Source organism: Budorcas taxicolor, chromosome 13, assembly GCF_023091745.1.
Source record: "Budorcas taxicolor isolate Tak-1 chromosome 13, Takin1.1, whole genome shotgun sequence".
Lineage (NCBI taxonomy): Eukaryota > Metazoa > Chordata > Mammalia > Artiodactyla > Bovidae > Budorcas > Budorcas taxicolor.
This window is the reverse complement of record NC_068922.1, coordinates 70549350-71702782: the sequence shown is the minus strand read 5'-3', so window position 1 is coordinate 71702782 and position 1153433 is coordinate 70549350. Positions and strand designations below refer to the sequence as shown.

The window sequence follows — 1153433 nt, the reverse complement described above, 5'->3', positions numbered from 1 at the left end:
AAATACAGGAATCACCATATTAGCATGGTAATGCTGCAGTAATAATCCACTGAGTTGATGTAAATAAGGAACATCTGTGCAATATTTATGACCCATAAAACACAGCTATACTCTAAAATGTTGTTCTCATCCCAAGTAGGTCACTGCAGTGGTCCATGATCAGAGGACCCTCCTGGGGCCCTGGGCTGTGTTCACTTAGGTCTTTGCCAGCCAGCCCAGATGGGGACAGGCACTGCCACATGGCAGTTGGCAAAAATTAGACTCCTGAGGGTTTTTTTGCCCATCAGAGCAAAAAATGAGTTATCTTTTTGCAGGAAAAATAGGGTGAAGGTGCTTTTAAAATCAAGAACAGCCAGCTTGCAGTTGCCTGCGTGGGTTTAAATACTTGCTGGACTGTGTAGCGGATATTTAAAATCCCAGTGTGGTTTCCTCACCTTCAGTGCAATTCTGTCATGTGTGTTACCATTTTCTTACCATTTTTACTTGGGTGTCCAGGAAACTCTGAGTCAGATTTGCAGCCCCATCTTAGTCATTATGTATGAGCTCACAATAGGTGATTTTTCTAATACCTCTCTTCCCCTTGATCTTGATTTTCTTCCATTTATTCTTGTGTTCTTATATTCTCTTTGGATTGCATGTGTTTTTTTTAAAGTCAGCTAACCTTTAAATGTTCAAGCTGGTTTTAGGAAGGGCAGAGGAACCAGAGATCAAATTGCCAACATCCTATGGATCATTGAAAAGCAAGAGAGTTCCAGAAAAACATCTATTTCTGCTTTCTTGACTATGCCAAAGCCTTTGACTGTGTGGATCACAATAAACTGTGGAAAGTTCTGAAAGAGATAGGAATACCAGACCACCTGACCTGCCTCTTGAGAAACCTGTGTGCAGGTCAGGAAGCAACAGTTAGAAGTGGACATGGAACAACAGACTGGTTTCAAATAGGAAAAGGAGTATGTCAAGGCTGTATATTGTCACCCTGCTTATTTAACTTCTATGCAGAGTACACCATGAGAAACGTTGGACTGGAAGAAATACAAGCTGGAATCAAGATTGCCGGGAGAAATATTAATAATCTCAGATATGCAGAAGACACCACCCTTATGGCAGAAAGTGAAGAGGAACTAAAAAGCCTCTTGATGAAAGTGAAAGAGGAGAGGGAAAAAGTTGGCTTAAAGCTCAACATTCAGAAAACAAAGATCATGGCATCTGGTCCCATCACTTCATGGGAAATAGATGGGGAAACAGTAGAAACACTGTCAGACTTTATTTTTGGGGGGCTCCAAAATCACTGCAGATGGTGATTGCAGCCATGAAATTAAAAGCTGCTTACTCCTTGGAAGGAAAGTTATGACCCACCTAGATAGCATATTCAAAAGCAGAGACATTACTTTGCCAACAAAGATCCATCTAGTCAAGGCTGTGGTTTTACCAGTGATCATGTATGGATGTTAGAGCTGGACTGTGAAGAAAGCTGAGCACTGAAGAACTGATGCTGTTGAACTGTGGTGTTGGAGAAGACTCTTGAGAGTCCCTTGGACTGCAAGGAGATCCAACCAGTCCATCCTAAAGGAAATCAGTCCTGGGTATTCATTGGAAGGACTGATGCTAAAGCTAAAACTCCAGTACTTTGGCCACCTGATGCGAAGGGTTGACTTATTGGAAAAGACTCTGATGCTGGGAGGGATTTGGGGCAGGAGGAGAAGGTGCTGACAGAGGATGAGATGGCTGTATGGCATCACCGACTCAATGCATATGAGTTTGAGTGAACTCCGGGATATGGTGATGGACAGGGAGGGCTGGTGTGCTGCAATTCATGCGGTCGCAAAGAGTCGGATACGACTGAGTGACTGAATTGAACTGAACCTTTAAATGCTTTAATGAGCATGTCAGGGTAACACGAGGCTCTTCCTGCTTGTCATTTGATATGTTCATAGAGTCTGCACACTCATTTCCATTATAGGCTAAGAAAAACGCAAACAGCAAGACAGATCTGCTAAGTGCCCAAGTCAAGTTCAGTATAGTGTGCACAGGGCTCAGCTAGCTTGTTCTACAAAGGGCCAGAGAAGCAGAGACAGTATGTAACTGAATGGGTCCGCTGTGTTCCAATAAAACTTTATGTACAAAAACAAGCAGCTGGCCCTTAGGTCGTGGTTTTCTGATCGGTGTGTTAGTGTAATGTGCATAGAGTTTGGGCACCTGATGCAAAGAGCTGACTCATTAGAAAAGACCCTGATGCTGGGAAAGATTGAAGTCAGGAGGAGAAGGGGACGACAGAGGATGAGATGGTTGGATGGCATCACTGACTCAATGGACAGGAGTTTGAGCAAACTCTGGGAGATGGTGAAGGGCAGGGAAGCCTGCTGTGCTGCAGGCCATGGGGTTGCTAAGAGTCGGACACGACTGAGTGACTGAACAACAATACATAGTGTATGTAATTCACTAGTCACTAAGTGTCCACCACAATGAACTGTCATCTCAGGATGATGCTTCCATGAAACCACCCCCGAGGCCAGGAAGTTAGAACAGGGCCAGTGTCTTGAAGTGCCCCACACCTCTTCCCGTGTATCACCTGTCTCTACCACAGAGGTAACCAGTGACTTCTACACATAATAAATAAATTTTCATTACATTAAGTCCCACATATGAAAGCATCATAGGTTAAAAAAATGACTCTCAAGAGGCAGACCTGATACCTGGTCAGCATATATGACTGACTTTAGCATCACACTCAAAAGACCGATAAGCCCTTTGAGTTTCACTTCTTTTACTTGTAAAATGGGGATGTTAGTGCTTATATTGGGGGCCATATGAAAAATCAACTGGATGCCATACTTGTGGTCTTGAATGCAGTCCTGTGTCCAGAGACCATGTAAGTTAATTTCTCATCAGTGAGATCACCTTTTCCGCACTGGCGGGCACCTCTTTGCGATGGTGCTAACTCTGCATAGAGAGGAATTCTTAGTCAGCTGGACTTATTTGTGAGTCCATCACCAAGCCCGGTCAGCCTCAAGCGTGGTCAGCTTCTTTCAGATTCATTCTGGCTGTTGGATGCCTCCGTGAGGGCTCCGTTGGTGTTTTTCCCAGGACACCAAACAAATGGCCGTTGTGGGGGTTTCCTGGCACCGAGACCTCCCAGCTCATTTGTATTCCGGTGGCTTCTTGTTCACACATGAGCACTTGTCTCCCGGGCCCAAGTCCGGCTCGGCTGTGTGGGCTGGTGGGTGGCACCGGGCAGGCCTGCTTCCTGCGGGGGCCCTTTCAAGATTGGTCTTTTTTGGAGGGGAGAGGTGGGCAGAAGGGATTGACTCTTCTTGGGGGACGACTTGCCAGTGCCTGTGTGAGCAGCCCAGCAGTGTACCCAGGACGGTGCTGAATGTAATCAGGTTATGAATGATTCTGTCTTCACTGATTTGCTTTGGAGATAAAAGGTCCTGATGAGGTGGGTGCGGCCAACAGCAGCTGCAGAAGTCAAACGTACCTTGGGGACATGAAGGGCCGTCTTCACTCTCAAAGCACCTCCACTTCCTCCATCCAGAAAGGGCTATTGAGAGAGATCGTTATCCATGTCGGAGAGTCCATTAAGGGGAAGGAGTGCTTTGTAGCCAGAGAGCAAGGCCATAAAACCGAAAATGCCCTTTTGAAAGAGCCCCTGTGGCCTGCGAGGAAGCAAGCTTTTCCCTTTATGTGAGAAGGGAGTAATGGGGAGAAGACGAAACACAGAAACAAAGCTGAGATTCTTTGGGTCAGACGCCGCGCCAGAGGCTTTGACAAACACGGTTTTGTAAAATCCTCAAGCCAACTCCAAGCTGCAGGGATTATTATATATAATCTATAATCTATATAATAGATACACAATGATCTATAATATCTAGATATACAATCAGTTCAGTTCAGTCGCTGAGTCGTGTCCGGCTCTTTGCGACCCCATGAATCGCAGCACGCCAGGGATAGAATAGATATATAATAATCTATAATATCTATAGATATATTTATATCATCTATAAAATTCGACCCAGCCCCCCCCCAACCCCCTTTTTACAGAAGAAAACTAGGCTTGGAGAAGGTGGGTGGACTGCCTGGGTGTCAGCGGCAAAACCTTATTGGATGGTGATGCCGGTGTGCGTCCTGCGCACATCCACATCCGGTGCCCCAGCCAATTGCAGTGCGCCTCTTTCTCCAAAGTCAGCTGTCCGGTCCGTGCCCCGCCCCCACCTGCAGTCAGCTCTCACCCTGATTGACAGGAGTTGGTGGATCAGCATCTCTGCTCCCTCACCCTCTGTTGGGATAGCCCTGTGTTCTACCGATGGGATTAACTTCCAGCTCCCCACGGTGGTCACTTACTTGATAACACGTCCTGTGTTGGCTTCTTTCCTTGAATTTCTCGTTCACCAATGTTTCTTAGGATCGCTTTCCAAGTAAACTATTTGTTCTGTGATCCTGGTCACAGGATCTGCCTCTCGGGGACCTCACGCTAAGTCAGATACTCCTACTATGACTAATTACAGCTTGATAATTAATTGCTGATGTTTACCGAGCAGTTCCTAAGTCCCAAGTGCTGTGCTAAGCTGTTTCCATGGGTCTTGTCACTAACTCTTCCCGAACAGACCCATGAGGTGAGTGTTATTATCATTTGACCTCTGAACTGAGGTTCAGAGAAGTAGAGTGATTTGTCCAAGGTCACACAGCTAAGGGGTCACACCCTTAACAGAGCTGGGTTCCCTCTTCTGGGTTTTCAGATCATGTGCCCATAGCCCTCCGGAACAGGCTGCCTGTTTTTATACTAGTTTTCCTTGATAACATTTGGCTTGTTATGGGATGGAATTGTTTGAGGGGGTACCTATTTGGTATTGTAAAGTGCCTGCTCCTTCCTACCCAGAGAACAGCTCTGGGTGAACTGACAAGGAGGGTCACTTAGATTTCTTCTCATTTCTTTTTTTCCTTAGTATGTTCCCATCAATACAAGGTACTTGTTTCTTGTTTCTTGTCTGTTTCCATCTCCCACCCCCAGTAAGATGTAAAGGCAAGAGATCTTTTTTTTTTTTTTAATTGCTGTTCCAATGCCTGCCATTCAAAAATGGATGTTAAATGAAGAGGCAAGTGATTTCTAATAATTGATTCATACCACCCGGCCCACTGCCTTTGCATGATTTCTGGCCACGGAGCTGATCAGAGTGTGTGTTCAGTTCAGTCGCTCAGTCATGTCCGACTCGTTGCGAACCCATGAATCGCAGCACGCCGGGCCTCCCTGTCCATCACCATCTCCTGGAGTTCACACAAACTCATGTGCATCGAGTCGGTGATGCCATCCAGCCATCTCGTCCTCTGTCGTCCCCTTCTCCTCCTGCTCCCAATCCCTCCCAGCATCAGGGTCTTTTCCAGTGAGTCAGCTCTTCGCATCAGGTGGCCAAAGTGTTGGAGTTTCAGCCTCAGCATCAGTCCTTCCAATGAACACCCAGGACTGATCTCCTTTAGGATGGACTGGTTGGATCTCCTTGCAGTCCAAGGGACTCTCAAGAGTCTTCTCCAACACCACAGTTCAACAGCATCAATTCTTCAGTGCTCAGCCTTCTTCACAGTCCAACTCTAACATCCATACATGATCACTGGAAAAACCATAGCCTTGACTAGACGGACCTTAGTCAGCAAAGTAATGTCTCTGCTTTTGAATATGCTATCTAGGTGGGTCATAACTTTCCTTCCAAGGAGTAAGCGGCTTTTAACTTCATGGCTGCAATCAGCATCTGCAGTGATTTTGGAGCCCCCCCAAAATAAAGTCTGACACTGTTTCCACTGTTTCCCCATCTATTTCCCATGAAGTGATGGGACTGGATGCCATGATCTTTGTTTTCTGAATGTTGAGCTTTAAGCCAACTTTTTCCCTCTCCTCTTTCACTTTCATCAAGAGGCTTTTTAGTTCCTCTTCACTTTCTGCCATAAGGGTGGTGTCATCTGCACATCTGAGGTTATTGATATTTCTCTCGGCATTCTTGATTCCAGCTTGTGCTTCTTGCAGCCCAACGTTTCTCATGGTGTACCCTGCATATAAGTTAAATAAGCAGGGTGACAATATACAGCCTTGACATACTCCTTTTCCTATTTGAAACCATGTTGTTCATGGTCTGTTGTTCCATGTCCACTTCTAACTGTTTTCAAGAGGCAGGTCAGGTGGTCTGGTATTCCCATCTCTTCCAGAATTTTCCACAGTTGATTGTGATCCGCACAGTCAAAGGCTTTGGCATAGTCAAGAAAGCAGAAATAGATGTTTTTCTGGAACTCTCTTGCTATTTCGATGATCCATAGGATGTTGGCAATTTGATCTCTGGTTCCTCTGCCTTTTCTAAAACCAGCTTGAACATCCGGAAGTTCATGGTTCACGTATTGCTGAAGCCTGGCCTGGAGAATTTTGAGCATTACTTTACTAGCGTGTGAGATGAGTGCAGTTGTGCAGTAGTTTGAGCATTCTTTGGCATTGCCTTTCTTTGGGATGTGTGGGTACCCCTCCTCTAACCACAGAAGGTTCAACAGAGAGCTCCCATTACAAGTCAGGCAAAGGAACCGCTGTTGTGGGAATCTGCTAATCATGCTGGACACAACAGTCTAGTTGTGGCACCCTTCCCTTGTGTCATCAGGAGCTGATAAGAACCCAGAGCTGATAAGAACATGGCATGGTCACTGTTGCTTGGGAGTAGTGTGAATAGTGTGCCAAGGAGCCAGGTGAAGGGATGAACAGGTTTCAAAGTGGTGGGGGGAAGTTCTCAATGGAGGAATGCTGGATACAGGGCTTAAGTTTTGTAAAGAGCGCAACTTGATGAGTGACTTAGCCCTTTTCACATAGGTGGAAGGGTCTTGTGTACAGGGTTCAGGCTGCTAATTTCTGAAGAGTAAGAAATCAGTTTATATTTTTAGAGGGAGTTAAGTAGTTGTGAAAGAAGACCTCTTGTGTAGGAGAGTATTAATGGCTTTAACAGTTTGATGTTTCCTTCCCCCAAAGACCTGAGGATGTAAAAGGTGAGGATCATCCCACTTGGAAGGGACTTGGTGCAGTTCTCTTTCCTGGGGGAGGGATAGAGCCATCTCCAGAAGTTTCTCTATAAGCCACTTAATTCTGAAAGACTGTGCTCCATCATCTTTCTTGGGGTGGAGTGGTTTAGGGGACCTGGATCTTGAAGTAGGAATAGGAGCTGGCCTTTAAGAAGAGCAAGGGAATTGGAGGTGAGGGAATTAAATAGAGATACCATGTGTCACCAGTGGTAAAGAACCCGCCTGCTAATGCAGGAAATATGGATTCAATCCCTGGGTTGGGAAGATCCCCTGGAGAAGAACACAGCAACCCACTGCAGTATTCTTGCCAGGGAAATCCCATGGACGGAGAAACCTGGCGGGCTACACAGCCCATAGGGTCACAAAGAGCTGGGACGTGGCTGAGCAGGCACACATGCAATTCCTGAGGCAGCACCGCAGGCTTAGGGAGCTCTGTGAGCTGGCGAGACTGGCGGAAGGACGTGAAAGGGGTGTGGTGGGAGAAAGGGCTGCAGATCCAGGGGAGCCCTCACTATCTGCTAAGACACCAAGGAGTTGCGAGGACAGTGGGAAGTCGCTGACAGTTTCAAAGTAGGCATATGACATAAGTCAGTTTTCTCTTGAAATAATGATTCTCATGGTTGGTAAAAGGATGAATTAGAAAAGACAAGCCTAAGGGAGGGGTATCTAGGGTAATTCAGGGTAAGGCTTGTCAATTTGGGATAAAAGCAGCTCTGTGTGTGTGCCTGCACACACTGTGATAATTGATGAGGAAATGAATTTGATATTATCTTATGAAATGAAAGGAGCTCTCTAGGGTATGTCTCCCCAGGACCCTTAATACAGGATATAGATGGTCATAGGAACCCTTTCTGTTCAGCCTACTCAGCATCAGCGCTCGCTTTGTTTCTCCTGATTACACTTTGATTTTTATTCTCTTTCCTAAGGATCTCACTCCTGACAACTTCACCCCCATCCTCCAATCTGTGAGCTGGTCTTAGCCAATCAGAGTTAACTCACCTTTCTTAGGCTCAGTGATTGGCCTAGGCTTGGGTTCTTGAACCAGTTAGCTCATACATTTCCTTGGGCGCAGCAGTTGGTGAATAAGTGGACGTGTTGACCCCATCTGAGCCAATGAGGAGATGGAGGGGATGGCAGTCCTGCCTCTTTCTCTGGATGTAATGTTCACCTTGGGTGTGAGAACCTATTAGTGGCTCTGGCAGCTAAGGGATTTCATTTAGATGCCTCGAGGCTAAATTTCAGGCCATTTGATTCTGCTCTTGCTTCTCAGTGCATATTTGTTTATAAGTGTTTGTTTAAAACACTGTGTTTTAACACGAAGGCAAAGAACTAAGCTTTATACAGACACACATACTCAACATTCTTTTTTATTTGGAAAAAGTAAGTATACAGACACATCTATATGCAAACACACATACATACTTTTTAAACTACGTTTCGGTCATGCTGTATACATTGGTCTCCAAACTCAAGGTACTTAGCTTCGTGGAAAGGAATGGTGAGAGGGACAGTTCTCTGTTTGTCTTCAACATGCCTCTGCTTCTGTGTTTCTCTTTCCTCTTTTTGCTGTTTTTGTGTTGGTCATCTTTTGGCCATACTGCATGGCATGCAGGATCATGGTTCCTGGACCAGGGATTGAACTCGTGCCCCTGCATTGACAGTTTGGAATCTTGACCACTGGGCCATCAGGGAAGTCCCTCACGTGTTTCTTTTGTCTTTATATATCAGGCCTGGCGGGCTGCAGTCCATGGGGTTGCACAGAGTCGGACATGACTGAGCGACTTCACTTTCACTTTTCACTTTCATGCATTGGAGAAGGAAATGGCAACCCACCCCAGTGTTCTTGCCTGGAGAATGCCAGGGACGGGGGAGCCTGGTGGGCTGCTGTCTATGGGGTCGCACAGAGTCGGACACGACTGAAGTGACTTAGCAGCAGCAGCAGCAACTGGCTTCACCATATACTTTGTGTTCACATTTGCCCCTGGGTAAATACCCCTTAGTCTTTGGACAATAAAGTATTTCAGCGTCCTCTGAACCATCCTCTAAATTTTTTTGGCCAGTACCTGACAGCCTAATAGGGAATGAGGGAGTAGATAAAATCTGGTTGAAGGGTAAAAATGGGGAACAAGTGAGTGAAAAAAAATCAGGGAAATGTTTAAGTAATACAATCTCCATTTCAGGTTTTGGAATTGAATGCCAAGTGCAGAATGTTAAATGGGACATTTTCAGAGCTTGGGAGAAGTTTGATATATAGGATGTAATTAAGAGGCTGAGGAGAGTGCCATTTTTTATATCCTCTACTTGTCACTTGTGCAGATTTGATTTCAAATATGATTTTTGAGGTTACAAGGGTAATTAATTGGATGGTCTCTTCCAGGAACTATCATTCACCTGAGTAACATCCTTTAAATTGATAGACCCAGAGAAAGAGTCGGTGAAGGGAAATACAAGAGGGGTGTGCATTTTTTCATTTAACTGCTATTTATTTGGTACCTACTATGTGCTGCGGACCTTGTTGCTGAGGTTAGGAGGTACAGTGGAGATGGCAGAGTGTTGGGGGACCTTGTCTAATTTGACAGGGGACAGAGAAGCAAACGTGTAGGCTGGCTCCACTGGGGTAGGTATCTGGGTCCCAGATCAGGACTGGATAGATGCCTGACTGGGTACCCTCGCTTGAACAAGATTAATTCATTCTATTTTTAATCTAATTATAGATTATTTAAACAAGTAAGATCAGCCCATTTAAGAAAGTGACGATACTACAGAATAAAAAGGAGCAAAAAAGGGTTATCTGCTATCTGTTAAGTGATCCTACTACCTCGAAGCAGCCACTTCAGTATTTTGGTAAATTTTCTTTCGGTGTTTTTTGAAAAACTGAATTGTAGTTGATTTACAGTGTTGTTAGTTTCAGGTACACAGCACAGGGGTTCAGCTATACATACGTGTGTGTGTGTGTGCGTGCACACATTCAGTTGCTCAGTCATGTCTGACTCTTTGTGACCCTGTGGGCTGTAGCCTGCCAGGCTCCTTTGTCCAGGAATTTTCTAGGCAAGAATACTAGCATGGTTGCCATTTCCTACTCCACAGAAATATATATGCATATATTTGCACATAATCTTAGGCTTCTTTCCCCTTACAGGTTACTGTGAAATAATGAGTTTAGTTCCCTGTGCTGTACAGTAGGCCCTGGGCCTACTCTTAAAATGTGATTGTCAGATTATTTAGTTAGTCTTTGAGCCTAAACTCAAACTTGAACATGTGACAGAGGCTTCTCCTGAGCAGTTCCCATAGTTGATGGAACTATTGTTTCTATGATCAGGAATGAATCCAGAATGAAACCTTTAATCTTTGTCTACATGTCAGTGTAAAAGATAGCGTCAGTTCCTTAATACCCTTCCTGGACCCAGAATGTGGCTGGCTCCAGCAGCTGGGTTTGCCAAGGTCATCCTTCTCCATCCTCAGGAGGGTACTCTGTCCATCGTGAGTGTGCCTCCAATCTCGCTAGTCTTCTAGTCCTTGGTACCTTAACTCTGATGCATCTGTGGATTGAATGGAGTAAGACTTTAATTAGAAAAGTAAGAGTTCGTGAATGTGTTTTATTTATCCAGATTTGGAGACGAATTCCTGGATTCAATTCATAATTCTCAGAGTTGTTAGAACTTTTTGAGACTCAGTTTTCTCATTGTTAGAGTCCTTGTGGTTCTTTATTAATGCTCCTTATTGGAAACTTTCTGTTCCTATGCCATTTTTACCCCATTGGAGTGCCAAAATTAAAGACATACTCTTTAATATTTAGGTGGAGAATCTTCAGGACGTCTCAGACCAACTGTGTTCTGTCTGTCCATTTCCTTCCCAAACATGAGGTTAAACATGGAGTTAGACTGTGCCTGTCTTCATCTCTAGGGAGGCAGAACATTCCATTGTGTGGGCTGTAATAATTTTCTTCTAGTGTTTCTTTTCTCCTTGGAGCTGAGAGAGCTTCAGATGTTTGATGGCCATTTGGGGGTCATGACAACAGTTGTGATTGTGGCTTTTGGGAAGGGCAGTTCTGACCACATAAATAGGAACCTCCAGCAGATAAAACAGATCACTGGTTAGGGATATAGACCACAGTATTATTATAGGTCACTTTTGCCTGGTCCTAAGATCCATTTGAGAGTCTCCAAGTTTTCTAGTCCAGGAGTGCTTTAGTGTATGCAAATAATGAACACAGTGGAGAACAGCTGGAGGGCCATATTCCTTGGCTCAACCAGGTGCTGCCATGAAGCACCTTGGGCTTAATCTTGTCCAAGCTTGTATTTTCAAGAGAATGTCTAAATCTAACTGTTTGTGGGAAATCTCCTGATTTTAAATATTGGCCACTTTTTAAATAAAATATATTCTATAGTGTGGATACAACAGAATCAAAGTATGGGCCACTAGTTGGATTAGAATTATCTAGAAATTCCCTTCTGGTCTTTCCAGTTGAGAATTCTGTATTCCCTTCCTCATCCTTTCCTCACTGCAAACTTACAGGGTGTTCGCAGTTTCCTCTCCTGGGCCTTTAACAATTTTCCTTCTACTTTGAATGAGTCTAGGTTGTTGCCATTTCACTACTGAAAATATAAGACCAAGAGACCACAGTGTTACAGAGGCTGTGCAGCACTTGGGATAAACTGTGTTCTTGCAAATCAAAATACAACAGCCGTCAATGAGGGTTATGATTTATGCTGTTACAGCAAGAGCCCCTACTGCTTGATGTGTGTACTGCCCAACTGAGATTGCATGAGGGCCTTTCACTTACAGTATCTCATTTAATCCTCGTGCTGTACAGGGAGTGAGGTGGTATGACCTCCACTTTATGGAAGCTCTGTGAGGTTTGACCTCTTGCTTAAAGATGCACAGCTGGTAAGGGACAGAGCCTAGCTTCCTGGTCCATCTCTTCCACTCCAGTGTGGGCTGTGTGGCTTCCAGGTCATAGAGGTGTTATTTCCCTCTAGCTGTTACAAAGGCCTCCCTGGAGCATGCCTTGCACATAGTAGGTTCTTTTACCTTTCTTAATAATGATAATATGAAGCTGGCTTTGCCCTAGTGGGTAGAATTAGCCTAGTGGAGACAGTTTTCTCATGGCATAAATGAGTCTTTTAAAACCTGAATGACATGACAAAGTTAATTTTGAGAAAATACAAAAGAAAGGCAAATATTTACCTATTTTTACTTTATTAAAATGTAATGCACAGAAGCATATTTTTTAGAAGTGATAAATGGATTTTTTCACAAAAGAATCTTGGAGAAAGAAAAGTACCACATTTAAAAATTATATACTGTTCTATAATTGCACAAACCAAATACATGTTTTATTTGTAATTACATTGGTAATATATGTAATTACATGATAAAACAAGCAAAGCAAACTGTGTTCCAAGTGAACATGAATCAACACTTTTTTTCCTTTTCTCCAGTTACTCTGCAGCATTAATTTGTCTTGCAGAAGTACGAATATCACACAGACATTGAAAAAAAAAAGCATCCCTGACCTACCTCAGGCACTTTAACGATTTCTCAAGCAGGAGATACTGATGTTTTGCAGTCTTGGAGGTGAGAGTGAAACCCATCTTACTCCACTTCTGCTGCCTTTTATTTTTGTCTATGAAAAAGGTAGCAGACGGTTCATTTTTGAGGCATGCTAAAACTATACCACCACTGCACCTGCGCCTCCAGAGTGGTTCTGCTATGGGTAATTTCTTCCTGAAGAAACCAACCCACATATTCTTTATTCCTTCTGCAAAAAAAAAAAGAAAATTAGCTAGGCTGGTTTAGGCATAATGATGCATTGTTTGGAAATGCACTTTCTTTTAAGAAATTCAGGGCTTCTGTGCAATGTAATTCTCAGATTTCTGGGGAGTTATTCATTGAATCATTCCTTCAGACAATTATAGAGCTCCTGCTGTGTGCATCAGCTGCCTTGCTGGGCTCAGGGGTTACAGAGAGGAAATACCCAGTTCCTATTCTATGTAGATATAGTCTGGTCTGGGGAGGGAAAGACACATAAATAAGTATAATGTGGTATGAAAAGTGCTAAGGACCACAGGAGAAGAACTAGGAGACTCTGAGGAAGAGGAGTCCAGAGGCCTCCCAGGCTGGTGATGAGTTTGGAAGGGCTAGACAGGACTGCAGTGGGTACCTCTTGCCCCAGGGATGAGGTGAAGTGTTGATGAGAATGTGTGCCAAGCAAGGGTGTTGGACGCACCGGGGGATGTGGGTCCCCCGGTGGGATGTGAATGGTTGAGGCACATTCTAAGAGCTGCCATTTCTGTGGAGTTGAGACTGAAGGTCAGGTGTGAGGGTGACAGGAGATGAGGTTTAAGCATGAAGGGAGATCATACCTCTCAGCCTAGAGATGTGCAGGCGTAATCAGTAATCCGTGTTTAGGTCATGAACTTTTTTTTTGAATTAAAGTATTATTGACTTACAATATTGTGTTAGTTTCAGGTGTACAGCAAAGTGATTCAGTTATATACGTATATAAATATGTATTTCCAATGCTTTTCCATTAATAGTTTGTTATAAGATATTGAATATACTTCCCTGTACTATACAGTAAATCCTTGTTGTTATGTTTTATATATAGTAGTGTGTATCTGTTAATCCCATACTCCTAATTTATCTCTCCTTGCTTTGGTAACCATAAGTTTTTTTTTTTGTACGTCTGTGAGTCTGTCTGTTTTGTAGATAAGTTCGTTTGTAGATCACATATAAGTGATAACACGTGCTGCTTGTCTTTCTCTGACTTACTTTACTTAGTGTGATAATCTCTCTTTCCATCCATATTGCTGCAAATGGCATTATTTCATTCTTTTTTATGACTGAGTAGTATTCCATTGTGTATATATGTGTATACACATATACATACGTATCACATCTTCTTTATCCATTTCTCTGTTGACAGGCATTTAGGTTGCTTCCATTGCTTGGCTATTGTGAATAGTGCTGCTATGAACATTGGGGTGCACGTGTCTTTTCCAGTTAGCACACTCATGAACTTTTATTATACCTTCTCTGCAGCTCCTGCCCATAGAGCCTTTGCTTTGCTGGAGGAGATCTTCTGGGGATTTAATCTCTTGTCTTGGATTATAGAGTTATCTGTGATGTCTAATTCCATGGGACAGGTTGCCAAGGGTGGGAGTCCTAACATCTGCTGCTGGCTTTGCCTTTCACCAGGTTCACCTTTAATCTGTGGGCTTCTTGGAGCTCTATCCACAAACAGAGATGGAGGGAAGGCGCTGTTCTTGGAGGAGTATTTTGTGGACACCTAGCAGTTTTGGGCTCTGGAGGCATGAGATGGAGAAGGGTGACTCTTGGGAATATGCAGAGGAACAGAATGCAGAGTGGCCTTGCTCCTTGCTCCTCCAGTCTCCTCTCACTTTGCATCAGATTCTCCCATGTAGACTTAAAATGTCAGCAAGCCAGAGACTGTGCGATGCATTATTGAATCCCACCTGTGTTGGTCAGGATATAAATATTGCTGAATTCCTTCGTGTTCAGCAAACATTTATGGAGTGTCAGGCTCTGTTAGGTCTCACGTCTCTGCCATTAACAAGTCCCTGGCCTTGTGGGGAGGGAGAATGAATTGTTGAGGGATTTCTGACTGTGGGATGTGTAAGACGATATGATGATGATGAAGATGATGATTTAGGAAGAATATATAGGCAATATTGCCATGGTTACCTTTTGTCCCAGGGGTAGGGAGAGCGGGTGAGAATGCATGCCAGGCAGGGGTGATGGATGTGCTGGCATTTGCTGAGTCTCTGTTGTGCACAAAGATTATCCTTGTGTCCATTTTGGGAGAGATGTACTATAGTCTCGCATTTCATTGTTGAGGAAACTGAGGCATGGGGGCAGTTTCTGGTAAGTGGAGGAGGCAGAATTCAGACCCTGGGTGGTTACTAGCTGATGGGCACAGAGGAGGATGTAGTCAGTTGCATCTCAGAGGTGGTGCCCCTTTAGTGAATATCCTGAAGGAGAAATATCCAGAGGGACAACCTGAGGCAAATGTGTTTAGCTAAAGGAGAACTGGGATGATTGCCATTGATGTTTCAGTGGAAGGTGAGGGGGAGTGAGGCTGGAGTCAAGGAGATTCTGCTGGACTGCTCTGGGAGCCTCTAGGGTGCTGGCCGTGGGTGCTCCACCTTCCTGTTAGGGGATTCACATGACCTGTGAATGCAGTTGATGCCTCGTGACAACTGGGGCCATCTGCAAAGTCCTGTTTAGAAGCACTTGTGAGGCAGGGTCACCAGGGGCATGTCCAGGAGGTTTTGTAGATGTGTACACGATGGAGGGGACTCTTTAAGAAACAGAACACAACATTTTAAATACAAAGTGAGATTCAGGGCCTTGAAAGGGACGTGTGCACAGAAGGATCCGAAAGTGTCAGCTTTGTTAGCATCATGTAAATCCACCCTAGGCAGTCTTTTCCATCCATATTGTGCTTATTTCTGCACCAGTGCAGAAAAGCAACGATTCATGTTTCAGTTTTGTTTTGTTTTAACCCACAACTGAGGACCAGTCATTTATTTTATCATGACATCCACCATATTCAGAGGGTGGCCTAACCAGACTCTTTCCAGGATGTCTCCTAGGATCGGCCACCCAGTTGTGGCTAATCTGAACACAGTGTCGTCTCATGCATTCAAATACAGCCTCCTTGTACATCTATATATATTTTTTTCATAGCAGAGGGTCTAGAGATGGTTGATATTCAGGGCATAATTCCCCGAGCGTTCCTGCCTTGCTAAATTTCAGTTTGTATGTCTTTCGTCAAATATTTGGCTTAGCTGGGGCTGGTTGGCATATTGTGTTAGCTCAAAGTGATTTATTGTCTCAGTGTCATCCATTCAATACAGAGAGGTAATATTTAGTGTGTCAGTGGGGATTATGTTGTAATCTCAAGAAAAATATAGGAAGTTAGGTAGAGAAAAAATCCAGGGAAAAGAACCAAGCAGTTATTAAAATAGACTTTTCTAATATATGTTCATTCGTGGAGAGTTACATCCACAACTTCATTTCTCATCAAAAAGTCTCAAAGAGCCAATTTCCAATAGTTCTTATCCTTCTTCACAGCTGAATATTTGGGGGTATTTTAAAGCGATATTATAAAATAGATTGAAAATGAAGTCCTATAAATGATCTTTAATCAACAGACTCTGTTGCTTTATGGAACAGAAAACAGTGAACAAAAGACTATGATTTTAATTCAAGGAAAGAGAGCTATTTATTTTAAGTATTTCTGCAGAATGGCAGAAGTAATTTATTCAGTTATAATTAGACATATTGTAAAATGGACGATTGTGAAAAGAGTAATTCTCACTGGCTTCCTTGAGTTGGGGAAGGCTCTTCGGCATGATTCTTTGCTATCTGGTTGTAGATCCTAGTGCCAGAAATTAGCCTACGAACCAGGTCAGAACCAGAGAAAAATGGAAGCTGAAACTATTCATGTTTCCCTTTTAATCCTGAAAATGGGTTTACCTTCCTTCTGTCTTGATAAGAAACCTGCTTGGTAAGACTTCCTCTTCCTGGGAACTTGGATTTCAAGAGTGGAACCACCACTCCCTAACTTAAAAGACTGTGACCAAGTGTTTGAACTAACAATGTGGTTTATACTGAGCCCAGCTTTCTTTCTGGAAGTCTGGAATTTTGGAATGTGCTAGGCAGAGGGTGCCTACATGACCAGCCTCTGGTAAAAACACTGGGCACTGACTTTGTAATTAATCTTTCTCATGGACAGCACTTTATGTGTGTTCTTGTTGCTGAAAGAATTGTGTCCTTAGTGACTCCACTGGAAGAGGACCCTGGAAGTTTGTGCTTGGCTTCGTTCAGACTTCACCCCATGCACCGTTTTCCTTTGCTGATTTTCTTAGCCTCCTTTTGCTCTAATATATCATAGCCATGAATATGGCCGTCTGCTGAATCCTCCAGCTTTGAACTGTCAAACCCAGGGGTGGTCTTGGAGACTCCTGAGACATCTTCCCACCAGCATGTATATATGCTCAGCTAATTCATCTTAGCAAGCGAAGAAATTGCACTCATCTCACACACTAGCAAAGTAATGCTCAAAATTCTCCAGGCTTCAACAGTACATGGACCATGAACTTTCAGATATTCAAGCTGGATTTAGAAAAGGCAGAGGAACCAGAGATCAAATTGCCAACATCCTTTGGCTCATAGAAAAGGCAAGAGAATTCCAGAAAAACATCTACTTCTGCTTTATTGACTATACTAACGCCTTTGACTGTGTAGATCACAACAAACTGTGGAAAACTCTTCAAGAAATGGAAATACGAGACCACCTTACCTGCCTTCTGAGAAATCTGTATGCAGGTCAAGAAGCAACAGTTAGAACCAGACATGGAACAACAGACTGGTTCTGAATTGGGAAAGGAGTACGTCAAGGCTGTATATTCTCACCCTGCTTATTTAACTTATATGCAGAGTACATCATGCGAAATGATGGGCTGGATAAAGCCCAAGCTGGAATCAAGATTGCCGGGAGAAATATCAATAACCTCAGATATGCAGATGACACCACCCTCATGGCAGAAAGCGAAGAGGAACTAAAGAGCCTCTTTTTTAAAAAAAATAAATTTCTTTATTTTAATTGGAGGTTAATTACTTTACGATATTGTATTGGTTTTGCCATACATCAACATGAATCTGCCACAGGTATACACATGTTCCCCATCCTGAACCCCCCTCCCTTCTCCCTCCCCATACCATCCCTCTGGGTCATCTCAGTGCACCAGCCCCAAGCATACAGTATCATGCATGGAACCTGGACTGGCGATTCGTTTCATATATGATTTTATACATGTTTCAATGCCATTCTCCCAAATCATCCCACCCTCGCCCTCTCCCACAGAGTCCAAAAGACTGTTCTATACAGCTGTGTCTCTTTTGTTGTCTTGCATACAGGGTTATCATTACCATCTTTCTAAATTCCATATATATGCGTTAGTATACTATATTGGTGTTTTTCTTTCTGGCTTGCTTCACTCTGTGTAATAGGCTCCAGTTTCATCCACCTCATTAGAACTGATTCAAATGTATTCTTTTTAATGGCTGAGTAATACTCCATTGTGTTTATGTACCACAGCTTTCTTATCCATTCATCTGCTGATAGACATCTAGGTTGCTTCCATGTCCTGGCTATTATAAACAGTGCTGCTATGAACATTGGGGTACACGTATCTCTTTCAGTTCTGGTTTCCTCAGTGTGTATGCCCAGCAGTGGGATTGCTGGGCCATTAGGCAGTTCTATTTCCCGTTTTTTAAGGAATCTCCACACTGTTCTCCATAGTGGCTGTACTAGTTTGCATTCCCACCAACAGTGTAAGAGGGTTCCCTTTTCTCCACACCCTCTCCAGCATTTATTGCTTGTAGACTTTTGGATCGCAGCCATTCTGACTGGCGTGAAATGGTACCTCATTGTTGTTTTGATTTGCATTTCTCTGATAATGAGTGATGTTGAGCATCTTTTCATGTGTTTGTTAGCCATCTGTATGTCTTCTTTGGAGAAATGTCTATTTAAAGAGCCTCTTGATGAAAGTGAAAGAGGAGAGTGAAAAAGTTGGCTTAAAACTCAACATTCAGAAAACTAAGATCATGGCATCTGGTCTCATCACTTCATGGCAAATAGCTGGGGAAACAATGGAAGTAGTGGCAGACTTTATTTTATTGGGCTCAAAAATCACTGAAGATGGTGACTGCAGCCATGAAATTAAAAGACACTTGCTCCTTGGAAGAAAGGCTATAACCAACCTAGATAGCATATTAAAAAGCAGAGACATTACTTTGCCAACAAAAGTCTGTCTAGTCAAAACTATGGTTTTTCCAGTAGTCATGTATGGATGTGAGAGTTGAACTATAAAGAAAGCTGAAGGCCAAAGAATTGATGCTTTTGAACTGTGGTGTTGGAGAGGACTCTTGAGAGTCCCTTGGACTGCAAGGAGATCCAACCAGTCAGTCCTAAAGGAAATCAGTCCTGTATATTCATTGGAAGGATTGATGCTGGAGCTGAAACTCCAGTACTTTGGCCACCTGATGCGAAGGGCTGACTCACTGGAAAACACCCTGATGCCTGGAAAGATTGAAGGCAGGAGGGGAAGGGGATGACAGAGGATGAGATGGTTGAATGCCATCACTGACTCCATGGACATGAGTCTGAGCAACTCTGGGAGTTGGTGATGGACAGGGAAGCCTGGCATGCTGCAGTCCATGGGGTGGCAAAGAGACCTGACTGAGCGATTGAACTGAACTGAAGTAAAGAAATGAGCACAAAGCCATGTCTCTCCCTTCACGCCAGGTCTTCTCCCGGTCACACCCCCAGCACTTGATGCTACTTGCCTGTTGCTCCTCCTCCTCTGGCTTCCTTGTCCTGGGTGGGGGGACTGTGGGAGTTGTTTCCTTTCCAGCCTCCTCTGTGGACTTGTTGTTTCAGGTGCAGTGTGTGTGTGTGTGTGGGGGGGGGTCCCATCCCAGGTTCTCTCTTCCCTGTTTGCTTTGCACGTGCCACTGGTCCTTGGTGAGCTGAGATGGGGAAACTGCATGGGGGAATCTCTGCAAACTCAAGTGCCTGGTTGGTTCCTGCCTTGGGAGGAAGACAAGAATCTCTTGGGACAGGAGCCTGCACTAAACTTCCCAAGGAGTTCGGGCTAGATTTCGCCTCTCAGCTGAGAGCGGTCAGCCTTCGTGATGCCACCCATAGCCGGTACCTTTACACGACAGGGCCCCCCAAATCTGTGCTTCTACCTGAGACCCCTGGTCTGAGATTTGGGCCTGCGCCAGAAGAGGCCCTGCCCACTCTCCCCCATCCCTGTCATCGCCCCTTTGTCCAGGCTGGCGCCTCTTGGACTCTACCCCCGTCTCCCCCAGTGGCCTTTCTGGATAGCTGTAATCCCGTCACCCTGCTTCATAAAAGCTCTTGAGCATCTCCTCGGTGCTGTCACTCTGGGCTGGCACTTGGTGGGCCCTTGGCGAGTTTTTGTGGAATGAGTGCGTGAATGCATGGATGTGTAAGTGTTAAGCTTTATTCAAGTGCCGAGTTAGCAACCCTGTGAGCCCTGTAGGCAGACCAAGAGCCAGAGCTGAGGTTCAGAGCCAGTGAGCTGTTGAATTTATTTGGGATCAATTTGCTGAAGACTTTGGAAAGTCGCTAGGAGGAGGGGGGAGCAGAAATGGGTGTCACTTGTCTTTGTCTAAGAGTCATAGGAAGAGAAAGGTGGAAAATAACTCACAGTGATGGGGTGGGGAGGCTTCTGATCCTACTGGGAACCCTTCAGTGGTCCACAGGACCCCCTTCTTAATGGGAGAAGAGGAGTTCTTGCTAAGGCAGGATCTCCCAAAGGTGTGATGCTCCCTGGTTTGAATCTGGCTCTGCCACATGCTGGCTATGGGCTCCCGGACAGATTCTCAGTGCCTCCGTTGACTTATTGTAAAGTGGAGATCATGGTGTCTGTATCCAGGGGTATTCATGGAAGTCTTTGAGAAAACGTGTCTATAGCTAAAGAAAGTGTGAGCATTCATAAAGGCTCTGTGCAGTCTTTTGCTGATGGTGTGTGAAGGCAGCGGTGGTAGCGTTAGCTCCTTTAATTGCGCAGGCACTTGACATTTACCATCACTGTGTCTCCACCCCTCAGGTAGAATCTAGTGCATAATAGGTGCTCAGCAAAAACTACTGAATGGATGCTTGTGGCCTGGGTCCTAATTATTTAATGTAGGTGGTTGACTGGCACTATCTGCCATGTGGTTGATCTGCAACAAATTGTAGCTATCATTCTTGTTATTTACCCAGAAATACAAAAAGTGGCTGTGATAGGGGTTTATGTTCTTTTGTAAAGCATAAGCAGCAGTGTGATTCCTTCAGGTCTTTAATGGAGCCACACGAATTCCCATGCTTTGCTTTCATCAGGTAGGGCTGTTTTCCTAGCAAGGACACGCCTGGGGACTCGTTCTCATTTGGTGAGAGAATGGGGGCCAAGACCTGTCTGTTTCCATGGAGGGTGTAGAGAGCACAATTCTGCCATCTTCAGAATTTCAAGTCCCGCCTGGGGTGCAGCTCTGTGGCCACACTTGTTTCATTTCCCTTCAGTGCTGGCTTAGAGCCTTGGTCTTCCTTCCAGCCTCCTGCTCACATCTATCATTTTTATTTGGCTGATCAAATCCTTCTAGGACTTTGGGCCTGATTTGCTCTTTCAAGGTCTCCTCCACGCAACACTGGACCCTTCAGGAGCCTGTGGCATGGGCACAGGTGCTTTTGTTTGAGTCCTCCCTTTGTACCTCTCCTGCCATCCCCGTTGGCAGAGGAGGGAAGAGATGGCACGAGGATTGAAACAACTTGCTTTGAGAGCTGAGATTAAGCTTGAGGCTTAATCTTACCCTGTGTGGGGTGATCTGCCCTTTGTGCCATGCCTGCCTTGCAGGGAGCCCTTCAGAGTGCACCTCAGCCGAGTGCTAACTTCTATTAATAGGATGACTTGGAGCCCTTCTGTGGGTACCTGACTATTGGCCTTGGATGTCTCTTCAGTGGTTGCTTTTATGTGGACTTTGTTTCAAGAAACTCTTCTAGGAATGAAGTCAATGTGATTGAAAGCAGCTCTGTGTTGCAAAGCCTTACACAGATACCGAGTTTGTAAATAGTCCATGTGGTCATTTGTAAAGATGTCTGTCCGTTCGCTCCTGACCTGCATTGGGGCACTTGCAGTGAGATGCCAGCTTCTCCCATGAAGAGGAGGAGTCTGTTTTCCCACTCTGAAGCTGCTGCTTGGTCGTGTGACTTGTTTTGACTAATGAGATGGTGGTAAATTGGACACCAGCTGAGGTTTGAAAAGTGCTTGTGCATTGGAGTGGGTTCTTTTCTGCCCCTGGGATCCCTGCTGCCACCTCTAGGTGAGGAAGTCTGCTGGACATGTGACCCAGCTGCCCCCACCACCCCAGCTAGCCTAGAAGCAGAGCTCCCTTAGCTGAGCAGCCACTGATACAGACCCATGATTGAGTCTGACCTGGATCAGCAGAAGAACCATCCAGCTGAGCCTAGATCAAAGTCCTGCCCCACAGACTCATGGGGCAAATAAATGGTGGTGGTTTGAAGCCACTGAATTTTAGGGCTAGTTTGCTACATGGGGAAAGCTAACTATCTAACTGATAGAGTTGACTTAATGGCCAGTGATTTCTTTTTTTTTCTTAACCGAAAGGATTTAAGGAAAAAAATTGCAAACCTATTTGCTATAAGATTTCTTAAAAAGTAACTCTTTTCAGGGCCTATGAAATACCCACCCAGTTTATCACCCCAGCATTTGTACTTAAATGTTGCAGAACACATGTGGATTTTGAGTATGGATTTCCAAGTTGGAAGAGAACCTTTGGCCAGAGTGGGTCCAAATAAGTGACCACACCAGACACCGGGGTTAGTCTTGTCTGAGAATTCATGATCCAAGAAGTAAGAAATTTAGCCAGAAATATCCTGAGCATGGCTCCGGCAGTTGGGAGTAATTGACTGAAAACTACAAACTGCTTGGATTCAGCATTGTAAAAGATAATTTCACACATGGTGGTTCTGTAAGGGTATTAAGGCTCGAAAAAGTAAACTGGATTAAGAAGGCCTAGTGAATATGAAACACTGAATGGAGGCATTAATAACCGAAAGTGTGGATGAAATTGAGGAACAATAGACTCAAAGAGAAGCAGATGAAATGAAATTGGATGAGTTCAAATTGGCTCTAATATTCTACAACTGGAAGATCTCATCCCATTGTATTAATAATAAAAAAAAGACAAGCACATTGTGCACATCACACACGCATACACACATGTACACATAACCCAGAGAAGATTTGCTAACTCCTGTCCATTGCAAAGGAGCTCCACTTCTACCTGACTCACTGTGTGTGTGTGTGTCAATGTGCAGGATGTGTATGTAATAGGTTATTTACTGCAGCTTTCCTTGTACTTGTAAAAGACTGGACATAATGTAAATGTCCTTTCTATGGAGGACTATTAAAGAGAAAGAACAAGATCTCCCAAGTGTTAATGCAGAACAAGATCCAAGACATATGGGACTCTGTCTAGTGGTTTAGCAATTGAAAAAAGTATGGGACTCTGTCTAGTGGTTTAGCAATTATGTAACAAAAGGACACACACAAAATACACACGTGCACATATTTGTATCTAGTAATATTTCATGGGGAGAAGGCAGTGGCACCCCACTCCAGTACTCTTGCCTGGAAAATCCCAGGGACGGAGGAGCCTGGTAGGCTGCAGTCCATGGGGTCACTAAGAGTCGGATACGACTGAGCGACTTCACTTTCACTTTCATGCATTGGAGAAGGCAATGGCAACCCACTCCAGTGTTCTTGCTTGGAGAATCCCAGGGATGGGGGAGCCTGGCGGGCTGCCGTCTGTGGGATCGCAGAGAATCGGACATGACTGAAGCGACTTAGCAGCAGCAGTAATGCTTCATGGACTTACACGCAGAGCTTACCGCCAGAGGGCAATGCAAGAAAGCGCTAGTCATCAGTGCCTGGGGTAGGAGCCAGGTGGCCGGTGGTCAGTATGTTGCCGGGCAGGGCAGGGGTGGGAGGGAGGTTTCACTGTATGCTCTTTTGTGTTTACTTTTCACTATATTTCTGGATTATTTTCATGAAAGTCATATAAAATGTATTTAAAATATTGCTCCTGTTCTATATTAAGCTTCTTGAAGGCTTTTGTGTCCTCATTCTGATGAGTTATGGCACTCCGATCCCAGGAGGTGGTGAGGGAAGCACCCATTGTGGCAGAGGAGTGACAAGGCCAGCTTCGGGGTCTTTCTGGGTTCTGGGCCTGGTGTGGCCATTTTCGAACTTGGACCACCTTGAATGCTTTGTCCTTGAATTTCTCATCCATGACCTCGGAGAGGAAGACCACACTCTCCCCCGCTGGGAATAAGCAATGAACGATGTGCGTGCTCTGAGTCTGGTTCAATCTCAGGCTCCCTGGCACTGCCTGCTGTCAGCCATAGCTGAGTCTTCATGGTGGGGTTGTCCACGCCCATGTGGGCTCAGGTGGGATATTGAGCGAGGCAGTGGTGTCTCAATGGGGCCTCTCTGAGCAGCATTGCCTGTCCTATGATTCTAATCCAGGAGAAATCACACAGGCCTGGAGTACAGAAGAGTGCCAAAGAAACACCATGGTTCCATGTAAGCAAAAACAGAGAACATAAAGATTTAAAACTAATCGCATAGAGGAACTTTTCTGGCAGCCCAGGGATTAAGACTCCATGCTTCCAATTCAGGGGGTGTGGGTTCAATACCTAGTTCGGGAACTAAGATCCCACCTACTGTGTGGCATGGCCAAATTAAAAAAATAGTAATTGCATGGGGAGGGAGACACGAGCAAAAAGGTCAGAGATACAAGGGAGCCAGGATGTTGATGAATTGGTGGGAACTCCGGCTGAGTTCCTTAGCAGCGTTACTGGAAAGCAACACCTCTTACTGTCCCACTGCATCTCTATTAGACTAAATGGATTTATTTTGGTGGAAACTGTCACTGGCGTTAGTGAAGTACAGTGGGCGACTTTTCTCACGGCTTCCGAGTGGAGCCTCCACAGTGATGCACATGGTGGAAGGGACTTGATGAATAACTGATCTGAGTCATGAGTTTCACAAATGCCTGAGTGTGTGTGCAGAGAGGGTGAGTGGCTCTCCTCTGGTCACACGGGAAGGAAGTGGGGAGCCAGGACTAAGCCTCATCGCCATATCTGCTGCCTGGCCTCTGGTCTTGCGGTTTTGCGTGGCAGTGGCTCCGTGTCCCCCCAGTGGTGGTCTGGTGTCATGTTGGCATAACTCTGGCACGTGATAGCAGTGTTGATGGCAGGGTGTGGCTGTGAGGCTGTGTGGGGCTCTGGCTGGGGACAGGGCATGAGATTGGGATGGGAAGGGGAAGAAAGGGGTTCCACTTTGATCCTCCAGTGTGTGGGGGAGCAGGAGAAGGTGCTGGTGCCCCTGTCCCGAGCAAGGGGGTTTTGTGGTCTGGCCAGAAGGTGAAATTGTTACTGAGGTTAACGATGGAAGCAGTGACTCATCTGCGGAGGGACCCTCCCTAAGCTCAGTACTGCGGCTCAGGGATTTATTGTTCGGACGTTGGTCCTCACAGAAGGCTGTGGGGTAAAGGCTATTGTCTGTTTATAGACAAGGAAACAGGCTCTGGGAGACCCCATGGCTTCTGTGTCTCAGGATGAGGGAAGAAAGAGCTCAGGTCGGCTCAGCTCCAGTGCCCACCATGCTCCCAGCTGCCATATCATTCAGCTCTGTCTTCCAGGCCAAATAGGGTGGCCCGTGTGGCCCGTTCTGGTCTCACTCCTCTTTTTGCTTTGCATTTCTGAGTGTTGCCCTTGGGATGGAAGGAGCCTGCTTCAGACCCAGAGCTTCTGAGGCTGTTCTGGACACTGGAACCTTGGCGCACCCGAGTCACATCCAGATGTCCAAGGCAGTCCTCCCAGAGCTTCTCATCAGCACCCGCTTCAACACTTGCCCTGTGGCTGGCACTGAGCTGGAATTCCATACCTGACATTTGAGTCCTTACAGCTATAGGCATTGTCATTTTATTGATGAGAAGCCCTGGGCTCTGAGAAAGTAAATAACTCCAGGTCACCCTGTGGGCAAGAGTTGTAGACAGGACTTGAATCCATGCAGCCTAACCCCTAGAAACCAGGCTGGGGTTCTTTTTTATTTTTAATGAACTGGAAAGAAAGGTGTCCTCCCTGTGGGCATGTCTCCTGCCTCCTGGTCTTTCTTGTGATGTAGAGTTCAGGCCCTTCTCTGTGGCAGCTCATGGTTACTCTTCCAGACCTATGTATGGAGGCCACAGCACACTTGGAACTCTGTGTGTGTGTGTGTGTGTGTGTGTGTGTGTGTGTGTGTGTTTGAGGGGACAGCCACAGCACACTTGGAACTCTGTGTGTGTGTGTGTGTGTGTTAGAGGGGAGAGCCACAGCACACTTGGATGTCTGTGTGTGTGTTTGTGTGTGTGTGTGTTTGAGGGGACAGCCACAGCACACTTGGAACTCTGTGTGTGTGTGTGTGTGTTGGAGGGGACAGCCACAGCACAGTTGGAACTCTGTGTGTGTGTGTGTGTGTGTGTTGGAGGGGACAGCCACAGCACAGTTGGAACTGTGTGTGTGTGTGTGTGTGTTGGAGGGGACAGCCAGAGGTGCTTGACATTGTGGGGCTGCATCTCTGCAAAGGCATCTGTCAGGATGCCAAGGGTAGTCTGGGTGAAGAGGGGTCAGAGAGATGACTGGTTCTGCTTCAAGAGGGTCCCCCCTTTTAGAGCTGGCCATCTTTGAGGAAACTAGCAAAGTGATCAGCTGACCTTTCATGGGGTGTTTGCACTGGCCTTTTCTTCCCACTTTCCTGTTCTTTTGAACCCTGTAGCAGGGGTCAGTCAACTTTTTCTGTAAATAGTGAGATAGTAAATATTTTAGTCAGGCAGTTCTACAGTCTTTGTCACACCTAGTCAGTTCTGATATTGCAGTGGGAACGAATTATAGACAATATGGAAATGAATGGCAGTGTATGTGTTCCAAAAAAGCATACTGACAAAAATGAGCAGGGGGCCAGATGTAGCCCATAGGGGTTAGTTTGCTGATCCCTGCTCTAGAGAAAGCAAACTGGGCTTTTGGGGGTCAGGAGGCCTTGGGCACAGTCCCTGCACTGCCCCTCAGTTACCAGGTTCCCCCTGACCTGCTTCTTCAGAGCCTCGATTTCCTCTTCTTGGAAGGAAGTTGGACTAGACCCCTAAATGGGTGGTTAGGAGAGGATTTGGTGTGACAATATGGGAACCCTGAGTGGGTACTGGTAGAAGGCCAGAAGATAGGGAAGGGAATTGTTTAGCTGAGAGTTGACCTTAATTCCAGAATCTGATGACATTTCTATGCCAAACACTGGAGTAAATTGAGCAGAGAGTGTCCGCGAGTAACAGAAAAATCCATTGTATGGCTGCTGAGCACCTGGGGAAAGCCAGGGGGCCATGTCTTCAAATAAGTTCAGGAACCTTTGTGGGAGGAATAAAAAAGTCTGCAGCTAGGGGGAATTCAGAAGCAGCTCTCTTGTAGATGTTACATACGCTGCCTCATGAATTTTAACTCTGGAAATTAATTCGTTTTATTAGGAAGACAATGAGATTGAGCACAGGCTGGGTGGAGGCACAGCACTGAATGGAAAGTGTTACCAGGGCCGAGGGTGGGAAGGTGTCTGGGGGTGTGGCAGAGTGTTGTGTGTGCGCACATGTGTGTATGAGTGTGTGTCTGTAGTCCAGAGCAGTGCACCCATCTTAACATTTCCATTAAGCCACTGGAATTGGGGGTAAGCAGCATGTTAATGTGGAGGAGGCAATGGCAGCCCACTCCAGTACTCTTGCCTGGAAAATCCCATGGACGGAGGAGCCTGGTGGGCGACAGTCCATGGGGTCTCTAAGAGTCGGGCACGACTGAGCGACTTCACTTTCACTTTTCACTTTCATGCATTAGAGAAGGAAATGGCAACCCACTCCGGTGTTCTTGCCTGGAGAATCCCAGGGACGGGGGAGCCTGGTGGGCTGCCGTCTATGGGCTCGCACAGAGTCGGACACGACTGAAGCGACTTAGCAGCAGCAGCATGTTAATGACAACCCACTCCAGTATTCTTGTCTGGAAAATCCCATGGACAGAGGAGCCCAGTGGGCTACAGTCCATGGGTTCGCAAAGAGTCGAACGTGACTGAAGCGACTTAGCACATGTAGCATGGCACATTAATGGAATCAGATTGCTGATAATCCAGTCCATTTGGTGGTCTTAGAAATTACTGATGCTCCCTGAAAAGGCCAGAAATCAGGAAAAGGGAGGGGAATGCAATGGAATCATTTTTTCCAGAAATTGTATATTGTGTACCTACAAGGCAGCAATTCCTCTTCCGGGCACCAGCAGTGAAGAAGGCAAAGTCTTTGTCTTTATGCACTCTGCTTTCTAGTGGAATAGAATGACCATGAAGAGGGCTATGATTGTCCAGCAGGGCAAAAGGGTAAAGTGGGAGGGTAAAGACAGGCATCTGAAAGTTAGGCCAGGTACTGCAGAAGGAATCATAGCACTGAGAGCTCTGCCTTACTGTTAATTACTTGGGCCAAAGTCAGGCTGCAGCCGCTCAGGTGAGCCAAAATAACAGGTGATTAAACAGCAAATAATTTATATTTGGTGATGAAAAGCAGAAGAGCTAAACCTCTGCTACTCAGAACCTTTGAGGCGTGAGTCTCACTTAATAGCTGAGTTTTCTTCCACTGGGCTATGGATTTAAGCATCAACGTGATTATTTTAAAAAACTTTAAACATTTGCCTGGCAGGGAAAGTACCATTCTGTGTTTAGCAAAAAGGCTTTCTAAAAATTTATTCCATGTGACTCTGCCTTCTGAAACAGAGGAGATCAAATGAAATTGAGATGCCCAAGGTCTGTATCAGGAAACACACACACGCATACATACACACACACAGGTGCGACCGTGAGCTTGCTTTAATGCAACATTTCCTTAGGGGGTATGAGATATCTCTGCCCCTGTGTGGAGTGGCTCCCTGATAGTTGTACTTTTTGATATTTCGTGTTTGCTTTGAAGTCTTTTTATTTTTTTCCTTGCCTGCATTGTATCTCTCTGTAGCCGTCCCTTTCTTCTTTATTAGTCTTCATTTTATTTGTTTGCTTACATGGAATCATATGTATATGCTCATGTGGAGAGCTTTGAAAACTACAAATTGGAGGAAGAGAATTATTACCTACAATTCCACCTCCTGGAGACCATTAATGTGAATATTCTGATCCATACTCTCTCTGACTCTCCTTTTTTATGAAAATGGGGTTGCAGTGTACATGTTGCCTGGGGATGTGCTTTTTTTCCCACTTGATATCATGAATATTTGTTAGAAATGTGTTTCTGTAGTAGTACCTTAAGTGTGTGCATGTGTTTTTGCAGAAATCTTGCATCAGAAGTGTTCAAAGGTGCATTTAAGTTGAGGGAACTAGAGTAACCCCCTCACTGCTCAGCTGCAGCAGTGGTCACATTCTGCCATTCTAGTGACACCTCACACCACTCCCCATAGTTTTTTTATGATTAAAAACAGAATACAGGCGTATCACTTCACTTGTAAATCCTTCAGAAGATGTGTTAAGCCAGAAGTTCTCAACTGGGGGCAGTTCTTCTCTCCAGGGGACAAAAGGGAGTTGCTGGAGGCAGTTTGGGTTGTTGCGGCTGGGGATGGTGAAGGTTGCTATTGGCTTCTAGCAGATGGAAGCTAGGGTTGCAGCTAAACAACCTGCAATGCAAGGACTGCCCTCCAAAAAAAGCATTATCTGGCCCCAAATGTCAACAGTGTTGAGGCTAAGAAAATCTAGTCTAACAGATCAAGATTTCAAAAATACAAGCATAATTCTATTACCACATCCAACAAAACTAACAACAGTTCTTTTATGTCACCAAGTTTTCTTTCACTTTTCAGTTAAAAAAAAAAAATAAGTGTAGCTAGTTTGATTCAGTTTCCCCAAAGGTCTTTTAATTTCTTTTAATCTCTTGATAATTCCCCCTTTGCTTTTCTCCATGGCAGTTATTTGTTAAAGACTCAGGGTCTTTTTTTTTTTTTTTTTCTGTAGACTTTACCATACACTGGATGTGGCTGACCACATCTTTATGGTATAGTGTATCACTCTCTCTCTAATCCCCCATTTATTTGTAAATTGAAGTTCAGATTAATTAGCAAGTTCAGGCGTTGTGAGCCAGATGTATCCATTTAAAATGTCCCCATCAACCTTTTGTCTAATGCATTGGTGTTCACAGTGTGGTCGCTTAATTAGCACCATCATCACCTAGGAACTTGTGAAAATTCTAATTCTTGCACCCTACCCTGATCTACTGAATCAGAAACTCTGGGGTTAGGACCCAGCAATTTGTGTTCTATTGAGCTCTTCAGTTGTATTGGAGTTCTCCAACATATAAACAGAGAGAGGGAGGAAGGGAGGGAGGGAGAAGGACTGAGACTGAGAGAGAGGAAGAGGGAATGATGTATAATAAGGAATTGGTTCACCCAGTTAGGGATGCTGGCAAGTCCAGAGTCTGCAGAATAGATTGGTAGCCTTGAGACCCAGAGAGAGCTGATGGCACAGTTACAGTGCCAGAGTCAGTGCTGTAGATGAAGCCCAGAGGCAGTCTGCTTTAGAACCAGGAAGCCTAGTACTACAGAGTTCCTTGTGCTTGCAGGAAGTGCCATGGTGGGGAGGTCAGCCATTTGGTTCTGTTCAGACCTTCAGCTGATTTGATGAGGCCCACCTGCATTATAGAGGCAATCTGCTTTACTCCATTTATGTGCTAAATGTTACTCTCATCCAGAAAACCCTCATGAAGATGTTTAATCAAATATCTGGGCACCCTGTGGCCAATCAAGTTGACACATAAAATTACTCATTACCCTAAGTGATGCCAATGTGTGCTAGAGTTTGAGAACCACTGTGGTAATTTTTTGTTTTTATTTCCACCATTTGATGAACTCAGTGTGTGCTAATGGTTCTAACAGACATTGACGGATATTTTCTAGAATGGTTTATTTCACTGAAGATTGCAAAATGGTGTTTCAAATTCCTTTGTTTAGCATTTAACTGTAACTTTTGGATGAGGAAGAATTTTCCTTCATTGTCTTTGCTTACCCTGAAGGACAGTATTTGCAGGAAAGACAGGATAAATGCTTGATTTATTCCCTATATTTCTGTTTCCTTTTTATAGAGGCATAACTTACACATGATAACATGCACAAATCTTAACTGTACAACTCAATGAATTTTACACATGCATACACCCATGCAGCCATCATCCAAGCCAAGATATAGAACATTTCCAGAATCCCACTCCCCCGTACCTCCTCCTAGTTGGTGCTCACTCCCTGCTTTCCACAGTAAACAGTTGTGCTTTAGCTGTATTTATGATGTCCTTTTCTGCCCAGTTTATTTTGTATATAATCAAAATAGTCATTTGTTTTATACAGTTTCCGGATTTAGTTTCACGTTAGGAGCTTCATTATACAGTCTAAGATAATAGCATATGTTGCTTCTCCTCTTGTTGCTTAGTTGCTAAGTCATCTCCGACCTTTTGCTACCCCGTGGACGTCGCCTGCCAGGCTCCTCTGGGCATGGGATTTTCCAGGTGAGAATACTGGAGTGGGTTGCCGTTACCTTCTCCAGGGGACCTTCCCTCCCCAGGGATTGAACCCACATCTGCTGCACTGGCAGGCGGACTCTTTACCACTGAACCACCAGGGAAGGCCCATCTTTCCTCCAGTCTTAATTGGTGTGTGCATGCAGACACACACACATGCACACTTTTGAGTCATGTTTTCAGTGACCAGCTAGTTGTCCTAACATCATTTATTGAATCCTGCCTATCTTCCTTACTTATCTGAAATAAAGCCTCTTTTATCTTTTATTAAATTTCCATGTGAACATGAGTCTACACCTGGATATTCTGTTATATCTGTCTTTTCCTGCCATATAGCATTCCAATGTGTTTTACCATCTGGTAGTTCAGGTTATCCCAAATCTTCACAGTTACCACAATTTCAGATTTTTTTCTGACTATTCTTGCTGACTTTATTCTTCCAGATGAATTTGGGGATCATACTCTCAAGGTTCATAAATTGGAACTTTTTATTGGAATCACTGCTTCAATTATCACAAAATTGGATATCACAAAGTTTCCAAGAACAACGTATTTGGTGGACTCAGTGGTTCCTTTTTGTCCTCCAGTAAAACCATCTAAAGTTTTGTATGTTTGTGTAAAATCCACTCCTAGATGTTTTGTTTATTCTTATTCTTTTGGGAAGTATCTTTTCTCATTTGTTCTATATAGTTATTAGGGCAGAATACTAAGAATAGTACCCATCTCTCTCACTGAAATCTAGTTTTTTCTATTAGCTTTGGGCTTTTCAAGTATATTAATACAATCAGCTACAAAGAAAGATGATTTTACTGTCTCTTTTCCAGTATTTACTACTTCCTTTGTTCCTTGTAAAGTTTTTTGGCTGTTCTGGGTCTGGTGGCGGGAGGGCTGTTCGTTGCAAATGCATGGGCTCTCTGGTTGCGGTGAGCACGCTTAGTTGTCCTGCCACGTGTGGGATCTTAGTTCCCTGATCAGGAATCAAACCTGAGTTCCCTGCCTTGGCAGGCAGATTCTTAACCACTGGACCACTAGGGAGGTCTCTTATTTTGTTCCTGTCTAATTGTATCCGGTAGCACATAGAGTACAGTGTTAAGTAACGGTGGTGAAAAGGGGCATCTTTTTTTTTTTAACCATCGCCTAATGGAAACACTGATAGGCCACCCCCCTTGAATACTCTGTTGATTATGTTGTGATATGATAATGGTGTTGGTAACAATGGTGTGTGTGTGTGTGTGCTAGTTTTTCACTGAGTTAAACACGAGTTCTGTTTTAATTTATCAAGAGTTTTCTTTTTTTTTTCTTATCAACTCAGGCATAAGTGAAGAATTTGATTAAATGCTTTTTTTAAAACTACTGAATTCACCATAAAATGTTTACTCTTCACTGTATTAACATGGTGATTATTTTTAATGGGTCCTCATCTTGAGATGAACCCTATTAGGACGTGGTGTGTTATTTTTTTTTAAATGTTTTTCTGGTTTCCATTTGATAAGTGCTTAATTAGGATTTTTGCTTATGTTCATAAGTTAGTTTTTTTTTTTTTGAGTTCTTTTTATGGTCTTTCTCAAATTGTTATCAGTATTATACTGGCTGTTTAAAAAAAATAAAGCTTGTCAAAGTAAATCACCTCTGAATCATCTATGTTTAAATGTTTCTTTTAGGGATAGCTCTTTGACAAGAGAGAGGGTATTTTTATTTTACTTTTAATAAGAAACTTTAAAAAACTTAAGTTTAGTGAAGTGAAGTCACTTAGTCATGTCTGACTCTTTGCGACCCCATGGACTGTAGCCTACCAGGCTCCTCCGTCCATGGGATTTTGGTGAAGGGGAGTTGTTTTATTTTTTGTCAAGTTGCTTTTAAAATTAGTTCAGCTTAGTTTTTTTTTGGCCTAGATTGTTTGCTTTTGTTTTCTGCCTCTCTGTTTCTGTTCTTCTGTGTCCTCTTGATTCTAGATCCCAAAATCCCCTCAAAAGGACTCTTTGGAGTTGGGAAGGGGGAATGAAGATGGAGAAGCAGCTGAGCAGCTAAAGGCAGTGTTCGTTTGATAAGATTGGAAGGGAGAAGTTGGCAAAGAATCAGTCCTTTTTCCCCATCAGAGTAGAAAGATAATGGGATCAGAAAAGGGCACTGAGGCAGGGCTCAGCCAGCACGTGGTTGCGTACATTAGAAAAAGATGCAGACCCTTGCAGCTGAGTGCATGGAGAGTCAGGGGTTTCAGCTCCCCTGCCCTTCTGCAGGGGGCACCATGCAGAATCAAGGGTGGTGGCCCAGGCATGAGGGCTCAGAGCTCTGCCTTCCCTCCTCACATGGGGAGGGGTAGAGCCGGTTTGAAAGCCTGGGGAAGCCACCTGCGCCTTCAACCTCAATGCCCTCCCTCTTTTGCCAGAGTCGCTTTCAACCATTCACTGAACTAATTTCTGAATGACCTGGCTAGGCTCAGGGCTAGGCGGAAGGGAGTAAAACAAGCACAGAAACAGGACCCTCAGGGAGGACCCTTGTGGAGCTTACATCTGTGTAGGGCAGGTGGACAGAAAGCGCAATGCTATGCATATGCAGGTCAAGAAGCAACAGAACCAGACAGGGAACAAGGGACTGGTTCAAATTGGGAAAGGAGTACGTCAAGGCTCTACATTGTCATCCTGCTTATTTAACTTATATGCAGATACATCATTTGAAATGCCAGGCTGGATGAAGCACAAGCTGGAATCAAGATTGCTGGGAGACATATCAGTAACCTCAGACATGCAGTTGACACCACCCTTATGGCAGAAAGCAAAGAGGAACTAAAGAACCTCTTGATGAAGGTGAAAGAGGAGAGTGAAAAAGCTGGCTTAAAACATCATTCAGAAATCTAAGATCGTGGCATCCGGTCCCATTACTTCATGGCGAATAGATGGGGAAACAATGGAAGCAGTGACAGACTTTATTTTTGTGGGCTCCAAAATTACTGCAGATGGTGATTGCAACCATGAAATTAAAAGATGCTTGCTCCTTGGAAGAAAAGCTATGACCAACCTAGACTGCATATTAAAAAGTGGAGACATTACTTTGCTGACAAAGGTCCATCTAGTCAAGGCTATGGTTTTTCCAGTGGTCATGTATGGATGTGAGAGTTGGACTATAAAGCAGGCTGAGCACCGAATTGATGCTTTGGAACTGTGGTGTTGGAGAAGACTCTTGAGAGTCCCTTGGACTGCAAGGAGATCCAACCAGTCCATCCTAAAGGAGATCAGTCCTGAGTGTTCATTGAAAGGACTGATGTTGAAGCTGAAACTCCAACACTTTGGCCACCTGATGCAAAGAGCTGACTCATTTGCAAAGACCCTGATGCTGGGAAAGATTGAAGGCAGGAGGAGAAGGGGCTGACAGAGGATGAGATGGATGGATGGCATCACAGACTCAATGGACATGAGTGTGGATAAACTCCGGGAGTTGGTGATGGACAGGCAGGCCTGGCATGCTGTGGTTCATGGGGTTGCAAAGAGTCGGACATGACTGAGTAACTGAACTAAACTGAAAAAATATATTTTAGATTGTGATGAAGAGGCTCTTGTGCTGATGTGCTATTGTGATATGCGTAGTTTGAGAATGTCCTGGGGCATCTGTCCCAGGCTTACAGCATGGGAGCTGCAGTCGAAAGATACCAACAGTTCTCTAACTTTGAAGCCCATTGCCCCAGCCAGGTCTGAATTTCAGGCAGAGTAGGCTTAGGGCTGGTAGCCTGCAATCTGATTTTTGGTTTTCTTTTAAATGTGCTGCAGGACAGTGTGAAGCCAAGGACTGGGTACTCCTGGAATCTTAAAGCCCAGATCCATTTACTAGGTGCAGTGGTAGAACTGGGAAGTCTCTTGAGGTTCTCCATCCCTTCTCCCACTTCTTGATATTAGAGAAGTCTCTTCTTAATGCTGGAACTTTTTCCTTTGATGCCCTAATCCAGCGAATGTGCTCTTCTGCCTTTTGTCCTTTCCTATTTTGTGACCCCACCCCCCACACCCAATTTGGTGGTGCTGAGACAGGGTGGAAAGGGTGAGTTGGCCGCCTTAAGATTGTCAAGAGCGGTAAGCCATATGATTTGTTGCCGGAGCTTGAACCTTTCAGATCTCTGCATTTTGTCATCTGTGATAGTCCCAATGTAACAGCTGGTCCAAGACAAGAGTGTAGACCAGCCAACAGGTGTCATTCTTTCATCTTCCATTGTTGAAAATTCTCATAACGCTTTTTGAACCTATTTGTCCTTTCTGATGGCTGTCCGCAAAAGTGTGCAGCTGAATACCCCCTCACTGGCCCAGTGGAGGGCCTCAGGTTGTCCTCGCCTGCCTCGAACATGATTACCTGATACAGATTTGCTTTGTTTCTCATTATTTGTACAGTCAGTGTCTTTGTCATCTTCCTACATGTTTCATCTAATTATCATTGCCTTTCTTTGCTCAATGGTTGAAAATACAGTATAATTCTCAAAAGGGTCATCATCATTACAAAGGAAAGAATGAAACTCTTCTGAAGCTCATATTGTTCCATGGCAATTGTCAACACAGAAGATCAAGCAGTATTCAGATATGTGGTTGTGGGAGGAAAATTGGGAAAATTAATCAAAGTGAGACCCAGCTGAACCAAGTGAGAAGTGGAGGTTAGCCCAAGTCGGCATGCAAAGAAAAAGCCTCCCCTGCCATCAGAATCTGACCTGGGCCCCAGTCTCTCTCAGCTCAGACCCTATGTCCTCCCATGGAGAAATTCTCTTTGAATTGTCAAATTAGAAAGGGTTTGTGTCCCTCTGCCTTGGTCTCTTGAACCTCTTTCTGAACGTAGCTTGGCAACAGGATGCTACAGTGGTACTCAGTGATGCCTTAGTGTAATGGCCTGGACTTTCTGCTTTATCATCCCCTATGGATGATGCTTGTGGCTGTAATCACAAGGCTAGGGAATGGCCTAGGAACTTGCTAGACATGATGGGCCCTCCAGTCTTCTTTGGTTTTGGTACTAGTAGGTGCATTAGGGTGTGGATGTGTCCTGGCCGTGTCTTGTGATAAGCCTTTCTTCTGATGCAATCTTTTTTTTTTTTTCTCATCTAAGGTTAAGGAGGAAGCGAAGGAGAGAGAAATCGTTCCCAGCCATAAGTAATTTTGTGAAACAATGTTTCATTTTCTGTTGCACAGAAAAGAAATGAAAGTCATAATTATAGGGCTATTCTTTGTTCTTGCAAAATCCTCACCTGGGCAGCTTTCCTTTAAGGGATGGTTCTGGGACCCAGTTTAGAAGCTGCACTCCAGGGACATTTGTTACTACTAGTAAGCCCCGCTGCTGAATGGGGTATTCCTACTCTTCCTGCTGCTTCTATTACTATTTATTAAACAGCACCTTTGTCTCCTGCTGAGAGTGGAAGGGAGACTGGGGCTGAAATGGAGGTGTTGGTGTCATTCTTAGAGCACACGTTTATTTTCCATGTTTACATCACATAGTGACTCTAAAATCTCTGCTCTGACTTTTGTAACATCTTTCTGTATTGTTGGGAAGTATTGGCATCTCAGTTGAAAAGGAATAGCTCAAGAAAATGACAGCATTCCAGGAAAATCTTTTTCTTTCTCATGTGTGCTCTTTCATTTATAAAGAGAGAGAGATACAGGATTGTGCGTTCGGGTATGACTAGACCAGTGGGCGAGCCCATTTTACAAATATAACAACAGTTTCTTTCCTCCACAGTTTCTTTCAGACTTCCCTGGCGGCTCAGATGGTAAAAGCCTCTGCCTGCAATGCAGGAGAGCCGGGTTTGATCCCTGGGCTGGGAAGATCCCCTGGAGAAGGAAATGGCAACCCACTCCAGTACTCTTGTCTGGAAAATTCCATGGACAGAGGAGCCTGGTAGGCTACAGTCCATGGGGTCACCAAGAGTCGGACACGAATGAGCGACTTCACTTTCACTTTCTTTCCTTCATATCTGGTCAGACTCCAAATCTTCAGCTCCCTTCTTTCCATTTTCAAGCAAGACATAAACAAGGACTAGGTACACAGTCTTCAAATGTTTGAGTCCGTTTTTGACAAACCTTCTCCCCAATGCCTTTCACTTTTAAAATCAATTACCCTATCCACAATGCCTCCCTCCTATGTCATTAAATTACCATCTTTCTCTGTCTTTTCTTTTCAACAACATAATTTGCCTTTAATAATTAATATAAAAGAATTCAAAATGTAATCACTGCACTCACTTAAAAGCTTTCTAATCAGTTACCAGAATCTGTGGGTCTGTGACAGGGGTCTCCCCAAGGGTTTCAGAACCCCATTTTCCCAAGCTTAATTCCAATAGAAAGCAAATTTATAGTGCATTCTCCTGTAGCTGGCCAGTCCTTTGAAGACAAAGAATGGGTTTCAAATGAACAATGATCCACACAATTGCTTTAAGGTTCTTTCAGAGTGAAAATAATGCCCGTGTTTATCACATGGAAATTAAAATGGAAATTTTGCTCAGGCCAAGTCTAGATTTAAGCATGGTGATGCGAATGGGTGCCAGTGTCCAGGCTAGCTGTCCAGGCATTCTGTTAATCTTAGCCTTATTTTCTGAGAGAGTCTCTTATTGATGAGGGGGGTATATATTAACAATGATTTCTGTCCTGCAGTCTGTGAGAAATGAGTTCTGAGTTGATTGTGTAGGCTTGGTCATTTATCTGCCCATTTGGTGTGAGGGGTAGGATGAGGGCAGAATTGGGCATCAGGTTGGTCTGAATTCAAACCCCAAATCTAACTTCATTTCTAATTTTGAGCGAGTTAACTTCTCTTCTTTGAACCCTTATTTATCATTTCCTTAATTACAAAATTAGGATACTTCTTAGCTTACAAATTTCTCTTCAGTATGCTGGGCATTTATGACTGCCCAGTACTCTGTGTTAGCTCACATATTTTGTATCTTTATTTCTAAAAGTCAGTTGATGTTCAGCCCAGTTTAATTTGCTTATTTATGTTAATTATTATTTATTGTTCACTGCACCTTATTCCCACTCTGCAGGAGGGCGGGTGCCTTTGTTTCCTACACTGATGTAGCAGGGTTCCCAGCATACAGTAGGTGCTCAATAATTATATGTTGGATGGGTGAATGCATGAGTGACCATGTCTATTACCCACACATTGTACAGCATCTCTTTGAATTGGGCTGTGAGGTTTTCATTCCCGGTGATTCATCTTCTGAATTGTGTTTTGTGTGAGTGCTCATTAATTCTAATCTTGGCACTGCCTGAGTGATGAGTGAACTGGGATCTAAATTCATGGTCAGGGGAGCTGGTCTGGGATGAATCCCTGGCCTCAGTTACTCCTCAGAAGGGACAAAACCTGTGTGGAGACGTTACCAGATTGTTGTGTGTGCAGAATCTAATTTATAGTTGTCTAGGGTCTCCTGAGAAGAATGTGTATTTATATCATTACTAAACAGTAATTGATTACAAAGCTCGGTTGTGAAATTTACAATTATTGAATTACTCTATGTTAGCACATAAATTTCAAATCTTTATTTCTAAAAGTCAACTGATATTCAGTCCAATAAATATTTAATTTAGATGTAATAATGGTGTTAGAGCAAAATTAAATTCTCATTTGGAAAATAAAGAATGACCTGAATGGGACCGAGAGAGGTGACTTGGCAGAGATGAGCAGAGAAACCGTTGGTCTGATTCAGCCTCCTTCTGCTTAATTAGAAGACTTCTCATACATGAATTTCTCCTATGTCATTTTCTCTTAAAAAAAAATTCTTGTGTTTGTAGGAAATGAAAGTCCTTTGTATATTTGTAGGGCTTTAAATTTCATAAAGCTTATTTCAGCTAGGCCTCACGAAAGCCTTTTAAAGTAATTGCAACATGTGTTTTCCTTCCTATTTTATAGATGGAGAAACAGAGGTGCAGGGAACTGAAGTGACTTGCTTGGGACATACTATGAGAGAGGGAGGCTAAACTGGGTCCATGGGTCTTGCAGCTGGCTCATACTGTCTGTTAACATCTACGTACTAGTCAAGATGAAGTGCTGTTGCATAAGAGAGAAGCCTCAAAGTAACTGGCTTAGACGAGATATAACTAGCTTAAACGAGATGAAAGTTGATTCCCACTTCTTGTAAATGCCGTCTTAGAGGAAGCAACCCTGCTTGTCTAGTGGTAATGAAAGGTTAAAAGGGTCATTAGTAGTAGTGTTAGCCACTCAGTCAAGTCTGGCTTTTTTTGACCCCATGGACTGTAGCCCACTGGTCTCCTTATTCAGTTCAGTTGGTCAGTTGTGTTTGACTCTTTGAGACCCCATGGAATGTAGCATGCCAAACTTCCTGTCCCTCACCAACTCTTGGAGGTTACTCAAATCCATGTCCATTGACTTGGTGATACCATCCAACCATCTCATCCTCTGTCAGCCCCTTCTCCACCTGCCCTCAATCTTTCCTAGCATCAGGGTCTTTTCAAATGAGTCAGCTCTTTGCATCAGGTGGCCAAAATATTGGAGTTTCAGCTCCAGCATCAATCCTTCCAATGAACACCCAGGACTGATCTCCTTCAGAATGGACTGGTTGGATCTCCTTGCAGTCCAAGGGACTCTCTAGAGTCTTTGCCAGCACTACAGTTCAAAAGCATCAATTCTTCGGTGCTCAGCTTTCTTTATAGTCCAACTCTCACGTTCATATATGACTACTGGAAAAATCATAGCTTTGATTATATGGGCCTTTGTTGGGAAAGTAATGTCTCTGCTTTTTAATATGCTGTCTAGGTCGCTCATAGCTTTTCTTCCAGAGAGCCAGCGTCTTTTAATTTCATGGCTGCAGTCACCATCTGCAGTGATTTTGGAGCCCAAGAAATTAAAGTCTGTTACTGTTTCCATTGTTTCCCCATCTATTTCCCATGAAGTGATGGGACCAGATGCCATGATCTTAGTTTTTTGAATGTTGAGTTTTAAGCCAGTGGCTCCTTCCAATTTACCCCTCTATCATTCACATGGTCTATGACCCTGAGCTTCATAGTCCAGGTGGCTGCTTGAGTTGCAGCCTTTGTATTTGAAGTAGCAAAGTGGAGACAAATACAGAAGGGCATATTCCCTCTCTTTTAAGAAAACTTCCTGGAAGGTCTACCTCTGTTTCTGTGTTCTTGCTTGGAAATTAATCATGTGCATGTGGGTATATCAAAATACAAGGAAGGCTGAAAAATAGCCTTTTACCTGGGTATGGTGTGTGCTAAGTCACTTCAGTCGTGTCCGACTCTTTGCAACCCTTTGTATGGTAGCCCTTCAGGCTCCTCTGTCCATGGGGATTCTCCAGGCAAGAATACTGGAGTGGGTTGCCATGTCCTCCTCCAGGGGATCTTCCCAACCTAGGGATCGAATCCCTGTCTCTTAGGTCTCCTGCATTGGCAGGTGGGTTCTTCACCACTACTGCCACCTGGGAAGCCCAGGTACTGTAGTGTTGGCTAACAACTGGGGTGCTGTTACTTAATGAAGAAAGGAGGAATAGATCTGAGGAGACAGCTGACAGCGTCTGCTACAACTAAAAACCCTAGTGTAGAAAGTGCACTGAGCAAGGGTGAGGGCACGTCTGCTTGAATATAGTCAGTCACAGTAGTTTCCAGTTACCAGAACCATTCTGGGTATTGGAGGCACTAGACACACAGAGCAATATGCACCCAGGAAACAGTTTTCCTCTTCCCCCTGTGTTGACTTAGCTACAGACTGGTGGTCTAGTGGCTAAGACTGCATGCTCCTGATGGAGGGGCTTCAGATTTGGTCACTGGTCAGGGAACTAGTGCCCACATGCTGCAACTAAAAAGATCCTGCATGCTGCGGCCAAGACCTGGCACAGCCAAATAAAGAAACAGGAAAAAAAAAAAAAGAAAAAAAATGTGGGGGAGCTATGTGGAGTCACTTGCCTCCTTCACATTTGTGGACAGGCCTTTCGTGACACTTCTCGTGGCCCTCACCAAGTCAGAAGGGTCAGGGGGTTCACTCACATTAGCCTGCAGCATTCCGAGAGCCATGGCTTTCTGTGCCAGCGTGGAGGGCCAAGTGGGGAAAGGAATCATTCCGTAATCACTTTTGTGTCTGGTGTCTGCCAGGCACTGGGCCAGGGCTTTTGGATAATGGAGAAAAGTCAGACGTGATCTCCATCTTCTAGGAGAGGGGTTTTCAAAGTGTGACTCTACTGGCATCATTTGGGAACTTGTTAGAAATGCGAATTGTCAGGCCCTGCCCTAGCCTTACTGAATCAGGGACTCTAAGGGTGGGACCCAGCAGTCTGTTTTAATAAGCCCTCCAGGGAGTTCTGAGGCATGCTAGTTTGGAATCTACTAGAATCTTACAATGATGAGGGATAGCTTGGGGATCAGGAGCACAGGTTTTAGAGCCCCCAGACTAGGTTTGAATTCTGCTTCAGTCACTTGGTAGCTGTGTGGTGTTGGGCAAATTACCCAACCTCTCTGAACTTCAGTTTTCTTGTCTGTAAAAAGGGACAGTGTGTGAGCACTGGCCTCATACAGTATGTTTAAGATTTATGTGAGATGACAAAGGGCTTGATACAAGTAAATGCTTGGTAGATGACAGCTCTCATTATTTTTCTAGCTTCTCTATGGATGACTTTATTGTGAATTCAAAAAGTTCAAAGAAATTCATATTCAAATGCCAGGATAAAAAGTGAAACCAAAAGACAAATTTAAATGATTTTTTTTTAAAGCATTTGCCATTTTGCCTGTCACTTTTCTGTCTTGGCATGGATACATCATGAATTGCTTCTAAAATATAAAGCAGGACTTGAAGAGGTATGTTATCAGAGAGGATATGGACACTGCTGCTGCTGCTGCTGCTGCTGCTAAGTCGCTTCAGTCGTGTCCGACTCTGTGCGACCCCAGAGATGGTAGCCCACCAGGGTCCCCCATCCCTGGGATTCTCCAGGCAAGAACACCGGAGTGGGTTGCCATTTCCTTCTCCAGTGCATGAAAGTGAAAAGTGAAAGTGAAGTTGCTCAGTTGTGTCTGACTCCTAGCGACCCCATGGACTGTAGCCCACCAGGCTCCTCGGTCACTAAGCGTATACGAAGGTGCTGAATCTCACTAGTCATCCAGAAATGCAAATAAAACTGATGAAATTTCACTGCCCTCTCACTAGATTCATTACATGATACAGACATGATGTCGAATGTTGGTGAGTGTGTGAAGCAACTGGAACTCTCCTACACTGCTCCTGGAAGTATAAATTTGGCAGATATAATAAAGCTAAAAAATGCAGTTTATGAGATGTCATTTCACTTTTAGGTATATACTTAACAGAAATGGGTCAACATATTTATTCATAGCCAAATACGTGAATATTTCCAGCAGCATTATTTGTAAGAACCGAGAAAGACTGGAAACAACCCCAATACCCACTGTAGAGTGAATAAATTGTGATATGTTTATGCAAAGGAATACTTTCTAGCAAAGATAATGAACTGTTTTGTGCAACAAAGTGGGTGAATCTCAGCTGACTTTGGGTATGAGAAGCCAGACACAGATGGTAAAATAGTGTATGATTCCATTATATTTCAAAAACAAGACAAAACTAATCTATGGTGATAGAAATCAAATAGTAGTTATCTTGGGGGCATGTCAGGATGTTAATTGAGAAGGATCATGAAGGATGCTTCTGTGATGTTAGTCACATTTTCTTTCTTGGTTTCGTTGGCAGTTATCTAAGTGTGTTGTGAAAGTTTATCAATCAATATATCTATGATTTGTACACTTTTCTGTATTTATGCCTTATATTAGTACAAAACTGTACTTAAAATAGCTATGCAATAATATGCAACATGTTTAGAAAAGCAAAAAGCATGATTGAAGAAATAGGACTGGCATCACCTAGAAGAATTACCCAGTTACCTCAGTGCTCAGTTGTGTCTGACTCTGTGACCCCCTGGACTAAGCCCACCCAGGCTCCTCTGTGCATGGGATTTTCCAGGCAAGAATACTAGAGTGGGCTGCCATTTCCTTCTGCAGGGGACTTTCCCGGCCCAGGGATTGAACCTGTCTCCTGTGTCTCCTCCATTGGCAGGCGATCTTTACCACTGAACCACCTGGGAAGCCCCACAGATTTGGAGGGGTCCCACCTAGAAGGATATGTCAATCATTTCACATTCTCTGGACTCCAGTTTATGTGCAGCTGAGTTAAACAAGGATAACCAACACACACACACCAACAGGCATACCCACAATGACAGAGAGACGCACATTCCTGAGCAGGCGTAGCCACAATGACAGACATTGCACACACACGCACCCCAACAGGCAGATCCATGATGACAGACAGACACACACCCCAACAGGCATACCCACAATGACACCCCCCACATACACATACACACATCCAACAGGCATACCCATGAACACACACACACACCCCAATAGACATACCCATGATGATACACACATACACACACACCCCAACAGGCATACCCATGATGACACTGCCCCTACACACATACACTACACACGTCCAACAGGCATACCCACTAATACACACACATACACACACCCCAACAGGCATACCCACAATGACACCCCCCCTACACACATACACTACACACATCCAACAGGCATACCCACTAACACACACACACAGCCCAACAGACATACCCATGATGATACACACACATACACCCCCAACAGGCATACCCATAATGACAGAGACACACACACACACACACACACACCAACAGACATACCCATGATGATACATACATACACACACACCCCAACAGGGATACCCATGATGACAGACACACAAACACCAACAGACATACCCACGATGATACACGCATACACACACACCCCAACAGGCAGATCCATGATGACAGACAGACACACACCCCAACAGGCATACCCATCATGACACCCCCCCCCTACACACATACACTACACAGATCCAACAGGCATACCCATGAACACACACACACCCCAACAGACATACCCACGATGATACACACACACACACACATACCCACACACCCAACAGGCATACCCACAATGACACCCCCCACATACACATACACACATCCAACAGGCATACCCATGAACACACACACACCCCCCAACAGACATATCCACGATGATACACACATACACACACACCCCAACAGGCAGATCCATGATGACAGATGCATACCCCAACAGGCATACCCACAATGACACCCCCCCACATACACATACACACATCCAACAGGCATACCCATGAACACACACACACACACACCCCAACAGACATAGCCACGATGATACACACACACCCTAACAGGCATACCCACAATGACATCCCCCACATACACATGCACACATCCAACAGGCATACCCATAAACACACACACACACCCCAACAGACATACCTATGATGACAGACACACACACACCCCAACAGACATACCCATAATGACACCCCCCCATCTACACATACACACATCCAACAGGCATACCCATGAACACACACACACACACCAACAGACATACCCACGATGATACACACATACACACACACCCCAACAGGCAGATCCATGATGACAGACAGACACACACACCCCAACAGAGATACCCACGATGATACACACACACACACACACACACACACACACACACACACACACACACCCCAACAGGCATACCCATGATGACACTCCCCCTACACACATACACTACACACATCCAACAGGCATACCCACTAATACATATACACACACCCCAACAGGCATACTTATGATCACACACACACACACCCCAACAGGCATACCCACAATGACACCCCCCCCATACACATACACACATCCAACAGGCATACCCATGAATACACACACCCCCCCCAACAGACATACCCACAATGATACACACACATACACACCCACACCCTAACAGGCATACCCACAATGACACCCCCCCACATACACATGCACACATCCAACAGGCATACCCATAAACACACACACACACCCCAACAGACATACCCATGATGACAGACACACACACACACCAACAGACATACCCACGATGATATACACATACACACACACCCCAATAGGCATACCCATAATGACACTCCCCCTACACACATACACTACACACATCCAACAGGCATACCCACTAATACACACACATACACACACCCCAACAGGCATACTTATGATCACACACCCCCCCCCAACAGGCATACCCACAATGACACCCCCCCTACACACATACACTACACACATCCAACAGGCATACCCACTAATACACACACACAGCCCAACAGACATGCCCACGATGATACACACACATACACACCCCAACAGCCATACCCACAATGACAGGGACACACACACACACACACACACACACACACACACACCAACAGACATACCCACAATGACAGGCACACCCGCACACCCATACCCCCCCACCCCCAAACAGGCATATCCACAACGTCTTCTTCCGGTATAGAAGGCAACCAATTTCTTAGAAAACTGTTTTAAAAAACCTGGGTCTGAAAGTGACAGATAAAGAAAACGTCCCCAGTATTATCACTGGTAGTAATGGCAGGAACACCATTTAGATACTTAATGTAATTTGTCTCTATTTTCTCATTATATATTAATAATTCTGTGGTGAGTGCTGAAAGGAAAGTGTGGTTATTATTAGGTTAAGAATGAGGATGCTAAGCTGCTGAGAATTTGTGACTTGCCATGGAACACTCGGCTTTAAGTGACCTTGCTGGGTACTCAAGCCTGGTACTTCTGGACCTAATTTTTTCACACTGCTATTAGATGGTGCCACTTCTCAATACTTGGAGGAAACTCCTGATTCGTTATGTATCTCTGAGGCAATATTAAAAACCACACCAAGCATGTTAGGTATATTGCAAATGGTACTGGGATATTATGCCCATTATTAGTGGTAATTATTTTTGCCATTAATCTTAGAAAGGATAAATGTTGATGTAGGGTTTCTTTTTACTCAAAAGGGCTTGTCAGTAAGACTGGATTCATGTACATATGTGATTTTGAGGATGGTTCAAAACATTTGAAGGACCACTGCTTCACCCTTTTAAAGACTAGCGATATAAACCCAGGTGTACATTGCAGCCCATTATTAAGGCCTATACACAGGATTCTCTCATGAATATAGAGGATGGAATGGTTGGTTTTCAAATTTTAATTTATGAAAAGCTTTCCCATAAGAAAGAATAAATAGAAGAGAACAATAAAGGTGGAAATAGAAAATCATTAAGGATAAATTGCCTTTTTTCCTTCATTTTTAAAAACTGAAATATAGTTGATTAACAAAGTCACAGCACAGTGGTTCAGTTATACGTGTGTGTGTATATACATATATATACCTTTCAGATTCTTTTCCCTTATTTGTTGTTGTTGTTGTTAACTTGTGTCCGAATCTTTGTGACTCCATGGACTGTAGCACATCAGGCTCCCCTGTCCTTCACTATCTCCTGGAGTTTGCTCAAATTCATGTCCCTTGAGTCAGTGATGCTATCTAACCATCTCATCCTCTTCTGCCTTCTCTTTTCACCTTAAGTCTTTCCCAGAATCAGGATTTTTTCTTCCCCTAATAGGTTATTACAAAATATTGAGTATAGTTACTTGTGCTGATGCTGCTAAGTCGCTTCAGTCGTGTCCGACTCTCTGCGACCCCATAGACGGCAGCCCACCAGGCTCCGCCATCCCTGGGGTTCTCCAGGCAGGAACACTGGAGTGGGTTGCCATTTTCTTCTCCAGTGCATAAAAGTGAAAAGTGAAAGGGAAGTCGCTCAGTCGTGTCTGACTCTTCGCGACCCCATGGACTACAGCCTACCAGGCTCCTCCATCCATGGGATTCTCCAGGCAAGAGCACTATACAATAGTAATCAGTTCAGTTCAGTTCAGTTCAGTCCCTCAGTTGTGTCCGATTCTTTGCAGCCCCATGAACCACAGCGTGCCAGGCCTCCCTGTCCATCACCAACTCCTGGAGTACACCCAAACCCATGTCCATTGAGATGGTGATGCCATCCAACCATCTCATCCTCTGTTGTCCCCTTCTCCTCCTGCCCTCAATCTTTCCAGGTTATTACAAAATACTGAGTATAGTTATCTGTGCTATACAATAGGTCCTTGCTGGTTGGACCTTGTTGGTTGTTTTACATATAGTAGTGTGTATTTGTTAATCCCAACCTCTTAATTTATCCCTCCCCCCATCCCACACTTTGGTAACCATAAGTTTGTTTTCTATGTCTGTGAGTCTCTGTTTTGTAAATAAATCCTTTTGTATAATTTTTTTTAGATTCCACATATAAGTGATATCAAATGATATAGCTTTCTTACTCTGATTTACTTCACTTAGAATGATAACGTGTAAGACCATCCATGTTGCTTCAAGTGGCATTATTTCATTTTTTTTTGGCTGAGTGATATTCTCTTGTATGTATACGTGTGTGAGTGTGTGTGTGTATATCACATCTTCAAAGGATAAATGTCTTTTAAAGACATATTTAACTGATTGATGAAAGTTCAAGATATACATTGAATAGAGTTTGGCAAAACCAAAGAAGCTCAAAGAATAACATAAAATTACCAGTTGTCTCCAAACCACAGAGAGCCAAGTGATAATATGCAATTAAAGTGTTGCTTTCGAGAGTTTTCTGTATAATACATATGCTAAAAATGGGGTCCTGCTTTAGCCACTGTGTTACTTTCTAGTTTTTTTTTCACATAGCATTATTGTGAACATTTCCTAGCATCATTACATATTCTTATGAATACTATTTTCAATGGTTCCATAGTAATTTGTTCAACTTCCCATTTAATACTGGACATTTAGATTGTTTCCAATTTGGTTGTATTGTAAAAAGAGCTTTAAAGAACATCTTACTTGCAAATTTGAATTCATCACTGATGATTTTCTTAGAATAAAAGTGACATTTTCTGATTATTCTTTATAGCTAACATTTATACCCACTGATACTGGATCATCACCAAACTAAAATGAACACAGACTTTGGTTGACATCCTGGTCTTACTATACTCTAGTGTGTGGTCTTGGGTGGGTCTCTGAACTTTGAGCCTTACTGTTTTCATCTGCAAAACGGGGATATAATTTTCTATCTCACCACCCTGTAAGGAGGATTACATAAATAGCTAGGTGTCTTAAGCGGGAACTGCTTAAATCAGGCTCTGCCAAAGAGTGACCTAAATTTTACAAATTTTTTTTGTTTTTTTTTTTGCTTCTTGGAGATATTGACTGATTTTCTGGAAGTTGAGCCAAATATATTCTCATTCTTTTCAATTAAGGGTCAAAAAATATGATACATGGGCCAGAGTCATCTTACCTTCTGTTTTATGAATAACATTTTGTTGGGATACAACCACTCTTATTCACGTATGTTTACAGTCTGTGATTCCTTTTATGGTGCAGAGGCATAGCTGAAAATATTTATTATCTGGCCTTTTACAGAAAAACTTTGCTGATGTCTAATCAAGCATAAAATATTTCTTCCTGTCATGATAGGTACATGCATTATACATCTAAAATCAAAATATTTTGGAAAAGAATATAAAAAAAGAAAAAATATTTCTATGAGAAACAGACTCACAGACATAGAGAACAGACTTGTGATTGACAAGCAGGATAGAGTGGGACTAAGGGGTTAGCAGATGCAAACTATTATATATAGGATGGATAAACAAGATCCCACTGTGGAGCATAGGGAGCTATATTCAATATCCTGTGATCAACCATAAGAGAAAGAATATAAAAATAATGTGTGTATATATGTATATAACTGAATCACTGTTGTACAGCAGAAATTAATACAACATTGTAAATCAACTATACTGCAATTTAAAAAAACCTCACATAGCAAAAGATAATGAAGATAAGACATAAAAGCTATGGGGGATTTACCCAATTAAAAAGAGCACTTTGTTAACTAAATTAATATTCTGTGATAATATTTCCTCTGTTTGACATATTGATTTTTACATATTAAACATTTTGAAAAGTGAGGCATACCTAAAAATATGTTTCTATGATAGGGGTTAGACACAAGCAAGGTGACTATTCTACCTATGGGATGTGGATGCTTTGTTGTTACGAAAGGAACTAGAAGGTTTAGACCTCTAACTTGTGTTGACACACAGACCGTTTTAGATTTCCTTGGGAAAAAGCCAGGTTGACCTCAAATGAGAGTGAGATGCTTTTAATCTGTGTTGTCTATGTTTTAGAACAAAACCTGGCTTGGTTGGGAATGTTTTAGAAGCATTTGTCATTAGAGTGCAGGACTCTAGCTCTTGCCATTAAATGAACCTACTTTTTGAAACCAATTCTGGACCAGAATACCTTGAACTTGAATTCCAAAGTGTCCCAGGGGTTGTGTCACCCTGTCTTTTTGCTGGGTGGATGGAGATTGAGCTTGGGAGTGTGATGAGTTCACAAAGCTGGCTTTGGCTGTTTGTCCACCTCCCCTTCATAGTTCTCCTGACTGTGTCACACTGCTTCCAGAGTACTTCAGAAATTAAGTTTGGGAAGGAAAATATATTGGAGGAAGGCTTCAGGATTATATTTTCTACTTGACTTGGTCTCGTTGGGAAGCAGTAGCTGTGCGGTGCTTTGGCATGAGACAGACCTTGGTCGGCGTGCATCATGACCCTTCTCCAGTTGTGAGTGCTTGGGCTGATTAATAACCTGTGGGCACAGCGGTAGACACTGGAGTGGAATATCGCAGGCCCTAACTTCCAGTGGGACAGGTGGGGATAGCATTTCATGACTACACACAGATCCTAGGAGTAGATAGGAACAGCCTTCTGCTTTGAATACAAGAGTTCCCATTGGCATTCCCTGTTCTTCATCCCACCCTCTGGTCGCATCTTTGCACTGCTTCCCAGTAGAGGATGGCCTTCTTCTTCAACCAGTGAGCTTGGCATCATCCCTGTGACTTGCTTAAACCAGTAAACTATAGGTGGATATGTCTTCTGAACCCCTAAGAAACACCGCATGTTTCTCTTCACCCCTTTCATATCCAGTCGTTGCCGTGAAAGGAACATGAGTGGCAAGTCCACTGGTCTAAGGAGGATGAGAGTCACATGGGATAAATCTGGACCCAAGCTGAAGCCCAAGGCAAGTCTGACTGAGCCACATCCAGGTCAGCTGGCCCCCAGACAACCTGTACATCCATGATCCACTTGAGTGGATCATGAGTAATGTTTTTTGCTTTAAGGCGTTTAGTTTAAGGCTAGTGTTTTTGTGGCAGGAGCCATCTAATACATTCATGTCTCAACCCACGTGAAATCCATGCTGTGGCATATACGAGCCCTGTACCACATGCTGCAGACATAGGCCTGAACAAAAATGCATTCCCTGCCATCAGTTCAGTTCAGTTGCTCAGTCATGTCCTACTCTTTGCAACCCCATGAACCGCAGCACGCCACGCCTCCCTGTCCATCACCAACTCCCGGAGTTCACTCAAACTCGTGTCCATCGAGTCAGTGATGCCATCCAGCCATCTCATCCTCTGTCGTCCCCTTCTCCTCCTGCCCCCAATCCCTCCCAGCATCAGAGTCTTTTCCAATGAGTCAACTCTTTGCATCAGGTGGCCAAAGTACTGGAGTTTCAGCCTCAGCATCAGTCCTTCCAATGAACACCCAGGAGTGATCTCCTTTAGGATGGACTGGTTGGATCTCCTTGCAGTCCAAGGGACTCTCAAGAGTCTTCTCCGACACCACAGTTCAAAAGCATCAGTTCTTTGGCACTCAGTGTTCTTCACAGCCCAGCTCTCACATCCATACATGACCACAGGAAAAACCATAGCCTTGACTAGATGGACCTTTGCTGGCAAAGTAACGTCTCTGCTTTTGAATATGCTATCTAGGTTGGTCATAACTTTCCTTCCAAGGAGTAAGCGGCTTTTAATTTCATGGCTGCAGTCACCATCTGCAGTGATTTTGGAGCCCCCCAAAATAAAGTCTGACACTGTTTCCCCTGTTTCCCCATCTATTTCCCATGAAGTGATGGGACCGGATGCCATGATCTTCATTTTTTGAATGTTGAGCTTTAAGCCAACTTTTTCCCTCTCCTCTTTCACTTTCATCAAGAGGCTTTTTAGTTCCTCTTCACTTTCTGCCATAAGGGTGGTGTCATCTGCATATCTGAGGTTATTGATATTTCTCCCAGCAATCTTGATTCCAGCTCGTGCTTCTTCCAGCCCAGCGTTTCTCATGATGTACTCTGCATATGAGTTAAATAAGCAGGGTGAGAATATATAACCTTGATGTACTCCTTTTCCTATTTGGAACCAGTCTGTTGTGCCATGTCCAGTTCTAACTGTCCCTGCCATCAGGACCCCACAAATTTGTGATGGAAAAAGGGGGAAAAAAGAGAATTGCATAACATGGGAAGGCAGTTGTGATGGTGGTAGGTGAGCCCAGTGAATTGTCAGAACACAGAATGGCAGACGTGGGGTCAGGTAGGGCCTCCTGGGGCCGATGATATGTGAACCAAAAGGCATGAGTAGGTCTGATCTGGGTAGATATGGCAAGTGGGGTGAGCATTGCTGTTATTTATTACTACACAGGTGAGTCTGGTAAATAACTGTTGGGGTTTGGTGCACTGTCATGAATTTTATGATATTAACTACATTTAATGAACACTGTTTAAGACAAGGCCTTGAGTGTTTTGCCAGCCTTATCTCATTTAATCCCCACCACCTGTGTGTTCTGGTTTATAATATCCATTAAGACATGCTGGCCCAATGGGAATACCTGGGAGTCAGGAAGTTAGACTCCTGATTCGAGAGGCCTGATCCTGTGGTCCGTGTGCTCTGATTGTGTTGTCAGTTGCCAGATGTTGTTAAGTGGAAAGAGTGATTCTCATGTACCTTCTTTTGGACAACTCAGTGGTACTAATGAGTTCAGTCCCCTGCATGGATCTGTTAGAGTCATTGTTTGAAATTCATTACTCAAAGGTAGGGTTTGCAACTAGTACCCAGAGGTGATACTGGCAGAAAGTGGATTATGTGATTTCTATGAGGAGAAACCCATAATAATAAAAGCTGCAGTTTGCTGAGATAATAATAGCTGCAGTTTGCAGAGTTCACAGGGCTGTTCTTGGGGGTTTTTCAACTGACTTTATCAGGCTCTTATTTTGTGGATGAGAAAAGTGAGGCTCAGTGAGTTACTTACCCAAGGCTCTTTGACAGTTGTAATTGAGCCATGGCCAGGCCTGTCTGGACCCAAACCCCATGCTATTTGTAAACCGTTCAAGGACAGAGGTTCTCATCCTGGGCTTAAATTGGAAATTGAATGGACTTTTTCTGCTGGGTAGTTCTTTGCTGGGAGAATGGGAGCTCTCCTGTACATTGGAGGGTCTTTGACAGCAACTCTGACCTCTACTCACTAGATGCTAGTAGGAACTCTTCCCTTCCTAGTTTTGACAACCAAGAAAGTCTCCAGATATTATAAGAGCCCTGCAGGTGACAAAACCACCCCTGGGTGAGAACCATGCTCTCTGACCTTGTTGATGGAATAACCAGTGGACACCAGGATCTCTGATACAGGGACATGGGCAGAATGGACAATAGTCTGTGATGGGGCTGTGGATTGAAGTGCCTGTTTGTGCTCCGGGATTGACCATCTGGACACACAGGCCCAGGGGCAGACCTTGGCCCCCAATTTAAGAGCTAACCCTGGCATCCTGCCATCTGTGTGGTACCCTCTCTATCCTGGGTACCTTCTCAGTTCCTCCATGACCTTCAGGAGGTCACGTGTATACATGTGAATGCATATATATGGAGATGTTGGAAATGAGCATCTCCTTCCAGCAAGTGTCCAACTGTCTGCTCAGGGTACTACTGCAGGGTTTGAGTAATTGGGGGAAGGAGATGTAAGAGAGCGGGATAATCCAGCGAGGAGAGGAACACCAGTGTGCTCACCTTTGCACTTGTCACGTGCAGTGAAATGGTGCATGTAACTCACTAAGTGTAGTGCCTGGCATGTGGAAAATGCTTAATAAATGCAGGTGATTTTAACTGTTATTATTAATACTATTTATAACTGTGACTCTTTTATGTAAAATAAATAAATAACTAGTTTCCTGAAAACACTCCTCCAGGCTTCCTGCCCCATTAATATTCAACTTATTTAAATTTAATTTTTTCAAGGTTCTGTATTTAATTTTTTAAAAACCTAGTGAATTATTAGCATTTTAATGAATAATGACATTTAATAAATAATAACACTAGTGAGGGCTCAAAATATAGGGAATTTGAATTAACACCTTACCTGTGTTTTCTCCAAAAAGAAAGAAAAAATGCCTATAAGAAACTCGACACTGTGACCAAATGGTCTCTGTAATTTGAGCTTCTGAATTTTTTTTAAAGTAGTGTTGTGTGTGGAATAATGCCCTTGCAACATTCTCAGTTCTTCCTATTTTACACGGAGAAGTGCCTAACTAGAGTTAATTTTATTTAGAAATAACAGAGCATGGTGGCTTAGGTGGTAAGGAATCTGCCTGCAATGCAGAAGACCCGGGTTTGATCCCTGGGTTGAAAAGATCCTCTGGAGAAGGGAGTGGCTACCCACTCCAGTATTCTTGCCTGGAGAATTCCATGGACAGAGGAGCCTGGTGGGCTATAGTCCATGGGGTCTGAAAGAATCGGAAATGACTGAAGAGTGAAAACTTTTCATACTACGTACCAGACTTTATTCTAAGGGCTTTAGAGGTCTTAGTTCATTTAATTAGCATAAGGATCCCATGAAGTAGGTACTGTTATTGTTCCCAGTTTTCAAATGAGTAAACCGAGGCACAGAGAGGTTTGATAACTTGCCCAAAGATACACAGCCTAGTAAGTACAGAGGTGAGATTCAAGCCCAGGCAGTTTAGCTCTAGAATTTGTTTTCTTAACCATATGCCTGTTGCCTCTTCATGTACCAAGGAGGAAAGGTGAGAGGTGGTACTGGAAACAGTTTTCTCTCAGATGTCAGGGGAAAGCTAATGAATCGTCCACTTCATCTCTCAGCTACTTTCCCAGATATTTCTCAGTGGTGATACTCACTGCAAAATAGTCTTACTGTACATTAGATTTTGGAGGCTTAGAGAAAGTGGCATATCAACAATCATCTAATCTCTTATTTTATACGGAAGAATAAAGATGCCTCTGAATAAACACATTTTGTTTTATGTTGAATTTGTGTGTGTGTGTATACATATGAATGCATATTTATTTGCTATGTAATTTGTAATATACAGCCCTTTACATTAATATGTACATAGAGACCTATAATTTGTACAGAAATACAAACAGCATACATATAAAATATCATTTGATATTTTTACGTTTCACTGTAGTGGTTTGGTAACAATCCTACACAGAAATGAAACGCAATTTAATGTGTGTTGTTTCTTAGCAAGAGGTTCAGGGATGTTCTTTTTATTTGATTTTTTATTTCTTGTATGTTTTGACCACGCTGCACGGCATGTGGGAATCTTAGTTCCTCGACTCGGGGTTGAACCCGTGACCTCTGCAGTGGAAGAGCAGAATCTTAACCCCTGGATGCAGAGCCACAGAAGCTCACGGGAATGTTCTGTGTTACATCAGTTACAAGAACATGCGCCTGAGGGTGTCATGGTGTGCTTTCCTTCCTGTCACATCCAGTCCCACCAGTAACTCAAAGCCTTCAGTCTTTCTGCCAGAAGCTTGCAGTCCTTGAGTTTTACCCCGCTCTTGGAGAATGACATCAGGACAGAGGTCTTCCATACGTAGCTCATCCTTTGGAGGTTCTTTCAAAGACAGAAGAGTGCAAGGCCACGTTGTTGACCCCAGATACTATTTCTGAGCTTTCCGAGGGTGACAGTTCTAAACGCTGTCACATGCAGATGGGAGAAAAGTGGTGCATTTAATAAATATGTTATCAAATTAAAAAGCAAGCAGGATCCAATGTGAGTTCCTCTATAAATAACTTATGAAAAGTGAAAAGATGTCTCTGTTAGCAATTTTAAAATAATCGTTAGAACTCTTCAACAGATTGCTGCTAATTAGATTGAGAATTAAACAGCTTTATGTGAGTGTAGAGTTAATTAATAGCTCATTACTTTTTTAATAAGCCAAATTCGTTTGGAAACAGAAGAGAGGCAGCAGAGTTCAACATGGATGAGACGTTAGATTGGGATTATCTGCCCTTCCCTTGATGAGAGAAGGAGTTTAATTAAAGCAGGAGAAACGTGTGTCATAAATGAGTTGTCTCCAAAACCCCAACATTCAGGGGTGGAGGAAACGTCAACTATCTTTATATTGAAAGCCTCCTTGGACCATCTGGGGTTAATAAAAGTTGTGTAGGAATCTCCCTATTTAACTCTTGAGCTTCAGTTCACTTTATGAAGTAGTCCTTTTGAAGCTGGATAGATTCATCCAAAAGAGAACTTTCTTGTACTCCCATAGATTCATCCAAAAGAGAACTTTCTTGTACTCCCATGTTGATTTTATTTTCATTTCAGGGGCACTAGGATCTTATTTTGAAAGCAATCCTGCATTTTTTCTGACTTCCTCTCTTTTCACCTCTATCCTTTCTTTTCCATGCAGCCTCAAATTTCATAATTTCTTCATCCAGTTCTCTGACCGTTAGATGCCCTTTATCTTACACAACATAGAACAGAATGGGATGGAAAGAAATGAACAATTTCTGATTTCTAAGACAAGTATATTCTCATTATCCCGTGTGGAAATGTTCTAGTCCCCTGTTTGCAGGTTTAGAGGAGCCCCATTTCTACATGGCCCATCAATAGTTCCTGGCACCCTTTAGTGCCGGATAGATTGCATTTGTTTTCTAGGGTGGGTCCATGTTCATTGAAGGGTTGCTTGTAAGTGTTCATTTTGCCTTCCAGCCAATCCAACAAAAACCATCCACTTACAGATTTGAAAGGGATATTAGATGTCATCATCTCATATGCTATTAGAGCGTGCCGGTCCTTTGTGATCAGAGTGTGAGTTTAGTTTCTGCTCCATCAGTGGATGTCATCTGGGTTTCTTTGTGGCAACCTCATCTCCACTTGAGGATATGTTTCCATTCAAGTGGATTGGAAACTTACCAGTTGGGTTGGGTAGGAGGTCAGAAGAGAATGTCTTTTTCAAAAAAATGGTAAATATTTTGCCTGATGATGAGATGATGTCCTCTGGGCATTGAACTGTGACATGCAAATGAGTTTTTATTTTTTAAACAGATGCTATGGCTGACTCTGTTAAGCGTGAAAGTCTGGTAACTAGGAGCTCATTTCAAGAGCTGTTTGCCCACTCCAGGAATAATTAGCCTGACCTGTTTCTCACAGGGTGATTAATTCTCAGAGTAATCCATTGTACAAATTTTTCTCAAGATCAATTTATTCTTTTCCTTTCCAAATGAGAACTTGGGCTCTCCAGCTCTCTGCTTTTAAGGTCTCAGCTCTCACTGGATTATTTTTAATTTCTTTTTTTTTCATTTTAAAGCAGTCTATTGTTTAAAGCTGTACACAGAACTGAGATCTCGAGCAAAGGACTAAAAGATGTGGATGAATCAATCTTCAGCAAAGAACTGACGCAATCCCAGGGTGGGACCTGGGGTTCATTCCCTGGGGTGGTCAAACGGATCATAGTGAACAGAGACTCACTCCCTCAGCTTGTGTGGCGACCCTCTCTGCCTACGGAGGGTCTCAGGGGCCTGCTAACCCTGGTCCCCACCTGCCTTCTCGACACCTGACCCTGATTCTCCCCATCCACGTTAAAACCCGTACTCCCTACCCTTCTCAGCCTCTGTTTCTTCTCTATTTGTATTTTTAGTTGGAGGATAGTTGCTTTACAGTATTGTGCTGATTTCTGCTGTATGGCAGTGAGAATCAGCTGGAAGTATTTGTGTGTCCCCTCCCTCTTGAGCCTTCCTCTCCCCCTCGCCCCCCAGCCCAGCCCTCGAGGTCATCGCAGAGCACCAGGCTGGGCTCCTTGTGCTGTTCAGCAGCTTGCTACCAGCCGTCTGTTTTACACGCTGATTGTGTATGTTTCAGTGCTACTCTCTCAATTCGTCCAGCCCTCTCCTTACCCTGTTGTTTCTTCCTTTCCAGCCACACCCAACAACTGAGACATAGTGGGTGCTTCACAAATATTGGCTACGTTTGTTGTTGTCGGATAAACATTTGTGTCTCTTGCGTTATCTGAATTTCTCCCCTGCCACTCATGTTGGGCTTGTTCAGGGTGGTGCTGCCCAGGATGGGACTGTCCCTGGGGCCAGTTTGGGAATGGAGTGCCTTTCCCGGGTGCCAGGAGATATGAAATCAGAAAAGGAGGCCTGGCATATCTGAAGGCAGGTGTCTCTCCATTGCCCCGCCCAGAGCCCTCACTTCTCACCCCCAGGGGTCTACACAGGTTTCCAAATTGACCTCCCCACCTCCTCTTGCTGCTCTGAAATAACTTCTTGGGAGAACCCAGCTTCATTTTTTGTAAATGTTTTCTTGAAATAGGCTATATATGCAGAAACGGTCATGTCTCTTAAGTACACAGCTTGATGAATTTTCACAAATGGAAGGCAGCCGCATAAACAGCACCCTGGTGAAGAAATGGCATGTTGTCAGCACTCTGGATACTCCTGTCTGTCCTTTTCTAGTCACTTTTCCCCCTAAGGGTAACCACTGTCCTAATTGTGGGATGACTTTTAAGCTAATCAACCAGGTATAGTCATTTTCCTACTTAAAACTCTCTATTAGCTTCCAGTGGCTACTGAGCTACAAGTCAAACTTTTAACCATTCTGTATAAGTCCCTTGCTTTCATTCTCAGCTCGCTTCCCACCTCTCTCCTCCCTCTGTCTCTGTTATCCAGCCACTGATCTCCCTTTAAATTCCTAGAACATAGCAAGTTCCTTTTTAGCCTCAGGACCTTTGCACATGCTCAGCATTCTGCCTGGAATGTTGATTCTCCAAGTGCCTTCCCCTTTCAGGCTTTATCTGAGATGCTACCACCTTCGTGAGGTCTTCCAGTCACCTAACCCAAACCGGCCTTTCTCATCAACTCCCCTCTCATCACAGCTCCTGTTTTCTCCTCTGTTGTCTGTAATGTCTTGGGGTTTTTGCTCGTCACTTGTCTTTTCCACTTAAACATCTGCCCAAGTGAAGGGAGGTCTGGCCCAAGTCAGGTCTGGCTTGTTCATTGTCATATCTTCAGCCTCTAGCCTGATAGATGATTAATAAATATTAGATGAAAAAATTAGCACAATACTGAGTTGGAATGTTGAGTTTTGAGGGAACAAACGCAGGGAGTATATTCAGGTCCCACGGCTAATTCAGTTCTAGGCTTCTGGTGGGCACCATTGGTTCCTGAGCCCTGCATGTGATTGAGGCCTTCATGTCTCTCCAGTTTCAAATAGCATGGGCCATCTGAGCAATCAGCAAGAGGTCTGGGCTGCAGGTCCATTCTGCTATGTGGGAGGCTCATCTGGCTACAGACTGCTATTTTTTTTTTTTAATTGATGTATAGTTGATTTACAATCTTGTATTCATTTCTGCTGTACAGCAAAGTGATTCATATATACTTACATAAGTTATACATATATATATATTCTTTTACATTATAGTTTATCCCAGGACATTGAATATAGTTCCTTGTGCTATAATGTAGGACCTTGTTGTCCATCCATTGTATAGGTTGTTGTTTAGTCCTGAGTTGTGCCTGGTGCTTTTGTGACCCCACGGACTGTAGCCCACCAGGCTCCTCTGTCCATGGAATTCTCCAGGCAAGAATACTAGAATAGGTTGCCATTTCCTTCTGCAGGGGCTCTTCCCAACCCAGGGGTCGAACCCACGTCTTCCACATTGCAGGTGAATTCTCTACCACTGAACCACCTGGGAAGTGTGTTGCATGAGTAATAGTTTGCATCTATTAACCCAGCCTCCCAGTCCATCCCCTGCCCTCCTCAGCAGCCACAAGTCTGTTCTGTCCGTGAGTCTGTATCTGCTCTGTAGACAGTCTGCTGTGTTTATCATCTTCCTCTGAGCGGGACTCTGGTCCCTTTCCCACGCTGGCCTGAAATTGTCATGCACATGACCACAGTCCCTGCGTGGTGACACTTGCTTCCTTTCACTGCTTTCTTGTCTACCAGAGAGTAAGGCAAACAGCAGAGAAAGGGAAGGAAGAAAAGGAAAAGAACAGAAAACCTCAGTGAGGTCTTGACTTCCCTGGCTAATTCCTCAGGTACGGCCATCCAGTCACTGTGGGGCAGCGGGGTCTGGTCTTGGAACTGAAGTGACTTTATCCTAGATTGTGACAGAGGCAGTGCATTTGGCTAATGCATTTCTTATTGCTTTAAAACTGAGACTTAAAGAGGATAAGGTCATTTTCATTTTTAAAAGGCTTTTTAGATTTCAGACCTTAAGAATTCTGTTTTCATTGTCCTGTTGCATGGCTCAGAGCAGTGATTTTTAGCACCCTTAAAATGGTGTGTCTGATAAAATGTTTATTTTGTTTTTTACAGTTTTGACTTCTGGTACATTGTCCTATCCCCTGTGTCTCCACAATGCTGTGGAATTTGGAGTTTTTTTTTTTTTTTTTTTTTTTTTAGGAAGTCATCACAAATGGATATGGGCATCTCTTAGAAAACCCTCAGAAGAGGAGATTCCTTATCTATCCTTAAACTCCCTCCCAACTCTGTTTCTTAAATGTATGCTTTGGTTAGCTAGTGATATGTAGCAGATCCTCCCAGAATTTAGTGACTTAATAACAGTGTATCATTGTCTTTCACGATGCTGTGGGTTGACTGGACTCAACCGGGCAGTTTCTTCTTCAGGCCTGTTCTGAAATTATAGTCAAGTGGTGTTTGGGACTGGAGTCATTGGAAGACTCAACTGGACTTGATGTTCAAGATGACACCCTCAGGGCAGGTGATACTGGACATCAGTTTTGAATTAACAGAAGTCCCCACAAACTGTTTCTCCGAATCACATGAAATCCTTTGTTACTGTTGAATCACTAAGTCGTGTCTGACTCTGTGACCCCATGGACTGCAGCATGCTAGGCTTCCCTGTCCTTCACTGTCTCCCGAGGTTTGCTCAGACTCATGTCCATTGAGTTGATGATGCCGTACAATCAGTGAGATTCTTACTATCTGGCGACTTGAGAAACTGGTATTCCTGGAGGCAGGGAACACAAGATAGTCAGTTAGGAGCTGTGCCTAAAGCCAGCACAGCATCCCTTCTGCCATACTCTCTTGGTCAAAGCAGTCAGAGGGTCCCCTCTTAGATTCAAGGCGTGGCGATGTGGACCTCTTGGGGGAGTGGCAGGATCACATTGCAGAAGATCACCAGATGCAGGAGAGATGGTTGCAGCCTTTTCAGAATACAGTTGACCATACTTCCTTTACCATTTCTTCAGCAATCCCTGTCTGCAGTTATTCTAAAAGACAGTCAGCCTCAGGATTGATTCTTTATATGGAGCAATTGCCCAACATTAATTCACTAACGACCCCTGACATTTTTAAGGTGTCACATAAACAGATATAAAGATGTCAGGTTAAGATGCCATTTCTTTCCATACTTTATTGGCATGCACACCCCCACACCCAGTGTTAAGAGTTGTAAGATGTTTTCCTAGAGTCCTGTAACTACCGTGTAGGAACTGAGCCCCTGAAGAGCCTTTCCTTAACTCCGTGTGTTTAGATAACCTTTGTGAGTAAGCCTGTTTTAATTTCTGCTGGCATTGTGTAATTGTGACATCGATCCTTAAGGTTGTGAACAAAATGACTATGTGGCTGATTCCATCTGCCAGTTGAGACATTAACTGTGAGCTTGGTGTTAAGTGATGGTCGTTTTTATTTTTTTGTGACATCATTTATTCTGGCTTAAAAAAACCCAGTGTAAAATGGTGACTGGTATTTTACTTTATTCTTTTAATCAGAGGATGTGGAATTCAAGTCGTATTGCCATGTTATTTTCAGGACAGTTTAGTCACATGGGTTGGTAAATGCATGTTTTTCTTCTTTTCCTTGCTGCCCTTTTCTTTCAGCAAACTTTTCTAAAGGTGATGAATAGCAGGGAAGATGAAATGTCCACCCTCTGCAGACTAGCTGTCTCCCACACACCCCTTGCTGCATATCAATCTGAGACTATTTTTCCCCCTGGCTTGACCCTGCCTGAAGGTTTTGAGCCCTCTGTTGGCGGCGTCTTTCCACTTGAAAATATTTTAAAGTAGCCTGCTTTCCTTTCCCTCTAGAAGTGGAAACAGAAATAGAAATGTTAAAATAAGAATTAAAAAATATTTTAAATTTAATTTTAATTTTCACTTTCCCACATGTGTCTCTTTCTAAACTGGAAGAAATCTGGTGGTGGAGAGATATTAACCCTTTATCTCCTTTTAAAAAATTTTAATTAATTTTTATTGGAGTACAGTTGATTTACAATGTTGTATTTAGTTTCAGGTGTATTGCAAAGTGACTCAGTTATACATATATCACTCTTTTAGATTCTTTTCTTATATAGCTTATTACAGAGTACCAAGTAGAGATCCTTATGCTATGCAGTAGGTTGTTATTAGTTATCTATTTTTTTGTATAGTAGCATATATGTGTCAATCCCAGCCTCCCAAATTTTCCCTCCCCCTTCCTCCCCTTGGTAACAAGTTTGTTTTCTATATCTGTAACTCAATTTCTGTTTTATAAATAGCTTCATTTGTACCACTTTTTAAAAGATTCTACATATAAGTGGTAGCATATATTTGTCTTTCTCTGATTTATTTCATTCAGTGTGGCAATCCCTAGGTCTATCCGTGTTGCTGCAGATGGCATTATTTTCTTTTTTTTTTTTTTATGGCTGAGGAATAGTCCATTGTATATATGTACCATTCATCCAGAGGTGGACATTTAGGTTGTTACCATGTCCTAGCTGTTGTAAATGATGCTGTTGTGAACACTGGAGTACATTTATGCTTTAGAATTATGGTTGTCTCCAGATAAATGCCCAGGAGTGGGATTGCAGGATCATATGGTAGCTTAGCTGGTAAAGACCCTGCTTGCCAGTGCAGGAGATGCCAGAGATACGGGTTTGATCCCTGGGTCAGGAAGATCCTCTGGAGAAGGAAATGGCAACCGGCTCCAGTATCCTTGCCTGGAAAATTCCATGGACAGAGGAGCCCATGGGGTCACAAAGAGTTGGGCACGCACCATGGTAGCTCTATTTTTAGTTTTTTAAGGTACCTCTACACTGCTCTCTGTAGTGGCTGTACCAATTTACACTCCCACCAACCATGAAGGAGGGTTCCTTTTTTCCCACACCCTGTCCAGCATTTGTTTGTAGATTTTTTTGATGATGGCCATGCTGGGGTGATACCTTGTTGAAGTTTTAATTTGCATTACTCTAATAACTAGCGACCTTCATCTCCTTTTTGATGTTGTATATAACTTTGGGGCTCGGAAGCATGAGACTAGAAGGAATCTTGGGACAACCAGTCCAAGCCTGGATTTAATTGACAAGGCCCAGAAAGAGCAGGCGTTGGCTTAGGGTGGCTGAGCCGTTTAGCGGCTATCTCGCTGTGTCTGCTGCCCAAGGCTGTGCTGTACTGCCCTGTCTCTTGTCTAGTCTGGAGCAGACTTGGTTTACCGAGGCACATTCTGTTTGGAGTGACCTCTTCACTGACCCACGTCTCTTTTCTGGTTCTCTTGCATCTTTGTGAATGGGAGACCTCAGTATATCCAGTGCCCTGGATGTTGGAAACTAGCACCTTGAATACCAATGAATGACTTAGTTTGAAGCTCGACTTTCTCTTAAAAATAGAGCCCTTTTCACCCAGGGTCAAAGGAGACAGGAACAGCTGTAAGTGAAATCCTGCAATGAGCCATGGTTTTATGCTATCTTATTGAGCATTTATTTTCACTTTGCCCCTTTGCATTACTTAAAGAATGCAGACATCAAGAATGTGATGTTACAGAAGTCTGTAAGAAAGGGCAGAGAGGAGAATGAACTGATAGGGTTGGTTACATTACTGGGGGGACGAGTTGTGGTAAGGGATGAATCTGGAAGCCTCTGATTCCATCTTCTAGACCAGTGGCACAAACTGTGTGTCGGAATCATCAGGAGGGTTCAGGAAAGCAGATTTTTGGGTTCCGTTGTCAGCTTCCTGATTCAGCAGGTTTGAGAGGGGGCCCGAGAAACTGCATTTTTCTAGCCTGCTTCTCCTGCAGGCTTTGTAAAAGAGAGTCAAGCTGCCTTCCTCATTGTGGTGACCACACCCTCCCTTCCTCGGTCATCTGGCCATGTTCTCAGACATCAGACAGCTGGATGAGAACTAAGTTTCTCTTGCAATGCTGGATTTTCTTCTTGGTAAGAGGACTTCGGAAACGAGGGCCTCCATCGATGTCTTGCACCCCTAAATGGCCAGGTACTTGAAAATAGTATTGCATGGGAGAAACAGGATGATTTGAAATAGGATGTGATTAATCCAAAGCAGCCACCGCACTTTCTATGGGGCATCTGCTGTGTGCATCACGTGAGTTCTCTAATACAGCAACCATGCAAGGTAGATGGCGTTACGTTGCCCATGTTTTACAGATGAGGAAATTGAATTCTGCAAAGTCTGTCTTAGTGAGGCATGGAGCTGGGATGAGACTCTGTCAGACTGTCTGCCATGTTAGGCTTCTCAGTGATACCCCACAGCCATTCTGGAAGCCCAGAGAGTGAAGGCATCCCTGGTGTTGGTGACAGCATCTGTTGCAGCAAGCCTCGTCTTTTGAGCACCTAGTCTATGCCTGATGCTGTGCTGTGCTAAGCATTTCATGTATCTTAAACCATGTTTAAACCCTGTCACTACTTTGTGTGGGAGGTAGTGATGATTTCTCTTTTGCAGGGGGTCAGGGTAGCTTGCCTGAGGTCACAGTTGGTAAGTGGCAGAACTGTACCCAGCCTGGGTATACATAGTTGCTCAGTCATGTTCAACTCTTTGTGACCCCATGCACTGAGCCCACCAGGCTCCTCTGTCCTTGGGATTCTCCAGGCAAGAATACTGGTGCGTGTTGCCATTTCTTCCTCTAGGGGATCTTCCCCCCCGAGGGGCTGAACTCGCATCTCCTGTATAGGCAGGTGGTTTCTTTACTACTGAGCCACCTGAGAAGCCCTTGGGTGTGGCAGATGTTGAAGCCTGGGCTCATAGCTGTTCTGTTTCGTTGACTGGCTGGATCACACCTGCACCCAGATTTGTACTTGGGACCTTAGAGAGCAGTGATGTAGCTGGTGGCCCCAGGGGATTGGGAAGCAGAATAAGTTTTGGGGAAGAGACAAGTTCCCTTTGGATGTGCTGAGTTTAGGGAAATTCACCAACATCTCATGAAAGGCCCTACTGTGTCTTGTGCTAGGAGCTGCATTTGAGATGAGGGTGGGTAAGGATAAGTCTCCTAATATTTTGCTTACAGAGCTTTATTTTATTCTGTGACCCAGGACTGGACATTAAAACAATAGGTCTTAGTACTGACTTCAAAATGATGGTCCTCTTTCTTATTTCTTCTGCCTCAGTGCAGAGCAGAAGAGAGTAAGATGACCTCTTAAATTTATGAAAAGTGCGGAGAAGCTGCCCAGTGTCATTACACGTGGCGAGCCCGCGCGCTGTTAATGTGTGTGGTCTTCCTGCATTGCTCTGATGTTTGTTTTCCACAGGAAATGAGATGAGAGATAGGAGTTTAATTCTTATTGTAGTGGATGTTACTTCCTAAAAGAAGTTGAAAATAAATCCGGAGTGGGCTTTTCATCATTATATCACTGTTTCTTAAGCTTTTCCCCCCTTCCTCATTATCACTCTCCTAAGGAGCCTTTTTAGATTTTCTTTTTTCCTATTAATCCCACTTCTCCATGAAATTAAATGGAATCAGAATTTGAGCTTCAGAGGAGCCCCAAACTCTTATAATAGCTAAGACTATTTTGCCCCTCCCAAGAGCAATTTTCGCCCTTTGGGAGGTGATACGTCCCCCTGTGGAGGGTGCAGGATTTGTATAAAGCTTTGTAGAGTCAAAGAATGAAGTGTCCAGGTTGGGATTTCAGAGTGGGGGTGGAAATCATTCTTCTCCGTGGCTTTATTTAGTATTTGTTTTCATCTGAGAAAGGCTCTCAGTAAGACTTCTGAAATTTGCCTTTTTCTGTCCCTTATAGCACTGTATGTTTTGGGGAAAGAGATTTGTCCAAACCAGGGTGCCTTTATCAAGAGTGTTGGCACCTGCTATACCTACACTCCTTGAACCTCACAGGGACAGTTGTCACACATCCAGTGATTTTGGAGGAAGGTGGAGCCTGGCTGGCAGTGGAGGGTGGTGTCTGGATGGTGAGAACCGTGGGGTCAGACCCTGTCCCCTGTATTGGCTGCTGGACCCAGTTCCAGGGACAAGAGGACAGTGCTGACCAGCACCAGTGGGACCGAGGTATGTGCAAGGCTTTGGAGATGCATGGATTTGTGGGGTTAGTGGTTTGCCGGCGTGGCGTGGGTAGGGGGTAGTTAAAGAGGGGCTGCTTGGTTGAGAAAGCTGACATTTCCTCTCTGGTCTTTTCTTTCTCCCACTCAGTTGTAATCTCATCTCCCCTTTTCCTCCAGGTCTACCTTCCTGTCAGTCATATTCTTCTTCTTGCCATCATGCCTTCTTCTCTAGTATTTTCCTATTTTTCTGTCTTTGTCTTAGCTTGGTTTTCCCCAAAGCACACCTTGAGACAAGGACCTGGGTGCGAGTAGTTTCTTGTAGAGGTGATCCCAGGAAGCAGGCAAGAGAGAAGGGGGTTCATGAGACACAGAAGTGAGGGAAGCCCCTGAAGAGTGGGTTAATGAGCGGGTTCCTGCTGTGGGCAACTGGAGGGCAGTGCTACTGGGGACTTTTCAAGAGATGGTGCCAAATACACCATAATTTCCCACCGAGGGGCAGGGAAGCTGGGGTATTTCTCCATCAACTCCAGTTCCAGCCTGCCCTGCCCCCATGGTCAGATGCAGGTTGCCACTGGTGTAGACGAGGAGATTTCTGCAGACAGTGACCTTCAAAGGGAGGTGGGCAACTGGCTGACACTCTCTGCCATCCTCTCTCCTTCTCTTAATCTGACTCATTACATCTTCATGTTGGAAGGAAGTAAATATTTTGTTGAATTTTTTGAAAATATACTGATGTCTCCTAGTCCCAATGTTAAAATTAGGTCGGATGAATATTTCATTTTCCAACACTAGTTATACACACTTAGAAAATTGTCTGGGGTCTCATATGGGATGTCTGTTTGTGTGTGTGTTTTGTGTGTTTATGTGTCAATGACCTCCAATGAAAAGCTGGTTTTCTTCCAGATTTAAGTGTATTAGATATATAATCTGAAATATGTAGCTTACCACTTTTGATTTTTTTTCTCTCCTGATAATTGCCCTTACTCCCATGGCACTGCCAGGCTGCCAGGGGCAGCTGTTACCCAGAGTCAGCCCTGTGCTGACAGCTCTGTTGAATGATCTGAATTCTGAGACCTTACTTATGTTGTGCCCTTCCCTTGCTTCTGACACCTGAGTGTCCATGAACACCAAGATTAGGAATTCAATTTTTCTTTTTCTTTTTGAAAACATTTGCTTCTATTTATTTAGCTGTACTGGGTTTTAGTTGTGGCATGTGGGACATTTAGTTGCAGCACATGGAACTCTGAGTTGCAGCATGTGGGATTTAGTTCCCTGACCAGGAATCGATCCCAGTCGCCCTGCATTGGTAACATCAGGTCTCGGCCCCTGGACCCATCAGGGAAGTCCCAGGAACTCAATTTGCTAACTCACTTTTGAAACAGACAAACTGACAAAAGTAACATAGTACCAGTAATATGCTTTATTGAGAATTGACTATCTGTGCTGTGTGGTAAATGTTTCACTGCTGCTAAGTCGCTTCATTCGTGTCCGACTCTGCACGACCCCATAAACGGCAGCCCACCAGGCTCCCCTGTCCCTGGGATTCTCTAGGCAGGAATACTGGAGTGGGTTACCGTTTCCTTCTCCAATGCATGAAAGTGAAAAGTGAAAGTGAAGTTGCTCAGTCGTGTCCGACTCTTAGCAACCCCATGGACTGCAGCCTACCAGGCTCCTCCGTCCATGGGATTTTCCAGGCGAGAGTTCTGGAGTGCGGTGCCATTGCCTTCAACTTTTATTTCATCATAAGAAAGACCTATGAGGTCTGCATTAGAATTCCCATTTTACAGCTTAGGAGACTGAGTCTTAGGCTGTGTAGCTTTGCCTAAGGCCGTAACCAGTAAGACGTGGAACTCACATCTGCCAACTGTAATACTATGCAAATTCCTACCGTTTAAGCTACAAGTGATCGTGAACTTGCTGTGTAGTTTTTAAGGCAGAGTGTTTTGCGTCTATTATCTCATGGAATCTACCCATAGCCAATCCTGTGAGGTCTGTTTTTCCCTTATACTATTGATGAGAAAGCTGAGGGTTGGAGAACTTGGATTTTCTTATCTTTGTATCCCCTGGAGGTGTGCAAATCAGCTTTAAACTTGGTAATGAATGTGTGTGTGTGTATAGGGCTTCTCAGGTGGCCCAGTGATAAAGAATCTGCCTGCAGTGCAGGAGACTGAGGTTTGAACCCTGGGAGAGATCCCCTGGAGAAAGGAATGGCCATCCACTCCAGTATTCTTGTCTGGAGAATTCTATGGACAGAGGAGACTGGTGGGGCTATGGGGTCCCACCAGGGGGTGCCCACAGTCCACGGGGTCGCACAGAATCAGACATGACTGAGCATACGCATGCACGCACATGTGTGTTTATGTGGTGTCACAACATTCTAATGTAAAATTAGCCATGTTTTGTCTCTCTGGCGCCAGAAATATTTTCCATCATGGGTATTATCAGAACTTGAGATAAAATTCTTTGGATAATTTGTTGAATCTTTTGCTTTGTCTGGAAATTTTAGTATTGCACCTTTGAATGCCTTAACTGCTACTGACTCCATGCGTGCACACACATACACACTCATACATACATGGTCTTGTAAGACTTGCATAATAAATGCCATCCTCTTCATATTGTAGCCCATCCTCTCCCTCCTGCAAACCTTCCTGTTTTGTGCCCTTGTATCACATAGATGTGTCCCATTCGAGTGCTTTTTTATTTTTGGCATTGTCTGGTTGTGTATCTAGTCTGTGAGCTCCATCAGGTCAGCACCTGGGACAAGAGCCCCATCTGTCCCTGACACTAACTCAGAGTCTGGAACGAAAGAGACATTTTGTGATGAGTTTGGAAAGAAAACTAAAGATGCAGCCTCGAACCCTGGGGGAAACCTTCAGGTTATGTTTCAGGGCCTGATGTTTTCATGATGCATGAACTTGCCTCCTTAGTAACTTTTGTTTTAATTCACAGACAGATTCAGGCATTGCCTGGGTTGAAAGTAAATTTGCGCTGACCCAGTACAACCACTTTGCATTCTGAATGTATTCTTGAATTTCTAAAGGAGGTTGTCCTCACACAGGTAGACCTATATGCGATACGTATAGGTCTTCCTTCCAAGATGGATGCAACTAATGTGTAGGTAGTGACTGCGCCCCTACTATGGACCAGGCACCGTGTGAGGCCTGTGGGACCCTTCAGGGCGGGCGCACCCTGGTTCCTGCCCTCAGGGCACCCCAGGCTAATGGAAGAGAAGTCCCAAGGCCAGGGGCGATGACTCAGCGAGGAAGGATCGACCTCTGTAGGGATCCAGAGAGGGGCAGCATCTCGTGCAGCTACTGCTGGCTGGGTGAGGGCAGTCAGAGAGTGTTCTCGATGAAAACACTGCTTGAATTGGGCCCAGGAGGACTGGATTTGCCAAAATGACAATAAGACTTTTAGAGCAGGGCAGTTGGGAAACACCATTTGTAAAGGGGAAAGGGGGGAGGCGAGGATGGAAAATGAGTTTAGGTAAGCTGTGGGAGTCTTTGAAGAAGTGGAAATGGCTCGGAAAGCAAGTGGTCCTGTAAACTGACCTTGCTGGTGCCTTCAGGAAATAAACCCAGATCAGGGAGGAAAGAGGCTGTAGGGGGAGCCCAGGTTGGTGCAGGTAGACTAATGTATGAGGTCCATCCCGTCTCTCAATTTGCTGTGTGTCTTTCATAAAATGACTTCACCTCTCTGATCCATACCTCCTTCACCTGCAGCTAACAGGACACCTGACCTACTGACACACTGGGTGTCATGACATTCAGAGCAAATGGCGGGGGTGAAATTATCTTGTAAATGCTTAATATTCCACGTGCCTATAGGAAATCAGTACTTTTATTTTTTATTTTTTGGACCTAGGATATAGAGGATAGGTTTAATCATACTTCCCTGCTCATGGTATAAAAGACTTAACATTATTATTATGTATATTACTGTATTATTATGTGTGTGTATGTACGTGTGTGTGTTGGGAGGGTGGCTAGGAGATGCTGTTAGCTGCCTTCACCCAGGACGGACATGGTACATGGAAAGGAGACTTGCACTGTCTGCCTGGGGGATCTTTCAAGGAGCTGGTATAAACCCTGCTTGTACCGGAGTCCAGCTCAGCGAGGGATGCTGTGGGCCTGAGTATTAGTGGGTGGCAAGAAGAATACCTGTCCGAATATATGTAGCCAGTTCACACTACACGCAGGGCACAGGGTAGGTGAGAGGATTCAGAACAGGAAAGCACTTAGGAGTTTCTGAAAGCTGGGTCTGCAACTGTGGAGCCTCTAATGTGCTGCACAAGCCACTGAAAACCTCAGCCTTCGTAGACAGTGGCTGTGCTGAGCATTTATCCTTGAAGTAATTTTTTTTTTTTTTTGGCTTAAACATATAATTTGGTTTGCTTCGAACTATGGGGTCAGCTTCAGCAGTATTGAGTCACTTCTTCATCCTTCAAAGGACATATTCCATCAGGTTAAGGACAAATGCTGAGGCTTTGGCGCAGTCTTTGAAGATTCTTGCCCCATAGAGCATGGGAGCCCTCAAAAAAGAAAAAAAGGCACGTTTTTGAAGAATGAACTGACATATCACAGAGCGCTTTCTGTTAAATGGATGCTTATAGTATGCCCATGGCGGGAGGGAAAGATAGCCTGTATCCTCTATTCATATGAATCCATGTGAGCTCCAAAATAATCCTTTGAAAGGACTTCTCTGGTGGTCAGTGGCTAAGACTCTGTACTCCCAGTGCAGGGGGCCAGGTTTGATCCCTGGTCAGGAAACTAGATCCCATATGCTGCAACTAAGAATTCTCATTCCACAACTAAAGATCCCACGTGCTGCGCTTGAGACCTGGCACAGCCAAAGAAATAAGTATTAAAAAAAACAACAACAACACCAAAAAGATGAGAAAACTGAGGCAGAGAGATTGACTGCCAGTTGAGACTGGTACCCAGGAAGTCTGGCTTATGGTCTGAGTTTACAGCTGTTAATGCTGTGCTGCCTCTCCATGGCAGTAACCAAAGGGAATCTATCTGCAAACGAAAGGTTTGATTTCAGCCATCATGGGTCTGTGATAAAGTTCCAGATCAGTTTGTCATCAGGCTGCTTGGGGCTTCTTTCCAGCATGGTGGGGATAGGTTGGCTGACTGGCTTTGCCCCAACCTCTGGAATCCTGGAGGGTCCTGCCTCCAGGACCTCCTCGTGTGACTGGTGGTGGGGAGAGGGGGTCTGGGAGGCCAGCCCGGGGGTGTCTTCGGAAACCTCCTGGCCCATCATGCGTTGCCCATCACTGCATTGCACCTGCATCTTGCCGGAATATTAATGTGTGCTAATTTTCATATAGAAAGGGAAATTTCGGGGCTGTCAAAGCCACATGGCAGACAGTATCACAGAGAGTCCTGTGCTTCTGTGCTTTTTGCTCTAAGGTGCTCTGGCCTGGGTTCGGCTATCCACTTGCTGCCTGGCAGTGTGCCTGAGCTGTTCCCTTGCCCTCTGGGCTCAGCGTCTCCCTCACTGAAATGAATGTGAGGAAAATGATGCCTGGGTTCCTTCTGGCTCTCAAATTCTGAGAGTCAGGGGAGTTCAGTGCTTACCCTCCTGAGGAAACCTGGCTGCCCGTGTTTGAATCCCAGTACTGTGCCCATAGCCAGCTCTGGATCCTTGGGCAAGTTACTCGGCCTCTGTGTGGCTCTGCTTTGCCAGAGCTTTTCTCCAAATTCAAATGGAACCCTCATGGCATCTTGTCATGGAATTATCACGAAGACCAAAAGAAAGGTGCCCGGTGCAGTGTCTTGCATTATCTCTCATTAATGGTTTTTCAGCGGCCCTTACTTTTACCTTCTTACGTCATCATCAGCCTCTTTGTTGTCATGGCTACCATTCTGAGTGGTGCTTGTGGGGCAGGTGTTCACAGTGTCCACAAGATCCCTTTGATTTAACCCCATTTTCTGAGCCAGGAAAGGAAGCTTCGACGACGTGGCTGCGGTCACATGGCCTGTAAGCCACAGATCTGGGATCCGGCTGGCCTTTCCCTGAGCCCTGGCTCGCCCTTCCTCTCAGCTTCCCTTTCCTGCGGTGCTCCTTGCCCCCCTCCCTAGGTCTTGCTTGGAACCAGGTCCCTGTGAAGCCTGTGTGTGGCCGAGCTGTGTCCTCGCGGAGGCCGGCGCTCATCAGTCACCGAGAGAAAGCTGGTTAGACGCGTGTTTTCTGAGATTCTCCACAGGTGGATTTACGGTTGTCAAGGCCTCCCGGTGTTGGGAAGCTTTGGCTTTTTAATTTAATCTTCTTCAGAGTTACCTGGGGTGTTCGTGCTGTGAGCCTACCCCAGCTGATTTATGCCATCAGGAAGGGGCCTGGCACCTCCAGCCTCCTCAGCCAGCAACCGCCTGCCCTCGTCCCTGCCCCGAGGGAGCAGGGGCCCCTCCTGATGCCCGCATACAAGCCGAGCCATGATGGGCTGGCCTGCCCTCTCGACGCCCTGGGTTCCAGCCCTGTCCAGCCGGCCCCAGGGTCCGTGAGGGATGGACCGGCTTCCTCTGTGTGTCTGGGAGGGTCCTTGTTAGTATTCCGGGCAGGCTGAGCTGTGGGTGGGGGAGCCTGCCGGGCAGAAGTGGGCCGAGGGTGGAGGAGGCCATCTGTCTACTCCCGGGAGGAGGGATGGGGGGCCGGGCCCCTGCATAAGGATCTGGCCTCGGTCACCAGGAGGCCTTCTCCGGTGGGCTGACCGCTCATCTGTCACCCAGGCAGTGACTGTGGGAGTCCCAGCCCTTCCTCACAAGCGGTTTCATGGTTTTACTCGTCTAAGTTTACAAAACCTTGCTGATGGTGTCAGGAAGAGGAGGCAAGTAATCTGTTCTCCCATCCCTAGGTGGGAGGAAGTTTTAAATCTAAAGAGGCAAAAAGGTTTAAGAGGTTGAGGGAGGGAGGGAGGGAGGGAGACAGGGAAGGGAGGCAAAGGTGGGGAGGGGAGTGAGCCAGGGGCCTGGGGGTCCTCAGTGGAAGGGAGGGGGCCCCACCAACACTTTCAGACCCCCAGGGCCTCCTGGACTCAGCACCCAGAGACTTGAAGGCTGCGGGCCCCGGGCCGTGCATGTGACCGCAGGTGCCGAATTCTAATCCTGTCTGTCTGACTGCGAACTCTGATGGTTGCTTAGCCTCTGTGCTCCTCAGTTCTCAGCTGTAGAGCTGAAAAATAGCAACAGTGATTTACCTCTCAGAGCTGGTGGGAGAGATCGCGAGTGGCAGGTGACAGGGTGAAAGTGCCTGGTGTCACTGGGTGTCAGTCTGCTTGGTAACAGGCTGGGGGACAGGAGCCGGGGCCCCAGGGGTGTTGGCCAGGCCCCAGTTTGAAATGGGCTTTATCCCTCCCCAGGGAGGGGCCGTTGGGGGGAACGCTGTCTCCCCAGCTCCCGAGTTGAGCGGGGGACTTCATCTCCAAAGTGCAGAGAGGATAAGAGCGTCTGGGCCTCTCTGCACTCTGAGCTCCCCATAAGCTGGCCCTGCTCCCACATTGTGGGGCCTCTGCACATCCCGGGGAGTCCCTCTATTACAGCCTCCATCCTCCATTCCCTCATCCCTCAGAGCCTGCCTCCAGCATCTCCTCCTTCTGGAAGATGCTCTCCTCTTCTTGAGTTGCTTGCTGTACCTTCAGTCAGCCCTTTCACAGCTGTTACATAAGCCTGTCTGTAATATTCATTGAACAAACCATGTGTTAAGCATTTATTATGTACAGACATTGTTCTAAATGCTGGAAATGTAACCTTGAACTAGATAAAGACCTCAGGCAATAAACGCCTAAATAGATGAATAAGGACTAGAGTTAAATAGATTAAAAAGGACTAGGGTTGCTGTGAATCTTCTGAAGGAAAGGAACAGCATGAAGGGAGAATCCTAGGGCTGGGGAACCTTTTGGATGGTGGTGTTTGGGGAGGGCTTCACTGAGGAAGTGGCGTTTATGATGAATCTTGAAGGCTGAGAAACAGTGGAAACAGTGACAAACTTTACTTTTTTGGGTTCCAAAATCACTGCATATGGTGACTGCAACCATGAAATTAAAAGACGCTTGTTCCTTGGAAGAAAAGTTATGACCAACCTAGACAGCATATTCAAAAGCAGAGACATTACTTTGCCAACAAAGGTCCATCTAGTCAAAACTATGGTTTTTCCAGTGGTCATGAATGGATGTGAGAGTTGGACTATAAAGAAAGCTGAGGGCCGAAGAATTGATGCTTTTGAACTGTGGTGTTGAAGAAGACTCTTGAGAGTCCCTGGGACAGCAAGGAGGTCCAACTAGTCCATCCTAAAGGAGATCAGTCCTGGATATTCATTGGAAGGAATGATGCTGAAGCTGAAATTCCAATACTTTGGCCACCTAATGCAAAGAGCTGACTCATTTGAAAAGACCCTGATGCTGGGAAAGATAGAAGGCAGGAGGAGAAGGGGCTGACAGAGGATGAGATGGTTGGATAGCATCACCAATTCAATGGACATGAGTTTGAGTAAACTCCGGGAGCTGGTGATGGACAGGGAGGCCTAGCATGCTGCAGTCCATGGGGTCGCAGAGAGTCAGACGTGAGTGAGTGACTGAACTGAAGGATGAGAAGGAGGGAGCGTTGCCAGGAGCCCAGAGAACAGCATTCCAGGAAGGGGGAACAGCAACATGTTATATAATTTAACATGTTATGTTTCCATTTAGTTGTATTTGCTTAAAAATTTGTTGAGACTTTCTCTTTTAGCTGCGGATTATTCTTTAGTTTCACTTCCAAATGTTTGGAGATTTTTTCCGATTGTTTTTCTTTGATTACTTACTGCACTGCTTCCATTATGATCAGAGAGCACAGTTTATATGATTTTAATTCTTTTAAATTTGTTATAATTTATTTTGTGGCTCAGGATATGGCCCAGATCTACCTGGGTGAATGTTCCGTAGGTGCTTGAAAAGAATGTCTAATCTGTCATTAATGGGTGGAATGATGTGTGTCTGTGTGGACTGGCTTTATATGGTCATATGTTTTTTAAGGAGCTTAAGAGGAAGAAAAAAACCTAGTATTTGAAATTATTTTTATTTTAAATTCTTCTGAGTGTTCTTCGTTTTGTCCTTGAGGGTCTCTATGGTGGATGAATAGTGTGGTGTGTTCAAGGACCAGAGAGGCAGCTCATCATGGCTGATGTGTAAGGGGTCAGTAGAAGAACTGGACAGGGACTGGGTCACCTGGACCTCACAGGCCATGGTTAGGAGTTTTGATTTTATTCCTTATGTGCAGTGGGAAGCCATCGGAGTGTTGAAACAGGGAAGTCACCTGAACTGAGGGGACTTCCTCAGGATCCTTCAGGCTGCTGTTTGGAAGATAGATTAGAGGCTCATGAAGGAGATTGGGTGACAGGTCCCAGAACTGATTTTAGATACTGACCTAACGTGTGTGTTGTGCATGCTTTGTGTGTGTGTGTGTGTGTGTGTGTGTTTAAGGAGATGTAAGCAAGCATGGGTGCAGGCGCAAGTCCTCATGTTGTTGAATTCTGGAAACTGGATTTTCTAAGATTCTCTTTTGGAACAAATAATCTCTATGAGCCAAAGGTGTATACATTTTAGTGAGATTTGGAAGTAGAGGGTAGAAAGAGCCCAGGGTACCTGAAAGCTTTTCCAAATGTTTGGAAGACTTTCAGAGTGGCTGCTGTTGTTTAGTTGCTCAGCCGTGTCTGACTCTTTGTAACTCTGTGGACTATAGCCTGCCAGACTCCTCCGTCCATGGAATTCTCCAGGCAAGAATACTGGAGTGGGTTGCCATTTCCTTCTCCAGGGGATCTTCCCAATCCAGGGGTCGAACCCGGGTCTCCTGCATTGCCGGCAGATTCTTTACCACTAAGCCACCAAGGAAGCCCAGAATACTTGAGTTGTAATGCTGACATAAACGTCTCAGCATTTAGAACCCTATAACCCTCTGCCCTGATATCAGAAGAAGATTTGCATGTTTTATCAAGTGGAAAAGTACAGTAGTTTACTTTGTACTTGTTCATAACAAGCACAAAGCAAAAAAAGTCTGACCCACTGGTCCCTCTTCCTGGATTCTGCATTTTTAATCACTTGAATTTTTCTTTTAATGTTTGTTCTGTTTGTTTTTCATAAACAATACATGCTTATTATGTAAAATTTAGAAAGAAAAAAAGAACTTTTCTTAGAATTGTGTCAAGCAAGTGCAAACATTGCTAGCATTGCTGTGTTGTCATCCCTTTTCTTATGTATAGGTTTATTTCTTATGCATAGTGTAGTTACTTTGTAAACTTTCGTAAGCTGGTTTACTCCCATAACAGTATAAAGCCTCTACTCATTCTATCAGTCAGGAAGGGCTAGGTTAGCCTGCTGTAACAAGTAATCCCCAGGTCTCAGTGGTTGTAAACAACAAAAGCTTCTTTCTCCTTCACTTTCATGTCTATTATGGTGGATTAGAGCATCTGTACTGGGTCCTCCTTACTCGGCAACTCATGGAAACAGAGCTACTATTATCTGTAACGTTGGCATTCATTGCAACAGATGGAAAGAAAGCTCTGGAGTGTCTTGCATCAGCATTTAAATATCCTGAATGGATGTGGGATATCCTTTCAGTTAAATTCTCTAGCCAGAATTAATCACATGGGCCCACTCAACCATAAAGGAGCCAAAGAGTATGTTTCCATCTTAAGCCAAAAAGCCAAAAATATTTGGTGAGCAGTGCTGATGTCTATGTACTATTTATGTCTCTCATTTACACAGTTGTTATTACAAAATATTACACGCAGATGGAAAATACAGTTTTGCACAGTGCACTATTTCTCATTTTTCTTCCTGAGACTTTTTCTGCTGCTGCTGTATCTAGGAAGCCTCCTGCTCAGCCATTCTGATGTATATACACATTTGGAAATGCCAGGCCTTTGGGACAGCCCTTGATCAATGGGGATTGGAAACCAGTGGGTACATATTCCCCTCTTTCTTCCATAGGCAGGTGAGTCTCAGAGGGTCCTCAGTGGAATGGAGGCTGGGTGTCCTAGTGGTGATCAGCTCTGTTGAATTTCCTTGATTTGACTTTCTTTCTGTTCTTGTTCAACCTTCCCAGCCCCTCCACTCCTGTCACCTGGGGTTACTTCTCCAAATAAAACTACCTCCTCATGTGCTCCTCTGTCTTAACGCTTTGTGTTTTGGGAAAACCTGGGCAAGAGAGGCGTAGATGCCTCTGCAGTTGGAACTGTGTCCCTCAAACATTCCTGGCCCCAGGGTCAGATGAATTTTCTTTCTCTACCGTACCATCAGTTGCTAGGGTTGCAGCGTGTTATGTTTGACTGTGTTGGAATTTGACTTTCTTGCAACAGCTGCTTTGTTTTCTGTCTTTCATTTTTCTTGGTGGGGGAAGCAGATGCCGTCTTCAACTGAGGACTGGAAAAAGTCTTTTTAAACTTTTGTACATGTGGAGTGTGTGCATGTGTGTGACTCTAGAAACTTAGAATAATTTGCTCCTTGACATTTCAAAACACGTGTGGTTGTCCTCTGATTTCAATATCACTAATTAGCACAACACATAAAATTTTCATTCCTTCATGGATAATCTGTTCTGTTTTGTCCACACTCCACCTCCTTTAGCATATAGACCATCGAAGATTTTAGGGTGCTTTCTTTATGGTATTTTCCATTTATCCTTTTTGGCACTTGACAGGCCCTTTCAATCTTATATCTTTCTTCAGTTCTGTGAAATTAGTTTTGAGTACTTTTGTCATTATTTCCTTCTTGCCATTTTCTTTGCTATTTCTCTAGGAACTCCCAGTAGATGGATATTTACTTTATGGAGTGGCCTTCCATGTCTCTTATTTTCTTTTTCATTTTCCAAATATTTCCTTCCGTGTTCTTTATTCTCTATTTTCTTCTAGTTTTTCTGTTAATTTTGGAAGGGTTTGTTTTATCATGTTCTTAATTGCCATAAACTCACTCTGGTTCTTTTTCGTTATTTAAAAAATAGCCACCTGTTCTTTTTTTTTTTTTTTTGCATTATGTATGTAATATCTTAGAAAATGTTATTAAGGATTCTTTGAAAGTTCTTGTCTGTTTCTGGGTTATCTCTATTTTCCTTGGAGTCAGTTCTATTGGTTCAGTGCACTCCTTTCTTTGGTAGTGTTTCCCCCCAAGGTGTTTGATAATTCTGGTTATTCATTTATTCCAGGAATGCAGGGCTGGGGTGATTGATGCATGGAGCTGGAGTTGTTTTGGTTGCCCACCACCAGGTACATGGGCAGCTGAGTTAATTGGCAGACGTGTATGGAACGAAAGCAGACAGGTTGCGGCACGCCAGCGCCCTCGTGCTTAGCTGAAGAAGAATGTATTCTGGGATGATAATCCCCACCCTGGAAGTTTATGCATCTCTGTGGGAGGTGGTTAAGTATCCTTAGGATTTTTATGTCCGCTTTTAGCCAAAAGCTCATTTGTTGCTCTTGGGTAAGGAGGTGAATGGTGATGGGTGAACAGATAGAGCAGGAGCAACACTGGTACCCTTTCTGCAGTTTCCACTCATTCCTCCCCTTCCTGGTGTCTGTGACTTGGCTTCTGTGTTGGGAGGCAGCTCCTCCCTCCTTTTTATAGCTCCTTCTGCCCTCTATGTATACCCTGGTCCTGCTATCAGCACTGTTGCAACTGTCTTCTGGTTTTCCTAAGTTCACCCAAAGTTCACAGTGCTTTGATGACATTGTCCTTTTGTACTTATTTACTGTAATATCAGTGGGCTTTGTGGAGAGAGGAGGAAGTGAACACATATCTTCGCCTGGCCTTCATAATCCATTCATTGTAATGATTTAAAACTCTGCAGATTTATGTTAACCATGCCTGGTTGTTGGAAGTTAACTTTTTTTTTTTTTTTCATGGTTTTCTCTTCTCAAACCATGAGGAACAGCTTTATGGATGAAACTTTTAAACCATTCATTATTATTTCCTTGGGACTGATTGCCAGCAATGGAATGAAGTTAAATGTAGTGGTAAAGAGAAATCAACCCTGAATATTCATTGAAAGGACTGATGCTGAAGCTCCAGTACTTTGACCTCCTGATATGAAGAGCTGACTCACTGCAAAAGACCCTGATGTTAGGAAAGATCAGGGGATTAGAAGAGGGTGGCAGAGGATGAGATGGTTAGATGGTGTCACCAAATATCAATGGACATGAATTTAAGCAAAGTTTAGGAGATAGTGAAGGACAGGGAAGCCTGGAGCACTAAAGTCCACGGGGTTGCAAAGAGCTGGGCACGACTTAGCAACTGAACAACAACAAAGAACAATTGATCACATTCTCACTGCACCTCTTACTAGCTGGCAGTTTTGAGCAAGGGGCTCAGCATCTCTGAGTCTTACTTTCCTCATTTATTACTTGGGGATAAAATATCCGTATCTCTTAGGATCGGATGCATGAATTAAAATCTATAAGGAAAGTAATGAACATTCCAGATATTTGCCCTTTAATAGGCTTTTGAATAAAATAACACTTGATATTATTGTTGTTATTTGTTATTTAATTTTACAGGAAAGAGGGATTGATCATCAACTTTTTTTTTTATAAAGAAAAACATTTTAATTATGGTTTTACTTACTGATGGCTGGGCTGGGTCTTCCTTGATGTGTGGGCTTCGTTGCTGCCTTGTGGCGAGTGGGGGCTACTCTAGTCATGGTGTGAAGGCCTCTCACTGCCGTGACTCTTGTTGTGGAGCACAGGCTCTTGGGCATATGGGCTCAGTATTCACGGCTCCCGGGCTCTCAGTTCAGTTCAGTTCAGTTGCTCAGTCGTGTCCGACTCTTTGCGACCCCATGAATCGCAGCACGCCAGGCCTCCCTGTCCATCACCAACTCCCGGAGTTCACTCAGACTCACGTCCATCGAGTCAGTGATGCCATCCAGCCATCTCATCCTCGGTCATCCCCTTCTCCTCCTGCCCCCAATCCCTCCCAGCATCAGAGTCTTTTCCAATGAGTCGACTCTTTGCATGAGGTGGCCAAAGTACTGGAGTTTCAGCTTTAGCATCATTCCTTCCAAAGAACACCCAGGGCTGATCTCCTTTAGGATGGACTGGTTGGATCTCCTTGCAGTCCAAGGGACTCTCAAGAGTCTTCTCCAACACCACAGTTCAAAAGCATCATTTCCTGGGCTCTAGAGCTCAATAATTGTGGTGCATGGGCTTAGCTGCCCTGCAGCATGTGGGATCCTCCTGGACCAGAGATCCAACTTGTGTTTCCTGCTTTGGCAGGTGGACTCTTTACCACTGAGCCAGCAGTGAAACCCTCAACTCTATCTTAGGATGAGAAAGGCACAATTTAGAGAATTTGTCACCTTCTTAAGCTGTTGCTCCCTTAAATAGCAACTTGCATGTGAGAGGGTTGTTCTAGAAGCTAGGCTGCTTTGGAGTGAGGTGTTCTTTCCCTTGGTGAGGAGAGAATCAAATTATTAGTCAGAGGTAAAAAAAATTTGTGAGGAGAGATGTTTGGAAGGTCACCCAAACCTACTGGTACCAAGCTGGGTGCCAGATGGTGGGTTTGGGCAGTGAGTATCTGGTGTGGACATCTCGGTCATCAAGCTTTACCTGGGTGACCTTTCAGGTGGCTCTAGAGGGTAGTAAGGCTGGAGGCAAAGGGGCAGAAAAAAAAAGGAGGAATTTGAACTCAGCCCATACCCACTGTGAGTCCATACTCCAGCTGGCTGTGTTTGAGCGGAATCACTCCTGCACTGAGCATGGTGTCATCACTAGGGGGCGCTCCTAAAGTGTTGATATTTGTAGAATGTGAAGATGCATGAGTGAGTGCCTGGTGAGGCAACTGGGGACCCTGGAATGGGATGTGCTGGAGGTGAGGCGAGGGGAGGCCCCTCCCTTTGATAACCTGGGAAGATGATGCTGAGGAACCATCTGGGCAGGCTCTGCCTGACTGTCCATTTCTGCCTCATTTATCAGAATACATGTTGCCCTTCAAGAATTACCTGAGGCTCCTGAGGCATTCCAAAACTACTGACTTTGCCCAGAGTGCTTTTTTATGTTCCACCTTTGGAAATGTTTTCAGAGCCAATCTTCAACACACACAGATGCACACACACACACACATACGTGCACACAAATCAAAAAAGTAAAATAATCTGTCATTTCCTGAGAAAGTCACCCAGCAGGATTGTTTTCTTTTTGAGTGAAAATAGTACTATCCAAGTTGACCGTTGATGATTTTGAAGTTCAGGTGAGTTAAACAGTAGGTTTTGAGGCCCTGCTGGGCTGGGGTCACAGAGTTCCATAGACCAGAGTTTGTGTCTTTGTGTGAAAGCTTTGCTCTTTGAAAACCTGGTTCAGATCTCAAAAAATGATTTGTCCCACTTTTCACATATAAAGAAGAAGGTATGAGGTTGCTCAGAAGACCCCCTGGAAAGAAGTCTCATACCTCGTGAACAGGGACAAAGAGCCTCCTGTGAGGCCAGGAGTACCCATTGGGATGTCCCGGTCCTACTTTCTTTAAAAAAAACAAAATCAATAAAACAGCATAGATAACTTTAAAAAGTTTTATTGGAGTATAGTTGATTTGCAGGGTTGTGTTAATTTCTGCTGTGTAGCAAAGTGACTCAGTGATACCTATGTTACTCTTTTTCGTATTCTTTTCCATTCTGGTTCATCACAGGATATTAAATATAGTTCTCTGCGCTGTACAGTAGGACCTTGTTGTTTATCCATCCTATATATAATAGTTTGTATAGCATAGATAACTCTTAAAAATACTAAGTAAAAGAAGACAGGCTCTGAAGCTGTATACTATATGATTCCGCTTATATGACACTCTGGAAAAGATAAAACTATAGGAACAGAAATTAGATTCACGACTACCAGGAATTAGGGAATGGCTGAGCATGAAGGAATTTTGGAGGAGGATGATGAAAATATTCTATATCTCTATTGTCATGATGCTTACACAATTATATAAGTTTGTGAAAATCCATGAAGCGATATACCTATAAAGGGTGAATTTTGCTGCTTGCAGTAAGCCTGGAATCAATGAAAATAAAACCAGTGACATTCCCTAATAGGCGCATCTCCTATACCTGATTCTGGTGGCATTTACCTTACATTTATTATAGGAAGAGCCATTCTTTTCAGCTTCAAACACAAGGATTAGTAAGCTCTGAGGCCTGCTGGGTTTTATTGAGTAACTTTGTATGGATGTGACAACCTAGAGCCGTGGTCCTTATTCACAATTTAGAGTGTTTCCAGGCATTCTGAATCCTCAAAGGAAGATTATGTTCAGAATGGTTTTAAGGTTGAATGTACTTTATTATATTTTTGGTCTTTTGAAAATTAGTAATTCACGCTTGGTGGCTTGGATGACTCCCCATTACCAAGTGCAAATTATTCATCAGGCCAAAAAACACGTTCCCCTCATGTGGAAGGTTTTGCTTTGACTCTTGATATTGAAGTCATTTCTGAAATTATTTGACAAAGTAGGATCTTTAGCATAAAATGGTGGCATGTGATATACATTAGATAATTCTTTTGTCCAATGGTGGCTCAGATGGTAAAGAATCTGCCATCAGTGCAAGAGACCCAGGTTCGATCCCTGGGTCAGAAAGATCTTCTGGAGGATGGCATGACAACTCACTCCAGTATTCTTGCCTGAAAAATCCCGTAGACAGAGGAACCTGGGGTATAGACCCATAGAACCCCTACAGTCTATGGGGTCAAAAAAGAGACACGACTTAGCAACTGAACAACAACAACTTGGTCTTTGTATGGTTATCTGGAGGGAGGTTAAGAAATCTGGTGGTGACTGGGAAGGAAGAGCATTTGCAAGGGAAATAGTGCAGGGAAGGAGGCGGGACTATCTGTGGTCTTGTCTCCTAAATTCTTGTCTTGGATCATCATGGAATTCCTGGACCTCTGAGTTCCATAGTCACCTGATAGCCCACACTCACAGGTGACTTTTTCCTAGAAATGTCTTTCATTTCTTAGCTATAAAAAATGTATTCCTTTTTCAAATCCTGTAGGCCCTCTCTGTGTTTATCCTTTTGGACCCTTGCTGCCCTGTACTTTGAAAGGCACACAGTTTGTTATTAGATTGTAAACTCAAGGAGATGCAGCAAGGTGCCTTGTGCACAGATAGCACTCAGTTACTACTTAATGGATGAATGCTTTGGTGAGATTTCTAGTTTATGTGCTAACCAAGCAGCATTTAGCTTTACATAGAATGTTCATAGTAATATTATTCAGTATAGTCAAAAATGGAAAAAAATGTCCAGAAACTGGGAAATGGATAAACAAAATATGGCACAACCTTTTAACACAGTGCTGCTACTCAGGAATAAGATGAAATGAAGTATTGATACATTTAATGGTGTGGATGAACCTCAAAGATATTATGCTCAGCGAAAGCAGCCAGATAGACCATGTATCAGATGATTGCATTTATATGAACTGTCCAGAAAATAGCAAATCAGTGGAGACAGAAAATAGATGAGTGGTTGTCTGAGGCTGGAGGTAGGGACTGAGTTTGACTACAAAGCAGCAAGAGGAATTTTTTTTCGGGTGATGGAAATGTTTGAAACTAATGTCGCGATGGTAGCACAACTCTGTAAACATAATTATATTTTGGAATCATGTGCTTAAAATTGGTGAATTTTATGGTATATAAATTGTACCTCAATACAACTATTAAAGGGGCTTCCCCAGGGGCTCAGCAGTAAAGAATCTGCTTGCAGTGCAGGAGATGTGGGTTTGATCCCTGTGTTGGAAAGATCCCCTGGAGGAGAAAATGGCAACCCACTCTGGCATTCTTGCTGGGAAAACATCCCAGTCCATCCCATCCCATGGTCACAGAGGACCAGATATGACTGAGTGTTTGTGGCTGAGAGTCACGACACAACACGCTCAAAGCCGTTAAGAATATTGATGGGCACACTACTTAAAAAATATTTTTATTGGAATATAGTTGATTGAAAATGTGTTTCTGTCATGTAGCAAAGTAATTCAGTTATGCATATACATATTTCTACTCTTTTTTAGATTCGTTTCCCATATAGGTCATTACAGAGTATTGAGAAGAATTCCCTGTGCTCTATAGTAGGCCCTTGTTCGTTATCTATTTTATATATGGGAGTGTGTGTATGTGTTGATCCCAGTCTCCCAATTTATCCCCCCAGGAGCACTGTTCTTATTTGCCTTCCCCCCAAATGATGATAAATTGAGGGAAGAATTCTGGTTCTTTTTTTTTTAAACATGAGCATTTTAATTACTAAAAATGCTTTTTAAAACTAAAAAGAAAAGAATAATATATGTAATAATGTAATAACACTCCCAAACACACTGAACACAAATCCAATCTTATAAGACATATCTACAATCTACTTTTCACCAACACACACCCTGTAGGTCACTTAGGATGTTAACAGATTTCTCAGTTCTGATCAGTGAGATGAGTAAAGGATGATCTGCTGACTGTTCCTCCGCTTGGGGTTCTGGGTATGCCAGAGGAAACAGGGACAGGGATCCCCTAACTGATTTGAAACTCAGTTTCCAGACAGTGCCAACATACAAAATGAAAGGTGAATCATGTCAGTGAGTGTGTATGAAACAACAGAGGTAGGTGAAGCAGTATTGCGAGGAGGAAGACATGGTCATGATATTAAGAGGAAAAATTTAGGTATTTAGATATTAAGAGGAAAAATACGTATAAATATGGATCTTTGTAAGTTAGGGACAACCAAAAAAATAATTTAAAAACATATCTTATAACTTTCAGAATAGCAGTAGGAAAAAATAAAGATAGTTGGATTGATTTAGCAAGAGATAGGAAACTAAAAAGAAAAAAACCCATGGTAAATAGAAAATACAAAGTAGGGTGAAGAAATCAATCCTATAGCATCCGTGATTACAGTTCAAATGAGTTAATCTCACTGATTAAAACACAGGAACTCTTAGACTCAGTTACAAAAACGATCCAGCAATATATGGTTTTAAGAGGGTCACATAAATGAAAGCATAGAGCAAGGTTGAGAATAAAAGATAAAAATGGCATCCCAGGCAAATAACCAAAATAACACTAGGCTAGCAATTTCAGTATCAGATGAAATAGAGTTTAAGGTGGACAATGTGAAAAGAGATGAACGTGATTATTCTGAAAATGCCACAATACCACAGTATTCCAAGAAGATACAATGGTCATGAACAAATATAACCAACAACACAGCCTCAAAGTATACAAAGAAAAAATTGGCAGAATTATAGTACTACATAGATAAAGCCACCATTGTAGATAGGGATTTTAATATATTCTTCTTGGAAACAGATCAGACAAAAATAAGCAAGAATATAAAAGATCTGTATAGCATGATTAATAAGCTTGCACCCAGAAAACACTAAATATGTATGATTTTTGAGCACAAGTGGCATTGTCGTAAAAATGGATCAAATTATAGATCAGAACGTCAGTATCAAATTTCTAAGAACTTATATCATTCAGATCATATATTCTCTGGCCCAATGAAACAGGAAGGATTGAAATAATAAGACAGGGTAGAAATCAATAAAAGAGGGATTGAAAAAAATAACTGATTCAAAAAACCAAATATTCTTTGAAAAGATCAGAAAGATAGACAAGTCTCTGGTGAGATTTATCAAGGAGTAAGGAGAGAAGGTGCATATAAAATAACCACAGATATGAAAGCAACTTAGATTTCATAAGTGAACTGTATGAGCAACTGTACACAAATAACTGTGAAATACCATATGAAATGAATGGGTTTATGGGAAAAATACGAGATTGCGAAGTTGGCCTGTTGACAAATGGAAACTTGACTGAAACAATCACTGCTGAAGAAATTGAAATAGTGATGAAAACTTCTTCCTCCTCCCCAAATTTTAAGGCCCACACAGTTTTATATGAGTAGATAGACCCTGCCTTATACAAGTTGTTTCAGAGACTTATAAAAATGGGAAAGCTTCTCTTGTTGCTTTCTGAAGCTTAGCGCCAACTTTATAGCCTCAGTATTAAAAACTGAATGAAGATGGTACCAGCGAAGGGAAATGACAAGTCAGTTTTCGTTAAAATCTGCAATAAAATGTTACTCTCAATCCAACAGCATATTAAAAAATCATATATCATTAGATTTATCCATGGAGTGCAAGATGGCTAATAGATAAGCTCCCCTTGGATAGAGGTCTATTTCTTGCTCACAAACAGTGACTGGCAGATGGTCTGTGTGGCAGTTCAAGGACCGTGGCCTCTTATATCTTGGGTTCAGCCACTGCCTAAGGCTCCTGAATCCCGAGAGAGTGTGGAGAATCTCCACCTACTTTATAGGAGCTTTGGGCCTGTACGGGATGCACAGCATTGCTGCTTATGCTCTGCTGATGAGAACTAGTCCCATGGCCACCCCTGCATGCTGGTAAGTGCAGTTCCAGGCTGGACAGCCATCTCCCAGTGACAATGCCCCACGGTGGAAGGAGCAGCACTCATCTTTTTTTGATTGGATGGCTAATGTCTGCTATATATTAAACCATATAAAATCTATCAGTAGGCCTCATTACATGAACGGATTAAAGGAGAATCACCATAGGATGATCTCAAAGGAGATAGAAAGGGCACCTATTTATGGCAGAAGTCTAGAGAAAAATAGGAGTAGATGGTGTAGCTGTCAGCATTTGCTAGGTTATTCTAGCAAACCATCCCCAAATGTCAGTGTCTGATATAAAAGAGGTTGATTTCCTGTTCACGGTATGTGTTGGCTCTGAGTTGGCTGTCTCTGTTGTCTGTATTCTCCATTCTGGAGCCCAGCCTGGAGGAGTAGCCCTCTCTGGGATGTGGTGATTCATTAGCAGAGGGAATGGGCAGTAGAAGCACCAAGTGATGGCTGCAGATGTCAGGTTGGATGTGTCATATGTCACTTCCTTTCACAGTCCATTGGCTGAAGAAAGTCGCATGACCAAGTTTGGTATCAGTGTGGTGGGATCTATACTTTGCCCTGTGAAGACGGACCTGGTAGAAAGGGCAGCAGACAACTGGGGACAATACACTCTATTATGCAGAGGATGCCTTTAACTTGATAAAGGCTTTCCTCCAAAAGCCTATTGCAAACATCATGTCTCATCGACACATTTTAGAAGCATTCTTTTTCAGGGTTAGAAAGAAGTACCCATGATTACTGCTGCCACATACTAAATAAGATTTTGGGTAATGCATTAAAACAAATAAAAGAAAGGCCAAAGGATTAGGAAGGGAAGAGACAAATCATCATCATTTGCATATAATATCATTTACTTGGAGAAAAAATAATTAACAAACCAATCATCAGTATTAGTGAGTTCAATAAGTTTGTCAGATGATAGAAACGTACAAATATCAGTAGTTTTTTTGTACACAATAATAAATTAAGAAATTACGATGGAAGATGTCGTTTATAATGGCAATAACTATAATGTATCTAGGAATTAATCTACTCAAAGAGTGCATACGATTTGCCCCAAGAAAATCCAAAGGGCATAAAGGAAGGCTAAGAAAGTGGAGAGAGAGACTGTGTTTATGGATGTGAAGGAAGACAGTGTTGTCAGGAAATTTCCTAAAGGAAATCAGTCCTGAATGTTCATTGGAAGGACTGACTCTGAAGCTGGCCATCTGATGTGAAGAACCGACTCACTGGAAAAGACCCTGATGCTGGGAAAGATTGAAGGCAGGAGGAGAAGGGGACGACAGAGGATGAGATGGTTGGGTGGCATTACCGACACGATGGACATGAGTTTGAGTAAGCTCTGGGAGTTGGTGATGGACAGGGAGGCCTGGCATGCTGCAATCCATGGGGTCACAAAGAGTGGGACATGACTGAGCAACTGAACTGAAGTTTTGTCAGGATGTCATTCATTTCAATTTAATCTATAAGTTTAGCGTAGATGAAGGAAGTAACATCATAGCATTTCCAAAGGATATTGGCCAAACAGATCTTAACATTTTTATGGAAGGAGAAATACTCAGTAATAGCCAATTAGAGGAAAAGAACAGAATATGTGGGGATTTGTCCTGCTGTCCCTAATATGAGTATAGCATCTGAGAGTTGGTTGCTTAGACTTTCTCATGAATAGCAGTTCACGGATTCCCGAGTTTGTTTCCTTTATTAGAATCTTCTCTCTGATTGTGAATAAAACCCTACTGTCTAAGCACTCATCAAATGTTTACGTGGTGTCAGCCACTGGGGAAATAAAAAGATTTGGACTCTGCCTTCCAGGTGTTCACGGTTCAGGAGGCAAAGCAGAACACAGTGCTGCTTAGCGAGATTGCTGTGAGATTGTTGGCCGAGGACGGGGAGAAGGCGAGGGAGAGAAGGAAGCTGTGAATAAGAAAGTAAAGGTGACAGGTGTGCTTAAGAAGGGACTCTTCATTGCTCGGGGAGGTCTGTGTTCAAAGCATACAGAACTGGCGCAGAGTGAAAAATGGGCCCAGCACAGAGCCGCGGAGCACTCTGCAGTGATGGAAATATGATGTGGGGGAAGCGGAGTGGCACGTGCAGTTATGTATGTCTGGTGCGAGCAGCAGGATGGCTCGCGAGCTGCCAGTGAGAAGAGCAGCTTTCCTTTGATCATTTGGAAGCATCGTTTATTTCCCGATGGTTGGCTCTGCCTTTCCTCTGCCACTCAAACTTTATTGGGAAATGGATTCTCTTGCCAAAAGAATATGATTAATACTGCAACTGGTTGTGGGCTTAGCAACAGATTGATGGTTGTATTTTTAAAGGGGAGCCTGCTTACAGTTTATGTCGCCATGGTGTGTCGCGTTTATCATTCCTAAGTGGAGAAGGACTGGATAAGTTAGATTTTCCTTCCTGTTCACCGGCCTTCCCTGCCCCTTGCATTTGTTATTTGATTTCAGAGAGTAAACGTGCCTGGAACAGGAGCTGTCACATCAAACTTGATGTGTGTGTAGCATTATCTGCAGGTGATGTGTTGTCTACCAATGGACACAGTTTTCTGGGTGCCATAGAGGAGATGGATTCCATGTTAGAGACAGAGGCTAACTAAGTGCCCACGCTGGGGCCCGTGGGTCACCAAGATCTAGGTCCAATTCCTCATTCTCACAGATCCCCAGACTCATGATTCACTGTCAGGGAGCTTGGTTGCCTGACTGAGTCCATGAGACACTGGTTCTAAAACCAGATTGATGAACTTGTTAATTCATAATGACAAATAGAAGTTTGTTAGGAGGAGAAGGGGACGACAGAGGATGAGATGGCTGGATGGCATCACTGACTTGATGGACGTGAGTCTGAGTGAACTCCGGGAGTTGGTGATGGACAGGGAGGCCTGGCGTGCTGCGATTCATGGGCTCGCAAAGAAGTTGGACATGACTGAGCGACTGAACTGAACTGAGGAAGACTGCAATTCTAATTTATTCATTTGTTCAGCAAAGATTTGTTGAGCATGTACTGTAGGCTTCAGCTAAGCTAGGAAGGTGGAGTAGCCATTAATTAGGCCAAAGTGTGAGGGTTGTGACTGGGGAGGAGCAGTTCAGGAAGCGAGAACAGTGCAGGCAAAGGCCCTGAGGTCTGCTGCCTCACACACTCTTACTTTCATAGGTTTCTCAACATGGAAAGCCAACAGCGGATAGGAACGGGCTTGCTGAGCATGGGCCCATCAAAAGGGTTACTGGGAGATAGAATCCTTCCGTGTATCTCCCCCTCCATATATACTAAGGGATGATTGGGAAAGGGAATTTGAGTGGGTGCGTTTTTTAAATTGAAGTATAGTTGATTTAGTGTTGTGCCAATTTCAGATGTATAGCAAAATGACTCAGTTTTTCACATATATATTTATGTATACATCCCTTTAAAAAATATTCTTTTCCATTATAGTTTATCCCAGGAGATTATACTTCACTGTGCCATACAGTGAAGTGAAGTCGCTCAGTCGTGTCTGACTCTTTGCGACCCCATGGACTGTAGCCTGCCAGGCTCCTCTGCCCATGGGATTTTCCACGCAAGAATACTGGAGTGGGTTGCCATTTCCTTCTCCAGGGGATCTTCCCAACCAAGGAATCGAACTCGGTGTCCCGCATTGTAGGCAGATGCTTTTACCGCCTGAGCCACCAGGGAAGTGCTCCAGTAGGGCCTTTTAAATCCATTCTGCATGTGATGGTTTGCCTCTACCGACTCCACATTTCCAGTCCATCCCTCTCCCTCTCCACATTGGCAACCACAGGTCTGGTCTCTATGTCTGTGAGCCTGTTTCTGTTTTTTAGATAGGTTCCTTTGTGCCATGCTTTAGAATCTACATGTATGTGATATCATATGGTATTTGTCTTTCTCTGTCTGACTTACTTAATATGATAATATGTAGTTCCATCCATGTTGCTGCAAATGGCATTGTCTCATTCTCTTATATGGCTGAGTAGTATTCCATTGTGTGTGTGTGTGTATCTATATACACCACATCTTTATTCATTCATCTGTCGATGGATATTGAGGTTGTTTCCATGTTTTGGCTATTGTAAACAGTGCTGCTATGAACATAGAGGCGCGTGTACCTTTTTAAATTGTAGTTTTGTCTGTGTATATGCCCAGGTTTGGGATTGCTGGATCAGCTGGTAATTCTGTTTTTAATTTTCTAAAGAAGCTCCATGCTGTTTTCTGTAGTGGCTGCACCAACTTGCACCCACCAACAGTGTAGGGGAGTTCCTTTTCCTCCACATGGAACGCTCAGTTGTGGCCAACTCTGCGGCCCCATGAGCTGTAGCCTGCCAGGCTCCTCTGTCCATGGAATTTTCCAGGCAAGAATACTGGAGTGCCATTTCCTTCTCCATCACATGGAGCGGTTGTATTTTAAATTGCATGCATGAGTTTGTCCTGGCCTCCTTCAGTTTAGTTGGAGACTTCCTGCTGTCTTTTGGACCTTCTCAAAATCAAACCCTTAACTTCAGTAAGGGGCTTCCTCTTAAACATAAGGAAGGTTTAGCTGAAATGGGTATCACGAGTAGTGCCTGGGTATCTGCAATGAAATTTTGAGCCTTATCACCAGATGTAGGTCCCCCAAACCCTCAGTGTTGACATCACGTGGCAGGCAGTGTGGCACAGTGGGGAGGGACACGGGCTCTGTCACCTCTGCCTGTGAACTTAATGAACTGTGCAGCCTGTCTCCTAGTTGACAAATGGCATACATAATATCTGTTTTCTAATTACTGAGAAGATTGAGATAATGCATGTAAAGCCTTTAGACCTACTCCCCAGAGGAAGCTGTTTGTAGTTTTGAATGTGATTGCTGTTATTATCTTTTACTCCTTTCTTCAATCCCTCAATCTCTGAATTCATCAAGTCCCTCTAAACCTTACCTTTAATGGAGTGGAGTTGGAACCGGAAGGTGATCTGGACCAGATTGCACTGGCCCTCATAGTCATGCTTGGCATCCTGAACCTTGTCCTTTGGCAGTAGGGGTCCAGCTGGTGTTTTCTGAGCAAGGGCTGCTGTGACCCCATCTGTGGTTTAGAACCATCACTCTGGGGACAGAGGGAGGGAGGGCCAGAAGTCCTGTTGAGAGGCTGGTCCAGAATTGAGCTGAGATGAAGAGGGCCTGATGAAAGACTGTGGCTTGTCGAGGAGAGGAGAGGAAGGGGTGGTGTTTAGAAATATTTCAGAGGTACCGTCTTAGTGATCCAGTGATGTGGGAGGAGCAGGAAAGAGAGGACTCAAGCTGTCCCCAGGACCTGTATCACCGATCTGTACCAGGCTGACGGCCTGAGCTGTACCGTCACGGAGTGAGGAGAGGAGAGCAATGCTGATGGGCACTGCAGATTTTTGCCTCCTCTTTGTCTCAATTAACAAGGAGTCCTGGGTTCTGGGGTTGGGAGTGTATCCCTTGGGATCTTTTTGGGGGGACCCAAGAAGACTCCCGAGAATATTTTTTCTCTTCTCCAATTAAGACCATGTATTTACAGTAAAAGGTCAACTGAAGACCACATCAAAGTAAAAAACAGCCTCATTAGTGTTCTTTTTTGAGAGGTTTTTTTTTAGTTTCATTTGGTTTGCATTTAAAATCAAGGATAATGAGATCAAATCCTATTAAATATATCACATGGTAACATTTTAGTTTAATTTCATGTTGTGCATAGTTAAGACTTTGTTCAGTTCAGTTCAGTCACTCAGTTGTGTCTAACTCTTTGCCACCCCATGAACTGCAGCATGCCAGGCCTCCATGTCCATCACCAACTCCCAGAGTTCACCCAAACCCATGTCCATTGTGTTGGTGATGCCATCCAACCATCTCATCCTCTGTCATCCCCTTCTCCTCCTGCCCCCAATCTTTCCCAGCATCCGGATCTTTTCTAATGAGTCAGCTCTTCACATCAGGTGGCCAAAGTATTGGAGTTTCAGCTTCAGCATCAGTCCTTCCAATGAACACCCAGGATTGATCTCCTTTAGGATGGACTGGTTGGATTTCCTTGCAGTCCAAAGGACTCTCAGGAGTCTTCTCCAACACCAGAGTTCAAAAGCATCAATTCTTCGGCGCTCAGCTTTCTTCACAGTCCAACTCTCACATCCATACATGACTATTGGAAAAACCATAGCCTTGACTAGACAGACCTTTGTTGACAAAGTAATGTCTCTCCTTTTTAATATGCTGTCTAGGTTGGTCATAACTTTCCTTCCAAGGAGTAAATGTTTTTAATTTCATGGCTGCACTCACCATCTGCAGTGATTTTGGAGCCCAGAAAAATAAAGTCAGCTGCTGTTTCTACTGTTTCCCCATCTATTTGCCATGAAGTGATGGGAGACTTTGTTATCCCAGGTGAATCAGAGACTGTAGTGCTACATTCCAGAAATCTTAGCCCTGGACCCCAGGAATCACAGGGAAACTGAGAAGGTAGGGATTTTCTTGGAACAATGAGAGGAAAAAATGTGCATAAGAGAAAAAGACGTTATCTGCCCATCCCATAGGATGAGGAATTTAGTTACATTCTGGCAACTGCTAGGCTAAAATAAACCCAATTATTGTGTTTTCCCAGTTAAAATAGTGGAAATGACTTTCAAATAGGGAATTTAAGATCACTGACAGTTGTGGCTGTTTTGCAAACTTAATGAGGGCCAGATAAAATTAAGTCCTGGCCAGAGGTTCTTCCACTCTGTAACTTAGGGGATTCTGGAGTTGGGGTGAGTAAAAAGGGGGGTTCAATGCTTTGAGATCTGAGAATGCACATTTCTTGCTTTGAAAGGGAGCGTAAAACTCTCATCACTGCGTTATGCAAAGGCTTGCAAAATCTTAACCCTGTGCACACCTGTTCTCTTAGCAGTTTAGTTTCTGCATGTTTGTCTTTTGCGTTCAAAGACGTGCTTTCCATTTCAGGTTTCATTTGCTATCGGGTCATTCCTGGGTCCAATACAGATTTAGCCCACAATGTAGCTGTAGATCAGTCAGGGGAATGGCCCAAGTTGCCTGCCCAAAGTCAGGGAGGATTTATTGTGCTTTTATCTTTAAATTGAGTTGTTCACGAGGAAGGAGAATGATTTCCAGTTGGGCAACACATTTCACATTTCCCTTCTGCTGGGGTGCATCTGTGCAGGGATCCTGAGTCCATCATAGAGATACAGCAACCAGTGGGATGGAAACTGACACATGTATATTACAGCAAGCCTGGCTGCAAAATGAATTGCAATAGAAGAAACGCAACCGGCCGTCTGGTCTGGCTTTTCCAAGTATGTACTGCCTTTCAGCTCCCTGTTAAGCTCCTGACATCTGGGTGTGCTCCTGGACAGGAGAGCATTCCTCATCGTGCCAGATACATCAGGAAAGATAGACTGGGCTATGTGCACTCTAAATGATGCCATCCAAGGATGCTTTCTAAAATATGTGTGTTCTTTCAGCTTAGGGATGCTCATGCTTTGCTGAGGAATCCCACGAGGGCTTGTAGTTCTTAAAACTTTCTTTTAATTAGACAGTGGTCTTATGCTGATACATCTCTACTGTTCAGAGCTGAAAAGCAGGACGATGGCCTGAAGAAAAACAATACACTGTTCATTAAGGACTGGATATTTATCTTCTGCATCCAGGCCGTGTTCTCCCCAGAGGCACTATGCTGGGAATGAGCCTGAGAAAAAACTCGGGGAAGTGGCAGAGTGAGATGGGTGTTTTCAGAGCTGAAGTCAGCACATCCCTTCTGGAGAGCCTTGGCTTTTCAGGTGGAACCTCCATAGTGAGGACATGTTGCCTCCAAAATACGGCAGGAGGATAGAAAAAAAAATGCTCCTCTTGTATTTTATGGTGGTTTTGACAGCCTAGTGTTTGACCAGTGACTCCAAACACTTAGCTGTTTGATTATCTGAAAACTTGGAATTGCAAGCCCCAACTAGAAATCTAGGCCAACTCTCTCATTTTAGAGATGGAGAAACTAAATTCTAGAAGGTTCCAAGAGCGACTTTGTTAAGGGTCTGTGGAATTGCAGAAAGAGAACTGACATTAGGACCACGTCTGGGCACTGCTTCTGAATAAATGACTTTGAACAAGAATGTAAGTAACAAGTGGAGTCAGTGCACAGGCAGTCTTCATGGGGTTGTGCTGGGGATCCAGGAGGTTTTATACAGTGTCCTGCTGAGTTAAGTGAAATGGTGGACATATGGAGCTTGGGAAGTCCTCACCCAGATTGCCAACAAGTAGGTAAGTTTCATTTTCCCTGCTTTAATGACTCAGATTGTTGGAGCTCCAAACCGGAGGGAAACATAGCTTTTACACTATAAGAACATATGGTCATTAGCAGACGTTATACAGTTTTGTTTAGTTTTTGCTTTTAGTTAGCAGTCTAATATCAAGCAGAAGTTGAAGTGTATGTTGGCAGGTTTTTTGAGAGGGTTGGGTTAAGTCATTTATATTCTAGTTTACGATATAGTTCCTCAACCTTTTTTTTTTTTTGCATGATTGTCCCCTTAAGGAGCCTTTTAGACATTTTCCCCCAATTACTACTCCTACATACAAGTTTAATACTACAGATATATTGTGTGTATCTGTGTATGTGCTTTATATTAAAAAGAAGATATTTTTACCCCTCCACACACATACCCCTGAAAGATTTGAGAATGTGTGACCTACATGAAAAGCGCAGAGCATCTGAAGTAAACCTCACTTAAGTCCTTATTCTTGCTGGAACAGACACGTACAAAACAGTGTTGAACAATATGGAAAAATGTTGTGTTCAGTGATGGAGATGAGGGAAATGCACACAAAGCAGGGTCACACTAGAAGATATCCACTGTATGTGTGAGTGCTCAGATGCTCATTTGTGTCTGACTCTTTGCGACCCCATGAATGTAGCCTGCCAGGCCCCTCTGTCCATGAGATTAGCCAGGCAGCCATGCTGGAGTGGGTTTTCGTTCGCTCCTCCAGGGGTTGAACCTGTGTCTCCTGCATCTCCTGCATTTACAGGTGGATTCTTTACCACTGAATCACCTGGGAATCCCATCCATTGTATATTCAGCATTAAAAAATCGAAGTCTGTGTTAAAAGTAGTCATCACTAGGGACTTCCCTTGCAGTCCAGTGGTTATGACTCTGTGCTTCCAATGCAGGAGGTGCAGGTTTGATCCCTGTGTGGGGAACTAAGATCCCACATGCTGTTCAGTGTGGCCAAAGATTAAAATAGACAGATAAGTGAATAAAATGAATATGAGGAGGAAATCTTTATAAAAAGGTGAGTAGTTTCCACTAGATAACAGATAACAGATTTAATTTTTTTCTCTTTTATATTAATCTGTATTTTCCTCCATGTTTTCTGTACTGAGCATGGATTCCCTTTACAATAAAACAACAATTATTTTGCAAAGCAAGCAAGTAGTGTTTGCTGCTTCCCTCTTTGTGGACTTGAAAGGATCTTAGTTGGTGACAGAAAGGCTGCCTGGAATCTACGCTTGTAGGCTGATGTCTTTCTGAAGACACAGATGGTCTTTTATTCCTCTTGACTTCTTCACATCTGCTTCTGCCTTGATCTTATGGGAAGGGACCACACCTGGACCGGTTTTTGAGCTTGGTGGAAACTTAAAAGGATGTAGGCTTAAGAAGATACAAATTCCAGAATTAAGTACTAATTAAGTTCTTGGACACAAATCACTTCACACACTCCACTTAGAGGATTTGTTTAATTGACTGAGGAAATAGTTTGAAGGGGAAGAGCATTTCTTTTCATTAGTGTTCAAATGAAGTGCAAATTATAGAACTTGGGCTCCATATTTCCTAAAGATAGAAGCTTTGGAGAAAGGAAGAAAAATTAGGGACAGAACTTAGTTTAAAATCAGAAACAAATGCATTTTGGGTAGAAAAGTTTGGGCAATTTTCTACATGGATAATTTGAGAGCAGCCAGCTAGTGCTGGGTTGGAAATGAGGTGTTTTTTTTTTTTTTTTAATTCCAGAACTCAGGTTTGCAGCCTGATTTTATTTTGTGTTTATTTCATATTCAGCTTGATTCTTTAATAAAAAATGTCTCTCAGGGCAAAAAGACAATGTGAATGTTTGAACCGTGTGTCAGGGGCTTGCAAACCTACTTTGAGGAATTAGATGTTAAATGAGCAAAGATGGCATCTGCAATTACATGGACTGGGAAGATATTACAGGGGTTATTAATCTGCGGGCTTCGGGGCTTAGGATGACTACCAGGTGAATCAGCAACCGATTTCTCCTGCATATTGCATCCTTACACAATTATAGCCAACGCATAACTATAATGTCTGTGAGGTCATTATATTAATTTGTTGCAGGAATTGTTTCTTGGGTTCTTAATTGTGTAAATGTTGCCTCCAAGCATCAGAAATGTTGGCCAGTTTCAACAGACAGCATCGGTTCAATACAATTGAACTCTGTAGAAATAAGTGAGTGCCAGCTATGTGTCATGCCCTGACGATACAGAGATGAGAAAGGCAAGCTCTGGTCTCAAGGAGCTTATAGTCTAGGGAACTAGATTAGATGTCCAGACTGGCCCACACAGACCACACCAGCAGGTGTGAGACAGCCTGGGGATAAACCAAAGGCGATTCATGGTGACTGTTTCAGTGAGGCAGCAAGTCTTCGAGGTGAGCTGAGGCTTCCTTGTGGGAAAGAAGCAATTTTCAAGAGAAGCTGGAAAGAACAGATTATTTAATGTGAACTTTCCTGTTTGGGGTTGGGTTCCCTAGAAACAGACCCAAGATGGGGGCCCATTTGAAGTTAAATTAATTGAGAACACACTCTTAGGCTATACTTTTGAAACCCTAGCATACGAAGAATCTTGGAAATGGCTTGCTTATTTTTTAAATTAATTTTTTATTGGAGTATAGTTGATTTACAGTGTTGTATTAGTTTTTGATGTACAGCAAAGTGAATCAGTTATACACATATCCACTCTCTTTTAGGTGTTTTTTCCCATTTAGGCCATTATAGAGTATTGAGTAGGGTTCCCCGTGCTCTACAGTAGGTCCTTATTAGTTATCTATTTTATAAGTAGTAGTGTATAATGTCGGAGAAGGCAATGGCAACCCACGCCAGTACTCTTGCCTGGAAAATCCCACAGCGGAGGAGCCTGGTAGGCTGCAGTCCATGGGGTCGCTAAGAGTCGGACACAACTGCGTGACTTCATTTTCACTTTTCACTTTCATGCATTGGAGAAGGCAATGGCAACCCACTCCAGTATTCTTGCCTGGAAAATTCCATGGACAGAGGAGCCTGGTAGGCTGCAGTCCATGGGGTTGCTAAGAGTTGGACACGACTGAGCAACTTCACTTTGACTTTTCACTTTCATGCATTAGAGAAGGAAATGGCAACCCACTCCAGTATTCTTGCCTGGAGAATCCCAGGGACGGGGAAGCCTGGTGGGCAGCCATCTATGGGGTCGCACAGAGTTGGACATGACTGAAGCGACTTAGCAGCAGCAGAAGCAGTGTATAATGTCAATCCTAATCTCCCAGTTTATCTCCCCCCTGCCATCTCTCTTGGTAACTGTAAGTTTGTTTTCTATGTTGGTGACTATTTCTGTTTTGTAAATAAGTTCATTTGTACCATTTCTTTTATATTCCACATATAAGTGATATCATATGATATTTGTCTTTGTGTAACTTAGTGTGACAATCTCTAGGTGGGGATGGCTTCCTTAAACCCAAATTGCTAGGCTCCACCTCCAGGGTTTCTGAATTGGAAAGTTTTCAGCGGGTCTTGAGATGTGCTTGTCTCACAAGTTCCCAGGGGATGCTGATGTTGTTGGTCTGGGGACCACATTTTGAGAACCACTGCTGTAAGAAGAAGGGAGGTGAAGAAAACAGGTCTGTCAGGGGTAGAAGCAAAGCAAGGTGTGACCTTGGCTGGTGTCCAGCTTCAGCCTGACTCTCTGTGCCAAATTTGGTTCCACCTTGAGGTGATGTGGGAAGGCCTTTTAACCCCCTGCTGCTGCTGCTAAGTCACTTCAGTCGTGTCCGACTCTGTGCGACCCCATAGACGGCAGCCCACCAGACTCCCCCGTCCCTGGGATTCTCCAGGCAAGAACACTGGAGGGGGTTGCCATTACCTTCTCCTTTAACCCCCTACATCCTCATGTTTGTCAGCCACTGGCTGCTGTGCTGTGGTGGCAGTGGGTGGTCTGCTCAGTGGAGGGAAACTTGGAGAAGGTGGCAGGTGTGAGCCACTGACATCTAAGGAATGATCACCTCCTGGTAATGAGGGTCTATGTGGTTCCCAGCATTGGCAGCATCCACTATATTGCTCAAGTTTGAAGGGTTGGAAACACAGTCAGATATTTAAAAAACAAAAACATTAAAAAGCTAGGACCATTCAAACATATCTGTGGGTCAGATTTGATTTGGCATATAAGTTGCCAGTTGGTCACTTCTGGGATAAAGGTTTTTTCTAACAATTTTTTCCTAAAAGGGCATATGCTGGGGCTGGCGGATTACTTTCAAACAGCTACCTGTAATTAACTTGAAGTGGTCCCCTTAAGAGCCCACAATGAGCTTGGATCTCCAGAACATTTTCCTCAGCAAAATAGGATGCTTTTCTGACTGATATTGTATAAATCACAGGAAGACTGTCCGAAGTCTTCCAAACTGGAGGCACCATTATGCAAGTTGTCATACATGACTAACCCATTATTATAGCCCCAGAGAAGCTGAGGGACTCCCACCTCATTTCTGGGGGAGCCCATTTCACACCTGAATAGCTCTTATTTTAAAAAGTCAGCCTGATCCTTATTACAGACTTGCCTTTGCTAAAAGACATCCCACACTGCTTCTACTTAAACACCTCCCCCCACCAACAAAGTCCCTTCCTTGTCAAACCAGAAATAATTCTTCCTCCTCCATGGTGCTTACCTCTTTAGTTAATGTTATAAAGGAGAGATCAAGGGTGAATAAATATAATGTGGTTATATTATTTATTACAGCCCTTTTGGATTCCCACTTAGGGTAATAATGGCAAGTAAAATTCATTTTGTTTCTAAGGACTCAATTTGCTATTGTATGCCAAATGGCATCATTTCGAAGTTAATGTAATACTGTGGATGATTTGTTGCTGCAAATAGAAACAGTTATAGCACTGTCCAGTTGGTGGCCACTGATGCCAGAATGGTAGAGGTAACACCAAGCCAGGACTATGAAGTATACCAGCTGGACTGACCCGTTCACCCAGGGGCCCTGGGGTATGTTGAATGTGCCAGGGTTAGAGAGGTCCTATGTTTTTGGGATGAGTACAGCCTTGCACCCAGGACTGTAGTTGGGACCAGGCATGTGTTGGGGTTTGCTTGTGCCATTCCTCCAAGCATGGAGCTGAGGGTCAGGGGAGGGCAGAGCTCCACAGCCCTGGAGACTTATGTCTCTTGGATGCTAAGCTGCTTCTTTATCATCTATCCTTAGTGTGGCCTCCCTTACCTAGCAGACTCACCTTCTCAGAAGAAAAATTGAGAACCAGGGATTTGAGCAGCACGGTTGCCCTGCAACTCCTGAGGCCTTTTCGCTAGTCCTCCCCTCTCTTCCTCCTCCTCCCCTTCTCCCGAGCTTCTGTTGCATTTGGGGCCACCAGTTGCACCTTTTCCATGGCTCTTCTCGCCTGGCCTCTCCTGACTCTCTGCCCATGCCCTCTTAGTTAATATTATTTCTGACTGTGCTTTATCCCTGCCCTGTAGCGAGATGCTCCAGTGTTTGCCCCTCTCTTCTCTCCTGGCAACATTGCCACCCTAAGGATGACCTCAGTATCTCTTTCTCTGGCCTTGATCTTGCTCTTAAATCCCAATCCAGCACTGATGACTTCCTGTTGAGATTCCTTCCCCTTGTCTCACAGGCACACAGACTCAACAGGTGGCCCACTGAGTGCCCAATTTCCTGGTTTGCTGCCTCTCCTTTATTTTTAAGGTGGTGCCCACTTCCAGGGTACCTAGGGGTAAACTGAAGACTTCTTGTTTTGTAAATGCTGCTAGGGTTCTTGCCTGAAAGCAAAGCTCAGATCATGTCACTCCTCTGTTTCAAAATTCCCTGACTCCTTTTAAAAAATGTATTTTTTGAATTTAAAACATTATTGAAATGTGGAATTCCCACAACTTGAAAATAACCATCAAGGGGACTTCCCTTGTGGTCTGATGGTTAAGACGTTGCCTTCCAGTGCAGGGGTGCCAGTTCAGCCCCTGGTTGGGGAGCTGAGATCCCACATGCCTTGCAACCAAAAAACCAAAACATAAAGCAGAAGCAATATTGGAACAGATTTCAATAAAGATTTTAAAACTGGTCCACATAAAAAAAAAAAAACTCTTAGAAAAGTAACCATCTTAAAGTGAGCCATTGAATGGCACTTAATACATTCACAGTCTTATTAATCATCACTTCTATATAGTTCCAAAACCTTTCCATCACCCTAAAAGGAAATTTTGTACCCATTAAGCAGTTTTTTCCAACCATTTCCCCTTTCCCCAGCCCCTGGCAACTACCATTCTGCATTTCGTCTCTCTGTATTTACCCATTCTGAATAGTTCATATAAATGGAATCATCACATATATGGCATTTTCCATCTAACTTCTTTTACTCAGCATCATGTTTTTGAGGTTTGTTCACATAGCAAGTGTCATTACTTTGTTCTTCTCTTATGGCTTAATAATATTCCACTGTACATATGTACCACAACTTGTTTATTCATTCATCCTTTGATGACCATTGGGCTGTTTTCACCTTTTGGTTATCGTGAATGGTACTTCTGTGAACATGTGTACACATGTGTTTGAGTAGACACTGACTGTTGCCATGGAATTCAGTTTTAGAGCTTAACAAATACTTCTGTCAAGGTTCAGATAGTAAATATTTTAGTTTTGGGGAGTCATAGGAGGTTTCTGTCCCAACTACTCAACTCTGCCATTGTAGCACAAAAGTAGCCATGGAAACATAATGTAAACAAGTGGGTTTGACTGTGTTCCAATAAAACTTTATAAATAAAACTTTATAGAAAGAGATGATGGAGAAGCCCCCGACAATCCAGTGGTTAGGACTCCACACTTCCACTGCAGGGGCATGGGCCTAATCCCTGGGTGAGAAGCTAAGATCCCAGGTGCCCTGCAGTGTGGCTTAAAAAAACCCAAGAACCCCAAAAAACCAGAGATGATGGGCTAGATTTGGTGCAAAGGTTATGGTTTCCTGACCGCTGCTATAGAACAGAATGATGCCCCTCACACTAGAATTCAAAGTCCACTCTGATTACATCACCCTCCCCAACTTTACCACTCTTTTCTAAGTCCCACAGTTCAAACAGAACAGGGTAGACGTGACCACAGGAGTGGAGGGTCGAAGTGGAAGTCGCTCAGTCATGTTCCACTCTTTGAGACCCCGTGGACTTTATAGTCCATGGAATTCTCCAGGCCAGAATACTGGAGTGGGTAGCCGTTTCCTTCTCCAGGGGATCTTCCCCACCCAGGGATTGAATCCAGGTCTCCCTCATTGCAGGCGGATTCTTTACCAGCTCAGCCACGAGGGATGGTGGAAGATAGGGCAGAAATGATGTGGAAAAGAGGAAAGTGTGATGATAGGGGTATATAGGAGCCAGCGAGAACCCTCATGGGGGGCATCTCTGGTTTCAGCCCCCGAGGACTTGAATGCCAGCTTGATAAATTCTTATGAATTGCGCTTGTCTGCCATCCTTCTTCAGACAAAGCGTGGGCTTCCAAACTAGCTTGGATGAATAAAGCAGTATGGTGATATTCCCACACCTGTGCTGGAGAAACGCCTCTCGTTGGAAGCCATTCGCAGACCTTCCGCACTGTTCTTGGGTTAATCTCATTTTAAAAGGTGGAAGGAAAGGAGTTCTTTGTCTGGAACATCCCCTTTGAATGAGCTGTAATTCACCGAGCTTGCGGGGAAGTGTTCCTATAGGTGACAGGAAGGCCTCCAGGGACCAATAAAGAAGCGTTTATGGGTGGAAACTGAGCTGAGTCCTTCCCGCATGAGCAGAAAGCTATCTGGGTGACACAGACTGAGGGGTGTGTGAGTGTCTTCGTCCTTGTGCCTTGTACGGGCACCTGCCACGTGAACGGTGTACGAAATTTTGGAAGGAGAGACTCTGGAAGAACACAGTGTCAGGATGGGAAATGTGTTTTCCAGAGATGTTTTGTCTGAGAGAATATTCTGGCTAGTCATGTTTTAAGGCTCCTGCTTTGGCAGATAAAAGGATAATGTAGACACCTGACAGGGGGGACTGGGAGTCAAAGGATGGCTTTCCTGCTGGCTGGGACTTGGAGATGCTTTACGTCTCTGAACCCCTCTGTGAGTGAGAGGTCCCCACCCTGAGCCCTCTGCTGCCTGCAGAATCATGAGTCTGCTGGTCCCCACCAGCGTGCATCTATCAGCCAACACAGCTATTTCCCACCTTTGGACCTTCTTGGTCCTTTTTGTACTGAGTAGGGTACCTTGTTCTGAACTTGTGTGAGTATGCACTCACATGGGCCTCAGGGTGGTGGACATCATCCTGCTTTATTTTGCAAAGGTAACTTCTCTCTTTTTTTTTGGCATAGCTCTGGAAAAGGCCATTTTTATTATCATCAGATCTCTGGATTAAGTCTCTAAAGGCTGACTGTCTTCTGGGAGATATTCTCTTCCCCCACGGGGTTGTATATGATGGTCGTATGTGTACTGCAAAATCCATTTATTTCTGTCCTTGTGAGCCACAGTCATTAGATGTGGTCTAGTTGTTTCCTAGACTCTCTCTCTTTTTTTAAACATTGGAGTATAGTTGATTTGCAATGTTGGGTTAGTTTTAGGTGTACAGGAAAGTGAGTCAGTTATACGTATACATATCCCCACTTACTTTTTAGATTCTTTTCGCATATAGGCCATTGTAGAGTGTTCAGTAGAGTTCCCTGTACTCAACAGCAGGCCCTTGTTAGTCACTTGTTTTATAAATAGTAGTGTGTACATGTCAGTCCCAATCTCCTAGTGTATCCCTTCCACCTTGTAGCCATAAGTTTGTCTTCTTGTTGTTGTGGGCCCGTGTGGCGTTCTGGCCGGTGGAATGTGGGTACTGCAGTGTATGTATATCCCTCTCAGGCGTGACTCATAAATCTGTATTGTTCTCTTCCTTTGCCTGCAGAAGACTGAGGCCATAGGATTTGGTGGGACTGTGGGAGCCTGGGTCCGTGAATCTTTGTTACACAGTTGCATGCGTGCGGAGAAGATGTTCTAGTTATAAGCCACCAAAATGCTGAGATTGTTGGATGTAGCAGCTCACCCGTGCTGACTGGTGCCCCTCGTGCCTGGGACTGGAGATGCAGAGGGAAGGAGGTGGCTTCTCTCTTCGGAGGTGCCCCTAGTCTAGGTCAAGGCTGTTCCGGAGATGGCTTGGAGGAAGTTTTGGCCCTGGGTGGAAGGCTCATCTTCATCAACAAGGACAGGTCTTGACAGTGTGAGAGGGGAAGACAACTGTGAAGACAGCAGGGAGCCGGGGTGACACTTGCTGGCTTCCAGGACCTTGACTGAGTCTAGAAATAACTTCTGTTTTCTTAACGAGCCCTGGGATTTTCCTGCCTACTGGCTTCTGATACATCCCATTAACCTTTTCTTGGGAGACAGTGGAAAAAGCTGTGCTGAGAACCATATGATGAGCAGGTGGTGGGTAATTGAACTGTTACCAGAGGCAGTCTGAGACTGTGAGCTTCCTGTTCTGTGCCAGTCAGCTCCTGTCCACTCTTGACTTCTTGAAGACTTACTTGAACTTCATGTTTGTGGGCAGTAGGGCATGGACACTCGTAGACAGTTCAGAGCTTGAAGCCACAGCTCCCAGTCTGACTTGTGGTGGGATTTGATCAAGTGACATTTGTCTTGCATGAGCTAGATACTGGCATTTTGTTGTTGTTTTTCAATTTGAAATCATCTAGTGGAGGGCTTGCAGCCCTCACTCCAGGCTTCACAGGTGCTGATATTTCTAATGTTTGCAACGAAGCCACCCTGATCGCCGCCCGCCACCTAAACCCCTCTGTCGGGGAGAAGCACTTGAGCAGGCCATCGAGAGGGTCATTGGAGGCCTTGAAAAAAAGACACAGGTCCTGCAGCCTGGCGAGAAGATGATGGTGGCCTGCCACGAGGCTGGCCATGCGGTGGTGGGCTGGTTCCTGGAACACGCAGACCCCCTGCTCAAGGTGTCCATCGTCCCCCGGGGCAAGGGGCTCGGCTATGCCCAGTGCCTGCGCAGGGAGCCGTACCTGTACACACGGGAGCGGCTCTTTGACCGCGTGTGCACCATGCTAGGCGGCTGCGTGGCTGAGCAGCTGTTCTTCAGGCGGGTCACCATGGGGGCCCAGGACCACCTGAGGAAGGTCACCCAGAGCGCCTATGCCAAGATCGTGCAGTTCGGGATGAGCGAGAAGCTGGGCCGGGTGTCCTTCGATCTCCCACCGCCAGGCGAGGTGCTGGTGGAGAAGCCGTTCAGTGAGGCCACACGGCCCAGCTCATAGACGAGGAGGTGCGGCGGCGCATCGGCTCCGCGCATGCGCGCACCCTGGACCTGCTCACACGCTGCCGTGAGCAGGTGGACAAGGTGGGCAGGCAGCTGCTGGAGAGAAAGGTGCTGGAGCGGGCCGACATGGTGGAGCTGATCGGGCCGCGGCCGTTCGCCAACATCACCTACGAGGAGCTCGTGGAAGGCACATGCGGCCTGGAGGAGGACACGGCCCTTCACGAGGGTCTGCAGGGCTGGCGTGGGGGACCCGCTGCAGAAGAGCCCAGCCTAGCGCCTCCGCCTGGAGAGCAGCCTCTGGGACCCCCAGGAAGCAAATTAAAGCACATGTAACCGGAAGCAATGGCACCCCATTCCAGTACTCTTGCCTGGAAAACCCCACGGACAGAGAAGCCTGGTGGGCTGCAGTCCATGGGATCGCTAAGAGTCGGACCTGACTGAGCGACTTCACTTTCACTTTCCACTTTCATGCATTGGAGAAGGAAGTGGCAACCCACTCCAGTGTTCTTGCCTGGAGAATCCGAGGGACGGGGGAGCCTGGTGGACTGCCGTCTATGGGGTCGCACAGAGTCGGACACGACTGAAGCGACTTGGCAGCAGCAGTGAAGGTTTTAAGGGATAATTATATAGGAGGAAGGTATGTTTAGTCAGGACAGGATGACTCTTGGGGCAAACAACCTCAGCATGTTGTTGTCTTGATACAGTAAAAATCTGCTGTTTTCACCCCATCCCATGTCGGTCAACAGACGAGCTCTGTTCTTCACAGTCACTCAGGACTAAGGACTTTTTTTCCATCTTAGGGTTCTTCCATCTTCTAGGCCCATGGAGTCCTTTCCATTCCACTGATGGATGGGAAAAGAGAAGGGTGTAGGCTGTAGGATGCTGTGGGAGGTTTCTATGGGCCAGGCCTAAGGTTTGCTATTATTGTATCTATCTACAGTTCACTGGGAAGAATTCAGTTTCATGGCTGCACCTGAGCCTGACTGCAGGGGATCCTGAGAAATGGGGTCTCACTGTGAATCCAGAAAGAGGAGGAGATGGGGTAGGATGAACAAGTCGCAGTCTGCCGTAGCTGGGAAGGCATTCTTATCAAGAGTTGTCTGGACTTCTTGAGAAACTGTTGTTCACAGGTAAATACAAGGAAAGCCACATCATGAAACAGAACCCTCCTGCTCTCAGCAGGTTTATTTCCTGAAAAATCAAGTGGGGCTGTGCGTCAGGGAGTCTTTATTCCCTGAGACCTCTGGACAGTTGGCTGTCCAGGACCTGACTTGGCTGATGATGGAGCACGATACCTGGGGTCCTGCGTGCCCTTGGGTGGAAGAGCCACGTGTCAGTGGCCTCTGGCCGCGTGATGACTGCTTCCTTCTTTCTCTGGAGCCTTCCGTAGGCCTTGAGGAGGCCCTCGGCCCCCCGGCTGTCATTATGGCACTGAGGGATTTCCACCGAAAGGGGGAGACAGCTCATGACGCAGAGTGATCTGTCCTGAGACTGGCACAGTCTTTGTCATCGGAAGTTGGCTCCTCGGCTGGCTGGAGGGGGGACAAGGATGTACCCAAAATGAAGGGTAGTTAGAGACTTTTACCGGAAGATGGGTTGACTGACCCCACTGGCAATGCTGAGCCCATCACTTTGTGGTCTTTTTCATTCATTTCACATATTGGGTTGGCCAAAATGTTTGTTCTGGTTTTTCTGTAATATCGTATGGCTAAACCTGAACCAACTTTTTGGCCAACCCAATAGAATCACTGATATTGCTCCATCTTCTGCAGCCTCACACTGAGAATCTCCGTTCTGCTGAGACTCTGGAAACTTCCTAATTCACCTTTGCTCTGGCTCCAGAGGAATTATTTGTAAACCTAAATAGAACTAACAGTTTCCTGCAAAGCAATTTTCTGAATGTGGAAGGAGGTGACTGAAAAATAAGGCGATATGCTCACAGCTTCTAGCTTTAAAACTCACTGAAACCAGATTACTGTACATTTGAAGTTTGCCATGCTGACCTCTCTCTCATTCCTAAAGAAAGACACTCTTAGGAAGAAATTAATACAAAAGGACTATAGAGTCCAGAATTCTTTTTTTTTTCCCCTAATGACCTTATTAAAGAAATTACACCCTCGATAACAATATAGTAGAAAACTCCCCATGGAGTTGCTTAGAATGAAAATCTGATTCCTTGGAAAGAAAATGGTAATTGTCAGCAGTGTTCAGGTTTGAACTAATCTAAGATTCCATGGCCCACATTCATATATAAACATGAATTCTTTCATCTACATACATTTGTTATTCATTCTTGATTATCTGTCCCAGCATAACATTAAAATGATTGCATGCCAGAAAAGAATGTGTGTTGGTTTTCAGTGAGAGCTAATAGCAAGGAACATTTAGCAGTTTGAGATCCACCCAGCAAAGTGCAGTGCAGAACTGAAGCTGTTACTCAGATTACTACTTCTCATTATTATTAATTAATGGTAATAATAGAAGCTATTGTTTATTGAAGGCGTACTCTTTTCCCAGGTTTAGGATGTGTTATCTCCAACCCTGACAACAGCCTGAAACCAGGGTTCAGATGTGTTAAGGGGCTTGCACGAGGTCAACAGCTAGGAAGAGACAGAAGGAGACTGAAATCAAGGGCTCTTGGCTCCGAAGGCTTTTCTTTGTTTTTGCATTAAAATATCAGCTTTAGTCACATATAATAAATGCACACTTTCGAAATGTACAGATTGAATTTTGACAAGTGTGAGCATGAAACCACTGCTGGGATCCAGGTGTAGGGCATTTCATCACCTAGAAATGGCCCTTATCCCCCCACCCCTGCTTTGTAGTCTCGCCTGTCACTCTCAGCCCCAGGCTACCAGTGCCCTAATTTTGGTCACCGTAGATTAGATTCGTATTTCTAGAACTTCATAGCAGTGAAATCTTGCAGTGTCTACTCTGCTCTGTGCATCTCCTTTTGTTCTGCAAATTGTGTTTAAGCATCACCCATGTCGCTCTGTGTATCAGTTGTTTGTTCATCTGAGGCTCCACTGTCAAGCTTTAAATTGAGCTCCTGTTCTGTATATATTGGACAAAGAGTTGTTCTTCCTGAGTGGTGGCAGCTCCTTTATGGTGAGGGACAGGACAGAGAGGTGGAGATCAGATTTGCAGATGGATTTTGTGGGATCTGAAAAGACTGGGGTGAAGGGATACCTCAGAGTTTTTCTGGCCCATCTGTAAAATGGTGCTGATGCTAAACTTTTTAATGGATTTATTGTGAGGACTAGAATGAAGATATGTAGCATCCTGGACAGTGCAGGGCATGGTAGTAAATGCTCAGTTCAGTTCAGTTCAGTCGCTCAGTCGTGTCCGACTCTTTGCAACCCCATGAATCGCAGCACGCCAGGCCTCCCTGTCCACCACCAACTCCCGAAGTTTACTCAGATTCACGTCCATCGAGTCAGTGATGCCATCCAGCCATCTCATCCTCGGTTGTCCCCTTCTCCTCCTGCCCCCAATCCCTCCCAGCATCAGAGTCTTTTCCAATGAGTCAGCTGTTCGCATGAGATGGCCAAAGTACTGGAGTTTCAGCTTTTCATCAGTCCTTCCAAATGCTCAGTAGATATTAGCAATTATTGTGTTCCAGCCTGAAGGCATGACCTCAGGATGGTGGACCCCACTTCACAGCAGCAGAGCTGCCCAAAGCCCTGAGTGGAGTGCTACACAGGACACACCCTCAACAGACGGCATCCTGCAGCCCTTCTGGGCTCATAGTCTAAGGAGATTTTGAAGCGTTGAGTGTGACTAGTGAAATTCTTAGAGATGAAAGCCTTTGAGATGCTTAGATGGAGACAGAGTAGATTTGATGGTCAAGACCTCTGGGCTCTGTCATGAGGAGTGGGTGGTGGGCAGGTTTCATCTTCCTGGGAGTGTCAGGGACCAGGATTCACGTAGAGAGAAGGAAACACTTTGAGAACTAGCTGAACCATGTATGCCACAGTGGTGTGGGCTGTCTCTGGAGGAGAAAGAGTGGGAATGTTCATTTTGATCCCAGAATTCCACACACGTATATTGAGCCCTTAGAATGAGTTGCATGCTGTGTAAGATACTTTCACTGGTTTCTCTCTCTTTGTCCCCATCCCCCTTTTCTCTCCAGCTATTTAGCTACTAAACTACCTAACTGTCTAGTGTCTATTGATAGATATGTTGATCTTATAATTATTAATAAAAATGTTTTGAAGTATAATTTATATACTATTAAGCACATGGTTCAGTAAGTTTTGACAAATGCATACACTCCTGTAAAACCTGTAGGCTTATCAAGATACAGACCATTTCCATCACCCCGGAAAGTTCCCTTGTGCCCTTTTGCACTCAGTCCCCCTCCTCCCAGGAAACAAGCTGATTTCTCTCTGATACTTTATGTCTGTTGATCATAGGAACAGAATCATAGAATGTGCACTGTTTTTGTGTCTAGCTTTTGGGAGCATGGAAGCCCTTGCTAAGTGCTGAATGCATGCCAGGCACTGTGCTGGTGACATTTGTATTGATTATTTCATTGAATCTTCACAGTAGCCTCGCAAAGCATGTGTTTTTGCCCCGGAACTGCTGAGGTTCAAAGAAATTAAATAACTTGACCATGGTCATGTAGATGAAAACTGACAGCTTAAATTCAAATTTGGGTCTGTTGCCTGCAGAAGCTTTACTGTTTCTGTAATAATAATGCAACCCAGGTTTTTTTTTTTTTCCAGTCTTGGTGTATTGCATTTTACGTTCTCTCATGCTTTATTGCAAACTACAGCACCTTCTCAAAAGATAAAAAGAACTTCTGATCACAGTTGGCTAATCGGAGCACAGCAAGTGTGAAGCACAATTTCCCTTGGTTGCTCCTAATTTACATCTCATTGCTGACCATATATTTTTGTTTTGCATGAAGTATTTATTACTTAATGATAGATTGTTCACATTGCAATACCACTTCAGAGCACAGGCCCAGATCTGTGGAGCGTGACCGTGTTCAAATTTGGAATCTTGTTGTTCACTGTCACTGTGTTGGGGCAGATTTTTTCTTCCTTGTCTCCCATCCCCTTCTCCCATCCTCTCTTTTTCTTCCTCTTTTCCCCTCCAACCCTCCTTTGCTCTTGTTTTCTTTCCCCTGACTTCTCTCTAACCCCTTTTCTCTCTTTCTCTCTTATGTTGCTTCTCTTGCCCTTGTTCTCACTCTCGCACTTTTTCTCTCCTCCTTGTTCTCTTTTTCTCTCATACTCTATTTCCTAAGAAAAAGCAGCTATCAGAAATCCAAGCTATCGACAGACATACAGTGCTGCTATGGAAAGGCCTCCAGAGCCCTGAGGGTCTTCACCTGCTTTCCAGCTGTGTGCACAAGGGTGGGTGGGGCGCTGACGTCTCTGCACACCATTGTTTCTTTGCAAAATGTGGATATTAATACCTTTCTTTTCTGTTGCTTTATTCATTTGTGCAATAGAGATTTACTGAGAGTGTTCTATGTACCGGACGCTAGGTTAGGCATTGAGAAGGGAACAACACAGACATGGTCTCTGATATTTATTTTAATTCTGGAAAGGAGACAAAAAATAAACAGGCAAAGGTGAGAGTCCTATATAATAAAGTGAAAGTGAAAGTGTTAGTCGCTTAGTCGTGTCCGACTCTTTGCAACCCTGTGGACCCACCAGGCTCCTCTGTCCGTGAGATTCTTCAGGCAAGAATACTGGAGTGTGTTGCCATTCTGTTCTCCAAGTGATCTTCCCAACCCAAGGATCAAAGCCGGGTCTCCCACATTGCAGACAGATTCTTTATCATCTGCGCCACCAGGGAAGCCCTGTATAATAAGTCCCCTACATATAAACGAGTTCTGTTTGCAGAGTGTGTTTGTAAGTCCAGTTTGTTTGTAAGTCCAACACAGTTAGCCTAGGTATCCGACTAACACAATCAGTTAAATTGTACTGTACTAGTGAACTAGTATACCAGTGAAAAATGAAAGTGTTAGTTGCTCAGTTGTGTCTGACTCTGCAACCCCACGGATTCTAGCCCGCCAGGCTCCTCTGTCCATGGAATTCTCCAGGCAAGAATCCTGGGGTGGGTAGCCATACCCTTCTTCAGGGGATCTTCCTGACCTAAGGATCAGACCTGGGTCTCTTGCATTGCAAGCGGATTCTTTACTGCGCCCTGAGCCACCAGGGAAGCCCAGTACTCTACTATCATAGGTTTATAATACTTTTCACACAAATAATAAATTTTAAAAAAGCATTAAAAAATTCAAAAAGCATTAAAACATTGAAAAAAGCGAACACAAAAAAGCCAAAGGAAACATTTTTAATCTTATATAATACAGTATCTTGAAAAGTACAGCAGCACAGTACGACAGCTGGCATCCAGGGGCTGGCATGGAGCGAACAGTCCAGGAGAGTCGCTGACTGGAAGAGGGAGAGGACGTGGGGGATGGTAGAGCTGAAGGGTCATCAGCAATAGGAGATGGAGGGCCAGCTGCAGTTTCACGTGAACTGACTTATGTGATTGGACGTGTGAATGCCTGTTTGTATCTTTGAAAGTTCACAACTTGAAGGTTCATACGTAGGGGACTTAGTGTAACTAGCGCCTAATACTCCGCAGGTCTCATCCTTATGTGGTTCCATCATGATGCCTATTTCCTGACTTAAAGCTTCATGGTCCGGAACTTAGGCTATCCCTTAAAATTTTTTTAACTTTTAATTTTGAAGCAGTTTGAGATACATAAGAAGTTGCAAAGATAGTATAGAAGATACCCTGTATCTTTTCTCTGTCTTCCCCTAAAGATAATATGTTATGCTACCTTAATATATTGTCAAATCCAGGAAAGACCTTACTCAGCCTTTGTCAGTGTTAACATGCATTCTTCTCCTCCCATTCTTTTTTCTCCTTCTCCTCCCTGTTGCCCTTCTTCAATTCCTCTTCCTCTTCTTCCCCTTCTACTCATTCTTTCCCGTGTATAGTTCTGTGAAATTTGATCACATGTGTATATTCTAGTGACCACCCCCACAATCAGGAAGCAGAATTGTTCCAAAACCACAAAACACTTCCCCTGAGTTACTCCTCACTAAGTGACTCTCTTTCCCTACCTCTCACCTGTGGCAATTACTTCTGTGTTCTTCATCTATACTTTTGTCATCTCAAGAATGTTATATAAAAGGAATCAGGTAGTATATAACCTTTTTCCCCCCTCAGCGTGATGCCCTGGAGATCCATCAAAGTTGTTGTGTGTATCAATAGTTCATTTTGTCATCATTTTTAAGATAAAAGGAATCAGGCACAGGACACTTGAGAAAGAAATTCCCTTGTGAAAAGTCTTTGCTTTCAAGGCTTACCTTTACTAGTTCTTTGCCCCCCTCAGAGACCTGAACGGTTAATTTATTTCAGTCTGATTGGCAGATTGGTGAGTTGGTAGATGATTGATTTTATTATTTGATTTATAAGTGTTTTCCTCACTCTTACAGCAGTTAGTTTTTCCACGGGCCCTAAATTTTGCATGGATCTTTATGTGTTTGAGACACTCCTTTCAACTATGAAATATTCATTGTATTGTTGAGGTTAATGCTAGGTGCTGTAATGAATAAACCCCTGCAAAGTTTAGTAGCTTCACACAGTAAAATTGTATATCTCATTCCAGCAACAGACCATGTATATATACTCTGTCTTTAAAATCCTTTTCTCTGTGAAATGATTTGGAGACGCAGGTCACTTCTGCTATGAACCTCTGCTATCTTTTAAGACCTTGAGGTCCGCTGCAGCCCGCCATCAGATAGAGGGAGAGCATGGAGGGCCACCAGGCTGCAGGTTAGCATGGGTCATACTTGGAAGTGGTGTCCCCCATTTCTTCCATTCCTGTGTCATTGGCTAGAATGCAGTTTGATGGCTGGAGTCAACTGCAAGGTAGTGAACAGGAGTAGATGGAAGGATGGGAAGATGATGTTCCTGATGGCAACCACACCTTTAAGGCAGCACTACACCCTGGAAGAGGGGAAGCACGATTATTGATGGATGGCTGATTGTCTCTGCCCCCATCTCCCGTCAAAGACCCCATTTCAGATGAATAATCTCAACAGCAACCTAACGGGAGGGGATCTAAGAGTTTAAGTTCTAGATTTGACTCTTCTTGAGCAACCAAGGCAAATCATGTTCACTCTCTGAATCTCAGCCTTATATTATCTACAAACAGTGGGTAAAGTTAAATAATTCTGAAGCTTCCTCTCTTAACATTTAATAGTTTTGTGTTGTGACCCTTTATTCTCAGACGTATTTGAAAAATCTGCGATCTTGGCTGAAGGGGAGGTCCAGTCAACCTGGGTTGGTCTGTTCCGCCAACCCTGTGTTTACCACCATGGACTCATCTTTAACCCAGAGTCCCAGGGAAACAGAAGAAACCCTGGGACCACACAGCACAGCTACTATTGCAGTTGGGAGGATTCTGACAGTTTAATCATGAGAGCGGTAAATTCAGCTCCTGATAAATTTTTTACTCTGAGGATTAAGAAGCTGGTCTCCCTGTGCTTGCCTAGATCACTGCTTGAGAGATAACAGACAATTCTGGCCATGCCAGGAAGGAAAGAAAGAGAAAACTGATCTTTAGTTCTGACCGCCTATCCTTTGTGCTTCTACCACCGTTTTAGAGGGAGCCAGAGACTACCACTGGTGAGAGCAGTGAACAGCTCACGTTTCCAGCCCATGATCACCCATAGCTCGGCTCCTCAGAGTGACAAGTGAGACTTCATATTAGTGGTAATTGTGCTGATCAATGCTGTGTTTACATCTGGATGAAAGAGGGGGGAGAACTAAAGCCAAAATGCCTTCTGGACAATTCCCCTCTTCCTTAATGGACAGGATCTGGAGGACGCGTGGCTACACTGTTTCCAAGTCAGGTTTCCTCCGGGGCTATACATTTCTTTCTTTCATGTCTCTGAAGTTGCTTTTCTGCATGCCTGGGGAACAGAGCAGGATGGCATTTGGTTCTCTTGTCGTCTGGGTTTTCAGGGGTGGATGAAGCTTGGATGCTCATTAAGATTACTGCGCCTCATCATTTTTAATGTGAGGCCCAAGGTAATATTTAATGAGGCTGAAAAGTATATTAATAAAATTGCTTGTAGTAATTAGCAGGAAATTATAATAGTAGGGTGATGGGGAGATTTTAGAAATCAGTTAGGAGTGATCAAGACCAATCTCGAATGTCACTGCTTATTATTTTTTGCTCTCAATCATCATGAGCTACACCTTTGCATGTTTACCTTTGAAAAGAAAGTCTTTGATGGGACTCATGCATATTGCCATTATTTCATGTTGTTTTGTTCCTTGCTGAGTAACATAGGGCTAGAGGAGTCTTTAGAATTACTTGTAAACCGCCTTATTGCCCCCTAGAGGCAAATGGGAGCGCTGTTATTTCTGCCTTTATGGCCTCTTACCTGAAAAGAGCGGCTGTCAGAGACCAGAGTCCACAAAGGCTTCTGTGAAGGTGAGATGAGACCAAGAGTCATTTGTGGGCCTTATCAACCCAGAAAGTGAAAGGAAAGGCAAAAAAAACCCCAAAAGCTCACAGATTTGGGAGGTAGATTATGATCCAGGATCCTAAAAACTCTGCAGCATCTTCAGGTTTGACTGTTGATTAACCCTTCTCTCCCAGTCTCTGTTCTGTTTTACAAGTAGATTTGGAGGTAAACCTTCTGAAATGAACAAGATTCCAAGAAGGCAGGACTTCTCATGATTATCCTGGTTGAGGCTTGAGCTGGGGTGTGTTGGGGGGTTTCTTTGTTGATGCTATTGTTGTTATCAACTCTGGCCTTTTATTTTATTCCTACTCATCCTTGAAGAATCTGGAGAAAAACCTAAAGGAGGGCAGAAGCTTCCAATATCTGAGACAATAATTATTTTTTAATTCATAAAATAAGTACCTAAAGTACTGAGATCAGTGTATTCATTTCCTCTGTCCCTTTCTCCCTCTCTTTCTGCAGCATATTTTTTTGTTGAGAACCTACTGTGTGTCAGGCATACTGGATGCTGGTTCGTGGGAATATGACAGCAGACACAGCTCCTGTCTTTCAGATGTTCATCCAGCAGTGGTCATTGAATAGTCCGCTAATGCCACAAGGCCCTGAAGGCTGTGAAGTTGTTGGGCAGATCATCGCTGCAAGGGGAGTGGGGAGGCTTGAACTGTGTGGAATACAGAGTGCTCTTTCTAGGCAAGAAAGGTGAAGGCTGGCATTCCAGGCAGGAGGGAGAGCACAAACAGAGGCAGGGACAGAGATGTGTGAAAGAGTGCAAGATCCAAGGAGCTTTGCGTACCTGAGTCAAGTTTGATCTCTGTGTGCCTGTCGTGAATTTTGGGTGATGGAGCCTGGGAGTTTGTATGTGATGCCAAGGGGGTTACTCTAGTCTGATCAGTGATGGGGATGTGGCTGAAGAGTTTAAATAAGCTTGACCAGATGTTTGTTTAGAGAGACCATGCTGTCAGCTGTTGCTGTGAGTGGGTTGGAGGGGAAAGCCCAGGACCAAGGCACCAAGGAGGAGGCTATAGCAGTCGTCAGAGTGAGAGCCATGCTGCGTGGCCCTGAGGGTAAAATGCAGGGGGTGGGTGTGACACACTGGGGATGGGTGGGTGCTGGGTTTGAATGAAAAAGAAGACAGAAAGATCACTTCCAAGTCCGAAGAAAATATACAGAAATGAAATCATATACTGTGTAGTCTTCTGTGGCTGGTTCCTTTCACTTAGCATGTTTTCACAGTTCATTTACACTGTAGCTTGGATCATTTCTTTTTATGGCTGAATAGTGTTCCATTGTATGGATAAATTACAGTTTCTTTATCTGTTCTTCCACTGATGGACAAATTTCAGTTGTTTCCACCTTTTGGCTACTGTGAATAGTGCTTCCATGATCATTTCAAGTACAAGGTTTTGTTTGAACATCTGTCTTCATTTCTTTGCGGTATATACCTAGGAGTGGAATTGGTGGGTCATATGGTAATTCTAGGGCTTCCCTGGTGGATCAGACAGTGAAGAATCTGCCTACCTCGTGGGAGACCTGGATTCAATCCCTGGGTTGGAAAAATCCCCTGGAGGAGGGCATGGCAACCCATTCCAGTATTCTTGCTTGGAGAATCTCCATGGACAGAGGAACCTGGTGGGCACTACAGTCCATGGGGTTGCAGAGAGTCGGACGTGACTGAGTGATGAAAATTAGTTAATTCTCAGATTAACTGTGCTGATCACTGCATGTATCTGTGAATATACTGAAAGCTATGTAACCGTACACTTTAAATTGATGAATTGTGTGATATGTGAGTTATATCTTAATAATTTTTTTTTTTAAAGAAATAGAATGATTTCATCCTTTTTGAAGTTCCTCCCAGGGCATTAATGAACTTGCAGATTCAAATGTAAAAACACTCACTGTAGTTCAAAATGATACATTTATTTGTACACTTGTTGTATCATATGATTGAAAGCTTTGTGAGAGCAAGGACCACACGTAGCTTTGTGCCTTGTCCAGCCACTTGTATGGTGCTTCGGTTCAGTTCAGTCGCTCAGTCGTGTCCGACTCTTTGCGATCCTATGAATCGTAGCACGCCAGGCCTCCCTGTCCATCACCAATTCCTGGAGTTCACTCAAACTCATATCCATCGAGTTGGTGATGCCATCCAGCCATCTCATCCTCTATTGGAGTTTCAGCTTTAGCATCAGTCTTCCCATTGAACACCCAGGATTCGTCTCCTTTAGGATGGACTGGTTGGATCTCGTTGCAGTCCAAGGAATGGTGCTTGGTGCATACTAAATACCTAACAAACATCTGTTGAGTCATTGAATGATCTGCTTTTATAGTCCAGGCAACTGGTTTATTATATAGGCGTATGATGCTTTGTTTTACAGAGTAGCCAGTTGCCCTGGATTTTGGGTTCAGCACATGCGTTCCTTTGTTCATTTGTGTTACATTTTGAATCATTACCCCATTAGGATTCCATGTTTCCTGCCAACCTGATCGCTCTAAAGCCAGTGGCTGTGACCTTGTGGCGCTGAGTGAGGTGGGGCTGCCAAGGACTGGGCTTTCAGAAGGGACATTGGGAATCTCGTGAGGGGGACCCGGGAGCCTCCTATTACATGTGTTTCTTTTAGCTCATCTCTTACCATTTTGTTTCCAATAGACCATTAGTCCAAGTAGCAAAAGTAATTCCAGGGATTTTTTACATTGGCTACATTTTCATGTAAAATGATTTTGGGTCATTTTTTATTCTCTTGGAGGCATATAATTTCACTTTGAAAAAGTCATTAGAAAAATAGGACATATAGATTGATTTTAGTTATATGTATATTTGTATATTTAAAGAAGTATTTATACAATCTATATCAATATGTAAAAGTTTTCCTTTGATATTTAGATGCTTTAAATTTTGCCAAATTTTTAAAGTAAAATATTGTCTTTAATAAAAAAATTTTCCTCTGAGGAAAAACAGCTACAGTTTAATCAGAGTTACTCGAGAAATTGCATGTGAAACACAGAAATTGGATTTATTTTTAAAATGTCGTAATTATTTTCTCTTTGATAAAGTGGCTGAAAGGACCATAAGTGACCATAATCTGGGGCAGCTTCTTGGAACAGGTGGATTCAAGAAATTTAAGAAATTAAGAGAGTGATTTGGCTAAATATTTTCTTACAACCAAATCATTCAATTTGTTTTTATTGTTTTTTTTTAAAGGTATACATATATCCCCTCCCTTTTGAACCTGCATCCCATCTCCCTCCCCATCCTACCCCTCTAGGTTGATACAGAGCCCCTGTTTAAGTTTCCTGAGCCATACAGCAAATTCCTGTTGGCTATCTATTGGATTCAAGAACAGGTGGATTCAAGAAGAATTTTAAGAATTTAAGAGTGACTTGGCTAAATATTGTCTTATAACTAAATCATTCAGTTTTAAGAGTGTCTGTTAAGAATATCTTGATGGCAGTTTAGGTTTCTACAAATATTTTGTAGATGTCATTAATTCTTAAATGCCATCCATATCCTCCCAAGACAAGGACTCTGCACCAAAAAGGGGAAGGAGCATTTATTGGAAATGGCACAGTGTGTAGTCACCATGGCACTTAATTGGATCTCATTTAATCCTCGCAAACGTGCCTTTCAGAACACTGTTGCATATGGCACACACTCAGTTCAGGTTGAAATTAGCAAAAGAAGAACACTATTATTGGTTCGTGTATCTAGGAAGTTTAAACAATGGATTCGATTTCAGGCATAGCTGGATCCAGGAGATCGAAGAATGTTACTGGGACATGCAGACTCTCTTTCTGCTTCTCTCTACCTCTTTATGTCTTGGTTCTATCATGTTTTCCTTTCTCTCTGTTGAGTGCATTCTCTAGAAGTTTCTATGCATACTTGTGTTGCTTGTCAGTTTGTCATCCCAGAGAAGAGGTAAGTTCCTGCTAAGTTCAAAAAAAAAGTGCCCTACAAGGATTCCGATTGAGGGAAGCTGGGTCATTTGCTCATCACTGAATGTTGGAGTGCAACTAGAGGAAATGATATGCTTTGATTGATCAACTGTGATGCCTGTGCTTCTGTCGGGGGTAGGCATGCAGGGAAGGAGTTAGGCCCATCTATATCCCATCTATATCTTATGCAAACACCCAGTGCAAACAGCTGACTCATTAGGAAAGATGCTGATGCTAGGAAAGATTGAAGGTAGAAGGAGAAGAGGGTGACAGAGGATGAGATGGTTGGGTGGCATCACCGATTCAATGGACATGAACTTGGGCAAACTCTGGGAGATGGTGAGGAAAAGGGAGGCCTGGTGTGTTACAGTCCATGGGGTCGCAGAGAGTCAGACATGACTTGGCTACTGAACAGCAACAACAGCAACATATTTTATGGGATGAGTTCCCCACAGCAGAGGGGATTCTGATACCAGAAGGAGTGAATGCGAAGCCTGCTATTCAGATGAATATTTGTAAGAGTCATATAATTTTCCCACTTTACAAATGAGGCTCAGAGAATCTCAGTGGGCAGCCCAAGATTACTCAACTCTGAGAAGAGAGACCCAGGATCAAAGCTTAAGCCTACCCAGTTTCAGAGATCAAGCACGCCACCATTATTGGTTTTCTATAATGGATTTGGACCCCTGGTATGAGTGGAAATCCACCAGTGCAGGGCTGGGCCTGTCACTGGTCAGAGATGCAATGAATGGGCGAGCTGGCCCCATATGGCCTGTGAATGCTCTGCCAGGGTAACCATGAACTCAGCACTGACTCGGTGGCCCAGACCTCTGTGACTACAACTCCCTCTGCCTGGGCTTCCTTTCCCATCCTCTTCTCCAGCTGAAATCCTACCTAAACTTTGTGAAGTAGCTCAGTACCATCCCTGCCCATGGTTTTTCTCATTACCACAGTTCTCCTGGATTGAAGAGGCTGTCTTTCTCTTCCTGTTCTCAACATGGTCAATGCAGTGCTTGACCCTGTTGGTCAGGGCTGAATTAACCAGGCCCATTGTGAGTGGCTTGTTAACTTGTGGGTGGTGCTCTGCAGCTCAGAGGCTGCCCTGAGATTGCCTGGGCTCAGCTTTCCAGGTCTCCCACTCACCAGCCTCCCTTTCTCACTCATAAAGTGGGAATCATAAAAGATTGGGAGGACTGGCTGAAATAACCCATGTCAAATGCTTTGCATAAAGCCGGTAGTAACTCAGTAAATATTAGCCATTATTATTATCTATGGCCTCTGGCTTAGGGAGATTTCCTGACTAGTCTAAAATCATACAATTGGATTGCAACAAAGCAGGTCCTTGAACTCAAGTCTCCTGGCTCCTGTCTCACTTAGCAGATAGGAGTGTGAGTTAACAGGCCTCATGCTGCTACCTAAAGCATATTTAAATCCCAAAGAAGGTGCCACCCCCAAGAGAGGGAAGCTTCCTTCTCAGAGAGATTTTCCCAGAATACACTTGGGCAGGGGATACATAGGATGTGAGAACTGAAAGCCTCATGCCAGTGGTATAATTTAGGGTTTAAACACAGATCTAATCTCACCTTGATTGTCTGTGGCCCTGTTGGCTCTGGTGGGAATTCAGTTCCACATGAAAGGCACATTTTGCAAAGCTCTACGTTTACCTGTGTCTGAGACGGGTGGATGCAGGACGATAATCGGGCTGCACACTGCTGTTTATCCTCCTATTACCAACTTCATTCCTCCCGGGAAATACATTGAAAATAGTGTTTTTGACACTGAAGTAGAGAGATGAGTTTGTGTGTTTTGAAATTTCAAAGGCATTGATATGTATATGCATGTAGGGATCTCAAAATTTTACCAGACCTCTCATGAATTCTAGAGATTATCAATTAGATATATAAACTGATCCTTCTTTTTCCAAAGAAGACTCGTCTTTTCTCATTGCAAGATGGACAGGAAGCTGTGACTCTTAGAAATCTGGATATTAACTCCACCACCTGCTCTGTCACCAGGGGGTTAGTTGGTGGGAGAGGAGAGGTGACTGGTTGTCTTTTCCCGTGTTCCTGGGATTGAGGGGCAGACAGGATGTACACAGGGTGGCAGCCTCCCAGGCGGAGCCGCCACTGAATATTCAAGCCTTGCTTCTTTCTCTTGTTCAGCCATCACGTATCAGTGCTGATGGCTGCCTCTGACACTCCCGCTGCTCTGTGGAGTCGGGCTGTGGGTGTTGCAGGGAAACGGCAGGGCCAGGGGTGTCCCCTGCAGTGGGAGGGTGGTAGCCGGGCAGAGGCGAGCAGGGTCCTCAGGGAGGGTCACTTGCAGAAAGGCTGCTGTTGGTCAGTACCCCCTCCCCCTCGTGGAGTCAAGGGTGGGACAGGGCTTCTTGGCATGTCACCCACTTTGTCACTTTGTTGATCTTCTATCCCTCTCAATTATAGAACAGATGGCAAAGATATGCAAGAAATTCACCGTCACCAGAAAAGTGAAAGCAGAAACACTTTTTTTTTTCCAGGAGAATTTGGAAAAATAATGGCGAACGTTCATAACTGCCTCCACGGGTGTCACCAGCACCTGCTGTTTCTACTTCCTTGATGTCTCTCAAACACCTGCTCTTTCCTCCCCATCCATGGCCATTGCTGGGGTCAAGCCCTCGTCCTCTCGTATCTGCCCAGACACCCATCAACTACCTCCCGGGTGGGTTCCTCTCCCTGCACCCGGAATCCTCGATGTTGGGCACACAGCCCTCAGGATTGCTGAGTTCTGCCACTGGCTGTGCCACTCTGGTGCTACATCCTTCCCGCATCTCCACGACTCGTCTTTCTTGTTGCTGTTGTTCAGTCGCTCAGTCATGTCCAACTCTTTGTGACCCCATGGACTGCAGCACGCCAGGCTTCCCTGTCCTTCACCATCTTGCTCAAACTCATGTCCATCGAGTCGGTGATGCCATCCAACCATCTCATCCTCTGTCGTCCCCTTCTCCTCCTGCCTTCAGTCTTCCCATCCTTATCCTTAGCCTCTCGGAAAGGATTTTCATGGCTGATTGGTGCCTGCCGGCTCCACAGCCAGGCTCCTGGACCATCTTCCCACCCACCGCTGGCCCAGCCTCTTCTGCTTACTTTTGCTGCCCCAGGGATGGCTCACTCTCTCAGGCTAACCCCACCTCACCTCCTTCCTTCTGTCTGGAGCCTCCTTTCTCTCCAGCCCTACCCCATCTGCCTCTCCAGCTCCCGTGAGTTCTGGGAGCACATCCTTATGTATCCTCCACTTCAAAAGCTGAGCCCAGGACCTGCCTCTGAATTCCCAGATTCCCCTTCCTCGCTTTTTGCAAATGACACGTGCCATTGATTACTGTGTGTTTTGCGCGCTACACACCGTGAGTTCCTTGTCTTTGTACCCCTGAGACAAAGAAGCAGTGTATTGTGGTCGTAGTGAGATGGTCTTGAGTTCCGATTCCACTTACGTCTGACGGGCTTTGTATAATTTGTTATTTTTCTCAGCGGTTGTGCAATAGGGATGAAACTGCCACCATTTTAAGAGTTACTGTGGGGCTTGAATAAGGTAACACTTGTGGAACTATATCTGGCACAGAGTAAGTGAGCTAAGTAAACACTAAGTGCTATTATCATCCTCATCATTGACACTAGCTTCTGGAAAATACTGGATACTCAATAAGTTCTTGTTGTATGGAATGACTACACAGATGAGAGCAAGGGATCATTTTGTTGAATTCTGATTTTGAAGTGGCATAAATGAAAGAATATTAATGTTCTCATGTCTCTTTTTTTCTGTCAAATTTTTCTTTCCCCCAAAGAGTGGATGTTTTTCAGACGTTAGCAAAGCACTAAACTCACTTAAGCGACCCAAGGGGTGCTTGGAAGGGGGAGCCATTTTGCCCAGTAAGCTGATAGCTCGAGTCAGGATTCACCTCCCTGCTGGTTGAGTGGCATGCCACATTTCCCCCTCTTAAAAGAACTAAATGACCTATATTTCTTTCTTAAATGAAAGTGAATGAAAATGAATTTCACAGCTCCCCTGGAGATGCCTGGAGACACACTGGGATGTCAAACAAAAATGTTGGGAATTGCTGTGTTCAAGCACAGTCTTCCTGGGCTCCCAAGAAAGATGAAACCGAGAGGCTGCAACGGGTAGGAGGAAGGCAAAGGGAAAAGCAAGGAAAACAGCTATATTCTGAGGCACTGATGTGGGGAAGGAGGGAGGAGACAGGGAGGGAGCCCTGTACTGAAACGCAACTGTTGAAGGGAAGTGATCTTTAACTTTGGTGAAAAGAAGCAAAGCCAGCCCAACACATGCTGAATAATTGCCCAGGAATTATTCCTGGCCGCCTTAGAAAGATTCCGCACTATGCTGAAATATTGAAAGCAGAAGGGAAATGATTGTTTTGAGCACGGGAAATTTTTCAGTTCTCTGACTTTGTTAAACACATTTGAGCTCCATTATCCTTGTCTTGCTGTGGGCCTTCGTCAATAGCAGAACTTGTATCTCCTGAGGGATTGTCTACTGAGTTCATTTCAGTTTAACAAGTGTTTATTGAGACCCAGGATGTGTCTCGGCCTGGGGACCATGCAGCGTGCTGGGGTGGTGATGACTGGTTTTGTCAGCCCTGAGGGGATTCTGGGCAAGATGAGAGGGAAGGTGTTGGAGAATTGCATCTCTGTGGGCCCCATATCAGTGCCTGAGCCCAGCTCGTCCAGAGAGTATGTTTTCCAGTGGCTTTTGTAAGCCTTCTGGTGGGATGGACAAAGCAGGTCAACTGGTCTGGGCCCCTGAGCACTCCTCCCTGCGTCCCTACAATCCTGGCTGTCTTTGTTGCCAACTGCAGTGAAGCAGTGGTGGTCTTAAATCATGAAACAGGACACGCCACCCTGTTGACTCTGCCTTGCACCTGGCTTCCCTTTGCACCTGGAATAAAATCCAAACATTAGCATGGCCCACGAGGACCCTATATGACTTGGCCCCTAACCAACCCCTCATCCTCTGTGCTCCCTTCTTCCTGGACTTTGCAGTTACCCTTCCCTACCGTTCCTGAATCCCACATGGGGTGGTCCTCCTGAGTTCCCAGAGTTTGCCTTAGACAACATCTCTTAGCCCCAGAATCTAAATTTGCCTCCCTGGCCCCTGCCCTCTTGTGTACTCTCTCTGTCTCTCATCTGTAATTACTATTGGTAATTATTCTTAGCTTTCTTCCTCTTGTCTTCTTCCATGAGACTGTGAACTCAGGAGGACAGGGACTTTCTCTGTCTTTCTTGCTTCTTTGTCCCAGTGACCAGTATGCAGTGCTGTGCTGTGTTATGTTGCTTCTCTTGTGTCTGACTCTTTGCGACCCAATGGACTATAGCCCAGCAGGCTCCTCTGTCCATGGGATTCTCCAGGCAAGAATACTGGAGTGGGTTGCCGTGCCCTCCTCCAGGGATCTTCCTGACCCAGGGATTGAACCTTTGTCTCATGTGCTGGCGGGCAGGTTCTTTACCACTAGTGCTACTTGGGAAGCCCCAGGGGTGCCGTAGCTGCTCAATAAATGCGTGACCCGCCTACTGTAGCTGAGCCACAGCACTAAGGAAATGAGAAGAGGGAGGGATCTTAGGGCCAGGAGGTATGATGGATGGAGTGTTACTAACTCAGGAGACCTGAACCGCATCCCCTGGCCCCTTGGGACCTGGGGAGCCTCGTCTCTAAAAGAAATTATGCTCAAGAAGCCTTCCTTCTGGCTCTCAAAATGCATTAAGTGTAAGAACTCCGAGACAAAACACTTTACTGATTGACAGCTCTTTGGCCTAAGCCTGCCCCAGAAATGTTTTCATGAAGAGATGTTGCTCGCTGCCTGCCTGTCTCACGCTGACGTTTTCAGGCTTAATTAGAGGCTGTTACCCCTTCTTAAGCAGTCACACACCAGACACGCCAAATAACCTTAGCACCAAGCGCTGGAACAGGAGAGTGGAATAACAATTTGACGTCGGGGAGTTAAAAGGCGAAGGGCTGTACCCACAGTCATTGGCTTCTTTGCTTTTTAATGAGTTAAGTGAGTTTGGTATGAGCTTTTTAAAATTTGTTCACTACTGTTTGATTGAGTCGTCTACACTGGCCCGGAATCCATGGGAGGTACTGTTGAGAAAGGCTCCTTCTCTCTTAGAGTGATTGTTGAGAACCCCAGGCGGAGCATTCTATGCCCCCTTGCTCCATCTCGTCCAGCAACTCCAGGGGGTAGGCGCCATCAGCACCTGAATTTTACAGGTAGTGAAACGCACATTTGGGGAGCCTGCCTCGGCGGCAAGACCCCACGTCGAGAGGATGCAAGACTCAAATCTGGGTCCCTGGTTCCAGTGCCAGCAACTCTTGAAAGAGGACGTTATTCCATGGGGGTCTGCTTCTGAGGAATTGATAACCTGCTGATTGTAGTCGGAGTGCCCTGCCAGAAAGAATCAGCAGCTGTGCAGTCCTTTCCGCATCACTCGTGCTTTCCTCTCTGGAGTCTAAGACCACAGCCTCCCCAGGCCAGTCTCCTAGACCAGCACTGTCACCTTCAGGCTGCGAGAGCCACCTCCACCCCCAGATCTGCAGGTGGCCAGCCCTACTGCCCTTCTTCTCCTGCGCCTGCCTGCCTGTGGGCACAGCCTGGTGCTGGGCTCCCTGCATGGATTCCAGGACCAGAGGCTGTGCTGGGTCCCTGATTCTGCCCGGACCTCAGCATACCCTGGTTCTGAGGTCTGGACTCCTGCTGATCTCTGGAGTCCTGCTTCAATCCCCAGGGACCTCTTGAGCCACAAGTGTGCCAACTCTTAGGCATTCCTGCTGGGCCTCCTTTGAAAAGACCCTCCTTCAGCCCAGCATCAAAAGAGGCTAGATTTGGGCATGCAAGCCATTCTCGGGGTTGGAATTTGGGGAAGAAGGAAGTGTGTGTCCTGAAACTTGAGGAGCTGTGAGCCTGACGAATCTTACCAACTTCCCTGTGATGTGAAAATTCTTCATAAAAACCTCATTCTTTATGTTATTTGGGCCACTAACTCCCTGGGCGATGCTGGGAAGGTCATGTTCCTGCCTGGCCCTCCGTGTACCCGTTTGTTATATGTGAAGGCTGAACTGGGTAATTTCCCAAGTCTGCGTCTTGGGGTCTCCGTGACTGTTTTTTGGCCTCTGTCCTTGAACTTTCATAGACAGTCATGTGAAGGAACCTAGTATTTAGGATCATTTTGAGACCAGAAGACTTGAGATGGGCTTGGCTGCCTGCTGGCTGTATGACCTGGAGTCAGCCAGTTAATCTTGCCAAGCTTTGCTTTCTCTATTTGTAAAATAGGGTCAACCTTGGAACCTTCCTCAAAAGTCATTTTTGAGGATTGCAGAGAATAATCGAGACAAGATACTTGGCTTATGTCTAGCACACAGTAAAATCTGATTAAATGGTAGCTAAATGTTCGCTGTTACTTATCCTTTCTCTTCCCTTGCCCTGTTTCCCGACTTGCTTCCCTTTGATTTCTCTGGATATGGAGCGCTTAACTCTTCTGTCTTTGACCGTGTGGGCTGAAAGGAAGCAAACCCCCCACTGCTCTCCCAGCACCTCCCGAGGCCGGGGGAAGGTGTCCAGACTGACCTTTCAGGCCTGCCAGGCCCTGTGTGCTTGCTGTTCACACTAACCCTGCAGGTGCCAGGTGCCTGGCAGCTGGCAGGCCTGACTGTGGCAGGAGAAGGCTCACCTGTCATTAGGACCAGTGTCCTAGAGGTCAGAGGTATGTGGGTTTATCCCGTCTACCCCCTGCAGAGTGTGGCCTGCCCTTGTGATTCCGATGGGCCACATGGGGACCAAGGTCTCCTGCCAGCAGACCTGGCATCTGGGTGTTTGGCATTGATGATTATAGTAGTTTGCTAAGGCTGCCTTAACAAAGTGCCACAAACTGAATACCACGACCGTAGATAATAGATGTGTACTGTCCCAGAATTCTGGAGTCTCGAAGTCCAAGGTCAGGTTGTCAGCGGGGCTGCACTCCTTCTGAAGGCACCAGACAAGGATCTGTCCCAGGCTTCTCCCGTGCCTCCTGGCGGTTTTCTGACGTCTTCAGCACTTTTCGGCTTGTAGAAGGAGCACCCTTATCTCTGCTTTTATGCCTACGTGGTGTTCTCCCTATTTGTGTCTGATTGGTGACCGGCTTTCCACTTTTTTTACAGGGTTACCAATTATACTGGATTAGGGCGTTCCCTCATGACCTTGTTTTATACTTGATAGGCGCTATTTCCAAATAAGGTCACGTTGTGAGATACTGGGGATTAGGACTCAAAACTGTCTTTGTGAGGCGTGGGTGACACAGTTGACCCACAGCAATGATCAGTGGTTCCCACATATGGATAGTAACCTCACAAGTGAAGTCATTCAGTCGTGTCCGCCTCTTTGCAACCCCACAGACTGTAGCCTACCAGGCTCCTCTGTCCATGGGATTTTACAGGCAGTAGTACTAGAGTGGATTGCTATTTCCTACTCTAAGGGATCTTCCCAACCCAGGGCTCGAACCCGGGTCTCCTGCATTGTAGACAGACGCTTTACCGTCTGAGCCACCAGGGAAGTCCAGTAACCTCACAAGGTACAGGCAAATTAGGGGAGAGACCAGGGGAAACAAAGCACCCCGTCGAGATGATCCGAGAGAACAGAAGCTTAGACTGGAAGGAGGAAGAGTGTGGCTTGAACCACTGGAGCGTGGAAGAGGAGTAATCCTGGAGGCACAAGCGATGGACGGTAGCGTGGATGTGTGGGCATGTGGGAGGAAGAACACCCGCTGCTCACCTTGGCCCAAGGCAGTTCTTGTGTGGTTGTTCTTGTACTTGTCCAAGAGGCAGATTTAATTCTCAGTTCTCAGGTGGCTGGGGGTTATAAAACCTCCACTTGTGAAAGATCCTAAGGTCACCAAGGAAGGCTCTTTCTAAGTCAGAGATTTGTGGGGACAGAGTGCTTTGGAGTCAGGCCGCTTTCTCTTTCCCTCCTGCAGCCAGGATCTGCTGTCCCTAGGAGCCTATTTTTCATTTCCAGGGCTGAGCCAACTGTTGGCTCTGGGCAGGACGGGCTTGGCTTAGGAGATGATGTATGCTTTCTAAGTATGCTGCCTGGTTAGTAAATTATCCCTGGGATCACTGGACGAGGACATGTTTTAAACCACAGCCTGTGGGCTTTGCGAAGCCGCTGCCTTCTGAATTTGCAGTGGAGATTGGCCTTGGATGATCAGATAGCACCCCTACTATGGGCCAGGGCCATGAAACTCACTGGTCTTGAAGAATGTCTCTACCTAAAAAGGGGAAGGAGGAAGCCAACCCCTGGTGAGCACCTCCTGTATGCCAGGCTTTTAGCATGTTCTGTTCCGTCTCATCCTCACCCCAGTCCTGTGAGTCCTGTGAGGATACAAATGAGGAAACTGTCCTCCAAGTCCCATAAGTCCTACACGAGGGACGTGAGACTCTGGTGTATAACAGACCTAGAATTTGAACTCAGCCTTGACTGACTGCAAAAATCTTCTCTCTCCGTGGAGTGACACACATGATGTCACCAGGGGTTGGCCATCATTTTCTGTAGAGGACCAGTCGTAAATATTGTGGGACTCACAGTTTTTGTCTCATAGAGTTAGCTTTGCCTTTGGAGCATCAAAGCAGCGTTGATAACACATAAACAAATAAGCTTAACTATGTTCTGATAACACTTTATTTCCAAAACAGCCAGAGGCCAGATTTGGCCTATGGGCCATGATTTGCCAATTCTTGCTTTGGAATATCGAGCCTGACAGTAAACACCATATTGGCCCAAGTAACCATGAGACAGTCAGGTTTACTTTTGAGGATGAAAATGATTCCCGCGGAAGTAGGTCTTGTGCAGCCAGCTGAGCACCAAAGGAGGCAGGTGATATGTGACTGCCATCCCTCCGGGTGATGAGGCACTTTTAGGTGCTTTTTGATGACTCAGCCTTGCTGCTTTGGGGAAAGGAGGGCACTTATCCCCGTGGTCTGAACAGGACGACTGAGAAGAGCAAGATCAGCCTAATTTTCTGTTCTGTTGTCACCTTTGTAAATTTTGAAAAGTCAATTCTAAAGCTCGTCATAGCAATGTTTAAGAACATTGTATTTTTAATAGAAGACTTGTATTTACTGGATTAATATCACATGGGCAATGCATAAGGAGATAGTATAGCAGAGTGTAAGAGTATGGCTTTGTGATCAGAAAGATCTGGATTCCACTCCCAGCCGGGCAACATACTAGCTGCCCTGAGCTCATCCTTAGCAGGTTGTGTTAAGCTCTGAGTCTTGGTTTCCTCAACTGTTTTGGTTAGAGTGAGGTTCTTAATCTTTCACACCTTAGAATTACCTGGAGGGCTTGTTAAAGCACAGACTGGGGGCGGATGGCTGTCTGTGCTGAGTTTCTGATTCAGTGGGCCTGGGGCAGAACCAAGAGTTTGTGCTTCTAACAAGTTCCCAGGTGGTGCTGATGCTGCTGGCCCAGGGACGACACTTGGAAAACCGCCGGGTAAGAGGATTCTAAATGTTTCAGATTCTGACTGTTGTCCAAAAGACAGAGGCTGTCAGAGGAGCATCTAAGTGGGATCGGGAAGCGGGGAATTGACTCCTGCATCCTCGGCAAGCACAGGTCAGGGCATGGAGACCCTTCCAGCTTTTGCAGCAAAGTAAAACCACCATGTCTGCCCAGAAGTGGCGTTGGACAGACCCAGCTGTCAGTAATTCCTTAAGAGAAGCTTCTTTGAGAGAAGCTCTTAGGAGGGTTGGATGGAGGAGAGACAGGGTTGCTGCTTCTGCACTCTCTGGAGAAGAGGAAGAAATGTGAACAGGAGTTTTTTCTTTTAGGATGAAAGAAGGAAGGGAGACAGTTAACTCCCTGCAAAAGTAGCCCCAGTGGTTATGGGATGGTGTCTGTGACGTAGGTAATGTGTTTTATGACACTGTGTCTGGCTCCCTGGGTTGCTCACCCCCTGGGCACTGACTGTACTCACTATTTTATCAAAAAAGGATTTTAGCATCCTAGAATTTTGGTATCTGTGTCCTGGTCCTATGGGCTAATCCCTCGTGGATACCGTAGGACAACTGTATCAGCCGTTGTGATTTTGTTTATTGTAAAAAACAAAGCAGAAAAACTGTTCCTTCGTGAGTGTTTATTGTGAAAGATCCTCTCTCCTTCCTCCCCAGTTCTGTTCTGTATTGGGTAACCACTATCGACAGATTTAGATGTATCTTTCAGGCATTTTTTTTATTGATGCTCATAATTCTTAATTCTGAATAATGGCAAACAACCATCTAATAGGGTTGGCATTTTAATGCTCTCTTCCCAGCATGGTTATCATCAGTCTTTTTGATCTTTTTATTGCATAGATGAAAACATATTTTAAATTAGCATTCATTGAGTTATTAGGGAGATAGGAAAATATTTCTAAATATTTATTGAAGCTTTTTGCATTTTTCTTCGGTCTCTGTGACTTGACTTAATTGGTTATGCCTTTTGCACCGCTTACTTTCAGGTAGTTTTCCGCTTTTTCATTTGTATGGATACCAGAAAGAGTAGTTCTTTCTCTCCCTGCGTTGCATTATTTTTTTCTAGGTTGTTTTCTTTTTACTTGGTTAGGGGTTGTTATTATTTTTGTCACACAGACGTTTTTTATTGTTTGTTTTAATTTTTAGGTGGTGAGCTTTATCATTATTCCTCTTGTTGGTTTCATGTCACCAGCAGATTTGCCTTGCATTCATAGAGGAGGTTTTCCGTTTTATTCTGATACCTTTATGGTTTCTTCATCTTACCCTCCCTCCTTTTTTTAAAATAAATTAATCTTTAACATATCAGACACTTATCTTGATGTAAAAGGTGAGGTAGAGAGCTTGCTTTATTATTATTTTATTGCATGATGACAGCTAGTTGTCTCAATATCTTTTATTAAATAATCTTTATGTTCCTACTTGTAGGAAATGCAGCCTGACTAGCATATTCCTGTGTAGTTTGGAGTCTAATTAGCGTCTCCTTATTTAGACAGTGGTGCCGTCTTGCTTTACTACTATAGCTGTTGCATGTTTTAATATCAGAGACAATTATTCCCCCATTACCCTGAAATAGCAGAAATTTTACAGGTGTTTTTGCATGTTTATTCTGTTGGAAACATCTTAGAATAATTTTGTCAAATGGCCCCTAAAAGATCCTGTTTGGCTTTTGGTTCATTTTGCGTTGGATTTATAGATTAATTTAACCACCACAGACATTTTTATATCATGCAGTCCTCTTATCTAAGCATAAGATAAGTTTCACCATTTACTCAAATCTCTTGCACTGTGTCCCTCAGTGGAGTTTAATAGTTTCATCTTTTAAGTCTCGCACATTTCTTGTTTATTCCTACATCTTTGTTTCTTTTGTATATGGGATAAATGTATCTATTATTTTTAATTGGCTATTACCGGTATAAAAAGATGTTTTTTAGGCTTGTGTTTTGTGTCTGGCTCCCATACCAAGATTCTCCTATTGGTTCTAATATTTTTCTGTTATGCCCTGGGTTTTAAGGTAGACAATAATATCATTTATAAATAATGGCACTTCTGTCATCTCCCTTTTAGTACTTAATTGCTGTGACTTTTAATGTTTTTTTTTGCTTGTGCTAGAAATTTCAGAATGAGGTTAAATAATAATGATAATAGCAGATATCCATTTTCTTTTTCCTGCTTCAGTTACAACACTTTCTGGCTTTTATTAAGTACGATGCCTTTTTTTTTTTTTTTGAGATAAATGTTCTTTATCATTGTAAGAAAGCAACATTCTATTATTAAGAGTTTTTTTTTGTATAAAAAAAAGTGTTGAGATCATTTGTGGTTTCTTACCCCATTGACCTATTATTTTAAAAAGTTGTATGACTAAATTTCAAATAGGAAACCATTATAGTAATTAACTTTAATTGGTTATGGTTTATTATTCCTTTAATATAATACTGGATTTGATTTGCTAGTATTTTATGCAGCGCCATAATCCCTTATCTAAAACCCTTTGGGTAAAATGTGTTTGCAATTCATATTTTATTAGATTTGAGGAAGGTAATATGATGCATATCCTGTGAATGTTATGTAATAACCCCAGCAGAGTCTGGGGAAGTACCCTGTAATCAAACACATTAATATTTATGCAGCCATACATAAAAATGCAAAGCTAAGTCAGATGAATAAATGCTAGAAATAGTCTCTGGTCAAGGATGGCTGCAAAGAAGTTGAGGTCAGATTTTCTGTCTTGGGATGGGTTCTCCAGTTGTGGACCCCCTGGCAAGGGGTAAGGATGATGGATCAGGAAGTGTTCCCAGGAAAAACAGATAGATGAGTGGACGAATATGAGCAGAAAGAGGAGGAGGCCAGTGATGTCCTAGGAAGGGTGACTCTGGCTCCATTGCTACAGGGGAATTCTGGAAACTAGGACTCTTGAGTTGCCCCCACGGGACAAAGGAGCTGCACCACATAGTCATCAGTTCAGTCCAGTCGCTCAGTCGTGTCCGACTCTCTGCGACCCCATGGACTGCAGCACGCCAGGCCTCCCTGTCCATCACCAACTCCCGGAGCTTACTCAAACTCATGTCCATCAAGTTGGTGATGCCATCCAGCCATCTCATACTCTGTGTGCCCCAAATGGATGTGGGTCACAAGGAAGGAAGGGGGAGCTTGGATAGCACTGACCACTGCCACCAAATGAGGTTTTTTGTTTTTTTTAAATACAAAACAGGTTTCAGAGGTTTTCCACTTTCAGAATTCTAGAAGAGAGGTTGTGAACTTGTATTCAATTTTGGCCTCAGTATCCCCGCCTGATGCAGTTTTGTTGTTTCCAGTCTTGTTAACTGAGTTTTTCCAGCTGCTTAAAATGCACAGGAAACCCTTCTCCCTTTTTCTGGGCCATGGAGTATAGTTCATAAAGCACCAAAATCATTGATTCTATGAAGGTTTTTCACAGCTAGCCTGCAAAGCCAACTATCATGGCACAGGTTTTGGAGGTAAATTTTGACAAATAGTGAAGTTTCAAAATAAGAGTTATTGATTGAGTCAGACTAGTTCTTAACTTTATATTTTCCTGAAATATAAATGCCTTTCATTGTGATCTGGTTTTCTGGTGGTGTTTCACAGAGTAGTCTCTCAAAATTTGCATATTTTTCATAACACACCATCAATGCAGTTACTTCTTTTTCTCGTCTCTTTTACAGTGAGTTAAGTTAAAGCAGATATTTTGTCTAATACATCGTTGTATCACTGATTTCTGACACTTAATAAGGGCTCAATGAGTATTTGCTGCATGAAAGAATCTATGAATGAGGTATGTTCATGTTCTCAATTCCTAATTTTACATATTTATCTTTTCCCCTCTTGCCAAATGTTTATCTATTTTAGGGTCTTTTGAAAAGAACCAGATATTACTTTGATCAGTCCTACCTTTAAAAAAAAAATCTAGTTCATTAAATACCTCTTTTACTTCGTTACCTCATTGCACTTTTTTTGAACTATAAGTTGATTTATAATTTAATAGGAAAACTCAAGATATGCATTTTCATTTGAATACAACTTTGCCTTCGAGAAGAGTCCCTGAAGAGAATGGCAACCCACTCTACTATTCTTGCCTGGAGAATTCCATGGACAGAGGTTACAGTCCATGGGTTGCAAAGAGTTAGACATGACTGAACGACTAACAGTTTGACTTAAAAAAAGTCAAAAAAAGTAAAAAAGTTTTGTCTTTATTCTGAAAGTTTTAAAAGGTAGTTATTTCTTTGCTATTTTTCGAATTAGCCTATACTTATATTTTGCTTTCTCTTTAATGCGATAGGTTAGCATATTTTAAAGTTTCTTAGTAGTTGAGTTTTTAAATATTTTATCTTTCATAACTTCAGATTTTATTTCACTGTGATCATAAGCTAATCTTTGGGAGTTATTTTTATATTTGGTTCTTGTAAATTCTTAAAAACCAAGTTAAATTTTCTTTTCTTTTCTCTTATCTTCACCATACACCCTCAAAAGTGAATGAGAAATTCAAAAAGAGCTATTCATCCCACCCAAATGGAACATGGGTTAGATTGTGTTTAGGTTATGTGCTAGCTTCTGTTCTTTTTTCCCCTTCCTTTTGGCAGGGTGGGGGCACTATGTAAAAATAAAGTAATACATGATCCACCTTGCCCAGCTCATTCAATTTTGTAATATAGGTTATGGCATAAATATAATGTCCTCTTTCATTTGCTGTCTCTGAAGGAAGCATTCTAGGGGAAGCTTTTTCTCCCAGCCCCATTTGCCTTTGTCCTTGGGGTCAGGCCCCTTACTGGATGTTCGGACAGACCTGCTGCAATTCATAGGAAAGGGAATTACTGGCCTGTCATCATTGGTCCAGGGGTAGCACTCATTGTACAGTTAAGGGTTCTGAGCAGACCTTTTCCACCCTCAGCTTCCAGAAGTGATCATGAATATTACACCTCTAAGTTATGGTGAGGCCATGTAAATTTTCAATAAATATGCTTTATCTGGAATTTCTCTCAACTGGGCAGCCTGCTGTGAGTGTGGAAAAGAGCGATTTGACACAGGAGGGCAATTAACCTTGTTCAGTGAACTTCAAATTCAGTTTTCTTAAACTGTTAGAAACTCAGTCATTGGCTTTCAGCATCCAGCCCACACCCCAGGATACATCAGGCCTTAGCAGCTGTATTTATTTACTACTCAAGACAGATAATATCAGGTATTCTAAGAATAATTAAGTATTAGTGTTACTTTTACCTTTTAATCAGTTTAAGCAGTTATCTTTAATCATCTGGTTCTCAACCACAAGCTTCCCCCCATCGTTCCATAAAAGGTCATGGAGCACCTGCAATGTTTAGAGGCAAATACAAGGATGGATCAGAACCCTTGTCCTTGAGAACAGGAGACAGAAAATTGCAGCCTAAGGGCCATATCCCACAGCCCTAGAGCCATATCTACTTACCCACCTCAAGTTTTATTGGAGAACACCCCTTCGTCTGTGTATTTTCTGTTTTCCTTATCACAGTGGCAGAGACAAGCAGTTGCCACAGAGACCATCAGGTCCACAAACTTTGAAACACCTGCTCTCTGGTCCTTTACAGACAGAGTTTTCTGACACCTGATGTCGAAGTCAAGGTCTCGGCAGAGAGGGAACCCAGTCCCCAGAAGCGCTAATGTGCCTGGAAGCTCCGTGTCCTCTTGGAGAGGGTCGGGCCCACTTCCTGGGTGTTTTTATTTTGGGGGGATCCAAAATCACTGCAGCTGGTGATTGCAGCCATGAAATTAAAAGACACTTACTCCTTGGAAGGAAAGTTATGACCAACCTAGATAGCATATTCAAAAGCAGAGACATTACTTTGCCAACAAAGGTTCATCTAGTCAAGGCTATGGTTTTCCCAGTGGTCATGTATGGATGTGAGAGTTGAACTGTGAAGAAAGCTGAGCGCCGAAGAATTGATGCTTTTGAACTGTGGTGTTGGAGAAGACTCTTGAGAGTCCCTTGGACTGCAAGGAGATCCAACCAGTCCATCCTAAAGGAGATCAGCCCTGGGTGTTCATTGGAAGGACTGATGCTGAAGCTGAAACTCCAATACTTTGGCCACCTCATGTGAAGAGTTGACTCATTGGAAAAGACCCTGATGCTGAGGGTTTGGGAGCAGGAGGAGAAGGGAACGACAGAGGATAAGATGGATGGGTGGCATCACCTACTCGATGGACATGAGTTTGAGTGAACTCTGGGAGTTGGTGATGGACAGGGAGGCATGGCGTGCTGCGATTCATGGGGTCGCAAAGAGTTGGACACGACTTGAGAGACTGAACTGAACTGAACTGATCCTGGGTGTTTTGGAGCAGGAGGTATTATTATTGCCTCTTGGGCTCTGCTCCTAGAGTGGCCCATTGGAACAGCCTGCTGTGATCTGGGCAGTGGAGGGGCAGGGGTACCCCCAAGGGGCCCTCTCTCACTTTCCAGGGTCCACAGGGCTGAGTTGGGTACCCAAACCTAGCCAACCAGAGAGGGTTACTCTGCTTTCTGTTGCCTGTACTGATATTTGCAAAACATCAGCACCTGTTCTAAGCCCAGAGACAGTGCTCTGTGAAGTAATTGAAAGCCTTTGAGGCCTATGAGGACCTTGGCAGAGGCCAGTGGCAGCTTCGTGTGCCCCCTTCCTTGCCCAGACTTCGGGGATCTTTTCCAGCCAAGCCCACTGGGTTTCCTCTGGAGATAAGTGAGGGCACGTGGGATGGTCAGTGACCAGCTCTCCTTCCTCTTCCTGCTAATCCACTGCTTTAGCTACGGGGCTGGGTCCACCTGCTCTTACAGCTGGATGACTCTGAACAGTAATGCTGGTAAAATGGTGATAATAACAACAGTAACAGTACTGATGAGCGTCATCATTATGAGAGTAGCTGACATGCATCAAGGCTTAGTAGGTGCCACTTACTTTGCCTTCATCGGGGGTTGCCTTGCAGGCCGGATTCAGCCCATTGTCTATTTTTTATATAACACTGGAACTCAGCCATGAATTGCCCGTGGCTGCTTTCACATTCCCAGGGCAGAGTCAAGTCGTTGTGACAGAGACCTTCGAGCCTGCATAGCCTGAAGTTGTTACTGTCAGGGCCTTTACAGAAAAAGTCTATTGACCCTTGGTCTGCATTCTCACTGAATCCCCCAACACCCTCCCTGCCATATGTCCATTTTACAGATAGGAAAACAAGGTGCGGAGGTTAAGTAGCTGGCTCATGTAGTAGAAGCTCAGGGTCTTCCCCTCTCACTTGGGATTGGGACTCTCCTCCTTTCCAGGTTGCTCAGAGTTGTGGGTGTGGGGGTATTTTGGGAGCAGAGTTGCACAGGCAGAGGGGAGGGACCTGGAAGGGAGGGGTCAATGTGTGGAGACACCTGGCCTCTGTAGAGCCGCTGCCTCGCACTGTGATATTTTTGGCATGATGGTTGGGCTGGGCTGGGGGACATCAAAGCCCTTGTCTTGCTGATGGGCTGGAGTTTTAAGCCAGGGGGCACCTGGGCTCTGGAAAGAGGGTCAGCAAAGCAGAGACTGATCTAAGGGGAGCCCGTGGTGTCCGAAGCAGAGCTGGGAAGCTTTGCTTTGAATCTCAACTTCCCTCTCATAGCGCCAAGTCCATGGGCACATTCCCTACCTCCTGTGAGCCACAGTTTCATGCTTTGTAGAATGGAGAGTGGGCTTCCCTAATAGCTCAATTGGTAAAGAATCTGCCTGCAATGTAGGATACACCAGTTCAATTCCTGGGTCAGGAAGATCCTCTGGAGAAGGGATAGGCTACCCACTCCAGGTTTCTTGGGCTTCCCTTGTGGCTCAGCTGGTAAAGAATCCACCTGCAATGCGGGAGGCCTGGGTTTGATCCCTGGGTTGGGAAGATCCCCTAGAGAAGGGAATGGCTACCCACTCCAGTATTCTGACCTGGAGAATCCCATGAACTGTATAGTCCATGGGGTCGCAAGGAGACACGACTGAGTGACTTTCACTTTCTTTCTTTCAGAATGGAGAGTTGGGAGAGCGACATTTTCCTCTCTACCTGTTTTGAGTTCTTGTTGTTGGACTAATAATAAAACTGACTCAAGGCATTCACAGGAGAAGCAGCAGCTTGTTTTAACTCATGCACACAGAGGTCTCATAGAAAGGAGAAGTCTACATAAGAATTTGACCAAAGCAGGCAACTTTGTACTTTTCAGGCAAATAATACATTTGGGAGGAATTGACAGGACAAAGAAACTTAGGTAGTGGATGCTCAGTTAAGTAAGAGTCTAGACAGAGTTTGGGCTTGGAATAATAAAGAAGTAACAAGATGTGTTTATATAAGCTTCTAGGCCTGAATTCCCTGTCTCTGACAGTAAGGCTGTTCTACCTTCAGATACAGAGAGGTCCATGGTTCTTTCTTTGTTCTTGTGACTTTTATTTTTACTTACTGAAGTGTACTTGATGTACAATATTATCTGTTACAGGTGTATACTAAAGTGATTTACCATTTTTGAAGGTTCAGTTCAGTTCAGTCACTCAGTCCTGTCCGACTCTTGTGACCACATGAATCGCAGCACACCAGGACTTCTGTCCATCACCAGCTCCCGGAGTTCACTCAAACTTACGTCCATTGAGTCAGTGATGCCATCCAGCCATCTCATCCTCTGTCGTCCCCTTCTCCTCCTGCCCCCAATCCCTCCCAGCATCAAAGTCTTTTCCAATGAGTCAACTCTTTGCATGAGGTGGCCAAAGTACTGGAGTTTCAGCTTTAACATCATTCCTTCCAAAGAACAGTCAGGGCTGATCTTCTTTAGGATGGACTGGCTGGATCTCCTTGCAGTCCAAGGGACTCTCAAGAGTCTTCTCCAGCACCACAGTTCAAAACCACCAATTCTTCGGTGCTCAGCTGTCTTCACAGTCCAACTCTCACATCCATACATGACCACTGGAAAAACCATAGCCTTGACTAGACGGACCTTTGTTGGCAAAGTAATGTCTCTGCTTTTGAATATGCTATCTAGGTTGGTCATAACTTTCTTTCCAAGGAGTAAGTGTCTTTTAATTTCATGGCTGCAATCACCATCTGCAGTGATTTTGGAGCCCCCCAAAATAAAGTCAGCCACTGTTTCCCCATCTATTTGCCATGAAGTGATGGGATTGGATGCCATGATCTTCATTTTCTGAATGTTGAGCTTTAAGCCAAACTTTTCACTCTCCTCTTTCACTTTCATCAAGAGGCTTTTTAGTTTCTCTTCACTTTCTGCCATAAGGGTGGTGTCATCTGCATATCTGAGGTTTGAAGGTTACACTCCATGTATACTTATAAAATATTGGCTCTGTTCCCATGTGTACACTATATCCTTGTAGTTTATTTTAGGCCTAATAGTTTGTACCTGTTTATCCCCCTATCCCTATGTTACCCCTCCCCACTTCATTCTCCCTATTGGTAACCACTAGTTTTTTCTCTGTATCTCTGAATCTGTTTCTTTTTTGTTATATTCACAGTTTGTTATGCATATTTTTATATTCCACATGTAAGTGATATCATACAGTATTTGTCTTTTTTGTCTGACTTATTTCACTTAGCATAATGCCCTCCAAATCCACCCATATTGTTGCAAATGACAAAATTTCATTCTTTTTTATGGCGGAATAGTATTCCAGAGAGAAAGTGTGTGTGTGCCTGCACGCATCATATCTTCTGTATTTAATCTGTTGATGGATTCTTAGGTCACCTCCACACCTTCACTATGGTAAATAGTGTTGCTGTGAAAATTGGAGTGCTCGTATTTTTTTGAATTAGCATTTTTTTTTCTTGGATACGCAACTGGGAGTGGAGTTGCTCAATCATATGGTAGTTCTGTTTTTTGAGAAACCTCCACTGTTTTCCACAGTGGCTACACCTTTCACAGATGTATTTCCTGCTTTCAGGGAGACAGGAGGGTCAGAGTGTCCACCTTGCATTGACTGTTGCTCAAATAACTTTAATTCAGAATAATAAGGATGTCACTGTGGCATATTTGGGGGCAGCCTGCCCTCAGCCGCAGTAGGCGTTGGCATGAAAGCCCACTTTCCTTTCTCTGGTTTTCTGCAGGTTTGGAGAGAGATATGCCCTTCACACAAACACAGACTCCTCCCTGCTGGTTCACAGGGAGGACTGTCCTGCTGAGGGCGCAGGGGATGGGTGGGGCAGAGGTGGGATGGGGAGTCTGGCGGGTCCTCTGGGATCCTGCCAAGGGACCAACAGGTAAAAGGGTACCCTCTGTGTACTGCTACAACACCTGGCTCTCAACCACCAGGGAAAACAACGGGAGACCAGGAGGGGAACTCAGACTTTCCCTCTACCTTCCCTTTATGCACTGCATCTGCTGAGCTCTTTGTAGATTTGGGGGTAAAATTACCTTATTAATCTTTCTTTTGTAAATACCACTGTGAAAGAAGGGGATTTTGCATTCACTCATCTTTTCATTATTATGGTAATAGCTTTCAATTTATAACTAATTAACGCTGCTCCTTCCTAACCTGGCCTTTATGAGGAGAAGGCAGCGAGGAATCCAGGAGTGGATTCCAGCAGGTGGGAGTGTGGGTGTGGGTGGAGGAGTGGGTCCCTGTGGCTGCTTCAGAGGTTGTGACCCCGATGCCTTTGTTTATGGGTCCTGGTGGCCGGGACGTCTGTTCCCATCTGCCTGCAGGTGGGGATTCAGGCTTGGCTGTCCATCTCTCAGGAGGAGATTGGCACACGGGGGTAGGTGGCAGCCAGGGCAAGGGAACAGGGAAACATCCACAAGTCACTCCTTGAGAAGACTAGGAGAGAAATCCGGAGACATTGCAAAGGAAAGGCTCAAGGGGACGTAACTCATGTCTTCAAGATAACTGCCGTGTGGATCTGAACTTGTTCTCTGGGTTTCCAAGGAGAGACCCAAGAGAGATGGGCAGTGGTGACAAGGGGGTAAATTTGGATGTGGTGTGAGAAATGTGCCCAGGGTTGTAACATTCGTAGGCGTCTGAAATAGAGCTGTGCTCCTTGGGAGGCCTCAGGTGCTGCTCTGCACGCATCCATACATGCACTCCAGAGACATTCCATTTAGTTCAAGTTTAAAGTCACAGTGGCTTGACATGAATAGATGCGCAGTTCGATCAGATAACCTGCAAGGCTTCTGTGATTCTGTTCCACACACCAAAAATTTATGTTTGGGGGAAGGTAACTGGAAAAGGAGCTGGATATCTAGCTACAGCTGTTTTGCTCTTATTTATTGGTATTCTTGTGGAGTGAAAGCGTCATTCTTCCCTGGCAGGCTAATGTAGGCCAGTCTTCCGAAATGAGAAGCCTGGAAAACATAGGAGGAAAGGGGAGGGAACTCGGTAATGACATGCACGCATTCTCTTTGATCTCAGGCGTGGTTCAGAGCACAGACCCTCCTGCTCTGTGGGGGGACTCAGATAAGAGATTCCAGTTTCCCTGTGGACTTTTCTGAAACTACAGAGTCATTAGCTTTTCCCTGTTTATCAAGCAAACATAAATAGGTACAAAAATGGTTTCCCTTCTCCCTCATGGATTAATTATATACATTCCCCACCCCCTTCAGATTCATAAGATTTACTTGCTACTGTGTTTTCAATGAAAAGATTTGGGACAGTGGGTGAGGGACGTGGAGAACACTTGGATCGTTATTGAGGCCATGTTGCTTCCTCCAGGGTTCCAAGGCAGCCCCCTTTCGATGCTGTCCAATGGAGTACTCTGCCATGATGGACATACTCTATATCTGACCTACCCAATATGGTAGCCACCACAGCCACTAGCCCCGTGTGAGTGGGTTGGCAGGGAAAGGTAAAGCTGTGCCAGGAAGTGTTTTGAACAGTAATAAAGAACACCTAGCCATAAAAAGGAATGCATTTGAGTCAGTTCCAATGAGGTGGATGAACCTAGACCCTGTTATACAGAGGAAGTCAGAAAGAGAAAAACAAGTATCGTATATTAACACATGTGTATGGAATCTAGAAAGATGGTACCGATGACCCTACTTGCAGGGCAGCAACAGAGACGCAGACATAGAGAACAGACTTGTAGACATAGTGGGGGAAGGAGAGGGAGGGATGGGTTAACAGAGTAACACTGAAACCTAGGTATTACCATATGTAAAGTAGATAGCCAGTGAGAATTTGCTGTATGAGGCTGGGAGCTCAAACCGGTACTCTATGACAACGTAGAGGGGTGGGTTGACTTCCCTGATAGCCAAGCTGGTAAAGAATCCGCCTGGAATTCAGGAGACCTGAGTTCAATCCCTGGGTTGGGAAGATCCCCTGGAGAAGGGAAAAGCTACCCAGTCCAGTATTCTGGCCTGGAGAATTCCATGGACTGTATAATCCATGGGGTCACAAAGAGTCAGACACGACTGGGTGACATTTCACTTTCAGAGGAGTGTGATGGGGTGGGAGGTGGGAAGGAGGTTCAAGAGGGAGGGGACATATGTATACCTGTGGTTAATTTATGTTGATGTATGGCAGAATATTGTTAAGCAATTATCCTCCAATTAAAAAAAGAAAATAAAAAAAGAAAACAGTGCTTGGCACATGAACAAAAAAAATACCGTAGAAGGAAAAGGGCAACACAGCTAATTGCCCCAGGGTCTTTTGGAATCAGTTAGCAGAAAGCATGGCCGTTGAAGGTTGGAGAAAGAACTCCCCCATCATGCATCTCATTTGTTTCTGGAAGCTGTCATTCTTGGGTGTGATGCCAAAGCCGCTTCTCCCAATGTTGGCGATGACAGCCAAAACACTTCTAATCACAGCTGCCCATTGGTGGCCTGCATGCACGACTTAACTGAATCTCACAAGCAGTCGGTGGACCATGGAGACCCTTGATGGATGGCTGCTGCACGTAATTCTGGACCTGTAACTTGTTGGGAGCTGTCAGGGCCAAGACAGCATGACTACTGGACTATCGTGGCTTTGAAACATGGCCCTTTAAAGACTTGCTGCAATCAGCCACAGGATGCAATGAGTTGTGGCAGGAGCTGAGAGTCCTGGCAAGACAGATCTCGTGGTTTGGGGATGGAATTCAAAGCTTGCACCTCTGTGCAGGCGGCGCTGAGAGGAGGAAGTGATGGATGACTGCTCCAGTCTCATCCTTTCCTGCTCTGACCAGAAGATGCACAGCTTTGTTGCTTGGGGAATCACAAGGGTGATGTGTAGAGAAATGACCATGGGAAGCCTTATCCTATGTCTTCCCTTCTTTCTGCACCCTCTCATACCATGCACTCCATTTCACCTATTCCTTCTAGCTTGGGCCCTAGTTTCAGTTCTCTTCTTGCTCTCAAGTTTGGCATTTGCTGGAGGTTTTCTGAGACTTAGCCCTTGCTGCTTCTAAGGCATTTGGCTCAGATTTGATTCCATCTGCCTTCAGCCGCTAGGGATCTGTAGCTTGCCTTTAGGCTGTAGGATGCCATGGCCAAGGTAAGTAGCACTGAGCATCTCCTTTGGTGGTCCAGGACGTTTCACTGGCACTTCATCCTTAGGGACAATTCGTGACCCCAGTTGGCTCCCCTGAAATATCAGACCTCTGGAGGGGAAGACTGTGCTAAAATCTTTTTTAAAAGGGATCAATTTTATATAACAGTTCGGTTCTTTCTTTTAGGACTAGGATAATCCATGAGTGAGGACAGTGTATGCAGGATGGCGAAGACTTCCAAAACTACTTTGAATCAGAGATGATATTTTGCTTGTGACAGTATAGGGGAGTTTGGGTGTGAGATGTGTTTCTGGGTTCAAATGGCAAAAGGGAAAATCTAAGAAGGGATGCTTGTGTCCTGCAGCTTCTGAGGTGCCTGAGCTTAGCTGTACGAGGAGGGACAGCGGCTCTAACTTAAGTCCATGTGCGGTGACTGTGGCACGCGACCTCTGTTCTCTGTTAGACTTAATGGGCAGCGCAGGAGCAGGGCTGGTGGTTGAAAGCACATACATAGTGACTCTTGTTGCTCAGGTTTTGATATTCTTGCTTTCCTTTCATGTTTCTCTAAGAACAAAGATCTTAATTTGGAAAATTTTGGCCCATATCACATAGGGGCCTTTCACTTTCTTTTTAACAGAGAAATCATTGTTTCTTAAAGAGGTGGACAAGATTGAGATGGAAATGATGCTGGGGCTGTGTGCCCTTCTTGGGAAGTTCAGAAAAGGAACAGACAATGGCTCTGAGATTTCTTCCAGACAGTATCTTGTCATTCATGTCTTGACTGGAGAGACTGGCAATCTAAATGCTTTGGGGGGCTAAGTAGATAATATACATGAGTTCTTCATGTAGTTAGTGTGTTTCTCTGCTAAGGCTACTAAAACAAAATGTCCCCCAGACTGGGTGATTAACAATAGACTTTAATTTTCTCATAGCGCTGGAGGACAGAAGTGAGACGTGGGCAGGGTTGTATCTTCCTGAGGCCTCTCTCCTTGGCTTGCAGGCAGCCCCTTTCTTCTCTCTGTGTCCTCAGAAAGTTTTTCCCCTGTGTGCAGGCACCCCTGGCAGCTCTCTGTGTCCAGATTTCCTCTCTTAGAAGGACACGGGTCAGATTGGATTAGGTCCCACTGTGGTAGCCTTATATTTCTTAGTCACCTCTTAAAGGCCCTGTCTCCAAATACAGTCATATTCTGAGATCCTGGGAGCTTGGGCCTCAATATATGAATTTTAGGGGACACAATCCAGCCCCTAGCAGGCAGTGCAGAACTGTGCTTGGGAGGACTGAAACGCCAACTGGAATGATGCATGTTCTCCTGGACAGGCTCCTACTGTATACAGTCTCCAAGGCATTGCTGCAGCCTCCTAGGAGGGCAGCAGAGAGTCTTCTCAAGGAGGGTCCCAGATGGTGAGAGGACTGGGGTTCCGGACAAAAGAGGGGACACTGAAGTGCTGGGGAGGGTCATGTTAAGGAGAAAAGACTGGACAGAGATTGTCGTTTTTGGTAGAATTTTGACAGATTTCCATGAGAAGGCTTTGTGTGTTCCTGAGAAAGATTCTGGGATGGCTAGGCAAGAGTCCTGGGAAGCCCTGAGAAGCAAATTTTAACTCATCTGAGGAAGGGACCCTTTGACTCATCAGAGAGCTCTAGAGAGAGTACAGGTGAAAGCTAGAAAGTTCCGGAGCACAGGATGTATTCAGCCAAGGGGCTGGAGGTCGAGGATTTCACACAAGAGATTCCTGTCTCACCTTGAGACTTAAGCCAGGTTATGTGGAGGTGTCTCCCTGCCCTGGGACTCGCTCTGTTTCCAAGTGCTGTATAAACTAAGAACCACGCAAACCCAAGTGATGCTAAAATTTTCACCATCAGGGTGAAAGGATGGGCTACTTTTTGCAGAATTAGGTTCCCTTTCTGGTTTTCTATTGCTTTCAGACTGCCATTCAGAGGCTGTGTGTGGGCGCAGGCATGTATGTACCCGAGCCCAGTGAGATTTCTCTCTAACACTTCTTGCTTTCCCCCGGCAGACCTCTGTAAAGTCTCTAAGAAGCGTCAGTCATGGTGAGCTGAGGATGGGGCTCACTCGAGATCCGCTGCCTGGTGGGAGAGCAGGTCACCTGTAAGTGAGGCGTGTCTGTGGATCCAGGTGCCTGTAGAGGTTCTGGGACCACAGAAGCTTCTGGATGTGTTTGTGGCAGCCAGGGATGGCAGTGGAGAGGCAGTAAGATTTGGATGGTCTTTTAAAAGGTTTCTGAATTTTCAGGGTGGCAGAGAAGGACAAGAGAGCAGTCTGCATAAAACGTCAGAGACGAGAATGTCTGTGTGAGGTTCTAGGTGCCAAGGCAGCTCCTGGCAGTAGGCAGAGGACAGAGGTGGAGCAGGTGGCGGGCACAAGGCTCTGTAAGTGCCAGTCTGAGAAATGGCCGCACACATGTTCCGAGAGGGGCCTCATTGCCAGCTCTTGGGATCTGACACTGGACCCTGGGCAGGTCCAGTGGCACAGAGGCCAAGCCAGCATTTCTATTAATGCTTGTAATTTTATGAAGAATACAGACTCACTTAAGCATTTTCAGTTGCATCTTTGATTCGCATGGGAATGCTTTGGGGACACTGTTTACTACCTGATTAGTAGTACTAATACTGATCCTAGTTTACTGCCTGTGGTAGTACTGATTCTAGTTACTCATACTTGCACTAATAGTGGTGGGATGGTGTGCCAAGCACTGTGATGAATAATATCCATGTACTGTCTCACTTAATCTTCATGATAATGCTGTAAGGTTGCCTGGCATCCAGAGGCAGCCATCTTCAGAGAGGTTAACTAACTCACCCAGATTCTCGCAGACTGGCTGTTGGCAGAGCTGGGCTTTGTGACCAGGCACTGGAGTCGTGACCAGGGTGCACACACGTCGACCTCCTGCACCTTGGTGCTGCAAAGACTGTGGCTTGAGGCGCTTGCTGGTCCCCAGGGCTGTACCCGTGGAGAGGCACCTGAGATGCCAGGTGATCCAGGGGCATTAAACATCCCTGAGAACAAAATGTGATAAGAAGCCTGTACTTAGCAGAATGCTTATCTCTGGGAGGAAGCTCTGTGGGGCGGGAAGGGGGCACTTTGATAAGACATCTGGGGTAGAGGGTGAGGCCAAGAGATGATCTCAGATAAGAAGAAATAGCCTTTGAAGTTGCCCTTTGAGGGGAGGTCATTGCAGTAGGGCTTGCTGTAAAGGAAGGGATGTGAGTTTGGGCCCAGATGGAAGTGGTCTGGAGAGGAAAGGAGGGCTCAGGGAGGAGAAGCAGCCTGTGGCCACCAGGTTCCTGCCCAGGAGGCTCTCTGCCTCGCCACTAAGTAAACAGAGTGTTAGTTGCTCGCCCGTGTCTGGTTCTTTTTGATCCCGTGGACTGCAGTCCACCAGGCTCCGCAGTCCATGGGCTTTTCCAGGCCAGAACACTGAATTGCGTAGCCATTCCCTTCTCCAGGGAATCTTCCCACCCTAGGGATCGTACTCTGGTCCTCCTGCATTGCGGGCAGATTCTTTACCACCTGAGCCACCAGGGAAGCTCCAAGTAAATGTAGACAGCTATAGAATGTCAGTAAGGAGAAGTGCCAAGTAACCAGTCGGCCTGGTGCCCACGTGTCTCCATCCGCTGAAGAGAGGGGAGGCAATTGGGAAGTCAAATGGGCTTTCTGGGGCTCGAGTGGGCAGGAAGCATCCCTCCAGTGTGTTTGTCAGAAGGGGACAGGCACTTGGTTTGCCTCTGTGCAGCTCGGTCGCAGACCTGCGCCTCTTCCTGGCACACAGACGTGCCCACAGCAGCAGGAGCTGTGCGCCACAGCCTCCCCTGTGTGGGCCACTGCAGCTCTCCATCTGGAGCGCTCAGCCAGCAAGCACTGGTGAGGACGCTTCGGGTCGCCTCAAAGTCGTGATGCAAAATAGGTCAAAGTTATTCAAGCAACACACGCTGAGTCGTGGACCCTGTCTGGAAAGCTGGCTCACGGCAGGGGTGTGGGGCAGTGTTCCTACAGGGCGAGCGCTGGTCCTGCAGACTCAGAGCGGCAGAGATCTTGGTCATCATCAGGCATAGCAGCGGTTCTCAGTGCAAGGCTGTTGACGTCAAGGTGGAAGTATCACTTCCCCTCCTTTCAGAAGGGATGTGTTGCAAGGACCCACCTTTTGCCGTGAGGGGCTTTGCCTCTGTGCCATCCTGCTGTGGCTGGACATCTTTGGTGCCCTTGGATGTCAGAGTCCAGTTCCGTTCTGTTCCTCCCTTTAAGTAACCCCTGTGAAGCCATGTTGTCGATTCTTCCGAAATGGCCCCAGCCGGGCAGAAGTCAGACTTGGGAACTGCTCGCCTCCTGACAGCTTTGCCTCCTGACCCCTGGCCTCTTCTTGCCCTTTCTCACCTGCCCTGATATCTACCCCAGGAGGGCTTGATGCCACATCACTGTTTATGCTCATTGCTTCCGGCCTGCCTCCTGATGTGGTGGGGCAAACCCTCCTTCTCTGGCAAGCAGCCTGTTGCCAGTCCTCCTTGCCCTGCCTCTATGGGGCTAGCCGGTGAGATGCCCTGGCATAAATGCCCCTCTTTCCAAAGGACTCAGTGCTAGGAAACGACTCCTGCTCCAGGCACGGGAGAAGTGATCTGACCTCCTCAGTCCTTCCTAGGTTGCTGCTGTACCCTCACCTGAAGTGATCTTTGAACTTCAGCAGAAGAAAATGTACTCAGTGTTGTTCTTCCTCAGCTCCTATCTCAGTGTCTAGCATTCAGGAAGACAAAGACTGTTTGGGGAGACCACAGATGCCAGAATGCAAGTTCCCTTGCCCTCCTTGTGTTGCAAGGCTCTGGGGAGATCTCCCTCCAGTGCATATATTGAGCCCATGGCCCCCAGTTCTGAAAGTTTCCATGATGCATGCCACTCATTTCATCATCTACGCACAGAAAAATTCACAAAATTTATTTTTCTAAGTTATCTGATACGATAGACTCTGCTAGTTGTTTACCAATAGCTATTCATCCCTGAAAGCGTGAAAATATTAGTCGCTCAGATGTGTCCAGCTCTTTGTGACCCCATGGACTGTAGCCCACTAGGCTCCTCTGTCCATGGAATTCTGCAGGCAAGAATACTGGAGTGGGTGTCTAGCTTAAAAACTACGTTTCCCAGCCTTCTTTGCAGAGCAAGTGACCATGTGACCCAGCTCTGGCCAATGAGATGGAAGGAGGAGCTTTTGGGCAAGGCTTCCAAGAAAGACCACTAGAAGGGAGGCTGGCTCAGCCACCTCATGCCACTTTTGTCCTGTGTCTGTTCTTTCCTCCTCAGTGAAACAGAGGCTCCGTGTGGGAGGTGGAGCGGTCCCCAGGGACAACGAAGAAACCATGGGGATAAGAGAATTGCAGACCTCTCACCTTCACAACCTTAAGCCTTTGCCTCAATGCCAACAGACATTTTCTTCTGTGCATCTCATGATGGGAGAAAAATCAAACCCCAATTATTGAACAGGCCGCATTGTTTCAGTCTCTGTTAAAGCTGAGTGTGGTCAAGATTTATCCCTAGTGACACTGCTTCCCTTCTTGGAATCTCTTAACTGTATCTCCTTTGTAAGGCACAGCTTTGGAAGGACTCTGGCCAGGATGAGTTAGGTCCCCCCCTGTCTCTGAGATCCACCCCTCAATCCAGCACAGCCCCTCCTCACATCCAGGAGGGCGCAGGTAGAACCTGCCCCCTGGTCCCCGTGCCCTGCCCTTCTGGGATCATGACTGACTCCATTCAAGTGAATTCTAATCTGTTTTTGCATCACATATTCTGGATGGGCTCCGAAGTGGGCATGCTTTAGACAAAAACGGGGTTCTTGCCTTTGAGGCAAAAGTGCAGAATTTTCTATAGCCACGGGTTTGGCTTTTACAGCTATGGTTCTTTCAACAGACTGAGCTAAGGTGCATTTTAGGGAGAATCCTCCTTAGGACCTCTTTCTGCAGCCTCTTGGCTCTGAACTTGGCAAAGGCGAGGAGGCGTGGGTGAAAGGAAGAGTTTTCTCTCTGAGGGTTCACTTTGTCAGGATCTCACAGTTCTCTCAGAGTAGATATTTACTGTGTGTTCTTGATGGTAACAGTACTCTGGATAAGTAGTTTTTGCACAGTATCCATGAAACTGGTTTGGTCAGTGCCCTGGGGTATCTTTGGTCATCTTTGAGGCTGCCCAGCAGACCTGCGTTCAGGTCCTGGCGCTGTCACTTAACCCTGAGTGGATGCCTAAGATTCTTGAGTAAAATAGATGTCATCAGCTTTAACAGCACCATTGTGAAGACAGGAGAGGTAGAGGCTTAAATGCAGAAAAATGAAGTAAGTAACAGGTACTCATTGTTTGTAAGTAATGGAATAATGCCTGAAGGAAAAAGTGAGTCTTCTGTAATCTCTCCCTCACCCAGTACGACTCCTGTGCTCTCTGTATCTGTGCTTCCAGTCTTCTCTCTATACATATAAATGTACTCACACACACTCACAGACATGCGCAGTCTTATCAGGGATCATTCTATCTACATTTCCTACATTTTTTCTTTTGATTATTTTTCCATTATGATAGTTCATATAGATCTCACTCTTCTTACTGACTGTTGTCTTCCTTGCCTGGAGGTGCTGTGGTTGGCTCAGGAACCAGTTGTAGGACATTTAGACTGTTCTTTTTTTTTCTCTTTCAAACGATATGATGATGAATAACCTTGTACCCACATCTGTGTGTAGGTGTGCATGTACTTCTGTAGGATAATTTCTTAATAGTGGGATTCATGTGTCAAAAGTAATGTACATTTGACTTTTTGATTATTCACAAATTCCTCAATAGGGGTTTGTAACCATGTTCCCTCACATTAATTCTGTAAGGAATTCTCACTCCAGCCCTGACGTTGGCCACCTCTTCTTGTAAAGCAAGTTTTCCAGCAGGAATGGATGAGGGTGAGGCAAGGGCTGGTGGTACGAGTACAGGGTCAGATTCTGCTTTTACATAGGTTTTTGGATTTTTCATCATGAATGTTTTTGACATTCGTTTGGATTTTTTCAAATATCACATTAAGATAATATTGTGATTGCTGTTGTTCAGTCACTAAGTCGTGTCCGACTCTTTGCGACGCCATGGACTGCAGCAGGCCAGGCTCCTCTGTCCTTCACTGTCTCCCAGAGTTTGCTCAGATTCATGTTTATCGAGTCAGTGATGCTATCTAACCATCTCATGCTCTGCCACCCACTTCTCCTCCTGCCCCCAATCTTTCCCAGCATCAGGGTCTTTTCCAGTGAGTCAGCTCTTCGCATCAGGTGGCCAAAGTATTGGAGCTTCAGCATCTGTCCTTGCAGTGAATATTCAGGATTGATTTCCTTTAGGATTGATATGATGGCTGAGCTTTTTTGTTTTTTGGTACTTCCTTAAATTTGTGCCCTTCATGCTAGTCCCTGTCTTGAAAAAGGGAAATACACAGGTAGAAAGCAAGTGAGAGCCTGATGTTCCCATCAGAGAGAGAGGAAGAGAGGAAGAAGAGAGAAACACAAGAGGTTATATTATAGGGAGAGCAATCACGAGATGCGAGAGGGAAAGAGGCTCAAGAGTGTGATACAGGAGGGAGGGTGGGTGGAAGGAGGCTGCCTTAGAGCAGTTATAGAGATGAGCAGACAGAGCAAGCAAGATGGTGGGGAGAGGAGGGCAGACTGACCTAGGCAGAGGGAAGGGAAACAAACAAGGGACTGATGTCCAGTGAGAAAGGACAGAGACAGAGGGAGGGAAGGAGAAAGATCAAGAACCCCGGGAGCAAGTGGGGAAAAGGCTCCTGGGGGCAGTGAGAAGAGGCTGAGGCTGATGACAGAGCAAGGGATGGTCCTCCTGGAAAGCAAAGCTGGCCTGGCTGATTCCGCAGTGCCCCAGGCTTCAGAGGAGATACTGGGCTGGAGAGGTGGAGGCTGTGAGAGCAGCTGTCCCAGGGTGGCCCCTACCTCCCCCTCCCCCAAGCCCTAGGCGCTGAACTGATCTGCAGTCCCCCTTGGACAGGCACTAGGACGGAAGTGGGGGACACTCTCAGCTGGGGAGCAGGCTAGATTTCTGGCAGAAGAGACACCTCTCAGTGCTTGTGTGCAATGCCTTCTTTTCCTTTTGGCAGAAAGTTTAGTGGACATCCATTTATTCTGTGAATCTTTGTGATGTGAGTATAATTCCCCAGGTCTGTTCCCTTATCATATATGTACGTCTCCAAAGGAATCTACTGACAGGTGGCTTATAAGTAACGCTGGGGTACCTATAAGCTGGGGAGGTTGGTACCACGGTTGTCCCCAGCTACAGGTGAGAAAACCAACCCCTGGAAGGCACTTGTCAGTGGCAGAGCCTGAAGTCCAGCCGGGGAGGTCTGATTGCACAGTCGCACACCCAGCTCTTGTTTCGTGCTGGACGTCTGTCACGTTGTACATACGCTGTATGCCAAGGAGAGCAGGCTGGAGAGCACTGCAGTTCCGGAAGCTCGTGTTGCTGTCCATTCCCATCCCTGGGTCTATCCCTGTCCCTAAATACCCTCTTTGGGACTTAAAACATAAATGTATTTATTTGGCTGCGCCGGACCTTAGTTGTGGCACATGCAGTCTTCTATCCTCATTGCAGCATGTGGGCTCTAGTTCCCTGACCAGGGATCGAGCTTGGGCCCCCTGCATTGGGAGCGTGGAGTCTTAGTCACTGAATCACAGGGAAGTCTCCTTTGGGATCTTTTTGATCTGTGTCTTTCTTTTTCTGCAGACCTAATCCATAGAAAAGTGGGTGTTTGGGTTTTTTTTTTTGAATTATAGCACCCATAAAATTATGCTTGGCCCTCCTTGATTTATTACTGCTTCAAGGAAAAGCAAAGAGAGTGGAAGTGACACTTTTGAATACCTACTATGTTCTGCTGTCTGTTTGACTAAGAAATGGGAACTATCACTCTCCCTGGTGGCTCAGATGATAAAGCATCTGCCTGGAATGTGGGAGACCTGGGTTCGATCCCTGGGTTGGGAAGATCCCCTGGAGAAGGAAATGGCAGCTCACGCCAGTATTCTTGCCTGGAGAATCCCATGGACAGAGGAGCCTAGAGGGCTATAGTCCACAGGGTCTCAAAGAGTCGGACGCGACTGAGCGACTTCACCTTCACCGTCGCAGATGCAGGAAGTGAGGCTAGGAGGGTTGGAGTAATTTGCAGCACCTGAGAGGCAGGGCTGGGGTTTGAACTTAGTTCTATCAGATTTGGTAGTGTTGTCTTCCCTATACCTCTCTGTTTCCTGAGGTCCAAACACTCCTGGTCTTTATGTACAAGTTCCAAGACCATGACGTATGGCACCCTGTGTTCTTGTGGTCGTGTTATAGTGGAAACAGCCAAGGAAAGGTTATGTAGGTTATAAAAGAGAAAAATTCTGTGGTCATAGTGGAGACCCATCATTGTTCCTATACTGAATAGGATACAGGTGACTGTCAAGGGATGTGTCCTGTAAAATCTTAGGTAGGACAAGGAAAGTACTCCTTTTCCTTTCAAAGATCTTAGGCCTTATAACTTGTATGCAAATGTTTTAAAAGGCCTCTCTAGGCCCCTGCTTCCACATCCCTTGTACTGTTTGACATGCAGAGTGTCATATTCAAAAGCAAATTAGTCTGAAATGAATCCTCTTTTAGCCTTTTTATTTCCAAAATCCAGATTTAGAATTTGGGTTCATTAATATGCACAAATGCTGCTTGGTTGAGCCTGTTTTAATTTCTCTGTGTGCTTTGTAAACAAGGATTACAAAGACGTTTGAATTTTCATGGCAGATTTTGGAGTAGTGTATACATTCAGGCCATTATCACATAATAAATAAATAACCCCCTGAAACTCAATGTTGATGATGCCATTCCCTGAATGCTGATTTTTTATTCTCCTCCTGGTGTCCTGTGAATATGTGGCTTTGGCTTTAGAAGTCACTGGGGGTTCTGAATGGGGCTGAAAAAGTCCTGCTTTGCTCCTCGGTGTCTATTTGGTGGGCATATGCCAGCGTTAACACTGAGGGGAACGAAACCTCAGCTTGGCTCATGAGTTTGGACTTGGAAAAACAGCCCGTTTATTAAATCTTTCACTAAATGGTGACAGTTGTAGGCATTAGTTACTCATGGCATCTGCCAAATGAGCTGGAAGTGTAGGCTTATCTTGTTCTGCGCAGATAACCGAGACTTGCAGGGGAAGGTTCCAGCCATCAGAGTGAGTGGCCAGGAGTCAGGACAGGGGAGTGCCAGGCAGAAACTGGGTCCCGAGAGAGTTCCTTTTCCAGGATGGAGAGAGACAAGATGCATTTTCCTGTGATGCAACATGGCATCAGGCTTTGATCATTCTCTTTGGACCGGTTCTTGAGGGAAGGAAATGTGTGCAGTTGATAACAAAGAAGCAATGATAACTAGTATATGTACTGAGCATTTTCTTGTAGAAAATGAGCTATTGCCTTATCTTTGTTATTTAATCCTCGCAACAGCCTTGAGATATTTGCTGTGTTACTATCCTGGTGTCACAGATAAGGAACACGAGTGCTTAAGGAACTCACCCAAGATCACAAAGCCGTGGAGAGCTCAAACCCTGCCGACCGCCCGGAGCCCATTCTTCTAGCTATCTCTCTTCCTGTGTTTATGTTGTATCCTGGTGTCCATGTGGTGCCGGATACTGGAGTAAGTGATGGGAGACGGTTGCTGGGTGAACGAATGAATGAACAAGTAAGAAAAGGCTGCTGTTGCCGCCAAGTTGCTTCAGTCGTGTCCGACTCTGTGCGACCCCATAGACGGCAGCCCACCAGGCTCCCTCGTCCCTGGGATTCTCCAGGCAAGAACACTGGAGTGGGTTGCCATTTCCTTCTCCAATGCATGAGAGTGAAAAGTGAGAGTGAAGTCGCTTAGTTGTGTCCGACTCTTCACGACCCCATGGACTGCAGCCTACCAGGCTCCTCCGTCCATGGGATTCTCCAGGCAAGAGTACTGGAGTGGGTTGCCATTGCCTTCTCCGTAAGAAAAGGCAGTAGATCCCTTTCTCTTCTGGCCATGCTTACCCTGTGATGTCTCACTGACACTGACTTGATGTCTCTCCCTAGAGGATCTATGGGCTCCAGAGTTTAGGGCTCTGAGCAGGGTGGCCCTGGTCATACATACTCCCAGGTATGGGTATCTGCACCTGCTTTCTGCGTTATCTTAGCTCCTGCAACATCTGTTTAATTTCAGTCTTAGCCCACGTGCAAGCAGACTCAAGAGTCTAACTTATTCCTGCTTCCCTCTATCTCTAGGGTGTAGCATAGCTCCTGGGCACGTAGGAGGTGGCAGATTGTAGATTTCCTTGTGCTGGCTGGTTTGAGGGCTGCTTGTTGGGAATCAAATGCACTAGTGGTGGCAGAAATCACTTCAAAGCCGTCCATGCTTTAGGGGAGAATTGTCAGTCCCACGTGTCAGTCTCTCAGGCGTACCCACTCTGCTGTAACCCAGCACATGCATTCTCAACAGGGCTGATCGTACCTCCAGGGTTCTGAAATGGGGTATTTGAGAGTGAAAAGTTTGTATTCTTTTTATTTAAAAGGCGCAGATATACATACAGTTGTTTGTTATTGTTTAGTCACCGAGTTGTGTCTAATTCTTGGTGACCCCGTGGACTGGGGCACACCAGGCTCCTCTGTCCATGGGATTTCCCAGGCAAGAATACTGGAATGGGTTGCCATTTCCTCCTCCAGGGGCTCTTCCCAACCCAGGTATGGAACCTGTGTCTCCTACATTGGCAGGCGGATTCTTTACCACCACGCCATTAGGGAAGCCCATCCATACAGTACATAGCCACGTGGGTGGTATCTCTGTGTTTTTAAAATATTGTGGGACTGATTAGGGAAGCAAACTTCCAATTTCAAGGTCGCTTAGTGAGCACAGTCATGCAAAAGAGTTTGAGAAGCTCTGTTTTACAGGCAGGACCTGAGACAGGGGTTCATGGGAAAGTGATTTATGAATGAATGTCCCCTCAGGAGAAGAATGATGGGAAACAGGTTGGAGCAGCAAAGAAAGTTAAGCAAGGAAGTGTTCTTAGCTGGGGGTCAGCCTCAGCCTGATCCCACAGGGAGCCCTGGAGCATAAACTGTACCACAGAGTTGGTTCCACCTGGAGGCAGGTGGCCTTTTATATCCCATGTCAGGTAGGTGGATGGTGGAGGCATCTCTCAGCTACCCCTGCCTCCAAGGCAGCTGCTGTGGGCCTTTAGCAGCCAACCCATAGAAACTGGGGGTGGAGTACCCCAACCCTGTAAGGGAGATCTGGGCAAATGCCACCAGCATCCTCTACACTAGCAGTCCCCAACTTTTCTGGCACCAGGGACTGGTTTTGTGGAAGATGATTTTTTTCTGTGGACCAGAGTGTGGGGGAGATGGTTTCGGGGGGGGGGGGGTGATTCAAGTACTTTGCGTTTATTGTGTACGTTATTTCTATTATTATTACATCAGCTCCACCTCAGGTCATCAGGCATTAGATCCTGGAGGTTGGGAACCCCTGCTCTGCAGTACAAAACCTTCCTTCCATGGTACTGGAGAAGTCCTCTGATTTTTTTTTTTTCAATTGTGGTAAAATATACTTAAATGAGGGGCTTCCCTGGTGGCTCAGAAGGTACATCTGCCTGCAATGCCAGAGACCTAGATTTGATCCCTGGGTCAGAAAGATCCCCTGGAGAAGGGAATGGCTACCCACTCCAGTATTCTTGCCTGGAGATTTCCATGGACAGAGGAGCCTGGCAGGTTACACTCCATGGGGTTGCAAAGAGTTGGACATGACTTAGCAACTAACACTAACACATACTTAAATGAACAGAAATTTTACCATTTTAACCATTAAGTGCACAATTCTGTGGCATTAAAGGTACATTCTCATTATTGTGGAACCATTCCCTCTCCATCTCCAGGACGTTTCTCATCATCTTAGACTGAAACTCTGTCCATCAAACCATTCCTTATTCCTCCCTCTTCCAAGCCCCTGGCCGCCATCATTCTGCTGTCCATCTCCATGAATTTGACTCCTCCAGGTAACTCATAAGAATGGAATCGTGCAGTATTTGTCCCGCTATATCTGGCTTGTCTTACTTAGCATAGTATCTTTAAAGTTTGTTCCTGTCTTACCATGTGTCATAATCTCCTCCCTTTTTGTGACTGAGTGATATTCCATTGTGTGTGTATGCCACATTTTGCTTAATGCTGCTGTGAACATGAATGTACAAGTATCTGTTTGCTTTCTCTAATTTTATGCTCAGAGGTATTGTTATCTTGTTGGGAAGCAGGTGCGGGGTGGGGTGGGGTGGAGTATTGTTACAATGGGAGGTTCTGGTTCTTCATTACATCCACACCCTAGGCATAAATCTCCACCTGTCATTGGTATCTTTGGCTGTGGAACATGACGACTTTGACAGAGGTGGAAGGGATCATGTATTTGGACAGGAAAGATTCCTATTTTTGGGAATGAGCATTTTGGAAGTATTTATAGAAATTCAGTTGAGTTTTTCCTTCCATTTTGTAAACAATTATAAGAGGAGAAAATTAAATTTGGTAAGGTTTTAGGAACATTCTTTCTTTGTGTTCAGCATATAGGACAGATGCTGGCCGTTTATTGTCTGGAGTATTTTCTTAGGATGCTGTACTTGACTTTCTGGTCCTTGTTCTCCAGTGCTTTCTTGATGTTTGTAGGGTATAGGCCTAGCAAAAGCACTTGCATGCGTGAATGCGTGAATGAATGAATACGCAAATGAATGAGCCCTAGAGGATGTGGAAGGTGGCTTGGCCTTGGACTTGAGTCTGCAGCGCACTCATTGCTTTCAGAATAAGCAGAGGGCATCTGCCCGGGGAATAAGTAGAGGGTGGTCCAGGCTTTCCCTGTTCCCCAGGCTGGGGGAGAGAGCAGCCTCCAGCTCTCAGGACAGCTGCCTTGCTACTTGTCTGTATCCTCACACAACCTGAGGACGGTGGAAAAGAGATGCTTACCTGTTGCCTCTCTCTCAGGGGACTTGTGAAGCCAAATGGAATGAGATCTTCTCAGCTCTTTAATCTCTTAAGAAGAAAGGAATTTTATGAGGATAATAATATGCTGTCCTTGATACGTGAAAAACCTGCTCAGTGCTCATAGTTAGTGGGGACATTAATTTTGAAGTGTTTTTTTTTTTTTTTTTTTCTCCCTTGCAAGCGGTGACTTACACAACTCTGTGTTCCTAGCTGATGCCAGACATTTGAAAATAGAGTTTGATGAGGATGGTGGTTGTTGATGATGGTGCTGTCTGCTGATACACATTGAGTGCTGCTGAGTTTGAGTCTGGGCTTTCCTGATAGCTCAGTTGGTAAAGACTCTGCCTGCAGTACAGGAGACTCCAGTTTGATTCCTGGGTTGGGAAGATCCCCTGGAGAAGGGATAGGCTCCCCACTCCAGTATTCTGGCCTGGAGAATTCCATGGACTATATAGTCCATGGGTTCACAAAGAGTCAGACACGACTGAGCGACTTTCACTGTTCAATTTCAAGTTTGAGTCTGTGTGCTAAATACTTTACCTGCGTTATCTCATTTAGCCCTCATGACGTTGTATGATCAATGCTATAGTTACACCAGTTGTATTAGTGGGGAAACAGGTCCAAAGAGGTTAAGTGACTTGCTCAAGGTCACTTGGCTGGTAAGGCACAGAGTTTTATGTGTAACACATGGTTGCAACCAGGCTCATGATAAGAATACCCTAATGTAGATATAAACTGAGCTCTAACCAATTGTACAAGAAGGGAGTAGATTTTCAATGACTTATGATGAAGAAAGACCTTTAGGAAAGGCTGGCATTTGAATCAGCCTTGAAAGACTAACGGATTTTAGGGGATGGAAAGATAGAGAAGGGCCTACCTTCATGGGTGTTGAGGTACCGGGGTTATTGAGGATTCAGGTGTGGCTGGATATCAGATTTATTAGGATGGATGGCATGACACAGTGGGTGGTGTGAGAACAGTGAGTGCAGAAAGGGAGGTTGGGGTTTAATGATGGAAGCTGGAATGCTGGGTGTGCGCCTCTCCTTGTGAGCACAGACACTTAGGAAATGTTGGCTGACATGAGGAGGGAAGCTTGCAGACATAAAGCAATGACTAGCCGTGAAGAAGATGCATCAACTCCCTTCACTCATCCCTTCAATGGACACGAGTTTGAGTAAGCTCCAGGAGTTGGTGATGGACAGGGAAGCCTGGTGTGCTGCAGTCCATGGCGTCACAAAGATTTGGACAAGACTGAGTGACTGAACTGAACCGACTCTTGTTTATAAGGGCAGCATATCAAGAAGCAATTCAAAGGTGATCAAACTTGTATTAGTGGCCTTTGGAATGTAAAAGCCCCTGAAACCCAGGATTGATGAGACATGGAGTTTTCATCAGAGGGATGGGAGAGCTCCATGGCTGCCTGCAGAAACATGCGAAGTTTGAGCTGGGTTTTTTGGGGACAGTCTCATTTGACAGGTAAACACACACTGGCATTCTGGGTGGTGGCACAGGGCACTGTGCATTTGTTTCTAAGGGCTGCTGTAACAGTGTACTTCAGCTCAGTCGCTCAGTCGTGTCCGACTCTCTGTGACCCCAGGCGCTGCAGCACGCCAGGCCTCCCTGTCCATCACCGATTCCCAGAGCTTGCTCAGACTCACATCCGTAGAGTCGGTGATGCCATCCAACATCTCATCCTCTGTTGTCCCCTTCTCCTCCCGCCTTCAATCTTTCCCAGCATCAGGGTCTTTTCCAGTGAGTCAGTTCTTCACATCAGGTGGCCAAAGTATTGGAGCTTCAGCTTCAGCATCAGTTGTTCCAATGAATCTTCAGGACTGATTTCCTTTAGGATTGACTGGTACATAACAATGTACTAGTTTCTCCTTAAGCAACTGAAGCGTGTTCTCTCACAGTTCTGAAGATCAGGCCTGAGATCAAGTTGCTGGCAGAGCAGGTTTCTTTTGCGAGCCCTCAGGGAGATCGTTTTATGAATTTCTCTCAGCTTCTGGTGGTTGCCGACAGTCCTTGGCAATCTTTGACATTCATCTGCCTTTTAAACACATAGCTCCAAACTGTACCTCCATTGTCAGATATCCACCTTCTCTGTGTCTGTCTTTGTCTCTATGTTCTCTTCCTGTAAGGCCACCAGTCATTAGATGAGGGCCCACCCTCATGCAATGTGACTTCATCCTAACCAGTTACATCTGCAAAGACTCTGTTTGCAAATAAGGTCACATTCTGAGGTTTGGTGGACACTATTTAACCCAGTTCATACTGTGAGCAGAAGGCAGAGTAGGAAGTGCAAGGTGGCTTGGGTGATTTGTTCAACAGGAGGAATCAGCAAGCTGAATGTGAGAAAGGAGATGCTGATGGGAAGTGTCCTTGGGACCCAGGTACCTTAGGTCTGAGTGTCTTACCTAATGTTCAGTCCCACCCTGTTGGGAGTTGGGAGTCAGCCAGCTTTGGCAGGGAGTGACTTGGGGGTGGAAGATGAGCTGATGAGAGGGGTATAACTGATGGCAGAGAGCCCAGGTGGTCAGGGTGGTAAGAGTTCATGGGCTGGGTCACTGTGGTCTGTAGGTTAGGGGCAGTGGGACTGGGCAGGTAGTGGGGAGGTGGGGACATTTTTGAAAGAAGACACAGCAGGCCTTGGTGGGAGATGGGATGTGGCAAGGAGTGAAGAGGAGCTTTGAAACCTGGGTGACCAAAACACTGAGAAAAGGAAGTGCCCATTTTGTGGGAAAGGTGATGCTTTTGGTCCTAGATGTGTTGCATGGCACTACCTCTGGGAGGCAGATGGGAGATGGGTGTCAGCAGCTGGAGATGTGGTCCGCAGCTGGGAGGTGCTCTTCCTCTCCCCTCTGCTCGAGTAAACCTGGAGTAAAGGGGCCTGAGGCATGAGGAGCCCCTGCACCCTGAAGGGTCAGATGATCAGACTTTACATAAACGGAGGTGCAGTCACAAATGCCCAGTGAATGTGATGAGCCAAACGTGCACAGGACGTAAAGATGGTGGGACGATCTTTCAAAAATATGAACCTGAGTGTGTCTCTCTCTTGCCTACCCTCCAGGGGAGGGTCTCAAGGTTGCATCTACCTCTTTAGCTTGTACGTGAGATCCCTTGAGGCCCGGTGGGGGGGGCATCTTACGCCATTCTCCCATCCCCTCCTCAGTGCAGCCTCTCTGGACCTTGTACAATTGGAAGAATGCATGGTGCCCCCTGCCCCCTTACTCTGCCATTCTGCTTCTGCCACCCCCTTTTACCCCCTCCTCTTTCCTGTCCTTCAACACCCCAGCTGAGCATCTCCTAGCCTGTAACACTCTAGCTAAACACAGCTCTTGACAGACCAGCCCTGCAATAACCTGAGGGCTCCCCAAGGACAAGGGCTGCCTCCTGGGTGCCTCTGTGTCTGCAGCTGCTCTTGCAAGGCTGGGCACGTGGCATGCAAATGTCAGTGGGTGAGTGGCCAGTGAGTGGATAGGTAAAGAGACAAAACACTGTCTGTGTTTAGTCTTTTCCTTGGGGACAGCTCTTCTTTAACTCTGCCCCTTTGAAGAACCGCTGGAGCTACAGGGCATGAAAACATTCAGAGACCTTGTGGCGCTCTGTGCCTTCTGTCTGGCCTCTTGTTCTGACTTGTCATTAGCTGTCCAAGCTATCAGGGTCATTAGCTCAGTCACAAGATGCTCGTGGGTCACCTGGCAGGCGTATGAGTGACCGGAGCAGCTTCCTGTTCCTGTTGACCATCTCAGGACACAGGAAGTGAGTGAGGCGGGGAGGCATGTGTGGTCCAGAGAGACATCCGCTTTTGCCTCTTTCTTTGAACAGGGCCACATGCTGACCCCCTGATCTCATAGACTGTAAGGCCATCTCTCTTGTCTTTAAGAAAAGTAATTCCTAAGTCTTAAGAATGTGACAAAGCTGTCACTGCAGCTGCTGCCTAAGGAACTATAAATGACTAACGTTTGTTTATTGAGTAGCTATGTGCCACGTGGGCTGGGCTAAGTCAGCATTTTTACTTGGATTATTGTATTTCATACTTGTAGCAGGTTCTATTTCTTCACCCATTTTACAGTTAAGGAAACCCAGGAATAGAGAGGTTATAACATGGCCAAGGTCACACAGCTGCTAAGCACAGATAAATCCCAAAGTATCAACAACTCTACTAAATACTTTCTTGAGCCTAAAGTCTTAGAACTTTGTAAATTGGGTTGAGGAATGATTCTTCCTGTATTTTAAACAGAACATTTGATCCTGGAGCTTCCCTGGTGGCTCAGAAGATAAAGTGTCTGCCTGCAATGCAGGTGACCCGGGTTCGAGCCCTGGGTTGGGAAGATCCCCTGGAGAAGGAAATGGCAAACCACTCCAGTTCTCTTGCCTGGAAAATTCCATGGACAGAGGAGCCTTGTAGGCTACCGTCCATGGGGTCGCAAAGAGTTGGACATGACTGAGCGACTTCGCTTTACTTCGCTTCACTTCTGATCCTGGTGTTAGAGTTAGCAGACAGTGTGCCGTGATGACAGAGTGAGAGGCACTTAGAACAGGAAATCTTCGGTTGGTGTGTTTGGATGGTAAGTAGTTTTAAATGTCTGCAGAGTTTTGCCCAAATATTTTCCCTACCTGGTTCAAATTGAGCAATTCTGTTGGATTCAGTTGGATCAGCAAAAATCCATGAAGAAAAATATTAGTGTTTCTAGATCTTTATCAAAATCATAACATTTGGTATAGTGGCTTTAATTTACATATCAAAGTCATTGAAAATGAAGTGATAAATAACTCATGAAGGCAACAATGGCTAAAGATAGAAGAATAATAAGATCTGATGCTGCATATATTTAAAGTCCAGAAGCCAATATTTCCATTCTGAGAACTGTTAAAATTAAATATGTTTCCATTTCCAAGTAAAAAAAATCAGGACCCCCCCCCCATACTTTTTTCTTTTTGAGATGATGTTGTTCCCATTGGAACCCTTCAAATTATCCGTGGAAAGAGCAAAAGTGCTTGGCTAAAAGACATCTTTCACATTTCCTCTGCTGGATGCTTGTTTTTCTCCTTAAGTGATGGATACTTTATTTTCGACTTAAGTGGTGCTGTTTCAGGTCTTGCTTAACCTTTAGATTGACGGCATAGTCTCATGAGGTGTAATCTGCTCTATTTCTGGACTTCTTTTGACGCTGCTCCTGATGTTAGATTCCTCCAATGGCTGTGATTGTTCCTGGGCAAGATTCATCTGGGTTCCGTTCATGCTGATACACAAAAGCTTTGTCCCCCTGACTTAGAATAAAATACTATTTTTACAGGCTCCTAGGAGCTTCACACTTACTGTGATCTATAGATTTCTGGGCAGACTCTAAATTCCCAAACCACACCTTACCTCACAGCTTTTTTCTTAAGATAAGTTTTAATCAGCTTATCATCAATGTCTGCTTATGTACCAAAGTGCTAGACTTCTCAGCAAGGGTGAGTCTGTCTTCCTGGGGGCCCTGTCTTGAGGGGTGCTGATGGGCTACTGAAAGTCAGTGACCTCCTGAAACAAAAATAATTTGATTTAGTTCTTTTTGAAAGATGTGAACAGATGATTTTGCTCCTCTGATTTTATTTAATGGGAGGAAACCACAACACTTCAGTAAATGCTTCTCATATGTTTTCATATTGTGGCCAACACAGAAAAAATAAAAATGTAGCCCTGGGGAAAATAAGGGTGATAAGAATGTCAAGTTCAAAGGGAAGTGGAGGGAAGCTGAGCATGAAACAGACAAGCAAAGAGAGAAGTAGACGAGAAACCAGAGCCCAGTGAAGGGGTTTTCCGAGCAGACAGTTAAAGGGGAGGGGGGCGGAGAGAGGCAGAACTGAGAATTTCAGGATGTGGTGTGCTTCTGTAGATTTTGAGGTAAGAGAGTCCATGTTAATGATTTTTTTCCTTGGGTTTTGGGAATCAGAATAAATTATTTGATGCTGTTACCATGCTTTGCATGCTGATAGAATCTCACGCAAGTTTAAAATGGAGCAATCTTCCTAGATTGGGTGTAGCTGTCTTTTCAAATGTATCTGAAAATAAAAGTTTTTCTTTCTTTTTGGTGGTGGTTGCTGTTTTCAGTTGTTTATTTTTGAACAGGTATTATGTTTACAAATATAGCATGACACCGGTACAAAACTGGAAAAGATACAGAAGGACTTAGAGTGAAAAGAAAATCTCCCCCTCTTCCTAGCTGCCGGGGCACAAGATGCTGGGTGGTGTCCCTCAGCCCTCCCCCTGCTCCCCCCAGCAGGACTGAGACTTTCCTTCTCACGTGAAACCTGAAGATTATACTCAGGGAGGAACCAACTCTTTTTAAAACAGTTTTTAAAAGGTGATGTTTGCTTTTCATTTCTGATTGTTAAAAATTGTACCCTGTTGCTTAATGCCAACATTAGAAAGTGTGTAGAATTAGGAAATGCGGGAAATATATGGAAGAAAACAAAGCCATGACTCAAATTTGGGGCTCACTCTTCTGTTTTACCTAGGGAGCTGTATCTCTGTTTCTCTGCATTTAGGGTCCAACGCTGTTTACTTTCTTATTCTCTTTTAAAAACTGACCGCATTAGCATAGACTTTATAATCGACTATCCCATTTCATATTAACTTATTTCAGTGTTTCCCTCTTATTGGGCATATGGGTTGTTTCCAGGTTTTGCTGTTGGAAGAATGTTACAGTGAGAATCTTTGTATACTTCTCTAATTATTTCCTTAGGATCGAGTCCCAGAAATAGGAAAAGAGAGTCAAAAACATTTCTTTTAAACATGTTTAAAGTTCCCGATGGCACTGTTCAAAACTGTGTTCACGTTCATTTATTCACTTAACAGCATTTGAATGCCCTCAGCATACCAGCTTCTGAGCTAGAAGAAGCTAGCTATTCACTGAAGAGCGAAATAGACATAGGGTCTGCTTTCTGGAACACGCATTCCAATGGAGGAGACAGATAGCAAATAAGTAAACCATTAATTAATTTAAAAAACAACAGTTTCTTTTTTTTTTTTAATTGTATTAAGTGTAATGAAGGAGATAGGCAGAGAGTTGTAATAATACCTGATAATAAGAGGGCAGGTTAGTGGATGCTACTCGAAGGAAATACTCTTTAAGCTGAGTCTTGAAGGATGACAAAACATGCTCTGAAAAGGAGGAGAAAGGAGTGTTCTAGGTAGTGGAAAACATCATGTGCCAAGGCTCTGAGGTGGGACAGAGCTTGGAAAGTCCGAGAATGACTAGAAGGCTCGTGAAGCAGAACACAGGATGAAAAGGAAAGAAGGAATGAGGTGGAGAATGGGTAGTGGTCTGTGACCATCGTGCTGGGCTTTGTGGCCATTATTGTTGAGAGTCTGCATTTTTGTGGTGAGAGCACTGAAGAGCCAGTGGAGGGGGAGCCGGGATTGAAGGCCCATTTTTAAAAAGGGCCCTCCAGCTGCTGCGTGAGTGGAGACTTAGGAGGATGGCGGTATCTAAAGGAGCAATGACGTAGGTAACTGGACAGCCACCTCTGTGTTTGAGTGTTGTCCTGAGGACTCCAGGACTAAAGCTTGCAGAGGCTCCTAGGCAGCCTTGGACCTCACTTTCAGGAAGCTTCTAGTGATATTTATATCCCTAAGCCTGTGTGTGTGTGTTTTACATACAGGACTGAAGCCTCACATAAATTATTCCATTCTCAAAATTTAAAATGTATTAGGGTTTCTGTCACTGCTATACATCTTAGCTTTGCATCTGAAATGCTGCAAAATAAATGAAATATTTTAAAATTACATTTCATTCTGCTATGGATACAGTAAAAATAATAGATGCCTAATAAATGAGCATATAATGGGTCAAGCAATGTTATTTGACATTATTATGTCATTCTTCTGTTAATGGACATTGAGGTGTTTTCAGTGTAGTAGATAATGCTGTGATAAAGATCTTCATACGTATTTGTCCATTTCCTGTGGGTATACTCTGTTTGAAAGTATGCCTTGAAAAAAATTATTTACCAAATTAAATGCCAGCACAATTGTGTCCTAGTTTAAACTCCCACCATTGGTATATGAAGATGTCCATTTGCTGACATCCTTGTCAACCCAGGTTATCAGCTTGTCCTTTTAATGTTTTCCTGTCTGTTACAGGTGAATATGTCATTTGACAATTCTTTGAGTATTTGTTGAGATCATCTTATAGGAAGCTACTTTGTTTCATTTTCTAGAACAGAATTTTGAATGTAGTGTGCAAAGAATAGTAAATGCTCATTTAATGCTTGTTGGTTTAAGCAAATGAAAGTATAGACCTATTTTTTTTCCCATTTGCTTTTTTTTTTTTTTTTTTTGTGAACTGGCTGATATCTTCATCCATTGTTTGCTGGAGTACTTGTCTTTTTCTTGGTAAGTTTTATTAGCTCTTTATACATTATAGATAATAACCCCTTGTCAGAAGCTTCACATATATTTTCTAAGTCATTTCTCTCTAAACCTTGTCTGTGATTTTAGTGAGTTTTGCAATAGAGATTAAAAAAAAACTTTCATAAAGTATTTCAACCATTGTCTGATGGTTTCTGGCTTGGAAATCATATTCAGAAAAGCCTTCCCTAGCCTAAAATTATTATTTTTTTAAATGTAAATTCACCCATAATTTCCTTTTCTGTTAATAGATTTAGTAACAAACTGTTGTCATATTCCTGAAATGAACTCTTCTTCTTTGTTGTGTGTTATTAATATTTATTTAACAAAACTGGATTCTTTTTGTTAGAAATTTGATTTTAGAATTTTGAATCTATGTAGATAATCTGAAGACTTTTTGTGTATTCTCTTAAGGAATTGTAATGGCTTTCTAAACATATCTCTGAGGATTGTGATCTCTTTTTCTCTAGGTCTAAAATTATGATGTTCAAGCTTTAACTTGTTTATGAGTCACCTGCGGAGCTGGTTAAAATGTGAATTTAGCATATTTGGGGGCAGCTGTTCTAATAAGCTCCCAGGTGGTGCTATAAAAATTCATTGACCTGTACACTTAGTATTTGTATATCACTATATACATTATGCTTCAGAAACAGTATACTTACAGAACAATAATAAGGAACATTTGGAAATATTTAATGTGCATCCAGAGTTGTGCTGAATGCTTTCATTTAAGCCTCTAACCTGCTTTATAGAGTAGGAAGTTCTATAATTACTTAATTATAATTACTCAAAGTAGTCTACACTTTGAGTAGCAAGACCCTAAGGGATTTAAAATACCAATGCTTGGATCCTGTGCTTGGATCCTTTTGAGAGCATATATGTGTATATATATGTTATTATATATATTTAATTTTATTCAAGTTCTCAAGTGTGTTGATAGATAAGTAAGTCTTCGAATTTTTTTTCCTGTAACTGTTACCTCCTCATTCTATTTTTTCTCAAGTTTATTTTTAACTGGACTGTTTCATGGTTTATCCAATTTATTGTCTTTTTCTCTAAAGCCAGCTCTTGGATTTATTTATTAACTTTGGTGTTTTACTATTTTTAAAAATGTTGATTTCTACTTTAATCTTTATTAAGTCCATCTTTCTGTTTCACTCAATTTTTTATTTTCTAGCTTCTTGAGTTGATTTTCTTAAATAGTTGATAATTTCTTGCTCAGTTATTAAAGTATTTAAGGCTGTGAAATTTACTTTTAGAGCACTGGCCACTTTCCATGTATTTTGATATGAGTTGGTTTCATTATTGCTATTCTCTAAAATTTTGTAATTACTATTTTGGTTTTATTTTTGACCCAAGAATTATTTCCAAGTGGTTGGCATAGTTACTTTCTTCTACTTTTGAAATTAATTTCTAGTTTATTATAGTCTGAGTAGAGAATATAATCTGTATTATTAATTTCTGTTGGGGGCATTTAATAGGATTTTCTTGGTTGTTTAATATTGTTTTTTTGTAACAATTTAGCAGGCATTCGAAAAGGAACTAAATTATTTGTAGTATACAAAGTATGAATAAAGCTTTTACATTGACTTTAATAATATTAACCAAATCCTCCACTTTCATGCTTATTATCTTCCTGAATTAGCTACTACTATCATTTTCTTTAATCTTCAACAGTTTTTAAAAATAATGTTTGATGCTGTGTTATTCAGACCATGGATATTTAGACAGTTATAGTCAGTGCCCTTTATTCATGGGTTTTGCACCTGCAGATTCAACCAACTATGGATTGAAAATATATATATATATAAATAATTGCAGAAAGTTACAAAGTTAAAACTTTAATTTCCGGAGTGCCAGCAACTATTTCCATAGTATTTATTAGATGTTATAAGTAACATAGAGATGATTTAAAGTCTACAGGATGTACAGATATGTGATTTTATATGAGACTTGAACATCTTTTGGGGTTTTGGTATCCTGGGAGTACTGCATACATCCCTCTGGAACCAAGAATAAATCTGAAAGTTAGCATGGATTGTGCCATTTGACAGTTAAAAAAAATGATTTTTTAAAAAAGATTTTTTTGATGTGGACCATTTTTTTAAAGTCTTTATTGAATTTGTTACAATATTGTTTCTGTTTTATGGTTTGGTTTTTTCACTCCAAGGCATGTGGTATCTTAGCTCCCCTACCAGGGATTGAACCTGTGCCCCTCTGCATTGGAAGGTGAAGTCTTAACCACAGGACCACCAGGGAAGTCCCTCCAAATAAGTTTTTAATAAAACTGAATACTGTTCTCTTTGATGAATTCAAACCAGTTGTCTGTAAATAGGGTAATCTCTGCTTTCACTTTCTTTGAATTTGTTTCTGGTATATTTTTGCCTTTATATATATTTATTTTTATATTTTTGCCTGGTATATTTTCTGTCTTTGGGTTACAGCTTTAGTCTTCTTCCTGACAAACATCATATACTTGTTTTTATTGATTTTGGATTTATATTTGAGACTCTCTTACTGCTAAGTTCATCGTTTTTGTGCTATTAGTTTTAATTGATATCTTTGCCTTTAAATCTCTTTTCTGCTTATTATAATATTCATCTTTGCTACATCTTTGCTATACTTTAATTTTAAACTACAGCTTATTTGTTTGTATTTTAAGAATAATGAAGTTTTAGACTTAATATGTTATAGCTACATTTACCATGATTATTTATACTTAAATCTATTCTTGAATTTTATCAAGAATTTAAAGTACATTCACATCATTGCTTACTTATCCTTGACTTCTGTAGTTTGATTGAGCTTTTGGTTGTTTCTTTGAGTTGTTCTTTTCCTCCATGGTCCATTAGTATGAGCCTTCTTGAGTCCTTACGGTTTTGAGAATATCATGATTTTCATCTTCGTTTCTGCATTTTCTTTGCCTTTCCTCTCTCCTTCCCATTTCTACATGATCATCCTTTTCCCTTTTGCTTTTCCACCCTTTTCTTCCTTTATACATGAGTAACTGATTGGCTGGGTGTAAAACACCTTCCTCCTTGTATCTCTGTGGACATTTCCCCATTGTCCCTTGAAATCGAGGGTGCTAAGGAAAAGCCTTCCTCTCTTTTCCTCTGTATGTCACTGACTGGCCTGCATGCTTGTACAATTCTGTCTTCATCCTTGATATGGTGGGATTTCACTAAGTTATTTCTTCATGCTGGTCATATTTCAGTATTTTTTTTCTAACGCCTATGAGTCCTGCCAGTAGGCAGGTTTTCTTTTAAGATCATGAACTTTTTCTTGTCATATCACTGAAAATAATTTCCATTTCTCCAATTCTATTTTGGGCCTACCCATCTAGATCCCTGCTGGTTTTCTTTCATAGCAACCATTTTCTCCCTGATTGGTTTTATCAGTTTACGATGTACTGCTATAGTGTGCACCCTTAATAATATCAAGCTGTGCTTTTTCTCGTTGACTTGGTTCATTATGTTGCCTTTAATGCTGTGCTGGACTTGTTTCTATAACTTGTTTTTTTTGCTTTATCATTTCACTTTCTTACAATTTCACTCATTAGATTCAGATTTATTGTTTTCAGATTTTTTTTCAGTTTATTTAAGAGTTCAAACCATGTCTGTCACAATGTTCTTTTGGTCCACTTCCTGGAGTAAATCTTCATAAGAAATATACTCTTAGAGATGCGTGTGTGTGTGTGTGTGCGAGTGTGTGTGTGTGTGTGCGCTTAGTCACTCAGTCGTGTCCACCATCTTGTGACCCCATGGACTGTAGCCCACCAGTCTCTTCTGTCCGTGGAATTCTCTGCAAGAATACTGGAGTGGGTTGCCATTTCCTACTCCAGATGATCCTCCTGACCCAGATATTGAAGCCTGGTCTTCTGCTTTGCAGGCAGATTCTTTACCATCTGAACCTCTAAAGAAGCCCTCAGAGATGCATCCTTATAATTTACTTAAAAGTTGTATTTACTTCTTTTTGTTAGTTGAAGAAGTGTTGCCTGTGTCTCTTCTCCACATTTTACTGCCTTTTAAACCCATTTTGAGTCAGTATTTATTTTCAAGTCTCCTTCTTACCCCCAAGTAAGAAGATTGATTTTCCACTGATATCCAAATCGTTTTCCTAGGTACCATCAAATTCTCCTGTAGAATCAGGGAGAAGGGCTGTGTCTGAGGTTTATATTCTGCTTTGAGTTGTTTAGCTCTTTGTAAGACTAGACAAGTAGAAGGAGGTGGGTCTGTGGTTTCTTGGCACTCAGGAGTTTTGCCTTTGCAGACTTTTAAAAACTTTTTTTTTTCCTCTCTCATCTTCTCAAGTATTTCATCAGGCCTCAGAGTCACTGATTTGAGGTCCAATCCTGGCTCACTGGGATGAGAGTCCAAATTGCTCCCCATCCCTCACCTCCAAATTTACCTATACTGTTAAGTAATTTCCGTAGAAAACAAACAAACAAACCCACTGAACTATTTATGTCTTCTGTTAGATATGAGCTCAGAAGCATTTTTATTCCCCAGCTCCCTACTATAATTTGCTCTAGTTTTACAAATGAGAACTTCAATTACAAAAACAATGCATTCTCATTATATACATCTCTGAAAGTCTTTAAAGAGGCCCAGAGAGGGAAACAAAAACTCCTTATAACCCACTGTATGGAAATATCCCATGTTAACTTTTTGACACTTATGTTTAGCCTTCTTGTCTCTGTGTGTATATGTGTTTGTATTAATACAGTGTGAATAATATCCTGCATAGAAGGCTTCTCTTTCCTTAGCAATATATTGTGGAAATTTTCTCATGTAGATGAATATTCTTTGTCATTAATTTTAGTGATTGCACAGTGCTTTTATTTTCCTCACACTTAGCTGTGTTTCTTAATTGTCTGTAAAGAGATGCTATGTATAGTAACTTAAAAAAAAAAGGCAAAATGGTAGGAGGTACAAACTGTATTCAGGTATAAATTTGAAATTTGTGTAGAATTGATTTACTGGGTTGGTCAATAACTTTGTTGGGCCTTATCCATAAGATGTAACAGAAAAACCCGAACAACCTTTTTGGTCAATCCAGTATTAGAGAAATTGTTGAGGAAGTGGAGGTTCGCTGTAGCACATCTCTCTGTGCACACTGACACTCATGTGGGCACAGATGTTCACATCAGTGGAATGCAGAGGGTGGGTAATACACCAGATGTTGGAGTTCCATGATGAGTCTTCTCTCACCCCAGACATGTGACTAGGGGCAAGTCACTTGGCCTCTTAACTTTATTTTCCCCATGTGTAAAATGGGGGATGGAAATACTTGCTCTTGCCTATTTTACAGACCTATTTTATTCCAAAATAAGGTTGAAATGAAAAAATGTCTCTGCAGTTGCTTATTGAACGAGTAATTCCCTATACTGCAGAAAGATATTTTTGGTGGCAAAAATTCATTTCATTCCACTAACATTTATTGAGCACCTACTCTGTTCAGAGGCCAGTACAAGGAATCAATATAAGAGGTACTATCCTATGTTGAAATAGCCTTATTATGAATGTTTCATTTTTCTCAAATCAGTGATCTTCTGGGTGACAGTGCTGGCTTCTTCTCATCACTCTGATATGATTAATTCATTCATCATGTTAGACTGATTTAATTATTTATTATGTCGTTTTGTTTATTTAATTTGCATATCAATCACCAGGGCACTGCGTATCTCAGCTGACTGCGAAATCATATTAAGAAAGGTTTGGATGCTGATGCAGACTCCAGTGGCCTCTCCAGGGGCAAAAGCTTTTCTGTAATTGAATACTTAGGTACTAGGATGCTACAGCTAGAATTTTCTTGGTTTTTTGACTCGAAGTTCAATCTCCTCCTTCCTGCTTCTGTCCAAGGAGCCAGTGAGGCGTGAATTGTGCATTCTCATCTATCCTGTGGTCAGTGTTTGCGTACTTTACTTTCTCATAGAGGGGACAGCTTTTCCCTGGGGAAACGAAGATTTCCAACTCCCGGTACTTGACTGAAAAAAAAAAGCCAGTCATTGTTTTCTCATCCATTATCTCCTGATTGGAGTTTTCAACCCAGATTCTAGTGTAGAGGCTCCTTAGAGGTACTGCCTGGGTTCTTATTATTTCAGCCTCCCAGCTGGGAGCAGGTGGGTGGGGCCCTTGCATCCTTGGACTGGATTTGTTTACCTTCCTCATCATCAGTATAGTATTAAGTGAGACTGAGGGCCAGAACTTGAATCCTGATCATAATTCTTCTTAGCTGTGTGACTTTGGGAAGTTACTGAATAGGTACCGACGGGATATAGCTAAAGAGCACTTAACACATCCCAAGCTTAAGCGAAATACTTATTTTATTGTCATTTAATTATCTCCCTCGTGCTCCTGTTCTTTTTTTTTTTTTTTTTTTTTGGCTATACCCCTTGATATGTGGGACCTTGGCTCTCTGACCAGGGATCAAACCCATATCCCCTGCATTGGAAGGCAGAGTCTTAACCATTGGACCGTTGAGGAAGGTCCCTCCTGTTCTAGTTATTATTGCTCCATAGCAAGCCACTCAAAACCTTAGGGGCTCAAAACCCTCACAATCTGTTATTTGCTCATGCATGTTGGGCAGAACTAAGTGGAAGAGCTGCTCTCTGCTCCATGCGGTGTCTGTTGGGGGAAGTCAGACTGGGGACTAGTTCAGTTCAGTTGCTCGGTCAGGTCCGACTCTTTGTGACCCCATAGACTGCAGCATACCAGGCTTCTCTGTCCGTCACCATCTCCCGGAGTTTATTCAAACTCATATCTATTGAGTTGATGATGCCATCCAACCATCTCATCCTGTGTCGTCCCCTTCTTGTGCTGCCTTCAATCGTTCCCAGCATCAGAGTCTTTTCAAATGAGTCAGTTCTTGAGGACGTCTCATTCGCCTGACTGCCAAGTGAGTGCAGATAGCTCAGCTGGGCTGTGGGTCTCTGCTTCTCTCCACCCGTGCCTCCTCTTGCACTGCTTGGACTTCCTCACAGCATGGCACCTGGGTTCCCAGAGTGAGCGTCCCAAGGGAGCCAGGAAGAAGCCGCATGGCTTTTCTAACCCTTCCTCAGAAGTCACTTATCATCACTTTTGCTATATCCTATTTGCAGAAAGGTTCACAGACTCACTCAGATTCAAGGGGAGGGGACTTAGTTTCCATGTTGATGGAGCAGTGGTAAAGAAAGTGCAGAAGACCATGTGGCTGGAGACACTGTTTGTCCCTGTCTTTAGAGAATGTAATCTGCCAGCACTCCTGTGAGATGGACATTTCTCCCTCTTCCAGAAGGGTCATGACCTTTCTCTACGGTCAGAAGTCTATGGAATCATTGACTGGGCTTTGGTTTCTGTCAGTCTGGCTCTAGAAAACACACCCTTCACCACTGATGAACACAGTGAAAGCTGTCGCTCAGTTGTGTTTGACTCTTTGTGGTCCCATGGACTGTATAGTCCACGGAATTCTCCAGGCCAGAATGCTGGTGTGGGTAGCCTTTCCCTTCTCCAGGGGACCTTCCCAACCCAGGGATCAAACCCAGGTCTCCCGCATTGCAGGTGGATTCTTTACCTGCAGAGCCAGAAGGCAAGCCCCTGATGAACACAGTAGCAAACATTTATTAGGCTGTTACTGGAAGAACTTTGGCTTTGTCCTCTTACCATGTTGCTGTGTCTCTTTTCTCAGCCTTTGTTGTTCATTTGTCCTTTAAAAAAAAGTTATTTAATTAACGTGACAGCATCGAGTCTTAGCTGCGACACTCCAGACCTTTGTTGCATTTGTGGGATCTTTTGTTGGGGTGCATGGACACTCTTGTTGTGGCTCGTGGGCTCAGTAGTAGGTGTGTAGGCTTAGTTGTTCCACGGCATGTGGGATCTAGTTCCCCAACCAAGTATTGAACCCATGTCCCCTGCATTACAAGGTGGATTTTTAACCACTGGATCACCAGGGAAGTACCCATTTGTCCTTTTTAAGGACTCTTCTCAAGAGATTGCTGGGGACTCCAAAATTCCTGGTACATGTCCTAATGAACAATTTTACTTCTTTTTTAAAAGCACTTAAATTTCTCTCAACCTGGCTATGTCTAGTCAGCCTCATCTTTTATAAACACAGTCAGGTGCTTCCCTAAACAAAAGGGCTGTGGCTTCTCTATCTGAAGCCACAGATGACAAATTTTGCTGTTCTTTCAGGCCACGTGACCTACATGGTGACTAACTTACCCAATAGCAGTGGTTCCCCCATCACATAATCTGAGGCTTAGAGAAGGGGAGTGACTTGCTCAGTGAGTCAGTTAGGAAGTAACAGAACTGGGTTTTGTTTCATTCCACAGACTGTCTCTGCCAAATACTTTAGGGTACGTCTCTGATAATTCCACTGAAGTCTTCCTAACAGCAGAAGTGAATGCATGTGTGGGTTTTGGGGGTCTGAAGCATAGCCAGTGTAGCCTGCCTCAAGCACGATGTTTCTTTAAAGTTTTGTGTTTTAACTTTAAAAATTCATGTGAATTTTCAATTCTGCTCATTAATATATTCATGTTGGTTTTAGCAGAATATTATGTGAGTTAGGCTTGTCTCAATTATACTACAATAACAAACTCTTGAAATCTCAGTGACTTCCTTGATGGGGGAATGTGCCTGGCATCTAGTAGTTGTTAGACTTTTTTCTTGGCCGAGCCACACGCAGGATCTTAGTTTCCCGACCGGGGATTGAACCCATGCCCCGTGCAGTGGAAGTACTGAGTCCTAACCAATGGACTTCCAAGGAATTCCCATCTACTAGTTTTTTTTCAATGTATGAGACAACCTGAGAAACAAAAAGTTGTGTTGCTCCAAATTCCAATACCACCCCAGTTTTGGATGTTTTAATTTGACTCTTACCTTTGGGGCAGGAAAGAAAAAAAAAAAAATCTCAGTGACTTAATATACACACACAAAAGTGATTTCTCATTGAAATGACGTTTTATTATGGGTTCTGTGGCTTCTCCAAGTGGTCCTTTTACCTTGTGGCCTCTGAGGTTAGCTTGGAAAGAGAAGAGACAGTGAGTGTGAAACATCCCTAGGGTTGTCAGGTGTGAAAGTGGTTTAGAACCCATCTAGTTGACCACAATCCAGTCACATGGTCCTGGTGGACTGTAAGAGAAGGCAGGAATGAAGTGGTCTGGGATGCACAGAGATCTATCTTTTTAAATGTAAGAAGACTTGATAAATACATAGCATTCCCTATGCCGCAACTATTTTAAACTATGATCAAAAGAGTAACATCTAAAGAGTTTTCTGCTGTTCCTGTTATTCAGTGGTTGAGATTGTGTTGTTCTGAGACTGTCACTCGGAAGATTACGTTGAGCAGGAGATCTGAAAATGTGTTTTGGGTTCGATGTCCAGGCAATTTATCTTCTACTTGTGTCCCAGTGTCTCAGCAGGCTTTACTCACGTAAATTGGTTATTTCACTGTGTCACAAACGATGTCAAGGCAATCACCAAGCAGACAGGTTCTGAGTGCTGCCAGACAGGTGGTATGATGTAATGTTTTGAGCTGACATCTGTGGGTTTGGGTGAGGAGAACGCTGGTTGCTTATGTCGTGTGGTTCACTATCCCTGGGAAATGCTAAAGGGATTTTTGAGCAGAGAAAGAGAATCAAGAATATTTTTTTAACCCTCATACTTTAATTTTATTCATAGGTAAATAAACTAACAATCTCAAATAAGCTTTAGTCCCTATGGCAAATTATATATTTTTAAAATGGTTGCAACAATAGATTCTGTCCCAGGTGCTTTTCCGGAACCTAGACATTCTCCTTGCTCCCCTAATCAAGTGAGCAGTTTATTTCTCCTCCCCCTGATGAATAGAAAGAGGTGGGAATGATTCTGAGGCGGGGCTAGAAAAGGGCACACTCTTTCCTTTTTATCTCATGAACACTCACCTTTGGAACCGTCAAGCTCCATGGAACGCACTTGAGGCAGCCATACATTAAGGAAGCCCAAGCCAACCAATGTGGAACGACAAGACCTGAGACTGCACGGAGAGGGAGAGATGCCTATCAACACTCAGTTGCACAGGCCCTGTGCAATCACAGTCCCCCTAGTGACCCCACGCCAGAGCTGCCCAGCCCAGCTGTTCCCAAACTCCTCCTCCAGAGACCATAGACCATATTATCCAGAGAGATAATCAATGATTGTTATTGTTTCAGCTCTAATTTGGGGGTGGCTTGTTACATGACGACAGATAACTGGAGCAGTTTCCCCTAATCAACTGTAACCATCCAGTCCTCCAACTTCCTTTTTTGGCTCAGTTATCATGACGTTTATTACTAAAACACTAAGAGTTTTGCTTTGGTTGCTGGACAAAGATGTTAACTTACGTCTCTGCTTCCTAATTTCCTGGGTGGCAGGTAGAGAAGGGTGTACATGGCAGCTCTATTCCTCAGACCCCAGGCCTGCTTACACAGAGCACCAAAGATGGGTTTTCTCCTTTTCCCCATCTTTCCAGGAGGGAATAGGTTAAGGCAACTTGGACATGCATCTACACCATTTATATGACTTCTAGCAACTTGTCTAGAATCAGTGGGGGAGGTGCTCAATGTCTAACCTCAATTTAGTCATTTTATCCAAGACTCAAAATTCTTTCCTTCATGTCCTTGTTCCTGATGTGCCGCACAAATGGCCTTAGACTTTCCTCCTCTTTTTTTTGGCTGCCTTGTTGCTTGCGGGTTCTTAGTTCCCTGACAAGCAATTGAACCCAGGTCCTCAGCTGTGAAAGTGCAGAGTCCTAACCACTGGACTGCCCATGAATTCCCAAGATATTCCTCCTAAGGTTCTCTTGTGCAGGGCATGGACATCTATGACCTGGGGGCCAGATGGGACCAACTTTAAAAAAAAAATCATTGATTTTATTTATCTCTGAAATATGAAAGATAAATATTCCATATAATTTCAAGAGAAGTTGTGTCACTTACGTTACTTTGAGTAAATAGAAAACTAATAAAGAATAACTTTTGTTATTCTTGTGCCAACAAGAAAAAAAATCTTTACTAGGATGAAAAGTCTGTTGGCCATATTTGGAAGTGTTTTTAATCTGCCAGCAATCCTGGGAGCTTTTTATGGGCTGAGTCATTTGTACCTGGTTGTAAAGCCAAGCCATCCCCATGGTACTTCTCACTTCATTAGGTGAAAGTTATCAGTGGGATCACAATGGTGAGACATAGATGTCTGCAATATGGCATCCGAGGTGTATCTGTGTGGGTGTATACCTACACATTTTCATGTGCCTAAAGTTTTTTTTTTAATTGTGGAAAAATTTCTGTTGTTGTTCACTTGCTAAGTCATGTTCAACTCTTTGAGACTCCAGGGACTGCAGCACGCCAGGCTTTCCTGTTCTTCACTATCTCTGGAGTTTGCTCAAACTCATGTCCATTGAGTCAATGATGCCATCCAACCATCTCACCCTCTGTCGCTGCCTTCTCTTTCTGCCCTCAATTTTTCCCAACATCAGGGTAAAATATATATATAACATGAAATTTATCATGGTAACTAGTTTTATACTTGAATCTTTTAGGTCTTGCCTATTTCTTATTTATTCTTATACCATTGTGTATTTTGTGTATGGGGTAAATGTTTCTATTATTTTTTAAATTAGCTATTGCTGGTGTAAAAAAATTTGTTTTAGACATGTAGTTTGTATCTGACTCACATACCAAAACTCTCCTATGAGTTTTAATAGTTTCTAGTTACGTCTCAGATTTTAGGGTAGACAGTAGTATTTTAATAAATGTCCACTGAGAGAGGAATGGATAAAGAAGCCATATATACACATACACGCATGCATATGTGGTGTGTGTGTGTGTGTGAGTATATATATATATATATATATAGAGAGAGAGAGAGAGAGAGAGAGGGATGTAGTATACACACAGAATATTACTCAGTCATTAAATAGAATGAAATAATGCCCTTTGTAGCAACATGGATGGACTTAGAGATTGTCATACCAAGTGGAGTGAGTCAGACAGAGGAGGAGAAATACTGTATGACATCCATTATATGTGAAATCTAATGGTACTTATATCATCTCCTTTTTAATACTTAATCTGATTTTTAGTTTTTTTAAAACCACATTTAAACATACAATTTTGTGGCATTTTAAAAAGTGCATTTGTAGTGGTATACAACCATCATCACCGTCCCTTTCTGGAACTTTTTCATCAACTCCTGAAACACTCTGCACACATTTGACAGTGACTCCCCATTTCCCCCCGTCTGCAGCTCCTTTGCACTGCCTTTCTCCTTGCTGTCTCTGAATTTGTCTCTTTGAGGTACCTCATGTAAGTGGACTTATCTGATACTTCAGATAGCCTTTGGTTTTTAATGAGTAAGATTTTATTGGAACACAGCTATGCTCTTTCATTTCTGTATTGTCTATGGTGGTTTTTGCACTTCAGCAGCAGAAGTAGGGACTTCTCTGGCAGCCCTGTGTTTGAGACTTCACCTCCAATGCAGGGCATGCAGGTTTGATTCCTGGTCAGGGAACTAAGATCCCACATGCCTCCAGGCCAAAAAGTCAAACCGTAACAGATGCAATATTGTAACAAATTCAATTAAGACTTTAAAAAAATACAGCAGGGTTAAGTATTTGGAAGAGATGAGGTATTGATGATATGCTATCCATTGGTTTACACAAAAGTTTGCAGTCCTCTGAATGCAGTTGAGGATGGCTGACCTCTATGATTATCTCATTAGTGTAGGAAAGGAGCCTCTTTTCCAGTCCACTGATAGTGGATTTTTACAGTATGAAAGTCACCAAGGCCTTTAACTCTGCTTGGTCAAAACCCTACCCTCATTTTTCTTCGTTAAAAAGTGCAAATCATTTCAGAATTCTGCCTGCCTTCTCTCCTGAATTTGTTTCTCTCCATAAGATTTAATTGACCTGTGAAAACTCTTCTTTCACCCTTGAATTTAGCAATTTAATGCCCTTTATTTCTGCTTGATAATCTTCATTCCTTTCCCTTCTATATATTACAGAAAAACCTCTGATAAATACTGCCTACCTCACATGATTGTTTGGCAATTAGGAAATAATATCTGCTACATAGTGTGATCTAGAGAGCATATTCAAAAGCAGAGACATTACTTTGCCAACAAAGGTCCATCTAGTCAAAGCTATGGTTTTTCCAGTGGTCATGTATGGATGTGAGAGTTGGACTGTAAAGAAAGCTGAGCACTAAAGAATTGATGCTTTTGAACTGTGGTGTTGGAGAAGACTCTTGAGAGTCCCTTGGACTGCAAGGAGATCCAACCAGTCCACCCTAAAGGAAATCAGCCCTGAATATTCATTGGAAGGACTGATGCTGTAGCTGAAACTCCAATACTTTGGCCAACTGATCTGAAAAACTGACTCATCTGAAAAGATCCTGATGCTGGGAAAGATTGAAGGCAGGAGGAGAGGGAACGACAGAGGATGAGATGGTTGGATGGCATCACTGACTCAATGGACATGAGTTTGAGTAAACTCTGGGAGCTGGTGATGGACAGGGAGGCCTGGCGTGCTGCAGTTCATGGGGTCGCAAAGAGTCGGACACAACTGAATGACTGAACTGACGTAGTCTAACGTTTCAGGTTCCCCTTTTCATGTAAGTGAGTAATGAATTGGTCCTCCTTATGTAGATGTTGACCTTTGTGTTAACATTTTATCCCCTCCATGAAGAAGAATCAGGCTCTGACCTAGAGTTCTACTACTGTGATAATACTTGTGTTTTCAAAGTCATTTCTCACTTTACTAGGCATTTGTTTAAAAAGACAATTTAGATGGCCATCTTTATTTTTCCGAGATTTATCATTTTAGCCATGCTCTCTGATGGAAAGTGATGTCTGTAACAGAGAAGGCAATGGCACCCCACTGCAGTACTCTTGCCTGGAAAATCCTATGGATGGAGGAGCCTGGTAGGCTGCAGTCCATGGGGTTGCTAACAGTTGGACACGACTGAGCGACTTCACTTTCACTTTTTACTTTCATGCATTGGAGAAGGAAATGGCAACCCACTCCAGTGTTCTTGCCTGGAGAATCCCAGGGACTGGGGAGCCTGGTGGGCTGCCGTCTATGGGGTCGCACAGAGTCAGACACAACTGAAGCAACTTAGTAGTAGTAGTAGTAGTAGTAGTAGTAGATGTCTGTAAATGACGTAGAAGCTTCTAGGACCTTGGGTTTACTGTGGCCTTGACTCACACTAGAGCTCTTAGCAATTTTGTCCATTATTGATTTGGGTGCATTTGTGTATAAGTATGCACATTGAAAAAAATCGTTTTGCTCTCCTCAGACAATGAACACCAATCCCTTGTACCAGATGATTTTGCCACTAGCCACTTACCACTGAACATCTTCATAAATGTTGACATTATAAATATATGGAAGAAAATCTCAGTGAAACATCTCAATCAGGGGTTGGCAAGCATTTCTCTAAAGGGAGAGCTAGTAAATATTTTCCAATGAAACTGTTTACAAAAAGAGGCAGCAGGACATAGTTTGCCAACCTCTGTTCTGAATCTTTTATGATCATTCTTCTTCTTTTTTAAGAAAAATCCTTTTAAATGTCTTTCAAGGTGCACATTATTTTAAAGGTCTTTTTGAAAAAGCGATGGCTTCGTAAGGTGATAGACACTTTGTACATGATTGTTGTGATGCTTAAGTCCATTTTCAGCTTCTGTGATAACCTATAATACCCAATCTGTGATACCCAAGCATCTAAGAGCATCTTCCTCCTGCTTCTTCGTACCTTGACTTCTGCTGCTTCTGTTTATTCACCTGCTCCCTGCCACCCCCCACCCCCGAGGGCTTGTGTTGTTGTGAGAAGCCCAAGTGACGATATGGTTGTTGTGTGATTGGAAGTTTTTCTGGCTTCTCTCTTTGACTTTCAAATCAATGTCAGTTTTTAGTCACCGTTTTCCCAGTTGAAAAGATACTTAAGGAAGGTAAATAGAGCAAAAGTCACAAAATGCAGAAATCTGTGTACTCTTCTGCTGTCAGGGAGTTCACTGAGGGAAGGAGGAGGATGTGGTTGGGGAAGCAAAACTGAGTGTTTGTGAATAATAAAAAACAAACAGTAAGAATTTGCATTGATTTGTGGGAGCCAGTGGGGTTCTGTGTAATAAGAAAGCAGCAGTTGTTTTCAGGGAAGCGCACCTCTTCCTCCCACTCCAGCTGGGAGGTTGCTGTCAGCCTCCCTGGGAAAGCCAGGCTCCCAGCTCACCTGCCTGGACTCAGAACGGCACTAGCCAAAGGCCACGGTGTGCACTGAGGACTCTGACAGGTGACTAAGTTGTTACCCCTGGGTCAACCTCCCAAACCACAAAAATGTCCAGTCTTCTCATCTCTTACTGCCCAGAAATGCTTTCTGCTCTCTGTGTTTTCATGAAGAATCATGTCATAGCGTGCCAACTGGAGGAATACTACTAACTGTGCTTGCACCCATATGCAGACTGTTTAAAGGTATGATGTCATGTGAAAAGGGTCCTGGACTTGAAATCAGGCAGCTGGAAGTGCAAACTGAGCTCTACTCAATTCAATTCACATGACTCTGAGCAACAGTATCGATCTAAGTTTTTTGAGGAAGGGAATGGCTACCCACTCCAGTATTCTTGCCTGGAAAATTCCGTGGACAGAGGAGCCTGGTGGGCTACAGTCCACGGGGTCACGAAGAGTCAGACACAACTGAGCGACTAACACATTGCAGTACATTGACCTAAGTTTTCTGTTCTGTAAAATGAGTGTGATAATATCCATCTCATGGCATCTACCCATTTACTCCCTAATTCGTTTATACAGTGGTTCTGGAGGATCTGCTATGTGCCAAATACCAGGGGATGATGTCCTGAGACTTTCTGGTACATGATAGGTGTGAACTTATTCTCTAGTAGATGTTGAATGGATTAGGGATAAAGGGTATAAAGGGCTTGGATATGTTCAGGTGTTAATACCTGGTAGCTGTTACTGTTCCATCAGTATTATTCTCATTGTTGTTGGCAATTCCAGGTCACAGGGGGATACGGTTGCTTTGTTAGAGGGCTGCCCTCATTCCTGACATTCCTGCCAGTTGACCTGTGTCAAGAGTCAATGTTCATCTCTGCTCCAGTGATTGACTCGATCACAGGTTCTGACCAGGGGCTTCTGTTTCCCTGCAGCCACTGTCTCTCCCTGTTTATTGCCTGGGAGAAGCATCTAATAAAAAGTCAATGGCTCTGCTGGTCTCCTGGAAGTGTGTGCTTCCCTGCTGCATGGGACATATAATTTCATTGACTGTCGTGAACCTGTCTGTCCTGTGTGATGTAGGGCAGGACTGCTGGCGGCACCTGGGTCCTGGGAACCCTGGACGAGACTGAAGTCAGAGGGAGGAAGCCTCATGTGTCCGTCCCATCCCAGACCCTGTCCCTGAGAGAGCAGTCCTGGGGGCCACACATCCACATCCCTTCATCTTCATGTCACCGGTTTAACTGGGAGCAACGCATGCTCAGAGACTGTGCCATCCACATGGGTATTACAGATGGGGTGTTGCAGAAGAAGCATGTAATGTTTCCAGGTGTGACCCCCTAGTTTCACAGATGAGGTACAAGATGGGCAGTCCATCAGTCATTATTTTTACTTTTTATTTGGCTCCTCTGGGTCTTAGTTGTGGCATGTGGGATCTAGTTCCCTGACCAGGAATCAAACTGAGGCTCCCTGCATTGTGAGTGTGGAGTCTTAGCCACTGGACCACCACGAAAGTGCCCCACTCATTCATTATTTCTAGTTACAGAGAATTTAACTCTAGTGCTCAGTACTCTAGGGACACGGTGACAAGCAGGACAACCAGCCTGTGGAAGCCAGTCTCCAAGAGGGCCCCCAAGGACCGCCTGCCTTCTCGTCTTTGTACCTCTGTGTGGTCTTCTCCCACCCTATACCAGACCTGGTGTGTGGAACTGATGGAATTTGGTACAGGTGATGAGATGCTGCGTCCAAGATTTGCTTGTAAGAGAAGACTCAGCAGCGTGCATCTTGGCCGGCCTCTCTGCCAGGTGCCTTGCTGTACGGGAAGTGGGCTGCCGTGTCATGACCAGCCCTGTGAGGAGGTCCATGTGACCTGTAGCCAACAGCCACGTGTGTGAGCTTTAAGACGGGCTCCAGCACTAGTCAATCTTCCAGATGTCTGCTACCATCAGATGTGACAACTGTAGCAAGGGCCATGAAGGGAGAGATAGGCAACAGGGAGTGGTCAGAATAGCTGCTGTGATGACATGTGTGGGCATAGATATGTATTTATGTACATTTTGGTTTAGGGGGTGTCAGGAATGATGCCTTTGAGGAAGTGAAGACTGAAGCAACTCCTGCAGGGTATGGAGGAGCTAAGCCTGAGGAAGTATCAGGAGGGAACTCCAACCCCAAGGTGGGTGAGAGTGTGGTCTGTTTGTGGATGTGGAGTAAGGGCAGGTAGCTAGAGCGCGACAGTGGGACAGATGTTCCATCAGAGGAGCCTGGAGGGGCGAGCCAGGGCCAGACCCCACGGCCTTGTAGGCCTCAGTGAGGAGTTGGGGTTTTACCACGCAAGCCAGCTCTGCCTGGTAGGACTTTCTGTGCTCGTGGCTGTATTCTGTATCTGCACTGATCGGTAGGGTAGCCACTCACCATAGGGGCCTATCTTGCACTTGAAGTGTGTCTAGTGCAACCGAGGCACTAAATTTTTAATTTGATTTATTTCATATTGTTGGACTTAGTGGGATATAGTGGAGAAAGTGAAGAGAAAGGGGAGTGTTCCAGGGAGCGGTGATGCGCTGTGAGAAGAGCCTGCAGGACAAGCGGAGCTCACTGCAGCTGTGGGGAGAGTGGATGAAGGTGGGTACTTGGAGGAGGAAGGAGGCAGATGCAGAGGTCCAGTGACAGGTGGTGGCCTCTTGTGGCTCCTTGGGACTTCAGAATGGCACGGGGTTGTAGATGCTGAAGCTGGGGTGTCAGTGCCTGATTTTCCCCACCTTGTCTAGCGTGATGGAGGGGCACGGCCTCCAAGATGTCTGTGTCTTGTACACTACAGCGGACGGACAGGTTCCTCTCAGAGAAGGGCCTGTCCCCAGCCCCTGGCCCCTGCAGAAGTCCCCGTGCAGGTGTCTGCACAGTCCTCCATTGCAGGCTACTTATCATCTGTGCTTTAGTTCTTCATCTGCAAAATGGAATATTAATACTGTCTGTCTCTGGACATCTCAGGAGCCTCAAATGAGATAAAGCAGCGTAACCCACTTGCCTCAATGAGTGACGCCTGGTAGACTTGATGCCTGTTAGCTGTTGTTTGCTTTATCGTCAACACCTCTGAGCTAGGAGTCTCTAGCTCCCCGTGCTAATCTCATTGGACCTCATATGAGCCTCAGGGCTGGACAGAGCCTGATTCAGAAACTGCTTCTTGGTCTGTTATTAAGGAGTCTTCTGGCATTGGATTCAAGGGACTGCTGCAGAGGGGAGCAACCTAGAGTGAACTCAGGTAGAGGGGAGATACCTGAATGTTCTGGTCCATTTTCCTCAAATGTCAGCCACTGTCCCGAAATGGACAGTATTAGTCCCAGGAAGCTGGCTGGCTTTGGATACAGTGGATGCTTTTTAGTGAACCATGGAAGAGCCAACAGCCCCCAGGTCTGTGCCCTCAGAGCCGATGTCACTCTGGAAATACTAATTTTCTTAGACAAGGAAACTGGGCCCGAGGGTCCTCTCATTTCCTGTGGCTTCGGGCAGGTAGTGTGTGTCCAAAGGCATGTTAGTTTCAGATAACCTCAGGTCTTCTGATTACTATCAAGTGTTAGTTAGATATCATGAATAGATTTTTTTCCCTGCTGCTCAGTTCTTAGAATGAATACTTTCTACAGGTGAATGAAGGAATCACCAGGAAGCTCAACCTTTCTCTATCATAGTATGAATTTTATTTCTCACTGTTTCACCTTTGCACCCGTGGTTCATAGGAGTAGATGAAGACCTGATTGGCACTTCTCTTTCCCTTATCCCCTTGGTTTCAGCTGTACTGGCCCCTTGGTTGTCTCTTGAGCGAGGAGGGTGTATATCCCCTTGTTCAGTCCTTTTGTGCGGGCCGTTCTGGATATTCCAGTATCCTCACCTCCTTTCCCAGGAGGTCTGCAAGGCGTCCTCTCACATCTGCTTTGTTCGGTGTCGCCTTCTCAGTGAGGCCAAGTCTGACCACACTGTTTGCGATGATGGCATTCCTTATCCTGATCTGTTCTTTCTTCCCCATAGTATTCAGCCACCTTCCTGCTATATAATTTACTTTAAAAGACATTGTTTTTGATCTCCCCCATCCCTACAGCAAACAGATGAGGTCCACAAGAGTAGGGATCATGACTCTCTTCTGTCCTCTTGACTGCTGTGTCCCCATTTTCTAGAGCAGGCCTGGCATCTGTAGAAGGGTTGAACCTTGCAAATATTAAGTGCATCAGTATCCAGGCTCTTTAGGGTGCAGTCAAAGGTCCTGACCGCCAATGTCAACTTGGATTTCCTTCTTTCAGGATCCATCCTGCTCTTGCTCCCAGCTGTAATATATTCATTCACTTGACCTTCCTGTCTCTGTATCCCTCTTTCCTGGTTCCTCCCTTGCCCTCCGTGTTACCCTTCTCTTTTCCACCCAGCCAGTATACCCACCCTACAGGTCTCTCAGGGTTCCTCAGCTAACCTGGCAGCCTCCCCTTAGCCTTCATTGGCTCTGCTCGCCTTGTGATGTTCATGCCTGTAACTATTGACAATTCTTAGGTCTGGAATTTCTCTTGAACTCTTCATGCTTGGTATTATGCAAGGAGAATTGATTTTGGTGTCAGAAAAACTTAAATTCTTCTTCCCTTACCTCTTAGACTAGCTCAAGTTAAAGAACTTCCTCTGAGCCTAGTTACTTCTCTCCCCAACTATGGTTAATGATACCTACCTGGGAAGAACGAAATAAGATACTGTACGTGAAAGCACATAGTAGGGGCTCAAGAAATGTGTTGAGTGTCTGTTGAGTGAGCTTAGCGTCATGGGGTGGGGCTGCGGAGGTAGTATTAACTAAACATGTTTTATTCCAGTGTGCTGATTTTGGAATGGGAGGTTGTTTTTTGTTCCACATGAGAATAATGAGAAAGCTCTTATCTTTATTGGAATCCTTCTGCAGAAAGAGGAGAGCTGTATTTGTGTCAGAGATAATGCAGTCTTTTTACAGGCTTCTGTGTGATAGACAATACCAGGGGTCTTTTAACTGGTGTGTTCAGGGCTTTTTCTGTCTGTCTCATTGCATGGTCTGTCATTTCCAGTCTTTACTTGGCTTCTGAATGACTTTTGTGACATTTTATTAATTATTTCTTTCTGTTGTGAATTGAGAAGGGCTCTGTGTGTGTGTGTGTCTGAGCCCGAGTGCTTGCACATACATACCCACTTGTACACACAAGTGCATGTGCCTGTGAACACGTTTGCTTGTACGTGGGAGGTGAGTGCTTGTGCATCTAGATAAATGCACGTCTGTTAATGTGTGTATGTGACATGGGTGAGTACAGGGATCTTTATTTGCGTGTATGCAGCTGTGAATGAGCTTGGTGCTTTCCTGCACACAAAGCCCCCATGGGTGTGGCAGACAAAGCCAGGCCTTGGAGCCCAGAGCCCAGTGGAGTTGTCTGAGAGGGAGAAAGGGATGATGCCACTGGGAGGAGAGCAGAGTACACAGCTTGGGGGAGTCTCTCTGACTGTGGACTTGGCAACCAACCTGTGGAGGGCTTCACTTTAGTGGGTGCCTGGACTCCCTCTGTGGCTCTGCCCTTGGCAGCTCTGTGACCTTGGGAAGTTGCTTAGCTTCCTGGATTTGATCAAAGGATTAAACAGCCCAATGAAGTAAATAGAGTGTTTAGTGCAGAGAAAAGTCACTCGGGGTAACAAGAATCTTCTTCCTTGACTTGCTTTCATTGTGATTTCCAATGCTGAGGTTCAAGGACATTTGGTAGCTGGTGTGGTTCCAACAGGCTGCAAAGTGAATTTAACTTAGTGAAGCATAAGAGGAGGGCATTTTAGGGTTTCCTTTTGGGCTCCCGGAATTGACCAGCACTGCCTGCAGAGGACCGGAGAGCTTGAAATAAGCAGGCATAGAAGAGACAAAGCCCCCGGGAGGGTTAAGTCACCTCCTTACCAGGGAGCCACCAGAGACAGGCTGGGATCTGCTCTGAGACCTGCTGCGTGCTGACGCTGGCCAGGTGTGTGACCTTGGGCAGGTCACCTCAGTCCCTCTGGGGTAAAGGGGTAGTGGTTGTCTCTACCTCATGGGTGATGCGACGTTAGGAGGTCAACCCACAGAACACCTGGCACGGAGGAAATGGTACCTCTGGTCATCAGATCCCCTGACCTCTGCCCTGCACACCTGAGAGGAATGATGACCACCTGGAATACATCCTCTGGAGGGCAGGTATGAGGCTGGATGGAAGGGTGGAGGCTGTTCATGCTGGGGACGCCAAGCCAGAGAGAACTGGCCCTACTCACCTCTGTGGCCTGTGTCGCGACCTTCTTCCCCTTGACCTTGGCTCCACTTACACTGGCTGTCTCTGACTTCTCAGGGGAGCCTTGTTGCCTCAGGACTTTTGCACAGTTCTTTTTGCCTGAAACTCTTTTTTTTTTTTTTTGCTTTTGTTTTTGTTTTGTAAAGACTGGCTTTTCATGCCCTTTGACCTTATTTCGTGTCTCATCTCCTCAGGCCTTCTGTGACTCTCCTGGCTAAGTGGGTACTCATGACTTCGGGCTCAGTCACTCTTTGCCAAACGCTGTGCCTGTTTCTTTCATGATCTTCATCATCTGCTTTCGTCATGCTGCTTCTTTCCTCCCTCATGATCTACCTCTCACATCAGACTCTGAGCTCCATGTCGACAGGTGGCTGGCTTTCCAGCTATTGCCATCTTTTCATCACTGAGCCCAATACCTGCTCCATAGTGATGCTGAGGAATTGCAGGTATCTCGGTGCTCATTGCCCAAAGGTAGACATTCCTGGGGTAGACTCTCTGTGTCAGTTTAAGGAAATGTTTCAGTTCTTCAAGGGAGGAACATCCCTTCACCAGGGTGCTTGAGTCAAAAGCAGGACACTCACATGTTGCTGGTACTACAAGGTTGCTAGGAAATCCACATCTCCTTGCAGAGGGTCCTTTGTGACATCTGCCTGGTTGGAGTTTCTTCCTGTGTGTCTAATTCTGATCTCTGAAGCTAGACGGAGCTGGTAAAAATACCAACTATAGACAGCACAGCCTTGTCTGTATGGGCTGGTGACTTTTGTTTTTTTTTTTTCCTAGTGCTCAGCTCTCTTCACCACCACCAAAAGCCATCCATAGTCAAGGGGAAAAGAAGCAAATAAATGCAAATGTACTGCCTGATAATATCAGTTGGTTTTTGCTGTGTAACAAATGAGCCCACAACATAGTGCCTTAAAACAAGAGCTGTTTTATTTGGCTCATGATTCTGTGGGTCATGTAGGTGGCTGCAGTAGTCTGGACTGGCTGTTTGGTCTCCACGGAGCTCTCTCGTGTGTCTGAAATGCCCCACATCCCATCTCAGGTGTTTGAGAGCTGTCGTCTAGGTGTCTTGGTTCTCCTCCTTGTGGGTTCTTATCTTCCAGCGGGCTCGCTCTGATTCATTGCCTGTGATGCACTCAGGATTCTAAGTGCAGAAAGAGGGCATGCGCCAGGCACAGGTACTTCTGAAAGCCTCTGTTTGCTGCATGTTTGCTGATGTCTTACTGGCCAAAGAAACTCACATGGCCAAGCCCACAGTCAGTGTGGGGAGGGGATGGCTCAAGAGTGTGGTTAAAGGGAGGCTGATTTTGCAAACAGTTCACCACTCTGCCTTATGGTAGTGCTTTGTGCTTAGTTGCTGAGTCATGTCTGACTCTCTGTGACCCCATGGATTGTGGCCCTCCCAGGCTCCTCTGCCCATGGGGATTCTCCTGGCAAGAATACTGGTGTGGGTTGCCATGCCCTCCTCCAGGGGATCTTCCCAACCCAGGGACTGAACCCAGGTCTCCCACATTGCGGGCAGGTTCGTTATGGACTGAACTGCCAGGGAAGCCCTGATTCATTTCTTCAAGATCTCATGCATATCTTAAAATATGGAGTTTCATTGTTGTTTGTCTTTCAGGAATAGAGACTTTGAGGCTCAGGGAAGTTGAAGGAGGTGCAATCACACAGTTGAAACTAAGTATAAATTGCAAGTAGATATAAATTGCACTGGACAAAGTTAAACAGTCAAGGAAGATGTTATTCAAGACTGTTGCAGCAGAGGCAGGAGGAGAAGGGGACGACAGAGGATGAGATGGCTGGGTGGCATCACCGACTAGATGGACATGGGTTTGGGTGAACTCCGGGAGTTGGTGATGGACAGGGAGGCCTGGCGTGCTGCAGTCCATGGGGGCGCAAAGAGTCGGATACGACTGAGCAACTGAACTGAACTGAACTGATTACAGTCAGGGAGAGAGACTGAACTCAACTATACTGAAGGGCTGGAGAATTGTTATGAGCTAAAATTGGGAGAATTGTTAGGCCATGTTTGCTAATTGGTCTTACCAAAGGAAAAGTGAACTTTCTCATATTTTCACAGCAGGAGGTATTAATGACTTTATGACGCAAAGCAAGGTGCCCACTGAAGTTAGGCTCCTACATTGCCCCAGAGACTGGGAAAGAAGGACTTACCTTCTTTGCTGCTTACCTCTGCAGGAGATGGTTCCCAGGTCCTTGAGAAAGACATTTTGTTTCCTGGGATGTAAAACTGGTAGATGGTAAGCTGCTGGAAGATTTCCTTGCATTTCAAAGAGGCAGAGGGAGAATTTTAAAGATTACAAGTTTTCTAAAGTAGATGCTCTAATGAAAGGGAGATGGGAGGCATATAGTCAGTAAGAAACTTGTGTAAAATGTAGTTAAATCCAGGATAACATTAAGATTATCTGAGTCAGAACTGAAGTTTGAACCTTGGTCTATCTGATTCTAACACTTAGGCCTTTCCCCCATAATTCACAGTGACCACACACCTTAGTTTTTCCAGTGGTCATGTATGGATGTGAGAGTTGGACTATAAAGAAAGCTGAGCACTGAAGAATTGATGCTTTTGAACTGTGGTCTTGGAGAAGACTCTTGAGAGTCCCTTGGACTGCAAAGAGATCCAACCAGTCTATCCTAAAGGAAATCAGTCCTGAATATTCATTGGAAGGACTGATGCTGAAGGTGTAACTCCAGTACTTTGGCCACCTGATGTGAAGCCATTGGAAAAGACCCTGATGCTGGGAAAGATTGAAGGTGGGCGGAGAAGGGGACGACAGAGGATGAGATGGTTGGATGGCATCACTGACTCAATGGACACGATTTTGAGTAAGCTCTGGGAGTTGGTGATGGACAGGGAAGCCTGGCCTGCTGAAGTCCATGGGGTTGCAAAGTCAGACACGACTGAGCGACTGAACTGACACACAATTGAGGGATGTTAGGGTGTAAACCTGTTACCATTTAGAGGCAGCAAGGGTAGTGTCTGAAGAATTCGGAGAAAAGAATGTATCCAGTGCACCCACGGCTCCTATGAAATTACAGATGCAACATAGAGTCCAGTTCAGTCCAGTTCAGCCGCTCAGTCGTGTCCGACTCTCTGCGACCCCATGAATCCCAGCACGCCAGGCCTCCTGTCTGTCACCATCTCCCGGAGTTCACTCAGACTCACGTCCATCGAGTCCGTGATGCCATCCAGCCATCTCATCCTGGGTCGTCCGCTTCTCCTCCTGCCCCCAATCCCTCCCAGCATCAGAGTCTTTACCAGTGAGTCAGCTCTTCGCATGAGGTGTCCAAAGTACTGGAGCTTCAGCTTTAGCATCATTCGTTCCAAAGAAATCCCAGGGTTGATCTCCTTCAGGATGGACTGGTTGGATCTCCTTGCACTCCAAGGGACCTTCAAGAGTCTTCTCCAACACCACAGTTCAAACGCATCAATTCTTTGGCTCTCATCTTAAAATAAGCTGTAGAATTCAGATCCACAATGTCAGATTCTGGAGGGCTCAGGAATACAAGGTAATCTCTTCTCCAGCCAGCACAGGTGGGAGAAGATGTCTTGTCCAAGGTCACAGAGTGAGCTGGGGTCAGAGCTGAGACTGAGCCCAGAACTCCCTATTCCTCATCCCCAACCATGAGTTCTTTTGGCCCCGTCCTCCAAGGCTTTGCATCAACGGCTTCTCCTGTTTTTTTCCTTTTTTCATTTCTTTTTAATAGCTCACTGGCAGCTACTGCTCCAAGGCAGAAAATGTATTCATTTAAATGACTTCATGTGGAAATAGAAGCTTGAATAATGATGTTACCATTTATAATTGCTCTGATTAACCACACCACGTTTTGCAGTTTAGAATAAAAAAAGCCTCCTTCCTTTTGTGATGTGAATTTTAATTGCTTTCTCTCAGGAAGACCCCCTCCAGACTTACCTGCCTGTTCCCCAGCTCCTGGAACCTCAGCAGGACCCCTCTAGGCATACCTGTGTGCTCCCAGAGTTGGCTGGTGGAGATGCAGGGCTGGACACAGAGCTAATATTCTGGGAATACCTGGTTGGTTTGCGATTTGGGGACAGAAACTGCCCGCTTCCCACTGGCATCAAGTCTTACGCTCCCTTGGGGGATCACAGCGTTAGGGGCTCCCCAGGCCCAGATTGAAGATGAGGGATAAGGGAGCTTCTCTGAGGTATTTGATGTTCCCCGTGGTTGTCATCCCTGAGATCACAAAGGGGACAGAATCATCCATAATTTATCTGCCAGCGAATGTATCTTTTCAGGTGGATTTACTTTTTTTTTTTTTTTTACCTTAAGGATATTTTCACTGATTTTTTTCTTGTTTGGGTTTTCACCCATATGAAATAAGATCCAGCACAGTGCAGTGGAAAAGGGAAGAGTTTAAGAAAATATAGGGGAATATTTATTTGATCTCAGGAGGAACAAGGGCTTTCCAAGTGTCAAAGCCAAGAAATGAACTATAAAGGGAAAGAATGATTGACTTGGTTACATAAAAGTCATAAACATTTTTAAGTAAAAATAAAATGATAGAAATGTTAAAAGACAAACCCGGAGAAAATATTTACAACGTATACCATTCAATATGGTCAGCTATCTTGAAATATATAAAGAACACTATTAATCAACAAAAAACTTGGGGTCTTGGTAGAAAAAAAAAGATGTGACTGGACAATTAACATAAGAAAAATTGCCACAGTCAATAAAAACCTGAAAAAAAAATCAGCTTTACTTGTAGTTATTGAAATATAATTATTACGGAATAAAGAAAGGTACCATTTCCCTCTATTTACACTGATAATTTAAACAATGATATTAGTGAGGATGAAGTGATATCATTGTCAAAAGAGTATGAGTTCCTGCAGTCTTTCTAGAGGGCAGTTTGAAATGTGGTTTGACAATCTTAGATATGTATATCCTTTGGACTTATAATTCGATTCCCAGGAATTTACTATTTTACAGAAATGGAGATATACATAATAGATAGTATAAAAAGATTTTAATCAGAATATTACTTGGGATGGATAAAAATGAAGAAAAAAACTTCAGTTCAGTCGCTCAATCGTGTCCGACTCTTTGCGATCCCATGAACCGCAGCATGCCAGGCCTCCCTGTTCATCACCAACTCCCAGAGTCCACCCAGACCCATGTGCATCAAGTTGATGACGCCATCCAGCCATCTCATCCTCTGTCGTCCCCTTCTCCTCCTGCCCTCAATCTTTCCCAGCATCAGGGTCTTTTCCAGTGAGTCAGCTCTTTGCATCAGGTGGCCAAAGTATTGGAGTTTCAGCTTCAACATCAGTCCTTCCAATGAACACCCAGAACACATCTCCTTAGGATGGACTGGTTGGACCTCCTTGCAGTCCAAGGGACTCTCAAGAGTCTTCTCCAACACCACAGTTCAAAAGCATCAATTCTTCGGCGCTCAGCTTTCTTCACAGTCCAACTCTCACATCCATACATGACCACTGGAAAAACCATAGCCTTGACTAGGCGGACCTTTGTTGGCAAAGTAATGTCTCTGCTTTTGAATATGCTGTCTAAGTTGGTCATAACTTTCCTTCCAGGAGTAACCATCTTTTAATTTCATTGCTGCAGTCAGCATCTGCAGTGATTTTAAAGCCTGCCACTGTTTCTACTGTTTCCCCATCTATTTGCCATGAAGTGATGAGACCAGATGCCATGATCTTCGTTTTCTGAATGTTGAGCTTTAAGCCAGCTTTTTCACTCACCTCTTTGGCTTTCATCAAGAGGCTCTTTAGTTCTTCTTCACTTTCTGCCATAAGGGTGGTGTCATCTGTATATCTGAGATTATTAATATTTCTCCCAGCAATCTTGATTCCAGCTTGTGCTTCTTCCAGCCCAGCATTTCTCATGATGTACTCTGCATATAAGTTAAATAAGCAGGATGATAATATACAGCCTTGACATACTCCTTTTCCTATTTGGGACCAGTCGTCCAGTTCTAACTGTTGCTTCCTGACCTGCATACAGGTTTCTCAAGAGACAGGTCAGGTGGTCTGGTATTCCCATCTCTTTCAGAATTTTCCACAGTTTATTGTGATCCACACAGTCAAAAGTTTTGGCATAGTCAATAAAGCAGAAATAGATGTTTTTCTGGAACTCTCTTGCTTTTTCCATGATTCAGCGGATGTTAGCAATTTGATCTTTGGTTCCTCTGCCTTTTCTAAAACCAGCTTGAACATCTGGAAGTTCACGGTGCATGTATTGCTGAAGCCTGGCTTGGAGAATTTTGAGCATTACTTTACTAGCATGTGAGAAGATGAGTGCAATTATGCGGTAGTTTGAACATTCTTTGGCATTGCCTTTCTTTGGGATTGGAATAAAAACTGACCTTTTCCAGTCCTGTGGCCACTGCTGAGTTTTCCAAATTTGCTGGCATATTGAGTGCAGCACTTTCATAGTATCACCTTTCAGGATTTGAAATAGTTCAACTGGAATTCCATCACCTCCACTGGCTTTGTTCGTAGTGATGCTTTCTAAGGCCCACTTGACTTCACATTTCAGGATGTCTGGCTTTAGGTGAGTGATCACACCATTGTGATTATCTGGGTCATGAAGATCTTTTTTGTGCAGTTCTTCTGTGTATTCTTTTCACCTCTTAATATCTTCTGCTTCTGTTAGGTCCCCACCATTTCTGTCCTTTATTGAGCCCATTTTTGCATGAAATGTTCCCTTGGTATCTTTAGTTTTCTTGAAGAGATCTCTAGTCTTTCCCATTCTGTTGTTTTCCTCTATTTCTTTGCATTGATCTCTGAGGAAGGCTTTCTTATCTCTTCTTGCTATTCTTTGGAACTCTGCATTCAGATGCTTATATCTTTCCTTTTCTCCTTTGCTTTTCACTTCCCTTCTTTTCACAACTATTTTTAAGGCTTCCTCAGACAAGCTTTTTGTTTTTTTGCATTTCTTTTCCATGGGGATGGTCTTGATCCCTGTCTCCTGTACAGTGTCCCTAATCTCCATCCATAGTTCATCAGACAGTCTGTCTATCAGATCTAGTCCCTGAAATCTATTTCTCACTTCCACTGTATAGTCATAAGGGATTTGATTGAGGTCATACCTGAATGGTCTAGTGGTTTTTCTCCAGTTTCTTTAAGTCTGAATTTGGCAATAAGGAGTTCATGATCTGAGCCACAGTCAGCTCCTGGTCTTGTTTTTGCTGACTGTATAGAGCTTCTCCATCTTTGGCTGCAAAGAATAGAATCAATCTGATTTCGGTGTCAACCATCTGGTGATGTCCATGTGTAGCATCTTCTCTTGTGTTGTTGGAAGAGGGTGTTTGCTATGACCAATGTGTTCTCTTGGCGGAACTCTATTAGCCTTGGCCCCGGTTCATTCTGTACTCCAAGGCCAAATTTGCCTGTTACTCCAAGTGTTTCTTGACTTCCTACTTTTGCATTACAGTCCCCTATAATGCAAAGGACATCTTTTTTAGGTGTTATAGTTCTAGAAGGTCTCGTAGGTCTTCATAGAACTGTTCAACTTCAGCTTCTTCAGCATTACTGGTCGGGGCATAGACTTGGATTACTGTGATATTGAATGGTTTGCCTTGGAAAGGAACAGAGATCATTCTGTCGTTTTTGAGATTGCATCCAAGTAGTGCATTTCAGACTGTTTTGTTGACCACGACGGCTACTCCATTTCTTCTAAGTGATTCCTGCCCGCAGTAGTAGATGTAATGGTCATCTGAGTTAAACTCACCCATTCCAGTCCATCTTAGTTCGCTGATTCCTAGAATGTCGATGTTCACTCTTGTCATTTCCTGTTTGACCACTTCCAATTTGCCTTGATTCATGGACCTAACATTCCAGGTTCCTGTGCAGTATTGCTCTTTACATCATCGAACCTTGCTTCTATCACCAGTCCCATTCACAACTGGGTGTTGTTTTTGCTTTGGCTCCATCCCTTCATTCTTTCTGGAGTTACTTCTCCACTGATCTCCAGCCGCATATTGGGCACCTACCAACCCCCTGTAATACAAAGTAGCTAAAATAATTATGTGGTTTCATATAATGGAATTAGTTTTACATATAAAAAATAATAGTTTCAAGTACTATTGAATGCCATGTGAAAAGTCTCACACTAATGGTGATCCTAGATTGCTTATTGATTGAAAAACAACCAAAACCGACAAAAAATAGTAAAATATAAAAAATAATGTTTTAGAGACGCTGGGAAAAAGAATTTTCAGCACAATACAAAAGTTTAAATTGTTTCTTTAAAATTTTAAAGTGAAACTAGCATTCATATGCACTATATTAATGAGTTTATTTAAATTATATATGCTGCTGCTAAGTTGCTTCAGTCATGTCCGACTCTATGCGACGCCATAGACGGCAGCCCACCAGGCTCCCCCATCCCTGGGATTCTCCAGGCAAGAACACTGGAGTGGGTTGCCATTTCCTTCTCCAATGCATGAAACTGAAAAATGAAAGTGAAGTTGCTCAGTCGTGTCCGACTCTTAGCGACCCCATGAACTTCAGCCTACCAGGCTCTTCTGCCCATGGGATTTTCAGGCAAGAGTACTGGAGTGGGGTGCCATTGCCTTCTCCGAAATTATATATAATCATACATAAATGAATGGAAGAAAATAAACCAAAGAGTAGACAGTTCTTATCTTTGAATGATAGATTATGGGCAATTTTTAATTTCTTCTTTAATAAAAACTTGCAAACTCTTTTAAAAATTTACTGTAATAAACAAGTGTTTCTCTTAAAATCTGAGAACCTAATCCAATAATATGAAAATAAGATGTAGAAAAAAAGCAGAATGATAAAGAATCAAGAAATTTTGGGTAGATGAGGTCTGGATTTGGATTGAGTGGCTCATTGCCCTGTGGACTTTTATGAACCGTTTTTCCTCCTGTCTATAGAATGCAGGTAAATATAGCTTTGCAAAGTTGGTTTCTAAGGGCTAATTCAGAATATAAGTCAAGAACATGGCACTCAATAGACCTTCAGTAAATATTACTTAGTAATACTTCAGTAAATATTACTTAAATATCTCTCTGTTGATCTGTTTGGCATTTTGAATTTGGAACCTAGGGTCTGGATTAGTCTTTGAACTCTTCTATGGTTTTTAAAAATATTTATTTATTTGACTGGTCTGGGTCTTAGTTTCAGCACGTGGAATCTTTGATGTCACATCATCATGCTTTTGTTGCAGCTTGCAAACTCTAAGTTGTGGCATGTGGGATCTAGTTCCTTGGCCAGGGGTCAGACCCTGGCCCCCTGCATTGAGAGTGTGGAGTCTTAGCCACTGGACTACCAGGGAAGTCCTTCTCCTATAATTGTATGTCTATTTGGGATTTCCTAATTATTTAGCCATAGCCACTTAACCTTTTTCCAAAAGAAGACTAAACTGGGCTGGTTGTCTAGCCTTTGCATTACTATGGTTGAAAATTTGAATGGACATGTTCAGATCATATCATGCTGGGGTATGGACTCAGACATTTCTTTCTGTTTTCTCTTGTTAGTTTGACAGTATTGTATAGTTGCAGTTTCCAGGGAGGACAGTGAGTTTGATGGACATGAGTTTGAGCAAACTCCAGAAGCTAGTGAAAGACAGGGAGGCCTGGCGTGCTGCAGTCCACGGGGTCACAATGAGTCAGACACGACGTAGTGACTGAACAAGTGATGGCAGACATGTGACTAAATGGTTATTTGTATAACATGTTCATGGACATGTAAACTCATAGAGTCCTTTTAAAGGAAAGTTAGGAAATATGTATCAAGAGCCTTTAGGCATCTTCATATCTTTTGATTTAGTATTTCCTTGTTTAAGAACCATTGTTTTAAGATACAGATGCACACCTGATTTATAATTCATTCCAACCCTGTGTCCTTTTTGGAATCTGAGGGGGTAAAGCATAAATATGGTTACTTGTCTGCATGAAATCCATAGCGTTTGGGTCCCTGTGGCAGGAGGTACCATGCAGGTGGTGTGCTGGCTCCACTATCAAACACAGTTCTGTTAATCTAGATAAGAGAAGATAAGAGATAAGAGAAGATAAGAGATAAGATAAGAGATAAGGGAAGCCATGTGGGGTAATGCAAAGGGTCTGATCACTGGCATCAGCAAACGTGGATTTGCATCCAGACGTTGGTAGATAGCTGACTTGGGACCTTGGCAAGATGCTTCTCTTTTCTGTGTGTTCATTTCCTCATCTGTAAAATGGGTATGATAATGTTAGCCTTGCCGGAATTTTGTGTAAAGGGCAGGAGAGAATGTAGGCATTGTGGGACAGGAAAGACCAAGTGCTTTCAGATCACATCTAAGTCAGTTCCCTTCTTCTTCTTCTTTTTTTTTTTTTTTGCAAATTGGAGTATAATTGTGGGTACTGTAGCCTTCTGTGTTGATTCTCTTGGGTTCCTTGGGGAATAGCCAGGCTGCTAGACTCCCCACTTATCTGTAGCCCCCCTGGATCCTTAGCCAATTCTCCTGGAAACTGGGGGTACCTATGAGCCTGGGGTCAATTCTGTCTTCTTTCCTCAAACATCATAATGCCACAAGGACACTTCTCACAACATGAAAAGAGTTTAAAGATTTCAGATAAACTATTTTAAAATAAATGTTTTCTGAGTGCAAGGGTTTTGTTAAAAAATACCACAAAGTTTGGAAAATACAGAAAATCAGAAGGACTAAGAAAACAAGGACACATATTTTCTAAGTACCTGAAGATAACATTATTAGTATTTTCTTGTATTTCCCTGTTGGGTTGTCTGTGCATTTTCATTTAATCAAAATCATGCTGTATGTATTGTCATGCATTTTCCTTTCTTTTTCATTTGACCCTATAAATAAGCACTTTCCTCATGTTATTAAAAACTCTTTGTAAAAATAGCTTTGAATGGCTGCATCTTATTCAGTGGATATTAGATAGAACAATTATTCATTTCAGTTACTTTCGAATCAATGGCAAACAATATCGTTGTCCATATCTGATATTTTCTGTCTCTTATTCTTTGTTCTGTATCAGATATTCCTGAAATTATTTCCTTGTTTGAAATGTCTATATATCAGACTCAAGGCTGGCAGAGTTACACCTTCTTTCAATGTCCGTAATGACTCATGGTTAAATCTTTAATACATTCTAGCTGTTTCTTTAATGTTGTCTATGATTTCCATTGGAAATCGAGGTGTTGGAGCAGCTCTGAGGAGGAATCATGCTTCAGAAAGTGAAGAAAACGGTGCATTCTTTAGTTGGAGTGATTGCTGATGGCAAATAGAAAGTGACCATTTCGAGCGGTGCTGGGAATAGCATTTGTTTTCATTTTTGTTAAGAATTGGAATTAATGAGAAAAATGAGCGACGTGTTCCATTTTCTGGGTAATGTGAATCCAGTCGTAATTGAACAGATTTTTCTCCTCTCTGTCTCCAGCCTTAGTGGGACTTGTACTAATTTTCTGGAGTTGTTCACCCAGTGCTTAGGATTGCTTTTAGCAGAAACGATCTCATTTCGGGAGCCTGTGAAGAGGAAAAGGAAATGTGTTCTCACGACTGTGAGTCGGTGTAGAATGAAAGAAGCTGCCGAGAGCTCTGCATGTGTCTGCGGGTGTGGAATTGTGTGTGAGTGTGTGTGTCAAGGTGCAGTGCATTTGCAGAGAGAATGAAGTCTGTGCGGAAAGGAGAAGGTGAGCGATAATGACAAAGTTGTGTGCAATCCTGCTGGCCTGCTGCAGTGGCAAAAGATCAAAATCTGCTCTGGCGCGCAAAGGTTTTGGGTGATGTGGCTTACCTGAAGTTGCCGAGAAAATACCTAAAAATCTTTTTTTTTTTTTAAAAAGGGTTTATTGAATCTCTTGCAATATTGCTTCTGTTTTATGTTCTGGTTTTTTTGGCCATGAGGCATGCGGGATTTTAGCTTCCCAACTAGGGATCAAACCTGCACCCTTTGCATTGAAAGGTGGATTTGTAACTGCTGGACCGCCAGGCAGGTCCCCAAAATATCTAAAAATCTTGATCAACAGCAAGTGTAAGATGTCCTGATGTATACGCAGGGCAGGGGGTTGGGGAGTAAAGACCAGAGAGGCTACTTAACTTTGTCAAGATTGCACAGCTCAGTTCAAATCACTGTCTGCTTAATTGCAATGCTTTCCCCACACCCCAGCTCCCACCACTGCACCCTGCCAGGTAACACCTGTTCAGCCAGGATACAGTCTGCTGCCGGTTGAGGGCACATACGTGAGCGATGGTGATGGATCCTGCTCCTCAGGGCAGGTAACACTCAAGGATGTTCTGTACTCTAAAAATGGCAGCCCTGGATTTACCTGTTTTAATTTTTCACACTCTCTGCCCTCTCCTCAATAACTGGTGAAGAGAAACAAGACCAAAGAACTGGGAATCACGTTCTACCTGATAAGCTTCTCTCTTTTGCGCCTGTCAGAGGAGCTGGATCGTTACCTGGAGATTACTCTCAGTTTTCTGTTTGAAAGGAATACTGGCAAATAACCCCAAACAGCATTTATCCATTTATACCTGGGGCAGGTATGTGATTACAAGTTTTCTACTCTTTTATGTTGTAAAAATTCACACTGGAAATGTACCTTTTGTGGCTTCAGCCCTGGCTTTTTGTTTTTTTTGTGAAATAAAGATATTTGTGCCTGTGTCTTGAGTGAATTCCACACATATTGAAGTACCTGCTCTTTGCCACATATCATTCCAGGCAAGAGGGGGATGGTGAGGTCCTGTGTGAAGAGAGTTACAATTCGGAGAACAAGGAGACAGTGCTTTAGTCAAATGATCAAATAATTGCAAATAGTAAGTGCAGAGAAGAAAAGTATCAGGACCCTAAGGGAAAGAGTGATGAAGGGGCGGGTGTTGTGTGCAGCCTCTGAGGAAGTGACCTTGGAGCTGACATTTGAGGCCCAAGTGTCATGAAGAGTTGGGGGAGAGGAATCAAGATTTTTTCTGTTGTTAAGTTTTAGTTTCCTCCCTTAAAGTTGCTTCTCTCTGAGCTTTGTCCATATCAAAACAATGCCACCATCCACTCAGTTGCTTAAACCAAAAATCTAGGAGTATCTCGATCCCTCACTTTGTCTTTGTCTTTCTCACCCTCCTGGCTCCACCCCTGAAAGATATTCCCAGCTTGCCACCTCCTTCCATCTCTACCTCCACTTGTCAATCGTCACCTCCCCTCTGGACCACTGTAAGAGCTTCCTGATAAATCTTCCTGCTTCTCCTCTTGTCCTCTTATAATTATGTTTGACCCTTGAGCAACATGGGGTTGAATGCAAGAGTCCGCTTATATGCAGAGTTTTTTCTAATAGTAAATACATGAATAGTACTTCTTGGTCGTGGTTGAATCTGCTGTCAGGGTTGGATCCATTGATGCAGAATTGTGTACATGGAGGAACCTCGGCTACAGAGAGCCAGCTATAGGTTACGCACAGATTTACAACCCTGCAGAGGGCTTCCCTGGTGGCTTAGCTGGTAAAGAATCCACCTGCAATGCAGGAGACCTGGGTTCGATCCCTGGGTTGGGAAGGTCCCCTGGAGAAGGGAACGGCTACCCACTCCAGTATTCTGGCCTGGAGAACCCCATGGACCATACAGTCCATGGGGTCGCAAAGAGTCGGACACAACCAAGCCACTTTCACACATGTCACAGAGTGTTGTAGGATCCCTAATCCCTAACCCCTATATTGTTTGTATCCTCCACCTAGCAGTTAAGGTAGATAGACCAATGCAGTAGCTACCAACTCTGTGTTGGCATATACATTTACATTCATTCAGTTCAGTTCAGTCGCTCAGTCGTGTCCGACTCTTTGTGACCCCATGAATCGCAGCACGCCAGGCCTCTGTGTCCATCACCAACTCCTGGAGTTCACTCAGACTCAAGTCCATCGAGTCAGTGATGCCTTCCAGCCATCTCATCCTCTGTCGTCCCGTTCTCCTCCTGCCCCCTATCCCTCCCAGCATCAGAGTCTTTTCCAATGAGTCAACTCTTCACATGAGGTGGCCAAAGTACTGGAGTTCCAGCTTTAGCATCATTCCTTTCAAAGAACACCCAGCGCTGATCTCCTTCAGAATGGACTGGTTGGATCTCCTTGCAGTCCAAGGGATTCTCAAGAGTCTTCTCCAACACCACAGTTCAAAAGCATCAATTCTTCAGCGCTTAGCCTTCTTCACAGTCCAACTCTCACATCCATACATAACCACAGGAAAAACCATAGCCTTGACTAGATGGACCTTAGTCAGCAAAGTAATGTCTCTGCTTTAGAATATGCTATCTAGGTTGGTCATAACTTTTCTTCCAAGGAGTAAGCGTCTTTTAATTTCATGGCTGCAATCACCATCTGCAGTGATTTTGGAGCCCCCCAAAATAAAGTCTGACACTGTTTCCATTGTTTCCCCATCTATTTCCCATGAAGTGATGGGACCGGATGCCATGATCTTCGTTTTCTGAGTGTTGAGCTTTAAGCCAACTTTTTCACTCTCCTCTTTCACTTTCATCAAGAGGCTTTTTAGTTCCTCTTCACTTTCTGCCATAAGGGTGGTGTCGTCTGCATATCTGAGGTTACTGATATTAGAATAGAATAAAATAGAAAAATTTAGTTTCTCAATCACATTGTCTGCCTTTCAAATGCTCAGAAGCTGTTGTGCCCAAGTCACGAAATCTCCCAATGACCACCAGGGAGCCGATATCCGATGCAACAGCAAGAGAGTTTTTATTACCAAGCTCGAGCTGGGGCTCCCACCGATATCGACCCAGCGGCTATAAGGAGGAGCCCTGGGTTTTGGATTACATTGCTTATATAGGGAGTATACATGGAAAAAAAGGATTTCTAGGTAGGAGAACATCTGATTGGTCACTTTCTTTCGAAGGGTTGTGTGTTGGTTCTTGATTGGTCCCTATTGTCTAGGTAGACCACAAGTTCCTGAGGGTTAAGTCAGGAGATTTTGGTCTGGGGTCCGATTGGCTTGTGGGTGGTGGGGTGAGGTCAGGGGATTTCCAAAGGCTTTTGGATTTCCAAAGGCTCTTTTCCTGGAACCTTACAAAATGGAGTTTTTCTGTTAACAAAATGGAGTAGCTTAGATTCTTCATTCCCCCCTTCTCTAGGATCCAGGACAGACCCAATCATGGGTCTGGGGTCAGCTTTATATTGTCTCCTGCCAAGGGGACCATTGGCAAGGCCGTATATTGGGATCTGCGCACCATGAGCTGATGTGGCTTTTAATGAAGGCCACCAATTTGTTCAGTAAGCATGGCCTGAGGGTGAGTAGCAGTAACAAGATAATCAGGGGCCCTACCAAGGAAGATATGAGAGTTGTGAACCAGGGGGATGAGTTGAACCAGGATTCAAACCAATTTTGAGACATTTCTCTTTCTCTTTTTCTCTGACTCAGCCCTTCTCTTATCTTGGCCAGGGACTCCCTGACTACCCCCGAATGATTCACATAAAAACAACGTTCTTCCCCTAACGCAGCACGTAGGCCCCCTGAGAGACTTCATACTCAAGATACTTTTTGGGAATTGGGGCGGAGGTCTCTTTCTTCTGTAACTTCTTCCTGCTGTGCCTGGGCATAGGCCTGCCTAGCAGAGCAGAAGTCTCTCTCTACCTGATCTAAGTTGGGGTTTTCCACATCTGAAACCAGCTTCTACCCTTGTAGTAACAGCAATTTAGTTGGCCCCTCTCAGAGATGAAATAGACAAGGGCCAAACAGGAGACCTAACAGGATGGTCATCTCTGGTCCCCGGAAACAGAAGGCAACATTTGGGGTGACGGTTGCAGGCTTTGTGATCTCTTCTGATGGGTTGGTGGTGAGGCAACAGAGCTGTGCTCCAGGAATCGTGTGTTCATTCTGAAGTTACCATCTTCCACCTGGGTGGGGGCTCAAAGACATTGTTATGCGTATTTCTTTGAGTAGGAACCAGGACTCTGTCTGAAGGCTGTACCAGCCTTTGATTGTTTCTGTTTTTGTATCCCCTCCCTTCCCTGATTAGCAATTGTTTGAATCCAAGCTTTAGAATTCGGGGAAGGTCAAGGAGGCTGAACAAAGTCTATATCCTACAGATAAGAAATGGAGAACACAGAACAGATCTGTACTCCAGAGCCCCAGAGTCCCACTCAGTTTTAATTTTAGGGAACTAGGCAACAATGACTGTGATAACTTCCTGTCAAAATGGGGCATAGGACTGCCCCAGCTTGGAGTATAGACACTGAATCGGAAGTATTTCTGAGTTCCACGTTCTAGATCTGAGTCTTGTGTGATTAAAATCTTAATCCCTTGGTCTGCCATTTTGGTGTAACAGACCCAATTAGAAGTAGTTGGAGGAGTGATAACTGGAATTTAGTAGACAAAATCAATCTCATTTCTTTTTAGAAGAATAGGCCTGAAACCCGGTCTGGACCTGGCACTTCAGGGAGACTTGTAGCCATGTAGCCAGTTGCCTAGTTTTATAAAAAGTAAGGTTACTAGCTTCCAGCAGACATTGTTTTGAAAATGGTGGCATCCAAGCCTGACATGACTCAGAAAAGTCAAGTGTTTAGCAATACAAGGTCTAATCTGAAAGTACACCCATAGCATCACCTAGTTATTTTCCAGGATACCTGAACCATAGCTACTCTATTTTGACTTTTAATTGTAAACTTTTCCTTAATAGCCAAAACAGATTTCACCGTTAATGACGTCAGTGTTTCTCTAGGTATGAGAAGATGCAAGAATTGGGACTCATAAAATCTTCTCCTGAAAAGATCTAACTATCTGAAGGCCTGTTCTGCCAGTTTTTTCCAGAGCACCGAGTGCCTCATTTTTGATTTTCACCCTGAACTCCTTTCAGGGGCGTTCAAAGTCAGCAGTTGCAGCGGCCATGATTTAATCTTCGTAGATGCAGATGGCGAGTGTCAGTCTTCAGTTGGCAGAGCCCCTTTTTGCTCATAAACTTGACCATGATTATGAGGGGGGCACTTCATGACCATTTTATCCCATGGTGCTGAGAATGTCCATTCTCAGGTTTGGCAAAGATTCTGTTGACAGGCCACTCAATGTGCTGTTGCTGGACTAGGCCATAAAACAGCATCCAAAATTCTCTGGACCACCTGTCTTACTAGCTTTTTGGTCCAGGAAGATATTCCCTCTTGTTGCTTCTTGCCATATCTGGAGTTACACTGTTACCATCATCGATCTCATATGGGACTATATATTATTCTATTAGAGGCCTCACACACATATTTGACAGTGTAAGAAATAGCAATTTTGTAAAACAGGTGAAATACAAATAACATAGCCAGCAGTATTAGCAAAGTCACAAGTAAGACTTATGTTAAGAACTTCCATTAGATGTAGCCCAGTATATCTTCAGGTCATCTGACTTAGTCTGCCTTGTAGAATCTTTATCTTCCAGGGTAATTATATATTGGCACCATCTATAAGGCACATAGCCCAGTTTTCTAGTGTTACTAGACTGATTATCTTTAGTATGATTTAATTTTTTAAGTAAATTTTCTCAGGGCCAACCAGTTAGCGTCTGGTAGTAGAGAAATTTACCAAGGTAACCCAGAACTAGACACAGGTAATTGGCCACAAACCCAACAATTGGATTGATTTTTAAAACTAGCATAGGATCAGGCCTATGATAGAAAAGCATTTGACTTATATGCAAAGGTCTAAGAAGTCAAGAAAACATAAATGATCATACGAATCGGGTCCAGCATCTCGGGGAAGCTGTCTCCCTCTGATGTCGTCGTCTTCTCATCCTGGTGTAGTGTAGTTTCTCCTGATAAAAAAGTCCTTCCATCCATGTTGGAGACAGTCCCTTAAATTAGGTCTTTTTCCAGTCCTGGTTGCAGGTCATGAGGCATCTGATCTTCATCCAAAGATAGATTACTGAGATAAGCTTCAGAAACAAACTTAGGGTGTTTTCAAGAATTCAATTAAATTTTACATTAGTATCACATAACAGCAAAGAACTATCTAAGAGATGAGTCTTACTAGATGCAGACCACCATTAACAAACTGGTATTTAACATTTTGAAATATCTTTTTCTCTTTAAAGTTACCCTTATTTTTATTAAATATAACCAAATTAAGGCTAGTTTGTTTTCAAAATAGGTCTGTTCTCACTAATTTTGGTCTGATGATTTTTATAACCATAATTGATTATAGGCTTTTTATTTTGTTGAAACATTTATAGAGTCTCAGACTGAACTTTTAAAATAAAACAGGGCTGGGAAACTCACACCAAAGGCTTATCACAGATTTTGCCTAACAAATCTAGGTGAATTCTTACCTTTTAAGGTCTCAAAAGTTTCTTGAAATTTTTGTACCCATGAGATAACCTTCCTACCTCATTTGATAAACTTACTGGAAACCTAAGAACTTCCAATATTTGGAGGAGTCAGATAGAAAATATAACTGTTTTGTTTATAACGTTTAATTTTACCAAAGTATTGTCATAATTAGTTTGAGAGGAAGATTTTCCCTACTCCCTGAAAACATAAGATTCAAACCCATAATTTTTCAGATAGAAACCATAAAAGTTATAAGCATATTCACTGGTTCATTCAGTCCTTTTGCTAACTTTTGTGAAGTCATCAGGTTTTCCATTAAAATACCAGGACATATCAGAATGTTAAAAACTCCATATAATTTCTAGGATATCTGTATTAGTTATTTTACCATACATTATAACATGAGTGGGTTTATTACTCATTTGATAATATTTTCCATGTAATTTAACCAACCAAATAAACACAGTTTAATATCTCTCTTAGGGATGCTCCAGGGGCCCTCTGAAGCACCCCAAAGTTAGCTAGAGATCAAAAGAACTTCAGAAGTGTTCTATTTAGGAAGTTTTATCCAAAAGATCAATTAAAAGGGTTTAGAACATTTGGTCAGATTTAGTCAGTGTTGTTGGATGTATCACTTAGCTTGTGATATGTCACAATGGGCGTAGGCTCAAGGTCTAGTGAAGTCAGCTCCGCCCTCTTGGACCTAGTTGACTCTAATTTCCTTGTTGACAAACTTGTAACAGGTATAATATTTAACTTATATTAAACCTAGGTACAATGAAAATATTCTACTTAACGTTAATTACTCTAAGACATGTCTATATTAGATAGGTCAACAAACAAACATTAATATCAGGTATTTAACATTGACTATTTCCCAGTTCACATGAACCTGGAATTTATTGTTTAATTTAGAATTACTTGATTTGTAAGCAGTTACCTTTTTTTAAGCCAAATAAATAGAGCTCATATACAAATTAACCTCAAAAATATTACCCAGAGATAGAGACATACCAAGACATATTTAGAAAGACACAGTGCAAGATCTAGCTTCAAGTCTTTTTTTTTTTTTTTTTCCTTTTTCCTCAGTGTCAGAAGTTAGAGATGGTCTAGAAAAGTGTTCCTGAGAGCCCTGGTCTCAAGGCACAGGGAAAGAAAATCAAGTTCTAACAAAACGGCGGCAGGTCTAAACCACATGGTGACCAGACAAAGCAAAATTTCCTTCTCCAGGGGATCTTCTCAACCCACGGATCGAACCCGGGTCTCCCGTATTGCAGGCAGACGCTTTAACCTCGGCTCCACCAGGGAAGCCCTTAAATACAAAAATACAGTCTCTCAGGAAACCTCCTATAGAGACACAGAACTTCAGATCTAAGTACTAACATCAAAGATTTCAAGGGAGGAAAGGAAGCCAGGTTGAAAGAAGAAGGGGGAGGAGGCAGGAGAGGGAGGCCAAAGGGGTGGCCTTACAGACGTCTCCTGCCACCTACAGATACCCAGGCGTTACGGGACTTTTCCCTGGGCCTCCAGAGAAGGGAGGACTGGAACTCGGCCCTACCAGAAATCAGAACCAGAATTCAAGTTCTCTGCCAAGAGGAGGTGATCAGTCTCCAGTCCTCAGCTCAGGCTGAGGGCCCTTCAACCAGATTCCTGCGTCCAGGACTAGAAAAACAGGGATGGACAGGAAGGGTTAAGGAGAGGAGACAGAGAGGGAAGGGGAGAGAGATCAATAAAGTCTCTGGTTCCTTACCGGTCGGGGCACTCTGGCCAGCTGTCCGCGTCAGGAGGAGACCAGGGACGAAAGGGTCCCAGTTGCGGCCGCTGGGTCTGGTCCATTGGCAGGCAAGCTGGCCCCTGAGTACCGCGAGTGGTCAGGATGTCAGTCTCGGCAAAGAAGAGTCCCCACCAGAGTCGCCATTTGTTGCAGGAAGAGGGACCCCTTCCAGGGCCTGAAACTGGGCTCTTGTCTAACACTCGGAAATGAATTGTCCGAGGAGACACATGTGCTGACAAAGGGAACTTGGTCAGGGTGTCCGATCCGTGGTCAGAAGATGATATCTCGGACTCGGTGTACAGTTCACAAGTCAGAGGTGCCTTCTGAGGGCCAGCCTACATGGAAGGTCGGCCATTCTGCGCTGCAAAAAGTGATTAATTTATTCCTTTTAATTTCTACACTGAGGTCATGAGCGCCCATCTTGACCTCCTTAAAATTATCAGTAACCAAGGATAGAGGTGTGGGGCTAGAATGGCGTTGCCCCATCGTCCCTGGATCAGTCAGATGTTGGTAAATTAACACAGACAATACGAACAGCCACACAGACAGACAGAGAGACAGGAGAAATACACCTCCGGGAGTTCGGAGGTAAAACTGAACGACGACGGCCTCTGGCCATTCAGCGAAAGCAACCCGCTATCGTCTACAGAGAACAAGGGCACTCCGTCCCCCCACGCCCGGGTTGGGGACGTCTCCCAACGACCCCCACCGGTGACTCTCTGGCGTGTCCGCCTGAGTCATATACCGGTCTCAGATACCAGGCCCTACCAGGAGTGAAAAGAAAGACAGAAAAAAGCTTACCGGCTGCAGATGACTCTCTGGATCGGGCTTCCCGTGGAGCCGGTGGGAGATCCCGGATGAGCCCCCAAATGTTGTGCCCAAGTCACGAAATCTCCCAATGACCACCAGGGGGCCGATATCCGATGCAAAAGCAAGAGAGTTTTTATTACCAAGCTCGAGCTGGGGCTCCCACCGATATCGACCCAGCGGCTATAAGGAGGAGCCCTGGGTTTTGGATTACATTGCTTATATAGGGAGTATACATGGAAAAAAGGGATTTCTAGGTAGGAGAACGTCTGATTGGTCACTTTCTTTCGAAGGGTTGTGTGTTGGTTCTTGATTGGTCCCTATTGTCTAGGTAGACCACAAGTTCCTGAGGGTTAAGTCAGGAGATTTTGGTCTGGGGTCCGATTGGCTTGTGGGTGGTGGGGTGAGGTCAGGGGATTTCCAAAGGCTTTTGGATTTCCAAAGGCTCTTTTCCTGGAACCTTACAAAATGGGAGTTTTTCTGTTAACAAAATGGAGTAGCTTAGATTCTTCAGAGCCCCATGTATCCAGGGGCTTTTGTGTTTGACAGTATAGATACAGGATCTGTCCATTATGGCAGGAAGATCTTTTGGAGAGCTCTGAGTTAGAGAATGGTCTTTCCACAATATTCACCAGATCACAACACTCCCTGCTTAAAACCTTGGATGGTTTCATTCCTCACTGGGAATAAAATCCTAATGCTTTATTCTGACTCTGTACCGGGTCCCACATGCCCAGGTCCCATCTGTCCAACCTCACCTCATCAATCTTCACTGGTTACTGCTCTTCAGCCATACTCTGACTTCCTATTTCTAGAACCCAGAGCTTGTTCACTCCTTGAGGTCTTATACAAGAGTTCACACCTTGGATTCCCTTGGCATGGAATGCCCTGCCTTCCCCCTCTAACTCAAATTCTTTGTGTTGATGGCTCCTTGTTGCCATTTAGATCTCAAAATACTGATAAATATCACCACCTCCAGAAGCCTTCCTTGACTACCCAATCTAAAGTAGCCATCCAGTCACTATAGTAGAACCAAGTAAAATTGTCTTCACACTCTGGTAACTATTGGATGTTTTGCTTATTCATTTTTCGCTGAATTGTGTGTATCAGCCCACGAGTATATGGGCTTTCGAAGGGCAGAAAGCTTGTCTATCTGGTTCAAGTCTATAAAATGCCAGCGCCTAGGACAGGGCCTGACTTGTAGTAGGTGCTCAGCTAACACTTGTTTCAGGAATGAATGAGTCATCACAGGGAGGCAGGATGGCTGGCAGCTATGTGGCTCTTTTGTATGCATTAGAAAAAGGCACCTCTTTGCTGTGGTTGACCGTGTATAGTGAATACCCTGCATGCCTGCTAGCTGGGGAGGGGGGCATCAGAATAGCAAATGCCGAGAAGCTGAGGCAGGTCTGTGCTTGATGTGTTTGAGGAAAAGAAAGGAAAAAAAAAGAGGTTTCAAATACAGTCTGTAAAGGGGAGAGTAGAATGAAAAATATTGAGAAATATTGAGAAAATTGGGTAGGGGACAGGTCACCTGGGGCCCAGAAAGCTGTGGTAAGGAAATTTTATTTTATTCCAAGTAGAGTAGGAAGTCATTGGAGGATTTTTAAGCAGGGGAGAGGCATCAAATTTACAATTTATTTATTCTTATGATTTTATTTCTTTGCCTCTATGGATAAATATGTTTTAACATTTTTCTCAGATACACGGTTTGAAGGAACTTTGAGTTTTGAGACTAGTTTTCCCATGGGGTGGGGACACGCTTTTCGAAGACTGAAAAATCCTCCGACGCTTTTAGGTGCTGCAATTAGGTTCCAGACACACGTTGACTCTTTGAAATACTTTCTGGCATGTACTGCTGATAAATTTGAAGGTTAAATCTTTGGCTTCCTCCGAAAGGTGACAGAGGCACAGAGTAAAACTAATTAGGAAAATTCCTGAGTAGTTGATTGCAGCCATTTGTTAAGAGTTTTGAAATGCAAATAAAAATTTGCTCAGCCCTTTCTCTGGAAGGGAGACTTGTTCAGCCTGGTGTTTGGTTTTAGAATTCATCTGCCTGTGAAGGGAAAAGTGTGACCTCTCTGCAGAGAGGCAGCGAGCACAGCTTGAATCTATATCCTGCTCTTGTCTCAAGTCTTTCTCTTGAGAACAAAGGAAAAATGCATTCAGTTCTCCCAATAGTATTATTTATCATATTCTCTCAATTCTAGGATGTGGTAAAGAGAAAAGAGGCCCCATTGGTTAAATTGCAGCTTTCTGGGAACAACAACATAAATATTGTACTGAAATTACATATCAATGGCAAGAAGGACTCCAATTTCAGAGAAGTTAAAGTGTGAAGCAAAGTGTCTTTCTCTCTGTCATTATCTTTTTAGGAATCAAAGGCTATTAGAGGACTTGCTCTATACTGAGTGCTTTAAATGCAGACTTGTTTAATCCTCATGGCAACTCTTGAGATATAGGTATAATTGTTACTCCATGTTCCAGTTGAAGAAACTGTTGCACAGAGAGGTTATGTAACTTGGTCATGGTCTCACAGCCACTGAGTGGCTAAGCCAGGATTAGTTGGACCATAAAGAAAGCTGAGCTCCAAAGAATTGATGCTTTTGAACTGTGGTGTTGGAGAAGACTCTTGAGAGTCCCTTCAACTGCAAGGAGATCCAACCAGTCCATTCTAAAGGAAATCAGTCCTGAATATTCATTGGAAGGACTGATGCTGTAGCTGAAGCTCCAATACTTTGGCCACCTGATGTGAAGAGCTGACTCATTGGAAAAGACCTTGATGCTGGCAAAGACTGAAGGTGGGAGGAGAAGGGGACGACAGAGGATAAGATGGTTGGATGGCATCACTGACTTGATGGACATGAGTCTGAGTAAGCTCCAGGAGTTGGTGATGGACAGGGAAGCCTGACGTGCTGCAGTCCCTGGGGTTGCAAAGAGTTGGACATGACTGAGTGATTGAACTGAACAACTGTCTGGCTCCAGGGACTGATTGGACCTCTGTAGTATGGGGGTCATGTGATAATTTGGTGTGAGGTGGCTGTGAGCAAAATGATAGATGTCTTTCTTTGCTTCTCAGCATAAACACTCAAGTAGAGATCCTGATCTTTGACGGGTAGTTACCTAATTATGACTGATGGTGTCATTGCATTTGGCTCAAGATTTGAAACACATGTCTTTATCCTAGGGTTTGCTTTGATAAAGCATTTTAAACACCATCCTGTTTCTTTTGGGAATCATCTTGCAGCTCAGCTGAGATGGCAAATCCTGCCTACCTGCCCAGGAGAAAGCAGAGGCTGAGCTGCTGGGCACAGATGGTGGGAAAGGCATCTGTCAGAGGCTGGAGAGCCCAGTGGTCAACCACACCAGCTCTGGGGAAAGACTGTTGGTTCCAGACCTACATCTACTGTTTTTTGAGCTGTGTAACCTCATGCAAGTTCTTTAACCTCTTTGAGCCTGTTTCCTTATATATAAACTGGGTTGAACAAATTTTCAACCACTTATCTGTAGCCTTGGGGCCGAATGTGTTTCTGAAGTTAGATTTACCGTTTAGGAAGGCGTTGGTTTCCCAGGTGACGCTAGTGGTAAAGAATCTGCTTGCCAGAGCAGGAGATGCAAGAGATGTGGGTTCGATCCCTGGGTTGGGAAGATCCTCTTGAGTAGGAAATGGCAACCCACTCTAATATTCTTCCCTGGAAGATTCCATGGATGGAGGAGCTTGTTGGGCTACAGTCCACGGAGCTGCAAAGATTCAGATATGACTGGGTGTGCATACACAGTCACGCAGTCATGGTCCATACATAGTCAAATAAAGAACACTCCTAGAAGGGTCTGGGATCACACCTGTTTTTTTTTTTTTTTTTTTTTTTTATAGCAGAAGTACAGATATGACCATTAAGAAGGAGAGAGAAAAACTGTAAACAAGCTCAGAACAGTTTAACCTAAGTCTTAGCACCAAATACATTTGCACCAAACTTAGGGAAAGATCTTTTGGCTTTCAAAGTTTTGGAGAATTCACAATTCTCAGATTGTGACGGTGGATCCGTCCCTGCCTCACAGGGTGGTTGCCTGGCTTACAGGAAGGTAAAGTGTTTACTCAGCACGTTCCATCGTCCAGAATGAAGTGCTCAACAGCGTTATCTGTTTTGTTTGTATTTTCAAGCATCTTTCGTTGAGCAGAGATGAGTGTCACTCAGCCGAGAGCCTGGCGGTCCTGGTTGGACTCTGAACACCTTCTAGCGGTGGCTGTTGGATTCAGAAACTCTGGTCTGGAGCCCAGAGCGCTTGACTGCTCTCAGAACTCAGGCCCATCCTCTGACTTCCACTGGCATTTTGACTGGCTTTTGGTTGTTCCAGTCAAGAAAGAAGGGAAGAAATCAGAAGGATGCCTTTCCAACCTGCCCCTAGGTAGAGTCATCCTTTCTGCTGAATCTTCTCTTTTTTCTGTGGCTGTGAAATGAGGGGAAAATTGAGCACAACAACAACAACAATAGCCAAAAGAGCATTTTCCTTTAGGCAAGCACACGTGTGACACTCTGTTAACGATAAGTGACATCTTCTTCCATCTAGCGGGAATCAACACAATATTCACGCTAACCAGTCGTCAGCAGCACCAGAAGCGGATGATGACTTGTCAGTTTCCATCCTATCAGTCATTTTCAGGCTAACAGTGTGTGTCTCTGGGTTCCACATGGACACAGTCAGATGTTCACACTTCTGCTCACTTTTCTCCAAGTGCTTGATGGACAGTCTGAGACTTAAAGCAGAGGCCAGGTGGATCCCACACAGAAAGAACATGGCCTAAAGAGCTGTACAGACCTAGGTCCTGGGATCCTCACTCGTCCGTCACTGACTAGGAGACCTTGTCCACAAGCTGTCTGGACTCTGGCTTTCTTCCTTGTGAATATAGATAATGATAGTAATTCCTCACCTCACCAGGTCACTGAGAGGAGTAAATGACTTGAAGAATACGAAAGGGATTGTAAACTGGGATGCTCCACAAAATGCCAGTCTTGTTATGATGTATTTATCTTCAGCCAACTTTTGATTCGCCACTTAGAATTCATTTGTGTAACTCCCAGCTATTCCTCTTGAGTCCTGGCCCCTTTTGCATTTAAATCCTCTTTCAACAAGGTATAACAGAGATCTTTCCCTAAGTTTGGTGCAAACATATTTGGTGCTAAGACTTAGGTTAAACTGTTCTGAGCTGTATCCATCTGTTGGTTCACTTGGTACTTTGCTAGTTGGTGCACTCATCCACATAGCCTTGTCTCCCCCTGCCCGCCCACTTCTCTGTTGGGTGCCTGTGTGTGCAGGTACTAGGCTGGGATCCAAAGATGAGTCAGATAAGGATGGACCCAGGCCTGAAGGAGCTCATAGGCTAACAGGGAAGTGGATGAGTCACACACACGTGGATGTAAATTAGGTGCGGTTGATGCTGCATCTCATGTGTGGGCTGCAGACAATGGGGCCATGAGGTGTGGAAGCTTCCATGAGGTCTGGAAGTTCTGTTGGGTTGGCAGTAGAGGTAGAAGGAAGGACTAAATGAAGTTCTCGAAAATGAAAAGGACACTTGAGCAGAGTCTTGAAAGGTATTTACCTGACAGACAAGGGAGAAGATAGTCCTGGCTGGAGTAGAGAGTGTTCAGGGACTTGGTCTTGGCAGGTATAAGGTGCAAGAGGCAAGCTGAGGCCAAGTACCGGGAAGCCTCAGACATCAGACTGAGAACCTTGAGTTATCCCAGTATCCATAATTGGGTTTCCATCCATTGACTGAAGGGGAGGGTATCAGTCTTCAGTTAGAAATTATGGAAACGCTTCCTGACATCTTTTTAAAGATTAATTAATTAATTGTGGTTGCACTGGGTCTTTGTTGCTCTGTGCGGGCTTTCTCTAGTTGTGGTGAGTTGGGCTACTCTTCACCGTGGTGAGCGGCCTTTTCGCTGCAGTGGCCTCTCCTGTCGCCGAGCACAGGCTCTAGATGCTTGAGCGTCAGTAGCTGTAGCACGCAGGCTCAGCAGCTGTGGCTCGTGGGCTCCATAGTTGTGGTGCACCAGCTGAGTGGCCCCATGGCATATGGAACCTTCCTGCACCAGGGATTGAACCTGTGTCTCCTGCCTTGGCAGGCATCCAGATTCTCAACTACTGGACTGCCAGGGAAGTCCTCTTCCTGACATCTTGCAGAGGTGGTGGTCTTGACTTGGAGGGGGCAAGGCTGAAGGCAGGGAGTCCACGAGGAGGCTGCTGTGGGGGGTCTGAAGATAGTCTGGGGGGAAAGAAGCAGCAGGAGGGATTGGGGAATACCGATGCTGCAGAAGTGTTCAGGCACCAGTGAACAAGACTGGCTACTAGAGAGATTCCCAGGGCCACTGTAACAAATGACCGTGAACTTGGGCCCTCAGAACCACGAACATTTATTCTCACATAGTTCTCAAGGCCAGAGTCTGAAATCAAGATGTCGCCGGGGCTTCACTTCCTCTGAAGGCTTTAGAGGACCGTCTACTCCTTGTCTGGTGCTGTGGGTAGCTCTTGGCATCCTTGGTGGCTGCATCTCTCCAGTCCCTGCCTCCGTCTTCACGTGGCCTTCTCTTCCACAGGTCTGTCTTCTCCTCTTCTCTTTCTTATAAAGATACTTGTCCTTGGAGTTAGCCCTCCCTGCCCTGGGTCGCTCAGGACAGTCTCATCTCAAGATCCTTAAAGTAACATCAGTAAAGACCTACTTTCCAAATAAGGTCACATGTACATTTTTAAGGGACTAGGATGTACACATATATTTTGGTGGAGGGAAACTGCTTTCCCCCACTACAGATACCGAGTGGGTTAAGCAGCTTCTGTTCTTGGGGTCCCCTTAAATAGCTGGGCAGGAAGGGCTGGGCTCTTGCACGGATGCCCCAGCAAGCTTGTATAAACTCCTCATCTGCTGAAGTGTTCTATCATCTCTGTATGGTGCCTTCCCACGGTCTGATGAGTCGTAACTGCCTTTCTGAAAGGAGGTGCTGTAAAGACACAACAAATAGGAGTTAAAGAGGGGAGCTCTAGAAATAAAGTAAAAATTCAAGTGACTGCTATTTGCAGAGAATCTAATTTCCTCTGACAGTTTTGCAGGTACCCTGGAATAATCTCTTAAGCAAAATGTATTTTCTGAAGACAATTCTCCTTGAATTTTACAAACGTTTTCCTGCCAGATGATCACGTACAATGGGGTGAACTACAGCCTTGCTCTATTTCTGTTTTTCTCCTTGTTTGTGCCCAGTTGCTGTTAATAATGTTGGCAGGAGTGTCTTTGGGAAAGCAGCGCCATTTTTTTTGTGGTTCAGATATGGCTGCTGCTGACACCCCAGTGGAGAAGAACCAAGGGCTCAAGAGCCTGCTGTATTGTTCATTTGGCACATGCTGTCAAGAGCATCTCCTATAAGCTGGGCAGTGCTTTCTGCTGCACACACAGGGATAAAATAGACCCAGCCCTACTCCTGATTTGCAGTCTTCAACATACACATGGCCTCGGCACCATGTACTGGGAGTAATAAGATGGCACAGGGGTCCGAGCAAGCTTGGAGGAGAGATGGATTTCCACAAAAGTAGAACTGGAAACACCCAGTGAGTGTATGAAATATTACCAGCCTTATTAGCCATCAGGCATACTGATTAAGATAAAGTACCATTTCCACCTGTCAAACTAGGCAAGATACAATAAAAATGACATAATGCTCAGCATTGGCATTCATGTTAGAAAATAGTCTTACATACTCAAATGGGTACAGGCTTTTTGGAAAGCAGTTTGATGAAAGATTCAAAGGACGTGAAAAAGCAAGTCTATTGAGATGTCACTTCCTTTCTATGTCTTTTGCAGGCTCGTCAGTGCCCCAAAGTCCTCTTGGCTACCATCTTGGCACTTGCCACATGGGATTGGAATTACTTGTTTGGGTATCTTCCTGTCCCGGTGGACAGAAATCAGTGCTTCTGTTTCTTCAGTACTAGCTGTTGTTCAATTGCCAAGTCATGTCGGACTCTCTGACCCTATGAACTGTAGCATACCAGGCTTCCCTGTCCTTCACTATCTCCCTGAGTTTGCTCAAACTCATGTCCATTGAACCAGTGATGCCATCCAACTGGCTTATCCTCTGTCTCCCCTTCTTCTCTTGCCCTCAATCTTTCCCAGCATTGGGTTCTTTTCCAGTGAGTCAGCTCTTCGTATCATGTGACCAGAGTACTGGAGCATTAGCTTCAGCACCAGTCCTTCCAGTGAATATTCAGGGTTGACATTCTTTAGGATTGACTGGTTTGATCTCCTTGCAGTCTAAGGGACTCCCAAGAGTCTTCTCCAGCACCTCAATTTGAAAACATCAATTGTTTGGCGCTCAGTCTTCTTTATGGTCCAACTCTCACATCCATACATGATTACTGGAAAAACCATAGCTTTGACTACATGGACCTTTGTTGGTAAAGTGATGTCTCTGATTTCTAATGCACTGTCTAGGTTTGTCATAGCTTTTCTTCCAAGAAACAAGTGTCTTTTAATTTAATGGCTGCAGTGATTTTGGAGCCCAAGAAAATAAAATCTGTCACTGTTTCCGCTTTTTCCCCATTTATTTGCCATGAAGTGATGGGACCAGATCCTTGGTACCATATTTTTCTGAACATTCTAGCCTGTGAAATTTGCTGTCGTGTCTGACTCTTTGCAATCCCGTGGACTATACAGTCCATGGCATTCTCTAGGCCAGAATACTGGAGTGGGTGGCCTTTCCCTTCTGCAGTAGATCTTCCTGACCCAGGAATTGAACCGGGGTCTCCCGCGTTGTAGGCGGATTCTTTACCAGCAGAGCCACAAGGGAAGCCCCCTTCTAGTCTAGTAATAGCTTTATGATCGAGTGCCTCCCTGAGTGTTGTCTTTGCAGAATTTTCCTAGGTATTCTTGCATGTTTCTTTGTTTAATTTTTCTTAATTGTAGGAAAATTGCTTTACAATGTTGTATCGGTTTCTGCCATACAATCATACGTATATCCCCTGCCTCTCGAGCCTCCCTCCCCTCCCCGGCCCCGCCCCCTAGGTCATCACAGAGCGCGGAGCTGGGCCCCCTGTGCTGTTCTCAGCAGCTCCCCACCAGCTGTCTCTTTTACATACGGTGGTGTGTATATGGCCGCGCTGCTTTCTCCACTCGCCCTACCCTCTCCTTCCGCTGCTGTGTCCACAAGTCCGCTGTTTGTCTGCGTCTCCCTGCAAATAGGTTCTTCATTTTAGCTTAGGTCAAACAGGTTACCATTTTTCTAGATACCATCATACATGCTCCCCACCGCGTATGCTGATTTTTACAGAGCAAATTTAAGATAGCTTTGTCAGCTCCTCTTCCCTCCCCTTGACCGTTGCCCCCAAAGAAAATTAAACTGGGGTATTGTTTGTGATTTCTTAAATGTATAGATGAATCTAAAGAGAATCAATATCTTCAGCATATTAAGTCTTCCCATCTATATGCATGATATGTTTGGTGAAGTTTTATCTTATGGCTCTCAGTGAAATTTAGTGATATTTTTATAAGTGCTGAATCTTTCTGGTAGAGAATTTTTTTTTTAAAACAATGATGTGCTGAAGCCAGTCTATATCTGCTTGCAAGAGTTGAATATTAAGATTTCAGTACTTTGATAAGATGGTACTTCACTAAACACAGTCATTCTTAAAACTGATATAAATAATATTAAAATATTCAGAACTCACGACTTTTTATTATTATACATTATCATTATCTATGTTCTTAGAGTTATTTATGCTTATTGTATATCTGTAAGGTAGAGTTACTATATAATGGTATTCCATGATACAGCTCTTTCAAGTTCTATGTTCAACGGTAGCATGTTGGTCATTATTAATTCATCATTGTGTGAATCTTTAAACCACAGAAATCTACAGTGAATGTAGAAATCAGGATTTCTTTTTGCAGGAGAGCCAGTAGTTAAACATTTACAAATACACTTTGTGTATTATTGTGTGCGTATGTGTATTTGACTATACCCATTCACATGTACATTTATAGGTGTATCCATGGCAAATGGGATATTTTCCTCCCCAGCTTTATATTTTGTTATTGGCTGATCATGTTATATGATGAAGCTATGAGTTTATTTACTTACTTCTTACTTACTTACTTATTCAATATCTTGTTGAATTTGTATGTTAAGTTCTAATGCTTTTCTGTTGATTACCTTGGCTTTCCCAGGTAGATAATCACTTTCAAATAATAACAACTCAACTCTTTTACTAAGAATTTAAATCAAGAATAGATATTAATTCTAATCAAGTATCTTTTGGCATCTATTGATTTGTGTGATTTTTAATTTAAAGTTTATTTCACTTTGGATTAAATGTATCAATTGATTTATTAATGCTGCAATATCCTTGTATTTCTGGAATGAAATTTACTTGGTTGTATTGCATTATTGTTTTCATACATAATAGGACTTGGTTTCTTAGTTCTTTTTAAAAGATTTAGGCACTTGATATTGGCTTATCGTTTTATAATTTTTGCAATGTTGGTCACATTTTGGTGTCATGAGTATTATAGAAATTTTATAGAAATTCATTGTGAAATGAATAGTGGTGTGTTCCATCTTTTTCTCTGCTCTTTTAAAATTCATCAGTGGGTTAAGTGTTATTTAACCTTTGGTTTTGGGATCAGATAATACAGCTTATAAAGCACTTAAAAATTATCTGCTGAGGTTCTTTTGGGGTATTATTATCATGATTTTAAAACCATTTAAAAATACTCAAAGCACAGTAAAAAGAACTCTTTCCAAGAAAAAAAATACTTTCATTTCTCTCTTTTATATCAGCATTGATAATTATGCCAGTGTTTTCCGATCCTTATTTGAATTTTGCCTCTTAGATTGGGCGCGATTGGGCGCTCAGCGAGGCACGTAAAGTTACCTTACTCTTGTGCTTCTATTGATTTCTTGATTTCTAACAGTTAGCTTTATGATATTTCAACATAGTGTTAACTTGTTGCAGAAACTGTCATGATAGTTAGGATTTCTTTGTATGTTACATCTTTTATCAATATAAAATGACTTCCTTTGTACTTGCTGTTGTTGTTCAGTTGCTAAGTTGTTTGACTTTGCGACCTCATGAACTGCAACACATCAGGCTTCTCTGTCCTTCACTATTTCTCGGAGCTTGCTCAAACTCATGTCCATCGAGTCGGTGATGCCATCCAGCCATCTCATCATCAGTCATCCCCGTCTCCTCCTACCCTCAATCTTTCCCAGCATCAGGGTCTTTTCCAGTGAGTCAGCTCTTTGCATCAGGTGGCCAAAGTATTGGAGCTTCAGCTTCACTATCACTCTTCCAATGAAGATTTAGGGTCGATTTCCTTTAGGATTGACTGGTTTGATCTCCTTGCTGTTCAAGGGACTCTCAAGAGTCTTCTCCAGCACCATAGTTTGAAAGCATCAGTTCTTCAGGGTTTAACCTTCTTTATGGTCCTTTATATTATTTAATGCCTTGTCTTTGAATTCTACTTTGATATGGGTATTGGTACACCTGCATTTTTACTAGTAGGTGCCTATTAAACCTGCCCATTCTTTCATATTTAACCTTTTTGAATCTCATTGCTTAAGATCATGTCTCATGGAAAATAGTTCATTGTACTCAGTTTTGGACTCAGTGTCTTTAGGGAAATGGAGACCATTTATACTCAGTGTCACAACTGCTCTATTTTGCTGACTTTCATCATCTCTGTGTGATGCTTTCTATTTCTTCTGCTTGTTGTTAGAGTTTTCTTTCTTCTCATCTCCCTTCCTTTTTAACTCTAGTGCAGGGCTTGCCAACCTACAGCCTATTTTTGTACAGCACACAGTCCATGAATGGCTTTTTCATTTTTAAATTGTTGCAAAACAAAATAAGGAATATACAGACAATAACTATGTGTGTCTCAGAAGCCTGAAATGTTTACCAGCTGGCCGTTTTCTGTAGAAAGAGATTGCTGATTCCTAGTTTATTAATTTGGTATTCCTGTTGGATTCTCCTTTTACTTTCACTATTGCATACATTTAGCTGTGTTGGAAACAAATTTCACTTCCTAACTTATTTCTCAGTTGTTTAGGATATGGGATGCCAAATAGGATTTTTATCTATGTTTCTAATTTAATCATTATTATTTTAAATTACATGCCTCTATGTCTTTTTTAAAAGAACTACTAATAGCATTTATATTGTTTATAACTGGATTTAGGTAATTGTTAAAGAAAATTCTTCTTCTTCTTTTTTTTTTTTTAGCTTGTTCAAGCTGAAAAAAGTGAGTGATGCTCACTACCTGGCCTTTAAAATATAGCTACCCATTCTTCCTTTAAAAAAAGGAATCCCTGTTTGGTTAGGGTATTCACTTTAAGAGTTTCCTGAGGAGGGTTAATTGGCAGAGGAAATGAGTGGATGGTGGTGGTGGTGTTTCTGTAGGTGCTTTCTGCATCCTTTTACATTTGGAAATATCTCTTTGATTCTTCCATATATACAAACAAAGAGTGCTTTGAAACCTTGTGAATATTTAATCATTAGCTATTATACCCTAGTATTATAGAGGAGAAGTCTGAAAGTATCTTTTAATTATGTAAATGTTTACGCATAGAAATATCTTATTTTTTCTTGTTTGTTGCTTGAAAAACTACTATTTAGGATGTTAGGACTTTCAGTGTAGCTTTTTAAAAAAGTCTGATCTATAATCTTCTGGGCTTTCCTGAGAGCTCAGTGGTAAAGAATCTGCCTGGTAGTGCAGGAGACGTGGGTTTGATCCATGGGTCGGGAAGATCCCCTGGAGAAGGAAATGAAAACCCACTCCAGTATTCTTGTTTGGGAAATGCTATGGACAGAGAAGCCTGGTGGGCTATAGTCCATAGAATTGTAAAAGAGTCAGAGGTGACTTAGCAATTAACAACAACAGCAACAACAAATCTGTTTTAGGAATGCTGATTATCTGTATATCCCTCTTGTCTTTCATATTCCTGATTTTCTTTCTTGTAATTTTATCAAGGGAGCGTTCCATCTGCACTGGTACCTGTAGTAACAGGCTTATCCAAGAATCCAAAGGCTCTTTGGAAATTCTGCCTTTATTATCACAGTTCATGTTAGCACTTTAACTGGTACTAGGAAATCATTGACCCTGTAAGTCAGGCATGAGGTACAGAGGCTGGAGTTTATTCTGCACCTGAGTATTTATCTTTTTAGTAAAGCCCCTGTATTCGCTTCCTATGGCTTCCGTAACAAATCACCACAAACGTAATGACTTAAAATAGCATAGATTTATTATCTTTCAGCTCTGGAGGTCAGAAGCCTAAAATCAAGGTGTCGGCAGGGCTGTGTTCCTTCTGGAGGCTTAGTTGTGCTGTGTGGTAGTCGCTCAGTCGGGCCTAACTCTTTGCAACCCCATGGACTATAGCTCGCCACGCTCCTCTGTCCATGGGATTCTCCAGGCAAGAGTACTGGAGTGGGTTCCCACTTCCTTCTCCAGGGGATCTTCCCATCCCAGGGATCAAACCCGGATCTCCTGCATTGCTGGTAGATGCTTTACTGTCTGAGCTAGAGGCTTAGGGGGAGACCTGTTTCCTTGCCCTTTCAGGCAAGTTGGCTTCTAGAGGCCAGCTGCATCCCTTGGCACACAGTCCACCTTATCCAGACCTCGGCTTCTGTCAGCACATCTCCTCTGACTCTGCTCCTTCCCCCCGTTTCTACTTAGGACCCTTGTGATTACATGGGGTCCATCAGATAATCCAGGAGAATCCCCCCACCTCAGGATCCTTAACTTAATTATAGGTACAAAGTCTCTTTTTCCATGTAAGTAACAGATTCACATGTTCTAGGCATTAAGATACAGAGGGGTTTTTTTGTTTGTTTTTTGAGGAGGAGGACTTTATTCAGTCACCACAGTACACTTCCCGGAGGCATGCAGTCACAGTCGTGTCCGACTCTTTGCAACCCTATGGACTGTAGCCTGCCAGGCTCCTCTGCCCATAGGATTCTCCAGGCAAGAATACTGGAGGGAGTTGCCATGCCCTCCTCCGGGGGATCCTCCTGACCCAGGGAGGATGTATGCCTCATGACAGTGCCCTTCCCCCTTCACGGATGCGCTCCTGGAGAAGGAGGGTGCGGTGGCCTGTTTTCTTCCCCTTGTCCCCCAGCACATCTTCTCTGATTTCTCTCAAGTGTCTGCTGCGTGAGTACTTGTCTTGCTAACCCTTTCTTCTACCCAGGACGCCTGTTCTACTCCGTCCAGCCAAATGTAACTATATATAACCTTTCTTCTTAGGAACTTCTTATTTACTTTTCTCTTCCAAGTAGCACCTTATTGAATCAAATAACTAAAATGCCTGAGAAAAGATATTATAATATATGGAGATTTGCTTTTAATGAGGGCTAAAACAAGGTTTTATGTTCCTAGAGAACTAGAAATGCCATAAGGATCTTCATCACCTTCTTTTTTCTTCATTTCTGGAAAGTTTTATTTTACATATCACTGCTTCAGGATTCCATGGCCTTGGTTCTGCAACTTATAGCTTTCAAATACATTAAAGTTCTCTAATCAACTCTTACATTTCAAAACAGTCTTTATATTTAATTACCTGTATTTAATTTCTTAGCCTGTTAGCTACATCCCATTTATCTGTTAACCTCAGTTAAAAAATATTTTTTTCATAGAAACTGCTGCTGCTGCTAAGTCGCTTCAGTTGTGTCCAACTCTGTGCGACCCCATAGATGGCAGCCCACCAGGCTCCCCCGTCCCTGGGATTCTCCAGGCAAGAACACTGGAGTGGGTTGCCATTTCCTTCTCCAAAGCATGAAAGTGAAAAGTGAAAGTGAAGTCACTGAGTCGTGTCCAACTCTCAGCGACCCCATGGACTGCAGCCTACCAGGCTCCTCCATCCATGGGATTTTCCAGGCAGGAGTACTGAGTGGGGTGCCATTGCCTTCTCCATCATAGAAACTAGGTTTTCTTAAATATATGGAGAACACAAAGCAGGTAGCCTGAAATTTGATGGCATTTCATGCAACACATATTTTAGAAAAGTTCTGTTTTCCCTGCATACTTTATTCTTTCTTGTTTTATTTACAAAATATCTTTCTAGGCCACCTGTTGGTTATATTTTCTTGTAGTTATTTATAAATGGGGCCAGTTCGACTTATCCTGGTCTGTTCTCCAAAAATAGAGAAATGAATTATTTGGGATGTTGTTAGGGATGCTGAGCATTTATTCAGATGCTGTTTGAGACCATTCTGCTCCCTTGGCGGACAGAGCTGCTGTGTCACTGTATTCCTGGATGCTTTTTCAAGCCACTTGTTTAAAGAGATGTGTATGCATATGTGTGTTTGTGTGTGTGTGTGTGCGCGTGCTCCTGGTGCATATACATTAGTGTGTGGTGAGGGATATTGGTGACAGGTGTTGTCTGATGATTGCACCTACCTAGAGAGGGGATATGTTTATTGATTTGACTAAAGGCAGTATTTTACTCAGAGAAGGCAGTGGCACCGCACTCCAGTACTCTTGCCTGGAAAATCCCATGGGCGGAGGAGCCTGGTAGGCTGCAGTCCATGGGGTCGCTAAGAGTTGGACACGACTGAGCGACTTCACTTTCACTTTTCACTTTCATGCATTGGAGAAGGAAATGGCAACCCACTCCAGTGTTCTTGCCTGGAGAATCCCAGGGACGGGGGAGCCTGGTGGGCTGCCGTCTATGGGGTCGCACAGAGTCGGACACGACTAAAGTGACTTAGCGGCAGTATTTTACTAACATTATCAAAATATACATGAATATATATTAAATGCACACATGACCTGGTCAATGACCAGGTAGGTAGTAAGTGAAGTGGGTGGTCAAGGTTCAGAGGTGTTCTTACTCATCTAGGGGCTGGAGCCTTTTATTGATGGAGGGGAGGGACCAAGTACCAGGAAGCCGGCCAGCTCTTGGAGGTGAGACACACTATCCCAGCATTGGGGTCAGCTGGTGTGGTCCAGGAGTGAGTTCCCCGTGGAGGACTGAGTTCTGTTAGGACCAGCAATAGCAATTCTCTGACTCCTGTGCTTGCTCCCTTCTAGATTCTCCCCTGGGGCTCAGAACATCTTTATGGAAGTTCTAGTGAGTGTCAGCTATTCACAGAGCCCCAGAAGGGCTTGTTAGGGGTCGTGGCTTTGAAGGGAAAGCAGTGTTCTCTGGGTGTAGGTGTTAGTGAATGCTGGAAACAAGAAGAGTGCAAGCAGGTGGAAGTCAGCCTGACACTGAGGTCATTTTTGTTTGTTTGTTTTGTTTTCCCCAGTTGTCCCCTCCGGGTGCAATTCTTGGGAACTTTGGTTTTGTGGTATGGTAGAGGGCAATCACTGTATGTGTCTGAGTCCCTGTATCCTCATCAGTAGAATGAGGATAATAACTCCTCCCTTCCAGGGGTTCGGTGTGAATTAAATGAGACAATACATTTAAACTACTTACCCTTGTCCTTGGCACTGGAATCTGTGCTTAACCAAATTAGATTTTCCTTTCCTTTGTTCTCCTTGAATAAGGGATACTCTGCTTGGTTTTGGGTTAGAATTCAGTTTAAGATTATTTCTTTTGGTCGTCACTGCTTCTTTAGCTTTTTTATGATTTTTAAAAATGTAGCCAGTATGTATGTTGCACTTCCTATGAACCGTATCTTGTTTTAAGCACTTTTCATGTATTAACTCGTCTTATCTTTGTGAGAACCCTTGGGGGTACAGGTACTATTTCATCACTCTTTTACAGTTGAGAAAATTGTGGCACAGAGACCATAAGAAAACCTGCTCAAAGATATGTCTCTAAAAAGTTTGAATGCAGGTGTTTTTAATTCACTTTTAACCATTAGGTTAGTCATTAGGATAGGAAGTTTGGTCCAATTTGGTAACATTTTAAAATAGTTGGAAAATGGTGAAATATATAAGATGAAAAAACATACTTGATGAAGTGGAAAGAATAAGAAAGTGGAAATGTCTTGTATTTCCTGGATGATTGGTGAATTAAACATCTTTTTATGTATATTTTGACTATTTCTCTGTCTTTGGAGAAATGTTTAAGTCCTTTGCCAACTTTTAAATCAGGTTTTTTGTTTGTTTTTTGCTATTGCATGGTAGGAATTCCTTACGTGTTTTGGATTTTAATCCCTTATCAGATATGTTTCCAAATATTTTCTCCCATTTTATAAGTTGCCTTTTCACTGTTGATTGTTTCCTTTGCTGTGCAGAATTTTTTTAAGTTAGTTTGATGTAGTCCCACTTATCTAATTTTGCTTTTGTTACTTGTGGGTTTTGGTGTTATATCCGAGATATCATCACCAAGTCCAATGTCATGAAGCTTTCCCCTAATGTTTTCTTCTAGGAGATTTACATTCTAGGTCTTTAAATCTCTAATCCATTTTGAATTGGTTTTTGTGTATGATGTAAGATAAAGTTCAGTTTCATTCTTTTGCATCTGCATATCCTGTTTTCCCAACTCCATTTGTTGAAGAGATTTTCCTTTCCCCATTGAGTTGTCTCCTCACACTTTAGGGGTTGGCTATTATAAAAACCCCCAAAGATAACAAGTTCTCAGGGATATGAAAAAATGAGAACCCTTGTACATTGTTGGGAACGTAAAATGATCCAGCCATTAGGGAAAAGAGTGTGGTTGCATCCCAAAAGATTAAAAGTAGATTTACTGTGTGATCCAGCAATCCCACCTCTGAATATATATCTAAGAGAGTTGAAATCAGGTTCTAGAGGAGACGTATATATATTTCCACATTCATTGCGGTATTATTCACAGAAACTAAGGTACGGAAACAACCTTCAGGTCCATTGACAGATGAATGGGTTAAAGAAAAAAAAGGTGCTATATACATGCAATGGAATGTTTTTCATCCTTAAAAAAAGGAGGAAATATTGCTGTATGTGATAACATAATTGTATGGGAAGGCCATTATGCTAAGTGAAATAAGCCAGTCACAGAAAAACAGATGCTGCGTGATTCCACTTACAGGAGGTGTCTAAGATAGCCAGACTCGCACAAATGGAGGTTAGAATGATGGCTGCTAGTTGTTAGGGCAGGGGATTATGGGAGGTTGCTATACAACAGATACAAAGTTTCAGGTATGAAAGATGAATAAAGTCTAGAGATCTGCTCTACAACACTGTGCCTGTCATTACTGATTCTGTGTCGTACATTTGTTTCTCATGTGGTGGTATTAATGCAAATGATAGAAAGTGGGAAGAGTAAGGGAGATCAGAAGGTAGAGACTGTATTATATTATTATCATGAATCAATGAGTATTGGTTTTTCAGGCAAATATGGGCTCAATTAAAGCATCAAAGGCAGAGTTGCCACCTTGAAGTGCCTCTCTCTCAGGAGGTTTGCAAACTAATCCAAGAGCAGAGCGAGCTGGTGTAGGAGTGATGGGTGGGGTGACATATGTCCCGGTGGGCTGAGGACAGTCCTGGTTTCTGTCTTTCACTCACCAGCATAATTGTTATTTTTTAAAGAAATGTTAATTTTTGGCTGCCTTGGGTCTTCGCTGCTGTGACTGGGCCTTCTCTAGCTGCGGCAAGCAGGGGCTCCTCCTCGCCGCAGGGCTTCGGCTTCTCCTTGCCTTGGCTCCTCGTCCTGGGGCACACAGGCTCTAGAGCACTTGGGCTTCAGTAGTTGCGGCACACGGGCTTAGTTGACTCCCAGCATCTGGAATCTTCCTGAACCAGGAATCCGACTAGTGTCCCCTGCATTGGCAGGTAGATTCTTAACCACTGGACCACTAGGGAAGTCCTATAATTATTAATAACAGTCCTTTTCTTTCTCCAAGTTGTCCTGGCATATATGATTAGTTACATATTCACCTTAGTAATGAGGTGGGGGAAGTGCAGGGAACAGATGAAAAATGTTCTAGATGGACATTCTGAGAGGTGAGGTCCCTTTTCTCTCTGGGCAGCAGCTCAGTATCTGCAGGTGAGGTGGTTGGACAAGCCATCACCTATGCTTCTTTCTTCTTAATTCCATACTCACCTAAGCTTTCATGTTTTGGAGGTGAAGCATGCCCAGAGGGTGAGGTCTAATTTGTACAAGAAGCCCAGAGCCTGTCTGTAGGACCAACTCTTTCTGCCAAGCTCTCTTCTGGGCCCCGCTGCTTGACTGATTACAATAAATGATGTGTCATTTAAGAGCAGATGATGTGGAGATTGCAAGTCTGGGCCTGAAAGACTGAAATATTAATTGATAAAAAAGTAATTAATGAAAACCTAATTAAAGCAGACATTCTGAGCAGGGCGCTCTTGGAACCCTGGGACGGTCTCAATTACTGACTTTCCTCTGAGCTTATAATGTGTAATTGGGAGGTATTAGGCTCTAATGGATGAGATTAATACAAAAATTAATTAATGAAAAAGGAAATTAAATGTGAGTTTGTTAAAAAAAATTTCCAGAGGTGGGTATGTTCCACTGGAACAGTAACTGTTGGAAAGTTTATTGATGAAAATCTTCACAGATGACAAAGGCTTGCGTGTGGGACTGACATGGGAGGTCCCATTTTGTGACAAACTCACCCTGCATCATTTGTCTCCATTAAATAGCGTCTGGAGACTTCCCTGATGGCCCAGGTGTAAAGACTCTGCCTCTCAGGGCAGGAGATGTGGGTTCAGTCCCTGGCTGGGGAACTAAGGTCTCACATTCTGTGAGACAGCTAAGCCTGCATGCTGCAAGTACTGATGTCCTGGAGCCCTTGTGCCACAGCTAGAGAGTCCGTGTGCCGCAGTGAAAGATTCATGCAACACAGCGAAGACACCACGTGCCGCAACGAAGACTCAAGCAGCCAAATCAATAGTAAATAAATATATTTTTAAAAATAGCATCTGACATCAGCTAGGGCTGTGAGAGACTTAATATGGAAAAATCAGAGGTTTTTCATTTTTTCTCCAGGAGAGAGAGTTCACTCTGGCCTCCCTCTGATGAGGCATCACTCCTACAGAAGAAGGTAAACAAAGATGGGGTCTTTTGGTGGCTCAAAAAAGAAATAGACTCTCGGATCAGTGTAGAGTATGGGATTAAAAAGAAATCTACTCTTCCTTCAGCTATTTGAAAAATTAACTTCCCTTCATATCCAGGAGACCTGTTTTTACAGATGTTTATGGGCTAGTGACGTTTGCAAGGGCCCCTAATGATGCTGGCTTGCCGTGAGGACTCTCTTCTCCCATGTGCTTCTGCGCACCGTGACTTGACCTTCTGCCTGATTCACTGCTCTGTTCTATTGATCTGCAGTTAATCACTTCTGGGTTTCGATTTTTCTCCCTTGAAATGAGTCAGGGAGTTGAGGCATGCTCAACACAGTTCACGATGCAGCTCTAGCTGCTTCTGGAATTTAGTGTGCACAAAAGTCACTTGGGGAGCTTGTTAAAAATGAATGGACTCTGTGGTCCCATCCCCTGGCTGAAGCTGCTCCTTTAGTTTCGGGGTGTGGCCAGGGAATCTGCATTTTCATGTGGTGCTTTAGATACAGATGCCAGGGGCACCGCGATCTTTGAGTCGAATGCTTTTTTGCCACTGAATGAACTAGTGCTTACTTTTAATTCAAAGATTTGGGTTCTCTGGACTGAATGTGTCCCCTCAAAATACACGTGCTGAATCCTCACGTCCTGTGTGATGGTGTTTGGAGGTGGGGGGTTTGCAGGTGATTAGGTCACCCTCATGCTAGATAAAAGAGGCCCTAGAGAAATCCTATGCCCCCGTCTGCCATGTGAAGTTGCAGTGGGTTCTCACTAGACACAGAATTTGTCAGTGCTTTGATCTTGGACTTCCCAGCCTTCAACACTGTGAGAAATAGATTTCTGTTGTTTGTAAGCCATCCAGTCTGGAATATGGTGAGGACAGCCTCAAAGGGCTGAGACAGTGTGTGTCCTGGACTCAGTTTATGTGCCCACCACGTTCTCTTGGGCTTGTCTGTCCCTTAGCCTTGACTTCCTGCTCAGCATACTGTACCCACTTTGGTGGAAAGTGAAGCATCTTTGGTGTCCAAACTTGAGCAGATAGAGCCTGGATGAATCCTGTTCCATGGAGTGTGATCTTTTCCCAAGGCTGCCTGGAGGGAACTGGGTATCACAACCTGTGCACGCAGGAGTCGGGACTCTTGCAGGGTGACCTTGAATGAGAGAGCCAGGAAGCAAGGCAGCAGATGAATGCCTTTCCCTTCCTTTTCTGGAAGGAACTATCCAGGGCAGAGTGGCTCCATATAGCTGCGCCGAAGCTGCTGGCTGTGTTATCTTGCGAAGCTGTGGCCCACTTAATGATGTACCATGAGGTGTGGGTTTTTCCTCCTTCACTGTTTCACTTCTCCTTTTCTTTCACTTTTGCTACCCAGGCATTGCATCCAGTGTTAGTGAGAATGTGTTGCTTCAGCCTTTGTCCCTGGCTGGACTGGCAGTGCACTTGCTGGCTGAGCAGGTCAGATAATCTTGGTGAGCCTTCATCTCTCCATCTGGTAAATGGGTACAGCAATCTTAGTACTTTCTGTATGGGGACATTTCAAAGCTCAGTAACATTTATAATATATTTATTAACTTAATTATAATAAATATATTTAATATAATAATAAGATACGGAAATGAGTACAGTATGCCAGGATGCTTGCTCCCATCCCCAAGGGAGAGAACTTCTGCCTGGAAAGACTCTCCTGTGTCTTCCAACAATCCCTCCTTTAAGTTCTGCTCACCAGGCCTCATCATGGTTTTATTTCCCCAGAGTTCTCTTTAGGGAGAAATGTGATGATCGAATAATAGGAAAATCAGGTGTACTTGAACGGTCTATTTCTCCGGGGACAGCCATACTTTGGAGTCTAGGTTACACATCAGCCTCTTGTGAGTTGGATCCATTAAGTTAGTCCCGCTAACTTAATGGATCAACTTTGACAGGCTTGGGTTCAGAGTTTGTAGTGCTGAGGGTCTACCTCAGCCTGCATGACTGTACCACGGGGCAGCCATCCTTTGCTGTGTGAGAGGTCTTGGAGGCCCCTTGGCCCCTGTGATCTCTCTCTGGCTTCTGTGTGTCTCTCAGGGTGTGATACATCCATCCAGGGCTGTGATCTCAAGTAGGTGCTACTTTGTCCCCCAGGGGACGTTCGGCAACGGCTGGAGAGGTTTTTGGTTGTCACAGCTGGGAGAGGCACCCATAGCATCTGGTGGGTACAGGACAGGTGTGCTGTTCAACATCCTGCAAAGCACAGGACAAGTCTTCCCAACAGAGAGTTACCCAGTTCAAAATGCCAGGAATGCCAGCACTGAGAAACCCTGGTCTGGACAGGCTCAGTCACCTGGGGTTTGCCTTGCAAGGACACTAAAAAGTCATCAAGGGAGAATTCCGCTGTCTCTGCAGAAGCGAGAAGATTTAACTTCTCCATGGGCTGAGAAGCCTCAGATGGATGACTTCTCTGAATCTTGGGGCCAGGCCTTCTTTTAGAAGTCTGGTAAACTCTATTCAGTAGGGGCTAACTGCATGTGGAGGTGAGAGATGACTTTCCCGTTGGAAGCAGAGGTCACTCAAATTCTCCTTCAAACAAGCAGTAAACTGTGGTTTCACTATTAACTCACTGATGACTTAACCCGAGAATGACAAGGGGTATCATGGCAAGAGCATGGACTCAGACCTGTTTTCCAATCCTGGCTTCACTTTTTATTGAGCCCTGTGACTCTGAGTAAGTTTCTTAACATCTCTGAGCCTCAGTCTTCTCATCTGCACACTGGAGGTGGCCATGTCTGCCTTGCCCTGTGCTTATTGATGGAGAGCTTGGCACTGGTGGAGAGGTCCACCCTTCCCTGACCTTCTGTAGCCTCCCCAGATAAGAGAACTGACCTTTGGTTCAGATTTTCTTTCTTTCCCTCCTCCCTGTACTCTCAGTTGACTTGGACCAATTGTATCTATAGGTTCTGCAGAGGAAGGAGTGGTAGAAAGAATAAAGCTGATGGAGAAGGGACCCATTTCATCCATGACCTGAAAGGGCATGAAAGTGTCTGTTAAGACACGTTTTATTCAGCTCAAGATTTTTTAAAACTTAATGTAATTTTTTAATTTAAAGAAGATCCCCGCCCCCCCCCCCCAGCCTTTAGCTGATGAGCCTGGTCTGCTCTGCATCCTCTCTCTCGACCTTCTGCCGACTCTTTAATCCTGACAGCTTCTAGTGTTCCTCTTGGCTCATGGTCTGGGGGATAGAACCAGGGGTCTGAATGTTTTTCCCTAAAATGGAAGCTTGGGGTCTTAAAAAATGTTTTCTTTCCCAAGCCTTGTTTCTGGCTATTCACATACTTCATCTCATGTATTTCTCATAGCAACTCTAGGAGATGGGTATCAGTTCAGTTCAGTTGAATTGCTCAGACATGTCCAACTCTTTGCAACCCCATGGACTGCAACACACCAGGCCTCCCTGTCCATCACCAACTCCTGGAGCTTGCTCAAACTCATGTCCATGGAGTTGGTGATGCCATCCAACCATCTCATCCTCTGTTGTCCCCTTTTCCTCCCACCTTCAATCTTTCCCAGCATCAGGGTCTTTTCCAGTGAGTCAGTTCTTCGCATCAGGTGGCCAAAGTACTGGAGTTTCAGCTTCAGCATCAGTCCTTCCAATGAATATTCAGGGCTGATTTCTTTTAGGATGGACTGGTTGGATCTCCTTGCAGTTGAAGGGACTCTCAAGAGTCTTCTCCAACACCACAGTTCAAAAGCATCAATTCTTCGGTGCTCAGCTTTCTTTATAGTCCAACTCTCACATCCATACATGACCACTGGAAAAACCATAGCCTTGACTAGATGGACCTTTGTTGGCAAAGTAATGTCTCTGCTTTTGAATATGCTGTCTAGGTTGGTCATAACTTTTCTTCCAAGGAGCAAACTTCTTTTAATTTCTTGGCTGCAATCATGATCTGCAGTGATTTTGGAGCTCCCAAAAATAAAACAGCCCCACTGTTTCCATTGTTTCCCCATCCATTTGCTATGAAGTGATGGGACCGGATGCCATGATCTTAGTTTTCTGAATGTTGAATTTTATGCCAACTTTTTCACCCTTCTCTTTCACTTTCATCAAGAGGCTGTTTAGTTTTTCGCTTTCTGCCATAAGGGTGGTGTCATCTGCATATCTGAGGTTATTGATATTTCTCGCAGCAATCTTGATTCCAGCTTGTGCTTCCTCCAGCCCAGCATTTCTCATGATGTATTCTGCAGAGAAGTTAAATAAGCAGGGTGACAAAATATAGCCTTGACGTACTCCTTTCGCAAGTTGGAAGCAGTCTGTTGTTCCATGTCCAGCTCTAACTGTTGCTTCTTGACCTGCATGCAGCTTTCTCAAGAGGCAGGTCAGGTGGTCTGGTATTCCCATCTCTTTAAGAATTTCCCACAGTTTGTTGAAGGAGGTGGGTATGATTATCTGCAATCCGCGGCTGAGGAAATTGAGGCTCCTACAGCCTTGTAAGTGGGTGAGCTGAGATTTAGATTCAGAGCTGGGTGACTCAGTCAGTCATCAAGTCCTGCTGATAACTCTTGAATCTACTTCTGCCTCCCTGTATCCACTGCCGTCATCTTGGGCCAAGCTGCGATCAGCTGTCACCTGGACCGCTGATAGACCGTGCATGACTCCTCTGCACTCACCAGTGTTTCCTCTCAGCCCACTTCCTACTCCAAAGACATTGAAATCAAGGATTGGGACCTTATCTCATATATCCAGCACGGAATTCCCAGTGCTTGACATCATTCCTGGCACATAGTAGGTGCTCAAAATTGTTGTGAATGAATAAATGAATGATTAGGATTGCATTTTGGAAAATGTTCCTGGTTAATGTGATTTGCTCATCCATCCATTCATCCATTCCCCATCTCTCTCTCCGTCACCTGTCCCCTCCCCATTCATCCATCCATCCTTCATCACCCTCATTCATCCATCTCTTTATTCATCTAATCAATTTTATCAGAGCAGTAAAAAGGCAACACATTTAGTGCTATTAGGTCAGACTGAAATAGGTATTATAAAAGGGCTCTTTGATGCAGAAAACATCATGTGATTTCTTTTTTAAGAGTGAATCAAGATAAAAGCAGGCACTTTTCATGAGTTTAACATGTGCCTGAAAATTTGGACCTTCATCTAAAATATTAAAATACAACCTGTGCTTTTTCTAATTTTCTTCATAGATGATCAGAGGCAGCATGAGTAATTCAAATACAAGCTAAATTCTAATCCCTTGCCTGTTAGAAAGCTACTTGCACTTTGGGGTGCAAAACAGAGATTGCAGACATATTAATATTTAAGAGCTTGAAGACTGTCTAAGCGAAGGTGGAGGCATGTAAAACAAGAACCCGCTTCAGAGCAGATTTTCATAAGGTCCAGTTAGGGGGCTGCACAGTCTCACTAAGGGTCTCTGTCCGCGATCCCGGCTGCTACCCCACACACCAGGCAGCCCAGCTCTGCCTCTGAGCTTGGAGTTTGGTCCTCTTGGTACCCTAAAGAGATCCCGGGGATTCTCTGCTGCTTTCACAGAGTTTTCTGCCTGTGGTCATAGTTAACAAAGGCAGCTAGGTGAGGAGGGACGAGGTTACCAGCACAAGAGCCTCATAAATATGAGATGAGACGGCTGGGATGGAAATGAAAGTTGAGATGCTCAAAAATAAAGCGTGAAAGAACCCTGGCCCCATATAAGAACAGGATTGATCTCTGTACGCTGACAGAATGTACGATTTTCCCTTCGCTTTACTACAGTGCTTCTGTTTCTATAGAAACCACCAATTTTATAGACAGAGAGCCTGTGTGAGAAGGCGTGGGGCGTTCAGTTTGAAGCCAAATGCCGTCAGGGCATTGGCACTCCCAGCCCCGGGGAGGGGCCTTTCTTCTTGCTAGCTAACTAGCTCTCCTGGGGATAGTTAATGATTACCCGGCTTGGAACCTGTCGCTATTATTATAATACTTGCAATGCTTCTTCCTTCTGGAGAGCCCCTGAAGACGCGGCTAGTTCTAGGGCTCTTAGAAGCATTCCCACGGAGGACAGCGGCGCACAGACCCCCTGCCTTTCATTCATTCATTTGTTCAGCTGATACACACTGATATCTCAGCTCCAGACACTGTGTTGAGCCCTGGAGGAGTCCACACCATAGTAAGGGAGTCAGACAGGCAAGGCGACAACTTCATTTTGATTCTACTAGAGAGGTTTTTCTGGCCAGGCTCCCTTAGAGAAAAGAGGCTGGAGCTGGTTGGATCTCAGGCAAGGGTTGGCAAAGATAAGCAGGGTCTGAGTGTTTCAGTTAGTTTTTGCTGCATAACAAGCTACTCCTAAGGTAGTAGCATCGACCAACAACTGTTTTCTATGTTTGTGATTCTGTGGATTGGAAATTAGGGCAGGGCATGGTGGAAAGGTTTATCTCTGTCCCATGTTTGCGGCCTCAGCTGGGGTAGCTCAGAGGCTCAAGATGGCTGAGTAATAGATGGCTTTGAATGTTGATTGTTCTCACCGTTTGATATCTGCTGTGTCTGGATTGTCCAAGAATGGATTTTCTACCCACGGGTCTAGCGCCTGGCTGGATAGCTAGAAGAACTGGCCTCATACCTTCTCTTCACTTGCTTGGGCTTCCCTCCATCATGGCCTTCTCAGGATAGCTGCACTTCTTCATGGCAGTGGATGCTATCAGGCTCATGATGACCTAGCCTCAGACGTCCCCGAGCATCATGACCACTGCCTTCTGTTTAGAAGACTAATTACTAAGACTAGAGAAGACTGAAGGGGAGGGGAGGGATGTGCCCTCCCTTTCAGCAGGGGAATGGCATGCATGTCTGGGGAGGGAAGGGGTTGATGTCAGACACCTTGGAGCTGAAGTTCCCGAACTTCTGTTTTCAGGAAAGATGTGAGACTCTAATGAAGAGGAAGTCAAGATTGTAATGTTGCAGCAATGTGGTTGCTGGACAATGGGTCTGACAGGTGGGAAGAGGATGGTAGGGAGTGGGATGTTGATATTGCCCATGGGGAGGGGCTCTTGGCTCAGGTTTTGATTCAGAGAGTGTGTTCCATAATGTGTTCATGTGGCAGAGATCATGAAAAATGACATGGACACTTGTGAGTATGATGCTCAGCGTGGAGTTAGGCCTGGCAGTCTTGATTCTAGCTGCAGCTGCTGGTTATACATGACAGACTCCAACCCAAAGTGGCATAAGCAAAGAGGGAATGGGTTGGATCATTTACTTGAAAAATCCTGGAGTTGGTCTCTTCAAGCATTGCTGGACCGAGAGTATCACAGTGAGTCATTGGTTCCTGGCCTCTCTCATCTTTTCACTTTGCTTTCTTTTGACCTGGCGGAACTCCTAGGTATGCTTTCCTCCTAGGGAAGGAATAAGCCTGCATTCTTATACCTCTAGGATCAGTACTAGAGAGAAAACTGCTCATTTCCAACCATTCAAAGCGTAGACCAGACTTTTGCTGGCTTATATCAGATCCAAGGCCATCCCTGAACCATTTACTTTAGCCAGGGGTTTACAGGATTCTGATTGGCTGACTCTGAGTTAAAGTGTCCACCCCTGGGGCAGGTCAGGGTAGGGAAGGCCAGCTCTCCAGAGTATGACCCGGATGTTCTTAGAGATGAATGAGGAATGGATATAGGGCACCTCGAGCAGTACTGTCCTCTCCAGGGGGCAGTTGAGGCTTAGGGAATAGATGAGATGGTCCAGGAAGAGAGTGTTATGAATGAGAATGGGGCCTAGGATAGGGCCCTGAGTAGCATCTAAGGATAGGCTAGGAAGGCAGACACCATGAAAAAGTCAGGGATGGAGTACCCAGGGCAGGGGTGGGTGGGAGGAGAACCAGTGGTATGTGGCTTTCTAGAAACCAAGGGAAGGATGCATTACCAAGAGGCAGTGGTAAGCAAGTACTGGAAGTGCCTTGTGGAAATAAACTGAGATTCACTCATTCAGTTGACAGATATATACTGAGCACCTTCTATGTGTCAGGCACTGTTCTAGTACTGGGGATACAAAAGCGAACAAAACAGACAAAATCCTCTGCCCTCAAGGATCTTACATCCTAGATGCAGGGACAAGGTGGAGACCTTGGTGAGGACTGGCTCAGCGACTGGCAGATGGCACTGTGTTGAAGAGTGAGTGGAAAGTGAAATGATGGGACAGGGGGTGTGTATGTGTGTGTGTGTGCGTGCAGACACACACTCAGTCGTGTCCAACGCTTTGGGACCCCATGGACTGTAGCCTGCCAGGCTCCTCTGTCCATGGGATTTTCCAGGCAAGAATACTAGAGCAGGTTGCCAATTCCTACTCCAGGGGATCTTCCCAACCCAGGGATCAAACTTGTATCTCTTGCATCTCCTGCATTGGTAGACTGGTTCTTTACCGCTGCAGCACCTGAAAAGCCAGAGGTGAAAAGTAAGTGAGTTCAATTTCTTGCAAGAGGATTGTCAAGGGGAGAAAAGAAAAGGATCCAGGGCTGGGGTGGATGAGACATTGGGTGAATATTTTAGTTTATTCTTTTTTGGCTTAGCAGCTTGTAGGTTCTTAGTTCCCTGACCAAGGATTGAACCCTTGCTCCCTGAAGTGGAAGCACGGAGTCCTAACCACTGGACTGCCAGGGAATTCCAGTTTCGTTCTTTTTTAAAATGTGAACGGGGCTCTCTCTTTCCATGTATATGTTAATTATTTTTTGATTGCCTCAAATATTTCGATATTGTGTATGGGCTAGTCAACTCTGAGAAAACCTCACCACTTGTCTGTTTACCTAAAGGAGATTCAGGTAGGTATTTGGGTGGAGGGAGAGAGGTAGTACTAGAATTTTCCCTGCCCCAAGCAGAAAGTCTGGGTTGTCCTGCCATCCAGAGAGGAGAGGAAGAAACCCCTTCCCACCTCCCTTCAGTACCTCTGCTGTGAGGGGCTGGGGAAAACCTGGGCCGCATTTAAGCACCCACAGTATGCAGAGGACTTGCCTGGTGGCCCAGACAGTGGAGAATCTTCCTGCAATGCAGGAGACCTGGATTCGATATGGGTTGGAAAGATCTGGAAAGGGGAATGGCTCCCCACTCCAGTATTCTTGCCTGGAGATTTCCAGGAACCAAGGAGCCTGGCAGGCTACGGTCCATAGGGTCACAAAGAGTCAGACACAGCTGAGAGACTAACACTTTTGGTATGCAGAAAGGATGTATTTTAACCTGCTCAAGTCTCTCCATCCGAAACAAAACAAATAATCCAATCTCGCTGTGAGCCTGCATTCTTGATTTTTAAATTCCTCCTTCTCACCCACAGTGCCAGCTGCTTGTGAATGGGGAATTGGGCAGACCTTAGGTAGCGTAGGGGCAGGGACAGGGGTAATGTGGATAATTGGCCCCTGGATAATTGAGAGTTGATTGTAATTAACCTATTTTGGAAGCACAGTGCAAGATCCCATACCTGCACTTCTTATGCAGTCTGTTCAGAACCCTCTTTGTAGCTGCTGGCTTTCACCTGACATTCCATGGTTCTCAGCTGAGGTTTATTTTTTACACCCCCCCAACCCCCGCCAGGTAACATTTGGCAAGGTCTGGAGACATTTTGTGGCCGTCATGACTGGGGAGCGATGTGGCTGGTATCTAGTGGGTAGAAGCCAGGATGCTGTTAAACATCCTACAATGCACAGGGCCGCCCCCCAGGAAACGAATAACCTACTCCACGTGCCAGCAGAGTCGAGGCTGAGAAGCCCTTCTGTTTTTGTGGCAGAGGGGAGCGGCCGTGATGTTGAGGGAAGGAAGACTTGGAGCAAAAACTAGACGAGTATGTACCGCAAATGACGGTGAGACTCCCACCAGAAGATAATGGATGTTGAACACTAGGACAGAATTTTTTTTTTCACCAGAGAATTCAGCGGTTGCATTTATGGCCTCAATTTGAGGCTCTTGTCTAAGAAACTGATAACATTCTGACTTTGTGTCATGTGCATAGCGTTCTCTGCTGATGCCACAGTGGGGTCAGGTCACAATTTGTTATCCTTGCAGCTAAGATGCAGCAAAATTTAAACTCTCAGGGTTGCTTATTTCTTGGAATTGCCGCGTTTTGTTTTCTTTAGATGCATACGAGCACATACATATTAATGTTCCCCTTTCTCTTTCTGAGTGCTGGGCCTCCCGGAACCGGGCAGGGCTGCACTCTGGTGTCCCTCACTGATCTGGCCCTGCCACCTGCCACCCGCCACCCCATGGCACTCCCCAGGGTCATGCATGGAGATGGGCTGCATGCCCCCCACCCCCCAGGGCTTTTGCAGCTGGAGAGAGATTCCAGGTGAATTTGATTCGGACTCTGCACTTCTCAGGGTATCAGGGGAGGAGAGAGGCTATCTGCTATGAATTCTCTGCATCCCACACTGGACACTTTGTCATCTTCAGCTGACAAGTGGTGCAAAGCCCAGTGGACATACCGATCCATGCTGCAGCATGGTGAACCTCCAGAACGTGATGTGAAGTGAAAGAAGCCAGACGCAGAACTCACATGAGATGACTCCATCCATGTGAAATGTCCAAAACAGGAGACTCCATAGACACAAAAGCAGATTCGTGATTGCCAGGGCCTGGAGGGGGGTGGGGAGTGACTTCTTAATGGGTGAGTAGGGGGGGATCTTCTTTGAGAGTGAAAACATGTTTTGAAACTAGTTCCGTGTGGTGACTACACAGTGTTGTGAAGGTACTAAGAATGCTACAAATTGTACTTTTTTTAAATGATTAGTTTTATGCCATGTGAATTTCATCTCAATTGAAAGAAATAATCTGATAGAGAGCTCAGTGGTCCATCACTAGACCACAGAGCCCGGACCCACTGCAGGGTGTGTGGGCACTGCAGGGGTGGGGGAAGACCCTTTCTCAGGGGAGCCGGCCCCTAGGAGGCTCTGGTGGGCGATGCCCTGCCCTGTTGGACACGGGATGCAGGAAGCTTCTGCTGGAGCTTTGTCTCTTTCATGTTCCATTGGAAGTGATAAATGAAGCTTTGCATCTGCTTCATGGCAGATTAGTCCCTGGAGAGGCAGCAGACACTCTGGCAGACAAGTTTAAATCCTCCCCAGTAGCCAGCTTCTTGTAGGATGTAAAACAGAGCTGGGGAGAGGGAGCGACTTGCCAGCAGCATTATAGGGGCTGGGTGGCCAGCATGCCTTCTCCCTGGGCTCTAACACCCAAGATGTCCAGCAGATGCAGGGCTGCAAAAACAGCCCATTTTACTTGCCTCATCGCCCTGTGCTCCAACTTGAGGGACACGTTTAGTTCCAGATCTGAGATAAACTATCCACCAGTGATGCCTAGTGATGACAGAAGTCATCCTGCTGTCACTTATTAGCTGTGCGACTTTGGGCAAATTATCTAACTTCTCTGTACTCTGGTTTCCTTATCTGCAAAATGGTCATGATAATGCCTGTCCCACAGGAACCAGTGAAACTTAGATGAGCATATGTAAATATATGTTCTTATATGTATATAGTATATGTATGTCATATAAATACAATTATAAGTACAAAAGTCCATCTAGTCGAAACTGTGGTTTTTCCAGTAGTCATTTATGGATGTGAGAGTTGACTGTGTAAAGAAAACTGAGAGCCAAAGAATTGATGCTTTTGAACTGTGGTGTTGGAGAAGACTCTTGAGAGTCCCTTGGACAGCAAGGAGATCCAACCAGTCCATCCTCAAAGAAATTAGTCCTGAATATTCATTGGAAGGACTGATGCTGAAGCTGAAACTCCAATACTTTGGCCACCTGATGCTAAGAACTGACTCACTGGAAAAGACCTTGATGCTGGGAAAGATTCAGGGCAGGAGGAGAAGGGAACGACAGAGGATGAGATGGTTGGATGGCATCACTGACTCCATGGACATGAGTCTGAGCAAGCTCTGGGAGTTGATGGACAGGGAAGCCTGGCGTGCTGCAATTCTTAGGGTCACTAAGAGTCAGACACGACTGAGCGACTGAACTGGACTGAACTGATAATTATATTAACAACATTGATCATTATTACTATATATATTTTAATATAAACCGGAAGTATTTATAATATATTGTTGTTTTCCAGTCACTGAGTCATGTCCGACTCTTTGTGACCCCCATGGACCATACACACCAGACTCCTCTGTTCTCCACTCTCTCCCAGAGGTTGCTCCAATTCATGTCCTCTGAGTCAGTGATGCTATCTAACCATCTCCTCTCTGTCACCTGCTTTTCCTTTAGGATTCCCTATATAGTGGGTGGGAAGAGGTTTTCTGAGAAGCTGATGTTGGAACTGAGACTTGATTGAAGAGAAGAAGGTGCTGGTCAATGAAAGGTGGCGGGCTTTTTGGGTGGAGGCTATAGCAGGTGCAAAGGCTCTGAGGTGGGAGAGAACCTGGCCTGTTCAAGGAAGTGAATAAAGACCAGGGTGGTGGCGGTGAGCAAGGAATGTGACTCCAGAGAAGCTAGAGGAGTTGAAAGGGTGCTTTCCGGGCAAGACCTTATGGGCCATGGCCAGGGGTGTGGCTTTTATTCCTGGTGAAAAGTGAAGCCAGTGCAGAGTGTGTGTGGCTGGCTTTGTGTTTTAGGAAGGTCGTGTTGCTGTTGTGGGAGGGGATGGCTTGGAGAAGAGCAACTTGCAGGTTCTTGCACTTACTCCCAGGAGGGAATCCACCCTTGCTCTTCTTGTCTGCTTAGGAAGATGGAAACACCAGCAGAGGCCCTTGTAAATTCTCCAGTTCTCAGAGTCTAAGCTGGTATCTTCTCTGTGCTCCCATGCCTGCCCTTTAGAACTCGTCATGACTCAGTGGGGAGGTAGTGGGCACAGGGGAGTGAAAGGGTTTTGGGAGGCAGACAGAACCCAGATCTTTTCTTATTTTGGCTGCTGTCTTCACCCCATGTTGACCCTAGTGAATGAGGTTCAACTCATGACCAGACTCTCCTGGAGCAAATAGGGCTTAAGTAATGTCAGTGGGGCTTCTTGATTTGGGTGATATGGTGAGAGAGATTAAATGGGCACCTTCAGTTCTTTTAAGCAAGAAGAAGGGGATGTAGGGGACGTAGCAGCAGGTAAAGTGGGAGATTCTGACTGGATGGAGGTGGAGCTTCCTGTTTCCTCTGGCTGATTCGCATCGATTCAGAGAACTGAAGTCACTGTCCAGCTCCTGGAGGATGGGGGTGGGGAGAGTAAGCGGCTGGGTCTTCAGTGGGCAGCACTTTTTTTCTTAGGCTGGGCTTTCTCATGCCAGCTCAGATCCAGGCATCAGGCAAAAGTTTCTAACCTGAGGGCTCTGCAGACTTAACCAGAAGCTGGTTCCCCAGAGCGCTGGCTTTAGAGCTGTTGGGTCAGTCCCAGGACATGGTAAGCTCCGATCTTGTACTTTGGGCTGATAGCTTCTGGGTGTCTGGGGACCTCCTGGGACACCTTCCACACTCTGACAGCTTCCTGACATAGCCTTTTGGCAGCCAGAGCACCGGATTCTGCCTGTATGTCCTTAACATGGGGTTTTTAAGCTGGGAAGCCCTGTTGAAAGATCTCTTTCCCCTTGAAGTCATGTCTGGGTTTTGATAAAATAAATGGATGATTGAAATGGATGTTGCAGAAATATGTCACATGACAGTGAGCCACAAGCCCTTCTCTTGAAACATGGATGTGCTAAATATTAACCTCTGTGCATGCCAAGGCTCTGTTGCAGAGATTAGCATGCAGTTAATGTAAGTGATTCTCTGTTTATTCAACAAGTCTTTATGGACCCCTGACCAAAGCAAGGTAGTGATGATAGACATTTATTGAACTCTTCTTAAAAGCCAGTGAGAACCAAAATATTCTGTGCATTTTATCTCTTGGAGTCCTCTGTCAACTTCATAAGGAAGGTACTTCCAATATCCTTTGGGGGGCATAAAATAGCTGAAACGTAGAAAAGGTGGCTACCAGCTAAAGGTCATTGAGCCACAGCTAGTGGGAGTACTCGGTACTAAGGATGTGAGAAAAAGTCAGAAAAGGCCCCCTGGCTGTCTTTCATCCTTAGACTAGTACAAAGAGGCAGACTTTAGACAAACACTTCGACAACTAAAAAAATGATAAAGGCTTTGAAAGCAAAGTCCAGAAAGAGGTTGTGTTGATGACCTAGCCTGTTAGTTTTTGGATGGGGTTTGTTCCAGAAAGGCTTCCATAGGGGAAAGTGATTGTAGCCGAAGAACATTCTCCATCTGGAAATGCATGCTTGGGTTCTGCCATTCGCTGGTGCGTGTTCCCTGGGAGCGGTGACTGGGGTGGGTGAATAGCTGGCCTGTCTGTTTCCTCCTCTGGTCCCTCTTAATTTTCACCAGCCAGTGTGGATGTGCCGCACCCATTTCTATTTGCAGAATGCCTTTGGGCTGGGTATCTGCAAATCCTCTGTGATATCTTAGGAATCAGGTCCCTATCAGTGGGCGTCTCCGAACAGTGACTCCCTCCCCCCACCCCCCCACCCCCACCCAGGTGGCCTGCATTTCTCTGCAACCACGGCCACAGTGTCTCTGCAGCCTGAGTGTTCTTCTCCTGGGTTCGGCTCCTGCCTCCATCCCTTGGAGAGAGTTGTATTTTTCTGCTTTTAGTGGGAATAGTGACTTTGTGCTAAAGAAGGGCTCCTTGGTTGTGGCCTCTTTTATGTCACTCCCTGGATTGTGCTTTTCACAGGAGTCACTGAAGGCAAGGCTGTTTGAGCATGTCACCTTCGATGTCATGTAGCCTCCCTTTCAGGAGAGTTCATGGACTTTTCTGATTTCAGCATAATTTTCTACTTGTAGGATATTCCTGTTGTACTAACACTTCTTTACCTCAAGCAGTGTATGGCCAAGTAGGGCATATGAGAGTGGCCCATGAAGTTAAAGTCCCATCTCTTTCTTTCTGGCATCTCAGGGAGTGACAGCCTCAAAGTGTGTTTTAAGAAGAGTGATCTGGGGCTCAGAGGGACTGGAGGGTGCAAAGAAGAGGGTGCATGCCTTTCTCTCTCAAAAGGACTGGAGGACTGGAGGGAGACTGGTTAAGAAGCCATCACATCCATGTGACTGCAGAGGGCATTATTTCATTTTTGTTTATGGCAAAGTAATATTCCTGTGTGTATGTGTGTGTGTGTAGACATACACACCACATCTTCTTTATCCATTCATCTGTTGATAGACACTTGGATTGCTTCCATGTCTTGGCTATTGTAAACAGTGCTGCTCTGAAGATTGGGGTGCTGCATGTATCTTTTCAAATTAGAGTTTTCATCTTTTCTAAATATATGTCCAGGAGTGAGATTGCTGGATCATATGGTAACTCTATTTTTAGATTTTTAAGAAACCTTCGTACTGTTCTCCATAGTGGGTGCACCAGTTTACTTCCCATCTACAGTACCGAGGTATTCCCTTTACAGAGAAAGAGAACTATACATGACATCATGTATTTGAGGAACCTAAAAAAATGATACCAATGAACTTATTTACAAAACAGAAACAGACTCACAGATATAGAAAACAAACTTATGATTACCCAAGGGGAAAATGGGGGAGATAAATTAGGAGTTTGGGAGTGACATACACACTCTACTATATATAAAATAAGCAGCCAGGACTTACTCTGCAGGGAACTATATGTATAACCAAGTCACTTTGTTATACACTTCAAACTAACACAACACTGTAAATCAACTATACTTCAGTAAAAATATTAAAAAGAGAAGCTGCACAGCCCAACTAGGTTTGAAAGGAAGGGTTGGATGTGAGAGACACCTGAGTAAGAAAATTGGCAGGACTTGATGACCCATTGGATATATATATTGAACTGGATATGAGAAGAGGCAGAATGGTTGCAGGGCTTCTCACCTACCAAGTACCTCTATAGACGAGGAGAATCAAGGGAGGCAGGTGGAAACTACTGTTTACTGAGTACTTGCATCAGCCAGGCACTCCTCCTTTGTAGGAGGACATCTTTCAGTCTGAACAGTGACTTTTCAGTTCTTTGAGTCATCATTTTACTTTACTGATGAGGAAACTGAGTCTCTGAGAGCTTAGGCTGTTTCCATCTGAGTGGGCTTTGGAGCTCTTTTCTGAACCTTTATTTTGCTGAGGGCCAGGCTTACCTAGAAATACAGATAACGTTTATGGAGTTTCTGAAGCCAAGGTAGCATCCTTCAACAGAAATCCACTATTTTTGTAGTGAAATGTACCCAGTGTCGAGAGAAGATGAAACCGTAGACGCGGCGTCCTCATTTTCTGAGCATCCTTATGGCTCTTTAGGCTCTACCCCAAGGAGACACTTCAGGTTTTGGTCCCTTTCTGTCTGAGCTAGATGTGAACTTGTCCTTTGACCCAAGGTCAGGTGTCACATCTGTTGCTCCATCTCTTATATGCCTAACACATTGTAGACAGTCAATGGAGTAAACAGTCTCCCTTCCCCTATTCACCTTTGTCTTTAATTTGTAGATCTATTCTGCGTTTATGAACTCATTTCAAATTTTTATCTTGCGTCCCTGGCTGTTCCAACTCATCCCTTTTTCTCGTTCTTCAAATACAAAACCTCTTTGCCTTGGTTGTGGCTGTGTAAGTATACCTCATTTTTCCACTGGGCTTGCAATCTCTTCAACAAGGTCAAAGGTCACTGTCTGACCATTTTATGTCCCCTGTGTATCTATCTGGCATTATGCCTCAGGAGCTGGTCTGGTATAACATACAGAGGTGCATTTTAGAGGTAGAGGAATCTAGACTCAAATTTTGGCTCCACCATCTGTAGTTAAGTGCTCTTGGACAAGGTACTTGAAAGACTTTTAGCCTCTATCCTCAGTGGTAGACCTCAATTAATAAGGATTATCTCCTGGGAAGATAAATGCTGATGTATTCTTGTCCATTGCCCATCAAAGAGCAACAGAGTAGTGGTGTTGAGGGGGAGATAATTTGCTTCATCTTTATTTCTTTGTCTAACAAGCCCTTCCAGAATGGAAAAGAAAATGCTCAGCAAGTGTTTGTGTGGATGAGTGGATAGATAGAAGATAAAGTGAATTATCATCACTGTCACTCTCTATGACTTTCCCCTACATATTTTTTCAGAGCCCTTATTTCTACATGAAATGTTATTATTCATAAATGATATCATGGATCCATGTTTTGTTTATTAACCTTCTCTCTTACTAAAGTGTAAGCCTTTTGAAAGCCAGAACCTTGTCTGATTCACCAGGATAGCTCCAGCCCTTTGTCAAGAACATAACTCATAATAGATAACAATTGAATATTTGCTGAGTGAATAAAAATGGAATCATTGGATTTCCATGTGATTCAGTGAACACTGTGTTAGCACCAGCTTTGGGTTAGTTACTGATACAGATGCTGAATACAGAGATGAACAAGACATGAAAGCTTTATGTTTTGGGAGTTACATTCTCCTTTGGAATTGGCTGCCCTCCCTCACCCTCCAGGAGCCTAGAAGGCTACCTTATCTGGCAGGAGAAATTGACATCCCATTGAAATTGGTGAAATATTTAAGCATTTGCAATCATAGTATGCTAAGCATTGCCATTTGGGAAAAACACACTTAATAAGAGGCCCTGACCCATGTAAATGTGTGAGAGCTGGTTGGCGTGTCTCCTCTTTTCTATAGATTATACAGAAACCAGCGCCGGTTAGGGGGGCAAGTGAGTTGATAAAAGCATCTCTGGAGAACAAGTACTAAATGGCTTCTTTATTGCTCACCTCTCAAGGAACCTTCTGTTTAAACCGCCAGCAGTTAAGTGCAGGTTAGACCTGTGAAGTTATTATAAATGCCGTTCTTAAGCCTTAGAACTTTATTTTTTAATTGGTTTCTTTTCTTTTTTTCAAACTACTAATGCAATAGGAAGAATGAAAATTTGTAATTCCTTAAGACACAAGAACTATTGAGAGAAAGAGAACAAAGAGGCTATTGAAACACTATAGACTTTCCCTAAAACCCAAACCAGGCGGAACTCCTTACCTCCCTTCACTGCACAATGGAGCCCTCTCTAAGGAGCATGGGGGAGGGGGCCCAGGCTGGAAATCCCCAGCACAACATGTTATTGAATAAGAAATAGGCTGCTAGAAAGAGGAAGGGAGAGGCTATTCCTGACATGGCAAAATGCAAACAGCCAGAGATATGGTGTCCTTACTGAACTCATTCTTTTTCGGAGCCTTTTTCTGCCTTCTCTCCTATGCGGCCAGCAATTTAAGGTCTAACCATTTTATGATTGAGGCTTTAAAATAAGTCAGTGAATGTTTTAAACAGATTTTCTTAGAGGTCACAGTGATGAAGTGTTCCAGTTCCAGTTCAGTCGCTCAGTTGTGTCTGACTCTTTGCGACCCCATGAACTGCAGCATGCCAGGCCTCCATGTCCATCACCAACTCCCAGAGTCTACCCAAACCCATGTCCACTGAGTCAGTGATGCCATCCAACCATCTTATCCTCTGTCCCCTTCTCCTCCTTCCCTCAATCTTTCCCAGCATCAGGGTCTTTTCCAATGAGTCAACTCTTCGCATCAGGTGGCCAAAGTATCGGAGTTTCAGCTTCAGCACCAGTCCTTCCAATGAACATCCAGGACTGATCTCCTTTAGGATGGACTGGTTGGATCTCCTTGCAGTGCAACGGACTCTCAAGAGTCTTCTCCAACACCACAGTTCAAAAGCATCAATTCTTTGGCACTCAGCTTTCTTTATATTCCAACTCTCACAACCATATATGACTACTGGAAAAACCATAGCCTTGACTAGACGGACCTTTGTTGGCAGAATAATGTCTCTGCTTTTGAATATGCTATCTAGGTTGGTCATAGCTTTCCTTCCAAGGAGTAAGTGTCTTTTAATTTCATGGCTTCAGTCAGCATCTGCAGTGATTTTGGAGCCCAGAAAAATAAAGTCAGCTACTGTTTCTACTGTTTCCCCCTCTATTTGCCATGAAGTGACGGGATGCCATGATCTTCATTTTCTGAATGTTGAGCTTACAGCCAACTTTTTCATTCTCCTCTTTGACTTTTGTCAAGAGGCTCTTTAGTTCCTCTTCACTTTCTGCCATAAGGGTGGTGTCATCTGCATATCTGAGGTTATTGATATTTCTCCCGGCAATCTTGATCCCAGCTTGTGCTTCCTCTAGCCCAGCATTTCTCATGATGTAGTGTAAAGAGTCATAAAGAACCAAGTTCAGATCCCAGCTGTGCAGACGTAGGAAGGAGATTGGTGCTTCAGTGAGAAGCTAATTGTTTAGACCCTCTGTTCTAGAGGACACCCCTTTGGGTTACCTGATTTTGACTTTGTGTAACTTCTTTTATTGATTGTAGGTACCTAATAGATACGTACATTCTCTTCCATCTGGAAGAGATTCCTGTGACCCATGCAACCTCCCTCAAATAATTTTACCTCCATTTGTATGTCTCTTGAATATTTCTTGCCTTATGGATGTGGTTGTTCTCTGGGTTTTCTTAAGAATCAGTTATAATATCTTCCTAACCTTCATTAATGATAGAATGAAATAAATCACTGATATAATAAAGTAATTCATCACATGTTCATTCTATATCTGAATCTGTATCATAATTGCATTGGATTATCTTTTAACACTAGTTTATGCCGATATTCTAAGTGGCTTAACTTCTGGGTCTTAATGTCTTTATGTAAAGAATTGGAATAATCATACTGAGTAAAATAATCACAAATTTTATCAAGGGTTTTGCCATTCATCGTCCCATTTGGTACTGATAGCTGAATAATGTTTAGCAATTAATTTTTAGCTATTATGGATGGTGAATGGGGTAACGTCTGTGAAATCTCTTTTATCAAGCATGATTCATAAAGTATGATTCAGCTGTTAGCTAGTGCTATTATTATTAGCATCAAATGAAGATTTAAGGGTTGCTTTTAAACTTCTGAAAACTGGTGATTCAGAAAGGAGAGGAAATTTTCCTGGTGGCCCTAGAAGTTGAACGGAAGCTACTGGAGGGTACTGTAGGTTCAGGGTTTGGTGAAGGCCCCCTACCACCAGCCGTATTGATGGTGGCGGTGGGCTGCCTCTCGGGGTAGGGAGGTTGCCATCGCTGACAGTGTGCAGACAGAGACTAGGTTCTCATGGTAACTGTTGCACTACAGGCAGCCCCAGACTTGGACCCCTTCTGAGAAGCTGAGTGTGGAGAAGGCACGTATGGGGATAATAACCTCAGGTTACAGCCAAGGAACCTGAGAACCGTGGCCTTAAGATCCCTCGAGGTCCCGTGAGCCCTGTGCCTTCATTACATGTGGATAATACAGGAGCAGCACCTGGAATGCTGCGTGACACCCAAGATGTGTGCGCGCTGGATGCTGGCTTTCAATAATCTGTCCGCTGTGATCACCTGTTACATCGTTTACCTGCACAGTAAGACACGGCATTTTTCTACAGTGTTGTGATATAGAGAGATGACATGTACAGCTGGAATTTCCCACTGCACAGGTTTGGGCTACTGGCTGAGTCTGTGCCTTCCGAAGGGCCGAATATTGGTAGGTGAAAGGACGAAACTGAGGCTAAGAGTACCAAGTGAAGCCCACCAAACCACCCAGGTCAAGCTGAACTCACTCTCAGGGTCTCTGACTCCCAGTCTGAAGGTCTCTCTTGTTTTCTGCCACATCCCAAATAGCTCCTGGCCTTCACTTGTAGCTTGCTCTTCCCTTAATCTTCAATTCTGTTCTAGGGCCAAAGCCTTGGAGTTGTCGCTGATAGCTTTTCTAACATACTGTCCATTCAACACATCAGAAATCCTTGGCTGCACCTCCAAATGTGTGTGTGTGTGTGTGTGTGTGTGTCCATCCAGAACCTCAACTCTGCCCTGGGTTAATCCTTCATCAGCCCTCATCTGGGTAGAGCAGCAGCTTCCTAACTGATCTCCCTACTCTAACTAACCTCCCTCTTTCTGCCCTGGTCAGCCTACTAAAATCTGTTTCCACCCATTGTTCAGAGGAGACCTGTTAAGCTGTAAGATAGTTTCTGTCACTCCTGTGTCCCAACCCCCCCGAAATTCCTCAGTTCATTCAATGGAAAAGCCAAAGTTCTTACAAATGCCTCCGAGGCTTTCTGTGGTCTGCCCCTCACACCCTCTGTCTCATTCTAACTCTCATTCTCTTTCCTGTAGGTCACCCCATCCCCACTGGCTTATATTTCTGCCTCAGGACCTTTGCACCTGCAGCTTCTGTAACGTTCATCTGTCAGATAGCCAGGTGGCTCATTCCCCTGTCTCTTCGATGATTTTTCTCAAATGTCACCTTGTCCCAGGGGCCTTTCCTACCTGCTGTATATTTCCACCTGCACCCCTCATCCCTTCCCTGCTTCATTTTCTCTGCGGAAGTTAGCTCCATCCAACACGTTCCCTGTCTGTTTACTGTCTTTCTCTTTCCCTTATAGTTTAAGCTGAGGACAGGGGTTTTGGCTTTGTTTACTTCTGCGTCCTTTCACCTACCATTCAGAACAGCGCTTTGTCCATAGTGGACATTCACTAAACATTTGTTGAGAAATAAATGAATGAGCTTCCCAGGTACTGTTATGTGACAGGTCTTAGATAAGAGGTCCTGGTGATACTCTCCTGGGGTTTATTTGGAATTTCTGGGGTAGGCAGTTAATGACAGAGTTCCAAATAATTCCTGTCTCATTATTTGTACCCTCTGTATGCCCTTCCCTTCAGTCATGGGCTAGACCTAGAGACTTGCTTCCGAAGAATAAAATATGTCAGACATCATGGGATGCCACTTCCTTGAGTAGGTTCCAAGAGACTAACTTTTTTCCGTCTGGCAGTGTTTCTTGTCTGGTAATTTCTCTTGCCCGTAAGAGTGAGCATGCCAGCTGGCATGTTGTGAGATGCTTTGTAGAGAGGCCCAGGAATCAGAGGTAGACCTCCAACCAGTGGGTCTTAAAGAATTGAGACCTCAGTCTAATAGCCCGTAGGAGACTGAATCCTGCCAACCACCACCTGAATGGGCTTAAAAACAGGTCCTTTCCTGACCAAGCCTTCAGATGAGACCGCAGCCCACACCAGTGTCTTGACTGAAGCCTTGTGAGATGCTGAGGACCAGTTAAACTGTGCTTGGATTTCTGATCCATAAAAACTGTCAGATAAGCCATGTGTATTACTTTATGTTACTTTAAACTGCTAAACTTTGGGAGTAATTTGTTATGCAGCAGTAAATCACTAACACGCTTCTGTTTTTACCCTGCCCATTGGAAGATATATAGATATATTTTTAAATTTTTATTTAGTTTTTAATTTTTTTACTTTACAATACTGTATTGGTTTTGCCGTACATTGACATGAGTCCACCACAGGTGTACACGAGTTCCCAACCCGGAGCCCCCCTCCCGCCACCCTCTCCATATCATCTCTCTGGGTCATCCCAGTGCACCAGCTCCAATTATCCTGTATCCTGTACCAAACCTAGACTAGTGATTCGTTTCTTACATGATAGTATACATGTTTCAGTGCCATTCTCCCAAATCATCCCACCCTCACCTTCTCCCACAGAGTCCAAAAGTCTGTTCTTTACATCTGTGTCTCTTTTGCGGTCTCACATACAGGGTCATCATTACCATCTTTCTAAGTTCCATATATATGTGTTAGTATACTGTATTGGTGTTTTTCTTTCTGGCTTACTTCACTCTGTATAATCGGCTCCAGTTTCATCCACCTTATTAGAACTGATTCAAATGTATTCTTTTTAATGGCTGAGTAATACTCCATTGGGTATATGTACCACAGCTTTCTTATCCATTTGTCTGCTAATGGACATCTAGGTTGCTTCCATGTCCTGGCTATTATAAACAGTGCTACGGTGAACATTGGGGTACACGTGTCTCTTTCAATTTTGGTTTCCTCGGTGTGTATGTCCAGGAGTGGGATTCTTGGGTCATAAGGCAGTTCTATTTGCAGTGTTTTAAGGAATCTCCACACTCTTCTCCATAGTGGCTGTACTAGTTTGCATTCCCACCAACAGGGTAAGAGGGTTCCCCTTTCTCCACACCCTCTCCAGCATTTATTGCTTGTAGACTTTTGGATAGTAGCCATTCTGACTGGTGTGAAATGGTACCTCACTGTGGTCTTGATTTGCATTTCTCTGATAATAAGTGATGTTGAGCATCTTTTCATGTGTTTGTTAGCCATCCGTATGTCTTCTTTATATATTTTTATTAGAGGAGTTGAATTCTCCTTCCTGTTTCTTTTTTTGGCTACACACACACACATACACACACATGCACACACACAACACATACACACTTTAGCTTGAAACATTCTTGACGGTAATATTTGACACAATTTCAGGCCCAGCAAACAGCATTAGTGATGCCTTAATAAGACGGTGAATTCTCAATGCCTTCAGACACTGCTGAAGGCAGAGGCATAAGCGATGCTTGCTGGATAATGCTGAGGTGTGTCTCTGCCTGGAAAGCTGTCTGGTATTTATAGGAAACTGAAAGTTAGGCACAGGGGAGAAATGAGTTCCAGACTGTTGCACTTATTTTCAGATAGAATCATATTCTCTGAAAAATTGCATAGGATGTTGTGCTGATAGGGAATTCACCATGATTGTATGGCTCACTGGGCTTGTATTGTGGTGGAGAAAAATCATCTTGTCGGCTTGGGGAGGCGACAGTCACATCTCCTCAGCCGGCAGGTGATTGATGTCTGAGGACAGGCTGAAGATGTGGTTGCCTCCTCCTTCTCGCTTGAAGCCACTGAGTGGCATTTTCAAGTAAACCAACAGAACAAAGAGTGCTTTGACAGAGTGGGGAGGCTCACCCCATGGGCAGCACAGGCGGGTAGGTCCCACCTGAAAACTTGGAGATAAGCACTTGGAAATTCAAAGAGGCACCTTGTCTGTCACTTGTAATGGCTGAAAACTTGGAGGAAAGTCCGGTCTCGTTTGGAAGAGTTTGGGGAGGTAAGCCTAGTCAGTCACTCAGCCCGCCAGCAAACACCAACAGTGTACCTATTTTGTGCTCAACACCATGCTTAGTGATGGGAAAATATACTTCAGTAAGACTCAACCCCTGCTTTCAAGGAGTTCATGGAATCATAGTGGACAGTAGATATGTAAACATGAAAATATTGCAGTATAATGAAATGAGGGCTCAGGCTCCATGGGAGGCCAGAGAGAGGGGAGACGTTGGTCCCGTACGTAGGGAATGGGGAAGGAAAAAAGTGAAGGTTTTTCTGAGCAGGCAAATAAACCCAGTTGGTAAGTGGCAGGATAAGGACCTAGGGAAGAAGAGGGCATTCTAGATTGAGGGACCAGGCTGTGCAGAGACCCGTAGGCATGAGTTAGCTTGGCTAAGTTCGGGAACTGAAAAGTGCATCAAGGCAGACATATACAAGGCGGGAAAGAGACCAGAAGGATGGGTGAGGCCAGTCGGGGTTGGCCTGTGGTCTAGGCTCAAGCTTAGGTTTTGTTCTGAGGGTAACAGGGAGCCCAGGTAGGGTCTCCAGAAGGGTAGTCTCATCAGATTTGGAGTTTGGAAGTGTTGCTCTGAGATTGCATTTAGAGAAGAGGTTGAGAGAGCAGGGGGCAGATAGACCACCGAGAACAGAGATAAGGAGATTTCTTTCTGTGCCACTCTGAACCACGCTTATTATTTATGAGTCTTCATTTTCCTACTTGTGGATCAACCACAGCCATCTCTAAGCGGTGGTGGGCACCTGTTCAGGAGGTAATTCAGGTGGAGGTAGTTATTTCAGAACTGACCTATGTGTTGAGGGCAGTCACAAGATCTTCAAGTTCCTTCTCAAAGAGCACATGAGGGCCCAGCTCAAGGGTGTGCTGGCAGTAGGTTGACCAGTTGGCCTGGTTTGCAGGATGCAGGACTTTAAGTGCTAATATCAGGGATGTCCTGGATGAACCAGGACACCTTGGTCACCTGAGTCAGTGAGTTGCTGCTGTCCAGGCTGCCTGATCTGGGAAATACAGTCCCTCCTCTTTTGCCCCCAACCTCCCTTCACAGCCAGACCTTCAGATGCTACTCTGTTCTAATTTTTCAAGCTTCTTTGTCTGCATTCCATTGCAGTCCCCTGGTTTCTTTGTCACAGGTGTGCACTGCCTACTTCTAAAGACCTGTGTCTTTACCTGCAACCTCTGCTGCAGCTGGGCCCTGAGGGCTTTGTCCTGACCAGGCCTGCACCCAACTGGGAGGTGTGGCTGCTTTATTGGAGCTTCCCTCATCCAAGGCCCTCCCCTGGGGAGCCTGGATCTCCCCAGACTTACTTCTAGCCCTGGGCCTGACTTCAGCTCCTCAAGGTGAGCCCTGCCTTCCATCAGGCCAGGCTTCCCACAGGCCCTGTGGTCCCAGAGTCACCATCCTTATCTTTGCCTGTCTGTCCTGGGTTTCTAACCCCCTGAGAGGTTGGACTCAGTGGAACTTGTGCCCAAACCAGGCCCGTGTGTGGTGTCCGAGGGACTGGGAGGCTGCAGTTACCTCGGTCAGTAGTTCCCAGGCTGCCTGTGGGCACCAGGAGCACTGCTGTTAGGGACAGTGTTGAGAGGATTTTGCAGTGCTGTGTAGCTAAGATGGAAATCACCGGACGTGACCTTCACTCTGTGCATTCCCTGGCTGTGGCTCACGCATCCCAGTGTTCTGTCTGCCCTCTGAATCCCACTGATGAACACTGGTAATCAGCTTTGGGTGTGCTCACTTTGCAATTAGAAGGGGAAAATCCTCCACAGATATTTACTGAGTGCCTGTGCTGTGTTAGTTGCTCAGTCGTGTCCGACTCTGTGACACTGTGAACTGAAGCCCACCAGGCTCCTCTGTTCATGGAATTCTCCAGGCAAGAACACTGGAGTAGGTAGCCATTCCCTTCTCCAAGGTTCTTCCTGACCCAGGGGTTGAACCTCAACCTCCTGCATTGCAGGTGGATTCTTCGCTGTCTGGGTCACCATGGAAGCCCTGTGTCGTCAGCTAATCCCCACTCACGGCAGAGGTTTCCTCACAGCAACGTGCGTCGCTGCTGCTTGCTCCCCCCTCCCCCGGCTCACCTCGTGAAGGAGGTGCAGGAGGGACTCCGTCATTCTGTGCACAAGAGTCTCCAAGAGCTCTCTCCTCCAGTATGGGTTCCACTTCGGAGGCACCTTGAAGACCCCTCTGCTTTCAGGAAACAGTGGCTCCTACTCCTTGGAGTCTGCTTGAATCAGTCTGCTTCGTGAGCCTTCTGAAGACTGGAAATTCCAGATCAAGTTTGGGCAGGGCTGGTTTCTGGGGAGGACTCTCTTGCTGATTTGCAGATGGAAGCCTTCTTACTGTGTCCTCACGTGGGTCCAGGAAACAGGGGTGAGGTGTTTCCCTGGTGTCTTTTCTTAAAAAGATACTAATCCTGTTGATCAGGCCCCATCCTTATGACCCTATTCAGCCTTCATTACCTCCTAAAAGCTCTTTCTCCAAATCCAGCAACACTGGGCGCACTGCTTCAGTATGTCAACTTGGATGTTGGGGCACAGTTCAGTCCACAGCGTTGCTCTTCCCCATGTCTCGCCCCTTACTCCCACTCTTGGTTGGAGGGCTTGGCACTCTGAGTGGGGCACTACCAGGGTTGTTGATGGTGGTCATGGTTATGGTGGATGGGCTGAGGGAGGGTAGGCTGGTCCAGACAGCATTAAGATGCACAGAATTTTTAAAAGCTATATTCTGTTTGTGTCTAGATATCATGCACAGGCATTATCCTAACCTCAGTTCATTTACCTGGCAGCTATATCATGCCACTGACTGGAAGGTACATTTTGTAGCTATGGTGCAAGCTTTGTTTCACATACAGAAGGCCAGTCCTGGGAACTGTCTATGGGGCAGTTATATAGGACATCATTAGTTCCCATCACATTGTTGGGGCTCTTGGGGTTTTGTCAAATGAATGATGTGAGGCCAAAGGGCCAGGGTCACATGGCAGAAGAAGCAGATCCCTGGTAGATGGCAGACTTCTGGTTCCTTGCAGGAAGACTTCATAAAATGAAGAAAGAATTTGGCTCCTGTCTACTGGAATGTGGACCTGGAATAGTAGTGATTGGCGCCCCCTTGGCTGATGATAATGTTGGCACCAGGAGAAATCTGTGAGGGCACCTGGGTGGCTTTCCATTGCGCTGATGCTGAAGCCTGGTGTCTGTGGTAGTGGCTGTTCCCAAGGTCGGCTCATCTTTCTCGCCATCAACAAGCATCACCGGGCCTTTGTCCTCATTTGTCAGAAACAAGTACAGGGAGATGATGCTTAGACTTGCCCCAAGTGACTGCTTCCTTGAACGGGTACCAAGCATGCTGATGGCTGCAGCCTAGAGCCAGGCTCCCTAATTCAGGAACCATTTGTAGTCAGATCAGGCACTGATGGGACACAGAACTGGCTGTGATGAGTTAAAAGGACCATTCCAATACCCATTTACTGATCAATAGTGGAGGAGAAATTTCAAGTGCTTAACAAATTGTTTGCTAACATGTTGCCATGGCGATACTGCTAATCTTGGAGAGTCCATTCAGCAATGGGTTCTTGAGGCATTTTCTCTGACATATGCTTGCTAGGGCCGAGAACTCTTATATTCCCAGAAACATCAGGCCAGGTATTATCTGGTAGAATAGAGTTAAGGGGAAAAGAACCTTGCCATCATTTGGCTCTGAGGGCTGTGAGCGGAAGGAGAGATTTGCTCAAATCAGGATTTGGACTGTGTTAAGTCCAAGCACTGACCGTCTCTCCTCATCCCTCTATTCTCCTTTATTAGTTTTAAAATATTTTATTGGGAAAAAAAATTGTATGTTTTTTGTAATGCATATTTTCTGTAGAAAATGTAGAAAAGAAATGAAAAGCACACAAGAAAATAAAATCATCCATAAGAAGAGAGGTGATTAATGTTCTATTTGGCACACTTCCTTCGTATCTTTTTTTTTTAATCCTCATGCTTATGCATTTGTATATTTTAAAGTTGAAGTAATTATGTATGTGACAGTTTATTTCATATCCTGCTTTATTACTTAATATTTTATCATATGTTCCCCCCCAACTTTGGGTTATTTGGAACTTGAAATTTGTGATAACAGCATGCCCTTCGATTGCTTGAGTCAACCACACGTATTCAGCTAGTATCCTGGTTTTGAGCACTTCTGAATTCCTTTACAGTTGTGTGAGTAACCCTTTCCTGAATGCCCTCACCTGCAAGTCATAAAATACTTTCCTAGGAGAGAACTACTCTATCTAGCCTGTGTCCCAAAGTTCTCTCCAAGAATGTGGTAGCAACTTAGATGTCCTGTGGCAATGACTTTTCCACTGCCACCCTGCTGAATCGGTGGGCAGAAAAGAACACGGTGAGGTATTCCATTTTGTTGTTTTAGTGTTCCCAGCATAGAGTTACCTAAAATCACTGATAGGAAAGGTGTTAGATATGAGAAGAATCAAAAGATATGGCAAGGTGAGTCCTTGGAGAGGAAATATCTTTTTGTTCCACGTTGAGGCAAACGAAGAGAGGCTTTTGTGTTGAGTGGCGGTACCTGCCCGGGGAGAGGGGATGTTTCTCACCTGGAGAAGAGAAGCTAGTAGGGGTGGACAGAGGCCCTGGCACCTGGCACGCAGGAGTTAATGCCACAACAGAGACCTTGAAGCCATTCTCACACGCCGTCTCTTAGGTGGCTGAAGGCCATCTCTCTGACACCTGCTTCCTGCCCCGCTGACCCCTTCTTGGCCCCCTGGGGCAGCTGTGCCCACACTCCCGCCCTACCCACCAGACACATCACGGCAGGACATCCCCATAGTCCTTGCTGTCAGCCCTTCACCTTGTCACTTTCGCAGGACACACGCCAGATGCACAGGCCCTGTGGCAGGAGGACAGGCGCACCCCAGAGGGTCCCACCTCCTCCTGCTTGACCCCTGTCTGTTTCATCCACCCCACAGCTCGCAGCTGCAGGTGCCAGGGCTCCCCAGACAGCTGCAGTCATTCATGTCCTGTCTGCACCGTGTCCTCCCTTCCCCTCCTGCTGCCCCTTCTCTGGGCATCTCTGAGGGCCGCCTTGCCGGGAGCAGCTGTTGATTCAGATTTTCATCAGGACTTTGATAATTAAAACTTGAAGCTCTTCAGACATTTGCGTTCCATTACATTGAAGGAGCAGCTGTTTAAATTTGGGGCAGGGAACCAGAGCCTTGTGCGATGGGCTTGGGTTTAGATTAATCAAGTCTACAGATTCACTCCCCTTCTCATCATCCAGATAGAGGCTTTGGGAAAGCACACCCCTGCCCCCGTTTTATGAACAACCACCATGTTCCAGGCAGCGTGCTGTGCAGCTCATGGCTAACAGGAGGCTGCTTTGGAGGCAGATTGTGTGAGCTCAGATCTTAACTCTGCCCTTTGTTGGCTGTGTGACCTTGAGCAGGTTACTTACCATCTCTGTCAAATGAGAGGACTCTAGTGATGGCTGGAGGACGGACAGAGAAATGTGCAGAGGACTGAGCGCAGTATAAATGCCTGGTTAATGTTTTAGGCTGCTAGATGCCTGTTGGAATTTTAGTTAATGCCCCTTACAGCTCAGTTCACCATATTGTACTGGTTTACAGACGAGGAAACAGAACTCCGTGGGGGTGAAGTCATGGATAGGAGGCAGCGACTGGGGCACGGCTTTGGGCCTCGGTTTGTGAGACCACAGGCACGGTCCATCATGCCGCAAGCCTGGCTCCTCGCCCTCTTCTTCCCCTGCCATCTTGACGCCTTGTTTCCTTTGTTCCACTTATGAGGCAGTGGCTTCGGCTCTGGGATTTGCCAAAGCCTTCACCCAGTTCCTGGGGGCAAGTAGGAATGGAGGAGTGCTGTTTCTTCTTCCTGCCCTCTTCTTGTAGACCTTCAGTCATTTCAAGGGTGATGTGAAAATGCGACCTTCACATCATAACCCATGTTGTTTTAGCTTCCAGGGCTGCTGGGACCTTAAGTATGCACACACATGCAGACACACATGCACACGCGTGCGCATACACGTGTGCATGCACCAGTAGGAAAACCTCCCTTTCCTGGTATTAAACAGTCTCTGGGTGGCCCGGAGCAGGAGTTGAGATAACCCCGCCAGAGTGGTGGTTCCGTCAGTAATAATAGAGCTGGTGTTGGCAGCAACTGCCATCCTTTCCCTGGGACACACTGTAAGACCAGCTGCCACCCTGCTGGGGTTTGACATATATTATTTAATTGCATTCCCACAACAATCCTCAAGGTAAGTATGATTTTCTCTGTATTGAAGAAGAAGAAATGAGACATGTGGAGATGCGGAGACAGGCCCTGGGACCCACTGGGAAGAAGTGTGCGGCTGCGTCCACCCAGAAGGCATGCTCGTCATATAGGTTCTGACATGTGGGGAATTCTTTCCTTGGGGATATCCTCCCATTTGGGAGCTCAGCCTGGCCCAAGATTCCCTGGGAAGTACGTCCAGTGGGAGATTTCTGTTCCCCTCAAAACAGGGTTTTTTCTTGATCCCTTCTTTGAGGCTGTAAGTTCCTCAAAGGCACCAGGTTCAGGGGAATGAATTACAGGAAGAGCTGTTTTGTAAAAATATTTGTGCTTTGCTCCCCGAACCTAATGGTTAGTAGAGAGGAGGCCAGAGTGGGGTCCAGGCTAACACTGCTCATCACTGGGATCTGTGACCTGGGGAAGAGCCTTGCCAGGGGGTCCAAAGGAAGACCAGTTCCAGGAAGTGAGAAGAGGAGGCGTGGGGAGGGACCCAGGGGAGGGTGAGTCATGTGGGTTCATCAGCTCAGGCTTGGTGAGAGAGGGGGAGCAGACTAGAGATGGTCCCTCGGGCAGGTACAAAAGTTACATCATGGAGACAACAGGGTCTGAAGGAGGTGTGTGTCCTGCTGGAGGTCAGGTTCACAGGCTGACCCCATCTGCTGATGCAGCCAAGGGGGTCAGCAGGCAACACCTAGCCAGACTTCCTGTCCCTCGCCCACCATGAATTACCACGAGCTGAGATAGCCCATCTGAAAGCTGTAGTTGGTGGAGTCTAGTTCCCCCTTAGAGGAGGCTTCTGGAAGAGTATTGGAGGCAAGTAATTGAAAGCTTTGGGACAACAGGTTGTCTGATGTTGGGAATCTATAAAGAGGCTATAGAAATTACAAGTACCTGGTACTCACATGCAATTGACAACCACTCATTGGAGTTTGGGAAAACTGAGAATTAAGCCTTCCCATTCCTCAGCTGCTCTGTCCTCCTTAAAGTAGGGTCCTTAGAGCAGGGGCAGCAGCATCACCTGGGAACTTGAAGTTTGAGTTCCCAAGCTCCACCCCAAACCCCCAACCAAGTTTATCTTAAAGACACAAATAAGAGAATTTTAATTCTTTTGTATGTGAGGAAGTTAATTGTGTAGTGAAGCATGCAATTTGCTACATGCAAATCTAAATGACAAATACAAGGATTGTGAACTAGTGAAATTTGCCAGCCTCTTTGGAGTAAGAGCATGTGTCTTTAAGTCTTTTTCCCTTGTGAATCAGGGAAAAACTTCTTGTAAGCAAACAGGGAGAAAAGGTAAGATGAGAGGATTTTTCAGTGGGACGATTAAATTGTCTCATGGAAAACTTTAATGTTATGTATCAGTTTTAACATATGAAGCAAAAGTTTCTGTCCAGAATTAAAGTGAAACTTGTTTAAAGAGGCAACACAAGAATATTTCCTTTAAGTACAGGCTCCATTCACTTGGGATAATATCACAGCAAACTATTATCTTTTCATTTAGTGATTTTTCACCCCATAGATAAGCATTCCCTGGTGGCTCAGTTGTTAAAGAGTCTGCCTGCAATGTGGGGATCTGGGTTCGATCCCTGGGTTGGGAAGATCCCCTGGAGGAGGGCATGACAACCAACTCCAGTATTCTTGCCTGGAGAATCCCCATGGACAGAGAGTCTGTGGGATCGCAGAGTCAGACATGACTGAGTGACTAAGCACAGAAGTACCCCCAAACTGACTGAATCAGAAACCAAAGCATGCTGTGATTTTCCAGGTAATTCTAATTTACCCTCAAATCTGAAACCTTAGGGCAGTGACACCAAATTATGGCATGTGATGGTTTGTGAAATTTTAGGTAACGTGCGGAATGGGCATTGGAGAGCATTGAATCACACAGAGCAAGCTATTCATTTCTCAGACTATCCCTCCTCTGCAAGGAGAACGTCTCAGTTTAAGGGTATCAGTAACAGCCTGCCCTAGTAACACTTACTAGTGCCCATTTTTATCTAGAAGAAAGCATCTTTCAGAATGGAAAACCTAGGTGAGTAACAGTATCCAGCCAACATTTACTTACTATTTTAGGGTTTCTATTAATTTTGCTTTTAGCCTCATGATATGTTTATGGTTAATGAGAATGGGTTTCTATTTTTGGTACTGATACAGAGTTTCTTTTTAAAATAAGTTAAGAAAAAGTGAGTCATTAAAAAGCATTAACTAAATACTAGTACAGGTGTACTAGAGTCTGTCGGAGTTTGTGCTGGAGGCGAGGAAGTGTTTAGGAGGCTTTCTTAGATGCCAGTCTCTGTTGCAGAGACTCGGCTTATGGACCTGGCATGGGTTTATCGACGGGCTTATGGATTCTCATTTTTCAAATTTTCTTCATTGTGGAGGGTGTTTTTCTCTGCTGAAAGGCACCACAATATGGCCACAGTGATTCCCAAATTATGGCCAAGGAACCACCTACATTGGATTCCCCTGGGAGGCTCTTTAAAAGTAAGGATCCTTCGGTCTCACTCTTGAACTATTGAATGAGAATTCTGGAGCACAGGCTAGGAATCTGCACTGAACAAGCTCCCAGGAGATTCACGTGGCCAATAAAGTTTGAGAATCACCGGTGAGGTGGAAAGAGCACAGATTTGTGAATTCAACAACCCGTGTCTGTATCTTCACTCGGCCTGGCAACTCACCTAACCTCTTAAAACCCTATTTCCTTATCTGTAAAGTGAGGTGAGCAGCAATTGTTTTTCAGGATTGGGGTGAGGCTCAGGCAATTACCAGCTGTGATGTTCTTTGCCCGTATTAGCTATTTGCTGTGAGCTCAATTTTCTTCATCTTGAGGATGTAATTCAAAGCTATTTCGTTCATGCTTAAGCCATTCTGGCAAAGATGTTGAGATGTTTGTATGGGGTTTAGGACAAGTCTGGTTCTTCTTGCCAGGTTTGCTCCTATAGGTGTGCTTTTGGGCATCAAAAAAAATTTTTTTGTCCCCAAAATGTGGCTTCAGATGCTAGCGAACAGTGCATACCCTGTGTGTCAGACCACGGCTGTTGCTTTTACCAGAACAGAAAGCTGTTTTACATGCAAATATCATGGCCTTCCTTTGCTAGTTGTGTGCTGTTTTAACCTCAGGGATCTCCCAGGGTTTTGCAGCATAGGTTTTAATTGAAAAAAAAAAAAAAAAAATTGAAGGGCTAAAAGGAAGATTGAAAGTGGTGTTAATGAGAATTCTTTTGTGGATTCAAAGCCTGAATCTGGATGCACCGTCCAGCTTGAGATGGATGGGTGTTGCAGCTCTGGACTCTGCTGACCCAAGGCAGCCCTGGGTGTCCCTCAGCCTGAGAAGTGTCCTCCGGCCCAGCAGTGCACACTGGACCAGGGAATGGTGCCAGGGTTTCTGGCTCTTTCAGGACCTCCTTGTGTGACCTTGTTAAATCATCTGCCCTCTCCAGGCTTCAGTTTTCTCAAAAGCAAAATGGGGATAATAAGAACTTGCCTCCTGGGACTGTTAGAAGATAGACTGAGAAGAGATTTGTGAAAAGCGTGTTGTCACCTAGATGGCGATGTGCGGACCTTGTCTGCCCATCTGTCACCTGAAAAGTTACGTCCAGACATTTTCTATCTGTCAGGAGGCCTTCATTCAGTATTAATCTCCATGGTCTCACACATTTAGGGACTTTGGATGTCATTTGGTTTAGAGATGGCAAATTCATGGACCATAAGCTCTGCTCATTGCACGGGCATGAATTCTTCTGAGCACATCATGTTCTTTAAAAATTGCTTCCAGATTCCTTTAGATAGGCGCTGTGTTCTTTGGTTTGCTGAAGTATTCCTGCCTTTCTCTGTTACTTGATCGGTGACTTTGTGCATTTATGTTACCAGTGGACCCAGAAATCCCTGGAAGTGACCTTCTGAAATCTTGATGTCAGGTATAGTCCCCAGGTATAGGGGCTGTTACAGGTTTGACTGGTTCTCCTGCAGTCATGGTTTGGCATCAGTAGGGCCCTTCTCCAAATAGCCTTGAGTGAGCTGTAGGGAATCACAGGGTGGGATACCACCCCAACAGTGGGTGGGCGGGTGGTCAGAGAGGGCTGTCCTGGGGAAGCCTGGATACTTGAAGGACATCTCCAAGGGTGGGCAGACAGTGGGGGAAGGGTGGCCTAGGCCTGACTTGTCTACAAAGACAATGACACAAAGGCGTTAAATGCCCCTGTGAGTTTGGGTGACCCTCGGGTAAGGGGGGGCTGAGGTGAGGATTGTGTGGTGGGTGGTGACAGAAAAGGAACTCTGTTCTCCAGAGATGTCATGATGTCCTAGTCAGTGTCTCTGCAGGAAAATGCAATTATACTCAAAGGTGTGTAACTGGAGAGAATTCCGTGATGCAACTCCTGGCGGTGTAGACATGACTAAGGGCATCCATGAGCTACTGAGACACAGGGGAGACTCCGAAGAACAGGTCTGGAGGGGGTGGTACTAACTTTAAACATGTGGGCTTGACATATCTGTTGGTCACCTATGTGTGTCAGACAGTTAGACACAAGTCTCAGAGTCCCAGGGACAGGTCTAGGGTAGAGATGTAAAATCAGGAGTAGTCAGGGTATGGATGGTATTTAAAGTCATGGTCCTGGATTGAGATCCTCAAGGAAACAGGGAAAAGAGAAGAAACTCAAGGACTGACCCTGAGTGCTGCAACATCTAGAGATCTGGAAGAGGGACAGAGTCTGGCCTGGAGACTGAGAACAGTGAGGTGGGGAGGGCAAGCGAGAAGAGTGTCTGGAATTTGGAGAGAGGTCAAGGGAATATTCAACTGAGTAGGTACTGCTCACAGGGCCGGTTGATGAGGTTTAGATTCAGCAGCCTTTGGATTCAGCAACATGGGGGTCATGGGTAACCTTGGGGAGTGTGGTTTCTCTGTCCTGGGGACAGAAAGAGCCTCATTGGAGTGGGTACCGGACATGGATGCAATACCACGAGATGGGACACAGTAGCTGGACAGAACTCTTTCCAGTTTTGTCTTGTTCCTGAGGGGAGCAAAGAGGTGGTGAACATGTGTGCCCTTACATGCTTATGATAGTTTTTTATTTTTACATTTTTATTTATTTATTTGATATCTTTTGGTGGAACATCTTTTTGTGATGTTTAACTCATAGATCCATAGATATATAGACAACATGCATATTGTTACATAAACCGGACTGTATTTTTTATATAACTTGAGTTAATGCAATAGTACATAAGCTTCTTTCTATGGCAGTACATTTGAATCTACTAAACAATTCCTTTCTATTGTTGTTTTGGTTTTTATTTTGAAAGAAAAAAAATACTAAAGAAATTTTGGGAAATGGAGAAGATGAAAATCTTTCCCTAGACCCAGCTCCCTTGTACCAGCGCTATTAGAATATATTTAATTTTGAGCCCCCTTCCTTCACCATGGTTATATATTTTTTTAACCACCTGTAATGTTAGTGCAGGACCATTTTTATACCTTGACTTTCTCACTTAACATTTCATCATGAGCGTTTTTCCATGCTGTCTCTTTTTCCACTGTAACCTCGGTAGTTAAAATTTGCATGATCTCATTAGGACCTGTTCCCAACCTCCATATTTCCTGCGGAGTCTGAGACTAATGAAGGGGATGAAGAAAATGCTGTAAATATTTTGTTGTTTCGCAAACACAAGCACTCTTAAATCCAGTTTAATGATTGCTCAGTTTAATTAAACACTCTTGGTAGAACTCATTACCCACTTCTCTGCACTGATTACCACCCTGATATGAAAGATTCAAATGCACCTCTCACATTTTCTTTTTTCTTTCTTTCTCTTCTTCTTCCACAAATAAGAGAGGAAAAATCCGAAGGGAAGAATCTGACTCTGCTTTGTCTGAGCTTCTGACCCATACTGGTAAATCATTTTGTTTGGGATCAGGTTCTCTAATCTTTTCATGTGGGAGGATTATGCGTTTTTCCCCCTCCTCTTTAAGAAAAAAAAATGCATTAAGATACAGTTTCCAGGCTATAAAATTTTTAGTGTACATCATAGTGAATTTACATCATAGTACATCAGGGAAAAGAACCTGATGCTGGTAAAGATTGAAGGCAGGAGGAAAAGAGGGCAACAGAGGATGAGATGGTTGGATGGCATCACCGACTTGATGGACATGAGTTTGAGTGAGCTCCGGGAGTTGGTGATGGACAGGGAAGTCTGGCGTGCTGCAGTCCCTGGGGTCGCAGAGAGTCGCACATGACTGAGCGACTGGACTGATAGTGAAATTTGGTCACTGTATACAATTATATAGCCACCATCCCATTGAGATACAGAATCATTCCCTCACCTCAAGAAGCCCTCCTCTCTTGCCATCCCCCTCTTTGCTTCCTGACATGTGCCCCAACTCCTTGCCCCAGGAAACCACTTTTCTGTGTTTCGATACTGTAGCTTTTCCATTTCTACAGTTTTATCTAAAAGGAGTGATATGGTATAGTTATCACGCTTGACTCTTTCTCTTAGGTCTACTGTTTGCGAGTGTCATCCATCTCATTGAGTGTGTTAATATTTCATGCTGAGTAGTCTTCCATGGCAAGGATCTACCACAATTTGTTAATCCATTCACTTACATTTTGTTCCCTGTCTCTGACTCAACTCACTCACTTTATTCATCCTTAAATTGCCAGTGACAGAGACAGCCCGAGAGCTTCTGTTCCTGGATTTGATCACCTGGGACGTTTCTGAAAGCTGACTGCTCTGCCAGTACCTGTGCATGCCGCGCTTCCCCTTCTGTGATGATCATAAATGTAACTCAGTGGACAGGAATCCTCAGTGAGGATTGGGTCTTGAAGTTGGCAGATAAATTGGGACTTGCATACTGTCAAGATTACCCTTGGAAAAATCCCTTCAGGCCCCCGTGATAAAGTATGTTTGGTTGAGTAATTCTTATGCACACTGCAGTTTAGGGTCGCTTGAACTAGACTCGAGGAGAGAACCAAAAGAAAGTCACTATGCAGATAAGTGGATGAAGAAGGCATTCTGCATTTCATGGTGGAAATCCAGGATCTATCTGGTCTATTTTAGTAGTCAGTCTCTGTGATTTTTAAGTCAAATGCTTTTATTTATTCATCTTTTTGATGGGAGGAGGATTTAATGAGATCATATGGGTAAAAACAATTAGCCCAGGGATTGGCACGTAGTATGGACTGCAAAATGTTTCATGGATCTGAGTCTATTTCTTACCCGATTAGAATCACATATAAACCCTGTTTGTTTGTTTTTTTTAAAATTGGGGTATAGCCAATTAACAGTGTTGTGATAGCTTCAGCTGAATACCGAAGGGACTCACTCACCCGTGCATGTACGTGTATCCTTTCTCCCCCAGACTCCCCTCCCATCCATGCTACCACATAACACTGAACAGTTCCTTGTGCTATTCAGTAGCTCCTTGTTGGTTACTCATTTTAAATATGGCAGTATGTACATGTCAATCCCCCATTTTTTTTTTTTTTTTAATATGGACCATTTTAAAAGTCTTCATTGAATTTGTTACAGTATTGTTTATGTTTTGGTGTTTTGGCCGTGAGGTAGATAGGATCTTAGCTCTCTGACCAGGGATTGAACCCTCAACCCCTGCACTGGAAGGTTAAGTCTTAACCACTGGACCACAGGGAAGTCCCCAGCCCCTGCTTTTCATAACAGTTCAGAACTTGGCCCTTTGATATTGGTCCTCTGTAGCTGCTGGTCTCTGCTGCAGCCTCATAGACCAGCCATAACCCTCCTGCCTTTGTCTGTAGATCAACGTTCAGTCCTCAAAGGGATCTCAGATGATGGAGCTCAGCCACCCTTGGCTACAGAGCTTTCCTGAAGCCTAATGCCCCCAGCAGTTGTGTTTCTAAAGACGTGCTATTTGTTTTCTCAGCTGATAGGCCAAATCAGAGGGTGTGCCCTGATGTCTTCTTTGGAGAGATGATGGGTACCCCAGCAGCTTACAAAGGAGAACACTTCTCCAGAAGTGTTTCATTTGATACACAAGAGACGGACGCATCGGCTTTCACGTGCCTTCTTCGTCCCCAGTGTCACTCTCGAGTGCCTGAGAAGTCAGAGGTGCTGATGTCCCTTGCCTTGGGAAATCTGTTTTACTGTTTCGGGAGGAGCGTGGTGGTGTGGTGTGAGCTGAGCGGGCCTCTCCCGCTGGTCAGGAGCAGGAAGGGGACAGAAGAGGGAGACAGGACAGAGTTGAGATTCTTGTTTGCCATTCCTCAGAAGTCCAACTGCTGGAGTTGTCAGAAATCTGGAAATTTCCTCCTTGACCCCTCCTGAGTTCTTGTGCCTGGACTCAAAATTGACAGAAGACAGATTCACACGTGAAGAACCAGTTTTAATTCATGCACATGGAGGTCTCATAGAAATGGGACCTTCAAAGTGGCCATGGCAGGCAACTTTTATACTTTAAGACAAAGAAACAGTGCATTTGGGAGTAACTGGCAGGACAAAGAAATTTGGGTGGTGGGTGCTCAATTAGTGAAGAATCAAAACAGAGTTCGGACTTGGGGTAGTAAGTTAAAGAAGTAAAAAGTTGAACACATATAATAAATAACCATTTGTACACACAAAAAATGTGACAAAGTGTTTTTATATCCACTTCTAGGCCCAAGTTCTATCTCTGGCTATAAGGGTGTCTTTCCACCTCCAGATGCGAGGGTGGGGTGGGTGTGGCGGGGGAAGAGGGAGTGAACCTTTCACTGGAGAGATTTATCCAGAGAGATTTATTTCCTGCTTTCAGGGAGACAGAGGGAGGGTCAGGGTGTTCCTCTTACACTGGCCAACTCTTAAATAACTTTAATTCAAAATAACTGGAACTTCCTGGTGGTCCAGGGGTTAACACTTCACTTTCCAATGCAGGGGGCGGGGGTGGGAGGGTGGGGGGGCGGTTCAGGTTCAATCCCTGATGGGGCAGCTAAGATTCCATATGCCACATGGTCCAAAAAAAAAAAACCCCAAACAAAACATAAAGACAGAAGCAACATTGTAACACATTCAATAATGACTTTAAAAATGGTCCACATTAAAAAAAAAAATCTTAAAAAAAAAACCAACCCAGCCATTATGCTATTGCAGTACATTTTGGGGCAGCCAACCCAGGACTCCAACAGAGCACATGCAGGCACTGCGAAGCAAGTGCCAGTTCCCTTCACCTGAGCGGGTTTTCTAACCCCTCGTTGCCACATGCCTGGCAAACTGTGTTTAAGCCTCAAGCGGGAGTTAGGTTTCATCTTCCATCCTTCTGAAAACAATGTCAAAGAGAGGACTGCAAGTTGGAGAGTAGCGAGGAGTTTATCAAGAGGGGCGTTTGCAGTTCGCGGAGAAGGACTTTTGTGAGGGGGCAAACAGGCTGTGGTGGTTGGGTGAGCAGGTGGCCTGATCCATCACCGGAGCCGGCAATGTTCTGGGGCTTTTGTTTGTTTGTTTTGCCGTCAACTCATCCTCAGAAGGGCCCTACAGGGAGGAAAGAGGCGAGTTAGTGGATGTTTTGTCCGCATTGGTCAGTGGAGATAAATAATTTCAGAAATAATGGAGGAGTCCATGTGGCTTTGTCATAGGTGTACGGAGGGGACATCTCGAGTCTTAGCCATGTGGTGAAGGGGTGGGTCTTTTGTACTAAGCAGATTCCCGACCATGGAAAGGTAGATTTCTCACCCCTCACTGCTCTCCAGGGACACAGGGCCCAGGGGAAGCTCAGCATCGTCACCCGGGCTCTGTTGTGACTCCCCACTCACCCTGTCGCATGAATGGGCAGTACTGGCTTAATCCTCACTGCTGGTCCTCGGGAAAGAGAAGGATGGTGCTGGGCCCTGCCCAGGTGGGCTTTTTGCACCTGAGCTGGGAGCAGGAATGAAGTGGGAGACCAAAGCAGGGTGGAGGACTTAACACCTGAGCTCAGGTAGGCAGAGGCTGTAGACACAAAGAGATGCTACTCCTGGGACACGTGACGGCCCAGTAGTGAAATGTAGCCCAAGGAATGACCGGCTTACCAATCAGACGGGTAGTTCCGTCCACTCTGGGAGGATGAAAGAAGAGAGATAACCATTCCCACTCACCACGCCCAACCACACCCACTCACCATGCCCATCCACACCCACCCACCCCAACCAGCTTCAAACATCAGCTTTGTTCTTTATTAGCTAGATGGCTTCCGGAGGCAGTTTCCTTATCCATAAAGTGGGGAGAGTGGTACCTGCCTCCCCTGGCAAACTCCCAAGTATATGAGAGTTCTCCTCCATTTGGGATTGATGGGCAGGTAGGAAGCAATGGGATTCCACTTGCTAATTGTTTAACTTTTCGGAGATTTTCCTTTGGTTACAAGTCGCTCCTAGTGAGGGAAATGGCTTTTAAAAGCAACAGCAATTTATCTGTCTCCTGCAGTAAAGCTGCAGACGTATTGGGAGGAGTACTCTTCAGGCAGCTGCCTCCTGCTAAAACATCATGGTAATCAAGTGACATAGCGTTCGGCACTGCCCGCAACAGAGCGCGTGGGGCAATCTGGACCCCCACCGTGAGGATGCGCCCCCATCCTGGGGGCAGCCAGGCCTGCGTATGAACCTGGAAGTGGGAGGTGAAAGAGCTAATGCAGAAGACAGCTTGCAGAGGGTCTTCGAGTGAGTGCCAAGATCTGCTGTCAGGGAAGAGACCCACAGCCCTTACATGTAGCTGGGCCAGGCCTGAGTCCTGCAGGGGGAGGAGGGGGTTCTTAGCCCAGCCATAAACTTTTTAATAGAGGCTCAGATTTTGAAGCACATTGAACATTGCGGTTGAACTCCCAGGGAGGCCCTAAAGTGGCAAAGGCTGTCATCCTGGGAGTGATTTTCTCTTGGCTCTGACCGTAAGACATTAGCAAAATCATCGGCATAGCCATTTCGCTTCGATGGGCCACAGTTTGGGCTGCCTCTGTTTCCTTAATTGCTTCTCTCTTTTCCTCCCTATCTCTTGACTTATTAAGTCATTGGATAGCACACTTGTGAAGCAGGCCATTTAGGGAGGGCTCAGGGCTTGTATGATTGGAGTTGCAGAGGGGGACCCTAAGGCTATGTTTCCGAAGCCCCAGTAGCACACATATTCGGCCTATGTGCTTATGTTTTTAAGTGTATATTTTTAAGACCTCAAACATGTACCACAGAATAATGTAATGAACCCTCATCACCGGCTTCAGTAAGTATCACCTGTGGCTAATTTTAATTTACACATGTATCTGTGTGGTATTAATATATTTTCCCATTATTGCCCAAATTTCCTTATACTACCCCTTTGTGGACACACCCTTCCCTCACCTTCCACTCCCAGTAATGGCTGATCTGTTTGCACTTCCTGTAGTTTTGACTGTTGGGGAGAAAGATAAATCCTCTGCACTTGTGGGTTCTTCTGGCTGGCCTAAGAGATTGAACTGAGACAGATTAATCAGGGAAATCAAACAGAAGTTTAGTAACGTATACAAGGGGAGACTCAGGAAAACTGAGTAACTCACTGAAATGTCTGAAGCCATCACCTTAGATACTGTCCTCAACCAAAGACAAAGCGTTGTTGGGGGAGTGATTTGAGTGAAAGGACAGGAAGGTAGTTTACCTGGAGGTGGAAAAGCAAAAGTCTGGTCGACAAAGGCTTGCTGGCTCTGCAGCGTTGATGGGCCATGGAGTGGACTCTGATCCTCTAGGTCCTGCCAGGTTTCCCCCACTGAACCTGGCCAGATCCTTCCAGACATCTCTGGTGATATGCCTGTTCTAGAAATAGGCTCTTTATCTAAACGTTACAAGTAGTTAGTTCAGTTCAGTTGCTCAGTCATGTCTGACTCTTTGCAACCCCATGAACCGCAGCATGCCAGGCCTCCCTGTCCCTCACCAACTCCCAGAGTCCGCCCAAACCCATGTCCATTGTGTTGGTGATGCCATCCAACCATCTCATCCTCCTTTGTCCCCTTCTCCTCCTGCCCTCAATCTTTCCCAGCTTCGGGGTCTTTGCAAATGAGTCAGCCCTCCTCATCAGGTGGCCACAGTATTAAGGGGGAAGTAAAAAGACTTCCTGAGTCTTTTTTAAAAAGTAATTTTCTTTCTTTCTTTATGTCTGAATCTTCATTGCTGTGTGGGCCTATCTCTAGTTGTGGTGAGTGGGCCTACTCTCTAGTTGCAGTGAGTGGGTTTCTCATTTCAGTGGCTTCTCTTATTCAGAAGCATGAGCTCTCGGGCACATGAGCTTCATTAGTTGCAGCACATGGGCTCAATGGTTGTGGCTTTTGGGCTGGAGAGCACAGCCTCAGTAGTTGTGGCCCACGGGCTTAGTTGCTCTGTGTCTCGTGGGATATTCCTGGATCAAGGATCAAACCTATGTCTCCTGCATGCGCAGGAAGATTTTTGTTACCACTGAGCCACCAGGAAAGCCTCAGAGTCTTTTTAATTTCTTTTTAAACTTATTTTTACTGAAGTATAGTTGATTTATATATACTATATATATTGCATATATATTCTTTTTCAAAGTTTTCCATTATGATTTATTACAGGATGTTGCATATAGTCCCCCAAGTCTTCATTTTATTAAAAATAATCAGCCTAACTTAATCCTCATGCCAAAGAGACATATGTTGGGGTGGCAGGTTTTGCACCCCTACATGCCTTCTCTAGAATGTTGGATAAATGGAAACATGCATTATGTAGCTTTGTGAATCTAGCTTCTTTCAATTAACATAACGCATCTGATACTTGCCCATGTTGTTGTGTGAATCATTAGTTTGTTACTTTTCATTGCTGAGTGGTATTCCACATTTGCCTTTTGAACTGGATTCTAAGGGTCCCAGGATCCATGGAGACTGGTGGTATTGTCCTTATGGTTGATTCATGCAAATATGTGCAACAGGCTAGGCTTCAGAGGAAGAAGGGGTTTTAAGCACAGGTAACAAATCATCCTGCCTTCCTCAAAATGAATTGATGGGACAGAAGATTGTACCAGGCTGGGAGCAGGAAAAGGTACCCTCCTTTTACCTCATACTCAGAGTAGTTCCTAGGAGATACAATGATGCGATTAGATTGCAGAGGTTCACCTAGGGTGGATTCACAAATCTCTTTTCTGAAAAAGTAGCAGCAATCCTGGTTGTGAAATTTGTCAAGGGAGTATATAGGACAGTGTCACAAATGAAGATGGATGCAACCATCGAAATGAAACAACAAAATGAAAGCTCTCAAATGCACTTCAGTAGAACTTTAAAGGAATAATGTAGCACTAATGCAACAGGATTTATCCTAGAAATGCTGGGAAAATTCAGTATAGGGAAATGCAGTGATATATGTCGCATTGATACGTCACCATAGAATGATTAGTCCAGGAGTCTCAAAAAGGCTTTTGATAAAAATATAATATTCATTTCGTTTGAACAAGCAACCCAATACACTAAATGCTTTGGTCAAGTAGAAACTGAGAGATGAATACTTTCAATGCAAAAATAAAACCAACAACAGCAACAAAAAACCCCAAAGCTTTTCTAAACCTAAAGCTGATGTCATCATTTGCTATGAAAAATTAGAATCATTGACCTTAGAGCCAAAATTAGTGCCTAATTGTCTGATGCTGCCATCATTCAGGATGAAAAAGGCTGTTATGGATTGAATTGTCTCCAGAAGACTGTAGGTCAAAGTCCTAACCCTCAGGCCCTCAGAATGGTACCTTATTTGGAAATAGGATCTTTGAAGGAATAACCATGAGAAGATGAGGTCATTAGGGTGGGCCCTAATCCGTTATGACTGGTGTCCTTATAAAACAGGGAAATTATGATCGAGACAGGCCTGCACAGAGAGAAGACTGTGTGAAGAGATAACAATGAGGGCACCATGTGAGCATGGAGGCAGATATCGGAATAATGCCAGGCCTTGTAAGCTATGGAAAACCAGAGACTTCTGGCAAACCACCAGAAGCTGGACAGAGATGGGACAGATTCTTCCTAAACTGTCTTCCCTGCCAAGACATTGATTTTTGACTTCCAGACTCCAGAACTGTGAGATGATACATTTCTGTTGTTTAAGTCACTCACCGTGTGATACTTTGTTATCTCAGCGCCAGGCAACAGTTGCTGCTAAGCTGCTAAGTCACTTCAGTCGTGTCCGACTCTCTGCGACCCCAGAGACGGCAGCCCACCAGGCTCCCCCATCCCTGGGATTCTCCAGGCAAGAACACTGGAGTGGGTTGCCATTTCCTTCTCCAATGCATGAAAGTGCAAAGTGAAAGTGAAGTTACTCAGTTGTGTCCGACTCTTAGTGACCCCATGGACTGCAGCCTTCCAGGCTCCTCCATCCATGGGATTTTCCAGGCAAGAGTACTGGAGTGGGGTGCCATTGCCTTCTCTGCAGGCAACAGTGGTGAGCCTTTATTGAGTGCTCATTGTTCTGAGCACTTTGTATCCATGACCTCATTGTAATTTCCTCCACAGTTCTTTGAGGAAGAGATGATGATTATTGATGTTATGTTGATGAAGAAACTAAGACACAGAGACATTAGCAAACTTTCTCAAAGCCATGTATTAATAGATAGTAAGAGATAGGACAGTGATTTAAATGCAGGCCATCTATTTTCTGAACTCATCTTTAATATTACTACTAATTATGCTGTATTCAGGTCCACAATAATTACGGCATGTTGGTACTGATATATTTAGACACTTAGATCACTGGAATAGATAGAAAGTTTAGAAATAGATCCATGTGTATGTAAGCATTTAATATATAAGTTATCAAAACGATGCAGATGAATATTTATTTCTTCTGTAGTGTCGAATACCAGAGTATCAGATAATCAATGTAGGCAGTTCTACTAAAGGGGGAAATGATTTACAGATTTTACTTTATATTCAGTGATGCCCATCTGGCAAAAATAATTCAGAGGTTAAAAGAAGCTTAGGGGAATGTCTATAACTAAAAATAGAGAAAATGGGTTAATGTTTTTAACCTATTAAGAGCACTTATAAGTTAGAATGGATACCCAGTCTGATTATAAAATGAGTGAAGGGCGTTAACAGGCAATTTTCCAGTGAAGAAATGCCCATGGCCAGTTGAACTTATGAAAAACATTCAACTTTCCATAGTATTCAAATAATTTAAAATGATGGCCTCTGCATTTCCCTAATTAAGTTGACAAAGATTAAAAACAAATGATTCTTAGTAATGATGAAAATGCAAAGGAAGTGAGCAGTCTCGCACGCTGCAGACAGCAGTGTTTTTTGGAATAGCTGTTGTGGAAGGCAGTTTCACTATGCGTATAAAATTATGCGTGCCCTTTGATTCGGGGAATTCAACTTTCAGAAAATTATCGTAAGGAAATAAAATATTTACTTTATAAATAGTAAGCTATGAAAACAGTAAAAATAAGGAAATGAAATTTGGTTTAGTAAATTATAGACATTTAGGATGACAACCATTAAAATTAGATTGTAGAAGAATGTTTAGTGAAATATAGTCCTGAAATAGTAATGCACTTGAAAAGCAGGTTGCAAAGCTATATGTTCACTCTGTTTTCAATTTATTTTAGAAAATAAAATTTCTATGTCCGTGGGAAAAAACCTCAAAATATATAGATCACGATATAAATACCAGTGACTGTGCTTAAAATTTTCCAGGTTATTTGCAGTAAAAATGTGTTGTTTTTGCAATTAGAAAAAAAACTAATAAACCTTTCATACACACGCACATATACACATTTGTGTATAAATAATGTGGGGCTTCCCTATATAATGCACACACCTGTCAGATATTAATTACACCAAACATACCATATTGTCAAATATTTTGGTGCTAGTGGAAATTTTGCATATTTGTGACATTAAGGTAACTAGAATAGTGTTTAGTTAAAATCTCTCAACATTTATAACCTGTTACAATGTGGATTGCTAAATTATGAATGCGTTTTATAGGTACTCTACTCCTAATAAGAACAATAACAGCTAATATATATTTTGCACTTAAAATGTGCCAGAATTTTTCTAGGTCTACATGTTTATTGTCTCTTTTAATTCCCCTAAGAAATCTATGAGTGTATGTGTGTGTGCACGTGCACACACACCAAGATTCACAAAGTAAGATAAATAGGTTAGTTTTTTTTTTTTTTTTTTTTTTTTGGAGGGGGCACCATGATTTAAGAAAATGGTCCTTTATGAGACATTTCAAAGAAGCTTTTGTGTTCTGGAATCGCTCCACCTAGGTTTCATCCTTACTTTGCGTGATGCGCTTGTGGGTACCAGGTGAGGAAGGGAGGCCTCGTGGGACTCAGAGCTGGGTGAAGACCAGCTGCTCTCAGCAATCTGTGTGGTTTCGTCCTGGAGCAAACTGTTGGTTCCCTGGGGAGTAGATGGAATGGATTTCCTTTAAGCCTGCTCTCTATCAACATCATTTCTTCTGAGTTTTCAGTGAGACCACAATGTTTCCTACCTTACATAACCTCTATTATTTCTAAAATAATTAGAGAAATGATGAAGGGGAGGATATGGAAAATGGCCATTGATTCTACCATAGGAGGTGTTGCTTGCTTCCCAGGAGATTCCTGGTTTGTGGATGTCGCAGACCAGGGCCAGGGCTCTGTTCTTAAGGCTTGCCATGAGGAGTTTCCCAGGGCCTTGGGAAGCTGCTGAGAGAAATCTATGTAAAAGCTCATAGGAGGAGGTCAGGTCAATTTTAGTGAATGTCAGTTCAGTTCAGTTGCTCAGTCGTGTCAGACTCTTTTTGACCCCATGGACTAGAGCACGCAAGGCTTCCCTGTCCATCACCAACTCCTGGAGCTTGCTCAGACTCATGTCCAGCCAGTCAGTGATACCATCCAACCATCTCATCCTCTGTCGTCCCCTTCTCCTCCTGCCTTTAATCTTTCCCAGCATCAGGGGCTTTTCTAATGAGTCAGCTCTTCGTATCAGGTGGCCAAAGTATTGGCGTTTCAGCATCAGTTCTTCCAATGACTATTCAGGATTGATTTCCTTTAGGATTGACAAATTCAATAAAGACTTTAAAAATAGCCCACATCAAAAAATCTTAGAAGAAAAATTTATTGCATTAGCCAGAGTTGGAGTTTTTCCATGACATCTTATAGAAAAACCTGAATGAACTTCTTCGCCAACTCTATCGTTTAGGTTAATGGGATGTATATATATAAATAAAATACATGCACATACATATGTAGGTCAAATATACAGCATATATAATATGAATGTACGTATATATGTACTATGTTATATACCGTATATGCATGCATCTGCAATATAGTATATATACACATATATATGCTATATATACTATCTATTTCCTATATATTTTCCTGTGTCTAGTTAAACCATTACTAATTACCATGGTGTGAAAATGACAGGAACACAGATGATATCACCAAATCAAAGATTTTTTATGATTATGCAGTATACACCTATACTCGTAATACCTTGGAGTATCAATAGTATAGAATATTATTATTGTTTTATTATTCGATTAGTCATTAAGTTATGTCTGACTCTCTTGTGACCCTATGGTACTTAGTAGCCCGCCAGGCTCCTCTATCCATGGGATTTCCCAGGCAGGAACACTGGAGTGAGTTGCCATTTCCTTCTCTGGGGGATCTTCCTGACTCAGAGATTGAATTCACATCTGCATTGGCAGGTGGATTCTTTAGCATAAACGTGAAAGAAAGTCGATAGTGATTATCCCCGATTTGACTACAGCCCTAAAGTTTACACTATGGAAATAGTGACTGGTGGACTTGAAGGAAACTTTAAACAATTGTTAATAATAATAAACAGCTTCAATCAGCCTGTTCGAGAGGATATTGAAGTTTCTACTCTATAAAAAGTGATACTGCAAAATTATTGTCATGAAGAGGTAATCAATCCGAAGGAATGTAACTGGGAAAGTAAGGGGAAATAGTGTCAGGAAGATAATTAATAAAAATGTTATTTTTCTGGATTGCACAATGTTTGTGGTACCTGTAGGCTGTTGGAAGTTTATTTGTTTGTTGTGATTTCTTTTCTCATTTCAAATAAATAGTCTCCTTTCTGAGTTTGTAGTCTTTTCCCTAAAGACTGTCCCCTCCCCAAACTGTTTAAGCTTCAGGCTCACAACACTCAGATTTACTCCCAGGGTGGAAGGTAATGTTATTATCTTTGGATGGATGAGAAAATTGAAACTCTGAGAGGTTAAGTGGCTTGTTGAAGGTCACATGGTCATAGCCTGGGCTCCAGGATGCTCATCACTTGTGCGCTGTGCCCTCTTCCTGGTGGGGGGTGATTGGGATGTGGCTTGCTTCCCTCTGTGTTAGTGGAGTTGCAGCTGTGAATTGCCAGAGCTCTGGGAAATGTGGAAGGGCTCTCTGCCATTGGCTCTTTGCAGGCTTTAAGTAGTTGCCCCTCGGGGAAGTGTTCATGCGCTTGCTGGTGGTACCCAAGCCAGGTGCTCTTTCCTCTGGCTTCAGCGTGTCAGCCATGGGGAACAGTTATCCTCGTAACTGTTGCTGGTTTGGTGGCTGCTCTCGGTCCTCACTGGTAAAACCATTTTGCCATTTCTCACTCCGCTCATTCTGCCCTGAACTCTTAAGGCTCTCAGACTGTGGGCTCTCTCAGATGAGAGAAGGCCCCAGAGCCCCTGGGGAGGATGGGTTAGAGGGGAAAACCCAGCGGCAGACTAATGAGGCCTTAAAATGCCGTTGATGCAATTGGGCATCCTTTCTCTCTTCAATAGCTTCTCCCTCTCACAGCCCTTGGCATCCAAACTGGCAGATACTACTGGGCTTTCCAGAATTCCATCCATCAGACTGTGGTTCTCTCAAGGACAAGTTGTGTGGTACATGAATTGCTGGCCTTCAAGGTGGGCCCAAGTTGTCTTGCATCCTCTTAAGTCTATGGGAAAAACAGGTAACACTGTAAGTTTCACTGTTTATGGTTTCTTTGCTACTTTTGTGTGGAATTTTTGTTCATTTCAGTCAGTGTTGAAGTCCGAGGGTTTGAGAAATCTCCCATGTCACCATCTTTCTCACTCATGTTGGTTTGGATTCTGCTTTTTGCATTTTAACTTTTCCTGAAACTCTGTTAACCCACAGGTCTGTCACACAACCCTGTTATCTTTGCGTCTTATGTTAGTTTCTTGTAGCTTTCTCTCCTTGTTTCCTAAAGAGCTGGGTCTCTTTGCATCCTATGAGGATGCTGAATGTTTTTTAAAAGCATTCATCAGGTTCCTATAGTAGATAATATTTTAGCAATCTTCTCTTCAGTTTCCATGATGACTTACTTTGCATTTTCCTTTTTTTAAATCATAATAATTTTTATTATTTTTCCTTAAGATTTTACTTTCTTACTGCAGGAGATGGTAAGGAGAGACCCCAAGTGCTTGGAACAAGTCTTGTTCATTAGAAGGCCAACAGTGTGGTTTCCTGTTTATTAAAAACTGTATTTCTGAAGTTGGGGGTTGATAGTGTGGAAGGAACACATGGTCTGCCTAGTAAATTCCAGGCAGATGAGGTTTAACGTTTCTTTTTCCAGATTATAACAAGGGTGTCACAAAGTGGTCAGCCACTTGAATATTTAAGTCCATTTCAGTTTCTTCCCAATGCTGGTGATAGTTTTATTGTTTTCAGTTCTGTTGGAAGTTTTCATCTTTTTCCAGTGTTTTCTTAGGCATGGCAGTGCGGTTCTAAGAGAGATTCCTAGGAGGTGCCTGCCAGATTGTACTTCAAAGAGAATGTGACTCGGGCAAGGTCATTCAACCAGCTGGTGGCAAAGCCACACCTGTAATGTGGGCTCCTTTCTTCCAGGCAAATCCTCCATCTTCAAGACCACCTGCCGCTCTCGTCCTGTCAGAGCCAGAGCTGTGATGTGGCTTAGAGAATTGTGGCTTTGTTAGAAGTTCATTTCTGTTCTGGGAGTTTGAGCCTGAGGGGGAGTCACGTTGGCAGGGGCTGTACTCATAGGATCCTATGTCTTGGGCCTTTTCAGATTAAAAACAAATGTGCATAAAGTTAGAGGTGCCTGAGTGCTTGTTCCAAAGATGAGATATGTGTCTATGTGTCCCTGACATGAACTCTTGGCATTGGCGAGGCGGAGATGAGGCAGCTTTAAGGTTCTGGGTCTGTTTGCTGTGCCTGGGAGTCTTAGTAATCTTAATCTTCCTTAAAGGCCATGTCCTTGATTGCTAGCAGAGTGCCTGCTTCCTGTCTTTGGGTGCCTCTGTCTTTGTGAGATTAACTTCTCCAGGGAACTGAAGTATCAACATTTGAAGGAAAGATTTGCACAGGGTTAATGATTTAACAGGTTGACAAGCTAGCACAGCTCAAACCACAGTTACCTAAGTCACCGTCAGCATCCTCAGGACCTCAGAACCCTTCCTCCTGGTCGACTGACTCAGTCTCAATCACAACATCCGGGTACTATGAGCTTTCACTTTGTGGAGGCTCCTTTTATCCTCTGTTCTTAAAAACCTTTCATTTCACGTTTAATGCACATTTAACAGGCCATGATACATGGAGCCCAGCTGGCCACCACAGACAGATTTGCCAAAGCTCTTCTGAGAGAGCTCACACCAACTATACGTAATAATAATATCCAGACCTCAATAAATAGTGACCAGTTTGGTGATTTATATGGGGCTGGATGCTATTATTAAGTGTAACTGACGATATGGAACCCTAAAGTTTTTACTTTGTCATTAGATGTTAATATAGATATAAAAACTGAGGACAGAAACTAATTTCTGTCAACCAGACCTAAATGTGTCTGTGGATTTTGTAGGCACAGCATAGTGTAGCAGAGAAATGATAACCTTTGGGGAAAGGAAATAGAGAATCCACAAACACAGGGAACTTGGATTGGATTCTTATTTTGTTGGAATCTGTTTATCCATCTTTAAAATGAGAGTGATTAATTCTTGGATCCTGGGATGTCTGTTAGAATTATGTAGGATTATGTGATGCCTGACAAGAAATAGCTGTTCAATCAGTTCAGTCACTCAGTCGTGTCCGACTCTTTGCGACCCCATGAATTGCAGCATGCCAGGCCTCCCTGTCCATCACCATCTCCCAGAGTTCACTCGAACTCACATCCATTGAGTTGGTGATGCCATCCAGCCATCTCATCCTCTGTCGTCCCCTTCTCCTCCTGCCCCCAATTCCTCCCAGCATCAGAGTCTTTTCCAATGAGTCAACTGTTCACATCAGGTGGCCAAAGTACTGGAGTTTCAGCTTTAGCATCATTCCTTCCAAAGAACACCCAGGACTGATCTCCTTTAGAATGGACTGGTTGGATCTCCTTGCAGTCCAAGGGACTCTCAGGAGTCTTCTCCAACACCACGGTTCAAAACCATCAATTATTTGGTGGTCAGCTTTCTTCACAGTCCAACACTCACATCCATACATGACCACTGGAAAAACCATAGCGTTGACTAGATGGAACTTTGTTGGCAAAGTAATGTCTCTGCTTTTGAATATGCTGTCTAGGTTGGTCATAACTTTCCTTCCAAGAAGTAAGTGTCTTTTAATTTCATGGCTGCAGTCACCATCTGCAGTGATTTTGGAGCCCCCCAAAATAAAGTCTGACACTGTTTCCCCTGTTTCCCCATCTATTTCCCATGAAGTGATGGGACCGGATGCCATGATCTTCATTTTCTGAATGTTGAGCTTTAAGCCAACTTTTTCACTCTCCTCTTTCACTTTCATCAAGAGGCTTTTTAGTTCCTCTTCACTTTCTGCCATAAGGGTGGTGTCATCTGCATATATGAAGTTATTGATATTTCTCCTGGCAATCTTGATTCCAGCTTGTGCTTCTTCCAGCCCAGCATGTCTCATAATGTACTCTGCATATAAGTTAAATAAGCAGGGTGACAGTGTACAGCCTTGACGTACTCCTTTTCCTATTTGGAACCAGTCTGTTGTTCCATGTCCAGTTCTAACTATTGCTTCCTGACCTGCATATAGGTTTCTCAAGAGGCAGGTCAGGTGGTCTGGTATTCCCATCTCTCAGAATTTTGCACAGTTTATTGTGATCCACACAGTCAAAGGCTTTGGCATAGTCAGTAAAGCAGAAATAGATGTTTTTCTGGAACTCTCTTGCTTTTTCGATGATCCAGCGGATGTTGGCAATTTGATCTCTGGTTCCTCTGCCTTTTCTAAAACCAGCTTGAGCATCAGGAAGTTGACGGTTCACGTATTGCTGAAGCCTGGCTTGAAGAATTTTGAGCATTACTTTACTAGCTGTTCAATAGGATCACTTAAAATTTTTTAAAAATTAATTATTTTTGGCTGCCCTAGGTCTTTATTGCTGCATACAGAATTTCTGTAGTTGCAGCAAGCAGAGGCTACTCTCTCGATATGGTGTGTAGGCTTCTTGTTGTGGCGGCTTCTCTTTGTTACCAACCATGGGCTCTAGGGCCACGAACTTCAGTAGTTGCAGCCCTCGGGGTCTAGAGCTCAGGCTCAGCAGTTGTGGCACACAGGCTTCCCAAACCAGGGATCAAACTGGTTCTTAACCCCAGGACTACTAGGGAAGTTCCAGGGAACACTTTCTTTATCCACCTTATGGATATGCTTGTCAAGTGCCGACCATATTCAAAGCACGATGATATATGATGAGCCAACGTGGGTACCTTACTTGCCTTATTTCTTGCCATGTTTTCCATGTCTGACTCTCCCTAGAACATAAACTTCCTGAATGAAGGACACACAGCCTTTCATCCCTAGCTCAAAATCTGGTTCCTAGAATAATGTCTGGTACATAGTAGGCACACAATTTAGCATTATTGAGTGCCATTCAAGCATGGTTGTTCAGTTCCTCAGTCGTGTCCGACTCTTTGCAACCTCATGGACTGCAGCACGCCGGGCTTCCCTGTCTGTCACTATCTCCCAGAGCTTATTAAAACTCATGTCCGTTGAGTCAATGATGCCATCCAACATCTCATCCTTTATTGCCCCCTTCTCCTCCTGCTCTCATTCTTTCCTGTCATCAGGGTCTCTTCCAAGGAGTCAGCTCTTCACATCAGGTGGCCAAAGTATTGGAGTTTCAGCTTCAGCATCAGTCCTTCGAATGAATATTCAGGGTTGATTTCCTTTAGGATTGACTGCTTTGATCTCCTTGCAGTCCAAAGTTCAAAAGTGTCAATTCTTTGGCGCTTGCTGCTCAGCCTTCTTATGGTTCAACTCTCACATCCATGCATGACCTCTGGAAAAACCAAAGCTTTGTCTAGATGTACTTTTGTCGGCAAGGTGATGTCTCTGCTTTTTAATATGCTATGTAGATTTGCCATAGCTTTTCTTACAAGGAGCAAGCGTCTTTTAATTCCATGGCTGCAGTCACCATCCACAGTGATTTTGGAGCCCAAGAAAATAAAGACTGTCATTCGAGCATGGGTTAAATTAATTCAAAGGTAATAAGGAAGCATGAGAATTGCCAAACTGGAGGGGTTTAGTGGTTTTTCATGTAAGAGATGTTATGATGGAGTTGAGAGGGGTTGTGCTTTGGGGTCAAATTGAAGGTAGTTTGATTCCTGCCTCTGCCGTTTACAAACTGTGTAGCCTTGAGGAAGTTACTTAACCTTTCTGAACCTGATTCCAACTTTGCCAAATTGTACATTGATTCCCAGAGGGCAACTCACAGGGCTGCTGTAAGAGAAATAAGGTAGAGCTTCTAAGGATCCTACCACTTTGTTATTCAGGATTATACAGAGTGAGCACAGAGGGCTGATTTCTTCCAAAGTGAAACTTGGGAAAGCTTTGAATGTTTTCTCCCAGAGACTCCTGATGTAGCGGTTATGCGAGTCCACTCCTTCCTGGGCCAGGTAGCAGCAGCTGGCTATGGCCTCTCCGGAACTTCTCTAGGGTCTGTCGCTACTGGAGCGGAGGTCTACAGTGAGGCCAAAGGGAACACCAGGGGCCCAGAGAGAGCCGTGTGTGGACCACATGACTCCTCCTGCCCTTGGACCATCAAGGCAGTGAGTGGAGACCCAGCTGGCTGACCTTGCAGGCCCCTGTTGGCTTGGGATGTGTGGCTGTTTCTCTTTCTTTTTTCCTTTGAAAAGAAATTATGTGCTAAAAATAAGTCAGTTTCAGGAGAAGAGGTGTTCGGTGAGCCAGGTAACCCTGTAGTGGCAGCAGTGTTGGTGGCCACTGAGGGTTATGGCCCAGAGACCAAGACGGTGGCGTGCTGCCTTGGTTTAGACCCCAGCCCAGCCATTGCTGAGCTGCGAGATTTGGGGCAGGGTGTTGAGCTCGTTCTCAGTTTTATTGTGCATAGAGCATGGGTAGTAATAGCATCAGTGTCTGTGGGCTCCTTGAGGATTAAAAGAGAAAGCTCCTAGCCTTGGCCTAGCACGGTGCACAGCACACGGTAAGCACTCAGCAAAGGCCAGTTGCTGTCATTTCCGTTTTCACGTCAAGGAAATGGAGGCTCAAGATTTTCTCTGACCCACCAGAGGTCAGAGAAAGTGCCAGAATCAACCTGGATGTCATTCTTTGATGCTGTCTTTCACTCCTGACACTTCTTTGCACTCAGTTCATTCATTCATGAGGCATTTATTGAGTTTCCCTTAAGCTCTCAAGCATCAAAGTACCCAGGTCTTTGATACCTCCCAACGATTCAGTGGCGAAGAATACAGACATATGCTTCCTGCCCCCGTGGGCTTAAACAGGTGGTGGGAAGACAGAAAATAAACAAGCAGATGAGTAGATAAAAAAATTCCAGAGTTCTTCAGAGGATGTGAATAACAACACTGTCGAATAGAAGTAAGACAGTGTGGTAGAGAAGAATTGGGAGAGAGGAAGTTGTTTCCCATGGAGTCTTCAGAGAGGCTTCTCTGAGAAGGCTGAGATTAATGTTTGGTGTGGAAGATACCCCGTGAATCACTGGGGTGAGAGTATTCCAGGCTAGGGGACCAGTGGTGGAAAGACCCTGAGGCCGTCAAGAGCTGGTTTGGGCTTCCTAAGCCTTGAGAAGATGACTCAATTCCTGCCAGAAAGCAGTAGTCGGCCCTTCCTTCTGTGTAGAGGAAACCTTTTCTCGCCTTTCCCAGCCAATCTAAAGTTTCCCTGAAACAGGTTATGACCCTTGGCCAACCCTTTCTCTCCAGCTCCCTCAAAAACAGAAAAAACAGAAATGCAAAAAGACATCACCGTTGCATGAGAAAAGATGAAAGATGCTATTCTGGCTTCTGAGTGGGCAGAGCACTGGCCCGGGGCCAGAACAGCTGGCTGCAGTCCCAGCTCTTCAACCCCTCTCTTTGCAGCCTTGTCCTTTTCATGCCTGTCTCCCCACCTGTAAGTTTCGGAGCTGGGCCAGGTGACCCCTTCCCTCCTGACACATGGGAGAGCAGCGAAATCCCTGAATCCACTCAGGGGTTGTTGAGGGGAAACAAAAGCAGGTTTCCTTGGTTGGGTGGGGCCACCATCCAGGCTGGTAGAGCCTCCAGCTGGGTCTCCAGACTGGGCCATCTTCATGTTACCCAGAGATGGCCGTCCGCCCCCGCCCGCTGCCTCCTCTTCTTGGCAGGGTGAGCGCTGACCCTGCACATGGCGCCTTCTTTCCTTCCTGGTCGTGATGCCCTGCAGCATCTGCTGAGACGTTACCCAGAGCACGGCAGACGGCTGTCTTCCCTGCTCTCTCCCGGAGCCTGGGAGGGCTGGCACACGGGAGGAGACACGGTTCTGACTGCCGCGTCCCACTGGGTTCTCTTCTTCCGGGACATTCAGATGTATCAGACTGAGGCCCGTGGCAAACCCCGCAGGGAAGCTGGTCTGAGCAGAGGCTTTTATTTCCAGGGGACACCTGGCCCTCCTGTATCCTGGCAAATGTAGCTGGGTGACATGGTAGAGGACAGTTACCATCTCCCAGTGTGTCAGAAATCGAGGCGCCCTCCAAGAGAGTTTAATTTATTCCTTTATTACCTGGTCAGAATCTCTGACCCGAGAGGTTAGGTGGTTTGCCCAAGGTCACACAGCAGTAAGTGGTCAATGAAGCTGGGCTTATCACCCTAGGCACTGCTGATGCATACAGGAGGTGATGCACCAGCTCAGATAGTTTCTTTAAAATATTTTGTTTGGAGATTATGTTTTGAGCCTGGGTTTTCCCATTTCTCATTCATATGCTGGGATTAAATATTAATGTGTGTGCATGCGAGTCACTTCCGTCGTGTCTGACTCTTTTCGACCCTGTGGACTGCAGCCCACCAGGCTCCTCTGTTCATGGGATTCTCAAGGCAAGAATATTGGAGTGGGTTGCCATGCCTTCCTCTGGGGGATCTTCCCGACCCAGGGATCGAACCCAGGTCTCTTACGTCTCGTGCACTGGCAGGTGGATTCTTTACCACTAGGGCCGCCATGTAACAAATACTTACTTGGCACCTACCATGTGCCAGGCTCTGTTCCAAGTCTTTACAATTACTAAATTTCCCCAATTCTGATCACAACCCCCAAGAGATGAGCACTGTGATTTCCTCATTTTATAGATAGGGACATTGAGGTACACAGAGGTTAAATAACCTGGTCAAGGTCATACAGTTAAAAAAAAAAAGTACCAGAGCTGGGGTGCTGGCTCCAGAGTCATACCTTTAAGCCCTATGGATGCTGAGTTTCACTGGTCACAGACCATCGTCTGCTAGTCAGGAGGGGCATGCTTCACACCAGAGCCTGGAAAGGGCGTGAAGGCATTAGATCAGCTTCAAGAAGGTCACTGTGTCTGTTAGCCTTGTCTTTTTCTGCTCCACTGTGCCGTCTTGGAAGTCGGAACACGTCTCTGGTCTAAAAGATACCCAGCAGCAAGTTCATTATTCTCCCTTGAAGTCCCTTTGCTAACTTCCACCTTTGTTGTTTTCCTGGATTTATTATAATGGGCCAAATTAACCTGAGTTGCCTCCCAGAGTCTCTGGGAGAAAGAACCAAATGAGCAGATCAGACACTGTTTTCTGGGTCCTTGGGGAGTGCCTGAGCCATCAGAGAGACATCATCTTATTTATAATACATTCACTGTTCAAAGAGCTTTAAAACACTTTTTTTTTTTTTTTTTCCTATTAGGAGTATTGTTTCTATCTGTTGAGTCCATGAGTGTTTGACATTGGATGACTTTATAAAACATTCTACTAATTGGATTTGTTAAAGCAAATAAATCAAACGCTAATTGAAACGTGCCCTGCCATTATTTTTGCTTACTGAATTAGATATAATGGTGTGAAGGCCTTCTTATCATATTTGTGCACTTATTTAAACACCCCCTTGGCACACACTTCTGCAAATTCAATTAGATATTCCAAAAAGGAATTCAATTTATGCCAGGCTGGTTTACATTCATTCCGGGGGCAAGACTCGCCTACCCATGATAGTCTGCCCACGATTAATAAGCCACTTAGATATCGCCCTGCCTTCAGAGACTCTTGTTGGCACGAGGGCAGCATCTTGATGACTTGGGGGCTGTGGGGCTTTATTGCTTGAATGTGTGTGTCCACAGAGCAGGGCTGGCTTCATGGGTGTGTCACTTGGGCACTCAACCAGGGCCTGGCACTTGGAAGGGCTCTGTGCTTCGTCTAATGATCTGCAATGGTCATGTTGAAATTCTGAATCGTTTTGAAGCAAATGGCTTTGCACTTTGGTTTTGTGCTGGCTCTCCCATGAATGTAGTAGCTGAGATCTCCCTGGTAGACTTTCTGGCCAAGAAGGGGGTCCTTGATTTGAGTCTTGGCTCTGCCCTTGATTGACTGGGTAATGTTGAGAAGGGCACCTGCTCTCGCCTTGGTTTCCTGGTCTGTGAAGTAGGAGCACCAGCCCTTACCCACTGAGAACACGTGCTGTGATGTCAGTGAAGTGTTCCCACATATGAACAAGTTCTGTTCTGAGAGCGCTCTTGTAAGCCCAACTTGTTCGTAAGTCCAACAAAGTTAGCCTAGGTACCCAACCAATACAATTTGCTATATAGTACTGTCAATTCTAAAGGAACTCAATCGTTTATATTCACTGGAAGGACTGATGCTGAAGCTGAAGCTCCAATACTTTGGCCACGTGATTCGAAGAGCCTACTTTATTAGAAAAGACCCTGATGCAGGGAAAGATTGAAGGCAGGAGGAGAAGGGGTCGACAGAGGATGAGATGGTTGGATGGCATCACCGACCCATTGGACGTGAGTTTGAGCAAGCTCTGGAATGTGGTGAAGGACAAGGAAGCCTGGAGTGCTGCAATCCATGGGGTCACAAAGAGTCAGGCATGACTGAGCAACTGAACAACTGTATGTAATAGGTTTATAATACTTTTCACACAAGTAACACATTAAAAAAAAGATTTTTAATCTTGAAGTACCTTGAAAAGTACAGTAGTACAGTACAACTGCTGGCATACAGGGCCTGGCATCAAATGGACAGGCAGGAAGAGTTAGGGAAAGGAGGTGTGGGAGGTGGTAGAGCTGAAGAATGGTCAGCATTAGGCCACTGGCAGGGATGGGCAAGGTGCAGTTTCACTCACGCCTGACATTGATGGCACAGGTTCTGGTTCCTTGCTGGAACCAAATGGATGTTCACATCTTTGAAAGTTTGCAGTTTGAAGGTTCAGATATTAGGGACTTAACCGTATTTAAATCCAGTAACCTCTGGTGCTTCTCTCAAACCTTTATCCTACAGGCTGGGAATGTAGGTTCGAAAGGAACACAGTGGATGACATGCCCCCCGCCCCCGCCTTCCACTTCCTGCAGGAAAGAAGAAAGTTCTACAACTGAGAAATGGGAAGGAGGTGTCAAAAGCACATGACATCAAACACTCAAAGGGTGCAAACACGGTACTTTTCTGTGACTGTGTTAAAATTGTAAAATTTTACGGGATCAAAGCAGAGGTTAGCCAACTAGAGCCTCCAGGCCAGTCCTGGACCTTCACTGATTTTGTACTCCATCCTCAAAGGAAGATTGGTTTTTACATTTTTAAATGGTTAGACAAATCAAAAGAATACTGTTTTGTGACATGTGGAAATCATAGGAAATTCGAAGTGCAGTGTCAGTAAATCCAGTCTTATTAGCAAACAACTCTGCCCATCTTTCTGTGTGACTTGTGGCTGCTTCTGCTACAATGGCACTGCTAAGTCTTAGTGACAGAGACCAAGGGGCCTTCTGTGGTAGGAAGAATACCAGATTGGTCCTCAAGGTTACTGGCCCCTGGTATTTATGTCTTGTTTAATCCCTGTCCTTTCGGAGGGACTGGGATAGGATAGATTTCAACCTTTTCTAGATTTTTTTTTTGTTTTGATGTGGATCATTTTTAGAATCTTTATTGAATTTGTGATAATATTGCTTCTGTTTCATATTTTGGGTGTTTGGCTGGAAGGCATGAGGGGTCTTAGCTTCCCAATCTAGGATCGAAGCTGCACCCCCTGCATTGGAAGGCAGAGTCTGAACCACTGGACCTCCAGGGAAGTCCCAGATCTCACTCTTATGATTAGGTTACGTCAGTGACCAAGGTGAAGGGATTTCACAGATATAATTAAGGTCCCAAGCTGGCTGACTTTAATAAAAAAGGAGATGATCCTGTTTGGGTGGCCCTGACTGAATCAGATGAGCCCTTAAATAGGATGGAGGCTTGCTCAGGAAAAGAGTAGAGAGGATTTATGGCAGGAACTGTGGGTGGCTTCTAGGAACTGAGAGCCGCGCTTACATGATGACCCCCAGAGGGCAGGAGTGAAAGTGTTAGTCACTCAGTCATTCCAACTCTTTGCAACCCCCGTAGCCCAACAGGTTCCTCTGTCCATGGGCTTCTCCAGGCAAGAGTACTGAAGTGGGTAGCCATACTCTTCTCTAGAAGCCCTGATGCTATAATTATTACAAGGAACTGAATTCTGCCAAACACCCTGCAGAAGTTGACCTGGACTCCAGAAAGGAAATCGGGTCTCCTGTCACCGTGACCTCAGCCTTGTGAGGCCCTGATAAGGTGCAACCTGGCCTTCACTTCTTACCTGTGGAAACAAGGAGATAAAAAAAGCAATGGGTGTTGTTTTGAGTTTGTGATAACATGTTGGTAGCAAGAAAAAACCAATACACCTGTAAGGTGAACATCTTTACTGTCTGACCGTCTATAGAAAAAGCTGGTTGACCCTTGTCTTAGGGAGTGGGGTTGGTAAGACTTAACTTTCATGCGTGTGTGTATGCAAGCTCTGTCATGTCCAACTCTTTGTGACCCCATGACCCGCTTTGTGACTGTAACCTGCCAGGCTCCTCTGTCCATGGAATGTTCCAGACTAATACTGGAGTGGGTTGCCCTTTCCTCCTCCAGGGGATCTTCCCGACCCAGGGTTCAAACCCTCTTGCATCTTCTGCATTGGCAGGCAGATTCTTTACCACTGCACCATCTGGGAAGCCCACTTCCATGCATAAACATACATATATAAGTATTTAAAAATGTGCATATATTTATATACATACTTAACATAGCTCAAGTACAGTGCCTCGCATGGAGCAGAAGCCCTGGAAACCTTTAGTTTCTCTTCTGAACTCAATTCTGTTCAAGAATACATAGGATCATATCTGAGAAATGCAGAGGCAGACACATTTATATTTTTATTGAATTTCTATTCCTCTCATTTTCAAAAGAGGAGCTCATGTTTAAAAAAAATCCTGATTGGCACTATAAACTTTATTTATGCTTTAATGTATCTTAAAGTATGTATCCTGCACTATTTTTACTTCCCTTACAGATGCTGATATGCTATACATTACCAAACCCAAATGGATTTTCAAAATCCAGTTTCCTTGCTACCGTTTTCCATTTCTCTGTTGACTTTTTATGCTTGACTCACGTCAGAGCATCTGGGGCCTTTGCTACATTTTGACCTCAACCTGTCCAGGGAAATAGCTTCTCTGTCCCGATGTAGGGAGATACTGCTGAGTCCTCAGCTTATGGCCGTGTCCACAGTTATTTGGGTCTTCTCCCAACTGGGACATGTGCTTTGGAGGCTGAGCCCAATTCTAGGGGTGAGTGTAGGTTTAGGAGACTTTTGTTTTCTTCCAAATTGATGGTGATGGAGTTGGCATCAGTTGAGTGGGGCCGCTTTAAAAGGGAGTGAACTGAGCATCCAGATGGCTGTCTTTTGGGAATCTCTCCAGTTGTAAGGCTTCCCCAAGTAGCCTGCCACAGACACCCGTGGTCTGGAGCCTCTTCAGCAGGTGTTATGGTGCCAAGGAATTCCACCAAGAGAGGTAAATATAATTTGTGAAAGAGCAGGAGGAGCTGCAATAAGACTTAGGACCATGGGTCTGAATACTCCATGCTGAGGACCCGCAGAAAGCTAGCCTTCTTGCCCTTCTTCTCCTTACCGGGGGTTCTCAGTAGCCACTCCTGGTGCTGGTGAAGCGGCTCGCATCTCTGTGGCTCCTGAGAATTTCTGGCTCTCTCTGAGTCTTTGGAATTCTTAACTTTGACCACTGGAAGCCTCCTTTGTGATCCATTTTGCACACCAGAAAGTGAAGGCCCGATAAGGAAGAAAGGAGGTGAGCTGAAAAGGCTGTACCCCCTGGCAGTGTAGACTGCTGCCAGAGTGTATAATCTGAAGCGCATAACCACTCTTATTTCTCAGTGTGTTGTCTGAGAGGAAGAAAATCCAGGGAGAATTGCTTACAAAACACGAATCAAATGTGTTTTCCCCTCCCGAACAGCTTTCAAAACTTATCTCTGGGTCAAGTCAGGCCGACAGGGAACTAGTCTCTAGATTGTACCATATTCGGTTCCAGTGAGTTGCTTTTCCTGAATTGTATGTTTGGTTGATGCTATCAGTTTATATTGAGAGTGATTATGAGAAATACTCTCATGAAATTGACCACGCACCTCTTGCATGGATGTTGTTTCAGATATTGTGCATTGTGGGATGGTTGATTTCTGTTACCAGTACCCCTGTGGAGAAGTTCTTGTGTGATCTAAGCACCTGGAATGATTGTAATTTACCAGAGCTATTTGGCTTTTATTGTCTGAACACAGAGTATCCAGTAACTGAGCAGATTGTCCTTTTTCTGCTGGCATCTGGAAGCTCAGAGTCAAATAGGTGACTCCCTTTCAGCAGGCGGACTTGTAGGAAATGGCGGTGTGAACTTGTAACTCTCTCCTTCTGTCCTGCCTGTCTGTCTTCTCCTGCCTTCAGTTTGCTTTTTGCTATCTCTTGCTGTATTTCCTGCTTCTGTGTTTGTCCATCATCTGTTGGCTGGACTAGAGTTGTGACCTCGGCAGGTTGTTTAACCCCTTAATGAATCAGTTACTTTACACTTAAGGATTAAAAAACCTACTTCGCAAAGTCATGAGGATTAAGTGAAAACAAACGTGACCTCAGCAGTTTTCTGTGATCCGTGCCTAGTATATTACCTGACACAGAGCGAATGCTCAACAGAGCACGCTTCTTAGATTAGTCAGCATATGCAAGGCTCCGCTACGGTAACGACTAAACCCTAAGATGTCAGTGGTATTAAGACTAGAAAAGTTGGCATTTTGCGCCTGATGTGTTGAACGACAATATTATTGGTCAGGTGACTGGGTGACTCTCTTTCAGTGAGTATCTCAGGGATCTAGATATCTCTCTTTCTTAGATGCCACAGTCTTCAAGTACACCTTTGAAAGTCTTTGCAGTAGGGCAGGTGAGAAGGATTGTTGGGAAGAGATTACTTTTGTGGACTAGTGTTGCACATGTGGAGATCACTTTATGATACATTTCCAGGGTTTACCACGTTGTCTTCCCCACATGCAAAGTGGCCTGGAAATGTAGAGTTCTCATGTGTCTAAGAGAGATGATCTCAACAGTTTTCCATAGGCCTACTATCATCTTGGCTGTATGTTCCCCTAAAGACCTGGAGGCTGATCTCCGTTTAGGATAATCAGTCAGCTCTTCCAGTGAACGCTTGAGATGCTGCAGGCTCCTCCACTTGCCATTCAAGCACGTCGGGATCTGGATGCTGTTGGTGGCATTGACTTAGTTTATTTATCTCCCACAGGCTGGACTTCGGTGAGGCAGGAGTGGTGTAAGGATGGGAGAAGGCGGCCCTTCCTGAGCAGTTGGAACTGTTGCTGCTACCCTTTTCTAGGTTTCAAACGGAGTGTGTTGGGTCTCATATCTGTGGCATTCACTCTGCTGTTTTGGTCAGCTGAGGTCTATAGAGGGAGTGGTTTGGAGAGGCTAGTTTGGAATTTGGCAGACAGGCAGCATGGGGAAGGAGCTTTCTAGGTAGAAGTGGTGAGTGTGAGACCAGAAAGAGCAGGTGGAGTATGGGGACTGTTATCGGCTCACGGTTCCTGAAATGTAGCTTGGGGTCTGTCTGGTATCCCACTCACAGTTTTAAAAAAAGTTCTTTATTGTTGTAAAAGTCACATTATATAAAAAATCCTTTTTCAACCATATGTAACCGTACACTTCAGTGGCACTAAGAACATTCACATTGTTCTGTAACCCTCACCATCATCTATCACCTTAAGTGTTCATCTTCCTAAACTGAAACCTTGTCCCCATCCTCCCTACCCCCCGGCCCTTGGCATCTACCCGTGTACTTTCTGACCCTATGAATTTGACTCTTCTTAGTACCTCATATAAAACAGTCTGACAAAACTTAGCGACGAAACCATCACCACCACCAGGTACCTCGTATAAGTGGGATTGAACAGTGTTTGTCTGTACCTAATGTATATTGCAATGCATTTTTAAGGTTAACTTATCAAACAGATTGTACCTCCTTTTTAAAATTTTTTATTTATTAAAAAAGATTTGTTTTAGTTCATTTGTTGTTGTTTAGTCGCTAAGTTGTGTCTAACTCTTTTGGGACCCCATGGACTGTAGCCCCGCAGGCTCCTCTGCCCATGGGATTCTCCAGGCAAGAAGACTGGAGTGGGTTGCCATGCCCTCCTCCAGGGGATCTTCCTGAACCAGGGATCGAACCCACATCTTCTGCCCTGGCAGGTGGTTTCTTTACCATTGAGCCACCAGGGAAGCCCACTGGTTTATTTAGTCAACAGATACTTCTTCAGCCCCTCCTCTCTGCCAGCGCCATTTCCCAGCCAGTCTAAAGCTTATTGCCTAGTGGAAGCTGGTTGACCGGCCCTGTCCTTGCCTTTCAGAGGTCACCCTTCTTCACTCTGTCTGGGGTGCAGTCTCCTCTGCTGTCTGCCCCTGACCTTTCCTGTTATCTCTTAAGACTTCCGTCTTTGTCTGTTGACCCATATGCATCCACATGGTCCATCCATTCTTCCCTTAGCTCCCCAAAGCACAGTGACACGGCTGCTGTTTGTAGCCAGCTCTCACTGAGGGCTCGGAGGGGCTTGACACTACAGGACAGGGAACTGTTGCCAATCCATGGTCAGAAAGGCTTCCTGGACCACACCAACCTAGGATCCCCTCAGGCAACCCAATGCCAGCCTTCATAGCACATTTGGAAATGCAGTTTCTTACTAGTTTGCTTATTTACTGTCTGCCTCACTCATTCTTTCTAGTGATGGCACGCCTCTTATAAACCACTGTATAGATAGCACCTTGTTCTCTGCTCGATCTACCCTAAAAGCTCGATTAAATAATTGTGAGAGAAAGAATGAAGACATGGAAGCAGACAGAAATTTTAGTTTCTGCCAGTGCATCAGTCATTTCCCATCACAGGAAATTTCTCATTGTCTCTCACCTTCTGTAGGTGTCTGCTTTACGTTATGTTCCTTGGACCTCTCTCTCCCTCTCTTTTCGTTCTCTCTCTAGGTGTCTATACTGCAAATTCCTGTTGCTGTCTAGTGCAGAGCTATTTAAAACTCTGAACTCAAGCCCCAAACTTGCACTGCCAGAACAGATTCAGCCCTCCTTTGTCCAGCCTGACTCGTTGGGGCTGCTAAAGACTGACTCTTCCAGGTTTCCATACTCAGAAAGGGCGTGGAGAGAGCTTTGCCCTCGTAGGTTTACTTTAGCAGTGTTGTGACTATATTCTGTATCAGATCTGTCAACAGGCCTCCCACCACCATTAAGCAGAGGAAACCCCAGGTCTGGGTACAGAAGAAGGGTTTTGACCTTTGTTGCTGATGGAGAAGGGGGCGTGGTATTACATGAGGCTGCAGACACAGGCAGGGGTTGTTCAGGGATGGTTTCTGTATGTGGATCAGAACCACAGATGTGGTTTGGATGTGTGATAGGGGAACCAGTGGCTGTTCAAGGAAGGGAGGTGATGGTGTGATGAGGTCTGAGCAGCCAGGAGACAAGAAGGCACTGGAAATGTGGACCAGCACGTAAAGCTCAGTCCTGGTGGTCTCTCCTTCTCTGCACATCCTGCCAGCTCACCCTGGAGTGCTCTTCCTCCTGCTCTGTGCCGGTGGAGGTGCTCCTAAACTTCAAAGGCCTGATTATTTCTCCCCTTCTACCTCCCATCCCAGAATATAGTCACCTTTTGCTTCTCTGTTTGGACCAGCATTTCCTGGTTGCAGCGCCTGTTCTATACACCACATCTCTCAGTGTCACCTGGAGGGAACTTAGAGCCCAGAGCGTGTGCTCAATCCAGTTTACACAACTCATTGTGAAGTGCTGGTGGTGGATGGCTTGGACTTTTAGGGAGAAGCTTTAAGTACTGACAGCCTTGACTTCATTATCTTCCTGGGGCACAACTGTCTAATTCTCTACAAATTTGATTTTTACTCCATGAAACCTGCTCTTATAGGGAGGGAAGTGGGTGCTGAGAATTTTTGCTGTGCCAGTTACTTTTTCTATATTACTCCATTTTATCCTCCTGATATTTCTGCCAAGTGGATCTTCCCCTCCTTATTCCAGGTAAGGAAACTGAGACACAGATGGTGAAGCATCTGGTCCCGGCTGACCCGGCTTTGCAAAGCTGAGATCCGTGTCTCGTTTTGCAGGACTCTGAAGCTGGTGCTCCGCCTGCTGCCTCGCAGCATCTCTCCACGTTGGAGGAAGCAATTACAGAGGCATGCCCTGGCATTAATTTTTTCTACTTAGATGGGGACGTTGCTGTTTACTTTCTCAGGAAGGAAGATTGAAATCAATGTAACTAGCCTTATTAACTTTTTTAAATAGGAGGCTTGCAGATGCCACTGTCTTCCCTTAGAGCACCAAAGCAAATATAAAAAATTCCAATTTGCTTGCCTTTAGGAAAAGAAAATCTCCTCCAGAGTTTAAAATTCAAAGCTCTAAATAAAGAGCCACTGAGATGGGGGTAACGAACCAAGCCTCAGACATAAGGATATACTTACCCATGTCTCTTTTGTCTGCAGGTGGCTGTTCCTTTGATGAGCACTACAGCAACTGTGGTTATAGCGTGGCCCTGGGGACCAGTGGGTTTACCTGGGAGCAGATTAACACATGGGAGAAACCAATGCTGGACCCAGCGGTACCTACAGGTATGTGACCAACTGTGCTTGGGGCTCTGATGGGGGTGGTAGCTTTTACAGTGACTCATGGAGAAGAATTTTATTCTGGGTTGAGCTGTTGGGGAGGGCAGTAGGTAACTCTGTTGGTAGTAAGTTCATCACCCCCAGAGGTATGCAAACCAAGGCTAAGTGCATTCTTAAGCGTATGGTAAAAGTCATGTGTCATCTGGATTCAGGGAACTTTTAGATTTCTTTGAGCTTTGAGATTTTGAACTTGAGCTACAAGTGGGGCATCCCTGAATTTTGTCTGGGAGTCTGAGAGTAATGGGACCTTAGGGGAGGAGCACTTCTCCATAATTTGGGGTCATTTCTTTCCTCCTGGACTACACAGACACAGCTTGTAAATAAATATACAGGGCGACTTCTACAGTCCAACTATTACTGGTCAAGTTGATGTCCCAACACCCTGAATGACAAATGTACTCTTTACCAAGGGGGCTGAAGACCTAGTATACATTTCTGATGAATACCTGCATGGAGCAGGCCTTTGAGAATTGTAGCCAGTGTATTCCAGGGAAGGTGTGCCGGAGGAAATGCTTTTGTTCTAGATGGGCCTTCAGAGGATTGGATGATGCTCAGCTACACTGGGGCTTGCTGTTTGCTTTACTCAGGTCTCCAACTCAAATGCTAATCAATTCTGGAAACCCTGTCTTAGACACACCCAGAAATAATGCCATACCAGCTACTGGGACATCTCTTAGCCCAGTCAAGCTGACACACAGAATTAACCGTCACACCATGAATGGCCTCAACTCTCCACCGAACTTCAGTTGCCATCAGACATCCCTTAGGAACTTGATGTATGTGACCCCCTGCCCAGCTGCTTTGTCTTCTCAGCTGCTCTGAGAGACAGCTTTGCCAGCATGTCATTAAGCTGGAGACAGAAAGGTATGTAGAGGTGTCCAGGTGCGGGTGAAAGGTGATCAGAGATGTCCAGCTGAGGGTGTGACCAGTGTGACCATGCTGACTCTGAGCTTGGCTCCAAAGCAGGAGGCTTGTATCTTGGCTCTACCTTTCCTACTGAGGACATCACCTGCTTGTGTATCTTTCTCCCGCATATAGCCGTAGCCCCCCAGGTATCATAAAGCTGTGACATGGTACAAAACTGAGCTTTTCCGATATGGTAGGCTCCTACTTTACATGAGCAGAATGGCCCAAACTACACAGGCTGGTCAGTAAGGTGACCATGGGACCACATCTAGGCCTGTTGTCCCATCATAATTTTTTAAAATGCGGACTTTTACTCTCAGAAATGTCTTTGTTTATGTAATAGAATCACTCTTTCCATTAGAGACACCAGGAGTGTAGCCTGTGCTGAAGGTTACTTACCACGTCTTCTGTGCTCTGTGTGGCCATCACTGATGTTGGCCAAATAAATTCAGATCTTATGAAAAGTTAAAGTGTTAGTCGCTCAGTCTTATCTGACTCTTTGCTACTGGATGGGCTGTAGTCCACCAGGCTTCTCTGTCCGTGGGATTCTCCAGGTAAAAATACTGGAGTGGGTAGGCATTCACCTCTGCAGGGGGTCTTCCTGGCCCAGGGGTCGATCCCAGGTCTCCTGAATTGCAGGCAGATTCTTTACTGTCTTAGCCACCAGGGAAGCCCCCAGACCTTACAGTGCACGTGTGTATGTGTGTGTGTGTTGTGTGTGTATTTGCACACACGCAGGCTCTTCTGGCTCATCCTTAGACCACTAGATGCCCTGTAGGGTCATGCAGGCTCTCCAGACTCAACATCTCCCAAATTGAACTCTTGATTCTTCTCCATCTACTCACGCTTTAGCGCTCCTTGTCTCAAAAGGCCACTTCATCACTCTGGTGCTGATTCAGAAACCCAGGGGTCACACTTCTCTCTTCTCTCTCTCTGCCTCCCTCTCCTTGTCAATCACTCCATCCTACCCCTTCAGCCCCTGAGCCCATCTCAGGTCTGCTCACGTCTCTCCATCTCTGCCACCACTGCCCTGGTGCCATGCCATGCTATCCACCCTCGCCTGGGTCACAGGTAGACTTTCACACAGGCTTTTCAGCTTCCTCTTTTTTAGAAAATTAACTTTATTGGAGCATAGTTGCTTTACAGTATTGTGTTGGTCTCCAGTCTGCAGCGAAATAAGTCAGCCCTGCATGTGCGTATGTCCCCTCTGTTGGATTCCTCCCCCTTCAGGCCACTGAAGAGCACTGAGCAGAGTTCCCTGTGCCACACAGTATGCTCTCGTTAGTTGTCTGCTTTATACACGGTATCAATAGTGTTTATACATCAATCTCAACTCCCAGTTCCTCCCACCCTCCATTTTTCACCCCTCGGTGTCCATACGTTTGTTCCCAGGTCTGTGTCTCTATGTCTGCTTTGCAAATAGGATCATCGCTACTATTTTCCTAGATTCCACATACATGCATTAATGGCTTCCTCTTCTGACTTTAATCCACTCTCTGCACAGAAGCCAGAGATTGTTCTAGAATGTTGGCCTGTTCACCTTACCTCTTCCTTTCATTGCCCCCACCCAGCCTCTGCCTGGAATCTTTTTGAGGCTTTCCTCTTGCTCTGAGGAGAGAAGACTAATGCCCAGCAGTGGCCTCTGAGGCCCTGCAGGCCTGGTCCAGCCTCCCCATATCATGATCTCACCTGTGCTCACTTCACCCTGGATTTTATCACTTATATGCCACTGAAAGATGAACTGCCCAGGTTGGTAGGTGCCTGATATGCTACTGGAGAAGAGTGGAGAAATAACACCAGAAAGAAGGAAGAGACGGAGCCAAAGAGAAAATAACGCCCAGGTGTGGATGTGACTGGTGATGGAAGTAAAGTCTGATGCTGTAGAGAGCAACATTGCATAGGAACCTGGAATGTTAGGTCCGTGAAACACGGTAAATTGGAAGTGGTCAAATAGGAGATGGCAAGAATGAACATCAACATTTTCGGAATCAGTGAACTAAAATGGACTGGAATGGGCGAATTTAACTCAGATGACCATTCTATCTACTACTATGGGCAAGAATCCCTTAGAAGAAATGGAGGAGCCCTCATAGTCAACAAAAGAGTCGAAATGCAGTACTTGGGTGCAGTCTCGAAGATGACAGAATGATCTCTGTTCATTTCCAAGGCAAAACATTCAATTTCACAGTAATCCAAGTCTATGCTCCAGTCACTAATGCTGAAGAAGCTGAAGTTGAACAGGTCTATGAAGACCTACAAGACCTTCTAGAACTAACACCCCAAAAAGACGTCCTTTGCATTATAGGGGACTGGAATGCAAAAGTAGGAAGTCAAGAGATGCCTGAAGTAACAGGCAAATATGGCCTTGGAGTACAAAATGAAACAAGGCAAAGGCTAACAGAGTTTTGCCAAGAGAACCCACTGATCATAGCAAACACCCTCTTCCAACAACACAAGAGAAGACTCTGCACGTGGACATCACCAGATGGTCAACACCGAAATCAGATTGATTATATTCTTTGCAGCCAAAGATGGAAAAGCTCTATACAGTCAGCAAAAACAAGACCAGGAGCTGACTGTGGCTCAGATCATGAACTTCTTATTGCCAGATTCAGACTTATGTTGAAGAAAGTCAAAAAAACCGCTAGGCTATTCAGGTATGACCTAAATCAGATCTTCTGATTATACAGTGGAAATGAGAAATAGATGCGAGGGATTAGATCTGATGGACAGTGCCTGAAGAACTATGCACAGAGGTTCATGACATTGTACAGGAGGCAGTGATCAAGACCATCCCCATGGAAAAGAATGCAAAAAGGCAAAATAGTTGTCTGAGGCCTTACAAATAGCTGAGAAAAGAAGAGAAGCAAAAAGCAAAGGAGAAAAGGAAAGATATAAGCATCTGAATGCAGAGTTCCAAAGAATACCATGGAGAGATAAGAAAGCCTTCCTCAGTGATCAGTGCAAAGAAATAGAGGAAAAGAATAAAATGGGAAAGACTAGAGATCAATTCAAGAAAATTAGAGATACCAAAGGAACATTTCATACAAATATGGGCTCAATAAAGGAAAAAAAATGGTATGGACCTAACAGAAGCAGAAGATGTTAAGAAGAGGTGGCAGGAATACACAGAAGAACTATACAAAAAAGATCATGATGACCCAGATAATCATGATGGTATGATCACTCACCTAGAGCCAGACATCCTGGAATGCAAAGTCAAGTGGGCCTTAGGAAGCATAGCTGTGAACAAGGCTAGTGGAGATGATGGAATTCCAGTTGAACTATTTCTAATCCTAAAAGATGATGCTGTTAAAGTGCTGCACTCAATATGCCAGCAAATTTGGAAAACTCAGCAGTGGCCACAGGACTGGAAAAGGTCAGTTTTCATTCCAATCCCAAAGAAAGACAATGCCAAAGTATGCTCAGACTACCGCACAATTGCACTCATCTCACACGCTAGTAAAGTAATGCTCAAAATTTTCCAAGCCAGGCTTCAACAGTACGTGAACCATGAACTTCCAGATGTTCAAGCTTGATTTAGAAAAGGCAGAGGAACCAGAGATCAAGTTACCAACATCTGCTGGATCATTGAAAAGCAAGAGAGTTCCAGAAAAACATCTACTTCTGCTTTATTGCTTATGCCAAAGCCTTTGACTGTGTGGCTCACAACAAACTGTGGACAGTTCTTCAAGAGATGGGAATACCAGACCACCTAACCTGCCTCCTGACAAATCTGTACGGAGGTCAAAAAGCAACAGTTAGAACTGGACATGGAACAACAGACTGGTTTCAAACTGGGAAAGGAGTACATCGAGGCTCTATACTGTCACCCTGCTTATTTAACTTATATGCAGAGTACATCATGCACAATGCTGGGCTGGATGAAGCACAAGCTGGAGTCAAGATTGCTGGGAGAAATATCAGTAACCTTAGATACACAGATGACACCACCCATGTGGCAGAAAGCAAAGAGGAACTAAAGAGCCTTTTGATGAAAGTGAAAGAGGAGAGTGAAAAAGTTGACTTGAAACTCAACATTCAGAAAGCTAAGATCATGACATCTGGTCCCATCACTTCATGCAAATAGATGGGGAAGCAATGGAAACAATGAGAGACTTTATTTTGGAAGCTCCCAAATGGTGACTGCAGCCATGCAATGAAAAGATTCTTGCTCCTTGGGAGAAAAGCTATGACCAAACTAGACAGCATGTTAAAAAGCAGAGATACTACTTTGTCAACAAAGGTCCATCTAGTCAAAGCTACGGTTTTTCCAGTAGTCACTTATGAATGTGAGAGTTGGACTATAAAGAAAGCTGAGTACCGAAGAATTGATGCTTTTGAACTGTGGTAATGGAGAAGACTCTTGAGAGTCCCTTGGACTGCAAGGAGATCCAACCAGTCCATCCTAAAGGAAATCGTTCCTGAATATTCATTGGAAGTACTAATGTTGCAGCTGAAACTCCAGTACTTTGGCCACCTGATGTAATGAACTGACTCATTTGAAAAGACCTTGATGCGGGCAAGATTGAAGGCAGAAGGAGAAAGGGACGACAGAGGATGAGATGGTTGGATGGCATCACCGACTTCATGGGCATGAATTTGAGCAAGCTCTGGGAGTTGTTGATGGACAGGGAAGGCTGGTGTGCTGCAGTCCATGGGGTCAGAGAGAGTCGGACACAACTGAGCGACTGAACTGATTGATTGAGAATGTTCCAGACCCTTTTCTGCCTCAGGAACTCACATAAAATTGGCACCCTTCGTACAACTTTTGCCTACCCCTGTTCTCTTGTTCTTCCTCTTTGTATCTCCGCTCTTGCATCACTTCCTTAGGCTGGTGCTCCCTAGATGCTCCAGGCTGGGTCACCTCCTTCTGTAAATGTTTCCCATTGCACCTTATACTTTTCCTCAAAACATGCATCACTGATGTACCTGTTCAGTGTATGTTGTATCCCCAAATGAGAAGTTCCATGTCAGCAAGGACCATGACAGTCTTCTTCCTGGCTTTATTTTTAGTGTTTAAGTCAACGCATCATACACAGTATATATGAAATACAATTTTATTGGACGCATGCATGAATGGATGGGCAAATAGTCTTTATCAAGTGTTTCTTTGATGCAGGAATGAATGATAAGCATTCTTAAATGCCTTTGGGCCTTTCCTTAACTGATCACACATTTAAAGTCTTTGCTATCATCCTTCCATTCTATAGATCAGGAAAGCAAGGTTCCCCCCAGCCGAGGGGCACTGCTGCTTTCCCCACCACGACACTCTCGCTCCTAGAAGGAACAAGCCTTGCTTCTGATCTTCATTTTCTCCGCCCCTCATTATGGCACAGTGGCGTTTCATAAATATTGGAGTGTGCTAATACAAACTTTTGAGCTGTTCTAAATAGAGGCATTTGATAATGATCACTGAAATTATTCTGTCATGATGCACCTGTGGATTTCAGCAGTTCCGCGTGCTTCTTAGGCAGAGAGGCATGAAAGTGAATTTGGATTAGGCGAAATTGTTTGTTCTTCTCTTGGGCAAAGACAGAGATCTTCCTCTTCCTTGGGTACAGCCAGCAGTTTCCATCCTCTTGGAAATCTAGTATGATGCCAGTATTCAGATGTCCCACAAGCTTTCACTGAGCCCCTTCTGTGGGTCAGGCTCTGTGCTAGGCTCTGGGTCAGTCTGCCCATGCCCCTTGGGCGCTTCCCTGGCACATAGGATGACCTGAACTCTTCACCATGCGTGCAAAGTCCTGGATGACCTAGTGTCTTTTCTGAGGCCCTCTCCTGCTCTCTCAAAATGCTCCAGACACACTGGCTTGTTTTCAGCTCCTGATTCAGGGCCCTTGCGTGTGTTGTGCCCTCTCCCTGCAGTGGTTGTCTGCTCTTCACTTGCCTGGTTCCATCAGGTCTCGGCATCACCCCTTCTCCTTGGTCTGTCTGATGAAAGACCCCCTTGAAGTTCTGTCTTATAGCATCCTGTTCTCCGCTTTCAAAGTCCTCATCATAGACTTGTTGTGGGCCAGCTTCTTCCAGTCCTACACTGTAGCCTGCTGACACTGGGCCTCCATCCCTCTGCCTCGATTTCTTCATCGTTAACGTGGGAACCAGCGTGAGAGTTAAGTGGACTGGTGTCTGTATGAGTATCGGCACATAGTAGGGTGCATTGGTGCTGCTTTCCTTAAGTTCTTTTCTGCTTGTTACAGGGTCTGAGACTGTCAAAGTTCACCTTGGAACCTTGTCCCTTCCTTCAAGCTCACCTGACCCTAGACGCTGATTTGCACAGGTGACCCTTCTAGCAGGAGGTCTGCTGTGGGCCCTGATGGGCCCAGAGAGGCTTTTCCATACCCAGGATACATGCTACCCAGAGGGAGGTCGCCTCCTCTATCTTCTCTGTTAATTCAGTCCGCACTCAGCATCTGTCTTTCTCTTTCCTCATCCCCCTCCTTGAGAAAAACCCTCAGGCTAGCATTCCAGGCTTCACATCTGGTTTTCTCCCCAACTTGTCTTTGCAGGGTCTGTTACAGACAGTGGGTGTTACTGCACCCTCAGACTCTCCATCTAAGCTTCCATCTTACCCAGGGAACTAACTGGAACTGCCTCTGATTCCCAGCTGTGCCATCCCCAACTTTGGCATGAGTTTCCACATGTTGGCAGTGAGGTCCAGCCCTGAGCCCGGCCAGAGGGTTTCTGGGGAGCTGAGGGAAGAGGAAAGTGCCAGCAGCTCTCTTTTAGAGGTGCTTAAGCTGGGAGGCAGTGGGACTGGGAGGTTTCCCTCTATTTCCTTCTGATGCTTGTAGGACATTAAGTGTCAGAATGAACCTCAAGCTGCAAACCCAAGTGCGCAAGAAAGGAGGCATTTGCATCAGCCTGGATGAGACCCTGAGCCTCCAAGAAATGAAGCCTTACTTTGTAGTTGTTCTTTGACCTCCCCCTTTCCCTCGGGGTCTACAAATGTCCTGGGGCTTAAACAGGTCCTTGTGGTTTCCTCTGAGAAGCCCACCCTCGCATTCTTTGTGGTCCCTCTGGGTCCAGTGATCCTGCTGCTGCTTCCCCAGGCTTGGAGCCCTTGTCCTGAATCAACCCAGCCCAGATATCTCACCGAGGATCTCTTTTGGGGGTTTGTCTCCTCCTCAAGTGTTACCATTCGGCAGTTTTGGACCAACTGATCCATCTCTTTCCTCTTTTCAGTGTAGGAACGTCTTCCCTTTCCTTCCTAGCCCTCAAAGCCACAACTCATCTTAGGCCAGCCCTTCTGAGATCCACAGCATAGTGTCTTTCGAAAGTTTAGACCTTAGAAAGCAAAAAAGGAAGAAAGAAGGAACCCTTGACTTCAAGCAGCTTCTTCTCTCCATCCTGTACAAATCTCTAGCGCAGAGAAATAGAAAGTGTTCTTGCCTGGAGAATCCCAGGGATGGGGGAGCCTGGTGGGCTGCCATCTGTGGAGTTGCACAGAGTCGGACACGACTGAAGCGGCTTAGCAGCAGCAACAGTTAGTTATCTGATTGGAAAGGGCAGGGGTTGGAAAAGATCCAGAGTGAACATACAGACAGGAATATTTCAACCAATCAGCTGCCGTGGAAGCAGGCACGGATCCTGGATGGTACTGGCTTATCCTTCATGCCATTGGCCCCTTGGCCAGTTCGCTCTAATAGATGCTAATATTTATAGTTCCTGCCAGTTCACTGGAACTGCTGATATTTATAGAGAGAAGGTTGGGGTCTGTTATGGGTGGAATTGTGTTCCCAAAGAGATAAGTGGAAGTCCCGGTCCTTGGCACCTGTGACTATGCTTGTATTTGGAGATAAGGTCTTAGCAGATGTCGTCAGCAAAGATGAGGTCATGCTGGTTATCCTGAGTCCTCGTAGAGTGTCTCTGGTGGAGGAGAAGTGGCACACAGCCACACAGGAGAGAAAGCCATGTGAAGCCAGAGGCAGAGACTGGAGTGAGGCATTTACAGGCCCAGGAAAGCCAAGGATTGCCAGCAGACCCCAGGAACCAGAAGAGGCAAGGAAGAATCCTTCCTGGAGTCTTTGGGTGGGGTGGGTTGTATGTCCCTGCCAGCACCTTGGTTTCAGACTAAGTGTCTGTTGCCTTAAGCCTCCTGGTTTGTGGTAATTTGTTACGGAAGCTCTGAAAAACTATTCCTGGGTCAGTTACACATGCGTACCCTGACCCGGTCCCCTTTTCTGCATTTAGAATTCACACCAGAATTCCGTCAGTCCTGGGGCTTTTGCTCTCTTTTAAGGGAACTGGCATTGGCTGTGTGATCACTCTAAACATGAATTGGGTTAGGCATTATCCTGTGCATTTCGTTTAACATGTCACCATCCTGTGAATTCTGAGGTATTGTCTCTTCTTTATTTTTGAGAAAACCAGGCCGCAGAGTGATGAAGTGATTGGTCCAAGGTCACATAAATTTTATATGAAAGAGGAGCCAGGCTTCAACCCCAGGGTAGAGAAATATATATTGTATACTTGGTGCTGCCATCAGCTGAACATCTTCTAAGTTATTTCTATGAACACTCATGATTCATGATGGCAAAAATAATGCATATTCGTTGTAGAGAACAGGCACAATAGGGATTGCTATAAAGAACAAAAGTCATCTGTGCACACAAACTTACATAAATATCTATCTTTCTATGTAATGCTATTTTTAAGAATTTTCCCAGGCCATTATGTATTCCTCAAAAGCATGCTTTCTAAAAGCTTCAGAGTCTTCTATTCCAATGACTGTTCTGTGATTGATTTAGCCACCTTGTTTTTGCAGGCTTAAGTTCCTCCTAGATAATGTGACTCTTCAGTCACATTGCAATGGATGCTTTTGTACAGAGACAGAGATCTCTGAGCTCATCTCCAACAGAAGTTATCAAATCTGCTTTCATCTATCTGTCTATATTTCTGTACTCCCTGGTGTACCAAATGCAGAATGGTTGTGTATTATTTTTGAGATCTGGAGGAGGAACATCATCCACGTGCCAAATGTGGAATCCTGGAAATTTGCCCATGAGTTGATGTGGGGAAAAATGCTTGTGAATTCTGAAGTCCTACATACAAGTCAGGAACTGGTAATGGTCCAGACTGCCGTGCATTCCAGCTCTTAGCACAGCGGATAGAGACCTTCTGGGGATGAGCAGGAATTATGTTCTAAATATAATCAACCAGAGCAGCCCAAGCACTGGCTAGTCAAGGTGGACATTAGCTAGAAAAGCAAGATGGGCTCTCGCTACTGGATGAAGAGCGAGCCTCTTCATCGTCTCTGTGCTGAACTCCTGTTCTTGTAAGCTGGGGTGCCAGCTTACATTTCACTTATTTTACTTATGTGGAATGCCAGTGCCTGGGATGTAGGAAGTAGCAGTGAATGTTAAATGACCTGCTCTTATTAATAACTGGATATTCTTCTGATATGACCCCAGTGTCTGTCTCCAGCCTGCGGCCCCTCTCCTGGCCTCTGCTCTTACCTTTCCTCTGCTGAGTAATCACAGGAGAGAAGCCTTCATGATTTTGTTTTGCGAGTCCAGCCTCCAACCCTGCTTCCTAACTTGGCTACTCTCATTGTGTGGTATCTTGGTGGATCATGGATCAGGTTGCTGGCAGGTGAAGGTGCTAGAAATTTACCACCCCCAGCAGCCTGGGCATGGCTGGACTTGTGACCTGAATTCAGCCAGGAATATCATCTAGGAAGGATGAGTTAGCAGTCAGAGGCTTGTGTAGTGGGTGTATCCATGGAGGGGCAGTGGCTGGGCCACAAGAGGTTGTCCTAAAAAAGGATGCTGAACTACCTCCTTCTTGGTCCTCTAGAACCACCATAGTTTTTGCTTCCTTTCCAACCTATCCTTCAGCTTTCTGTTCAGAATGAAACTCCCAATATTCTTCCAGACCATTCAGTTTTTGAGACAGATTGTCATTGTTTTTTCTTGTTTTTGACCACAAACACTGAAGACCAGACCATTGGGCCTCTGGCTCAAGGGCACCTCCTGTTCCATCTCTTCTTATTGGTAGAGGATGTAACCTCCTCCAGGAAGTCTTCCCTAATTCCTCTGTGCTTTTATGATTGAGTTTATGATATATTTTCCCTGATTTCTCACTAAGACTGTGAGCTAGTTGAGGGCGTGGGCTGCCTCTCATTGCTGAATTTCTTGTGCCCTGCATGGCGTTTAGAAGAGGGTAGTTGGTCTGTGTGTGGACTAAATTGCCACTGGGATTATTAGTATTAGGAAAATCAAGAGAGAAATGATGTCTGAAAATTTGTGAAAGAACCATGAGAGGCTGCTTCTTTCTTTGGCATTTTCACAGGACCTGGCGCATCTGTAGCTTTTACACCCCAAATACCTCCACTCAGCTTGTTGAGGCTGTGGCCTGGCTGGTCAGGCCTTTGATCTGGAGTTGATTCTTGGGAAAAATAACGGCACCCTGGGGATTACCCTGTCTTTACTCTGGGGCCTGATCCACTCTCACAGATGTGTAGGTCGGCTTATGACCCATGAAGAGGCTCCCCGTTGGAGAAATGTGACTTATCTAAAATCTGAAACTACTGTTTTGTTTTTTTAATGTCATGTTTACATTAAAATGATCAGGAAGAATGGGCCTCTAGGTGGCCTTAATCACTCTTGATATTATGATTGATTGGTTTAAAGCAATAAGCTCTTATGTTCCCATTTAGTTACTGTTGAGTCAATACATTTCCCCCTCTTTAATGATAAAATATAGTATATTCATTCTTAAAGAAATGCTGAATCTGTACATATAAATGAGCTTTCTCTACCCCTGTCTTTGTTCTCTCAAATATTACAGTCAACAAATGGATGTGTGTCAAGAAAGAGAGGGAGGGAGAAAGGAAAGGGAGAGAAGGAGGAGGAGGAAATCAGAGCATATATGTATTTGATAATAGTGACAATGATAGTAGGAAGGTGATATTTATATAGTATTTATTGTGTCGCAGGCACTATCCTAAACACTTAAAATACATTAGCTTATTTAATCCTTGTAACAGTCCTCTGATATAGATATTATGATCTTCATTTTAGAAATGAGGGAACTGGAGGCACAAAAAGATAAAGGACTTGCCAGGCTTGCTTTGGAGCCGGGGTTTGCCTGTAGGAAGTATGGCTTCCAGCCACGTGGGTCCTACAGTCAGTCACCTCACTCTGGTGCCTCTTTAGAATGCAGGTCCTGGGTAGGATCCTGGTTTCTGCACAGCTGGGTCACTGGTCTCTTTTCAGACCCCTGTGTTCAGATCTAACTTTCACCTTCCAGGGCTGCGTGGTATCCCATTGAATAGATGCACTGTAGTTTGCTTAAGGGACACCCAGCAAATGTCAGTGAGAGAAGAAAGGATAAAAGCCAAAATACACCTCAGATACTCAAGTAAAAGGCGAGATCTCTGCCTCCAAATAGCTCTCAGAAAAGTTCTTACAGAGCATCTCCTATTATGGGATGCTCTTTTATGTTCTGTGAGCTATAAAATTAATTGGGAAAATGACGTCACCCTGCAGTGACCCCAGTCAGTGCTAGTTTAGGATACTTACAGGGATGAATAGAATTGGTAGGGGAAAAAGGCAAGGGAACTGAAGACAAGTTTAGTAGTATTTTTCAAGGAGAGACCAACTAATGACAAGCTCCAAGAATGGCTTGGAAAAGTTACAGGGGATCGTTGCAGTGATGAGACTTAATGTTTGTCAGATAAATGGGAAAACATATCTGTTCTAATACCCACATAGATGCTTGCGTTGACTTTCAGTTTCCTGTGACATCATACCTGGATTAAAAAGTATTGTATCCAAATGGTATCAATGAATTAAGGTGATGTAGACCCATGCCGCTCAACTTCAAAAGTGCTTCCTCTGATGACAAACTGAGATGTCACTGGCAGATGTGATGAGTTTGAAAGTTTCTATTAATATCTGGCAATGGATTATAAACCACTATTTTGGGAGCAAAATTTTGTGCTGTTTGGGTTGGTTTAGTTTACAAGATATAGAGGAACACACTTTTTTTTTTTTTAATTGAAGTATCATTGATTTAAAACATCGTGTTACTTTCAGGTGTACAGCAAAGTGATTCAGTTATCCATGCATATTACTTCAGATTCAATTCTATTATAGGTTATTACAAGATATTGAATATAGTTTCCTCTGCTATACATTAAATTGTTATTTATGGAACACAGCCTTTTAAATAACAGTTGTCACAGTAACAAATATCTCTAGGCTTAAGTGAGGAGAAACTTTATTTGAAGGATTATTGCAAGAGGAGGGGACAGAGCCTATGGGAACAGGAGAAAGCCTGTTATTGCAATGTGGAGGATTGCCCCCGCCCCGCCGTGAGATCTGCAAGGGTCTCAAGGTCAAGCAGAAAAGAATTTTTTTTTTTTAAAGAGAGAACAGAGTGAGGCTAGAAAGAACCATGCGTGGAGAAGTGGAATGAGCTGGTGACAGATAAACCACAGTTTTTTAGCTTATACATGTATACCACTTACTGGATGACGTTCTAAAGGCTTTGTGTGTTTTTAACTCTTTTCATACTTCAGCACTACTGTGAGCTGGCTACTGTTATTACCCATATTTTACACATGAGGAAACTGAGGCCCAGAATATTGAGGAACTCACCTCATGCTTAATAGTAAACAGAGGAGCTGAGCTTTGAATCCAGGCAGTTTGATTCTAGAGTCTGGGCTCTGAGCCCCGACCTATTTTTGAGGTAATATGTTATCTTATGAAACGTGATTTAAATATGGATGTGTAATGAAATTGTTACCTTTAGGACTCCATAGTACTAATTTAGATACCATTTGGCTACTTTATGCACGGGTGGAAAACTGAAATTGCCTGAAATCTTTTTGTGGGGTCATCTTTCTGAGAGGATGAGGGGGAAGCCCTACGTCCGGTCACCGAGAGTTGGCCATCCTGCTGGCTTGTTGAGTTGATTGAGGCCATCAGTGTCTGCCGAATGTAGACGTAACCAGCCTGCAGGCTGTTCTGAATGGTTTGTCAGAAGGGAGCATCATGGATGTCTCGGGCATCAGAGACGTCTCACTGGACTCCCCTCGTGTCCCCTCAGTCTCCTGCGGCTCCCACCCCAGCCACTCCCAAGACAGCCCGAGAGGAAGGTCATGGTGATGCCAGCCTGGAGCAGTGGGCAGTGTTTTCTTGGTTTGTTTATCTGATGGGGCTGTTTCTCCAGAGGCCGGGCCTCCTCCAAGTGAACACCTTCATTTTGAATATATGGATTGCCTTGTCTTCAGTGAGAAAACTGTCCTTCTTTATGTTTTGAAAATGATAGTCATTTGAATTGTAGTTCAAATTGTTGAATTGTAGTTCAATATATTATGAGAGATTTGATAAGAGAAGGAAAATTGTAGTTTAATATAAACACAGTAGTTTTTTGGGGGTAATTTAGTGAAGTAACATGGCTGTGTGACTCCATAATATAGGGTCCAGTAATCTGGAAAACCCAACAGTACATTGTAATCCTACTTGGGAGTATCCTGAACCTACAGAGTCCAATACGATGGCCACCAGCCTCATGTGGCTACTGAGGAATTGAAATATGGTTGGTCCTTTATGTATAAAATACACACCAGATTTAAAAAAAACAATGAAAAAAAACTCATTTATAATTTTTATATTGACTACATGTTAAAACAATTGTATTTTAGACATACAGGGTTTTGCAGGTGACTCAGTGATAAAAAATCCTCCTGCCAAGACAGGAGATGCAGGAGACACAGGTTCGATCCCTGGGTCAGGAAGATCCCATGGAGGAGGAAATGGTAACCCCCTCCGATATTCTTGCCTGAAAAATCCCACGGACAGAGGAACCTGGAGGGTTCCAGTCCACGGGGTCGCAAAGAATTGGACATGACTGAGCAACTGAGCACATACACATTTTAGGTATACTGGATTAGATCAATAATTATTTAAATTAACTCATTTGTTTTACTTTTTAACGTTGCTACTCCAAAGTTTAACGTTAACTACATGGCTCACATTATATTTTTGTTGTTCAGTGCTGTCCTATATTATCAGATTTTGATTGGACCAATTGCATGCCCACCCACAGGAACGTTTTCCTTCGATAATAAAAACAGCTGGCATTTACAGAGCACTTATTATGTGCCAGGCATTTTAAATGTCTTTTCTCCTTTATGGTTGATGTCAACCCTAGGTAGTATCAGTACCATTTTGTTCCATATTTGCACATGGGGAAATGGAGGCACAAAGAGATTAAGTAACTTGACCTTAGTCACAGAGTTAGTAAATGGCAGAGAGGGGATTTGAACCAAAGCCGTCACCTTTTGTCACACTCACATGGGACTTTGTCCGTGCCTCGCTTGCTGACTAACCCTCTGAACCTCGTTTTCCTGACTGAGGAGTAGTCTGGGGCCTCCCTGGGGCCCCTTCGGTGCGTTTTTCCTTTGTTTTCTTTGCGTTTCCCCACCAAGACCATGATGAGGCTGGGAGCAGGCCTCTGGTTAGCCTGGCCCTCTGTCACGTGGGTAGGGGGATGTCCCAGAGTGCCTGTCCCAGCTCTGCCGCTAACGTTGAGACTCTAGGCAGGCCAACAGTTTTTCCTTTGTGCCTGTTTTATCCTTTTCTATGAAATAGGTTTAAAAATAAGGAATCCTGAGTTGTAGTCCTCGCTCTGCCATTAATATGCTGTGTAACCTCGGGCCAAGCACCGTCCCTGCCTGGGCCTGTTTACTTTACATATTGAATGGGCCGTCAATTTCCTCTGACTCTAGCATTCTTTAATTTGTAATTGATGATTCAAAAAGAAAAGGAGACTGTTTTTAAATGTAGGAATTAGCTGATAACATTTACAAAGTAGAACATCTGTGAAAAATTCTTTTGTCTTAGAGACTCCTCCCCACCCCCCGCCACCTCCTGCTGTCTGCTGTCTTCCTGTCTGTTAGTCGTGCAGCTACTTGTGATTCCTGGACAAGAAATTCATCTTCATAAGTGTGTGGAGATGGGGCTCAGGAAGATAAGTCTCCCAGATAAGTGGACGGTACTTGCTCTGTCCTCAGACAGGTGCACAGAACTGTAGTGATCGATTCCATGCCCCCTTAGTATCATGGGTACATCTTCAGATTTAAGTTTCCCACAATTGCTGATTAGTGAGACATTTGGTCATTGACAGAAATTTTCCTTTTTTTTTTTTTTCTAAAAAAGACATCCTAGTCTTTTTTACCCTCCTCTTAATCTCTCTAGTCTCCCCACTATGCTCTGTGCTAACACTTTACACTTCAGCTTTGGAAAGTAGCAGTTGTTCAAACAAACTGTTTTAAAAATCTTCCTCAAATGTTCCAATTCTTTAAAAATTGCTTTCTTACCTGAGTGTTCATCATTAAGAAACTCAAGTTGCACTTTCTCAGATTTTAGATCATTACTCTTTATTAGTGAAGCAACTTGTTAAAGCTACAGACAAGCAAAAAATATTCTGTGCCCCTTTTTAAGAGTGCTGAGAGTTTTCATGGTTAGAATAAGGTTTATAGGCGGAAAGAGGCTTTTCAGCTATAGCTGCTGAAACATATAAGCACGATGACTCTGTTAGTTGGGATTTAAGTGGGAAAGTAGAAACCATCCTAGGTATTTCAATCAGGAAGATGTTTGATGTTGGGTATTATAAAACCTCTGGATAGTCTCATAAAACCTTGGGAAACCCTCACATATATGGTTAAGTAGTCTTCAACAAAGTGCAAAGTCCACGTGATTGAGAAAGGACAGTCTCTTCAAAGATTGTGTTGGGAAAACTAGATATCTGCATGCCAGAGAATGAAGCTAGAGTCTTATCTTATACCATAACAACAAAAATGTGTAAGAAATAATAATGTATGTGTGCTTACCATGCTTAAAAATTAACTTGAAATAGATTAAAAAGCTAAAAACATAAGACTGAGACAATGAAACTCCTGGAAGAAACATAAGAGGAAACCTTCATAATATTGGTCTTGGCAATGATTCTTTGGATATAACACCAAAAGAAGATTTAACAAAAGCAAAAATAGACAAATGGGACTGCATCGAACTTAGAAACCTCTGTGAATCTAAGGAAGCAATAAGCAAAGATGATCTATGGATAGGAGAAAATATTTACAGGTCTTATGTGTGCTGAAGAATTAATATCCAGAATAGATGAAAAACTCTTACAACCTAAGAATATAAAAGCAAATAATGATTGAAAAACTGGGCAAAGGGCTTGAACAGTCACTTCTGCAAAGAAGATAAGTGGAAGTAACCAACAGACATATTAAAAGATGTGCAATAGACCATTAGAGAAATACAAATGAAAACCACAATGATATATCATCTCACATGCATTAGAATGGCCATATTGGTAATAATAATGGTGATTGTAATTTTTTAAAAAACAGAAAATAATAAGTGTTGGCAAGGATTTGGAGAAATTGGAACCCTTGTGCATTGAGGGTAGGAATGTAAAGCGATATAACTGCTATGGAAAACAGTATGAAGTTTTCATTAACAGTTAAAAATAAAATTACGGTATGATCCTGCATTCCTACTTCTGAGTATATATATCCAGAAGAACTGAAAGGAATTGAAGCAGTATTGACACATTTATACTCCTTGAAACTTTATTCATAGTAGCTACTTTATTTATAGTAGCTAAGAGGTGAAAGCAGCTCAGATGTCCATCACTGGATGAATGGATAAATAAAACATCCTCTATACATGCAAGAGAATGTTGTTCAGTCTTAACAAAGAGGAAAATCTTGCCACATTCTACAAGATAGGTGAATCTTGAGGACATTCTCCTAAGTGAAATAAGCCAGAGAGCGGGATGTGGGAAGTTCTGTTCCAATTGGGTTCAGAGTTTGGGGTTTGCAGGATGAAAAAGTTCTGTAGGTTGGTTATACCACAGAATGCATGTAGTTAACACTATTGAACTGCACACTTGAAACATGATTAAGATGGTAAAACTGAAATGTTTTTACCACAATTACCAGGAAGATGTGTTTTCTAGGCTTCCAGCCCCAGTTATGTGTGAAAGTGTTACTGACCCTTTTGAGCTGGGCCCCCAGGAAGGTTCCTCCTGCTTGGTGGTGTTGGAGCCAATAGAACAAGAACTGCTTCATTCAGAAGCAAAGGAAAGCTTTATTCTCGGACCTAAGAATGGAGAGGTTTTGAGTTCAGGCTCCAGAGCAGGAGACCCCAACCTCTGGGATCTAATGCTAGATGATCTGAGGTGGAGCTGATGTAATAATAATAGAAATAAAATGCATAATAAATGTGCTTGAACCATCCTGAAACCATCCCCTCCCTGTGCCAATCTGTGGAAAACTTGTCTTCCATGAAACTGGTCCCTGGTGCCAATGAGTTTGAGGACCACTGCTTGAGCACATGCTCTCCCCAAAAGGCCAGAGATGGGGCTGCTTTATAGGGTTCTTGTCAGTGGAGGCGTGGGGAGGGGGTTGGAATTCTTGCAGGTCAGGCGCAGCTGCGCTGGTCGTGGCTCCAGATCTGGGTGTAGCACGCAGCCTACTGCCACCATCTTGAATTGAAGTGTCGTGTGCAGCATCTCTGCTCACGGCCCACTGCCACCACACTGAACTGAAGTGTCGTGCACGGTGCTTCTGCACACGGCCTGCCGTCGCCATCTTGCATTGCCGCGCCATGTGAGTGCAGGGCTTCTACACCCAGGTGATGTGCTGTTAGGCGCAGCCTCTTCACTCTAGGGGCTCTGGTCTGAAGGGTCCAGTGCAGAGTCTCTGCTTATACCCCACCGTGAGCAAGTGATCTAGACTAGTGCAAAGGAAAAGAAACCCCAGAAGGTTAGATTTCATTTTATGGGCTTCCCTTGTAGCTCAGTTGGTAAAGAATCCTCCTGCAATGCTGCAGACCTGGGTTCTATCCCTGAGTTGGGACGATCTTCTGGAGAAGGGAACGGCTACCTACTCTAGTACTCTGGCCTGGAGAATTCCATGGATAGAAGAGCCTGGCCTACAGTCCATGGAGTCACATAGAGTGGGACACGACTGAACGACTTTCACTTTCTTTATTTTATTACCCCAATTCTATTTTTATCTCCTTAGAATTGCTAATGGGCTTTGCTGGTGACAGAAGATCTTAGAAGGGTAGAAATGATGCAAAACACACTAAGACACAGTTTCCAGTACAGCGCGTCCTCAGTGAGGAAGGCCCTCTCTGCTCATTTTATGGGGAAGAAGCGAATGGAACATGAACTTGGAAATCAGAGTGATCTGAGTTGGAATCCCTGTTCCACCAGTGGCAAGCAATGTGCTCTGAGGTTCGCTTGGTAACCTGTGGACCAAGGTCTGGTCTCCCCAGAGATGAGGAGAGACAAGGCAGAGAGCAGAACTGGCAATTCCCAAGCTGTGGGGGTGGACAGAGGGCCAGGAGCTTGATGAGGAGATAGAGCCTTGTCCAGGCTTGTGCCCTGGGGGTGCCCCTTCTTTCCAGGTTCTATGCCTTCTTCCTGTCCTTTGCCTGGGGTACAACCAAGGTCTCAGAATTCTGTTTGTGTCTCCAGACCTGGCTCCAGGCTATGCATCTAGAGAGATTAATGCAGTGGAGCCACACGTAATTTTGCGTTTAACGCCTCTCTTCCTCAATCAAATATAAGCTCCATCAGGCCAAGAATCAACTTTCCTGTTCAGAGCTTTGTGTCCTCCGGCCTTAGAACCAGCCCTGACAACCAATAAGCCTTCATTTAATATTGATAAGTAAGTTTACAGAAGATTGAAACATGAGCTACTTGGAAACAGGATTAAAGGAAACAGAAAATCAGATATGGCTGAAATACAGGCTTTGGTTCAAAGCACTGTGAGCCCTGTGGGTTTAAGGAGGCCTGGGTTCTGGGCCTGCTGTGTCAGTGACTAGCTGTGTGGCCTGGAGCAAGTTGCTTAGCCTCACTGAGCCCCATTGGCCTTACGCATACAATGAGGGGCCCTGACTGAGTGTCACCCCCCTCCCATGGTTCTAACTTTTAACAGCATGCACATTCTGTGAGGCAGTTCTGGTGCACAGTAATTTGTTGTATTACCAGGAGCTCAAGAAACAGGAACTAGGAAAATCGAAAATGTACATGGAAGTGAAGTGAGACAGGGTTAGGGGAAGCCAGCTGGAGCAGATGGAGCATGCAAGCCTGTGGGCCACCAGGCCACCCCTAGTATCATTCCAAACTTTGAAAATTTAATCTCATTTTTCTTTGCTGTGTAGAGGTGGCAATTAGAAGAAAAAGTACTTTTAATACCCATGACAAATGAAACAATTATCTAATTTTGACCATTTCAAGCAAAATGTCTGCCTTTCAAGCTTGAGTTTTAAGACTTTGGACTAAACGGTTAGGCTTTGCAGTATGGAAAATAATAACAGACAGCTTATTTGCTTGAATTGAAGGACTGTTTTCCTGCGTTGGAAATGAAACATCAGTAACCTCTGTTCTTAATTCTCTGAATAGTTGATGTTTGGAAAGGCTACTCAAAATGTATACAGAGTTTAGAGATGGCCCAGCCAGAGGGACACCTTAAACAAAGCTGTTTAGTTTTTCTATGACTCTGGGTTTTCCTTAACCTAGAAAATAAAGGTAATGTGATTGGAGGATGTGGAGATGAAACGAGATAACATAACAGGGAACAAATGCGTGGTACACGGGCCTGTGGTCAGGGTTCTCTGTGTCCCCCTGTGCCTCCTGCCTGTCCTGCCTCAGCTGGGGCTCACTGTGGGGGGCGGGTGTTAACCTGTCTTTACTGAAGGAACAGCTGAGGTCTTATCAGGCCTGAGCTCTGTGTGTGCGTGTGTGTGTGCGCGTGTGCTGTGACACTGTCACTCCAGCTGGCCTTTGAAACCCTTTTAGGCCCTCTGTAGTAAGAGAAGCTGTCAGAGGTCCCTTGTCCAATGTGCTTTCCTGGTCGTTGAATGGCTGGGCCTCGTCATTTTCCCCTGGCTGGGGGTGGGAGAGCCCTCACGAAGGCACATTTGCCTGCGTCCAGAGAGCCATACCCCACTGGGGAAGATGGTCTGACTGTAGGGAAGGGACAGGACAGGGGCAGGGAAGGCCAACACTGTGGACTAGAGCACCTTGGACCCACTTCTTGACCCCCCTTCAGCTCTGGAATCTTCTGACACTGCAGTTCCTCCCTAGCCCCTCTTCCCTGCCTCATGGGGAGCTGGGGAGGTGGGCTGGACCCCAGGAGATGCCCCACTTTGCCAAAGAAACCACTTGCGACTGCTGTCTAGGTTTTACTCAGATCCCTTAGGGCATCACCAGCTCTTCTTGTTTCTCTTCTCCAGTTTGTTATAATTAGGGGGTGGAAGACGAGATGAGGGTCTTGCCATCACTGACCTATCTACTTCTTTCATCTTGCTTAGGAAATGAGGTTAACAAATCTGTAAGCTTCTAGGGCTGAGTCCTGTTGATCAGTTGTAAAATTACTCATTAATTCATTAGTATTTATGACCTGAAGCCTGAGCATCACTTGGGCTCAGCTTCTGCTTTCAAGGGGATGAGAGCATCCTCAGGGAGTGATCCTCAGACACAAGGCTGGACCATGCTTTCCCGCTTTCATGTCTAGATAGTCCCAAACGGGGTGTACCAGAATGGGCCCTTCAACAGAGATATGAACCCTGAAACTCAGCGCTCTGCAAGGTAGATTCAAGGAAATCTCAGTGATCACAGATGCTGGGGGCACGTCAGATTTGAACCATTTTAAGATCATGCCCACTTCATTTCTGCCAGCATAACTGTAGGGTTTCAGGCTTTGCCAGAGCTCAGGCACTGCCGTGTGGCACCACAGACAAAGCGAGGGGCTTCCTGTCTTGTGTATCTAGGTTTCAGCTTCACTTCTGCTGTTTCACCAATCTATTACCATGGATGACTGAGGACCTCTCTGAATCTGTCTCTTCTTCTGTGACATAGGAATGGAAGTACATGTCTGCCTCACCGTATTACAGTGAAAAGCAATCAAGATAGTGGAGGTGAACATGCTTCGTGAGTTCAGTGTCTCTCTAAGGGTTAGTTGTCACTATTATTGTGACCTGATGAACAGCTGGCCTGATGAACAAGCTTCCTGTTGTAAAAAAATAGAGTTTTCTCTGCTAAAAAGACCACCCCTGCTTACCCAACCCAGCCCTTCTAGGGTGGATTAGAACTGTTGTGGCTGTAAACCCAGCCGATATGGGCTGTAATATAGTAAATTATCACTTGTTTTGCAGTCTTGACGAGAAAAATAAATGCAATTACACTCATGAATGTTGAAAAATGAAGCAAAGCAATGTGGATCGGCACATTTGAGGTGCTTTTCCAAATGAAAAGCTGTGTACAATGAATGCTAATGGGCTCCCTCCCTCCCACTCTTGGCATATGGTGCTGTGTGATCTTTCTGAATTAGGGGAGCAGCTGTGCCAAGTGCCCCAGCCACAGGAGAGGCGGCCCTGGGCAGCCTCCACAGTAGGAGACCCAGCAGGCAGACTCCAGCGTCCAGACCCAGAATAGACCCAGCTTCCTAAAGCAGGTACCTGAGGGCTCTCAGTGACACTTCTCTGCTTGTAGAACCTGGTATGTCGCTGCAGGCTTTCTGTTGCTCTGTGTAGCAAGCTTTCACTGAGCACCTACTGTGTGCCAGGCTTGATGCTGGTAGCAGTAGAGATGGGTCGCACATGTCCTGCCCCTCCTGACCCACTTCCACTGTCACCAGGTGTGACAGGCATGAACTAGCCCTGTGCTGGCCGAAACAGTGGCCACCAGCCGCATGGGGCTAATGAGTACTTGAAATGTGGCTGGTCCAAACTGAGATGTGCTCCAGATGTAAAATGCACCTGTGTGTGTTACTCAGTCATGTCTGACTCTGCGACTCCATGGACTGTAGCTTGCCAGGCTCTTCCTTCCATGGAATTCTCCAGGCAAGAATACTGGAATGGATTGCCGTTCTCTTCTTCCCGACCCAGTGATTGAACCTGGATCTCCTGCATTGCAGGCAGATTCTTTACCATCTGAGCCACCTCAGAAGCCTGTAAAATGCATACCACATCTCAAAATGTATCATATATATATATATACACACACACATATATGTATATATTATATATGTATATCATATATATGTGTATATATACACACATGCAGTCTTATTAATATTTTACATTGTTTAAATGTTGAAAAGATACTATCTTAGGTATATTGGGTTACATAAAACACTTTAAAGACAAATCTCACCTACTTCTTTTTACCTTTCTTTTCACTATGGCTACTGAAAACTTAAAATTCCAACACTGTGACTTGCACTGTATTCCTATCGGGTATCAGTGATCTGGCCCCTGCCTTCCTCTTCGTTCGTATCCTCGACTGCATCCGCTTTCCTGGTGGCCCTTCTGCCAGTTTATCAGCCTCACCAGGCTCCTTCGTGCCTCAGGGCCTTTGCACCTGCTGCTCTCACTTTCTGGAAGGCTCTTCCCCAGTGCTTTCCCAACTTAAATGTCACCTTTTGTGACAAATGTTCTCTCCTTTCTAAATACAACCACTCTGTTACTCTTGGTCAGACACTCTTTCTTAGTTACTACTGTAATATTAAGTATTTTATGATTAAATAATTGCTTTTGGTTTTGTCTTCTGAAGAGAACTTCAAGGGCAGAACTTCAAGGGCATCTGTCTCTCTCCCCCTGTCCTAATCTTGGTGCCTCCAACAGCAATTAGCACTTAGCAGACACTCAGGTTTTTAATTGAATAGATAAATTAATGAATGAATGATTAAATGTCACACAGAAAGATATTTTGACCATTTTGAGATGTTTTGAAGACATTTGAAAATACTTAATAATGGGTCCTAATTTACCAGTCCATTAAGGAAGATATGGGTGAGATGTGTGTGGCATATGAAGGGCTTGATGAAGAGTTTGATGAAATAGACGTGAGGTCAGGATTAAGGGAATCAACAAGACATGGTGACAACCCCAGGGGCTGACCACTGTAGGAAGGGGCTTGACCACTGTAGTGAGTTGTTCTTACCCCTCGGCCTGAAGAGCAATGGTTGTGAATGGTGTTGCAAGACAGCCTGACAGGCTATAGGAGAACACGACCACCACCAAAATTCATTCCTCCCACTCTTTGGTCTTTTGCCAGTACTTGCTATTGGTCAACTCAGCCAGAAGCAGAGGGTGAGGGAGGCTGGAAGATACAGGTCACGGAAATCAGACACTCAGAGAACAGAGCAGGGTGGGACAGGTCTCTACTGGGGGTGCAGTGCACAGAGAATAACTGTTATCCTGAAAAGGCATATAAAGTGATTTTATTAATGTGCTGCTGCTGCTGCTGCTAAGTCACTTCAGTCGTGTCTGACTCTGTGTGACCCCACAGACAGCAGCCCACCAGGCTCCCCCGTCCCTGGGATTCTCCAGGCAAGAACACTGGAGTGGGTTGCCATTTCCTTCTCCAATGCATGAAAGTGAAAAGTCAAAGTAAAGTCGCTCAGTCATGTCTGACTCTTAGCGACCCCATGGACTGCAGCCCACCAGGCTCCTCCATCCATGGGATTCTCCAGGCAAGAGTACTGGAGTGGGCTGCCATTGCCTTCTCCAATTAATGTGCTAGAGCATGTTTATTCCAAATCAGCAACCCTTATCCTAAAAATGTAAGGATGCATGTGAACACTATCACATTCATATAGGGATTTCCAGTAGCAGAATTGGAAGTATAATTATGGGAAAAAAGAGATAAAGTTATTATTCACAGGGAAGATTATTAACTGCCCAAAACCCAAGAGAAATAAGTGAGAAACCATTAGAACCCATTAAAAGCCCAGTAAGGTGACTAGGTAGGGAATAAATATACAAGATCAATAACTTCCTAAATGTTAACAATAATCGGCTTGAAAACATATGAAGGGATTAATTCTATAAAGCAACCAAAATATAAAAGGCAAAGGAATTGAGAGGTACCACAAAAAGTTTTTAGAAGGAAGCTATTTCTTGGATGCGAACACTTGATATTTTTAAAGCTTGTCAATTTAATTTGAAATATGTAATATGAATTATTGAGTTGGCCCAAAAGTTCCTTCAGGTTTTTCCGTAAGATGTTGTGGGGAAAACCTGAATGAACTTGTTGGTCAACTCAATCTAATACAAATTTATAAGCAAATGTTATAAAATGATTTTAAGGTTTATTTGGGAAGATAAATGGTCACAGATCATGAAGCAGATATTACAAGAGAACAATGAGGGAGGACTTAGCAGCTACTTCTAAGGTTTAGAAAAGTATCCTGGAATCAACACCAACTAAATTAAAGCCCAGATGGCATATACCAGTCCAATAAGAGGTAAATGGAAGAAAATATTTTTATGAAAGGAGTGTGTGTGTGTGTGTGTGTTATAGATAAAGTTAACATTTCCAGTTAATGAGACACGTCATGGTGGAATTATAATGATAACTCACCAGGGAAGGATGTGGATCAGTTGAGTTAGGGTCTTACTTCATATTATATACCAAAATATACTTTAGATAATAACACATTCCAATGAAGTGTAAAAATTTGAAAGCATCCAAGACATGTGACGCATATGTACATCTTTAATCTTTGAGAGTAGGACAGTTTTCTGATGTTACCGTTAAAGGTAGAAGCAATGCAGAAAAATATTTATGTATTTGTCCCTAAATACCATAAATAAGATTAAAAGATTCACAGCAAACTGAGTTCTGATATGTGCAATACACACACACACACACACAAAGCAAATGACTGATATTATTAGTATTGAAAAGAGCTCTTCCGAATCAATGAGAATGACTTAAGATCCGTTAGACATATGTTCACTGTTGGTGAGACTTCTGAGAAGCAGGCAGGTATGAGTGCAAATTACACTATTTAGGGAAGACAACTTAATATCTGCCAGAGATATAAACTGCGCATATAAAGTGTGAATATCTTTTCATTAGACATTTTTATTTTTGAGACTGTATTCCAGGGAAATAGTAAGAGATAAATGTAAAGTGAAACATTGTGGGTGTGTGACCTATGACACTTAACCTCCTGGATTGTCCATTTCTCCATTTGTAACACAATAAGATAAATAAATAAGCTTCTTTGCAATATGGCTGTGAGAGGCATTTGAAATGACTGCCCTGGAAAAGCCTTGGTGCTATGGAACTGGGAAAATGGTGTGCATTTGTGGTTAATTTGGGCTGTTGCATTTTCCTTTCTTCCTCTCCTCCTCCCAGCCCCTTGGATACCATTTACTGGGGTGCCTGCTCTTGCTGTTTCAGCTCAAGAAAAGCAAAAAAGAGAGAGCTCTGGAGCCTTGCTCAAGTTAAGCAGGACTACTCTGAGCATGGATTCTCAGCTTAGCACAACGAACATTTAGTTAATACCAGCCACACAGCACAGGATTTGTGGTAGACTGGGGGTAACAAAAGACTCTTTGACCACAGTTTAGATTCCTCTGATCCCTATTCTCAACTAGGCCTTGACCTTATCCCCCACTTCCTACCTCCATCTTGTTTTGGCCTGCCTAGCCCAATTTTAGGAAGAATCTTGCTAAGCCAGTATAGTGAATCCCTCCATCCCTTGATATCTGATCACCCTTGATGATCAAGTTCTTTATCCCTCACCATTGATATCTGATCACCCTGGCTTGCCATTGGCAAGAACCCTATTAAGCCACTTCAGCAAGATTTCTTCCCTCTTCTTGATGTCTCCTCTTAGTAAATTTTCACCTCTTGGCCCCCTCACTCTGCTTCTTGGCTATAAATCCCCAGCTGTCTTTACTGTATTCACAGTTTAGCCTGATCTTGCTCTCCATTGCCATTTTTCTATTGCAATAGTCTTGAATAAATTCTTCCCTACAGTTTTAACAAGTGTCAGAGTAGAATTTTCTTTAACAGTGGTTACCATGGTGAGTAAATCCCAGGCTGCCCAAAGGGAGCTTTGGGTCTAATGGGTGGACAGATAGGCAGACCTGTGATCAGCTGTATGGAACAGGAGCTCATTCATTCAACAAGTATGGACTGAGGGCCGGTAATAGGTCAGGGACTGTGGGTACCACTATGGCTGAGATGTTCCAGCTCCTGCGTTAATGAAGCCTATAGTCTGATAAGATGGATAGATGATAAAAACAGACATCAAAGGAAAAAGTGCAGAGAGAAGGCAGGTTTCTGGTTCCTAGGGTTGTGGAGGAAGAGGGGGCAGCTCAGGTGAACAGGAAAAACTTCCTGCAAGAGAAGGCATCTGAACTGGTTTCCAGTAAGTTTAACCTTTGCTTGTGGGCTACAGGTGTTCTCAGATTCAGAGCCTTGCATAACCACCTTTGTGAATAAGTATGATATTGGGTGGCTCTGGAGCTAGCCTACAGTGTGCAGACTGTAGCAAAGATGACGGCTGAGGTTTCCAGAGGCAGCCCACCTAAGAGGAGACATGGACAGAGAGAGATTATCCTAATAGGATTTCACAAACACCACTTAGCAGTCGCTGAGCTCAAGGGAAAAATAGTTATGAGCTGAGGGTGGAGAAATAGCCAAGAATCTGGCAACTCTGTGAAGACTTGGAGAGAAAAGCTGACAGCCAACAGACAGAACAAGATGATGCTTGCAGAAAGGTTAAAAGAATAGACAAGAGGGAAAAAAAGTACACTGAGAGATATGGATGGAAACAGAAGCACATTATTATAACTTGGGAACATGCACTGAGATCATTGCAGCTCTGAAAAGGAGCAGAGCCCCATCACCACGTCAGGGAACTCCTGGAATGAGGTGTGGGCAGTGGAAAGTTAGAACTGGCAAAAAGAAAGCATATGTGAATGTTAAACACCATAGGCAGAAGTGGGATAACTAGTCCTAATCCCTCCTCTTTGCAGATGTTAACTAAGACCCAGAGAAAGGACATGAATTATCCAGTTACTCAGAATAGAAAGTGGAAGAGCTGGGAAATTGGAGCCGTGTTCATTGCTGATGGGATTGTGAAGTGTGAAGCTTCTTGGCAGCTCCTTAACAAGTTAAATGTAGGGTTACTCTTGTGACTCCGGTGATCCCAAGTCTAGGCATACAGCCCAAGGAAGTGAAAATAGACACTCAGACTCGATCCACTGTGGCTGTTCTGTCTGTGAGTCCAGTGCTCGTCCCCTCACACCCCAGTTGCTCCTTCCATCTTCCATCCTCTCTCCCTCTCTTATCCCCTCGTTCTCTCCCTTCTCTTTTCTCTGCTTTATAGGGGGAGAGTTGAGGTTCTGAGTTGCTCTAACGCTTGCTAAATAAATACATGACCTTGGTTTCACTGTCCCATCATTACCTGGGGCCAAATGCGTGTCCTTCCACCCTGATGGTGTGTATGTTGTTCACACCCTTTGCGGGCACATGTTCAGCAGCTGCAGGTCTGGTACTGATGGGGGACAGTCCCTTCCCAAACATGCAGAGTCATGTTCTCTCACCTTTTAATTGCTTGTCTCAAAGAGTTTACAGTCTCTTTAATTTTCTTGGAATTATGAAGCAGTTGTCTGTGTATCCTTGAGTACCTCTTCTTCTAGAGTCAGTCTTAAAAAAAAAACTGTATGTATAACTCACCTTGGGGAGGGACACAGTATTTTTTGAAATCTTATGTGGTTTTCTTTCTCCTCTACTTGACTAGATATTGAAATGGGGCCAGTTCCATTACGGTGTTATTTGATCCACATTGGGAAGGGTGTGGGTTTTTGTTTTTTATTTTTGCTTCTTCCTCTGTTTATTTGAACACAGTTGGACTTCTCTCATGAGAGAGGAGATTAATGTGGACTTGGAAAAGCCACTGGGAGCCTAGCCTCTAGTCTCTGTCTCTGAGTTTATCCAGAGCCTTACATGAGGTCCAGCTCCTGGAGGTGAAAGAGGTCCCTGAAAGTTGCTATTTGCTTTTTTTTTAAATTGGAGTATAGTTGCTTTACAATGTTGTACTAGCTTCACCAACATGAATCAACCACAAGTATACATATATCCCCTTGCTCTTGAGCCTCCCTCCCAAACCCCATCCCGTCTCTCCGAGTCATCGCAGAGAGCTGAGCTGAGCTCCCCGTGCTGTGGACCAGGTCCCCACTAGCTATCTGCTTTATACATGGTGGTGTATATATGTCAATGCTATTCTCTCAGTTTGTCCTACCCTCTCCTTCCCACTCAGGGCACTGTGTCCATAAGTCTTTTTCCTACGTGTCTGTTCCTGCCCTGCAAATAGGTTCATCAGTACCATTTTTCTAGATTATTTATATATGTGTTAATATAGGATATTTGTTTTTCTCTTTCTGACTTATTTCATTCTGTATGACAGGCTCTACATTCATCCACATCACTTCAAATGACCCAATTTTGTTCATTTTTATGGCTGAGTAATATTTCTATTTGTTTTTGAGTCAGCTACTTTCATGAGAGGTTTTTCTATTTCATGGGCTTTTGTTTTTTATTTTTCTAGGCCTCTTTTCCCCCATTTGAGCCCTGGTATGAGATAACTGGTTTCTGCCTGACAGGTAGTTGTCAGGTAGGATTTGAGGAAAGAGGTAAATCCATTCCTCTTAATGGGGAAAATAAACTCAGCAGAGATGTCCCATGGTTTGGAAATACTTTCCAGTGCATCCCTTTCAAATTGGGAGTTGTCATTGAATTTTCATGTATATCCAACACTTTTCCTTTCCAATAACACTATGCCTTTGACGAAGGGGAAGATGGACATGGATTCTTCTTCTTTTGTTTTGAACCAAGAGGACACTTAAAATCTATGCCACGAAGCTAGGACTCTTCTGTGTTTCAGCATTCAGTTTCATTGTATATTCTTTGTTATTTTCACTTTCTGTTCATTTCCATCAACTTCAGACATGGAATATCTGTGAAATGGTATTCAAGCCACCATGTTTTCTAGAAGACCTGGCATTTTTCCACTCTGCCATACTGTGTGATTATGAATATCTGCTTGCACAGCTAGTATGACATATTCTTGTTGGAAAAGGTTTTCAATGACCACATTCACTGAAATGGCCTATTTATATGTCTGGTACATTATGGGATATATGTTTGCATAAGAGTAGAAAAGCATCAAACAAAAGACCCACTTCCAAGTTGCCAGAAGATTCTGCAAGGTGTCTGCCAGCACTCTACCCTAAGTGTTTTTATCACAAGTTGTCCCATATAGTCTCAGTGGTGAGTGCTTTTTAGCTGGGCAATGGGGTTAGGTTTTTCAGAAGATAATTTCCTTGTTTTCATTTGAAGATCTTAATTTTTTTTTTTTTTTTGATGGTGCACTTGCTGTTGATGGTACTGGTATAAATGATCTAATTTACTTGACTTCCTTGTAAGAAGGTGATCCCTTGCCCAGCTGCTGCTCTGGGCAGAGAGGGAGCAGGCAGGCTTGGAGGTGACATCTGAACTTTATCAGACCTTCCATGGTTTATGCTGATGATCAGTGCTTAGAGACTTTAGAAACTTTCCCCCAGTGATTAACTACTATATTGCTTCCTAAGCAGCAAAATATCCTCGTGAGTCTCTGTCTGTGGGTCCTTGAGGAAGGAGAGAGGTGCAGTGAAGGTGGGATGATAACTTCTGGTAGGTCTGTTCCATTGCTTCAAGGCATCACGTGATGGGTGCAAGGCACATTCAGATGTTAGGAAAGGTCTCCTCTGTCCCTTCTGTCACTGTCTGCCTAGGCAAGCTTCGCTGTGTGTATTCTTTTTTTAAAAAATTAATTAATTAATTTTACTTTACAATATTGTATTGGTTTTGCCATACATTGACTTGAATCCACCATGACTGTACATGTGTTCCCCATCTTGAACCCCCCTCCCACCTCCCTCCCCATCCCATCCCTCTGGGTCATCCCAGTGCACCAGCTCCAAGCACCCTGTATCATGCATCAAACCTGGACTGGTGATTCGTTTCACATATGATATTTTACATGTTTCAATGCCATTCTCCCATATCATCCCACCCTCGCCCTCTCCCACAGAGTCCAAAAGACTGTTCAATACATCTGTGTCTCTTTTGCTGTCTCACATACAGGGTCATCATCACCTTCTTTCTAAATTCCATATATATACGTTAGTATACTGTATTGGTGGTTTTTTTTTTTTTTTCTGGCTTACTTCACTCTGTATAATAGGCTCCAGTTTCATCCACCTCATTAGAACTGATTCAAATGTATTCTTTTTAATGACTGAGTAATATTCCATTGTATATATGTACCACAGCTTTCTTATCCATTCATCTGCTGATGGACATCTAGGTTGCTTCCATGCCCTGGCTATTATAAACAGTGCTGCAATGGACATTGGGGTATACATGTCTCTTTCAGTTCTGGTTTCCTCAGTGTGTATGCCCAGAAGTGGGATTGCTGGGTCATAAGGCAGTTCTATTTGCAGTTTTTTAAGGAATCTCCACACTGTTTTCCATAGTGGTTGTACTAGTTTGCATTCCTACTGACAGTGTTAGAGGGTTCCCCTTTCTCCACACCCTCTCCAGCATTTATTGCTTGTATACTTTTGGATTGCAGCTATTCTGACTGGTGTGAAATGGTACCTCATTGTGATTTTGATTTGCATTTCTCTGATAATGAGTGATGTTGAACATCTTTTCATGTGTTTGTTAGCCATCTGTATGTCTTCTTTGGAGAAATGTCTGTTTAGTTCTTTGTCCCACTCTTTGATTGGGTCTTTTATTTTTCTGGATTTGAGCTGCAGGAGTTGCTTGTATATTTTTGAGATTAATTCTTTTTTTTTTTTTTTTTGAAAATAAGAATTTTCTTTTAATTGGAGGCTAATTACTTTACAATACTGTAGTACTTCTTTGCCATACATTGACATGACTCAGCCATGGGTGTACATGTTTCAACTGCTCAAAAGATGCAGTATACATGATAGAATGCCATTCTCCCATATCATCCCACCCTCTCCCTCTCCCTCTGAGTCCAAAAGTCCGTTATAGACAGCTGCGTCTTTTTTCCTGTCTTGCATACAGGGTCGTCATTGCCATCTTTCTAAATTCCATATATATGTGTTAGTATACTGTATTGGTGTTTTTCTTTCTGGCTTACTTCACTCTGTATAATCGGCTCCAGTTTCGCCCATCTCATCAGAACTGATTCAAATGAATTCTTTTTAACGGCTGAGTAATACTCCATTGTGTATATGTACCACAGCTTTCTTATCCATTCATCTGCTGATGGACATCTAGGTATACTATCATGTAAGAATTGAATCGCTAGTCTATGTCTGACGCAGGATACAGCATGCTTGGGGCTGGTGCATGGGGATGACCCACAGAGATGTTATGGGGAGGGAGGTGGGAGGGGGGTTCATGTTTGGGAACACATGTAAGAATTAAAGATTTTAAAATTAAAAAAAATAAAAATTAAAAAAAAAAAAGATGCAGTATATATAGAGATACAACAAGCTATATTTAAAATATATATCTTTGTAATACATGTACTTCTTTATCAGTTGCTTCATTGCCTATTATTTTCTCCCACTCTGAAAGCTGTCTTTTCACCTTGCTTATAGTTTCCTTTGTTGTGTAGAAGCTTTTAATTTTAATTAGGTCCCATTTGTTTATTTTTGCTTTTATTTCCAATATTCTGGGAGGTGGGTCATAGAGGATCTTGCTGTGGTTTATGTCGGAGAGTGTTTTGCCTATGTTTTCCTCTAGGAGTTTAATAGTTTCTGGTCTTGCATTCAGATCTTTAATCCATTTTGAGTTTATTTTTGTGTGTGGTGTTAGAAAGTGATCTAGTTTCATTATTTTACAAGTGGTTGATCGGTTTTCCCAGCACCACTTGTTAAAGAGATTGTCTTTTCTCCATTGTATATTCTTGCCTCCTTTGTCAAAGATAAGGTGTCCATAGGTGCATGGATTTATCTCTGGGCTTTCTATTTTGTTCCATTGATCTATATTTCTGTCTTTGTGCCAGTACCATACTGTCTTGATGACTGTGGGTTTGTAGTAGAGCCTGAAGTTAGTCAGGTTGATTCCTCCAGTTTTATTCTTCTTTGTCAAGATTGCTTTGGCTATTCAAGGTTTTTGTATTTCCATACAAATTGTGAGATTATTTGTTCTAGCTCTGTGAAAAATACTGTTGGTAGCTTGATAGGGATTGCTTTGAATCTATAGATTGCTTTAGGTAGTATACTCATTATCACTATATTGATTCTTCCGATCGATGAACACGGTATATTTCTCCACCTATTTGTGTCCTTTTTGATTTTTTTTCACCAGTGTTTTATAGTTTTCTATATATAGGTCTTTCCTAAGTATTCTGAAGGGTAGCAGGTGCAGAAGGGTTAAGTAGTTCTTGATTCAACCCTGGCTGTACCTGCCTGGTTTGTTTCCTTTGTCCAGTTGCGCAGAGTTGCTGAGTCTTAGCCTATTCACACATGGTTAAAGAAAGTCAGGTGCCTCCAGGATCAGTGTGTCTCATACCTTTATGTATTCTCAGTACCTAGCAAGGTACCTCATAGAGTAGGCTTGATAAGTATTTTCCAAATGGATTCATGAATGCATGAATGAAGCAAAGGAAACAAATACATACTTAGAGAAAGGAAGATGGAATGTCACCATTGCATCTCCAAACAAAGGCTTGATCTCCAGACAAGCACTGTTTGGGTATAACAGATTCATAGTTGTGCTGTGACAAAGGTATTGTGAGCAGTGATGGTGCAGCTTGCCTCCCCAGTGCTACTGCCTGGGCTTTGATTTGGCTGGAATGGATTTGTTGTCGTTTACCTAAACGGGTACATGAATGAGAATAGGAGGTATATTTTTCTGCCTGGTCCTGTCCAGATTTACTCAGTCTCAGTCCTGGTCTCTGGGAATATATGACTCAGCTGTATTTTAGGAACCCATCCCTGAAGATGGTAGGGGTTGAAATCATCCTTCTGGCCCATTCCTGGCATTCACTCATTCTTGGGTTCACCTGAACTGCAATCTCCCTTCATTCAAAGCTGTATCATTCCTGGTCTTTTTGTGAGACTTCTGCCCCACTTGCCTTGGCTAAGACTTTGATTCCTGAATCCAAGAACAATAATAATAATAATAATAATAAACCTTCAGGGCTGAGCCATGTGAGGCAGGAGGCATTGTTAATGTTGAATTCATCTTGCTGTTTCAGACCAAAGGATGCTTGAGATTCAAATTCCTTTGTGGTTATCTTGAAACTCACAAATCTATGGATGGTTTCTCCATTATCCAGGATCTGGTTCTTAGCATCCCTATTGGCTGATCCTTGATTTGAACCTCTGTTGTCACGCTCTGTCACTGCTTTGACTCCTGCAGTATGTTGGCAGCCTGGGTGCAATCTGCATTTGTCATATTCTCCTGGTCACTTAGATTGAATGTGTGTCCACTTCCTGAGATATCCAGTCTTTCCAGTGGGCTTCCCAGTGCAACCAACCTCCCAGTCATCTTCCCCATCTAACCATGAGTTAGTATGCTATGCTAATGCTAAGTCACTTCAGTCGTGTCCGACTCTGTGCGACCCCATAGATGGCAGCCCACCAGGCTACCCCGTCCCTGGGATTCTCCAGGCAAGAACACTGGAGTGGGTTGCCATTTCCTTCTCCAAGGACTCTAAAGCTCAGTGTAAACCTGCAAGGTGGGTGACACGGGGATTGAGTTAGTATGAATCTCATCTAAGCCTCCTGAACCAGAAGATAAATGGATGCTGGAATCCATGTTGACAGATAATGTGAGAGGTTTTGTGACGTAGAAGAGGCATGTAGGCAAGCCATGGTGGGAACAGAATCCATGGGCGAAAGACATACATCAGATAAGCCAGTGGAGAAAAATCCTCAAAGCAATGAAAAAATGTTGTGGCTCTGAAAGTCAAAGGACATAGTTCTCTGAACGGGTGTGATTAGTGTTCCAAAAAATGTGTGCAGGAACATCAAAGAAGAACCCATTTGCATTAGCAAGACGTTCTGAGGAACCAAATACAAAATAAATTTCAGAGAAAAATGAACATTTTTAGATTAGCATTTTTTGAGTTATCTTATATAGAAGAAAGAAAATCCTAATTATAATAGGACAGAATATTTCTGAAGCCTGGTACTTGGCTTGAAGATAATTTAAAACAATGTATGGCCTCCATGAAGACTTTAAAACATGGAGGCATATCAAAGAAGACTTAAATACTTGGAAAAATACCTTGTTTCTGGATGGAGACGTTTAGTCATAGAAATATGTTAGTTCTCCCTCAAACTGATTACACGTTTATGTTATTGCATTCAAAATCCTTAAAGAATTGCTGTTTAGAACTTGACAAAATTTTTTCTAATGTTTATATAGAAACTTACACTTACTAGAATAGCCAAATATAATGTTGTAAAAACAAAAGGGAGATTTACACAGTAAAAAGTTATAAAGGGTTATAAAAATAATTTAACACTACAGCAATTTAGTGGCTGGTGAAATGAAATATAATTGAAACAGAGCAGAAAATAAAATAATAAAAAGATTTGAGTATATGTAAATATTTATTATGTGATAATGGTGGATTTCAGACCAGCAGGGGAAAGAATAGATTATTTAATTAATGCTGAAAGGAAAATTGTTTAGAGGGAAAATTAGATCATTAACTCAGTCCATATATGAAAATAGATTGCTTATGCATTAAATGTAGAAAACATAATACACTTGAATTTTATGTGATACTGGAGTAAGAATGATGTTTCAAAGAAGAAAATCAAAGCTGGAAATTACAGTGGCTGATTGATATTGTATGTGAAGATGAATGTTAAAAATGCCAGAAACAGGGGACTACCCTAGTGGTCCAGTGGTTAAGACTGCCTTCCACTGCAAGGGTTGCGGGTTTGATCCCTACTTGGGGAGCTAAGATTCCTACATGCCTTGGGGCCAAAAAACAAAATATAAAACAAGTGATATTGTAACAAATCCAGTAAAGCCTTTAAAAGTGTCCCACATTTTAAAAAATCTTTAAAAATATCAGAAATAAAACCAAAATACCCCATTTTTCTATTCCCCTTTTCAGCAATGCTCTTTCAGAGAATGTTTATTCTTCTTGCCTCCAGTCTCTCTGTTTGACCTCTGCCTAAGTCACTCCAGGTCACAGAAGTCACTCCGTTTCTGCTCCCACCACGCCACCAGAACTCATGTAATCAAGGTGGTCTCTGGTGGTCTTCCTTTTGCTGAATACTATATTCTCATGGTACTTGACCTGTGAGCAGTGTTCAGCCTTTTGCTGAAATTCTGCGTCTATACTGGCATCACTGACTCAATGGACATGAGTTTGAGCAAGCTCTAGGATTTGCTGATGCACAGGGAAGCCTGGCATGCTGTAGTCCATGGGGTCCTGAAGAGTCAGACACGACTGAGCAACTGAAATGAGAAAGGAATAGGGCCACAGCAGACGAATGCCCTCAAGACTGTGTGTCCCACCCTGGGGGCGGTGGTGAGGAGTCTTATAGTGTTCGAGTGATCAGCTTGTGGTCATTCTTCTGATTGGCTGATGGTGATGTAATCTGGAGTCAGCATCATCAGACTTCTGCTTCCAGTAGGTCTGGGGTCTATAGGCGTGTGGACTTTATACAGTTCACCCCTGGTGGGGGGGTTCAGTACCTGCAAAACAGCTCAAAGGACATGGCTCAGAATATTATCTATAGCTCTTGAAGAAGAACTAAAGATTCTTGACTTTAATGGCTAAAGTATTTTTGTTGTGTTTGCCTGTTTTCTTTCTTCATTTTTTTATACTTTTCTAATTAAATTTTTTCTTTGACTAAAGTTTTTCTACAGACAAAAGGCAACGTGAGGACATGGGTGGGGCCTGTTCTGGGAAGGCGCTCTAGGGTCCTGTCTGGCTACAAGTCCAGTTGGTCTCTTTTTTTTTCTTGAAACTCATTCATTGCTTGGTTTCTCAATCACCACACCCTCCTAGTGTCCCCTCTACCACATTGATTTTGTTTATTCCCCTTTGTTGGTTCTAAGTTCTCTTAAAAGGTAGAGGCCTCTGGGTGCTCTCTTTCCTCTAGCTACATAAACTCAATGATCTTATCCAGGTGCCTGGCTTATGAAGACCATCTGTAGGCTGGTGACTCACAGTTCTTTATCTCTAGCCGAGGCTTCCCTCAGTCTCTAGCTTGGAATATCTAGCTGCCAGAATGACATGTTCATTTGGTTATCTGATTGGTCTCTTCAGTTTAGCAAGTTCACCACCCAAATCATCACCTTCCTATAATGTTGCCCCAACCTGTGTCTACCATGGTGATCACAAAGTGCAGGAAAACAGCAGTCTCACTGTCAAATAATCCAAATACAAATTAAATCCCATTTTCTTCTGTCACAGAAGTTGTCAAACTGTAGCCTACGGAACAAACCTGATTTTAGAAATAAAAACTGTTTTCATAGGTAAAGCCTATTGAAACATAGCCATGTCCATTCATTTACATGTGGTTTATGGTGGCTTTTGTGATGCTGTGGCTGAGTTGAGTAGTTGCAGCAGCAACACTGTGGTCTACAAAACTAGTATTTTCAGCCTGGCTCTTTGTGGAAAATGTTTACTGACCCTTGCTTTGTCACGTTGACTGCAGAAACTTGAATAGAAGCAGTGGCCCATAAGGGGCTTCCCTGGTGGCTCAATGTTAGGGTCCGTCTGCCCATGCAGGAGATGCAAGTTCAATCCATGGGTGATGGTGAGTTCAATCCATGGGTCAGGAAGATCCCCTGCAGAAGGAAATGGAAACCCCCTCCAGTATTCTTGCCTGGGAAACCTCAGGCAAAATCTCCTCTGGACAGAGGAGCCTGATACCACAGCCCATGGAGTTGCAAAGAGTCGGACACGACTTACCAACTAAACAGCAACAAATGATGGATAAATAGCAAGCATGTTGTTCTCTTTGGATGAGTGACAGTATATTTTGTTGTCCTAATTTGAACACTTTTCAGAATGAAATGGATGCCCCAGGCAGACAGGGAGTTATTTTAAGCATAGATGCCTCTACATAATTTATCTTTGAGAATTAGATTAGAAAGGGAGAAATGCAAGACAGTGATAATTAGAGTAAGATGAATTAATGAAGTTAGGTCAGAATAACAGAGATCAGATATTGGTAAAAGCACAAAGTCTTCTAATAGCAGAGGGGGGCTTTATGATTTTTGATGTATCTTTAGTTACTGTCAATAGAAAATAGTAAGTGATAACAGTTATTCTCAATCCCACACCAGTCAGAGTGCTATTTGTTATGCAATGTAATAGGTGGGAACAAAAATTCAAGTACTTCTTAAGCTGTGCAGGGAACAGAAGATGTAAGACAAGGACATAATGTTCAAGTCTAATGAGTAGATAAGGACATTAGAAGACCAGTAACTGGGATGCTTGAAATCGTGCAGAATGGCCGAGAGGAAGGAACAACCATAATTAAGTCCACATCTAAGGAAGCGGCAGGAGAAACAGTGCTTTGCAAGTCCAACTTAGCAACGAGCTGGCTACCAAGGGCTCTAATGAGGACCAAAGAGGAAAGGCGCTTGTGGCAAATGAAACCTGAGTAATCAGCTTGTTCTTTCTCATCTGTGAGCTTTCTTTGTGATGAAAAGAATGGGAGTTACCAGGTAGATTGGACCCGGGGCTGCTCTCTAAGGATATCTGATCCCATAGGAGTCCACGTGGGCAGGAGGGGATGCTCAGAGGTGAGATTCTGGAGCACAACTTTGCAGACACAGACTCTGAGCATTCTCCCTGCCACTTGGGAATTAGGACCAGGTCACAGGCTGTGGGTCTCGTGATAGAATGTATGAATGTGGGCACCTTTGGCATGACACCACAAGGCAGTGGTTATGTAGCAATTGAACAGAAAGGACTTTGGCTTCCCACTGCCAGGGGCTGCCAAAAGGTTTGCCTTGGGAATATAAATTCACAGCAGTAGACAGTAGCACTCAGCTTCCTAATGGAAACACCATCCTTCTATCTTTGTGGGTCTAGCCTTTGCCAAATGTCCAAATGGCATTCCATGTAAATGCCTTTTCAAGTTGGACTGAGCTTTACTTATACCAACTAGGATCTTACAGTGATAGAGTTCTTAGGAACTGACTAGTCTGATGCTTTCCAACTGGAGGACCTGGGGATCTGGGAAGGAGAAGTGGTGTTCCTTGAACCCACCTTTAGTATTTCAAGTTGCTTGTGTGATAATGTGCCTAAGCTACACAGGTTCAAAGAAATCTCAAGTTCCTTGAGTTAGAGTTTCAGTAGGATTGACCCAGTGAACAAGGCTGGTGATCTCACACTGCTCAGGATCTCTGAGAGGGCAGCCCTGTGTTGCTTTGATTAAGAAAAAACAGAGGGGGACTCTCCTGGAAGTCCAGTGGTTAGAACTCTGTGCTTCCACTGCTGGGGGCACAGTTGGATCCCTGGTTGGGAAATGAAGATCCTGCATGCAGTGCACCCAAAGAAAAAAAGAAAGAAAGAGTAGAGGAAAAGGTATATTTGGCTCCAGAAATTTCATTACTGTAGCGCACTTAAATGTGTGGTCCAGAGGGAAGTATACCTGTCGGGGAGGCTAGGAATCACTTGTCTAGTCCATTGAATAACCAGCATCCCCTCCCCCAACTTTGCAGATGATGAAACTTAGACCAGAAGGAAGTGAGACAGGTGACAGGGCCCAAGTTGCAGAAGACAAAAAAAAAAAAAAAAAAAAGCAGGATTTGCCAGCTCTGAGTCTGAAATTTTAAGGGAAGATATGAGAAACACCCACTCGGGCACCTGGAGACCTGGACCACCAGGAGAGCTGAGGAATTAGCATTGCTTGAGGGCCTCGTACGTGTTGCATGCTGTTCTAGGAGATTCACACGTCACACATCATCTCATTGAATCCTCCGGATGATCCCATGTGTTAGAGAGCATTCCCCAAAAGAGTCAGATGAAGAAAACAAGGATCAGGGGGGCTGAGTGACTTGCCTAAGGTTATATGAAGAGTGAAATAGAGCGAGGTTCGGATCCAGAGTATTGTGGCCCCATGGTTGATGTTCTGCCCACTACTCTATCTTACCTTGGCAAATGTACCTCCCCGAGTCTGGAACGACCTGGAGACAGGTGGGGAAAGGGTTCCAAGATGATCTTCTTAGAAAGGGGGAACCGTTGACAGTGCCTGCAGATGTACCTGATCTGTTTTAGTGCTCCCCAGAAACAGCAACTGCTTGATTCTCTATAAATGGTGGATTAACTGATTTGATTTATCGTATTGTTGCTCCAACACAACAAGACGTTTGTTCCTTGGAAGAAAAGTTATGACCAACCTAGACAGCATATTAAAAAGCAGAGACCTTACTTTACCAACAAAGGTCCGTATAGTCAAAGCTATGGTTTTTCCAGTAGTCATGTATGGATGTTAGCGTTAGACTATAAAGAATGCTGAACACCGAAGAATTGATGCTTTTGAACTGCAGTGTTGGGGAAGGCTCTTTGAGAGTCCCTTGGACTGCAAGGAGATCCAACTGGAAATCAGTTTTGAATATTCATTGGAAGGACTGATGCTGAAGCTGAAACTCCAATACTTTGGCCACCTGATGCGAAGAACTGACTCATTTGAAAAGACCCTGATGCTGGGAAAGATTAAAGGTGGGAGGAAAAGGGGATGACAGAGAATGAGATGGTTGGATGGCATCACCGACGCAATGGACATGAATTTGAATAAACTCTGGGCGTTGGTAATGGACAGGGAAGCCTGGCGTGCTGCATTCCATGGGGTCGCAGAGTCGGTAGGACACGACTGAGCTACTGAGCTGAACTGAACTGATTGTTGCTCCAAGGAACTCTTTTGTGGAAGAGTTTCACTGTTTTGCAGAGCTCTAAATTCAGACCCAGAGCAGGTAGGGAAGACTTAGAAGGGAGTTGGTTGTGATTTAAGAGAAGGTGAGACTCTTGGGAGAATGGACTTATTTGTAAGTTCCACTGACCCAGTGAAAGGCTAGAGCTGTCTTGGCTGTCAGAAGGACCCCTGTTTTCAAATGTGAGGATGGAAACATCCTCTGCTGCTTGCCCCAAGTCTTTGTCTCTAAAGCCGTGTTGTCCTGAAGGTGAACTTGGTAGGTCAAATTGGTAGGTCCAGGAAAGTACTAGGGCAGCGGTGCACCCAGCAGTAGCACCTGCAGGCCTGTGATGGATGTTGATGTCTAGGGCATCTGGCTCTAAATTCCTGTTTAGTCTCCTAGTGACCAAGGCTGAGCCCTTGTTTCCCAGGCCCTGGTAATAAACAATGTCTCATGGGTGTTGAATGCTTATTCCTTGAGCACACCGTGTGCTGTGCTGGCATCCTCCTTGTGACCCTCTCATCCATTCTCTTCCCTTCTCCACCCTGCTCACTGCCCTGCAAGCCTGCCTGCTGGTGACCCCACAGATGCCCTCTGGCTTCCTCTTTATGGCCAGAGATTGGGAAGAGGGTGAGAAGAGAATGTGGTCTGGGTATTTATGCCCCTGGACACCTGTCTGTACAGTTGCCTGAGGCCAGCTATGGCCCTTGAGGAAGGCCGCTGCTCCACTCAGATGCCCTCCTTTTCAAGCGACCGCTCTCCTTTTCACCAGGGTCCCTCTTGCAGGGCTCCCTCCCCTAACCCCTCCTGTCCCCAGGGGTGATGACCACTTTGCTGTACTTGCCCTGCCTGTGCCTTTGTAAATAGTTGATCTATTAACCCTTGTGTATTCTCCCCATGTGAACCTGCCAAGTGTGGCTCTGACTGATACCTGTGCATGATTTAAGTTGATCTTTCTAATAACTGCAGGAGACAGAGATTATGATCAGCACCATTGTCATTTTTAAAGTGAGGCAGCTCGAGTGTCGAATGGGCCAGTCATTTTCCCGAGGGCCCCGTTGTTTGTCAGCGATAGGGACAGAGTGTACATCAGGCTGTCCATGTTCTTCACCTCTGCACGAGGGTACTTAATTCCATTGTCACTGTTCGAAGCATGTCTAAGGAATAGGAGAGGAAAATGGGGGTGGGGGGGGGAGGGAAATAAAGGAAAAGCAGGCTGCGCAGCCTTTTTGGAACTTGTCCCCAGATCCATATTCTTATCCTGACTATCCATGGCTCACCTCTGCAGTCGCTGTTGTTCACTCACTAAGTTGTGTCTGACTCTTTGCAACCCATGGACTACGGCAAACCAGGTTTCCCTGTCCTTCACCAACTCCCAGAGCTTGCTCAAACTCACGTCCATTGAGTCAGTGATGCCATCCAACCATCTCGTCCTCTGTTGTCCCCTTCTCCTCCTGCCTTCAATCTTTCCCAGTATCAGGGTCTTTTCCAGTGAGCTGGCTCTTCACATCAGGTGGCCAAAGTATTGGAGCTTTAGCATCCATCCTTCCAGTGGATATGCAGGGATGATATCCTTTAGGATTGACTGGTGTGATCTTGCTGTCAAAGGGACGCAGCTAAATTCAAACTAAGCCCTTCTGCATTTGAGCATCTAAGGCTCAGCAAATGTCAGCAGCCTTAGCCACAGGCTTCCTATTAAGCAACAGAGATGCCTCTTGCGCCCCTAGAGGCCAAGCGAGTTGCAGTGGTTATTGTGGTTTTCTTGACTGTGAGGCAGGGAGAGGAGCACCCCAGGCCAGGGAACACCTGGTGAGGATGATGCGAGCCCCGGTGCCTCCCTGCCTGACTTCAGTGCTTTGGAAGCAATTGCCCCAAGCCTGACATCTGCTTTGGTGATGCATTTTGCTGAGCTGTCCTCAGAGGGGGCAGCTGCCGCAAGGTGTTTCATTAGGTGTCTTAATAAGCCTTGTAACTGCAGCCTGGCCTGCCTCTCCCCTGCTGAGCTGCTTTCTCCGTAAGGCAGGGAAAGGTAGTTGGTTTAGACATCAGTGTGCATTGGCAGCAGGATTATTATTCTTGCGTTATAAAGCACGGTAGGTGACCTTATCAGAAGTGGGAGAAACAAGCGGGTGTCCACGGTTCCTGGTGATACGTGGAGGCTTGGTGTGTCTGGGGGTGATGAGAAGGTGTTACCTCCTTCGAGGTTGGGTTCCATCCTTGGGTGCTGCAGGCTTCTCAGCTCCCCTGTACACCCCAGAGAAATCTGTCTTTCTCTGGACACACCCTGTACCCAGCAGTGTGGCTGTCTCATGACTGAGGGCAGGCATTTTGTGTTTTCTTCGAGAGCCCCCTGAGCTCTGGCCCAGCTGGAGATTTGATTCTTCTTCTGCCCAGGGCTTCCCCGTCCTCATTTCCCAGGGGCCTAGGGCTGTCTCTCATTTCCCAAGATGTTCTGGGGTAATCCAGCCTGCCTTTGAGCAGATGCTCGAGACTTTGTTCGTTTCCCCAGAGCGGACCACAGGGCTCTGCTGATGCTCGCTCTGGATTCCTGTGTCCAGCCCATCCGTGCATCCTCATGTTCCCTTTCCCCCAGGCTTTGGTCCATGCCTGTGTAGCACGTGGGTTGTGTGGTCAGGAAAGGTATACTTCCCCTCCACACTCACTGCAGAGGCTGTTTTCTCAACAAGGAGAGTCTGGAATTACTCCTTTAGAAAACATTATTGGTTTTTGGCTGTACTGTGTCTTTGTTGCTGCACGTGGCCTCGCTTAGTTGCAGAGATCGGGGCTCCTCTTCACTGCAGTGCACAGGCTTCCCAATGCAGTGGCTTCTCTGCGCACAGGCTCTAGAGCTCATGGCCTCAGCAGTTGTGGTGCACGGGCTTAGTTGCCCCAAGGCATGTGGGATCTTAGTTTCCAGATCAGGAATCGAACCCATGTCCCTTGAAATGGCAGGTGGACTCTCAACCACTGGACCACCACGAAAGTCCTGGAATTACTTTCTAAAGTGATCTAGTGGATATCCAGCAGGAATCAAGAGTCAGATTTTTCACAGGCCACATTGACACATACGAATGCTTGTGTACATACACACATTTGCTCTTCAATTTATGATAAGATGGTAAACAGATTTGAACAGAATAAGTGCTCAGACATGGCAATAATGGCCTTGGAAAATAAACCAGTACGATCCTCCCATTTTATGGATGAAGTAACTGCCATCCTGAAGGGGAGGTGACTTGCTCAGTGCCAATAAATTAACCATTTGTACTTTGTGCAAGCTGAACCTCTTTCTACTGTAGTGATTGGAAGGGTGGGGGCAGGGACAAACCAAACAGAAATTACATACATCTTAGAATAAGGCACGTGTTTGACTGCTGTGATGACCTGGAGAACATTCATATTCTCAGGCCAGGGAGCAGTGGGCTTCTTGGTGAGCACTGTCCAGGCCCTTTGTCCTTAGACAGTCCCCCTCCCTCATGGGACATCTCCATCTTCACCTGCCTATTAACAGGGGATGGGAGCTTAATGTGATGGTCCAGGGTCAAACAGAGCATTAACTATTCCTGGAAGGCTGGATATCAGAGATCCTAAACTCAGCACTAGCTGCAAAATACTGGGAGAAAGTGCCTGACTAGGAAGGCTGAATGGAGAGTCACGGGTGGACATGCAGAGACCGGGGATCCCTCCAGAGTAGACACTTGTCAAATCCAAGGATCCTATCTCTTAGTATAGGGTCAGACCCAAAATAGGCGTTCAAAACGATGGGTGGATGGATGGATGTCAGAGCAGTATTAAGCTATCTCTGGATCTGTTGGAGGAACCCAAGGATAGTGCATTTTGATGAACTGGGAGAGAGCAGAGACGGTGAGAAGGAAGCATAGCGGCCGTGCGTGATCATTGTCACAGGAGGGAGTGGTCGGCATGGATACACTTCAGGAGTCCCAACCGGGGGGCCTTCTGCCACTGCAGGTAGCCAAGCTGGTGTCCAGACAAAGAATGTTCTGGACCACCAGGAAAAAAGTGAACCCCTGGCATTTCTGAAATCACTAGTTCTGTATACTTAGAAGTCATCTTGTAACAAGGACCTCTTAATTCAAATGGTGAAGTGAGACACTTTGGTGGCAGGAATACTGACACCAGGCTCATCTGTGAAGATGGGTTTGAAAGAGTTCTCATTTTCCTGTTTATGCTTTTTGAATTTTACCAACTTCCAACCATGATCCTATGTTATTTTTTCATTGTCAAAAAAAAAAAAAATTACTGCTACTATAACTGCCAAAGCTGCATCACATATTTTTATGTGAGTGAAGCAAAATAATGAATTTAGGGTACTCAGCACTGAATGCCTGGTACCTAGTTGGCATTCAGACAAAGGTTATCTCCTCTCTATTGTGCATCTGTGTAAATGTTGTCCCCAACATGTATTTTTAACTTGAATGTTTTGTTTTGGAGTTCCCTGTGTTTCTTCATTATTTTCTATTGTTCTGACCCCTTTTGTTCAAGTGATCAATCTTGCAGTTTTCTTGGCTGAGTTTCTAAGATTTTACACTCACATACAACTGACACTTTTTTTTTTCCCCCAGCCAGTTATAGATTTTTCTGCCTGAGAAGAGAGATGTACCCTCTGAGGTCACCATCATATGATGGGATATAGCCTAGTCCTCATCCCTTACTTCACTCTGATAAGAATGTGACATCCAAAATAATCCAGAGATGCTTTTCATTCAGTTCAAAAGCCCCACACGCTCACTCCGCTTCTGGGATCCAAAGCCACCACCATGGGGATGGCCCCCTCTCTCTGTACATCTCGGGGAGCCCATCTCCTTCCCCTAATATGTGCCTGTTACACCTGCTACTTCCTCTGTGTGTCTCTTCTTTGGATTCAGGCCACCAGAGGTCGTTACCCTTGCCAGCTTTCTTTGGAGAAATGACAACTCGAGATGCTACCATCTGCCACATTTCCCTGAATTACCTCTAGTTCCGAGTTTCTGCTTCCAAAAAGAAGTAATTCTTTGGGTTGATTTCTGACAGGTCCCTGCTTGTGGCCACTGCTCCAGCAGAGGCCATGTGGGAGCAGCCAGTCTAGGGGGAAGTGGCGGCGGCGGGGGGAGGCGGGGGGTGGTCCAGGGAGCAGAGTTCCCCAGGTGACTGCAAAGCCACGCAGGTCTCCTGATTCCGTCAGCACGTGGGGGCAGCGTGGAGTGCGCGGTTTGTGCTGTGTAATTGCTTGTTTACCTCCTGCCTGTGGTTGCTTATCGGAAGCTATCAATAGCAGCCGTTTGTATTTTCCAAATCTCTTTAGGGAACCAAAGTTTATCTCACATGGGATGAATCTTTTCATCCTGGAGTTTTTCAGCCGGAAACTCCTTTGGAGGGAAGGTAATCTGCATGCTTATTTGGCAGGTAGAGAATTTGAAGTCCAGGAAGTGAATTCCATTCTCCAGGATCACAGGAGGCTGGTCTAGATGGGCTTTCCTAACCTTGGCCTCCTGGGGTTTAGCTGCTCAGCTGTCCCATAGGGCAGCTTGTGTTTGATAGACACAGGTTTTCTGTTTGCATGTCTTCTGGAGTTTTGGAAATGTTCTCAGTGCTAAGCTGCCATGGAAACCACTTCCAACTTGAGGAGGGAGACCTGTGAATCCACGTCTGGCTGCCTTTCCTGAGATCAGGCTGCTGTTGGAGAATATGGGAGTTTTCTGATTCTGAGGATTTTTCTTAAGAGTCGGACTGGTAGCAGTGGTTTGTGCCAAATTTTAGGAGAAGTGGAATTGAATTAGAGTTTAAGAAAAAAAAAATCACTGTGATGATTAGAATGGACATGTCTTCTGTACCATGCTGAGACCTCGGTCTGGGGTTGATGATGAAGTGGCAGGCAGGGTGGGATGCTGGCACGTGTAGCCATTTCTCATGCAGAGGTCGGAGGCCTTCAGGCTGAATTACAGTATTTTAAGGAGGGTGGCAAACTTTGGCTTGAGCTAGATTAAAGCTTTCTTTTTCCTTCCCTAGATTCACAAGTATTTGATTACACTGAATTAGTCATCCTGGAAGGAAGCCACTTATATATTCTTTCTTGTAATATTCCCCATCCCTTCCACCAACCAGTGCCTGCCAATGCAGGAGAGGTGGGGTCGATCCCTGGGTCAGGAAGGTCCCCTGGAGGAAGAAATGACAACTCACTCCAGTATTATTCTTGCCTGGGAATTCCCATGGACAGAGGAGCCTGGCGGGCTATAGTCCGCAGAGTCACAAAGAGTCAGACACACCTGAGCGATTGAATAACAATTATGTTCCCCGGAAGCTCATAAACTAGATTTAACATTCTCTTACAGATAGTTCAGAAATTTAAGAAGCTCTGAAAATGGAAAGTTGTTTATTTTTTTTTTCAAGTAGAGCACTAAATTTGTTTGCCTGCCAAATCTGACCCTAACTGACATGAAACTATTTATAGTCTTTATTTATCTCCACTGTGTGAATGTTCATGTTTCCCAGTGGAAATATTTGTGTTTGCACATAGAATGTTTGCCTCAAATCCCACTGGGGAAGTTATAGGTACCTATGTTTTCTTTCTAAAACTCTGATCCTTTGTGAATTCCGAAGTTCATCTTGTCCAGAAGGTTTTGGATCAGGAATAAGAGCGTAGATGGCAATCTGTGTTTTATTTAAAAAACATTTTTTAAATATTTATTTGGCTGCACCAGGTCTTTATTGTCGGACACAGGGTCTTCGATCTTTGTTGCAGCACCCAGGATCTTTAGCTGCAGGATGTGGGATCTAGTTCCCTGACTAGGGATCGAACCTGGGTCCCCTGCATTGGGAGATCAGAGTCTTAATGACTGGAGCACCAGGGAAGTCCTGCAGTCTGCAGTTTAGAGTTAGGGAGTCAGAGCTTCACAGAGGTTAAGTGACTTGCCCAGAGACATGTAGCTCGTGAGTGGTACAGCTAGGTCCAGTGAATGCAGATTTTGGAGGGGATTTGACATGCTCATGGGGAGATTCTTTCTCTGATTCTTTCTCTTCCTGGTCAACAGGAAGCAGGTGCCAGGTGCTCAGATGGGGGGATATCTGCTTTGGGGTTAGGCCCTCACGAGCAGTAGGATGGTGAGGTGGGCAGGGTCCAGTATATCCCTCATGGAAAGAGGGCTTGGGGAACTTAGCAGCTGTCAGTAGCTCACTGAGCAGTCTGGAGCTGAGGACTCAGAAGCCAAGGGCAAACTTGGACCCGGGGCGAAGGCTTTGGTAGAGTGGCACAGACACCTCCCTGGCCATTAAGGAGAAAGGCAGAAGCCCTCTGCACATAAAAGCCATTGGGGGTCACCCAATTATGTGGGGGCCCTGAGGCTCCAATCATTAACCCCTGCTGTGAGCATGGGGTTCAGACAAAGGGCAGGCAGAACCCACAAACCAGAGCTGAAGGGGCTCCAGGAGTTGGGACCTGTACCCATCATTGTGGGCTGACCCCCAAAACCCAAAGATGTTAGCTTCCTGGCCCCTGATACTCACAGTGTGACTTTATTTGGAAATAAGGTCACTACAGATGTAATTGGTTGAGTCACACTGGTGTAGATGGGCCCCTAATCCAGTATGACTGGTGTCCTAATTAGAAGGTGACCCTGGGAAGACACAGACCAGGAGAGCACCGGGGGATGGTGAAGGCAGAGAGTGGAGTTACCCAGTTGTAAGCCAAGAGACGCCAAGGGTTGCCAGCACGTCACCAGCAGCGAGGAAGAGTCCTCTCTATGGGCTTCAGAGGGGCACAGCTCTGCCTGCACCTTGGTCTTAGACTTCTGCCCCTAGAACTTGAGCAGGTAATTTCTGTCACTGTGAGCTTCCCAGTTTGTGGCGCTTCCTTATGGCAGCCCTAGGAAACCACAATCCCATGTACATCACTAGGTAGTGGTTTTCAGCCTCAGTTGACACTCAGACCTTTGGGACTCTTTCCCCTGATGTGCAGGCTCCACACCCCAGTCCAATTGCATTAAAATTTCTGGGGATGAGACCAGACATCAGGGATTTTAAAGCTTCCCAGGTGATTGCAAAGCGGAGCAATCTGAGTATCTGAGAAGCATGTGGTGTCTGGGAACCATACCCTGGAGTCCTTGCTCTTCCAGGCCCTGGGGCAAAGTGTCCAGGCTCTGTAGTCAGTGAGAGTAGAGGAGTCTGAGCTTGGCTCCCACCTGACCCTCGAGACCATGGCACTCCTGATACAGTATTCCCGGGGTCATTCTTGTTAATCCTGCCTTTTTCTTCTCTTTTCTCAGCTTTCAGCCCCCAGGGTTCAGGAAAATAGCTACTTTTCATCGTATGTAAGGCATGTAGCTTGGCTCACAGGAAGCCCTTTGTAAGAGTCTGCTGCTGTGGTTTCTCCAGCCACCTTTATAAAAGCTCTTTCTTTTTTTCTTTCTCCTTGCTTCCTAAAGGGTGACCCGAGAGTGGTAGGATTTTATTCTGGTTCGAAGGGCTATGTTTCTCTTATGTGATTGAAATGTGTACCTTACTTTCTTATAATTAAAGTTTGTTTATTTTCCCCTGATTTGCCTAAGAGCTGGATCATATGAAGGTGCTTTTTTTTCTTTTTTTAAGAGAATGAACACAGAGTAAGTGGTTGAGCTTTGGAGCAACATTGAGGTGGCTTTTCACTCCAGGACTAAACGGAGCCAGGGATTAGAATCCTGCCTGAGATGGGACGGGCCGATGGGGATTGGGGAGGTTGGGATGTGTGCACCAAAAGCGGGCAGGCAGGAGGAAGCCACCTCCTGGCTCCCAGGCCTTCTTCTGCCCACAGATCCTCCCTGTGTGCGGGGCCTGGGGGAGCACAGGGAGGAATCAAGCCAGGCTCTGGTCTCATGGAGCTCACGGTCCAGGTGGGGGATGCCGGCACTCAGCGGAGCTGGTGCTGTGCAGTGTGATGCAGGATACCCAAGCCCACATCCTGGACCAGTACCGGGATCCAGAGGTGTGGGAGCCATAAGTCCCTTCATTCCAGCCCAAGACCCAGGCTCCCCTCTCCCCTCAAAACAGGGGCTCCCAAAATGCCACTAGGCAGGATAAGGAGGAGAATGGATGCTAGGTAGGCAGCCGACACTGGCCACTATATCAGCGAAGAAGTGGGAAAGGAGGCCTGGCACCCTTTTGTGCTGGACCTTGAGTTCCCTGCCAAGGAGGTCCAGGCCCTCCACAGAGCAATGGGCAGCATCACAGGTTCAAAAACAGAGGCACAGCATGATTAGTTTTGAATTTCATTCCTTCTTCTTGTCTCTGTTATGAGTGATCACTAATCAAGGTCCGTGGCTCATTGCTTTGAGCCCAGCATTCCCACGATAATGGAGCTTCAGTGGTGACTTTAATGCAGTGATCTGGTCTTTACTGGGTTCCCTGATCTCAGGGAAGACATCACCTCTTCTGTCTCCAGCTTCACAGAACCCAGTCCCAGCCCGGCTAGCTCAGGCTCTGCTCCCTGGTTTAGAATACCCAGAAAGGGGCAAGGACTCGTATGACGTCCCCTTGTCAACAGGCTAGCTTTTTGTTTGGGGTCTCATTTCATCATCTACCAGATTTAATCAGAGCCGGACACTCCCACGCTGCCATTCCTGTTGGAAAATGTATTCAGTTGCCCCTCCCACTTCCTGGGAGGATGGAATGTACCATCCATCCAGGTAGCAAATGAAAATAAGAATCACCCTTGACTCCTCCTTCCCCTCAACCCCCTAATCCTGTTCACTTTTCCTCCCAAATAGCCCTTAGATCTGTTCTCTTCTCTCCTTTGCCACCAGGATGCCATCATCTTTCTTTTTGGTATCTTTTTTACTTCATTCTGCACATAGCACCTAGAGAGAACTTAAACTCTGGGCATGGCTCTTCTGTGCCTAACAGCCTTCAATATTTTCCATTGTTCTAGAATAAAATGCAAATTGCTTAAGAAGCTACAGAGTCCTGGATTGCCTGGACCCTACCCCACCCCCACCCCCACGCTTCATCCTGATCTGAGAGTATTCACCCTGCAGCCCCATGGACTTCTTTAAGTGCCTTGAATGTGTGTTCTGTCCTGCCACAGAACGTTTGCACATGCTGTTTTCTCGGCTGGGAATACTTTCTTTTTCTGTCTGACACTCCCCACCCCTGTCTCACTCTTTCACTCTCAACTGAAGTGTCACCTTATATCATTGCCTTAGGGATCAGGCCCTGTCAGTCCTTTTCCTTCGTGGCAGAGACCACGATCTGCAGCTGTGTGTTTATCAGAGTTTTTGTTGTTGAATGTTGCTCTCCTGCTCCCTCCCCCACTCAAACCATTTTCCTGACTCTCATATTCCGGTGCCTGACATGCACGAGGCACTGAATAAATATTGAATGAATTGATGACTGATGAATGAATGTGTGAAAAAAAAAAAAACTCTGAGGCTCTGTAATATTTAATAATTTGCCCAAGCTTGTGCAGTTTGTCTATGATAAAGCTGGGCCAAATATCCAGGCCTGAGTGTTTGAAGCCCCATGAATTTTCTGGTGGTAACTACTGAGGGTCTTCGGTCCCAAGCCCTGGCCTCAGCAAGAGGGATTTAATGTCACATTTTCCAAAAAGCTGGTGTTATGACAGCTCCTGTCATAACCACTCTTGCTTGGATGGTGACCTGGAGGCTTCTCCATGGAGCATCCTGATTCTGTTCTATCCTAACCTTTCAGCTGCTGAGGACTGTCTCGGAGGATTTGCTGATTTATCGGCAAGGATGTCCACATAAAGAGGCTCATTACTCCAACTCCTTTAGAAAGTGATTTTTAAAGTGATGCTTGGACCATTCAGGGGGAAAAAAAATCCTCCCACAAAGACAGTACTCTCTTGTGTTCTGACCTGGGTTTATCTACTTGTGGCAGCGTCCCAGAGTCAGAAGACACGAGAGAAAATCATCACTCTCTTCAGATGCAGTGCAAAGATGGGGACGAAGGGTGGAGCCTCACAGTTTATTCTGTCACTTAACAAATATTAATCAAACCCCTCTTTGTTGCCAGGTGCCATAATAGGCTTTGAGGATCCAGCTGTGGATGACTTCATGGTCCCTGAATCAATGAATCATGACCTTTAGTTAGTGTAATGCTAGGAGGGAGATGAATCACTTGCTGTCAGAGCAGTCTGTAGAAAGTCTAGACTCCAGCAGGCCCGGTGGATCTGTCCCCCACCCTTGGTGGCAGGCATGGGTGGGGCTCTTTGTCAACATGGTGGAGATCTGGAGAGGGGTGGGCGAGGGCAGGGGTCAGGATACGATGGCAAACCCTCGACGTGTGGCTGAGCATGGCAGGGCCTGGACACCTGTTTTCCCTTCCAAAGGCAATGTCAGAATGTGGGGCGGGGGTGGGCGGTGCTGTGAGGGTCAGTGGTTGTAGGCAGTTTGGGGCAGCTGGATGCATTCACAGTGTGGTTGCAGGGGTCCTCTGGATGTGCCTTTGTGGGCTCCACTGTGGGTCAGCATGAGGAATGAACTAGAGCAGAACATGTGGGCCACCCATATCATTGCCTTAGGCCTTGGTGTTTCCATCGGTGATATAGGGCTAGAGTTGGTGAGCGTTCGTCTTCAGGAAGTGCCTGTCATTAGAGAAGCTGTAGGTCAGTCTGATCTCACACTGCGTGGGTTCAAAGCCCAACCGTAGGGACTCCCTCAGTGGTGCAGTGACTAAGACTCAGCATTCCCAATGCAAGAGGCCTGGGTTTGATTCCTGGCCAGGAAACTTAGATCCCACCTGCCTCAACTAAGAGTTTGCATGGTGCAACTCAAGATCTTGCGGGCTGCAACTAAGACTGGGTGTAGCCAATTAAATGAATAAACATTGTTCAGTCGCCAAGTTACGTCCATCTCTTTGATACCCCCATGAACTGCAGCATGCCAGGCCTCCTTGTCCCTCACCATAATAAATGCAGAGAAATAAATATTAGAAAAAAAGCCCAACTCTAGTATTTGTTTGCTGAGTGACACAGGACAAGTTACTTAGTCTTTCTGTGCCTCACCATCTTTATTTTTAATATGAGGAGGTAATACTTAATTCTTCATACTGAATTTGTGAGGACTAAATGAAAGAATGAATATGAAATACCTGGCACCATGAAACAGACATAGCTAGTACTCAGTAAACACTAACTATTATATAATTCTTTGCTAGACATTTTGCATAGAAAGTAGACCTTTTAAAAATGAAAATTTAAATTTAAATTAACAATAAAATTATCCCAGTTTTATCATGAGATGTCTGCCAAAAGATATCTACATTAATCCCAGGAAGTAAGGGGCCAACTGGGGATTCAAACCTGGGCTGGTTTGTTCCAAAACTTGCCTCATCACCTTCTGTTTTGGTGCTTTCTCTGGCTCATGAGCTCTAGAAACCAGATGTTGGCCTGTGTCCAGGTCTTACAGCTCAAGGACTTGAGTTTCTCCAAAGATGTGGCCTGACTTTTCATGTTTAAATGTTCAACTTAGCTCTGCATTGCCAAACTTGTAAGGGATCATGAGAATCGGCCTTGAATATGCGAAAGCTTTGCAGAGAATAGAAAACATCCAAGGTATTTGTGTTGGTTCAGCAGCTGAGTGGGCACAGGTTATCAGAAACACCCAAGTCCCAGCAGCCATTTGTGATTGGTTCAGGGAACTTGTCTCCTGGGTGGTGGACAACTGGGAGAAGACAACATTTCCAGGAACCTTGCAATGACTGGACTGTCTGGTGTGGGACAAGCCTGGATCTGCATGAACAGTGGGCAGAGGAGGGCTCCTTGCCTCCAGCCTGGGCAGCAGGAGGCTGGATGACGTGGTCCTGGTAGCTTCCTTGTTGACAGTTTGTAGGAGTTGAATTCTAGAACTGGAGAGATCTGGCTGACCCCAATCCCTCATCTTATGGTACAGATGGGAAAACGAGCCCAGCATGGGGCAAGTGAAGAGGGTTAGACTTTCTGAACCCCTGCTGTGTGCCAGGCATATCATGGTAGCTACTTGCCCAATCATTCCTATCATGCTGTCTGAGAAACTTCTACTCTGCACCCTGAAATCCCACTTGCTAAAGTGCAGAATTCCTTCTTAAAAAGACAGGGATAGTCACTATGTTTTGTCTGATTAAGGAGAAAGAGAAGTATTTTTTTGCTCTTGATCACACACATATACACACACTCTCTCTCTCTGTTTCTCCCTTTCTGCCTCTGTCTCTTTCTCCCTTCCTTTTGATTATTAAGATACAAAACTTGGGAGATTCAGTAAATCATGAAGAAAATAATTACCTACGAATCCAATAACCAGAGATCATCATTGTTGTTAATTTGATATCTGTCCTCGTTATCTGTTCTCTTTTTCCTTTCCTCCTTTTAAAATAATATATATATATATATATATATATTTTTTTTTTTGTTGTTGTTGTTCAGAACAGTTTAAAAGCAGTAGATTCTATAAGATGTACAGTGGAAAAACAGCCTCCTTCCCATGACTCTCTCCCTCAAGGCAACCTGTTTCACTTCTTATTAGATGTTGTTTCCTCTTTGTGTTTAACACAGCATTTCTAAGTGACATACAAATTCAGCTATTTTTTGTTTATTTCATTTTTGTATTACCTGCTGATTTCTCAGGCTTCCCTAATGGTTCAGTGGTAAAGAATCCGCTTGCCAGTGCAGGAGACGCAGGTTCGATCCCTGGGTCAGGAAGAGCCCCTACAGAAGGAAATGGCAACCCACTCCAGTATTCTTGCCTGGGAAATCCCATCGACAGAGGAGCCTGGTGGGCTTCAGTCAGTTGGGTCACGAAAGAGTTGGACATGACTTAGCAACTTAAACCACAACGACTGACTTCTCTGGAAGCTGTCTTAAACTCCCTCCCTATGGTACACATTTACATACCCCTGAATGGTCCCCTCCTTCATCTTCCCAATACAGTTGGCTTATCATAACTTGGAGGGAAGCTAGTTTTCTGGGTTGGCCTCATTTTAGATTTATTAACATTATTTACATCTGGGCAGTGTAGTATATTGGGATTACAGGCATTACTCCTGTCATAGAGTTAATAACTCCTTTTTAAAAATTATTTAGTTTTCTTTTAACTCATCTCTAAGTTTTTCCAACTCTTCCCCCAGAAGTGTCATCTTGTTATGTCCAAAGTCATCAGGTCAACCTATTGGTTTTATTCTTTAATTATATGCCTGTAGCCATTTGCATGGAGCCCTCCAGCTTCTTTTAATCTGGAGCACAGACTTTCTGGCCCTTGGGCGAAGCAGTTGTCCTGGGGTTTCCTGTTCTCTCTCTTCTTTTTCCAGGTGCCATGAGTTGTTCTTCTGTTGTTTTCTGCCGTGTTCTGTTACAGCATAGTGTCTAGGAGCTTCCTGAGAAAGACTTTTTGGAAAGCAAATTTTTTTTAGGTATCTGTGTAGCTGACAATCATTTTATGCTGTCTTTACATTTGATTGATAGGTTGGCTGGATATAGAATCCTAGTAGATGTAATTTTCCCTCAGAAAGGCATTTTTATTGAAATACAGTAAAATTCACTCTTCAGGATATAGTTCCGTGTGTGTTAGGCACTCAGTTGCGTCTGACTGTTTGTGACCCCATGGACTGTAGGCCGCCAGGCTCCCCTGTCCGTGGGATTTCCCAGGTAAGGATACTGGAGTGGGCTGCCACTTCCTTCTCCTCTATAGTTCCATGGGTTTTGACAAATGCATAGTGAACAATCCCTTAAAAAAAACCTCTCATATTCACCCTTTGCAGTCAGCCTCTTCCTCTCCTCCTCCGTGCCCTTGGCAGTAACTGGTCCGCTTTCTGTTCCCACTGTTTTGTCTTGTTTAGAAGGCTATATCAATGGAATCATGCTGTACATAGCCTTTCAGGTCTGACTTCTTTTACTTCGCTGAATAGTATTCTGTCGCATGACTTTAACCATAATTGGTTTATCTTTTCATCATTAGAAGGATATTTTCATTGTTTCTAGTTATGAAGAAAACTGTTATAAACATTAGCACACAAGACTTTTGCAATAATGTAAGTTTTTATTTCTTTTCAATAAATACCAAGAGTGTGATTGCTGGTTATATAATTAATGCATGTTTCACTGTATAAGAAACTGTCAATCTGGTTTTAACAATTGGCTATACTGCTTTGCATACTCTTGAACAATGTGTGAAAGTTCAGTTTGCTGCGCAACCTCACCAGTACTTGGTATTATACCTTTAAAAAACAAAAAAAGATTAATTATCAGTTCAGTTCAGTTGCTCAGTCATGTCCGAATCTTTGTCACTCCATGGACAGCAGCATACCAGGCTTCCTTGTCCATCACCAACTCCCGGAGCTTGCTCAAACTCATGTTCATTTAGTCAGTGATGCCATCCAACCATCTCATCCTCTGTTGCCCCCTTCTCCTCCTGCCTTCAGTCTTTCCCAGCATCAGGGTCTTTTCCAATGAGTAGGTTCTTCATATCAGGTGGCCAAAGTATTGGAGTTTCAGCTTCAGCATCAATCCTTCCAATGAATATTCAGGACTGATTTCCTTTAGGACTGACTGGTTCGATCTCCTTGCAGTCCAAGGGACTCTCAAGAGTCTTCTCCAACACCACAGTTCAATAGCATCAATTCTTCAGCGCTCAGCTTTCTTTATAGTCCAACTCTCACATCCATACATTACTACTAGAAAAACCATAGCTTTCAATAGATGGACCTTTTTTGGCAAAGTAATTAAGTATAGCCTTTCTAGTAAGTGTATTGTGGTATCTCATTGTGGTTTTAGTCTGCATTCCCTTAATAAGTAATGAGGTTAAGCATTTTTTCATGTTTATTTTCATTCCAAATATCTTCTTTTGTGATGTGTTTGTTCAAATCTTTTATTCTATATACAAGCATTTTGTCAGATATGTGATTTGAAAATATTTTCTTCTAATCACTGGCTTATCTTTTCAGTCTCTTACCAGAATCTTTTATAGACAAAAAGGTTTAAGTTTTGATGAAGTGCAGCTGGTAAATTTTGTTTTTTATGGTGGTATTTGGGAATGACATCTAAAACTTCTCAGCTTAATACAAAGTTATTTATATTTCCTCTTGTTTAATGGTTTTAGATTTTACATTTAAGCTTTTGCTACACTTAGAGTTAACTTTTGTATCTGGTAAGAGGTATAGGTCAAGATTTGTTTATTTATGCATATGAATGTTGAAGTGTTCAATCACCATTTGTTGGAAAGAATCCTTTCTCATTGAACATTGAGTTATCCTTACTTTACCAACGCTTCAGACTTTTTCTTTCTATAAACCTTTAGAAACTTTTTTTAATCTCAGTGTTTTGAAGATTTCATAATGTTTTTGAGTAGCTATTTTTTTATTTATACCACAGGACTCTTTGGTTACAATTTGCATCTGCAACTTTGTTATTTTTTAGTTTTAGAATTTTTGATATTATTTCTTTGCTATTTCTTTGATGATGTACTCTTAGTTTTATCTGAATCATTTTTTTTAAACCCTTTTAGTCAACTTTTGGAGAAGGCAATGGCACCCCACTCCAGTACTCTTGCCTGGAAAATCCCATGGATGGAGGAGCCTGCTAGGCTGTAGTCCATGGGGTAGCTAAGAGTCGGATGCGACTGAGTGACTTCCCTTTCACTTTTCACTTTCATGCATTGGAGAAGGAAATGGCAACCCACTCCTGTGTTCTTGCGTGGAGAATCCCAGGGACGGGGGTGCCTGGTGGGCTGCTGTCTATGGGGTCGCACAGACTGAAGCAACTTAGCAGTAGCAGCAGCAGTCAACTTTCGGTCTTCCTAGGCTAATTTAGTTTTCTTATCCTTTTCCTTCTCACTCTCTCTTTTTTCCTCTTTATTCTCTTTTCTGGACAGTTTTGTTCAGTTGCTCAGTCTTGTCCAACTCTTTACCATGGAATGCAGCACGCCAGGCTTCCCTGTCCATCTCCAGCTCCCGGAGCTTGCTCAAGCTCATGTCCATCCAGTCGGTGATGCCATCCAACCATCTCATCCTCTGTCGGCCCCTTCTCCTCCCACCTTCAATCTTTCCCAGCATCAGGATCTTTTCCAGTGAGTCAGTTCTTCGTAGCAGGTGGCCAAAGTATTGGACTTTCAGCTTCAGCATCAGTCCTTCCAATGAATATTCAGGACTTTTCTGGACAGTTTCCTCACATTTATCTTTTAAGCTATCTTTTGTAATTTCTATTTCAGGTTTCATATTTTTAACATCTGAGAATTCTCTTTTGTTTCTCCGAATGCTCTTTTTTTTTATGGCATTATATTCTTGGATGAAATATCTTCTCTTTAAGTTTATTTTTTTTTAAATGCTGTTTGAATTGAATTTTGTTGTCTATCTCTCCTGTTACTCCCTCTGTTTTGGTATCTTTTGCACATGTTAGAGGTTTCCTTAAGTGCTGGTGACTGTTTACTGTCCATTCATCTTTAAGAAAGGGAGACTAAAATGTATATATTAGGTAGGAGGGGGCTTGTTCACTAAATGGCTTGACTGTACAGAGAAAAGGCAGTAAACTGGCTTTTCACTGTTGACCATTGGAATGCTCAAACCTAAGATGCTTTCCTGTGCAACTCTTCCATTTCTGCTCTTTGAAAGGGATGGGCAGTGTATTTAAATCCTGATTTCCAGTGTTCTCAGAGCTAAGTGGAGGATTCTCTTTCTCCTCCATGTGTTGCTTTCCCTGGATTCTCCCTGGTTGTGTGGGGCACTACCCATCCTCAGCAGGTTGTGAAATCCTACAAGCCATTTGTCTTCTATTGGATCATCTGTCATTTGTCTAAACAGTTTCCTTCTTCCAAAATGTTATTGACACCTCTCAGTTGTTGCTGTTTCATTCTCTTGGTACTTGTGGGTTTATTCCTTTTTAATTCTTACATTGTCATTTTAATGAGAGTAAAAATGGAGATTAATCCATGTATTTATTATGTTAAGCCAAGTTTTTCTCATCTTTTTTTCTATAGATAATCTCTTCATGCATGTGTACACACACACATGCTCATATTTGCTAACTATATACATTTCACTTTACAAAATTTAGAAACAAGCTCTAACTACTTGTTAGATAGCTTTTCTCTTACTTGAATTTATATCATTAGCATTTTTCTGTCATTGAATATTCTCTATTAACTGAACTTTTCCATCAATTAAATTGTATCATATTGCTGTGTTTTTTATTTAATCATGTTCTTAATCTTCAGCACTGAGATTTTTTTCCAGTTTTTTTTCGCTATTATAAATGGTATGGCTATAACATTTTTCATGTAAATCTCAGTTAAAGTTTCTAATAATTTCTTTTATGTTTGGAGTTGCCTGTTGGATGATGTGAGCACTTGCATCTGATATGTGATTCATATTTTTATGTGTAATACATACTGTGATAAAGTGATGCATATTGTCAAATTGCCCTTCACAAGATCTCTTTGCCAACTTTGGTCTAAGCAGCAGGTGATTAATCCCTAAACCTTTGCTAATGTTAGGAATCATCACTGTTTTTAAATTTTTGTTAATTTGATAAAAGGAAAGAGACTATGTGTATAGATTTGGATTTTCTTTATCACTTGCACAGCCAAACATATTTTATCTGTTTTGTCCTCTGTGCATCATCTTTTCATGAATGTCTTTATATTTATCATATATGTTTATAGGATCTATTATGGAGTAAATTTACCTGCTTCCCTGGTGGCTCATACGGTTAAGAATCTGCGTGCAGTAAGGGACCCGGGTTTGAGCCCTGGGTTGGAAAGATCCCTGGAGGAGGACATGGCAACCCACTCCAGTATTCTTGCCTGTAGAATCCCATGGACAGAGGAGCCTGGTGGGCTACAGTCCGTGGGGTCGCCAAGAGTCAGACATGACCGAGTGACTTTCATCTGTAACCATCTTTATTAAAATATATTTTCTCAGTTTTTACATTCTTTCAGAATTTTTGATATTCTAGTAGTTTTCATTTTTAAATTGTCAGTATATAAAACAATATATCTTTTTTGGCTTTTGACCTTGAAAAGTTATTTCCCCATCCCCAAATGAGATCAATACTCTCCTGTATTTTTTCTTATTTAATGATTTTATTTTTTTCATGTTTTACGTGTTCAACTCTTTATTCTTTATATTTATGTGTTAATAAGCTGGTTAATTAATTTTGGTTTGTCATGTGGATAGAAATCTAAGTCTGTTTTTTCCAAATAATTAACCAATATCCTAGGACCATGAATTAATAGTCTAAAATTTCTCCACTGATTTGAAGTGTGAACTTTCTTATCAGACATTCTCTTATTGGAATGTCTGTTGATGTTCTTTCTACTTGCTATTATTAGCTTGTCTGTTTTTATGTAGTATAACACTTTTGATTTTTATATGTTAATCAGGTATTTAATACTTGAAAAGACATTGTATTCTCTTTACACTTTAATAAAATGAGAACTGTGGCTCTTTTTGTTTCCTTTTGCATAATCTTAAGAATTATTGGACCAAATTCCAACAAAACTCTTAGGCTTTATTAGAATTGCAAATACTGTATGAATTATTTTTTGTAAGAATTTCCATCTTGACATTGAGTCTTCAGATTTGGAATCATTACATTTATTTCACTTTTTTCAAGGATTGTTTTACTTCCCTCCATAAAGTTTTATGTGTTTCTTCATCTGGCTCTCTCACATTTCTGTTTAAATTGATTCCTAGGTATTTGCTACTATTGTGATTTAATTTATTTCCTCTTAGAGTTTCCAAGTGGTTATTGCTGCTGTATAAGAAAGCTGTTGTGTTTTATCTATTTATTTTTTAGCTGCTCACCTTACTAAACCCTTTTACCCGTCCTGTAGACTTTTGAGTTGATGTTTCGGGTTTTCTCCGTGTTTAATCATATCATCAGGCAAATGATTTTATCTCTTACTTTTTATCATGGATTCCTTTATTCCTTCCTCCCTACTTCTTCCCTCTCTCTCTTTTTATTTCAGTGCTTCAGTTCAGTTCAGTTCAGTTCAGTTTAGTCTCTCAGTCGCGTCCGACTCTTTGCGACCCCATGAATCGCAGCATGCCAGGCCTCCCTATCCATCACCAACTCCTGGAGTTCACTCAGACTCGTGTCCATCGAGTCAGTGATGGCATCCAGCCATCTCATCCTCGGCCGTCCCCTTCTTCTCCTGCCCCCAATCCCTCCCAGCATCAAAGTCTTTTCCAATGAGTCAACTTAGAACTTGCAATTAAATACTGAATAATATTGGTATAACCATGTTTCATTCCTGAAATTAGTAGAAATGACTTCAGTGTTTGACTCCTGTAAGTGATGCTGGCTTTCAGTTTCAGATGGGCACTCTGATTCTAGGGAAGTCTCTTCCATATCTAGAATCCTGACTTCATTTAATGAATGTCGAAATGATTTAATCCAAAGCCACTTCAGCAACAATAGATTGAAGAGCATTTTTCTTAGTTTCTTCCTGCTAATAAAGCAATCATGTATTAATGCATTTCACATTTTCAAATAATCTTTCCATTCCTAAAATAAGCATATTATCTCTGAATGTGCATATATTTTTTTTCCTGTAATGATTAATTATGATTGATTCTGGAACTTTTTTGTGTGTACATGTTTATAGGTGAGACTGTTCTATAGTATTAAGTTAAAATTTCAATTTAAAAGGTTTGCTTAAAAAACAACAACAACAACAAATAAACATGGTTAGCACATCACGTAGCTCAGAAGGGCCTTGTGTTGAGAAGCCACCATGTGCTGCCGAGCTCCTCTGTCTCCCAGATCCTACTCTTCGAGGCGCCCATTTCTATTTTTGTGTCTTCAGGGTTGTGTCTACATGTGTAAATACTTTGCTTACAGTGCTTTTCTTGACTTACTAACTTCAGGCATATCTGCCAGACATTTCTGTAAAGAGAAATAAGGCCCTGCCTTCTAAGTCACACTCTGCCTCTCATTATAGTAAGATTTTACTCTTTATGCCTTCTGGTGGTCCTCTCAGCCAGTACAGACAGCATGTGGAAATGTCCGCCTCTGGTTCCAGGCTCCATTGACAGAGTCTCCTGAGTAAGAAGAGAAGACCACTGATGCTCTCCCGTTGCCCCCACTCACCTCCCTCTTTTCCGTCTCTTAGCCCTGTCTTTACTCTTTTGTGTCCAAGGTTGGTAATTTTTAACCTTCTCTCTGTAATTGATTCTAAAAAGTTGAGCTCTGTGCACCAGTGCTAACTTGAATCTCAGAGACGGAGTTCTAAGAAACTCTGTGTCCCAAATTAGGAGGATTTGGTGAGCAGTTTTATAGCACTTGGTTCAAAGGTGAGTTTGCTAATAAGATTAGGCTGTGTTTAAAGACCTACTATGTGACAACAAATTTGGAAAACTCAGCAGTGGCCACAGGACTGGAAAAGGTCAGTTTTCATTCCAATCCCAAAGAGAGGCAATGCCAAAGAATGTTCAAACTACTGCACAATTGCATTAATCTCACACCCTAGTAAAGTAATGCTCAAAATTCTCCAAGCCAGGCTTCAATAGTACGTGACCCGTGCACTTCCAGATGTGCAAGCTGGATTTAGAAAAGGCAGAGGAACCAGAGATTCCTGTTGGCAATCAAATTGCCAGCATCTATTGGATCATGGAAAAAGGAAGAGAGTTCCAGAAAAACATCTACTTCTGATTTATTGACTACACCAAAGCCTTTGACTGTGTGGATCACAACAAACCGTGGAAAATTCTTCAAGAGATGGGAATACTAGACCACCTAACCTGCCTCCTGTGAAATCTGTATGCAGGTCAAGAAGCAACAGTTAGAACTGGACATGGAACAATTGGGTAAGGAGTACATCAAGGCTGTATACCGTCACCCTGTTTATTTAACTTATATGCAGAGTACATCATGAGAAACGCTGGACTGGATGAAGCACAAGCTGGAATCAAGATTGCTGGGAGAAATATCAATAACCTCAGATATGCAGATGACACCACCCTTATGGCAGAAAGTGAAGAAGAATTAAAGAGCTCTTTATGAAAGTGAAAGAGGAGTGTGAAAAAGCTGGCTTAAAACTCAACGTTCAGAAAACGAAGATCATGGCATCTAGTCCCATAACTTCATGGCAAATAGATGGAAACAGTGGAAATAGTGAGAAACTATTTTGGGGGGCTCAAAATCCCAGCAGATGGTGCCTGCACCCATGAAATTAAAAGATGCTTGCTCCTTGGAAGAAAAGGTATGGCCAACCTAGACAGCATATTAAAAAGTAGAGACCTTGCTTTGCTGACAAAGGTCCATCTAATCAAAGCCATGGTTTTTCCAGTAGTCATGTATGGATGTGAGATTGGACTATAAAGAAAGCTGAGGGCCGAAGAATTGATGCTTTTGAACTATGGTGTTGGAGAAGACTCTCGAGAGTCCCGTGGACAGTAAGGAGATCCAACCAGTCCATCTTCAAGGAAATCAGTCCTAAATATTCATTGGAAGGACTGATGCTGTAGCTGAAACTCCAATACTTTTGCCACCTGATATGAAGAACCTACTCACTGGAAAAGACCCTAATGCTGGGAAGGACTGAAGGCAGGAGGAGAAGGGGATGTCAGAGGATGAAATGGTTGAATGGCATCACTGACTCAATGGATATGAGTTTGAGTAAACTCCAGGAGTTGGTGATGGACAGGGAGGCCTGGCATGCTGCAGTCCGTGGGGTTGCAATGAGTCGGACACCACTGAGTGACTGAACTGAGCTGAAAGGCCTACATGCCTTTAATCTGGTCTCAGGTAATCTGATGAATTTCTGTGGGTTCCTTTAACCTGGAATGAAGCTTGCAGACGTCTTTCATTTGATGGGAGTTTGAGTTCTCTGAAGAGTTAAAGATTCTGTTCTGTGTGTCCCTTGAGGGGGAACCAGGCCCTGTCCCAAGGCTGCACTGTTGTTTGGTGGCTGCTCCTCCCTTGTCTCTGCACACCCCCCTGATTAGCTGCTGTTAGAATCTGCCCTTTGGAATTCAGGGAAGGCCATGGAGGGTGGAGCCTGTTCCCTATAAACAAGAAACAGGGCCCATGGAAAGGCTTCCATGTCTAGGAGTCCCACAATGTCCTGCTTGGGTTCATAACTGTTCTTGCCTTTTATGACTGATCAATTGCATGACTCTAAAAGTTAGAAATCCATGAACAGCACTCCTGACTACTCTGACTGTGCAAACCGTGTCGCTGCAGAGCCCTACAGTTGGGCTAGGATCCTGTTTTGTCTTCTGCTGGACGCAGCCATATCTTCGGTACCTCTCAATGGAGGATACTGCTAGCTTTAAGGCTGAACAATTTTTTTTCTTTTGTTTATAGTCCACTCTTTACTTTAATCATACCAGCTAAGCTAGCAACTCTTTCCTAGTCTGTAAGAGACCTCACTCACCAGAGCCACTGGTCCTGCTGTTCAGATCATTACTTTACACTCTTCCTGGCCATCATCTGAAATGTCCTTTTACAGTTAGTGTCTTTGGCTTCAGCCCAACAAGGAAAGAATTCATCTCCTGCCAGGTCCAAGCCTGAAAGTTTATTTGCTTCCAAACACATTTTAAGGATTCACATAACCCTAGTACTAAAATAAAATGAAAGAGGGCACAAAAAATTAAACATTTTCAGTCCAAACAGGATTATATTCTCATGTAATTTCCTAAGAATGTATGTGGGACGTAAAATTTTTGTGACCTTATATGATTCAAAATGTCTGGGTCCGATTTAATCAGTAGTTTTTCTGGGCATATAAATTTCAGCTGAAAATAATTTTCCCTTAAGCATTTGAAGCTATGGTAACTTTTCTTTCTAGGATCCAAAGTGGTTGATAAGAAGTCCTGTTACTTGAGATTCTCTCTTGTCCTTGTTTTAAGCTCATTTACTACTTAAAAATATCCACTTATTTCCAAGAAACCCTAGGTGAAAACTATGGTATGTTTGCTATTTTGGGCTGAAAATATTTAAGTTTTTGCTGTCTCTCACATTTTCTCTCAATACTGGACCTGTGAATAACTACTAGAGTGTGCTAGGAAGCAGACAACAAATTCTAGGTTTGGGACTGACAGAAAAGTTCTACCTGGTTGAGCCGAAGCAAAAAGTACAAACTGAATTTATTTTCTGCTTTCCTTTGCTAGATATCAGTCTTTGGTTTCCATCATGGATTGGGCTTTACCTCCTCTTTAGATGCTGGTAGTCTCTGTAGGTTTAGGTTAACACTCATTTATCCACTTAGTCACCTGGCAAACCCTGAACTCTTACAGGCCAGCCCTGTATCCCACTGGCTCCCATGCGCCAGGGCTGTATTTAAACACAGGGAAGTACCACTGATCAACATACAGAAGCTAATGGGTACTGACATCTTTAGTTTCTGCAAATGAATGTGTCCGCTTGTTCTTTACTCAGATTTGAATTCATTCATGATTGCTCCTTCTAAAGACCCTACTATAAAAACATGAGTGAGTAGACAGTAGTAGAAGTGTTAGTGGCACAGTTGTGTCCTAAGCTCTCTGCAACCCCGTGGACTGTATCCTGCCAGGCTCCTCTGTCCATGGGATTCTCCAGACAAGAATACTGAAGTGGGTAGCCATTCCCTTCTCCACGGGATCTTTCCAACCCAAAGACTGAACCCAGGTCTCCTGCACTGCAGGCAGATTCTTTACTGTCTGAGCCACCAGGGAAGCCCTAGTCAGAGAGTAAGTAGATTTCACTAAATATTCCTTGTGTGAGAAGAAAGTAAACTCTTGAGAGCAAACAAAGGAAAATTTATATCAGACTTTTATTTTTCAGTGATAACTCTCATCTCTGTTTCCGCTGATTTTATTGAACTCTTCCTTTTTCTTATTTAGCATTTGGTCTAATTTACTCTATTTCTTTTCTTTCTTCCATTATATTTTTTCTCCTCTTAATAATGGAAAGCAATTAAGCTTTGCTCAAAGCTTCTATCCACAAACTTGCATACCTACACCCAGCATGGTATTAAGACAAGGGAGCTTGTGAATGATGAGAATTTCCTTTTAAAAATAAATTAGAATTTTTTTTTCAGATATAAAGGTTATTCTTAAGAAGAGTTCTTGTAAATGACATGCTTTCTACCAGATCATGGATGATAGAATTTTTGTTGCCTACCTCTTGATGAAAAGTGGTACTAAAAATGATAGCAAAGCATTTGTTTTCTTATGTAGAAAATACGAATAAATGGGATGGACTACGTGGTTTCTAGGATCCTTTTAAGTAGTAAAATTCTGTAATCTTGTGAATTAGTTAACTAAGTTCATTTCCATAGAGTAATAACACTCATTCATTCACAAGTACATTTGTTGAAAACTTACTTCAATATTAAAAATTGAGAACTTGCAAAGAATTTACACATATCATCTAATTTAGTATTCTTTAAAAAAAAAAATCCATGAGTCCAGAGAGATAATTATTATTGTCCCAACTTATGTATAGGAAGAATGATTCAGATGTTTAGGTTAAGATCATCAACAGAAATTGTATTACAGAAATCCTTTTGCCCAATACCTATTGAATCGAGCAAACAAAAATAAAAACAAATAAAAATAGATACAATTCACCACAACATCTAAACAAGGTAAAGGGAATAATTAAATGCAATAGATTTCACACTGGTAACTTTGGAAAGCAACAGAAAACACTGTTGGGATCTAGAGGGGTAAAGCTGGACTTCTCTTTCCCCATCCACCAGAAAGCAGAGCCTGAAATTACTCACTAATCCCAAACATCTGGAAGGAAACATATTGAATGAGTAGCATTAACCTTTCCTTTGACTGAGAACCAAGGAAAGGGCCCTGGGGCAGGTGCGGGGGGAGAGAGGAGTAAAGAGAGAAGGGTTCTGGGGAAGGTTAACTTTCTCTGATGATAGCAAAGCCTTCAGGACTGCATACTGGGTTGGAGCAATAATATAAAAACAGGGAATATTTTCTCATAGGAAGAGCCAGTGCCTCCAAATGGATGGAGTGAATCTGATTATGAGGCTATTTCTAGGAAGAAGGACTAGATCTCCAATATTGTAACCGTGGCGGAACATCACCTTGGCTGAGCTCTCCCCTGCTTATCACTGTTTCATTAGGTTACAGAAATTGGGTAGAACAAAGAATACTCAATCTTCAAACTTCAGTTTCAAAGGGAAAACAAAATGTTCCCTGCTTTGGTGGGAAGCGAGTCAGGTGTCACTTAACGCTGTGTATCACAGAACATAAAGTGTCAGGACAAAGCCGCCCGACCAGAGCGAGGAGAGAAGTGGCGGGGCAGTGTTAGCGCATGCCACGCAACAAAACAGCAAGCAAACAAGCAAGGCTACAGCATGCAAGTTAGTGCATGCCACACTACAAAACAGCAACCAAACAAGCAAGGCTACAGCATGCAAGTTAGTGCATGCCACACTACAAAACAGCAACCAAACAAGCAAGGCTGCAGCACGCAAGTTAGCGCGTGCCACGCTGCAGAACGACAACCAAACAAGCGAGGCTGCAGCACGCAAGAGCGCCGCTGCCAACCCACACGGAGATACAAGCCGAGGAGCAGAGCTGAATGATCCACACTCATTTCACTCTGTAGAATGAGATTCATCAAAAGGTAAGAGTTCAAGGATGAGGTGACAAATTCACAGGATGAGATTAAGAGGGATGAGAGGAACATGTTGAGGCCTCTAAATAGCTTTTGTGGGATTAATGAGATAAATTAAGAACAGCAAAAAATGAACCACAACAGACTCCAAATAGAATTACACGGAGGGAAATAAGTATGAAGGAACATGACAGGCACATGAATGCAGATGAAAGAGAGTAATGGAAGTCATCAAGGGAAGATTAAAGATATCGCTAGAGGGAGAAGATTTATTCAGAGATAGGTATGCATATATGTATATATAGACATGATTCAAATATGTAACATAGCTTAATTTAATGTAATAAGAGCAAATCCTTTTGAATTGGCCATACATAAAACCCTTTTTTTAGATGTTTACACTTGTTGATTAATTTTTCACAATAAGGAGTATGAGGCCAGTTATTGTTAGTATTATCAATTTATAGGTGAAGAGATTAAGACATAGTTAAGTGATTTGCCCAAGGCCTCACAATTAGTAAATAGAGTAGGACTGTGCTTCAAAAGTGGCGAAGGCGATGGCACCCCACTCCAGGGTTCTTGCCTGGAGAGTCCCAGGGACAGGGGACCCTGGTGGGCTGCCATCTCTGGGGTTGCACAGAGTTGGACACGACTGAAGCAACCTAGCAACAGCAGCAGCAGTGCTTCAAAAGAGCAGAATTATGCTGTCTGCCTCTAAGTAGAAGAAATTTCCTGAAGTAAATAAATAACTAAATTTGCAGTTCAAAATAGATAGTGTTGCAAGCAATAGCATTGTTTTATTGGTTGACGTGGAGAAGGCAATGGCACCCCACTCCAGTACTCTGGCCTGGAAAATCCCATGGACGGAGGAGCCGGGTGGGCTACAGTCCATGGGGTTGCTAAGAGTTGGACACAACTGAGTGACTTCACTTTCACTTTTCCTTTCATGCATTGGAGAAGGAAATGGCAACCCACTCCAGAGTTCTTGCCTGGGGAGTCCCAGGGACGGGGGAGCCTGGTGGGCTGCCGTCTCTAGGGCTGCACAGAGTCAGACACGACTGAAGTGACTTAGCGGTAGCAGCAGCATTGGTTGACCAAAAAGTTCATTTGGGTTTTTGCGTAAGATATTACAACCCAATACCTTCCCACCAGCAATGTATGAGGGTTTCCATTTCTCCACATCTCCCCCAACACTAATTATTGTTTGTTGTTTTTTTTTTTTTTTGATCATAGGATTCTACTTTATCTAGTTTTCGGTGTCTCTCTATATTTCTGTGAAGAATAGGCAAACTTGTAGAGACAGAAAATAGAAATTACCAGATTGAGGGAGGAGGTTATTGCTTAGACGGTACAGAATTTCTCTTTAGGATGATAAAAAAAAAAGTTCTGGAAATGGATAGTGGTGATGGTTGCAAATATTGTGAATGTAATTAATGCCACTAAGTTGTAGGATTAAAAATCATGAAAACAGCAATTTTGTATTAGACATTTTACCGCATTAAAAAAAAAAAAAAACCATTGTGTTCCAGGAAAATTTGGTACAGAATGCTGAATGCTGAGACATATCCAAGTTAAGCTATTAAACCTTAACGATAAAGAGAGAAATTACCCAGTTTTCCAGACACTAGAGTATCCTTGACAAAGAAAAGGAAGAACAAAATCTGGCTGGCCTCAAGCTCTTCTACAGCAGCTCTAGGTTTGGGGAGACAGTGAAATGTCAAATGGATTTAATGGAAAGAAAGGGACTTCCTTTTTGATTTGGTGGTTAAGACTGCTGTTCCCCTGCAGGGAGCATGGTTTCAGTCCTTGGTTGAGGAACTAAAGATTCCACATGCTGTGGGGTGCTGCCCTCCCAAAATAAATAAACAAATATTAAATTTCTGGAAACTGTCCACATGGAGTTGTTTCCTCTTATCCTGAATGATATGACTAAAATATATTATGAAAAGAATAGAGAGGAAGAAAGAAAGATAGAAAAGCCCAAGAATATCATGGACTATAGATCTAAGAAACAGTTGTCCTCAGGAATACATATACACAATGTACAATGGAATGTCACTCACCCATTAAAAAAGAATGAAATAATGCCATTTGCGGCAACATGGATGGACCTAGAGAGTGTCATACTGAAGTTAAAGAAGGAGAAATATCTTATGACATCCCTTATATGTGGAATCTAAAAAGAAATGATACAAATGAACATACATACAAAACAGAAAAAGGCTCATCAGCTTAGAGAACAAGCTTATGGTTGCAGAGGGGGCGGGATAGTTAGGGAGTTTGGGATGGACATGTACACACTTATATTTACAATGGATAGCCGACAAGGACCTGCTGTATGGCATGTGGAACTCTACTCAACCTTATATGGCAGCCCGCATGGGAGGAGAGTATGGGGGAGAATGGATGCATGCCTATGTGTGGCTGAGTCCTTTTGCTCTTCACCTGAAACTATCACAACATTGTTAATCGGCTACACCCCAATACAGGGTAAAAAGTTCAAAAAAGAAAAGTACATGTACTTGGTCATGCAGATGGGCCTAGAGTCTGTCATGCAGAGTGAAGTCAGTCAGAAAGAGGAAAACAAAGATTGTATATTAACACATATATGTGGAATCTGATAAAATGGTGCAGATGAACCTTGTAGGGTAAGGGAGTTAGAGGAGGCAAGGTTCAGGAAAAGAATGAGACTGGCACTTTCCAGGAACAGACTGCCGTTAATGAGGCCAGAAGGGGCAGCAGTCAGATGAGTGAGCTGCTGTACTAACCCAAGAAAAGAGTAAGTATATATACGCATATATGTGGAAATCGACTGTCTTAAGTGGGCCTGTTCTTCTCCAAGGTTGTTTGGGTTCGTTATCTCTTAAACAGCTGGGGCAAGGAATTCTGGAGATCTGCCAGAGACTGGGACCCACTGGAGCTGGGCGTAATCAACTTTAATGTCCATTATTTTTTTCTTCGGGTGAGAGGTTCTTTGTTTTGCATAGAATGGTAGGGAGGACCCAGAGGGGAGTTTTAACTCCAGGCTATTTTGAGCCTGTGACTTTCCTTCAGACTTATTTTCAGCTCATCAGTAAAGACACAGATGAATAGACTGGCCGTGTGGGCATGGGGCAGGGGATGGGGGTGATGAACTGGGAGATGACTGGTGCATGAGCACTGCCATGTGTAAAACAGATACACACGTGGGAGCCTGCCGTGAAGTGTAGAGGGCTCCGCTCATGTTCTCTGATGACCTAGATGGGCGGGATGGGGGTGAGGTGGGGTGGAGGCCAAGAGGGAGGGGGTACACACACACACACGTAACTAATTCACTTTGTTATACAACATTGGACAGCAACGACACTCCAGTTAAAAAAAAAGAGTACATGTACTCAGAATAAGTATAACTTCCCTGAGATCTTGAAAAAGTCCTGAGTCACAAAATCCAGCCAGTTAAGAGTGAATAAAAATGAAAGATTCGTGAATGCGGAACTCATAGTGTAAGGATTGATGATGGGTAGTGATTCCATTCAGAGAAGGCAATGGCACCCCACTCCAGTACTCTGCCTGGAAAATCCCATGGATGGAGGAGCCTGGTAGGCTGCAGTCCATGGGGTCACTAAGAGTCAGACACGACTGAGCAACTTCACTTTCACTTTTCACTTTCATGCATTGGAGAAGGAAATGGCAACCCACTCCAGTGTTCTTGCCTGGAGAATCCCAGGGATGGGGGAGCCTGGTGGACTGCTGTCTATGGGGTTGCACAGAGTCAGACATGACTGAAGCGACTTAGCAGTAGCAGCAGCAGTGATTCCATTTAAATATAGAGCTAACAATAAACAACTCGGGCAGTTACAGTTATAGATCAGGGTGTGAAGGTTATAAACCCAGGCAGCCACCAACAATTAAAGCTGAGAGATTGAGAGCTAGGGAGAGGGAATTTGAGAGGAAGTGTATGAGTGCTAATGCTGTCTTTCACAGCATGAAGTCATTAAATAGTGTCTAAAATTAAAATAAATAGTTAAAAAACCACATAATTACTCCAGACTCTTCATGATTTCTTCACAGCCTGTGTTTGTAACTTCAAAAGGATCATTTGGCAAAAAGCTTATGATGGAGAAACATTTGACGGTCTGCATTTCCTTCCATTTTGTTTCGTTACATTTTTCTTCTGTTAAATACAAGTAAAAATCAATATCACACATAAAACTTTTAAAATAGTACATGATGTTTTATCCCATACTTGATAGTATTTATTCTTTCCAAAGAGTCGGACACGACTGAGCGACTGAACTGAACTGAACTGATTCTTTCCTATTCTTCTGCCCATCCATCTACTTGAGATCCATCCTTTTGTCTCTGCATATATCATAAGATAGGATTCCCAGGTGGCACTAGCAGTAAAGAACCTGCCTGCCAATGCAAGAGACGTAGGAGACACGGGTTCGATCTCTGGGGTGGGACAATCCCCTTGAGGAGAGCATGACAACCCACTTCAGTATCCTTGCCTGGAGAGTCCCATAGACAGAGGAGGCTGGCGGGCTACTGTCCAGGAGTCCCAAAGAGCTGGATGTGACTGAAGCAACTTAGCCTGCATGCATATCATTAGATATTTACAGTGATGTTAGCCATATGTTAATGATAGCTATTTATGGGCGAAGAGACTAGGAACTATTTTTAACTTAGATATTTGTATTTTTTGGCACTTTTTGAATTCTTCAAAGTGAATTATGTATCATTTTCGTAGTAACAATAAAGTGATCTGTCAAGAGAAAAGTATTGTGTATTAATGCATATATGTGAAATCTAGAAAAATGGTATAGATAAAATTACTTTATAAGCAGAAATAGACAGACATAGAGAACAAATGTTTGGATACCAAGCTACCAACAAGGGTGTGGGGTGGGATGAATTGAGAGTTTGGGATTGACATATATATACTACTATGTAAAGGCTGAGTGCCGAAGAATTGATGCATTTGAACTGTGGTGTTGGAGAAGACTCTTGAGAGTCCCTTGGACTGCAAGGAGATCCAACCAGTCCATTCTGAAGGAGATCAACCCTGGGATTTCTTTGGAAGGAATGATGCTAAAGCTGAAACTCCAGTACTTTGGCCACCTCATGCGAAGAGTTGACTCATTGGAAAAGACTCTGATGCTGGGAGGGATTGGGGGCCAGAGAAGAAGGGGACGACAGTGGATGAGATGGCTGGATGGCATCACTGACTCAATGGATGTGAGTCTGAGTGAACTCCGGGAGTTTGTGATGGACAGAGAGGCCTGGTGTGCTGCGATTCATGGGGTTGCAAAGAGTCGGACACGACTGAGCGACTGAACTGAACTGAACTGATGTATAAGCCTCCCTGGTGGCTCAGGTGGTAAAGAATCTGCCTGCAGATCAAAACCTGCTGGTTTCAATCCCAGTATCCAGAAGAGCCCCTGGAGGAGGGCATGGCTACCCACTCCAGTATTCTTGCCTGGAGAATTCCACGGACAGAGGAACCTGGTGGCCTATAGTCCATGGGGCGACAAAGAGTCAGACATGACTGAGTGACTTTCACTTTCATGTATAAAATAACTCATGAGAACTGGCCGTATAGCTCAGGGAACTCCATCTAATGCTCTGTGGTGACCTAAAAAGGAAGGAAGTCGAAAAAGAGGGACGTGTGCATAGGTATAACTGAGTCACTTTGCTGTATAGCAGAAACTGACACAACTGACCCAGTGAGTAAAAAGGCAAGCAGGTATGTCAGGATGTTAACAGTGTGGATCATGGCTAGTGGAGCAACAGATGTTTATTACAGGTTTCCCTGCTATCCAAAAGTAAAGTGTTCCTATGAGACATTTCCTAAGTCGAAATGGCACAAATCAAAGAAGCAATTTCCTTAGGACACATCTTGCTAATGGATACACAAAATAAATGGAGATAAAGCACAGATGCTCACAGACACAGTTCAAAACTGTGGCCACATGATGCTGAGAAGCTCCATCTAGTTCCCAGGGAAGGAGTTGGAGGTGCCTCTCTAACACATCCTGCAAAACAAATGCTGAACCTTATTTTTGCTTTTAGTTTAGTTTAGTTTTTTTTTCCCCAAGAGCAGAAATCCTCTTTGGGTTTCTTTCTATTGTTGAAAACAGATACTAATATAAGTCTTCCATAAAAGTAAAGTGGTATAAAGCAAACTGTTGAAAAGTCGGGGAGACCTGTATGGTATTCTTTGTCTCTCTATTTTCTCTATTAAGTTTCTTTATTAAATTCTTTGTAAGTTTCTCTATTTTCTGACACTTTAATTTACTAAGATGTTAAATACATTAAAAAATGAGATGCTTGTCCTAGGTTAGATGATGCTTGTCCTGGGTTAAATGTTGGAGCTGTGATTCAAGTCTTGATGCTGGGGGATGGGGAGAGGTGAGCCAGGATGGCCTATGACCTGAGCAAAAGGAGGAAGCAGCATTGAGAAACTGCTCTGAAATCTGATTTCTCCCCTGTGGGTGAGGGACCATATTCTAGTTGTCATGAATCTGAGGCCTAAATGTTTCTGGAAATCCTGAAACCACGGATTGTGAGAGCTGGAAGGAATCTGGAAACCATCCTTATCCATCCTACATGTTTAACAGATGAGGGGCTGCAGACTCCAGCTTCTGTTTCATTCAGACATAGGTTAGACCTGGGAAATGTTTTTGAGGCCACGTAGTGCAATCCCGAAGGTGAATTGGGCTTACTTAGCACTGTGTGTAATCTCTGCATGAACTTGGTCAGTCTCCAAGTTTTACCCAGTTCTGTGGAACTGCTCTGTCCCCAGGGGATGGATGCCTGATGTGGGTTCAACAGACACGTAGCTCATGCTTTTCCTGTGTCTTTAACTGTGCCAAGTAGGTCTCCTTTTCCTCCCACTCTCTATTGTGTTGATATAGAAGTTGAGTCTCAGCATGAAGGCAGGTGACCTGTACAGGGTCACTCAATATAGTTGTGAAAGTGAAAGTCACTCAATTGTGTCCAACTCTTCATGATCCCATGGTTTATACAGTCCATGGAATTCTCTAGGCTGGAATACTGCAGTGGATAGCCTTTCCCTTCTCCAGGAGATCTTCCCCACCCAGGGACTGAGCCCAGGCCTCTTTTATTGCAGGTGGATTCTTTACCAGCTGAGCCCCAAGGGAAGCCCAAGAATACCAGAGTGGGTAGCCTATCCCTTCTTCAGCAGATCTTCCTGACCCAGGAATCGAACCAGGGTCTCCTGCATTGCAGGTGGATTCTTTACCAACTGAGCTATCAGGGAAGCCAAATATAGTTCTAAAGGGTTGAATAATAACCCGTTATGTTCAAGTTCTAACTCCCTGAACCTGTGAATGTGACCTAATTTGGAAAACAAAGGTCTTTGCAGAGATAGTCAAAGATCTCAAGGAGAGCTCATCCTGGATTTAAGGTGGGCTCAACGACCAAATATAGGTGTTTGTGTACAAGAAAGACAGAGATTTGAAACATAGGGACAGAGGAGAAGGCCACATGAGGATGGAGACAGAGGCAAGAGTGAGGCGGACAACAGAAGCTGGAGGAGGTGAGGATTCTCCCCAGAGACTTAGGAGAACCCAGCCCTGCAGTCACACCTTGACTTCAGACTTCTGCCCTCTGAAATTGTGGGAGAGTAAATTTCTGCCATCTGAAACCACCAGGCTTGTGGTGATTTGTTACGACGGCCCTAGGAAACTCACGCGTGTGTGTGCGTGCTCAGTTGCTCAGTTGCTCAGTTGTATCCAACTCTTTGTGACCCCGTGGACTGTAGCCCACCAGACTCCTCTGTCCATGGGATTTCCCAGGCAAGAATACTGGAGTGGGTTGCCATTTCCTTCTCCAGAGGATCTTCCCGACCCAGGGACTGAACCCTCTTGTGTCTCCTACATCGGCAGGTGGATTCTTTACCACTGTGCCACCTGGGAAGCCCAGGAAACTCATATACGTGGTAGGTAAGAGCCAGTCTTGGCCCATATATATTGTCTTTGCTTTTGGCTCTGGGTCCTAATATATCATTTTTGGTCAAAATGGAAAAAGCAGTTGGTGTAGATGGTGAAAGAAAAACTCAACATCTTGAGACATGGATGAAGAACTGCAGCCACATGTTCGGAGTGAAACAAAGGGCACCTGGAGATCACAAGGCTCAGCAACTCTACTCTGGATGATCAGAGTCCAGGGTGAAAATAAACCCTATGGTCCTTTGGGAATCTAGCTTCTTGCAGCTTCCCATGAAAATCCCCCCTGAGGACAGCAACAAAGGCTGAGGCGGGTAGCAACTAAGACAGGTAACCTTTGGACAGAATCTGGGAGAAATGTCCCTCAACCCTTAAGCTGATTGAAATGGTCAGGATAAACATTAGATCAGCCAGCTATTCTGTGCCCCCAACAGAAGTGAGATGTGGCTTTAATTCTTTCCTGTCCCTCTCATAGAAGGGATGTCTGACCTGAAATGGGACAAGTATCTGTTTGTGGCAAGAACACAGCTTTCTAAAGCGCTCGGAATTCTATTGTTTTCCTCCCACCCTTTCTTTTTACATCTTGCTGGAGGCTGAAACTCACAAATACAACAGGGCAAAAATTACCTGGAAAATTGTGGCAGAACATTGCATCTTGGATGGTGTAGTTTTCGCAAGTAGAGTGCTATAGGTGGGTTGGGAGGAAAGCTTCTGTGCATGGTGGTTTTTCGTACACCATCTGTTCATAGTGTCAGAGAACCAGACAGCAAGCAGAGGAGATGATCCAACCACCAGCCTTCTGAATTGAATTGTAGTTAATAAGAATACCTGACGTCTATTGAGAGCTTAGTATTTGCTGTAGAAGTGTTAGCTGCTCAGTCATGTCCAACTCTTTGCGACCCCATGGACTGTAGCCTGCCAGGCTCCTCTGCCCGTGGAATTCTGCAAGCAAGAATACTGGAGGAGTTAGCCATTCCCTTCTCTAGAGGATCCTCCTGACCCAGCGATCAAACCTGTGTCTCCTGCATGGCAAGGCAGGTTCTTTACCATGTTTGCTGAGTATCTTCTAAGTCAGGGATCCACAGACTTCACAGGCTGCCTCTATGGCGTATCCCTTCTGGGCTGCCTCTGCCCCCGGTTTTTGTGAAGTTTTATTGGAACACTGCCTCATTTATTTATCTATTTTTATGACTGCCACCATGTTCCAAAAGTAGAGTTGAGTGTTTGTGACAATGATTGTATAGCCTCCAAAGCCTCAGATATCGACTACCTGGCCCTTTATGAGAAGAGGTTTTCAGCCTCTTTTCTGAGCCATTGCATATATTAACTCAGTTCATCCTCATGGTGATCCTAGAAGGCTGGGATTTTTATTATACCCGTTTTGCAGATGGGGAAACAAATACATGGAGAGTCTAAGTAATTTGCCCCACAGTGCACTTTAGGAAATGACAGAACTGGAATTTGACTGCAGGCAGTCTGACTCCTGCATCTGGGTTGCCTTGTGGAGCTCCCAAGCACAAACCTATGGGATGAAATAATCTTCTGTATGTTAGGATTCTGGGTGTGAGTTGTGCCTGTCCACCTGCTTTGGAGGTGTGTACAGAAGAAGAGGATCTGACACAGGAAAGGTCAACTTGTTCTCCTTGTTCTGTCAGCAAAGTATAAGAGCATGGGGGTAATTAGAAGTGAATAGGTTGAGATTCAAGCAAGTTGGTTACAGCCCTGTCATCTATGCTATAAAAATGATACAGTATCAGAAATACATGGGCTCAGAATATATACCATTCAGAGAGCCTTCCTGCAGAATTATCACTGAACATTGGAGTATCGAAAGATGAACCCCAGATCAGGAACTCAAAATGAAGAAATCATGGGATAAAGGCTGGTGAGCATCCCTGGGAGAGACATTCACTGAAGCCCCATTCAGCTTGTCCCAAATCTCTGGAGGAGGATTTCCATCTCAGTGAATTCTCTGGCTGCCTGTTCACAGCTGTATTCCCAGGGCCTCCTCCAGCGCCCGGCACTTAACAGGTGCTCGGTGTACATTTGTCCTAGAACCAAGTTGGGACATAATGAACCAGCAGCCCTGTGGAAGGACGGCTTGTGCCTTCCCCAGTGGCATCTGAGTGTAGCTGCGGTGCAAAAAAGAGTCCACTGTAAACTGTAATCCCTCATTAAGTCTCTTCTTCGGGAAAGGTTTACAAACCACAGTCACAAGCCCAATTAAATGTCACAACTGCGTAGAAAGCACCAACCCATGCCAGGAAATGAGGCTGCTAGGAAATACTGCAAGATGTTGGTGGTGTTGTCTTTCTATGGTGGGCGATTTTCTCTCCTACATTCTACTTTTCTATTGTTCCGCCACCCCCACCCCGGGTTTTACTTTAAAATGAAAGACAGTGAGGGCTACACCACATCTCCAAGTTGGGTGTTTGGTCGTCCCTACCGGAATTCTCTTACATGATACCTGAGACGTGTCTCTGGGTTTCGAGCATCGTAGGGATTTAGAATCTTGTTATGGACTGAAACTTACCTCCCTCCCCAAATTCATACATTGAAGTCCTGCTGCTGCTGCTGCTGCTGCTAAGTCGCTTCGGTCGTGTCCGACTCTGTGCGATCCCATAGACAGCAGCCCAGCAGGCTCCCCCATCCCTGGGATTCTCCAGGCAAGAATACTGGAGTGGGTTGCTATTTCCTTCTCCAATTCATGAAAGTGAAAAGTCAAAGTGAAGTCGCTAGCCCCCCTCAACCCTGTACCTCAGAATGGGACCTTATTTGTAAACAGAAATATTGCAGATGTAAGGCCCTCAACTCCAAGAAGGCTGGTGTCTTTATAAAAAGGGGAAATTTGAAGGCAGAGAGATGGGAGAATTCAGTGTGAATTTGAAGGCAGAGATTGGGGTGATGCTTCTAAAAGCCAGAAGATGCTAAGACTGCCCACCTCCCAGCAGAAGCTGGGAGAGAGATGTGGGACAGATTCTCCAGGGACAGATTCTTCTCCCTTGGGAAGAACCAGCCCTGCTGACATCTTAATCTCAGACTCCTAGGTTTCAGGACTGGGAGACAAAGCTTTTCCACTGTTTCAGCCACCCAAGTGTGTGGTCCTCAGTTACAGAAGCTGCAGAAAAGTAACACAGAGCCCATCGCCTGCGTGGTGGCTTTCAGCCCTAGGGCTTCTTCACCTGGTCCTGCTCTGTCTTTCTGTCCGTGTCTGGGTGGAGGTGGCAGGGGCTTTTCGGTGGTCTGGAATGTGGAGCCCCCTGAACTGGATGGGGGAGGAAACAGGAAGAGGGAGATAACCAAGTGGGAGAGGGGTGTTTGCCTCGCGGTCAAGGAGCCCAGAGTGGATTTTGGTAGAAAAAGTGAGGCAAGGGAAGGAGGCTGGGGATGGATATTAGGGAAAAGGTCAGATGGAAGTAGGATGTCAGATTTGCAATCAGCGGGACTGGGAACAGGTTTAGAAGTAGAGGAAGAGAGCGGAAGAAGGAGCAGTTTGGGATGAAGGTGTGAAGAATGTCAGACGGACTTGATGTCATAGCCCCAGTTGAGAACCAGGGGGACATGCTAGTGGCTTCACAGATACAGGTAAGACTGGGGGACCCTCTGCATCTATTTCTGTGAGTTAGCATTTCCCTCTAGGTATCTCCTTCCTGCCCTCTGATGTGTAGAGCCAACCATGGTTGCCTTCCACGGTGATGAAAGCCCCTGCCCCCTCCCTAACCTGGCCTACAAAGACGATGCTCAGAGGCATTCCTGGGAGTGCAAATTGAGAAGGCAGTTTCATGTAGGGTAGTGTAGGGCGATGGTCAAGAGCACAGGCTCTGGCCCTGTATTACAGTGTTGTGACCCCAGGGGGCCTGTCTGTTCAGGGGAAATGCAGGGACCATCTGGTGGACAGGAGCTGGCCTAATCTCCTGGCTTATCATGGTCCACCCAAAGAGGCTGGGTCCCTTGGAGCCTGTTTGCACACACAAAAAAGTGGTTCTCAAACTTGAGCATGCATCCACATCACCTGGAAGGCTTGTGAAAGCATAGTGACTGGGCCACACTCCTGAATTTCTGATGCAGTAGGTCAGGAATTTATTTTTCTATCAAGTTCCCGAATGATACTGATGTAGCTGGTTTGGGGGCCACATTTGGAGAACCAATGGTAAAGGAAGATGTTCCTTGGGGTAAACTGGGGAGAGTCACGGCTTCCTGGTGCCTTCTGGAGTCCTCATGTGCATGAGAAGTGAGCCTGGAACGTACCTGATCCTGCTGGTAGGTAGGGCCAACTGTCTTACCCTCTGCTGTAGTCAGATATCCACAGGAGGGCTTGGGGATGCTGCTGCTGCTGCCTTTGTCCGTGACAACTAACATTTACATAATATCTTAAGATGTATTAAGCTCAGTTGGTAAAGAATCTGCCTACCATACAGGAGACCTGGGTTCAGTTCCTTGGTCGGGAAGGTCCCCTGGAGAAGGAAATGGCAACCCACTCCAGTGTTATTGCCTGGAGAATCCTATGGACCGAGGAGCCTGGCAGGCTATAGTCCATGGGGTCGCAAGAGTCGGACACGACTTAGCGACTAAACCAAACCACCACCATTCTAAGTACTTACTGTATATAAACACATTTAATTCTCATAACAAATCTGTGAGACAGGTTCTCCTATTACTGTCATTATTTTCACATCACAGTTGAAGAAACTGTGGCTCAGAGAGGTTTAGTAACTTGCCCAGGGTCACACAGCTGGTAGCTGACAGAGCTGAGATTTGATTGGGCAGTCTGAATCCAGATCCTACCTTACTCCACTGTTCTTGCAGGAGAGTGAGAGGGCAAGAAATGACCCTAGTGATGTTGGCCATTTCACTTGGCCTCTCTTTGCCCTCATTCTCACCTCAAAAAAGGAAATAGCTTTTCCTATCTTAGATGAAAGACATGCCTTTACATTTTAAAAACAAAAGCTGTCAGGATTAATTGGATAACAGCTGTCAAATTCTTGTAGCTCCTTAGAGGATGGTAAAAGAGGAGGAATAATTATTGTGCTATTTTCTATGCAGACCCTAGTACATTTCGGGGAGTCAATAAGTATCTAATGATATTCTTGGTAATTAGCAATGATTGAAGGGGGCTGCTCATATCAGCAGAGAGGCCTCGCAGAGGTTGGGCTGTAGAGTGAGCCTCAGTGTCTGATGGTCAGTGGTCGGAGCCCTCCTGTCCCTAAACGAGATGCACAGGGTGAGGCCCTGGAGGAGGAGGGCACCTTCTCCAGAAGGTTAGCATGCTTCCCAGTCCAGTACAGAGAGAGGGAGCAAGACTGCTAGCCCACCTGCCCAAGGTTATGGACCCGTTGCTCATCAGGGTTCAGTCCAGCAGTTCTCAAAGTGGGGCCTGCACATCCACTACATCAACTTCACTTAGCAACTTTTCAGAATTCTCAGGCTTCATCCCAAAACTGGGGGTGAAACCCAGCAGTCTTTCAACAAACTTTCCAGGTGATTACGATTCACACGCTTCACTGTGGGGACCACTGTTTTAGAGGAAAATAGCACTGATCCTGGAGCCAGGCAGTCCTAAGTTTGAATCCTGATGCTCCCACCTTCTGGCTTTGTGACTTTGGACGAGTCACAGTACCCCTCTGATAAGTTCCTTATCTATACGGTGAGGTTGAGAGGTTCGAGAGGCGGTCTACAGGGTACCTGCTCTGTATCTACCGTTCTTTCTGGCCCCGTTACGATCTAGAGACTGTTTTGTTTTTTGGCTTTGAAGGAGGCTATTTGGTCCACTGGAAACATGCTTTCTGCTCCCGGTTCACCTGACACCTCTCTAACTGTAGAGCTCAGCATGGTTTCTTTGCTCAAGCAAGTTGTCGTTTTCTTTGTTTGTATATCTCCTCCCCCAGTCAAGTCCAGGCTATATCTCTCTCCATATGCACAGAGTCACGGAACCTCCCATGTCCCCATAACTGCCTTTTACTTGGCATAATCTCCATGAGGGCAAAGACTGTCCTGCTCACTGCTGTTGCTTTAGAATGTCAGACCCATGGCAAGTGTGCAGGTAATATTTGAGGTTAGAACTGAATGTCATTCCATTTACAAAATGCTGGGCTCCATGGAATTTGGGAAGGAAACAGGTGGAGGAATTAGCTTTCACACAGGTAGCCTCACGGGAGAAACTGAAGCAGAGGTACTAGATGACTTAGCGATGCAGAGGTCAGGAAAAAAGTGGAGAAGGCGAGCCCTGGTGGCTAAGGATTTGAGGGGAGGCTGTTGTGGAATCGGGGTGCAGACAACCTGTAGCAACTCTCTGCAGGACCAAAGACCGTGTGATACCAGCATTACACAGTGTAATACCCTCAACCCCATCCAACCACAGTCTGGTTTGCTGACCAAGAACAAAATAACGTGAGGACACCTAGCCAACATTAACGGTGAAGTCCATCCCAGCGTCTCTAGGGCAGGCATTTTGCAAAGCTCGGGTGACCTCTTGACTTATGTACATATTTATCTGTTTATTATGGACAGGATTATGGCCCTTTTTGAAGTAGAGGTGGATCCTCTCTCCAGGAAAAGAAGCACAAAAACACAAACCTTCCCCAGAATTAACCTTGACACTCCATGGATACGTGATCAGGTTGCTTTCAGAATCACACCCAGATGTTGTGGGGGCAATACAAGTGTCGGGTGAGGCAAAGTAGACTTTAATACTTTATGTCTCTCCAAGTCCTGGTATTTTAAAACTTGGGAAATAATAGCAGTGACCCAATTTAGTAATGTGAAGCCAAAGCAGCACTATTTTAACAGGCTTAGTCATCTCTTCATTTTGCATTCCCCGCCCCTCCCCCCCCCCCCCCCCACTTCCATTTGTGGCTTTTCCCATTGCAAAAATACGAAGAAATAATCTAGTATTTTCCATGGAGCATGGCAAACATGCTATATATAAAAATACCGTTGAACATTCTCCGAGTGTAATTGGAGCATAAATGTAACTAATCAAAATATTATCATGCCAACGGATGTGTGAAGAGTTTGGAGATTTAAAAAATATATATGTTTTAGTTCCATCTCATTTCGATTTAGAGATTTAGAGCTGCAGAAGCAAAGGCCTCAGCCCGATGAATGTCGAGAACAATGTGGGGCCTGACAAGGTTCCCGGAAGCCCTGTTGTTCTCTTTACTCTTAATGTGACAGGAGCTTGACAACTGATTGTCCATTTTGTTCTTTCCTCCCACTCTTTGCCCCCCTCTTTCTACCTGCACCAGCTCCCCAGGGCACGGCCAGCCAACCCAAGACAATGTATGATCATTCCTTGCCAGCAGATACAACACGCTACTTGTGGTTTGGAGCCTAAGAGCTTATAGATGATTAGAACGTCCTCCTGGGTTTGACTCTTGGCCCTGTTGCCAGCTGTGTGGCCTCGGGCAAGTTACCTAACCTCTCTGTTCCTCAGTTTTCTCATTTGTAAGACAAGGATGATAATAGCAACCACTTCACAGAGCTGATATTAGCATTCAGTGAATGAATAGAAGTCAAATGTGACAATAGGTGTTTGCTGCTGTTGTTATTAATGAGCAAGTGTGACGAATACGAGAAAGGAATTCTTGTGGGAAAATGAAGATGACTTTCTCTTGGAACAAGATCCAAGGCAGAGGGTCTCATCTCCTTCACCCTCCTTCCATGAGGGGCCTAGTTAGAAAGTCCAAGCCAGGAATATACACCAAGGAAACCAGAATTGAAAGAGACACATGTACCCCAATGTTCATTGCAGCACTGTTTATAATAGCCAGGACATGGAAGCAACTTAGATGTCCATCCGCAGATGAATGGATAAGAAAGCCGTGGTACACATACACAATGGAATATTACTCGGCCGTTAAAAAGAACACATTTGAATCACTTCTAATGAGGTGGATGAAACTGGAGCCGATTATACAGAGTGAAGTAAGCCAGAAAGAAAAACACCAATACAGTATACTAACGTGCTATACAGCACATATATGGAATTTAGAAAGATGGTAATGATAACCCTATATGTGAGACAGCAAAAGAGGCACAGATCTATAGAACAGTCTTCTGGACTCTGTGGGAGAGGACGAGAGTGGGATGATTTCGGAGAATGGCATTGAAACATGTATAGTGTCATATGTGAAATGAATCGCCAGTCCAGGTTCGATGCGTGAGACAGGGTGCTCTGGGCTGGTGCACTGGGATGACCCAGAGGGATGGGATAGGGAAGGAGGTGGGACAGGGGTTCAGGATGGGGAACACATGTACCCCCGTGGCAGATTCATGTCAGTGTATGGCAAAACTACTAGAATATTGTAAAGTAATTAGCCTCCAATTAAAATAAATAAATTTCTATATATATAAAAAAAGAAAATCCAAGCCAGTCCTAGTTCCTTCCATACCACTAACTAGTCATGTGACTGTAGCTCCTTGACTTCTCCGCTTGGAGGGACTTCAGAAGCTCTAGCTGCACGCCTGTTTTCCAGGTCAAGAAATGGAGAGAGAATCCCTCACTCACAGAGGCACTTGTGACGAAGCTGGATGCACAGGAAGGGGGTGGAGTCTGAAGGGAGAGTGGCATTTCCTGCCCATCAGTTCTGTCTTGACTTTGCTCAAAAGTGAAAAGTGAAGTCACTCAGTCGTGTCCGACTCTTTGTGACCCCATGGACTGCAGCCTACCAGGCTCCTCCATCCATGGGATCTTCCAGGCCAGAGTACTGGAGTGGGTTGCCATTGCCTTTTCCAGTGCATGAAAGTGAAAAGTGAAAGTGAAGTTGCTCAGTCATGTCCGACTCTGTGCGACCCCAGAGACGGCAGCCCACCAGGCTCCCCCGTCCCTGGGATTCTCCAGGCAAGAACACTGGAGTGGGTTGCCATTTCCTTCTCCAGTGCACGAAAGTGAAAAGTGAAAGTGAAGTTGCTCAGTCATGTCCATTTTTAGTAACTCCACGGACTGCAGCCTACCAGGCTCCTCCGTCCCTGAGATTTTCCAGGCAAGAGTACTGGAGTGGGGTGCCATTGTCTTCTCTGACTTTGCTCAAAGAGTCCTGCTAATCCCGTGTCAGAGAGCAACTCAGACAAAGCCTTAGATTTCATCATTTATGTCGCCGACGTCTCATTCTATCCTGTGTTGGGTTCCATTGAGTTTCCAACAAGCATGCTTATTTTTCCCCTGGGATGTTGAGATGCTGCTGCTACGATACTGGGGGAGGCGAGTTATGTAATCATAGATGGCGAGAACCTGGTGTGCCCTGTGATGTTTATCTGCGTCTGGTTTCGTCATATGATTATTGTGAAGGTCCAGAAAAAGAATGTCGTGAGAAGGCTTTTGCTTGAACTTGATTTGGGAGCAAAGTGGGTAAGAAGACGTTAAGGGGTTCAGGTTTTATTCTGCTCGGTCTCCATCACCGTCCTCCTCGCCTCCTCTCCCACCTGGCTCAGTGCTCTTTCCCTCACCTGAACTGCGTTTCTCTGGCGTCACCACCTCCCTTTCGCCTTCCTGCTTCGCCTCTGCATCTCTGTGTCTCCTCTCCTCATCTTCCTTGTCTGCTCCTCTGATTTATCCTCCTCTCCTGATTTCCCCCATTCTTTCTCCTTTCCTTCTCTTTTCTCTCTCCCTCTTTCCCTCACTTTTCATCTTTTTCTCAGGGATGGGGAAGGAATGCAGGCACCCAGGTAGGAACCAGGTCTTGGGGGGAATGGTTCATGCCGAGAGCCTCCTTCCAGCAGCACCTTCAAATCCAATCCCCTGAGTTTAATTCCATTTTTAAGCTACATTATCCACCCCTACATGGATTTTCAGATAGCAGTTTCCTGGAGAATTGCCTTAACACATTTGCATATGAAATGCTTAAACCTCAACTTATTGGTCTGAATGAATGATTACAGAAATAGTTATTACTTGTTCACACAAACTGACTCTGAAAAAAAAAAAAAAACGTTCACAAGTGTTCAGTGCCTTTGAAACTTCAGGATGTATTTTCTTTGTTCTAAATAGATATTATGTATCCATTAAGCTGTAATTAATCCCCCTCCCGCCCTGATTGTCTGTTGTATTAGAAAGGAAGCATATTTCTTTCCTTTTTTTTTTTTGATGCATGATAATTAGAAAGCTTTCATTGATAGTATGAATAATGTCAAATGTGTTTGTTACCCTAGCTATTGGTAGATCCTTATGTTTATCACTGACTTAATGATGTTTAGTTTTCATGATACTTCTGGTAGAATTCTGTTTCTCTTCCCCATATATTTTCTTACTTTATGGTACACTGTGTCTTTTGACATTTTTGTGCCCCCTGCCCTTTTATTCTGATCAGACAGCTAAACTTCATCATCCTGGATTTTTAAATTAGGCTGTGTCCACGAGAGCTATGAGAGAGCCATGGGTAGGGTCAGCAATGCAGGAATAACTGTTCTCTAGGCTTCAGTGAAAACGAAGAGAGACGTGTATTTAAATGATCTAGTGAGGGACCATGACAGGGCCAAGCATTGTGGATTTCAGAAGTGGCATCACTTGAGCAAAGACCCAGATGCAGAGAAGTCTGGAGTGTGTATTTGTTTCCCATTGCTGCTGTAACAGCGATTTCTGGTGGTCCAAAGTCCTAAAAGGGTTTCACTGGGATAAAATTGAGGGGTCTGGAGGGCTGAGTTTCTTTCTGGAGGCTCTGGGGGAGGGGAGAAACTTTTCTTGCCTTTTCTAGTCTCTAGAGACCACTGCCATTTCTTGGTCTGTGGCTTCTTCCTCCATCTTCAAAGCCAGCAGCGAAGCCTCTTCACCTCTCTCTCTGATTCTGCCTCTTCCTCCTTTCTCATCCAGAATAGTCCTATCGCAGGGTCATCTGATAAGCAATTATATCTGCAACCGTGGGCATGTAAGGTAGCATATTCACAGGCTCCAAAGATAGAAATGATGCTCAAGCTGAAACTCCAGTACTTTGGCCACCTCATGTGAAGAGTTGACTCATTGGAAAAGACTCTGATGCTGGGAGGGATTGGGGGCAGGAGGAGAAGGGGACGACAGAGGATGAGATGGCTGGATGGTGTCCCCGACTCGATGGACATGAGTTTGAGTGAACTCCGGGAGTTGGTGATGGACAGGGAGGCCTGGCGTGCTGCGATTCATGGGGTCGCAAAGAGTCGGACACGACTGAGCAACTGAACTGAAAGATTACAACATGGGCATCTATGGGAAACCATTATTAACTTACCATAGAGTGGTTGAGGGCTGTGTAGTGAGAGAGTATTCATATGCAAGGCAGGAAATAGAAGCCAAATATGGAGGCTTTCAAACATCTCCATGAAAGACTCTGGACTTTATAGGAGACAGAAAGTTTCCTATAAAAAAGGACTTCCTAGGAAGTTGAAGATATGTCACAGCTAGTTTTGCATTGTAGGGAGATGAGGCTACTTGCTGCTACATTGGATGGTGAAGGAATTAAGGCCTACACTGGTAGGAAGTTGTTGGCAAACATCCATGAAACAGACAGAAAGCCCATAACACAAATGTCCTGGACACAAGGTAGTCAAGTAGCTGTGAGAGTGGAGAGGAAGAAGATGATACAAGAAACACAAGGGGAAATCAGCCCCAGGATTTGATGACTGATGACTTGCAAGGGGTGAGACTAGAGCAACAGATTCCATTCTGTTTCTCAGCAGAGTCTCTGCTGCTTTTTTCTTCAGTCTTTCGAGGCCTCCCCACTATATTGAAAACTTGGGGAAAGAAAGGAGCTATTTTTTTTTTGGAGGACCTACAATAGGACAATCCTTATCTGGATACTTTATAAATTATTTCATTTACTTGTCCTGACTACTGAGTAAGATGTATCTTTGTGGAATACAAAAATGGAAACTGAGGCTCACAGAGTTTAGGCAATTCATCTGAGATCATCCAGGCAAAAGAGGGGTAGCTGGGCTTCTAGTCAAGACCAGGTAACTGCAGGGCTTCTCTGTGAGTGCCCTGCAGGATCCCCTGTACCTGGGGCTGGTGGCTCAACATGTAGGGGTTGAACTGCATTTCAGAGCTGGGGCAGTGAGTGCCCTGTGTGTGCATACTTCTCCTGAAAGACGTCTGGCACTGGGATGCTTGAGAACTCTGCCTCCAGGACTTCCCTTGTGGTCCATTGGTTAGGACTGCACTTCCGCTGCAGCGGGTGTGGGCTTGATTCCTGATCAGAAACTAAGATCTCACATGCCAGGTGGCCAGGAAAAAAAAAAAAAAAGAACTCTGCCTCTTGGAGGCGACATTTCCCTTCCCCTGCCCTGCCCCCGGCCCAGGATCTTAAGTAACTCTTTGTGGAACTAGTGCCGTGCCCGTGGAACTCAAGCGTGGTGGGCAGAATTGTTCATGGTACAAACTGAAGCAGGAGTCAGGAAACCTGACCCAGAGCCTTCACTGTCTTGTGTGACCCTTAAGCAAGTCCCTTCCCCACACTGGGATTTCTAAAATGAGTTGGTTGGATTAGTTAAACTCTGGTGTCTCCCCTGGATATATTTTGTTATTCTCTTATGAGTAATCTGCAATTTCTAGGCCAGCACTATTCAATAGAACTGTCTCTGATGGTGGGGATTTTCTCTGTTGTCACTGTAAAACATGGTATCAGCTGAGTCCTTGGGGTATGGCTAGTTATGTCTAAGGAAATGAATTTTTAATTTAATGTTAATAAAATTTAAGTAGGCACACAATGCTACTAATTCAGAGAATGGAGTTCTAGACCCTCAATTGTCTGCTCGTTCAGCAAGTGTAATGGGTGTGTTCATGAGTTTCTACCTCTTTCAGCTGCGAAGTTGTGTCCAACTCCCTGCAACCCCATGAGCTGCAGCACACCAGGCCACCCCATCCATCACCAACTCCCGGAGCTTGCTCAAACCCATGTCCATTGAGTCAGTGATGCCATCCAACCATCCCATCCTCTGTCGTCCCCTTCTCCTCCTGCCTTCAATCTTTCCCAGCATCAGGGTCTTTTCCAATGGATCGGCTCTTCACATCAGGTGGCCAAAGTGTTGGAGCTTCAGCTTCCACATCAGTCTTTCTAATGAATGTTCAGGGTTGATTTCCTTTAGGATTGGCTGGTTTGATCTCCTTGCTGTCCCAGGGACTCTCAAGAGTCTTCTCCAGCACTGCAATTTGAAAGCGTCAATTCTTTGGTGCTCAACCTTCTCTGTGGTCCAACTCTCACATCCATACATGACTACTGGAAAAACCATAGCTTTGACTATTCAGACCTTTGTCTGCAAAGTGATGTCTCTGGTTTTTAATACCTCTGTAACTTTGGGAAAAAGACTTTTTTCCTTCATGCTCCTTGCTTTAGATCAGAGATAACATGGCATGACTTCACTGGGATGTGGAAAAATGTCAGATCAAGTTACAGAGGTAGAAAGTTTTAAACATACTAATTACACTTGTTCAATAAGCAGAGACTTTAGGGTCTAGAACTGCGTTCTCTGATTTAGTAGCTAATAGCAATGCATGCCTATTTATATTTAATTAAAATTAAATTAAAATTTTATTTCCTAGATCATGCCTGACATGTACTAAGTTCTTAATAAGCATTAGTGACATCAAACATAAATTGCATTTGGCTCGTTGTCACCTGCTGCTGGCCATTTGTTCTGAAATTAATGCCTATTGAGTCAGGTCCAGTGTTTCATGTAATATACACCAAAAACCAAGCAACGACAAGACTTGGATGTGTAGCTTTCATTATCCCACTTTACAGATGAGGACGGTGAGGTCCAGGGAGGCTCACTGACTTGCTCAAAGTGAGGCAGCCGAGGAGTGACAGGTGTGGGACTGAGACCCAGTTTTCTTGACTGCAAGTCCAGGACGTGTTCCATGCCATCACAGCTGCGCTGGCTGCGGGCAGCGTTTGGGTCCTGCCACCATCCGCTTCCTCCTCGTAGGTGCTGGCGCTGGAAGCTGGCAGGGCCACCTGTCTGCAGGGATGGCTCCCAGCTCTCGGAGCTCCAGGCCTTCAGCTGCCAGTCGCGAGCACACTCATGTAATCTTAATGAACAATGTGCAAAGCCATTAAAAACTCAATTAGGGCTTTCTTTTTACTGCCGACGTGAGGAAATGCAATCCTGAGGTGCTCATGTGTAAACACAATAGCCACCATCTGCTGCGGAGAAGCGTTTTTGCCTCCAAAAAGGGGATCTGTGTCGCAGACACATCAATAACGGGGCTCTTATCAAGGCGTTATTATGCACGAAGGGGAAAAAAATGCAAAATTTATGGCCAGCCAGAGAGTACTTCCTGGTTTAATTCCACAGTTTTGGGGACTATGTGTAATAACTATGAGGAAACTAAGGCTGTTTTATGTTCCTGATCACGCCAGTAGATTTTTGAAGGGGAGGAAAAAAAAATGGGGAGGGGAGAGAATGTATTTACAGTCTTTCTCTTTCTTGTTTCTGACTGATCTCGCATAATGACGGGCTCATTTTTGATCTCCAGGAAACTGACAGCCTCAGGATGGTATTAATTAAGACAACCTGTTGATCAAAGAGGGCCCCACTGTGCTGCTGATGCATGCAGGCTTTCATTCCTGAGCAGTCTCTATGACGGCAGGCAGGCCTGCGCTCAGCCCAGAGACAGCCTTCCCTCCTTTCTAGAGGGCCTGGCCAGACCTCTGTAAGGGGGGCTTGATGTGTGTAGATGGCTGGACCCCGCCCTTCGCTGAGATACCAGGCTTGGCTGTGGATTGCTGCAGCTTCCTGCCTCTCTGCCTTTGCACGTGCTGTTTGCTTTACTAGAAATGCCCTCCCAAACTGCCACCAGGAGCACTTCGATGGAAGGGACCAACCCCAGCTGGGAAAGAGGAGACGCTTGCATGTTCTGATGTGTGGCGTTCAGAGCTATATCACCTGTATCTCTTTACATCTTCTGATCTACACTAAACCTGATAGGCTGACAATACTCCTGTGGAAGGGGCATCAGGAGAGAAGAAAAACCAGCCTCGTGTGGTTATGAGAATACTAGAGGAAGCCTGTTGCCTGGCCACGGGTGGAGGAAGAAATCCATCATGAAAGATAATGGCAAGTGGAATTAAGAGCTAACTGTAGAGGGCAATGCTGAGCATAGACCCTGAGGGAGGAGGGGGAGGGAAAAAGCCTTGTGGGTCTGCAGAAAGAGCTGGCCCTAGAACCAACCTTCCAGACGTTGGGGCCAAAGCAGTTGTATTGTGTGTCCCCTGAGTCTGTTTCAGGGCAGAGAGACAGGAACAAGGACCCACCCCGTCATTGAGCCATCACAAATGATGGTAGGGGCATATGGGAGAACCTGCATCTGGAAGCGCCCTGAGAATGAGGGGATTGGTGTCATTCCTTGGGGTGCTGTGGGCACTTCGGGAAATATCAATACATAGGGAGTGTTGCTTGGTGCTGGCGTTCCTGCAGGTACAGGAAGGGGCTTAAAGTTGGTCAGATTCTATTATCAGGGTTCATAATATGCTCAGTGATTGGTGAGGTTTGGCTTCTATTCACTCTTCAGATGCCAGCTCAGCTCAGTCTGTTCCTGGAAGACGTCCTGATTCACCCTGGTTGCATTAGTCACCCCTGCCTCTGTGTCTTGTGCTCAGGGGCTGTGCTCCACTCCAGCCAGGCTGGGTTTGCTTCAAGGTCCTCTGTGGTTGCTGTCTCTGCAGCTCAGAGGCACCTTCCTCTGCCTCTGCTACCGTCCGCTGCTGCCCTCTCCACACAGACTCTCCTTCGCTGAGCCCTGGTTCAGAGACTCCAGTCTTTAGAGTCCAGTTCAGAAACTGGGGTTGGGTGTGCCTGTTTGGTAGACCTGAGATCGTGTGTCTGAGGCCTAGCTATAGAGGAGGCTGGGACAGGGGGCATCTGGTCCTTTCCATTTCCAAAGCAGAAGTGGGCTCTGCTTTAAAACTCGAGGAGTTCCCCAGACATGGGAAGAGAGTTCAGATATTGAGCGGGCAGACTACAGAGCACGTTTCTGCTCCAGGTCACCGGTCCAATGAGCTTGGAAGACGGCCTGAGCACACGTGGGAGTGGGTGTCTGAGGAGCCACGGATGACGCGATGGTTCCATGGGCTAGTTGCCCTGAGGAATTTCCTCTGCTGAAACGTGGGTCTTCCCTGCTCTTTTCCCAGAACCTTTTCTTTTTCTGTCCAGATTGGGAGCCAAATGGTTCAACCCTACATTTTGCTTTTTATCCCATGCTTCTATTATAAGACATTCATGGTGACAGGATCTAATACTGCAAGGGACCTTTTACACGTAATAGTAGCACTCAGATTCCCTGGGGCACCTGCTGTTCAGACAGTGCATACCTGCTGGCTTCTGATTCAATCTGCTATCCTTCTATATCTGGTTCAGTAGCTTAGAAGTATGTTTGTAGTCATATTAACACAAATATCTGCAAAGGTGCATATGTTACTTTCCATGACAAAAGGGGTTTTGCAGATGTCGTTGAATTAAGGACACTGCAGTGGAGGGATGATCCTAACTGTCTGGGGGGATCCTAATTGTTCAGGGTCCTTTTAAGAAGGAGACAGGAGAGTCAAAGTCAGAAAAAGATGTGTCTGTGGAATCAGAGGTTGGAGTGATGGCCTTCTGAAGATGGAGGAAGGGTCCATGAGCCGAGGAATGCAGGCAACCACTGAAGGCAAGGAAACAGTTTATCTCCTGAAGCCTCCAAAAAGAAAGCAGCCTTATAACACCTTGATTTTAGACTTCTAAGAGAGAATACGTTTGTGTTGTATGAAGCCACTGCGTTTGTGGTAATAGTTACAGTGGTGATTGGACACTAATCCAGGTCTAAACCTTATGTCCCCAAGTCTCTACCTGCTTGTCTGCCAAGCCCCTTTCTGCCTTCCTAAGGCTCTCCCAAGTCACTTGTGAGAATCCTTGGGGCTGGTCTTGAGTGCATGAGTATAAGAACATACTTATACTCTGGACTCCTCATGGAAGCCCACTGCCTGCAGGGCATAGAAGGAGACCCTCGCCACAGTTGCTGTTCTGGATGCCCTTCCCAGTGTCACCATACCCCCCATCCTGTGGGCAGACCAGATGCTGCTGAGCTTCCCATCCACGTCCCCAGAGGGTCCTCTCTTACACTCTGTCTCTTGGACTCCAAGGCAGCCTCACTGGGACATTCCTGAGCAGGGCTCCATCCTACCAGTCCCTTCTGGCCTGACCCTGCCCTTCTTTGCAGGTCAGCTGGGTGGGGAGGCATGGGCAGTCATTGTTTTCTTCCGTTTGTTTCAGTTTTCTTATATATCTCTCTGATCCTTGCCCCCTAATGTATGCCTTTCTGTCTGGTCTACAGGCCTGAGGATGCATGTGAAATCCCACAGACTGACATTAGGGGTGAGGGTAGTGGGAAACACGGTTTGCCCTAATGCAACCCACTCTGGTCCCCCTGAGACATGAAGTGTCTTAACGAAGGTTCAGGATGTTTATTACCTTCTCGAGTTTTTTTTTTTTTTTTTTTCTGCGAACCCATGCTTTTCATTCTCAGCCTTTTCTGCTTCTTTTCACCCAAGGACGCTTCTCTCAATGATGTCCCTGTTTGTAGCATCTCACAGCCTTGCTTAGTAACTGTCATTGCTCATGTTATCTGCTTAAGAAAAGGGACTTGCAGGAAGCAGGGGCTCTGCAGGGATGCCAAAATAATAACGATAATGCTAGTTGCAGAAGTGAACGTCAGATGTTCAACGGCTTAATGACCTAATAATAGCTTATTCCTTGCTTGAAGTCCGCAAAGAGTGTTCCTAATGGTGATGCCCTTCCTCGTGGTCATGGTCATTCGGGGAACTCGGTTCCTTTAATTGTGGCTTTGCTGTCCCTCAGGCTCCTGGAATCCTGTCGTTTCAGTTGGTGGACAGGAAAAAGACAACGCGGCAGTGATTCTCGGGCCTGAATGTGCATACACATCCCCTCATGATCTTGATGAAATGCAAATTCAGATTCAGTAGATGTGGGGTGGGGCCCAAGAGTGTGCATTTCTTCCCAGCTCCCAGGTGATTCTGAGACTCCTGGTCCAGGAATCATCCTGTGAAGGATGAGATTAAAGGAGGATGAAGCAGTGGGAGCTGGGTGAGGGTAGAGGTTGTCCGCCTTGAAGAGTCAAGCCAGGAAGTGGCAGGCTTCATCCTTAGGACCTGTTGGCTGGAAACCGGTTGCATGGCCTTGCCAAACTCTGAAAGGAGGCTGGGGAGTATAGTCCAGCTCTGCCCAGCACAGAGAGGACAGGCTTGCTAGTCAACCAGCAGTTTCTACTACATGAAGGCTTGGTGGAGGGCCATGCACTTTCACCAGCTCTGCCTTCAGAGAAGTGGCAGCATCCTTTATTAACAGTCATGGAGGCCGCACAATGGAGAGGATTCCTAGACTTGCTGGGGTGGATGGATGTTACCTGGCTCCACCCTCTCAGTGAGCTTGCTTCATCACTAGAGCTAGGATGCAAAGAAGGGGGAACCTGAGCTGGTGGATGGGAAACTTTCCCGACTGTGCTGTGGGCAGTAAGAAGCTGGGTGTGTGAACTGGCTGGAGCACAGGTGCTTAAATGTCTCTGGGGCATCCCAGGATTCTGATAGAGAACCCAGTCACCGCTTGTTTCTCAGGCTGCCTTCCCTATCTGCAGCTGCGCCCCCCTCTGTGCCCAGGGGCTTGTGGGTCTTGTGAGTCAGCACTCTCCCATCCCAGGGAGACCTTTGGAACCCTGGGGGATGCAGATCAGCAAACAGGTGAGGGCCCGGGTGCCGGCTTCTCTCTGTGCCTCTTTCCCCAATGCAGTGGCGCCTTCCTTGCTGCCGGGAGGGTGTGACGGTTAGAGACAACATCTGACAAGGGACAGCTCCCCATGTACCAGGGTTGCTGCCTAGCTGTAAACTAGGAAGTTTGATTTGCTTGGAAACATGGGTAAGATACTGCTTTTGCTCTACTTTCCAAGGCTCCTACTCAGGGGAGTGGGTGAGTTTTCTGCTTGGATATTCAAAGTTATTGGATATTGAAAGATATTGGATATTGAAAGTCTGGTAGCCATTGGTTCAGGTTGCTCTCTTTATCACCTTGCTTCTTGTTGGCTTATTTCGGGAATGAGCCTTAGGGATCTGGGTAGAGTTGGAAGGAAGGCGTCTTCGATGGTCCAACTACTTTGCATGCTGGTTCAGGGGAGAAAGTGCAAGAAAGCCTAATTTGTCCTCAAGTCCATGTTCCTTTCTCTAATCCAGCTCTGTAGTAAAGTGGAGATTTTGAACTCTGTCTCCTGTGTCTATTTTAAAATTTATTTCAAACCCAGCAGATACAGGCTGTGAATGACTGGTACCCTTTAGAACCCCAAGATACGGATTGCCTAGCACTGAGTATCTGGCAACTGTTAGTCTTCTGGGGATTAGAGTGAAAGAATGAGGCTACTGATAGCTATTGAAGTGGCTCATCTTGGTTGAGGACGAGTAGTCTTAAGGCTTCATTCTGATTGGAGATTTTAGTGCCTAAAATAAGATTTCAAAGCAGCAGTGGTTTTCTTGGTGGAAATATTCATTGCAGAATCACTTGAGTTTATCTACTGTGTTTTATGGTGCAGTTTATTCCATAGACTTGTAAGACTCTTAAGTCACAGAGTTCGGCCCTCAGAGCTGATGGTGAAAGTTCCTTAGATGTCTGCTCAATGTGTCCAGACTCTGTTTAGCCACCTGTAGTAATGAGGGACTCACTTTGTCTCCGGGTGGTCCACCCCAGTTTTGCATCCGTTTTACTTGTTAAAAGGGCCTTTGAACTGAAATGTGCCCCGCTGCGGCTTCTTTCATAGGGCTGCTCTCTCAGATGACCTTCATCGGGGAACTGTTGCCGCAATAATGCACCCAGCAAACCAAGAGGGAAGTTACAACGCACATTTTATTCTTACAGTCCTGGGTCTGAGCCTCTGTTGTGGATTGGCTGACCCAGGCTGGGCTTGTTGGCTATGTGGCTGTACTCCCAGCTACATGGGAGGCCTGGCTGGGTTCTTTACTCTCCATTGGGCTTGTCCTCAATCTCAAGCTGAAGGGGCAGCAGCTACCTGGGGCACGTTCTTCTCCTGGAAGACAGCAGTAGCGCAAGAGGGCAAGCCTGGCTAGGCAAGCACGTTTCAAGCCTCATTCTCTTAGCATCCTGCTGACCAAAGCAAGTGGAGCTCAAAGCAAGGGATGAGGACATGCTCTCTGCCTCTGTTGGAAGCGGGGACAAGTCAAAGGCAAAGAGTGTGGATCCAGGGAGGGGTGAAGAACCAGAAATGACCATTTAATCTGTCGAAGAAACTCCAAGCGGCTCACTTGGAGTGTTTGAAAATAATAGTCATGTTTTCCTCAGGCCGTAAAAATAGCATCAACTTTGAGGTCCAAGAGAATCTGGGTCTCATCCTTCCTTGTCTGAGTGGTCCAGGGTAAGTTACTCAGTCTTTCAATAAAATGAAAAGCCTTCTTCTCCCAGGGTTGTTCTGAAGATTAAATTGAACAAAATATAAATAAACTAAGCCTCACACTGGTACTCCTTAAGTTCTCAGCAAGAATTACTTACTCTCCATTCCATCTTTCAGTCGGTTCTCACATATCTTCAAGGTCTTCTTTGCTTTCTTGAGTATACTGTAGTTGTATATGTCCTCCGGTATATTTTTTGTATTAATGCAAGGCTCGAGGTGTAATATGTTAGAACAACACCCTGGTTTGGCAGAGCTTCTGCTTCCATTGAGACCACCTGAGCTTGAATGAGGTTATATTTCACCTCATTTCATCCATGGAGGTTACAGTTAACTGAATTCCTGAGCTTTTATTCCATTCTTCCTGTAGGAGCTACTGGTTTTAGTGAGTTTTGTTGTTGTTCTGTATGTATTTATAGGCTGTTTACTTTGTAGAAATATTTTTTGTGTCTTACCTTCTCTTAATTCTTACAAAAGGTGAGTAACACCTTTTATTCCCAATCGCAGAAGAGGATACTTGAATTCAGAAAAGAAATATGGGTTCCTGGGGGTCAACCAGACCCTCCTAGAGGGACTGGATTTCTGGCTACCGTGTTTCCAGGTGTGACTGATTTTCAGAAGGATTTTCTTTCTCTCTCCTTGTCTCTACCTCCCGCCCTTTTTGTGGGTCTCCAGGATCCTTCATGATGGTGAACAGCTCTGGGAGGGCCTCTGGCCAGAAGGCCCACCTTCTCCTGCCGACCCTCAAGGAGAATGACACCCACTGCATTGATTTCCATTACTACTTCTCCAGCCGCGACCGGTCCAGCCCAGGGGCCCTAAATGTCTATGTGAAGGTGAACGGTGGACCCCAGGGAAACCCCGTCTGGAACGTGTCTGGGGTGGTCACCGAAGGCTGGGTGAAGGCAGAGCTTGCCATCAGCACCTTCTGGCCACATTTCTACCAGGTATGGTATTTTATCATATTTTGATTTTTTTTTTTTTTTGAGTAATTATCTATATACCACTTGCCCTCTTGTTTAGAAGTTTGGTCTAGGAAAGATTTTATGTACTCACTTGTTCACCTCGTGGTTACCAAGCTGCTTCTGCTAATCAGTCCTGGAGGATGCCGGAGAGATCCAGTATAGCCCCTGCCTCCCTGGAGATCACAGTTTGTAGGAGGAGACTGATTGATGCTGTTTATTTGTATAAACACAGTATAGCGGAATGCGTGTGGATTCCATGGGATGCTGGAGGGATGCAGACACTGAAGCCTTCTACCAAATAATTTCTTATAACAATCTTATGAGGGAGGTGCTATTATTATGCCTATTTTACAGATGAAAAATTGAGGTTCAGAAAGGTAACAAGTCAAATACTGCCCCTGGGGAAGAGGGTGGGCAAGACAATTACGATGACTCCTAAGAGGACAAGACAGCTAGGCTGAGTCTTGAAGATGAACAAATATTTATTGAAGAAGGAAGGGAAAGGCATTTGCATTGATGGGGGTGATGGACACCACGGATTGAAGGAGTAAGTGAGAGATTTTGGCAGAGTTTGGAAACTAGGTTGCTTATAGGTATATTGAAAGGAAGATATACTGGGAGCTAAACCTGCAGGGATGGGTAGGTCCTGCGGGGCTTTGAACGCCAGGCTAAGGAGAGTAGATTTATTCTCTAGCCTAGAGCAGCACTACTCAAACCATCTGTGGTGGAAGACCAGTTTTTTCCTCCTTAACTCACTGTGGACCAATACTCTTATAAACTGCAATAAAAGTGTCACCGCAAGGCCAAATTGCTGGAACACTTTCTGAACACCTCTTATCTCATTGTGGACTGTTAACATACACGGTACATGATGCCACCAGCCCATGGGCACACTTAGAGGAACATAGCTCCATGTTGTCATGGCCCGGGACTGTTGAAAGTTTTTAAATTACTTTATTAAGGTATAATTTATATACCATAGAATCCACTTATTTTAAGCATGGAAGCGGGTGATTTTTAGTAAATCTATTGAGTTGCAGAATCATCACCATAAACCAGCTTTAGAATGTTTTCTTCCCTCTTTAAGCTCCTTTGTGCCTGTTTGCAGTTGATATCCATACACACAGATGGAAGGCTTTAAGTCAGAAAGTGACATAGTCAGATCTATTTTTGGAGAAATTTCTCTGGAGTCTAAAGCAGAAGAGGGACCTAAGGGGGCAAGCTGAGTGCCTGGGAGATTCGTAGGCATCCTTCAGTTCAAAACTCATGGTACACTTCTTTCAGATGTACTGTGAAATCAGTTGTGAACAATATGTCAATGAAAGGACATGGCTGTGTTCCGATAAAACTCTATTGCACAAAAAGTGAAGGACCAGATTTGGTCTCCAGGCCATAGTTTGCTGAATCCTCAGGTGGTGATAAAGCTGAGGTCCAGAGATGGACAGTGAAGTCCAAGAGCACACAGCAAATCATTGGCAAAGTTGGGACTAAAATTCTGGTACCCTGGTCCCGAAACTGCCCCTGTCTCACTAAGTATAGCTTCAAGTGTCTCTGTAAGTCCATGGATCCCCTCAAGGAGGCCTTAGCATTCCAATTTAGAAACCCCCTACCTAGGACCTGATGCAGATGGATACAGGATGGGGGCCACAGGTGCAAGGAAGGATAAAGAGCAAGAAAAGTGACCCAGGTGAGGGTTAGACCCACCACTGACCTTGCTCTTTGATGGGTATAGAAGGGGGAAAAGAGTGTGTCCTGGGCATCTCTTATGTCTCAGCTCTGTGGTAAGCATATATTTGCTTCTCATTTATCTGATAGTAACTCGTGTGTTGGGCGGCACCATGTCCTGTGTTCCAGCGTAAGGGATATTATTGGTCATTTGAGATCCCCATAATTCTGCCTAGGTCCTCTGGCTGCAAGCTCAGTTCCCTGCTTTTAGGAGCGAGGGGAAAGCATGCCCATCCTGATAACTGTTTGCTCACTAGCAGTGCAGTGTTGGGTCTGCCCCATTACCATTCTGAGCACAGTTGTCTCATTTGTAAAATGGAGAGGTCCATGGGTCCGTGGATTAAATGAGGTAGTATGTAACTTATATCAGGCTCGCAGTGAACCCCGCAGTGTTTGGAAGGGAGGAGGAAGTGAGGGGAGAGCAGACAAAGAGGATGGAGGTGGGGGGGTCCTCCTTAAAGAAACACTGGCTGTGGCTGAGCTCCGAGCCATCCCTGTGATGAGCAGCCTCATCTGGGAGAAGGTTCTGATTTCCAACCTGTTATGCCACAGCATCATTTCATTCCATCTCCTCTGCTCTGAGCTTTGTGGTGAGAAAGCCACTAATGCACTGAGAGCAGTGGTTTAGAAAAGGCACGGGTCTCTCAGACATACACAGAGCTGTGAGTGGATAGCCCCGTGGCGCACACACAGGTGTACACACTCACCATCCGGTTCTCAGACTCACCACACACCCAGGGACACCCCCCACACGTACATCCGGTGAGAGAAAAGGGTGCCTGTCTGGAGATTCGAAGACGTTTGCAAAATGAGCTTGAAAATTCATCAGACCCCCAGCTCTGGATCTGCATGTCTGATTCTGGGGACTAAATACCATTTTGGTGCTCAGCGGTGCTGGGCTTCAGACCCCGATGGCTTATGTATTCATTTATTAAAGTCATATTTCACAGTGCTAAAATTGACTTGTAGCTCTGTAACAAACAGGGACTTTTCATCTTTCTTATTAGTGGGCTCTCTGCACCTTCAGCAGGGCCTGAGATGAGAAGCGCCCCCTGCCATCCACCCCTCACTGGCCTCCTCTCAGGGGAGCAGGGGCTTGCCCGGTGCAGCTGAAGCCGTGCTGCACGTGGCTGCTCCTTTCCAGGTGATGTTAATTCTATTTCAGTTTTTAATGATTCTGAACTTTTCTGTCCCAATATTTAAAAAAATAAAAGAACTTTAATTAATTGTGCCACCACTTGCTTGCTCTATTCTCCATCACCTGCTTCAGTGAAATTGCCTTTTTATTCAGCTATGTAGACCCCCGAAATTTAAGACTCACTCGACTTGAATTTAATTGGAACATGAAGCCCAGTCCCTTTCTCAGATGTTCCTCTGGCCTCTGGTGTTCTGTGCGGTTGGTCCCTTCATGCACAGTTCAGGAGGCATCATGGGGTGCGGAGCGAGTCTCTACCTTCTTTAAACTCCACCCCATCTCTTTCATTCACCCATCTCTCCTCCCTGCTAGGCAGCAAACCCTCCTCCTTCCCTTTTACGCAGGCCTCCTTGGGCTGATGTGGAAAAGAGTGTCTTGATTCCACCCCAAGCAATCTCCTCATCATAAAAATCTACGTAGTCCTCTTCCAAAGAGTTCTGGTTAGCCAAGATCTTTCTGTCTCTTATCTTTTGAGAAGGTGTTTGCAGCCCCTTGAAATGTTTTGCTCCACCAGTTCTCTGCTTGAGGCCTTCAACGGTGACCAGAAAACGTCAAGTCCCTTAAACTGTGTCCTGACGTATCCACATCCTCCCCCAAATGGGCACATACCCTGCTTTTTGGAGGGTTTGAGGGGTGACTCATCTCTGAGCCTCTCTTGGGACTTGACTTCCTGGCTTGGCCCAGCAGTTGCTGCTCTGAGAGAGGTTTGTCCTTTTCCAGGCAAGCTCCAATCCCCCAGGACCAGGAGGTCTCTGAGGGTCTGGGACTTGCGGGTGTGTAGCTGATGGTCGGGACACACGGCTGCTTTGGGGTTGAAGACTTTCCTGCAGGGAAGGTGTGGTCCGGTTCTGCACCCCAGTGTCCCTGTCTCCATACACCGACATGGAGCATCATGGATGGTCTTCTGTCTCCCCCCAACTGCCCTTCTCGTCCCCTGTACGCAGATGGCACTATAGGAGCCTTTTTTTCTAAGAATTCTTCACTCACTCACTTCTCCCGTTCCTGACCCTCATTCCTCAAGGGCCTTGCTTGCGGTTTTCTTATGAGCGTGCTTGGCTTGAAGATGATGGTTCTGCCTCACTTCAGAACACCTGAGCAGGTCTTTCGGTCACTGAGGGTCTTGACATCACCCTGGCTCTTTGTGGTGTCTGTCCCCAGGAACTGGAGCTGGTAAGATGCTGGGTGGGATCTTCCTGACCAGGACCCTCACACCAGAAGCACATTAACAGGGTGACCCGCTCTACCTGAGGCTGCAGCCGTCTCCTCAGGCACCTTCTGACCTAGAGAGAGGACTCCAGTCGTCCATATTCCCCAGAACTTGGTCAGTCGGGAGCCTGGCCCTGGGGCCCGAGCTGCAGCTGTGACAGCTGCTTTTCCTGAGCCATACAAGACCAAATTCTGTTCTGCTGTTCTGTTTGTTTACTGCGTCCTCCTTTTTTATCAGCAGTGAGAATTCAGAGGGGCACTCACATTCTCCTGATGTTTGAATGTCCCTGGTCATGCTGCTACCCTTACAATCTCTTGCTGCAGCCAAACCTGATCTCTCTAACCATGTTCCATGTTCCCCTGTCTCATGTCTTCTTACAAAAGCTTCTTGTGATCAGAAGCTTGAGCCATGAGTCCCAGCGATAATTTGCATTGCCCGGATCTCTTTCAGAACTATAAAGCATGCAAGGATGGATAAGGGGGTGTTTGGGGCTTTGGGACTGTATGTAATTTCTACAGGCTGTCCCTGCCAACTTCATCTCCATCCCCATTGCTTCTCCGTGACTCAGGTTTGCAATCCCATAATCTACTGATGGCACTTTCTAGCCACCACTTGAGATTTCCCTCTCCAGTGCCTGCTGTTATGCTCCCCAGGGTTGGCCCTTGTTTCTGGAAGCGGGCAACCTGCCTGGGCTCATGTGTGTGGGCCTGAGAGTCAGCCCCCTTGTGAGAGTTCAGTGTTTGGGGGACAAGCTCAGCAAGTGAGTCCAGGTAGGCCCAAGCCCATCCATCACAGGCCTGTTTTCCTTTTCTTTCCTTTCTGGGGAAGATAGTGGACTTCCTGGCACTCTTGCTGATACCCCCAGCCGTGTGACCCTCTGCCCTCAGGCCATTGAGGGCTCTATCTCATGGCAGTTTGCATGATTTTGTTTGTTTGGTTTTTTTTTGGCTCCTGTAGGTTGTGTGAGCATTCTTCTCTGAGCACTCTGGCAGTGATGGGGAGAATATTCCCCATCTGTTCTGGGAGGTACTTTCATTCTCAGCTGCATCCAGGACCTGCCTTGTGTTATAAACATACCACAGTCCCTACTTCTAATATCTTGTGATCCTGGAGCCTTCATCAAGGATTCTGTGTGTTGTCATAGTCCCCTTCCCAGCTCTCCTGGCACCTGCAACCATCCGTGCCTCTTAATTTCCATGTACCTCCCCGCATGGACCCAAAGCCCAGCCACCAGCAGTTTCCACCTTTCATAGCTCACATCAGAGTCTGGTGAGTGTAGGAACCTTAGTGGAAACTTGGGGTGAGGGCATAAGGGGTTGTCACATTGGGAAGTCCATTTCTTTCTTCTCCACCATTCCCTTGAATTTTCCTTCTCATCTCCCATCCCTCTGTCCAGAGTAAGGGCAGTAATAACAGTTCAGTTCAGTTCAGTCACTCAGTTGTGTCCGACTCTTTGCGACCCCATGAATTGCAGCACGCCAGGCCTCCCTGTCCATCACCATCTCCCGGAGTTCACTCACTCACGTCCATCAAATCCGTGATGCCATCCAGCAGGGCAGTAATAACCATTCATCAGCATTTACGATATGTATTGTCAGCATTTTACAGTTATTCATTTACTTCATTAAAAAAGCAGTACCTTCTTCCCCTTATTTCTTACAGAATATTACTGTCTCCTATTTGAGAAACCCAAGTCTCACCTACCAAGGCGTGTTATAGAAAAACATTCCCAAGAGGAATGCTGATGAATGAAAGATTCTCTGTCTCCTTATAGAGTTCTTAATTCTGCTACAGGAAGGACACTGAGCAGTGACCAGCTGTACGTGTCACTGTCACACACCCATTCTCTCATGGCCAGCCTTGGGTTTGCTCATGGAGTATTTGTTAATAATTATGATATAGGTTGCATACTGAGTGATGATGTGAGAAGCAGAATGTGAGAAGAGTATTAATAGAGTTGAACTTTGAGTAACTGGAAAAAAAAGTCAGACCTCTGCTTAACCAAGTGTTTTGGTTAAAAATGAGAGTTGGACTGCTTTCCAATAAAGGTCAGTAATGGACTTGGCTGTGAACCAGGGTCTCAGCCCTCCTACCTGCCTCTGGCTTCGTTCCTGAGTTTTGGTAATTTAGCCGGCCCCACCACTTAGGGTTGTTGAGAGGCTAGATTGAGACCACCGCTGATAAAAGGTTAATGTGGTTGACCTTTGTTATTATGGTTTTATTTCTCTATTTTTGTTATTATTCAGTCTTAGTTGATGAGGTCCCCCTCTGTTTAGTACCGGTAACTCCACCAGTAACCTGACCCCATTTGACTTTTGTCCCCTCTAGAATCTGTTCCATCAATGCCCCATTCCCTTGTATTCCATGCTACTTCCCTGACTCATTCCCCTCTACCTAAAACCATGTTCCAATATCTACCATCCTGAGAAATTCTCTATTGGGCTTTCCACACTTGGCCTTGGGCCCTAGTCCTCTTCTTTGAACTGTCTGCTCCCTCTTTCAAGGTGACCTCATCTAGTTGTATAGATTTAAATGGCATTTAGATGCCAGTACTACCACATTTGTAACTCTGGTCCTAGATCACCCAAGAGCTTCGAAATATAATATCAGCTTCCTCAGGATGTCCGTTAAGATTTCAGTTGGCATCTTGAAAAAAAATTGTGATGTAGCTCGGCCTATGTGCCCAGAGACACACACATTCATTTTCTTTGTGTTAGTAAATGACACCAGAATCAGCCTAGAAGCTCAAGACTTAAATTGACGAATCCTCTTTGTATTTTCTCTTTTCTTCACTCTTCTCCTCTTAATCTAGCAGTAATTATTTTCATCTCTACCTTGAAAATATCTTTCATATCATCAGCATCTTTATTCCTCCTGGCTAACACCATGGTCCAAGCCATACTCTTCTTTTGATTGGACCACTACTGTAGCCAACTGTTCAATTTCATTCTTGCTCAAGCTCCACCTCCTGCCCCAGTCAATTTCCACAGAATAGCCAGAATGAACTTTTTTGAATGTAAATTAAATCATGTCACTTTCCAGCTTCAAATGCGTCAGTAATAGCAGAAAATTCAAACTCCCATAAGCCTTATAGCACTCCATGTCCTCTGACCTGCAGCTAGCATTCCAGCCTTGCCTTGTGCTGCTCTAGCTCGCTTGCTATATCCCAGCCACACCAGGGTCTCATTCTTATATTCCCAGATCATCCTCAAGTTCTTTCCTGGCTCAGAGCCTTTGTACATCCACCACCTCTTCCTTAACTTGCCAGTTTCATCCTTCTGGTCTCCTTTTAATTATCACCTTTTTAGAGTTCTTTCCTGACTACTCTAAGTTATGTAGACCCTCTCCCACTTAGTTATACTTAATCACAAAATGAATTTAATTTCCTTATTTGTGTAATTTCCATCTCTATTCACGAAATGTAAAGTTTATCAGAGTTAGAACCCTAAGCTTGTTGTTCACTTTTTAGCCCCTCCCTGCGAGTGCCTCAATCCTTGGTACAGAGGATAGTCTCTGTAAATATGAATGAATGAGACTGTCCCTGCTCCCAATAGGTTTAGAGCTTACAGGATGAAATAATTCGTGAACAGGCATTGACACTCTGCTGTGATAGGTGTGGTAGTGGAGTTAGTTATGGTACATGACCCAAGGGTAGTATAATATGCAGAGAGATATGAAAATGTAATACACTTTAAAGCACTTAATTTTTATTGTAAATAAAAAGAAGCTCATTTTTGTCGTAGAGAATTTGGAAAATCTAGGAAAGGGTTAAGGCGAAAACATTCATCTGCCATAATCTCCCTAGTGTCATTATAAACATTGCATTCATAAAACATTACCAGTCTTGCTTCATCTTTTGTGAATAACCTGCTGAACTCACTGATTTTTCTTTTGGAGAGTTTATTTGTTTTGATGATTCTCAAGGATTCTTTACACAGAATAGGATATTTACCTTTTAGCTGGCATATATATTACAGATATTGTTCTCAACTTGCCATTTGACTTTTAATTTTATTTCATTCAGACTTTTGTTAACAAAACATACTTTGACAGTATAGTTATTATGTATTTAAGAAATAGACAATATTTCAACTTTAAGAAATTGATTTTTAAGCTTTTGTCATTAGTTTATGGCTTTAGGGAATCTGGTTAGAAAATATATAGAACCATGCCTGTATAGTTTCCTCTTTGAAGAATTTATTGAAGTTAGATGTTCGCCTGTTATGTAATCTTGTGTGGTTTTTATATTTCTTTTTCATTTAAATTCCACTTTGATGCTTTAGCATTATTTTTACAACAATAATTTTCTGTTTGTATTTTCCTATTTTCCTGTGTCTTTGTTTGGTTTGTTATTTTTAAGGCTATTGAGTCATTCTAGGTGTTTATCTTATGACATGTAATTAGACTTTGTTCGTTTAGAGAGTCTGAGAGCTTTTCTTTGTTTTAACCTATTTATATTTATTAACATAATAGAATTTTTTTACTTTTACTACACAATTTGAATCTTTTCATGCTATTTCTTTTAAATGTGTTTTCTGTGTTTGTTATATTTTTTTATTTTTTCCTACAGAAATTAGTATATTAACTCCCTTAACATGAATAATTACCTAACAAGGTAAACACTGTAATTACAGATGAGGAAACTGAGGCGCAGAGCAGTAAGGTAACTTGCTCAAGGTGGTACACACATAAGATGCATACACTCAAGGTACACACACAAGGTGGTACACACACAAGGTGGTACACACACACACAAGGTATACACACTCAAGGTACACATACAAGGTGGTACACACACAAGGTGGTACACACACACACAAGGTGCACACACTCAAGGGGCACACACACATGGTGCACACACAAGGTGGTACACACACACAAGGTATACACACTCAAGGTACACATACAAGGTGGCACACACACAAGGTGGTACACACACACACAAGGTGCACACACTCAAGGGGCACACACACATGGTGCACACACACGGTGCACACACAAGGGGCACACACACACAAGGTACACACAGTAGGTGCACACACAGAAGGTGGTACACTCACAAGGTGCACACACACAAGGTGCACACATTAGGTGCACACACGGAAGGTGGTACACTCACAAGGTGCACACACACAAGGTGCATACACTAGGTGCACACACACAAAGTGCACACATTAGGTGTACACACACAAGGTACACACACAAGCTGGTACAACCAGGACTAAAACTCAGGTATCCTAACCCAGAACCCAAGCCCTGTACTATTTTCCTTCTTAAAGTAAGATAAAGATTGAAATATATCTATTGGATTTAAGTGGGAAGAGCACTACTAAGAGATTGCTGGTGTCTTCCCTGAGATCAATGTTGGGGGTAGTGTCAAGGACAAAGTCCAGGTGATGGGGTTGAAGTTTTGCACTGAGAAGCTGGGAGGTATAGAGGGAGTATAATTCAGACTATTGAAAAAATTTAAATATGATTGAAATACAACTGGATTGCAAATACTACTGCTGCCACAAGGGTAGCTTTTCAAGAGTAAGAGAAATCCAAGCGTCTAGTTTGTCAGAGTCAGGAATAAAAGGGAGGCTTTGGAGATAAGGGATGAAGAGGGAGAACCTAGAAGCTGGAAAACACAGCCGAGGTAGAGGTCAGGGGCACTGGGCCGTGCCTTGCAGAGCGGACAGTGGCTGGTGTGTAGTCATCTGACCCATGAAGGTTAGGCTGATCAGTAGGAAGTTAGAAGTTAGCCCTTCTGTGGTCCTCTTGTTTCTTAAAGATGTGATGTGGTTATCTGTAGGGATTGGGCAGGTGACGTTGAAAGGGAGACATTTGGGTGGGGATACAGAGGTGGAGAAAGCAGTTTTGCAATAGACTTGCCAACAGCAAAATGAGGAATTGGGGCTTTAGGTGCGATGGATGTGGGTGATTATTTGACAGAGTGAGGGGACTGTGTGTTTGTTGAGATTAAAACAAAGATGTCCAGGCAGCATACAGTTTCTAGAAAAACTGGGACCCAGGGTACCATATGTGCCAAAGAAGCAGATTTAAGGGGAGTGAGTTGGGAGAGGAGTGTGGGTGTGCCAAAATGCAGTAAGCTGAAAACTCCAGTGTGTGGGGTGAAGGATGAGTGTGAGCACATGAAGGACAAGCGTGGGTGAGTCTGGGCACGTGGAGGGTGAGCTTGGGCACGTGGAGGTGAGTGTGGGTATGTGGAGGTGAGTGTGGGCACGTGGAAGGCAAGTGTGGGCACATGGAGGTGAGTGTGGGCACATGGAGGGTGAGTGTGGGCATGCAGAGGATGCATGTGAGCACGTGACTGAAGCCAATTGGAAGATGAAGCCATTAAACTTAGGGACATCCGGGGCATTGGTCATTCTGTCCACACAGATGGTCACATCTCCTTTGTGAAGGTGGATATTGGGTGACAAGCTGGTTACTGAAGTAAGCAGTGCGGGTGGGAGTCAGAATGGAGGATCAAAGAACTTCTTGCTTGTGGATTCCTGCATAGCAACAGTGGTGTGTGGGGCTTATTTTTAAGGGATGTTATTAGGTCATTCAGATGGACTATATTCCTCGAGGATATGGAATCAAATCAAGGTAAACCATTCTTGGCTTATAATGGCTTCTCCCTCACCCTGCATAAGAAAATGGAGATAATAGGAAGTAATTCTCTGTGTTTCACTTGAAACAATAATGAAAAAGGTGCATATTGAAGTTTCAAGGCCAAGTTTGGGTTGTTTTTCTTTCATCTGAGGGTTATTTCTGAAAGCCATTAGAAATATTCCATGTGGCTGGTTCTTCTTTTGCTGGTCACCAGAAGGTGACCTTTTTACCTTATTTTGAAAATTCATGTCAATTGCCAAGGTAATATCCTAGCCTAATACAAGACCTTTTTGGATAGTTCTAGTGGGAAGCTGAAACATAAATTGTTTGGAGGTTGGACAGCTGTGATGAATGCCTTCAACCCCTTCTGCAAAACTGACTCCTGCCTTGTGTGTTGCAGGTGATATTTGAATCCGTCTCTCTGAAGGGCCATCCTGGCTACATCGCTGTGGACGAGGTTCGGGTCCTTGCCCATCCATGCAGTAAGTCTCTTCCCTGCTCTAAGCACAGCCTTGTTTCATGTGGCTTGGAGGCTGCAATCCCTGCTATTCATTCAGCTCACAAACATCTCTCACTCTCTCTCTTTTTTAATCCTTCAAAAAATGCTTACATACTCAATGCAATCAGTCCTGAATAAATCCATAATTTCGCTGGCCTGTTCAACAGGCAAGCACCTCCAGGAATTTGCAGAGAGTGGCAAAACATCTTCGTTTGAATCTCTCTTCATTATTAAAGGAGTCTAAAGTCCTGATTGTTTATTAGTGGGATTCAGGCCACTGAAGTGGAAGAATTAGAGGGCTCTGGATAGAATCTTGTGCAATTGTCTTAAAAAAAGAACCAACACCAAAAACACTGAGCAAATTAGCACACTGTTCACTCACAGGGAAAAGTACCACTAAGCTATTAATTCTTTAAAAGTAATTTTAAATACCCTCGTCAACTCTGTGTAGGCGTAGGGAGAGATTTCTCACAGTGGCTAGTACTTATGGTACAGGGTTGAGAGTTCTCAAAGGCATTGTACTCCATGCCCAGACCATTTCCACTGAAAGTTCTCTCTCTCTACTGTATTTAGGCTAAGATATTTGAATGTATTTGAGCAAGGAACTGTGGGTCCCTGGTTCACTATAGACATCTCAGAGGGGACCAGTCCTGGGTACAGGTAGTTGAAAGGGCGTCATATCTTGTGACATTTGATGGAGGTATTATAATCAAAGGGGTATGCATATGGATTAAGGCAGCCCGGGAGAAGGCAATGGCACCCCACTGCCGTGCTCTTGCCTGGAGAATCCCAGGGACAGAGGAGCCTAGTGGGCTGCCATCTATGGGGTCGCACAGAGTCAGACACGACTGAAGTGACTTAGCAGCAGCAGCATACAAGGGCTGGCTAGGTTGCCAGCCCCATTAGCTAGTGTCTGCAGATTGGAGATTCCCATTAGTTCCTTGGCAGGTTTCAGGTAACTAACTCCTAGGATTGTCCTTTCTCTGCTTCTAGCTTAAAGCCACAAGCCATTCTGTGGGCTCTGGTGCAGTTTGCTGTTCCCTCAAGAGATGTCATATGTCCTGTCTTTTGATGCCTTTTGTTCCTCCCGTTTTGAGGCTATTCTCATTTCTGCCCCATCCATGTTGCTTTTTAGTTTAAGTATTTATTTGGCTGTGCTTAGTCTTAGTGTGGCTTGCAAACTCTTTGTTGTGGCATGTGGGATCTAGGTCTCTGACCAGGGCTTCAGCCCGGGCCCCCTGCATTGAGAGTGTGGAGTCTTGGCCACTTGGACCACCCCCGCCCCCGGGAAGTCCCCATGTTGCTTTCACTGGACTGATTCTTTCCACTTCTGCTGCAGTGACTTTGTCACAGGCTTAGGCATCACTTGCTTCCTGGCACTCCAGTGGCATTGTTTGACCTGTTGTCTTAGATCACCATCTCTAGAGGAATTTGAGCTGAGTTCCAAGGGGCTTTGGCAAGACAACATTTCGGGTAACTGTGTTTGGGGTCTGTGCAAGAGACACCTCCTTCCTAGAAGTCAGCCAGCATCTCAGGAATGCTGACATCCTGTCAGATGACTCGCCATTACGTTGGCCTAAGGAATCTACCTTTGTGTTGTGGATATACTGACGAGCCCCTCTTACAAGGATGAAATCTCCGCATCCCTTGATCTTTGATATCTGTGTCTGCTGCCCATTGGAGAATAATTGTTGACCTCAGACCACTTCAGGAGACATCTGCTCTACATGTGGTCCACTTAGCCTCACATACGGTGCAGGAGTGACCTGCACAGCCCCCACTTTTGAGCAAGTCTCTCTGAGACAGGCCTTGTGCTTTCCCCAAGCCCTGCGCGCATCCTGTCCCTGGAGCTGCATCCAGCTGCTGCCTCCTGCTTGGCCTGTGCAGGACGCTTGTACTAGGTCTTTCTAGTAGGTGACCTTGGGCTCTTCCCTGAAGGATCCGGCTTGGTTCTCTCTCCTGGGATCCCAGAACTCTGTCCTCTGCTTTGCCTTTGCCTTCACCATGAGAGCCAACCTGACCCTGTCTCTTCTCTCAGTCTTGGCTCTGCCTGAACTCTGCACACCATCCATGGTTTGCTGTTGCGGCCACACGCTTCCTTCTCTCAGAGAAATCTCCACGGGGGAGAGCTCTCTGGAGGGTCTACCCTCAGAGTCTCATGGCTTCTCTTGGAATCCTCCTTCCATCGGGGCTGCTTCTGAGTTTAGGATTTTTCTGACAGCTTCATACTCCCCCTGCTGAGGAGAGAGTAGATGACTTGGTTATGGAATTGCCAAGAGCCAGTTACCCAGCAAATGGGCCATGCGACATAACTCAGGAAGACGTGCCCCTGACTGTGTTCCTGCATAATGTGCTTCATCTGAGTTCAGCCTAGATGCTTAGGAGGCTTAAGCTTAAACTTCCCAGAAATCACAACATGAGGACTCTGTGATAGGGGCTGGAATTGGAAAATCCCATTTAACTCTACATACAAATATTGGTGGTGCACATAGTCCTCTGCGATCTATCGTGAGTCGTGTTGAGTTGACCAGGGCCTAGCCAAAGCCCATTCTGCATGCTCCGTTCATATCCAGTTTGGGTTTTTATTCATTCTTTCTTTCAGTAGTCAATTATTGAGCATTAGTTATGTGTCAGGAACTCCTGCTGGATCCAGGGGATACTCGTGACCAAGATAGATAGGTCTTTGTCCCCATGGTGTATACTTAGCAGATGGACAGAGGGAGTTCAGACAGTTCAGTCGCTCAGTTGTGTCTTACTGTTTACCACCCCATGGACTTCCCTGTCCATTGCAGGCTCCTGGAGTTTGCTCAGACTCATGCCTATCAAGTTGGTGATGCCATACAACCATCTCATCCTCTGTCGTCCCCTTCTCCTCCTGCCTTCAGTCTTTCCCAGCATCAGGGTCTTTTCCAGTGAGTCAGTTCTTCTCATCAGGTGGCCAAAGTATTGGAGCTTCAGCTTCAGCATCAGTCCTTCCAATGAATATTCAGGACTGATTTCCTTTAGGATGGACTGGTTGGATCTCCTTGCAGTTCAAGGGACTCTCAAGAGTCTTCTCCAACACTCAAAAGCATCAATTCTTCGGCGCTCAGCCTTCTTTATAGTCCAACTCTCACATCCATACATGACCACTGGAAAAACCATAGCTTTGACTAAATGGACCTTTGTCGGCAAAGTAATGTCTCCACTTTTTAATATGCTGTCTAGGTTGGTCATAACTTTTCTTCCAAGGAGTAAGCATCTTTTAATTTCATGGCTGCAGTCATTGTCTGCAGTGATTTTGGAGCCCAAGAAAATAAAGTCTGTCAGTGTTTCCATTGTTTCCCCATCTATTTGCCATGATGTGATGGGACCAGAAGCCATGATTTTAGTTTTCTGAATGTTGACTTTTAAGCCAACTTTTTCACTTTCTTCTTCCACTTTCATCAAGAGGCTTTTGAGTTCCTCTTCACTTTCTGCCATAAGGGTGGTGTCATCTGCATATCTGAGGTTATTGATATTTCTCCCAGCAATCTTGATTCCAGCTTGTGCTTCTTCCAGCCCAGCGTTTCTCATGGTGTACTCTGCATATGAGTTAAGTAAACAGGGTGACAACATACAGCCTTGACATACTCCTTTTCCAATTTGGAACCAGTTTGTTGTTACATGTCTGATTCTATTGTTGCTTCTTGATCTGCATACAGATTTCTCAGGAGGCAGGTCAGGTGGTCTGGTATTCCCATCTCTTTAAGAATTTTCCACAGTTTGTTGTGATTCACACAGTCAAAGGCTTTGGCATAGTCAATGAAGAAGAAACAGATGTGTTTTCTGGAATTTTCTTGCTTTTTCTAAGATCCAGCAGATGTTGGCAATTTGGTCTCTGGTTCCTCTGCCTTTCCTAAATCCGGCTTGAACATCTGGAAGTTCTTGATTCACATACTGTTGAAGTCTGGCTTGGAGAATTTTGAGCATTACTTTGCTAGCGTGTGAAATGAGTGCAGTTGTGTGGTAGTTTGAGCATTCTTTGGCATTGCCTTTGGGATTGGAATGAAAACTGACCTTTTCCAGTCCTGTGGCCACTGCAGAGTTTTCCAAATTTGCTGGCATACTGAGTGCAGCACTTTCACAGCATCATCTTTTAGGATGTGAAACAGCTCAACTGAAATTCCATCACCTTCACTAGCTTTGTTCGTAGGAATGCTTCCTAAGGCCCACTTGAGTTCACACTCCAGAGGGAGAAAAAATACTAAATAGGTAACTAATATTAAATAAATCACTAATGTAATTTTAGATCGTGATAAGTATTAGGAATCTAACAAATGTGAGGGACTGGGATGTGGAGGGGCTCCTTAGGTAGAGTGGTCGGGGAGATGTCTTTGAAGATGTGGTCTGAGCTGAGATCCAAGTCATAGAAGGAGTTCACTGCATGAAGGTTCCGGGAGGGGGCATCTAGGCAGAGGAAACAGAAAGTGGTGAGACCCTGCAGGGGAGTCACTTTGATAGTGCCAGAGTGTCCTGGGTGTGGGGATCGTGGAAGGGGAGCATGGAGGAAGGTGTTTCTTGGTGAAAGGGAAGCAGGGCCCTGAGCATGATTGTTGAGTGGTTACATTTGAACCTAAGTACAGGGAAGTACTTCCAGAGGGGTTTATCTTGGGGATGGATAGGATCTCATTTAATTGTTAAGAGATCACTTCGGCCATTCTGTGAAGGATGGGTTGAAGGAGGAAAAGAAAAGAATAAAGAAATCAGGACACCAATCAGTTCTGGAGTCATGCAAGAGATGGTGTGTCCTGGACCAGGGTGGTGGCAAGACATCCATTCACCATCCAGCATGTTTAGTGAGCATGAGCTCCATGCCAGGTGCTAGTCTGGGTTTGTGGGAATGAGCAGGACAGATTCATTCTGTGCCTTCATGGGCAACTTCCACTGATGTGAGGAGACTGAAAAGGAAAACAAATAATCAGGTAATTATCTGATCTATAACAGATGGTATGTTAGTCCACCAAGCTGCCGTCACCAAACATAGAAACTGGGTGGCTTCATAAGAATTTCATTTTCTTAGAGTTCTGGAGGCCCCCAAGTCCAAGATACAGGTGGCGTGTGTCTCCTCACATGGTCTTTCCTCTGTGTACACGTGCCCCTGGTGTGTCTCTGTGTGTCCAAATTTTCTTCTATAAGGACAGCAGTCAGATCGGGCTGGAGCTCGCCCTAACAGCCTCATTTGAAGATAGTCACCCTTTTACGTCTCTGTTACCAAATACAGTCACAGTCTGAGCTATTGAGCATTACGGCTAAAGAGATGGGAATTTGAGGGGGGTGGGGCACAATTCAGCCCATAGCAGATGGTAAGCGGTGCCGTAAGGAAATTTAGAGGGGGAGAGAGATGGTGGACAGATGAGAGATGCATTTAGGAGGTAGAATCCACTAGTCCTATGCAATCAGAGCAGGATCCAGAGGCATCAAAAATGGTGCACTCTTAGATTTATAGAATTGGCTGGGTGTTTGATTCTAGGGAGGAAGTGCTGCCTTTCAAGGTACCTACTGTGCACGGGTCCTGGAGTCTGCTCATGAGCCCAAGAGTTGTGCAACCTGCTAGTAGCTTCTGAACTGATCTTTGAACTGACAGTGCTTTTCCCACAATCTCAGCCTTAACACATTTGTGACTTCACTCACCATTCTTAAAAATTTAGCTATATTTAAAAAAAAAAAACATCCTCTTTAGATCCTCAGGCTTCGTAATTCTCCACTCCAGTTCTCTAAAGCATTTTTAAAAAATTAACGTACGGTCAGAGTTTTATCAATAAGCAATTCCACTGAATATTCCAAAAATTCCAAGAGGCTTAATGAATGATTTGCAATTGTACTCTCCATCGATTTGAGCTGAAGTCATGACTCTAAACACTTGCCTCACAGCTTCCAAAACAGTGACCGGAAGTTAGGTGTGTTACTTACTGAATGGAAATTATTTTCTCTTACAAACTGAGACCTCTGCTCTATATTTTATACCCCATTTAACACTTTTGAGTTATTCTGCAAGTATTTTAGCCATAGTTACCCTCTGCTGCTGTTTCTCTGTGTCACCATTAGCAGGGCCACTGCAGTTATAACCGTGGACGATAAATGTCAGCACAATTTTCCACTCGATTTCTAAGTTTCTAGCTCCTAGGTTGACTTTTAGAGTTTTTTCAGCTTTCTCCCCCCATCATAACCTTGCGGGGCCATGTCGTGAGCCCACGGTCTGCAGCACGTTTTTAATGTATGTAATGCACTTTCTTCTCAATTGTGTGGCTTCCTACTGAGCACTGTCAGGTTTAAAGAGCGAGATAAAGGGCACAATAATATGTCTTCAGATGCTGCACTGACATCTGCAGGAGCTTAAATGTCACCAACATCAAGGCGTTTTGCCCCAAATGCACAGCCAGTTTTCTGTTAATCCCATTCCACAGGGTCCCATTTTGGGGGAGCTGCGTCTCAGTGGGGAGTGAGTGTGGGATGCTTAAAAACCCCACGCTGGTGGCTGGTCTGGGCCCCGAGGATGTCTGTGTTTGTTGGAAGGTTGAGTTAAAGCGAGTGGCCTCATATCTTTCTTGGAGCTGTAGATGCTGGAGGAAAGTCACCGCTGGGAGAGGACAGAGCTCAGGGGGAGACTGGAGTTGGGGGCTGGGCTGGGAGGAGGATGTGGAGGCCAGGAACTTCAGGAACTGGACCACACTGGTCTCCAGCGTAAGGAACATCTGCCAGAGCGAGAGAGAGAGGTTTGTCATGAGCTGGAGATGAAGCCAGGACTCAGAGTGATGGCGTGTGGAGAGGGTGCTAAGCAGGAGGAATGTGGTCTGGGAAGGTTCCTGTGTTGAGAACCATGATCTAGGGCTGGCGTGCAAGTGAGGCTTCAGTGTGACACTTGCAGGGGTGGGGGCATCTCTGGACCTAGGGGTTCAGCCCGGGCAAGACTGGCCGGTGGAAATTGTTCCCTGTGAAGCTGTGTCTCAGAAACCACCAACTAGAAGAGCGTGCCTATAGTCATGTTTTGTTGAGCCTGGATGATATTTTAATAAATTCGGTCACAATTTTAGGGACTTCTCTGGTGGTCTAGTGGCTGGGACTCCATGCTTCCAATGAAGAAGGCTTAGATGAAATCCTTGGTTGGGAAACTGAGATTCCACTTGCCTCGGGGTGTGGCCAAAACAAATTAATTAAATAAATGATACTGGCAACTATTTTTTTAAAAAAAGATTTTAGAATGAGTGCTTTCATCTAAAGCCTGAATTTCTTATTTGCTGTTAGCAGTCAGATGATTGGCTATCTCAAGCATAGCTGTATGGCCACCATGTGCTGGATTTAGGGAACTGCTAGCTGCCCCCTCCCCACAGGTCACAGGGTCCTCATCACTCCTTATTGTGTCCTCAGTGCTAAGGCTGGTGTTGGATTCCCGTTATTAGCATGCTTGCGCTGCTGCTTTTCTGATACAGAGAACTCTTTATTTTCCCCCAGCTCTCTATGAAAGTGGGGAAATGAAGATGGGAGCAAGGAGGTGGCAGTTTTGTTTTTGTTTGTTTTACACTGAACCACTTCCTCTCTTTACATAACTGTGAGACTCCTGCAGGTGCATGGGTTCATTATCTCTGCTATATGCAAACCCTTGATGCTTTACCAGAACTATTAACACCAGGGGCCATGAAGTCTCTCAATTCTCTCTCACTGAACCTGGAAGAGAGGGAGGAAGATGGGTTGCAGATGAAAGAACCAAGGCATGAGGTCTGCTGCTTTGAAGAAGGGAGGCACCAGAAGCAAGCAGGAGACATCGATCCGAAGAAGATCGCACAAGTCCCAGAGGTTTAACCATTTGCCCTGGGTCCCCAGGGGTAGGGGGAGACCTCCCTTTGAAAAACGCAACACAAAGCCTTATAACACTGGCGCTAAGACTCCACGCCTCCTCCCTACCGTGGAGTAGATGTTCCTCCCTCCTTCAAACTGGTGGCATAAACGGGGCTTACAGGGTTCATACTATTCCCACTTAAGAATTGACTTAAACTGATAGTTCCAAAAATAACATTACAAAATTATACAGGAGAGTGAAAAGGAAGCCATTTCAGACAATCAAAGCAGCATGACATTTGTCAGGCTGACTGGATGCACGGATCCTCAGCTCAAGAAACTCGTGAGAGGGCTTCCCTGGGCCTTAGACTCTTGACGCCATCTAGTCGTGGGGCCCTGGGTAGTGGCATGAGGGGGACTCTGAGCTGCTGTCACTTCATTTAAAAACGTGAGCAGCAGGTGTATGTTTTCACACAGGAGGTCTGCCTGATCACGCCAAGGTCTTCGGCGTGTGTTGAGCATTGCGGGTAGTGACACAGTTTATGGAGCAGATAGTTCAAAGGGTGAAGGCCACGGGGACAAATGCTGTGGAAAGGGATCTCTCGTGATAAAATATTCCAGAGCAACGAGAAGAACCTGGAGAACCAGCACAGCTGTGCCTGGGAGCTCTTTCTTTGAACCTTGGACTCTAAGTGAAGTCACTGATCTCTTCTTGCCTACGAGGCAAGAGAATGTTCTGGTTAAATGGTGAAATCTGGGGCTAAAACAGACCTGGACTTAATTCTGTTCCTGTCGTTAATGCCATGTAGCATTGGACAACTTAAACTTGGCGAGCCTTGGTTTCTGCATCTCTGAAACAGAAGTAATAGTAGTCTACTTTAGGAATGTTATGACGTTAACTTCATTAAAACATGTAAAACACCACCATACCTAGCACTGTAGGAGCTTTCAGTAAATGATGTATTATCATTGCTTGTCTGTCTGGGTATTTGAATCTCTCTGGGAAGATAGCCAGGGGCCTTCATTGAACCTACTTGAACCTCTTAAGAAGTCTCCATTTGATCACATTCCAGAGCTGTTCATTGATTAGTTCATCATTGATTTAGTTGATATGATAGGGATCCTTGGCACTTTCGTGCCTTGATGAAGAAACTCATTCTTCTAGACCTAGATTGTCAATCCACCCATCTTTGGAGAGCTTGTATAGGTGTGGACCTCTCTCTACAAACAAGAAAAGAGATGAACCTGGGTTGCTGCTGCTGCTGCTGCTGCTGCTGCTGCTGCTGCTGCTGCTGCTGCTGCTAAGTCGCTTCAGTCGTGTCCGACTCTGTGCGACCCCACAGATAGCAGCCCACCAGGCTTCCCCGTCCCTGGGATTCTCCAGGCAAGAACACTGGAGTGGGTTGCCATTTCCTTCTCCAATGCATGAAAGTGAAAAGTGAAAGTGAGGTTACTCAGTCGCGTCTGACTCTTCGCGACCCCATGGACTACAGTCTACCAGGCTCCTCCGTCCATGGGATTTTCCAGGCAAGAGTACTGGAGTGGGGTGCCATCGCATTACCCAACATAAAACACATGTTTATTTCTAGAATCGATTGCCCAGGGACATCATGAGATTCATTTGAAAGTCCTTTCCCAAGTCCTTGGAATAAATGCCCTACCTCCTTCCCATCCTGAGTTACCATAAAGAGTGCACACTCTGAACAGGTCTTGAATTCTCTATGCCTTGGTTCATTCACTGTAAAGTAGAAATAATACCATCACCAACTGCATTGGGTTAAATGAGTTACCGTATGTAGACACGGCATGTGACACCAAGCACGTACTAAGCCACGAGTGAGTGAAGGCCACTGGTGTTCTCCTCCTCTGTCCTTCCATCCTCTTCTCTTTGCTCCCCTCCCCCCCACCATTATCATCAGTATCAGCATCATCACCAAGGCCAGGTGTTGTGGGGTTTTTTCTTTCTGCTTACCCAGGCTACAGGGAGGTGTCTTCTAGGGTGAGCCCTCCACTTCTCCAGCTTCCTCTTCCAAACATGACAGGTTTGCCCAGAAGCTAATAATATGGATTTTGAGGCTCTCAGAGAGCAGGACTCCTGTCTTGCCTCCCCTAGTTTCTGGCTGTCTGACCATGCCAGATCCCATAACCCTTCAGAGCACTGATTTTCTTATCGCTAAAATGGAGTTACTGCCCACCTTGTGGGTTTATGTGAGTTTTGAGTAAGGTGATGCGTGTGAATGTCTAAGAACAGTACCTGGCCCATTGTAAGTGGTCACTCCACAGTAGCTCTTCACTGAGCCAGGCCATCTCCCAAGCACAAAAGTGCCCACCCAGTGTCCACCCTGAGCTGCCATCCACTGACAGGGAAGCAGTCAGGCTGTTGAACTCTGTCTTCATATGCTTTTTGGCTTCTCTCTTAGGAAAAGCACCTCATTTTCTGCGGCTCCAAAATGTTGAAGTGAACGTGGGGCAGAACGCCACATTTCAGTGCATTGCTGGCGGAAAGTGGTCTCAGCATGACAAACTTTGGCTCCAGGTAAGGATGGGAGGGGCCACCTGCTCACACCTGTGCAACCCTTTGGGAAGGGAAGAAAATGTGTACTGTGAGGAAGGGCTTGGTGGGGAAGAGAAGGGGTGTTTTTCATATGCCTCTTCTCCTTGGATGATACTCTGCACCCATGATCTTGTTAAATTCTTCTGCTAATTCTGTTATGTAGGCATCAGTATTCCCATTTTACAGATGGAGAAACTGGGGCTACAAGCATAAAAGTGCCAGAACAAGAATTCACAATTATGACCTCTCCAAACTTCTCTCGAGGGGACTCCCCAGGTGGTTCAGCAGTTAAGACTCACTCAAGGATTAAGTAATGCTCTTTATTCATTATAGTTAGTATTAAAATGCATTAGGCTCCCAGGAAGCTCTGTCATTTCAATGGCACTGCCTCAGTTGGGTCATGAGAAGAAGAAGAGACAGTCATAGTATATTCAGCATCTGTATTTGGGCTTTCCAATTATTTTATGAATGTTATTGCTACAGTTCTGAGTATTGTGTGCTCCAAACTTTGAGTCTAACAGTGGAAGGAGGTTCAGGCAGAATGTAATCGAAGTTTTGACCTCCTTCCGATGCAGGAGGTGCGGGTTCGATCCCTGGTCAGGAAGCTGAGATCTCACGTGCTTTGTGGCCAAAAAACCAAAAACATAAAACAAAAGCAGTATTTTAACAAATTCAATAAAGACATTAAACAAACAAAAAAACTTCTCTCTAACAAACTTTTGTCCCTTAAGCCCAGATTTCCAGGGTTGAGACAAACTGAACATTTTAGATGCTAAGTACATTTGCATTTCCATATGACTTTTTTTTTGTCAGTTTCTACATAAAAAAGCCTGTTAGGGTTTTGATGGAGGTTTATTGCATTGAATCTGTAGATCACTTTGGGGAAAACTGACATCTTAACAATAATGAAACTTGTCACCATGAACATGGTATATTTCTTTACTTATTAAGATCTTTAGTAATTCCACCAAGCAAGGTTTTGTAATTTTCAGTATCCAGGTCTTGTATATCTTTAGTCAGACTTATCCCTAAGTATGTCCCATTTTTGATTCTACTTACTGTAGAAGACTTTTAGAAAACCCAGGTTCTGATTTTTCGTTACTAGTATATATAGAAATACCACTGACTTTCCTATATTGATCGTGTACCCTGCAACCTTGTTAAACCTACTATGGCTAAAACGCATGTAAGAAGTAAAGATTTTAAAATTAAAAAAAATTAAAAAAAATAAAAAATAAAAAAATAAGTAAATTAAAAAAAAATTTAATCAACTAAAATACCTCCAATTCAGAACTCAGATGCTCAGCTACACTAGTCACATTTCAAGTGCATGAGAGCCACCTGTTCTCATGGCTACCGTGCTGGACAGAACATTTCTGACCTTGCAGAGAGTCTTATGGGAGAGTGCAGCTCTTTGAAGTCATCACCTCCCATTCAAGGAATGAGGAATATGGCTCCAAAGAAGCTGACTCCCATTACCTCACACTTCATATACTTAAAGATCTCTATCATCCCTTCTGACTGACATTTTGGATGTTGGTCCTTAACTCACTCCCAGCACATCTTGATGGGAGTTCATAGTGTCATTTCTCGTCTTGCATTTGAGCCCATTTCCTGCAGTTGGAAGATCCCTGGGCAGAGAAAGCACATCTGGGGACTTCTTTCTTGCTTCTTAGCAGTAAAGTAGAATAAAAATAGCAGTAGATAATAATGCCTGCTCCTCCTGCTTCCCGGGGCTGCATGCATACTGCAAGATAGCACAGGAAACGTCCATGTGTCACTCAAGGATTAAGTAATGCTCTTTATTCATTATAGTTAGGATTAAAATGCATTAGGCTCCCAGGAAGCTCTGTCATTTCAATGGCACTGCCTCAGTTGGGTCATGAGAAGAAGAAGAGACAGTCATAGTATATTCAGCATGTGTATTTGGGCTTTCCAATTATTTTATGAATGTTATTGGTACAGTTCTGAGTGTTGTGTGCTCCAAACCTTGAGTCTAACAGTGAAAGGAGGTTCAAGCAGAATGTAATCGAAGTTTTGAAGAAAATAGTCAGAAACACAAGGTTTAAAACTCTTCAACATCTTTTTTATCTACTTTTCATTGTAAACCAAACCTTATTTCACAGAACGCTTTTCAGGTGGCTTTCAGTGGAACATAAAGCATAACACGATAGCATAAATTAAAAGTGAGGCAACACAAGACAGGAGGAAAATAACACTTGGGAGCTGATCAGATGCAAAAAAACCCCTACATTTCTGTATGTCTGCTGCTTCTGGTGAGTCACAGGCAGAGCCCACAGGACCACGGCCACCGACAGAAGAAGGAAAGCTTGGCAGCTACACTGTTCACATTGTCCCTGAGATAAACACAAACCAATTGCTCCAGAAATTCTAACTATTGTTCACACGGAAGCCAGACAGGAATTGTTCCCAGGAGTCCTCATAAAGAAAGCAGCGTGTGATGTAGGGAACCACATTTTCCACCGCAGTCTTACGAAGGGTGCACAAGTGATTCATAGGCTTGTTTTCCAAAATGATGCTCTGGGTTAAAAGCCGTTTGGGGGGACTTCACTGGTGGCCCAGTGGTTAAGAATCTGCCTGTCAAGGCGTGGGACACAAGTTCGATCCCTGGTCCAGGAAGATTCCACATGCTGTGGAGCAGCTAAGCCCATGCACCACAACTACTGAGCCCCCGCGCTCCAGAGCCCACGTGGCGCAACTGCCGAAGCCCGTGTGCCCAGAGCCTGGGCTCGGGAACAGAGACGCCAACACAATGAGAAGCCCTCCCTGCTCGCCACAGCTAGAGAAAGCCCACGCACAGCCATGAAGACCCAGGGCAGCCAAAAATTAAATAAATAATGCATAAAATTTCTTAAAAAGGCAATCTGAGGAGTGGTCATTGAGCGGGGAGATGGGGTTGGCAGAGTGATATGGGAGAGGCCCCTGATCCATCTGCATTCTGGGCTACTTCAGATGTATCTGGAGAGTGAATAGCTTCCATAACTAGGAAACCACCAGAAACGTTGTCTTTCTCATCTATATTTCAAGAAATATTGGGAGGTAGACGGCTTACACTATGCTGTCTGGCAAAACGCCCACTTGGCCAGTTAAGTCCTGGCTTACGTGCAACAGTAGTATAGTTGGAAGTAGGTTAACATCTTTCTATAATGTATGAAATGCCTGTCATGACACCTGCCACCCAGGGGACAGTCACAGCCCTGATCTGAGACGGGCGGGCTAAGGCAGTGGCAGACTTCTCATGAAATACTGCTTTGGATTTATTCCAGCATCTAGAGGACCAGCCTGAAGACTTGCCAAAGTTCTGTTCCATTCACAGGGTCGGGGAGGTTCAGCCTGAGAATCTCCAAAGTGAGTGAAACAGCCACTTTGTGGTCGAGAGTCCACAGGACACCTGCAGCTGGTGTGTCTTTCAACAATGTTATTTCTTGCTGTAGCTGCCAAGATAAGCTGACCAATCACTAAGTCACTGAACATGGACTTTTTTTAACTGCCAGTTTTAAAGTTGGGAGATAAGGTAGTGACTTTATTCTCAAAAAAGTATGTTCAGTTCAGTTCAGTCGCTCAATCGTGTCCCACTCTTTGCGACCCCCTGAATCGCAGCACGCCAGGCCTCCCTGTCCATCACCAACTTCCGGAGTTCACTGAGACTTGCATCCATTGAGTCAGTGCTGCCATCCAGCCATCTCATCCTCTGTCGTCCCCTCCTCCTCCTGCCCCCAATCCCTCCCAGCATCAGAGTCTTTTCCAATGAGTCAAATCTTTGCATGAGGTGGCCAAAGTACTGGAGTTTCAGCTTTAGCATCATTCCTTCCAAAGAAATCCCAGGGCTGATCTCCTTCAGAATGGACTGGTTGGATCTTGCAGTCCAAGGGACTCTCAAGAGTCTTCTCCAACACCACAGTTCAAAAGCATCAATACTTCAGTGCTCAGCTTTCTTCACAGTCCAACTCTCACATCCATACATGACCACAGGAAAAACCATAGCCTTGACTAGACGAATCTTTGTTGGCAAAGTAATGTCTCTGCTTTTGAATATGCTATCTAGGTTGCTCATAACTTTTCTTCCAAGGAGTAAGCGTCTTTTAAATTCATGGCTGCAGGCACCATCTTCAGTGGTTTTAAAACTCAAAAGCATAAAGTCTGACACTGTTTCCACTGTTTCCCCATCTATTTGCCATGAAGTGATGGGACCAGATGCCATGATCTTCGTTTTCTGAATGTTGAGCTTTAAGCCAACTTTTTCGCTCTCCTCTTTCACTTTCATCAAGAGGCTTTTTAGTTCTTCTTTACTTTCTGCCATAAGGGTGGTATCATCTGCATATCTGGAGTTATTGATATTTCTCCCGGCAATCTTGATTCCAGCTTGTGCTTCTTCCAGCCCAGCGTTTCTCATGATGTAATCTGCATATAATTTAAATAAGCAGGGTGACAATATACAGCCTTGACGTACTCCTTTTCCTATTTGGAACCAGTCTGTTGTTCTAGCTGTTGCTTCCTGACCTGCATATAGGTTTCTCAAGAGGCAGGTCAGGTGATCTGGTATTCCCATCTCTTCCAGAATTTTCCACGGTTGATTGTGATCCACACAGTCAAAGGCTTTGGCATAGTCAATAAAGCAGAAATGGATGTTTTTCTGGAACTCTCTTGCTTTTTTAATGATCCACTGGATGTTGGCAATTTGATCTCTGGTTCCTCTGCCTTTTCTAAAACCAGCGTGAACATCTGGAAGTTCACGGTGCATGTATTGCTGAAGCCTGGCTTGGAGACTTTTGAGCATTACTTTACTAGTGTGCGAGATGAGTGCAGTTGTGCAGTAGTTTGAGCATTCTTTAGCATTGCCTTTCTTTGGGATTGGAATGAAAACTGACCTTTTCCAGTCCTGTGGCCACTGCTGAGTTTTCCAAATTTGCTGGCATATTGAATGCAACACTTTCACAGCATCATCTTTCAGGATTTGAAAGAGCTCTACTGGAATTCCATCACCTCCACTAGCTTTGTTTGTAGTGGTGCTTCCTAAGGCCCACTTGACTTCACATTCCAGGATGTCTGGCTCTAGGTGAGTGATCACACCATCATGATTATCTTGGTCGTGAAGATCTTTTTTGTATAGTCTTCTGTGTATTCTTGCCACCTCTTCTTAATATCTTCTGCTTCTGTTAGGTCCATACCATTTCTGTCCTTTATTGAGCCCATCTTTGCTTGAAATGTTCCCTTGGTATCTCTAATTTTCTTGAAGAGATCTCTAGTCTTTCCCATTCTGTTGTTTTCCTCTATTTCTTTGCATTGATCCCCGAGGAAGGCTTTCTTATCTCTTCTTCCTATTCTTTGGAACTCCGCATTCAGATGCTTATATCTTCCCTTTTCTCCTTTGCTTTTCGCCTCTCTTCTTTTCACAGCTATTTGTAAGGCCTCCCCAGGCAGCCATTTTGCTTTTTTGGATTTCTTTTCCATGGGGATGGTCTTGTTCCCTGTCCCCTGTACAATGTCACGAACATCTGTCCATAGTTCATCAGGCACTCTGTCTATCAGATCTAGGCCCTTAAATCTATTTCTCACTTCCACTGTATAATCATAAGGGATTTGGTTTAGGTCATACCTGAATGGTCTAGTGGTTTTCCATACGTTCTTCTATTTAAGTCTGAATTTGGCAATAAGGAGTTCATGATCTGAGCCGTAATCAGCTCCTGGTCTTCTTTTTGTTGACTGTATAGAGTTTCTCCATCTTTGGCTGCCAAGAATATAATCAGTCTGATTTCAGTGTTGACCATCTGGTGATGTCCATGTGTAGAGTCTTCTCTTGTGGCCCTTCTTCCTGGCACTGGTTTGGGAGCACTTGGTGGAATCAGAATTGGTGATAGATCCCTGTGGCCTGTGTAGAGAATGCTTGCCTTTTCTATAGAACAGGGATCTATAGCCTGCTTGTCCCTAAGGGCTTTCAGATTATAATTTAGTAAATTAAAAAAGAAGACTACCCACACCCCTGTTTTGACCCGTCTGGAAACCTAATATGTTCTTGTTGTTGTTTAGTCACTAAGTCATGTCCGACTCTGCGACCCCGTGGACTGTAGCCTGCCGGGCTCCTCTGTACATGGTGTTCTCCAGACAAAAACACTGGAGTGGGTAGCTGTTTCTTTCTTCAGGGAATCTTCCTGACCCTGGGATGTCTCCTGCATTGGCAGGCAGATTCTTGACTGCTGAGCCACCAGGGAAGACAGTATACTCCTTAGAATACCTCTGCTGCTAGTGCCAGCTTTCATGGTATTATAGTGCAACTTCTGCATAAAAATGGTCTTCCCTGGTGGCTCAGAGGTTAAAGCATCTGCCTGGAATGTGGGAGACCCGGGTTCGATCCCTGGGTCTGGAAGATCCGCTAGAGAAGGAAATGGCAACCCACTCCAGTACTCTTGCCTCGAGAATCCCATGGAGGGAGGAGCCTGGTAGGGTACAGTCCGTGGGGTCGCAAAGAGTCAGACATGACTGAGTGACTTCACTCACTTTCTGCATAAAAATAAGCTTATCCAGAAATGTGTATACACGGACTTCCCTGGTGGTCTAGTGGTTAAGAATCTACCTGCCAGTGTAGGGGACACAGATTCGATCCTTGGTCCAAGAAGATTCCATGTGCCACAGAGCAACTAAGTCTGTGTACTACAGGTACTGAGCCCACATGCCTAGAGCCTGTGCTCAGCGACAAGAGAAGCCTCCACAGTGAGAAGCCCATTCGCGGCAACTAGGAGTAGTCCACGTGCAGCATGAGGACCCAGCACAGACACAAATAAAATCCAGGAAAAAGCAGATAAAAGCTAATTAAAGCCATGAAATTAAAAGACGCTTGCTCCTCAGAAGAAAAGCTGTGACCAACCTAGACAGCATATTAAAAAGCAGAGATGTTACTTTGCCAACAAAGGTCCATCTAATCAAAGCTACAGTTTTTCCAGTAGCCGTGTATGGATGTGAGAGTTGGACCATCAAAATAGCTGAGCGCCGAAAAGTCTATGCTTTTGAACTCTGGTGTTGGAGAAGACTCTTGAGAGTCCCTTGGACAGCAAGGAGACCAAACCAGTCCATCCTAAAAGAAATAAGTCTTGAATATTCATTGGAAGGACTGTTACTGAAGCTCCAATACTTTGGCCACCTGATGTGATGAGCCAACTCATTGGAAAAGACCCTGATGCTGGGAAAGATTGAAGGTGGGAGGAGAAGGGGATGACAGAGGATGAGATGGTTGGATGGCATGACCGACTCAATGGACAGGAGTTTGAGCAAACCCTGGGAGTTGGTGATGGACAGGGAAGCCTGGTGTGCTGCAGTCCATGGGGTCGAAAAGAGTCGGACACGACTGAGTGACTGAACTGAAAGTTGTAAACAAGCCCGTCTTGTTCTGGGATGATTTCTTCCTCAGGGGAAGCATGTAGTGCCACTGTCTCTGGTGCAAGAGCCTCATTCATAATTCGCTGATTCCTTATGTGATGTGTTGACCTGAGGAATTCAGACTTGTGATTTTTTAAGCATTTTGTTTTTCAAGCAAATAAACGGTGTGCATCCTGAGTGGAAGGTCTAATAAGTGAAGCAGCCTACAGTTTGGGGAACTCTTTTGAAAAAAGGAAAAAAATAAAAGGACAATATTCAGAGTGCAACTAGGTGGAATCACAGTGACAGTATTATCAATGTAGCACCATGAAAATGTACCTGGTATATCTTCTTTTGGAAAGTAATTTGGCAGGAGCTATCTAACACCTTTAAATGTACATATTCTTTCAGCAAGTAATTCCACTGTGGGGAATTTACCTAAAAAAATAACCAAAGACAGAGAAAAAATTGATCTGGAAGTGTGTTCAACAGGATGGAAAATAGAAAACAACCTAAATGTCCCAACAAAAGGGGCTGGTCGAGCAAATGGGGCCGTTAAAAGCCAGGCTATGGAAGGATAGTTAATGCCATTGTGAAAATAGAAAGCTGTAAAGCAGTATGCCCAACAGATTAATTCTGTATCAAAAAGCAACCACATGTATGCACATATTTACATAGTTAAATACATACCTGTAAAAATGCACACATATAACAGTATAAAACACATATCAGAATACTTAATGATTGATTGTGGTGATGGATGATGACTTTTTTTTTTAAATAACTTTATTTGGCTGCACCTGGTCTCAGTTGCAGCACACAGGATCCTCAGTCTTTGCTGTGGCACGTGGGAACTCTTAGTTTCAGCATGTGAGATTTAGTTCTCTGACCAGGGATCGAACCTGGGCCCCTGGCATTGGGAGCTTGTGGTCTTCATTACTGGATCACCAGGGAAGTCCCTACTTTCATCTTTAATCTTTTCTGTTTCATCCAAATATTCTAAAATAAATATAGGTAACTGATGTTAACAGAATAAATAAATGCTGTTAAAAGGGGGAAGGATGATCACCTTTTACTAGGTACAGAATATTCTAAGGATGGTACGAGCTTTCACCGGACATAACAGAATTAGAGGCAGTTAGGAGAAGGCAATGGCACCCCACTCCAGTACTCTTGCCTGGAAAATCCCATGGATGGAGGAGCCTGGTGGGCTGCAGTCTATGGGGTCGCTAGGAGTTGGACACAACTGAGCGACTTCATTTTCACTTTTCACTTTGATGCATTGGAGAAGGAAATGGCAACCCACTCCAGTGTTCTTGCCTGGAGAATCCCAGGGACTGGGGAGCCTGGTGGGCTGCCATCTATGGGGTTGCACAGAGTTGGACACGACTGAAGTGACTTAGCAGCAGCAGGCCAGCAGATGCAGGAGGTATAGGAGATGCAGGTTTGATCCCTGGGTCAGGAAGATTTCCCTGGAAAAGGAAGTGGTAACCCACTCCAGTATTTTTGCCTGGGCAGTCCCATAGATGGAGGAGCCTGGTGGGCTATAGACCATGGGGTTGCAAAGAGTCGGACACGACTGAGCAGCTGAGACCACACATACACATACACATGTGCCGACAGAAGCGGCAGCAGTGGTGCCCACTGGGGATATGGGTTAAGTCACCCTCAGCCTCCCTCTCCGCCCATCACCACCACGCTAGATAACTGTTCATTAAGGTGGTAGAGCTTTGGAAGTAGCTTTGTGTGTTGCCTGGTCTCTGTAGAAGATTGTGGCCTGTGAGATCCACACCTTCTCAGGGGCTCCGGGGCAGGCGCTGTCAGCCCCACAGCAAGTGGACTTGCAGGCCTCCCTGCAAAGGGTTCACTCCATTGGAGTTCGTATGGCAAATGATATCTGAAGAGTCTCAGAAATGAGGCCATGTGTCCAGAGCTTCTGCACAGATCACAGGAGGGGCACGTACGTGTTTGGGCAAATCATGGGCATTGTTATGGGGGGCAGACCCTAACCTGGCAGAAGAGGCTCCTGCCCTGTGAAGCCATCAGCGCGGCAGCAGCACGTCGGAGCTGACGAGGTAAGCAGGCGTGTCGGTCCTCCGCAGCAGATTCTTCCGGTAAACCTGTTTTTCCCACTCCCTGAAGGGCTACCTCCTCCCCCGCTCCTCCTTCACCATTATTTTTATGATTCCCTATACTTGGCTTTTCTTTCAGCATTTCATGATGCTGACTGCTTCCTCTTTGAAAATTTTCCTGGTCTCTTGGTTCCATCATCTGTCCGCAACTATGGAAGGTCATTGCAAGCTCATGAGTTAGCCTGCCCATTGCATGGATGCTGGCAGAAGACACGAGGCTCTTGGATCAGAGACCAAGGACTCTGTTACTCATCCCCCAGTAGCAGCCTGAGTTTCATGTCTGCAACACTTGCCCAAGTCCTGGTGGGAAGATGATGTGGGGTGGATCCCGGTGGGGTTTACACACAGCTGGTCTGTGCCATCGCTTGGGATCCCCACACTTAGGAAACTCTAATCTTTTATTATTACCTTTGAGATCTAATTTGCAAGGCATAAAGCTCAGTAAGTCTACACCTGTATGGGTTTTAAGTGTGTCTACAGAGTCATGGCACCATAGCCGGAAGCTCTTTCTTTCCTCTTTTTCACCTGCAGGGACCCCAGACTTTAATTAAAGTTCCTTTAGGGTGACTTAGGAGATGGACATCTAGCTGGGGTTTGGATCTGCATGGGGTTGGGTTCTCTTAGGTTCGTCCGCACCAGGTGCATGGTCCTTACCTTCCACCATCCTGTGCAACTCATCTCTGACGACTGTAGGCAACTCTGACCTGGAAATGTCCCCTCATGTGTGTTCTTTGTGCCTTTACTTACTAAAGCACTTTTAAATATATATATATGTGTGTGTATATATATATGCATATATATAATATATATGTATATATAATATATTATATATATTATAATATTAAAATATAAATAAACTATTATAATATTAAAATATATATTATATATATTTTTTGACTTCCCTGGGGCTTAGTTGTGGCTTGTGGACTCTTCAATCTTCACTGAAGCTTGTGGGGTCTTTTCAGTTGTGGCACGTGGGATCTGGCTCCCTGTGGTACCAGGGATCCAACCTGGGCCCTCTGCATTGCGAGCATGGAGTCTTAGCCACTGGACCACCAGGGGAGTCCCTGCTCCTTTAATTCCTGATATCTTGTCTTCAGCACTTTCCCTCAGCCCACTCCCTATTTATGCACACCGGGATTTGAGCCAGCTCACCCCTGCCCTGGTACCCGGGGCGCTGGGAGGAAGAGTGGTGGGCCTGCTTCTTGCCCTCATGGAACTTTCTTTCAACAGTGGAGACAGACGTTAAGCAACTAATCACGGACTTAAATGTTTCATCACACATGCGATGAGGTTCCCAGGGGGTGAAAGAGTTTGCTGAGGAGGTGGGGAGTAGGGAGGGGTGGGAGTACTATGAGTCTCAGAGAAGCACCCTCGGAAGAAGTGGCCTGTGAGCAGAGTTCAGAAAAGTGAACTGAAAATAGTCAGAAGGCCGCCCAGGGCGGTGGCCCGTGCACAGACCCTTCACCACTGGCTCATCCTCTTTGTTCAGGGCTGACAGATCCCTGTGGGGCTTCTGCCAGGACCTTCCTGCCGCTGCAGGAACTCCAAACCCAGAAATCAACCTGAACTGGGCAGTCAGCCATGTGTGCAGTGGTCCCTTGGGAGGTCTTGAGCATAGCTAATCAAAAATGATTTATGTCCACTTCAATTTCTTTTAACTTTTAATAAAGAATAATCAAAAGCTATTCTGTAGAGATTGCCAAAGAGGTACAAACATGGTCTTAAGAGAATCAATGGGCCAGATTTTAGCAAGTTGCTAAATGTCATGTTATTGAAGCAAGCAGTATGACTAGAAAAGAATTTTCATCACGAATGAATTGTGGGGATTTCACCTAAATATTTTCTAGCCAGGAGATTTCTGCAGCAATTGGAGTAATTTTCGACTGGAAATGGTGGCCTAATTTTGCACGGTGTTTGCGCACACTCACAGCGCTAGGAGCTCGAATCAGCACACAGGAGGCTTCCAGGCCCCGTGTGTTTGAATGCCTCCTGTAAAGCAGGCGCAATGTCAGTTACACACAGTTTCTTTTTATTAAAGACAGTAATGTTTCCACTTCTGCCGATTATAAATCAATTGCAAGCCTGCATGCACTCCCTGTAATAATGACAGCCGTTTGTGCAGGCTGTGTCTTATCTCTTTGTCCTGATACAGGAGCAGAGACGATGGGAAATTGCAGAGTGGCAAGGCCATTACAGCTACCTTGATAGCTAATCAGGTGATATGAAAACAGCAGAGTCTCCCTGGCATCAGGTTGCTTTTTTTGTCTTCCTTTCTAGATAGTTCCTGAAGATAGAGGGGTTTTGCCTGGGTGTAAAAGGATGCACAAATGCCACAGGGTCAGAAATGTTCAGATTTAGGCCTTTGCAACCCCTGCTCTTGCAGAGTCTGCGCTCTCAGAACAAGCTGGCTTATTCCACGTAACACAAAACAAACTAAGGGAAGGTGGAGTTTGAATTGTTTTAAAGGAGAGCGAGAAACAGATGGAAGAGGCGAAAGGGAAAACAATTTCTAAAGGAATTATTGCCACAATGGGAGAGACATGGGTATAAAAATGGGATTAAGCAGGACTACCAGTGAGGCTACAAAAAGACCTTTGTTCAGCTTAGAACACACGTGCCGTCCTGGGTGGATAGATTGGAAAAAGATTCCCTCTCTGGGCATGTGAAGCCCCAAGGAATATAGCAGGCAGACAGAGCCTTTGGGCAAAGGAAACAGGTAACTCTTCTCCAGGTGGATTTGGTCCGCCTGTGGTCACGACTCCTGCTTTGCCAATAGAGCAGCGTCTGGATTGGGGTGCCACACCTGTGGCCCCTGGCTCGACATCCTTGGTGTAGTGACCAGTCGCTCAACCTCAGGATGTGGCCTGGATTTAAGGAATGTTTACATGTTTCGTGGTATTATTTGGACCCTTGCTTAACAATGAGGGACTTAAGATGACATTAGCCTTCAAGTCTTGGAGATGTAGGACAAGGCCAGCAGACTCAGCATCACTCCAGAACTTGTTATAAATGCGGATTATCTCGGACTTACCTGGTGGTCCAGTGGTTAAGGATCCATCGGCCAGTACAGGGCACACGGGTTTGATCCCTGATCCGGGAAGATTCCACTTGCCACGGGGCAGCTAAGCCCACAGCTAATGAGTCCACGTGCCTAGAGCCCGTGCTCCTCTTTAAGAGAAGCCACAGCAATGAGAAGCCTGCTTACCACAACTAGAGAAAGCCTATGTGCTGCAAAGATGACCCAGCACAGCCAAAAAAATAAAATTTTTTGAAAATTAAGTGCAGAATATCTAGCCTCACCCCTGACCTACTGAGTCACCTTGGAGGTGATTCTTACATATGCTAACATTTGAGAGCCACTGCTTTAGACTGATAGAGTTGGGGTAAGAAAACCACCCAAGACTGGTAGTACATTGGCTGTGGTGTCCCTTAATAATATATCCAGAAAGTCTGCTAGCCAGGAATTCAGGAAGGTGTTTTGCCCCTCCCCACACAGATATTTCTGACTTTGAGACCCCCAAGGTTTCTAGAAAGCTAGGTATCTATCACATCGGTTCCCAAACTGTGTTCTGCGGGGCAGTATTTTCCTGCAGGATGGCATTTAATGTTCTTTAAACAAGCAAATGAGTTTCTGCAACACTGCACACTACCCTCCTCACAGTGTCGCAGGGTAACTGCACTGTTGTGTACTGGCCAGCAGCTGGCTGATGTGATTAAGGCCTCAGTGTCTAGAATCGGATCACTTGGGTCCACATCCTAACTCCAGCATCATTCCACAGTCTTGTAAGGTTTTGTTCCTTGTCCTATGGTTCATGGACCAGCATCATCGACAAGACTTGGAAACTTGCTGGAAATGAAGCATATCAAGGGATTTTCATGGTGGTCCAGTGGTTAAGACTCCACACTCCCATTGCAGTGCGCCAGGGTTCGATTCCTGGTGAGGAAACTAGATCCCGCCTGCCCAGACTAAAGATTCTTTGTGCCGGAACCAAGACCCAGCTCAGCCAAATAAATAAATTTTTTTTAAAATGAATTATGTCAAGTAATTCAGCACAGACTCAAGGAATCAGAGTCTGCATTTTTAAGAGATTCCCTAGGTGGTTTGTATGCACATTAATATGGGAAGTACTATTCTAAATCATTCAGAAAACTATGATCATGGCATCTGGTCCCATCACGTCATGGCAAATAGATGGGGGAAAATGGAAGCAGTGACAAATTTTATTTTCTTAGGCTCCAAAATCACTGCAGACAATGACTGCAGCCATGAAATTAAAAGGCACTTGCTCCTTGGAAGAAAAACTATGATCAACCTAGACAGCATATTAAAAAGCAGAGACATTACTTTGCCAACAAAGGTCCATCTAGTCAAAGCTGTGGTTTTTCCAGTAGTCATGTATGGATGTGAGAGTTGAACTATAAAGAAAGCTGAGCACCGAAGAATTGATGCTCTTGAACTGTGGTGTTGGAGGAGACTCCAACTTATTGGACAGCAAGGAGATCCAACCAGTCCATCCTAAAGGAAATCAGTCCTGAATATTCACTGGAAGGACTGATGCTGAAGCTGAAACTCCAATACTTTGGCCACCTCATGCAAAGAACTGACTCATTTTAAAAGACTCTGATGCTGGGAAAGATTGAAGGCAGGAGGAGAAGGGGACGACAGAGGATGAGATGGCTGGATGGCACCACCGAGTCAATGCACATGAGTTTGAGTAAACTCTGGGAATTGGTGATGGACAGGGAGGCCTGGCGTGCTGCAGTCCATGGGGTTGCAAAGATTCAGACACAACTTAGTGACTGAACAATGACAACAATTCTAAATCATGTCATTTGACTTCTCTCTGCCTCAGTTTCCTCATTTGAGGAATAGAAATATTCTTAGGACTTATTTCATGCCTTATCATGCATCAGAATCACCTAGAGGGTTTGTGAAAGCAAAAGTGTCCTTCGCCCACCCCCATAGTGCTCCTGGTTTATTAGGTCCTGTGTGGTGACAGAAAATTTGCATTTCTAGCAAGTTCCAGGGGCTGCTAATGCAGTGAGTCTGGGGACCATCCTTGGAGAACCACACTCTAGATAATTCTAAGAGCATTGCTCATTCTCTGCTGCCCATGTTTTTTTCCTTGAAGGATGCTATTTTAATACTTGACTTTATGTTTTGCCCTTTTTGCTGTTTTGTTGGAATCTTAGCACTGGCCTATAAATTCTTCTGGGCAGAAATTATACCTTCCACATTCCACACTCTCTTATTTTCTGTTTTGTTAAATAATGAGTACATTTCCAGTGTGATTAATAATAGAATAAGGGAAAGGGAAAAGACAACTACCAACACCAATAAACAGCCTCCACAAACGTATAGCAGCCCTCAAATTCTCATTAAAATGAACATTTCTCCCAGGTTCCCAGGTCACAATGATGCTGCTAGTCTGCGCCCCACCATTTGAAAAGGACTTTTCCTAGGAACTTTAGGTGGGTTAAGCATAGGCCACTTAACACAATTCCTGACCCAGACTGAGCATTGAGCTATGTTCGTTAATGTGACTTCTACTTAATAAACACTCAGACAGATCCCATGCTTTGAACAAAATATTTATCAAACTCTGTTATGGAACTTTATTCACAGGGGATATACTGACTTTTCAGAGGAAGCAGTGTGTTATTGCAGGGGTGCTTGAGCTTCCCACGTTGTCAGTGTTCTACAGAAATCAGTTCCTAGTCTCTCTCTTTTTTTAAAAAAAAAAAAAATTAAACATAGATTCAGGAGCAGACAACCAGCAAATCTCAAGGCAGTGGCTCATGAGCTTTCCAGAGACCCTGTGGGAGGAGGGCATGGCAACCCACTCCAGTATTCTTGCCTGAAGAATCCCACAGACAGAGGAACCTGGCAGGCTACAGTCCATGGGATCACAGAGGGTCGGACACGACTGAAGCGACTTAGCATATCGTATAAAGTACTGGTGGAAGAGGCAGAGAAAGGAAAGTGCTGGGTAGAATGGGGCAAAGTATGCTTTACGAGCCAGTGCCCCCAGACCATGCTTCTGTCTGGGGAACCCAACCTAAGACACTGTTTTGAGTGCCCACTGGGAAATTGATTCAGTTGAGTCATCAACTAGAAGATGATTCATTTTATAACAGATAAAGCTCTCAAACACTTGCCACAAGAAGAGGCGTGCCTGGAACTTTCGGAGGAAGGGTGTACTTGTGGGTGAAAAATATTACAGGCGGCAAAAGAAGAGTTCCAACAAGACGAAGCAGTGACATGGGCCTGAGGGTCTGGCAGAATTTCCCACAGGCTTCAGCGTGCACCATCTGTGTCCTGTGCCGCCCTGGCTTTTCCCGGGACTTTGACTTCCCCTCAATGTCCTGCTCCTTCTGAGCATCCCAACATCTGAACCCTGTGCACGTACATGGCATTCAGTGTCATGGCTGGAAGGCTTTTCTCTCTCCTCTTGTCTCCAGGCTGTGGTCCACTTCAGGCTTCTGGCATCCCGCCTGCGTCCACTCAAACCTATCCATTGCCTGAGTCGTTTCCTGCACAATAAAATTTCCCTTTGTTTTCTCCCCTTTTCTTCTCTGCCTCTGTCTGAGGCTAACAGTGGCTGGGACTTTTAAATCCCTTCTCCATGCTGCCCCAGCGTTCTGGCCTCTGAGCCTCTCACCACCCCTGGTCTTCTGGAATCCCTTGTGATCTCTGCCTCTGGGCTCCTCCTGGGTGACTGCTCAGTCGCCTTGACCTTGAGCCTCTGCTTGCCCTTGCGTGTGGCCTCATCTCTCTGAACCTCACCTCCACGGCTCCTTGCCCCGGTCCATCACAGAGCTGCTGCCTTTCATGGCTCTGGGCCCTCAGCTTGTCCCTGTCTGGCTGTTGCCTGCTCCCAATATGACAAATGTGATTATCAGAAGGCCTGTTTTTCCAGAGATTTTATAAGACAACCCACAATTTCTTATTCTTCCACAGGAGAAAGCCTGGTGGTTTCAGTAGCTAAACAGAAAAAATGTAAATGGTTCAAGGGGATGCACTTAATCTTCGCTGGAATCTGACATCATTAAGAAGAAAAGTGAAATAATCCTGGAGGAGACATCAACATAAGATTTAAACTTGAAAAAATTGATATTTTTGCACTTAAATTAGTCCTTTGCTGTTTGTGTTAATTCCTTATTACTGATGTAACAAGTTCTGCAAACTGAGTGGATTAAAACAATGGAAGCGTGTTACTTTACAGTTGTGGAGATCAGAAGTCAGAAATGGGTCTTATGGGCTAAAATCGAGGTGTCAGTGGGCTGTGCTCCTTCTGGAGGTTCCAGGGGAGACTCTCTCCCCTTACCCTTCCCAGCTTCTGGGGGCCACCCCGCCCTGCATTCCTTGGCTCGTGGTTCCTTCCTTCATCTTAAGGAGGTCACATCACTCGGGCCTCTGCCTCTGTCGCCCTGTCTGTTTCTCTGACTTTGACCATCCAGCCTTCCTCTTCTGCATATAAGTCCTTTCGTTTGATTCAGAATCTCTCTCCATCTCCGTAATCACATCTTCAGAATCCCTTTTACTATGTAAAGTGATGTATCTGCAGGCTGTAAGGATTAGAACATAGACATCTTTGAAGGGCTGTTATCCACTTTACCCCACTTCACCTCTAATTTCATGGTTAATTTAGAGCAGCGATCCCCCAGCTTTTAGGCACCAACGACTGGTTTTGTGAAAAGCAATTTTTTTCCACAGACCTTGGGGCTGGGGGTATGGTTTCAGGATGATTCAAGCACATTACATTTATTGTGCACTTTATTTCTGTTATTATTAGATCAGTTTCATTTCAGATCATTAGGCGTTAGATCCCAGAGGTTGGGGACCCTTGATTTAGAGAGCTCCACTGACACCAGAATATGCTTCTGGTTAAATGTTTTCCATGCCTTCTCATTTATTTGTCACGATAACTCCATAAAGCAAGCCCCAGTATCAGATCCATGGTTTAAATGAGGAGCTGAAGGCCAGAAAAAGGAACTTGCCTGCCTGAATTTGCACAAATGGTATTCACTTGCACTTGTTTTCCTATCAGTTATTGTAACTTGCTACTGTGAAACAGGGACTTTTTCAAACCCAGAATATCACATCTAAGATTCAGGATGGTAAAGACAAGAATGTTTTTATTAAAAATGTTGATTCTAGAAATGTTTATCAAGTCAAGAGGCATCAGGGCATGGTGCTGGAGATGAAAAGAGCAAAGTCCTGCCCTCGGGCAGCTAACGGTCTATTGAGGGAAACACTTGTTAGGGAAATTGCATGGCGAGTTTGTACCGCACACAGGAGAGTGAGGAGCTTTCGAGACGGTGATGCGACAGTCAAGGGCACTTACTGGAGATGCTAATGAGCTGCACCTGGGCTTAAAGGCAGTGCGAGTCTCTCCAGACAGACAGGAGGCGTCAGGCAGTGGAAGGAGCACGTGCCAAGGAGGAGAGGTGTTGAAAAGCCCCCATCCACACTGTGCCTGGGGGACAGACTGGTCCATGTAGGGGGCACTCAGAAACTGTGGGTGGGGTACCAGCACGCCAGCTGTTTATTACCACTTTGTGGTCTATGTTTTCACTGACTTACCTAAATCTGCTCTTGGGGATACCCTGTGGGTTTTGCTTAAGAGATGAACAAAAATGGGAGGAAGTTTAAAGGGCTAAGTGCCAACCCCATATGCAGATGAGCAAGGAGCCAAGGTGTTTAGAAGGGGCTGTGCCCTCTTCCTATGGGCAGGCAGCTGCCCTCTCGCATCAGCTCCCTAGCAAAGTTTATTCTTGAATCATGTCACCTACCGATATCAGCAATGGAGACTCATTATGGAAAGTCATGGGCCCCAGGGGTGTGGGGGAGGGTGGGTGGAGCTTCCACGCTGGCAGTGTGTGATACCATGATTTCTTGCTCCTCTCCTCTGTCCTGCAGCAATGGAATGGAAGGGACACAGCCCTCATGGTTACCCGTGTGGTCAACCACAGGCGTTTCTCGGCAACGGTCAGTGTGGCAGACACGACCCAGCGGAGCGTGAGCAAGTATCGCTGTGTGATCCGCTCTGACGGCGGCTCCGGTGTGTCCAACTATGCCGAGCTGATCGTGAAAGGTGAGTGCCACCACCCAGGTGGTTGGTCTCATGGGGATCCTTTGGCCCCAAGCTTGCATGCTGGGAAGAGCTAAGACTGCTGTTTTCTTATCTGCGGTTCCTTCACTCATTCCATAGAATGAAACAGCTTTAAATTCTCCCCATCAACCCACTTCAAAAAAAAAAAATAAAGTTACTGCAAAATCATGCAATATTTCACTGTCATCCAAAGTTGAGTCTTAGACGTAAGATCTGTACATGAAAGCTTATGGGGTAGATGACATGGTAGACGTCTCTAAATTTGGCTTTTTTTTTTTTGCATTTAAATTTAGAGTGAGCCAATGTCTTTGTGCTTTGGTGGCATTCTGTTACAGTGATCAAGAAAACAATTGTTTCTAAGGGATATTTTATTGAAAACTCGATATAGTGACAATATTTTAGAAGGACTTTTGAAATAAATAACCCCCACCCCACTGACTTTGAATCAATTTTTTCCTAGTTTTCTTGTTCACCTTGAGGTATCTTTGATGTGTTTTTCCATGAAAATATGTACATTGTCCCTTTTCTGCCCTTTCAAGGAGCTGGATATTCCATTCATTTTTAAAAGACTGTATAATCTTTGTTACAGTGTTAATGGTTGTGTGCTATTTCATCAAGTTCATCATAATCATCCTATTTTTAAAAATCTCTGTCATCATTTAGATAATTCCAGGTGCTTTTGTTTTTATCTTTCCTTTGTGCGTGCAACAATTAACACCTCAATTGAGTTCTTCCAAAGAGAATATTTTTATTCTACTAAACCAGATTATTTCCTTGGATAAATTCCCTAGGGGTAGAGTTGTTAGGCCAGAGAGTATAAGCATCTTTTTGGATTTTTCTTTGTGTTGCAATATTGCTTTTGAAAAAAAAATAGGTTGACAGCTTATACTGGAAAACAGCATCATATGGATGTTCTCATTTTCCAGCGTTATGTTCACCGGTTAAAATTTTAATATAACGTAATTTAGTGAATGAAATAGTGAAGCTGTTCATCTTAACGCTAGCTGCAGAATGATACCCAGTGTGTTTGAAGACAGAAGCGTTGTTCAACCCCTGAGAAGGCTCCTGAGTTGGTTCCCTTGGGCAAAGGATGGGTTGGTGTGGAACCTTGACCTCTCTTTGCCTGCCTGTGTAATGATGACCTTTCCTGGGTGAGTCTGCCGTCTGAGACTCTCTCTCCTGTGCTGTCCTGACTCCAGACGGGTATTCACATGGCTGTACATTTGTCGTTCATCAGATCTCAGCTTGACTGTCAACATGCCGTCTTCTCTGAGAGAATTACCCTCTCCTAGCTCCCCGCCATTCTCACGGTCACGTTCTATCACTCTTCACATTTCCAAATTCTATATTTTTTTTTTCATTTACTTGGCAGTTTTGTGTCCCCCCCTTAGGATATAAGCTCAGCGGAGTTTGGGCCATCTTCCATGTGTTTCGTGGCTCACAGTCAGCCCCCTGAGCTTAGCAGAGTGCCTGGCCTGTGTGCTGAGCGTGCCAAGCCGTCTGAGATCACCAGAGTTCCATGGCTTTGCCCTGCACCATCAGTCGTTTCATATGACTCGACCTTAAAATATGTGTTGAGTGGTGGATCAGCGAATGAGTTATTGGCCTCCGCAGGAATTCATTTCTTCGTTGGAATTCTATGAACACTTAAGGTGAAGATCAACAAATTGAGTGGTTATGAACAGAACAACTAACAGGGAAAACAAGCATCTTTAAAATAGGTTACACTGAGTGCCGATAGATATCAAAGAAGCTATCAGTTTGATCCTGTTAGGCTCGTTTCTTGACTTTCTGGCCCATAAGGTTGATCTGTGTGACAAAGTGGCCTTTGCAGGTCTTGCCTATAGTCAGTGAGTATGTTACTCCTGCGGTGCTCTCTGGACCCTCACTATACCTGTTGTATGGTGATATCCCACACGGCAACCGAAGCCTCCCTCCCCATCCTGAGAATGGGCTGTGCTTTCTGCTGTTGTCCCGGTCTCACTAGCACCTTGCCGTGCCTGGCACAGCGTTGGTAATGAGTCGATTGGTTGAAGGACCACTGGGGCTAGTGTCGGGCTCTGAACTAAGCGTTCACATGCAGACAAATGGAGTCAGAGAACACTCCATTTCGTCTTTCCTTATGTCCCCAGGTGTGAAGAAGGAGGTGTGGGGCCAAATCCAGGGGCCTCTTGGACAGAGGATGTGGTTTCCATGGTGAAGCATCATGGCCTTTGTTTGGAGGGGTGGCCAGGGTGTCCTGGGCTGGAGTTTGTCCTTTGCTGGCTGTGTTCCTTGGGCTTGAGTTCAGCCTGGAGGGGGTAGTACCCTGATACACTCCAGGAGCTATGGATCTGCTCTGTCCCTCCCCTGCAGCCCCCACCACTCCATTTTAAGGGGTGCACCGGGTGCCCTCCTTCAGAAGTCTCCTCCATGGTGGGTGAAGGTGGATTTGCACTCCTGATGATGGATCCTGTTTGGTTGCACCTTATTGAAATCCTTTATGGAATATTGCATTTTCTTACTGCCTGTTTTTGTTCCCTGTTGCATTTCTCTTTTTACATTCACTTGGGGGTCAGCTAGAAACTAGACCCCTTGAATGTAGAAGTCTCTTCACATTCATGATCTTATTTAGTCCTGACTGTGGCTCTGCACCTTGGTTTTAATTCATTTTACAGCTGTAGGAGCATCCACAGCCAGGTTGAGACAGAGACAGGTCCTTAGGGGCAGAGCGGGGGTTGGCCCAGGGGCTGGATCATGCTATTTAGGTCTCACCTGGAGGGCCTGACGCTTGTGGCCTTGTCAGCATCTGGTGGCATCATGTCCTGAACAGTGTCAAAAACATCCAGACAGCAGGCTGGGCTCATAGCAGGGGTCCCTTGACCTGTTGCTAACTTGAGTTTTTAACTCATGCATCAGACTTCCACTGTTCCCTTCCTTTCTGGAGTGGGATACCAACTGCCAGATTCCTGGAGAAATGGATTTAACCCTTGCCTACACACAGACACACACACACAGACACACACACAGACACAGACACACACACACACACACACACACACACAACTTCCCTTATGGTCCAGTGGCTAAGACTGTGTACTCCCAATGCAGGGGACCTGGGTTTGATCCCTGATTTTATTTTCTTAGGCTCACTGTGGATGGTGAGCCCCAAAATCACTGTGGATGGTGACTGCAGCCGTGAAATTAAATTGCTCCTTGGAAGAAAAGCTATGACAAACCTAGACAGTGTATTAAAAAGCAGAGACATCACTTTGCTGACAGAGAGCTGTATAGTCGAAGCTTTGGTTCTTCCAGTAGTCATGTATGGTTGTGAGAGTTGGACCATCAAGAAGGCTGAGCACCAAAGAATTGATGCTTTTGAACTGTGGTGCTAGAGAAGACTCTTGAGAGTCCAAGGTACTGCAAGGAGATCCAACCAGTCCATCCTAAAGGAAATCAGCCCTGAATACTCACTGGAAGGACTGATGCTGAAGCTCCAATACTTTGGCCACCTGATGCGAAGAACTGACTCATTGGGAAAGACCCTGATGCTGGGAAAGATTGAAAGCAGAAGGAGAAGGGGATGACAGAGGATGAGATGGTTGGATGGCATCACTGACTCGATGGACATGAGTTTGAGCAAGCCTCAGGAGTTGGTGATGGACAGGGAGGCCTCGTGTGCTACAGTCCATGGGGTCACGAAGAGTGGGACACCACTGAGTGACTGAACTGAACTGAACTGAGGTAGATGGGGCAGGACACTTGTCCCAGGGCGCAATCTTGTTCCCATATCTGTGGCCCTGGAGAGACCCTTTGAGGCTTCCTATGGAGAGTGGGGACTGGAGCTTCCCTCATGTGCAGAACATACAGGAGGGAATATTACAGTGGGGGTCATGGGATTTCCCTGGTGGTCCAGTGGTTAGGGCTCTGTGCTTCCCCTGCAGGGGCACAGACGCAGTCCCTGGTCGGGGAAATAAGATCCCGCCTGCTGCACAGCACAGCCGGCATTTTTTACATTATTTTTTTTTAATGGGGCCCAACATGTAGGCTTGGGAACATTTGGGTCCTGGAGTTCCCGCTACATCAGTCTCCCCAGATTCCTCCTCTGTCCACCACCAGTGAGCCAGGGATCTGGAACAAAAGAAAAGTTTCTGGTCCTCCTTGTCTTGGCCACCTGACCTCATGGGCCCCCTCCGCCTGGCATCACTCATTTGGAACTCAGGCCATGCAGGGGTTGGGAGGTCATAGGACCCCTCAGCTCCCAAGGGTGCCAGGAGCCGGAGGTCCCTCTGATGCTGTCTGCGGCAGGTGCTTATGGTGGGCCAAGCTGTAGAGGCTGGAGACTTCTTTCTCCATTTCCGTCTCTGTCTCTCCCTAGGCAGGGGTGTTTATGGCTGGCTTGTGGCTCGTGTACTGTCCTGGGACTGTGAGCATAGGAGCTTCAGAAAACACCACCTCATTTGAATGTAGGTAATGCAAAATTTTCAGGGCAACACACAGATCAAAATGCAAGCAAATTGGAATTACTTCATTCCGAAGAGCTGTTTATTGAGTTGTGATGATGTACCTGGGTATACATTAGATTACTCTGTAATTGAGGTTTCACTCAATTGACAATCTGGCCCCTCAACCTACCTGTTCCAGACCACTGCTCATAAATGCACTAATTTGATGTCTGTTTCTGGGTTTCCTAAAGCCTTTGATTTCAGGGTATTTTAGCTTATCCCAAGGGCTTAAGTTTCTTCAAATATGCAGATGGGGTCTTGATGACAACTTTCTAACTCATAAAAATTTTGTTGGTGGTGGTTTTTTAAAATTTGTCTTCTAACTCCGTTTAACAACCTACCGTGGTTTTGGAACTTCTTATCAATATACAGATTAGTTCCCTGAAGAAATCCAATGCTGGTGCTGAGAGTCAGATGTTCGGATTTAAGTCCCTTGTGACTTTCTGTCAAGGCAGCTGGGCAGGGTCAAGAGTATAGATTTTGTGTGTGGATGTCAACATCCCAGTCTCAATCTCAAGCCTGGCCCCAGCTCTCTGTGTCTTCAGGGAAATTACATATTTGCTTCGATCCTCAGGTTCCTCATCTGTTCAATGGGGACACATATAGCTAGTTGGATCCTTATTAGAGGGAGAAAATATATGTATAGCTCTTAATACAAAATAGACACCCATCCAGTCATATCTCTGCTTTTTCATACTGTTCATGTTCCTGGGTTCTCGCAGCAAGAATACGGGAGTGGTGTGCCATTCCCTCCTTCTTTGGACCCTGAAGCTGGGAAGGATTGAAGGCAAAAGGAGAAGAGGGTGGCAGAGGGTCAGATGGTTAAATAGCATCATGGACTCTGTGGACATGAATTTGAGCAAACTCTGGGAGATAGTGAAGGACAGGGAAACCTGGTGTGCTGCAGTCCGTGGGGTCGCAAAGAGTCAGACATGACTTGGCGACTGAACAACAACAATAGTTAGATCTGTGATTATCGATAATCATATTTTACTGTATTCAAGGAGATATTGATCAAATACCAATACACTGGCTACTTTTCCTTGTTCTGCTTCTTGTACTACGGTAATTTAAACTTAATTGCCTTAAGGTCTCTTTTCTCTGCAACAACATTGGGGAATGGGATTGGGGTCATCAAATGTAGCCCACTGGTCCAAGTTGGCTGCAGAGATGCTTCACTTAGGTTGCACTGTCTTTTTTTTTTCTTTTAACATTTTGTTCCAGTCCTTAAGTTCTTCTTGAAGTTGTGTCTGTTTGGCCACACTGAGCCTGCATTTTAGGACGGCAGCAGTGGGCTGGTATGGCTGCTCTGTTCTGGGACGCTCCATAGTTCACCCCTGCCCTGACTTGGCCCACTGACTTGGCTCACCTCACTAGGCTTGCTCCTGTAGGCCTTTGAGTTTACAGCCTGTGGTTTAAAGATTACTTGACTAGAATAGTTGACTTGTCCTTATTGTTAAGAGTTTATGGGGGTTGGGGGTCAAGTAGCATGATAAGATCACGGTCTAGTAGGAAGAATCATGCAGGCTTATAACGGATGGCTTTCTAGTTGTGTCAGGCGCCTACTATACTATCTTACTAAGCCTATAAGTAGCCATACGATACATGTGCTATAGCGTCCCCCTGTTACATATGAGGGCGTGGAGGATCAGAGAGGTTAGGCAATCATCCCAAGGTCACACAGCTTATATGTGGCAGAGTTGGGATTCCAGCCCATGCCTGCCTGTGCCAAATAGATCCTGTTCTTTCTTCTAACCACACTTCTTAGAAAATCCAGTATGATAGACCTTGTAATCAGGTGTGAGCTGAGAAAATATATACAGAGGGTAGAACAGCTAATGCAATTCGGGGAAGGATCTTTAGCCTTCCGAGGTGACCAAGGCTGCTGGCTCCTGTCCTGTCAGTAAGAGCAGCCCAGGAGGACCACTGCACACCCAGAGAAGAAACAAAGACAGCAACCACTCTGAGCATTCAGCTTGGACAGCACTGGAGCAAATCAGACTCCGAGCATCCATATCTGTTCTCTGCCAGTCTTCAGAGGCAGAGGGAGCTGGGAGCTGTATGGTGCTGTGGTCAGAGAGCCGGGGCTGGAATCTGGCCTCTGCCCTGTAAACTCCACTGCTTAAGCCTGCCTGGAGGCCCACCGCCCCTACCATCTCACCTGTCCACACCCTAGACCAGGAGGTGGCAAACCTTTCCTACACAGGGCATGGTTGTCAACATTTTCATCTTTATGGGCCACCCAGGCTCTGTTTTAACTACTCGACTCTGCTGTTGTAGCAAAAGCAGCCCTAGAAAAGATGGCATGAATGAGTGAGGCTATGTGACAATAAAACTTTATTAAAAAAAAAAAAAACAGGCACAGAGCAGGGTTTGGCTCCTGGGTCACAGTTTGTTATCACCTCTTGAGACTAAGCCCTTTCTTTGCAACTGGATGAGTCTGCCAGCCTCCTCCCTGTTCCACTTCTGCACCGCTGAGGTCTGCTCTCTATGCAGCCTCAGTGACAGTTTGAAAACAAGTTAAATCTTGGCACATCATTTCCTAAAACCCTGCACTAGCTCGTCTCTTACCCTCAGAATAAAATCCAAGCTTCTTAACACAGTCTAGTTCTGACCCCCTCTCCGTCTCTGATTCCTAGCCTCCCAGCCCAATATTTTTCCTTTCATCCTATTCTCTGGCCACACCTGTCAATTTCCTCTTCCTTGAACTCCAGGAAAGCAAGTCTGACCTCAGGGCCTCTGCACTTGTGTCCCTCTCTTGGAGTGAAATGCTTTTCTTCCTGATGGTTACCTGGAGCTCACTTGTTTTGTTTACTGTGGTGTCTGCTCACCTATCATCTCCCCCAGAGAGACTCCCCTGACCATACTCCCTCTTGTGACTCTGTACCAGTACCCTAGGCTGTGTTTTTCTACCCAGCTCTTACCATTGTGCACAGTAGTCATTCACATCTGTGTGTTACACGTGGTCTTGAAGGGAGAAGCTCTGTAGATCTTGCTTCCTTGGATCCCTGGCACCTAGTAGAAGATGGTCAGACATTTGCTGTATCCGACAGGGAGTTCTCAGACCCTTCTTCACAAGGGGCAGTGGCATGGAAGATTCCTTAGTGTTCTTCTTGTCGCAAGGTTCTCAGTATTCTTCGAACTGTAGGTTTTCCTCCTACCTCTGAGCAAGTTCTATATCCTTTATGAGTGCTTCTTTATTTTGTTTCATTGTATTACTGGAATAGAAGTGCTTTACAATTTTGCATTATTTCCTACTGTACAAACAGTGAATCAGCTGTACATATCCCCAGGCAGCGCTACTGGTTAGAACCCTCCTGCCAAAGCAGCGGACATAAGAGATGTGGGTTTGATCCCTGGATTGGGAAGATTCCTGGGAGGAGGAAATGGCAACCCACTCCAGTATTCTTGCCTGGAGAATTCCATGGACAGAGGAGCCTGGCAGGCTCTAGTCCATGGGGTCATAAAGCACCTCAGCACTCACATTGCATACATATCATCTTTTACTTGAATTGCTTTTTGCCCTTATTCTTGTTCTGCCTAGTTATGGAAGCTGTAAGCTTTGTAATCCCCTGTGTCCCTCCTATGACTTCCCTTTGTCCTGCCCAGGTCTCTGTTGACCTGCCAGCATCATGCTCCTTACCCAGTCTATCGTGTGGCCCTGATGATGGTCATTTTAGAAGCTTCTGGGCCTTCCTTAATGGCTGTCAAGGGAAGGCTTGCTTTGAGATGAGTGAGCCCTCTGTGTTCCTCCTGAGTCCTGCCTCCTGCTGTATACCTGCTTTACACTGTGTCTACAAGGGCAACACGTTACCACTTCACACTTACCTGCTTCCTCCCTCTACCCCATGTCTGACGTTGGCTTTCCTGGAAGATGCTATTTCAAGAAACCTCAGCATCTTCATCTTCTCTGCAATCTTCCTTCTAAAAAAATATCCTGATGCTCTTATTTTTTCCTTCTTAGTCATAACTTCAGTTAATGGACTGCCTCGTGTTTTTAACAACATGCTGCTCTCGGCAAGCACTCATAGATTGTAAATCATGTAGGTCTTGGGTTCAGATCTGGGTTCTGGCATGTGTTTGCTATGTGAATTCAGAGCCTCATCCCATGACTCCTGAGTTATAAAATGGAATAATGGTGCAGCTTCTCTGGATTTGGGGAAGGGTCATGGAGATGTTCGGGCTTCTCTGGTGGCTCAGTGATAAATAATCTGCCTGCCAATGCAGGTGGCACAGGTTTGATCCCTGGACCAGGAAGATCCCCTAGAGAAGGAAATGGCTACTCACTCCAGTATTCTAGCCTGGAAGAATCCCATGGACAGAGGAACCTGGCAGGCTACAGTTCATGGGGTCGTTAAGAGCTGGACCTGACTGAGTGACTAAGACTTTCACTTTCTTGGGTATGTTCATTCTTTGTGAACTAACTGTCCATGTGTTTATTTATCTTCATCGGTCTTCATCCTCCCCATTTGCCAGCTGCCCAGTCTTAGCTCCTGACTTCCTCACTTTTAGATGATGTCACTGTTAGCTTTCCAGAGGAGGATTAAAAAAAATGACAGATGGGAGGAAAGTGGGAAACTTAACTTGAACATATGTGCACTTTGGGGGAGGCAAACTGGGAGATATCTATGTATATTGTATTCTGTATGGGCACAAAGACCAGCTTATTTTTTAAAAAAGCATTAGTGTGGATAAATAAAACCTGACAAGTATTGGTTTCCTTGAATTATTTTGACGACTTCATCAGCTGCATACTCCTGGGTCGCATTAACACTTTTAACGCATTTGGAAATCAAATCAAACATCAACTGCGTTAAACCCTCGTTCACTTGCAACGTTACCCTCCTGTGTTCCAATAGAAGACTTATCCAGGGTACCAAATGAGCTGCAAATCTGCAGTAAGGTAACATTTGTAGACTGTTTATTGCATGCCAGACACCACCCTGTATAGATTCGCCATGCCAGAATCCCCTCACGTGAGATTCTGTTGAATCTTCACCTGTTCCCATGTTTCAGATGAGGATGCTGAAGCCTGTTCACTCAGCCTACTGAGCGTCTCAGAGCCCAAGGTCTGTCTTAGTCCTGTTGTAATTAAGACTTTCTTCCTAACCCTCGTTATGCTGATTTTCCGTTATGTTCTATTCTGTGGCAAATATACATGGAATATTGTTTCTGAGGCCCTAAGTTTCAGGCTCAGTCAGACTCAGTTAAACCTCAGGCTCCAGATTTGGACAGGATGCTCCAGAGCATTGCCTGTGTCCTCTCTCTGGTGCCTAATTTGCCTCTGAAATGTTACAGACTCTGCCTAGACCAGTGGTTCACAACTGAGAGTGATTTCATCTCCCAGGAGGCTTTCAGCAATGTTGGGGGCCTTTTTAATTGCCACACCTGGGAAGGGAGCCCCAGCATCCAGTAGGGGGAGGCCAGAGACGTTCCTAAAGTTCTGTGATGTACAAGGGCAACCCCCCTTCCCTTGCCCCTAATAAAGAACTGCTCAACCCCAAAGGCCAGTTGTACCAAGGGTGAGAAGCTCTGACCCAAACCCCTCCTCGCGGGGAGACTTCTTGATCTCTGACGCTCTTGTGTTCATCTGCAGTTCTGTGGGCTTCTGTTCCAGAGCAGGGCATGAGATGTGGGAGAAATAAAAGAGAGCTGATGACATTAGCTGTGGAGTGATTTAGCTTCTCTGAGCCCCAGTCAGTCTGTCTAAAAGCTTTGACATTTGACATCTGGTTTGTTCTGACCTAGTGAGTGAGATAAGATGTCCTGGTGAACAGTCCACGCCAGCCCAGCTGACCATGGCAGCTGTCATTGTGCCCAGACCCCTCAGTTGCCGCCTCTTCAACCCAATGTAGCCTACCTACTGGTAGAGCCCAGAGACCCCCAAACGGGGATGGGTGGGATGAGAAGGGATGGAATAAAGCACTTTGCACCCTAAGAGCAAGCATCACCAATCATTTAGAAATGATCCTCATGAAGAAATTGTGGCAATGTGTTTAAACATTTAAAAAGCAAAGCAGCCTGGGTGGAAGGGGAGTTTGGGGGAGAATGGATACATCTGTATGTATGGCTGAGGCCCTTTGCTGTCTGCCTGAAACCATCACCAACATTGTTAATCGGCTATACTCCAATACAAATCTTTTTAAAAAGATTGGTTTTAAAAAGCAGTGATGGGGCAGATAGCAGGAGGCAGATGCCCCAAAGCAGTATCGTAGCAGTGGGGTGGGGTGGGGTAGACAGTGGGCTTCCGATGGAATCAATGGGGTTTCTCATACCCGTATTGCATTGTTTTTATTTATTTATAAATTTATTTCTAAATTTTTTAAGATTAGTTTTTCTTAGCATATAGTTGCTTTACAGTGTTGTTAGTTTCTGCCACATCCACGTAGCAGAGTGAATCAGCCTTGTATACACGTGTATCCCCTCTTTTAAACTCCACTTTCATGCCCCATCTAAGAGGGGCTGCCATCCTGATCTGGGGAACCCAGAGCCGGGCCTTAGGTGAGATTTATCTTAGAAGGGACGGAGCCAACATTTTGTTGCTAGTTAGATTCAAATGACCATTTCCCTGGGCCTCGACTTCCCTATTTGTCAAAAGAGAATGTATATTCTGCAGGTGGGTTTCAAACTTAGTCCCTCTCCAGCAATAGAATGCCATCCTAAAATAGCATGGAAAACAGAGGCGGCAGCTCTGCAGAGTCCTGAGACTCCTGCAATAGTGTCAAATTTGAGTTTCCCCACCCCCTGGGAAGGTGGGTTTCTTTGCTTCTCGAAAGGTTATTGTTGTTGTTTTTAAGCGCGAGCAGTCCCCCACTTTTATGCTTTCCTGGATCCTGGTAGAGAATGTGGCTGGGATTCAGTCTCCTCTTTTCAATGAAATTGCTTGCTCCTGCTTTTCGTTATTAGAGTAGCAGGCCTGTTGCTTTAGACGCGTGTCCACAGGCAGATGTGACTGGCTTACAGTTCAGTAAATGGAGTTCTTCCTGTCCGATGGAGCTCAGCCTGGTGGGATGGAGCAGACAATTTTTGGCAGAGTGGCTGATTGTCTGCTCTCAGTGAGGGAAAGCCTCCTGTTTGAGTTCATCAGCAGCAGAATGTGCTCTGCGGCTTGTTCTAATCTCTCACACACTTGAGTTGGAACCTGCTGGACCCACCGTGAGACCGGACTGGCATTTGCTGTGACTTTGCAAGCAGACGGTTGCAAATAGTTTTCCTAAGGATAGGTAGTGAGGCTGCCCTTGAGAGGCAGGTGGGGCTGGGGCTGACTCCTCGCTCTACCTAGTTTTTATTTCCGGACTAAACTGCCTGTGACCCAGCCTCAGTTTCTCCATCTGTAAAATGGAACAAATGATCTAGTTGCTGTACATTTTCTGAGGCTCCGTGAAATCGAGTGTGATAATCGCAGAGCGGGACCTCCTTCGAACTAGCTGGGGAAGTTCAAGCTCCTGTGACCATGTGACTTGTTCTCTGTACTATTTATTTTTTCCATCTCGGTGAGCAGGAAGGGTACACATCCTAGATTCCTGCCTCCAGTTGGGGCAGAGGGCTATGTGTCAAAGCGATGCACACCCCTTCCAGGCCAGACCTAGAAAAAATCCCCCATGTGCGACCCTGTCTTTCCCTCTCCTGTTGTGACACTGGAGACCACACACTGGGCCAGGCAGCGTCTCCAGACAGGAGCTGGGTCCCCGAACGCTGTGTGGAGCCCAGCACCACCCCTGCTGACCCCAGGACCTCACTGAGCTGAGGCATGAATGAGCAGTATCTGAACCAACCACGGCTAGTCCAGCTCCTGCCGGGGGAGATGCGCTCCATTACCCTGGGCCTTCCTGCCTGATGGCCTTGAGAACTCAGGTGTCCACACGTAGAGTGGACAGATACGACCAGCATGGGGACCATTAGTTCCCGCTTTCACTCTGCATTTCATGGGAGCCCAACAGTGACCAGAAGGGGGTTCTCCGAGTCTGGCCTCACAGCAAAGGAAAGTAGCTGGTTCTTTCTGCCCAGTGCCGTCAGGGCTGATTCCTCAGAAAACCATCTCTTCTCTCTGGGCATTGCTGCCCCAGGCATACCTGGACTCATCCCTGTGGCTTTTCTTTCCGGGGCACTGAGCTGACCACCTCTTTTGTCCTTCACCTTTCTTCCTCCCTTGCTAGGCTGATGCAGTCTGTTAAGTGACTGAGGCAGTTTGCAGGCCTAGGGGCAAGGACGACTCTGCCAGCATCTTCCCTTGTCTCTGCTGAATCCTAGGCTGTGCTGATTTTATTCTTTGGCTTCCACAATAAGCAGAGATAAAACAAACTGTAGGACTTACCTCCAGGCCCTGACCCATGCCCTGAAATTTGCTGAGTGTGGACTTGGTCTTTCTGCCTCTGCCTGGGGTCTCCACCTTTATGGCCTAAGCCCCAAGCTACCATCTTCCCTTCCCTCCTCCTTATTCAGCCAAGACTTAAGGACTCCTGATTGGCTCCTGGGCCCCGATGTCATCAGTGGACTGCTCTGTCTTCTCCAGAAGCTCCAGAGAAGCAGCTGATAGATAAACCTGTAGTCATCTGTCTTTGCACAGAGGGCCATGCCAGGTACTCCTGGGGCTGGGCCTGAGAAGAGCTCCCCTAGCATCCAGTCCCATCACTTCATGGGAAATAGATGGGGAAACAGTGGAAACAGTGTGAGACTTTATTTTGGGGGGCTCCAAAATCACTGCAGATGGTGACTGCAGCCATGAAATTAAAAGACGCTTACTCCTTGGAAAAAAAGTTATGACCAACCTAGATAGCATATTCAAAAGCAGAGACATTACTTTGCCAACTAAAGTCCGTCTAGTCAAGGCTATGGTTTTTTCAGTGGTCATGTATGGATGTGAGAGTTGGACTGTGAAGAAGGCTGAACGCCGAAGAATTGATGCTTTTGAACTATGGTGTTGGAGAAGACTCTTGAGAGTCCCTTGGACTGCAAGGAGATCCAACCAGTCCATTCTGAAGGAGATCAGCCCTGGGATTTCTTTGGAAGGAATGATGCCAAAGCTGAAGCTCCAGTACTTTGGCCACCTCATGCGAAGGGTTGACTCATTGGAAAAGACTGTGATGCTGGGAGGGATTGGGGGCAGGAGGAGAAGGGGATGACAGAGGATGAGATGGCTGGATGGCATCACCGACTCGATGGACGTGATTCTGTGTGAACTCCGGGAGATGGTGATGGACAGGGAGGCCTGGCGTGCTGCGATTCATGAGGTCGCAAAGAGTCAGACATGACTGAGCGACTGAACTGAACTGAACCCCAAGGTTATCTGCAAACTGCATGCCAACAGAAGTTACCCTGCCCTTTGAGATTTGGGTACAAGGAGCTCTCTTTCAAGTTTTTGCATATTCCTAAGGCCTCCTATGCTGGTCATTTCTGGCTATTTGGTTTCCATTCCGACTGGCTTTCAATGTCAATTACCTCTCACTCCTTACACTTTCCGTCTGCTCTGCACCATCCAAATTTGGAACTCAGTCCTCTTTCCTTAATTTTCCTTCATCCTTTTCCCAGCATGCACACACACACATATATACCATATACACACACACACCGCCCCCCACACACATACACACATTCTTTGTGGTGTAGCACTTCAGAGAATTTAGAGCAAGGGAAGGGAAGTCAGCACAGAAACGCTCATGCCCCCAGATGGAATATGAGGTGCTGCTCTGTCAAGCACTCTGGCCACCCCATCAGAAGTTCCCGGTGGGACTTTTCTGGTGGCTCAGTGGTGAAGAATCTGCCTGCCAAAACAGGAGACATGGCTTCGATCCCTGGTCCAGCAGGATCCTATAAGCAACTAAGTCCGTGCACTGCGGTTGTTGAGCCTCTCTGCTCTAGGGCCCGGGAGCCACAGCTCCTGAGCCCGCAAGCTTCAGCTCCTGAAGCCTGAGAGCCGTAGAGCCCGTGCGCCACAGCAAGAGGAGCCGCCGCAGAGAGTAGCCCGTGCACCAAACCAGAGAGCAGCCGCTGCTTCCGGCAACGAGAGAAAATCCCAGCGCAGCGTCGAAGAGCGGGCACCGCCACACAAAAGAAGTTCTTGGTGGCTGTGACTTTCTCTGAAGGCTCTGGCCTCCTGCCGTGTTGCCCTGGCCCCTCCCCTCTCTTGCTTCCTCAGAAGCTCCGAGGCAGAACAGTCTGGCAGCAGGCAGTTCCTTGGGACCTGTTTGCACAGATCGTTTCTGCCAGTCCCCCTTGCCAGGGATTCCCCCACTGGCTTTGGACTAGTTCCCTCGGGCAGAGGCATGACTCTCCCCTGGCCCCTCTTTTGCATCTCAGAAGCAGCCCCATTTCCCTGCCAATGAGGAGCCCATCCTTGTCTTGGTTCTGGAGGTCTCTGCAGGGCATAGCCCTGTTCACAGCCTCACACTTGTCCTGCCTGATTGACATAACCAAGGCAGGAGGGCTCACAGGGACTGATCTGAGCTTGAAGATGGAGAAATAGTGGACCTTACTCCTTCTGGACCCCCCACTCCCCACAATGGTGAGTGGCAGTAACCTCTTAATTGGTTAGAGCCCCAGAGAGAGATTATTGGCTTGTGCCTCTAGGGTGCCAAGCGTGGAGGCGCCTAGAATGATTGACCCAGAGTTCTCTTTTCTCTGCGTTTCTTGTTTTGCTTGTTCCTTCTTGATGTAATTCTCACACCTGCTCATGGGGAGCTTTGGGGGCAAGTCAAGGACTCCAAATCCACACCTTTCAGTTTAACAAGCTTCAGAGTAAGAGAATTTACTTTTCTCCATTTCTGGACATCAGTCCCAGGAAAGGATTGTCATCCTCCTTTCCTGGGTTGAGCATCCAATGTTGGACCAGCTGCTGGACCCAGTGGCAGGTTGGAAGGGTCGTGTGCCCAAGTGTCAGAGCTGTATGCCCAGCTCTGCAGCCAGTGGGGCAGGTTGGGAGGAGTCTGGGCTCTTCTGGAAGATGCAGGGTGGGACAGGAGCCCTTCCCCTAACAAGGGATTCTGGGCTGACAAGAATCAGATGGGCACTGGCCGGGCTGTCCTGGTGTCTGCCGATCCCTACTGGGCTTTCCACAGATTTCTGAAGATTTAGGTAGGCTCTTGATAGGCTGTGGTCTGCAATCTGGATCCCCTGGTTTCAAGGTTCAATAAAAGGGATGTACTTCAGTTCTTTTGTTCGAATTAATTTCCTATGGATGCTGCATCATTTTTGAACCAGATGTGTTCAGAAGGGAATTATTGCTCTGTGTCTGTCCCTCTCGGAGTCCAGCCCCTCTCAGCAGCTCTGGTCTTAGCCTCTGTGCCTTTGCTCCCTGATGTCCTTTCTCCACCCCTCCATCATCCTTCATCCTCCCACGAGTGTCTGCCCAGCCCTGCCTGTCACCCTCTCTTGCCACCTTTCCTGTACATCCAGAAGGTCACAGATGGGTAACTCAGCTCCCTCTGCCTTGTTGATCAGTGTCCTTGGTAGGATATTTCCTCCCAGAAAACACAGCCCTCCCCCTGCTTCCCCACCCTCCTCTCTCCAACTCTGTTTCTTCTCCCTTCTCACTCCCTCTGACTTCCGCACTCTCCAACTCTCCCTTTTGTTGCTTCTTAATGCCTTATTATATACCAGTGTTTTGCACCAGGCTTGTCCCCACCAATGGAGTTGTTGGAAGTGGCTCCCCGATTCTGATGTCTGAGATGCAGGCTGGGGTGCACCAGTGTGTGGCATTAGCATCTTCCTACAACCACCATCCAATCAAGGGCAGACAGCGAGTAGCATCATTTGCTCTTTGGCTAAATCCCTATTCGATAGATAGACCCGCACAATGCTGCCTCCAGATGCTGCTGCTATACGATTGATCAAGGAGGCAGATATTCATTAAACACCTACTGTGTCCTGGGAATCTTCTAGACACGAGGGGTGCACCAAAGAACCATATGGGGACGGGGCTTCTATTACCCAAAAGCATACATTCTAGTGGAGGAGAAAAAAAGGGAAATGAGTCGAGAAGTGAGATCATGTTGGAAAGCAGCAAGAATGTGCTCAGGGACCACTCACATGTATCCCTGTGACCCCAAAGCACAGGATGACTTGGCATCAGACCCCAGCGCAGCTGCTGGCCAGCTCTGTGGCCTGGGCGCGCCGCTGTGCTTCTGCAAGCCTGCTGTACCGTCTTCAGAGTGAACAGTGAGGTTGTCTTCTAGTTGTGAGTTGTGTGTGTGACAGTGCAGCCAGAAGTGGCACATGTGACCAGAACCGTAGCTGGCAGCTCCCTGTGCTCACATACCACCCCCCGGCTCTGTCCCACAAGGTGGGGTGAATGCAGTTGTTGGGGTGCTGCAACTTGCTCTCCCCAAGGCTGCCAAATGGCTCAAGTTCAGCCTACCATTGTATGAATTTCTCAAGGCTGCCAGAACAGATGACTGCAAACTGGGTGAGTTCAGTTCAGTTCAGTTCAGTCATCTCCGACTCTTTGCGACCCCATGAACCACAGCACGCCAGGCCTCCTTGTCCATCACTAACTCCCGGAATTTGCCCAAACTCATGTCCATTGAGTCAGTGATGCCATCTAACCATCTCATCCTCTGTCTTCCCCTTCTCCTCCTGCCTTCAATCTTTCCCAACATCAGGGTCTTTTCAAATGACTCAGCTCTTCGCATCAGGTGGCCAAAATATTGGAGTTTCAGCTTCAGCATCAATCCTTCCAGTTAACACCCAGGACTGATTCCCTTTAGGATGGACTGGTTGGATCTCCTTGCAGTCCCAGGGACTCTCAAGAGTCTTCTCTAATACCACAGATCAAAAGCATCACTTCTTCTGCACTCAAAAGTAACAGGAACTCACTCTCTCACAGTTCTAAAGGTCAGAAGTCCAACATCAAGGTGTCGTCAGGGTTGTTCCTCACGTAGGTGCTGAGGGTGAGTCTGCTCCATGCTTCCGGTGGTCACGGGTGATCCTCAGCTTGTAGATGCATCATGCCAGTCTCTGCCCCCATCATCACGTGGACTTCTTGTCTCTGTGTCTTAATATTCCTCTTCTTATAAGGAGACCAGTCCCTGCATGAGGAACCGGCCATAATCCAGTAAGACCTCATCACAGCTTCGTTCTTCCGCATAGACCCTGTTTCCAAATCCACGTTCGCATGTCCCTGGGGGTTTGGAATTGAGCATGTCTTTCTGGGGGACACAGGTGAGCCTATAACACCTTTATATGTTCTGCAGATGTTGAATCTCCCCTCCAGCTCCTCCTTAGTTCTTCTTATGCATCTTTGCTGCTATGGAATTCAAACACCTTCTTTTTTTCCCATCATGCTTGCTTTCTTTATTTTTTTATCTTTTTATTTTATACTGGAGTAGAGCCGACTAACAATGTTGTTATAGTTTCAGGTGGAGCCCCTTTGTACACGTATCCCTTCTCCCCCAAACTCCCCTCCCATCCAGACTGCCACATAGCATTGAGCAGAGTTTCCTGTGCTATACAGTAGGTCCTTGTTGGTTATCCACTTTGTGTCTAACAGTGTACACATGCTGAGCTAAAACTGCGTAATTATCCCTTTTCCCCTGCTTTACCCCCTGGCAACCATAAGTTCATGAAATACCTTCTTTTCTGATGAAACTGCAGTGTGTCTTCCCAGTGTGGTCAGTGGCCACAGTCTCATCTGGGAGCTGAGAGTGGACAGGGGGAGGAGCAGTAAAGCTTTAGCTGGGAGGCTGGGGCTGGGCCTTTACGTTCCTTCTTCCGTCTTTCTGCACCCTGCTGTCAGGCTCAAGCCTATCCCTGTCCACGTTCAGTGGCGTCATTGCCTGGAGAAGGAGGCTGCCTCCACCGCTTGCACCCTGTGCTTGTCCAGCCACGGCTATCATGGAGCCCTTTCAGGAGTACCCTTTCTGAACGTCACTGTGGACATTAGCCCCCTCTGGCAGGTGACCTAGCTATTCCCGTGACTTATCAAGGTGCCTGGTTCCTGGCCTTGCCCTCCTGCCCTGCCCACCCTCATCATCTAAGGGGGCCTCTCTAAACTGCTCTCATTTTAGCAAATGTGGCAAGTGCCTTAGGCTAGGGCTCCGTGAAGACAGGCCTCCTCTTGCCCATCAGTTGTCCCTAGGACTTGAGCTGCTGTAGGCGCCCAGTGGACGTTTGTTGTGTACAATCTCAGTAGCTCTCCGTTACTTACTGCCTCTTTGTTTGGTTTTCATGGTTCTCTCTTGATACTTTATTTCTGTAGTTTATTTATTTTCATGTGATGAGAACTTTATTTTTTTTTTTTTTTTTTTTTTTTTTTTTTTTTTTTTTTTTTTTTTTTTTTTTTAATTTTAAAATCTTTAATTCTTACATGTGTTCCCAAACATGAACCCCCCTCCCACCTCCCTCCCCATAACATCTCTGTGGGTCATCCCCATGCACCAGCCCCAAGCATGCTGTATCCTGCGTCAGACATAGACTAGCGATTCAATTCTTACATGATAGTATACATGATAGAATGCCATTCTCCCATATCATCCCACCCTCTCCCTCTCCCTCTGAGTCCAAAAGTCCGTTATAGACAGCTGCGTCTTTTTCCTGTCTTGCATCCAGGGTCGTCATTGCCATCTTTCTAAATTCCGTATATATGTGTTAGTATACTGTATTGGTGTTTTTCTTTCTGGCTTACTTCACTCTGTATAATCGGCTCCAGTTTCGTCCATCTCATCAGAACTGATTCAAATGAATTCTTTTTAACGGCTGAGTAATACTCCATTGTGTATATGTACCACAGCTTTCTTATCCATTCATCTGCTGATGGACATCTAGGTTGTTTCCATGTCCTGGCTATTATAAACAGTGCTGCGATGAACATTGGGGTACATGTGTCTCTTTCAATTCTGGTTTCCTCGGTGTGTATGCCCAGCAGTGGGATTGCTGGGTCATAAGGGAGTTCTATTTGCAATTTTTTAAGGAATCTCCACACTGTTCTCCATAGTGGCTGTACTAGTTTGCATTCCCACCAACAGTGTAGGAGGGTTCCCTTTTCTCCACACCCTCTCCAGCATTTATTGCTTGCAGATTTTTGGATCGCAGCCATTCTGACTGGTGTGAAGTGGTACCTCATTGTGGTTTTGATTTGCATTTCTCTGATAATGAGTGATGTTGAGCATCTTTTCATGTGTTTGTTAGCCATCCGTATGTCTTCTTTGGAGATGTGTCTATTTAGTTCTTTGGCCCATTTTTTGATTGGGTCATTTATTTTTCTGGAATTGAGCTGCATAAGTTGCTTGTATATTTTTGAGATTAGTTGTTTGTCAGTTGCTTCATTTGCTATTATTTTCTCCCATTCAGAAGGCTGTCTTTTCACCTTGCTGATATTTTCCTTTGTTGTGCAGAAGCTTTTAATTTTAATTAGATCCCATTTGTTTATGTTTGCTTTTATTTCCAGAATTCTGGGGGGTGGATCATAGAGGATCCTGCTGTGATTTATGTCTGAGAGTGTTTTGCCTATGTTCTCCTCTAGGAGTTTTATAGTTTCTGGTCTTACATTTAGATCTTTAATCCATTTTGAGTTTATTTTTGTGTGTGGTGTTAGAAAGTGATCTAGTTTCATTCTTTTACAAGTGGTTGACCAGTTTTCCCAGCACCACTTGTTAAAGAGATTGTCTTTACTCCATTGTATATTCTTGCCTCCTTTGTCAAAGATAAGGTGTCCATATGTGTGTGGATTTATCTCTGGGCTTTCTATTTTGTTCCATTGATCTATATGTCTGTCTTTGTGCCAGTACCATACTGTTTTGATGACTGTGGCTTTGTAGTAGAGCCTGAAGTCAGGCAAGTTGATTCCTCCAGTTCCATTCTTCTTTCTCAAGATTGCTTTGGCAATTCGAGGTTTTTTGTATTTCCATACAAATCTTGAAATTATTTGATGAGAACTTTAAAAAAATTATTGGAGTATAATTGCTTTACAGTGTTAGTTTCTGCTGTACAATACGGCAATTTGAATACATATCACCTCTCTCTTGAACCTCCCTCCCACCGAGCCCCCATCCCACCCCTCTAGGTCATCAGAGAGCACTTTGGAAGGATGGGAAAAGTCCTTTTCAATCTCTTCTCTTTCAAATTTTTGCGCTGCACCTAGACTGGAAGCCAGTCAAAATGATTACGTCAGCCTCTGTTCTTTCGCACATGCTGTTCCGTTTCCCTGGAATACCCTTCCCTACCTGTCGACCTTTCCTGGCTCCACCGAAGCATCTCCCTGCCTGGGGAAGCCTTTCCTCACAGCTTTCCTCACCATCAAATGTTAGGTTAGGTGCCCCCAAATCTCTCTCCACTGAACAGGAACCCCTGCTAGACTGTCACGCCTCTAAAGTCAAGGGCCATGTCCAGTTCATCTCTTTCTGCTTGCATGAAATCAGATAGCTCTTTAACATGTACATAATGAAGATACCCCCAAATAACCCCCAACTATTACAGATTCCACTTTTTAAGTGAGAAATCAGAAACTCAGAAGTTGAGTGACCTGGCTAAGAACACACAGCTAGAGTGGAGTTGGGGTGCTAAGTGGCCCCAAGTTCTCCTGGGGGAGGTACATACTCAGGTACATGGGAGAGGCAGGTACTAGGGTGTGGGCAGCCCACTGGGAGACACAGGAAGGTCAGGGGGAGTCCTGACTCCGGGCCACTCCCCTGCGGAGAAGTGAGCACTAAGCCTACAGCCCCACACTCATCGTGATTCTCGGGAGATTTCTGTTCTCTTTGCTCTTTTCCAGCATCGTTCCTGCAGTTCGACGTGTGGGGGACATAGTGTTTGTAGCAACTGCTAATGACAGGGCTACTGAAAAAGACTGCCTATTTTTGGAGTTAAGCTTCAGCCTAAAAGAAATAAAAATAAACATTGAGAAGTTTTTTTTTTTTAAGGAAGATATGTTAAAAAAAAAAAAAAGTTAATGCCATCTCAACCCGCTTTCTCTCCTAGTGTGGGTGGATTGGGAATTCAATTTAGGAGGTCATGGGCCTGGGTATAAAGTCCTGGCCTGTCACGAGCTCACTTTTCTGTGGAGCACCACCATCATCAAGTCCTGCTGGTGGTCCCAAAGACAGCTGTAGGATCAGCCGTTGCCTGGCTGCAGCCTTATCTGTCTCCTCAGTCACTGCTGGCCCCACTGAGTTCTTAGAGCCAGTCTGGACCAGGCAAGAGGGGTTAACCTTTCCCAGGTCCACTGCTAAGTTGCAGCCCCCACCCCCCAGTTCAGCTTCATCTGCCTCAATCTTATTGGAGCATCAGAGACTTACTAGCTAAAGGTCACTACTAAGAATGACAATGGTACTAACGTTGAACATATCTAATGTGTTGTCAGAGATCACTGTGTGCTCAGCCTTTGCTAACAAGCTCCTCTGGAAGATTGTATTGTTCCGTGCATGATTTCTTTTCCTGGGGCATAAGGATAGCAAGGAGATCAAACCAGACAATCCTAAAGGAAATCAACTTTGGATATTCACTGGAAGGACTGATGCTGAAGCTGAAGCTCCAATACTCTGAACACTTGATGGGAAGAGCCATTCACTGAAAAGACCCTGATGCTGGGAAAGATTGAAGGCAGAAGGAGAAGGGGGGTGACACAGGATGAGATGGTCAGATAGCATCACTGATTCAGTGGATATGAATTTGAGCAAACTCTGAGAGATAGTGGAGGACAGAGGGGCCTGTCAGATACCACTGACTGACTGAATGACAAGAACAAGGAGCAGATTTAAATGCATCTTGGAGCCAAGCCACCTTGACCCACAGACCTGAGAACAAGAAACAAGTGTCTGTGAAATTCTTTTAGATTCATGGATATTTGTTACTGCTTCAAAAGCTAGTGACTAATACAGCACTTTTAAAGGATGATCTTGGGTAATTCTCACAGCACATCCTCCAGTGGAAGTATACTTTTACTTCAGTTTTCACGTGTGGTTGGACCAGGTCTTTCTCTTCTAGGATCCTACCCAGCTCTGATCTTCTATAATCCTAAGTTTTAGGATCTGACAGCATCAGCTCTTTATTGAGATTGTGGTCAGAGGGCCCTAAAAAAACAGTATCACTGTTTGAGATATGATATTAAAGGTGAACTGAAAGACAGTCTGAAAGCAAGAAGGGCTCCATGTCTTGGGTTCCTGCTAGTGTTTGGAAAGGCCAACTGTGGTCCTCCAGAGAGGAACTGGCTTCTGGAAGGCAGCCCTGCAGAACTGGAGTCAGCAGCACTCCATAAGACTCACTACTGTCCAGAGGTCCATGAAGATCCTGGTTCCACAGTCCTGTGTCTCAGCTGGAGGGACGACCTGCCAGAGACGTGGGGCCTGCTGGGCCACCTGGAGAGCTAAGATTCTCCTGGGCCCTGGTGGCCATTTGCAGGGCCACTAGAAGCTGGTCAAGGCAGCAAAGGGGTGCTCAGGGGAAATATAGGTCTCAGGAATACCGTGTCTGAGGCATGAGTGGGAGCCGTGTCTTCAGGGTCTCCAGCTGGGACTCCTGAGCCATCTCTGGAACTGCATGAAGGACCTCCCCATGCTGCACTTTTCTCACCATGGCCTCCTGCTTACGTTGCTCCAGTCCCCAGGCCTTGGTCTCCACTCCCCGCACTTTCCTGGAGGTGCCTCTCCCCAGCTCTGGGCCTTGCTGGGTTGGGAGCCCAGAGGACCGATGTGCCAAGGATAGAATGCCATTTCCTATGAAGTGAAGGCATGCATGTCGATCAGCCCAAAGATTATCCTTAGAAGCCTGTAGCCTCCTATGGCTGCAAGATTTGTGGATGGAGTGACCGCAGAAGCATGGTATTGATTGCAGGAAGTAAGTGAAGTGAAAGTTCACAACACCTTCTGGAAGGCAGGCAGCGCTTGGCTCTGGTGCGGTGCTAATGAGCTCCCCAGCCAGCTCCCGTTCAACCTGCATCTTCCCAGCAAAAGACAGAGGGCTGGCGAGGAAGAGGACACCAGCAGGTGTGGGAGAGGAGGTGATTCATGCAGAGCAGTTTCGTGGGCTCATACCAGCTCCTCTCCCTGAGTCTTTTGCTTCTTTTGCCTTTTATCTCCACGAGGCAGAGCAAAGAGCCAGGCCTGCGCTGGGAATTCCTCCCTGAGTGTATAAATGAGCCAGTCTCTCGGAAGAGAGGGAACCCTCTCCTTCTAAAGGGATGTTAAGCCCAAGGATTTACCTCCTTTCCTCCCTCTGTGATCCTCACCACTTTCCTGTCTTCCCAAGGCTGCATAATCCACGTGGAGGTCAGGGTGTCCCTGTCATCTGGAGCTAAACTGTGTGTTGTTGTTTGAAAGCAGACGTGGGTCGTGGGTCAGCATGTTGAGTGGGCACCTCTACCTCTGCTTGAGGTTGCATCATTGTGTGTTTATGCTGAGAAGCCTTCCCAAGAGGTCAGCTTTTTTTTTTCCTTTCTTTAAAATTTATGGCAAAAACACACAAAAAAACCAGTATTAAAAATTCACTATCCTCCAAATAAATAAGTAAAATTTTTAAAATTATTATTAAGTTTTGTATAATTTTAAATGTTGTGTTAGTTGCTCAGTCATGTCTGACTCTTTGAAACCACGTGGACTGTGGCCCACCAGCCTCCTCTGTCCATGGAATTCGACAGGCAGGAATTCTGGAGAGGGTTGCCATGCCCTCCTCCAGGGGATCTTCCCAACCCAGGGATTGAACCCTGGTCTCCTGCACTGCAGGCAGATTTTTACCGTCTGAGCCACCATTTATAGTTATGAAAAAATATTGGTTGTGTTCTTCACGTTGTAAAATGCATCCTTGAGCCTACCTTACACCCAGCAGTTGGCAGCCACTCCTCCACCCCTGCGTTGTGCCCGCCCCCACAGTAACCAGTAGTGCTTGTACTAACCGGTAGTTTGTTCTCTGGATCTGTGCAGCCGCTTGTGTTACAGTCACTAGTCTGTTGTAATTTTTAGGTTCCACATATAAGCGACATCATACAGTATTTGTCTTTCTCTGTCTGATTTATTTCACTTAGCAAAATGCCCTCCAAACTTTTCTGTTTCTCCATCCTAAGATTGATACCTTGTCTTCTGTGCTACCTGTGTGTGTGAAATTTCAGCATGGAACAACAAGATGCAGGGCAGGAGAAGGGTTTGGGGGTCTTTTGCTGTTGTTTGATCTGACTCCTTTGTGACCCCATGGACTATAGCCCACCAGGCTCCTCAGTGATGGGACTTCCCAGGCAAGCATACTGGAGTGGGTTGCCTTTCCCTTCTCCAGGGGATCTTCCCAACCCAGGGATCAAACCTGCATCTTCTGTGTTGTTATACAGATTCTTTACCTCTGAGCCACCAGGGATGTATTTCTTTTCTCTTTTCTTGGACTTAAAAAAATAAAAAGAAAAATCACTCTATTTTTCTTGCTTTCTACTGATATAGTTCACTAGAACACGTTTAAATTCTGGACCCTGAATGGGATATCTCAGCCATGAGGCCCTGAGCATCAGACTTTCAAAGAAGGGAAACCTTAGTGATACTCTCAACCCTGCCAGCAACAGGATCACCACCAAGAAACTTGTCAAATCCCTGAACCTTAAACCATATGATCTTTCATCCTTCAGAGCCTTTACCTCTGCCATTCTCCTTGCTTGATGGCTTTTCACCTGTTTCTCTGCTGTCATCTTGCAAAGCTCAGTTTAAATGCCAGCTTCTTTGTGAAGACTTCAACTTCTCTAGACAGGTGCGAATATTCTTTTTGAACATATCTCTGTTGGAGACTTTTGTTGTTGATTTGTACTTTGTTTACTCAAACGATTTTGAGTGGCCATGATATGCCCAGGCACAATTGAAGGCACTGGGGATACAGGGGTTGATCAAAGTGACAAAGTGTGTATTGCAGGCTCCACTGTCCAGTAGAACTTTCTCTGATGATGGAACTATTCTGTATCTGTGCTATCAGCTATCTGTGACTTAATAGCCATGTGAGGCTGCAAGCACTGGAAATATAGCTACTGTGACTGTGGAATTTAATTTTTTTTTAATGTAAATAACCACACAGGATAGGGGCTACCATATTGGGCAGTGCTATTCTGCAGGAAGAGATGTCCTTTGAAAGAGTTAATGGCCAATGTATTATTCTAAGCAGCATGTTGGAATCAAATGGAGTAGAGTGACAAAGAATTAGTTGGGAGACCTATTTTGATAAGTGAATGAGAGGAAGATTTGGAGGAAGTGATATTTGAGCTAAAACCTGGAAGGTGAGACGATGTCAGCTGTTTAAGGGAGATTAGAGACTTTTCTAGGGAAAGAAAACAGAAGGAAAACACTAGAGGCAAGAATGACATTGGAGGAATTGAGAGCAGTTGATGTGATCAGAACGGAATGGGTGAGTGGTAGGAGTGGAGGCTAGAGAGCTTGTCAGGGGTCAGATCAATAAAGGTATTAGAGGGGGAAGGGGAAAGGGCTTGTTGGAAGTCCTCACACGGGGGAGAAAGAGCACTGAGCCCACATCTCCTGGCTGTTTGCTCAGTGCTTCTGTTGTGCCGTGCTGTCCCAGCAACTCGGCCTCCAAACCTGCTCACATAGTGCCGGCCTGGTGGCAAGCCTCATCTGCATTCTGTTTCCATCTCTGTCTCCAGCCTGACTTATTTAGGCCAGTCTAATTTATGTAGCCGCTGAACACGGGTAGGACATGTCAGGCTCAGGGGCCTGCCCGTGTTTGTCCCTGTGAAAAAGAAATACTACCTTCTCCACTGGAACCATCTTTTCTGATCATGCCTGCTTGGTAGTTAAGATTCCAGAAGCATTTAGCACGAGGAGGAATGGCTGTAATGACAAGTGGATCCTTCTGTAACCTCCACTTAATTGGATGAAGTGACAGCCCCAGCAAAGACTCAAATAAAATTTGGTGCAATTAGACTGTGCTGAGTGGCTGGTGCCAGAACCAGGGTGGAAGTCTTGCAGCTGGTTCGTGGGACTGTGGAAGAATCTGATTGGACAGGAGGGGCCGGGCTTGGTGGCCAGGTGAAATGTGACCTCTTCCAGCTCCTCCTCCCATCCTTCCCATCAATTCTGTGGATCTCTCCAGAAGTTTCCTTGAAGGGAGTGGTGAGAAGCACTGAGGCAGAGGTAGTATCTTAGATTGGATTCCCTGGGAACAAAATCTGAGACAGAGAGTTTCATGCAGAAGCTTTTACTCAGGAAAGTTCTATGGAGATATACCTGGTGGGGAGTGAGGAGGTGGGACTGGGCAGAGAGAGAAGTTGACTTGTGATGTGGGTACAGCTGAAGGAGCAGGGCTCCCCCAGTCGTTTGGCTGAACCCCAGAGCTTGGGTAATAATTTAGAGTTGCCCTGCACTGAGCCTAGAGAACTGGGCCTCCATAGTCCCATATCAGCCAGTCACTCTGGCCATGTCCCCTAACCCCCAACAAACATAACCTTGGGTAGAGGAGTTCCCAGAGATGGAGGAAGCTGTGAGCATCAGCAGCTGACACGTTCAGTAGCTGGGGGAGGGGTGCGCCTGCCTCCTTGCCAGCAGATCACTACAGTATCCACTGAAAGTTCGGCTGGAACTCGGGACCCCTGGTTCCCGGGGCATTCTTGATCATCCTCAGCTGTAACTCCAAGGCGCTGCCCACATATTGGACCCCTCTTGCCTCCCTGGTGGCTTAGAGGGTAAAGTGTCTGCCTGCAATTCAGGAGACCCGGGTTCGATCCCCAGTCGGGAAGATACCCTGGAGAAGGACATGGCAACCCACTCCAGTACTCTTGCCTGGAAAATCCCGTGGATGGAGGAGCCTCGTAGGCTACAGGCCAGGGGGTCACGAAGAGTCGGATGTGACTGAGCGACGGCATGCTCTTCTCGCCAGCCCTCTCTATTGTGTCCTCCGCCTGCTCTGGGTAACAGGGAGCGGGTCCCTTGACTGCTTGGAGTTGCTTCTCCTCTTGCCTCTGTTCTGCGTGCTTCTGACCCTTTCACTCGCCTCCAGGACTCCTTGTTTGTTACTCTCACTTGGGTTCTGTGTGGCTGATCAACTGCACGGGAAGCAGTTTCTCACTATGTTTCCCACTCCCACCGTGGTTCTCCCTTTTGGGTGGCCCCATCCTAGCAGTGAGTCTAGGAGCCCAGCTCCACCATCTCTCTGAGCTCTCTGGTGTGGTGTGAAATGTGTGGGCTCCAGGTCAGCTACCTGAGTGCAGATCCCTGCTCTGCCACTTTCCAGAAAAGTGATCCTGTGAAAATCAGGTTTTCTCTTTGTTGACAGTAGTGGTACAGACACGGATTCATGTGTTTTGCACCATACTTTGGCCGTTTTGAACCTTTCACATCTGAAATTGGTGTACACCTACGTCCATCATAGAGCATCTATGAGGACTGCACATAGCTTGATAGGCTCACAGCATAGCACGTGGCATATGGAAGGTGTTGCCATTCTTTTGTCCTCATGGAAAGCCACGGTCAGCTCAGACTGGCCAAGGGTAGTCCTGGCCAAATCTCAGAGTCCAGCTTAGAACTGAGATTCTGAAATGCACTCCTGAGTGTCACAGAGAGTCTTGAGATGAGGGAGCCATGGCGAAACAGCTCATCCACAATTTGGTTGTAGGGCCTCCAGCCAAGTGGAACCCCAGTTCCCAAGAGATCTGAATGAAGGGGTACCCTGAGGGGCACATCTAGGTGCAAACCCACATCTCCCAGCCAGGGGCCAAGCAGTATTCATTCCTGAATCATTCCTCCTCTCCTCCAGTTCTCTGCTGATACAGCCACAGCCTCAATGTCTGCGTGGGAGAAGGGGGCTGGGAGAGTTGTGTCTTCCCTGTCCCATAATTGTGGCTTGGTGGGGGCGTCCTTCTGTCCTCATATGTGATGGAAGCCGACATGGACCCCCACTTCCAAGCCTTGTCCTCCTTCCATTGTTGGACACACAGCAGGACTCGGCAGGCAAGTGGAAAAGAAAAGGCTTGATCACTGTTTATTTTCCTTAATTTTCATTGTGCTTCTTTTATTTTTACCCTTGATTACAAGCAACAGAAAAGTTCCTTTCTGTTTTTTCCCCCTTTTGCAGCTGTTATTAGTTTGAATAGCATCCGCTAGACCGACCTCCCCCCCACCCCCCGGATGGCTCAGAAAGGAGAGAAATCAGCTAAAAGGGAAACGAGAGAAGCATTTTTAGTTCAGGGTAGGAGACTCATTTTGCCAAACCTGCAGTCTTTTGCCTGGCTTTAGAGCCCTCTTTGAATGCCAGCCCACAGCTTCAGGGGGCAAAGTGTTTCTGTTGTTGTCATTGTTGTTTGGCTTGGTTGGTTTTCTTTATTTGAATACAAACTGCCTCCTCAAAGCCCTCTGAATTGTTCTTCGAATCCTGTTTTATCATTTATTGTTGTTGTTGAGTCACCAAGTTTTGTCTGACTCCTTGTGAGACTGTGGACTGCGGCATATCTCTTCCCTGTCTCTCACCATCTCCTGAAGTTTGTCCCAGTTCATGTCCATTGAATCAGTGATGCCATCCAACCTCTGTTGTCCCCTTTTTTTCCTGCCCTCAATCTTTCCCAGCATCAGGGTCTTTTCTAATGAGTCAGCTCTTCACATCAGGTGGCCAAAATACTGGAGCTTCAGCTTCAGCATCAGTCCTTGCAAAGAGTATTCAGGGTTGCTTTCTTTTAAGAGTGACTCCTTTGATCTCCTTGCTTTCCAAGGGGCTCTCAAGAGTCTTTTTCACCACCATAGTTCAAACCCATCAGTCTTTGGCACTCTGGCTTCTTTATTGTCCAGCTCTCACATCCATACATGACAACTGGGAAGACCATAGCCTTGACTATATGGACTTTTGTTGGCAAAGTGATGTCTTTGTTTTTTATTTACCATTTATTGGGAGTGATACTCTGCTTGTCAGGTGGTTAAGATTTTGATGGTTTTCACTTTATTTACTTCTTCACTTCTTGTATATTTGTTCATTTATCAAACAGTTATCTATCTGTGGATTGCTTGCATTTTGCCAGTAACTAGGGTGCAAAGGGAAATTAAACAATTTTCCTGACCTCAAAGATACAGTCTGAGTGGGAAGAATTGCATCTGAACCAACAATTGTGCTTAAAGATGAACAGTGTCACATTTAGAAAATGATCGTTGTTAAGGCGTGATAGTGCTGTCCTTTTCCCTTGGCCCAGTTCTATATTATAACATGTACTGCCCTGTGACCTTGGCTAAGTTACCCTCTTTCCGTATCAGCTATGATACAGGAATGATAGAATTCCCATCAGAATATTTTGAGGATTAGATGAGATAATGTAAGTGTTGTGTTTGGTGGAATGACACATGTGGAATAAACTCTTAGTGAATATCAGCTGTTCTCCCTGCTTGTTGAGTGAGGAAGTTCAGGATGTGGCTCCAGAGACTGGGATTCAAAATCTGGCCTTACAACTAAATAGCTTAACCCATGACAAGTCACCCAACTTCTCCTCCCTGATAAAAATGGTAGTATAATTTTACTCACAAGTAGGCAGGGCTACTCAAAGTGGGGTCATGGACCAACAGCATCAGCATTGCTGGAAGCGTGCTAGAAATGTAAATTCTCAGGCCCTGTCCCAGACTTATTGAGTCAGAGTTTGGAATGGGGTGTGGGAATCTGTGTTTTAAAACTCCTCCCAGGGATTATGACACCTGCTATACTTTGAGGAGCACTGGGTTACAGATGAGGAGTGGAAGTCGTCCAGCATACTGTTCACCCAAATATTAATGATTAGTAAAAATATTTATGGCTGTTATTGCACCAACATAAAAATAACAGGTGCTGAGCAAGGGTAGAGCATACTTCACAGGAAGGTTTCATTTGAGCCATCTCTAGAAGGATGGTTGGGGTTTTGAGCAGAATGGTCCCTTCTGAATGGAGGCATCATGTGGCCAAAGGCACACTGGTGTTTAGAGGATGACACAGAGCCATCCTCCAATAATTGGATGCTGCTCAGGCACAAACTTCAAGAAAAGGGAAGGCAGGATGAAAAGTTGAACATTTACTGGTATACCAGTTGTCTGTTCTTCATTTGTTCTTCTTCTTGGCTTCCTGCAAACATTCATTGAGTGCCCACATTGTTCCCAGCATTCATGGATACACATGTAAGGCAAGTGAAGGAGCAGTCTTACCCATCCATAGTCCACATCCTCTGAGAATCAAGATGTGATTGCTAGACACTGTGATGAGGAAAGAGAGCCAACCCTGTTAACACCTGACAGACTGTAGATGCTATTGTCAATGTAACCGCTGCTGGTTATTATCCCCTAACAATGTTCTTGGGGTGTCCCACATGTCCCGTAGTCTAATTTAGTTGTCAGAATGGCCCATTTTATAGCTGAAGGAGCTCAGTAGTATCATGTGTATCAGGACTTGAAAAAGCATAGATATCAAAGAGGATATTAGGTTTGGGGATTTTTTTTTTTTTTTGCATGCAGGTTGCAGGTCAAAGCTGGAAGGGCAATCAGGAGACAGGCACAAGGCCGTCTGAGGTTCCAGACAAAGGAGGCCTCATTTTGTCCTGTCAGGAGCAGGACAGTCTTTAAGAGATGTTAAAAAGGCAGGTGACATGATCAGAGCTGCTTCAGAGAGATGCTTTGACGTCTCAGAGTATTTGCTGGCAGAAAAAGTGAGGTCTTGGGAGGGAACATTTTGTGAGGGGCGCTGACATTTATTCACAGCATTTCTGCTTCTTCGCTAATTCTGTTAAGATCTGCGTCTGTGTCAGAATCTCAGAAGGATGAGTGAAGAGCTGAAGCTCTTCTAGTCTCCCTCCCCTTGCCACCACCCTGAAAAATCCCATTAGTAACAGCTCATCAGTCCCCGGAACATAGTGATGGCAGTCACTGTGAGGCTGAGCGTGGACTGCACATGTGTGTCCTGAGAATGGAAGGTGGAGGGGGGCAGGAGGAGAGGCGGAGGCTGGGGAGCCCCGCTCTGTGCCAGGGTCTTGACACGCACCAGCTCAGGTCTGTCCTCTTCCACAAGCAGTAGACAATGTTTCTGTTTTATAAACAGCAGAGTAATGTTCCGAAAGGTAAAGTGTCTTGCTCAGAGTCACACAGCTGCCAGTTAGCTGGATCAGCCCCTTTTGCCAGACTGAGCCCCTTTTGCTCTGTGTGTCACTCTGCGTAGGTGACATTGCTGCTGTGATGACCTCAGCAGGAAGAGTCTGTCTGTGTGATGGGCAAGCTTCCAGCCCCTCCAAGACCTTTGGGCCCTGTGGTGGGCAGAATCATGGCTCCCCATGATGCCCATGTCCTAGTCCCCAGAAGCTGTGAATCTGCTACCTTCTATGGCTAAAGGGTCTTTAGCAGGTGTGATGGTATTTTGAGATGGGAGAATGCTACTGAATTATCTGGGCCTAGTGTCATCTGAAGGGTCCTAATGGGAGGCGAGGGGAACAGAGCAGAAGAGGAAATGTAAAAACGGAAGGAGAGAGAAAGGTAGAGAGAAGGTGGAGGGTGGGAGGGAGGAAATGAGGAAGGAAGACAGGGAGGGATGGAAGAAGGATAGAGTGCTTGATGGCAGAGGAAGGGGCCAGGGAATGCAGGTGGCTTCTAGAACCTGATCAAAACCAAGGGAGCAGCTTCCCCCGCCCCCGCCCCAGACAGAGCCTCCAGAAGAAATACAGTCCTGCTGACACCTTGCATTTGGGACTTCCTGCTTCCAGGACTGAGATGATGCATTCCTTTGTTTTAAGCCCCCAGATGAGGCTCATCAGTTATAGCAGCAACAGGAAGGTAATGCAGGTTCCTAGGTTCCTGGGGCTTATAAGGCAGTAGCACCCAGCCCTGCTCTGCAAACACAGAGACTAAATTCAGATAACCTCTTCCCCTTCTTCCCCTCTTCCCTTTTCTGAGCCTCACGTTTCCCATGTGTAAAAAGGGGAGAGGGGCTGATCATTGTGCAAGTTTGTAGTTACCTGGTACTCCCTCTTCCCATCCCAACTGAAAATTTGATTTTCTCAGGGAAAACCTCCCCTCTTCCTAGACAGAGTTCATCCCTGTATTATGCTTTCTCTAGGCACTTGGCTCTTTCCTTCCTGTGTTTGTTTCTTGTAAGAGTTTAAAGAAAAGATCACTTACAGAGACGTGTGCCTGGTTAAGGAAATAAAGATGCACCTGGGGACATGGCGTAGCAGAAAACTCCCTGGGATTGAGGGTAGAGAAAGGGAGAGGTGGTCCTGAAGCCCAGTGTGAGCTGGGTGAGGCTGGGGAGCACGGGGGACTGGGGAGCTGAAGTCTTGGAGGAGCAGCTGTTGCAAAGACAGGGCTTTGGGAAGAGGAGGAAACAAGAAAGAAAGACCCTAAGTGTACTTCTTTTTCACCCTTGGAGCTCCTGCTGTAGCCTCTGGTTGGCCTGGACCAGAGCCACATTTGGGAGCCAGACCTGCCCCACCCCCTGGGAGCCAGAGAGCAGGGAGCTGAGAGATTCTGGTGATCAGGGTGGGTCTCCAGGTAACCGGGGCAGAGCAGATACCGGATTTGGGGGCAAACAGAGTAATCGACACAAACATACAGCTGATGTTGGTTCCTTTTCACTGCTCTATAATATTTCTTCATAACATTTATCTCAGTGGTAATATTATACCTATTACAAAATGATTAGTTTGAAGTGAGGTTTCTGAAAGCAGGAATTTGATTGCTTTGCCTGTCATTGTCTCCCCAGGGACAGAACACACAGTAGATGCTCCAGGTATGTTTGTTGAATGAAGAGGTGAATGTTTAACTGTGAAAACACTTTGAAAGCTACCAGTTGCTCTGTGCAAGTTCATTTTAGTGAATTTAATGAATGAGGAGCAACTCCAGAGAAGTCAAGTAATTTGCCCAGTGTCACCCAGGTGGTAAGTCCAGAGCCAGGATTTGAATCCTAGTCTCCCGGGTCCCAGGCAGGGCAGTTCCATCCAGTCCAGCTGTCCGGGCCTTCTGCTCTGCTCATTCCTTGTCGGCTCCTTGGGAGGCTGGCTCCCTGTGTCAGGATCTGCCTCTGAGTTACTGCTGCTTGGCCCTGGGCGCCTTCTGTAGGGAAGCACCCAGAGTGCATCTCGAGAGAAGCAGGTGGCATCTTCGGGGGTCTGCTCTGGATCTAGAAGCATGTGGCTTGGCCATATCAAGTGGAAAGGGAAACTTGTCCCTGTGCATGGAGCTAAAGAGGGTGTTCCCCCCTGGCCCTGAGGATCTAGAAACGAAGGAGGGCAAGTCCTTGTCTTCTCCAGGGGGAAGGGCACAGGCCACAACTGCATGGAGCTGGCATCCCCCCCCATTGCTGTCTGTGGACCACCCACTGCTTCTAAGCATGTGGGCATCATGAGCTCTGACAGCACTGTCCCCAGCACCCAGCCTCACTGCCTTCCAGGTTCTACTGACACCCCAGTCCACAAGGGGACTGCCCTGTGGCTGGGCACGCATTCCACCCACATCCCCTGGCTGCCGGTTGCTTTGGAGCTGGGCAGAACTGGGTTCAAATCCTAGCTTTCGCTGTGTTCCTGGGGTGATCCCTTTTCCATTGTGCACCTCCATGTCTCCATGTAAACAAAGACAGTAAGACAATAAACTCCCCTTTGTAAGGCTAGGACATAATAATAAAAACAGTAACAAGAAGATAGCATTGACTGAGCAGTTACACGTGAGCTTTGCATGTTTTTACTTATTTAACGCTCACAGCCAGTTCTGTGGGATAAGTACTGCTTACTATTGTTTTTGAATTTTGTTTGCTGTTTTTCTGGCTGTGCTGGGTCTTCATCGCTGCATGGGCTTTTTCTAGTTGTGGCGAGCAGGGGCTCCTCTCTAGCGCTGGTGCGTGGACTTCTCATTGTGGTGGCGTCTCTTGTTGCAGGGCACAGGCCCCAGGGGCACAAGCACTTCAGTAGGTGCAGCGCCCGGCTCGGAGCACGGGCTCAGTGGTTGTGACTCACAGGCTTAGGTGCTCCAAAGCACGTGGGATCCTCCCGGGCAAGGGATCGAATCTTTGTCTCCTGTGCTGGCAGGCAGATTCTTTACCGCTGAGCCACCAGGGAAGCCCCAGTCCTACTTACTATTAACCTGTGTTGCCCATATGAAGACACTGAGACTCGGAGAGACTGTGACTTGCTGAAATCACTCACTTAGCAAAATCTGAGGGGGGATTGGAACTCAGACCATCTGAGTCTGACAGGCATGCTTTCCCTCCACGGATGTGTACTGCCTTCTGTGATGGCTTTGGAAAACTGTTAAAGTTTGCCGTAGGCCTGAGAAACATCTGGTGTGTGACAAGACTGTCTGCAAGGTATTCAGTTCCTATAGATCTGTGCTGTCCAATATGGCAGCCACCAGCCATATGTGGCTCTTTAAATTCAACTTTAAATTAATTAAAATTAAATAAAAATAAAAATTGTAATTTCTTTGTCGCATGAGCTGCATGTGCCGGGTGGAAGCCATATGGGACACTGTGGGTACAGAGCATCTCTGACATTTAGGAAAGTCTTACCCAGCAGCGTTACAGTGGATGATGGCAGAACCGTGAGTTTGGCCAGATAGTGGACAGGCTGACCCAGAGTATCCGAACCTCTAGGAAGGGGCAGTGAACAAGATTCCAGCTCCCAGCTAGGATGGAGAAGATGGAATTGGGCAGCATTTTTGTTTTGGAAGAGAGTTCCTGACTAACCCATTTAGTGTAGGAGCAGAAGGTAAGAGACGCTTTCAAGGAAGGGGTAGTTTGAATGTTAATGTGCAGTGCACTTAGCAACATGGAGGCCATTAGTGAACTAAGCCAGTTGTTCTGGTGGTGTGGTGGGTGGCAGAAGCCACACTGGGTGGGTTGTGAGACAGTAGAGACACTGGGTCTAGATGGTTCTTATTTGGTATCACCTGGAAGTATATTTGAGATGCAGAATTTTAGGTCCCCTGCCCCCAGACCTACTGATCTGAAATCGGTATTTTGACAAGTCCATCAGGTGATTGATTCATGGACCCACCAACCTTAGAGACGCAGTGCTCTGGTGGATGTTTGAGTGTTTGCAGACAGGTAACAAAGGCAAAGGGAAGTTCAGGTTGGTGAGTGAAGCTGGAACAGAGGACCGGGGATTCTGAATTAGATGAGGAGGAATGTGCAGAGAGGTGGGGGTGTTGAATTGGAGGAAGTAAAGAGCTTGGTAGGGTGGGGGTTCTGATGAGGTGGAACAGTGTCAGGTGCTATAAGGAAGGGAAAGGGGTAGATGAGAGCTTTTGGCAACATGGGGGCCTTGGTGTCCTTCCAGAAAGCTGCCCTAGTAGAGGATCAAGACAGAGGCAAGGTCACTGTCCCCAGGAGGAAGAGGCAGCAACCACTGAAGGGTCACGGACGGGGTAGGTGCTCACCCAGTGCCCTCTCATTGACTGATTGAAATGGGTGGATGAATGGGTGGATGGAGGGAGTATCTGTGAAACGAGATGGAGGGGAGGGATGCGTTTGTGTCTGTAAGGAGGGGTGTGCGTGCGTCTTGTGGATTCACATGGAGTGTACAGAGCAGCAGGAGTCTCCTGGGGGCAGGCCACATCCTTGTCTATGTACCTGGCTCATGATAGGATTAAGGTGAGACCCTCTGCTCAGTCAGTCCCAGGACCCCACAGAGCCTGCAGATCCGTGTCCTTCCACCCTCTCACTCCAAACTGAACCAAACGACCCTGTTCCCCCAACCTGCTTCTTTTTCTGTATCCTTCTCTCAGCATCACTGTCCACCCATTCATTCCACCAGAAGCCTGAGGACCAGCCTAGCTGCCCCTCTGCACCTCTGAGCCTTTTCAGTCACACAATCATACCAGCACTGTTTCTCGAATGTTCCTGCACCACCCCCACCCTTCCATCCGCTGTCCCACTGAGGCCTGAATTATGTCAACATCTTCCCATCATCTGAGTCATCCTTCAGCCACTCCCTCTCACCTATCCACTTAAGCTCCAGCTCCCATCACACGCTTCTCTGTACATTCCCTAGGTCCCTGCCTGCCTTTCAGGGGTTCCCTGCTGCCTTCAAGATCCATTTCAAACTCCTGAGCCTGACTTCAGCCATTTGTTATCAACTCATTTCCAAGCGCCTGCTCCTGGTCCAGGCCCAGGAATCTTTTGTTCTTAAAACTGCCCTGAAGATGCCGCCTCTCCATCTTTGCTGTGCTGCTCAAGCCCTGTCTCCTTGGAGCTGTGCTGCCCACTTAGAGGGAACACTCTGTTCTGTCCCCACAGTCCATTTCACACTCTTCTCATTTGACACTTGTCACAGTTTGTCAGCTGTGTGTCATTTGAGTGTCCTCTCTCACAGCCAGACTGTGAGCCCAGAGTAGCCGAAACAGTGTGCAGATACCATTTAGATTGCTCCAGTTTACTGAGTTTATTAGAATTACCCCTCCCCAGCTCCAATAAGCCAGGGGTGTAAGTGTGTTAGAGACAGTCAATCTCAAAGTGGTCTCTGGACCAGCAGCATCAGCCTCGCCTGGGAACTTGTTGGAAACTCAGAGTCTCAACTCCATCCCCAGACCTGCTGAGTCAGAAAGGCTGAGGATGGGCTTAGGACTCTCTAGGAGATTCTGATGCACACATTGGAGACTCACTGACTGAAGGCAGGTGACATAACCAATCCAAAAAAATGTCTGATTATCAGAATGGGACAGGTGGGTTGTTCAGCCGCTCAGCTGTGTCTGACTCTTTGCGACCCCATGGACTGAAGCATGCCAGGCTTGGGGCCGGAGTTTACTCTTTACTCATGAATCAACTAAAATGCACGCATGTATGTGAGCTCAGTTGTGTCTGACTCTTTGCACCCCCATTGACTTTAGCCCACCGGGTTCCCCTGTCCATGAGATTTTTCAGGCAAGGATACTGGAGTGCGTTCCCATTTCCTCCTCCAGAGGATCTTCCTGACCCAGGGATTGAACCCCAGTTTCCTTTGTCACTGATATTGGCAGGCGTATTCTTTTACCACTGAGCTGCCTTGGAAGCCCTAAAATGGATGGCTCTCCTCCACATGGTGACTCAGAGCCTCAGATTCTATCTCCTCTCTTCTTTCTATCATCTGTTGTCCATCTTCACCATGTAGCTTCTAAAATCCCTCTGTTCTCCTGCATCAAATGTTTGAAGAGACTGTTAGTTCTGTCTTGTTATTGTTGTTTTTGGACCAAGCCTTTCCATGGGCTCAGATTCAGCCACATGGCCACACCTCACTGCAAGGGGAGACCAGGAGTGTTGGCGACCTCGTGCCAAAGAGGCAAGGGACACAGTTTTGTGAACAGTGAGATAATCTCTGGCAAGTGCTGCTGCTGCTGCTAAGTTGCTTCAGTCATGTCTGACTCTGTGCGACCCCATAGACGGCAGCCCACCAGGCTCCTCTGTCCCTGGGATTCTCCAGGCGAGAACACTGGAGTGGGTTGCCATTTCCTTCTCCAATGCAGGAAAGTGAAAAGTGAAAGTGAAGTCACTCAGTCGTGTCCGACTCTCAGCGACCCCATGGACTGCAGCCCACCAGGCTCCTCCGTCCATGGGTATTTCCAGGCAAGAGTACTGGAGTAGGGTGCCATTGCCTTCTCTGTCTGCTAAGTGAGATGGTCTTTATTCATTTATCAAAGGACAGCTGAGCCCCAACCTGGCTCCAGGCCCAGTGCTCAGGTGTGGCAGTGCAACAGTGGAGGCCTCTCAGTCACTGTGTTAAATCACTTACTTTATAGATAATATATAGAGATAGATAGCTTGATTACAAGAGGCCTCTATCAAGCATGAGTAGAAACCAGATGGTGAGTAGAAGTATATTACTCATCTGAAGTATTTGCAGTTTAGGGACCATGCTTGGTGGGATCAAGGTGAGGACCGGTCCTCTTTACTGTTTGCTCTTTTGTACCAGATACCGTATTATGGTACTTTTAACATTAAATAAGAAAGACTTATGGATGAGGGAAGCAGTGCTCAGGGAGTTTCAGTGGTTTGTCCAGAAGGGCAGGGGAAGTTGAATTAAAGGCTTATGACCCCTAAAGGGCTTGAGTTTCCTTCTGTACCTTGGTATCCGTGTCAGAGTGCATCCTTCTAGAGGCTTCTCCTTCACATCAGTCTGAGGATCCTAGTAACCAGAACTGGAAGGACGCCCCTAAAGCCCTTTTGCTGAAGGCTCCGTCACCAGCTTCGGGCATTCTGCTTCTCAATTTCTTCTTTACAGAAGGATTTGTGGACGTGGTTGCCTCTGCAGCATCCACATGCCAGCTTCCCTCCAGGGTCTCTTTTGCCCAAGGATTGGGCACTCTTGGTCTACCTCATAAACTCCAAGGTCGCTGCTCCCTACTATGCTTCAAGCACTTGGAGATTGAGCTGCATCTTATCAAATCTACATAAATACTCATCTAACTCCAAATGTGCCCCAGTTGTTGGTCAGTTAAAGTAGATGCATGCGGGCTTCTCGGTACCAGACAGAATCACCCACAGATGCTCATCTCCTCCTAACACACGTCTGAGATCTCTCCAAGTGATAAGTCAATCCTGATCAAAGTCACACTGGGAGGAACGCTTCATTTTGGCCAAAATTAGATTAAAGGGATTTCTTAAAAGTTAGGCTGGATTATTTGAAGATGTCCTTTTCCATGGAAAGCAGTGTTCTCCTAAATGGAGAGGAAAAAAAATAAATAAATGAAACCTTTTCTTAATCATTTTTGTTAGAAGAAAAACTCAAAATCTTAAATATTTCTGCCATCTGTTCCCTATTATTTCTGAAACTTTGTGTTGAGTATCTGGGGTGTGGGAGAGACTCAAATAGCCATCAAAATTGTTTTAAGTAATTAAAACTGATCAAGTTGGTAAGTTTTTACCTAATCTCTGGATGATTGGATTGGAGTCAACCAGATGTAAAAATGCCTGCGACAAATTATTCTGTGCCTATATGACATGCAATTTTGACAAAATATCTTGAAAACAGCTGCTTAGTATGTGATCTGGGGATTTGACAGTGCAGAAGGACAATTCTGTGTACTCAGGAAACCGTGGAGAAAATTCAGTATAACTTTGGTCATAAGAATGAGTTGTGCTTATTCAGGGAGGAGCTATATTTTGATAATGAGGCAAGCGAGACCCAAGATCAGTTCCCCCTCTCTGGGAGGAGTAGGCTGTGAGGCATATGGGTTCCGGTAACATCTGAACGTTAGTCAACCTTTTCTTTCTCTTGGCTCTGTCCCTTTTGGAAAACTGTTATGTCAAGACCTAATTTAGTGACTTCCTGGTGGTCCAATGGTTTAGACTCTGAGCTTCCACTGCAGAGGGTGTGGGTTCAATCCCTGGTCCCGAGAACTAAGATCCCACGTGGTGTGACCAAGAGAAAACAAACAAATGACCGAACTTATATGCCAGTTTCTGCATTGACCGCTTGGTAGTTCCCATGTCAGTTTGCCTGTCTGGGACACCCATCTCACCAGACTGCACTCTGCTACTGGCTTCAACACTCACAACCTTGTGACCTTGGATTAATCTCCTACATTTTCAAGTCTTGCTACTTACATATGTAAAGTGAAAATAGTAAGTTTTACCTCCCACACTTCATCACACATGGCAAACCCACAGTTTGGGTGTGTTCACAATATGTTAACTCCTCTTTCCTCCTTATTGGACATCCTGGAAGAATGTAATCTCCCCAAGGGTAAGAACTATTTCTTACTCCCATAAGTCACGTAGTAGGCCTTTGGTGTGTGCTTGTCAAATGTGAGTGAGTGGATCAATGAACGATAAGTGAATAACTGCTGCTGCTACTGCTGCTGCTAAGTTGCTTCAGTCATGCCTGACTCTGTGCGACCCCATAGATGGCAGCCCACCAGGCTCCACCATCCCTGGGATTCTCCAGGCAAGAACACTGGAGAAGTGAAAAACTGAAGCTCATTATTTCCTGCGGTATCTCTAATACCTGCACTGACTGTCCCAAAGATGAGGGTCCTGTCCAAAGGCATGTGAGTTCCCTGTGGGGTTCTTGATAGGAATGACCCCTTGCCTAGCAGCATTTGCCACCTCTCATCAGATGCGTCTGTCACTGTGTCTGTTCTCACCCCATGTCAGAGCAGCAGGTGTTCCCCTCTACCCTTGGTGCTGGGCCTTGTCCCTCCCACTTCCTCCCTGAGGACTCCAGTGACATGGCCCTCCTGGCTCTTTCTGCTTGGCCTGTAAACTCATTCCTGTCAACTCCATCCTGAGAAAGAACACCATGCTTGATTTGCACCTGCAAAGATCATGGTGATACAGGTAATACCCTCTCAGTATTTACTAAAAACCATGTATTATGTCATTTATTTCTCAAATACCCTTTGATGTGGGCTTCCCAAGTAGCACTAGTGGTAAAGAACCCACCTGCCAATGCAGGAGACATAAGTCACAGGTTTGATCCCTGGGTCAGGAAGACCCCCTGGAGGAGGGGGCAGCAACCCACTCCAGTACTCCTGCCTGAGAATTCCATGGGCAGAGGAATTCTGATGGGCTGTGGTTCATGGGGTCATGAAGAGTTGGACATGGCTGAAGCGACTTAGCATGCACGCTAACACCTTTTAATGCAAGTACTAGTAATATTCTTTCCTTAGCGCTGAAGAAACTGGAGATCAGAGAGGAGAGGTGCATTGCTGGGATTACAGCTTCAGAGCTACATACATCTTTGCCTTTCAGCCAGGCTTTTGGAGAGAACCGTCTTGCATTCCCGTAGGCCTGGGTTTCCATGGCTGATTCCTCTTGGTTTCCTTCCTGTTGCTGCAGCTGAACCTTTTCTGCCTGGTCTGAGCTCCTGTTTCAGTGTGATGTTCCCCAGAGTGCTGCTCACCTCCCCTCATGCTCCATGTTCTCTCTGAGTGATTCCATCCAGTCTCATTATTTTAATTATCACCAGGGCTGCTGATGTGTCCCACGCTCTCCCCCTTGCTCGGACAGTTCCACTGAACTCCCACCGAATTAGCTGCCAAAGATATTCCTGTGGATTGCCACGGGCACTCAGGCTCGAGGTGTCCTTCCTGAATTTTTGATCTCCATCCATCCTCCCGCCATTCATTTCATCATCAACACCCGAAGGAAACCTGTGATTTGTCTTAGATTTTTACCTCTGCCTACATCCTTCCTCCATGCAGTCCCCACATCTAATCAATCAAAATGGACCTGCTGATTTATTGCCTGAATATTCTCACACTGTATTTGGTCTCCACCATCACTATTATTACTGCATCAACTCTCACCGATGATCAACTAGACTCTTCAGTGTCTTTTTTTTTTTTTAGAGGAAGGGATAGACTTTTAGAGTTTAAGTACAGAAAAGGACATGAATAATAACTAAACATACTAATATAAAAACCACCCCGATCAAGATCTAGAATATAACTAGCACCACAGAAATCCTCCTTGTGTCCTCTCCGTGGCATTCAGTCTCCATCTCAAAGGTGTTCTAAATGCTAGAGTGGTTTTTCCTGTTTTTGAGTTTTACATAAATAGAATCATAATGATTCTGCTTGGTCTTGTTTATTCCGTTGAAAATTGTGTTGTATGATAGTTCATTTTTTGGTTCTTGAATAGTATTTCTTATGTAAATATTCCACAGTCTGTCCATCCTACTGCTGATAGACATAATTCACACACATGCTTTTATTTATCAGTATTTTTGACTATTCTGTGTTCTTTGCATTTATGTAATAATTTTAGTATGAATACCTTGATTTTCAAAAAAAAAAAAAAAAAAGGATTTTGGGATTTTGACCAAAATTTACATTGAATCTGTAATTTTAGGAGAGTTACCACTTAATAAATTGAATTTTCCAATCCATGAATATGAAATAGCTCTTGATTCAGTAAGTTAATTTTTCCCCCTCTACAGTGTTTTTAAGGTGTTTTTTGTTACTTTTAACTTTCTTATTTTGGAAATTATGTTTTTAGATACTTTTTCTGCCTATTCTATTAGCACTGTCTCTCTCTGTGCCAAAAATACACATTAGATAGACCACTGGATGTTGTCTCGTAGGTTACTGGGTCTCTTTATTTTTAAATCATTTTTTCCTGTGGTGTTTATATTTCTGTTCATGTGTTGTTGTGTTTAATAACCCTTTCTTCTACAGTGTCTGAACCATCGTCAAGCCCAGAGTAACCTTTTCATCTCAGACGTGGTACTGTTTCTGGTGTTCAGTCTCTGAGTTGTGTCTGACCCTTTGCCACCCCGTGGACTGCAGCACACCAGACTCCCCTGCCCTTCACTATCTTCCGGAGTTTGCTCAAATACATGTCCATTGAGTCCGTGATGCTAACCTCTGCGGTCTCCTTCCACTTTTGCCTTCAATCTGCTATTGTATAGTCATAGAATTTTTAAGAAGTTTTACTGTCCATTCTTCTGCTGTGATTCCCTACCTGTCCTTTATTCTGTCCAAATTTCCTTTAAAACCTTCAATACATTTATACTAGTTATTTTGAAGTTGTCATCTGTGGATTCTAACATCTGAAACATCTTGAGGCCTGTTTTTTGACCCTGTGTGTGTGTGCTTGTATATGTGTGTATATGTCTGCATTTCTTCCATTTTCTTAATGTAAGAACAGTGTCTACTACTCTGTAGGTAGTCTGGCTTGTGTCCGTTTGTTTTAAATGGTATTGACGTTTATCCTGGCAGGCAGTTAAATTATTGGCACGTCCTCCTGAAACTGTCAAGATTGTTTATTCTGTGTTAGGCTGGATCTACTTCGATTTTGTCAGTCATCTGATTGTGCAGCCCTTATTTTCAGATGTGATACTTCTGTGACTTGCTCTCTCTGGGGTCTCAGCTGAAGTGGCACTGCAGCTGGACCAGGAGCCAGTGTTTCCTAGCCCTGTACAGCCTTTGGTATTTCTGTTTAGCTCCCTTCCCTATATCAACTACTTCTGGAATGTACTGTTTTGTCTTGCGTATATGCAGGCCAGCAGTCACCCAAAGACTGGCAGAAAATCCCCACGTATATACTCTCTGGTACTCTGTCTTTCAAATTCCAGATTCACCAGCCCCCAGACTCCAATTCTGCCTCCTTACTCAGCGAGAATACCCTGTTCTGCTTAGGCTCCACCTCCCTCTACTGGGGTCTAGAAACCACCACGCCCCTGCCCCCAGGACACTCATTGGTGGTCCAGCTGGAATGTTGCCAAATTCGGTGAGTAGAGTGAGAAAGTAGCTGTCAGGAGATAGATCCAAAGCTCTCTGCAGGATGTGGTCTTGCCTTTGCTCTATCTAGCGGTCCTAACAAGCCTGTTAGGAGCTAGGTGCATAGCAGAAGGTAAGCAAAGGGCAAGCGAAACTGAAACCACCCCTCCACCCCTCCCTGGTTCGTGGAAAATTGTCTTCTACAAAATCTGTCCCTGGTGGCAAAAGATTGAGAACTGCTGCTCTATCCCATGTGATTCTTAGAACTCTCAAACATAAAGCTGGGAGGAAGGTGACCCGAGGGGTCACCTATTCCATAGACCTTGTTGAACCAGTGGAGAAACTGAGGCCCTGACAGAGCAAGGAGCTTGTCCAGTGGCCTCATGGGGAATGTCCAGAGCCTGGTTCTTCTTGCTTCTTTCCATGACTTCTTTTTCTTATATGTAGAGTCATTTCCCCCAAACCGAAAAAGAATATGTTAAAGGAATCTGAGTCCCATTTTAGGTTTATGGTGACGTTTCTGAAGAACAAGGGTGATAAGAAGGCAGATAGTGTAACGAGTATTGGGAAGAGAAGAGAGAGATTTTGCCTGTGAGAAGCCTCTGGGTGCTGGGCTCCAGGAGCAAGATTCTTGAGATTCTAGAATCTTCACAGTGTTCTCTCAAGAATTGTCTTGATTTTTATTCCACCCTCAGCTGACAGTAGTTTAAAAACATCATAATGTTATTACCTTCTTTTTTGAGATAATATATTTATCTCAAAAATTGAAAGACACAGAAAAATATGCACTGAAAGTTCATCTTTTCATTCCTTATCCCAGCCACACATTTCTCTTCTCTGAAGAGTGTTATGTTTTCTTGTGTATCTTTACAACAGAGGTATTTTATGTATCAGTTCAGTTCAGTCGCTCAGTCACGTCCCACTCTTTGCGACACCATGAATTGCAGCACGCCAGGCCTCTTTGTCCATCACCGTCTCCCGGAGTTCACTCAAACTCACGTCCATTGAGTCGGTGATGCCATCCAGCCATCTCATCCTCTGTCGTCCCCTTCTCCTCCTGCCCCCAATCCCTCCCAGAATCAGAGTCTTTTCCAATGAGTCAACTCTTCGCATGAGGTGGCCAAAGTACTGGAGCTTCAGCTTTAGCATCATTCCCTCCAAAGAACACCCAGGGCTGATCTCCTTCACAATGGACTGGTTGGATCTCCTTTGCAGTCCAAGGGACTCTCAAGAGTCTTCTCCAACACCACAGTTGAAAAGCATCAATTCTTCAGCGCTCAGCTTTCTTCACAGTCCAACTCTCACATCCATACATGACCACTGGAAAAACCATAGCCTTGACTAGACGGACCTTTGTTGGCAAAGTAATGTCTCTGCTTTTCAATATGCTGTCTAGGTTGGTCATAACTTTCCTTCCAAGGAGTAAGCGTCTTTTAATTTCATGGCTGCAGTTGACCATCTGCAGTGATTTTGGAGCTCAAAAAAATGAAGTCTGACACTGTTTCCACTGTTTCCCCATCTATTTGTCATGAAGTAATGGGACCAGATGCCATGATCTTCGTTTTCTGAATGTTGAGCTTTAAACCAACTTTTCCACTCTCCTCTTTCCCTTTCATCAAGAGGCTTTTTAGTTCTGCTTCACTTTCTGCCATAAGGGTGGTGTCATCTGCATATATGAAGTTATTGATATTTCTCCCGGCAATCTTGATTCCAGCTTGTGCTTCTTCCAGCCCAGCGTTTCTCATGATGTACTCTGCATATAAGTTAAATAAGCAGGGTGACAATATACAGCCTTGATGTACTCCTTTTCCTATTTGGAACCAGTCTGTTCCATGTCCAGTTCTAACTGTTGCTTCCTGACCTGCATATAGGTTTCTCAAGAGGCAGGTCAGGTGGTCTGGTATTCCCATCTCTTTCAGAATTTTCCACAGTTTCTTGTGATCCACACAGTCAAAGGCTTTGGCATAGTCAATAAAGCAGAAATAGATGTTTTTCTGGAACTCTCTTGCTTTTTTGATGATCCAGTGGATGTTGGCAATTTGATCTCTGGTTCCTCTGCCTTTTCTAAAACCAGCTTGAACATCTGGAATTTCACGGTTCACATATTGCTAAAGCCTGGCTTGGACAATTTTGAGCATTACTTTACTAGCGTGTGAGATGAGTGCAATTGTGCGGTAGTTTGAGCACTCTTTGGCATTGCCTTTCTTTGGGATTGGAATAAAAACTGACCTTTTCCAGTCCTGTGGCCACTGCTGAGTTTTCCACATTTGCTGGCATATTGAGTGCAGCACTTTCATAGCATCATCTTTCAGGATTTGAATAGCTCCACTGGAATTCCATTTTATGTATAGATTAATCCAATTCCTAGTCTATTGTGTTCTTTTTTTTCTGCATAGACGGGTGCATACTATGCAAGCTCTTTTGAGTCTTACTTTTTCCCCCATTTAATGCACCTTGGATACCTTTCTGTATTTGGATATAAAGAACTCTCTCTTCTTCCTAACAGCTCCAGCTTGTTGCATTGTATGGATGTAACAAATTAGCCTGCCAATTCAGGAGGCTTGGGTTCCATCCCTGGGTCAGGGAGATCTCCTACAGAGAAGGAAATGGCAACCCACACCAGTATTCTTGCTTGGAAAATACCATGGACAAAGGAGCCTGGCGTCTACAGTCCATGGACTCACCAGAGTCGGACACAACTTAGTGACCAAACCACCAGCAGTATGGATGTACCATCATTTATTTAACTGGTTCCTATGGGTGAGCCTTTGGATGGGTTCATCTTTTGCTATCAGACAATACTGCAATGGATAACCTGTTGCAAATGTCATTTCATTGTACAAGCATATCTTTAGTATAGTTTCCTAGGTCCAGGGTTGCTAAACATTTTAAACTCGAATAGATATAGCCAATTTATTCACCATAGGGATTGTGCAATTTACGTGCCTACCAGCAATAGGTGAGGGTTGGCATCCATTTGATTGTTGTATTTTCAAGTTAGAAATCATCTTACATGGTACCGTTTCCATTCCCCTTGTGCTCGGGATAGAGAATTGGAGGCTCAGAGCTACAACAAAGGTTGTGCTGATGGGCAGTTGCAGAGGTGGGCCTGAATGCGCTGCTCAGCCTGAGTGGTCTGCAGAACCCCAAGGTGCCTCGATGTGGACTGTCCCTGACCAGGTATGTCATCTCCCAGGGCATCCTCTACTCAGTAGAGAAGTACACAGAGCTTGACTCTTAGGACCCCGAGCTCTCAGGAGAGACCTCTTTTCCGGGATGCAGTGTGCTGTTCTCCTCTCTGTTGTTGTTCAGTCACTCAGCCGTGTCTGACTCTTTGCAACTCCATGGATTGCAGCACACCAGGCTTCCCTGGTCTGTCTCCCTGAGTTTGCACAAACCCATGTCCATTGAGTCAGTGATGCCATCCAACCATCTCATCCTCTGTCGTCCTGTACTCCTCTTGCCCTCAGTCTTTCCCAGCATCAGAGTCTTTTCCAGTGAGTCAGCTCTTCACATTAGGTGACCAAAGTATTGGAGCTTTATCGTCAGCATCAGCTTATCCAATGAATATTCAGGGTTGATTTCCTTTAGGATTTAAAATTGAAATCTTCTCTTTAAATTGAAATTTGAAATTGAAAAATTGAAAAATCTTCTCTTTATGTAAGTATTAATCTAGCCACTGGCAAGCCAGGTGTAGCCTTGGAAAAACAAAGCCAGTCTGGGTAGAACTCACAATTAGATCTTGCAGGACTTGACGAAAGGGGCCTCCTTGGCACATGGGCAACAAGAGCCTCTTCAGCAGAGAAAAGAAATGTTATTCATGATCCTTTGATGACCCTATTCCGGTCAGAATGCCCTGGCACTTGGTGACTCTTGCATCGCCTCTCACTCATTAGTCTGGTTCATTATGCTTCTCATTTTAAAGTGGACTCTTGTCAACATCCATGCTTCCACTTGAACACAATGTCAGATTATTCAAGCATCAGGATACAGGGGAAGGTGCACAACAGATAAGAGTCTTGGGCTCTAGAATCAAACCGCCTGAACTTGAATCTCAGTCCTGTCATTAGGACTTAGCATCTGTGTGAGCTTGAGCCAGTTATTTTCTCTCTCAACCTCTTTTCCCCTACTTGTGACCTTACTAGGTAGGACATGCTAGGTAATGTTGCAATAACAAACTACCCCCAGCTGTCAGAGCCTGAAAATAAAGTGTGTTGTGTTCAGGTTGCTTGGCCGCTGGAGGATGAATGGGGTTTTTACGCTTGTCCTGTTTTTCCCTGAGACCCAGGACAGCAGAGCAGCCGCCTTCTGGAACTTTGCTGGTAACTGACAAAGACGGAAAGAGGATGTGGGGAACTGTGCACTGGCTCTTAAAGTTTCCATCCAGAAGGACATAAGTACCTTTTCACTCACTTTTGTTTTTTTCAAAAGATGACAGTTTTTAAAAAATATTTATTTATTGATTTGGCTGTTCTGGGTCTTAGTTGCAGCATGCGGGATCACGTTCCCTAACCAGGTATCAAACCCAGGGCCCTTGTATTGGGAGCACGAGTCTTAAACACTGGTGCGTGCGTGCTAAGTTGCTTTAGTCATGTCTGACTCTTTGACACCCCATGGACTAGATAGCCCACCAGGCTCCTCTATCCATGGGATTCTCCAGGCAAGAATATTGGAGCGGATTCCCATGCCCTCCTCCAGGGGATCTTCCCGACCCAGGGATCCAACCCGCATCTCTTATATCTGCTGCACTGGCAGATTCTCTACCACTGGCGCCACCTGGGAAGCCCCTTAAGTACTGGACCACCAGGGAAATTCCTTCATTCACATTTTAAGAATCAAAGCAAACCTGACGTTTCTGAGTTTATGGGGGCCATCAGTTTCTTAGGGCTGACAGTCACCAAGACAGCTGCCTGTCTCCACACCTCCCTGGTCGGCTCAGCCTGCACTGGCTGCATCATCGCCACCACTCCATATGGAGCGCAGTGCCCCCTCCCTGGACTTGAGCTTTGTTGGCGCAGAGCTCCTTGTTCATGCCAGCACTGGCATCGTTCTTGTGGAGGTCAGTGTGAGTACTTAACAACCCTTTGCCACGTTATGCTGGCCTCACTCTTGTGGAGGTCAGTATGAGTACTTAACAACCCTTTTCCATGTTATAAAACTGAAACTCTCAGAGACTAAGTATCTTTCCCAAAGTCATGCAGCAAATAAGTAGGAAAACAGAGAAGTACAATCTGTCAAGCAATTATCTTCCTAATCTTTATTCTGCTACAGATCTGAGGCCACGGGACATTAAGCAGCTGACTCAAGGATACTCAGAAAGGCAGCAACTGGGAGATTTTAGGTTCAAACAAAGACAGAACTAAAGCCCTAAGGGGAAATGGGCTTTGTAAATGTGGAAAGCACACCGACCACCTTAGGCCATTGGCACAGACTCCGATTTTAGCCACGAGGGCAGGTGTCTGTGTTCCTTCCTCTAGAGCACGGAGGTCAGTGATGGCAGGTTAGGCTCCTATGGAACTTCCAGGGGAAATAATTTGTGATGCAATGATATATTAATCTAACTATGACGTCCCCTCTCTCCAGTGGAACTTTATGAAACCCCAGCTCTGTGTGGCCCTCTCTTTCAAGTAGCTTGAACTCCTGAGAGACTGTGCTCACTCTCAGACCCTATTCTGATCTTTACAGCTTGTGTTGGGGGACAAAAACAATCTTGTTCTTTTATAATTTAAAGATTCTGGAAATGATATTGGAAGACTAAAGACAACTTTGAATCTGCATTCTTGCCACCCATGCACATCCAAAGTCTCTGATTTTTTTTTAATCCACCTCTGTGTGTTTGGCAGAGATGCCATCAGAAGAGGGTACCATTTTAATTTCATATATTTTTAAGTTAAAAATACATACATTGTACATATATTTAACAATTTTACATAGTAAATGTACCTACATGTATTCATTTTCTCTGGCTGCAAGACAGATGACCACTAACTCAGCAGCTTAAGAGAATGTGTGATTCAAAATTTTGCAGGTCCTGAGCCCAGGCACTGAGTAGCTGGACTCTCCTTTCAGGAGCAGCTGAAATAAAAATGTCAGCTGTGCTGAGTTCCTGCCTGGGGGCACTAGAGAGGGATCTGCTTCCCGGCTCATTCTTGGCCTTGGGTGAACTGCTTCCCTGTGTGACTGCAGGTCTCAAGTCCCCGTTTCTTTGCTGGCTCTCATCTAGGGGCCAGTCTCACCTTTTCAAAGCTACTCACATTCTTTGTCACACAGTCTCTGGCATCTTCAAAGCCAAAAGCGCAGAATTGCCCTTGCATCAGAAATCTTCCTGCGTCTCTGACTTTATTTCTGTTTCGTAAATAAGCTTGTTTGGACCATTTTCTTTTTTTTAAGATTCCACATATAAGCAATATCATATGATATTTGTCTTTCTCTGTCTGACTTATTTCACTCATTATGACAATCTCTAGGTCAATCCACGTTGCTGCAAAGGACATTATTGATTTCTTTTTTATGAGTTTTCCATTCCTTCATCAGTAGACATTTAGGTTGCTTCCGTGTCCTGGCTAATGTAAATAGGGCTGCAATGAACATTAGGGTACATGTATCTTTTTGTATTGCGGTTTTTCCCCTGATCACATATATAGAAAACAAATTTATGGTTACCAGAGGGGAAAGCAGGGAGAAGGGAGGAGTAAGTTGAGAGACTCGGATTGACGTTTACACACTTGGTATGCATATTATGTATGCATGCTTAGTCTCTCAGTCATGTCCAACTCTTTGAGACCCTTTGGACTATAGCCCTCTAGGCTCCTCTGTCCGTGGAATTTTCCAGGCAAGAATACTGGAATGGATTGCCATTTCCTCCTGCAGGGGATCTTCCCCACCCAAGGACTGAGCCTGCATCTCCTGTGTCTCCTGCATTGCAGGCAGACGCTTTACCTACTGAGCCACACCACTATGTATAAAATAATAAGGACCTACTGTGCAGCACAGGGAACTCTACTTAATACTCTGTAATGACTTATATGGGAAAATAATCTTAAAAAGAGTGGATATATAGATATGTATCCATATATCTGATATCTGACACATAATTGATATACTTTGCTGTATACTTTGCTGAAACTAACACAGCATTGTAAATCAACTATACTGCAGTAAAAATTAAAGACATAAGCAAAACCTCCACACTTCAAATCCCTTTCTCTAGGTAGAGCTTCATCTCTTTTAGTCTCTTTTAAGGGCACCTAACTAGATCAGGTTTGAAACTGAAAGTGTTAGTTGCTCAGTCACGTCTGACTCTTTGCAATCCCATGGACTGTAGCCCACCGGGCTCCTCTGTCCATGGGATTCTCCAGGCAGTAATACTGGAGTGAGTTGTCATTCCCTTCTCCAGGGGATCTTCCCGACCGAGGGATCAAACTTGGGTCTCCCACATTGTAGGCAGATTCTTTACTGTCTGAGCCACCAGGGACTCAGGATCATTTCCCTTTTGTAGAACCCACTATGCCACATACCGTAACCTACCCACAGTCCCAAGGATTATACAGGACATAAACCGTAGGGAATGTGATACAGAGAGCTCTCAGAATCTTACCTACTGCATTTTATGTTATAATTGTATTTACTGCCTAGGGCTGTGGCAATGAAATACCAAAGACTAGGTGTGGCAAAACAACAGAAATTTATTCTCTGACAGCTCTGGAGGCTAGAAGTCTTACATCAAAGTATTGTCAGGGCCATGCTCTCTCTGAAACCTGCAGGGAACTCCTTCCCTGCCCTTCCTAGCGTCTGTCGGTTTGCTGGAGACCTTTGTAATCCCTTGGCTCATGGGTGCGTGATTCTAGTCCGTTGTTCTCTAATGGTGTTCTCCCGGCGTCACTTACTGTGTCTTCCCGGGGGCACCAGGAAGATGGGATTAAAGCCCACTCTACTCCAGTGTAACCGCTTCTTAACTAATATATCTGCAACAACCCAATTCCCTAATAAGGTACTGGGGGTTAGGACTTCAAAATCTCCTTTCACAGGGACAGAATTCAACCCATGACAGCAATGGTCTTTCAGTGTTTCAAGATACTGTATGGTGGATAATCTGGTAATTATTGCTGTCTATAACATAGTTTCATTCTTCATTATTCGTCATTACCTCTCTCTGGTAGAGTTCTTGGGATGAGATATCTGCACAGAAATTCTTTGCATTAGAGGAAGTCCAAACCCAGTTTCTGAAAATGACTAGAAAACTATATGCCAAGTGCTGAGGTGGATAGGTATCTATATGTTTTATATCGTATTATGTTGGCCAAAAAGTTTGTTTGGGTTTTTCCATAACATCTTACAGGAAAATCTTTAGTACAATATCTTAAATTTAAGATATTATACTTTTGAAATGTTAGCAACATTTCATAAATGAGGAAACTCGAGTGCAGAAAGAAACTTGCTCAAATGTATGTATCTAATGTATCTGTCCGTCAAAACCCAGCGAGGAAAGTACAAGCTCTATAGATATTTCAAACAGAAGGAATTTAATGTAGGGCATTGGTTACAAGGATGAGCTGATTTAGAGATTAACAATGATCCGAAACTACTACCACCTTTAGGCTGAATGGTTGAAATATAGAGACGGTATTATTAGAGTATTCAGTTACTATAAGGAAGCTGGAACTATGGTGGAAATCCCAGCAGAAGCTGGAGGTGCTGTTGGAGCCCCTACCTGAGTCAGAGATAGGAAGAAAGGAAGAAAGAAAAAAGAGAGAAAGAAAGGAAAAAAAGGAAGGAAGGTAAGGAGGCATATATGGATACCTGGGTTACATATCTATGCACTTCCCTTTTGTCTGCCCTCCAGTCTCGGAGTGCACCTAACTGGTCAAATCAGAAGCCAGCTGACAATAGGAGCTTGGTAAACTTACCGCTACATCCTCCCTGGACCCCACCTAACCACCCACCTCTCCCCTATTAATCAGAGCAGAGTAAGGTATGAGAATCTATCTGATGGTAAATAGCCTAGACTCATCCTACTTAACAATAAGAATGATGTTAGTAACATAAGTATGTTAATAGTTAAAATTTACTACATGCTTATTATTACTCTGTGCCAGACACTTTCCAAAATTCTCAACTTGTATTTTCTCATTTAATCCTCAGAACAACTCCATGAAGTAGGTACTATTACAACTCCTATTTGACAGTTGGGTAAACGAAAACTCAGAGAGATTAAATACCCTACTCATCATGAAGTTGGTGAGTAGAGTCTGAACTCATATCCAGTTTTATCTGACTTCTCAACCATTGTTCAAACACTGGTGACATTGACTTAACTACATATTTATTCTAATGTATAATGAAAGGCAGGACAGATAGAACTTGAGATTGTAAATATCAGACACGGTTTCCAGATGACCCTTTGGCCATGAACTCATGAGCTGATGGGTCTCCAATGGACTTGGAGCAACAACCACCTGTTACTGATTATTCCCTGGTTGTGCCCCAGCCTTGAGTCCTTGCAGTGTGCAAGCAGCTTGGAAGTGCGAGCAGATGTGATGGAAGCCAGGGCTGCCATGTGGACTGCCTTAAGTGAGATAAGGTAATGAGGACGTGCTTTGTAAATCACAGGGCACCCAGCAGATGACAAGTGACACTATTACAACAGACCAAAGCCTGCGTTTTCAGTTGGGCTTTCATTTGCACATTATTATTTTGACTCTTCTTTGGAATGTGAATTGAATAGGAAAGGCATTTGGTTTAGTGCAGGGGAAAAAAGCAAACAGCCGGTGTGTGGAGCTTCTATTTTGCATCAGCCCCTGGCCTGAACACTGCACATCTCTTTATTTCAAAGAGGTTTGCAGTCTGGTGGGGGAGGGTCACCAAGAGGCGAACATAATTATATTTGATGTGACATGTGCTGTAATCACTGAATGTGCAGCTTAGGGAAGTGAGAGAAGAGAGGATTTATTTTCTCTAGCTGGGGTCAGAGAAGCCTTCCCAAACTTGTTCTCCAGGGGGAAAGAAGGGGAGGGGCTTTCCAGGTGACAGAGCCTGCCTGTGGAAGGTACAGAAGTCTGGACGGGTCCTTAGGGAGTGGAGGCGGATTCGGCCAGGAGGGGCTGGGTCATGGATAGCAGTCTGGGTCAGACCAAGGGAGTGGAACGTTTTTTTGAGATGCTAATGCCCTTTTGAGATGCTAATGGTCTTCCCTGGTGGCTCAGATGGTAAAGCGGCTGTCTATAAAGCGGGAGACCTGGCTTCGATCCCTGGGTCGGGAAGATTCCCTGGAGAAGGAAATGGCAACCCACTCCAGTACTCTTGCCTGGAAAATCCCATGGATGGAGGAGCCTGGTGCAGGCCACTCACTGTCCATGGGGTCGCAAAGAGTCGGGCACGACTGAGCGACTTCACTAATGCCCTCCATGAACTAAAGACCACCATGAACAGACCTGTAGTTGAGCAAGTTGGGTTTATGAGTCATTGCAGTGAGGGGGAATACATACCATACCATATCTTAGTAAAAAGGTGTCAAAAACGACTATAATACTAGGATTTGGATTTTGGTTGGATGAGTTGGCAGATGGTCTGTGGAAATGGGGATTTGCCCTAGACTGAGAGCTGTCAGGAAGTGAGGACCATTCTATAACTTGTTATATAAATAAATGTAATCAAGATGGAGGTGATACTAGGGCAAGACTAAGGCTGTAACTGGTAGAGATGTAGCAATGACTCATAGGAGCCAGGGAGGGAGGTCCTCACTGTGTGTGGTCCATACAGTGATCTTGTCTTTGTTTTCCTTAGAAAAAATTATCAACTGCTCTTGTTTGCCTCCCTTCATAATGATCACAGAGTGACTTGGTTTGATGTTGGCCTTCTATGAGATTAAATCCAAGAGGAGGACCACATTCCAGTAACCTCACATCCTAGCTAATGATACCAGGGTAGCATCTGGGTGTCGGGGATGCTCCTCTCTTTCTCAGGGGCAATGGGGAGCCTCTGAGAAATAATGGGTTGGGAAAGTCAGGAGTTCATCTATTTCTGCACAGCTCCCTGGGGCAGCTGTGGCTGACTCTTCCTCTAAATGGCCCTGGATGAGTTCCTTCCCTCTTTGAAATCAGCTTTGTTCCTGGTAAATAGAAGGAGTGAGGCCATGTTGTCTGAGCTTCCTCCCCCAGTTGGCGTGGTTCTCTCTCTGGGAAATTAACAGGTTGCAGTGAAAAGAACTTCACTGGTGGCTCAATGGTAAAGAAGCCACCTACCGATGCAGGAGACTCAGGTTCGATCCCTAGGTTGAAAAGATCCTCTAGAGAAGGAAATGGCAACCCACTCTAGTATTCTTGCCTGGAGAATCTCCTGAACAGAGGAGCCTGCCAGGCTACAGTCCGTGGGATTGCAAAGAGTCAAACTCGACTTAGCAACTACGCAACAGTGAGTAGAGCCAGTACTGGAGCATCAGTTGGCCATGAGCACTCTGTGATGCTGGCCCACTTGTGCAGCCAGGGGACCACTTTCGGGCTGGAGTGAAGGGAAGGGTATGGTGAATGTGGGTCATTTTGGCCCTCAACATCTAGTCACCACACTCCTGGTAATCTTATTTTCTTCCCTCCTTCCTCCCTTCTTCCCTGTTTTTCTTCTCTCTCTCTCTCTTTTCTTCTTTCTAGTTTCTGGCTTAATCAAGAGGGAATTCATTGCTTTATAGAAATAAATGAACAAAGCCTGGCTTTCCCGGGCCCCTAACGTGGGCTGGTCAAAGTCTCAGTGAGCTGCACGCTCCAGTCTGTTGCTGCTCTCTCCCCTCCTCCTTTTCTTCTCTTCTCGGCTTCCTTGTATCGTGTTCTCCTTCTCTGGTCCCACGTGGTTAGATGAAGACTGCAGGGGTACTAACCCGCACCTTCTCTTTTAGTGGTTGAACGAATTCCTCCTGCCAGTCACAGGGCAGGTTTGGGTCCTGTGTCTCTTCCTGCACCGGAGGGTGGGGTGGAGGGTGGGGGTTGGGGAAGAGCACTGATTGTGTTTGCAGGGCACAGAAAGATTCATCCAGCTAAACCGAGTCAGAGCTGTTTCTGGAGCTGATGGCAGGGTCAGATCCCAAACTGTATGGGCTGGCTGTGGGAAAGAATCTCCAAGAGAAATCTGGGGCAGTGCTTAACCAGAACTGTGAATTGGAATTGAGAGGACACCCCAAAATGCAGGGCGCCTCCACAGGGATGCTTAGGCAAGTGGCAGTTGTGGTAGGCAGTGCCTCAGTGGTCCAGGAGGTCTGTGATCTACCCCAGCACTGCCACTGTCTTTCTGAGGGACCCCAGGAAATATCCTCTTGCTATCTCTTGGCCACCAGATCCCACTAGGTCAACAGGGCTAGCACGGTGTTCTCCCAGTTTTGAAGATCTTTATCCTAGGCTTCCCTGATGGCTCAGTCGGTAAAGAATCTGCCTGCAATGCCGGAGACCTGGGTTCAATTCCTGGGTTGGGAAGATCCCCTGGAGAAGGAAATGGCAGCTCACTCCAGTACTCTTGTCTGGAGAATCTCATGGATGGAGGAGCCTGGTAGACTACAGCCCATGGGATCGCAGAGAGTCGGACACGACGGAATGACTTCACTTTCACTTTTCATCCGACTGTTCAGGGGCCTTGGGTTCACTGCAGCTATCCCAAGGGGGTTGGAAGCCCTCTGTTGACTGGGATGCTGCAGATACTCTGCAGATCAGATCTGTAGAGGGTGCACTGTGTCAGGGAAGCTCTCATCAGGACGGAGAACCTGTTCAGGATTCTGGAAACAAATGAGTTTCACACCAGCCTCTTCAGCTGCTCCTTCCTTGCAGCCTGGACGCTCTGCTTGTTCTTCACTGTTTCCACTCTTTGACCCTTGGGGATGTTACTGAGAATAACACACAGAGATGATGCAGAGAACACCTTCGAGGGCCAGCAACATGAAGACTCTCTAAACAGTTCCAAAACTGGCTGTCAGAGCAAGCCATTCATTATAGAACCATCAGTCGTGGAGGGCAGAGAATAGTCAGCTCCTAAGCCACCAGGCCCCCAGGGGAGGGTGGGAGCAGCAGGTGTGGGTGGAAGGGGCCGGGGTTGGCGGAGGTGGACTGTGTGGGGCAGGTGTGGGAGGGTGGTGATGAGTGTGCAGTGGGGAAGCAGGACTGTTTCCTGTTTGGGCACGAGAGGAGGTGGGGCTGGGGTCATCCTCGGAGATGGAAGGCTGCACGCACTTCCTTTCTGTTCCATCTTCGCCACTTTATTGCTCAGTGGCCTTGGCCGTATCTCTCTGAATCTCAATGTCGACATCTGTGACCTTGGGAGAGAAAGGATTCTGGTGCCGGCTGTCCCATGGGGCCTTCGGACACCCAAATATCTCCAAGGGATGGAGATGCCTGGAGCCCTGTGACAGACGACCCAGGAGTGAGGGCTGTGGATGTGGTGGCGGCCGGGCTTATGGTCTAGATGTCTCTGGCCAGGGCTCCTCAAGTCTTTCTGAGCAGACGCTGCCTTCTTTGGTCCCTGGGCACCAGTGTCTGCTGGGTTCTCCATGTCCTGCTCTGTCTTGGTCTTTGTTTATAAAATTTTCAGAGCCTGGACTCTACACGGCCATCCCAGGACGTGGCTGTGGGATTTGTCATTTTTTACACAAACCCCACGTCCTCCTGTGCCTCCGGAGGAATCTTTATTCCCCGCTAGCTTTGTTTGCTGAGCTCTCTGAGGGTGCGTGCAGGCTTCCCAGGTAGCTCAGTGGTAAAGAATCCGCCCGCCAATGCAGGGGTTGTGGGTTCAGTCCTTGGGTCAAGAAGATCCTCTGGAGGAGGAAATGGCAACCCAGTCCTGTATTCTTGCCTGGAGAATTCCATGGGCAGGCACCTGGCGGGCTGCAGCCCGTGAAATCACAGAGTCGGACTCCACTGAGTACACATGCACTGAGGCTGAGTTCTAAAAACTCAGTGAAAGATGGTTTCAGGGCCTGAAATCTGGACTGAAAAGGAGTCCTCCAGTTACACACACCACGGTATTTTCTGAGTATTATCACTGAGCATCCCACCGTAACTCCCATCATTACTGACTAATCCAACTTTGTGTGGGTTATGAACGCCCACCATTACAGCAGTAAACTTGCCTTCCTCTCCCAGCTCTGTCTTGGATAATTTGCCTTGCTGCTTCAAGATTTTCTCTGGAATGAACAAGGATGACTCACATTATTGCCCTAAAACCCCATGAAAATGTATCACCACTCTCTTCCTTCCCAGTGTGATAAATCTGATTAGCACTTGCGGATGGTCACTCGTGGCCGTGCTGTGGTTTAAAATGCACTGAAAAATTCGTTCAGCTAAACCAAAGTTGTCAGGTGGATTGCCAGGGGGGATTCTCATTGCAGACACAAGTTGTGTAATGTCTGCTGTAGCCTTGTGGCGGCTTTCAAATTGCTGTTAGGAGATAAATCCATTAATCAGTGTGGACCTCCCACACTCGCTCTGCTAGGCTCCAGGCTCCTTAGAGGCACAGTGTGTGTCTTCGCCCTGTCTCATGGTGTCTTATCATGATATGCTCTTGGTAATTTATTTTTAATTTTTTAATTTTAACATGAAATTCTTAAAAAAAAAAAAAAAAAAAAGCACCAGCTATCACAGCTGAAAATGACCACTTGAGAGCACCTCCTCCAGCCCCTGGATGCTCCAGCCCCTGGATGCTCCGGCCCCTGGATGCAGGTGCTAAGGACCAGAGAGGACAGTGATAGCTCTCAGGTCACACAGCGAGACCCAGCGAGAGCTGGACGTGACCCCAGGCTCCTGCCTCCGAGTCCGGGGCTCCACTCTCCTCTGTACTTTTCTTGGCAGTGCCTGTCAAGGAAGGATGCAAGGAATTCCACTTGGGCTTCATTCTACTGTTCTACAGTCTCTTCTGAGTAATAAGGTCGGCTTGTTTAATAAGTTCAGCTTCAAAGTAGGTCAGGGATTTTATTTCTGTGCACGGGCCATTAGCATTCTTAAGTGAGAACACATTTTTTTAACTGAGAAAATATCCACCGTGTCGATGAGGCGCCCGGTGTCTGTCTGTTGCCTAAGCTGTGTCAGACCCTTTTACACCACAAAGCCCCTGCCAGGGGGCTTCTCGGTGAGGGATGCTGAGTCTGGGTGGTAGGGACAGAGAGGGGGTCGCATGCTCTAAGCTGTGGAACATGGGCCCAAAGGGCAAGGGGATTTCTGCGGGCTTCTCAGGCTGGTGGTCCCATTGACATGAGGTTTGTGTTTTGTTTTGTCAGGCCTCATTCTCTGGGAAACTGCAAACAGGAGTTTAGAGAGGGTGGAGCACTGTGTCAAGAAATTTCTCAGATCTCTTGTGACTTAAGTGCCTTCCCAGAGTCTGTCACCCAGTGGCCAGGCTCGTGGACCAGAGTCTGCGATGCTGGTCTTGCTGCGGTTTGTCCGGGAGAAGGAGTAGGATGTGCCCGTGTGGGGAGCGGAGATTGGGAGGAGGGCGACATGACACCTCATCTATTTAGGGCTGTTCCTGAGGGATCATATCAATTTTATATTTTTAGCCATGACCCGAATTGTTTCACGGGCTCGTTCCTTTGTCAGTTGCCTTTAACCTAAATGGGGCTGGTCACGCGTTAGAAGAAAAAGTGGTTTCTGTTCAGACTTCCTGTGTGAGGCCCTGTGCGTGGCACCGTGAGGGGTTTGAGAACAGGACCGGCCACATTCCTCACCTTGCAGTGACTATTGCTAGGGAGAAAGGCACAGACACAATGAGCAGGGCCGCGCAGAGCGTCATGGGGCCATTGTGGCCTCTGTTTCCCACACATCCGTCTTTGCTGTAACCCCCGTCATGACTTCTTTTCCTCATCTCTTCTCTCGTTTGTTTGATACTCTTGCTTTTAAAAAAGACATACCTTCCTTGCTTTTTCAAATGAGATTTCATATCACTGTAATAATCACTACATCACTATAATGAACTCAAGTCAGATAGGTTTCGGTTACAAGCAAAAGTACATTTTCAACTATTAAACTAGTTTATAATGCGCCTTGATGTGCACCTTTCTTCATCCAGGGTACCACACTTTGGAACATGTCAGGGAGGCTTTCTGAAACAGCTGAGATGTTAGAAGGGCCTTGAAGGATGGAGCTCTTCGAGCAACTGCATGATAACCAGGGATATTTCATGTATGATTCAGTGTAAATAAGCTGGGTGCCTCACTCCACAAGGCTTTTGTAGAGGCATAAAATAAGAGGTGATACATTGGCCCCTTAGGACTGTGCTTTTTACTGCTCTATAACAAAGCCTTTGACTGTGTGGATCACAATAAACTGTGGAAAATTCTGAAAGGGATGGGAATACCAGACCACCTGACCTGCCTCTTGAGAAACCTATATGCAGGTCAGGAGGCAACAGTTAGAACTGGACATGAAACAACAGACTGGTTCCAAATAGGAAAAGGAGTACGTCAAGGCTGCATATTGTCACCCTGCTTATTTAACTTATATGTAGAGTACATCATGAGAAATGCTGGACTGGAAGAAACACAAGCTGGAGTCAAGATTGCCAGGAGAAATATCAATAACCTCAGATATGCAGATGACACCACCCTTATGGCAGAAAGTGAAGAGGAACTAAAAGGCCTCCTGATGAAAGTGAAAGAAGAGAGTGAAAAAGTTGGCTTAAAGCTCAACATTCAGAAAACGAAGATCATGGCATCTGGTCCCATCACTTCATGGGAAATAGATGAGGAAACAGTGGAAACAGTGTCAAACTTCATTTTTTGGGCTCCAAAATCACTGCAGATGGTGACTGCAGCCATGAAATTAAAAGATGCTTACTCCTTGGAAGGAAAGTTATGACCAACCTGGATAGCATATTGAAAAGCAGAGACATTACTTTGCCAACAAAGGTCTGTCTAGTCAAGGCTATGGTTTTTCCAGTGGTCACGTATGGATGTGAGAGTTGGACTGTGAAGAAAGCTGAGCACTGAAGAATTGATGCTTTCAGACTGTGGTGTTGGAGAAGACTCTTGAGAGTCTGTTGGACTGCAAGGAGATCCAACCAGTCCATTCTAGAGGAGATCAGTCCTGGGTGTTCTTTGGAAGGAATGATGCTAAAGCTGAAACTCCAGTACTTTGGCTACCTCATGCGAAGAGTTGACTCATTGGAAAAGACTCTGATGCTGGGAGGGATTGGGGGCAGGAGGAGAAGGGGATGACAGAGGATGAGATGGCTGGATGGCATCACCGACTTGATGGACGTGAGTTTGAGTGAACTCCGGGAGACAGTGATGGACAAGGAGGCCTGGCGTGCTGCAGTTCATGGGGTTGTAAAGAGTCGGACATGACTGAGTCACTGAACTGAACTGAACTGAGGCTGTTGGCAAAGGAAATATCGTGAGGTTGGATTTCTCCACCATCACTTGCCTTTCCTACCTAGTTTTTTTTTGTGTGTGTGCACATTATCACTACATAATTGTGAGTTGTTGGTTGGGTTAAGCAATGCAGAGCTCTCTGTGAACATTAGAACTCCTCTCTGGATCTCGAGCCAGGAGGAGGCAGATAGATGAGGAAGGCCATTCATTCATTTGTCATTCATTCATTTAAGTGTTCATTCACTGCTCACCCCAGTGCTGGAATTATACCGATATACATGCAATATTGGAGCTTCCCTTGTAGCTCGGTTGGTAAAGAGTCTGCCTGCAATGAGGGAGACCTGGGTTTGATCCCTGGATTGAGGAGATCCCCTGGAGAAGGAAATGGCAACCCACTCCAGTATCCTTGCCTGGAAAATCTCACGGACAGAACCTGGTGGGCTGCAGTCCATGTGGTCACAAAGAGTCGGGCATGACTGAGCGACTAATACTTACTTACATGCAATATTACTAAAGAACAGGGGGTGGTTGAAGGTCATTCTAGGGGCCATACATATAATGAGTGTTCAGGAAGTATTTTGATGAATGAATGAATGGTGCAGCCCTGTGATTTTCAAACTTGGCTGCACATTGGAAATAAATGGGGAAAAAAAAAGATGCTTGGGCCTCACCCCCGAGATTTTGATTTCATTGGTGTAGGATTGAGACCTGAGTGGCAGGGGCTTTCAGACCTCTCCATGTGATTCTAATGTGCAGCGAAGTTGTAAGCCACTGTTGCAATGTCAAAGATCATTTTAGAGTAGCGTTGACATGTTGACATACACACACTACCTCATGTAAAACAGCTAGTGGGAAGCTGCTGTATAACACAGGGAGCTCAGCTCAGTACTCTGTGATGACCTAAAGGGTGGAATGCAGGGGAAGTGGGAAGGAGGCTCAAGAAGGAGGAGATATATGTATACACATAGCTGTTTTATCTTGTTGTACTGCAGAAACTAAAATAATATTGTGAAGCAATTATCTTCCAAATAAAAAAAATTTTTTTTAAGGTGGAAAAAAAAATACAGGGGTCCTTTAGTAAAAAAAATAGTCCTTGGGCCTGTGTGGGGCATGGACTTCGACCCAGTCTGTTAGCCATTTAGGGTGAGCAGAGTTTGAGTTTCTCAAAGGACTCCTGTGAGCACAAGGCCCTGCAGAGTTTTAATAACCATCTTCCCATTTCTTCAAGGGGCTCCATTTATGCTTCTCTTCTGCAAAGGAACTGGTTACTTTAGCTTCATGAATTGGCCTTGAGACCCCCCAGTGTTCCCACATCAGCCTTCTGGGCAGAACATCGATAGTTTGGGGTCAATCGTGAGTACATCCTGACTGTTGGGAAACCTCATTGGGGTTTCCAAGTAGGAACATATAATCAAAGGTACATTTCTTTTCTGTTAGGGGAATCAAAGGTAGGAGCGGAAATTCATGGGGCAATTTAAAGAGGCCATAAAGGCCTTCAAGCTGTGAAGAGCTCGGTAGGAATGATGCCATTAGAGATCAATTCTTTAAAAAAAAAATGTTAATACTTTGGGGAAATTGCTACATTAAACCTGTTTGTCCTTTGGTATATGTGGCTTTAATCAGACTGCTTTCCTGATTAAGATCTAGATGAGGTTTTGGGCAAGATTTTTTAAAACTTTGTTATTACCTGTGTGTGTGTTTTTCCTCAATGAAGAATGGCGGCAATTTCACCGAGGCCATCAATGTGCCCCCTCGAATAGGCCATGGTATATCTCCCGAGCAGGGCAAGCTTTCAAATTCACTCCTCATTTTATTACAGCTGTGACTACAAAGGTGAGTTTTAAACATGTCCTCCGTTTTATATCACCCCATTAAGAAATAAAGAGGCAGATTTTAGGGCTAACTTTTATTTGCAAATGATACTCCAACTGCTAGAACAGTTGAATTCATCATTCCTCAGTCTAGACCCCTCTGTTCTACCCTACAAAAACTCTTTTGTCCATCATCCATTCAGTTCCATTCATGCAAACATCCATCCATATCTCATTGACAATTCCTTCTTTATTTGAAGTAATGAGCAAATTAATGCTTTCATAGGGATCAGTATCATATAATATATGGAAGAAATATTTTGAATGGCCAGATGTTAATTCCCGTCTTTGCTTACCACTGCAAAATAAAGTACTGGGCTTACCAAGTGTTCAAGTACATTTTAAAATACATTGAAAATGTCTCCTTTGAGGGCGTCCTTCCATAAAAGTAGGCTGCCTTCTTTTATTTTTGTCTCAAATAGACATACCTATGTCTCCCCTAGTCTTTTGCCTAGTTTGTGAGCTTCAACTTCAAAGGTAATACTGAAACTGATCTTAAAGAAGCTTCAGGCATATGTGTGTGTGTGTGTACATTTTGATTGTGCCTCTTTATTATACTAACTCCTAGCCTTTTCAGTAACAAAAAAGTCTGGTGATGTTCCTCCAAATGATTAGTTATCTGTGGGATATGTATGGTGCATCAGTCACCTGTGACTACAAGGAAACTTGCCCCCAAATGCAGTGGCTTAAAACCACAAGCCTTTATTACCTCATGGGCATGGGTCCAAATCCTGATACAGCTTAACGGGGTGATTCTCCCTTGGGGTCTCTCATAGGATGTAGTCCTCCTAAGGCTTGACAGATGGAGGGTCTGATCCCAGATGCCCGCACATGGCAGTCTTCAGAAGGTCCTTTGAAAAGACCACTTCCATGGCTATGGCCCTCAGAGTCTCAGTTTGTGGGTGGCCTCAGAGCCTCGAGAATTGTTGGCAGAAGGTATCATTTGTGATGCGTGATTCAACTTAAGATAACTCACAACGTGGCAGAAAGAGGAGGGGAGGGAGGGGTGGAGGAGAGAGGGGTGAGAAAGAGAGGGTAGGGGAAGGGAAGAGGAGCCAGGAGAGAAGGAGGAAAGGAGAGAGGGAAAAAGGGGAGAGAGAGAAAGGGGAGGAGAGAGGGATAGATGAGATGGAAGAGAGAAAGAGGGAGGGAGACGAGGAAGGAGGGACGGGCAGGCGAGAAGGGGAAAGGCCATGGGGAGAGAGGAGAGGGAGAAGGAGGTGGACAGAGAGAGAAGTCATGCTGGATGGCAGTCTTTTTATGACCTGAACTCAGAGGTACCATCATCACATCACCTTTGCTAAACTGCTAGAAGTGAGCCAAGAGGGCTCGCCCACTCTCAGAGTGGCAGCATTGGCACAGGGATGTGAATTCCAGGAGTCAGTCCCCGGGGACCATTTTAGAGACTGGCTACAACCGTTGTGGGCAGGCATGGGGTTGGATGCCTTTAAGCATGGCCATGAACGTGGTGATCTTTTGCAAATGTTTAGGATTTTCTTACACAAGAAATACTGAATTTTAGCTCTTTGCAGCTCTCCAGTAATAGAAGTCACATATTAAATAAATATCTCAGTCTATCTTACCCTGTCCATATTGAGAGCTGCTTAATAGTGATCACTAATTGAATTCAAGGTCATGTTCCCTTCTTTTTCCCAGTTAAGCTCCATGAGGGGATTCTGAAGGACAGTGTTGTGTTGGATCCAGGCCTTCTAGATTGTTCTAAATGTTACTGGCTTACATCTTTTTGATGGTTCTGAGCATATGCTTCCTGTTTCCCATTTTAAAGCAACTATCCATCATCTTGATTGAAAACATGCTTTTAAAAATATTATACTTCTAACAATTAAATGATGAGTGCGACTAAAACTTTCAAAGCAAACCAGACATATTTTTCAACATTTCCGTGTTGAAATGAGAAAATTTGTATGGCAGGAAATAGAGCCAAGGATAGTTTGTGTTTGTCAACCGAATGTTTGAGCCCAGTCCGGAATCTTCAATTATTTTTGAGCACTAATGACTTTGAATATAGTCAGAAGCAAAAACAAAAATTAACACAGACTTGACATCACAGGCATGATTTATAACTGCAAACATTGATAAATTGAGCCTCATTGCAATTAAAATTTTTGCTTTGGGAAAGCTCATGTGAAGAAAATGAGAAGACAAGCTATAGAGGGAGAAACCCTGCAAACCACCTGCATGACAAAGGACTAATATCTAGAGTATATGAAGAATTCTTAAAACTCAGCAGCAAGAAAATCCAGACAACCCGAAACAACAGTCCAGTGAGAAAATGGGCAAAAGTCATGACCAGATATCTTACTGAAGGGACTAGACTCATGGCAAAAAAGCACGTGAAAAGCTGTCAGACACTAGGGTAGAATAAATTAAAATGACCGTGAGATAACACTACGCACTTTCAGGATGGCTAAAAAAATGATAACACCAAATTCTGGTGAAGATGCAGAAAAACTGGGAGCATAAAATGGTGTAGCCACTCTGGAAAGCATTGTGCCAGTCTGAAATCTCATATGCCCTAGGGACTGTATACTCCTTGACATTTATCCCAGAGGAAGGAAGAATTATAGAAATCTGTATAATTATGATTGCTCATAGCAGCCCCATTTGTAGTAGCTAAAGACTAGAAACAGCCCAGATGTCCTCCAACAGGTAACTGGTTTAACAAACTGCAGGACATCCACGCCATAGAACACGACTTGGAAGGAATGAGCTGTTGATGTAGGCCACCTTCATGATCTTCAGGGAATCACGCTTAGTGAAAAGAAGTCAAACCCCAAAGATGATATGGACAGGGACGCTGGGCATGCTGCAGTCCATGGGGTTGCAAGGAGTCGGACGGGACTAAACTGAACTGAAAGATGATATATTGTCATTTTTGAAATGTCAAAATTTTAGAATGGGTTTGTGGTTCCCAGAGGTTAAGGGTGAGTTGAAGGAGTGAGGATTTAGTATTTATTTTATATATCCCCACATTTTGTTTGCTAATATAAGGTGTAGGATTTTTGTTTCTACGTTTATGAGAGAGATTAGCCTAAAAGTTTCTTTTCTTGTGATATGCTTGTAACCTCGTTGCATAATGGTTACCTTGGGCTTGTAAAATGAGTGTGGAACTACTTCTTCTCTTGGTATTCTATGAAAGAATGTGTCTCAAGGTGGTAGTTCCCTGAAACCTTTTCATGTGTGAAAAAGTTCAAGCTTATTTTGCTGTCTATCTTCCAGTAGAATTCTTCCCCAGGAAGATGTTCCATCCAAAAGCCCTGTCACTTTGTAGATCCCCTTGAAAGTTGTTCTTTATTTCTTTGGATTCCCTGTGCCTCTATTTGAGAAGTCCACGTTTTAGGCTTCCCTGGTGGCTCAGCTGGTAAAGAATCTGCCTGCCGTGTGGGAGATCTGGGTTTGATCCTTGGGTTGGGAAGATCCCCTGGAGAAGGGAACAGCTACCCACTCCAGTATTCTGGCCTGGAGAATTTCATGGACTGTAAGGTCCATGGGGTTGCAAAGAGTTGGATGGGACCTTTGACTTTCACTTTCACATGATTAGGATGTTAGAAATATCTAGACCGGTGCTTGAAATTTGCCTTCTGCTCCTTGTCTCCTCTCTTCCCCGCCTGATGCTTTACCTGGCACAGAAGTACCCAGCTGCAGGTGCCGGCGGTGGGTACCAGCATGAAGCCCTTTATCCTGTTCCCAGAACCCAGTGTCTCCCTGGCTGAGCCAGAATTGTGGCTTCTGGGGATGGGGACAGTGGCCCATGGCCTGTGGGGCTGTGCATTATCCTGTTGTTTCAAAGTTCTTACCCCAAGAGCTGCTATTAAGTTCTGCTAAGTTTCTCTCCAGGCTGGATGTGGCAGAGTGCAGAGGGAGCCTGGGGGGATTTGGAAGAGGCTAATTTTTCAGTTCCTTAACATAAAGGGGGTAATCATCTCTTAAACTCTCCCCACAAACTGAGCAGGCTGTTATGGATAAGCTTCTTAATCCATCTGGACACCCTTTCCTGACACTTCAGAGCAGTCGATACTTCTAGTCACTTCCAGCCATTTCAGCAGCTTAGAGACTAATTATGCATCTCCCCCTTGCACATAGGGATATGCCAAGGAGAGAAATTTGCAAAATGACAATATCTCCAAAGCCCCAGCCCCTTCATTCTCTCACTGTGGCTGGCAGTGTAGTAACTGATGAAGCTGCCTGGACTCCGGTTGCCCTGAATCTCGCATTTCTTCCCTCGCTCTCATCATCCCCTCTTCTTCTCTTTTCTCAAGACATGTTCTGTTAAGCCGGCTGCCGTGTTTCCCCCCTGCCCCTGGTGCTTGCTGAGTGTGAGTTGCCTATCCTGGTGGGAAATGAGTGGCTTCCTCAAGCGTGAAGCTGAAAATGATTTCATCGCATGTGCTACCAAGTACCCAGATGCTCAGAGTGGAGATCAGAGGAGAGTTGAAAAGCTAGATCCAAGGGCTCATTAATGGAGAGGGCTATGGGTGCGGAGAAGGACAAGCACAGGAGGTCAAGAGGGATGGGAGTATTCATAACTCATGCTTATTTAGGGTCTGTCTTGTTTCAGGCATTTACATTTGATCTTCGCAAAGACCCAGTGAGATATGACCCATTATACTGGTTTTACACGTGAAGAAACCGAGCCTCAGAGGAGTTCTGTAACTTACCCACAGTCATGCAATTAAGTAACAGAGGTTGTAAGCCAACCTCTATCTGTTGGATCCAACATTCTTGAATGTTCAATATATCATGCTGTCCTTTGTGAGTGAAAATGAATATGAATATGCAAAGGGATGGAGTGGTGAGCATTGGGCATAGTGTGAAGTCCGTAGTGCACTGGGGTGCTGGGCAGGAAAGTGAAGTGGACACCCACTTATATGGACTGGGGAGCATTGTGGAGGTCAGGGAGAGACTGTGGCCTCACCCAGCCTGTTGACTCCTAGCCTTATACTGGTCCCATCTTCCCTAGCCCCTTAGATCCATTCTGTGACCAAAGTGAAAGTGAAGTTGCTCAGTCATGTCCGACTCTTTGCCGTCCCATGGACTGTAGCCTACCAGGCTCCTCTGTCCATGGGATTTTCCAGGCAATAGTACTGGAGTGGAATGCCATTTCCTTCTCTAGGAGATCTTCCCGACCCAGGGATCGAACCTGGGTCTCCCACATTGTAGACAGATGCTTAACCATCTGAACCACCGGGAAGTCTAACTCTAGTCTAACTCTGCCTACCCAACCCCATGGTCCTTGTCTTGGCCCAGACCTCCATCATCATCTGCTCTCGGTAATGGACACAACTTCGCACTGACTCTAGTATCTCTTTTTCAGACCCATTCAGCCAGCACTCAAGAGGGGTGTCCAAAGAGACCTTGTGTCTGTGTTACACCACCACTTTCAGAGCCTCAGGCTCCTCAGGAAGCCCTTCCTGATCTGGTCCCCACTGACCTCTCAGATCACCTTGCTGCTGTTCCCCAACTCTCATCTGTGTTGCGGAGGATGTGGCCCAGTCTCTTCTCGTCTCTGGGAAGGCTCCTTTTTCCCCGAGGGCCTGTGAGACTCTCGCATCGTTTCATGTCATGACTTGACTCCTCCAGGAAGCCTTCCGTCCCCTGCTCCATCCGATCCACCCCTTGTGTTCGTTTTCTCAGGCTGCTGTAACTAACAACCACAAACTTATTTAGCAGCTTAAAAACAAAACAGAGAGAAACACCCCATAGTTACTCTCTTAAAGGTCAGGGAGCTAAAATGGGTCGCCAGGGTCGCGTTTCTTTTGGCTCTAGGGGAGACTTTTCCCCTGGCCTTCACCGTTGCTGAGACCACCTGCATCCTTTGCCTCATGGTCCTTCCTCCATGTTCAGCTGTGCAACCTCTTTCAGTTTCTGTCTGAATCTGTTTCTCTGTCTTCTTATTTCACAGATAAAGATCTTTGTGATTACATCAGGCCTGTCTGGCTATTCCAAGATCCTCTCCCCACTCAAAATCTTTAACTCAATCGCATCCTCAAAGGCAGTTCCACCATGTAAAATACTGGAGATTAAGACTCCTCCCTAGCATAAAGAAGTGTAGACTTGGATGTCTCTGGAACTCAGAGATCCAAATAGGTGAAGGCACAAGTTTCCTCCACCCTGTTCTCCATAGCTGGGCAGTGTGGTCTCTGATTCTGAAGACGTGGAGTCCAGGCTCTCCTAGGCCCTTCTCTGGAGGAGATAGACTCTCTAGTCATATTTTCTTAGGACTCTTGATTAGCAGGCGAGGACAGAAAAGGCCCTTCTAGAATGATGATTCAGCTCTTAATTTTGGGACGTGGCCCAGCAAAGAGTCCTCTCAAAAATGTCAAGTCTGCGGTGAGGACAGCGGAGCCCGGAGCAGACCGAGTGTCGAGTGTTGCAGATCACAGACTCTCTCCTGGTGCTAAGTCGTTACTGAATTATGCATTTTTAAATGAATTCATTGGCTGCAGCACAGCCGTGTGAAGTAGACCGAGGCTGAGCACATAAATGTACTTACTTGTGGAAGAGCTGGCAGGAGTACACACGGAGAGGACTGTGGCCCCTTTTCATCCTGACACAGTGAGGGGAATGCCTTTAATGGGATCTTTGTGACTCTCTGTGGGGGGGCGTGAAATGGGGGCACCAGCTGTTTCCCACCGACTGCTGGCTGACTCCATGGACTCCTGGCTGGGAGGAGGAAGATAATAGTAGCTAACACAGCATACTTGTTATGTGCTAGGACTGTTCCAAGGGTATTGAATGCAATACCTTACCTAATCTTCATAGCACCCTCCGTGGAGGAGATATTATTATTGCCCCCATTTTACAGATGAGGAAACTGAGGCGCAGAGAGGTTAAGTAACTTGCCCCAGCTTTTGTAATATTAAAAAAATATATATTTATTTATTTTCAATGGAGGATAATTACTTCACAATATTGTGATGGTTTTTGCCAAACATCAACATGAATCAGCCATAGGCATACATGTGTCCCCTCCCCACTCCATCCCCCAGGTTGTCACAGAGCACGGACTTGGGGTTCCCTGTGTCATGTGTCAAACTCACACTTGTTGTCTGTTTTACATATGGTAAAATATATGTTTCAGTGCGTAATAAACACATGAAAAAATGCTCAATATCACTCACTATTAGAGAAATGCAAATCAAAAACACAGTCAGGTATCATCTCACACCGGTCAGAACAGCCATCATCACAAAGCCCATAAACAATAAATGCTGGAGAGGGTGTGGAACCCTCTTAAACAATGTTGGTAGAAATGCAAACTGATACAACCACTATGGAGAACAGTGTGGAGATTCCTTTAAAAACTAGGAATAAATCTGTCATAATATCTTAATTGGAATTTCTCCAAACTGAGAATATCCTGAGACAGGGGTTTGCAAATAGTTTATTTGGAATTTGAAGGGGACACTGGTTGATTGGAGGGGAATTGAGACAGGAAAAGAAGGAAGGCGCTAACCTCGTATGTCCAGTGACCTCATGAACAAAGGGAAATTTGGACAGAGAGACACAGACAGAGGGGAAAGGCCATGTAAAGACAGAGGCAGAGCTGGAGGGATGCATCTCCAAGCAAAGAAGGTCAAGATCAAACACTAGAATCAGGTGCCCGAGAGGCTTCCCTATAGCCTTTGGAGGGAGCAGGTCGCCTTTGACACCCTGGTTTCAGACTTCTCAGCTCTAGTACTGGGAGGCTGTGCATGTTTTAAGCCTCCCAGTTTGTGGTGTCTAGCTGCAGAAGTCCTAGGAAATCAGGGTTTCTCGTCCTTGGCTACAGGGAAGTTGCTTACCTGAGGGGACATGCCTGCACCCCTAAACAGCCCGTGTCCAATTAATAACACAGGGAAACAGAAGGTTGCCCCCTTGCCTCAGAGAGGAGCCGTGAATGGTGCATTCTCTGCTCCAGAGCACCTCTGGGATGAGGATGGCCTCGTCTTTAGACGAAGTCACATCCTGGCTCCCTAGTCCACCTTCTTCTGAGAACTTCCCGCCAGTTAGTCTCTGCACAGAATCCTTGTCTCAAGCTCTGCTCCTGGGACCCTGGGCTCAGGCACCCTGCAGCACAGAGCACCCCGCCAGGACGGTGTCCCAGAGGACAGTTCACTCTTTCTTTTTTTTCTCACAGAAGTCAGTTCATGGTTTTATCTAAAGAACCAGCATTTGTTCCATTTTATTTTTCATTTACCTATACATAATTTACAATGATGTGTTAGTTTCAGATGTACAGCAAAGTGATTCAGTTATACACACACACACATACACACACGTTATTTTTTAATGGATCATTTAATATGATACCATTTTGTTTTATTTTATTGTTTTTTTTCACCTTTTGGCCACACTACATGGAATGTGGGATCTTCATTCTCTGACCAGGGATCAAAACCCACATCCCCTGCATTGGAAACATAAAATCTTAGTCGTTGGACCACCAGGGAAGTCCCTATATACATATATCTATGTGTGTGTGTATTCTTTTTCAGATTCTTTTCTCTTATAGGTCATTATTAATACAAAATATTAAGTAGAGTTCACTGTGTTGTACAGTAGGTCCTAGCTGGTTACCTGTTTTATGTATAGCAGTGCATAGATGTTAACCCCAGTCTCTTAATTTATCCCTCCTTCCTCTTTAGTAGCCATGTGTGTGTTTTCTATGTCTGTGGGTCTAGTTCTGTGTTATACATAAATTCATTTGTTTAAAAAAAAGAGAGCTCACTTAAAAAAAATTAATATATTTATTTTAATTGAAGGCGAATTACTTTGCAATATTGTGGTGGGTTTTGCCATACATTGACATGAATCAGACAAGAAAAGTGGGATGATAGAAAGGGAAGAATGTTCCAGCAGAGGTACCAGCACGGGCAAAAACACCTCCTATGACCTCTGTATCACTTATGAGGGGAGCTCAGTAGTCAGGGAACCTGGAGAGGTTGGGAGGGGCCAGCTCTTGGAGGCTGGGTGTGACATTCTGGTGACAGCAGGTGGAGAAAGACTGTGGTCTGTATTTCGAAGTACTTTCTCACCGTTAAAGCTCTTCACTACTTGTGTGAACACCGTACACTCTGCTCCTTATCCCTGGAGATAAGCTTCAAGCTGAGTCTTAGCTCATGTTAGGGATTTCTGCATCTGGCAGTTAGGGCTAATGTCTTTCCATGTATCTTCCATATCTGGGGTTCTGAGATAACTGACTATTATTGATGCCAGGTTAACGAAGGACTGGCTAGTTACCAGATCTGGCTTCTTCTCACCAAAACCACTTCTCTATGACCTTGAAAGATAAATCATTTCATCCTCCTCAACTGTGGGGATCCTAGTAGCAGTAGACAGTATAATATAGTGATTACAAGCCCTGCTCTGGGATCTTCCTAAGTTTGAAACCTCGTTCCTTTTCTTACTTGTGATTGTGAGCCATTAACCTCCTTAAGCTTTAGGGTTTTTAAAATTAGTTTATAAAATGGGATTGCTAGTATCCCTTGCTTGAAGAATGTTCCAGGATTAAATAAGATGATGCATATAAAGTTCTTACCACAGTGCCTGGCACACAGTGAATCCTAAGTGCATACTTTTACTCTGCTGAACTCACAGGCTGTGGGTCTGAAATAGAAGCACGCTTTTTATATTAACACTTAGAGCACAAAGAGGGTTGGCGCAGTATTGAGGACAGGGGCAGGCTTTGGGAAGGCCTGGGTTTGCACATGGTTCTGCTCATTCACTGTGTGGGACGAGGAAGGTCACCTAAAGTAGCTGAGCCTTGGTTTCCTCACTTGTAAGATTTGTGCTTTGTGGGCACCAGAGGAAAATGAATGAGGAAACAGGTAGAGCATTCTAAAATATTAGTTGCTGTAATTAGGGGACCTTTCAGAAGTCCAGTCTCAACTTACAGTGCAGGCGTCTGAACCATGCCAAAGGCAGCCATGATTTCTCCTTATTAGGAGCTATGGGGAAAGAACTGGCTTGGCAAAGGGACACGGATGTGCTTCTTGAATCTTGTCACCTGTCGTCCGGGCAGATGAGAGGGGAGATTGACTGTTAAATACTCCTAGTGGTGGAGAGCATAGAATCCCAGCAGAGGTCCCACTGGTTAGAAAAGTTCAACATTTAAGAACACTTATTTAATATGCTTATCTTTGGAATAAACACCCAATTCAGGTTTATTAGAGGACATTTGCAGAGACACACGAAAAAGAAAACAATACTCATTTCCCCACAATCCTAAGGAAAATCAACATTTGGCGTATTTCTACCTAGACGTTTTAATAGGCATAGGTAGGTGGGATTTTGCTGTTGTTGTTGTTTTCCTTTAATTTAGTTAAAATTGGGCTTTTGTACCTTTGGAGAGTCTTGTCTAAGGAGAAACTGTTCCATGGAAATTTTTCATGTCCAGTTTCAGAATAATTGCCAGAGGAAGGGTTAACCATTCACAGTGCAATTGCTTACATGTAAGCACAATCTAAATGCCATTGGGATTTCTGTCTTTTTTAAAAGTTTCGGTTTTGTCTTGCTTTAGCCTGACGTAAGGCAGTGATTCCCTTTTAGACTCTTACTTGGGAAAGAAGAGTCTTGCATTAGTAATCATCCCATGAGACTGATCCTTTTACTGTCCCAGTTTCTCCATCTTAGAGGTCATGATTTCAGTTCACCCCAGTGTGGACAGGGATCTATCATCATGTTATATAGATAATACATCTTCTGCATTTTTCAGAATCTAAACTTGTCTATCCATTGGCTTCACCAATGTACCACAACTTAGTTGTCTATAAACATCTTGGGATATGAAATATCCTCTTAAAATCTTGTGTGTGTATTATACTGTTGTGAGTGGAATGCAGACCCCCTCAGTACGACTTCTTGGCTGCAATCCTGGTTCTTTAAATTCCTAACCGTTTGATGTCGGGCACGTTACTTAATCTGCATCTCCTTCTTCTGTTCAGAAAAATGTGAATCATAATATTATCTATTCCTAGAGTTGCTGTGAAGATTAAATGAGTTAATACTCTAAGGCACTAAGAACAGTGACAGGTTCATCAAAACTGTGCATCTTTCGTTAGCTGCCGCTGCTGTCGTTTATAGTTACGATTGCTATTATCACCTTCTCTTATATTCCTGTGTTTCAAACTGAAATGATGAAGTATGGGAACTGATTTTTCAGTCTTTTTGTTTTGCATTGATGAATATCTGTTTTTGTCTAGATGCTTGTGGGAATTTTTCTTTAGTCTGGTATTTCAAAATATTGCCAGTATGTTCTTAAGTTTGAGTCTCATCATTGATTATTCCTGCAACCCGCTGTGCTCTTCATAGTCTGCAAGTTCAGACCTTCATTTAGTTCAAAAATTTTTTCTTTAGCGATGTCTTTGATTATTGTTCTGTTCCAGGCATTTGATGTCTTCTCCCAGACGTATTCAGTTCTTAGCTTGGATGCCCATCCACTGTTCTCTGTAACACTCTCTTTCCTTCTCTTTGTCTTGCCACCCCAACCTCTTATTTTGGGAAAACTTATCCAATATTTTCTCTGTCCATTTAAACAGGTCATTAAATATTTATTGCACATTGGCCGTAAGTTAAGGTTAGACACAAAGACTAATTCTAGTCGACACCTACTGCTGGATTGGATGCTATATCTATTATTCTGCCTTCTACTCGGGGACCTCATGGGCCAGCGATGAATGAGGTGGTGCAGTCTACTGCTGGCCACATAGTCAGGGTAGAGTCGGTAAACATATCCACATAGAACCCCCATGGTGCTTGGCAGAAAATTCAGATACTTTTATACTTTGAATCATCTTTCATGCTAAAGATGAAAATATTGAGAACCACCAAGACTGGGTGGTGTGTCCAGGGTCACACAGCTAACTAGACGTGGAGGACAAAGACCAGGCCCTGGCCCCAAACTAGATTTTCTTCTCTTTGAGCTTCCATGCCTTATTTGATACAAGAATGTTGCATGCTGATTGGTAGAAAAGCTAACCAGCATGAAGCTTTTTAAATATCTACTGTGTGCCTAGCCTTGCGGTCCACACAACTGAGGCATTATGAAGCAGAATTGAAAAGAAAAATGGACATGGTTTGGTTCAAAGCAACAGAAACGATGTTCCAGTCGGGAAAAATGGCATGTGTGCCAGTGTGGATGAGGCAGTGATAAAATAGTCTCTGGGTATATGTGGTATGTTGGCAGGTGGGGCAGGGTAGGGCGTTCCTATGGAACGCTTCTCACATGCTTCAGTAAATGCTGTGCAATTAGAAAGATGATCAGGAGGGAGGCAGAGGGTGATAGTGTCAGAAGCCAGTTTATATTCACCTTAAACATGCCTAAGAGCTCACTTCAATCTTAGTAGCATTCAGTTTTTCTCAAAATATTTGATTTCTGTCTCGATCAGACAATACACAAGTGCAAAGCTTGTTCTCCAGCTATTTGAAGCACTTCTGCTCTCTGTAGGAATTTCTGGGGAGTCAAACTGTTACAAGTGCTCACAGCAGGAAAGAGAAAGACAGAATTGGTCTGGAGATTGCTGCCTGAGGATGAAGCAGAATTGCATTAAGGGGTCACTTCACCACCTGCCTGTTGAAGGAGAGCCTTGACCAGTCAGGGGCAATTGCTGCCCAGGCCTCAGGGGTGATGGCTCCTGGGGTTCTTGTTCCCAAAGTGCTCTGATTCCTGCCTGGAGGGAGGTTGGTACCATCTCCCAACCCAGATCTCATCTTCCTGAAAACCAGGCTCCCTCCCTCTTGATTTTGTTCCAACCTTTCTCAGCAAGGAGTACCATCAAATGTCAAACACTTCCTCCTGGCTTTGCACAGTTGATGGTGAAGGGCCAGGTATACAGAGATATTAGTCATTTCATATGTGAAAAGACTCATGAAAACACCAATAACACAGGCCTCATGGACACTGAATATGCTGGCACCTTGAACTTGGACTTCTCGGCCCCCAGAACTGTGGGTAATAAATGTTTAAGCCACCCAATCTGTGGTATTTTGTTATAGCAGCCCAAACACCTAAGACATCCTCTGTGGAAGATTTCTACATATAACATAAAATGGGCAGAGTCATGTTTTTTTCCTTTAAATATTTTAGCCCAACTGTTGAATCTATGAATGTGTTGGGTGGGTCATGGTCATGGGAACCTAGACATTTACTGTGCTTGGTCTGGTGGAAATCTTAGTATATTTGTATTTGCCAAATATTTGGGAGCCTGGAAGCACTAGGTTTATGACCCCTACATCAAGTTCCATTTGTTTACATGGCAGTGCTCCCAGGCTTTAGCTCCTGCAGCAAAGGGTGGCTTCAGGGTCCCTGAGAAGTGTCAGCTCTTAGGGGCATGTGGGCTGTCAGGAGAATCTCTGTGGATTTCTTTTATTCTCAGCATAGAATCTTTAAGAATTCAAGGTCTTCAAAAAGGTTCCTGAATTCCTGAAATGATGTACAAAACTCTAGGTAGTATGCTTATGTACATTTTCCTGAAGAGAAGAGTCTAGAATTTCTCACATTTCCATAGCATCCTGCATATCCCCCAAAGTTAGAGATAACTCGTATAGACTTCTTTTAATGATCTTTCTGGCTATCTGCTTCAGCATCTCAAGTATAGGACGAGAAAACCATAGGCAGATATGCTACCTGGACCCTGAGTTCTCAAGCTGTCTACACCTTCTTCTAACTTCATGGGCTCTTCCTAGTTCTTGGTTTCCTTTCTGATGACTCTGGTGGTTGAATTAGATGGCTTCATAGCATTCTTGCAGTGTCTGGCTGAATAGCTCATCTCAGAGAGGAAAACTGAAACAGGCACAATACCAAAACAAAATCATTCCTCCCTTTTTTTTCTCTTTGATCCACGAGTTCATGTGCCTTCATGTGCTGATTATAAATCAATAAATTAATAAAAACAGAAAGAACAAAAGAATAATCTGATGGCTTCTGGGATCAGGTACAGGAAACACTGGGATGTAATTTGTGATATATTCTTGAGTGATCACAGGGAAGGACAAGTCTGCATATGGACATGTAAACTAGTGTGACATTTGAGATGGACACATTTATATCCTGGAGGGAATGTTTGTTACTATACTTGCACCTACCATCAAAAATACATGAAGAACTAAGCATGTGGAGAGACTGATACTTGATTTTCTTTCTGATGGTCAGCAATTTACTGCTAATGCCTAAACTAGGGGAGTAGAAACTAGGGTGGAAAGTCCATGGAGGAGAACTTATTGTAACCACTTGTTCAAGCCTTAACGTATTGAAGTCTGCTGATCTTAATTCTGTCCAGGGCCTGTCTGTGAGTAATTTTACTAAGGAATTGGGCAGAGTCATCACAGAGCTACAAAAATATCACCTTTGGGGCCTCATTGGAGACTGATGGGAACTCTGGAGAGTAGATAATGGTGATCCAAGGGTCTATATATTTAAAATGCACAAAGGATGAGCCCAGAAATTATCTGCCTGCCAACTGAACTTCTCTACCTGGAACAAATTATCCAAAAATCAATTTGCAAACACCTTTAGATAACAAGGCATTGAGTAATAACCTCCATGGCTTTGTAAAGAAAAGCATCTAGCTTGACTAATCTGCTTAATTTCCTCCTCTGACCAAATGGCAGGTTATAATAGTGGCAATTTGAACTTGTCCCTGAAGATCTGCTTCAAGTCACATTGAGAAAATATTGTCCATCTTTGCTTCATAGATGATTGTTCTCTTTCTGGAGAATTTTCATTGCTAGATAATTAATTAGAAAGAAAACACTGAATGAGACCTATCTTCCCAAAGCTCCCACCTGAGTTCCAAACTGAAACTGGTACCTGCCTTAATAGCCCAGAGGCCCTCCAAAAGTTCTTGAACATAGCTTTGGTGTACTCCATCCCAAATGCCATCCCCACCCTTACTTCCTAGTTCTACACCAAGAATCACTAACTTATTCATACCCTTGGACAGATAACCCACTTCCTGAAAGTTGGTCCTAAGAAAATATAAGACAAGAAGGACTGGAATCATTTGCACAAAGATGTTTGTTGCAGCATTATTTACCTTCACAATACTTGAAACTACTCTAATGTGCCCTGTAATCAGAGCATAATTCTTGTATTTATCTGATGCACTGTTCTATCACTACTAAAGACAGTGATGTTAAAATCCACATTGTATATAAGCAAAGTCCTTTGGTTGTAATAAATGAGGGAAGAAAAGAAAATCTTCTCTGAGTCTATGTGTCACTGTAACTACACACAAAAATGATTTAAGTATATGAATAGAAATTGGAATGGAACATGAAGATATAAAAATGGCAACTATATTGGGTGGTAAGGAAGGGGAATTGTTTTCTCTTCTACTCTCTTCTTTATTGTTGTTCCACTGCTGATTTTTGCTACAAATAAAAATAAATATAGCCACACTGGTTTGTAGACAATGGGTATCAAGAGATAAACAGCTTCCAAAGGGAGCTTGTTGGAAGGCAAGCTGATGTGGGTTCCCTTTTGCCTTACTTGCTCCACTCTCTTGGTAAAGTGGTATGATCACTTGGGTTCTCAGGATTTTAATCCACCAAAATGGAGGTGCTAATATCCCAAGAATGACACTAATAATGCAAATGAAATTTTCTGGTAAATAAGTATAAAGCAAGTGTTAATTTCTGCAGCTTTGCCAGTGAGCTAAAAATTGCCAGAGAGAGGCCACCATTAGTGCCTGTTGAAATTCTAGTCTGTTTAGCTGAAGTTATATAACTTAGTAAAAGAGAGGTAGCAACACATAGGAGATCCAAAATAGCTCAGCGTGACTTTTCCCTTGACCCTTGATTTCCCACTGGCATCACTGTGATCATGACCCTCTCTCTGTGGAGGAAGTTGTTAGAGTTGTAGAAGAAGAAGTTGAACTCCCATTATGCCATCATCCTTTTGCTAATTCAGCACCTACCACCATTCTACAGATCATTCACTAACAATCTGTGTGTTCCCATAAAAGAAGTGTTTGTAAACCCCTGACTCCCATGGGTTTTGAACCAAACTCTGATTTCGTAAAGGCTGGTTCTCATTTGAGGATAGAAAACAGAATATTAACCCAGGCAGCTTTGCTGTGTTCAGGAAAAATCACAATGACCTTCTTTCTTTCCTTTCTTTAAATGAAGGAGTTTTGATGAAAGTGTTAGTCATTCAGTTGTGTCTGACTCTTTGTGAGCCCATAGACTGTAGCCCACCAGGCTCCTCTGTCCATGGAATTCTCCAGGCAGAAATACTGGAGTGGGTTGCCATTCCCTTCTCCAGGGGATCTTCCCAACCCAGGAATCGAACCTGGGCCTTCTGCATTGCAGGCAGATTCTTTATCATCTGAGCCACCAGGGAAGATTGAATATAGTTACTGAAGAAATATTGATTCAGGTATTTACATACAATTACTTAAATAACTTAATTGATTTTAGGCTATTTTCTCTGGCTCTATGGAATTCTGCTCTTTTGTCCTCACATGTCTGAAGTCCGTTTTGTAAACGATTTGCGTCTGACATCCTTTGCTGATTCCTGTCTTTCAGAGCCTCCCACGCCCATCGCCCCTCCGGAGCTGCTGGCCGTGGGGGCCACCTACCTGTGGATCAAGCCAAACGCCAACTCCATCATTGGAGATGGCCCCATTATCCTGAAGGAGGTGGAGTACCGCACGACCACGGGCACCTGGGCGGAGACCCACATCGTCGACTCTCCCAACTATAAGCTGTGGCATCTGGACCCCGATGTGGAGTATGAGATCCGAGTGCTGCTCACACGACCAGGGGAAGGGGGCACGGGACCACCAGGGCCTCCCCTCACCACCAGAACCAAGTGTGCAGGTAGGACCCTTCTTCCTGACTGTTTTGAGATGTTGTGCAGTTGCTGTGAGCGATGCTCCTCTTGAAGTTGTGACAGTCATTCCTCAACTTCTTCGGTATAAGTGTGCATCCTGTTGGGGTAATAAACAGTATTTGGTCTTGCCTTTGAGGTTCTGGAGGCATCTCTGGGGCCCTCCTGGCTTCACCTGTGAGTCTAAGAATCACCTAACTCTAGCTCTTGTCTAGCCTCTCTAGTCCTGGAGAGTTTCCTGGATTGGACAGTATTTCCCGGGACACTGGTTCCTTCTCCCCAAATACTCCTGGGACCTTTGGAGTATGCGAGGCTTCCTACTGCTGACAGCATCTCTGAGGACTCTTGGTTCTGAGTCCTTGAGGGGTCCTGATCTCGCTTCTTTGAGGGCTCCTGGCTGTGTCCCTGAAGGGTCCAGCTCCGGTTGTATCTCTGCAGGCTCCTGGCTCTGACTGTGTGACCTGAGGCTTCACTTGATCTGTGTGTTTGAGTGCTTCTGATTCATCTTGCATATCCTGTGTCTTTCTGATTTTAGTTTTGTCCCTGGGCTGGGCCTGTGACCCGAGTGAGCTCTTGGTTTTAACAATGTCCTTGAGAGCTCCTAGTTCTAGTTCAGCCACTGAGGTGCTCCTGGTGCCTTCTGGCTCTGAAAGCATCTCTCAGTGGATTCTGAAAATGCCTTCATCCCTCAGAGCCTCCTGCCTCTGTGTTCCTTGAGGGCTAGACTCTACTAGGAATCTGGGTTGGGATGGTCTGTCCAGAGGTCCTCTGAATTCTAAATCCCTACAGGCTCCTGGCTCAGTGTTTCCTTCAGCCAGGCTCTGACAGTTTGTCTGACGTTCCTGGTGATGCTAAAGAGTTTGCAGAACTCTAGAACTGTGTCCTAGAGGGTTCTTTGTATCCAACCATATCCCCAAGAATCTAGGCTTCTGTGATGTTACTAATAAGGGGAGCTAGCTAGGATTAGACCCCTGATTTATACCCTTAGATGTTCTAACTTCGAATGCAACTCAAGAAATTAAAAGGACTTAGTGTTAATGTGGGATTTGTTTGTTTTTGTTTTTGCAAATCACATTATTTATTTTATTTTTCTTAAGTAACCGTTCGATATAAGTACTTTTATCTCATATATAAATGAAAGAATTGACAACATTTTTAAACGTTTTATCCAAAGTCATAGAATTAGCCAGCAGCACACTCAGGGTTTGCACTAAGGTTTTCTGACTCAAATGCCCCTGATCATTGGTCACACATTGGTACATACATAGAGAGAGCTGTGTGCCATTGGTTTGGTATCTAGAGCTGGAGGTGCTCCGGTGGAGGACCAATGACGTGGCAATATGAGCCGTTGACTTCTGAGGGGGAAAGAATCCCTTCTGCCTTCTGGGTGGGGAGTGAAGGACCCATCAGTACAGTCATTTCCATGGAACAAGAAGAAAAATAAAACAGGTAGGCTATAGTACAACATAATGTGTGCCTAAAATCACCGCACTGTTCAGAGTTACACAATAAAAGCTTCCGGGTTCATGGAGAAAAGTGGGGCAGGGTCACACCTTTCATTCGTGACAGGCCCATAAGAGAGCAGCCTCGTGAAAATGGCGGCCCAGCTGTACTTGCACATGTCGACCTGTATGCACATGTACAGTCTTACAGAGGTAATACGAACGGGGCATTGCCTTGAAATGTCCTGAAGTTTGCCTGTGGAAGTGGGCATCAGAAGACCACAGTCCATGAGCTACTGGGAGGAGGTGGAGGAGGACTGTCTGAAAGTGGTGGTGAGTTGATCCACGTGTGGATCAACATGGCGTATAACACACTCGGTGAACAGAGGGAGCAGGGAGATATTAGAGGTGGGTGCGTCTGGGGTGTTCCTCCGTGGTTCAGTCCAGCTGAGTGCAGTTGTCTGCTCTGCTAGTGTTTCTGTGTGCAGCATCACACATAGCCAGTGTGAAATTCATGTTATACTCACATTGTTCCCTAATGTGTCAATCATGTTGGAGAACATTTGCATTTTGGAAACAAGTGTTACAGTAGAATTGACTGTAACCAGTTCAGTGCCTCTTGGTCCCCTGGAGAAGGGCATGGCAACCCGCTCCAGTATTCTCGCCTGGAAAATCCCATGGACAGAGGAGCCTGGCAGGCTACAGTTCATAGGGCTGCAAAGAGTCCAGTGTGGCTGAAGCAACTGAGCAGCAGCAACAGTGCCTCTTGGTAGCACGTAACCCAAAGTTGGTGAGTATTTCTATTGCTTGGGAATATTCCTTTGAGTGTTATTGAACCACCGTGATGAGTGGAGACGCCATTTTCTTGATTGGTTTCAAAAACCAATTGTTGGTAGAATTCCTCACTGAAACCTGATTATAAAACTTACTACTTAAAAAAGACATAAGGATATGTTATTAAACCAGGTAATGCCTTATCTCAGCTTTGCAATTCAGTATTCATCCATAAAAATAATTGATTTGATCCTGCCAATGAGACTTCTCTCTTTCCACAGGGTTTCCAGGGGTTTTGATCTTTATAAATGATATTCAGAGTACTTTAGCAGCCCCCGTGGACTTATTTGCTGATGATCATATAATACATTTTGAAATTCAATTGCAAGATGATCATCTCAATAAAAATTTACAATCTATTGCAAACTGTTGCCACGGCTGTGTAATGGATTTTGCATGTTGAAAACACAATTGTCTGACTATCACTATAAAAATTATGAGTTGAAAACACTGTTTGTGGTTTTATATTTCAAAAATGTTGATGTTTAAGTAAGTTATGCCTAAAATCTTGAATAACCCACATCTTACAAAATGTGTTGTCAAAAAGGTAATCTTCTTTTCCACAATTGCTGCTGATAGTAGACTGTTCTTTGCCTCATAATTAATTTTTAAGAGAATTCTAGGGCTGATAGCCATTTGTAGAGACTGCTTATTGGGGTTGGTAGTCTGAGCTTTTTTCCTCCCTGTCTCTCTTCTATTATTAATCACACTGGAAATGTACTCATTATTTTACAAAACAGAAAATGAGAGAGCGTGGAGTGTGGAAGGTATAATTTCTACCCAGAGGAATTTACAGACTGGGTTAAGATTCCAAGAAAACAGCAAAAAGGGTAAAACATAAAGTCTGGTATTGAAATGGCAAACTTTGTACAGAAAAACAAGTTTGATGTGGAAAGAGCAATGCTGTCACATTGATCTAGAGTAGTGGTTTTCAAAGTTTTGTCCCTGGACCCACATCATTGGCATTGCCAGGGGACTTGTTACGAATGCAAATTCTCAGGCCATGTCCCCTGACCTAGTGAATCAGAAATTCTGGGGGTGGAGCCCAGAAATCTGTGCTGTAAGGAGCTCTTTGAGTGATGCTGTTGCACACCCACATTTAAGAACTGCTGATATAGTGACACACTCAGATACCACTTTGGTAGTACAGCCATCATATTGTTTGATCCTTGAGGCAGTTCTCAGAGGTAGATGGAAAAATACTGAAGCACAGAATCATCAGACAAAACTTACAGATCACTTATGTTCTTATAGCTAAATGTATTGACCTGAGGAACTGCCTGTCACATGGTTTGATGGAGGTTCCTCTGCGCATGTGGGTGAGACTGAGTAATAAAGAGACTGGTAACTATGGAGACAAGCTGAGCATGAATGACCACCATGCACAGCCGCTATACTCTTGCTCATCACATGTCTACTTAGTCCCTTCCATGTGCCAAACTCGGTGCTAGGTACTGGTGACAGTGGCTTGCGACTGGAAGCCACAAGCTCAGGTATCGAGAAGATGCCAGGGACCCAATTCAGCAAGGGCAGGTAGTAGTGTATTCTGGTTCTGCCAGGTTTGCCAGGTCACTAGGTAGATTCTTGGAAGCACTGGGAGCAGGTTCCAATCCTTAAGGTGAGAGTTAGCCATTAAACTGGAGCCTGCATAGATTTATCGTACAGGAATCCGGGGATGGGAGGATAAGAGAAGAGAGCCACAGATGCCACTCTAAGACTCAAATGCCTGGGAAATGAGTGATGGAGCTGTTTTCTGAGATGGAAAGCACAAAGATGATTTAGGGTCAAGAAAGCCAGCCTAGGTTTGGCTATGTTGTGTTTGAGGCAAAGCTGTAAGCAGGTAATGACAGATGCCAGTCTGGAGCTCAGAGACACCAGCAGATTCCCTCTTCTTCTTCCATGAGAACTACCTCATTGCACCTGGATTTCAAAGCCAAAAGGACTTATTTGTACCAATGAAAGCAATTTAATTCTCGTTCTTCATGCTATTCTCTTGAGATGCCTCATTCAGTTATTTTTTCAAGTCGTCATTTTATTCCTTTTGCTCAGATTACTCATTCACCATCTTTTCTGAGATACAGGCCTGGGGAGCAAAGACGATAATGTACATCAAAGTGCTCTGAAAAGCTCAAAAGGCTCGTCAGATGCCTATAATGAAACAAGTCATTATTTGTGGCTATTATTATGGGTGTTATGATTATGAATCATGATATCAAAACAGAAAGCCTTACTTGTCCACTTCTCTGGGTTGACTGGCATTTGGAAGGGTGGGTCATCCCCCATGATGTTGTGTTTCATCCTCCCATGGGAAATATCATTCTGGAACATAATGATCTTGTTGTAGCCTGGACTCTCAGAGATTTTCTGGTCTAAAGTAGCAGGTGGTTTCCTCTGGCACATCCACAATAGCAGATAACCAGTAATAGGAGTTGGGCCCCAGAAGGGCTCTCTCTTGTCCATATCAGCCTCACCTTGAATGCCATCTCTGATGAGATGCTCATGTTCTCCCATGGAAGACCAGGCTACTGCTGGGAATCTGGGGTAGTTACTATTATTCAGTACACAGTGTTAGCCTGGTTACTGTTAAACTCTGGATGGGATCCTATGTAGGAGCAGAAAGTATCTATTAGGTTGAAAGAGTAGGGACAGTAGGCAGGCTGTTCTCATCAATTGTCTTGAGTGCTCAAGGAGAATCAAGGGCATTGGCATTGAGAATGGGGCCCAAGGTCAATAAGTGGGAAGGTAGGTGAGAAAATGGGAGGTGCACACATCAAACTGGTCCAAATGGGCCCTGCATCTTTTCTGCAGGTACCACTGTTAATGGCCTGAGCACTTGCCTGTTGATGTCTTAAAATCATCACCCAGCATCACATGGAAGAGACTCTCCCTCATTTTTACCCAAATCTGCCTCCACGCAACACTCACTCACAGATCCTGATCTTATTCTCAGGTGACATTTTCCCCCGTATCTCAAAAACAGGTCTTCAGCAACCTAAAGCTGTCTCTCTTATGCTCCAGAAATCTCTTTCCCCCCCAAAGCCCTTCTTGAACCAGACCCTGGGCAGCTCTCTTCACATCAGAGTTATGGAATCACACATGAACCATCCAGCAAGCCAAGTGATCACACATCCCCTGAGATTGCTTACTCTCGGAAATCAAAGGGCCCTTGCCTGGGAATCCACTTCACCGCGGTCTCAGAGAGTTCAGGCTAAGTGAATAGCAACTTGATCCAGCCAGACACGCGACTGTATGAGACTAGCTGCTGATTTGGAGGGCTCTCTGCCTGTTACCTCCACCGGACGGTTGATTGCACATTATATTTTATTTACATATTTATGGGTTTCTACTTGAAATGATATGTGTCTCCCTCTCTCTTTTCTCCAAGGAGATAAAAAAGAGAAATTCCAATTGCTGGACTCAATGAAGTGAGAGTAGTCATTAGAATTTAGTGAAAAGAATAGGGGCTTTAGAGCTAAAAAGGTTCTGATTTTGATTCCAGGCTGGCACTTGCTAGCTGGATGAGCACGGGTAAATTATTTCTGTCGGTGCCTTAGTTTCTTTTCGTCTATTTGCAAGAGATGATACTTGGACTATTTTGTTGTGGAGCTTCAGTGAGACAGTTCATCTGCCTAGCAGAGGACCCAGAGTAGAGAAGCCCCTTTTAAGGAATATTTAAATATTTAGAGATAATCTCAGGCCTAAGAAGATTTCCTTACTGTAGCATGATGGACTCTGCTGGAAGGGATTTCTCTAGTTGCTATTCTCTGTACTTTCTCAGCAGTAGATTCCTGCAGAAGCTCTGGTGAGTGGCTATGCAGGTCTTCTGGGTCTTTCATGAGTGGCTTCAGGACCCTGAAGGGGCTGCAATGGTACCTGTTGATGGGAATGGGAATTGTCACTTGATGGTTCTGTCTCTAGTCTTAAGGGAGAGAAGCATGTTTTCTAGACCCTTCTCTCTTTTGGGAGGCCAAGGCTAGTATGAATGAGGCTTTGCAAATAGGGAATGGAGGCAAGACCTCACCCTCTGCAATGAGCATCTTCGGGTGGATGTGTTTTTAGTCTAGGGCAGAATGTAGGAAAACAAAGAGAGGGAAAGAGGAATTTAGGATCTAGAAAATAAAACAGAGTTTTGTGAGGCTCTTGTTGTTTTCATTTCTATAAGCATCCATTTCACTCTCTATAAGATGGCCTGGCATAACTTTTAGGGCTCTGAATTAGAAATACATGGGGACTTCCTTCTGGGCAGGATGGTGGTATGAGCACAAAAACATCTGACTCCATCTCTGCACTGCCAAGCTCCTGGTAGGAAGATCCATAAATTTTAGGGAAACACAGCACAATTAGCCAACAGAAGTCCGATCACCATTGTACCCAGAATCAAAGCAAAGCCTAAAGACCAAGAAGCTCTTTAACACTGTGAGAAGCCAGGGGAGGGGTCTCCCATGCAGGCCACCTTGTGCTCAAAGGGACACTGTTGCCAGAGCAGTGCAGGTCATCCCAGACTGATGGCAGCCACAGAAGAGGAACTATGACCACCTCTTCTTCACAGCGATTTGGAGAAGGGATGCTGGCTCTTCCTTCACGTCCCCTCCCTCCTTCGCTGCCTCCGCTGCTTTGCCACCTCCTTCCTTCCCTGGAGTGCGGGACTTCGGAGAGCGTTCTTTCCACGGGGATGATAAAAGGGGAAGGCCTGCTGTCACCACACTTGGTTCAGGAGCTGCTGCGCGAGCCAAGGCGTGTGGCAGAGGAGCCAGCATCTGCTGGGGCGCCATCAGATGGGTTCATTCGTGTCCTCCCCCTGCAGACCTTCTTCCCTCCTGCCCACCACACCCAGTTTCCCTGAGTGGTTACCTTGGACCCGCCCACTGTTTGGCTGAGGGAAGAGGAGGAGAAAAGAGAGTTTTCTTCCTTTCCACCTGCAATGCACAGCCTCAGAGGTTCTCCTCCCAACCTGGATGCCCTGAGTCTCCTCACTAGATGCCCTGAGCATGGTGTTGGAGTGAAGAGCAAGGGTCCAGTTTGACACCTCTTAGCAGTCCCTGGAGGGGACATCTGGAAGCCCCTTAACTGTTCTTTCTAGAACGTGGCAGCGCTTACTCTTCTTGATTTTGTAGCCTTAGGTAAAGTTCCAAAAAGCCCTATGATACATTCTGTTACATGTAGGTTTTTCTGCCAACCTCTGCTCCCTAGAGCAGTGGTCCCTACCCTTTTATAGCACCAGGGACGGGTTTCGCAGAAGATAGTTTTTCCATGGACTGGAGCAGAGAGGATGGTTTCAAGATAACTCAAATGAATTCCATGTATAGTGCACTTTCTTTCTTTTATTATTTTGTTGTGATATGTAATGAAATGCCTATACAACTCACCGTAATGCAGAACCCGTGGGGCCCCTGAGCTTCTTTCCTTGCACCTAGATCACATGCACAGTTCACAGTAGGCTTCACACTCCTATGAGAGTCTCATGTCGTGATCTGACAGGAGGCAGCGCTCAGGAAGTCATGTGAGTGATGGGGAGCAGCGGTAAATACAGATGAAGCTTCAGATGCATGCCCACTACTCACCCGCTGCTGTGCAGCCCAGTTCCTAACAGTACTGGTACTGGTCCATGGCCTGGGGGTTGAGGACCCCTGCCCTAGAGAACTAGGGCCACCTGGGAGGTGAACACTCCCGCATCCCTCTTTAACCTTGAAGGCTGAGTTTGAAGAAAAAGTGAGCCATAGAGAGGTATTAATGATACAAGCTACCATTGTATTTTGTTTGTTTATTAAGCTAGCTGGATTAAAGACATAGCCCCTGAATATATTAAAATTGGATGTCAGTCATTCCTCTGTCTATGGAAATGTTGAAGCAACAACACAAAGAAAATGGATGATTATAGTGATGAAAACAGCAGCTACCCAGCTTGAGTATCTACCATACTTGAGGCCTGTTGTACTAAGCTTGTTATGAGTACTGTTTTACCTGTAATTGTTGCAGCAACCTAGTAGGGTGTTTATAATTTCCTCCATTGACTGGAAGGTAAGTGACTCACCCAAGGCCATATACCTGCCCAAGTGGCTTAGCTGGGAATTGAACTTCTAATTACATAATTGCGAAGCTTCAGGTCCCTCTCATCCTGCTGCTGCTGCTGCTAAGTCGCTTCAGTCGTGTCCGACTGTGCGACCCCATAGACAGCAGCCTACCAGGCTCCTCCATCCCTGGGATTCTCCAGGCGAGAACACTGGAGTGAGTTGCCATTTCCTTCTCCAGTGCATGAAACTGAAAAGTGAAAGTGAAGTCACTCAGTCGTGTCCGACTCTTCGCGACCCCGTGGACTGCAGCCCACCAGGCTCCTCCGTCCATGGGATTTGCCAGGCACGAGTGCTGGAGTGGGTTCCATCGCCTTCTCCTATCCTTCTCATGTTACCCCTGAAACCCAGCGGCTAAATTTTGAAAGCATAAGGCACCGGGACCAAAAATGCACTGATGAAAAAAGTTGAATATTAGAAAAGCTATTGGTCTAATGCTTCGTATCAGTGGGTCAAAAGATGAAAACCATCAGATCTTCTCCAGAGAGACTGAAAAGTAATTTGAAAAAATTCAGCCTTCATTACCAATCAGAATTCTTAGTAAGCTAGGGATGGAAAGGCACTTTCTTATTTCTAGCAGAAAATGTTCTTATAGCCTCAAAGCCTAAGAGAATAAATGAAACAAACAAAAAAAGCTATTAGAACTACTAAGAGATTCCAGTATTATGGTCAGACACAAAACAAATAAACAAAAATCAATAGCTATATGCCAGTGATCACTATTATAAAAAAAAAATAAAAAGTATCCTATTCTCAAGTGCAATTAAGATATAAATACTTAGGAGTAAACCAAGAGATATTCAGAAACTATATGAAACCAGACGCACTTACAAACTTTATTGAGGATGATAAAACAAGACCTGAATAAATGGAGAGAGATCTATCATGTTGCTGGATTAGCAGATTTAATACTGTGAAAATATCAATGTTCCCCATATTAATTTATGGGTTTAATACAATTGCAATCAAAGTCCTAATGAGATTCTTTCTGGAACTTGACAAAGTGATTTCAAAATTGATCTGAAAGAAGATATAAGAAAAAGTACTGAAGAATGCTTTGAATAAGCAATAGTTTGGGAGGAGGACTTCAGTGTGAAATATCTGTGTTTATTATAGCTATAATAAAGCCCCCAAAATATTCTAGCATAGAGTGACACAGGCTTTCACAGTTTATATGAATGGAGAATTGCTTAACGCGTAGCTTATCTATAATTGGTTAATAACTTGGAATTGAAATAGAAGGCATTGCAAAGATATCATGATATGCTAAATAAATTCTGGATCGATTAAGAAGTTAAAAGCAGAAAAAGGCAAGAACCAGAAGGAACTAAAGACAATATTGTTCTGTGCGAGGAGGGACTTACAGTTCATTAAAAGGAAATGCCTACACTATTGAGTGACAGTTTGCAAATTTACTATGTAAAAAATGGAAGAAGAAAGATCTTCATGCTATGCTAACAAAATTCCGAAAGCAAATAGGTGAGCTGGATATGGGAAAATATGTGACAAAGCAGAGCAAATAGGGATATATTCTTACACATAAGAGCTCTAGCAAGTCAATAAAAATGTCATCATGCTGATTTTTTTAAAAGGGCTAAAAGGTATAAATAGGTAATTACCAGACAAAATATGAATGGTGAAAAACAAATTTAAAATGTCCAGTGTCACAGATAATCAAATAAATGCATTTTAACCTATAAGATTACCAAAATATGTGTGCTTTTGAGTGATAATAACCAGCAATGGCAGGAGGGTTGAAGCAGGAATTTCTGCCAGTGAGTTAGGTAAGTGGCGCAACAGTATTTGAGGACAGTTTGCTATTTTTTTCCTAATGAACTAATCAGAGCTGCTCAAAAAGAGTTGTATACGTAGAGGTCATCACTGCATTATTTATAAGGGCAAAAACTTGGAAATCACTTAACTGCCCCAATAGGAGCCTACATATTTAAGTAAATTTTTGTGCATGTGCACAATGAAATTCTACGCAGGTATTGCAAACCATGGTTTCATAGAATATCTAATTGCATGAGTCAGTGTTCATGCTATTAGTTAAAAAAATAACAGCTTATTAAAACACATGTGTAATTACTATCCCAATTTTTTGAAATATAAATACACAGGCCATGTCTCGGCTGGTGCCAGTTTGTCAGAGCTATAAAGTACTGAGCAGATCCCCCCATTCGTGGTCCTGCACATGGTTTGATCCTGCCCCCAAGAAACCTGAGGATTCCCAAGCCAGCACACGTGGCCCCTGTTTCCACTGTCTGCCCTGAGTTCCAGAACATCACTGTTTCTTCTGGCTGTGAAACCAGCCCCTCTCTATCACTGTCCCGAAGCTGCATGAACACAAAGCTGTTTTCTGCAGCAGCAGCATCTCTCTTGATGCTTAGGGGTGGGGTGGGGGGTACAGACAAGGGATCGCACTGCGTGCTACCTAGCGAACAACTCAAAGTCCTTTTGCAGCCTCAAAAGTCCTTTCAGTCAGCAGGGATTTCCCCCTCTTTTCTTCTTGTCTCTCTCCTACAGGTGTTGTAAAGTCTTCTTTTCATTCCCACAGCAATTTCCAACTTCGGGTCGAGTCCTTTCTTTGTACATCTTTTGAGTTGAAGTGGACATTAAAAGCGAGTATAGGGAGACTGGCTAAGAGATCGTAACTGATATCAAAGCCTTTCTTTCAATGAAAACAACCCTCCCTTAAAAAGTCTATTGCCTAGGTGCACTCCTAGGCACACACAGACAACGCATACAATATATATGGTATATATTTTACATATATAGGAATATATGTGTCTCTTTGTGTGTGTATGAGATATTGTGGGTCACTGTAAATGTTTTCTTTGTTTTGCTGTGTTACGTAAAATTAAACAGCATAAAAGTAGGTTTCCCCCTTAAAGTCAAATTTGAATGTGAAAGATTGTTATACATTTTAAAGCACTCTTGTATAAATGTGAGAGGTTATTTTTATCATAGTTAGTAAATCATTGACATTCTTGGAAGGTGCAGGAACAGTTGCGCATTTGCTGAGCCCTGGGATGCAAACCAAGCTTTATGTTGGGCTCAGATGGAGAAGGGGAAAGTCAGATGAGGGGGTCTGCCTACAGTTGCATCTGAGTTGGAATCCAGGTTCTGCACTTATAATGTTAGACAGCTTTGTGCAGTTTGCTTAACTTCTCTGAGCCAGTTTACCCATCTGTTAAATGGGGATGATACTGCTTATCTCATTGGATAGAAGTAAAGGTTATCAGTATTAATGATGGCTGTTATTGTGCTGAATCTGCTTGCAGCCCCACAAGGAAGGTACCTGTAACCATCAGCACCATCACTACCAAAGCTTAGAGAGGTTAAGTGCTTTGTTCCAAGTCATGAAGCTTATTAGGAAGTGGCAGAGGTTAGAGTCTATCAAGTTTGACTCTCATCCTTGCTCTTAGCCCACCTGGCTAAATAACTAAGTCCCTGGCACAATGCCTAGAACTTAGTAAATGCTTAGTAAATTGGAACTTTGGGCAGTTTAAGAGATCCTAGAAGCTCTCTTTCTCTCGCTCTGCCCAGACCCTCCTCACCAATAAATCCCAAGATCTTCACTACAGTGAGTCCAAGGGGCAAAGGGTAGACACTTCCTGCATTCCAGGAGGGACCTGGGAGGGCTGACAATTTCAAGAGCTTGTTGTGCACCCTCAGCCAAAATTATATCAGAGCCAGAGGAATCCCAGGGTGTCTTGCCCATCACTGGCATTCTGGAATGTAGAAGTCTCACTGCACTAAGAATGGGAGGGTCTGTGCATCAGTGAGCAGAAACTTGTCTTGACGCAGAGGAGCTGGCTGTACTTGCCAGAAAGGAGTTGTCAATCAGTGGTGGTTTCTAAGTCACCCCCACCACTGGCTTGACCCTCAGTCATTCTGAGCTTCTTAAAGGGAGCTGTGGCAGAGCTGAGAGAGGGGGTGTTGGAAGGTCTACGGGGACCTGCCAAACAGTAGCTGTCCATCCACCATTGCCATATAGATTTCCCTAGCAGGGGATGTCTGAAATCATTAGAAGCCGATAACTCTTCCAGCGAATCCTTTTCCAGTTGGACCCAGGGCTAAAAGCAGGTGCAGTTGCGGCCACTACTATGATATGGAGAAAAGGAGAGTCAGATGAGGTCTCTGCCTACTGCTCCATCTGAGTTGGAATCCACGTTCTGCACTTAGGATGCTAGACAGCTTTGGGTAGTTGCCATTCTTACTTCTTTGTCCTCTTTATCTTCACACTTGAAAAAAAATTAAGCAGCATCAACAGCAAAGCAAGGTTTTGAAAACAGAAAATATATCTCCTACACCAACTAATTTTTTTTTGCTAGTGCATATTCCCTTTCAAGCACTGACCCATTCTTGTATAATTACGCCCCAGGTCCTGTTTATAGTCTCCACCTGTCACTCAACACCAATATTTTATACATTCTTCAGGAATTTTCCACAGTGTTTTCATGGCTCCATAATGTCCCATAGAGTCTAACTGCCAAAATTTGCTTAATCATTCCTGTATTGCTGGATATTTGGATGTTTCCAAAATGTCACCAACTCTCTGCTTTGGAACCTTCTGTTTGAATGATCCTCTAGCTGAATTTCAAGGAGTGAGGTAGTAAAAAGGTAGAGACAGCCTTATGGCTTTTGCTACATTTCACAGATTGCTTTCAATGAAATAATTATGCTATTTTTTAATGGTATGAGCACTTTCCGTGTAACCTTGACAAAATTATATACTATCGTTTTTTAACAATTTGCCCGTTTCAGAAGCATAAAGTGATATTTGAAGTCTGCTTTAATTCATGTCTATCCACAGCCTCCACTCGGTATTCTCTCTGCCTTGCTCGCATGTGCCAGCTGCCGTGCTAGTCTTTTTTATATTCCTCAAGTCTTTTTTTCTCTTCAGAAACATCACAGCCGCCCTCTTCCCTGCCTCGGGGTCTTCGCCCAAGCTGTTCGCTCTTCCTGGAACTCTCTCCCCTCTCACATTCTTCATCCTCCTCCTATGCATGTCCCTTTAAAGGTCACGTCACAGAGAGACCTTGCTTGACACCCCTAAACTAGTCTCCTTCCCCCTCCCCTTTTGAACCATGTGCGACACTGTTCACAGAACTTGACCCAGTTTGTGATGGTCTGATCGTGTTTTCTGCATGCTCGTCTGTTAGGCCGTGTGCTCCCCCAGGACCCTACCTTCATCAGTTCACTGGTCATGAGTGCCTGGAATCGTGCCTGTCACACAGTGGGCACTCAGGAAGTCAGTGTCAGATGCATGGATGTTTTGGAGATGTACCTGCTGCCCAGCAGAAATTTTAGAAAACCAGAAAAATACATGAACAAAAGTTTACATGACCCAACAAGGCATTGATTAATGATTAAAAACTATTACCAAGTTGGTATTTCTAACAGTTTCATGGTTTACATTGAACTCATTAATTAATATGGGCTTTGTGTTGCTCTTTGGGATACAGTTAGGTTTGAAATTGTTTGAGGATTTCAGATGTCAAGAATCTGCCTGCCATGTAGGAGAAATGGGTTCAATCCCTGGGTCCGGAAGATCCTCTGGAGGAGGGCATGGCAACCCACTCCAGTGTTCTTGCTGGAAAAATCCCATGCACAGAGGGGCCTGACGGGCTATAGACCATGGAGTCGCAAAAGAGTCAGACACGACTGAGCAGCAGCAAGCCACGAGGACTGGGGAGGGGAGGAGGGAATTATTTATGGAGATGGGAAGGAAGCTGGGAGCCTGACCCGAAGAAAGTGTGTCAAACAAACCCTTTCAGAGGAAGGAGGGCCCTAACTGCGAATCTCTTGACTTAGCATGATGGCAGGGCAGACATCCACACCTCATCAATTCAGGAAACTCACTTTGGGAGGAAAATACCAGTCCTGTGCAGGTGACCAGTACCACCTGTGTTTGTAAATTCTTTATGATGCTATCTTCTGGGAGCCTTTTATAAACATTATCTCTGTTGATCCTCACTGTGACTCTGAGACTAACCTGGATAATCACCACCATTTTACTCTGGGGGACGCAGAAACTCTCAGAAGGTGTAAGACCTTCCGTATATCTCAGATCTTGGGATAACTGTGACATAACATCTTCTGATCCCAGACTTATGAATCCTGCCCTCTGGCCACTGTTGAAGGTTTCAGTGTGCTGTGAATCTTGGATTTCCCTGATAGCTTGGGGGAAAGGTGGAGGGGTAATGGGAGGAGGCAGGAGTTCTGATTGATTGATTCTTTTTTTTTAATTTGAAGGTTAAGCAGAAAATCCATTTAAAGTTAACCCAGGCTATTTATACTTAGGATGGTATATGAACTAAACACAATGAAATTGAGCCCAGAGGAATATCCCCAAGAAGAAAGAAGTCAGTAATGTGATCCATAATTGCCTTTTGTGATTGGTACTGTATGTACCTGGCTCTCTGAACGCACCCCAATGCATTTAATAAAAGCCACTGGCAGCTTAGGCAGCTAAAGGCCTCTAGCAGGCAGTTAAGAGCCATCCAACTGTTTTGAGCTGACTTAGACTCTGAACTCCCTGAAGACAGTCTTTTGCATCTCACTTCAGTGTCTGTCTGGTACACCCGGAAGTTTGAAGCAGGGGTGAGCATGCATCCTTAATTAGATGTGGCTAAGAAAGAATGATATTCTATATTATGGGAATTTTACTGTGATTGCACCATCTCATCGTGGCTTCTGCTTTGTCTTTGGACCTGGGGTATCTTCATTCGGTGGGTTCCAGCATCCACCTGTTGATGGTTGTTCAGATGCCAGTTGCAGTTTTTGTTGGAGGAGATGAGTGCACGTCCTTCTACTCCGCTGTTTTGGAAGTCACGGGGAATTTAGGATTCAGAATGACTGGGCCGTGGGATACCGTATAATATGACAAGAGCATTAAACTTAATTCTGGCCACATATTTTCAAAGATACCAGATGAAAGATATTACCTAGGAGAGTGCTGGCCCTCTGGGGATAAGCCATGAACCTTGTCATATGAATGGGATGCTGACCAAGATGTTTGCTTGCAAGTTAGAGAGACTCTGGTCCCTGAGATTGTTCAGACACTTCTGTACATGGTGGGAAATTAGGGCAGCTCTTCACATTTTCATGGCATTTTGTAGTAATGATAAAAGAAATGTGTTTCATTGTTTTTATTTTGGGAGATATCTAAAAACACTAAAATAATGTACAAATCACCCATAACCCCACCACTTGGAGATAACTACTCTAAATTTTGGTGTAACTCTTCCAATGGCTTGTTTTTGTTTTTTAATGCAGATATACACATCTCTTTGCATAAAATTAAGCCAACATGTATGTGTTCTCTAACTGATTTCTTTATTTAGCCATGTATAATGAACATTCCTTTGGACTCCAAAATCACTGCAGATGGTGATTGCAGCCATGAAATTAAAAGACGCTTACTCCTTGGAAGAAAAGTTATGACCAACCTAGATAGCATATTCAAAAGCAGAGACATTACTTTGCCAACAAAGGTCCGTCTAGTCAAGGCTATGGTTTTTCCAGTGGTCATGTATGGATGTGAAAATTGGGCTGTGAAGAAAGCTGAGCGCCGAAGAATTGGTGCTTTTGAACTGTGGTGTTGGAGAAGACTCTTGAGAGTCCCTTGGACTGCAAGGAGACCCAACCAGTCCATTCTGAAGGAGATCAGCCCTGGGATTTCTTTGGAAGGAATGATGCTAAAGCTGAAACTCCAGTACTTTGGCCACCTCATGCGAAGAGTTGACTCATTGGAAAAGACTCTGATGCTGGGAGGGATTGGGGGCAGGAGGAGAAGGGGACGACCGAGGATGAGATGGCTGGATGGCATCACGGACTCGATGGACGTGAGTCTGAGTGAACTCTGGGAGATGGTGATGGACAGGGAGGTCTGGCGTGCTGCAATTCATGGGGTCGCAAAGAGTCGGACGCGACTGAGCGACTGAACTGAATGAACATTCTCTTGTGCACTTACTATTTTTTACTTCAATAAATGCAAATAGGTAGTAAGTAGGTTACATGATGAATAAAATAGGCATACTCTGGGTTTTCATGGATCCTGAAACTAAGGGAAGGTGTGCAGTACATTATGTAGATGCAGACATAATGTCTGTCAATATTTGCAGACTCTCTGATGGCAAATTCATCTCCTTGCTAAAATGTAACACCGAAATCAATACTCAGGGTGTTTTCACGGTCAACTGCAGACATGCGCAGAGAGGTGAGAAATTCAAGTTGCCAAATGCACACATTCCCAGGTTAAACAAAGAGATGCTCTTCCTTCTTGTCTCAGCCCTCTTCCTGTAAACAATATCCTTTTCACTGTCTATTTAGTGCTATGTTTTCCCCATTTTTGTGCTTTTTGTTGCTGATTTTTCTGTTTAAAATGACCCCCAAGCAGAGTGCCAATGTGCTGTCCCTGAGTACAAGAAGGCTGTGACGTGCCTTATAGAAAAGATGCATGTTAGGTAGGCTATGCTCAAGCGTGAGTTATAGCTATTGGCTGTGAGTTCAACGTTAATGAATTAACAACATACATTAAACAAGGTATCTTTAAACAAAACCACATGTAAAACAAGGTTAGGTATTGACCATTTGTCAAAAATGTTGTATCCCAGGCTCTCAGGAGCCTAGGAGCAATGACTCACTATTCGCTAATTCAGAGCCACTTTATAGAACATAACTATTGCAAATAGAGACAACCAACTCTGTGTGTATACAAATCAGGAAGGTGGAGGGTGGTCAGGAAGATATAGTATGGGTTCTTTGGCTCTTTGTTGCTATATAGCTCTTAAACCTACTGAAAAATAATTTTCCAGAAAATGTAAAATCATGACTCTTTCCAGAAGTAAAGATCAACATGATTTTATTCATTTATGAGGAAACCAGTAAAGTGTCACTGCCAGTATAGAGGAAAATCCAAAAACCAGACACATTTATAGATGAGAAATATTGAGGGGAATATGTGAATAGAGGCAAAACTGGCTTTCTTTTTTTCTTTGGGAAGGGAGAAGATTGTCCCTTCTTGGGACAGAACCATTTCCATGTCTGTAGACAAAAATTATTCTGTGTTGCTGTCTGTTATGTAAAACTCACAGGGCTGTAAAGTAGCTCTCACAGAATCAGAATCAGATAACAGGACAGCTTGTGCCCTAGACAGTGCATAAGTGAAAGTGAAAGTCACGTCCGACTCTTTGCAACCCCATGAACTATACAGTCCTTGATTTCTCCAGGCCAGAATACTGGAGAAGGTAGCCTTTCCCTTCTCCAGGGGATCTTCCCAACCCAGGGATCAAACCCAGGTCTCCCACATTGTAGGCAGATTCTTTACTAGCTGAGCCACAAGGGAAGCTCAAGGGTACTGGAGTGGGTAGCCTATCCCTATCTCTAGCGGATCTTCCCGACCCAGGAATTGAACCAGGGAATTGGACCTGCAATTGCATTGCAGGCGGATTCTTTACCAACTGAGCCATGAGGGAAGCCCATAGTTGTCCACAGGAGCTCACTCCCCTCCCCCAAAGCCAGGGCGGTAAATGTGATCTGTCTAGATGAGGCGTGGCGATAAAGAAGGGAACCCTGAACAATGCCACCACCACCACCATCGTGAGGTTGGGTTGCAGATTCAGAGCCAGCAAAGCAGACCGTGAAGAAACAGCTAGAGAGGCAAGAGGGAAACGTGGACCCTTTGGGGCAACAGCAAGATTGGGGATGGAGACAGTGGTCAACTGCCTGAAGGTCGAGTAAGATGCACTTTAAAAAGACTGGCACCTTGGTGGCCACTGGTGAGTTAATATGAGCAACTATTATGGGGTACAAACAGGCAGAAGCCAGAGAGGCCTAGAACAGGTGAACCAGGGGTGGAAAGTGGAAATTTCAATTTAAGTCTTTGCTTTGAGTCATGTCTTGATATGCTTTTAATATGGATGTACCATTGATTTTTATCCTAACTTCTATTTCTGGACATTTAAGTCTTTTCTAATTTTTAAGAAATTGCTATTAATATCTTTTAGATACAAATGTGTATGCACATATGTTTAGTATCTTGCTTAGAATAAATTCCCAGAAGTGTCCTGTCGCCGGGTTAGTGAGCATCTCTGAGACTTTGAGACAGTCGCTCCACAATTCGGTCAATTTACACCTTGTCCTCAACAGCGGATGAGCTACTTTGTTTCTTTGGACATCTCATCTGTAACTATTATAAGTCTACATCCTCTCTTTGTTCTTCTCCATTTCTCTGAGACAATAACTCAGCAAATAAGTGGTTTGGTGTTTGTAGCTGATAATCAATGACTTTTATTTCTTATCATCACTTACAAGTCAGGGCCCCCTATTTGGAGCAGAATCAATTCTTTCCCTTGTTGGCATTAACGCACGTCAAATATTTGCAGGTTCTTATCTTTCTTTAGGCTTGGCTTAGCAGGCTCTGAATTTTTAGCACCTGACATTTTCCCTCCCAGATTCATTCCTCTGTTTTCCTTAGGGGATTGCTGTCTTCCTCAGCTTTTCATCCATTTAAGCACGACCATGCCTCCATATCCTAGAAAAATTCCATCTTACCGGGGTCAGTGGGGAGATTTCCACCCTGACCTCCCTGAGGGCTGCACTGTCAGCTGGCTTCCAAATGAAAACTCTATCTAGCTTCTTGAATCATATACCCTGTGTTTCTCATCTCTGATTTCTGTACTTGGTGTTTCTTTTTTAAAAAATTAATTTTTATTGGAGTATAGTTGCTTTACAGTGTTGTGTTAATTTTTTTGCTGTACATCAAAGTGAATCAGTTACATTGTTTACACTGGATTTCTTTCCAGTGTAGGTCACCACAGAGCACTGAGTAGAGTTCCCTGAGCTATGGCAGGTCCTCATTAGTTATCTATTTTATGTTATTGTTGTTCTTAAGTCACTAAGTCATGTCCAACTCCTTTGTGACCCCATGCACTGTAGCCCACCAGGCTCCTCTGACCATGGAATTTTTCCAGGCAAGAATACTGGAGTGGGTTGTCATTTCATTCTCCAGGGGATCTTCCCAACACAGAGATCAAACCTGTGTCTCCTGCATTGGCAGGCGGATTCTTTACCACTGGGCTACCAGGGAAGCGCTGTTTTATACATAGTATCAGTGGTGTATATATGTCAACCCCAATCTCCAATTCATCCTACCACTCGCTTCCCTCCTTGGTGCCGATGTGTTTGTTTTTTATATCTGTGTGCCCGTTTCTGTTTTGCAAATAAGATCATCTATGCCATTTTTCTAAATTCTACATATATATATATATATACATATATTGATATGTGATATTTGTTTTTCTCTTTCTGACTTAATTCATTCTGTGTGACAGTCTCCAGGTCCATCTTAGGACTGTGTCTTCTTGCCCATTTCTCTCTTCATTACATACTATGCTCTCTGGGTATGTCTTACCTGTTCCCATTGCTTCAACAAGAGATGGACACGTTACCACCTCTCTTCTGAGCTCCAGGTCTATACACTTAACTGCTTTTTCTACCTGCCTTATATCCATCTCACTACTAAGGCTGAGTACCAAAAATGGCCTGCCTCTGTCTGATAAACAGCAGCCTGCCTACTGCAAGTTCACGAAGTCATCTGAGATCCTTCCCTCTCTCTCTCCCTCCTCTCACACCAGATCAGCCATCCTGTTTGCAGGGCAGCAAAGGAGACGCGGACATAAAGAACAGACTTTTGGACACGTGAGGAAAGGAGAGGGTGGAATGATTTGAGAGAGTAGCATTGAAACGTATACATTACCGTATGTAAAACAGATAGCCAGTGGGAATTTGCTGTATGACTCAGGGAGCCCGAAGCCGCTGCTCTGCGACAGCCAAGCCCTGTGGGAAGGAGTGGGAGGTGGGAAGGAGGTTCAAGAGGGAGGGGACACATGTGTACCCATGGCTGCTTGATGTTGATGTAAGCAGGAATCAACACAATATTGTAAAGTAATTATCCTCCAATTAAAAATGAAACAAAAATTTTAAAAGTGCCTAGGAGAAACAAAAATTGTCCATTTCCCTGCTTCTGCCCCCTCTTTCCCAATTTTACTCTCCTGTCCACCTACATCACTGGAGTATTCTTTGCCATCAGAATTCGTTGAAGTCTCACACTGGCTTTTATACCTATTTCCAATCTTGTCTTACCAGTCTTATGAGACCTGTTAAGTTTCTGGGGTGGATTATCATTTTCATTTCTTTTCCAATAAGCAATGTTGTATTTTTAAAATGTAATTTCATTTTGCTGCATCTGTATCTTTTACTTTTTTGATCCATTTCAACGAGCCCTTGCAGGATGGGAGGGGCATCTGCAGACCCTCTTGCCACGAGGACCAAATGGAAGTGACACAGAAATGGCATTATTGGATCCATTGGCTTGCGATGCTGAGACAACAGGCTCATGATGACTAAATGAGTAAATGAATTTAAATGCATAGGACATTAGTACAATAAGATGTTGTCTGTACATCTTTCTTCAATGCCAGTTAATACTGATATTCTTGCCCTGGTGTTAGTGGGTTTTGGAAGCAACAAGGTATTGTGGGAAGAGTGTGATTTTCCAGATTCAAATGATCATCTCACTACTTAGCGGTGGTGTGACCCTGGGCAAGTTACTGAACTTCTCTGGACCTTCATTTCCTCATCTGTCAATTCAGAGTAACAGTGTCCATCTCCTTGAGCGATCATGAGGCTTGAATGAACACTTAAGTATTAAGAGGGAAAGGTTGTGATTGGGGGGGGGTGGGGGCTGATGTTGGCTGGGTGTGTTGGATGGGAGTGCAATGAAGATTTACTTTTTTGTTTCCCATCTCCGTCTCCATGGAAACCCTATGGCCTAAAGAGCTTCACACCCTCAGTGAGCATATCCCGAGGGGGAGAGCAGCCCCGGGTGTTTGGCGAGCTGTGTTCTCATTGTGCCTCTTCCCTGTTCCACTGGAGCTTTCAGAGATTCGCTGCCTAAGTCCCCTCCCTGCCTGCCTGTCTGGATGATCTGACTTCTCCATCCGTACACTCACCGTGCTGGGAGGGGCCTCCTCTTCTCTCCTTTGGATCTGCTCTCCAGCCTTTCCTTCCTGTTCCCACTCACAGCCCGGCCTCTCCCCACTGCATGTCCTCACCACCGTCCATCCTCCATGGGACAACAATGATGACTGCTCCAACACAGACCTGGCCTTATTTCTTCCCTTGTTTACATCATCCCCTTGTCCCCCCACAGCCCTTAGAGTGACCTCCATACCCTGCCTGCCACTCAGGGCCCTTCACAAGCTCTCCCAACCTTCCCTGTCCTGCCCACCTGCCTTTCCAAGCTCCTTTTCATCCTTTGACACTGTGGCCAGGAGATTTCAGGAATGTTTGAAGACTGGAAAAGCAATTTAATGGCTCAAAAATGTGTAGGAAAACTGTATTGAAGCTAATCAGCCTTTAATTCTATATCTATGAAATATATCTGCATGCCTATGTTTTACACACACACACACACATATATCTTCCCTGGTGGCTCAGATGATAAAGCATCTGCCTGCAATGCAGGAGACCTGGGTTTGATCCTTGGGTTAGGAAGATCCCCTGGAGAAAGGAATGGCTACCCACTCCAGTGTTCTTGCCTAGAGAATTCCATGGACAGAGGATCCTGGGAGGCTAAAGTCCATGGGATTGCAAAGGATCGGACACGACTGAGCGACTAAGCATGCATCCATACATACACACACGTGTGTGTGTATAGTCAATTCACTGTTCAAAAATGTTATTACATTTAGCAATAAACTATAGGCTAGCTTTTCTCAAAGACAGAATTCCCCAAGGAACAAAATGGTTGGAGAAAGCATAGGTGATGATAAGTAACTGTTGCTGCTGCTAAGTTGCTTCAGTCGTGTCCGACTCTGTGCGACACCATAGACAGCAGCCCACTAGGCTCCTCTGTCCCTGGGATTCTCCAGGCAAGAACACTGGAGCGGGTTGCCATTTCCTTCTCCAATGCATGAAAGTGAAAAGTGAAAGTGAAGTCGCTCAGTCGTGCCCGACTCTTAATTACTGTTACTGGGAGCCAAATAATATTGAGCCAATAATAACAATATTGGGAGCCAAATTGGGGCAAAATTTTTTATAAAATATTTCAAAATAATTTTATGACAAAAAATTATACTTTATGTTGGAGGCGGAATGGAGGTGCATCTTAATGTGATATGAAGGAGGGCTCCAAAACTAGACTGGCCCTTGAATATGATCGACAACCTTGGGTTTCCTGTTGACCTTGATCTGCAGCCCCTTACTCCCTAGCTGCCTATTGCCACGTGTTTTCACCTTCTGATTATAAGACCACCTACCTTTATTTTTTTCCCCTGACCACTCAGTCCTGTGATATTTGATGCTGTAAACTCCTCAGGGCTAAGAAAGTATTAGCCTTGCTCCCTGCTGACCCCTGACATAAAGTACAGAACTTTGCACCAAGTGTAGGCTCTCCATGTTTTTAGTTGGAAGAGCATCGCTGGGTGGTCCTGGGGGCAGTCATTATGGAGAAGGGCAGTGTGGAGGAGTTTGCCTTTTTTAGGGTGCTCAGGGCTCGGCATGACTATTCCCAGACCCATTTTAGATCATTCCATCTTGCACACCCCATGTGAACAGAAGGACACACTGCTCAGAAACTCCGCACTAAGCAGTGGGACACAAAGGTGGAAAAGATGACACCAAGGTGAGCGATCTTGGTTAAGAGCCAAGGGGCTTGGTTAAGAGATCAGGCCCTTGACTTTGCCTGACCTCAGAGGCTCCTTGGGCATCAAAGTCCTCCGTGGCTTTCATGGCAGAACAGAAAGGCATGGGGGCAGGGGGGCTGCTGAGAGCACTGAATGTAGTTTCCCAGAGGCCCTGGGGATCACGTGTCGAGGGTGAGGCTGCCGTTCCATGTGGGAAGCAGGACACTGATCTGGGTGGCAGGTGGGGACAAGAGCCATCCTGTGAGTCACGGTGGCCTTCACTGGACACAGGCTGGCAATCAGTGACCACAGAGACTCTGCGCACTGCCCCTCAGCAGATTCCTCAATGGCAGGGACCTCGTGTCTTTGAAGCTCTGGTCCCCTAGTGCCCATCACAGCCTGACAATGAGCAAGTATTTGGAGAGGATTTGCTGGACTAATGAGCGGTCCCATCACGCAAACGGCAGTACAGTTCAGAACATACAGTTCCCCCAAAGGAGTCTCTCCAAGTGTCCTGATTTCATAATGAATGTTTCCTGGGCCATTTTTGTCATTAGAATAGAATAGAAATCGAATATATGGCAGGCATTTTTCCTCATTCTCTAATTAACCATTAATAGCACTTGGACAGGTATTATCAGGCCATTTTTAAAAATGAGGAAGAAACTCAGAGAAGGAAGTCACTTGTCCACTAATAAGCTAGTGAGGGCAGACCCAAGCTCTGAACACTGGATGAAGCCTCTGGTCTGTCCCGGCTCTACAGTATCACCTCACTTGAATATTGTCAGTAACCTTCTAGAAAGGAGGCTGCTCTCCAACGCAGAGAATCCTCACTGGATCTGCAGTCACAATGAGTGGGTTTCAGACCTGCCCTTGCCTCTGTCCCTTAAAAAGTGTTGCTAATCTCTTTGAGCTTTTGCTTTCTCATCGGTAAAATGGGAATAAAGTGTGACTGCCTCGTAGACTTGGAACAAGGACTAAATGGACACCATTTATGAACATACCTGGTGCAGTTGTTGGCACAGACAAGGTAAATGACTGCTAATTGGTTCTGATGTTAGAAATCAATTCTATAGCAGGCCTATGTTTTCTTGTATGTGGCTTTGGTGAGCAGTGAGGTTTGAAGGTGTTCATTCATTCCTGTATGATCCAGTTTAATATTTTTCTGTTGTCTCATGCAGTGTCATCCCTGTTGGACTTTGTCTCTTTAAAGGCATTTGTTCTATTCTTTCACAATGATATATGTAAAACCCACTTTCCTTATGAAGTGGTTTTTTTTTTTTTTTTTGCATATAGAATCCTTTGTAATCTAACACCATCCAGATATAAGAGCCATTTAGTTGCATATGTAAAAGGACCCATTTGAAAAGTAAAGGAATAAAGTGGCCTTTATGTGCTTGGGGGCCTTTCTGGGGAGGTTCACCAGAGAAATGGAGTACACACACTTCCTCAAGAAATTCAGTGTCACTGGGGTCTCTAAATTGTATTATTTTCTCACTGTACATGAGGCCTCATTGCATTTGCTTTATATCCTAGTCATTCTTTGTCACAGTGGCAGAGATGAATATTTTCTTCACTGTAGTTGTTTTCCTAAGAAGCTAAAAATATTGGAAGGAAATTGGTTTTTTCTCTTCTGCTTTATCTTTGCATAACTATTCTCGGGGATCTCAGAGCAGCGTAGGAGATGACCTCTTTTTTATTGTCGCTGTAGCGCCAAGACAGAAACACAAGCAGCAGGCAATAAAAGCAACCCTGGCCTCTGCGACTGTCTCTGGAACTGTCAAGATGATGGTTGGACTGAACCCACTGGTCAATTCCAATTTAGTCCAATCCCTGATTTGACATAGCCTCCACCCCTGCAGCCCAGTGACCGATTGTTTTCCATGATTGATGGAGGTGACAGATTTATTTTAAAACTGAGGCTGATTTTTCAGGACCCTGATGAGCTTGGGGAGATGGACGGGGGTGGGGGTTGTATAGGAGGGAGGAACAATACTCCTTTGTAAATGGTCTCTGTCAGTGACTTCTGTGAAAGCCTCAACAGTTCAGGAAGCCCTCTGTTAGGAAAGCAATTGGCAGGGAATAGGATATTCGGTAGGAAAACCTGGATTTCCAGTCCTGGTTCTACTGTTTCCTTGGGCAAGCTTCTTAATTCCTCTGCATTTTTGATCACCAATTAAAAAAAAGAAATTAACCAGGTAGAAGGGACTGCTAGTTCCCTACCCAATGTTTGTTCTCACCTTCCTGAGATCAGAACTGATTTTGGCTGTATTTCCCAGCACCGCTTACAGCTGGGTGTGGCCACATGACCAAGTTCTGACCAGTGAGATGTAAGCAGAATGGGGGGTGGGACTTCTGGGAGAACTCTGCAGTTAAGGAGGAAAATACTTCTTGCAGCAAATGAAACTTAAACCTATGGTCTCTTCAGTTGCTTTCACATATAACCATAGGACTAAAAAGTTTCCTTAGCCAGTGACTGTATCTTTTTGACTCCAAAGAACCTGCAGCTACTTCTGTAGCGTTGGGCTTCAACTAGGTAAGAATGTACGTTAATGAACTCCGTTTAGCGTTGCTGTGGTTTGAATGTTTCTCCTCACCTGAGTGCCGTCTTCCTACCGCCGTTGTAAACATTAACAAGTGCTTTAGTATGAGACAAAAGGTTGCTGAGGCTGACTGGTCCTGTGAGGGCTTCTCTTTCTGCCATGCCTTATCTGCTGGGAGGACAAAAGGAGTCTTGGAGAGCTGGAACGGTGGTGCAGGAGCAGGGAAGACCCCAACACCTCTTTTTTTCTTAATTAAGTACGTTTATGAAGGACCCCCAATGGGAGCGGCAGGGGTATCAGCTCTTACTGGGCCATTTTGCCTCGCAATGGCTCTGCTTTCAATATGGCTGCCGACAACCCAGCCAGTTAAAACTACAGGCCCCAGACGTGTGGGGGCTGTGGAAGAGTGTCATACAAACCCCAGACCACTTCAGGGTCAGCGTCTTGTGCACAGCATCAGAGGAGAGTGTTCTTAGCTGGGCTCTGAGGAAAGCCCGCTGAGCTGCTGCTCCCAGGTGTTGTAGATACCATGATGAGGGGCCAGAAGTTTCTTGGAGGCCAGAAGCTTAACTCAGGAGAAAATCCTCCTTTTGATATTACTTACTGATTTGTTTTTCCTCTGACCAACTCAGATGTGATATGCAAAATCTTGTGATAAAAGCAGAAATCAAGATAGGCTTGTTTCCTGATCCTGAAATCTGAGAGAACTGGCCACAAGAGCCTTGGCTTAATGAGCATCGGCTGGTGTCGCAGACGCTGTCCTTGTTAGTGGGTTCAAGAAGGTGCGGACAGACACAGCCTCCCTTTTCTTGTCTCCTGCCTCTCAGAGGCACCGAGGGCAGAATGTCTGCATTGGTGAGGTCAAGGGGCTGAGGACTAAGATCTAGGTGTGAAGCATCCTGAGGATCTGGCCTCTTCGACAGCCAAGATTCAGGGAGACTTGCAAATTGAAAGGTTTTGTTTATTAGCTGTCACAGCCGGACTTCCGGACAAGGCTGAATGGCTGAGAAATTTAGCTTAAATCTGCTGTAGGAGCAAGTCAAGAGGAGGTCTGGGCTGTTGGCTAGGCACCCGGAGTACAGCATGTGAGGGGACCATTTATTTACCTGATTTATTCGCTCTGTACTTGTTGAATGACTGCTCTGTGCTGGGGGCTAGAGATTTAGGGGGGACGCTGACATTCTCCCCTGTGACTTAGTAGCTCGCAGGGAAGAAGAAATGGATGTGTGGATGCAATACAAGGATATCAATGTCAGTTTCCCTAGAAGCTGAGCTTGAAGTAGGGTTGCAGATACTTCTGATTTATTGAAGGAGGGATCTGTAAGGGAAGGAGGGAAGAGGACATGGAAGGGGGAGGGTAAGAATGTGATCAGGGAACATCTAGCCTTCGCATGATCTGTGAACTAAAGGCAGCCCTGTCAACTTCCTGTGACATTGAGAATGCTCTCTGTGTTGTCCAGTAGCAGAACCACATGTGACGACAACTGAGCATTTGAAATGTGATCAGTGTGGCTGAGGAACTGAAATATTAATTTTATTTAATTTCAATTTAAATACTTACAGATAGTGAATGGCTGCTGTATTGGACACTGCAGCACTAGAGGAGATGGGGGCAGACTTCTGTAAAGAGCCAGTAAGTGAATACCTTAGGCTTTGCGGACCAGACAGCCTGAGCTGCAATTCCTTAACTGCTGTTGTAGCAGAAAATCAGCCACAGACAACACCTGACGGAATGGGTGGCTATGTGCCAACACTTGTAAAAACAAGTGCGAACTGAATTTGGCTTATGGGACATAAAGCACACTGCAGAGTTGCCCCTTCACCACACCCAGCAAGGGGTCAGCTTTGCAGAACCTGTATTGGTCTGATGTTGGTGTAGATCACCTGGAGACGGGATGGTACTTCCCCGGGCGAGGCGACTCCGTCACCTGAAGGCATTTCCCAGAGTGGGGTAAGTGTGGTGGTGGGGAGCTGTGATCTCTTAGGCACATGTTATCGTGGCCAGTAGCAGTTGTGCAGTGGCCCTGTAAAGAGAATCTCCAGGAACACCACACCTACTACAGTAATGAATAATTCTTATCATGTGGTCACTATGTGCCGGGCACAGTGTTAGTGCCTCGCCTTAGGGAGACTGTAATGCAGCGTTTGTAGTATGTTCCTGTGAAATTCACTGATGTTCATCATTCCGGTTTTGTTGGCTTAGTTACTAGGTAATACCCAAGACATTATCCCTCCCTCCATCCCTCCCCACTCCCTCACACAGATATATGTCATCTGAAATATAGGTATGATGTCACCAAGTGGCAGTTACATACTGTTTCCTGTTAGGTCGCTTTGCTTTACTCTCAGAGACCCCAGTGACCTAATCTTTTTTACGCTAGTTTCCTCTACTCACTTTGGCTCCCCAGGGTGTTTTTCAGCCCAGATTTCCTCTTTGATAGGAAGCCCATTTCTCTATATCTTATGTAGATTTCTCATAGAAAGAGATCCTTATTTGGATTCAGGTAGTTTTCTTGGGAGGTGATTTCCAAAAGCCCAGTGACAAAGTGGAGAAGGAGACGGAGGGAATAAGGCAATAAAGGGCATGTTAACACGTGGATGACTAGGTGGGTTACTACTGTGACCAACTGAGGCCTGTCCCCACTTGGGGGTCCTACTGGACACATAAACTGTAGAAGGTTAGAGTTTCTCCTCCTATGGCCGTGGCACATTGGATGAGGGTTACTCCTGGAGGGTGAACTTCCCAATACTTCTGCTCAGCCCAGGACTGAGCATATTTCCTCAGTGTGAACCCCTCCCCCTCAGGCAGAGCGACCCCTGTAACAGGCTGCCTGTGACCTCCAGGCGATGGGTAAGGTCCTGGAGCGTCTGTCATACTCCCTTTTCTCTAACTACTAGCAGTTCTCCAATTATGGGCTTTTCCAGTTTAAAAGATTTGTTGCCAATTTCTACAATTCAGTAGACTCTGCCTGACAGTTTGCATGACCATGAAGTTACAGACTTATTAACTTGGGGGTAATGAGATGAGGAAAACACCACATGAGCCTTAGGTCTTACTTCTGGTTGACCTAGCAAGGTTCTGAACTTCCCTAGGTCTTACTCTCCTTCGCTATGTCATGGAAATGATGGCACGGCTTCTGCTGGACCTCATATGAGGTGATGGACAAGCACATACTTAGTAATCTGTGAGGCACAAAGGGTTTGCAAGTTATTAGGGAGTCAGTGCTGTGATTAAAGCAGTGTAAATCAACTAGGAATCATTATCCTGGGTCTTTCATGCGTGTGGAGCTGGGCTCCCTGTTTAGCCTGCATCCCAGACACCCCTGCTTGCTCTCAGGGTCAGGCTCTCGGGGTACACTCAAGACCACTTGGCGAGTCTGTACTCAGGGATCATGGCCAGAAGGGAGACATAGCCCACACCATGGCTTTCTGTGTAGGAAAGCTTATCCTGTACCCCATCCCACAGCCCCTGTTCCTGTATCTGTACCAGATACACCCTGCTTAGATGAGAGTCTGACGTGGTCGTGAAGAGTGTTTGAACCAGTAAGAGAAGTATGAACACAAACAAAGGGACAATCTACCCTTTCTTCTGGGAACAACCTGTTCCTAGGCCAGGGAGCATCTTCTGATGCCACATCAGGAGGGGACTTGAGTGCTATATTCAGCTCAGGGACACATTGCATATAGACAAGTAGAGAGGGGCATGTGCTGGTGTGCATTTGGGGAAGATTCTCTGGCCTGAGGTGTAGGATAGATTATAGAAAGGCTGCAGGAACCCGGAAAAGGCAGTCACAAAGGTCAGGAAGACAGATGCTCAGGTCTGGGTGAGAACAGTACTGCTAATATTTTAACCTGCTCAGCCAGTGGAAGACTTACTCATGGATTCTTGGAGCTTTACCAAGGAGCAGAAGTGCAGAGTCAGGACCCCCCGGGCCCCCTCATGCACCTCACACAGCTAGGATTTTCCAAGCTCTGCATCATGAAGAGTACATACTGCTCTCTACCTGCAGCCCTTTAGCTTTGGATATTGTGTCAGTAGAAGACTTCCTGTCCCGAGCATGTGCTCTAATCTAAGAGCACCTTCTCAAAGAGTGAGATGGAGCCACAAGCTCAGAGAAGAAGGTAGCAGGCCTTGATTCACAGTCCCTGGCCTGATGAGGGGAGCCTGCAACTGCTTCTACAGTGCAGCTTGGTTTGAGGAGCTGTCTTGTAGTGTACACAAGGCACTGGTTGGGTGTGAGGGCTCTTAAGACAGCTACTCAGCTTCAAAACTTGCCTCCATGACTTACTGTTTGAGCTTGGGCAAGGTATTTAAATTATTTTTTCATTCTGCAGTGTAAATAATGATAACATGTGCCCCATAGGTTTTTGTGTGAAGCATAAATGATACAATCAATGTAAATTGTATGGGGAAGTGTTTGTTTACCAGATGTGATTATCATTATGCAGGAAAAAGTGTCTGTGAGCTAAAAGAACTGATTGTATTAGTCAGCTGCTGCCATAATAATGCTGCATAACAGAAACATTAAAATCTCAGTGACACACACTAACATTTATTTTTGCTCATGGGTCTGTATTTGTCTGGAACATCCTACTGACCTAGGCCAACCCTGGCTGATAGACCTCTTGATCAGCTGGCTAGTCTGATGTAGCTAAATGGCATAGAGTAGCCTTAGCTGGAGTGACTCCACTTTGCTCCACCTGGCCTGACATCCTCCAACAGGCTAGTTTGTTCTCATGTGGAAGCAGGGGTCCATGAGAGGAAGGAGAAATGCAGAAGCACTTTTTCAAGCTTCCATGTGCATAAAGCTTGCTCTTGTCCCATTGGCCAAAATAAGTCACCTGACTAAGCCCAACATCCGAGTGGAAGGAAGTGCACAGTTACAGGTATCATAGCTTGGATATGTATAGTCATTGACGTAATCAGCACCATTTTGGTATATTCAATAAATCTCCTAGGGGAGCGCAGGTCCCTGAGGCAATACTCATTTCAACAGTCCCACTCTTCCACTAACTAATTGGGCTGTTCCTCTTTGTGAATTATTAGTATTGAAGATCATAATACTAGTTATCATTCACCAGGCACCTCAGTCATGATGCCACATACTGAAACTTCTTACCCCAGGAGACTATTTTAAGGATTAAATGAGATAATGTATGAAATCCCTTAATTTATCTCAGTGCAAATTTATCATGTTAACTCAAGAAGTGTTTGCCATTATTATTTTTCTTGTTATTGTCATCCATCATGGCTGTGATTAATACCCTTATCTTCCATAAAAGCTTCCAGTGTAGGCATTTTTTATCCTCATTTAACAAATGAATGGAAAAGGCAATGGCACCCCACTCCAGTACTCTTGCCTGGAAAATTCCATGGATGGAGGAGCCTGGTAGGCTGCAGTGCATGGGGTCGCTAAGTCGGACATGACTGAGTGACTTCACTTTCACCTTTCACTTTCATGCATTGGAGAAGGAAATGGCAACCCACTCCAGTGTTCTCACCTGGAGAATCCCAGGGACAGGGGAGCCTGGTGGGCTGCTCTCTATGAGGTCATGCAGAGTCAGACACGACTGAAGTGACTTAGCAACTTAGCAATAAATGAATAACTGAGACTGAAAGAACTTAAATAATTCTCCCACGATCATACAGCTGATAAGGATCAGAGCTTCTCTAAGGATTGATCTTACTTGGTAAATAGTCTGGTGTCATTCCTATAGTGTGGTGTGAAGGAGTGTACTGACCTAGGTAGAAAGTTCTAATTCTGAGCCCAAACCTGAAGCCCTCTGACTTTAACCCTGTGACCTTAGTCCTGCTTTGTTGGGCCTCAAGGAGTGTGTGGATCCTCTTCTGAGTGGCCGCCTTGTAGAGACAGAGGTCATTTGACACTCACTTGTTTCTACAAGTCAAACGCCCAGACATGTTTAGATGTGGTTTAGGCCAGAGCATTGCTGGACAGACTGTCTGGTGTCATGCTATTTGTGGGTCCTTGGGTCTTCCAAGGCAAGCTCAGCTGTTTAGCCTGCTTAGCCTCACACCAGCTGTGAGACAGGTGTCCATGTCCCCTCAGATAAGAGGGGGCTCAGAGAAGCTGGGGAGTCAGAATGAAGCTGCATGGTTGGTAAAGGGGGCACTGGGACTGGCATGCTCCCTTTGTGGATGCCAGGTCTTCCCGGACACACAGGACCATCCTGCCATGCTACCCTCTCCTTTGCTTGACTCTCCTTATCACTTTTGGTCTTTGGCTGCTTGATCCAACTGCTCTGGGTTCTTCTCAAGGGACCGTCAGTCATGAATGACTCACCCAAGCTATCTGCAGATTCTCTCTCCCCTGGAAAGAGTCACCTCTTCAGCCTTTACTGGCTCCCACAAAAGGGAGAAGTACTTTCACATTGCTCATGCTGTGGCTTTGGGTTATAGGAAAGTTGATTCCTGCTTGCCGTAAAGAGCCTTATTAGTGGCTGTGTGTGTGTGTGTGTGTGTGTGTGTGTGTGTGTGTGTGTGTGTGTGTATGTATGTATGTAGGTATAGTGGGGGGTTGTGCCGCGTTAGGTCTTAGTTGCAGCACCTGGGATCTTTGCCACGTGTGGGCTTAATTGCCCTGTGGCATGTGGAATCTTAGTTCCCCGCCCAGGGATGGAACTCCTGTCCCCTGCATTGCAAGGTGGATTCTTAACTGCTGAACCACCAGGGAAGTCCCCCTTTAGTAGTTCTTTAAATGATGTCCTGGCAGGAACTGGTGAGGGAGAAGAGGGACCAGGGGACGATGTGTAATCCTCCGTCAAAGAGAACTCTTATTACAGGTTTATAATCCATTAAAATACCCTGTACTCTCAACTCCCACTGCTGCTTGTTCATTCAGGATTCCACACTGTTCAGAGCACACACTTGGTCAGTTCTCAGGGGTATTTTACTCCCCCACCACCCCACCCCACACACACACGTTGCTGGCACAGTACAGATAGAGAATCCTTTTGGAAGGAATTTGAAATGTGTACCAGAGGCCTTAAAAATGGTTCATACTCTCTAACCCAGTGATCTAATATGGGAGAAATTATCATAAGGAATTAATCCAAACCTAGGCAAAAGCTATCTGCAGGGCAATTTATGGTAGCAAAAACTGGAAGCAACATAAATGCCTGACAGTATGGTAATAGTTCAGTAAATCATGACTCATCCACTTAGTGGAATATTATGCAGCCATTTAAATGGTAATTAGAGATGGTATTGGGCAACCTGGGAAATGCTTATGATATAATGCTAAATAAACAAGCCACCAAGAGACACCATGTAATGTACAAAATAATGAAAACCATGCAGAAATGTGTGTTTGCATTGACATCAACGATGTGGCTTCAGCAACAGTCCACATTCCAAATTTCTGTCTGAAGAGAGGCAGTTCCCAGCTAGAGAGCAAGGCAGGACTGACAGAGAGGTTGCTGGAGAACCACAGTGTTGATTTAAAACCGCTCCACTAATTTTAAACATTTCTAACCATTATTTCTAACCATTATATATCTCAAAACGTGCGTTGAAGACAATGAAAGACACTGTATGCGAAGATTCCTCCAAATTCCTCATATTCTAATATGTATGATGATTCACTCTGCGCATGGATTCAAATACCAAAATACTCCGCAGGCGCGTTGGATTTAGCGTCTGTCGGTCTTGGTGAGAACAGGTGCAGTGGAGGGATGTGCACAGAAACCTAGGTGCAGTGGGCCTGGCAGGCGTTGGCCAGTGTGTTTTGTTCTGTTGCGTCACGGCTCCTGCCCAGATCCACTGCTTGGGATCCTCAGTCCCTACTTTATTTATTTTTTAATTGGAGGATCATTGCTTTGCAATGTGTTAGCTTCTGCTATGCAGCAAAGTGCATCAGTCATATGTATACACAGGTCCCCCCTCTCTTGCACCTCCGCCTCCCTCGATTCCACTCCCCTAGGTCATCGCAGGACTGAGCTGAGCTCCCTGTGCTGTCCAGAAGCTTCCCACTAGCTGGCTATTTGGCACGTGGTATTTATGTCAAACCTAATCTCCCGATTCATCCCACCCTCCCCTTCCTTCCCTGTGTCCACACAGGAGTATTTTGACAATCCTATCGTGAAGTTTAGCTGTGGAAGAAAAGCACGATGTAGGTTCAGAGGGGCATCAAGTTAAAGGTTCCAGCTTCACTTTTTGGGGATGTTTCTGGTTATTTGTAAAGCAGAAGAAGGATAGGCATTGTGAAATGTAGATGGGCTGTGACCAGACTAAAAAGATGGTCTGAATGCCTGTACAGAGTGGAAAGAGATCACCAAGTAAGTGGAAAAGCAGCTTATATCTGAATATCATATGGGCATTGCATTGAGAAGCCCTCACAGAGCACATGGAATCTTTTGATGGCTTCATGTCTGCCAGTGTCCTGGTATATAGGAACAGCAGGCCAGGGACAGGGATGTGGGGAAGGGAGGAGATAGGGAAACTTGGAAAAGCTCAAAGGACTGTGGTCCTAAAGAGGGCATTTCGGGAAGAGTCTTCTGAGCACTTTTCAGTGAAATTCTGTAGGTTGTGCCAGGTAACCCACACTTCTGAGTTCTCTGCAAAATTGCAGATTCTTTTGTAGCACTGAGGCGTGTGGAATGCTTTGGGGAATAGAGAGAACTGGTGGAGAAAGGGAACAGGGCTGCCTGTAAAGACTGTCAGTGGGCAGGGTTTTGGAAGCCTAGTGATCCTGATACAGATTTTAATTCTTTCTTTTGCCATAAAGGAAACTGGAAATGAAAGAGTGCACCCTTTAGCCAAAATTGGTAGTAAAACAAAGCAGAGGCCTAAACTTATATTTCAACCAGTGACTTACTAGTGCCCCTTGTTCTATTATTTTTTTTTTAATTTTTTTTATTTTTTTAATTTTAAAATCTTTAATTCTTACATGTGTTCCCAAACATGAACCCCCCTCCCACCTCCCTCCCCATAACATCTCTGTGGGTCATCCCCATGCACCAGCCCCAAGCATGCTGTATCCTGCATCAGACATAGACTAGTGATTGAATTCTTACATGATAGTATACATGATAGAATGCCATTCTCCCATATCATCCCACCCTCTCCCTCTCGCTCTGAGTCCAAAAGTCCGTTGTTCTATTATTTTTTGATTTGTTTGAAAAACTGTACGTGCCATTGTGAGGCTGGTATAAAGCACCCATAAGAAGATAAAGTTACATTGTGTCTAAAGAACAGTTCTTTGTGAAAGAACTCCAATGAGAATTCGGGCATTTTCCTGCATTGGTTCAAACTTAAAGGTCAACATGTCCTCCTATTGAAGACATTAATGGCTAAAAGAAACAATTGGGAAGGTAATTTTAAATCTCCGTGTTGGAGTTATAAAAATCTGTCAGAAACCTTATAATTAATGTGCTGTGGCAATCTTTGTTACAAGAGATTTTTTTCCTTTCTTTAAATATATGGTATTTAAATCAGCTCTGCCAGTTTAATTCCCTATTAATTTGAGGGTATTTCTTATATATCTTCTTTCTGGTGTATGAGAAAACAGTTTATAAACAGAGTAGGAAACTTAACTCTAACCCATGTGTTATGGATTTTTTAGTTGGAAAAGACAGTGTAACTAAAATTTAAGCAAAAATGTTTAGACAAAGAATAAACCCTAGAACCACAAACTGTGAAATAACCTTTACTGCTGCTTTTTTCATTCTGTCACTTGTGGCCTTGAGCAGGTACTTCATTTACTCGTTCTTATGCTTGGGCTTGTGCTATTTTGTGTCCTGTCTTTAGAAAATATCACGCGGTTGTGAATGAAGGAGAGGGAGATTCATTGACTCAGGTAACTGAAAAGTCCTTTCGTGGGTCTGTCTTTCAGGCTCATTTTAGCATGAGCCTGAGTCATATATTTCACCCCCAAGACCAAGGATGGGGGCAGTTTCCCCGCAGTTTATGTGGGGCAGGAGGGAAGCATGGCTAACACACAACACACGCACGTGTCTGCCTGTGCACCTGTGTTAGGGTTAGACATCTCATGCGGGGCAGGGTAGATGTTCAGCCCCACTGGGTGGACATCCCAGAGGAGGATATGGGTGAATCCTCCCATTCTACTGATGTGTCCCAATTGCTCTCCTTCAGTTTGTATCCAGCTCATCGGATGACAGGTCTGCAGGCTTGGCCATCAAGCTGAGTACTGGAACGTGTGTCTCTCTGGGTAGGACCAGTGATGTGCTAACAGACAGGCTCTCTGACAACAATAAGCCTAATTTTGTAGTGTTTGCCAATTCCTATGGTTTAAATATTACCACCATGGCTAATTTTAAGCTCTCAGTGTAAGTGAGATGTGCACTATCAACGGTCTTGAGAGAGCAGTTTATCCTGCCTGCTGCTCAATAAGTTCTGTTACGCAGATTCTGTTACGTAATGCGCATTCGTATTTATGGATTGTTTTCATACTCCCAGATTTGGTTTGAAAACCTTATACCTTTACCCCGTTGGCTCTGTCACCTTGGAGGCAGGTTAATTGCAGTGGTTCTTTCTTCATTCCATCAGTCAATCATTCATCCTTTCATTTTACTAATGTGCACTGAAGCTCTACTGTGTATCAGCTACTTTGTTAGCTGCCAAGAGTATAGCAGTGAACCATAGTCCATGTTCTAAGGAGGAGATGGATGATTAGAAAGTAAATATTGGTTTTCTAGGTGAAAGTGATGTTAAAAACATTAAGCCAGGAAAGAGGATAGAAAGTGGTAAGAAGGGGGTTGTTCTGGAGGAGGGGCACTTTTAAATAGAATGGTTCTGGGAGGCCTCTCTGAATAGAAATGAATGAAATGAGGTAACACCATTTGAAGATTCGTCAGAAGGGCCTCTTGAGTTAAGGGGGCAGCAGTAGGAAAGGACGTGAGGTGGGAACAAGCTTGGTGTGTTTAAGGAACGGCAGGAGGACCATAAAGCTGGAGAAGAGCCAGCCACAGAGAGGGTTGCAGAAGATGATGTCAGAAAGGTGGCGGGGACCCAGATCCTGGAGAGCCTTGCCTGCCATTGTTAGGCCAGCGAGAGAGAGCAGGAGTGGAGCACTCCGGCTTCTGGGTGGAGCACCTAGACCAGTCATTTCCAGCATATAGTTCTCTGGCTAGCAGCGTCAGGATCACCAGAGAACTTGTTAGAAATGCAGATTCTTAGACCCTAACCTAAACCTGCCGCATCAGAAACTCTGGGGGTGGGACGCAGCCAGTCTGTGCGTTAGCAAACCCTGCAGGGGTTGCTGATTAAAGCTAGAGTTTGAGATCTAGACTGCAGAGTGGTGCTCTCACTTGGTTTTATCCCTCCCAGATCAGGGCCACCATCTTTCCTGAAGGTGAAAGCGTTACTTTTCATCACGTGTGTCAATAACTGTTAAGTTCCTGAAAGAACCCAAGAGAGTCTGATGACACTTTCACAGGCCGTCAGATCTGTGCCTCCTGGAATGAGTGCTGTCATACACCTGACACAAGTCCCTTCATTAATCTCCATTTAAAAATCCTACCTGTGCCTTCCTAAAGCAGATGGTGATTAAATCACTCTCTTCTCTAAAGGTTTGCTTCGCCAACAGTTTTCTCAAGTATTCCCCCATGTTGGTAATTTTTTTCTGTGAGAGAATTCTTTCTTTCTGTTTGAAGTATGGCGGAAAGAATGATTTGCAACCCAACATAAAGGTGATATAATTTATATGTAACTGGTGTGAATTGTTTCATGACACTGACTCTAAATCATATTAATTATGGCTCAGTCTCTACCCGCTTGAGGCTCTTACCCTCCCTTAAAATTATAACATAAACCTAGGGTTTTGGGCAACCTCTCTGCAGCCACAATGAGCTGAAGGCCCGTGGCTCTTCCCCAGGATTTCTTGATTGCATGTTTAAAAGCAACCAAGTATGGGCTTAATGTATCCTAATATTATTCAAACTGTCATTCGACTCTATTAATTTCACAAGTACCAATTTTTTAGAGACATATTCAACATTAACTCAAGGACTTTCCTTAAAAGCCAAAGGAAGAATTCTCACAGCTTAGTAGTTAATAATTTGTCTTTATGAAATATGTATAACTGCATTGCATGCAAATCCTTGAGTCTATGTGGATTCTCAGCTTGCAGAATTCTCGAGCTGAATCAAGATGATCTCAAGCTGAGAATTCACAGGTGTTATTCAACAGGTGTTTTGAGCTCTGTTTGGATCTTGTTCTAGTAACTAAATCTAGAATTCAGAATTCATTGTCTAAAAGTTGGATTTTTATCTAGCCTTAATCAAAATAAAAAAGAAAACTCAATATTTCCAGACAGAGAGTTACTAATTAAGTGTGTAATTCCCAAATCCTGGCATTTCTAAAAGTAAGAATTATTACTGTGATGTTTCTTCATATATAATCATCCAGGCACATTTCTGTACCTATCTGCTATTATTATTATAAGCAATGCAAGCAACAAAAATAACAATTTGCAAGGGTTATAAATTCGTAAAATTGCACTTTGGTGGAAAATATGGATATCAAAGAATCTAAACGTTGAGATGCAGCACATTGTTGCCTATTATATTTTTCAATTTCTTGTTCATGAATTTTGGTTTAAACATGTATCTATTTTTTCATAAGTTTGCCCTTCTGTTTATGGAGTTCAGGAATAAAATTAACCATGACATGGAATTTAAAGCATTTCTTGATACTGAAATTTTCTACACTATAAAGTGATTTTAAGTTTTATTTACACAGTTATCTCTCATCCGAGGACACATTTATCTGTTTTTCAATATACTTACTTCTAAATATACTTTTCTAAAGTTTATTATCATTTATTCATTCATACTGAGAATTTTTCTTGTTCTGTTATGGCTCATTACTCCATCATGACTAAGTTCAGGGGCCCAAGGGACAAGGTCACTTCCATAGTACCACTCTCCAGGGTAAGCAAAGCCTCATTCACTTAGTATCTGTGGTGCTGAACTCCATGTATGGTTGATTCTATGGTCCTGAGGTCATGGGCACTAATCCCTGAACTACACACTCTTGATAGCTACCACACCATCACTGAGACATTGTGATTCCCTGAGACCTGCTTCTTAATCTGATTTTCTTTTGTTTTTGTGCCACTTGCTCAGTAAGTATTTCTACTTTTTCCCTATATGCACACATTTACATAAAGATTGGTGGATAAATAATGTAGTTTTCAAATTAAAGTCCATTTGAATAAGTTTTGAACACTAAGGAATTTTTCAGATTGCCTTTACATTTGAAAATAAAATGTCTGAATCAAGCAACACCAAAGCTGAGAATTAGTAAGTGAATGATTAGCATGCTGGCCTGGGACCCATTTAGCTGCTTGATGGGGATCTGAAATAATGCTTAATTCCAACTATTTCTCCCCCTCCCCTCCAGCATGTTGGGAGGGTGGCATGTAGCTCTTTCCCTTCCCGAATCCCTGGTTTCTTATTGCTGCTATAACAAATGACCATAATCTTAATGGCTTAGTGGTTACACAGATGTATTATCTAACAGTAACAAATTACCTTCTGGAGGTCTGAAATTTGAAGTGGGTTTCATTGGGCTGAAATCCAGATGTTGACCATGCTGTTCTCCTTCTAGAAGGTCTAGGGGATAATCTGTTTTCTTGCCTTTTCCAGTTTCTCAAGACCGCCTGCATCCCTTGGCTCATGGTCCCATCCTCCATCTTCAGAGCCAGCCATAGTTCGGTTCAGTTTAGTCACTCAGTCGTGTCCAACTCTTTGTGACCCCATGGACTGCAGCACACCAGGCTTCCTTGTCCATCACCAACTCCTGAGGCTTACTCAAACTCATGTCCATTGAGTCAGTGATGCCATCCCACCATGTCATCCTCTGTCATCCCCTTTTCCTCCCGCCTTCAATCTTTCCCAGCATCAGGGTCTTTTCTAGTGAGTCAGTTCTTCACATCAGGTGGCCAAATTATGAGAGTTTCACCTTCAGCATCAGTCCTTCCAATGAATATTCAGGACTGATTTCCTTTAGGATGGACTGGTTGGATCTCCTTGCTGTCCAGGGGACTCTCAAGAGTCTTCTTTTACACCACAGTTCAAAAGTATCAATTTGTCGGTGCACAGCTTTCTTTATCGTCCATCTCTTACATCTATACATGACTACTGGAAAAACCATAGCTTTGACTATTTGGACCTTGGTTGGGAAAGTAAGGTCTCTGCTTTTTAATATGCCATCTAGGTTGGCCATAACTTTTCTTCCAAGGAGCAAGCATCTTTTAATTTCATGGCTGCAGTCACCATCTACAGTGATTTCGGAGCCCCCCAAAATAAAGTCTGTCACTATTTCCATTGTTTCCCCATCTGTTTGCCATGAAGTGATGGGACTAGATGCCATGATCTTAGTTTTCTGAATGTTGAGGTTTTTTTGTTTTTGTTTTTTACTTTATTTTACTTTACAATACTATATTGGTTTTACCATACATTGACATGAATCCACCACGGGTGTATACAAGCTCCCGATCCTGAATCCCCCTCCCACCTCCCACCCCATATCATCTCTCTGAATCATCCCCATGCACCAGCCCCAAGCATCCTGTATCCTGTATCAAACATAGACTGGCACTTTGTTTCTTACATGATAGTATACATGTTTCCATGCCATTCTCCCAAATCATCCCACCCTCTCCCTCTCCCTCAGAGTCCAAAAGTCCGTTCTATACATCTGTGTCTCTTTTGCTGTCTCGCGTCCAGGGTCATCATTACCATCTTTCTAAATTCCGTATATATGTGTCAGTATACTGTATTGGTGTTTTTCTTTCTGGCGTACTTCACTGTGTATAATCGGCTCCAGTTTCATCCATCTCATTAGAACTGATTCAAATGTATTCTTTTTAATGGCTGAGTAATACTCCATTGTGTATATGTACCACAGCTTTCTTATCCATTCATCTGCTGATGGACATCTAGGTTGCTTCCATGTCCTGGCTATTATAAACAGTGCTGCAATGAATGTTGAGTTTTAAGCCAACTTTTTTACTCTCCTCTTTCATCAAGAGGCTCTTTAGTTCTTCTTTGCTTTCTGCCATAAGTGTGTGTCATCTGCATATCTGAGGTTATTGATATTTCTCCTGGCAATCTTGATTCCAGCTTGTGCTTCATCCAGTCCAGCATTTCTGATGATGTATTCTGCATATAAGTTAAACAAGCAGGGTGACCATATACAGCCTTGACATACTTCTTTTACTATTTGGAACAACAGTCTGTTGTTCCCTGTCCAGTTCTAACTGTTGTTTCTTGACCTGCATACAGATTTCTCAGGAGGCAGGTCAGGTGGTCTGCTATTCCCATCTCTTTTAGAATTTTCCACAATTTGTTGTAATCCACACAGTCAAAGGCTTTGCTGTAGTCAATAAGGCAGATGTTTTTCTGGAACTCTTTTGTTTTTTCTATGATCCAATGGATGTTGTCAATTTGATCTCTGGTTCCTCTGCCTTTTCTAAGTTCAGTTTGTACATCTGGAAGCTCGTGGTTTACATGCTGTTGATGCCTGGCTTGGAGAATTTTGAGCATTACTTCACTAGCGTGTGAGATGAGTGCAGTTGTGTGGTAGTTTGAGCATTCTTTGGCATTGCCTTTCTTTGGGATTGGAATGAAAACTGACCTTTTCCAGTCCTGTGGCCACTGCTGAGTTTTCCAAATTTGCTGACATACTGAGTGCAGCACTTTCACAGCATCATCTTTCAGGATTTGAAATAGCTCAACTGGAATTCCATCACCTCCACCAGCTTTGTTCATAGTGATGCTTTCTAAGGCCCACTTGACTTCACATTCCAGGTTGTCTGGCTCTAGGTAAGTGATCACACCATCGTGATTATCTGGGTCATGAACATCTTTTTTGTATAGTTCTTCTGTGTATTCTTGCCATCTCTTCGTAATATCTTCTGCTTCTGTTAAGTCCATACCATTTCTGTCCTTTATCGAGCCCATCTTTGCATGAAATATTCCTTTAGTATCTCTAATTTTCTTGAAGAGATCTCTATTCTTTCTCATTCTATTGTTTTCCTCTATCTCTTTGCATTGTTCACTGAGCAGGGCTTTCTTATCTCTCCTTGCTATTCCTTGAAACTCTTTCCTTTTCAAATATTTCTCTTGCTGTTAATCTCCTGTCTCCCTGTCTCAGTGATAAGGATCCCCCTGTGATTACACAGGCCCACCAACTAATCCAGTATAATATCCATTTCAAGATTTTTACCACATCTGCAAAATCCCTTTTGCCTTGTAAGGTAACGTTTTCACAGGTTCTGGGTATTAGGCCATGAACGTCTTTGTGAGAGGAGCATTACTCCTCTCCACAGTGTGGAATCCAGTGCCATCATTTTTTCCCTAGTAGCACAGGTGCTCAGCAGTGGTTGTTTTGAATCATGCCTGGTTCCCCCATGTCCTTTGGATCCTTGGTCTATGGCCAGGCCAGTTCCCTTATCACCACTCTGGCCCAGTTCTAAATTCCAGCCTCTCTCTAAAGCCTCCGTTCTTTAGAGCTTATGTGTCAACCTTAAGTCACTGCTTGCTTAAGCTGTTTGCTTTCTGCAAGGTGGTATCTTTGTACTTACAGTGCCAAGTGAAGTATCTTAGAGCCCCAGAATAATTGAACTCTTCACATAGTGGAGGAATACCCCGCACATATGCTTCATAACTGGCAATATTAGAAAATATTTTAAAATAAGCAGTTGTTAAGGTATCATAATAGCAAATACTGTTTGAAGCTATTGGGTGGATGTTTCCATTTCCATTGGCCTCATCTTCCCCATTTTCCCCTTTCTCACAAGGTGCTCAACAGCACTCACCTACCTGAATGTGCACAAGAGACTCGGGAGGATCTCTCCTTACAATGTCATAATTGCTTTAACTTTTCTTCTACCTAGCGCACCATAAATGCAGTCAACTGATCTTTGCGTTCTTTGACAACTATAGTTCCATTTGCTTTATTTAGAAACAAATGTAATTACTTAAACTGGGGAAGACAGAACTACTTTTGCAGCAAAGTCAAAACATGCATCAACACTCATCTCTATAATTATTTCACCAGGAAAAAAAAAAAAGAAAGTCCTTACTGGCTTTTCTCACTAGTAAAGAGGGTCCTTACCAGTGGTTGGCAACTCTACTAAGTAATATATGTCAGTTCTGTTCTCAGGACCATAAACCTAGCCTGACCAGCTTACCCTTAGTGTCCAGGAGTCATGCAGATAAAGCTCAGATATTTCTAACTGTGGCTTACTGTTGAAGAAGATAGCCTTTTGAGGGAGTTGAATCTGAGTTTGCATCTTTGGCTCTGCTGTCTTCTTGGAAGATTAGGCAAGACAATTACTGGACAAGATTAGGGGTGACAGTTTTCTGTAGAGAACCAGATGGTAAGTATTTTAGGCTTTGCAGACCACACGATCTCTTGTAACTATTTGGCTCTGGTAGAATTGTAGCATAAGTTTTTAAAGATGAGCATAATTGTATTCCAGTTAAACTTACAAAAGTAGATTGGATTTGGCTCATAGGCTATATTTTGCCGAGTCTTGAGCAAGATACTTGCCCTCTTAAACTTTAATGACATTCATAATGAATATTAAGTGCTGACTTTGAGGATATTAAAATATTAAAGAGATACTGTTTATTAAAGGCTTAGAACATTACCTGCCATACAGTGAATGGTCAGTATATCTTTCAGCGGATGAATGGATGAATTGATGGATGGCTTCATGGGTGAATGAAAAGGATGGAGAGAGAGATAGGAAGGGAAAAAAAAAGAGAAAAGGAGCAGCCACACTGAAACTACATATATTGAATAATACCTGCCAGTTTCTGGGAGAAAATACTCTCTTGCTATAGGGAAAATGGACCAAATGTAGCGAAACTGATTATGTGACTCATGTCTTGTCACTTGGAGCAGAGCAACAGGGCTAAACAGAGGCTTGAGTCACCACAGTGGAAAAAAAAAATTTTTTTTTTTCTTTCCTTTTCTACTATCTGCTACTTCCCTATACCACCAGGATCTATTTTCTGTGAGAGTTAGAGCCATCCCACCGGCCCTAAGCTCCTGCATGACTTCCTTCAAAGAATCCAGGAAAATGACTGATATTCCAGCTGTGGAGGCACCCCGGGAGCTGCCTGCGTTCTGGCCCCACTGCATTTGCATCTGCCTTTTTTCTCCACACTGAGTATCTGGCTGATGTCCAGATGGTCTGGAAGCTGTGATGGCTCCTAGGCCTTAGGATTTTCAGATCTGTTTCTGTGAATGACTGATCAGTTCTCCCGTGGTCCCCTCAAACAGTCTGGTTAGATGAAACCTTGCTCAATGCAGTGTACTAGTGCCTCAGAAAAGACCACCGAATGCCAAGGTGTCCCTCCATTCGGTAAAAACAAACTGAAGAAGCTCTCAGATGGGAACTTCTGGCTTTAAATTTTTCTCTCTGAAATAGACTGTTCCATCGTGCAACTAACATTTTAGTGAAGACATGAAAAAGAGAAAACAAGTAAATAAAACTACCCTGTAACACTGAAAACTAGGCCTGAAAATTGGATCTTTTTTCCAGCAACAGGCAGTGAAACTTTGTTGAAGTCTGAACAGATATGGTTCCAAATATAGGTAAGAAGACCGTTTGGCTTGCCATACTGTCTTAATTCTTAATTCAGATACATGTGGTCTATTCAGATGAGGAAACTGAGTTGCTCTACCACATGAGTGTTGCTTTTTAAGATGCAGATGTGATTAAACACTATAAAAATGGATCTGGAGCTTTATGAGAATTTGAGCATGAAGAAAAGTAAAACTATATGTAAAAAATTTGAGGCTTAATGTCACAGAATCACATACAGTTATCAGGTCATCCAGGGCTTTGCCTCAAACAGTATATTCATCATTCAGATGGGAAGAAAAATAAAATTAAAATGTTACAGAGTTTGAGGAGGTGTGTCCTAGGATGGAGGAGCGTGCAGATTCAAAGGAAACACAGAGCAGAGGCTTCTCACCCAATCTTGAAGGTAAGGAGAATCATTTGAAAAATGAGGATACCTACCTGTTGGAGTTGCTTAATGCAGTGACTGTATGTAGCAACCATATGCCCCAGAATTTCTAAGACAGCTCCAACTGTCCATTTTTTTTTCTTAAATTAGATGATTCCTTCAAATGGGTCGTTTTTTTTTTTTTTATGATTGGCTTAGAAAATATGGTCACTGGGAACATGAAGGTCAAGTAGTTAGACTCATGCCACTAGCTAAAGTCTGAAAGTATTTGGTACTTAGAGAGCCTGCAAAGTAGAACTTTTCTTCAAGATCACAATGGATTAGCTAGTAAATAACGTGTGTTCCAGGTAGAAATATCTACCATAAATCAACATATTTCAGTATAAGATGGTCCTTTGCTGTAAGCGTTCAGCGATCATCTATCAATTCGTAACTCTTTTCCAAGCTGACTCTTTCTCCTGCATTGTACTGGTTGCTCCAGAGTCCATCACCGTTTGCATCTTCTATTAATACTCTGACAATTGTAGATGGACTCATCCACTTGGGTGTGTGCACTTCTTTTCACTTTAGCATTCTGAGGCTGAGACTGCCTTCTGTAGGGATTGAGAGGGAATGGGTGGGTCAGAGGGTAAGAGTGAAGAGAGAGATTGAAATAGCCCCCCAGGGACTTCCCTGGTGGTCCAGTGGTTAAGACTTCATCTTCCAATTCAGGGGGTGCAGGTTCAATCCCTGGTTGGAGAGCTAAGATCCCACAAGCCTCTAGGCCAAAAAGCCAAAACAAAAGAGAAGCAATATTGTAATAAATTCAATAAAGACTTTAAAAACAGTCCATATCAAAAAAAATCTCTAAAAAATTAAGTGCCACCCAAATGAGAAAACAGGCTGCCATATTCTTACTACCAGATTTCATAGGAAGAATGAAAGCAAAAAAAAAAAAAATCTGGGAAAGGACCTAGCACATTTCAAGTTCCAGGAACCTGTGCTGGGTGTTGTATGTTTTGTTTTGTTTTAAATTCACCTGTCTTATTATTCCTTTGTTCATTCTCTCTCTCTCTGACACATGACTTTGCAAAATTAGATATTTTAAAGTCTCTAGTAAGAATATGCCTCAGAGGAATTAGGGATCTTTTCCAGGGCCACTGAGTGTAAGGAGTTAAACTAGACCTTCTCAGAAGGACTTTCAGCTCCAGAACTCATATTCTTTCTCCTACATCCTCGTCCCTTCCATCTAATGACAGCTTAGTGGGCCTTCATGTTTGCAGTTATCTGAAGGGCCACTCTGCCAACGTTCATCTTTTTTTTACACTGCTTTGAAAGAAAAACGCTTTAACAGTCCTTGTTAAAGGGAGTTTTGTATCTAACTCTCTCTCCTTTTTGCTCTGGCTGCCAGGAAGCTTCAGGTCACATTTGAAACCTGTTGGTGCTACCTGTGAGGGCCTTATGGTCGGCACACGGGCATCCTTCTTGCTGTGGTGCTCACAGCTCTGTCTTTAGGCTGTTTTCTTGATGCTTTACTCCTGCTGACCTTTTGCTGTTGTATCTTGCTCCTTTCATATGCTATCTCAAATCCTTTGTGGAATATGGGGGTGAATGAATGAAAGTTGAACACCGAATACATCGTACATGTACACTAATGATCGTTAATTAACTATGATTTGAATCTCCTGCCACATTGTCCCCTGTCTCCAGTCTGAGCTTTGGAACATTCACTGCTTTTCTCCTTTGTCTGCTTTTTTCAGAACATTCAGGACTAAGAGAGTTGGGGATGAAGATTTCTAGCCCCCATGCTCATTTCTGCTTAAGCAGTTCTGAATAGTTTGTACTTCCTCCACAGTTCCTTCGAAGTGCTGTTTGGTTCTAGCCTTTTCCTAGATCTGGCTTTTAAAAACCATTTTTTTCCCCCATAGTTTGAGCACCTCGATGAATGCATTGGGCTACTTGCAATATTAATAACTCATGTCATTCTAACCTTATGTTCCTGATAAAGGAATTCTCTGCTGTTTAAGGCTCTGGGATGAATAATGGCTGAGTGTTTCTATTGTCCTTTTAAAATGGAGATTACTATATGTTGAATCACAACAGAACTACTTTTTTATAGGCTGTGAATAGCATAAAGGCCCATCATGTTATTCCAGGCAGCACCAAGTGATTGGATAATGGGGATCCAATTATTATAAATAATGCCTTGTTTCCTTTTGGCCCCTGTGCAGACTTCACAGAGCCAGATTCTATTCAGAGCTGGGAGATTAAAGGAGACAGTGTTCACGCCCACACCTAGCACAGTGCCTGGCCCAGGTCAGGGCTGCATCATAGCCCAGTCCATTTAGTCTGATCTCAGCTGGGGTGCTGTGGTTTTGCCTTGTCTTTTCATTCACTCTGCTTTTGCTGGGATAAGGGTTTGCAGACAACCATCATTTCCCATTCAGGTTCTTTGATAGGGCTGGGACAAGCTGGATTGGACAGGGGCATGAGTTCAGGCCACTTTGCAGGGCTCCTGGGAACCAAGCTGGGTGAGCAGAATGCTGCTTGGTGAGTCTGGTTGCCGTAGAACCAGAGGAGGAAGAAAATAGAAAGGAACATTCTAGCAGAGTAGACAAGGTTGGCCTGAGAGAAGAGCCAGGGCTGGTGGTGGGAGTATGGGTCTAGCATTCAGAAGCCAAGAGGAGCAGGGTCTGCTGCTGTGTGGGAAGGGGGTTGGGTAGGATGAAGGCTTCCGCAAGATGAGGTGAGTTGCCAGAGATCCAGCTGGGTAGGTGGTGATGCCCTCAGCAAGAATGTTCATACTGAAACGCTCTAGCAGAATGAGGCTGTGTTTTCCAAGCCTCTCACATGCTGATGGAATAAGCACCAGATTCTTTCATCATCTCCTCCCATTCCATAGAGTTCAACTTTGAGGAAATTTACCCATTTTCCTCTCTGGGCCTGAGTATCATTGTTTGTAAAAGGATGCGGGGCTACATGTTCTCTAAGAGCCGTGTGTGTGCATGTGTGCGTGTGTGCGTGTGTCTGTGTCTGTGTGTCTGTGTCTGTGTGTGTGTGTTAATAATGATGTGAGGCAGTCTCATGTAAAAGCAATTTTTTTTTTCCCTAGGCGAACATAGTCTTGAAGCCATGAACTTTTCTACTCCTAACCGTGTCTTTTATTTTGACATTTGTCGCTCTACACAGACTTCTTTGTAACTCCCAGCTACTAGCAATTGAAATTCTATCAGCACTGGAGTCTAGGACCAAGCTGAGTGGGCAGCAGGAAGCATAATTTAATATGGATGCTTTGCTGAACGCTGTACAGTTGTACGGAAAAAGCAATACCTACTCCAAAGCTGGCATTCTGAAATTGGATGACATATCCATGATTTTCAGTGGACAGTCTCCATATGTCAGAGCATTGGTGGAGGAAAAATACATATTTTTAGGGTAGAAGCATATTTAGATTTAATGCATGTCAACCCTGTCCTTTAAGATATAAGTGTACAGAAGGAGTAGCAAGCAATCAAAGGCGTTTTGACTTGAGAGTACTTTTTAAAGAAGTATCAAGTTAATCCAGCTGACTGTCCCTTAGCTTGCATTTCATTGCTGCTTCTCTTTACCCTGCTGAGAGGATTTTTGCCCGTCCTGAGTCCGTATCAACCCATTACTCTGTCTACTGCCTGTTAGCTGTCCTCCTTCATAGCTATCCCTTGGCATAGATCATTGAAGGGGAGATATAATATTAATAGTAGGAAGGAATGTAGACATCTTTAATTCAGGAGAGAGATGTAGACTTGGAAATACAGACTTGAGAGTCACCAGGATATAGATAGTGATTTAATTTAAGGTAACAGATGAGATCAGAAGGGGAGGAGAAAGATATAGTACACAATACCAATGTAAAAATTGAACATATGGACAGGGGATGAAGGGCCTGCAAGGCAAGCCAAGAAGGAAAGTTGAGAAATCTCTAGGATCACTCAGAAGCCAAGGAATTAAGTATTTAAAGGACGCTCAGTCGTGTTTGACTATTTGCCAGCCCATGAGCTCTAGCCCACCAGGCTCCTCTGTCCATGGAATTCTCCAGGAAAGGATACTGGAGTGGGTAGCCATTCGCTTCTCCAGGGGATCTTCCTGACCCAGGGATCGAACCCAGGTCTCCCGTATTGCAGGCAGATTCTTTGCCATCTTAGCCACCGGGGAAGCCCATTTAAAGGGAAGACTGGTCAATTCTATGCTTGCTGAATGGTCCCTTGAGAAAAGAACTGAAAGAAACCCATAGTTTAGCAACGTGGGATCCATGGCAGGAGAAATTCCAATACAGATGAGGACAGAAGTTGAATAGAATGAGTTAAGGACAAGAGAAGTAGCGATCAGTCTCATTTCACTCTTTCAGTTAATGTGCCCGTGCGGTGGGCTGGAGTGTTTGGATAATAACCTGCGAGAAGAATGGAGATAAGAGGATTTTCTCTTTATGGGGAAAAGTGAGGCTTGTTTAAATGCCGATAGGAAGAGACCAATGGAGAGGAAGGTTGAAGACAGAAGGAAGAGGGGTAACTGGCAAGCATGAGGCCCTGAGAAGGCTGGAGGGCTGAAGACCCAGGGGAAGGAATGCCCTGAAGTAGGAGAGCGGGAGAAGTGGGAGAAGGGGGGATGCAAGTAAAGGCTTCATAACAGGGCGATCAGCCCATCCCTCTGTGATGGCCTCTTTTGGTTCTATGGAATAAGAGCTAAGATCACCCCCTAAGATTGGAATAGAAAAGGAGCAGGAGCATGGAGAACATTTGCAAAAGCAGCAACGGGAAACTGGGGCCAGGTACCTGGGGAACTGGGGAAAGAATGGCTCAGCTAACATCGGAAACCATCTGATGGTCTGGGATTATACTATTTTCCGGAGCAGAGCTCAGCAGCCAAATGGAACATGGTTTGTGACATTGATATAAGGTGTCATGGGTTGAATTGTGTCCCCCAGGTTCCTATGTTGAAGTCATAACTCCGAGAATATCAGAATGTGACTTTGGAAATAAGGTCCTTGTGGATGCAATTAAGATGAGGTCATGAGGGCACTAATCCAGTGTGACTGTTGTTGTTCAGTTGCTAAGTTGTGTCCAACTCTTTGCAACCTCAGAGTCTACAGCACGCCTGGCTTCCCTGTTCTTCACAGTATCTCCAGGATTTGCTGAAATTCATGTCCATTGAGTTGGTCATGCTATCTCACCATCTCTTCTGGTGTGACTTGTGTCCTTATAAAAACATGGAATTTAGACCTAGACACATGCCCATGGAGAGAATGCTAAGGTGAAGGCAGGGATTGGGGTGATACTTCCACAGGCCCGAGGACACTTGTCAGCACACCAGCAGCAGTGAGGGGAGGGTTGTAGGACAGACTCTCACTTGTTGACCAACTCTGCAGATACCCTGGTCGTCTTGGGCTTCTGACCTCCAGACTGTGAGGCGGTACATTTCTGTCCTCGGAGATACCCCGTCGGTAGTACTTTGTGCTGACAGTCCCAACACACAAGTACAAAAGGGAGCCAGGGATGTTTATTTTTCTTTTCCCTTTTTTTTCTCCTTTTGCATCTTCAAGTTGGTTGTAAAGGACTTCAGACAAACATTTTAAGAGCACATTATAAAAGTGTTATTAAAGAAATAGCTCAAAGAATCCAAGATGAGTCAGGAAAGAAGGCAAAAAAAAAAAAATCAATAGGAGAGAAAACGTATAAAGAAAAAGTAATGAAGTTTGGAGTTGAAATGTTCTTTCAGCACCTACAGTTGTAACAGCGAATAGTTCTACGACCTTAGTTTCTGAGAAAATCTCAACCCTCCTCAGAAGTTTCCTGTAAAGGTTAATCTTAGCCTCCAGGTTCTTGCTAAAGTGATCACTATGTTACTCCTCAAATTAGAACTCAGCTTAGATCATAGCCAAGGTATTTGCAAATAATCATCTCTTGTTAGGCGCTGACTTCCATTTACATACTGTAACCACAGATCGAAAATATTCTCAGAGGGACTTTCAAGTTATCTGAGCTGTATGAGTCTTCAAAGGGCTGTGTGGCTTCATGTGGATTTAATAGGCTCTTGGCCCCATGTGTGATTCAGCATTTCCTAGGTTCCAGTTGTCAGAGAATTTGCTCGTTAGCTTGGAGAGACAGTTTTGAATGGAATAAAATAAAGGGGAGAGTGGGTTGTGGTTTCAAAAGCTGCTGTGATTAAAATCATATGGACAGCTGCTGTTCAGTGTCACTCAGTGTGGATAAAGAAGTGCTTGCTGTCAGAAAGCCACTGGGCTGTAAATTTTGTTTATTGTACAACTGGCCGCTTTCTGCAGCGTTTGAAGTTTTAGGAAGAGTACGTGAATAGACCACATGGAGAAAAACCAAGTTCTTCTTTTTTAAAATCTGACTTGAAAAAATAACAGTTTTTTCATTGAAAAAATTTGGAAAAATGCATGAAAATATTTGTGAAAAGCAGATGGATGATCTCTTGAGTTTTAACCTTTTGAACGCCTTTTCATTTGGCCTCCACCCCACCATTCATGTAGGCACAGGCATATTGTTCATGAACTTAGCAGCATATTGTAATAGTTTTTTTAATTGAAGTACAGTGGCTTTACAGTGTTGTTGTTTCCTGCTATACAGCAGAGTGAATCAGCTATATATGCATATACATATATCCCCTTTTTTTTGGATTTCCTTCCCATTTAGGTCACCATGGAGCACTGAGTAGAACTCCCTGTGAGATACAGCAGGTTCTCATTAGTGATCTATTTTATAAATAGTATCAATAGTGTATATACGTCAATCCCAATCTCCCAATCCATCCCACCTCCCCTTCCCCCCTCCCCTTGGTATCCATATGTGTGTTTTGTGTATCTGTGTCTTTATTTCTGCTTTTCAAATAAGTTTATCTATGCCATTTTTCTAGATTCCACATATATGCATTAGTCTACAATACTTGTTTTTTCTCTTTCTTGACTTACTTCATTCCATGTGACAGTCTCTAGGCCCATCCACGTCTCTCCAAGTGGTACAATTCCATTCCTTTTTATGGCTGAGTAATATTCCATTGCTGTAATACAGTTTTGAAACTTGCTTTTCAGTTAACATTATATCCTTACCACATTCTCACACCATGGAAACATTATTTCAGTGGTGTCCCAAGACACATTCCTATCATTTAATCTTTTCTTCTCCTAGGAAATTTAGATGGATTCTAGATGTTTGTAAAGACAAATGAGTCAAAATACATTTTAATGTGTGTAAATATATATGTATATATCTGTGTGTGTGTATAAAGTTTGAGGTTTCTGTAATTGCAGTTGAATCTGTTGCAGTTCCTCCAGAAATGTAGTGGGGCGGTGGGGGGAACATTTCCAAATTCCAAGTCCATCAGGCTGAATTCTTTGAGGTCTAAATATGAAGCCTGTTAGCAGGGGAGCACTGCCTGATTTTCACTTCCACGACAGGCAAAGATTTGATACCAACAGAACACCACTGGGAGGTGGCTGCCCAGAAAAGGGGCTCAAGTGCAGACTGTTATTATATGTAATAGAATGTGGGCCTCAGAAGCTGCATGGCATCCCCTCTATGAGTCAAGGCTGTGCCTCACGGGAGAAGCAGGTTGTGATGGGGTGGGATTTTTTTTCTCCCATCCTCTTGGTTCCCTCATGATGGAAAATTCATAAACTGTTCTTGGTGACAGTTGTGCAAAATGAAAAGCTCCGTGAATGTGTGGAGAATAGATTATCCTGACTGCTGTTAAGCATTTGACAAATTGGGAGTTTTGTCATACATCAGAGAACAATGGAGGGAGAATCAGGAACGATGGGCATCATTTAAATACAACACACCTGACGGCTCCTGGCGACATTTATCTTCTGGCGTGGTGGGGAGGGGGAGGTGCAGGGAGAGATGGGTGGGCGGTGGGCAGGCCCCTGGCCTCTGTGAGGCTGCGGGGTGCATCCCACCATCAAGGCCCCCTCTCAGCTTCTTTAGAGTCATGCACATCACAGTTTTTTGAACTAAAGAAGTTTTCCCCACGAGTCTGATGTGGGGGTGACCATGAAGTCACTAAGGGGCTGAACAGAGTCTCATGTGCTCCAGTAAATGGACGAATAGCCCAGCTGGAGCTGGATCTTGAAATCCATTCACATGGGGATGGACCGAGCACAGGGAAGGGTGGGGACAGAGAAATGTGTTGATTTCTTTCCTGGCCACCTGGCCTCCCACCCACCATCACCAGTCAGAAGGGGATGCTCTCAAGTGAGGAAGGATGGTTTGGAGAGAGTGTTGAGTTGCTTTCATTCCTGAATATCTCAGCAAAGAGTCACAGGTAGAACAGAGAGAAGGAGCAGAGGTGGCTCTGGCGGCAGAATGGCCTCAGAGGGCAGGCGGGGCTCCAGGGCACGGGGAGGAGCATCTGGCAGACCTGACATCAGTCTCTTTTCCCAGTGGTGTGACCTCTGGTAGCTAAGTGACTTGATCTCTTTGAGCCTCAGTCATCTGACCTATATAATGGGATGGTGGTGCCTGCTCCAGGAGTAATGTTGTGAAGATTAAATGAGATAATATGAGAAAAGTGCCTGCTTGCCTACTAAGAGGACTCTGAGCAAAAAGACAATAATGTGTTGGTGAGGATGTGGAGGAATTGAAGCCCTCATACATTGCTGGTACAAATTTAAAATGGAAAAACTAGTTAGGAAAACTTTGGGAATTCCTCAAAACCTATAGAGTTACGATCTGTTCTAGTGATCCTACACCTAACTCTATACCCAAGAGAAACGAGAAGGTACATGCACAGAAAAAAATTGTGCTTGGATGTTCACAGCAGTGTTATTCACGGTAGTCCAAAAGTAGAAACAGCCCATTTGTCTATTAACTGATGAATGGATAAATAAAATGTGGTATGTCTATACAAGGGACTGTTATTTGGCAATAAAAAGGAATGAGATTCTGATATGTGCTACAACATGGATGAATCGTGAAAACACACTGAGTGAAAAGAGTGAGTCACGAAAGACCATGGAGGGTATGATTCCATTTATAGGAAGTGTCCAGATTAGGCAGAACTGCAGAAACAGAAAGCAGACTCATAGTTGCCAGGGGCTGAGGGATTAAGGGACAGCTGGGAAGATGATTGATAAAGTGTTTGGGGTTTCTCTTAGGGAGTGATTAAAATGCTCTAAAACCAGCTGTGATGATGGTAGCACAGCTCTCCAAATATATTAAAATTTACTAAGTTGAATACTGGATAAATTGTAGAGTATGTTAATTTTATCATAATAGAAGTTTTATTCCACACCCCCACCACCCCCTGCCGCCACATTAAAAAAAAGCTTGAGAGGGTGTCAGTTTTCATATTTTTAAGTTCAAGCCTTCATACTCCTCCTGTTAAAATATCTGGTCAAAAGAGAGACAGTGAGCCTTCATTTAAATCAAAAGTACTCCCCAAGGGCCACACTCCATGTGGAGTGTGTTCCATAAAAAGTGAAAACGTTAGTCACTCAGTGGTGTTTGACTCTTTGCAACTCCATGGACTGTAGCTTGCCAGGCTCCTCTGTCCATGGAGTTCTCCAGGCAAGAATACTGGAGTGGGAAGCCATTCCCTTCTCCAGGGGATCTTCCGAACCCAGGGATCAAACTCTGGTCTCCTTCGTTGCAGGCAGATTCTTTACTATCTGAGCCACCAGGTAGTTCAGTTCAGTCGCTCAGTCGTGTCTGACTCTTTGCGACCCCATGAATTGCAGCACAGCAGGCCTCCCTGTCTATCACCAACTCCCTGAGTTCACTCAAACTCATGTCCATCTAGTCGGTGATGTCAGCCAGCCATCTCATCCTCTGCCATCCCCTTTTCCTCCTGCCCCCAATCCCTCCCAGCATCAGACTCTTTTCCAGTGAGTCAACTCTTTGCATGAGGTGGCCAAAGTACTGGAGTTTCAGCTTTAGCATCATTCCTTCCAAAGAACACCCAGGGCTGATCTCCTTTAGAATGGATTGGTTGGATCTCCTTGCAGCCCAACAGACTCTCAAGACTCTTCTCCAACACCACAGTTCAAAAGCATCAATTCTTCGGCACTCAGCTATCTTCACAGTCCAACTCTCACATCCATACATGACTACTGGAAAAACCATAGCCTTGACTAGATGGACCTTGGTTGGCAAAGTAATGTCTCTGCTTTTCAACATGCTATCTAGGTTGGTCATAACTTTCCTTCCAAGGAGTAAGCATCTTTTAATTTCATGGCTGCAGTCACCATCTGCAGTGATTTTGGAGCACCCCAAAATAAACTCACTCTCTTAGCAGTGAGAAGCCTAGGTCACATGGAAAGGCCACATGTTAGTGTTGAAATGTATATCTATCTGATTTTGGAGCCCCCCAAAATAAAGTCTGACACTGTTTCCACTGTTTCCCCATGTATTTCCCATGAAGAGATGGGAACAGATGCCATGATCTTTGTTTTCTGAATGTTGAGCTTTAAGACAACTTTTTCACTCTCCTCTTTCACATTCATCAGGAGGCTTTTTAGTTCCTCTTCACTTTCTGCCATAAGGGTGGTGTCATCTGCATATCTGAAGTTATTGATATTTCTCCCAGCAATCTTGATTCCAGCTTGTGTTTCTTCCAGCCCAGCGTTTCTCATGGTGTACTCTGCATACAAGTTAAATAAGCAGGGTGACAGTATACAGCCTTGACATACTCCTTTTCCTATTTGGAACCAGTCTGTTGTTCCATGTCCAGTTCTAACTGTTGCTTCCTGACCTGCATATAGGTTTCTCAAGAGGCAGGTCAGGTGGTCTGGTATTCCCATCTCTTCCAGAATTTTCCACAGTTGATTGTGATCCACACAGTCAAAGGCTTTGGCATAGTCAATAAAGCAGAAATAGATGTTTTTCTGGAACTCTCTTGCTTTTTCCATGATCCAGCAGACATTGGCAATTTGATCTCTGGTTCCTCTGCCTTTTCTAAATCCAGCTTGAACACCTGGAAGTTCACAGTTCACGTATTGCTGAAGCCAGGCTTGGACAGTTTTGAGCATTACTTTACTAGAGTGTGAGATGAGTGCAATTGTGCGGTAGTTTGAGCATTCTTTGGCATTGCCTTTCTTTGGGATTGGAATGAAAACTGACCTTTTCCAGTCCTGTGGCCACTACTGAGTTTTCCAAATTTGCTGGCATATTGAGTGCAACACTTTCACAACATCACCGTTCAGGATTTGAAACAGCTCAACTGCAATTCCATCACCTCCACTAGCTTTGTTCATAGTGATGCTTTCTAAGGCCCACTTGACTTCACATTCCAGGATGTCTGGCCCTAGGTGAGTGATCACACCATCGTGATTATCTGGGTCGTGAAGATCTTTTTTGTACAGTTCTTCTGTGTATTCTTGCCACCTCTTCTTAATATCTTCTGCTTCTGTTAGGTCCATACCATTTCTGTCCTTCATCAAGCCCGTCTTTGCATGAAATGTTCCCTTGGTGTCTCTAATTTTCTTGAAGAGATCTCTAGTCTTTCCCATTCTGTTCTTTTCCTCTATTTCTTTGCATTGATCCCTGAGGAAGGCTTTCTTATCTCTCCTTGCTATTCTTTGAACTCTGCATTCAGATGCTTATATCTTTCCTTTTCTCCTTTTCCTTTTCGCTTCTCTTCTTTTCACAGCTATTTGTAAGACCCCTTCAGACAGCCATTTTGCTTTTTTGCATTTCTTTTCCATGGGGATGGTCTTGATCCCTGTTTCCTGCACAATGTCACAAACCTCATTCCATAGTTCATCAGGCACTCTGTCTATCAGATCTAGTCCCTTAAATCTATTTCTCACTTCCACTGTATAATCATAAGGGATTTGATTTAGGTCATACCTGAATGTTCTAGTGGTTTTCCCTACTTTCTTCAATTTAAGTCTGAATTTGACAATAAGGAGCTCATGATCTGAGCCACAGTCAGTTCCCAGTCTTGTTTTTGCTGACTGTATAGAGCTTCTCCATCTTTGGCTGCAAAGAATATAATCAATCTGATTTCGGTGTTGACCATCTGGTGATGTCCATGTGTAGAGTCTTCTCTTGTGTTGTTGGAAGAGAGTGTTTGCTATGACCAGTGCGTTCTCTTGGCAAAACTCTATTAGTCTTTGCCCTGCTTCATTCCGCATTCCAAGGCCAGGTTTGCCTGTTACTCCAGGTGTTTCTTGACTTCCTACTTTTGCATTCCAGTCCCCTATAATGAAAAGGACATATTTTTGGGGTGTTGGTTCTACAAGGTCTTGTAGGTCTTCGTAGAACCGTTCAACCTCAGCTTCTTCAGCGTCACTGCTTGGGGCATAGGCTTGGATAACTGTGATATTGAATGCCACCAGGGAAACCCCACAAAATCCAGGGTATGGACTGAAATCCAGCTTTGATCACCTGGGTTCCTTCCTCATGCCTCAGGGCAGCACTCTCATTTGTTTGGGTCTGCATTAAGCCCGCAGTGCCACCTTGCCAAAGAACCTGGGGAAGAAAGCTGTTGTTCAAGGAAGAAAAGTTCTTCCCACTGTCTAGCTCAAATCTTCCCGCTGTAATTAGAGTCAGCGTCCCACTGCCTAGGCATCTACGGCATCCTGGCATCTCTTGAGGCTTGGATGCCTGGAGTCAAATGAAATAAGTGCCTCTTTGGAGAATGGCTCCTGGAGGCCACTGCACATTTGTCACATGTCAGGGGGATCTGCATATGGATGTGAAATGTATATTTAAAAATGTGCACACACTCGGCTGCACACGCATTTTGCTCTGAATGTGTTTATCCAATTGCCCATCACAGACCCGCCCCGGGGGGCTGGGCTGACCTGTTTACCTTTGCCTGCCAGCCCATAGGCCCCCCATAGGTAAACATCCCCTGACCAGCCTGCTCCTTTCCCCGCCCCCTAGAGGGAGGGCAACTGGAAGGTTCTGCTGTGTTAGAGGATTCCAGCTCTAAAGATGGATTTCTCACCTTGACTGAAAGGAACTGGCAGCTCCTGCTCTCCGAGACAGCAGTCAAGGAGCAGAGTGAGCCCTGGATTGGAGTCTGTGGAGTTGGCGAATCCTGGCTGCTTCACTTAGTGGCAGTGAGACATTGGGCATCACAAGTGACTGCTCTTGTTCTCAGTTTCCTCAGTGATAATGGATCTAGGTCCACCAAGGACCTCAACATTTGGAGAATTCCTTTCTCGTGTGCCTCCGAGGAGTAAAAAGTTGCCTCCAGGATATTAGAATGTTCTGATTCACCTCCCCGATGGGTCCAGGGTGGCATCTGGGACTAGGATATACAACCCCATTCTCAAGTCCTGTACCGAACTCTGACTCTGTCCTATACAAAGTCATATGGTGGCTTTTAAACCTGGCCCCCGATTCTTTGGCATTCCTCTCATTGAGAACTGTTCTTTTCCCTGGAATTGGGGCAGGCCTGTGACTGCTCCTTCCCCTTGAGAAAAGCGGGAACCTCGTGTCTTCCCAGGGTGGTCTCTTGGGATCCTTGTTTCTTCCAGAGATGCTGTTTCTCAGAACTCACTCTCAGCAGTGAGAAGCCTAGTTCACATGGAAAGGCCACCTATTAGTGTTGAAGGTGACAGTCAGCCAAGCTGACCTTCAGCCAGCCCAACCCAGGGACCAGACGTAATTGAAATGTTCCAGCTTCTTGTTGGAAATGTATTCCTCCAGCCCCACCTGCTCCAGCCCTGGGCCATCCACATCACCTCTGGCTGTTTCAGCATTCCTGGTGATGTCCCATACAGTATAGAGCAGGGCATGCCATCTCTGCTGAGTCCTGCTCAAATTTCAGATACTCAGAATCTGTGAGCACAGTAAGATGCTTGTTGTATTATGCCACCATGTTTTGGAATGTTTGCTATCGTAATGACTGTTTGCACCCCTCCACCCCAATTCGTATATCAAAGCCCAACCCCAAGTGTGATGGTATTTGGAGGTAGGTCCTTTAGCAGGGAAATAGGTCATGAGGGTTAGGCCGCCATGATAGGATCAGGCCCTTATAAGAAGATGAAGAAACACAGGAGCACATGCATTCTACCTACCCTACCCCTTTACGTGCGTGTACCAAGGAAAGCACCGTGTGAGCTCACAGTGAGCAGGCAGCCTTCTGAAAGCCGAGACAGAACCCACCCTGATCTCAGACTTCCAGAACTATGAGAACTGTGTGAAGGGAAATGTCTATTGTTTAAGCGGTCTAGCCTCTGATATCTTGTTACAGCAGCCCAAGCTAAGACAGCTGTGCAATCGAAGGAAACTGGAATACATCCAGTCTGAGCCCTGTTTGCCACCTGATCTTCTGGTTACCATGGGTGTGGTCTACACTGCAAATTCATCTCCAGGAAGGAAATCAAAGGGTCTCTACCCTTGCGATGTGAGTTATCTTTGCTCTCTTCACAAGAGGCCACTATGATGTGTCCTTTCTAGGGAAAGAGTTGGGCTGTGTGTGTGTGCGTCCAGCCAGGATGGTGTGGGAAGAAGTCCAGGGGTATAGACACAGCTCTCTGGCTGACCGAAGCCCCAGCCCCCTTCTCCCTTGCCCACACTGTGCTGTGCAAACAGCTCAGCACTGTTTATCCCCAGACAGTCTTCCTCCCGCCCTGCAACAGATCGAAGCTATTATCCAAGGACAATGGGGGGACTATGGTACTCATTCTGCGACAGAGAGGCAAAGCTGACAACAAGAGTATTTATATCACACTGAGGCGTTCCAGAGGCCTCATATTCATTAATGAATTGATCTTTTCTAGCAGCAATCCCTTCATGAGGGTGGTATCCTGAACCATGTTCATCAGACAAGGGGAGCTAAGGCTGCTGGTGATACATGGGACTCCCTACCTGGGGCCTTGAGGTCTCATTCATTCTAGGGACACGTGAAACCTTGAGGTGCCACACACAGCGTTTGAAACTTAGAGCTGGGAGTCTGGATGTGCATCTACCCTCTGAATCTTCCTCGTATAGACAGCTTTACTGCTCTGAGTCTCAGTTGCTTCATTGGTAAAATGGGTGGAGGTAAGAATGCCGCCAGGGCAGAGTTTTCGTGATGAGTGAGTCATGGGAAGATGCTCTAACGCATGGCCCATCACACTCCTGTTCACTGTCATTGCTTCTGGGTCTGAGTGAAGATGCTCTGAGTAGCTGTAATTGCAAGAGAGATCAGCCCCTGCGCTGAGGGTGAGGGTCAGCAGGGTAGAGAGGGGACCCTCCCCGAAGTCCCCCAGCGCCATGATGATGATGAAGGCCCTGCAGCAAAGCAAACACCCATGGATCCCTGTCCCCTTGCACTCCCCCTTCCCTGCACCCCCAGCCCCTGTGTTAATCTATTGCCCCCTACCCCATCCCTCCACCTCCGGCACCCTCATATGATGGCAACCTCAGTCATTCAGGTTTTATTTTGTTATTTTGTTCCTGTGTGTTCAGGAAGTGTTTCACTGTTGCTCCACTGTAAGGATTGTCAGTGATGACTGATAAAATGGACACACCTAGGACAGCCTCCTGCCCAGCCCTGCTCAGCCTCTGAATCGTGGTTTTGGTAGACTTACCAGTATACTTTTGTCCAGTCTGAACATCATCCCACCTGTGGTTGATGGCTCAGTTGTAACCTCTAGTTTCCAATGATCTTGATGTCAATGCTGCTCAGAATTGGGGTTTTTTTCTTTCCATTTTTTTTTTAAAATTGTGATAAAACACATATAACAAAAAATTTATTATAGTGACCATTTTTCAGGTCAGTAATGTTAAGTACATTTATATTGTCTTGTATCCAGTCTCCAAAACTTTCATCTTGCAGAACTGAAGCTCTGTACCCATTGAACAGCACCTCCCCACTGCCTCCTCCCCCAGCCACAGCAACCATCCTTCTACTTTATGTCTCTGCCGTCCATTCTAAGTATCTTGTATAAGTGGAATCTCGCAGCATTTGTCCTTTTGTGATGATTTATTTCACTTAGCAGGATGTCCTCAAGGTTCACCCCTGTTGTGGCATACCTGCATATGTCACTGTGAGGTGAGGTGCAGGACAAACAACAACTGTGTTTATCCTGGGATGGACAGAGGTCCCAGGGAAGTGGCGGTGTAGGGGGTGTGGTCCCAGTCAGGGGGGATCAGGCTCCAGAGAAGAGCCGAGGGGGCTCAGGATCCCACCTGAGTCAGCACATCTCACGCTGCCACACGCATGGGCATCGCTGCAGGGCCTGGGAAATGCAGACTGATTCTGTAGGTCTGGGGTGGAATCTGAAATTCCAGGTTCCTAGTAAGTTCTCTGGTGATGCCTTGCTGACAGTCTACCAATTGTTGGACAACGGCAGACCCACCTCCTGTAGGCTCACTGGCGATCTTGACCTACATATGTAGATTCCTAAGTCTTGGGCCACATCTACAGAATCAGACTCTCTGGGATCAGGGCCACAGACCCTGCATGATGAACACAGTTGAGTTCAGTTCAGTCACTCAGTCATGTCCGACTCTTTGCGACCCCATGAACTGCAGCACGCCAGGCCTCCCTGTCCATCACCATCTCCCGGAGTTCACTCAGACTCATGTCCATCGAGTCCGTGATGCCATCCAGCCATCTCATCCTCAGTCATCCCCTTCTCCTCCTGCCCCCAATCCCTCCTAGCATCAGAGTCTTTTCCAATGAGTCAACTCTTCACATGAGGTGGCCAAAGTACTGGAGCTTCAGCTTTGGCATCATTCCTTCCAAAGAAATCCCAGGGCTGATCTCCTTCAGAATGGACTGGTTGGATCTCCTTGCAGTCCAAGGAACCCTCAGGAGTCTTCTCTAACACCACAGTTGAAAAGCATCAATTCTTCGGCTCTCAGCCTTCTTCACAGTCCAACTCTCACATCCATACATGACCACTGGAAAAACCATAGCCTTGACTAGACGGACCTTAGTCGGCAAAGTAATGGCTCTGCTTTTGAATATACTATCTAGGTTGGTCATAACTTTTCTTCCAAGGAGTAAGCATCTTTTAATTTCATGGCTATAGTCACCATCTGCAGTGATTTTGGAGCCCAAAAAAATAAAGTCTGACACCGTTTCCACTGTTTCCCCATCTGTTTCCCATGAAGTGATGGGACCAGATGCCATGATCTTTGTTTTCTGAATGTTGAGCTTTAAGCCAACTTTTTCACTCTCCTCTTTTACTTTCATCAAGAGGTGTTTTAGCTCCTCTTCACTTTCTGCCATAAGGGTGGTGTCGTCTGCATATCTGAGGTTATTGATATTTCTCCCAGCAATCTTGATTCCAGCTTGTGTTTCTTCCAGCCCAGCGTTTCTCATGATGTACTCTGCATATACGTTAAATAAGCAGGGTGACAATATACAGCCTTGATGTACTCCTTTTCCTATTTGGAACCAGTCTGTTGTTCCATGTCCAGTTCTAACTGTTGCTTCCTGACCTGCATACAGATTTCTCAAGAGGAAGGTCAGGTGGTCTGGTATTCCCATCTCTTTCAGAATTTTCTACAGTTTATTGTGATCTACACAGTCAAAGGCTTTGGCATAGTCAATAAAACAGAAATAGATGTTTTTCTGGAACTCTCTTGCTTTTTCCATGATCCAGCAGATGTTGGCAATTTGATCTCTGTTTCCTCTGCCTTTTCTAAAAGCAGCTTGAACATCAGGGAGTTCACAGTTCACGTATTGCTGAAGCCTGGCTTGGAGAATTTTGAGCATTACTTTACTCAAACACATGATGAACACATTTGCTGGTTATTCTGATGTGTCCTGGAACCTGATGACTTCTGATCTGTCGATCCAGATGTTGAAGGTTCTAGGCTCCTGTACGAGGAGGAGACCTCCTTCTTGGTATCTACACATCACTTCAGAGCAGTGCCCCAGTGGATGGTTTCCATGCCAGGAGGTCAGTCTTTGCCCACACTTTACGTTGGCGCTGACTTCTGAAAACCTCAGTTCTTTAAGCTAGTCTTTCACAAACTTCAGCAAGAGCATCCTTTGCTCTAAGGTCTGAAGTATATTTGTGTAAGATAGTGAGACATCTGTGAAGATGGAGGGTGAGAATTGAGGCATGAGCTCATCCACAATTCTGTACCTAGCCGTTGACCTTTCTGCGGAGACGCCTGAGAAGTGAGTAACACCAGCGGGGAGTGACAAGGGCCTGGAGACACATGGTTTTTCTCCGTCAGGGACTGATGAGCAGAGCTGGGCCTGGGAGGTCAGTGCTGCTAGGTCTTATCTGGCTTTTGGATCTCTTTGCCTGCCCCTATGCAGGGGCCAAGAGCCCCATCCCCAACTGAGGGCCATGTCTTAAGGGTTGGTCCTGGCCTGAGGCAAAGATGGATGGAGCCTGACTGTGGGGCGTGGATTCAGCCATCAGGCCTGACTCTGACCACGTAACCTATCTTCATGGGCTCCAGGGCAGGTATAAATGCATTATTTTTTTTCCCCCAGCCTTCTTAAGGTGTCATTGACAAATAAAATTGTAATATATTTAAAATGTATAATATGATGATTTGATATATGTATGCACTGTGAAAGGATTTCTTCCATCGACTTAGTAATCTGTCACCCCACGTATTTACCTTCTTTGTGTGAATCCTCTTAAGTTCTACTCTCTTTGCCGATGTCAGTTGTATAATATTGCAACTAGACTCACCTTGTTGAGATCCTCAGACCTATACCTGAAAGTTTATACGCTTTTACCAACCTCTCCCTATTTTTCCCAATTCCCCAACTCCTGCAACCACCGTTCTACTCTTTTTCTATAAATTCAGCTTTTTAATTTTTTCTTTTAGTTTCCACATATGAGTTCACATCATATTTGTTTTTCTCTGTCTAGCTTCTTTCTCATAAGCCTGGTGCCCTCCCGGGAGAGAGAGAAAAGGGTGGGGCATTCTTGTCCCGGCCTTCCTCTTCCTTACCCCCTTTTCCTTCCAACAAGCATATCCTGAGGATCCGCTGGGTTCTGGAGGACACACATTCCCAGGCATCGAGGGGGGGATACTGGACTTGGTGACTGCTCAGTGTTCTCATGATTCTTGAGTGTATAGGATCCTTCATACTGTGTGTGTGGGGGGCAGGGACAAGGCATTTCACCTACCGAGTGGCTGGAGGCAGGGCAGGGGCAGAGCAGACCATGTAGGTGGAAAATAGCAGAAGTTCCAGGAAGAAAGTGGACTTACTTGACGAGACCAGTTAAGGAAGGGCCTAGGCAAAAGGGTAGCAGAGTTAAGGAGTTGTTTTTGTTTTGTTTTTTCACTTGATGTGTCTTCATTGTTCTGCAGCAGCTTTGGTGTAAGGGGACTCCTGAGCTCTTCTTGCCAGCGGTGAACCTTTGGTGTTCACGAGTCATGTAGAGAACAGAGCTGCCTGGCTTTGGAGACCTTAGGGGAGTTTATTGACTTTGATAGGTTTCTGGACCCAGGGGAGTTGGGGCTCAGTCTTCTCCACCTAGCTCTTTGGTGGATGTGTGCACAAGATAAATAGGAGGAGAGAGCCTCCTTCCAGTGCATTCTGTTCAGTCCTCCCTTTTCACCACCCTAGCCACCCACATTGGAAAGATTGTTAGCATTAGAATGCAGAAAAAGAAATGCTTCTGGGGCATTGTCCTAGGAAATTGCTTACTCTCTTTATGAGCTAAAAGTACAGTGTCCATGAGCTCCTAAGGGTTTAGACAAATCAGATTCCCTGTCTCCGACAGGACACTGGCTTGGCTGCTCAACTCAGACCATAAAGCAGTAATTCAGATGAGTCTCAAAATTGGGCAGGCCCTGCATATCAACAGGGACAAAAGGGAAGGCAAAATATTGTAAAGTGGGTAGGTTCTCACCACATGACTGTTTAAAAGGCCTGGAAGTGCAGAGGCGGGAGAAACACAGGGGAGATGTATTAACTAGGGCATTGTTGACTCACGGCCATCCAACTGCAGCAGGAAGTCCAGATTCAGCCCCATGAGTGACTGAAGCCACCTGCCTTGAACCTCATGGGTGTTGCAAGGCTCAGAACTGCTTATGCGTCCTTGGATCTCCTCAGTTTTCTTTCAGCTTTTTTTATATTCCTGTCCCTTCTATTTGATTTGTTTGTACACATATGTTTTTACAATGAGACAAAGAAAAAGGGAGGATATGGTGGTCTTGTGCCAGCTGTTAAGTCTGCAGTTCCTCAGGGAGCCCTGGGTTGAAAAGAACTGGATATCCACAGAGGAAGAGAGTCCAGTTTGAAAGGTGGGAAGAAAGTGATTACTCACTGTTGGTTCCAATTCCCTCTCTCCTTGGTGTACTGGGAAACTCATCTAGGGAGACAAAGCAGAAATGCCATTCTTGTCCATCTATTGAGTGAAGATTTGAAATCTAACGTTTATCTCAGTTGCCAGGTTCTACCTCTCAGTATATTCCACCCGTGTTCTCATTCATTTCAGAAGCTCATGCATTTCTCATCTGGCATGAGCTCTGAAAATATAGATCATGTCACGCCCCTGCTTAAAATCCTCTAAGAGCACCTGTTGCACGTAGAATGGCATTCAAACTCTGACTGTGGCCTGAGAGGCCAGCCTGATCAAACCCTGCTTCCCTCTCAAAACTCGCCCCCTCTCCTCCCGGCCAGGCGCAGTGCTCCAGCTGCGCTGGCTTCACTTCTTTCCCTGGAACTCATCAAGGTTTTTCTGCTGGTTTGCATTTGTCATTTTTCTCTTTCTGGAATGTTCTTTCCACTCTCTTGGCTGACCAGTGCTCCTCATTGTGGTCTCAGCTCAAATATTTCTCAGGCCAGTCTAAAGGATCCTCTCCCTCCCCACTTCCTCCTGTTACTGCCTCTCATTGCTAAGCAGTAAGCTCCATGGTGGTACGAATTTCTCCAGCACCCCGTGCTGTCCATGGCAGGTGGTCAGTTCTCAATAAACAGTTGGTGGTAAATGAATAACTGAGTGAAGGGATGCTCTGTCCTCCAGCTCTGCCTTGGGACTTTCCAGATTTGGAACATACAGGACATTTATTATCTCTTAAGTCTTAAACGTTTGCCAAAGTACCTGGAACTGTGTACCATTTTATTTTTTCACATAAAGAAGTTAAGTCTTAAAGAGGTTATTCAGTCTGCCCACAATTGCATCAGTAATCTTGGAATAGCCAGGAATGGTGACAGGTTGGAACTGACTATAAATCTCCTTGCTCTTTGTCCATCTACTATTTGGTGTTGCTTAGGGGGTAGCCAGGAATGCTGGCTATCCAGCGGGTCATAAGTCATTTTAGCAGAAAAGATGAATAGCAAATTGGGAAATATATGTGGGACCACACAGCATGGGGGTCCAAGCCTGGCTCTACGCTTTTCTGTGTGACCTGCCAAATGTCTTAACCCTCCTGTGCCTTGGTTCTTCCATCTGTACAATGGACATAATTGTATCTTCCTTTCAGAGTTGTCATGAAATTTAAATGAAAGAGAATGTATGAAAGCCCTTTGAACAAGTGTCTGGCACAGCTCGGCGTTGCATAGTAAGTGTTTAGTACTCTAGTTACCACTCTTATCATCTTGCAGCTCATGTGCACATGGCTGAATTCCCCTTGGGATCTTTAAGGACATCAAATATCATGTAGGGCTCTGGAAACTGCTCCCCCATGTCTGTCTGTCTGTCTCTCTGTCTCAAGACCTGCAGGAGCTTTTAGGGGAGTTTCTCTGCTGCGTATGGCTTTGGAGGCAGTGGTAACGGGCAGCCTATTGTTCGGCAAAGGAACATAAACTTTAAAAGCAGAGAAGGAAATGGATGTGTTAGCAACACAGAGTCATGGGAAAAGCCATCCACTAAATTACATTTCTGCACAAGAAAAGAACTGCCTGCAAAGTGGGAATGAACGACATCAGGGTGGCAAAGACATCAAGAAGTAGAGCCGGTAGCAAGTCATGGAGCCCTGTATTATTTCTAGCATCACGAAAAGTGGGGTTTTATTATTCTTTCCCTAAATGGTCTCCATTCATTTTTCATTGTTGTTCTTTTTATTCACAACCAGTGCAGCTGATGCTCTCTGTCTGTCCTTGTGATCTACGGGGCACCGGCCTTACCCCAGTAGCTTGTTTGGAGGCTGGGAATCTGTAGCTACAGGAAAGGGGGGTCCTGAGGGGTCCTTGGGAATCATTGCACCTAAACATGCTCATTTTCAGATGAGAAAGCTAAAGCCATGATGGAAAGGGCATTTATTTATCCATTAACTCAAGCAATGATAATTTGAGTTTCCAAGGCCCCGTGGTACATGCTGGAGAAAGTCAAGAATTTCCCTAGTTCTGAGCAGAGCACCCACAATGAACTCTTATCATAGACTATGTGAGGAGGATAACACCGAGGGCTCAGGCCTGAGAACTGCAAGTCTTATATTCGAGTCTAAACCACCACTTCTCATCTGAACTGGTGTAGTTGCCTGGGCTTCATTTCCTCATCTGTAAAATGGGGAAGTTGGTGTCTGCCATGTGAATTGCACTAGGATTTTATGAGTATCCAGATAATCATAATGCTTGCTTGATGACTTATGAGGCAAGTTGTAGAAGATGCTTTTGTTGCTGGTAGGGTTAGCATTTGCAAACAGGGAATTGAAGCCACTGGAATAATGTCATAGGAAAATGAGAGGGGCTATTGTAAAGGGTGGCTTCCCTGGTGGCTCAGTGGTAAACAATCTGCCTGCCATGCAGGAGATGCAGGTTCAATCCCTGGGTCAGGAAGATCTCCTGGAGGAGGGCATGGCAACCCACTTCAGTATTCTGGCCTGGAGAATCCCATGGACAGAGGAGCCTGGCAGGTTCCGTAGTGCAGGATATGACTGAAGCAAGTTAGCACATTGTAGAGGGCGGAGCCTGGCTTGGAGAATTTTGAGCACTACTTTACTAGCACGTGAGATGAGTGCAATTGTGCGGTAGTTTGAGCATTCTTTGACATTGCCTTTCTTTGGGATTGGAATGAAAACTGACCTTTTCCAGTCCTGTGGCCACTGCTGAGTTTTCCAAATTTGCTGACATATTGATTGCAGCACTTTCACAGCATCATCTTTCAGGAGGGCAGTTCACATGTTGGGGAATGGGCAGGGTTCAGCCAGAGGTGGCCCCGAAGCCTTCATTCTACGGGGCAGTCCTTTGTGCTCTTTGGAATAAACAAGAGATGATTCCTTGATGGGGAGTAGCTCATTCAGCCAGGCAGCAACTCCCACTTCTTTGCCTCTAACTCTATGATACGTGTAAAGGTGGAAGATACTGAGAGCTGGCATGGTCATCTGAATGCAGCTCAGAGTTTAGCAGGAAACACCAAATCATAAACTGACAGGGCTCAGGACAGAGGGACCCCAGGCCCATCTTGTTCAAGATGCAGGCAGGAAGATGGTGTTTGTGGGAGGCCATCCTGCTGTGATAGTTTGATGGCATCGGATCAAGGTCCTTCGATTACAGATGTAATTTACTCAGTCAGTCCCCTCCTCATTGTCGTCTTAGATATCGTCTACAGCTTTGTAAAATATGCAACCAGTTGTACAGGAAGGGTTTTCAGGGTGAGGTTGTAGGCAGCCCACACTGTCCCAGAAGAACGTGTACACTGCCGAGCAGAGCCAGGCAGGTGAGCATCTTCCTGGGGAGTACAGTAGCAAGCCTTCAGTTGCACAGGAAATTATCCAACTCATGCAATGCACGAGATGCTATAAGCACCATCCTCTCTCCAGGCTTCAGGAAGGCTTAAGACAGGGGGTCATTTTATCCCTGAGGAGGAATAGATGGATTTTACTCATTAGACATGTGTCTACTAAGTTCTTGGGGTTTACAGAATCAGCCATGTGTATGTGACATTTGGGAGGGTGACCTAAGAGGCCTTTGCTGGCTCCACCTGGCTCACTCATGGACTTCAAACCCAGTGTATCCAAACTTGGACTTGTTATTTTTTCTTTCTCAAAGAGATGTACCCCTTAGTCAGTCAAAACTTGTCCAAGTCAAACCCTGGAAGTTGCCTTAAATGCTTACCTGCCCTGAAACCGCAGCCTCATCTTCCCCCAGATCTGCCCTTCCTACTTCCTGTGTGTCTGCCTTGTTATTGTCGTCAGTACCCTGCACCTTATACCCCGGGCAGTCTGGTCTCCCTGCTTTCCTCCTGAGAGTCCATCCTCCACCACTGCTAGTAAAATGATCTCTGTAACACATGGCTACACTCTACAAGCTTGGATGGCTCCCACGGCCTGCCAGTATTTTCTTCATTCATTTCTTTGGCAACAGTGGAGCACCCTCTGTGTGGCAGGCGCTGTGATGGGCACTAGAGATACAGAGATGAATGAGACATGACAGAGCCGTCACTGCACTCTCCGCCTGGTCGAGGAGACAGGGTCAAACCACTGGAGGAATTCTGTGTTCTGTGCTGCGGGGCTGGGGACCAGAGGAGACGCGAGAGGGCCTTGTGGTTCATTCTTTTCCCAACTTGCAATTCCTTTCCTACTTTAAAAGACATATCAGGAATTGATTTAGGAAAAATAAAAAGACTATGAAAATAACGTTTGTGTTATATTGAAAATGCAAAAAGGCAGAACTGAAATAGAACCTGAAGATGTCCCTCATCTCAGTCTCTATCTAGCTTCTAGTAAAATATTGTGTCTTTCCTAACAAGTTTTCTCCTTCACGTTTATATTTTACAGAACTTAAAATGCCCTTGGGTATACACTATTTTGTACACAGCTCCTTTTACTAACAGATACCACAGCATTTAAAAAACAGCTCTATTGTTCTTTGTTATACAAAGAATGCATAGCTATTTCAAACCCCATACCTGGAGATACCTTTTACTAACACCTGTGTGTATATTCTTTCAGAATGTTATTTTCATGTACACACTTAGGAATAAATATAAATATAGGTATAGACAGATGTGATCTTTAGCCTACCTTTTCAACTTAATACATTGTAGCTCTCTGTTTTATTTAAATATATTTGATCACTTGTGCTCTTTTTAAAAACATATATATGATATCCCATGTAGATATAAAATAAATCCTATAACTAATCTCCTCTTTATGGATATTTAGGTTGCTCCTATATTTTCATGATTTCAGACAGCAGATGAAAACACTTGTGTAAATATATGTAGTCAGTTTATTTCCTTGGAATAAAATCCTATAAGTGAAATTACCATGAAAAATATTGTGAACAATTTACATTTGGGTCCATACATGTGGTTGGCAGGATTATCAGATGGTCTCTGACCTGTCGTATAATCACCTCCCCTTGAGTGTAGGCAAGACTCAAGATTGCTTCTAACCTGCAGATTATGGCAAAGGTGATGAAACCTTTTCTCTTTCCCTGGGGTCTCTTCCAGGTACTGCCTGGGGGTGGGGTGGGAGTGAGGACTCAAGCCTCTAAGCTCATCCCCAGAGTTCTGGCCACAAGCACCACTGCTCATCCCACACCTGAACAGGAGAGATTAAAAAGCAAATCCATTTGTGAAGTACAGTGCAGTCTTTTCTCTCCAAGGCTAGCATTCATCCGCACACTACCGTTTGGCAGGCTTTCCACATGTTGTACCAATACACAAAAGTACTGACATCAGCTTTGATTCTGGTGATTCGTTTTCTTTGCCCAAATTGAAGCACAGTTTCTGCCAGATGGGGTCAGAATAGGAGGAGGGAGGAGGCTGGAATTTAGAAATTCTGGCAGTGGATAAATATTTGATGTCTTAGCCTGAGCTGGACATTCTATACATGAGAGTCAGAACAGACTACTTGAATCCTCAACTCCCGAGGCAGTGCTTTTCTAAAGCAGTCTGGAAAAGGTGAAACAAATAACTTAGCTTTACATGCTACCTACATCTCTCAAGCATAATCTGATTTATCTGTGTGTACATATAGGCATATGTGTACTAGATACAGATGTTAAGAGTTTTTTTAAAGATTGACTCCAGATAGAACAAGCCTCTGTGTGTGTGTGTGTGTGTGTGTGTATGTGTGTTTTAAATGTTTGTTGCTATGGCAGCATGTTTTCTGTCCCAAGCAATACAAAACAAACATTGCGAAGAATAAATATCGGCCCTAAACTTTCACCCATAATGGTTAACAATGCCTGTGTTCTGTCTCTATGAACCAATTTTACAGAAAGAAGTGTTTTTTTGTGTCTCGAGTCTGTTTCTCGGAATGGGTCTCAGTGGTGCAGAATCTGAATCGAGAGTGGCAAGTGAGATTTGCATGTAGGCAGTGTCTCCGGCCCACAATCCCAGCAGGGTTCTTTCTCATCCTCCTCATTCTTAATCCCCTTTGGCAAGAGCTACTTTGTGTCTTTCATCCCCTCCCTTAACATTGGTCTCCCAATACTCCTGTTTTAACTGCTTTGGCTATTTCTGTGTTGGCTTGTTCTCTGGGACTCCTCCCCTGCTCTGTTCAACTTCTGTTTCTCTGTTATGGATGGCACTTTCATTAATTTTCAAGACCTCAACCAGTTGACTCCACAGATGACTCCTAAATCCATGTTTTCAGCCTCCATCTCTCCCTGAGCTATAGACCTGCCAGCCAATGAGATGAAAACACATCTATTAGACTCAGTTCATTTCTTCCCAAGGTGAAAAAGTCAAAGTGATATTTGACTTATTCCCCCCCTCTCCCCCCAGCCCCCCCATAGGTTAGGAAGCAGCCTTAAACATGTCACTTCTTTGTACTGCTGAGGAGGGTACTGGGTCCTTCATGTGACCAGAGGTACCATTGTGTGCAGTAGAGTTGCTGTCTTTGTACTTGTCAGAATCTCTCTTCTCATTATTAACTTGATGGGATTCTGAGCAGTGACTTTCCACTCCTCTGCGAGAGTTTATGGTTTCAGCAAATGTGGAAAGAGCAAAGTTCTCACCCTCCTCCAAATCTAGTTTTCATAGTTTAGATAAACAAGCTCCCTGCTCTGCCTCAATGACAATAAGTGAGCTACATGAGCTCACACTTGTGTGACCCAGAGTGTAGTACAGCACCTAGTACAACCATTAAGCCAGAGCAGGATCGTGTATGAGACAGTGACCTGGAAGGTGGACAGGCAGGCTTCCTTGGGGAGGCTGGTGTCTGAATGAGGAGCGCCACCTCCCTTGCTGGTACTCTGAGTAGAGTTGCAGGTCTGGAGGCTGTCAGAGCCTGGTGGCCCCTAGGTGAAGGAGGTGTGCAGGACATTTCTGCCTCCAGCTAGGTAGGCAGCCTGATAGAATCTCGCTCGTCCAGTGATTCTGAGATTCCATGATTGCGCCAGTGCCTTTGCAGAGACCTGAGCCACACCACGCCTGGATCACGAGTTAGATGCTGCAGTTCAGTTTTTGTCTCCACCTTGCCATGCTTTCACTGCCCTGCTACTTAACTGAAGACTCCCCAGCTCTTTGCTTTGACCCATCAGTAACCTAATTGACCCTGTACTATTCCAACGGCTGAATTTTTCACAGACAGGAAATTCAACAACCGTTTCACTACACTGGAAATGGAGGAAACATTTGAGGTCATCCTCAATGTCATATTCATTCCCAAAGATACAGAAATCTCCTAGAAGCTACCTTTCAAATCCTTGATTTAATGTGGCAGGGACTGAAGGCATGGTTAGGCGGAGTCCTTAGAGGCTGCATGATGGAACCAGGAGCCGAGGATGACTGGCAGGCACCCCACATGCAAGTTTGTTCGTTCCACACGAAGGGTAAATTGCAGGGGAATGAACGGATGGGACCTTCAGAGTGGACAGCATTACGTCTTCTGAGCATGACTCACCCCCACAGCTTTCTTTCTCCACTTTGCTCTAAAAATACTTGATCCACTTAATGCCTCCCCCCACCACAGTTTTGCTGCTTTAAGGGAGGAGTGAGACATGGAAGCCTGGGTTCCTTGTCTCTCAGCCTGGAATCCAGGGGGTGGTCTGTGACGGAGCATCCTGAGGAGCAGCCCAGTGAGCCGTAGGGTTTGCTTCTGGACTTCCTGATAGTCCATCGTTCAGTTAGTATGTTGATACAACAATCACTAGTGAGGCTTTAATTATCAAGGTGTAAATCTTGAGGTTCTACAATGTATTTTTAGGGCTCCCCCAGTGGCTCAGTGCCCTGGAGGAGGAAATGACAACCCATTCTACTATTTTTGGCTGGATAATTCCATGGATAGAAGAGCTTGGGGGGCTGTAGTCCACGGAGTCACAGAGAGTCGGACATGACTTAGCAACTAAACAACATGTGTTTTTAAAGGTGGGAAGGCTTTCGCATAGTTTTTGCCCTATCTAATCTTGCTAGTCTTTTCCCCCTAAATTCTTTAGAATGAATCAAAACTCTGTTTCCTTCATCTAATTGACACTGATTAATTCTCAAGACTCAGTTTTAAAAAGTTCTCCTCTGGGGAGGCTTCCCAGCCCTGATTTGTTCCCAAAGTGCCCCACGTGCTCCTCTTCACCTTCTCATATGTGTAGGCCTGTGATCGGCCTTTTTTCTGTCCCCTCCATGGACTGTTCTCTCCTTGAGGGTGGCACATGGTCAACTTCACTACTGCATTTTTTTAGCAGAGAGCAGAATGCCTGGCATATAGTAGGTATTTGCTTCAGTATCTGTTGCTGCATAATAAACCACCTGCAACTTAAGGGCATAGGACAATGATGCTTTATTTTTTATTCTCTCTCGTTGTTTTGGTGAACTGTGATTGGGCTCAGCTAGGTGGCTGGATTTTGAGTTTCTTCCTCATTTTGGGGTCCCTCATGTGATTGCGCCAGACAGTGGCTGGAGCTGGAACCATTGTCTAGGGCTACCTCATTCACCAGTCTCATGGTACTTGCTGACTGCGCACAGAATTGGCTGGAACACCTGCCTACAGCCTGTTCGTGTGGCTTGGGCTTCCTCACAGCATGGTGACTGAGCTCCAAGAGCAAGAGAGCCTAGTAGAACCTGTATCACCTCTTATGACTTAGCTTCAGAAGCCACATCAAAGTCCACCATACTTTATTGATTGATATAAGCCTGAAAATCCACCCATTTTCAAGAAGAGGGGACACAAATTCTACCTCTTGATAGGAAGTGGCAAAGTAATGTCTGTCTTTGGAAAATGTAAGCTAAACATGTGCTCAAGAGACCTTTGTCAAATACTTGGAATTTCATCATTCAAGATCACTGGGATGGTTCCATTCCACATTCAGACTTGAACCAGCACTTCCAACCAACTGACAGAAGAGCTGGTGCCTGAGCTGAGTGAATGTGCTCCTTGCCAGGTTGGCTGTGCAGTCCAACTGCTGGGCTCCTGGAAAAGGTTTCCTATCTGGGGAGCAGTCTTAGGAGCTGTTTGTGGATGTCTGCAGTCATGTCAGTAAAGCTTGAGTTCCTGATCATAAACTTCCTCTCTTTCATTCAAAGTACAGGGTTATTAGAGTTTGTTTTTCCATCTCTAGTTTCGAAAGTAAGTGCTTTGAAGATGATGGGTGTAGGAGAAATGACACATTAAACATTTCTGCTGAAACGTGGGGTTTCTGCTCAAATGGAAGGTGCTGTGTTTCTGACTGGCACACAAATTGAAGTACTTGCGTTTTGAACGATCAAGTTTATCATCTTTGCTCTCAGATGCGCCTTTCACTCAGAGGAAACTGAATGGGTTTGAGGACTGACTCCTTTGATTCTGCCATGTAACGATGACCTGGGCAACACAAGAGAGATGCAAGTGATTAAATGAGAAAGCTCCGCACTGCGAGTGGGACCCCCCTGCTGGGTCCTAACCAGTCTGGAGGACCCTGAAATGCCTGGTACGGGGGTAGGGTGGCAGCAGGTGTCCCTGCTGCTTGTGTTTCAATAACAGCATTTAACTGGTACAAGCTTCTGCCCTGAAGGTGATTCTTTTGGAAGAAGAGCGCCTGCATTCAGCTGAGACCACATTTAATGAAAGTGGCAATTATCTGAGAATGTTGGTTCTGGATCTAGGCATTCTAGACTCAGATTCTAGATCTGCAGTGTGCTAGGCCTGGAGTGTGTCGCTTCACTTTTCAGTGTCTCTTTTGTTCTGTCTCAGTACTAGGGACAGGAGCAGGACCTACTTCTAGACGTTATTGTGAGGATTGAAGTGAGCGTCTGACTCGTCATAAGCACTTAGTAAATGCTGGCTGTCATCTTCAGTGGTGTTGCTGTTTTCATTGTCATTGTCACTCAAAACCTGCTCTTCCTAGACCTCTAGACCAAACCGTATATGCAATTTCAAATTTGCTTGTAGCCACATTAAAAGAAAGAAAAATGAAATGAGTTTCAGTAATAGATTTTACTTAGCCCAATATATCCAGACTGTTATCATTTATTTCCATGTTTAATCAGTCACTTTAATGATTGATATAGTTTGCATTCTTTTTTTCATGCAAAGTCTTTGGTCTTTGACATATGGTATGTTTCTTACAGCACATCTCAATTTGGACTGGCCGTAGTTCAAGGACTCAGTAGCCCTCTGTGACCTGTGACCCCATTGCATAGCACAGGCCCGAGAAGCTACACTGTAAATTCACCTGCAGCTGACAAGATGCCTAGAAGGTCAAAGAGACGAATTTTTATTGAGTATCTACCATGTGTCAGGCACTTTACATGTCCCGTATAATTTAATCCTTGCAACCATCCTTGCCAGTAAGTGTTTTGCCCCCATCTCATTAAGCCAAAGAACCCTAGCTAGACAGAGCCTGAATTTGAAATGAGATCTATGAAACTGGGTCTCCTTCCCATGGCAAAGCAGTAACTAGAGACTCGGTTTTAATGGTCGTGGGGCACGAACACTGTCCAGAGTTGAGGCAGGGCTCATACATAGCCCTGGACACATGCACCTCAAGCCTCCTTTGTGACCCTGTTTGAGGAGCACTGGCTGGGCTCGGTCACGGCCAGGCCACAGGCTGAGTCATTGTTCAGGGTAAATCTTGGGCTTGGGGCTGAGTTGTGGTTCTGAGTGAGACTGGGATCTGGGACCAGTCTGTGCAGGGGTCCGAGTTGAGTCTGTGTCCAGAGTCAGAACTGAGTCCATGTTCAGGTCAAAGTTTGACTTGAGGCTGAGGTCAGGGATCTGCTTTGAGTCAAGGTCTAAACTCATCTTCTGTCCAAGGAGCAGAGTGATGTGTGCAGCAGGCTCAAAAGGGTTCCCACCGTGAAGGGTGATCTTGTCAGGCAGACCGCATGCTTGCCAGTGCCTTTGGGAATGCCAGGACTTTGCCTTGTTGTGGGAACAAGTGACCAGGGCCTCCTGGGGAACAATGCAAATGCTTGTTTGGAGGCACAGCTGCAGTGGGGGTGGGGTTTTAATAGAAGTGGTGAGTTCCCTGGGGGATGTTAGGGACACAGCGGCCAGATGCCTCCACCACGTCCACCCTGGACAGGACCAGGTTCTGTGAGACTGATTCCAGCAGCCGTGTTGCATGGAGCGGTCACAGTTAGGTGGAAGGCAAGAAGGGAGGCGGAGCTTACCGGGACTCAGCCAGTGTGGCTGGACCGCGGCGTGGGTCAGAGCGTTTGGGGAGCCCAGGGCTCGGCATGCCACTTGCTCCTGAGGACTGAACTGAATGACAGCACCTCCAGCAGGGGCTGGAAGGTTCTTTTGTTAGAACAAGTCAAGTGCCAAGCAGTGGGCCACAAGGAGTCACCTCTGGCACAGATTACATAAATGACAGTATAGCCATCCAGTGAAATACTGTTAGCTGTAGGAATAAATAGGGCTTCTCTGGTGGCTCAAACAGTAGAGAATCTGCCTGCAATGGCAGGAGCCCCAGGTTCCATCCCTGGGTCAGGAAGATCCCCTAAAGAAGGGAATGACAACCCATACCAGTATCCTTGCCTGGAGAATTCCAGGGACAGAAAAGCCTGGCAGGCTACAGTCCATGGGGTTGCAAAGAGCTGGACACGACTGAACGATTAACACACTGAAATAAATGAACAATTTTCAAATAAATCATTGGGAGAAAAGCAAGTTGGGGACAGGATGTCTACTAGGCTCTGTTTTGTGTAAGAAAATGTGGACAAAAAAATATAAACATGAATGTCAAAGGAGGTAGGTGACACCAAAAAACGAAGTTACCATTACTTAGAGTTTGTTGAGGAGGTTTGTCTTAGCAAGCAGCTGAGCGGAGGCCAGGGACCAAGCTGTGGGGTCTTGGAGAGCTTCTCGCCACCCTAAGAACTGGTACTTCTTCGCTTAGCTTTTCTCCTGCTACCCCTTCTTGAGGTCTGCATTGTCGTCTGAGTGTGGTGGGGACTCGGGGAGGGAGAGTCAGTGGAGGAGGCCCACCTTTGGAGCCAGATGAGTCCTGATGCACTGGAAGCAATTTTCTTATGGTCTCTTCCCCACAGCAGGGTAGAAACGTGTTCTGTGAACCTGACCATAAACTGCTTGCTTTTTAGCTTGAACTGAAATCAAAATGACTTTGCGAGAAACCAAAAACAGTATAAAGTGAAAAAGCTGAACATCCATACACTGTAGGTATTTCCTCTGGGGTAAAAGAGATTCCTGCATGTGGCTTGGTCATCAGAAGTCTGATGCAAACTGTTTCCAAAAATTGTTGTGCATATAAAATTCAGTTTAGGGCACTTCTGTTTTAATTTGACAAGTAACATGTTGCGTGAGGCCAGCATCAACTGTGTATTTAATTGGGATTTGTATGAAATGACTGGTAATCTTTTTATGTGTCTTCTTTATATTTCTGTATTATAAATTTGGACTTTCCAGGTGGTGCTAGTGGCAAAGAGTCTGCCTGCCAATGCGGGAGACATAAGAGAGAAGTGGGTGGGGAAGATCCCCTGGAGGAGGGCATGGCAACCCACGCCAGTATTCTTGCCTGGAGAATCCCATGGACAGAGGACCCTGGAGGGCCACAGTCCATGGGGTTACAAAGAATTGGACACAACTGGGTGTCTGAGCATAAACAATTACACATTTGCTTCACTGCATCCACCACAAAATTATTCAATAACTTAAAGACAGTGCCGTTGACCTGAACATGGCAAGCACTATATTTGTATGGGTACATGTATGTTTTGTGTGTGCACATTACATATGTAATATTAAAGGTATAATTTTAATTTAGTGGCAGAGGCATAAATTATTCAGTGAAGTGTATTGGAGCCTTTGGCCACAATTTGAGGGAAAATAATTATATCCTCACCTCATACCAAACTAAAAAATCTCATGGATTACCATTATTAAGTACTAATCACAAATGTTAAAACTAAAATCATTTTTTACCATGTTTTTACAATGCAATTATAATTTAAAATTTCAATTTATGATCACTAAATTGTAATTTACAATTGTAGTTTTTACATTGTATAAATAAATATACATATATAAAATCTTATAAGAAATTATTTATTTCTTACAGTGCCTTGCCTTGGGTTCTTCATCTGTATAATGCGATATTAGTAGTGTCTGTCTGTGAAGATTAAATGAGTTATATATATAAAGTCTTTAGAAAAGTGCGTGGCATGTGATAAGTACCAAATAAGAGGTAACTGTTATGACTGTTTCTAAACACGATATCAAATAGAGGCACTGAAAACAATAAATGTGACTACACGAAATTTTTAGCTTCTGAATGTCAAGAAATAGCATACACCAAATAGGATGCAAGTGACAGCTTCAAATTCAACCTGGATAACAGAAAAAGGGTAAATATTCTGTATGTGTAGTTACTTCATGTCAGTAAGAGAAAAGAGACTTCACAAAGGAAACATAAACCAAAGACTCAGTAGGCCAATCATAAGAGAAGTTCAGATTAATTCATTCTTTCAACAAATATTTGCTGCACGCCTGTTAGACACTGGTTTCTCCAGGAAGCAGGGGTATAGCTGTGAGTTGAGAGAAGCCCTGTGCTCTCGAGGACCCTAAATTCTAGTGGCCAGTAAACATATGTACAAAGAGCCTGGCTCACAAAGTATCAAAGGAATGAAAAGTTGAATGAAGAGTTAACCTTTTTCTTTTTAGGTTCCCAGATAGCAAATATTTTTGAGTGACTTTATCATATACCAGTAGCGATGTGAGGGAACAGAGAGGCCAGTGTAGCTGGAGCAGGGTGGACCAGAGGAATATCAAAGGTTAGATCAGAGAGGAGCAGACAGCGAGATCTCATAGAGATTTGTGGACCATTGTGAGGACTGAGAGCATCTAGAAGACTGACTGATGCTTGAAACAACAGTCGTTTTAGACCTGTCTCATGATGTTGTGCGTCAGGAACGTGGACAGAGCTCAGCTGGGAGAGTCTTCTGTGCCATGTGTCATTGACATACAGAGGCCACTCGGGCGTTCAGCTGGAGGGGCAGCTGGTCTGTAGGGCCAGGATGGTTCAAGATGCGTTCAGTTGCATTGGCCCCTGGGGAGGGATGATTGGAAGGCACTGCTGGACTGGTCATCGAGAGCACCTACCATGAACTGTCCAGCATGTGGTCTCTGGATAGCCTGACTTCTTAGACAGCATCTTAGTGCTCCTGGAGAATGTTCCCAAAGGCCGCAAATGGAAGCTGTCAGTCTTTTAATAGAAATTGGCACAGGGTCACTTTCAGTCCTTTCTTAGGATCTTGCAGTCATCAAGCCAGTCTGGATTCAGCAAAAGAGACCCCACCTGTCAATGGCAGGAATAGAATTAGCAGTCACATTTAATGTACCATACAGAGTAAGAGAGAAAGGGGTCAAAGTACCCGGCTTATTTCAGTGTCATTTAAAATCGTGACACTGTGGAAATCACCAAAATAGCTAACTGAGAAAAACAGCTAAATATATCTTACATACATTTACACTCACGTAATGGAATGAACGTGTGTGCTCACTCAGTCATGTCCGGTTCTTTGCAACACTGTGCAATACTGTAGCGTGTCAGGCTCCTCTGTCCATGGGATTTCCCAGGCAAGAATACTGGAGTGGGTTGCCATTTCCTTCTCCAGGGGATCTTCCTGACCCAGGGATCAAACCTGCCTCTGCTGCATTGGCAGGCAGAGTCTTTACCGCTAAGCCACCTAGAAAGCCCCATATAACCGAATGTTTGTCAACTAATAAAATTGTGCTCTCAGAGAAAATTGGTGGATAGGGGAAGATAATGCAGGCCGTATATGAAGGAGAGTGCGTGTGTATGTTTCTGTGCCCAGGTACACACTCTGAAAGGTTACCAGGCAGGGGACGGTCAGTGTTCAGCCTGTCGTGTCACCAGCCTCTTTCAGGAGTGATCAAGGGTGCCCAGCCTTCCTTGCATGGCCATTTAGACAGAATTCTCCTGAAAGTGGGCCCCTATTTAAGTCTGCCTAGTGATGGTTAATCAGGGACTATAGGGTTTAGGAGGCAAGCAGGCCATCGCTCAAATAATTCTGAGTAGATCAGATGCCTCTGTCATGCCCCTAATTTCAGTGTGTATTTGATTTTAAAAACACTTTTCCTGAATCTACAGAGACTGCTAAGTCTCTAAGAAAATGTTTCCATTGTCAAGGTCAGGCTCAAGATCATCTGTGTGGACCTGTTCGTCAGGGGAAGTTGCCAGTAGTCTCACCATTCATTCATTCATTGGGGTCAACCTTCCCCGATGTTTAAAGGTGCTGGAATAAGATAAGGAAAGGGCAGCTGTGTGTGTCCGGCCTGGTGCTGAGCCCCAGGGCTATAGAGGTGAGTGAGATGCGTTCTTTGTCGATGAGGAGCTGGCCGCAGGACCAAATCCATCATCTCTGTTCCTTGCCCTGGCCTAGGACCAGCACTTCATAGTAACCCCGTGAAAACTAGGATGAATGAAATGAAGGAATAATTAGTACCATTTTGGAATGGGTTTGGGAGAGTGGGGAGTCAAATGTGCAGCTCAGATCAGGATTCTGAAAACGACATCTGGAATGTCCCGTGGACTTTCTGTCTGTATAGTTAGGTCTTTGAGCAAGTCGTTATTTCTGACTTTGCTGGCAATCTGCTAATGGGCAATCACAGACAATTCCAGTTAGCAGAATTTGGGGGGCCTCTGCACATTTTTAAAAGGCAGCCCCTCTTGGTGAACAAATCACAGAATGCTGTCCCTCCATCTGGACTGACCCTATCCGTGGGGATCATGGTTCCCAGGCTTATTAGTTTCAGACCCATTCACCCTCTTAACCTGTGGCTTTGTGCATTGCACAACCCTAGATGGTAGGCCAGGTGTCTCCGATGCTCCTGATCATTTCTGTGACCTGCTCTGATCCTGTTTCTGCTCAGGTGAATACCTTGGTCCAGCCTGTGATTCTGTCTCTAGCCTTGGGGCTCCATCTGGCTGGCACTGGGTTTGAGGCTCATTCTTTTTTCCACCGTGAGAGTCTCCACTCCAGGCTTTGTCTTTGGGACCAGCCTTCTACACTAAACCTGCAAGAACCCCTCCAGACCCCCCACAAAGGGGACCTCAAACAGGATCGTTTTTCCTCCTCTCTTCTCTCTGCAAAACAGACCAGATTCAGATGCCCCTGTGGGGACTGCAGAGAGAGGGCTGAGCTGACCATCTTCCCGCAAAGCCACTGCTATTATGATCCCCACTTCATGCTCAGCAAGTAACCAGAGTGCTGGATTCACTTGGGGGAATCAAAACCAGGATCCCTGCCCCTTTGTGCTTTCCCTGTGCCCTTGTGCATTTATTTCAGTTATTCCTTTAGAGAAGAATTTAAGTTGTTTATTGATTTGAGCTGTCAATTGCCTGGTAAAGCACCGCGCAGGAGCCCAGATGGCAGTAAGAGTTCTACTGCACCTCACAGTACCCATCCCCCACTCAACCTCTGTGTTATTTCCAGCTACAGTGGCATTGTCTTAAGTATCTTTGCTTTTAGGTGTCACTTCTTTTTCCATTAAAGGCAATGCAATTTACCCTTCCCAAAAGCTCCTTTTCTAGTCTCATTTCAAGTTTGATTTACTTGTCTATGCAGACTTCTTTCTAAAGGTTACATACTCTGCCCCTCCTATTGAAGACTCAGGGATGGGAGAGAGATAAAATATGACTTTGTGATTTAGGAGTGTATCCTCTTATGTAGCTTTAGGCCTTTTTCTTCTGCAGTTAGAGGGACCATCCAATTCAGCAAATATTTATTGTGTACCTAGTAGGTATCAGTCACTGTTCTAGGTGGTTGGGACACATTTGAAAACAACACAGACAAACCCCTGCCTTCATGGTGCTTATATTCTCGTGAGGGAGAATAAAAAAATGAGTAAATGTCATGCTGTCCTAGAAAGCAGTAGGTGCTTTAAGGAGAAAGGCAGTGAAGTAAGGTAGATTGAGGATGCTTGTGGTAGAAGTGGTTTATAATTTTAAAGAGATTAGCTAATTTCTAATCTCTGCTTCATTGAAGAGGTGATATATTGACAGACTTGAAGGATCTGAAAATTTAGCCAAAGGAATCTTGAAGGGTGGGGAAAAGGGGAGAATAGAAGACATTCCTGCCTTAGGACAGCTGGTGCAAAGGCCCTGAGGCCAGAGTGTGTTTGCTGTGTTCCAGGAGCAGTGAAGAAGCCAGGGGCCTGGAGCTGAGTGTGTAAGAGAAAGAGTAGGAGGGAATGAAGGCTGGGAGGAAATAAGAAACTGGGTCTCTTGAGGCCTCAGGGACCATCTTGAGGATTTAGGCTTTTGCACTGCATAACATGGCGAGCTGTTGGAGGCTTTTGAACAGAAAGGTAAGATGGTTGCTCCCATGTAGACGCATCACTCTGGTTAGGGAGTTAAGAATAGACAGGAGATGTCCACTGCTAACCTAGGATATCCCATGTAGACGCATCACTCTGGTTAGGGAGTTAAGAATAGACAGGAGATGTCCACTGCTAACCCAGGATAGAGAAGATGTGACATCTGCAAACGGAGAGCAGCTGGAAGTGATTGAATTTCAGACCGATTTTTGAAAATAAGCCAAGAGGTTAGCTGGTGGAGTGGGAGTGGGAGACAGAGGAGGTTTATGCTCGTGATGCTGGGAGGATGAAATTGTTGCTGACCGAGGCGGGGAAGAGTGTAGACTGGTTCATTGGGGGAGACCGGCATTTAAGCTTGAAATATCCCCTGGACATCTATCAGACAGCATAAGAAAGTAGAAAAGACAGCTTTGGAGTCAAATAGGCCTTTAATTGAAATCACAACTCCACCACTGGTTAGCTCTGAGACTTTTGGAAAATACTAATTAACATTTCTGAGTCTCAGGTTATATGCTCCAAACATGTAGCTCATTCTCTCCGTATATACTGCCCTGGAGATTGAGATGAGGATGAAACAATAGAGTGGTTGTGTTCTGGGAGCAAAGGAAGCAGAGGTGAGTCCTTGCTTCTTATGTTTCCAAAGAGGCCAGGGATGAATTCCAGTCTCAACTCACAGACTCTCCAGGAAGTCACTTCCTCCATCCTGGGCCTCCGTTTCCTCACCTCTGAAATGAAAGTGGCATGAATAACCTTTCAGGGCTGTTTGGGCATGAAGGCTGCATGCGTGTGGGGATCTCAGGGTTAGGGGAGCTCTACCTTCCAGCTTGCTAGTGTCCTGCCTCATGCGGGGAATCCACACACATTTACTCACACCTGCATGGCCGTGCACAAGCACACAGGCCAGTGATGCCCTGCCGGTTTTCTCGTGATTGGGTGGCTCTCATCTGCCTGGGTCTGCCATTGGCTGCGTCAGGCCCAACTCCTTTTCATTTGAGGCTTGTGGGACCCTGTGCTATTGCTCTCCTGCCTCTCTGGCCCGTAATCTGACAGCTCTGGTCCTTCCTGGTGGCCAGACTAGAAGAGAGAGTAGTCCGGCCAGCCACGTTCGCCCAGTGTAACCACCATCACTGCCAAGGGAATGCACTGCCCACCTGTGTGCAGCAGTTCCGGTAAGAAAGGAGACAGACATCACCACTTTATGGAGGTGCCAGGGCAGGTCAGGAAAGAAACACCAGGCTTGTGTTACATCCCATGACCTTAGATCAGCACACTCAACTCTTCCTCCGTGCTCCCTCTGCCCCTCCCTCGGGTCACCTGCACTCCCCCCACCCACCCTCATGTCCCCCCCTCCCCGTGGTCCCTCTCAGCTGCCTCCTTCCCTGCATCCCCTTGGGCTGGTTCATTCACTTCCTCTTGGGAGGTGACCTTGATGGGCACCTGCACCGCCCTTTGTGGGGACCGAATCACTCAAGAGCCAGCTGAGTTCCTTGCAAACCACGTCACACTTCTGTGATTCAGTTTTGCGAAGAGCTTGATGTTTCCTGTATGTTCTTTCTGTTATAACAACCGTTGGCATTAACTGACCCATCGAGTTGTATTTTTTTAACTGCCTGTGTTGGTCCTCTTTCTTGGTGCTAGCCTGCTTTCCTTTAGACTTTTAAGTCTGCTCATTTCTAAAATACTACTTGACCCGAACATCCTAGTATACTTTATTGGCGGTTTTATTCTTCCTCATTTTACTCCCTAGTGTAGTCCCTGACCACTCGTTCATCACAGCATTTACCACCCTCTATCAAAATGACCTGTCTTCCCCACCAGACAGTGAGGCAGGAATCGGGTAGCAGCCATCTCTGTGGATAAAGCAGCCAGTTCAGGGGCAGAAACTCTGGGTTGGGTGGGGGGGGCATGGGAAACATTTGAGGAGTGAATGGAAAGTGAAGGAATTAATACATTATTAATCATAGAAGAAGATGATCATGAATTCACTTATGCTTCTATCAGGAAAAATGTGTAAACATATTAATGCCTTTGTGTGTCTTCAAACCTCAGTCCATTTTATAAAGCACGGAAAGTTCTGGAAGTCAAGTTACTGTTCTAGACAGGGTCCTCTGGGTTAGAAAACGAGTTCCAGAGCACCCAGGAGAGCATGTCCTTGCTGACTAGGAACCCAGGCTACCTTGTTTTCAGGTCCCTGGGGAAGGATGGCCCGCTGGATATTCTCTGATTCCCCTCTATCCTGAGAAAGTTAATTGACTGACTCACTGACACACCAGTCAGCCAGCAGATGCTTCCTGAAACACAGGGTTCGGCTTGAGCGCTGTGGTGCAAGGCACTCTGCATGCCCAGAGGAGGTGCCGTGTGAGGCGGGTGAGTCAGAGTGAGGACAGAAAGGGGCACAATGTGACAGTGAGCTCTGTGGATCCCCGCCAGGTGGTCTGGGGCAAAAGTCCAGGTGGAAGAGATCACCTAATGTCCCTAAAGGCACTCCCACCTGCTGGATGACCCAGTGTGAAGGGTGGAGGCAGGTGAATAGACACTGGTTTCTGGAGGGGCTGGTTGGCCCAACTAGAGTGTAGACCTCATTGTGAAGGCAAGGGGAGCCCCCTGAAGAATCTTGTTTATTTTTTAATTTATTTGACCACTCTGGGTCTTGGCTGTGGCACGCGAGATCTTTAGTTGTGGCATGTGGGATCTAGTTCCCTGACCAGGGATCAAACCAGGCCCCCTGTGTTGGGAGCATAGCATCTTCGCCATGGGACCACCAGGGAAGTCCCCCCGAAGAGTCTTAAGCCAAGAAGGGACATGATCAGAAGTGCATCTTACAGTGGTCTCTCGGCTTCTGGGTGGAGAGATAGGGGGACAGAAGTTACTCAGAGCATCCATGGAGGTGGCATCCAGGGTTGTGGTTATCTCCAGGCCAGAGAGGATTGTGGCCGGACTAGTGAGGTGGGTTAGGGGCCTGCAGAGAAAGGGGAGGATTCGAAAGAGTTTGAGAAGGTGAAATTGACAGGCTTTGGTAATTTGATAGATGAGGGCTTGGGAAACAATAGTCTCTGGACCAAATCTGACTCGTGCCTGGCTTTGTAACACTTTATGAAACACATCCACACTGCAATGGCAGAGTTGAGGAGTTGCTGAGGAAACTTCATGGGCTGCAAAGCCTTGAACATTTGCTCTCTGGTCCTTAACAGAGAACTAACTCCAGGGTTGGATATAAGATGCTGGAGGAGGGAGGGAGAGGAAGGATTTGAGGGTGACACCTAGGTTTTTAATGTTGGTGCCTGTGGCTGAGATAGAAACTCAGGGAGGAAAAGGGGCTGTCTGAGTCATTATAGCCAGGCTAGCCTTGCTTCTTAATAGATACTTCAATGGACTCTTCCAAGCCTCCTCCCAGAGAAGATGAGCTCTGTCCTCCTCCCCAGCCTCCTGCCAGAGAAGATGAGCTCTGTCCTCCTCCTCTGTTTAGCTGGAACCTGGTGGAAATTGATCTGGTTCTTCCAAAACAAGACCTTGGTTCCACCTGACCACAGGATGGCCCACTGTCCCCACCCACCTTGACCAAAGGAGAGAGCCAGTGTCTACCTTCCTGGGTCTCTCCAGGCACATGGAACCCTCATCTGGGACCGGAACGGGACCAGTCACTTTCCCAGCCCTGGGCCAGGCCCGCCTTCCCCGAGCCCACCCCCAGCTGTGTCGCTGAATCCCAGCAGCCCGTCCTTCCACCTGAGCCTGCGCCAGTGCCCCAGGAATCACCCAGGTTGGTAATGCTCTCTGTCCTCCCACCCTCCCTCCCTCTGCTCCAGCAGTGGCAACCTGCAGGGACAGGGGCTGTGACAGTCTTTCTCAGAGGCCAGGAAACAATCCCTGCTGTCTCTTGCTAAGCAGGTCACCCCTGGTGGGTGTGTAAATCCACTTTTCTACATGTCAAAGTGACATTTTCATGATGCCCAAAGTTATTAAGTGGCATCTTTGGGCACCCACTTTTTAAGCAAAGTGGAGTAGGCTGGAAAATGTCAATAGTGATAATGTACAGTTATGTCCCCAATACCCTTTTGATTGAATGCATAGTGGAAATGGTGCAAACTGCCGAGCTCTTTGCACGGAATTGCCAGTTAAAGAATTTGTTCAGACTTACAGGTGTTTTTGATTTTTGTTTTTTAACTGTAAACCCTGAGTGTCTTAAATAAAACACCAGCCGCCACAGTTCTCTGACTGACCAGGGAATGTCAAAGGCTTAACCTGTGCCTCTCTGCCTGGCTTGGCAGCCCGCAGCCCCCCAGCTACAGGCTCAAAGCTTCCCTGGTTTGGGAGCCAAACGGCCCTCAGTCAGAGGGATGGGAGGAGTTTGTGCTGGTCTACTCAGCCCATCACCCTGCTGGTAATGGGCTCTGGGTTTTTCCTTTGTTTGTTTGCTTTTTGCCCCCGCCACCCTAAGCAGAAAGGCCTACCCCGAGTCCAGCATAGGCAGAGGTTTGAATAGAAGTTAAGAAGGAAGCAAGGTCTGGTGAAGTCATTGGCTCATGGCAGAGTCACCTGGTAAATGCCCCCAACTCCACACCTGGGCTATCGGTGAGAATTTCTTCCAGACTCTGAGACTGACAGATGCTGGCTTAATTCTCACCACGAGACTGTCAAATGCTACCTCCTTTTTTGAGACGCTTCTCTGGTGTCTAGCAGCTTGTGTTCTTTTTCCAGAAAAGCCCTTTACTTCCAGGGAAGGGTGTTTCATCCAGACCATCATAGCTAGGGCAGCTGGGGGATTTCCTCCCTCGAGGAGACCCCACCTCCCCCGTAGTGGCCCGGTTGCTTGCCTCATCCAGGGCGGGCTGGGTGTGTGCGTCCAGAATCACTCGTCTCATCTTCCCACCCTGCATCCCTGCCGGCCGCTCCTCAGCTGGATGCTGCCCCTGGCTCCCAGTGTGAACATCCTACATTCAGCTCCAGTGCTGCCCAGCGGCCTTCTGACTCCTCCTCTTGGGTGAGTTTCATCCTTCAAGACACACCTTTCGTATGTCCATTTCCTGTTGGGCACCTTGCTTGGTGTGCCTCTAATACATGGCTGCTCAACTCCCGTAGTATTAATTGTTGATTAAAATAATGCAGTCTTTTTTTTTTTCTTTTTTAAACTTTCTGGCCACATTGCTCGCTATGTGGGATCTCAGTTCCCTGACTAGGGATCTAACCCCCTGCATTGGAAGCATGAAGTCTTAACCAGTAGACTGCCAGGGAAGTCCTAATGATGCGTTCTTCTGGGGGTCTCGAGATCCTTGGCTTGGGGCATCATACCCCAACTTCAAAGCCAGCAGTGTAGCATCTTCCACATTCTTCCCTCTTCTCCCCCCTGCCCCCTCCCATATCACCTTCTTCCCTTTCCCCCCCACCCCTACTCCTCCCCTCCCTCCTCATCTCTATCTCTTCCCCTACACCTCCCCTCCCTCCTCCATCTTTCACCTATGAAGACCCACCTGATTACACTAGGTCCACCTGGAGAATCCAGGCTAATCTCCCCATCTCGAGAGCCTTAACTTAATTAACATAATCACTTAATTAGCTTTATCTGCAAAATCCCTTTGACAATGTAAGGTAATATATTCACAGGTTCTGGGGATTAGGACAGGGATATGGATATCTTCCGGGGAGGGGGGGTCGGGGGAGGTGCCTGGGGAGGGGCATTGTTCTTTTAACTACAGTAGTTGTCCGAGCCTTGCTACGATGGTGGAAAGTTAGAAACACCCTGTGTCCCTTAGAAGACAATAGTTGATGTAATCTTTTCTTCCTCATTGCATATGTCACCGTTAAAATGTTTATGAGAAGCTACTTATAACATGGACCCTGCTGATGCTGTAATATTTGGTAGAAAATTGCAAATTTGAAAAATGACCATGCTGTGTGTGACATGTTAGAAGTCGAACTGCTGCTGCTGCTGCACAGTCGCTTCAGTCGTGTCCGACCCTGTGCGACCCCATAGATGGCAGCCCACCGGGCTCCCCCGTCCCTGGGATTCTCCAGGCAAGAACACTGAAGCGGGTTGCCACTTCCTTCTCCAGTGCATCAAAGTGAAAAGTGAAAGTGAAGTGTCCGACTCTTAGCGACCTCACAGACTGCAGCCTACAAGGCTCCTCCGTCCATGGCATTTTCCAGGCAAGAGTACTGGAGGGGCTGCATAAATTGTTATATATCTGGTAGTTGAATCATGTGCATTTGTTAGTTTGTAACTTTCTGCATTTCTCTAATTTTTCTATAATATATTGATTTAACAAAATCCATTAGCTTTACACACACACACACACATGCACGCACACACGCACGCACACACGCGCACGCACACACACACACACACACACACACCAGAAAAAAGAAAGCAGGAAAGCTAGCTAGCTTGCCTGGAGTGGACAGAGATTGGAAGGAATGAGGTGAGATTCAAAGGACTCTCTAGACACAAAGCAGATGGTTGACTGGATACTCCAATGGGTCGTAACTTCCCATTTACCTGTTGAAGTCAAGGTGTTAAGCATCTGTTGCTGTGGAGGGATGGGGCTGAATAATAGATGAAGGACATCAATTGATTTGCTTCCCTAACTGGAGACAATGAACGTGCTACCCAAAGCCAGTAGTGTTTCTTGCAGTGTGGTCTGAGATCCTGGGTCGGAGCTTCCTGATGACAGACTCTACACCCACTGAACAAACAAAACCTCACTTAGTGGTTCCAAGCAAGGATGGCCGGACAGTACCTACAAATGGACATCTTTAGAACTGCACCGTTAATATACATCCAGCCATTTCCATCGATGCTCATTTTTACAAGCAGTTGAATCTACTTATTAGTAACCCCCAAAGTCACTTGGTTTGTAAGGGAAAAGAAAATGTGTGTTCTTGAACTAAAAGATTAGCTCATTAGTAGAGCTTTCTGAGGATCTGATTCATTATTCTGCTGAAAGTCTTGGCTGCCTTGCCAGTACCAGCACTCAAAAAGGTATCTTAAAAAAAAAAAAAAAAAAAGCACTTTAAAAAAGGTATCAGTGGATATGCTCACTTATAAATAGTGGGAGTCTCCACAGTTTTCTAAAAAGGCATGTTGTTGTACATCCTAAGCCTGTTCTTGGATTAGCTCTCATTTTTGGTAGCTCTTTTTCTTGCATTAAAATATCTACAAGAGTTCCTGTTAGGTTTTCCTTTTGTTCCTGTGGCACTGCTGTACCGCTACCATTTTGATAGCTTTGTCCATGTCTGATCTTAACATATCACCAAGTTCATTGTCGGAAAGTGAGACAGGGAAGAGCAGATGAGCTGAGGGGTCTTTCCCTTTGTTCAAGTGAGCTATGAGCTGAAAAGTTTGGGAACCATGGAGATAGGGGACCAACTCAGGTAGTAGGAGATCAGAGTAAGGTGACAAGTAATGTGAATTTCCTTGAAAAAAATTTGGTGACACTTCCTGGAAACATCTAAATGTAGGAGTAAATGGGTTAATAATTATGAACCTCTCACCTTGGTAATTAAGCAATTAAGGCCCATCAGGCAGTGCATTTGTGGGCAATTAGAGCTGGGTTTGGTGGAGTCAGAAACTTGCTGCTGGAGATTAAGTGTTTTTCACCACCTGAGAGATGTATTAATCACCTGGAGCTCCCCTACCTGCTGGATTTGGTTGCTTATTTGGAATGGCATTTACACATTAAAGTGAGGAATATCTGTCCGTGCTGAGAGAGCTCCAGAGTCAGCAAGGTCAAGCAGAGTTTCCAGATGTAATATCCTGACTCAGCATAGCATCTGCTGAAGGGTCACCTCTGTTCTACTTTCTGGAGGTACTGATGGGAGAGATGCCCCCAAACAATGATGACATACCCTGGGCATCCTGTCAGATGTAAATGATCCTTCCAAGGGATGAAGGAAGACCACATGGGGTAGGGGTAGCGGGAACACAGCAGTGTTAGAGAAACATAGCTCTGAATTTAAATACTTCCGCGTTTACCCTGAGATGTTAATTAATCTTGTAAATCACTCAGTCTTGCTGATCCTCAGTTTCTTCTTCTGCAACATGGGCTTATGAATTTGCAGTAGTCAGCTCTCACTGTGTAAGAAATCAAGCACAAAATAGCAGCAGTGTACAACAGTATCTGTGTAGTTCAGGTGTATGCCGGTCGCAGGATCCCAGCTGAGCTTGTTGACACATCCCCAGGTTGATTGGAGGGTCAGCTGGTCTCAGTGGCTGGGATGGTTCTGGTTTTGGTGCAGTTCTATTAATCTGCATCTGTGCTCAAGTCTCCCTTTCTTCTCTTGGGACTTGTGAGCTCGTCAAGGCTTGATGCTCACGGTGAAGGCAGAGGTATTGAAGGTGGGTGGGAATAGACAAGACCTCTGAAGCCTAGTATCCAAACTGACACCATCACTTCTGCTTCATCCTATCAGCCAAAGGAAGTCACATGGTCAGGCCCAAAGGCCATGCCATTCCTTCAGTGAAAAGAACTGGAAAGTCACTTGGCCAGAGGCCCTGACAGAGGGAAGGTGGTCATTTTTGAACTGACAGCACCAACTACAGCATAATGTTTTTATACAACTGTTACATTTTTTGGAGAGGGGTGTATGCTCTATGGGTGCTGGACATAGAGTTCTGAACAAGACACTTTCGTGCAATTCAGAGCTTAGTGAGCTAGTCAGCTATTAAGCAGATAGTCATGTACATGTGCAAAAATGAATTAATGGCAATTATTATAAATATTACAAAGGGATAGTAAGGAATAGTAAGGCTTGCTAATAGGGACTTCTAATAAGGTTCTGAAGTCTTGAGCAGAGTACCCAGTACCTGTGAGGCATTTGGTAAAGCCAGGCTTCTGTGCCCAGCAGTGCAGTGCGTGCATCATATAAAGACTCTGACCTGAGGTGGGGGTTAACTGTGTGCTCTACCTGTCAGGCTTTGTGTGCCGTTTGGGGGCCTTGAGGCAGCCCTGCAGTAAAGGGTAGTGTCCTTCCTTCCCAGCACAAAACAGCTCCCCAGGTTGATGGTGCGCCATTTGTAAAAAACTCATAGTGGGCAGATCGCCTGGGTCCCACATAAGCCTAAACTGGGATCCAGGGTCTGAATTTTCTGTTGAACTGGTCATCTTGGGCCCCGCCTGCCCAGACGCCTTATAGTAGGAGTTAAGAAAGGTTCTGTAATAACCTAAATGGGAAAAGATTTTGAAAAAGGATGGATACTTATATGGGTATGGCTGAATCGCTTTGCTATACACTTGTAACTGACACATCATTGTTAATCAACTGTACTCCAATATAAAATAAAATTAAAAAAAATTAAAAAGCAAACACAGGAAGCCTTGGTATAAGCCACCATATGCACCTCCCGCTGCCCCAAATAAAAAAGAAAAAGAAGAGAAAAGGATTAGGAAGGGCTGTGGATAATGGCTTCTGAATCATGTGTCTTGAGATGGTACTTTACATACATGCCTTGCTTGCTCAGGGCTAAGTGATGGGAGGCCTGCAGAGAACTCATCACCATTTGGCATCGTGGAGATCTCTCTCCCTGGGTGCTCTGGGGGTGGTGGTCATTGGAGAAGAGCAAGTAGAAGTGGGTTGGTGGGTAGGGTGTAAGCTTAGACACCTGACTGATAATCACATGGTCACATAAATCATGAGGTCTTAAAGATGCTGTCATTTTGTAGTTTTCCTGTGACTTTGATCTTTTCATTTTATTCAACTATTTACTGAACCCCTGTTGTGTACAGGACTTTGATATACACTTTAGACCAAAGATGAACAAGGCAGAGGCTGTCCCTGCCCTCAAGTGGCTTGCAGATTACTGGGAAAGGAGACACTGAACATCTGATTTCATGGTGAATTATTTATTCACAGTAATTGTTACCTTATATATATCAGGCTTAGTTCCTTTATCTTTGAAGTTGCAATAATAATACAGTTACGTCCTAAGGTTGTTGTAAGGGTTGGATAATGCTTTGTGTAAAGTGCTTAGCACAGTAATGCTGAAATAGTATTCTTATTCCCAGGGGACTGCAGGACCTCTCAAGGCCTGTAGGTTTGACAGCTCAGACAGTTCTCTGTGGGTTGGGTGGAGCACCTTTGACTCCAAGCCCCAGTTCAACACCTGGACTTCAGTTTAAAGCAATTTGTTTGAGTTCTGGCATTCAGCTTTTATTTGAGGTTCAACCCAGAGGAGCATGGAAAAAATTGGATTTCGTTTTATGACAGTTCTTAGTGGAGACTGGCAATCAATCACATGTCAAGATGCTGTTTTGAGAAGAAACAAGTTATAGGTGGACTTTGCAGACCAAGCCCCACTTAGAAAGTGAGCTGCTGTAAGCATATCCCTTATCCTTTCTGCTCCTCAATTTTCTCACCTGTAAAGCGGAGGATAATAACACCAACCTCAGAGGGTTCTGCTGGGTTTCAATGAAACAATAGAAGTGAAAGCCCCCATCTCACGCTTGCTCGGCACCCAGTAGGCACTCAGTAAATGGAAGCTCCTGCCTGGAATGTCATTGGGTGTTCGATGGAAAGCATGGAATTGACTATTTAAGCCATTTTGTCGCATCAATACTAATTAAGACAACCACACTAATGAGCCCAAGTACCATGTATCAACACAGACACTGTAGGCCACCAGAAAAATACATCACAACTGTAAAGCAGGCCTGGTGTTCAATAAATACTTTGCAACAGATTAATCATCCCTACATCTGTGCAGTACTTCAGAGTTAATGAAGCAGGTTCACTCCGGTTGGCGTGGTAAATGTTCACAACAAATAGGAGAGGTTGACATTAACTCGTTGGACAAATATCTCAGAGCAGCATGAGGAATATTATAGCTGTGAAGGAGACAGGACTTCCAACTCAAAGAAGGCTTCCTGCGTGTTTGAGAACTGGGCAGATCTGTTAGTTGCTTCTCTTGAGAATGACAGAAGAAGAAAGTGTACAATAGGAGGGGCACCTCACCCCCTGGGGATCGCAGAAGTCTTCATAGTGGAGAAAATGCCAAATCCGAATCTTACAGTGTGATTAGGAACAGTATAGATGAAGAGGTGTGCCTTAGGTAGGATAGGCTAGACTGCGCTAACTTAAAGATCCAAATATAGAATGGCTCCATACATATGAAGGTTTTAAAATTATTTTAATACAGTTTTAATTTTGAAATATTTTAGATTTATAGAAAAATTGCAAAAAAAAAAAAAATGGTATAGACAGTTCTCACCGTCTCTCCACCCAGGTTCCCCTAATGCTTACATCTCGAATTCTCATGCTACGTTTGTCAGAACTAAGAGATTAACATTAGTAGTACTATTAACAAAACACCAGATTTTATACGGATTTCACCAGGTTTTTCTATGAATGCTTTTTCTGTTCCAGGATCCAATCCATGATACCACTTTGCAGTTAGTGAAGTTTACTTTTTGCTCTCTAGGCAGGTAGACAGGACGAACGGTTCTCTGCTCAGTCACTCAGGGACCCAGGTGGACAGAGTCCCTGACCAGGCTTCTTAGGTCATCCTGGTCATCTCCAGCCAACAAGCGTCCTGGCAGGAAGAGCGTGGAGGTGTGCACGTGCGGGGCTTGAGGGCAGAGCCAGGTCCCGCCTGTCACTCCCACTCTCTTTTCATCGGTGAAAACTTGCCTCGAGGTTTTGTACCTGCTGCTCAATTTTGCTATGAACCTAAAACCAGTTTGAAAAATAAAGTCTATTAAAAAAAAAAAAAAAGGTCTTAAGGCCACTCATAGCCAAAAAAGAGGGTAGAAAATGTATTCTTTAGCGGAATAGCTACTTCCCAGCCATAGCTGTATCGTTTAGAAGGGGAGGATGAATGTGGTAGAGAGCTGGTTGTCTATGCCAGAAGTCCCCAACCTCCAGGATCTAACGCCTGATGACCTGAAGTAGAGCTGGTGTAATAATAATAGACAAAAAGTGAACAATAAATGTAAATGGGCTTGAATCATTCCAAAACCCTACCCCTTCCCTGATCCATGGAAAGATTGTCTTCCGTAAAACCTGTCCTGGGTGCCAAAAAGGGCTGGGGACCTGTGCCACAGGTGGATATAGGCGGGTGATTGGAGCAGAAGAAAATGCATTAATAAAAGCTGAAAAAGGGCAAATGCTATTGCCATTCTATAGGCAGGAAGGTTACAGAACTCAACCCAGACAGCACAGCTGTTAAGCAGGGTTGTAGCATTTCAACCGCAGGTCTGCCTTGGTACCCAGACCAACCTGTGCTCATTCCCCTGATCCAGGAGGCCTTCAGACTAGCAGGCTGATTGGCCAGATGAGCCACGGGGTTACATCTCCGTCTCATTTTGCAAGGGCTTTTTATCTGATGAGCTTGATGTAGGAGAAAGGCTTTTCCCCAGATTCCTTCATTCTCCCTTAAAAGAGCAGGTGTTGAGAGAGAGTAAGAGAGGCACCCTTAGGGTCTGCAAATGCATGTGCTTTTCCCACCAGGCTCCAGGCTGCATCAGTGCCCAGAGGCTCAGTCACAGCTGGGTATGAGGGGGCGGCAGTGTACCAGAGACACTGTGTCTGCCTGTCGTCTCACGTGTGTCTGTTGGCTCCTGGCTGGAATGTAATTGCTCCCCGGGCTGACAGTGACAAATGGTGGTGTAGCGCATAGGCTCCTCTGAGTGATGGGATGGATTGAGCATCTAGACTGACAATACAGGCGCTGTGAGAAAGCTGCAGGGGGTTGCTTCTCAGCCCGAGGTCTCCCAGGCATGGAAAGAGCACCAGGCAGGTGGGCTCTGAGCTGCTTCAGAGGCTGGTGCCTGTGTCTCTTGGGGTGTGATGGGCAGCCTTGGGACAGTCCAGATACCCGTCACACCGTGTTCTGACACAGGAGACCCAGGGCACCAGTTGTAGCTTGATCCATATTGGAGGAATGTGCCTAATTCCTCTGTGACCATCAAAACGGAAATAGATGGATTGGGCTTTTCCTCCCTTATTTAAAAAGTAATACATATCTGTTGGGAGAAATCCAGACAGTCCAGAAAAGTGAAAGCAAAAAGCAAAGTTGACTCCAAATGCTTCTAGCCAGACCTAACCACTTTGGAATTTTGCTGTTTGTGTTGGGCGCAAAGCCAGGCTGCACCCTCTGCTTTCCACTTGTGTTAGGGTGGCCATGTGGCTGCATTGTAGCCAGTAGCACGTAGGGGTGGGAATGAGCTGTGCCACCCTGAGACCTGGCCCTTACAATGGTTCACACCCACTGTCTTTTCTTCCGATGGCTAGATGCAGAAGACCCAGTGGGGGATTTCAGACTCTGGGGAACAGTGGCGCCACTGATAGAAGGGGCCAGGGCTCTTCAGCATCCAAGTGAAGCAGGGCCTCCTTGCAGACCCATATTTGACTGTGATAGGAGAAAAAAAATGACTAAAAAAGTTTCTGTGTTCAGTCTCTGAGGTTACAGGTATTAACCTATCCTGAATAAAATACCTCCCAAACACTTGCTGTGGGTCAATGTGTGTGTATACAAACATACCCACATGTACAATAATGGAGTCATATATTCAGTTACTTTTTGAAACCTGCTTTGGTGTGAACATCTATCCATAAGATTTATTTACTCAGTCACTTTAAGATCTACATATTATTTCATTATATTTATGTACCGTGATTCATGTAACTATTCCCCTATCCCTGGATATTTAGCTTGCTTCTAACTCTTACAAGCGCTTCTGTTATTAATAGGCTATACACGTCTTTGTGCACATATCTAACCATTTCCTTAGAATATAGACCCAGAAATTGAATTACTTGACTACATTTAAATGGTCTTTACTCTTCATAGGAGTAACTTCTTGGAAAAAAAGACATTGATTTATAATTCCATCAGGAATATGTGAGAGGTGAAATTTCCCCAAACCATCAATTGCCTGAATATGAAACTAATTCATGTTAAGCAACTTTTCCATGTATTTTGGACCCTATTTTTACCAATTGCCTCTTCTTTATGCATTTTTTTTTCCATTGGAGTTTTATACATTTCTTTCTATTTTGTAGCAGCTACTTGCATATTAAGGTTAACATATTACTAATATGTCTTTCAAATTTATTTTGTTTTTAACATATATTCTTTGGATTCTTTCTACAGAAAAGTTTTTAAGCATTATTTCAGTTTTATCTGTAGCATTATTATAATTTCTGGAAACTAAGGCCAGAATATGAACATATTCTCTAGATTTTGTAGCATTTTTATGATTTTTTTCCTTTGGGCCTTTAATCTTTCTAGAATATGTTTCCATAGAAAGATGATGTAGTCATCTGGATTTAGTTTAGTTTAGAAGCCAGGAAGGGAGACAGAACTGGGCGTGTTCAAAGCACTTAGAAGGTTGGGGCAGCTGATCTGCAGTGTTGCAGGAGGACATGTGGCACTGAGGCTGGTGGGGTTGTCCCACCAGGTCATGGAGGTGAACACAGGGTTCAGCGTGCTGATCCCAGGTGCCTGTGGGGCATCCACATATGCTGATAGGAACTCGGATTTTGGATGAAGTTGACGCTTCAATCTTAGAGTCTGGACCTTGGAATTAGACTCATGAGAAATGAGTGCATGTATACATAAACTTTCTTACAAAAGGCTCAGTTGGTAAAGAATCTGCCTGCAATGCAGGAGACCCTAGTTCAATTCCTGGGTCAGGAAGATCCCCTGGAGAAGGGGTAGGCTACCCACTCCAGTATTCTTGGGCTTCCCTTGTGGCTCAGCTGGTAAAGAATCCACCCGCAATGCGGGAGACCTGGGTTTTATCCCTGGGTTGGAAAGGTCCCTTGGAGAAGGGAAAGGCTATCCACTCCAGTATTCTGGTCTAGAGAAATCCATGGACTGTATAGTCCATGGGGTCACAAAGAGCTGGACACGACTGAGCGACTTTTCACTTTCATGTTCATAATAGCCCCAAACTGGAAACAACCCAAATGGTCACCAACAGGAGGGTGGATTAACGAATTGTGATCTACTATATCCAGACAGTAGAATACTCCTTAGCAGTAGAAAGGGACAAGCTGTTGGCACATTTGATAACGTGGGTTAATCTCAAAACCTTTATGTTGAACAAACCAAGCTAAACATAAGGGTACATACTATATGATTCCATTCATATGATGTTCTAAACTACTCTGATGTGGATAAAAGGCAGAATAGTGCTTACCTATGGGGGTGTAGTATTACCTGAGGTGGGGAATGAGGGTCCTTCCAGAATGATGGGACTAAATGTTCCATTTATCAGTTTGGATGGCAGTTATATGGATATGTAACACATAGAAATTCATCAGACTAGTCACTTGAGATTTGTAGACTTTGCTGCATGCAAATTATAGCTCAAGAGAAAATGTATCTTGGGCATGGATAAAAATGTTCTACCCCATTTTACAGACGAAGAAGTGACTGAAGCCCGTAGAGGTGGTGTGATTTGTTCTGAGTTGATATTTTAGAACAGGGTTGCCTGATTTCAAGACTGCAGTCAGTCAGATGAGGATAGAATTGTGACTACCTCTGTCAGCTGTAGGATAAAGATGTAGGCCTAGGATTCAAACCGTTGAGAGGACACTGAGGGAACCACAGTCAATTGATGTGACTAGCATCGCAGTCAATGAGATTGCAATGACAACAGAAATCTGGTGTGGTTAGTAGGGAAGCAGGCATGCAGCGCATGTCGTGATGAGCTGGAGGTCCGTGCATGTTGGGCTAAAGGAGCAGAGCTCGCCTGACCTCCCTGCCCCCGAGGCACATCTCGCTTGGCAAAGGCAGGCAGCATGTTGAGGTGTGGAGTCCAGCGTTCTAACCCCACCCCCTAAGTCCATGAGAAACAAGTCCTGGCAAGAAACAAGCCAAAGTACATACAGTTCCAGAGCTAGAAAAGCGACCCAAGAAGCTAAATATACTCTCAGCGAGTGTTACACCTGGCTTCACAGGTGCACACCTGTGGGGCCATATGTGCCAGTTTTGTCTTCAGATGTCCCTGGGGCATGCATGGAACACTGATGGTGGCCGGAGAACCTCCTTATAGATATTAAGTACTCATTAATAACCATCCAGAAGTAAATCAGACTTCCTTCTGTTGGCTGGAGCCCCAGCCCGGCCTCCTGCTCTCAGCCTCGGCCCTTTATGAGAACTTAGGAACGTAGGCAGTCACTGCAGCCTGTGATTTTCCGCTTGAGTTTGCAGGGGAAGGCCGGTACCTCCTCTTGGAACTCTAAGGAAACCAGCCCACGCATTTACTGACTCAAGAGCAGTTTGGCGCGAAGGTTATATTTCTGAGAAAGAAAAAACACTTGTTACCATCCTTAAACGAAGGCAATAGCACACCTCATTTCAAGGCAATTGCTGCATCCTCGGAACCAGCGGAGTTTGCCACCAGCCACAGGTTAACCACAGGGCGCCGGGGCCAACACAGAAGCCTCCTAGACCTTTTGGTCCCTGGGAGGAAATTGCCCACAGTCTCGAAGGGTCATTATGAAAAGAGGCTGGAGAGTGCCTGGGACACTCTTCTTGCACAGAGGAGGAAGCCAGGAAAGAAGCTTTTGGTAAAGCCCCTGGGATTCCCGTTAGACACTTAGAAACACTCTAGGGTGGGGATGTCCTAAGTGATAGGCCCTGGTTCCTGTCCCCCAGAAGCTCCGTCTACAGAAGGACACAACAGATCCTCAGTTGCTCACGAGAATCCAGACTGAGGTCCATGCATATTGATATGTATATGTACACATCTCAGGGTCCCAGGTACAGGCAGATGGTGCATGGAGTGGGCAACCAAAGGAAGGTAGAAGAAGGGCTGTTTACAAAGGTGAAGGTGGTGATTCTCAACTGGGGACAATTCTGTCCCCTGGGGAACATTAGCAATGTCTAGAGACATTTTTGGTCACATTTTAGTCACCACTTGGGGAAGGTGCTATTGTCATCTAGGGAATAGAGGCCAGTATGAGATATCCAGCAATGCACAAGACAAGCCCCCACGGCAAGGACTTACTCAGCTCCAAATGCCACTAGAACTGAGATAGAGAAACTCTGCTATAGAATGGGACCGCCACTGACCAAACCTGAAGAAGCAGGGAGAGTGCCTGTCCTAACTTCTCCATCTTCCTGTTCTCTGGCTCACCCCACACGTCCTATGAACTGAACCCAACCAGAAGCCAGAGACTGAGAGAGCCCAGTGGGGCAGTCTGTAAAAAATAGCTTCCTGAACACTGGTTGTTGACACCGGCATCCATTATAAGGCATAAGGGCCAACATTGCAAGGTAAGGGGACTGGGCTGAACCCCTAGCTCCAGGTGAGCCCTGATCTCCAGAGACAGCAGCACAGGTGCTCAGCATCCCTGGTGCGAAGCCAGCACCCCCTGTATGCTTCTGCCGGTGCTCTTTTCATGTTTGATACCAGAATGAGGGCGGGCCCTGGGGGTGGGAGCGTTCTCTGAGTTCAGGGAAGAGAGAGTGTGCAGGATGCTGAAGGAAAGCTCCACGATGCTGCTCAAATGTCTCATGGATTTTCATACAGTTCAAAAACTTCTCACCTCCTACCCAGCTTGGATGAGAAAGTAAGGATTAAGGAGTTGCAACATTTTTCTAGCACAATGAACTTTAAAAATGGAATTGCTGTGCAAAGCCATGACTGATATTTCAGTAAACAGGCTAAGTACAATTGCACTATGGTTATTTCAGCTTTGACATTTATTTGCATTTAGAATAGAATTGGCAGGGGTGTTTGGAGACCAAGTCATTCCCTCTCCTCAGAACCCAGTTTCTTTAAGTCAGGGTTCAAAGGAGCCCCCATGGAAGGGATTGGAATGTCGGCCAAGCCCTCCAAGCCTTTAGGAATCATTCCATCCTCTTCCTGATCGCATACTACCCCTCTCTTAATAAGACATCATGAAGCAGAAAATCAGAATACTTTGGAAATATATTGAATGAATTTATTTTTTTGAAACAAAGGATGGCATGGGGAAAGGAAATGCAGGTTTGTTGTTCATGTAGTAAGCACCAGGCACTTTCACGAGTGCTTTAAATACGTATCACTTTTGCCCCAAACAGAGCTTCCTGCAACCACCTTTACTTCCCTGTATGTGTGGCCTCTAGGGTAACAAAAAGAAAGGTGGTAAGCACAGAATCCAGGGTGGATTTCAGATTCCCAGAGAACTTACATAGTTTGGAATCCCTGTGTATATCACAAAATAGGCAATTTGACCTTAAAATTAATCCCACCTCAAAGGGCAGAATTTTGCAAAGCTTTATAGAGATTAAATCCCTTTTGGGATTGACTGAAAGAATCAAGGAATGTGTTCTGAAATGAACACTTCAAAGAAGCCTTTGGAGACATTGCTCGAGGCCATATAGCTTTTCCATGGAAGAGCTGAACTTCCAACAACACCTTCCCAGTCTGTGACACACTGGGTTGCCTTTTGTGTTTACAAGATGCTAGTAATTCCCAGTTGGGAAATGTGTCCAGCAGAGCAGAAGAGCGAAGAAGAGGGACTCATTCCTTCTCACAGGGCTCATGGTGGTTTCAGAACCAGGTGGGCGGTAGCCCTGTCTGAATGGAGACAATGCCGTGTTGTTTTCTCACGTACAGAGTCTAGCTTTTCCCTGCATATCAGCTTCTGCCTTTCCTGCCGTCAAGTTAGGGAGGAATTGATTAAGCAGTGATGCTCACTAAACTTCTTCAAACTAACCCCAGTGTGCAGTGTGTTTGGTCGCCAACTGCCCTAGTTCTGTATCTTCATAAAAAAATACATGAAGAGCAGAGCCCCAAGCTGCACACAGCTTCTAGGGTGAGAAAAATCTTTGGTTCTAATCTAGCTCTTCTAAGCCATTAGATCTTCTGAGAGTTACTTCATGTCTCTGAAGTTCAGTTTCCTCCTCTGGATCATAGAAATAACAAACCGACTCATAGCATTGTAATAAGGCTTGAATAATCAAGTGTGTAAATGTTCTAGCAATCTAATGATATTCATGAATTCAAAACAGCAGGATTTGGCTCCCCAGCATCCACTTCCTGCATGATTTTTAGGACATCGCTTAGGTCCCAGCCTTAGCCTTCTCATCTGTAAATGAGGGGTGGTGATCATGACTGTCCTGCCTTGTCTCACAGGCTTATTGCAAGATTTGGGTGAAATGAGGAGGAGGAGATGGAAGGATTCAGCTGCAGATTCAGTCACACTTGCCTCCACCTGCAGGAGAGAACAGTTTGCCTCACATCACTCGGGGCTGCTGGTTTGACTGTTGGGGGCCTGTAACTTTAGGACCCCCTTAGAAACAGAGGTATTCAACCAACTGGGATGGAGAAATATTGTGGTGATGCGACTTTTGTGATCTGAACTAGGCAGGTCCCTGCCCGAGAGGACAGTGTAAACAAACCAGCTGGAGGAGTTTCTGGTACAGTCCTTACTTCTTAATAGATGTGTGACTTGAGAAGTTACATCCCTTCTGTGGGCCTCCTTTGTATGATCTTCTCTTCTTCTGCTCTTTGCTAAACGGGCACCCTCTCAGAAAAATCATTTTATAATAATTAGTCTTATTGTGGTAACAAAAACAGAATTATCGTTAGCTTATACAACAAATGTTCTTTTTCCTTGCTCACACGTCCCATAGACACAGGCCCACTGCAGACTGTGGCCCTGCTACACGTGTTTTTTCATACCAGATCCCAAGGAGTAGGGCCAGCCTTCACCTGGGACATTCAGTTTTCATGGCAGAAGGCAGAAACAAGACACTGAGCTAAACACATACATGCATTTAAACCTTCCTGTTGACTGTGGTGTGTGTCACGTCTGCTCATATTCCGTTGACCAATGACAAGCCCCCTGTCTGGGGCAGGAGAGGAGGACAAGTCATGGCTGGGGCTGAATGTAGAACCACCTTGGAGGGGAGAAAGTATGGGACTTTGAACAGTAGCATGACCTATCACAGCTTCCTGATGACCCTATTTAAAGTTTCCCCCAGCCCTGACCTTTGTTTTACTTTTATGTGGCATCACACTCTGTTATCATTCTCTATCTTTTTATTTTGTTTTGTTTTTAATTTATTTTGTTGAAGTATAATTGATTTACGAGGTATAATATTTATGAAGTATAATTGATTTCTTCTCTGCTACAAAGCGGTTCAGTTACGCAGATGTATGTTCTTTTTCGTATTCGTTTTCACTGTGGTTTGTCACAGGATGTTGAATATAGTTTCCTGTGCTGTAGAGTAAGGCCTTGTTTGTTTGTACATTCTACATATAATAATTTTCATCTGCTAATCCCAAACATAGACTCTGTGTCTATGAGTCTGTTTCTTATTTACATAGATACAATTATCTGTCCCATTTTAGGTTTCCATGCATGTGACATCATATGGTATCTGTTTCTTTCTGACTGACTAGGTATGATAATCTCTAGGTCTATCCGGGTTGCTGCAGATGACATCATTTCTTTTTCATGGCTGAGTAGTGTCCCATTGTGCATATGTACCAAATCTTCTTCATCCCTTCATCTATTGATGGACATTTAGGTTGTCTCCATGTCTTGGCTACTATGAATAGTGCTGCTATAGTATAAACATAAGGGTGCATGCATTTCTTTGAATTATATATTTGTCTGGATATTGCCCAAAGTATGATTACTGGATCACTTGGCAGCTCTCTTTTTAGTTGTTAAAGGAAATTCCATACTGTTCTCCATAGTGGCTGTACCAGTTTACAATCCTACCAACAGTGTAGGAGGGCTTCCTTTTCTCCACACCTTCTCCAGCATTTGGTATCTGTAGACTTTTTAATGATGGCTATTCAGATCACTGTGAAGTGGTGCCTCATTTTAGTTTTAACTTGAAGTTCTCTAGAGATATTGAGCATCTTTTCATGTTTATTTAAGCTTTTTAAATTCTCTATCTGTATCTGACTAGAGTGTCAGCTTTGAGAGGGCAGGGGTTTTTAATCTATCTTTCTATGGATGTATCCTCAAAGCCTGGGACAGTAACATAAATACTTTGAATTAATCCATTACGTATAATAATGCTGGATGATGCGTCTCAAGTTCATCCCTGAGCATTAAATCCCCCCTTCCAGGTCCAGTGTGTCCTGCACCCATTTGGTTTACATCTGTCCCCACTTGCTCTAGTATTAGTACCCTGGGTTCTTCTGAAAGTCACACTTCAGAGTGTGTGTGTCACTCACCACCCGCGATCTCATCTGCTGACATACTTCCCTCCCTCTGCAGATGAAATGTTAGGGGACGTGACTGGGACAGGCAGTCCCCACTCCAGAACACAATACTTTTCTAAGACTGTGACTTGAAAATTGAATGCCCACTGTTAGAACGAGCTGACATTGCTTTTTTGTTGTTGTTGTTAGGGAGTAAGGGAGCCTGTTACAAGAAATCTAAAAATAATAACAATCCACCAACTACCCTCACCTTTTAGCATAAAATCTTCAGTGCTCTCTATCTTACACTGAAAAAAAAAATGAAGGTATTAGTCTCACGTTGAACATGGCTTTATGTTCATGTCATTGACAATGAGTGCACATTTGACCAGTTTAAGCCCAGTGAACATCCATTGCAGGGTGCACATTTACCACTTTCAGCCATGCTGAAAAGTTCCCATCAAGGCATTCCCATCCATGCCTTGGATTTATGGAACCACAGTTCTTGTCACAAATGTGAGTGCTTCCATAATTTCACTTCAGTCTTCCATCTTCATATAATAATTATAATGAGTGACAACATGAAAAACAATTTCAAATATTCATTTTTTTTTCCAGATCTATTTTCTGAGCAACTGTTCAGTGTGTCTTACCCACTAATAGGCAGACGGTACCCAGCAGGTGAGCAGTGAGATCAGCGTCCCTGCCCGCATGGAGTTTACAAGCCTTTTAGGCAGAAAATTACTTCAATAATATTGTGCAAAGGAGTGATACAGCCAGCATTTAATTTGTGGATGACAAAATTTTCCGTCATGTGATAGCTTTTTTAAAAATCTGATAATGCACAGAGCATAAATTCTGCAGAGAAAAGGGTGTTTTAACTGTGCTTCTGAATAGTAGTCAAGAGGGAATATTGTTCAAAGTTGAACAAATAAAACTCAAGGACTGCCTTATGTAATTATGAATCCTTTTCTCTTCATGCAAGAGCTTTCTTTGTCTGAAAATGCCATGTTTTTTCTTATCTTAGGTAAAGTGGCTCCAAGATCAAGGAGCACTCTGGGCTGCCCCTTCCTCCATTTTCCGTGGCTCTTGATGTTACTTTCTACTCTGCTGGCCCAGCCAGAAACCTTGACATCACTCTAGATTCTGCATTCCACTCACCTTCCATCCAAATAGTCCCTCAAGCCCATCGATTCCACCTGAACTGTCTCTGTATTCCTGGCTTCCCTCTCCAGCTCACCGCTGCTGCATTAGTGGAAAAAGTCCAGTTCCCGCCCCCGGGAATATTGCAGCTGCCCTCCTGTCTGAGGTCTCAACCAAGTCCTGGCTGCCAGCTGACCCTGTAACCCTCTGATCTGGCCATGTCACTCTGCTTAAAATTCTGTGGGTTAGAGAGGGAAAACAGTGAGCTTATGGAGGAGAGAAATTTTTAGTGTGTAGAAGAGTGAACGTAAAACTGTGGGAGAGGGTAAACGTGTGTGACAGAAAGAAAGCGTGTGGAGGGGAGAGAAAGGAAAAGAGCGTGTGTGAGAGAGAAGGTGAGCACGTGAGGAAAGAGATTAAAAGTGGGAGGGGAGGAAAAAGTAAAACTGAGATAGAAATTAGGGGTGAGTGAGAGGGAAATAAGTGTGTGGAGGAGGAAGAGAAAGGAAAATTGAATGGAGAGAAAGTGAAAGAGAGAAAGAAAAGGATGTGTATGTGAGAGAGAAATGGTATATATATGGGAGAAAGAAAGAAAAACTGATGGGGAGAAAAGGAAAGTGTGTGAGAAAGAAAGTAAACCAGGCTGAGAGGAGCAAGTTGTAGAGGGAGATACAGGAAGTCAGAGAGTGTGAGGAGAAACGGAAAGTGGGAGACGGAACAGAGCTTTGTGCGGGGTAGACAGAGTGTGAGAGAGAGAAAGCAGATGTGAATGCGAGAGAGGAAGAAACGTTGAGGGAAATTGTGGTATAAAGAGAAAAGGAGGGAAGGAGAGTGAGGGAAAAAGAGGGAAAATGAGAGAGACAGACACAATATCCCGGGGCCCCTTTCCACAGCGTCCGGCAAGCTGCCGGGTCTCCTGGGCAGCTCAGTGTGCTGCTTCCCAGGCTTCTGTTTCCTCAGACCAGCCCCGCACAGTGTTAGAAGCAAGATAGACGTGTGCCTGTGTCCTACCGAGGTCCTGTTGAAAGTGCCACATTGGCACCTCAAGTTTAAAGCTTTCACAGTACATGATTCGGGGTGCAGATGGGGTACATTTTTTAGAGATGAGTCCTTTCCTGATACTAGCCACCATGGTAGGGAACTCTATAGAAACCCCGGCTCCTGGCTAAGAGTATGCAGGTATTTGGAAGGTGGCTGGAATGGATTATCCTGGAGAAAAGCAAAGGGGATAGTGCCAGCCTAACAAAGTTTGACTTTCAACCCGTATTTCTTAGGGAGTCATTAGTTGGCTTTCTCTTTGGTTGGCCAGAAAGTTCTTTTGGATTTTTCCATAACATCTTGCTGAAAAACCAGGACGGACTTTGTGGCCCGTCCAGTATTTAAGCCCTGCCCCAGTTGAGCTTTATGTTTAGGCAGAATTAATGGTTGAAATATGGGCAGCAGTGCGTGTGGAGACTGACACGAGTGTGGTGTAAAAATCCACACGTGAACAGCTTGCTTTTCTACCTGTTACCTTAGCTTTGTGTGTTTTCTGTTGCTATCGATTGGCTTCAGAATGGAGGTGGGATGTAAGGGCAAGTGGTCATTAGTCTTCAGGGACGGGAGCAAGTGTAAATGTCAAAGCAAAAGTGCAATAATTAAACTGTGCCACAGAAAGAAACCATGTCAAACTGGACTTACTAATGAATGCCCAAGTAGAACGCATTGCATAAATCTAATGTGCTATTTCAAAAAAAAAAAAAAGATAAGTAGTATTCAGTGTTTCAGACTATGTCAGCCCTTGAGACTGCATTTTTTGGTTTTGTTTTAAAGAGCTGGATCGAATTTAAAAGGTCTGTGGTTTTATGCAAAGGAGTTTCTATGAATCGACTTGATTGACTTTTCTTTTTTAATGTATTTATCATTGGTTTGTGCATGGTAATGTTTAAATAGTCGATTTTAAATTGTTTTCAAGTCAGGAGTTCTCCCATCTGCCTCATTTATTCCTCTCACAGTCAGTTTCTAAGCTGAGTGCTTGGCACAGAGAAAACAGAAACAATTACTATATAGCCCCTGCTTTGGTGTGTATGAGCACTAGGGATAGATTCTGATGTGTCATTGGACAGTTCCCACGGTGCTTACCTGCCTCTTGACTTTCTCCAAAAGATCACCCTACATTCTGTAGTTTAGGTCTTAATTCCTGTTCATTAAAAAAAAAAAAATGATAGAGACATCCTTCTATAGACACGCCCTGTTGTTTGTTACATTCTCTCGATTCCTGCTGAAATAACTCATGGACTTCTCCCTTCACCTGTGTAGGCGTCCTCCCCTCACACCTGTTGTTTCAGTCACCCCTTGTTCTTGCTTTAGACACAGGCTCCTAGTACAGTTGACTCCCCCCACTTTCAACATTTCTGACCTGTCTCTTTTTTGCTGTCGTTGTTCTTCCACCAAAATATAATTTCCTCTTGGTTGAGCAAAGAAAGATATTTTCTACAGAATAACTGAGAAAGGTTTTAAAGAAGCAAAATGAATTAGCAGTTCCACCACGCAGGATGAATCCTGCTACTAATTCATTCTATTTGCTGCATTTTTTCTCCCATGTATATATTTTCCTCCAAAATTGAGATCATGGTGTGTGAAGTTCTCAGAACACTATTTTTTATAGTTAAAATAGATCAAATTGTTCTCCAGATGGTGACTATTGCTCTGAAGCATCATATTTAGTGAAGGAATAACATTCTATTTTATGGAGAGCCTATAATGGACCTAAATCCCAGATAGAGGGTTTTTTATGTTTTTTTTTTTTAAAGAGACCTGCAACTTTTCACTACTGTTAAATGTTTGATGAGAGGCATCGTCATTTCTATCATTAATTTATTAGTTGGAATAAAGGCCAAGAAATTGAATTACTAAGTCAAATTATATTGAATTAAACCACCACTGGATTTTAAAATTCTTTCTTCATCTGGCCAATAACAAGAAGAAAATGGATCCTTTGTTTATGGTTGTTCTTTCTTAGTTAATAGGGGTGCTGCACATAAGCCATGAGTAATCTTAGTGTCATTTCTGAATGTAGACAATCTATATACAGAGATCTATTTATGTTCTTTGCCCGTTTGTAAAAACATCCCTGTCTTTTACTTATTGATTTATAGAGATCTTTATGTATAAAATAGAAGCATGTTGTTTCATATGTTGCTGATATCATCCAGCTTTTTATTTTTATTGTATTTTAGATATGCAGAAGAATTTCATAGTAATATTTATTATTAAATATGCTAATTACAGAACTAAGTGCATATTCAATTCAGGGAACTTAGAAGCAGAGAGGCAGAAAAACCAGCCAGAGCTAAGCAATCTTGTCTTTATATGCAGTATTTTTCTATATTATATAAACATAGTTTTATAATGTTTATACATTTCTGTAGCTTTATATATATATATATTTCACAATTTATCATGATAGCAAATATTCTGTTACAATGTATCTTTTTTAAAATGGGATAGATTATTCTACATAGGTCTTTATTTCACAAATGTAAGTCTACTAACTGCCAAGCACAGCATTAGTACTGGTCATAGAACTGTGAATAAAATCAGCATATTTTCTGTGGTCTGGACAGAGAGCTTCAGCAGAGCTAGGTGTTGCAAAGAAGGCATTCAGCCTGTGTATATATATGTCTATGTGTATAAAGGGCCAACAAAAATCATCTTGGGGCATCATGGAAAACTATTTAAAGAAGTGTGTTAGAGTTCTCCAGGAAAATAGAGCTAATGGGAAATGTAGGTATTTATTTATAAGGAATTAACGTACATGATTATGGAGACTGACAAACTCAAGACCCAGGAATGCTGATGGCTTACAGTTTCAGTCTGAAGGCTCCTGGGCTCAAAACCTAGGGAGAGCTGATGTTTCAGTTCCAGTCCAAAGACAGGATAAAAATGATGTCCCATCTCAAAAGCAATCACTCAGGAGGAATTTACTTTTACTCAAGGTGAGGTCTGCCTTTTTGTTCTATTCAGACCTTCAACTGACTGGCTGAAGCCCACCCACATTAGGAAATGCAATCTGCTGTAAGTCTATCAGTTTGAATATCAAGCTCATCCAAAAACATCATCACAGACACCCAGTGTCATGCTTGATCAAATATCGGGGTGATCCAGTCAAATGGCCACACAGAATTAACCATCACAGGAGGTGATTGGCATTTCCCCTGGAGCCAGAAGAACAGTAACTAACCAGATCAAGGAGTTCCAGGTGTGCTTCCCGGGCAGTTGAAAAGACCCTGATGCTGCTTAGTTGCTCAGTCGTGTCTGACCCTGTGCGACCCCATGGACTGTACCCTGCCAGTCTCCTCTGTCCATGGAATTCTCCAGGCAAGAGTACTGGAGTGGATTGCCATGCCCTCCTCCAGAGGAATCTTCCCAACCCAGGGATCCAGCCCAGGTCTCCTGCATTGCAGGCAGATTCTTAACCAATGAACCACCAGGGAAGCCCCAAAAGACCCTAACAGGGGGTAACCTCTGTGCATCCAAGGACTTGAAGGAAAACCAGGTTCCTCATCAGTGAGGGGGAAAGAGCATGAAGTAAGTATGGAGACCGTGACACATACCTGGTCCTGGAAGGGCTCTCAGCCACCGGGATGAATTTAGATTTTCTTCAAATATGATGGTAGTGTCTAGAGTCTTTTAAGCAGAGAGGTAGCATGATGTAATTGTTGTATTTGAAAAGTCCCTTTGGCTGCTGTGAGGAGCATGCATCAGTGAGCATGCTCAGAGTAGAAGTAAGGCCAGCGAGGAGCCGTATGCAGATGGCAGTGAATTCTAATCGGAATGTTAGAAGAACAGACGAAGACGTGTTGGGTGGCTTCCAGAGATTTTGGACTTGGCATTTGGCTGGCTGTGATCATAGCTGGCTCTGGAGTTTCTGCCTTGAGAAACAGAGGCGGCCAGGGCTGAGGCGGAAGCCCCAGAGGTGAACAAGTTGCACAGAAACTGGGAGTTCATCTGGGGACCTGTGCCTGAGGAACATTCAAGTAGGGATGGTAAGCAGACTGAGAGACTGTAGGTGAGGAGCTCAGAGAAGAGGTCTGGCCTAAAGACATCAGCTTATGAGCATGGATGCTTCCACTTACTGGGCTCTTTCTCTGTGCCAGGACTAGCCCAGGGCCTTGACATGAATTAGCTCATTTTATCCAGACAACAAGCTTAAGAGGTGGGCACAGTTATTGGGCCATTTTATGGTTGAAGACACTGAGGCACAGAGAGGTTAAGTCATCAGTTGAAGGTCACAGTACTTGCAGAGGAAAGTAATGAATCAGGTATATCCTTTCTCCCATGCCCTTGCATAAGATCACTTGCTGTTCTGGCTCTTCTCGCTAGCGAAGAGCAATGCACTATAGTGGGCCTCAAACATTCATGTGCGTCATAGTCTCTAAGAGGAGTCACTAACATACGGATTATTAGGTCTGTAAACCTACAGATTTAGTAGGTCTAGAGTGGGGCCCAGGACCTTGTATTTCTGACAAGTTTCCTGATGATACTGATAATGCTAGACCAGAAGCCTTACTTTGAGAAGCACCTGTACTGAGAATGAATAGGAAAGGGCCTGAAGAATGCCAGTGTTTAATGAGAAAATACAGGTAAAGTAGCGAGAAAAGAGCACTGGCCATAATTGGTCTGGGAAGTAGAAAATTTCAGGAGAGAAAGGGCCTGGTGTGTAGAATGCTGCTGAAGTATCAGGTGAGCTAAAGACCAAAGAGCATACCTCAAATTTAGTAACAGAGGCCATTGGCAACTTTTTGAGTTCACTAAGACCTAAGGACTGAATGAAGGTTGGTATGGGTTTGGGACAAAATGGGGCATGGTGTTTAGTTCAGTTTAGTTGCTCAGTCATGTCCGACTCTTTGTGACCCCATGAACTACAGCACACCAGGCTTCCCTGTCCATCACCAACTCCTGGAGCCTTCTCAAACTCATGTCCATCGAGTTGGTGATGCCATCCAACCATCTCATCCTCTGTCGCCCCCTTCTCCTCCTGCCTTCAGTCTTTCCCTGCATCAGGGTCTTTTCCAATGAGTCAGCTCTTTGCATCAGGTGGCCAAAGTATTGCAGTTTCAGCTTCAGAATCAGTCCTTCCAATGAATATTCAAGACTGATTTCCTTTAGGATTGACTGGTTTGATCTCCTTGTAGTACAAGGGACTCTCAAGAGCCTTCTCCAACACCACAGTTCAAAAGCATCAGTTCTTCGGACATGGTGAGGAAATGGAAATAAGTTTAAGGAACTCTTTGGAAAAGACATTTGATTTGAGCTAGCTTCTTTGGATTTTTATGTCATTTCAATTTTCCATTATTATACCATTTCAGAGAGCATTGTTATACATGCATCAATACATATTTTTCATAAAAATTGCTAGCAATAGAGTTGCTGAGTGAAAAATTATTCCTGTTACTGAGGTTTTAGCTGTAGATATAGAATATAGAGAACCAATCTGACCTCTAAAATTGACTGTACCACTTGTGAAGGGAGTTCTTAATTACCCTGCCCCCTCACCAATACCTGGAGTTATTTTTCATGTTAATCCATGACTGTGCATGCATGCTGAGTCACTTCAGTTGTGTCTGACTCTTTGTGACGCTATGGACCAAAGCCTATGAGGCTCCTCTGTCCATGGGATTCTCCAGGCAGGAATACTGGAGTGACTTGCCATGCTCTCCTTAATCCATGACAGTATCTTTGTCAAAAATCATATTGTTTTAATTTTCAGTTCCTTGATATTTGAAGTGGAATAGTTTTTCATGTTTCCTGGCTACTTGTATTTCTTCTTTTGTAAGCTACAAATTTACCTTCCTCGTATATTTTTCTTTGTAGGGACTCATTTTTTCTTTTTATTGATTTGTAAGAATACTTTATATATTAGCATCATCAATCTTGGTTGGTTCTATGTATGGGAAATATTTTCTCACTAAGATTTTACTTTTGCATGTATTAAGCCTTTGGTAATGAGAAATATTATCTTTTATGTGATTAAGTTTATCCATTTTTAATGTTTTGTCTTTGCACGCTTCCAGTGGAGAAACAAATTTCATATTTACTAAATTGTATCATTTTTTAATTTGCTTTTGTACTACACTGAGAGTTTTATTCTACCTGTCATTTATTTGAGGCGAGGTAGATTATTTTTCATATGTTTAACTATGCCAGTTTGTACTATTGAATAATCCAGCACCATTTTGCTGTTTTGAAACGGCACCTTTAGATTCTGATTTTTTACAATTTATATTTGTGTTTGCTTCTGAATATTACATTCTGCTCTCTCTGCTTTTTCTGTATCTACAGCCAGCATCCCTCCCTATTAGGATCATGGAAACGTTATTCTTTCACATGTAATTCCTAAGGTATCTGAAATTTCTCACGAAGCAGGTTTGAAAGTTATGCTTTTCTTTTAGTCTTTTGTTACAGTCTCATCTTCATTAGGAATCGAGCAAAAAACCTTCCAGTTTTTATGCTGTTGCAGGTTTCCGCATATTCACTTAATCATTTACATGAGAAGCAGAATCTGTTGATGAGAATGGTCTAGATGTTAGAAAAGAATTATGAACAGCAGTGCTGGAGTTACAGATCGGTGTTGATATATAAGGACCATCCTCCTCCATCTGCTGATGAAGATTTGAGATCGGTCATGTTACCTGTGCTACGAAATAAGAGGTCTAAGAATGGAACCTTGGGAAACCCAACAAGTAAAGGCCCAGAAAAACAAAACGTACTCAAAGATATGGGTACTTGAAGGTAGAGATCAGACCAGTGTTTGTCTAGGAAAGCCAAGACAGGAGAAGGTTTCTAGGAGACAAACACCTGCAACCATATCCTCCTTCAACAAGCAAGGTGATGAAAGGTTTTTTTTTTAAGAGAGTTCAAGGAGCAGACCATGGGTTAACAGGTTAAAAATTGACAATACATAATTTGAACTCTGAGATTCCAACTTCTTCCTATCACAGATGCAGACAAGGACACCAAAATCTAGCTTATTAGACTAGATAAGCATTGACTAACACATTTTGCATAAGGGGAAAATGCACTTAGTCAAACAAACAGAGACAACAAAAAAATCTCTGTTTAGCCATCCATTTCAAATTTTTATAGAAAATTGTGTAGGCAGCATCAATTATGCTTGGGCAAATTTAGACTAATTAATGGGTTGACTAAGATAATTATTGAAATTTGTCTATGGATGAAAAGAGGAAAGATGAACCATTTAAATTGCTTTTTGTGTGTGTGTGCCTGATGACTACTTCTAAAAGAATGAGCCCGCTGGGAAGCGTATGAAGTGGGAGTGGCCCCGCTCTGCACAGGGTATGATGATAGAGTAACAAGGCAGATGTTTTAATCAACACACCAGGATCAATGCCTTAAAAAGTCTAATATGCCTAAATATATATAACACACACCTTATAGAGGGAGATTTACTGAGGGTCATCGACGTGTAGAAATACTTCCAAATGTTTTATGTGTGTGATTATCTTTCATCTATAAATTTTTTTTGTATTTTTTATTTAAGCTATAATTTGTTTTTTTCAATTTTAGACCAGACCACATCCCAGATTTCCCCTCACCCCAAATCTCAAACAGTTCACAGGTTCACACCCATTTTTTATTTGAAGCAGACTGGTCTTTGTCTAAGCACTTTTGGCTAAGTTCAAAATTGTTCATCCAATGATTTAATGAGGTAGGTCCTTGAGGTAGAAATGAATCAGGATGGAGTTGTACCCTTGAGAATGTCCTGACAACTGCTTTCCCTGGTGGTGCTGAAATACCTTAGGTGTGTCTGACCAATGGGAGAGAAGGCAAAGAGGCATAGCCAGCTGCTGGAAATTATACATAACATGAAAGACAGCCTTTCCCTCCCATTCTGCAGCTGTGATGGTGGACTGCTACCAAAGGAAGTGCCTTTACACAGGGCTCTCAGTCAATGAGATGAATAAGCAGATGCCTCTTCGCATGGGTGATTTTATAATCTTGCTCAATATTTATTTTGTGGAGATAAGATGAAACTGACTTTCCTTTTGGCCTCTTGTGCAGTAGAGTTAATGATATCCCTCGTTTATGCTGTCTAATCACACTAGTCTGTAAAGGACTCCTCCTTTTTTAAAAAGTATTTATTTAGCTGTGCTGGATCTTCAGTTGCAGGCATGCAAAATCTTAGTTGTGGCATGTGGGATCTAGTTCCCTGATCAGGGATCAAAGCCAGACCCCGTTCATTGGGAACACAGAATCTTAGCTGCTGGACCACCGGGAAGTCCCCCCTAACCCTTCTTCTTTCATTTATTTGATCAGCCCCCTGAGGCATTTCCCCCTCCCCAATCCCCAGTGACTTTTTAATGCGTTTAATCTACATTCCTTTGTTTGTGTGCTGGGGAAAAAGCATTTTTAAAAATTTTGAGTATTTTACATTTACGCAAAGTAATCATTGATAGCTTTTTCTGTTGCATCTTTTTTCCGATCAGCATTACATTTTTAAAATTTAATTCGAGTTGGTCTTTCACCCATTCCTTCTAGCCCTTGCATTATATTCTACACTTTTCTTATCTGATCCCCCAGAATGGGTGCCTAGATTGTCTCTAATTCACCCTCACATGTGAACATCCCGATACACTTTTACTCACAGGGTTCTGTTAGAAGTTCTTTGGACTGTAAATCAGGGCCTGAATCTCTGGATCATGTATATTAGTTGGAATAGCTACACTCCCAGGGTTGTGGTTGCGTGTTCCTAGATCCTCACAGCTCTGCCCTTACTTGGCAGTATCAGTGTTCTTACGTTTCTGTCGGCCTCTAAGTATAAATGACAGTATATTGTTTTGGTTTTCATTTCTCTGACTAGCAGTAAACTTAAGCTTCAATCCAATGTTTATTAGCATTTTAGGTTTCTACTTCTTTATTGATGGTCTGTTTGTAGAACTTTTGCTTGTTTTTTGGAGGAAGGACTCCTGTCTTTTTTATTAAATTTTCACAAGTTAAATTTATATTCTATATATTATTCAGCTGTTGATTTTAGACATTGAAGGTAGCTTTTCCTAATCTATGTTCTGTTTTTAATGAACATAAATCCATAATTTTTATATAATAAAATTCCTCAATGTTTTGTGAAATGTACCTTTAAGGTTTTCCAAAGTACTCCACCTTTAAATTGTAAAGTTGTTCTCCTATATTTTTTCCTATTGTTTTTAGTTGTTTTACATTGCATGCTTTGGTATTAGATTCATTTGGAATCCACCTTTGTGTGTTACATTTTATTTTTCTCCATAGAGTGACAATATTTCTAACACATTTACTTATCTGTCCATTTGCTTATTTGTTGATGTGCAATCTAACTTTAATCATTTAATACATTCTTATGTTTTCAGTGGCCCATCTCAGAGCTCGCTGCTCAGTTCTACTATAACTGTGCCGTTTCAGTGTTTCTCAGCATTGGATAGGGCATGTTTCCATGCCTCACCTTAGCTAATCATGGACTTTTATTCTTTCTTATAAATTTTAAACTGTTTATCTACTTCAAAAAAGAACCTAATTTGAATTTTTATGAGATTGCATTGAGTTTATAGATTAATTTAATAAAAAAGCTGGTATATTGGTTATATTATTTTATTCTTTCAAAGAACATGTAATGCCTGGATTTATTCAACTTCTCCATGTCCTTCATTAGATTTTTTAAAACCATCTTCATTGAGGGTCTTATGAGTTCTTGATTAATTCTTAGGTGTACTTCATTGTCTTTGTTGCCATAGTACATGGTATCTTTTTTATTATGTTTTTTAGTTAGTTATTGATGGTGTTGAAAAATGCTATTGATTTTTCTGAGTTGATATTGTATCTGGCTACCTAGTAAAACTTTTATTTATTATATTATTTGTTGATTATGTTACACTTTCTGTATATATGATTGTATTATCTGAAAATAATGAAAATTGTATCTGTTCCCTTCTAGTATTTACACCGTAGTCCGTCGCTTTCCTTTTTTTGTGATAAACAGAACAGTGATGGTATCTTTGTTTTGTTGCCAATATTAAAAGAATGTTTCTAAAGCTTCTCAGAAATGTTTACTATTAACTGTAGGACTTGGGTAAGGATGTTATATTTCATTCTTGATTTGCTTAGAGTTTTTAATTGAAAGTAGAAGTTGAGCTTTATAAATTTTTTTTATCACTTGGGATAACTTTATGATTTTTTGTCTTTCAGTTTATTCTGAGACTCTACTTTTCTTTTAATAAAAATCACCTGTTTCCTTATGTGTAAAATAGTCTAACTTCTACATATGTATAGGATTTAACATATATTTTCAATTCTTTCATATAATAGTATTTCTTTCACATATATATGGAGAGCTTGCTGCTGCTGCTGCTAAGTTACTTCAGTCGTGTCCGACTCTGTGTGACCGCATAGACGGCAGCCCACCAGGCTCCCCTGTCCCTGGGATTCTCCAGGCAAGAACACTGGAGTGGGTTGCCATTTCCTTCTCCAATGCATGAAAGTGAAAAGTGAAAGTGAAGTCGCTCAGTCGTGTCCGACTCGACCCCATGGACTGCAGCCTACCTTAATTCATATTAATTGAGGAAAGGAATAATTTCTGTGAATGTAGGTACATAGGATCATTCAAAATTAATTTTAATGTTTCTTGGTTTCTGTGTCTAAACCAAGTATTTTCCATTTTTCTGAATTTCTTGCTTTATCTACAACACCTAAAATGGCCTATTTAAAAGTTTTCAGTTCACTCAGCATGTTATAGTTTGACATAAGCGATGTATCTCTGAAGCTCAAAATTCAAAAGGCACAAAAGCGTGTACAATGAAAAGCGCCTTTGCCTGTAGTGTGCCCTCAGCTGCACCGTTCCCCTCCCTGCAGTTAAGCCAAGTGCAGAGTTGATAAGTAGAGAAGCATTTATGCATCTGTAAGCACACGTGTACCTGGCGGCTCAGTGTCAAGAGCCCACCTGCCAGTGCAGGTGACCCAGGTGTGATTCCTCGGTCAGGAAGACCGCCCTGGAGAAGGGAATGACTACCTTCTCCAGCATTCTTGCCTGGAGAATTCTGTGGACAGAGGAACCTGGCGGGCGACAGTCCATGGGGTCACAGAGAGTTGGATAAGACTGAGCGGTTAACACACAACACACACGCAAATGTGTACACATAGTCTCCCAACACCTTTTTAAAAAGCAAAGGTATTAGTAGACCTACTATTTACCGTCTTGCTTCATTCGCTTATTACTATAGCTTGGAAATTATTCCATCACATAAAGGCACTTTTAGGGCTCTTTATCATGATGTGGATGTAACAATGGATTTGGTATTTTCATGCTAATGGATGTATAACCAGTTTGCAAGTCATTTGTTTTTATAAACATTGTTTCATATATATGTGAGTCTATTAGTCAGAAAAATTCTTAGAAGCAAAATTGTTGGTCCCAAGGTGTTTGTGGATGTAATTTTCGTAGATTTGCCAAATTATCTTCTCCGCAGAGATTGTATAACATTGCCGTTTTTACAGAAAAATGTAAAAGCACTTGTTTTTTCTACATTCTCACCAACAAAGTATATTGTATCCATTTTTTAACTTCTTCAGTGTGATATTTGAAAATTATAACTCAGTCAAACATCAGTTTCTATGACTGGAATTGTAAATTAATTTGAGCATCTTTTCAAATGTTTGAGTCATTTCTATTTTTTCATCCTAGGAACTATCTCCTGTGCCCTTTTTTCTGTTGAGTAGTTGTTCCTGATTTTATTGATTTGTGGTGTTTGTTTCTGTATTAGGAAAACTACTGTGAGCTCTAATTTATTCCAGGTTAGACCGTTGACTTTGCTTTATAGTGACTGTAGCCATGCAGATTATCTTTTATTTTATGTAATACATTGTCATTAATCTTTCCTCTTATGGCTTCTAGATTTTGTGTCACACTTGTACCTTCCCCACTCTAAATTTACAAATAAATAGAAGTCTCTTGTATTACTTTTATACTTTCATCTTTTGCATTAAACATTCGATGCTTTGATCCTTCTGAAGTTCACCTTCATGTAAAGTATGGATCCAATTGCATTTTTCTTCCCCAAGTGGCCACCAAGCACTATTTACTAAATAATTTATCTCTGTTCCCATTGATTTCTGTTCCAGCTTTACCATAGTCTAAATCCATGGTGTGTTTTGGTCTATTTCTCTCTTTTTTTAATGTATTCCTTTTGTCCACTAGTGTAGCAGAATCATACAACTTTATTTACTAAAACTTAAAATAGGCTTTAATATGTGGGAAACCTAAGCTACCCATCCTGCCCCTCTTCACTCGCACTTTAATGTTCTTTTCAGAGTTTTTCGGTGTTCATTTCTCTTACAAAATTTAGAATCATCTTCATGGCATTTTTATTGGAATTACGTTACATTTGAATCAACCCAGGGAATGTTGGCATCATAGTGTGCAACTTTCTTCATATTTAAACGTTCTTATCCAAGGTGTTCATGCCCAGAATCAAGTTGTTCTTCAGTGTGTGTTAGGGGCAGGGATAGGCCCACCCTTTCTCTCCCACTAGCAAGCACTTTTCACCTGCTTAAGTGAAGTGAAGTCACTCAGTCGTGCCCGACTCTTTGCGACCCCATGGACTGTAGCCTACCAGGCTCCTCTGTCCATGGGATTCTCCAGGCAAGAATACTGGAGTAGGTTTCCATTTCCTTCTCTAGGGGATCTTCCCGACCCAGGGATCAAACCCAGATCTCCCACATTGCAGGCAGATGCTTTAACCTCTGAGCCACCAGGGAAGCTCTGCCAAATACAGACCTGCTTATGATTGTGTTAATCCTGTATTTCTAAATTAGCAACTTTTATTAGTACTTGTAATTTTTCCATTTCACCACTATCTATTTTTAAAAGTATTTATTTCTGTGGCTGGGTCGGGTTGTCATTGCACCATATAGAGTCTTTTTTGGGGCATGTGAACTCGTAGTTGCAGCATGTGGAATCTAGTTCCCTGGCTAGGGATTGAACCTGGGCCCCCGGCATGCAGAGCACAGAGTCTTAGCCACTGGAGCACCAGGGAAGTCCCTACCGTTATCTATTAACTTCTCAGTGAGGAAGAGGATTTAGCTCTTTCTGCTCTCCCTCCTAACACACTCACAGGCCTTCCCATCCAGCTTCCCTATCCTTCTAATCAAATTATATCCTAATTTTGGTTAGAACAGCATTCAATGTTGACAATATTTTGACCATGTAAATACCATTCAAAACTGAACCAGGCAGTAAATTATGTTTATTTTCCTTTCCTTCACAACTATTGTGTTTTCCCTGAAGCTAACATTTGCCTTGTTTATGGTTTGTTTGCTCCATTTTTATGTTTTTATTCCTGATGTAGCCCAAACTCTCCGCCAGTTATCTCAAGCTCTTCTCCAGATATTCAGGTGCTTCTTATTTTTCATAAAGTTTCATCCTCCCACAGGAAGCTCTCCCAGAGCCTCTGGCCTGTGCTCTCTGCCTGCCGCGCACCTGTCATCCTGGGGTCTTCCTCCGCCGTCAGCCCAGGTCTTCTCCGTGCACCTCTCCTGTGTCACGGCACCTGTGACCTCTGCTTCCTTTTTCTTATTCTGTTGCCTTGTCTTGGAGGGATACTTCCTTCAGCAGCTTCCTGAGGAAGTGTGTCCAGGAGGTCAACATGTGGAGTACTTACGTTGTCAACCCTTAACTAAATGAGTGATTTGATTGGAAATAATTTCCTTCCAATGGAAGGTATAGTTCCTATTGTATCCCAGCACCCAACATCACTTTTTTTTTTTAAATTTGCCTGTGCTGGGTCATAGTTGCAGCACGTGGGTTCTTGGATCTCTAGTGAGGCATGTAGCATCTTCAGTTGTGATATCTGGGATCTAGTTCCCTGCCCAGGGATGGAACCCAGGCCACCGCCATTGGGTGTACAGTCTTAGCCACTGGACCACCAAGGATATCCAACCCCCCACCCTCCCCGCCAACATGGCTTTTGAGAAAACTAAAGCCATTCTGATTCCTGATTATTACCTGCTCCCATCCCCCAGCCCAGCTTTGTTGGATGTCATCAATATCTCATAGTTCTGACATTTCAGAAGTGCATACCTTAACATGGATCACTTTTTATCCATTTCTGTTGGACACAGATGTGCTATTTCATTCTGGCCACACATGCTTTTGACTTTGAGGATACTTCCTTGAACTCTTTTTGCTGATTTTTCTTTCCCTTCATTTTCTCATCTTTCCTTTTCTAGAGCTTTATTATTTGTTGGTTGGAACTGCTGGATTGCTGGCTCCTATTTTTGTTCTTTTCCAGATCTTTGGCTTCTCTGGCTCTGCTTTTCAAGAGATTTCCTCAGCTTCATCTTCCGACCCTTCTATTGAATTTTAGTACACACTACCATATTTTTCATTTCCAAGGGCTTTTTCTTGTTTTGGGAATGTTCCTTTTCCACTAACGTTTTGTCTATAGTTTTATGATATGTTCTTTAATGTCTCTGGGGACGTTAATAATAGTTTGCTTTTATAGTTTATCTTCACCCCTGAATTATCCATTTCCCTCCAAATTGCTTTGTTCTGCTTATCTTTTTCATGCTTTTGTGTGTGTGTGAAAGTTGCTCGGTCATGTCTGACTTTTTGTGACCCCCATGGACTATAGCCTACCAGGCTCCTCTGTCCATGGGATTTTCCAGGCAAGAGTACTGGAGTGGGTAGCCATTTCTTTCTCCAGGGGATGTTCCCAACCCAGGGATTGAACCCTGGTCTCCCACATTATAGGCAGATGCTTTCTGTCCATGGGATTTTCCAGGCAAGAGTATTAGAATGGGTTGCCATTTCTTTCTCCAGGGCATCTTCTCAACCCAGGGATCGAACCCGGGTCTCCCACATTATAGGCAGATGCTTTACCATCTGAGCTACCAGGGAAGTCCTCACTTTTGTATTTAGTAGTGTGTATATTTTAATCCTGAACTTCTAATTTATCCCTCCCTACCTTTGATAACCATAAGTTTATTTTTTATGTTAGTCTATTTCTGTTTTGTAAATAAGTTCATTTGTGTCCATTTCTTAGATTCCACATATAAGCTATATTATATGATATTTGTCTTGATCTTTATCTCTCATGTTTGATGCATTTTCTTGATACCTGAGTCTGGTAAGAAATGCTGTGACTTAGACTAAGACAACTCTGATAAGAGACCAGTTAAAGAGATAGATATATTGAAATTAACCCCTGATTAAAGCAGGGGAAAATAAAGAAAGGGATGGTGATTCCTCAGTTTTTGAATTCACCAGGATCAGAAACACACAATAGGAACATCAGAGTTAGGAGGAAACTGTTTAGTGTGAAAAATGCTGAGTTTGAGTATTCTGTGGCATATGGCTTCTTTTTTTCCCCCCAACCTGGTAAAAAGCATAACTAATCTTGTGTGTACTATTTTCATATAATTCCCTGGCAGTGTAAAGTGCACATTCTCTAAATCCATGCCCTTGAATTCAGAACCAAACTAAGTATGTGCACAACCTGGAGAGGCAGAGGCAGGCAGTCAGTAAATTCTGAGCCTTACAGAATGCCTCGCACTGTAATTATTAATAAGATCTGAGGCTACAGCACTGAAAACAGCGTAGTATCTGACCCTGAGCTTCTATTGCCAATGGAAAACTGGTCCCATAGTGTTGGTGAAATATAAGTTTGTATGTATCACTGTGAACTACCCGAGGAGGAGAGTTAGAGATAACTTCATGGAATGGAAGTACGGAAGAGTCTAATGTGTGGGGGGAGGAGATGGGGGTGAACAGGTTCTATGCTGCAGGAGATAGGCCCTGGAGGTGACAGATTGCTGTTGGTGAGATAGCCCAAATGAGTTACATGATGAGTTAGCTATCCCTCTAACACACAGCATACTCCTCACGATGCACGAGAGGAATAAATGAGAGCATCGGGATGTCCCTGTGGAGGCCAGCTGTCTCCTACTCTCTCTACTGAGCAGTAATGTTCCCAGTGATGGCCCAGGTTAGTCCCTATGTGGCTTGATGTGTAATATTTTTGAGTAGCCAATTAATTCTGCTAATCCCATTAGTGACAATTAGCAAGATGCTCCTCTGATTAGGGGACTGTGGTCAAGAGGCTCTTACACACTTGCAGTTGCTGAAGAAAAAGTCAACCTTCTCTGCAGAGCCTCTTAATTTCTGCTAACAGGCGACATGAGATTTAGTCCTAAAGAACCCATGCCTTCATCTTCTTTCCAGCCACCCCTGACTCTTGAAAAAGGAGAGGCAATCTAATACTCAGTGAATATGCTCAGATTTCATGGAAGACTAGGAGAAGGAACCTTGATATGTGCATGTTCTGTTGGGCACTTTGGAACATTTAACTTGGGGATCTCACATTAGACATCAAGCATGAAATGTTCCTGCACTGAACTTTGGCTCTAGAATTTGCTAAGTATAAAACCTCAAGCAAATTTTTATTTGTTTCATGTGTGTTTTTTTTTCATTTCTGTGCCTCACTATCCTCATTTGTATAATGGAAATTGTAATATCAGCCATTTCATAGAGATAACATGAAAATCAAAGTCAGGAACAAGACAGGGGTGCCCACTTTCACCACTGCTATTTAACATAGTTCTGGAAGTTTTAGCCACAGCAGTCAGAGCAGAAAAAGAAAGAAAAGGAATCCAAATTGGAAAAGAAGAAGTAAAACTGTCACTGTTTGCAGATGACATGATCCTCTACATAGAAAACCCTAAAGACTCCACCAGAAAATTACCAGAGCTAATCAATGAATATAGTAAAGTTGCAGGATATAAAATCAACACACAGAAATCCCTTGCATTCCTATACACTAATAATGAGAAAGTAGAAAAAGAAATTAAGGAAACAATTCCATTCACTATTGCAACAAAAAGAATAAAATACTTAGGAATATATATACCTAAAGAAACTAAAGACCTATATATAGAAAACTATAAAACACTGATGAAAGAAATCAAAGAGGACACTAATAGATGGAGAAATGTACCATGTTCATGGATTGGAAGAATCAATATAGTGAAAATGAGTATACTACCCAAAGCAATCTATAGATTCAGTACAATCCCTATCAAGCTACCAACAGTATGTTTTCACAGAGCTAGAACAAATAATTTCACAATTTGTATGGAAATACAAAAAACCTCGAATAGCCAAAGAAAGAAGAATGGAACTGGAGGAATCAACCTGCCTGACTTCAGGCTCTACTACAAAGCCACAGTCATCAAGACAGTATGGTACTGGCACAAAGACAGAAATATAGATCAATGGAACAAAATAGAAAGCCCAGAGATAAATCCACACACCTATGGACACCTTATCTTCGACAAAGGAGGCAAGAATATACAATGGATTAAAGACAATCTCTTTAACAAGTGGTGCTGGGAAAACTGGCCAACCACTTGTAAAAGAATGAAACTAGATCACTTTCTAACACCATGCCCAAAAATAAACTCAAAATGGATTAAAGATCTAAACATAAGACCAGAAACGATAAAACTCCTAGAGGAGAACATAGGCAAAACACTCTCCAACATACATCACAGCAGGATCCTCTAGGACCCACCTCCCAGAATACTGGAAATAAAAGCAAAAATAAACAAATGGGACCTAATTAAAATTAAAAGCTTCTGCACAACAAAGGAAACTATAAGCAAGGTGAAAAGATAGCCTTGGGAATGGGAGAAAATAATAGCAAATGAAGCAACTGACAAACAACTAATCTCAAAAATATATAAGCAACTTATGCAGCTAAATTCCAGAAAAATAAATGACCCAATCAAAAAATGGGCCAAAGAACTAAACAGACATTCCTCCAAAGAAGACATACAGATGGCTAAAAACACATGAAAAGATGCTCAACATCACTCATTATCAGAGAAATGTAAATCAAGACCACAATGAGGTACCATTTCATGCCAGTCAGAATGGCTGTGATCCAAAAGTCTACAAGCAATAAATGCTGGAGAGGGTGTGGAGAAAAGGGAACCCTCTTACACTGTTGGTGGGAATGCAAACTAGTACAGCCACTATGGAGAACAGTGTGGAGATTCCTTAAAAAACTGAAAATAGAACTGCCTTATGACCCAGCAATCCCACTTCTGGGCATACACACCAAGGAAACCAGAATTGAAAGAGACACATGTACCCCAATGTTCATCACAGCACTGTTTATAATAGCCAGGACATGGAAACAACCTAGATGTCCATCAGCAGATGAATGGATAAGAAAGCTGTGGTACATGTACACAATGGAGTATTACTCAGCCATTAAAAAGAATACATTTGAATCAGTTCTAATGGGGTGGATGAAACTGGAGCCTATTAAGTAAGTCAGAAAGAAAAACACCAATACAGTATACTAACACATATATATGGAATTTAGAAAGATGGTAATGATAACCTTGTATGTGTGACAGCAAAAGAGACACAGATGTATCGAACAGTCTTTTGGACTCTGTGGGAGAGGGCGAGGGTGGGATGATTTGGGAGAATGGTATCGAAACATGTATAATATCATATAAGAAATGAATCGCCAGTCTAGGTTCGATGCAGGATACAGGATGCTTGGGGCTGGTGTGCTGGGATGACCCAGAGGGATGGTATGGGGAGGGAGGTGGGAGAGGGGTTCAGGATTGGGAACATGTGTAACACCCGTGGCGGATTCATGTTGATGTATGGCAAAACCAAACACAATATTGTAAAGTAAAAAAAATAATAATAAAATTAAAAAAGAAAACACAAACAATGAGCTCAAAAAAAAAATAAATTTTATCAGAGAAATGCTAAAACAAAGGAAAATTGTCTAAGGAGACTATTAATAATGTAGTCATCAAGCATAGTCAAGGACCTTCAGTTCTTTCTCAAGGGCTGTAGATAATCTGAGCCATATCCTGTGAGCTGTCTTATAGATACTAAAACCTGAGGTGGAGAAATTACCTACATAAATGAGCAGACTGTACCCAGGACATGAGCTTTCACAATTCTGAGAATTGACCACAAAGAAATTGGAACAAATGGACCCTGGAACTGAAGACTAACTGTACCTAAAACATTCAAGATGATGCTGGTCAGACCATTGTGACTATGCTGTTTTTGCATGTAGCGCCACACCCCCACACCCCCATCCCCTGCGCCTGCCTGTCTATAAATTCTCTCACCCGCCTGCTTGTCAGTGGGGGAAGTTGGCCTTTGGACAGATATCTGCCACCCCTTTCCCCCTGTTGCAGGCATCTGAAATAAAGCAACTTTCCTTTCCATCAAAAAAAAAAAAAAAAGAAAAACAAATGTCAAAGCATTTACATGTTAGATGATGCCTGGCCCAAAGTTAATGCTCAATCACAGTTTTAATTTTGACCACTGATTGAAGAATCAATTGGGAGAACCAGAATCTTTGAATCAGCAGGCCACACTAGTGGTGGGCTTTATGGCGGTGGTGGTGTTTTTCAGTCACCCAGTCATGTCTGACTCTTTGCAACCCTTCGGACTGCAACACGCCAGGCTTCCCTGTCCCTTGCCGTCTCCTGGAGTTTGCCCAAGTTCATGTCCATTATGATGATGTGCCAGACCCAAATCTAGCTGTTTGGTTGTGCTCCCTGTTTTGTTTCAGATCAGTAAAGGGTAAGCTATTCTCTGTGAAGCCCAAGCATAGTCCCCTAGTCCTGACGGTGTGTGGGTCTCTCTAGTTTCCTTACCGGACTGTGAGGCAGTGAAGTCAGGGAGCATGTCCATCCTGTCCCCTGATGCGGCCCTGGCACCTAGCAAGGTGCCCGGGCTCTGAGTCATGCTCAGACTTGTTGAATGAATGATGAGATGGAAAGAGATCCGAACTTGAAAGCAGACTGTCGGTTTTCAGCCTTGAATTTTTTCCTTATGAACAGGGCAGGTTGGTTACACGGAACCTTAATTTCGTTATCAGCATAGTGAAGATGATTATTCCTGTTGCAGTTTTTAAAAAGATGGCATATGAAAGTATACTAATTAGAGTAAATACGCATATGCTTATTTATTAACTGATCTATTTTATTTCAAATGAAAATGAATACTCAGACGTAGCACTTAATACATTATAATTATTACTACAATTATTTTACCTTTGTAAATACATAAATCAGATGTGAATATAAATTTGCCTTGTGAAAAATTAGAGCGGATTAGATAATACCAAGTCTACTCTGACCTGTGGCCCTCCCCCACTGCTTTGTAGGTACCATGCTTATCAGTATAAAAGGCTTCATCTAGTGCTTTTCATACTTTTCTATGTGTTGTAAAACCTATTGTCATGCTTGAGTTTTTTAAAGATATTTGCTTGTGTTCTAGAATTTACTTTTTTCCCATTAACTCTACTGCTTGGAGAATGTTCTACATAAGGGATATACTATAATTACTTGGTCATTAGTCCATCAGTAGACATTTTAGTAATGGCTACATATACCAGGACCAACATTTTGGTAATGGCTACCCATTCCAGTGGGCTTCCCTGGTAGCTCAGCAGGAAAAGAATCTGCCTGCAATACAGGTGACCCCAGTTCGATTCCTGGGTTGAGAAGATCCCGTGGAGAAGGGATAGGCTATCCACTCCAGTATTCTTGGGCTTCCCTGGTAGTTCAAATGGTAAAGAATCTGCCTGCAATGTGGGAGACCTGGGTTCGATCCCTGGATTGGGAAGATCCCCTAAGGAGGGCATGGCAGCCCACTCTAGTATTCTTGTCTGGAGAATCCCCATGGACAGAGGAGCCTGGCATGCTATAGTCTATGGAATCACAAAGAACTGGACAAAGCTGAGTGACTTAACATTTTCACTTTCAGACATTTTGGTTGTTTATGCAGTTTTGGCATTACCAAAATAATTTTTTGTTTCAGCCTCTGCCGCACAGCATGTGGGATTTTAGTTTCCCATTCCCCAACCAGGAATCTAATATGCTCTCCCCACCCCCCACCCCCCCACCCCCGACCTTTGCAGCAGAGAGAAATTCAACCACTGGATCACCAGGGAAGTCCCCAAAATAAATATTTTATTGACCCTCCCCTAACCTGCTTCTTCGGGCACAAGGCATTTCCCTTGGGTAACTGTATAGAGGTAAAATTTTAGATTTTGCTGTATCTTACCAAAGTGCTCTCCTAGGTAACTCTACCAATTGGTGCTTCCAGTGATATAAAAGAGTATCTTTTCCTCCCATCTTTATCAACGCTTGAACTTAAAGGAATATTTTCATTTCTGCCAATCTGTTAGCCCCAAACTGGTGTCACATCTGCAGAACTAATAGGGAGAGTGGGGACCTTCTCATGTGTTGTGATGGATACTCTGCACGTCCTCAATTCATTTTGAGCCCAGCGAGTGAACTGTTACTACCTTCATTTTTCTGCAGCATAGCCAGAGACCCGTAAGAGTCATAGCATCCTCATAGCCTGTGAGGTTGATAACAGAAAAATGTCCACACACAGGAGTGCAGTGTCTCTCAACAGGTATGCAGAGGCAGAGTAAAGTAGGATTAGGAAGAGAGCGTAGCATACGAACCGTGGGCAAGAATTTTGGAGCTGGATCGCCTTAGGTTCATACCTAGAGTTCCCACATCGCCAGCTCTCTGCCTTTGGGTGAATCATTTAATCTCTTGGGAAAATCACGTTTTGACTTCTGTGAAATCAGAACAAGATTTATCTCATGGGATTGCTGTAAGGATTAAAGTTAACATTTAGGCATAGGCAGCTTTTGGAGCATTAGCTGCTTGTTTTCTTTGAGAAGGAAAAATTGCCTGGCCTGTGGGAAGCTGTTGCTTATGAAAGGTTGAATGTTGACATGCTTGGGTTCCTGCCCCCACCAGGAGTCTCAGGCTTCCATCTCGTGGGACGTTTGTTTTTCGCCCTAAACCCAGTCCAGGAAGTTGTTCTTTCCTCTGAGAGAGATTGTGAGGAAGGAATCATCCGACTGGCTCGTCTATGTGAGTCCCCATAGCCTTCTTTTGATAAGCAGGGTAGGTATCTATATGCCCAGTTCACAGATGGGGTCACTCAGAGGGTGAGATGAAGTGACTCCTGACAGCCTCTGCTGTCTGTGTGGGGCCCCGATCTGCTCCAGCTGCTCCTGGTGGCCTTGGAATGGGTACTGGGTCTTCAGCTGCCAGCCCTTTATGAATCAAGCCCATTTCAAGACTTGCCCTGCCATGAGGACCCCAGAGAGGTGCCCCCAGTCTCTTTTTTCAGGGTACCATCAATGCTGGCACCTTCCCCAGGCATCACTACCTAGTTCCGTCAGCCCTTCCCTCTCTCTGGTACCCTTCTCAGGTTGGGAGCCCTTTTTCTCCCCCAAAGCTTTGCACTTATGATAGCTGCCAAAGCAGCTGCATTTTTATTGAGTGCTTTTTATGTGCCAGGGTCTTAAAAAAAGCTCCTTATTTACTAGCTCTGTGACTGGGCTTGGTTCTTGAACCGTCCTCTTTCCTCTGTTTTCTCATCTGCGCGGGGAGGGGATGGACAGCAGGGCTTGCCACACACGGGTCACGAGAAGGGCCAGTGAGAGGGTGCGTGTGAGGCGTGCACCTCAGTGCTCCTGCGTGAATCCTGGGTGCGCAACAAGGGCTAACCATGATTGCTGTGCCCCTTCCGTCCCCCTTTCACCTTATGCTGTAGACACAATAGTTAGCCCCGTTGTATGGAGGACGCAGTTGAGGCACAAGGCAGTTGATCACATGCAGCCAATAGCAGGCGTGTGTATCAGGTGCAGAGAGTAAACAGCTGTGAAGTGAGACCAGGCACAGCTGTCAGCACCTAAGTCTCTGGTGCTAGTGCTGATTAAGTGGCCAGTGTTGTTGGGGTGTGGTCTCCAGCACCACAGTTCTGCATCTTGTCCTTGATGTCTTTGTCATGCATGATGCTCGCCTTTTGGAAATTTACAGACATGCTCTTCTGGTATCTGTTTGCCAAAGACTCAGAAGATGTCTCAGGGCCAAACCTGGGGGTGGTGAGAGCTCCCAAGGAGGAGGCAGTACAGGCAGTGGCAGGCTCAAATAGTGGGAGATTCAAGCAGATAGAGCACCTCTGGCTTTTTTCCCTTGATCCTCACCATCACTGGCCTGCAGGGAGAAAATGCAGACCTCTGCCTGCCCCACCTTCTGTTTCCCAGATGGAGCTCGCCCACCTTCTCCTACCTGTTTCCCCACTCAGGTGACTCTGCCTTCCCTCTATGTGGGTCTCTGTGGAAACTGCAGACATGATCAGAGAGGGCAGAGCTAGGCAGGATGATCACAGAATGGGCAGCACATGTGAGAAGATGGATAGGCTTCCAGTATTTGTTCAGTAGGAGAAGAAGGCATCTGATGCTCTTGAGACATCTCGGTGCCACACCCCAGGCACCAGTTCACCTGGCCACATGTAGGCAGGGCAAGCAAACAGAATATTCACCATGACCCAGAGACTGGTCAGGCACCTTAGGCATATATGTATTAAGGCATTTAATCCTTACGAAAACATCTTGAGGTAAGTGCTATTATAGTCACCCCCATTTTACAGATGAAGAAACTGAGGCACTAAAAGATAACTTGCCCAAGGTGACATAAGAGTAATGACAGAGCCATGGTATCAACCAGAGTCCATTCTCTTAAGCCTCACATTCACCTATAGATACAGGCAAGTGCACATCCGAAGCCACGCTCAAAACCCTTCATGTCCCAGCCCCCAACCCCTGAGATTCCCCAGTAGATTGACTGACAGGCATCACAGTGTCATCGCAGCTCCCTCTTCAGAAAGGAAAGTGAGACCCTCGAGAGGGACCCTCCACTGCAGGCCTGGGCTGAGAGCTGGCACTGTATCTTTTGATTGCTCAGTCCTGCAAAGGAACACTGAGTGTGTGGAACAAGCCAGCCCAAATTCCTCCGCTTGATTTTCTGGAATCAAATTAGGCTGGTGAATAGGCCAGTGGCGTTTTCATCAATTTCTCAGCCTTCCTTTGGAACTGAGCCTGATTTCCTTGGCCTCCCGCAACGCTGCCTGCTGTTTACTGAGCAAACCAGCTCCCAGAACCAGCCCCACTTTAGCAATGCAGCCGGGCAATGTGGTAGAGGGAAGATTACAGGTATTAGAGGCCATTTAGGATCATTTAGAATCGAGCTGTTTTCTGAGCAGGCAATTAATCCAGTTGCATTAAAGGAGCTGCTGGAGCTCCAGCACCTCTCCCTGCGTTAAGAGGGGCATTTGGGCGGCTTCTGTTAAATGACTTTCCCAGCTAGCTCTGGGGCTTAATGGGACATCGTTTGGAGGGGAATGTAGTTCTGGGGGCCTCTTTCTCAGAGCTATAGGTTTGCTTTGGGAAGAAGGGGAAGTATGTGTTGAAAGATTGGGTTTGTACCTAGAGCCTGTGGCTGGCCAAGCTCAAACAATTCCTGGGTTCTTGGGACAGAAGTGGTGGGGAGCAGGGGGGAGGCTGCTCTCAAGTCTGGGGAGATAGATGGGCCCAATACAGCAAATGCTCGTCCTCGGGACCTGCTCCTTTATTTAAGATGAACCTGTCTTCAACTGGGTGTGTCCCTGTTGTAGACGGATCTGAATGGGTGCCTGAATGGCTAGAGTTCTTCTATTCACTGAAAGCCTACGGTGTTCTGAGCACTTGTGTACTCATTATATCAGCCTCACAAACAATCCTATGAGGTATAAACTACAGACATGGGAGCTGAGGCTCAAAGAACTTGAGGAGCTTGGGAGTTGAACCTATGAGCCGATGGTGGCTGAGCCCATACCCCAGTTCCATCCATGGCTCTTTATTCAGGAGGCCCCATTCCCGTCTGAAACATGAGACAAAGGGTCACATACCATGCTATGTGACAGCCTTGTATATTCCCAAACCCAAGTTTATATACCCTGTAACCCTATCATCACTTACCATACTGAAGCACGGCAAGTTGTTAGTTTTGGGCCTCTGCTTATCTCACCAGCTTCCATGAGGATAAGGGCCCTGTCAGATAATTTTTCTAGCTCCAGCATCTGGCAGACAGACAAAAGCACTACTACTCAGATAGCACAGGCTTGACTGAGTCTCTTCTCTTTTCTGTATCTCAGTAAAATTAGAGGGTCGCACTGTGTGCTGGGGGCCCCTTGCTCTCTAACATACTGTGAAGGTTTGTGTCTGCAGGGCAGTTGGAGGACAGGCCACATCTATCCAAAAACTGACTTTTCTGGGAACGCTTCTGTGTTTAGTGTCTTACATGGGGCCTTATTCTTGAGCATCTGCCCCTAGTCTGGTCTGCTGCCAGTCACTTGCTCTCATGGTTGGCTGCATTCCAAAATGAAAGTACCAGTCATGGGAATCAAGGGGGCCTGATAGTCAGGAGGCATTCAATACATATTTGCTCACTGAGTCCCTAAGAATAGTTGTTGACTTTCTTATGAATGTTCCCTGCGGTAAGTCAGGCACATCTGCTATCCCAAAGTGAAAACCATAGTCAATAAGAAGGTAATCAATTTATAGATGCCTCACTTCTCTTTCAATTTCTGTTGAAGCTCTTCTTTTGACTGTTCATAATCCCTTTTCACAAAGAAGACTGCCCAGTGTCTAACATCCCTCCCTCAGTAAATTTTCAATTTTCTATGATCTTTGTTCTGTTCTTCAGAATAAAAAGAAGATACACTCATTGCAAAATGCTAACATTTTAGAACATCTCAACCTGACTTAAACAGTGAAAGTTTTATCCCTGAAGAAACCACCGTTGGCACTTGAGCATCTATTAATATCTCCTTAACTTTCGGATTTTAAGTTACCAGCTTTCTCAGATTCCAAAAAAGATACATTCGAACCAAAGGTGGATGGAATCTATATGCCACCAATCAGGGGGCAGCATCTTAAGTTGTTGGCTGCTCTGCTCAATTTCTTCAGTTGTGTGTTGGTTTTGAAGGTGTGGGACATTGTGCCGGACACTGTGTCATAGGGAAGATGATAGGACCATGTTTCTCCAAGTGTGTTTCAGGGATCACTGATATCAAATTTATCTTATAAATTATATTCTCAATTTTCTTCCTAAAAAGCAAGTGCTGGGCTTCACTGCAGCTCTATCAAATCAGAAGCCGTGTTTGCGGACATGTGCCTTGTGTTATGGTTAACTTGAATGCGTGAATCCCACCCTCTTAGCCTCAGCTGACAGCTTAAGGTGATGATTGAATGATCCAGTGAGTCAGGGAAAAAGCCTTGGTCCAAAGAAGCCTTGTTCTACAGGGAATGCCTAGGTATTCTCAGAAACATGAGGGGGAATGCCAGATAGGTAACACTGAACTCAGGCTTCCCTGGTGGTAAAGTGGTAAAGAACCAACCCCCCGATGCAGGAGAAACAGATTCAATCTCTGGGTTGAGAAGATCCCCTGGAGAAGGAAATGGCAACCCACTCCAGCATTCTTGCCTGGAAAATCCCATGGACAGAGGAGCCTGGTGTGCTACAGTCCATGAGGTTGCAAAAGAGTCAGATACGACTTACCTACTAAACAACAACAATGAACTCAGGGGCTTCTGTTTTCCTTCCTCAAATCATCCTGTTTAATTCCTCTTCTTTCTCCTAGTTTGGTCCCAAAATCAGCTCCTCTTCAAAGTCTTAGCTAAGATCTCCAGGCTAAGGGAGCTGCTCTCTTCTTCAGTGCTCACATAAGCAGTTCATACATCACTCAGATATAGCACCTAAGAGAAAACATTGTGATTGTCTGTGTCTGGCTTTCCCGCTATGCTCTTCATTCTTTATGGATGACTCCCATGTGGCCCAGTGCCTGGCTGACAGCAGGTATGAGTAACTGAGGAATGGATGTCCAGGATAGTTAGGAGGGTTCATAGAAGTTCCTAGCTTGGTCCCCCCATTCTTAAGAAGAAGGTCATCCTAGAAGGTGTAGTCTCCCTCCAAAATTATTTATCAGTGAATCACTTCCAGTTTCTCATTGACTCTGTGGAAACTAACTCATCAGCCTATGTACAAGACCTTTATTTTCTCAAGATACATGGAATCGATTAATGACTAGAAGCAAATAGCAAGTCCGTGGCTTTATAAACTCATCCAGAATCAACATAGTTCCATCTAGCAAACAGGCTTGATGTGCTCATGAATGTTGAAGGCTTCTGGCAGTATTCTCTAGCCAACAACTCATAAAGACATGGAGGAATGAAAAAACACAGAGCTGGAGAGTGGGGGAGAAGAGCTAAATAAACTCATCTCACAGTAGCTCAGGTACTAATGTTTCAATAGAAAGCCTATTCCTTCTGCAAATGGCAAACCCATCAAGTCATTTTTTGGTTCTGACAAGTTGCTCAGAAGTAAAGGCAATTTCTTCAAGATTTTAAAATTTACTTAGAACTGGGCATCCAGAAGGTATTTCTAAACTTGATGGTAACTACTGTCAATAGTAGGTCCCTTTTTCTCCCTTCCTTCCCTCTGAGATGTGACCATTCACGGATCACAGACATCAGACAATGTCTGATGAGTCTCGTGAGATGTTGGCAGTCTCAGGGCACCCTTACCTATGCTATTTACTGAGGCTTTTCACTCCTGGGATACCCTTCCTTGCTTTGGCCAAACAGATCCTTCAACTGACATTCTTTTTTGGATTCTGCTGTTCTTCTGAATTCAGCAGTTATGTTCCACTAGCTTTTACTGAGGACCTGCAGAACGCCGTACACTGTGCTACGTACTGTCGAACTCCATCTTAGAGATGAGGAAACCTGATCAGGGTTATGTGCTGAAACTGGAGCAAGTAAATTTAGAATAAAAAGATCAGTTGTGTTTCACGCAGAGTGTTGCAAACTTATCTGAACTCCTTTCTATGAGAGTTAAGCCTGGCAGGAAGCATAAAAGGATTCAAACAGAAAGTTGTGACAAACGGATGAGTGGCAGGACCGTAAGTGGATAGTTGCTGGGTTTTATGAGAAAAAAGATTAGGGCTCAGAGCCAACAGGTGAGACACACTTTCTGAGAGCAAGAGCCCAAGTGTTTAAAAGATAAGACTGTATCAGAAAAGTTTTAGCTATATGGCCACAGTTCTATCACTCAGTTGGTAAAGAATCTCCCTGTAATGCAGGAGACCCTGGTTCAATTCCTGGGTTGAGAAGATCCCCTGGAGAAGGGACAGGCTACCCACTCCAATATTCTTGGGCTTCTCTTGTGGCTCAGCTGGTAAGGAATCCACCTGCAATGTGGGAGACCTGGGTTCAATCCCTGGACTGGGGAGATCCTCTGGAGAAGGGAAAGGCTACCCACTCCAGTATTCTGGCCTGGAGAATTCCATGGACTGTGACCCTATAGTCCATGGGGTCACAAAGAGTCGGACATGACCTGAGCAACTTTCAGTCACTTCACTATAATGTTGAAGTGGAGACATCTAAGACTGAATAATCTTACAATGCAATTGATTTTTATATTCATTTATTAGATATTTAAAGCTGTATTCCTGGAGGAATTAGATGATAGTATTTTGAATGACTTTTCAGAATGTGCATATAATTGTAATAAGGGCTACTTGTAGCATTGGTCATCATGAGGATGGAAGTTAGAGTCATATGTAACATAGAAATGGTCCATTTGAGAAGCAGAGCCAAGATATCCAGGCCGTTGACATCAGAAAATTTCCTTGGCTCCAAGCAAATGAATTTGAGTATAAGAACTCTTGTCTTTGATACAAAATATTTCATCATTTGTTTGTTTACTCATCTAACATGTGCTTAATTGGTATCGACTATATGAAGGCACTTTGGAGAAGGAAATGGCAACCCACTCCAGTATTCTTGCTTGGAGAATATCATGGACAAACAGCCTGGCAGGCTACAGTCCATGGGGTCACAAAGAGTCAGACATGACTAAGTGACTGACACACACATGCACGCACGCGCACACACACACGCACACACACACGCACACACACACACACACACACACAGGCACTATGTGAGGTTTTAGACAAAGAGTCATGAACGTAAATGAAGACAGAATGGTGTTATTAGAAAGTGTCCGGTAGGGTTAGTTGGCTTGTTTTAAGGTCTGTGAAGGCTACCCAAAGAAACAAAGCTTAGACTGAGTTCTGAAGGGTGCTGCTGCTGCTAAGTCGCTTCAGTCGTGTCTGACTCTGTGCAACCCCAGAGACGGCAGCCCACCAGGCTCCCCCGTCCCTGGGATTCTCCAGGCAAGAACACTGGAGTGGGTTGCCATTTCCTTCTCCAATGCGTGAAAGTGAAGTCGCTCAGTAGTGTCCGACTCTTAGCGATGCCATGGACTGCAGCCTACCAGGCTCCTCTGCCCATGGGCTTTGCCAGGCAAGAGTACTGGAGTGGGTGCCATTGCCTTCTCCTCTGAAGGGTGAGTAGGCATTAAAAGGCAAAGCATGAGAGAAAGATACTCTGTATCTAAGTGTTCAAAGGCTCTGAGACTGGAAGAAGTAGGACACATTTCAGCAACAGTAAGAAGGCCAGTTTGAGTAATGGTTCAAAATCAGAGGGGCAGCAGAGTCTGAGCATGGGTCCACTAGGCCTGGTTACTGATTTTGTCTCTAGCTTAAGAGTGTTGGCAAACTACTGAAGGATCTCACACAAAAGAGTGACATAACTTTGCATGTTTAAATATACTATATTCTACTAGCTAGAACATGGAATTCATTTTCCCATAGAAATAAATAAATGGTGGTTCTGTGAAGCCAGAATAATGCTATTAGCACAATATATCCAGCTAAACAACCTATTGAAAAAGTTGGCCTTGGTTGCCAACTACCATTTATAACTTGGTTTCTGAAAGAAAATGCATTCCAACTTCCAGACAACCTAATTACAAATGACACTTCAGGGGACAGCCTATAATCTACTCAGAGTTGTGAAAAGGCTCCAACATTTTCTATATCAAAAGTGGTTAAGAAAGGTGAGTAACAAACTTCTAATTTTGAGATGGCAGAGTAAAGATCCTTCTGCCCCCTTCTTCTCTCAGAAATTACTCCTCCATTAAAAAAAAATCAGAAGGAAAAGAAATGCATGTGGTGTGGTAAAACTAAGAAGAATATGTATGCTGGACAATAACTGTGAGGACTGTCTGTAGTGTGCTGATCAAGGGTGTGATCAGATACTGGGAGAAGAGATCTGTGGCTGCAGACCTCAGTGTCCATGGGATGACTGATGAGATTGGGTGTCTGCTAATGGGCAAAACCAATCGTTTCTTTGATGTCAATGACAGGAATAGAATAGATAAGATAGTCCTTGGATACAATTCAGCACCATAGAGAAGCAATGAAGGAATGATCACATAAAAAGCCAGGGAGGCAGTCTGTTAGTGCATCAAGGCAGAACAGACTAAACCTTCTGACATTGACCTTTGCTTGGTAAAACATCAGTTAAATGTATACACCCAACATTCCACCGTAAGGAATTTTGCTATAAATTTGGGAGAATTAGCTTAGAATGGGGCCCTGTCCCATTTCCAATAAAACCTTCTATGAATAGCTAATGCCAGTAAAACTCAACTCAATCAAATATTGGTACTAATACTTATTTTAAAAAGAACCAATACAGATTATACACAAAGACAGTACAGTAAAACTGAGGAAAGGAATAGAAGTAAACACATATACACAAACACTACTAGAAACTTTTACCACAAATACAATGAAAATTGGAACCAAATGTATCATCATTTATGTAAGAAGAAAATTAAACAATTACCTCTTTATACCAAACCTCAACACAGAGGAAAATCAAGCAGGGAACAAAACATGATTATGCTATAGCAAAATAAAACCATCACAGAAGGGAAGGAGCCATATTTGAAGCATTGAAAAGGAGAATGGACAGTCCTAAAAATGTTAAAGAGTATGAATAGCCATGGGGAAAATGAAGTGAAATCAATGGAGTGTTAAAAAGCATTAGGGAGGGAACAATAATCATGGAAGACAAAGGAGAACCAACATGTACATGTTTGGTGACACCAAAGGAAAAAAGCAAAGAAATGTAACAGAAAAAAATCAAAGATAAAAAAAACAGTAATATACTCTAGAAATTAAAGGAAACAAATCTAGAGAATGAAAGTTCACACCGTGTTCTGGGATAGCATCATCCAGAATATTCAAAACAAAGATAGATCATAGTAAAATTGATGGATTTGAAATCTAAACAGAGATTCATTTGTTGGTACAAAGAAACGTATTAAGTGGCCTATAAAGGAAAAAGAAAAGGCTTTTCCATAGAAACAGTAAATGCTGAATGACATTGGTATAATATCTTTAAATATTTCAGTGAAGTAGCTTGACCATCAAAATCTGTATCCAATAAGACTTCCATTCACATATATATATAAAAGACAGACATGATCGAACACACAACAATTCCAGGAGCACGATCCCCATTAACATTTCTTGTTGAGTTATTAGAAGGTGAACTTCAATAGATAAACGAATTCAGTGCTCTCTGCCTAGCCTTTTTGCTGTAATGTCTCCATTCAAAAACCCTTGAAATTAAAATTACAGAAATGAAAATGTGGAAATTACCCAACTGACTTCCACTATGGGCAGTATTGAAAATAAGACATCCCCCCACCCAGTATCCTCCTGTAGCAATTACCTATTTGCTGGAAAATCACAAGTGTGCTTTTAAGTGAATAAGTGTGTGGCCAGTCATGTCTGACTCTCTGCAACCCCATGGACTGTAGCCTGCCAGACTCCTCCATCTGTGGACTCCTTCAGGCAAGAATACTGAAGCACGTTGCCATTTCCTTCTCTGATCTTCCTGACCCAGGGGTCGAATCTATGTCTTTTCCACCTCCTGCATTGGCAGGCAGATTCTTTACCACTGTGCCACCTACAAAGCCCTTGTGTAAGTAAAGGAAATATTCAGGGACAGAAATGAAAGGAGAGCCAAGACTAGAGTAGCAGGCAAATGTCAACACTGTCTGAGTTCAGTTCAGTTCAGCCGCTCAGTCGTGTCCGACTCTTTGCGACCCCATGAACCGCAGCACGCCAGGCCTCCCTGTCCATCACCATCTCCCGGAGTTCATTCAGACTCACGGCCATCGAGTCCGTGATGCCATCCAGCCATCTCATCCTCGGTTGTCCCCTTCTCCTCCTGCCCCCAATCCCTCCCAGCATCAGGGTCTTTTCCAATGAGTCAACTCTTCGCGTGAGGTGGCCAAAGGACTGGAGCTTCAGCTTTAGCATCATTCCTTCCAAAGAAATCCCAGGGCTGATCTCCTTCAGAATGGACTGGTTGGACCTCCTTGCAGTCCAAGGGACCCTCAAGAGTCTTCTCCAACACCACAGTTCAAAAGCATCAATTCTTCGGCACTCAGCCTTCTTCACAGTCCAACTCTCACATCCATACATGACCACTGGAAAAACCATAGCCTTGACTAGACGGACCTTTGTCGGCAAAGTAATATCTCTGCTTTTGAATATCCTATCTAGGTTGGTCATAACTTTTCTTCCAAGGAGTGAGCGTCTTTTAATTTCATGGCTGCAGTCACCATCCACAGTGATTTTGGAGCCCAGAAAAATAAAGTGTGACACTGTTTCTACTGTTTCCCCATCTATTTGCCATGAAGTGATGGGATCAGATGCCATGATCTTCGTTTTCTGAATGTTGAGCTTTAAGCCAACTTCTTCACTCTCCTCTTTCACTTTCATCAAGAGGCTTTTTAGTTCCTCTTCACTTTCTGCCAGAAGGGTGGTGTCGTCTGCATATCTGAGGTTCTTGATATTTCTCGTGGCAATCTTGATTCCAGCTTGTGCTTCCTCCAGTCCAGCGTTTCTCATGATGTACTCCGCATAGAAGTTAAATAAGCAGGGTGACAATATACAGCCTTGACGTACTCCGTTTCCTATTTGGAACCAGTCTGTTGTTCCATAGGGAATTCTCATAGCCTTGGACAGTTAGATGTAGGGTCCCACCCTCAATAAAGCTTACATACTAGAAATGGGTTACTTTTGAGTGAACAACTGAATAGAGGGGGAAAAGATATCTAAAGCATTTAAAGGAGTAAAAGATGGACTGATGGCTCAAGAAAGCACCAAGTGTTGATGAGGCATATTATAAAAAGCATCAAATAAAATTTAGATAAGAAAGTATAAACTCAGCAGACATGTTATGAAGGAAATGAAGCATACATGAGGAGAGAATTAATGATGTGGAAGATAGAAATTAATAAACTCCCCAAAATGTACTCAGGAAAACAAAAGGGAAACATGGAAGAGGAGAGATAAGACTTGAAACACAGCTGAGAGACTCTCATAAGGTATCTTCTGTGAGTGGAGTCTGGGGGAGGAGGCAGTGTTCAAAGAGATTTGGCAAAGGGCTTTCTAGAACTGATGCAAGACAGTTCTGCTTCAAGATGCGCAGTTAATCCTAAACTGAATGGATTAAATATTTTTCTTTTAAGTGGGTGGGGAGACTTCTTACAGAAAATTTCAGAGCACCCAAAAAAAGTCTTCAAAGATGACTGGAAAAATACACAGATCACCTTATCATGCAATGACCAATCCAAAACAGCTTTTTAACCCCAGCAATGGAGAATAGTTGAAAAATCTGCAAAGTTCAGAGGGAGGAAGAAAAAAAAATAAACTGTAAATTGAATACATAATTGAAAATGGGATGAGAGAAAAGTATTCTGATAAATAAAAACCAAGAATTGGCTGCCAATGAAATCTCACTATAGAAAAGTTAAAAGATTTTGGTTCAAGAAAAAGAACATTGATCTTAGAAAGGCCTAAATGCAAGAAAGAAAGGTGAGCCAAGACATTGGTAAACAAAATGGAGTGTTGAAATCAATATTGACTATATAAAAAAAATAATAATGCTTGAATTGTTATGTTCGTGTGCAGGAAACAGGATAGAATTAAACTATTAGAAATAATAACATGTAAAATGGGAGGGAGTTGATAGATAAAAAGCGCCCTGACCGATCATTTGGTAAGTGGAGGGCCTGATAATATTTGACTTAAATAAAATATGTATAATAAACTCTAGAAACACAGGAGAGACAAAATTGAATTAAAGAGAGTGTAAAAGTTGTTTATAAATTGTAGGACAAAGTAAAAATACAAAAGAAGATGAACTGTTTCCAGGTTTATCAGTAGCCATAATATATGTCTCTGTTATCATTCTAAATTCACCAATTAAGAGATACACTGTCAGATTAAGTAGTTTAAAAAAAAAAAAAACTATGTGTTTGAAAATGACACTGGTGATGTAGTTTTTGAATTTTCCCCAATTCCCTCATATGAATGAACAGAAAAACCTCAAATAGCAAAACGAAACCCATGGATAATATCTATAAAATACCTGGGTAACAAGCTCCTCTCATGAATTACAAATTGTGAGCGGGGAAAGTCAAAGTGCTGACAACTGGGATGGCCAACACAGATATATTCGAATAAAATCTCTGTACTTAAAAGAAAAATAAATCTTTGTGCTTTCAGGCAAAACAGGCTAAATCATGTATAAAGGAAAGATCAGATTGTTATCAGGCTGACAGCTACAAGACCAGCACAGTATCAGAACTGTGCAGGAGGAAAGAAGGGAAAGCATTGAGCCATTACATGGACCTCAGGATCAATAAGAGCCAATAGAACCACTGGAAGGCTTGACAATCAAACTGAGAACAGTGGTGAAAACTAAGAGGGCTCTCACACACACCAGTAGTGGGTGATTATAAAGAGTCAGCAATAAAATCTGGACCAGTCTGGACCCTGTAAGCTCTCTAAAGCAGCGGTCCCCAGCCTTTCTGTCACCAGGGACGGGTTTTGTGGAAGACAAGTTTTCCATGGACCTGGGGGCAGGGGGATGGTTTCGGGATGATTCAAGCACATTGCTCTTATTGTGCACTTTATTTCTGTTCTTATTATATCAGCTCCACCTCAGATCATCAAACATTAGATCCCAGTGGTTGGGAACCCCTGCTCTAAAGTAAACCAGCTGAAGCCCCCTTCCAGAAATAAATACTGGGCCCCAGAATCTAAGCTGAGCAGCTCAGAGACCAGAGTGACCGAAAGTTGGTGGTCTGCATAAAAAGAATGTGAGGAAAACAGAGAGGAGGTGTCTCAGAAAGAATGCCACCATATTGGAAAGTTGTCTTTGAACATTACACAAAGACAGCAAGAGCGAGAGCTCTGTGGGGTGAGAAGTTGGATTTTAAATTACTACAGTCTCTTCTCAATATTCTGGAAAACTGATTTCACGTAAAAAAGAGGACAGAGTGATTGGAATCAGAACATGGGCAAAGTTAGTAAGAAAAGGGATAGCAACTCTTTAGATGGTAAAAGCAAGCCAGATACTGTGTCTGTAAGTCAGATAAAAGCTAAAATATACCATGACAAAAAGTGCTAATGACATGAAGAGAATGGTATGAGATGTGAAAGAACAATTAAAAAATCAGAATTAAGAATTCCTAGAATGAGGTCATGGGACTCAGGAAATAATTAGAAATTTTAAAAAAATATATATGAACTGGAAGTAACCCCAAACTAAAACAACACAACAGATAATGCCTGAAAAAAAAAAAAAAAAAAAAACAACAGACTAAAGAAGGAAACTTTCACAGAAGAAAGCAGTAAGTGGATTAAAGAGAAAATGAAAAGGTTGGAAAACAGGCCAAGAACATCAGAGCTATAATAGAGTCCCCCAAGAAGAAACCCACAGCAAGGAGATAAATATCAAAAAGTACAATCCAAGAAATTTTTACAGAAATTAAAAAAAAATTATATACTGGAAGGGTACCACATCTACTTGAGAAAGTCAACTTGGAATGGCCAACATTGAGGCGTGTTTTAATAAAAGTTTTTGACTTTAGAAGGAAAAACATCTCTTGTGCTTCCAGGCAAAATGACTAAGTCACATATAAAGGAAAGAAAATCAGATTATTATCAGACTTTTTGACAGCAATGTTTTGTGCCAGAAGAAAATGCAACAATACATTTATGAAACCCAAGTAAAGAAAATGTGAGCCAAGCACTTTGTTCATAGCAGCAGACTTGTAAGCATGAAGAATCCTGACAAATGACTAGCAACATGCAAGAAATTAGAAAATACTGTTTTTTTGGGTTCTTCCTGAAGAATGTACTCAAGAATAGGCTTTTTATAAATAAATTAAATTAAAAAAAGAACAAATCAATCAATGTGATTAGAGCGCCATCAGCATAAGGGCTGATGACATAAAACACATATTTACTTGTATAGACAAAGCATAATTTTAAATGGCTATATGGTCTGGCAGTGCAGATTCGGTACAACTATTTAAAATGCAGAGATACAGGACTTGAATCTATGAGAAGATTTTACTGTTTCAGTCATCAAATTAGGGAGCTAAGACTGATGTCATTACTGTTACCCTGATACTCTTAAATACATAACATGGAGGTGGGAAACACATGAATGATTACATGATATTCTAATTCTCTCGTACTCTTGTCTCCTTTTGAACTAGGATCTTGGTGAAGAAAGGCGACACAGATGTAAGACAGTAAAGTGAAGTAAAAACCTTGTAACCCTGAGTATTTTAATCAGAGTGTTGTTATGAATTCTAGAGCTATTTTATTCTGACTTCATATGAAATAGCTGAAATTGGTAAGGCAAGAATAAGCAGTGTTTGATTGGGATCAGAGGTACCAGAATGAAATGATAGGTTAGAGAGAGAGGCAGACAGAGAGGTGTGAAGGGTGATGGAGGAACAAATATAGACGTGTGTGTAAGCAAGAGTTACACATACATGTATTTCCAAGCACTGTCTACTAAGAAGACCTGGAAGAAGTTACAGTCAACGGTGAACACATCTAGCACCCAGATCTTGGTTTCTAAGTACCCTTCTTCCATAAAGGGAGCGGGGCCTCCTTAGAGAATTAGTTGATTTCAGAGCTGCAGCAGAAAAGAATACAAGATGAAACCAGAGCAACTGTAGATCCAGTGATCTAGGATTTCAACAAAGAAATTACATTGGGTAAAAAAAAAAAAAAAAAAAAAGTAAATGTAGGTGAGGGGAACCTACAGACTAGGAAAGACTTGTGTATCTTTAAAAAACAAAACAAGAAAGAAGTGAACTGTAGTGTTTGGAGATGAACATTTGGAAGCTAAAGCTATAAATAAAACTGAGAGTGATTATCATAAAAGTCAGAATCCTAATTCATTTTTGAAAAGGAAAGAGTTTATGACTGGGACAGGCAGGGCTTTTAAGGTGACTAGCAAATTTTACTATTTAACTCAAATGTTGATAGCAAGGATATTTGCTTCAGAAGCATTTATTTTGTTCTACATTTGCTTTATTCTGTTTTATTTTTTGTACTACATTTTACAATAGAAATATTTTAAAATTATATTCTTTTTAAGAGACACAGACACAGCTCAAATATAAGGATGCAAAGAGACTAGAAGTAAAGGGATGAGAAAATGAGCACTGTTTGTTTGAATGTAGGATAAAATATTATGGGCAAAAGCTAGCCAGGATAAAGCTGGTGTAGCTATAGTAATAAAGGCAAAACTGGCCTTAAGGCAAAAAAAATAAACATTGTATGACAATGAAAGGATGCATTCAGTAGCAGATACAAAGAATTCTAAACTTGTATGCACCATGTTAAAGCAGCTTAACACATGAAATAAAGCTTGACTGTATTACGAGGGAAAATGTTCAAATGCAGCATCACAGTGAGAGATTTTACATGTCTCAGTAATTGATAAATTAAGCATTTAAACCATTAATAAGGACTTAAAACATTTGGATAACAAAATTAATAACATCTAACAGAAATGTAAAGACTCTTACATTTAGAAAAGAGAATACATATTCCTTTCAGATACACATGTAAAGCTTATAAAATTGATCAAGGACTAAAATTCTATTATTTAAAAAAAAATTTTATTTATTTAGGCCACACCAGGTCTCTGCTGCGCCGTGCAGAATATTTAGTTGCATCTTGCAAACTCTTAGTTGTGACATGTGGGATCTAGTTCCCAGGCATGGAACCTGGGCCTCCTACTGGGAGCAAGGAGTCTTAGCCACTGGACTACCAGGAAAGTCCCTAAAATTGTAAAACATGACTACAAATGCAGAAGTTAATTAAATGGAATAAAAATGTGTAATAGAAAAGATTGACAAAGGGAACGTTAGTTCTTTAATAAAAGATAAAATAATCAATAAACTTCTAAGATTAGTGAGAAAAAAATGAGTAGTTACAAATAAACTTTTTTACATGTGACAAAGAAGACAATTAAAATGCATCAGTGATATAAAAAATAATAACTTCAGTTAATCTGAAAAAAATAGGTACAGTGAACACATTTTAGGAAAGTATAAAAACTGACTAAAGAAAAAATAGAAAATCTAAGCAGTCCTGAAAAATCTGAAATTAAATAATTTACTTGGTAATGTCTAACTAATATCCCCACTAAGAAAACATCACGCCCAAATGGTTTAATTGGCAAGTTTTACCAAATGTTTAAGGAATAAGAAATTCTAATCTTATATAAAAATCTTACAGAAAAGAGGACTAGCAGAAACTTACCCTGATTGGTTTTACAGAGCAAATATAAACTTTTTGCCAAAAGTAGATAATGACAACATGAGAAAGAAAATTATAGCTTAATTCTCTCCTGAGCATTCAGAAACCAAAAATTCACTTGTAAAAAATTGTTAGACTGAGCCATGTACAAAAAAAACATGATGACTGAGGTGAGTTTGTTTTCAGCATGGTACCTTATTATGTAGATGAAATATTAAAATGAATAAGAATGTATCAATGTTCCTGTAAATGAGGATCATTGAAATGTCAAGAAGTTTTATTCTGACTTGATTTCTTATATACTGCAAGTAAGTCATAAATTGCTACTGCCACTTTGGAAAACCAAAATCATATGGCAGGACCTAATAATGCTAAAGATATGCATGGCCAGCAATTGTAGTCCTAAAAACAAATTAAAAGAAATGAGAGCATAAGAATACAAAAAGTCATACTGAAAAATGTTCTTGGCAGCCATATCTCCCAAACTAGAAACTATTTAAAAATCTGTCATCATTAGGATGCATAAATTATAGACTGCACAATGGAAATCTGTACAGCAAAGGGGATTGAACAAACTGTAGCTACACTGAACATGGATGGATCTCACAAAAATATAGTACTGCAGGGAAAAAAACTAGACATGAAAGAATACTTTTTATATGATTCCATAAATATAACAATGATGTAAAACCAATCTGTGGAAAAAAAGGTCAGCATCGTGATTATCTTTATATGAAGCAGTCACTGTTTAGGGGAAAGTTCTCAGGTCATCGGATGTTTTGATTCTTCATATGGGTGCTGATTACATGGGTGTTTGCTCTTTGGAAATTCATTAAGCTGTACACATGATTTGTATACTTTCTGAATATTATATATAATATGCAGAACAATAAAAAAGCTTATACAAAACCAATTTCACTTCTATATCCCCGCTGCAAACAGAAAAGATATTTAAAAAAATAATAAAAGTGATGAAAAATAACTTTCTAGGACTAACATTTGTACACGATGCTTATGAAGAAAATTTTCACATTCTTTTGGAAGACATTAAATGTGACCTAAACAAAAAGATATATTATTGGGTAAGACTCAATATGTTTTTAAGATGTCAGTCCTTTAAAACTTAACCTGTTGATGCAAGGGTAATTACAACAAAACTCCCAATGCAACTTGACAAGTGGATTCTCTAATATATACAGAAGATGATATCCAAAAGGAGAAAACCATGAAGGATTTCATCCTCCCCATAGTGAAGGCATACTATAAGTAATAGAAATTAAGAGACTGTGATGTTGGTACAGGATGGAAAAATGGAAATGATAGAAAGTCCATAAATAGACCCATACATGTATAGGACTGGTTTGCAAGTGAATAAAACAATCCAGCCCATAGGAGTGAGATAAGTGATTATCCACAGGGAAAAAATGATTTGGATACTACCTCTCACAATGCACAGAATTAATTTCTGATGAATTAAGGATGCATATAAAAAAGAAAACCTTCGTATTGTAAGAAAAATGTACCGAAAATACTTTATGACTATGAGTTAAAGATTTCTTAAATATTATACAAATAGTAATGTTTGAATTGATAAAATGTTAAAACTTTCCTTTTTTGTCCCTCAAAAGGCAGTATAGATGCATTAAAAAACTAAACCACACACCCAGCAAAAACATTTTCAACATACAAAGCCAGCAGCAAATAAGTGTCTAGAATATATAATGGGTCTCAAAGAATCAATAAAATAAAAGTATTTAAAAAGAAAAGAAAAAAGACATTTTATAAAATGTGAATGACCACAAAGAATTGAAAAAGTGCTCAATTCTAACATCATAGAAATGGATATTAAAAAGTACTATGTGACAAGATTGCAAATCCTACGTGTAAAAAACAAAAAGTCTGGCATTGATAAACATGAGCAAGAGTGTGGAGCAATAAGGAGGCTTATACACAGCTCAGAGCACGGGTACATTGGTAGAACTACAGTGTGTAAGATCTGGAATTTTATTGTAAAGCTAATGATGACTGTATCTTCCTTTCTAGTAATTCCATTTGAAACCAGGCAACTGAGATCAACTCTCATTTACATATTATCATGGGTTATGCCCAGAATATTTTTAGTAAACTTATCTGTAAAACTAAAATTGAAAATAATCCAAATGAGTCATCAGTAGTAAAATGAATAAACTGTGATATTTACACTCATAGGATATTATACAGCAGTGAAAATGAATAAACAATATCTATAAATATCATGATGATGTGATCACTCACCTAGAGCCAGACATCCTGGAATGTGAAGTCAAGTGGGCCTTAGAAAGCATCACTATGAACAAAGCTAGTGGAGGTAATGGAATTCCAGTTGAACTATTTCAAATCCTGAAAGATGATACTATGAAAGTGCTGCACTCAATATGCCAGCAAATTTGGAAAACTCAGCAGTGGCCGAAGGACAGGAAAAGGTCAGTTTTCATTCCAATCCCAAAGAAAGGCAATGCTAAAGAATGCTCAAACTACCGCACAATTGCACTCATCTCACACGCTAGTAAAGTAATGCTCAAAATTCTCCAAGCCAGGCTTCAGCAATACGTGAACCATGAACTTCCAGATGTTCAAGCTGGTTTTAGAAAAGGCAGAGGAACCAGAGATCAAACTGCCAACATCCGCTGGATCATGGAAAAAGCAAAGAGTTCCAGAAAAACATCTATTTCTGTTTTATTGACTGTGCCAAAGCCTTTGACTGTGTGGATCACAAGAAACTGTGGAAAATTCTGAAAGAGATGGGAATACTAGACCACCTGACCTGCCTCTTGAGAAACCTATATGCAGGTCAGGAAGCAACAGTTAGAACTGGACATGGAACAACAGACTGGTTTCAAATAGGAAAAGGAGTACGTCAAGGCTCTATATTATCACCCTGCTTATTTAATTTATATGCAGAGTACATCATGAGAAACACTGGGCTGGAGGAAGCACAAGCTGGAATCAAGATTGACGGGAGGAATATCAATAATCTCAGATAATGCAAATGACACCACCCTTATGGCAGAGAGTGAAGAGGAACTAAAGAGCCTCTTGTGAAAGTAAAAGAGGAGAGTGAAAAAGTTGGCTTGAAACTCAACATTCAGAAAACGAAGATCATGGCATCTGGTCCCATCACTTCATGGGAAATAGATGTGGAAACAGTATCAGACTTTATTTGGGGGGGCTCCCAAATCACTTTAGATGATGATTGCAGCCATGAAATTAAAAGACGCTTACTCCTTGGAAGGAAAGTTATGACCAACCTAGACAGCATATTCAAAAGCAGAGATATTACTTTCCCAACAAAGGTCCGTCTAGTCAAGGCTATGGTTTTTCCAGTGGTCATGATGGATGTGAGAGTTGGACTGTGAAGAAAGCTGAGTGCCAAAGAATTGATGCTTTTGAAGTATGGTGTTGGAGAAGACTCTTGAGAGTTCCTTGGACTGCAAGGAGTTCTGACCAGTCCATCCTAAAGGAGACCAGTCCTGGCTGTTCATTGGAAGGACTGATGCTGAAGCTGAAACTCCAGTACTTTGGCCACCTGATGCGAAGAGCTGACTCATTGGAAAAGACCCTGGTGCTGGGAGGGATTGGGGGCAGGAGGAGAAGGGGACGACAGAGGATGAGATGGCTGGATGGCATGACCGACTCGATGGACATGAGGTTGAATGAACTCCGGGTTGGTGATAGACAGGGAGGCCTGTGTGCTGTGATTCATGGGGTCGCAGAGAGTCGGACACAATTGAGTGAGTGAACTGAACTGATAAATATCAAAATGGATGAATTATAAACTTACTGTTGAGAGATAAATGCAGATTACAAAGGAATGCATATCTCATGGTTCATCAACATAAATATAAAAAAATTCATTTTGTAATATTTATGCATGTAAATAGTTGAGAAATCAGCACAAAATTTGGAATAGTGTTTGCTTCTAGTTGTAGAAAAAGGTGTGAATTAGGGGAAGTAAGCAAAGAATCCTTCAGTGGTATTGATAATGACCTGTTGCTTAAACAGCTGGTGAAAACTCCTGGTTAGTAAGGCAAAAGTCTGTTCTGGCAACATTCAAATTTGTCTTCCTCTTGAGTGATCAATGTCTGCCTGCCCTAGACTGCTCACTGTTCTTACCTCATACTGGTCTCTGCTAGGATGATTCTGTTGTTCAAGACTTTTATTATTATTTGCAGAAAAAAGTAAGGTCTTTGTTAATGCTTTTGCTCAAGAATTGTCTTAAATTCTGAACTTTTTTCAGTCTTTGTCTGAGGAATGGGGCTTTCCTTTCATTCATTCTGAAAAAGAGGCAAGCAGCCTTCCCAGATGCTTACAGGAAGCCACAACTTCATCATCAGCCTTCTAAGGGATTTACTTTCCCCACTGCCCCTGGGTTCTGCCCCTTTGTCTTAATGTCTTGCCTAAGGAGATAATGGAAAAGGTCTTACTCCATCTTTTGGGCTGGAAAAATAACTGCCTTTTGGGGGATCTGAGGTCCCCTGTGTTTAACATGGCAGTTCCTGCATGACTGGTAGACACTCTTCCTCTACCATGGGTCTATGCTGGGAGCTCCTTTTTTTGTTTGTTTTTGGTTTTGTTTTGTTGTTAATGCTTTTTTTTTTTTTTTAGTTGAAGGCTAATTACTTTACAATATTGTGGTGTTTTTTGCCATACTTTCACATGAATCAGCCATGGGGGTACATGTGTTGTTAATGCTTTATAGAGTATGAATTCATGCGTGTGGAAAATAAAATGCAGACGAAATTGAATCCATCGAAGTCCCAGGAATAAATTTCAAAAGAAGCCATCCAAATTATTCAAGAAGAATGTATACTCTACTGTCCCTAGGAAAGGAGTAGCCCTAGAAATGCACAGTCCTGCAGACTGACTCTGCTGTTGGTCCCATAGGCCATGAAAGTGGAGAGGGTATTAGAAACAGTGTGATCCCAGATTTATGCAACATGATGGTACTTTTGCGCTCATCATGCATGTGCATTTAAGGTCCTCAGCTCTTGTACGTGATAAAATTTAACTCGAAACAGCCTTCCTTCTCACCCTTACTCTGGCACTACGCTGCGTATTTTCGTATTCTCAACTTCTTGATTTTTAACAGTGAGATATCACCTCATTCCTGTTAGAATGGTTATCATTCAAAAGTCTGCAGGTAACAAATGTTGGAGAGGATGTGGAGAAGGGGGAACCCTGGTACACAGTTGATGGGAGTATAGATTGGTGCAGTGACTATGGAAAATAGTATGGAGGTTCCTTAAAAAACTAAAAATAGAGCTACCCAGTATGGCAGCAGTTTCGCTCCTGGGTATATATCTGGAAAAAAATGAAAACACCAGTTCAAAAAAATGCATAGCCCCAGTGTTCATAACAGCATTATTTAAAAAAGGCAACACGTGGAAGCAACCCTAGTGCCTGTAAACAGACAAACGGATAAAGAAGATGTGGGGTGTGTCTATGTGTGTAGTGGAATATTACTCAGTCATTAAAAGAATGAAATGCTTCCATTTGCAGCAATGTGGGTAGTCCTAGAGAGTATTATGCTTAGTGGACTAAGTCAAAGATGAATAAACTATCGTATATATGATACCCTGTGGAATATAAAAATTAATACAGATGAATGTATGTGCAAAACAGAAACAAGCTCACAGACGTAGAAAACAGATGTATGGTTACCAGAGGGGAAGAGAGTCGGGAGGGGCAGAGTAGGGTACACTTTGCTCTGTATAAAATAAATGAGCAACAGGGATGTATTGTGTAGCACCTGGTCTCCCGCATTGGAGGCAGACGCCTTAACTTCTGAGCCACCAGGGAAGCCCCATTATTCACTTTATCAAAGTATAACTGATTTACATAACTGATGAATTGTACAGATGTATGTGCTGTGTAACCACTGTCCCACTCAGTATACATGGAAGGAATTCTGCCCTCCCTCTTACACATTTTCAATCCAGATGACTCCTATTTCCCTCTCCAAGCAATCGCTGATCTGGTTTCCATCATTATAAATTTAACTTTGTTTTGTAATTCATCTAATGGAATTTATAGTGGGTACTCTATTGTATCTGGCTACTTTCACTCGAGTGGTTTTGTGATTCTTCCGTATTTTGGCCTTTATTAGTATTGATATCTTTTCCCAGCTAAGTAATGTTATATTGTATGAATCTACTATTTTTTATTTATCCATAGCTATTCTCTTATAGTCACTTATAATGGAGTATAATCTTCAAAAATACTGAATCACTGTGCTATATACCTGAAACTAATATACTGTTCATTATTAGAGGTTAACTATACTTCAGTAAAACGTTCTTGGTATTTAGGGGAGTAACCCTCTTGTATAGATGGGCTCAAAAGATGGGGTGACATGTTCTTCTCCAAGTGGAGGAGCTAGACTTCACGACCTATTTTGTTTTCCTTCTCAAGGATATCTCTAACTCTGTAATCAGAGGGTCCCAGGACTGCTGGATCAGGATTGATTAAAACTGCCAAGACCTTTCCCCCTAAGAAAGTGAAAGTGTTAGTTGCTCAGTTGTATAACTCTGTGACCCCATAGACTGTAGTTAGCCCGACTCCTCTGTCCATGGAATTGTCTAGGCAAAAATACTGGAGTGGGTAGCCATTCTCTTCTCCAGGGGATCTTCCCAACCCAGGGATTGAACCCAGGTCTCCCACAGTGCAGGCAGATTCTTTACCATCTGAGCCAACAGGGAAGCCCCTAGGAAGAAGTAGTTAACAAGCCACAGAACTCAGAGAGACTGTCTAAGTGGGCACTCAGCACATATTTGCTGAATAATGAGAGCTGACAGTTTCTATCCCTAAAGTGAAAGTCGCTCAGTCACGTCCAACTCTTTGCAACCCCATGGACTATACAGTCCATGGCATTCTCCAGGCCAGAATACTGGAGTTGGTATCCATTCCCTTCTCCAAGGGATCTTCCCAACCCAGGGATCAAACCCAGCTCTCTCACGTTGGAGGTGGATTCTTTACCAGCTGAGCCCCCAGGGAAGCCCAAAATGGGAGGTACAGCTTCATTTTACAGAGTAAGGAACTAAGGTTCAGTGTGATTTGCTTTTCATAATATAGTTAGAGATAATCAGATTATTTAAAATATATATCCTGAACTATTTGGGAGAGAGAGATACAGTGGTTGTGAATAAAGGTCAATTCTGTATCGCACTGAGAAAAGAATCTGTAGAGCACCTTATACCACAAGGCAGTTCTACGAGAAACATGTATTAAAGCAAAAGGTGTTCTGATGCCATGTGAAGGTCAAACAGGTTGTATATGGAACATCCATGTCCAGTCTAGAAGCCACATCTGTTAAGTCAAAACGGGCTTATGGGACCTATAACAGCAGCAGTAACCGCTCACATGTTTAGTCCATGGGCCCTGGAGGCAGACTGTCTGCATTCTAGTTCCAGCTCTGCCACTTATTAGCTGTTGAACTAGCTGTGAGTAGGTTGCTTAACTTGTGTCTTAATCTACTCATCTATAAAGCAGGCATATTCCAAGTACCTCTGCGGGTAAGGTTGCACTGAGGATGAAAGGAGTTAATACTTAAATCACTTAGAATAGTTTTGGGTACATAGTTAAGGCTGTTTAAGTGCTTGTTAAATGAAATTACTTTTTAAGCATCTTTCTGTTTCTTCACAGCAACTTTATGAGGAATACTCGTATGCTGTTTTACAGATTTAGAATTCAGCACAAGAGGGGTCATTCGTCTGACCCTCCCTCACAAGGCTGGAATTCAAACCCAGCTGACCTGACACCAAAGCCAGGCTCTGCTGCCAAGCCCAGCTGGTCTATAGGACGCTTGCATCAGAATCCACACCACCGAACACACCTTCCTTTCCACTATGCAGGCACTGCTAAAACAAAACCAAACGCCAAAAATGGCATTCTGAGTGTTCCACCTGCATCTTGTGTTTTCCTCACATACCTAAAAGCCAAAATTAAAAAGGAAACGAAGATAATACCACACACACACACACACACACACACACACACACAAAGGGTAATTACTGATTTTATTAAAAACATCTATCATGGAACCACATAACCATTGTTATTTCAGGCCTGGGAATACAATGCACACTATTAAGCCATTTGACGATTAAAGATAAAAGCATGATTAAATATGTTAATGAAAGCACCAGGCTGCACTGAGATGCACACCATTCATTGAACTCCTAGAGGTGAGCTATCTTTGTGACCCCTTTGTGAACTTTTTCACCTGGGTTCTCTAGAAAGTTAGTTATTTACTGCAAAAAAAAAAAAAAAAATCCGCTAGGTAATGAAATTCTGTTTGATTCTTGGGGCCTGGCTGGCTCCCCTGGCCTCCTGCCCTCTGGCAGCTGTTGCAGCCTGTTTCCATGCTCTTCTCAGTGGAATTAGAAATTGGGCCCTTGGCTTTCTTCTACCAATTTCATTTGTTTTCATATTTAGAGGAAAGGGGACCAAATATAGGCCAGAGGGAACTATTGTTTATCAAGTTCAGCCATTGGCCACACATTTGTGCTGGACACTGCTGCTGCTGCTGCTGAGTCACTTCAGTCGTGTCCGACTCTGTGCGACTCCATAGACGGCAGCCCACCAGGCTCCCCTTTCCCTGGGATTCTCCAGGCAAGAACACTGGAGTGAGTTGCCATTTCCTTCTCCAGTGCATGAAAGTGAAAATTGAAAGTGAAGTCACTCAGTCGCGTCCCACTCTTAGCGACCCCATGGGCTGTAGCCCACCAGGCTCCTCCGTCCATGGGATTTTCATCCTGTACTAAAACGTAAGTTCTCACGTATCCTATCTTTATCCTCATCACTGTCTTGTTTTAACAAAGAAGATGGGGCATCTAGGTTAAATGACTTGGAGTGGTAGTCATTCGTGAGGCTTCCCAAATGTCTTTGGTTCTCCTTCCTGGCAAATGATCAGATGACCCTTTTCTGCTGTGTCGGCTTAGGTGTAGCCATGTGAGTGTGAGTGACGCGTGTTTCATCTGGATGGAACATGAGATTATGGATCACCGTGTGCTCTTTCTCCACACCTGTTTCATCAGTTCGAGTCCACATAACTAAGGCCAAGCAGAGCCCACTTCTGAACAGCCCATGGATTTGAAACTCAAGTGAGAAGAACCATTTGTTGTTTTCAAGCCGCTAAGATTTGGAGCTTGTTCTCACTAATTAATATGCCTGGTCAGGTTTCCATAACTTGGGTGGACCTGGGAGTTGGGATCTGAATGTAGTTATTTCTGTTTACAAAGATTTTGCTCTTTCTACTGCTTCAAGTGATTTTAATGAGGCAATCAGACCCTGGGATCTGGGAGGACAGTGTCCTGTGTTAGCCCCACCATGTGAGAGGAACATGGAAAGGGCACAGATGTATAGCTAATACAGCCCCTGGTCAAAGGTTTTCTGTGGGCCCACTGAAGATTCTAGCAGGGACAAGCATAGCACTCAGAAAGTTGGTCAGTTAAAACACCTTGAATCATCCTGTAACCTTGCACTAAAATCACCTCATCTCAGTTTTTCACACATTCCTTGGGAGCAACATCAAAGAATTTAAAGTTCCCTGGCCTCCAGCGAGCGCTGTTGCTCAATGAGATCCTCACTTTCTGTAGAGTCAGGAGACACTTTCATGGATTATACTAGGTTGCAGTGCAGTATTGTTCACTACCTTGAATGGTAAAATATTCCAGAAATCTCTGGAACTGAGTGGCAGTAATCTGGGTCTTGGCCAAAGAGAATAGGAAGGAAGAGAAGATAGGAGGAAAAGACAGAGGGAATCTGACTGAAAGCTTTAGTGTCATCATAAGGAATTAGGTCAGTAAAGGAAGGCCGAGATATGAAATGGGAATATATGGCTGAGAGAGCCCCTAGGGCTGTGCTTAGAATGATGTGGATGGGCAGTTAGGCTTCAGGATCTATCCTTTAAACCAGTGGACTTGTGTGTGTGTGTTTTCTTTTTCAATTGCAGATTTCATCAGGAAAACATTTCTGTTTTCTCCATACATATATTTAATTACTCAAAAATGTGTGTGTGCATATATATGTATATATATCACTAGAGCAATATATAATGTGCATTATGCATGCATTTTTGTGTGTATAAAACATACACCAAAAGAGAAATGTTAAAAGGATGAATAAATAAATAGACGTGGATGATCTAATATATTCTTCCCACACCCTCCAATGGATCATTGATGGCTCATTGAGCATGGATTAGGATGTATGTAACCCTCTACTGAGTCAGCAGTTTTGTATTTCTCTGCCTGGAAGTGATTCTGTTGTCACCAGTTACAAAACCCATGGGGAAGGAGCACAGGGAAGATTTTCAGCCACCTGTTTTGACTCAACCTTTCACTGAGCTGAATGCTTTTAAAAGGACAGTGAACAAAGTAAAATACTCTTTAATCAAATTCCAATGGAACATACAGCCAAAGGGAAAATATAACTCACGTCTCTTTCCTCTTTCCAATGTCACAGAGGATTGTGAGCCATCTGTGTCCCTTAGAGACCAAGTAGAAGGGTGGACTCATCTTGATACGCAGCGAAGTGTTAATTTACACATTTAAAGCAATAATTTCTGTTGCTCATATCAAACTCTCTCTCCACCTACAACCCTAAAAATCTGTTATCTCAACAAAAAACTGAAGAGTTCAATTTGTTCCGTAGCCATTTAAAATAATGAAGCCATGAACTCTACCAGACATTTTTCTGAAACTTAAGAACCTCTAGATAAACACAGCAGTATGCTTGGTGACTGAGTTGTTTGGCTGGAGAAGATAAAATAGGGAGAGAGAAGAGGAGAAATCTCCTTCAATAGAAACTTAAAAGTGTTTTCTTTGTACGTTGAGTTAATATTTGAATTCCATGAAATAGTATAGTATAACTACTCCTTGCCCAGCTCCCAGAATTTAGGACATGTTGAATGCATGCTGTATAAATGCATACAGTTTATGGACATTTCTGCATAATTTATCCTTGATGACCTGCAAATTCTAGTAAAATATATAGGTAAATGACCATATAACGCAAGAAACTGTGTAAACTACTTCGAATTGAATGATAGTGAAGATAATATGAATAAACCTAGTGGGATTTGGCTAAACCCATGTCTTGAGCGATGTTTTTGCTTTGTTGTTCAATCGTTAAGTCATGCCCAGCTCTTTGTAACCCCATAGACTATAGCATGACAGGCTCCTCTGTCCTCTTATCTCCTGGAGTTTGCTCAAATTCATGTCCATTGAGTCAGTGATTCTGTCTAAGCATCTCATCCTCTACTGCCCCATTCTCCTTTTGCCTTCAGTCTTTCCCAGCATCAGGGTCTTTTCCAGTGAGTCAGCTCTTTGCATCAGGTGGGCAAAGTACTGAAGCTTCAGCTTTCGCAGCATTCCTTCCAATGAATATTGAGAATTGATTTCCTTTAGGATTGACTGGTTTGATCTCCTTGTAATCCAAGGAACTATGAAGATCTTTACAGCATCGTCCCCAGTAGCATACTGGGCATCATTCAACCTGGGGGACTCATCGTCTAGCATCGTATCTTTTTGCTTTCTCATAATATCCGTGAGGTTCTCCAAGCAAGAATACTGGAGTGGGTTGCCATTTCTTCCACCAGTGGACAACATTTTGTCAGAACTCTTCACTGTGATCTGTCAGTCTTGGGTAACCCTGCACAGCATGGCTCATAGCTTCATTGAGTTATGCAAGACCCTTCACTCCAACAAGGCTGTGATCCTTGAAGGGGATTGCTGGGGTCCAGCCCCGGTGGATCCAGGGTGATTCGAAGGTGGGGACGGAGTCAGCATCCTGGAAAAAACTTATTTAATTACAGATATAGAGGGAGATTAGAAACAGATAGTGTAGTAGGAGAATTAGTGGAGAAAAGAGGCTGAATAACTGGTTTACATGGAATACCAATCACCACCTATGTAGGCCACAGGCGTCTTTCCATTCTCCCAAAGGAGAGGAGGCACTGAGGCCTCCCTGGTCTGATCGCAGAAGCCCAGGCAGAATTAGCAGGCTTGGTGAGTACCCACATTTCAGATCGTAATTCAGCCAGGAAAGCGGGGAGCGAGAAAGAAACGACACGGGGGAATCAGTCTTTCCAGAAACTGATCCGATTTCTTTATTTTTCAGGTTTGTTTATATACCTTTTTGTTATACATAGGGATGAATACAGAGTCACGCGGGGGTCAGCAGACCTGACCCTTGTCACAATCAGGTGCTTCATATAAAATTATACAAAGGTCTTATGAGTTTCATCATCTTTTAGCCATGAGGTCTGCTGACATTTTATGGCTCTTTCTGATACCGGTCAGTTAACCAGAAAACTTATTTTTCCAGGGGTGATTTTTTCTTAAATCAATCAGGCGCCACCCTCCAAATAAAGTTGCATTCCTATAGGGTGAGGGTGTAGTGAGTTACAATCAAGAAAGGAATTTACTTAACCTAAGGTTTAACATGATTAATCTTAAAGGTTAATACTTATTTCTCCTATATGCTAGTTATATTCATTATAAGAACAGGAATATGGAGATTTAGCAGCAAATATTGGCTCAACAAATGTAAACCCTTCACCAATGTTCCCCTTAAGATCTATTTTGTCTTAAGATAGTGATAAAGTTACATTTTTGCATAGCATAGTGATTTATAGTGTTTTATAACAAAGTACAGTGATCTATAACAAAAGAGAAGATTCATTAACTCAAAAAGTCTAGTATTGCTAACATCAAAAAACTACTATATTTCCTTTTCTATATTCCAAATACATTGATTAATATATCTCCAGGTGCCTAAGAATATGGAGGCCTGATGGCTATCATTGACTCATCAATGAAAAAAAGCCCTGTGCTAATACTCCAAACTCTCTGTGCTGTTTATGGCTGAGAGGCTGTCACACAAGCTAGCCTGTCAGCAGAGAGGTTTGACCTGACACATCCTTGTCACACCCAGGGCAGGGAATTAGCAGTAATTATTGGCAGGACAAATGAAAAAACCCTTCACCAATATAATTCCTAATCATCCTACTAATACTATACTAATGATCTTCTAACTTCTCAAAAGAGTCTGTTTTTAGAAAGTTTTAAAACATCCCGTGCCTCTCACAGTTGGGAGGCTGTAAACAATCACATGCGGCCAGACGAGCCTGATCAGGCAGGCCCGAGAACCTCCAGAGTTCGTAAGTTGAAACACTCTTGTCACGCCCAGGAATTTTTATTAACCGGAGCTGCAAGTCAACTCCTTCTCTGAGAGAAATGGTTAGGGGGGAGAGCTCCCCGTAAAGTACTCTGGTTTTGGGGGTAGATGCTCGGGAACAGGGGGTTTCCTGAGGCTTGATCACGCCTTTGCGTATGCCAAGCTTCCTTCCTCATGACCTTTGCCACGGGCGGAGTTCCTCACGCTGGCTCCCAACAGGGGATTATAACTTTAGACTTTAGTAATAAAGAATAACCATAAAATTGATGGTTTAGCATCCATCATATATCATAAGAAAATAAGAAAAAACAATAAATTAAAAAATAAAGGTAATAGAAGAAAAGAAATAATAATTAGAGCAGAAATTAATTAAATAAGAAACCAAAGCTAAAACAGAGTATATCAACTAAGCCAAAACAGCCACCTCCCTCTTTTTTTCTCTCAAGAAAAAAATGTTAGCATAAATAAATATTAGAAATAAAATAAGATACCTAAATGTACAGCTGATTCCAAAGTAATAAACATTTATAAGATTGTCAATAATCAAACAGCGTGAATTACCAAATGCTGGCCACTCTTCAGAATAATAGCAACTTTAAAAAAAAAACACTCTTCATGACAATGTAATTTGCTACAAACACCTTGATGAACAATTTGCCATTATCTATTAAATGGAAGTTGTGCAGACCATGATATCCAGTGGTTTCACTCACATATATACAGTCTAGACTAGAGAAACTCTTTACACGTGAATTCTCAGGAGGTATATACATGAACTTTCAGAGCAGCTTTGTTTACAATAGCTAAAAATTGTGCCACTAACATAAATGTCTATGTCAGGAGAATTGATGAGTAAATTATAGCTGATTTACGTTCATGTTGTCACATTTCTTATAGGTCTGTAAAAATGCATGAACCAACATAAAAATGAGTCACTCAGTGTGGGTGACAGTCACAAACATAATGTTTGAGTGAAAAATAAGATAAAGAAGTATATATATGATACTCTTCCAATTCATATACACAAGATGTCTTTCTGTTTCTTTGCATCATCTTCAGTTTTCTTCATCAGATTTTATGTTTTCTTTTGTTTTCAGAGTACTTTCACTTCCTTGGTTAAGTTTATTCTGAGGCATTTTATTCTTTAGATGTGGTTTTTAAACAGGGTTCTGATAGTTCATTATTACAAAAGTAATGGATTCTGTATATTAATCTTATATCTTGCAACTTCACTGAATTTTAGTTCTAACAGATTTTTGGTTAAGAGTTTAGGGTTTTCTGTATATAATATGTTATCTGCGAATGCTGAGGGTTTTACTTTTCACTTACAATTTGAATGTCTTACTTCTTTTTCTTGTCTGATTGCTGTGTCTAGGGCTTCTGATTACTGAGTTAAATAAAAGAGACAAGAGCAGGCATCCTAATCTTGTTGATTTCAGAGGCCTTTAGCTTTCTTCATTGAGCATGATGTGACAATGGTGTGTGCTTCTTTTTGTATATTGTTGAATTTGATTTGCTAGTACTTTCCTGAGGATTTTTGCATTTGTATTCATCAGAGCTATTGGCCCATTATTTTCTCTTTTTTGGGTAGTGTCTTTGTCTGGTTTTGATATCAGGATAATGGTGGCCTTGTGGAATGGATTTGGGAGTGTTCCCTCCTCTTCAGTTTTTCTAAATAGATAATAACTTGAAATAAACACAGTGTCCCTCAACAATAGAATGAACCAGTGAACAATGCGATATCATATAGCAATAAAAATGGATAAAATAATCTTATATGTAATGTTGTGGCAGATTCTTGCAAACTTATGTCTAGAAAAAACAGACACAAGTACTTATTTATGATCCCATCCGTATAAAAGTTCAAAAACAGATGATGATAATCTATGACAGTTACCTTTTCAGGTACAGGATCTCCTTGGAGGGGTAAATGAGTGAGAGGGATCATAATGGAGGTTCTGAAGTGCAGATAACATTCTGACAACATTGGTGCTGATTACACTACAGTGTTCAGTGGAAATGTACCCCGATGCTTGCTTTTTTGCAGTTTTCTGCTTGTATGTGTTAGATAAAAGTTTAAATTTAAGAAGTAAAAGAGTGGATACGTGAAAGCAAAATTAGGTTTCATTGAGAAAATGCTAACATTAGATTAACAATATGCTAGCATTAAAAAATGCTAGCATATTTCTCATCTAACATTTCTAATCTAACATTAGAAATATGCTAATATAATTACCACATTAATCAACCCAAAGACTGATGGCCAAATAGATGCATAAAAATCACTTGCCAAAATTAAAAGTCCATTGATAAGAAGGAAAAACTAATAAATCTAGGAATAGAAAATAACTTTGTTAATCAGATAAGGAAGGGATGGCTTCAAAAATCATACAGTAAGCATTGTAATAAATAATGAAATTTTAGAACATTGCATTTAAAATAAAAAACTGAGGAAGGAATGCAACAACACCATTTGTATTTAAGTTAATATTGGGAGCAGCCAGTATGTTAGAAAATTTTTAAACTATAGTTACTAGAGAGGATGCAGATATATATATAAACACTTGCATGTAGCATAATTGTCTAGAGAGAAAAATATTATAAATTAACAAATTATAGCAAATTTTAAATAGTAAAATATTGTAGCAGTGTTGTTACATTTCAGATCAATATAAAAGTTGCCTACTAAAATGATAAAAATGGCAGAAGGATACATATATAATAGCAATACTACAGTTGTTAAGCCTTCACAGTAATTCTTTGTAATTCTTAAGATATTTGTATGTGGAGAAGAAACATGAATAAATGCATGGGAATGCTAAATCCTAATTTCAGTGTCTAAGGTGCTGAGTTTGGGGGGTGTTTGGTTTATTTTAACTTGTTCTTTTCCATGTGTCTTAAATCTCTTGTACTAAAATTATTTTTGATGCTAAGCTCCCTCCTTAAGGGAGCACTGTGACCCTGATGACAAAGATGAAAGAGGCTCTGCACACATTTATCAGAAAGCCTCTTGGGACTGACCTGTGCACCTTTAAACAGTGGGCAGAGTTGTTTTACTTTCTCTTGTTAATTCTTTGAGCATAAAGATAGGATGCCACCTTTAAGTACCTGCAAAATGAGAAGAGAAGGTCCAGCTGTTGCCTGTACTTGCCTGTCCTTCCTGCTTCCTCCAGAAACTGAGTGGACTCTGTGGATGCAAAGGCAGGGAGCACTGCCCTGTGGCCTAGAGAACAGGGGCCAAAGGACTGGGCGCTCAGGAAAAGAGCTGGACCTGCCACAGACTAACCCCATGTCATAAAACAATTTGAGCAAAGAAAACATGGCATGGAGAATGTAGCGTTTTCCTGCATTGTTTATGCTATTGGAGTTAGATGGATCACATCTGAGCTTCTCGTTGTCCTCATGTGCAAGAGGGAAAGTTACACCTGATGATCTTTATTCTTTCCTACTCTGAGAGTTTATGAGTCCAGCCTTCAAGGACCTTAGATGCCAGTGGAGGGAGAGAGAGGAAGACAATGAATGCACACCAACAGCTGCAGTATTGGAATGACAAAGCCCAGTGTGCACTGCAAGGTATGAATAACCACAGGAGATGAGAGGAGGAAGACTCACCTGAATAAACAGGAAACAGGAAAGGCTTCTAGGAATAAATGATGCCAAACTAAACCTATTTTTTTCTTTTTTTTCTAATCAGAGAAAGAATTTTTGCTCACTACAGGAAATTTAGAAATCACAAAAGATCGGAAACAGAGAAAAACATTTATTCTGAATATCCATCCATTCATCCCTCTGAATATTTGACTATGTATTATGTGCTAAGTGTGATTCTAGAAACTAGGAAAAGTGGAAAACCAGCTATACAAAGTTCTTGCTCTTGTGTGATTCATTTTTCATGCTAGGAAATCAGGCAAGTAAGCAATTCCATAAATAAATGAATGAGATAATTTCTGCAAGTGACAAGTGCCAAGAAAATAAAGATTAGTGTGATAGTGACATGGTAGTCTGATTGCAGTCATGAAAGGCCTCTTTGATGACACATCACTTGTGAACTTGCCACTCAGTTAGCCATTCATACCCGGTGGCTTTCCTTCCTCTGTGTATCTCTTTTCCTATGAGCTTGCCCACCTACCACCCTCCCTCTCGCCCTGCCTTAGGAAAAGGCCCTCTTCCATAGCCCTAACTTCATTACTCTCTATAACTAGGCCTCCCCATGCATTGTCATAACATTTGCAGTGAGAAAACTTGTTTCCCTAATTTTGAAAGAGATCAATAAAAACAAATTAAAATAGAGGATTAGCAGTGTTTTTTTGCCACATTATTTTCCCAAGAACAAAAGATATAGTGATCTCATCCTTATTTCTCCAGAGGTCTCTAAGCATAATACAAAGCCGTTTAGTGCAGCTTAACATGGTAATAACTCAACTGCTTCTCTCTCATTCCTCCAGGGAACCGTGGGAAGGAGAAACAATGAGTAGATAAAAGGGTCGGGATAAGTGAGAACAGCCCACACTTCCATGTTTAAAAGATACTATAAGTTGCATCTGGCTTCTGATTCTTTTCTAAGGTGACGTTTTCCCAGAAGAATCAGTTCAGTTTAGTCGCTCAGTCATGTCTGACTATTTGTGACCCCGTGGACTGCAGCACATCAGGCTTCCCTGTCCATAACCAACTCCTGCAGCTTGACCAAACTCATGTCCATCGAGTCAGTGATGCCCTCCAACCATCTCATCCTCTGTTGTCCCCTTCTCCTCCTGCCTTCAATCTTTCCCAGCCTGAGGGTCTTTTCCATTGAGTCAGTTCTTTTCATCAGGTGGCCAAAGTATTGGAGTTTCAGCTTCAGCATTAGTCCTTCCAATGAATATTCAAGACTGATTCAAGTCCATTGCTATAAAGATCAATATTGCATAGGAATCTGTAATGTTAGGTCCCTGAATCAAGGTAAATTAGAAGTGGTCAAACAGGAGATGGCAAGAGTGAACATCAACATTTTAGGAATCAGTGAACTAAAATGGACTTGAATGGGCAAATTTAATTCAGAGGACCATTGTATCTACTACTGTGGGCAAGAATCCCTTAGAAGAAATAGAGTAGCCGTCATAGTCAAAAGAAGAGTCTGAAATGCAGTACTTGGATGCAATCTCAAAAACGGCAGAATCATCTCTGTTCGTTTCCACAGTAATCCAAGTATATGCCCCAACCAGTAATGCAGAAGAAACTGTAATTGAACAGTTCTATGAAGACCTACTAGTTTTCTGTGAGTATGGTTTCAGTGTGTCTGCCCTCTGATGCCCTCTTGCAATACTCACAGAAAACTAGTCAATCTAATCACACTAGGACCACAGCCTCATCTAACTCAATGAAACCAAGCCATGCCTGCGGAGCAACCCAAGATGGGCGGGTCATGGTGGAGAGGTCTGACAGAATGTGGTCCACTGGAGAAGGGAATGGCAGCCACTTCAGTATTCTTGCCTTGAGAACCCCATGAACAGTATGAAAAGGCAAAATGATAGGATACCAAAAGAGGAACTCCCCAGGTCGTTAGGTGCCCAACATGCTACTGGAGATCAGTGGAGAAATAACTCCAGAAAGAAAGAAGGGATGGAGCCAAAGCAAAAACAATACCCAGTTGTGGATGTGATCGATGATAGAAGCAAGATCCGATGCTGTAAAGAGCAATATTGCATAGGAACCTGGAATGTCAGGTCCATGAATCAAGGCAAATTGGAAGTGGTCAAACGAGATGGCAAGAGTGAACATCGACATTCTAGGAATCAGCGAACTAAAATGGACTGGAATGGGTGAATTTAAATCAGATGACCATTATACCTACTATTGCAGGCAAGAATCCCTCAGAAGAAATGGAGTAGCCATCAAGGTCAACAAAAGAGTCCGAAATGCAGTACTTGGATGCAATCTAAAAAACGACAGAATGATCTCTGTTCATCTCCAAGGCAAACCATTCAATATCACAGTAATCCAAGTCTATGCCCCAACCAGTAATGCTGAAGAAACTGAAGTTGAATGGTTTTATGAAGACCTACAAGACCTTTTAGAACTAACACCCAAAAAAGATGTCCTTTTCATTCTAGGGGACTGGAATGCCAAAGTAGGAAGTCAAGAAACACCTGGAGTAACAGGCAAATTTGGCCTTGGAATACAGAATGAAGCAGGGCAAAGACTAATAGAGTTTTGCCAAGAAAATGCACTGGTCATAGCAAACACCCTCTTCCAACAACACAAGAGAAGACCCTACACATAGACATCACCAGATGGTCAACACCGAAATCAGACTGATTATATTCTTTGCAGCCAAAGATGGAGAAACTCTATACAGTCAACAAAAACAAGACCAGGAGCTGACTGTGGCTCAGATCATGAACTCCTTATTACCAAATTCAGATTCAAATTGAAGAAAGTAGGGAAAACCTCTAGACCATTCAGGTATGACCTAAATCAAATCCCTTATGATTATACAGTGGAAGCGAGAAATAGATTTAAGGGGCTAGATCTGAAAGATAGAGTGCCTGATGAACTATGGAATGAAGTTCGTGACATTGTACAGGAGACAGGGATCAAGACCATCCCCATGGAAAAGAAATGCAAAAAAGCAAAATGGCTGTCTGAGGAGGCCTTACAAATAGCTGTGAAAAGAAGAGAAGCTAAAAGCCAAGGAGAAAAGGAAAGACATAAGCATCTGAATGCAGAGTTCCAAAGAATAGCAAGAAGAGATAAGAAAGCCGTCTTCAGTGATCTGTGCAAAGACATAGAGGAAAAGAACAGAATGGGAAAGACTAGAGATCTCTTCAACAAAATTAGAGACACCAAGGGAACATTTCATGCAAAGATGGGCTCGATAAAGGACAGAAATGGTATGGACCTAACAGAAGCAGAAGATATTAAGAAGAGGTGGCAGGAATACACGGAAGAACTGTACAAAAAAGATCTTCATGACCCAGATAATCATGATGATATGATCACTAATCTAGAGCCAGACATCTTGGAATGTGAAGTCAAGTGGGCCTTAGAAAGCATCACTACGAACAAAGCTAGTGGAGGTGATGGAATTCCAGTTGAGCCTTTTCAAATTCTAAAAGATGATGCTGTGAAAGTGCTGCACTCAATATGTCAGCAAATTTGGAAAACTCAGCAGTGGCCACAGGACTGGAAAAGGTCAGTTTTCATTCCAATCCCAAAGAAAGGCAATGCCAATGAATGCTCAAACTGCCGCACAATTGCACTCATTTCACATGCTAGTAAAGTAATGCTCAAAATTCTCCAAGCCAAGTTTCAGCAATACGTGAACCGTGAACTCCCTGATGTTCAAGCTGGTTTTAGAAAAGGCAGAGGAACCAGAGATCAAATTGCCAACATCTGCTGAATCATCGAAAAAGCAAGAGAGTTCCAGAAAAACATCTATTTCTGCTTTCTTGACTATGCCAAAGCCTTTGACTGTGTGGATCACAATAAACTGTGGAAAATTCTGAAAGAGATGGCAATACCAGACCACCTGACCTGCCTCTTGAGCAATTTGTACTCAGGTCAGGAAGCAACAGTTAGAACTGGACATGGAACAACAGACTGGTTCCAAATAGGAAAAGGAGTACGTCAAGGCTGTATATTGTCACCCTGCTTATTTAACTTCTATGCATAGTACAGCATGAGAAACACTGGGCTGGAAGAAGCACAAGCTGGAATCAAGATTGCCAGGAGAAATATCAAGAACCTCAGATATGCAGATGACACCACTCTTATGGCAGGAAGTGAAGAAGAGGTAAAAAGCCTCTTGAAGAAAGTGAAAGAGGAGAGTGAAAAAGTTGTCTTAAAGCTCAACATTCAGAAAACGAAGATCATGGCATCCGGTCCCATCAGTTCATGGGAAATAGATGGGGAAACAGTAGAAACAGTGTCAGCCTTTATTTTGGGGGGCTCCAAAATCACTGCAGATGGTGACTGCAGCCATGAAATTAAAAGACGCTTGCTTCTTGCAAGAAAAGTTATGACCAACCTAGATAGTATATTCAAAAGCAGAGACATTACTTTGCCAGCAAAGGTCCGTCTAGTCAAAGCTATGGTTTTTCCTGTGGCCATGTATGGATGTGAGAGTTGGACTGTGAAGAAGGCTGAGCACTGAAGAATTGATGCTTTTGAACTGTGGTGTTGGAGAAGACTCTTGAGAGTCCCTTGGACTGCAAAGGAGATCCAACCAGTCCATTCTGAAGGAGATCAGCCCTGGGATTTCTTTGGAAGGAATGATGCTATAGCTGAAGCTCCAGTCCTTTGGCCACCTCACGCGAAGAGTTGACTCATTGGAAAAGACCCTGATGCTGGGAGGGATTGGGGGCAGGAGGGGAAGGGGACGACCGAGGATGAGATGGCTGGATGGCATCACGGACTCGATGGCCGTGAGTCTGAGTGAACTCTGGGAGATGGTGATGGACAGGGAGGCCTGGAGTGCTGCGATTCATGGGGTCGCAAAGTGTCAGACACACTGAGCGACTGAACTGAACTAATAAAGACCTACAAGACCTTCTAGAACTAACACCCCCAAAAGATGTCCTTTTCTTCATTGGGGACTGGAATGCAAAAGTTGGAAGTCAAGAGATACCTGGAGTAACAGGCAAGTTTTGCCTTGGAGTACAAAATGAAGCAGGCCAAAGGCTGATAGAGTTTTGCAAGAGAACGCACTGGTCAAAGCAAAACCCTCTTCCAACAACACAAGAGAAGACTCTACACATGAATATCACCAGATGATCAATCCTGAAATCAGATTGATTATATTCTTTGTAGTCAAAGATGGTGACGCTCTATGCAGTCGCAAAAACATGACTGGGAGCTGACTCTGGCTCAGAGATCATGAACTCCTTATTGCCAAATTGAGACTGAAATTGAAGAAAGTGGGGAAAACCACTAGACCATTCAGGTATGACCTAGATCAAATCCCTTAGCATTATACAATGAAAGTGACAAATAGATTCAAGGAATTAGATCTGATAGAGAGCCTGAAGAACTATGGACAGAGGTTCGTGACATTGTACAGGAGTCAGTGATCAAAACCATCCCCAAGAAAAAGAAATGCATAAAGGCAAAGTGATTGTCTCAGAAGAATACAGGGGAGGATCAGCAATGTGAGGGGGGGTGTGTGTACTTCCCTAGGAAATGGGGAGTTGGAGAAAGTGGTGAAGAGGAAGAAATGAGCTAAGAATGTGAAAACACCTCAGTCTAGGGCTAAGATTGCATTTAGGAGGGTGTTAGCACTTATAGAAAATCAAAATACTGTACTTCAGATGCCAAGCGATTAGAAGAGGTGATTCTATCAAGTAAGAGAAGAAAAGGACTTCTTTAAGGAGTCCCCAGGATTATTGGAAATACATTAATTCCACCCTGCAAAGACTTGTGTGGGGCTACTTGAGATGTTGTTTTTAACGCCTCCAGTTGAGTGCAGGAGACCTAGAGTAAGAAATTAAGTTAGGGAGTCCCCAGAGACAGAGAACTGGGAATGACTTTCCTGACGAGAGAAGCCATTTTTACCTAAGCCATTTGTGATCTAAGCATGGTCTCAATTCTTGCCCTTGAGGAGGTCTTGATAATTAATGATCTTTGGCTTGGTTGTATCTGTTGGCTCAACACCCACCAAGAGACAAACCCAGTTTTTGGGTAACACTACGTCTGATACTGTGATTAGGAATGCAGGTCTTGGAGTCATCACCACTGAGTTCATATCCTAGTTGGGAACCCTGTCTGAACCTTCTGTAACATGAGAATTTCAATATGTAACTTCTAGAGCAGCTGTGATGATGAAATAGGGTCATGCCCATGCAGTTCTTAGCATAGAACCAGAACTTACATAGCAAGACCTTAGTAAATATTAACACAGACAATGATAATAATATAGAATTTCTTAGCCTAAAAATAAACCCTAAAAATCCTCCAAGGATGGGGAGTTACTCCACCTTTTGCAAATGAACAGAGTCTGATAGTAGGGTCATTAAAAGCATGAACTTAAAGGGCAAATCTGCCCACAGATCTGCCCATCTGTAAGACGTCAGCTCTGCCATTGGCTGGGGTCTTGATGTAGTCACTTTGCTTCTAGACCCATAGTTTCCTCATCTGTAAATTGGAAACATTGAGAATTATCATTGTGAGAAGTAAATGCGATATAATCTAAGGGGTAAGCCTAAGTGCCTGGTACACAGACTTTGAAATAGCACCTGAACTGGATAAGCATTTGCAAATTATGGTTGTTGTGAGTGCGATCATTCTTGGTAGAAGAAAGTTACTGACCAAGCTAGGAGATCATTCTATTTAAATGGAATAATATCAAATAGACAAAAATAAACAGATGTTGAAGATATAAAATATATATAATTCATAAATTCATGTTAATTAACATAGTGACAAATTAAGATCAAAGGATTGTAATATACAGAACTCTACACCTAGGGAATTCCTTGGCAGTCCAGTGGTTAGAACTCGGCGCTTTCTCTGCCAGGGTATAGGAACAGTACCTGGTTAGGAAACTAAGATTCCAGAAGCCACACAGGGCAACCACCACCCCCGCCCCCAGAACAAAAACAACTTTTACACCTAAACAGAGAAAACATATGTTTTGAGGACACACAAAACAATCACAAAAATAGAATATGTGTTAGGTCATAAAAGAAGCCTAATTCTAAAGAATCTGTATCACACAGGCCATGTTTCTCAACTATTTTACAATAAAATTAGAAATTAATAACTAAAGGACAGCTTTAAAAATCCCATGAATTTGACAACTAAATAATATATTGCTGAGTAACAGGTTAAAAAGGAAATCATAAAGAATCATGAAGTGAATAGCAATGAAAGCAGAGCATTTCTATATTGTCGAACAGAACTGAAACAATACTTAAAGGGAAATCTGTATCTTTAAGTTCATTTACTAGAAAACAAAAGTTAAAAACAAATGAACTGAGTACACAGATGGCAAGAAGCACATGAAAAGATGTTCAGCATCATTAGCCTTTAGGGAAATGCAAATTAAAACCATGAGAGACCACTACACACCTATGTGAATGGCTAATAAAAACAATAGTGATGACACTCAATACTGTTGAGGATGTGAAGAAATGAGATGGCTTTTACACCACTAGAGGGAATGTAAACTAGTTCAGACACTATGGAAAATAGTTTGTCAAATTATTTTAAAACTAAAAACTAATTTCCTATACAATTCAGCAATTCCTTAGGCATGTATCACAGAGAAATGAAAACTTCGGTTCACACAGAAACTTGTATATGAATGCCCCAAGTAGATTTGTTCATCATGATCCCAGTGATATTGTGATTTGCAATCAGAAACATATATTTGGTTCCCATTTCTGGCACAGAGCTCCTAAAATCTTTGGAATTTCCTATGTGGTAAGAGCACTAGTGGTGACTTGTGCTATGTGAATGAGGTGACTTTTTAATGTACCCAGGGATGGGGGATGATTGCCAGGGGGACAGTTGCTAGGATTTCCAACCTTTGGGGACGAGAGAGGGGTTGGAGATAGAGATCAGTTTTCAGTGGAGAATGATTTAATCAGTCATGACTATGGAATGAAGTCTCCTTTAAAGTGTTTGTCCAAGTGCCTGGCACATGGAATTAAACCCATAACGACACCCAAAGGAGAGGGTTTGGAGAGCTTCCAGGTTGGTGAACACGCACGGAGGTGCTGTCAGGGTGCTGTGCCTGTAGGGGGCCTGGAAGCGCCACACCCTTTCCCAGACCTTGTCTTGTGCATCCCTTCCATCTGGCTGCTCCTGAGTTATATCCTTTTGTAATAATCCAGTAATCTATAAATAAAATGTTTCTCTGAGTTTTGTGAGCCATTCTGGCAAATTAACCAAACTTGAGGAGTTGGGGGTCATAGGAACCACTGATTAGTAGCCAGTTGGCCAGAAGTATAGGTAAAAACCTGGGCTTCCCACTAGCAACTGAAATGCATGTGTGTAGGGTGGGGCTTGGGAAGTATTCTTATAGGACTGAACTCTTAGCCTGTGAAATCCAATGATATTTCACGGTAGATAGTGTCAGAACTGAGTTGCACTCTAGGACCCTCAGCTGATGTTTGGACAGTTACTTGGTGCTGTGTGGGAAAGGCCCCACCCCCACACATTGGAATTGGAACCAAACCTGTTTAACCACAAACTGGAAACTACCCACCCACATGTCCTTCAGTTGGTGAATAGTTAGACAAACTATGGGACACCCTTACTGTGAAACAGCACTCATCCATAAAGAGAAGATATCTATTAATAAAAGCAATTAATTTGATGATTGTATCCGGTCCGATCACTTCATGGGAAATAGATGGGGAAACAGTGGAAACAGTGTCAGACTTTATTTTTTTGGGCTCCAAAATCACTGCAGATGGTGACTGCAGCCATGAAATTAAAAGATGCTTACTCCTTGGAAGATAAGTTATGACCAGCCTAGATAGCGTATTCAAAAGCAGAGACATTACTTTGCCGACTAAGGCCCGTCTAGTCAAGGCTATGGTTTTTCCAGTAGTTACGTGTGGATGTGAGAGTTGGACTATGAAGAAGGCTGAGCACTGAAGAATTGATGCTTTTGAACTGTGGTGTTGGAGAAGACTTGAGAGTCCCTTGGACTGCAAGGAGATTCATCCAGTTCATTCTGAAGGAGATCAACTCTGGGATTTCTTTGGAAGGAATGATGCTAAAGCTGAAACTCCAATACTTGGGCCACCTCATGCAAAGAGTTGACTCATTGGAAAAGACTCTGATGCTGGGAGGGATTGGGGGCAGGAGGAGAAGGGGACGACCGAGGATGAGATGGCTGGATGGCATCACGGACTCGATGGCTGTGAGTCTGAGTGAACTCTGGGAGTTGGTGATGGACAGGGAGGCCTGGCGTGCTGCAATTTATGGGATCACAGAGTCGGACACGGCTGAGCGACTGAACTGAACTGAAGGAACTTATCAGAGAAGGCAATGGCACTCCACTCCAGTACTCTTGCCTGGAAAATCCCATGGACGGAGGAGTCTGGAAGGCTGCAGTCCATGGGGTCGCTGAGGGTCGGACACGACTGAGTGACTTCACTTTCACTTTTCACTTTGATGCATTGGAGAAGGAAATGGCAACCCACTCCAGTGTTCTTGCCTGGAGAATCCCGGGGATGGGGGAGCTTGGTGGGCTGCCGCCTATGGTGTCACACAGAGTCGGACACGACTGAAGCGACTTAGCAGCAGCAAGGGACTTATACTAAGTGGAAAAGAAATCCTAAAATGTTACATACTATGTGATTTCATTTATATACCATTCTTGGAATCATAAAATTATGGAGGTAGAGAACAAATGGGTGGTTGTCAAGGGTTTTAGATGGTGGCGAGGAGAGGGTGTCGTGTCTGTAAAGAGTCAGCCTCGTGAGGCAACAGTCCTTGAATCTATATTGGTATTTACATGAAGCACTCACATGATAATATTGCGTGAAATTAAACACAGTTCCTGGTGGTGATGAATTGGAAGCAAGCTTCATGTCCATCAGTGGGAAGCAGATGAATGTTATGGAGGATATTCACCATGGGACACTATGCAAGATGGAGAGTAATGATTCAAAGTCAGACTCCTCTCCTCTCTGAGGACCAAGCCTGTGATGTGTGAAGAAGGGCTGACTGGTTACGTTAACCAAAACTTAAACGCATATTGATGTATGATAGTTGGGGTTATCATTCAGCAAATACTCATTTCTTCAACCTCCACTTCCCCACTGTGGGAGGCTCGGCCCTGTAGATGTTGGACTTGCCTAGACACTTGCTTTGGCCGGTATGGTGGACATGTCCATTTCAGGACATGACGTGAGGGAGGGCTTACCAGCTTTTGCACAGGTCAGCTTGGCTCTGGTGCGTCCAGTATGGAGAGAACATGCCCTGTGTAACCTCTGCCCTTTCACGTGGAGTAGACCTGAGCCCAGCCTGGGTCAGACAAGCAGATACACGAGCTCAAGAATAAATGCCTGTTGTTACAAACCAGTGACTTCGGGGTCTGCTTGTTACATAGCAACATCCCACTTGCATTTGATCACATATAATTTCATTTTCATCTCACAAGAATCCTAGGAGATCTGTATCATTAGCTTCGCTTTTGATATCATTAATATATAATTGAGACTTAGGAAGGATAAAGAGATTCTTTCAAGGTCATACAATTCATAAACAAGTTTTGATGGTCAGGAGAGAGAAAGAGTGAAGACATCAGGCATCTGAGCAGAAAGGATTATTTGCAGGTGAAGGGGAGATGAAAAGTGGGAACGGCTTTTGACTGATAACACTAAGAAAAAGCTCACATTGTATGGAGGCAGAATTAAAAGGATAAGTTGAATACAAGTGGTGAGAGTGGGCATCTTTGTCTTGTTCGTGATCTTAGTGGAAATGCTTTCCACTTTTTATCATTGAGTATGATGTTAGCTGTAGGATTGTGGTATATGGTCTTTAGTATGTTGAGGTATGTTCCTTCTGTGCCTACTTTGTGGCGAGAATTTATCAAAAACGGGTGCTGAATTTTGTCAAATGCTTTTTTTGCATTTATTGAGATGCTCATATAGTTGTTATTCATTTCACTGATGTGGTGTATCACATTAATTGATTTATGGATATTGAAAAATCCTTGCATCGCTGGAGTGAATCCCACTTGATCATGGTGTATGGTCTTTTTAATGTATTGTTGGACTCAAAGTGCTAGGATTTTGTTGAGGAGTTTTGCATCTGTGTTCATCGGTGATATTGGCCTATAATTTTCTTTCTTTCTTTTTGTGGTATCTTTACCTGGTTTTGGTATCAGGGTGATTGTGGCCTCAGAATGAGTCTGGAAGTGTTCCTCCCTCTGCAGTTTTTCTAGTTTTAGAAGGATAGTGTTAATTCTTTTATAAGAAATGTTTGAAAAAATTCACCCGTGAAACCATCAGGTCCTGGACTTTTGTTTGTTGGGAGTTTTCAAATCAGTTTCAATTTTAGTGCTTGTGATTGGTCTGGTCATATTTTTATTTCTTCCTGATTCTGTCTTGGGAGATTGTACCTTTCCTAGATCCTGTATATTTATACAAATGAACTTACTTAGAAAACAGAAACAGACACACAGATTTAGAGGATGAACTTATAGTTGCTGGGGAAAGGTTTGGGGAGGGGGTAGTTATTGAATTCGGGATGGAGATGTACACACTGCTATATTTAAAATGGATAACTATCAAGGACCTGCTGTATAGCCCTGGGAACTTTGCTCAGTGTTATGTGGCAGTCTGGATGGGAGGGGAGTTTGGGGGAGAATGGATACTCGTATATATAGACTGAGTCCCTTTTCTGCAGACAGTATTGTTAATTGGCTATACTCCAGTACAAAATATAAAGTTTAAAAAACAAAAAAAAAGGGTATGTTGATGTTGAAAGTCCAATGGGTAGGATAGTGACCCCTTCAGGATTCTCCCCCCCGCCCCCCTTCAGGATTCTGATGTGGAGGATTATCATTTGATGGCGTCTGTAAGGGCCTGAGCTAGGATTGTATACCGCAGTGTCATGACCAGGGGTCCTTTCTGTTGGCAGGGCCAGCTGTGAAGCATATAAACATTTTACCCCTCATGCCTTTGCTGAGAGGTGCTCATGCTTCACGAGTGAATGAGACGGATAATCGGGGGGTAAATGGGTCTTCTAGCTTCTGTTGTCCTGTGCTTGCTCTTCTGCTGGAGCCCTCTTGTTGCTGTTTTGCCGCAAGGCGACCAGAATAGACAACGTTTGCTTCACCGTGTATCCTTTCTCCTCGTGTAGGTGAGTCTCAAATGAAACTTCGGCAGAGAATAAGCCACCTCTCACTGACAGTGGATTTGTTTGAAATGATTCCTTCAGTGTAATGATACTCTTGTACGTCTCCAAAATAGTAAAAAAAAAAAAAAAAAAATAAGCTTTGGGCATCATAAGAAAGCTTGGTAGGCATTACTGGGGCTGCTGACAGAGCAGGGCTCTCCACGTTCCAGCAGTCCTGGGTAGTGTCTGCAGATTAATGTGACTCCTTGGGGGAGATCAAGATCATCCTGGGAGACGGGCTGTCAGGATCCAGTCAGGAGATACTACTTTTGTTTGTTTGACATATTCTAGAAATAATTTGATTTACAACAAATAGCTTCTTACCAGTATCACAGTGGTGGCTGGTTAGGTGCACTAAGGGCTTTTCCCTAATTCCAGGGCTCATCATGTTCACAGCCAGACTGTGTGTCCCAAGGACAGGTGGTGTTCAGAAGGTGTAATATATACCTTACCTGGGCTCAGCACTGGATGGCTTTGGATCATCAGATGTTTCAGGTTTTACTCTTTCTCCAGCCTTTTTTTTTTTTCCCTTTTCCTTTTTTTTTTTTAACGGACCAGGGGACTTACCATGAATTAAGTGTAAACTGAAGCAAAGCCCCACACCACCTTGGAACTCCTTTCCCCAGAAACTGAAACCATGTAATTTAGAAATTGCTTCTCTCTTTCCAACCCAGTTTCCTCTGCCACAGAAGTAATTTTTAAGCATTCTGAAGCTTTTATTTCCAGACTGCAATCTTGAGCCTGTGTCCATTTAATTCTTCCTGGCGTTTGAACACCTGAGCCCATTGTGGCAGGAGGTGTGGCCTGCCACCCTGCTCCTCACTCAGCAACTGACCAGGTGGGTGCATCTGTATGGAGCCAAGAGTGAAGAGACAGGTCTGAGCCAGAGCTGGGAAGCATAGTGTGGCCAGCTAGCACATTGGATTTGTGGGCAGGGGTACCAAGGCAGAATGGAGCCTGGGGAAAGGAGGGCAGGGAGCAGGGAATGATTAAGTTCAGGCATTCAGATCTTGCATCCGGACCAGTCAAGGTTGAGTTTGAATTTCATCACACACTTACTTTAATAACAGGGAGAATTGCCTAATAGGAGTTCACCATGGTGGTTCTCAAACTTTCCTGAGGCAACCTAGGCTACCACAGTGAACTCACAAAGGCACAGCATGAGGGTGTTTAGAATTTCAGTTTTAAATGAGCATGGAAAACAGTGTCATCTGTCAGACATTGTACAAAGCACTAAGTTGAGGTGATACACAGTTTCACCATTAGGTTGGGCTCCATTCCTTTCAGTGACATCATATCTTTGCAAAGCTGGGCTTGCTGTTGTTACTGAGGTGAAAAGCAAGTATTGCAGGAAAATCAGCATAGGGCAGGCAACAAGAGGAGCAATTTTTAATCTGAACCCACAGTTTGATAAGGTGTGCAGGGCTTGACAAATGCAGGTATCCTATAAATAAGTGATTGTGGTTATTTAAGAAGGGAATTAAAATATTTTTTCTTTCGATTTCTGTGTATTGTTTTCTCAAGCTACTATTAAGTGGCCGTGTCTGTGTTAGTCTCTCAGCTGTGTCCGACTCTTTGCGACCCCATGGACAGTAGCCTGCCAGGCTCCTCTGTCCATGGAATGCTTCAGGCAAGAACACTGGAGTGGGTTCCCATGCCCTCCTCCAGGGGAGCTTCCCCACCCAGGGATCGAGCCCAGGTCTCCCACACTGCAGACAGATTCTTTACCATTTGAGGTACCCAGGAAGACTCACTAAGGGTTAGGCTACAAATACTTATTGAATTGCTTGGACCAACTAGTGAATGAAACTACTAGGTATTTCTTTGGCTAGGAACTTTGTGGAAAAAAAAAAAAAAGACTATAACACCAAGGGCAGCATGAAAGTTTGGAAACTTCTTGTTACCTATATACAAGGAATTGGCTAGAAAACTCAAAAGGTAGCAGAGAACATGAAAGTATTATACCAGTATAGCACCTGTGAGGACAGGTACCACTGGGGCTGGAGAGAACAAGAGAACAGGCTGGAATCAGAAGCATTTAAAAAGTTGGATAGAGGAGCACTTTTTGGCTGGTGCTAGTGTCTCTGACGGAGAAGGCAATGGCACCCCACTCCAGTACTCTTGCCTGGAAAATCCCATGGACGGAGGAGCCTGGTGGGCTGCAGTCCATGGGGTCGCGAAGAGTCAGACACGACTGATGCGACTTAGCAGCAGCAGCAGTGTCTCTGAGGTTCTGCAGTGAATCCTGCTCTTGAAGTGTTAGAGAAACTGCAAACTAGATTCAACTGCTGGAACAGAATGAACTTCCCCGAGGTGAAGAAGCGATATTGGAGTGATGCCCACGGAAACAGCAAATACTCTCTTCCTCTTAGGGCAGGGATCCCCAACCCCTGGGCCATAGACCGATACTGGTCTGTGGCCTGTTAGGAACTGGGCCACACAGCAGGAGGTGAGCTGTGAGCAAGGGAAGCTTCGTGTATATTTACAGCTGCTTCCCAATCGCTCTCATTACCGCCTAACCACCGCCTCCTGTCAGGTCAACCTCAGCATAACAAATGTAGTGCACTTGGATCATCCTGAAACCATCCGCTCCCCTGTCCATGGGAAGACTGTCTTCCACAAAACCGTCCCTACTGCCTTGGTGGTTCAGATGGTAAAGAATGTGCCTACCTGGGTAAAGACCTGGGTTCAGTCCCTGGGTCAGGGAGATCCCCTGGAAAGGGGCATGGCAACCCACTCTAGTATCCTTGCCTGGACAACTCCATGGACAGAGGAGCCTGGCAGGCACAGTCCATGGGGTTGCAAAGAGTTGGATGCGACTGAGGGACTAACACAGTGTCAGGAAGGTTGGAGACCACTGTCTATTGCCCCCAACTGGCAGAGACTAGCATAGAACCATGTGATGACGCAGAGATGTGCTTTATGGACTACCAGCCCCAGCATCACAAAACAGGGTATAGAAGGGATGTTGGAACCAGGAGACCATGGCTCAGTGATTATCCTAGGGCCCTTGGGTTGTAGCTGTTATGTTCACCCTGGGACTGAAGTCCATAGCCTCCGGCCAGTTGGTTGCCTCTTGAACCTGTGCTGTGTCTGACTCCTGGTTCCCCATCCACACCCTGAGCAGCTAAACTGTAGAGCCCAAGGGATAGGGCTGCTGGACCAGACCTGGTTTTACCCTTCATTACATTGCAACCAAATTCACTTGGTTGATTTTTCCCTAGAATCTCTAGAGCACTTACTGCCATCTGACATTCCCATTTTCTGATTATCTCATATATTATTTCACCCCCTACTGCCTACAAGAATGGAAACCCCTTCAGGGCAGAGAGGATTTTTGTCTGTTTGGGTCACTCCTACATGTGATGTAGTGCCTAACACATGGTAGGAGCTCAAAAATATTTAAGAGGATGAGTTTGTCCCATGCTTGACTTTTGGCAAAGAATACTGTATCTCTGTTACAACTACCTGAGTTACTGTTCTCAGTTACTTGTTAGGTAATGATAATGCTCATTATAGTGCGTAGCACTCAGACTGGCCTGACAATCACTGCAGGGAGTGTGGGTCTCCTGTGGGAGGCAGGGATTGCTGCTCCCAGTGCCTGTCCATTCATGTATCAGCATCTTGATGGCCATTTGCTCCTTTCTTCTTGTGTCTTGGACTTTATTTTTTAATATGTATTTATTTTTATTAATTTACTTGGCTGTACTGGGTTGTGGTTGCGGCACTCAGGATCTTCCATCTTCCTTGCAGCATGTGGGATCTTTAGTTCCTGCATGAAAACTCTTAGTTGTAGCACGTGGGAGCTAGTTCCCTGACTAGGGATCAAACCCTGGCCCCCTGCTTTGGAGTGTGGGGTCTTAGCCCCTGGATCACAGGGAAGTCCCACTTGTATCTTGGCCTTTAAACGTGCTGACACCTTTGCCTGGGGCTTAACCTTCCCTCTCCCTATGTTCATCCTCTATTTCTCCACAACTCGTACTTTTACCTGGTTAGATATCTCTCCTTTGCCCAAGGCCTCCTCCTCCAGGACACCCTTGTTGACCTCTTGACTCCACATTACACTGTTGCTGATTTACTCTCAAATATTTACCAGTGGAATCTTATGCATGAGTTATGGGTGAGGTTGTAACCCAGTGCTGCCAGCCTTGCCATCAAGGCCATACTGGTCAGGGAAGGACCCCTGGTATTCTAGCCGATAAGTGCTTTTGATGCTGGTGCCCAGGTGCTTCTGATATCATGTCTTGATCCACAACCTTCATTTTGCTAATCAGCACACCAAGTGCCAGAAATTGATTGTTCTGGTGGAAATCAGGGACCTGTAGACTAGTGTAAGTATTGTAAAATGGACTCTAACTGGTGAAAGTATTCAAAATACACGGGTTGGCCAAACAGCATGAGAGTGCTTTCCGAACGTACGTGATGCAGGAGCGCCCAGCAAGGCCTCTGACTCTTGGCCTTAGGGACGGTGTCCCAGCCGTGATTCCTGAACAGTCCTGCATCACCTATTGGATGAGGAGGATCCCTGGTTACCTAATGAGTCTGTAATGTTCTTGATTCTGCCCTTGGGACAGAAGTGGACAAAGTATAGCCCACAGACTTGGCTTTCTTGCCTTTATTTTACTTTTTTTTAAATGGAGAAACGTTTTATTTTGAAACATAGTAGTGTGTACAAGTCGATTCCAAACTCCTAGTCTATCCCTATTTTTGTAAATACGCTTTTATTGGAACACAGCCATGCCGGTTGTCTACACATCGTCTGTGTTTGCCTTTGCATTATGACCGCAGAGACCAATAGTTACAACAGAGACTGTCTGACCCACAGAGCTTAAAGGATTTAGTATCTCGCCCTTTACAAAAAAAAATTTGTCAACTCCTACCTGAGAATGCTGTCGTAACTGCTTTAAATGAACCTCCGTACAAGACAGGAACCCGATCACCAAAAAAGACAAGGACAGGTTGCTAGGGCCTCATTGAACTTTATGCGATGGATTGTATGACCTGTTTTGTCTCTGCTTTACTAATATACGTTTGTGTAATAAATGTTTATCTGTGTAGTAGAATTTGACCTCAGACTTTTATTTATAACCTAATAATGCCATTATGAAGGCATTGTTAACCTTCACTCACCTCAGATTTCTTTGGTGGCTTCTGGTTTCTGTGAAAATGAACATAAGGCTGTGCGTGAGTCATGACTAAATTGGCTCAGATGAATCTCCAGCGCGAGGCTGTGTCCTTCTGACACTTGTTGCCTGGAAGCCTGGCACCTTCCCTGCAAAAGCTCCATCAGACGTCATCATTCCGCCCTTCACCGTTGTCGTGTCTACGTCCCCCTCTAGAGCATGGATTTCATGAAGGTCAGAAATCGTCTGTGTCATTCCCCAGCATCCCCGAAGGCCTGTCCCATCTCAGTGGTCCGAGGCACGTTTGTAGAAAGGGAAGTATAGATAGCCGTGTAAATATGCATTAATAGGAGCTTGCTAACTCAAAACCGTCATTTAAAAAGCATGAACCCAGCCACCAGCTGGACCGAGCACCTGGCCAGGGGTCCACTGTCATCTTCAGGACCCCTGTTCTGTCTCAGTGGTTCCCTTGCCTCGCCTCCCTTCTGGAGGTGGGAATGTATTTAAGGGAACACGGCTGTGTCACATACCATCCAGGAGCTTGGTGGACACCATCTCCTTAATTCACCCCATGGCCCTAAAAGGCAGGTAGTACCATTCTTGATTTACACATGAGAAAAATGACGTAGATGGGGCAGGTCACTTGCATCAGGTCCAGGTGATGACAGAGCCAGTGTTCCTTTCTACCACATCACGATGCCCCCCTCCTCCAGGGCATTTTTTCAGCAGTGGGTGAGCCAACGAACATGTGAATGACGTACATCCTCTATGATATCTCTGCAAGAGGATGACAACCGAGTCAGCTCTCACAAGACAACATGTTCTAGCTTTGGGTGATTTTAGTGGCCGGGGTAGGTAGGACCCAGTGACCCTGGATGGTGAGGGTACCGATATCCCGAAATGAAGCCTCTGGATTCCTGTCCTTGCCTACCTTCATAAGGATGTCTGTGATAATAGTCAACAAATTCTCATCTTCTACCAAACATCTGCAGTAAATGAGAGGCAGTGGCAGAAAGGAAGCATGAGAGCAGGTTTGGATCATGCTGAAAGAAGACGGATTTTAATTTTGTCTTTTACCTTTTTTCCCTCCGTGTATCATTTCCATGCAGAAATCGCAAATTAATGGTCACATTGAACTATCTGTCAATGTATTACTGCTCTTGCAGGATCAAATTATGTTAGCAATAATGTTTCCAGCTGCCTAGGACTCCATTGCAATTTAATTTGAAAGGAACTCAAATTGCATCTCCAAATGGATAAAAAATTAATTTTACATACAAGCTATCCACCTCCACATTTTCAGCCCTATGCCCCCAAATTATCTCAATTTAGGTTCAACTTTGAACAGTACATATGTTACAGCCAACTCCACATTCTAAGATGAATACATAGAAAATTCATGAATCAGAAATCTGCTTTGCTAATCCTTTTTTTAAAAAATAAGATGTTGCCTTGATTAAGGTCATTAGGAGATTGTTCAGCAGTTACCTTTGACAGAAGGGATGAAGGCTTGGTCCCTATAAAACGTGAAGCTGGAATTCTAACTTAACCACGTGATTACCTTAATAACTGGAGTGTAGAGAGAGTCCTGACTCACCCCTTCACTTGCTGCATTTCCCCTGCAGGATGTTAGAGCCTTGATTCTGGTTCGGTCTTCAGTCGTCTCATACTTTTTATATTTACTGGTATTTATTAATCAGTTAAAAGTTCCAGTTATAAGAATGAAGAGATCTAGGTGCTCACGGGTGAGCAGGGAGAGGGTGAGTGTGAACCAAACATGCAGACAATTTATCTGCAATTTGATAAGGACTGTGGAAGAAATAGTAAAGAAAAGAGATGATGATTCATCCTGCCTGGGCAATAAAAGTTTTTGGAGAAAGTTACAAAGACAGAGTGGCTTTGGAGTCAGGCCTTGAATATACTGGATAGGGATTTGCCAGTGGCAACCCAAGCAGGGCATGGAGGCATAAAAGGATCAAGGATGCAACACTCTGCTCTAGGAGCACAGGGTTCAAAGAATGAACAGTGGAAAATCAGGGAGGGAATTTGGAGGTGGGAGGGTGTAAGTTGCAGGTTGCACTCTGAGTTTTGGGTTGAAAATGGTACTGCAGGAGGAAATGGTACTTTAGTAAGATCTCACATGGCAAGGGGGCACATGACTGAGGTGAAGAGGTCCACCTCGCCTTCCAGAGGTAGCTTCAGAATAAAGAAGCTTCTGAAGATGTGAGTGACACACACACACACACACACACACACACACACACACACACACACACACACCTGTCCCTAACATATGTAATAACACAAAAGAGGTAGCTTCAGAATAAAGAAGCTTCTGAAGATGTGAGTGACACACACACACACACACACACACACACACACACACACCTGTCCCTAACATATGTAATAACACAAAAGAGGTAGCTTCAGAATAAAGAAGCTTCTGAAGATGTGAGTGACACACACACACACACACACACACACACACACACACACACACACCTGTCCCTAACATATGTAATAACACAAAAGAGGTAGCTTCAGAATAAAGAAGCTTCTGAAGATGTGAGTGACACACACACACACACACACACACACACACACACACACACACCTGTCCCTAACATATGTAATAACACAAAAGAGGTAGCTTCAGAATAAAGAAGCTTCTGAAGATGTGAGTGACACACACACACACACACACACACACCTGTCCCTAACATATGTAATAACACAAAAGGGTCTGGGACAAGATACACACAGAGGCCTGTGGTCCCTTTCCTTCTCCTCTCACCTGACTCCATCCTTCCCCACAAAGATCTGTTCCTCCAAACAGCCATACTTTGTTCACCCTTTGGATCTAGGGGTACACAGATGGAATATGGTCTGACCTTGAATGGCCAAACCAAGGAAAGAGGTTCAGACAAGCTCTGAAATTGAGTTTGGGGCCATTGGGACAGGGAATTCCGAGGTGTTGGGCATCCAGAGCCTGGTCCAGATGGGTCAGTGGGTCCACAGGGACCAGGTAGGCACAGTGGCCCATTGACTCCTTCTCCAGGAGAAGGGCATGGTCTGCAGAGGGCTGGCGTGTGCTTCCAGTGCATAGGGCTTGGGATGAGCCCCCACTGCCAAGTCTAAAGGCATAGAGACTGTGAACCCAGAGGTCACACCACTGTGATTATCCATCAGAGGCAGACTTTCCAGCTTCCCAGATAAGACACACTCTGTTCCCATTGTTTGCCGTCTCAATGGCTTGTAGGCTCTTTCTCAAGAAGGTCATATGGACAGAGCCTTATCTGGAGGCAGAAACCATGGGCTCTGGGCTTGGACATTACACAAGGGATATAAATTCAACAAACCAATCTCCACTGCACACACAAGGCTTTCTCAGCAATTTCCAACTTGTTTGTACCAACTGGAATGTAAACCTGAGACTCTCCCTGCTGTAGGCAATTACCAGAACCGAAGCAGGGTTTGCCATCTGAGGTCTGGGAGGGTCAGAGTGAAAGTGTGAATGCTTCCATCATGCATTTTGAAAACTAGTTTCCATCGTGTAGGATTTCAGGACATTCTCTTGTTTGAATGAAAGAAAAATAGATACCTTCACCTTAAAGACTTGGTGATGTGCTTGCAGGGGACAGAACAGAGAATTGTGGAGTCAGGGGCTCCAAGCCCAGTTCTCAAAAACAGATCACCATCTGTTCATCTCAGTTTAACCAACACAGACTGGGCCCCTTGACAGGCCTGGTGCCATGTGCTGGGTTGCTGGACAAATAGCATATGGTCCCTTGCAGCCTGGGAGGAGTGATGGATACAAGAACAAGCAGCTCCTGGAAAGCACGGCAAGCATTGAGTGGGCTGGATGGTTGTGTAAAGTGCTGCGGGAGTCCAAAGCTGGGGACTGACTTAGCTGTGTGGTCCTGGGTAAGTCATGTCCCTTCGCTGATCTCAGTTCCCTCTGCTGAACACTTGTTTTCAGCATGCAGCTGCCCAGTCCATGGTTAATGTATAGCCAGCTTTGCCTTTTCTTGAATGGGAGTTCTTGAGCTTACAGAACACTTTCAACCCACACGTATCTCACCCACAGGGCCACAGAAGTTCTTGTCTTTCCACTTGAACTGAGGGGTAAAGCGGCTACCTACAATGCGGGAGACTCGGGTTCGATCCCTGGGTTGGGAAGATCCCCTGGAGAAGGAAATGGCAACCCACTCCAGTACTCTTGCCTGGAAAATCCCATGGACTGAGAAGCCTGGTAGGCTACAGTCCATGGGGTCGCAAAGAGTTGGACACGACTGAGCGACTTTCCTTCCTTCCTTCCTTCCTTCCTGAGTTTTGCTTGAATCTCTGATTCCATAGCCTGAGAAAGCCTCACATTATCTTTCAAGGTGTCAGTAACACACCTGGACATTTTTTTCCAAGTCCTCTTTGCCTCTGATCTCTTTGTTCCCATGTGGGATCTTATTTGGCTCAAGTGAGGCATTCAGATCTCAGAAGCCGCGAGAAATCCAATCATAGCCAACCGTTTGTGGTATCTTGAGGACCTTGTTGAAGACTGGGAGTCCCATGAGAACAGTCCCTTTGAGCTCCACCCAGGATTCCACAGTCATGTTCACTCTCTTCCTCTCCTATTCAGTCCCAGCAGCCGGTGAGTTCATTTTCCTCTTCCTCTAAAGGCTAAGCACAACTGGTCCTGAGGCCCTGGGAGTGAAGCTTCTACTCCAAGCAAGCTTCTAAAGGCCTTTCCCCAAGAAAGGCCATTCTCTCTAAGAGGGATGCCCACTGTTAGAGGCAATTTTCTCTCTTTACAGTTCATTTTGTACTCATTAATAGCCCTCTGTGATTAGTGCAACAATTTCCACTTTATAGACAAAGAAATGGAGGCTCAGAGATGAAGTGCCCTTGCCCAAGGTCACACAGCTAGTGAGCGCCAGAGTCTGGCTTCAAGCCATGCTCTGCCCAGCTCCGCTGTTTCCCGTGGCCTGTCTGATGACAGTCAGTCACATCTGCTTCAGAGGGAGCAAGTCACTTCTCCTGTGCCCTGACCTTCCCACTTTGGGAGGGAGTCTCTTTGCTCTGTGGCAGGCTTGCAACATCTCTGGCCTTCTTTGAAAAGGTGCCCTCGTCTGCTCCTTCCTTGAAGAGCAGCAGAAAGGTGTTTATGTGCACACCTTCCTAGGTGAACTCGGGGAGAGGACTCTAGTGGCTGAAGGCGAGGAGTGGGAAGACGGGTCAGTACTCAGCTTAGCCCCACTGTGATTAAGCGCCCATGTCACCCTCCCCAGTGGGCCTTAGGCGCCTATGGATCAAGCCACTTCCGCCATACAGTTCTCAGGTTTCTCACTACATTCTCCCCAGATTCCTGAGGACCATGACAGGCCTCGTGTTTATGTCCTTTCCTTGTTCTCCTTCCTGATATCACAGTACAGAGGAAACACAGAGATCCTGGACCCAGATTCAGATCTCAGCTGTGCCGCCACTCTGCGGCTTTGGGCCCATCCTTTCATCTCACAAAACTTTGGTTTCCTCTAGGACGAGTCTAGTGATAAGACTTTCTTCATAGGTTGTGGTGGTATTTACAAACTAAAGCATCCTTTCAACTGATACGCTGGGCGCAGGCTGAAGGGATGAGCAGAGAGCACCCTTGCTCTCCAAGAGCTTATATTCTAGCGTGCAGGACAATTTTTAAAAAGCTGTCATGCTGAACTTACCTCTTGTCAGTCTGTGTAAGTTCCTGGACCTCTCTGGCTTCAGTTTATTCATCCATAAAGTGGGATTGGCAGTCAGTTTCTTCCTTATGGAGTCACAAGGCGATGGGGGTGATAGAACCCAAAACTGAGGCTGCTGGCCATCAAGGTTGTTTTGTTTTTATTGTTTCATTAGTGTTTGAAGGGAGTTTTGAGTGAGAGAGAGTGAAAGTCACTTAGTCGTGTCAGACTCTTTGCCACCCCATGGACTATACAGTCCATGGAATTCTCCAGGCCAGAATACTAGAGTGGATAGCCATTCCTCTCCAGGGGATCTTCCCAACCCAGGGATTAAACCCAGGTCTCCCACATTGCAGGCGGATTCTTTACCAGCTGAGCCACAAGGGGAGTCCAAGAATACTGGAGTGGGTAGCCTATCCCTTCTCCAAGCTCATCTTCCTGACCTAGGAATTGAACCGGGGTCTCCTGTATTGCAGGTGGATTCTTTACCAATTGAGGTATCAGGGAAGTGAAGGAAATATTGGAGATTCCCAAATGTGTATTTAACATGGACTGTGGTACATCTTAAGATGTTTGACAAAATAGAGTTATAACCTTGGATTTTACAGGTCTTAAGTGTTCCTGATCTCACTCTAACAAGGTGAGCCAAGAGGGCATGAGGGCAGTTGCGTAGCTTGACAAAGCTCTAAGTCAGTTTTGAAGGCACACCCAGAGGAGGGTCCATGAGGTTCTGAGCAGGGTGGGCGGCCTCCCTGCCAGCAGTGTTCTGGCATCTGGGCCAAGAAAAAGGCTTCTGCCAGGCAGTGCTGGGGGATGCTCAGGACTTCCCAGGCAAGGAGTTTCTCACTGTTAACTCTGTCTCTGTTTGTCCTTGTGTGAAGCGAGCAGTGGTAACAGCCACACCAGGTCAGAACTCCCCAGCTCTGGGGACCTCCCTTCTCACTGTTCGATCCATGTGGGCTCCACATAGCAGCATTTGTTCGGTGTCATCTCTTTGCTTTTGGGACATGGGCTTTCCTTTACGTGACATGAGTTATTGGGCTGTAAGAGTGACCGTGAACTCAGTGGTTGAGCAGGGCCAGGCTGCCCATCTCCCCAGCAGTGCATCGGAAGTCTGGGCTGGCTCCTGGGCTCCCTGACGTTTATTTCTAAGCATCCTTCTCCAAAGAGAACCACTTCAAAGTGTGTCCCTACACAAGTCACAGGACATCTGCCCTGCACAGACAGATCAGAGGACTCAGCTCCATCAGTATCGCCTGCCTTTTTTCTTTTTGGCCATGCCATGTGGCATGCCCTGTCTTAGCTCTCCCACCAGGGATCAAACCCGTGCTCCTTGCAATGGAAGAGCAGAGTCCTGACCACTGGACCACCAGGGAATTCCCCACCCTCCCTTTTTATCACAGCCTTACCCCTACATGCTCTGAGGGGACCAGGGAGGTGACAGAATTCATCCTTTTGCATAAGGATGCTACACAGTACTGCCACATGTAAGGTGGTTGGGAGGATCCAGCATGCGAGGGCTTGTTATTATTTTTAGTACTTTTCCTTTTACTACAAAAGAAAAACTGCCAAATATTGAGTGCTTAAATTCCAGGTATAATTCTAAGAGCTTTTGCAAACAACACCTCATTTAATGCTCCCCCCGCCATCCCCTGCCTAAAGTTAACTACTATCATTATCTCTATTTAACAAATGAAATAGAAAATGGACCCAAAGAGATTATATAAATTGGTAAAGCCCTGTAGGTAGCGTGGGGGGAAATACACTGATTGCATCTCTAGCCTGTGCTTAACTACTCCCAGCAAAGAAAACCTGACGGGGGAGCTTACGGGGTGCGCTGACCAGAAAAGAGGTTGTGTTTCTATTGTCATAAATGCCTCAGCCTTAGAGAATGAGCTTTACATATGGAGATTTAAAAAAAATTGTTTTGTTTGTTATAATCTTTTTTGTACAAAAACATCTACTTAATTTGTATAAATAGAATATTCATAATAAAATAAAGATGGCCACTGTTATATATGAGGGTCTGGGACCAATATAAGTAGGGAGGGATAGAATGGGAGACAGCTCTGGGGTGAGAAGGCATAATAAGACCTGTTTTTCATTTTTATTTCTTTTAAAATTATATATTATTTTTCATATTATTTTCTGTTATGATTTATTATAGGATATTGAATGTAGTTCCCTGTGCTCCTCAGCAGAACTTTTTTCTTTCTACATATAAGAGTTTGCATCTACTAATCCCATCTCCCAGTTCTTCCATCTCTTGCCCCCCTCCTCCTTGGCAACCACAAGTCTGTTCTTTATGCATGTAAGTGTGTTTCTGTTTTGTAGGTAAATTCATTTGTGCCATATTTTAGACTCCACATGTAAGTGATACCATATGGTATTTATCTTTCTCTTTCTGACTTCCTTCGCTTAGGATGATAATCTCTGGGTCCATCCATTTAGCTGCAAATGACATTATTTCATTTTTTTTATAGCTGAGTAGTATTCCATTGTACCACATCTTTATCCATTCCTTTGCTGATGGACATTTAGGTTCCTCCCATGTCTTGGCTGTTGTGAATAGTGCTGCTATGAACATGGGGGTGCAATTATCTTTTTGATTTATAATTTTGTCCAGATCTGTGCCTAGGAATTGAACCGTTGCATCAAATCTTTTTTAAGAATGATATCCCTGGAGAGGCCTGTTTGGTGGAGAAAGGAGAGGAGAGAAGGGAGGGTTGAAGGGTGTTGTGGGAGGCTCCAAAAGGATCCGTTGTGTTTTCAGTGAAAGGAAAGGAGATTCCAAGGCGTTGTCCCCTGGTCACAGTGACAGCCTGGGTGCTGTGTGTTGCGGAGGAAGCTCAGTGTGGATTCTCTGCACTCGAGTGCAGTGAGCTGAAAAGAGGGGGCTGGTTTCTCAAGGGGAGGGGTGTGGCCAGATGAAATGTAAAGAGATAGATCAGAACTGCAGCTTCCTTCTCAATTAGTATTTTCCCAAAGCATTGTGTGTGCTGTTGGTGGTACCCACGATGGTCTTCAGTGGTACCCTGATGAACCTCAATAATTTTAACAACTTTTCATTTTTTTTCAAATGGTTAATATTCATTTATGACCAGTGATTCAGGCTTTCCCTTTAAATAGGTTTTCTTTTAGATGCGTGTGTTTAAATAATAGGTTTGTTTTACAGAAAAATATTAGTTAAATTATATTCTAAGTGGTGAAATCAGGAAGGCAGTGGCTGAATTGGTGAGAGCTGTGTTCCCCTGTTTTAGCAGAGCCCCCACCCCGCCTTCCCAATGGCCTGCTCAGAGCCCCGTGTCTTGTGTGTGTGTCTTGCAGACCCGGTGCACGGCCCACAGAACGTGGAGATCGTGGACATCCGAGCCCGGCAGCTGACCCTGCAGTGGGAGCCCTTTGGCTACGCGGTAACCCGCTGCCACAGCTACAACCTCACAGTGCAGTACCAGTACGTGTTCAACCAGCAGCAGTATGAGGCCGAGGAGCTCATCCAGACCTCCTCCCACTACACCCTGCGGGGCCTGCGTCCCTTCATGACCATCCGCCTGCGGCTGCTGCTGTCCAACCCCGAAGGCCGGATGGAGAGCGAAGAGCTGGTGGTGCAGACGGAGGAGGATGGTGAGTCAGGGAGTGGGCGAGCTCGCTCAGGGACTGGGAGGCTGGACCGGCTCAGGCGGCCACGCCTAGCAGTTGCAAGAGTTTATTTTTTTCCAGCATCTTCCGTCTCTCTGTCAGGATATCAGCATCTTCTCTAAGCTCTTCAGTAACACGCCATGCAGGCTGTACAGTACACAACTCCGGGGGCCCTGTGCCCCTAGACAGTGACACCTCTGCCACAGACACACGCTCATCCACATCCCTGCTCTCACTTTATGCCCCCTGCTGTGCCAGCATTTGACCACACTGATGCCTCTCCAAAGAGAAGATGTGTATTGATCATACTGTTGAGACATGTTGAGTCTGGAGTCAGACGGCTCTGGATTCTCTTAAAAATTAGCATCAGAAAATGCACATAAAGAGCTTGGCACACACATTGAATGCACCCAGAGCCACATATTCACCTGGGTGTCCTACAGGCATCTCAACAAAGGATCCAAAATTGAACTCATTTCCTCCTCTTTACTGACTTCTCTCCCTGTGTTCAGGTATACTTCCTAGAACACAGGGAGGCCTGAGTGATGGTCCCTGGTGGGATCACGACCCATATCCTCAGCTGCAAAGCCCCACAAGTGTACAGAGGAAAGCACTCGAACCTCTTCTAACTTGTCCCTCGATCCCTTCATCTTATCCTAGACCTGGAAGTTTTATCAAATCTGCCTTTGTAACAAGCCCTCCCCAGTACCTTTTAAAATCATCCTTGCAGCCACTCTTTGCAGCCCCTCTAGACTGTGCTTCTGGGTAACACAGTGGTGGGGATTCAGCCTCTGTCACCTTGTTCCTCCAGCTTCCTGTCTTGCAAAGAACCTCGGTCTCCTGTGGGTACAGCTCTCACCTGGGTCAGATGTTAGTGCCCTGCTTCCTGGGAGCCTATTCCCGTCCAGCCACCAGTAGAGGGTCAGACATCTCATCTTGGCTTCATTCTGTGGCCCTGAATTTGGGTTCTAATGAAGCTGCCAGAACTTTCTCTAGATTTGGCTCCATTGTATCAAAGATAAATAGCTCCTTTGACAGCACATAGAGTAACTGTCTGAAAAGTCAGACTCTGGAACCAAAAGTGCCTGGAGAAAGTTGTTTAACCTCTCAGTGCCTGGGTTCCTTATCTGTAAAAATGGAGATAGATTGGGAATTCTCTGGTGATCCAGTGGTTAGGACTCTGTGCTTCTGCTATTGGGGGCCCATATTTGATCACTGGTCAGGGAACTAAGACCCCCCCAGCCATGTGGTTATTTGAAAAAAAAAAGGAGACAATCATAGCACTTAACTTCTAGGTTATTGTGCTCATAGGAAAGATGGCATGTATAGAAACTAGAATCATGTCCATAAGACTCTTAAGTTTTCATTAAATGTAGCTACTACATTTGCACTAAGTCCCCACCCCCCCCAAAAAAAAATCTTGACAAAGAATCCTCTAGCACAATCAACCTAGAAACCACCCATCCATCTCTTTAGAGCTGTAGATGTCCACTGTCTTAGCTATAGAAAACATGACATCGATATCCAAGGAATGGCAATGTGGCAGAATTTCACATTAACTTAAAAATAATCAAATAAACCATCCACATTCATATTTCCAATAACATTAAACTTGATTTTATATAATAAGGAGATACAGAGTTGGGGCAAGTAGGGTGGTTTGGTGGCTTAGCTGCTAAGTTCTGTCTGGCTCTTGTGACTCCATGGACTGTAGCCCACCGAGCTCCTCTGTGCATGGGATTTTCCAAGCAAGAATACTGGAGTGGGTTGCCATTTCCTTCTCCAGGGCATTTTCCCAACCCAGATATCAAACACGGGTCTCCAGCATTGCAGGCGGTCTCTTTCCTGACGGAGCCACCAGGGAAGCCCAGGGTGGTTTAGTGACAAGAGTTCATGGGGGGACCTGGTTGTTGGACAAGGAGGGCGGGGAGCCAGTGTTGGGAACCAGCATGAAAATTCAGGATGCTGAAGATGAATAGGAGGGTTTAGCCCAGGAAGAGCTCAGGACATTTCTTGCCAAGATGCTCTGCCTGCCTTGGGCCACTTTTTGAGGACTACCTATACGTGCAGCTGCACATCCCAAGTCCCATCTTTAAGGCATGCCCCAACCTCTCCATTTCTTCTTCTCATCACCAAGGGGTTGGGGGGGGGGGGCGGAAACAGTCACAAGGTCTTTATCAAAACAAATTGAGAACAGCAATGCTTTGAAATTAAATTTTAATCACACACCATTAATGGCAGCACCTCCATCTCTGCTCTCCCAAGCTGTGTGGGCATCATCACAGTAAAAGCACGAACATTCAGGACACCAGGCCTCTGGCTTGCAGCTCTCCTGAGGCCCCACCTCGGGGGGCATGGAGGCTACAGGAAGGTCTCAGAAGAGCACAGGCCCCTGTGCATGCCGCGGTTATGTTCCATTTCTCCTGAAGAGGGGAGAGGCACCATCTCTGTTTGCTGGGGGCTCATTGACGTTGAGGTCGAGCTGCAGATGGAGCTCAGCTCTAGTCCATTAACTGAAACCCTCTTCAGGGAACCAAGGAAGCATCTTGCAGGTTGAGCTGGCTGGAGTCATGGTGCTTTCATCTGTGCTACAAAATTGTCTTCTGGGAAATGTGTGGAATTTGTAATTCCATCACCCCAGTGCCTTTGTGAGCATGTGAAGTAACCCACCACTGATGAGAACAGCTTGTGGCCATTGAGCCCCAGTGTTTCATCTGCGAAGGGGTTGTTAATAGGAGGCTAAACAGGTTCTTTATTTTTTCCCCTTTTCTTCACAAATGTCTCAGACAAAAACCACAACTCAGCTTGCTGGGTGGTTATTTCTCTGCCTTCAACCAAACCACAGCCAAGACTGTGAAATGGAATCTCTGAGATTCTAAAAAAGGAAAACAAAATAGATGATGGTCTCATTTTGGCTCCCCCTTATTGAGACCTACAGTGGGCTAGACACACATGTTATATACTATGATTCATACTTGATTTTTGCTTTGAAATGTTTCAAAACCATGGAAAAATTTGAAGAAGAGTATAAGCAAGATCTGTAAACCCTTCATGAGACTTAACACTAATGAACAGCTTGCTATCTACTTTTTCATATGCATATGTGATACCTATGTATGATATAGGGCTTCCCTGACAGCTCAGTTGGTAAAGAATCTGCCTGCAATACAGGAGACCTTGGTTCAACTCCTGGGTCGGGAAGATCTGCTGGAAAAGGGATAGGCTACCCACTCCAGTATTCTTGGGCTCCCCTTGTGGCTCAGCTGATAAAGAATCTGCCTGTAATGTGGGAGACCTGAGTTTGATCCCTGGGGTGGTAAGATCCCCTGGAGAAGGGAAAAGCTACCCACTCCAGCACTCTGCCTGGAGAATTCCATGGACTATATAGCCAATGGGGTCACGAAGAGTTGGACACAACTGAGTAACTTTCACTTTCACGTGTGTGATATATTTGATATGGAAATAACATATATAACTATACATATAATATTTTTAACTATTTGAAAGTAAGTGGCAGAAGTCATGATACCTCACCCCTAAATTCTTTAGCATACAGGACAGTTAATGATAAGGACTTGCTCCTCTGTACCCACAATACCATAGAACATCTAAGAAATTTTGCAGCGATTCTAAAACAATCAAATAGACAATCTGCATTCATATTTCCAGTAACATTAAACCTGATTTTATCTGACAAACCAGAATATGAGACATGTTTGGCTAAGATACTCTATGAGTTGGTGATGTAGGTTTCTCTCTGTAGCATGTCAAGAGGTACATGACCTCAGGGACCCCCTCTACTGGTGATGCTGAGTTGGTCCCTTAGATAAGGTGGGGACCACCCACTCTCTTCAGAGTAAATGTGGCACCTTTTCTCTTTGTAAATTAGCTCTCCTGTGCAGTGGTATTTTGAGATCTTTAAGTATCTCTAGTCCCCAAGAATTAAAAAAAAATTTTTTATGAAGTATGGTAGATTTACAATGTTAATTTCTTCTGCACAGCAAACTGACTCAGTTATACATTTATATATTTTTTCCATATTCTTTTTCATTATGGTTTGTCAGAGGATATTGAATATAGTCCCCTGTGCTGTATAGTAGGACCTTGTTGTTTAACCATCCTATATATAATAGTTTACATCTGCTAATCCCAAACTCTCAGTCCTTCTCTTCCCTACCCCTCTCCTGCTTGGCAACCACAGGTCTGTTCTCTGTATCTGTGAGTCTCTTTCTGTTTTGTAGACAAGTTCATTTGTGCCCATATTTTAGATTTCACACGTAAGGGATATTATGTGATATCATATCTTTCTGACTTACTTTGCTTAGTACAATAATATCTTTTGCTCCAAGTGGCAGTATTCTTTTTTCTTTTTATGGCTGAGTGATATTCCATTGTGTATGCATATATACACACACACATACACATATGCACAACATACCACATTTCTTCATTCACTCGTCTGTGGATGAACATGTAGTTTGCCTCTATGTCTTGACTGTTGTAAATGGTGCTGCTGTGAACCTTGGGGTGCATGTATCTTTTTGGATTAGAGTTTTGTCCAGATATATGCCCAGGAGTGGGACTGCTGGGTCATATGGCAACTCTTATTTTTAGTTTTCTGAGGAACCTTCATACTGTTCTCCATAGAGGCGGCACCAATTTACATTCCCGCCAGCAGTGAAGGGGAGTTCCCTTTTCTCCACACACTCTCCAGCATTAGTTATTTGTAGACTTTTTAATCATGACCATTCTGACTTGTGTGAGGTGGTACCTCACTGCAGTTTTGATTTGTATTCCTGTAATAATTAGGGATGTTGAACATCTTTCATGTGCCTATTGGCCATTTCTATGTCTTCTTTAGAGAAATGGCTGTTTAGGTCTTCTGCCCATTTTTCAGTTGGGCTGTTTCTGTTTTTGTCATTAAGTTGTATAAGCTGTTTGTATAATTTGGAAATTTAGCCCCTGATGGCTACACTGTTTGCAGATATTTTCTCCCATTATGTAGGACAGGAGCCTGGTGCACCGCAGTGCATGGGGTTGCAAAGAATAAAACCAACTTAGTGATTGAGCATGCATGCAGTTAGTCTTTTGTTTTACTTATGGTTTCATTTCCTTTGCAAAAGGTTGCAAGTTTGATTAGGTGCCATTTTTTTTTTTTTTTGGTTTTGTTTTGTTTTTATTTCTATTGCCTTGGGAGATTAACCTAAGGGAACATTGGTATGATTTATGTCAGAGAATTTTTGCCTTCAATCTCTTCTAGGAATTTTATGGTGTCATAGCTTATGTTTAAGTCTTTAAGTCATTTTGAATTTATCATTGTATGTGATGTGAGGGCGTGTTCTAACTTCATTGATTTGCATGCAGCAGTCCAACTTTCCCAGCACTACTTGATGAAGAGACTGTCTCTTTTCCATTTTGTAGTCTCGCCTCCTTTGTTGACGATTAATTGCCCCTGGGCATGTGGGTTTATTTCTGGGTTCTCTATTCTGTTTCATTGATCTGTATGTCTGTGTTTGTGCCAGTGCCATGCCGTTTTGACTGTTTTAGCTTTGTCATGTGTCTGAAGTCTGGGAGTCTTATGCTTCCTGCTTTGTTCTTTTTCCTCAGGATTGCTTTGCCAGTTCTGGGTCTCCCCAAGAACTTCGGACCCAAAGGTTTTAGCACTCCCTGATAATCTTCACCTGAATCAGCTAGTACTGATATTTGCAAAAGGCTGTTTTTAAATCTAGCATTCCTTCTTCATGGATTGTTCTACATTCTTCTTTATGAAACAGCTTTCTCTCCTCATCCCCATCCCCATTTTTACTTTCCCTGTTGACTCATGGGTCTTTTTTTTTTTTTTTTACTCAATGTATTAAAATCCATCACTGTCATTATTCTTTTCAGTGCTCAAACTGTCTCATATATAGCTTGTGAGAGTCCCTTCTAATTGCCTGCTAGGTCCTTTTGACATGGTCTCATTAGTTTTCTTTGCTTCTGGTGCAACAGAACATTCCAGACTACCCTTGTAATGTCTCTGCCCTAGACCTGGAGTCAACCACTTATCCAAGGATTTCTGGTGTTACTGAGTGGAGATTGAATATTTTGGCACTAAGAGATGCATCTTATGTGTCCTTAATGTGCCTCCAGGCTCTTCAAGAAGGTAGAGCTGGGGAATATAATTTATCTGTTTAAATAATATTGTTGTTGTTCATTCACTAAGTCATGTCTGACTCTATGTGACCCTGTGGACTGTAGCTCACCAACCTCCTCTGTCCTCCATTATTTCCCAGAGTTTGCTCAAATGCACAGCCATTGAGCATCACCAGCTATGATGCTGATGCTGTCTAACTATCTCATCCTCTGCCACCCACTTCTCCTTTTGCCTTCAGTCTTTCCCAGCATCAGGGTCTTTTCCAAGGAGTGAGTTCTTCGTATCAGATGGCCAAAGTATTGGTGCTTAAGCTTCAGCAGCATTCCTTCCAATGAATATTGAAGCCTGATTTACTTTTCAATTGACTGGTTTGATCTCCTTTCAATCCAAGGGACTCTCAAGAGCCTTCTCGAGCACCACAATTCAAAAGCATCAATTCTTTAGCTCTCCGCCTTCATTATGGTCAACCTCTCACATCCCTACATGACTGCTGAGAAAGCCATAGCTTTGACTATACAGACCTTTCTCAGCAATCATGTTCAGTTCAGTTCAGTTGCTCAGTCATGTCCGACTCTTTGCAACCCCATGAACCGCAGCACGCCAGGCCTCCGTATCCATCATCAACTCCCAGAGTCCACCCAAACCCATGTCCATTGTGTCAGTGATGCCACCCAGCCATCTCATCCTCTGTCATCCCCTTCTCCTCCTGCCCTCAATCCTTCCCAGCATCAGGGTATTTTCAAATGAGTCAGCTCTCCACATCAGGTGGCCAAAGTATTGGAGTTTCAGTTTGAACAGCTGTCCCTCCAATGAACACCCAGGACTGATCTTCTTTAGGATGGACTGGTTGGATCTCCTTGCAGTCCAAGGGACCCTGAAGAGTCTTTTCCAACACCACAGTTCAAAAGCATAAATGCTTCAGTGCTCAGCTTACTTTATAGTCCAACTCTCACATTCATACATGACTACTGGAAAAATCATAGCCTTGACTAGATGGACCTTTGCTGGCAAAGTAATGTCTCTGCTTTTTAAATTGCTGTCTACATTGGTCATAACTTTTCTTGCAAGGAGCAAGCGTCTTTTAATTTCAGGGCTGCAGTCACCATCTGCAGTGACTTTGGAGCCAAAAAAATAAAGTCAGCCACTGTTTCCACTGTTTCCCCATCTATCTGCCATGAAGTGATGGGACCAGATGCCACGATCTTTGTTTTCTGAATGTTGAGCTTTAAGCCAACTTTTTCACTCTCCTCTTTCACTTTCATCAAGTGGCTCTTTAGTTCTTCTTCACTTTCTGCTGTAAGGGTGGTGTCATCTGCATATCTGAAGTTATTGATATTTCTCCCGGCAATCTTGATTCCAGCTTGTGCTTCCTCCAGCCCAGCGTTTCTCATTATGTACTCTGCATATAAGTTAAATAAGCAGGGTGACAATATACAGCCTTGACATACTCCGTTTCCTGTTTGGAAATAGTCAGTTGTTCCATGTCCAGTTCTAACTGTTGCTTCCTGACCTGTATACAGGTTTCTCAAGAGGCAGGTCAGGTGGTCTGGTATTCCCATCTCTTTCAGAATTTTCCACAGTTTCTTGTGATCCACACAGTCAAAGGCTTTGGCATAGTCAATAAAGCAGAAGTAGATGTTTTTCTGGAACTCTCTTGCTTTTTCCATGATACAGCAGATGTTGGCAATTTGATCTCTGGTTCCTTTGCCTTTTCCAAAACCAGCTTGAACATCTGGAAGTTCACGATTCACATATTGCTGAAGCCTGGCTTGGAGAATTTTGAGCATTACTTTACTAGCGTGTGAGATGAGTGCAACTGTGCAGTAGTTTGAGCATTCTTTGGCATTACCTTTCTTTGGGATTGGAATGAAAACTGACCTTTTCCAGTCCCGTGGCCACTGCTGAGTTTTCCAAATTTGCTGACATATTGAGTGCAGCACTTTCACAGCATCATCTTTTAGAATTTGAAAAGGCTCAACTGGAATTCCATCACCTCCACTAGCTTTGTTTGTAGTGATGCTTTCTAAGGCCCACCTGACTTCACATTCCAGGATGTCTGGCTCTAGGAGAGTGGGAGTGATCACACCATCTTGATTATCTGGGTTATGAAGATCTTTTTTGTACAGTTCTGTGTATTCTTGCCACCTCTTCTTAAGATCTTCCGCTTCTGTTAGGTCCATACCATGTCTGTCCTTTATTGACCCCATCTTTGCATGAAATGTTCCCTTGGTATCTCTGATTTTCTTGAAGAGATCTCTAGTCTTTCCCATTCTGTTCTTTTCCTCTATTTCTTTGCATTGATCACTGAGGAAGGCTTTCTTATCTCTTCTTGCTATTCTTTGGAACTCTGCATTCAAATGGGTATATCTTTCCTTTTCTCCTTTGCTTTTTGCCTGTCTTCTTTTCACAGCTATTTGTAAGGCCTCCTCAGACAGCCATTTTGCTCTTTTGCATTTCTTTTTCTTGGGGATGGTCTTGCTCCCCGTCTCCTGTACACTGTCACGAACCTCCATCCATAGTTCACCAGGCACTCTGTCTATCAGATCTAATCCCTTAAATCTATTTCTCACTTCCACTTTATAGTCATAAGTGATTTGATTTAGGTCATACCTGAATGGTCTAGTGGTTTCCCCACTTTCTTCAATTTCAGCCTGAATTTTGCAATAAGGAGTTCATGATCTGAGCCACAGTCCATTCCCAGTCTTGTTTTTGCTGACTGTATAGAGCTTCTCCATCTTTGGCATGGAGAAGCTCTATACAGTCGCCAAAAATCATGAACTCACACTAATTCAAATCCAGCCCCTCAGAATTCTTCTCAGTCCATACATATCTACCTCCACGCACAGTGAGAACCCCAGTTCCCCAGCTTCACATTTTTTTTTTTTTTTTGGCTTCATCGTACGATACATACAGAGTAGTTTCAGGATTATAATACCAGTCCTCCTAACAAACAGGAAAGCTACTGAATCAGGTTGAAGGTTTTCTTTTTAGATTTTCTCTCTTTGAGCAGTCAAGAAGCCATGTCTAAAGGTTCATTCTTTTCTCTGGATGGTTATATTATCAATTTAATACCCAATTGTGTTCATTTATTTCAGTTTTAATTTTGCCTTCTCCTCATCCTCTTTGCTTTAATATCATTGTTTTTAATATCAAAAGTTTCTTTGTTCGAAACTCAGAACTCTATTAAAAGGTATACTCAGAGAAGTATTGCCAGCATCTCTCTTTCATACTGTTCCTATCCATACCAGAAATGTAATCACCTGTAAAATACTTATTTCAGATATATCTTTCTTATATATAGACCATTTTGCAAAAAAGTGAAAACTATTGTTCTCTTATTTTTATGTAAAAGATAACATATTAAGTATACTCTGCATCTTATGTTTTCGTTCACTTAATATGCCATGGAAATCAGTATGTGTTGGTTTGTACAGAGTTGTATCATTCTTTTATAGCTGTTTGAGGCTTAATTATGTGAAAATAGCATGAGAAGTCAGGCAGGATCCTCTGGTTGTTCCCATTATTTCCTATGATAAATAGTACTGTAGCCACTACTGTGCATATTGTGGTATTGTGGAGCTGTATTTTCATGAGAAATTCCTTAAAGTGGGATTACTGGGGTCAGTAAGTAAATGTATATGCATTTTTGTTAGATAATGACAGATACTTCTCCATAAAAGTTCTATCATTTTACATGTTCATCAGCAATGTCAGTTCAGTTCAGTGGCTCAGTTGTGTCCTATTCTTTGCTACCCCATGGACTGCAGCACACCAGGCTTCCCTGTCCATCACCAACTCCCAGAGCATGCTCAAACTCATGTCCATCAAGTTGGTGATGCCATCCGACCATCGCCATCAGCAATGTAGATTCATTTAATCTTAACATCAAACATGAAAAAGCAAGCAGTATCATTTTTCTTATTTTACGGTAAGGAATTTAGATGCCCATGTAGTTTATCACAGTATAAAAATCTAGTTGATTATAATTAGTAATATATAGGATATAATATATTAATATAATTGATATGTGCTTAATCACATATGGTACATATATTATTTCATTTGAGACATGTACTTTCATTGTAGAGAAGACAGACATATTTCAGGAATGAGTGCCTGTATTTTCTGTGCATTTCCAACAAGATTAATAATCTGGTTTCTCAAGTCACAGAAAGCTAGAAGAAGGCCGCATACTGCTAGGGATAGGTGTTTGGACAGTAACAAGATGCAGTACATACAATCTGGAAAAGAGGAAGGTGAGAAGAAAAGTGTAAAAAGCAGTGACAACAAGGCAGTAAATGATGCAGTCCAGACCCATTTAGTGGGGGCGGGGGGCGGGGGGCGGGGTAGAGAGCCATGCACATCTGAGTAATTCCGGAGCCATCATTTACTTAGAGCTCAGTGCATGTGTGATGTTTACAGAGATGACCTTGAGCTATCATAGAGTAAGGAGGAGTGCAATTACAGTTTTCAAATGCCCACTATGAGCTATGTGTTGTTCTGATGGTCTTCATTCATGTAGTCAGTTCCCAAATACTGTGATGTAGACACTACTGATACTGTGTGGATGAGAAATCTGAGGCTGAGAGAGTTTAAGGAACCTGTCTAAGCAGGTAGCAAGTGGAAGAGGCAATAAATAGATCCCAAAATCTTATTTCTGCTTTCCCCCCCAACCCCATCTAAGATACAGACCTATCCCTGGCCAATATCTCCCTGAACACTCTGTTTTTTTCTTTTCTGTAGTACTTATCATTACCTGAAATTGTGTGTGTGTGTGTGTGTGTGTGTGTGTGTGTGTATTGTCTGCCTGACAGTACTTATCATTACCTGAAATACTGTGTGTGTGTGTGTGTGTGTATTGTCTGCCTGACACATAGTAGATGCTCGTTAATTGTTTGTTGGATGAGTGAATATTTACTATCAAAGCCCTTGCCTCTTTCATGATATCACTGAACTCTGTTTATATACACTAGTAAGGAAAAGAAGTGCATCATGGAATTTATTTATATTCAAACCCAGCTTATACTGGTGTGATAGAGCTAACTATTAGCCTCTCTTCTGGCCTCTGAATCCAGTGATATCACACTCATTGCTTGAAATCAACCATGGTGATGTTTATACTATGGAAATTGGCAAACATTTTGAGGTTTTATTTTGTTTTGTTTTCCTGGAGAGCTGGCTGTGAAACATTCACTAATACACCACTGTATAGTTCCATTAAAAAGGTATGTTTGACATCTTAAGATAGAAAAATTCATCCAGAAAAAAATGATCTTGCCTCCAGCAAGACTGGAAATTACAAGGTAGATTGAAATTGTCTAAATCTATCTTTTCTCTATAAGACTTCCAGACTCCTCTGAATCATTTTCAAATTATTTCAATTTTTAAGTTAGTCCAGAGCCTCTATAGTGAGCAAAAACCAACTAACCAATAAATATGGCACCCAGAATGGAGAGGCAAACAATAATCAGTAAAGAAGACCTAGCCAAAAAAGGGGGCTTCTGTTGACTCTGCAGGACTCTGTGCTCTTAAATAAACTAATTGTTACTTCTCACAACTACTCTCCAAGTTCACCATTAGTCCCACTTTTCAGATGTGAAAATGGAGAGGAAGGAAGAAGAGGAAAGGGTAAGACAGGCGAGGACAGGAGAAAACTTCCCTTGATAACATTCTGTCCTTCTTTTATGTTGAAATGAAAATTTCCCTTAAATTACCATCTGAGTTTTAGGCATAAGAAAACATCTGGTTTAATTACAGTGAATTTACATGAACCTACTGACAAGAAGCACAGTTAAAATTAGCAATTTTAGTGTGCTTTTTTTTGTTTTGTTTTAAAGAGAATGAAATTATAAAGTAATTAACCTTTGTTGTAGAACTCTGTCAAAAGGATGAAAAGTTCCGTGCTGTTAGCAAAAGAAATTCTGGAAAGGGAATATGTGGATTCACTAAAGAATTATAAAGAGAAAAAAGAAGGTAAAGCAACTTACAACTAGAAGATAAGACAAATCAGGAATCTTTACTCAAGGAAGTCTTTTCACAGTGGGGTTGGTGGAGTCCTAGTTGACTCTAAAGAAAGTATAGTCACCCCTCCATATCCATGGATTCCATGTCCTTGGGTTTGGTATCCATGGGCTTCATATTTGTGGGTTCCGTATCTGCAGATTGATTTAGAAATCAATGGACAGTTGGATAAATCCTCCCATGGGGAGCCCCCAATATGGAGGGTGTGTGTGTGTGTGTTAGTCACTCAGTTGTGTCCAACTCTTTGCAACCCCATGGACTGTAGCCCATCAGGTCCTTTCTCCATGGAATTCTCCAGGCAAGAATACCGCCACACCCTTCTCCAGGGGATCTTTCTGACCCAGGGCTCGAGCTGCATCTCCTGCATTGCAGGCAGATTGCTTACAGATTCTTTACCATCTGAGCCACTGGCAAAACCCCAATATGGAGGGTGGTGTCATATAAAGGATTTGAGCTTCAGTGGATTTTGTTATTTTGTTATCCTGAATCCCATCCCTGCAGACACTGAGGGTTAACTATTAGTTGGCTTCATTGAAAAAGACATCTTGACTTACAGAGGAGTAGTGAGATGTGGTGAAGAAGAGCCTTGGCCTAGGGCTGAGATGACCTGATTTTGCCACTAACTTGACTCTGTTGTGACTTGTCTTTCAGCCTTTCTAAGCCCACATGTCTACCAGGTGATGGAAGAAAGGGGTAATTCAGAAACCAATGTGAAATCAGAAAGATCTGGGCTATATCTAGGCTCCATTCACTACTTTGCAGTTAAATTAGTTGCATTGTGTATACTTTAGTCCCTCCATCAGTAAAATGGGGAGTGGTCATCCTGTTGATTTCTATATGAAATCCTACATGCAAGTCTATACATAAAGCATTTAATTTACTCTCTGCCATGAGCCATGTTAAGGGGTATATGGCCAATGGGCCAGACCTGACAGGCTGCTTGTTGTTTTTACTGAGTCATGTGGTCTGTGGGATCTTTGTTCCCCCAGCAGGGATTGCAATCCCCTAGAGTGGATTGCCACACCTTTCTCCAGGGGATGAGAAATGAAATGCACAATGAAAGCACAGAGTCCTAAACCATTGGACCACCAGGGAATTCCCTCTGCAGGATGCTTTTTTAAACTTTTTATCTTGTATTGAGGTATAGCCAATTAATAAACAATGTTGTGGTAGTTTCAGGTGAACGGCGAAGGGACTCAGCCACACATATATATGTATCCATAGAAAGGGAAGGGAAAGGGAAGTCGCTCAGTCGTGTCCAACTCTTTGCGACCTCATGAACTGTAGCCTACCAGGCTCCTCCGTCCATGGGATTTCCAGGCAAGAGTACTAGAGTGGGTTGCCATTGCCTTCTCCAGGGGATCTTCCTGACCCAGGGATTGAACCCAGGTCTCCTGCAATGTAGGCAGACGCTTTACTGTCTGAGCCACCAGGGAAGTCTGTGTATACATAGCAGATTGCTTTTTAATCGAGGATGTGTGACTCAGAAAAAACAAACCAGGGATCTTTGTGAGATTTCTATTAGTCATGGGCAAGGGACTATATTATAATTGCCTACAATACTTCTGTAATCTCAGTTTCAAACATCTCACTCTGACCCTAGAAGTGAATGGGTGTGGCAGTGTTCCAGCAGAATTTTATTTACAAAACAGGCAGCTGGTTTCATTTGTCAGTGGCCATAGTTTGCTGACCCTTAATCCACACTCATTCCTCTAATTATTTCTTCCAATCATTTGGCTTTAAAATCTATCCATAAGCTGATGATTTCTCCAGTTGATATTTCCAGGTCAGACCTTTCCCTTGCCCTCCAAGTCATCTATCCAACTGCCTGTTGACCCTTTCTACCTGGATTGCTCCTTGGCCACTGGAATTAGACATTGCCAGAGCTGACCTCCTGATCATCCCTCAATCACCATCAAACTCAACTCTTCTCATACTCTGCACCTCAGTTAATGGCAACTCCATTTTATTAACGGCTCGAGTCAGATACCTTGAGTCCTCACTTTTATCACATCAAAAGCCCTAGATTGCAGATTCCAGATAACACCCTTCACCCTGTATTCTCTGTGATTGGCACCCTCCCACCCCCAACCCCTGCTTTGTGCAAAGCAGCAACCCTGCTCACCCCTTAATCCCAACCATGAGCACATTCTCTTGACTCATCTTTTAATATATAGCAAGACCTTGATCATTTTTTTTTATAGCCTCTACTGCCAGCTCTTGAGTCCAAACCACTGAGATTTCCAACCTGGATTATTAAAGTGGTCTTCAAAATGGCCTGTCAGCTTTAGCCCTGGCCCCTGCACTGTTTAATCGACTCAGGAACCAGAAGAGCTTGTTAAACCATGAGGCGGATCACAGCATCACCCCTCTGCATCACCTTCCAGTGGTTTCTCGTGTCAATGAGATTAAAAGCCCAGGTCCTTATGATGGCTCATCAGGTCCCATGTAGCCATGCTACCACTTCTGATTGCCTCTCTGGCCTCATCTTCTGCCTCTGCCTTACTGCATCAGTCCAGCCACTGTTGTTCTGGAACGTGCCAGATGTGTCCTGCCTCAGGATATTTGCATTTGCTATTTCTTCTAACCAGAATAATCTTTCCGCAGAAACACAGGGCTGATTTCTTCACCTCCTTCACATCTTTGCTTAGATGTCACCTTTGAGGAAGATCTTCCTCTACTTTTCTATTAAAAACTGGGCTCTTCTAACACCACACTCCTTGTCCTACTTTCCAGAATTGTGTATCTCCTTAGGGTTTGTTGTTTGACGTGCTTCCTGTTTCACTCTGCTTTTAATTATATCTCTTCTCCCACTAGCTTGTATACCAAGGAGACAATGATGGCTTTCTTCTATTTTCATTTACTGGTACTTTTAAGCACTTAGAATGGTGCCAGGTAAATAATAGGCATGCAATAAATGTATATTGAATGAATTAATCTTCAGCATCTCCTCAGGGATGAAATAGTTTTTAAAATAACTTACATAGCAATCAGAAGATTTTAGAAAGCTGTTAAACATACTCAGTAGGCTACGAGAAGATATGGCTTCTCTGATTAGCAATATGACACTACTCAGAGACCGTAGATAGATATATAGATACCAAGGGAAATACTAACAATTCTGATTCTGCAGAAGAACCAAATTGATGATCTCCAGACTGCACTAGAGCAGTTCTCGGAGAATGTGATGGGACCAGGGGGAGGAGCAAATACACAGAGGAACAACTTTGTGCCAAAAGCTTTGCTAGGCACTTAACGTGCATTCAGATATTGAATCTTCACAATAGCTATGGAGGAGGTATTGGGCCAGCCAAGAGGTTCATTCAGGTTTTTGTAAGATGTCGTGGGAAAACCCAAATGAACTTTTTGACCAACCCCATACTATTTCAGTTCTCATTTTAAAGTAAGGAAACTGAGTCACAGAGAGGTTAATCAGCTTGTCCCCGTTTGTACGACAAATAAGCAGTGAGAATTAGAATAAACCTAGGCAGTCGGGCTCAGCCCATGATGTTAGTACTGAGTACAGGTCTGCATGATGAAAAAGAGAGTTCTGATTCAAAGTGGTCATTTGATCATTCTTCTTAAACTAACTTCCCAAAAAGATAGGAAGGAAAATGCCTTTCATTTTGCCCTGAGAGTTATAAGAGGTTGCTGTACCCATGCTTGAGGAATTAATGCAGAGCAGTGTTGCAGGATGGGGAACTGCATGGAGAAAAGATGACAGAGCTGTGACTTCACTGAAAGAACCCCACCCCGAGTTCCTTGGGTCACAAGAAGGGGACTTTATGCCCAACTGCATAAATACCTTCCAACTCTGCCCAGAGCTAAATGCGCAGGTGGGTTTTAGAGTTGGTTGACAGGAATAGGCAGTCAGGGGATCAGGAGGTCTTAATGTTGAGGCATCTTTATACGCCAGTCCACAGAGCAGAGGATGAGAGCCCTCAGTCCAAGCCTGAGTATGGTAAAGCAGGAAAGCAGAGGGACATGAGGAAAGCGCATCTTTAGGAAGAGGCATTTCAGTTAAAGGTAGGGGCAGTGCTCTAAGTAACATCAGGCTGCCCCCCTAGCCACCCAAAGTCAAAACAAGTCCTTTTTTTAAAAAAAAGAAGCTTTGCGCTGCCTTTGCGCTGGTTATTTCTTTTCACTAATTTTCCCCCGTTAATCCTGACATCCAAGCAAGCAGACCCCTTATCTGGCCAAGTACTAATGGGCATATCTAAATTTTACCTTGCCCTCGGGATTGGGAATATTAAAAACAAGAGCTCATATAATCTACTAGCAGAACATATCTCAACCCACCAAAGTAGATGAGCCTGCTTGGTTGTATAAACAAAGGTTAGTAAACAGGTGAAAACATGCTTTCATTCTTATTAAAGAGGTCCAATCTGATAATGCAAAGCAAATGTCCCCTAAGAAAAATAGCAAGAAACAAGATTTAAAAACATAATAAAAGCCATATTCTTAACAGGATGTATTGATATAAATAAATGCTGGATTAGAACATGTTCATGGAATGGAAATTACTGATATAAAAAAAAGAGGTTAGTTCTCCCAGACTGATCTTTTTAAAAGAATTTAGCACTATTTGTTATATGTATTATTTTGGTTTAATAATAAACTCCATAGCACTTAAGGGTATATGTTTAAGGTAGAAGAACTATAATGAAAACAAAGTCATGATTATTAAGAAGTTAAGACTGATTACCTTTTGAGGGTATGAAGTTGTTGATAAATTAATAAGATGTGTATTTGTTTTATATGCTTGTGTAGTGTTTCTTTCACAGTTAAAAAAAAAAAAAAAAGATAAAATGAAGATAATTAAATATCCAGAGGTTAAAGCACCTGCCTGCAATGCAGGAGACCTGGGTTCTATCCCTGGGTTGGGAAGATCCCCTGGAGAAGGAAATGGCAACCCACTCCAGTATTCTCACCTGGAGAATCCCATGGACAGAGGAGCCTGGTGGGCTACAGTCCACAGGGTCACAAAGAGTCAGACACGACTGAGCGACTTCACTTCACTTTTATACAAATAAATTTGACATTTATGAGCTATGGAAATATTCCTAGCAAAATACAAATGTAAAAACTTGACTAAGGGGGCAAATGTATAAAATTCTACAACAAACAGAGAAATATAATCAGTATTTTAAACTTTTCCAACAAAAACACACCAGTTCTAGATTGTCTTGTTACTGAGTCCAAGCTCACTCTGCTTGCCACACAGCAGGCCAATGAATCCTAGAGACAAGGTGTTAAGGCAAGGAATGTGATGTTTTGGGGAAGGCTGGCTGACTAAGAAGATGGCAGACTAACATCTCAAAGTGACCATCTTGTCAGGGTCTAGGTGCCAGGTTGTTTTATTGAGTCAAAGAGAGAAGCAATGAGGAGCTAAAGTCAAAAGGCAGAATAGAGAGGGAAAGACAGTGAGGAACGAAAGTAAAAAGGATCTTCAGTCTCCCAAAACACCTCTAGGAAGGGCCAGCCTTTGTGTGTTAATCTCTTCTTTTTGTTGTAGCTATTCACAGGTGGGCAGGCTCAGATTATCTTTCTGTGAGTTGAACAAAGGCTCTTTAACTGTCAGGAAGAGGGGCAGGATCCTCTGAGGCAGGCCATTATGTATGATTGTAATAACAAAAGCAAAGGAAAGTAACCCAAAGAGTTTCTAGTATGGAGTTGGAAATGGCTTCTCCCTGCAACAGTCTTACAAGTGCCATCAGACAAACAGAGAAGGCACTGGTAACCGCAGTCTCGCATCTACACTTTCAGAGAGCAGAAGAAGAAGGAACACTCCTCTGCTCGTGTTAGGATACCCGTTTATCCGTAATAAAGACAGACAAGCTTATTTATGAGAAAAAGGACAATTAGATGCAAATACCCCAAACAAAATATTAGCAAACAATCCAGCACTGTATACAACTAGGGAAAATATGGTTTATTTTAGGAAGTTAATGTTGGTTCAACATTAGTAAATCCATTAATGCATTCACTACATTAATGAAGTAAGAGAGGATTGTTACTTCAATAGATAACAGAAAAAAAGCTTCAGTTAAACTCAGCATGATTTAAGAAGAAAATATCCTTGTATTCAGGAATAAAAAGACCTTCTTACTCTGATAAAGGGCAGCTATAAGCCCCATATTAATACAGACACCATGCCCAAGGATGAAATAATAAAATCATTTCCTTTGAAGTTGGAAAGCACACAGATGCTTATCATTATCTCCATAAAATATTGTATTTGTAGCTTTGGTTGAAGACAAAGAGTTAAAAGATTGGATAAGAACAAAACTGTCATTAACTGTAGATGCTATGGTTATTTATATAGATAATCCAGTAAACTTACACATAGTTTATTAGAATTAAAAAGAGAATATAGCATATTTGAAAAAGTCAACATTACAAAATAAATTGCATTTCTATTCACCTAAGTACATTTTTTTAAAGATACTATTTATACCAATAAAAATACATGATATTTAGAAATAAGCCGTACAAAAAGACTTCAAGATACATAGTATTAATATATGTAAATATAAAAAGTGCTAAAGAAGACCTAAGTAAAATCCCATGTTTATGGATAGGAAAACCCAATTTTTAAAGACATATAAATACATCAATGATTTCCCAATAATTCAGGCAACTTCAGTATAAAAATAAGACTTTTTTGTGGGGAGGGGTGGAATTTACAAGCCAGGCTTAAAATGTATATGCAGGAAGAAAAGCCATAAATAAATAAAGTCCTGAACACAATAGGCAATGTTGCAGGCCTTGCTCTACCAGAGGAGGGACCATCAGTATATGGACAGTAAGCACCAACAGCTCTGTTGCTGTCTTTTTTCCAGCTTTGTTGCGGTACAATTGATAAATAAAATTGTATATATTTAACATGTACAACATGATGATTTGATACCTGTATACATTGTGAAATGGTTACCACCATCAAGTTACTAAGTCTGTTTTTCTTGTTCCCATGTGAAAAGAGAAAAGCTGATAAATTTGACTACATCAGAATTAAGAACTGATCTTTAGCCAAAGGTAATGTAAGTGGGTAGGGAGGACAAAAACTAAGAGAATATTTTTATAACATACACAGCCAATGAAAGGATCAATAAGAAGGATATATAAGGAAACTCTAAAAATCAATAAGAAGAATACAGTAATGTCTAGCAAACACTAAAAGATGGTCAGCCTCTTTAGAAAATAGACAAAAGCAAGTAAAATCTTAATCAACTATCATTTCACACTCACCGTATGGGGTAGAATATAAAAATCTGACAATACCTAGTGTTTGTAAGGATGTAAGGGAACAGGAACTTTCAGAACATTGTTGGAGGGAATATACACTGCTGCCGCCCCTTGGGAAGACCACTTGGCATCACTCAGGAAAGCTGAAGACAGGTATTTCCCTTAGTCTGTCTCTCCCGTTCCCAGGTATACCTTAGTGACATCATGTATATTTTCAACAAAATATTTTCATAGGAGCTATGTTGTAACCTCATCAGGAAATAGTTTTAATGTCTGTCTACAGTGATAAATAAGAAATTTAGAAAATAAATAAGACTCTATTCATAAAACTTACGTGCATGAAATACAACTACCTGCATCAGTGTGAATGAATCTCAAAGCAGTATTGAGTGAAAAAAGCAGATAATGTAATATAAACACTCAATTTTATGTATGTAAGAGAGACTAGGAAGAGCTAAATGATATTTTGTCTTGAGATAAATGTATATATTTATAACTCCAAATAAAAATAAAGAATGAGTAACACACAATTTAGAATAATGTCCATTTTTTATTGGCGTATAATTGTTCTCCAATGTTGGGTTAGTTTCTGCTGTACAGCAAAATGAACCAGCCGCATATATAAATGTGCCCCCTTTTCCTTGGACTTGCTTCCCATTTAGGTCACTATGGAGCACTGAATAGAGTTCCCTGTGCTACACAGTCGGTTCTCATTAGTTATGTGTGTTATACGTAGTGGGGTATGTGTGTGAATCCCGATCCCTGAGTCCATCCCACCTCGCCCTCCCCGCCTTGATAGCCATGCATCCATTCTCTACGTCTGTGTCTGTTTCTGCTTCACAAATACGTTCATCTGTACCATTTTTCTATATTAATATGTGATATTTGTTTTTCTGACTTAGTCACTCTGTATGACACTCTCTAGGTCCATCCATGTCTCTGCAAATGGCACAGTTTTATTCATTTTACCTGCTGGGTAATATTCTGTTGTACATATGTACCAGTGCACTGTTTTTTGGTGGGGAAGAGAGGAGTTGAGGGTGAGATACATAGGATCCATGATACAGTGATGTTTTATTTCTTAGAGTGGATAGTAGGTGCATATGTGGTCATTACATAATTATTATTTAAATATCCATTTGTTATACATAATTTTTCTATAAATTTCATAAGAAAAACTTCTTAATACAAAAATAATATGAGCAAAAGTAACAAAATCCTAGGAATGCAGTTTATAACAAATGAGAAAAACATAACTTTTAACTGAGAGACATAAAAAGAAACATTAATAAATGTGGATTAATACAACATTACTAATAGAAGGACTCATTATTAAAGAGTATCCTTTGTCCCCCGGAGAAGTGAAGAGTGTAACTGAAATTACAATTCTGATGGAACATTTTGAAGTTTTGTAAAGTTATTCCAATATTCCTTCAGAAGACTACACGTGTAGTGATAGTCCAGAAAACTTTGCAAAAGAATGATGGTATTTGGAAAGGACCTGTTCTGTTGAATATTAAAATGTGTTATATCAGCACAACAGAGAGATACTGTCAGAATAGAAGCTATGACTCAATGAAATAGAACAGAAAGCCAACAACATATGCTGGAATATAAAATAATTTAATGTGGTAATAAAATGGCATTTTAAATCACTGGGGAAAGTTTTGACTGGTCAATTTATTGTCCTAAGAATATTGTCAGGAACTCTAGTTAGATTTCCACTTTGCACAATGCATAAAGTTGATCCCAGATGGACTAAAATGTTAGGTTTAAGAAGAAAAAGATGGGAATAAAGCATGAAATAGAAAGAAGAAGACACAGATGACTGTTCATCTGGGTTGAGAAGGAAAATTTTCTCTGAGCTGGTGTGGAAGGAAAAGCCCAGGTGGGGGTCCCAGCTTGATGCTCCCCGTCAGAATCTGCAGCCCATAGACCTTTCCTTTCCTTAGTGCATAGCACAGGCACCTCTCCATTCAGCATTCTCTTCCCCTCTTAAAACTTCTCCCAGTTACTGACGAAGCTCCTCCTCCAGGACACCTTTGGTAAATAATTCCTCTCTCTCTTCTCAAGAAAGCAAGAGTCATTCAAACACCTCAGCCCCCTTCTCCAAAGCATCTGTCCATTTTCTTCCTCTTCTCTTGTCTCACAGAGGGAAGGATGCTCTCTTCCCACCCACCCCTGCCCTAGCATTTTGAGGACCCTACTAACATCAGTTATTTCCTCTCTCATTCCCATCCTTCTACTTCTTAGGTCAATTTCAGATTTTCCCTAGTTACCTTGAATCATGCTGTAACTTCTCCCATCTTTGGGAGGAGCGGTACTTCGGTTGCATGTCTCATTTCTGTTCCATCTTGCATTCCCTTCACCTTCACAGCAAAAATAATTACTTGTCTCAACACAGTCCCTCAACTTCCACTCTTCCCCACCTGCTAAACAACGGCTTGATGCCGATGTTCTTGAATTACTCTTGGTCAGCTCACAGATAACTTTGAAGACACTACATCCAATGAGAGAATGTAAGGTTGCTTCTCACTCAGCAGCCATACCTGTTACAGTAACTTCTTGAGCCTCCCATGGCTGCTTCAGTGACAACCCACTTTCCTGGTGTTTTGTTGCCTCTATGAATACAGCTTCCCTGTTTCTAAATTTCTTTGTTTTCCTCCTTGAGGTTGGAGTTGCTTTTTGCCTTAGTCTTATACTTGCTACTTTTGTTCTCTTCTGCTGGGAGATCTATTTCCTGCCCCTGGTTTCAGTGTCTAAATATTGCTACTCACCCCCTACCCCGCTGGTACTCAGCATCGCTCCACATACTTGTCCAGTGAGTTATGAGCTTGCCAGCTTCCTTGCCATCGTCCTCTAAGGTTTCTTTTTATGACAACCCCCTGATCCATCCTATTTGTGTAGAACAAAAGAGCTGGGGTCTTCCTTGATACATCTCTTCCCTCCATCACTACCAAATCATACATGCCCCCCCCCCGCCCCCGCTAAATTTCTGACACAGTTGTGTTCTCTTCTACATAACCATCACCGTGGTCCAAGATACCATCTTTTCTCCCCAGGGTGATGTTTTTCCTTCCACTTTTCCCCCACAAAGCCATCCACCACACTCTTAACATCCACCCTCCCCATGCTTGTCCTAATAGCTTCTTCTTACCTATAGACCCTAACTTACTTTCCATGTATTATCCTGACTAAATAATATGCCAGACTAGATTTTCTCTGCTGCTGCTAAGTCGCTTCAGTTGTGTCTGACTCTGTGCAACCCCATAGACAGAAGCCCACCAGGCTCCCCGATTCCTGGGATTCTCCAGGCAAGAACACTAGAGTGGGTTGCCATTTTCTTCTCCAGTGCCTGAAAGTGAAAAGTGAAATGGAAGTCGCTCAGTCATGTCCGACTCTTAGCAACCCCATGGACTAGAGCCTACCAGGCTCCTCCATCCATGGGATTTACCAGGCAAGAGTACTGGAGTGGGGTGCCATTACCTTCTCTGAGATTTTCTCTACTGATTATAATTCTTCCAACATCTTGTGTGTTTACCTCAAAATCCTAATAATGACTTTGAAAAACTAATTATGAGTGCAATTATTTATTTAATGTCGTTTCCCTTTATAGAATACAAGCTTTATCAAGGATTTAAGTATGTCTGTCTTTGTTACTGGTGTATCTGTAATGTCTATCACCAAGTCCCTTGGTCATATTAGGTATTGAATAACTATTTGTAGAAAGGATGACTGGATAAGGAAAATCAATAAGAGATCTGAATACTTACAAGCTTCTACATACCTAAAAGATTTATAAAGCAAATGAGGAACTGACCAAAATTATTGTAACCTATGTAAAAAAGCTTAAGTCCTTAAAAACAGATTATAAGTCATAAGACAATGATAAACAGAAATGAAGAGCCACGCAGGAAAATGAGCACAGGGCGCAGAGAGCATGTTCATAAAAGAATCAATGCAAATAGCCAATTAAATGGAAAAATCTGCATTCTCTGATATTCTAAAAAAGATACACATGCATACACTTAATCTTTTAAACAGTCATTGTTGGCATGGATTAGGAATCGACATATTCTTCTCTTTGGGGAGCCCAGAATGGTGCAAACTTTCTGGAAGGCAATCTGGTAATATGTATCAAAAGCATTAAAGATAAAATAATCCATCTGTTTTGACCCAATAAATTAATTTCCAAGAATTTATCTTAGGGACATCAGCAGAGTTGCATGCAAATACTTATTTGTAAGAATGCTTATTACAGTGTTACTTATAATGATCAAGAATTCAAACCAACTTTAATGCCCAATAATAAAGGATTGGTGACTAAAATGGGGCATATCCTGTTCTAAGCAGCCATTAAAATGCATGGCCCCAAAGAGCATCTAAGGATTTTTTTAAATATTTTTTTATTTTTTTAAATATAAATTTATTTATTTTAATTGGAGGCTAATTACTTTACAATATTGTATTGGTTTTGCCATACATTGACATGAATCCGCCATAGGATTTTTTTTTAACTGTAATTTGTTTAGCTATAAAAGAAGGTCATAACACAATATGCAAGGTAGGAGTTTAATTTTTAAAAATAAAATATGTATACGCAGAGACATAAAGTGACTAGAAAAAATATCTATAGTTACGGGGATTAGAATGATTTTGTTCTTTTTAAAAACCTTTTTTGTAGGTTCTTAATATTCAACAAATTCTGTGTATCATGTCTATAATGAGAAAAACTAAATATATTTTAATTTAACAATAGGGAACTGATTGCAGCATATGGCTGTGGCTATATCTAGAGAGGCATAGCATGATGATTAAGAGTATATGCTTTGAAGCTCACAGACAGGTGTTCAGTTCCCTCTTTACAACTTAAGAGCTGTATGACCTTGAGCAAGTTATTTAATTCTCTCAGCCTTGGTTCCCTTATCAGCACAAAGGAGATGATATACACTGGGCAGAGCTGTTCTGTGACTTAAATGAAATAAGGTATGTAAAAGTCTGATCAAAGAGTAAGTGCTTAGTAAAAAAAACACCTGCCTTTATAATGCCAAAATATAAATAGATTCCATAATGATTTACATGAATTCATGATGCTCTAGGGAGTTATAACGGGAAGTTTGGGGAATCATTATTTTATGGTTCAGCATCTTCCAGGCTGTCATAATGATGGTGGAATTCAGCAGGAGGATGATGGCAGGAAGACTTTTCTGGGTACAGAAACTGCCCAGGAAAGGTTTTGATTTAGGGCAAAATGCCGGCAAAGGTCATTGACTCACCTATGAGTCCAGCCAGCAAATGGTTATCATGCGTCTACCATGCGGCAGGCGTCGGAGACTCAGCAGGGAGACAAATAAGCTGCATTCCTGGAGCCTTCTAATTAGATGGCGGTTTCAAGGCACATGGTTCCTGGTGGATTCAGGGATTAGGAAACTATGGAAGCACTTCCTGCAGTTGGAGAAACCTTGACAGGTTTAGAAAAATGATAGTGAAGTTCACGTTGCACTCCTCAAATACCAATCCTAAGCCAAGAATCTAATTCCGGGATCCCACCTGTTGGCAGGTCTGGGGTCTAAAGATATCCTCTTAATCCTGGTCAGCTTTAGTTCCAGGATAGACTTGCTCTGAGTCTGCAGATGAAAAGCCATTGGCCTTACAGGAAAACAGAAAACTGTGGCCCGTGCGTCAGCTCTAACCTTTGCCTGTTTCTAAAAATGAAGGGGATTTTTTCTTGGCACACAGATATGCCCGTTTGTTTATGGATTGTATGTGGCTGTTTTTATGTTACAAGTACCAAACTGAGTAATTTCAATAGGGACTCTATGACCCACCAAGCCTACAATATTTATTATCTGATGCTACATGGGAAATAGATGGGGAAACAGTGGAAACGGTGTCAGACTTTATTTTTGGGGGCTCCAAAATCACTGCAGATGGTGACTGCAGCCATGAAATTAAAAGACGCTTACTCCTTGGAAGAAAAGTTATGACCAACCTAGATAGTATATTCAAAAGCAGAGACATTCCTTTGCCGACTAAGGTCCGTCTAGTCAAGGCTATGGTTTTTCCTGTGGTCATGTATGGATGTGAGAGTTGGACTGTGAAGAAGGCTGAGTGCCGAAGAAGGCTGACCACCGAAGAGTTGATGCTTTTGAACTGCGGTGTTGGAGAAGACTCTTGAGAGTCCCTTGGACTGCAGGGAGACCCCACCAGTCCATTCTGAAGGAGATCAGCCCTGGGATTTCTTTGGAAGGAATGATGCTAAAGCTGAAGCGCCAGTACTTTGGCCACCTCATGCGAAGAGTTGTCTCATTGGAAAAGACTCTGATGCTGGGAGGGATTGGGGGCAGGAGGAGAAGGGGACGACCGAGGATGAGATGGCTGGATGGCATCACGGACTCGACAGACGTGAGTCCGAGTGAACTCCGGGAGCTGGTGATGGACAGGGAGGCCTGGCGTGCTGCAGTTCATGGGGTCGCAAAGAGTCGGACACGACTGAGCGACTGAACTGAACTGAGAGAGTAATTTTGCTGACTCCCATTCTAGGTCACTGAGTCTGGGAAAGTGAGATGAAAGGTGGCACCAGCTCCCTAACTTGTTTCCTTCTGTAGTTCCAGGAGCTGTTCCTCCAGAATCCATCCAAGGGGGCCCCTTCGAGGAGAAGATGTACATCCAGTGGAAACCGCCCAATGAGACCAATGGGGTCATCACACTGTATGAGGTAAGGAGGCCTCTTCGGCTGCATCACTTGGTTTTATTCAGTTTACTTCGGCCTGGAGTTGGCAGATAATACTGCATGTAGAAGCTCCATCAAAGGCACAAAGGTGAGTGAGACACAGCGAATACAGAAGGTTTCTGATAGTGTGATGGGAAGCAAACACAAGGACATCAACTGAGCTGTCTTGATAGCCCTGATGACAAAGAAAATTGGGTGTACCATGCATTGATGGGATTCTTCATCTCTTTAGCAAAGGAGTCAGATGGTCCTGGCATAGCCAAAGCAGACCCAGGCCTGGCAAACTGTCCTCTGGAAAGTCATAATAGTCACGTGATGCTCATGGTACCTGTATCAATCCCTGGGCTTCTGAAAGGATCCCAATGTCATTCTCTAAGCTAGGAGTACATCATTCTTGAGCTTTACCATTGCTTTGTGGCCAAGGCATATTGTATTGCCACCTAGGTGATGGTGTTGAAAGCCCTTCTCCCAGGATTAGCAGGGCCTTTTATCAGAGATAGAATAGAATGTCCTTGGACAAGACAAAATGCAGCCTCCCTGAAAACTTGCAAAATTAGAACAAATGATAGAAGCTCATTGCAGAGCAAAAGCAAATAAACAGTAAAACTTCAGCAAGGCTGATTTAGCAAAATGCTAATAGTAGGATATGGGCAGGATTGACTCTCTTCCCACCCCTTATATTCTGAGATACCATGAGACTGTGATTCGGGTACAGTAGAAACACACAGCTTTGCAGATGGAAGGGCATGGAAGCTGAAGCTGGAAGGATGGAGTCTGCTGTCTTCGTAGCTCTAGCTCAGTCTCAAGGGACCCTTGGCAGGTTCTTCCTCTCTTTAAGCCTCAGTTTGCTTATCTGTAAGATTGCGGGGTCGGGGAGCAGTGTTAATTGTTGCTTCAGGGCTTCTCTGAGGAGTCTGAGGGGGGAAAGGTGATAAACATCCCAGGCGGAAATACACTATAAGCTCACGGAGGGACTAAAGACTCTGGGTGCTCGTGCAGAAGGGTACACCTGTTGAGAGTGAGCCTTAGGAAGAATATCACTGCCATAGGGAAGATGAACTCTGGGGAGGAAAGTCAAAGCGTATTGATGAGGAAGAAATATTCAGGGTGAATCTGATGGACACAGAGATTATCTGGAGAGACCCGGACAGACCTAAGAGCTCTCTGAAGGAGGAGAAAGCTGTCAGTCATGTACAGAGTGGTGGAGAAAACGCCTTCAGGAAACACCTTATGCCACTCCACCCAGTGTTTCTCAGAAGCAGAGCTCTCTAACATCTCCGTCTTGGACCATGGGGTTGGGAGAAGCATCTTTCCTGGGGATGGTGCTGAATGAGAGAGGGTTTTCATACTGATGGACCTTGCCTAGGACACATTCATGACCTTGTCAGGGAAGAGGGCGACTGAACAGTCAACTAAAACGAAGCCCAGTCATTTAAAAGCTACACAGTGTTCTTTGTAAAGCACAGGGCGCACACTCACATACACATGGATGAGCTAGAGATATACCACCTGCTCTTTGTAAAGCAAAGGAAAAGGGCCCGGGACTTAGAGAGATAAAGTGCTTGGTGGTGTTGTATAAATAGCTCTCAGTGGCAGATGTTGAAGACTTTTGGAATTCACAGGCCAGTAAAACCTCAAATGTTGTGGGGGAACCAACATAGAGTATTTTACCATGTTTTATTAACATCATTTTACAAAAGACAATTACAAAAATATAGAAGGTACATAATCTCAGAATAAAAGGCAGTCCTTTAAATTGAATAAATTGAACTTTATGGGCAACTCATTATGATCACCTTAGTTTTTTTCTTATTTTGCCTTGAATTGAGGACACTTCTGGCATTAAAAGATCCTGGTTCTTGTACCTACCTGGATTTGGAAACACTGGTTGAGGCTGTGCTGCAGGAAGAGGCATATCCCGGTACAGATTTTTTTTTTCCTCAGGAGCAATATCCCTCTTGCTCTAATCGGATTATGCACTGGACTTGGTTATGAAACTCTGGATGATAATTCCACAGTAAGAAGAAATAGATGGAGAGAGAACAAAAGAGCAAACATAACTGTGAGTTAGACACTGTTTGAGCAGTCAATGCCCTGAAGGTACTATCCAAGTCAGGTTAGGCTGCTCGCTGCTCCAAAGCCTGTGCTCAAGAGAAAAACACTGGCTGGAAGGAGAAGGTTGGTTTACTCAGGAGGCTGGTAAACTGGGGGAGAAGGCAGACTCATGTCCAAAAGCCACTTCCCCCTGCAAATTAGGGAGGAAGAGCTCTTAAAGAGGAGTTTCAGGAGTGTATAGGTGGAAAGAGGAAATTATGTGCAGGAAAACAAGTGATCTCTGATAATCATCTTAGAATTGGTCATGTTGGTCATGGGGTGGTTGATTGGCATACTGATTTTTTTTTTTTTTCATTCATCTATTGGGCTGTGCTGGGTCTTAGTTGCAGCATGTGGAATCTAGTTCCCTGACCGGTGATCAAACCTGGGCCCTGCTGGGAGGAGAGTCTTAGCCCCTGGCCAGGGAAGTCCCATTTTAATTGTTTTAAGGACAACTAATCTTCAGTTCTAGGGTCAATTTGTTCCCATTTCCTTGAGGCCAGTTCTTGGAAGTATGTCAGGTGGATCAGCTTATGTCATGACTGCAGTCTGGCCATCATATATTAAGTCAACTTCTTCTACCTGGTGAGGGTTTCGGTGTCTGAATAATAGTTCAAAGAATGTAGGTCACAATACTATCTGTTGGCTCTTGAGGAAGTACTCAAGGTCCTTGACTTTGCTTAATGGCTAAACTCTTATTACTTTGCCTTAGTTAATTGCAGTCCTTTGTTTCTGCATTTCCTCACTTCTTTGATTAAATTTATTCTTTGGCTACAGTTTTTCTACAGACATGACCCAGGCAGATAATATGGAGGGGTGGGGTCAGTCTTGCGAAGGCCCCATAGGGTCCTGCTCTGTTACAAAAGTGAGGACACGATATATATCATACATGGTCAGGAGCTGTAGGCACAAAGGTGCACCCGGGTGAAAACAGCGCTCCCTTCTTTGCACTTCTCTGTGAATGTTCAAAGACCAGTTGCTGAGATGCTGGCTTTCCTATGAGAGTGCTCTACTAGAAACAGCTATTGTAAGAAAACTTCATGTAATTTCTTGGCTGCTTCTTGGGCTGTAATAGAGAACCAGAGCTGCCACTGTCTGACTTGCTTGAGCATTTAAGGTTACCTTGTGGGAATATGCCAAAGTTCTTGGATGATGATCTGAAGGGACCTAAGGGATGATGACCTGAAGGGAGGACATGGGCTTAGGCCTTGTATTTTGACCATAAACGTGGCTGAGACCATGTGTGTCACAAGCCAGTGAAGCCTCAGAAGGTAAGAATGTTGAGGTCAGGCAGCCTAGATGTAAATCCCATGCTGTGTAAACTTGGGTACATTAAGTAACTGCTCATTTATACTGCTTAATAACCGCAAATATATGTTTAGTACTGTGTTTGGCATTTAGAAATAGCACTGATAAATGTTAACTCTTCACATTGCATAAAAATGAGGCAGTGGAGCCTTGGAGAGGTGAAATGTAAAGACCAAGGGTATACAACCCTTGGATCCTGAATTCAAGTGCGAATGTCTTGCCTCTTTCTCAGTGTGGACCAGCAAGGTTGGCTCTATCTGGAAGCTGGTTAGAAATAAAGCATCTTAGATCTTGCCAGATTTCCTGAATCAGAGTTTTCATTTTAGCAAGATCCCTAGGTGATTCGTATGGGCATTAAAAAGGTTTGAGAAGCACTTCTCTAGACTTCACTATCTTTAGAAAGTTTCAGGACTTCCTTGTGGTACAATGGATAAGAATCCACCTGCCAATGCAAGGGACATGGGTTTTATCCATGGTTCAGGAGGATTCCACGTGCCATGGAGTAGCTTATGCCTGTGTGCCACAGCTGCTGAAGTCCAGGCGCCTAGAGTCCGTTCTACACAACAGGAGAGGCCACCATGATGAGAAGCCTGCATCCCTCAATGAAGAGTAGCCCCCATTCGCTGGAACTGAACTAGAGAAAGCCTGCACATAGCAGCAAAGACCGAGCGGCCAAATCCTTCTGAGCAGAAAGATGGGGCGTCTCCTCCTCTCAGCTCAACCCAGTCCCGCCTCAGACAGTAAGCAGGAGACCTTGTTTTTAAAGACATTTATAACAGAATACGTGTTTATGAGGCAATTTCCAAATTTAATTAGATGAAACCAATTTGGTTTTTTTAAATGAGGTTCTGGTTGTAATTTCTAGAGAGAAATCCATAAATTACAAATCACCCTTTCCTGTTCTCAAAAAGTTTGTTTTGTGGCAAAGAAAAATCAGACGACACAAGTGGAAGAGAAACCAGGATTGTCAATGCCGTCCTGTGTACAGCCTTGGACTCCAAAAGGCAAAAAGCCAAACAAATGAGGGAGTGAAGAAGAGTTGTGACTTTGTAAATAGTGTAAAAATTGTTAATTGCAGCAGGTCTAACTAGTATGTCATATGTTAAGATTAAACTCCCTTTCCCATGGGTCCATACCACTTCCTGAACCACTTTTCCCCTCCCCCAGAAAAAAAAAAAGGCGGGGAGTGGCTTCCCAGGTGGCCCTAGTGTAAAGGATCCCTGTGCCAATGCTGCAGTACTCAAGAGGGGCAAGTGCAATCCCTGGGTTGAAAGATCGGCTGGAGAAGGAAATGGCAGCCCACCCCAGTGTTCTTGCCTGGAGAATCCTATGGACAGAGGAGCCTGGTGGGCTACAGTATGGACATGATGGAGTGACTGAGCCCACACCTGAGTCCAAGTCTTGGTCCATCCTTGGACAGTTCTGCTCTCCAGAATCAGAATGGCTGTGATTATGTCTCATCTGTTCTCTGGGCTTCAGTCCCCTCTTTGTAACATGAAGGTGTCATACTGTTCTAGGGTAAAAGTCAAGAGAAAAATAAATCTACATCAGACCCACAGAACCAAAGTTTTATACCTCATTTTGTATTGGCTCCACTGTTCAAACTGTGCCTGTGGCCAGAGATTCAAAGCCAAAGCAGCCGTGACGCTCACTTGAAGGACAGTAGCCAGTGTGCAAAGGCCCTGCGGTAGAATGACTGGCTTGTCTGAGAAAAGGAAGGAGGTCAGGAAGGAGGTCACCAGACTGAACTCTGGTGAGCAGTGTGGACAATGTTGAGGCTATGTGGGGAGAGGGTGGGCAGGGTCAGACGATGCAGGGTTTCTAGAGTCTGCGCTTTGTCCTGAGAGGAACAGAACACCCGAGGAGGATTTTTAAGCAGAGAAATGAAGGAATCAGATTTACATTCCTAAAATACCACCTGGCTGTTGTGTGAATAATGGCCCTGGGCACATAAGCATCTCAGGAACACTTGGGAAATCTGCCAGAAGGCAAGGATATTGAACTCATGTATGAAACTCCAGTGTTGTTGTCTGGGAGATTGCATGCTGGGCGGGCTACTGTCCATGGGGGTTCAAAAGAGACGTTTCTTAGTGACTCAGCCCCAACAATAGACACTGCAGTGAGGGCTCAACTACTAATTGGAAGACCCTGCATCCAGGTGGAAGAGGGGAAATTTTGTCACATCTGCTTCTCCCTTGCTGCCTCTTTGTGGGCTTGGATGGCTTCCTTTAAGGCAGTAAAGATAAGATAAGGAGTTCTTATCTTGAAGAGCTCCTTGGAGCCAAGACTGTTAGATTCTGGCCTCTGGCCCTCAGGGCTGGGAGCTGAAACTGAAGCTCCAATACTTTGGCCACCTGATGTGAAGAGCTGACTCATTAGAAAAGACCCTGATGCTGGGAAAGATTGAAGGCAGGAGGAGAAGGGGATGACAGAATACAAAATGGTTGGATGGCATCACTGACTCAATGGACATGAGTTTGAGCAAGCTCCAGGAGATGGTGAAGGATAGGGAAGCATGGCGTGCTGCAGTCCATGGGGTCACAAAGAGTTGGACAGGACTGAGTGACTGAAAAACAATAGCAATCCCTAAGGGCTGGAAGTCCAATGGCTTCCCTGATGCTACCCCAGAACCACGCAGCAGCTGATTCTCCAGCAGCCACGCCCTCTCTCCCTGGCCACTGGAGCCAGCCTCGCCTCTACTGCAAGCAGCTTGTATCAGAATGCATGGTCCCTGGCCTCAGATCTCAGCAAGGTGACAAAGAGTGCCTGGAGAAAGGTCACATCAAAGGCCTCATGTCTACATACCAGCAGGTCAGTGTCACCTAGGAGCAGGTCAGACATGCAGTATCTCAGGCCTCAACTCAGACCAACTGAATCAGAGCCTGTGTGTTAACCAGATGACACACACATATGACAGTGGGAGAAGCTCTGGTCTAAGACACTTCCTAAAGTGTCCTAATCTGGATCTGGAGAGCTCTGCTTGACACACACCCACAGTCCTCAGGTGAGTAATGTGGCCACTAAATGAACTGAGGGATGTGCCTGCTTACAAGGGATCCAAAGAGCTGAGACTTTGACCAGCAATGTGAAAACCATGCTCTTTGCATAGATTCTTCTGGAACCCTGCTTGGGTCTTCCCTTGTGCCTCAGACAGTAAGGAGTGTGTCTGTAGTGTGGGAGACACAGGTTTGATCCCTGTGTCGGGAAGATCCCCTGTAGAAGTACGTGGCAGCCCACTCCAGTATTCTTGCCTGGAAAATCCCATGGACAGAGGAGCCTGGTGGGCTACAGTTCATGGGATTGCAAAGAGTTGGACATGACTGATGGACTAACAAATACACAGGGCGTCCCGATCAGGGCCTGTATGTGAAGAGGACTGGTACGGCCCTTTCCACTCCGACTCTGCTCTTGTGCACGACAGGACTCCCTGAAAGCAGACCAGGCAACTGCAGACAGGCTCACACAGCCCAAATGCGGTCACAGGGGAAACAGTCTAGCCAAACAGTTGCCTAAAAGCTCCTCGGTAAAATCATTTAGAGGCAAGCTGTTCAGAGTTCATGAAAAACAGTAATCAATACGTGTTTCAATTCAATTAGTTTTTCTCGTCTCTGTCCAAAAATAAATATCACACAGTGTGAGGGAATTGGGCCAGAAGATGTTACACTGGCAACTGGGTTAACGATGTGTGAAAATATTTAAAATGCAGACATGTGAAGCTTCCCAGTAAGCCTTTATGTTTAGCAGTCAAAATCACCAAGTTTCTAATTACAGTGTATAAATCTGAGAAGCTTAAACGGAATGAGAGGACCCTAATGAGGCAGGAATGGGTGTCTTGATTATGCTAGCGTTGATTGACATTTATCTTGCAAGCTATTCTAGGCGCCTGGTGTTCAGAGTTAAATAAAACACAGACTTCGCCTCCATAAAACAATGTGGCCTTCCTGTGCCGAAGCCCCTTTGCAAGGTAGGCTAGGTCAGAGGGTCATCGATATTTTTCTGGCATACAGATGGTTGCATTTGCTCTGAACAGAAAGCACAGGCCCCAGGAATCAGCATTCCATGAGAGAGCATTGCAAGAAAGCTGAGTGCGTGTTCTGAGCTAGAAAGTAGTTCTGAACAGGACTGGGGCAGACATGTGTTGATGGAGACAGGGGCTGCTGTATGGATGAGCTCAGAGCAAGCTCTCAGAGGTGCCGGGAGGTGCTGGCTTCATGTGGGTACTCAGACTCACCTCTTCCTCCCCTTTGGCTTGGCCATGGTGGGCTCTCAGGGCTCACTCACCCCAGGCATGCAGATGGCTCTGGTCCACAGAAGGTCAGTAGGGAGAATGGGATGTGGTCCTTGATGGGCAGGAGGCCCTAGAGGCAGGAAATGGAAAACCCAGCCCAAAGCAAGAATTTGCATAATTCAAGCCGGATTTCTGTTAATTAAGATGCATAGTTTGCATAATGCAGGCAGCTAGTGGGTATAAATTGAGTCAAGCTGGTAACCAGGATAAAAGCTTTTGTTTCTTCTGAATTCTTTAAGCCATAAATGTAGGAATCACCATTCTTCCCCACTTGCTACACATCAAATACTCTAGAAAGTTCTATCTCTTCTCCTGCTAGTATAGACAAAGGTCAGGTCACACAGCCCCATCTTCAACACCACCACGTTCTGAACACTCATCTGATGCCTAAACCACTTCAGAACTTCTCTGTGCATGCTGTGTCCGCACTTCCCTATTTCACTTCCCCACACTGTACCCAAACAGAACATCTTGGAAGGTAAATACAGTCATGTTGCTTCTCTGCTTTTGCCTCAACTTAATTTTGAAGCCTTGAATGGTCTGGCCCCTCTAACCTCACTCTGTGCCTCTCCTCCCGCTGTTTCCCGTGTACCAACCCCTCTAGCTTTCTAACACTTTCTCAAGCTGACTGAGTTCTTTGCAGCCCATGTGATTGCCGCATTTTGTTAACGTCATCTCTTCTGCCTAGAATACTTTTTTATTTCATATTTCTTAGGTTCCTACCTATTCTTTACCTCCAAGAGGCTTTTACCCTGAACTCTCCACTCTCCAAGCAGTTTTCTTATTTCTGTCATATTATTTTCACAATCTGCGCTCACTTTGTTGGTATGCTTTAGGATCATCTAATCCCCTACTGGACTTCAACCTCATAAGGCTATAGGCCATGTGATGGTTATTGTATGTGTCATCTTGGCTGGGCCACGAGGCCCAGATAGGTCAAACATTATTATAGATGTTTTTGTGAAGGTGTTTTTGGATGAGTGGACTTTGAGTGAACCAGATTGTCCTCCATAATGTGGGTGGGCCTCGTCTAATCAGCTGAAGCTCAGAATAGAACAAAAGACTGAGCTCCCCCAAGCTAGATGGTACTTGCCCACAGTCGGCCTTCCGAATTGAACTGTGACACTAGCTCTTCCCTAGTTCCTCAGCCTGATGGCCTTTGGTCCTGAACTGATACTGGCCATATTTATTTTTGCTTTTTAGTGTGTCCTCCAGTACTCTTGCCTGGAAAATCCCATGGATGGAGGAGCCTGGTGGGCTGCAGTCCATGGGGTCGCTAAGAGTCAGACACGACTGAGTGACTTCACTTTCACTTTTCACTTTCATCCATTGGAGAAGGAAATGGCAACCCACTCCAGTGTTCTTGCCTGGAGAATCCCAGGGACCGGGGAGCCTGGTGGGCTGCCGTCCATGGGGTCTCACAGGGTTGGACACGACTGAAGTGACTTAGCAGCAGCAGCAGAATCTAAAAGAAAGTTTGCACATAACATGTGCTCAATAAATATTACTTATATGAATGTGTGGATTTGTACTTTATCTTGATAAGGGGTAGTGGTGAAATCTTTGTCTAACAAGTTTAGTGGTTCTCACGCCTGGCTGAAGATTTAGAATCATACCTTGACAACCTCCAAACGTGTTGATAAATATATATGTAGGTAGACACATAAATGGTTGGGTTTAGGCATCATTACATTTCAAATAAATCAGAATCTCTGGGGGTGAGGTTCTATCCAAATGGGCTTTTTAAGAAGTGCTTTGGGACGTTTTACTGTCCATCCAAGTTTGGGAAGAAGTACTGCATAGCATGAATTCAGTCAATGCGCTCTGATATATTATCCCAGACAAATACCTGCTAAATAAACACAGCCGTGACTCTAGCTTTACCCTGCCTTTATTTTTCACTCTTCTGGAATTCGACACTGTCTGATGTTACACTATAAGCAACTTTCATGCCCATGCAGGTGCTGGGCACTAGTTATTTTAAGGCTCAAATTCATGACGCATTAGCCTTTTCCCCTCAAGACTGCTAAACAAACAGTTTGTGGAATAATTGAAGACACACAAGGCCGTATTGGTCTGTCAATATCCTTTTGCTTTTCACAAATGGCATCTTGCAGCTCTGGCGTCAGACTTTACCTTACAAATATTTTCCCCTCTCCTTTTACAGTAGAAGTTAGTTCTGTTGTTTATTTGTGAGATTTAAAAACGATTTATATACACACAAAAAGCTTCATAGATTTGCCCAGAGGCTTTTCCAAAGTCTTAAAAGTCAGAGCCCTGGGATGTCAAGGAACCGTTTTTCCTAACCCTCAGCCCATCATTCAGCCTCCATAGGATGTTTCTCTTCCAGAGACTTGAAAAATGCAGGCATCCCTGGATAGAAGCCATACATAGGTCTGCTGGGCTGACAGGTCGGTTGACAGGTGTTTCAATAGAAACAGCTCTGGGTTGAAAAGAATGATTTCTGGCACTCTGTGTCTAGAAGGAAGTTGTGCTCTGATGTGAATAAGTTGCATTTATGTAAGTGGGACCATTAGAGCTGCCTGTCATCCACTCGTAGCATACCAGGAATGCCTATATATTTGCCTTCAGGTGTTTCTTTCTTTTTTGTTACAACACGGGTATTTGTGATGGAACCAGATAATGTGACAGTAGGAATCAACAGATGCGTAGCACTTGTTACCTGAAGAAGAGCAAGTCATGTTTTCCTGGCAATAAAAAGGTTTTCACAATAAACATTAATAATTCATCTTAGCTATAAAAAAAGAAACAGCAGAAGTTACTGCAGGGAAAATATTCCTACAGTGAGCCCCAATAGATCAGTGTATTTGTCTTTGTATGTGTGTGTGTTAACATGTAGGTTTGTGAGTTGGTGTAGCGACACTGACACGTGTATGGACATCTGTATTTCTGTGGTTTTTTCTCATGTACATGTAAAGCATTTAGCCTTGGGCTGTACCCATAATCTCAACTGCATCCTTGGAATTGCTCTTTTTTTTTTTTTGAGAGTTAACTCTAGTAGATTTCAGAGGCCCAGGGCTATGTCTGTTTTCTCCTTGCCTGGAGAAACTCCAGGTCACTTCCTATCCATGTCATAGGAATCTCTTCATGGGCTCCCAGCTGTTTCTCATGAACTTCTGTCATAATTCCTCTCCAGAACTTTTGCCAAAGGAAAATTTTGGATTAAAAAAGCTAAAACCTACTGGTTGAGTTTAATCTGTGCATATCTAGTTGTCCTAGGAAAGTGGAGGGAGAGAAATGAAAAGTTAGTTCTGCATATGGCACCGTCAGGACTCTCCCTGATGTCCCTTCTGTGGGAGGCAGACCTTGTTTTGATGCTCTGCACACCCGAAGGACTTCGTGAGAAGCGGCCTGTACACACAGCCACGTGGCTAGTGACGGAAGCCTCTCTGTGGCTACATGGTCCTTTCAATAAACCATGCCCAGAGGCGGTGTTTAAGCTGCTGAGTGTCTCTTTCAACATCAGAAGTTGTTCTCTTTTCATCTCAGATGTTCTACCTTGTTATTCCTGTTAGAATTCCACCTGGACAGGGCAGTGCAGTATGGATCTGCTGCTTTTAACTGACTTCTTTTCTGTTTTGGTCAGAACAGCTCTTTGTTTGGGACTTAAAAAATGAAGGAGGAAGCGGGTCTTCATCTACCATCAGAGTGTTTGGATCCTTCATCCTGAAGTCTCTGGAGGCTGGAATTCAAATGTATGATTCAGAGACGATCCTTTCATTGGCTTTAGAAGATGGCAGGTGGATTTCTTCCCCTCACTCCAACCCTTTTCTTTGGCTACTTTAAAAAAAATTTAATTTTTTTGACTATGATGGGTCTAAATTGCTCCATGTGGGCTTTTGTAGTTGCCATGAGTGGGGGCTACTCTGTAGGTACGATGCATGGGCTTCTCATTGCGGTGGCTTCTTTTGTTGTAGAGCACGGGCTCTAGGGCCTGTGGACTTAGTCACTGAGGCACATGGGTTTATTTGCCCCATGGCACATGGAATCCTCCTGGACCAGGGATCAAACCCATGTCCCTGCCAATTGTCAACCACTGGACCACCAGAGAAGTCCCTTTGGCTACTTTTTCTTCCCTCTTCACCAAGAGAAGAGTAGTTCCTTACATTTTACACCCAAGTGCAAGACCGTGGTCTGTATCATTATGGACTCCATGCAAGCTTGCTTGCATATCAGGTCTTTTTCAGAGCCCTTCAAAATATATGTCATAAAAATCCCCACTGCTTTGCTTTCTTGGCATCTGTTTTATTTTTTGCATTGTTTTAGCATCTGTGTATCATTGCAAGTCAAATAGTGAATTATATTTAGAAGGAACTTATTCTTTGTTAATGTTAGTGACATTATAGCAACATTACATGGTGTTAGAAATATGGGGAGTGGAAAGTTAGCCCCCATTTCCACTGCCCAGCAGACCCACCATTTTCACAAGAGTTTTTTTTTTCTTCTTCTAGTTTTTGTGCATTGACATCTTTTAGCTAATTATGACCACACTGCAAAATTTGGGTTTTCACTATGTCAGACGTTTCCCAGTTTCAATGTAAGCTTCTTAACGATCCCATCTAATGGCTCTCTGATCCCCTGAGCACATAGCCCACACTTTACTTTCTAATCATTCTATTTTAGGATATGTGATTGATCTTCCAAGAAGGTAAGACACAATTTTTAGGGTAGAGTAAGAGGGACCTGGATCTTTTTAAATACCTGGTTAGCAAAGTTTGAGCTATGCTTTTCTTTTCCTTCTCAGTAGGTTTGTTAGTAGCAGTCAGAGCCAGTTGCATGCCTTCCATTGATCATAGAACTGTGCCCAAAATAATAGCTCCCTCTGTTCAATAGGAATGGATCTAAGGAAGGAGAGTAAAACCATGTGTACAAATTCAGATAGAAACCTGTAAACCCAAAGTTAGAAGTGGTGGCTGTATTTTCCTCCTTGGTTTAAAAACATGTCTCCATTTGGTTGTTTCTTGACAATTGGAAGTGATATATGGCCCGTGCATTCCCTTCTCTTCCCTAATACCTTTCCCATGATAGACATGTGTAATTGTTCAGGCCACATTCTTCCTTTGAACTCTGACATGGCTTCCCCCTTTTCTAAAAAAAAAAAAAAAAATCGCATTGTATTTTTGGCTGTGCGGGGTCTTCGTTGCTGTGCACAGATTTTCTCTAGTTGTGGAGAGCAGGGGCTGCTGTCCAGTTGCAGTGCACAGGCTTCTCATCGCAGTGGCTTCTCTTGTTGTAGAGCACGGGCTTAGTTACCCTGAGGCATGTGGGATCTTTCTGAACCAGGGATTGGTGTCCCCTGCACTGGCAGGTGGATTCTTAACCACTGAACCACCAGGGAAAGTCCCAGAATCCCTCTTGCCTTGGCACCCGAGGTGGTCCTGGCGTCATCTGTGATGCTCAGCTGCATCTTTGTCTTTGGCCTGCCTTCTGTGTAAATGTGCTGTCTGCAATTCTGGAGGGTAATCCTTTTTAATATCTGCGCTACTTCTTGGAATAAGGGAGCACTGCTCTGGAGTCCTTCCCGAGGAAGGAGCCAGAGGTGAGAAAGTCTGTACTAGAACAACTCTTGTAGAGAGTTTTCAGGATTATGTCTAAAACACAGAGCCAGAGGAGACAGGAACATGTGTAGAGGTTTCAAGACCATATTGGAACTTTCCTTAAAGACCTTATGTATATATATGTATATACATAAATATATGTGTGTATGTACACACATACACACAGCAAGTCTGTACCTGCCCCACCAGTACACGTATTCTGTAATCCTAGCCTTCCCCAGCCAGTTTTTATGACAGAATTACAGAAAGTTTGGATATCAGAGAGAAAAATCACCAATAATCTCTTCTCATAGCACAGTTATTTTGCCTTGTATTTTATCCTTTGTTAATGTGCCTACATCTTTTACCAAACTATAGTTACATAAAATTTTTACTGTAATTTTTTATTAAGCATTTTATCATGATCATGATGCTTTTTATAGCACCATGGAAACTGCTTATCTTTTTGAATGATTGCCTAATTGTCCACTGAGTGTATATACCCTAATTTACTTCTGCATTCCTATATTGTTTTTCCATATTTCTGGTAACACTGTAATGAACCTCATGTGTATAGTGGTGGATGTATAATGGTGGAAAGAACATGGACTTCAGAACAATGACTTGGATCTAGAATCCTGGTTCTAATGTTATCTGGATGGAAGACTTTAGGGACACATTAACCACTCTGAAATTGAGTTACCATTTATGCATAAGTTTTTTTAAATGTGCATAGAAGTAATACCAAACATATAAGTTGGGAGTTTCATAAGAATTAGATCTATGTTGCCAATAACCCTTCAATGTCGTGGCTGGTTTTCTTTCCCTATTTGGTGTATTTCTTTTTTATTGACTGCACTGGGTCTTAGGCATAGCATGAGAACTCTTAGTTGTGCCATGTAGAATCTAGTTCCCTGATGGGGATTGAACCCAGCCCCCCTGCATTGGGAGCATGGAGTTTTAGCCACTGGACAACCAAGGAAATCCTTTTTCCGTGTAGTTCTTTTTTAGACATTCACCCACGTGAAATTAACAGGGTTGAATAGAGCAAACACTTTTGTAACTCTTGAGGCATGTTGGCAAGTTGTTCTCCAAATGGATCGTACCAGTGTGGGTGTGTGCTTTGAGCCCTGTGTTGAGCTGGTCGCTGTGTCTGGGAAGCAGGCCTTTGGCAGCCCAGCAGGGATTTGAGTCAGGTTCCCCAGTCCTTTCTGCAATGCGGGAGACCTGGGTTGGGAAGATCCCCTGGAGAAGGGAAAGTCTACCCACTCCAGTATTCTGGCCTGGAGAATTCCATAGATACAGTCCATAGCATTGCAAAGAGTTGGACACGACTGAGCAACTTGCACTTACTTACTTACTTACTTACCCCAGTCCCTTCAGAGCAGGCTGTTGTGTGAAGAGCTCATCACGCATGTTGGCAGAACCATTTCTTCTCTCCAAGGACATGCTGGAAACACTTCCACCTCCTTAACTTATTGTTCACACTTTTTGCCTTCAAGGAGCAAGTACAGGGCCTGGCCTCCAACAATCTCCCAAGAAGGTCCTGGGGACCACACAAGAGCTCTGAACTGGGGGACTCCACGCTAGTTCCTAGAGGCTGCACCTCTGCTTGCTCTGGTACACCACCCATCCAGCCCTCTCGTGGCCTCTCTTAGCTCATCTGTAAAGGAGAAGATTGAGACAGTTGGTTTCTAAGGCCAAACCACTCAAAGTGTGTCCTGACATCAGCATTATCTGGGAGCTCTTTAAAATGTGCCATCTTGGTTTCTCAGCCATAAAAAGGAACAAAAGTGGATCGTTTGTAGAGACCTGGATGGACCTAGAGACTGCCAAACAGAGTGAAATCAGAAAGAGAAAAATATATATTAACACATACATGTGAAATCTGGAAAAATGGTAGAGATGACCTTATTTGCAAAGCAGAAATAGAGACACAGGGGTAAAGAACAAACATATGGATACCTAGGGGGGAAAGGGTGGAGGGGGAGGAGTTGGGAGATTGGGTTTGACACATATACACTATTGACACTGTGTATAAAGTAGACAGCTGATGGAACATGCTGTATAGCACAGGGAACTCTGCTTAATGCTCTGCGGTGTCCCGAATAGAAGGAAATCCAACAGGGAGTGGTTAGAGTACATCCATGACTGATACGTTTCGCTGTGCAGTAGAAGATAACACAACATTGTGAAGCAGCTATATTCCGATAAAAATTAATTAATAATGAAAGAGATGTGCCATCTTGGGCTCCATCCAGATCTGCTGAGTCAGAGTATGCATCGTTGTAAGATCCCCAGGTGATCCGATGCCCGTTACAGCATGACAAGCACAGCTCTACGTTAGCTTCGGCCTGAGGTTTGCTGTCATTCTAGGAACATTTGCTGGGAGCCTCAGTTTTAGAACCATGATCTCCCTGCCATATGCCTGCACTGTCTCAGGATTTCCCTAAGCTGCAGTGAGGTTCTTCATCTGTGGACCTAGATGCCACTTCTTAGGGGTCAGGGTCATTAAAACCAATACCTTTTTCCTTGAGGTGAGAACCATTTTTGCTGAAACACATATCTTACTAGTCATTCCACGGTTTAAGAAATCCCGCTGTATATCTCAGTGGCTCTCAAGAGGGAAGAATCTGAACTCTTCTCTAACTTGACTGACAGGTCCCTGTATGAATGACCCAGCTCTTGCTGGCCTCCCCAGCATCCTCCCCTGTTCTTATCCCCTCCTTCCCAAATCCATAGGCTTTACCTGACAGCCACATCACACTCCTGCTGTTCTTGTCTTCCTCTGTCTAGGATACGCTTTCTCAACGCCTTCTTCCTTGCTTTTAAAGGAAGTCCTTCCTTCAGCACCCTGAGGGCTCAGGGTTCTTTCAGGGACACTGGTTTTTGGAAACACCTGGTCTCGAGGTTCTTCCTTGTTATGTTATAATAGCATCTATTGCCCAATGCTGTTACTGCTTGTTTCTATATACTTCTACGACAAAGCTCAGAATTCTTAAGAATTTGAGAATCTGCTGGGTTGGCCAACATCTTATGGAAAATCCCAGACAAACTCTTTGGCCAGCCCAATATTTTGTTCTCTGTTGAGTCCTCAGGAGCTGGCCTATGGCAGATCTTCCATGAATGGCAGTAGCCAGCACTGCAGGAACCTCCCCTTCCTTCCTCGAGGTCCATCCATTCTTCTGTACCTGCTCTGTGACTCAGGAGACAGACTCTCAGGAATCACTGACCTGTTTTGACTTCTTACCTTCTGTTCAGCCAAAGGAGTGCCCTGGAAAGGACAGGAAGAGAGGGGAAGGGGTGAAATAACTGCTCCAGCAACCTCTGGGAGGGTCACAGTTCCTCTCAGGGTGACCTTCCAGGTTCTTGAAACTACTCCTTCCTCCACTGCTCTCTCCCTTGCTAAATGCCCCCTCACTGCCTGGGCTCTTGTTCCCATCATCTCCTACAGTGTAAGTAGTTCATTTATTAAGCTCTGCTTGGATTACATGTCATTTTTTTTTTCCCACTGGGACCCATCAAGAGCCCTGTTATCGTTGCCATGGATCATTGAGAGTGCTTCTCATCATGGACTTTATCGTAAGCCTTATAGCCCTTCAAGTTCAGTTCAGTTCAGTTCAGTCACTCAGTCGTGTCCAACTCTTTGCAACCCCATGAATTGCAGCATGCCAGGCCTCCCTGTCCAGCACCAACTCCCGGAGATCACTCAAACTCACGTCCATCGAGTCGGTGATGCCATCCAGCCATCTCATCCTCTGTCATCCCCTTCTCCTCCTGCCCCCAATCCTTCCTAACATCAGTCATTTCCAATGAGTCAACTCTTCGCATGAGGTAGCCAAAGTACTGGAGTTTCAGCTTTAGCATCAGTCCTTCCAAAGAACACCCAGGACTGATCTCCTTTAGAATGGACTGGTTGGATCTCCTTGCAGTCCAAGGGACTCTCAAGAGTCTTCTCCAACACCACAGCTCAAAAGCATCAATTCTTCGGCGCTCAGCTTTCTTCACAGTCCAACTCTCACATCCATGCTTGACTATTGGAAAAACCATAGCCTTGACTAGACTGACCTTTGTTGGCAAAGTAATGTCTCTGCTTTTCAGTATGCTATCTAGATTGGTCATAACTTTTCTTTGTAAGCGTCTTTTAATTTCATGGCTGCAGTCACCATCTACAGTGATTTTGGAGCCCAAAAAAATAAAGTCTGACACTGTTTCCCCATCTATTTCCCATGAAGTGATGGGACCGGATGCCATGATCTTCGGTTTCTGAATGTTGAGCTTTAAGCCAACTTTTTCACTCTCCTCTTTCACTTTCATCAAGAGGCTTTTTAGTTCCTCTTCACTTTCTGCCATAAGGGTGGTGTCATCTGCATATCTGAGGTTATTGATATTTCTCCCGGCAATCTTGGTTCCAGCTTGTGCTTCTTCCAGTCCAGCGTTTCTCATGATGTACTCTGCATATAAGTTAAATAAGCAGGGTGACAATATACAGCCTTGACGTCCTCCTTTTCCTATTTGGAACCAGTCTGTTGTTCCATGTCCAGTTCTAACTGTTGCTTCCTGACCTGCATATAGGTTTCTCAAAGGGAGGGTCATCATCCCTGTTGACACTAAGGCTTAAAGAAACAGTTTCGTTTGCCTAAGATCACCTAAGTGGTAATTAGATGATAACTTGTCATTAGTATTTCTTACCAGCTTTGATGACAAATTTCTGTCCACTTACCTAGGTAGTCACTGTGCTTTCTCCAAAGGCAGTCAGTCCACTTACCTAGGTAGTCACTGTGCTTTCTCCAAAGGCAGTCAATAAACAATTGTACAATGGATCTGAGTTTCCCAGTCATGCCCAACTCACTTGACTGTGTGGCCATGAGCTTGCAGATGGGGTTAGAGAGGCAACCTTGGGACAAAGAGGGGACTGAAGCCTCGAACCAGCCTTGGCCTAGAAACTCTCCACATTGTGTCTTCCCAACTAGAGCTGTCAACACATTAAGCATAAGTTCCATGCTCAGTCACTCAGTTGTGACCAATTCTTTGAGACCCCATGGACTGTAGCCCACCAGGCTCCTCTGTCCATAGGATTTCCCAGACAAGAATACTGGAGTAGGTTGTTTTTTCTTCCTCCAGGGGATCTTCCCAACCCGGGGATCAAACCTGCATCTCCTGATGCACAGCCACTATTGATGGACAAGGGCAGGCACAGGGCGGTGGGCAGGGAAAGCAGGTGTCTTTAGAGTGGGAGGGGGAGGCGTCATGGCCCTCAGTAGAGGTGGCTTCACCATCATGGTTTCTATTTGCAAATCCCATTCAACTTGAACATTCCTGCAGCCGAACAAGAGATATTCAAGACCCCACCTTTCCCCTCGTAGGCAGCTGAATAGCATGCATGACCCAATGGCTATTTTGGGGGACGGAATGGTTCTGAGATGAATATCTGACACAAATGTGCACTGTCTGGTATGTCAGTCTCAAAGGAAAACTGCAGACTGCAAATTGGGATATTTCTCAATGCTAGAAAAAGTTTCCCATTTCAAATCAACTTTGGGGGGAGGGGGGGAAGAAAACCTTTTCAAACATCCAGCAATGTCAAAATAGGCGGGGCTCTCTATAAACAACCATGGTGGTTTATGAAGTTTCATATTTTCAAATCAATTACTATCTTTAAATAAAAGGACACCTGTCCTTGGCCACAGGATGATAATTTCTATAATCAAAATGCTGACAGGAGAGCCTAGTGACCATATTCAATCTGAAGTTTCAGTCAGTGTGGAACACATCCAACCCCTGATATCTTATGATGCTCAGGGCACTGCTTCTCCAGCTGGAATCCTGCAGCATGGGGTAGCCACACGTCTGTGCTTAAAAGCATGAAAGTTCTTCCATTTGAGAAACACTGAAAGGACAAATGAGGCTTTCTTGGTGGCACAGTGGTAAAGAATCCGCCTGCCAGTGCAGGAGACACAGGTTAGATCCTTGGGTTGGGAAGATCCCCTAGAGACGGAAATGGCAACCCCACTCCAGTATTCTTGCCTGGGAAATCCCATGTACAGAGTAGCTTGATGGGCTACAGTCCATGGGTTTGCAAAGAGTCAAACGTGACTGAGCGACTGAACAACAAAAGGATGAATGAATGGCCTTTTCCTTTTTCTTTATTCTACTTCCACAGTACTTTTTAGCATTAATGAATCCTAGCTCTGTAGAAGTGCTTAATAGAAAGGAAGGCAGAGGGACTTCCTGGAGATCCAGTGGTTAAGACTTCACCTTCCAGGGCAAGGGTGTGGGTTGGATCCCTGGTCAGGAAGCTAAAGTCCTGCATGCCTCACAGCCAAAAAACCAAAGCATAAAACAGAAGCAATATTGTAACAAATCCAATAAAGACCCTTTAAAAAAAAAAAAAGGAAGGGGAAAAGGGAGAGCAGACCTGACAATGCAAATCAGCTACTTTCAGATCTGGCTGAGTTTTCAAACCCTGGAGTTTGGCAGAGACAGGGAAGTCAAGGTCCTGCTTAAAGCTACTGAATCAGAAAATTCAGGCACAGAGCCAGGCCATACATATAATTGGAGCCCATAAGAGTCCGTTGTATAGCCAGATTGGAGAGCCACCACAGTCTGTCTGAACTTCCCCCTCCAACCTACCTTGGCCTTGGTTGGGGCCTCAGCTTCTCCAAGATTCGTGCCTCCATCACCTGCTAGATCTTCCTGTGCTTGGTCATATTTCTCCAAGCTCCAGCCTCCACATCAGCTTTCAGAGTCACCTGTCAACCACACAGGCCAGCAAATGCTGGCATCCTTCCACCAGCAGAGTGTAGCAAGAGCTCCTGACTGTAACCCCCAGGATGTTCCCTGTGCCCCGTGACCTCTTTTGTCTCCTTTCTGGACATCTCTTGCTTCTAACTCGATATTCCAGCAGCTCCAGACTGTATATTGGTGGCTCCTTGCAGAAGCTGCTGTTCACCTCTGTTCCTTTGTGCACTTGGATACCCTACTTTCAAGGTCCCTCTGCTTTGCCCTCTTCCTGTTTGCTGGGGTGATACCTGCCCCCAAGGCATCTCAGGCACTAATTCTTCAGGGAGACTGCCTCTCACCTCCTCCAGCTGGTTTAGACAGTCCCCATACAGTACTCTGGAGGATATTATTTGTCATCACATTATAGTGATGGGCGAGTGTCACTAGAACTCATGGCAAGGACTTTGTCTTATTCACCCATGTTCCCCCAACATCCACAACAGTACCTAACACATAATGGAAGCCCAAGGGGTGTTTGATGAATCGCCTGACTTTATTGGGTCTTTCTTTCCCTCCCCTCCCCCACCAAAACCACCCTATTAAATTCCAGCTGGAGGGTAAGTTACTTAAAGGCAAAGAAACATGGGAAGGAAGGCTGCCTGATATTTTCTTTTGCTCTGTGCTTTTCTGGTCCTTGTCTGTCTGCCCAACTCCATCCTCTTTCATGCACATATCGCATACCTTCACCCCTCTTTAATTTAGGATTCTTACTAGAACCACCTCCCTGTGTAATGTCTTGATGCCATCCTCAATTCCCTCCTGCATTCCTGTCTTGGGAGGAAAGATGTTGCTACAGACTGTTTTCTATTTGTGTCCTCACCTGAAAAAAAAAAAAAAGCTCATGGCAGCAATGGCAAAGTCTATTTCACCATGCCCGGGAGCACTGCAGTTTGCTGTAATTGCACTGGGCTTGGTGTGGTCTGATAGCTGTCACATCATCCCCACAGACACTGAATCCAGTGACACCAGTTAATCATGCTAGAACTTCAGTCACACGCGTAAATGAGAACATCATCCCCAAATTAGGCCCTGAGTAGGTCATCACGATTCCTATTTGAGGCTTTTGAGAGACAGAATTCCCCCTCTACCCACCTGCCAACTCCATCAGACCCATATCACTCAGCTGGAGAGTGAGATGGAGCTGTGAGTCCTTAATGATCAACCCTGGTGTTTTCTGCCAGGGGCTCAGGAACCCACGGGTGTGAAAGACATCCTTATGTATAGGAGTCTTAGGTAGCAACATCCTTGGTATACCCTTGAATGCTGCGTTTCTGTCTTTGTTAAGTCTCTATCAGCGAATTGAGACTGTGGCCCAGAAAAAAGTGCACCTGTGATATTGGATTCCAGCTGAGAAAAGCCAGGTTTCTTTTGTGGAGGTTTGGGACAGCTTGGGTGTCCAAAGTCACTGATAGAGCAGCAACAAAAATATTTGCTGGGGCAAAGAAATATCTTGAGGTCAGTCCCTCTCACGTCTCCTTATCATTTGGTTGGTTCAGCAGATGCCACATGAATTGAGATCCACACAGAGCTGTTAACTTGGATTTTAGCACAAACCTTAAATTTGTAATCAGAAATTAGTGTCTTTTATTTATAAAATGTGAGAATAGTAACAGAGAAGGAAAACAATTTCAGTTACTCAGAATCTCACATTTTTCTTTTTCCATGCCTCCTCCTAGTTGCTGTCTCTCTGCGTATGAAAGTTTTATATAGTTGTAATTATTGCATCTCTATAGTTTTTAATGATTTTTCCCCACTGAAAAGTATATCATAGTTATAACATTATTAGCATTTTAACGGCTGCATAATGTCCCATCAAGTGGCCTGACCACGATTTACTTAGCTGCACCGTCTGTGACATTCACTCAGTCTCCAGAATGTCTCCAGTATAAATGAGGCTTTGTAAACAGCTTTGTGTATTTGCTTTTTCGTTTTACTTTATTTCCTTTAGATACATTTGCAAGCTATGATTATGATATCAAAGAGCAGAGCCACCTAATGTTTTTCTGAGTTTACGCTCTCCCCCATTAGTGGTGTGTCATAACCCATGCTCTGGTCAGAAGGGCTGTTGGCCCAGAAGCCTCAGTTGGAAGGAGGCTGAGGTCAGTGAGGCACCTGGAACAAGGTGAGCTCTGCAGGTTAGGACAAATGGAGGATGCCTTAGAAAGAACAGTGGATGATGAACCATGTAATTATTCTTCCCATATACAGGCCAGGTCCCTGTCTCCAAAAATGACTGACTCAGCATCACCCAGAGTCTGTGGGCAAGTCAGACTGGGTCTCTCCTCTTTACATGGTTCATGAGCCAAGTTCTGTTTGGGGAGAGGGTCTAACACAGAACTGTCCCCAAACAGGAGAAACTCTAGATGTACATTTACCTGCGCTCCACATCCCAAACTGGCCCTTTTCTGCTGTCCCTGCCCTGGCTGGTACCTGGGCGCTCCTTCCTGCTCCACTCAAGTCTGAGTTGCTCCTGTGCTCAGGCAAATCACGTGCATGTGCAGCCAGGCTTGGACTTGATTCCAGCCCTGGCAAGGCAGGCTGGACCTCTGGTTGTAACACACTAGGCAGGGTGGACCTGCCCGAGCAGTTGTAATGCTGAAACATACACAGTATGTGCAAACACAAAGCCACACATGTGTATTTTCACAGCAAAAACCAACCTCACAACTGTCACAGTCTCTCGCTATAGGCAGCACCCCATGGGAAGTCATTCATTCATTCATTTGCTCACTCATTCTGTGTTTATTGAGCAGTTACTATGTGCTGAGCCTCTGTCTCCTTCTGAAGCTGATGTTTGAGTTGTTTTAGGAGGCAGCCCTTTTGACGGCTTGGGAGCCTTTGTCAAAGGCAAGAGGAGACAGATTTGAGTTTTTAGTAGCCTCTACCTCCACCAATCCAAGGACCACAAGGCAGTGTCTTCCAGCCAGGACAGCCTCTCCCGTGGATGAGGCTGGGGTATGGGCCATCGCAGGGACTTCCCTGACTTGGCTGGAGCTACTGACTGGCAGATCCCTTTCTCTGAACATCGGATGTCCTGATCTTCTAGAAGCCCTGCTTCCCCATACAGGTAATCTGCATCCCTCTGTTCTGATCTGATTTAGACATTGATTCTGAGAGCAAGCTGATCACCATGTTCCTCTTATCTTTCATTGTAGCAGCCACAAACCACACATTGATTGCAGACTAGGTTCATTCTTCCCTCTGTGTTTGTTAATCGTTTGTACATTGTTTGTGAAACACTGTTTTCTAACTTGTGCTCTTCACTGTGGAGGCAGAGACCTAAGGGGAAACACATGATCAGTCTGGGAGTCCTAATTCTGGATCTAATACAGACTCTTGTTCTTCTTAGCTCTATCTTGTTAGAACACCTCTCAATAGAGTAACATTGGGACCTATGGGTATAAATCCAATCGTTTCTAGTAGCCGCATTAAAAAAAGAAAATTAAAGAAACAAAAAAAGCTTTAATTTTAGTAATGTTTTCCTAACCCAGTAAATCCAAAATAGGCTCATTTTAACATGTAGTTAATATAAAAATACTGAGATATTTTTCGCTCTTTTTATGCACAGAGTTTGAAACACGGTGTGTGGTTTCCACTTATAGCACATTTCAATCTGTACTGTCCACAGCTGAAGTACTCAGTAGCCAGATTTCAGTTTCCTCATTTGTACAAGGGGGATATGAATGCCTGACTATATCACTGTGAGGATGAGATGGGTTTGTACGTAAGAACCCCTGGAACATTGTAGGGGATCAGGAAACATCAGGCTTCCTTCAGTTCAGTTCAATTCAGTTCAGTTCAGTCGCTCAGTCGTGTCCAGCTCTTTGTGACCCCATGAATCGCAGCACGCCAGGCCTCCGTGTCCATCACCAACTCCCGGAGTTCACTCAGACTCGTGTCCATCGAGTCAGTGATGCCATCCAGCCATCTCACCCTCTGTCATCCCCTTTTCCTCTTGCCCCCAATCCCTCCCAGCATCAGTCTTTTCCAGTGAGTCAACTCTTCCCATGAGGTGGCCAAAGTATTGGAGTTTCAGCTTTAGCATCATTCCTTCCAAAGAAATTCCAGGGTTGATCTCCTTCAGAATGGACCTCCATATTATTCATGCATTTTGACTGTGTTAGGCAGAAACTAATGTTTGCCTCAAAATATAAATGAGCTTTTAAAATGTAATAGATATTAGTTTCTCCATTATTTCGCTCTATATTATTATTTTTATCTAGCTGTTTTTTTCTTACTTTATCTCTGAAAAGTCCAGGAAGCTCACTGTCTGTGGTAGTTTGAATTGCATCCTCCCCAAAATAGAGACGTTAACATCCTAACCTTTAGTGCCTGTGAATATGACTTTATCTAGAAATAGGACCTGTGCAGGTGCAGTTACGTCATGGTGAGGTGATGCGGGGCGAGTGGACCTGCTGTGGGGAGAACAGGGGAATTTGGACACAGACACACACAAAGGAGAAGACCACAGGGCAACAAAGGAGGAGACTGGACTTACGTGTCCAGGATGTCAGGGTTGGTTGGCAAGCACTAACAGGATCCTCCTCTAAAGCCTTCAGAAAGATCATGGCCCTGTCCATCTTGATTTCAGAGTTCTAGAGTCCATAACTGTCAGAAAATAAATGCCTCTTGCAAAGTCACCCGGATAGTGGTAGTTTGTTACCGCAGCTGGAGGAAACTAATACATTCTCAGTGAACCGTTTCCACTTCCTCTCCCTCCCATTCATTCGTCAGCCCACTACACTTGGACTTTTGCCTCCATCACTCATGCGTAGGGTACTGTTGGAGGTCTCCCTGCCCTTGGCATCACCACAGGCCATGAACCTGAAAGTCTAGCTGCTCTGAGGTTTTCTGCACCTGGCCTGGAATATCAGAGAGGCAAGAGCAGGGAAGCAGGCCAGTCTACAAGATTCTGAGCTGCAAGTGACCTCGTGGAACAGAGTGTATTTTTAGAACTCTGTCTGTCTGCACGAACCCAAGGTTTCTTTTGGAAGCACACCCAAGAAATGAGCCTGACCAGGGAAATCTCCAGAGACTTAATGATGGGTTTGTACTCAAGCTAAACCTTAAAGAATGGCCAGGTAGCTTTTTTGTTCCAAAACAGAAGAAGAGGTAAAGGGATAGCCCTTTTATGTGTGTTTGCAGGGAAGAAAAAAAAGGGGGATGTCTGAGAATTCAGAAGGGATTCTCAAGAGGAAGAGCACAGGAGTTTGAGGTGGAGCTGATATCCAAGAGGGCCAGGTCATGGACAGCCTGGGACACAGGGTGACCTGTGGCTGTGTCATACCCAGTGGTTGGTCAGATTTACTAGGAATTTGCCAATCCAAGCCTGTGTATGGTAGACATGTGCGTGCTTAATTGTGTCTGACTCTTTGCAACACCATGAGTTGTAGCCCACTAGGCTCCTCTCTGTCCACGGAACTTTCCAGGCAAGAATACTAAGTGGGTTGCCATTTCCTACTCCAGGGGATCGTTCTGACCCAGGGATTGAACCCTCATCTCCCACGTCTTCTGCACTGGCAGACGGATTTTTTTATCACTGTGAATTTGTCAATCAGAACTTGAGTCTAATTCAAAAATATAAGACTCCATACTGAAAGGTCATCTAAGGAGACCTTACAAATAGCGGAGAAAAGAAGAGAAGCTAAAGGCAAAGGAGAAAAGGAAAGATATACCTATATGAATGCAGAGTTCCAAAGAATAGCAAGGAGAGATAAGAAAGCCTTCCTCAGTGATCAATGCAAAGAAATAGAGGGAAGCAATAGAATGGGAAACACTAGAGATTTCTTCAAGAAAATTAGACATGCCAAGGGAACATTTCATGCAAAGATGGGCACAATAAAGGACAGAAACGGTATAGACCAAACAGAACCAGAAGATATTAAGAGAGGTGGCAAGAATACACAGAACTATACAAAAAAGATCTTCATGACCCAGATAACCACAATGATGTGATCACTCACCTAGAGCTAGACATCCCAGAGTGCGAAGTCAAGTAGGCCTTAGGAAGCATCATTATGAACAAAGCTAGTGGAGGTGATGGAATCCCAGTTGAGCTCTTTCAAATCCTGAAAGATGATGCTGTGAAAGTGCTGCACTCAACATGCCAGCAAATTTGGAAAACTCAGCAGTGGCCACAGGACTGCAAAAGGTCAGTTTTCATTCCTATCCCTAAGAAAGGCAATGCCAAAGAATGTTCGCACTACCTCACAATTGCACTCATCTCACACACTAGCAAAGTAATGCTCTAAATTCTCCAAGCCAGGCTTCAATAGTACTGGAACTGTGAACTTCCAAATGTTCAAGCTGGATTTAGAAAAGGCAAAGGAACTAGAGATCAAATTGCCAATATCCTTGGATCATAGATAAAGCAAGATAATTCCAGGAAAACATTTACTTCTGCTTCATTGACTATGCTAAAGCCTTTGACTGTGTCGGTCACAACAAACCATGGAAAATTCTTTAAGAAATGGGAATGCTAGACCACCTGACCTGCCTCCTGAGAAATCTGTATGCAAGTCAAGAAGCAGCAGTTAGAACTGGACATGGAACAACGGACTGGTTCCAAATAGGAAAAGGAGTACATCAAAGCTGTATATTGTCACCGTGCTTATTTAACTTCTATGCAGAGTACATCATGAGAAATGCCCAACTGGATGAAGCACAAGCTGGAATCAAGATTGCTGGGAGAAATATCAACAACCTCAGATATGCAGATGATACCACCCTTGTGGCAGAAATTAAAGAGGATCTAAAGAGTCTCTTGATGAAGGTGAAAGAGGAGAGTGAAAAAGTTTGCTTAAAACTTAACATTCAGAAAACTAAGATGACGTCTGATCCCATCACTTTACGGCAAAATAGATGGGGAAGCAATGGAAACAGTGACAGATTTTATATTTTTGAGCTCCAAAATCACTGCAGATGGTGACTGCGGCCATGAAATTAAAAGATGCTTGCTCCTTGGAAAAAAAGTTATGACCAACCTGAAAAAGGTCTATCTAGTCAAAACTATGTTTTTTCCATTAGTTGTGTATGTATGTGGGAGTTGGACTATAAAGAAAGCTGAGCATGGAAGAATTGATGCTTTTGAACTGTGGTGTTGGAGAAGACTTAAGAATCCCTTGGACTGCAAAGAGATCAAACCAGTCCATTCTAAAGGAAATCAGTCCTAAATTTCATTGGAAGGGCTGATGCTGAAGCTGCAATACTTTGGCCACCTGATATGAAGAACAGACTCATTGGAAAAGACCCTGACGCTGGGAAAGACTGAAGACAGAGAAGTGGACAACAGAGGATGAGATGGTTGGATGGCATCACCGACTCAATGGCTATGAGGTTGAGTGAACTCCAGGAGTTGGTGATGGACGAGGAAGCCTGGTGTGCTGTAGTCCATGGGATCTCAAAGAGTTGGATGACTGAGCGACTGAACTGATACTGAAAGACAGTGTCCAGCTACTCCTCCTCGACAGTTTGGTAGAGCTTTGAAACAGTCCCTTTTGCTTGGTGATGTTTTGGTTTTGTTTGTTTGTTTTTTTAAGATTTTTTTAAAAATGTGGACTGTTTTTAAAGTCTGTTGATTTTGTTATAGTATTGTTTGTTTTGTGTTTTGACTTTTTGGCCACAAGACATGCAGGATCTTAGCTCCCCTACCAGAGATAAAACTTGATCCTCCTGCATTGGAAGGCGAGGTCTTAACCACTGGACAACCAGTCCCTGCTTGGTGATGCTTTACTACCACCCACTTTTGTTTTTAACCTGTATCTTCTGATGTATTTAGGAAACCTGTGGGCATTGGTGACCTTTTTGTTTTCTATTTTACTCTAGCACAAACACCATTACATCCCTAAGACTAAATGCAAGGAGAAAGAAACATACCCACCTTCCCAGGGACTAAAAAAATCAAGCTAAAGTCCAGGCTTACATGTAGGAAGAATTTTTTTTCATGCTTATTATTAAACTGTAGATATGATCTGATAACATACTTTCTTTCACTCAGTGTTACATCAAAACCCTTTTTTTCCCCCACTCTGCTAGTCTTTATCGTTATCTTACTCAGGGCCGATGTAATATTTCATTAAGTTGATGGACCCTAATTTACTTACCCATTTCCCTATTATTGGACACCATTGCTCTAATACAGATAACACTATAATCTCTCTAACTGGTGAATCAAAAGCTGACAAAGCAGATACTGGCAGACTCAGCCATGAATTGTGCATACGGTCAGGTCGCAGGCAATTTCTTCTATTTAACTTATGGGCAGCAAATAGAAGACCAGTGGTTTCTGGGGTGAGAGAGTGGGGAGGAGCTGAAGGACATGGTGAATGAGGGGATTTTCAAAGACAAATACTGGGATTTGATGAGGTTGGAAAGTATGCTAGTTTCCTGTGACATTTGTAACAAATTACCACAAATCTGGTGGCTTAAGAAACAGCAGACATCTGTTCTCTCACGGTTCTGGAGCCTGAAGTCCAAAGTCAAGGTATTACAGGGTTGGATCCTTCTTAAGACTCTGGGGAGAATTTGCTTCACGCCTCTCTCCCAGCTCCTCGCGGCTGCCCACAGTCCTTGCATTTCCCCAGTTTGTGTTCACATAAGTCCAGTCTCTGCCTCCATCCTCACATGCTCTTCTCCTTCCTGTATCATATACCCCTCTCTTCTTTCCTAAGGACACTTGTCATTGGTTTTAGGGCTCACCCAGATCCAGGTCAATCTACTCCTGAAATCCTTAACCTAGAAACATCTGCAAAGACCCAATTTCCAAACAAGGTCAGAGTTGCAGCTTCCCAGTGGACATATCTTTTAGGGGTCACCATTCAACCCACCATAGAAAGAGAAGGCAATTAAATTCATGAACACAGTTCTATGTTGTGGGTTCCTGTTACCTGCATGTCACTCTATCACCTACTTGTCTTTATTCAACAATATTCTAAGAGTGGGAGGGAGGTCTGGTAGGGAAGAGATGTATGTATACATATAGCTGATCCACTTTGTTGTACACCCAACACCAGTAAAACTTTGTAAAGCAACTATACCAATTTAACAAATATGGTTATAGTGCAGAATAGGCCAACAGGCAATACAACAGAATAGAATCCAGAAGAAGAACAGAATTATATATTCAATTTTATATATATATATATGTGTGTATGTGTATATATATATATATATATATTCAGAGTGTGACTGAAAGTCGCTCAATCATGTCCGACTCTTTGCAACCCCTTGGACTATACAGTACATGGAATTCTCCATGGATAATGGAGAAAAACAAAACAAAAAAAAACAGGTATCTTTCCGTATCAGACTGTCGAGATCGCCCAGATTCATCTTTATTGACTGCTGAGTACTGCATACCATGCAGGTCACATGTATGGGGGTTTCACAAGTGGCACAGTGGTAAATAATCTGTCTGCCAATTCAGGAGACGCAGGAAACATGGGTTCGATCCCTCGGTTGGGAAGATCCCCGGAAGTAGGAAATGGCAACCCACTCCAGTATTCTTGCCTGGGAAATCCCATGGACAGAGGAGCTTGGTGCACCATAGTCCATGGAATCGCAAAGTGGACGTGACTGAACACTCGCATGCTACATGTACACTTACCAGATTTTTCTTAATCTTGTGATCTAATTATGTTTCATCATTATAAATAAAGTGGAAATGAATGTCCTCATGTATGCATCACAGGCTTGTGTATAGTTTGTCCTAGATCTATAAGCAGTCTTAACACTGTATCTTTTCTCTTCAAACTTGATTTTATATATAATTATATATATGTGTGTTTATGTTTATATTAATTTGTACGCATATATGTGTATAATAACATTTATTGAACATTTACTAAATGTCAGATGTCAGCCCTTATGGTATATTTGTGTGTGTGTGTGTATATACATGCACTAAGTGGTGTCTGACTCTTGTGACCCCATAGACTGTAGGCCACCAGGCTTCTCTGTCCATGGGATTTTCCAGCAAGAACACTGGAGTGGATTGGCATTTCCTCTTCCAGGGAATCTTCTTGACCCAGGAATCAAACCCATGTTTCTTACGCCTCCTGCACTGGCATGTAGATTCTTTAGTATTGAGTCACCTGGGAATCCCAATATTTCTATACATGATTTTCTTTGATTATATTGAAAGCATTTATGGCAATTACTACCATTACTCTATTTTTCATTCACTACACAGGATAAGAGTATTTTCCAATAAGTTAAGTAACTTTCCTGTCATCCCATTACTAGAAGAGGCAGGGCTGGAATTACAACTTAGAGCCCAACTATTTAACTAATAATCTCTATTATTGCCCATTCTCAGCTGGTAAAGAATCTTCCTGCAACGCAAGAGGCCCCAGTTTGATTCCTGGGTTGGGAAGATCTGCTGGAGAAGGGATAGGCTACGCACTCCAGTATTCTTGGGCTTTCCTGGTGGCTCAGTCGGTAAAGAATCCATCTGCAATGTGGGAGACCTCGGTTCGATCCCTGGGTTGTGAAGATCCCCTGGAGAAGGGAATGGCTACCCACTCCAGTGTTCTGGCCTGAAGAATTCCATGAACTGTATAGTTCATGGGGTCGCAAAGAGTCAGACACAATTAGCGAGTTTCATTCACACCCTGAATTTATACATATATATATATGTATATTCTGTTCTGCTTCTGGAGTGTATTCTGTTGTATTGCCTGTTGGTGTATTCTGCACTATAACCATACTTGTTAAATTGGTGTGGTTGCTTTACAAAGTTTTGCTGGTTTCTAGTGTACAACAGAGTGGATCAGCTATATGTATACATACATCCCCTCCCTATCGGACCTCCTTCGCACCCCTCCACAACCCACCCATCTAGGTCACAACAGAGCACCAAAAGTAAGTCAGAAAGAAATTTTAAAAATGCTAATACATATATATGTAATCTGGAAAAATGGTACCGATGAACCTATTTGCAAAGCAGAGACAGAGACACAGCTATACACGATGGACATGTAGACACAGGGTGGGGACGTTGGGGGTGGGGTGAATTGGAACATTGGAATAGATACCATATAATTTTAACTTTGAACTTTTACAGGACACTGCTAATATCTGATAGACCTATCTCCCTTCTCTTTTTCAAAAACTTGCTGGATATTCTCATCTATTTATTTTTCCAGATAAGTGGTAAAGAATATTGTTAAGTTGCAATATAAACCTTATTGAATTTATATTGTAATTGTATTGAATATATATATTAATTTAGGAAGACTTGATACCTTAATAATACTTTCTTATCCAACATCTAGCTATGACATCATGAAGAAATTTTTTATCTTTCTGAATAGATTTGCATAGCTTTATTCCTGTAGCTGTTTTCATTCACATTTCTATTTAAGCTGGTTTCTAGATTTTTTTTTTCTATTGACTTTCAGGTATAGTATTTTTCTTATATTACATTTTAAAACAGATCATTACTTCCATTATATTTTCTATTTGTTATACATTGTGAAACTAATGGCTTTTTTCATATTAATTTTGTAACCAGCCACCTTAATTTTTCTGTTTTTTTTCTTCTAATTTGTTTTCCAGCTGATTCACCAAGGCTGAACTTAAAAATAATAATCATTTTACCTCCATTTTAACAACAGACATACCTTGTATTTAATCCTCTTGTTTAATTTCTTTGGCAGTTATGCCCAGAATAGAGGTCATCCTCATCTGGTTCTAATCTAATGGAAGATCTTGCATTATTTCAACATTAAATATGAAGCAAGATTTGGACTTAAGATTTCTTTCTTTTGTATAATGTTAAAAAGCAGTCATTTATTTCCATTTTACCAAGTTTTTTTTTTATCATGAATTTATACTGAACATTTTTAAAGAGCCTTGGAGGTAACTATTGACATTCATGCAAAGTAATGATTGATTGAGTCGGGCCAGGCAATCCTGTAAGCAGTAAAGAAAGTCTCTGTCTTCCTGGTGAGTGACAGTGTTAGGTTGGAAGGGAGGTGAAATTTCAAAGAATTTAGTTTGAAAAACTTCTGGTTCCCATAGGGGAAGGAGAAGGGGCAGGGAGGGAAAAATTAAGAGTTTGGGATTAAATATACACACTAGTGTAGATAAAGTAGATTGCCAACAGGGACCTACTATGTAGCAAAGAGAACTATACTGAGTATTTTATAATAACATATAATGAAAAAAATCTAAAAAAGAATATGTGTATTAATATTTATATATATCTGAATCATTTTGCTGCACACCTAAAGCTAACACAGCATTGTAAATCAGCTGTGTGCATGCTAAGTCACTTCAGTCACACCTGACTCTTTGCAACGCTATGGACTGTAGCCCGCCAGGCTCTTCTGTCCATGGGATTCTGCAGGCAAGAATACTGGAGAGGGTTGCATGCCGTCCTCCAAGGGATCTTTCTGACCCAAGGGTCGAAGCCGTGTCTCTTATGTCTACATTTGCAGGCGAGTTCTTTACCATTAACACCACCTAAGAAGCCCAAATAAACTATACTTCAGTGAAAAACAAAGAATATAGTTTGAGAAGGCTGTGCTGAGGCGGTGATATTTAAGCAGATTTCATTGCAGGGGAGCTGTATGAAATATGCAGAAAGATCACAAACACTGGAATCAGAAAGCATCAGGTGATCTCTCTGACCTCTTAAATGTTAGAATGAAAAAGGCACATTTCCTAATATTGAATCATCTTGTACAGTCGCAATAAACCTGATTTCATCATAAGGTATAGTTACTTTAATGGGTTATTAGGTTGACAGTATTTAACTTAGAACTTTTTACATCCATGTTTCTAAGTTTGGCCTGAGGATTTTATTTTATTTCATTTTTTTATTATTTTTTTAATTTTTATTTTTACTTTACTTTACAATACTGTATTGGTTTTGCCATACATTGACATGAATCTGCCGCGGGTGTACATGAGTTCCCAATCCTGAACCCCCCTCCCACCTCCCACCCCATATCATCTCTCTGGATCCTCCCCGTGCACCAGCCCCAAGCATCCTGTGTCGAACATAAAGACTGGTGATTCGTTTCTTACATGATAGTATACGTGTTTCAATGCCATTCTCCCAAATCATCCCACCTTCTCCCTCTCCCTCAGAGTCCAAAAGTCCATTCTATACATCTGTGTCTCTTTTGCTGTCTCGCATACAGGGTTATCCTTACCATCTTTCTAAATTCCAGTATACTGTATTGGTGTTTTTATTTCTGGCTTACTTCACTCTGTATTTTAAAGTGTATCTGTAAAATTTTGCTTTGTATGTTAGACTGGCTTTAAAATCAGGAATTCTTAAGTTTGTATTTCCTTTTTCCATGGCTTAATACCATTTCATTACCATACAAACATTGCTGCTGCTGCTGCTAAGTCACTTCAGTCGTGTCCGACTCTGTGCAACCCCATAGATGGCAGCCCACCAGGCTCCGCCGTCCCTGGGATTCTCCAGGCAAGAGCGCTGGAGTGGGTTGCCATTTCCTTCTCCAGATACAAACATTATGTATCTTAAATATCTGAAAATATTTGTTCATAAAAGTATGTCCCCTGGTTCTTGGAAGAGGAGAACACAAGTCATGTGTGGTTTAGTTTAGTTTACATTTATTGATTTATTCAGGGCTTCCCCTTTTAAGTTAAATTGGTTAGTTTCTGGTTACTTAGAACTTCATCAAGATTTTCAGATAGAATAGTGATAGAGTTAGGGAAAATGCTGGGCTATAAAATTTTAATTCCATCTTTGTCCACATTATTTGCCTTTTCCCATAAAGTATTACATTAATTAAGGTTTCTGAAAAGTATTGTTTGCATATAATAAAAATTACCCCTTTTAGCAAGACAGTTTAATGTGTTTGGAAATGTGTGCAGTTCTGTAATCACCACCACTATAGCGACATAGAATATTTCCAGCCCCCGCCCCAAAGTTTCCCCACGCCCTTTTGTGATCAATTCCTCCTCCCCAGGCCCTAGAAACCACTGATCTGATTTTTCTCCCTATAGTTTTGCTATTTCCAGAATGTCATAAAAGTAGAATCCCACACGATGTAGCTTTATGAGTCTGATTTCTTTCATGAGGCATAATATTTTCAGGGTTTATCCACGTTATTGTATGTCTCAGTAGTTTATTTCTTTTTCTTTCCAGTTTTATAGAGATATAATTAATATAGAGCATTGTTTTAAGATGTTCAATGTAATGATTTGATATATGTATATACTGCAAAATAATTGCCACAGTAAGTTTAGCTAGCACTCATCTCATTAGTTTCCTATTTGTTGAGGAATGTTTTATTATCTGAAAATGCTCCGGTTTATTTATTCATGGGTGGCCATGTGGGTGGCTTCCAGTGGTTGTCTACTGTAAACACAAGGGCTGTGAATATTTGTGCAGGAGACATGCAGCTTTATTTCTCTCATTTCAGTATCCAGGATTGAGTGTGTTGGGTTATATGGAAAGTGCATTAATATGTTTAACTTTATCAGAAACCACCTTTATGTTTTGCAAAGCAGCTTTGTGTGTTCCCAATAGCATCCCTATTATTGCACATCCTTGTCAGGACTTTGCATTTTCAACTCTCCTTTGGCCATAGGAATAGGTGAATGGATGAGAGCTAATATCTCATTATGATTTTAGCTTGGTTTTCCCTGACTAATTAATGTCAGTAAGCATTTTTCATGGGTTACTGCTTTCTGCACATCTTCATTGGAGAGGTATTTGTTCGCATCACTTGCCCATTTTAAAAATTGGATCGTTTCATATTATTGAGTTTCAAGAGCTTTTTATATAATATTCTGAATATTAGTCCTTTCTTCAGATGGATGTTTTATAAATATCTTGTCCCTGTCTCTTTTTATTTTCTTGAAAGCATCATTGGAAGAGTAGAAGTTTTTAGTTTTGATGAACTCCCAATAATCACAGATAATTTTTGTTTATGCTTTTTGTGTCATATCTTAAAAAAAAAAAAAAAGGTTGACCTAACTCAAAGTCATGAAATGTTTTTCCTATGTTTTGTTTTTAGTTGCTTATTGTATATGGTGTTGAGGTATGGGTCAAGGTTCAATTTTTACATATAGATGTTTGTTCCCAGGTGGCACTAGTGGTGAAGAACTTACCTGCCAATGCAGGTTAGCTGTAAGAGACCTGGATTCGATCCCTGGTTGGGAAGATCCCCTGGAGGAGGGCATGGCAACACACTCCAGCGTTCTTGCTGGAGAATCCCCATGGACAAATGACCTTGGCAGGCTGCAGTCTATGTGAAACAGCTTAGCATGCACACTTTTATTCCAGCATCACCTATTAAAAAAACTCCATTTCTCTTCTATTATTTTTTTCCTTAAATTTTGGGTAGAATTCTCTAATGAAACCATTTGGGTCTGGATTTTTCTTTGCGGAAAGGTCTTTAAATTACAGATCCTACTTACTTAATAAGTGGATAATTGGAGTTAGCTAATTCTTCTTGAGTGAATGTTGGTGCTTTGCCTTGCAAACAACTTATTTAATTTATGCTATCAAATTTATTGACATAAAGTTGTGTATAATAGTCCCTTTTTATTTTTAATATCTCAAGGATATGTAGTGATGTGTCCTCTTTCATTCTTGATATTTATGATTTGTATTTTTCCTCTTTTCTTTGATGGTCTGTCTGGCTAGGAGTTTGTCATTTTTATTTATTTATCTTTTTTTTTTAAAGAATCAACTTTTGATTTTATCACTTGTCTCCATTGGTTTTCCATTTTCAATTTCATTGACATCTCTTTATTAGTTCCTTTCTTCTGCTTCCTTTATATTTAATCTGCCCTTCTTTTTCTACTTTCTTAATGTTCAGCTTAAATTTTTGATAGAAGAACTTTCTTATTTTCTCATACAGGCAATTTAATGCGATAAATTTCTGTTTAAGTACAGCTTTCGCTGTCTCCCACTATTCCACATAGTTGAACATTCTGTGTTTTCATTTTCAGCCAATTCAGTACAATTTAGTTTCACTAGTGATTTATTCTTTAACCCATGGAAAGAATTTTCAAGTGTTTTTTGTGTTATTTACAAATATTGAGGGTACTTTCAGATATCTTTCTGCTGCTGATTTTTAGTTTAAGTCCAAGGTTATCAGAAAGCACATTTTCTATGATTACAGTTCTTTTATATTTACTGAGATTTGTTTTACGGGCTAGTATACGGTCTGTTGTGGTGAATGTGCCAAGTGCCCATGAAATAATATGTAATTTGCTATTATTAGGTACAGGGTGCTAGAAGTGCTAGTTAGGACAAGTCGGTTTATGGTTTTGTTCAGAAATTCTCTAGTTTTAGTGATTTTCTTTACTGTTCTGTCAATTACAAGAAAAAGAGTTATAGAAGTAGCCAACTATAATTGTGGATTTGTGTATTTCTCTTTTAAACTCAGTCAGCTTTTGTTTTATGTTTTTGATGGTGGATATATTTTTCTTTAGTTTCATGTAGCTCTGTTGTTAGGTGCCTTTCAAAATATTTTACATCTATTTTTAATTGATTTTATTAGCTATTGGCTCATCCTATCCTCTTATCTGTTTGCTTTCCAACTATTAATCTTACATGTCTTTTGAGCCTACTTTTTCTTTTTTAATTCCTCCTTCACCTCTACTTACCTCAGATTTTCATGTTGTTTATTTTCTTTAAATGCCTTCAATAATTTATTTTCATTCTTTATGTAATGAAAAAATGAAATATGTAGTTTTGGCAGCATATTTTTGTAGGAAGCATAATAGGTATTGCTCTTTTCTGAAATTCCTGGTACAAACTGTGGTTTTGATTTTTTTCTTTGTATTAAATTTTGATCAGATTTTTTAAAATTTCCAGGTGGTTTGGGTTTTTGTTTATTTGTTCCCACTTTTGTAATATCTTCCCAAATTTATCAAGTTGTCAGAGATTGCAGTCTGCTCTGTTTTTAAAATTAAACAAGCTTTCTTTTAACTCAAATATGTAAAAATATGAATGTGAACGCAGTCATAAACAATAGGTGACAAACATATGTGGTTATATCCCAATCAAACTTTACTTACAAAAGCTAGAGGAGGCAGTATTTGGCTCAAGGGCTGTAACAAACCATGCTTTGAAAGGACCAATAAAAAGTTAACTCACATTATTAGTCCTCATATTTCCTTTAATGTTTCCTTCTGAAACTAAATCAGAAAACAAAATACATTCACAAACGATTTGAGGTTGCTTCACCTTTCAAATATTTTGCTTTCCAACAACCTGTTGACACTTTTGTAAAACATGAGCATGTGTGCGTGCTCAGTCTTATATGACTGTTTGTGACTCCACAGACTGCAGCCTGCCAGTCTCCTCGGTCTATGGAATTTTTCAGTCAATAATACAATAATGCATTGCCATTTCCTTCTCCAGGAGATGTTAACAACCTAAGAATTGAAGCCGCATCTCCTGCATTGGCAAGCAGATTCTTTACCACTGAGCCACTGGGTGAAATTGTTAATTCATCAGTTTTTACAAACACTTCATTCAGTTCAGTTCAGTCATTCAGTCGTGTCCGATTCTTTGCGACCCCATGAATCACAGCATTCCAGGCCTCCCTGTCTATCACCAACTCCCGGAGTTCACCCAAACCCATGTCCATTGAGTCGGTGATGCCATCCAACCATCTAATTCTCTGTTGTCCCCTTCTCCTCCTGCCCTCAATCTTTCCCAGCATCAAGGTCTTTTCAAATAAGTCAGCTCTTCGCATCAGGTGGCCAAAGTATTGGAGTTTCAGCTTCAACATCAGTGCTTCCAATGATCACCCAGGACTGATCTCCTTTAGGATGGACTAGTTGGATCTCCTTGCAGTCCAAGGGACTCTCAAGAGTCTTCTGTAACACAGCAGTTCAAAAGCATCAATTCTTCTGCACTCAGCTTTCTTTATATTCCAATGCTCACATCCATACATGACCACTGGAAAAACCATAGCCTTGACTAGATGGACCTTTGTTGGCAAAGTAAAGTTTCTGCTTTTTAATATGTTGTCTAGGTTGGTCATAACTTTTCTTGCAAGGAGTAAGTGTCTTTTAATTTCATGGCTGCAATCACCATCTGCAGTGATTTTGGAGCCCAGTAAAATAAAGTCAGCCACTGTTTCCACTGTTTCCCCATCTATTTCCCATGAAGTGATGGGATGCCATGATCTTCGTTTTCCGAATGTTGAGCTTTAAGCCAACTTTTTCACTCTCCTCTTTCACTTTCATCAAGAGGCTCTTTAGTTCCTCTTCACTTTCTGCCATAAGGGTGCTGTCATCTGCATATCTGAGGTTATTGACATTTCTCCCGGCAGTCTTGATTCCAGGTTGTGCTTCTTCCAGCCCAGCGTTTCTCATGATGTACTCTGCATATAAGTTAAATAAGTAGGGTGACAATATGCAGCCTTGATGTACTCCTTTTCCTATTTGGAACCAGTCTGTTGTTCCATGATCAGTTTTAACCATTGCTTCCTGACCTGCATATAGGTTTCTCAAGAGGCAGGTCAGGTGCTTTGGTATTCCCATCTCTTTCAGAATTTTCCACAGTTGATTGTGATCCACACAGTCAAAGGCTTTGGCATAGTCAATAAAGCAGACATAGATGTTTTTCTGGAGCTCTCTTGCTTTTTCCATGATCCAGCAGATGTTGGCAATTTGATGTCTTGTTCCTCTGCCTTTTCTAAAATCAGCTTGAACATCTGGAAGTTCATGGTTCACGTATTGCTGAAGCCTGGCTTGGAGAATTTTGAGCATTTCTTTACTAGTAATTGTGCAATAGTTTGAGCATTCTTTGGCATTGCCTTTCTTTGGGATTGGAATGAAAACAGACCTTTTCCAGTCCTGTGGCCACTGCTGAGTTTTCCAAATTTGCTGGCATATTGAGTGCAACACTTTCACAGCATCATGTTTCAGGATTTAAAATAGCTCAACTGCAATTCCATCACCTCCACTAGCTTTGTTTGTAGTGATGCTTCCTAAGGCTCACTTGACTTCACATTCCAGGATGTCTGGTTCTAGATGAGTGATCACACCATTGTGATTATCTGGGTCATGAAGATCTTTTTTGTACAGTTCTTCCGTGTATTCTTGCTACCTCTTCTTAATATCTTCTGCTTCTCTTAGGTTCCTACCATTTCTGTCCTTTATTGACCCCATCTTTGCATGAAATGTTCCCTTGGTGTCTCTAATTTTCTTGAAGAGATCTCTAGTCTTTCCCATTCTGTTGTTTTCCTCTGTTTCTTTGCATTGGTTGCTGAGGAAGGCCTTTCTTATCTGTCCTTGCTATTCTTTAGAACTCTGCATTCAAATGGGTATATCTTTCCTTTTCTTCCTTGCTGTTCATGTCTCTTCTTTTCACAGCTATATGTAAGGCCACCCCAGACAGCCATTTTGCTTTTTTGCATTTCTTTTTCTTGGGGATGGTCTTGATTCCTGTCCCCTGTACAATGTCACGAACCTCTGTCCATAGTTCACCAGGCACTCTGTCTATCAGATCTAGTCCCTTAAGTGAGATCTAGTCTCACTTCCACTGTATAGTCATAAGGGATTTGATTTAGGTCATACCTGAATGGTCTAGTGGTTTTCTCCACTTTCTTCATTTCTCCACACTTCATTCAGTTTGATGTTATTCCTGATTTTGTTCCATTTTTTAATTGCAATTTTATAACTCCATCTTTGGATAGTAGTGTTAGTATCCTTAGATTTAGTGGATCTACCAGTTAGCATTATTTTCCCTATCATGTTGTTATTGTATTATAAGATAAATAGGTCTATTATCAGATTTAACTCTCTGGTCATCCATGTGTAAGCAGCAAATCATTTCCTCTTCACAGGAAGGAAATTTAGGCTGGGTTTCATACAAAGGGGGACCAGTTTCCTGTCTAAGGGAGGGTTGGTTCTTTCGGTGGGATCAATCTTGATATGCCTTGCAGTAAATTCTCTAAATATATTTCCTAATTCTTTTGCCAGTAGAATAGTTTTTCCTTAAGTTTATCCAGAAAACTTCATCTAGATGATAACCAAACATCGTCAAATAAAATACATTTATATTTAATGTTTCACTGAATTAAAATTCAGTCTTTGTGACTTATGTGCTTGTGTAAAGTTTGGATCCACTCTAGAAAGACCTATTTTATTCCTCTGAATTTTTATCTGGGCCAATAATATATTGTTATATTTATAGTAACTTTTTTTAAAGTTTAATAAGGGAAAATGGTTGTTCTTACTTTAAATTTTTTTTTTTAAGTTCCACATGAAAATGATACCATGCAGTATTTTGTCTTTCTGTGGTTCATTTTGCCTGGCTTATTTCACTTAGCATAGTTCCCCCTAGGTTCACCCAAAATGTTGTAAATGGTTGCATTTCCTTCTTATTTTAAGGCTGAATAATATTCCATTATGTGTGTATATATAAATATATGTGTATATAATTTTTTTTCTTTATCCTTCAGTAGACACTTAACATTGTTTCCATTGTTGTCGTGCAGTCGCTAAGTCGTGTCTGACACTTTGCAACCCCATGGATTGCAGCGTACCAGGCTTCCCTGTCCTTCACTGTCTTCCAAAGTTTGCTCAAATTCATGTTCACTGGGTTGGTGATGCTATTTAACTTTTGTTTCCATACCTGGGCTGCTGTGAATAATGCTGCAGTGAACAAGGGAGTACAGATATTTCTTCAGGATAATTATTTTATGTCCTTTGGATATATACGCAGTAGCGAGATATCTGGGTCATACCGTAGTTCTATTTTTAATTTCTTGAGGAACCACCATACTGTTTTCCATAGTGACTGTACCAGTTTACACTCCTACCAGCAGTGTACAAGGGTTTCCTTTTCTCCACGTCCTTACCAACATTTGCTATTTCTTGTCTTTTTGATAATGGCCATTCTGATAGATGTGAGGTGATGTCTCATTATGGTTTTGATTTTCATTTCCTTGATGATTAGTGATGTTGAGCACCTTTTCATATATATGCTGGCCATATGAATATCTTCTCCAGTAAAATGTCTGTCTCAGTCTTTAGCACATATTTCAATTTGATTTTGTTTTGTTTTGTTTTTGTTATTTGCTGTTGAGTTACAGGATTTCCTTAGCCGGGGTCCAGCCCCGGTGGATCCAGGGACTTCGAAGGGTGGACAGCGTTGGCGAGGAAAGACTTGTTTATTTATTAATATAAGATTAGAATAGGAAGAAATAGTGTAGTAGGAAAATTAAGTGGAGGAAGAGGGCTGAATAGCTGGGATTATGCGGAAGACCAATAAAATTCCAGACAAGGAATTTGCACCATCTACGTTGGGCCACCGGCGCTCGCTTGAATATCTAAGGGTGCCTCACCTTAGGCTCCCTTTCGTGCGAGTCTTAACAGCCAGGGCAAGTAAGTAGACTTGGCGAGCCTCCGCACCCCAGATGGGAATTCAGCCTGAAATTAGAGTGAAGAGGAGAGGAAAGAGAGAGAGACACAGGGGAAACCAGTCCAGCAACTAGCTCCGTCCTCTATTGTTCAGAAGGCCTTTTATACTTTTGATAAAACATGGAGATCAATGGGTAACACAAAGTTATGCAGCGTTAGCAGTCCAGACTCATCAAAACCAGGCTTTTCTCTCTGCATACCTAATTGTATACATAAGTCTTAGGTAATTTACATCATCTTCCAGCCAAAAGGGCCAATTAACATTTTACAGCCTTTTTTCTGATAAGGGTTTGTCAACCAGAAGACTTATTTGTGTTGATCTTCCCAAGGTCTAGTGCCACTCTCAGAAAGCACTAAATAAAGTTACAGTCTTACACAGCAAAGATACAGCAATTTATAACAAGTAGAGGGAGTGCAGTGATTTACAGCAAAAGAGAAGCAATTAACTCAAAAGTCTAGTGTTGCTAACATCAAAACTACTATGTATCTTTTTCTACATCCGTTGCTTACATTGAGTAACATCCTTCCAGGTGCCTAAAAGATAAAGAATATGGAGGTCTGGCAGCAATCCTTGAGTCAACAGTGAAAACCCGTCACCAATATGATTTTTAACTCTTTAGAAAAGGCTCTGTATCTTTAAGATGCTTTCAAGCTTTGTGCCTCTCACGGTTGGGGGGCTGTAAGCAATTCACAGGCTGTAAGAAGTCTGGGGAACCTGTTAGGCAAGCTAGAGAGCTATCAGAGGGGGTTTAACTGAAACATCCCTTTCAAATGCAGAAGGCTAAAGCCCAGATTTGACTTTTTCTGGGGAATATCAGAAGAGTGGAAAAGCAGGCAGATTCTTATATTTTTTGGGGGGGAGTGGATGCTCAGGAAATTCCAGGGGGAAAACCTGAGGTCTGATTAGCCTTGCCATCAGAGCTCTTGCCGCATGGCCTTGTCACGGGTGGAATTCCTCACGCTGGCTCCCGGCACTTATATATTTTCTATGCTGCTGTGGTGTGCTGCAGAGTCATGTCCGATTATTTCCAAACCTTTGGACTGTAGGCTGCCAGGCTTCTCTGTCAATGGAATTTTTCAGACAAACATACTGAAGTGGGTTGCCATTTCCTCTTCCAGGGGATCTTTCTGACCCAGGGATTGAACCTGCATCTCCAGTGTCTCCTGCATTGCAGGCACATCCTTTATCGCTGAGCCATCGGGAAAGCCTGTGTGTGTGTGTGTGCCTATGTGTGTGTATTAGCCTCTTATTAGATATGTGGTCTGCAAATATTTCTTGGTTGGAGTTGTTGGGGTTCTTTATACATAAGATTGTGTCATTTGCAAACAAATACCATATTAACTCTTCTGTAATAATTTAGATGGCTTTTATTTATTTTCCTTGCCTAATTGCTCTGCCTGGGACTTCCAGTTGTTGATTAGTTGCTAAGTCATGTCCAGCTCTTTTGAGACTCCATGGAGTGTTGAATTAAAGTGGTGAGAGTTAGCATTCTTATCTTTTACCTGATTTTAGAGGAAGCTCTTTTTTGGGGGGCTCCAAAATCACTGCAGATGGTAATTGCAGCCATGAAATTAAAAGACACTTACTCCTTGGAAGGAAAGTTATGATCAACCTAGATAGCATATTCAAAAGCAGAGACATTACTTTGCCAACAAAGGTCCGTCTAGTCAAGGCTATGGTTTTTCCAGTGGTCATGTATGGATGTGAGAGTTGGACTGTGAAGAAGGCTGAGTGCCAAAGAATTGATGCTTTTGAACTGTGGTGTTGGAGAAGACTCTTGGGAGTCCCTTGGACTGCAAGGAGATCCAACCAGTCCATTCTAAAGGAGATCAGTGGTGTTCTTTGGAAGGACTGATGCTAAAGCTAAAACTCCAATATTTTGGCCACCTCATGCAAAGAGTTGACTCATTGGAAAAGACTCTGATGCTGAGAGGGATTGGAGGCAGGAGGAGAAAGGGACGACAAAGGATGAGATGGCTGGATGGCATCGCCGACTCAATGGACGTGAGTCTGAGTGAACTCCAGGAGTTGGTGATGGACAGGGAGGCCTGGTGTGCTGCAATTCATGGGGTCGCAAAGAGTCGGACACGACTGAGCAACTGAACTGAACTAACTGAGAAGAAGCTCTTTAAGCTTCTCACCATTAACATTAACTACAGTGTTAACAATGAGGCTTGTTATATATGGTCTTTGTTTTATGTTGAGGTACATTTTTTCTGTACCTCATTCCTACAGAGTTCTTATCATGAAAGAATGGTGAGTTTTGCCAAATGTTTTTCTGCATCTACTGAAGTGAGCATATTGATATTAATCTTTCCTTTCGTTAATTTAACATGCCACATTTATTGATTTGTGTTTGTTGAACCATCCTTGCATCCCAGGGAGAAGTTTTTTTGATCATGGTGTGGACTCTTGAGAGTCCCTTGGAAGCAGGAGATCAAGCCAGCCAACCATATCACTTAGTCAGATATGACTGAGCGACTGAAGAGAATGACCAGAATGACCCTCTTAATGTACTGTTGAATTCACTTTGCTAATTTTGTTGAGGATTTTTGTGCTCATTTTGTTGAGGATTTTTGTGCCTATGTTCATCAGGTGTATTGGCCTGTAATTTTCTTTTCCTGTAGTGTTCTTGTACAGCTTTGATGTCAGGGTAATGCTCAGTAAAGTGAATTTGAAAGTGTTCCCTCTTCTTTACTTTTTTGAAAGAGTTTGAGAATGATTGATATTAATTATTTTAATGTTTGGTGGAATTCATCAGTGAAGCCATCTGATCATGGACTTTTATATGTTGGGAAGTTTTAGATTGCTGATTCCGTCTCTGCTAGTAATTGGTCTGTTCACATTCTCTGTTTCTTCATGATTCACTCTTATTAGGTTGCATGTTTCTAGAAACTTGTTCATTTCTCTTAGGTCATCTAATTTGTTAGCATAAATTGTTCATAGCACTTCTTCTGACCCTAAGTATTTCTCTGTTATTGGTTTTAATGTCTCCTTTTGCATTTCTGATTTTATTTATTTGAATCTTCTCTTTTCTTAATTTGTCTAGTTAAAAGTTTGCCAGTTTTGTTCATCTCTTCAAAGCTAACTATTAATTTCACTGGTTTTTTTTCCTACTGCCTTTCTAGTCTCCATTTCTTGATTTCTTAGGCTTGTAGTCTTCCACATAACCTTTAACATAATTTGGTAGTTAACTTTGTGAATTAAAGTCATAAAATTCTGACTAAAATTATGTTCCATTAATATATTGGTTTAGAAAGGACTGATATTTTTTATTGTGTTTTCTCCTTCATACATATGATATTTCTACTTGTTCAGGTCCTATTTTTATGTCTTCAATAAAACTTATGGTTTGCTTGTTTTTTCCCAGTGTAGATCCAAAATCGTTACTGTCAAATGTATTCTTGTCTTATAATTATTTTAGTCTCCACTGTGAAATGACTTTCCACTTCTTATTGCTATTGATTTTTGTGTATTTAGATCAGTTCTAGTCAAATTAACAACTTCTGTATAAATGTAAGTAGTTCCTATAACAGTCTCCCATTTTATAAGTTTACTGTCACATCATTTGCAGATAGATATGATTTTGTCTCTTCTTTCTCAGCATTTTTCCTGAGTGTTTCATTTCTTATCTAAGTTTAAGCATTGGCTTAAACCACTAAAACAATAATAAATAGAAATGGGGATGGTGGGCCTATCTTCTTCAGGATTTTAGAAGAAATGTCTTCAGTATTTTATCCTTCAATATGAGGTTTACTGAGGTTTATTTTTCAAAACAGCCTCATTTTATTTAAGAAGTGCCCATCAATTCCTATTTTAGTTAAAGCTTTGTTAGGTTATACTGGGTTTTATCAAATATATCTTGGCTTACATGGCAATGAGGGTTTCCTCTGTGACAACTGCTAAGAGATCTTAGCTCAAATTTGCTGAAGCACAAAGTGAATGTGTTGGCTTTTGTTGTTGTTGTTGTTCCCTTTTAACAATCCCCTGGAGAAGGAAATGACTACCTACTCCAGTATTCTTGCCTGGTCAGTTCCATGGACAGAGGAGCCCTGCTGGGCTATAGTCCGTGGAATCACGAAGAGTCAGACACGACTGGGCAACTAACACTCCTATCACTACCAGTTGTTTTGTTTTTTTTTTTTAGATTTATTGAAATATTGTTACTTTACAGTGTTGTGTTAGTTTCAGGTAAAAGCAAAGTGCATCAGTTACAGATATACTGCATATATCCACTCTTTCTTAGTCTCTTTGCCCATATAGGCCACTGCAGAGTATCGAGTAGAGTCCCCTGTGCTCTATAGTAGCTTGTTATCAGTTACCTATGTTATCTGTAGTTTATAACTAAAAATGCTCAGGGTGAAGTTGACTTGAGGCCAGCTTCATATCAGGGCTCAAACTGTGTCACTGGGAGCTGGTGAACTCTTACAGACTCTCTCCCTGTGACTGCTTGATAGGCTGCAGCTCCTCTGAAACTCATGCGTTTAGCTTCGGATCCAGTGATGGGAAAGTGAAGGGTATTCCTAGGACTCCAGAAAGTATCTTATTTCCTCTCACTTGCTTTCAAAGCACCATAGCCTTGCCCTTGAATCACAGCATCATTATAACCAGGGTAATGTAACGGGATGATGTAGAACACAGGTTCCACCATGGAGCTGAGAAGAATCCCATCCAGTACTCGTTTGCTGAGAGGAGACAAGCAGGTGCATCCCCAGAGGAAAGCTTTGGTTTCAGTTACCAGAACAGGAGAAAACAAATACTGGGCAGCACAAAACCAGATGTCTTTTCAGCATCTATTGATTCAAACATATGGCTCTCCCCATTAATTTCTGGTTGTAATACATTGTCTTGATACATTTGTTGATGATAAACCATCCTTGGAATCATCCTTGCTTAGTCATGGCTTATCCTTTTGATGCACTGATTAATTCCACTTGCTTAAAATTTTCCATCTGTATTTCTAAGTAAAATTGATGGCTGACTTTATTTTTTGCAGTATACATACCATGGTTTGGCATTAAGATGATGTTTGATACACAATACAAATAATATTTTATTTTTATATTGACTGAAATAATTTAGATATTATTAGGATTATCCTTTTTAATAAAGCTAGATTTTAAGAATCAGATGGGAAAAAAGATCTAGGCCTGATACAGTTTTTCTAAGAGATGTTAAGTGACTTTCTTAAACTCTTCCGTGGTTTTCTGCTCTGTGGTTGAATTTAATTCTTTTTTTCCTGGAGATAGCATCACTCTCTAAATTAAAAAGATTTTATTACTTGAGAGTTATGCATAATAATCTCTTTAAAATTATAAACGCATTTAACCTCTTTCTTATTTATGGTTATTTTGCCTTTCTCCTTTCTAGTGTTTTATATTATACTGTCTTTATCTTTGTTTTCTTCACCAAATATGCATATGTTTTTTGAAGTGCCAGCCTTGAGGTTTTATTTGCATATATCAGAAAAGGCGATGGCACCCCACTCCAGTACTCTTGCCTGGAAAACCCCATGGACAGAGGAGCCTGGTAGGCTGCAGTCCATGGGATCGCAAAGAGTCAGACACAACTGAGCGACTCCACTTTCACTTTTCACTTTCATGCATTGGAGAAGGTAATGGCAAGCCACTCCAGTGTTCTTGCCTGGAGAATCCCAGGGATGGGGGAGCCTGATGGGCTGCCGTCTATGGGGTTGCACAGAGTCGGACACGACTGAAGCGACTTAGCAGCAGCATAGGTTTTCCTTTGTTCTGATTTTTTCAGTCGTCATGTTCTCCTAATTCCATTTAATTTATTTTGTTACTTTTTTCCAGTTTGTAAAGTTGAAGCTCTTGGATCACTGTACTCTGAATATAGCTTTATCTTCTGCCACAGATTTGGCATAAAATAGCTTCTTTTATTTTAAATTCATTACTTTGTCAGTAGCTTAAAATTTCCACTGGATCTCATGTTTGATCTAAGATTTGAGTATTTAGAATAAAATTTCTTGATTAGATTATGACTAGGAATATTACCTGTAGACAATTACTCCTGATAAAATTTGTTATGACTTTCTTTTCAGCCAATTATCATATATATATTCTTTCTTTATATCATATAAGAATATATATATTTATGACTTAAGGAAAGAATGTAAACTCATAGGACTAAAGTTCTTTAAGTGCATAAGTGTTCTGCATGATTTTTTGTGTGTGTGTGCATATGTATGCATATATAATTTTATTAATTAATCCCATATGACTGCATATTTTTATACCTTTTCAAATTCTGAAAAAATATTAAAATTTTATGCTTAAGTTGTGTTTATCACATTATCTTTGAGCTTTCAGGGATTTTATGTTTGGCTTTCATGTTGTTTGTCACTCAGTTGTGTCCAGCGCTTTACAACCCCACAGACTATAGGCCCCCAGGATCCTCTGCCATGGGATTCTCCAGGCAAGAATACTGGAATGGGTTGCCATTTCCTTCTCCAGGGGATCTTCCCAACCTACCGATCAAACCTGAGTCTTTTTATGTCACCCATATTCCAGGCAAATTCTTTACCATCTGAGCCACCAGGGAAGCCTATTAATCTCCATGGGTCCTTTCTGGGGCTTCCCTGGTAGCTCACTCAGCTGGTAAAGAATCCACTTGCAATACAGGAGACCCCGGTTCAATTCCTGAGTTGCGAAGATCCACTGGAGAAAGTGATAGGCTACACAGTCCAGTATTCTTGGGCTTCCCTGGTGGCTCAGTTAGTAAAGAATTTGCCTGCAATGTGGGAGACCTGGGTTTGATCCCTGGGTTGGGAAAGTCCCTGGAGGAGGGCATGGCTACCCACTCCACTATTCTGGCCTGGAGAATTCCATGGACTATTCCATGGGGTTGCAAAGAGTCAGACATGACTAAGTTACTTTCACTCACTTCACATTGTTTATATGACCCTTATACCTTATGTTTTTCATGGTATAAAATTCAAATGTTTTTCCCTTACATTTTAAGTTTTATGCCCTTAAAAGTTCTTGAGTGAATAAAATGTTAGGTCTAGAAAGTCTCACATGTGATGTAGACTAGCCTCCTGGTTATACTAGTGGAGAAACTGAGACCAAGAAATGAGAGGGCCCTTCTCTGAAGTCACAAGTAAATGTTTTGAATCTGGGCTCGCTCTTACAGACCAAATCCTCCAAGTGCCGTGTGAGCAAAACGTTTCTGTATGAATAGATGGTCTGGTGTAGGTGAAAACTGGAACTAATAGCAATGTAGATATTGGTCTATGACAAGTAAGTGAATGAATATTGGAGAGTGTGAGGGTGCGAGATCTCCATTCAGTTGCAGGGTCCCGTTTCTTCCTATTTGGTGTCTGTCATCCTTTGGGGCGTCAGGTCATCATAGGATCTGGCTGGCAGACAAGGGAAGAGAGAGAGGAATGGATTCTATTGGGTTGGCCAAAAAGTTTGTTTCGGCTTAAAAAAAAAAAAAAAAAGGAAAAACTCTTTGACCAACCCAATACATGAGGTTTTATGAGCTGGCCCTAAGAGTGGGATACATTCCTTCCACCAGCTCAGGCATAGTTATAGCTCAGTGGATAACTTTCTCTTGCTATGTGGCCAGGAGAAGGATGGAGCTTGGAAAACACCTAGCCAACATCACTGCATCCTGTCCTCGGGAAGAGAACAACACTCAATTTGGATACAGGGGAAGAAGCTCAACAGAGCCCAGGGCCCCTGTTTATCTGGGGATGAGGTTCCAAACTGAGTTTGAACAATTGAGGTTTTGTTGGAAACTAGGAGAAATGCCCAGAGTACCCAGAAGGATAAAAAGGTGGAGTCCCATACAGTGGACACAAAAGAGCTCAGTATTTCCCTAGGTATCACTACAAAGACATCAGGAAACTTCCTGTACGATCAACTGTGAGACTAGGTCGCCTGTCCCGACTAGGTTGCTTTGGATGTGGCCAGACGAGAAGGTGAAAGACTTTAGTACTGTGAGCGAATGAGCGGGGAGCTGGTGTGAGGAGGAGAGTGGTGGTGAGAGGGCTATGAAACATAGGTCCCTTTTCTGTAAGACATTTTTGCTGGATCCAGTCTCTGAATAGGATCATCATATCTCAAGACATCCCTTAAAATGTTTGCATGTTAAAGGGAGCAATTGATGATTGAAGGTCTTCGGGACAGAAGGGAACAAGTGCTTTAAACCTACAGGTCCCAGAAAGGCCATCAACAGACCATGTCACCTGTCACTCACTTTTACTTTTAGTAAAAGTAGACACCTAGGAAATGCTTGAGAAAGGTCGTTGTCTGTGATACACTCCTTAATACAAGTCCAGCGTAGGCTTAAGAATAAACACTTGTGCCAACAAAGTGAATCATTGTGATGTCACTTGTAACTGTGAAAAAAGGAAACTATTGCAAACCCAAGAAACAGAAACTTTTTAGGTAAATGATAGTACTTGGTGTGATGGAATATTTCCGAGTCATCAAAAAGGTTTATGAGGAGGTTCAAAAATTGAGGCTGCAGGTTTATGTAATAAAACAAGTAGCAAAGGCACAATAAACATTCTGTGTCTAGAGTGACTGAAACTATGTAAGAAGGAATAAGAAAAGTGGAAGAAGTAGAAGTGTAAAGACATTGAGAGCGGCTGCTTGGATAATAGGAGCAATTCTTTTTGTTTTCTTTCTTCTTTTGTGTATTTTCCAAATACTCTCTGCCGGGGTCCAGGCCCGGTGGATCCAGGGTAATTCGAAGGGGAGATGGAGTTAGCATCCTAGGAATTAATTGCTTAATTAAAGATATAGAGGGAGATTAGAAAGAAATAGTGTAGTAAGAAAATTAGTGGAGAAAAAGAGGCTCAGTAACTTGGTTTATGTGGGATACCAATAAAATTCCAAGACAAGGAATTTGCACCATCTACGTTGGGCCACTGGCGCCACTTGAATATCAGAAGGTGCCCCTCCCTGGGCTCCTTCTCATGTGGAACTTAAAAGCCGGGGCAAGTAAGTAGATGTGGTGAGCACCCACGCTCCAGAAAAACAGGGAGCAGGAAAGAACAACATGGGGAAGTCGGTCTTTCCAGAAACTGATCCGATTTCTTTATTTTTAGGTTTGCTTATATACCTTTTGTTACACATAGAGACAAATGGAAATTTTAAAGTCACACGGGGGTCAGCAGTCCTGACCATTATCAAAATCAGGTGCTTCACATAAATGTATAAAAAAAGATCTTAGAGGTTTTACATCATCTTATGGCCATGAGACCTGCTGACATTTTACGACCCTTTCTTTCTGATAACCAAAAAACTTATTTTTCCAAGGGTGTTTTTTCTTAAACCAGGCGCCACCTGCTGAAGGTAGCAGATAAAGTTGCATTCCTATAGGGTGAGGGTGTAGTGGATTACAACTAAGAAAGGAATTTATTTAACCTAAGGTTAACATGATTAATCCTAAAGGTTAATACTTATTTCTCCTATATGCTAGTTATATTCATTATAAGGGTAGGGAATATAGAGATTTAGCAGCAAACATCAGCCCAATGAATGAAAACCCTTCCCCAGTGTTCCCCTTAAGATCTATTTAGTCTTAAGATAGTGATAAAGTTACATTTTTGCATAGCAAGGACACAGTGATTTATAACAAAGTACAGTGATCTATAACAAAAGAGAAAATTCATTTACTCAAAAAGTCTAGTATTGCTAACATCAAAATATATTAATATATTCCCAGGTGCCTAAGCATATGGAGCCCTGGAGGCAATCATTGACTCAACAATGAGAAAAGCCCTATGCTAATTAAGATTTTCAAAATACTCCAAACTCTCTGTGCTGTTTATGGTTGAGAGGTAGTAAACAATCATGTGCATAGTGGCAGGAGTGTGGATAATCCTGTCACACAAGCTAGTCTGCCAGCAGAGAGGTTTGACCTGAGACACCCTTGTCACACCCAGGAATTTTTATTGACTGGAACTGCAAGTTTACTCCTTCTCCGAGAGAACCGGTGGGGAACAGCCCCCCATAAAGTCAGAGGTGTAGGTGAGAGCATGAAACAGTTAAGTAGGTAGACCCTGGTTTGGGGGGTAGATGCTCGGGAACAGGGGGTTTCCTGAGGCTTGATCCCGCCTTTGCATATGCCGAAGCCTCCTTCCTCATGACCTTTGCCATGGGCAGAGTTCCTCACACTGGCTCCTGGCAACTCTCAGTATTGCATTTAGGATAATGGAGCTAACACCTTTTTTAAAAATTGTGTCTTTGTTGGAGCTGCACATTTTGGCCATTCATGTAGTCAAATGGGATTGCATTTCTTGCAAAACTCACATGTTTGTGCATGAACTCACATAAGCATGTGTGCATGTGCAAACACACACTCTCACATACCACAGTCCTCCTGAGACAGTCTAGACCCCAGGCAGCATGAGTAACAGATGTTCTTGCAAGTTCCTCAAGATTAAATGCCTTATAATCCACATTGTGCATTGTTATCTGTTTTACTTCATTGGAAACCAGATTGTTGAGTGCACTTCTCTTTCTCTTTTCCTTTCTCTCTCTCTCCCCTACTCTCTCTGCATATTAATGGATAGAGGTCACTGGGTCAGACTTGGTTCCATTTAGAACTGACTCAATACTGTTGCCAACTTTTCCCTTTTCACCTGCTCTATCCTTCATGAGAAAATAAGCCATCTTTCTGAGAATGAGCATGTAGATTTCTTTGCATTTTTCACAAATATGTTAGTTGTGTGCTTGCCTCTAGCCTCTTGGGTCCAATTATCTGAAAATAGGCTCTCATCTGTTTTAGCCCAGGCTTGGTTAGTTGCAAATAATAGAAACCTAGTCCACCTGGCTTAATCAAGTGTGGAAGATTTGCTGGAAAGGTACAAGGATAACTCACAAATCTCAAATCAGTGAAGCTTCAGGGAACTAAAATCCACAACAGAAGCAGAGGCAGCAGCTGGCTCTGTCTCTCTCTCTCTCTCCTTCTTGTATTCTCCCTTCACAGCTCCGCTGCTTTCTCTGCAAACCTGCTTCGTTCTCTCCACTGATCACTTTCCTTTGTGCTCCCCCCGCCTCCTCCTTTGCATGGCAGAATGTGCCATTCTAGCCCTTTTAAACTATTTCTAGTTTGGTTAGACTCATAGGGACCCAGTTCCAAATTCTCAGGACCGAAAGTCTGATTGATAGACCAGGTGTCCACCAGCTGTGTCCAAAGGGCAGATAGAACACTCCAGACAGCTGAGGACCCCTGCTGCCCATGCCCAGCCAGGTAGGATCAGTAGTTATGAAATATTTCAATATGATCTTAAAAAGCACCACTGAGACAGTCCGTTCCAGTGGCTTTGAGCTTGTTTCAACGATCTGCCTCTACCTCTGCCTGCTTGATCAAGCTTGCTGTGACAACAGTGGTGTGTGGGATTTGAACATACTTTAGTTAAGCAAGGGCTGGACACATCCATTATAGCATGTGATCCTCTCAGTGATACTGCTAACCGCATCTTATAGGATAGGCTTGGACTTGGAAAGAGTGATGTTGCATCCAAGTTCACATGTGTGCACCATCTGCAGAGATGATGTTTGAATGTAGTTCTTAGTTAGCTCAGGCTTCTTCCAACACCCCATGGCTGCCTTTGTGTGTTACTGTGTGTGTGTTCCTATCTGTAAAATAGCAGTTAAGAAATGCTCCTCATATTTTCCTTGCTGTTTAGTCACTAAGTTGTGTCCAACTCTTTTGCAACCCCATGAACTATAGCCTACCAGGCTCCTCTGTCCATATGATTTCCCAAGCAAGAATGCTGGGCTGGATTGCTATTTTCCTCTCCAGGGGATCTTCCTGACCCAGGAATCCAACCCACATCTCCTACATTGGCAGGCTTATTTTTTTACCACTGAACCACCAGGGAAGCTCTGTATTTTCTCTACTGGCTTGTTATTACAGTGAGTTGGATTGTGTAGAAGTATGTTGAAAACTACGGAATATGATATAAATAGTATTACTATCACTCTATCTACTTACCTAGCTGCCTACTGCCTACCCCCGCCCCATCCCCAGCCAAGGTTTACATTTAAATGGTGACTTTATCTGGCAAAGCCTTCCTTGCATGTTGTCTTTTTAGGGGATATTCAGAAGGGATGAGGGATGGAGTGGGGGGAAAAGAGACTCAATCAGTAAGCTGCTGAGATATTAGGCTAGCAGTGCATTAAGATGTCAACCCTGATAGAAGTTATATGTTTTGCTTTGTTTTTTCCTAAGTAAAAGTTGGGTGCTTTTTGTAAAACCATCTTAGCATTTTTAGTTATTCCAAGTTGAAATCTGATTTATCAAAATTGCCTCTCCCCTGTATTTCTGTCTTGGTGTAAAAAGTGGACGCACTGTCCACAAGCCAGAATCCTGGGAGCACCATGGACTGGCAGCCTCTTCCTCCGCCCCTCTTCCTCCGCCCCTACATCCAGCTGGCCACCGGGTACCGACGCCCTCAGTGGAGGTTCATCATCTAAACCCCAGATGATCCCTCGCCCCCACTGTACGGTAGGCCTGCACTGTTTGGCTGCCTTACTTGAAGTCACCCTCCACTTAACTAACAACTTCCTAAGATGTGCGTGGAATTGCCTCCCGTGGTTCCCATTCTGCAAGCTCTTAGTGTGACTTGCAGGGCCCGCCCTTTCCGGCCGCAAGCGCCATGCCCTGAGTGTTCCCTGAGCTGCCAGCTCTGGCCTTTGCAGAGACGCTGCTTCGTCCTCTACTGCACAGTCTTCCTTATCCAGCAGGTTGTGACTTCTCGAGAACATCTTTCATGACCCTCTTAGAGAGGCTAGTTGTGTCCTCATCTAGACTCCTCTGGGCGCCCCTAGTTTTACAAATGCCTTTGCATTGCCTCTTCTTAGAACACACAGCAGTGATTTCAATGACATCATGTCATCTCTGGACTTGAGCTCTTTGAAGGCAGAAATGACAGTAGCTGTACATGTAGTCCTAAGACCTAGCACAGGGCCTCAAGGAGATGAGTTCTCAGTAAAAATGTATTAATCAGCTGTACCCATCTAAAATCAAGCTTCCCTAGAGGGGAAAAAAAAGCCATATTAAAGCCCCATTTAATTCTAACAATGATGGCTCTGAATCAGACACCAGCTGAGTTTTGCCTTCAAAGTCAGTGGTCACTTTTACTCCACATTGCTGTCTCTTTAACACAGAGAAAAATGTAATCGAGCCTCAGAAACGCGCATGGCTCTGACTTGGGTTAAAGACAATTGATGTATCTTAGGACTGTGTCAGATGTTGATGCGGACAGTACTGATGGGTGTATTCCAAAGTGGACTGAGGCTATTTCCTGTCTTCCTGGAATGACCATCTGGATTCAAATGTTAATGTTCAATCCAATTTGTTGCTAAGGCAACCAAGTTACAGGCCATCTTCAATTTACAAAAGGTGACATTGCCAAAGTCATTTTATAAGGCAGATATTTGAAAAATGCACCACATTTTCCAATGGAAAAGTGATGTAAATGGTAGCTGGAGCCTGCCGAATTATATTTAACCCATATTGTTGCATTACTTCTCCAAGATGAGTCAGTAAAAACATTCCGTGTCTCCCAGGCAGGTCACGGGAGCAGTCTTAAAGCAATCTGGCTGCATATCCAAGACATAGGAAAAAGAAACCCCTCTTCAGTGTTCCCCACCTAGCCTGAGCCCTCAGGACATCCGTGTTTAGTCCAGACATTCTAAAACCTGGTTCAGGATCTGGATTGCCTGGAAAGAATTTCATTAAAAGAGGCATTGGTTCAACTTCAGACCAATCCCATTAAAATAAAAATCCATAGTGGGCTCCAGGAATATATATGCATTTTTAAAGCTTACCCTGCCCCACCCCATATTATTCTGATGCTATACGTGAAATGCTAATGAGACTTCTTGGATAGCACCTCAGTTTTTCTCCTCTGATTTGGCACTGGGAGTAACATCTCATATCATAGCCCAAGGTCAGAGCTGTAGTTGTGTGGGTGATGACCTCTACAGGTACCATAGTTCCTCTTGGCAAAGGATGATATTGGGTATTTTTGGAAGGCATTGACACTGAACTAATCATGATGTCTAGATCAGTACTGCTGATGCTCACAAGGGCAGGCTCTTCCATCCCTGCTAATGAAGGATGATGATAACCTGAACACTGAGCTCAGCGATGCTACAAGTACCCACAGTGTTACCAAGATCCTGGGAATCCATTTTTAAAATAATTAAAGCAGCTCTTTTGCTCCCCTGCCCCTTATATCCTAGGAATTAGGCTGGAGTCTCTGGGGCAGCCTGAATATAAAGCACCATATCATACTCACAATAACTCCTCCCCAGACACTAACCCATGATCATTGGGTATTACATCATTTCTGTAACTATCTTTGCTCTTGTAATAAGCTACAGTGATGAGCCCACTGTGCCTTTTGTGCATAACAAAGTCCTGGGGGACCCACCTTACCATTTCCTAGAAAATCCCAGACAACTAAATCCAAAAATGAACCTAAATTGGGTTTAAGAGAGGCTCTGAAGACACGTATTAAGTTGGGGGAAAATTAAATCATTTGTTATAGCTAATTTGTTAGATTTCTTAAGAGTGCTATAATAATGGTTTTCAGTGAATCATAGCTCCCTGTGACCATGCCCCTTTTAATTTAATTTGTTTTTTCTGGGCCACACCATGTGGCATGTGGAATATTAGTTCCCCAGCTAGGGATCAAACCTGTGCCCCCTGCAGTGGAAACATGGAGTCTTAACTACTGGACTACCAGGGAAGTCCCTCCCATGCCATTTTGTAAAATGATGTTGCCAATCTTCCCAGCAAGAGGCGGGATCTAGTTTCTCCACCTCCTTAAACTGGTGGATTGCTTTGACTGATAGAATGTGGGAGAAGTAATTACATGCCAGTTTGGAATCTGGGTCTTCAAAGGTCTTGACGTGAAATATTCATTCTCGCCTCCTTGGGCCTGGAGGCTACCATTTTGTGAAGGAGCCCAGACTAGTCTTCTGGAGGGTGAGAAATCAAATGAGGAGAACCAGGGTGCCCTCACCAATAGTCAACGCTAACTGCCAGGCATGTGGGAGAGGCTGTCTTGGAAGCTCCAGCCCAGCCAAGCCTTCAGATGACTAACAGAAGCCACCTGAGTGATCCTGAGCAAGTCCAGCACGACAAATCTAGATTGCTTAACTCAGAGAATTATGGCAAATAATAAATTGGTGTCTTAAGCCACGTATATGTTAGGGTACCAATAGAGATCTGATTTGGTACTATGTTTTTATGTAAAAAATACATAAATGTTGACTTGAACATTGTCACACATAATCTCTATGTGCAGAGGTAATTTTTAAAACTTACATCATTCCAGAAGTCTAATATTCAAATGGAGACATATACAAAGTGTTTTTGTTCTTGTTGATGCACAATTGGAATTCCACTGTACATCCTGTTTTGTAACCTGCATTTTCCGTATAATAATACACTTATCATTTTCATATCTCATAAATACTCTTTTATATCATTTTAATGACTTCATAATACTCCATCATTAAGATGTGCATAATTTATATAACCAGCTTCTGTTACTGGATATTTTTTCACTGTTATAATCAATGTTGTGATGAAAACCCTTGGACATAAATCTTTCTACACATAAATGATCAGTCTGTTAGCATATTATGGGCATTATTGCTTAATTCTTTTTGCCAGTATAATATGAAAAGAAGAATTTCTCAGTGTTTTAATATTCTTTCATTTTGCTAACAAGAAGTTAATTAGGTTTATACATGTCTGATGGCTATTTCTATTTACCTGTTGTTAAGGGATGGTGCTTTCATTTATGCAAAAAGATTTTTATTTTTTTTTACAATTTGTAGTGGGACATGGAATACACACATACATACAGCTTGAAGCAGTGACCCACAGAACATGGAACCTTCAAACCAGATAAAACTGCATCACTTCCTGTTGTCAATAATTTGCTATTTTCTAGCTATTTAATACAGAGTAAATTAATTACATTTTCCAAGCCTCAATTTCCTTATATATAAAATGGAGATAATAGTATCTATTGTCTAGGAGTGTTGTGATTTTGATGAGGGATAAAAATGCTCAACAAAGTAACTGTTGACAATGTGCAATAAATATCACCTTTTAATATACACTGTTTTACAAAATCAGGGCCATCCATATTTAATTTTTTTTTGTGTGTTTAAATGAATAATTATTTTCATTCATTCAATAAATACTTAAATACACATCGTGGGTCCAGGATTGTCCTAGGCACAATAGCAGTTGAAAAATAGAATTTTTATTCTGATGGAGCTTACATTCTAGGGGAGAGAGACACATAATCAATAAGCAGTTAAATGTATGGCATGCTGAATGGTGATAAAACTATGGAAGAAATAAAGTAGGTAAAGAGAATATGGGGTACCGGCTGTCTGTGTGGGAAGAACTTATTTTAAGTGTGATGGTGAGGGAAGCTCTGGCTTCAGTGGTGGCATCTGAGCAGAGATGTGATGGAAGACAAATGTCTCTCTGGAGGATAGACTGTTCCAGCATAGGGTCTTACGAGGGAACGTGGCTGCTGCATTCTAGGAATTCTAAGATCTATGCTTGGAATAAGTGTTTGAGGAAAAGAATGGAAGACAAGATTTGACTTTTGTTTTAAAAGGACCACTTTGCTTTGCTGAGAATAGTGTGAAGGAGGGTTAGAGTAAAAGTACAAATACTGATTGGGAGGCAATTGCAATAGTACAAGTAGAAGATGATGTCTTAGACAAAGGTAGAATGGAGTGATGAGAACTGGTAGAATTCCAGATTTATTTTGAAGGTTAAGTCAGTCGAATTTGGAAACAGATTTAGGATGTGAGACATTAAAAAAGGGGGGGGCGGGTATCAAAGATGACTCCCAAGTATTTCGGACTGGCTAAAGAGAAGGATGAAGTTGCCGTTAACTGAGATGGGAAAGATAGTAAAAGAAACATGTTTTGGGGAAAAGATTAGGTTTAGATTTTAGCGTATGTGAAGTTTCAGAGTAATGTTAGATATTTTGGGCAAGAGCTCAGGTAGGCAGTTGGGTATACCAGTCTGGAGTTAGGGAAGAAGTGCAGAGTAGAAATGATAACTGGGGTGTCAGTCTGTAGATGGAATTCACGCCTCTGAAACAAGAGGAGCTGCAAAATCCAACTGTCCTGAAGCTCAGTCCCAGAAGCTCTCTATTCTATCTGCTGGAAGTTGGAGGCAGAATAATTAAATGAGACTGAGAAAGATCAGCCAATGACGTAAGAGGTCCAACAGAGGTCAGGGTCCAGGAAGTCAAGTGAACAAAGTAATTCAAGGAGAGATTGATGCTGGGGATGAAAAGCTGTTTATAGTTCATGTAAGAGAAGGACTGAGAATTGACCACTGGATTCCGTCGTGTAGAGATCACTGGTGACTTAACAGGAACAGTTTCTATAGAAGGGAGGGTAATGAAACCTTATTGCGAGGGGTCGTTGGCAGAACAGGAGAGGAATGGGATGAAATGAGTGAAAAGGGGACAGAGACTTGAGCCAGTAGCCAGAAGCTATCTTCAAAAGGGAGAGTCCTGTATATTTTTAAAGACAGGAGCAATACTGCTGCTACTGCTAAGTCACTTCAGTCGTGTCCGACTCTGTGCAACCCCATAGACGGCAGCCCACCAGGCTCCCCCGTCCCTGGGATTCTCCAGGCAAGAACACTGGAGTGGGTTGCCATTTCCTTATCCAATGCACGAAAGTGAAAAGTCAAAGTGAAGTCGCTCAGTCGTGTCCGACCCTCAGCAAGCCCATGGACTGCAGCCTACCAGGCTTCTCCATCCATGGAATTTTCCAGGCAAGAGTATTGGAGTGGGGTGCCATTGCCTTCTCCGGGAGCAATACTAGAGCTGATGAAAATGATCCAGTGAAAATGGAAAACTCAATCCTTAAGGTGAACTTTACTGTTGAAACATCTTTTGGCAAGTGAGAGGGGTCTCACGCACCCGTGGTGCTGGCCTTAGATAGGGGCGAGGCCATTCTTGCGAATGGGAGGGGAGGCAGAGTATGGGCTGGTAAGTTGACCTATGCCATGGTTAGAGCGGTGGCACTTGCATTTTCTCAGTGAAGTAGGGAGCAGGATTATTAGCTAAGAGGGAGGAGAGCGTGGAGGTGGTGGTGGTTTGATGAGACTCTGTAAAGCAAAAAATGGTTTGAGAATCTAGGAAAGTGACTGGAATAAGAAATATCAAAGGATCTCCAGGAAATACCAAGGGATCACTTGAAGTTAGTGGACAGGGGTTATAATGAGACTAGTTAGCACAAGTCAGTGTTTTTCTCATTTCTGTTCAGCAGACTCAGAGTAGAGGAGTAAAATGGAGGAAAAAAGGACAAGAACATTTTTAACATTTCTGCTGTCACTATTTATATCATCCTATCATCCTAACTCTAATGATTTTAGAGGATTCTGTAAAATGAACTCAACCTAATTTAGCCCATCTCTGCAACTTGGACATTTAGTTTCTCTGTTGCTCATTACCACAAGTAATGGTTCAGTGAATTCCCTTTTATATCAACTTTTGCTTGTATTTTCCATTCTTTCTCTGGAAAATGGGGTTGCTAAACAAACAGGATAAAAAGCAGGTTATTGTCAGTGGCAAGTAACAGAAACTTAAACAGTTTCTGTTAAGTCACTTAAACAGTATGGAAATGTGTTCCATCCTATAACAAGGCATCCTGTGATAACTGAAGCTTTGGACTTGCCTTATTCATCACTTTAAAGCCATCACCACAGACTCAGAATTTTCTGCTCTGTCAGCTCCAGTGTGCCAGCTTTATCCCCAGGGTAGACCATCCTGATGGTCAGAAAATAGCCACCATGATCTCACACATCACATGTGGATATGACAATATCTGCGAGCAAATGTTCTTTTAATAAGTGAGCAAATGTTCCCAGAGGCTCATAGGAAACCTCTCCTCACATCTCATTGGACAGAACTTGCTCCCATGCCCATCTATAAGCTAGCCACTAGTGAAGGAAATAGTTTTCAAGATTAACAGATTATTCAGTATTTATCCCTGAAATGGGCATAGGGTCCCCTTTGCTGAGTTCATGGCCTTGCAGAGAAGGGCAGATACCCAGCCAGCCAGTGTTTGCCAGAATGGAAGAGAAGGTAGAGAGGAAAAATAACACCTCATAGATAAGTGTGTTGTCTGTTTAGAAGATATGTATCTTTATGGTTTTTGAAATATTGTCAAATTTTGTATCGGTCTTGTACTCATTTTTTGTACTCATTTCAACTTTGAGTAGTTTATTTATTTTTTTAATGTCCCTCCATCGTTTGACAACAGGCCTGTCCTGCTGGGCACTCTGCAGTTTGCAAGAGTCTTCCCTGACTCTTCCAGTGGGATTCTGTTTATCTTCCCACCTTTACTTACCTGGCACTTCGGAATGCAGTCAGTACTGGTGTAACGTGACTTACGTATTCCTAATTATCACTGCGCTATGCCAAGTTGCCCGTTGAAAACCACACGGATTATTGGAACATTGGGATGAGGGATATAACACTCAAAAACTTTTATCAATCACAAAAAAGAAACAAAAATCAAAGGAACCTAGTAAAAACAGGAGCATAGTTTTACACATGTGAAATGGTTATGAAATACACAACTGCTGCTATATATGTGATGCTTTACCTTGGAAAAGCTGCAGCTTTTGAGTTAATGGCAAGGTAGGGGAAGAGAAATTCATCTGAAATGAGAGGGAAAGTTGGAACAGCAGATGTGGCTGATAGCCTGTTGTGAACTAAGGACACAAGCTGGTATTTGAGGGCTGTGTGTGCATTTTGTGTATTCCTACCTGATTGGGTTCATTCAGATGCAGTTTTCTGTATCTCCTAGTGTTTTCTTATGCGTAATGACACAGAAGCAGACACTCATGTGATGTTCACATTTCCCCCTGATACACAAGTCTGTATTTTTTATTATAAGTGTGATAGCAGAGCTGACTATACTGAGTTTTCCACCTGTGTCCCTTTTGATCCAGTTCCATCTACATCCCACCTCGTGAAAGTTCATCAGAGTTCTTCCCTACACGTGGATGGTGCCCTCTCCAAGTTTCCAGGCCCTGAACAGGCTTTTTGCTGTCCTTCTGTTGTGAAGCCCTGACTCTCTGGGGATATGAGGAAAGCTAAGCAACTGTGATTATGTTGCTGTTTTGCTAGAAACCAAACCTACTTCTGACTCTGTAGCATGTCTCGCCTTCCTATGCCAAGCCAAGTGACTGTAGGTTACCATAAAGTGACAGTTAATTTTTTTCAGATAAATATGTGGGCTAAGATTATTTTTAACCAAGTGGATTTTTTTTTAAAAAGCTTCCAAAGAAAGAAAAAAGCTTCCAAAGAAAGAAAGAAAAAAATGTCGACCTCTATTTTCTTATTAAAAAATATTATTTTATTTCCCCCCTTTTTCTTGATATGTGCTAACAGCCCTCTTAGCTTTTAGGTCTTCAGTGGACTCACAGCTAGAACAGAGGGAGGTAACTGAGGCATTTCATGCAAGAGCTGAGAAGAGGTAGGGGAGGAAACGCTTGCATTAGAACCAAATGAGTGTAAGGAAGGTTGTCTCAGTCGGAATTAGCTGAAATGGAAGCCAGATAGGAGAACTGTAGAGCCTGTTGGGATAAATGAGCTACGAGGGTAGAGAGGTGGCATCAGGTGTTAAGAGTGGGATAGAGCCAGTGGGATGCAAGAGGGGATGGACAGGTGGGGGAGGGCAGAATGTGGTGATAAGTGCAGGGTGTCCACTCTGGCCACCCCCCGTTAGGACAGGAAGAGCATAGCCCATGGAGCTCTGGGCAATTCGTTGTTGCCACATGTAGGACATCAGACCATTTAAAGCTCTCCTGCTGAGGAGCATCTAGACTGTAGCATCAATGATTAAGATGCTTATGCTCAGCATCTAGAAGAAATCCAATGGCATTTCATTAAGTGACAGAGCATTTCAGTTGGGTTTCTACATGTATGACTTGCTCAGTGATACAGAGGCAAGGCATATCAGGTTTATTATACTTTAGTGAAATCAAATGAAACATCTCAACTTCCACTAGTGTGGCTTGGCAGCTCATCCACATCCATTTATCGTTTCCTTTCCCTCCTCCCATCCTGTAGGATCGTAAAAGAACCTTAGGGTGGCCCACTGGCTACAAGAAGGTCCAAGAAGGGGTCTGGTCCCTCTGGGTTGTCTCTGAGATCTGAGTCCTCAGATCTAGGTGGGTCCTCAGTGCCCTGGAACTATTGCTGGCAACATCCTTCCAGCTCACCAAGCTCAGGGACCGGGATACTGACCAGGGCTGAGGACACTGAAGCCACAGTGCTCGGCGCTCACCCTCTCGCCACCCTACCATTAGGGGAGCATGTCTGTGTCTGTGAGGCTCAGACAGTCCTGCTCCAGCCTTCCAGGCTTCTGTACTTGCGTTCAGGCTCAAACCACACCCCTCTCCACTTCCTGCTGCAGCACAGAAGCATCCTCTTCCCTCTCTGTGAAGTGTAATTGAGGGGTATTAAATAGAAACTTTTCATTCCTCCCTGGTTGAGGGAGTGCTGAACTCAATCAAAAGGACAGTTTTTCTTTTAAAGAGTTCATAGTAACCGTCTTCTCTTTCCTTTGTCCCAAACCCAAATACCTCTTCATTTATACATAAGACACCCCACTATATATTTTTCCATTTATTTATAACTGTGATCCTTAAAAGTGATATTATTCTTACTTTAAATGTAATAGAGCTCAGTAGATTACTCAGGGTCAATTACAATGCAAGAGTAATTTTAAATTAAAAAAAGTTTTCATACTCAAGGATGACTTTTCTTACCCTTACCTGGCAACTTCCTGGTCAGCCGTTGAGGTAATCCCTTTGGTTAACTTTTTCCCATGTTAAGCAACAAATATCTTTTATCTGACACAGTTGATGAAGGCTGGAAATTTGAGAGTCCCTTGGCTGAGTGGTTCTGACTCAGGGGTCATGCTGTTGCAATCTAGGTGTCAGAGGGGCTGGATCATCTGAAGGCTTTACTGGGGCTTGGAGGATGTGTTTTCAAGATGATGCCCTCACATGGGTTTAAGAAAGAGACCTCAGTTAAGGTAATCACATGGACCTCTTCTCACCACATGGCAGGTAGATTCCACCAGAACAAATGATGCAAGAAAGAGAGAAATCACAGTATATTTTGTGACCTAGCCTTGGAGGTGGGAGGGGACCACACATGGGCGTGATTCCCTGGAGGTAGAGTCCACTGGGGGCCAACTTACAAGCTGACTATCTCAAGGTGTTTATTTTGGTTCATTTTAGTACCATATGTATCTGCAGCACCAGAGTGAAAAATGATTCCTGGTTTGTATTTTTAATTAAAGTATCAATCAATTTATATTTTCCATTAATTTTTCCAACTGAAGTGGTGGAGATGTGGATAATTTCAGAGGCACAACCCACTGATTAATTTCATTCCTTCTTTCATTACGCACTGGCTCATTCATCAACCCTTTATTGATCCCCTACTATGTGCCACGGTAGTAGCTGGCTGGATACAATGAGTAGCTAAACAAATGCTCTCCCAGCTCTCTTAGAACTGTCAGTCAAGCAGGGGAGAAAGCCGTTAGACACAGAATCACACACATGAGTAGATCACTGCAAAATGGGATGAGTGCTGTGAAACAAGGGTATAAGTTGCTATACCTGTCATGGGGATCTGATTTAGTTTGAAAGTCATGAAAGGGCCTACAGAGGGTTTTTTGACCTCAGAACAACTGACACTTTGGACTGGATAATTCTTTGTTGTGGGGATTATCCTGTGCATTGTAGGATGTTAGCAGCACTCCTGACCTCCATCTGCTGCATGCCCTCCACTGCTCCCCAGGTTGTGATAACCAAAAATGGCTCCAGACGTTTCCAGATGGGGCTTCCCAGGTGGCTCAGTGGTAAAGAATCCTCCTGCCAATGCAGGAAATGTGGGTTTGACCCCTGGGTGGGGAAGCTCCCCTGGAGAAGGAAATGGCAACCCACTCCAGTATTCTTGCTTGGAAAACCCCATGAACAGAGTAGCCTGACAGGCTACAGTCAATGGGGTCACAAAGAGTCAGACATGACTTAGTGATTAAACGATAGAAAAAACAATTTCCAAATGTTCCCTAGGGACAAAATTTTCTTCAGTTAAGAACCACTGGTTTATAGGAAGTTTCCAGATGAAAGATCTGGAGAGAGAGGGGCATTTCAGGAGGAAGAATGAAGATGTTACTGAGTTTCGTTTTTTTTTTTTAATGTTAACAGATTTTTCCAAATAATAAAAGCAAAACACTCTATTTTCTTAATTTTAATTTTCAAGTTTAAATTTTGATCAGACTCCTGTATGATTTGCTGGTGCCCCTTTAATCAGAAATTCACACTCTGTAGCCAGTCTACTTGTGCTGAATCAGGTATCCCCATATAATTACCCAGGAAAAAAACAGGTCTGGCCTGAAGCTCTCTTCCAAAATGTATTTTAACTTATTGAATCTCTGGGCTAGCTAAAGTTGTTTGGCCTTCAGCCTGCTGGTTTATGTCACTGCCCAGAGCAGAGGATTATCACTCAGAAATACATGGTCTCACTTTTATTGGAAAGATATTTATAGGTACTGCTTACACTCTATATGAATATGTTTAATGTGGAAAGAGTATATAACCAGGCCGGGTATAAAGTCAGATTATTTTCACCAAGACTTGGCTTATTTCAATTTTGAACAGACAAGAATTAGCTTTGTGCTTAGAATCCTGAAATCTTGAGTGAAAAAGGAACTTAGGGGAATCTTATGAGAAAAGTGTGATGTGTGAAACAGACACGTCTGGGCCCGATTTGGCTTCACCTTTATGATCCTGAACACATAACATAGCTTCAATTTTCTCATGCGTAATGAAGATAATAATTCTTACCTTGCAGGTCTCTTATGAAGGTATAGAAGATCATAGCAATGTCTGGCATCCAAAGATGTTCAATAAACGAAATGTCCCTCGTTTCCTTTAGATTGTCCAGAAGACAGATAATCCCATTTGATTATGAAAATGCAGCCAGTATCACACACTAACAAAATTTCTTCTTCTTTGAGAATTCTTCTAATTATTCCTAGTATGACATAATATCCTCTCGAGAGACATCCCCAAGAGACAGTCCCCCAGAAATCTGGGAACTAGCCTATGCTAAGTTCTTCCCTCACTTTCCAAATCCATAGACTCATATTCCCCCAGTGTTACCTCCGTGTTTTAGTTAAGCCCATCGTAATTTATTGTTTGGACTCTTGTAGTAATTTTCTAGTTACACTATAGCTATGGATAAAGTCTAGTCATATCTCCCCTTGATTGCTACCTTTTATTTGTCCCTTAGGCTCCAAAGTGGGATTAGTTGAAGCTTCAAAATGGGATTCTGGCTTACCTCTCCAGTCTCATCTCTCTTAGGCCCTACCTTTCATCCTGTTTTCTAACTATGCCAATCTTCTGACAGAGCCCTACATGCTCTTTCATATCCTCATGCCATTTTAGATCTTGTTTCCTTGGGTAGAGATTCATCCCTCTCCCATCCTTGTCTACCCCTCAGAGTATTACTGAATCATCATCCAGGACTAGCCACCTGCCATAGCATCTTTTGACCTCCCGCTGGCCTCCTTCTCTACTCCATCACCTCTTTGGTTTGACACAACCTTGTGTACATTTCTCCTCTGATGTGTGTCACACCTCATTGGTTTAAGCATTTGTTTACAGATCTGTCTTCTTCACTGGAGCATGAATTACTAAAAAGCAAGACTCGTATCTTATTAACCTTTGTGTTCCCTGCTGTTATCACTGACCCTGTCCGGGTCCATGTTCCATAAGCATGTGATGAATGAATCTACATTCAGCTTGGATCCCTACCACGATGGGAACTCACAGCATTTCAAGGCAGCAACCTAATTTTGACCCTGTGGCTTGTGTCAAGCTCAGATGGATACATCCTCCATCTTTATTGCCATATATATCTCTCTACCCACCTCCCCGCATTGGTCTTACTTAGAAAGAAGACAGATAATCCCTTTTGGTTATTAAAATGCAGCCAGTATCACACACTAACAAAATTTCTTCTTCTTCAAGAATTCTTCTAATTATTCCTGGTGTGACATAATGTCCACATTCCTCATCTTATCTCCCTGATCGGGATCTCTTGTGATTATTGTGTCTAGAACTAAACTCATAATGCTTGATGGATTCAGACAGCATGGAGAGCTTTTGTCCTAAACAAGATTTTGTGGCAAGCAGAGGATAAAATGAAATATGTTTGCATTTATTTCAGTATTTTTCTGTAATAGTTGTAACAGTAGCTAACATTATGGAGTTCTTACCACATACCAAACACTGCAGAACCAAAGGTGTAAGATGGGTTAGCTTCTCTTTAGCCCCTCAGCTTGACTGTTTAACTATCTCGTCCTCTCAGATACACCAGGAGCTCCCTGGTGAGTCATTGCTTCAAGGTCATCAACCAGGGTGGTGCAAACAAAAGGGTTAGTTTTTGTCTAATAGTTTAGGAACATCCTTCTACCCATCTGGCAAAAATAAAACTGCATGAGCTCACGGTGTTTACAGTCACTTGAGCCACCATAGCACCCAGACAAGGCACCGAGGGAACCAGAATGTGTGCAGCCTTGAAAAATCACTGCTGAATGCATCACTCAAGGGTCACTCAAGTTAGAGACACCGTGTTCCTTTTCTCGCCTGGGGCTCCTTTGGTTTCCAGAATACATAGCTCATTTCAGATATCCTGTGCTCCATCCAAATTGCTAGTATTTTAAACCACACAACTTTAATTATACTTACAATCATTCACATGTATTGAGTGCATCTTAGACACTGCGGATTGCATTTCACTCTTCACATGCATGATCTTGCCTAGTCCTCCCAACTATCTACAGACAGATACATTTTTCCATCAAGGAAACTGAAGTTCAGGGACCTTAATTCACTCGACCCAATACACAGAGTTTATCCTTAGCAGAGAGTTGGGATTTGGACCTGGACACAACTCCAGTGCTCAGACTCCTAAACTTCATACACACTTCCTCCTAAGTCAGTTTATTCTCATACTAAAGGGATAGGTGGAGGTATATACTAAAGGGATATGCAACTGGAAGCCTCTGCCAAGGAAAAATTTCAAGAATACCTGTAGGTGAGACCATTTACACATGGTGGGTATGAGGACAAGACAGCTGGAACAGCAGTTACTTTCCTGTTGGATTTCATCTGGGTGCCATACCCATACCCTTGGGTTCCTCTTCTACCCACCATGGTATCCCCCCCTGTCCCTTCACTCTACCACTGTTTATATACTTGTTTTCCATTATATGTGACATCATTTATTCCGCCTTATCCCCCATTTGCAACGTCTTCCTAAGCTCTAGAAATATCATTTGTCCTCTCACCTTTGCCCCTAGATGTTGTTCGGTCGCTCAGTCATGTCCAACTCTTTGCTACCCCATGGACTGCAGCACACCAGGCTTCCCTGTCCTTCACCATCTCCCAGAGCTTACTCAAACTCATGTCCTTTGAGTCAGTGATGCCATCCAACCATCTCATCCTCTGTTGTCCCCTTCTGTAATCTTTTCCAGCATCAGGGTCTTTTCCAATGAATCAGCTCTATGCATCAGGTGGCCAACGTATTGGAGCTTCAGTATCAGTCCTTCCAATGAATATTCAGGGTTGATTTCCTTTAGGATTGACTGGTTGGATCTTCTTTCTGTCTGAGGGACTCTCAAGAGTCTTCTCCAACACCACAAAACAAAAGCATCAATTCTTTGTCGCTCCTGAGTCCCTCCTTTTCCTGGATAGACCTGGCTCTCTCACCCCCATGACTCTCTCCACCTGGACCAGGCAATCTGTCCTGCTGAAATCCACTTCTTATATCGTAGTCCCAGGGTTGCTTTACCTTTTCCAAAGGACCATGAGAAATATTGCCAAGGGACCAGAAGTAGCCCACCAATGGTGTACTCGTGCAGAAGGCAATGTGGACCTCTGCAATCAGAAACATTTTGATGCTTTAGAACACACGTCAGTCCAAAACGACAGAAAACCGCTTCTCCTAGTCAGAAAATATCCCTGAATCCCAGCCCCCCAGCAAAGGCCAACTCAGGCCCAGAGTCCATCAAAACTTCAATTTTATCGAAGTCTCCTCTATAAGATGCCATTTTTATATGCTATTAAAAAAGCACAATGCAGCTCGCCAGTAAAATCATTTGCAATAACAGCCCATTAAAAGCTTTCCTTTAATATGGAACTTTCTAATTAATGTAAATGGGGTGCAAAGCTTGGAAAAGCCACGTTGATTCTAATGTTCAGGAAGTAGGTAAAATGGGAAAAGGGTCTTATTTTTCATTAGGAGTCTATTAGAGAATCTAATGAAATCTTTATGGCTTGGATGTATTACCAAAAAAGTTACAATTGCTTTGTTTCCTGCCTCATTTCTCTGCTGCCTTCCTCTATAAATATTGCTATGCTACACATTAGACTTGGGAAAATAGAATTCTGCATGGATTTTGTGTCTGACTCTTCTCAGGTTCTCTGAGTATTGGAGGTAGAAGGGAGCACACTAATGATTAGCTCTAGTCTCCAGATTTCTAAGTTGGAAACTGAAACCCAGAGAGAGGTGAAGACTTCCATAGCTACTGACTTTCTCCTCCCTTCCTCTTTCCCTCCTGCCTTTCCTTCCACCACCTCTCCTTTCCTCCTCCTCTCACTGAAGTATTAGTCAGGTTAGGCTGGATTATGCTGTAGTAATAAAAAACCCCATAGATCGAAAGTGCAAACATCTAACATCTTTCAGCCTTACGGTACAGGAGAACATCTGCTCGTCGCCTCTCTCCTGCACTGCCTGTCCACGATGGGTCCGCTGGGGAGCAGAGTTCCTCAGAGACCCAAAATGATGGAGCAGAGGCGTTTGGGGATCATCCTGTCAGCAGGAGAAGGGAAAGTGGGCTCTGGCTCTTAAAGCCTCTACCTGGATATAACAGGTGACTTCCTCTCACGTTTCATTGTCCAATATCAATTGTAACTTCAAAGGGTTATCCTCCAATGAATCTGAACGCTGCTCCCATGAGCCAACTCACAGAATAACCTGTGATATCAAGATGAATGAGAGATAGACGAGCTCAGAGTTCAGTAGGAGAACCAGAAAGCAAACACATTCAAGACGGAGCGTGGTGAGAGGTGTGGAGTCTGGGGACCAGCTAGGCTCACGCTCTGCTTTGCCAGCCTTCTCATGGGACTAGCTTGTTGAGTAACAACCTTCCTTTTTCTTATTGGAGTCCAATATCCAGGAGGAGAAGTCATGCCCAAAGGCTGTTCCCCAGGTACCTGTCCTCAGTTTATAGACCCTCCTCCTTCCTTAGAAGAAGGATAACCGTCTGAAACCAACCAGCCCAGGCAGGCCTGAGACTCAGGGAAGCGAGGAGCCCAGGGAAGGAAGGCCCGGGTTCCCAGGTATCGTCAGGCCCCCAACATCATCACAGTCTGCTGTGTGGTACCTTGTTGCCTCTCAGTGCAGGAAGTGGGTCACCTTAGAGGGCAGAGCTCTGTCACCTGGGGGAGAGAGAGTGATTTAGAGCAGGGACCTGGAGAGGGTAGGGGTACCTGAGGCAGGAACTCAGCAGATGGCAACCTTGAAGGTGAAGTCTCTCCCTTAATCAGACTGCAGTTAGCAATGTGGCCCCAAACCTTTCTGCTGAAGTTGGACTTAAGTTCTTAGAGGACTGCTGACCACACAGACTGACCCTCCAGGCCTTGGGCAGGGTTGGGCAGTGGAACTCAGGGGAGCAAAGGATTAAACCTTAGGAAGTAAGGGAGTCCTTGGCTTCAATGGGTGTCTGGTGCAACAGGCCTTTTAAGGCCCAGGCAGAATGTTCTGGCTAACTTCATAATCACGTTCCAATCAGCCTTACAGAACTGTGAAATTGATTATCCTGCTGATCTCACACAAGCTTTAGAGCAAGGCGGGGGCAGGGGGCACCTTGATTCTTTGTTGAGTCCATACACTGATTTGAGGAGACTTTAGCTTTTCCACCCATCCCCAAGAGGAAGAGAGTTCAAATTACCTTGAAATTACAATTTAGGACCGTCCAGCCTTGGCCAGTCTGTTTCATTTTCCCAATCACTCAGCTGGGGCAAGGGCCAAGCAGGGAGATGCCTGGCATATTAACTCGTCTTGAGATACATAAAGAGGCGGTGAGTGAGCCTGAGCTCAGGGTGCCCTACTTGGGCTTAGGCAGCTGCAGGAGCGGCAGAGTGGGAGGGTCTAGGAAGCATGGCTGTGGGCACCCAAATCTGGGTCTGGTGGTACTAGGTCTCCCCACAAGATTGTAAGTGGGGTGTCAGAGTCAACTGAACTGAATACAGTTGTTCTTCATTTTCATCTTGTCTTGAAATAGTTGGGATTTTTTATATTGCTGTAGGGAAAGGAATAGAACTTGGTAACATGTGTTTTATCAGCCTGGGGGTTCAGGGAACTCTTCTGCAACACAGGAGCTTTACATGGATCTTGAACAATGACCAGGAATTAGTCAGTTGGAGGGAAATGGGAAATCCACTACAGATGAAGGGGCACAGTATGCCAAAGCCCAGAGACACTTTACCAGAACAAGAAGAGTGAGGGAAAGAACAGTGGGCATGAGACTAGGGAGGTTTGACAACCTAAAGATCAGTGGCAAAAACTTTGTAGGTTAAAAATGAAATGTGGGATTCCAGATGGAAAAGTGGAGGTGTGGGTGGCATAGCAGAGCTCAAAATGTGGAGTGGCCATCACAGAGGCTTGACGGAGCAAGTTGACTTAATATCACATCTGTCAACTCATGTCTGGACTTCACAAGGAATTTCTTTTTCCTCTACATTTCCTACTTAATTATTAAGCAGTGACAGTCTTATTATAATGGCTGGTGGGTAGTGAATGCTTTTTACACATGAGGACTAGTCTAAGAGTTTTTTGTGAATTATGTAATCTTTTCACTGTCCTGTGAAGTGAATATCATTAGTATCCCCATTGTGAAACCAAGTCTCAGTGAGTTAATCAATTTGCAGAGGGTCCTAGAGCCAGTAAGTTGTGTGTTTGATATCCAAGCCTGAAGCTTGAGCCTATAACTTAATCATTATACTGTGATGCCTCCTGCTATATTTTTTCTTTAATGTTTATTAATTTGGTGGTTCCAGGTCTTAATTGTTGCGTGTGGGGTCCAGTTCCTTGACCAGGGATTGAACCTGGGCCCCCTGCATTGAGAGCACAGAGTCTTAGCCACTGGACCATCAGGGGAAGTCCTGCCTCCTGTGATCTTGAGAAAGTAGAACCCACCCAATCCTACCTTCATTTAACAGATACCCACTAGGTGATATTATACAACAGGCTTATTGCTAAGTGTTGGGAGGACGCGGCTGAGCAAGATGGCAGGTCGTGTCATCACATGGAGTGTCAGCCTAGTGGGGAGACAGAAAATTGGTGAATAGTCAATCATCAAGAGAATATCAGATTGCAAAGAAAAAGTAAAATAGGGCACCCAGAGATAAAATATCAGGGCTTGAAGGAATCTTCAATGCCATTTGAAGGAGTGGAAGCCAAGAAGAGTGATCTTCTCAGAGCCGAATGGTAAATTGGCAGCAGGGTTGAGAAAAGAATCCCAGACCCCTAAGATATTCACTAGCTAAGTTTCTCATTCCTACTCTGTACCTCCTGCTGTTCTAGGTAACAGAACCAGACAGCCAAGGTCCCTCCCCTTTGGATCACATTCTTTCCCCTGTGCTCTGCTTACCTGAAAGTTTGCAGCACACACTTTTATTTCATCAGTTGTCAACTCTACTGAAAAATGTCCTCCGTTTGATTTCTCCTACGCTCAGCTCATGGCAGGAAAATCTGAATAGGGGTATTCCGTTCTCTGTATGGCCCAGATTCCCTGCCACGAGTAAAGCATTTGGAGAACTAAGGGCCAGGGGCTTATCCCTTCCTCCAGCTTCCCAAAAAGGAGAGATCTTTAATGATTATATACACTTTTTTTTTTCTTACCTGCCACACCCCCAGGAGAGATACCAATAACCTCAGATATGCAGATGACACCACTCTTAGGGCAGAAAGTGAAGAGGAACTAAAAAGCCCCTTGATGAAAGTGATAGAGGAGAGTGAAAAAGTTGGCTTGAACCTCAACATTCAGAAAACGAAGATCATGGCATCCAGTCCCATCACTTCATGGGAAATAGATGGGGAAACAATGGAAACAGTCTCAGACTTTATTTTTGGGGGGCTCCAAAATCACTGCAGATGGTGACTGCAGCCATGAAATTAAAAGATGCTTACTCCTTGGAAGAAAAGTTATGACCAAACTAGATAGTATATTCAAAAGCAGAGACATTACTTTGCCGACTAAGGTCCGTCTAGTCAAGGCTATGGTTTTTCCTGTGGTCATGTATGGATGTGAGAGTTGGACTGTGAAGAAGGCTGAGCACCGAAGAATTGATGCTTTTGAACTGTGGTGTTGGAGAAGACTCTTGAGAGTCCCTTGGACTGCAAGGAGATCCAACCAGTCCATTCTGAAGGAGATCAACCCTGGGATTTCTTTGGAAGGAATGATGCTGAAGCTGAAACTTCAGTACTTTGGCCACCTCATGAAAAGAGTTGACTCATTGGAAAAGACTGTGATGCTGGGAGGGATTGGGGGCAGGAGGAGAAGGGGACGACCCAGGATGAGATGGCTGGATGTCATCATTGACTTGATGGATGTGAGTCTGAGTGAACTCCAGGAGTTGGTGATGGACAGGGAGGCCTGGCGTGCTGCGATTCATGGGGTCAGAAAGAGTCAGACACGACTGAGCAACTGAACTGAACTGAACACCATTCCTTTGAGGGAATTAACAAATATAGTGTTGATTATCTTTCTTGAATAGGAGAACCAAAAAAGGGTAAGGTGCAGAAGACCAAAAGGACTTTGGCTAATACTTCAAAGCTTTCCCCTCATGTGTATAATGACTTTTCCTTCCCTTCTCTTCTGTTCAGACAAGGAATAAGGCACTGAACCCGGGCTGTGACTATAGCCTCCCAGATTCCCTGATGAGGTCCCCCAGCTCTTAAGACTCCATCGGGCAAACAGCCAAGGCCAAAAATAAGAGATTCCTGTACATCAAATTCCTACTGGTATGGTGCTGGTAAAGCAAACTTCTTTGGCTATGGAATAATTCATGTCCTGTTTCTAAGAGCTTGGTCCCTTTTCCTTCACCTTGACCTTTCCTTTGTATATACAAATTTAAACCCACAACCACCTTAGAATAAAAAAACCGAGGCACAGAAACATTAAGCAACTTTCCTAAGGTCACACAGCTAATGAGTAGAAGAGTTGCTGTTAATATTTAAATCCAGGCAGTTGACTCCAGTCTTGATTCCTAAGCGACTGGTGAGATATACCGTATCTGCCACTCCTATGCTGCCTTCACTCTGCTGCTGACACTATCCTGCTGGTAGGAGGGCCCCGGTCCTACTTCCGTACTGTTAGCAATGATGATACGATGCTAGCTTACTTCTGCATCTGTACAGGTGTTCCCATAGGATTTGTGACACTGTCACTGCCAGTCCTGCCAGTATTCTTACTGAAAATAATTGCATTTACTGCTACCAATTCCCGCTCTTTCTTGCTCCTCCACTTCTCCCCCACCTGCCCCCAAAGCCCCCAGTATTTATTGCCCTGGTCCTAGATCTCCTCCAGGCCTTCCAGAGGCATTGTATACAGATGGGGAACTGTGTCTCGTGTAGTCACAAGACAGACAAGGTACAGCCAGCCCAGGATGTTAGCCTGGGTCATTTATTTCAAATCTGGTGGCCTTTCAAGTGGATACCAAGGACTTGCAGCTGAGACCTATTGGCATTTAGAGAACCTCTCTGTGTAGGAACGGCCTGTGGAACACCTGGGAATGTGCTGGAAATGCAGACTCTCGGGCCCTACTCCAGGCCTGCTGGAGCGGAGGCTGGACTGGCTGCTTGTTAAAGCTTATAAAGCACTGCAGGTGCCCACAAATCCATGGTGACGCTTAATCCTTACAACCCACAGGAAATAGACCAAGTGGTGCTCTTCCCTTTTGGGTTGGGCAAGTGGTTGAGAACCATGTGTGTGAACTCAGACACGTGAGTGTGAACAGCAAGCTAGAATGGCAGCTTCCTTTCTGTGGGGGCCAAGAGAAAGAGGTGAGAGGCAGGGGTCGGCAGGGAGGCACATGGAGCTGCCAGACAGATATCAGAGGTGAATCCGAATTTATAGCCTTGGTACATGAACTTATGGAAGAATATTTGTTGGTATTTTAGATAAGCTGGTGGAGGTGATGTGTGTGTGTGTGCATGCACACATGCGTATGCAGTGAGGAGTATAATGGGGGACAGTAGACCAACACCTGCCCAGGGAAACCATGGCTTGAGCATCTCTTCCCCCTGGGAACACTGGACTTGAATTCCAATCCCTGAGGATTTCTGGCCATAGCTCATCCAGAGCTGCAGTGTGCCAGGAGCCCTGAGCTCACGGAGGGGTCTTCTTGGCCTTCTCCTCCAGGTGTGGCTCCGCCCTGTGCCCACAGCTGTCACTCATCACTGTTAAGCACAGGTGACGAATGTTTACCATGAGTGCCCTTGGAAGCTCTGTCTCCATGGCCTTGTGCACAGTGAAATGCATGCTTTGTTGAGAAGGAGACACAGTGGTATGAATGGCATTCATTCACAGTATCAGAGGAGGGCAGTAATTGCAAACCCAACTCAGAGACAAGCAGCTGACAGCCTCGCTTCTTCCTTGCTCGATATCTTCTCTTTACAGGGATTCAAACTATCACTGCTATGTTCTTTCTCTTAGAAAGGAAAATACGATAACGTCACTGTCTAGTTTAATTCCCAAGCTGGTTGCCCACTGCTTCTGCCCTAAAGCCTGAACCCCTTATCTTGCCTTCTAAAGCCCTTTACTGTTTAACCCCAATCACCACGCTACCTCATTGGCCCTGCCATATCCTCCACTGCACAGAATTTCTCAGCATCCTTCAAACTCCCTGGCTTTTGTGACCCGGGATCTTTCCTCAGGCTGTTCTTTCTATTTGGAATTCTTTGCCCCAGTCTGCTCTGAAGCTTCTACTCCTGTTTTGTGTCATAAGCAATGCCAACATCTAACACCAAGGGCTTCCCAAGCGGCTCAGTGGTAAAGATTCTGCCTGCCACTGCACGAGACACAGGAGACATGGGTTTGATCCCTGGGTTGTAAAGATCTCCTGGAGGAGGGCATGGCAACCTACTGCAGTATTCTTGCCTGAAGAAGCCCATTGACAGAGGAGCCTGGCAGGCTACAGGCCATGCGATCTCAAAGAAGTGGGCGTGACTGAGTGACCGAGCACACACGTATGTCCAACACCAGAGCTGGGCTGCTTACCCTGGTACCTCCTGAGACTTGCCTTTAAGAAGGAGCTAGTGAAAGAGTGGGGTTCTCTGACTGGGGAGAGGGATAGGGTTCCTTGTGAATTTCCCCAAGAAAGGCCACCAGGTTTGTGCCCAGGAGCACTCAGGCATGTCTGTTCCAGACAGGCAGCTGGACTGTCTGGTGGACGCTGCAGAACAGAAAACAAATCTACCTAATGGAGCCGTTGATCACTGTCACAGCGTGCAACCAGCTGTGGCCTGGAGAGAATACGTTTTCCGGAGAAGTTCTCCTGGGTAAAGAATGTTCATTGACATGAGGCTCTTAAGGGTTAGTGAGTGTGCAGAAGATTCTTTCCTGATGACATTTCGGAGATGGTTTTGCATGGAATCCACTTTAAAATGTCTCTCCGTCTGCTCTTGGAACTTGGGGTTGCTGTTTCTTCCCTGGAGGGTGGCAGCGTTTGCTCTCCCGTCCGGCAGTCTCCTGTCTTTTCAGCCCTGTTCCTCCCAGTTCTCTGGCCGAACGGGCGATGCAGTTCTCCCCATCCATTGTGATAGTTTGCTGTTGGCAAATGCCAGTATCTAGATTCTGAAATGACTTTGATTTGTATAGCTTTCGCACTTTCTCCTTCGAAATATTCTGCCATCTTTACACGCTCCCTTGCTGCTTTATGTGTTGCTGCTGCTGTTTGACTGTTTCTTTAATTCTGAGTGCTTGCATTTTGAGAGTAATGTTGGATAGAGGTCTGAGTAGCCACCATCCCGCCTTCCATGGATCTGACTTTCATGGGACCGGCCTGACTCCTTACCAAATGTGAAGTTGACTATTCATCCCTCTAAACCCTCATCCTGATTTCCTTTTTTAGCATCTATCACTTACTTTAAAAAAACGTTTCTACTCCTCTGCTTCCTTGGTTACTGTCTGTCTCCTTCACTAGAAAGTAACCTCCATGTGAGCAGGCACTTTGTCTCACTCCTGCTGTAGCTGCTGGCACATGGTGGGTACACAGTAAAGGACTGTGCATATAATACATGATTTTCCCCTTTGCATTAGGAAAGCCTTCTTTCTGTCCTAGATTATAAATGTATTGCTGTTTCTATGTAAATTGATATTGAATTTTATCAAATACACGACATCTTTAAGGATGAACTTCAACCTATGGAAAAGATTAATGACTTTAGGAGAATCTTGATAGTATGAATTTGAATTTCTGGAATAAATTCTTCTTGGTTGTAGTATATTATTCAAATATATATATATAGATATATATATGTACATACAGACATATATTACATGCTGGTCTGTAGATTTGGTTTGGTTATTGATTTGGTTTATTACAGTCCTGTTCTCTGTCAGCCTCTGGTTTTACTAACTTCTTGAGGGAAGGCACCAGCTGTGAGATCAACCCACCAGCAATGTACAAAGCTGCCTATTAACTCTCACTCTACCAAAACTCTTTATTATCATTTTAAATTCTCCTTACAACTTAGAAACCTGGATATGTATATTTGCTTGTACTTGATTTCTAGTGAGATTGACTTTCATCTCCCCATTGATACATACCTTTGTGAATTTCCAATTCATGTCATTTATTATTTGTTTCCTATTCACATGTTCATCCTTTTATTGATCTATAGGAACCTTTTGTATATTAAGGATATTGATTTTCTCTCCCATATCTATTTATATAGTTCCCATTTTGTTGTTTCTTTTCCAATAGTATTGATTGAAATCTCTTAAGTAGATTTTAACATTTTTTAAAACTTGATTTTAAACTCTATCTCTCTTTTTTTTTAAGGTACATTTTTAACACTTATGCGCATATTTTAAAAGTCCAGACCAGAGATCAAATAACTAGCCACCTTTACTTGCTTCTAATTATCTTATGATTTCATTTATTTTACATGTGACTAGTTAATTGAGGGAGATTTCTCCTTGTCCACAGATTATACCCAGCCTTCTCCTTGAATCTCAAGGAGCAGCACACTCGGCCTCTGGAAGGTTTACAGGAAAATAAATTGGTGCTGTGAGTGAGACAGAAGGGGCAGGCTTTACCTTAGTACAGGGTGCTCTGTACTGAGGGCAACTGCAGGGTTTCCCCGGGGCAGGACAGAGGTTGCATACTCCTTGAGATCGTCACATTCTCGTTCAAATGTGATGAACTCGGGTGAGCAAGTGAGGTCCCCAGAGCATAGAATTTAAGGAGGTGCTGACTCTTATGTGCAGTTGCAATAGCTTTCAGTTCTGCTCCCTGGGTTGTTACTTGTCTCCTTATACCCCACTCCCAACCCCACTGCCAAGCTCTGTGCAAGAGCAGCTCTCCAAACTGGAGCCTTAGTCCCTCCCCACCACCCCTAAGGTGCCCTCTGTCCTCAGCTCAGAATCCTCCTGGGTCCCGAATGACTCATGTTGTGAGGTGGCCCTGCTGTCTTCCTTGGCCTGCGGTTCCATATGTCACAGGTTTCAGGAAAGGTGTAGAGCGGTGCCGTGAGCACTGAACTTGGAGTCAGATGGTGTCCGTGTGATCTCTCACCCCCTAGCGGTGACACACCCATGGTTTTCACCTCCTGACACTGTCCCGTGGTGTCACACACATTCTGCTGGCCACCCGGAGCCATGGTCAGGGTCAAGTCTGATCTCTACTTTGCAAATGACAAAGCTCTGTACATATGTCCATAATTTCTGTTATAGCTCCGGCAAATTGCTGTTGGCATCAGCAGGTTCATTCACATCAGAGGCTGCTGCCTCTGGCCAGTGTTTGAAGCATTGGCACAGCAGAGAGGACAAGCCTGCTGTCACCTGTTCTTTGGGCAGGAGCCAGAGCCCTGCCGGGCAGCGTATCAGTAGCTCTGTGACCTAGACGAAGTCACTCACCTGCTCTGAGTCTGTCTCCTCAGCAGTGAGTTAAACAAGTGATGCTTATCTTATAGTGTTCCTCTGCAAATTAAATACTACAGTGTATACCTGGGAGCCTAGCAAAGCATCAGGTACCCAGTAGGTGCTCAGAACAATGTTTTCTGCCTTGGCTGGGATTACGGACGTTTTCTCTTACCAGAACTCGTCTAAAGATTCAGTGTTTTGTTTTTCCAGTTTTCTTTTTGTTTGTGTGGTAAAATACACATAACAAAATGTACCATACTGTCTTAACCATTTTTACACGTACAGTTAGTTGGTTGAATACATTTCCAGTGTTGTGCAACCATCACCACCATCCATCTCCAGAACACTTCTCATCTTGGGAAACTGAAACTCTGTACCTGTTAAATGATAACTTTCCATGCCCCATCACCCCCTGGCACTGCCTTTCTTCTTCCTGTGTCTATCAATTTGACTGCTCTAGGGACCTCACATAAGTGATTTCATACAGTATTTGTCTTTTGTGACTGGCCAAGAAAGTTGGCATAATGTCCTCAAAATTCATCCACGTTATACCATATGTCAGAAATTCCTTCCTTTTTACGGCTGAATTATGATCCATTCTGTGTATAGACCACATTTAGCTTATCCATTCATTCATCAATGGACACAAATTGCTTTCACGTAGATTTCAGTTTTTGTTTTTTTTTTTTAAATATTCTGTTTTGGTGTACTCTAAATTGAACGAAGGGCCTTTTATCAAAATTGAGCAGAGCCTCTCTTCTTTTTACCAGAATTCCTGACTTCCTGTTTCTCTGCAGTCCAGAATTCCTGTTTCCTGCCCAACTCTCTTGCTGATCTGTCTTTGTTTACCCTTCTTCAGTTGGGAACACAGCCAAGATCCGAGGGGGGCTTCTCATCTTTGAAGGTTGGGCTCACTCCTTCGTTCCATTTTGGATTCATAGGGAAGTAAAGGAAGTTCGGAGCCTCCTGGTCCCAGGTCTCAACTGTCTGTATCTCCTCCTCCGAAAGTCTGAAGACAGACTGCATCATGATCCCAGGAGTAGGGCGGGCTTGCCAAAAATGCTCGTGCCCTGGCACATCCTAGACACTTACTTGGAACCTCAGCCTTGACCACCCCATCTGATCCTTCCAGGGTGATCATGGTCTTGACTTCTGGTTCACCCAGGCAGGGTTTGGAAGACTCAAACCCAGCAACTCACCTGCACACAACTGTCAACACCTTCCTTGACGAAAGGATTGACTCTGGAACTTACGAGTCAGTGTGATTAAGGCTCCTGACTCTTTCTCTTGAACCAGCAGCTGGGCTAGAATTTCAAGAACTGGGCTTGGTAGTTTGGGGCTGGTAGACAGCTGGGCACAGAAAACTGAGGCTCATTCATTCATTCACTGTCTGTTTATCGAGGGTCTATTCTATGCCCGTGTGCTATTTCCACTGTCGCAGGTGCAGCACATATGATCCCTGTTTGCTTATTACCTAGAGTCTGGCTGGAGTGGCGGGCATTAATCAGGCTAATAAATGTGAAGTTGCATATGTAAGATGGGCTTCGAGGATTTGCTTCCAGCTTTAGGGGAGGATTTGAAGTAGAGTGTCAGTTGCTTTTTCTTAATGTACTCTCTGCACATGGTAGCTTGGCTATAGATGTTTAGGTTGTACAGTAAGTCCTCTACATATGACCTCCAAGTTGAAAACTTTCAAAGATGCAAATGTGCATGCCAGTCCCTGTATGCCAGCTGTTGGACTGTACTACTCAACTTTTCAAGGTACTGTACTGTAAGATTCAATATGTTTTCTTTACTTTCTGTGTTTTCCTATTTTTTCAATTCAGTTCAGTCGCTCAGTCGTGTCCAACTATTTGCAATCCCATGAATCGCAGCACACAAGGCCTCCCTGTCCATCACCAACTACCTGAGTTTACTCATACTCGTGTCCATCGAGTTGGTGATGCTATCCAGCCATCTCATCCTCTGTCATCCCCTTCTCCTCCTGTCCCCAATCCCTCCCAGCATCAGAGTCTTTTCCAATGAGTCAACTCTTTGCATGAGGTGTTTCAGCTTTAGCATCCATCCTTCCAAAGAACACCAGGACTGATCTCCTTTAGAATGGACTGGTTGGATCGCCTTGCAGTTCAGGGGCCTCTCAAGAGTCTTCTCCAACACCACAGTTCAAAAGCATCAATTCTTCTGCGCTCAGCCTTCTTCACAGTCCAACTCTCACATCCATACATGACCAATGGAAAAACTATAGCCTTGACTAGACGGACCTTTGTTGGCAAAGTAATATCTCTGCTTTTCAATATGCTGTCTAGGTTGGTCATAACTTCCCTTCCAAGGAGTAAGCGGCTTTTAATTTCATGGCTGCAATCACCATCTACAGTGATTTTGGAGCCCCAAAAAATAAAGTCAGCCACTGTTTCCCCATCGATTTCCCATGAAGTGATGGGACCAGGTGCCATGGTCTTCATTTTCTGAGTGTTGAGCTTTCAGCCAACTTTTTCACTCTCCTCTTTCAGTTTCATCAAGAGGCTGTTTAGTTCCTCTTCACTTTCTGCCATAAGGGTGGTGTCATCTGTTTATCTGAGGTCATTGGTATTTCTCCCAGCAATCTTGATTCCAGCTTGTGCTTCTTCCAGCCCAGCGTTTCTCATGATGTACTCTGCATGTAAGTTAAATAAGCTGGGTGACAATATATATACAGCCTTGATGTACTCCTTTTCCTAGTTTAAACCTGTCTGTTCCATGTCCAGTTCTAACTGTTGCTTCCTAATCTGCATATAGGTTTCTCAAGAGGCAGGTCAGGTGGTCTGGTATTCCCATCACTTTCAGAATTTTTTTGTAACAAGTATTGTAAACCTATTACAGTACTATATAGTCGATCATGTTAGTTGGGCACCTAGAGTAACTTTGTTGGACTTCTGAACAAATCAGGCTTATGAATGCACTCTCCAAATAAAACTCATTCATTTGTAGTAGGGGACTTACTGTGGTGGAAAGGTGGTAGAAGAAGCCATGTGAAGCATAAGACTGAGTCAGTCATCAGTGCTTAGACCCTGAGTCACCAAGAAAATGTTGCCTCGTGGGCTATCCTTTTAATGTCCTTATTCCTTCACTGTCCAGTGGCACAGTACTGTGCAGAGGGAACAGCGTGGCCACAAGCCCTCAGCTGGTAAATTCAGGGCATTGCCTGTAGGGAGAAGGCTAGTGTGGTCCAAGTGTAAGGTCACGGGGGGATGTGATTGTTGAAATGCAAGGGAGCAGCAGTAGCAACAGACCGTGCCAGATCCGTGGGCCATGGTGTAGATAGTTGTTTTATCCTAAGAGCAATGCAACACCACTGATGGACTGTAACAATTTTCACATAATTTTAGGGGATGCCTTTAATGCATGCTTACTCTGTCCCAGACACTGTTCAAAGGGTTTTACAGTACTATCTTGGTGATTTCCTCAATCAGATCTATGAGGTAGGTACTTCATTATCCCCATTTAACAGGTGAGAAAATTGAGGTTCCAAGAAGCTAAGCAACTTGTCCAGAGTTTCATAGCTAGTAAGTGGCAGAGCCCGCCTTCTTAACCACCACTGGAAGCTGACTCCTGCTATGAGAAGGGCTGAGTAGGTGCCAGTGTGGTTTTGGGGAATAGCAGGAGAAACCCCACTCCATGAGGGAATGCCCAGTCCTCTGCCATGGACCTGGTCAGGCAGGGAAGTCTGGCGTGCCTCTGTGTACATGTGGCTTAAGGGGAAGACCTGATGCCTGGCACAGGTGTCACCCTGCCACTGGCCCTTCTCTGGAGCTGCTGCCTGAGAACTCTGACAAGTCAGAGATGCTCTTATTGGCTGCTTCTTGGGCAGTTTCCCCCGGGCGATTACACAACAGCTAAGTGAAGGCACCAACATTCAGTTTTGCTTCCTGGACCAGCTGTGCTGACTTGGAGAACACAGGTTGCCCCCTCGCATTAATATGGCTTTGGAGTCTGCACTTTGGGTGAATCCATGGCTCATAGCAGGTGGGGGGTGGGACTTGGGATGGGGAAGAATGGGCCATGGACTCTGATTGAGGAGAGGTCCCAGAAGCAGCTGCTGACATACGGGAGCCAATATCTTTGGGCCGTTCACTGAGGAAAGAGCAGGGTAAAGATGGAAGATCTAAATGAACTGATTATTTAGATGAGATCTTGTCATCAGGGAGATATACTTTTAAGGAACCGAAGCCATCAAAATAGTTCAGATGGGCTTTACAGACCATCCTGGGCAGCGGATGAGAAATGGTTCGGTGTCCTGGACGTGAAATAGGAGAGTCAGACACCCAGCTTTCTCTCGTTCCTCCTCTTCTCCATCATCTTTGCTTCCTGCTTCCTTCGCTCTGTCTGTCCCCATCCTTCTTTCTACACACCGACTTCTCTTGGCTGCTGGTTTCCCTGCCACCTACTCCGTAGAGTGTATTTCCACAGCCTGCAGTGGGACTCTGGTCCCCACCACCTCCGTGCCTTTGAGCTCCACCCCGCCCTTTTGGCTCAGCACAGTCTCTGTCCTCCGAGCAATTGAAGGCAGTTGACAGATGTGTCCATGACACATGGACTCCATTGACTCAGAAATGGCAATGGTGGTTCAGGGAATGGGGAATTAGCTTTTAACACACAGGTGAAGAATGGAGAGGGCGTTTTGTTGTTGCTGTTCAGTCACTGTGTCATGTCCTACTCATTGTAACCCCCAGCACTACCTCACGTCAGGCTCCTTTGTCCCCTACTATCTCCCAGAGTTTGCTCAGATTCATGTCGATTGAGTCATGAGCCATTTGCTTAGATTCATGTCTGTTGAGTCATGAGCCATTCAACCATGTCTTCCTCTGTCACTGCCTTTTCCTCTTGTCCTGTCTTTCCCAACATCAGGGTCTTTTCCAATGAGTCAGCTCTTCGGATCAGGTGGCCAAAGTATCGGAGCTTCAGCTTCAGCACCAGTCCTTCCAATGAATACTCAGGGTTGATTTCCTTTAGGATTGACTGATTAGATCTCCTTGCAGTCAAAGGGACACTCAAGAGTCTTCTCTAGCACCACAGTTTGAAAACATCAGTTCTTTCGCACTCAGCCTTCTTTATGGTCCAACTCTCACATCTGTACATAACTACTGGAAAACCATAGCTTTGACTGTACAGACCTTTGTAGGCAAAATGATATCTTTGATTTTTAATAGGGACACTATAAAATTCTTCACAGGGCCCCAGACCTAAAGACAGGTAGTGTACTCCGCCCCGCATTAGGGTCCCTTGTGTTCTTGGAGCAGTCTTATGGTTCCTGACTCTTTCTTTGGAGGCAAAATCTGAGTCCCTCAATTATTTGTCACTGAAGGAAAGAGCAGACCCAGAGAGGCAGTAACTTGTGGGGGACTCCCCCACCCCCACACTGGTTAGGCAGCCCAAACTGTATGGAGGAGCCATTCCATCAGCCCACTGGAGCCTGACAATGAACTCAGCAATATGGTGATAAGAGGAGAAGCCAGACCAAACAAGTCTCCCTGGGAGTGTTCCCTTGTTTATATTCAGAGCACTTCAAAGAATATTTCAATTGCTGTTACTTTAGCAAACGTCTTCCATGCAAACTTCAATATATTTAAATGAAGAAGGCTTCATCTGAATCAATGGAGTGATTGTTTCCACCTCCCACATGAAATACCGTGTCTTGTAGTAGCATACCTTGTACATGCTGCAGAGAGTGTCTCTAAGTTGCTTCTTCACATTTAAAGGATTTGTGGGCTCTGCATCTTAATGGGATGCCAGGAGTGGACCTTGTGAAGAGTCTGTGCTGCTTAAATATTAGCCTAGCAGGATGCCTTCTCACTGAAGCTCCACCAGGTCACAAGCCCTAACCCCTCTACTTAAAGAGCAGTGGGTCTCAACCTTTCAGGCTCCATGGAGGCTAATACTAAAGACTACACCTGCCAGAGCTTTGGGGTCAGTGCCTTCAGAGAGCACTGCTTGTAATAACCTTGGACGTCTTTAAGTCAGCTCCATATTCTTGAGGTTCAGCTCGGGGCTGGCCATGCCTGGTGAGCAGTGGTCATCTTCCTAGACTGCTCCTCAACACCCTTGGTTTGCATTCTTGATTCCTGCTCAGGCCTAGTTCCCATTCCCTGTTGTCCCCTGACTCACCTGGCAGGAAGCATGCGGGTAGGTTATTGCATCAGGCAGCTGAGGTGGAGGCAGGATCCAGGGGCTGGGCTCCACAGCCCCTGATGATCTCAGAGGGCAGGGAGGGTAGGACCAAGGCACTAGCCTGTCTTCCCACGTTCCCAGGGCCCAGAGCATTGGCAAGCAGTCATGGGCTCTGCATCTCTGGCTTGAGTTAGAACAGTCATTAATCACCTTTGCAGACAAAGAATCAGTCAGTCCAGTGAACCGGTCCTCACCCCCAGATCTGTCTCAGGGCCTGATTCCCGACCTGACGCTGTTCATGACTCACAGTGGCCCCCACTCAAATTCATGTCCATTGAGCCGGCGATACTATCTAACCATCCCATCCGCTGTTGCCCCCTTCTCCTTTTGCGTTCAGTCTTTCCCAGCATCAGAGTCTTTTCGTCTTTACATCAGGTAGCCAAAGTACTGGAGCTTCATCAGTCCTTCTGATGAATATTCAGGGTTGATTTCCTTTAGGATTGACTGGTTTGATATCCTTGCAGTCCAAGGGACTGTCAAAAGTCTTCTTCAGGACCACAGTTTAGAAATATCTATTCTTTGGCACTCAGCCTTTATGGTCTAACTCTCACATCCATACAGGACTATTTGGAAAACCAGAGCTTTGAGTAGACGGATCTATATCTATAAAGAAACACAAGAATCCTAGACTTCACTGTGAGGCAAAAGAAAGAGAATCCAAGAGCCAATTTCCCTTTCAGCCTGCAGCCTGGTGTTTCTCTACAGTGACACCTAATGAGGCAGGGCTCTGGGAGACCAGGAGATCAGATGTCCACCATGTAGTGTTGACTCTGCCATCCCAGCGGAGGACACCAAGTCATCATCTTTCAATAAGCCCCACTCACATGTGCCATGTTGACTCAATGGAATCAGAGGAGGAGCAGAGTCAGTAAGAGGGACTGGGGTCCCTGCATCCAGAGGCATTCTAGGTGATTCCCCCATGACCCCTGGCATTGCCTCTAGGGCCTCTATCACTCAGGTGGGACAGAAGGAAGAACTAGGTAGAGATGGTTGTTGATGACAAGTTAGAACTCCTTTGCAGAGGTGGAGCCTTCTGGCTGCTGGGAAGGGAAAGCCTCAGAGTCTCCAAGGAGCTGGGGCACCAGATCTGTATCTTCATCTGCAGAGGCATGGTCTTTTAGAAACGGAAGAAGCCACCGTAGCCCACACTTAGCAAACTCTCAGTTCTGGAGTTGACTGCAAGGGTGGGGTGGTGGTGTGTGGCAGGTGTCTCTGCAGAGATAGCCTGGATGCCACCCCGCCAGTGAGCATCCAGGCGAGGGAGAAGAATCCTGAGCCAGGTGTCCTTCAGGGGTGTTGTCTTGCCCTTCAGCATCAATTTAGCATCCAGTAGGGGAGGGAAAGCGTTGAAACCATGCTCCACAACGTCCTGCTGCCTGCAGGCTAAAGGACAGCATTCGCCTCTCAGCTTGGTGGAGTTCCCTCCGCAGGAGAAGAGGACCTGGGCAGACAGCACACAGCTTGGAGCTGCCTGGAGGAGGCAGCCTAACTCCTGGGTACCGCTCCCCACATGGAAGGGAGCCAGGAGTTGGAAGCACCAGTTCAGCTTGGTTTTTAGCATCAGTGCCACTCTCCACACTTCTCAATGTGTTCCCACCAAACTTGCCTCATTTTGTCCACTCAGGAGTCCTCATTTTATAGCTGGAAGCCCAAAGCTCATGTCTGTTCCTACTTGTTCTAGACCATGCATTCTTAAGGGTGCTTCACCCCCAAAAGGTGAAACTTTATTCTTGGGGTGGGGGTGGTGAAAAAAATCCTCCTCGTCATGGGCATATACACAATACTTGTACCAAAACAGCTATGCAGATAAGTGTAGAGTCCATATACAGCTATACAGCATACATATTGAGTTAAAATTTCATGGGGGAAATTTTACTCGTACACTTGACTGTTGAGTACGTGATCTGTGATTAGCCCAAATCAAAATGTGCAGGAAGTATAAACTGGGTTTCAACTAGTAGGAAAACAATATATTATGTTTCATTAATGATTGTGTATTAATCACATGTTAAAATAATAACCTTTGGCTATGTTAGGGTAATAATTAAAATATATTATTAAAATTTATATCACGTGTATCTTCTTAATTTTTTTTTAACATGGCTCTTAGGAAATAGAAGATTAGAAACGTGGTTCACATTCTGTTTCCGGTGGGCTGGGCTACTCCAGACAACCATCTGTTAAGAGGAAGCATCAGGGTTTGCACTCAGGTTTTCTGATTCCCTCCCAAACTGTTTTGTTATCCCACAGCTGCTTCCTCAGAGAGGATCTACCTGCTGTGTGACCCTAGATGTGCCTCTTAACCTCTCTGGGCCTTAGTTTCTCCGGTTTGTAAATAGAAAATCTCCTCCTAGCCCTGAGGTGCTATTCTGGACCCAGCTGGGGGCTTGGGGTCACCACAGAAGAGGAGGGTGTGGGCTCCCGAGTGACACACATTACCAGAAATCACAGTCCCATAAATAACAGTGTCACCTGCTCTGTGTCCACTACTGAGGAAATACAACACGGGCAAGATTAGCAAAGGAGCTTTTCATCTGGGACCAACAGAAGAGAGTATTAGAATAAATCATCATTTTAACCGAAAAGGGAGAAAAACAAAAGCTTTCATCTCTTGTGGGAAGGAGGAGATATAATCGCAAAAAATAGACTTTCACAAAACCTTCCCATAATAATAGAGGCTAATATAACATCTTACAACTGCTGTTCTGCTAGTTGGAACTGAGGCTCGAATCTCCAATATGCCCACTCTTTTTATCCCCCTTTCCTAATTCCTAGTTTAGGGGAAGTGGAAAGTGGAAGAGAAAATCAATTCTATTTTAATTTCATGAGAAAAACGCTGAATGAAAGAAAAATGTGATGGAGTGAAACTTCAGTCTTCAGCCCCTTGCTGACCCAGAATGTGTGATTATGCAATCCATTGATCCAAGGAAAGGCCGCTCAAGTCTGCCCCCTACCTTCACCTTCTGAGGAGGCAGGACATTCCGAGCTGGAAGTCGAAATGCCCTGGCAGGGCTTGGAAAGTTCCGTCAGGCAGCAGCCCTGGACTCCCTCCAGTCTCCAAATTTACCTCCACCCCAGCTCTTCTTAACTTTGGTGTCCCTGTCCCCAGCTCTCTCCCTGTCCTTCCAGACTCCACGTGTGTCCTCTTACACCAGCTGCTTTTTCCAGACAGCTTTCCCACAGCACTTTCTATCTCCCAGCCCCTGGATTCAAGACTGGCCACTGATCATGGGGACTGCAGAGCCCTGAGGTTAAGCAGATAGACAGACTCCAGGTTCCCACCGCCTGAGTTCCAGGTCTGGTGCTGCAGCTTACTAGCTGGGAGAACCCTGCAAAGATACTTATTGTCCCCCAGGTCTTGGTTTCCTCATCTGTAAAATGGGAATAATAATGGTACTAGACTGAGGAACTTATGATGATTAGATGAGTCATTCATGGTCAGTGCTTGGCATGGCTCCTGGCAGAGTTGAATGCCAGCAAATATTAACTCATATTGTTGTTATTACAGTGAATTTCAACAAGGCAGTAAGAAGCAGAAGGTTGAGCCTTTGAATTCTGACCTGTGGTTTCATGATTTCAGACTAGCCAATCGGTGCAATTTAGCACACATTTATTTTTGTTCTTCCATTTCTAAAATATTTAATTTTATTTTTTAAATTATTTTTTATTGGAATACAGTTAACTTATAATGTTGTGCTAGTTTCTGTTGTATATCAAAGTGGGTCAGTTATACAGATACATATATCCACTCTTTTTTAGACTCTTTTCCCATATAGGTCATTACAGAGTATTGAGTAGAGCTCCCTATGCTATACAGTAGGTTCTTAGTCGGTATCTGTTTTATATACAGTACTGTGTGTAAGGTCAGAACCTGGGGGCCATGATGGGCCGCCCCTCCTCTCCCTCCCACCAGCGAGAAAGTCTCTAACTGGAGGATCCTCCCAGATCCCGGGGACCAATGACAGCACACTTCGCTGGTTGCGGTGAGGAGCCGCCCCCTTCTCTCCCCGGCTGGCGGGGGATGTCCCTAACAGAGGGAACCTCCCGGATCCGGGGACCAATGACAGCACACTCCGCCAGCTAAAGCCGCCCTGCCCTAGCTGCATGAACCGCGCCGCCTCAGCTGCATAAGCCACCCCACCCCAGCCGCATAGAGAAACCTATCAGCTCCCGACGCCGCGAACCGGCAACCTATCCAAACCCCCTTCCGCTAGCCCAGCCATCCCTCGCAGCGTGCGTATATAAACAAATTTCCAACACGGCCCGACGCACGGATTTCCTTGACCTGCCCCATTCGGGTCCGGGAACCCCGCCCGGGAGCACTTCTCCATTAAAGCCTGTTAAACATTTTTTGGTGTACCTGGTCGTCTTTTACCTAACAGTGTGTATATGTCAATCCCAATCTCCTGATTTATCCCTCTTTCCCCTCCCCTTTGGTGACCATAAGTTTGTTTTCTTTTAAAACAGTTAATTTTAAAATACTTTGGACTTACTGAGTAGTCTCAAAATTAGTACAGTTCCCATATACCCATCACCCAGCTTCCCCTAATGTGAGCATCACACACAGCCGCAGTGAAATGACTGAAACCAGGAGATTAACACTGATCAATGTGTTCAACTACAGTCTGATGAATACTGTCATCTGGAGGCCTTATTTAGGTGTTACTTTGTTTTCCCACTGTTGCTCTGTTTCCAATTCAGGATTCTACATTGATTGCAGTTGTTACTATTATGCCTTCGTTTCCCCTTAGTCTTTTTTTCCGGTGACTTTGGCACTTTTGAAGACTTCTGGTCAATCATTGTGTAGACTGTCCTTTGGTTCAGTTGACTCATTTTTTGGGCAAAGCTATAGCATAAGTGGTATGCCTTTCTCAGAGGCTCTTATCAGGAGACACCTGATGTCTGCATTTCTCATTACTGGAGTCGTTAACTTTGATCTCTTGGTTAAGAAGGTGGCATGTATCTACTGAGCATCTATTAATACTGTGTTTCCTTTTGGGGCTCCAAAGTGAATAAAATGGTATCCATACTCTTAAACTCTCAAGTCTAATGGACAAATGATGTTCTAGTTATTATTGCGGTGTAACAGACCATCCCCAAATTTAGTGGTGTAAAACAACAACCTTAAAATGCTTACAGGTTCTGTGGGTCAGGAAATTGAAAAAAACGTGGCTTGTTTCAACCTCACAACATCTCAGGGCTCAGCCGAGAAGACTGATATGGCCAGGAATGACTAGACAGCTGAGAACTAGAGTTATCTGGAGACTTGCTCACTCGCCATTCTGGTGCCCAGACTCTGGGACTCAAAGGCTGGATTCAGCCAGGCCATTGACCAAAGCATCTACACATGGCCTCTTCAGGTGCACTGTGCTTCCTCACAGCATGGCCATCCAGGGGCTTGGACTTCTCACTTAGCAGCTTAGAGGCTGTAGACATGAATGACCCCTGTGAATAGGTCAGAATCTTCATTGCCTTTTATGACCCATTCTCAAAGGCCACACTGCTGCTGCTGCTGCTAAGTCGCTTCAGTCGCGTCCGACTCTGTGCGACCCCATAGACGGCAGCCACACAGCACTCTTCTATTGGTCAAGTGGTCATAAGTCCTCCTGGACTCAAGGGGGCGACATAATCTCTATCTCTTGATGGGAGGGCTGTCCAAAGTTGTGTGGCCATTTTTAAAAAGCACCAAAAATAGGAAAGCAGTGAAGGGCCTTTCTACTTATACAGATTTAGATACAGACCCAAGAGGACAAGAGCTTCAGCAACTTGGGCCATGTTAATTATTAAACAAAGAATTTAATGGAGTGCCAACTGTGTGCCAGACAGGCATGGGCCCAGCTGCAGGGTTGCTGCCAAGTCCCTCTATAGGGAGACAGGCTCAGAGGGACACACTCCAGAGCCTGGGTGCTGAGGGTTTCCGATACCCACAGCAGGTCATCTCCTCGGCAGCAGGTCACATGTGGACATGTGCAGAGGGCTGAGGGCAAGTTGAGCTCAAGGTTGGAAATGCTGGATTTGGCATCAGAATGACTTCATTTCAAACCCAGCTGTGCCGCATTCTGAGTTTGCTACATTTTCGTCCTTAGAAGGCAATGGCAACCCACTCCAGTACTCTTGCCTGGAAAATCCCATGGATGAAGGAGCCTGGTAGGCTGCAGTCCATGGGATCGCAAAGAGTCAGACATGACTGAGCGACTTCACTTCCACTTTTCCCTTCATGCATTGGAGAAGGAAATGGCAACCCACTCCAGTGTCCTTGCCTGGAGAATCCCAGGGACAGGGGAGCCTGGTGGGCTGCAGTCTATGGGGTCACACAGAGTCTCTTCATTTATTTGGCAAAGCTCATTGGCTTCCCCTCCATGCCAGGCTGGGTGTTGACAGTGATAGCAGTTAATCAGTAGCTTCCTGGCCTTGCCCTCATGGAAGGATTTCCCCAGGCTGTCTCTGCCAGAAAGGCCACTGGTGGGGCTGCAAGATTCCAGGAAGCAGGTCAAGGGGTTGTTCAAGTTCTGTCACATCTCCATACCCCAAAGCCAACCAGAGAGGAATTGGTCACGCAACTTAACTAGGTTAAACTTAGTAGAGCAGAAATCAGCTGTGTGTGAAATGGGAAGGCAAGCAGCTTGCATTTAGAAACCTGAGAAATATTGCAATGCAGACTAAAAGCAATTGGGAATATCACTAGACAGACTCATTAAGCCAAAAGATTTCTTTGAAAATAATAAAATCATAGCACCCAGGACACCCCAGCACGAGATTAAAAGCTGAAAGGAGGTTTAAGCTTCATATTATTAAGCTGCATTATGACAGTTTAGGAAGAACAAGCTTAGAGCCGTCAGAATTGATGATGGCCCTGTTATGGGAATCTGACGGCATCTTTGAAATTCAGAGCAGTTTGAAAGAGTGAAACTGTCAGACTATCCCTCTGCTGTGGGACAGAGACGAGGAGAGGGGAAGATAGAGAAGTAACCCAGTGGTGAGATTTGGTGGGGCTGAGATACTAGTGGGGGATCGTGTATTAACAGACTCTTACCTGAAGTCTGGGAGCTGACGGGCCAGGTGGTGATTTAGGAAATAGAGTGGGACACACGGAAAGCACTCAGTGCTTGTTAATCCTTGTTATTATCACCTCCTGGCCAACCTTGCTGTTTTGGTTGCTGGATGGTGAATACTAATGACCTTGGGCCAGCTGGATTCTGAGCTTGGTTTCTCCTCGTGTTTGATCCCAGAGCCACCAGGCTACCAGCTGAAATCAGAGAACAGGGTATTGATTGGAACTGAGCAGAAGCCATGTTGGGCAAACATCTTTGATCTCTAGCAGCCAAGGGAATCCACCTAAGACTGGAGCAAGCTCCCTGCAGGCGGCAGCATCAGGACTATCATGCCCAGCAAACCATGGACATCACTGCCTGTGCTGGCAGCCCCTGGAAGGGAGCTAAGCCCAGGCAGACCCTGGCTTAGCTGACCCAGCCCACAGTCTGGGCCTCTGACCTTGGAGCTCAGCCTTGGGAACCAGAGAAGCCTGGCCGGGAATTTGCTGCTCAATCAATTGTTAGTAGAACAGTTTGCCTGGTGAGGTTATATCCTAGCCACACAGTTCTTAATATGTGGTGGATCTGGGTTTCAGCAAGGTTTGCAAGACTAAACTCCAATAGTCTCCTCTCCCCAACTCTTTTCATACCTGCATGTCAGTAGCATTAGAAGGATCAGGCTGGTGGACACTCACAGAGCTGCTCCAGCAGTTTCCTGGAAAGGCGCATCCCCTTTCTGGCCCATTGCCATGTGTGGGCTCTGCCTTATTCCTGCATTTCTAGAGACCTCTTCCTCCACCAGCCAAAACTCTACTGCTCTCAGATCCACCCCCTTCTCTCTATCCCCTCCGCTTCCTGTCTGAACCAGGCCTTCTTTGTCATCTGTCATCTGGAAGAGAGCCAGTTCTTGGCTGTTCCTCCAGGCAGTTTAATCCCCCATCCTCTCACCAGAGAATGTGCCTCTCCAAATTCAGCATGCATTATATCCAGGGAAAAACATGACCTTAAAGGATGCATGCACCCCAGTGTTCATTGCAGCTCAGTTTACAATCACCAAGACATAGAAGCAACATAAGCGTCCATCAACAGAAGCATGGATGAAGAAAACGTGGTACATATATTCAATGGACATTACTCAGAGATGAAAAAGAGTGAAATAATGCCCTTTGCAGCACCATGGATAGACCTAGAGGTTGTCATACTGAATGAAGTGAGTCAAACAGAGAAGGAGAAACACTGTGTGCCATCCCTTATATGTGGAATCTTAAGTGGTGCAAATGAGCTTACAAAACAGAAAGAGAATCACAGGCAGAGAATGAGCTTATAGTTGCTGGGCAGAAGGGAGAGTTACGGAGTTTGGGATGGACATGTACCCACTGCTATATTTTAAATGGATGACCAACAAGGACCCACCGTATAGCACAAGGAACTCTACTCAGTGTTATGCGGCAGCCTGGATGGGAGGGGAATTTACGGAAAAATGGATGCATGTATGTGTATGACTGAGTCCCTTTGCTGTCCGCCTGAAACTGTCACAACTTTGCTCATCAGCAATATGTGCTCGTCACTCAGTCGTGTCCAATTTTTGGCGACCCCATAGACTGTAGCCCACCAGGTTCTTCTGTCCATAGAATTCTCCAGGAGAGAATACTGAAGTGGGTTGTCATTCCCTTCTTCTGGGGATTTTCCCAACCCAGGGACTGAACCTGGGTCTCCCACATTGCAAGCAGATTCTTTACCATCTGAGCTACCAGGGAAGCTAATATCTCTGATTAGGTATCAGCTAATTAGCTATCAGTTCAGTTCATTTCAGTCGCTCAGTCGTGTCCAACTCTTTGCTACCCCATGGGCTGCAGCATGCCAGGCTTCCCTGTCCATCACCAACTCCCTGAGCCTGCTCAAACTCATGTCCATCAAGTCGGTGATGCCATCCAACCATCTCATCCTCTGTCATCCCTTTCTCCTCCTGCCTGCAATCTTTCCCAGCATCAAGGTCTTTTCCAATGAGTCAGTTCTTCACATCAGGGGGTCAAAGTATTGAAGTTTTAGCTTCAGCATCAGTCCTTCCAATGAGTATTCAGGACTGATTTCCTTTAGGATGGACTGGTTGGATCTCCTTGCAGTCCAAGGGACTCTCGAGAGTCTTCGACAGCACAGTTCAAAAGCATCAATTCTTCAGTGCTCAATTTTCTTTACAGTCCAACTCTCACATCCATACATGACTACTGGGAAAACCATAACTTTGGTAGCAGACCTTTGACAGCAAAGTAATGTCTGTTTTTTAATATGCTATCTAGGTTGGTCATAGCTTTTTTCCCAAGGAGTAAGCGTCTTTTAATTTCATGGCTGCAGTCACCATCTGCAGTGATTTTGGAGCCCCAAAAAATAAAGTCCCTCACTGTGTCCATTGTTTCCCCGTCTATTTGCCATGAAGTGATGGGACTGGATGACTTGATCTTAGTTTTTTGAATGTTGAATTTTAAGCCAGCTTTTTCACTCTCCTCTTTCACTTTCATCAAGAGTCTCTTTAGTTCTTCTTCACTTTCAGCCATAACAGTGGTATCATCTGAGTATCTGAGGTTATTGGTATTTCTCCCTGCAATGTTGATTCCAGCTTGTGCCTCATCCAGCCTGGCATTTCCATGATGTACTCTGCATATGAGTTAAAAAAGCAGGGTGGCAATACACAGCCTTGACATACTCCTTTCCCGGTTTGGAACCAGGTTGTTCCATGTCCAGTTCTAACTGTTGCTTCCTTACCTACATACAGATTTCTCAGGAGGCAGGTAAGGTGGTCTGGTATTCCTATCTCCTGAAGAATTTTCCACAGTTTGTTCTGATCCACACAGTCAAAGGCTTTGGCGTAATCAATAAAGCAGAAGTAGATGCTTTTTCTGGAATTCTCTTGCTTTGTTGATGACCTAATGGACGTTGGCAATTTGATCTCTGGTTCCTCTGTCTTTTCTAAATCCAGCCTGAACATTTGGACGTTCACATTTCACGTACTGTTAAAGCCTAGCTTGGAGAATTTTGAGCATTACTTTGCTAGCGTATAATTAGTTATACCCCAATACAAAATAAGAAGTTTTAAAACAAACAAAAATAAAATCACCAGGCATGAGAATCACTTGGAGAACTTGTTAAATGCAGATTCCCGGGTCCCAGACATTTTGATCAGTAAGCCTGAGATGGGCTGCTAAATCTGCATGTCTAACGAGCTCCCTGGTGATGACGGATGCTGTTTTGTCTACGGACCAGAAGTTTAGTAGCAGTATTCTTAAATACTGCTGTGATGCTATGTCCCTCCCCTTTAATGACTTGAAACTGCCCTCAAGATAAAACCCAAGCACCTGAAGATTCACATAACGGCTTCTGTGACCTGACCTCAAAACAGGACTGTCACAAATGGTTGTGTGGGTTGTGTACTGTACGACCAAGGAGATGAAGCCCTCTACGTTACTTCCTCTATCTGTCAGGAGGACTATGCCTAGACATTAAGAAAGGCCTATTTTTCCTTCTCACAAAGGCGCTTTAAGCTCGCTGAAGTGTACAGGGACTGAGGCTGAGGGGCGGTCACCATCTGCCCAGAGAAATGCCTTTTTCCAGGTTGCACAAAACCGACCATAGGCCAATAGCCTTCCTGCCCAGGAGCGTCTCTCTGGCCTCCTCTTCCTTCCCCCTCCTCTGTCTCCCATCACTCCGCACACCCTCCTCACAGCCCTGCATCCATTTAACACCATCACACTCTATGAGGAAGACTTCGAGACACCAAAAGCCTCTAATACATGCTCCCAAGAACCACTTTCCCTTCCTTCAAAGCAGTAATCTACATATACCTTTACAACTCTTTCTGGTGGTCATGGCTGCCTCCCACCAGGCTGGACTGTACATTTCTGAAGACTCCAATTCTCAGCACCAGGCCAAATCCAGACCTCCATGAATATGTGTTATAGATTCTATCCTGCAGCTACAGGGATCTCATAGGTGCCAAAACCCAGCAGGCCACATTTTGTGGTGGTTTCTTAAACACTGTATTTTGAAATAATTCTAAATTTACCCAAAAAGTTGTGAAAAATAGTACTGAGAGTTCCTTACCTTTCACACTACTGCTCTGAATGTTAACATCTTCCCTAACTTTGGTATGTTTATCAAAACTGAGATTTCACATCTGTGCATTACTATTGACGGAACTTTGGATTTTTCTGTGACAGTTTCTTGGTCTTCTCCTTGTCTTTATGATATTGACATTTTCAAAGAGTGATGATCAGTGCTCATTCTGGGTTAGTCTGATATTGTCTCATGAATGGATGGAGATTCTGGGGAGGCAGGCCATGGAGGCTGTGTATGCATCTCATCACCTACAGGGAGCCCTCCATCTCAACATGACTTATCATTGGCAGTGTTGACTTTGATCCCTTGGTTAAGCTCCTGTCTGCTCAATCCCTCTACTGTAAAGCTACTGTTTTTCCCTTTTCTATCATGAGTCAGTAGGTCCAGCCCATACTCAAGGAGAGAGAAATTAGCCTCCACTTTCTGGAAGGAGAGATATCAAAGAACTTGTGGTCTCATTACATTTGGGGACTCAGTTCAGTTCAGTTGCTCAGTCATGTCCGACTCTTTGAGACCCCATAAATTGCAGCATAACAGGCCTCCCTGTCCATCACCAACTCCTGGAGATCACTCAAACTCATATCCATCAAGTCGGTGATGTCATCCAGCCATCTCATCCTCTGTCATTCCCTTCTCCTCCTGCCCCCAATCCCCCCCAGCATCAGAGTCTTTTCCAATCAGTCAACTCTTCGCATCAGTTGGCCAAAGTACTGGAGTTTCAGCTTTAGCATCATTCCATCCAGAGAACACCCAGGACTGATCTCCTTTAGAATGGACTGGTTGGATCTCCTTGCAGTCCAAGGGACTCTCAAGAGTCTTCTCCAACACCACAGTTCAAAAGCATCAATTCTTCGGTGCTCAGCATTCTTCACAGTCCAACTCTCACATCCGTACATGATCACTGGAAAAACCATAGCCTTGACTAGATGGACCTTTGTTGGCAAAATAATGTCTCTGCTTTTGAATATACTATCTAGGTTGGTCATAACTTTCCTTCCAAGGAGTAAGTGTCTTTTAATTTCATGGCTGCAATCACCATCTGCAGTGACTTTGGAGCCCCAAAAAATGAAGTCTGACACTGTTTCTACTGTTTCCCCATCTATTTCCCATGAAGTGATGGGACCACATGCCATGATCTTCATTTTCTGAATGTTGAGCTTTAAGCCAACTTTTTCACTCTCCACTTTCACTTTCATCAAGAGGCGTTTTAGTTCCTCTTCACTTTCTGCCATAAGGGTGGTGTCATCTGCATATCTGAAGTTATTGATATTTCTCCTGGCAATCTTGATTCCAGCTTGTGCTTCTTCCAGCCCAGCATTTCTCATGATGTACTCTGCATGTAAGTTAAATAAGCAGGGTGACAGGATACAGCCTTGACATACTCCTTTTCCTATTTGGAACCAGTCTGTTGTTCCATGATCAGTTTTAACCGTTGCTTCCTGACCTGCATATAGGTTTCTCAAGAGGCAGGTCAGGTGGTCTGGTATTCCCATCTTTTTCAGAATTTTCCACAGTTTATTGTGATCCACACAGTCGAAGGCTTTGGTATAGTCAATAAAGCAGAAATAGATGTTTTTCTGGAACTCCCTTGCTTTTTCCATGATCCAGCGGATGTTGGCAATTTGATGTCTTGTTCCTCTGCCTTTTCTAAAACCAGCTTGAACATCAGGAAGTTTACGGTTCACGTATTGCTGAAACTTGGCTTGGAGAATTTTGAGCATTACTTTACTAGCGTGTACTGCTGCTGCTGCTAAGTCACTTCAGTCGTGTCTGACTCTGTGTGACCCCATAGATGGCAGCCACCAGGCTCCCCCATCCCTGGGATTCTCCAGGCAAGAACACTGGAGTGGGTTGCCATTTCCTTCTCCCTACTAGCGTGTGAGATGAGTGCAATTGTGTGGTAGTTTGAGTATTCTTTGGCATTGCCTTTCTCTGGGATTGGAATGAAAACTGACCTTTCCCAGTCCTGTGGCCACTGCTGAGTTTTCGAAATTTGCTGGCATATTGAGTGCAGCACTTTCACAGCATTTGGGGAGAGATAACTGCTAATACAGGAGATGCAGGAGACATGGGTTTGATCTCTGGGTCAGGAAGATTCCCTAGAGAAGGAAATAGCAATCTGCTTCAGCATTCTTGCCTGGAAAACTCCATGGATAGAGGAGCCTGGCCAGCTACAGTGCATGGGTTCACAAAAAGTCAAACATGACTGAGCATGCACACGAGGATATGCATTGGGCTTCCCTGATGGCTCAGTGGGTGAAGAATCCACCTGCAGTGCAGGAGACACAGGAGACTCAGATTCAATCCCTGGGTCAGGAAGATCCCCTGGACAAGGAAATGGCAACCCACTCCGGTATCCTTGCCTGAAAAATCCCATGGATGGAGGAGCCTGGTGGGCTACGATCCAAAGGGTCACAAAGAGTCAGACACGACTGAGTGACTAAGCATACACACAAGGCTATGCGGCTATTCCATTTCTCCTTGGTTTCACCCAGCAACTTTAGAACTCCACAGCGAATCTTGCCTTCAGCAGCTGTCGCCGTGATGTGCCAGTGGTGAGTTTCCACTTCCTTCCAGCAGACTGCTCTAGGACACCTTTCCCTGGCATGTGCCACGTTCACAGTTCTGCTTAATCGCCTTCATGCTTTGGGGCTCAGTTCCAGCATTCCCAGCCCTGGCTGCCCAATCAGATCTCCTGCTGCTACTGCTGCTAAGTCACTTCAGTCATGTCCGACTCTGTGCGACCCCATAGACGGCAGCCCACCAGGCTCCCCTGTCCCTGGGGTTCTCCAGGCAAGAACTCTGGAGTGGGTTGCCATTTCCTTCTCCAATGCGTGAAAGTGAAAAGTGAAAGTGAAGTCGCTCAGTCTTGTCTGACCCTCACCGACCCCATGGACTGCAGCCTTCCAAGCTCCTCCACCCATGGGATTTTCCAGGCAAGAGTACTGGAGTGGGGTGCCATTGCCTTCTCCAATCAGATCTCCTGGAGAACTTTAAACATGTACTGATTGCCAGGCTTGTCATTGAAACGTTCGATTCAGTTGGTGTGCGCTGAGTGCAGGCCTTGGTACTGTTTAAAGGTCCCAGGACATACATGCTGGAGTCTGTGCTGAGGGCCACTAGCCAACCCAGTGCTCTTGCAGCTTCTCCGGGAGGCTGCCCCACTGTCTTTGACAGAACTGGTTACTCCCATAACTGTGTTCCCAAAGACCTCAATTTCCTATGGTACCCACCAGTGCCTCTGTGGGTCTTCAAAGTAAAAAACTGGGCCTTAGCCAGTGTTTCCCAAGAGCCCAGAGCAGAGTCCAGCACAGAATGGGTTATTGGTGAGCATCTGTTGATGGAGGGAATGATACAATCACAATGGAAGCAAAAGCAGGAACTGTCTACAAGATGTGGCAAGTTCCTGCCCACCTTCAACTGGGTTAGAAACCCAGGGACACCAGTGCCTGTGTCAGTCATGATCATCTTTTCCACTGTTACTCTAGTCCTCAGCTTTCCAGGAAAAACAAAAGTCTCATGGCCAAGAAGTCATTGGCACCTATATTGCAGCCATCTGTGCATTCACTGTGATCTTCAGAAGGGACTTGTTCACATTTTGCCTTGGAACTGTCGGTAAGCCAAAGCATCAAGGCTACACTTTTAACAGGAAGAGATTACCTTGAACTGGCCTCCATTGGTACATTTGCCTTGGAAGTCACAAAGATGGCAAAGACCATGCCTGTAAACACTCAGAGTAGAATGCTGTGACTGGTGTTCCAAACGAGTTTTATTTACAAAAACAGATGATGGGCCAAATTTGGCTTTCAAGCTTTACTTTTTCGGACTCTGGGCTGGAAGAAAAGGGAATCATCAATGAAATAATTGCAGGGTTCAGTATAAAAGTAGTGGTTCAGAGGAGACCCATGTGACTCTGGGAACGTAAAATAGGACCTGAGAGTCAAGGAAGGTGCTCATGGCAAGGGTCATTTTAGGTGAGAGCTGAGGGTGAGGAGTCATTAACGAAGTGAAGGGAAGGAAAAAAATCATCTGAGCTGACAGAATAGCTGATGCAAAAGCCCTGTGGCCAAAGAGACCATGGCTCTTTTCGGACACTGAAATAAGGCCTGGGATGCAAGCTAGGAAGGCCAGAGAGGCAAGTGCATGCCTCTCCAGAGAGCTGGAGAGCCACAGGTAAGGATGTGGTCCTATCCCCAAACCTGTGGGAAACTGTTGCTCTTTTGATTCTAAGACAGGGGTCCCCAACCTCCAGGATCTAATGCCTAGTGATGGTCTGAAGTGGAGCTGATACAATAATAATAGAAATAAGTGTAAGTGAAAGTCACTCAGTGGTGTCCAACTGCTTGCGACCCCATGGACTGTAGCCTGCCAGGTGCCTTCTGTCCATGGAATTCTTCAGACAAGAACACTGGAATGGATAGCCATTCCCTACTCCAGGGATTGAACCCAGGTCTCCTGAATTGCAGGCAGATTCTTTACTGTCTTCACTACCAGGGAAGCCCAGTGAAAAAGGATGATTCAAGCATATTACATTTATTGTGCAATAGAAATAAGTGGAAGTGTTAGTCGCTCGGTCATGTCCGACTGTTTGCAACCCCATGGACTGTAGCCTGCCAGGCTCCTCTGTCCATAGGATTCTCCAGGCAAGAATACTGGAGTGGGTTGCCATTTCCTTCTCCAGGGGATCTTCCTGACCCAGGGATTGAACCCAGGTCTCCCACATTTCAGGCAGATTCTTTACCGTCTGAGCCATCAGGAAAGTGCACAATAAATGTGATGCCCTTGAACTGTCCCGAAACCATTCCACCCACTACGTCCAGTGTGTGGAAAAATTGTCTTCCACAAAACCGGTGCCTGGAGCCAAAAAGACTGGGGACCGCTGTTCTAAGGGGTGATGTGATTGAATTCTCTTTGGAAAGTTCTCACTCCAGCTTCTGTCGGGCATCCCACTGAGAGCACCCAGACGAGAGAGACTAGGGTGGCCCAGAGCACTTTGTTGCAGCCAGAACCCCGCCCCCGGAGCCCAGGGCTGACATGCAGCTCAGCCCTCTTTCCCCACCACTTCCTTCTTTTATGTTTGCTATCCTAACAAATCTTCCTTTCCCTCTGCCTCCAAATGAGGAGTCACATTACTGGATGCATTTTACAGTCCCAGCTCCATCCCATTCAATTTATCTCACCTTCCTCCTTTCCCTCCCCAGCCTGATCCCCCACTAACTTCGTAAAACTTGCAAGTTAAATTTTTCAAAGACCGGTTCTGACAAAGCAGAGGGAATTAGATTTGGCGAAACCCTTCATAAAAAATTGAAGACACGCTATATTAACATACATTGATTTATTCATAGTGTTTCATTACAAGTAAGTGAGGATCCTGTAATACCAGGAAAGGTGAGGAGAGCAGGCGAGCACGGTATATTATATTGACAGCTTGGCGGAAATTGAGTCGCTTTTGGATTGAATTTGGAGTGCAGGAAAGGAATTGGCTAGTAAATAAGGCATGAGTTTTACCACCCAGTGTCTGTATATCAATGTAGTTGCCACCAGCCCAGGCAGGGGATGGGGGTGGAATTTCAACAGGATGCTCTAGCACCCCGGGGTTCACAGCCACAGGCAAAACTATTCGAACATCTGCCCCCTTCTTCCACCAGGAAAAACTGGATTCCAGCTACACACAGCTCTCCAGTCTACACAGGATTTTTGTCCATTCTCCCAAGCCTTCTCCCACCCCAGGTCTTGGCCCACTTAGTTTGCTCTGCCTAGAACCTAGAATGCTCCTTTCTCTGCTCTGACTCTTTATCATCCCCAGGTACTATTGATAGTTCAGTTTTCCCCTTAAGATGCCGCCCTGAGCACTTTGTCTTAGTTTGACATTTCTCAGGAGCAGAGCCTGAGACAAGGATTTGAGCATGAACAGATTATTGAGAACTTTGGGAAACACTAAGAAGTGGGGAAGGAAGAGGAAGGTAGCCAAGGATGGGCGTGTTTTCCAGCCAGCTACCTATGGAGGCACATGGAGTGACATCCCTCAGGGAAATCCCCAGGGGTGCAGCAACAGTATCGCAAGAGAGGAGCCAGGAATGTGTTTCAACTTCCATCAGTCCAGTCTCTGGGGGTGTAAATTATCTGACTTGCTTCTGGGAAGGGCTGAAGTGGGTGGAGTTATCAGAGGGAATGCTGTGACCACGGGCCCCCGGGACCTGAGGGATGGGTGCCCTGCCAGCTCTGCTTGCAAAGTGCCCGAATCCTTCAGTTCTGTGCACGGTTCCTCCTGGCCTCACTGCACTGCAGGCAAAGTCTGGCCTCTCTCCTCAACCTGTGACATCAGTTGCCACACTGCTGCTGTTTCATAGCAGAGAGAGAGATTACCTCTTTCTCCAGAATGGTTGGTGCTCTAACCAGAAAGAGCCAACTACTAATTTCTTTTAACTATTTATTTATTTGGCTGCACTGAGTCTTGGTTGCAACATGTGGGATCTTCAGTAGCAGCTGAACTCTTAGTTGGGGTCTGTGGGATCTAGGTCCCTGACCAGGGTTCAAACCTGGGCCCTCTGTATTAGAAGCATGGGGTGTTAAGCCCTGGACCACCATAGAAGTCCCAGCTGCTTATTTTTGAAGCAAAGTTGGTATATTCCCTTTTCTGCCTGGCTTTGGCCTTCCTGACAAGCATGATACATTCCTGAGGGAAGACAGTGGTGCAAGGTGGCTGTGTTGTTAACTTACCTCATTCTGGAACAGAAGACCCTGAGGACAGGGCCTGACCAGTGTTCATTGCATTCATTTGCTAGGGCCTGGCCACACAGAGTGCACGTCCTAGCATACGGGAGTGTGCGGGCACTAGTTGTCACAGAGCAAGTGAGAGAGTGAATGAACAGAATGAACGTATTCTTTGGTTACTTAAATTCGTTTTTAGGCTGGCAAGTGTGGTTTGAAATAAAGAACACAGGTTTCAGAGTCCAACAAACCTGGGTTTATCTTTGGTCAGAGATAGGACACGGGATAACCTCGACAAGGCCTGATCTCTGGCCACATGGGATAGCCTTGTGAATCTCACACACATGATGTTGAGCAAAAGAAGCGGACACTGAAAAGTACAGCCTGTACAATTCCATTTGTATAAAGTTCAAAGCCAGGCAGAGTTAGTCTGTGCTGTTAGAAGTCAGGGTAGAGGGTATTCTTGCAGGGGAGGGGGGATCAGAAAGGAGATGTGAGGGGAAAACCTCGGGTCTGGTAATGTGTCTCTTGATTAGTTGCTGGTCACATGGTCCTGTCCAGTTAGTAAAACTTCATCTAGCTGTCTAGTTTTCTGAATATAAATTGTGCTCCAGTAAAACACTTTTAAAAGAACAAACTAGATAAACCTGAGCTTCCTTGGTGACCCAGATAGTAAAGAATCTGCCTGTAATGTAGGAGACCTGAGTCTGATCCCTGGGTTGGGAAGATCCTCTGGAGGAGGGCATGGCAACCCACTCCAGTGTTCTTGACTGAAGAATCCCATGGACAGAGGAGCCTGGTGGGCTTCAGTCCACTGGGTCACAAAGAGTCGGACATGGCTGATCACACACACCCACACCCCCCCCCCCACACCCCCAAGTAAACCAAAAGTTTGCTGCTTTAACAGCTGTGAAATTTAGAAATAAGATACTTAGAGTGTGATCCCTGGGGGCTGGTAAGGCAATACCAACTGTTTTGTTACTTTCACAGCAGCATAATATGCAGAAGCTGAGAGGGAGCACCAGGAAACTTTTTAGGGCTTTGACATTGCATGTGTGGTCAATGGATGTGTCTCCTTGCACGTGTGTAGAACTCACGTGATGAGTCATGTGTGATGTGGTCTTTGAATCATTGTGGGTCTGCAGTGGATGAGGAAACAGAACTGGGTCTTCATCATAGATATTTCAAAAAGCACCGATTTAATGCAGATTGTTCCCATTGGAGCCTCAGTGTCTCCATCATTAAAATGAGAATGGATATCTTGATACCCCCAAGGTTTTCAGGGAAAACAAATGAGATAATACATGAGACACCAGCCAGCACCTTGTGGAGCAGGGGATGCGTCATGCATTTTTAACTAGCCTTCCAGATAATTCTTATCAGGACACTCTACGTGAACACTGCTCTACAGCCACACAGGCTTTCCCTTGTGGCTCAGCTGGTAAAGAATCCGCCTGCAATGCAGGAGACCTGGATTTGATCCCCAGGTTGGGAAGATCCCCTGGAGAAGGGAAAGGCAACTCACTCCAGTATTCTCGCCTAGAGAATTCCACGGACTCTCTAGTCCATGGGGTTGCAAAAAGTCGGACATGACCAAGCAACTTTCACTGCAGCCACATTGTCCAAAGTGATGGCCCCAAGCAACACAGGGTCACCACACTTTTGAAATGTGGCTAGTTCAAGTGGAGATGTGCCATAGGGTAAAATATACACTCGATTTCTAAGACCTAATATGAATAGTAGAGTAGAACATATTTCATTAAATTTTTATGTTGATTGCAGGTTTAAATAATAATATTTTACATCTACTGAGTTCAACCAAATAGATTATGAAAATTAATTTTGCTTTATGGTCTTCTTTATTTTTTCTGTAATGAGTGTGACCATTAGAAAGTTGAGAGTTATGTATGTGGATTAAACTCTATTTCTACTAGACAGCAGTAGTCCAGAGCACGGACAGTGAGTCCTTGGAGGCTGGGATCGTCTGTAAGGCGGATGGTAATGGCCGAACTCGTGAGCATGCTCGCTTGCCTTCTGCTTTCCTCCCCTTACGCTCCTCCAGGTGAGCTCCACTCAGCTTCCTGGGCAAGGCACTGATTGGTTTGTTTGCTGGCTTCTTGCACAGATCAACTACAAGGCCGTGGGCTCATTGGACCCGAGTGCTGACCTCTCCAGCCAGAGGGGCAAAGTGTTCAAGCTTCGGAATGAAACCCACCACCTCTTTGTGGGTCTGTACCCTGGAACCACCTACTCCTTCACCATCAAGGCCAGCACTGCAAAGGGCTTTGGACCGCCCGTCACCACCAGGATTGCCACCAAAATTTCAGGTATCTGTCCTAGAAAGGGGAGAGGAAGACAGGTGATGGTGTTGGCTTTTATCCACTCCTAATATACCTGGGAGTGGAAAAGGGCGGAGCCGACCATGACCATGTGATCTTGGAGCAACAAGGACAGTGCAGTCCCGTGTGTGTCACTACCGTCATCTCATGAAGAAAACCTAATCCAGGAGCTTCCTAAAATATGAAACACACATCAGTTACACTAGACCAGAGGGAATGCTGAGTGATTTACTAAACAGTTTACCTAGCACACAGTGGCATCAAATAGTACATTTCCCCCATACGATTTCATCTGTAAAAATGTGATTCATTTTCAAGAGTATTCCTTTTGGCAGTGCAGGGCACAGCACAGGTTCTCATGTAACCTCCAGTGAATGAGTGAATGAAAAAAAAAGTGAATGACCAGAGCCAGAGCAACCCAAGATGTCACCTGCCATCAGCTGTAAGACCCTCTCCCCCACCAGACAGCTTCAGAGCAGAATTATCTCAGATGCGTGTCTACAGTTTACATTATTTCAGCATGCCCATGCCATTCTGGTCTGCATCCATACATATTTTGCATAGATACAGACCCCTGGTAGTTTTTGTAGCTTAATGTTTCCATACACCCTTAAACCATGAGCTTCTTCCATGTTGTTATACTGCTTTCATTACAATGTTCTGTCAAGTGGATGGACGTAATTTAATTAAACATTCCCCTGTGGTTGGATGTATTTGGCGCCTCCATGTTTTTAATAAAATAATGCTTCAATGAACATGTTACCGAATAAAGTTTGATTTCTTGGCTTGGATTATGAATTTAGGATTAAATTCCAGAAATTGAAATACTGAATTAAAAGGGATATAAGATTAATAGCTCTTAGTACAAATGGCTAAATTACCTTCTCAGGGGATTAGGTTTAGTGATGCTCCTATCAGAAGAGAGGGTCTCATGAAGGAAAAAAAAAAAAAAGATCAGAGCAAAGTTCATCACTGCTGTAATTTGTATTTGCATTTTATTTCTTTTATTTTAATTTTTAAACTGTATTTGCATTTTAAATGTGTTTAAGGTTGACTCTACATTCACACCTTTAAGTGCTTATATTTCCTGCATTTATCTGTCTATATGGTGTGGAACTTTTTGATCCATGAAGGCTACCAGCCACATCATTGTTCCCCTCTCCAGACTCTTCTGCATCCTGAAGGAACCTACAGGAAGGTTGAAAGTCAGGGTCTTCTTTGCTGAAAGCCTCGGATGCCATGTGACTCAACCAATGCTTCCCCAGATAGCTCCCTCCTAGGCAACCTGGGTGTCTTGTGGGAGGTGATGGTGGGGTGCGGCTGGGACCTGTGCTCAGCTCCCTTCTCTCTGTTCTCTGTCCAGCTCCGTCAATGCCTGAATACGACACAGACACCCCACTGAATGAAACAGACACGACCATCACGGTGATGCTGAAGCCTGCTCAGTCTCGGGGAGCCCCTGTCAGGTGAGGAGGGGTCTTAGGCTGACGTTTTCCATTTTCTTTCTCTTCACCATGCGCGCCTCCAGCAGAATTATGCCACTGGCAATGCCTGTGGGCAAGACTGCCCAGGAGCAAAGCTTCCTGGAGGAAAAGGATCAGCAGCTTCAAGCCCAGTTCAGAGGGCCACTGAGCCAGGAGCCCTCTCTCCCCACCATGGAGCACTGGGACTGGCTTAGTGGGAAGGTGTGGATGGGGATCTGAAGAGGGGTGGGAGAGAACTTTCTGGAACAAGCCTATGGTAAATTTATTTAGTCAGGCCAGAGGCCCCGGGAACACAGTATCCCGGCAAGATCACCTTTACTCGCCCATCTGCCATTAACAGACATGGAGACAGATGCACCAAATAATCAAAATGACCCGCTCAGAAATTTCAGAGAAGACACGACCTCTGCACTAGTCCCGTTTATGGCCTTGGTGTTCCACAGGGGCCTTGAAGTCAGAGTCATACTACAGGTATGTTAATAAGAGGCTGGAGCCCCGAGTGTATCTATAGCACAAGCAGTGAAGGCATCTCTGTAGCCAAGCTCACCCCAAGCAAGTCCATGGGCCTCCAGCTGTCAGGAGGGTGGGCACCTCTTTTAAATAAGCTGCCCTTTGTATCGTGGTGGCCAGAAAGTTCATCTGGGTTTTCCATACGATGTTACTAGCTTTTGCTCAGAGCTCAAGGGACTACAGACCCTTGAAGCCAAGCAGTGTGTTCGGTGGAACAGCTTTCAAATTGGCTCAGTTCAGTTCAACAAGCATGCATGGAGTATTTTATATGCCAGGAATGGAGCAGAGTACAGGGGATAAAAGCAATTTGTTGATTCCTTCATTCGATGAACATTTCTTGAGCTCTCACCCAGTGCCAGGCACTGTTTAAGTGCTTGGAGCACGCCTGTGAACTAGCTGCAAATGACTCATGCTCTAAAGAAAGCTGGACTCTAGTTGGGGAGCCAGAAACATGAAAACTTAGTTACAGTACAATTCATGCTTGTGGAGATGCACATAGGAGCTCAGGGGACAGAAGTCCCAGAGCAGGTGACAGTGAAATGTATCTTTGTTGTTCAATCACTAAGTCATGTCAGATTCTTTGTGACCCCGTGGACTGCAGCATGCTAGGCCTTCCTTTCCTGCACTTTCTCCCAGAGTTTGCTCAAACTCGTGTCCATTGAGTCAGTGATGTCACCCAACCACCTCATCCTCTGTTGTCCCCTTCTCCTGCCCTCAATCTTTCCCAGCATCAGTCTTTTCCAATGAGTCGGCTCTTTGTGTCAGGTGGCCAAAGGATTGGAACTTTAAGAGCTATATCTTAAATGTTGTATGAGATTTAAGAGCAGTAAGATGGTCCAACATGAGTGAAGGCATGGAGTCAAGAGGGAGCCTGATGTCATGGGGAGCTACCAGGAGCAGTTATATTTGCTGTAGCATAAAGGTCAAGGCAGGAGTTGGGAGCTAATAGAGGGGGCACTGGAAAGCCACTGAATAGCCACATGCAGAGCCTCTTTTGTGATACCGGAGACTGGGAGATCAGCCAAGAAGGAGGCTATTGAGATGGTCTAGTTACCTGTTTTCCTCCCTAGTCCTATTCCAGAAATTATGGACAGTGGAGCAAATAGAATCAGTTGCCAGCAATTTGAATTTTCTGCCTGTTCTGTGGACTTTGAACAGTGTCTATCCTAAGTCAGGTGGGTCTTCAGGCCATCAAACAGGTATGTGTAGCATTTGTGAGAGTATAATTTTTGCATTATATTCCACACATCAGTTGTTCCAGGACTATCCTAGCTGTGATGAGCCAGAGCAGATGGTGGCTTTTTAACATCAGATAAGGATTACCATACTGTTACTGTAGATTACTGAACTGCTATGTTTCTTCCTGTTATTCTCGAACAACATTGTGATTATTTTTCCTCTATGCACTAAGATTGGACTTCCCTGGTGGCTCAGATGGTAACAAATCCATCTGCAATGCAGGAGACCTGGGTTCGATCCCTGGGTCAGGAATATCTCTTGGAGAAGGAAATGGCAACCCACTCCAGTATTCTTACCTGGAGAATTCCATAGACAGAGGAGCCTGGTGGGCTTCAGTCCATGGGGTTGTAAAGAGTCAGACATGACAGAGGGACTAATACTTTCACTTTCATGCACTGAGATATTATTAAACTTTAGCTCAGTTGCTCAGTCGTGTCTGACTCTTTGCGACCCCATGAATCGCAGCACACCAGGCCTCCCTGTCCATCACCAACTCCCAGAGTTCACTCAGACTCACGGCCATCGAGTCCGTGAGGCCATCCAGCCATCTCATCCTCTGTCGTCCCCTTCTCCTCCTGCCCCCAATCCCTCCCAGCATCAGAGTCTTTTCCAATGTGTCAACTCTTCGCATGAGGTGGCCAAAGTACTGGAGCTTCAGCTTTCGCATCATTCCTTCCAAAGAACACTCAGGACTGATCTCCTTTGAATGGACTGGTTGGATCTCCTTGCAGTCCAAGGGACTCTCGAGTCTTCTCCAACACCACAGTTCAAAAGCATCAATTCTTTGGTGCTCAGCTTTCTTCACAGTCAAACTCTCACATCCATACATGACCACTGGAAAAACCATAGCCTTGACTAGACGGACCTTTGTTGGCAAAGTAATGTCTCTGCTTTTCAGTATTACTAAACTGGTTCATCCAATAAATTAGGGTGAACCTCATTGGTTCATTGATCCCTAATGTGGGACCATTAGGTCCCACATGTGGTAAGTCACTTCAGTTGTGTCCAGCTGTTTGCACCCTTATGGACCATAGCCTGCCAGGCTCTTCTGTCCATGGGATTCTCCAGGCAAGCATACTAGAGTAGGTTCTAGTATCTTTGTAGTATCTAGTATCTCCAGGGGATCTTTGCCATTTCCAGGGGATCTTTGCAACCCAGGGATTGAACCCACATCTCACGTCTCCTATTTTGCAGGCAGATCTTTACCATTGAGCTACTAGGGAAGCCCTTGGGAGCCCACAATTTTCAAGTTGAAAGAGCTGGCTAGCTTCCATTTGATGAGCACCCACTGGCTGTGTGCCTATCACTATAGATAAACTGTCTGCCTCCTCACAGCATTGCAGTTGTAGCTTCCCCATTTTGCAGATATGGAAACTGAGATACACAGAAACTAAGTGCATGGACCCAGCCATGAAACACATAAGTGGTGCAGGCAGACTTTAAACCCAATTCAGCCACCCCTAAGCCAATACTCACATCAGTCTAGCCATACCACCTCCCTAGGAGAAAAGTCATACGTGATATATTTTGGTGACATTTCCATTGGGAAAAAAATTAAAATAAATGTCACTGCTCAGAGGGCAATGCCTGTTGTCTGGAAAAGTCTGGCTGCTTTTCTTCTTAAGCTCTAGATTACTGAGGGTGGCCCAACACTCATTTTCTGGAATTATTTTCAGACTCTTGCTTGGGCGTTTGCCAAGAAGGGAAGAGACTAATCAGTGCCAGCCAGCAAGGCTTTCAGGACAACCATGTGACAGCAGAAGCAATATCACATAGAAGTCAACTACCTTAATCCTGTGTCACCGTGAACTCGGTACTAGAATGCCCCTGTGGGAGGCGGTCGACCATTAAATCATTTAACAAATATTTTTTGAGCAGGAACTGAGCTAAGCCCTGAAGATATAGCAGGAAACAAGACAGACACATGCCTGTCCTCTAGAGTCTTTGTTGCTGTTCAGTCACTAAGTCATGTCTGACTCTTGTGACCCCATGGACTGCAGCACACCAGGCTTCCCGGTCCTTCACCATCTCCCGGAGTTTGCTCAAACTCATGTCCATTGAGTCAGTGATGCCATCCAACCATCTTATCTCCTGTCACTCCCTTCTCCTCCCACCCTCAATTTCTCCCAGCATCAGGGTCTTTTCCCAATTAGTCAGTTCTTCACATCAGGTGGCCAAAGTAATGGAGCTTCAGCTTCAGCATCAGTCCTTCCAATGAATATTCAGGACTGATTTCCTTTAAGATGGACTGGTTTGATCTCCTTGCTGTCCAAGAGGCTTTCAAGATTCTCCTCTCGAACCACAATTCAAAAGCATCAGTTCTTTGGCACTCAGCCTTCTTTATGGCCCAGCTCTCATATCTGTACATGACTACTGGAAAAACCATAGCATTGACTAGATGGACCTTTGTCAGCAAAGTGGTATCTCAACTTTTTAATACACTGTCTAGGTTTGTTATAGCTTGAGTCTCACCATCCGTTGAATATGCATGTGAATGGGGCAGGGAGGGGGGTGCATTAAGGAAGAAAGGAAACAGAATAATGAAACCAGCAAAGCAAGATAACATGAAGCCAGTAGGGACAGTGACTATATTGGTTGAGAGAAGGAATAGTCAGGCTGGAGAGATGAGCACAAACCAGGAAGTGGACCAGCATGGAGTCCTGCAGGCTAGGAGAAGCAGGAGCCTTGAGAAAACAGCCAAGGCAATCTGTGACCCCCGGACACAAAGAGCTCTCTAGATGCATTGGGTCAAGGATGCCCGGAATCGTGTTTTATATTAATAGCGAATAGTGCCTGTAATTCTGTCGTAGCATCTGATTGTCACTTAGCCAGTGAGTAAGCTGTGTGCGAAATGCCATCTCCATTTCAGAGGAGAAGCTAAAGACTAAGATATTAAGTGACTGGCCCAAGGTCATGGACCTAGCTTCCTGCCTCTGAGTTCATTGCTCCACCAGGAAGTTCTGAGTTCCCCCTAGCTGGGATGTCATGTGATGACAGGGTAACCTTCTGGTGGGGTTGCTGTGGGGTGAACCTCCACCAGCTAAGGAGTGAAGGGTGGAGAAGACAGTTCTGATTGCATGGGCCCAACCTGTAACTGATGAAGCCCGGCATGGCCCTGGAGAGCCTTCCTGTTCTCCAGCAGACTCATACCTGAGCCTCAGCTTCCAGGCGACCCCCAGGTAGGCTATGATCCTCCTGCCACTGATGCTTTGATCCTGGCTGAGCCAAACTCCAGGCCCTGGTGAAATGCCTGCTGCCCCACGCGTGAAGCCACACGGCTCTGACTGTGTCTGGTAGGACTGAGCGTGGCAGGGTAGGGGGACGCTGATCGGGAAGGGAAGGATTGCCGCTGGGGCTCCCACACCCTCATCCCTCCAGCCAAACCACCTTGGCAGCCTTGGCCTATTTTTCTAACACTCCGCAATGGAGATTTATTGCTTTTGCATTGCTTTCCCCAGGCCTTCAAAGATTTATTGGTTTTTAAGTGACAGAATCCCAGAATTGCTTAAAAGATCAATCAAATAGTGACTAGAATCTAATATTCAGTTCCAGCTCACACACGCCGAGCCTTCTTCCCTCACGCCCCGCCTGTCATGCTGATGTATCTGTAGTAAGCTTCATGAGAAAGTAACTTGGCCGTGAATTAATCACCCATAATGCAGTCCCGGAAGGGATGCCCAGGGCTGAGCCCCTGGTTCTGGAGCAGACCCTCCTCTGGATCCCCAGCTGGCTTCCTGAGAGCTGTCCTCCACACTCTCACCCTACACTGTCTCCTTCCTGTCCCGTCATTCCCTGGGACCCACCCACTCAGCTTCTGCATCAGCTTTTTTTGGAACTTCCCTGACCGGGGATCAAACCCACACACCCACTGCAGTGGAAGCGTGGAGTCTTAGCCACTGGCCTGCCAGGAATCAGCTTCAGGATTAGCTCTTTCTCCTCCCTCTGCCACTGTCCACCCCGCTCTTCTGACCTGCCAGGGCGGCTTTCTGGTCTGCCTGTCATAAGTTCCTCTTCCTTCAGTCCATCCCCTGCAGGATTTCTGAACTGGTCCTTTAGAAAGCACAAATTTCCTGCTTAAAGGTCTTAAATGGGTCACTGGCTTCCTACATTAAGTTCAAGCTTCTTAGTACAGAATTCAAGACCCATTCAAATCTGTTTCTAACCTTCTTGTCTGGCTCTGTTTCTTCTTACCCTGTCCCTTTAATGGGCTTTACTCAACCATGCCATGTATGCTTCCTTCATTATTCTTTCATGAGCTTTTAATTATGTTATACATTTGTTTGTATATTTTATTTGGTTTTCTTTCTTATATGCCCCTCACTTGACTGTGAGCTCCAGGAAGCCAAGAAGTTTGACGCTAATAGATCCCTTCCTGGAACAGGGTCTTCCTTTAGTAGGTACTCCAAAAAAGAGAGAGAGGGACAAAAAGAGAGTAAGAACGGGTTGGGAGGGTGGGGTATGGATAAAGAGAGAGACAGAAAAAGAAAAAGAAGGTTAAATTCAGCAGCTCGGGTGGTAGCTGGCAGAGGCAGGGTACTGGGACGGTAGAGACGCGCTTCACCGGCCCTGCTTTTACCTGTCTCCTTGTGTGCGAGGGCACAGTCCAGTACAGCTGCCTGTGGTGACCCAGATGCCCTGTGCTTACCGTCTGATGGACACCACTAGCTACACGTGACTATCAAGCACTTGAAATAGGACTAGTGAAACCAAGGAACTGATTTTTTTTTTTAATTTTATTTGAATTGAAGAGTCATACACGCTGCCATTTGGACGTGCCGCTCTATAGGGAAGACACACAGAAAAAGAATGCAGCTGAGCCGGTGTATCTGGTCCGCGGTTTCCATGAGAGTTCAGAGCAGAGCCTTCCATCATTGGCTCCGTGAGCTCAGTTGAGAGGAGGGCTTCTTGGAGGCTGTGTTGCCTGAGAACTGCCAGACGAGGGGGAATTTGACTCAGGAGGAATGGTGTGTACAGAAGCTGAGGGAGAGCAGATGCACGTTAGGTTCAGGGAGCGTTGGGCCAGGGCACAGAGATGGAGAATGAGGCAAAGAAGTGGGCAAGAGCCAGGTAAGGCCTTCGTTCGGGGTTTAGACTTTGGCTTAAAGGATATGGGGAACACTGGCAGGAAGATGCTCAAGTTTTTGTCCTTCTCTAAGCAGTCAAGCCCTTGTCTGTTCCATTGTCTCTGCAGATCACGGCATCCTCCACCTCCCCAACACCCAGGTCAGGTCTGCCGCATCTGGGACCATCTCGCGTCCTGCTGTGGGATGTACCAGCCCCACCTTGGGTTCGCATGCTTCCTGGCCCCTCCTCGGTCAGGGACTTGCATTTTCAGTCTCTACCAGCCTGTGACCTCTTTGGGGGCAGAAACTGGGTCCCACAGGCTCAAACCTGAGATCTCATGCTCTTCCTACCACAGCTGATATCCCAGATGGAGACACTGGTGCAGCAGAAGCTCCTGGAATCAGATCCCCTCATGCGATTGACTTATTTCATGGCTTAGGGTCAGATTCTGAATTTCTCTGATTCAAGCTGCTGGTAGGTAAAATGAAAATACCCATATCACAGATTGTTTTAAAGGTCAAATAAGCTCAAGTGCATAAAGTGCCATTGGTAGTTGTTCAGTTTGCTCCTGGGGTTGACCCAGCTGTTGAGACAAGTGGTGGCTGCCTGCCCTGGGTCGGCTATGGCAGGATTATTCTCTGAGCCCTGCTACAGTTGATGCCTGTTTGCTGGGTGCCCTCTAACACTGTATCAGATTCACTGCAGGCTTGTGCTGGTGGGCCTGTGACATGTCAGGGAGTGTGCAGTGGTCTCCAAAGGTGTCACAAAATCCTCAAAATGATTCTCAAAAATGGATTCTCAGTTTTGAGTGCCTTTCAGAAACACCAAATCAATCAGACAGGGCTAGGAGGTCTCAACTACTGAAGGGCCAGCAAAACAAGGGCCAAGAGCAGTGCCCTCAACTTGGAGGCGATACCACTCAGTGTTGTGAAATCAAAGCGAACAGATCCACAGCCCCCTCAGGAAGGGGCGTAGGGGCCCCTGACCTGAAAAGTGTCTAAGTGCTAGTCGCTCAGCTGTGTCTGACTTTTTTCAACCCATGGATTGTAGCCACCGGCCTTCTCTGTCCGTGGAATTCTCCAGGCAAAAGTATGAGAGTATTCTTGCCATTTCCTTCTCCAGGGGATCTTCCCAACCCAGGGATCAAACCCATGTCTCCCTCATCGCAGGCAGAGTCTATACCATCTGAGCCACCAGGGAAGCATGAGCAGAGACCTTATAAATACTAGGACATGGAGTGGGGACATGGAGTCAAAGACCATGCAGGAGAGATGAGACCAGATCCTGGGAGATGAATGGGGTTTATCTGTTAACTCATCTGCTTATCAATTCATCAACTAATTAAGCAATAATCATCTACTTTGAATTTCAGCAAAAAAACACATGCCAGACCCTGTGCTGAGCACTAGAGACCCAGAAATGAGCAAAACAGGCCCACCAACTGCTGACATCGTAAGCCCAGATACAACTCTGAACAGTGCCACTGACACCCACAACAGACTGTTATCAGCTGTAGCTGAGTCTTACAGGGTCCATGTCACCTCACCATCCCACCTCTGATTTCAGCCAACTGAGGTGGATAGTTCACACAGAGTTATAGGATCCCATCTCCAGCATCAACACCCACCTTTTTGTTGACATCCAAATGTGGCAAAATGCCACAGTTCCTTCTCCAGAGTCCCATGGATCTGGTATATTCTGAGCAAGCAGGTTCAGCTCAGGAATGCAAGTGATTTAATGCTACTGATGCCTCATGCTACAACTTCTGAAGTTCTGTGCTCCTTAGGGCTCGGTAACAAGAGAAGCCGCCTCAGTGAGAAGCCCATGCACTGCAACCAGAAAGAGCCAGTGCAGCCAAAGAAATAAACACGAAGGTGTCGGAGATGCAGTTGTTGAGGAGGTAGAATGGGCGAGCCTTGGCGATGACTTCTCTCTGGGGCAGGGGATGGGTATGAAGAAAAAGACACTGTCCAGGACGGCTCCCAGGTCTCTGGATTGGTTAAATGGATGCATCACGGTGCCATTCTCTGAGCCGAGGAACGCAGAGGGAGGGAAAGATCTGTGAGGGGCCTGAATGGGGGAGTCGGAAACCACTTGGGCAAGGACAGGCTGGGGCCTGAGGCATGGTGCAGGCAACCTTGGAGGGGCCTGGACCAATTGGGGAACTTGTGGCTCACTTTCCTGGGCTACTTGAGGCATAGTGCCCAGAGGGTAGGGCTCTAGCTTGGAGGGTCAGAAGTATGACACACTGGATACTGGGAGACAGTGTAATGTGGCCAATGACTTCTAAGGTCATTGCAGGTTCTCTCCACTGCCTGCTGAGAACCCATAATCCAGCTGCCTTTGACAGGTACAGCTACTTAAGACTAGAGATTCTGAAGTACATACTGATGAGCTATAGGGCGAACAGGAGTTCCAGTCAGCTTTTAAAGAAAGAAGGTGATTTATTGAGAAGTAAAGGAAACAACTGCCAAATTTCCTCTAGGATTCCTTTAATAACTGTGAAGCCCAGAGTGGGATCACGTGAAGCAACCACAGGAGGGTTTTGCCAGTCTATGGAGCTGCAGTGAGGAACATTGGCATCATTACCATCTGATTCTCAGATACCAGCATGCGATGGCATCCTATTAGGGAGGGGAAATGAAAATTTGGAGGATTTGTTAACATGGGGCAGCCTGAGGACTTCACGAGTCCCTGTCCACATTGGTAGAGATGAGAAACCACAGTTACATTTAGAAGCTCTTTCTCTAAACATCTTTTGCTTCACTGAGTTCTCTGCTCTCTGGGCCGCCTCTACCAGAGCCTGGAGATGAGGAGTGTTACGTATGATGTGGGGGGATGGGAAAGAAGCGTTCCCCCACAAAGCTGTGAGATTGAGTTCTGCACATAATACCACTTGTTGTCAAGTCTCACAGCCTGCTGGGATTTCATCACACCAGATTGGGAAAGAGCAGGAGCCACATACAAGAAGCAACGGCCAGAAATAAGGAAAAATGAGATAAATGCTGCTGCAGAGCTATTTCCGATGGGGCTGTCCCACACTCTGAATATGACGGCTAATGGAACATGGAACTGTGATTAAATAGACTTGTAACAACTACTAGTGAAACCACCAAGGAGGCTCTGAGTGTAACCCAGAGCTGCACTCAGAACAGTCATCCAGGAAAACAAAAGGGACAAAAAGGTGCAACTCGAATAGCTGAGGTGGGTTTGCATTCACCTTAGTGCGTCCTGATTGCATCGCAGCTCTTCTTTGATCAGCTCCTCCCTTGCCCACCTTCCCCTACCCACCTCCCAACCCCCGAACGACCCAGCTTACCAAGAATGAATTGGCTCTGGTGTTACAGGATTCTGGATCAATTTCCTTAGGCTCAAACCAAAGAGGGAAGACAGGTGTTTTAGGAGGAATATTTTAAATGGAGCAGGAGCAGTTGCTGGAACATGAAGCACGAAGGAGTGTTCTATTTTGGACCGTCTGCCATCTGGAGAGATGGAAGCAGAGACTGTTACTGGCGTGAGGGAAAGGAGAGTGTGGTTGTCATGTTCACCTCCTACCACAGGCACTATTTAAATTCCCCCAGAACTGGAGTGCTGGAGAGGCCTCGGAGCAGGGGGCTTAGATTTGGGAATCATTAACATCCAGGTGATATTTAAAGCATGGGAGGAGTAGAGAGCTTATCTAGGGAGACTGGAGACTGTAAGAAATGAGGAACAAGACAGAACTCTGTGAAACTCTATCAGGTACCACCCTGGAGATGGTGAAGGACTGGTCAAACACGTAGAAGAAAACCCAGAGCAGAGTTAAAACATGAAAGCCAAAGGAAGACTAATTTAAGGAAAAGAGACGATTGACATTTTATGATTTGATTTTCTCTAAGTCACAGAGGTTTCCAGTCATTTTGGCACCAGGAACTGGCTTCATGGAAGACAGTTTTTCCATGGACCAGGAAGGTGGGATGGTTTGGGGATGATGTGAATGTCATGTGCATTACAGTTACTGTGCACTTTATTTCTGTTATTGGTTTATCAGTTCCATTTCAGATCATCAGACATTAGATCGTGGAGGTTGGGGACCCCTGCTTTAAGAGGTCTAGTCAGTTTTTACAGTAGAAAAAGAAGAAAGACGCATAGCTTGACCCAGGACCATGGGAAAAGGAAGATGATGATATCAACAAAAGTGCTTAAAAGTGGACCATATGGTACAGGCTTGATTAAAAATGCCTATGCAGGTAGATGTGCAAATAATGAAAGTACTGACTGCCAGATGACCTCAATACTATTGAGAATCTGTGCAGAGGGTCCAAAGCTGGGAGAGGCTGGAAAGACAAGAAGTGATATTTAGATTGACATATACATGGGAAATAGACGGGGAAACAGTGGAAACAGTGTCAGACTTTATTTTTGGGGGCTCCAAAAATCACTGCAGATGGTGACTGCAGCCATGAAATTAAAAGACGCTTACTCTTTGGAAGAAAAGTTATGACCAACCTAGATAGCATATTCAAAAGCAGAGACATTACTTTGCCGACTAAGGTCCGTCTAGTCAAGGCTATGGTTTTTCCAGTGGTCACGTATGGATGTGAGAGTTGGACTGTGAAGAAGGCTGAGCGCCGAAGAATTGATGCATTTGAACTGTGATGTTGGAGAAGACTCTTGAGAGTCCCTTGGACTGCAAGGAGATCCAACCAGTCCATTCTGAAGGAGATCAGCCCTGGGATTTCTTTGGAAGGAATGATGCTAAAGCTGAAACTCCAGTACTTTGGCCACCTCATGCGAAGAGTTGACTCATTGGAAAAGACTCTGATGCTGGGAGGGATTGGGGGCAGGAGGAGAAGGGGACGACAGAGGATGAGATGGCTGGATGGCATCACTGACTCAATGGACGTGAGTTTGAGTGAACTCCAGGAGTTGGTGATGGACAGGGAGGCCTGGCGTGCTGCAATTCATGGGGTCACAAAGAGTCGGACACAACTGAGCAACTGAACTGAACTGAACTGAACTGATATGCACTGCTATATGTAAAATAGGTAACTAATAAGGACCTACTGTGTGGAATAGGAAAACTCTACTCAACACTCTATAATGGCCTAGATGGGAAAAGATTCTAAAAAAGAGTGGATATATGGATATATATAACAGATTCATCACTGAGTCAATGGACGTGAGTGCACAAGCTCCAGGAGATGGTGAAGAACAGGGAAGCCTGGTGTGCTGCAGTCCTTGGGGTCTCAAAGAGTCAGATATGACTGAACGACAACAATTTCACCTTGCTGTATCCCTGAAACTAACACTAACACAACATAGTAAATCAACTATACTCCAATAAATTTTTTTTAAAGAATTGATATTTAGAGAATAAGATAATTGAAGTTTCAATAATGGAACCCTGCTGTGGGATGAAGTGGCTTTGAGTCTGACCATTGGTAGTCAAATTAGATAGATGGTAATGGATTCAAGGTGAAGCCGAGTATTTTCAAGAACAGAGAGATCAGGCTATGGAGGGCACAGCTATCTAAGTAGATACAGTTCTTATGACGCTAAACCTCCCACCCAGGGGAACTGGTGAGACCCTTCCTAAGAGCAGAAGTGACTCTGCATGCTGCCTTCTCCTGGGTCTCACTTGTGCTCCAGCCTGTTTTCTGCTGACCTTCACTTCTCACTGTCCTTGTCCCTGTGACAGTTGGCACCACCGCTTTGTCTCAGACCTTGCACAGCTGATGAGTGATGGCTATCAGTTTCTCTACCTGCAGTCACCCAAAGGTCAGACTTTCAAGTCAGCCTCCATCAGGTGCCTCTCTATAGTCCCATCCCCTGATGCTTTTCTGAGCTAGTGTGTGGATCTGTGCCAAGTTAGAATCCAAGGAGGTTTTCTCTCATCCCCAAAGCTTTCTGCTCAGTACTTGTCCTGCTGCCTGCAGCTGCTCAGAGTTGCCTCCTCTTGGCAGCAGTAAGAAGGGTGATCCTGAAAGCCCTGGCTTTTTAGTAGGACCGGAACTATTTAAAGGTTAGAGTCTCCACCATGAGGTAGAAGAAATTTGTACTTATCCCCTTTCACAGTGCAGCCCATCCTTTCCTTGCCTGGCTGCTGGGGGTTTGCTGTTGAGTGCGTTTCCACTTGGGTGTAGGCTCACTAAGCAATTTATAAAGGTTATAAATGTCTTAAGTAAGTATTCTTGGCCAGAGCAGAGAGTAGCAGTAGCACAAAGAGGAATCAAGGGCCAGGGTTCAGACCTACCCAGCCCAGCACCATAGCCAAAGCTCCATGAGGCTATTGAAATTTAAATTAGTTCAAAGTAAATTAAAACTTCAGTTAGTTGCACTATCCGCATTTCAAGTCCTCAGTAGCCAGATGTGGCTAGCAGCTATCGTATTGAGCAGCATTTCCATCATCACAGAAAATTCTCTTTGACTGCATTGCTATAGACTCTGGGAGAGCTGGTAAAAATAGGTCAGGGCCCTTATTTGGTTTCAGACAGACTATTATATTAATGTAGGTATTTGAGACCATTGGTAAAGGCCAGGAATCCTGTCATAAGAAATACAAAATAGAATGGGGGCTTAGAAGGCAGAAAATATGTCTCCCCAAAAGCCAGAGGGGACCTTTGACTGGGCTTACTTATGACCCTGATCTATTAAACTGGACTTCCCAAATTCCACTGCATCACTCTTGCCTGGGAATAAAGTCTGGGGAATGGTTTAAGCCCAGAGTTTTCAAACTTTATTGACTAGAAGACTCACCTGGAGAGCTGGTAAATATTAAGATCCTTGCCCATCCCTGGTGGCTCAGTGGGTAAAAGCGTCTGCCTACAATGCGGGAGACCCGGGTTTGATCCCTGGGTCTGGAAGATCCCCTGGAGAAGGAAATGGCAACCCACTCCAATACTCTTGCCTGAAAAATCCCATGGACTGAGAAGCCTGGTAGGCTACAGTCCATGGGGTCGCAAAGAGTCAGACACGACTGAGCGACTTTCCCTTCCCCTTTTGCCCATCCCTAGTGGTAATGAAATTAGACCTGAGAATCAGTGTTTTGAACAAGCTCCCCAGTGATGATGATTCTGCTGGTCGTGAACCACAACTTGAGTACCATCGGTTTAGCCTCTAGGTAGCCCCGGGTATGGAGAAAAGAGACTGTACAGGAAACCAAATACTTTATCCTCTGGTACCAGTATTTGTTCATTGTGATAATACAAAGAAGCAGTTGTTTTGCATTTTACTATAGAGTTGCCCCTGTGGGTTTTACAGCTTTTGGAACTCTTATGTCCCTTTTGGTGTATGTTTCAGCATGAACATAATCAGTTTTTGCTTATAAGAGCTGAACTAGGATTTCTACCAGCTTATTTCTTAATCCCTGTCCACCGGGGGCTCAAAACACACCCCTGTTTTCTTATGATGATGACAATGACTGGTGTCTGAAATATATGTTGTGTTGTTGCATGCTGATAGCATATCTGAATGTATCACTTGTGTACAGATATTGGGGCTTAGGTTGAAAATGGTTGTTGGGTAAGACTGAGCATCAGTATCAGAACAAATCTGTATTCTTTTCAGAAGGCTAGAGCAGCCTGGGAGAAACAAATCCATTTCCAACTTTCACTCTATAAAAAGTTCCATATTTTCTTAGATCAGACAAAATATATTGAATGCCAAAATGCTGCAGCAATACGGACGCGTCCCTCAGCTGGGTTGGAATCTGTATGCATTGTCCCCCCGGGCCAGTTTTGATTATGTTCTTTTTCCTTTTATTGCAGTCAGCAAATCTGAATTTGCTATTGTGGGGAGAGCAAGAAGAAGAGGAAAAAAAATGAAGGTTTTTAACCTTCAGAAAGTTCAGAGGTTCAGTCTGAATAAGCACAAAAACTTTTCAGTGTGCTTCTGAATTCCTTGAATTTGCAGAACTGCTCAGAATCCCAAGAGAACTACCTTGCACATAGAATCTAGGCCCTGCTTTGTAGCTAAAAGGCAGAGCTGCCGTTATGAGAGAGGAGCAGAATTAGGGAAAGAGGTAAGAAGAATCAGAGAGGAAAAAAAAAAAAAGAGTTTGGTCCCCATCCAGGCTAAGTTTCAGCCTATTCAGTTTCTTCAATTCAAAGCCATCTGCTTCCCACGACTCTCAGATAACGTCTCCCCTGCCAGGACACCCTGTTCCTGCTTAATTGAAATTAGTTTCCAAGAATAGTTGTCCAATGCAGTTTCCAGTGGGGGGACTGTTTTGAAAGTCACAATAGGAGTCGAAGCTTTGGGATGCAGATGTCCACACATGAGCCAGATGTTTGAAAGGCATCACATGGTCTACAACAGCCTTCACATTTCCAAAGCCAGGAGTTTTCTCAGTGGCCTTTGCCACTCGCAAATGGCTCCTTTGAAACTGCCACCATCTCTCCATCAGGGACCTGTAATCCCACAAGTGTGAAGGGAAACAATCACTTTGATTCAGGTTTAGAGCAATGTGTTTCCCAGGCTTAATTATACCACAGGTATATAAATTACAGAAACATGTTAATGCTCCCATGATTAAAATTATAGAGTGCCTAATTGAAAAAGCATAAACTGAATTGAAGAATTCCTAATTATAGTTTGCTTTGAGGTGTTAATTTCCTCCATAACGAATGTGTAATTTCTTGGAACCTAAACAGGTAGCCTCTTGCATCAGCACGTAGGCTGCAGACAGATGGGATAAGGTTGATTTTTCCATTCAGAAGGTTGACAGAGGAGGCTTGGTTCAGGGGGAGAGGGTTGAAAAGGAGCTTGGGAAGGAGGTGGAACTAGTGAAGGCCATGAGCCAGGTGCACCTTGTGGACATTGAGCCAAGGATTGATGAGGAGCCCCTAGAAAAATTTTCCACCTGCTTTTCCCTTTACAAAGTCTCAACTATCATCCCAGTTAGGTTTAGTAATTTTTGTGCCTGCAAGACAGTGATTCTTAAAATTTGGTCTGGGCCAATGGTAATATCTGGGAATTTGTTAGAAGTGCAAACACTAGGCCCCGCCCCTAATCTATTGAGTGAGGAGCTCTGTGGCTGGAGCCCAGATGGCTTGTGTTTTAACAAGACCTCCAGAAGATTCTGATACATGCTAGAGTCTGGGGAGCACAATTCTGAATTGGGCCCAGATGGCCAAAGTCACATCCAGCTGAGCTTTCTTGGGCTCCTTCTCTGGATCAGAAGCTGTGATTGGTGGCTTCCCAAGCATTATTTCATTTTATATTCTTAACATCACACTGGAGTAGGAAAAAAAACAAAAACGCTCCTTCTTTCACAGATGAGAAAATTGAGATCCAGAGAAGTTGGCTTGTCCAGCTCATATTATCTTTGAGAGCTGGAGGCCTTGCCTGTAAGTTCTGATGGAGAGTCAGATGCATCATTGTCCATTTTTTTTCATTGTTGTGACATAGTTTCCATTCATATCTTTACTGATCAACGCATTTTCTAAACACTATAGAGCTGGAGGCAGAACTGCGCCTGAGAATGGCTTCTAGGTGAGCCAAGACTTTGCTAATGTTGAGTCTGACTGTAAGAGGACGAGGAACGGGCTCCTAAGTATTGGGTTGGCCAAAAAGTTAACTTGAGCTTTTCCATAAAATGTTACAGAAAACCCCCCCAAAAGTTTTTGGTCAAGTCAATATTTGTAAAAATTGCTATTAATGGCATAGATTGTTAGGATGCATTCTTCCTGAACAGTGATGTGAATTCTAAGTATGAAAGGCCACAGCTCAAAAAGATACTCCTTGAATTCTGGCAGGAACTCCCCTTGCATAATGACCCAAACAGCTGTAAGCCCCCTATTAGTTACTTTGGGGAGCCGATGAATAAGATACACTCTATCTCCATCTCCTCTGTCCAGACATAGAAGCCTGTTTTCTCAGGCTTCTGTTTTCTAGTCTAAACAGAATAGGTCAGAGACCTATTCTGTGTGTGTGTGTGTGTGTGTGTGTGTGTGTGTGTGTGTGTGTGTGTTTGCACTGTCATAGGTTTTAACCAATCCACAGCCGTCTGAAACAATAAACTTATGTTCCTGGTTTACAACACTCTATCAGGTTTTCTTAACCATGCCAATACAGTTGAAAATTTGGTCATTTCTAGTTATTTGTTGTTATAAATAACCCAGCAATAAATATATTTATTCATGCTTTTCTTCTGGTATTGTATCTTTAAATAGGAAAAAAATCCCCAGGAGTGGAATTACTGAAATAAATAAAATGGAACTAAAATGTATTGAGTGCCTACACTTATATGCCAGGCACTGACAGCCAATTCATATATATTAACCTTTTTCATTCTTTAATTAAAAAACCTCAAAGTAACAAGCACACATAGCTGGAAAATCAAATAATCAAACCGTTCTCTGCTCCACATTTTTCAACCCCCTAGTCGTGTGCCCCATAGGCAACTGCATTTTAATTCTTTGCTATTTCTTCTGGGAATTGGCAATGTCACTATATAATGTGCTATTCTAAAGTTATTGATTACAGACATTATCTATTTACTTCCCACTATTATAGAAGAGAATTTGGCTGTCTTGAATCATCCAGCTTCCCAATGTAGTTAGACTCCCGGTTTTAGTTAAATAAATACACAGTAGCTAATTTTATCATTCTAAAAGCAGGCTTCAGTACCAAGTGATATGCAATTTTTATTATAGTATTATATAATTAACTACAAGCTTACTATGTACTCGGCACTATTTTAAGTCCTTTACCTAGATCAGCTCAGTTAATTCTAATCAAAACTCTATGAGGTAACAACATATAGTATCCCTGTTTTAAGATGGGAAACTGAAGCACTGAAAGATTAAGTCACTTTCCAAGGTCATCCAGCTAGGAAGTTGCTAATTTGGGATTTGAACATGACCTCTAACTCCAAAGCCTGACTCTTAACCATTATGCTATACTACCTCTCATCACTCTTCCTATTTTGTACACTTTAAAAAAAATTCATTATAGAAGGTACTAGTATTCTATTTTGCACAAGCAGTAGCTTCATTATTCTATTAATACGTTTTCTTTCACAGAGCTCTACCATTTCAGATTTGTTATTACTCTTTTTTCTTTGATTTTCTTGTTGTTTTGTTGTTGTTATTGGTGGTGGTGGTGGTGATTTTGTTATATGCCAGCTTTGTTTAGCACTTGTTTAAAATTTCAGCAATCATGATTTTTCCTTTGAAGAGCTATTTACTGTTGTCTGATTTTTTTTTTTTTTTTTTTCCTCTCATAGCAGCAATTCTTGCTTATGGAAGCAATCATTTCTTTTCCGAGGATGATGTTTTGATTTGGAGAGTGATAAAGGTTTTATTGACTCCCATATTATCTCTGTTTCCTCTGGAGTCATTTTTTCCTGATTTGAGCTGACTACTCTCATTCACGTTGGGACATTTCTCACCTAGTTGGTGAGTCTTGGTAATCAATGTTTAAAAGTAAGGTGTTGTAGAAGTTGAATGGAAGTGATGCTTTGGGAGGTGAAGGCTTTCAAACTCTCCAGAGCTGAAGCCTCCTGTCTCCTTCCAGAGGGGTGGGAGTTAGATATATAGAGGCCCATGTCCCAGGGTTTGATGGTTTCAGGCATAGACTCTTGATCAACACCCTTGTTTTCAGCCCCACATTTCACTTTCACACGCTCCCTGTTTTGTTGCTGCAACACTGGAATCTCACTTGAGATCCACTGGACAAATCACCTCCGGTTTTATTCACATCTCTTTATAATTTGACTTTCCATATCCTGCCACAGCAGATACTTCTCTTCTGACCTTTATCAGTCTTCCAGAATTTTTGTGAAAACTCTCATCCACTAATAGCCCCTCTCCTGTTCTTTAGTTCCTTGTGAATTTATATGCTTTTTCATCTTTTACTGTCATGTTAGTGGGCTCTTAGGAGAGAGGAGGTAAATGGAGTGCCTTAAATCTTCCATTTTAACTAGAAGTTCACTTACATTATTATCTAATCCAGTTCTCACAGTAGTCATTTATGGAACATTATTACTGTCTTTGGATTTCCAATATCATTTAAATATTTAAAGGGAGGTCATACAACTGGTAAGATTCAGATCCAAAATTCAAATCTGATGCAGATTTTTAGAATCTATACTCTTTCTATTTCCAGGTCATAAAAGTGTTTATAAATCTTGAAAGCCATTGCCAAATTATTTCCCCAATTTGGTGAATCAGTTTATAGTGCTTCTGAAAGTATATAATCCTACCAATTCTACCATAACGTCACCAAGATGGCATATTATAATTATGTTTACTTTTATAATTCAGTGGGTTTTAAATAGGGACATATTATCATTTTGATTTGAATTTCTTAGTATTCTGGCAAGGCAGAATTTTTCTCATGGCTTATACTGTTTACATTTCTTTTTCATGAGTTAACTTTTTAACATTCTTTTCCCATTTACCTACAGAAGTGATAGTGGTTCTCAACCAGAGTTAGTATGCCCCCAGAGCCAGTGTCTGGAGATACCTTTGGCTGTTACAGCTTGGAACTGGGGTCTGCTACTGGCTTCTAGTTAGTTAGTGAAAAGAGCCTCAGATGCTAAATACCCTACAATGTGCAGGACAGCCCCTACAACGGAGGTCATCTGGCTAAAATTCAAATAGTGCCGAGATTGAGAAACCCTTGAGGATCTTGAGAGCACTTCTATTTTTAATTTTTTTTATAATGCATGATTAGATTAGAGATTCTCAATCTTTTTAGCTTCAAGATCCCTTTACGTTATTAAAAAATTAAGATCCCTAAGAGCTTTATGGATTTATCTATTGATATCAATGTGCTCTATTAGAAATAAAAGTTACATTGTAAACATATCATACTTTTTAAAATAGTAGTAAACTCATTACATATTAATATAAATAATGTATCCATATTTTTAAAACAAATTAGAAGAGGTGCATTTTTTTCACATTTTTGCCGGTATTTGTTAGTATTTTTAAGACCAACTTGTAGAAGATAAATAGATTTTATACTTTTAACACTGGCTTATAGACGATAACTAGATTCTCTTATCAATTATGTATCAGTTTATGTTTCCTATTGAATGGATATTTTATCTTTGACTTTATTCTTGATGTTTAGTCCTTATTTTGTAATTTTATGCATTGGTCAGCTAAAAAAATTCTCTGAATTATAAAAATCTTCTAAATGTTGACACATTTCATTATATAATATCAAAGCATTTTATTTGCTAATATCACCACCAAATCTCATCAGTAAAGTTCTTAAGTATTGGGAACCTGCCAAATTCACAGTAACAGATAACAAGTTTTCCAAATGATTATTTTCAGCTACAGCTCAGTTATAAACAAATAGCATCAGTTTCCCTTAAAGTGACACATAAACTTCATTTATTTTGGAGAAGATATTTATCAAATATCCAAATGTGAGAAACCACAATTTTTTAGTCATTCTTTCAAGAAACAACAATTAAAAAAAAAAAAAGGTGCTTCATTAAAAATATGGCTAGTTTAGCATGTAACTCAAACAGTCACAGAAATGGGTTTTCCTTAAGGAACCACTGCACTTCAGTAAACAGATGACATGATTTAGGCTTACTTCCTATTGTGTCACAAGAATATTAAAAAGCCATGTACTCAAGCCTAGAAATGAACATTTTTCCTGCTGCATCCAGGACGTTTTTAGGTAAAACTGGCATTTTTGTTTTTTCAGAGTAAATTTTTACTTGTTGGTTAAGAACACAATGACAAGGCAGTTGGGTGCCACCGCCTGATTCATGTGAAGGCACCCACTATTGTGTTTGCAAGTATCAGCAGAGGAGAAAAGGCAAATAAAATCATATACTGTTCAAATCATTTCGATATTGCCACATCACTGAAAGGATCTTAGGGACTTAAGCTTTTGTTCATTTGGGCTTTATCAATATTAACATGCTCTATTAGAAATTAAAGCTACATTTTAAACATATAATTTTAAAAAGATAATAGTAGAGAGAGTCACAGACCACACTTTGAAAACTGCTGAATTAGATGAAAGTATTGTATACAAGGATCTCTTTACCTCACATCACAAATTCAGGGCTAGGCTTCCACAGGAGGGTCTCTGAAATGTGTTGTATGTAAGAATATCTAGCAAGTTTGTGCAAAGTTCATATTTCCAAGTCCTACATGGAAAAATTATGTGTAGGACTCTGGAATTCACAGGTGGTTCTATTGTTAGTTGGAGACCTGGCCCCTACAGTTCTCTGCACATAGGTGATTTTCAGGTCACTGTATTCCTGCAAATAGCCTCATCAATGGGTTACATTTTCTTATAGGAAAAAGCCTTTAATTGGTATTATAATTCTTCTCTAGCATTTATTTGCCCTATCCCCTATCCTATGCCAGTTATTATGATAAACTTAATGGCTAATTAATAATCATTCTATTTACCTTTTTAGAGCTTAGAAGGGCTTCTTTGAGGATAATTGATTTCAGATGGTCTTATAAAAAAGTGCTTAGAGGATTCTCGTCAGTTGCTTTTCCTTAAGCAAATGTCTTTATTGCAAGTAGAGACATCCAAGGCACCCTATTGATTACTCTTTTAAAAACAGCCTCTGTTGCATCTTCCTCTGTGAAAGCATCACTGTGGGTTTTAGTCGTGAAGTTTGGAGACCGACTCCCTGTGGAAGCTAGCCTTGTTCAACTTAATTTTTTTTTTCCTTTACTCCTTTCACAACATAAAGCAACTCTGGAAAACAACAATGACATTTCAGCTGAGAACTTGGCAGGAGGGTAAAGGGGTTGCTTCCCAGGACATCTGAGGAAGAAGAAAGTATTGGGAATCCTGGGGTGAGGAAAACTGCCTGACTTTCCAGTGGGGAAATAAAAAGCTTCAGAATGTTTATTAAAAAACAGAACAAAATAAAAAAGGAAGATTTTTCAGTTCCCCAAAGTGTTTTATTTCACTTTATGGATTTTCAAAATTTAATATGTAAATATAGTAACCTAAATCTTTTAAAATGAAAATTCTGGTTCAGTAGCTCTGGCATGCATGCTTAGTTGCTTGGTCATGTCTAACTCTATACAGTCCCATGGACTAACCCACCAGACTCCTCCATCCTTGGGATTTCCCAGGCAAGGAAACTGAAGTCCGTTTTCCAGGGGGTTCTTCCAAACCCAAGGATCAAACCTGGGACTCCTGCATTGCAGTCAGATTCTTTACCATCTGAACCACCAGGAAAGCTGATCTGGCTTGGGGCCTGAGATTCTGCAGAGCTAACACATTCCTGGGTGATGAGGACACCACTAGTTCATGGGCCAGTAAGTAACAAGACCTTACAGCATTCTGCTTCTGCTAGCAGTCGTTTGTCTAAACACTGTTTACTAGTTAAGTCTGCTTAAAGTTTTCGTTTAAGTGAGCCATTAGTATTAGCTATTAAAGCTAGTTGGTCAGTGGTGATTGTTAAGTTTTTATTTATATATTACTGTATATTTGATTGATTAAAATGATACTTTTCAACATGAACCTGGAACGTAACACTTCTGAAGTTAGGTAGGGGTGGAGTATGTTTATTAAAAATTTGAAAGTCACATCCCTCAGCAAGGTAGAAGTGTGTTAGGCATGGATCATGCCGTGTCACCCATGAGCAAAAACCCACTTGTCAATTAAAAATATGATACAATTTCGTTAAATAATTTCATGAATTGTTTAACAATTCCTGAATTAATTAATTCCGTTAACAATTTCATGCCTTAGGATTGCTATGAGCACTACAGGGAATAAAGAGGATTTTTGCCCCATTCATAGTATACATCAGTAATTATTAGCTTCCTTTCTGTGGCTTTTTGTTTTGTTTTTCAGAGGAATAAAGCTTTATTTTTTTTTCCCCCAGTGGAAAAAATACGCTGCAACTAGTGGTAATATATTAAACAATTATTTTCAAAGTTCTTTCATGTTCCTAATTCTCTTTGATCCTCATCACAGTAGTGAGGTAGTGAATGTAAGTATAACTTTATCATTTTATTTATTTATTTTATTTTTGGTGACACTGAGTCTTTGCTGCTGGGCATGGGCCTTCTCTGGTTGCAGAGAGGAGGGGCTACTCTCTAGCTGTGTTACTTGGGCTTCTCATTGTGGTTCCTGTTCTTGTGAGCACAGGCTTTAGGGTGCATGGGCTCAGCAGTTGTGGCCCATGGGCTCTAGAGCACGGACTCAAGAGTTGTACCTGGGCTCCAGTGCCTTGCACACCATATGGGGTCTTCCCAAACCAGGGGTGCAACCCCTGTCCCCTGCATTGGCAGGCAGATTCTTAACCACTGGACTACCAGTGAAGCCCTGCCATTTTATTTAAATAAAGTTTAATTTAGATTTGTCACAAAAATAATATAAGCTTATAGAAATTATATGGAAAAAATTAAAGGAAAATGTCATTGTGATCCATCATAAAATATTAATATTTGGGGTGGATTTTTTTCATATTTCTATACCAAATTAAGTGGAACATAGATTTGAGCCTCCCTTACAAAGTTGCATTCTACTTTTGCCTCATATCGTAATAACTTATCATTTTAACATAATAATGATGTTTATTAGGTACATATTATTTTATTTCTCTAAATTATTAGAAGGTTCGCCCCACATTTCTTGAATTCTTCTTACTGTACTGCTGACTTGTGATTCTGCCTGGGTGTGTTTGTGTGTTTGTGGATATCCCACTATATTCTTGTGCTTCCCAGGTGACATTGGTAGTAAAGAACCCGCCTGCCAGTGCAGGAGACATAAGATATGCTGGCTCAATCCCTGGGTTGGGAAGATCCCCTAGAGGAGGGCATGGCAACCCACTCCAGTATTCTTGCCTGGAGAATCCCATGGACAGAGGCACCAGCAGGCTAGAGTCCACGGGACTAGCAAAGAGGAGGACACAACTGAAGCATGTTAGCACACATGCACTATATTCTTGGTTTTCCTTCACGGCTCCATTAGGTGTCTCTCTGTTGATCACTGCATCTGTACCACCCATTTAAGCTACAGTTTTACAAGACATTTTAATATCTGGTCCTGCTAATGATCCTTGTTGTTCCAATTGTTCTTACCTATTTTCACTCTCTTCTGTTTCTCTGTGAAGTATAAAATAATTTTGTCACTTTGTTCCCTAAGTAATCCCCAATAGAATTTGGTTTTAATTGATTCAAAACTCTTATTACTTAATCTGAAATGGTTACATGAGCATGAGCTTTTCCACACTGAAAGAGGTCAGGCCTCTTTCCACTCCCAGGCTTCACTGTTTCTCAGGAAATCTGTATCATCCCTCCATGTAGATGACATCTGGAGCTACTTTGTTAAAATTGTGGTATTTTCTGCTGTCTTTCCACCATTATGTTTGCTAACTGGGTTTTGCTGGTATTTAGGGGAACCTTGAAGAAGGCAATGGCACCCCACTCCAGTACTCTTGCCTGGAAAATCCCATGGATGGAGGAGCCTGGTAGGCTGCAGTCCATGGGATCGCTAAGAGTCGGACACACCTGAGCGACTTCACTCTGACTTTTCACTTTCATGCATTGGAGAAGGAAATGGCAACCCACTCCAGTATTCTTGCCTAGAGAATCCCATGGATGGGGGAGCCTGGTGGGCTGCCGTCTATGGGGTCGCACAAGAGTCAGACACGACTGAAGCTACTTAGCAGCAGCAGCAGCAGCAGGAGAACCTTGTGTATGTGTGTGTGTGAGAATCCCATGGATGGGGGAGCCTGGTGGGCTGCCGTCTATGGGGTCGCACAAGAGTCGGACGCGACTGAAGTGACTTAGCAGCAGCAGCAGCAGGAGAACCTTGTGTATGTGTGTGTGTACATGTAATATCCATTTTGTTTGCTGAAACCGCTAGTGAGTTTCTTTAATTAAATTTTAGTATCTGGTTCACCAGTCTAATAATCATATCATCTGTAAATAATTTTATGTCCTCCTTTCCCAGTTGTAATAGCTCTTATTTTGGTTTTATGTTGTGTTGCATTGGGGGCATTGTTGCCAAATGATGCCAATAGTTGACCTGTCTGTGTTACTGCAATCTCTAAGACTTACCCTCCAGTAAATTTTCCCTTTGTGTGATGTTAGTGGTAGGTTTGAAGCAGATATTTTTAAACATCATAATAAAAATATCTCTGTTTCACTGGTTGTCTTTGTGCCTATTTAAATCAGAAAGGGATGTTAAACTTTATCAAATGCCTTTTCGCCATCTATTCATGTGATCATTTTGGTTTTCTGTTTGGCTTTATTTATGTGTTATTTTCCTGGATTTTTTTTTTTTTATTACTAATCTGTCTTGTGTACCTGAAGTAAATTATCTGCTTATGAGGAAATGAATTTAATAGCATATTAGAGGAATAACTTGCAACAATTTGAGATGTTACCCCTCTTTTTCTGTCTTATGTAATTGCTTATATAACATGGGAATTATCAGTTGTTGAAAGATTGAAAGAAATCTTTGGAAAAGCCATCTGGCTCCAGTGTTGTTTATTCTAATTTTCTTTTTATGGAATGCTTAATTAATTTATTGTCATTCTTTTTTGTTTAATAACAAAGGCTTTTCAGATTCTCAAAACAGGTTTGTCCTATCCCATAAGCATTAAACATCATTGTTCTCATTGTAATAGTTCTAAAGAGTATGAAATTGTGGTTTTGATTTCCTATTTGATATGAGAGTTACTTAGAAAAGTTCTTATTTTCCCCAGTTGGAGGTTTTTATTTGTTTAGAATTTTGATTTAATAATATCTGGTTCTATCTCATACAGAGGTAATAACAGTGTGTTCCTTTTCATATACAGAGAATTTTTGGATTTTTGTGAATGCTCCTCATCATTTTGATATTCTGTCCCAAATACTGATTACTTAAGTATAAAATATTATTTCCTCCTCTATCATATTTTCTGAAAGTAGAATTCATGGTTTTTTATTTTTTATTCATATAGTTGGTCATTCCAAATGTACACATACAGAGCTTTTCCTTTTTCTCTTTTGTGAATTTTTCTATTGTTAGGCTTTAAAAGATTTTTTTCAACTCAAGATTGTTTCTTTTTTTCAAATCTCCAGACTGTTACAAGCATGGCACAATAAACATCCCTGTATCCTTCCCCCAGATTCACCAGTTGTGAACATTTTGTCGGTTTACTTTGTGTCTCTTTTTCTGATCTCTTCAAATCCTTGCTCGGTTAGCTCTAGTAATCATGACTCTTCAAAGGCTCTAGTTTGTATATCCTCAGAAAAAGTCATTCTTCTCCATATCCACAGTGGAGTCGTCACCCTCAGGAAACTGAAAGTCCGGTATCCAGTCTAGAATCACACATTGCACTGGACTGCCATGGCCATCCTGAAATTTTTAAGTAAACAAATTTTGAACTATTCAAATATGATGTAGTTTTTCATGTATGATGAAGCCTTAAATATGGAGTTTTTTTCTCATAATTATGGAATTTTCCCAACACTGTTTATTGATAAAATTTTCTTTTTCCCATTGACTTGCATCACTTCTGTTTCTATAAATAAAATTCACACACACATACACCCCTCTTCCACTTTCTTTTGATCATACTCCAGTACCCATTATTAATTATTTTGATAATTAAATAGTTATCAAATATGCCCATAATATGGGCTATTATCTAGTAGTGATTTTTCACTAATATTCCTTTGTTTAAAAATGGGTTCTTGACTATATTTCCTATTTTAAACAAAGAAACTAAAATAATCCCATTGATATTGGGATAAGATTTCAAAATTGAGGTGATGTATATCTTCAGGGCTTTGAATTGTCACCTAACTGACCTCATATTTTATACTATTTACTTTTTCCCAAAGAAAGAAAATATCAATTGGGCAATAATTGACTCTTAACAATATGTGGTGCTTTTATCTAGGACTTAAGCATTTCTGTCCATTTATTCATCTTTAGTTCTGCACAATAATTTAACATCCACTCTGCCAAGCCCTGTGCTGGAGACTAGAGATAGTCTTTTGTATCACTAGGTAGAGGTTGTTTGTTTTGTTTTGTTTTTTTTTCCCTTCCCTTGTCAGGTCTGTATATTTCTTTCTTTCTTTTGTAATATTTTATTTATTTTTAATTGATTGATTGGTTTACAATATTGGCTTGATTTCTGTCATACATCAACATGAATCAACCATTATTTGTGTTATCCTTAACTGTTTTATAAAGAACTTCTGAAAGGGTTTTTTTCCCTTAAGTCTTCCAACTTGTTTTTCATGGTGTACACTTTATTTATCTCTATCTTCTATCAAACCACTTTACTGAATTCTTTTATTAATTTTAGAAGTCTTTCACTTGATTCTCTTCAATATATTAGGTCACAGTCATATTATCTACAAATGATGATAAATTGCTTTCCTCTCTAAAATGTATATCTCTTCTGTTGGGTGTCTTATTGCATTGGCCAGAATTACCCCATTTTAGATACAAGTCCTAGAGGTGACATGATTTGCTCGGCATGTCAGACAGAGCTAGTGAGTGGTAAAGCTAGAACTGAAACCTCGCCCTTGCTTTTTTAGTGCAATAAAGGTCACTAAAGCATGGCCATCTATCTAAATATCAGCTAACTGGCCCCATATCTATCCAGTTGCTTTTTGCTCAAGGAAGGTTGACATTTGCAGTGCTTATAGTCCTTTCTTTAAATGACTTAACCCACTAGATGCATACACAGACACAAAGAGCAGGCATGATGATTATAAATGACACCAAGAAAAATTAAGCAGGGAAGTTTAATAAGGTATAATGTGGTTGGGGTTGCTATTTTATTTTTTATATTTATTTATTTGACTGTGCCAAGTCTTAGTTGCAGCACATGAGATCTTCAGTTGTGGCATGTGGGATCTAGCTCCCAGACCAGGGATAGAACCCAGGCTCCCTGCGCTGGAAGCATAGAGTCTTAGCCACTGGACCATCTGGGAAATCCAGGGTTGCTATTTTAAATATGGTGATCATATATGATTTCACTGGCATAAGTGAAGAAGCAAACCTTCCAAGGGTTGCATATATCTGAGGGGAGAGCGTTTCAGGCATCAAGGGTAGCAAATCGAGGGCCTTGAGATGAGAACATGCCTAGAGGGTATTCAAGGAATAGCAAAGACATCTCATAACAGGGCCTTGGAGACATTATAAAGATATTGCCTTTTCCTCTAAGTAAGGCTTCCCTGGTGGCTCAGATGGTAAAGAATCCGCCTGCAATGCAGGAGACCTGGGTTTGATTCCTGGGTCAGGAAGATCCCTTGGAAAGGGAATGGCTACCCACTCCAGTATTCTTGCCTGGAGAATTCCATGGATAGAGGAGCCTGGAGGGCTACAGTTCATGGGGTTGCAAAGAACTGAATGCAACTGAGGCGTTAGCACTCACTCAAGGTGAGTGACCCTTTGAGCACAGGAGTGTCATGACCTGGTCATGTTTTCAAAGGGTCACTGCAGCCACTATTCTGAGGTTGCTGGAGGCAAGATTAGGATCAGGAAGACCAGCTGGGAAGCTATGGTAGTAATCCAGTCAAGAGATCATGAGGGCTTGGTAGGGTGATAACTTGGAGATGATGGAAGGGGTCAAATTCTAGATATGTATTGCAGTGAGGACCTTGGTAGTTGCTTACGTGTCATATTGCGAATGAGAGAGAACTGATGATTAACAGAAAATATGTGAGGGCCAGGTCTTCTGAATTTTGATGTGAAATATTTCTCCACCCTAGTAAGTACATGCTCAGTTAAAGCTAGTTATACTTTTAAATATTAGAGAAGAAGATATGGCATGTCACTCTGGCCATCATCAGAAGGGTGTCTGGTTTCTTATTTTAAGATTTCTTTTGGTTTCATTTGATAATAATTAAAACTTAATGTGAACTCTTCAGTTGAATTGTTATGGCCCCTTTACACAGCATGATGGGTTGGCCAAAAAATTCATTTAAGGTTTTGCATTACCTTTTATAGAAAAACTTGAATGAACTTTTTGGCCAACCCAATATTAAGTCCTCTAAATTTCTGCTCAAAATCCACTTTTGTTAAATTTATTAAGTGCAGTTCAGTCACAGGAGATGAGTCCAAATGAAAAACCAGGCAAATCTTTGTGGTCTAGTTTGATGACACTGTAATAATAATGCATGCTGCAGTTCAGTTGGCTCTAGCCAACTTTTATAAACAGCACTTTACTCTTAGAAAGAACTCTGCAGACACATTATCTCCTTTAAGCCTTACCACTATCCCGCAAGCACCCCTCTTCTCAGAATCCTTCCCTGACCAAGTTCCTCCTTCTGACCTCCCCTCACTGAATTGTACTGAACAGTAAATATGTCTCCCCATCTCAGTCCTGAGCTCCCAGTGCCCAGGGGCCATGTTGCATTCAACTTTTGACCTGCCACACTGTAGTCATGCAATAAATATCTGATGCATAATGAATAAATACATGCAAGGCAGAGCTGGCAGTAGATCACACAGATGTCAGAAGTCAGGGAGAGATGCACACACACACACACTCTGACACTAAAAATGTATTCCTCTCCCCATTTCTTTGCCTTCTCTGATGGCTGTTGTGACTAAGCAAATCGTGAACAAAAATATATTCCCAGAGTCTTGAAGTAAAGGTTGGCTAACTAAGACACATCCTTGTAAATTTCAGTTTCATAGTTTCGAGTGACCTTAATGTGGGGAATGTAATTGGAAAGCTAGATTCTGTGGGGATTACAAAGCTCATACTTGTTTCTTAGCCCATCTTGTACAATAACAGCAAAGGTTTATCATCGCATTTTTGTATTAAAATGTGTGCATACTTGAATGCTAAAGCACAGACTCTTTTGAAGGTGGAAAGACATCCAAGATTATTCAGTCCATTTCCCTCATTTCTTTAACAGCTTTATTGAGGTATAATTTTCATAGCATAAAATTCATTCATTTTTAAGCATGCAATTCAATGATTTTCAGTAAATTTGTAGGGTTGTACAACCATCACCACAGTCTCACTGAAGAACAGTTTTATCATACCATAAAATACCCTGGTCCCAAGTGCAGTTGATTCCTGTTCACACCTCCAGTGCCAGGCAAATACTAATCTGAGTAATGTCTCTATAAATTTGCATTTTCTTGACATTTCATATGAATAGAGTCATATAATATAGTCCTTTTCATCTGGCTTCTCTCATTTAGCGTAACATTTTTGACCTTCAGCCATATTGTAGAGTATATCAGTAAATTGTTTCTTTTATTGAATAATATTTCATTAGATGAATATATCACATATTATTTATTTAATTGTTTATATTTTTTAAATTTTTTGGCTATTATGAATAGTGCTATTGATATTTGTATATATTTTTATATACACACACTTAGATTGAGATCTAGAAATCGAATAGCTTGGTGAATGGTAGCCCTATGTCTACCTTTTTAAGGAACTTCTCAACTGCTTTCCATAGTGACTGTACCATTTGACTTTCACATAGCAATGTATGAAAGTTCCAGTTTTCCAGGACCTTTGCCAACACTTGCAATTGTCTGCCTTTTTACTGATAGCCATTCTGTTATGGTTAATTGTTTTTTTCTTTTGTGTTTCTATGTTTTTATTGTTTTTATTTTTAATGAAGTATAGTTGAGTTACAATATTATATTAGTTTTAGGTATACAGCATAGTCAGTATTTCTACAGATTGTACTCCATTAAAAGTTATTACAAGATAATGGCTATAATCCCCTGTACAATACAGTTTATCTATTTATAAAATATACAGACTGTATTTTTATCTATTTTATGCATAGTAGTTTGTATCTTAATCCCGTAGCCCTAATTTCCCGCCCCCCCGCCCCGTCTTACCTCTCTGCTTTGGTAAGCACTAGTTTGTTTACTGTGTGAATTGTTTCAGTTTTGCGTATGTCACATTTGTTTGTATTACTTTCTCAGTTCAATCTCTCAGTTGTGCCCTACTCTTTGTGACCCCATAGATGCAGCATGCCAGGCTTCCCTGACCATCTCCAACTCCCGGAACTTGCTCATACTCATGTCCATCGAGTCAGTGATGCCATCCAACCATCTCATCCTCTGTCGTCCCCTTCTCCTCCTGCCTTCTGTCTTTCTCAGCATCACGGTCTTTTCCAATGAGTCAGCTCTTCTCATCAGGTGGCAAAAGTATTGAAGTTTCAGCTTCAGCATCAGTCCTTCCAGTGAATATTCAGACTGATCTCCTTTAGGATGGACTGATTGGATCTCCTTGCATTCCAAGGGACTCTTAAGAGTCTTCTCCAACACCACAGTTCAAAAGCATCATTCTTCAATGCTCAGTTTTCTTTATAGTCCAACTCTCACATCCATACATGACTACTGGAAAAACCATAGCTTTGACTAGATGGACCTTTGTCAGCAAAGTAATGTCTCTGCTTTTAAGTATGTTGTCTAGGCTTGTCATAGCTTTTCTTCCAGGAAGCAGGTGTCTTTTAATTTCATGGCTGCAGTCACCATCTGCAGTGATTTTAGAGGCCCCCAAAATAGTCTCTCACTGTTTCCATTGTTTCCCCATCTATTTGCCATGAAGTGATGGGACCAGATGCCATGATCTTAGTTTTCTGCATGTTGAGTTTTAAGCCAGCTTTTTCATGCTCCTCTTTCACTTTCATAAAGAGCTCTTTAGTTCCTGTTCACTTTCTGCCATAAGGGTGGTGTCATCTGCATATCTGAGGTTATTGATATTTCTCCCAGCAATCTTGATTCCAGCTTGTGCTTCATCCAGTCTGGCATTTCTCATGATGTACTCTGCATATAAGTTAAATAAGCATGGTGACAATATATAGCCTTGACCTACTCCTTTCCCAATTCTGAACCAGTCTGTTGTTCCCTGTCCGGTTCTAACTGTTGCTTCTTGACCTGCATACAGATTTCTCAGGAGGCAGGTAAGGTGGTCTGGTATTCCCATTCCTTGAAGAATTTTCCACAGTTTGTTGTGATCCACACAGTCAAAGGCATTAGCATAGTCCATGAATTAGAACTAGATGTTTTCCTGGAATTCTCTTGCTTTTTCTGTGATCCAGTGGATGTTGGCAAATTTGATCTCTGGTTCCTCTGTCTGTTCTAAATCCAGCTTGAACATCTGGGTTCTCAGTTCATGTACTATTGAAGCCTAGCTTGGAGAATTTTAGGCATTGCTTTGCTAATGTGTGAGATGGGTACAATTTGGCATTGCCTTTCTTTGGGACTGGAATGAAAACTGACCTTTTTCAGCCCTGTGGCCCCTGCTAAGTTTTCCAAATTGGCTGGTATATTGAGTGCAGCACTTTCACAGCATCACCTTTTAGGATTTGAAATGGCTCAGCTGGAATTCCATCACCTCCACTAGCTTTGTTCATAGTGATTACTTTCTAAGGCCCACTTGACTTTGGATTCCAGGATGTCTGGCTCTAGGTGAGTGCTTACACCATCATGATTATCGGGTCATTAAGATCTTTTTTGTATAGTTCTTCTGTGTATTCTTGCCATCTCTTCTTAATATCTTCTGCTTCTGTTCAGTTCATACAATTTCTGTCCTTTATTGTGCCCATCTTTGTATGAAATGTTCCCTTGGTATCTCTAATTTTCTTGAAGAGATCTCTAGTCTTCCTCATTGTATTGTTTCCCTCTATTTCTTTGCATTGATCACTGAGGAAGGCTTTCTTATCTCTCCTTGCTATTCTTTGGAACTCTGCATTCAGATGGTTATATCTTTCCTTTTCTCCTTTGCCTTTCACTTCTCTCTCTTTTTTTTTCCTCTCAACTATTTGTAAGGCCTCCTCAGACAACAATTTTGTGTTTTTCCATTTCTTTTCTTGGGGATGGTTTTGATCCCTGTCTCCTGTACAATGTCATGAACCTCTGTCCATAGTTCTTCAGGCACTCTCTCTATCAAATATAGTCCCTTAAATCTATTTCTCACTTCCATTGTATAATCATAAGGGATTTGATTTAGGTCATACTTGAATGGTCTAGTGGTTGTCCCTACTTTCTTCAACTTAGGTCTGAATTTTGCAATAAGGAGTTAATGATCTGAGCCGCAGTCTTGTTTTTGCTGATTGTATATAGCGTCTCCATCTTTGGCTGCAAAGAATATAATTAGTCTGATCTTGGTGTCAACTATCTGTATGTGTAGAGTCATTGTCTCCTGTGTTGTTGGAAGAGGGTGTTTGCTATGACCAGTGTGTTTTCTTGGCAAAACTCTGTTAACCTTTGCCCTGCTTGTACTCCAAGGCAAAATTTGCCTGTTATTCCAGGTATCTAGGTATCTCTTGACTTCCTACTTTTGCATTCCAGTTTCCTATAATAAAAAGGATATCTTTTTTTGGTGTTAGTTCTAGAAGGTCTTGTAGGTCTTCATAGTACTGTTCAACTTCAGCTTCTTCAGAATTAGTGGTTGGGGCATAGACTTGGATTACTCTGATATTACTGTAATATTGAATGGTTTGCTTTCTAGATTCCACATATAAATTTGGTTTCTTTTTTGTATCTTCAGTTTTGGAAAATATTTTCTGCTAGTCTTCAGGTCATTTTCATCAATAGCTACTCTATAAGTAGTAGTAATTTTGGCATACCCATGGGAGGAGCTTTAGCTCTGGGTCTTCCTGCTCCACCGTCTTGGTCACAGCTCTTTAAATTGACCATCTTTTCCATGAGTTTATAAACTACTTGTATTTTATCTTTAGCGAAATGTCTAGTCAAATATTTTGCCAACTTTTAATTTGGGTAATTTGTGTTTTTATTATTCACTATTAATGGATCATTATGTATGTTGGATGAGAGCATCATAGATACAGTTTACAAATATTTCCTCTCAACACGTAGCTTGCCTTTTCATTTGTTGAATAGCACCTTCTGAAACCAATTTTGTTTTGTTCTGTTTTGTCAGCACATTTTATTTTTATTTATTTATTTTTTAATTTTAACTTTATTTTTCTTTACAGTACTATATTGGTTTTGCCATACATTGACATGAATCAGCCACGGTGTACATGAGTTCCCAATCCTGAACCCCCCTCCCACCTCCTACCCCATATCATCTCTCTGGATCATCCCCGTGCACCTCTGATGATATCCCTTCATTAGCAGATCATACTTTTGGTATTGTACTCACACACCCTTTCCATAATTCAAGGTTATGAAAATTTTCTCCTATGTTTTCTCCTAGAGAATTTATAACTTTAGCTTTTACAGTTAGGGTTATGATGTGTTCTTTCTGTTTTTGTGTATAATGTGAACTTCTATTTTCTATTTTTATTTTTTGTGAACAAGGTTTTTTTTTACTGTATAGAGTATTATGTTGTGTTAATTACTGCTGTTCAGAGAAATGTCTAATGTGAATTTAATTATAGATTTTTGCGTGTGGATAGTCAGTTGACCTAGCATCATTTGCTTAAAAGATTATCCCTCTATCGTCAAATTGTCTTGGAATTTTTGTCAGAAGTCAACTTACCATGGATGGATTCAACCTCTGACTAGAAGCCTCTTCCCTGGGTAGAGAAAAGGCATCACAGGATATGTCTGTGATGGAGTCATGGTCTGAAAGGATGTTGGTACCCCTCAGTGGCGAGTGTTCAGAGAAGCATGAGTCATCATTTAACCTATCAGTCTGAACAGCAGAAGAGGCATTGGGGTCCAGCAGCATGGTTCTCTGAAGCTTGCAGAGGTGCCTACAGGTTTTGCTTTTAAAGGCATCTAAGACAACTGTCCTCCAAGAGCTGGGGTCCTGGATCTGGGACCAGAGTAGAGGTGTCTTGTCTCAGGAGACATTGAAACTAAGATACAGAAGTTTCCAGCGAGCCTGGGTCTGAAAAGTCAAGGAAGGAGAGGGGTGTGGGTTGTCAGTCATATTAGAAAGAGGATGAATGATGGACATTAAAGGTGAGGAGATGAAAAGAGGTGCAGATGAGCCTTGGCCTTATGCATTGAGCTGAAGCTAGAGCCCAGGTTTCAGGTCCTGTAAAAAGAGGCCCTTAAGAAAAATTATGAAGAAAATATGGTCATCAATGTCTACCTTCTCATTGAGAGAAATAGAGAAGGTGATGTCGCAGGAGGGGAAACGTGAGTAAATGTTGTGAGGTGAACACAGAATAAGAAGAATATGTTATTCTGCCATACTCCCCGGGATTTTCTACTTAAAAAATAAAATCCTTTTTCTTTACAAACAATCCTGAATAGTTTATTCCAACCCTAGAGATATGATTGTGGGAGGTGTTCTCATTTAGGTGTGATTTAATCATCCCCAGCACGCCGAAAAGAGCTTCAATAAATATGTTTTCAAGAGAGTGATGATGAGAGTGAAGTTAGCACAGAAACACAAATAATGCCCACTCTCTTGATTCTTTCCCCGACCTCTTCCTTTAAAGCATGTGTGTCAGGGGAAGGAAGGTTGCCCAGATCGCGTGATCGTTTCTTCCTTTCCTCCTCCTTAATCAGAGCTCCCAGATCTTTCAGAGAGGCTAGATTCCTGGCAGAAAGATTTATATGACAAAATATTTACAGCTTTCTGGCTGCAATTGCACATTTGCCTCTAGATGGACAAGCTGCAGACACAGTGGGCCTCAGGGAGCTGCTGGCTGTGCTCTGGCACATTAATCCCAATTGTATGGAAACCGTATGTTGACAACACGGTTTAACCCCCCAAAAAATATCCTTTGCTAGCCTTTGTGATTTCAGACGAGGCTGGGTGGGATGGAGTGGTGCAACTTCAGCTGCCGAGCAAAACAAACACACAAAATGCTTGCAAGGCCCTCTGTTCGTTTTGTCGGCTTATGGAGTAGGAAGGAAAATAGAGAAAAGGAAAGGATCCTGAACTATGCATTGAGAGTCTGGGTCTTAACTCTTGCTGCAGTTTGACACTCATGGGGCACTCTGCCTCGCAGTCTCAGCACCCTTGTCTCTAGTCTGGCTGCTGAGTTTGGTTGAATTGACAAGTGAGTCCTCAGTAATCAGATTGGTGGAGAGGAAGGGGCAGTGGGGTTGCTGACTAACCCCTGGAGAGATGATTTGCCTCTCTCCCTAGCCTACACATTTGGCTGACAGTGGGTGTTTTATAAAGACTTGGGCATCTCTCTTGACACATTAACAGCTTCTTACATCCTTCTAAGTTGAAGGAAATGTGCACGATCACTAGACAGGAGCTTAGAGGAATCACTTCCTCTTGAATTGGTTTTCTACATTCCGTCAGATTGGGTTTCGGGCTTCTTTTCAATTTAGTTCAGTTTGGTCCACTTGAACAAATATTCACTGATCAGCACACAGGTATCAGGCAATCTGCGGAGCAGTGTGTGGACAGAGAGAGAGTGAAGCAGAGATAAGTAAGCCACAACTGCCACTGTCTTAAAGGTCACTGTCCAGCCAGAGAAACAGCAGCTCCAGGCTCACATTATTGCTGTCCCAGGCAGACAGCCATTAATCAGTGGTAGGAGAGCTGAATAGGGGGGAAGTCATTCACCTTTGGAAGATCTCGACCTGCTGCATGGAGGAGATGAAAGATAGGCTCAGCTTTTAGAGAAAGGCTTCCACAGGCAGAAGTGGGTAGAATGAGAGGGCACTGCAGGTGGAGGAAGCACCAGTTGGTGATGGCATGGGATCGGATCCAAAGGATGTTTGTGCAGTAGCAGGGGTTCTGGAGCAGCTGCAATCAGGGGCCTACCTACCATAAGACTCTTTGAGAAGTAGTTTACAAACCAGGCACAAAGTGCCCCCAAGTGCCAGGATGAGGAATCTAGATTGTGTCGTTCGGATAATGGAGAGCCTGTGAAAGTGCTTAAAGAGTGACACTGTTTATGTTTAGGGAGGTCAGCGGATTGACTGGTGAGTTGATCACATAAATTAGAGGCAAAGAGACCTGCTATGTTCAGCTAAGAGATGGGGAAGTGCCCCACCTCTACAATATAATGGGAGGAGAACAAAGGGGAAGGGCGGGTGCAAATTGCTGATGTCAAGTCAACAGAGCTTGCTGATTAGAGGAGCAGAGTGAAAACCAAGGAGGTAGGAAATGAGGATGAGCCCCCAGAGTCAAGATCTAGCTACTTGATGAACAGTGCTCCCCTCACTAAGAAAAGAAATGGAGGAGGAGGAACATGCAGGTTTGTAGGGGTTGAAACTGAGTTGCATTTTGGGCATACCCAGTGTGAACCAGCCCTTTGGAACATCTAAATGGAGACCTATTTCTGCAAAGCAGCGGGTCTAGAAGTCTGAAACTCTGGAGGGAGGTTTCAGTCATAGAAGTGATGATGGTAAATAACACATTCATCCCTCCAGAGAGTTGCTCATCTGCCTCTCCTCTTTCCTACTCAGTGTTTATCAGCTGGTTGTCAAGGAGGAGCGACTTCAGAAGTCACGGAGGGCAGCTGACATCATCGAGTGCTTTTCAGTGCCCGTGAGCTACAGGAATGCCTCCAGCCTTGATTCTCTACACTACTTTGCTGCCGAATTGAAGCCTGCCAACCTGCCTGTCACCCAGCCATTTACAGTGGGTGACAACAAGACATACAATGGCTACTGGAACCCTCCTCTTTCCCCTCTGAAAAGCTACAGCATCTACTTCCAAGCCCTCAGCAAAGCAAACGGAGTAAGTATGGCCAAATGGAGGCCATTTCTTGCCTTGTTTTCGCATTCCTAAATGAGAAGGCAGCATCGCTTTAGAGAGAGGTTGACATGTTAAGGCCCATGGACCAAAGCATCCAGATCAGCCCTTTGTTGGGTGGAGGGGGTTGTTTTTTTAACACAGTGATGCCTATTCATTTTCATAGTGTATGGCTGCTCTGATGCTACAGCAGTACACTTGAGTAGTTGCAACAGAGATTACTTTGCCACCTGAAGTATTTACTCTGTGAGCCTTTACAGAAAATGTTCTCAGACAGCTGGATTAGAGGACAGAAAGGTGTTTCACTTGGGCAAATCATATTCAGATCTGAGTCTTAATTTTCTCATCCATAAAAGAATACCTATAAATGTGATTTCTGTGAATGCCCTAAACATACATACTTTAATCAGTGACTACTAACCCCTTTCTCATTACTATTAGTCACATTAGAAAATATTTTTCTTCCAAAGACAAGGTAACCTTTTCTATGTCAGTTTTGTTGTTGTTGTTGTTGTTAGTAAGAGGTGTTACTCATAACATCAGAAGATCACAGGGCTGGAGAGAATCTGAAAGGTCATCCAGTATCTCCCTCCCTTCCCCTACACACAAGACAGTGCTTCAGTCAACATAACAATATCACAGTTAACAGATGTTAGCGTTTATTCCTTTTTTAAAAAATTGAAGTATAGTTGATTTTCAGTTTCATGTCATTTTCTTGTATACAGCAAAATAATTCAGCACCATATATATATATATATATATTCAGTTATATATACATATATTTTTCATATTCTTTTGCATTATGGTTTATTACAGGATGTTGAATCTAGTTCCCTGTGCTATATAGTAGGACCTTGTTGTTTATTTGTCTTTTATATAATAGTTTGTATATGTTAATACCAAACTTCTAATTTATCCTTCTCCTACCCTTTTTCCCCTTAGTAACCATAACTGTGTTCATAAGTGTGTTCTTTATGTCTGTGGGTCTATTTCTATTTTGTAAATAAGTTCATTTGATCATTTTTTTTAGAATCCACATATAAATGTTATATGGAATTTGTCTTTCTCTGCCTGACTGGCTTCACTTACTGTGATAATCTGTAGGTCCGTCCATGTAGCTGCAGGCGGCATTATTCTATTCTTTTCATGGCTGAGTGGTATTCCATTGTGTGTGCGCCTCATCTTCTTTACCCATTCAGCTGTCCATGGACATTTAGGTTGCTTCCATGTCTTGGCTACTGTAATGTGCTGCTGTCAACATTAGGATGTATGTATCTTTTCAGATTAAGGTTTTCTTGGGAAATATGCCCAGGAGTGGAGTTGCTGGATCATATGGCAACTCTACTTTTAGTTTTTTTAAGGAATCTCCATAATATTCTACACAGTAGCTGCACCAATTTCCGTTCCCACCAGCAACATAGGAGGGTTCCCTTTCTTCCACACCCTTTCCAGCATCTGTTATTTGATGATATCATTGCTTATTCTTGAATAACTCCAGTAACAAATAACTTACTTTTCTATATGATAACTTGCTGATCTTTGTGGGGGCTGTGGCTGAGGGCTTTTTGTTTTTTAACTGACTTAAGTATATCTTTTATTATAGCTTCTACCCATTGCTCTTGATCCATACTTTTAGGTCCCAATAGAGCCAATGCAATCACCTTCTTAGGTGGTATTTTTTTTCAGTTCACTTCTCCTCTAGACACACACAAATCCATCTGGTCTTATGTTCTGCAAGCTAACTATCTTTAGTTCCTCTTGTACTCAAGTATTTTCTGCCTATGATGTTTTTATGGACATCTTCCAGGTTGCCATATTTCATTCAGCAGATATATAATGAACAGTGACATATGCTAAGCCCTGTAGTTCATATTAAGATTATGTAGTATGTGCCCTCGAAGAGCTTCTATAATCATAAGGGAATCTGGGATGTGTCATGTTCCACAGAGAGTCTGGAGAAGTGAGAAGCTCACTGGGGTAGAAAAAAAACTGAAACAAAAGCAAAATTTGTTGTTGAAGTTCTTAGAGAATAGCTTGTGTAGGTGCTGGGCGGCCAAGATAGTCTAGTCTGTTAGTGGTGGTCGTTACTTCATGAGAAACCTGGATTGAGAAACTACTTCACATTTAAAATGTCCACATAACCATTTATAGATTCCATATTGGTATTTCATTTCTGCATTCATTACTGGTTCAAGGAACATTCCTCACAGAGAGTATAAAACTACAAAAAGAAGCTGCCAGACTGCCTTGCACCTGTGATCTGGCCTCTTCAGACAACACTCTGATATACTGAGGAGGAAGAAGTCAAGATGGCCAGAAGCGTCTGGGAGCCCATCTCTGTATCCCATATTAGCCAGTTTCTTGGTTCAGCACAGCCCTAGCAAAGAGTGGCTTTCCCTGCTCTTGGCAACATATCAAGAAGTGCTGTTGGGTTTCCATGCTGTGGAACAGAGTCATAGCTGCATTCACGTCACCTGCTATCACATTCCTCCCAAGATTCTGCTAAAAACCCAACAACAGACCAAGTCTACAGAACCTAGGAAACGACCCCAGAAGCAATTTCTCCAACCTGAGCATGGTAGGTCCTAGAAGAGCAGCAGATGAGATAGGAGGAATATTGGAGGTCTTGCTCCCCAGATGTCATACAATAGATCCCCTTTCTAAAAAAGCGACTTTATTTTGCTGTGCTGGGTGTTCTGCACAGGCTTTTTCTCTACTTGTGACAAGTAGGGGATACTCTCTAGTTGTAGTGTGGGAGCTTCTCATTGTGGTAGTTTCTCTTGCTGTGGAGCACTGGCTCTAGGCGGCCAGGCTTCAGCTGTTGCAGTGTGTGGTCTCCAGAGCAAAGGCTCAGTAGTTGTGCCACATGGGCTTAGTTTGTCTGAGACACATGGTATCTTCCTGGACCACAGATCGAACCTGTGTCTCCTGCATTGGCAGGTGGATTCTTTACCACTGAGCCACCAGGGAAGCCCTAGACTCCCCTTTTCAAGACATGAGGGTTTGCCTTTAGGGAAAAAAGTCACCCCACTCTGAAGCTATCTAAGAGGCAGTTTCTACTCCTGGTTCCAAGATAAACACGATCATTTAGTTACTCATGCCTTTGATCCCACACCATGTGTACCCTCATCTGGGACCTAAGATTGGCTGCAGTGAAGCCTGAGCAGGAGTAGAATTGGATGGTTGCTTATGCCAGGAGTCTTGAGGGTGTAGTTGGCCTCACAGGAACAGAGAGGGAAAAGCTGTGGGAGCTGGGCACTCAGAGTATTGTATCTTTCTAGCAAGAGAAAAACTACACACCATTTCAAATTATTGCATAGTATTAACTTTTACTGAAAAGAGTTGGGTGAAAGAGACATAGGAACAGGAAAGTCATCTTCAGTCTGACAAGTCTCTGCTTGGTCCTTCAGCTTGCTCCATATCATAAAGGGGAGCAGACAATTCAGTTAAGCCTGGAGGATTTTTGAGGAGAAAACATTATAACCTGCAAATTTCTTATCAGCCAAGTTGTTGCTCTTGTGTAAACGCATCACAAAGACATTCTCACCATCCGGAGGCTCCCACTGGCCCTGCTTCTATAAAATCATACAGACGGTAGTTGACCAAGCAATGAATCAAAATAAAGAAATTGCAAAGAGAGAAATATGAAATAAAAAGAAAGACATAGAGTGAGCCTGGAAACTAATTAAAAATCATATTAATGCTAAAATAATTGTTCTAAACACATTGCAAAGAGGTTAATATTAAAAGACGATTGCTTAAAGAGAAGATATAAAAAATTTACAGCTGTTATCTGGGGCTGTAATTCACTCTTGTGTCAACAAAAACTGAGAAAGAGTTGAATTGATGAATGTAAATAAAAATCTGCTAGTTTTCCCACTTTGGACAGGATGGAATAAATAACAACTACTTTATTTTTGATACCAAGGTTTTTTTTTTAAGTATTCTTTTTTAAAACATAAAGGCAGCCTTCCAATCTATCATAGAAAGCCAGAAAACAGCAATCTACAAAGAAAAGGGAAGAAACAAAGGAAACTATAAGTAAACATGAAAATCAGTAACTATAAAGCAAGCCAGAAAACAGAAGCACTCAATTGGATTTTTTTAAACTGATGCTTTGCTCTCTTCATGAAGGGGTAAAATGTCTTGAGTCAAGTAAAAACCAGAATTCAGCAAATCTATATCTCTAGAAGATTAAAAACAAAGGTTAGGGCAAAGTTATATTACATTAAAATGAATTAAAGGAAAGCAGAAATGGCCATTTGTTGCAGGATGGTTGTGGGCAAGGTTGAATGATTTACTATCAATCAATTTCATTGCTTCCATTTCCATCTAAAGTTTCAGTGAGAACATCAGAACAGGGTAAGAGAATTTTAGGGACCATATATATTTATTCTATGAATAGTAAGGACAGTTTTTCAGCTTAGCAGAGTGGCTTGATATTTAGCCTTTACAGTCAGACTACTTACACATAAAACCCTAGTAACTGTGTGACTTTTAAGTTAATTAGATATGATTGATTAACTAAGCAAACATCTAGCAAGCACAATATGTGCCCCGCCAAAAGGCACTTTTGTCTCTGAGTGCTTGGAATAAAGCAGTAAGCCAAACAGATGAAGAAATCCCTACCCTCATAGCAGTTATATTCTAGTAGGGAAGAGAGAGAGAGAGAGGAAGGAGGGTGGGAGAAGTAAAATAATATGTCAGATTATTAGGTTTAGAAATGTGGAGGTCACTCCTTTAATTTTAACTATTATTAGGATGAGAGTAAAGACACTTGGTAAACTCCACAGTGAACTAAAAATGCGAAATAATTCAGTCCAGTGCTACAAACACTATGGAGAGTCCAAGTATTATGTCCGTTATGAGACAAGGTACTCAGAGTCCTCCCAGCCACTTTCATGAAGTGTGAATTGTTTACAGGCACTTAGGCTTGATCACATTAGTAATACCTCATTTGCCTATTTATGCTTTCTTACAAATATTAATAGCAAAGGGCAGGGCCAGCTGTTGAAGCACTGTCCTTGGTGCTGAATTTCTAGCACCTGTCTTAGGAATTAGGCCATATTGTAACCATTTGTTTTGGGTACAACCATTACAAATCTATAGCACTTTAGAACTGGATGATTTTGAAGTGTCATCTTATGTACACCAGAAGCCAACACATAAATCTCTAATAAAATGTTCTTGGCAAGGTATTATATAGCCTCTGCTTGACCACTGCAATTCTTTGGAGGAAAAAGTTGCTTCCTTTGTTAAACAAGTACAATAGTTAGAACTTTCTCCTTTCTATAAAGCCAAATTCTGTCTCCTTAACTCTATAGTCTTGGACACTTGTGTTGATGTGAACAAATCAAATCGTTCTTTACCATGTCAACCTTTTGGAGAAAATGTGACAGTATCAACCAGAATCCCTGTCCACCCAGACCATCTTGTATTGATATTTAATATGCAGTTACTTCTATTTCTCATATACTATGATTTCTGTACCTCTTTCATTCTGTTTATCTCTTCTGTTCTCTTATAGACAGACTTCTTTTTACAATGTTGGCCATGAAAGGAATGCCCAGGACCTCGCATTGCGCTCCAGATATAGTTAAACCATGCCTGCCACATTTCAACTACCTTTTCTCCCCTGAACCATTTTCTAAGACACTATTTCTCATACATTCCAGGATATTTTCCTCACTCCAGGGGTATCACACAGGCTGTTATTTTATCCTAGACTCTCTCCTTCTTTCCTTGAAGAACTAGGACCTTTTCAGTTTTCAGGTCTCATCTTCAGTGTCATATCCTCTGGGAACTTTCCAACCATATTATCTAAGAACCATCCACATCAGCCCTCACTATTTGTTGACCTGTTCTTTACAACACTGTGTGTGTTTTTAATTGCACTTGTTTGGTTTGTCTGTTTGTTTGCAGTGCATGCCTTTCTCATTAGACTTAGAGCTCCAGGAAGTAGGAACTTTTGTTTGCTGTTGTATTCTCCATACTGAGTACAATATTTAACACATAGTATAACAGTCATCATTTGATGAATGGATGAGAGTACAGACTGTTTCTTGTTGTCTGTGAGTCTCAGTTTCCTCATTTATAAAATTGAAATCGCAATACACACTTCACACAGTCATTTCAAAGATCAAATGAGAAATGATCTCGAATACTGAAAGGCACCAAGTAAGTGTGAGTCAAGTCTGAATTTCCATTCAGTGTAGCATGAGAGAGATGGCTCAGAGCTATTTTCCCCATAGCCAGAGGAGCCATAAACGGCCTTCCTTCCATCATAGCAGTAATACTTTGCCCAGCTGTCTCATTTCCCAAGCTTCAGGCTCCTGGGCAGCCTCGATTTCCTCCAAATCTTCCAAATGGTACCCCAGAGTAGCTGTCTCGAGTTGTAAACAGTGGGTGGGTGCAGTTTTACATTGTTTCTTTCCCACTCTTCCTAGAATGAGGTCTGCTGAATCCACTGTTCTCTGCATCCCCACCACCATTAGCCATGATTGTGAAGTTGAAAGGACCATAATTAACAGTTGAATGCAAAACAAGTGTGGCAAATTCATGCAAATATCCTTCAGAAGCCCCCATTTTGGGGGCAGTGCTGGTAAGCCTGTTCTGTTTATGCAGAGAGAAGACTCTTTCCTTGCTAATCCTTTTCATCGTGCGGGGGCATATTTAACCTGCATGATGCCTCTGCCAAATGGTGAGCTAAATAAGAGAAGTGGGAAGTAGAAGGGTGATCATTCTCTATGTCTCATTTCCTCTTCCAGCTCCTGAACTCTTGAGAGCAGTTGGAAGGCAGATGCTATTCTGAATGAGTCCTCGTGTTTGCAGTATAATCACGTTATAATAGTTGGGATGATCCAGGTAGAGCTGGGTTAGAAAAAATTCCCTCTCTGAATGAATTGGAAGAAACCATATTTAGTTGTGTCCATGCCCTGTTAAACGAATATTGGCACACGGGTGGTTTTAGTGAGGCACAGGATAGAAAGAAGATCAGGCAGCAGACAGGCTTAGCTTTGGGTTATGGTTGTTCCCAGATGTGTGAACTTGAGCTGGTTTCTTAGCATCCCAAGATATATAATATGATTAATGATATACCTCCCCCAAATGTGGGGAGAGTAAATGAGACAATACTTATAATGCATCCATGACAGTTGTTGTAGTTCTGATTCTCTCTTTCGTTTTCACTGCTCTCCTGAAGCTCCATCTTGAGCGAGGGGAGGGTTGAAGCATCCTTCACCTGATACATCGCCATTTGTCCCGTAGACTTCACACAGAAGCAAATCACTTCCTAACTCTGGAGGACCTCAGGAATTGGACCTCATGTCTTTACATGTCATTACAGCTGTTGACTGCCTTAACTCACCCATGACTCAATTGCTTTATCACCCCACCCCAAGCTTTATTTTCTTAGTTTAACTTTTCATACGTGATTCCAAGCCCAACATTTGTTTCTGTTGAATGTTTTGATATAATTGATTGTGTCTTTGGAGAATGATCTTGCCCCTCCCAACCTCATCTCCTGATTCTCTTTTTACTTTAGTGACTATTCACATGTCACATGAAAAAAGGCTCAGATGGACCATAGAATGAGAAGATGTGGAAATCCCAAGCTTGAATGGATTAGAGTTAAGATCTCACAGGAGGTCACACGGCTTGAGTCTTAGAGATTCCATGAGGGAGTTTGTAAGAAAACTCATATATTGGTTGGTTAGTTAGTGTTAGTCACTCAATCATGTCCAACTCTTTGTGACCCCATGGGTAGTAGCCCACCAGGCTCCTCTGTCCATGGAATTCTCCAAGCAAGAATACTGGAGTGGGTTGCCATTTCCTTCTCTAGGAGATCTTCCCAATCCAGGGATTGAACCCAGGTCTCCTGCATTTCAGGCGGTTTCTTTACCATCTGATCCACGAGGGAAGCCACCAGGAAGCCTGTACTGGTTAGGATAAACTAATTTATCTGTAGTAACAAGCAACCATGAAATCTCAGTGTATTGCCAGAAAAAAAAAAAATAACTTCCCTCTCCTTCTGCATGTTCAGAATGGGTCAGCATAGGGGTTCTGCCTATCCTAGTTACTCAAGGACTCAAGATGATGAAAATCTGCCTTGGTCTCTGCCTCCACAGTCACCAAGGCAGAGAAGAAGAAAGTGGCAAATAAGGCACTGATTTCCACACAGAATGATACACAGCAGGTTCACATTCCAGTGGGCAAGACGGGTCATGCTGCCATGCTTAACTTCCGAAAGGAATGAAGCAGTGCCTTCCAGCTGTGTGCCTAGAGGAGGGACTGGCATGTTTGAAAATGTCCCTTATGGCCACCACATTTCCCCTCGTGCCCTAAGCTTTCCCTTCAAGTTCGCTTAATTAACAAGACTTACTCTTGAAGTACCTGTGCAGCTTCTATCACGGAACCTGAGAACTTGCTATATTATTGAGCACCTCCTGCATCCCAGGCACTTAGTGAAGTGTTTTCACACACTCTGGCTCTTGTTGGGTCTCACAAAGTGACTCCATTTAAATCAGTGCATGAGTTGTACCACCAGAAGCATCATGAAATCTCATAGTATCTCAGTCACGTCACGCAGATGGAAGGATTTTGCTAACAACTTTCTGTTTACCTCCGTGGGGATGTGGTCAAGAAATGTCTAGCACTCCCTGTGACACTGCTCCACTTTATTATTACTATCTTTTAATATAGACTTATTTTAATTGGAGGTTAATTACTTTACAAAATTGTATTGGTTTTGTCATACATCAACATGAATCCGCCACAGGTGTACATGTGTTCCAGTCCTGAACCCCCCTCCCACCTCCCTCCCCGTACCATCCCTCTGGGTCATCCCAGTGCACCGGCCCCAAGCATCCTGTATCCTGCATCGAACCTGGACTGGCAATTCGTTTCATATATGATACTATACATGTTTCAATGCCATTCTCCCAAATCATCCCACCCTCTCCCTCTCCCACTCCCACAGAGTCCAACAGACTGTTCCACTTTAAAAGGCCATGGTTTTTCAAAGTCTGCCATGCAGGGTGGTTGAGAGGCATCTGAAAACCTTAGATCTCTCCTAACCATCAGTGGCTGAGCCAACGTAGGAAAAAACTGTGAATCAAAGGCCTCCATATACCCTTTTTCTGACTCCATTGCCATAGTCCTGCCATATGTCAGGAACATATTTCTGGATTTTACTAGCTCTGTGAAAGTAAGAAGGAGAACTGAAAAATGAACATTAGGAATCCAGGATTATCATCACATCTTTCTGTAACCACTTTGGAAAGCTTTGGCCTGCTAAACGTCCCCGCCTAGTTCTTATCTGTCCCCAGAGGCTGGGTTCCATGCCCCATCTACCTGCCCAGGCCTCCTTCCCAGTCCTCACTGGATTCTCTCTCCTGGGGATCGCCCAACCCCTTGGGCATGTCTCCTTCCAGGTCTCCATTCAACCCTTTGAGTCTTATCACTTGCTCTAGAAAGCTCTGAATTTCTGTTGAAGCCCTGTTAGGTCTCAGACGTCTCTTTCCACGTGGAGAGAAATTCCCCAAGTGTCGCCTTGTACAAATACCAAGATGAGCTCTCCCAGGTTGCTAATTTATTATTTCACTCACTCACAGTTCCTACAGATTTTATTATCATGGTATGGGAGCTGAGGGACCAAGAACATTTTCTTTTCAATGCAATACTTTAAATTCATTTGGGTAAGGAAATGAAGGTTACCCAAATGTTGACAGCTGATAATCTTGTCAATCCGAATCTTGAGGCGTCAGTGCTCCAGACACCCATCCCCAAAAGGTTCATGGAAATGGCAGCCTAAGTTTCCATACAGCAGATTTTCTGCCTCTATCAGGTCTCTTCCAAATAGAGGGTCTCCATGAAGTTCAGCCCAGTTGGCTCCCAAATGGTGAAAAAGTGGCAAAAACTCTGAATTTGGCACTTGGATTCATGAGTTTAAGTCATTTTATAGCTACATGAAGTGAATGTTGGCCTACTAAACTTCAGTTTCCACATCAGTCCAGTGGGGATGAGATATGACCACCCAAACTCACGGGGATCTTTATGAGGAATAAACAGGAGAAATGATAACTCTTTGCACATTCTTTGAAAGGAAGGTGTTGCCAACATGGATATGTATGAATTTGTGGGTAGAAATTCAGCATTATGTGTATATACATATCTACTTCCATACACATAAACATTTCAGCATGTGGGTGTATGTATGTAAATATTCATGCACATATGTGAGGGTACTCAAGTACATATGAATAAGTATATGTATACATATTCAGTTAAAATTTTAATTAACTCAAGAATCTTACTGGTAGAAAGGTTATCATTGGGCCAGAGTTATAGTCTATGTGGCTAATAAAGTAGAACATTGCTTATACTTCTTGAGCTTCCTGGAAGCCAAGGCAAAAAGGGGCATGTGGCGGGTTCACATAGTTTCTCTTACTGGATAGAAACATGTGCCTGTTTTTTATGAGAGGGATGTATCACATATATCCTAATATAAGGACCCTTGAGGAGATATCAGTTAACATCATAGTATCATTTTTGCTCTAACATTCCATTAGTTCCTTCTCCATCAGTATTGTCATACAAGAGTAAAGTGAAATGTAATGAAGCCAGTTACACTCAAGGATTCTGTTTCTTGTGCTGTATAGCAGCATTAATACTATTAATTAATGCCATTAAATAAGACTAATGGTTCTCAAGTCTCCCCCCCCATAATTTTTTTATAAATATGCCTAGCATGGGACCTTTCCTATTGTGTAGATTGGCACTGACCTTATGCAGTCTTAGACACGTGACTTAGACTCGCTGAGTCTCATTCAGAACATTTTGATGCCCATAGTATCAACCGTATAAAAATGTTTGTAAATTTTTAACAAGATGATGCATTTTAAAATGCCTGTCATAGTGGTTTGCGGTCAATAAACACTGAATTCATGTTCAGATATCATTATTAGAATATCACTGGGGATAAGTATGAGGCAGGATGTGGGGATTTACTGAAGAAAGAAAAAGCAAGATCTGTGAGTGAGTGCACAAACATTTGAATAGACGAATGGGTTAAGAATGTTTGCTGAATCAGGAAAGAGAGGTAAAATCAGTGAAGGCCAAGGTATACAAAGATACCAGCTGACCTACCTGATGCATCAAGGAGAGAAAGAGAGTGAGATTCCAAAAGAAAGGTCAGGAATGTTGTGTTTATAGAAGGACATGTGCGGAAGTCAGTTCTTCTATAGGCCCTTCTTGAAGGCTAAATTTGGGTCAGGTTCCATCTTTTTCATCATGGCTCCCAACTTTGCAAACTCAAAAACCCAGTTTGTCAGGAAGCATTTTTGAGGGGAGATTCAAATCTACCCAAGACTGAGGGAAATCGTAGGCAGTTTAAAATAATTCCTTCCCTTCAAAAGTATCTCTCAGACTTTTCTATCTCAGAAGTCTGGGTTACCCAAGATACACCTCACTATCTATTTCCAATTGTCACCAAGTCCTGCTGGTTCTTCACTCTAACATTCTCTCCCATCCACATACATTTTTCATCTCCAGTGCCACCGTCCTCGTTCTGAATACCATCCTCTCTTCCTTAGGAAACCTCAGCAAGCCCACCCCCACCCCCACAAGCTGGTCTTCTCACATCCAGTTTTACTTACCTCAAAGCCATTATCCAACCACAGCAAACATGATACTGTATGTATCTTCATTTAACAGATGAGTAAGCCAAGACTCAGAGCAGCTATGATTTGCTGAAGCACATTCCAGAAGCAAGAGATGGACCTGGATTTGAACCTGTGCATGTAAAAATGCTGTTAGGTGGTCCTGTACAGTTACTGCCATGCTTCATGCGGAGTCACAACCCTACAAAATAGTATCTGGCTGAACTGCCACCAGCAGGAGCCCCTAAAATACCTCCAACCCTCCCCACCACATCCACATTTGTTCTCTTTCTCTCTGCAAACATGGCCAGCCTCAGTCCCCTGCTCAGTCTTGAAACACCTGCTGGCCCTGCCGTTAACATCAATAAATAATGTGGAGCTGTACTAATAACAATTATCATAATAAATTGGCCTTTGATTACATCTGTCACCTGAGAATTTCAAAGACTTTACAAACATCAATTAGTAATTACAGCTCAAAGGATCACTCACTGAGAGTGAGGATCATTAAGGTCAGATAAGAGCTGTGCAGGGAGGCATGAAGGACAGCTCAGGTTTAGTCCTGAGAGTCTCCAGTCCCTGGTGGAAGATCAAAGCCTCTCTCCACGAGACCCAGAGGAACCACGGTTCTGACATCCCAATTAGGGGATAATTTGTACAGCTGCTCCATCAAAGTCCTGATGCTGAGGAATGGGAAGCATGAGATGTAGTTTTGGAAGGGAGCTTATAGGGTGTGCAGTTGCTTTCTTTCTGCAGAATGAGTAACTGAAGTCCGGAGTGGGGAAGTGGTTTGTCCAAGGTCAAAGCCATGTCTTGAATCTGGTTTCCCATACCTTGTCCATATTTGTTTATTCTGCAAAATTGTATCATCGTTGGTCATGCTCTTCTCTGATGATAATGATGAGGATAAAAATCCAACAATCATTGGTTCAGGGCTTGCACTGAGCGGGTGAGGGGATGAAAGTGAAAAGTGAAATGAAGGTGTTAGTCACTCAGTTATGTCTGACTCTTTGTGACCCCATGGACTGTAGCCCACTAGGCTCCTCTGTCCGTGGAATTCTCCAGGCAAGAGTGCTGGAGTGGGTTGCCATTTCCTTCTCCAGGGGATCTTCCCGACCATTATGTAGATGTATCTTAATTTACTCAATCACTTTGTATGTGTGGACACAGATTGTTTCCAATATTTTTTGAATGCAAATTTTGCTGCAATAAAATATTGTGTACATATATATTTTTTCTAATATATATTGTAAAAAGTGTGTCTTCAGTGTATATTCCTGGAAGAGGAATTGTTGGATCAAAAGGTAGACAAATACCTAGTTTTGATAGATGTTTTTAAATTCCCTTGCTTAAATGTTGAATCAGTTTTCATCCAGCAGTGTTTCAAATTGTTTCTCTACTGCCTCACCAATAGTTTGTGTGGTCTAATTTTAATTTTTGTCAAAGTTATAAGAAGAAATTATATCTCAAGGTAGTTTTAATTTCCTTTCTATTATAAAAAATTAGATTAGCATCATTTCATATATTTAGGAGATATTTTTATTTAATTTTTAACTATATGTGTTTGTCTTTGCCCAATTTTCTATCAGGAAAATTTTCTACCCTTTTCCCCACAATTTTTAAGATATTAACTTTCCATCTGTGATATATGTTGTAATTTTCTGGACTTTGCTTATAATATTTTTGTCCCACCCCTGAAAATGTAGTCAAATGCATCAATTTTTAAAGTTACACCTAGACTTTGAGACATTGTGAAAAAGCCTTTCTTATACCAAGACTATAAAAGAATTCACCCTGTTTGCTTCCAGAACTTATACAAGTTTGAGTTCACATTTACATTTCTGATGTTTGGTGTTTATTTTTGTGCATGGTATAAAGTATGTGTCTAATTTTATCTTTTTTTCCCCAAATGTCTGTTTAGTTGTCCTAGCAACATTTATTAAAAAGTCCATCTTTGCCCCAATAATTTGAGGTGCCATTTTTCTCATGTTTTAAATTTTCATATGTTCTTGTATCTTTTTCTGGAAAAACCTGAAATTGTATTCCATTCACCTATTTGACTATTTATGTACTAATACCACACTGCATGTGTGTGTGTGTGTGTGTGTGTGTGTGTGGTGTGTGTATGTGAACGATCAGTTGTATCCAGCTCTTTGTGATCCCATGGACTATAGCCTGCCAGGCTCCTCTGTCTCTGGAATTTTCCAGGCAGGAATACTGGAGTGGGTGGCAATTTCCTTTTCCAGGGAGCACCACATAGTTTTAATTGTAAAGGCTCAATGCCTTGATATCTGATAAGGCAAGTCCCTGCACCTGGATTTTCTCTTCCAGTGCTCTCCTAGTTCTTCTTGGGTGTTCATTTTCTCGTAAAAGTTATAGTGGTAACTTTTCTAGCTTCATAAAAAAAAAAAGCCTTCAGTTCAGTTCAGTCGCTCAGTGGTGTACGACTCTTTGCGACCATGAATCGCAGCACGCTAGGCCTCCCTGTCCATCACCATCTCCCGGAGTTCACTCAGACTCATGTCCATCGAGTCCGTGATGCTATCCAGCCATCTCATCCTGGGTCGTCCCCTTCTCCTCCTGCCCCCAATCCCTCCCAGCATCAGAGTCTTTTCCAATGAGTCAACTCTTCGCATGAGGTGGCCAAAGCACTGGAGCTTCAGCTTTAGCATCATTTCTTTCAAAGAAATCCCAGGGTTGATCTCCTTCAGAATGGACTGGTTGGATCTCCTTGCAGTCCAAGGGACTCTCAAGAGTCTTCTCCAACACCACAGTTCAAAAGCATCAATTCTTCAGCGCTCAGCCTTCTTCACAGTCCAACTCTCACATCCATACATGACCACTGGAAAAACCATAGCCTTGACTAGACGGACTTTAGTCGGCAAAGTAATGTCTCTGCTTTTGAATATACTATCTAGGTTGGTCATAACTTTTCTTCCAAGGAGTAAGGGTCTTTTAATTTCATGGCTGCAGTCACCATCTGCAGTGATTTTGGAGCCCCAAAAAATAAAGTCTGACACTGTTTCCACTGTTGGCCCATCTATTTCCCATGAAGTGATGGGACTGGATGCCATGATCTTCGTTTTCTGAATGTTGAGCTTTAAGCCAACTTTTTCGCTCTCCTCTTTCACTTTCATCAAGAGGCTTTTTAGCTCCTCTTCGCTTTCTGCCATAAAGGTGGTGTCATCTGCATATCTGAGGTTATTGATATTTCTCCCGGCAATCTTGATTCCAGCTTGTGCTTCTTGCAGCCCAGCATGTCTCATGATGTACTCTGCATATAAGTTAAATAAGCAGGGTGACAATATACAGCCTTGACATACTCCGTTTCCTATTTGAAACCAGCCTGTTGTTCCATGTCCAGTTCTAACTGTTGCTTCCTGACCTGCATACAGATTTCTCAAGAGGCAGGTTAGGTGGTCTGGTATTCCCATCTCTTTCTGAATTCTCCACAGTTTATTGTGATCCATACAGTCAAAGGCTTTGGCATAATCAATAAAGCAGAAATAGATGTTTTTCTGGAACTCTCTTGCTTTTTCCATGATCCAGCGGATGTTGGCAATTCGACCTCTGGTTCCTCTGCCTTTTCTAAAACCAGCTTGAACATCTGGGAGTTCACGGTTCATGTATTGGCTGAAGCCTGGCTTGGAGAATTTTGAGCATTACTTTACTAGTGTGTGAGATGAGTGCAATTGTGCGGTAGTTTGAGCATTCTTTGGCATTGCCTTTCTTAGGGACTGGAATGAAAACTGACCTTTTCCAGTCCTGTAGCCACTGCTGAGTTTTCCAAATTTGCTAGCATATTGAGTGCAACACTTTCACAGCATCATCTTTCAAGATTTGAAACAGCTCAACTGGAATTCCATCACCTCCACTAGCTTTGTTCGTTGTGATGCTTTCTAAGGCCCACTTAACTTCACATTCCAGGATGTCTGGCTCTAGATTAATGATCACATCATCATGATTATCTGGGTCGTGAAGATCTTTTTTGTATAGTTATTCCATGTATTCTCGCCACCTCTTCTTAATATCTTCTGCTTCTGTTAGGTCCATACCATTTCTGTCCTTTATTGAGCCCATCTTTGCATGAAATGTTCCCTTGGTATCTCTAATTTTCTTGAAGAGATCTCTAGTCTTTCCCATTCTGTTGTTTTCCTCTATTTTTTTGCATTGATCACTGAAGAATGCTTTCTTATCTCTCCTTGCTATTCTTTGGAACTCTGCATTCAGATGCTTATATCTTTCCTTTTCTCCTTTGCTTTTCACTTCTCTTCTTTTCACAGCTATTTGTAAGGCCTCCCCAGACAGCCATTTTGCTTTTTTGCATTTCTTTTCTATGGGGATGGTCTTGATCCCTGTCTCATGTACAGTGTCACAAACCTCATTCCATAGTTCATCAAGCACTCTATCTATCAGATCTAGGCCCTTAAGTCTATTTCTCACTTCCACTGTGTAATCATAAGGGATTTGATTTAGGTCATACCTGAATGATCTAGCGGTTTTCCCTACTTTCTTCAATTTGAGTCTGAATTTGATAATAAGGAGTTCATGATCTGAGCCACAGTCAGCTCCCAATCTTGTTTTTGTTGACTGTATAGAGCTTCTCCATCTTTGGCTGCAAAGAATATAATCAATCTGATTTCAGTGTTGACCACATCTGGTGATGTCCATGTGTAGAATCTTCTCTTGTGTTGTTGGTAGAGGGTGTTTGCTATGACCAGTGCATTTTCTTGGCAAAACTCTATTAGTCTTTGCCCTGCTTCATTCTGTATTCCAAGGCCAAATTTTCCTGTTACTCCAGGAGTTTCTTGACTTCCTACTTTTGCATTCCAGTCCCCTATAATGCAAATGACATCTTTTTTGGGTGTTAGTTCTAAAAGGTCTTGTAGGTCTTCATAAAACCGTTCAACTTCAGCTTCTTCAGCGTTACTGGTTGGGGCATAGAGTTGGATAACTGTGATATTGAATGGTTTGCCTTGGAAACGAACAGAGATCATTCTGTCGTTTTTGAGACTGCATCCAAGTACTGCATTTCGGACTCTTTTGTTGACCTTGATGGCTACTCCATTTCTTCTGAGGGATTCCTGCCCGCAGTAGATATAATGGTCATCTGAGTTAAATTCACCCATTCCAGTCCATTTTAGTTCGCTGATTCCTAGAATGTCGATGTTCACCCTTGCCATCTCTTGTTTGACCACTTCCACTTTGCCTTGATTCATGGACCTGACATTCCAGGTTCCTATGCAATATTGCTTTTTACAGCTTCGGATCTTGCTTCTATCACCAGTCACATCCACAACTGGGTATTGTTTTTGCTTTGGCTCCATCCCTTCATTCTTTCTGGAGTTATTTCTCCACTCATCTCCAGTAGCATGTTGGGCACCTAATGACCTGGGGAGTTCCTCTTTTGGTAGCCTATCATTTTGCCTTTTCATACTGTTCATGGGGTTCTCAAGGCAAGAATACTGAAGTGGTTTGCCATTCCCTTCTCCAGTGGACCACATTCTGTCAGATCTCTCTACCATGACCCGCCCGTCTTGGGTTGCCCCGCAGGCATGGCTTGGTTTCATTAAGCCTATTAGTGATTTCACTGAAATTGCACTGAGCTTTTGCATTGATTAGGGTGAACTGACGTCTTTAAGATGTTGAATTATCCCAGCTGAGAACAGAGAATGTCTTTTTGTTTGTTCACGTCTGCTTCTGTGTCTTTCAGGAGTGTTGCTAAGTTTTCTGTATATAGATTTTGCAGTTCTTGCTGAGCTTAATACCAGGTATTTAATCTTTGTTGCCATTGTGGATGAGATCTGGGGCATGGTAGCCTCTGTGTGAGGTCAGTTGTGTTTGTGGTTACTGTTCACTTTGTATGTTAATTTTATATCCTGCTGCCTTTATCACTGACTCTCTGTGAATCTTCAGATATACTGTTACATCATCTATGAGCAAATGTTTTATTTTCCAATCTGTATGCCTCTAATTGATTTCTTCCATATATCTGCACTGACCAGAACTTCCAGTATGATGTAAAGCAGTGGTGGAAATGGAGGTCATCCTACTCTTGATCTTAAAGAGAATGCCTTTAGTAGATTTCCATTAAGTAAGATGGTGGTGTTAGAACTCATATATATATATATAAATAAATTTATAATGATACCCTGATCAATTTCTGTTTTCTTGAGCTTTTTTTTAAATCAGGAATGGGTATAAATTTTGTCAAATGCTTTTTCTTCATTAATAGAGATAATATGAGTTTTCCTTTTATCTGCTAATATAGTATGCTATATGAGTAGACCTCTTAACAGCCAACCACTCTTGCATTTCTAGAATACATTCCACTTGGTCATGCTGTTTTTTTTTTTCTCAATGCAGTGTTGAATTCTGTTCACCAACATGTTATGTAGTAGTTTTACACGTTCAAAATTAAGATTGGTCTGTAATTTCTCCCTTGTGGGTTTTTTTTTTTTTGGTATTATCTCCCCTAAATTTAGGTATCAGTGTTATACTGGTTTCATTTAAAAATGAGAACATTTTTGGATAGTTAGAGAATGTGGGACCGACACGTACACACTGCTATATTTTAAATGGATAACCAGCAAGAACCTACTGTATAGTACAGGAAACTGTGATCAATTCTGTGTTAACAACCTGTGTGGGAATAACTGAATCACCTGCTGTACACCCTTAATTATCACAACATTGTTAATCAACTATACTCCAAAATACAGTAAAAATTTTAAAAATATATTAATTTATTTTTCCATGCTGTAAAACAATTTGTCAGTACTATCTTCTCTTTAAAAGTCTAATAGAAAATTCCCTATGAAAACAGTTCAGCGGGTGTTTTTCTTCTGAGCTAGCTCTTTCATATCTCCTTCTATTTAGTCTGTGAAATTAGACCTGTTGCTTTTATCTCTAATCAAATCTGTTTTATAAGCTATACTTTTCTAGGAAATTATCAATTCCATTTAGTTTTTCAGAATTATTTTCAGAGGTCTGAAAAGTCGTCTCATTTTTAAAAGTTTCTTCTTTTTCAGTGGTTATTTCCTTCTTGCCATTTCCTTATATATTGATGCTTCCTCTTTTTTTTTCCTTTTTCTAGTATCTTTTTCTTTTCTATTTCAATAATCTCAGCTTTTGCCTTTATTATTCCCTTCTATGCTCCTGTTTTCTTTCTTTTCCAGATGAAAATTTATTTGTTTTTCATTCTTTCATTTTTACTGATATTACTTAGTCACTGCTTTAAATGGTTTTTATAGATTCCAATATGTAGTGTTTTCATCATTTTGTTTGAAACTATTTAAATTTTTGTTTACAATTTCCCCTTTCACCTAGAAGTTAGCCAAAAGAAATTATTTTGTGAATTTCCAGGTGGATGAACCTATTTAGGGTTTTTTTTCATACTGTTAATTATCACTTTATTATATTATATCCATGGAATATTTCTTAAAATACTTCTACTTTATTCAATGTAGCAGTACTTTCTTAATTAGCTGATATATGGTAAGTTTTCTGAATGCTTCAGAAGCTCATAAGGAGAAGGCTTTTCTCTGTTATCAGGCTGTAGGGTTTGACACATAGCCACAAGATATGCTTAATTATTTTAGCTCTCTGTATCCTTGCCTTTTTTTTTTTTTTTTTTTTTTTTTTTGCCACTTGATCTGTCTTATATTGACAGTAGTCTTCTATTATTCTTGTATCTTCTGTAGTTTTTACTTCATCAGTTAAGTTTAGTCACTTAGTCGTGTCTCTTTGTGACTCCATGGACTATAGCACACCAGGCCTCCCTGTCCATCACCAACTCCCAGAGCTTGCTCAAACTCATGTCCATCGAGTCGATGATGCCATCCAACCATGCCATCCTCTGTCATCCCCTTATTTTCTTTTTACTTCATAAAGGTGATCATTGTGGCTTTTGGTGCATAGATTCTCATGCCTGCTACCTTTCTTGTTAATTGTGGATTTAACAGTAAAGTGTTCTTTGTTTTATATCTATATATATGTGCTTTTTAAATTGCATTTTATAACTCTGGTATTCAGGATCACTGCTATAGCTTTCTTTTGTTCATTTGTTTATTCTTTCTTTTTCTTGCCATTTATACTTTCTCTCATTCCTTTATTGTTGCCTTTCAGAATGACTTTGTTTTAGATATGAAAGTGAAACAGAAAGTGTTAGTCTCTGAGTCGTGCCAGACTCTTTGTGACTCCATGTTCTGTAGCCTGCCAGGCTCCTCTGTCCACAGAATTCTCCAGGCAAGAATATTGATAGCCATTCCCTTCTCTAGGGGATCTTCCCAACCCAAGCATTGAACCCAGGCTGCATTGCAGGCAGATTCTTTACTGTCTGAGCCACCAGGGAAGCCCTTTATAAACCAAATAGTTGGGTCTTGCTTTATGAGACCTTTGAAATCTTTCCCATGCAATTATATGGGTTAAACCCATTCACGTTTGTTGATGTGGCTGATATGTTTGGTTTCAAATCTATCACATATTCTTTATGTCATAATTTACTATGTTAATTTTGTAATTCTTGCTGATGTGTTTTCCTCGTTTATTTCAAAATTTCTTTTGATGTTTAGAAAGCTTTTTATTTTTGTTCTGTTATCTTTTTTCTTATACTTTTCAATGTGTTTTATCCTTTCTTATTTAACCTCTTCCTGCCAGCATTTTTCCCAGCATTACTGAGGTGTAATTAAAAAATAAGAATTGTGTATATTTAAGATGTACAACATGATGGACATTATGGTTTGTTTTGGGTTCTTTTCGAAGTACAGTTGATTTATAATATTATATTAGTTTCAGGTGTACAGCATAGTGATTCAATGTTTTTGAAGATTATACTCCGTTATAAGTTATTACAAGATAATTGCTGTAATTCCCTGAGCTATACGGTATATCCTTGTTGCTCATCTATTTTATCCATAGTAGTTAGTATCTGTTAATCCCATACCCCTAATTTGTCCCTTTACCCTTCCTTCTATTGTGAAATGATTGCCATAATCACGCTAATTAACGAATTCATCACCTCTCATAGTCACCATTGTGTGTGGTGTGAGTACTTAAGATCTACTCTCTTGGCAAATTTCAAGTATGAAAAGCAAGTAATATACAAACTTCCAAAACTTATGCATCCTGTTAACTCTTGGATCAGCATCTCCGCATTTCCTCTACGCTCTGGCCCCTGCAACTACCACTGTCTGCTTTTATATGTTCAACTTTCCCCAATTCCACATAGAAGTGAAATCATGCACTATTTGTTCTTCTGTGTCTGTCTTGTTTCACTCAGTCTAGTGTCCTCCGGGTTCATCCATGTTGTTGCAAATAACAGGTTCTCCTACTTTTTAAGGTCATTAATAGTCTATCATCTGTATATACGACATTGTCTTTTCCCAGGTCCTAGCTGCCCCATGCTATTCATCCGTGCTGGTCCGCTCAGTTTTCAGGTTGAGATGATAGAAATAGGCCTCTTGGGCAGCATCTTGCATAGCTGGGGGAGCGGGTCACTCACGATGCTCTCGTTTCCCCTGTGGGGTCTCTCATGGCACTGAGCCGAGCCACTTTGGGAGAAAGGTAAAGTGTGACCATTCAGTGCTTTTGTTATCAGACTTTTTGCTCCACTGGGGGGCTGGGTCCTCTTTTCTGGGCTTCCAAATTCCCACAAAGGCACTCTCATCCAGGGGTGGTGGTCAAAATGATGTTTCTTTGGAAAGAGGAGTGCACAGACTTACTCTGCCATCTTGCAGACATCAGTGCTTAGTCGGTTTTGGGTGGTGTGCCTTGACTTCATCTGTTGCCCATACAGCAGGCAGTGAACTTATTCCACTCTCATCTTCCTTCTCTTACCCTGTTTCTCCTCTCTCTCATTTTCACTTCCATTATTTTAAAGAAAATATAACATTTACATATTCTGCTTTCAACCATGCCCCTACCTTCCTTTAGCCTGAGATTTACAATTAAATATATTAAACGCTTACCATCAAACCTTTTGCCAAAACTTCCTCAGTCATCTCTGTTGAATGAAGCTTATCTTCTGTTATACTTCTCAAGGAAGACTCATGAGTACAGGACTCTCTGAGTGATTGAATGTTGCAAGTTGTTTTTCTATAGTTTTAATAATTGAAAAATACTTGGCTAGCTATAAAACCCTTGGTTCATAATTTCTTTAAGTCTCTTGAAAATGCTGCTTCACATTTTTTGTCCTGTATGTTGCTTTGGAGACAGCTCATGATAGCCTAATTCTGTTGCCCTTGTAAATTGTTTCATCCTTTTTGCCTTAAGTCTTTGAAACTTTTTTTTTTTTTAAGTTCAGTAGTTTTTCTAGGATCTTGGAAAAGATCTTTCAGGTCTTTTGAGTCCTTTCAGGGTGTGGCCTCAGGTCATCTCTTCATATGTTTTCCTCAAATTTTTGTTACAAATTTTTACTTATTACTTAATCTGCCTTCTCAGAGATCTCAAGCATGCATGTATCACATCTTCTTTCTCTTCTCTTTAAGCCCTTTTTCACAGGCCCTTGTTACTTTATTTTCCATCTCTTTTTCATTCCCTTGGTTGTCTTTCTCTTTCTTCGATACCTCTTATTAAAAATTTCCCTTAGCTATCTTGTCATTTAATCTTCATTTCTGAGTGCTTTCATTTTTGTTTTCTTTTCCCCTCTGAGTTGAGTCAGCTCTTTTCCCTAATTCTTTATGGGTTTCAGTTGTTAATATTTCCATTTCTACTTCAAAGTTGTTTGCAAAGACTTCATTCCTTTTGGCGTACTGTGCTACAGTTTTCTTCTGAGTTTTAATTTTGGGAGAGGAGGTGGATTTTTATCACTTGGGATGTTTTGACTTTTATTTTCTGTTTTCTTCTTATATAATAGCTTTATTTGCTTCCTTCCACTCATTCATTTTGTAAATGTGAGGTTCAAAAACAGTGGTAGGTGGATATGTGAGCCTGAATCTGTGGAATACCATTGTTAGAAACAGAAATTTGAGCCTCATAAGGATTTAAGACTTAAAACCTTGTAACTTCATGTAATCTTTTATTGAGAAAATTGAGATACAGATGAAAAGAGATATAAAAAATGAGACCACACCAATATTTGGGGGTCTGGCCAAATAAAATAAAATTAAATTAAATAAAATTATTTATTAAAAATAATATGTGTCTGGCCAAATAAAATAAAATTTAAATTTAAAAAAGGATTATACGTCAACATGAATCTGACACAGGTATACACGTGTTCCCCATCCTGAACCCTCTTCCCTCCTCCCTTCCCATGCCATCCCTTTGGGTCATCTCAGTGCACCAGCCCCAAGCATCCAGTATCATGCATCGAACCTGGACTGGCGATTCATTTCAAATATGATATTATACATGTTTCAATGCCATTCTCCCAAATCATCCCACCCTCTCCCTCTCCCACAGAATCCAAAAGACTGTTCTATACATGTGTCTCTTTTGCTGTCTCGCATACAGGGTTATATTGTAAAGTAATTAACCTCCAATTAAAATAAATAAATTTTAAAAAATCCAAGAAGCTAGTAAAAAAATAATCAGAGAAGTTATTTAAAATAAAAAAATAATAAAAAAATAAAAAAGGATTATATATCCTGATAAGGTAGTGATGTGTGTTTTTTTAATGGGTGACTGAGTTTTTTGTATCACGAGAAACGACAGTTTGTGTGCTCTCTGACTTGTTGTCGCTGTTGTTATTCTCTCTTGACTACAGAGTCTTAAAATTCCCCCCTTTTGCCTCTTTGCTTTTCATTATCCAGTCTCTCAGAGATACTTCTTCTTTTTACCCTATTTCCCCCCATAAGTGATGCCTATGGAAGATCACCACCTTGAATTATGTATGACTTTCGAGTTGTTTTCATGTAGTCATTTCCTTATTCTGGCAGGATTCTTTTTCAGAATTTTCACGCATAGGAACTTGGTCTTTCTGAAGATCATTTTATAAAACCTTATGACCTCTACCAGCTTACCTTTTCTCTCTTTCATGTTGTTTCTCCTTACAGCCCTGGCTCTCCACAAAAGCTTATGATGAGAGCCTTAGAAATGCTTCATTCAACTGCACTGCTTGTTTTTCTACTAACAGGGACTATGACGTTTTGAGGGTTCTGTGTATTTTAATGATTTTGACGTTGTGAATTATGTATAGCTTTATTTTTTTTCTTGTTTTCCTGTGTTGTTTTTTTGAAAGATATATGGGGAGATTTTATTTTAGATGGTTACCATTTTCTTCAGCTATTAAGAGTCAGCAGGAATGGACTGTGGATTGCTTGTGGGAAATTATGGAACTAGAAGAATCAAAGATGACTCCCAGGTTTTTTACTTAGTCAACTGGATAGATAATGGTTACATTTACTGAAATGGGGGAAAACTGGTAGATATAAGATCTGGCACAGAAGGGAAGGGAATGACAGAGTTCTCTTTTGGAGATTTGTAAATTTATTATAAGTATGTGGATATATGTGCCTGAATCTCTGGAATACCATTGTTAGAAATTTGAGCATCCTAAGGATTTAATACTTAATGCCTTGTAACTAAATGTAAACTTTTATTGAGAAAATTGGAATACAGATGAAGAAGGATATAAAATGAGACCACTCCAATATTTGGAGGTTAAGCAGATGATAAATGTCTGGCCAAATAAAATAAAATTTAAATTAAAAAAAAAAAAGGATTAGGAGCAGACAGTGAGGTAAGAGAGAAAGCTGAGAGCAGAGTGACCTCAAAGGCAAGAGGAAAAAGAGTCAAAGAGAAAGTGATCAGTTGCTATTGATGAGACATTAAGGATGATGTGGTTGGAGAAGTGATTTTTAGAGCTGACCATATGACCATATGAAAGCCTTCGTTGGCCTTGATGAGAGCAGTCAGATTGAGGGAAGTTCCAGAGCACTAGTGAGTTAAGCCAATTGAGTCTGCATCTAGAGAGAGAACACAGAAGATTTTCAGAGCTTGAGTCTAACAGTGACTTTTCTGAATAAATGGCTTGCATTTATAAAATGCAATAAATGACTTGGGAGTTTCATTCCCTAGAGTCGGGGTCAGGGCTACGGCTATTGCCTAAAGCAGGACCTGTTGCCTTCAAGGAAAATCTAATAAGGTTGGTGATGAACACCTATCAGTGAGAAGAATATGCCACCAACAGCCAAGTCGCCTTCATCCTGCAGCTTTACTTTGCCCCTTGTTGGTGACTGCAGGTTTGCAGATTGCAGCATACGTGTTTATTAGGAAGTTATATCTCAAAGGAAACTCTGTCCCTTTCATGCCTTGAAAGGCATCCCTCACGCATTTTCCTCCAGAGGATGGGCCTGCCAGGTGACCTAGTTCTAATGGTTCTGGGCTGCTCAGTTTCCAGAGGCAGATCTCTGCTTTCCTTTTCCATCACTGGCTTTCTGATTTCTCAGGGTCCTGTTTCGGGTCAAAACAGAATTTCTTCATACAAATTGCTTGGCCTGTTTTTCAAAATGTGACTCTGCTCTATCATCCCTGTCTGCCTGTGGACAAGCCAAGAAAGCAGGGCCTCTGACCTCATGTCAGACATATTTGCCAACAGATACCTCAGAAAAGAAGGCCATTTGCTTAAAGGGTATTTTGCTTGGCTTACTATCTGAGTAACCCTGGGAAATTTTATTTAATCTTGTTTCACAAGAAAAGAAAAGTGGGGCATTGTGCTATCCATTTCAGACTTGTTATAAGAATGAAAAATACAATATTCAAAACACGTACCTTAGCAAAAGAGGGCCTTCCTCTTTTCTGTTTTTTTCCTTACTGATGCTTTCAGGGACTGTCATGCTAAGTGAATGAGCCACATTGAGGCCAAACAACAGGTTAGGGATCAGGGCACTGGAAGAGCATCATGGGAAATTGGGCTGCAGAGAGCCTAGACTGAGGACCCAATGTGTATCAGCCCCAGAAACATGGGGGGAGAGGGGAGGTGGTGAAGGACACTGGGGTCAAGCAAAGCCGAGAGATGCTTTCCAAAGGTGAGAGGCAGGCAGGATCTCTGCAGCCAATCTCCTGGTCCAAGGCACTAGTATCTCTCGGTTAGGTGTCACCATCATCCTCTCCCCAACAACTAGCTTCTCTTGCAATGAAAGTCTGTTCTCTCTACAGCAGCCTCTGCATTTTAAAAAAATAAAAGTCTGAAAATTTTATTCTTGCTCGTTCATCTTTGATAGCTGTCTGTTGTTCTTAAAATGTAGACGAAAACCCTACAGTCTAAAAGGCTCTACCAGGCTCATGCCTCTAGCTTCATCTGATCTCATTCTCTGAGTACTTCATGATGATGTAAACACCCCAGACTTCTTTATGTCTTTGACTGCAGCTCGTGTTTTCCCACTCCCAGGCCTTTGTGCATCTTTCCCTGAGTCTGGGACACCCTTCCATGGTACTTATTTTCCAGGTATTAGGTTAAATAGTTCTTGCTCAACGTGGTAAGCCGTATTTCTTTCCCACCCACATCCCTTGTCATCTTCTGGACACATATATAGCACCCAGCACTTCTCTTAATAGTGTTTATTGCAACGTGTAATCAGGTGTTTACTCATGAGAATCGTTATCTGATGTTTGCTGCAAGTATTAGAAAGGTAATGTTTGCATGCTTCGTGAGGATGGGGGCCACGTCTGCTCTGCTCATCCCTGTGTATGCAGCACAGTGCCTGGCATGCAGTGAGCATTCCATAATGATGAACATTTTCAGTGATGATCGTATCAGTGCATATTTGTTGATTGACCAAATGAACGAGGAGTTAAGTGGGGGTCCCAGTCTTAGAGAAAAATGAGGGCACAAGCCTAAGAAGATGTGATAACTATAGAAAGACTCGGGTTAGGGCTAAATCTCATCATATGAGCTGAGACAGCTTAGTCTTAGAGAAGGCAAAAATGTGAGTTAGGGCAACTGGGAAAAGTCTTTGAAAATGATGAGATCAGGGCTGAATCCCCACCTTATTAAGTAGGGCAGTCTGATGGTGCAGTGAGAATTTTATGTATTCCCCAGGTTACAGGGGCTTCTTGACCAGGTTGGGAGTACAATGTAACCTAAGTCCTCCTGGATAATAGACAGCAGTTCCTATAAGCCCTTCAATTAGAGAGCCTATAATTTCAGTAAGGAGTTGAAGGATGGATGGATAAGTGGATGGTTGAGTGAGTCAGACTTGGCCTGGTCTCTAAATAGAGGTTATAAGTAGGTAAGTAGGTATAGGTATAAGGCATTTTGATTAAAAAAAAAAAAGCTCGTTTGTTGTGAGGTGGGTGATATGACGTCAAGAAGATAGTGTACTGAAAGAACTGGAAGCAACCTTAGAATATCCCACCTGCGCTACCAAAGTGGGCTTCCCCATCCCTTCCTCTGTCATTTCATTGGTGGGAAAACTGAGCCACAGAGAGGGGCAACGAGCTGCTCTATTGCACAGCACTGGCAGATCCCTTTTTTTTTTTTTAGCTTTTTGGCTCTGCCGTGCAACGTGTAACCTGAGCCCCCTGCATCGGAAGTGTGGAGTCTTTAACACTGGCCTGCTGGAAAAGTCCCAACACTAGCAGATCCTGGAGTAGAAGCAGGTCTCAACAGAAGCCCAACAGTTAGGACAGTATATTCTACCCCAAGGTGATACATTCCTGTGTGCAGATTTGCAAGTCTAGAGTAGGAAGTGGAATGTGAGTGAGGCTAAAATAATGGGAACATGAAATTGTCTTGTACTGTGGAGATGGAACAGAGAAGACACCAAATGCTTTTTCTCTTTCCAAAGCCTTATATAATCTGACACAAGGAAAGTACCCATTTCTTTTTTACAGAACTGATTGGGTCAATGTCCACAGCCCAGACTTCCTGTGTGATCGGATGCAGAATTTCCAGCGTGTTCCTGACTTGCTTGCTAACAGTTCAATCACCTGGAAGGTCAAGGGAGTGACTCAGGACTTTGTTATTCTGTACCTGATCCTAACCAACAAAGACAAATTGGTTATGGAATTAAAGATGTCAGGAACTTGGGAGAAAACAGATATGTCAGCGTCATGTTTGTGAGAGCCGAGGAGGGTTAAACATAATCAGACAAGTGCTTTAGATGATAGAAAACAGTTTAATAGATTCAGGTGGAGGACATAGTGTTAGGAAATGGCTCGCTTTCATGCATGCAGCTTTGGCAGTGAAGATGAGTCTAAGGAGAATTAGAAAGTTCTTTAAATGATCCAGTAAGAAGGCAGTAGAATAAACTATTGTGGCTACCCAATATTCCCTTTACTGGGACACATTTTTAAACGAGTTCAGTTCAGTTACTCAGTTGCATCCAACTCTTTGTGATCCCATGGACTGCAGCACACCAGGCTTCCCTGTCCATCACCAGCTCCCAGAGTTTACTCAAACTCATGTCCGTTGAGTCCCACAAAAGACACGTTAGCCTTCACCTTTGTGGGGAGGAAGTGACCCAGAAGGAGTGTGAAGGGTTTTTCTGAGGTGCTGGTAATTTAGGGTGTTTTGATCTGGATGCTGGTCCTAAAGTGTGTGTTCACTTTGTGAAAGATTTGGCAAACTGCATTGAAAATTAGTGCATTTGTCTGCATGTATCAATATGTTATACTTCACTGTGCAACCATTTTTAAGATTTAGTATATTTCCTTTAGGACTTATTTTTTAAATGCTTAGATTTGCATTTTGGATAAAAACTGTGCTTTATTCATTTATTATTTTCTTATGTATATTACTGCATGTTGTGACATGGGTCTCAACCATTTTCGTTATCAGCCTTATAAAACTCCACTGTGTAGAGAGACCTCCACTGTGTAGAGAGAGTTAGGCAGATATGTTCCTCTTCATTTTCACTTTTATAAAGAATACTGGAAGCAATGACTTTGAATATAAAGCTTCTTCTGCATTTAAGATCATTCCATGAGAATAGATTCTTAGATATAAAGAGATTAGGTTGACTCTCTTTAAAGTCTAGATACATATTTATAAATTACCCCCACCAGTGAAGACCTCACTATATTGCCCATTGCTATATTAACAGTCTTACACAGAATTGGCAAGTTTCCTGATACAGTACTTGCAAAATCTGTTTTTTTTTTTCTTTGTATTAGTATAAAGTTGGAGATCTTTCTTATCTCTTGGCACGTCCCATCCAACACAGTTTCTCAGTTCTCTGGATGTCGTGCTTTCTTCTTTAGCCATCTCAGTGTCCAGTTCACCGACCTTTGTTTAAGCCAAAGAACAGATATGGAAGCCAACAGGAGCTGAAGAACTGTGTTCTACCTCCAAACATGAAAACAAATGAAAAAAAATTAGTTTGCTCACTTTTATCATCATTCTTAAGTTTTAACTCATTTGTGACTTGAGCTTTTTCGGCATCTCAATTTTTAATTTTATTTTTGGAGTATAATTGCTTTGCAAAGTTGTATTAGTTTCTGCTGTACAACGAAGTGAGTCAGCTATATGTACATGTCCATTGCCTTCCTCCAAATCCCACCCATTTAGGTCATCACAGAACACCAAGCTAAGTTCCCTGTGCTGCACAGCAGCTTCCTGCCAGCTGTCTATTTTACACCCAGCAGTGTACACACATCAGTGCTCCTCTCCCGATTCATCCCATCTCAGTTAGAGAGTTCTACTCTTTTCTCTCTTCTTTCTGTCTCCTGGATATGTTCTTTTAAAAAAAACTTTTTTTCCCCTTGAAATATAAGCACACTTCAAATGAATATTCCATGTATTTGAATCATCATATGTCATGCTCTTAACATTTCTGCATTTTCCATTTTTTAAAATAAAACAATTATTTATTTTAAAAAGTAACACTTTCAGCACAGAAAAAAAAAAAAAAAAAAGGAAACACTTGTTCCAAAGAACAAGTCATGTCAACTCAACCTTCTTTCTTTAAGATAGTTCTTGAACTGACTGGGGAAATGAAGTATACAGAGCATCAGGATCTGAAGTGATTTTGGACTCTGTTCTCAAGCTATGTTTTTGGAAAAATAACCGCAGTAGAGTCTGAGTTCTTAAGCAATTGAGACAGCGAGTAACTGTTGCATAACCAACCAGAGATTCTGATGAACATGAATGCCAGCCTGGAAGAGGGATTCTAGTACATGCCGCTGAGTCTGTTATTGGCATTTTCTAGGTTACTACTTATATTATTGATCTGGATAAAGTTGAAAAATCATGTCCCCAAACTTGCAGATGGTGAAGATAACATGGTAATAGGCTCTAATCACCGAATCAAAGAGGATAGACTTCAACAGCTCCAAGTTTGACTCTGTGCTTGAGATTCATAATAGGACCACATAGATATGTAGAAGCAGGCAAATTTTTTTTTTCCTTTTTTGGTGGGAAAGAGTTGCTGACATATTCATTGTGACCAATGAAAATGTGAAATGTTGGCTATGTTATTAGAAGCGCAGTTTAAGTAAGAAAAAAATTGAAATTAGTGATAATCTAGGTAATCATATATTGACAAGCCTACACATAGACTGTTGCTTCATGTTCTAGTCCCGTCTCACTAAGAGGGACAAACTGGAGGATGTCCTGGGATGAGATTACTTTGGTTCAGAGGACTTGAACTTTTATCATCTGAGGAACTGTTGAAAAAGAATGCTAGTGAACTTGAGGACTGTCTGGCAGTTTCCAGACATCTTTCCTATACAAGCAAATGCAGACTTTCTGTGGGCTACAGAGCAGAATCAAGACCACTAGGGAATCATACTTGGGTTTGATAGGAGGGACAGTTCCTAGCATTCAGAGGTGTGCATGGATGAAATACACTCTGCTGCAGACATTATCATTGTTTCTGTTTTTGGTTCCTGGAGCACTCCAATTCCTGTGTTGCTGAAGTCAGGCATGGCCCTTAGACTCACTCCAGCTGGTGGAACCTGTGTCAAAGTAAACGTGTTACTTCTAATGTCAAGCCTTTAGTTGCCAGTTCTTACTAAACTCATCATCATCCCTTTCTCTGGCCTCAGGGAACACTGAAGCATTATATTTAAATGGAGGGAGCAGCCTTGGTCTTTTAGTGGCTACAATGATGACAGTATCCTCCAGCCACCACCATCAGCTCCCCCTCAGACCCACCATACTCCTATATTGGACATGTTGTTTGAGTGGAAAATAAACCTTTGCTGTTTGTAGCCCCTGGATTTCGTGGGTTTTATCACTTCTGCATATTCCTGACTAAGGCTTCCCTGTTGGTTCAGATGGCAAAGAATCCACCTGCAGTGCAGGAGACACAGGAGATACGAGTTCAATCCCTGGATTAGGAAGACCCCCTGGAGACAGGAAAGGCCATCCACGCCAGTATTCTTGTCTGCAGAATTCCGTGGACAGAGGAGCCTGGCAGGCTGTATAGTCCATGGGTTCCCAAAGAGTGGGACATGATGAACAACTAAACTAAACTAATCCTGGCTAAGACAGTGCCTTCAAGATGCAGTGGTTCTTCACATGTGGGCATTAGCAAGAAAGCATTGGATTCTGCAGATCAAAACTACAGTGAGGTATCACCTCACACTGGTCAGAACGGCCATCACCAAAAAGTCTACAAACAATAAATGCTGAAGAGAGTATACAGAACAGGGAACCCTTTTGCACTGTTTGTGAGAATGTAAATTGATATAGCCACTATGGAGGACAGTATGGAGGTTCCTTAAAAAGCTAAAAATAGAACCACATGACCCAGCAATCCCGTTAAGCTTCTCAAAGATGCCCTTGATGCCCCCTGCTAACCCATGTAGCTGAGTGAAGCGCACACATGCCATAGGGTACTCACTTAGTGTTATGGTGATTGTTCTGTGCTGGGCAGTATTTATGAAGTAGTTCTGTCTGGGGAAGAAACTGATAAGGTGATGAGAGCCAGGAATTGGCAATAACACCAGTGTGAAAATAAATGAAGGAATAGAATTAAAAGGTGATTCCCCTGGAGGAAAAACATAGAAGGGACAAATATTAAATTAAAATTAAAAACATAAATGCAAGCCTATATATGCAAATATGTATATGTATATTTTTGTCTATATTAAAAAACCAAACCCACAACAAATTAACTGGAATCTCACTTTTGTTATTCACAGGAAACCAAAATCAATTGTGTCCGTCTGGCTACAAAAGGTATGTTGGCATGCACTGTCTGTCTTCAGCTACTGAAGTACTTCTCTCTGTAGCAACAGTGACTAAAAATAACAAGAAAGAATTGTTATTTTCGCTAGAGTCATTTGCATATAAGTATTATTATATACTTATGGTATATATTAATAACACAGTGCCTAAAGCATAGGAAGAGCTCAAAACATATTTGTTTAGTCGATGGATGGATGTACAGGCTGGAACATTAATCAGTGGTAAATATAAATTTACTCAAATATTCTTCTGCTATATATTTTCATTGTATTTGAGTCTATGTTTATGTGGGTATTTTTTTGCACATCCGTTAGACCAGTCTTCTGGTGTTGGATTTTATTCAGTTGCTGCATAGCTTTCAAAAATGAGGTGATTAGTGTCGGTGCCTTCTGTAATGAGAAAACAAACACTGCATTGTTGTCTAGTTGGCATTTTCAATACTTATCCCCAAAACTAAGGCAGCATTGTTCAGGCTCATCACTTTTTGTTTCCCTAATTATTATTGAATTGCCTGGCTCTTTCAATTGGTACATGTTTCTGTTTATTACTCTTTAAAAAAAATCAATGAATGGTTTGTTATCATTTAACCTATTATAAGGTTGAATGGTTAGAAATCAGGTTTATCTTTTTTGTTATAGAACTGACATTTTTACCAGCTATCCTCCCTGTATAAACACACCAAAACTGGGCAACTCATTCTATTCCCTGCATTTATTGAGAGCATATATGGTTTCATAGGTGACTTCCACAGCAGTGAAAAGATGTAAGTAGATATGTAATGATAGGCATGAACTGTAGACAAAGACAGTGGCTCATGTATGTATATACATATGTGAATACATACACGCAAGGACACATAGCAGAAAACAGAGGAGAGAGAGAGAGGACTATTTAATGGTTATTTGACAGAATATGCACCAAGACCTATCACCCATTAGTTTTGTAACTTTGAAGAAAGTCACATCAGTTTGTAGACAGCAAAGGGAAGATGCAGAAGGAAGAAGACAAGCAATCAGAGTTCACTGTGATAAGAACTCACTCTGCTCTCACAGAAGTCAGGAGAGGTCAGCATGTCCCTAATGTGTTCTCTCTCGGGAGCTCAGGCTTCTGGACAGAAAGAGATAAAATCCTGCTTGTGAGGCAAGGAGAATTGATGGCCTGCAAACAAAAGGGGCACGAATTATGGGCCTCAGCAGAGTTTTCCTCTGAAGAAAACAGATCATCTAGAAAGAAGACCCTTATCCATGGGCTGGCACTAGAGCTCTGGTCTCGGGCTGGACAGCTCAGTATCTGCAGCAACCCCCTGGAGTGGGCAGGAAACTTAGAGAGAAACCTCCCCTGTGATAGTAAGCTCCATGGCTCCCCGCAAGCTTCTGACCCCTGGACACGGGAGAGGCTGATGGCAGTGCTGTCCCCTGTGGTGGTGAGTTGGGGGGAGTGTGGGATTCTGACACCTCCTGGGACATAAAGCCCTCCTAAAAGGGAGTTTGTTGAATTGTGTGATGTGAACTGGGAATTGAGAACATGTGATCAGACAGGCAAAAGGTATCTGCGGGGACTTTGAGTGAGAATATTATTTAGTGATTTCTTTTTGGCTGTGCTGGGTCTTCACTGCCACACGGGCTTTTCTCTAGTTGTAGTGAGCGGGGTCTTCTCTCGAGTTGCAGCACATGGGCCTCTCATTACGGTGGCTTCCCTTCTTGCAGAGCATGAGCCGGGTCTGTGCACGGTCTCAATAGCTGCGGTTCCTGGGCTCCAGAGCACAGGCTCCATGGTTGTGACGCACGGACTTGGTTGCTCCACAGCATGCGGGATCATTCTGGATCAGGGATTGAACCCATGTCTCCTCCATTGGCAGGCAGATTCTTTACCACTGAGCCACCAGGGAAGCCCTGAGAGAGAATAATTAAAAGTATACATTCTTGGCAATTTCAGGACCCACTGTCCATGTAGATAGACAGCACACCATGCCATGTTTCTCCAGGTTCCATTGCTGATCTGTGAGATTAACGTGAGCTTTAAAGAACTAGAGCAAAAGAGTTGTCTGCTTCTTAGCACAAGGATTTCTCTTCTTGTTTGATGTTTAGGCTACAGCCTTCCTTTAGCGGAGTGTGTTGTATGCATGTGGCAGGTGTGGCAGGGGAAAGGACGGGAATGCATTCATGAGTACGAATACCCAGCTGGCCATGCCCAGGCGGGGCTCAGAGGAGTTAGGAGTCAGACGTGGATTCCGGGCTTCCATGCCTTTGTTTTCCAGTGCAGTGAGGGCCATTGCCCCAACCGGAGAAGCGGGCTCTAGCAGCTCTTGGCAGTAGGGTAGAGAGCTGGGTAGTGCGGAATGCCAATCTCTCTCAGGTCAAGGAGTGATTCCTTCTCAGCATCACATCAGATAAATAAGCAGGATGCTTGGTGATGCAGAGAAACGGCAAAGGGAAGGAAGGCTATATTTGATCAGCGTCTGCTCTGTCCCCTTGGAGCATCCAGGGTCCGCTGAACGAGAACCCTATCTGAACTCGTACCCTGCCCGTGGGGACTGTGTGTCAAGGAACTAAGTCCAGGTGTCAATATTTGACCCATCCCTTTCCTGATACTGTCAATCAAATTTCCATCTTTATGGGTTTGCCAAAAATGCTCTTCTTTTTAACAGAGGAAAGTATGATGGTGGGAACCTTGCAGGCAGGAAGGATATAGCAAGTTCCAGTGACAGATTCCATGGCCCTTCTGTCTCCTTCAAAGCTCCTACACCTCTTTGTCATTGTGGCATTTTCCTCATGAGTCTGCCAGCGGGCAGCCCGTCTCTGTAGTGTAGTCACATGGGCAGGCTTGAGGCCACTGCTTTGGCGATGAAGCAAATTGCTGATGTCCTGTCCCTGACCCTAGTGATTCCAGACAGTGTCAGTGGTCAGCTGTGTGAGTTCCATGGAACTGGGAGGGCTGCTACTCAGAATGGAACAGCCTGAGCTGTTCGGGATCATTCTGACCTGACCAGAAGCCCAGGGCATCTTCTATCGATATTAGATAGAATCCCTGGCCCTAGCGTGCACCTCTAACCCTTGCCTGTCTGTAATGTCACTGTTCGTCACCCAAGCTCTGATGAAGCACTGACAGCCGGGAGGTCTGCAAAGCCGGGGACCTGTGTTAGTTTTCAGCGACTGCAGAGTTCACAAACTAAGTGGCTTAAACAAAGCCTAATTTATTTTCTCACGCTTCTGAAGGCTAGAAATCCAAGATCGAGATGTCAGCAGGGTTAGCTCCTTGGAGACTGTGAGGCAGGGTCTGTTTCATGCCTTTCCTCCAGCGTCTGGGGGGTTGCTGGCCGTCATTGGCGCGCTCTGGCATGCAGGTGCCTCACCTCACCTCTGCCGTCATCTTCGCATGGTGCTCTTCCTCTGTGTGTCTGTCCCAATTCTCCCCTTTTCTACGAACACTGATCATATTGGATTGAGGCTCCACCTTACTCCAGTATGACCTCATCCTAACTCAGCTAATCACCTCTACAGGGACCCCGTTGACCGATAAGGTCACAGTTAGGACATTGACATATGAATCTGAGGGGAACTCAGTTCAAGCCAAAACGGGTCCCGTGCAATTAGGGGCAGTGGCCACATGGTTCCCATTGAAGCCTCTCATGCTCACCATTCACTGTGATCCCAGTAGTCTTGGGGTCTGTGCGCTGAGTAGGAACTGCCCTGCCAAAGAGGGCCCCAGATGCAGGCTGAGGTCCAGATGTGGCTCTGGGTTTCTGCAGAAGCAAAGCAAGGCTTCCTCAAGCAGTTCAGTTCAGTTGCTCAGTCGTGTCCGACTCTTTGCGACTCCATGAATCGCAGCACGCCAGGCCTCCCTGTCCATCACCATCTCCCGGAGTTCACTCAGACTCACGTCCATCGAGTCCGTGATGCCATCCAGCCATCTCTCCTCGGTCGTCCCCTTCTCCTCCTGCCCCCAATCCCTCCCAGCATCCGAGTCTTTTCCAATGAGTCAACTCTTCACATGAGGTGGCCAAAGTACTGGAGTTTCAGCTTTAGCATCATTCCTTCCAAAGAAATCCCAGGGCTGACCTCCTTCAGAATGGACTGGTTGGATCTCCTTGCAGTCCAAGGGACTCTCAAGAGTCTTCCCCAACACCACAGTTCAAAAGCATCAATTCTTCAGCGCTCAGCCTTCTTCACAGTCCAACTCTCACATCCATACATGACCACAGGAAAAACCATAGCCTTGACTAGACGGACCTTAGTCGGCAAAGGAATGTCTCTGCTTTTCAATATGCTATCTAGGTTGGTCATAATTTTTCTTCCAAGGAGTAAGCGTCTTTTAATTTCATGGCTGCAGTCACCATCTGCAGTGATTTTGGAGCCCCCAAAAATAAAGTCTGACACTGTTTCCACTGTTGGCCCATCTATTTCCCATGAAGTGATGGGACTGGATGCCATGATCTTCGTTTTCTGAATGTTGAGCTTTAAGCCAACTTTTTCGCTCTCCTCTTTCACTTTCATCAAGAGGCTTTTTAGCTCCTCTTCACTTCCTGCCATAAGGGTGGTGTCATCTGCATATCTGAGGTGATTGATATTTCTCCCAGCAATCTTGATTCCAGCTTGTGCTTCTTCCAGCCCAGCATTTCTCATGATGTACTCTGCATAGAAGTTAAATAAGCAGGGGGACAATATACAGCCTTGACGTACTCCTTTTCCTATTTGAAACCAGTCTGTTGTTCCATGTCCAGTTCTAACTGTTGCTTCCTGACCTGCATACAGATTTCTCAAGAGGGAGGTCAGGTGGTCTGGTATTCCCTTCTCTTTCAGAATTTTCCACAGTTTATTGTGATCCACACAGTCAAAGGCTTTGGCATAGTCAATAAAGCAGAAATAGATGTTTTTCTGGAACTCTCTTGCTTTTTCCATGATCCAGCAGATGTTGGCAATTTGATCTCTGGTTCCTCTGCCTTTTCTAAAACCAGCTTGAACATCAGGGAGTTCACGGTTCACGTATTGCTGAAGCCTGGCTTGGAGAATTTTGAGCATTACTTTACTAGCATGTGAGATGAGTGCAATTGTGCGGTAGTTTGAGCATTCTTTTGCGTTGCCTTTCTTCTTAATCTATGAAAGGATCCCAGGGCAGGGGGTGAATGCAAAGGGCTACCCCTACAAACCAGACACTGGGTCTGTGGCAGCAGGGCCCTTCCCAGACCCCACATGGTGGTGGAGCATCAGGTCCTGGGCTGGGCCAGGCCTCCTGGGGTAGCTGCCAGCCCTGCTGCTGTTGAGGGGAGCTCTGATGAGGAACAGCTTGGTCCTTGGCACTGATTTCCCAGTCACATTTGGCCATGGCAGGAAGTTCCTGGCATATCATACCTACTGAGATGAGGGAATGCATTTGGTCAGCAGCTCACTGCTGCAAGACTCAGAGATCCTAAGGGTCCCCCTTCCTAAAACTCCGAAGCACCCTATTTAAAGTAATCCCAGGACTTCCCGGGCAGTCCAGTGGTTAAGACGCTGTGTTCCCGATGCAGGGACACAGGTTCAATCCCTGATTGGGGAACTAAGATCTTGTTTGGCACACAGGGTGGTCAAAAAATTAAAAAATAAAATGAAGTGACCCCCATCTACCCATTCATTGGAAGGACTGATGCTAAAGCTGAAGCTCCAATATTTTGGCCACCTGATGTGAAGAACTGACTCATTGGAAAAGACCCTGATGCTGGCAAAGATTGAAGGCAGGAGGAGAAGGGGGTGACAGAGAATGAGATGGTTGGATGGCATCACTGACACAGTAGCCATGAGTTTGAGCACACTCTGGGAGATAGTGAAGGACAGGGAGGCCTGGCGTGCTGCAGTCCATGGGGTCGCCAAGAGTTGGACACGACTTAGTGCCTGAGCACCAACATCATCTACCCATTCACAGAAAAGTTTTGAATGTACTTCCTGCCTGTGGTTTGCTGATAAACCCGCTCTTTGGAAAAGTCTTTTATTTGTAGTCTTTGTCCATTTCTAGGGTGTAAATATCCCCACAAATCCAATATCAAGTTATTGATGGCTTAACAGCTGGCTTACAAGAATGTCCTGAATGTTCAGCAACATTTCTTCTGTAGCAAGCTGATGCAAGCCAACCCCAGCACACCAAAGTCTCGGTTTGTTATGAGGACCGAATGATAACATACCTATAAATGGATTTTTATTTACTGTAAATTGTTCTAGAAATTCTTAGAAAATCATGATTGATGACCATTATGGCTCTCATGGTTAGCTCACTCACTGAGCACCTGTGAGCCCGGTACCTTGTAAGGAACTGGGGATTTCCAGTGAATCAGCAGTCTTGCTTCCTATCCTCAGGAAGCTCATAGTCTAGTGTGGAGGCAGACATGAAGTGAATGATCGTAAGACACAGTGGTGGGATTAGGACTGTGATCAATGCCTCTAAAGAGAAGCGAGGTGTACTGAGTGAGGACGGGAGGCAGCAGAGCTAAAGCCCTGGGGCAGCCCTGGGACTCACTCCTCTAGGGTAGGTGCACGTGAGAGACTTTGTGCCCCCGGTCCCATCCCCAGCCCTTCTCAGCCACCCCTGGGAACTGAGTCGTATCCAGCGCGAGGGTGGCATTTGAGAAGCTAGGTGAATAATTGTGAGAGGAACGACACTCTTGGCCCAGACTCCCTGGGAGAGCCAAGTCCCCTGTGTTTACAAAGAGTCTGTGGGATGGATTCACATACCACCCACGGGCAGTATTTATTTATACAGCTGGGGCAGAACCTCCGGCTTAAGGCACTGCTAAGGAAATGTGGGGTGGAAGCTTGTATTAACTGCTAGATTTAATGCTAGGATTAGGACAGGTTCATCTCAAAAGCCTGGAAGGCTGTCTTTTTCACTGATGGGGTGAGGAACTTGTGTGCACAGATTCACATTCTTCTTTACCTTGTTCCTCAGCACGGGGCTCAGTTCAGTTCAGTTCAGTCGCTCAGTTGTGTCTGACTCTTTGTGACCCCACGAATCACAGCACGCCAGGCCTCCCTGTCCATCACCAACTCCCGGAGTATATTCAAACTCATGTCTATCAAGTCGGTGATGCCATCCAGATATCTCATCCTCTGTCATCCCCTTCTCCTCCTGCCCCCAATCCCTCCCAGCATCAGAGTCTTTTCCAGTGAGTCAACTCTTCGCATCAGGTGGCCAAAGTACTGGAATTTCAGCTTTAGCATCAGTCCTTCCAATGAACACCCAGGACTGATCTCCTTTAGAACGGACTGGTTGGATCTCCTTGCAGTCCAAGGGACTCTCAAGAGTCTTCTCCAACACCACAGTTCAAAAGCATGAATTCTTCGGTGCTCAGCTTTCTTCACAGTCCAACTTTCACATCCATACATGACCACTGGAAAAACCACATCCTTGACTAGATGGACCTTTGTTGGCAAAGTAATGTCTCTGCTTTTGAATAGACTATCTAGGTTGGTCATAACTTTCCTTCCAAGGAGTAAGTGTCTTTTAATTTCATGGCAACAATCACCATCTGTAGTGACTTTTGAGCCCTAAAAAATAAAGTCAGCCACTGTTTCCCCATCTATTTCCCATGAAGTGATGGGACCGGATATCATGATCTTTGTTTTCTGAATGTTGAATTTTAAGCCAACTTTTTCACTCTCCTCTTTAACTTTCATCAAGAGGCCTTTTACTTCCTCTTCACTTTCTGCCATAAGGGTGGTGTCATCTGCATATCTGAGGTGATTGATATTTCTCCCAGCAATCTTGATTCCAGCTTGTGCTTCTTCCAGCCCAGTGGTTCTCATGATGTACTCTGCATATAAGTTAAATAAGCAGGGTGACAGTATACAGCCTTGATGTACTACTTTTCCTATTTGGAACCAGTCTGTTGTTCCATGTCCAGTTCTAACTGTTGCTTCCTGACCTGCATATAGGTTTCTCAAGAGGCAGGTCAGGTGGTCTGGTATTCCCATCTCTTTCAGAATTTTCCACAGTTTATTGTGATCCACACAGTCAAAGGCTTTGGCATAGTCAATAAAGCAGAAATAGATGTTTTTCTGAAACTCTCTTGCTTTTTCCATGATCCAGCAGATGTTGGCAATTCGACCTCTGGTTCCTCTGCCTTTTCTAAAACCAGCTTGAACGTCTGGAAGTTCACGGTTCACGTATTGCTGAAACTTGGCTTGGAGAATTTTGAGCATTACTTTACTAGTGTGTGAGATGAGTGCAATTGTGCGGTAGTTTGAGCATTCTTTGGCATTGCCTTTCTTTGGGATTGGAATGAAAACTGACCTTTTCCAGTCCTGTGGCCATTGCTGAGTTTTCCAAATTTGCTGGCCTACTGAGTGCAGCACTTTCACAGCATCATCTTTCAGGATTTGAAATAGCTCAACTGGGATTCTATCACCTCCACTAGCTTTGTTTGTAGTGATGCTTTCTAAGGCCCACTTGACTTCACATTCCAGGATGTCTGGCTCTAGGTGAGTGATCACACCATCATGATTATCTGGGTCATGAAGATATTTTTGGTACAGTTCTTCTGTGTATTCTCACCACCTCTTCTTAATATCTTCTGCTTCTGTTAGGTCCATACCATTTCTGTCCTTTATTGAGTCCATCTTTGCATGAAATGTTCCCTTGGTATCTCTGATTTTCTTGAAGAGATCTCTAGTCTTTCCCATTCTGTTGTTTTCGTCTATTTCTTTGCACTGATCGCTGAGGAAGGCTTTCTTATCGCTCCTTGCTATTCTTTGCTAACTCTGCATTCAGATGCTTATATCTTTCCTTTTCTCCTTTGCTTTTCACTTCTCTTCTTCTCACAGCTATTTGTAAGGCCTCCTCAGACAGCCATTTTGCTTTTTTGCATTTCTTTTCTACGGGGATGGTCTTGACCCCTGTCTCCTATACAATATCACAAACCTCATTCCATAGTTCATCAGGCACTCTATCTATCAGATCTAGCCCCTTAAATCTATTTCTCACTTCCACTGTATAATCATAAGGGATTTGATTTAAGTCATACCTGAATGGTCTAGTGGTTTTCCCTACTTTCTTCAATTTAAGTCTGAATTTGGCAATAAGGAGTTCATGATCTGAGCCACAGTCAGCTCCTGGTCTTGTTTTTGCTGACTATATAGAGCTTCTCCATCTTTGGCTGCAAAGAATATAATCAGTCTGATTTTGGTGTTGACCATCTGGTGATGTCCATGTGTAGCGTCTTCTCTTGTGTTGTTGGAAGAGGGTGTTTGCTATGACCCGTGCATTCTCTTGGCAAAACTCTATTAGCCTTTGCCCTGCTTCATTCCGCATTCCAAGGCCAAATTTGCCTGTTACTCCAGGTGTTTCTTGACTTCCTACTTTTGCATTCCAGTCCCCTAGAATGAAAAGGACATCTTTTTGGGGTGTTAGTTCTAAAAGGTCTTGTAGGTCTTCATAGAACCATTCAACTTCAGCTTCTTCAATGTTACTGGTTGGGGCATAGGCTTGGATTACCATGATATTGAATGGTTTGCTTTGGAAATGAATAGAGATCATTCTGTCGTTTTGGAGACTGCATCCAAGTACTGCATTTTGGACTCTCTTGTTGGCCATGATGGCTTCTACGTTTCTTTTAAGGGATTCTGCCCGCAGTAGTAGATATAATGGTCATCTGAGTTAAACTCACCCATTCCAGTCCATTTTAGTTCACTGATTCCTAGAATTGATGGTCACTCTTGTCATCTCCTGTTTGACCATTTCCAGTTTGCCTTGATTCATGGACCTGACATTCCAGGTTCCTATGCAATATTGCTCTTTACAGCTTCGGATCTTGCTTCTATCACCAGTCACATCCACAACTGGGTATTGGTTTTGCTTTGGCTCCATCCCTTCATTCTTTCTGGAGTTATTTCTCCACTCATCTCCAGTAGCATGTTGGGCACTTACCAACCTGGGGAGTTCCTCTTTCAGTATCCTATCATTTTGCCTTTTCATACTGTTCATGGGGTTCTCAAGGCAAGAATACTGAAGTGGTTTGCCATTCCCTTCTCCAGTGGACCACATTCTATCAGACCTCTCCATCATGACCCGCCCGTCTTGGGTGGCCCCACAGGCATGGCTTAGACAAGGCTGAGTTAGACAAGGCTTTGGTCCCAGTGTGATTAGATTGACTAGTTTTCTGTGAGTATGGTTTCAGTGTGTCTGTCCTCTGATCCCCTCTCACAGCACCTACCGTCTTACTTGGGTTTCTCTTACCTTGGACGTGGGGTATCTCTTTACGGCTGCTCCAGCAAAGCACAGCCACTGCTCCTTACCTTGAACGAGGGATATCTCCTCACGGCCACCCCTCCTGACCTTGAATGTGGGGTAGCTCCTCTCGGCCCTCCTGCGCCCACGCAGCCACCACTCCTTGGACATGGGGTTGCTCCTTTTGGCCGTGGTCCCTGACTTCGTGCGTGAGGTAGCTCATCTTGGCCGCCAACATTGGTTGTTACTAACTTTGACTGCAGATTGAGTGGAATCAGAGCAGGAGTTCAGCCCATAGTGGGGAAGAGGAATTTTTCAGTGAGCAGATGAAGAATGGGAGCATCTTAAGGCAGATTCCCTAGAAGCAGAGCCTGAGGCAGGGTTTTGGGTGCCTGGGATGTATTGAGGGACGGCTCTTGGAGGAAATGTGTAAAAGCAAGATGGAGAAGGCTCAGTGAGAGTCTATTGTCAGACACAGTTGAGTCTAGGCTAGATCCTCGGTGAAGTGTAAATTTCCCCCAAGTTTTTCTGCTTTGAGGCAAGAATTTCTGCCTCCTCCCCCATCACAATCAGTCCTTGGCATATCCTTCCTTTACCCTCGCCTTCCCCTCAGGAAGACTCTTAGGTAGCTCCAGAGGAAGTGGTACCCCTTGCACAAGTCTCTGGAGATAGGAGTAACAGCGGTGGAGGTAGAGATCAGGTGCATGACCTCCAACCCCCACTAATGGAAAGACCAAGCAGGCTCTGCTTGGATACCTGTCATGACAGAGACCTCACTACTCCCTCAGGGAGTATTTCCTACCATCGGGCATTTCAGTTGCAGGGAGCCTCAATATCGGGGGTTCAAACTGACTCCCTCTTATTTCTTCCATTCAGTCTTTGGGGGCCACATGAATCTGCCTTTTCTCCTTCCAGAAAATAAACTTGGCCTCCTCAGACTTGTTCCCCCTGCCCCGATTGGGTTCCATCAAGTCCTTGCTTGTCCACTGTCTTCCCATGGGAACCTCTGTGGCTGCCAGCAGGCAACCTCTCTCCCCGCTCAGGCGCCAGCCTTCAAGGCAGCGCAGCTGGCTCCGCAGACTCCCGCTGGGTGCGCCCAAGTGGCAGTTAGAAAAATCAGCTTTGATTTGATTTGCAAACTGAGCCGAGTCATTGAGACAAAATAAATCCGGAAACCCATAAAGCCATTTGCAGAGTTGCTTTTGCAGAAGAAAGTCACAGTTTTAATCTGGTAAACACTCTCTAACGATCCCATTAAAACAACCCCCTCAGAGTAGGTGCTGAAAGCCGAACTCCAGGATAATGAAGCATGAGATAAGGGGCCAGTGTCATAGTCCCTTTCTGCCTCGTGGGGGTGATGATGATGGACTAAAACCATTGTCCCAGGGCAACAGGAGGCGGGGGCGATAGTCTTTTGTAAACGTGGCTTCTTTTTATAATGTCTGAGCCTGAGGTAGAACATTTCATCCAGCCTTTTCTCCCCTGTCTTCCTAATGGATTCTTGCCCCTGCAGGGACAGTAAATAGCCATTCTCCAGTGAGATGTCCTCATTTCACAGATGCTAAGACTAGGACCCACGAGAGGAGTGATATGTCCGTGGCTTTTTTAGCTACAAGAATAACCTGCCACAGGTGACGTGAGAAGCCAAACAAGATGTAGGCATTGTCTACTGTCAGCTAGGAAATACCCATTATCTGCCCTTCCCACCCCTGTTGATCCGGTTCTGTATGGAAGGTTCTATTTTATATAAAGCTTCCTCAAGAACTTGCTTGAAATAATGCCTAATCAGAGACACCTGGATTCAAATCCCACTCCAAAATTTACCTATTTGACCTTGGACAAGTCACAGACTCCAGGAGTCACTTTTAGGCCTAAGATCATTAGTTCTTTCCCCTGATTATTTGGGATATGCGCATAAAAGGTCAAGAACATCATAGATGATCCAGTTTGAGCTTCCTTTCTTCCTTCTTCTGGGTCTTCTTTGAGACCTGGAGACCCAGCTACTAAGTATATGTCCTTTTTCTGCTCTTCCCCAAGAAGGAAAGCCAAAACCTGACCCATAGTCGCTTCTCATACAAATCAAACAGACTCAGGCTGTATTCAAAATGCAGAAACTGAGGGGAGACAGGAATGATGCCGGCCTTGGCTCTGAGCACTTAAGCTCTTCATCTACAGGCCGTTGTGTTTGGGTGAGATCCTGCATAGCAATAATATTCTTGCATTGACTGAGTGTAAGATTTCGCTCGTGTACTTGCTGACCTTTGACTCTGGCACTTTTCCTCCTCTTGTCATTGGCCCAGCAATTTCAGGGGGAGCTCAGAATCACAGGGTGCTCCAATTTAGCTGTGGCCGCTGGAAGTAGGGACTGTAATGACGGATCACTTGTAAGAGGCCAGAAAATAGTGAGCGCATCTGTTGGAAAGCTCTTGGTTATTGTTCAGTCCTTAGAAATCCTGCCAGACCTTCCAGAGCAGAAAGCCCACATGTGTGTTTGGGGGTCAGGGCAGAGACAAGAGATGAATTTCCCATGCCTGGACTTCTCAGAATTACTGGAGTGTAACAAGGTCTCTTTATCCCTCAGGTTTCTTTGCTTTCCCCCAGCATCTTCCAGACCCTACAATGCCAATGAAATGATGTGGATTTTCTTAAAGGTTATGTGACAAGATGAAATAAGAGGATTATATCATGTGTATACTGTAGAAGAACCTGAAGAGGACCTTTAAATATCCCAACTCTTCAACATTTTTCTTGCTACAGCAACTGGTACATCTCTCTAGTGCTCTCTGTCCTTGCCCTACCTTTCACTCTCTGCATTTGCTCAGAACACCTCCCTTCTCCCCAGCACACAAATGCATTCCATGCCCCACTCAGGAAAGCAAAGCTGTTACATGGAGTCCAGAGAACAAAAGCCAAGACTAGTGCTTGTCCTTCAAGCATGTCCCTCAGTAGTCTTAGTTCATCCCTCTAAACCTGAAGTGAGAATGATCTACTTAAGCCTTGAGACACCCAAGTTGATTTTAGCTCAGATCTGACTTTCCACCATCACTGCATCTTACAAAAGAAATTGTGGGCCTTTTAAAATGAGAGGTCAAGGAAAGGGGGAAAATGTGGCTAGGCTAGAGATGAGGACTAGAAATTAAAAAAGAATTAAGTTCCATTAGAGCTTTCTCTGATGGTTCTTCAATGGATTGTTGGGGGTGTTAGCAAAAATTAACCACCTATTAATATGCATGTCAGAGGGCTGTGTGTTCACCTGAGTCTGCAGTGCAATGATAGAAGTAAATCCTGTCATGTAGTACATGCTAAATTAATAGTGGTCATCATTATTACCCTGACTTAAGGAATGAAGCTGTGTAAGCTCAAATGGGTTAAATGAGGAACTTAAGGTCCCTCAGAATTGCCACTCACATGTAATGCCAAAGCTCATGGTATTTCTGTGGCACCATTTTGAATCCTGTCCATAATACAGACTGGGTGAGGTTCTACTCGCCACTGTTCGGGTCTTCTGTCTCCTATTTGTTAACTACTTCCCATGCCTCTTTTCCAGTAATAGCTGATGGTAGAACCTTTAGGGTATGGCGGATCTTTAGCCTGTCTTCAGTGGTATCCAAGCTAAGTCCTGGGATCTGGAGCAGAAGGTGAGGTGCCTCAAGGAGCCCTCTACTTTATTTAGTTCCACAGTGTACTGAAGCTAATAAATCAAAAAATTAATTTATTTTCAAGTTTAGCTGTTCCAGTGCCATCTTTATCCCATCAGCATCTCTTTCCACTGAACATCCATTGCTTTAGAAGACAAAATAATCAGAAAGGAAGTCTGAGCACTCAGGATTCAGACCTCCTTCTTCTTTACATGGTCTCAGTGTTTTTGTTAATGGCTGGCAAGTATACATATGAGCAAGCCCTGGAAACTGTAAAGATAGAAGGTTTGTGAATCTTCCAGCAAAAATGCCATACCATAGGGGGACCAGATGATGGAGGAGAAAGCAAGGGACTTCCATCTTTTGTTCTGCTGGATTAGTCAGGATAGGCTAGGCTTTGCTGCAACAACAACTGAATACCTTAATCTCAGTAGCTTAATGCCACAAAGGTTTCTTTGTTGTCATGTCATCTAGAATATTAGTGGCCCCAAAGGGGACCTCACAGGCCTCAGAGGGGGAAAAATAAATATGGAGATGGTAACCTGGATCTTAAATACCTCTCTTGGAAATGACTCATGTCTCTTGGACTTTCATGGTGACTGAGATTCTTTCATATGCCTAAAGGTAAATGGGCCAGGCGCCAGTAAATACCAGTTATCTCTTGCGCTAAATACATGACTCCTTTTCCTATTGTTCTTCCTTTTGTGTCCTGCCAAGACCTCTGCTACTCCACTCACTGGGAAAACCTTGTCCCATCCCAGTATCCAGATATACTTCTGTTCCTACCCCTTGTACCTGAGCATTTCCACTAAAAAGTGAAAGTGAAAGTGAAGTTGCTCAGTTGTATCTAACTCTTTGTGACTCTGTGGACTCTAGCCCACCAGGCTTCTCCGTCCATGGGATTCTCCAGGCAAGGATACTGGAGTGGGTTGCCATTTCCTTCTCCAGGGGATCTTCCCGGCCCCAGGGATCGAACCCAGGTCTCCTGCATTGCAGGCAGATGCTTTACCCTCTGAGCCATCAGGGAAGCCCAAGCATTCCCACTAGGCAGAATTATAGCCTTGGATGATAGGGTAGGGAGGTTCCTCTGGGTGTGCCAACCAAACTAAGGCTTTAACTGTTTTTCACTTAATCCTTGAAAGAACTTCATGAGATCTTAAAGTGAAAGAAAGTGAAAGTGAAGTCACTAAGCCCTGTCCAACTCTTTGCAACCCCTGTAGCCTACTAGGCTCCTCTGTCCATGGGATTTTCCAGGCAATCGTACTGGAGTGGATTGCCATTTCTTTCTCCAGGGGATCTTCCCAACCCAAGGCTCAAACCTGGGTCTCCCACATTATAGACAGACGCTTTACCATCTGAACCATCTTGGATTAGCTAAAAAGTTTGTTCAGGTTTTTCCATGACATCGTACAGAAAAACCTGAACAAACTTCTTGACCAAATACAATATTTTTTTTATCACCCCCCATTTTATAGGTAGAGATACTGAAACTCAGAAATGTGTGTAATTTTCCAACTGACACAGCTAGTAAATGAAAAATGCACTCACCTAGAGCCAGACATCCTGGAATATGAAGTCAAGTGGGCCTTAGAAAGCATCACTACGAACAAAGCTAGTGGAGGTGATGGAATTCCAATTGAGCTATTTCAAATCCTGAAAGATGATGCTGTGAAAGTGCTGCACTCAATATGCCAGCAAATTTAGAAAACTCAGCAATGGCCACAGGACTGGAAAAGGTCAGTTTTCATTCCAATCCCAAAGAAAGGCAATGCCAAAGAATGCTCAAACTACCGCACAATTGCACTCATCTCACGCTAGTAAAGTAATGCTTAAAATTCTCTAAACCAGGCTTCAGCAATACGTGAACCATGAACTTCCTGATGTTCAAGCTGGTTTTAGAAAAGGCGGAGGAACCAGAGATTAAATTGCCAACATTCGCTGTATCATGGAAAAAGCAAGAGAGTTCAGAAAAACATCTATTTCTGCTTTATGGACTATGCCAAAGCCTTTGTGTGGATCACAATGAACTATGGAAAATTCTGAAAGAGATGGGAATACTAGAACACCTGACCTGCCTCCTAAGAAATCTGTATGCCGGTCAGGAAGCAACAGTTAGAACTGGACGTGGAACAACTGACTGATTGCAATTCGGGAAAAGAGTGTGTCATGGCTGTATATTGTCACCCTGCTGATTTAACTTATATGCAGAGTACATCATGAGAAACGCTGGGCTGGAGGAAGCACAGGTAGGAATCAAGATTGCCCTGAGAAATAACAACCTCAGATATGCAGATGACACCACCCTTATGGCAGAAAGTGAAGAGAAACTAAAAAGCCTCTTGATGAAAGTGAAAGAGGAGAATGAAAAAGTTGGCTTAAAGCTCAACATTCAGAAAACGAAGATCATGGCATTCAGTCCCATTGCTTCATGGGAAATAGACGGGGAAACAGTGGAAACAGTGGCTGACTTTATTTTTCTGAGCTCTAAAATCACTACAGATGGTGACTGCAGCCATGAAATTAAAAGACACTTACTCCTTGGACGGAAAGTTATGACCAACCTAGACAACATATTGAAAAGCAGAGGCATTACTTTGCCAACAAAGGTCCGTCTAGTCAAGGCTATGGTTTTTCCAGTGGTCACGTATGGATGTGAGAGTTGGACTGTGAAGAAAGCTGAGCATAGAGTTGATGCTTTTGAACTGTGGTGCTGGAGAAGACTCTTGAGAGTCTCTTGGACTGCAAGGAAATCCAACCAGTCCATTCTAAAGGATATCAGTCGTGGGTGTTCTTTGGAAGGACTGATGGTGAAGCTGAAACTCCAATACTTTGGCCACCTGATGCAAAGAGCTGACTCATTGGAAAAGACCCTGATGCTGGGAAAGATTGAGGGCAGGAGGAGAAGGGGATGACAGAGGATGAGATTGTAGGATGACATCACCAACTCGATGGTCATGGGTTTGGCTGGACTCCAAGAGTTGGTGATGGACAGGGAGGCCTGGCATGCTACAGTTCATGGGGTGGCAGAGAGTCGGACATAACTGAGCAACTGAACTGAACTGAAGCTAGAATATCATTTATCCATTTAGTTTTGAGTGCCACTTAATATTGGTATGTGGTCCCTCATCCCACAGAGGTTAAGAACTTTAGATTTGAACAGTCTTTGACTCTAGACTAGAAAAGATACTTCACTGCTGTGTGTCTCGGTTTCCCCATCTATGAAACAATCAAAGTAACAGCACTAACTTCATGGGTCTAATTATGAATTTAATGAGCTAATGGACTTAGTGTATTAGTGCCACGCCTGGCTAAGCACTCAACAAGCAGTAACTAGTGGGAGAGCCAACCAGTAGTAATTGTATCAGTCTACCAAGATAAGGGCTATGGTGAAGGTAAAATCAGGACATGGTGGAAGCACGTAAGAGAAGAAGAAACATAAGAGAAACAGAAGTCAGTGTAGGGTGTGGGTTCCCAGGTATGTAGTCACCGAGACGAAGCTTTGAAATAGGAGTAGCAGTTATCGTATGGAACAAGGCTAGAAGTAAGACATGGAAGCCTTCTGAGCTGAGCAAGTGGTACATGCAGATGACTGATGGTGAGAGAGGTAGCCGTTGAACTTGAATGGGACGAGGCAAAGGAACCATGGCTAGAATGCCGGTGTGACCAGAGGAGGCTGGGAGCAGTGAGAGTGGAGGCTGGAGGGCTGAGCACGGCCAGGACATCAAGGACTCTGCGTCAGCCCCGTGGCATATCGCGGAACTGTGAGTGTCTCGAGATAGTGGGAGCTCTGGGTGGAGCTTAGAGGGCTGCCTTTGTCACAAAGGCCACCCTATGATGGCTTAGAAAATGAGTCAGAAAAGGGAGACTGAGGCAAAGACAACAATAGATACAGGGAAGAACAGGTAGGAGGCTGCTCAGAGAGGCCAGATAGGAGCGTGTGAATCACCTTTTCTCTCAGCCTTCTGTTTCTTTTTCTGACATCAGGCCAACAGTCTTTGTCTTACCCACCTCCGAAGGTTGTGGGGGGAAATGTAATAAAAATATCCACTTAAAACCGGAGTTGGCAAACTTTTTTGTAGAAGGCCGGATAATTACTTGCAGCTTTTCAGGCCCTATGGTCCCTGTCACAACTACTCATCTTTATCATGGTAGCACAAAAGCAGCCATAGATAATACATGTAAAATGAGCATGGCCGTGTTCCAATAAAACTTTATTTATAGACACTGAAATTTCAATTCTGTGTAACTTTCATGTGTCATAATATATTACTCCTCTTTTTTTTTCCCCGGCCATTAAAAAAACATCTAAAAACTACAGTTAGCCAGTGGACACACAGGAAACAGTGGGTGGCCAGATTTGACCTACCAGCGTTAGTTTTCTGAATTTGGACTTAGAATATGGTTTGAGAATGGTGAAGTTTCCCAAACCTTTGAGGGAGGGCTATTCTGAGTACTATTTTATTTTGTTTTAATTTTTATTGGAATATAGTTGCTCTGCTGTGTGGGATTAGTTTCTACTGTACAGCAAAGTGAATCAGTTACAGGTATACAAACATCATGATTTCTGTTGACTGGTGGTTATATTTTGTAGTATTTCACAGTTGTTGGTGAAGGTTGCCATTTGTGCCAGTTTTTGAAGTTATATATTTCCTGTTTATCAGTTGGTCTGGGATGTCCTGCCCCTCTCTCCAGTTTGCATAAGAACGTTATACAGTCTTGTTGATGAGTCACTAGAGAAACATGTGCAGCCTTTGACCAAGCCTAGGACACCTGCTTTCTTTTCTTTAAGAAGCAAGTAGTGCTTCCGTTTTCTTTAAAGAAGCAAGTAGTGCTTCCGTTTTCTTTAAAGAAGCAAGTAGTGAATTTGAAATGACAAAACAATAAAGTCATACAAACCAGAGTACTGCCTCTGCCAGTTCGGAGTCCTGTGACCTTCAGCAGGTTATATCAACTGTCTGATTCATCCTTCCTTCCTCCTTTCATTTATTCGACATAGCCACTGAGTGCCTCCTATGTACCAGCTCTCGGGCAGGGTCACACCAGGACTAGATATGAGACAGTGACTGCCTTCAGAATTGCAGGGGACTCAGAATTGCAGGGGAGGCAGCCACTTAAAGTACAGCGAAGCTGTTGCTTTGAGAAGGGACAGCCAGGGGGTTAGGGAAGACAGAGTAGGGGCTTCTGACCCTTGTACAGTGAGACTCTCAGAGAGGAGGAGTTCTGAGCTGACACTTGGAGGATGAACAGTCTTCATCTAGGTGAAGAGGCAGGAAGTGGGTATTTCCACACCAAGTGAGCCTCCTAGGTAAGGCCTCCTGACAAGAAGGTGGGGCAGGGGGCACGGTTGATGATGAAAGGAGTTTACTGTGTTTGAGACAGAGTTTAGTGTGTTTGAGTGGGAGTGGGGAGAGCCTGGAGGGGCAGGAACTGGGTTAAGGGATTTGAGGTTTACCTGGAGCACAACAGGGTCACTGGTGCATTTCAACTGAAGGACGGAGAATAGTCTGAAAGGAAATAGGACTGGAGGCAGGAAGTCCAGCAGGGGTCTGCTTCAGTAACCCAAGTAAAGCAGGAGGATGGCTTAAATTGGAGGAAAGGGGAAAACTTCAAAACCTTTTTAGAGTAGAGTTAATAAGGCATGCCAAGTGATCAGAAGTTGAAGGTCAATAAAAAGGAGATATAAAGGATGACCCCAGGTTTGTAGACGGCATAGCCACATGGGTAGTGGCACCATTTACTAAGAAGGGGGGGAGAAGATGTCTGGGTGGAAAGGTAATGGCTCATTTATAATAATGCTGACCTTTCTGGGTTGTTCTAAGTCTTAGAAACATTGTATGTGAGGTACCTGGCAGAGTCCCTGGCATGTTGTGGGTGCTTGATAAATGGTGACTCGTATCCTTGTTTCATTTCTAAAGATCTATTTCAGGCCCTGTTTTGTTAGATCATGATGTTCTTTTGCTGTTTAGTGTGAGCTCTTCAGAGCCACGAGAATTGCAGTTTTGCTCACTGTGCCGCACGTGTTCATGTGTGTTTCTTTCTCTCCTTCTCTTCTGCATGCTGCCTGGGGACTGGCTTTCTTGTGGTCAGCACCAATGGGCAGCGCCCAGGTGACCCCGGGGACTCCACTCTGCCTCCTCACCACAGGTGATCACCAGAGCCCTGGGCTGGGGAGGGGGGACGGGCGTGAAGGGCAGCCCGTGCTCAGTGGTCCCTGCAAGCTAGGTGCACCAGAGAGGAGCTGGCAGCCTGTCCACCCCACCCATGCATCCACCCACCCAGCCATCCCCCTGCCCCCTCCCCATCCTTCCATTCCTACCTCCATCCATCCGTCCATCCATCTATCTAACTCATCCATTCACCCGTTCTACTAATGCTTACAAAGTCCCTACTGTGTGCCAGGCACTGTTCTAGGCACTGAGGTATTCAGTGGTGAACAAAAGAAAGCATATTCCTGTGCCTTTGTGGGAGGGGAAAGAACCATTAATCCCCCCACCCACACACACACACACACAAAACTACACAAATGCGTAGTGGCAAGTGTGAGTCTTGCTACAAAGAAGAGCATTGTGGTATTCAAAATAAACCAACAAGTGTACCTAAAGTTCAGGGGATGATTCCCAGGGGAAGAGAGAACCGAGCTGTGGTCTGAGGTTGGGGGAGAATTGGTTTAACATGTCTGTGCTTAGGAAATGGATAGATCTGGCTATGACTCCCTATCTGCCATTTGTCTTGGACAAGTCACTTGAGAATGATGAGTCCCACCCCTCCTATTTGTTAAGTTAGAATAATAATGCTTCCATTTTGAGGAGCACCATTTTCTTAGAGACCTTGCAGGCACAGTCTTCTGGAACTGTATCCCGAGAAGAAATAAGATAGTAAACGTGAAAAAGGCCGCTATGGGAACGCCCCAGTCTAGAGTGGATGTTTGTTTGAAGTGAATACCAGCCCTTTCGCTCTAACTCATGGTAGTTCGCTCTCATTTCATATAAACTCTTCGGAGATCATAGTGCAGAGCCCATCAGAGGCTGATGCCCATCCTGGGGCCCCAGAGACAGACGAGACCCTCCCAACAGAGAGATCTCTACTGCGGGGGCCCTTTCCATCGACCCAGGTTTCTTTGGAGATTTCAAATCTTTTACCTGGCACCTCTCTCCAAGTTGTTGCCCAGATAGCAGCTTCCTCTCTACTAGCCCCTGGCTGGTCAGTTTGTCATGGTGGGAAGGGGAATATATGAGGCAGAGATGACAAGAATCCAGCCGTCCAGGAGCTCATGGTCCACTTCTGTTTACCCGCTTCCCAAGCTCCGAAATTCTGCTGTTTGCGATTGTCTTAGGCTGAGTTTCCCCGGACAGAGCCTGAGATGGGGGATTCTTGTGCAAATTAGTCATTGATGAGTATTCTCAGAAGAAAGAAGGTGAGGGAAGGGCAAGAAGCCAAAGGAGCATGTGGACGCTGTGTCAGCTGAGCCCACAGGGGCTCTGGAGTGTGGACTGTATCACAGGGGAGCCCCTACTCCGTGGCAGGGGGCCAGCATCTGTGCTGCTGTGTCAGTCAGCCACTGTCCATGTCCTGGTGGGGGTTGGGGGGCGACTTCCCTTGGCCTGATGGCGGTCTGCAGGGAAGGGGGTACCTTAGCAGTCAGCACGTCCATCTTAAGCAGCTGGAGATTAGTGCACCAGCCCAGGAAAAGAGATCTAGGCAGAGCCTCCACCGCCCTCATGACAGCCAAGTTCCATCCCCACCTCTGTGTCTACCATCAACCCATAGCCCAGTGTGTCACCATTAACACCCCCAGAATGTCATCTCAGCCACTCCCTAGTTATGGGACCTTAAGCAAGTTGCACAGCCTTGTTTAACTTGCAAGACCGATGGTCACACCTCCTGCAGAGTCATATACAAGATTACGTTCGGTGACTGTCCAGAGTGCCCTGCTCTCTCGGCCTTCATCAGATGTCAGTCCGCTCTCCCGTCCTGTTGTTGGCAAGTCTCACTCTTGCCCCGAGGGAGGTGGCGGTTGCGGGCGGATGCCTGGTGATAGCCGAAGGAGAGTGGCTCCTGCCGCGTGCCCACACCCATTTACCAAGAAACAGCGCTCCTCCCGGGCATGCAGGCAGCTCCCTTTCTGCCGGGCCACTGTTCTCCGGGCCCTTTTCAAGTCAGCAGTCCCGTAATGTTTTCTTTAAACAGAGCCAACCCCATATCAGGCACATTTGTTTTACCTCTTGCCTCCTGAGACATCTGAATGCTCCCTCTCTGACAGGTTTATTTCATTGCGTTCCATTTATTTCCATGCCTTTCTTGGTTTCATGTGATGGGTGAGGTGTCCAAGAGTGTTTCTCTTCAAGCAGGCTGTCCCTTTCAAAGGGCGTTTTTGTTGATGCTCATCCCCTGGTAGCAATAACGGCTGATATGAATAATAACCGACCAGGTCTGAGTGATGGGGATGTTCAACTGTAAACAAAAGCAGCCTCTTCGCATCAGCACCAGCTCAGAGGTCTGTGGCACCTGTTTGTGGAGTGGGAGACAGGCTGGCCTTCAGAGTGAGTGCAGGTCTCAGCTCGGCCACTTTCTGCCCCAGGGATCTGGGCATTGTTCTTCTCTGGGCTCCATTCCCTTCATGGGGCGGAGCAGGGATACTGACATCCCTGGCCAGAGTTCATGGTGAGAACTATGTGTGATGGCTTCCACTCGCTCTTCAGGTCTGACTTACTGGTCTTTGCTTTAACGGATTCATGCTCTAGGGTAGGGCTTCTCAACCTCGGCGCTAGTGACATTGGGGAAAGGTAGTTCTTAGTTGTGGGGGGCTGTTCTCTGCATTGTACGATGTTTAGCAAATCCCTGGCCTCTACTCATTAGATGCCAGGAGCACTTGATTACCCAAGTAGCACAACCAAGTTTATTGCCAGACACAATCAAATATCCCCTGGGGACAAAAGCACCCTCCTGTTGAAAACCTCCAGAATTACACTGTGTTCAAGAGATGCGGAATCTCAGTTACATATGTACTTTGAAATTTTCTAGAGTCAAAGTTTTAAAAAGTAAAAAATGGGGATTTCCCTAGGGATCCAGTGGTTAAGACCACACTTCACTGCAGGGGCCATGGGTTCTATCCCTAGTCAGGGAGCTAAGATCCCATATGCCTCAGGGCATGACCTAAATAAATAACATCGCCTATTAAAACATTAAAATTATTTGTTAAAGTAAAAATTAACAGGTGATATTTTAATGTATTTTAACTAACCCAGTGTCTACAAAGTATTATCATTTTAACATGAAATCAATATTTTAAAATGATTAATAAAAGATATGCTACGTTTTTTTTTTCTTAGCACTAAGCCTTTGAAATGTGATGTGAATTTTACACTTATAGCACTTTGCAATTCAGATGCTAAATTTTAAGCAGTGAAAAATGAAATCTAATCCTAAAAAGATAAACATTATGTTTAACAAGTAAACATACTATACAGTGTTCCAGTGTTAAAATTTAAATTCGTGGAGATAAATTTTAAAATTCAGTTCCTCTATCATACTAGACACATTTCAAGTGCTCGATAACCATGTGTGGCTTAGCGGCTGTCATCGTGGGCAGCACAGATGTAGAGGTAATTAAGAGTTTGGGATTAGCAGATACAAACTACTGTATATAAAATAGACAAACAACAAGGTCCTAGTATATAGCACAGGGAACTATATTCAGAATCTTGTAAACTATAATGGAAAAGAGTCTGAAAAAGAATATATAAACCTGAATGATTTACTGTACAGCAAAAACTAACACAGCATTGTAAATCAACTATACTTCAGTTTTTAAAACTTTATACAAATAACCCAACAAAATGTCTTGACCATCCCTGGACCATCATTGGTGCACAGAAGTAGAGGCTCAGTAAATGTTCAGTTCTTTTTTATTCCATTTTGACACCCTGCCCCCGGGAGACGTTTGAGAATATCTGGAAATGTATTTGGTTGTCACCTCTGGGTGTGAGGGCTTACTGGCATCTGGTGGGTAGAGGCCAGAGACGCGTCCATTGAAAAATACAAGGTAAAACCTCTGAGACCCCATGGACTACAGCCCACCAGTCTCCTCGGTCCATGGAATTCTCCAGGCAAGAATACTGGAGTGGGTTGCCATGCCCTCCTCCAGGGGATCTTTCCGACCCAGGGATCAAACCCATGTCTCTTATGTCTCCTGCATTGGCAGGCAGGTTCTTCACCACTACATCCCCTGGGAAGCCCAGCACAGTGGGTAGAAGCCAGGGATGCTTCCACTGAAAAAAATAAAGGAAAACCTCTGCAGTTAGAGTTTGGTGTTTTTCTGAAGTGGGATAACTTGGGACTGCAGTGGACAAATGCCTAGTTATTTAACATTTCACCTAAACGACCAACCCACTATCGCTGAGAGAGTGCTTCCCTGGTCCCCGCCCCTGCTCAGCCAGGCCTCCAGGGTGCACTCAGTGAACCGGGCCCAGTAGGAAGCTAACAGCACCCAGACTGAAGCTTAGAGTAGATGCTCTGAAGGTCAGCCAGGCAGCCCTGCGCTGGTCTTAACCCCTTGGGCTGACCCAGATTCACTGTCTTGCCCATGCAAAGCCCTTCTCCTTTGTCCCCAGGGAGAAGGGCTTTGGGACAAGCCCTCATGTGAAAAACTGGGGAACTTTGGCAAATCATTCAGCCTTTCGGAGCCTTAGTTTCCTCATCTGTGAAGTAATAAGGATGAGTCCGTGCACCGCCAGGCTCAGTCTTGGCCAGGGTCAGCAGAGAAAGTGAATTCATTTCCAGCAGGGCTCCTGACTTGAGAGGCTGGCGGGCACAACTCCGTCCTTTCATTTCTACCTTTGTACCTCATGTTCAAACTCCATTGTTATCTCCCTGGCAATCCTTAAAAAAAAAAAAAAAAAAAGGACAATAATTGCTTTACAATGTTGTGTTGGTTTCTGCCATATATCAACATGAATCTGCCATAGGTACACGTATGTCCCCTCCCTCATGAAACTCCCACCCCATCCCATCCCTCTAGGTTATCCAAGAACACTGGATTTGAGCTCCCTGGCAATTCTTTGTATCAGGGCCTTGCCACAGTGACAGAATTCAGGCCATAATACTCTCTCTGAGACTGTTTTGCAGCTAACTGCCTCTAAAGCAACTTCCCCCGGGATGTCTTGTAAATCTTTAATCCAGGTAGAAAGAGTTTGAGCCTTTGGGGCAAGGCTGCATGGCTGAGAGCAGATGGGGAAGTAGCCTGGCAGACTTAGGGAAGGCCCAGCAGGATGCCTTTTGCCCCTGGCAGGCTTGAACATCCTGGGGAGTGAGAGACCCTCCCAGAGAGGTTGTGCGTTCCGGCAGGTGTGGATGGATGGAGTGAGAACAGGAACCAGAGGCGGGAGGACCTCTCCAGAAAAGGCTTAAACCTGTAAACCCACCAATATGGCAGCTATGCCTGGTAGAGAGAGGTGGAAGACAGGCAGTGTGAGCACAGTCTGCCAGGCTGGCTGGAAGGAGGTGGGAGCTTTGGGGGACAGTGGCACCAGGGGTTTCCATGACAATGAAAAGAACAATACAACAGCAAGCGTGTGTTACGTACCTCTTACCTTCCATGGAAGGTGCTGAGGGCTTCATATTATTAATGACCTGAATCTTCTCAACAGCTCTGCCATTTAGGGTACCATTGTCATTCTCATCTGGTAGATAAGGAAACTGAGACTCTGGTGATTGAAAAATCACACAGCTCAGAAATGATGAAACGGGATCTGAACCCAGGAAAGTCTGTAATCTTACCCACTATGCTTTATGCCAATGGCCAATATTAGTGAGTACCTATTATGTGCCCTGGTTTTCCTGGTGGCTCAGCTGGTAAAGAATCCGCCTGCAATGTGGGAGACCTGGATTTGATCCTTGGGATTTCAGATCCCCTGGAGAAGGGGATCAGCTACACACTCAGTATTCTGGCCTGGAGAATTCCATGAACTGTATAGTCCATGGGGTTGCAAAGAGTCAGACATGACTGAACAACTTTCACTTTCTCTTTCATTATGTGCCAGGAACTGAGAACTACCATGATCCAGGACTGTGTCTCCAAAACTAGCTGTGGGACTTTGAGCCTCAGCTCACGTGTGCCCATTTCCTTATCTACAAAGTGAGGATACCAAGAATTACTTACTAGTTGTTGAGAGGAGTACTTGAGAAATACACCTGAAGTATGTAGACTTGTGCTGTGTTTATTATTCTAAACCCATTTTACAGATGAGAAAACCAGAGAAGAGGCAAGCAGGTAAGCTGGCCAGTGGTGACGTTCAGGCGGGGGGCTGGGCCAGAACTGTGGCTCATGGGAAAGGAGGTGGAAAGTAAGAGCCTATCTGAGCACCAGGAGCACTCAGCAGGATTCACAGGCCAGGGCTCATTGGGGAATTGGGACATAAAGCTGGGAGCACAGCAGCCCCAGTTGCAGAGATGGCTCAAGAAAAGAGCGGGATGGAGAGCAGGGCAGCACAATGCTGAAGTCCCCTCACCCGGGCAGCCTGCAGTCCCCAAGGCTTCAGTTGGTCCCAGAGCACCACCCAGGGCTGCACCTGCAGAATAAGGGCGGGGACCACAGCTGGAGGTCAGGGAGGCAGGTGATGATCAGGAGCCAGGTGGCCACTGCAGAACCGCCTCTGTTCTTCCATTTGGCTGCTCCAGGGGCAGCAGGCAGACTCTGCAGAGCAGGGACGGAGTCTAGTACTCAGTCAAGTGTGCCAGACTGTCACCATTGTCAGTCTGGTAATAGGTGTTCACGGCCTGACGGACACCAGGCTCTTGGTACCAGCTTCTGTTGTCCATCTCCCAGTGGAATCAGTAGACAATGCAGACCAGGAATGCATCTTTCTGGAGTGCCCCATCCCCTGTGGGGTGTCCTTCTGTAGCAGGTGAATGTCTGTGCTTCCTACCAGACAAGCACCCAAGCAAGGAGCAAATAAGACAGAGGCTCTCACCACGCCTTTTCTCTCTGGGGATGTTCTTCTTAGACCACGGAGCAATCAGTGTCCAGTCTGCTATCCAAACTGCCACTAAATTCAGATTCAGAAACTCAGCATCACCTTGACCTCTCTCTCCCTGGCTTCAATATGCAGTCAGTCATCAGATCTGTCCCGTATTATCTCTGACATCTCTCTTGAATCTCTTCCTCTCCCTCACTGTTGCCCTCATGCTTGAGATTTATAAAGCCTTGGTCAGATAGTGTAACAGATTCCAAACAGATCTTCCTATCATCACACTGGTCCCTTCTAATGTATGCTCCACTGAAGCCAAGTTATTACTATAAAAGTCTGATTCTGATTAGAATGCTCTCAAGGCTCCCTTTGTGCTCAGGGGCAATTAGCCTGAATCACAGGCCCTTCACTCTCTAGGCGCTGTCCCTTCCCTATATGCCCAGCTCTATTTCCTCTTTGGTGGCCAGTGCCCCACAAACACTGGTTACATGTGCAGAACCCGCCTTATCGCACTCTGCTGGATGCTCTTCCTCGATGTCTACCTTACTCACCCTCTGGGGTCAAGTTCAGACAGTGTGGACTCTGCAAAGCCTTCTCAGAATCCCATTGTCTCAGTTCAGTTCAGTCCCTCAGTTGTGTATGGCTCTTTGAGACCCCACGGACTGCAGCACACCAGGCCTCCCTGTCCATCGCCAACTCCTAGAACCTACTCAAACTCATGTCCATCACATCAGTGATGCCATCCAACCATCTCATCCTCTGTCGTCCCCTTCTCCTCCCACCTTCAATCTTTCCCAGCATCAGCATCTTTTCCAATGAATTAGTTCTTCGCATCAGGTGGCCAAAGTATTGGAGTTTCAGCTTCAGCATCAGTCTTTCCAATGAATATTCAGGGCTGATTTCCTTTAGGATGGACTCGTTGGATCTCCTTGCAGTCCAAGGGACTCTCAAGAATCTTCTCCAACACCACAGTTCGAAAGCATCAGTTCTTTAGCACTCAGCTTTCTTTATAGTCCAACTCTCACATCCATACATGACCACTGGAAAAACCATAGCTTTGACTAGATGGACCTTTGTTGGTAAAGTAATATCTCTGCTTTTTAGTATGATGTCTAGCTTGGTCATAGCTTTTCTTCCAAGGAGCAAGCATCTTTTAATTTCATGGCTGCAGTCACCATCTGCAGTGATTTTGGAGCCCAAGAAAATAAAGTCTGTCACTATTTCCACTGTTCCCTCATCTATTTGCCATGAAGTGATAGGACCAGATGCCATGATCTTCGTTTTCTGAATGTTGAGCTTTAAGCCAACTTTTTCACTTTCCTTTTTCACTTTCATCAAGAGGCTCTTTTGTTCTTCTTCACTTTCTGCCATAAGGGTGGTGTCATCTGCATATCTGAGGTTATTGATATTTCTCCCAGCAATCTTGATTCCAGCTTGTGCTTCCTCCAGCCCAGCGTTTCTCATGATGTACTCTGCATATAAGTTAAATAAGCAGGGTGATGGTATACAGCCGTGACATACTCCTTTCCCGATTTGGAACCAGTCTGTTGTTCCATGTCCAATTCTAACTGTTGCTTCTTGACCTGCATACAGATTTCTCAAGAGACAGGTCAAGTGGTCTAGTATTCCCATCTCTTGAGGAATTTTCCACAGTTTGGTGTGATCCGTACCATCAAAGGCTTTGGCATAGTCAATAAAGCAGAAATAGATGTTTTTCTGGAACTCTCTTGCTTTTTTGATGATCCAATGGATGTTGGCAATTTGATCTCTGGTTCTTCTGCCTTTTCTAAAACCAGCTTGAACATCTGGAAGTTCACAGTTCAAGTACTGTTGAAGCCTGGCTTGGAGAATTTAGAGCATTACTTTGCTAGTGTATGAGATGAGTGCAATTGTGCAGTAGTTTGAGCATTCTTTGGCATTGCCTTTCTTTGGGATTGGAATGAAAACTGACCTTTTCCAGTCCTGTGGCCACTGCTGAGTTTTCCAAATTTGCTGGCATATTGAATGTAGCACTTTGACAGCATCATCTTTTAGGATTTGAAACAGCTCAATTGGAATTCCATCACCTCCACTAGCTTTGTTTGTAGTGATGCTTCCTAAGGCCCACTTGACTTCGCATTCCAGGATGTCTGGCTCTAGGTGAATGATCACACCATCGTGCTTATCTGGGTCATGAGGATTGTTTTTGTATAGTTCTTCTGTGTATTCTTGCCACCTCTTCTTAACATCAACAAATGGATAAGAAAGCTATGGTACATATACAATGGAATATTACTTGGCTATTAAAAAGAATGCATTTGAATCAGTTCTAATGAGGTGGATGAAACTGGAACCTATTATACAGAGTGAAGTAAGTCAGAAAGAAAAACACCAATACAGTATATTAACACATATATATGGAATTTGGAAAGATGGTAATGATGACCCTATATGCAAGACAGCAAAAGAGACACAGATGTAAAGAACAGACTTTTGGACTCTGTGGGAGAAGGTGAGGATGGGATGATTTGAGAGAATAGCATTGAATCATGTACATTATCATATGTGAAATAGATCACCAGTCCAGGTTCGATGCATGAGACAGGGTGCTCAGGGCTGGTGCACTGGGATGACCCTGAGGGATGGGTTAGGGAGGGAGGTGGGAGGGGGGTTCAGGATAGGGGACACCTGTACACCTGTGGCTGATTCATGTTAATGTATGGCATAAACCACTACAATATTGTAAAGTAATTAGTCTCCAATTAAATAAATTAAAAAATATCTTCTGCTTCTGTTAGGTCCATACCATTTCTGTCCTTTATTGTGCCCGTTGTCTGAGGCTGCACCTAAAAAAGATGGTTGACAGGCCCCGCCAGTGGGCACTGAGTTGAGGGTACAGAACCCTGGGTCCTGAGTGATGATTCTTCCAGGAGAGGGCACATATTCTCATTACAAGCACTTGTCTTGGAGTTGTTTGATTTCTGTTACCCTCTGCCCAGCACATGTACAGTGCCCACTCACCTGGCCCCAAGCATGAGTAGACTCATATGTGAGCAAGTAGCTGACATCGATAGAGCGTGTGCCAGACCCACCCTCGGCCTCCACCCTGTGATGGTTCAAACCCTCATCTACCATTTTGTTGGGTTTGTTGTGAGTCACTGAGCCCTGGTTCTCAGTCTAGCGTTTGAACTCCATACAGCCTCATCTGCCAAGCTTCCTAGAGACTGATTCTCTGGTGTCTTTGAATAGGGCTTCCCCATATCTGCTAGCCCCACTCAGCTCAGTATCCAGCCTGGGCACACATGGTGCTGACCCAGGAGAGGTCGGCCTGGGGGCAGGGAGCAGGGAGCGCGGAGATCACAAAGAAGAGACCTGCCCCAGACTCTGTGTCCGTGTGAGCAAGAACAGACCCTGCCAACATCAGGGCCTCATCTTCTTCTCTCTCACCTCCCACTAATAGCAGAGCTGCTGTTCTGTCCATCCTTTGGGGAGGGAGATAGATCAGCCTTAGTACAGAACACAGTGATTCAGTGTTTCTGCTTTCAAAAGCCAAGGGGCAGAGGCTGGAAGAAAGAAAACATGTTCATGGTGGATTTGGCTGGAATCTCAACAATCGATGCGGCTCCTGCTGCTGGTTTTATTACCCTCACTCAGCTGCGTTGCCTAATCTGAATTCCGTGCTGCGCGTTCTCTCTGATCCTGCTCATGCTTCCACTAATCCCTGCTATAGATTTCTCGCTTCCTCCCACGAGCCTTCTCTCCTTTCCAGGCACCCCGATACGTGCTGGAAGCTGCATGTTCCAGAGACATGATCTGGGCAGAACTGCCTGGCTGGGCAGATCTTTGCTTTCCCTTCTTCTTGCTGCCCCTTTGGGATTGGCGCTGTGGTCACCCAATAGGGGATCAATTTGGTTGAAATTAGTTGGAAAGAACTAGATTATGTTTTTGAGTAAGAGCCTTAGAGACACCTGGGCCTCTGGTACATCTTGCCGTGCTGTTCAGACAAAGCCAGGACTGAGCCACCACTCCCTGGTGGTCCAGTGGCTAAGACTCCACGCTCCCAATGCAGGGGGCTTGGGTTTGATTCCCGGTCAGGGAACTAGATCCCACATGCTACATCTAAGGGTTCACATGCTGCAGCTAAAGATCCTGCATACCCCAATGAAGACCAAAGATCCCAAGCCCTGTAACTAGTGCAACCAAATAGATGAATATTAAAAAATAAAAAGCCAGGACATCCTGTCCTTCTAGAAGCCTCCTGTTCCACTGAGCCCATGACCAAACAGAAGTCTCCCATCCCTCTTCCTACACGCTCTCCTTGTGACCCTGAGCCCATTCTTGTTTGATTTTACTTCCTGAAATGCTAAGCCCGCCCTCTCCTTCCCAGGCTGCTTGTAACATGACTCAGCTTGATACAGAGGTATGGATCATATCCTGCGCCTCACAAAGGATGTGTTGAAGCAACACTAACCCCAGTTCCTATGAAGGTGGTCTTATTTAGAAAGAAGGTCTCTGCAGGTATAATTAGTTGAGATGAAGTCGTGACAGTGGACCCAGATCCATAAGATGACACTGGAATACGACTGGTGTCCTTAGAAGAGGAGGAAAACATCAGGTGAAGACAGACACACACAAGAAGAACCTCTGTGATGACAGAGACAGATATTGGTGTGATACATCTCCAGCCTAAGGAGCGCCAGTGGTTGCCCACGGATGCCAGCAGCTAAAAGAGATGAAGAAGGAGTCTACCCAGGGTCTCAGAGGGAGCATGGCCCTGTTGACATCTGGACTTCAGACTTCGAGCCTCTAAATTTCTGTTATTTAAGCCACCCGGGTTGCAGTACTTTACTACAGCCCTGGAAATGAACAGACTTGGAACTGCAGTGATCCTGAGCATGGGGCAGCAGGCAGGGGTCCACCTTGCAGGGCTGTGCCTTTGCAGCGAAAGACCTCAAGGAGACTGAAGCTGAGAACTGCCATCCTGGAGAATCCCTTTGGTGCACCCTGCCCCTGCTGTGGGGTCTCGTGTTGGCTGGATTCTGCATTTGGCTCACAGCGGGCCTCTTCTCTGGGGCTCTGACCCTCCCCTCTGTGATCTGCCTCCTGCGTTTGAACAGTCTTAGCATCTGCTGCCAGGCATGTCCTGGCCTTGGCCTGGGCCGCACCAACCAGGCCGTTCACATTGTCCTGGCCTCATTTGACCCATAGGCCATTCCTGGTAGGCTTTTGTGCTCGCCTCTGGACTGACTGCTCCTGCTCCTGACTGCTCCTGACTGCTTCCTGTGTTCCACAACTGCCAGGGACTGCTCTGAACTCTGCAGGAAGAGTTAACCGTCCATTCAGTGCGGCCAATCGTTCTCTTGCACTGGCTGTCGCAGGAGGTCTAAAGGGACTATCATTTTGCCGCAGGGCACCGGAAAGAGTGTGTGTTCTCTTCTCTTACATCTGCTCTTCAGACTAAATCCTTAATCCCCAGTGCAGGCCCTGGGTGCTCCTCTCTCCCGCAGCTAAGCAGCTTTGAGCCCCCGGGGCTCCAGGCTCAGCACACAAGTTCTGCAAGCAGGGAGCCAGCACTGTCAGCCTTGAGCTGGCTCAATTTCTTCATCCTCTTTGATGGAGCAGGCTTCATCTGGCGCGCAGGGAGCCAGGGTGGGGAGGAGGCCACTGGGTGGTCTTGGGGATGTCCACGACGCGTCCCACACCAGCAATGGCATAGGGAAATCTGACTCATAGTCTAGCTTGGCCTAAGCAGAGTCATACATGCCCTTCTCTGTACAGACTTCTGTGTTAGCATCCATCACTCTGAGCTTTGATTTTCAGCTTGCACACGTGTCTTTGCCATTACGCAATGAGTTCTCAAACAGCAGGGTGGTCTCCTAATCGCCTCACATGCCCAGCACCTTGTTTTACCCACTATTATCTTGATAATCCCAGCAACCACTCACGCCATGCCAGCCAATGTGTAGGACTGGCCACCTTCCACCCCGCAGCCAAGGGTTGAATGAGTGCCAGTGAGGCCAAGGGAAGGGGTCTAGTCCATTTGGAAGTCACTTAGCTTTTTCTAGTTCCCTGACCATGGGCAAAATTTTCCTTCTGGCCAAATCCACACATAGCTGTAAGCATACGTTGCCCCCTCACAGTGGGTGCAGACTGACCAACAGATGCTCCTAAACCCCAGCCACAGACTGGCTCCTGATCTGTCCTTCAAATTTAACCCCAACTTCAGCCACATCTCAGTCTTTAACCCTACCTGTGGCCTGACACCTAAGCCAGTTCAAAAAGTGCACCCACCTCTGGCTTCTTAGAAGTGTCACCCCCAAATTCAGCCAGTGCTTAGGATTCTTGTCTGCCCACAGGCTAGGGTCCAGCTCTAGGGCTCCCCTGGGTACAAGAGGGAACAGTTGAGACCTTGAGAAAGTAGAAAGGCTTTCTCAGCCCACTGATGGTGAAGCCTTTTAAAGGGCATGCCTTCCAAGCGAAGCATCAATAATGAGCATAGCTGGCATCAACCAGGCACAGCTGCTCTTAAGTAAGTCTATCATGCTAAATTCTAAATGCATGAAACATTCTTAGCATAAAGGAGTTTACCTGCACCCAGAAGAGATTCACCACAAAGATCTTCTATAGCCACTTTCCTACTGTCTGTAACTGAATTAGAATCTGACCTACACAGAGCATTTGCTATGTAAAACAAGGTCCACCTGGAAACACAGCCAGGAGATGCATGGAACCAAGCAGAATCAGTGCTTGAGGAACCATTTATTTGAGTGTCCAGAATGCTTTCAAACAATCAATTAAAGCTATTGCCATCTCACGGAGTGCACATTTAAGGCTGAAAAAACAAAAGGTCAACCTCTGTCAGCAATATTTAGCAGTTTTAATAATACAGGTTGTGAAGTCAATTCCAACCTCTTAAGCCTGCCTAGGTAATATTGAGGGGGTCTGGGATATTAGAAATCTGTATCTACTTTACACTTAACTCAGTACTCATTAAATGGTCTTCCCCAGCAAGGGTAGAGCTCTCTTTGAAGAACCTGAGTGTCTGTAGTGTTTTCTAGCTACATTGACTCTAGCTACATTTGACATTGACTTTGAGTTAAATCTTGGCTAAAAGCAATTACTGTCATATGATGAATTGAGGCAATTTATTTATTACTTGAGAAACATCCTAGGTGATGTCACTTGGAAGAATGATGGAATAATCCTTCCCAAGTAGTCCATTATCAGCCAGATCTAGTGAGGGGGGCCACTGTTCTGAGGTGTGGGGGAGAGCAGTCAGCAGTTTTTAAAAATTAGTCATCGTGAGATCAAAGAAAAGAGTATTGGAAATAAAGCAGAAAACAGCCGCCTAAACTTGAGCTTGCTTGTCTCCCTGTGGGATTATATGGCATGCTTGGATTGCTAAATATCAAGAAAGGTATTATAGAGAAAGCCCAGAAATTAATAACAAAACTAAACTCAATGTATGAAGTGCTTGGGGATGCTGGTTGATGTACAAGGAAAGTGAAAAGGATGGGGAAACTTAAGTTAAAAAGGTCAAGTTTAAATATCATTTGAGCAAAGTCTGTATAATTTGGCCCATATAACAAGATTCTCATGACATGTTCATCCATCCCTTAGATATTGGAATGTGATATATTGCTGGAAGGGCATGAGGGGAGATAATCTTTAAGAAAAGCAGGTATGAAATAGAACTTTAGGACACAGCGGGTGGCCAGCTCAGCAGAGATGGCCATAAATACAGCAACGTCATAGTCTGGCTGGTCACAATAAGATTCTAGATCCCCTAAAGAAACAATCTGATTCTTTCTTCCAGATGTTTGAGAAAAGACAACCAGATTTCTCTGCTGAACAATCCTTTTCCCTGTTTATTGAGGAAATGGCAGAATAGAAAAGTGGTTTAAAGAGAATAAACTCTGTACCAGACTGCCAGGGTTCAAATCCCATCCCTGGCACTTGCTTCTGTTACTTAGCCTCTCTGAGCCTCAGTTTCCCCGTTTCTGAAATGGGTATACCAGTAAAACCTGCTTCGTGGGGGTGGTAGTGTGGATTAAAAGGGACAGCATAAGGGAAGAGCTTCACATAGCATCCTGGCTCATAGTGGATGTTCCTAACACGTGTCAGCTCTTTATTATAAATAACACATCTGTTTTACATGTGATCAGGTGTCCAGACTCCACTGTTACCACCTTCTGGATACAATCCAAACACCTGGCTATCCTGAAAGCTAGTCACTATTTCTACACCGTGGCCAGGACTGTGCTGCCGTGAAGACGCAGTACTGGACATTTTTCCTGAATCACAAGTCCAGACACCTCTCAAAAGCAGCAATGAGATGAACCTAAGCATCCCCTGGTCACAGGAAGTAGGAAGCCCATGCTGGCCCTGGAGCCATCTGGCCTCACATCCATCCTTTGCTTCCCCATCCTGTGCAGGTGACCCCCATAGGCTGTGTTTCCTGGGCCCCATGTCAACAAGTGTCTGCGCGTGGCCAGGAGGAGACAAGGGTTGTAGAGCGAGAGGAAGGAGAAGCCTTCTCCCTCTTGGCCTCAGGCGCCTTCTTTGGCAGTGACCGTGTCCCCTGTGTGGCTCCAGCCTCCCATAGGTCCACTGGAGTCCCAGCTTCTGTTGGGTGGCCCTGACCTCTGGGCTCTGAAGAGCCTTTGTCTCTCTAGTCTGGGCTAGGTAATGGCCCCTGAAGTTGCTACCTTCTGGGTTGCCTCAACATCCTCTCCTGATCTCTAGGGACCCAGTTCTCTGGTAAGTTCACTCTGGTTTAAATGTTTGAAACAGTTTCCTTTTTCCTGGTTGGATGCTGACTGATGTGGAGCCCATGCTCATTTCTAGCGATTAGTCCCTCCTTTAGTAAACGGTAAGGGGAAGAAATAATCTGATTTAATCATCCAGTCTATATTTTTTTCCTGTATCAACATCACACTTGTGTGAAATATCTGGAATCTACATTTTTCCATTAAAAAAAAGTCAACAACAGCATTTGTTTCTCCCCAGGCTTCTCGCACCCCTCCTGTTTGCTACAATTTCCGTCCTCAAAGACTGCCAAAGTAGTTCATGATCACAATTACAAATGCTCTCAATGCCTTGGGATGCAATTTGTAAAGTCTAGAGGCTTGAAGCTAATGAAGTATCCAGATGCTTTCCTAGCAACTTCTTTCCTATCGTGGACTTCAATTCCATTTTAAAAATAGTCTACCATTTTGAGAATTCACTTCCAGGAAAAGTCAGAAGGGGGATGATGCATACCTGACTCTAGAAGAGCCAGAAACCTACCCAGCCTCCCAGCTTTCCCCTGCTGCCTCCTCTTGGCAAAAACCTCCATAATCAGAGATACCTGCCATGCTTGAAACCTTCGCTGGCATAGAGGAAGCATCTCAGAGTCAGAATTTCAAAGGTTTGCTCTACTGGGTGCCAGATGCATGTAACGCCAGAGAAAAGACAGAAAAACTCTTCAACAAAAGAAGTCATTAAATAGATGGGCATAAGTAAGATGCCAGTTCAGTAAGATGTGGGGATAAATGCCCTTGGATAGTGAAGAGGCGACTATGTGTTTGAAAGACTGGAGCTTTTAGGAATTGTGTCCCCGAGAGCCAGCTTCCATTCTTTGCCTTCAGCAATGATCACCAGCATGGGTTATGCATCCACTGGGGTTTGCTTGGTTTTATCAGTTGCAATTAGATGTTCTTTATCTGCAACTTCTATTTTTTGCTCCATATCTTTACAGGGGAGATTTTCTGAAGTAAAGCTATAGAATTAGGGCTATAGCGAGTGAGAGTACTTGGAGAAAGAATTATTAATCCCTTGTTGTCAAATTACTTATTGCTGCCATTAAGTCATCTGGATGGAAACCTGATACTGGTCTTGCCTAGAGGAAATAAGATAAGGGCATTCCTCCAGGGACTCTGCCTGCCTTCATCCTAAGGATGAACCTGGGCAACATGTTACAAGGAGGCAGGCAGCACCCCAGCTGCCACTGTGCAACCACATTTTACAGACACAAGAAACCATGCTACCTGCTGGAACCAGTCCTAAGATCATGCCATCATGATGCCACATCAGTGGGCATATTCTCAGAGTTTATCAAGTGTTTTTACCTCCATTATTACATTTGATCCCTAGGAGATTCCTGTGAACTTTGTTGTTCAGTTGCTCAGTCATGTCTGACTCTTTGCGACCCCATGGACTGCAGCACGCCAGGCTTCCCTGTCCTTCACCATCTCCCGGAGTTTACTCAAACTCATGTCCATTGAGCCGGTGATGCCATCCAACCATCGTGTCCTCTGTTGTCTCCTTCTCCTGCCTTCAATCTTTCCCAGCATCAGGGTTTTTTCTAATGAGTCTGCTTTTCACATCAGGTGGCCAAAGTATTAGAGCTTCAGCATCAATCCTTCCAATAAATATTCAGGACTGATTTCCTTTAGGATTGACTGGTTTGATCTCCTTGAAGTCCAAGGGACTCTCAAGAGTATTTTCCAACACCACAGTTCAAAAGCATCAATTCTTTGGCTCTCAGCCTTTCTTTATGGTCCGACTCTCACATCAATACATGACTACTGGAAAAACCATAGCTTTGACTGTCCGGACCTTTGTCGGCAAAGTGATGTCTCTGCTTTTTAATATGCTATCTTGGTTTGTCATAGCTTTTCTTCCAAGGAGCAAGTATCTTTTAATTTCATGGCTGCAGTCACCATCTGCAGTGATTGTGGAGCCCCAAAAAGTAAGTTGATCACTGTTTCTATTGTTTCCCTGTCTGTTTGCCATGAAGTGATGGGACCAGGTGCCATCATCTTCATTTTTTCAATGTTGAGTTTTAAGCCAGTTTTTTCACTCTCCTGTTTCACAGTTTCATCAAGAGGGTATCAAATCATGCTGTGGTTAACAGCTTTGATCAAGGTCACATAACTGGTTTGTGATAGAATCCAGGTGCATGCTCATATATTTCTAATTCAAAATGCCTTGCTTTTGACCAAGCTCATCAAACCATAGCATTTCATCCTCAGAAGGGGTATAAGAGGTCATGTAGTCCCTTGTGCTTGCTGGAGAGCACACTGAGTGTCCAGACAGAGCATTTCATTGTTGGTGACACATTCTCCTGCCACTGTGGCTAACTTGGGGTTTGCAGGGTGGAGCCCAGCTGAAGTCTCATGACTCTAAGGATAACAGGGAGACTTTCACTCACTTAGAGCATGAGTGTCACTATAATCAAGGGACACTGGGTTGAGGTGGAAAGCGGGCTCTATAAGTAGAGAAGAAAGGCCAGCATCCCATGAAAGTGAGTTATTAAGGGCCTGGCTAAGCATTTAAGAGTATGGCTCAGCTGGTAAAGAATCTGCCTGAAATGTGGGAGACCCGGGTTCCATCCCTGGGTTGGGAAGATCCCCTAGAGAAGAGAAAGGCTACCCACTCCAGTATTCTGACCTGTAGAATTCTATGGACTGTATAGTCCGTGGGGTCACAAAGAATCGGACACGACTGAGGACTTTCACTTAAGCATTTAAGAAGCCCAGGAGGTGAGAACAGGTGAAGACAGAGTGGACAGGGAAAAGGAAGGAGGGCTGACTCTGAAATGGGACTTGGAATCACGACTGCTTCATGCCCCTCACTACGCCGTAGCACTGCTTGAAAAGAGCTGGGCTTCAGCCTCAGCTGGAGGGTGCAGCCACGTTAAAATCTTTCCTTATGTTGGCCCCAGTCTCCTCTTGTCACTTCTCCTGGTTTGCATTAGCCCTGCTTTTTAAAGGGATCAAATCTGTTCCATCTTTCACTGCGGCCTTTCAACTTTTTGAAGGCAAGAATTAAATCTCATCTGACTCTTTCCTTCTCTAGGCTGAAAAATCCCAATTCTGACTACCATTCCTCCTCAGTCAGTGATCTTTGGATTTTTATGTGCATGAGAATCACCTAGAGACCTTGTCAAATGGAGCAGACTCAGCAGATCCGGTGTGGGGACCCAGACTCTGCATGTGTAATAGGTTATGATGCAGATGCTTCTGGTCATTGGACCACACTTTGAATGACAAGCCACTTGGCCTGTCTTTACCCTGCCATGTTAAAATCTTTTCTTATGTTGGCCCCAATCTACTCTTCAGGGTCGGGGTCCACAAATGAACAAGCCTCACCAGAGTGATCTGACCAGGGCAGAATAGAACAGAGAAGCATTGTCGATGTTGGGTCTCAGGATCCCTGGGGAATGTAAACTGGGATGGTTGTTTGGTACCCTAGGAAGAGGCTGAGGGTTGGGGCAAGAAGAACATGGCACCTGGGCCTATATATGGACCAGATAGCGAGGGAGAGGGGCAGACTTCAAGAGACTGTGAGCCCCACCTTGGGTACCAGGTTTCCATATGCAGGAGTTGATAGGTATCACATTGAAAGGCAGATGTGAACTCTGGGCAGGAGCTAGGAGGGGACTGGATTCTAAGCCACTGTCGCTCAAGTAGAAAGAGTCAAGGGCAGGGGGAAGTGACAGCTGCTCTTAGAGGGCTGTCTGGCCTTCGGAAGTGCTCAGAGTAGGGAGGGCACAGCTGGCAGGTGTGTGAGGTTGGGCAACCTCTTGTTGGAAACAACAGTCTCCTCTCAGTGCCGGCAGAGTTCACAAGATTGTTTTTGATGAGTGCACAGGGGACTCACATAGAGCCTTGAAGCCACTCCCATTGGATACATCTACCACCTGGCACCTACTTGCCAGTTCTGATTTACTCGAACTGTTCTCAGGTTGGTTCCCAGTCGGGGGTGGGGATGACAAGGATGCATCCAAACCCCTCCCCTCTCCAGTCTCGGACCCCCAGTCCCCACTCAGTAGACAGAAGTCACCCAGGGCTGGAGACAGAGCTTCCTAAGGGTGAGGGACTGACACTGTGTTTGACTCTCAGGAAAAGAGCGGGCTTAGGGCAAGAGAAATGCACTTACCATCTTACTGATGGGCTTCCAGTTCCCCCTTGGATTTCTGGTCAGTGAGTCAGATGGGGACCCAGAGCTGGTATTTCCTGAACAGTAACTACATCAAGGACAGTTCACTGGAATGACAGAGGGTGAGCCTTGCACAAAGAATGCCAGCTCTGAAACTGAAAGCCAAGTATATGGCTTTGGAAAAGCCACTTCACCCGTTTGTGGAGTTTCCTAATCTAAATAAAAGGGAAAATAAAACTAGCATCTTCTGTGTCAGATTTTTGTGAAGATTAAACGACTTAATATAAAAAACTGCTAATTAGCACATTTTTTTGTCACCTAGTGATGGACTGGTGAACATGGTCTTCCCTGGTGGCTCAGATGGTAAAGGACCTGCCTGCAGTGCAGGAGACCCAAGTTTGATCCCTGGGTTGGGGAGATCCCCTGGAGAAGAACTAGGCTTCCAGAATTCTTGACTGGAGAATTCCATGGACGGAGGACCCTGGCCGACTATAGTCCATGGTGTTCCAAAGAGTCAGACAAGACTGAGTGACAAGCACTTTCACTTTCTTTTTTCAGTGGATTGATGTTTAGGCTGAATTTTAAAAAATAGTCATAACTGAGCTTCCATTTGATGAGGTGCTCAGTACCTGCCTAAAAGAGCTGGTCGCATTGCTAGGAAATCCCATCTTTAGTCAACCCTTGTGTGTTTCCTATAAGTCCAATTGTAGCTTCTCATCTGTACTTACAATGTGAGCCCTGTGGACACACGCCTGAGTCTGCTATGGGGGCAGGACCAGACCATTCTGACTCTGTCCCCGTCTTCTTCCTTGCAGAGGCAGGAGCCTCAGGTAAATGCTATCTGGCTTTGGTCCCAAAGCCAGTTCCTCCACACCTGTGTTGCCTTCAAACACTGTCAACAGGCTTTCCTTGTGAACAGAGGGACACATCTCTGGTGGCTCAAGCCAGTGCCCTGAAAAGGATGCGGAAGGGAAAGTAGAATTTGCCATATCCTGGGGCAATTTCTGTATCTAGAGTTCTAGTTGGACTAGCCAAGCCTGGCTATTCCTGATAACCTTACTGTGCAGTCTGGGATTTCAGTTCTGATGTCTGTGAGCTGAACTCAGGAATTTGTGTAAAGCGCTGGGCTACGGCCTTTCAGATGGCCTCTCTGAATGTCTTGCATGGTCGTCTGTGACCCTCAGCTGCGTTCCATTGTTGATTCATGATCACCACTGAAGGTGCTCCTGTTTAGGAACATCTTGGAGTTTACTTGGGAAAAGTTTTCTAATACTCCTCCAAGATCTTCACTCTCCTTTGGGTAGAGAGCCAGACCTATCCTGGGAGCAGCATTTGACATAGTCAATTGCTCCTGCCTTCTTGAAACCCCCTCTTCCCCTGGCTCTAGGACACTATCCTCTCCAGGGTTTTTTTTGTTTGTTTGTTTGTTTCACTTGTCTGTCCACTCCTTCTCTGCCTCCTATACAGGCTTGTCTTCCTCTATCCACTCGCTAAATATTACAGACCCTCAAGTCTCTATCTGGACCATATACTCCATCCACTCTTCATTCTTTCCCCGGCTGACTTCATCAACCGCCACCCCATGCTTCAGATATCATCTATGTGCATATGACTCACACTTTCTTACCTCCAGCTTAGACCTCCTTTAAGAGCTTCAGACCTGCATTTTAACTTCCTCCTCTTGTAGAGTATCTTCCAAGCTTAAATTACCATAAACATATATTTCCCTTCTAATTTCCTTTTCTTATTGGCATACAGTTGCTTTACAACATCGTGTTAGTTTTTGCTGTGCAACAAAGTGAACCAGCTCTACGTATGCATATATCCCCTCCCTCTTGAATCGCCTTCTTACCGCACCCCCCTCTCCAACCCCTTCCTGAAAGGTCGGCCATCTCTGGTTGATAGGCAGAGCCTGCTCAGACCGTCCTGCAGTGTGATGAGTTGGGTTTTTGTCTTTAGCTGGTGAGGGGAACTGAATAAAATCCCTTACTTGTAAGTCCTGCCAGGAGAAGGAGCTCTGACCCCATTGATGTCTTAGTTGGGCACATAGAACATGGGTGCTCAGTAGCCAATTAATGAATGACTGAATGAATAAATGAGGCAAACGTCTGTGGTCCACTCTCCTTTATGCCATTCACCCATCATCTGTGAAGCAGCAGTGATGAGGAGGAAGGCCTGTGTAGACAATGTCTTTAGAGAGATGACTAGGACTCTCCCTGCTCTTAGTCTTGGAGACAAAGTCAACCCAGCTTTTCTAAGTTACAAGAGAGTCTGGGGAAAGTGCTATAGTAAAGGAACCGCATGACTACAGGAGGAGGGGATGTGCTGATGGGCTGTTGTGAAACACCTGTGAGTTTGGAGAATCAGAATCATAGCTTGTGGGCATTAGTATCCCTTCACCTCAGCCGAGTTCTGTGAACACAGGGCTGAAAAAAAGGAGAAACTCAATTTTGTTTCATGAGAACAAATGGGTGTGGGTAGAGCTATCATCCCCTCAGCTAAACATTAAAACACCACAGACATTAAGGGGACACCTATTACAAGCCAGACCCTGTACTGACATGAGGAAGCAAAGATAAAGAAGGCATCATCTTGCCCCGAGGAGCTTGCAGACCACTGAAGGAGACGGATGGGTAAACAAATAGCTAATACTATCAGCACACTGAGATGTACCTAGTGTTACAGAGTATTAGCAGGATTTGGAGGGGAACTCTCCTGGGGCAACCAGGGAAGGCAGAGTCACTGATAAAGGATCAGCTGGTGCTGATGTTGGTAGAAAAGTAGGGATGGGCCAAGGAAAGGATGCTTTGGACTTCAGCTGCCTCACGCAGAGTTGGCATCCTTGGGAGGAATTCGCGGCAGTGTTAATCCTGGACCATACTCCAGAAGGTTCACACAGGTGTCTGGAATGAGAAGTTGCCTCTGTCCCCAGGTCACTGCATGAAGAGGCCAGGCTTAGGCATTCTCTGGCTCCTGGCTGTTGCTATGCCCTTAGCAAGTGGTTGTCTGGGAGGAGTAAGACGGGGAGACTGGGGGACTTGAAAGTTGAATTCAAGGCTTCTGACTTCTGAAACCTAGACTTAGAGTCAAAAAAACCAATGGAATCCTGGCTCTGAGCCACGTAACTTTTAGCTAGTTCCTTTGTTTTCTCATCTATAAAATGGGGCAATCCATAGATACTTTGGGGAACATTTGCAAGGATTGTCCAAGCTGGATCCATGAAATGGCTCAGCACAGGGCTGAGGATGGAGTAAGTGCCCAGTTCCCAGTTTTCCTTGACACGGAATTGAGTCAGTGAGTGAGTACTGGCAGAGCTGGTAACATCAACATTAAATTTCAAAAATGGACTTAGCAGATTTAAGTGTTTTCTGAATCCAAAGCAATTCTCTTTAATGCACTAAATTCCTACTCCACCATTTGTTTCATATAAGGTGCAAAATGAAAGCCTTATGGTTTTTTCTTTAAAAATCTAGCAATTTCAGTTGTGCTACCCTTACATACGGCTGTTGTTTTCACCATTTACCTGAAAGAATTAAGCAGGGTTTGGAATAATTCCATGAGCCTAACGATCAAACTGTAGCCCCGTGGTTTGATCCTAGGGACAAAATGGTATGAGGGATAAAAATCATCTGCTCCGTGTCATGAGAGGAGGAGAAGGGTGCCTCCAGCACAGTAGCTGTGTAACCTCGGGCAGCTCACTCAGTTTCTCTGCACCTCAGTTTCTTCATATGCAAAAAAAAAAAAAAGATGGCTATAATAATAACCCCAACCTCACGAGGAATTAATGCTCAGAAGTGCTGAATTGGGTCAGTGTGTAGTGACCTCAGCACAGTGCCTGGCACATAGTTGGCACTCAGTAAGTGGAAGCTGTTGTCACTGTGATTGTGTCTAGTCAGGTATGTGAGCCTTTTCAATACCTTTCCTCTTCACCTTTGCCTCCAAGGTGCATCCACTCAGAACTCCAACACTGTGGAGCCGGAGAAGCAGGTGGACAACACCGTGAAGATGGCCGGCGTGATCGCCGGCCTCCTCATGTTCACCATCATCCTCCTGGGCGTGATGCTCACCATCAAGAGGAGGTGAGTGTGGCTTGCTGCCCTGAAGACTCTGCCAACCCCAAGCGGCCCCAGCACCACCATATGGCCAAGTCCTTTCTCTGCTGACCACTTCCGAGCAGGGACCTTCTGGAACAACTGTTGAGGTCCTGAAATGTGGGGCCAGTTGTGGTTCATCGTGTTGGTGTCCGAAGGGTGTGTGCTGCCTGCATGGCGAGCAGCCGCAGGATGGCCAGTGTCTTGCGGGGCAGCTGTTCCTTGGTGTACGATGCTCCTCAGAGATAGCTGCTCTGTTGCGATTGGTCACATCCTCAGGATTACGGGGGAGCCGCAGGGACACAGATGAGCCTACAAAGACAGACGCAGGAAAGCAGTGCTTCATTCCTTTCACCTTCATCCATTCCGTTTTTGTCTTTGGTCAAGGAACAGTGTCCCTCTGCATCAAAGGCTAGAGCCTCCGATGGTGTGACAGCCCTCAGGGAAGTCTCTTTCCTACTCCAGGGCCCAAAAAACCTTCCCTGCTGGATTGCTGGTGCTTGTCACCTCTCAGCAGGATATCCTCCTGGCACCTCTGGTCAAGGCACAGTTATCTCGTATTGCACACGTTGCTCACGAAAGCCAGGATCCAGGTTCCTTCCTGATCCCCCAAATTCATTATGCTGACATCTTGTGTTTATCCAGGCATTCACAGGGCTTGAGGACCAGCCAGGGAGTTGCAGAGAGGAAAGGGAAGTATGTATCAGGGAAGGTGGGTGAGTATCAGCTCTCACTGTCCCTGGGGTGCAGGGCTGGTTCTTCTAAACAGGGGGTCCTCCCACCTTCACACATTAGCCACTGTGTCCCCATGCCTGCTGCCCATCTCAGTTTCAATGCCAGGATTCCAATCTTGGTCTCCACCCTCCCACTCCCCAATCTGCCAAAGCAAACAAAACACTTATCTACATTATAATGACATGTGCGGCAACCTGCCCTGCCCCCAGTTTAAAAAGTTATATTTATATCCTTCAACAAACTATTTCATTCCTCAGCCTGAAGCTCTGGGTTTGATTACTCAGAGTTCAAGACAAGCCCAGTAATGAGGACTGGGGATGTGCTGCCATCCCTGGGAGAAAACCAGCTCATGAAACTTGTTCCACCCAGAACAAAGGGACAGAATGCCCCAAAGACAAATTCCAGCTTCTACTCTAAGGAGTCCCATAAACAGAAATGCACAAAGTAAAAAAAATAAAGACTGTGTCCTTATTTCCAGCCATTGATTTCCAGTCTGCTAGTAACCAGCCTTCTTTTAGCCATTCTTGCCCAAAAATGTCTCTGTATGTCACATGATTCCATTCTGAGTCAGCCAGGACTTGCTTTGATCAGGACATCTTATTGGTAGGACCTGTTCTTTCTTTTCTTCTAAATATTTATTTATTTAGCTGGCTGCTCTGTAGCTCAGAGTAAAGAATCTGCCAGCAGTGCAGGAGACTGGTTTAATCCCTGGGTTGGAAAGATCCCCTGGAGAAGGGAATGACACCCCACTCCAATATTCTTGCCTGGAGAATCCCATGGACAGAGGAGCCTGGCAGGCTGCAGTCCATGGGGTCGCACAGAGTTCAGACAGGACTGAGTGACTAACACTATGACTACTACCCAGTCTTAGAAGGATATTTTAGTTACAGATTGTGGGATCAAGTTCCTTGACCAGGAATCGAACCCAAGCCCCCAGCAAGGGGAGCACAGAGTCTTAGCCACTGGACCACCAGGGAAGTCCCAGGATCTGTTCTTTCTTGACATGTCTGTTCTATAGGATCATTCCTTTCCTCAGGCTCCCAGCAGAATGACAGAAGAATTAAGATTCTCATCCAGCTACTGATTTTCTGGTTGGAGAGGCAAGGGAGAAGCAAGGTCCATGCTAATACTGGGGGTCAGGAGCCCCCAGAGTCGTCATCATCTGTGAAGCCAGGCTATGTGTTATGTCTCAGTGGCAAGCCAGCTGCTATTGGATGAGGTCAAATGTGAGGTCTGATTTCTCTGGGAGGTGGAGAGCACATTGCATGTATAAGATCCTCGATGCATTCTTAGAGTCTCAGATGCTTTAAAGACAGAGGTGAGTGTGAGAGAGTCTCTTTGAAAAAAGTAACTCATTTAATAGAATTGCATTCCTCTTTGATAGACCCCGGAGGTTCTTATTCTTTGCCACTGATTTGTAAGTCAGATATGCTCTTCCAATTTTGCTCTTTCTAAAGCCTGGCTTAACCCACGTCACCATCGTCTGTGAGCTTGTGAAGAAATTTCACTTCCCTCTCAACAGCTATTTCTGAAATGTGTGACTTTCCGGGAGGGAGGGAGGGGCTTTCTGGTTTCAGGATGAGAGCAGGAATAAAGTGAGCCCTTTGTGTGGTTTTATCCTTTTCTGAGTATCTTCATCAGCTGTCAGTTCTATCAAAACCATCAATCAGTCCCAATCAACAGGCATTACCTGATCACCATTTCTTCCCAAGAGGCAAATCTCAGATGTTGTGGCAGTGAGCCAGGGGGTGGGTGGGGCTGCTGATCAGCGTTTGCATATACAGCATCTTTTGGAAAAAATAAGACATTTTCTGGCCTAGTTGATGGTCATATTTTACAAATGGGTATAGGGAATGGAAAAGGGAGGAGTGAAGAGGGGAAAGAGGGAGAAAAAGAGAGACATAAGCCTGCTATGTTTAACTCTTTCTCCTAACCCCTTGCCCCAGAGGACAGTGAAGAGCTTGAGGGGCTCCTTTCCCTCTTCTGACCCCAACCCCATATGTGAATATGGGGAAAACCTCATCGGTCAATTGAGTCTGTCCCTAACTTACTTAGGGTTCACCAGAATGCTGTCCGTGTGTGTTGTGTGCTCAGTTGCCCAGTCATGTCCGACTCTTGGCAGCCCACCAGGCTCCTCTGTCCATGGGATTCTCTAGGAAAGAGTACTGGAGTGGCTTGTCATTTCCTCCTCCAGGGGATCTTCCCAACCTAGGGATCGAACCCACGTCTCCTGTGTCTCCTGCATTGGCAGGCAGATTCTTTACCACTGTACCACCTGGGAATGCTGTCCACAGCCACCTAAAGGGAATAGATAATTAAAGGAAAAGAAACCCCAAAATAATAGGTAAACCATCACAAATCAGAGTCCTAGGGTCAGCATCTCTTCAGTGTCCCTTCGTGACCTTGAGTTAGTTTCTGCTTCCAGGAGCTCTCAGAAGTTGAATGCCTGCCACACTTCCTGGACTGGCTTAAGCTGGGTCTTCACTGTAACCTCCGTGAACATGGGCCTGGTGGCTCCGTTTCCTCCAATCCCAGTGGATTCAGCTGACTCAAGGTCTTCCGCAGAGCTGCAGCCAAGTGTTTCCAGTCCACTTACGATGCTCCTAGTTTTCCCCTGCAGGCCCTGGGGCTTACCTGTCACTGTCCACAGAGAGTCTTTCTCTCATATTAGGTGTTGTGTGTGTGCTGTGCTGAACTAGAAAGGGCTAAAGGCGCAGATGACCAAGGAAAGGGCTTAGTGAAGTCAATTTACGTTTAGAAGACTGGGCAAAGAGAAGGGAAGAGAGAGAGACCGGCATACCCTGAGGAGTGTGGTGTTGTTGTTTGGTTTTTTTGTCATGGCTGGAGGGCATATGGAAAGAAGCAAGGTTGCCGAAGGGGATGTGAGATGTTGATGATCCATTTAAACAGAATTCCCTTCGAGTTTGAAAAAGAGGCAAATTCAACTTTGGACTTCTTTTAATAGTACCTTTGGATGATGCAGAATCAGGGCTGCATATGTTTGGAGGGTTGCACGAGCATTATAAGATGGAACTTGGAGCCCCTTCTGACAGTTAACAACCCGTGTGGTTCTAGCCAAGCTCATTGCAGAACAGCCATTCTTAGGCTGTCACTGTATAATGTCTCCATCTTTTTCTCCTGGCTTGTCTGTCACATCTAGACCTCAGAAACAGTCTAGAATGGATTCATGCATGCCATCATGTAGTAAAACACACTTCCTCTTCATGAGTGCCCTGTTGAGTCCTGAAATGAAGAAAAACTGTCATCTCTGCAGTCCTGGTCATCTTCTTCCCTGACCTCCTTCCTTCGAATTCCTTCCTTCCTGGACATCCTCTCTCAAAGGAAGGCTCAGCCAAGGAGTTGCTAGGCCACCTCTCTGGTCCCTTGGCTTAATGTTACAGAGCCCTGGGTGCCTTCAGTGTAAATTGAGGTGGAAAGCTCCAGCCTTAGTGCCTTAACCCAGGGCTCCCCAACCTCTGGACTATGGACCTGTCAGATCAGCAGCAGCATCAGTTTAGAAAGAAAGTGTACAATATATGTAATTCACTTAAGTCATCCCCAGACCATCCCCATACCTTCTTGGAGCATGGAGAAATGTCTTCCACAACACCAGACCCTGATGCTAAAAAGGTTAGGGACCACCACATTAATAAGTGTATCTTGATGGTTGAAGGTGTTTATTAGCCACTCACATATGGAAAGTTCGATGTTGAAATGTTTGTTTGTAGGATATGGACATGTTGCATATGCCTACACGCTTCCTATCATCGTTTATTCCTTGGGATACACTTCCTGAAGTTTGAGTGTGATCCTCCAAGGCTTAAGGCATAGTGATACCCTTCTGATTGGGGAAACACGGAGCCAGGTTAAGCAGGATAACTTGGTAGATCTGTACCTCAAGACTTTGTGTATTCTACATAAACCTCTCCATCCCTTCTTACTTTTCAAATGGAAACTAGGCAAATTTTAGGCAGATAGTTTCAAAATCCTTCACCACACACAGTTCCATTCTCCCCCATCTCCTCGTCTCCTCTCCCTGCCCAGCTCTTCCTGGTCCAGCCTAAACTTACTGCCAGTCATACTTTGCCTGTCCAGACAGTACCTTTCCCACGAATGCATTTGGAGTGCCTTGAATTTGAGGTATGAGAGTCTGCTTTGAGATAAACGTGCATCTCTTGCTGTACCTTGATTCTCCATGTCTGCCCTCTAGTATTCTTGCCTGGACAATTCCATGGACAGAGGAGCCTGGCAGACTACAGTCCATGGAGTCGAAAAGAGTCAGCCATGACTGAGCGCCTAACACTTTCGCCTCCCAGTAGCTCCCAGTCTAAGGAGTATAAACATCTTGTTAGCTGTGTCCTGGGATACAGAAAAACTGGGTCTGAATCTCTATAGCCCCATGCATCTGCTGCTAACCTTGGAGAAGCAGTGTTTCAAAGCTCAGCCTTTGCTTTCCCATCTGTGAGATGCAGCCAATTTCATGTAGCTCCTCTAAGGATCAAATGAGCTAATGGTTGGGACAGGCTTTACTTCCTGTACCTTCTAACAGGACTATAGTGCATGATATCAACAGGGATATTCATCTCACACATGACCATCAAGTGCACCAAGTCAGCTCCAACCCCGTCGCCAGTATGCAGAAGGCGGTGCTGCCATCAACACACACGCTCTGAACCTAACTGATTTGTTTCCCATTTGAACTGCTGCACCTGCTGCCATATCCTGATTTTAATTCAACAACTAATCATAGAAGATAGGACTCTGTTTTTTGAAAAGAGGAAACTGAGGTTCCTATCTTCTATGATTATTTGTTGAATTAAAATCAGGGTATGGGCAAAGTTGAAATACAAACCCAGGCTCTGTGACTCCAGGCCCCTTGTTGTTAATTTCTGTCCTAGCAGTGCATGAAGACTGGTAGAAAAGTGAATCCTGGAATGGGACAGAGGTGACCCAGACTCATACCATTTCCTCCTGTTCTCTGCCTTGGTGCACGCTGTTTCCCTGAATCAAATGTCCAGACATTTCTCTTCACCTGCAAGGCTCCTGTTACTCTGTCTCAGCCCCAAGTTCTTCTGAGTATAATTCCTACAAGTATTACCTTCTGTAAGCAGTATTCCTACAAGCACCCATCCCAAGAAGATCCAGTGGGCCCCCAGCTCCATGCAGCCATTGTGTCAGATGCATAGACCTCCAGTTGGGCATTTATCACACAACACACTGGTTGTAGTTTTGTGGACTGAACTGGCCTGGGACAGCAGGCCTTCTGCTTTGGTCCTCTCTCACCAGAGCTCCACTGCCCTGTATCATCTGCTCCTAGATATCTACCCTCAAAGTGTTTATGGTCAAAGCTAAAATCATCAGCTCCCCACCAACCTGTTCCCAATCATGTGTCCCCATCTTAGTGACAGGTGCACCCTGTCCATCAGCCAGACCAATAGGATTCCATCACCCCAGTACTGCTGACCTAGCATCTTTACTTTCTCTTGGTCACATCATCTCCTCTCCCCCTCCCCACTGCCTCCTCCCTGGTGGAAGCCTGTATGGCTTTGCTGTAGGAGTCTCCTCCCCACCCTCCTCCTCTCTCTCTGACTCTGGCCCCACCCCTCCAACCCATCCTCCACTCTGTAGCCTAGGTGATGTTTCAGAAATGAAACTTGTACTCCCAAACCTGCATTCTAAAATCCTTCATTGGCTTCTCCTCCCCAGTGTCAGTGGTTCATGGGGAGCAAATGAGGAATGATGCACATGCTTATTAGGTCATCCAGAGAGCTGTGAAGCTCTGCTGCCCCCTTGCTCACAGTGATTCTGGCAGACTTCCTAGAGTCTCACCCCACTCCGGTGCCTTAGCTGGCGAAGTTTCCTCCTCTTTCGATGCCTGTGTGTTCCTCAGTTCCATCTGGCCAGATCCTGCCCATGTTTAAGGTCTCATGTGAAAGACACCTTCTCCAGTAAACCCTTTTGCCCTTCACTCTAGACACAGTCTCTTCACCATCTGGGGTTCTCTCTGTGAGGATCCCTGTCATGTTCTGCCTTACACTTGTCATTTGTATTCACAGCTTTTCTTCTTCAATGGACCATCGGCTGCCTGTTCTTATTCATCCTTGTCACAAATGTGCCTTGCAGATACTGGGGATTCCCTAAAAACATGTTGAATCCCAGTGAAATGAGAACAGATGGAGTCCACGATTGCATTCCATCTCTCGGGCAAGAAAGCTTCACTCTGATTACAGACCCAAATATCAACATTGAGCATCAAGGGTAAACCCAGCCCTGTGGTGGGAGGTGTTAAGGCTGGAAGGACAGCATGTGAAAGATGTACCATGATCTGAGATTCAGGGAACACCTATGTATCCAGGGAAAAAAAAAAAAAAAGACAGGCAAAAGGGAAAGATAACTACCGGGTCAGCCAAAGAGGCAGGGTCACTGTTAGGTTGGACTTTGCTACAGGTGACAAAAGTGAAGCGTGTAGAGTCTAAGGAAATTGCCCGAAATCACATAACTAATAAGCAGCAGAGCTGGGTCTGAAACTTGGCCAATCTGGTAACAGAGTCTACCCTCTTAGCACCACCTAACCTGGGTAACATGTAAAACAGGATTTGCTGATAATGCTGAACTGCATGACATCAGTTTGAATGGTTTGTCAAGATGGGAAAGCAGCCCCAAATAAACTTTTTATCTTGTTTTGTCCACCCTATTCTAAAGTGCACCACACCCTGGGAAGTTAGTCCTTCTTCTTTTTGCACTCACTTGGGTAGCCATTCAAGCTAGAACCTCGAAAAGCAAAAGCATCAGTTGCTCAGTCGTGTCCAACTCTTTGCAGACCCCACGGACTGTAGCCCTCCAGGCTCCTGTGTCCATCGGATTCTCCAGGCAAGAATACTGGAGTGGGTTGCCTTCTTCAGGGGATCTTCCCAACCCAGGGATCAAACCCGGGTCTTCTGCCTTACAGGCAGATTTTTATCATCTGAGCCACCAATCTTGGAAGTCTTAAAATGCTCACATTTAATCACCTATTGCTTTTGTGTTTTAGCCACCTTTCACATTCACCTCTTCTCCTTCCTCAGGGCGATTTCAAGATCTGCCCCCAATATCTCTTGCTTTGACTCTTAGAGCAGCTTTCATGACCCCAGTCCCTCTCTCCTCCAACTGTTTTCTCAGACTCCTGCCAGAATTGTCCATCTAGAAAAATATTTGGCCACTTGGTCCTTTGGGTTCTCCCTGTGACCTGTGGTGTTGAGGGCAAGCAACTTAAGTTCTTTGGGAACTAGGCCCTGCCAACATCTTTTTTTTTTTCCCCCAAACTTTAAGCTTTTTGTTTTGTATTTGAGTATAGCCGATTTACAAAGTTGTGATAGCTTCAGGCTAACAACAAAAGAACTCAGTCATACATCGACAGCCTTTCTCCCCCAAACCCACCCCACCCCCTGCTCCCATCCAGGCTGGCACATAACATTGAGTAAACTTCCATGTGCTGTACAGTAGGTCCTTTTCATTTATTCATTTTGAATATACATGCTGACATCTTGACGTTTCCACCTTGATAACCAACCACTCACCCATTCTGTAGACACGTAGTCAGCAGCCTGGAAGTACCCTCCCTCCTACTCCATCTGGGTATTCCTTGACTTTACAACTGAAGAATCACAGACTTTAGGCCAAATTACCTCTCCCCTCTCTACCTGTTACCCCCAAATATGGTCCCACAGCTCCTTGTGTTACTGCCTCATACCATGTATCACTCCAGACGATAATAGCATAGTGCTTGTTAAAAAGGCGCTTAGAGTTAGATTTCTTAGATTCTGATCCTCATCATGTTGCTTGGTGTTGGTGGTAGTGGTGGTTTATTCGCTGAGTCATATGTGACTCTTGTGACCCATGGACTGTGGCCTGCCAGGCTCTGCTGTCCATGGAATTTTCCAGGCAAGAATACTGGAATGGATTTCCATTTCCATATGTAAACTTAACCTCTCTGAGCTTCACTTTCCTCACCTGTACAATAGAGATAATAATACTTCTAATGAGGATTAAATAAAGTAGTTCACATAAGATACTGAAAAAAACATCTTTTTCTGCTTTATTGACTATGCCAAAGCCTTTGACTGTGTGGATTACAATAAACTATGGAAAATTCTGAAAGAGATGGGAGTACCAGACCACCTGACCTGCCTCTTGAGAAATCTGTATGCAGGTCAGGAAGCAACAGTTAGAACTGGACATGGAACAACAGACTGGTTCCAAATAGAAAAAGGAGTACATCAAGGCTGTATATTGTCACCCTGCTTATTTAACTTAAATGCAGAGTACATCATGAGAAACGCTGGACTGGAAGAAGCACAAGCTGGAATCAAGATTGCTGGGAGAAATATCAATCACCTCAGATATGCAGATGACACCACCCTTATGGCAGGAAGTGAAGAGGAACTCAAAAGCCTTTTGATGAAAGTGAAAGAGGAGAGCGAAAAAGTTGGCTTAAAGGTCAACATTCAGAAAACAAAGATCATGGCATCTGGTCCCATCACTTCATGGGAAATAGATGGGGAAACAGTAGAAACAGTGTCAGACTTTATTTTGAGGGGCTCCAAAATCACTGCAGATGGTGACTGCAGCCATGAAATTAAAAGACCCTTATTCCTTGGAAGAAAAGTTATGACCAACCTAGATAGTATATTCAAAAGCAGAGACATTACTTTGCCGACTAAGGTCCGTCTAGTCAAGGCTATGGTTTTTCCATTGGTCATGTATGGATGTGAGAGTTGGACTGTGAAGAAGGCTGAGCATGGAAGAATTGATGCATTTGAACTATGGTGTTGGAGAAGACTCTTGAGAGTCCCTTGGACTACAAGGAGATCCCACCAGTCCATTCTGAAGGAGATCAGCCCTGGGATTTCTTTGGAAGGAATGATGCTAAAGCTGAAGCTCCAGTACTTTGGACACCTCATGCGAAGAGTTGAATCATTGGAAAAGACTCTGATGCTGGGCGGGTTTGGGGGCAGGAGGAGAAGGGGACGACCCAGGATGAGATGGCTGGATGGCATCACGGACTCGATGGTCATCAGTCTGAGTGAACTCTGGGAGATGGTGATGGACAGGGAAGCCTGGCATGCTGCCATTCATGGGGTTGCAAAGAGTCGGACATGACTGAGCGACTGAACTGAGCTGAAGGTACTGAGAACAGAACCTGCCACATAAGTGAGCTCCTACTATTTAAGTGGCAGCTATTAATTATCATCTAAATTGTATTTCTTGCCTGACTGTCCCATCAGACATACTGGCTGGATTAAGATGGCATTTGTCTTTCTATCTGGTAGTTGGCGGAGACAGTCATTTAATAGGCCCTTAAAAAGTTTTAGCTGAATTACTGGTGGAAGGATGGATGAGTGGATGATGGATGGATTGTTGGATGAATGAGTAGGTGAGTACATGGATGAACATATGAGTGTGTGGAGTTATGATCTAAATGGATAAGTAGATGTACAGATTTTTAAGGCGGTGGATAGATGGGTGGAAGGATGGGTGGATGGAGGCAGATGGATGGATGGATGGAAGAGTGAATGGGTGGGTTTAAGAAATGGATGGACAGGTAGATGGTTAAATGGATGGTTAAGTAGACAACTTAGTCTTGTTTAAATAGTATGAAACAAGGGGAAGCTATGCCTCAAGTCATTCTTGTCAGCCAGCTGAAAAGATTCTGCAGTATGTGATTTATAAAGTTTGGGGTTTTTTTCTAAGCACAGCTGTCTTCCTGCTCAGAATCTTTGGTCTCAGGCAATCTGTTACTTGCAATATCACTGTATCCTTGTAAATTTAGACCTTCAGTAAATCTTTTTCAAGCCTGAGAGAAAGGACACATGTATATTCTGTTTTGATCACAGAGTAAAGAACTATAATCCTTGCCCTGGAAGACCCTGCAATTGAATTTGGAAAACAAATTCAATTAATAGATGCTTGCCAGTTTCTATCATTCTGGGGTTGCCTTGAAGCTTGGTCAGGGATCGCAGTGGCTTTTGGTGACATCCAGGATAACTCAGCCACTTGGAAGAGGTGAATCAAAGGGGCAGGAAGCATGTTGTTACGAGGAGGCGGCCAGGCAGAGGGGAATCCTAAAGGTTGAGAGCAGACCACCAGAGGTCGTGAATGTTGAGACCCAAGAGTGCAGCTTGGAGCTGCTGGCAGTGAAGAAATCCTGGCTCAGGATGGAGGCCGTGCAGCTGGTCCCAAAATACACAAAATATTAGATCTAGTGAGGGGTAACCTCATAGCATGCAAATGAACAGAACTGAGATCGGAACACTGGCCTCTCCATTCTCAGTCCAGTGTTCTTGACAATGTAGAGAACAGAGACGTCTGTGAGTCTTTATCAAATGGAGCCTGAACTTTCTGCCCCTGAGGAATCATATTCCTAGGCTCTGGTCCACAGAGCCCCCAGTGAAGAAGAATGCCAGCCTGTATTATGTGGGCTTCCCAGGTGGCACCATTGGTAAAGAACCCGCCTGCCAGTTCAGGAGACACAAGAGACTTGGGTTCAATCCCTAGGTTGGGAAGATCCCCTGGAGGAGGAAATGGCAACCCACTCTAGTATTCTTGCCTAGAGGATCCCATGGACAGAGAATCCGCACAGGATCCTACTGTCCATGGGGTCGCAAAGAATCAGAAACGGCTTAAGTGACTTAGCACAACACAGCACATGGTTGGTAGAGGGGATTGGATGACTTGTGTGGGCTGTTCTAGATCCCACCCATCGTTGGAAGTTCTTCACCCCTTTCTCCCATCTGGGGCCACTGTTCATTTGGCCAAAGATATTGAAGTTTTACGAGTGACCAGATTTGCTGGCTGTGGTTTACCCACTTCAGCCTCCCAAGGAGGCTCAGAGCTTCCCTTCTGCCAAGGTGTCTTGGCATTCAGATGTCACTTTCCTTCTGGACCTATAGAATTTGGCTCTCCTAATAAATGAGAGAAAGCCTAGGGGTGGGCTTACCTTGGGGGCTTTGGCCAGTTCCTACTTAAGAGGGGGAAACTTGGGGCTCTGAGGTCATGTTCCCACCCTGTGGATGTAAAGACCACATCTTTCTGTGTCAACAAAACTGGATAGCAGTTGAAATTAACCACAGAACTCAAGATGGGAGCAAATTATTCTTGCCTACTTAGATGAGTCTTTGAGGACTTGAATTATTCAGCAAGTTTTCTCAGTCCACAAATGTATTAGTTATTGTCAGTATAATTAAGTCAGTAAAAGAAAAGTGTTCCTATTTATTTTCCTACAGAACAAGAAAAGTTATAACAAAGGGAATATTACAGGCTTACTTGAGTTTTCCTGTTTTTTTTTTTTTTAATTGTTCAGAAGCCAAGAGCTAGAAGAGACATCAGAGAAAGACTGCAGGCAGTGATTTTTCAACCATCCTTTTGGAGAGTGGAATCTGTTTTTAGTCATGTGAAATCTTAAGTGACATGCCAATTTATGAAATAGATTAAAATGGAGAAGCTCTGCCTTTGGTGGCTGGCAGAGGGCCCGCAGCCCTACCTGTTCAGTAACCCCACACGCTCCCTCATTACAGTGAGTCTGCAGAATCCTGAGAATGCGTTGTTTGAAAATTCGTGATTTAGTTCAACTCACCTAAGAATCAGATAATAAAAGGAAGGCGCAGAGAGTTTATTCAAGTTGTAGTCTGTTCAGACTGATGTTTGCAAGTCTTCTCTTTTAGCGCAGCGCTCTTTCATGATGAAATCTGAGTGCTCTTCCAGTTTTCTACCAGTAATGTAACAAAGGACTTCCCAAAATTTAGTGGCTTAAAAAAACAAGCCATGAAATTTAGTGATTTTTCTCATAAATCCGTACTTTGGCTAGGGTTTGCAGGGGATGACTTGTTCCTGTTCTATGATATCCAGGGTCTTAGTTGGTAGAATCCAGTTGGCTGGGGGTTGGCTGGAAGCCTCTCTCTGTTCATAGAGTCTTAGGGCCTCTGCATGTGGTTTCTCCACCTGGCCTCTTCTGACCACAGCAAGCTTGGGACACTTAGCCTTTTTACATGGAGACTCAGGCCTCCAAGTGAAAGTTCCAAAGACTCAGACAAAGCCACAAAGCTTCTATTTGTCCTGTGCTAGAAAGTCCCAGAATGTAACTCCTCCTACATTCTATTGGTCACCTCAGGCCAACCCTGATTCCGTGTGGAAGGCACTGCACTTGGACATGAGTGTTGGGAAGTTTGGATCACTGGGCAGCCATCTTGGATGCTGCCTACACACTTTCCTTGCTTTTGGTGTGATCTTATGCATAGATTCTGATGTGGTTTAACCTTAACAGAGAAGTCATTATTTTTTTCCTTAGATCTTAGGAGCACTGTCATAAACTAGTTCTAGAAGGCCACAGAAATCTGACTTAAGACCAAAACATCACAATTACCAGGAAACTAGTTTTAGTAACCATAAGAATTTTCAAACCATTAAAATGGCCAAATGTGATCTGGCTTCCTCTGCATGGATAGTGAGTTTCTCCATCACAGGAGAGGTCTCCTTCATTTCTTCTACCACTGCAAGTGTCTGATTCTCAAGGACGCCGACGAGTTGAGAAACTTGCGTCTCCTTGAGCTTAGGGAGTAATACTATGTGCATTTCTAAGAACCAAGATTTCTTATAAATCTAATTCTTGTTTGTTTGTCTTTTCTTTTCCTCCACTTTTGGACATTTCCTTCATCTGACTGCCCATCAATATATAGAAGAAATGCTTATTCCTACTCCTATTACTTGTAAGTATCTACCTGGGGTGACTTTGCTTTGTGCCCTGTAAGGCAACCTGTAGCATGCATTTCCTGCACCAACCAAGTGTCTGTTGGTTTCTCATACTCACTTCTGTCTAAGTCATCTGTAGCCGCAGCGTTTTGATTTTGCCTCGATGTTTCCATTTGAAAATGCACTGTCACTGTTCATGTCTGTTCTGTTTCTTCCATCTTGGATCCCGCCCCCTGCCCGCCCTTTCTGTTTTTGGAGCCGTGAAGGGCTGTTTCTCCTTTGTCAGTATAATTCTCTAGTTAGAAATCCTCCAGTTCCAACAAGAGGAAAACCTGATCCTCCTGTAGGATTTGCACACATAAAACAGAACCACTGATCTCAGCAACTTCAAAGCCCATTTATGTCTGCTTGGGAAACGTATAGCCCTAAGGGCTGAAAGATTAGAAAGAAACTCATTGGCTATTTCCACTATTTCAGGAAGTCTACAGGGAGTCGTGGCTTTATCTAGAACCAGCTTCACAGGTGACAGAAACATCCAAGGTCTTTCTTTGGGGCTAGAATTCTCTGTCTAGTGTTTATCATCAGTTACATCATGTTGTCAGTGCGTTTTGCTGGTAGTTATAGATGGTTGATTGTCTATAACAATTTTATTTTTATGGTTTTTCTTATTCCTCAACCAGACATTTTCACAACATGAGGGTAAAGGAGAAAAATTCCATAAATAGATCCTTGGTGATGAAGAGTTAGAAAACCACTGAATTAGTCTCACATTTCTAATAGGCATTTTCCATATTTGAAAATTCAGGTCCAGAGAAGTATGTGAAGTACATGAAATCACGCATCCAGTCATCAAGAGAGAGGGATTAAAACTCAGAATGTCTCGCTCCTTGTAAAGTGTATTTTCCATCGTTCCATGTCTTGCTCCACCTCTGGCAAGCCCAGCCTTGTGAGAGAGACCATATCTGTTAGTGATCATCTGCTGAAGCCTTCACAGATGAGGAGGGAGCCAGCCTCCCCATCTCTCTGCTCAGTATTTGGGTCCCTGGTCAATAGGTTCATGCAGTGAGCAGATGAGATTCTGGGATCACCACCCTGATGTTATACAGGAACCAATGAACCCCAGCCACCAGCACCAAAAGTACCAGACAGCCTGCTTCATTTGTTCATTCATTCATTTGAGACACATGCATTGAACATGCACCTTATGACCCAGACACTGTGGATGGAGAGATGGCCAGGACTTTGAACCCTACCCTCCTGTGCAAACCTATCAGAGAGACTAGCCCAACATTAAATACTTGAAAGCTCAGCTGAGAGGTAACTACAGGTATATGTACTGTGGTATGGGGACACTTAGTTGCGTGACTGATTTTTTTAGTGGGCAGGGGATAGTTATCACTGCTTTTAGAGATGGGTTTATCCAGGGCTGAAGAACTAAGAATTCCGAGCAGGGAAAGCAGTATGTGCAAAGACACAGAGGTATGAGACAGTATGGGGTATTGTTGCCATCGTAGAAGATGTCAGAGTTCTGGGTTCAAGTTACATCTCTGTCACTCACCAGTTACATAACCTTTAGCAAGTTTTCTGAACTTTTTCAGCCTCTTTCCTCTCAACTCTAAAATAGGGATAATAGTGCCTAGCTTGTAGGGAATGAGGAATTTTGTAAAGCGCCTTGCAAATAAATTGGCACTCCTGCAATGTAAGTTTTCTTTTGTTTCCCCTTTCAGAAACCATAAGGAGTCAGGGCTGAAGTGGTGGCCCCTGATGGTGCCTCTGGTCTTCTAGAGATTCTTACAGGATCAGTGTGCTTACATTAGGTATGGGCATGCAATGCCTTCTGGGCAACTTGCCCTCTCAGTCTGTTAGCCAGTGTACGTAGCACTGTCTGGAGGCCCACTTTGTACCATTCTCTGTGCTGGGCCCTGTGATGAAATCAAACACGAATGGTATGGAGGTATAGAAGAAGACACACAAGTACTTGTACTTCAAGTTGCAGTGATAAGCAAGGGTCTTTGAATTAGTGCAGACTTGGAGTTCTCAGTGACAGATCCTAGGGTGACACTCATGCCAGCTCAGGACTGCTGCTGCTGCTGCTAAGTCACTTCAGTCGTGTCCGACTCTGTGCGACCCCAGAGACGGCAGCCCACCAGGCTACCCATCCCTGGGATTCCCCAGGCAAGAACACTGGAGTGGGTTGCCATTTCCTTCTCCAATGCATGAAAGTAAAAAGTCAAAGTGAAGGTGCTTAGTCGTGTCCGACTCTTTGCGACCCCATGAACTGCAGCCTACCAGGCTCCTCCATCCATGGGATGTCCCAGGCAAGAGTGGGGCATAATTAAAGATTCAGAGGAGGAGAACTGGCAAAGCAGACAGAAAGGTAAGAGGAGAACCATGGAGAACCAAGTGAAGTCCACTGCAGAAGGAAGACTTGACAGTAGAAGGTGCTGCAGAGAGATGGAAGTGGAGGGCTTGGGCATGGTCCTCAACCAGCAGAAGTCACTTGTGCAGGTCCTGGGGTAGCCTTGAGGGAAGAAGCCAGCCTGCCTAGGGCCAATGAGGAGGATAACTTCTTAACCGCTGGGCCCTGAAAGAGAGGCGAAGCATGAGACCGGCCAGTTGAAGGGCCAGAAAGTCCTGGAATGTATATGTAGAGGAGCCCGTGCAGAATGGAGTGGCTGAAGATGCTGGAGGGGGGGTACCCAGAGAAAAGGAGGATCTGGAGGCTAAGTGGCGACAGGGAGCCGAGGAGGGTGTGTGTGACCGGTCTTGTGAAACCAAAGGATTGAGGGATGCGTGTAGATGGTGAAGGGTGAACAGAACAGAAATGATGGACCCCCGTGGTCTCCAGATTCAAGATTCCATTCGGCCACGTCTTAGGCAGAGACCCTGCATGGGTGCTTTAAACCGTCTCCGTTCAAATTGTGGGCCACAGACCTGCGGCACTGACATCACGCAGGAGCTTGTTAGAAACACAGCGCCCGGGACTTCCTGGCAGCCAGCGATAGGGACTCCTCACTCCCAAAGAAGGATTCACAGGTTCCATCCCCAGTCAGGGAACTAAGGTCCCGCATGGTGCAGCCTAAAACAAACAAGCGAAAAACGAAATGCAGCACTTACGTTCCCAGCTCAGGTCTTCTGAACTAGAACCTGCATTGCGACAAGATCCCAAGTTCATTCATGTGCACCTTTGAGAAGCACTGCCTTACCCAGTCTCAGTTGTCTCATCTATTCAACAGGAGAAATAATACCCTCCTCGCAGAGCTTATGGAGTCACCCCATCCCTCTAAAAGCCTCGAAATCATCCACTGAAAGAGAAAGCCTCCAACATACTTTGGCTCAACAGTGAAACTCATATTCAATCCCCAAGTTTTTGTGGAGTTCCCACTTCCATGTCAGGCACTGGTCAAAGTTCTGGGATATAAGAGTTAGCTCAACAAACAAAAGTCCCTGCTCACATGAAGAGTTTTAGTGGGGGGAGACAGAGAAAAAACACCATATATAAGAAAAGCAGTATAGGTGTTATGTGATGGCCAAGAGAGGTAAGGCGAAAAACAGATAAACTGTAGAAAGAGAATGTAAAGTGTGGCTGGGAGAGGAACAGAGGAATGTGTTTTCAAAGCCAAGAGGCCCTCAATGTCTCTCCCACATTGAAAGGTCCCATACACAGGATCAAGGGTCCATAAACTTTTTCAATAAGGAATCAGTAGTAAATATTTTTGGCTTTATGGACTCTCTGTTGCATCTGCTCAACTCTGATGCTGTAACATGAAAATAACCATACAGTATGTAAATATATAAGCAGGAATGTGTTCCAATAAAATTTTACTTAGAAGATTCAGAGGGTGGGCCAGATTTGTCCTGAGGGCCATAGTCTTCCTATCCCTGCTTTTGAGATAGAGAGAGAATGTAGTTCAAGATTCATCCTGTTTTATGAGCTTCTATGATGTATACTGGTGGCTCAGACAGTAAAGAATCCATCTGCAATGCACGAGACCCAGATTCGATCCCTGGGTCGAGAAGATCTCCTAGAGAAGGGAATGGCTACCCACTCCAGTATTCTTGCCTGGAGAATTCCATGGACAGGGAAACCTGGTAGGCTACAGTCCATGGGGTTGCAAAGAGTCAGACACGACTGAGCAACTAACACTCACACGCACACACACACACACACACATACATACATGATGTGTTGCACCCTTGCATGGCAGCTGGACCAGCCTAGAAGGAGGCTGGTGGCTATGTTGTTTGTTGTTTTTTTAGCTGGTGTGATGTGTGGGGTTCATGTAATGCTCAGGGAAAGCCTGTGAGGTATAGTTAATGTGTTGAGTCTATTTAGATATTGAGACTGAGGTTTGAGGACTTGTGTATACACACAGCCAGGATGTGGCAGAGCTTGGGTTTGAATCCAGGAGCCCATACCCCCAAGCCCTGCCCATCCTTCTCATTTAAGACTGCAGGGCGCCTGCCTGGACTGTGTGCTTGGAGGGGCCCTTGGCCAGGCTGTGGGAGGGCCAGGATTTGAGTGCAGGTTTTTCTGCCTGTACATCTTCAGTTCTATGCAGGGACAGCAGTGCCTTGCTCAGGACAAGTGGCAGCTGTTCTTGGCTGGCAAGGAGGCCCTTGAGGCAATCCTGTCTTTGCTGTCCAGGGGACTTGCCATGTGGTCAGAGCTGAGGGTGCTGGGCTGCCAGATCAGTGGTAGTTGAGGGGTTAGAGTAAGAGGTAACCAAAAGGAAGTTAATGTCCCAGGTAAACAGAGCTGTAGATAGAAGGCACTTTGGGATCTAGGGGCAAAAGAATCTAGAGTGGAGTCCTTCATTGCCTGGTACACATCTTAAAAACAAAAATAATGTGGGTTTTGGTGTGAAACTTAGATCACAATTTAGGTCTGCCTCTTCTGTCCAGTTGTTCAGACCTTGAGCTGTCACGGAACCACCGAGCCTCAGTTTCTTCATCTGCAAGATGGTAATAGCAACTTGCCAGCATTTTCATGAGGCGTAACGAACAAGCGTTATCTGTAGAATGACTGACACAAAGTAGGTATTTTATAAAGAGCGACTGTTATTTCTCACATCCAGAGCTAACAGAAATGCTTCTCTCAAATTCCTTTTTGTCTTTCTGTTGTAACACAGCAACCAACAACTTCAGCATCTGCTTTTTAAAACGATACTAAGAGTCAGCATGTGTTCACGGGCGAATTTACCTCAAGGCGTGTGATGGGCACAGTAATTGTTTTGAACAGAGACGTGTTAGTGTAGTCGTTGTTGAAAAGGCACTAAGGTGTTTACCAGCCGTTCTGACAGAGAGTGCTTAACTGTTTCACTTCGCTTTGTTTGGGTATCACAGAGGAGGGTACCGCCTGGGTTGGTCTCTGTGTGCAGACACTCTGGAATGCTTGGACTTTGGCTTTCACGTCCTTTCGCTTTCTCCCCATTCCAGCATGTGTATTTATTTATTTATTTTGATTGGGCTGTAATGTTATACAGTAACGTGAATCAGCTCTAAGTGTGCATGTATCTTCTCCCTCTTGAGCCTCCCTCCCACCCACACCCATCCCAACCACCTAGGTCATCACAGAGCGCAGAGCTGAGCTCTCTGTGCTATACAGCAGGTTCCCACTTTAAATCCTACATTTTTTCTTCAAGGTCCAGATCAAACATCAGCTCTCAGAGGAAGATGTCTCTGATTCTTTCTACCTACAGGAATGTCCCTTTTCTCCACCTCTGACTGCGTTATCATGGGCAGGAGCAAATGTGTCTTAAGCATGTTTCTTTTTCATTAGCATGTTCCCCATGGTGCCCTGACACTCACAGTGAACCCCAGTAAATGTTTGTGGAATGAATGAACGAGATGAGATTAAAAGACGTAACAGCTAAAGTCAACAGGGAGATGATCTGTTCTTAAACAAACAAACCGAAAAAGGTAACAGTTTTTAGCTGACTCCAGACCCCATCTATTTCTTGCTTCTGTGGCTTTAAGGCAACTTTTAAAAGTCTGTTTCCTAATTTATAAAGTGGGAATTGACAATGCATTCCTTAAAACTTATTTACAAATCAGAAACAGACTCACAGACTTAGAGAATGAACTTATGGTTACCAGAGGGGAAGAAAGGGGGGTTGTCAGAGAGTTTGGGATTGACATGTACACATTGCCATATTTAAAATGAATAACCAGCAAGGACCCTCTGTGTAGCACAGGAAACTCTGCTCGGTATTCCGTAACAACCTAATTGGGAAAATAATTTGAAAAAAGAATAGGTACATATATAACTGAATCACTTTGTTGTACACCAGAAACTAACACAACATTGTTAATCAGCTGTATTCCTATATAAAAATAACACTTTTTAAAAAATGCATTCCTTACAGAGATCTTGCAAGGATTCAGTGAGACATTGTTTGGAAAATGCCTCGCCTTTAATAGGCTTTCAGCCAAAATAAGAAACTGCCTCCTTTCTCTGAAATGCATACACCTTTTCACACCAGAGGCTGTTGCAAATCAAATATCATTGCCTCAATACATTTAAAGAGGAATTTGAAATGATGATATCAAGAGATACTCAAAAAGTATTCTATGTAATTCGTCAGTCACTTCAAATAAAAATGAAGAAAAATAGGAATAGAAGAAAACCATTTAAAGATGATAAGTATCAATTACCGAAAGCTGACAGCAAACATGTTGACAGTGAAAATAGAAGGTATTACCATGAAGGCGAGTCAGAGCTGTCTGCCGTGCTGCAGCTCTTCAGCCAAGGGAAGGCCTTGGTGAGAATTCTGACTCCTGGGCCCCACCGCCAACCTACTCAGTTCCTTTGAAAGTGGGAACTGGGAATCTGTGTTTTATACACAACTCAGATTAATATTTTGCATGCTGACTCTCCTGATCCTCACATCACCCTGATATCTTTGCTCAGGGTCCCACCTTTGCAGCTGCAGTCCCCTTTTCCTGGAATACCTACCCCTCCTCCATGCCTGGAAAATTCTAGTATCATTATCTGCTTTTGATTTTATTGAAATGTAGCTGATGTACAATGTTATGATTTCTTCTGTACAGCAAATATACATATGTGTGTGTGTGTGTATGTATATTCTTCTTCATTATGGCTTATCACAGGATAGTGAATATAGTTCCCCGTAGAATCTCATTGTTTACTCATCTTATATATAATGCTCTGCCTCTGTGAATCCCAAACTCCCAGTCCGTCCCCTCCCAGCCACCCTCCCCTTGGCAACCGCAAGGCTGTTCTGTGTGTCTGTGAGTCTCTTTTGGTTTCATGGATATGTTGATTTGTATCATAGTTTAGATTCCACATGTAAGTGATACCATACGGTATTTGCCTTTCTCTTTCTGACGTCCTTTGCTTAGTGTGATCATCTCTAGGTCTATCCCTGTAGCTGCACAGAGCATCATTTCCTTCTTTTTGCTGGCTGAGTAATATTCCACTGCATATATGCACCAGTCTTCCTCTTTATCCATCCATCTGTTGATGGACATTTAGGTGTGTTTCCAGGTCATGGCTCTTGTAGTGCCGTGAGCATAGCAATGCATGTATCTTTTCGAATTATAGTTTTGTCTAGGTATATGCCTAGGAATGGAATTACTGGATCATATGGCAACTTTGTTTCTTGAGGAACCTCCATAGTGGCTGCATTAGTATCTTTAAAAAGGGGAAATTATTCTCTTTTTCAGGTGGCCCTCCTCAACTCCCGCAGACCAGTACTAGGCTCATTCATAACTTTGCTGTGCACTCACCTTTCATTCATTCACCCATTGACTCACCTTCATGAACCGTTCTCGGATTATACTGCCCTGGGTGTATTTGCACGTCTTTCTCTTTGTCACTCTGTTGATTATGGGAATGAACACTCACAGGTGGGTGTATGTGTGAGGTGGATAACCCGCATTTTGTTTCATCTCTCATTGACTTAGAGTATTCCATTCTTATCCATTTCCAGTTATTTTGGCATACGGTGATGGTAGGGCTTTCTGATCATCTATTTTGTAATTTTTTATTGGTTTTAGTCTAGAAAGGTACTTGCATGTCACAATTATAAATGCATAAAATTAACCAGTGCTGTTGCAACAAGACAGATATTAATGCACTGGGCTAGATTGTGTGTACAGATAGAGTTGGGTAAGGATTGCAACTCAATGGATGCTTTATTGTTTATTGAATTAGAGTCTAAACACATCCATCATGAATACCAAACAGAGCAAATCTGTAAGTCAGAGCCTCTGTCTCCTTAATCAGGGGAAATACAAATGAGTGTTTCTCTTCACAGGTGGCAAAAGATGTTTATGCTTGTGTCAACTTTATACTTTAAACTTTGAAACCAACCAAGTATCAGTGATGCCTTGAGACTTAGAAAGGTGTATGATTCTACATGTTTCTATTCCGTAAACACATTTGAACTTTATAAAGAAGGTAAAAGAGTGGGGGATTCTCTGGTGATGAAGAGGAGTGACCTAGCGAAATAGGGATGGAAAGAGAAGCTTCTGTGGACACTGTTGTGATTGCTGCTCAGATCCACCTTCAGGGACGGACTTACCCTTCAGGTGCTACAACTGGTGTCGATAGGCAGTTCTTGGCTAACTGCCCTCTTTTGGATAACTTGGTCTTCAGAACTGCCTCACCCAAGGTCCTTCAATAACTGGTCAATAGCTGACTTTTACAGGATGTAAAAATCAGTCCAGTATCAGAGTTGCCTACGGGGTTGGCTTAAAATAAACCCTCACTGCAGCTACATCACCATTCAGATTCCCCTCTGCCTACTTTTCCCCTCTCCTCCCCTCTCCTCCCCTGTCTACCCCTCCCCTCCCCTCCCTTCCCTTTACCTCTCTTTCCTTCCCTTCTCCTTCCCTCCTTTCCCCCTGCCCTCCCCTACCCTCTCTTCTCCTCCCCCAGATGTTGACCACCCCCCCCCCCCCCGAAGAAGCTCCTTCTAATATATCTCCTACATGCCAGTCTCTGAAAGTCAAATTTCCAAGAGCCCAACCTATGACACCCGCATTCAGTTTGGTCACTCTCCACTGACAAGTAGATTTAAATAAATACATACATACATACATACATATATATATATATATATATATATGGCCACCTACCACTTAAACATGCATACTTCATTGTCTGTGGACACTGTTTACAAACTGATTGGGTTACCACTTTTGTTAACCACTGATAAGTAAACTCTAAGAAGTCCTTCCTTAGGCAGTCATTCATTCATCAGCATTTGCTTCTCACCTGTGCCTGTGCTGGGCAGGAGGGCTGTGGGCATCTTCCTATACTGCTTCTGCCTCAGGAAGCTCATAGTGTAGCCCAGAAGAGTGTAGTAAGATCCTGTTTCTGAATCAGCCAGAAGAGAGAATTAGGGTCAGCTAAAGAGAACTATGAGAAATGCTGGGCTGGAAGAAGCACAAGCTGGAATCAAGATTGCCGGGAGAAATATCAATAACCTCAGATATGCAGATGACACCACCCTTATGGCAGAAAGTGAAGAGGAACTAAAACGCCTCTTGATGAAAGGGAAAGAGGAGAGCGAAAAAGTTGGCTTAAAGCTCAACATTCAGAAAATGAAGATCATGGCATCCGGTCCCATCACTTCATGGGAAATAGATGGGGAAACAGTGGAAACAATGTCAGACTTTATTTTGGGGGGGGCTCCAAAATCACTGCAGATGGTGACTGCAGCCATGAAATTAAAAGACGTTTACTCCTTGGAGGGAAAGTTATGACCAACCTAGATAGCATATTCAAAAGCAGAGACATTACTTTGCCAACAAAGGTCCATCTAGTCAAGGATGTGGTTTTTCCAGTGGTCATGCATGGATGTGAGAGTTGGACTGTGAAGAAAGCTGAGCACTGAAGAATTGATGCTTTTGAACTGTGGTGATGGAGAAGACTCTTGAGAGTCCCTTGGACTACAAGGAGATCCAACCAGTCCATTCTAAAGGAGATCAGTCCTGAGTGTTCATTGGAAGGACTGATGCTAAAGCTGAAACTCCAATACTTTGGCCACCTCATGTGAAGAGTTGACTCATTGGAAAATACTGTGATGCTGGGAGGGATTGGGGGCAGGAGGAGAAGGGGACGACAGAGGATGAGATGGCTGGATGGCATCACTGACTCAGTGGACATGAGTCTGAGTGGACTCTGGAAGTTGGTGATGGACAGGGAGGCCTGGCGTGCCGCGATTCATGGGGTCGCAAAGAGTTGGACACGACTGAGTGACTGAACTGAACTGAACTGAAAGAGAAGTAAGTGCCCAGCCATGGTGCCCCCTTAACAGTGTGTCACCAGGGCAGGAACGGGTTTCAGTTCTGAAAGCACTTACCTTCAGCAAATATCCCCAAACTGAGAACAACTCTTGCTGCTCGGGCTGTAGCAAATATAAGATCCTGAGATGCACAAAGTGGAGAATGCCTTTCTAAGTGTTTCAGCAAAGTGCTTTTAATGGAAGGAAGTACTTTAGTTAAGCTTTGCAGTGTTGATGATGATGACAATGATTGCATCTTGTGTGAGTATACAGCTTTATCTCTTCCAAAGTGCTTTCCCACTTATTACCTAGTTGTCTCTTTGGGCTTGGAGGTACTTAGCAAGATATTATTAGACCGGTTTCTGTGCTTTGTAGGAAAAAACCCTGGGCATTCTGGCTCCAGTTTCAGTTAAGTGACTTCATTCCATCTCAACCTCAGTTTCTCATCTGTAAAATGGAAGTAATAACACCTATATTTCATAACAGCTGTGATGTTTAAGTGGCATTCTTTTCATTCATGAACATTTACTGAAAAATTCCTTTGTACTAAGCACTGAGCTAGGTGTAAATAAGTATTTTGAAAGAAAAGGCTTCCCTGATGGCTCAGACAGTAAAGAATGTCTGTAATGCAGGAAACCAGGGTTCAATCCCTGGGTTAGGAAGATCCCCTGGAGAAGGGAATGGCTACCCACTGTAGTATTCTTGCCTGCAGAATTCCATGGACGGTGGAGCCTGGCAGGCTACAGTCCTTGGGGTCACAGAGTCAGACACGACTGAGCAACTAATACTTTCACTTAAAAGGAATACCCTTCTCTCAAGGAGCTTAAAACATGACTTGGACATGTTAATAGTTACAAAATAATATTGTAAATACATGAAAGAGCAACAGTGAAACATGACAAAGGAAGGAAGTGTCTGATTTCTGCTTTGAGGAAAGATGTCATGGGCTAAAGGGCCAAATAGGATGCTTGGTATAGAACAGAGGCAAGATGTTTTGCTGAAGAAATAACACATTCTTTCACTTTTTTCCTTTGCTCATTATCTTGAAATACACACATACACACACAACTTTTATAACCAGGTAGGTGACATGCTGGGAAAAGCTTGGACAGGGAAAAAAAAAGAGGAAGAAAGGGCTGGAGTAGGAAGGAGAAAGTTTGGATCCTAGTTCCACTGCTTAGTAGCTATGAGTTCTAAGCACTCAGAGCCTCAGTTTCTCATCTGTAAAATGGAAATGATAGTGCTGAAGTCATGGGGTCATCTTAACAAATTAAATGATAGAATGTACATCCTTTTTGGTTTCTGTTTCAATTGCATTTCATTAGATTGTTGTCATTTATCAAATGGTAGAGCTGAGCTAGAACAGCAGTTGCAGTGTGTCAGGAATGGGGGAAGATAATGTTTTATTAACTTCAAGCATAAGTTGCATGAAAGAAGAATTTGCCAGATAGAATGAAGGTAGGGCAGTTGTAGATGGTGATTCTTAAACTTCCAAAACTTCTCCACCGAGCAGTCGGATAGGACACACCCCCTTCCTGGTTTCTGTCTCTGCTGATTTCAGTGAGAGCTCAGAGTCAATGAATGATTCTGGCAAATCCCACAAAGGGAGACAATGTCATTTGAGCACAAGAAGATTTCATGGACCAGAAGGCAGAGAAAAGGCTGGGTTTAAAAGTAGAAGGGCTTCCATATTTCTGAATACAGGGGCAGGGGGACAGGTTTGTCCTGTGTGGTGTGGCTGTGAAAACCTGCCTTAAATGAGGCATGGTTCTCTGAACGTGGAAGGGGCTGTTCTACTCGGGGCAGTGTTGGGAATGTTGCCTCTTTCCTGGGAACAGGGCTCAGATGAATTGGTGTGTGTTTCAAAAGAACAGCCACACAAGGAGGGGACCACAACCACAACCTAAAAAGAAAGATTAGAGAACCGACTCCACTGTTCTCGGGTGGGGCCTAGGCATTTTAAGGTTCTCCAGGTTCTTCTGATCTAAAACCTTTGTTGAGAACCACTTGTGGGAGAGTTTGAGAAGCCAGGATCATGAAATATAGGCATTTCTTGGTCTGGCCACCTAACCCAGAACCTCCGATGAAAATTTAGCCCTGCAAGATTATCAAACAGATACAGCTTTGGTTAAAATGTTGGAACCTGAGTGTGGAGGGCAGGGTCCATAGAAGATAGATGGCTATTTGATAGCACCATTTCCTTTCTATAGGTATTGAGGTAGACAGTCCTTATGCTGTTCATAATTGTGTATAGACCATTTAATGAATGGCGAAACACCTCAGGCACATTTAAAAATAGTATTTAATATCTCTTAGCAATTACTCCTCATAATGGTGGAATAAAGACCCCTCGGCCACGATCAATCTCCTAAGAAATGTTTGTTCGTAAGCATTATGAACAATGAAACCTTCATTAATGAAACCTCAAGAAGCTCAATACTTCTTATGAAATCTTTCTTATCAGAATAAAAGAGTGTTGGATGAGCTTCTTTCTGGAACAATCTTATAGTTTCTTGGTTTAAGTTTTTATTGTAAATAGTTGATTTACAAGGTTCTGTTAGTTTCAGGTGTAGAGCAAAGTGATTTGGTTATGCATATATAAATATATATCCTTTTTTTCACATTCTCTTCCATTATAGGTTATTACACGATATTGAATATAGTCCCTTGTGCTGTACAGTGGGTCCTTGTTGGTTATCTATTTTATATACAATAGCGTGTATATTTTAATCCCAAACTCCTACTTTATCCTTCCTTCTGTTTGGTAACTTAAAGTTTGTTTTCTGTGTCTGTGAGTCTGTTTCATGTTTTATAAGTAAGTTCATTTCTGGAACAATTTTTCCTTCCAGTGGCTTAGAACCACTGTGCAGAACATTCTGAAAAAGTGGGCATATTACAGCCCCTCATGTTTTTTAAGAGGAAATATTGAAAGATTAATCTGACCAATACCTTGTTTTTACTGGGAGGATTTTGTTTTTGTAAAGAGTGAAAATATGGTTTTATTAAGGTTATCAGCCAAATTGAGCCTCCGGATTAAAGAAGGCTTGTTTTGTTTTGGAAAACAGCTTGGCAACAATACATTTTCCTAGAAATGGAGAAAAGCCAAGAATGCCTATACTTTATTTTACTTTGTTTTTGCTTCCCTGTGCCATTTATTATTTGGACATCTACTGATGAGAGCAAGAACTTCTGGTGAAAAATCTAAGTTTAGATATGGTTGATGTGGGATTTCATACATTCTTTTATACAATAAACCTACCATGAAAATGTAGGATCTAAGGTTTTTCCAGGAGGTCCATGGCTGATGCAAAGTGTATCCATCCACTGTATTGCCAGGCAGGTGTCCTCCAGCCATCCAGTCTGGGGACAGTTTACTGAATAAACCATGCTTCTGTAATCTCATCTCCTACTCCTTAAGGATTTTAAACAGCCTGAGCTCTGAAGAGTGAAGAGAATAGTACTTGAAACTAAGGAGCAGCATTGTATTAAAAGAACATGGATTCCATTTGCATTTGAACCCTGGACTCCTACTGTCTAACCTAACTTCTCCAAGCCTCTGTTTCCACATCTTATAAAAGGGGAATAGTAAGACCAAATTTGGAGGGTTTCTGTGAGAATTTATCAGGATTACACATGCAGCATCTGTTCTGTGTCTAGTACATTAGAAGGTGCTCAGCGCATTTTGTGTATTTTTTTTAGTCTCTTCAGTGAGGAAGTATCATTTTAAGTGTAAGGAAATGAAGGCTCACCATAGTGACCAGGGCACAGACTATAGGAAGAAAGAAATCTCTGAAACAGAGAGTTGCCAGTCACTAGTGCTGTGATCTTATCATGGCTTGGGAAGTGGGTATGACAATAATTCTGAAGAATTTATATGGCAGCAAAACTGATAAGAGTTACACCCTCTCAGACCAGGTAGGATAAGCGATGAGTAAGTCAGTCATCACTTATCCCATCAAAGTTGGTCCCTACCTGAAAGTTTATAACACATCGTTCCAAATTGTAATGAGGTTGGGGGACATCCCTTTCAATACACTCACTGCATAAAAGGGACAAGAATCAAACAGGAACAAGATTGATCATCTGTTTACAATTTTATGACATTTTATAATCTGCTTTGGAGAAATACGGACAGAGATTAAAGAGGGATAGGGTTAGGATTGCTTTATGACTTTTTAAAAATAGGTCTCTTGAGTCCCACTTCTAAGAGCAAACTTTTGTCTCTTAAGATGGTCTTGTTTAGAGTGTCTTATAAATAGGGCTATGCCATGGAGGGGATTTTATTCACATTCAGCTCTGCCAGACATAGAGAAATAATTTTATTTAAAAATGTACCCAGACGATTATGATAGTTAGCATGACAACAGGTGTCACGTTTCATTTTCTGAACAGTTAAGGTTTGAAGGCTTTCCCCCCTCCCTTCTTTCTTTAAGAATAAATGTACAATAGCATTTTAGAGTCAGCTTGTTTGTGTCTGTAAGAAATCCTGATGGGTTTTGATTGGGCTTGCATTGAATCTGTAGATCAGTCTGGTAAGATCTGTCATCTTAACAATATTGAGTTGTCTGGCCCAGGAACATGGTGTCTATTCATTTGCATGCGTCTACTTCAATGTCTGTAATCACCCTCTTATAGATTTTGGCATGCAGGCCCCATGCATATTTTGGTAGACATATACCTGAATGTTTCATGTGTGTGTGTGTGTGTGTGTGTGCAGTTATAAATGGTACTGTTCTTTTTATTTCACATTCTAACTGGTCATTGTTAAGTATAAATTAGACTGACTTTTGTATATAAAAAATAAATGTACATGGAAACAAACCAAAAAAGAAAAGAGAGGTCTTGGGTGGAGAAATAGTAACTTACTTCACGTACACAAGGCCATTGCATGAAAAGATGGAGGAGGCTAACCCAGACCAGGTACTTAGCAAAGTGTTAGTTCCCATCTGTCTTGCCTTCATATGTTCTGTGTTGCTCAAAAAAAGCCAGGCAGTATTAAGAGGATTTTGGAGCTTGAAACTGTGTAATAGTTAAGACCTTACGATTTAGTTCTAAGCAGACCTGGGTTTGGGTCTTGCTCTGCCATATACAAGCTGTGTAGTTCTGAGCACGTTTCTCACCCTTTCTGGTCTTCCTTTTCCTACACTGTAATATGGGGCTGATACAAGAAAGGTGGTAACCTGACCAGGGCTCAGTGCCTGGCACCTAGCAAATGCTCAGTGAGCTTTAGCTATTCTCCTTACTTTGGTTGTTAAGTTCCCGGAGGAAGATGCTGGAGGAGTGTAAAGAACTTCCTAACAATGCTTTTCCCACAGAACCAGTTGAATGTGCGGTAGTGAGGCTCCCATCACCAGACAATGGACCACCCCCTCTGTAGGATGCCACAGGGGAAGTCAGGCTTCCCCTCCTGAGAGCTTTCCCCTGTGTTGAGGGACTTCTTTACCATCATCACCCTCCACCGTCACTCATGGTAGCATTAGAAGCAAGTGGTAGCCATTCCAGGTCTCCCTGGAGTCATGTAAGACAGGGGTCCCCAACCTCCAGGAGCTAATGCCTGATGATCTGAGGCGAAGCTGATGTACTAATAATAGAAATAAAGTGCAGAATAAATGTAATGCACTTGAATCATCCCGAAACCATCTCCTCTCATCCATGGAAAAATTAGCTTCCACGAAACTGGTCCCTGGTGCCAAAAAGGTTGGGGACCACTACCCTAAGACTCTTGGCCCGCAGACACAAAGAGCTTAGAGCAGTAGACAGGAATGGTACCTGGGAAAAAGGCAAACACAGACCGCACGTATCTTTCCATCAGCTGCAGTTTATGACTGCACATTAAACTCCATTGCTTTCTTTCGGCGGCTGGTGTTGAGACCCGTCTTCTCCAGCCTGGTGCCATCCATTCTGGCTTTCCCCAGGAGCACAGACAGACCAGCCGCCTTTCTAGTGTACACTAATTAATTTATCTCATGCTTGTGATTTTACGGCGCATAAGTGCTGGAGCATTTCTGTTTATTCTTCTCCCCACAAAGCACCTCACATTGCATAAAGACCATGAATCTCCATGGCAAACGCCGGCTGTTTGGGGCTCAGGAACAGCCCACTGGCTGCCTGTCATCTTGCCGGCACTGCCTCTTGCAACCCCAGGAACAGCTCCATTCATTTATCCTTAATGACATTTTGACGTTTCAATCAGTTCATCAGATGTTCCTTGTGCAAGACTTCTCCCACACGGCCAGGCCAGGGTGCTCGGCCACTCTTAATGCATAATGCATGAGGCCAGTGCGCTGCTCAGTGAAGTGGACCTCTGATGGACCGATACATCTGCTGTGCACAAACTGTGTGTTCCTAACAGCCCTGGCTCCCCAGGTGACCCACACCACTGCTTCCAGAGCCATTTTCTCTATGTTTCCAGCTGGCTGAGCTCGGAGAAAGCTGGTCAGCTCAAGGAAGGATGTGCTGGTTCAGAAACATACCAGCACCGGTGCTGTTGGGTGGGGGGGGAGCAAGAGTGTGCCAAAGCCCTGCCTCACTCGAGGATTTAGAGTAGCTTAGATTCCACTGATTCAGGTGGAAGACACACCTATGACATCTAACATCTGAAGCTAACATCTCGAATTTCATTAAACTGGTGCTACTTAAAAATAATGATCATAAAGACATTCTCATAACAGTAATGGATATCAAAGAAGAAAGGAAAATTATCCTTAATACCTTCAGTCTAACACATCAGCTTAGACATACTTTCTCATAGTCATAATCACAGTGTAGATACAGTTTTATTTTCCAGTTTTTTTTTAACTTAATGTAATCCAGTTAGCACTTTCCTATGTGGTGACATAGTTATCATTTTTAATGGTGCCCCATCATTTTAATAGCTGTATAATATTCCATGCAGGGATGCACCATAATTCCCTGAATGGGCCCCCTATTGTTAGACATTTATGAGGCTGTAAGTGATCATTTTCTGTCCAAGAGAAGAATCTGAGGAGGCTGCGAAAGAGAGAGCAGGACTCTTCAGGCTGAAGAAATGAGGGTCAGATCCCACCTGGTCCCTTTACCTGTTTTAGGAGTTTAGGATTAACTCCGTGAGCCTCAGATTGCTCATCTCTGAAACAGAAGAAATAATCACCACTTTGTAGTGTTACTGTATGTGAGGATTACAGGTGGTTTCAAGGTACCTTAGCACATGGTGTGAGTGAAGTGAAGTGAAGTCACTCAGTCATGTCTGATTCTTTGCGACCCCATAGACTGTAGCCTGCCAAACTCCTCCACCCATGGGATTTTCCAGGCAAGAATATTGGAGTGGGTTGCCATTTCCTTCTTCAGGGGATCTTCCCGACCCAGGGATCAAACCCTGGTCTCCCGCACCACAGGCAGATTCTTTACTGTCTGAGCCACCGGGGAAGCCCTCGCGGTAGCACCTGCTGCTGCGGCTGCTGCTGAGCCGCTTCAGTCGTGCCCGACTCTGTGCGACCCCAGAGATGGCAGCCCACCAGGCTCCCTGACCCCGGGATTCTCCAGGCAAGAACACTGGAGTGGGTTGCCATTTCCTTCTCCAATGTATGAAAATGAAAAGTGAAAATGAAGTCGCTCAGTCATGCCTGACTCTTAGCGACCCCTTGGACTGCAGCCCACCAGGCTTCTCCATCCATGGGATTTTCCAGGCAAGAGTGCTGGAGTGGGGTGCCATTGCCTTATCTGGTAGCACATGCTAGTACTGACTAAATGTGAAGCTATTATGTCCATAGCTGTTCTTTCACCAGGGGATTTCAATCGGGGTCAGGGCAGGTCCGCCTACCCTACACTCCCCTCCCCCCAGGGACACTGGGCAATGTCTAAACGTATTTTTTTAACTTTTTATTTTGTATTGGATATAGCTGATTGACATGGTGTGATAGTTTCAGGTGGGAAGCACAGGGATTCAGCAACGCATATACATGTATCCATTCTCCCCAAACCCCCCTCCCCATCAGGGCTGCCACCTAACACTGAGCAGAGTCCCATGTGCTAGACCATTTCCGTATAGCAATGTGTGCCTGCCCATCCCCAGCTCCCTAACTGCTCCTTTCCCCTGTGCTTCTCCCTGGCAACTGGAAGTTCTTTCTCTAAGTCTCTCTCTCTGTTTTGTCAGTTTATTTGTATCATTTCTTTTTAGATTCCACATGTAATATATGTCATATGATATTTCTCCTTCTCTGTCTGACTTCACTCAGTATGACAATCTCTAGGTCCATGTTGCTACAAATGGTGTTATTTCTTTCTTTTTAATATTCCTGAGTAATATTCCACCGTGTGTATGTATCACATTTTCTTCTTCATCCATTCCTCTTTCAATGGACATTTTGGTCGCTTCCACGTCTTGGGTACTGTACACAGTGCTGTAGTGAACATTGGGGTGTATATATCCGTTCAGATCATGGTTTTGTCTGGATATATGCCCAGGAGTAGGATTGCAGGGTCATATGGTAGCTGTACTTTTAGTTTTTTAAGGAACCTCCGTGCTGTTCTCCATAGTGGCTGTACGGTTTAACATTCCCACCAACAGTGTAGGAGGTAAACACGTTTGACTGTCACACCTGGGGGTGGGAGAAGCTACTAGAATCTCTTGGGTGGAAGCTAAGGATGCAACTGGATATCTGCAGTGTACAGCACAGCCCCCTCAGCAAAGCATCATCCTGCCCAGAAGTCAGCATGCATGGTTGAGAACCAACCCCCAGCATCCATCATCTTCCAGTATTATCTACATAATATATTTTCCTTTTTTACTATTATTTTATTGGGATAAAATCCCAGGAAAATGGGAATGCTCAGCTAAAGGGTATATTATGCTTATTGGCAGTTTTAGGAGACCTGAGATGGGGGTGGGTGATGGAAAGAAGGTTTCAGGTGACTGATGGTGAAAAGATAGCCAATAAAGGGCATGTGTTCTCCCAGTGGGCAGGAGATGACACCCCACAGACACAGAGTTCTCCAAGATAGTCCCAGCATCTCCTAGAACGTTGGAAATGCACATTTTCAGGCCTTACCTCATACTCACCAAATCAGAAACCCGAAGAGTAGAGCCCAACCATCCCTGTATTAACATACTTCTGAGGTGATTCTAATGCACTCTCAGGTTTGTGAGTCACCACCATGCACCACTTGTAGCAAAAGGCCAACTTATAGAAGAGCAAGTAGATCCCTGGGTCAGGAAGATCCCCTGGAAAAGGGAATGGCTACCCACTCCCATATTCTTGCCTGGAGAATACCGTGGACACAGGAGCCTGGCTGCATACAGTCCATGGGATTGCATAGAGTCAGATATAGCTGAATGAGTAACACTTTCACTTCAAGGAAGAAGGAATGCACATGACCAGTATGAAGAAGGAGGAGAAAAAGAACCAGCATTTGCTGAGTGTCTATCACAAGTCAAGACTATGCTTAGGAATTAACACATTATTTCTAATCATCCTAGAAACTCTGTGAACTGGAGCTTATCAAAAGTCTTCCTACACATGAGTCTCACGGAGATGAAGACACAGTCATGCTCTGGTTCAAGCCAATCTAACCTGGGGCCAAAGTGCATGGTATTTCCACAGCACCAAGAATAGAGGGGGTGTTCACCTAGCCCAGGGGTTTGGAGCTCAGTGACCTGAGACCATTCAGGAAGTTCCCACTATCTGAGCCATAGATCCTGTCCTCACTTTCCTTCAAAGCATTGATTTCCTTCCCATTGCTTGCTGCTGCTGCTGCTGCTGCTGCTAAGTCGCTTCAGTCATGTCCAACTCTGTGCGACCCCATAGACGGCAGCCCCCCAGGCTCCCATTGCTTAGTATTTAACAAGCACTTATATGGAGCTTCTTTGGTAGGTGACAGATCCTATTGTAAGTACTTTAATATTTGTAAGTCAGCATCTATTGCAAATGGTTGTTGTGAGAATTCACTGTATTATTCCTATTTACCAGATGAGGAAACCTGAGTTACAAAGAGGCTAAGTTACTTCAACTCTGCCTCACCCTTTCATCTGTAAAATGGAATTAGTAATACTATTAATCTTCCAGAGTTATTAGGAGAATTAAAGAAGTTAATTATGTTTGTAATAGCCTTAAATAATGCCTAGAAAGTGAGCCAATGCGGGTTGTGAAAGAATTCACAGGTTTTTGTTCACTTTCCAAGAGAGGAAAAGGGTCAGTCACACAGAGCTGAATGACTGAGTTTCAAAGGGCATGGTGTAGAAAAGAGGGGGTGGTCCATAGTTGTATCTGGGCTGACCGTTCTTCAATAGGATGTGGTTTTTCTGAGAATCTAATTTCTTCAGTTATTTTGCAGTCCTCGGGTGTCTGAAAGAGACTTGATAGTGGACCTTGAGAGGCACTGCTCTATTTTGAACAATGTTAGATGGGTTTGCAGAAAGAAATAAGTGCTATTTGTATGTTCATTAAATAAATACAGTAAACTTAGGATTTATCGTTTCCTGGTTAGTATATTCATTTCCTAGGATTGCCGTAATAAGGTACCACAAACTGAGTGGCTTAAAACAACAAAATGTATTCTCTCACAGATCTGGAGGCTGGAAGTCCAAAATCAAGGAGTCTGTGGGGTCATGCTCCCCTTGAGATTCTGAGTAGACACTTTCTTGCCGCTTCCTCATTTCTGACGGAGGCTATAAACTCTTCAGTGTCCCTCGACTTGCAGTCGCCTCGCTCCATTCTCTGCCTCTGGCATTACACGGCCCCCTCCTTGTGTATCTCTAGCTAAATTCCCCTCTCCTTGTAAGAACAGTAGTCATACTGTATTAGAGCCACCTTAACTGGTTTACATCTGTAAGGAGCCTATTTCCAAGCCTGCATTGGCCACCAATTTTTCTTGTAGAAAACTTGAGATAAATTGTAAGCATTCTCATTTTTCTTGTATTATAGATATTTTAGTAGGATTTGGGGAGAAGTTTTAGAAACCACCATCTCATTAAGGAAATACTTCATTATTTTAACTTGAGGTTGCTGAGAATGGATATGAATGAACAAAACAAATGATACTAAATTGACTTTTTTCCTGTTGTATTAGTAAAATATTTCTAAAATTGTAAAATATCTATTTCTATAAAGATGCAGTAAAATTTTTGAGATGATAAAAATAAAAAGACCCTATTTCCAAATAAGGTCACATTCACAGAATATGAAAGTCCTAACCTCTGGCATGGGGCTTCAGTATATCTTTTACGGCAGCGGGTCCCAGTATTTTTTGCACCAGGGAATGGTTTCATGGAAGACAGTTTGTCCAGGGATTCAGGTAGAGGGAATGGTTTGGGGAATGATTCAAGCGCGTGGCTTTTATTGTGCACTTCATTTCTCTTACTATTACATCAGCTTCACCTCAGATCACCAGGCATTAGATCTGGGAGACTGGGGACCCTTGTTTTAGGGGAACACAATTTAACTGGAAACTGTCATTTTAAAAGCATCAGTTCTTGTAGTGGTTTTTAGATGCCAGTTCCCCCCACCCACCCCCGTAGTGACAACAGTACCAGAAAGCAGCAGTGGTGTATCCTTGGTAACTCACTGAGAGACCTGGAGACCTGGAGATGGCATCCAGCTGTCATAACTCCTGGCCATGGTCCTTCTATGGGGTAGGGACTCTTCATTAATTCCGATCTGCTGGAGACCTTGTTCTCAAGAATAGGGATATCAAACTTCATTATGCATTAGGATTGCTTGGAGTGTATATTACTCATCTAGAGTTTCTGATTCAGTTGGTCAGGAATGAGGCCAGAGAAATTGTATTTCTAGTATGTTCCCAGGTAGAGCTGATGATGCTGGTCCGGAGACTACTTGGAGAACCACTGTTCCACATTGGTGGTGCTTAAGCTTGGTGGCACATTACAACCACCTATGGAGCTTCTAGAAACCCAGATGGCCAGGCTGCACCCCAGACCAATTAAATTAGGATCTCATCAGTAATTTTAAAGCTCCCCAAATGATCTGTGCAGCCAAGGCTGAGAAGCGCAGCTCCAGAATACATCAAAGAATGTTTTTAGAGAAAAGCCATTCTTCAGGGTATCTATTTTAAAGGATTTGTATTTAATAAATAATGAGCCCATTTAAATCAACCATGGCTGTGTGCTGTATTTAAAATTTACCAGAGAGCACTTATTGAGTGCTTACTGTGTACCGTGCACTGGGGGAAATGCTTTGGTAAGTACTACACACCATTTAAATCTTCACAAACACCCTCGCTTCCTGGGGCACACTGATGCTACCTGCAGTTCTGCAGGCAGGAGGAAACTGACATGCAAAGGATTGAGTAACTTGCAAGAGCTCACGCAGCAAGTCTGAGATGGAGCCAGGTTTTGATGCCAGGCTGTCTGGCACCAAAGCTGATGTTAACTGCTGTGCCATCCTGCCTTCTGAGAGAAGAGGAAGTGGTGTGTTCACCTTTTAATCCTGCAGTTTTCCATATCCTCGTTTACACTGTCAGCTCTGCTGTGGGGTAGCCCAGCTTCTGCCTCAGTTACAGTCATTCTGAGTTAGTGGGATTTGGATTAATGAGGTTTTGCCGTATTCAACGAGGACTGGAATTGTTACCATGGATGGAATTTGCGCTTCTGATTTTGTCCCGAAAGGAGGAGTGGAGGAAAGTTAAAACAGGTGTCCTGAGCTGGCAGGCAGAAAGCAGGATAGGGCCCTGTGACTTCTGCCAACATGCCACATGCCTTGGCTAAGCACCCCCTCTGTCTGGGCCTCAGTTTCTTTTATAAAATGAGAGAATGATGTAGTTCCTTTCCAGTTCTGACGTGTAAATTTAATGAGGTATTCAATCATGTCAGCACAGAAACATCCAGGCTTCACAGAGTACAACACTGGCTTTTAATAGGAGTAGAGTTTCAGCAGTTTTCTTTGTCTGCCTCCTGCGGGTGGACATCTCTCTGGCTCCAGGGTTCCAGTCTTTGTGTTTAAAGTCTGTCCAGAGATGCCAGTAGACGGTGGGTCAAGGAAAGCCCTATGGGAAGGGAAAGAGAGCCTGGTCAGTGTCTCCCCTGGAGAGTGGGCATGACTCTTCACATCCAGGGAAGAGCCCTGTGGAATTCCAGCACCCTCTCTCATTTGGCGGGGTTCTCCTGTTCTCTGTTGACACGCGCAGGATTTTGCAGGATCCAGATGCTGGAATCACTTATCACCTCTTTTCCAGATAGTTTCTCAGTCTCTACTTGAATTCCTCCAATAATGGGGAGCTCATTACTTTCAAAAGCTTACACAGAGCATGAGTCTTGTCTGGCTTTTCACGTCATGGTATCCTGTGCTAACAGCCACTGGTACAAAGCAGGTGCTCATTAAGTATTTTTTTCAAAAAACTAATATGCACAGAGAAATAAACTACTACCTTTGAGGAGGAGATGATGATTTCTAAGAGCAGCGGGCCTTTGAGTTGGTCCCTAAAAGGTGAAGAGAAAGTAGCCGAAGAAGAAAACATGGGAACGTCAATGCAGGCATTAGGCTCTTCTGAAGGAGACCCAAGCAGTTCTACTTTATTCTGTCTTATTTATTGATGTGTTTTGGCCTGCACTGGGTCTTTGTTGCTTTGCAAGGACTTTCTCTGGTTGTGGCAAGCAGGGGCCACTCTTGGTTGCAGTGCGTGGCTTTCGCTGTGGTGGCTTCTCTTGCTGCGGGAACACAGGCTCTCGGTGCACCGGCTTCAGGAGTTGCAGCTGACGGGCCCTCGAGTGCAGGCTCAGTGGTTGTGGTGCAACAGGCTTAGTTGCTCCATGGCATGTGGCATCTTCCAGTGCCAGAGAGCAAACCCATGTCCCCTGCATTGGCAGGCAGATTCTTATCCACCAGGGAAATCAAAGCAGTTCTACTTTACTAGAAATTTCTTCCTTGTGTCCAGCCAACATGGTGGTTCTAATTCTGCCCTCTGGGGCCACACAGAGCCAGGGACCCCATATGTGAAAAGAGCGTTCCAGAATATTTCCTTTCCATGAGAAACATCCCCGTGTGTTTCAGACACTTCTTCCTCCTGTCATACCATGGTTCTGGGACCTTTCACAGCCTACAGTTCTCTCCATTGAGCCATTCCACCTGCCACCCTCCCTTACAAAGACTGTTACTCAGGATTCACAGAACTCACCGTGGACACGTCCCCAGCCACCAGCCCTCACTCAGCTAACAAGCAAAGGTCAGGGAGACCTCCCAGTGGTCTGTCATATTACATTGTCCCAACCTGTCAGAAGCAGGGAACTTGGATTGCTATGTCTTGAAACGTTCTTCATCTCTCCAAGGACCAAGCAGAGAAATAGATAGGCTTGTGCAACGCCTGCTTTCTAACAGCTCTCGGTACTCCCTGCTGGTGAAACTGTGTGACCCAATTGGAAGGTATCTCAGAACAACTAGAGAAAAAAATTCCAAGTTCAGCAAGTCACAGGTACTTGAGTCTTATGGGATCTGAGGACTTCGTGAGTTATACGACCCATGCCATGTTCCATGTGGCTGTCATAGAAGGTTTTTTTTTTTTTTTTTTTAAGCATTCTATTGCTATGGCCATTCTGTGGGCTGTGAGGGAGAAAAAGAAGTCTCTGCCTTCTATGTATATTCCATCATTTCTTCAGACATCCTAGGAAGGAAATGCTAAGTTGTTAGACAAAACTATTCATTAAGCAGAAATATTTCAGGTCCCCAACTAATTTCATGCAACTTTTTCTTCCTCTTTCCTTGCATATATCTGTTTTTAAGTGGTCATAATTTTTAGTCAGAGGAGAATGACAGTCTTTTCTGCGCTTCAGATTGTAGACTTTACCGGCTACATGCCAGACACTCAGCAAGAGGTTGGAGTAGGTCCAGGAGGTTGGAAGAAGTTCACCCAAGAGGTGCTTGCCTTCCTGGGTAGGAGAGTTGAATCACTGCAATTGGGTTAGTCAAGTGCTTAGTTCACATGGCAACGAGGCCCTCCATGATCCCCTAACAGGGTCCAAACCAGCTATTTGCTGCTCTCCTCTCGCCGTATGTATTGTTCCTTCTTGGCTTTCATCACGTTTGTGATTTTACATCGATTTCTATATTTCCCCGTCTAGTGCCTGTCTCTGTCATTAGTCTCTGTGTCCTAGGAAGGTGAAGGTCATGTTTGGTGTTTGCCACTGTGATCTTCCATCAAGCAGAGACTGGCACATGTAGGGGCTAAATAAATGTGTTCAGTGGAAGAGTCCACCCAGAAGAGAGAACCGTATATCTTTTGGGGGAGCAAGAGAAGATGTGACATCTGAATGCCACTGAGTCTTGAATGATAAAGAGGAGGTGGTCCGGGGAGAAGAACAGGGGCACACTGAGGAGTAAGGAGTATTGAGGAATGCTTAGGAGAAGGGAGTGAGGGAGCTAGTGTTTCCAAAGAGGAGATGCATGTGGAAGATAAGGTCAAGTTAAAGCCTGGAGCCATACGCTTGAGGGTCTGATATGCCCCACTCACTAGTTTGGATGCTCCCCTCTCTTTAGGAAGAAGAGGGAGGGGAATCAGATAAGTTCTGTGACCACAGGAGTGAATACGATCTCCCCTAAATTACTTTTTTTTTTTAAACTATTTATTTATCTGACTGTGCTGGGTCTTAGTTGAGGCACACAGGATCTTCGATCTTCATTGCAGCACACAGGATCTTTAGTTGCAGCTTGCAAACTCTCAGTTGCAGCGTGTGGGATCTAGATCTGGGACCAGGATTCGAACCTGGGCCCCCTGCATTGGGAGCATGGAATCTCACCCACTGGACTACCAGGGGAGTTCCCCTAAATTACTAGGATGGTTTTTAATACTTAAATTATGAATAAGATCCCCAAAGTACGGTTTTATGTTTTATTTCCTTCTACATACCTTTCATTTCCATTTTGTAGCTGCAACACCTGTCTACATATTTTTAAATTTTAGGTAGCATCATCATTACCATGAAAACATCCTGTTAACCATGGGCTAAAAACGAAGACTGTGAAAAACCCGAGTTGTCCAATTTTTAAATATATGCTTTGGAGAGGCTCCATTTAAAAAATTTTTTTACCCAGATGTTCAGAGCTACCCAAACATTACTATAAAATGCCACTTTTCATAGAGGCAGCCAAGGTCTTTTTATTATTATTATGCCTTTGGAAACCAATGATTTATGCCTAAGACAACTCTCTCCATATTATTTTACCCTGAATAGAATGAGGTTGGTTGGGAGTTCTGCCCTAAGGAAATATCAAAACCCCAATACATACTCATTTATAGTTCGAAAGTGAACTCTCTTATCAGATTTCCTTTTATTTCCTGCTGGGGCAGTATGAACAGAACTCAGATGGAGGCAGAGGATCTGCTGTATATCTTTTCAAATTTATGATTAAGAAGGTCACATATGCATTTTTAAACACACTCCTTTTTGATAATAAATGAAGAATGAAACTGTGAAATGTCATCAGAAGCCGAATTACTCGTTTTTCTTTCATTCACATACCCCTGCCTGCTGGCTGATTGCCTGCCAGTGGTGAGGAAAGGCCCAAGTAACCGAATGCTTCATTTCTTACGGTTTTGCTGTCTGCCTGGAATAGTCTCACTAGTGGAGCAGCGTGCCTGTGGCCAGAGCATTTTAACCGGAAGATGCACTTCTATTCCTGAGCCCCCTTCCTTGCCCCAGGACAATTTTTTAAAAATGAATAATTCCGTTTTAGGCTGCGTTTGTCTTCAAACTGTGGCCAGAATGAGAGAAGTGAAAGCTCTTCTCTTCCCAAGTCCAGACCCACTCGAGATGCTTCTCTTTTATGTTCTGTGTCTATAAAGCAAGCTCTGAATGGATGCCATGCCTTTGGCATGAGGCACTCTAACAGATCATAGCAGGAGGCGAGGATGTAATCAGGAGATCTGTGCCTCTGAGTCCCTTCCTGTGAGGTCATCCAGCACTGCTGGATCCTTTGGGAGGAGATCACTGCTTCTACACAGGCGGCCTCCTCTTCACAACACCTTTTGGGTCCTGGTGGCTGCTCCCTCTGCTTGTCCCTCTGGACCCACAGATGATAAACAGCTCTCCTGTCACTGTATTATACCTCGAGTTCCACAGAGTTGCAAAGAGTCGGACATGACTGAAGTGGCTTAGCCTGCAAGCATGTATGCAAAAGTTTCTAAAATATTCCTGTGTGTGTATGTGTGCGTGTGTGCACACACAGATATCAGTCATATCTGACTCTCTGTGACCCCATGAACTATATAGCCTGCCAGGCTCCTCTGTCCTAGAATTTTCCAGGCAAAAATACTGGAACTGCTTGCATTTCCTGCTCCAGGGGATCTTCCTGACCCAGGGTTCGAACCCGCATGTCTTGCATCTCCTGCATTGGCAGACAGATTCTTTACCACTCTGCCACCTGGGAAGCCTAGGTTTATCATTGCATTTAATACCTCCTCTGACAGGGGTTCATTACCTCTTAAAACTGCCTATTTCATTATCAGATGGGCTCAGCTTTGGAAATTTTCTATGCAGTGCTGAATGTGACCTCTCTGGAACATCTGTTCTTTCTGTGTTAAAGTAAGAGTGACCAGGATTGAATTTGAAGTCAAGCCCTGTGAAAAGTGGAGCGAGAGACCTGAAAGAATTTGCCCTTCAGATATTTGATGTGCAACCCATAGCTTTGCGTATCATAGGAGCAAAGTTACTATGTTTAGATGGGTACGTATTGGGTAAACTCAGAGGGACGAGGTTTTTTTTATTTACAAATATTTGAAGAACTGCCATGTGCAGGTTAGTCATAGTTTCATATCTCTGACAATAAATCTAAGACCCAATAATTGACATTTAAAGGGAGTAGATTTCAAATCCACACAAGAACTTTTAACTCTCAGTCTCCTAGTGAGGTGCCAAAGTCTCCATCACTTGATATAATACGGGGGGGAGTGTGGGATTCCACAGCAGGCCTGTGGAGAGAGGACTCCTGCAGTGGAATGCAGCTGAATCAGTGGTGATGATACAAAAGCAAGAAGAGCAGCTGCCACATGTCCAGCATTCGCTGTGTGCCAGGCACCGTGCTCCATACACATTATCTCACTTAGTCCTCATTTAATTCCTCTGAGGTTGGCCTGTGAAGTTCAGAACATAACGAGGTTAAGGAACTTGCCCTGCCTCATGCAGCCACAGGCCACATGGAGGGAAGATATGAACCCAGGTCTGTCTGATGCCAGAGCTGATGGTTTCAATCCCAGTGGTTGGTGTTAGAATCACCCGGGGAACTTGCTGGCCATACAGACATTTAGTCCTTGTCCTACTTGTATGACTCAGGGATCTGGGGGCTTTTTCCGCTGGGTGATTCTGGTGTACACGAGTTTGAGCATGGCTGCTCCAGGTCGCCATCATCATTGTCACCATTATTCTAAATGCCCATCTGGCTCTGAGGGTTCTTATAGGGATGACTGTACATCTAGTTCTGCTTTACCTTTTTTTTTTAATTTAAATTTATTTTAATCTGATTTAACTTTTATCCTTTTGAGCTATAGGGCTAACTAACGTCCACTCTTACCCCCTGTCCCCACCAGCCCCTACTTCAATCCATCATTGTTTTGTGGGTTATTTTATGAGCTCAATCATGGAGAAGGGCCAGACTTCATTATGCATATCCTTCAGAGCCCCATAAGACAAATTCCACATGACCACGTCTCCCTTTTAAAGTTAGAGAAATGTTATGGAAATCTCATTATTTCCCATTTTAAGCTCAGTAAAGAACACACCATTTGTTGGGGGTGAGGCAGAATGAATGTCATATTTCTGAAACTGAAGCCATTAAAAGTTTCAGGATGACTTAGGCTTATCCCACCTTGACCTTGGAGGACCTTCCTTGACCCTGTTTCTGGGCAATGCCCCAGGGTTTGGGGGTTGAGGATGGGTGGGAAAAGAGCAGTCTGAACTTCCAGCCCTTTGAAGCAACTGTCACTATCTGACTGTGATTTTTCCCCTTGCACATGTCCCAAAGGAAGCTGGCCAAGAAGCAGAAGGAGACCCAGAGTGGAGCGCAGAGGGAAATGGGGCCCGTGGCCTCGGCCGACAAACCCACTGCCAAGCTCAGCTCCAGCCGCAATGATGAAGGCTTCTCCTCTAGCTCACAGGATGTGAATGGATTCGGTAAGTTGGGCCAACCAAGGGGAAGGGGATATCTGTGGTCCAGCTTGACCCTGGTACCTGTGCTATTGACCCCTCCCAGTGTCAGGTGCTGTAGGACATGGGGGCTGGATGCTTCCCTGGGATCATCAGGATGAAATTTCCCTGACAAAGACTGGGGGCACCCATCCAGAATCCATCCCAAAGCAGATGGAAATAACGGCAAGTCATCTTAACTTCTGCTTGTGCACAGAAAGCAGGTTAAAACTAAGAAACAAGAAGGAGAGCAGGATTACACACTTAAGGAGAAAAATATGCCATACTGAATTGCTCATCGTAGAGTTCTCAAAGCAGTGTTTCACATAAACCATGAAAGGTAAATGACTTATGGGTTACGACTCTCTCCATTTCTCAGCTTAGGAAACTGAGGCTCAGAGAAGTGCTTTCTCCAAAGCCCCATGGTTGACGAGTAACTCATTCAGTCCTGGAATCCGTGCCTACCCAGCCTTGCCCAGTTCCCAAGTGGCATTAAGTCAAAAGCAATGGTGTTCTTATGCAGAGTTAACACAGGATCTCAAGCTAATAGAAGTGGCCACGGTTTCAGGGTTGACCCCTGTCCAAAGGAGAACCTCAGGACTAGTAACCTAAAGCCATCTTGGCAATCAGACTCAAGAGAGCTGACTTTTGCTCTTATGTTTCTGAAAGCCAGTTCTTTTTCTAGTTTTCATGGAAATGCTGGATTCCCCAGCCTCTGCTCCGAATTGGGGAAAGCAGGAAACCTAAAGGAATATGAACAGAGACACGTGTTCTCTCCACACTGTGCCATTGGCAAAGGGAAGAAATCATATTTTGTAAAAATCACTTCATTATTGTTATTGTTCACTGTTCAGTCAGGAGGTTGTGTCTGATTATTTGTGATTCCGTGGACTGCAGCATGCTAGGCTTCCCTGTCCTTCACTATCCCCCACACTTTGCTCAAACTCATGTCATTGAGTCGATGATGCCATCCAACCATCTCATCCTCTGTCATCCCCTTCTCCTCCTGCCCTCAATCTTTCCCAGCATCAGGGTCTTTTCCAATGAGTCTGCTCTTTGCATCAGGTGGCCAAAGTATCGGAGCTTCAGCATCAGTCCTTTCAGTGAATATTCAGGATTGGCTGGTTGGATCTCCTTGCAGTCCAAGGGAATCTCAAGAATCTTCTCCAACACCACAGATCGAAAGCATCAGTTCTTCAGCGCTCAGCTTTCTTTATGGTTCAACTCTCACATTCATACATGACTACTGGAAAAACCATAGCTTTGACTAGACAGACCTTTGTCAGCAAAATAATATCTCTGCTTTTTAATATGCTGTCTAAATTGGTCATAGCTTTTCTTCCAAGGAGCAAGCGTCTTTTAATTTCATGGCTTCAGTCCCCATATGCAATTATTTTAGAGCCCAAGAAAATAAGAAAACAATGTTTCCATTGTTCCCCATCCATTTGCCATGAAGTGATGGGACCAGATGCCATGATCATCATTTTTTGAATGTTGAGTTTTAAGCCAACTTTTTCACTCCCCTCACCCAGTGGTTCTTTGGTTCCTCTTTGCTTTCTGTCATTAGAGTGTTATATTCTGCATATCTGAGGTTGTTGATATCTCTCCCTGCAATCTTGATTCCAGCTTGTGCTTTATCCAGCCTGACATTTCTCATGATATACTCTGCATATAAGTGATATAAGCATGGTGACAATATACAGACAGCCTTGGCATACTCCTTTCCCAATTTTGAACCAGTCCATTGTTCCATGTCCAGTTCTAACTCTTGTTTCTTGACCTGCATACAGGTTTCTCAGAAGGTAAGTAAGGTGGTCTGGTATTCCCATCTCTTTAAGAATTTTCCACAGTTTGTTGTGATTCACACAGTCAGAGATTTTAGCATAGTCAATGAAGCAGAAGATGTTTTTTGCAATTCCTGAACCCCATGAACAGTATGAAAAGGCAAAAACAAAAACACATGGATAAGATCAATTTGGGATGACGGGGGTCTATGAGAGGATGAAGACAGAAAGGAAACAAGCACTTATGGACCACCTTTGTCCACACCACCGCCTGTGAGATGCTTTCTATGCTTGTTCCCATTTTATAGATGATGCATCCAGAGTTCAGTGTTTGGCTGACCTTCCCACTGGTACACAGCTGTTTCCTGGTGGATCCAGGATCCGAGGCTACCGCAGACCCCTGATTCCTAATCTCACGCACAGCACAGCACCTAGCTGAGGAAGTTTACAAAACCCATGTATCTAGGCCCCGCACCTTACTTGCTGAATCAAAACCTCCTGGGGCACCAGGAGTGGGAGTGGGACTCAGGGATATAGATTTTGTAAAAGCCACGCGGGGGGTTCTTACTTGGTTAGAAGCACTGAACTTTGAAAGAGGCAGCAGAGGTTTTCAAATACTGACGTGCTGCCTTAGGAAAGAGATTTTGCTTGAAACATATGATTGAAAAAAAAAGTAAAATGAACACCCATACACCTTTTACCTAGGTTCACCAGTTGTTCACAATTTGCAACTTTGGCACTCACTCTCCCTCTCTTTTTCTCTCTCTCATACACACACACGGTACACATACACACAGTATATACACACTATATATACACAATTTTCTGAACCATCTAGATGTAAGTTTTGGACATTGTGATACTCCCACCTCCAGAAAATTCAGCACGTTTCCTGAGAATGAGGACAGCTCTTCAGCATAATCGCAGTAAAATTATCTTACCCAAGAAATGTGACCTTGTTTCAGTCTCTGATAGACCAGTCCATCGCTGAATTTCCCCCGTGGCCCTAAAATGCTCTCTCTTATTTGTTACTATCTTTTGGATCCAGGATTCAGTCAAGGTGCTCACTTTATATTTGACCTCCACATTTCCATCACCTTTTTATCTACAATGTTCTCTCACCTTTAGTTTTCCTTTCAGGATACTGACACCTTTTAAAAATCCAGGCCAGCTGTCCAATACTCCTGAGTCCAGATTCGTCTGAATTTTTTCATCATGACCATATTCAGGTTAAACGTTTTGGCAAAACTGCTGCACGGTGACATTGTGTACATACTTCCCTTTGCATCATTTCAGTAGAAACTATCACTCTGCTAAACTATCACAAAGCTATCACTTTTCCCGCTCTTGGTGATGCTAAGTTTGAGCACTTATTAAATTTGAGAATTGGGCAGAGTCTTAACAGTACATACTGATTATTTCATGAGCAAATATTTAGCTTGTGTTCCTCAGAGAGCAGAGCAAGTTTACAGTCTGCCTAACCACAAAGTCAGTTCTTTTTGAAAAAAAAAAAATCTGTTTCCTTTTGGTTGTGCGGAGTCTCTGTCACCTCGAGGACTTTTCTCTAGCTGCAGCGAGCAGGGGCCATGCTCCAGGAGCAGTGTGCGGGCTTCTCTTTGCCGCGGCTTCTCTCACTGGGAGCACAGGCTCTAGGCCACGTGGGCTCAGTGGTCACGGCTCCCGGGCCCTGGAGCTCAGGCTCAAGAATTGTGGCGCGTGGGCTTAGTTGCTCCTCGGCAGGTAGGATCTTGCCTGATCAGGGATCGAACCCACGTCTCCTGCATTGGCAGGCAGATTCTTTACCAGTGGGCCACCAGGGAAGCCCACTCTCCCCACAGAGTCAGTTCTGAATCCATTCTCCACACAGGTGAATTTCTGGGATTCGTACATTCCAGCAGAGGGCAGGAGAGGCAGAAAAGGGGATGGTAGGGAACTGGGCTTGGTTTCTCCTTGTAGGTGCACGCTGAGCGCCCCCCACCCCATGCCCTGCCTCTGACTGTGTTAACTTGTCACTGACTCTCCTGCTTTTGTTCTGGGCAAGGGAGTTCACTAGCAGGTCTAGCAGTTGGCACGTGCTGGCCAAGTGGCACCTATTGACCAAACTCTTTCCCGTCCAGGCCAAGCACTTGTGCACACTTATTCCATTTGTAAAAATGTCGTGGGAGGATTGTGAAGACCAAAGAGATGTGGTCAGAGACACATGACAGACATGATGACACCCAACTTATAGGCATTTGACCACGAGTGCAAACCTGGGGAACACCAGTTTCTTGGATTTCAAGGGGAAAATACCGCTTTCATTTCCCCCATGGGCTAAAGCTTGGACTGTTTAAGATGAAAGCACCCAAGACTGGGATGGAGTGGCTGGCCAGTGTGGAAGAAGCGGCAGATCCAATCAAATCTAATTAGATGTTTTAAAGTCCAGATACAATCTTTCCAAGATTGATGTGTGTGTGTTTTATATTTATATACACACAGGCATGATATGCATACATACACAGACATGTGTGTATATATACATATTGGATGTGCATTTATTTTAATATTGTTTTTAAGAAAGAAAAAATTCAATCAACATTATACTCAGTCATTAAGACATTTTTGCATTTGTATGAATCAACGAGTAGTTAGGATTCTGTCTATTTATCTGGTATCCTCAGGCTAGAACCACAGACATGTTCTGGAGATTCTTTTGAATGCCCTGAAATGCATCAGGTACCTTTTAAAATGCTCTGTGGAACCACTTGGATGTGATTTGAGGGGGGGGCGGAATGTAAGTAATGCTTACATTGGCGATGTGGAAATTGCTCCTGAAATCACCCTGATGTATGTAAAATTGAATCTATTTTTGTGACATTAGGAAAGTGACTGGCTTCTGCATCAGTGTCTTTAGGAGGCCCTGAGATTATTCACAAATGTTGAGGAAGCACTGAGCAGAGAATAGGTGTCACACTGGAAAAGATTACAGAAAAACCTGCCCTGAGCAATTATTTCATTACGGAACAGGTGGCCCCTGACCTGATTCAACCTTGGCACCCAACTGTGTGAGTTTGTTTTCCCGGATTTTCAATTCTAAGTGACCACTGAGTTCTACAGCATCCATTCCCTCAAGCCTCCCAATTTTGTAGAGGGCTAGTGACCTCCAGGATACAGGGGTGATGGCTCTCTGTCGGGTGGGCCGTTGCTCTGGAGAGCTTTGGCATTCTTGAAAAAGGAGTGCTTGTCAACAATGTCCATTGTTTTCCGTTTAAAGGATTGCTGGCTTTTATTAAGTAATCTCATTTTGATCTTATTGCCCTGTTTACCTGCTTGTTCTTTTTCTGAGATCTTTGGCTCACTGGGATCATTTTCTGGGTCTTTCTCCTAGTGCTTTCTTTTTTATATTCCTGTTTAAATCTTCCTTATGTCTTTTGTTCATAGTCTCACCCTCTGCTTGTTTATTTTCAACCCAAATCAAAATGCTTCAAAACAAATCACTGTTGAATTCTGTGATACAAGGCTTAGCTATCTATCCTTCCTGTAATAGCATTTGACAGACTCACTTGCCCATTGGGTACTGTTAGTAAACTCTATCTTCATTTTTTGCTTCTGTTCTATTGAATGGTTTCATGTCTGGTGGGTGAAGGCAGTTTATCTCTTAGGAGCATCCCATGCTGGGCCATCAAGCTAAAGAAGCAAGCATGGTTGAGGGTTTGAAAGAGACATTCAGTGGCCATTTTCTCATTGCTTAGTATATGCCTGTCCCATCCTGAGTCTCGAGCATAGTTTGGGGAGGGGCATAATTATAAAAATGAATAAAATGGGGCATCATCGCAAAAATAACAGGTGTTTCTACTTTTAAATTTTTCATAGTTTACAAAAGTTCTTTTGTAAAACCCTGGAGCTGTATATCCTTATTCCTGCACCATAAGAGAACTAGCAAGTTTATTCTTACCCCCATTCTACAGATGAAGAAACTGAGGTTCACAGACTCCATACCCCAAATCACACAGGCATTATTTGCAGCATCATAAGAAGGACATGTCTCTCCTGACATTAGGTTTTATCCACTTAGTTCTACAAAAATTTAGAAAAACATCCATAGAAGTACCTACGAAAAATAGCTGTATGAGAATTAAATAATCAGAATCAGGAAAACACAAATGAAGACAAGAGGGTCAAGACCAGGTTATTTTAAACTATAGCTCCATTACATGAAAATTTAGTCTAAATAGGCAGGCTGGCCACTTTCAAATTCCAATTTGGCTCTGTGTTCTCTAGTAACAAAAACCCAAATAGGAAGATCGTTTGTATTGGCAGCTACAATGTGCCAGACTGTATACTTTATATAAATCCCACTCTTAAGCTTCCTAGGAACCCTATAAATTAGATATTAGTCCCATTTCATCAGTGAAGAAACTGAGATTCAAAGAACCGGAGTAAAGAAAGCCAGTGCTGGAGAAGACTCTTGAAAGTCCCCTGGACTGCAGGGAGATCAAACCTGTCCATCCTAAAGGAAATCAGCCCTGACTATTCATTGGAAGGACTGATGCTGAAGCTCCAGTACTTTGGCCACCTGATTCAAAGAGCCGACTCATTGGAAAAGACCCTGATGCTGAGAAAGACTGAGGGCAGGAGGAGAAGGGGATGACAGAGGATGAGATGGTTGGATGGCATCATCGACTCAGTGGACGTGAGTTTTGAGCAAACTCCAAAAGATACTAGGGTCTCACTGATAGCTCAACTGGTAAAGAAGCCACCTGCTATTCAGGTGACCCTGGTTCGATTTCTGGGTCAGAAAGTTCCACTGGAGAAGGGATAGGCTACCCATTCCAGTATTCTTGGGCTTCCCTGGTGGCTCAGATGGTAAAGAATCTGCCTGCAGTGCGGGAGACCTGGGTCCGATCCCTGGTTTGGAAAGATCCCCTGGAGAAGGGAAAGGCTACCCACTCTAGTATTCTGGCCTGGACAAAGATAGTAAAGGACAAGGAAGCCTGGCATGCTGCAGTTCACAGGGTTGCAGGGAGTAGGACACGACTAAGTGACTAAACAACGGCAACACAGGCAGTTCAGTCGCTCAGTCGTGTCCAACTCTTTGCAACCCCATGAATTGCAGCACGCCAGGCCTCCCTGTCCATCACCATCTCCCGGAGTTCACTCAAACTCATGTCCATCGAGTCGGTGATGCCATCCAGCCATCTCATCCTCTGTCGTCCCTTTTTCCTCCTGCCCCCAATCCCGCCCAGCATCAGAGTCTTTTCCAATGAGTCAACTCTTCGCATGTGGCCAAAGTACTGGAGTTTCAGCTTTAGCATCAGTCCTTCCAAAGAACACCCAGGACTGATCTCCTTCAGAATGGACTGGTTGGATCTCCTTGCAGTCCAAGGGACTCTCAAGAGTCTTCCCCAACACCGCAGTTCAAAAGCATCAATTTGTTGGCGCTCAGCTTTCTTCACAGTCCAACTCTCACATCCATACATGACCACAGGAAAAACCATAGCCTTGACTAGACGGACCTTAGTCGGCAAAGTAATGTCTCTGCTTTTGAATATGCTATCTAGGTTGGCCATAACTTTTCTTCCAAGGAGTAAGCGTCTTTTAATTTCATGGCTGCAGTCACCATCCGCAGTGATTTTGGAACCCAAACAAATGAAATCTGATACTGTTTCCACTGGTTCCCCATCTATTTCCCATGAAGTGATGGGACCAGATGCCATGATCTTCGTTTTCTGAATGTTGAGCTTTAAGCCAACTTTTTCACTCACCTCTTTAACTTTCATCAAGAGGCTTTTTAGTTCCTCTTCACTTTCTGCCATAAGGGTGGTGTCATCTGCATATCTGAGGTTATTGATATTTCTCCCAGCAATCTTGATTCCAGCTTGTGCTTCTTCCAGCCCAGAGTTTCTCATGATATACTCTGCATATAAGTTAAATAAGCAGGGTGACAATATACAGCCTTGACACACTCCTTTTCCTATTTGGAACCAGTCTGTTGTTCCATGTCCAGTTCTAACTGTTGCTTCCTGACCTGCATATAGGTTTCTCAAGAGGCAGGTCAGGTGGTCTGGTATTCCCATCTCTTTCAGAATTTTCCACAGTTTCTTGTGATCCACACAGTCAAGGCTTTGGCATTGTCAGTAAAGCAGAAATAGATGTTTTTCTGGAACTCTCTTGCTTTTTCCATGATACAGCAGATATTGGCAATTTGATCTCTGGTTCCTCTGCCTTTTCTAAAACCAGCTTGAACATCTGGAAGTTCATGGTTCACGTATTGCTGAAGCCTGGCTTGGAGAATTTTGAGCATTACTTTACTGACGTGTGAGATGAGTGCAGTTGTGCAGTAGTTTGAGCATTCTTTGGCATTGCCTTTCTTAGGGATTGGAATGAAAACTGACCTTTTCCAGTCCTGTAGCCACTGCTGAGTTTTCCACATTTGCTGGCATATTGAGTGCAGCACTTTCACAGCATCATCTTTCAGGATTTGAAACAGCTCAACTGGAATTCCATCACCTCCACTAGCTTTGTTCGTAGTGATGCTTTCTAAGGCCCACTTGACTTCACATTCCAGGATGTCTGGCCCTAGGTGAGTGATCACACCATCGTGATTATCTTGGTCGTGAAGACAACAGCAACACACATATGCATAGAATGGAGACGGATCGGAAGCCAAAATAGAGTTATCTGACTCCAGAACCCAAGCTCCCTCTCCTGTACTAGGAATGTAGCTATCACCACTCAACTGTTCTCACCATGTGAGGCTGCTAATGGCTGGGAGAGAGGGAGGGTTCCACACCTCTCCTGATGCTCAATCAGCTTTTCCTCCACATGGGCAGAAGCTGCTACCACCATAGTGTCCTGCATGAAGCCAGTCAGACTCCCACCAAGTGCCAGGCTCTGTGATGAGCATGCCCAGATACGGATCTTAATCCATTCCAACAGTAACCCTCTCCAGTTGGTATGTTTATTATCAGACCCATTTTTCAGGAGAGGAACAAGGTCTTCCTCAGGTCACACGACGAGTAAATGGTGAGGTTTCGACCTCAGATCGGATGTTCTACTTTCGAAACCAAAGCGTCCTGTCTTTCCTGCAACCTTAAGCTTTCTCTCCATCACAAAGTGGGTGAAAGAAAGAAAGGAGATCAATGTTAATAGCCTTTCTGGCTGATGGGACAGGGCCTCTGCTTGGTTTACTCAGCCCAAAATGCCTGTCGCAGGGAAGGACCCATGAGAATTGTCCCAAAAGAAACTTCTTAGGAATTGGAGCCACAGGCCAGATGGTCCCATTCCATCCTTGGGCACTCCTGAGCTGGCCCCCGCCCAAGATAGATACATAGAGAGAGAGCTCACAACCTGTTGTGGGAGACACATGATCCAACAATGAGCATCTCTGCACGATCTAAATGTGTAAGTATGAATGAATGATAGACCTGAACTTCATGCAAGATCTTCTAGCTGCAATCCTGTATCTGGTTCCAGCTCTTCTGGTACTGACTTCTGTCTTCTTTTAAGCTGAAATCTACTCTCTGTAACTTCCATCCATTCACTCCTGATTGTGCACAGAAGTATGGATTGGCCAGCAACCAGACTCTGGCCCATGTCTGCCCTCTGGTGTCACACAGGGTAATGAAATCAGTCTTTCCCTTCCTGCTGCTCCCAGCCCCAGCTTTGGACTGCTGCCAGCTGTGTGCCCTGCAGGTCCTTCCCTCAGGCTAAGCAGCCCCCACATCAGCTATCAGCCTTCCTCAGTACACATTTCTGTTTTCCAATCTGTTCAAAATCTTGATTGGCACATCTGTCTCCATTTAGTCCATGTCCGTGGAGTGTGTGTTTCCGAGTCTGTGCCGGGCCAAATTAACTGGAAGTTCAGAGAACTGCTACCCCCTCATTCTCTACACACCTGGGTTCAGAACACACTGCTCACGTTTGAATTAACCTCCAAATGCCCATCACGGATCTGCCTCCTGCAGAGCTTATGCGGGAGGGATTTGAGGGGCCCAGGTAAAGACTTTCTATTTCATCTGTGCTGTGCCTTCTTGTTGGATTTGACCCTGTTATCCCAGAGTACTAAGATATTTTTGATATCTGGTTGTGTCAGCCAAGGAGCTCACTTAATCCTCCCAGTTTGGGGCCTCAAGTTATAATAATTATTAGATTACTAATATTCATCATACCAGCTAGTATCTATTGAGCATTAATTATGAGCTCGTTTCCAACTGAGCATTTTATGTGCATTATCTTGTCTCATTGGTGTGCTGGGAAGATTAAATAACTGTTATGATTATCCCTGATGATTTACAGGTGAGGAAACTGAGGTTTTAAATAATAAAAAGGAGCTTGCCTAAGGCTTCATAGTTTTAAATAGCAGGCTTTTAAGCTGGAACTTAAACCTGGGTCTGTGTGACACCCCTAAGCCCATAGCCAAGATCATTCCTATATGCCGCCTTCTGTAAGATAGATGTTATTCTCCGCGTTTCATAGAGTTGTTGTTCAGTTGCTCAGTCATGTCTGACTCTTTACCACCCCATGGACTGTAGCACACCGGGCTTCCCTGTCCTTCACCATCTCCTAGAGTTTGCTCACTCATGTCCGTTGCATCAGTGATACAATCCAACCATCTCATCCTCTGTTATCCCCTTTTCCTCCTGCCCTCAATCTTTCCCTGCATCAGGGTCTTTTCCAACGACTCGGCTCTTTGAATCAGGTGGCCAAAGTATTGGAGCTTCAGCTTCAGCATCAATTCCTTCCAATGCATATTCAGGGTTGATTTCCTTTAGGATTGACTGGTTTGATCTCCTTGCTGTCCAAGGGACTTTCATTTTATAGAGAAGGAAACTAAAGTTTTCAGTTTCAGACAGACATTGAGACATTTGCTCAAAGTGTAGTCCCCAGATCAGCAGTATCATAATCACCTGGGATCTTCTAGGAGGCAACTTCTTGTGCCTTTCACCAGGCCTGCTGAACCCAAACCTCTGTGGATAGAGCTCAGCAATCACTTGTAGCTTGTGGGGTCTTAATTCCCCCAACCAAGGATTGAACCTGGGCCCACAGCAATGAAAGTGCTAAGTTCTAATCACTGGATGGTCAGGGTATTCCCTGCAATCACTCTTTTTAAAAAGCCTTCTAGGTAATACTGAGGCACCTTAAAGTCTGAGAATCGCTGGCCAGTAGTAAAGCCCAGGATTATGAGATTCCAAAGCCCTAGTTTTTCTGTGTGCCGGATTGACTTTGATAGTACAGTTGCAGGCACACTGAGAGAGAAACGCTAATTTCCCCTTTCTCAAGGTGGATCCACCAAGAAGAGGGGCTTCCTGGAGATGCTGGACCTGAAGGCTGCTAAAGCCTGTGTATAGCAGTGACGGCTCCTAAACCCAGGGGTCCCTTTGAAACCATCTCTGGAACTTTCTCTCCTTTTGTCTGAACGGCTAACAACCTGAGAATCAGACTAGAAGGAGTGGAAATTTACAAGGAAAAGCAATCATGAGTCACACATTGAAACTAAAAGCTCATCAGAACATTGTGAAAAGGAATAAAAAGAAAAACACAAAATTCTGTCTGCAGGGACAATTGTATTTTCTGGTTGTTCCAGGATTAAACTGAATCCAGGAGAATTGAATGTTACAAGCTAGCCACCACAGTTTTATTGAATATTTTATTGTGATTATTGAATATTTTGCAATCATCCTCTTGGCTGACAGATTTAAAGGACACACTTATTAAGTTCCTGGCAACCCAGAGTTGAGTGGAATTGTTCATTCCTTGGAAATGGAAATTTAAATGCCTTGAGAAAGTAAACAAATTCTTTCACATACATTAAGGAATTAAACTGAGTGTCAGAAAAGGATATTAGACTCAAAGGGGGACGTAATAGACCATCAAAACTAAGAATTATCTTAGACACCATCTGTCCCTGCCTTCTCATCTTAAAGATGAAGAACTGAGTCCCAGAAAATTTTCTCAAGGTCAGCCATTGAGTCAGTAGTAAAACCTGGGCTAGAGTTGGGAGCTGTAACCACTCTGGTCCTTGTCCCCTAGTCCCCTTCAGAGAAGGGAAGTATAGTCAAGAATGGTTTGTCTTCTGATTTCTGTAGACCCCCAATCTGATTTCTGCACAAATCGAACCTTCTCAGATTGAATTATACTTTTCATCTCCTGGTTATGGGAATAGCTGAGGTGTTCCTTTAAATATTCATTGACTGCCAACTATATGCCAAGCAGGGTAGGGATTGTAAAGATAAATAAGACATGGTCTGTGCCTTCAAGGATATTACTGTCCTCCAAGAGGAGACCTGTAAGTGGATTAGTTTCAATAAATGTGATAAGTGATAAAGAAAAGGCATGTATAGAGCCCTAGGAACACTGATCAGAGACTCAGCAGGTGATTAATTCTGCCTAAGTGAGTTAGGCAGTACTGTCTGTGAGGGAATGGATTTTGATTTGAAGAAAGTGCAAGAAAAAGATCCTCTCAGATAGAAAGGAAAAAGGCTTGTAAGTGTAAAGGATATGGTGAGCTCGAGGAAGGGGCCTTGAGGTATAGGGTGCTTTGTTTTGAGATCATTTTGGCCAGAAATACAGCTGGAACAGTAGCAAGAACTTGCTTGAGAAGAAACTTGCATTTCCTGATTTCAGTTCACTGGCTTAAATTCACTTTCCAAGAAGGGTACCAGTTTGGAAATTAGGATGATCCCAGTATTAGGTGCTCTAGCATATTGTTGGAACCTGGCCTCATATTCTCTTCAATTTGTATCGATTCTGCTTTCCTTTATGAATAAGTAGGGACAACATTTTTGTCAGCCACAAACCTTCACTTTTCATTGTGAGCTGGCTAGCCATTCTTCCTCAGGAAGAGGAGGAGATTCAGGAAAGCTGCAAAGCTGAAGTTGCTTTTGACAATTTATGCGAGGCCACTACATCTTGAGAAGAAAATAGAATTGTTCTCTGCACCTCACAGGTGGTCCTGAATCGCAACAGGGCACTTAGGAAGTGCTTGTTAAAGTAATCAGGGATAAAGAAGTGATGTTGAAAATGTAAATATATAGTTGCTAGGGAGCAGAATGATCTGAGCTTAGAGACCAGACTTTTTTTCTTTTCCCTCAGCTCCAAGCTACAGCCTCGATAAGTTGAAAACATTGATAATAATTCTACTGTCTAACGTTTTGTGAGTAATTCCTAAACAAAGTACTTTATGTGTGTCGTTTCCTTTCCTATTCTCAACAATTCTATGAGGCAGATAGGCAAACTAAGGTGCAGAGATTTTAAGTAACTTGCTAAAGGGCACGCAACTCCAGGAAACCAGACCCAGGATTGAACCTGGATTTGTGATTCACCTATCAGCAGCCTGTCCTTGAAATGCTTTCTTTGCTTGACTTTTGTTGCTGATTAGTTGCTCAGTCATGTCCAGCTCTTTGTGACCCCATGACCTGCAGCATGTCGGGCCTCCCTGTCCTTCACCATCTCCTGGAATTTGCCCAAGATCTTGTCCATTGAGTCGACGATGTCATCCAACCATCTCATTCTTTGCCACCCTCTTCTCCTTATGCCTCTAATCTTTCCCAGAATCAGGGTCTTTTCCAGTGAGTCAGCCCTTAGCATCAGGTTGGAGCTTCACCTTCAGCATCAGTCCTTCCAATGAATATTCAGGGTTGATTTCCTTTAGGATGGACTGGTTTGATTGCCTTGCTGTCCAGGGGACTCTCAAGAGTCTTCTCCAGCATTAATTCTTCAGCACTCAGCTTCTCTGTGGTCCAACTCTGACACCCCTACATGACTACTGGAAAGACCATATGGCTGTAGCTTTGACTATATGGACCTTTATCAACAAAGGGATGTCTTTGCTTTTTAACACACTATCTAGATTTGTCATAGCTTTCCTTCCAAGAAGCAAGCATCTTGACTTTTACCCTCCTAGATTTTCTTATTCCTCTCCAGCCATTTCTTCTTATGCTTCTTTCTTGGTTCTTCTTTACCCATTCAAACATCCCAGAACTTAGTCCAGAATCTTCTCTTTTCTTCTTATGCTCAGTCTAAGTGGTTGGTGATGACATTAAATGAGATAAAGAGCCTAATAAGAGGCCAGAGTTGAAGCAGAAGAGAAATTCAGATCTAGACAGGTAGGTTTGAAGTGCTGTTGAGTCACTGAAGAAATGTCAAGCTGGCAGTTGGATTTTGGGGCTTGGAGCTGAGCAGGGGAGTCTGGCCTGGAGGTATAAATGTTGCTACATTATATATACAAAGTGATTGAAGACTTCCATGAATAGGGAAACTGAGGCACATTGAGATGAAACACATTGCCAGGTGTCACTTAGCAAGTTAATGGAAGAACAAGAACATTTAACCAGGACTTAGCTATTAGCAATGCCTACAGAAAAGCAGTCAGTTAAAGCTGAGGGCAAAACAAGGGTCTATGAAAGGGGCTATGTGAGTAGTCCAACTACAGACCTTCTGATCGTCCACCTAGACCCTGTGATGGAATTGAGAAGTGTGAAGAAGTTAGTAGATTAGATGGCCTCACAGTTGCCTACTCAGCCAGGATTATGATAGGATCTCAGTATTCAAAGCACACTTTTCTGAATCAAAATAGAAAATTTTAAATTTCTTAAGTCGGATTTATATATTGGTGGTTAGGAGTGGACCTATATATCTTGGAAATTCAGTGAAGGGGCTATAATATTGACATAATCACAAAAGTTGAGGAGCCCATGTCAAGTTCTTGCCCAGGTGGTAGGTTGCCCCATTGCCCAGAGAGGAAACATCTTTGCAAAGCAAAATTCAAGGAAGTTGAAAGATCAGAGTGCCAAGGACAGGCAAAATCCCTTTGTCCCCTACATTGCCATCTCCATCATTTTCCAGATAGTCTTCTACGTACTTCTGAAGGAGTATGCCATGATGTTTAGTTAAGCTGACTCAGTAAGATGCTCTTGAGTGGATTGAGAGGAACTACCTAAGCCACCAGATACCTATTATATCTCTAACCCACACCTATCTGTAGAGTGGACAGATGTGAAGTGAAAAGATCCCCCAATCACAATGCTAAGTGTTGGTCACACAGACAAGAAAAGGACAGCTCTACTCCCCCAAGTCCCATGATATTTCAGGGAACACAGACACAGCGATATGGCATGGTGCATCTAACAGAGAAATGCGTAGAAGCTACAAAGAAAATGGTGTCTGGTGAAGGGAGACTATTCTGGCCCACTAACCACGTAATTCATCTCTCTTCGGGTGATTTACTCTTCACTTTGCCAGCCATGTGAATTGACTCCCTAATTATGTGGAGGCTGGAAATGAAAGTAAAATTTCAATCCCTTGGCAGTAAAACAAGAGGAAATGTGTTAAGCATGATATCAGAGATACATTTAGCAGAGACACAGTATAGAGTAGTCTTGACACGTTCCTTTCCCTTACCTTCCACGTCTAGTTCGACACCGTCTTTGGACTAGTCTGCATCTTCGATATATCTGGAACCCATCCGCATCCACTCTCCCCATCCTTGCCCAAGTTATCCTCATCTCCGACCTCAGTAAGATCCCAAGCCCCTAAGTAATCTTTATATGCCTCCTTGTCATCCTCTCATTCATTTTCTTAAAGGCAAATGTGAATATGTTGCTTCATATCTGCCTGGTTTAAAACAATTCTATGGCTTCTGATTTTCCTTAAGCTGAAAACCAAACTCCCCATTCAGATCTTATATACAGATCTTGCCCTTCTCATTTCTCCCAAGGTCTCCATTTCACTCCCCCTCTTCCTGTGCGCTCTAGCCACGCTGCCTTCTCTACATGCTCCACCTTTTCCACACCCGTTCCCCTGCAGGGCCTTTGCTCTGTCTCCCCCAGCGTGGACAGACTGCAGCCCACAGGCCAAAGCCAGTCTACTCTTTGTTCTTATGAATAAAGCTTTATTGGAAAAGAGCCATGCTTATTTGTTTACATCTTAGATAAGATGTGCATAGATGATTCTGTGCTGCCATCAGTAGCGTTGAGTATTTCCTACTGAGACCATCGAGCCCACGAAACCTAAATATTTACTCTCTGGCCCTTAACAGAAATGTTTCACAACTCCCCGTTTAGAGCACTGGATGTTCCCACACTCTTCCTCTAATTCACTCCTTTAGATCCCAATTCATGGATTTCTTCCTTTTCCCCCCAGACCAGATTGGATTCCTTTGGTAGGTGCTCCCATAGAATTCTGTCTCCTCAGTACAGACCTCATCTTCCAAGCGTGTTGAAGGTGCATCTCTTCTGACAGTTGGCAGGATCCAGGAGGGGACCATTTCTGTTTGTTTACTGCTGTGTCCCCACCCCAGCATGTGGCATGGTGTGTGACACAGAATAGACACCCGGAAATTCTTATTTAGTTGAATAGACGGATAAATGGATGGATGTATAGACAGATGGGACTCAAGCATAGCAATGCTAAGAATAAAAAGGAATATCTAGAAAGCCTGGTATAGCTGACACTATACACTGTTGACCTACTTTTTGCATTCAGAATTGAGTGCAGCAGAGAAGGGAATCAAAGAATGTTTCTTTGCCAGACAGTTGATATCCAGATCTTAGCGTATCTTCACCCCTTGCCACCAACCTGTAGTCTGCCAACACTGAAGGGAATTTTTCAAGTCCCTTTTCTGCAAAATTGGGAGCTGCTACTCAGAATATCCACAATAGTCAACTGTCGGCTGCTCTGGTAATGTGATACAATCATTCCTCTATTCATAGGAAAAGGGAAGGATAACAGCCAGTGGTCTTCAGACCAGACACAAATAGAGGCAGAGACTTGGAAAGGCTTCTATATGGCTCTGTCATTGGAAGAAAACTCAGGAGGGAGGTGTAACAGATGGTACTTATCCACTGGCTGGATGGCCTCACAGGTAGCCATGAGAACATCAGTTATCTGGGAATGTTCTGGGAGACGATGGGCATCCGTTACATGGATCCAATCTCCATAGTCAAGGAGATGTGGCTTCTTCACATGATTTGTCTTGGGAGCTGAGATGTTTCATTAGTTACTGAAACTCACTTGCTAAGTAAAAAGGAAGAAATTTGAACTGTGTTGGTTTTTCAGATGAGTAGAAGCCAAAATGAGCTGATAGAATATCAGTGGGACCTGGGATTAGGCTTCTTGGAATGCTTCAAGATGATCCAGGAAAGTCTTAGGAAGGAGATGAATCTTAAAGAATAAGCAATCGGAGGTTGTTAAGGCAGGAAAGAAGCATGTTATTGCTGCCTGTGCTTTGGTATGAGACATCATGTCAACACTTAATGGCATAAAAAAACCACCATTATATTTTTGCTCTCAATTCTATGGTCTAGGAGTTGGGGCAGGGACCAATAGGAATATCTTGAAAATGAGCAGATTCAGATGGAATGACCTGAATGGCTGGAAATAATGGGGATGCCTCTCCACGGGCCATATGTCTGGGTCTTCACTTCCTCAAGTGGCATCTGCTGGGGAGGAGCGCAAATGGCTCCTTTATTTGCATGTCTGACCCCTCGGTTGAAATGACTAGAACATCTGGGGATGCTGGCTCCTCTTCCTATGCATCTAACTTAGTCTTCTCTGTAGCAAGGCAGATTCATGGTAGTCAGACTTATTGCAAGATGGTTGACTTCCCCCAGAGCAAGTGTTCCGAGAAAGCCAGGAGGAATGCCAGTCCTCTTAAAACTAGGTTGAGAACTGGCCAGCATTATTTCTGCTCCATATTAATGTTAAAAGTGGCCACAGGTGAGCAGTACAGAAGCAGGTTCCACCTGTCCATAGGGGAAATGGCACATGCCTATAAGAAGGGAAGGAATGAATGGTGGTCATCTTGGAGATAAATTACTTTGTTGTCCTAAAAGAGAATATATGTACCTGGACACAAAGGTGTGAGAGGTCTACTTGGCTGATAAAAAGAAGACTAGGAGTAGCAATACTTTGCACAGCCCCAGTTTCCACGTAGGCTGCAGTGATAACTCTTCCGTTACTGGCACATGGTTGTTACGGTCTCTAAAGATCTTCAGAATCTTTAAAGAGCTTTTGCTCTCATGCACAATTTCTTGTGAGTGTAAATGTATTCCCTAAAAGACAGAGTCCAAAAGACATCAATAAAATTAACTCTTCCCTGGAACTTGAGAATGTGAATGACAAGAAACAGATGTTGGTGTCTTTGTCCAAGGTGTTGTTTCTCCTTGAGATCAGGCTGACCCTGATCCCTTTCTCAGGAAGTCCTTTCCCTAGGACTTGTAATCATGAGTGGTTTGCTGTCCCTGGAGTATTTGGATTATTAACTCCCTGGGGTTACATGGTAGGGAATGAACCTACAAAGGTAATCAAGGACTGTGTCTTAAAGATTGTGAAAAACTAGAGTCTGGAATTTGTAATGTTTTCTGCAAGGAGCTTGCACAGATTTTGAGATGTGGAGAAGCAGAATGGAGTCCAGTTTCAAAAAGAGCATCCTAATAATAGTGAGGAGAATGTATTGGACTGGGCTGGGAGTTAATAAGACTAACAAAAAGTAAATATTGTGTCTGTATATATCAGATTCAAGGAAAGTGACTTAGCACAAAACTCTGGTGCATGTGGACATTTTGTTTTACACATACATCCACACCCACGCATACACACATACCTGTTTACAGAATTAATAGTCACTACAGATTGGTGTGGCCAACTCTTTGTAATGAAGCAGGTGATAGAGGCTGTCCTAGAGCATTCCATTCTTGGGACTGTTTTTAAGCCTAGCAGTATTGATTAAATTTCCATCCTTGCTGTATATTTTCTTTTTCAGTCAGTATTTTGATGATTTGGTGCCTGAAAATACTTGGACATGTTTGATTTTTGAAATTAGTATCCTTATTCAGTTAATGTCTCATTGGGCCAGTTCAGTTTTTCCAAGGTGAACACCCCTTTCATCTTCAGGGTCTTTGATCTGAGTTGACTGAAATTCCCTCTGATCTATAGATGTGACAGAGGATCAGAAAGTAAGCGAGTCCTTCCACACTAGCAGAGTCACTTCTGCTTCTGCTACAGTGAAGACGCGTGTGGTCCTCCAGTGAGTCTTCAGCCAGCTGTGCTCTAACAAATACATGTACTTGTAAAGCTGGTCCCTGGGCACTCTTATTAATAACCCTTCTTTCACTGTCCCATCACTCTCCTTGCAAGTTGACCCCTCAGCAGAGGTTTACCTAGTAATTCAATGTCGTTAATATGCTTTACTTATAAAATAGCTACTTGCCAAGCCTGTTCTGCAATGTAAAAATAAAAGATGGTAACGATAACCCTGTATGCAAGACAGGAAAAGAGACACAGATGTATAGAACAGTCTTTTGGACTCTGTGGGAGAGGGAGAGGGTGGGATGATTTGGGAGAATGGCATTGAAACATGTATAATATCATATATGAAACAAATCGTCAGTCCAGGTTCCATGCATGATACTGGATGCTTGGGGCTGGTGCACTGAGATGACCCAGAGGGGTGGTATGGGGAGGGAGGAGGGAGGGGGGTTCAGGATGGGGAACATGTGTATACCTGTGGTAGATTCATGTTGATGTATGGCAAAACCAATACAATATTGTAAAGTAATTAACTTCCAATTAAAATAAATAAATTTATATAAAAAAAGAATAAACATTACAATATATTCATCTAAAAAAATAATTAAAAAAATAAAAATCTCACTGCGCCACTGTCCATCTAAAAATCTATCACTGGCTCCCTCTTTCTCTCAAAATGAAGTTAAAATGCATATCATTGCTGATGCTGTAGCTGAAACTTCAGTACTTTGGCCACTCTGATACAAAGAACTGACTCATTGGAAAAGACCCTGATGCCAGGAAAGATTGAGGGCAGGAGGAGAAGGGGATGATAGAGGATGAGATAGTTGGATGGCATCACCAACTCGATGGACATGAGTTTGATCAAGCTCCTGGGAGCTGGTGATAGACAGGGAAGTCTGGCGTGCTGCTGTCCATGGGGTTGCAAAGAATCAGACACAACTAACTAGCTGAACTGATGGCCTGTAAGAATCAGAATGATCTGATTCCTGTCTACATCTTTGGTCTTATCTCTAACTTTTCTCTGGACTCCTCAATATAGTTCAGTCTTATTGGCTTTCCTTCTGTTCTTGGGAAACACTAAGTATTTTCTCAACAGCATGGCTTCCACAATTCCATTCCCCCTTCCTACAAAATTCTTTCTGTCATTCATTGTTTACCCTTATTAATCGTTTAGATGATTCTCTGCCATCTTTTAGAGGGCTCCCCAATCTCTAAACAATGACTGTTTTTTCTAGTCCCTCTTATTACAAGTGTGATGCATTTAAATATTTATTTCAGAGGCTTTGTTCTTGTTAATGTTTGATTCTTTGCTAATTTGTAAGCTCCAGACTAGAGACCGCTTCTGTATTGGCTAGCACTGTAACCCTGGAGACTAGTATTAGGAGCCTGATATACAGCAGATGCTTGATGAGTATTTGTTGAATGAGTCATTATGTTAATTTTGTGATCAAGATGGATCACAACAATTCGCTTTTAACTATGCTGTATTCAACTGGCTATTCTTGTCCACTGCATGAAAAATGAGGTCCTGCAGGCATGGAGATGACTAAGGTTGCTCTTACAGTTTGATTCCATGGTAGAGGTGGGGAGATGGGAGGAGACCATTGCAGTAGTCTGGGAGAGGTGGATGGGGTGCTCTTTGCAACTCTGTTTCTTAGGAAGTCCTGATCTTAGTATCTTTGTCCTCATCATGTGTGTGTGTGTGTGTGTGTGTGTGTGTGTGTGTGTGTGTGTGTGAATTTACATATTTTTAATTGGAGATGATTGCTTTGTCATTTTATGTTGGTTTCTGCCTTACATCAACATGAATCCACCATAGAGGGAGGGGACATACAGATACCTAGTGTCTTCATCAGTAATTCTAAAGACCTCATCACCAGTAATGGCATCCTTGGATTCCATCATCCAGTGCAGGCCTGGAAGACAGAAGGAACATTCTTCAGAACTGCTTTGTGGCTCCTGCTACCCCTACCCTTGTGACCTCTCCCGTCTCCTTTAGAGGCCTCTGTGCTTCTAACTTTTTTTTTTTCCTCCTTCACCTCATTTCCCAGTCACTGCTTATTCACTTGTGGATATTCCCAATATCTGGGAAAATCTAAAAAGTCAATTTACTCTTATGTTTAAGGAATGTGTCTCATTGTCTTTAAAGAAGAAAGCAGAAGAAACTAACATTTATTTGGTCCTAACTGTGTACCAGGGGCTATGTAGGGTGTTGTGATACGTTATATCCTTTGATTCTGAGACTATCTGAAGTGACAGTTATTATTGGCAGCAGGCTTCTTTCACAACTATAGAGACTGAGGTTTAGAGATATTAAAGTGTAACTTGTTCAAGGTCACATATGTAGTAAGACTTAATCAGGGTTTCAAGCCTAATATTTCTTTTACATGTAATTCAACTCCTATAAGGTATTCCCTCCCAAATAATGTGAGATAATGCAAACACTTCTGAGGCCACTGGGGAGATGGCATATTTTGATGATGTCTTTAGCATTGCTCTCTTCAGTGGTTAAAACATAGTGAGAACCCTCCTGCCATGCATTCATTCAGCAGTGTTTGCTGAGCACCTTCTATGTGCCAGATACATTTTAGGCTCTCATACCCCATCACCTGAATGAAGTGGGGAAGAATTCCTTGTCCTCATAAAGCTAGCAAGATATTGGTGGTAGGGAGTAGAAAGAGAGAGACAAGAAGTATAGAATGGACAGTAAAAAGATAAGTGAATTATATGGCATTGTAGAAACTGACAAGGGCTATGAAAAAAAGGTGGAATAAGGTAAGTGGTGTTTGGAGTTATAAGTAGGGAGCATTGCAGCTTTACAGAAGATAATATTTGACCAAAGACTTGAAGGAGACAAAATGTCAGAAGTGTTCCTGTTGGAGGTTCCCAAGGCAAGAGTGTGCCTGTTGTTCTTAAGGAAAAGGAAGACCCTAGTCTAGCAGCAAAGGTTCAGAGTTGTTGCTGTTGTTCACTCACTAAGCTGTGCCTGACTCTTTGCAACCCCGTGGACTGCAGCAAGCCGGGCTCCACTATCTCCCGGAGTTTGCTCAAACTCATGTCCATTGGATCAGTGATGCTATCTAGCCCTCTTATCCTCTGTCTACGCTGTCTCCTCCTTCCCTCAATCTTTCCCAACATCGAGGTCTTTTCCAATGAGACAGCTCTTCACATCAGGTAGCCAGAGTACTGGAGCTTCAGCATCAGTCCTGAGTATTCAAGGTTGATTTCCTTTAGGACTGACTGATTTGATCTCCTGCAGTCCAAGGGACTCCCAAGAGTCTTCTCCAGCACCACAATTGGAAAGCGTCAATTTTTTGCCTTTTATGCTGCAACGCTCACATCCATACATGACTACTGGAAAAACCATAGCTTTGACTATACGGAACTTTGTCAACAAAGGGTCCAGAGAACAAGGTTTTAATGATGAGCAATCTACACTGTTCTTTGTTGGAGAGAAGTTGGAAGTCCAAACTAATGAGGCCCACAATTAGCTTGACTTATCTCAATCCAGATCTTTCAGAAGACATCATAGTAAATGAGTTAATCCAACATGCTTCCAGAGGACCACAAGGATCCTTGTACCTATGAAGCCACTGCTTTCCAGGTCTCTCTGGTACTGAGTCTGACCTTCATGAGCCCAGGAAGTTCTGGCATTGAAGCCTTCCTCCACTTTCCCATTCTCACTTCCGCTATGCCTCCAGTCTGGCTGTCCTGGACTTTGCAGATTCTCTTTTAACCTAGTCACTCCTGCTATGACCATGGTGATTTTCCTCCCCTCCCCACACCCCAGTCTCATACCTCCACCTCATTCAGACATATCTGCTAGGTCCCTGCTTGGCAAGGAGCCCGATGTAATGTTGTTAAGGGTGTTAGCTTGCACAGTCACTTCTGTCATTGGTTTCTAAAAGCACCATTGCTTTTTCAACTGACCCTACACATGGTGAGCATTTATTCACCATTTCAAGTCATTTATTTAGCATGAAAATTTGTTAGACCATTGTTTAGCAAATTCATTGCATTGAACTTTTTACTTAGCGGAATCACTTAATTAGTGTTTTATTACTGGAATCAACTGTCAATTATGTGGCTAATTCATTTACTTAGGGAGTGAATGTTTTATCTGGGTAATGCAATTCAGAGTGCACTGTTAACTCTTTAATGATTAAATATTGTTGTCAGTGGCAATTCATGTTATAAGGAACATCAAATCATTTATTTCCCTTGAAGTATCCAGGTGTTGGAGAAATGTGTAGAGAGAATAGTTTAGAACCACTTATGAATTAAAGGACTTTCATTAACTGCCTGTCAATGAAAGCTAAATAAAAGTAGCTGGAGGATTTTGATTGGACCCCTTGAAATAAATTGTTATAATATGTATACTTACATGTGTATATTGCTGTAGCACATGTATGCTCTTGTACTGACATGATTCCTTTGGGCTCTCACAAAACCATCGTGGAGTGACATTGGGGTTTGTATTTGGCAGTCTCCCAGATGACCGCAGTGATTCCTGCCTGCTTCATATATCCTAGTATCATCCCTTCCATCGAACACAGGCTATTCTACTGACTGACTTCTAATGAATAGAATGTAACAGTCTTGACATGTCACTTTCAAGATTAGGTTATAAAAAGACTGGGGCTTCTGTCTAGCCTGCTTGCTTTCTCTCTCTCACTTGCCCTGTGGGAAATCAGCTGCCAGGTTGTGAGTTGCCCTATGGAGAGACCCACTGGGCATGGAACTGAGGACCTTGCTCCAGTAACCCATGAGAAAGTGAATCTGCTTGCAAGCACATGGGTGAACTTGAAATCAGATTCTTCCCCCTCAGATGAGTCTTCAGATGCAGCCATAGTCACACCGGGCAGCTCGAGTACAGCTTCATGAAAGACCTAGAGCCAGAGGTACCCATGAAAGCTGCACTCAGATTTCTGACCGACAGAAACTGTGAGTGGATGTTTGCTGTTTTAAGTTGCTGAGTTTTGGAGTGGTTTGTAATGTAGTGATAATTAATAGCTTCCCAGGTGGCTCAGTGGTAAAAAATCTACCTGCTAACGCAGGAGATGCAGGTTCACTCCCTGGGTTGGGAAGATCCCCTGGAGAAGGAAAGAGCAACCCATTTCCAGTATTCTTGCCTGAAAAATCTCATGGACAAGGGAGCCTGGCGGGCTACAGTCCACAGGGTCTCAAAGAGTCGAATACAGCTAAGTGACTGGGTACACACACATAATAGATAATTATTACATAACTTAACATGTGAGGTGTTATAAGAATTTACCAAAAACTTTTTGGTTCATAAGTAGTAGAGCCAGGATTTAGCCTTGGTTCTTCTGACGTATTTCTATAGCCAAAGAAGAGTAGGAACTGTAGTTAAGACCTCTCATTGCAACTCTCAGGAGTCCTTAAAGCTTTGACATCTGATGAGTGCTACTGTTCCAAGGCAGTTTCTGTATAACAGTGATTCCCTTGTGACCTGCACACTGTTATTACCATGAGAAGAAGCCACTAGAATTCTGGAGAAGCTTATGAGCAGTAAGCTTGTAGGACTGATCTTTCAGTTCAGTTCAGTTTAGTCGCTCAGTCGTGTCCAACTCTTTGCAACCCCATGAATCGCAGCACGCCAGGCCTCCCTGTCCATCACCATCTCCCGGAGTTCACTCAGACTCACATCCATCAAGTCAGTGATGCCATCCAGCCATCTCATCCTCTGTCGTCCCCTTCTCCTCCTGCCCCCAATCCCTCCCAGCATCAGAGTCTTTTCCAATGAGTCAACTCTTTGCATGACGTGGCCAAAGTACTGGAGTTTCAGCTTTAGCATCATTCCTTCCAAAGAACACCCAGGGCTGATCTCCTTCAGAATGGACTGGTTGGATCTCCTTGCAGTCCAAGGGACTCGCAAGAGTCTTCTCCAACACCACAGTTCAAAAGTATCAATTCCTCGGTGCTCAGCTTTCTTCACAGTCCAACTCTCACATCCATATATGACCAGTGGAAAAACCATAGCCTTGACTAGGTTTTAATCAGGAATTGAGTCAAAATTCCCCTTTGTAACGTCAGTCACTGCCCAACCTGCATTAAATGATTGCGTATGTAGTTCCCAAACATGACTGGCCCTAAACTAAAGCTACTAAATCCTTGGGTCTAACGAAGAAGTCTATATTTAACATGTTTCCTGAGTGTCTCTTAGATAACATCAAGATTGAGATCCCCTACATAAAACAAAATAGATTGACATTCCAGTGATCAGCTTGTATAATTCAGCTGAGAGTCTGCCATGCTAACCCTTGATGTGCACACTCAGCTTTATTCTTACAAGAATGTTAGGCATCTGTCCTTCCCAGAGTAAGGCCATCAGCTTTGATTGCTTGAATGTTTTTGTTTAGTTTACTAAGCTGTACTACTTCATTTGTTCACTGAAAGCAGAAAGAACAGTGCTTGCTTTTTTGAGTAACTCTAGGACCATTAATGAACCAATTGTATTTCTGAACTGGAAGTTCCCTTAGAAACCATCTCATCTCTTTCTACTCAAAGCACAGGTCTAGGAACCAACACCATCACCATCACTGGGGAGCTTGTTACAAGTGCAGTTCTTGGATCACTGAATTAGAATATGTATTTTTTACTCTTTTGGCATGTATATTAAAATTTGAGAAGCAGTGGTCTAACTTAACCCCATAATTCTAAAGCTAAGATCCAGAAAGGTGAAATTCATTATGCAAGACAATTTAGTGGCAAAACCAGGATGGACAGTCTTGTAACTCCACAGCTGTGCTGCTTCCACTCTATTTGGTTCAGTTGTCTTTGTAGCTTGCTATATCCACACACACTGCCTAAGGATCCAGGGCATGGTGTGAAATGGAGAAATCAGGTACCTTCCCACCCAGGATAATGGCAAACTTGTTTCAAACAGCTGTTGCACATGTAAATTTCCTCTCCCAGACAAGTTTAGTCATTTCATTTTCTCTTTCTTATACATCAACAAAAGACAGAGTCACCTGTCAGGCTGAAGATTGTAAAACCTGACAAAATTGAGTTTTTCTAGTTTAGCTAAGTATTACTCGGCAAGTATTTTGCATACCTTTGTCTTATGATGATTTTGATGAATGAGAGAGAGGAAATAGACAAGCCGATGTTTTCAGTGTGATGCATTATTTACCTTTTTTTTCTCTCCATCAAACACCTTCCTGTGAAGATGAGGGTCTTGGAATGCAATGAAAGATACAGAACACAAAATGTTCAGCTGCTTATTTCTAGTGTGAGCACAACTCTCAAGCTAGAGAGAAACACTGTCATGTCCCACCCAAGCTGGAGTCACAGCAATGCTGCAGCCTTCAGTTCAGTTCAGTTCAGTTGCTCAGTTGTGTCTGACTCTTTGCGACCCCATGAATCACAGCACGCCAGGCCTCCCTGTCCATCACCATCTCCCAGAGTTCACTCAGACTCACGTCCACATCACATCAGTGATGCCATCCAGCCATCTCATCCTCTGTCATCCCCTTCTCCTCCTGCCCCCAATCCCCCCCAGCATCAGAGTCTTTTCCAATGAGTCAACTCGTCACATCAGGTGGCCAAAGTACTGGAGTTTCAGCTTTAGCATCATTCCTTCCAAAGAAATCCCAGGGCTGATCTCCTTCAGAATGGACTGGTTGGATCTCCTTGCAGTCCAAGGGACTCTCAAGAGTCTTCCCCAACACCACAGTTCAAAAGCACCAGTTCTTCGGTGCTCAGCCTTCTTCACAGTTCAACTCTCACATCCATACATGACTACTGGAAAAACCATAGCCTTGACTAGACGGACCTTAGTCGGCAAAGTAATGTCTCTGCTTTTGAATACGCTATCTAGGTTGGTCATAACTTTCCTTCCAAGGAGTAAGGGTCTTTAATTTCATGGCTGCAGTCACCATCTGCAGTGATTTTGGAGCCCCAAAAAATAAAGCCTGACACTGTTTCCACTGTTTCCCCATCTATTTCCCCAGCCTTAGATAAACCAACCCTTCCCCCACACAGTCTGTCATCGCCCCTATACGAACCTCTCTCAATAGCCACCCCAGAATCCCTCTTTCCTGCTTGTGATAATATCAAAACCATACAATTTACTTTTCTTTATTATTTCTGCTTCAAGTAACTTACTAAGCAGGACATGTTCTATGTTCTTTGGAATATTCTATCTGTTATATATTGACATGACCAACCGTATACAGAACTTTCTACTGATGGTATTAAATAACCTCACAATGGTGATAATCTTTCAACATTGAGGACATTCACATATTCTTCTTAACATACTTCATTCTCATCTGCTAAGTGAATACTTCTCAGGAAGCCATTCCCTACCAGCCAAAATGTGTACCACGCTGTATCATCTGTTTACAAAATTTTTTTAGGCACATATACCAAAACTTAAGTGCCTCTGAAAGTAAAAGTGGATGGTAAATATGCAGTAATTAAACACTGGACTTGGGCTTCCCTGGTAAGCTCAGCTGGTGAAGAATCTATTTGCAGTGTAGGAAACCCTGGTTAAATTCCTGAGTCAGGAAGATCCACTGAAGAAGAGAGAGGCTACCCACTCCAGTATTCTTGGGCTTCCCTGGCGGCTCAACTGGTGAGGAATCCACCCGCAATGCGGGAGACCTGGGTTCAATCCCTGGGTTGGGAAGATCCCAATATCACTCCAGTATTCTGGTCTGGAGAATGTCATGGACTGTTATAGTCCATGGGGTCGCAGAGTCGGACATGACTGAGCCACTTTCACTTTAGGTATTATGAAGAAAGAGTTTGTGTTTCCAATGAGCTAAAACACATTAAAAGTCCAGAGTAACACCTTTTCTCCTTTGTGGTTCAGCAGGACCTCTGCAAGACCCCACACACCCCCACAGCTGTATTCCTCTCATATCCTAGTTTGCTCACTGAGCAGTTAAGACCAAAAAACATCCTCTTATTGCTACAGGTCTTTTGCTTCTGGCACAGCAAGTAATCTTCATTTTTGTTTGAATTAAAGTTCATAAAACCTACTCTGTGAACCCTGGCTCATATCAGCACTTTTGCTGTTTTGACGTTTTCCCACTAATTTTCATGAAATTGTGGCAAAATGGGGGAAAAAAAGAATGACTTTCATAGTTTCTTTTTAATAGTGAAATCCTTTCTTCAAACACAACCATACCTAGAAGTCTGTTTTCTAAAACAGATTTAAAAAAAAATTCCCTCTGACTGTAGCAGAGGTGAGGGGACACTCATGTGTTTGCTGAGTCTTGCTCACACGTGTACACACACACACACACACACACACACGTGCACACACATACAAAACCCCTCATGAGGGTCCAGTTCACTCCTGACCCACAGGAGAAACTCTAAACAGAGGTCTCCCTTCCTAACTCTGGCTCATCTCTTAGGTCCCTAAGCCACAGACTGATAATTCACTCATTCTTTCCCCAGAGACCACATGGGTGAACCTTTTCATTCTATGATTTTCCCAAAGTAAAAATAATGATCCCCACCACTGGTCACTTGAACAGCTAAAGACTGATTGTTGTTGTTTTTGGTCAGTCGCTAAGTCATGCCCAACTCTTTACAACCCCATGGGCTGCAGCATGCCAGGCTTCCCTGTCCTTCACCATCTCCTGGAATTTGCTCAAACTCACGTCCATTGAATCAGTGATACCATCCAACCGTCCCACCCTCTGTCATCCCCTTCTCCTCCTGCCCTCAGTCTTTCCCAGCATCAGGGTCTTTTCCCATGGGTCAGCTCTTGACATCAAGTGGCCCAAGTTTTGGAGCTTTAGCTTCAGCAGCAGTCGTAAGAACAAGGCTACTACTTGAATGGCTCTGTCTAAAATCAAGCAGTGCAGAGGGTGCATGACCATACCCGGAAACCCTGTGGACCCCTGGGTTAGAGGAGCATCGGGAAAGATGGAGCCGCAGTTTGTGGGGCTCTCATAGGTCACAGGGTATCACTGCGAGACTCTTTGCTGCTATAGTCACCCAGTCCAGGAGTCAGCCCTCAGCCTAGAGACGAGAGAGAAACTCCGAGGCCAGTGTTTTGTCATGTGAGGGATCCTTGGGCTGGAAGTGTTTCTGCATCTTGGCTCTGCCACCACGGGAATCAATACCTGTGATTAAGTTACATTCAACTATAAACATACATGCACAAGGTCGTGTAGAATTGGGAAATCTGAGTAAGGTCAGTGGAGTGTATTCATGTCAATTTCCTGATCACGATGCTGTGTATCAGTTATGTGAGACAGTAACATTGGGGAGGACCGAGTGGAGGATATAAGGGACCTCACTAAGTTATTTCCTATAACCGCATGTGAATCTACAGTTATCTCAAAATGAAGCTTTCTCTTAAGAAAAAGCTGGTGCTCTGGTAAAGGACCAGTAGCTAACTTCAGACCCTGGCCAGGTTCATCAGAGTCTTCAGATGTATTTCATGGTTTTCCTAGTCATTTACTCACTTGCCAGACCAAGTATGTGATAAAAGTGTTCTACCCGTTTCTGATGATTGTAAAGTGGTTTATGTGTGCCATTTTTTTCTTAATCATTTCTGGCAGAGGCTTGTCTAATTTATCGGTGTTTTCAAAGGAAAGAGCCACCTTTTGTTTTCCTTCAGCTTCTCTGTTGTGTCCTTAACTTCCATTATGTCCCGTTAACATCTGTTCTTATATTTATTTACTTACTACTTTCACTAACTGTATTTTTCATCTCTAGAAGTTAGATTTGTATTATGCAAAGCCACCCATCTTTTCCCATGATGTGTTGCCTTAAGCTGTGGTTCATGACCCTTCGATTTTCTCCTTAATCAGTCAAAGTGTATTTATTTTGTTGTCTCTTAGACAGTTTTATTATTTTCAATTCTTGGTAGGCATGTCTCTGTGTATTGTGTCTGCTGACTTTCTCTCATGGGGATAAGCTTCCGCACATGGCTTGTCATTCTTTATATTTTATTTTCCCACTTTGAATTCATCTTTAGTGGAGGTGATTTTGTTCTGTGGGAATTAACATGTCTTGGATTATGAAAACAGTCCTATAGGGTGGTTCTCATTTGCTTTTCAGGACAGGAAGCTTTTCTGTGCTATTACAAGATTTTGTATGCTGACTGCTACATTTGCAGTTGCTCTCACAGAGAACAAATGTGGAACCTAGACACAAGTGTGACTGGGTCCAGAGCTTCCTTTGTATGTTGTCTCTATTTGAAAGCTGTACACCCTTCTTTTTATTGTTTGTTTTTTATTTTGTATTGGCATATAGCTTATTAACAGTATTGTGATAGTTTCAGGTGAACAGCAAAGGGACTCAGCCACACATATACAGGTATCCATTCTCCCACAAACTCCCCTCCCATCCAGACTGCCACATAATATTCAGCAAAGTTCCCTGGTGTATACTCTTCCTTTTATTCCACAAATTGAAACCTTTAACTTAAGGGTGTTCACACACACACGCACATTGACACAGATACGCATACACATGCTTAAAATTAGATCCTTCACTTAAGAACAGGATTAAAATAGTATATATTGGCTGTCCACTGCGAAAGGTATAGAAGTTAATGTATATACTTTTTCTAGTGATTCATCAGTCACCATTTCCTGGTTTTCCTTAGTAACATTTCAGAAGTTAATCCAGTATTTTTAGTTTAGCTGTTTTTACATCATTTCTCTTTAAGAATTCTTTTTTACAGTTCACTCTGTTTCAACTTGCATTTATTTTTATTTTCATACTCATAGCTCTGTTTAACTGATTTTGTTGTATAACAAATCAGTTCTTTTATAACATGATTCCCTCCAATCTTGTGGGGTTTTTTATTTTATTTTTTTAACTAAAGCATTTTTTTCCCCTTACCTCCCCACACCTCTAGAAAAGACTCAGAGCCAGTATAATTCCTGAGTCTTTGCGCATCAGGGAACATCTTTCCGTAGCCTTGTAAATGAAAAACAACTTTATCAGTGTATGATTTTGGAGTCTCAGCATTTTTCCCTCAACAATTTTGTTCCAGTGATTTTGGGCATTTAAATTTAAGCAACAGAAAATATTTTTTCTTTTTCTTTATAGATAGCCTTTTCTTCCAGCCTAGATGTTTATCTGAGTTTTTGCACATCAATAATGTTTAATAATATTATCAGGAGATTTGTTCTATTTTTAAGTAGTACAATGGAGAACTCTTTACATTTGAAAATTTGGGGTTTTTATTCTGCCAAAGAGCTGTTTTTACATTGTATCCTTTATTATCACATCTGTTTCGTTTATTCTGTTCTCTTCTTTGGTAACAGCAATTATGTGTCTTTATGTCTGTTTTCTTTTCTTGAAAATGTCTTTTTGGTGCCTTCACACATGAACACACATGATAGATATCAGGAAAATAGGAGTCTCACTGTTCTCATTCCCTTGTATATTCACTGCAAAGTTCTCTAATTCTTCCCAAGTTTCTGCCTGTTGCTTATTCTCAATACAAATTCCAATGTCCATTCTAATTTTGTTAATATATTTTGATTTCATCTTTCTTTGCCCTGCTCGATCCATATTTTGAAACATCTGTCTTCATAGTTAATCTTTCACTACCTTTATTGTTCCATGTTTTCTTGATTTCCATACCAACTCAAATGCCTTTCTATTTTCTATTGTATAAGTTATAGAAAAAAACCCAAATGGGCTTAAACAGTAGGTTAATGTATTATCTTACAAAAGAGGAAGTCAGGAGTTTGAGGCGGTTCCATGGCTTGGTTGAATGATATGAACAAGAATGTCATTAAGGCTCCAATTCCTTTCAAGTTCTCTACTTTGCCATCTCATATTGACCCTGTCCTCAGCCTGGATCCCCTCTAGGAGGTAAGATTGCTTTAGCAGTTCCAAGCATCAAGCCCACACATGGTAGTGTCCAATAGGAGACGGAAGTTGCTGAAGTATCCTTCTTAGAAGCAAGAAAATCTTCCCTAGAAGAACCCCTAATAGAACATCCCTCCTAGCTCACTGAAAATGTTTGAGAATTGGCAGAGATGATAGAAACACCCAAATGGCTTAAGGAAATCAGGATTTGCCCCTAGGTCTTGGAATAGGGCCATCCTCCTCTGAGTCACATGGAAAATGTGTGGGCATCCAAGTTTATTTGGGAGTTCTGCCAGAAAGGAAGAATTTGGAGGATGACTGTTGAGTCAGTAGTCATCACAGACTACTCTTTTCTTTTGAAAACATTATTTTTCTCAGCATCCAGAGTGTTATTTTTCTTCTTTTTCACATCGTGGATTTTTCTAAGACTCCGTGCTGTTTTGTTTTTGTTTTCTCAACTTTGAAGGAGAAGAGGTCTCTTCAGGACTGGTGTTTGCGAGTAAACAGAGAAGGCAGATTCTTACTGTTGCTTTTGCTATTCAGCTGATTGGAATCCTCTTCTTGTGGCTGAAGCAGAAGTAATGAATGTCCACAGTCCCCTCTTCTATGTGGCGTGTCTTCCACCATCCTTCCATCTCGAGAGCTGTGGAAGAAGAAATTCATACCCTCCCCACAAAGACAAAGATCGATTTCTTTAAGCAAATGAATCCAGAAGCACTTTCCCGCGACCCTTCCCATGACAGTGTTTTTTTCTTAATACTGAACCTGCATTCTGGGCTACAAAGGTGTTTATCTACCCTCTTTTGTCTATATATGTATATTTTTTTGGCTGTGTCAGGTCTTAAGCCATGTGGGATATTAGCTCCCCAGCCAGGGATCAAGCCTGCATCTCTGGCATGGCAAGGCAGATTCTTAACCACTGCACCATCAGGGAAGTCCTCACCTTCTTTTGTCTTTGCCGATAAAAGGGACTGAGGAAGAGAAAGGACTTGGAGATGCATGATCCCTGTATTGGCTTGCTAGATTCTCTGAGCCCAGGAAAGAAAATGGGAAAAGATGAAACATTTCTGTCCTTTGAGCCAGTGTTACCTCAATAACAAAGTATAGAAGTGTCAATTGCCAACTCTATGATGACCATTTCAACTCTAGGAATGTGGCACAGGGAGGTAGCAGTGCATTTGCTATTAGTTTTACAAGTTCAACCCTGGATAGCTGGTCAGATTTAAGACTGGGAGACAAGGTAATTCTCTCTGCCATTACATCGAGTAAGAACAAATTCCCGAGGGAGATATGAGATGAGGGTGTGGTGTGAACGTACACTTTCTCGAAGGTCACAAATCTGTGCACATCTATCTTGTTTAGTCACTTGAAGTGAAGTGAGGTGAAAGTCTCTCAGTCATGTCCAACTCTTTGCAACCCCACGGACTATACGGTCCCTTGAATACTCCAGGCAAGAATACTAGAGTAGGTTGCCATTCCCTTCTTCAGGGGATCTTCCCGACCCAGGGAGCGAACCTGGGTCTCCTGCATTGCAGGCAGATTCTTTACCATCTGAGCCACAAAGGAAGCCCATATCCTAGTTTAAGTCAAAAGTAGCATGTCATGCCGATGATTTTATATTTCACGATCATTCATAATGAGATAAAGTAAAACTGGTTCAAAGTTGATTTAAAGAAAAAATCTGAAAGCATAACTGTGTAGATATGCACTATTCAGTGAAGTTGCCCCTGGCCACAGGTGGCTATTTATATTTAAATTAATTGAAATTAAGTTGAAAATTCAGATCCTCAGTCACAGTAGCCATATTTGAAGTGCGTGTTAGTCATAGGGGCTTCCCAGGTGGCATGACCAGCGGTAAAGAATCCATCTACCAAGCAGGAAGTGGCTGCCACACTGAGTGTGCAAATATAGAGCACATCTGTCCTTACGTGACATTCCGCTGGACAACGCTCTGCCAGAGCTGTGTGCGTAGGTGCCAGTTGGAGTTCACTGTAGCTCTAAGTCAGCTCTCTTTGGAACTTGACTTGACTGGATGTCTGTGTATACCCGCCCTGTCCAGCACTGTGGCCAGTGACCATATGTGTTGTTGAGCACTAGAAATACAGCTGAGTTGAAACACTTTGGATTTCAAAGCCTTAGTATGAGTAAAGAATGTCAAATAGATCATTAATAATTTTATACCAGTTTTGCATTGAAATGTCATTTTGATGCATTGGATTTAACAGAATTTCTTACTGAAATTATATCACTTTTCTTTTAACCTTATCTAATGTTGCTATTGCTATAAGTAAAGCAATTTAAATTACATACATGGCCCATGCTGTATTTCCACTGGACCTCTTTACTCTTCTGTATAACTCCAGAGTGTTCTCCCTCTTCCTGTATCTTTCTCTAGATCTGTGGTTCCCAGTCCAGGAGCCATAAGCCACATGTGGGATTTTAAATTTAAGTGAATTAAAATTAAGAAAAATGTGAAATACAGTTTGCCCATCACATTAGCCACACTTCCCCATGCTCAGTAGTCACATTTGATAAGTGGCTACCATATTGCACAGCACAGATACAGACTATTTCCATCATCATGGAAGTGGACAGAGCTGATACAGGTTGTACTTTGTTACAGCAAAATCCACAGAAATGGAGTGTGAATGCTTAAAGCTTGAGGAATATATCCACGGCGCCTGACTCTGTGGCATGTTACCCTTTCACCTCCCAGAGCCCATCCCGTCTCACTTTTGTCAGAAGTGTTTATGCACCTTCTTTCCTACAAGTGGCAGCTTCTCTTCCTCTGAACACGCTTTCCTCCACCCTCCTGTCTGTGCTTTGTACAGGGTAGGTACTCAGTTCATATTTGTTAGCTGGTTGAAGTGGCTTTTCCTAGCAAGTGATTAGAAATATGTAGCTGACATTAATGGAAGATCTGTAATGACTGGTAGCAGGAGAATAAAAAAGAAAGAGAAGGTCAAAGCCAGGTTCCCAAGGAAGAAGAGACAGGAAAGAGGAAATCAAAAGGAGCATGGCAACCCGGCATCTCATACACGTCACCGTAAGCCCTCTGCTCACCCTGCAGATGCCTCATAGGCAACAGTGAGACTTGTTGCGGTGGTGGGGGTGGGGAGGGAATTCAAGTCCTAGACAACAGCTATAGAAAGAAGTACAGAAGACATGCAAAATATTATTATGTGATAAATAAACATGCAAGACCCATAAATGAGAAGTTTGAAGTGGCATGAAAGGGTCTGATGAGGAGAAAAATGAAAACTGTTCTCTCCCTGGGCCAGCTGGTTCGAGTTACATTTTATGAGCAGCATGTGGATTCCAGCGCCCTTGTTGAATTAGTAACAGAATCGCACATTAGTTTTAAGGCTCCCTCTCGAATAGGAACATCATAATGCTTTTTAATTGGGGCTGATAAAAACATAGCATTACTTGTAGGTTCCTGAGAGAAGTGAGTTGTGAAATTGGGTTTTCATTAAACCTAATGATGGAAAATTAAGTATAGTGCGTCTGGTGAAATGGGGTGTGATAAAAGGCATCACTTCTGCATTATCAGAGGTTAATAAGGGAATAGGTGAAGTAAGATACATTGGAAAAGGGAGTCCAACTAGTTGAATTAATAAACCTTGAAAATCCCTTGGTTCTGAGTCTTCACAGCATCATTAGCACCAGCACTGACATTATTACAAATGTTACAGCGATACAAGTTGCTAAATTTCAGACACATTTATTTTCCATTCCAGTGTTGGTTTTGCTGACACTGAGTTTACAGTCTGTCTAGCAATGTGTTTAGAGGAAAACACCCATATTGGTAGCTGTTTGGTTTTGGAAACACTTGGCATCTCGCAAAACTCATCAGGTGCTTGATCCTAAGAAGCCTGTCTCTGCCAGGCAGCTGGTCTCTCAGGCTGCCCAGGCCCATGGGTCTCTGAAGATGCCTGTCCCCGTATATGATGGTGGCTTAGGTGGGAGACACTGCCAGGGCTCCAGGCACTGAGTCTGATTCATCCTGTCCTGGAAAACCATGAAGTACAGCATCTGGAGAAGAAACCCAAGTGTTCCTTTCTTCTCCAGCCCCATGGGTGATATTCACCAGAAGGATGCCACATATCCATGGCAGCTGGGACACCTACAAGGCATATGTGCTAAGTCACTTCCATCATGTCTGACTCCTTGCGACCCTATGGACTATAGCCCGCCAGGCTCCTCTGTCCGTGGGGATTCTCCAGGCCAGAATCTTGGAGTGGGTAGCCATGCCCTCCTCCAGGGGATCTTCCAGCCCAGGGATTGAACCCACAGTTCCTGTGTCTGCTGCATTGGCAGCCTGGTTCTTTATTACTGAGCTACAAGACATAATGTAGAGAAGGTGTCTTCTTAAAATCCTTCCTGCTGGCTTGAAGGTTCGTAGACATTCACACTTCTTTAGGCCGACCTCACACCATCTTTACAACTTTGCCCCCATCGCCCGCCACCCTCCACCTCCTCTCCATCCCAGCCTCCTTGCTCTTACGTAGATGTGCTTGGCTTTTCCCACTTCTCTTCTTGTGCTTCCAATGGGTCTCCTTGTCTGTCCACCTTACAAGGGTTCCAAACCCCTGGGCCACAGCCTGGTACCAGCTCATGGCCTGTTAGGAACTGGGCTGAGTAGCCATGGAGTGAATGAAGCTTCATCTCTATTTACAGCCACTCCCCATCACTCTCATTACCACCTGAGCTCCACCTCCTGTCAGATCAGCTGGGGCATAATAAATGTAATGCAATTGAATCAGCCCAAATCCATCTTCTACCCTGGATCCATGGAAAAATTGTCTTCCACGAAACTGGTCCCGCATGCCAAAGAGGTTGGGGACCGCTCTGCTAGACTGTCAAGGGTGAAACCTTTCTTCTGAGCATTTCCAGTGCCTACCAGAGTCCCTGGCACAGGGTGAAGTCTCAGTAAATCTTAACTCCCGATCACAAGGGTGTGATGGAGAAGGGACACAGTGCCCACATTTGCCAGCTCTGGATTGAAGCAGTGCCTGTGCGGATGTGTTACCTATGACCTCACATCAGAGGAGAAAAATAAGCTGTATTTTCCTCCTGCTTGCCAGGAAACATGTGCTTACATCTCACCTGCTCACATCATGTGCTTACATCTAGGCCCTTCTTCCTGGTGCATAAACCTCTTAAGTTCTAGATCTTTCTGTCAGCAATCATTTCCTTACTAGGAACAGCTGTGCTCATGCCAACACATAGGAGGGAAGTTCACTTCTATAGAATCAATGTTTGATGGATTATTGTGACAGAGACAAACTGAAAGATGCATGGATTCTGAAAAGACAAGTTGCAGAAAATGAGGAAATACATGCTAACCCTCCCAGGAAATGAGTGTGGCATAGACCTCGTGGGGTCTGCCTTGGCGCCTTGCAGTGTCTGAAAACATCTGGGTGAGACACATTAAATCTGGCAGTCCTCATCTTACGCACACCACAGACACAACAGTCTCTCCACGTCTCTGGGAGGGGAGACCAAGCCTGAATGGTTCTGGATGAGATGCACTGGCCCTAGCAGATGACAGTGTGTGCCTGGCAGGGAGTTCAGAGGGTAAGAAAGTGGTTTTCCTGGTACAAGGAAAGCAGAAGAATTCATTTCCACCCTCAACAGGCATCCGGTTTGAGGGTGGCCCAACTAATATGGAGCAGTGAGCTCAATTCAGTGTGTCTAAAGATTGTTAACAGGGGAGATTATAGATCTTGTACCAAGGAGAGGTGATGAAGGAGATCAGGTATACGGCCCGGGCCTGGGAGAAGCAGCTGAAGGAGGAGGTCCAGGCCTCTCTACCTGCGAGGTAGGTACAGCATCACTCCTGGATTAAGAGTGTGACTTGCTGGGGAAACCAGACAGTAGGCAGAACACAGTCACACTGCAGATGCCATGGCTGGAGAGCAGCTGAGAGGGTGAGGGTCCCGCTTTTTACTGTGGATCCAAGACTGGCTCCAGTTCCTCCCAGGGAACCTGAGGGAAACAAACTGGTAGAGAAACCAGGTCGCAAGGACACAGTCAAATGGACCCGAAGCAGACAAGTGGCTCTGATCTCCAGGGACCACCAAGACATTCCAGGCAGGCTGCAGGAGGGTGCTCCCAGTATCCAGCCTGCCCGGCTTCTCACTGGTTCTGGGATTGGCCTGGGTTGGCCACGACCACCCTGACAAGCCTGGAGGACGGACAGAGCTGACAGCCAGCCCAGAAGCCTGGCTTTACTCCGTAAAGATGCGCCCTTGAAGTAGAAACAGACCACAGGTTACTGCGTCACTGGTTTGTTTGTTGTTTAGTTTCTTAAACCCGCCACTACAGCCAGGCCAGGGAAACCACCATCTCTGTTCTTTCTGAAGTTCCCCAATCAGCCGTCCTGAGTTAGCTCCCTCGGTCCTCCCCATGTCAAGCTGGGGGAGGGACAGAGGACAGAGGGCAAAGCTCCTATAGGTGATGGCCTGTTCTGCCTCCTTCTCTTTGAAGCAGATGGCAGCCGCGGGGAGCTGGCGCAGCCCACCCTCACGATCCAGACTCACCCCTACCGAGCCTGCGACCCCGTGGAGATGAGCTATCCCCGAGACCAGTTCCAGCCCGCCATCCGGGTGGCTGACCTGCTCCAGCACATCACCCAGATGAAGAGGGGCCAGGGCTACGGGTTCAAGGAGGAGTATGAGGTAAGAGACCACCCTGCAGGAAACTCCCTGGTGGGCGCAGAAGCCTCCTGGATGCTAGTCTTGCCACTCAAAGTATGGTCCCTGGTCCAGCAGCATCGGCAGCCCCTGGCAGCATGTCAGAAATGCACTGTCTCAGTCCCCACCCAGATCTGCTTTATCAGTTTGGAGTCACATCTTCCTTCAATAGGAAGAGAGAATGACTTGAGCCCCCATCCTACACGTTGAAGAAGAACCAGCAGGTGTCCCCTGCATTGCAGTGATTTCTAGGCGGTCTGCTTGCTCCTGGTCACCTCTTGCCTCGTAGTCATGCTTCAGTTGTGTTTTCAACACCCCCCAGTCCGTCTCATCTGGTGACCGCCGTCCCCCCTTTCTCTGTACCTTCTCTGCATCCTTGCCTTGGACATCCCTTGCCTTGCTCCCCAGCCTGTCTCTATTGCCAGGGACTTGTGAGTAGCAGTTGTTACTGAGGTTTGTGAAATCACAGGATTGCAGTACAGGAAGCACCCGGATACAAGTCCTTCTGAGGTTCTGGTCATCTGACAGGTCTCTATCCACTTCCTTCCCCAAAGTTCTTTTTAATGTCCTCAAAATTTCCTTTTTTTCTTCCTCCTTTTTTTTCTAGCAGCCAAAAGGGAACTCCCACACTCCCTTTACTTTTTTTATGCGGAACAATTTAGCTTTCTTTATCTCACTCCTTTTGTTTCACTCCTTGCCCATTAGGCCTCACCTTTTGCAAACAAAAAAATAGAATGATAAAAGGAGAAACTCATTAACATGTTTTCTTGTCCCAAAGAGCATCTCACTCCCCTGGAGGAATTTTGCACCCTTCCTGTGCCACCCTTCCTTGGAGAAGGAAATAGCAACCCACTCCAGTGTTCTTGTCTGGAGAATCCCAGGGACAGGGGAACCTGGTGGGCTGCCGTCTATGGGGTCACGCAGAGTCAGACACGACTGAAGTGACTTAGCAGCAGCCTGAGCCAGTCAGAATGCAGCTGCAAGCAGCTTTGGAAAGAGCATCTCTTTCTTCTCTTTTCCTCTCTCTCCCTCTCCTCCTTCTTTCCCAAAATATCTTTTGAGCATTTACTGTGTGCCAAGCTCTGGGTTGTTTGCACTAGGTTTTCTTGTGGTGGTGGTGTGTTTTTTCTCTTTCACATGCAGCATGTGGCCCAAATATGCTAGGTTCAGTTTCAGTGTGTGCAGTGAAAATGCGTTGACTCAGATGCTACACATTTGGAATTCTTGGTACTGAGGACTAAGTTTAACTCTCAGACTGTATTCTGAGAAAGAGCTTACACAGCAGTGTTTCAGAAGCTGTGCGAGGTCATGAAATTATGCCAAACTATGGGGGAGGGGTCCAGACCCCAATGCAACAAGCTGTGTGGCCTCTCTCGCTTTGCAATCTGACTTTTAAAAGTCTTTACTAGTGGAATGAAGAGTTTGGATACGGTGATTACTAAGAGCCTGTCTGGTCCTAAAACTTTATGAGAGTGTAAAACATGGTAGCAAGGGGAACGTTTGACACATTTATGAGAACAAAAACGTTTATGTCAATGAATGTAAGTAATTACCAGCTCAGGAGAACTAGCAGTTAATTTCAAATATGGTCTAAGTAAGATAGCATTTTTCACATATTCAATCTATAAATTTGGGGAGGCTATTGGGATAAGAATTGCAGGCGATAGTCCCATCGCCTCACCTCCCTGGGCCTTATTTCCTAGGAGGTTGCTTGAATGTTCTTGGTCTCAGGGGGCTGTGGGGTACAGCAGCTGGAAGCAGGACCTCGGTCCTTATCTGCTTTGATAAAAGAGTTCAGCAAAGAGACAAAGATTGTGAAGCAGGTGTTAGAAGTGACATACATGTGGAAGAATCCACAGGTGGACTCAGTGATTTTTGCCCAGTAGGAGTGGCTTAGCTCTCTTATATGGGGGCAGTTTTGCAGGTCCCCTCAGCCAGTCATCTTGCTCATGTCCATATTTGGTCTGACTCCGGGCCCTCTCCAGTGGGCATGCACATCTTTCAGCCAAGATGAATTTTCTAGTGTGAAGGGTTCTGGGAGGTTGGCAGGACATATTATGAGCTGGCACCCCCCTCCTTCCTTTTTGACCCCTGAGGATCTTTTCTGCTCACATGTGGTCTGGGCTGTATCCTTGACCACAAGAACAAGAAAAAATGTGATCAGCTTATCTTTTATTCAAGCAGGGCTCTGTTGTTTTCTCTTGTTCTGAAGCGTCATGGGGAGACTGTTTGGAGCTGCTTAGCCTGGGGCCCATCTATCTCCTGCCTCAATCCCAAGCCCTGAAAGTGTGTGTGATGGGGTGAGGGGGGCACACGAATGCACTTACACTCACTTGTGTAGATCTGTCTGCTGAGCGAATGTCAGGAGAGGGTGTGTTGTTTATAAAGTCATAGTCAATATCATAAAGGTTGAATAAGTCATCAGTCATAATTTTTAATTTGTTTTAAATTTTCAAATAGCATTAAGGGATCGATCTGTGTGACTTATCAGAAAGGTGGCCAAGGAGTCAAAGCCTGAGAAATACTGTTCTAAGAACTTGCAATCTAAAATTTGAAAACAGAAATACAAATACATTTGACAGTCTTGGCTCATTGACACCCAGAATGATGTCGCTTTTAAAAGCATCCATCCCTGTGTGGTGGGATTTGGGTTGATTTTTTTTTTCTTTGTGTGTGTTGTGTGTGTGCCTTTTTATATTTTCCAAACTTTCCAGCATGGAAATTAACTGCTTTTATAGTGAAAGAGAAAACAATACATGTTGTTCCATCATTTGGACTTCAACCAGAAATAGCATTAAGTAGACTAGACTTGCCCTCAATCATTTCAAATTATATTAATCAGTTAGCTTGAATGCTTAGCTTCTAGTTAACAGTATTTCCTGATTAACTGGAGGTTAATTGGAAAGCATTACTTAACAGGAGTCTTTCCACAGTGTCTTTCCAGTAACAGAGACCGTAGCTGGATGTTGTTTTGATCATCAAGGCTCCTGTGATGTCTGGAAGCTGCAGACTGAGCAAAGAATCACAAATCTACCTGAAGACCATTTCCTTCTGTAGATAGAAGATTCCCGGGTCTCCAGGCCTACTCTCAAAGCCACACACCATGTGCTCTGCTTGTTGCTTGTCACTCCCCTACCCTGCTCAGTTTTTTCATACAAATGAGTGGATTTGACAAGTTGACATATAAGAGACCTCTCAGCTGTAGCAAGCTGTGTCTTATAAAATTCAATCAAGTTTTTCAGTCACTTACAAATTTGTTCATTAAATATTTACTGAGAATTTACTATTCCCAAGGGCTGTTCTAGATATTTAGGATACCCCAGAGAACAAAAATGGACGAAGATCCTTGTCCTTGTGAAACTTGTGTTCTAGCAGAGGAACCTCAAAATAAACAGTAGACTTAAAAATAAGGTTGTTATTTTACAATAACTTACTTATTGTAATGTGTTAGTAAATAATATAGTATTGACATTGACATTGAAGTCGCTTAGTCATGTCCAGCTCTTTGCAACCCCATGAACTGTAGCCTACCAGGCGCCTCCGTCCATGGAATTTTCCAGGCAAGAGTACTGGAGTGGGTTGCCATTTCCTTCTCCAGGAGATCTTCCCAACCCAGGGATTGAACCCGGGTTTCCCGCATTGTAGGCAGATGCTTTACCGTCTGAGCTACCAAGGAATTAATACAGTATGGTAGACAGTAAAAACATACTGTGTTACAAACGACCCCAAATCTTAGTGATGTAAAACAACCAGTTTATCATGCATGTTGACTCTGGATCAGGACTTTGGACAGGATGTAGCAGGGATAGTTTGTCTCTACACCGTGATGTTTGAAGCCTTGACTTGGAAGGCTCTATGGCTCAGGGCTGAAGTGATCTGGAAGTGTCCTCACTCACATGGCTACCCACTGATGTAGGCTGTCATCTGGGATCTCAGCTGGGATAGCCAGCTGGAACACCTGCACTCAGCCTCTTCAGGTAGCCTGGCTTCTTCACAGCATGCTTGCCTCAAGATCCTTGAACTTCTTCCGCAGCGGTGCAGGGCTCCATTGGTGAGCCTGCTAGTGAACACAGTGGCAAGTGCTTTACCCCTTGTGACCTACACTTGGACACCACACAGAACATTCTTACCGCCTTCTATTGGTCAGAAGCAAGCAATGACTGCCTACACTCTACAGAAGCAAGCAATAACTGCCTACACTCTACAGAAGCAAGCAATGACTGCCTACACTCTACAGAAGAGGAATTAGACTCCATCCCTTTTTAAAAAAAAAAAAAAAGTATTTTATTACTATTTATTTGGCTGCACCAGGGCTTTGTTGCGGCACACGGGGTCTTCAGTTTTCTTTGTGGCATGTGGGGTCTTTTAGTTGCCGCATATGAGCTCTTAGTTGGTAGCACATGGGATCTTGGTTCCCTGACCAGGGATCAAGCCCAGACTGCGTGCATTGGGAGTGTAGAATCTTAGCCACTTGGACACTTAGCCACCAGGGAAGTCCCTAGACTCCATCTCTTGTTGAAGGGAGGGGCAGCTGCAAGGTTCTAAAAGGTAATACAAAACAGGAGCAATTGGAAAATATAATCTGTGGCTTATACAGTCTTCCACAAGTAAGTACCATGGGAAATGAAAAGTACAAGGAAGGGAGAGGGTATATTCCAGGAACATGAAGTGAAAGAGGTTCCAATACTAAACAGACTGAAAGGGCCATCTTTAATCATGAGATGTGGGTAGAGACTTTGTGGAAAATACCCAGAGGAAAAGAGTCCAGATCGAGGGAGCAATATATCTGGCATGCACACGGAGGTCCTGGAGGGAGTCGAGTGAGCATGGGGGAAAGGTAATAGGGGGTATAGTTGGGAAAATGAAGGGGGCCTGAGCATACAGTGCCTCCTAGGCCATTAGAAGGGCTTCAGGCTTTTACTCGGAATGGGATAGAAAGCCCCTGCAGAGCTTGAGAAAACAAGCGATAATTTCCTGACATTTTGAAAGACTGCTTCTAGCTACTATGTGGAGAATGGAAACGAAGGACAGTGTAAACGTAGGGAAGCCAGTTGAGAGGCCACTGCAGTAGCTCAGTGGAGAGATGGTGGTGACTCACCTGGAATGTGGCAGCAGGGGTGGGAGAAGTGGTTGGACTATGAATGTATTTTAAGAGCCAACAGAAATTTCTAACACGTTATACATGGCAACTGAGAGAAACAGAGGCATCAAGGGTCACTCCAGGGCTGTTATCTGAGACACTGGAAGGATGGAGTTGCCACAGTGGAAATGGGAACCTGCGGGTGGAACAGTGAGGATAAGGAAGGAATGGGGAGTTCCTTTTTGAACTAAGCTCTCCAACAGATATCCTAGTGGAGGGGGGAAGTAGGTAGCTGGATGTATGAGACTGGAATTTGGGAAAGAAGCCTGGACTTCGGAGAAAATCTGGGGAATCATTGACATAGAACTGATATGTGGCTGTTCAAAGTCAGTGAGTATAGACAGAGATGAGGACCAAGGACTCGGTCTTGCAGAATTTCAACTGTAAGATGTTAAAGCACTTTTCCTGGACCAGGAATTGTACTGGTCTCTGGGAACTGAGGAGACAAGATAGAGTCTTTGCCTTATGGGGAAAGTGAAAGTTGTTCAGTCATTTCTGACTCTTTGCGACCCCATGGACTATACAATCCATGGAATTCTCCAGGCCAGAACACTGGCGTGCATAGCCTTTCCCTTTGCTAGGGGATCTTCCCAACCTAGGGATCGAACCCAGGTCTCCCACACTGCAGGCAGATTCTTTACCACCTGAGCCACAAGGGAAGCCCAAGAATGCTGGGGTGGGTAGCCTATCCCTTCTCCAGCAGATCTCGACCCAGGAATCAAACTGGGGTGTCCTGCATTGCAGGCAGATTCTTTACCAACTGAGCTCATAGAGCTTATTCTTAGAGATGGGCATATAAACTGACTAGTTCACTGTTTAGTAAAATGTCACAATACAGGCATCCTCAGAGCACTATCCAGTCCCATCACTTCATGGAAAATAGATGGGGAAACAATGAACACAGTGACAGACTTTATTTTCTTGCGCTCCAAAATCACTGCAGATGGTGACTGCCGCCATGAAATTAAAAGACGCTTGCTCCTTGGAAGAACAGCTATGACAATCCTAGACAGCATATTAAAAAGCAGAGACATTTCTTAATTGACAAAGGTCTGTCTAGTCGAAGCTATGGTTTTTCCAGTGGTCATGTATGGATGTGAGAGTTGGCCATAAAGAAAGCTGAGCACCAAAGAATTGATGTTTTTAAACTGTGATGTTGGAGAAGACTCTTGAGAGTCCCTTGGACTGCAAGATCAAACCAGTCAATCCAAAAGGAAATCAGTCTTGAATATTCACTGAAAGGACTGATGCTAAAGCTGCAGCTTCAATACTTTGGCCACCTGATGTGAAGAACTGACTCACTGGAAAAGACCCTGATGCTGGGAAAGATTGAAAGCAGGAAGAGAAGGGGATGACAGAGGTTGAGATAGTTGGATGGCATCACCAACTCGATGAACATGAGTTTGAGCAACCTCACAAAGAGTCACAAAGAGTCGGACATGACTGAGCGACTGAACTGAATGAAGTGCTATCAGAAACTGTGGAGGTGGCATGCATTGAGCCTCGCCTGAGAGGTTGGATGGCCAATGGCTTTCTGGAATACATGAAGTCTAAGTCAAAGCTGAAGAACTAGGAGGGAGCACAGAAGGAGATGAGACTGAAATTGTTAAGCAGGCATGGGGTTGGGGCAAGGGGGTCTTGTCAGGCTGAGGAGTTTGAATTTTACTCCAGGAGTAATGGGGAGCTACTGAAAAAAAATCAGGATTTTTTAAGCTGAATTCACATTTTAGATGCAACTCTTTGTCGTAGACCAGAGCATGGAGACCAGAGACAGGTAGGAACAGCAGGAACAGTAATTCAAGGAAAATACGAAGCTGCCTGAACCAGGAGACTGGGCCCTGAGCCCAGATAAGCCCACACACATTCTTTCATATAGAGCCATAAATTCATCTTGTTCTCTTGAGCATGTAAACTTGAATATATATTTTAAGTTCAGTGACTTGAAACAATGCATGAATGGTCCTGATCTGAGAGTCAGAATGCCTAGGTTCAAGTCCTGTCTCTTTCATTAAGTATCTGGGTGACCTTGGGCCAGTTACTCCTCCTCTCTGGGCCTCCCTTTTCATATTTATGCAATGAGAGTGAAGGCACTGGTTAAAGGGATCCAAAGAGTGCTCTGTCTGTGCAGGGCTGGGAGTCTCAGTAGGAACCAGTTGTCCAGGCCAGGTGGCTCCTCCATCCTACCCGTATCTCCACTAGATTTCACTCTCTGGGGCTCCCACCCTGCTAGTTATGTCTCAAGCCTTAGCTACCATGACTGACCAGGGGGCCTTGTGTTCCTAAGTACTCAAGGAGGCCTAAAGCAAATTAACTGCACTTCCCATACAGATCTGAGTCTTAGAAGAAGCTTCCAGTGTTGACTGCATGTTAGAATTACCCAGGGAAGTTTTAAGAACACCAACACCCAGGCCATCTTTCAGACTAATTACGTCAGAATCTCTAAAAGTGGGATCCAGGGATCAATATTTTCTAAGCTCTCCAGATGACTCTAATGTACTTTCAAGGTCTCAGGAGACCCATGGAGTCCCCAGCACTTGCCTTGCTTGTGCCCACAGACCCCTCCCCTCACCTTCAGAACTGACTGCTGGTGACGTCCGTTGCCTATGGAAGCATGTGGTGACCCCACAAATCCACCCTGCTGTTGGAACACAGCCACATTAAAGTCAAGGGGCTTCTGCACATGATCTTGGATCTCAGAGTCTTCCTTCCTCCACTTCCTATCACCCCCAGCCCAAATTCCCCCAACTTCCCCCAGTTACAAACCAGAAACCCTAAGCATACCATCAAATGTTAACAGATGTTGGCTGGAGAGTTAGGTTTGTCTGTGAATCCTAGAACCCCAGCCACCATCAGGGTCAGCTGAATATCAAGTTTGGGAAGGATGCTGGAGAAGAAGATGAGGAGACTTTGTGATGGAGAGAAGGAAGAGAATTGTGTTAATCCCAGTCCAATCCAGGCAGCCTGTTGTCATAATGAATAGAACAAGCCCAGTAGGGAAACCAGAAGGTATCTGGTTATTACAGCTCCATTAAGACTATTTAAGGCTACAGGAACAGCTGTGAGGCATATGATACAGCCTAATGAAGAGCAAACATTTGTTCATCTTCCAGCTCCGGGCAAACACGCTGTGTGCGTGGCTTGTGTGGGGTGAGGCCAGTGGCCAGTGTTGCCATCTTTGTTAGTCGTCTGTGGGTGGTGTTGGGCGGGCAGCTTTGATGGAGTGTAACCATGGAGATGGATGCTTCAAATCACCCCCAGGTGCCCTCTGCTCTGCTCAGAGCCACCCAAGCAGAGACAGAGCCGACCTTCTGCTTCTACAACTTTTTTTTTTTCTCCCTTCACTTGGTAAGAGAGTCACAAAACATCCCGCTGTAAGTAACCTCTGGGTTCTGGTCCAGCTCTTCAATTTGCAAATGAGTGATTCTTGGGTAAGGACACAAGGAATTAGTGGCAGAAGCCCAAATCATGAAAGGGAATACCATGCCTGTTCTCCAGCTCTGGAAACTCATAATGACCAAAATAAAAAGACCTGATTCCACCTGCTTATTTCAGTCCACGTTCCATGGATTAAAATAAGGAGAAAGTGGGCCATTTCCAGAGGTGTCCCAAACACATCATGTGGTTTCAGACTTGTAAGTTTTCCCTATTAAGAAAGGGCTCATGTGCAAGAGACTACTAACTGAAACTGTTCCTTTGAGCTTATTTTTACTTTTCTGCTTGGTATTCTGTTTACAACATAGCAGATAGATATTTTCTATTTAATTGGAACCCTCCCCAATCAAAGGAGAAATTTTGAGGTGCTACCACAGAAAACTTATCTCAACTGAGAATCAAGACCTGGTTCTCAATTTGCCCCTGACACAATTGGTAGACTTGTGTGAGACTCTTCCATCTCTGGGCCCATTTTTCATCTTCTGTGAAATGTTTGATTACATATCATGGATTCCTGAAGCCTGATGATGTATGCTTATGCTTCATTTGGCCAGAAACATTTATTGAGTACCTACTGAGTACCTTACGCTGAATAGAGTACTGGACATAGTTAGAAAGGTAAAAACAGTTAAGACCCTACTTTAAAGGAAGCACATGGTCTTACCACGCCATGTAATTATATAAAAGAACTCTGGTTAGCATGCTTTGAGAAAGGGCAGTCCAGGGTGAAAGCAGGTTTTGTTGTTTAGTTTTGCTTTTTGTCAGTTATTACTTGAAGAACAATCAGAAATTTTCTAAAAGCTGAGACACTGAGTTGAGGAAAAGTAGAAGGCTGGGTTGAGAAAAAGCATGCGTGACAGAGCAAACCACACATTTAGGGGGCTCAGAAACATAAAGGGATGGAAATATTGCAAGTCACCTCTTACATGGGAAACAAAGATTCCTGTCTAGGAAACGAGAAAACTCAAAATGAAACTAGTTGGGGAGAAAAATAGGAAGTTTTCACAGTTTTCCTGAACAGAATTAACTAAAAAAAGTAATAATAATAACTAACATGGCCTTTGCCAGTCCACCCCTTAATTCTAGCTGACCTCAAGTTTAGGGGAGAACTGTTGGGCACCTGAGACACCCAGAAGCTCACATGTGAAGATGGAGAAAATGTGTGGACAGGGCTAACAGGCTATAGCCTGGAATGGGATGCAGAGATCACAGAATCAGGGATGGGAGGAATAGAGGTATCCTAGAATGAGCTTTCCCAGCAAACTATAGGCCTCTTGGAGGTAAAGCCAGCATCTTGCTCTTTTCTCTTCTCTGAAACATCTGGAAAATAGTATAGTAATGCCAAATATTAATGTAATTGATTTGCAAAGTACTGGTGAAAACAATTTAAGGATAAGAATAGTTCCATCCAGGACTTCCCTGGTGGTCCAGTGGTTAAGAATCTGCCTGCCAGTGTAGGGGACACAGGTTCCATTCCTGATCCAGGAGGATCCCACACGGCACGAAGCAACTAAGCCTGTGCACTGAACTGGTGAGCCCGCTCTGTAGAGCCCACGAGCTGCACCTGCCGAGCTCACGCACCCTGGACCCCATGCTCAGCCACATAAGAAGCCCGAGATGGCTAGATGGCATCACCAACTCAACAGACATGAGTTTGAGTAAACTCTGGGAGTTTGCGATGGTCAGGGAGGCCTGGTGTGCTGCGGTCCATGGGGTCGCAAAGAGTCAGACATGGCTGAGTAACTGAACTGAGCTGAACTGAACACCAAAAGTAGAGTAGACCTCACTCACCTCAGCTAGAGGTACCCAGCATGCAGCAACAGAGACCAGCACAACCCCCCCAAAAAATTATTTTTTTTAAGAAAAGAATAGTTCCATTCAGAAAGTTAAAAGGCAGTATTTCTTAAAGAAACCGACACAGAAAGACCCTTATATCCATGGGCTATCTCTGCAGGTGTGTAGAGTGTCTTTAGCGTCAGTCTTCCCCAGGAATTTGCTGTTTCCATCTACCTTCCTGCCCAAAGCAGTGGTCCTTTTTTATTCATATGTATGATTTTATTTATTTATTTGTGTGTGACTCTGCTGGGTCTTCCTTGCTGCGTAGGCTTTGCTCTAGGTGTAGAGAGCAGGGGCTCCGCTTCATTGTCCTGCAGAGGCTTCTTATTGCTGTGGCTTCTTTTGCTGCAGAACCCAGGCTCTGGGGCACCTGGGCTTCAGCTGTTTTGGTTCCCAGGTTCTAGAGCACAAGCTCAGTAATTATGGTACACAGGCTTAGTTTCTCTACGGCATATGGGATCTTCCCAGACCAGGAATCAAACCCATGTCTCCTGCATTGGCAGGCAGATTCTTTATGATCAAGCCGCCGGGGAAGTCCCTAAGACAGTGGTTCTTAAACTGTGCTATGTGTCAGAACCACCTGGAGTTAGTAAAGAACATTGAGACACTGGTTCATTGATGCAGGACAAGGTGCAGGCCTCGGCATTCTACCAAATTCCCTAGACTCTCTGGATCCCCACCAAAGTATGAGAACCACTGACCTAAAATTTGTCATTTAAAAGAAAATCGTGTAGCTTTTAATGGGGCCTTTTAAAGAGAGCTCTGTGACTCTCTATGCAGACACATGTTCAACTGTTCTGCTTGTTCCAAGCTTCTGTCACAGACAAATACCCGCATCTTGCTGCCATCTGATTTTCAACTCAGCATCTCCTGCCGAACTCATAAATTACCGTCTACTTAGTGACACGGCACACAATAATATTTGCTCTCCTGATGCCACTCTGAGCAGACGTCATTAGTCATCCTCCCCTGCCTTCTCTGTCCACATTTATAATCTCCGAGGTATGCTCTTTTCAGCAGAGGAGGAGGCATTTGTTGAAAGCATGGCCTCTGCCAGGGCCACTGCTAACTCAAAGAGCACCCTAGAGTGAAATAGCAAAAACTACACCTGTCTCAAGATACTTGACTTTATCACCTTCCGGAAAATGTTCATAATATGTACAGAAATCTCTCGTGCCTGCCAGATGCATGGTGTTCACTTAGGTGTGATGCTTTTGAGTTATGTGCAACCTGTACAACCATCCATGGCGTCTCTTGCCATCCATCAGCTAACCATGGTCTTCAGTAAACATGGGTATTTATCAAACTCTTGGACCACAGTTGAGACCAGACCTTAGGCTTCCAATGACTGATGAAACTCCTTCTCACTCCCTGACTATGTGTCTTGCCTGTACCTAGGGTGACCAACTTGTCCCAGTTGGTTCAGGGTGGTCCCTGGTGTTTTTTTATTTTTACTTGTATTTATTTTTTTCCAAACTTTTTATTTTGTGTTGGAGTATAGCCAGTTAGCACCTTTGTGATAGTTTCAAGTGAACAGTGAAGGGACTCAGCCATCCATTTACATGTATCCATTCTCCCCCAAATTCTCCTGCCATCCAGGCTGCCACATAATGCTGAGCAGAGTCCCATGCCCTGTACAACAGATCCTCATTGGTTATCCATTTTAAATACAGCAGTGTGCACGTGACCTCAGGATGGTCGTGGTTTGAAAAGTCCTGCATCCTGGGAACCCCTTTTGTCTGAGGCAAACCAGGAAGGATGTTCAGGGAGCCCCCGTCTTTGATCTGGTGACAATACACTGTATGTTTCTGCTCAGTAGGAAGCAGGAGAATGAATTCTGGGAGTGAGCCCGGGAGGCTAGATTGCTTATCCTTGGGGCAGAAGAGTCTGGACACCTGTCATGTGCCAGCTGCCTGTGAGCACTATCTCCAGTCGTCACTAATCATCGTAAAACTCCAGGGGTGCATTTTTCTAACTTATTAATACTACAGTATTTATTGGGGGGATGCAGTGTGTACAGCTCTATGAGTTTAAACAAATGCATGGAGTCATATAAACACCCAATCAGGATACAGAAGAGCTCCATCAGCGAAAGATTCCCGTGCTGCCCCTGTGTAGTCAAGTCCTTCCCTCAGCCCCTCACCTGAAGGTTTCGTTATTGACTTAATTGTCAGAAAAGTTCTTTGAGACTTGGAGTGGTGAAATGATTGGCAGTAGAACTATCCAAACACTCTAGTCTGTCTGCCTTTTGCAAAGCTCTGCCTTTCCCTGTCTCATACGCATAGCAAGAGATTTTTTTTTTTTTCACACTATACGTGAATGAAAGACCTAGGTAAGATGGCTCCTCCTTGTTGAAGACTGTCCAGGGTCTTCCCTGCATCAGGAGAGTGGAATCATGGGGAAAGTCATGGGAGCTCCTGCCCGGGGAAATGCTGGCAGGGTGGGCTCATCTTGGAGGAAGCAAGCCCTCAGCTGTGCCCTGGAGTGCCAGCCGGGAACCGCCTGGTCAGCAGTGCCTGGGCCTGGTTTTGCTGCATCCCAGCGCATATCATATCCAGTTATCTCCAGGGATACAGCCAGGCTGAAGGGAGTAAGGAGGGCATCGTAGCTGTAACAGAATCTGCTAAGGTCAGTGGATGAACAGGTGAGAGAAATGGAACAGGGCGCTCTCAGCTGTGGATCGGAGGTGAGCTGCTCTTGGAAGCCCTGTGTCCTGATGTCTCACTGTTAGGGGCCTAACTCAAGGAGGCTTGAGCAGAGTGTCCAAAGAAGGGTGGCAAGTTTCAGAAAAGACTTTGATATTTCAATAGGACCAAACCAATAGGTAGGAAGAGGAATCAGCCAGGCAAGCATGAGGGCAAATTCTCAGTTCTAACAGGAAATTGAAGTGTGAATGGGGGAGACCATGGTAGCTTGCAGAGTGCTGTGATTCAGCGGAGCGGGGCAGTAGAAGCCTGCGACGTGTGGTCAGGGGATCTGAGCTCCCACTGGCTCCAGAGGACCTCAGCTCCATGACTGGGAGGGATGGTGGGTGGGTGGGTGGAATGCAACCGAAAGAAGAGTTGATCTGGGACAGGTAAAAGGTGACAATCTTATCCTGCATTCTGTGAAGCCTGTCAAGGATAAAGGGAGGGTTCAAGAGGCAAGTGCTCTTAGCCACTTGTCATGATGCTGGCACTGGTTAGCCTCCCTATTAAAAAAAAAAAAATGTCCAAAGCATCCCCGTTGACTTAGAATATCTCGTATCTTTGGCTGTCGTCCACAAGACCTCAACTGAGCAACACACCATCCGCATGACATGTCGCTTACATTCTCTCAACTCTGGAGAGCCTCCCTTCAAGTTCCAGAACACACCAACCTCATTCCATCTCAGGGCCACAGTACCCACTGTCATTCTGGAACGTTCTTCCCCCAGCTCTTGTCATGGCTGGCTTCCGCTTATCATCTATTTTTCAGCTCAACTGTGAGACCTACTGGAGTTGAACAGTCTAGACTTAGGAACTGTGGGACATCTCAGGAAGAGGATGTCAAAAAGGACTTTTAGGACATGGGCTGTGTTAGGCAGTGTGGGGCTTTGTTCTATTGGGCACCATCAGGAAGTGGTAGGATCGGGTACCTTAGTCAATCTTATTAGAAGGGGCACAAGCTTGAGGCTAAAGCTGAAATCGGCATGAGCAGCAGCAGTCACTCATAAGAGCCAGGATAGGGGTGGGTTTTGGCTCGGACAATATTCCTGCCTTTGTTTGTTTATGTTAGAATAGGCTTCCTTGGTAGCTCAGATGGTAAAGAATCCACCTGTAGTACTGAAGACCTTGGTTCAATCCCCGAGTCAGGAAGATCCCCTGGAGGAGGGAACGGCTACCCACTCCAGTATTCTTGCCTGGAAAATTCCATGGAGAGGAGCCTGTTGGGCTACAATCCATGAGGTCAGAAAGAGTCGGACACAACTGAGCAACTAAGCCTAACTACAGAGTGGTCGTGTGTTTGCCTTGTTCCATCTGGGTCTCAGAGTTGCCTTGTCTGATGTTGGCATTCAGGGAAATTATGTTCAGCAGGAAAGCACCAAGGTTCAGCTGGGAGTGCCCGACCAGCTCCCAGAAGTCAGGGGCTGTGCTTTTCCTTCTCAGATGTCACTTTTTCAGAGTCCTGCCCAGTTCAGCCAGCCTAATTGGTCCCTTATCCTGAGTCGCTGTCTATCCCAGGACTTTGTTTGCTGCCTTTGTGGCACTTGTCATAAGTAAGAATTATCTTGTTTATTGTTTGCACCTTCATGCAACTAGGACAAAAAGCCCATGAGATCTCGTCTGTCATGTCCATTTGTATTATTTCTAGGACCTAGCACAGTCCTGGCACTCAGAAAGAAAGGAAAGAAGAAGGGGTAAAGGGAAGATGAGCTCACATGATATGTATTCTTGGGTCAGTCATTTCTTGTTTCCGGACTTCACCATGCTGATCTGAGTCTGCCGTTCGAGCATGCAATGGTTGCTACAGCTCAGACCTCCAGAGAGGCAGGCATCCCCAAATGTACCTTGTAGGACTGAAAAAAACCTGACCGCCTGCGAAAAGCAACACGAGGGGAGTTGGAAGCATTTCCACGCTCAGGGAAAAGTGTAAAAATAGAGCTCAACACTCTCAGGAGAAGTGAGTGAGAAAAGGAAAGTGGAGGTTGATAATGGATGAATATAATGAGATGGCAATTTTGGTTTCAAAAGAATGTGATTAGCTCCTAATGACTGCCACCATTCCCTGGTCAATCTACTGTAACTAGCCACTAATGCAAAAATAATGCCCCTCAGCTGGCTCACTTTGAAGATGGAGAGGAGTCTCCCTTTCATACTTTCACCCCCTCATGTTTTTTCTCTTCCTAAAATTATCCCCTATTAGATTGTAGCTCCCTAAAAATGGAAATGGATGTGTGATCAAAGTCTGCAATTTAAGGAGTCATAACCATTCCCTCCTGGACAGCTCCGTGGTGTTTCCTCTCTGCCTTTGTCAACATCACCCCAGCCCCCGGGCCCACCCATTCTCCTTCATCCCCCACCAGGGGAACACAGAGGCTCCCAGAGCTGTGCCAGCAGTCTGTGTGGTCTCTATGGAGAAGTGCCACTCAGCACAACTCATCAGGACCATTTAGCGTTTTTCAGAGGAGATCACCACACTGAGTTTATCCTGAAGAGCACGGCCTGGATAAGGACTGCCAAACTATGCCATCCTGGGCCCCAGGTGGACATGCCTGTGTCCACCCAGGGGGTGGACAGGGACATTCATTAAGCTCTGCAGTGTCACAGTGCAGAGGGAGCATGCAAGAGCCCCATGGATCAGGGCAAAGGCAAAGTACATGGAAACAGGGTAAATGAAAAGCCCCAGTGGGTCTGTCCAAAAGTGAAGCAAAAAGCTTTTGTGTGTAGTGAGCTCTCCGTCACTGAGGGCATCCAAATAGCAGATGTGAGGGATCATTTTATCAGCTGCCTGGAAGCCCAGACAGGAGCACAGATAACTTATTTTAAAGGTCACCTCCAGTTCTCAGATTCCAGGACCTTTGCCTTCTGTCTGCACAGCATCCACCTCACCCACTATTTTTTTTTTTCATCTCTCCGTCCATTCATTTATTCAAAGGGGTTGATTCAAGCACATATGAAATACAAAGTCAGCATTGGTTTATGAAGATACCATCGTGAATAAGATGCTACCACTTACCTAGAGTAAGTTACCTAGAGAAGCCATTCAAATCATCAGATGTAAACAGTCCGTATAATAACAGAAGTAACTGACTAGCTGGGACGCAGTGGCATGGTGGGAAGGTAAGCGAGGAAGGTTTCACAAAACAGAAGGTGCTTGAACCGGGTTCGGAAGGATATGTAAGAGTTTTCCCAGGCAGACTCGGGCGGGAGAAAATTTCAAGCAGATGGAGCAGCGTGTCTCTAGTCCGTCTCAGAAGTTTGTAACACCTGGAATTGTCTGTGGCATTGTGTTTAGTTGCTAATCATTGATATATTGATTTAAGGGTAAGCAGTGACATTGGAGGGGCAGACGGGGTGAAATCATTAAGGACCTTGTATTTAAGAGTTTGGAATTTATCCTGAAGACAGTGACGGGGGAATACCTGGGTCCTATCCACAGTTTAGGAAGATTCCTCTGATTATACAGGAGAGTGGATTGGAAGAGGCAACACCAAGGCCAGAGGAGGCTTGCGGGGAAGTGTTTCTCCAGGTAAATTCACTATCTGCAAGGATCACGGCCGCACATTAGAATCCCTCGGGGAGTTTTAAATACTACTGACGTCTGTGTCCCTTAGACGCTGATTTAGTGGTCTGGGGTAGGACCACAGCTTTGGGAGTTTTAAAGCTTCCACAGACAATTCTAATGTTCAGCCATGACGAAACCTTAAGCCAACTGTAACCTGAGCCCTGGCACATAATAGGTGCCCAGCAGCTTTTTATTTTTCCAAAAAAAAAAAAAAAAAAGTATGAAAACATTCACAGGGTGCTCTTCTTGGTTTCACACCACTTTGGGGGGATGTAATTAATTAGATAAACATCAGGAAGTTCATTGCTATGACTGAGACCAACACACACCACCCCTACAAAGACCCAGGAATATAGAGGCCTGGCAAGTTGCCTAAAGGAGCTGGGGTGAGAGGATAAGGCCAAGGGCTGGAATCTGGCTTCTGAGAGTTCCATGCAAAAGCAGGAACCATTTGCGTTCTACAGATGGCCTGTGCTGGTGATGACAGGGATGCAGGGTGATGGTCAATTACAATGAGGAGTAAGCAGAGGACGAAGAGCAGGAAAAGGAGATGCAAGTCCTCCCTCCACTTGCAGAATGAGCACTCTCTTATCTCCCTAGCACTTTTCTCACAGACAGATTTAGCGTAGAGCCTCGTGCCTGTTTGCTTCTCTAGGGTACAAGTCGAAGGGTTTCTGACACCCAGAGAACTACATTCTGATCAAGTAATAGCTGGGAAGGTGCCCTGTTATCCCAGTCTAAAACCCTGGGCAAAACTAAGGTGGAGAACATGGCTTAGCCCAGGCAAGCACCTCTCACCCCATCTCCATTCACTCTGGAATGGCTTGGTAACAGAAAGGACACCCATTCTATCTACCCAGCCACCGCCTAGCTGAGGAACATGATCATGCTTCTAGAATAAAGCTCAGTAAACTACAGCCACAGGCTGAATCCAGCCCAGCACTTGTGTTTGTAAATCAGGTTTTAGTGGAACACAGCCACGCCCGTGTGTTTGCATTGTGTCTATGACTGCACTCACTTTCACTCCACAACACCGCAGTTGAGTTTGAGTCGTTGGAACAGAGAGAGACTCCCTGACTTACCAGTCCCATACCACCTATTATCTGACCCACTATAGAAAAAGCTTGCCAACTCCTCCTCTACGAAAAGACTCACCTAGGCTGGCTTGAAAGCAACATAGGAGACTGGAAGCAGAAAAGGGGGCATCCTGAATGGTCTGGGCTTGAAAGAGATAGTGGTCCTGCCTGCCTGTAAAACATCACCTGCTGAATGGCTGAGTTTCTGACCAATCGGGTCACAGATTCCTCCCTGCTCAGAATGTAGACCCGGTAAGAAATAGGCGGGCACAGTCAATGCTGGGCTATTCAGACGCTGGGAGCTCCTCTCCCCTGCCCTGCTGACAGGCAGCTGTGTGGCCTGAGAGGTGAGAAGTCCAGTCTCAGAAGCAATGCGGGGGCCAACTGAGCGGGCAGCTAGCTTGTCCTTCCAGAGGCAGGAGAAGGGCAGTGTTCAAGAGGTGGTCTGACATTCACGCTTCTGAAGCCGCTCCCGCTCCCTGAAACGCCCCTCCTTCTTCTCTGTGAAATAAGTGGCTGCTCCCTCCTCTGTTTCCATGATACCTGGCTGGTAACTCTGTTAAATCACTTCACACGGTTCTTTGCTTGTCTGTCTTCTCTCTTCCTCTTTTTAACTAATTAATTAATGTATTTATTTTTGCCAGCACTGGGTCTTCATTGCTGCACGAGGGTTTTCTCTAGTTGCGACAAGCAGGGGCTAGTTTCTAGTTGTGCTCGAGCTCCTCATTGCCGTGGCATCTCTTGGTACAGGGCACACGCTCTAGAGCACAGGCTCAGTAGTTGATATACAGGCTTAGTTGCCCTGTGGCATGTGGAATCTTCCCAGACCAGGGATGAAACCCATGTCCCTTACATTGGCCGGGAGATTCTTAACCACTGGGCCACCAGGGATGTCCCTATTTTCTCTTAAAGCAATGAGTCTCATCTCTTCCTTCCTTCTCACTCTGACCTTCTGTATCCACCTTCCTAGTCAGCATCTCAGCTTGAATGTTGACTAATCACCTCAAACTTGGCTGCTGCTGCCACTGTTCTTATTATTTTGAACATGTTCAGAGGTGAGTGCTAGGCATGGTTCTAAGTACTTTATATACCCAGAACACAACACTTAATTCCTGCTTCCCCAAACCCATTTCTCCCCCATCTGTTTCTCCTCCATTTCAGTAAAAGATGTGACTCTCCACTCAGTTCTGCCAACCCACAGCCTGTAAGTCAGCCTTTACCTGTCTCTCTCCATCATAACCCATGTCTGAAGTCGACGTGTTGGTGCCCTGCCTGCCTCCCTTCCACTCACTGGTCCCATGTATGCCTATCCAGTGCCTGCCTCCTGTGTCTTTTTGCCCAAGGACTTCCTCAAGACAAAAAGCATGTGCACACCTTGCCTACTGAGCATGACAGAAGTGCCAAGGGATTTCCTAAGGGCTGACCTCAACAGCGACTTATGGGAACCAGTGGGTGAACACCCCAACCTCCTCCTCCCTCTGGGAGGACAACTCTGAGGCATGAGATGGGCCCCGGAGATTAAGCCCAGTTGCAGTGGTTACTTGTTCGTGGATCTATCCTCTATTGACTTTCTTCCCTCGATGATCTGACTCTTCCCCCAGCCGCCCCACTGTGTTCCTTAGGCTTACCTCCCAAATAAATCTCATACTAGAATCCTTGTTTCTTAGTGTGCCTCTGGGGGGAAACCAAAACCTGCAATATCCAACTGAACATCCTAAAATTAATCCCTCTCACTGCATCCGCTGCTCATCACCTTGGTCCAGGGTACCGTCATTTCTTGCCTGCACTATTGCAAAACCTTCCTAACTGATCTCCCTGGTTCCTCCCTGGGCCTCCTAGAGTCTGCGTTCCATACACGAGCCAGAATATGCTTTATAAAACAGATAGCAGATCAGCTAACTGCCCTGCTCAAAACCCTCCAGCGGTTTCTCGTCACACCCAGAATGACACTCAGCTTGTTACCAGCGACCACAATGCCTCATAGAGCCTGAACTCTTCCCGCCTCTCCAGATGGCTTTCGTCACTGCTTTCTCCACCTCATCCTTTGAATCCGCTGTTCTCTCTGCCTGGACCCCTCCCCACTTCTCTAGTCATGACTGCCTTTTTCGTATCAGGAAGGAATTAGTTTAAATGTCACCTTCTCAGAGGAGCCATTCCAGACTGTGCAATCTGAAATAATTCTCATTCCCCCATCACTGAACCTCTACCCTGCTTTATTTTCTTTATAGCAGTTCTACTAGTTAAAATTATATATGTTTTCTTGTTCCTTTGCTATGTCTCCCAATCAACTGGAAGCTCAAAAGAGGCTCTGTCTGTTTCTTTGTATTCTGAGTACCTAGAATAGCACCCAACGCATATTAGGGATTCAGATACTCATCAAGTGAATGAATAAGCAAATGACTCTCCTTCTGGACCAGATTTGATCTCATCTCACACACAAAAGATATCAATAACATTTGAGTCAGTGAACAGGTGAATAAGTCAGAGGGGCCAAGTCTGTATTTTTCCCCAGGCCCCATCCAAGAACATGCAGGCTTTTACACTGCATGACCCATCACAGTGGGTCTCCCCATTGCCTCACCTATACCCAGATAAGGCTCCTACCTCAAGCCATTCTAATCACTCTGTCCTTTCTTTTTAGGCCTTACCAGAGGGACAGACAGCTTCGTGGGACACAGCCAAAGAGGATGAAAACCGCAACAAGAATCGATACGGCAACATCATATCCTGTAGGTGACCTTCTGGGAGGACTGCAGGCTTTGGGGACTTACACTTAAGGAGGCCATCACTCTTACTTACCTGGAATTTGTTATCAGATAGTCCTTGATGTTTCCAACTTCGGGTCCTCATGCTAGGCATGGAGCCCTGGCTCAGACTCCCTGTCATCCCTGGGCTGGATGGCTGATCTCAGCCAGAGGCGCTGGGCAGGGAACTGGCTCCAGGCACAGTCGATTCAGGAAACCTCTCAGGCTTGGGTCTCGTCTGGTGTTATCCACTCAAGAATTCTTCAGGTCCGGGAGGAAGCCCAGACGCAAGGGTGTTCCTAGCAGGCCCCCACTGTGCAGAATCCCAACATGGCAGCAACGCTGGGTGGAGAGCAAGGTCTACCCATGAGGGATGGGCTGAGAACCCCTCGGTGAGAGATACTGCTACTCCAGGAAGGTAGAGTCCCAAGCGAGGACTGATGCTTAGAAGGAAACTCTGAGCCTAAGCCTGAGGGTTTGGGAAGCAGCTAGCTCAGGATTCAGAGGAGTCCAGGGCTACCCCGTTCACACAAGAGAGAGAGCTTAGGGCGTCATGACCCCCTCCAGACCCCACTGCTGCTAGGGACAGAGCTCGGTAGTAACGTGAGTACCTGCTGCTCAGGGTCTATGTCGGTGTGGGCCTTGCGTGACACTGAGCCTTCAGGAAGGAAGCTGGTTTTGTGTGGACCTGGAGGAGGCCTGAAAGGACATTGCCTTCTGCTCAGCAGTGAGCTCTAGCATCCCTGGAGGCACCCCGTCATAGTGCGTGATTTGATGAGGACAGTGGCACAGAGTAGCTCAAACCCACAGAGTAGCTGAAGCCCTGAGCTTCTCTCCCAGCTATGGGGCCTTGGGCTGGTTACCTGACCTCTCTAAGCTTCAGCTTTCTTGCCTTTAAAATGAGGAGAAGAATAAAGATAGGATACATAAAACCCTTGGCACAGTACCTGGCACCTTTACTCCTAGCCATAGAATTACTCTCTCAGCATCACTGCTAAGCAGTGTGGATACACCAGCCCTTCTTATCATAAGCAGAATGCACTGTATACCCACGTGGGGATGTGGAATAAGCTGGGTTGGGGCAGGGAGGCATGATCAGATGTCCATTTTGGAAAGATCACCAGGGCAGCACTTTGGGAGGGTGGATGAGATTGGGGGAGGCTGAAGGCAGAGAGACCAGTGAGGAGGCTACTGCAATGCTCCTAGCAAGGGACAGTGAGGCCTTAACAGGCTCAGTGATGGTACTTGGATGGGACCCTGCTTGATATTCAGTGCTGGGAGGAGAGGGAGAGACAGGTATGATCAGTGCTATCCACAGCCTTCTACACAACAATACAAAATGCGGAGCATATACTGTGATTAAAACAGGAGTCTACAGCAGCCCCTCTCCTATGGTGCAGCCTACCTGGACCTTCTGACATCTCATCCCTTGGTCTCCATTCTCAGAGTAACCCAGTCCAGCCAAAAAAAAAAAAAATCCTGAATAACAAGTTATTTCTAGTACAGTTCAGTGTTTTGTTGTCTTTGACTGTCTAGACATTGCCTAAGAAAAAGCTTGGAGGAAGAAAGCATAAGATACAGGCAGCTTGTGAAGGAAGAAAGAGGCAGAAGTTTTAGCTTAGCTATTTCCTGTGCTGATTCAGAAATCGACTGTGAATGGGAGGACTAATCAGAAAAGCATTTATAATTTGTCTCTTGGAAGAGAGTAAGGCAGACAGCAAGATTTCCTGCAAATGAAGTGTTGGAAAGAGACGTTCAAGTGCTCAGGAAATGTGTGTTAAGACCTAAGATGTGTGGTTCTCCTCCGAGCCGGGCCCTCTGCTGCCAGGGAGCTCATTCTGGGCCCAGGTTCTGCTGGCTCCGACCATTCTGTGCTCTAGAGCCGTGCACACTGTGCCTTAAAATATCTGGTCATTTGTCCATCCCTCCTACTAGATGGTGAGTTCAGATGGAGTCCACTAAATTATAGGCTGGAAGACTTTGGGTGCTCACTCTCAGCCTCAGTCTTCTCTCTGTAAAATGGGTATAATGATGAAATATTATAGTGGAAAATAACGATAGAAAAAATTAATGGCTAGAGCACAGTAAAGAGACCCTGCCTCCCTGAGAGACAAGGGTATCCAGGTTAGGCCAGGTTTGTGGTTCAAAGCCTCAGGGGCCAAGGATGGGAAGTTTTGTATCTTTCCGGACCTCCCGGTGCTCACCCTCTGTGCTCAGCATGCTTGCCCGAGCCATCATCTGCTCTCATTTGGCCTCGGCCTTCCTTCTTCCTGGTGGTTCCACATCTACTTTGGCCCCCGACTTTATGCCTGTCTCTAACAGAAGCCGGAGGGACCTCCTCAAAATGCGAGTCAGCTCATGTCCTTATCCTACAGAAAACCCTTCAAATGGCTCCCTTCAGTATTGAGCCCTGCTTATCCAAAGGCCTCAGCCCTCTCTCTGTCTCATTTCTCACTCTTACTGTGGTGTTCTCTCCACCGCAGTCTCCTCAGTTAAGCCCCACTGTCCTTTAGTCAGAACCTTGAACTGTCCACACTCATCCATGACACAGGGCCTTTGCACGTTCTCTTTGCTCTATCAGCATGCCCTTCTTGCCTCTCTTTGCTAAGTTCTCCTTATTCTTTAGATCTTCGCTTAGGTATCACTTCCTCGGGGAATTCTTCTGACTGTTATAATTCAGTCAAAACCCCATTATTCACTCGAAGAACACAATGCATGTCTTCTCCTTAATTCTCCATGCCACTGTGACTTGTGAGCACGTGGATGGCCGTCTGTTGGCTGCCTGGTCTCCTCACTGGAACAGATGTCCTGGAATAGCAGGGCCAGAGCCATCTTGCACTTCTGTGGCCCCACACCTGACTTGCGGCTGGTGCTCGGTAGACAGGACTGAATGTTGTAGCTCATAGACTCCCTAAAAGACGCTGAAGGGCTTGAGCCATGGGTCTCTCCCTTCTGGCTCCCCCATCCCCCGCTCAAAATAGAGAACACCCAGAAAGGATGGATGGAGGAGGGCTGGGTCCGGATGACTCTAGGAGCAGTGATATTCCAGCAAGGAAGACATAATGAGCCTATGTGAAGAGGGTGGAGAGATGGGAGAAGGGAAGGAGAGAGCACACTCATGTGCCCTCCAGGATCTCACGTCTGAGAAGGCAGGATCCCAGGAGCAAGAACAACAGTGAAGGGGATTAAACTCCATGGAAAACAGATAGAAGATGCTGTCAGCATCCCATCCACACCCACAGCCCCACTGCCTCCTTGTAATGAAGCCGTATAACTCATATTCTCTTAATTGAGACCACACACCTAGTCTCAGGACTTAGTGAAGCTCAGGTTCTTGATGTCTCATCACAGAAAGAATTCAGTGAGAGACAAAGTGATAGGTAAAAAAGTGGATTTATTTAGAAAGAAACACACTTCACAGAGCATGGGCCACCTCAGAAGGCGAAAGCAGTATGGAAATATGGTATGGTTAGTTTTAGTGGGCTGGATAATTTCATCGGCCAAGGAGTGGGAGGATTATTCCAACTATTTGGGGGGAGGGGCAGAGATTTCCAGGAATTGGGCCACCACCCACTTTTTGGTCATTATGGCTGGCCTTGGAACTATCATGGCACCTGCGGGTGTGTCATTTAGCTTCCTAATGCATTACAGTGAGCATATACTGAGGCTCAGGGTCTAGTGGCTGCTACTGCTAAGTCGCTTCATTCTTGTCCAACCCTGTGCAACCGCATAGATGGCAGCCCACCAGGCTCACCCATCCCTAGGATTCTCCAGGCAAGAATACTGGAGTGGGTTGCCATTGCCTTCTCCAATGCATGAAAGAGAAAAGTGAAAGTGAAGTCGCTCAGTCATGTCCGGCTCTTAGCAACCCCGTGGACTGCAGCCTACCAGGCTCCTGCATCCATGGGATTTTCCAGGCAAGAGTACTGGAGTGGGGTGCCATTACAGCATATTAAAAAGCACAGACATTATTTTACTGACAAAGGTCAATATAGTGAAAGCTGTGGTTTTTCCAGTAGTCATGTATGGATGTGACAGTTGGACCATAAGGAAAGCTGAGCGCCAAAGGATTGATGCTTTTGAACCATGGTTTTGGAGAAGACTCTTGAGAGTCCCTTGGACTGAAAGGAGATCCAACCAGTCAATCCTAAAGGAAATCAGTCCTGAATTGGAAGGACTGATGCTGAAGCTGAAACTCCAATACTTTGGCCACCTGATGCAAAGACATTAGAAAAGACCCTGAGGCTGGGAAAGATTGAAGCCAGGAGGAGAAGGGGACAACAGAGGATGAAATGGTTGGATGGCATCACTGATTCAATGGACATGAGTTTCAGCAGTCTCTGGGAGTTGGTGATGGACGCGGAGGCCTGGTGTGCTGCTGTCCACGGGGTCATAAAGAGTCAGACACGACTGAGCGACTGAGCTGAACTGAGGGTCTAGTGGAGGGCAGCTCATCTTGGACCTGTTTGGTGCTAATCAGTTTATATTGTATCTTCAGGCTATGTTATTCTTTTGCATCTAGGGATGCAACTAGGGTGAGGCGGGCGACATCCAGGATGTGACATTCCAGGGGCTGCTTGGCCTCAGCTGTTGACCCTGCACCTTCCTGACTCTGAGAGCAATCACCTCTCTAAAGCATATGCCCTGGCATCTCACTGGTTCCCCCATACACACTCGCCCTGTTTGCATCTCTTTGCCTGAGGACTTTCCCCAAAACTGAGGCAGGATGATCTGTCCAGGCTCAAGACCATCTCTCCCTGGACCACAAAATAGCCCAGCTCCTCACCTCCAACCCTGCTAGGTTGTATGGTCTTCACCTTTTTCCAGAGCCTCCATGGGGAGTGGGCTGCAGTTGCTCACAGTAGTAGTAGATTTGGAAACTCACCCTTCCTGGGCTCCTTCTTTTGGCTGTCTTACTCCCACCCCCTACTCCCCCTGGTATCCCCTTCTCTTCCTACATAAACGGCTTGCACTGGAATTCTCATCTTAGATCTACTTTAGAGGAAGCCCAAACAGAGACAGAGGAAATTTAGACAGCTAGTGATACCACTTGGAGAAGGCGATGGCACCCCACTCCAGTACTCTTGCCTGGAAAATCCCATGGACGGAGGAGCCTGGTAGGCTGCAGTCCATGGGGTCTCGAAGAGTCGGATGCGACTGAGCGACTTCACTTTCACTTTTCTCTTTCATGCATTGGAGAAGGAAATGGCAGCCCACTCCAGTGTTCTTGCCTGGAGAATCCCAGGGACGGAGGAGCCTGGTGGGCTGCCGTCTATGGGGTCACACAGAGTCGGACACGACTGAAGCAACTTAGCAGTAGCAGTGATACCACTTGGCTGGGTTTGTGTGTTGTATGTCCATGTGTGTGTTAGTTGCTCAGTTGTGTCCGACTCTCTGTGGCCTCATACACTGTAGCTCACCAGTCTCCTCTGTCCATGGGATTTCCCAGTCAAGAATACTGGAGCGGTATTTCCTTCTCCAGGGGATCTTCCCAACCCAGGGATCGAACACAGGTTTGCTGGGTTTAAAGAGAGTTGAATCTCCTTTGTAATTTAAGTATCCTTAATTCTGCAGCAAAACTGTGGCTGGACCGGGTCTGCACTCAGTCCTGAGAGGAGACAGTGCCAAGTAACCAGTGCTTCCAAAAGCAGTGCAAGGCATAAAGAGAACCAAGAAAGAAAGGGGGGGAAAAAAGCGCCCTGTAATTGAAATAAGAAAGGAAAAAGAGAAACAGCCTGAAGGACTAGAAAGTGGTCCTGCCCTTGTATGTGTCCCTCCCGAAGGCAAAGTCTGCCCTGGCTTGATAAATAGAAATATTCTTGGCGCAAGAAGAACACCAGGTGTGATTAGCATCCTAAGGAACCCAGGGCTCCGGGAGGCTGGTGCGGAGGACAAAGGCCCAGGCCAGGGAGGACAGAGAAGACGAAAGGAGCGGGGATGGAGGGAGGGCGCTGCCTGCAAATGAAACCATGAAAGAGAAACCTTGGCTAAATAAGCCCTTTTCTTCCAAATGCTTCTGTTTAGAATTTAGTAATAGAGACAGTGGGGTTTCCAGGGAGTAGAAACGAAAGAGAGTGAAAGGGAAGGGAATGAATGGGAGAAACAGAATAAAAGAGCGCTTTACTTTTAAGTAACCCTGGGGCATTGGCGGTAGACAAGGGGAAATTTCAAGAAGAGTGCAGCATTCCTCCTGTGGAAGTTGGAGAGGGCACTTCTTGGACTGTCAGGAAGGAGATTGCAGGGGGAGAGGAAATGATCCCAGGGGGTGCACATTTTATCAAATGAGGCTTCTCTTTTATCAAATGACAGATTCTCCTGGAATCTGTTGGGGTCCCAGTAGCAAACTGATGGGACCTTCAAATAGGGTGATTTGATGAGAACTTAATCAAGTGGATTTTGTTTGTGTTTATTTTTCTCATGAAGATGTGCGCTAGCTATGGGGAGACTGCAGGAATAATGCAGTGCCCTGGGGCTAAATGCCACACCCGGGCCACAGAGGACTCTGTAAGAAGTTCCCAGGACCCAGAGGAAGGTGACCTAGCTGAAGGCATGACCTTTCAGTGGCCTTGCAGGCAGCCTGGGGTGGCCCCAACAGAGAGAGCTGAAAGAAGTATTGATGCCTCCCGGGTATCGATTGATGCCTCCCCACTTCATCCAGTCTCTGCCTGTGCTTTCCAATAGCTAAACCAAGCCAGAGCCAGAGGACAAGGAAATCTGTAGACAGAGTCCAGTTCTCAAAGTGTGCTTCCTGGAGCAGCAGCACCTAAGAACTGGTTAGAAGGCTCATTTTTGCATCCCACTGCAGACCTGTCGCAGCAGACATTCCAGGGGTGGCCCCCAGCAATCTCAGTTCTAAGGGGATGTAGACCAGATGTATCAGTGACACCCATACACTCTCAGGCTTATGAACCCTTCATCTGATTTTCTTTCTTCTTTTGATGCATTAATATAATGTTATATGAGTTTCAGGTGTACAGCATAGTGATTCAGTTACTTTTTAGACGACATTCCATTTAAAGCTCTTATAAAATATTGGCTACCCCCATCTTGCTCCTCCCGCCTTTCCTCTCCCTGCTGGTAATCACTAGTTTATTCTCTACATCTGTGAGTCTGGTTCTGTTTTGTTATAATCATTTGTTTTATATTTTTAGATCCCACAGATAAGTGAGAATATATACTGTTTGTCTTTCTCTTTCTTCACTGAACATGATGCCCCCCAGGTCATACAAATGGCAAAATTCCATTCTTTTTTATAGTTGAGTAATATTCCTGTGTGTGTGTGTGTGTGTGTGTGTGTGTGTGTGTGTGTGTGCGCGTGTGTATGTGTGTGTGTGTACACCACATCTTCTTTATCCATTCATCTCTTGATGTACACCTGGGTTGCTGTCATATCTTGGGGTACGTGTATCTTTTCAAATTAGTGTTTTCATTTTCTTTGGCTCCATATACCCAGGAGCAGAACTGCTGGGTCGTCTGGTAGTTCTGTTTTTGCTTTCTGGAAGAATCCCCATACTGCTTTTCCACAGTGGCTGCACCAATTTACATTCCTACCAACAGTATGCAAGGGTTCCCTCTTCTCCACATCCTTGCCAATATTTGTTATTTGTGGTCTTTTTGATGATGGCTATTCTGACAGGTGTGAGGTGATACCTCATTGTGGTTTTGATTTGCATTTCTGCGATGATTGGCGATGCTGAGCATACAAACCTCTCATCCACAGAGATCAGCTCCCAGTTTAGAGAGGCAGGTGCAGAAGTCTGACTGGCAAACAAGAGATCTGGGATATTTTCTGAGACTTCTAACCCCCTAATTTAAACAAACCTCTAGGCTCAGGTATAATGGAGTACCAGGTACGGGGTCCAGCAGACCTGGGTGCTAGTCTCAGTTCTTTCTTTGACCTCGTGCATGACCTTCAACAAAGTCACTTCGTCTTTCTGACAGTGTCTTATCTTTCAGTGCAAAGAGGGCAAGCTAAGATGAATAAATGTTGACTCTGAAGCTGACTGTGTAGGCTCTTAAATCTAGATGAGACCAAGTCTAGCCTCTCTCAGTTCACAGGCAATAAGCAGTGGTCCAGAGACGTAGAACTCTTGCCCACAGCCACACAGAGAGTCTAAAGGGCAGTGAGGACCAGAGCTCTGGGCTCTGGCTGCCCAGATGCCGTGAGCTCCCTACCAAGGAGTCCCTCTGCACCTGGACACACCCGTGCTTTTAGGGGAAAATATGTTGAGATCTCTGACCTCAGGACAGATAGCAGACTGCATGAGCTCTTCAGAGAAGCCATTTTCACTTGTAGGGAGGGACTCAGGTTCAAAACAAACCCAAGGGCTTCGTCTTGTAGCTTTCTCTCCTGATTTCTGGGGAGACTGAGCTGTATGTCAGAATGGGTGCTCCCAATTCCTTCTTCTCCTTTGCTGTCTCTGAGGGTGGCTCCTGCCTGGGCCTTACAGAGAAACCTTGTGCAGTAACCCTCAGTGTCCTTTTTAACAGAGGCCTTGTTTCCAGCCACTGTATCCTTCTCTGCCTGCTTGTGGGGCAGGTCGGGACTCCCAGGAAATTAAATGTCCCCGCAGCAGTTCTCAATGCATGACTGGTGGGGAATGGAATATAAGTACCCCAGGTACCTCCCCACTAAGGTGGAATTATCTTGGGGTGCGTGTTCACAGTCTCCCCTGGAGTTCCCTAACAGGAGTAAGCAAGCCCCAACTGTCTACGGTGATAACTTGCTTGATGACACACCCCTTATTGAATTCTCTTCTTTCTCCTTCCCTTCTTTCTTTCTCCATTTCACTTCCCATCTCCTTTCCAGTGTTTCCTGGGATCATCTCCTAGATGAAGTTCTTCCTTTGTCTCTGATTCTGTTTCGGAAGGAATCTAGATCAGAAACCTCCCTTCCTTTCTTCAGAAGATCCCCTTCGTGGAGTGTAGGCTGGACACTCTGCTTGGAATGAAGCCACAAAGTCATCAGTTAGGCCACTGTCCCTCTAACTTCTCTCGGTTCTCTGCTCATCTGTACTTAAGCCCCCTCCACAGCCCCAAAGGTTTCATCCATCAGCGCAGCTCCCCACAGGGCCCTGCAGAAGGGAGCGGTCCAGCCCCAGCCGACAGGGAACTGGCAGCCCTGGGAGGTGCCCCGAATGCCAGGCTGTTTCCCTGTGGTACCCAGGCCACCCTCTCTCCTCTGATAATGGTAATTCAATCAAGATTGAGTGTGCAGACCTTTAGCTTCAATGGGATACCCAGGCAGTCTCGGCAAAATTACCTGCCTCCTCCCTCTCCACTCTTGCAAGATGATGGCATTAACATTTCCAGTGCTTCTAAGAAATGATTTTTCAGGTCCACAATTCATTGTAATGAGTCAAATCTCCTTTCTCTGAAAAATCGCACCTTTTCTTTACCTTCCTCAGTGCCCAGAAGACAGGGGAAAAAAGAGCACCTTGTATCCAAGTGATGGTCTCTCCCCGGCCCCACCTCTCTGAAGTGATTCTCTCTTAAGTGGATATGACTTGAGAAGACTGATTTATTGGGTTCCCTTTGATGGTGGAGGAAGAGAGGAGGAGATGTGGTTTGTTTTTAAGAGTTAGTGCCATGCAGACAAGGAAACTGAGCCCTCTCCCCTGGCCAGAGGCAGGGGGCAGCGGGGCACACAGTGAGATGGGATGGTGTCAGAGTCAGAACTGGCATAGAGGGGGTGTGGAGACAGTGGGTCTCAGTGGTGGGGGTTGGAGGGGTAGGGTCCCTACCACTTAATAAGGAAGCTCTCAACCTTATACCTTCTCTTTAAGTTATTCAACTTCTTAGAGCCTTGATTTTCCTCATCCATAAAATGGGCTACTATGAGAATCAAATGGCATGGCATCCATAGGCTTCTAGAATAGTACCTGGAACATCTTACACATTTCACAAAGATAAACTTTTGTACCTTACACGCAACGCAGGTGGGTCCCTAGTCTCATGGGCCAGTTTCTGTAAGATATTTTCATCTTGCCCAAGACGTATTGAAGTGCCACGGCACCCCTGTGTTAAATAACTGAACATTGAATGGTCTGTACATTCACGCCTGAGTGTGCAACAGAATCTCCAGGAGGGCTTATTAAAATGCAAATTACTCATCCCCATCCCAGAGTTTCTGATTCGGTGGGTCTGGGCTAGGACTCAAGTATTGGCATTTCTAAAGAGTTCCCAGGTATCATTGATGCTATTGGCTATTTTGAAAACCACTGGTCTAAAACAATAATAAAACTGAATTTACATATTTGCATTAAGCTCTTAAAATACAGCAGGTACTTTCATTTCTTACTGCTTTTCATCCTTACAAGTTTGCAGAGGTGGAGAGAGTTTTGATGATTCATTGGGTGATGTGAGGCTCGGGGAAAGTAAGTCAGCTGCCTCAGGTGATAGAGTTAGTGATAGACCTCAGGTCTGTCTTCAGAGCCTGCCCATCCCCTGCCTCTCTCCTGATGAAGGCAACAGCTGGCAGCCAGTCCTGGGTCTGCAGGTGGGGTGAGGGTCAGCTACAAGGAGAGGAAGAATTTGAGCCAGGATCCAGGCTCACTATGCCAGCCTTACATTCAGGGAAGAGCCCGGAACTCAAGCCAAGTTACCTAAAATCAATTGTATGGCTAAAAGCAAAGGACCCAGCCCCTTTCTGGTTCTCAGCCTTTCAAACACAGTATAATTCATATATTGAACAGATAATTGTTGAACACCTACTTTGTGCCGTACCCTGTAAAGGGTTTAGTAAATGGGGTGCCCTTTCTTAAACAGGGTGTGGAGGAGAGCCATGGGCTAGTCTGATAGTCTCAGAAATACAACTGTCCTAAGAGCTCTGAAGACAAGTACAGGAAGCTGTCAGAGTGTCAGATGGAAAGATCACAGAAGGCTTCCTGAGAAAGGAAGACTGAGCTGAGAGCTGAAGAGTGAGATGTTGCCAGCCTTGTGGGGTTGAGGGTGTCCCTTTACACATGCAAAGGCCCTGTGGTCAGAACAGACGTCATGCATTTGAGCAACAGAAAGAAGGGTAATATGTGGGGAGGGAGGCGTGGGGCTGGAGTGGGAAACAGGCCCCAAACCCTCTGATCATGCAAAGCACTGTGGGGTATGATCAGGTCAGTGGTGTCCTGGGGCTGATGGGGAAATTTTCAGGAATTCTGTGAGCTCGTTGATGCCATGCTGGCAGCTTGGTATCAGTCATGGTGGGAGTACTTATATCACAGAAGTCAGCAGATGTTACAGATCAGGGCCGCTGCTTTCTCCAGAGAGCTATTTGTTAAACTTCTACGACCTCCCTCTGGGCTTTGTCCTAAAACCACAAGAACAGGTTGATTCTAGAGGCACAGTGTTTTCGTTCCTCTTGAGTTGTGTTGGAGCAGGGGGATGGGGCGCTCTTTGGATCTCCGTGGCTTTCCAGTTATGTCTTCCTTCTACTGGAAGGAAAAAAACCTTCCACTGGTTTTTTCCTCCCCTTGAGCCAGAGCTGGCCCTTCATCTCCTGGCCAGGCTCTTGCAGTTCCTCTTACATCACCATCGAGGAGCTGGTTTCTCCTCTATGTGACTTCCTCTCTCGTCTTGAATATCAAACAAGGAGCACCAGATTAGCTGTTTTTCAAGCTTGCAAAATACAGATAAAGCATAATGAACGTTCCGGGCTGCTTGTAAATTACTCTGTATAAATTCCTTTACATTGCTGGCTGCCCCATCTTTCTCCATGTACGTCTGGATAAACACGATTTTTTATCCTTCTAATTATATAAAGTTAGAAGGGGAAGGAGACACAGAATAATATTAGCATCGCACATAAGGAATAAATAAACCATGAGGGCAGTGCTGCTCCTTGCGATGCCTTTCCGGTGGACCCATAGCTGAATTCTGCCCCTTCAGGAATATACACGATAACTCCGCCTCTGCAGAAAGACGGATTGACATTTTGTACAGAAGGACAAATAGGAAGCATAAAGTTCCTAACCACCTCTGCCATCAGCTCACTGCCCACCTCACATCCAGCCCAGAGCCGTCATTGATCAAGCACCTGCTGCATACCAGGCACCGTCATCACACTTCTCTCTTTTAAAGAGCAGTTTTAGGTTCAGAAAAATTAAGCCGAATGTCCAGAGTTCCCCTCTACCCAGCCCCTCTCTCCCTCCCACACTCATTTCCCCCTGTTTTTAACATCTTGCATCAGTGTGGCACATTTGTTACAATAGTGAAACGAAATTGATCCATTATTATTAGCTGAAGTCCATCCTTTACATTTGAATCCACCCTGTATTGTGCAATTCTGTAGGATTTGAACCATGTATGATGACAGGTATCCACCAGGAAAGGACCCTGCAGAGGTTTCACTGCCCTAAATACCCTCTGTGCTCCACCTATTCATCTCTCCCCAAAGGTCCCTGGAAACCATGGATCTTTTTACTGCCTCCACAGTTTTTCCTTCCCCAGAATGTTACAGAGTTGGAGCCGTACAGTATGAAGGCTTTCAGGATGGCTTTTTCACTTAGCAGTGTGCATTTATGTTTCCTCCATATCTTTTCACGCCTTAAGAATTCATTTCTTTATATTACCGAAGACTGTCCCATCGTTTGGATGTACCGTGACTTGCTTATCCATTTACCTGTTGAAAGACATCTTGTTTATTTCTAAATTTTGGCACTTGTGAGTAAACCTGCAATAACCATTCATGTGCAGGTTTTGTGTGGACAGTGAGTTTGGGCAAATGCCAGACAGAAATTGTTGGATCATATGATAAGAGTGTGTTTAGTTTTAGAAGAAATTACCAACCTGTCTTCCAGACTGGCTGTATAGATTTTGCTTTCCCATCAGCAATGAATGAGCATTCTGGTGGCTCCACATCCTCACCGGCATTTGGTGTTATCAGGATTCTGAATTTTGGCCGTTCTGGTAGGTGTATAGAGGTAGCCTCTTGTTTTTTATGTTTTCGGTTCCCAGTGACATGTGCTGGGAAAGATTGAAGGGAAAAGGAGAAAGGGGCAGCCGAGGATGAGATGGTTAGATAGTATCACTGACTCAATGAGAACGAGTTTGAGGAAACTCCAGGAGATAGTGAAGGACAAGGAAGCCTGGCATGCTGCAGTCTAGGAGGTCACAAAGAGTCAGACACAACTTAGTAACTGAACACCACCACCAACAAATTACATATGATACTGAACATCTTTTCATTTGCTCACCTTTTGTCTATACATCCTTTTTGATGAGCTTTCCGTTCAGATCTTTACCCCATTTTTTAATTGGACCGTTTTCCTATTGTTGAGTTTTACGAGTTCTTTGTCTACTGTGTATACAAGGCTTTCATCAGATGGTCTTTTTCAAATATTTTCTCCCAATCTGTGGCTTGTCTTTTCATTCTCTTAACATGTTCACACTTTTCACGCCTGCATTTTCTCATTTAATCCTCCTAGTATTCGTGGAGCTGTATTGCATTTTGCTAAGGAATCCAAGGCTTAGGGAGACCAATGGACTTGCCAAGTGATGGAACTAAGATCTGCCCACAGAACTGGCTGCTAGCTTCAAACCACCCATTACCAAGTCTGCTGTCCTGCTTGCCACAGGATAGCCATGTGAGAATAAACCTTGATCATTTTGTACTAAAGTAGGCTCCCACTGCCTCAGAAAAGAGTCTCTATTTGGACGCTCTGCAGAGCCTGGCTTGCTGACTTGCACCTAAGCACCTGATAGGGAAAAAAAAAGGCCCTCTGTAGCCTAAGCAGCACCCACCTCCTCTGCTTCTTATCTGGCTGCTAATCCCCACCCACCCAGCTGACTGTGGCTCAGATCATGAACTCCTTATTGCCAAATTCAGAGTTAAATTGAGGAAAGTAGGAAAAACCACTAGACCATTCAGGTATGACCTAAATCAAACCCCTTATGATTATACAGTGGAAGTGAGAAATAGATTTAAGGGACTAGATCTGATAGATAAGAGTGCCTGATGAACTATGGACAGAGGTTTGTGACATTGTACAGGAGACAGGGATCAAGACCATCCCCATGGAAAAGAAATGCAAAAAAGCAAAATGGCTGTCTGGGGAGGCCTTACAAATAGCTGTGAAAAGAAGAGAAGCAAAAAGCAAAGGAGAAAAGGAAAGATATAGGCATCTGAATGCAGAGTTCCAAAGAATAGCAAGAAGAGATAAGAAAGCCGCCTTCAGTGATCAATGCAAAGAAATAAAGGAAAACAACAGAATGGGAAAGACTAGAGATCTCTTGAAGAAAATTAGAGACACCAAGGGAACATTTCATGCAAAGATGGGCTTGATAAAGGACAGAAATGGTATGGACCTAACAGAAGCAGAAGATATTAAGAGGTGGCAAGAATACACGGAAGAACTGTACAAAAAAAGATCTTCATGACCCAGATAATCACGATGGTGTGATCACTCATCTAGAGCCAGACATCCTGGAATGTGAAGTCAAGTGGGCCTTAGAAAGCATCACTACAAACAAAGCTAGTGGAGGTGATGGAATTCCAGTTGAGCTATTTCAAATCCTGAAGGATGATGCTGTGAAAGTGCTACACTCAATATGCCAGCAAATGTGCAAAACTCAGCAGTGGCCACAGGACTGGAAAAGGTCAGTTTTCATTCCAATCCCTAAGAAAGGCAATGCCAAAGAATGCTCAAACTACCGCACAATTGCACTCATCTCACATGCTAGTAAAGTAATGCTCAAAATTCTCCAAGCCAGGCTTCAGCAATATGTGAACCATGAACTTCCAGATGTTCAAGCTGGTTTTAGAAAAGGCAGAGGAACCAGAGATCAAATTGCCAACATGTGCTGTATCATGGAAAAAGCAAGAGAGTTCCAGAAAAACATCTATTTCTGCCTTATTGACTATGCCAAAGCCTTTGACTGTGTGGATCACAAGAAACTGTGGAAAATTCTGAAAGAGATGGGAATACCAGGCCACCTGACCTGCCTCTTGAGAAACCTATATGCAGGTCAGGAAGCAACAGTTAGAACTGGACATGGAACAACAGACTGGTTCCAAATAGGAAAAGTAGTACATCAAGGCTGTATATTGTCACCCTGCTTATTTAACTTATATTCAGAGTACACCATGAGAAACACTGGGCTGGAGGAAGCACAAGCTGGAATCAAGATTGCCGGGAGAAATATCAATCACCTCAGATATGCAGATGACACCACCCTTATGGCAGAAAGTGAAGAGGAACTAAAAAGCCTCTTGATGAAAGTGAAAGAGGAGAGTGAAAAAATTGGCTTAAAGCTCAACATTCAGAAAACAAAGATCATGGCATCCAGTCCCATCACTTCATAGCAAATAGATGGGGAAACAGTGGAAACAGTGTCAGACTTCATTTGTTTGGGCTCCAAAATCACTGCAGATAGTGACTGCAGCCATGAAATTAAAAGATGCTTACTCCTTGGAAGGAAAGTTATGACCAACTTAGATAGCATATTCAAAAGCAGAAACATTACTTTGCCAACAAAGGTCCGCCTAGTCAAGGCTATGGTTTTTCCTGTGGTCATGTATGGATGTGAGAGTTGGACAGTGAAGAAAGCTGAGTGCTGAAGAATTGATGCTTTTGAACTGTGGTATTGGAGAAGACTCTTGAGAGTCCGTTGGACTGCAAGGAGATCCAACCAGTCCGTTCTAAAGGAGATCAGTCCTGGGTGTTCTCTGGAAGGACTGATGCTAAAGCTGAAACTCCAGTACTTTGGCCACCTCATGCGAAGAGTTGACTCATTGGAAAAGACTCTGATGCTGGGAGGGATTGGGGGCAGGAGGAGAAGGGGTCGACAGAGGATGATATGGCTGGATGGCATCACCGACTCGATGGACGTGAGTTTGAGTGAACTCTGGGAGATAGTGATGGACAGGGAGGTCTGGCGTGCTGCGATTCATGGGGTCGCAAAGAGTCGGACACGACTGAGCGACTGAACTGAACTGAGTCCCCACCCACTGCATGTTCACAAGACAAGAATCCCTGTTTGTAGCTCATCCAATATGCTTGCTTTTCCAGGACCCCTGCTGTCACTCTTGCGTTTGTCCTCTCTGATGGAAAGACCCTTCTTCATTGTCCATTGGTCAAGTCTCCCTTTCAGTGCCTCATTGCCTCGTATCACTTCCCAAAGCTGTTTGTTTGTTTGGCAGTGCCAGGTCTTACTTGCAGCACACGAGTCTTTCATCTTTGTTGCAGCATGTAGGATCTTTAATTGCAGCATGAGAACTCTTATTTGCAGCATGTGGGATCCCATTCTCTGACCAGGGATCGAACCTGGGCCCCCTGCATTGGGAGGTCTTAGCCAACAGACAAGCCACAAAATCCCCAAATTTGTTCTTAATAAATGAAGAGGTGATACTGACAAATACCTGGTAGTAGAGACACCGCTCATCTTTAAGAACAGATAGCTAAAAGAAATGTTTCTGTTTCTTTTTAAATCATATTTGCTTTCAGACTTTAAATTCCAATACCCTTTCAAGATTTTAAACCTCTGTTCCCAGTGCTATAGATCCCAAGGGCAGGCATAACTCAATAAATAAAGGAGATTTTTTGAATCAGTAAGTCATTAGTGAGACCAATGAGTGAAAACACATATTGCATTTTTCACTTTTTTGAGGCTTGTAGTTTTTTGTAGCCACTGGTAATAAGGCTTACCAGTCTGAGCGCAGTCAGGTGCTGGACCTTGTTTGAAGCCCCGCTGGGTGGTTGTCCCCCAGGAAATCCCACTGCAGGAGCTGGGGACGAGACCCTTGCCCAGACTCCAGTGCCTGCAAGATGGTAGAAGTCCAGGAACAGCACATTGTGTGGACAGAGCAGAGATTCAAGGTCAGACAGTCCTGAGAGAGTCCCAGCTTTGCCGCTTGCAAACTGTGTAACATTGGAAACTTGCTTAACCTCTATGAGTCCCAGTTTCTTCATCTGTGAAATGGGAAGAATATTACCATTGCAATATTAGCATATAAGAGTGATATTAGCATAATAGTCTGTAGAGCTATTTGGGGAAATATATGATTGTAAAACCTTCAGTGTCTGCCATACACTCCAGAAAGATTAGCTTCAAATTCCTTCCCCACATCACACCCCACTGCCCCACTTACCCACAGGGATAACTTACACCTCCTTCCCTGCCCCGGTTGCTTCCACGGAAACTCCTCCCTACCAGGAGTAAGAAGTGTGGCATCCAGTGTAGCTCAGTGTCTAGCACAATGCCTGGCACACAACGGATGCTCAGTGAATCATTTTTTATAGTGGTTAGACTCACTGAATGTCTATTATTTTATTTATAGCTGTGCTGGGTCTTCCTTGCTGCGCACGGGCTTTCTTTAGTTGCCGTGTGTGAGCTTCGCTTTGCAGGGTTTCATGGTTGTGGTGCTCGGGCTTAGTTGCCCTGCGGTATGTGGGGTTGAACCTGTGTCCCCTGCATTGACAGGCAGATTCTTAACCACTGGACTACCACGGAAGTCCTCAGTGAATAATTTTTGAATCGATTATTTAGGTAATGAATGAACAGATGTAGGGTGGTAGCCCCGGCCTGCTTGTCCGTCCTGGAGCCCATTCTTTGCCTTCTCCTGCTCGACCTTGCATCACAGGGAGCTGACCCCTCAGGTTTCATTTCTCACCACCTCTTGTCAGCTGGCCACTAGCTCGGTTTGGCCAGTGATGGGCACTCGTGTTGGAGATTGTAAGGCGGGAGAAAGAAGAAAACCGGGGTATCTCTCCCCTCTGTCCCCATCACAGGTACCTTCCTGAACAGCCAGGGAGTCTCTTCCTTTTCTCCAGCTCCCGCCAAAGAGGCCACCGCAGCTCCAGCTCCGACAGGTGCCCCCCTCCATGGGCTCCGGGGCCCTCGCTTCCTCCCTCTGTCCCACCTCCCTGGGGAGGCAGTGTCTCCTTGTGAGTGTTTATTTCCAAATTACTCCTCCCTCCTCCCTTTGGCCTCTCAACCCTTCCATCACCTAGGTAACCACTTCGCTGTCATTAACGCCTCTGCTATGCACCCGTGGAGAAGGAAATGGCAACCTACTCCAGGATTCTTGCCTGGGAAATCTCATGGACAGAGGAGTCTGGCAGGGTACAGTCCCCATGGGGTTGCAAAGAGTCAGACACAACTGAGCGACTAAGCACAAGTACCCTTGAAGTGCTTACTCCTATCCTGCTTAGACTCCTCTTGGGAATCAGGAGTGTCTGAGCTCAGAGTTAAGAGAACCTCACTCTTCTAGGCTCCACCATCCACTGACCATGTGGCCCTTCAGTCCTTGGGAGCCTCAGTTTCCTCATTTGTAACAAAGGTTACAAAAGGTTCTCTCCCAGGTCGCTGTGAGAGTCCAGAGAGGTAATCCATTCACCTGCTCCCCAAGTACTTATCGAGTACCTGTGCAGAGGATAGAACAGGGAGCAAAACACGTCGTGTCCCTGTTCTTGGGGGTTCCGGTTTGTAGTAGCAGACATGCTTATAAACTGCGAAGTTCTGGAAAAGGCCCACAGGATAATCTGACCCGACTTCCGTGATCCCCACAGACCCCTGTGGGTGCCCAGAGCTCCCCAGTCCACCTTTGGGAACCCCAGCCCTGCCAGTGGACGCAGCAACATTCGGTGATAAGAACCCAGTGATGGGGACAGCAAGCTGAGCCTCTCCCCCTCGCCAGACCCAACCCGGATGTTCTGTTTGTGTGTCTTTTAGCGTGTCGGAGCTCACTTGAATTAACTGTAAAGGATTAGCCTGATTCTTCTGCTGAGGAAGGTTTTTTTTTCCTTAATTGTTTTTATTTGGGGTTATTTGAAGTAAGCGTGCCATTGACTAAAGCCTCCACGTCTTGTTTATGCCTAGATTGTGTTTAAAATGGTATTCTCTGTAACACGATTTTTAGTTATTGATGATCTCTTTTATAATGACTTAGCTTCACTTGAATGATAGTATTGATAACAATATGTGGCTGACAATCTGTTTGCAGTAATACTCCAGGAGGCGAAAGGAAAGCATTTGTACACGCGTAGAAAATAGATACATTTGCTGGTTTTAAGAAAGCGTGAAAATGGAGCATATTAATCCTGATCGCACTTCCTGAGACACTTCCAGAGTGTTTTCATGCAGTCTTTCCTGCATTGTCCTCTGCAGAAGGCATCTCTACCCACTTTTAATGACAAAATCGCTAAGATTTAAAGAGCCAGGTGACTCTCCCCAGTCAGTAATGACAAAACCAGAACCAGAAGGGCAGGTGGGAAAAAAGAGGAGCATATACGGGCCCTTTGTAAGGCAGAGTAACCTCCCTGAGCCTCAACTTCCTCGTCTGTGAATGGAGATAATAACTGAGGGTGATGCTAGGGGTTCCAGGAGAATGTGTATGTCACTGGCATGATGCCTGGTGTGTGCTGATAGATAGATGGTAGCTCTGAAGCAGGCAGAGCTGGCTCCTCGCCCGAAGCCCTCTGATCACTCACACCCTTGTTTTCTGCTCTCTCTGCAGATGACCATTCTCGAGTGAGACTGCTGGTGCTGGATGGAGACCCACACTCCGACTATATCAACGCCAACTACATCGATGTGAGGCTCTTCATGGGGCTGGGGGGCTGGGTTCTGGGCGGGCTGCAGCAGACTCAAATCTGTGACTCTCCCCCCAGCCAATCCCCTAGACAGTGGCCCTCCTAGAGCAAGTCCACAGGGTCTGGCTCCTCCCTGTGACTCGTGTAACCCAAATTGATTATCCATCTAAAGATGCACCCATTTTCAGGCTGGCTAGAGTGGCCTGCTCTGTGGAGCCCAGGACTGCCAGCCTTGTTCATTTGCCCATTAATTCTTCAATTTTTAAAAAATTTTATTTATGTGTTTGTTTGCTGTACTGGCTCTTCGTTGCTGTGCAGAGGCTTTCTCTAGACGCAGTGAGCAGGGGCTACTCTCTAGTCGTAGTTCGGGGGCTTCTCGTTGCGGTGACTCTTCTCATTGCAGAGCCCAGGCTCTAGGGTTCACAGGCTTCAGTAGCAGTGATACGTGGACTTGCTTGCCCCATGGCATGTGAAATGTTCCCAGACCAGATATCAAACCCGTGTCCCCTGCTTTAACAGGTGAATTCTTAACTGCTATAACTCAGGGAAGTCCCATTAATTCTTGTGTGTGTGTGTGTGTGTGTCTGTTTGGCTATTCATTCATTCATTTGAAGGTACAGCCATTTATGTCATGAAAATTTCAGAGTTGGATGCTATGGGAACCAGACAGCTAAAAATGCCATGGTCTCTACCTTCTAAAACCTTAGCAGGAAGATAAGCTCACATCAATAATTCCAGGGCAAACTAGAAAGTGAGTGTCATAAGTTCAGATAAAATGCCACAGGGATTCAGAGGTGGGGGTGGAAAGTCGCCTTTTCATCAGGAATGCGAAGTGCAATGTGAACCAAAGCTTTAAGCACAGGCAGAATTTAAAGTCAAAGAAGAGGGAGATGGGCCTCTGGCCGAAGAGCTGCACAAGCTGAGATGTGGCGGAGGAGATAGCACAGCAGAGTGTGAGGGGAGCAGAGGCTCTGCGACGAGAATAGAGGAAAATAAGGTTGGTGCTGGAGCATGCATAGTTTGTGATCAAACATAGGAAGTCGGACTTTATTTTGTAGACAAGAGGAAGCTGTGGAAGGCATTGGATCAAGGAGGTGACCGGTTCAAAGCTGAGCTGTGGGATGGCTTATCTATTACTGAGGTCAAGGCAGATGAGAAAGAAGAGGGTCTGGGATTAAGACCCCCAGTTAGGAAAGGGGCCACTTCAGTGTTCCAGAGAACATGGAGGAGGGGGCTAAATACAACAGGAGCCGAGACAGGTGTGCATGGGATAGAGCGAGTTTGTAAAAGGGAAGCGTGGTCACTGGGGCCAGAGAGACATCCCAGCATGACTGATGCAAGCCAGGCTTCTCGAGGCCTCAGCTGGGAGGGCCAGGAACCTTGACGAAAGGCTCAGAGTTCGTCCCTGGCCCTTCTGACTCCCAGGTGTTTTTATAGACAAGCGATAAGGTACTGTGGCAGGCTTTAGAATTTCCCATAATCTAAGCTGAGCCAGATGATTCACTGATTGAACAAAAATGCATTAAGCCTCACCTTAGATATTTACCTTTTGCTCTCTGATCTATTCCATGTTGCCGGGGTCCAGCCCCCGTGGATCCAGGGTAATTCGAAGGGGAGATGGAATCGGTGTCCTAGGAAAAAGCTATTTAATTAAAAGTATAAAGAGAGATTAGAAAGGAATAGTGTAGTAGGAAAATCAGTGGAGAAAAAGAGGCTGAATAACTTGGTTTACATGGGATACCAATAAAGCTTCGAGACAAGAAGCTTGCACCACCTACGTAGGACACAGGCGTCTTTCCATTCTCCCGAAGGAGAGGAGGCACTGAGGCCTCCCCGGTCAGATCTTAGAAGCCCAGGCAAAATTAGCAAAATTAGGCTTGGTAAGTACCCATGCTCCAGATGGGAAATCCCCCAGAAAAAACGGAGAACAAGAAAGAAACGACACGGGGGAATCAGTCTTTCCAGAAACTGATCCGTTTTCTTTATTTTCAGGTTTGCTTATATACTTTTTGTTATACGTAGGGATGAATACAGAGTCACGCAGGGTCAGCAGACCTGACCCTTGTCAAAATCAGGTGTTTCATATAAAATTATACAAAAGTCTTAGGGGTTTTACATCATCTTCTGGCCATGAGGCCTGCTGACATTTTATGGCCCTTTCTGATAACGGTCAGTCAACCAGAAAACTTATTTATTCCAGGGGTGATTTTTTCTTGAACCAGGCACCACCCTCCAAATAAAGTTGCATTCCTATAGGGTGAGGGTGTAGTGGGTTACAATCAAGAAAGGAATTTACTTAGCCTAAGGTTTAACGTGATTAATCTTAAAGGTTAATATTTATTTCTCCTGTATATTCATTATAAGGGCAGGGAGTATGGAGATTTAGCAGCAAATATTGGCTCAACAAATGAAAAACCCTTCACCAATATAATTTCTAATCAACCCACTAATACTATACTAATAATTTTGTAACTTCTCAAAAGAATCTGTATGTAGAAAGTTTAAAGCATCTCGTGCCTCTCACGGTTGGGAGGCTGTAAACAATCACATGTGGCCGGACGAACCTGCTCAGGCAGGCTAGAGAACCTTCAGAGGAGTTTGTAAGTTGAAACACTCTTGTCACGCCCAGGAATTTTTATTAACTGGAGCTGCAAGTTAACTCCTTCTCCAAGAGAGGTGGTAGGGGGTCAGCCCCCCGTAAAGTCAGAGGTATAGGTGCGAGCATAAAACAGTAAAGTAGGCACTCTGGTTTTGGGGGTAGATGCTCGGGAACAGGGGCTCTCCTGAGGCTCAATCTCACCTTTGCGTAATGCCGAGCCTCTTTCCTCATGACCTTTGCCACGGGCGGAGTTCCTCATGCTGGCTCCTGGCACCATGTCTTTCCCCGTTCTGCTTTGCATTGCTGGTGTGTATGTGGGCAGAGGGAGGTAGGTGAGGGGGAGGCGTGGGTTACAGAGAGGAGAGAGAGCTGACCCCTTTAAGGAAGGTGCGATGGGAGATAGGAGGGTGAGAGGAAGGGAGAAGCCATCGTATTTCTCCACCTCTCTCGCTTCCTGGGGTGGCAGCTCCAGCAGTGGCTCCAGCTCCATCCACCAGGACCGCCAGGGTGGTCCAGCCTCAACAAGGTGGCCCCAGCTCCTGGGCTCTGGCGGCTTCTCTGTCTCCCATTATACCTGCTGGTTCTAGGGGTGGCCATAGCCTCTTGCTATTGCCGATCTCTGGGCAGCCCACTGTTCTGTTTTGCATCTCAGCTTCACCATCACCTGTATAACCAGCTCCCTGCACTGAATTCCCTCTTTCTGAAACACCTGGCGTGGTCCCTAGATCCCCCCACCCGAGACCCTGGCTAACAAAGGGCCTGCGTGTGGTCAGGAGCTGGGCCTGGAGCTTCCGTAGAGGTCTAGATAGACACGGCCTCTGTCACGAGCAGGTCATGGAAGGGGACAGAGAGTCAGTGGAGGGACAGAGAAGACACCAAGCCCAGGCTTCCTGCACAGTGTGAGCAGTTCAGGGTTGGGGGCGGTGGGGGCGGGGGGGGGGGGGGGCGAACTGCACCAGGTGTGGGCCTACTCTCTACTCCAGCAGAGTCACGATTCCCAGGGTCACTATGGGGATGCCTGGCAGGCTTCACCCTGGGTAGCTATCAGGCTCACCCCTTGGCCCGAGTTTCCACCCAGCCAGAAATGCAGCCCTCCAGAGGGCTGACTGCCCGTGCTGGAATCATTTATCCAGTTGGATCTTGACGACGCACTAAAACAACTCCACCTGGATAACGAGCTGAAGGGGCAGCCCTGTCTAGGCCTCCAGAGGCCCGTGCCGTCAGCCCACTGGCAGGCTTGTTTCACACCCAAGGATGCATTGGCCACTTGAATCCGTTATAAATTACCAGTCTGGAAATAAATATCATATCTGGGTCCCCAGTAAGTAACAGATGCATGAGTACAGAGTGAGATAAATGCGTTTTGGATGCAAACCTCTTTCCCATTGCTCACAGACAGATGGAGGCAGGCCCAGCGCAGGTTTGCGGTTGATCTGTGTGCTGTGTAGGTGGGACTTCAGTGAACTCAGAGTTCTTTTAAGGTTAGGAAGTTTCTGTACCAGCTCTCGGCAGATCCCCGGAGGAGCCCCGAATGAGCAGTCCATTTCCTTTTATCTCCAATTGCTAGAGTCCAGTCGTTGGCACATTTTCTTTCAGGGGACTGTATGGGTTCCAGGATGCCAGAGAGGGTCTCTGGACTCTGGCGCCATGTGTGGACAGGCACGCAGCAGGCAGGCATTCATTCCATATGCATTTATCAAGGGGATGGCCAAGGCAGACTTCTCCATGCTGGGGACACAGCCATGAGCCAGCCCATTACAGCCCTGGCCTGCTGGAGCTCTCATTCAACTGGGCAAACAGACGCTAAGCATGTAAATAAACAAAGACTTTGGTGTTAAGTGCCCTGAAGAAAAGTAAAGCAGAGAAAGCAGCCCCGCCCGCCCCCCCCCCCCCCCACAAAAAAAAACAGCCAGTGGGTGTCAAGCCTGCCAGTGGGTGTCAGGATGGACTGTCTGCAGAGGTGACTGCTGTCCCAGCAGAAGCCTGGATGGGAGGGGAGAGCAAACCCCTGGGTTATGTGGGGACAGACACAGCTGACACGGTCCCAGGGAAGGGCCGGCGCCAAGGCCTGTGGATGGAAACATGACAGGCAGCAAGCATGGGCAGAGTGGGAGGAAAGCTGAGACTGTTATTTCAGGGATGAAGTGGGAACCACAGGGGTGTTGAGATGGGCAAACCAGGCTTAAGAGGCCCATTCAACTGCAGTGAGCTCATAGAGAACACTTCTCTGGCCTCCCTGGTTGAGTCCACTCCCCGGCGGGGCTCCCCAGAGCCCTAGATCTTTTCCTCGGTGGCCCTTATCTCAGCTTGTTGACATCTACAAGCTGCTTAGAACCTAAGCCCACATTCATCTGGTCCACTTTTGTATCTCTAGGGCCTTGTACAGAGTAGTAGATACTCAGTTAATACCTGTTGCTTGAATATTGAAGGACTGAGTGACTAAATGAATGAACAGAATAGCGAACCCAAGTCATCTAACCTCCACAAGCAAAGTGTGAGTGCCTTGCTCAGGATTCCACCCCACTGATGCTGAAGTGCATTGCGAGTGAAGTGAGAGTGTTAGTCGCTCAGTCCTGTCTGACCCTTTTGCCACCCACATGGACTGTTGCCCGCTGGGCTCCTCTGTCCTTGGAATTCTCCAGGCAAGAATACTGGTGTGGGTTGCTTTCCCTTCTCCAGGGGATTTTTCTGACCCAGGGATCAAACCCAGGTCTCCTGCATTGCAGGCAGATTCTTTATCATCTGGGCCACCAGGGAAGTGCATTGGAATCATCCAGATTCCATGCATTTTGTCTTTGCCTTTTGTCTGCCAACTGGGGCATTAAAGGAGTGCCCCAAGCTCACCTCAAAAGATGTGTTCATGCACGTATGCCACAACCATCCTTTGCTGAAAAAGCTGCACCCAGCTCTGGGTAGCCTATCCAGTGGCCCAGAGAAAGTATTAAAATTAAAAAAAAAACTTACTGTAACATACATTATGAGGGTGTTGATTGGGCATCTCCCAAGCCCTGCAGGACTGCTCAGGAGGAAAGAGGGTTCATTTGAAGTGCAGTGTGGGAAGCTGGGGACATAGGGTACCTGGAAGGGCCTCAAGAGGGACAGCTGGGAATGCGTCTGGAGACAAGGATGGAGACAGGTGATCAGCCCCATGCTAAAGCATCTGGACGTTATTATACAGGCAGCAGGGAGCCACTGCAGGCTTTTACGTGGAGAAATAATAATAATAATCAGGTGGGCACTGGGATGTTCACCCTGGCAGGAAGCAGATGGGCTATGGGACCAGATGGGAAGGTAGGAGGCAGGGAGGCCAGCATGAGGCCTTGGCCCAGATCAGGAAGGACGAGGGCTGTAAGAAGGAATGATGGCAGGGATAACAGAAGGCCACGGGCTTGAGAGACCCCGTCTTTCCATGCTCCAGGGCACTATTTCTAGTCCCAGACCTGCTCAGGAAAACTCCCAGAGTCTGTCCCTCCTGTGATCCTGAAGAGATGGGTGGTCTTGACTGGGAGGGACAGAGCTCTCTGTGCCTCTCATTGTCCTCCCCACCTCTCACGGCTCAGAGAGGGCCTCAGTTACTACCTCTGGAGGGAGACCAGAGAGGAGGGAAGGATCAGAAGGATCTCAGAATCCCTCACGGCCAGCGCAGACTTTGAATCATGGTAGGCACTCGATAAATGCTTTCCAGATACACAGTAAAATGATAATAGCAAGGACGTATATGTTAAACTCTAGACTACTGCCTGACACATGGTAACGGTCATCTATTAACTCACTTAATCCTAACCACAAGGCTATAATGTAAACGCTGTTATCCCCATTTAACAGCAAAAATCAATTAAGGCCCAGGAGGTTAAGTAACCTGCCCCAGACCACACAGCCTATAAGGAACAGAGCCAGCATTCACACCCAGGCTATTAAATTGAGAGTCTGAGCACATAACCACCGTGCTATGCTGCTTTTCTTTCTTTTTTAAACATTTATTTTATTGAAGTATAGTTGGTTACCGGGCTGGTGTTCATTTCTGCTGCACAGCACAGTGACTCAGCTATACAACTCTTGCTGTTCTTTTTCATATTATTTTCCATTATAGTTTGTCAGAGGATATTGAATGTCATTCCCTGTGCTCTACAGCGTGTGTGTGTGTGTGCCCCATGGACTGTAGCTGGCCAGGTTCCTCCGCCCATGGAATTTTCCAGCCAAGAGTAGTGGAGTGGGGTGCCATCTCCTCCTCCAAGGGATCTTCCTGACCCAGGGATCAAACGCGCCTCTGCTGTGTCTCCGCACTGGCAGGCAGATTCACTGGCAGGCCGCTAGCGCCTCCTGTACAGTAGGACCTTGTTGTTCCTATATACGTAAATAAAAGTTTGCATCTGCTGATCCCGAGCTCCCAGTCCATCCTTCCTCCACCCCCTCTCCCCCTTGGCAACTACAAGCCTGTGCTCTATGTCTGTGAGTCTCTTTCTGTTTTGTAGATATGTTGACTTGTATCTATTTCGGATGCCACATATGTGACATCATATAGTATTAGTCTCTCTCTGACTTACTTCAGGCCTCCCTTGTGGCTCAGCTGGTAAAGAATCCGCCTGCCATGAGGGAGACCTGGGTTCAATTCCTGGGTTGGGAAGATCCCCTGGAGAAGGGTATGGCTACCCACTCCGGTATTCTGGCCTGGAGAACTCCAGTCCATGGGGTCACGAAGAATCAGACACGACCGAGCGACTTTCACTGACTTACTTCACTTAGTATGATAATCTCCAGGTCCATCAAAGTCACTGCAAACGGCATTATTTTGTTCTTTTGTATGGCTGAGTGGTATTCCACTGTCTAAAGGTACCACATTTTCTTTATGCGTTCATCTGTCCACAGACATTGTTTCCATGTCTTGGCTATTGTAAATAGTGCTGTTGTGAACACACTCTTTGAATTATAGCTTTGTCTGGATATGTGTCCAGGTGTGGGATTGCTGGATCATATGGCAACTCTATTTTTAGTTTTTTGAGGAATCTCCATACTGTTCTCCATGGCGGCTTGCTCCAGTTTACATTCCCATCAACAGTGTGAGACTGTTCCCTTTTCTCCACACCCTCTCGAGCATGTGTTACTTGTAGACTTTTAAGTGTAAACTATTCTGACTGGTGTGAGGTGTTGATTTGCATTTCTCTAATAATTATATGCTGCCATCCTGATTGGTCTCTCTCAAGAGCTTGTTTATTGGGCATTCACTCTGGGTTTCACACTGTACTAGGCTCCACAGACAAAGTAATTAGCCTTCAATTAAAATAAATAAATTGAAATTTAAAAAAAATTAGGAGGCAGTGTTTGTCCGCAAGAAGCTGACAACTTTCCTAAGAAGATAGGACCACTCATACAAAGAGTCTAGGTTGGGCAGATTGATTCCTGGTGGTTAATCCAAGCATTGTACCCATGACACTGGCCTTGGGTTGGGACTGACAGTTTATTTGTTCATTAAAGTTTATGACTTCTTGTCTCCTGAGATTAAAAGTGGAATTTCAGGACTTTCCAACAACCTTTCCACCAACAGGCTCCTTATTTGGCATCTATATCTTTTAGACGTAGCCATTCATTTATTTGTTTATTCATTTAGTCATTCAGTTATTACTGATTACGTTCAACGTCCTGTATTAAATACAGATCTGTCTCCAAAACTTGAACTTCTACCCAATATGATACATTTCCTCTCTGTAACAAGAAAGGGGACCCTCTATGTAGTCCATGCCCAGACAGAAGAGAAAGTCATCCTCAACCTCTCCCCAATGATTAGGTTGATGAGGCACCAGAGTACCCCACATCAGAGCCCAGCAGGGTCTCCTGAAGACCCTGAAATGTACAGGAAAATATCTCTGAATTAGAAAATGGCTTTGTCAGTCTCTGGGTCACACCCAGCTGGGGCCCTCTCCGTGAAAGGAGCTTCCGTTCCAAGCCCAGCCATGTGGCAGAGAGGCCTTCCCAGCTCTCTTTTTCTAACTGTTACTCATGCAAGGAGTCAGCAATGCAACTGTTGTTTTCTCTCTGGTGCCCTCTGGGGCCTTGCCCAGTGTTCTGCATGGAATCACGGCTCCGGAAAGGCTTGGTGGTGGGTGATGTCCCACAGAAACCTGAAAATTCCTTCTCCACCTCTTTCTGGGTGTGCCTGGCCACAACTGGTGCTCATCCAATCTTGGCTCCCAGTTCATGGTTCCAAGGCAAGCCTGTTTGGGGCCCCTCACAAGGAACCCTAAGAACAGCTAACATTTAGCAGTTGACTCAGCATTTTATATGCATGAGCTTATTTAATCTTCACCACTTGTCTGGGAAATGTCTAATGCTAGCCTCATTTTGTTTATAAGGAAACCAAGCCTTGGAAAGGATAACTAAGCCATTTGCAAGCTTAGACTAGGCCCTTCACTGTGCTTTTCTCTTCTCATCCAGGGGTACCATCGACCTCGGCACTACATCGCAACTCAAGGTAAGAGCCGAAAGGGCCCTTGCCTTACATGGGGGGAGTGGAAGAAGCTTCCACCAGCCAAGACGTTACATAGGAGTAGGCCTGGAGAGGCTCCAGAGGTCTTTAGGTTGCCCATTTGTTTGTTTGGGAAGGAAAGAGGTGACAGGTTCAGCAGTGGAAGTGGAGGAGAAACGTAAGGGAGAAAGGAGGGAGGTCTCACTGGGAAATGGTCAAGAGAGATGGGCCCTGGACCAAAAGCATTGGCTCCAGGCACATGACATCAATATCCACCATCCCCAACTGGAGCTGACGGTGCCTTATCTCCTCGATGGCTGAACACCTAGAAGAAACAGGAGGCCAACTCTCCTAGAAAGCAGCTTACTAGGGTGTTATCAGAAGATCTAAAAAATACTCTCCCTCTCAAAGTGTTCTGGGAGGAAATCCTGTGGGCGATTACATATGTGGGCAATGACATATATAAAGATACCTACCCTTCATAGTGTTATCTACTACGAAGACAAGTGAAAAACCTTCAGTGCCCAACAAATGTTAGATTGGTTAAAGTGTGATACTTCTATATTATGGAAAATTATGTAGCTATGAAAAATTTCATGGTGAGAATTTTTAAGGGGCATGGAGAAATGCCTGTAGTAGATACAATGCTTCTTATAATAAATACATACGAATATATTTATGTAGAGAAATGGCATTCCAAATTTTATATCAAAAGGATGTATTACTCTTGTAATTTTAAAAACATTGAAGGCCCAGGACATTAAAAGAGAAATTTCCAAGGAAATTGCTTTGGACGCTCAGATCCTATCTCCCATTTCTTTTTCCTTTTTTGCCCTGCTTTCTGCCCAGGCTCCAGGCAGATGCATTTGTCAAGCTGAGAACTGGGCCTCTTCGGTTTGTGTTCTCAGCGTCTGACTCCTGGTGGCTCCCCTGCCCTCTCACCCCACCCTCACCTCAATTTCCTTCCCATGTCTCACTGAGGATCTATAGCCTAATTTTTGAAAATTCCCTTAAGCTATGTTATTTACCCCAAATACAAGATGGTGGGTTGGTGGGAAAGTGGAGCCTCTGGGAGGAGTCTGAGCAGGGGGACAGTGGAGAGGAGAAGCTGCGGGCATGCAGATGCTGCACGTCGGAGCGCGGCTGTTCTCATGCCCCAGTCTCGGCTACTTGGGTGTCCGGCAGGGAAGGCTGACCTCACTGTGATTCACCCATCCGGAGCCTTCACTGAGCAGCCGCGAGGGACAAGCCTCTTGTCTGTTTCCTGGCAGCTTCAGCCTTTGACCCTGTCCCGTCCTCTGTTGGCAGGTCCCATGCAGGAGACCGTAAAGGACTTCTGGAGAATGATCTGGCAGGAGAACTCGGCCAGCATCGTCATGGTCACAAACCTCGTGGAAGTGGGCAGGGTAAGCCCCTCCCGCGGCGCCTGGATAGAGGATGCTGGCTGGCGAGCCACTGCCCAGCATCTCTGTTCCAAGCGCCTCTCGTTCCGCATTTCACCCTCATGGCCCCTACAAGGGAGAAACCCTCCCTCCCGTTCACACTCGAGGAAGGAAGGTCTCTACCCTTCAAACCCCACCCCCACCCCTTTCTCCACCCTCACGCTCTGCTGATGCCGTCACCTCGTAGACTGAGGAAATCACAGCCATCAGTTGTGAACTCTCATCTTCACACTGCAAAGCTGCATTCTACTCGTGTCTACAACCATCTTCTCGTTCTTCCCCTCTATTATTGGGCTAAACCACAAGACCTGCCTGTTTCTGTTGACCTTCGATGGTAGACTATTGGCTCTTTCTTACGGCCCAGCCTCATATGATAAAAGAAATGATTCTCACCCTTTCAAAGGCAATCCTAATGCCCTGAATCGCAGATTCCGCTCAAAAATTTCTCATCCTTCCCCTCTCACTTGGAAAGTAATTTTTTTCCCATTGCTAGATCATTTTCCTCAGCATACAAACATCCTGAGCACCTTCCCCCTTAAAAATGGAAAACAAGCAAACAAAACTGCTGCCTCTTGTCCCTGCTTTTCCGCCCCACTCTGAAGCCCCCACACAGGTTCTGCTTCTTCACTTCCGTTGTCTTCCACCCCCTCCATCCCAGCATCAGGCGGTGTCTGCAGCATCCCTCATGTCGACACATCCACGGCCATCTCTCTCTTCTCCTGGCACTCGGTCTCAGCAGCATCTGACCCTCTGTTCCTCGAAGCTTTGACATTCTTCAGGGTCCAGACCTTGCGCTCTCACTCTGTTCATCTTGACTCTCTCCTCTGTGCTCCTTAGCGACTCCTAGGGCTTAAAAATGGGACTGCTCTTGCCAGCTCACTTTCACCTACTTGATAAACTGTGGCGTGTGTGGTGTGGGTGGGCTGCTGGGTTTAAAGGCAGGGTGCACAGACGCTAGTATTAAGAAGGGCTCTTTACTTATCACATGCGCTAACTAAAGAGTGCGCAGGTAAGTTTTTGTTTTGGAAAGAACCAGATAATCCAGTAAAATTAAAGGAGTCCCAAGCCTCCACGATAATGGGCAGGGGGAGGAGCTGGGCTGTCAGTTGTAGTTCACAGCTGTGGACATCTCATGGCCTAATAGGAGTTTAGGGCTGGAAGAGACTTTGTTCTCGAGCCCACTCTTCCTGCGTCCATTCCCCAGTTTTACAGATGAAGGAACAGACTCCAGGGCGGGGAGTAACTGCCATGAAGTCATTGAGACAGAACCTAGCCACTGTCTCTTGACTGTTGACTCTCATTCTAGAGGTCACGATCAAGACCACTCCCCAGCGACTCTGGCCCAGAGAGCAGCTACTGTGGACCACACATCCAGCCCGGGAGTTAAGAATTCGGAGGCACATTCTAGCCTGTTCTACAGATGTCCCCGCTGGAGATAGATTTCCTTGCTTATGAGTCTAATTTGATTGGGGGAAGGGACAGGAGAGCCATCGCTTCATGGAGTTCTGAGAAGGAGCCAAGTTCTCTGCCAGGCACGGGATATGCATTGTGTCACTTTATCCTCTCAGCAGTCATCCGGGACGATGTTCCTGGTCATTATCCAGATGGCCTGGCTTTGCATCCTGGCTCCCCCACCCTTACTGACAGTTGATCCTGAGCAATTTTCGTAGGTTCCCTCTGCTTCTGATTCCTCATCTGTAAAACAAATAGGGCTAATAATAATATCTACTTCATCAGAGTACGGTGACCAGTCATTAAAGTAATCTGTGTAAAGCATTCATAGAAGACTTAGTCAGCAGGGCTAGAGGGAGTAAAAGCCATTAGACAGTGTCAGCTACCATTCATCACAGGAAGCTGAGGCTCAGAGAGGTCTCAGGACTTCCTGGAAGCTGCACAGCTACACAGTGTTAGAACAAACAGTGCATCCATTTGCCTCCATACCCTGTGGCACTAAACCAGCATTTCCCTAAGTGGGTTCCATGGGCTGCTAGTCTGCAGGATGCTTAGCTAGCAGAGGGTTCCATGGTTAAATACGTTTGGGAAATGCTGTGGACTCTTCGCCCCTTTCAGAGAAACTGCAAAGATGTTAGCATTAGCACATTCAAGCAGCTGAGCAGTCCTGTAGCAAAAGCGGCCTATTTAAGTTTGTTTAATCCAGCATTTCCCAAACTCATTTGACCACAAAACCTGTTTTTGTTTGTTTTTGTTTCTTTTTTTTTTTTTTTTTTTTACCTAACACCTATCAGCACCCAGCGGGACACACTGTGGGAAATGCCACTCTGGGCCGCGCGGCATCCCCTGGAATGGTAATACTTTTGTTCTTTTAAGGGGAAAACCATCTCTTTCTCCTCCCGCGGCATGTGACTCACAGCCAGGTGTGGGAGTCGCTTGTTCACAGCGTCTGTACCCACGCGCGGGGCAGAGAGCAGTGGCAAATGTCTTCCTTCAGAGCCAGCACCTTCCTTCCTTTGCCCAGCCACGAGCCTTTCTCCTTAAGGCCCACAAGCCCCACCTCATAGTATTAACGTCCCTCTCCCAGCTACGTCCGCTTCCACCTCTGCACTATTTCCCACCTTTTATTCTCATCTCTGCTGATATTACTCAGCTGCCCCAGCCTATTGCAGAAAGAGGACTCTGCCAAAGGCAGAAAACTGGCCACATGACCTTGGATGAGTCACCAAACCTCCCAGTTTGAGTGTGATGCTCACCTGTACCATGGGGAGGGCTCACCCAGATCTAGTTGATCTCTTAGTGTGATCATGGGTTTGAAAAGTGCCAGGAACTCTGCCAAGGAAGGTACCCCGTTTATTCCCCACACCTCTGGCTCTTCCGGGAGCCAGCCTGTCCTTGTGCATTTTGCCCCTCCCCAGCCCTCCTGCCCAGCTGGGAGGGCCTCCCTGGTGGCTCAGTTGGTAAGGAATCTGCCGCAACGCAGGAGCCAGGTTCGATCCCTGGTCAGGAAGATCCCCTGGAGAAGGGCATGGCAACCAACTCCAGTATTCTTGCCTGGAAAATCCCATGGACAGAGGAGCCTGGCAGGCTACAGTCCATGGGATCACAAAGAGTTGGACATGACTGAGCAACTTAACAGTTTCACTTGGCCAGCTGGGAACCCCTTGACTGCAAGTCCACTGAGGTCACCCTTGAGTTTGTTAGGACGGGAAGGCCCGATGAGACGGCCACTCATGCTTGGTATCCGCTCACCCATACTGTCCCTGTCCTTTCCTGCAGGTGAAGTGTGTGCGCTACTGGCCTGATGACACAGAGGTCTACGGAGACATCAAAGTCACCCTGATCGAAACAGAGCCCCTGGCGGAGTACGTCATCCGCACCTTCACCGTCCAGAAGGTGAGCGGCCCTGCGGCTGTGCACAGCCTGCCCCCGAAGCCAGCCAGCTTGTTTGCATCAGCCAGGCTTTAGATTGTAACTTTACAGCTTACTGGTTGTGCAACCTTGGACACATTCCTTAACCTTGCTTTAGCCCCACTTTCCTCATCCCTAAAATAGAGATGATGATATGAGGATTAAATGAATGATGACATTGAACTCATCAGAAAAATAACAGCACATAGTTGATGCTTCATAAACATCAGCTATATATTTTCACTGTTAATATGTTTCAAGAGTCAGGCACCCCTTCCTTCAGGAAGCCTTCTCTGATTTCTCCTCTCCCTAATGGGGTTACACACTCCTTTCTATACGTCAGTGGAATTAAAGGTCCACTTTGGGGCCTGTCTCCCCCATTACACCATGCTCTGTTCCAGGGACAGGGACTATGGTTTTATTTCCACCTTCCTAGTGCCTAACACAAGGCTGGGCACAGATAACCCACCCTGACTATCTTGGAAAAATGAACCATCAAATACCCTTCCTATTCAGTGCCTCTAATATCTGCAGGAGATTGCTAAGTAGAGAGAGGCGGTTAGGGGGCATTTGACTGGACTAGTGAGAACCGCCCTGTAGCCTGAAGTGGGAGGGGATGAGCGCGTGAGGCCCCACCGTCCCCATCAGCCAGAGAAGTTCTGCTTTTCTTTGTTTCATATTTTATCATCCCCAATAAGAATCTAGTTCATAAAGAAGTCTGCCTGTCTGACTTTGAAAGTCACGGAGACTGTGGTAGACAAGACTGGAGAACTGAAGAACACCAGTCCTCTGACACCGAAAGGCCTCATGTTCCCCTGGAAACAGCTTGAACTTGGAGTCAAAGGCTGCCATCTTTCTGAATCTGTCCTGCTGAATACAAGTCCCATAAAGCATTTATTGAAAGAGGGTCCTGTGGGCAAACAGCATGGTGTTATCAGAGCCCTTGGGAACTCAGCGTGTGCATCAGCACAGCTCAGGCCCTGAGAAGTCCTGCAGGGCTGACCCGGAGCGGTCAGTTTACCATATGTACTCCCCAACTTCCCGGACGTGGCAGATATGGAATCCCTGCAACACCTATCATCCCTCAGAGGGCCTTGTCCTCCCTGACAGCAGGGAGGCTGGATGTGGCTGCTCGTGGCGTCGGGGCTCACTGTGGGTGCTGGGTAGGGCGGAGAGCGGGGCAGCAGCTGGAGGAACAGAGGCCCATTCTCTCCTCAGAAAGGCTACCACGAGATCCGGGAGCTCCGGCTCTTCCATTTCACCAGCTGGCCCGACCACGGCGTCCCCTGCTACGCCACCGGCCTCCTGGGCTTCGTCCGCCAGGTCAAGTTCCTCAACCCCCCGGAAGCCGGGCCCATAGTGGTCCACTGCAGGTGAGTGAAAGGCCCCCAGGCAGGGAGGCCCCGGCCACGCTGCTGTCTCAGCAAGGGGGTGCTCCAGCGGCCTTTATTCTTGCTCTAAGTGTACCCTGTCCGTGTCCCCTCTGCCCAGCCCTTTCTGCTGAGACCAGGGTCCTGAGGTCTAAACAACCACAGTAATAGTAGCAGTTGCAGCTTGTCATTATTGCTGTTGCCCTGAGGGCACGGCCTTGGCTCTGACAGCATCTGCTCCACGTGCACTTCACCCATGTCACTTCATTTACTTCTCACCCAACCTTGAGAGGTGGCCTTGGTTATCCTTCCCATTTTACAGATGAGAAAACCAAGGCACTGAGAAGGTAGATGCTTTGTTTGGGTCGCACAGGTATGAAATGGCAGAACCAGGGTATTAAACATTTTCCCCAGATGCTCCCCCTCAGCTTCTTGGTATGGTGGTGGGGTGCCCCCTGGAAGTATGCTTTTCTTCATTTGTGTTATTTTAAAAACCAGTTACTGGCCTACAGGGTCCTTCAGAGAGAGAAAATGGACAGTGTCAGGTTTTACCTTATTATGGAAAAGGGATATTTTCAGCTCTGACCCAGAAAGTCAGATTGGGAATGAATCCTCCTGGATGGAGATGCAGTGTCGTGCCAAGGGCATCCGGAGTCAGAGGAGGGCAGATGTCCAGACCTGAAGGCTGGTGTGCTTGCTCCCTCCCTCCCAGCGCCTCTTTTCCAGTGTGACCTTGGGCCCAGTCCATCCTTACAGACCCCGCGTGCTCCTAACTGCATGCAGGTTACTTCTGCCCTGACAGTGCCCGCGTCACTCAAGGTCTCGAGCCAGATCAAGGAGAGACGCCACGGGCTACAGCTGTCTCAGAGCCCCTTTCTCAGGCAGTGTCCATGTGCCTTTATCACAACAGCAGAGTGTGAATCAGAAACCCCATTTCACAGATGAGGCCACTAAGGGTTAGGAAGGCATACTGATCACCCTCTGGACTCTAAGCATTCTGCATATATCTCTGCTTTACATCTCATGACAATCCAAGGGCAGTAAAATGTTCACCCTCAGTGGCTGGATGGCATCATTGACTCAATGGACATGAATTTGAGCAAGCTCCGGAAGATGGTGAAGGACAGGGAGGCCTGGCGTGCTGCAGTCCATGGGGTCACAAAAAGTCGGACACAGCTGGGCACCTGAACAAGTCCCATATCCCAGACAGCAGCCAGAGTAGGCATAAGAAAGAAAGAGAGACAGTGGCAAGTGTTTATCAGGCCCTCCTTGCATGATGCCACATGTCTATGTCTCCATAGCAACCCACCCTGTCACACCTGAGCAGGGTGGTACCCAGTCCTGAGGCTGTCCTGAAGATTAGATGGGTTGGCCAACATATACTTTGTGGGTTTCCCTGGTGGCTCAGATGGTAAAAAATCTGCCTACAGTGCAGGAGACCTAGGTTCGATCCCTGGGTTGGGAAGATCCCCTGGAGAAGGAAATGGCTACCCACTCCAGTATACTTGCCTGGAGAATTCCGTGGACAGAGGAGCCTGGTGGGCTACAGTCCACAGGGTCACAAAGAATCGGACACGACTGAGCGACTAACACACACTGAGTGATACATTATGTACCTAAGAGAATTCCAGACATATAGTAAGCACTTAAAAATATTACTCTTCTCTGCATCTCCGTGCTGTCCCCTCCCCAGACTATTAGCCCTTCAGGGAAAGAACCATGTCTGACTCATCTTTGCATCGCTGCTCCTGAGCCCAGCATCCAGTGCTCAATAAATATTTGTTGACTAGAAGTAGCAACCGTTTATGAGAAATGGCTGTGTAGCCAGGCACAGGGTGAAGCAATTTGCACGCATTGTGCTTTTTCAACATAATTTCATGCAATTTACATGTATTGTGCTATTAATGCTATTATTATCAGCCTCGTTCTATGGATGAGGGTATTGAAACCCAGAGAGATTAAGTCATTTACTCAAGGTCACACAGCTAGTAAGTGGTCAAGTCAGGATTTGATCTGAAGGATCTAACTGTAAATAGTAAGCGCTTAATTGCTATGTGAAGCTGAAATGAACAGATCAGTCCTCCCAAGCAGGAGTGTTACATGTGAGAAAACTAAGGCTCAGAGAAACCAGGCAGCCTGTTCAAAAGAGAGAGCTGAGGCTCAGTTTAGTCACTTGCTCAGGGTCTCCTGCCAAGACTGGGATTCTGACTGAATCCCAGACAGAGCGTTCTGTCTGACCTGTGCAGCATACTGCCTGCCTGCAGGGTCCTCAGGGACAGAGCTAGCCCCACCCCAGGGTCCCTAAAGCAGACCCATATCCTCTCTTGCAGTGCTGGAGCCGGAAGGACCGGCTGCTTCATCGCCATCGACACCATGCTCGACATGGCCGAGAACGAAGGGGTGGTGGACATCTTCAACTGCGTGCGTGAGCTCCGGGCCCAGAGGGTCAACCTGGTGCAGACGGAGGTGAGTCCCGGGGCAGAGGCTGGCCTGGCCACCCGCAGCCCTGGCCAAGGAGGAGCTAGGGCTGGAGGCATCCTACAGAAAGAGACCTGGGCATGGGAGAAACGGGAGGGGCTGGATACGTGGCTGGCTATGGTGAGAACATCACAGAAGCTAGGACAACCCTGCCAGCCTGAGGTCCCCCAGGTCGAGGACTCCCACCAGTGAGGAAGGTGCTGGGGGTCCCATCTCTGAGGGCATCTAAGCAATGACTGAATGGCAAGTTTCAGGCATTCTCTGAATAGGGTCCCTGCCTTGGGTGAAGGAGGAAACAGAGAAGGAAAGGACTGGCATTGACTGAATGCTTACTGTGTGCTGAGTATCGCGTGAGGCCGTGCAGGACTGGCTCACTTGGTAAAGTTACTGTGTTCCTAAGCCAGGCTCCAGGGACTCCAAGAGAGAGAACACACAACCCCTGCCCGCAAGGGAGAGGCGGGCCTCCAGGGGTCCTGATGGAGAGCCCCAGATGTGAGGGACAGGGAAGGGGTTCATCTTTATTGCCAAGCTCCTATTTTGTGCCAGGCATCACCCCAGGATATTCTTTCTGCTCCTTACAACAACCCTAAGGGGTAGCTCCTGCTAGTTCCCCCATTTTATAGATGAAGAAACTGGAAAATGGTGTCCCCAAGGCTTCACATAGCCCCATAGTGGTAGGACTTGGGACCCAGTGACCCCAAGGCCCGCGTGCTTTCCTCTGAACCGCACCATCTCCCTAGGAAGCCTTTTCTGCCAACCCCACTCCTGGAAGCCCTGGTCTCCCCATCTTCTGGTTCTAATGCAGCTGTAGGTGCCCAGGCAGCAGAGCTGGGGCAGATAGCTGCATCCATCGTCAGCCTGCAGGGAGAAATCCCCCCCACGGCCCTGGGCCTGGCCGGTCACCACTGGCTCTGCGGGCAGTCTCCTCACTTACAGGCTGTTAGACCCTAGGACCCTGCTGCGGGCTCCGAGCCAGCTCCCACAGGCCGGCTGCAGGCTTCTTGGCGAGGCTGCTTTATCTGCCCCGAGGTTCATGCTCGTGGAAGCAGTCCACTGCCTGGCCTTAGACGCATCACGATCTCTGCTGTCAGGTAGGGGAGACAGACGTTCTAATAAGAGCATCATGATGCCTCTGGTGAACATTTCAGATGAAGAGATGGGCCGAGTCCTGCAGAAGAGTCACTCAACAAATGTTTGTTAGGGGCCTGGAAGTAACAGCACCAGCTTCTGCCTGGTGGGCTTGGAGCAGACTCTCCCAAGGGAATGAGACCTTGAAGGCGTAGAGAAGGGGGATGGTGTCCAGGAGGGTTGGGGCAGGCACAAAGAGCTGGGCTGGCAGAGAGGGGTGACCCGTGCTTCCGGAGCAGAGCCTGAGGCCAAGAGTGGAGTGCTAGTGGTTTACCTGGGGGCCGATCCCAAGGCTCCTGGGTCGGCAAGTGGGGAACTGAAAGACAGGCTCTTTAACACTGCGAAAGTATTTTACAAGCTGTTTGACCCTGTGGACAGCTGGAGCCCAGTCCTGCTGGGGGAACTATGAGATGGTGAGGAGCAGCTCTTCAGGTCTCCCATCCAAGAGACAGGGAACGCAGGCATTCACCCCCAAGTCTCCACCTGGCATTGCTTGAGGCCTCCTTCCCAGGGCAGGAACTGTTCAGGCCTGCTGGCTCGTCCTGCACGCACAGCCCAGGTGTGCCCTCCAGGGCCAGAAGTAAAGGCCCCCGGCATGAACCTTGGAGGATTTGCAGTGAGCAGCCTTCAATAGGGAGAGGTGAAAGGATGGGCCCCGGGCTGGACACAGTTAGCCCCTTTCCAGAAGTTTCTAATTTTACACAGAGACTCTTACACAGGGAGCAAAACCCAGCACAGCTCAGAGAGCTACCAGGAAACACAGCCCTTGGCCCTTTAGGTCATAGGACAGGAAACAGTGATTCTGCAGCGTGAGTCACGCCCACCCCTGAGAGGCGCAGGGCGGACTGTGGACAGCAAGCTCCAGGCCCCGCTTCTCCCCCAGCACCCTGACTCTGCCCGCTCCACCCGGCAGGAACAGTATGTGTTCGTGCACGACGCCATCCTGGAAGCGTGTCTCTGCGGCAACACGGCCATCCCGGTGTGCGAGTTCCGCTCGCTCTACTACAACATCAGCAGGCTGGACCCCCAGACCAACTCCAGCCAGATCAAAGACGAGTTTCAGGTACGAGCGCAGCCCGGGCCCCGTGACCCGGCCAGCTTCAGTGCCGCGGAGCACAGTCCCGGGACGCCCCTTGCAGGAACAGCTGTGTCTGTATCCTTCCAGTGTCTGCAGCCAAGAAGGAATTTCAGAACAGAAAATGCACAACCATGAGCAACTACTCCCCGGCCGGTCACTCAGTGGCTGCCGACACCTGGTTATTGTTTTCTTTCTTTTTTTACTTAAAAAACACTGTGTTCTGGAACTAAGGTCTTACTTAGTTCTAGTCCAGGTTGGGTGGAGACACACAGGTGTGAATTTCATGCTCTTTCATCCCTGGAAGGACTCAGGTTGTCTCAATATTTCTGTCCTTGACCCTCACAATTCAAAAGTGGGGTCTTGAGATGAGTGGCATCAGCTTCACCTGGGAGCTTGTTCAAGCTGCAGAATCTTGGGTCCCATCCGGCCCGACTAAACGAGAGTCTGTGATTTAACAGTATCTCTGGGTGATTCAGGTGCACATTAAACTTTGCAAAGCATCACCTGAGGGTGCAGCTCGGGCAGAGCAGATGCCCCTTGGAGCCCAGGATGGTGACAGCTTCGGTCTGGAGGCCTGCACTTGAATCATGGAGTGAGGCAAAACCAGAGCCCAGCCCATTGTCCTGAGGTCAGTGTCAGGATCACGTCTGGGCAACAGGAGCTGAGAACAGGCAGGGGGAACAAGGACACTTCGGGGCTAAAGGGGCCAGCGCGGGTCCCTGGTTCCGTGGGCAGATCCCCCAGCCTGGCCAGTGTCTAGGGCTGCTTCCAACAAGTAGACTCGGTTGATTGCAAGTAGAGTCTGAGCACTGTTGGGGAAGGGTGGGGCACTCGGAGCCCTGGTGTTGCACAGAGCATCTAGTCTGTTGGTTGGGGCCATTCAGTTCTGGTCCCACACTTGCCAGACTTACTCTGCCAAACACAAGCCCTGAAATTTTGTACACATGCTGGAGCTCCCTCCCAGGGGGTCCCTCACCCATCCTGGGCAACTCATCTAAGCATCCTTCCATTCTCACACATTCTGTCTCAGGGGCATGCTGGCAAAATCCCTCCCCTCAGTCTGTGACACTTCAAGTGAGGCTTAAAAGTCATTATGGGATTCCCTACCCGCACGCCCCACCTTGTGACCTCTGTTTCATGCAGGATGGCTGAGAGGAGTAACTTAGGTCAAATGATGGGCAGGTGTTCAGAGACTGGGTCTAAGCCCCAACAAGGGTATGCCATCCCTGCAATTTTGGCCCTGCAGAGGCATGCCCCAGCCCCTGGCAGAGGCTCTCAGCCCCCAGAGCCCAGATCAGCCAGGAGGAGAAGACAGAATGTCACCACAGACGAGAACAGTCCTGGGAAAGGGTCTGGAGGGCAAGCTTGGAGGATCGATGGAGGGAGGTCAGGCTGAGTTTGTTCAAGGGTGACTGTCTAAGCCATGGCTGCCGATCTGCTTCGCACCCCTCAGACCCTCAACATCGTGACTCCTCGTGTCCGGCCCGAGGACTGCAGCATCGGACTGCTGCCCCGGAACCATGATAAGAATCGGAGCATGGACGTCCTGCCTCTGGACCGCTGCCTGCCCTTCCTCATCTCGGTGGATGGAGAATCCAGCAACTACATCAATGCCGCACTGATGGATGTAAGCTGAGCCCTGCCGGGGAAAGCTCCTGGCTGGCATTCCCTGGAAAAGCGTCTTCCCAAGGGGGAGGCAACTGCGGCCTGGGAGGATGGGCCCTGAATCCCCCTCCACCCGCCGCCCCGACTCCAGTCAGCCTCTCCTTCTGATCTTGTTGGTCCCAAAGACATTTCTCCCCCTGAAGGCTCTGGTACAAACCTGTATCTAAGCGCTGTGCTTTTAACTGCTTTGCATTTATAAAGATCCTGGAAAGAATAGATCATAAGCTTAAAGTGAGTCCCATGATGGGACAGTGAGGCCACAGACCTGACCAGTCCCCCTTCCTGCTACCTACAAGCTGACTGGCAGCCTGAAGCTCAGGAAACATTCTGCGTGCCAGCCAGGTTCCTACTGCTCTGTTAGCGGCCCTGCCTCCTGCTTTCTCAGCGTCCAGTCCCAGAAGGCCTGGTTTGGGATAAGGGGTCGTGTTCCTCCCCTAGAGGGTCTGTGCTCCTGACTCGAACACACCTCTCCTGGGTCCTCCAGCTACTTCCGGTTGTCACCCCTCCAGTTCTGGGTGTAGAGATGTTTGCAGCAGGAAGGAAGCGTGTATCATCCTGTCTCGTCCACACACTTTCCAACAAAGGAAACTGAGGCCAGAGAGAGAGAGAGAGACTCGCTCAAAGACTCTAGAGCACTAGTCACAAAGCCGGAACCTAGGACTCCTATCTTACATTTCAGAATTTATTCCTTGAGCCTCCCCTCAGTTTGCTTGATCCAGTAAGACACAGACATCTTGCCTCCCAAGATTCCAGACCAAGAACCAACATAAGCCTTCCAGGCCCTTCTCATCTATGCCTGAAATCAAGTCCATCCAGCCTGCATGAACCTCCATCTTACTTAGAACAGGAAGGAACATGGGGTACATTCTCCTGAGGTCAAAGCCAACCAACTCTCTGATCTGCTGATTCTCTGGAACTTTCTCCCCAAGCATCCTAAGTGTTGGAAGCAGAGGGATGACTAGAAGTCAGTGACTATCTCAGCTATGGGGGGCCTTCCCTGGCCTGTGCCCACAGGGTGCCCAAGTCCTCCATGGAAACCTGGCTCTGGGTCCAGAAGCAGGGAGTCTTGCTTGCTCGATCAATAAAACAGGTGGATGTGGAGGGAAGACCTCTGGCTTTAGCTTGGAGTCTTCCAAGATCAGTTGTGCGTGTTTGTGTGCGTGTGCGTGTGTGTGTGTGCACGTGTGCATGCGTGTGTATGCATGCATGTGTGTGCGTGCGTGTGTGTGCACACACATGTGCAGATGTGTGCACACATGAGGTGAGAGAGGGGGTCAGGTGTGCACCCACACCTCCAAGCTCTTCCCAGCTTTGTCTCCCACTTGTCCCAACTCCCCCTCCCTGCCTTCCTCTTCCAAGGATCAAGCACGCTCCTGGCCTCTGCTTAGTAGGTTAGATGCTGCCCGGAGTCAAATGCCTTCTGCCAGGCTCTGAGGCTGATTGTATTCTCTTTGTCCACAGGGCATTTCTCTTGTGAGCCATCACTGGGGTCTTTGCCTTTCTTACAGGAAAAAAAAACTCCTTATCTGTATTCCAGCACAGTCTGTGCATTATCTGGTAACCATGGCAGCTTTGCTCCTAGCAGAAAAATATGAAGTCCTCTGGGTTAATTTTTAATGTTTCCCCTGGTAAAGGATGATGTTATCCATGAAATGGATTGCCGGCTGATCCCCGAAACCCGGCAGGAGCACGGATCTCGAACATATTTTCAGATAAGGCTTTGTCAGGCGTGCTGGCCTAATAGAGCATTTATCACAGAGACAGGGAGAAAGGAAAGAAAACTAACATTCACTGAGTGTTGGGCAGCACGTCAGACCCTGGACATAGACTGTCTCGTCCTGTATTTGGGTATGATTGTCCCCATCTTTCCATGGTCAGAGAATGAGGTAGTGAAGATCAGAGCATTTCCATCACTATCTGCAGGTCAGCTAGCTCAGAAAGGGTAGAGCCAGGGGTCTGAACCCCAAGACTTTTGACTCTCAAAGCCTAGATTCTTTCTCATGTCTCGAAATGTCTGCAGACCAGCTGTCTGCAGCTGAAGCCTGGCTTTGGGGGAAACTCCATATTCATTTCTCCAAGATTCAGTTCTGCTAGACCCAGTGGTAGGAGAAGGCCCTTGGGGACAAGACCCCATAGTGCATCTGTGGCATCCACAGTTTCAAGGCATTTTCTTTGCTCCCAGGACACCAGGAGACGACAGAACAATAGAAAGTGCTTTAAGTTTCCTATTTGGCAGAGTTTTTTGCCAGAGATTTTTTCCTGGTTGCAATGTGCAAACTCTTTCCCTCACCATCCTCCTGCTGGTTTGTAGCTCCACTGAAAACAGGCACAAACCATGGTTCAAGAAAGCTTGCTAAGAATATGGGTTACTTCTCAGGTTCTACAAACCATTAACCAAGCAGAGACACTCCCCAATCTTTTCAAACACCTTCTTACGGATACTGCAATAACTAGCAGCCAGGTAACGCTTCAGATGTAGTCCAGGCTCACCCAGTCCGTTTTCTCTGGGCCTCGGTTCCCCAGCCGTAACCCAGGACTGAGTCTCTTCAGTCGCTTCTGGACCTGTACTGGGCATCTAGTATGTTGGCCTCGATACTAAAGCCAAGGATGAAGAACCAAGTGAGGGATGTTCCCACCCGCCGGCGGGCTCAGAGCTGGCTCATCGCTGCTCTTTTCATCTGCATATCTTTTCAGCCTGCACCACAGTCATGCCTTTGGAGTTATGAATCCCATCTTCCAGTTGAAGAACCTGAGATCTGGAGCCATCTAATAGCTTGCCAGTGCACAGCACTGATTTTAAAAAGTCACTATAAATGCGCTTGAATGAATGCATGGCTGGCTGGATAAACGGATGAATGGGTGGTTTCTAATGCGCAACTGGCAAAGCTGGGTTTGAACCTGGTCTGCCTGATTCTAAAACCTGGGCACCTTCACTGCCCCATTGGCTCACAGGACACCATGCCAACCTTCCGCCAGGCCACCTCAGCCCTCATTCAAGCCTTGGGCAGAAGTGAGCCTCTTGAACCATGAGCCTCTTCAGGAGGCTCTCTGGACTGAGCCACGCTCCCTTCCCAGGGGCACAAAATATCCCTTTTAATCCCAGGAAGTGTTTTGGCCAGCAGAGCAAATATGCATCCAGGATCTTTCATATTGTAATGGTGATTCTTTGCTGAGCTCCAAGACATAAATAATTTATGTGGGAAATCCCCCTCCCGAGTGACACCTTGCCAATGAAATGTCTGAGTTGGGAGGAGAATGAGTTCATTACGAGAAGGTCCCCTTTGCCACCAGGGCACCGAGAGATAAGAACAGGCGGGGGCTTTGTGTCATCTCTCTGGCAGACTCAGGGGCCTCTGGCAGCCTCCTGGGCTGCCTCCTCGTCAGAACATTGCTGACGGGTGTATATTTCACGAGGCCTGTGTCATTCTTTTCAGAGCCACAAGCAGCCTGCCGCCTTCGTGGTCACTCAACACCCTCTCCCCAACACCGTGGCAGACTTCTGGAGGCTGGTGTTCGATTATAACTGCTCCTCTGTGGTGATGCTGAATGAGCTGGATACTGCCCAGGTAAGAGAACGCCTGGCCCGGCCTGGCCAGGGAGCTCAGGCGTGTTAGGGCAGCCGTGCCCAAGGATTGGAGAGACAGCCCTCTGCTGCCCAGCCCAGGTGCCCTCCAGTGGGCTCTGTCTGGCAGGGAGCACCAAACCAGTCTGCTCAACTTCTGGCAGACGCTGGAGATCCCCTGCCAGCCGCCCCCAATTCCAGCGGTGACTCCCCCTGCCTATGGGCTTTGTCCAGCCCCCAAGTTTCCCAGGACCAGACTCTGTTGTTTCACCCTCCCGTGCGCTGGTGAGAACCTTGCTCCAAATCACACAGAGAGCAGAGAAGGCTGCCCCCTCCCCCAGCTCTGAGCACCTCCAGGCCTGCAGACTGACTCCTGGCCGCAGTCGACGACTCCCCTGCTCTCTGACGCAGCCTGACAGAGCCTGGGGCTTGAACCATGGACCTTTTGGCCCCCAATCACCCCACCGAGGCCTGGCTTTGTCCTGGGTGAGCCTTGTGTCCCAGCAGCCTCCGGGCCTTAGTTCCCCTGCCTGTGTGTCAGCTGCGAGCACCGTGTGCCTCCAGTATATATCCATACTTGGGACATCAGACACGGGTCGTGGGGCAGCTTCTGGGGCTCACACCCCAATGGCAGGGCAGCCATTTCTTGGTGGAGGCAGTGATGATGGCCTTTGAGGGTTTTCAGAAGCAATCCCATCCCCTTACTCTTGTCTCAAAAGAGCCCAGAGTAACTCAGAGGGCTCCCTATGCACACTCGCCTTGGGCAGGCCTGGTGTGGGGAGAGGGAAAAAATGGGCCTGCGCTGTGGTCTCAGCCCTTCAGGAGCTCACAGTCCCGCCGCAGAGTCAGATGAGCAAACTGTCCCCCCCTCATGTGGCAGCGATCTAATAGAGGTCAGCCACCTAGTGCCTTGCTGGCCGGGAACAGGGAGCAATTAATTCTGCCCAGAGGGTGAGGGAAGACTTCAGAAGGAAGGTGACTTTGGCCTGGAAGAAGGCAGCAGAGATCCAGCGTGTGGGGGATGAAGTTGCCAGGAAGGTGTGTTCCGAGCAGCAGGACAGCAAGGGCAAAGGCCCGGTGGGGTCACTGTGTCCACCTGTCTGCAGGACGGCTTCGGGGGCAGCGTGGTGGGGCAGGGGGGTATGTCAGGAGGAGACGAGGGTGATGATGCTGAAAAATATAGCCAGGCCAGCTTGCAGAGGGCTGCCCTTGCGGTGGGGGTCTTGGCCTGCAGCATGGTAAACATCAGACTTTTACTCCGTAAGCAATAGCATCCTTTCTGAGAATGGAAGTTTTCATGCACGCCCAACCTTAGAAACAGGTACGACCCAGTGAAGCAGGGGTGGGGTCGGGAGCTCCACCCACACCAGTCTTTGGGCTTCCTGAGGCCCAATCAGGAAAGTTGGCCACACTGGTGCTTTTGTGGAGCCCCTGGTATGCCTGGGAGCACAAGTGGAAAGTCCTTGCTGTGCAGGGAGGAGAGACACCGCAGAGTTGAAGCAGGCGTGGGGCAGAGGCAGAACTCCTGTTTGAAAACAGGACCTGGGGAAAACCTGGAGACCAGGAGACTGGGGAGGGGGTGGTTGTAAACGTGCAGAAGATGCAGGGGGTGACCTGAACTGAGGAGGTGGCTGGGGGAGGCAGGAGAATTAGGGTCGGATGTGGAGAGGTTTCCAGGGTTGAGGTCTACAGGTTTAGGGAGCTGTTGGATGAGAGAGAGAAATGAGAAGTCATGGATGGTGACAGGGGTTCTAGCGTGGGCCTCAGGCCTCTGGGATGTGACTGGCCAAGATGGGGAAGGTGGGGAGGAGTGGGAGAGGCAGCAGGAAGTTTGGGAAGACAGGGAGGGGAGCTGATTACAACTTGAACAGCTCAGAAGTTAGGGGTGTCAATCATCCATGCAAGCAAAAATTCACTTGTAATTTATAGTCAGTCCTCCGAGAACAGGGTTCCTCTGAGATGCAGCTCCTCTGTCTTCACGGTCACTCCATATCCATGGTTACCCTGCTTCCGAGGTTCCGCCATATCCGCGATTCCACATCCCATGGACTCAACCAACTGCGGATCCTTTGTGTGCGTGCTCAATCGTGTCTGACTCTTCGCGACCCTATGGACTGTAGATCTTGTAGCACCGTACTACTTACTGTTGAAAAAAATCTGCATAAAAATGGACCCGCACCGATTAGACCCGTGTTGCTCAAGGGTCAGCTGTAATGGGGACAGAGCTGAGCACAACTTGGGACGTGCACGCAGGAGTCGTTTCTTCAGGAGAGCGTCCACTCGTTCCGTCCACATCTGTCGAGTAGCTGCTACTTGCCAGAAGCTATTCTCGGTGCTTGGATTAACATGACAGAGAAAGCAAAACAGAAAATGCCCATCTCTTGTGCGACGTGTATTCTAAAGCAGGGGAGGCAGTAAATAGCAGGCAGTCTGTAACGACCTCAATTATATGTTACAGGTAACAAGTGTGCGGACAAAGAAAGATAAGAGGGCAGGGATGAGGCTGGTTTGGGGCACGGGCTGCACCTGGAATTGAGTGATGAAGGTGGGCTGCACTGAGAAGGTCACAGCTGAGCACAGAGCTCGAGGAGGTACAAGAATGCACCCCGTGCCCATCTCAGGGAAGAGCATCCCAAGCAGGGGGACGACCCGCACCAGGGGTGTATGATGGAGGGGCAGACGAGGCCACTGCGTCTGGGGCAGCGCAGCAGCCAGCCAGGGAGACACAGCAGGGCTGGGTCCTGGGGGCCTTGGCGGGCTGAGGCCACAGGAAGGATTTGTGAGTTTACTCTGAGAGAAATGGGAAGCCATCGACAAGTTCTGAGTGGAGGAGGGACTTGGAAAAGTAATTTGACTTTGTAACACAGCTTCTCTCTGGCTACTGTGGTGAAAGTTGCCAGAAAGGGGGAGGGTGGCTGCTAAGGGTGGAAGCAGAGGACAGAGAGGAGGCCTCTGCTGTGCTCTAGGTGACAGGTGATGCTGGCTTGAGCCTGGGCGGTAGCAACAGAGTGGATTCTGGGAATATCCTGAACATAAGCCCAACAAAATATCCTGCTGGGTTGAGAGAGAGAGGAAGCAAGGATGACACCACAGTTTAGGACCCAAACAATGGAAGGTCTGGATCTGAGATAAGCATGAAATATAACAGATTCCCATAAAACAAAGACCCCTGCAGAGTTCCAGAGTCAGAAGGCATCACCACCCTATTCCTTTGCCTAAAAGAGTGACACATGAACCCATGAAAGCATGAGGGAAGCAGGGCCCTTCTTCCAACAATTCTTTTTGCAAAACCAGAGGCCAGGCACAGAGGAGGAGTTTCAAAGCACCTCACTACTGGATATTTAAGAAAGCAAGAGGGGCGAGGTCACTGGCTGTAGGACCCCCTTGTTCAAGGGTGGCTCTCGAGTGAATGAAGATCTTTCAGCCCCAGCTGTCGGTGCAGGCTTTGAGAGCTGAGTCTCTAAATGCACAGACATCAGGCTCAGAAGTGCCCTGAGGTTGGCTGCCATATGCAGCTGGCAAGCCTCCCCTGAAATCAGCAGATGAATGGAGCACTTATTGATATAAATATCATCACCACAACAGCTGGGCGCCTTGCGAAAATAAACAATGACACAGCGTGAGCATCAGAAAAGCCGCCCTCAGCACCTGGCGGGGTGGTGCTTTGAAGTGGCATACACGTTTGTCGCCAGCGTGCCCACGCCGAGGCAGCCCACGGTGGCTCTGGCCAGTCCGGCAACAAGGACAGGTCTGCCCCGGGTCCCGAGCACTGTTAGATCGCTCCCGGGAGGACCAGTGCCACATCTTGAGGTTTGACTAGACCAACTGGTAAGGGCATGTGTTGCTGACTCTCTGTACTTTGTAGCAAAATAAGGTAGTGCAGAGGATGAGATTCCCAAGTGCTTTATTTTCTTGCACCACTGGTCAAATCTGTCTGCTTCCACTCAGAATCCTATACTGTGGCATTGAGCCAGCCACCCCCAGCCACAGGTCTTTCCATTCTCCATAGTGGCTGCTGTTCAAAGATAATTATGAGCAGTGGGGGCTTGAGATAAAGACTCCCAAAGTAATTTCATTGATCTTAGAGATTTTTTTTTTTTTAAAGCTCTTTGGGACTCCAAAGGGCTGTGGTCAGATTAGTCTGGCAGTATCTTAACCACAACATCTAGCGAATGATGCTCTGGTTTCTGATGGGCAGGTCAGGCAGAACCTCTTCAATCACACCCAGTACATTGACAAGATCTCTTCCATCTTTGTGGGCTCTACAGTTAGACCAGAATCCATGGGGAGCAGACACCAGAGAGATGCCCTCTTCATGGCCAGGCCACACCCACCATGTGGTTCAGAAAGCTCAGGAAATCCTCAGTGCCCCGCTGTGGGCAGGGTCCATGTGGTAGGCAGACTGTTGCCCCGCCCTGAAGATGTCCACATCCAAATCCCTAAATGTGTGAGCTTGTTATCTTACATGGTAAGCAAGACTTTGCAGATATGGTGAAGTTAAGGATCCTGAAATACATGGATTGTCCTGGGTTACCCTGGGTTATCCAGGTGGGTCTACTGTTAGAGTCTTTCAGGACGCAGGAGGATGAGAGTCAGGAACAGATCATGGTGATGGGAGTAGGAATTAGAGTGATGGGGCCACAAGTTGAGGGATGCTGGCAGCTGCTAAGACTGGAGATGAGGACTGGCCTCTCCCCTGGGACGCCAGAAAGGAACACAGACAGCTCAGCTGACACCTTGACTTTAACCCTGTAAGACTCATTTCAGACTTCTAACCCCCAGTTAAGAAATCTGTGTGGCTCTAAGCTACTACATGTGTAGTCATTCAGTATAGCTGCCCTGGGAAGCTAAGACAGCAAAACTGAAAACAGAATTTCAGACCTGGAGGTGTGGGGGTCAGAGCCCACACAGAGTATGAGACTGAAATCCCGGGGAAATCCAGAATCAGCCTGGGGTACGGGACTGCGGCTTGAGCTGGAGAAATCCATGTCTGAGTCAGGGTCCATCAGGAGCAGGGTGGGAGAGCCAAGAGGAAGGCAGATGACCGTCCCTCCAGCAGCAGGAGGCTTGCAGAGCCAGAGGGGGCTTTCTTAAGGTCCAGGAACAGGCTTTCTGGGCCACACTCAGTCAGGCGCTCGTCAACGTACATTTATGGTGAACCTTCCACGTGCTGAACACTACCCTAGACACAGCAGTGCACAAAACAGGCACACAAAAATCCCCATTACCCATGGAGCGGCTGACCTAGTGAAGTAATGTCTGCCTCCCAGACTCCCTTGGGCATCAGACAGGTTGGAGACATCTTCAGCTGAAACCATGACGCCAGGACCCTCAAGCCACAGGGAGAAGCCGAGCTGGAGGCAAAAGGGATGGGAGAGCCAGGACCAGGCAGCCTGTCCCACTGCCCCCAAGTGCTGTGGGGAGCACCGGGGGAACCAGCAGGGGATGACCAGCATACCCCCCCCTCAGCCCGGAGGCAGGTGTGGGGTCACCGGGCCCCAGCCTCACTTCTCTTGTTTCCATAGAGTACGTGCTGGGGCTTTTCTTGTCACTGAGTCACGTCCGACTCTGCAACCCTGTGGACTGCAGCACACCAGGCTCCCTGTCCTTTACTGTCTTCCAGAATTCGCTCAGACTCATGGGGCTTTGGCATGCTCGAATGTTCTGCTCACTTATTATATTGGCTCTGCTTGAGGACCCCCCGAGCCTCGCAGTATTTTACTCGTCACTAATTCTAGGGAGTACACTTTACCTCGCTGAAATCTTAGAGATTTTATAAACACCTTACAATATTTCCTATGTCTTCCCTCCAAAGACCTGCCACTCTGTAAAGCCTTTATTTTCCAAACTATATTTACTAATTAAGAATTTGTTCATCTTCCTGTATCTTTTCCACAATCAAAAGGGTCTCAATCTCTGATCTGCAGACTGTAGCTCTAAGACAATCAGGCGCTCTAAAACCAGTCTTGGTGTCCTCCATGAGGAAAATGGTGTGACCCCCCTTTGGCTTTTGAAGACCTTGGAGATAGCTCATTGGGCTGTTCCTGCCAACTTCACGGCCATCACTGTGGAATCCGCTGGTCTGACCAGGCCCCCTTCCTGTCATTTTGCAGGTCAGGAAGCTGAGGCCCAGGCAGGCTTTGTCCAGATTCCCATAGCCACCCCGACCCAGGCCCAGGGCCCCCTACCAGGCATGGTGAAGACTTTCACCACCATCTAAACAACAGGGCTTCCAGGGCCCCGGGATCTGATAAGCACCGGCTTGCTGGTACCTGGGTATACGGAGCAGGAAGGAATATGTCTCAGTTTAAAGCAAGCAAGAGCCCCAGCTTGTGCAAGAGCTGTGTCGCCCAGTTCTGAACTCCCGCCGGAGGAAATCTGAGACTTCATGTGATGCAAATCAGGGTGCAAAGGTGAGGGGATGGGCGCCGAGGACATGCATTCCCACCGAGCTTCTAGAAGTGAGAGAGGCAAGCTTGTCATCCTCCCAGGAAAAAAGCGGAGGTGATGTTTCAGAGATGTCTTTTCCTGTCACTGTGCCTGGAAGGCAAATAGCAAGCACTTCTAGCCCCATTTTTATCTCAGCTTGTAAAAACACAGCCTCACATGCCACCAAAATACACACAACCCCCAAGTCTGTGTCTCTGCAAGTCCCAGGTCTGACCTTTGCAAGGGGCCATATCTCTGTCTCTAAACCCACTGGAACAGAAGAATAAGGAGTCAGGGGTCAAGAGACCTGAGTTCAAGTTCTAGCCTTGCCACGCACTTGCCATGTCACCTTAAGCCAGTCTCTTAACTTGTTGAAGTCTCGATGTTATCACCTGTGAAACTCGTGTACCTCAGATGGCAGCCAAACCCACTCTATCTTTGAAGGTTTACATCAGATGGGCTTTGTTTCCTTTTCCCCATTGTGTGGGAAAGCCCACTGTGCACCCCCAGGATTTCCAGGCATCCCAAGGGGGTTCTGTGTTCACGTCCACTTCTGAGATCCAGCTCAGCCTCTACTGGCGGCAGCGTGGGGTTCATGTCCCAGCGGAGCCCGTGGCTGAAGGCTGAACATCGCGCATCCTTGTCCCTTCCGTTTGGGTTGTAGTTTGAGGCTGTGTGGTGCGTGGGTTTCTCATTAGAGTGGCTTCTCTTGTGGAGCACCGCTCGAGGGCACATGGGCTTAGTCGCCCCAAGGTATGTGGAATTTCCCCAGACCCAGGATCAAAGCCATGTCCCCTGCATTGGCAGGAGGATTCTCAACCACTGGCCCAGCAGGGAAGTCTGACACATCCTCATTCTTAAACCCCACCTCGCTCCTCAAGCTTGGCCAGCAGCATGTCTTCCCCCAACCCTGTTGCCCAAACCACTTTTTTCCTCCCTCTACCTTCTCTGTCCCTCCTCCCGATCTTCCACCCCTCCTCCCCCCAAAGCCGTTCTCTTATTAAGCTGAGGAATTCAGCCATCTCTGTTATCTCTTTCTGAACCTTTGCCTTCCACCCACCCTACCTTCCTCTGTAGACATTTTCCTAAACTCCCTGCTTCCTTCCCAGAAACAAGCTCTGATGCACCCATCATGAGTGAGTTTCCACCTACTACATGGAGTTGCAGTATTTCTCTTGTGAATGGCGAGGTGGACGGAGGAGGAGGAGGGGCGCATGTGCTCTGATTACGCCCCGGTGCTTTTCTCTCCCCACCCCGCCCTCACATCCTCCTCGTCCCTAACGGTCTCTCTTCCTTACTGGCCACAGTATTAAACCCAATAATATGTTTTGCTCTCTTTGTGGAATTTATTTTAGGAAGTTTCATCATTACTTATCTGAATTTCAAAACCAATTTAGGTAACATACTTTCCTCTTAAAAATACTAGTAATTCATTTCACCTTTAGGTGGCCTGGGATTTGATTCCCTCTTATGGATCACAAGGACGTTGATAATACAGGCTTTCATTTCTGGAAGCTGTATTACTTGGCTTTTCCATTTTATCAAAGTACTTATTAATTAATGCAAGTCATAACTGAGGTGCACAGAAATACACTTGAGGATTGTTTATTCCAAAAATAGGCCCATATTGCTAGATTTAAATCATCAGAACATGTTTATTTCAGCGACTAACAAGCTTTCTGATTCCATCAGCAAGAAAATGATGTCTGACTGAGAGGCAACCTTCATGTCTGTTAGATTTCACGTGTGAACACGCACCCCCGTAGGACATCTTTCCGTGGCCCAGGCAGCAGTGGAGGTCACTAGGTGGAATAATGCATGGCAGCTGTTCCAGGACTGTCCACACAGGCTTCATGACTTTCGCTTGGTTTAACTTGTTCTGACAATAAATAGCAGAAGTCCCTCTGCTTTTCCAGGAGAAGCGCAGCCATTTCAAAATCAGCAGCAGCTGTGCTGCACAACCTTCCCTCCCCGGCCCCCCAGGTGTGGTCACCAGCCCTCCCGAGGGCATTTGCAGTGGCGAGGCCCTCCCTATGGGCAGACAGCACCACCTCTCCCAGAGGGATGGGTAAGAAAGAGAGGCGAGCCCTGGGATCAAGGTAGGAAGAGGCTGGGCTAAGGACTCTACAGTGGAGACATAGCCACTTCAAAACCGTCTAAGGAATAGAATACCAAAGTGTTTCTGAGTGTACCTGTGACCCCAGGTTAGCTGGGTCCTGGTGGGTTTAAAGAAGCAAGTGGGCTTCTTTGAAACCCCTATTTCCAGGGCCTGAAGAAACCATAAACTCTTCTCCCCAAGTTTCTGTAACCATTTGTTTCTTTTGTAAATCTAAATTTTTTCTGTAACTTTTTTGGGTGAAATATTTTAATTTTATTGGAATATAGTTGATTTACACTGTTGTGTTAGTTTCTGCTATACAGCAAAAGTGAATCGCTTATACAAACACACATATCCACTCTGTTTTAGATTCTTTTTCCATATAGGTCATTAGAGTACCGAGTAGAGTTCCTTGTGGTATCCAGTAGGTACTCATTGGTTATCATTTTATATACAGTAGTGTATATAATGTCAGTCTCCCAATATATCCCTCCTGCCCTTGGCCCCTTCGTACATAAGTTGTTTTCTACGTTTGTGACTCTATTTCTGTTATTACTCAGCCATCAAAAAGAATGAAATAACACCACCTGCAGGAGCACGGATGGGCCCAGAGACTGTCATACTGAGTGAAGTGAGTCCAGAGAGAGACAAATATCGTATTATATCACGTATACATGGAATCTAAAAAACAATGGTAAAAATCAACTTACAGAATTTTAAAGGTTATTTTCCGTTTACAGTTATTACAAAATGCTGGCTAGATTCCCCATAATACATCCTTGTGCCTATCTTACACCCAGCACTTGGACCCTCCCACTCCCCCACCCATTGGTAACCAGTAGTTTGTTCTGTATGTCTGTGAGACTTCTTTTCTGTTACATTCACTAGCTTGTTGTATTTTTTTAGATTCCACGTGTAGGTGAGACCACATAGTCGTCTGCAAACAGTGACAGTTTTTACTTCTTCCTTTCCGGTTTTGATTTTCTTTTCCTTCTCTTGATTGCCATGGCTACGATTTCCAACACTGTGTTGAATAAGTGTGGAAAGAGTGGGCTTTGTCTTGTTCCTCACCTTAGAGGAAATGTTCTCAGTTTTTCACTGCTGAGCGTGGTGTTAGCTGTGGGTGTGTCCTATACGGCCTTTATTATGTTGAGGTATGTTCCTTCTATGCCTACTTATTGGAGAGTTTTTATCATAAGTGGGGGTGTTGAATAAGCTTTTTCTGCATCGACTGAGATGATCATGTGGTTTCTCCTCTTCAGGTGTTTACATGGTGTATCCCACGGATTGACTTGCAGTTATCAAAACACATCCTTCCATCCCTGAGATAAATCCTACTTAATCATGGTGTATGATCCCTTTAATGTATCATTGGATTTGGTTTACTAGTATTTTGTTGAGGATTTTTGCATATACATTTAATCAATGATACTGACCTGAGTGTTTTTTGTCTTCTGTGATATCTTTGTCTGGTTTTTATCAAGATGATACTACCCTTATAGAATCAGTTCAGAAGTTTTCCTTCCTCTGCAGTTTTTTCGAATAGTTTCAGAAAGACAGATATTAAATTCTTCTCTAAAATGTTTGGTAAAAGTCAACTGTGAAGCCATCTGGTCCTGGAATTCTGTTTGCTGGGCCTTTAATTACTGCCTCAATTTCATTACTGGTAACTGGTCTGTTCATACTCTGTTTCTTCCTAGCTCGGTCTTGGGAGATTGCACCTTTCTAATAATTCGGCCACTTCTTCTAGGTTGTACACTTTATTGGCATGTTATTGTTCCTAGTAATTTTTTTTTGGATCCTTTGTATTCCTGTGGTGTCAGTTGTAACTTTTTTCATTTCCAATTTTGATTTGGGCCATCTCCCTTTTTCTTTTTTTTTTTTCCTTGATGAGTCTGGCCCAAGTTTTACCAGTTTTATCTTTTCAAAAAAACCAGCTTTAGTTTCATTGAAAAATTTAAGTCTCTATTTCTGCTCTGATCCTTATGATTTCTTTCATTCTCCTGTTGATAATTTTGGGGGTTTGTTCTTCTTTCTCTAGCTTCTTTAGCTATAAGGTTAGGTTGTTTATTTAAGATTGTTCTTGTTTCCTCAGCTAAGTTTATATCGCTATAAACCACTCTCTGAGTGTTGCTTTTTTCTGTGTCCCATAGGTTTGGGACCATCTTCTTTTCCTTTCTCTCTAGATATTTATTTCCTCTTCTTTTCTTCGGTGACCCATTGGTTCTTTAGTAGCATATTAGTTAGCCTCCATGTGCTTGCGTTTTTTGCAGTTTTTCTTCTAGTTGATTTCTAGTCTCACATAGTGTGGTGGTGGGAACAGACGCCTGATATGATTTCAACTTTCTTAAAGTTACCGAGTTTGTCTGTGGTCTAGCGTGTGCTCTATCCTGGAGCTCTATCCTGGGCTTCCCTTGTGGCGCAGCTGGTAAAGAATCTGCCTGCAATGCAGGAGACCATTCCACCGGCGCTTGAATATAATGTGTGTTGCGCTGCTTTTGGATGGAATGCTCTCTATATGTTAATTAAATATATTTGGTCTAAGGTGTCATTTAAGGACTGTGTTTCCTTATTGATTTTCTATCTATAGCATCTGCCCATTGACGGGAATGTTAAAGCCCCCCCCCCCCACAGTTATTGCATTACTGTCAATTTCTCCTTTTGTGTCTGTTCATATTTATGTTATACTTAGATGCTTCTGTGTTGGCTACATATTTACAACTGTTGTATATTCTTCTTGGATTGACCCCTTGATCATTATGTTGTGCCCTTCTTTGTATATTGTAACAGTCTTCAAAGTATTTTGTCTGATGTTAAGTATTGCTACTCTGGATTTCTTTTGATTCCCACTGGCGTGGAATACCGTTTTCCATCCCCTCACTTTTAGTCTGTGTGTGTCTCTCGACCGGAAGGGAGTCTCTTGTAGGCAGCAGGTATGGGAGTCTTGTTTCGTATGCCTTCAGTCTGTGCCTTTTGGTTAGAGCATTTAGTGCATTTACATTTAAGGTAATTATCAATATGTATGTTTTTACTGCCTTTTTAATTATTTTGGATTTGCTTTTGTAGGCTTTTTTTCCCCCTTTTTCTTTGGTTCTCTTCTCTCATAATTTGATGACTGTCTTTAGTGTTACACTTGGACTCTTTCTTTTTTGTGTGTATATATTGTAGATTTTTGGTTTGTGGTTACTATGCGCTTTTTATTGGAGGAGGCGATGGCACCCCACTCCAGTACTCTTGCCTGGAAAATCCCATGGGTGGAGGAGCCTGGTGGGCTGTAGTCCATGGGGTCGCTAGGAGTTGGACACGACTGAGGTGACTTAGCAGTAGCAGGCACTGTTTATATAATAGTCTATATGTGATTATTTTAAGTCGATCCCTTGATTTCAAATGCACTTTTAAAACCCTACGTTTGTACTCTCCTCCCCTCGTGACTACTGTTTTTGATATATTTTATATTGCTTTGTGTATCTTCTAACTGCTTATTATGGATATAGATGGTTTCACTACTTTTATCCTCCCTAATGGCTTTGTGTGGGGCTGACTGCCTCCCTTTATGTATGTTTGCCTTTACTGGTGAGCTTTTGCATTTTGTGATGTTCTTGTTTCTTGTTGTGGCCTTTTCTTTTTCTCCTAGAGATTCTTTAACATTTGTTGTAAAGCTGGTTTGATGACACTGATCTCTTTTAGGTTTTGGCTGGCTGTAAAGTTTTTGCGTTCTCCATCAAATCTGAATGAGAACCTTGCTGGGTAAAGTATTCTTGGCTGCAGGTTTTTCCCTTTATCGCTTAAAGCTAAATACGTCATGCCACTCGCTTGTGGCCAGCAGAGTTTCTGCAGAAAAGTCTGACGGCCTCATAGGAACTTCCTTTCTGTTGCTGTCTTTCCCTTGCCGGTGTTAACACTCTTTTTGTCATTTGAATTACAGCATGCCTTGATGCGTTCTTCTTTGGGTTAGTGCCACAGGGGCTCTGCTCTTCCTAGACTGGGGTAACTGTTTCCTTTCCAAGGTTAGGGAAGTGTTTAGCTATTGTGTCTTCAAATATTTTCTCATGCCCTCTTTTTTCCTCCTCCTGGGATCCCTATAATGTGAATATTAATGCACTCAGTGTTGTCCCAGAGGTCTCTTAAACTGTCCTCACTAGCTGCTAGTTAGCCTATTTAGTCATGAGGCGACAGAACCCTAGGGGGTCTTCTGGGCTAGTGCTGGCTCACTGGTGGCTGGAGTCAGGGTCTTGAAAATTCTCAGGCTGTTACCTACCCATTAGCAGAGCCAGTTCCTGGCTGCAGAGCCCAGGGATGCCCAAGCTTCTTTCAAGTTTGAGGCTGGGGGCGGGGAGGGCGCAGTTCCTGACACAGTTGGGTATAGGGTTCTGGGTACCCCAAAGCTTGCATTGGCCTGCTAGTGGGTAGGGTCACGGCAGGGCCAACAGGCTGTGGGAGCATAGTTTTCTTGTATCTGGTGTTTGTCCCCTCGTGGGTGAGACTGGTCTAGAAGCTAATTTGGGCTTCCTGCAGAAAAAGGGATGGGTCTGTGTCTTCACCTGTTCAGTTGTTTGGCCTGAGGCGCACTGGCATCTAGAGGCTTTTGAGTGGGGTTGGTGAGCCAGGATGGCAGCAGCAGTGTTCACACAACAGAATGTTCCCCAGGATGGCTGCCACCCTCCTTTGGCCTTGCAACCCAGTGCATGTGAGATTGTGTGTGGACCCTTTAAGAGTGAGGTCTCCAGTCCTGTGGGACACCCAGTCAAGCCCCATTGGCCTTCAAAGACAAATGCTCTGGGGGATTGTCTTCCCAGACCCTCAGGCTGGGGAGTCCAACATGGGACTCAGAACTCTCTCTCACTGCAGTGAGAGAACCTCTACAGTATATTCTCCAGTTTGTGGGTATGGGATCTGATTGATTATATCCCAGGTTCACCCATTCTGCCTCTCTCCATTGTGAGTTCTTCTCTGTGTCTTTAGTTGTAGAAGATCTTTCTGGTAGGTCCCAGTCTTTTCCCCTGGTGGTGGTTCTGCAGATAGTTGTGAGTTTGCTGTGCTCAGGAGAGGAGAGGAGTTCAGGGTCTTTCTACACCACTGTCTGAGTCGCTATCCTAAAAACTTGATGCTCATGGTCTGGCCTCAGCTCCACCCTTAAGTCACCAAGGGAGCAAAGCTCAGCTTCCTGCTCACGTCTACAAGAAAGCCATGCACACTGAGCATGCTGGGAAATGATCCTCATCATGTGAGAAATGTCCTCTAAGGTTCAGCTCAAGACCGTCCTGTGTCCAAGTGCTGGGGCTGTGCCTCAGTGGGTACCACCATTTTGGCCTGTGAATGCATGGCCTGTGAGGATGTTGTTATAAATTTACTTACTGTTTAGGAGCAGGGGCAGTTAGATGACACCCTGACTCACCTTCAGCCCTTTCACTGGCTCTCTTATGCTATTTTTCCTCTTCCATCCCTGGGTCCCTCTCCAGAACAACCCACAGGCCTCTCCCCTTTGACATGCAGAACAGTTCCCAGAACCTATCCCAGCTACCATCTGTCCCTGCTGCTCCATCAGGCTGGCCGGTCAGGAATTTTCACAGGGGCAGTCCTTTGAGTATTATCCTAAAGAGAAACTTTTATGCAGGCTGCTAAGTGGAAAGGAAAAGACCCTTTACTTTAGCCATCTTGTTTTGAGTGACCCTCTCCCACACCACCTAATAATTACAGCTCCCACTGAGTGCTCACTAGTCACAGATTGTTGTGCTAAGTAGGCACATTCAGGTTCACAGCCATTCATCACTTAACCTGGAGAAGCTAAAGGTTTGGCCAAGTCACTCAGCTAGAGAGTGATAGGGCTGGGATTTGAACCCAGGGTGCTTCAACCAGGAGCCCCATTAACCTTCTGCTAACTGCATTCACAGGCCAAAATGGTGGTACCCACTGAGGCACAACCCCAGCACTTGGACACAGGACGGTCTTGAGCTGAACCTTAGAGGACATTTCTTACATGATGAGGATCCTTTCCCAAAGGCCACTGGGAACAGTGCACTGGCTTCCCTCATTCTCACTCCCAGCTCCCACGGCTAGGTTAGGTGCAGCATCACAGGCTGGGGGAGGCCCTGATGATCTCTGACAGCTTAGACACCACATCTGCCCACCCATCACCCAGCTGAGCATCACCCACGCCACTGCTGATGTGGACTCAGATTAGGGAACTCGAGTGAAAGGCCAGCTCCAATGCAGCATCAGAAGGACCCTGCAACCTTCCCCAGGCCTCTGGGCAAGATGGAGAGTGACCTGGAAAATCAAATGCAGAGATGTGTCCCAAAATACAGGAGTCTTGTTTGAGGCAGAGTAGAATCTATTAGTTTGAGAAATTGGTCTGGAAATCTTATTAAAAGAGACAAATCGTCCCACATTCTCTCCAGACTGAGAATATTGGAGATAATAGACTTTCCTTGACACTTCAGACCCATGGAGCTCATGTCAGGATCACAGCCAACCTCTGGCAAGACACAATTCAAAGCAGGTAATAAAGGCAATTATTTTTTTTTAAATTGGCAGTTCTGATTAATTCTGATTTCTCCGGCCAGCCACAGACTTATCTGTACCGGTCCCTCATTACTGTGAAGGTTGCAGGGCAGAAGAGCCAGTGGCAAAGAGAAATGAAGTTCAAGTTGTGGACTTGTCATTACTGCACAGCTCAGCAGATGACTGTCCAGCCACAAAGGCCACTGTGTCCAGCACTTTCCACCTACATACACACACACCCTTTCTCAATATTCTTAATTAGCAGCCAGTGGGGATGCCGGGAAAGCCAGGCACCACTGCATCATGAAACTTAACCTTGCTTACCTTTGCTATTTAAGAGGGGTGAGAAGAGGAAGACTTCTTCAAATCTGTACATTAGCTATGATCATTACTGTTATTTTTGTTGAACACTGCAAGGTTCGAGAATGATACGAATCACTGGAATGTAATGGGTGCTGGCACCCTGCCAAGGGCTTTCTTCCCGCGTGTGTTCTCTTTATCCTGAAAACAACCCTATAGGACAAGGGTTGCCGTGTTCTCTGCAGAAAGAAACAGATAGGAAATACTTTAGGTTTTGTGGGCTCTGTGCTCTCTGTCACTACTACTCAAATCTACCGTTAGAGCTTGAAAGAAACCATAGAAAATATGTAAATGGCGAATATACCTAAACTTCCTTTCCAGACTCAGACAGCTGGCCAGGCTTGGCTAGTGGGCCATGGTGTGTGTGAACAAAGGGTATCCCTAAGCTGGAGTCTGGGCCCCACAGCTGGGAGACTTGTCCTTCTCCTGTCTCCCCTCGACTCATCCATGCTGGCTCTAGTTCTGGAGGAAGAATAGAATCAAACAAGGTTTTGCATGTAATGCCCAAGGTGAGTTGGCTGTAAGCAAAAGAAAAACTGATCACTTTCAGGAAATGCCAGCCTCCGTGGTGGCTGTGAGGAGGCCACCAGATTGCTGGGGTTGCTGTGGGTCCCCTCTGTCCATTTAGCTCCTCGTCTGCAAGCTCAGCCTAGGCCGAGGCAGACCCCACTGAGACCCCTGCATCTCCAAACCTTTGATGGGTCTTTGAGTCTCCGCTACATCTTCTGGGCAGTCCTCAGATGAAAAGGCTTTCTAAAACATGGCCTCTTCGTCCATGCTGGGGTGGTCCCCACGAGCCTGCAGCCCAACCTTAGCTCTCCTCTGTGCCCTGGACAGTGTCCATCTCTGATCACACCTGGGAGTTGCTATGGGCATCTGTGCCCCTTGGGAACCAGGAGTTGAGGGATCAGGCTTCGCCCTTCTCTGAGCCACATCCCCTGCCACCGACCTTAACATTCTTTCCTGAACTAACGTCATCCAGTGAGTCAACAGAGACAGGGGCGTCAAGTGTCTGTCTCTTACTCTTGATGACACTACAAACTTAAGAGACAATTTAGGCTCTTAGACCAGACTCTCTCTGTCTCTGCACTATGAGACCTGGGGCCAGATTCCTCTCCAGAACACCATCACAGACACTAGAGGGTATTTAGTGGCATCCTGACCTCTACTCATTAGATGGACATCTCTGACCATCAAAAATGTCCCCTGGGTGACAAAGCAACCTCTGCTGAGAAGCGTCATCTCAAGGTGAGAAAAAACAACTGCTTTTTGCTCCCTGCTGCAGGTTCTAATTTCCAATTCCCCCCAAAAGGAAAAATAGCAGTCAAGATCTCTCAGCACCACAGTACCATGTTACATTAACTCTTGGTGCAAGGCAAGCATAATTAGCCCCATTTTACAGACAAGAAAACTGTGTTACACAGCTAGTAAGCAGCGGAGACTGCACTTGGACCCAAGCCCGTCTGATGTCAAAACCTACATATCTATGTAAATCTCCTCATGATCTGATGATGAAATGAATGCTATGAAGGTTTTCCCAGAATGGAGAGAACCTGCAGCTGCTCTTCCCTCAGTGTTCTGTCTAATCCTGACAGCAGCGTGTCAAGGTAGCCTGTATTCTCCCCATTTTACAGATGGGGAAAACTGAGGCCCGGCAAGCCTAACAGATGGTTTGAAATCAGCACAGCAAAGATGTTTAAGCCCAGTGTTTCTGTGTTCAGAGCTCTGACTTTTCAAACCGCGCCCCCCCCCCCCACCAAAAAATGGGGGCTGTTGCCCAGTGGGAAAGCTGAGCCTGATTTCCTACACAGCACTCTACCTTTCTAGCCAGTGTGTCCCGCAGGCTCGGGGATAAGTGAAACCAACGCCCCCCCCCCCACCCCCCGCCCAATCCCTCTCCTTGCCTCAGCTCTGCATGCAGTACTGGCCTGAGAAGACGTCGGGGTGCTACGGGCCCATCCAGGTGGAGTTCGTCTCGGCAGACATCGATGAAGACACCATCCACAGGATATTTCGCATCTGTAACATGGCTCGGGTGAGTGTCCGGCCGCTGCTGCGTCCTGGGCTCCTGCTTCCGAAACAGATGGATGCTGCTGGGGAGGACCCCGCCAGAGTCGGTGCTGGGCTCTCCTGATCCGCCCGTCCTCAGGGAAGTGATGCCTCTGCCAGTTCTGGCTCCATACACAGAGCCGCACTGGGGGCATCCGGCCAGCCATCTGCCTGTTCCCTGACACGCTGGCTGCTGTGTAGACAAAACTCAGAGCACGGCACTTCCCTGCCATGTCGCGCAGTATGGGCATGAGTTGATGCAGCCTTTGAGTGGGTCCAGTAAGCTTTGGGCTAGCTGGGAAGTAAGTTGGGAAACAAGTTTCTTTCATGAGGAATTCACTGCTGGGTGAAGGAGTTATTGGGCGGGAGGGAAGAGATGAGGGGCTAACTAAATGGAGACTGACTAAAGCGACCGTGGTCTTTACTGGAGGCTCAGGGTGAAGAGAATTCAGTTCCTGTCCTCTCAGAATTCACTCACGGGAAAGCAAACGGTGTTTTGGCACATGAACAGCAAGGAGAAGAGTCCCGCCCACTATTCAGGGAGGCTTTCCTAGAAAAAGGGACACCTGAGTTGGGTTTTGAAGACTGCATGGAAGTTTTTCAGGTGGAAGAGGGACGCAGGGCAGTCGAAACAGGAGGATCAGCACACAGAGGCAGGCGTGGGGATGGCGTGTGACTCTCACCGTGAGGGCGTTACGGCTTAGACCCCACTTATTCCATCTGCCACTGCGGTGCTGCACCCCCAGCAGACCACGCCTGACAGCCTCTCTGTTCTCAGCCCCAGGACGGGTACCGTATAGTCCAGCACCTCCAGTATATCGGCTGGCCCGCCTACCGGGACACGCCCCCCTCCAAGCGCTCTCTGCTCAAGGTGGTCCGGCGGCTGGAGAAGTGGCAGGAGCAGTGCGACGGGCGGGAGGGACGCGCTGTGGTCCACTGCCTGTGAGTATGACGGGGAGGGCCGCCGGGGCAAGGGGGCGGTGGGCAACAGGACATCCTTGGTGCCACTGGCCACAAATACTGTCTTAGGTGTCCCGGGCCATACCACACCCTGTGGGCCAACAGGAGTGCATTCAAGGCATTACAGTCCTTTCATGGACTAGGGGTGCAGCCATAAAGCTATCTGTGGGACATCCTATTCACAAGCATTCCCTTTGCTCCTTAGAATTTAAAATGGTTTGGGGAAAAGTGATACGAGGGCCTCATTCTTTAAAAAGGAAGTTGAATCAAGATCTTCCGTGTTGCAGAACAGTATTTCTGGAGCAGGTGAAGTCATTAATAACATCTTACCCCAGAATTGAGTTCAGTTGTTTCAAAACCAGGAACTCTTTCAAACAGGCAGTGCACACGCGTCAGGAAGACTGCGGCGCTTAAGGGAGAGGTGTGAGGCAGGGGAGGTCCCTGCCCACTCTTGCCCGTGGGATTGTTTCTTAGCCTGCTTTTTTTGCAGGAGTACCTTTTTATTTGTGTCTTCCTTCGCCAAGGTGACCAGCAGTTTGAGCTGTAGGAAGGCACAGGGGTGTCCTCCCATCCACAGGGACCTTGGCATCATCCTTAGAGGGCAGAGCTGCCGAAACAGACACCGAATCACAGGTGCTGCCGATGAAGGGAGGGTGACTGTCTGCACCTGAAACATCTGGCCGTTGAGTGTCCTGTGGATGAAACATCTGGGAGGTTGACTGACTTAGTTTCCATCCAGATGTTCTTTAGGCACAGACCATTACATGGAATCATTAGTTGCTCTTGGCAACACGCCCGGGAGTTCCAAACCTGGCAGATTCCTAAAGAGACTTTCTGTAAAGAGCTGGAGGGGCGTGTCCATGAGGATGACTTACGGGGCCTCAGAGAGAAGGTGCGATGGAGGGATAACCCTGCCGAGAGCCCCGTATCTCTATTTATACATCCCGAGTTACGCAAGATGTTCTGATTGAGAAAATAGAGACGAGGCATCTCTCTCAGGACGCAGCATCTCACACCCATCCCAGCCCCACCTGAAACCCAAGGCTCACAGAGCTGTGTCTGGTAGCATTGTCCTTAGTGGATGGGAAGAACTGGAAGTAAAAGCACACACAACCTTCCGATGTCTTCACTGGGTGTGCGGGTGGACCCAGAGCATCCTTTTGGACAAGGAAGCAGCCAGCACATGTCCAGAGACACTCATCTGTCTGCCTTGGGGGTTTGGGTCCATGTGCCATGGGTGATGGTCACGTGCTCCTAGAACCAAAGAAACATCAAGCTAAGTGAACTCTCCAAGGCTGTCCCCTTTATAATATGAATGAAGAACCTGGGGCTCAGACACAGGAAGTGACATGCCCAAGGTCAAAGCAGGTTCATGGCACAGATGGGACTCAACTATGGCTTGGGCTTTCTACCACCACCTTCCCTTGCATTTGCCAGGGTGGGCAGCCATCCCTCCCCCAACCCCCACTGCTGCAGACATGGCCTTGGGCTCAGCAGGTGCCTGAGGGGTACCCAGGAGTCTGCTCACCTCCTTCCTCTGTGTTTAGGAACGGGGGAGGCCGCAGTGGAACCTTCTGCGCCATCTGCAGTGTGTGTGAGATGATCCAGCAGCAGAACATCATCGATGTGTTCCACATCGTGAAGACGTTACGGAACAACAAGGCTAACATGGTGGAGACCCTGGTGAGTGGCCGACACTGTCCTCCGAGAGCCAGGGGCTGCCGGTGGTTCCCTGGACCTGAACAAAAGAGCATCCAGGAGGAAAGACACTCAGTGGCCGCTGCTTCCTGAGCACCTGCAGTCCCACCCTCTGCACCCACGTCACCTGCTTCCCTCCCCTCCAGCCTCACCGGCCTCTCCCCTGCAGAGCAGTCCAGATAGTCCTCTTGGCGCACGCTGCTCTGTGTTACTTTCTTTCCACTCCAGAGGGAAGTGTCACTAACTCTGGTTTAGGGGACGGGATGCTGGGTTAGTAGAACGTGAATTACTGAGTTTACCAGAACATCCATTCAGCTTTTTCCATAAGATATTGCCCAAATGTTCATTCCAGTTTTTCTGTGCTATGTTTTTGATTCAGGCCTAAACCTATTCTTGGATTTCCCTGGTGGCTCAGGTTGTAAAAAGAAGCTGCCTGCAATGCAGGAGACATGGGTTTGATCCCTGAGTCAGGAAGATCCCCTGAAGGAGGAAATGGCAACCCACTCCAGTATTCTTGCCTAGGAAATCCCGCAGACAGTGGAGCCTGGCAGGCTATAGTCCATGGGGTTGCAAAGAGTCAGACACAACTGAGCAACTAACACTTAACTTTACTTAAACCTATTCTCATTAATTTATGCTAATAATTACCATATAGAGCATCGAGCTAGGATATCATAAAGAAAAGGACAGGAAGAAACTTGGTGGCAGAGTTCTGAAGGTTAAGACCTGGTGCAGAGATAGAGACGTGCCATACACTGAGAGCTTTAACATGAGTCTTTACATCTGTGACAAGTGTGGTCTTACCGAAAGTGAGGGCCTGCTCCAAGGCCGGTCCACAGACCAGCAGAAGCATCCTGTGTGAGCCTGGCAGAAATGTAGACCCGTGAGCCCTACTCCAGATTTACTGAATCTGGATCTGCGTGGACATTTTGACTCAACTGTTAGTACAGACATAGATAACATTCTCGCCACACTCTGAACTAAATGCACTTTCCATCCCTCGCTCATCATCTCTTCTCCTTCTCTGCCTCTCCTCCTCAGGACCAGTATAAATTTGTATACGAGGTGGCGCTGGAATATTTAAGCTCCTTCTAGCCCGACGGCTCGGGGAACCTGCCAGAGTCCAGAGGCTGCTGTGGCCAAGCCCCCTTTCTGTGAACGGCAGTGACTGGGCTCAGGGGCAGCACCCTGCCCGACTCCAAGGAGAAGACTGGCGACCCTGTGGTCCACGGCGGGCTGGCACCTTCCCAGGGTCTCCGGGTGCCGTGGAGGTGGTTACCCCGACAGGCCCCGGCGTCTTTTGCAGAAGTGCACCCAGAGCAAGGCCCGGACTTTTCAGCGCCCAGACCTCTTGCTTTTGCTCTTTCCAGTCTGTGACTCTCACGGCAAGCCAGCTGTGCAGGTGCAGGGAGATGTGACGGGGCCCGTGGGGTCACCACGCTGCTGCCCCCATCATCTCCTCCCGGGACCCCTGGCATCAGACCCCTGCCGGTCTGGATCACTGGGACCGCAGGATGCTCCCGAGTGCACAGCAGAGGCCCCTACCCTCCCGCCTCACCTGCATGGGGCTTAGCCCAGCGCCATTCTGTACCCCTCCCCCAGCCTGGGGCCTTGACCTTCTGCCACTCACCGGCCAGCCCCCGGTGTCCGTGGCTGTCCGGGATCCAGGTTTTCTTGGCTTGCCTGTGCTCGGTGGGGCAGGGTGGGACTGCAGGAGCCTGGCTGCCTTCCTCTGGACTGCCTCCCGGGGCAGGGCTCCGGCTGGCCCTGTGTATCCTGGGTGGTGACTCCTCGGGGAGGGACAAACAAGATTGATGATTTTCCAAAGTGTATGTGAAAAGAAACTTTCTTTTGGAGGGTGTAAAGTCTTAGTCTCTGATGTCAGAAACTGGTGGGGAGGGAAGTTCTGTTGTGTAGCTGTAAGACCAATCTCCTGGGCCTGTTATCTCCCTAGCAAGGTCCCCAAGAGGTCCCCCCACCCAGGGGCAGCACAGCGCCAAAGCAAGGGGAGTTTCGTTTGAGGCTGACAGAGGAGCATACCCCAGAGCTCTGAATTTGAATGCCTGCCTAGAGCAACCCAGCTGCCATCTCAGAAAAGGTCACTGTGGACCCAATGATACCCCGGTTTAAAACAGACCTCGGGGATCAGGCCTGGGGATCTTGCCCAAAGTGTGGGTCAGTCGATGACAGGGAGCCGACTTTGACTAAGCATCTATTATATGCCAGACTTGGCACGTTCTTGGACCCCACCCCCACCCCACCCCAGGAGCTGTTCACCTGTGATCATCCTGATTTTACAACTGAAGACGCTGAGGCATCTTCCTCAGGTTTCCAAAAGGCAGATCATAGGGTAAGACCTGTACTGTCAGCCTTTCATAGCCAAGCAATTATTTTATGGAGGGAAAATAAGGCCAGAAACTTATGATCAGCGAACTCCACAAATGGCAATCTAGTTTTTTCTGATGCCCGTGTTTCTGGGAAGCTCAGTTTCAGATGTATTTTAGTAACTCATTCCCGGCTCCCCAGGACAGCTAGTCCCATCTCATACCCTGGCCAGTGAAAACCGCTCCCTGGGCCCTCAGGCCGTGAGGTCTGTGAGCCAGGGACACTCTCTGTCTACCTGGGTCTCTCGCTGGTGCTCTGGTACAGTACCTGGCAGCCCAGGGTGGCCTGGGATCCAGGACGTGCCATCCTGGAAGCTGGTCTGGCCCCAGACGGGGCGTGAGGAGCACAGGTTTCCCTCAGAGTTTACTGTATCCTGGGGAAACAGAACCTAAATGCAGCATCAAGTGTTATTCGAGCCTCACAGCAGGGCTTTCTAGAGGAGGTGACATCCCTTCCACCACCGGGTAGAACAACCAAGAGAAGGAAATTCAGGCCAAGAGAACGTGTGCAAAGACACAGAGGTGTGCAGAATCCTTGGGGGTGGGCGAGAGGGCGGGAGGCGAGCCCAGTCGGAGCAGAGCCTGGCTGCGCTGGGGCAGGAGACAAGCCGGGGGGAGGGAGCGGCGAGCCCCACCGCAGGGCGGACTTGGCGCCTGTGGGCAGCAGGGGCCCGGGAGCTCTGAGGGGCGCGCTCAGCCCGGTGGTGAGGAGGCCCCCTCTGGGGCCAGTGGGGCTGCCTCTCTTCCTTTCATCAGACACTGTGAACACATTCCCTTAAGCGTACACTTTTTAATAACACATCTATTTGTCTGTCTGCTCATCGTCTGTTGCTGGAACAAAATACACAGTACTTTCAGAGGCCCAGCTTCTGTGAAGAAATCAGGATCTCTGCTACGTCACAGAGCAGGGGACCAAGGCAGACCCCGGGGCCCCGAGGACAGGACACGGCAGGAGCTCACAGAAGCTGCTCCTGTTGGCATGGGCTCCAGGACTGTCTTGAAGCCCAGGGACCCCCGACTTGATCAGGAAAGAAGCCCCATCCCAAGCCTGCTCTTCCCTTTCATGGCTGTGCCCTGGCCCCAGGCCCCCACCCCACTGGGCCTCCCGGCCCACTGGCTCCAGCCTGCTGCTCCAGCCAGCCCTCCCCAGCCTTCCAGAAGCCTGTAGCACAGGAAGTCAGCCTGCTCCATACTTCTCCCTCAGATCCGGGGCTCATCTGTGCAAAACAGGAGCCGGGGAGGGGGCTGGTCTCCAATACAAATAAGCCCTAGGATTTATTCTGCTCAGGAGGGGGTGAAATTGCTGGCAGATGAAATGACAGTGGCTTCTATCATTTCAAATGGTAGGAATTTAGAATGTGACTTTGGGGAGAAGGAAACTTGTGAAAAGCACAAAGCCTCGTGGTTCTCACCTCCTGGATGTGGACCCTGTTTGGAGAAGATGGAAGGAATTAACGAGAAGCCAGGAACTGTCCCACCTGCATGCATGTCTGGCCTACACATCTTCAAGTTGTATCCTAGCTGTAACCTAACTCGTTGTCCTCTCCTCCTTTCTGGTGTGAAGGTCCTGGGGCCAGGGGCTCTGAGCCTCCAGACGGTCACAGCAGGCCTCCCTTTGTGGGAATGGGAGGCACCATCTTGCTTTTCCATCTTCTCTTTGGATGGAGCCCAAGTCGCGGCCTGCCTGCCAGGTATCACCCATCCTGTGCAACCAGCAGACCCTGTGCTGGAGACTAATGTGAGCTCACCCAGTTCTCCCAACACCCCTAAGACGTGCTTTCAACTGTCCCCATTTTACAGATGAGGAGACTGAGGGGAGAAATCACTTACCCCCCAGCATTCCACCACAGCTAGTAAAGGAGGGAGCCAGGGTTTAAATTGGTTCTTTTAACTTCAAAGACAGTCTCTTTCCACTACTGTGTCTCAGATTTTCCCATGACAGGGTGCAGGGGGTGGGAGGGACCCTTAAGAGCCAAGACTGGAGTGAAGCAGGCCCAGTGGATCTTGCAAAACCCAAAGCAGACAACAATGAGTTCAAAACTCCTTCAGTTTCATGTTTGACAATTCACATAGTATTTGCATTCTTCGCTAATTTAGCCTGATTTGACAAGAGTATATCAGTATTTTTTTAACCACATGTGCCTGATCCCTCATGTGGCTTTGCCCCCCTCCACTCACTACGATGGCCCTAGGGAGTGACCGCCCAGTCTGAGAGGCACAGTGCCTGGCCATACTGCTCCCTCCCAAAGCCGATGCCAGACTCAAGCTCAAGTCCAGCTCACCTACCCCCTGGCTCACCACCTGCCCCTGGTGTGGGAATTCCCTGACCTCACTGTTCATGGGCTGACCTCAGGTCTCCTTCAGTTGCATACTAGAAAAAAGAAACCTTTGACATCTACTATAATTACACAGACATGCCCATCTGGAATGGCAAAGGCTGAGCCCATAAAACCCTAAAGGGAAAGTAGAAGATGACACTGCCCTTCTCAGCAGACTCCTGAATCCTGGGGCCTCTAGAAGGTGGTGCCCTCTGTCCACATGGAGTCGCATGATTGCTAATCTGGCCCAACCTAAGGACACACTTCAGATGAGGGGCAGGAAGCCTCCCCGTCCACAGACTCAATGGGATGTCATACAGGGCGCTGGAGGGGGTGCCACCAGGAAGCACAGTTTACTATGGCACAGTCTCTCCCTTGGTGAGACGTGGGGTTATGGTAGAAAGAGCTCAGTCTTCAGTTTTAATCTAGCCCAGTCATTTCCTGGCTTTAGAATGTTGAACCAACTAATCAGTGGGAAAAGATGTGGAAAGAGAAGCCTCAGACGGGCAGAAGTAGGCAGATTTGGGGATCTTTGGGTAGGAAAAGAGGAAGGCAAAGCCAAGACATTAGGACCCAACAGGAATCCTCAAAACCAAGAATGCATAGGGTCTAGTGGGCAAAGTGGTCACCTCTGTGACACAGTAGAACAGGGAATAGGGAGGGACTGGGCAGAACCACTTGGAACAAGGATGTTGCTTTAGAATAAGTCTCTCTCTGGGAGAAAAGATGATTAATTCTCCCTGTGAAGGATCAATTGTGTTCATCACTGGGTCCCCGCTGTAAGCTAGCTCTTTGGTGTATGTCCTTACCGTGATCCACATTTCCTCAGGATAGTGTGAATACCTGTTGTGTGCAGAGGGGTCAGTCTAGCAAGGATGCTGCAGACAGAAGAGAGGCACAGGAGGAGCAAACAGGAGCATATCAGGCCATCTTTGCAGGAATAACTGCCCAGCGCAGATCCAGTGACATGGAAGGAGATGGTAGTTCCCCTGAACCTCATTGCCTTAGAACAGGATGAAGAAAACCACCTTCCTTTAGCCTGCATCTGGCCTCTCCTGGGGCATCAGCAGCAAGCTGAGTCAGGAGTAATGCCCTGGAAAACACGGGAGAGCCCAAGGGTAAGATGAGCTCAGTGCTAATCCTGAACCATAAAGCCAACACACTGTGCTGGGCCAAGATCCCTGGGGGTGGATGGTCAACCGAAGCCGCGGGGAGGAAGATGAGACATGAGTCTCATGGATGGCCCTGACTTGCCTTCCCCCCGTCATCTAACTAGTCTGAGCTCCTTCTCAACCAGTGATGCCAGCTCCAAATCACAGCCAGACACGACAGGGAAGTGAGCAATGCGAATCCAGCTGGAGGGAACCAGCTGAGACTCAGCCTTGCTTCTAGGTCCCCATGCAAGTGTTCCATGTTGGAGTTGTCCACAAAGGCACGCCTTGCAGTGATAAAATGCAAGCCATGGCTTCATCTAGCCAGGATCTGCCTTTGAGGAACAGGAAGGAGAGACTTCAGTGGCAGAGAGCAGAGGGGGCTCCAGTGTCTCAGAACCGTGGATATGATCCTCAGAAGCAGAGAGAGATGTCTAAGCCATATCTGCGCACATGCGTGCACTCTTCTCGTTTCCTGGGGACCAGAGGTAGGTTTTCGTGTGACTCTGGCTGGTGTACGATACTTGCATAGAGACCATCCCTCCCACCTACCTCCAGAAGACGTGGGAAGGGTCAGAGGGGCCACACGCACTCCCTCAAATCCACCCATGAGAGGTCCCCAAGACGCAAAGTCAGCGCCCATAATGGGAGACCACAGACTTCACATCCTAGTTATCGAGATTGAGGTAGTCCCTGTGGCTGACGCAAAGATGTAGGGCTCAGAATGGACATACTATAGGAAAAGGCTGCTGGGGCTGGGTTACCGTGAACTTCCACAGATGTCTAAGAGCTGTTCTGAGCAGTGGAATTTGGACCCTGGTTCTTGGTAGAAATGCCCAGAGAATGACAGTCTGGGGTCCTTGGATTGTTGGAAGGATGCTATCAGCATGAAGGCCTGGAGCTCAAGGTAATTAATTTATGGTTCCTTGGTGGGTGGGATGCTTAGAATCAGAGGAGGAAAGGGAATATGAAGCAACCTGTCAAAATTGCAAAACTGAGTTTCTGTACACTTACTTCAGTGCCTTTGCACTTGTGAATATAAACCAGTGGGCCCGCTTTGCGATGGTGCCCCCATCTCTCCTGTGGAAGAGTAATGGTGTAAGGCGTTCTTTGGACCAAAGCTTCCAGGGCAGTCTGAAGGCTCAGAGGGACAGAGGGGTGACTTCCCAGGTCAGAGCAGACTTCTGACAGGTCAGGCAGAATACCAGTGCCCACATCCTCCACAGGCCTGCAGATAAATCCTCATGGTCACTCCCATGAGTGGAACCAGGACCAATGGGTGAAACTTCATAGCTCTAAGAGAGGACTTGCCATCTGCCAGAGAAGCTGAGCTGCCCCATCTTAGCAGCTGTCCAGCAAAAGCCAGATGTCCTTTTAAAGGGAAGAAGGAGCTTTGCTGAGATGGCCTTTAGGTTTCTTCCCCCCAGATGAGTGAGATGCTACAGAGCTGGGACCTTGCTGGAACGCCTTCCTTCCTGCAGAGCACAAAGCCAAACAGGTTGTGCTCACTTATGTGAGCTAAAGCCCCCAGTCCCCTGCTGCCCCCCAACACCACACGGGCCGAGAGGCTGCTCTGGCCACACATCCAGGCTGGGTATGACCAAAGAGAGTATACCCAGAGAGAGCAGCTGCTGTGCCACAGAGCCCATGCCCACCAAGATCTCTGATGAGACCAGTCACAGTGTAGACCCACTGGCCCACAGGGCTATCACTGACAGCAGAATCAGTAAAGGTCCGAGCAGGACCCAGAGCAGGGCTTTGCGTACCATACACCTTAACTCCAGAGGTGACGTCTACACCCCTCCCCATATCTGAGACCTGCTAGAGCGGACTGCAAAAGCAAAAGCACAGTGGCTCATCCCCAGTACATCCATTTCATTGCCAGACAGACCCTGAACTAGCCCAGGCTACTCCACACTGGCGATCAGACTTGAAAGCACTTTCTACCTTCCCTTCCACCCTACATCTCACCAGCCAATGAAAGGCAGAGAGTCGGGGCATCTGCCATTGCCTTGGCTACTGGACACCATCGTAGCCCTAGAAGGGCCATCACAGGGTTCCCATCAGCTCCAGGGAGACTGACGTTTCCACGTCCACTGGGCGCATGACACCGCATGAGACTGAAGTCTCCACACTGTCGGCAGCCTCCTCCGTGAGTCCCAGCGGCCTGCACTTGTACAGTTTGGGTGTTTGATAGATAAAGCACGTATGAGAAGAGAAAACAAAATAAATCAACTTAAAAAAAAAAAAAAAGCCAGCACTGTACTGTCAATGTTCTTTTTTTTTTTTTTTTTTTCCTTTCCAATTCTAGCTTAAAAAAGCAGAAGGTAAATAATGTCAGGTCAATGAATATCAGATATATTTTTTGACTGTACATTACAGTGAAGTGTAATCTTTTTACACCTGCAAGTCCATCTTATTTATTCTTGTAAATGTTCCCTGACGATGTTTGTAATATGGCTGTGTTGAAAATCTATACAATAAAGCTGTGACCCTGAGATTCCTGTTTTCCTTACATCTTCGCCCTGGTGTCTTCCTGAGGTTGGGTGGGGTAAGACAGAGACTAGTTGAAGGAGGAGGAGGGAAAAAGCCTATTACGGATGAGATTTTTTTTTTCAATTAAAAAGTTTTAGGCACACCCTATGGAATGTGGGATCTTAGTTCCAAACCAGGGACTGAACCCATGCCCCCCGCCCTGGGAGTATTAACCACTGGAACACCAGGGGCATCCCTGGACTGGATTTCTTCAGGTTCATTTAATCGTCACATCAGTGACGCAGGAAATATGTCTTATCCCTTACTTTCAGATGAGAATAGTTGAGGTTCATGAGTATTAAGGGATTTTCCATGATTGCATACTACACCATAAAAGAGTTGGGTCTTAAATAGATTTTCTCAAGTGGAATCCACAGAATGCTGGCATCAGAATCACACTGGAAGTCTGTTCAACAGACAAATGAAGACAATACAGAATCACAATTTCAGGAACTGAGTACTAACAAGCTGCCTGAATGTATCAGCTAGCTATTGCTGTGTAACATACCATCCAAAACTCGGTAACAGTCATTCATGGTTGTTGACTGTGGTCTGAGCTAGGCTGAGCTCAGCTAATCTCTGCTGGCCCACTCATATGTCAGCCAAGGGCTCTGCTCGGGGCCAGGCTTGCCCAGGCCACCCTGGCTGATGCATATCTGCTCCTCATGCCTCTCACCCTCCTCCTGGGACCAGCAAGTTAGCCTCAGTGTACGCTTCTCCTGGTGATAGCAGGAGCATGACAGGGAAAGTCCACGCACCAATTTGTTCTGAGTCATGTCTGTAACACCCCATTCAACAACAATGGTTGCATGGCATACTCAGAATCAAGAGGCAGGGAAAGATGCCCTACCTCTTAACACAGACCGTACTTCTCAATGTTGCAATAAATGTGGAGATTAGGTCCCAAACTGTTGGTGCCAGGTGCATGCTTTAACCCTGTCATCATCTCAAGAGTGTGGTCCACAGACCACCCACATCAGTTCACCTGAGAAACTTCTGAACATGCAGAATCTGACTGAGTAGGTCCAGGATGGGCCCCAGGAATCTGCCTGCTTAGCAAGTGCCCCAGGTGACTGTAACGCATGCTGAAGCTGGGCAAGCATCTTCAATATACTCTCAGAAGGGGACAAGTCAAATCAGATCCCAAACTAGAGTGTGAGACTGCCAGCCTCTGACACACGTGAGGCAGGGCTCTCTGCTTTCCAGGTGAGCAGAAGGAAGACCTGCAACCAACCTCTTGTTATTGGCTGGTTCCCCAGTTCTTTGTACGCACCCAGACATAAGCACAAGGGGCGCATGAGCCATAGGGCCAGAGCCCCGGTTCACTTTGATATTGCTCAGTCTTAGGGAGCCTGGCAAGAGTTCTCCAATCTAAGGGGCCTCTATGCGGTATCCACCTGGCTAGCCAAGAGCCTGGAGAACATGTGCTTCCCAGCTCAAGTCCTGAGAGGGGAACCCGGTGGCCAGCCAGCTAGTAATCCTTGTCCCCTTTGTCCTTGGTCATGCTAACCTCATTTATTCTACCTGCTGTATGTATTCTTTTGTCAGAAAATGTAATAGCTGATACTGGGAAAATTAAATTAGAAAGAAGGGGGGAAAAAAATCTCTCATATCTCCTAATAAAACTACTGTGAGGCATATCATTTTCCCTCAAAATGGAAATGCCTTTTAAAGAGCTATTATAAAAGTAGCATATACTCCCTTGAAAGAATTCAATATCAAGTTGTTTGAAGCATGAGGTTAAAGCTACCACTTCTCAAAGGTACTTGTTAATATTTTTTGCCATTCCAGACCTTTCTATACATATATAAATACACACAAATTTTCTATAAAAAAAGGCATCTATATACATATGGAAATGCATATATATAAATTCTGAGACAGGCTTCTTTTCCCTTAACACCATGCTGTGGTCAAATTTCCATGGAAATATGCTTAAATACCCTTATCTTTTTCTACACCTTTCCAGGACTCCTGAACATTCGGGCATGTCAAGACTCAGGTGCTCTATTCCAAAGCACAGGGAACTGTACTCAGTACTCTGGTGGCTTAAATGGGAAGGAAATCCAAGAAAGGGGGGATATAGGTACACATACAGCTGATTCCCTTGGCCTCACAGCAGAAACTAACACGAGTTTGTAAGGTAGCTAAACTCCAGTAAAAATAAAACAACTTTAAAAAGACTCAGGCACCCTCACAGTGATGCTTTTGGATCCCCAGGAACACCCACCCCGTGTGCACCAACCCTGGAGATGGGCCAGAGGGACACAATTCTCTTTGCATGTCGGTTGCAGGCCTGACCAGGCCTTCCTGTCTGGCTAGACCTAGAGTCCACATCAAATCTCGGAGCACTTTAGTCAGACTCTGACGGGAGCTCTGATTCAACCTAAGATCTTCCTCTAATTCCGAGGGTTCACGCCTCTGGTCAGAACTCCAGGGGACCTAGAAGGCCTCAGACCCTTGAGGACACGGCGTGAGGCCACCAAGATGCCACGCGAGAGGCAGGAGGGGGCATTTGCTTTTCTTTGGCCGGGCTTGGAACAGGGGAGCAAGGAGAACAGAACCAGGAGAAATGCAAAAGAAGCCAGCAAGATCCAGGAAGGAAGCCACTTCTGGTTAATTTTAGAGGAATTCTGACCACTTAATCTTTAGGAAGCGCAGCTCCACGAGGATTTGGTCTAAGTAGCTTTGTCTTGAATTCCAGCGACGGGACTGAACCTGAAATCGCCAATCCTCCATCCAGTAGGGATATAGCACCCACACAGAAGACATCCACACAGTGAAAGTCTGGAGATAGAGAGGGGCAGAGGAAAATAAAGGAAAGAAACTGACAGAATCTGAGGCGAATTTCAGTTTTCACAGTCCATGGATTAGGCCTTGGAATGAAGTTGAACTAGTTACTCAAGGATATTTGGAGTGTGGATGGATAGGCAAGCATAAAGAGAAATATAGATGCATAGGCAGAAATATATATATATATATATATACACACACACAAGTGAATGAAAGACTATATCGGTTATTAACAATGAATATTTCTCATTCCAGGGGACATACGTGAATTTTGTTCTTGATGACTTTCTGTATTTTCTAAATTCAATATTAAGAAAACAAACTCTATAAAAAGGTGAGGCCAGAAGAACACAGAAAAATGAAAGCAGGACAGATGAGATGATGCTGAGGTTGAAACCATACCCCAAAGACTGCCATACAGCTGGAGCAAGAGGTTCAAAAACTCGGCACTGCCTGTCTACCCAAGAGGGAGAACACAGTCAATCAACTCAGTGTCCAAAGGGGAAAAATGAGCCAGTTGCTCAGCATAAACAAAGTGTTTCTGCTACAGGGGCTGAGGTTATTTTTTCCAGGGATCCCCCTAATAAAGAATGGCTTCAAACAACATCCTTAGCAAAATGCAGCACGGCTCCCTCCCTGAAGGCTGATGGTGCCATGCCACAGAACAACTCAGTGAAAACCCTTTCCTGGAGGACCACACCGAAGGGGCCCAGGCACATGGTTCTCCACAAGATACAGGTCTGCAGAATCTGGGACATTACACGGCTTGAGCATCACACACTGCTCTCCTCTCCGAGTGTCTGCAAGCTAGAGACTCTTATTCCAGACAATAACAAGCAAAGATGCCATCTCGGCTGTTAGCTGAATTTGGATGCAGGCTTTATATGAGCCAGCTGAGCCAGGAAGAAGACTCCAATCTCCTTTTGAATAATGAGAACCCTAATGACTCTATGTGCCTCAGCAGAATGTGAATCCATCTCCCAAAAGGGTGGGCAGGGCAGGATGAAGAAGCCACCCTCCTTTCAGGTTATAATCGTGGCTGACTCCATCTCAGGGGTCCCCAGCTTCCAGGATCTAGTGCCTGATGATCTGAGGGGGAACTGATACAAGAATAACAGAAATAAAGTGCACAATGCATGTAAGGCACTTAAAACATCCCCAAACCATCCCCCTGCCCTGGTCCATGGAAAAACTGTCTTCCAGGAAACCTGTCCCTGAAGCCAAAAGGACTGGAGACCACTGCTCACACTACCCTCCTCTAAAAGACCTGCAGATACACAGTAAATGCTGGAAGCCTGGCCCTGAGCCAAGTCTGAGAGGCGGACACGAGGAGCTAAAATGAGGATCATCATCAGTGGATGGTATTGAAACGTCCTCCTAGATGTAAAGAAGCATCAGAGAAGAGGAAGTGGTTCACCCCTTGAGATGGTCTGCACTCAGAACATTGGTCAGTCGTCCATGTCTATCTCCTGCGAGATGAAATGACATTACAAGAGACCTCCATGGAAGGGAGAATGGCAGGGAGAGACGTGCAGAAAAGCATCTGAGGATTTTAGCCTCCACACTCTCATCTGTTCAGAGCGCCCCAAAGCCAGGCTGGGAGAGGAGGGAGCTCGTTGTCTGCTGAGTACCTACAAGACCAGGTGAAGCAGACACCTGCTGTGTCATTTCAAATATGTTCAACTTCACCTCTTTCCTCCTATGTGGCTGTGATGAGCATTTCCAAGCAGATCGGCAGGTCTCGCTTGGGAGCAGCCCACAGTGACAGCAAGTCTCAGACAGCCTCTGCACTTCTCAATTCCTGCCCCACTGTTTCTGGTGCTGTCCTCTGAGACGCCCACAGGAATCCACTCAGCACTCAGGGCCACCCAGAAATGCGGGGTAGCCACTTTTGACCAACAGGAGACTGGAGACAAATACTTCCTCCTTTTGCTCTTCTATTTTAGGTCACTTTTCAGATGGCCCAGAACAAGCAACCTTGCCCTCCCTCCTCGGATGTCCACCCTTAACCTCACTGCTCCTGGGAATCATACTTTTGTATCAAACTTTGCATCGGGCTTTCTGTTTCCGGGAACACTAACTGAAAAACTGGGCTTAAGCTGTGTACACAGCACTCCGTCCTCCAGCTGTGAGTCTGGGATGGGCCCCTGCCAACACACAGAGAAGGTTGCCAACTGTGAAGCTTTTTTGATCCAGGGACAAAAATGGACTTGTTGTAAAGTGATTTATATGGGAGAGGCTCTGCTCATGTACTAGGACCATCCTATGTGATGTGATGTTAATTTCCTACTGAGATTTAGGAAAAGGCGCTCTGCCATCTCATATTTTTGTTGAAAATAGCTTGCCCAGTAGACGATAAGGCCCACGAGTGGCCCCCTGGGGGCCCTACTGTGAGCACAGTGGTGGGTGGTTGACCAGTGGGATGGGGTAGGACATGGATGGGGGACCCGTGCCCACAGTCGGAAGCCCACAGCTACCCTGACTCTCAGCCTCGGCAGCACATGAGTCCTGAAAAACTGCGGAGGCAGTGAGCTCCTAATAGCAAACGTGTTCCAGGGAAAGATGGCGGAGGGGGATGTTCCAGACAATGCTAAATGCAGATATGAACCTCTTCAGGGCGCTGAATCCCCTCTGTGCTGAGATCCCCAGCTCTGTCTAAGCCTCCGCCCTCCAAGATGGTCAGATTTCTGAACTAGCAGGGAAAAAACAAAAAAACAAAACAGTAAATCTCGCTTTCCTTTCCTTCCCCCTTGTCCCTTCCACCGTGCTCTCTGGCGCTCCTAGCTCTGAGCAGCTCAGAACTCCCCTTGTGAGGATGAGCAAACAGGAGAACACCAGACACGTGAAAAGATGCAAAGAGTTCAAAGCAGAAGTGCTTACTTTGAGGGATGAGAGACAGTGCCTGCCTATGAAGTCAAGTCCCTGCCAGGAAAAGGAAGACATTTTACAGCAAATACAAATGCGGAAAAACACTGGATTTGATAACTGACTCCAAGAAAAATAATTTTTTTGTTGCTGTATCCAACAAAACAAATTGCTGATAACTTTAATCAAGATAAAATGCAAATACTCAAAATAAGGAAATAGCAAAGGGATATAGGAGCCAATGAGGAATTATATAGCATTGTGAAGGGATACTCTGAATAACTCTGGCTAGTAAATTTTAAATTTTTGATCAAGTGGATCATTTTGGAAATGTATGAACATTAACAAAATTGGCTCAAGAAATAGAAAATCTGAGTAGACCAATTAATTATCACAGGAAAAAATATAAAAGTTGATATTTATTTCCTAAAAGACACGAGAACAGATAATTTGGTAAGTGAATTTGATCAAACTTTCCAACAAAAAAGTAATTCTTATGTTGTGTGTACTATTCCAGAAGAAGGCAAAAAAGGAAAAAATAACACAGACATCAAATCTGAAAGAGCACACATATATTCCTAAAACCTCTAGACTGGTCACATTTATAAATGCAAATATTTTTACTTAATATTATATATAACAGTTATCTTGCTTTTCAAAAATTGCATATCATATCCAAGTGGCCTATATACCAGGAAATCAAGGATAACTCAGTATTAGAAAGCCTGTAGGTTAGAAGACACAAGACATACAGTCACCTTAATAAAGACTGAAAAAGCACTGACAAAATTTAACATCAATTTCTGATTAAACACAATGGTCTCCATAAGCTGGTTATTGTAGGGCACTTTGTGGGCATAAAAAGTTAAAACCATGACTAGCAGACATTACTCGAATTCACCCATATCTACTTCTCCACTCCATCCCAGCATAAAGAAGAGTTACACCCTCCTGTCCCCCTTGAAATTAGTGGGACTATTTCACAAGTCCTGGCCAATAAACTTGAGCAGAAACGATGTGTATCAATTCTATGCCAAAGTATTTCATTGCTGGTGAGAGAGCCTACGACTCTTCTTCCCTTCCCTCGTCAGTCCAGGAGATCTTGTATTCCAGATGGTGCAGTCTCAGGACGGGGAAGCCCCCATCAGCCTGGGTCACTGAGTCACCACATGGAGGGCAGCAGCACCTGGGAACCACCTGGAGCTGCAGAACTCTGGGAACTTAGCTACTGAGTGTTTGGAGTTCTGTATTACCACAGCATGCCTAATATAACTAGCCCATGTCTTATATAATAGAGAAAATTAAGTATGTTTCCATTCAAGTCATCCATGCCTCTATCATTGCTATTAATACTCTCGGCTAATGCCAATGCAGCTAATGCAATGCGGGAAGAAAAGAAAAGGAGAGGCTGCTGTACTGGTTACCACCGCACTGTAACAAACTGACACAAAACAATCATTTTCGGGGTCAGAAATTCAGGGAGGGGTCATCTGGCCATTCCTGCTGAGGGTGATTACAGTCAGATGTTGACTAGGGCTGGAGTCATCTTTAAGCCTTGACGGGGCTGAATGTCCTGGATAGCTCAAGAACATGGCTGCTATTGACGCTGCACGTTGACTGGGAGGTCAGTTGGGCTATCAACTATCGTATCTACGTGTGACCTCTCCAGCATGGTGGTCTCAAGGTATCCAGACTCATTACGTGACCCCTGCCTTCACCCAGAATGAGAGTTCCACTAGATTCTGTAGAAACTGAGTGACCTTTGCTGACATGGCCTTCTAACTTACAAAGTGTCATTTCTGTTGGATTCTGTTGGTTGTAGGGGATTCACTGAGGTCAGCCCTGATTTAAAGGAAGAGGACATAAACTCATCCTCTATAAAGGACTGCTAAAGAATGTGCATGCATGCTTTTAAATTGCCACAATTACTTTGAATGATGATTCAAAATTATCACAATCAATTTTACATGCCTAGTAACCCCAAGCTTATTAAGAATAATAAGGATAAGGGGCATGACCAAGATAGCAAAGTAGGAAGGACCCTGAACTCACCTCCTGCCATGGGCACACCAAATTCCAACTATTTATCCAGCAACTATCTTTGAGAACAACCTGAAGGCTAACAGAAAGATTTCCCACAGCTAAAGATATAAAGAAAGAGTTGAGTAGGAGGGGCAGAGAGGCAACACAGTCATGACCTACACCCTCCAGGTTGGAGACCCACAAACAGAAGGAATGTCACAGCTGCAGAAGTCCTCCCCAAGGGGTGAGGGGTCTGACCCCACATCAGGCTTCCCAGCCCAGGAGACCTGCAGCAGGAAGATGAGCTCCCAGAATATCTGACTTTGACATCCAATAGGGAGACCCCGAGGGCTACTGGAAACAGAGACCTCACTCTTCAAGGGCACACACAGAACCTCACACACTCCGGGTCCCAGTGCCGAGGCCGTAGTTTGAAGAGTCTGGGTCAGACCCACCTGTTGACAGAGAGGTGGAAGCAACTGGGACTCCTCCTGGGGACAGAGACACTAGCGGAGGCCATTCTGGGGTGCTCCTTCTTCTGTGATGACACCAGCACTGGCAAGGGTCATTTTGGAATTTTCCTGCTGGCCTGATATCACCAGGGACTTACTCGACCCCAGCAGGCTGACGCTAGCCCCGAGGCCCTCAGGCAGTGCACCTGGCCACATGGGGACCCAGCCCCACCCAACAGCAGGTGAGCACCAGCCCCGGGAATCTCTGCACAGGCATCCTACCCTGCCATCTGACAATGCCCCATCCACCACACAAGGCTGGACCTCTGGATCACTGGGGTGGGGGCAGGCCCTCTACCAGTGACCTGCAGTTGTCAGCCCCACCACAACAGAAGGACCGTGCAGCCCACACAAGAGGTGCCCCTAGAGCACACAGCTTTGGTATGCTCTACCGGAGGGGAGTGTGCTACCAGCCCTCACAGAACAGCTCCTACATAAAGTCACTTCTGCAAGACCAAGAAACTAAGTGACCTACCAAAGACACAGAAACAAACACAGAGAATTAGGCAAAGTGAGGAGACAGAGTAATATGTTCCAAATTAAGGAACAAGACAAAATCTCAGAGAAAGAACTAAATAAACAGGAGATAAGCAATCTGCCCAATAAAGTTTCAAGATAATGATTATAAAGGGGCTTACTGAGCTCAGGAAAGAACAGATGAACACAGAGCAAACTTGCACAAAGAATCAGAAAATATAAAGAAGAACAAGACAGGGAATTCCCTGGTGGTCCAGGGGTTGGGACTCAGTACTTTCATTGCCAGGGCCCAGGTTCAATCCCTTGTCAGGGAACTAAGATCATGCCAGCCATGTGGCATAGCCAGGAGAAAAAAAGTAGAAGAAGACAAAAATGATGATGACAGATAAAAGACACAATAACTGAAATAAAAAAAAATACACTAGAAGGAATCAGCAGTAGACTCAATCACACCAGGGAATTGATCAACAATCTGGAAGACAAAGCACCAGCAATTACCTAATCTTAACAGAAAATAGCAAAAAGAAATGAGGATAGCTAAGAGATAGCTCTAACACAATATCAAGCATACTAACATTCACATTATAGGATCCCAGAAGGAGAGAGAGAAAGGGGCAGAGAACTTATTTGAACAAATACTAGCTGAAAAATTCCCTAACCTGGAGAAGGATACAAACATCTAGTCCCAAGAAGCACAGAATGCCCCAAATAAAATGAATCCAAAAAGTCCACACTAAGACACATTATCATTAAAATGGAAAAAATAAAAATAAGAAGAAAATCTTAGAAGCAGCAGGAAAAAAGCAACTACTTGCATATAAGAGAAATCCCGAAAGGCTATCAGCCAGCTTTTCAGAAGAAATTCTGCAGGCCAGAAAGGAGTGGCAGATTATATGCGAAGTGATGAGAGAAAAAAAGCCTACAACAAAGACTATCTGGCAAGGTTATCATTTAGATTTGAAGAAGAGGTACAGAGCTCTAAGGAAAATCAAAAGCTAAAAGAGTTAAGCACCACTTAAGTGACTTTACAAGAAATGTTTCATAAACTTCTCTAAGCAGAAAAGGCCACAACTCAAAATACAAAAACTGAAAATTATGAAAGAAAAATGTCTCACTGGTAAAGGCAAACATACAGTAAAAGGATATCAGCCACTTACAAAGTGACGGTGAAGCCCGGGAGTCTCCCACTCCTCGAGGCTCCAGGGAAGTGGATGGGCCCCAGGGCAGCCAGCGGCAACAGAGAGGCCAGAGAGCCATCCACTCCTGGGCATCCCCCAGCGTCAATCAGCTCCAGCCAACAACTCCAGCAGGGCCTTTGCCCAGGCCCCGGGGGGGCACGAGGACCAACGCCCAGCAGGTGATGAAGGTTCACCTGCACAAGAGAACCAGCAGAGGGACAACTAGGGCTCTGGGCATGTCCTCTGGCTACTTGGAGCCACTGAAGGGCATGTCCCTGCTAGTCAGAGCCAGACAAAATGTGATCCACGGGCGAAGGATATGGCAACCTACTTCAGTATTCTTGCCTTGAGAACCCCATGAATAGCATGAAAAGGTAAAAAGATATGACACTGAAAGATGAGCCTCCCAGGTTGGTAGGTGTCCCATATGCTACTGGGGAAGAGCAGAGAATAGCTCCAAAAAAATGAAAAGACAGTAGAAAGGACGCCCAGTTGTGGATTTGTCTGCTGGTGGAAGTACAGTCTGATGCTGTAAAGAACAAAACTGTATACAAACCTGGAATGTTAGGACCATGAATTAAGGTAAATTCAGGTCGGTTCAGTTGATCAGTCATGTCCGACTCTTTGCGACCCCATGAATCACAGCATGCCAGGCCTCCCTGTCCATCACCAACTCTCGGAGTTCACTCAGACTCACGTCCATCGAGTCAGTGATGCCATCCAGCCATCTCATCCTCGGTCATCCCCCTCTCCTCCTGCCCCCAATCCCTCCCAGCATCAGAGTCTTTTCCAATGAGTCAACTCTTTGCATGAGGTGGCCAAAGTACTGGAGTTTCAGCTGTAGCATCATTCCTTCCAAAGAACACCAGGACCGATCTCCTTTAGAATGGACTGGTTGGATCTCCTTGCAGTCCAAGGGACTCTCAAGAGTCTTCTCCAACACCACAGTTCAAAAGCATCAATTCTTCAGTGCTCAGCTTTCTTCACAGTCCAACTCTCACATCCATACGTGACACAGGAAAAACCATAGCCTTGAATAGACGGACCTCTGTTGGCAAAGTAATATCTCTGCTTTTGAATATGCTATCTAGGTTGGTTATAACTTTCCTTCCAAGGAGTAAGCGTCTTTTAATTTCATGGCTTCAGTCACCATCTGCAGTGATTTTGGAGCCCCCCCCCCAAAAAAATAAATAAATAAATAAATAAATAAAGTCTGACACTGTTTCCCCAACTATTTGCCACGAAGTGATGGGACCAGATGCCATGATCTTCGTTTTCTGAATGTTGAGCTTTAGGCCAACTTTTTCACTCTCCTCTTTCGCTTTCATCAAGAGGCTTTTTAGCTCCTCTTCACTTTCTGCCATAAGGGTGGTGTCATCTGCATTTCAGAGGTTATTGATATTTCTCCTGGCAATCTTGATTCCAGCTTCTGCTTCATCCAGCCCAGAGTTTCTCATGATGTACTCTGCATAGAAGTTAAATAAGCAGGGTGACAATATACAGCCTTGATGGACTCCTTTTCCTATTTGGAACCAGTCTGCTGTTCCATGTCCAGTTCTAACTGTTGCTTCCTGACCTGCATATAGGTTTCTCAAGAGGCAGGTCAGGTGGTCTGGTATTCCCATCTCTTTCTGAATTCTCCACAGTTTATTGTGATCCACACAGTCAAAGGCTTTGGCATAGTCAATAAAGCAGAAATAGATGTTTTTCTGGAACTCTCTTGCTTTTTCGATGATCCAGCAGATGTTGGCAATTTGATCTGGTTTCTCTGCCTTTTCTAAAACCAGCTTGAACATCTGGAAGTTCACAGTTTACATATTGCTGAAGCCTGGCTTGGAGAATTTTGAGCATTACTTTATTAGCATGTGAGATGAGAGCAATTGTGTGGTAGTTCGAACATTCTTTGGCATTGCCTTTCTTTGGGATTGGAATGAAAACTGACCTTTTCCAGTCCTGTGGCCACTGCTGAATTTTCCAGATTTGCTGGCATATTGAGTGCAGCACTTTCACAGCATCATCTTTTAGGATTTGAAATAACTCAACTGGAATTCCATCACCTCCACTAGCTTTGTTTGTAGTGATGCTTTCTAAGGCCCACTTGACTTCACATTCCAGGATGTCTGGCTCTAGATGAGTGATCACACCATCGTGATTATCTGGGTCGTGAAGATCTTTTTTGTACAGTTCTTCTGTGTATTCTTGCCACCTCTTAATATCTTCTGCTTCTGTTAGGTCCACACCATTACTATCCTTTATCAAGCCCATCTTTGCATGACATGTTCCCTTGGTATCTCTGATTTTCTTGAAGAGATCTCTAGTCTTTCCCCTTTTGCTGTTTTCCTCTATTTCTTTGCATTGATCACTGAGGAAGGCTTTATCTTTCCTTGCTATTCTTTGGAACTCTGCATTCAGATGCTTATATCTTTCCTTTTCTCCTTTGCTTTTCACTTCTCTTTTCACAGCTATTTGAAAGGCCTTCCCAGACAGCCATTTTGCTTTTTTGAGTTTCTTTTTCTTGGGGATGGTCTTGATCCCTGTCTCCTGTACAATGTCACGAACCTCCGTCCATAGTTCATCAGGCACTCTGTCTATCACATCTAGTCCCTTAAATCTATTTCTCACTTCTACTGTATAATCATAAGGGATTTGATTTAGGTCATACCTGAATGGTCTAGTGGTTTTCCCTACTTTCTTCAATTTCAGTCTGAATTTGGCAATATTGGATGTGGTCAAACAGGAGATGGCAAGACTGAATATCGACATTTTAGAGATCAGTGAACTAAAATGGATGGGAATGAGCGAATTTAATTCAGATGACCCTTATATCTATGACTGTGGGCAAGAATCCTTTAGAAGAAATGGAATAGCCCTCATAGTCAACAGAAGAGTTTGAAATGCAGTACTTGGGTACAATCTCAAAAACAGCAGCATGATCTCAGTTGGTTTCCAAGGCAAACCATTTAATATCATAGTAATTCAAATCCATGCCCCAACCAGTAATGCTGAAGAAGCTGAAGCTGAACATTTATATGAAGACCTACAACACATTCTAGAATTATCACCAAAAAAGACATCCTTTTCATCACAGGGGACCGGAATGCAAAAGTATGAAGTCAAGAGATATCAGGTGTAACAGGCAAGTTTGGCCTTGGAGTCCAAAATGAAGCAGGGCAAAGGCTAATAGAGTTTTTGCCAAGAGAAAGCACTAGTCATAGCAAACACCCTCTTCCAACAACACAAGAGATGACTCTACACATGGACATCACCAGATAGTCAATACCAAAATCAGACTGAATATATTCTTTATAGCTGAAGATGAAGAAGCTCATACATTTAGCAAAAACAAGACCTGGCTCAGACCATCAGCTCCTTACTACAAAATTCAGACTTGAGAAAGTAGGGGAAAACCACTAGGTCAATCAGTTCAGTTCAGTCACTCAGTCATGTCCAACTCTTCGCGACCCCATGGACTGTAGTACACCAGGCTTCCCTGTCCATCATCAACTCCCAGAACTTACTCAAACTCATGTCCATTGAGTCAGTGATGCCATCCAACCATCTCATCCTCTCTTGTCCCCTTCTCCTCCTGCCTTCAATCTTTCCCAGCATCAGGGTCTTTTCAGATGAGTCAACTCTTCGCATGAGGTGGCCAAAGTATTGGAATTTCACCTTCAGCATCAGTCCTTCCAATGAATATTCGGGACGGATTTCCTTTAGGATGGACCGATTGGATCTCCTTGCAGTCCAACGGACTCTCAAGAGTCTTCTCCAACACCACAGCTCAAAAGCATCAGTTCTTCGGTGCTCAGCTTTCATTACAGTCCAACTCTCACATCCATACATGACTACTGGAAAACCCAAAGCTTTGAATAGATGGAACTATGTTGGCAACATAATGTCTCTGCTTTTTAATATGCTGTCTAGGTTGGTCATAACTTTTCTTCCAAGGAGCAAGCGTCTTTTAATTCCATGGCTGTGATCACCATCTGCAGTGATTTGGGGGCGCAGAAAAATAAAGTCTGTCACTGTTTCCATTGTTTTCCCATCTATTTGCCATGAAGTGATGGGACCAGATGCCACGATCTTAGTTTTCTGAATGTTGAGCTTTAAGCCAACTTTTTCACTCTCCTCTTTCACTTTCATCAAGAGGCTCTTTAGTTCTTCTTCGCTTTCTGCCATAAGTGTGTGTCATCTGCATATCTGAGGTTATTGATATGTCTCCCAGCAATCTTGATTCCAGCACTTCTCATGATGTACTATGCATATAAGTTAAATAAGCAGGATGACAATATACATCAAATCCCCTATGATTATACAGTGGAGGTGACAAATAGATACAAGGGATTAGATCTGGTAGACACAATGTCTGAAGAACTATGGACAGAGGTTTTTAACACTGTGCAGGAGGTGGTGACCAAAACCATCCCCAAGGAAAACAAATGAAAAAACGCAAAGTGGTTGTCTGAGAAGGCCTCACAAATAGCTGAGAAAAGAAGAGAAGCAAAAGGCGAAAGAGAAAGATATACCTAACTGAATGCAGAGTTCCAGAGAATAGCAAGGAAAGAAAGGAAAGCATTATTAAGTGAACAATTTAAAGAAAAAGAGAAAAACAACAGGATGGGAAAGTCCAGAGATCACTTCAAGAAAATTAGAGATACCAAGGGAACATTTCATGCAAAGACAGGCACAAGAAAGGACAGAAACGGTATGATCTTAACAGTAGCAAAAGAGATTACAAAGAAATGGCAAGAATACAAAGAACTGCACAAAAAAGTTCTTAATGACCTGGATAACCATGATGGTGTGGTCACTCACCTAGAGCCAGATACCCTGAAATGTGAAGGCAAGTGGGACTTAGGAAGCATTACTACAAACAAAGCTAGCAGAGGTGATGGAATTCCAGCTGAACTATTTCAAATCCTAAAATATGGTGCTGTTGAAGTGTCGCACTTAATATGCTAGCAAATTTGGAAAACTCAACACTGGCCACAGGACTGGAAAAGGTTAGTTTTCATTTCAATCCCAAAGAAAGGCAATGCCAAAGAATGCTCAAACTACCTCACAACTGTGCTACCTCACATGCTAGCAAGGTAATGCTCAAAACCCTTCAAGCTAGCTAGTGCTCAGTGAACTGAGCACTTTCAGATGTACAAGCTAGATTTAGAAAAGGCAGAGGAATCAAAGGCAAAAAGGCAACAACCAATTTGTTGAAATCAAATTGCCAACAAGTTGGATCATAGAAAGCAGGGGAAATCCAGAAAAACATCCACTTCTGCTTCATTGGCTACACTAAAGCCTTTGATTGTGTGAATTACAACAAACTGTGGAAAATACTTAAAGATATGGAAATACCAGACCACCTCACCCCCCTCCTGAGAAACCTGTATGCAGGTCAAGAAGCAACAGTTAGAATCAGACATGGAACAGCGGACTAGTTCAAAATTGGGAATGGAGTATATCAAGGCTGTATGTTGTCACCCTGCTTATTTAACTTACATGCAGAGTATATCATGCAAAATGTCAGGCTTGATGAATCACAAGCTGGAATCAAGATTGCCAGGAGAAACAGCAATAACCTCAGGTATGCAGTTGACACCACCCTAATGGCAGAAAGTGAAGAGGAACTAAAGAGTCTCTTGATGAAGGTGAAAGAAGAGAGTGAAAAACCTGGCTCAAAACTAAGATCATGGCATCTGGTCCCATAACTTCATGGCAAATACATGGGAAAACAATGGAAACAGTGACAGACTTTTTATTTTCTTGGGCTCCAATATCACTGTGGATGGTGACTGCAACCACAAAATTAAAAGATGCTTGCTCCTTGAAAGAAAAGCTATGACAAACCTAGACAGCATATTAAAAAGCAGAGACTCATGTTGCCAACAAAGGTCCATATATCAAAGCTATGGTTTTTCCAGTAGTCATGTACAGATGTATTAGGTGGACCATAAAGAAGGCTAAGCACCGAAAAATTGATGCCTTCAAGCTGTGGTGCTGAAGAAGACTCTTGAGAGTCCCTTGGACAGAAAGTAAATGAAACTAGTCAATCCTAAAGGAAATCAACCCTGAATACTCATTGGAAGGACTGATGCTGAAGCTGAAACTCCAATACTTTGGTACCTGATACAAAGAGCCAACTCATTGGAGAAGACCCTGATGTTGGGAAAGATTGAAGGCAGGAGAAGGAGACGACAGAGGATGAGATGGTTGGATGGCGTCATTGACTCAAAAGACATGAGCTTGAGCAAACTCTGGGAGATCGTAAAGGACAGGGAATCCTGGCTTTCATGGGCAGTGAAGTCCACGGGGTGGTAAAGAGTGACTGAGCAAAAAACAACACAACTGAGCTACTGAACAACAACAAGAAAAGTTAAAAAACAAACTAGTAAAATCATCTATATCCATAGTAAGTAGTTAAGGGATAAACAAAACAAAAAAAGTTATATATGTAAAAAACATCCAATGTGAGGAAGAATGTTCAAAATGAAGGTTTATCAGAAGTGCTTAAACATAAGAAATCAACGTAAAATTATCATGTACCTCATATATATGGTTACATGTATCAACAAGAAAGTATAACAATTGCAAACATAATACCCCGTGTAAGAATATGTAAATATGTAAAGAAAACGTTAACAAACTGGGGGGGAACTGACAGTAATAATATAATAGTAGAAGATTTTAATGCCTCATTTACATCAATGGTCATATCATCCAAATAGAAAATTAAAGAAACACTGGCCTTAAATAACACCTAATGTTGTTGTTCAGTCACTAAGTTGCATCCGACTCTTTGCCAGCCCTTAGATCAGATGACACAACCCCTTAGACGGATGAAAATATATATACCCACACAGAACAGCTCACCCCAAAAGAGCAGAATACGCATTATTTTTAAGGATACTGGTAATAGCCTCCAGAATAGATTACATGCTATGCAAAAAAAAACAAGTCTTCATAAGTTTAATACTGAAATCATATCAAGCATCTTCTCCTGCCACAGCACTATGAGACTAGAAATCAACTGCAAAAAAAGAAAAAATGTGGAGTCTCAATAATATGCTAAAAACAACCAAACAGACACTGAAGAAATCAAAGAGGAAATGGAAAAAATATCTGGAGACAAATGAAAATGTAAACACATCTATCCAAAATTTATGAGAAACAGTAGAAGCAGTTTTAAGAGGGAAGCTTATAGTGATTAAAAAAAAAAAATGACACGTAAACAGTCTAATATTATACTTGAAGGAAAGAGAAAAGGAGCAAACAAAACCTCAAATTGGCAGAAGGAAAGAAATCATGATGATGAGAGCAAAAATAAACGAAACAGAGACTAAAAAACAACAGAAAAGACCCATGAAATTAAAAGTTAATTATTTGAAAAGATAAATAAAATTTATAAATCTTTAGCCAGACTCATAAAGAGAGAGAGAGAGGGACCGAATAAAGAAAATCAGAAATGAAAGAAAAGTTCCAAGCAATACCATAGAAACAGGAAGAAACAGGAGAGACTACTACAATTACACACCAATAAAATAGACGACCTGGATAATAGAAGACGTGGGCAAATTCCCAGATATGTTCAATATTCCAAGAAAAAAGCAGGAAGAAGTAGAAAATATAAACATACTGATTACCAGTAACAAAACTGTATCAGTTAAAAGCAAACATAAAAATCCCAGCAAACAAAAGTCCAGGACACAGATTCAAAGGTTAATTCTACCAAACATTTAAGGAAAAGTTAACATCTATCCCTCTAAAACTATTTCAATAAAACTGAAGAGGAAGGGATGTTTAAGAACTCATCTTTTGAAGCCAGTATCGCACTGAAACCAAAATGAAACAAAGATGCCACACACATAAAAAGAAAATTATAGGCCGATATCACTGATAAGCATAATGCAAAAATCTTCAACAAATTATAGCAAAACAAATTTAACAAAACATTAAAAGAATTATATACCAGGATTGACTAAAACTATTCCAAAGAAAAAGAAATGCAAGAAGGCAAAGTGGTTGTCTGAGGAGGCTTTACAAATAGCGGAGGAAAGAGAGAAGCAAAAGCAAGGGAGAAAGGGAAAGAAATTCCCCAATCAAATGCAGAGCTCCAGAGAATACCAAGGAGATATAGAAAGGCCTTCTTTTATGAAAAATCCAAGGAAACAGAGGAAAACAATGGAATGGGAAAAACTAGAGATGTCTTCAAGAAAACGAGATATCAAGGGAACATTTCATGCAAGGATGGGCACGATAAAGGACAGAAACCATAGGACCAATTCGAAAGAGAAGAGATTAAGAAGACGTGGCAAGAATACACAGAAAAAGTATACAAAAAAAGGTCTTAACAATGCAGACAACCACGATGGTGTGGTCACTCATCTAGAGCCAGACAGCCTGGAGTGTGAAGGCAAGTGTGCCTTAGGAAGCAGTACTTGAACAAAGCTAGTGGGGATGATGGAATTCCAGCTGAGCTATTTAAAATCCTAAAAGAAAATGCTGTTAAAGTGCTACACTCAATACATCAGCAAATTTGGAAAACAACACTGGTTGGAAAAGGTCAGTTTTCATTCTTGTCCCAAAGAAGAACAATGGGAAAGAATGTTCAAACGACCATACAATTGCATTCATTTCACATGCTAGCAAAGTTATGCTCAAAATTCTTCTATCTAAGCTTTAGTAGTATGTGAACCAAGAACTTCCACATGTACAAACTGGGTTTCTGAGACGCAGAGGAACCAGAGATCAAACTGCCAACATCTGCTGGATCATGGAAAAAGCAAGGGAGCTTCAGAAACCCATATACTTTTGCTTCACTGACTAAGCTAAAGCCTTTGATTGTGTGGATCACAACAAACCACGGAAAATTCTTAGAGATGGGAACACCAGACCATCTTATCAATCTCCTGAAAAACCTGTATGAGGGTCAAGAAGCCACAGTAAGAACTGAACATGGAACAATGGATTGGTTCAAAATTGGAAAAGGAATACATCAAGGCTATATATTGTCACCCTGCTTATTTAACTTATATGCAAAGTGCATTATGCAAAATGCCAGGTGGATGAATCACAAGCTCAATCACGGCAATCAAGATTGCTGGGAGAAGTATCAACAACCTCAGATATGCAGATGATACCACTCTAATGGCAGAAAGCAAAGAGGAACTAAAGAGCCTCTTGATGAGGGTGAAAAGGGAGAGTGAAAAGCTGGTTTAGAATTCAACATTAAAAACTAAGATCATGGCATCTGATCCCATTATTTTGTGGCAAATAGAAGGGGGAAAAAGTGGAAGCAGTGACAGATTTTATTTTCTTGGGCTCCAAAATCACTGTGGACAGTGACCACATTCATGAAATTAAAAGACGTTTGCTCCTTGGAAGGAAAGCTATGACAAACCTAGACAACATATTAAAAAGCAGAGACATCACTTTGTCAACAAAGGTCCATATAATCAAAGCTATGGTTTTTCCAGTAGTGTATGGATATGAGAGTTGGACCGTAAAGAAGGCTGAACAATGAAGAACTGATGCTCTCGAACTGTGGTGCTAGAGAAGACTCTCGAGAATCCCTTAGACTGCAAGGAGGTCAAAAGAGTCAATCATAAAGGAAGTAAACCATGAGTATTAATTGGAGGAACTGATTCAGCTCCAATACTTTGGGTACGTGATACAAAGAGCCAACTCCTTGGAAAATACCCTGATGCTGGGAAAGATTGAGGGCAAAAGGAGAAAGTGAAGGCAGAGGATGAGATAGCAATCACTGACTTAATGGAAATGAATCTGAGCAAACTCTGGGAGACGGTGGAGGACAGAGGAGCCTAGTGTACCTGACACAACTTAGCAACTGAACGAAAACAATAACATAACACATTCAAGTAGAATTTATCCCAGAGATGCAAGGATGTCTCAGTAACCACAAATAAACAGAGATGATAACCACATTAACAAACTGAAGAATACAAATCAGACCATCATCTCAAAAGACGCAGGAAACAACATCGATTTATGATAAAACCTCTCAATAAAGTGGGTATAGAGAAAACATATCTCAACATGATAAAGGTCATTTATGACAAAACCACAACCAACATCATACCAACAGTGAAAAGCTGAAAGCATTTCCTCTAAGATTGGGAACAAGACAAGCACAACCACTCTTGCCACTTTGGTTCAACATAGTATTGGAAGCTCTAGTCACAGCAATCAGAGACACAAAGAAATAAAATGCATTCAAACTGAAAAAGGGGAAGTAAACCTGTCACCATTTGCAGGCATGACACTATACAGAAAAAATATAAAGAAACCATGAAAAAGTATTAGAATTAATGTGACTTCCCTGGTGGCTTAGACGGTAAAGTGTCTACCTTCAATGTGGGAGACCCAGGTTCAATCCCTGGGTCGTGAAGATCCCCTGGAGAAGGAAATGGCAACCTACTCCAGTATTCTTGCCATGGAAAATCCCATGGACGGAGGAGCCTGTTAGGCTACAGTCCACAGGGTTGCAAAGAGTCGGACACGACTGAGCAACTTCACTTTCACAGTAAATTTGCAGGATACAAAATATACAGAAATTTGTTGTACTTCTGTATACTAATATATACTAATATCAAGCATCAGAAAGGGAAATTAAGAAAACAATACCATTCACAAAAATGTAAAAAAAAAAAAAACCTCAGAAAATCTAATCAAGGAGGTAAAAATCTGTACTCTGGAAACTTTAAGACACTGATGAAAGAGGTTGAAAACAACTAAACAAATGGAAGGCTATGAATTGAAAGAATATTGTTAAACAAACATACTACTCAAGGCAATCGACAGATTCAATGCAATCTCTATCAAAATATCAATTGCTTTAGGAAAAAATAATCCTAAAATTTTGTAAAGAAATGCAAAAGTTCCCCCAATAGCAAAGTGAACTTAGGAAAGAAGAATAAAACTGAAACATCACACTCCCTTATTTCAGACTCTACTAAAACACTCTACTACAAAAGATCAAACCAGTCAATCCTAAAGGAAATTAGTCCTGAATATTCATTGGAAGGACTGATGCTGAAGCTCCAATACTTTGGCCACCTGAGGCGAAGAACTGACTCATTGGAAAAGACCCTGATGCTGGGAAAGATTGTAGGCAGGAGGAGAAGGGGACGACAGAGGATGGATGGTTGGATGGCATCACCAACTTGATGAACATGAGTTTGAGTATGCTCTGGGAGTTGGTGATGGACAGGGAAGCCTGGTGTGCTGCAGTCCATGGGGTCACAAAGAGTCAGACACAACAGAGCAACTGAACTGAACGGAGTGCTATCAGAACCCTTGGAGGTGGGATGCACTGAGCCTAGCCTGAGGTTGGATGACCAGCGAATTTCTGGAAGACAGGAAGTCTAAGTCAAAGCTGGAGAAATAGGAGGGAGCATAGAAGGAGATGGGGCTGAAACTGTTAGGCAGGCATGGGGTGGGGGCAAGGGGGTGTTTTGTCAGGCTGAGGAGTTTGGATTTTAATCCAGGAGCAATGGGAGCTACTGAAAAAAGCAGGATTGTTTAAGCTGGATTCGCATTTTAGATGCAATTGTTTGTCATAGACCAGAGCAGGGAAACCGGAGACAGGTAGGTGGCTGAAACAGTAACTCAAGGATAGGGAGGCTCAGAGGAGAGTACAGCGACCACGGACAGAGCGCAACCAACACAGACAATCCTGGCCACCACGCTGCCCTTTCCAGCATGCTCAGTGGCTGGGTGCCGATATCATGCTCCAGTGGACAGACCTGGGGAGAGGACTCTGTCTGGCTGTGCAGAGACACCCTGAAGGGTTTGGGATGTGTTGCAGGCTACAATTGGGGGTGTGCACAGGATGGAGCCCAGTTCTGCCTTAGGAGCCCCGTTGTTAGGGAGGGGTGTGGTCCCACTATAGCAACCTTATTCTCAGTGTGCTCACAGCTGGCACAGCTCAGCTGCTACAAGCTTTGGCAGCATGTAAGAGATGGTAGACTGCCAACACGTGGAGGCAAGGCTGAAATCTGAGCTGATTCTGAGCAGGTGCATGACTTTAGGAGATTTATACCTGCAGCAGTGCCTAGAAGACATCTGAGCCCTTTGAGACCACAGTAGATAACACACAGAGTCAGAGATATAAAAGTAAAATGAAAAAGCAGGGGAACCACTCCCAGTTAAAAGAATAAGAGAAATCCCCTGAAAAAACAAACAATGAAACAGACCTCTCCAGTCTACTAGACCCCAAGTTCAAACGGAGGGAATGAAAATGTGAAAGGAACTGAAGACTGCCATTGAAAGGAATGCAGGTCATCATGAAAACAAACAAAACCTAGAAAGTATAAAGAGAAGTCAATAAAAATTAGACAATTCAAAAGCCAAGATAAAAACTGAGCCAAAGTCAATAAATAGCTGCTACATAATGCAGATGAACAAATAAGAATCTGAGAGAGAGAATAATGGAAGTCAATCAGAAGAGCATACATAAAGACAAATGAAAAAACTGAAAGCAACCTACTAGACCTATGAAATAATACAAAGTATGCCAATCTACAGGTAATAGGGATCACAGAAAGATAAGAGGTAAAAAGGAAATCAAAAGTGCATTTGAAAAAACCATGGCTGAAAACTTCCCAAACCTAAAGAAGGAAACAGATATCCAGGAACGGGAAGCACAGAGGCTCCCAGACGAGATGAACTCAAACACACTTGTACTAAGACATGTAATAATTAAAATGGAAAAAGTTAGGATTATAAATGCAGCAAGAGGAAAACAAAGCATTAGTTACAAGAGAGCCCCGTAAGACTATTAGCTGATTTCTCTACAGAAACGTTGCAGGCCAGAGGGGAGTGGCAAGATATACTCAAAGTCCTCAAAAGGAAAAACTGTAGCCTAGGATACTCTTCCCAGCAAGATCATCATTAAAAATGGAAGGAGAGATAAAGAATTTCCCAGATAAGCAAAAACTAAAAGAATGCAGCAATACTAAACCTATATTAAAAAAAAATATTGAAAGATCCTCTCTAAATTTAAAAAAAAATACAAAAGTCATAATAGGAAAAGCAATTATATAAAAGAATTGAAGACCACTTAAAGAAGCCAGTACATAGATTTTTAAAAAATAATTTTAAAAAATTTTTGGATTAACATGAAGATGTAAAACAGGAAATCAAAATCATAAAAAATGGGGAAGGAGAACAAGAAAATGTAGATGTTTTTAGAGTGTGTTTGAGCTTATATGACTACCAGTCTAAAGCAAGTAGATATAGTAATGGGTTAACATACTTGAAAACCAGGGTAACCACAATCAAAAACATACAGTAAGTCCCCAAAAAACAAAAAGAAGAGAACTCAAACATAATACAAAAGAAAACCATCAAACCACATAAAGAAAAACAGAAAGAAAAACAAAGGGCAAAGAAGAAATACAAAATCAACTGGAAAACGAGGTTTCAATAGACAATACATACAAACCTATCAATAGCTACGCTAAATGTCAATGGACTAAATGCTCCGATCAAAAGATATAGAATGGGAGACTGGATAATGAAACAAGAGCCTGCAAGAGACCAACTTTAAGGCAAAGGACACACATAGATTACGAGTGAGGGGACGGAAAAAGATTATTTCACGCAAATGGAAATGACAGAAAGCAGGAGTAGGAAAAACCACATCAAACAAAATAGACTAAAACAAAGACCACAGAGAAAGAAGGACACTATGTAATGATTAAAGGATCAAAACAGGAAGAGAATTTACCCTCATTAACATATACACACCCAATATAGGAGCACCTAAATACATACAGTAAATACCAGCAGACACAAAGGGAGAAACTGATACCAAGACAGTAATAGTGGTTGACTTTTAACACTCCACTGACATCAACGGGCAGATCTTCCGGAGAGAAAATCAATAAGGCAACAGAGATCCTAAATGACACAACAGAATGGTTAGACTTAATTGATACTTTCAGGAAACTACATCTCCCCCAAAATAGAAACCACATTCTTTTCAAGCATTCATGAAACTTCCTCTAGGATAAAGCACATATTAGGACACAAAATAAACATCAACAAATTTAAGAGGATAGAAATTATTTCAAGCATTTCTTCTGATCACAACAGCATAAAATTACAAACTAATCACAGAAAGAGAAACCAGAATACAAACAGCTACATGGAGACGAAACAACATGCCGTTAAAATACCAATGGGTCAATGATGAAATCAAGGAGGAAATTTATAAAACACCTTGAGACAAAGGAAAACACAACCATACAAAATTGATGGAATGAAGCAAAAGGAGTCCTAAGAAGGAAGTTCACAGCAATATAGGCCTTCAAAAAAAAAAAAAAAAAACACAGAAAAATCTCAAACAACCTAAACTACCACCTGCTGCTGCTGCTGCTGCTGCTGCTGCTGCTAAGTCGCTTCAGTTGTGTCTGACTCTGTGCGACCCCATAGACGGCAGCCCACCAGGCTCCCCCGTCCCTGGGATTCTCCAGGCAAGAACACTGGAGTGGGTTGCCATTTCCTTCTCCAATGCATGAAAGTGAAAAGTGAAAGTGAAGTTGCTCAGTCATGTCCGAAACTTAGCGACCCCATGGACTGCAGCCTACCAGGCTCCTCCATCCATGGGGTTTTTCCAGGCAAGAGTACTGGAGTGGGGTGCCATTGCCTTCTCCACCTAAAAGAATTAAATAAAACAGACAAAACCCAAAGGTCACAGAAGGAAGGAAATAATAAAGATCACAGAGGAAATAAAATATATATCATGGTGATCATTTCATACTGTATGCAAATATCAAATCACTGTTAGTACACCTGAAAATAACATAATGTCATATATAAACTATATTTCAATTAAAAATGTAACAAGTAAGGATATTCAGTAGAGGTACAGGCTATAAAACAAGTGTGCAAAATAAATGGTTTACATATTCATGCCTAAAGAATAAACTAATGAATTCACTAATGTGTAGAAAAACATAATGTGAGAGAAAGATTGTATTTACAAAAGCAGCACAAAATACTGAAAACCTAAGAATAAACTTAAATGTGCAGGACCCACAAAAAGAAAACTACAGAATTCTGTCTCAGGACCTAAAAGATGAGACTAAATGAAAAGATGCAGCAAATGGGGAGAATAACTATAGCTAAAGTACCACTTTCTAGCAACATTTACAGAACAAGTTCAATTCCGCAATCCCACTGCTGGGCATACACACCGAGGAAACCAGAACTGAAAGAGACACATGTACCCCAGTGTTCATCGCAGCACTGTTTATAATAGCCAGGACATGGAAGCAACCTAGATGTCCATCAGCAGATGAATGGATAAGAAAGCTGTGGAATATATACACAATGGAGTATTACCCAGCCATTAAAAAGAATACATTTGAATCAGTTCTAATGAGGTGGATGAAACTGGAGCCAATTATACAGAGTGAAGTAAGCCAGAAAGAAAAACACCAATACAGTATACTAACACATATATATGGAATTTAGAAAGATGGTAGTGATAACCCTGTATGCGAGACAGCAAAAGAGACACAGATGTATAGAACGGACTTTTGGACTCTGAGGGAGAGGGAGAGGGTGGGATGATTTGGGAGAATGGCATTGAAACATGTATACTATCATGTAAGAAACGAAGCGCCAGTCTATGTTCGATACAAGATACAGGATGCTTGGGGCTGGTGCACGGGGATGATCCAGAGAGATGACGTGGGGTGGGAGGTGTGAGGGGGGTTCAGGATTGGGAGCTCGTATACACCCGTGGCGGATTCATGTCAATGTATGGCAAAACCAATACAGTATTGTAAAGTAAAATAAAGTAAAAATAAAATTTAAAAAAAAATCCATATGAGTCTTTTAATAGGTAACTAGAAAAAAATCATTTTAAAGTTCATCTGAAAAAAAATTAACACAAGAATAACTAAACAACTCTGATATGAGCTACAATGATTAAAAGTACACAGTACCAATGCAGGAACACAAACAAGGAACATTTCCTTGGGATTTCTTGTCACACTAGACATTAGGAAGACAAGTTTCACATCTGTTAAGATACAATTTTAATAAAATTTGTTTAATATTATCAAGTCTCCACTGACCAAAGGCAAGAGAAAATGAGAGGGAAAACTTCTCTTACAAGTCACCAGAGTTTTTGCCGTCTTTTGGGTTTAGTTCAATTCAGTGCATTTGACTGTGTGCAGTTCAGTCTAACACCTCAAGTGTTCGATTATTCATTCACTTAATTTTTAATCACACAAATAATACACAAATATACCCTCCTGGTAAAATAAACAGAACATTAGTGATAAAGATAGGTCCTCTTTGGCCACCATCCCCAATCCCTGAACACTTCCCCAGAGGAAATTGAAAAGTCTTGGGTCTTTCCATCTACTAGGCGTCCTCTCACTTCTCTAGGCAATCATGAGGGCCCATGGGCTCCAGAGCACTGCTCTAGGGATTAAAGTCAAAGAAGAGAGGGGGTTTCCCTGGTGTTCAGTGGTTAGGACTCCAAGTCCCCAATGCAGGGTCCCAGTTCCTAGTCAGGGAACTTGATCCCACAGCTGCAACCAAGAGTTCATTTGCATGCCGCAATTCAAAGATCTCACATGCTGCAAAGAAGATCCTGCATGCTGCAACTAAGTCTTGGTGCAAATAAATACTTAAAAAAAAAAAAAAGAAAGAAAAGAAATTGCTTTACTTGGTTGAGAACATCCCACTTGAAGATGGAAGTAAGCAGAGAAGGACCAATTTTAATCCACTGACCTGTGGATGGGAATGGTGGTGAAGCCTCCCCCAGGATTTATGCTAAATTCCACCATTCGGTTCTAGCAACTACTGGTGTTCGTCATTCAGTCACGCCCGACTCTTTGTGACCCCGTGGACTGTAGCCTGCCAGGCTCCTCTGTCCATGGAATTCTCCAGGCAAGAATACTGGAGTGAGTTGCCATTTCCTTCTCCAGGGATCTTCCCAACCCAGGAATCACACCAAGGTCTCCTGCATTGGCAGGCAGACTCTTCACCCTCTGAGCCACTAGAGAAGCCTGCAGATTCTATGCAAAATAAGAAGCTGGGTGCAGAAGTTTCCTTGGAGGTGAATACATCTGTCTCTCTGAGAGTGGCCTATGAGAGCAATCATCCATCACTAATGGCTCCAAGTAGAGCCTTAGGGGCAAGCCAGACAGCCTTGATACCCAGGTCCCCAGAGACAACTAACTGCCCTGCGGTGGCAGAATAAACGAAAAAGCTAAAAGATCCACAGAGGGGCATCATATGTCCAGACAGACTGTGGCTGCCTTGAGCAGGAAACGTGCTAAAGCAACTCATGTCCTGTTAGAACCAGAAAGACAAAATATGGGGGCCACATAATATATAGAGAAAGAAAAATGTTGGCCAGTTTTCCCAGACTGTGCCACTGGAGAGATAAAAAGACCTGAAATCATGAATATGATGAGATAAATGTTCTAAATTCCAAGCCTCTTGAAGAAATTAATATTAAAACCTACTCTTTAAGTCAATGCATCAGGATTTACATCTTTACAAACCCAACCAGGTAAGTGGAGAAGAAATGCCTTGTCTCCAAGGAGCGAACTCCAGATTGATCACAGGATCTGAAGACGCAGGCCAAGTAGTTATCTATAAAAGTCGTAACTTCCTGAGAAGCAGTTCACCTTGACTCTCACAAGCCCAGCTCAACTGGTCCAAAGTCTGAAACAGGTTAAGGGTAGAATGAAGACTACTGGAGAATCTGCTGAACAGACATAATTCACAGTGACAGTGACACAGGGCCCATGACCCTGGCACTTTTCCAAGAAGAGACAGGGAGAGAGGCCTCTCTCTGGGGTTGGGCAAGAGATGGGTTCTGGGCACGTTTTGGTGGTCCAGCGGCAAGGTGGTCCCCTCCATGGTCTCAGTGCAGGGGGCCCAGGTGTGACCACTGGTCAGGGAACTAGATCCCACACGACACAACTAAGGGGTGCGCGAGCTGCAACAAGATTAAAAGTCCTGCCTGTTGCAACTAAGACCCAGCACAGCCAAACAAACATTTAAGGAAAAGAGAGAGATGGGTTCTGCTGTGGGACTGGGAGCTGAGGCATTTATGTGAAAGAAATACCATGCCGAGAGGTCCTGGGGATGGGGGGATTCGATGCGTGATGTGGGGTATGCTGTCATTACGGTCTTAGCTCTACAGACTGGTGAAATCCCTCTGCACAGACACTCCCCGTCCACACACCCGAGATCCCAGAAAGGCATCTACATCTGCTCTCAGAGAGATGGATCCAAAGCAGAGAATCCCAGCCTCGACTCTTCCCAATGTCCCAAGCGCCTGCTTTCCCAGGAGGACTTCAGGCCCCTACTCTTCCTTACAGGTTCTGGAATTCTTAGCCAAGCTCACTCTGCTCCATGTATTTCCTGACAAACGCACTTGCCCTCCCAGCTGACTCCCTTCAAAAAATCACAGAGTTTGCACCCTCTTTGTAGGGCTCCAGCTGAGCACTTCTCCTAAAGGGAAGGGGATCAAGGGGCCTACCCTACAAGGCCTGTCAAGGTGGGAGGTGGAAAACTCAAGCATAAGAGTCTTAGAGGCTGGTGGCGGCATCCCCCTGTGGGTACCTGTAGCAATGGTCAGCCCTAGTCGGCCCTTCCCCTCAATAGGACTTCTGTTAGCCATTGCCCAGGTTGGCTTGCTACCAGCATTCCCTAATTGTCTTCAAAAGGCAAAGCTACCCATGTCAGAAACCCTGGATTTTAAAACATTCAGCATCTTGGGACTTCCTGGTGGTCTAGTGACTAAGACTCTGCACTCCCAATGCAATGGGCCGGGATTCGATCCCTAGTCAGAGAACCAGATCCCACAGGCCACAGCTAAGATTTCGCATGCTGCAATTACAGACTCCACCTGCTACAACTAGGACCCAGTGCAGTTAAATAAATAAATATTTTTTTAATAAAATAAGACATATAGCACCCTGCATCAGGCCTTGAGGAACTGTCAGTGGCAACATCTTTCCAACAACTCAAGCATGCAACTACAGGAAAAGAATCAAAGCCACAGGGAGGCTGAGCTGTGGATCCCATATGCATCCCAGGGTGAGATTTCTGAAAGAACCAGCAGACTCAATTCCAAAGAGGAAGCTGGGCAGGAAAACGGTGGCCTCTAGACTCCCCCGATGTTGACAGGGCTTCTCACACCTACCGTCCCTGCCAAACTGCTTCTTATTGGTTGTGATCAAAACAAAACAAAATGAATGAAAAACACAAAAAGATAAAAAGACATAAAATTTTAAGCCAGGAGAAAAGAAATAATAAACAGGAACAAAATACAAGACTGCAAGAAGATTAAACTATCAACATAAAAAAAAGAATCTTTTTAAAAATCATATTAATTTTATATTTAACAAAACTGACATACACTGGCAGGGACAATGGCATTCACCCAGTAGTTCCTGCATTTCCAAGGCTCCCTCATAAATTATATGGGGCCCATGTGACTGACAGAATGAAATAACAATTTGTTTTCAAAGCAGAGCATATATGTGCATGCTCAGCCATGTCTCACTCTTTGCAACCCCGTGGACTGTAGCCCGCCAGGCTCCTCTGTCCATGGAATTTCCCAAGCAGAAAAACCGGAGCAGGTTGCCATTCCCTACTCCAGGGGATCTTCCGTCTCTATGTCTCCTGGACTGGCAGGAGGATTCTTTACCACTGAGCCATCAAGAATCTGCCTGCAATACAGGAGACCCGGGTTCAATCCCTGGGTCAGGAAGATGCTCTGGAAAAAGGAATGGTTACCCACTCCAGTATTCTTGCCTGGACAGAGGAGCCTGGCAGGCTACAGTCCATGGGGTTGCGAAGAGTCGGACACGACTGAGCTACTAACACTGAAACATGTGACTGATTCTGGCTCTAGAGGGAGATGAGATCCATCACTTTCAGCAGGAGCTATTTGAAACTATGGAAACCACGTGTTGAGATGCTTCACAAGATGAAGGGAATCTGGGTCAACTGAGTCCAACATGGAGGGCTCCAGAGGGTTACCCAACCCCATCACACTCAGCATAAGTGAAAAGCTAACCTTTGTTGGGTGAAGCCACTGAAATATGGGGGTTTATTGGTTTCCCATCCAAGTACTAACCAGGCCTGACCCTGCTTAGCTTCGAGAGGTTTATTGGTCTCTATAGCATTTATTGGTTTATTGGCTTCTATAAACACTTAACTAACATAAGTGCTTATAATTTATAGTTCTCTTAATCCTTATAATCTTACAGCATAGGCACCACTTTTATCTTCACTAAGGGGAGAAAGGCAGAAAAAAATACATTAACTTTTGTTCAGGCTTTGTATTTGGTAAATTGCAAACTGAAAATTCAGATCTAGGCAGTCTGTGTCCATAACCACCAAGCCAGGCTGCTCTTACAAAAGATATATCTTAAAGGAAGATGCAAGGAACTTCATGGCCATGCACCTTCTTCAATAGAAGATTTGGGAATGCTGAAATAGGGCAGAAAAGGGGCATAAGGAAGAAAGGCAGCCCTAGACAGGTAAACTAAGTGTTAATCCCTTCTTTCTATTCCTCTGGGATAAATCCATCAATATTCATGTGATAAGATAAAGGGAGCTTAGATGCATAGGGTCAACTCTAAACCCCAGCCTTCTTTTTAAATTTCCAGCCCAATATGGTGGCAAGACCTTCACACTCAGGAGTTGGGAAATCTGAAGTCTCGTTCCAAGTCTACCGCACAAAATGTTGTGTGGCTTGAATAATTGCCTCTGGTCTCTTTGGGCCTCAGTTGTTGTATCTGAAATGGGGGAATAATTACTTCTGTCTCTTCAGGATGTAGAAAGTTCAAGCCAAACATGTGTAATGATGCATTGGGAAGCTGTGAAATGCATTGCAAATGTAAATTATCTTTATTAGATGGAACCAGGTATCACAACTTCACATGATTCAATCTCAGAAAGATCAGACCCCAGGCTCTCAGGCTGACCATCCTTCTATCTTCCCCTCATCTTCCTTCATCCACAGACAAAGCCCTGGAAGGCAGGCAGAGCAAAGGGCAGCCCCGTGTCATGGAAAGGGTCAGCAAGTCAGGAAACCATTGCCTTGCTCTGTGGGCAGGGACAACTTCATCTCCTTCTCCAGTCCTCGGAATCCTAACCCAGAAAGGAGACTTTTTTGGATGAGATTAACAAAAGTTCCTACTCCTCCCCATGCAATCAAATCACCTGGGAAACTTACAAAATGCAAATACCCAGACCTCTTGTAGGGATTCATTTTTAATAGGTCTGAGCATCGGCACCTTTGAAATTCTCACCAGGTGATCATCGTGGGAAGCAGGGTCTCAAAGAAGCCCCTTGATGGATGATCCAAAGACCTGCTGACTGGTCACAATGACTGAATGTCTGAGGAAGCCTGAGAACCCACGTGAGGCTCCAGGACTGAGGGAGATGAAGGGGTGGGAGCACCCTGAACAGGGTCTGAGGCCTCATCAGACATTGGGAGCGGGGCTGCTGAACCCCAATTTCACACGCCCTGCTGTGTGAAGGAGGCCTGGGCTCCACTGGGGCCCAGCTGGAAGGCCTTTCATTTGGAGAAAGAGTTCCTCAAGGTGTCTCTCCACCTCCTTTGCTCATCCAGGGAACTGAAGCTTTTCATTTTAATTAGCAAAGTCTTGTTGCAGCCACTAGAAATGAGGCTCTGTTCCTGTTTTCCTTTTGGAGTGTCAGCTGAGATGGTGACAGAGGGGGTGGTGAAGTGACTCGGGAGCCGTCATTTGATACAATTTCTGGGCTGGTGGGGGGCTCGGAAGATGTGAAAGCGGCTGAGGTTGCAAAGGAACCAAACGATAAGGCAACGGCTTTGCGGCTTCAGGACACAGCGACTTGGGTTCCAGCCTCTTGGTAAGACTGCCCAAGTTATGCTGCGGGGAAGATGAAGTGTTAGGAGATCCACCCAGGCTCCAGGAGCCCCGCAGACAGATAGATCACATCTTCAACCCTGGGAGCCTTATGAGGGGGGGTAAAGCAGGCTTTCAACAAAATACCTGTAAATGAAGAGAAATGAAGATGGCATTTGTCTGATGCATATTTTATAAGCCTGTGAACTCTCAGAGCTAGAATGAGTGCTCACTGGTCATCTTGTTAGCACCAGATGGATGGCAGAGAGGTGGCCTGCCCGAGGTGCCATAGATCTCAGGAAGCCCCTGTCCTGTGTGTCCAGCAGTGGGGAGAAACAGTCCACGGGACTCAGCTTCCACAGCTCTATCTTGTTTGACATCTAATAAAAGCACGTTTTCTAGAACTAGCCCTTGTGTTTCTTGTATGAGCCTCCTTGGTTGCTCAGCTTTTCCAAAACTAAGGGAACACTTGATCCAGATGAGGAGCATAAAAAGAGAGGGGTAATCAGCAGAGCGGTCCTTAGCGATGAGCTGGATCAGTGACAGGACCGAAAGGAAGGATGAAGTTCAGCCACTCAAATCCCACTCCAAGAAAGGCAGGCGAGGCTGCTGTAGCCCAAAGACCACAATGGGGGCAAACCCGCAGGATGCGGCCTTCCCCCCCACAGTCCCCTCCCCTCCCATCCCATCCCACAGTCCCTTCCCTCCCCACAGTCCCCTCCCCTCCCCTTCCCCCCCACAGTCCCCTCCCCTTCCCCCCCACAGTCCCCTCCCCTCCCCTTCCCCCCCACAGTCCCCTCCCCTTCCCTCCCCACAGTCCCCTCCCCCCCCACAGTCCCCTCCTCTCCCCTTCCCCCCACAGTCCCCTCCCCTCCCCCCCCACAGTCCCCTCCTCTCCCCTCCCCTCCCACAGTCTCCTCCCCTTCCCTCCCCACAGTCCCCTCCCCTCCCCTTCCCTTCCCCCCCACAGTCCCCTCCCCTTCCCTCCCCACACTCCCCTCCCCTTCCCTTCCCCCCCACAGTCCCCTCCCCTTCCCTCCCCACACTCCCCTCCCCTTCCCTTCCCCCCCACAGTCCCCTCCCCTCCCCCCCACAGTCCCCTCCCCTTCCCTTCCCCCCCAGTCCCCTCCCCTTCCCTCCCCCCAGTCCCTTCCCTCCCCACAGTCCCCTCCCCTCCCCTCCCACAGTGTCCTCCCCTTCCCTCCCCACAGTCCCTTCCTTCTCTCCCCACAGTCCCTTCCCTCCCCAGTCCCCTCCCCCCACACAGTCCCCTCCCCTCCCCCCCCACAGTCCCCTCTCCTCCCCCCCCAGTCCCCTCCTCTCCCCTTCCCCCCAGTCCCCTCCCCCCCACAGTCCCCTCCCCTCCGCCCCCACAGTCCCCTCCCCTCCCCTTCCCTTCCCCCCCACAGTCCCCTCCCCTTCCCTTCCCCCTCACAGTCCCCTCCCCTCCCCCCCACAGTCCCCTCCCCTTCCCTTCCCCCCTAGTCCCCTCCCCTTCCCTCCCCAGTCCCTTCCCTCCCCACAGTCCCCTCCCCTCCCCTCCCACAGTCTCCTCCCCTTCCCTCCCCACAGTCCCTTCCTTCTCTCCCCACAGTCCCTTCCCTCCCCAGTCCCCTCCCCTCCCCTCCCACAGTCCCCTCCACCCCCACAGTCCCCTCCTCTCCCCCCCAGTCCCCTCCTCCCCACAGTCCCCTCCACCCCCACAGTCCCCTCCCCCCCAGTCACCTCCCCTCCCCTCCCAGTCCCCTCTCCTCCCCCCCACAGTCCCCTCCTCCCCACTGTCCCCTCCACCCCCACAGTCCCCTCCCCCCCCCACAGTCCCCTCCCCCCAAGTCACCTCCCCTCCCCCCCACAGTCCCCTCCCCACCTTGCCACAGTCCCTTCCCTCCATCCCCTCGCCACAGTCCCCTCCCCCTGCCAGAGTCCCCTCCCCCGCCACAGTCCCCTCCCCCTGCCAGAGTCCCCTCCCCCTGCCAGAGTCCCTTTCCTCCCCTCCCACAGTCCCCCCACCCCATGATCCAGCCACACCAAGCTGTTTCTACTGCCCACGGCACCCTCTTTGTACTAGACCCTCAGCCAGAATACTCTGATTCCAGATCCTTCCCACTCCTTTCTTCAGGTGCCCAGCCACCCGGCTAAGCAGGATAGTACAGTGGCTCCCTAGGCCCCCTCTTATCCATGGCAAAGGCTCTAAGACCCCTGATAGATGCCTGAAGCCACAGAGAGCAGCAAACCATACATATACTACGATTCTTCCTGTGTATACATTAACACACTCCTGTGTGTGTGTGTCCATGCTTTGTCATGTCCACCTCTTTGCAACCCCATGGACTGTAACCAACCAGGCTCCTCTGTCCATGGAACTGTCCAGGCAAGAATACCAGAGTGGATTGCCATTTCCTTCTCTAGGGGATCTTCCTGAACCAGGGATCAAACCTGTGTCTGCTGCATTGGCAGGTGGATTCTTTACCACTGAGCCACCTGGGAAACCCACATTCCTATGATAAAGTATAATTTATAAATTAGGCACAGTAAGAGATTAGCAATAATAATTAATTATGAAATAGAACAGTTATAATAGTATATTGTAAATAAGTTATGTGAATGTGGTCTCTCTCTCTCAAAATACCTTACTGTCCAAATTTAATGCCTTTTCCATCTTCACTAAGCACTTATCGTGCCCCATGGCCATAACTTTTGCCGTTTGAGATGTAACAGCAAAACGAGCACAATTTCTTTTTCCTTCTTCACAATTTCACAGATAGAAGATTCATGTTACCATGGGTCTTAGCAACCTCAGAGCACAATTTTTTTTCTTTCCATAGTCAGCCAAGAATTTTCACCTTTTTAAAAGAAGCACTTTAAGGCTTCTCTTTGGCATATCTGAATTGCCAGCATCATGACTCTTGCACTTGAGGGCCATGATTAAGTAAAATAAGGGTCACTTGGACACAAGCACCACAAAACCACAAAATGTGTCTGATAACTGAGATGGCTCCTAAGTGATGAACAACAAGCAGGATCCACTGGACAAAGGGACAATTCACAACCAGGGCAGGACATAGTGAGATGGCATCAGATTTCATCAGCTGCTCAGAGAAGTATGCAATTTAAAACTACGAATTGCTTATTTCTAGAATTTTCCATTTACTGTTTTTTGGACTGCAGTTGGGTAACTGAAACTGCAGAAAGAGAAACCACAGGTAAAAGAGACGATTGTGTATCAAGGATCAGCCCCCTCACTCTTTCAGTATTTATTGAATATCCATTTATGGTAAACAAAACTGTCATAGATGGTCCCATCTTCAAATCATAAAAGGCAGATATATAATGAAATGCTCATGCAAATGCATGTAAAGTCATCTCCTTGGAAGTGCTTGGAAGGAAAGATGCATGTGTTAGGGGAAGCACTGACCGAAACCACCTGCCTGGACACACACATGCTTCCCTGGTGGCTCAGTGGTAAAGAATCCACCTGCCAATGCAGGAGATGTGGGTACAATCCTTGAGTCAGGAAGATCCCCTAGAGAAGGAAATGGCTAACCACTCCAGCATTCTTGCCTAGAGACTTCCGTGAACAGAGGAGCCTGATGGGCTACAGTCCATGAGATCGCAAAGAGTTGGACATGACTGAGCAACTGAACACACGTGGCAAACACACACACACGCACCACACACACACATGGGCCTGTGCCTCATTCTTGTCGCCCATGATCCAGATCTTATCCACCTTTGATGCCCTCCACATAGCACAGCGCTGGCACCCACATACGCAGGTGTTTGGTAAATGACTCTTGAATAAGTGAATGATGCAGAGATAAAGCATCTCAGACCTCTCATGCCCTCCATCGCACATTAGCTGTCTATCTGTCATGCCTCCATAACCCTCCAAAGCACATTTGGTGTATATTTTGAGTTTGTGCAAGGGCCAAGGAATCTGAAATATATTTTTTCCAGTCTGACTTGGCCCCACAAGTTGACAAAAGCATCATCTCATTAGAAGCTATTTGAATAGAAATTATAGGCTTGTTCTCTGAGAGTGAACTTGAGAGCACTTCATAAGACAATTACTGCTAAATATCTGAAGAGAAGCACCCTCATTGGCTTCTAAAAGCCCATCTCAGGTCAAACCAACCTAAAGTCCTCTCAATACAATTAGAATTTCAATAAGAATGAGAGAAAGAACAAGCTTCCGAGAACACCAGGACCTCAAAGGGATGATAAACAACACTGCTGGAAGACCGAGGTGGGGAGAGAACAGGGAGAGAGCAGAATATTCTGGAAGGCAGCATAAAACATGTGGAGCACAAACCTAACCAGGCTTTCATCAAGAATGAACAGCCTAACTCCCATACAGGAGAGCAGACGGATGAACATGGATCACAGCCTCTTCTCTGCTCTTTCTGCGTCCATGGAGGACCAAGGAGTGTACTCTGGCCCAGTCTGAGCTTCCAGGCCTTCCCAAATGCAGTTTCCCCTGCTCCAAACACTCTACTCTTCTTTTTGCACCTTCTCTTTTAGGATGCCTTCCCATTTCCCCCAGCTCCCAGTGGTCACCCCTTTCTCTAAGCCCAGGTACCATCTCCCAGACTCATGCAAGGAACTTGAATGTGCCAGGGGGGAGATGGCCAAGAGGAGACAAGAGGGAGAGATAGTGCTTGATGGGGAAGGCTGCACTGTCTGCCTCCAGGGAGCACCACTTACAACGTGCTATGCTTAGTTACTCAGTT

At 44.3% G+C, this 1153433-nt stretch overlaps 1 protein-coding gene and 1 non-coding gene across 2 annotated transcripts; one reads left to right on the top strand and one right to left on the bottom strand.

Moving 5' to 3' along the window:
• The first annotated feature begins 292971 nt into the window (after positions 1-292971).
• PTPRT (protein tyrosine phosphatase receptor type T) lies at positions 292972-1109664 on the top strand. Its single transcript, XM_052650453.1, has 31 exons — positions 292972-293116; positions 389328-389599; positions 400745-400826; positions 411058-411173; positions 429621-429795; positions 509039-509332; positions 696332-696628; positions 722651-722760; positions 827659-827860; positions 829236-829338; positions 866398-866671; positions 898375-898411; positions 918337-918393; positions 942061-942196; positions 955654-955683; positions 984861-985009; positions 1023127-1023317; positions 1043704-1043791; positions 1063254-1063330; positions 1072358-1072394; positions 1073697-1073794; positions 1077062-1077178; positions 1078412-1078566; positions 1080894-1081029; positions 1083083-1083232; positions 1084701-1084874; positions 1088347-1088478; positions 1105772-1105897; positions 1106690-1106853; positions 1108419-1108554; positions 1109611-1109664. The coding sequence occupies exons 1-31, from the start codon at positions 292972-292974 to the stop codon at positions 1109662-1109664; spliced, it is 4314 nt and encodes a 1437-aa protein (XP_052506413.1).
• On the bottom strand, positions 794414-794487 carry TRNAE-CUC (transfer RNA glutamic acid (anticodon CUC)). Its single transcript has one exon. It is a non-coding gene; the product is annotated as a tRNA-Glu (tRNA).
• Positions 1109665-1153433: the final 43769 nt, after the last annotated feature.

What these genes read in the sequence shown, in the direction of transcription:
- PTPRT (XM_052650453.1), top strand. Translation starts at nt 292,972, where the DNA reads ATGTCTCTTTTGTCTGCAGGTGGCTGTTCCTTTGATGAGCACTACAGC. An exon ending in TCTCGGGGAGCCCCTGTCAG is followed by an intron (nt 829,339 to 866,397) that starts GTGAGGAGGGGT and finishes TTTCCTACTCAG; the next exon opens with TGTTTATCAGCTGGTTGTCA. An exon ending in ATGCTCACCATCAAGAGGAG is followed by an intron (nt 942,197 to 955,653) that starts GTGAGTGTGGCT and finishes ATCAATATATAG; the next exon opens with AAGAAATGCTTATTCCTACT.